General features: G+C 44.3%; 11 protein-coding genes, 5 long non-coding RNA genes, 2 other non-coding genes and 2 pseudogenes across 46 annotated transcripts; 8 read left to right on the top strand and 12 right to left on the bottom strand.

Moving 5' to 3' along the window:
- Window positions 1-27400: 27400 nt before the first annotated feature.
- Window positions 27401-35725, bottom strand: MPV17L (MPV17 mitochondrial inner membrane protein like). 2 transcript variants are annotated; one of them, XM_045871780.3, is made up of 4 exons: window positions 35416-35725; window positions 32342-32412; window positions 27674-27703; window positions 27401-27590 (listed from the first exon to the last, which is right to left on the bottom strand). In XM_045871780.3, the coding sequence occupies exons 1-4, from the start codon at window positions 35723-35725 to the stop codon at window positions 27411-27413; spliced, it is 591 nt and encodes a 196-aa protein (XP_045727736.1). In that variant the 3' UTR covers window positions 27401-27410. The 2 variants fall into 2 exon arrangements, with proteins under 2 accessions (XP_045727736.1, XP_045727742.1); XM_045871786.3 differs by lacking the exon at window positions 32342-32412.
- Window positions 35726-54074: 18349 nt separating this feature from the next.
- Window positions 54075-104449, top strand: PDXDC1 (pyridoxal dependent decarboxylase domain containing 1). 3 transcript variants are annotated; one of them, XM_045875019.3, is made up of 23 exons: window positions 54075-54276; window positions 69242-69315; window positions 69852-69914; window positions 71839-71919; window positions 73900-74046; window positions 75046-75235; window positions 78426-78494; window positions 79957-80035; window positions 82086-82170; window positions 83067-83115; window positions 83411-83512; window positions 84380-84505; window positions 88424-88474; window positions 93811-93874; window positions 96061-96149; window positions 97075-97180; window positions 98606-98777; window positions 99420-99538; window positions 99803-99924; window positions 101087-101179; window positions 101264-101360; window positions 102224-102328; window positions 102744-104449. In XM_045875019.3, exons 1-23 carry the CDS (start codon window positions 54256-54258, stop codon window positions 103001-103003), a joined length of 2364 nt encoding a protein of 787 aa, XP_045730975.1. In that variant the 5' UTR covers window positions 54075-54255; the 3' UTR covers window positions 103004-104449. The 3 variants fall into 3 exon arrangements, 2 of the variants coding, with proteins under 2 accessions (XP_045730975.1, XP_054363496.1); XM_054507521.2 differs by lacking the exon at window positions 54075-54276 and adding an exon at window positions 54488-54661; XR_010411855.1 differs by lacking the exon at window positions 99420-99538 and having other exon boundaries at window positions 102744-102780.
- LOC123845136 (small nucleolar RNA SNORD45) lies at window positions 72442-72510 on the top strand. The gene has a single exon (XR_006790971.1). It is a non-coding gene; the product is annotated as a small nucleolar RNA SNORD45 (small nucleolar RNA).
- A 547-nt stretch (window positions 104450-104996) lies between the features above and the next one.
- On the bottom strand, window positions 104997-117777 carry NTAN1 (N-terminal asparagine amidase). Of its 5 annotated transcripts, none has more exons than XM_045875020.3 (10): window positions 117592-117774; window positions 112077-112179; window positions 111935-112000; window positions 111541-111649; window positions 110124-110197; window positions 108670-108723; window positions 108143-108196; window positions 107106-107203; window positions 105729-105842; window positions 104997-105333 (listed from the first exon to the last, which is right to left on the bottom strand). In XM_045875020.3, the coding sequence occupies exons 1-10, from the start codon at window positions 117670-117672 to the stop codon at window positions 105154-105156; spliced, it is 933 nt and encodes a 310-aa protein (XP_045730976.1). In that variant the 5' UTR covers window positions 117673-117774; the 3' UTR covers window positions 104997-105153. The 5 variants fall into 5 exon arrangements, with proteins under 5 accessions (XP_045730976.1, XP_064448648.1, XP_045730977.1 ...); XM_054507522.2 differs by having other exon boundaries at window positions 105184-105238; window positions 117592-117777; XM_064592578.1 differs by lacking the exon at window positions 111935-112000.
- Window positions 117778-120708: 2931 nt separating this feature from the next.
- Window positions 120709-150234, bottom strand: RRN3 (RRN3 homolog, RNA polymerase I transcription factor). The gene is made up of 18 exons (XM_045875018.3): window positions 150077-150234; window positions 148426-148531; window positions 147143-147199; window positions 140219-140308; window positions 139979-140108; window positions 139536-139595; window positions 139111-139174; window positions 137568-137637; window positions 134649-134747; window positions 132545-132637; window positions 131421-131553; window positions 129426-129556; window positions 128051-128181; window positions 126917-127101; window positions 124856-124964; window positions 123123-123275; window positions 121886-121973; window positions 120709-121240 (listed from the first exon to the last, which is right to left on the bottom strand). Exons 1-18 carry the CDS (start codon window positions 150163-150165, stop codon window positions 121079-121081), a joined length of 1950 nt encoding a protein of 649 aa, XP_045730974.1. The 5' UTR covers window positions 150166-150234; the 3' UTR covers window positions 120709-121078.
- Window positions 141774-141850, top strand: LOC123845025 (U4 spliceosomal RNA; annotated as a pseudogene).
- A 6728-nt stretch (window positions 150235-156962) lies between the features above and the next one.
- LOC123844480 (fibrous sheath CABYR-binding protein-like) lies at window positions 156963-164011 on the bottom strand. Its single transcript, XM_045875017.3, has 2 exons — window positions 161371-164011; window positions 156963-157200 (listed from the first exon to the last, which is right to left on the bottom strand). Exon 1 carries the CDS (start codon window positions 162950-162952, stop codon window positions 161420-161422), a length of 1533 nt encoding a protein of 510 aa, XP_045730973.1. The 5' UTR covers window positions 162953-164011; the 3' UTR covers window positions 156963-157200; window positions 161371-161419.
- A 5934-nt stretch (window positions 164012-169945) lies between these two features.
- LOC123842451 (large ribosomal subunit protein uL23-like) lies at window positions 169946-170456 on the top strand (annotated as a pseudogene).
- A 2909-nt stretch (window positions 170457-173365) lies between these two features.
- LOC135364355 (uncharacterized) lies at window positions 173366-179571 on the bottom strand. The gene is made up of 4 exons (XR_010411232.1): window positions 178988-179571; window positions 177671-177736; window positions 177206-177288; window positions 173366-173758 (listed from the first exon to the last, which is right to left on the bottom strand). It is a non-coding gene; the product is annotated as an uncharacterized LOC135364355 (long non-coding RNA).
- A 32207-nt stretch (window positions 179572-211778) lies between these two features.
- LOC123842439 (group 10 secretory phospholipase A2-like) lies at window positions 211779-227363 on the top strand. The gene is made up of 4 exons (XM_045871765.3): window positions 211779-212376; window positions 215585-215735; window positions 217399-217505; window positions 227221-227363. Exons 1-4 carry the CDS (start codon window positions 212280-212282, stop codon window positions 227361-227363), a joined length of 498 nt encoding a protein of 165 aa, XP_045727721.1. The 5' UTR covers window positions 211779-212279.
- Window positions 227364-228101: 738 nt separating this feature from the next.
- Window positions 228102-260009, bottom strand: BFAR (bifunctional apoptosis regulator). Of its 5 annotated transcripts, XM_054507519.2 has the most exons (9): window positions 256670-256895; window positions 244697-245032; window positions 243117-243321; window positions 242139-242308; window positions 239510-239654; window positions 234166-234339; window positions 232466-232668; window positions 230696-230732; window positions 228103-229597 (listed from the first exon to the last, which is right to left on the bottom strand). In XM_054507519.2, exons 2-9 carry the CDS (start codon window positions 244957-244959, stop codon window positions 229445-229447), a joined length of 1350 nt encoding a protein of 449 aa, XP_054363494.1. In that variant the 5' UTR covers window positions 244960-245032; window positions 256670-256895; the 3' UTR covers window positions 228103-229444. The 5 variants fall into 5 exon arrangements, with proteins under 5 accessions (XP_064448646.1, XP_054363494.1, XP_064448645.1 ...); XM_064592576.1 differs by lacking the exon at window positions 230696-230732 and having other exon boundaries at window positions 228102-229597; window positions 256670-256894; XM_064592575.1 differs by lacking the exons at window positions 228103-229597; window positions 256670-256895 and adding an exon at window positions 259861-260009 and having other exon boundaries at window positions 229653-230732.
- Window positions 260010-260102: 93 nt separating this feature from the next.
- On the top strand, window positions 260103-565502 carry PARN (poly(A)-specific ribonuclease). Of its 8 annotated transcripts, XM_045875009.3 has the most exons (26): window positions 260261-260414; window positions 260906-260983; window positions 262490-262569; window positions 263058-263125; window positions 263210-263291; window positions 270154-270214; window positions 273803-273968; window positions 275592-275657; window positions 276350-276388; window positions 277939-277981; window positions 279008-279088; window positions 282946-283002; window positions 286077-286154; window positions 289658-289701; window positions 290799-290841; window positions 291732-291807; window positions 294432-294542; window positions 294863-294932; window positions 313684-313739; window positions 314933-315019; window positions 318329-318403; window positions 375069-375258; window positions 410067-410260; window positions 525910-526003; window positions 554909-555089; window positions 562558-565502. In XM_045875009.3, exons 1-26 carry the CDS (start codon window positions 260396-260398, stop codon window positions 562726-562728), a joined length of 2310 nt encoding a protein of 769 aa, XP_045730965.2. In that variant the 5' UTR covers window positions 260261-260395; the 3' UTR covers window positions 562729-565502. The 8 variants fall into 8 exon arrangements, 6 of the variants coding, with proteins under 6 accessions (XP_054363492.2, XP_054363491.2, XP_054363493.2 ...); XR_010411849.1 differs by lacking the exons at window positions 525910-526003; window positions 554909-555089; window positions 562558-565502 and adding an exon at window positions 377089-377209 and having other exon boundaries at window positions 260103-260414; window positions 260781-260983; window positions 410067-410195; XR_010411850.1 differs by lacking the exons at window positions 410067-410260; window positions 525910-526003; window positions 554909-555089; window positions 562558-565502 and adding exons at window positions 377089-377209; window positions 380369-380545 and having other exon boundaries at window positions 260103-260414; window positions 260781-260983.
- On the top strand, window positions 263298-265341 carry LOC135364535 (uncharacterized). The gene is made up of 2 exons (XR_010411854.1): window positions 263298-264442; window positions 265143-265341. It is a non-coding gene; the product is annotated as an uncharacterized LOC135364535 (long non-coding RNA).
- Window positions 362136-372154, bottom strand: LOC123844477 (uncharacterized). The gene is made up of 3 exons (XR_006790785.3): window positions 372047-372154; window positions 363123-363256; window positions 362136-362370 (listed from the first exon to the last, which is right to left on the bottom strand). It is a non-coding gene; the product is annotated as an uncharacterized LOC123844477 (long non-coding RNA).
- LOC123840907 (uncharacterized) lies at window positions 492670-510096 on the bottom strand. 4 transcript variants are annotated; one of them, XR_008506103.2, is made up of 4 exons: window positions 509803-510096; window positions 507827-507994; window positions 493403-493510; window positions 492670-493008 (listed from the first exon to the last, which is right to left on the bottom strand). It is a non-coding gene; the product is annotated as an uncharacterized LOC123840907 (long non-coding RNA). The 4 variants fall into 4 exon arrangements; XR_008506105.2 differs by lacking the exon at window positions 507827-507994 and having other exon boundaries at window positions 509741-510096; XR_010411851.1 differs by lacking the exon at window positions 507827-507994.
- Window positions 523953-524024, bottom strand: TRNAT-CGU (transfer RNA threonine (anticodon CGU)). Its single transcript has one exon. It is a non-coding gene; the product is annotated as a tRNA-Thr (tRNA).
- Window positions 542697-736265, bottom strand: MRTFB (myocardin related transcription factor B). 7 transcript variants are annotated; one of them, XM_064592569.1, is made up of 17 exons: window positions 736199-736265; window positions 725319-725383; window positions 665069-665284; window positions 602533-602598; window positions 600422-600477; window positions 599027-599102; window positions 595711-595872; window positions 594223-594401; window positions 580915-581049; window positions 578239-578564; window positions 573144-573276; window positions 571367-572374; window positions 569575-569712; window positions 566416-566574; window positions 565927-566064; window positions 550310-550370; window positions 542697-548143 (listed from the first exon to the last, which is right to left on the bottom strand). In XM_064592569.1, the coding sequence occupies exons 3-17, from the start codon at window positions 665220-665222 to the stop codon at window positions 547611-547613; spliced, it is 3324 nt and encodes a 1107-aa protein (XP_064448639.1). In that variant the 5' UTR covers window positions 665223-665284; window positions 725319-725383; window positions 736199-736265; the 3' UTR covers window positions 542697-547610. The 7 variants fall into 7 exon arrangements, with proteins under 7 accessions (XP_064448639.1, XP_064448642.1, XP_045730957.2 ...); XM_064592572.1 differs by having other exon boundaries at window positions 571517-572374; XM_045875001.3 differs by having other exon boundaries at window positions 578317-578564; window positions 736199-736264.
- On the top strand, window positions 627873-629682 carry LOC123842726 (voltage-dependent anion-selective channel protein 1-like). The gene has a single exon (XM_045871955.3). The coding sequence runs from the start codon at window positions 627949-627951 to the stop codon at window positions 628798-628800; it is 852 nt and encodes a 283-aa protein (XP_045727911.1). The 5' UTR covers window positions 627873-627948; the 3' UTR covers window positions 628801-629682.
- A 57611-nt stretch (window positions 736266-793876) lies between the features above and the next one.
- On the bottom strand, window positions 793877-797770 carry LOC135364534 (uncharacterized). 2 transcript variants are annotated; one of them, XR_010411852.1, is made up of 2 exons: window positions 796985-797770; window positions 793877-794247 (listed from the first exon to the last, which is right to left on the bottom strand). It is a non-coding gene; the product is annotated as an uncharacterized LOC135364534 (long non-coding RNA). The 2 variants fall into 2 exon arrangements; XR_010411853.1 differs by lacking the exon at window positions 796985-797770 and adding an exon at window positions 796645-796974.
- Window positions 797771-821205: 23435 nt separating this feature from the next.
- ERCC4 (ERCC excision repair 4, endonuclease catalytic subunit) lies at window positions 821206-851900 on the bottom strand. Its single transcript, XM_064592568.1, has 11 exons — window positions 851656-851900; window positions 850318-850498; window positions 845642-845837; window positions 844073-844280; window positions 841023-841203; window positions 839927-840055; window positions 838876-838986; window positions 836394-836991; window positions 834026-834118; window positions 827659-827771; window positions 821206-825367 (listed from the first exon to the last, which is right to left on the bottom strand). Exons 1-11 carry the CDS (start codon window positions 851860-851862, stop codon window positions 824634-824636), a joined length of 2751 nt encoding a protein of 916 aa, XP_064448638.1. The 5' UTR covers window positions 851863-851900; the 3' UTR covers window positions 821206-824633.
- Window positions 851901-907914: the final 56014 nt, after the last annotated feature.

The following is a 907914-nucleotide window of genomic DNA, read 5'->3' as shown; positions in this document are numbered from 1 at the left end:
CATTTCCTTAACCTTCCAGAGAGTAATTATCAAAAATCAACAACAAACATTCAACATTTACTGTTGAACCTCTGTGCCTGATCATTAAGGTCAGGAACAAAGCACGGATGCCTGTCATCTCCACTTTGAGAGATCCTAGCCTAGTTAGATAGGAAAAATAAATGAGGCATAAGAATTGAAACAGAAGAAACAAAACTTTCTTTTTCAGACACTATAATTGCCTATATAAAAATGCAAGCAAAAAGAATGCAAGCACATCCACATGTAAGCTATTAAAATTAATAAGGCTGAGTTTTTGGAAACAAGATAAACATACACAAATGGTAATATTTCTGTACGTTATTAATCAAACTTAAGGTTATAATCATAATAACAAAAAACCCCCTCAAGAACCTTTGAGGAGAAAATTATTATTTTGTGTCAACTGGGACTATTAATTAATGATTTTTATGTTACATTGCTAAACAACAGAAAAAATGAAGAGATAGATATGCCACATTCAGGGGTCCAGAATAAGTCTCATAAAGATGGCAATTCTCTTCAGTGATAATTGTAGTTGAAATCTCCATAGGGAATAAGACTTTAAAATAAACCTGGCAGTGGGGCACCTGGGTGACAGTCGGTTAGAGTCTGCCTTCTGCTCAGGTCATGATCTCAGGGTCCTGGGATCAAGTCCCACATCAGGCCCCACGCTCAGCAGGGAGTCTGCTTCTCCCTCTGCCCCGCCCCCTGCTCATGCACTCATGCCCGAGCGTGCGCGCTCTCTCTGTCAAATAAATAAATAAAATATTTTTTAAAAACCTACTGTAAAACCTTAAGACATAAGAAGAAAATCAAGAGCCCCCAAATAGACCCACATGTATTTGGAAAGCTGGTATATGACAAAGGAGGCATTACCAATGAGTACAGAACGGATAGACTCTTCATTAAATGGTGAGATAGTTGCCTAACAAAATGGAAAACTAAAATAAAAATGTCAATCTTGAACTTCCTATCATGTATACACATATCACATACACATATCATATATACAAATTCCAGGTAGATTAAAGACCTGAATGAGAAAAAGCAAAATTTTTAAAATGTGTAAGATCACATAGAAGAATATCTTTATTCTTTTGCAGTGGAAACCCATGTTACCTAAGACCCCAAAACACAAACCTTAAAGACAAAGATTAAGTTTGACTCTATTAAATATTTTTAGTGAGGTGACAGTCACATTAACCTAAAATTAACCATTTTGAAGTGAACAATTCAGTGGTATTGTCCTTTCCCAGTGTGGTACAATGCCCACCCCATCTCGTGCCAAAACATTTCATTACATTTTCAGGAGACTTCCATGCCCATTATGTAGTTATCCCATATTCCCCCTCCTTCCAGCTCCTGGCAACCACCAGTCCTTTCTTTCTCTATGAACGTAACCTGTTCTGGACATTTTACATGAATGAAATCATACACTTTGTGACCTTTGTGTCCAGCTTCTTGTTCTTCGCATACTGTTTTCTTTTTTTTTTTTTTTTTTAAGATTTTATTTATTCATTTGAGACACAGAGATACAGAGAGAGAGAGAGAGCATGAGCAGTGGGAGAGGCAGAGGGAGAGGAAGAAGCAGACTCCCCGCCGAGTCAGGAGCCCGATGTGGGACTCGATCCCAGGACCCCGGGATCATGACCTGAGCCGAAGGCAGACGCTTAACCATCTGAGCCACCCAGGCGCCCCCGCATACTGTTTTCAAGGTTCATCCATGCTGTAGCATGAATCAGTATCTCCCTCCTTTGGATGGCCGTTGCATTGTAGGAATACACCACATTTGGTTTATCCATTCATCTGTTAATGGACATGTGCGTTGTTTCCACCTTTTGGCTATGGTGAATAGTGCTGCTATGAACGTGTGCATAGAAATATCTGTTTGACTACCTATTTTAAGGTACTGAAGACTGCAGTTGCCGGGTTATATGGTAATTCTATGTTTAACTTTTTGAGAAACAGTCAAACTGCTTTCCACAGTGGTTGAACCATTTTACATTCCCTCCAGCAGTGTATGCAGGATCTAATTTCTCTACATCCTCGCTAACATTTATGATATATACATATATTTGGTGGTTATAGCCACAGCAACGGAATAGACCAACTACCAAAAAAGGGATGACTTGTAGAGACTTAATATTAAACAAAGGAAACCGGATGCAGAATAGTACAGGCTGATGATTCCATCCATATAAAGTTCAAAAACAGACAAAATTTATCTATAGTGATAAGTGTCAGAATAGTGGCTACTTTTAGGGGGCTACTGAACAAATAAACAAGAAGGGTAACTTGTTAAAATACTAGAAATGTATTGAAATGATGACATAGTGGGATGTGTGTGTGTGTATGAATATACACACATATATATAATTTACATGGATATATATATATGTGACTATGCAGATTCATTGAGAAAGCCACTTAAGATATATGTCCTTTACTGGAAATTATATCTCAATATTAAAAACTAATTAAATGGGGCACCTGAGTGGCTCAGTTGGTTAAGCATCTGCCTTCGGCTCAGGTCAGGATCTGAGGGTCCTGGGATCAAACCCTACATGGGGTTCTCTGCTCAGCAGGGAGTCTGCTTCTCCTTCTCCGTCTACCTCTGTTCCTCCCCCTGCTTGTACATGCGCTCCCTCCCTCTCTCTCTCAAATAAATAAATAAAATCTTTAAAAAAAAAAAACAACTAAGTAACTCTGAGAAACAAACAGGGTTTTAGAGGGGAGGGGGGAAGGGGGATTTGTTAGCCTGGTGATGGGTATTAAGAAGGTCATGTACTGCATGGAGCACTGGATGTTATACGAAAATAATGGATCGTGGATCACCACATCAAAAACTAATGATGTATTGTATGGTGACTAACATAACATAATAAAATTTTTAAAAATAAAAATAAATAAATAAACTAAAATAGTGTATAAATAAAATAAAAATAAAATAAAAATTTAAAAACTGAATAAAAGGTATAAATAAAATTAAAGAAAAAATGGCTGGTAGGTTCAGGGATCTTTGTCATGTTATTCTATCTACTTTTCTGTATTAAATTAAAATTAATGTAATAATTTAAAAAAAAGAAGAAAAGAAAAAACAGCCAGACCTCTTGGATCCAATAATTCACCTCCTAGGAATCTACCCTAAGAAATATTTGAAATATTAAGAAAAATACTCACACACAAGGTATCTCTTATAATTTCTGTAAAATGTGGAAAAAGTCTAATATCTTACAAAAGAGAAATGACTAAATAAATTCTGTACTTACGTAAAATTATGTTTACAAAGAGTTTGAAATGTCATGGGGAAAACATTGTAACACAAGGTTCATCAAAATGTAAAAGGGGAAAGTAGAAAACACATTGTAATATCGAAGGATGGGCTATTGTTCCTGTTTTTTTGGTTAAAATCAAGTGTACACTGTGATCTCAATCATACTAAGTATTTCATAAAGTGATAATAGTAGAAATTAAATGAAAAATACTGTGATCCCAATTTTGTTATCTGTTCACATATAAATATATCCAATAAAAGAAAACACTTATTTTTTAAGATTTTATTTATTTATTAGAGAGAGCAAGCACAAGTGGGTGGAGGGACAGAGGGAGAGGTAGACTCCCCGCTGAGCAGGGAGCCCAATGTGGGGCTCGATGTGGGGCTCGATGTGGGGCTCGATGTGGGGCTCAATCCCAGGACCCTGGGATCATGACCTGAGCTGAAGACAGATGCTTAACCAACTGAGCCACCCAGGAGCCCTAAAAGAAATCACTGAAACAACATATACCAAAGCGTTAAGAGTGACTACCTATGAACTGTCGAGATAACAAATAATATTTTGATTGAATTCTCCAACATTCCCACAAGGGATATGTGTTACTTTCATAATCAGGAAAAAAATCAATAATGTTTTCAATGCGTGGAAAATAAAAAGACGAGGAGCAAATACATAACAATATTCATAGTGGTCGTTTCTAAGAGTGGAGAGTTGGGGGAAATCTTTTCCTTTTTAATTTTCTGAATTCTCCAATCATCTCTACTGAGCACGTGCTGTTGCATCGATGAAAGACAGATGAATTCTGTTTCTAAAAATGTGTGAGTAATACAATTCTGTAATCCTAGGGGACAACAGGAGCCCTGCCACAATCGTGCCCAGAACCCTGTCTGTTTGCATTAGTCTAGGGTGGTAATGCTTCAAGTTCAGTAACTGGCTGAAGTTAACCATCTGCGTGGAATTATTAAGTGGCTCTTTCCAGCCCTGGCTTCCCATCCTGGCTGGGTGCCTCACTCTTGTGGAAATGCCAGACTCGTAGGGGATGCTGGATGATTACAAAGGGCCAGGGCGGCCACGGGGCCCAGTGCCACACACTTTTATAACTGTCATTTGGGTTGATTGAAAGGGAAAATAATGCAATATCAGCTCCGTAATTTGATCCTTTATCCGGCGTGCTAACAATTTGCAAATGGATGCGACACCCAGCTTATGGGAACAGCATGGTGTTCAAAAACACAGGCTTTGAAATCTGGAGCATCTGAGTTCAAGCCCCCACACTGCCACCTGCAAGCAGTGTTACCCCGTGTGACATATCACTTAATTTCCCTGAGCTTCACTTTCTTTACCGCTAAGCCTCTAAAGACACTATGTGGGGGGTACTGAGACCACGCGTGACATGACATCGGAGGGCCCCGATACAACTGTCATTGTCTTTGCTGGTTTTATCATTATTACTACTACTACACTGTGCTGGCTGATGGTTTGGAGTTCTCACCTTTAGGGCATTTACCCATTGAGGTCTCCAAAACAAAGCAGAGATCTATTAAAAGATACTGAGGAGCGAAATTGGACCCCTCACGTGCTGCGGGTGGAAATGTACCAGGGCGCAGCCACTTTGGAAGACAGCCTGGCACTTTCTCAAAAGGGTAAACACAGTTACCATAGGACCCAGCAATTCCAATCCTGGCTATGCACCCGCGGGAAATGAAAAAAATACAACCATATAAAAATGTGCGCACCAACGTTCGTAGCAGCATGATTCGTGAGATCCAAAAAGCTAGAAACAACACAAATGTCCATCAACGGACAAATGGACAAATGAAATGTGGCATGTTCTTAGGGTGCAATAGTATTTGGTTATAAAAAGGGACGAAGTACTGATAGCATGCTACAACATGGATAAATCTTGAAAACACTGTGCTAAGTGAAAGACACCAGTCCTAACAGCCCACATGTGTATTGCATGATTCCATTTATATGGAATACCTAGGATGTATGTCTATAGAGGAAGCACATCTATAGAAACTCTATAGAGAAAGGAAGCAGGTGAGTGGTTGCCTACGGCTGGGGGCCCAGGAGGGTTGGTTCCAAAGCAGAACTGTATACTTTTCATCATGCAGAGTTGGGAGTGCCACAGTTCTCTTCTGTCATCAGAACGGGGTTGTTTTGTTGGTTTGTTCTGTTTGTAAAGCCTGTGATCGATGTCTTAGGAGCTCATAAGCTTCCATAAAGCAAATCTGGATGTGTTTGTTAGGCATCTCAAATAAATACAGATGGGGTACAATAGACCAAATGTGTCAACAGACCTCCTCCCAGCTTAGGGAGAAGTGAATATCGAATTAAGCACCTAAGTAAGAGTTTGGGATTTAGGGTTTTATCTCTTGAACAATGAAATAACATATCCTTAGTTTCCAAAACACACAAGAGACACTACTAACATTCTAGTGTGCATGGGGTCCTAGCTACACCACTGACTAGTTCATGACCTTCAGGCAAGTCACCTCTCTCCATTCCACTGAAGTGGCTCAAAGATCCCTATTTCTTGTCATATCCAATAGCTTTGTTTCAATCATCATCCTACTTGATCTCTCCAAAAAAATACAACCTAGTGAGCCAGACCCTACTCTAAATTCCCGCCCCACCTGCCTTCCAGAACTCCTCTCTTCTGGTCCTTCTGGTTCCAGCCCCCACTGTTCCATCTCCCTCACAAGCTCTTTCTCCATCCCTCACCCCCTTCAGTGATGGTTCTCCAGTGTTTATCCCCTTCCAGCTCTTCTCATTCTTCACCCCTTCCTAGTTAAAACTATCCTTTGTGGTGGCCCCGACACCAATGGCTTCCGATCTCCATCTTCGGCCCCCATTCCTCTCCCATGTTCCACCACCCCTGTCCCACCCCCCACCTCTCGGAAATACCCAGCCGTCTTGGGAAAATTAATAAAAGAGGGAAATGGATTTGGAAGAGCAAATAGAGTTAAAGAGAGTTCCAGAAAGCACACTGTGTACTTTCAAGCACACTCTTGAAAGAGGCTTAGGAGGGGCGCCTGGGTGGCTCAGTCGTTAAGTGTCTGCCTTTGACTCAGGTCATGATCCCAGGGTCTTGGGATCGAGCCCCACATCGGGCTCTCTGCTCCGCGGGGAGCCTGCTTCTCCCTCTCTCACTCCCCCTGCTTGTGTTCCCTCACTCGCTATGTCTCTCTCTGTCAAATAAATAAATAAAATCTTTAAAAAAATTAAAAAAAAAAAAAGAAAGAAAGAGGCTTAGGAGAGTGAAAAGAAGCTAAGGAAATATATACCCAAGACTTAGGACCTGAAAGCCTGCATCTGTTGGAGAGCTGGGGCTGGTGCTTCTGCATGAAATGCTCAAGGAGAGGGCATCAGGTGTTTCGGCTGTGCAGGGACATGAAGTTATTATGAGAGAAGCCAAGGCTACGTGCCTATGTAGGGTAGGGAGGGAGTCTGAGAAAAATCCCCAGGGTGCATGGTGACTCTCCCTGTATTATGGTGCTTTTTTGTTGTTGTTGTTTTTTAATATATTTTTTAAAGATTTTATTTGTTTGAGAGAGAGAGTATGAGCAGGGGGTAGGGGCAGAGGGAGCCTGATGCAAGGCTCATTCCTAGGACCCTGGGATCATGACCTGAGCCTAAGGCAGATGCTTAACCAACTGAGCCACCCAGGCACCCCTTTTGTTTTGTTTTGTTTTGTTTGAACTGACTTTTTTTTGAGTGGTTACTACATACTGGGCACTTTACAAGATCCACCCTTCTTAATTCTATACTCCGAACAGTATCCTATGAGATGAGGGCTTATCGCTCAGAGAGCTCCTCACTAATAAGTAAGAAAATTGCTGACTAATAAGTGGCAGGACCTGCATTCAATCTCAGCCCGCCAGTCCCAGAGGCCAAACACTTACCCACCATTCACACCACCTCTCAAAGCTTTCGTTTCTTCTCAAGAAATCACCATGGCAATGGCCAGGATTATAACCTCCATCTGAACATGTTCAAAATCAGACTCCTTAGATCTTCCCCCAAACCTGCTCCACCTGAATTAGAAATCTCACATTTTTTCCTCCGTACCTCACCCTCCAATATGCCACATTCTCCACCCGCCCACAACCATAGTTGGTCAACAAATCCTACTGATTCTACCTTAGGGACCTCTCCCAAATCCAACTGTCCCCTCCATTCCCACTGCCTTGCTTTAGCTCACTTCTGCATCATCTTTCACTTAGACTCTTGCAAAAACCATCTTCTCTGTTTCCCCCCGCCACTAGAGACCATTCTCCACACTGCTTCTAAAATTATCCTGAAGCGCACACATATTCAATGCCACTCATGTGCTTAAAATCCTCCACTGCATTCCCGCTACCTGTAGAATAATTTACATAACCAATCTCCTTGGTTTTGAGGAAATCAGGTTATCCCCAACTTCTTGGGATGATCAAGAAAACTGTGAGAAAAGTCTTGCAGCTAAAGCCCTGGAGACATCCTTTCTGTCCTTAGGATGAATTCCTAAACGTGAAATTGCTGAGTCAAAGGATATGCACATTGTCAAAGGCACCTGATCCTTTTAGTAAACCATCCTCCAGAGATGTCATGCCATTATACTCACCAGAAGCGTGTACTACATGGGGATGCCTGGGTGGCTCGGTCGGTTAAGCATCTGCCTTTGGCCCAGGTCATGATCTCAGGGTTCTGGGGGACTGAGCCCAGGGTTGGCGTCCACGCTCAGCAGGAATCTGCTTCTTGCTCTCTCCCTCTCCCTTTGGCCCTCCCCCACTCATAGGTGCCCTCGCTCTCTCTAAAATAAATAAATAAATAAAATCTTTTAAAAATAGTTATAAGAAGTGTGTACTACAACGTACTACAATTCACATGCTTACATGAGTCTGTCCATGGAGTAGAAATGCGCTCTATTCACTTTCGACTCATCAGAGCTGCAATATGGAATGGCACACAGTAGGTACTCAGTAAATGTTTGTTAAGTGAATGAATGAACTAAGTAAATGGAAGAAAAGTCTATTAAAAGCTCCCTGATTTCTGTATAGCTCTCATAAGCACGTCATAACACAACTGCTCTATGCTGTATCTATATGCACCTGACTGTTCCATGTGGAATGATTCGGGAGCATCCCTCTGCACCCGGGACTGATATTTCCAGATGCTCCACAATACTCCATCCAGGGAGCAAAATCCTTGCATCCTATCCACACTGACTGTGTAGGTACAGACCCAGTTCTACTCTCTTCCATTTTCCCTCAGCACCAAAGCAAGTCAGGTATTTTCTGGAAAAAGGTTGACATAAACTAAATAGCAAAGTGAGTAGAGGTGCTGCAAGTTCACAGATCTGTTATTTCCAGATGTGTATAAGCAACTCTGTTGGACAGCTCCACTAGAATAAATAGCCCCAAAGCCGCTCAAATGGAATCCCTTCTCTTCAAAACAAACCACAGGGGCGCCTGGGTGGCTCAGTCCTTAAGCGTCTGCCTTCGGCTCAGGTCATGATCCCAGGGTCCTGGGATCGAGCCCCGCATTGGGCTCCCTGATCAGCGGGAAGCCTGCTTCTCCCTCTCCCACTCCCCCTGCTTGTGTTCCCTCTCTCAATGTGTGTGTGTGTTTCTCTCTGTCAAATAAATAAAATCTTAAAAAAAAAATAGAAAATGTTTACTCGGCATGTGTCATGAGCCAGTCACTCCATGTGTGCCTCTGAACACGTTATTCTTCCTCCTGGAATATCTCCATGCCCACCACACACATACGGGAGTTGATCATTCCTTCCTTTCTGTCACTAGTGTACTTTTCATCTACCTCTTAAACTGCATTAAAATTGCGGGACGTACATTCATAGAAAAAGCGTGGATTTGGGAGCCAGTTGAACTTTGGTTCAAATGATAGTTCTGGTATGTATTGGCCTGGTGATGAAGACAAATACTCTGGTTCGTTGAGCTGTGAAAATGGGCGTGATATTTACTATAAGATCATGTGTGATGCTTTCCTTCAAGTCACAGGAAACCTAATTCACAGTGGTTTACACAATAAAGAAGATCCACCGCTGGTGTAACGGAGAAGCCCAGAGATAGGGTAGGACTTCAGCAGAGGCTGGTCCGGAGATTATGAAATCATCACTGTTCACCTGAGATTCTTGCAGTGATACTTGCTTCTTTCTGTGCCCTCCCTTCATGCTAAGAAAACCAGGTACAGGAGTTATAGGCCTCCAATATTAACACCCAAACCAGAAAATGAGTGCACATACGCCTTTGTCCTGCTTTTCCCAGCGAAAGTTAGGAAGTTCACTCTAATTGGACCACAGTGGGTCCACCTGGCCGTCTCTGAACCAATCACTAGCCAGGGACAGGAAATGCACCGATTGGCTTAACCTTGGTCATGTGCTCCAATGCGTGAGCCGGGAGTGGACTCACCATCCCCGAGGATCCCCAACAGAAAATGGGAGGTGGACGGAAGGAGGGTGGGAAGTGAATGCTGGAGAAGCATCTAGCAACCACTCACTACACGACAGCGGTCAGTACGTGATAGAAAGAGTGTGGCACAGAGCCTTGTCTGCACTTTGTCGGCACATAGTAAGTGGTAGCTCTAAGGGGCGCCTGGGTGGCTTAGTGGGTTAAGCGTGGGACTTAGTTTCTTCTCTGGTCATGAGCTCATGGATTTGGGGATCAAGCCCCACGTGGGGCTCCATGCTCATCGGGCAGTCTGCTTGGGGATTCTCGCCTTCTGCCTTTCCCCCCCACTCATTTTCTCTCTCTCAAATAAATACCTAAATCTCAACACACACACACACATAAATACATAAATCTTAACACACACACACACACACCCAGGTAGCTCTATTTTGCTTACAAGTCTGTCTGTTGAGAACAGGGTCCTTCTCTGACCTCAATCCCTCATGCTTCATACGGTGGCTGGGCCATAGCTTAAGTATTTGTTAAATTAATGTTCATGATTGGAATGGGGACTGCAAAGCGATAAAGTTATAGAAATTATTTCAACCAGAAGAAAAGAGGATTTCCTGACTTCGGGGAACATGAAAACATAAACTCCTGCTGGTTCATGGCATTAGAAAGATAAGTGAGCTGGATATAGCTGAATTATAGACTGGGATTAAAGATGGGATATATTCCAGTACATGTTTTAGGGGTCTGCTATAATTTTTTGTCAATTCGGAAAAGAAATGCCAAGTAAAGGGTCACGGTCTGCTTTGCCTGGCTTGAGAGTAGAAAGGAAAAAGATCAATCTTTTTCTTTTCCCCATTTACGTCTCTTCCAGAAGCGTCCTGTGTGCACACAAAATGTAATCCCCTACTACTCAGGGAAATAAATTTCAAGAGAAAGGCTCATCTATCATTTAGTGGATCTTAAGAATCAATCTCTATTAAAAATATATATATATACTAACATCGATCGATCCTATTCTGTTCCAGGTACTGTCCTTCAAGCTTCCACATAGTTAATCTCATTTAATCCTGAGTAGATTGAGGCTGGAGAAGGTTGAGCTCTGTCCCCAGGATCACACAACTAGTAAATAAAGACGGAGGTGCTGAGAGGCACACGCATCATCATCCCTGTTCTTATTATTAGAAAAGATTTCCTTGTATAAACCTCAGGGACTTTACAAAGGAAATATTGGATTACTGTAATATGACTCATCAGCCCAATTTAAAATTACCTATTCATTATAATGTAATGATGCTTGCATAACAGAGAAAATGCTGTTGCATTTCCCCTTTTGTCTCTGTAGCAGCCATTCATAGATCACAGAACTATAAACATAGGCTAATTATATGATCCACATACGCAATCAATATTAAGAAAATTCTCAACTGCTCATATTTATGTGGCTGAGAATATATGGTCTAATTTTGGTCAGCAGTAGCATCTAGGTAATGCTGACTCAGAAAGAAAACATTTGTTGTTGCCATGAGAAATGGAATAGAAAATCTGAATCATGCTGTACCACATCAAATGTTACCACTATTAATATAACATGTGCTAAACAGTGAGCAAGATGGAATTAGACCATCTCTGACCAACAGGTTCCTCGTTACACCAGCAGACAGATGCGAGAAATATTGTCACAGCACTGCGTCCCTTCATTGTATTATGTTCTTTATCAACTAAGCTAAGAAGCAATGTGTGGTTTTTCTGGCCAATGTCACCAACGTAGTGTATTATCAGAAAAAGGGATCGCAAACTCATGGCTACAGTGGCCAGGTGTGTGATGGAAATAAATAAATTGCGCGTGTTGTAAGACCATAGGATATGACGTCGATGGTGGACATTCTAATGGAGGCACATACTATTGCACAACGCTTAATGGAGGACCACAGCACCCATGGGGCCAGATCTTCCCATTTTTCAGGAGATGCCAGAAGCCCAGAGTTTTAATATGGAATCTTCCAAGTCTTCAAACCTCGTGGGTGCCATAAAAAGCACTCTGTGGGCCAGATTTGTCCATTCTCACCCGCATGCATCTATTAAAAGACTTCTGGTTTATCTCTCATTTCTTTCTTCTTCTACCCTGTGGAAGGCTAAACTTGATTAAGTTCCAGTTAGTTTCCCTTCTGAGATAAGAGTCTCAGATACATGCTCTATCTATTTATTTGAGACATCAGAAAATTTTAAATCAATTTTTAAATAAACTGTTTCTGCTTATGCTCTTTATTCATTCAGTCTAAAATATCTATTGAGTGGGGCACCTGGGTGGCTCAGTTGGTTAAGCGTCTGCCTTAGGCTCGGGTTCCTTGCTCGACGGGGAGCCTGCTTCTCCCTCTGCCTGCCACTCTCCCTGCTTGTGCTCTTTCTCTCTCTAAAATAAATAAATAAAATATTTAAAAATATATATCTATTGAGTACCCATTATATGCCAGGTTTTTTCTGGGAGCTTAGGATACATCAGTGGGCAAAATAGACAAAGAAACCTGCCCACCTGGAGCTTGAGGGAAGAGGATGATGGACACATACATCAAGCAATAAATGTAATAAATAAGTAACCTATATATGGTAGTAAAAGATGTTATGTGCCATTGAAAAATAATGTTGATCAGAGTAAGGAGGATTGGGAGAGTATAAGGGGAAGGGGGACTGGTGACCATTTTAACCAGGGTGATAGGAGTAGAAGACCTTATTGAGAAGATACCTCAGAGCAAAGAATTGAGAAACCTGAGAGAACTGGCCATGAGGTTATCATAGGGAAGAGCCCATGCAAAGACCCTGTGGTATCCAGCTTCCGAGATGGCCCCCAATGATCCCTGCCTCTTGGTATTCATGCCCTAGAGGGCTAGATTTAGAAGATTATAGAATAGAGTGTGGCACAAGGGGAAATGTGTCTTGACAACTAAGTCATAATTATCATGTGTTGGCATTCTCCCAAGTGTTCTTTCTCTTGGGTCTCACACTCTGGGGAAAGCCATGTTAGGAGCTGCCCTGTGGAGAGGTTCATGTCATGAGGAACTGAGGCCTCCAGCCAACAGGCATGTGAGTGAGGTGGGAAGCAGATCCTCCAGCCCGGTCAGTGTTGTCCGTGGACTGCAGCTCCGGCTGATGTTTGACTATAATCTCATGAGAAACCCCAAACCAGAACCACCCAGCTAAGCCAATCCCAGATTTCTGCCCCACAGAAACTCCGTGAAAGAATAAATGTCTGTCGTCGTAATTACATTTTGGGGCAATTTGTTAAACAGCAACAAGCGTAATAAATGTGCCTGGAGAATGTGAGGAAAAGAGAAAAGATGTAAGAACAAAGGTCAGAGGGTCAAAACACTAGGGTGTGTGGTTTGGAGTTGGATCTCTGAACTGTTGTGAGAATCTTGGCTTTTTTTCAGCTTGAGATGAAGAGCCATTGCAAGGGTTTATTCTCGGGAGAGTGACATAAAATGGCTTACCCATCTGATGACTAGAAAAGAAGCTAGGATTTGGGGCACTTTACTACAAAGTATTTCATATTATTTGTGGTAATGCAGAGAAGCTTTTTTTTTTTTAATGAGAGACAGAGAGCATGAGAGGGAGGAGGGTCAGAGGGAGAAGCAGATTCCCTGCCGAGCAAGGAGCCTGATGTGGGACTCGATCCCGGGACTCCAGGATCATGACCTGAGCCGAAGGCAGTCGCTTAACCGACTGAGCCACCCAGGCGCCCCGAAAAGCTTTTTCTTTTAAGTAGACTCCACGCCCAACACAGGGCTTAAACTCATGACCCTGAGATCAGGAGTTGCATGCTCTACTGACGAACCAGCCAGATGTCCCCAGAAAAGCTATTTCTTTTTTTCTCTCTTGCCTCTAATTTCTGTCCTTAATTATCCTGTGCTTTCAAACAAGTATTCTATGGCTATTTCAACTGTAATCTTTTTTTTTTAAAGATTTTATTTATTTATCTGACAGAGAGACACAGCGAGAGAGGGAACACAAGCAGGGGGAGTGGGAGAGGGAGAAGCAGGCTCCCCGCTGAGCAGGGAGTTCGATGCGGGGCTCGATCCCAGGACCCCGGGATCATGACCTGAGCCGAAGGCAGACGCCCAATGACTGAGCCACCCAGGTGCCCCTCAACTATAATCTTTAAGTGGACCTTCATTCTCTGTCAAATAAAAAACTCTTTAAAAAAAAAATAATGTTGATCAGAGTAAGGAGGATTGGGAGAGTATAAGGGGAAAGGGGACTGGTGACCATTTTAACCCTGCTAGACCTAACATTCTAGTATTCTCTATTATCTTGAAACCTCATCCTTCTCCTTCCATGCACCAACCCAGAAACAATATTTTGAACTTCAGCAGAGCTATTTTTTTTTAAAGATTTTATTTATTTATTTGAGACAGAATGAGTGAGAGAGAGCACATGAGAGGGGGGAGGGTCAGAGGGAGAAGCAGACTCCCTGACGAGCAGGGAGCCCGATGCGGGACTCGATCCAGGGACTCCAGGATCATGACCTGAGCCGAAGGCAGTCGCTTAACCAACTGAGCCACCCAGGCGCCCAGCAGAGCTATTTTTAAACCTCCATAAAACCTGGACATTCTTTCTTTTAGAGGGTTACCTTACATAGTGTTAAATGTATTAAAATGCACCCACATCCCACACTTAATATACGTGATAGACTGAAACTAATAACACATTATATGTTAATTAATTGAATTTAAATAAAAATAAATTTAAAGGATGTAGATGATAGAATTATGTGCATTGAGCTGCAGATGACTAGCAAACGTGATATTTTTCAAAAAATTTTTTTAAGATTTTATTTACTTATTTGTCAGAGAGAGAGCACAAGCAGAGGGAGAAGCAGGCTCCCCGCTGAGCAGGGAGCCCGATGCGGGACTCGATCCCGGGACTCCAGGATCATGACCTGAGCTGAAGGCAGTCGTTTAACCAACTGAGCCACCCAGGCGCCCCAAGAGTTAAACATTTCTATAAACCCTTAAAAAGGTCAGAGACCCTCAGCACTGCGTTCACACTGCCCAAAAGACAAAATATCCTGGAACTAGGTTCTTTATACCCTGTAGAACAGTTTCTCAACTTGATATACTTGATATTTTGGGCCAGATAATTCTCTGTTGTGGGAACTGTGAAACGTAGGAGGTCTAGCAGCACCCATGGCGTCTACCCACTAGATACCCATAGCACCTACCCTGTCCCCAGGTTGTGATGGCCAAAAATGTCTCCAGACATTGCCAGATAACCCCTGGGTGTCGTGTTGCCAGATAAAACACAGAACTTCCAGTTAAATATACATTTCAGATAAACAGCAAAGCATTTGTAGTCACATACCCCAAATGCAAACTTTGGGACATATTTAAACTAAAAAATTATTCATTGTTTATCTAAAATTCACATTTAGGGCACCTGGGTGGCTCAGTTGGTTAAGCAACTGCCTTCGGCTCAGGTCATGATCCTGGAGTCCCTGGATCGAGTCCCGCATCGGGCTCCCTGCTCGGCAGGGAGTCTGCTTCTCCCTCTCCCACTCCCCCTGCTTGTGTTCCCTCTCTCGCTGTGTCTTTCTCTGTCAAATAAATAAATAAAATCTTTAAAAATAAATAAATAAATAAAAATAAAAAATAAAATTCACATTTACCTGGGTGTCCTTTATTTTTCTTTGCTAAATCTGACAACCCTACCTGGAGGGCAAAGTCATCCCCAGCTGAGAACCATTGCCCTTGATCTTAATTCCCACCCTGCACCTTCTCCCTTCTTCCTTCTCCACCAGCTTGAGATTTAATGGTTTTTATTACACTAGCAAAATCAAAGAAATCCATTTTCTTAAATTTCTGGAGCTTTCTGTGCATGAATATAATTAATGCCAAAGTCAGCACCCATTTACACAGAACTCAACCAACAAGTATTTCTTGGACCCCTTTGGGCAAGGCATTGGGCTGGGGGGATGGAGAACAAATCTAAAACATAGTCTTTAACTTCGATGAGCTTCAGTTTCGTTGGGAGAAAAAAATAATATACATGAGATGACTTACAATACACAATAATATATTAAGCTTTTATAAATGCTCTGAGAATCAGAAGAGAAGAACTATAGGCTTAGTCAGAACAGGCAGAGATGGCCTTAGGCCAAGGTGTCTGGGGCTGGGCTTTGAACACCAATGGTAAAACATAGAGTAGGTATTCGGTTCAATAATTATTTGTTAAATAAATGGATAAATGGAAAGGGTGCCTGGGTGGCTCAGTTGGTTAAGCGTCTGATCTTGATCTCAGCTCTGGTCTTGATCTCAGGGTCGTGGGTTCAAGCCCTACAGTGGGGTCCATGCTGGGCTTGGAGCCTACTTTTAAAAAAAAAAAAAAAGGATAGATGGATGAATGAGTAATAGGTACCATAGTGAATTGTTCTTAGTTCCCCACCACCATGTGTTGTATCCATGGCCCTTCCCTAGCCCCAGCAGCTCAGGGGAAGGAAGACACCGTGAAAAGCACAGATAACCCAGAAATCAGTCAATCATTAGCTCCTGGATTTCAAAACGGACTTTGGCAACTCCTCATGGAAGGATGACTTTTAAATACCTCTTAACAGTCCAGTGATTTACCTCTGAGAATCAGAAGTAAAGTCCCAAAGGGCTCAGGGCATAAATTCTGGCAATGATTAATACATTTTTGGAGAATCAATGAAAGACTCACATTACCTTACCCTAGGAGGTAGACAGATAGAAGGTGAAATGGAAGGGGGAGACAGAGCAGAGAGGTCTGAGGGGGCTGGAAACAGAGAGACACCATCTGGGGAGGAGTTGAATGAGCATGGAAGGGCTCTGGAGTGAGCACCGGACCTCACCAGCAAGAAGGAGCTAGGTCAATGTTCAAAGATGGTGCAGATGACTGCCTAAGCCAACACCCGCCTTGATCCACGTGCAGGATCTACATGACAGTTCTTGCCTGCAAGCTCATTTTCCCTAACCCTGGGGGAAAAACAGAAGGGAGAGCCTTCAGAGCCTATACTGACCAGAGCCAGCACAGGAATGGATACTAACCAAGCCCCCACCCCCACCCCCAAAAGTGGATTTATGAGCAGAATTTGAATATAAAAAAAAAGAGGCAAAGATACAATATCCTAAGAGGGGACACATGAGCAAATGTCAGGCGTTCTTATAGGACCATGAAGAAACCAGTCTATGGCAGAGGCAGGCAGAGTAAAGAGGAATAAAGAAATTGCTAATTTTCACTTTTGACATTTGTGAGTAAGGTTCATCATTCTTTCTCCACATTTGCAGTTAAAAATTGCCTCCTCGAGCCTTCACCTTAAAAATGACTATTTTATATACTTCCTTTTTTTCCTTGTGAGTTTTTCATTTTTTCAGGTGAAAGCATCATTGTTCCAAACTGTTGAGAAATGACTCAAGATGTATATATCGCTTTTTTATAATTTCTCCCAGAGGGTAAAATAAACCGCTCGCAATCATTAACTCTATTCAAAATTTTCACACATTATCTACAGGAAATTCTCTAACGCTATTCTCACAAGTTCGTTATTGGCCCAAAGCCTGGCATTCATGGTTAATTTTCCTATTATTTATCATTATGGAGTAAAAAGAGTCTGCAAAAATGTGACAGATTATAATTTCTGCCTGGTGGGTTTATATCTTACTGTTTAGTATATTAACGTAATATTTCATGTTTCTTTATTAAGATCTCTAAGTATTATTAAAGCATTTTCTCTGGCATTCAACCCCAGCATAAACTGATTTTTCCCCCCACTTTCTTTTAGTAGCAAAAAAATAAAACAAAGTGGCCAAAATGTACAAGAACCTATATATATATACATATATATACTGACACACCTTTTTTTTTTGGTATGAACATTCTCCTGATTTTCAATTTGGAAGCCTCTTATTAAAGAAATCAAGTGAATGGGGAATATTTTCACTTTGGTTTAGTCATTTTTATTTCAATTTTCCAGTTTACAACTCTTACACAGAAGATATTCAGATAGAATGATACATGAAAATTTAACAAACCTGAACTTTATGTGTAACTTAATTCCATTTGATCAATCCCCATTCAAATTCTAGAATTAAAAGGCATGCGTTGTGTACCAGGAAGGGAATTCTGTCTTCCATACTCCCAAGTTCACTTCCTGATGGCTACTTACTATTCCTATTATACCCACAACAGTCTTTTTTTTTTAATTTTAATTCCAGGTAGTTAACATACAGTGTTATATTAGTTTCAGGTGTACAATATAGTGATTCAACACTTCCATACACCACCCAGTCCTCATCACGACAAGTGCACTCCTTAATCCCCATTACCTCTTTCACCCACCGCCCCTCTGGAAACCATCAGTGTGATCTCTACAGTTAAGAGTCTGTTTCTCGGGCGCCTGGGTGTCTCAGTCGTTAAGCATCTGCCTTCGGCTCGGGTCATGATCCCAGGGTCCTGGGATCAAGCCCCACATCGGGCTCCCTGCTCTGCAGGAAGTCTGCTTCTCCCTCTCCCACTCCCCCTGCTTGTGTTCCCTCTCTCGCTGTCTCTCTCTCTGTCAAATAAATAAATAAAATCTTAAAAAAAAAAGAGTCTGTTTCTTCATGTCTCTCTCTCTCTTATGCCCACAACAGTTCGATTCTTTTTTAAAAAATTTATTTATTTATTTAAAAAATTATTTATTTAAGAGAGAGAGAGCATGCGCATGCGGGGAGGGCAAGAGGGAGAGTCCCAAGCAGACTCCCCGCAGAGCTTGGACCCAATGCTGGACTCGTTCTCAGGACCCATGAGACCATGACCTGAGCCGAAACCACGAGTTAGATGCTCAACCTACTGAGCCACACAGACGCCCCCACAACAGTTTGATTCTAATACTGAAACAACAGAAAGGAACCTAAAATGAAGATGCAGTAAATACAGCAAGAGAAGCCACAGAAAAGATTTATGTGACCTTGAGGCAGGTGAGTATATACATTCATAAACAGGATAGACGTACAAATGTTTGCTGAACTCAACTCCAAACAAGGCAACACATTTTTCAAACGCATATTCTCAGTTGAGAATGAACACATTCTTATGGGATGTGTTCAGGGAATCTATTTCAGTCAAGACAGTAGGAAAGAATTTAAATCACAAAAGAAGAAAATAGCGGACTCCAGACCAAAGGAGCCATGTCAGCACTAGATGGTGGAAAAAGTAGCCTTAGTAACTTAAAGTTGAAGTTCAAGTTTGCCTCCACGGTATTAGTGAGAGGAATCTTAATACTGCAATTTTTTTCTTACTTTTGCTTAAAAAGAAAGGCTTTTGAGAACCCAGTTGGGGGAAATTTCAATTCTAAATTTTCAGCTTTATAAGAGCATGTACATTTGTACATACATAGGAAGTAAGCCAAATATTTGGAAAGAATTCAGTGACAACACATATAAACAGATAAGGACAACTTGTATCTCAATCCAAAGTAAGGGCATAAATTTCATATTTCCAATAAAGATGATTAGGGAAGATTATAGGATGTAAATCTCATTTCCTTTACATATTTCCCAGAATATTCATACCACCAATAACACAATATGGGCAGAGTCATTTGCTGTACTTTCTTTTTTTTAAGATTTTTATTTATTTGACAGAAAATGAGCACAAGCAGGGGGAGTGGCAGGCAGAGGGAGAGCAGAGAGCCCGTTGAGCCCTTAACCGTCTCAGCTCCAAAAGGTCTTGCAGTCTAACTGGAATCCATTCTCAGCCCCCAACATTCACAGAATTCACAACATGCATATTCCATCTACTGTCAAGCTAAAGTGAACATGCAGTCAGTTATTTGGCAATTGTCTGGTTATCTGGCTGAACTTCTTTTCAGGTTATATAGATTTGTGGTCCTAATAGAGAGGCTGCAGATTAAGGGTGGATGACCACCTACACGATATGATTTTGGGGACCCCAGAAAGTAATGTTCAGTGTAATTCTGTAACAGTTATGAGCTGGTGATCCTTGCCCATAGACAACCACAATGCATGAACCACAAACTATGAAATATTAACGTATATGAACAAGGGGGTATTGGTCAGTGTTCTCCAGAGAAACAGAACCAAGAGGATGCACATATTTATATTGGTTCATATATATATATATATATATATATATATATATATATACACAGAGGATGTACATATATATATGTATGTAAAGAGAGAGAGATTTATTATAAGGAGTTAGTTCACAGATTATGGAGGCAAGTCCCTCTACCAGGTGACTTGGAGGCTGGAGACCCAGGAGAGCTGATGGTGTGTCCCCATCTGAAGGCCAGCAGCCTCGAAACCCAGAAAGACCTAATGTTTCCATTTGAGTCCAAAGGCAGGAAAAAAGCCAGTGTCCCAGTTTGAAGGCAGTCAGGCAGGAAGAATTTTTTCTTACTTGGGGGACATCAGCCTTTTTTCTTCTACTCAGGCTTTCAATTGATTAGATGAGGCCCATGCACTTTAGGGAGAGGATTCGGCTTGACTGATTCTATCGATTTAAATGCTGACCTCACCCCAAAAACACCCTCAGAGAAACACCCAGAATGTTCAACCAAATATCTAGACCTCCCAGGACCCAGTCGACCCATAAAATTAACCATTACAAAAGGTGTCTCAGTCATTCAGAGAGAGTCCCACTACCATAATTCCACCTAGTCTCAAAAACAAACAATCCGGCCTTGTAGAGGTGTGAAGAGGTGCCTTTCTGAGGGACATGTGCAAGCTGGGCCACGGGGAACCAAAGCCCACAAGTCATAAACATTCCTAAGAAAACATAACTGTCTGAGGCTGGGGTTGGAATAGGTAAAGGTCTGGGCTGTGCTGAGCTTAAGACGGGGGGACAGCTGCCTGCATATGGGGATGAAAATGAAAGTGAAAATAGTCCAGGGGCACCTGGGTGGCTCAGTCAGTGTCTGCCTTTGGCTCAGGTCATGATCCCAGGGTCCTGGGATCAAACCCCCCACACCCTGTTCCCAGTCAGGCTCCCTGCTCAGCGGGGAGTCTGCTTCTCCCTCTCCCTCTGCTCCTCCCCCCTGCTCCCTCTCTTTCTCTCTCAAATAAATAAACAACAATCTTTAAAAAAATAAAGTGAGATCAGTGCAGATTTCTCAGCACCGACAAAAAACAACAGATGAGAAATCCACAACTACATTACTTCATTTAACACCGTCAACAGAGTTTCCACTGTGTGCTGGACACTTCAGATACAAATAGAAATAAGAAATATATTTTTCCGGGCGCCTGGGTGGCTCAGTTGGTTAAGCGACTGCCTTCGGCTCAAGTCATGATCCTGGAGTCCCGGGATCGAGTCCCGCATCGGGCTCCCTGCTCGGCAGGGAGTCTGCTTCTCCCTCTGACCCTCCTCCCTCTCATGCTCTCTGTCTCTCATTCTCTGTCTCACAAATAAATAAAATCTAAAAAAAAAAAAGAAATATATTCTTCCCTCCAGAAGCTCATGGTCTGGTAGGGAACACAAATATGCAAATAGATCATGACCACCCATTATGGAAAGTTCACAATACATTGTGATGATCATTGCTCGGCTGCTTCTAAGCCAGTGGGAAGTGGACGGCATAACAGAAAGTGTATCAGAAGACTTCTGCCAAAAATACATCCTCTTCTCTCCACCCCTTCCCACCCCAGCAATAGTTCCTGAAATTCTGTCCGTAGATTTGTGCTAGCAATTAAAAAAACAGCAACAACAAAACTCAGAAAGGCTCTCATCCACATCTCAGTAATTAGTTTAATAAACTACTTCTCCACATCTAGCTGAAATCAGCCACATGAAGAGAATGGGAGTTTTGAGAGGCAAGGATAGGAAACAAGAACTAATTTCGAAGACACAGCATTACAGCCTGAGAGATGGCAGGGAAAGGGCACCCAGTGGAAAGAGAGCAGCTTTGAAAAGAAAATGGGCAATGCAAGGTCGAAGTCTTCGGGCACAAGAATCCATTAAGCTCCTAATACTTTCAGAAGATGAACCTGATTGCAAACGGAAGCTGCCTCCAGAATGTTTACTCACTTCAAAACTCTCCCTTAGAGCTGATCTAAAAGCACGGCTGCCATGCCACTTCAATGCTCTGCTCCCTAACCTCATCACAATGATTCTGTCCTGGAGTGTTTGGGTGGTGGTCATGGTTGAGGGGAGAGGTCGAAGGACAGAAGTGGGTTTGATGTGGCCATTCAACAGAGAAAGAAGACTATGTGGATGAATTAAAGATTCATTTAAGGAAAGACAGACTTACAGAGGGGAAGGGAACTAGGAAAAGAAAAGCTCTGAACCGATATACACCCAGAATGTTACTCAATTATTAATTCCTCTCTTCTGTTCACTGGGTTGACTACTGTTCACAGCTCTTCCTATTACCTTTAAACTCCAAGTACATACTTGATCTTTGAACTCTAGATTTCCCCTTCCACTTAGTGGCCATTGACAGTATTAAAAGGACGTTTCTCAATTTTTTTTTTTTAAGTAGACTCCATGCCTTGTGTGGAGCCCAACATGGGGTTTGAACTCACAACCCTGAGATCAAGACCTGAGCTGAGATCAAGAGTCAGATGCTGGGGGGTGCCTGGGTGGCTCAGTTGGTTGGGCAACGGCCTTCGGCTCAGGTCATGATCCTGGAGTCCCGGGATCAAGTCCTGCATTGCGTCGGGCTCCCTGCTCAGCGGGGAGTCTGCTTCTCCCTCTGACCCTCCCCCTCTCATGCTCTCTCTCTGTCTCATTCTTTCTCTCTCAAATAAATAAATAAAATCTTAAAAAAAAAAAAGTCAGATGCTTACCCAACTGAGCCACCCAGGTGCCCCTTTCAATAGTTTTTAAATTGGATTTTCTGTGATTTGTTTCCTTTAGATTCCAAACATTATGGGTAAAACTAGATTGAATGTGGCCAATGCAAAGTCTAAATCTTCAGGCACAAAAATCTACTAACATTCTAATACTTTCAGAAGATGAACCTAATTTCCAAATGAAAGCTGCCTCCAGAATATGTTACATGTGTTCTGGATAGAATTTGTTTTGGCACATGCTCTGTAGAAATTCATGTAAAATTCCACTGAACTAAATAAAAGTAAATTGCCCACACAGGGAAAAATATTTTTTGAAAGCTTCGAACAAATTCTAGGGGATGACAATCCTTGGAAGAAGAACAGTAAACAAAGTATCAAGCAATGATACATGAGTTAGAAATTGTAGTTCTGGGTAATGTACCTCAATTGAAGAGACTACCTGCCTTTAATTTGGTGGTTGTGGTTAACATAGTTGATCTGGGGTCCTATTTAGATACAACCTCAAATACCAAAGTTAAATCTCTTTATCTACAGATTTTACTGTGAGAGAAATGAAATACATTTTTCTTCAAAGTATTAAAGAACCAAAATTATAATTATTAATGAAGTCCTAGAATGTGAAAATGTTTTCCTCTTTGAACTATACCCAAATCTATACCTTCTGGTCATGAAACCGTTTTTATTTTGGTCCCAAAAGCATCCATACAAATGAGAAAAAGTTTTCCTGAAACATCCTTCATTTGTATGACCCCCTAAAGGCAAAATTCACTAACTGTATAGTGGGTAAATAATTAATTGCTTTGGGGGCACCTTTGTGGCTCAGTCAGTTAAGCATCTGACTCTTGATTTCGGCTCAGGTCATGATCTCAGGGTCGTGATATCGAGCCCTGCGTTGGGCTCAGCGCTCGGCGGAAGTCTGCTTGAGATCCTCTCTCCCTCTCCCTCTGCCCCTCCCCCACCCCCTCTGTCAAATAAATAAATAAATCTTTAGGGAAAAAAAATCAATTACTTTGTCTACCGAATCACCTACTGCACAGAATCCAAGGAAAATATTTTCGCATGCTTCTCTCAAACTTGGTATTGGAACATTTTAAACATATGCAAACTCTCACATTGCCTAATTCTGCCTCACCCAACTATGATATAGATAAAAAGTAAAGTAATCACTTTTATTAATTTTCCTACAAATGAAAAAGACCGAGAAGTTGCAGATCATGCATGATTTTTTTTTTTTTTTTTTTTTTAGCTGGCTAGGAGCATTTACATTATCCAAAGTTGAGGAATGGTTGATGGAAATGTCCCTCTATGTTAGAACTTAAAGGCCTTTTCTTGGCTTTGTCTTTCAAGATCTCATCTCATCTCATCTGATCCTCCATCCCCATTCCACTTTACAGACCTTTAGTCTTGTGACTTTCCATCCTTCAGGACCCAGCTTAGGCATCTCCTCCAGGAAGCCTTTCTTGATTACCCAAAGCACCATAAATTTCAAAGTACCTACTCCTTATGCCACTAACCTATGGCTGGGTGGTTTTGCTTGGGTAACATCCATGCTTTCCATCGACCACTTATCACAGGCACTGCTCAAGCAGTGAATGATGAATTGGACTAAATGTCCTGAGAACTTGATTATCAATGTTTTTACTTCTATTCCCAAGTGGACCATGATTCTTTCCACACAGTTATCGTCATGTTGTTTATCTTCTTTACATCCCTACACTGGCCATTTAATAACATTTGTTGATTATTTACATAAAGGCTAGGGTTATGGTTATTTTATTTGTTACGGTTATACTGGTGGATGATAAAAATGGTCACATCCATTTGTGTGGAAGGAAAGATCTCCCCTGGATTGAGAAATTGTTTCTAAGTTATCTAAGTAAGAGGCCTATTTCCGAGCCTGTAAATGGAAGCCAGGCATCCAATAAGATGGGACTGGGGCACTCTTAATTGTAATAGTAGCAGGGCCAAGAAGACAGCCTCCCTGGTGGTGGTGGTCAATGGTGTTATCAGTGACAATCAGGGAGTCAGAAAAAAGGAATGCTGGGAGATGCTATTTGAGCCACAGGGTAGCTTGCCCAAAAGCCTGGACCTAGGACAGGATTTGTGATCCCTGAGTTCAAGCTAACTCATGAGAAGATCAGAATTCGGCATCCTGTAAGCCTTTTCTAAAAAAATGCTTTTGAAACAGAGGATCATAGGAGAAGAGAGGAAAAAATAAAACAAGACGAAATCAGAGAGGGAGACAAACCATAAGAGACTCTTAATCATAGGAAGAAAACTGAGGGTTGCTGGAGGGGAAAGGGGTGGGGAGAGGGGATAACTGGGTGATGGACATGAAGGAGGGCACGTGATGTGATGAGCACTGGGTATTATAAAAGACTGATGAATCACTGACATCTACCTCTGAAACCAATAATACATTAAATGTTAATTGAATTTAAATTTTTAAAAAATGTTTAAAATTTTTCTAAAAATGCTTTTGACATTTCTCAAATTCCCCTTTCAAATTTCCCTTTTGTTTTCTACGTATTAGGTAGAGTTGTTTTTGAAAATCCAGTCTGTCTCAACTCTTTTAAGGGAAATGAATGACAGGTTTTTGCCTTCGCCTGAGGAAGCACAGGGGCCAGAAGAACATGGTGAAGCAACACGCAACCAAGTTAAAGACACCTTACGGAATAGGAAAATCTGGAGGAAGGGTGGGGGTCCCCTGCTCGGTTCCAAACCCGGGAAGGTTCAGAGTGCGTTTTATCAAGATTGGCAGCATTTTAAAATTTTGACAAACATTGTGTTACTTGGAATACCTTCCATTTCTCACACGAAAACACAAAAGTACTACTGCATAAAAATCATAAGTATATTACTTGCAAAAATGTGGAGAATACATGTTATATATTCTCTACAGCACAGAGCAACACATGATCAGGTAAAGATTTATGAAGATTTGATCGTTTATGAATAATAAGCCTTTTTCCCCTTGACAGTATAAACAAGGTCTGTTTTCCCAATGACTTTGATACAAAAGGCAAACACTGCTCTTCCATCCTAAAAGTAATGTTGAAGTTCATCTAAGAGATTGCCAGATAGTACTTTTGCATGGTTACTCAAGATACACTTTTCTATTTTTTAAATTTTTTTATATTTATTTTTATTTTTTTTTAAGGATACACTTTTTTAATGACCAAATTTGTCTTAGGTATTATGAAATAGCTTTTCCGTTGCATTAGCGACTTTCAAAACAATGTAGGTAACAAATTATTTTAGAAGCTATCTAGAAATTTCCTATTGTCCCAATAATGTAAAATATTTTAATACCAATTAAATTCAAATAAATCACATACTTAGACATTATATACTTACGAGCTACATAAATTCATATTATGAATTATGTGCATAAAAAATTTAAGGATACCTTCTTAAATTAATCTTAAATACAAATGCGCAAGATGAATGTATTACTAACATTTCAGTGCTTCCCATCTTAAAATTTGTACAAGACTCCACTGGAAGCAGTAGCATGGTGGTACAATTCTTAGGTGAAGTTTGCTGAAACTTCTTGAGATAGTCATATCATTTTTAGACCCCCTGGTTTTGAGGTTAGACAAACTGAGTAAATCTGAAAGTCTGGATCAAGGTTCTCATGTCTAGCTTAAAGATTACTGATAAAGATTTATTGGAAAGCATTGTTTTTGGGTTTTTTTTTTAAGTAGGCTCCGCACCCATCGTGGGGCCCAACTTGGGGCTCAAACTCATGACCGGGCGATCAAGACCTGAGCCAAGATCAAGAATCAGATGCCCAAACAACTGAGCCACCCGGGCACCCTTGGATAGCATTGATTTTTAAAAATATAACCTCAATGTGAAATTTGGGGTAACTCTGTTCCCTGTAAATCTAAGGAACAGAGTTTTTCCTTCCAGAGGAAGATAAATTGTTCATTTTCTTAGAAACTTCACTCAATATATGTCTTAAAGAAGCCAGAAATTTTGTAAATTTCCTATGTCTAGAAAATGGGGTCCTTCAGTCAATTGAATAGGCTCAAAACTAGAACACGTTAACTAAAAAGTGCTTAACTTCTAAATTACAAAAGTAGAAGATATCTGCAAAATACATTCCATACAGGAAACGCCAATCAGATACAATTATTTTTTTTGATGGGCATAAAATGTACTTAAGGAACCCAGTGTCAGTGTCACAATAGATTATTATATAAAGTATTTCAAGGAAAAAAAATTCGGTTATTCAATCTTCTCCTCGATTGAGCTCTATGTAAATAGAAATTTACTCTAAGGACTACTTTTGGTATAAAAGTTAAACTGACCGAAAAGTGTTTGGGGGGATAACCTGAGATTTTAGATGTGAAATGTAAATGATCAAAACAGGTTCTTTAAATCGACCGGCATTAAAATATCAACATAGAAATCGGAATTACCGCAAAATGCCATGGTGTCGCTGTTACCAGTATTAACCAAAGAATTAGAGGAGTAAAAATATTAGAGAAGTGAGACTTTCAGGCCAGAATGGGGAAAAAAAAGGTTTGGATAAAATTTGAAGTATTCCTGGATAATGAAACAACAGAGTCTATGCAAGAGTCGTTCTCCAAAATGGAGCACATAACTGATAAATAGACTCTCTTATCGGCAGGCAATCCACTGCATTAAAAAAAGAAGAAGAGGGGGCCTGGGTGGCTCAGACGGTTAAGCGTCTGCCTTCGGCTCAGGTCATGATCCCAGGGTCCTGGGATAGAGTCCCGCATCGGGCTCCCTGCTCCTTGGGAGCCTGCTTCTCCCTCTGCTTCTCTCTCTCTCTGTCTCTCATGAATAAATAAATAAATAAAATCTTAAAAAAAAAAAAAAAAAAGAAGAAAGAAAAAGAAAATTGTCATTGTCAGGGAGTCCTTGGCTTCTCATTTCTCGGGGGGGCTTTCAAGCACACTGGCCTCCTTTACGTGAAGGAAGGCGAAAGCCGACTGGAATGTGCCATCGCCACTCTGTTGTGAAAAGCAAAGGAAGGTGGCCCACAGAAAAGCACAGAGTCCAGTGTAAGCTGTCCTCCAGTGAACAGGAACCAGGACGAAGTTGGTCAGCTGTAACAGAAAGAAAGAGTGCGCTAGGGTTCCCTGCCAACCACAGCCATCAATTAGCATTCTGAGTAGTTCTAGAAACTCACCTGCGCAAAAGGCCAGTACATCAGACCGCTCTGGAATACAGAAAAACTCAATGAGAACGCCTTTTATTTTATTTTATTTTATTTTATTTTATTTTATTTTATTTTATTTTATTTTATTTTTAAAGATTGTATTTATTTATTTGACAGAGAGAGACACAGTGAGAGAGGGAACGCAAGCAGGGGGAGCAGGAGAGGGAGAAGCAGGCTTCCCGCAGAGCAGGGAGCCCGACGCGGGGCTCGATCCCAGGACCCTGGGATCATGACCCGAGCCGAAGGCAGACACTTAATGACTGAGCCACCCAGGCGCCCCTAGAATGCCTTTTAATCACACACACAGAAACAATCCCAGAGATTAAGAAATACCAGGCAGATAGAATGCAGAGGCGGGATTGTATTTCAGACTAAGCCGATTAAATCAGACTCCTTAAAGCTCTCCAATAGAAGAGGGTAGGAGCAGTGCAACAAGCTTTGAGGTGAGAGGCAATTATAGTAGTCATATTACAGATCCAGAATGAAAAGGCTACCAGAATCAGCACCATTTCTGTTAAACAGTTGCTTTCAAAACAGCCTCTATGTGTACACTGTGGTTTTCCTGTTAGCCCAAGCAAAAGCTACAGGAATATATTTATAAAAGGATCATCAGTAAAGTTTTAAATTTATCATTCTTCATGGAATGATTTGTTAATAATATGTTCTGCTGGGGGGTGTCCGGGTGGCTCATCAGTTAACTGCCTTCGGCTCGGGTCATGATCCCAGGGTTCTGGGATCAAGCCCTGCATGGTTGTAGGGCTCCCTGCTCAGCAGGCAGTCTGCTTCTCCCTCTCCCTCTGCCCCTCCCCCCCTCCCCGCTTGTTTCCCCCCCTCAAATAAATAAATAAAATCTTTTTAAAAAGTAATAATAATATCTTCTACTATTTCAAGCAATAAGAGCCAGAGGTGACTCTAATTTTATCTAAAATGTTTGATTTTTTTTATTAAAAAAAGATTTAGGGCGCCTGGGTGGCTCAGTTGGTTAAGCGACTGCCTTCGGCTCAGGTCATGATCCTGGAGTCCCAGGATCGAGTCCCGCATCGGGCTCCCTGCTCAGTGGAGAGCCTGCTTCTGCCTCTCTCTCTGCCTGCCTCTCTGCCCACTTGTGCTTTTTCTCTGTGTGTCAAATAAATAAATAAAATCTTTAAAAATAAATAAATAAATAAAAATAAAAAAATAAAAAATAAAAAATAAAAAAAGATTTAAGGCAAATAATATATTCTACTATTTCTTGCTATAGATTAAGTTTAGCTGACATTCTTATGGATTACAAAATGCCCCCCAAAAAGGGAATGCTTTGTTGTTGTTGTTGTTGTTGTTTGGGGGAGGGAGAACAGAACTGTATTCTTCAAAAATATTAGTGTTGGGGCGCCTGGGTGGCTCAGTTGGTTAAGCGACTGCCTTCGGCTCAGGTCATGATCCTGGAGTCCCAGGATCAAGTCCCACATCAGGCTCCCTGCTTAGCCGGGAGTCTGCTTCTCCCTCTGACCCTCACCCCTCTCATTCTCTCTCTGTCATCTCTCTCTCTCAAAAATAAGTAAAATTTAAAAAATATATATTAGTGTTATAACAGGTAAAAGAAGGCTGAGGAAAAGTTCCCAATTAATGGAGACTAAAGAGACATGGCAACTAAATGCACTACCTGACCCTAGACTGGATCCTGTACTAAAAGAAACAGAAATGCTATAAAGACCATCAGAGAGTCGATTGACAAACATGGCAGAAGGATAGTGGATGAGCTGAAAGGCTCATTACCATTGTTAAATGTATTGAAGTTGCTAACTCTGCTGTAGTTACATAAAATAACTTATTTATTCTTAGAAAATAGAACTTAAGTATCTAAGGGTAAAGGGTAATTCTGTGTGCAACTTACTCTCCAATGCTTCAAAGAAACAGACAGAAAGATGGATGGATATAGACAGATCAAGCCAGGAAATAATAAAACAAATGGGCAAAATATTAACTATGGGTGACTATGGGTAAAGGGTATTCTTTGAACTATTCTTGTTACTTTTCCATCAGTTTGAAATTATTTCCAAATTAAAGTTTTCAAAAACTATAAAGGAGATGAATGTAATTATCAGATAAATTTCTAAGAGGTAACATACCTGAGTCCCCTTACCATAGCTGGTGGAAAGAGACAGAAATTGCATGCCTTCTGCACAAAAACAAACCAATCAAAAACTCAAATAGTACCTACATGTCAACAACAAATAAACTAGGCATGTCCTTTCTACCTTCATCCAAAGAAGTTGGATCGGGCAGGGGAACTGAAGGACCCCATTTTCTAGACATAGGAAATTTACAAAATTTCTGGCTTCTTAAAGACATATATTGAGTGAAGTTTCTAAGGAAAAAAAAAGCTATTCTACTCTTACAAATCCTTTGGGCTACAAGAAAGCCTTTTGTGACAGATTCTTTTTGGCTGCTTCTTGTTTTCGGACACCTACAGTTTGTGCTCTTGGTTTCATTGATCAAGTTGACTCAAGAACCTGGTTTTAACCCAGTTTCTTCCATATCTAATATCCCTAGCTCTGGGCTCTCCTCTGTGCACTTGGAAATCTCCCTTTAGAGCTTCTATTTTTTTTTTTTAAGATTTTATATATTTATTTGAGAGAAAAAGAGCGAGAGAGAGCACAAGAAGTGGGGAGGGGCAGAGGGAGAGGGATAAGCAGACTCTCTGCTGAGCAGGTAGCCCAATGCCAGACTCGATCCCAGGACCCTGGGATCATGACCCAAGCCAAAGGTAGATGCTTAACTGACTGAGCCACCCAGGTGCCCCTCCCTTTGGATATTCTAAAGGTATCTAGAATTCAACATTTCTCAAACTGAACTCATTTTTTTTTTCCAATCAGCTCGCTATGGCGTATCTCAAGTGACGGGCCACCACTCACGCAGTTATTCAAACCAGAAACCTGTGGGTCATCCTAGATGTGTCCTTGCCCATTACCCCAATCACCAATTATTCAGCCAGAGCTACCAATTCTACCTCCTAAATAGCTCTCCAATCATTCCTATTCCCATTCCCCGTTTCTTATGTGAACTTGGTTACAATAACTCTCTAGCTGGTTTCTCCTGGCACCATTACTGACATTCAGGATCCTTGGCATGCGTTCAACACCCAACAAAGGTGGCCTGTGTGTCTTCATTAAGGGAGGAGAATCTGAAGCATCTGCAAGTCCCTGCTTAAAGCCCGTTTCTTCCCCAATTCTGCTCGCTTGCTCTTTTTTTTTTAATTTTTTTAAAGATTTTTATTTATTTATTGAGAGAGAGAATGATAAGAGAGAGAGCATGAGAGGGAGGAGGGTCAGAGGGAGAAGCAGACTCCCCGCTGAGCAGGGAGCCCGATGCGGGACTCGATCCCGGGACTCCAGGATCACGACCTGAGCTGAAGGCAGTCGCTTAACCAACTGAGCCACCCAGGCACCCCGCTTGCTCTTTTTTTAATGTTAAATGTCTACACCTCCACAGGATCCATGACACAATGGGAAAACTTATTCCTTTTTCCAAACTAAAGTAGAAGAAAATTACATTTGGATGTCGCAACGGGCTCACAATTTCTGCCCCAAGAGAAGTAACAAGTTCCGAATACTCTTTCCCCTGAAAAGGAAGAAGGACTGTCCCTGAGCATGTGGCTTCCACACTCCCTATCATCTGCCTCCAACCATCAAGTGGGCAATGCTGATTCTGGGGCTCAGTGTCACTCAATAGAAAATGCCAAAAACAGTACGGGCAATAGCCGGCGTGGCTTGGGAATTAAGTACATGTGAAGCCCAAGGCCAGTCTGTGTATATTGGGCAATCCTGAAAAGTCACTTCACTGGGATTAGTAAAATCAAGCATCATCTAGGCCAGAAATGGAAAGCACCCCTGATTTTGCCAGGCTTTACGGATACTGCTCAATAAATCTTCATTGAATAAGCTAATAAATATTTGTTGGACAGGGGTGTGTATATTTGCATTGAGCCAACAGTACAACAGGTGACTTACTTTAAGCCTGGACATAATCTTGGGAAACATTATCCTTCACAAGGACTCAGCAGAATGTACACCTGGGAACATTGGCTCCAGAGTGATTCCATTCATCACTCAACGTTCTACTTTTCCTATTCTGCAATAACCTCTTTGGCTCCAAAATTCACTAAGTAAACTGTAATCACTAATAAGAGTAAATTTAAAAAACAGGAATCATTGCGAACATTGACTAAAACTCAGACACTTGTGTATAGACGCTCCTAACGTATAGACACTCTTAAAGCTGCTTCTCATTTCTCTTTCGAAACAAATTTAAGATCTTGCAGTCAAAATACTATAGCCTTGGGGCGCCTGGGTGGCTCAGTCGCTAAGTGGCTACCTTCAGCTCAGGTCATGGTCCCAGGGTCCTGGGATCGAGCCCCGCATCGGGCTCCCTGCTCCATGGGAAGCCTGCTTCTCCCTCTCCCATTCCCCCTGCTTGCGTTCCCTCTCTCGCTGTGTCTCTCTCTGTCAAATAAGTAAATAAAATCTTCAAAAAAAAAAAATACTATACCCTTGTGCCAACCAACTGGAGCCCTAACTTAAGAATAGTTTTCTTAAAATGTATTTAATGTTACAAAATATACTAAAAGATCTTGGTTACCTTTTCAAAAGTCTGTCTTACCTTGTACGTATTCCAAAATTTCTGTTTCAGGTCCAAAAATATGTCATCCTTTTCCTGGAGAATACTCATACCTATTTGTAAAAACACACACCACAGGAATTTTGCAAGATTCAGTAGGAAGAAAACTGTATAACAGTTCAAGTTTTCTCTTCTAATATGCAGAGTACCCACCAGTATCTCTCATTCATTATGTCCCTTCCAACCTAACAGTGAAAACATGACTTCCATTCTCAAACTAGATAAATCTTTTTAAAAAATAAATAGAATTTTTAAAAACTAGATAAATCTTAAAGGAATGATAAATATGAAGTGAAAATAGCAGTATAAAAGTGATAGCAGAAAGATATATATATATAAATTGTATTATATATATATATAAATTGTAAGAGAATTCACAGCATTCAGATAGCAGGACGATCAGTGACTTTTCTTCTCTGCCTTCCAAACTTCTTGTAAAATGTTTAAAAATCTTAAAAATTTAGGGGTGCCTGTATGGCTCAGTTGGTTAAGCATCTGCCTTTGGCTCAGGTCATGATCCAGGGTCCTGGGATCGAGTCCCACATCTGGGCTCCCTGCTCAGTGGGGAGTCTGCTTCTCCCACTCCCTCTGCCCCTCCCCCTGGCCTGTACTCTAGCTCGAACTCGCTCTCTCTTTCTCAAATGAATAAATAAAATCTTTAAATAAATAAGTAAATAAATTTTTAAAAGATTTACTTTCCTTCTTTTTAAAAAGAAAAAGGCTGATGGACCCTGGGTATTCTGGCAACTACCAAGTTCCCATCAGCATTCTAATCAGAATTATTCCAATCAGAATTTGAAAGCAGAACACCAATTCAGGCTTTCTAAAAACACTCTGAAAACTTTGTATGTTCAACAACCCTGAAAGGAAATTCAGGGAGCAAAGACAAAAATCCTCCTATTTTAGGAAGGAGTAAAAATAAAAGGGTTTTAAAAAGTCTCCTTCAAATCCGATTAGGAGGAAGGGGGAATAAGAGGGTTTTTTAGTCAATTGCAAGGGATTCTTAGAACAGGATATACAAGAATACCCAGGCGCATATTGGTAATATCGGGTGCCACTTACCAAGCACTAATTAAGCGCTAAGCACTTTATGTGCCTTATTTCATTGGACACCCGTGTCCCCCGCCCCCCGAAACCCAAACAATCCACTGAGGTTGGGAGTTACAGAGGTGGAAACGAAGCTTGGGGAGGTTAATATCGGACCAAGTCCAACCGAGGTGTGGATTCCGAGCCAGACCTCCCCATCACAATCTGAGCTCCCCAAGGTGGCCCCAGCACAAAGGATCATATGATATACGCAATTTCCAAGTTGGAAATGCCTTGAACAAATATCCAACCCAACCTGCCCCCCTTCATTTTCACACGAGGAGAGGGAAATTGGGCCAGAAATCTAAAAATCAAAACAAAGCAGCCATCTGGGTCGGAATCCGTGTCAGGAGCCTCAGGCTTAAATCATAGGCCCCCCTGGGGCCCCGTTTCTGCAGCAGCCCCTTTCTGGCTTCAGACAAAAGGACAACACTCAAGATTAAGAACCTGGCATGGGTTATGTTGTCTTCAGGCGAGTCACTTAACCTCCTTTGAGACTCAGTTTTGTTATCCGTAACACGGGAATAACAAAGAGGATCTGCCTCACTGGGTTGTTTGAGGAGTAAATGGAAACACGGTTCCCAAAGGCCCAGCCCCTAGGTCCCCTAGGTCACCGGGGCTCAAGGCAATTGCCTTAATGGACCCGAGGAGCCCCTTTGCAGATGTGGCCTGGAAGTCACACCTTGGGACCAGGCACCTGGCAGCCCGCCCCCCAGGTCCTTTATTTCCCTGACTCCACTGGCCCTGCAGTTGGCTGAGACTACAACAGGCAACCAGGTCCTTCATGCCTCCTGTGGACTTTGTGAGGAAAGGAACCGGATCTGGCTGCCCAAAATAAGATCCAGAGGGCAGTGTAGGTTTCTTCAAGGCGCTGACGTGACCTCCCTGACCTGGTTTAGAAGGCACCAGCAGCCACGGAATAAAAGACCTTCTCGGGTCTTCTCTAGACCTTCTAAATCCCTAAATGCCAGGCCCAGGACCCCTGGATTTTCTTGGGGAATTGCTGATGGTCCCCCACCCTTTCTCCCTTGCAGGCTATGGAAACTGCTAGGAGGACGGAGGCTACAGAGCCCCTGCCATTGTTTTTGGTATTTAAGGCCCTTAAGGAAGATTCCTGAAGTCCGGCCTTTGGCCTCAGGGCGATTTTCTGAGGAGGGACCTCCCACGACTTTCACACGCAGAGTTCTCCAAGGCAGGGTCCAAGGCCCACTCACATTTTCTTGGCTTTTCACAGAGGAATGGGAACCCCAAAGGAACATCTTGTTACCGAAGCAGGACTAAGGCCTTGAGCACGAAGTTTCTGGGGGAATCTGTTCCTACCTCAGGTTCCAGCGGGTCTGGCTCCCATGGCCCCGCGGCCCCTCGCATTTAGTTGGTGTGTCGGAAAGCAGTGTCTGCCCGTGGTCCGGAAGCCCATCGCTCCAGGCGGGGATTTTCCCGGGAGCAGGACAGCCCGGTCCCACGACAGCCCAGTCCCACAACTGCGATATAGGGGTGGCAGCCGCCACGCCCACGGGCTGTGATCGCCTCGACACTCAAGTGGACCTTTTCCATGGGGGAAATGGACCCCAGTCCTGCCTCCCTCCAGTTCCAGCCGACGCCCCAGGCCCCCCCTGAAACCTCCAGCCCGACTGTACTCAACCCGGGCGTCCCAACTGCGATCCAGGCCCCTGGCCCCTTCACATCCCCCGCCTTTCCAGCTTCTCCCACTTAATCTTCGGTTCCCAGACTTCTCAGCTCTGGCACCTCGACCCTGGCCCTCTCAGGAGACCCCCTGAAATCCTGCCCCCGCCCCCACCCCATGGCTTCCAGCCCTGGTTGGGGTCCCGCTCCATCCCTGCCTCCTGCAGCCCCCAGCCCCGGGAGCCGTCAGCCCCTGCCTCCAGTGCCACCCCGCCCCCCAACCTTGGATCCTTTGGCCCCCTCAGCGGATCTCGCCCTGGCCCCTGCTCCCCGCCCCAGCCCCTCACCGGCATAGAAGGCCGAGACGGCCACGGGCCCGCCTATCGCCTGGTCGCACAGCACCTTGGCCAGCACGGTGCGCGGCGCACGGCCGGGCAGCGCGCGCTCCAGCAGACGCAGCCACACGTAGTTGAAGTTGGCGTGGAAGGTCACGGCCACGGTGGCCACGCGCCGCGTCTGCTGCCAGTCGGCCGGACCGCCCCGCAGCCGCTGCTGCAGCGCGTCGCCGGCGGAGAAGAGCGCCGCGTAGAGCAGCACGTTCGTGGGCCACGGGTAGCGCCGGGCCGCGCGCAGAAGCGCCGGCCACCAGCCCGCCATGCCCGCGCGGGGGGCGCCCGCCAGCGACCGCGGCGCCCGCTCCCCGGGCCACGCCCGCCCGCCGGCCCGGCCCTCCGCGCCGCCTCCGCCACCTGCACCTGTCTTCCCAGATGCTCCGGAGCCATTGGGCGCCCCGCGCACACCCAGTCCGCGCCGTCCAATCCCCTGGCCACTAGCCACTGTGGGGCTGAGCCTTTGAAATGTGGCCGGTCCACGGAATGCATGATCCATTTCCGTGAAAAGTCCAGAATAGGCTAATGCGTAGCGACAGAAAGTAGACTGGTGGTTGTCAGAGACTGGGCGTTGGGGGGCGGGGGGGGGGTGCGAAGTGACTGGGTGTGCGGTTCTTTGGGGGGTGAATTCTGTGGTATGTGAATTATATCTCAAAAAGAAAAAAAAGGTTGGTAGAGATGGGAAGAAAAGGAAAGGTGAAAGAAGGGATACCAAATTCCAGTTACCGAGAGGGCGGTGTATGTTAAATATTTACATGCAAGGAATTCACCCTTGCAACGCACACAATAGGCTGTCATGTCACTTAGGAGACAAATCCAGAAGTTGAAATGTGAAGCCTTTCGTGAATGAGAAGTGAGGCTGGAGGGACCTCACTGAATATTGCCCTGCAAAACATCCTGAGCTCCCAAGCAGTGTCCCAGAAGCAGGGGGTCACCGGGGACCTCAGCCAGAGGTACCATCTCTGACCCCAAGGAACTCAGCCCTCCTTGCTTCTTTTCCTCCTTCTCTGACACATCCAAACCTATTCTCATTCTCTCCCTCTTCTATTTATATACCCTATTTTATTTCCTTTTAATTTTTTTAAAGATTTATTTTGTTTGAGAGCGCGCGCACACGTGCAAACGGGGGGCAGAGGGAGAGGGAAAGGATGAGGCACCCCTCATTTTAATTTGTTTTGATTTTAAATTTTCATTTCCAAATGATTCCAGACTTAGAAAAAAGTTACAAAAATAGTACAGAGTTCCCATATAGGCATCACCCAAGCTTCCCCAAATACTGACATCTTGCATAACCATAGTACCATGATCAAAACCAGAAAATTATCACTCATGTAATACTATTACCTAATCTACAGATCTTATTCAAATTATTGCCAGTTGTCCCACTGAAGTCCTTTTTTAGGTCTGGTGTCCAACCCCAGATTACTTGGCATTGCACTGAATTGTTACGTATCTATCACCTTAGTCTCCACTCTGGGGGACTGACCGGTTATTTTGCACACTTCCTCCATTTGTCTACCTTATTGTTATGGGCTGATTGGGTCCCTCCCAAAATTCGTATGTGGGAGCCCTAACCCCCAGTATCTCAGAATGTGATTGTTTTGGAGATAGAGCCTTTAAAAGAGGTAATTGAGGGGCGCCTGGGTGGTTCAGTCGTTAAGCGTCTGCTTTCGGCTCAGGTCATGATCCCAGGGTCCTGGGATCGAGCCCCACATCGGGCTCCCTGCTCAGTGGGGAGCGTGCTTCTCCCTCTCCCACTCCCCCTGCTTGTGTTCCCTCTCTTGCTGTCTTTCTCTCTGTCAAATAAATAAAATCTTTAAAAAAAAAAAAAAAAGAAAAGAAAAAGAGGTAATTGAGTGAAAAATGAGGCCCTCAGGATGGGACCCCAGTCCAATCTGACTGGTGTCCTGATAAGAAGAGGAAATGTGGGAGCGCCTGGGTGGCTCAGTCGGTTAAGCGGCTGCCTTCAGCTCAGGTCATGATCCCAGGGTCCTGGGATCGAGCCCCACATCGGGCTCCCTGCTCAGCGGAGAGCCTGCTTCTCCCTCTCCCTCTGCCTGCTGCTCTGCCTACTTGTGCGCTCTCTCTCTGTGTCAAATAAATAAATAAAATCTTTAAAAAAAAAAAAAGAAGAAGAAGAAGAGGAAATGTGGACACAAAGAGGCACCAGGGCAGTGCATGCACAGAGGAAAGATGGTGTGGGGACCCAGTGAGAGAAGGAAGCCACCTGCAAGCCAAGGAGAGAGGCCTCTGGAGAAACCTTGACCTTGGACTTCTAGCCTCCTGAACTGTGAGAAAAATAAACTTATTTTTTAACCCACCTAGTCTGTGGTATTTTGTTCTGGCAGCCCTAGCTGACTAATACACCCATTCTCTTCAATTCTTGGGAATCTGCCAATTTCTGTGTTCTTTGACCCAAAGTCAGCAGCCAGGCACCCCCACTCCTTCTGTTGTCGCACAATCATTTCCAACTCTGACCTGCCTGTCTTGCTCTTAGAAGGACCCTTCTGATTACATTCAGCCCATCTGGATAATCCAGGATAATCTCCATATCTCAAGATCCTTACCTCAAGGGTCATCTACAAACTCCTTTTTGCCATATAAGATAATGTATTCTCAGGTTCTGGGGATTCAGGCGTGGACATCTTTGGAGGGCCATAATTCAGCCTACTGCACCCTGCTTTATCATATCTACCTTCTCTGTAACCCTTCTGATCTCATTGATCGTGTTAGCTGAAATGAAACTGCCCATTTCTCAATGTGTATAGATTAGGACTATCTGTTGGTCCAGTACTTTTTCATTCATTCACTCAATAGATCAATATTCTTGAGCACTATGATATGCCAAGCACTAACCTATATGCTTGTGGCAAGAATTTGTATTCACAATGCCTTTTTTAAAAATCTCATTGCCGCCTAGAGGAAATTGTGGCCTTCATTATGAAAAAAAGAAAAATTCCCAGATGATTCCTATACCATCCCCTTGACCAAATTTGTTAGAGAGAATAATAGAGCAAAATTGGAGACCAGAAGCAGGAAAGTTGGGGTGGGAGGGATTAGGGTGGTGTCCAGGTGAAATAAGGGATGTCCAGTTAACTTTGAAATTTCAGATGACAATGCATAACTTTTTTAGTGTAAGTATGTCCCATGCAATATTTGGGACAGACTTATACTAAAAAACTTTCACTGCTTATCTGAAATTCAAAGTTGACGAAGCACTATTTTTTTTTAATTTATTTTGCTAAATCTGGCACCCCTGAAGGTTGGTGCTGACAATCACTGAGAGCCCACTACGTGTGTCTTTTACCTATGAGGCACCCAACACATTAACTCATTTACTCCTAGAAACCCAGCGAGGGAGGAAATTTCCAACAATCTGCAGGGACGTATATCCTCCAAAATCTATGGTGATCTTTATCAAGCAGCTCAACATATTTGCTTAATGGGCGTTGAAAGAAAGATAAATAAATACTAAGAAGGCTGAGATGGTTTTACATGGGTTGCTATATACTTGTCTCTTCTTAAAAACAATTTAAAAATCCGGTTATTAAGGACAACCTATTACTCAAGCAAATGCTGAAGGACCTGCATAGCCTTCAAACAAGAGGAGATGCTCTAAGATAAATTAATTCATTACATCGATGCTTCATCATCTGTGCAAGCTGTGATTCGGAGCCCTCCGGCAATAATGAGGCGACACATTCCATGTGACATTAATATCCCTGAAGAGTGGGAGATAGCTGGAGAACACAGTGCCGTGTTCAAATGTAAAAGAGGCATTTCATGAGGAAGGCTTTCAGCAGGGAATAAACACTACTGTGGGAACTGAGTTTCAATGTACAACTAAGGATCACATTAAAAATACATTAGGATGATTACAATGAAGCTTATTGTAACAGTGATTATTTCATTTTATTTAAATGAACCGGGACTTCATAAGAAACACCCTGTGGGCCACAGTGCCTAAAATCTTCTATCTCCTCTTGAAGATTTCTCTGAAATTTCTACTGACAAATGGAAGGCTTCTATGCTTAAAAGGCTGCAAGACAAAGAGCAGAGGAAGCAATCAGTTAAAGCTATCCCTAAAAAGTAAAAAAAAAAAAAAAAAAGGAGGGGTGCCTGGCTGGCTCAGTCGGTTAAGCATCTACCTTCAGCTCAGGTCGTGATCCTGGGGCCCTGAGATGGAGCCCCTTGTCGGGCTCCCTGCTTGGCAGGGAGTCTGCTTCTCCCTCTCCTTCTGCTCTGGCCCCTGCTCATACTCTCTCTTTCTCTCAAATAAATAAACAAAATCTATTAAAAAAAAAAAAGGTCATTGAAGCTCCTCAAGCCCTATCAAGATCACCTCTAAGACATTACTAGTTCCTGGGTATGGGCACAGAGCAGGAAACCGTCTTGAGGCTCACGGGAGGCTGACAAGGAAACTGTGGAAACCTCCCTCTTCCCTTCGGCCCACCCATTCCTTCATTCCAGAACCCTTTCTCTGGAATTTCTCCAGCAGGGATCCAAACGGAAGAGGGTGTGTTGGCTTGAAGCTGGGTGTGCCCAGGAGGCACCTGGTCTTTGCTTAGTGTAGCTACAGATGAATTAAAAGAGCTATGCTTTATGCAAATTATACTACACTAATTACTACTACTCTCACCCCACCCCTTATTTGCACTTTCAGGGACCAGAGGTCACCAACCACAGTCAGGCAGCAGATGATCCACCTTGTGACGAATCATCAGAGGGTCAATAGTAGCCTAAGCTTACGTCAGAGTGCCTACATCATTCACCTCACTTCATCTCATTTTGCAGGCATTTTATCACCTCATGTCATCACCAGAAGGGTGAGTACCAGACAGTAAGATATTTTGAGAGACCACATTCATGTAACATTTATTACAGATTATATTTATAATTGTTCTATTTTATCATTAGTTATTGTTGTGAATCTCTTACTGTGCCTGATTTATAAACTAAGCTTTATCATAGGTATGTATGTATAGGAAAAAACATAGCATATATGTTTTCAGTACTGTCCGAGGGTTCCGGCATTCACTGGAGGATCTTGGGATGCATTCCCCTGGGGATAATAGGTGGGAGGGACTGCTGTATGACTTTCTTTTTAAAAGTTATTTTTGGGGTGCCTGGGTGGCTCAGTGGGTTAAGCATCTGCCTTCGGCTCAGGTCATGATCCTGGGGTCCTGGGATCGAGCCCCAAGTCCAGCTCCCTGCTCAGCGGGGAGTCTGCTTCTCCTTCTACCCTTCCCCCTGCTTGTGCTCTCTCTCTCTCTCAAATAAATACATAAAATCTTTTTTTAAAAGTTATTTTTATTTGGATGGGTGAATTAAAAAGTTATTTTTATTTAGATGGGAATGAAATTATGGAGGTAAGAGTAAGAACCACCACCACTGCCTGTTCCCTGTCTGAACATGCACTGAGAGATAAAGGATAGGTGCTCTAGCTGGAAAAAGAAGGGAGATTAGAGGGAAGAAGCTATAAGCCTGCTTCCCACCAGAACCTCAGCTTCTCCTGTTAGCAGAAACAATATTAAGCAATTCTGTCATGAAATCATTACTTCTCAGCTCTAACGTGGAAAAACGATGCCTAAAAACTCTGTCTCTATGACCTAGGCAACTCTCACACCCTTGACATTGACACAAATAATGTGAAAGTTGCTTGGATCAATACCATGGGTTTTAGAACATTTTGATGTTGATCAGAGCTGAAACAAAACACTGAGGCCAAACTGTATCTGTGCTTTGCTCTTGTTTAGAAGTTTGGAACACTTCCTTGTCCTTCTATCCTGCCACCAGTAGAATACTAAAAACATGGCATGGATTTCTCCACAGAGGTGGTGGACTCTAGAGTCCAACCTGCAACTTGGTATTTTGAAATGGTGCCATTTGGAAGAACTATTTGAAGTAGAGGTTTCTCTGGCTCAGGAACTCTGTTTTCACCAGCTTTATTTTAAGTAACTATTCTGCCTACAGTTAGTGTGGGATAATAGAGCAATTAAATTTATTTCATTAATTTTCCATTGTTAAGTTTTGGGAAAAAAAGAAGTAGCTTTGCAAGTAAGTTTTCCTAAAATACATTAAAAAGAGAGGAAATTTAAAAATCTGAAATCGGGGCGCCTGGGTGGCTCAGTTGGTTGGGCGACTGCCTTCGGCTCAGGTCATGATCCTGGAGTCCCTGGATCGAGTCCCGCATCGGGCTCCCTGCTCAGCAAGGAGCCTGCTTCTCCCTCTAATCCTCCCCCGTCTCATGTACTCTCTCTCATTCTCGCTCTCTCAAATAAATAAATAAATCTTTAAATAAATAAATAAATAAATAAATAAATAAATAAATAAATAAATAAATAAAAATCTGAAATCATGGAAAACCCAACATTAGAGGTAGCTTTAAGGATATTGCATATTCAAAATGCAAATAAGTTAAGAATTTCCACATAAATGGTGAATTAATTACGGAGGCTTTTCTTCTCCAATTATGCTTTTTTTGCACCTCTGAAACTCCAGTTACTATCGGAAATGTATGACTCCACTAATATGTGGAAGAAATAGCTAATTAGTAGAATACTGATCTAGGGGGGAGTTTAGTACTCTGATCTGATCAGAGAAAGAAGTCACATCATAATTAGAACGGGGAAAGCAGGGGCGCCTGGGTGGCTCAGTTGATTAAGTGTCTGCCTTTGGCTCAGGTCATGATCTTGGGGTCCCGAGATGGAGCCCCAAGTCAGGCTCCTTGCTCATCGGGGCGTCTGCTTCTCCCTCTCCTTCTGCTGATGCCCCTCCTTGTGCTCTCTCATGCTCTCTCTCTGGCAAATAAATAAATAAAATCTATTAAAATTTTTTTTAAAATAAATAAAATCTTTAAAAAATGGGGAAAGTGTAATACAGTCGATTCTTATTTTTCAAAGTAGTTATATTCTATAAAGTTGCTATGAACACTTAAATTAGCAAATGTTGAACCATGACTTTTCCAGGGTTAGGGTCCCTTGGAGGCTGTGGTCACAGCATTTTCATCAACTGATGGACCCATAACCTTGCTTTGCGTTTCTGTTGAAGGACATCTCATTTAATATAGTGTTGATTCATTCACACTGAACTCTCAGCCTACGACATTATAACTCATGTCTGAACAAAGCTTATCTACAGGTGTTTTCTACTGAAGACGTAAGACAGCCTTCCTGCCCTCAGGAGTGCTAGACAGCAACTTAGCGCTATGCTTAAGGGTCATTTTAAACAGCCAATGCACTAACAGCACAAAAATGTGGGAAACGGGGCACTACATAGACTGTGAAAGGGACACTTGTTTACAGTCTGAGAGCAGCAACATGAAGGCACAGTGTCGCCTGGATCCTGGATCCAGTGCAGCCGGGAATATGCAAGCCGGTTGACTTAACGGTGTTGCTGCCGCGCGCATGCGCATGCCTTCAACTAACAGCCAAAGTGTCAGTATCGATTTGGGGGTTCCAAATAAACTTTTTTTTTTTTAAGATTTTATTTATTTATTTGACAGAGAGAGAGAGACAGCGGAAGAGGGAACACAAGTAGAGGGAGTGGGAGAGGGAGAAGCAGGCTTCCCGCAGAGCAGGGAGCCTGATGTGGGGCTCGATCCCAGGACCCTGGGATCATGACCTGAGCCAAAGGCAGATGCTTAACGACTGAGCCACCCAGGTGCCCCCCAAATAAACTTTTGCAAGTAGTTGAGTTTGCAAATATGGAATCTACAGATAATGAGGATTGACTCTATGCAGAATTGTTAATGGGGGACTGGCATAATGAGGGTTTGGGTAATAAGAGAAGCCTAAGGGGTCTAGAAGGAGGAGGTATACGGGTCAGCCCTACTGCCAGGACTGAGATAAAACACACAAGGAAGACCTTTCCCCCTTCCAGGGCTGAGATCCTGACCTTGTTGGGAGGGCGCGGCCCTGGCTCACTGAATGGCAAAGTCAGTGGTTATCATGCCCTGCTGGCTGGTGGCGTTTGCTGGAAATCTGCCCTCTAGGGTAAGCCGTTACAGGGCAGGGTCTCATTGGAGGTACTCTGCTACAAAACCATTGGGGGGGGTGCCAACATGGGATATTGTGATTTATAATAGGAAATGTATATTTGATCCTCATTCCGTTTCTGGCTGAGAGCTCCTAAAACCTTTGGAATTTCCTAAGCAATAAGAGAGCATTTTTTTGTTATGGTATTTGGTCTTTTGTACTCAGTTCCTGAAATAACTCCAGAGCCTTAAAGCTGAATGAAGTGACTTTTGGAAAGCCGGGGCGGGGGGGGGGGGGGGGGGGGTTGGTTGCCAAGGGAACCGACCAGGGACCGGCCACGGGATTAGAGGGTGGGACCTTTCAGCCCCACCCCCAGCCTCCTACCTCCAGGGAAGGGAGAGCGGCTGGAGCCTGAGTTCAATTGCCGATGACCAATGATTTAATCAACCATATCAACCATGCCTGTGTAATGAAGTCTTCTCCATAAAAAGCCAAGATGAATGGGTTCAGAGAGCTTCTTGGGTGTGAACATGTGGAGATTTGGAGAGAATGGAGCACTCAGAGAGCATGGAAGCTCCACATCCTTTCTTCATACCTTGCCCTATGCATCTCTTCCATCTTGCCTACATCCTTTTCTAACAAGCTTGTTATCTAGTAAGTAAGCTGTTTTCCTGAGTTCTGTGAGCCCCTCTAGCAAATTAATTGAACCCTGGGGTAGGGGGTGGGGGGGTCTTGAAATCGCCGATTTATAGCCAATGGGCTACAATCACAGGTGACAACCTAGACTTGCAATGGGCATCTGAAGGGGGAGGACAGACTGTGGGACTGAACCCTTGTGGCATCTGACATGATCTCTGGGTAGACAGCATCAGAATTGAGTTAAATTGTAGGACACCCAGAAAACAGCTTGGTGAGTGGAAAACCCACACATCTGGTGTCAGAAATGAAGAATTGAGAGTAGAGGAGACACACAGTTTTCTTTACTTTCAAGACCAGCTGCAGGAGCTGGGCACTGGAGACATCACCAGGAAGAACCTGGAAACAAAATCCTTTCTTCCTGCAGTGTCTCCCCAGCGCCCTCTACTGAAAAAACTTAACATCGCACCAGCTGGTGAGGGGCAAATATTTGCAAGGCCCAGACCCATTGTTACAGAGCAGGCAAAAATAGTGGATATGGAGCCAGAAGATGATAAATTGCCAAATTGATTCTGTTCAGTATCATTGAAGCCTATAAAAGGTTTAATAACAATTTGAAATTCTATCAGTAATGAATAAGAGTATTTTCTTCCTTAACAGTTGATATTATTTTTTTTAAGATTTTATTTATTTACTTGAGAGAGAGTGAGAGAGAGAGAGAAAGAGAGAGGGGGAGAGAGAGCACAATTGGGGGGAGGGGGCAGAGGGAGAAGCAGACTCCTCGCTCAGCAGGGAGCCCGACATGGGGCTCAATGGTAGGACCCTGAGATCCTGACCTGAGCCGAAGGCAGATGCTTCACTGATTGAACCAAGCAGGTGCCCCTAACAGTAGATATTATTAAAAACAAACAAAACCTTGTTACTTTGATAAGCAGAAATGCTATCTCACTTGATTTTTGCATTTTTGATCAGTAGTGTTGATTTTCAGTGTGTTTATTGACCATTTGCACATTTTTTCCTTTTTAATTACTGTATGTTAATGTTTTGTTTATTATCCTTTGGGACACACAGTTTCAAAGAAGGCTGAATTATTTCATAGAACATAAATCTGAAACAAGTGAAAGGTAGAATTTACCTTTTTACACTATTTTACCTCTTTACCATGTCAACTAAAATACTCAGTATCATTCAAGTTTTACTTTAGGGAAGAAAGAGTCTTAAACATAAGTTGAAATGTAGCTTAAAATGTCAGTTAAAAATTTTTTTTTCATATGGCTGCATTAATCTTAACACGCCTGCTTCAGATTTTCCAAGACCTCATGCCCAACCCTGCTCCCATGATATTTGGATAATGATAAGTCTGTGAATGGCGAGAACTGCTCAAACATCAAAGAAAGGTCCTTTGAATAATAGAAAAATCAATGGGAATGCCTTCATCAAGGTCCTGAAAATTAATGATAAATTGTCCATTGTAGTGGTTGGTTTGGTTAATATTCTTTTATTTCCAGCTAATTATCAGTGAACAAATATTCTCCATGTTTTGGAACAGAGATTTCAAATTTACAGCCCGAGGGATGGGTTCATTCATAATTTACTCTCTATTCTCTTATCCTGCTCTATTTTCCTGATGGCACGTACAACTACTTAGTATTATAGAGTTATTTGTTATCTCTCCATTCCAATGGAATGTAAGATCCACAAATGCAGAGACTCTCAATCATCGTGTCCCTGATTTGTAGAACACTGCCTGGCATATAGCGGACTCTCAGAAAGTATTTGTTGAATTAATGCATTCAATTTATTTATTTATTTAATAAATAAATTAACTAATTAATGCATTCACTGAATTCTCACTACATCCCAGACACTAGGCTATGGAGACTTGGGATGTAAAACTGCTTGCTTGGCCCGTGGAATGTCTTTAACGTGTAATATTCATTAAAACCAGACTGGAAGCACTGGAAATGTCTGGAAATAAAATCTTCACATTGTGCCAGTGTGTAGATTCATTATTCATCCATCCGTTCATTCTACAACCATTTTTAGAGTCTACCTGCTAGCTACTGGGGACAAAATAATATTACGGACAGACTGTATTTGCAGAAATAGCATTTATCGTCTATCATGGGAGACAGACATTAAGCAAATAATTATAATTGCTCTAAGTACACGGAAGAAGAAGTGAAGGTGCCTATACAAACACTTATGACATTTCCCTGAGAACATACAAAGAGGTTAGAAGTTTAACAAGGGGAAGGAAGGAAAGAACAATCCAGTTAAAGAAAACCACTTCTCATGGAGGAACCTGCTGTATTAGAAGCACAAGGGAGGCGTACCAGGGTGGCTCAGTTGGTTAAGCGTCTGCCTTCAGCTCAGGTTATGGTCCCAGTGTCTCCAGATTGAGCCCCACGTTGGGCTACCTGCTCAGCGGGGCGTCTGCTTCTCCGTCCCCCTTTGCCCCTCCCCCTGCTCCTTCTTTCTCTCTCTCTCTTTCTCACTCATTCTCTCAAATAAATAAAATCAAGAAAAAGAAGAAGGAGAAGGAGAGGAGAAAAATGAGAGCTGAGATGCAAGGAGGTACAAAGAGGCCACACCATATTTGTGGGCCATGTGAAGGATATATGCTTCACATCATGGACAACCCAAGGCTTCTACGCAGAGGATCCGATTTCCCTGTTTAACAGACTACTCTGGTGGTTGTGTTCAGAACAGTTTGGCTACAGAGATTGCTTAGGTATGGCACGGTCAAGGTGTGGAGATGGAGATGTGGACAGCTGTGAGAGATATTTAAGGGGTATCTGGATTGGAAGAGGTTGGGGAAAGAGAAGTAGGTGAGAAAGACACCAGTTTCCTGGCTTGAACCACCGGACTGGTGATGGTGCCTTTACTGGAATGGAGAATGTCGAGGAGCCCTTTGTTGTGGGCAGAAGAGGATGAGTTCGATGCCCATCTATGAATGTACGTAACTGGATCACAAGTTTTGGAAACATGGTGACCCTTACTACATGCAATACACTCTGATATTTTTTATCAACTTCATTGATATAATTTTATCAACTTTATGAACTTTATTTACATATAATAAAATACATCCATATTACATGTACAGTTCAACGAGTTGGGAAAAGGCATATACCTCTGTATACCACAATTTAACATAAAATTTCTGGGTGCCTGGGTGGCACAGTTGGTTAAGCGACTGCCTTCAGCTCAGGTCATGATGCTGGAGTCCTGGGATCGAGTCTCGCATTGGGCTCCCTGCTCGATGGGGGGGGTCTGCTTTTCCCTCTGACCCTCCCCCCTCTCATGCTCTCTCTGTCTCATTCTTTCTCTCTCAAATAAATAAATAAAATCTTTAAATAAATAAATAAATTAAATTAAATTAAATTTCTATCACCTTCAAAAATTCCCTATGACCCACGTGCAGTTAATTCCCCTCTATCCTTGGCCCCAGGCTTTCTGTCATTACAGGTGAGTCGTGTGCACTGGCTAGAATTTCATGTAATTGGAATTACACAGAGAATGTATTCATTTATATTTGGCTTCTTTCACTCAGCATAATGTTTCTGAGGGTCATTTGTGAAAGGAATCTGCAAACTACAGCCTCTAGGCCAAATCTGGCCCACTGACTATTTATATAAACATGAGGGCTAAAAAAAATAAAATACAAGAGCTAAGAATGGCTTTATATTTTCAAATGGTTGGGGGTGGGGGGGAACAGAAGAAGAGTATTTCATGATGTGAAAATTGTATGGAATTCAAAATCCAGGGTCCGTAAATAAAGTGTTATTGGGACATAGCATTGACTCATTTGTTTACATATTGTCTATGACTACTTTCATGCTCTTCAGAGTTGTGACAGGCTGAATGGTCCCCAAAGCCTAAAATATTTACCATTTGCCACCTGGACCTTTACAGAAAATGCTGATTTTTATGATGTTCCACATGTCAGTAGTTTGTTCCTTTTTATGGCTGGTGTCATATGGGTAGGCAACAAATATTTTTCTTTTTGCCTGTTGATGGACATTTGGATTGTTTCCTAATTATCCTTCCTCCCTATTATGTGCCATGATGTTTTCTATTCCAATTCAGTTTTTCAAAATTGCTAGTCATGACCCACTAAATTGATTTCACAACTCGTTGACGAGTTGACTATGAGTTTAAAAACAACATTGGTATAGATGTTAAGGGAAAGAGCGGAGGACACAAGGCAGAGGGAGAAAAGTGTTAGGGCTGAGTGCTGAGGAAATCCAGCAATTAAATGTTGGAGAGAGGACAAAGGATGGGGAAGAGGCAGGCAGACAAAGAGCACAACCGAGAGAATTTGATCTTGGGAAGCAAGGGGAGTCTTGGTTTCAAAAAGGAGGCGATTATCTGGATCTAACGCAGACACATCGTGTAAAATGGATGGGGATGATTTTAGTGAGGTTTCGGTGGAACGAAGCAGCTGAAGCCAGATTGAAATGAATTGGTGGTACGTGTGTGAGGAAAATTGAGACCACAGATGTAACTGGAGGAGGATGTGGATGTGCTCCACGGGGGGAGGGGGTTGTTTGCTTGTTTTTTGGATGTAAAAGCCACAAGAATGCTTGAAGAACGCTGAAAGACAAATATAACCTGAATTTTCAGATCAGTAAATGAAAACAGCACAAGTTAAGCAATTGGCCCAAGTAGCTTTTCGGTTTGAAGAGCCCAGATTTATTTGGATCTAGAATCTGAGCTTGTACAGTGTGTTCTTCTATGAACCAGTGAAAAGCTGGCCCCTGTATAATCCAATATTTATACTTTTGCTTTATAAGTCTACAGTTGAAAGAATACTTTTATAATCTTTTGTAGGCTTCTTGGGAGGAAAACATGATTATTCCTTATCTGAAGTTTGTGAAAAATAAGAAATTTGTCTACTTTTATATCAGGTGGGACTCTGGTCCATACAAGGTCCATATGGAGGAAAAGCACTAAGCATTCTAAATATACATTAGGATCTTCTAAAAATAGGTGGAAATCACACACTGATGGACATTCTACAAAGTATTTGTCCTGTATTCCAATCTGTTGTAAGATATATGAAGACTAAAGAACCATTCGAGAGCACACTATTCCAGACTTTCTTTTTTCTCTTATGCTTTGTTTTTAACAAATTTTTAAAAAGATTTTATTTATCGCTTCTCGGCCTTTTGGCTAAGATCAAGTGTAAAAAAGATTTTATTTATTTATTTGACACAGAGAGAGCACAAGCCGGGGGAGCAGCAGAGGGAGAGGGAGAAGCAGGCTCCCTGCTGAGCAGGGAGTCCGAAGCCAGACTCCATCCCAGGACCTTGAGATTATGACCTGAGCCGAAGGCAAGACGCTTAACCGACTGAGCCACCCAGGCACCCCTATTCCAGACTTTCTATTAAAGACTTTACAGGGAAAATTGTCAAAATATGAATAGAGTAATATCATTAAATTATTTAGAGATGAAAGGACATCATCTGCAACCAACTAGGAAATGATTCAGAGAAAAATATGTGTATATTCATATTTATGTATTCATTATAACAAATGCAGTGACATGTTAACATTTGGGGAATTTGGGTGAAGAGTTTAAGAGTTCTTTGTACTCCTCTTGCAACTTTCCTACATCTAAAATTATGTCAAACAACAACGAAAGGGTGATAAGAAATCATATCTTGGCAAACTTCCTTGGATATAAAAATGTAGGTGGCATGAGAAAATTCACAGCTTTTCTCATTTAGGTCAGAATTAATGTAAAGTGAAGAATGTTAGCGCCTGCTAACAACACAAAAAGAGAAAACCAGGTACTGCATGCCTCTTGATGAAGAGAACAACAGCCGTCTCTGAATAGGTCTGCAGAACCTTCAAACCTGAACCTGATTAAGCCTTAGATCCAACTACCAATTTGCAGGAAATACAGAGAACCGAGGAAAATCGAGACTAAGGAAAATTCTAGAACAGTAACCTGATGTCTTCAACAAATTAAATGTAAAGGAAAAAGCAAGATATAGGAAAACCTATAGATTAAAAGTGACTATATATGTAGATATAGAGACTATATTAAGAAACTATATATTTATAGATATATTTTTATAGCGTTTATGAATGCATATTTGGGTGGTAAAACTACAAAGTAATTGTAAGGATATTGCTGTAAAGGTCAGAAAGTGGTTATTTTTTCTTGGGGTGGGGGAGCTGGGATTTTTTCAGGCAGGGGCTCCCAGAGGATTTATAGGGTGTCTGAAAAGGTTCCTCTCATGGAGGGGACGGTGATTATAGGGTGTTAGTCAAAAGGACAATTCATTTCTTTTAAGCTGTTTCTTGTATATTTTTAAAAAGGTTTTATTTATTTATTTGACAGAGACACAGCGAGAGAGGGAATACAAGCAGGGGAAGTGGGAGAGGGAGAAGCAGGCTTCCCGCTGAGCAGGGAGCCCAATATGGGGCTCGATCCTAGGACCCTGGGATCATGACCTGAGCCGAAGGCAGACGCTCAATGACTGAGCCACCCAGGTGCCCCTGTTTCCTATATTTTAACAATAAAACCTGTTTTTTTGTTGGTTTTGTTTTGTTTTTTTAACTATGTTCATGAACTTGGCAAAACTAATGAAACAAGGTCTCAGCGTTGCCACCTCAAGTCGCCTTTAGGAATTGCAGACTTCTCTCTGAAATTGCCGGGTAAGGTTTAAAAAATGATTGAAATCTATTTTTTATAGGTAATTTACTTAACTTTTTTAATTCATAAGAGAAATGCATGCAAATCGTATAAATTCAGATAGTGCAGAAGAATATAAAATGGGATATTGCCAATTTCTTTTCCCTCATCTCTAAACCCCTACTCCCATTCCATAGAAGCTTTCACCTTTTACTTTGTAAAAAAATATCCTTGTATCTGTTTCTTAATTTAGAAAGAATCTATTGTTTCCTTACTCTGAAAAATGGGAAATTTTTTGCCATTTGCACCAGCTCTCCTATCCTCTCCACCTCCTGATTTTTGTTACTTAATTTTATTTCTTCTAGAAGTAAAAGTGAACACTTTTTTTAAAAAAAGATTTTATTTGAGAGAGAGAATGAGAGAGAGCACGAGAGGGAAGAGGGTCAGAGGGAGAAGCAGACCCCCCGCTGAGCAGGGAGCCGGATATGGGACTCGATCCCGGGACTCCAGGATCATGACCTGAGCGGAAGGCAGCCGCTTAACCAACTGAGCCACCCAGGCGCCCCAAAAGTGAACACTCTTTATGCCTTTAAATATTACACTTAAAACTTTGAATCTTGATTTAGCCCTTTTAAAGAGTATTTACTTACACTCTGAAATGAAGTTGAAGACATTCGTGATTCCATTTACATTCCTACTCACCTTGCCTCTTCCCTCTCACTTTTTGGTAATTTATTAATTTTACAATGCCATGGTGAATAATAAATACATTTTCCATACGTGTCACTTGGTTGGTTCAAAAAGTTACAGGTTAAAGGCAACATCTACAATCTGGTTATGTAAATATCAATCAGGATGCAACAAAAATCATGTGAATGAACTCAAAGAGGAAAATAACCACAAACTGTTTTTACTTGGTTTGCTTTTTGCCTATTAATCAAGAAAAGGTCTGTATCAGCACGTATAAGCCAAATGTTCTCACAATGAGTGATTTCATGTTTTGGCTTCCTACAATATTTTTTCTTATGTCTGTACTAGCTCATAGAATGCTGAGTTATAATTTATCAGCTTACATATCTGTCCATCCACAAGGCAAATGGTTTTAACAGACTTGAGTATAAAATGAAAGTTATGGACCGTACATTTTCCCCAGACAAATGCACTCACATACAAAATTTGGGGTACAGTTTCAGGTGTTTCACAGTCCTTCCCCTGGGTCCCAAAGTAAAAACCTCTAAACAGTGTTTCCTTAAAGGCAGGGATAGTATCTTATTTTTGTATTTCTAGCACATAACTGTCCCAAGGTGGCAGCCAACGAATATATTTGGGTAAATATTAGCATATGTGCTGCTGAAGCCAGCCCTATTTGGGTAAATATTAAACGAACCAGTTATTCCCACTTTTTCATGGGGGAATAATTTTCATGTTTTAAAGTTTACTTTTAGAATAGAAAAGGTTAGTTTCATCTCTCTAGTTTCTGTTTCGTAGAATCTGCTTTGTAATATAATGCAAAGATACTTGGAGGTAGCTTTAGAAATTATGAATTTTAATGATATCCATGCTGAGATCTTCAGGGGTGAAATATATTGATGTCTGCAACTTTGAAGTGTATCAAAACAGAAGACATATTGATGGATAGATGCTTATGAAATAAAGCAAAAATAGGGAAGTGTTCATTGTAGCATCTAGAAAGTGGGCATGTGGTTGTTCACAGTTCTTTCCATTTTTTTTAAAGATTTTATTTATTTAAGAGAGAGAGAGAGCACTAGAGAGTGAGAGCAAGCAGGAGTGGGGTGGGGGGCAGAGGGAGAGGGTGAAACAGGCTCCCCGCCCAGCAGAGAGCCCGAAGGGGATCTCGATCCCTGGAGCCTGGGATCATGACCTGAGCTGAAGGCAGACGTCCAACTGACTGAGCCACCCAGGCGCCCTCAATTTTTTCTAAATGTTTGAACTTTTTTTTTTTTTTCAGATTTTATTTATTTGTCAGAGAGCGAGTGAGCACAAGCAGGGACAGCTGTGGGCAGAGCAGGCCGAGAAAGAAGCAGGCTCCCTGCTGAGCAAGGGTCCTGATGCAGAATTCGATGCCAGGATCCTGGGATCATGACCTGAGCTGAAGGCAGACGCTTAACTGAGCCACCCAGGCTCCCTGAACGTTTTCATAAGTTAGAAAAAGTGATTTGTTTTGCTCAAGTAGAGGTACATTCCATGTTAGACCTTGGAAGACATAAATAGACAAATCTATCCTTCTGTTTGCAGAACTCTAGAGAATCTGAATAGTTCCCATGGTACACTATGAACTAGCACACTATGCTTCTTTTGGTAGAAAACGATTTTATTAACATAACTGGGCAATTTACCAAACACAAGTTAGAAAGCACAAAACGTGTAACTACTACACTGAAAATGTGACCCAGTCATTTAACGCAGATTTCAGAAGAGATGTGCACAGGAGAGAAAGGGGATGGTTTTGTGGTTTTAACGTCATCGGTCTTTGGTGAAGTATTTTACTGGCTGCAAACGTGGTAGACTGGTCTATTTACGTTTTCCTCATTAAAGGAATATAATAAGCAAATGTATACCCGCTCCCATTCGTTAGAAACACATCATGATTATACCGCAGGGGTGGAAGCGGTTATGGAGGCAGTTATGTGTTGTAATGGACAGGCGCTGCAGTCAGAGTGCTTGGGTCTGGATCCTACCTAGACTGGCATTGGGAAATGGATAACGATCTCTCCATCATAGGGCTGTTGCAGTATAAAGTGGAACAGGAGCAGCTGACTATTATTATTATTATTATTATTGTCACCTGACAAGTCATAATTATGGCTTGACATAATGGAGGAAGCTGGACCAGCTGTCTCAAAGTCTTCTCTGTCTGGAATCCTGCGGTAAGATCTGAGGCAAATACCCCAGATCGCACCCTTTTTTGAGCACGCGTCACTTGGGAACCTAATACCTGAACCCCCGCAAACCCCTCGGCACCTAGTAAACTGCCGACCCTGCGCATGCGCGGGGGAGCTCGCCAGCCCCGCCCTCCCGTGGTGCATGGCCTGTTCCATTCCTGAGGGATGTTGACCGTGGGGGAAACTTGGAAGCTTAGGCCCGGAACTACAGGTGCGTCACGAGCATTTCCAGCCTCTCAGCGCAGGAGTGGTCACTTGCGGTTATTATAGGTCTACCCCGACGCCTGCGACGGGCTTCTGGAAGTTTGGAGGGCTCCGCCGTGTCTCGCCCCCCTCACCTGGGAACGTTAGGGCTGGCCGGCGTGAAGGCCAGGTACGGAAGCCCGGAGGGCCCCGCCCGCCCCGAGGGGCCCCGCCCCCGCCCCGCCCCCGCCCCGCCCCGCCTCGCCTCCCCGAGACCCGCAGATTGCCCACCCCGCGGCGACGCCGGGCAGCTCCTCCTCGTCTCCGCCCCGCCGGCCGCGGCCGCGGGGGACGTCAGCGCTGCCAGCGTGGAAACCACGGCGGGCCGCGGGAGGCGGAAGTAGCGCCGGGACCGCGGAGCCTCCATCGGGCTCCGCCGGCCGCCTCAGCCATGGACGCGTCCCTGGAGAAGGTCCGTACTCGGGCTGGGGGGCGGCGCTGCGGCCCGGGGGCCACCCGGCTCCGGGGCGACTGTTTCCCGGTCGTGAGCTGCCTTTGTGACCGGGGAGGGGCCCGGGGGCTAACTGGCCGCGCCTGAGGAGGCCTGGCCGCGAGGGCGTCCGGCCGGGCGCTCGCGGCTGAGGCCTGGTCACGTCACGGGGCCGGGAGTCCCTCGGGTCCCCGTGGGCCGGGAGGGGCCGGGCCGCTTCTGCCCGGAGCCCAGTGCGGGGGCCGCGGGGCCGACCTTGGGGCCTGCCCGAGCTCGGCTCACCCTTTCGGATGACAGAGCTAGCCACTTACAGCCCCAGAAGAGCCTGGACAGAAGCCCCGGTGGTTTCGGAGCCAACTGCAAGCCTGTAGGTTTTCTGTGGTCTCCAAGTTAGGGGGAAAACAATGTTGAAGCAGTGGTTTTCCAACTTCGGCATGAATAGGAATCACCTGGGGCCCTTGGTAAACACCTCGGTTTTCGGCCGTCGGGTCGGACCCTCATGGGGGCGGGACGGGGATCTGCCTGTTTAACAAGTTCCCCCACGTGATTCTGGTGCTGTAGTTTGTGAACACCCGTGAAGGACCCCCCGCCGCCCCCCGAGATCAAGAAGGGATGGGTCTTCTGTAGATGGTGAATTGCGTTTTGGGGGTTGCTGCTACTCCACAGCTTGTGGCTCCCTCTTTCCGTGGGGGGGGGGGGGGGGGAATCCGAAATCCCCTGATAGCCTCGCTTTCATCTAGTTGGCTTTGGGGAAGCAGCCCCGGGGTGTCCCTGGCTGACTACTCTGGCAAGGGGAATGGATTCTAATTGTCCCGGATTTAGGGCTCGTAAGTGAGAACCAGTGTTTGGATCCCTTTATGGATACCAGTCTTCAGAACCTGGCATTCTGCCTTCCCTCCCAGGTTCTTCCTCTTCAAGCTTGGGAGTCTGCTCGCGCAGACCCAGGTTGTTGTTGGTTTTTTGTTTGTTTTTGTTGTTTTTTTGTGCATGCAGAATTCGGGAGCAATGTTAGTGTTTTGAGATTGCCTTGTTTTGGTTTTGAACTGGCAGAAATGACATACTTTGTCATGTTTTTTCCCCCCTTCGGTGTAGTAGCTGCTGTAGATTGGTTCCCTTGTCACTGGAAAGTTGAAGGGAGTAATTGTACCAGTTCAGCCAGATATCTTCATGTGCACGCAGTGGTATAGCTTACACGTCAGGTTTCTCATAAATTGGGCGGAAGGCAGTCAAGAAAAGAAACTGTTTTTAATGTTATATGTTTTGCTGGCTAGGAATGAAGTCTTCCCAGGCTTTTAATTAGTACACGGTGTCTACCTTGTGGTACTTTTGAGTTACAGGCTGGGTCAGTGATTCTCAGCCACGGTTGCAGTTTTGTTCCCTAGGGGACATTTGGCAACTTGTTTGGAGACCTTTTTGATTGACACAACGGGGGGGGGGGGGTGTACGAAGGTGCTGCTGGCACCTAGTGGGTAGAGGCCAAGGATGCTGCTAAACATCCCACCTTGCACAGGAGAGCCTCCATACCAGAGAATATCTGCTTAAAATGTTAGTCGTGCTGAGGCTGAGAATCCTGGTCTAGATCATATGTGTGATGCCAATAGTTGAATATAAAATGACGCTAAGATTGCCCCTTCAGTGTTGTTTCCTGTCCAGTTTCATAAGACAGGATGGGCTTTGTGTCTTTTCAGTTAGAAACCTAAAGAACTGGCGTGATCTTTCCTCCAAGAATATTTTTTTATAGGCAAATCTGCAAAAACAGAGTGGGTTGGAATCCCACTTTAAATATTACTTTTCTGGCATTTAATTAGTCAATTATACTGGTTTCTCCCTATAAATGTTAATTGATGATAAAAGATCGTAAACTCTAAATGAAGATCTGAAGAGGTACTGAAACTCCAGAGTGCTTAAGACTGGAACATTCACAAAAATGGCAGTGATCTTTGAGGAATTCAGAATGTGTGGGCTGGAAGTTTCCGCCTTAGGCCAGTGTGGAAATTCTGAATGTAAGTTTTTCAGGACTAAGACTGTGTCTTATTTTTGTATTCCCTGTAGCAGTAGAGGGCCTCACATGTAGTGAACAATTTCTGTTGGTGCGAAGTGGGCAGAAAAGGAAAAGAATTGCTATAATATGAATGTTGAGGATTTCATGTTCTGAAAAATAGTTTGAATCAAAGTAAAAACATTGAATTGTGTCCATTATTCCTGTTTCTTTGAGGAATAGGCTCCTCTGGGCTAAATTCTACATTGCAAATATAAACTATTGGAGCAGTTCTCAATGCTCCCATTTAAACCGATCCTTGCATAATTTATACTGGCTACAGAAACCACAATGTTATTTGATTCCCATCCTCTAACTTCAAGCAGTCGCTCTCTCTAAAATGTAGTAGTCCATCATCATTTAGTAGAATCAGTTAGTACATTTCCTTTGGTCCAAATATAATCCTGTACTCTTGCTTTTTCTTTAGATAATATGTAGATGGGAGACCTGTGATGACAGAGCCGTTTTCTTTGGTTACTTTTCTTTCACAGTACTATCCATTGTATCTGAACTTAGTGAGGTCTCAAGAAACCAAGACAGGTCAATTGAAGGGGCAGGGCATTCAAACTGGAAGAGTAGTTGTAGGAGCCTCAGCCCCTCAGTACTCTATGTCCAGCTCATAAGGAACAAGGCCCTATCGCATAGTCTCACAATGTTTACTTACGTTAATAATCAAGTTTTAAAAATGCCACAGGAAGTAATTACTCTGCTTCAGATCTTAATAAGTTAACAAACAAAATATACACTTAATAAGTTAACAAACAAACAAAAATATACACTTTTCAGTAAAAACCTGCTACTTTAAACTTTTACAACAGTCCAGACCTTTTCCTGTTGCTTGGAAAAGCTCATTCTTCCTGGGTATTACATTTCGACAAAGTGTATTGCAATTTATTTGCATTTACTTTAGTTCCAACCTTGAGTAAACTTAAACTCAGCCCTCTTGGCATTCTGGGCTGGATAATGCTCTTGTGAGAAGCTGTCCTGTGCATTGTAGAATGTTGAGCAGCATCCCTGGCCTCTCCCAGTAGCATTTCTGAACCAAAGTCATCAAATGAAGAAATTGTTCCCTGGGGGTTGGGGAAACTGCCTCTGGTTGAGACCCACAGACTTAGGGAATCTGTAGCTGCGTGTTCGGTATGGTAGCTGCTGGCCCCATTTGGCTACTTAAATTTAGATTAGTTAAAATTAAGTAAAATCTAAAACTCAGTTTCTCATTGGGCACATTTCAAGTGCTCCACAGTCATGGTGTGGCTTGTGGCTGCACTACCCGACAGTGCAGATGGAGAACGTTTCCATGTTGGGCAGCACTATAGAGTGGGGCTCGTTTATTTGTTTTATATTTAATTCTTGTCTCTACAAGAGGCAACTTTGACTCTGCTTCTGATCGAAATAATTGCAACCCTACCCATTATTTTTTCTTGTACTCTTTCTGAGCGAAGTCCCTCCCCGCCCTTTGGACCTGATTTTGGAAAATTCCTTCATCCTTACAAGGAGCAATAGGAGCATGACTGGAACATTCCTGATTATTACTGACGAAGACTACCAGAATTTCAATTCCTGTTTTTTATTTTAAAAGCTCACGAAAGGAACACCTATTAGACATGTTTGAAAAAAAATAACCATTTTCTGTGGTCTGACTTTGTAGATCTTACATAGAAAAGGGAACGGGAATGATAGCCTGTAATTTTAGCATTCATTTAAAGCTGATCCCTATATCATCATAAAGTAAGGGTTTTGCATATGGGTGCGTGGTGGCTGAAGTGGTAAATGATTATCAAATGCTGGGTGTCTGGGAAAACGTACAAAATTCCTGATCCTAAAAATTTATGGCCTCGGTGATTTTTGATTTATTCAAGATTGCAGAGGCAGTCAGTGACAGAGCTGTTGATGATCCCCAGTCCAGTGCGTGTTCCACCATATCTAGGATTATGAGTTAAAATTATAGAGAGGAGTTGCCTGAGTTTAAGGTCAGCTGTTTTCACCTAAAGCAGTAGCCTGCTTTGATTTATAGTTTTTATTGAAAGCCAGCTATGGTCAGAGCCAAGTGCTGAGAGAAACACGAGGTGAATTAGACCTGATCTTTGCAGGAGGTTATGTTCTGGTAGGGGCATACATGTTTAGACAAATCCTTGTATAGCAAGGTGGGGTAAAAAGTATTAAGGAAAAAATGGGGAATGCATGGAATTGAGTAACCAGGAAAGATTTTTGTAGAGATTCTTTGGGTGGAATGTCAGAATCGTGTCTTTTCTAGAGTTTTTTAAAAACGTAAATGAAGTGTAAATGCTTACTTTATAATATGTTTGTGCCTCATATTAATTGCTGGTAGAACATAAGGGAAAGGAAACCTGTTTCACATTTTGAAGTTAAATTAGATATAAAAAATATTTCTCTAATCACTTTGAAAATATCCAAAATCTAGCATACATCTATTTTTTCCAAGCAATATTCAAAATGAAAATATTCATTATTTTTAATTTTTTTGTTTGTTTTGATTTCTGTTACTGCAGTTGTTTTTTGCTTTATTAAATGCTAAGTATTTAGTTCCCTTAAAGTTGGATCGTCCTTGAGTTCTAGCCTGGGACCCTGTCCACTTTTTATTTCTGTGGAAAATGCATTCTCAGTTTAAAAGGACTGAGGGAGGAGTACACTTTTCTCATATAACCCTTCTTCCTGTATGCGGGAAAGCAGAAACAGCCCTCACTTTAAAATGCAACTCCACGGGGTGCCTGGGTGGCTCAGTTGGGTTGAGTGTCTGACTCGATTTCAGCTCAGGTCTCGATCTCAGGGTCGTGAGTTCAAGCCCCATGTTGGGCTCCATGCTGGGCATGGAGCTTACTTAAAAAATAAAATAAAATGCAACTCCATGACATTGAACATTTAGCTGTAGTGATCTCAGGATCCTAGTAAGACTGACTGACTTATAAGACTGGACATTGTGTTAGAATCCTATTAAGTTGTGGGTTTTGTGCATTAAAAAAGGTTGAATGTAGGCAGTTTCACACAGCTCAGCCCTAAAGGTCTGAAGATGCATAGATAACACACAAAGGCCTCAGAATCAATGGGTTCCTTTCCTCAGAAAGATAAGGCTAGCAGCGTTAGTCCTATGGAGTTCCAGTTCAGTATGGGATAGAGTGATATTGGTGAGGATAATGGATATCTTTATCTTTCTGATTCCATCCCCAGCAAGTCCTAGGAAGCACTCCCTATAAGAACCACATCTCAGGGTGCCTGGGTGGCTCAGTTGGTTAAGCGACTGCCTTCGGCTCAGGTCATGATCCTGGAGACCCGGGATCGAGTCCCGCATCGGGCTCCCTGGTCGGCAGGGAGTCTGCTTCTCCCTCTGACCCTCCTCCCCCTCATGCTCTCTGTGTCTCATTCTCTCTGTCTCAAATAAATAAATAAAATCTTTAAAAAAAAAAAACAAAACCACATCTCAATGAAAGACTTCTATTTTCAAGTGACGATAGCATGCTTTTCTGTAGGCAATTTTTTTGTGTTCCAGAATAAGTGTGTGATTCCAGATGAACTAGTAAACGTCTTAGAAATAGAGCTTGCCTGGTGTGTGGTACTTTTCCATCTGTGTAGTTGTTGGGAAGCATCTATTCATGATATATATAAAGCCTGAATAAATTGATTCTCCAGAGGAGTGGTCTCTAGGAATACATTTGTTGAAACTTAGACTTGGATCCCTAGCCTTCCCAACACATATCTTAAGGAGAGTGATTTGAATGCCCCCCCCCCTTTATTTTTAACCCTCTGCATGCTTCTGTGACAGGTTTGATCTGATGTAGCTAACTGCTGCCTCCTTCTACCAGATTCTTCTCTGCCGTCTGTTTTTGCCTCTTCTTTTCCCCATATGTTCTTTTTTGCCTCTCCTCTTGATGAATTGGTAAGATTAAATACTAATGCCCTATGCAAGATTTGAATATCCCTCTTCACCTGGGAATATTAAGCTACTTAATGAGCCAGTGATTACAGTATGTTTTCATGTTCTCAAAGACACACTCAAGCATAAGATTTCCAAGAGTGTCCAGTTCTTAGAAGACACAGACAGTAGTGCCTAGTTCTTAATGAAAAACTTTTCTGTTGAAATGAGGCAAAGTATTTACAAATGTAGAAATTGAGAGTCCAAAAAGGCAGGCCAGGTTTGCAAGACACTATATCAACTTCCCAGAGAATCGCTGTCAAAAATGTTCTCTTGTCCTTGACCGGAAAGGAACAGCTGTGTTCGTGGAGCCGCAGCTGCTGTGTGCTTGGTGCTTCTCAGAGATGTGTAGTATTGGGGGTTTTTGTTGAACTAGTGCTAGATAGCAGGCACTATCAATGTTTTCACTGGGGAGAAAAAGTAATGATTTTGAGAGAGTTGATAGTTTCATGATATCTCCGGGATTCACCTTGGTTAGAAAGATGTGGAAGGCCACAGAAGCTGGTATGTTAGAATCACAGGATTTTGGAGCGCTTAGGTGGCTCGGTCGGTTAAGCAGCTGCCTTTGGCTCAGGTCATGATCCTGGAGTCCCAGGATCGAGTCCGAGTTGGGCTTCCTGCTCAGTGGGGAGTCTGCTTCTTTGCCCCTCCCCTGGCTCTTGCTTTCTCTCTCTCTCTCTCTTTCTCGCTTGCTCTCAAAAATAAATCTTAAAAAAAAAACAAAACAGGATTTTAGAGCTTTTTCTGATTGATCGATTGAAGAAAGGTGGTGATTTTTTTTTAAAGATTTTTGTTTATTTGAGAGAGCAAGAGAGAGCACCAGCGGGGCGGGGGGGGGGGGGGGCAGAGGGAGAGGGAGAAGCAGACTCCCCGCAGAGCAGGGAGCCTGATGTGGGGCTCTATCCCAGGACCCCAGAATCATGACCCGAGCCGAAGGCAGATGCTTAACTGACTGAGCCACTCAGGCGCTCAGGTGGTGATTTTTTCTTTTAACATGTCTAACGCATATGTTGTAAACTAGCATTTGATGACAACCCAGTCTTCTCTCCAATATGAGCAGCTTGTATTCTCACATGCTTTAGTTTTTCTTTGTTAATAGTCCTACAACCCCCCAATTATGAACATTCCTCCCCTGAAAAAGTTTATAGAAACTACAGTATCATTTACTTCTATTGATGAATGTTGTGATTTTTGTATTTTCGGCTTCCTTTTTCCCTTTCGTCTGGGGGCTGCTTGTCTTTAAAGGGTTAGCTCTGTGTTTCCCAAATAGCAGTTATTCATATACCATCTTTGAATTTTGTCACATCAGTGTACCATTTGCACTATTATTTGCTTAATATTTCTTCTGAATTGATTTTAAATCAGTTCACCCACCTTTTTAAAATTGAGGGACAATTTATGTGTAATAAAAATACCCACTTTAATGATACAGTTTGAGTTTTGGCAGTTAAATACAGACCTATAACCACCAGCATGATCAAGATATGGAACATTTGCATCTCCCTTAAAAGTTCCCTTGTGCCTCTTTCAGTGGATCCCAAATATGCTTTCTGTTCCTATAATCTGCCCCCCCTTTTTAACTTAGATTTTGCTAAACAATAGTGTCTATGAATTCAGGGTTTGAGGTGTTATTTTTTTCCCTAATTCATGTGAAAGTATGATTTTATGAATATATGATTTTTGTTGTCACACTTGGTTCAACTAAAGAAAATACATACAAGAGCTTGATTAAGCATGCTTGAAAGCGGAGAACATTTTAAAAGTAACTATAGGGGCGCCTGGGTGGCTCAGTTGGTTAAGCGACTGCCTTCAGCGCAGGTCATGATCCTGGAGTCCCTGGATCGAGTCCCGCATCGGGCTCCCTGCTCAGCAAGGAGCCTGCTTCTCCCTCTAACCCTCCCCCCTCTCATGTACTCTCTCTCTCGTTCTCACTCTCTCAAATAAATAAATAAATCTTTAAAAGTAACTATAGGGCAACAGTTACCAAATTTTATGCCCTAAGATTCTTTTCCTACTGCAGTTTCCACTTTTGAAAGGTTCTCATAGGGCGCTTGGGTGGCTCAGTCGTTAAGCATCTGCCTTTGGCTCAGGTCATGGTCCCTGGGTCCTGGGATCGAGTCCCGCATCAGGCTCCCTGCTCCACGGGAAGCCTGCTTCTCCCTCTCACTCCCCCTGCTTGTGTTCCCTCTCTCGCTGTGTCTCTCTCTGTCAAATAAATAAATAAATATCTTTAAAAAAAAAAAGGTTCTTATAAACAACTTCTTGGTAAATAAACTTTATTAACAAATGATTGTATCTGATTGTTAATAATTGCCAACATCCATCCTACAGGTTACATCCTATATATGGGATGTCAAATCAACTTAGCAGGTCGTGACCAGCAGTTTTTAAAAAAATGAAAGAGAACAAAACAATAAATAGGATGTATTCCAAATAAGGGTAGGAATAGTGCCAGTGTGTTACTTTATACTGAATTGATACAATTCTAGCCAAGAGCAAAAATAAATGATTTTTTCCGTTGATCCATGCAGCCCTATTCCAGATAAATTTAGAACTTCCACTAGCTTTTAGAAAACTTGAGAATTACTCCCTGACTTCTTTTCTTGTTTTACTTTGCATTTGACTCTTTTTTCCTCCCAACATTTAAATTGTGAGAACCTTAATTGGTGATGTTTTAACATTACATGTAATATTTCTTCTCCTGATAGTGGCAGGATATTTTACTATTCCATACTGACTGAAAATGATGAAAATCAACTAGTATAAAAATGGCTCTTAAATGTTTATAAAATGACGAACAGTGGAGCTTGTTTTACAAAATGAGCTGTTTCAGTTCTGTGACAATTACCGTACCAACAATTGAATGGTTCTTCTTAGCCTTGAAATTGCATTAAGCCATACCACTCATCTTTGTTAGATATAATTGAAGCAAAAATACTGAATCCACTTCATTACACAGCAGAATCAGCCATAACTGAAGTATAATTTATAAATTTACAATCTAATGACTAACAGTCTAATAGCTGTCTCTGAATCCTCAGTAATGAGCATATAGTGGTTTCGAGATTAGGTACACACACTCTGTAAATGTTTGTTGCACTGTTTTGGTTAGTTTTTTAACAGTATGATTGCTGCAAACCTCTTTAAGCCTTAGGGACCCAAGGTGAGCATGGGCCATGGATGTCCGGCTCAGGAGTCTTGAGTTGGCGTCCTGCTCCCTTTCCTAGAAAAGCATCTGAAAACCTCACACTCATAGCTGTTGTCATGGCTTAATTATTAATAGTGCTCTTTCACTCTTGAAAATGTCCTTGTTTTGATAATAAGTTTTTGGTTATCTAATTGACACTGAAATTTTCCCAATAGGGAGAGCTTTCTGATATACTTTTTATCTAGGTGAAAACATTAAGCAAGGATCATCTTTAAAATGAGGCCTGGGGCACCTGGATGGTTCAGTTGGTTAAGCATCCAACTCTTGATCTCAGCTCAGGTCTTGATCTCAGAGTCATGAGTTCAAGTTCTGCCTTGGGCTCCATGCTGGACATGGAACCTACTTTAAAAAAGGTGGGGGGAGGCCTTAGCTCTAATTAAGACTTGAGTACAGGGGCACCTGGGTGGCTCAGTTGGTTGGGCGACTGCCTTCGGCTCAGGTCATGATCCTGGAGTCCCGGGATCGAGTCCCGCATCGGGCTCCCTGCTCGGCAGGGAGTCTGCTTCTCCCTCTGACCCTCCCCCTTCTCATATGCTCTCTCTCTCTCTCATTCTCTCTCTCATAAATAAATAAAATCTTTAAAAAAAAAAAAAAAAGACTTGAGTACAGGGCTTTTTCAAAGTGAGAGTTGCTTTGTTTACTTATTTGATAAAATTGAAAAGCAGTATTGCCTAGGGTTAAGAGCACTAGTTTTAGGGTAGCACAGGCTTTATTTTAAATTCTGGCCCTACACCCCAATGTTTATAGCAGCAATGTCCACAGTAGTCAAACTACGGAAAGAGCCTAGATGTCCATCAACTGATGAATGGATAAAGAAGATGTGGTATATGTATATACAATGGAATACTACTCAGCCATCAAAAAATGAAATCTTGCCATTTGCAAAGACATGGATGGAACCTAGAGGGTATTATGCTAAGCGAAATAAGTCAATCAGAAAGACAAGTATCATATCTCACTCATATGTGGAATATAAGAAACAAAACAGAGGATCATAGGGGAAGGGAGGGAAAAATAAAACAAGATGAAGTCAGAGAGGGAGACAAACCATAAGAGACTCTTAATCATAGGAAACAGTTGCTGGAGCAGAGGGAGGTGGGGGGATGGGGTAACTGGGTGATGGACAGTAAAGAGGGCACGTGATGTAATGAGCACTGGGTATTATATAAAAGACTGATGAATCACTGAACTCTACTTCTGAAACTAATAATACACTATGTTAATTAATTGAATTTAAATTAAAAAAAATAAATTCTGACCCTAAAGCATAATAACTGCCTTTGGGTTAGTCAGGAAGTAATGCATATAAAAGTGTTACTTGGCCTAATGCCTGGAATATAGTAAGCAGTCCAGTAACTATTAGTAATTATTAAGGGTCACAAATCTCAGTGAGCCCTTTTTCTGTGCTAGATCCTGTGCTTGGTGCTAAGGAATTAAAAAAATGATAGGATGATCTTCCTAGGAACCTAGCACAGAATACTGTTTCTTCCCCCTCAAAATCTTAAAACAATCTTAATCTAAGTATTGAATAATAGATACCTTTTTTTTAAACAGTCTACTTTTATTTTTTTTACTTGTTTTTTTTAAAGATTTTATTTGTTAGCACGAGCACACAAGCAGGGGGAGTGGCAGGCAGAGGGAGAGGGAAAAGCAGGCTCCCTGCTGAGCAAGGAGCCTGATGTGGGACTCAATCCCAGGACCCTGGAATCATGACCTGAGCCGAAGGCAGGCGCGTAACTGAGCCACCCAGGTGTCCCCTGAGTAATAGATATCTTTATACAAATTTAATTTTTCATTCATTTAGATTTGTGTCTGGCTGTTGCCCTGCTGTTGTTTATTACATTTACCACACAACTGCCTTTGTCTGGCACTGTAACAGGTACTGAGGGTAAGAAATGTGAATTAGATAATCACGGCTGCCCTCACTAGAAGCCTGTGGAGGCATGGTTTTTAGCTTTAAGGAACCGATAAACAAATGTGCATTTTTCTCAGAGCGTTCCTTGACAGAATGTAGTATTATCCTGCAGCTGGATAACATTTTATATTTTGGATTTACCCAGTTAACACAAGAAGCCCTTGAAGGATGTGTGGCATTGGAGACCCATCGTATTCACATTTAATTTACTGAAAGTTAACTGTAAGTGTGATTTTCCCTAGCCACCCACTTTCCGCCACCTCCTCCACCCTTGACTTCACTTCCTGAAAGAGAGGAGGAGCTAGAGCAATTTAAATGTAAGCCATTCGTTTCACTGAGCATGTGCTCTGTACAGAGAGACTCCCATGTGGGAACTCGAAGCTCCGTTTTCCACCTGCCTTTCACAGTGTAAGCGTCTTGCCATCACATGTGAATTCTGGTGTTTAAAAATAAGTATTGTTCATAAGAAGTGAGTTGTAAACTAAGTCAATTTTGTGTACTCTCAACTGAAACACTGTGTTCCAGTCCTATAGGAAACGTTAACTGTGTTGCACTTAGAGCCAGTAGGTTGATGCCCATTATGCTGTGCCTTCCTAAGGGGTTTCAGAGGTAACATGACAGCCCAAGAATCCGGCTGATTTGAGACCCCTAGTCCTACAAAAACAGTCAAAATTAGTAGGAGTCTGAATTACTGCCATCAGGAAGCTTATAATCTAATTGGAGAGAATATACTAGAAAGATCATCTCTAAAACAATTCACGTTAAAGGATATTGAGGAATCATAAGGATAAATGGCAGTTGCATATTAGAATGGCCCCAGTTTCATGTATTCTGTTCCGTTGCCCCCATAAATAACAATTCTTTTTTATCAGGCAGCGGGTCCAGATTCTTTCGTTTAGCAAAACGGTATTGATATCTTTAAAGAAAATACAAGAGAATGAAATGGTTTTATCCATCAAAGTTTCTTGGAAGTATCGAATTGTGATTTAATAGCTAGAGAGATAAAAGGCAGAAGGACATTTCAGACAGGGCAAGTGTTAAAGGCATGAAACATGGAAGTATGGTTGATCAAGCAGAACTGTTTATCTTTTCAGTTGGCCAGGTGATTGGGAACACCCTGGAGGGTCACAGGGGATGAGGATAATAAGGAACATGACCAGTAGACTGAGGAGTTCAGATACATTCTCTTGGCCATTATCTGTTCCTCACCCTACTCATAATCATTAACTTAGAACACAGAGACCATTTGAGATTGCTTTGTAACCCATCTCATGTTACATTTAAATTGTTAATTTTATTGGAAACACCAGTTTTAAAATAATTTTTCTATCTTGTAAAATCATATTGGACATGGCTATGCAGTTATTTTGTAATCCGTTTCGGGAGTCTGTGTCATGTAATAGGTCAGAAACAGGAGTCAGGAAACCAGGGTTCCGGCACTGCTCTGTCACCTAATAGCTTTGTGACCTTAGGCAGTCACTTTACCTCTCTGAGTTTCTTCACTTCTCAAATGGTACACCACAGGTTTACATGCTATACTTCCTTTTTTCTTCTTCTTTTCAGTAATTTCTTCTACAAGTGAAAGTTAAAACTCTTGTTGTTATAAAACAGATCTGATCTCCTTAATGGGGGGCAGGGAGCTAAAAGCCCCAGCTGCCTACCCAATCCCACTTCCCCAAAGTTCTTCCTGGGAGTATTAAGACTCAGAAGAACACAAGTGGAAAATCCCTGGACTAGATCCCTAAAGTTAACATTTTTCCATACTTACGTGGATAAACTGAGTAGCATTTCTTAAAAACAGTTTTGAGGAGAGGGGTGCCTGGGTGGCTCTGTCAGTTAAGTACCCAACTCTTGATTTTGGCTCAGGTCATTATCTCAGCGTTGTGAGATTGAGCCCGGTGTCAGGCTCTGCACTGGGCATGAAGCCTGCTCAAGATTCTCTCTTCTTGGGGCGCATGAGTGGCTCAGTCGTTAAGCGTCTGCCTTCGGCTCAGGTCATGATCCCAGGGTCCTGGGATCGAGCCCCGCATCGGGCTCCCTGCTCCACGGGAAGCCTGCTTCTCCCTCTCCCACTCCCCCTGCTTGTGTTCCCTCTCTCGCTGTGTCTCTCTCTGTCAAGTAAATTAAAAGAAAAAAATTCTCTCCTCGTCTCCTCTTTTAAAAAAAATTTTTTTTGAGGATATACTGCAGTACTAACTGTAATACAATCCATTGTACAGTTAATAAGATTAGGTACAGTAAGCAGTCTGAAGGGAAAAGAGCATAAATACACTTGAAGAGTAAGAGGGGAACAAAAGAAAGTCTCCGTAACTATCTATAACCCAACTTGTATGGAGACTCGGGACAACCAGATTGTCTGCCTTAAGACTGCTAAGGAGATTAAGAAGAAGGAAAGGAAAATGAGTTTGTGTGTTTAATTTTGTAAGATTTTTTAAATTTTTGTCTTATTTATCTTTTGAATGGGAGCTAGAAGTACACTTGGTACTAAAATCCGAAAAGAACAAAAAGATGTGAGTTGAAAAGACTCCCTCTCATCTGATGCCCATCCTTCCAGTTCCCTTCTCTGGAGGCAGTCACCATGACCAGCTGTATAAGCTTCCAGAGTTTATGGAATCACTTCCAGATTTATGAGGATATTAGTTTCCTTTGGCTACTGTGACAAATGAGCACAAACTAGGTGCCTTAGGACAACAGAAATGTATTTTCCCACAGTTCTGGAGGCTAGTAGTTTGAAATCTGTATCACTGTCAAGGTGTTGGCAGGGCTGAACTCCCTCCAGAGGTTCTAGGGGAGAGTCCCTTCCTTTCTTGTGCCAGTTTATGTTGCCTGCCAGCACTCATTCCTTGGTTTGCGGCCCCATCACTCCAATTTTTGAGACCAAATCTCCTTCTGCTCTGTCTTCACATAGCCTTCTCGTGTGTGTGTGTGTGTGTGTGTGTGTGTACTCTCCTACTTCTCTCTTACCTGGATGCATGTGACTGCATTTAGATCTCACCTGGACAATTCAGGGTAACCTCACCATCTCTAGATCTTTAACTTACTCGCATCTGCAAGGACTTTGCCATATAAGGTAACATTCACAAGTTCCAGGGTATTGTGATGTAATTATCTTTTGGGAGGCCATTTTTCAGCCTACTACAGCAATAAAACAAATAGCATACTATACATACTTTTCTGAACCTTGCTTCTAAGAGTGTAAAACTGGCATAATCTAACATTAATTCAAGACTGGTTAAATGATGAAATATCCATAGAGTGGAATATGGTGTTACCACTCACTACAAATGAAGTGGATATATACTGACATGGAACCATATTCACTATATAGTAGAAAAATGCAAGTTGCAGGGGTTCATAGGGGTAAGATGTGAGTTTGGAAAGATACATACCAAACTTGTGTGGCTTCCTCTGGGGAGTAGGACTGGTGGACTTTTTTTTACATTACATGTTTGTACTTTGGAATTTTAAAATCAAATGTATTTTAGGGGCTCCTGGATGGGTCAGGTCGGTTAGGCGTCTGACTCTTGGTTTTGGCTCAGGTCATGATACCGGGTCATGAGATTGAGCCCCATGTTGGGCTCCGTACTCAGCAAGGAGTCTGTTGGGATTCTCTCTCGCTCTGCCTCTCCCACCATCTGTGCGTGCGCACTCTATCCCTCTCCCTAGAATAAATAAATAAAATCTTTTAAAAATTTAACGAAAATAGAGAAGCTTTAAAACATGTACTTTATAATAAATCCATGTGTTTTGGAATAAATCCAAAAGAAAATGGACTTCAGTTTAATTTTTCTGGATGAATTACATTGCAGAAGCAATACAGGATTATTGCAATTTAATCTTTTTTGATTTGTTTCCCAGATAGCAGACCCTACATTAGCTGAGATGGGAAAAAACTTGAAAGAGGCCGTGAAGATGCTAGAGGACAGTCAGAGGTGAGCCTGGAACAGCAGTGACCCTATTAAACGTGTTCAGCCTGTTGTGAAGCTGGTGGCACTGGTTTCCTGCTGGTAAAAACACCTCTTGGTTTCACAATGTCACGCTTAGCTTAGCTTCATCTGACTTTAAAGATGGTGTTTGTTTTGGGTAGAAGGTACTTTGTCATTAAAAGATTTTGAAATTGAGGGGCAGGACTTTTCTAATTTTCAGTTCTGCCCATTAAGAGTTTCATTTACTTAATATATTGATTTGAATTCTGTAAATACTCCTTGCTGTACGTTTAGGTTATATAGAGCTTCAGCTAACCAGGAAATGGGTTAAAGTGTTGTTTCATGTTCTTTTCCTGAAATTCAAGCTATACCCCAAACTGGGGACTAGGGCCACAGAGATGGGGGAAGAGATGTGATAAATGTGTTTCAAATCCTACATCAGCTACTAAGAGGTTAAAGGCAACATCGTCCCATGTTTGCGTGTTCAAATGTTAGAAATTTGGTAAGATAGAACAAATAGTTTTTTATTTTCTTTAAATTAGAAGAACAGAGGAGGAAAATGGAAAGAAGATATCAGGAGATATTCCGGGGCCACTCCAAGGCAGGTAGGTGGCAATGAAGATACATACTTTTAGTTGGGTATGTGTTATCTTTAAATCGAGATTTTCAAACCATTGTTGATTGATCATTTTAGTTGTGATAAGCACAAAGCAAATTGAGAGTCCTGTGCCATATGTAACATCAGAAAATCGGAATGCCATTGGCTGGTTGGTGATAATGCTGAATCTACCTGCTTCTCCCCCTTTCTCATTCAGGATTTAATTTAATTTCCCATTCAGAATTTAACAACCTCATGACTCAAAAGCGATGCACAAACTTATAATTATATAACTCGACTGTCATACTTAGTTCATCCTTGAAACCTGTAATCTATTCAGACTGCACTTTATGGTGAGAGATACGTTAATTTGATAAGATGTATCATTTTTATAATAGAGTAAAATGAAAGTGTCAACTTCGATCATTTGTACGCAGAGTGATTATTTATTTGGGGGGCAACTAAAGCAAATCTGTCAAGTGTGTATGGTTTAAGCTAGCAGGGAAAATATCAGAAAAAGAAGTAGCCGTGTAACTAAAATGTTCACCGGATGTTAGCACTCAGTCTGGAATTAAAGTCCCAGCCCAGCTTCCCTCAAGCTTACTTTTCCTTTTTTTATAACCAGGAAACTGCACATAGGTAAACAGTACAACTCCCTTCAATTGTTCTTTGACCTGAATGTGAATATATACAAGGTTGCAAAAGAAAAGTGTGGAGGAAGGACCACAGTGTGTCAATAAGTGTCCTATCTAACACACCCAGATGGGCACTCCTGCTTGCCACCTAACCGTGCTGATTTGAAGCCGTTGGTTGTGAAGTGGGTTCTGCAGCTGAAAGCACGAACCAAATCCTATCAGTTCCCTCTTCCCACACTCCGGAAGGGAAAGAAAGGGTTCTACTAATCCCACAGCAGTTTCCCTACAAGAGATACTAGCAGGAGCATCTCTAGTTCTCAGAATAGGAGGCTATTAAAGCCACAGAGCAGGAGTAGTCACACTTAATGCTGACACCAACATCTGAGACCGTGCTTTGCCAGGCATGGTGTTAAACGTGTTTCGTGCACTGATTGTGTCCTCAAAATTCTGTAGTGTAGGGGCTTAGGGAGTTTGAGCAGCTGGCTCAAGGTCACATGACTAGCAGCACTCTCTCCACAGTGTCCAAGGGCCAGAGCCCTTCTCGCATGAAGGGCAGCACCTTGGAGAGGAAGGGCATTGGGGCATTGTTTCGACAGTGCCGCTTTTTCCAAAGAGAACTTTTTATTAGTCATATTCTCATTAATGGAGTGATAATATTTTTATATTACAGTTATTACAAGTTGCCGTTGCTTACTACTTTAGCCATTCGCATTCTTCTAAGTTTTCAACCCCTCACGTAAGAAGCGTTTAATAACATATCTTGGAGAGAAGGAAATCCATTTGCACTCTAAGCAGATCTCCAGTTGCCCTGCTTGGGGAAGAGGTGGTAGAAAACGATGCTTGCATTACATGTTTAAGTCTGTTAGAACAGCCAGACAAGACGACTCCGTGGAAGGAGACTAGTCACACCAGTGGCACTGGAGTATTCTTACTCCTTCTGTGACCTTCCAGCATCTTAAAAAGACTATTTTGGTTCTTTTAACACGCTTATTAAATATTCTCCTTGGATTCAAATGAACAGGTTGAGAAGTAGTGCTGAAGTAATACTGCTGAAATTTTCAGAAATCAATCTCCTGTTTGCATAGAATATTTAATAATTACATGGTTATATGGAAAATTCAGTTAATTTGAGGTTTATTTTTAAAAGATGTTTAGTGTATCTCAAGCACATTCTTATAGCTCCTCACTTAAAAAAAAAAAGCAACCCTCATCAAGGCTGGTTTAAGTGAAGGAAATAGAGGGGTGGGGAATGTGTGCTGTTTCCACCTGTCCATCAGCCCTCTTCTTCTTCTGCAGCGGACAAGACATGGTGAGCATCCTCCAGGTAGTCCAGAATCTGATGCACGGAGATGAAGATGAGGAGCCCCAGAGCGCCCGGTAAGGCGGGACGATTGGCAGCCGTTCTTTGAAAGTATATGTGTTCTTGATTTTGATAGTGATTGCATTCTTTTTTTTTTTTAAACGGTGATTACATTCTTACAAGTTGCCAAAACAGAGCTGTGTTTCATTCACAGTTACGTATGATGTTAAAGCAGTGTTCATTTCTTCCTTTTCAGGTAGGTAACATATTGTAGGTAACATATTTTGCAAAAGGAAGACACTCACTGAAACTAAATCCTGTAGTTTCTCTGGCGTCATGTCGTAGAGAGGGGCTGGCAGAGGGACCAGAGGATACTGCTGTGTGCTTCATACTTCCGCTTCGGACTGCTAAGAATTGCCACAGCTGAATCTGTTGGTGGCAGGCCACGTTGTCTGTGAATCATCCATTTATTTTTATTCATCTCACTTAGCTATTTATTTAGTTTCATGGTTAATTGTTTTAATTTGGGGGAGACAGAAGTAATCATTCTCCTTTTTCAAATTTCAAAAGATAGAAAACAGTCTACAAAGGCAATTTTCAGTCGGTGATGTGATGGCATATGTTACCTGAACCCAAAATTGATGTGAATTCTAAAATTACGAGGCCTTGGATGAAAAGGGGCATTTCCTTCATACTCTACCCACCCCCCCCAGCTTGTCCTCCTGTATTCTTCAGAGATCCTTTATGTGTATGTGTTCATAAGCAAAGTCTACCTTCCCTCCAGTATGTAAATACTCTCTATGTTGTTCTGTACCTTGCTTTTTTCATTTAGGTCTAAGAGTTCATCATTTATCAGTATACAAGGAGCTTTCACCTGTAAGAGCTGTTTAGTTTTACTTTGGATGAATGAACCATGTCTCCTGTTCAGGTTTACTGTCACAAACATTGCTGCCGCCAGTAACTCTGTATGTGTGTCATTTATCATACAAGCAAGTGTTTCTGGAGATTAAAGTCTTAAAAGTGGGATTTCTCGGGCGCCTGGGTGGCTCAGTTGGTTGGGCCACTGCCTTCGGCTCAGGTCATGATCCCGGACCCGCATCGGGCTCCCTGCTTAGCAGGGAGTCTGCTTCTCCCTCTGACCCTCCCCCGTCTCATGCTCTCTCATCTCATTCTCTCTCTCAAATAAATAAATAAAATCTTTAAAAAAAAAAAAAAAAGTGGGATTTCTGAGCCAGATAGTTTGTATATTTGTAATTTTGATAGATATTGCCAAATTTCCTTCCGTGGAATTATGCCAGTTTATAGCCCCACCAGCGGTGCATGACAATATTTCTTTGCCCACACCTTGCCTGCAAGGCTCCTAGCAGACCTAAGGGCTGTTGCCAAGCTGCAAGGTAAGAAATATGTCAGCATAATTTTAGTTTACATTTTTCTTATGAATCACATTAAATGTCTTTTTAATGTGTTTTAAGGCCCGTTTATATTTCCTTTACTATGAACTATATCCTTTGCCCGGTATCCTGTCTCATTTTTTGGTTCTATTCTTACAATTTACATTTACTCTTTATAAGGGAAATTAGTCCTTCCATTTTAATTATGCATAAAACAATACCTGGTTCCCCTTGAATTTGCTGTATTGTTATAAACAGCTGTTCAGTGTGGGGAATTGATCTTCATCTAATGAGTCTCTGAAAAACTTATTTTCCGCCCAGTGTACCTCAGCACTATGCTCCGTAGTTCTTAGGCTGGCATTTAGTTAAAAACAAAAAAAAATGAGAGAAAATTATTCACAGTTTTTATATTTAGTAGATATTCAACAAAAATAAGGGTATTTATCTCCTAGGATTTGAATTTTTAAAATCTTTTTGTTCCCTGGATTATCAGTACTTTATATACATAAATTTCTTACATTTATCTGAATTTTTGCCTTCTAGGCCATTAAGTGGATTTCAAGTCTGACAGATTTCTGTGAAAATACTGTGTCTCTAGGTTTTGTTTTATTGCTTTATTTGTATTTTGAATAATGCTCTTTTAATATAATTCATTTTGATTAACAGAATCCAGAATATTGGAGAACAAGGTCATATAGCTTTGCTGGGGCATAGTCTGGGAGCTTATATTTCAACTCTGGACAAAGAGAAGCTTAGAAAACTTATGACCAGGATACTTTCAGACACTACGTTATGGCTATGCAGAATTTTCAGGTAAGGACATATATGAGTTGGCTACAGACTGTTTTCTGCATAGCTGCATAGCATAGCTACCTAAGTTCATGTCTGCTTCTTCCCCTTCCTCTTGAAGGGTTGCTTAATCTCTGAATATCTCAGTTTCCCCATCTGTTAAATGGGGAGAACAATATTTATGTTATGGTATTGTTACGAGGATTAAATGAGCAAAAGAATAAGAGTATGTCAAGAGCCAAGAACATAAGCACATATAGTTTGGATAATGTCAGAGTTACTTGTTTTTAGGATTCCTGCTTGGCATATGTTGATAGAAGATAGAGTAGGAAAATGCTTCAAGTATTTTTAATCAAAATACTAGCTTGTGCTTTAGTAGAAGGGAAATGCTGCCATAAGGAATTTGAGTGTGTGTTATGAAATTGAAATTTGCTTTATGCTGTGATAATGTTGGCATTATTAAGGAATTATAGCAGGTAAGGAAGACATAGGACCAGTGGTATTTTTGTGTTTATGCTGTTACTTTTAAAGAAAAGGAATGTTTGCCTAACCCTGTAAGATTTAACTTGAGAGACTCGCTTTCAGATGTTGGAAAAGAGTATAAGTTTGCCTAACTGTATTGCAAAGGAGAAATTTTCTTCTAATATTCCACCACCTGTAATTGACATTCTCTCTCCTTTTCTAGAAAGCAGACCAAGAAGAGTAATCGGCCCCAGGCAGATAATAGTGAAAGCAAAAGTTAGGCTGCCTAGCATTTTTGACAATTTTATTTACTTTGGATGTTTTAGGGCTGAAATGCTAAGACTGAGCCACCCAGGTACCCTTCCTCTGTTCTTTATAATCTCCAGCTGTAAGGTGTGGTCAGCCATCTAAGATGAGGGTGATCCCTATCTTCCTTTGACTGTTCTAGGTGACAATTTCTAGGTTAAGAAAATAATTAGTTCCAGGATTGTAAGATTAGGATTGTAAAATCAGAGTTAACCAAAGATAAGACCATACTGATATATGGCTGTCTCTTAACAGGTATGAAAATGGCTGCGCTTATTTCCACGAAGAAGAAAGAGAAGGACTTGCAAAGATTTGTAGGCTTGCTATTCATTCTCGTTATGAAGACTTTGTAGTGGATGGTTTCAATGTGTTATATAACAAAAAACCTGTCATATATCTTAGTGCTGCTGCTAGGCCTGGCCTGGGCCAGTACCTTTGTAATCAGGTAATGTGGTATACGGTGGATATTTTAAAGCAATTGTGTTTTGTTCTGTCCTGAAACTTCATAGTATGTAGACCCATTTCTTCAGCTGCAGTTTTTTTCAAATGAAAAGAAATATATGCTTGTTTTGTCATTATCAGAAAATATATAAAGGTATATTAATTTTCAGATATATATGTGTGTGTGAAAAATATATATATATATTAGCGCACGCACACGCAAGCGGGGGTAAAGGGAGAGGGAGAGAGGGAATCTTAAGTAGGCTCCATACTCAGCATGGAGCCTGACATGGGGCTCAGTCCCACAACCCTGAGATCATGACCTAAGCTGAAATCAAGAGTTGGACACTTAACTGACTGAGCCTCCCAGGCACCCTGTGTGTGTGTGTGTGTGTGTGTGTATTTATTTTTTTAGTTGCCCAAAGGCAGCCACAGTCAACGTTTTTTTTCCCCAGACTTTAATCAAAGAGTTTTTACATGGTTATGTCTGGCTTTTTTCACTTAGTGTTATAACAGGTACATACGCTGTATCAACAGTTCCTCCAAGTACAGTTTATTTTTAATATCTTCATAATATTCCTTCAAGTGACAGTATGGTATTTTACTACTGTTTCCCTTTTGGGCAATTAAAATGTTCACATTCTTTTATTTTCTCTGACCATTTTCAGGTAATGCTCTTTGCATAGGATTATTCTGGACATCTTTGTGTGTAAAGCTTTTTCTATATTTAGAAAATACTTTCTAGATTATATTATATAGATTTTCAGAATCTATCTAGAATTGGTAGATCAAAGAACATTACCATTTTTGAATTTCATGGTACATGTAGCCCAATTAGGGGGCTACAAAAAAATGTTCAGCCTCTTGGCCAACATTGTTTTAAAACCCATAGGATTGGAGGGTTTGTCTTTTGTAAGATGGAGGAATCCTGGGGTGATACATGGGGGAAACTCTGGGACCTAAGTTGATTATGAGCTGTGGTCACTGGTGGCAAGAAGGTTTGTCCTCTTTTTTTGTTGTTGTTTTTTTTTTAAGATTTTACTTATTTATGAGAGAGAGCAGGGGGAGGAGCAGAGGGAGAGGAACAACTGACTCCATGCTGAGCGCGGAGCCCAACACGGGGCTCGATCTCACAACCCTGAGATCATGACCCGAGCTGAAACCAAGAGTCAGATACTTAATTGACTGAGCCACCAGGCACCCCTTATATCCTCTTTTTGAGTGTGTATAGAATGAGCAGATTTATAATATCCTTACAGGAACCTGGAACAAATTACTTCCTGAGTATCTATTACAGGCCAGGTTCTTATGGACCCAAAGTTGTCTTGGACAGCAATCCAATCTTCAAACTCCGTATGGGGGTGGGGGTGTACCTGGCTGGCTCAGTCACAAGAGCATGCAACTCTTGATGAATTCAAGCCCCACACTGAGTGTAGAACTTACTTAAAAAAAAAAAAAGCTATAGAAAGGTATTTTGTTAAGTGAGAAAGGCAGATGGCAAAATAGTATATATAAGATGGTCATATTCATGTTTTTGAAAGTGTTTATGTGTGAGGCGCCTGGTTGGCTCAGTCAGTGGAGCATGCGACTCTTGATCTCGGGGTCGTGAGTTCAAGCCCCACGTTGGGCACAGAACTTGCCTTAAAAAAAAATAAAGTGTATATGTATATGTTTTTCATACCCAAAAAATATTTATATAAATACTTAGAAAATATTTAGAAGGTTTTATACTATCTCTTAACAGTAGTGGCTTGATGGCTTATGGGGTGGGAGGGCATTTTCACTTAATTTTTTTATTTTTATTTTTTTGAAGATTTTATTTATTTATTTGACAGAGACATGGCGGGAGAGGGAACACAAGCAGGGAGAGTGGGAGAGGGAGAAGCAGGCTTCCCGCCGAGCAGGTAGCCCAACGTGGGGCTCGATCCTAGGACCCTGGGATCATGACCTGAGCCGAAGGCAGATGCTTAACGACTGAGCCACCCACGTGCCCCGGCATTTTCACTTTAAACTTCTTTATTTTTTATTGTGTGTTTTACTTGGGCTTCAGTTTCATAATTTAAAAAGAAAGGGAAGAAAGTGTGCTCATTAAATTTTTGGTCTTGAAATGGTGCTACCAGGTCTTAGTTACCCAGAACACTATGCTGCAACTGTTTAAAAATTTCTAAAACTATAAACTCCTCGGGGCACCTGGGTGGCTCAGTTGGTTAAGCGACTGCCTTCGGCTCAGGTCATGATCCTGGAGTCCCGGGATCAAGTCCCGCATCGGGCTCCCTGCTCGGCAGGGAGCCTGCTTCTCCCTCTGACCCTCCCCCCTCTCATGTGCTCTCTGTCTCTCTCATTCTCTCTGTCTCAAATAAATAAATAAAATCTTTAAAAAACAAACAAACTATAAACTCCTCAAGGATTTGGAAGCTAAAAATAAAGAATATAAAATTTATTTGATAATTACTATCTCCATTCATAACACTGACTTCGTTTCTTTTAAGAAATGTACATCTGCTAATCCATATTTATTGCTTCTTAGGGAGTGGGTGGATCCATAAATGAGATCCTGTTCTTTGAATGCCTTTTGCTGGTGTTATTTATTACTAATGCTTGGAGGAAGGATCCTAAATTATCTCCCAAAATGCTTAGAGCTTGGTTATTTCTTGGTTTGGAAAAGTGTTGTTTATTTTTTGGTATATTCTAGAATATAACAAAGATACTCATTTAGAACATGAGTTGATAGTTACTCATTTCGTTGACACAGAGAATATTACATTGTCTGTATCTTCTTATAAGAATCTCAGCGCCTGGGTAGCTCAGTCCGTTAAGCATCTGCCTTTGGCTCAGGTCATGATCCCGGGGTCCTGGGATTGAGCCCTGCATCAGGCTCCTTGCTCAGCCAGGAGCCTGCTTCTCTCTCTCCCTCTGCCCCTCCCCTGCTTGTGCTGTCTCGCGAGTGTGCACTCTCCCAAGTAAATAAATAAAATCTTTAAAAAAAAGAATCTCTGCTCCTGGAAGTACACCCTTTTTTTAAACTTGACTTTCTAGATGTCCTTCAACATCTGTTTATAATATTAAGAGTTCCTAAGGAGAGAGATTGTTTAAAAAAGAGTAATTGTGACTTTTCTTAGAGCCACATTCTTTAGGGGGCATAAATGAATGGTGACAAAGCTCTTTCTTACGAAATTGTATGTTTCTTCTTGCAGCTCGGGTTGCCCTTCCCCTGCTTGTGTCGTGTGCCATGTAACACTATGTTTGGATCCCAGCATCAGATGGTGAGTTCTCTTTTTGGTTTGTAAAATAGTACGGAATTGTGTTTTGAAACCGTGTCTTCCTTTCAACTGAATTCTGTTTGCTGGCCTCCAGATAATTATTAGCTTGTTCATTTATCGCTTATATCTTCCTATTGTATAATATGTGCTTACGGGTTTGACCATCCATGGAGGCTGGCTGGCATATAGGTCAGAAACACCTGCCTCTTAAGGAATCTTGTCATTACTATATCACCTGCTTTAAGTAGAAACATGGGAGTCCAGTTAAGCACCAGAAATTTCTTCTAAAGCTCGTCCTTTGAAAGGTTATCATTGTCTGGCTTTGTGAATGGCAGATTTTAAAAATGTGGGATTGGAATTGGATTCTGCTTTTTTCCCTTAATTTTTAAAAATTTTTTAATTTGGGCGCCTGGGTGGCTCAGTCGTTAAGCGTCTGCCTTCAGCTCAGGTCATGATCCCAGGGTCCTGGGATCGAGTCCCATATCGGGCTCCTTGCTCCGCGGGAAGCCTGCTTCTCCCTCTCCCACTCCCCCTGCTTGTGTTCCCTCTCAGGCTGTGTCTCTCTCTCTCAATTAAATTCTTTAAAAAAAAAAAATTTTTTTTTTAATTTAAATTCAATTAACATAGTGTATTATTAGTTTCAGTGGTAGAGTTCAGTGATTCCTCAGTCTTATATAACATCCAGGGCTCATTACATCACGTGCCCTCCTTAATGCCCATCACCCAGTTACCCCATTCCCCACCCACCTCCCCTCCAGCAACCTTCAGTTTGTTTCCTATGATTAAGAGTCTCTTATGGTTTGTCTCCCTCTCTGATTTCATCTTGTTTTATTTTTCCCTCCCTCCCCCTATTCTGCTTATTTTTAGACATTCAAGTGTTAAACCTTCCCATACTGAAGCCAGAAACAAAAGGGATAGGTTTTAGGGTTCCGTGTTTCTTTTTCCAAGGTAGTTTGATCTTCTGGTTTGGATACATCAATGAGTAATATTAGAGATAAATTTTTGGCTATTTTGGGGGGGGGTGGATTGAGAGAATATTTTTTTAAACATAAGTATTTAAAACTAGAGAAATATTTGTCCGTATATATGCAGTTTTTAACTTTGATCTCATTTAACTGATTTTTGTAGTTAGTCTTCAAGGGAAACTATTTGATTTTTATCTCTGTGATAAGAGAAAATAGAAAAGTGGTCAAGAATTGAGGGGCACCTGGATGGCTCAACTGGTTAAGCATCCGACTTTTGATCTCAGCTCAGGTCTTGATCTCAGGGTCATGAGTTCAAGCCCCGTGTTGGGCTCCACACTGTGTGTGGAACCTACTTTAAAAAAGAAAAAAGAAAAAAGAACATTTACTGATTTGCATGATTAATTTTGAGAGTCATCTGCTTCTTTTGAAAGTTCTGATTTTTTATTGTATAGCTTTTATGCTAGTTGCTTCATGCTTTTGTGGTTTGCCTTTTCATCTAGGATGTTGCCTTCCTGGAGAAGCTGATTAAAGATGATATAGAACGCGGAAAACTGCCCCTTTTGCTTGTAGCAAATGCTGGTAGGTGTTATGAACTGAATCTCGCATTTTAGACATATGAGAGAAAGACTAGGTACTTAGCCTAAAAAAAAAGTCTAAAATGTTTGTGCACCACATGTTTAAGGTGGTTTATGTCAGCATCGTGGTGAGAATTACAATACTACACTTAGCTCCTTAGATTCCCTTTAATTGTTGGTTTGTTTGGGGAGTTATTTTGTTGATGTGTGTCCTTTCTCATTTAGGTTGTAAGTGCTTCTCTCTTTTGTGTGCCTCCTTTCTAAATTGAATTTTAAAATGTCATACTTAAATGTGCACCTTGAGCATGGCAGTTCAACAACCACTTTCTGCTGTGCTTCCCTCATCGTATTCAGCATTGTACTTGGAGCTCCAGACAGTGCATAAGGCAAGAAAAATAATGACATGACACACATACTAGAAAGAATTAACTGTCTTTACTTGCAGATGGCCTGATTATCTAGATAGAAAGTCCTAAGGAAACTACAGAAAAGCCATTAGAACAATAAGCAAATTGATCAAGGGTTGCAGGATTTCTGTATACCAGCAATGAACCATTGAAATTGAATTAAAAATGCCATTCATAATAGCATCAAAAAAATGAAAACTTTATGGATAAATTTAACAAAATATATGCAAGATTTGTACACTGAAAACTACAAATATTGCTGAGAGAAATTCAAGAAAACCCAAATGAATGATATAGGATATGTACCTGTGGAAAGACTCAATATTATGAAGTCTGATTTCCCCAAATTAATCTGTAGATTGTACAGATCAGCCCCTATCAAAATTTCAGCAGGCTACAATTTCTTAACAGAAGCTGATAAGCTGATTTTAAAATTTATATGGAAATACAGAGGATGTGACGGATAGCCAAAATAATTATGAAAAAGAACAAAATTCAAAGACTTAGGCTATCTGGCTTTTAGACTTAATATAAAGTTGTCCCACAGGACACTGTGGGATTAATTGAAGACAGTAGAGTTTAGAAATAGACTCACATGTATAGGGTCACTTGACTTGTTACAAAGATGCCAAGGTATTTCAAGGGAAGAAAAGTGGGTCTTTTCCACCAGTGGTCTTGGAACTGGCGGATATCCACATGGGAAAAAAAAATTGAACCTTAACCCTTACCTCACTCTATATACAAAAATCTGTTATGAATGATTTATTGACCTAAACCCTGCAAAGGAACCACTTGCATTGGTTGTGTTTGTTGGCAGTTGGTGAGGGTATGCAACCTTATCAGGTGGGATTCTGTTAACTGGAAGTTTAGGATGGTCGGGAGAATACACGAGTTCCGTTTTACTCATGCTCTGTGAAGAGGGAGCCGCCTACCCAACCTGTAGTGTAAACAGATTCATCAAGGGGACAGGTTAAAGCATTCAGTATATTTAAACTGACTTTAGCATATTAAAACAAAGAACCTCTCGTATTGGGTTAAAAAAAACCCTGCAAATTTAGCTATGTACACTTATAATAGACATACCTAAATAAAAACCCAGAAAATGACAAAAAGCAAGTGTGGAAAAGGGTATCTTGGGCACATAGTGACAGAACGAAAGTACTGTAGCCATGTTAGTGTGAGATAAGTAGACTCCACACTAATTATATAAATTCATATAATCCACTAAGACATAGTAGTTAAGGATGCTGATGAACGTAACTGAAAAATATAAAGGAAAACCTGAGGAAAAATTGATAAAATACAAGTATAAGTTGACAAACCCACCATCTTAGTGAGAGACTTGAATATATTTCTCCTGAAAGAACATCAAGTATATAGGAAAAAAAGCATATAGATGTTTTAAGTAACAGTATTAACAAGCTTGCTTGTTACATACGTACATAAAATGGAGAACATGCACACTTAAGAATTTGAATTACCAACTTGTAAAAGTTGATTTTAAGCCAGTTCACATAGAAAATCTCAGTAAAACAGGTAGAATGTTACTTCCTTCTTAGAGATAACGTATTTAAAAACTTTTATCATGCTGTAAAGACTCAAAGTATTTGTTGCTTTTAGTATCCTTTTTTGTGTGTTTTATCCTAGGAACTGCAGCAGTAGGGCACACAGATAAGATTGGACGTTTGAAAGAACTCTGTGAGCAGTATGGCATATGGCTTCACGTGGAGGGGTGAGTGGAGGGCGAGGTTGGCTCCGTGCTGGGCCTGCACGCAGTGCTCATCAAGAGTGGGCATCCAGGCTCTTACTTTGTTGTAACTTTTGTCTCTAAGGGCTCATTGGGTTCTATGGTAAAGGTAACAAAATAGCCCAAAGTGGCATGAGCGAGAAGAGATTTTACTGGCTCACGTAACTAAAAAGATGTGTTAGGATTATTTTAGGCACAGCATCAGCCAGGGCTCAACATCTTCCTCTCCCCACCCTCTCCCCCAGTCACTTGGCCTAATTTCCTCTATTGTGCCTCCATCTATAGATAGACTTTCCTATTTTGGTGCAAAGTAGTTGCAGTGGCTCCAGCTTGCTTTCCAGGTTTGTGTTCTGAGGGTCACAAGTCCCAACAAAAGCCTCCTACTGAGCCCATCACCATGGCCAGGGAAATGTAACACTTCCGTAGTTTCGGTGATTTGCCCACCTCTGGAGCAGGTGTCTCCTCCACCCAAAGCTGTGGTCTGATGGACGAGATTGGGGTGGTTTCCCAGAAGGGCTTAGGGGAGGATACGGGGCAGCTCCAGGAATCCATCACCAGCACGCCATAGGAGCTGGGTTATTTTGTCCCTCTGGGAAAGAGTTGATGACTAGAAAATCTTTTATATGAAAGATATAAAACAAGACACCCATTACATTACAACAGTAGGTGACATCCCCTGAAACACATTTGATTAAAGCACATTTTCAGGGTTTTGCTGAAATTGGTATATGCCGCATTTTCTGTTAATATAAGCACTTATAACCCGGCTGAGAGACATTTAAATGTCGGCTTAAAACAACACAGCCTTTTTTTTTTTTTTTTTTTTTTAAGTATAAACTTAGTGAATAAGCAGCAATAAATAATTTGTGTTTTTTTCCCAGTGTGAATCTGGCAACCTTGGCTCTAGGTTATGTCTCCTCATCAGTTCTGGTATGTGATTGATTTACTAAATACTGTGTTTTTAAGAAGGAATTTAAAATCACTTAATCCCCGAGGCGCCTGGGTGGCTCCGTTGGTTAAGCATCCAACTCTTGATTTTGGCTCCAGTCTTGATCTCAGGGTCGTGGGTTCAAGCCTCATGTTGGGCTCTGTGCTGGGCATGAGCCTACTTTAAAAAAAACAAAAACAATCCCTGATGGCTTTTCATGTTTTTATGGATGGAGGAGGGTGTTGGGTTTAGTGTATTCTGATGGTCTGTAACAAAAAGTTGTTTTCTCTCTGGTAGGCTGCAACCAAATGTGACAGCATGACACTGACTCCGGGTCCATGGCTGGGTTTGCCGGCTGTCCCTGCAGTCACCCTTTATAAACACGACGATCCTGCCTTGGTAAGCTCACTCTCACTGGGAGGGACTGGGGAGTGGGTAATAATCATTAGCAAGTCTGGGAGCAAAATAGGGAAAAAGTAGAAAGTTTCCTTAATGCCACTTCTGTGACTTTTTTTATCAAAAAAATGTTTCTGACGTAAGTGAAACAGTACTGTGTACGTTTTTTCTATTTATTCTCCTCATAGGCCCCCATGTGTATGAGGAACTTCTTATGACATTATGACTGCGTAGTATTCTGTTACTTAAATACTGCAATGTAATCCTTCTCTGTTTGTCAACTTTTAGGATGTTTTCAAAATTTTGTTACTAAAATAATGAGCATCTCTCTATATTTCAAATTATGTCCTTAGAATATGTCCCCAGAAGTGACATTACTATTAAAAGTAGTTAAAGCTCTTGATCCCCATTGTCTGGAAGGTTGTAACATATTTTTTCTAAGAAGTGGTTCTTAAGAGTGGATCAGTTAGTGATAGGCCTATGCAAAATAAGCTTTAAGTGATTCTTACTAAAACAGTTAATGTATTGCTCAGTCGATAATGGCCAGGTGTTTGAGGATACTCAGAACAGCCTTGGAAGGGGCTTCCTCTTGAGTGCCTGAGAGTTCTGGCTCTGGGACACAACCCATCTGGATTCTCATCCTGGCTTTGCCACACCTGAGCCGTGAGCCCTTGAAAGCAAGTTTTCTGACCTAGGTTGTCTAGAATACTCTTGCCTTATGGGGCCGTTAGATGGTCAGATGAATAAGGCAAGCCAAGTGCCTGGCATAGCATCTGAACCATACTAAGTGCAGAGGAAAATGGTAACTAGATAATTCTGCTGTGTGTCTTCACTGGCTTTGATCGCTAAAACCATATTGGCTTTTTTTAGACTTTAGTTGCCGGTCTTACATCAAACAAGCCAGCAGACAAACTCCGTGCCCTGCCACTGTGGTTGTCTTTACAGTACTTGGGCCTCGATGGGATTGTGGAGAGGATTAAGCATGCCTGCCAACTGGTGAGTAGAAACCTCAAGTTTAAATGAGCCACCAGGGGCGCCTGGGTGGCTCAGTCGTTAAGCGTCTGCCTTCAGCTCAGGTCATGATCCCAGGGTCCTGGGATCGAGCCCCGCATTGGGCTCCTTGCTCAGCTGGGAGTCTGCTTCTCCCTATCCCAGTCCCCCTGCTTGTGTTCCCTCTCAGGCTGTGTCTCTCTCTGTCAAATACATAATCTTTACAAAAATAAAAATAGTAAATAAATGAGCCACCAGTAGTCTGTGGCAAAAGCAGCGACGGAAAACTGCCTCATTGCCTCACCCACCATCCATGACCTTCTTGTCTGGATTTGGCTTCTCATAAGCAAGCAGATTGCATGCGTACATTTCCTGTGTGGAGTTCTGGGAGGGACTGCTGGGGTGTCCCAACAATTGTGGCCACATGAAATGAGATTAGATGAATGCCCATGTCAGCATAGGATGAGAAAAGAAGTCACAAGATGAGAGCCAAGGAGTGAAAGAAGCAAAAGGGGGCGGGAGGTAAATGTGGCCCCTGACTGGCTGTCTCTTGAGGGGGAAGGAAATATGGCCACTGGGGGTTGATGATGGATGGGCTGCGTATTTTTAATACCAGCTGGCTTGGGCTCCCAAATGGCAAGGCTCTAGGGACAGTTCTATAATTCTCCTTCTGTATGAGGCGTTCTTGTGAAAATGTGTCATTATGCTCTAGTTTAGAAAGCAAAGAAAGTCATGTTTATGCGGTTTGAGCTGAGTCTGAAAGCTTGCCGACTCCTCTCTAAGTCTGTTGGCTTACGTGGTAGACGGGGGTGATGTAATAAGAGATTGTTAGGAGGACTGAATGAGCGCATACGTGTGAGGCTCTCACAGTAGTGCTTGATCACATGCAGATGGATTTAAAAATAAATCTTTGTTTTAAATGTGTTCTGTGGAATCAGTACTTCCTCACGTGTCATTTTTATGTTTAGGGGAAATTCGTATCTTTGTGTCACCGTAGCAGCTGTCTTTGGGTTTGTAATGTCAGGATCATTCATCCTGAGACTCCTTTCTCATGCAGCACAAATGCTGTAAATGAAGTAGTTTGATTTTTACATGAGATAATTTCAAGATTTGTGTTCATTAGGTTTACAAAAGCACATCTTTAAAAAAATTTTGTCACTGGACTGTCAGCTCACGTCTTGAGGTTTGGTTGTTCAGAAGGGGAGGCCTTTATTGCCATGGTAACTTAGTCACTTTGGGGAAGGTCTGGGCATCAGGGGAGGGCTCTGCAATTCCCTTTGGCTTACAGAGCACAGGAAAATAATGAGACATTAACTACCAAACTCTGGAGGTCACTGCAGCTCTGTCTTCCTGCAAGCAAACACTGTAGCTGGTCACAGGACTGCTGACCACATCTGATGGCCTGTCGCTGACTCCACGCTGCTCCCAGCATGTGGGAAACTGCCGGGGAATGTAGCACGTGTGGTCATCTGTACGTTCATGCCTCCTAGTCCATCTGTGGGGGCAGAAATCTGTATCCTCCTCCTCTGCTTCCTCCCATCATCCTCATCATCATTGTTCTCATCTTCCTGGGAAGCAGTGAGCATTTACTCAGTGCAAAGCACTATGCCGCGCACTGTGCATGCACGGTTTCATTTGCACTTCCTAGGATATGAAGTCCACTGGTAGCAGCATACTAAGAAGTAGTTTTCATGAGGGGTTTTCCAGTGTCTGACACTCAGTAAATAACTGCAGAATGAATGAACCCCAACCCCATAACGTAGATGCTCTTTTATCCCCACATCAATAATGAGAGACCTCGGATTGAGATAACAATAGAACGATGAGGGGCACCTGGGTGGCCCAGTCATTAAGTGTCTGCCTTCGGCTCAGGTCATGATCCCAGGGTCCTGGGATCGAGCCCCGCATCGGGCTCCTGCTCAGCAGGAAGCCTGCTTCTCCCTCTCCCACTCCCCCTGCTTATGTTCCCTCTTTTGCTGTGTCTCTGTCAAATAAATAAAATCTTTAAAAACAACAACAACGACTATAGAACGATGAGGCAGTAGGTAGGTCATCACACAGACGTAATGCACACGGTGTTCTGGAGACTGTTTCTAGGCACCTGACACAACAACCCTGTCAGATAGCTACTCTCCTCATTTTATCATCGAGGGACCTGAAGCGCAGAGAGGCTGAATAAGGTGTCCAAGGTCATAGCTAGTAAGTGGCAGATGAACTTAATCCTTGTCCCACAGGTGAGATTTTGAACTCAGATGTGCTTATTCCAGACCCTGTGCTCTGAACAGCTCCTCATTTATCTTTGCTCTTCCTTCCCCAGTATCAGGTTCTGTGTCTTGAGCACATTTGCACTCAGTAGTTCTGTGGGGTTTTTTGAGCTATAATTGGCATATAACATTATATCCGTTTGGGGTGTACAACATGATGAGTCAATATTTGTGTATATTGGGAAATAATCACCACAGTTACAAGTCCAGTTAACACATGTCACCATACACTGTTACAGAATTATTTTCTCTTCTGATGAGGACTTTTAAGATTTACTCTTAGCAATTTTCAGATATGCAATATAGTGTTATGAACTATAGTCACCACGCTGAACATGACATCCCTGTGACTGACTTATTTTACAACTGGAAATTTGTATCTTTAAGCCACCTTTACCTATTTGCCCCACTTCCCACCCCCTGCCTCTGGCAGCCACCAGTCTGTTCTCTGGATTTATGAGCCTGTGGGGTTTTTTGTTTTGTTTTAGATTCCACATATAAGTGATATCATACACTATTTGTCTTTCTCTTTCTGAATTATTTCACTTAGCATAATGTTCTGAAGGTCCATTCATGTTGTCACAAATGGCAAGATTTCATTCTTTTTTATGGTGAATAATGCTTCCTTGTGTATGTATATTACATACGACATTTTCTTTATTCATCCATCCATTGATGGACACTCAGGTTGTTTCTACATCTTGGCTATTGTAAATAATGCTGTAGTGAACATGGGGGAGGGGGTGCAGATATCTTTTCAAATTGGTGTTTTTGCTTTGTTTGGATAAATACCCAGAAGTGGAATTGCTAAATCATAAGGTGGTTCTATTTTTAAATTTTTGAGGAACCTCCATACTCTTTCCATAGGGGCTATGCCAGTTTGCTTTCCTGCCAATAGTGCTCCGGGGTTCCCTTTTCTCCACATTCTTGCCCATGTTTGTTATTTCTTTTCTCTTTGATACTAGCCATTCTGACAGGTGTGAGGTGATATCTCATTGTGGTTTTGATTTGCATTTCCCTGATGATGAGTGATACCGAGCATCTCTTCATGTGTCTCTTGGCCATTTGGATGTCTTCTTTGGGAAAAAAATCTCTATTCAGATCTTCTCATTGTTTAATCAGATTTTGGTTTTTTGCTCTTGAGTTGTAGGAGTTGTATATATTTTGGACATTAACTCCTTGTCAGGTAAATTGTTTGCAGATAACTCCTCCCATTCAGTAGGCTGACTTTTCATTTTGATGGTGGTTTCCTTTGCTGTGCGGAAGCTTTTTAGTTTGGTATAGTAGTTTGTTTTTGCATTTGTGGCCATGTACTGAGTAGGTTTTGAAAGAATGAATGACTTATGTTGCTAATATGACAAATTCATATATGTCTTATTAGAAAAAGCCTTTCTGGAAGCACTGCATGTAACTTGCAACCGAAAGATTGGGGAATGTTTGCAGTCGTTGAAAAGCAAGAATTGGCAGCCTACCTCAGGAGCCACCAAGTGACAGATGGCTTTATCTGCCTGAGATCCTTGTTTGCAGGCCTGCAAAGACCCTCCTAAAAACCATTTCTTAATATGTTATGTTGATCTAGGGAAATTATAATAAGTAATTATTAAATACATATAATTTAATGAAATTATGGTAATTATAAGCTGTTGTTTGTCTTTTGCAGAGTCAACGGTTACAAGAAAGTCTGAAGAAAGTGAACCACATCAAAATCTTGGTACGGTATATAATTTGGTCTGTTTTTGAAGTAAATAGCTTAAGTTCAAGTTAGAATGATCTCCAGATTTGATGCATTTCAGTGTAATTGTGACAATTCTAGTAAAACCCACATTCTTTGGAAGAGAATCATGCACATCCTGATGACCTAACTCTACAGAAAGCACAAACCCCAGAAATTTGTACCATTTGCTGAACCCCTTTGGTGCTTTTCATATAATCATTTGTAGTTTTATTCTGTTAAAATTTATAAATGCACAAACACTGTTGACCACCTGACCAGTGATTTTAAAACACCTATCTTCCTGATAAGAAAAGTCATTTTGTCTCTCACAATGTTTTGGATGACTTTTTCTGAAATCTTCTGACATTAGAGTTTTCATTTGCACAGAGTGAGGAGTAAGGAAAAGATAAGCACGTGACCTTGCTCTTGTCTTCCCCTGGTATCTCCCTAAAAGATGCCAAACTCTATCGGAGAGTGCTGTCTAGGGGTAATTACCAGACAAGGAGATGAGGATTTAGCAGGGCTAATAACCAAGTATCAGTTCAGGCTTGAATGTTTTCATGTTTTGCTTCATTGTATTTTAGAATTTCAGAAAATATAGGTCAGATTCTAATTTAAACAGGGTCACTGGGTGCTGCAGGACCCAGTTAAGTGCAAAACTAATACGTGAGTTAATTTGGGGTTCAAGTTAATAGTGTTTATTTCCATTTTAGTACACAGTTTGCTTTAAGTGCCTGAGAGGGGGGCTGCTCGGCGTTGCCTTCAGAGTAGGAGCTTGGAGCCTATTCAGTTGACCTGAGATGACCCAAGTTCTAGTTTGGAAGAGGAGAGTGGCCCATTGGAGAAGCAGAGGGATGCATGTTAAGTCAGGAGACCTGGGTTCTCATTTCAGCCATACCACCGAGGCCCTGTGACATTGAGTCATTCTCTTAACTGCCTAAGCCTGTGAGCTCAGTTGTCAGTGAAGGTATGTTGGTTGGACTCCTTTAGTAAACAGAGAAGCCCAGACTATGGACTAGCATGAGCAAGATGGCAGGAATCAAGGCAGTGCTGGGCCAGTGGACTTTCTGTCCCTCCCTTGCTGAGCCCACTCAGGCTCTCATATCCTCTCTCCCTCCTCCTCCAAGCTGGGAGATTCTGCTGGTGCTGGTTAATCACCAGTGGGTTTGGGGCATCTGTGTAAGGCCAGGGAACCCTGCTCCATCCCTCCCTCCAGTGGATGCTTTTCTCGGGAAAGGTACAACCACCGGCCAACCCCGTGCAGCACTGAGGCTTCGGTAACAGGCCTCATCACAGCTGCCGGGTGTGAGATGCATGCCGTGTGCCGTGCACAGTGCTGAGCGCGGGGGTTTTCTCATTTACCCCTCACCGTAGTCCCCTGCGTGTGTGCTCTTCCTTCTAGCTGGAAGCACTGTTCCTTTCCATTCTTTTCAAGACTCGTTTCTTACCCTTCAGATCTTAGTTCAAATATCATGTCTTCAGGGGCACCTGGGTGGCTCAGTCGGTTGGGCATCCGACTTTTGATTTCAGCTCAGGTCATGATCTCAGGGTCCTGGGATCAAGCCCCGCATCGGGCCCCCTGCTCAGCAGGAAGTCTGCTTGAGGATTCTCTCTCTTCCTCTCCCTCTGCCCCTCCCCTGCTCACTCACACGGTCTCTCTCAAATAAATACATAAATCTTAAAAAAAAAAAAAAAAAAAAAAAACCCCACCAAATATCATGTCTTCAGAGAGGCCTTGCCTGGCTGTCCTATGTGAACCAGCCTTGCCACTGTCCATCACTCTGTCCCCTGGGTGTGTCCTTCATTGCAGTTCTTACTACCTGAGACCGTGTGTGTGTTCCATGTCTGTTTTTCTTTGTAGAAGCTTTGTAAAGGCAGGGACTTTTGTCTTTTGGTTTTTTCATAGTGTGCCAAGTTTATTATTTGGCCTAGAGTAGGCATTTAAGTGTGAATGAATAAATCTGTCTGTGAGTTGGTCGCAGTGGCTGTCTCCTCCTTCCTGGTGAGGAAGCAGGCCCAGAGCAGTTCAGTGATTTGCTTGGGCCACGTGGCTGTAGGACGCGGTGGAGCTGGCCTGTGTTCTGAACCAGTGGGCCATTCTGTCCCCGGTCGGTTTTCAGGAGAACTTAGTATTTGTCCTGCTTCAGGGACTTGTTACAAAGGGCAGATCAGATAATGTATGAAAAAGCAAAGTGAAGATTGTAGGGCATCACAAAATCCTGGTCATTATTAAATGGCTTTTGCTCTTGCCACAGTTTTTGTGTGGTGTTCCCACAGATCCCCAGTCATTGAGTCCTCACGGGACGTCACTGCGGTGGAGTGATGTTACTTCATCTCTCTTCGCTGTGGTCACGTGTCCCGAGTCCCATCATAGTAGGCGGCGGGGCTAGGACTTGAAGCCAGGGCGTCGGAGACGAGCTGTGTCTGCAGCACAGACGTGCTTCCCGGGCTCAGCAGCCCGGGGCCTCTTCCCGCTGCCGGGAGGCCTGGGGCAGCTGCTGGGTCCGTGGGCTGGTGCCCATCTTCCCAGCAGCCGAGTCGTGGGCTGCCTACCTGCCTCTCCTGGGCCCGTGGGCCTCGTTCTAACCTTGGCACCTACGGGGGGGAGTCTAATATTTCACCCTTACCCCTGAAAACCGCAGAATGCCCCCATGCACTGTTTACGTCTCTGCTGGCCTTTAAGATCGTCTCCGTCCTTAGGGTCCTCCTTCGACTGTGGTCGAAAATCCTCAGATTTTCTAAAACTCCTGCTTGGGACTTGTGCTTATTAAACTTGAGGGTTCTTTTTTTTTTTTCCTGATCAATTCTGTCAAGTTTGTTTTTGCAAATATGACCTCTTTCTCCGGTCTTACCTCTGGACCTTGAGTTGGCAGCGTAGTGAACCTCGCCGCTCCGTGTGCCATGCGCCCCTCTGACACGTCCCAGCGCCGCCTCTTTGCCGCTGCCTCATGAGCTTCACCAGGCCTTTCTTTGCTCCTGAGCTGCCTGGCATCTGCGTCAGCCATTCGCTGGGCTTTTATTTTATTTTATTTTATTTTTAAGATTTTTTAAATTTATTTATTTGAGACAGAGAGAATGAGAGAGAGAGAGCACATGAGAGGGGGGAGGGTCAGAGGGAGAAGCAGACTCCCTGCCGAGCAGGGAGCCCGATGCGGGACTCGATCCAGGGACTCCAGGATCATGACCTGAGTCGAAGGCAGTCGCTTAACCAACTGAGCCACCCAGGCGCCCTCGCTGGGCTTTTACTTTCCATGACTTCTTCTGCCTTCCAGCATGTTCTTTCTAGTTCTTATTCAAGTCAGTGCCTCCTTTTCAGCCTCCTTTTTTTTTTTAATTGTTCCTGGTCTTCATTTTTCTATTTGAGCATGGTTGCTACCGTCTATTTCTGAATTTCTGATTGTTCCTTTATTATTTCAGTTCTTGGATCACCCCTGGACGGTGTCTGCCGACTCCTGCCTGTGTGGGTGTGTCATAACTTGTCACTGAAAACTAGATGTTTTTGCCTGTGTGACTGGCCCAGGTCCGTCCGTCAGTTCCACAGCTCCAGGACTCCTGCGCCACATGGGACATCAAGGCCTCTGTGGTGCACACCTACCTGATGCTTTGCTCTCTCATGAGAGAATTTTTTTCTCCCTCTGTAGACAGAGCCTCAAGTGGCGGTAAACCCTCTTGCTGGTCAGCGGGTGGAGTTTTTCTCTCCCTCTTTTCACCTGGAGCATCCTTCAAGGGTCCCAGATTTATGTGCCCTTTACTGCCATCCGCACATGGGCCTGAAGACTCTGGATGTTAAAGCCAGGTTCCCGTACCTGCTCCCCTCCCTCCAACCTCTGCTCAGCCAACAATATTCTTTGCTTTCTCTTCTTTCTAGATTTACTGTTTTTGTGAGCCTAGCCGTGGTTTAAAAGTTTTTTTGGTTATCAGGATATTTAATCCAGCATTTCAGTCTGCCATGTGCTAGAAGCAGAATTCTGTGTACATAACCCTGGACAGTATTTCTCATACACTGACATTTGAGACCACCAAGCTCAAAGAAATAGGAAACCAAAGACTGTATTAAACTATATATAGAAATCTCGGCACTCAAATCATCCTGACTTATCCTAAGTGAGGATGGGGGAATGGCTATAGAATTTTGTTGCTTTTGTTTCTGTTTCCTTCTTGGGTTTACTCTATTCTATTTAGATATTAAGCCCCTCCAGCTTTAAAAGTATTAACAGATTTATTTGTTTATGTGAAAGTCAGAGGAGATGATAGGTGAGCAAAGGAATCAGCTCAGTAAGTTGGTAGATTGGATACACATCTTGCTTGATCTGAATCACATCCAAAGGCAGACGCTTAACCGACTGAGCCACCCAGGCGCCCTGGAAAATAGGTTTTATGACTAGAATTGTTGAATGCTCAGAGATCCTCTGTCCCTGTGTGTCATATTCTGTCAAGGGCATTGCTGTTCCCTTTGTATCCTGACCCTGTGGTGGAGCTGAGGGCGAGCTGTGTGTTTGTTCGATGGTGAGCATGAACTTCATGCTGGCTTATCTTAATGCAGTGAATGTTTTTGTCTGTAATGAAATCCATTAATGAAGTTAGTCATCTGACCCCTGTCCCGAATATAAGGACCATTTCAGTGATTGAGAAAATATGAAGCTTCAGAAGCTCTAGACTGTGTTTATCTTCTTGCCAGCAGGACTTACATCCTGTTCTGAGAGTTTTACAAAGTGAGAATACTATGTCTGTGAATATAAAATATGTTGCAGTCAGGGGCACCTGGGTGGCTCAGTCGGTTAAGTGTCCCAACTCTTGGTTTTGGCTCAGGTCATGATCTCAAGAGTCGTTGAGATCGAGCCCCATGTCGGGCTCCACGCTGGGCATGGAGCGTATTCTCCCCACCTCCCCAATACCCCCCCCACCCCAGCTTTCTCTCTAAAATCTTAAAAAAAAGTTGCAGTCAGTCCTGCTTGAGTTAGCATAATTTCTAGATTCTTGAAAGCTTCAGCTCTCCCAACACTGATTCTGGTTATACTTTTTCCTTGCCTCCTTTGATCTTTAATGGCACACTTATGTTTATTATCATTATAGTTTCCTCCTGCTTTAATTTCAGCGTGCCATTGTCAGATGTTCTAATTCAGCAGTGTATTCTTAGAACCAGCTTAGAATTATTTCTAGGAATTTTACTAAACCCTTGATTGTTGTTTCTGTAGCAAGTGAAATTAACCTTTGAGTTTTACGTGTTTATTAAGAAAATATGCTTATCTCTAGCCTGTTTTTCCAAACTCACTGTTTTATTTTGCAGGTGTTGGGGTTTAATGTTACTTGGTAATATCAGATTGATTTTTCAGGTGGAAGATGAGCTCAGCTCTCCAGTAGTGGTGTTCAGGTTTTTCCAGGAATTACCAGGCTCAGGTAAGGGATTCTAAAAAGAGTTATTTTTGTACTCGTGTTTAAGGGCTTTGAATTTTAAACCATTTCAACAGATGTAGTCTAAAATATTTTGACTGCTAAAATCTTCAGTCATCGTTTCAGAAAATGTTAATAATTTTCAGCCTGATTTTGGCTCAGGTCATGATCTCCACCCTGGGTGTAGAGCCTGCTTAAGATTCTCTCCCTCTCCTTCTGTCCCTCCCCACCCCCGCTCTTATGCATGTTTGCTCTCTCTCAAAAAAAAAAAAAAAAAAATTTATAAAAATTTTCACAAAAACTCCCGGCCTAAATGCCTTAGCACTTTACTGATAGTTTCCTGTGATCAAACCAGTGGTTTCCAAATGCTAGTCCCTGGACTAGTGCTAGAATGAATGGGTAAGAGTCCCTTGAAAAGAGAGATCTGGATACGTATGTATATACAACCTAGTGAATCAAAGTATCTGAGTTAGGGCCCCCAAATCTCTCTTTTATTTTGTTGTGCTTATCACAGTTTATTTTTTTAAGTAATTTAAAATACTATGTAAACATACAGTAAAGACATTGGCAGTTGAGATTGGGAATAGCCTGAGGCTATTTTTAAAGGATGTCCCAAGCGCCCCTGTCCTAGTCCAGGTTTTTCTCACCTGGACAGCCACGGTCCCCACCAAACTGATCTCTCACTTCCTTGTACTATACACACCCCATTCGGGACCATTCTCTGCATGGAGAGTGGGTGGTGATACACGTGGGAGTCCCGTTGTGCCCTGTCGCTGCCCAGACCCTTCAGTATCTTACTATTTCTATTGAATTAAGTCCAAGCTCTGTACCTTGTGAGGCTTGTGGGGTCTAGCCTTTGCCATTTTCTCTGACTTCCTTTTAGGCCACCTCTTCTCTTGATCATTGCTTTAGTCAGACTGGTCTTCTCTGAGTTTCTAGAACATTCTGCACTGTCCTAGAGCAAGACCTTTGCACTTGCTGTTCCCTTTGCCTCAAGTACATTGCCCTTCACTCTTCTTCTGGCTGGCTCCCTGTCACCATCCAGGTCTCCATAATGTCCAGCCTCCTCAGAGAAGCCTTCCCTATCTGTCCTGTCTAAAGCGACTGTATCAGAGGCCCTACCTTTTTTCATGGCACTAGCAACAGTATATGGTGATTTCATTTCTTTCTTTACAGTGTTTCTTCAATAGAATATAAACAGCAGGATGCCAGAAATCTTGTGTGCCTTATAACCCACGTGCTCAGCACAGCCCCTGGCACAAGCAGGCACCCAGACCATTTGAATGAAAGGAGGATAATTCTGTTGTGAGGCCCACTGTGGGTGCTCTTGGGTTCCCTGATTTACCTCGCGCAGTGGTTGATAGACTAGTTGGTAACTGAAAATGTTATACTTTCATTTCCTCTCAAAGTTCTTGAAAGAAAGACTTTTTTTTTTTTTTTTTTTAAGATTTTATTTATTTGTCAGGGAGAGCACGAGCAAGGGGAGCGGCAGAGGGAGAAGCAGGCTTCCCATTGAGCAGGGAGCCCGATGCGGGGCTCGATCCCAGGACCCCAAAAAAAAGACTTCTTAAATGAAATTAAGAGTTCTGTTTGTGAGACTATATTCAAGCGTTATATTTTTCATGAGGAAAAAAGTGTGGAAGCTTAAGATACACATTTTTAAGAAATTTTAGTTGTGGTAAAGAAAAGTTTACCATCTTACGTGTATAGTTCAGTAGGGTTAAATACATCCACATTGTTGTCCAACAGCTCTCCAGAACATTTACATCTTGCAAAACTGAAACTCCATACTCATTACACACTAACTCCCCATTTCCGTCCTCCCTCCCAGCCCCTGGCAACCACTATCTACCTACTGTCTCTGAGTTTGACTCCTGTGTGTACCTCATATCCATGGAGTCATGCGGCATGAGTCTTTGTAACTGGCTTATTTCACTTAGTGTAATGTCCTCAGGGTTCATCCATATTGAGCTTGTGAGAGAATTTCCTTGCTTCTTAAAGATGAGTAACACTACGTAGCATGTATATGCCATGTTTTGTTTCCCCATTTATTGTGAGGTAGACATTTTAATTTCTGTAATATTTGAGACTTCTCTCGGGTTTTGTTGGGAGCTCAGTGAAATAAGGTTTGAGGGGTGTGTGTGGAGCTGTGTTTCTAGAAGGTGAATCCCCTTTCTGTGTTCTGGTGTCAGATCCAGTGCTTAAAGCCGTCCCTGTGCCCAACATGGCACCTTCGGCAGTCGGCCGGGAAAGACACTCGTGTGATGCCCTGAATCGCTGGGTAAGAATGGCGGTCGTGTGCTCTTTCTTCTCCACCCCAGACGGGGTAACACGTGCTCACGTCTGGGACGTCAGCCCCCGGGAGGGATGCTCCTGTGGAGGTACCGGGCCTCCCTCTAGGGCTCTTCCTCGGGTCACCGCTCCCCGTGCTGCGTGACATCAGGCAGCGCCTTGCAGCATGACCCCCACAGGTGACCCTTTCCTGGCTGCTGAGGCCGGATGGGGGCCGCACTGAGCGGCTGTGGTGGCGTCAGAGGGCGCATGAGCCGGAGCCCCTGAGTGCCCGGCCGTCGGACAGCAGGGACCGGGGGCGCTGGGCTCCGGCTGCCTCTCGGCGCTGAAAGCGCGCCTCCGGGACTGTTGTGTGAAGAACGTTGTAAACAGTGTCGGGGTGCCCGCCACAGCCGTGTCGGCCCTGGTGTAGCGTGCCGTCGTGCCCCCAACGGCTTGGGTGAGTCCGTTAGGATCCATCGTGCAGCGACGTCCAAAACAGCCAGAATCAACCATGTAGCTGGACGTTTAGGGCAGGAAGGAAATGGTCATCATTAACTTACGTGAAAAGCTGCAGGTTACCGCCCAGCATGAACAGTGGTGTGTTTTATGGCGATAGAAAATACGCAGAGACCCAGGATGGGTCTGTCAGACGTCAGCAGTGGGCGCTTCTCAGTGGTGTGTTGTGGGTAATTTTTATTTTATTCTTTCGGTTTACCTGTATTTCCTAGATTTTTCTACACTGCAGTTGTATTTTTTAGTAACAAAAAGTGTGAAACTTTTAGTCCATTTAAAAAGAAGTGGCCATAAGTATGCAAAGAGAATCAAAAGACTCCGGGAGCTTCCAGGGCCTGGGGCCGAGTGGGTGAGGGTAGGTGCGAAGACCGGGAGGCCGTCCCTGGGGGAGCCTCCTCATTGTGCCCTTGTCCCTGCAGCTGGGAGAGCAGCTCAAACAGCTGGTGCCCGAGAGCGGCCTCACGGTCATGGATCTGGAAGTGGAGGGCGTGTGCATCCGGTTCAGCCCTTTGATGACGGCAGCAGGTAACCGGTCTCCGTGGGTTGCCCTCCCTCGTTCTGGAAGTGACAGTGACATGTCCGTGAAAGTCCGGGCGGTGGTTCATTTGCTTTTCCTTGGGATACTCTGCCCTCTTTGAAGACGCTTTTTCTTTGCCTTTGGGCTACATTTAGGTAGATGAGCTTTCCAGGGTAACGTCTCAGAAATACTTCTACGGTCACTTGCGCCTCCCTGTGTTTTGGTGTCTTGTGACCCTTCGCTGTCTCCGCCGTGGCGCTCTGTCTGCCTGGGAGAAGCACCTGTGGGGCTTTGAGCTCCCAGCAGCTGGGCCGCCTGCGGAGACTCTGGGCTGCGGGGAGCGGAGCCTGCTCGGGGCTCCCCTGGCGGTTCAGACAGACCGTGAAGGTGGAGGCCACCGTTTTAGACGTTTGAGAAAGCGGGACGGCTGCAAGTACGTGGGCTTTTATGACAGAATGTCCTGGGTGCGCGTCCAGACCTGCTCCCCATTCCTGTGTCGTAGCGGTGTGGGATCCCGTCCGTGAAGTGCCTTAGGTGCCCGCCTCCGGGTCGTGGGACTGAACAGCCCGCTAACAAAAGATACATTAAAAACTGACGATGCTTTATTTCTGAGATGATTTAAAGATTTTTCAGAAAATCTTTGATTTTTTTTTTTAATGAGATATTTTTAACATTTTGGGGAAGATAATTGCTGGAAGACCTCAAAGTAGGGAGATGTGGGCATTTGTCCTGCAAAGAAAAGCCCGCCACGAAGATGACTGGTGGCCTCCCGATCTTCCAGTAGTTTCTGCACGTGGTGTGCAGGGGGCCTGAGCCCCAGAGGCTTAGTCTCTAAACCTGGCACAGCGAGTTGAGGACACCCGAGGACCCCCGAGGCAGCACATACGGAGGCTTAGTGTGAGCCCTTCCCCCATTTGAGTTGCACGCACAGGGTAGTGGTGTGGGGTCCCTGCCGGCCCTGGGGGCTCTCAGGCTGTCCTCGGTGCTGTTGTCGTCAGCCCGCCCTCCTGCCTCCCCCTCACACACCCGCCAGAGTCCCCTCTCCCCGGGATGTCCATGTGGAGAGAGCCATGTGCTTGCCTCATCCTTAACAGCCTGCAGTACGATGTTGATAACTTGAGCAGAGTCCTGAGAGAAGAATCTGATTTCCTGTTAGAGTTTCATTGTGTGTTACATCAGGGGGCTGATTCTGTCTTCCGTGTGAGAGGGAAGTGTGTCTGCACCTGCAGGAGCTGCTGTATCAACTTAGAGCACCTAATTTTTTCCATATGGGCTTAGTGGCCTTTTTTTTTTTTTTTTTAAATAATGCTTTAGCTCCTGCTAACCAGACGTCCCTGGAGCTGCTGACCTCCCTGACAGTGGGAGGGGAGCCCTGCCCTCTGGCTTCCGCCATGTTCCTTACACATTTCTCTAACACTCGGGGACGTTTTCAGTTTTAGGCACTCGGGGAGAGGATGTGGATCAAGTCGTGGCCTGCATCCAGAGCAAGCTGCCCGTCCTCACCTGCACACTGCAGCTACGGGAGGAGTTCAAGCAGGAGGTGACGGCAGCGGCAGGTCTCCTGCACGTCGATGACCCGAACTGGCCGGGAATAGGGGTTGTCAGGTACGCGTTCGTGCCGCTCTGCCGTGTAGAGACCGTGGGTGCGGACCGGCTTAGAAATTGGCGGTGAATGTGTGTGGTCACAGCGAACATGTCCAACAGAAGGAAATGCAGCAGGATGTTTTGGGCGCGTAGCAAAGCCCAGCGCAGCGGTGGTGTGGCCACCCTTGCCCTCGGTGAAGTAGCGGTCCCTGTACTTCCCATGCCAGCTTGCAGGTGACCGTGGGGCGGGGACATGTGCAAGTGCACAGCTGACAGATGCTTACTCGCACGGGGTACAGAGTCACTAAGGATTGCTAAGACCGAGAACCCCCTCGCCGGCTGAGCACACGCCTCTGGCCTCCGTCGTTGGTTATCCCTGTGGCTGTTTTCCGTCTCCTTCCAGGATGAGGGGAGATTCCCTGCTTCTGTTACAAATGAGGCTTCCAGACCTGGCCTCTCTAAGTTTCATGGACCGAAGACTTGGGCCTTCCTTGCCGTGTTCTTGACACTATCTGACCTTGAGATGCTCAAGTGGCTCCTTGGCCCGTGTGTCTCACATCCTTGGAAATCACCAGTAGCTTAGAACCCCCCCACCGCAGTCCTCCCGTGTGCGAAGAGGTGTTTGATATTTTAGATTGAAGTACTGTTATTTGATGTTCGTAGGTATGAACATGCTAATGATGATAAGAGCAGTTTGAAATTAGATCCAGAAGGGGAAAAAATTCATGCTGGACTCCTGAAAAAGTTAAATGAACTGGAATCTGACCTTACATTTAAAATGGGTAACTACTACTTTTATAAGTCAACTCTTAACTTGGGAAGGCCTTTTCTAACTGGTTAAGGGACAGGGGGCTGTGTCCCCTCAGAGGAAATGCTGGTTTAGTTCTTTCTAGGGTGAGCTAGCTCCCTCCCCCTCCTGCAGCCTCTCTGGGCGTCCCGTGTCCCCGTTAGCACCGCTTCCCTCGCCCCATGGGGGAGGCTCTTTTGTGCACGGCCTTGTGACCGACGACTTGGGGACCAAGTTGGTCGGTCATTCCTTCCCGCAGGCCCGGAGTATAAAAGCATGAAGAGCTGTATTTACGTTGGCATGGCGAGCGACGACGTGGATATTTCTGAACTAGTGGGGACCATTGCAGTCACAGCCCGAGAAATTGAGGAGAACTCACGGGTCTGTAAGACTAATCTGTGTCTCATTCCTTTTCTGGGTTTGCTCCAGGCAGTTAGCTGAGGTCCCGAAGGAAGAAGCTCCCCTCAGAAACATCTGTTCGTTCCCAAAAAGCATGTGAATGCTTCCCATGAGCTAAACCTTGTGCCAGGAATCCAGAAGCCCACGAAGACTGGACACAGCCCCTGCCCTGGGTGGGCTCAGCACTGGGGGGCCGAGATCCACATAGCTGGGCAAGGCGGCAAATGCCGATGGGGAGAAGTTAGGGGTAGCAGAGCATTCGGGAAGACGCGGCCACGTCTGCCTGAGAGGGTGAGGGGAGAGTTCCTGAGCGTAACTGGTCCTGGTGCTGCATGAGGCACATGTTTCTCACAGCAGAACTCCCCGCCAGTAGTAGACCTCCTTTTAGCCAATTGGCACGGAGACCAGGCTGTAAGCTTCATGGTCGTTCTGCAGACCAGGTACTTGAGTCAGTAGAAATCCCTGAGAAGCAGAGAAAAGGAACTAAAGCAAGAGGGGTCTGAGGAGACCGGGGCGTGTGCGCGGCGGCCCACTCCTGGTAGGAAGTTGGCTGTGAGCCTGAGGAGCCGGCTTTATTCATTCTCCGGTGGACTTCCTAAAGGTTCTGCTGAACTCACTCTGTCACTTCCGATTCCACTTCCATGAATGTTGAGCAGTGTCTGTTTTCTGTTGGTAAGACATTCAGATCACATTTCTCTTCTCCTTTCGCTGGCAGATGAGGCTGGTCACCAAGGCGTGTCTTACCCTTATCCAGGCATTTTATCCTCTTCTGTTTAATTTCCTATTTTACTTTGTATCCTGATATTTTTAAAAAGTGCAGAATTCCATTTACTAATATACTTTTGAAAAATGTCGCACATGCTGTGGTAATAGTTCTAGGTCTCAGGCAAGAAGCTTAGACAACTGGGGCACCTGGGTTGCTCGGTTGGTTGGGTGTCTGACTCTTGATTTTGGCTCCGGTCATGATCTCAGTGTCCTGGGATCGAGCCCCACGTCAGGCTCTGTGCTCAGCACGAAGTCTGCTTGGGATTCCCTCTCTCTCCCTCTTCTCCCCACACTTGCGTGCACTCTTTCTCTCTAAATAAAGTCAAATCTTTAAAAAAAAAATCTTGGACAAGTAACATCTTCCTTGGTCCTAACACAGCTTCTGGAAAACATGACAGAGGTGGTTCGGAAAGGAATTCAGGAAGCTCAGGTTCAGCTGCAGAAGGCAAACGAGGAGCGACTTCTGGAAGAGGTGAGGCTGAGCACAGAGCTCCTAGCTGACGCCACACTGGGAACCCCTGGCGGGATGGTCATGAGCAATGGTTCTGTTTTGCAGGGGGTGTTGCGGCAGATCCCTGTCGTGGGGTCCGTCCTGAACTGGTTTTCTCCAGTACAGGCTTCACAGAAGGGGAGAACCTTTAACTTAACAGCAGGTAGGACTGACAAGTGTCATCCCAGGTCTCATTTTGACCCAGTTCCGGTGATCCCACACACGAGTGGAGGAGCCCGGTGCCCACACGGCCCATGCTCCGCACTGGGTCTGCCCCGGGGACACTGCGGTGTAGCGTCTTCTCTCTCTGGCCCCCACGGCTGCAGCCGCACAAGAGCAGACCCCTCTTCCTGGAAGCCCGTGGGAACGTGCCCCCTTGGCCGTTCGTGTCCTCCACATGGTGTCTGTTGCTCAGTGCTGAGCGTTAATACTTGTTGCGGTCTCACTAGTGCTTGGCCTCAGCAAGAGGCTGCTTCTGAAAGGGGAGATGAGAAGCCCAGAGTCCGGAGCACCGGGCCAGCTTATTTGAGACCAGGCCCCCAGCAAGTGTGAGCAGTTGCCGGCACTTGGGGGAAGATGATGTCCTGCTGTCGGTCTCTTCCTGTTCTGTTCTACTCGGGGAACAGCTCCCTCAGCCTGGGGCCCCTCCCTAGGAAATGATGGCTGCAATCTCCTAGGACTGTAATCTGATTTTTGAACACGCCAGCCTTCAGCAGAGAGGCACCTGTTCCTTGCTGCTGAAGCACCTTTCCCACTCGCGCGTGGATCCCCAGGCATGTCCCAGGGATGCAGGGTCCCTGGGGAGGTTCAGGGTGGAACACCCCAGCAGGGCTGGGCCTCGCGAGGAGCGCTGTGAGGGGCTTTCTCCAGTTCCCAGTGCGTTTCCGGAGGGCCGAAGGCTCTGCTGGTGTGAGCGAGGCTCAGTAGCCGGAGGAAGCTTCTAGGGGGACGAGGCTGCATGGGTCAGCTCCCAGGGCGGCCTGTGCCAGGAGTTTCTGCACACACTTCTCTCTCTCTCGTCGGCAGGCTCCCTGGAGTCCACGGAGCACACCTATGTCTACAAGGTACAAGGCACGGGAGTCACACCGCCACAGACCCCCTCGGGCACCCGCACGAGGCAGAGACTTCCAGGTACAGGAGAACTGGTGCTTCCTCTTGGAACATAGACCCTTGCGTCCTGGGGGGCTTTTCCTGTTCGGTGTTACCTGCATCCTTTTGTTTTCTCTTAAGACTGGTTGTCCTTTTAACTATGTCCGTCGCCTTGAGCTTTAAACCGTGGAGAAATTTCTCCGTAGCACTTGACGGGGGTGGTCAGGGTCTTGAGAGCTGGCATCATGTTTAAGCTGTCCTCGCCTGAGCTCTTCCTGATGGGGACCCCAGAGGTTCCCGGCCTCAGGAGCCATGCTGGAGTCCTGCCAGTTCTCATTCCTCACTTCCGGGCATCAGAGCCTGGGATCGGAGGGGTTTCTCCAGAAGCACTTGGGATTAAATAAAGCGGTCGCTCGTCGCAGAGAGCTTTCAGCACTGTCCATGGCTCTTTCTCTAGGTCAGAAGCCTTTTAAGAGGTCCCTAAGAGGTTCTGATGCTCTGAGCGAGACAAGCTCGGTCAGCCACATTGAAGACTTAGAAAAGATGGAGCATCTGACCGGTGGGCCAGAGCAAGATGCCCTGGAGACCAGCAGCCCCGCGCCCCACCCTGGGGCTCCCACCCCGCAGGACACCGAGCAGACGGGGGCCCTCCAGAACGGGGCCCAGCACCCAGAAGATGACCGTCCACAGGTAGAAGAACTGGAGAGCTTAAGATAAAATTCACTGTTTTGCTTTGAGACTGTACTGAGTATTGTTTCAGGGAAGATGAAGTTATACTGAAAATGTGAACCGTGCCACGTGCTAATGCAAGAGAAATTACTGTTATTTGTGCTTAACTGGGATTTTTTGCACAAATACGTGCCTGAAAGCCAGGCTTTTTAGAAGGGCAATTGACTTGTCTAATTCCACTAGTACGCGGAGCAACTACTGTTGTTTCTGTCTACCCAGCTGTCGTCAATGCCGTTTTCCCCCCGTTACCATAAACACTTGGATTCACAAAGAACACTTAGAATTTCAAGTGCCTGCCACTTGAAACACTTGCGGTTACCGTTCTGAACGTAAGTGTAAGACGTTGTATGAGGTTACGTATAACTTTTCGCTAAGACAGCTGTCTTTAGAACTCTCTGGGTTCTCCGCTGTACTGCCACTCGGGAGAGACAGCCGGCTTTCCATGTTGGAATCGGGTGTTCAGTTTGGGCAGGTTGTGTGGATTTGGCTTGAAGGAGAACGGGATGCAGTGGGATTGAAAGAGAGCCCACGCCCGCCATCCCCCTGCTGCTTCCCCGGGGGGCGTGGGGGTGGGGAAGCCCCCCTGCCGCAGATCCACTTCTCCCTTTATGTACTATTTGTAAACAAATTAAAGGACTATCTATGAAGAGTAACTGTAAAACTCTTGACCGTATACATGTATATTTTTAAATATTGGTAAAGCTTTTAAATTGGCACACAGGTACAGACTGTGCTCATTTCTATGTTTAATATCCGAAAACCTGATAGAGATGCTACTCTTAACCTAATTATTAACTACGCTGTGTAGCACCCAGTTAAGTTTCAATTCTTAACTCTGACCCATTTGACATGGGAGCTTCTGTGGCTTCTCCCCACTAGCAACTCACCCCTTTGGGCCCAGCTCAGAAACAAGAACCAGAAAAGTCATCTTGCTCAGGCTAGTCAAGCCAGACCACTGCAGAAATAACTGGAAGCCCTTAAATACTGCCTGTTTCTACTTTTCTAGAAGTACTGCGTCTCCTCATTTATCCTAGCTAATGGCCCCTGTGCCTTTAGTCCAGCCAAGTCAAGCTACGGGACACCTCAAGATAGTGGGGTTTCACACTGGGTTTGTGAACTGTCATGTTGGAAGCCTTAGTTACACCATATTAAGCCTATAATTCGACTCTGATTGGATGTGATCTCCTACATTTGGCACTTGTCAAAATGCAATTTTTTGTGTGTGTGCAGATGATTAAAGTCTTCCCTGTTTATTTGGTGCAATGAAGTATAGCAGATAAAATGGGGAAAGGGGAAATTATCACCTTTAACAAGATTAATTTTTAAATGTTTTTATATATATTTGGAATTGTTAAATTGGTTTTGCTGAAACAGAATTTCACCCTTAAGACACTATTTGAATGTTGGTTTCAATAAAGGTTCTTGAAATTGTTACCAGTGAGTTTAGTTTCTACACAGTAATTAGGCATTGTGCTTGCCGCCTTTAGGGTAGCAACTTCAGAAACCTAAAAGTCTCTAACAGGTGTAACTGGCATATATCACAATGTGGGCATTTTAACGACCTTACACTAAAAGAACAGACTGAGCAGTGGCTCTGTGTAACTCTCACGTTAAATGTAGTCTCCTAGATTATTTTAATTATATTGCACAGCAGACTGATCAGATTCTGAACTTTTCATCTCCATCTAGAAGTGTAATACCAGTTTTAATTGATGTTTCTAAAACATTTTGGGGCCAAAAAAAACCCCTCGGTGAGATGCATAAATTGTCACAGAATTTCAGTGCATTTTAAATACTGTTTATCTGTACTGTACTTATCGTTTTTCCTTTATTCCCTGACTAAACAGAATTAATACTCACCGCGTATCCGAAACGGCAGCTTGTCCAGTCGCGAGGCAGGCAGCCCCTCTGGTGCTCGTGTTACCAAGAAGGAGAGGCTGGAGGTCAGCTTCAGCGAGCAGAAAGTAAACCTAAACAAATGCCTTTGCCAAAATAAGATTTTATTTTGAAAGTCATTTGAAGGACAGTAAGGAAGGAGACCTAAGACTCAGCAGATGTAGATTCTGATGCGCATTCTTTGCAGCCCCCACGGTGGTCTTTGTCAGGCCAACAAGTTGCTTTCTTTGGTGATCCCGTGTTTAGCTTCCTGGAGAAGAGATCTTTTCCCATAAGCCACCTTCATTCTTTTTGTAGAGCAGAGCCTTGTTTCCAGGAAACAGTGCGCTGGTGGGAGATGGGTGTTTTTTTAAAAACATCAAGGTAGACCTAATATGTTCCACAAAGTGGGGCGGCTCAGCCAGAGGCGAAGTGGAAAGGTTCTGGAAAAACAAGATTCCGCGTATGAGAGAGGAAGAACCTGGCTCTGTTACCCTCCATGATAGCGCTGTCGAAGTATCTCCGTGTTCTTAAACATGGATCTGGATGTTCAGATCACCCAGTATAGATCCACGATAAAATTACCTAGAACGTGAGGGGTCCTGCAGTAATGGGAAAAGAGCAGTTGCTTGCAGACTCCTTCCGACCCATGCAAATGCCTGGCCGGGACCTGACTTCTCTGCTGATCTAGAAGTTAAACGGGGTCTGCCGATAGCATCCTAAAAATAACTACTACCCACCACAAGAAAAGCGCCTCTGCTCTAAACTTTTTTTTTTCTTACAGATGAAGAAACCAGGGTGCAGAGAGTTAGGATTCACCCAACCTGTAAATTCTCACCTCTAGTATTTGCTTATCGTCTTGCTGCAGCCAGAAATCCACGTGTGGAAAGGGCATCCAGGAATACGGTCCTATACGCAGTTGCTCTGTCTTTGCGTCGTAAATACTAATCATCTAAGAAGGAACATTTCCAGGACAGAATGTAAGGCATGTTCCCCGCTTCTCAAACCCCACCAGTAACACCAGCCCAGTGCAGTCCAGCAGTCACGCATGTACCTGGAGGCTAAGCTTCTCGAAAACGTCTCCTGATAAAAGCCACTACTGCCCTGTGTAACATGCAGTATTTCCTCCAGTCCTGACAACAGTCCTTGAGGAAGATAGTGTTTTTCCCACTTGGGGTGAAAACCTGAGGCTCAGGGGGGCAGACAGTGGGCCCGCAGCCGAGCCCGACCCAAGTCCACGGCGGCCGGACTCACTGCTGCACAAACCTGTGCCCAAGCACCCACGTACCCGCATCTCCAGAGCACACCGTGCAGGCCGCCCATCGAAAGCCAGGAGAAACCAACTTGTACAAACGCTCATTTGCCCAACGATCAATTCCCCGAATCCCCTCAGCTGCCAGTGGCGGGTTCGAACCAGCAGCGCTGGGTTTGGGTTCCTGAGACTGAGCTAGGTGCTGAAGTTAGCAGAGTCCAGGCCACCGTGCGGCTGCAGAAAGTGCAGAAGGAACCTTCCAGCTGTGCACTGGTTGGCAAAAGAGATCGCTCTGAAGCCAAACATTTCTCCAACGAAAACGTCCACACCCCATCCGTGTGCACACCTCTGCGGGGAGGGGGTGGGGGGTGAATGCGCTGTCGGGTCTCTCACACCAGAGAAGGAGTGAAAGCACCCTTTAAGTATTTTTAAACGGCACGTAAGGCTTGGGTTTTTATTTCTCTAACTTCCAAAATTAAGGTGTTAATATTCAAAAGCATCCCTGGCGATCAGACTTGTAAAAACTGATCTGATCATTCTTTTGGATTAATCCACTTGTTCCAGCAGATGGCCCTTCAAGGACTTGGTCCAAAGGAGCGTGTGCTGCTGAGGGAGAAACCCCTTCTTCCCCCTGCCTGGGTCTCCTTTCCTTGTGGGACATGTAGGTAAAGGTTGCACCAAGTAAAAGGGGTCCGTTCTCTTTGCAGTGAATGGTGGGGCACATGTTCTCTCCCTCTACACCTTCAAGGCAGAGAACTGGGGTCTTGAGCTTACAAGCTAAAATCACTCATTATTCTTTGTTGTGTGTGGGGGAGAGAGCGAGCTGATCCCTGATCATTTTATAGCTTTAAAGAAACTCGATGAACTGTTCACTTCTAAGGTCTACAAAACTTGAGGCTTTGGACTGCGATGCCCTTTTTTTCCCCCCTGAACCCCTTAACACAAAGATGATTTCAAACTCACTGGTCCTCCTGTTAAAGCTCGGGCAGCACGGAGCTCCTCCTCTGGACCCCGATCTGGGAAGGATGCTCGGTAAATCTCTGCCGTCTTAATGTTGACAGCTGTGGGGGGACAAACAACATTTTCTCTGACTAAAGACACAGATGGAAAGTTTGCATGGTCTTACATTTCTACCACCTGTAACAGAGCGTGGTGAGTCTCCCCGAGAGAGAGAGAGGAGAGTCATTCTGTTCCATTTCCACTGTGAGGAGTGTAGCTTCCCCCTTCGTGCAGAGGGAAACTCCCGTGCGGGCCTCTGACCACCGCCCCGTTGCAGCCAAGCCTGTCGCGCACACGGCAGGGCCTGGGCCGGACTTGGGAAGACTTCGCCCCAAACCAAGAGTGGCTCCCCCTGCGCCCACGGGCAGCCCGCCATCCGTCCAAGCAGGCGCATGGCAAACCTCCCTGCTCGGCCCTGGGACCGCACGGATCTCTGAACGGCTGGGGGCAGAAGTGTGGCCTGGGATCACGGCCAAATCTGGTGTTTTTGTTTAAATGTTAAATGTTCTAGGGAATGGAGTAACACGTGTGTACCCGGCTCCATACGCTATCACAGATGGGACAGAAGTCCTCTGCAAACACAGCTAGCTTCCCCCTGCTCAACCTCAGCGGCCCCAGGGGCTGTCGCAGGAGAGGGTTCTGGGTTTTCTGGAGCCCGAAGAACTTTACACTTTGCTTAGGAGGAACTGGGTTCGCGACCAGACCTTACCAGGTGGTTCATGTGTAAAGAGACGCGAATGCCCGCTCCTGACCCCGGAGCCCTGTTCCCCGTGCCACTGGCTCTGCTTTCTACCCGCTCCCTTGTTTGTCCTTGTGCTCTCGGGCTGTGGACATTCTTAGTTTCGTAGCCAGAGGGCAGAGAAGGCATGCTGCTTGCCCGGGGCCGCAGAGGAGTGAGGACAGGAACCTACACAGTGAGCACAGCCGGCTCACGACGTGACCGGAGCCCGCCCTGCCGGCCCGGGACTGGCCTCTGACCCTCGACCAAACACGCTACTTACCGATGCCATAAATTACTGGAAAGTGGTTTTCGTTTTCTTCCCGGTCATTTAATTCTAACAAAAAAAAAAGGTTCTTTTTAAGATCTAAGAAATACACAACAATTGCTTTCATGTTCCACAATTAACGCCAAGAGGGAGCCCACACTGCAAAAGAAGAAGAAAATCGGAACACACAAGGGACCGTTTTCCTGCGTCCCTGCCAAGTCCCCGAGCAGGGGGGTCCCCGAGCAGGGGGGTCCCCGAGCAGGGGGGCTGACGGTCCGCAAAGTGCCCCGTCCCGAGTTAGAGCCTCCCGGCCCCCTACACCCTCAGCCATCCGCCACGCGTGGGGAAGGGGCCGGGGAAGGATGAAGGTGGGGGTCAGGGTGTCCTCAGAGGTGGCGCAGGGGAGGGGCAGGCCATGGCCAACACCAGTGGCACACACGTCAGCCAGGCGCTGCCAGACTGTCTCCCGTGACCGACGTGCTTGTGCGAGGTCTTGCTTTGAGGGTGAGGGCACCAGCTCTGGGGAGGATGGCAGAACTCACCTGTCACACACAGTGTCACTAAGTGAATGTCCTCCTCTTGTCTGTCAAATTCACCTACAACGAGAGTTTCTAGTTAGCAGCATACAGGCTGAGCAAGGCGACAAGGGGCCAGATTCCCACGGAAGGACGCCACGGCACCCCGCGGGCCAAGTGACAGGCCCGTTCCCAGCCCCAGGCCCACAGCAAACTGACCGAGGCTATCCCCTCCTCTCTCCCTGCTGAGGCCTGTGGGGGACCGCTGACGCGTAAGCTTTTTACTCTTAAGCAACAGTTATAAAAAACTTGATCACTAAAAAAACAAAACAAAAGGAAATACAGGCAAATATAAGGAGCATATGGGTTTTTACTGGTCTAAGTACGTGGGTTGTTTTTTTTAAAGATTTTATTTATTCATTTGATATACAGATAGAGAGCATGAGCAGGGGAGAGGCACAGGGAGAGGGAGAAGCAGGCTCCCCGCCGAGCCAGGAGCCAGATGTGGGGCTCGATCCCAGGACCCTGGGATCATGACCTGAGCCGAAGGCAGACGCTTAACCATCTGAGCCACCCAGGTGCCCCTAAGTACGTGGGGTTTTAAGGTCCATAGTCCCAGCAGTGAGCAGCGCGTGCATTTCCTTTCTTCCTGGCCTGCGCCCCGCTGAGCCCACTCCAGGTGGGCAACTTTATGTCCCCACGACGCACCTACCTTCCCACGTAATTCTAAGTCTTGCTTAATAGCTTTTACTGATGGACGTTAGACTATTTCCTAACGTAAAGAACGTTCTTACTGCCCATCTTTGGGCATACGTCTCTGCGCACGTTGCAGGTGATTTTCTTAGATTCCCAGGTGGGAATTACTGGGTCAAAGGACATGAAACCTTTTTAAGACTCAAGCCAAGGGGCGCCTGGGTGGCTCAGTCGTTGGGCGTCTGCCTTCGGCTCAGGTCAGGATCCCAGGGTCCTGGGATCGAGCCCCGCATTGGGCTCCCTGCTCGTCGGGAGGCCTGCTTCTCCCTCTCCCACTCCCCCTGCTTGTGTTCCCTCCCTCTCTCTCTCTCTCTGACAAATAAAATCTTCAAAAAGATTTTAAAGAAGACTCCAGCCCAGACGCCAGGTCGCCTGGCCCAGAGCCTGCAGCAGCGACTCCCCCAGCCCGCTGCCTCGTGGCTACCAGAGCGGGGGCTTCCATGCTACTTCAGTAGGGAAAACTGGCTTCAGTCGTGTTTTAATGTTCTGCAGGTTGAAATGGATGCCACGGCCCAGAGGGCGGTTCTGCCCGTACACAGGTCAGTGCTATCTGGGGCCGGGTGGACTGCTGTCGCACGGACACTCGGGCCCCCGTCCCCTCAGCCCCTGAAGACCGGGCTCCGCGCCCCTCCTGCCCGAGTCCCGGCTCCAAGCAGCGGCGCCCCTCCGAGGTTGAGCCTCAGCGGGCGCAGACTTCTGTCGGAGTTGGGGGAACGCGGGGCACTTACTAAGAAGCTGATGGGTAAGTTTTTGCGACAACTGCCTGTCGTCACTGAAGCCTCCCACGAGGTGCACTTCCAGCCTGGCAAAGAGACGGGACGGGGGTCAGAGGGCCGTCCACGAGGCCGCGCTACGGCGGTGCTTCCCGCGGGCCGCGTCCGCGCCGTGGCGCAGGGAGGACACGTGCGGGCGGCACCAGGGGAGACGGGTGAGGCTGCCAGGGCTGCGCGAGCCGCCGGGGACCCGGCCCAGGGGAGCTGCGTGTGCCGGCGAGCGGCACCGCCACGACGCCCCGCTCCGGAGGAGCAGGCCTACCGCCCGCTTTCACCCACCCGACGCGGGGTGCTTCCAGAAACCTCGGACACGTCTCAGCCTAAGGGGGCGCGGGGCTGGGCAGGGGAGGCGGCGCACCGCGGGGACTGCGGTGGGCCCCTCACGGTGCTATCTCCCGTCCACCGCACCCGGACGGACCGAGTAGCCCCTCCATTGCCGAGAGGGAAACGGGGTCTGTTTCCTAAGGCCACACGTACCCGCTACACCAGCTTTTCCAAGCTGGGGACCCCCTGCCGCTCCCTCGGGGCGAGCCTCCCGAGGACGGTCCCCGCACACACTAGCACGGCCGAGTCCTGAGAAGCCCCGCGGCTGGAAACCCCGAACTCCCCTGCTGGACCCTGCGTCCCCCACCCTCGTCTACCGATCCCCTTGTCCGCAGCCCGGGACAGTGCCTTCTACGGCAGACAAAGCCTTCCTGACCAAGAAACCCGAAGCGGCCACTGAAGCGGCCACGTCGCCAGCGCGAGGACAAGTGTCAAGGGGCCCCAGCGAACGTGAGCCAGCAGGAGGCGCCGTGATGGGCACGGGGCTCCAGGTTCGCCTGCCCGGGCGTCCTGCAGCAGACCTGCCACGTTAGTTGCAGAACCCAGCGAGGACCACCCCCCCGCCCGCATCCCCGTGGAAGGAGCACGCCCAGCACCGAGTGAAATCACCGAGCGCCGCCCGCACGGGGCACACGCTCCCGAGGCCGGCCCGGGAGACGCGCCGAGCTTCCCTGCCTCCAGCCCTTCCCACCGCGTACCATCCCGGAGGGCTTCCTGAAGGCCCCCCTGCCTCAGAATGGGGGCGCCCCGGGGCAGCTTCTGGCTGGCAGGAAGCCCCCAACAAGGGACTGCCGGAAGGACAGACGGACGCGGGGAGGCAGCATCTGGGGTCTAACAAAGCGACGTCCGACACGTGAACATCTCAAAGCACGTGAGTGACAAGACAGCCGGAGGTTCAAAGTCAGACCCTCAGGACCGTCGGCCTGTACCCGTCACCCCAGGACCACTGACGAGGGGCCCACGCCGTGCCAGTTCTCCCCGGGAGCAAGGCGGCCACACCACGGTGCACGGTTCCCGACAGCACAAGACAGACGAGCGTGGAGCTCACCTTCCACACTGAGCGTGGTCCGAGAAGGCTTTTATGGAGCTCATGATCAAGGGGACCTCCGCTCTGGTGTCGCTTCCATCACAGTGGGTCAAGCAGGTGGCCCCGTTACCTGAAGGAAAGGGTGGAATGACTCAGGTTATTCGCCGTGACAGCCCGGGACGCCAGGCCCACCTACTCCTGTCCCTTGGGACGCCTCATCTCTGGGTAGCCTGGAGGGAGAAGGAATAGAAACATCCGTGCTGCCCCGTCAGCGCGCCTGGCCCGGGCCACGGGGAGCCAGCACACAGACCGGAGAGCGGGAGAGCGGGGCCCCGGGACGCTCAGGCGCGGGCTCGGACAGCCCCCCACGGGCGGCCGCTTTAAGGAACGGTCTCCTTCGTGTCTCTCCTCCTACCTGTGTGCCTCAGGACCACAATGTGACAAGTGGTGGCATCATCAGAACCCAGAATGGAGATGGAGCCTGTTTGAAAAAGAAAGAAAATAAAATACCCAGTAGCCTTGGGGGGTAACGCCCAATGCACGGCTTCCTAACCTACCATCCTTTGGGGAGGTCACTGCCAGCTCTCTTTGCTGAACATACAGAAGGCCCTGGGGTCCCACTTGTTGAACAGACTGACCTCTGAGAAGTCTGGCTCTTTCCTGTTTAATTAAGAAAAAAAATAAAATAGTGATGGAAATTAGTGAGGACTGGGTACCCAGCGAGGGCTCGCAGGGCTCGGCATGGGAGCACTACCGGGCGGGCCGGCTAAGCGAACGGGACAGCAGTCGCTATCGTGGGGGACAGGGCAGAGGAACGGTGAAGTTCTCTTCCTTGATGAAACCCCAAAACGAGACCTGACTCAGGAGCAAGAGACTCTGCCCAGCTCTGCAACTGGGAAAGGAATCGGAGTGTCGGGGCCAGTGCCCCGGCCGGCTCCGCAGCCACAGCCCTGGTGGGAGAGAGGCTAGGACTGTCCCTGTCCCCCGTCTGGTCCTCCCACTTCGGGACCCCTGCACTGAGTATGCACCCCGAACGCGCACCCCCCCGCGCTGCTCGCAAGCGGCCAGCAACACTGAAGGCTACATACAGGAGGATGGTCTGGCGATGTAAATGGAAAAGATACAAAAGTGTAAAAAAAAAAAAAAAAAAAACCCAAAACGTAAAAGCTCTAACTATGCCGTTCCTGCAGCAGGGCTCAGGTGCTGCTACACACGGGAGGCTCCATTCTGCAAATGCTCTCTGATGGGGTCCCTACCAGAAAGGAGTGGCTGGGAGTCAGCCAACCCACGGAAAGGCTGTGCTAATATCGGGGGTCAAAACTTCCTCTCCTTGAACGTGAGCGTGAACCTGTGCGTGGAAGCGCCGAATCACCGGATGGTGCGCCTGAAGCAAATGTATCACCCGGGATGGCAACTACCCTGGAATTAGGGTTTAAAAAAAAATCTTAGGCAGTGGCGCTTGGGTGGCTCAGTCGTTAAGCGTCTGCCTTTGGCTCAGGTCGTGATCCCAGGGTCCTGGGATCGAGCCCCGCGTTGGGCTCCCTGCTCCACGGGAAGCCTGCTTCTCCCTCTCCCACTCCCCCCACTTGTGTTCCCTCTCTCGCTGTGTCTCTCTGTCAAATAAATAAACAAAATCTTAAAAAAAATTTTTAGGCAGTAGCCTAAAAAAAATTCAAAATAATAATAATAATAAACCCTCAGATGATTAAATTCTTTAATGAAAACTGAAACTTTTCTCGAAGATGTCAGACAGATACAATGATTTATATCATCACAGGATACAAGCGCTGTATCCCTACTTCCTTCTCACTTGCAACAAGCAAGCTCCTGAGAGAACAAATTCCCGTCCCAGTGCGCAGTGTCGGGCCTGGAGCAGAGAGCTTTCTGGTCTTACAGGCTTGCCTCCTGCCTGGGGCTCATGCGGGTTGCTGCTTGCTAACTTCGTAAAACACAAGATGTAAAAATAAACCAACTAACCATGACCAGCTTGACTAGTTACACCTGTTTTCTTTTCATAAACCTTCATTAACTGGAAGCGAGGCGGCAATGAGCAAGACAGTGCCTCCTCCACAGAACGAACCAGAAGGAGCCCAGGAACTGCAGTGTCAGGCCGGGGACGGGAGAAGGCAGCTTTGCCTCGCGTTCCCCCTTGAGCACATACCTTCTGCTTTAGTCTTTCGGGGGCGGGGGAAGGAGGGCGAAGGCAACTTGTGACCACCCACTTTCACGCGGGGCCGCCACCCAAAAGCAAAGCCGTGTGTACGAGCACGAACTACCACTTGCGTACCCGAGACCAGAAATCACGACGTCCCAGCAGCCCGCCCCCCCCAACCCGGCTCCGATTTCCCAGACAGACAGGAGCATAAATCATAAGAGAGGATGCCGCAAAGCGACAAGAACATGTTGTTTGGGTTTCCCACGTTAAGAAATGAAAAAAAAGTTTAGCCAAACTTCTCCGCTGTGCAAAAACACGGAGAGCTACTTCATGAGCTCCCCCCCCTTCCTGAAATAAAGGAGCCCCGTCTTCTCAACGTCTGCTAGTCTCTGGACACGCGGAGTCCCCCAGGAATCCCCTCTTGGGCAGGCTCTCGTTTCCCAATTCCTCTTCCTGAGCGCCCCTCGCTTAAGCCAGGGCTCAGCAAACTTTTCTCTGAAAAGGGCCAGAGAGTAACTATTTGGGGCTCTGCGGGGGTGCGGTCTCCTCTCGCAACCACTAGGCTCTGCTGTGTAGCCTGAGAGCAGAGACAACACGTAAACAAGCGCATGGGCGCTGTCCCCAGAAACTTCATTCATGGGCGACACCGCCATCTGAATTCATTTCATATAATTTCATATGTCACGAAATACTCCTCTTTGGATTTCCTCCCCCCCCCCCCATTTAAAAATGTAAAAACCATTCGTGGCTCACGGGCTGTCCACAGTCACCATCTGGCCCGGGGCTGGAGTGTGCTGACCCCTGTCTTAGCCAGTCACTTAGTATGACCACGTGTCCCTCTCCCCTGCTGCCACAGTCTGTCAGTTCTTCCTGCAAGTTCTCCTTCCCCCGGGGCAAAAGGGGATGATGCTGTCTGCTCCTTAGCCTGTGTGAGGATTAACTGGGTGGCTGTCCCCATGCCCACCTGTTTCCCTGACCCCTAGGTCCCCCTTTGCCACCCACACAACCCTCCCCGATGGCTGCCGGCATCACTGCTTCTAAACGCTGATTCTGTTCCATCCCTTTCCTGCTCGGAAACCCTTTGAGTCCAGCAATTTCACTTGTGGGAATAATTAGAGGGATTTATTAAGACTTAGCTCTGTGAATGTTCATAAAACGCCGAAGATTTAGAAATACCCTGCATGCTGAGAGGCAGGAACAAAGTTACAGGGCATTCATGTCGTGGAATTCGATGGAACCACACTTAGCACGATGCTGGGGGACTGGTTACTGAGCACCTGTGGGCGACTCACTAAGAGCAAGAACTCGAAGACGAGAGCACCGCCCAGAGGAATGACTGCTCCGCGGTGCTGACCACGGATCTAGACCCGCCCTGTCTCAGAGTAGCCACTAGCCACGCGTGGCTGTGGAGCACCAGAAACGTGGCTAGTATGACTGAGGAACTGGGTTTTCCGTTTTCTTTCGTGGTGATGACATATAAGGCCCCATTTAGTGGGGGCAAAGGGGGCCCAGACTGAGCGGCGCCGCCAGGGTCCCCACGCGGGCTTCACCACTCCCGCGACGTGGGGCTCCGGGCAACTCACGCCCCCGGCGTCCCCGTAAGGGGTGCCACTCCTGCTCGGTGCCAGGCCTGGCTAGGGACGGGTTTGTAACTGCTGCCGCCGCACAGGCCAGATCGTCCCGTGAAAAAGACACATCAGCGGACAGAATGTGGAGTTTGCGCTCACTTTCGGAAGTTCATCATTCGGATGGAAAGAAAACCCTCTGCACCACAACAGTGGTTGTGGTGTCCTTTTTGGCGTCTATGTGTTAGCTCTTAAAAAAGGGACGCACGACTAGCTCTAGAAAAACTAATAAGAGCTTTCATTTCACCCCACTGCTTCCTCGGTCAAAGATCCTCCGAAACCCCTCTAACCCCGGGGCGACCCACCTCCCTGGGTCTCTATCTCCCACTCTCTCCCCTCACCCCCTCTGCGCCCGGGAACCCGGCCCGTCCACCGGCGCTCCGGGTGCTTCCCCTCCTTGCCCACGGAGCTCAGCTAGACTGCCCTCCCCCTCCTCCCCCTGTTCCCATCTCTCCCCTGCGGCCATCCTTCTTCCCTAAGACCGCTGCAAAGGCGGTGAGCACCCCCAGTTTCCTGTAATGCACACTGGCCCCCACCAGGCAGCTGGCCTTCGAGACGACCGGCCACCCCGACTCCCCACTGAGTGTGCTGCTTTGGACACTCCTCTTTCTAATTTTTTATCACAGAAATTCTCAGGGAGACATAAAAACAGTGTCAACTGGGGCGCCTGGGTGGCTCAGCCGTTTAGCGTCTGCCTTCGGCTCAGGTCATGATCCCACGGTCCGGGGATCGAGTCCCGCATCGGGCTCCCAGCCCCGGGAAGCCTGCTTCTCCCTCTCCCACTCCCCCTGCTTGTGTTCCCCTCTCTCGCTGTGTCTCTCTCTGTCAAATAAATAAAATCTTAAAAAAAAAAAGTGTCAACTAAATTCTTTAGGCAGCTGAAATATTTTCCCCTTGGAGAGTCCTACTCCAACTTCATCAGTTAACGAGGCGACAGCGATGCAGCCCAAGGAAAGCGCTTAGCACAGGGCCTGGTGTCTGCTAAGTACCCGGAAGGTCGACTGTTTTCTTGAACTGCAGGCTGAGAAGCACAGTTGCCCCCTTTTCCCTGTAACTCCTCATCCTTCAGGTCATTCTCAGGGGTCCTTCTGCTCATTCATGGATATAACAAATATTTACAAAGTGCAGATTCATAGCCAGAGACTGCCCTAGGCGCGGAGGACACAGAGCAATAACACACAGTCTGTTCGGGAAGCTCATGTTCTGGGGGTCAGATCGAGGGAGAATCAACACAACACGTACGCAGACAAAATAATTCCAAAGTGTGCAACGGTTAACAGGAAACCCCGAGACGACCTTCGGTGAGCCTCGAGGCTAGGTCAAGCTCGTCTGCTTCGCATCTCACAGTGCAAACGGGCATTCTTCCTGGATGGCACTTAACAGTGCACGGTGTTTGAGCCGTTCTGTGATCAAAAACCATCCCCTCTAACCAGGCTGTAAAGCAGCCCGCCCCGCTTGTAGGGAACAGGCGAACACGGTGCTCGACAGACATCGGAGGCTCAGTACGTATCTGCAGTCAACGAACTGACGGATTCCCCCTTAACCAGATCTGGGGCACGTGAGAGGTTTGGACCCATTTCTTTTTTACGTTAAGAACCCCTTTCCAAACTGCCTCTGCATAAGCATGGACCACGGGTTCAGAGATCTACTTGAGGACAAAAGCAGAAGACGGAACAAAACCTAACCCTTGCATCAGGGCGTGGTCCTCAACACGGCGCAGCTGGGGGGAAAAGCAGGGCCCTTCCTTCTGGCTAAAAATACCCGGGGGCCCTAATCCCCGGGGTGGGGGGGGGGGGAGAAGCCCGGGGGAGCGGCCGGGTGCCCCTGGCCGGAGCCCCGCCGGGAGGAGCGGCTCCCCGCGGGGCGCGGACCCCGGCGAGTGCCAGCGCGCAGGGGCGCTGCCCAGGGTGGCCTCAACGGACCAAGCCCGGCTGGGGGTCGCGAAGTCCCCGGGCGCCCTCCGGCCGCGGTGCTGTGCGACCTTGGGCAAGTCGCCTAACCTCTCTGGGCCGCCCGCCCCTCCTCCGGCAAAGAGAGGCCTCGGCAGAATGCCCTCGAAGGTCCCAGGGAGGGGAAAGCCCCACAACAGACGCCTCGAGCCAAGGCAGAGACTCGCTGCCGGCGGCCGGGGCTCCCGACGTGCCGCCAGTCGCTCCGCTGCGCCAAGTTTAAACTCTGCCTCCGGGAGCGCGGCTGGAGGCGGTGGGGCTAGGAGGGTCGGGCCCGCCCGGCGGGGCCCCTCGGGCCCGCCTCGAAGCTCCCTCCCCCCCCCCCAGCCCGGGCCCCGCTCACCTCCAGAGGCGGGTGGGCTCGCACCAGGTCCCCGGCGGACTGCGGCAGCCGCACTCGCCGCCCCTCGACGAGCAGCGGCATCGCGGAGGCGGCCGCCCGGGCAGGCCCAGGGAGGCGGCGGCCTCCCCAGCCCCGGGCCGCCCGCGGCCCCCGCCCCCGGGCCGCCCCACCGCGCCGCGCCCCGCCCCGCCCCCCGCGGGCGCCGCCGGGAAGTGGAGTCCCCCGGGGGGGTGGGGGAGGAGGGGCGGTGCAGCCCCGAGCGGCTGGGGAAATCGGGGGCGGGGCCGCACGGCCCTGTGGGAGATGTAGTCCAAACGCGAGGGAGGGGCCCGCGGCCAGCCCCCTCCGCAGGGGGCGCTGGGAAATGTAGTCCCGAAAGCGTGGGCGTCCAGGAAAGGCGGGGAGCTGGGCTGCAGGCGAGAGCCTCAGCTCCTGGTGCCCTCCCTGGCTCGACTAGCGGATCAGCCAGCCTGGCCCGAGTGTGGGCTCTGGGGTCGGGCTGCCTGGAGTCAAGATCACGGCTCTACTTCTTCTCATCCTGACCTTGAGCAGGTAATCCGAGTCGGGGAACCAGCGGCTATGCCGCTCCATAGGACTGTGTTCAATCAACAATAAATGTTGAACTGCGAAAATAGAGTCGAAACTTTGCTAGCCCCCCACATTTAGAAATCATCAGTAACACTTGCTGCTTGGAACTCACTGATGGGCTAAGAACCCTGGGAGTGACGATCAGCAAGATACCACCCAGTCCCTACGGATCATAGGCTTCTCGCCTAGGGACTCTCTGTTCTGCAATTTGGAAATATTCCTTGAATATACCCAACTCTACAAGACGTCAACCAAAAGGCAACTTCACAAAACTAGTGGGTGAGATGAAGAGCCACCTCACAGAGCAAACACTGTTGGAACGGTGTCTGTCTTCAAAGCTCCCAGGGCGATTCTGGGACCAAGAATTAAGGTCCACCATAATAAGCAAGGCCTGGCGAGGGGGGGCGGGGCAACGCCCTTCCTCTCTCCAGGTGAGACCACTTCAGCACTAAGGAGGCGATTGGTGTGGATGGAATGCACGGTACCCTTGCCTTAGAAAAATTCCTTCCATGCAAGGGCTTCCTGCTTAGCTACTTTCTCACGAAGGCAGCTGGACAGCTACTGCCTTTCCATGCATTTTCCCTGAATCCTCACAACCCTCGAGTCTGGAACAGTTATGCCCACCTTACAGCTCCCAGTGGAGCTCGGACTTGTTCAAGGTCACGCAGCTGGCTAGAGAGACGCCAAGTGTGTTATCCATGACACCTGAGAGGTCCCCGGTCCTTTCATACTTGGACAAATTCGCCACTTCTCGTTAAGGAAGAGCCGACCATAGCCGACAAGACAACAGGAGAGACCCTGGAACTCCCACCCCAAACGAAAGCCTGGCTTTTCAATGAGGAAGAGAAAAACCCTTTTTCTAGAATTGCCAAGGGAATTTCCCCAATTTTTTTATCCCCCCATAGATGTTCCTTTAAAGCATGTGCATTTTTCAAGGAAGTGTTTGTTTTCCTGGAACCCGTTCAGGCCTGGGGGGTGGCCCTTGTGGCTGGGTGTGCTCACGGCATCCCGGACACGCTGGCTGCCCCTGGAGGTCACTCTCCTCTGCAGCATGTACTTTCTTTCCCAGCACCCGCAGCCGCTCTGGCGGGACCTCTGCCTCTGTAACGGAGTAAGGGTTCAGCTGCAGTTTCTCACAGAGCTTCAGCAGAGATCAGTAAAAACCACAGAAAACACAATATCTGTGTGAGAAGCCTCTTTATTGGGGTACCTCCCATGACTCCTTTACTGGTGTAAGAACCACAGGTCCAGATTAACCATGTCATTGTTTTATTTTCACAATGTTATTTTCCCTCAAACTCCTTTGAAATTAAACATTTATTTATGAAGATACCCTTAACTACATTAAAACTTCTCAACCCACAAAGGCCCACTTACCGTTAACTTCTAGGGACACATTTTCACGTACTCATTTACCCAGGGTACAAAAATCCCACCTTTTTGCCAGCAGTTAAAAGAACAGAGAACCCAAAGGTTCTCAAATGACTTTCCACAAAGTCACCAAAAGAAAATCCGCAATATCCAAAACCTTTTAAACCCATAAAAATTTCTATTTTCCAAAAACATATTTACTCTACATTGCCATCAATACAATTATACAAGAGCATACAAAGCCCCAGGAAAGAGAGAGTATTTCATTACAAAATATTTGTGATCAAGAAAATATCGCTTGCTTTTAAATAATACGATAAGTGGCAGAAAAATAAATATGTTTAGAGAGGTCTATTTTCATAAGCAACAAAAAAGTACACAAATAAGGAACGAAGCTAAAATATGCATTAGCTACAAAATGAGTCTAGCAGTGTTTGCACACACGTGTTATAAAGTGAGGTTGTTCCAACTCCTCTCTCTCAGTGTTTAGTTATAAAAGTACAAAAAGAGCCTCCCCGGAGGAGGATCTCACCGAGCTGAAATCCACGATACAAACAGCCAGTAGACGGAGGCTGAAGCTGTAACCTTGGTCTGTTGTCGCTAGTGAAACCATTCTACCAACTAACCCAAGCGCCCCTTTCTGTGCCGTTAGCACAAAGAAATTCTCAAGATGACCAACTGATTCTAGTTTAAAAAGAAAAAAAAATCCAAGTAACATTCCCCTACAAACAAGTAGTTCCAGTTCTAACAGCTCCTGGGAGCCTCAGGGTAAAATGCCATGTGCTGTGTTTTATAAAAGCCCAACCCCACTCTCCGTGCATGGGAATTCCATTTACCCCGAACTCCATGGTTCTTTTAAACCCATTTTTAAACTCACAAGTGTATGATTTGTCTGCTTCTATTTCTCTAAATCCTCCAGCTCTTCCCTCCAGGATTTCATTGGTCTCCAAAGTCCCTGGGGGTCTTCCGTACCAGCTCCAGCTTCCAGCATCAGGGACCAGCTCTGGCCACCTCCCCACCCTCCTCCTGTCCCCTCTGCACCCCACTGAAATCCCAACACACAGATACAGTTCCAGCTGAGGGGCAACAATGTCTCCAAAGTAAATCATTTTAAAGACACTCGACAGTGTCTACATAGAGCATTTTTTCACTGAAAAGAAATCAGATCAACACAGTCCTGTGACTACGGCTCAGACAAAACCTGTGTGAAAAATGCAATCGGTTAAAACAGGCTGTTGCCAATATTAGAAATTTCACAATGATGTCAGAAAGCTGTAAGAGAAATAAAATATACATTAAACAAAGAACCAAGCCTTCAACATTTATCATCAACTCCATTCTAAAATATTGCACATGATATCCAGTCTTTTCCTTTTGTCTGGAGGGGAGCAAAAAAGAAAAAAACCACGTCCGTCCAGACACTAGAGTAGGTCTACCTTGAAAGTAAGATGCCTGAGGCATGTCCTCGCTCTAGTCGAAACAGGGTGAGCCCTGGTACTGAAGGGCACGATGAGGAGGAATGCTCGTCTCAATCACAAATCCTTGCAATCAGAGGGGACTGGTCTGGCAGATACAACACAGGAGGGGAGCCCACACTACTCGAGGGACTTCGGAAATGCGTGTCAAAGGAGCTCGGAGTGATCCCAACTTCACCTTTCAAAAAATCATCATCCTCATCTTCCACCACCTCCTGTATAAAGAACAGAGGTTATCAGTAGGATCACCAGCGGCAATGTGAAATTTCAAGAGTTCCTCTCAGGAATGTGCCACTTCTAGAAAGAGGAAGGTCAAGAAACATATCTTAATTTTGGAAGCTTCCTCTGATGCACACTTCTTCATGACCAACCACCCACACAACTACTCATCACACGTCGTAACTAACAGATTTTAAGCTCAAAGAGGGCAGGCAGCATGACACGCATTCTCGCTCAGCGTCCTCCCCCTTGTGTCTAATACAATGGGCATGAGTGAATGAACAACCGCCCCCCTCCGACCCGAGCAAAATATAAAGAAAAAAGAGCTTTCCAATGATTACTTATGAAAAACAAGACTTAAGTAAATTTGAGATTGTTACTTGGTGGTAATGATCATGTGGTAAAGATCTTAATTTGTTGAGCTGATTTTTAATAAACCTTCACTTCCCAAAGTCCGCTTACAACAGAGTGTCTACTTTAAACAATAAAAATTCTTTTCATAAGAACATAGTGCGCTTGGATTTTTGTAAAGGCAGAATGAATAAAATGTCATGTTTTGTAGATTTAACACTGCTATGTCCTATTTGACTGTGGTCTGTAACCACGCTGGAGGTTCCCAGTGTGCGGAGTCACAAACTTACCTTTTTAATGGGCTTCTTGAACTCCTGAAGCTCTTCTGCACTCATGTCTTCCCATATCTGATAAACAGGATCGACGAATTTCTTTGACCTGTCGACAGAGGTCACATTTCAAAATCAAGTTCAAGGCCACACTTAAGGTCAGACTTGTCTGGCTGGCTGGCTCTTTACTCAACAGGATCCATTACCCAAAATAAAAACAATGGCTCAGGGGCGCCTGGGTGGCTCAGTCGTTAAGCGTCTGCCTTCGGCCCAGGTCATGATCCCAGGGTCCTGGGATCGAGTCCCACATCGGGCTCCCTGCTCCGCGGGAAGCCCTCTTCTCCCTCTCCCACTCCCCCTGCTTGTGTTCCCTCTCTCGCTGTGTCTCTCTGTCAAATAAATAAAATCTTTAAAAAAAAAAACAATGGCTCAAATAATCATTGTGCCAAAAAATACTGGATGTCAGTACTGTAAATAACATGGCTCCTTGTTTATAAAGCTTCATCTACTCAGATGGCATATTCAGCTACTGTTTCTCATCTTTTTATTTTCAAATGAAATTATTTCTCAAGTCTGTCAGGACCGACAATGAGTTAGAATAAGTTCAAATGAAAACAAAATTGTGTTACTCTGAAATTTCATTTTTTATATTCCTACAATAATTCTACTAAAGATTAGTCTGGGAAAAAAGACCAATGTGGTTTCAGTTAACCAAGACTTGGGGGGCCAGATAATCCTACATCGTGGTGTTGCTAGTTAGAAGCTGCACAGTAAGCCTATGTCCTTATACAAATGCAAAGTTAAAGACCGGCCTGGTGGTTTTTCACCATTACCCGCCCAGATAAACGGCGTGGCTGCTGTTTATCCTCGGCAGCAGCAGGGAACGTGGTCTCTAGAGGAAGGAACAAGTCGCCTGGCAGAAAATTGTGAGCCACGAATAGGCAGCATCCTCCCCATCCGGAACCTCTATACTGGCAGCCCGTTTCGTGTTGAAAACGACCGGTTTACAGGAAAACAGAAGATAGATGAAAAACCTTTGGTGTCAATCCGGGGTTCTTCCTGAACTACAGGGCTGCACACCCCGCAGCCTCTAACAGGCATTCTCTACCCAAGGCCCATGAAACATTCGACGGGGACCCTGAGCCGCTGACAAACCGATACGAATGCCACTTACGACAAAGAAACCCTCAGCCTGGGGGAAGCAAATACACGTCCCATGTACAGTGCCCCAGCCGGTCGACAGGCTGAGAGTACCCACCTCTTAAGCACACAAGGATCGAAGGGGAAGAAGGTGTCAAGTGGGTTTGTGCAGGTTTGCACCGAGTCCCCGCCAGCCGTGTTTCTAATGACCGGCAGCATCTGGCGATTATTCCTCTCGATGATGGTGTAGCAGAAGACCAGCTGGTATTTGCTGCGGAACAACAAAGCCAAGACACAGACGGAAGGCTTTAACCTCGTGCACTAACTCTGCACGGAGGTACCTGTTCCTGTCACACCCGTGCTGACCGCACAGATGTCACACATAACACGTGCAAGAAAACAATCACATACAACAGGAAGCAATGCTTTTAGGGCACAGCTTATGGGCCTGCTGTTTACACGCTTGCCAAGGAGCAAGAGGGCGCTTAGTGGATAGGCACGACTCACTAAAACGGAATGTGTTCGAGGTAGGGCTCTCCTGGTTGGCAAGATACTCTAAGCTAAGTGGCGTCTGCTATCTGTAAGACAATGAGGAGGCTGGTGGAAAGGGGCTTCTCTGACAGGACTGTGGTCGCTGAGGGCTCTACCGGACACGCCTGTAACGAGGCCCAACTCTGAAAAAGTAACAGCTTAAATCCCAACAAACGATTGATTAAAAACCAATTAACAGAACGAGACACAGCAGTTCAAATCAAATGCACCTGTATGGGTCAAGAGGCGTCCCCAACCCATTTAGGAAGCAAAAGCCCCAGAATGACACATCAGTTGGACACAGACCTCCGGTCCCAGGTCTTGCTCTCAGCCTCACACGCGAGCCCCGAAGGCCACTGTCCACCGGACCCCAGACCCACGCCTGTCGGACAGTCTGCTGCCACCGGAGGAATATTCTAGGGGCTCCTGCCTCTGCCGCCTCCTGTCTTCCCACACTGTGTGGGGACCTTTCATCCCCCCACCCCCCAACGCTCCTGCTTGTCGTTTATTCCTTTCCTTAATTCTGTTATCATTTTTGAGATCTCAGGAGAGACAGAACACCTTGAACTACATGCCCAGCAAAGGAAAAATAAGATTACTGAATAAGAGCAGCAATCGGTCTAAGGGACTAAGGGATGAAAGAATTACCTCTGTCTTCTAATAGAACAGACTCCTGTGTGTTGAAGATTTTAAGCTATGATCCTACCCTGAATACCCTGACCAAGGGCTCAAAGTCTCCAACTCACTTTGTACCCGAAGCAGACTTGTTCGGGAAATGCCAGACGGCCTGCGTTCGCGCGCTGGCCCCCGGCCACCGGGCAGCCACTTCTCACGAGTCACGCCGTCTCTCTGGGCCCCCACCATCCCGGTGTGAAACAGGACTTACCACCACCACCCTAGGACCGGGAGGACGCAGCGAGTTCTGCGTGACGTGCGTCCACGTGCGCAGGACCTGGGACCCAGCCCCCGCCGGCCGCTGTGCACGCCTCCCGCGGCCGGTCTCTGTTTATTACTCTAAGAAACATCTTTGGTCTGTACCTCCCAGCTTACTGGTTGCCTTACTCATTTCAAAGTGCGAGGCTTCCGCTGAATTATCATCTTTGAATACAAAGCACTAGCAACCTCCAGTACCATCAAAGCATAAAAACAAAAGCTTCACTGCAGTGCTTCCTGTAAGTAGGGGGTTACTGGTTTTTATGCATTTTATGGTTACCAATTTTACTGAATAATTTCACAGAAATTTAGTGGAATTGTACAATACTGATACTAACACGAACTTATTTTTAAATAATTTCCACCCATAAAGTATAAATAACTTACCTTGTGATTGCAGCAAAAAAGTTAACTACTGAAGGCAGACAAATCTTCAGGGGATTTAGCTGGCTCATCACTATACGTTCAAAATTTAGACTTTGAAGGTATCTCAAACCTATGATTAAAAAACAAAGCATTTTTTAGAAAGTACAAACATGACAGTCTAAATACCTTTCAACAGCCCGGATTTTTTCACAAATCAAAAAAATTTTTCACAAAATTACTTGCAGAAATGCTTTAAATAATTGAGGTCCATGCAGTCACACAATGCAGAGCCCCGTAGGAGGTCACCAGGCTTAACCACACTCACTTCTGACTAAGTTAACTTTTCTAAAGAAAACAGCGTATTCTTTCAAAGACCCGGGAAGTAAGCACACATCCTTAGTGGGCTATGAACTTATATGACAATTTGGAATTCAGATATTTGTAAACTCAGCATATCCTGAGTTTATAGAGAAATCACGAAATCAGTACGAAGTTGAGGCAACACGCGGAGTGTCCACTCCCAAGAGGTAATGACTGTGTATGATCTGGAATTTCTCCTTCCTGACTTCCAGAGACAGATATGTATGCCAATCTGACAAGAGCAAACAAACAGCAAGTCCTGCACGTCTGAAATTGTTAGTGAAATTGAGCAAGTTATTCAAGTATGTGATAGTTGTTCATATATCAGTTTTTTTTTTTTTTTCACAAGGAAACTACGGAGATAGAAGTAAAATTTAGATACCACTCTCCTGAAACAAATAAATAGAATTCTCTCCTATACTAGTAAAAGTAAGACACCACGCTTATTTTAAAAGGCAAGCAAACCAACCTGTGCTTAAGTATATTTTATTTTAGGAGATTCTTTAATGTATATATATTTTTTAAGTTTTATTTATTTAAGTAATCTCTACACCCAAAGTGGGGCTCAAACTCACGACCCTGGGATCAACAGTCTCACAGTCTTCTGACTGAGCCAGCCAGGAGCCCCATCTTTGAAGTATATTCTGATAAAAATAACTAAAAATGGGATACTGTCATGGCTTACAAGAACAACATCCTCTTTAACCAAGACTTTTGCCATTTATTCATACCAAAAAAAGCAGATACTTTGCTTACGTGCTAAAACCTTGTCCTACTCCTAGTTTATACAACTAGTTTTAACCTTTTGAGAAGTAACAGATTATAAATAAATACATACACTGCAACACATACAAGTTTCAGTTTAGAGTTGTGGTTCTCAACTCTCAAGGCAGCTGTGCCCCCAAGAGGACGTGGGGCAGTGTCTGGGGAGCTCCAGCTGTCACAACAGAGGGCAGGGTTGTGGGGGGCCCAACTGACATTTAGTGGGTAGAGGGTGCTAACCATCCTAGAATGCCCAGCACGGCCCCCACAACAACTAGAGAACCAGCCCCAAATGTCAGAGGTTGAGAAAATCTGTAGAGGAAACAGCCTATTAAACCATTTGAATTATTGCAAAGTGCAAATAGTTAAAACCATTTAAACGGACTTAACTGATATTGTTCTTGTCACACTAACTTGATAAACAAGCTTCATCTGGTAGATTTAAATTATATGCAACCTTTAGAAATTAGCAAAACTGAAAACCAGTAGATGAACGCTCAAGTCCCTAGATAAAGCAGCATAACTGTTATGACCCCAAGCTTTAGAATCATATTCATCTAATCCCGCCAATCAATATCCTGCTTGTGCTAAGGGTCCCCCTGTGGGGGTGGGGAATGACGCCTGCCTTTCATGGGCCAGCATGAGGACAAGCAGGAAGCGCTGTGCCGGGCCTTGCCTCTGAAGAAGAGCCCCTTCATGGTTCACAATTAGTCTAGATGCCACCCTCTAAAACAGAGGTGCTCCACCTCAAATCCACCCTCTGTTAAAGAGAGGTCTTAGAGGGCTTTAGGGGCCTAAGGGCCACTTGAAATTATGTGTCAAAGCTTGACGTGTGCATGGGCACTATTCTGACTCCACAGTTTCCATCAAATTCTCAAAAAAGAAACACCTGTCCCTTCTAAAGGGTGATTAGTATTCCAGGAAAATCCAGTTCGCATCCATCAATCCCACATCACTGACCTTCTTTCAGATTTCCACTTAAAAGCTGCTCGTGTCTAAAAACGAAAGTGTAGAACACAGCTTGACAGGCTGAATAAAATGGTCCGTGGAGAGCAACGTCACAAAATGCCTTTGTTCCTGAATCCTGCTTATTAAGGTATATGTGCAGCCAGTTAACCAAAAGATCGAGGCATGACTTTACAGTACTAGGGAAAAGAAAAACCAAGTCAACTTCACTTGCTTCATAAAAAACCAAAAGTGACACAAAAACACACAACTGTCTCTCACTACAGACTAGGAACAGTCAGTCCGTAGGCTTCTTGATCTATTACCCGTGGGCACAGAGAAGCAGCAAACAAAGGAAGGAAAAGGATGGGTGGGCAGGAAGACAGCTTTTCAATTCTAAGGTAGAGTGCATGGACCTTCTAGGAACAGGCAGGCCCCTAAAGCTGCCTGAGGTCCCAAGGGATGGACAAGCATCTCCTTATCGACTCAGAGGGCTTCTCTGACGGCCTCCCTGCCCTCTCAGAGGAATAGGGCCACAGAAAAGGGCACATTTAGCAACATTTTATGAGGAGGAGACCATCTGATTGACTTCACCCTTCCCTATGGGGTTCTGACAAAGTCCTGTGGCCTACAATTTAGGGCAGAGTGGACAGATGGCTTTTAGTTGTCGGGGAAGGGTTTGTAACAGCAGCCTTGCCCAAAGACATCTTCATGGATCACTGGAAGAAGTAGGCCCAGAGTTGGCCTCCTAAACAGATCTTTCTATTACCTTTAAAAGGGTTTTTTCTTCAGCTTTAACAGATACAACTGATTCGGAATGCAAATGAAAAATGACAAACCTATAAAAAGAATCAAAACAGTATACAACACTGTACAATACCCATAAAGACAAATGGGTCTTCACGTTCAAGTGTAACCATGCAAAACAGATGACAAAAGCTTTCCATATGAGCTTTTATATCTAAAGGAGACATTTTATTCTGAGATTGCTTTTTGGAAATGTAAACATCTTGCATAAAATGGGGGAACAGATTTTTTCACTTTAAAAGCAGACAAAAATTAAAGCAGGTATTTCTCTGACTTAAGACTTTTTGCTATAATCTTTTTAAAGCATGACATAAAAAGCACTTGGAAAATTAGGTTACTTACATAAGAGGAATAAATTTAGCTCTTGCCAAAAAGCTTCCAATATAATTTCCAGCAGCTTGCCTGATGATGGCAGGATTATTTGGATCCTGCAATTTTTTCCAGAGATGTTCCAAAAATGCTTCTGCGAATCCCTATAAAAAGAGAAGGTATTGCTTTAATCTTTTTTAATGTTGAAGAAATCTCTGATTATCGGAATCCTAAGATTGTAACTCAGCAATAGGGGAAAGTGCTAGTATCTCGGTCACACCGCTAGATAAATAACATATGCAGTTCTCATGGTTCTTAATTTTACAACACTCTGAGATAATAGTATTAAAAACAAAAGGTGTTCCCCAGCCTTATTTAAGTTCCCAAATGAGCTGAAATTTAGATTCAACCCTACAGATTTCATAGGTTCAGTGACAGAGTTTTGGAATCCGAGTGATCCCGCCGTTTAGCCAGAAATGGAAAGCAGGGACGAGCCACACTCACGTGGGAACCGTGCGGCAGGGCCGTCACAGTGCCAAGCCCTCTCCCGGTCTCTGACCGCACGTACTGAACTTACCCAGAAACAGAGACACAGATTCAAGGGCAATGTTCAACTAATTATGCTAATCATACAAAAAAGACTAATGAAAGCTTCTTTTTAACAAAGGCACAACCTCCAACTTCTCCCAAATAACTCTCTTCAAGAGCACTAAAACATACTTCAGGGCAAAGTAAATTTAATCCTTCTTACCCATGCCCAGCACTCTCCTGACTATTCCAAGAAGCTACAAAACAGTGGCAAAGGAACAGTCTTCTGTATTTCCATTTTTGTTTCCATAACAGAAAGCCACTGCCTAAAGTTTTAAAATTCTGGATTTAGAAGTTGTTCTGGGATCAAGTGAGTTAGGATCAACTGAGAGAATGAAGGACAAAAACAGTTAAATATCCCCTGGGATTTTTAACAGCCAGGACTGGAATGAAAGGGAAGGGCACCGTCTAGCGTACCAAACGCAGAATGGCACTTTCGGAGCACTTGGCCTAGGACGAGCTTTTTTTTTTTTTTTAAAGATTTTATTTATTTATTTGACACAGAGAGAGAGAGAGCACAAGCAAGGGAACAGTAGAGGGAGAGGGAGAAGCAGGCTCCCGCTGAGCACGGAGCACGGAGCCCGATGCGCGGCTCGATCCCAGGACTGTGAGATCATAACCTGAGCCGAAGGCAGACGCTCAACCATCTGAGCCACCCAGGCGCCTCCAGGACGAGCTATCTTATTAGAGGCACCAGAAAAGTGAGCTCAGGAAAAAGAAATACCTCATGTCTCCCTTCCCTACAGCCCCCACCCCCAGTTTTTAAGGGAAAATCATGGGTAAGAATAAAAAGCTAAGACCATGTTGACATGGTACTCACCAATTTAAAACTGCAGAGGTAAAACATGAAAAACTGTACATGGCAGGAGGCGTGGGTGGGCAACAGGAGTTTGTCGAAGATGGTTATGAGATCTCGATATAAATCCTTTGTTTTGTTGTTATCTACCTTGCCTAAAGAGAAAATTTGGCATTTCAGCTTTACACATTGTTTTTAGGCTGCCACTTTCATTTACCAAATTTCTAAAAATAAAATACCATTAAGAAACATCACCCATTAGAAACTGAGGGTTCTAGAGGGGAAGTGGGTGGGGGGATGGGTTAGCCCAGTGATGGGTATTAAGGAGGGCACGTTCTGCATGGAGCACTGGGTGTTATATGCAAACAATGAATCATGGAACACTACATCAAAAACTAATGATGTAATGTATGGTGATTAACAACATAATAAAATAAAAAATAAATAAAAAATAAAATACAAAAAAGAAATATCACCCATTAAGCTATGCTTATAACAAAATGCCATTTTTATTTTGCACAGATTTTCCTTTATAACTATAATAATCCAGCACTGACAATGAAGCAGGCCCTCACCTCACACACTGCTGTGATGCCATGAACAGGAAGCCCTTCTGAAGGGCAATTTTACTAGTTATGTGGCAGAGGCCCCCCCCTTTTTTTTTTTTTAAAGATTTTATTTATTTGACAGAGAGGGAACACAAGCAGGGGGAGTGGGAGGGAGAAGGAGGCTTCCCGCGGAGCAGGGAGCCCAATGCGGGGATCGATCCCAGGACCCTGAGATCATGACCTGAGCCAAAGGCAGACACTTAACAACTGAGCCACCCAAGCGCCCCGGGCAGAAGCCCTTTGATCCACTAATTCTGCTGCTAAGAATTTATCACAAGCACATTTCCAGACATATACATATATACAAGGATGTTCATTACACATTTATAATGGCAAAAAAAAGGAGGGGGGAAGGTGCCTGGGTGGCCCAGTCAGTTAAGCATCTGCCTTTGGCTCAGGTCATGATCCTGGAATCAAGTCTCCCCTGCTCAGGAGGGGAGTCTGCTTTTCCCTCTCCCTCTGCTCCTCCCCCACCCACCCCACCCCCGCCCCCGTGCGCTCTCTCTCTTGCTCAGTCTTTCAAATAAATAAAATCTTCAAAAAAAAACAAAAAGAGGGGGGAGAAAAAAAAAAGAGACAATTAAATCCACACGATCAATAGCAACCTAGAAGGACAGTTAATTGTCTGAGAAAATGTTCACAGCAGGTGGAAAAGGGCAGATTATGAATCACTGTGTACATCATGACCCCCAAATCCACTGAAAAACACACTCCTAAATATACACATGCTAACAGAAAAGAAAAACAGTTCAAAATGCTAATGATGGTTCTCTAAATCGAATGCAGACATTTAAATTGTCTTTTTTCTTTTCCTATAGTTCCCAAATTTTCTCTCATCAACTGTATTATTTTTATAACAACAAAAAAATTAACTCAGTCAACTCAGATTCAAGTCCTATTATTCTGAATGGCCAACTATCATACTTAAATCTTTACGATGGGAATAAAGAATCCTGTTTTCATGGCAAAGCCTCCAAACGCAAAGTTCCAGGACGGCAAGAAGCACCCCGACTCATTCACTACAGCATGACACCCCCAAACTCAATCCCTAACACCAAGCACCCTGTACCAAAGTGCACTACACTCTCAGAGGTCCTGAACAACTTGAGTGCGATCTGATCCCCACCTAAAACTGACCAAACTCCAGACATCGTCCCCGACTACGACGGTCCGTGAAACCATCAGGGGCTTCGAAGACCAGTAGCTGCGCCCGAATCCAGTCCCACCCTTCTCAAGCTCTGTTACACTGGCAAGTCACGGCATCTCTCTAAACCCGCTTCGCCCCATCCTCGGAACAGTGACTTGTCCAGGACCTCTAGGAGGACTATGTCATGTATGAGAAACACCGAGCACACAGCCAGGCACGCTGCCACGTTCAAATGCAGCTACTGTGACGAGTGCAGCTCGTTACCATCTACGTAGCAGACATCCTTGATGTAGGACAGCAGCAAAGACAGCAGGATGTCCAGGCGCTCGGCTACAGGATGGACCATGTGATCGAGTCTTTGCGGGTCAGCCTTCGCGTCAGTGTCTTCATCCTCATCCTTTGAAGATAAAGGACAAACTGACATTAAAAACTGGAGTCAAATAGGTCAGAGGGAAAATTCTCAGAGCTGATTATTTCCTTTGAATGATAAAACAAAGAGAAGACACAGACCCCCTCCTCTAGGCAGGGACTCCCCACCAGAGGTGTGACCCGGAACCGCCGGTGGCATTCCAAATAAAGCAGATTCCGAGCCCAGCCGGAGAGTCACACGGAAGGCCCTCTTGGAGAAAGGCCACACGAACACCACAGCTTTCCCCCAGCTCCTGGGACCCACTGTGCTGGGCCCTGCTGGTGCCAGGTCTCTCCCAGGACAGGGCACCCCTGCCCCAGCTGCTGGGAGCACCGGTTCTCCGGAGAACCGCCCTTGCACTCCTTCCTGCCCTCCCCAGCCGAAATGACCAGCTGACAAGGGGTCATGGGAAGCCGTCTCCCTGGCTTCAAGCTGGGATCCAGAGCTCCCGGGATCGGGGGTCATCGCTAGGGTCATCACGCTGTAGCTATTTTCCAGCTGAGAGCAAACTCTCGCTTAGTTCCTTCCCCTGCCTTTCCTGCTTCTTCACACCCTTTGTCCCTAGTGACCTAAATCCCCCTCTCAGGCCCTCCTCCTCCAGTGAACCCGGCCCTGGCAGAGAAATACTGCATTAAGACCTAAGACATGTAAAACAAAGAAATCACACAGGTATCCTTTCCTATTTATCGCTCCTTCACAAACAGTATGTGGTTTACAAAACAAAAAACAAAAAAAACAACAACAGAAAGCATAAACGTAAGAACAAAAATGAAACCTACTTCACCACTCCCACATTCACAGGCTTGGAAGTAAACGAACTCTACTGACAGTAAGCAACATGACAGCAGCTACTTATTTAAACCTCACTTTCAAGTTTGCTGAACAACTATTTTAAGCTAAAGCCTTGCAGAAGATGAGGGGCCGTTAGCCATCTCCTCCCACCCTGTGGAATAATGAGCTGTCGTTAGTAAGTGCTGACCATATTGAAGAGTCCTTCGGTGGCGTCTGGCCCGCTACCAGTCTGAATGGCTGCTTCTTCAGCATCCTCAATATCCTGCCGGGATGCATTCACCTACATTATAACAACGGGGGAAACAGATTGAAAGCAGTGAAAATACAACTACTTTAGGATGCCTGAGTGGTTCAGTCATTTGGCTATCTGCCTTCAGCTCAGGTCATGATCCCAGGTCCTAGAATAGGGCTCCCTACTCAGCAAGGAACCTGCTTCTCCCTCTCCCTCTGCCCTTCCCTCACCCTTCCACCCTGCTCCCAATATCCCTCACTCTCATGCTCTCTCTCAAATAAATAAAATCTTAAAAAAACAAACAAACAAACAACTATTTTGGGGCACCTGGGTGGTTCAGTCAGTTAAACACCTGATTCTTGGTTCTGGCTCAGGTCATGATCTCAGGGTTGTGAGATCAAGACCCGCACTGGTATCTGCATTCAGCGTGGAGTCTGCTTGAGAGTCTCTCTCCCTCTCTCTCTCTGCACACCGCACCCGCCCCCCCCACAACTTGCTCCCTCTCTCCCTTAAAAAACAAAAGAAAAATACAACTACTTTATTCGGGGACTGGAAATTCGTCTGATATACATACTTCGAAGGGGTCCACATGAGCACCCTTTCTGGCCCTGTAACTCAATACACAATTACGGTGCAAACCTACCAACTGGTCTGGGTCACAAAGGAATTTACGAGACTACAAATCACACCCCTTTCACTACATACTTCTATAAAATCATTATGAAATGCAGTGTGCTGGTCTAAATCAGTTTCCACAAACTGAACATTCATTCCAACTCTTAACATGTTGTACAAGAAGCATATCATCCATCAACTGAACAGGAAAATGACAAAATGCAAGTCAACTGGAATTACTGAATATTCATTTTGGTATATAACCCTATCTCGCATCACACAAGATTCAAATCATACATTTTTTACTCTCTCTACATGACCTCCTTTCTACATGTGCTCTCCACCGTTGCACAGTATGAACCACGGAAAGACTTTACAGATGATACGTGCAGCCGGCCAGACAGCCTTCCTCCCAGTGAGCATTGCGCCAGCCTGCCATCCTCCAGCTCATCCCCGGCCTGCCGCACTGCTGCCTCGTCCCCCCCGCCACAGTATCGGGGCTCTCCTCCATCACTCACAGCTCCTCAGGCCACAGACCTCATGTCTCCCCCAACAGCCCCGCTCCATCCCCTCCTATACCCTCACCAACCACGCACTCTCCCCTGAAACACAGCATCCCCTCCAGGGACACGGCAACAGACTCCCTCCGAATCACCAAATCCAAGGACACTGGCTCTGTTCATCCTCCTTAAAAACGTCAACAGTAGCTCACACCACTGCCCAAACCCTTCCTTCTTCCAGATCCTCTGCAGGTGTCCGTACTCACCTTCCCCACCCATCACACTTCCTCTCTCCCGACTCATCGGCATCCCGGCACAGGTGTGTCCCAGCCCCTCCTGGCCACTACCACTGCTTGCTGACCATTCTCCATCAGGCGCCCCAGCTGCACCCCAGTCCATCCACAACGGAACTCTTCCTCTTTCAACCTCCTCCTGACTTTTCTCCTTACTGCTAACACACCAACTCCATTCCCCAGGGAGCAACTGCTCTCTTACCCTGTACTTCTCCACTTCCAACCCAGTCCCAAGGACCGGTTCCGCCTTTCCTCCCCCATGTCACTAGAACCCACCACTTTCCTTCATTCCCACTGCAGACCTCTTTAAAAAAGGGTATAAAGAATTCAACATCACTTCCTTAGGAATGCCTTTCTGACCCCTTCGCATGACATCAGGTTTTCCAGCACATAACGACATGTGTTCCATTCACAGCATTTACCACGACTGTACTTTCACATGTGTGTGACCATCTAATGCCTTGTTCCCCAACCAGGAGAGATGGGACTGTCTATAACCAGCAGCACATCCATCAAGTTCAAGAAATGTTCAAAGAAATCAAAGGTGGAAATGTGGATTCTTCTCCATCATTGCTTCTATTGTTTCACATACTATGATTATGTATTTAATAAATGAAAATCAGTGAGAAAAACAGGTTATCAAATACTTACATCCAACTTGAGTAGCTTCTCGATCACAAGCTCCAGAATTTCATGCCTCAAGGTTGGAAAATATACACTAATCCTTAGTAAATTATGAACATAACATTCCTAAAACATAAAAAGACAAAACATTTCAATAGAGGATAAATGTTTCATAATGACATAAGAAAAACACTAATTATATAATCTTTAGTTCCAATTAAACAGAAAAAAGAGACTATCCAGCAGCACAGAAACTATACTGTTCCTCTATCAACACAATGTTCAGTATCATTAATCTAATTACCCCCTGGTGAATTAAATGTTTGGGGGGGTTGGTTTTATTAAGATTTTATTTTTAAGTAATCTCTACACGCAAAGGGGAGCTTGAGCTCACAACCCTTAGGATCAAGAGTCACATGTTCTACCAACTGAGCCAATCAGGCACTCCACCCCACCTCCGTAAATTTGTAATCTGTATACTTCCACAGAAATTTTTTAACCAGGTTTGAGATAGAATTCATCCATCTAAAGTGTACGATTCAACAGTATTTAGTGTACTCAGAGTTGTGCAACTGTCACCACAACCAGTTTTAGAAATTTTCATCACCTAGAAAGGATAGGGTTATCTTTTAGTAATGTACCTCCCCCCAAGCCCTCAGTAACCACTGATCTACTTTCTAAGAATTTGCCTATGCTAGACCTGTCATGGAAGCGGATTCTTATACTATGTGGCGTTTTAGCATGTTTTCAAGATTCACTCACTCTGTGGCAAGTAAACCACTCTGTTTTATTGCCAAATAATACCCACTGTATACACATACCACATTTTGTTGATTCATTGGCCCGTAAACATTTGGTTATTTCCATATTTTGAATATCCGGGTAAAGTGCTGCGTAGACATACATTTTCTTTTTTTTTTTTAAGATTTTATTTATTCATAAGAGACAGAGAGAGAGAGAGGCAGAGGGAGAAGCAGGCTCCCCACTGAGCAGGGAGCCCGATGCGGGACTCGATCCCAGGACCCTGGGATCATGACCTGAGCCGAAGGCAGACGCTTAACCATCTGAGCCACCCAGGCACCCAAGACATACATTTTCTGCTGGATAGACACCTAGCAGTGGAAATGCTAACTTGTATGGCAATTCTCTGCTTAACCTTTCTGAGAAAAGGTCAAGAGGACTTCCCAGAGCACTTCGGCACCTACCATTCTCCACTCTCACCAGCGATGGAACGAGGGTTCTGACTTCTCCACATCCTCACCACTACTTGTTACTATCTGTCCCTCTGAGTACAGCCATCCCAGCGGGTGTGAAGTGGGATCTTGCATTATGGTTTCCTCTTGCGTTTCCCTGACAGCTAGTGATGCTGAGCTTTTCCTCAACACTGACCATAAGTGTATCAATTCTGGAGAAATATCCATTCAAATCGTGTGTCCATTTTTTAGTTATTTGCCTTTTTATTATCAAGATATTAGAGTTCTTCATATATTCTAGATATACACAACTTGCAAGTATTTTCTCCCACTGTTTGGGTTGTCTTTTCACTCTCTTGAAGGTGTCCATGAAGCACAGCTGATAAACTGTAAAGAAGTTGAAGTCATCTGGTTTTCTGTGGCTCTTGTGTTTCAGGCATCCTATCTGGAAACTGTTGCCTAATTCCAGGTCACGAAAATGCTTACCTATGTGTTCTTACTAAGAGCTTTTTTTAGCTTACATTTAGGTCTTTAATCCACTTTGAGTTCATTTTTGTTTACTGTGTGAGGGGAGGCCCGGCTTCATTCTTTGCATGTAGATTTCCACTTGTCCCACAACCATTTATGGAAAAGACTGTTCTTTGCCCCATTGAATTATCTTATACTACTGGCTTTTGTATATTGATCTTATATTCTATAACCAGGTTGAACTCATCTCACTTCTAATAGTGCTTTGAGGATTCCTCAGGATTTTTCTAAATGTAGGATCATGTCATCTGCAAATACAGGCATTTTTTACTTCTTCCTTTCCAATCTGGATGCCTTTTCCTTTTCCCACCTGCCCTTGCTAGAACGTCTAGTACAATACTGAACAAAAGGGGCAAAAGCAGACATCCTTGTTTTGTTCCTTATCTTAGGAGAAAGCTCTTTCACCATTGAATAGGATACTACTTGTGAGTTTTTCATACATGTCCTTTATCAGGTTGAAAAAGTTCCCTTCTATTTTTGTCATGAAAGAGTTCTGGTGTTTGTCAAATGCTTTTGTGCATCTACTGAAATGATCATGTGGTTCCTGTCATCTATTCCACTGACTGTTGGTGGAATTTTATTAACTGATTTTAACAGGTATTAAATGAACCATGCAGTGCTAGGATAAATTTCATTTGGTCATAGTGCATAACTCTTTACGTCACTAAATGCAGTTTTCTAGTGGGTTGTTGAGGATTTTTATATCTATATTCATAAGAGATATAAGATTTATAATATGCCACTTGAAGCAGACTATCACAAACATTAGCAAACCTTATTAACTCCGTATTTAATACTTATAATACCTTATTTAGGAAAAAATAAGCTATGCTTAGTAGGAAACCATTATTCATTATTCATTATTGAAAACCAGAAGTCATCTAAATATTACACAAAAACTTAAGAAGAATTCATCCATAGAAGGTTCTGCCTTCATGTTCAAATAAGGCATGTTTACAATTGGTATAATGTATAGACTACTACCTTCTAGTAATTTTTATCTGTATAATCACTAAACCTATTCAGATATTTCTGAAATGGACTCTGCCCTTGACTTAAGGGAAAAAGGCACTGGGGATCCTCAGTGAGTTCCTAAGAAAGGAATCTGAGTCACATTCTTAGTCTTGAGTTTAATCTGGAAAACAACTGCTAAGAAAAAGATGTAACATCACCTAAAACTAAATCACAACTTTTCCATTATTTTCCCCATGAAAAGATTGCTTACCAATGTTCTCTCTGATTTTCGAACAAATGGAAATTTTTCCACCAATATTGGCATAAGAAACCACGGTGTCCTATTTAAAGAATAAAAAAATTAAAAAATCAATCCATGTTAACTGGACTTTCTTGGAAGGTGACATTTCCATTCTAAGAGCAAATATGGATGCAGGAGGCAAATGGTAACTAACTACTTCTAATAATCAGAACTTATTCAGAGAAAATCTATAATACCTTAGGGGGAAATAACCTTCTATTAACTTTGATATCAATAGCAAAATAAAAAGGGGGATTCTTTTCTACAAAAGCAAAAGAGCTTCAGTTTAAAATCTAAATGTTTCCCACGGCAGTGCTTTCCCAGATATATTACTTTAAAAAGGAGAAAAAAGCATCAACTTTTTTTTAAGTTAACAAATTATTATTTTTTTTTTTTAAAGATTTTATTTATTTATTTGACAGAGACAGCGAGAGCAGGAACACAAGCAGGGGGAGTGGGAGAGGGAGAAGCAGGCCTCCCGCCGAGCCGGGAGCCCGATGTGGGACTCGATCCCAGGACCCCAGGATCATGACCTGAGCCGAAGGCAGTCGCTCAACCAACTGAGCCACCCAGGCGCCCAACAAATTATTTTTTTTATTTTTATTTTTATTTATTTTGTTTTTTTTTTTTTTAAAGATTTTATTTATTTATTCATGAGAGACAGAGAGAGAGAGGCAGAGCGAGAAGCAGGCTCCCAAGGAGCAGGGAGCCCGATGCGGGACTCGATCCCAGGACCCTGAGATCACGACCTGAGCCGAAGGCAGACGCCCAACCATCTGAGCCACCCAGGCGCCCCAAATTATTTTTTTTAAGTTAACAAATAACAAACTTACAGAGAGAACTTTAAGTCTACTCTTCCAAAAGAAACCCAAGTTTTTCTTAGAACTATAACTTTTTAAAAATTCCAAATATGGGGCTCCTGGGTGGCTCAGTTGGTTAAGCAACTGACTCTTGATTTCGGCTCAGGTCATGATCTCAGGCTTGTGGGATGGAGCCACACAGCACCCAGAGGGCAGTCTGCATGAGATTCTTTCCCTCTCCCTCCCGCTCAGGCTCTCCCTCTCTAAAATAAAATAAATCCTTAGGAAAAAAATATTCAAATATAATCAACATACAATATTAGAACTGCAATTTTTATTTATATGACATGACACAAGCACACAGGGGTTGCTCACTGAAAATTTTGGGGTATCATACCTTGTTGAAGATAAAAGCAAAATTCCAACCACTATACAAAATTTGGAGGAAAATTTGCACACAAAGCGCCAAATAAGAATTTAAATAATTTTAATTAAGTCATTAATTCTTAAATTAATTTTTAAATAATTTAAATAAAAACAATGAAGAGAGAACTAAAATGCCGTTTTGTAGAATGTTATATCAAGATACAAAAACATGTAGCATACAACTTGAGTTCTGATGCTATGAACATAATTAAGTTCCTACTAATCGATCATAATTTTCTTGAGACTTAAAGACCATGATTCAAAGTAAGTAACAAAAGGATACTCACGAGGGGACATATCTTGCTATTATCTGCAAGGCTCTGTGACATGTGTCAAAATTGGCAGGAAGATCTACAAGGAGAAAAGCGAGAGTATGAACATAAAAATAAAACTGAAAACTGAAAAATGATGTTTTAAGCTAAAAACACCCGCTAACCAGAACTGAATCATTTACTAGCAAAATACTAAATTTAAGATTTTTCTCCAGAATCAACCATCAATGAAGACTAAGTGGATTAATTACATAAGTAATGCACTAAGGGCAATTGGTTACATGTTAATGCTAAATGTAACCAAAAAGATTCCATCAGAGGTTGCCATTTGTTGCAGCCTACCCATTAGAATAAATCCTGGAGTTGCCCTATACTTTATCATTCAGCAGCATTCTCTCAGACACAGGAGGCATCCCTTGTTTAATCCTGTTTATACTTACTATCGTCTTCATCATCAGAATCTGAAACATCGACGTCACCTTCCTTAATGACCACTCGGGCTTTTGATGGAAAAACAAAATATGTCATTCTTTTTGTCACTGACCTAAACATCAACAGCTACACAAAAAAGTGATTTTTCCATTGTCCAAACTTAGTACAATGATTGAATTTGCAGTCTAAAGGAAAAAAAAGCGTCAAGTAACTTTCTAAGTAAAGCTAAAAATTCCTGACTTCTAACACTTAACATAAAAAAATCACAGCAACAAATCTAAATGCTTCCATAGAAATCATTATAGGGAACAGACATGTACCAAAACTGCTGCCAATATGCATTTCAGAATTTTCCATGTTGGCACAATCCCCACAGGGTTCTGAGAAGGTAGTATCTTAAAAAAGAGGTATTTAAAAAATGAGAAAGCAAAGAAAGCAAAGAACCACTTACGAGGTATAAAATGAGAAACAATCATGCTGAGACATGGTCTAAGGAAGACAGTCTGTGCTGATACAAGATTACCAAGAAAAGCCAAATACTCCTCCACCACTGTCTGACTTCTATTCAACCACTGCAATCTCTAGAGGTGGGAGGGAAAGAAACATGTAAGAAACATTTTACTGATACAATGTGTTCTGTTTTCAAAGTACTGAATCACATACTAGTCAGTGAAGTAAGTGGCAAACTTACCAATAAAATACTGATAAGCTGCTCAAACTCTTTAGTCAAGTACATGATGGAAGAACGGAATTCTAACAGCCAGTTAATGATCTGGTCATCCTTAAGGTAAACAAAGAAAAGTGCTTTCAAAATCACAAATCCTCTAAAATAACGAAAACATGATACCTATTTTGCACCAAGCACCTACCAATAATATTTAAATTAGGAGAAAAAGTCACAAACTTGCACTGAAGCCAAAATTGGGATGAAAATTTCTTAGTTTGTATCAAAACAGAAGGATGTTACAATATCTTTTCCTGTTTTTTTTTTTTAAAAAAAAGCAACATAGTAACTCTGACATACAGGAGATAAGTGGAAATGTTGATAGGTGGGAATTTTTCGAACTGCATAAAGAACATAGCAGATTCAAATACTGTAAGACCACAGGACCAAGAGTTACCTCAATTTCCTCTATATTCATGCTGACGTGAAAACATCTTAATACTCAGTCTAAGCTAATTAATTAGAGACATCAATACATATAACTTTTTCTCAACCCAACCTGTAACTAGACTTAAATATATTAAGATCTGTTATAGACAGGGGCACCTGGTGGCTCAGTTGGTTAAGCATCTGACTCTTGATTTCGGCTCAGGTCATGATCTCAGGGTTGCTGAGATGGAGCCCCACGTCAGGCTCTGCGCTGAGCGTGGACCTTGCTTAAGAATCTCTCTCTCTCAGGTGCAGCCACTCTGGAAAACTGTATGGAGGTTCCTCAAAAAGTTGAAAATAGAGCTACCATATGATCCAGCAATTGCACTACTGGGTACCCCAAAGATACAAAAGTAGGGATCCGAAGGGGTACGTGCACCCCGATGTTTATAGCAGCAATGTCCACAATAGCCAAACTGTGGAAAGAGCCAAGATGTCATCGACAGATGAATGGATAAAGATGTGGTATATATATATATATACGATGGAATATTATGCAGCCATCAAAAGGAATGAGATCTTGCCATTTGCAACGACGTGGATGGAACTGGAGGGTATTATGTTGAGTGAAATAAGTCAAACAGAGAAAGACATATATCATATGATCTCACTGATATGAGGAATTCTTAATCGCAGGAAACAAACTGAGTGTTGTTGGATTGGGGGGTGGGGTGGGAGGGATGGGGTGACTGGGTGATAGACATTGGGGAGGGTATGTGCTATGGTGAGCGCTGTGAATTGTGCAAGACTGTTGAATCTCAGATCTGTACCTCTGAAACAAATAATGCAATATATGTTAAGAAAAAAAAAGAAGAAGAAGAAGGTAGCGGGAGGGGAAGAATGAAGCGGGCGAAATCGGAGGGGTAGACGAACCATGAGAGACGATGGACTCTGAAAAACAAACAGGGTTCTGGAGGGGAGGGGGGTGGGAGGATGGGTTAGCCTGGTGGTGGGTATTGAGGAGGGCACATTCTGCATGGAGCACTGGGTGTTATGCACAAACAATGAATCATGGAACCCTTCATCTAAAACTAATGATGTAATGTATGGGGATTAACATAAGAATAAAAAAAAAAAAAAATCTCTCTCTCTCAGCTTTGCGCAGTGGCAGTATCGTAGCCGATGAGGTTTATCCGAGGCGCGATTACTGCTAATTGAAAGAATCTCTCTCTCCCTGCCCCCTCCCCCTGCGCGTGCATGTTCTCTCCCTCTCTCTCTCTCAAAAAAAAAAGATGTGTTATATATAAATGTTGGCTCCACTACTCTATGAAGTATTTTTTAGGCAATAAAATTACTGTTCATCATTAATAACTTTTAGTGACATGGGAAAAACTGCTAAAAGAAAACAAGCCATGTATAAAATATGCTATAGGTTAGATAAATATAAAATATAGTTTGTATTAATTCATATGCACAAATACATAAGAACAAACTAAAAAACCCCAACTTTGAAAGAAATGGTTATTGCTGATTAAGACTCAGTAGGGGAAAGGAACATATAAATAAACAAAAGCACTACAATGTCGTTCCTATCACAAGAGATTATTAACAGACAGTGTTGTGCTTACAGTGATAGAATATTACAGACAGTATGGTACCTACGTGAGAGACTACTGCCAGCCAGGGTTGTACCTGCAATTACAGACTACTGATACGGGGTATCATTTAGTGAGAACACAGCAGGTGCCAGGCATGGTGCCAACACCACACAAATGCATCCCTTACTAATCCTAACAATGCTGAAAATGGACTGCTGGCGTTCCCCCCTTTTTTTTTTTTTTTAAAGATTTTATTTATTTATTCATGAGAGACAGAGAGAGAGAGGCAGAGCAAGAAGAGGCTCCCAAGGAGCAGAGAGCCCGATGCGGGACTCGATCCCAGGACCCCGGGATCATGACCTGAGCCGAAGGCAGACGCCCAACCATCTGAGCCACCCAGGCGCCCTGGCGTTCCCCTTTTACAGCTGAGGAAACTGAGGCTAAGAGAAATTAGTAAGCAACCTGCCCATGTGAGAAGCTAATAAAGAACTGGGTTCAAACCTGTCTGACTGGGTCAAAGCCTACGCTCTGTCCACTCTCCCACAATACCTCGCTCCACACAGAGAAGGAGCCCACCGCCTTTTCCCCAACTTCATTCAACCGTTGACTGCTTGCGACGTGCTATCTGTGACAAATTTCAATGAGATTGACTCTTCCCTGATGAAACCCCAAGTAAGCTGGCAATTAAATCAAGTAAATTGCAACTCATTTGCACTATGGTAATTTCATAATGTCCACAACCAGTAAAGGTAACTGTACTGATAGCTCACCAAGGCCTGAAGCAGAGAAGACAAGCTAAGGTATGTGCAAATAAAAATGAGTTAACTCTATCCTATCCCTTTTCCACTAAAAAAAAGTGCAAGAAAATTATAAAGCTAACATTTAAACTGCTCCGTTTTTGTTTTGTTTTGTTTTTAAGATTTTATTTATTTATTTGACAGAGAGAGAGACAGCCAGAGAGGGAACACAAGCAGGGGGAGTGGGAGAGGGAGAAGCAGGCTTCCCGCGGAGCAGGGAGCCCGATGCGGGGATCGATCCCATGACCCTGGGACCATGACCTGAGCCGAAGGCAGACACTTAACGACTGAGCTACCCAGGCGCCCCAAAACTGCTCCATTTTTTTATTTTTTTTAATTTTTAATTTTATTTTTTTTTTAAGATTTTATTTATTTATTTGAGACAGAGAGAATGAGAGAGAGAGCACATGAGATGGGGGAGGGTCAGAGGGAGAAGCAGACTCCCTGCCGAGCAGGGAGCCCGATGCGGGACTCGATCCAGGGACTCCAGGATCATGACCTGAGCCGAAGGCAGTCGCTTAACCAACTGAGCCACCCAGGCGCCCCTGCTCCATTTTTTTTAAAGAGTACTAGTTGCAGACTCTGGTGCTTTAGTACTGAACCACTATTAGAAGCAAATCACTTGCAACACTCTCTGAACTAACAGATACAACTGATGCAACTGTTGGTATGTCAAGATACCGATGAGAAGTGCTGATAAAAAATACAGTGGGGGCACCTGGCTGGCTCAGTCGGTGGAGCATGTGACTCTTAGATCTCGGGGTTGTTAAGTTTGAGCCCTACACTGGGTATAGAGATTACTTAAAACATAAATAAAATCCTAAAAACAACAGAACACAAAGAAAATGGTCCTTTGTACCCGTAGAAGAACGCCAGGGTCAGGGAGAGCTTCAAACAGGAAGTGACTTCTGCTGCCTATAAACAGACTGGGTGTTCTCTAGGGGCTTCATTCCTCACAGAGTGACAAGCATGTACTGAGAAAACCAAAAGCAGTTCTGTTATGGCTGGAGTATATGGTAAGCAAGTCAACAGACAAACAGGGGAATCAAGGAGGGGCAGAGATAAATTACCAAAGTCCTTGTAAGCCAGATTTGTAATTACGAAGATCTACTGGAAGGGTGGGGAATACAGTGAAATGAACACCCATGTGCTTAGAGAGAACCAAGGAAAGTTCCATTAAAGAGGACACTTCAGGGGCACCTCAGTTAAGAGTCTGCTTTCAGGGTGCCTGGATGGCTCAGTTGGTTGAGCGGCTGCCTTCGGCTCAGGTCATGATCCTGGAGTCCCTGGATCGAGTCCCGCATCGGGCTCCCTGCTTGGCAGGGAATCTGCTTCTCCCTCTGACCCTCCCCCCTCTCATGTGCTCTCTCTCTCAAATAAATAAATAAATCTTTAAAAAAAAAAAAAAAAGAGTCTGCTTTCAGCTTGGGTCATGATCCCAGGGTCCTGGGCTCGAGCCTTACATCAGGCTCTCTGCTATGCAGGGAGTCTGCTTCTCCCTCTCCCTTTGCCCCTCTCCCTGCTCATTCTCTCTCTAATAAATAAATAAATTCTTTAAAAAAAAAAAAAAAGAGGATGGGGCGCCTGGGTGGCTCAGTCGTTAAGCGTCTGCCTTTAGCTCGAGTCATGATCCCAGGGTCCTGGGATCAAGCCCCGTGTCGGGCTCCCTGCTCAGCAGGAAGCCTGCTTCTCCCTCTCCCGCTCCCCCTGCTTGTGTTCCCTCTCTTGCTCTGTCTCTCTCTGTCAAATAAATAAAATATTAAAAAAAAAAAATTTGAAAAAAAAAAGAGGATACTTCAGCTGGATCTCAAATAGTAGGAGTTTTGTAGATAAACTAATAATAACAGTAAACACTAATATAGTAATTACCATGCCAGGCACTGTTCTAAGATTTTAACATATGGTCATTTAATCCTTACAACCATCCCATGAGGTAGGTGCTACCACTGGTTCCCATTTTATAGCTGGGGCCAATGAGGCACAAAAGTGCAGTATACTTACCCTCAGTCACAAAGCCAGTAAGGGAGGGAGGCACGGTAATCCCATGCTCCAATAGGTAGCAACTAAAGTGACTACAGAGGACCTCTTGCAGCCACAAAAGGCACATGAAAAGAGATAAAGATGAACAGAAGTGGCACCCAATGCTGGGTGTAGAGATTACTTTTTTAAAAATTAAAAAAAAAAAAAAAAGGTGAAAAAAAGTGGCGAACTCATGGAATAAAGTATCTAGTGAAACTGAACATAGAAAAACAATGCAGCAGACCATGCTAAGAAGCTCGGCCTTTCTGCAAAAGGCATTAAGTTTCCCCCCAGGAAAACGACACGTTTAGCATATGCTTTAGAGAGGATTCAGGCTGCACTGTGGAGGGTAAAATTTGGGGGGGGGGGTAATGGGAGATAGAGGAGAACTGGAAACCTAGATAACCTAAAGGAGTTAAGAGAAGAATCCAGACAAAAGAGCACCAACAACACAAGAAGCCTTGAAAGACTTTTTTTTTTCCACCAAAGGCCCTGGTGAATCGATGGAAACGAGGGGTGACGAAGTCGAGAAAGACCCCAAGGTTCCTAGCTTAAGAATTAGGTAAGCAATACATCAGTTAAGGCAATAAAGAAGACTGTAGAGGAGTGTGTTTGGGAGAGAGAAAATGATAAATTTGGGGCACTTGTAATATTTGTGGGCTGGCAGTTAAGAAACAAGTCGGGAGGGGTGCCTGGGTGGCTCAGGTAGTTAAGCATCTGACTCCTGATTCCAGCTGGAGTCATGACCTTGGGGTCGTGGGATCAAGCCTCATGTCGAGCTCCGCACTCAGGAGGAATCTGCTGGAGATTCTCTTCCTCCACCTCTCCCCCTGCTTGTGCACATGCTCTCTCTAAAATAAATAAATAAACCTTAAAAACAAACAAACAAACAAGTCTAGAGCCCACAAGAGCAATATGAGCTATAGATACAAATCTGGAAGTTACCAGGCCACAGGAATTCCAAAGCCACGAGGGCATAAGATCATGCAGGAATAATTCTTACAGGAAGGAAAGGGTCAAGTCTAGAAACCTAATCAACACCAAATTTAATAACCAGTCACAAGAATGATTAGACGTAAGTGATAAGAAGACAGGAAGATCCCAGAAACTGAAGGGAAGGTTTTAAGAAGTGGGCAGTCAACAGTGTCAACTGCTACAAGGAATTCGTAAAACGCTTGGAAAAAAAAAAAAGTCTGCTGAAATCAGCATGTAAGAAATGACTGGTAATCTCTGTCATAGTAATCAGAGCAGAGGACTTCATAGTGGATTTAAATGCGCAGGGAAATGAGAAAGTGCGGGCTGTCAGCAGGAATAACAGCTAACGAAGCCCTTTGTGTCAGGGGCTGTTCTAAGTGCTTCTCATATATTAACTCACTGGATCCTATAAAACCTCACATTTAAAAGACCTCTATTGTTTTTCTGGTTTTACAAAGACAAAAACAGAGGCAAAGAGGTTAAACAACCTGCCCAAGATCACACACTGGGGAACAAGAGAGTAAGGATTTGATCCCAGACGATCTGACTACTATTGCCATGGTAAGAGACTACTCTTTCCAAAGTTGGGAAACAAAATTCACTGAGTTGTGCCTACATGACAGGTATATATCTTAAAAGGTATATCTCTTGAAACATTTCCAAAAACAATGAAAAGTGTACTAGCTCGAAAGACAAGTCAACTTGTGTTTTTGTTTTCTCGGTGGAGAGACATGAGAGCAGCATGCAGCATAGAGGAAAGAGGTTCCAGAAAGATAAAGATAAAGCAGGGATGCTCAACCTGAGCAGTCCTAGCATCTCAGACTTGAGAATTCTTTGTTGTGGAGGGCCGCCCTGTGCATTGCTGGCTGTGTAGCTGCATCCCTGTCATCCACTCACTGGATGCTAGGAGCGCCCCTCCCTCCCCAAGACGTGGCAACCAAAAATGTCTCCAGTTCATCACCGAATGTGCCCTGGGGGCAAAAGTGCCCATTGAGAGCCATTGAGAGCCGCTGCATTCAAGCGACGGATCATACAGAGAGCAAGTTCTAGAGGATGGAACAGGACCAAAAGTGCAAACTGAATCTGTACAAAGTGGCTACAGCTTTGCTAATGAACAAATGTAAATTAATTACCTTTATATCTGGATCTGACAGCTGGTTCTTCAACAACTCAAAGTCATTTGTTTCACCCTAAACAAGAACGGGAAAAAAAAGAAAGTAGTTCTGCTTACTTCAGTTTCCTGTTAAAGACCAACAGCAGGACTTTTAACTATTACAAAAGGAACATTATAACTTTCACACATCATTGGACTGTAAAATTATAATTCCAAAAATTTAAAAACTCACGTTAGTGGAGCTAGGCAGCTTGGAAAAAAACTAAATGAATACTGAAAGGTTGTTCACATTTAGGTATACTTATGTACTGACACCTAAAATAAAATAGCTGATGACACAAGGTACCATCCATTCATATATGTAGATTTAAAATGCTTATACAGGGGCGCCTGGCTTATACAGTGGCTCAGTCATTAAGCGTCTGCCTTCGGCTTAGGTCATGATCCCAGGGTCCTGGGATCCAGCCCCGCATCAGGCTCCCTGAGCCTCGGAAGGCCTGCTTCTCCCTCTCCCACTCCCCCTGCTTGTGCTCCCTCTCTCACTGTATCTGTCAAATAAATAAAATCATTTAAATAAATAAATAAATAAATAAATAAATAAATAAATAAATAAATAAAATGCTTATACATATAAATAAAACATTCATATTTTCCATCACTGAGATTTAGTAGAATCACTTCTAAACTAACACAGAACCAAAAAAAAAAAAAAAAATCTCTATTGACAGAGCTGGTTTATTGTCCCAAAACAATGCTTAGGTAATTCCTTTAGAAATAAAATGCTTTTAGGCGCCCGGGTGGCTCAGTCAGTTAAGGGTCTGCCTTCGGCTCAGGTCATGATCCCGCGGTCCCAGGATCAAGCCAGCAATGGGCTCCCAGTTCAGCAGGAAGTCTGCTTCTCCTTGACCCTCCCGGCTTTTGGTGCTCTCACTCACTCTTTCTCTCTCAAATAAATAAATAAAATCCTTAAAAATTTTTTTTGAAAGAAAGAAAATGCTCTGATCAATGATTTTTATTCTAGCACCTGCTCAAGTTTTTGAAAGATACTATGTAAATAAAGCATTTGAAGACATACAACCTCAGCAAAGAGGTTATTACTCTAATTTTGAGCTGATAGCATAATGCTGTTATTAAACAACTGACTTCAAGACTGACATCTAAAATTCATTTTATTATGTCTACTGGTCTTTAGTATAAAGGCTACAATTGTATCCTAACCAACAAAAACCAAACCTCAACGTATCAATTACATCTCAATAAAGCAGCAGGGAGAAAGACATCAAACCTCACATGATCTCTTACCTTTTTGTATTTCAGCAAGACTTCTGTCACAGTTCCACCAAACCGAACAGTTTTTCTTGGGGGAGAATTGAAGAAATCATTCTCCAAAGTGAGCATATCTGAAAGCCTGTAGAACCAAGATTATCACACTATTAAGTGCAGGACAGAGAATAATAAAAATTTTAATAGTCAACACTTATGGAGCCAACATCACTCAGTGGGACTATCGCTAAGGCCTCCTACCTGGCTTCCTTGCTTCCACTCTAACCTCCCAACAGTCTTCTTTCAGTGATCTAATGATCTTTTCCAAAACTTAAAACAGATCATGCTACTCTACTCTCCTGTTAAATTCTCCAAAGGTTTCCCACCTCACTTAGAATACAAATTCAAACTCTTCGTCGCTGTCTTCAAGGTCCTACATTAATCCGGCCCCTGACTACCTCTCTGACCTCATCTCCAACCACTTAACATACTGCAACCATAGTGTCCTTGCTATTCTTCAAACTTGCCAAGCTGATTCCCATTTCTCTTGCTGTTCCCTTTATCAGAAACACTCATGCTCCAGACCTAGACATGCTGGGTTCTTGTCTTCATTCAAGCTAAGGTCATTCAAGCTAAGGTCAAATGTCAGAGGGGCCAAAATCTAAAGTCTGGCCATCCCCTCACTCCCCCCATCACCCTGTTTTTATTTCTTCAGGTTATCTCTACCTGAAACCATACTGTTCTTTTATTTATTAGTCACTGTCTTTCCCTCCTTAGACTGTAAGCTCTGTTGCGAGCACAGATGTTGTCTCTTTTGATAGATTAGTCTTCAGTGTATAACCAATAAAGTATAGGCACTTAATAAATACCATGAATGATATAATTGCTAAGTGTTTCACAAAGTTTTCTTCCTTTACACAAAGCAGAGCGGGGGGGGGGGGGGGGGGGGGGGGGCGACACAGCATCTTACTAATGACTCTCAAAGTTAAACCCCAGAATGTTTTATGGGGGTTAGGAGCTTTAAAAGTTGAAAAAGACAGGGGCGCCTGGATGGTTCAGTCGGTTAAGCATGTGACTCTTGATTTCGGATGAGGTCATGATCTCAGGGTCCTGAGACTGAGCCCCACCTCCAGCGCTGAGCTCAGCGGGGAGTCGGCTTGAGATTCTCTCTCCCTGGGCCCCTCCCCCAGCTCGCTCGCTCGCTCGCTCTCAAATAGATAATAAATCTTAAAAAAAAGAAAAAAGAGTGGAGGAAGACAGGCTGTTAAAAAACGTGTATGTGGAAACAAATTTCAAACATCAACAGAAAATTACGAGTCCGTTTGCCATCAATGACAGCATTCGCCTGATAAATCAATGAGGTCAGGGAACTCTTTCCAAGTCTAGACGAAGAAGCGGGAGGGATGAGCAAAGGAGAAGGTAGCACCCAGGCCTGGGGCGCTATGAGGGAGCCCCGTGGGGAGAAAAGGGGACTCTGGAACGGAGAACAGATTCATTTTCCCAGCCCCTCTCCCACCTTTACCACCCACTTAAGGGGCATGGGCTTACTCCTGAGGACCTGAGATGACCCTCTACCCGTTGCTCCCACGATTCCTTCAGCTCTGCCCTAGGCCCTTTCACATCCGCTGCCCTAACCCCGGTCCTGAACTTCGTTCCCAGATGCGCAGAATGAAGCGTCCCGGACGCTCACCCAGTCCTCGTCGCGCCCAGCGTCTTGCCTGCAGAGGCCGAAGCGGCCGCATCTCCGAGCAACCGCGTGTGAAGCAGCGGGGCCGCCATTGGGCCGGACAGGCGCGACGACTGCGCCTCGCACCGGAAGTCGTGCTCCTCCTGGCATCTCCCCCCCCACCCCCGCCCCACCCCGTGGGCCGGAAGACGCGCGCGCGAGCGACGGCCTTCAGCCAATCAGGATTCCCGAGTGAGAGCGCAGCGATTCCTGGCGGGCTAGAGCGCCGCCAAAGCTTTCTCCTCCCCGCCCTGCGTCAGGGCCCCTCCTCGCAGTTGGAAGACTTTCTCCGCCTCGCGGGGTGCGGCGCTTAGAGTGGCTACGGCACCGAGAGAGGAGAGATCTTTGGCGGCTGCGAGCAGTTCCCGAGGTCATGAAGGAAGCGCGGGAACCCCCGGGGGGGGTGCTAAGCGGTGGCCGGGTTCCACGGAGTCAAAGCATCCCTTAGTCAAACTAAAGAAACTGAGGCTCTAATTAAACCAAACCTGCCCAGAGATGGGGGCGGGCGGGGTTTTCGAACTAGGCTGCTCCAACCCAGCATCTGCAGAGGGCTCTCTACCCTCTGCGCTGTCCTCAGACATCCAAGCTGATCTTTTCTTTGCGGAAACTGAGGTTTGACGGAGCGATTTACCCAGAAACCCCCGAGCTGTGGTCATCTGGGATGATTAAAGGGTGAGAGGAGTTTGTAAGAGGCGTTAGCCCTTGAAAAATTTTTAGGGGAAGTTCAGGAGTCGGCCAGACCAACAAAGCCTCGAAGGGTTTTCCAGCATAGGGAAAAGCAGGTGCCAAGGCATGGTGGGTGGGAAGGAAGCAGAGGGAAAGAGGGATTGCCCCTCCCCTCCGTTTCTAGGAATGGAAAATGTTGCAACCTTTGGAAACTGTATAGAACCATCAAAAGGACATTAAACCAACTACAGCAATTTGTTAAGTATAAAGCACTGTTCTATTTTCCAACAGTGTAAAATCAGTAACTATCTTTCTGCCAACTCCATGCAGTCCCACCATTTCTTACGCCGTTGGTTTAGAGTCCCTTAGGAGTGTTGGGCAGGTATCATCAATGTCCTGAGAGCAGAGGAAATTGCGCCTTAGCTCACAAAGATACTCCAAGACAGCCGTTGAAGTGGGACTCTTCTCCCCTCCATCCCTAAAGCCGAGGGAAAAAATTTAAATCACGTCCATCGGCACTCTCATACACTGTCAGTAGAAATTTAACTCTGCACTGTCAAGCAACTTGACAATTCTTTCATTTTTAAAAGTCTGACATACACGAAAAAATATATGTTACTGTAGGTTATACAACATAATAAAATGAGTACCTGTGAATGTATGGCCCAATTTATGAAACAGAACCTTAACCTATTGAAGCTTCCTGTGTGTTCCTCCCAGGTCCCACCTTCTCCTTGCTTCTTCCCAAAGCTAATTACTATCCTAACTTTTTAAAACCATTTCAACTTTTCTTTATGTAATTATCATATATATTCCTAAACTATCTATATACTTTTGCTTATCTTTCCATGATAAAATTATTTCCATGCTGCATTATACTTCTGCTGATTTCGATCCATCCCTGTTGTGTTTCTCTGCCATGTAGCATTCCGTTATATGAATATGCCATGATTTATATATCCATTTTCCTATCACCAACATTTAGATTATTTTTTCCTCCCCAAACCCCCACATATTGCTGTGAATATGTTTGTATAGTCTCCTGAATCATGTGGTTTTTTTTTTTAAGATTTTATTTATTTATTTGAGAGAGAGAATGAGAGACAGAGAGCATGAGAGGGAGGAAGGTCAGAGGGAGAAGCAGACTCCCCGCCGAGCAGGGAGCCCGATGCGGGACTCGATCCCGGGACTCCGGGATCATGACCTGAGCCGAAGGCAGTCGCTTAACCAACTGAGCCACCCAGGCGCCCCAACAAGATTAATTTTTAAATGTTTTTATATTGGGCGCCTGGGTGGCTCAGTCGTTAAGCGGCTGCCTTCGGCTCAGGTCATGATCCCAGAGTCCTGGGATCGAGTCCCGCATCAGGCTCCCTGCTCAGCGGGAAGCCTGATTCTCCCTCTCCCACTCCCCCTGCTTGTGTTCCTGCTCTTGCTGTCTCTGTCTCTGTCAAATAAATAAATAAAATCTTAAAAAAAAAATCTAAATGTTTTTATATTTGAAATTGTCTCATTGGCTTTGTTAAATTTTACCAGTTAGTAGAACCCACAGTCACATAGCGCAGGATTAAAATTTCAGCTTTGTTGTTTACTCTATTACTTTGGGCAACTGATTTATGTTCTCAGAATTCCAGTTGCCTTATCTATAAAATGGGGATAACTGGTTTTTTTTAAAGATTTATTTATTTATTTGAGAGAGCGAGAATGAGAGAGAGAGAGAGTACATGAGACGGGGGAGGGTTAGAGGGAGAAGCAGGCTCCTCGCCGAGCAGGGAGCCCGATGCGGGACTCGATCCAGGGACTCCAGGATCATGACCTGAGCCGAAGGCAGTCGCTCAACCAACTGAGCCACCCAGGCGCCCGGGGATAACTATTTTTTTGAAGATTTTATTTATTTATTTGAGAGAAAGAGTGAGAGAGCACAAGCAGGGGGAGTGGCAGGCAAAGGAAGGAGCAGACTCCCCATTGAACAGAGAGCCTGATGTGGGGCTCAATCCCAGGGTCCTAGAATCATGACCTGAGCCAAAGGCAGACACTTAACCAACTGAGCCACCCAGGCACCCAGGGGATAACTATTTTTTTGAGCTATTTTAGAACTAGTGTAAGGATGGATTGGAGCACATAAAGCACAGACCACAAAGTATGGCACAGTGAGCAGAACAGGGTTGGTTCTTAGTAAATGACAGTAGTATTTGCCCACTTATTTTCCCGTAAATATGGAATATATTGAGATACTTGATATAGTTGCAACCAGGTGAAAACTGACCTGTGAGACAGAAGATTCATTGTTGGAGAGAAGAAATAATTCATAAATTGCCCAGCAGTGATATCTTATATATTTTGCATCTTATGACTTAGAGTATAGTTTGTTTCTCATGGCTTTTTAAACTTTCTATTTTGAAAACTGCAGCCAATGCCTGATTACTTTGTGTCTCTCTCTGTCAAATAAATAAATAAATAAAATCTTAAAAGAAAAATTAAAAATGAATAAATCTTTAAAAAATTTTTTAAAATAGAAATGTTCTTATAGGATGAACAGATTTTTAAAATTTAAATCTTTAACTAGGTAAAATATTTCCCTATTACAAAATTCAAAAAGCATAAAATGGCATATGGTGAAGTTTCCCTATATCCCTCAGTGTTACTGATAGACATTAAAAATATTAGTTTTGAGGGCGCCTGGGTGACTCAGTTGGTTAAGCGACTGCCTTCGGCTCAGGTCATGATCCTGGAGTCCCGGGATCGAGTCCCGCATCGGGCTCCCTGCTGAGCAGGGAGTCTGCTTCTCCCTCTGACCCTCCTCCCTCTCATGCTCTCTGTCTCTCATTCTCTCTCTCGCAAATAAATAAAATCTTAAAAAAAAAAAATATTAGTTTTGAGGGGCACCTGAGTGGCTCAGTCAGTTGAACATCTGACTTGATTTCGGCTCAGGTCATGATATCAGGGTCGTGAGATCATGCTTCCATAGAACTCCATGCTGGGCATGGAGCCTGCTTAAGGTTCTCTGTCTTCCTCTCTGGTCCTCCCCCACCCCCACCCCCTCATGCTCTCTCTCTTTAAAAAATGTTATTAGTTTCTTGTAAATCCTTTCATTCAAATATTCTATATATTCATTTATATATATTCATATATATATAAAGTGCTTACATATTCCAGTGTTTCTTTTTTTTTTAAAGATTTATTTATTTATTTGACAGAGACAGAGCAAGAGAGGGAACACAAGCAGGGGGAGTAGAAGAGGGAGAAGCAGGCTTCCCATGGAGCAGGGAGCCCAATGCGGGGCTCGATGAGGGGTTCATTCCCAGGACCCTGGGATCATAACCTGAGCCAAAGGCAGACGCTTAATGACTGAGCCACCCAGGCGCCCATATTCCAGTGTTTCTTTACATACTTTTCAGCACATTGCTTTTTTTTACTTATCATATATCTTGAAGATCCTTCCATTTTGGGGAGTTAAAGACCTTTCTTGTTCTTTTTATGAACACAGTATTCCATTTAATGGATATATCATAATTAATTTGTTTCCTACTCATGGACATTTTGGTTGTTTCTAATCGAATGAATGTTTTTAAGTAATACAAAATTTGGACCTAATAAATAGATAGGGACCAATCTAATCTAGGGACTAATGATTGACCATTGACTTTAAGAATCCCAAAGGCCAAGACACCTGGGTGGCTCAGTCGTTGAGCGTCTGCCTTCCGCTCGGGTCATGATCCCAGAGTCCTGGGATCGAGCCCCGAATCGGGCTCCCTGCTCCGCAGGAAGCCTGCTTCTCCCTCTCCCTCTGCCCCTGCTTGTGTTCCCTCTCTCGCTGTCTCTCTCTCTGTGTCAAATAAGTAAATAAAATCTTTTAAAAAAAAAAGATCTTGTAGGTAGTTCGTGGCAGAGTCTGGGCTAAAATCTGACAGCCCTCAGTTTGAGTCCTCTTTCCAACAAATCTGTATAATTAGCATTTTACTGCATTGTTAATAGCCTCCTTTAAAAAATATATCATCTTAGTGGTTTGAACTTGAGTTCAGAAAGAATAACGAGGCATTTTACTTCACTGTTCCCTCGCCACCAGAACATTTTAATTTTTAAGGACATGATTAAAAAAGAAAAAGTGAGGGGCACCTGGGTGACTCAGTCCATTAAGGGTCTGACTCTTGATTTCTGCTCAGGTCATGATCTCAGGGTTAGGAGATCAAGCCCCACATCATGCTCCCCCCTCAGCAGGGAGTCTGCTTGAGATTCTCTCCCTCTCCCTTTGCCCCTCCCCCACCTCATGCATGTGCATGTTTGCGCATGCTCTCTCTCTCAAATCTTTAAAAAAGAATAAGTAAAATTGTACTAAACAGTACTAAAGGCTGTATGTTGAAAAGTAAGTATTCCTCCAACCCCTGACCCTGCAGTCCTCCCTGGCCCTTGCCCAGAAACAATCTCCGTTATTAGTGTCTGGTGTGTGGTATTCCTATTCAGAGTGTGCAAAACCCCGCACATGTACATGCTTGTGTGTGTGTGTGTGTGTATGTGTGTTTGTAAAAACTAGGACACTATCAATCTTGTTCTGTACCTTCCCTTTTTTGCCTTCTTTTTAAGTTTCTCTAAAGTTCATAATATGCAAGTTAAATCTGGTTTTACACGTTTGTAACTCCTTGAAGGCTGGAATCCTCTCTTTTGTTTCTCCCACAAAACATATAAAATACGCTGAAGTATTTTGGACTTAGTTTTATTCTTCTAGTAATTAAGGTCAAACTTGACATCATTCTGAGTAAGAATCAGAATCAATGAGTATTCCGGAAAAAAAAAAGGAGAATGGAAGAAAAAAAATCAATGTGTATTCTATTCAACACTATTCCAAGCATTTGATATAATTTCCCTGACATAGTCAGAACTCAGTTGTGAAAATGGCTGGCGAGATAGTGACAGTGAAAAACAAATAATGGAGTTCAAAGAGTCTCATTTTTTTAAATTTTTTTAAGATTTTACTTATTTATTTGACAGAGAGAGGGAACACAAGCAGGGGGAAGTGGGAGAGGGAGAAGCAGGCTTCCCACTGAGCAGGGAGCCCAATGAGGGGCTCGATCCCAGGACCCTGGGATCGTGACCCGAGCCGAAGGCAGACGCTTAATGACTGAGCCACCCAGATGCCCCAATTTATTCATTTATTTTAGACAGAGAGTGCGAGCGAGAGAGAGAGAGCGCGCAAGTATGAGCAGGGGTTAGGGGCAGAGGGAGAGGGAGAAGCAGACTCCCTGCTGAGCAGGGAGCCCGATGCGGGGCTCCACCCCAGGACCCCAGGATCATGACCTGAGCCGAAGGCAGACACTTAACCAACTGAGCCACCCAGGTACCCCATCATCTTAACCATTCTTAAATGTACTGTTTGCTAGTGTTAAGTACATTCACACTGTTGTGCAACCAATCGCGGAACTCCTTTCATCTGAAAGGCTATACCCATCATACAACTTCCCGCCCCCACCCTCAGCCCCAGCCCCTCTACTTTCTGTCTCCTGAATTCAATTCTGTCATATGAGAAATGTCATGTAAGTGGAACCATACAGTATTTGTCTTGCTGTGACTGGCTTACTTCACTTAGTTTAATGTCCTATCATTCTTTGTTCTAAGTATCTGCAATGCATAGTCTTCCAGTCTGAGTTAATTTTTTAAAATTAGATATAGAATTATGGAAGTATACGATGGAAAAGGGGAAGAAATATAAAAACAGCTTAAATTTTTTGAAGTTTTGATCAAAACTATCATACCATCTAAAAACATGCTTTTGCCTATAACTGAAAATTTCAAAAGAAAACTATCCATTAGAGCATTCTTGCATAAATAATCTACTGATATAAAGAAAAAATGAGAGGATACTCTCAAATGAATTTTATTTATCATTAAAATATACAATCCAATCAGATTTTAAAGTCCTTGGGAAAATGGGAAATTCATGTTCCTTAAATCAAAATGAACATATAAATTGTGGCATGTTACAATGCACTGATTGTGCTAACTTTTCTATTCCTTAGTGAGGTCACAAAGTACCCTTAAAAACACAGACTTACATTTTCCAATGTCCATTTCTGTGGGAAGTGTACTTACTTTCATCTTCACGCAGAGTATGCGAGGCATTATTTTCCACTTGGAATGCTGGAATGCCTTCGCAAGATGTCTATTTTAAAAACCAACTTATTTTAAAACAAAGTTCATTTGGAGTAGCATAGTTTATTATGGCTTAAAATTCTGGCAATAAAGAACTTTATGATCTGAAGCTGGAAAAGTCTCCCCCAACACTGACACACACATACTTGGCAGAGGCCATGTAGCAGGCCTGCTGGTCTGAGATAGGTCAGGACTCACACGGAAGTTTCCAAAACGAGGTTAAGGTAAGTATTTGTGCTTTTATAAAGTTGGCACTTAAATCTGTAGAAACTTTGGTGATTCTGGAAAGAAAAAAAGCAATTTTTATTTCAGATGGTATTTATAAACAGAGTGGAACAATTCTTGATTTTCATTCTCCTTCTGTGAGTAAAGCTTTCATTTTTTTTTAAAAGATCTTATTTATTTATTCAGGAGAGAAAGTACGTGAGAGTACACGCGCACAGGCAGGGCGAGGGGGAGAGGGAGAGGGAGAAGCAGGCTCCTCTCGGAGCAGCAAGCACGACCCAGGCCTCGATCCCAGGACCCCGAGATCATGACCCGAGCCGAAGGCAGACGCTCAACTGACTGAGCCACCCAGGTGCCCCTGGGAGTAAAGCTTTCAACAGAAAAGTCACCCATAGACTGATCCGGGAGTATTGCAGCTTAAGTGACAATTGACAGGCTTACCAAAAAAAGGCTCATTAATAACTTTAACTTGGAAGGAAAGCTTATAATCTCCACCTTGTAACAAATTATACATCAACTGTACATTAATTCCAGCTCCGCTATTTGTTTGACATTGAGGAAATGCCTTAACCTTTCAATCACTGTCAAGTCTACCCTCCTTGAAGTGGACATAATAATGGTGCCTACCCGATTGTTACGAGAAACCAGACAATGTCTGTAAATTACTTAGTACAGTGTGCAGCATGTTATAAACACCCAATAAATGTTACCTATATGTTATTAATAGATGCCCCCACGTCTGTGTTGATTCAAAATGGGAATATAAAGATAAATAAAACAAAGGTGAATAAAATCTTCCTGGTCTAGAAGATACCATGACTATTTAAGAGCTAACAAGTCCTCTGAGGATAAAAAGATTTTTTCCTTAAATACCTCATGATCTATGGAGCAATTTTTTTTTTTAATTATTCTGGATCAGGGTTCCTTGTGTGGGATGAGTCTGTGTTGTGAGGGCCTGGCCAGTGCACTGAGTGATGTGTGCGGCCCCTCTGGCCTCTACCCACCAGATACCAGGAGCACCCCTCCGCACTCTGCGTTTTTGTGTTGCTGCGGCCTAGCACTGTGAGCTTCAAAGACCGACCTGGGCATCCACTTCTACCCCTGCTCACCCCAGAGCTCCCAATGCCTGCCTGTCTGGCCAGTGGTCTGCTCAGGGCCTGAACGCCACCACCTACACATTCTAGACTCCACTACTGGCAAATGCCAGGCACCACCCAGTGGAATCTCAATCTGGGAGTCAGAGACTCTGGAAATCACCTGTCCTCAGACCAGCGGACCGAGATGGCAGAGCCAGGTTCTCTGAGAGCAGAGAATTGCACCCTTAGGTCTGGGTGTCACTGGGGCAGAGAGAAACATCGGGTTGGCTGTAGGCCTGACAGGCCGGGCCACACCCCTGACCCTCGGTCTCAGGCCAGCTGCTCTTAGGTGAATGTCTCCAGATGATGTATCTGGAATCAAAGTAACTATACCGCATACCCAGGCAAACTGGGGGCAGCTTTCTCTCTTCTTATATAAACAGCCACATAATATCCTTGATTTTGCTTCTTGGCCCACAGAGCCTAAAATACTTACTATCCGGGCCTTCGTAGAAAAAATGTGTCAATTCTTCTTTTAGGTAAGTATGTATCTTATGGTCAATATAGAGAAATGTATCATAACATTTGCTATTCATTCTACCTGATTTCATCTTTGTAGCAAAAAAAAAAAAAAAAAAGTTATGTACAAGTAAATAAACACCTGAAAGTGTCTTCCAAGATAAATGCCCATGGAGCCCCCACTTGGGTTAGAAACTGCTGCTAATATCTAAGAGGTCCACTTTCAGCTCAGAACTAACTGGGAGAGATCTTAGCAATTATTATCTAATTATTGGCCTATTGCCATTTCCTTACAACAGAGACCACAGGTACACTTTAGCCTTCACAAGCCTTCAAAGCTTCCCCCCCCACCTCAAACTGAGTCCCAAGCACCCACATCTATAGCATCAGATTATCCTTTCCCAGATATGTCCCCAGCAAGTCATGGACTATTAATTATGCCTCTCCCTTTTTGCTGATGCTTTTCCCTTTGCATGGAATGTTCTTCCCATCTCCCTCACCCAATGAACGCTTACTTCGGGATCAAACTCAAAAATCCTCATGTAGCGCACACCTGTATTCTGAAAGACTTGGACTAGACTTCTGTTATAGCACACTGCATTAGTTATTTCTTTTCTTTTTTTTCAATTTTTATTATTTATTTTTTTTAAAGGGGGGGGTTGGGTAAGAGGGAGAAAGAGAAAGAATCCTAAGCAGCCTCCACACCCAGCTCAGAGCCTGATGCCGATGCAGGGCTCGATCTCACAACCCTGAGATCATGACCTGAGCCGAAATCAAGAGTCTGACCTTCAATTGACTGAGCCACCCAGGCGCCCCTGTGTTAGTTATTTCTATACCTGTCGCCCTTGATAAACAGTGAGCATATGGAGAACAAAGGCATCTTAACTCTGAATCCCCAGTGCCTCATGTAATTAATACCTAGCCCTTACTAGAAATTCAGTAAATGTCTGGTCAGTGAAATAATTATTTGAAGGGTACTGCATGGCTCTGTCAAAAAAAAAAAATTCTTCCACTAAGAATTATTAGGTAAACCCCTTTTCCTTTCTTGCCTAAAATTTTCTTCTCTTTAGAGTTGTTCCTTTGAGTTAAAGAACAAAGTCTATAACAAAGCGTTCTGCTGGCAAGGCCTGCATCCTTTCATCTTTATATGTGTTTACCAATATTCCTGGCCGTTAGTTAAATGCTCAAGCCCCCTTCAAGAATTAAATTGAGACTTAATTCAACCATATAAATTACCTGAAAGGATATGACTAATGGGAAAAAATTAATGATCTCTCTCTGTCATACTAAATCTTTTCCTTCTGTAATTACTGTGGTTTGTTAGTGTTTTCCTTTTTTGTTTTTTTTTAATAGAAATAAACATAAGTCATTGAATTTATTTCATTTTAAATCCAAGTGTCCAAACTGTACAAAACCAAAAGAGCCAGAATGCTCTGCCCTATAGATTACCTATAGAATATATGTGTGTATACACCTATATACATTCTCTTGAAGGAGAACTGGAGAAAATTATAAGGAAATTAAGAGTTTGACTTCCACCGAATATTCAATTAATTGTACCCCACCCTGGAAATGAAACCAACCAATATGAAATAATCTTCTTGGATAATATGTTGGTAGCATTGTAAAAAGGAGCATTAACGTAACCTCCAAATATTGCTCTGCCCTATTCTCCCCCTCCAGAGTAGGTAATTTATGGAATAGGATTAAAGAGAAAGACCAGGAAATGGATACTCGGCAGTGAATATCTTTATAACAGCACTTAACCCACTCAGAAGCAGGCTCACCAATTGTGACCTTCACATGACCTTTTCTACCTTTCTAACTGACAAGGGGTTGGGGAGTTAAGTGGAATTGGTCCTCAGTTAGCCTCAACCACAGAGTTCATTAAACAGGTGAGCACAAAGGCTCTTGCGATTTAGTAGAAAACTTGTGGGATTTACTAATAGCCAAATGGTTTCCAAACTTCAGGATCATTCAAGTTTCACTACACACTTAATTTTTTACCTTTGAGTTGTTTAAGTGTTTTTTCACTTAAATGTACTTTGAAAAGCAACTATCACTATTTTAAATAGAAAAACCAGTATTACTTGGCATAAATAGAAGTTATCCATTGAAATAACTTGAACACACATGGTATTAAATCCTAGCTGGGTGCGGTCGTTGCCTACCAAAATGTTGGAGATCACTAACTCCACACTAAGGACGCTCTCCTTGATAGAACCAAAAAAGACCGCTAAAGAATTGAGAGGGGAAAACTTTCCCACTGAAGGGCTCACTGCTGTTTAATGCTGTGTCCCTGTACCACCTAAAATCCTCTTGTTTCAGAAACAGTGCAGAGTCCCTTTCCCCACTCCACCCACAGCTCCTCATGGAATGTCTTAATTACCACCCTGCCCTTACAAGGCCTAAATAAAAGAAAGCGATCTCACTCTCTGACTGAGTAGGTAAAAGCTTAACCGCACTAGGTTTCAAAAACCTACAAAGTGTAAAAGATCTAATCCTGGAAGGAACAGGCCACTTCACCTCCACTCAATTTTTTCCAGCAGAAGAGATCGAGGAAACGATCAGAACACAGACCGGAAACAATTAAGGAATACTGCAGGTGAAGATTCTGCCAAAGGCACTTACTTGGCAAAGGCCTGAGCGGCCACTCCGATGGCACGGGTCCAGTTCTGTACTAGGGAGGGCGACTTGTCTTCTCTGAGGCAGGGGTGGGTGTGCTCTCAGGAGACACTGATCGCTGGGCCTGAGAAGCTGGAGCCTGGGACTCATGGGGTGGGGACGCGGTGGCAGGGAATTCCTGACTTAGCTCCTGGCCCGCTGGTGGCGGAGTCTCAAAAGCCTGTGCAAGTGGCTTCCTCTGAAACTCCTGGACAGGCGCGGACGGGCTGGGAGCAATCTCTTGGACCAAAGAGATGCTCTGGAGGGTCTGTCGGCTGTGATAGAAGGCCTGAAAGTCATGGACAGCAAGGGAGACCCGCAGGTCCACAGGTTGGGTCTGAAAAGACTGGGACGATTGGAGCTGGATCAGAGACACAGGGGTGGCCAGGGCCTCCAATTGGGAAGCCTGAGCACCTGAAGATGGAGTTTGAGAAGCAGGAGGAAGATTCTCCAGCTGGTTCTGTGAGGCTAGTGGGACTTGGAGTTGGCTCTGTGCGGCCACAGACACCAGGGGGTGGCTTTGAGAGGCCAAAAGGACCTGGAGGTTGCTCTGTGCAGGCAATGGCACCAGGGGATGGACCTGAGAGGCCGCGGAAACCAAGGAGTGGTCCTGAGAGGCCACAGGCACAAAGGGCTGGCTCTGAGGGGCCACAGACACTGCAGTCTGGCTCTGACAGGCAAGGATGACTGTAGGTTGAGTCAACGAGGACAAGGGGACAGCAGGCTGACTCTCAGAGGCAACACTGAGCGCAGGCTGACTGGCAGAAGCCAAGGAGGCAGCCGGCTGGCCTGCAGAGGCAAGAGTGCCCGCCGGCTGGCTCCTGGAAACACGCACGGCTAGAGGCTGGCGAGTAGAGGCCGAGGGGATTACAGGCAGGCTCCTGGAGGGGAGGACGGCTGGGGGCCGAGGCTGGTCTGGAGTGAAAAACGATCCTTTCACAAGCCCTGGCAGCCCAGCCTCGGGGCCCCGAGACCCAGCATCAGAGCCCGGGGAGCGAACTCCCTCTGAACTTCGGACAGCTTCAGGTTTGGGGCCCAGGTCCTCGCTGCCCAGGTTTTGCACATCGCCGCTCTCCTGGGCACCTGTCGGTCCGTCTTTGCCCTGGTCTTGCTTCTCCAGCTGGTTTTCGAGCCGGGCCGTGACGGTCATACTCAGAGAAGCAGGTCTAAGAAGGAACGTCCTGGGACCGCAGCGCCGCCGGATCCGCGTCAAGGTGGTGGACACGTTGCAGAAGGTGAGAGAGAGGCGGTGGCTCAGCGCGCCCACCATGGTGGAGGAGGGCACGTAGAAGGGCCTCTTCAAGGACTCTTCAGCAGTCAGTTCGATGTTGCCGGTGTACCAGAAGACCCACCACAGCAGGCTGAAGAAGATGATGATGGAACCCAGGTAGAGCAGCAGGTCGTAGAAGAGCAGGTGCGCGAAGACCCCGGTGAACAGCAGGGTCGCGCCCACCGTGTCGAAGACCACGCCCAGCCAGAAGAAATGCCTGCAACGCCCGAGGCCCGTGTGCTTCCTGGTCTCCTCGACGTTGTTTCTTGAAAGCTCCATGACTTGCCACTGTTGTCGCCGCCGCCAGGTCCTCAGAGACCCGGCGGGTTGTGCCGCCGCAAGCCCGCTGTGGCCCCTGGGTCGCCATGGCAACGCCCCCCGGGTGCGCCGCTCAGGGGGCGGGGCGAGAGGGCAGGAGAGGGAGGCCGCCTCTCACCTGCCGTGAGAAAAAAAGGGGGGGCACCTCCCAAGAGAGGGGCGCGTGCGCAGTACGCCCCGTCGCCCGCGCGCACGTCCTCCCCGCATGCGCAGTGTTTCCGCCCACTGCGTCACTCCCAGCGCGGAGTCTGGCCGCGTCAGGGCGGGAGTGTGGGCAGTTTAGTTCTGGGGGCTGTGGTCTGAGTCCCCGCTTTTGGGGAGTGAAGTAGCTGCATTATTTTCCCCCGCGCCCCCCGCCTTCGAGAGCAAGGGTGAGTTCCTGAAGGAGAGCAAAGGGCAAGGACCCTCTTTTTAGTAACTCTTCCCCCAGCTGAGCGTACAGCGTGGCCCCCAGGTGCTGCCGCCTTCCGAGAAGTTAATGCTTTTCCTTTGTTTTGGTGAAGTGGCCAGATTAGGAGCTATTGTTAAATCTTAATTCCCGTTTTACCCGTTTGCGGGTAGTTACATTCTTGTGCTAGTTAATACCAGACCTAGGAGTGGATACTTGAGGCTTTTTCCACTCTACGTTTTCTTCCCCTTTATTTTTTTTTTTTAAGATTTTATTTATTTATTTGAGAGAGAGAATGAGAGACAGAGAGCATGAGAGGGAGGAGGGTCAGAGGGAGAAGCAGACTCCCCGCCGAGCAGGGAGCCCGATGCGGGACTCGATCCCGGGACTCCAGGATCATGACCTGAGCCGAAGGCAGTCGCTTAACCAACTGAGCCACCCAGGCGCCCCTCTTCCCCTTTATTGTTAACCACTTTTGATCACCTGCTTGCCCAGACCCTTGGGAAGACTTAAATAACTGCTTTTCCCACTATTCCCAACAGAGTGAGGTAGGAAAACTGTCAAAAATAGGAAAATCGACTGGAGCCCAAAAACTACACTCACTTGAAGCTTGAGAATTGGGCTTGAGAATATTAAAACTAGTATAAGACCTGGTGTCATTCAGGTTCTGTTAATAATAAATTATAGCCAGGCACTGATCTTTGGTCCCTCAGTTATTAAAGGTAGATTCTTTTTTTAATACCCTGTTAATTTTAGGGGCGCCTTCCTGGCTCGGTTGGTTGAGCCTCTGACTCTTAATTTCAGCTTGGGTTGTGATCTCAGGGTCGTGGGATCAAGCCCCGCTTGGGGCTCCCCGCTCAGCGGGGGGGTCTGCTTGAGGATTCTCTCTCTCCCTCTGCCTCTCCCCCTGCTCATGCTGTATCTCTCACTCTCTAAAATAAATTTTTAAATAAAAATAATAACCTTTAAATTTTATAATAGATTAGATTTGTTGAAAAATTGTGACGATAATATAGACAGTTCCTCTCTACCTCCACGCACCCAGTATCTGGATGTGGGGAACAAAGGCAAAAGAAAAAAATTAAATTTCCTTATAACTTACACCCCATTGACAAGTCCTTGAAACAGGTCGAGTGACCTTCCTCTAGGAACTCAACTGCCTAGGTGTTACTACTTTGCTAAGGGCAAAAGGCAATCTTAGCTTAACATTACCCACACCTCCAGAATCTTGTAAGTCTTCTTTAACATATACAGATTCCTTCGGAAACTTCCCTTATCTCTACCCTCCAGGACATGTTAACAATCATCCTCTAAACATATGACCCACTGATAGATATCTGAAAGGTCTCATGACTAAGGTTTTATTAGACAGTAAAAAAAATGACCTTTCCTAACAATAGCTAGCCCCCTCAAGGTCTGGAAACCTTGCTTCCAAAATTCCTTAGAGAGTCACGCACCCCCTAACCGCCTGCCAACTTGAAAGTATATAATCAGCCACCCTTCACAACCCAAGTACAGCTCTTTCCGCCCACGGGTCCTGTCACTGTGCTTTAATAAAATCACCTATTTGCACCAGAGATGTCTCAAGAATTCTTTCTTGTCCATTCGCTCTGAACCCCAACATTTTCATATCATCTGTACTTTGTTTTTTAAAATGCATTACAGGGGCCCCTGGGTGGCTCAGTCGTTGGACGGCAGCCTTCAGCTCAGGTCATGATCACAGGTCCCTGGATCAAGCCCCGCATCGGGCTCCCTGCTCAGGGAGGCGTCTGCTTCCCCTCTTCCCCCATCTCCCTCCATTGCTCCCCCGGCTCATGCTCTCTCCCTCGCTCACTCTGTCAAATAAATAAAATCTTTAAAAAGAAAAAATAAATAAAATGCATTACAAAGCAGCTCCTTCTCTTTATAAGTGTGTTGTTGTTGTTGTTTTCCTTTTAAGTGTTTCTAAAAGTTTAGGAAGCAATGTTTCATGAACTTCTTGGCCAATGAATAAGACTACTTCTGAACCTAGGTACCCCAGAAATATGCTAAGATACCTGATGTCACAAGATAAAACATGGTCCATCTTCCTACAGTGTCAATTTTCCGTGATAGCAAGTAGTTTAAAATATAAATGTTATGAAAATAAACATGTATTATGGAATAGAATATAAATGAGAAAGCAAAAGTTTTGGGTTAAATACCAAGATAAAAGTTCATTCCTGGGGCGCCTGGGTGGCTCAGTCGGTTAAGCGACTGCCTTCGGCTCAGGTCATGATCCTGGAGTCCCAGGATCGAGTCCTGCATGGGGCTCCCTGCTCAGCGGGGCGTCTGCTTCTCCCTCTGACCCTCCTCCCTCTCATGCTCTCTGTCTCTCATTGTCTCTCTCGCAAATAAATAAATAAAATCTTTAAAAAAAAAAAAGATAGGGCGCCTGGGTGGCTCAGTTGGTTAAGCGACTGCCTTTGGCTCAGGTCATGATCCTGGAGTCCCGGGATCGAGTCCCACATCGGGCTCCCTGCTCGGCGGGGAGTCTGCTTCTCCCTCTGACCTTCCTCCTTCTCATGCTCTCTGTCTCTCATTCTCTCTCTCTCAAATAAATAAAAAATCTTAAAAAAAAAAAAAAAAGATAAAAGTTCATTCCTTGTGGGCTATTCAGAAAGATTAGACAATGTGCCAGACTTTACACAAAGCCTCCGTGTATGTAAACATGGTACACCTTCAAGGAAGCTCAGTTTCTTTTTTTTTTTCCCCAATATATTTTGTTTCTTTTTTTTTTTTTTTTTAGATTTTATTTATTTATTTGAGACAGAGAGAATGAGAGAGAGAGAGCACGTGAGAGGGGGGGAGGGTCAGAGAGAGAAGCAGGCTCCTCGCTGAGCAGGGAGCCCGATGCGGGACTCGATCCCAGGACTCCAGGATCATGACCTGAGCCGAAGGCAGTCGCTTAACCAACTGAGCCACCCAGGCGCCCGGAAGCTCAGTTTCTTAGTAGTAAGAAACTTGAGAAATTTTTTTATGAAATACATTTATTTTTTGTATATTTATGTTTTTAACTGTTTCAATAATATCAAAATAAGCACAAGATGGGGCGCCTGGGTGGTTCAGTCGTTAAGCGTCTGCCTTCGGTTCAGGTCATGATCCCAGGGTCCTGGGATCAGGCCCCACGTTGGGCTCCCTGCTCAGCAGGGGGTCTGCTTCTCCCCTTCTTTCTGCCCCCCAACTCAACTGTGCGTGCACACGCACGCTCTCTCTCTCTCTCAAATAAATGAAATCTTCAAAAAAAAAACACCCCTCTATACCAATATAAAAGAGAAAAAAATTTATTGTTGAGTAATTATTAACTCAATTATTGTTGAGTAATAAAGTAATTAATATTAATTATTAATGCTTATATGCATTTGAGGCAGCACAAAATCTTTGTGTTTCCTTTGTCGTATTAGGATATGCGTCAGGCTCCTGACTTCAGAACCAACTTGGCCCCCTGTAAATACTGAGTAAAAAATTTTCTTGTGTTCTGACAGCTTTTCCAAGCCTTCTCTGGAGACTTATTTCTCAGTAAGCACTGAACCTTTCATATTCTGGATGCTTCTCATGATGAGTTTTATTTTTTCCTTTCTCATATGACATTAGCAAGATTTATTTTACAAAGTACCCATTTGTTGAGAGATCTGATGGTTCCCAATCTTAGCATGCTATACTATTTTTTACAGACTTGGGCCTGTTTCTGGGGAGAAATTCTGCTACAAATTTAAAGAAGGGAAACGCATTCAGTCAGGAAATAAAGATACAAAATATCAGGACCTTCTTTGCAGGAAAATAAGTAGGGCAGCCAGCCAGTGCCCAGCCAAGTCATACTGGTTCCAGAGGTGAAAGAGAAAATGTGTGCCAGTACATTTATACTTTTAATAATTTTGGGGGCGCCTGGGTGGCTCAGTCGTTAAGCATCTGCCTTCAGCTCAGGTCATGATCCCAGGGTCCTGGGATCAAGCCCGGGGTTGGGCTCTCTGCTCAGCAGGGAGCCTGCTTCTCCCTCTCCCACTCGCCCTGCTTGTGATCCCTATCTCGCTATGTCTCTCTCTGTCAAATAAATAAAATATTTTTAAATAAATAAGTAAATAAATAAATAAAAATAATTTTTTTAGTGGCTAATTTTCCCTATAATGTTAAAGTAGTTGAAATATATTGAAAAATGATTTAAAAAGAACCATTAAGTTTAAATATATTTATACCAAATCAGAATTTATTATAATTTTATATTCCTGGCCTTAATGGAAGCAAATAATATTTTATTTATTTATTTAAAGATTTATTTATTTTAGAGAGAGAGTGCGTGTGAGTGGGGGTGGGGAGTAGAGAGAGAGATAATCTCAAGCAGACTCCCCAGTGAGCAGGGAGCCCCATGCGCAGCTCAATCTCATGACCCCGAGAATCCTGACCTGAGCCAAAATCAATAGTCAGTCGCTCAACCTACTGAACTACCCAGGCACTCCGAAAGCAAATAATATTTTAAAAATACACTTCCTAGTGTATCTCGCTTCAATAGAGAGAATTGCCATGTTTTACATTTTCTCATGAACTAGTTACTTTAAATAAATTCATCTAAATCTGGAAAGATTCTAGGGTTTAGACTTCCAATGCTTTCTTGTGATCCTCTAAGAGGTATATATATATATTTTGCACAAAACCCAACACCTAAAATCCCTGGCAAAATATTCCGCCTTTTTTATTTCTCTGATTGTATGACCCTCTACTAAGCATCATCTAGCAACCTATCAGCTTGAATATTTCTTAAAACCTTACTGTTTTAGAAAACATCATGATGAAACATTGAATCTTTATGATCTCAAATTCTGTTTACATTCTTCCAAGCTTTGTATTTTTTCGGACTTAGAGGTATTTGATTCTGTTGAACTACTGTCAAAAAAATATGCATGGAAATTAAGACAAAGATTCCTTGGAGTAAGAGTGCCAATAAAAATAAATCAACTTGCCACTAGAATCTTTTTTTTACAAAACCAGTCTTTTGGAAATGTTCACCCATCATATGAAATAGATTCTCTAAAATCTGAGTCTATCCCTAGTCTGAACTGACCAACTTCTTCAGAGAACCATTGCAGGTCATAGCTATAACAGATCAAAAAACCCATAACATAATATATAATAGATAAATATACACCTATTTTTTTTAACACCAGAATGTATAAAATAGGTGTTTTAAAGAAAGTACCTATTAGTTTATATTATCTACTTTTCTTTGACAAATATGCTATTACTTAAACAAAATAACAATAGGACTGGTTAATAGTGGCAGAAAAACTTTGCAATTTTAGAGTCTAAAAATTGTGGAGTTCTAATGTAGGCCCAGGAAATTACAATTCTTCAACCTCTGGAGCTCAGTAGAACTCTGTAAATGGAGGACTCACCACTGGCCATCTTTTATTGACTTGAACAACCACATTCTCTTATACTTACTACAGCTTCTTCAAGAAAGAGTTAATTCTCCAGCAGAAAAACACTGTATTCTATTCTCCAGAGTATTTCTTTTTCTGTTTGTCCATTTTTAGTTTAGGCTTCATACAGTCATATTTTCCATTTGCGTTAGGATAAAGTTCTCACTAGTGAGAGGTGTTCCCAATATAAGATCCTATGTGAAGCTTATACCCCGTCTTTATTTTTGTTTTTTTGTTTTGTTTTATTTTGGGTTTTTGTTTTTGTTTTTGAGACAGAGAGAGCATGAGCAGGGCGAGGGGCAGAGGGAGAGGGAGAGAGAGAGAATCTCAAGCAAGCTCTGTGCTCAGCACAGAACCCAGCCCTGGGCTCCAACCCACGACCCTGAGATCATGAACTGAGCTGAAACCAAGAGTTGGTCGCCCAACCGACTGAGCCACCCAGGTGCCCCGCCATCTTTGTTTTTAATTAAATCTGTCAGTCTGATTCTTCAAAGTCTTTTAGAGTTCTTCAAAGTCTGCATAAGCTCTTTATACACTAAGACACGTTTCCTGATTATTAGTAAAACGTTTATGATAATATTAACAGCTTCACTTAAGTGCTTTCTTTGTGTCAGGACTGTGCACACTAACCTCTTCATTTTCACGAACGTTTAATTTTCACAACAGTACTATGAAGGTTTGATTATTACCTGTGTTCTATGGTTGAAGAAATTGAGAAACGGGGACCAACTTGTTCAAGGTCATGTGGCCACTAGGTGGCAAATCAGTACACAATACAGGATAGTGTGGGGGACCGGAAGTCAGGAGATAGGGCTTCCAGACTGAGGCATTTGAACATATACTATGTGCTGAGAGCCATGGCTCTGGATACATTTGAGCAGAGCACTTAGAAACAGCCTACAGGGGCGCCTGGTGGTGCAGCCGGTTAAGCATCCAACTCTTGATTTCAGCTCAGGTCACGATCTCAGGGTCATGAGATCCAGACCCCCATGGGGCTCTGTGCTAAGCGTGGCGCCTGCTTAAGATTCTCTCTCTCCCTCTCCTTCTGCACCCTCCCCACCCCCCCACCCCCGCTTACATGATCTCTAAAAATAAATAAAAAATTTTTTTAAAAAAAGGGGAAAAGGGCCTTTTACGAAGATGGCGACAAAGACTAAGAAAGAAGCCCCTGCCCCTCCCAAAGCCGAAGCCAAAGCAAAGGCTTTGAAGGCCAAGAAAGCGGTGCTGAAAGGCGTCCACAGTCACAAAAAAAAGAAGAGCCAAACGTCACCTACATTCCGACGACCCAAGACACTGCGTCTGCGGAGGCAGCCCAAATATCCTCGAGAAAGAGTGCCCCCAGGAGAAACAAGCTTGATCACTATGCCATCATCAAGTTCCCCCTGACGACTGAGTCAGCCATGAAGAAAATAGAAGACAACAACACGCTTGTGTTCATTGTGGATGTCAAGGCCAATAAGCACCAGATCAAACAGGCTGTGAAGAAGCTCTATGACATTGACGTGGCCAAGGTCAACACCTTGATCAGACCTGATGGAGAGAAGAAGGCATATGTTCGGCTGGCTCCTGACTATGATGCTTTGGATGTTGCCAACAAAATTGGAATCATCTAAACTGAGTCCAGCTGGCTAAATCTAAATATAAATCTTCTCACCAAAAAAAAAAAGGGGGGGGGGGAAAGGAATGGCTTACAGCCTAGTGGAGAGAGACATACAGCATCAAATTTGTGTGATAGGTGCTGGAACAGAGGTACATACAAGGAACGGTGGAGCAACAGATGGTCAACAAAGTGCAAGGAAGTAGAGCTACAGCTCTGTTCTGTTCACCATAAAAATAAAAACTTCTAGTTATTTTATCAGTGAAAGAGGGGCTTATGCAGGAATAGCAGAGAATTGCAATCTGGGAGCAGCAAGCAATACCAAAACCATAGGCGAGTCCAACAAACAAGAGAGGAACATTATTTTGTAGAGAAGAAGGAGGTTGTTGGGAAGGGTTTTGAACAAAAATCCCTTGGAGGGCGCCTGGGTGGCTCAGTCAATTAAGTGTCTGCCTTCAGCTCAGGTCATGATCCCAGGATCTTGGGATCAAGCCCCGCATCGGGCTCTCTGCTCAGTGGAGAGCCTGCTTCTCCCTCTCCCACTCCCCCTGCTCATGTTTTCTCTCTCTCTCAAATAAATAAAATCTTAAAAAAAAAAAATCCCTTGGAGAGAAGAGTTCAGGGTTATGATAGTTTCTCACTTGCTGAGTTGCAGGGGTGGTTGATTTCTTGTAGAAGATGCAATGTACATCTTTCTCCTTTGGGGCCTGTAAATGATTCCTGTTGAGATACTTGTGGTAGGGATCTGTAATTAACAATTATCTCTGTAGCTGACCCTGGGTGGTAGGGCTCCCCCTACCAGCCTCCCCTTCTAGGATCCTGATTCCACCTTGTGAGGTTTCCCTGTATTAATATTCACATTTCCCCCTTTTGATTAAAGTCTTTCCTTGAAAGCATCATTGATCAAGAATTAGGTTTTTTTGGGGGGCGCCTGGGTGGCTCAGATGGTTAAGCGTCTGCCTTCGGCTCAGGTCATGATCCCAGGGTCCTGGGATCGAGTCCCGCATCGGGTTCCTTGCTCAGCAGGGAGTCTGCTTCTCCCTCTCCCTCTGCTGCTCCCCCTGCTCATGCTCTCTCTCTGTATCTCTGTGTCTCAAATGAGTAAATAAAAAAAAATCTTAAAAAAAAAAAAAAAAGAATTAGGTTTTTTTGTATATAGTGGTTTCGTCCCTCAGTGCCAGGGAGGACCTTTCCTGATTGTAATGTCCCACATTGGAAGGAAAGTGCATAGCAGCTGGAAACCACTTAAGGCCACATTCGAGTAACAAGGAGGGTAAGGAGGGAAAAGTCTCACGCACTTCCCTTCTGAGGTCTGTATCTTCTCAAGGTTGTGTGTGCTGGAGATCATCTTGAAGTATTGAGCCAGCATCACCTTATGGGGTACATTGTTTTTACAAAAGATTGACAGATAAGTACAGAATCAAAAGTAACACAATTCCATGGATGCCTGGGTGGCTCAGTTAGTTAAGTGTCTGCTTTTGGCTCAGGTCATGATCCCAGGGTTCTGGGATCGAGCCCCGCATCGGGCTTCCTGCTCAGCGGGAAGCCTGCTTCTCCCTCTCCCACTCCCCTTGCTTGTGTTCCCTCTCTCGCTGTCTCTCTCTCTGTCAAATAAATAAATAAAATCTTAAAAAAAAAGAAAAGGTAACACAATTCCAAACTGTATGTTGGTTCTAATCCAGGATTCTAGGTCTGAAGGTAGCCACCTGAAAATATTTATTGGCACTTATTTTGACCTAGGGAAGAGAAGTTTCTCCCTAAAAAGGCAAACCCAGACTCATGGATGCGTCCTGGATGTCCCTGCTTAAAGCAGTCATGAAAGTGGAATAGTAGATACTGCAAAAACCCATGGAAAGAATTAACGGAGTGCTTTGGGGAAGATACAGTGCAGGTATGAACTTGAAGCAATAGCTGATGAACTCTTGGTGAAACAGCACATCTTCAAAGACTTTTTTAAAGTATTGTTATCTCAAAAAAAAACTGTTTTGAAAATAAATGTTATTGAATTATACAGTCTGTAAAGTTGTAAATTCAGAGACCATGAGTTTGGATAAGAACCTAGCAGCACTTAGTACTTTAGATGAAAGAGGGACTTTTATGAATCCTGAACCTTCTAACCCTTCGGAAAAGGCACGTGAAATCACGGGATCATGATGAGGCTGTTTCCAAAAGACCATGATAAAAAGAAAAGTTATCCCCTTTCACAGGGATTTGAGAAATGTGGACAGGGGAATGGTCTTTTCATGGGAAACAAGGAGAAGCAAGAGTGAGGAAAAAGGTATCAGGGCTGGTCAGGACATCCCCGGAAAGCTGTCTGTCCAGATGTCATCTGCTTCAACCAGGAAATCTTCACGTTCACATCACCAGAAGGTGTGCAGGTCCAGTCCGGGTTTGCTGCTTTCTTTCCTTTTTTTTTTTAAGATTTTATTTATTTATTTGTCAAAGAGAGAGAAAGCGCACAAGCAGGGGGAGTGGCTGGGAGAGGGAGAAGCAGGCTCCCCGCTGAGCAAGGAGCTCGATGAGGGGCTCGATCCCAGGACCCCGGGATCATGACCTGAGCCGAAGGCAGATGCTTCACCAACTGAGCCACCCAGGTGCCCCTTGCCTATTGAGTCTTAATAGTGCTGTTAGTGTGTGTGACTAACCCTCAGGATTGAGGATGGTATTGCCTGGGAACAAGAGGGGTCCTTCTAGCTGGATTAAGAATCAGGGCACCTGGGTGGCTCAGATGGTTGAGCGTCTGCCTTCGGCTCGGGTCGTGATCTCAGGGTCCTGGGATCGAGTCCCGCATCGGGCTCCCTGCTCCTTGGGAGCCTGCTTCTCCCTCTGCCTTTCTCTCTCGCTCTGTCTCTCATGAATAAAAAAAAAAAAAAAAAGAATCAAACTGACATGAGACGATTAACAGGAGAAAATTGGATTTAATTTTGTATATACAGAGAATCCACGTATACCTGGAAATTCCAAAAACAGGCAGAATGACGTATATAGGTCATTCTGAACTGAGGAGAAGGGCATAGGGGTCCAGGACTTCAGGGAAAAGGAATGCAATTCTCAGGGCAATGAGAAGAGCAGATGTTTGGTAATTAGAAGCCCGCCCTGCCATATAGATGGGTCATGCAGATAAAAGTCATCTCTCATAATAACCCTTATACTAGGAAAGACCCCCAATTTATATTCTTCTATGTAGTTAAGGGAGTGGCAAAAGTTTCTTCTGAGCCCGCAGGGTCTTGAGTACCTTCAGCTCAAGATAATCTTGGGGTGCGTGGCTGGCTCAGTTGTTGTGAGTTCAAGCCCCATGTTGGGTGTGGATCTCAGGGTTGTGAGTTCAAGCCCCATGTTGGGTGTGGAGCCTATTAAAAAAAAAAAAAGAAAGATAATCTTCACACCAGAGTGGCTCATCTTGGGATGGCCTGCCCACAGCTCCTACGGTTTGCACAATGAAAGTGTTGTAAAAACCAGCCAAAGAGAAGCAGCTAACCAGTAAAATGGGTTCCCTGATCACTATGAAGTTCAAGAGGGGTTCCCCAAGGTAGGGAAAATGTTTTCGAACAGCAGACGCATTGGCTTGTCTAGAAGACAAAAGTTTGGTCCAGTGATAAAACAGACAAACCATGACTCAAACATATTTATATCTATGAGTTGGGGAAGCTGTATGAAATCCATTTGTGTGAACAGATTTCCCTGGGCTATACTTTGGTCAAGTAAGACAAGTGAGGTAGTCACTGATTGTGGCCTTATTCACCTTTCCCCACCAATACTGATTCATGAACATTATTGTTGTGTCAGCAGACCAATGGTTTAATGCATGTTCAATTGTTAGTGGGAATTTTAGAACTTCTGGTAGAGCCAGATTGTTACTTGGTCCAAACCAGAACTCTGTCTTTTTATCAAGCCAACAATTATTAGATTTTCAATATTGTTTCTCTCTCTCTGGGGCCAAACGTTGGGTATATCTCTTGTCAGTTTTTCCAAAATTATCATTTGAGAGAACGCATCTTTGGACTCTGAGAGATGTTTGGCTATTGGTCTCCTTGAGAGAAGCATTTTTGGTGGAAATATCAGTGAGGTGGATTACTTTGGCCTCCAGGGAGTAGAGTCTGGAACACCCCGGAATCTTAAGAACAGCCAAAGCTGCTGGCCAAAGTACGGCATCTAACACATTTTGGACATCGGATCCATTTTTACTGTTATATCCCATTCGAGGTAAGGACACCTTGTTGTTTCCATACTATTCCAAAGTCAGGAGCTACCCTGAGAGCATATTAGCTATCCAAATAAATGCTGCGGTTTTGCCCTTGGCTACAGTACGAGCCTGAGTAAAGGCACATTAACTCATCCTGCATTGCTGAAGAAGCCAGAGGTGAAAGCGCTACCTGGATGACTTCCAGGGAGTTGTGATAGCGTCCTCAGATTGGTATTCACCATTTTTCTCCTTTAAATAAAAACCATCAGTAAACCAGGACAACTCTGCATTGGTTAGAGGAGTTTCCCGTAAATGGTCACAGGGATGTCAAAATGGAATGTGTCAGTGTTAAGCAGTTATACAGGCTTTCATGGGTCTAAATGTAGCTTTTATCTGAGATCTTATGCCCTCAGTGCCTCATCTGAATGGGAGCAAATTGTAAATTTTTCCCTGGAGACTTTGTGTCCCTTTAAAGCAAAAGTTTTAGCAGATGGATGCTGTCTTCCTGTGAAGAGGTTTGAGAAGGGGAGTTGAGAAGCAAATCCTCAACATGTTGTAACAAAGTCGAGCCTGCAGAACACTTTTTATCATTCCAAATCAGGTTTTAACTGTTTGTGAAAAGAAGGACTGGCTGAGAACCCTGGGGAATTACTGGCCAGATGTATTTCCATTCTTCCCAAGTGAAGGCAAAAAGATACTAGCTATCCTGAGGCGCCTGGGTGGCTCAGTCGTTGGGCGTCTGCCTTCGGTTCAGGTCGTGATCCCAGGGTCCTGGGATCGAGCCCGGAGTTGGGCTCCCTGCTCAACGGGGAGTCTGTTTCTCCCTCTCCCTCTGCTCTTCCCCCCTGCTCCTGCTCTCTCCCAAATAAATTAATTAATTTTTTTAAAAATGTGTTTATTGCTTGAGGTCCTGAACAAACCTCCATCCTCGGCCGCTGGGTTTTCTCACAGGTAAAATAGGGGTATTACAGGAAATAGTGCAGGGGATCATGAGGTCCTGAGCCTTATATAACTTTCTATTATAGGCTTGATGCCTTGAAGGGCTTCTTTACTAATAGGACACTGAGTAGTTATGGGGAGAGGTTCTGAGGGATCTATTTGAATCTTGATGGGAGATGCACTGTGGATTCTGCCACCATCAGTTGAGGATTTTTCCCATAAAGAGGATGGTAGCTGATCCAATAGGAACAAATGATCAGCGTCCCCAGACTCAGCTATGGTGCCATCAGAACCAGAGCAGAGCAAAGGTGACAAAAGGTCATCTCTTTCCCCTGGTTGGCTATTTTGGTTACTGCTATCAAATTCTAGATTTCGCTCTCTCTTTTGGGAGAAGGAAATTCTGGCTTGATACTTTTCTAAGAAATCTCAGCCCAATAAATGAATAGGGCCAGAAGAGCCAAGCAGAAAATGGTGTGTGTCTCTCAAAGGGCCTAGACAAAAGGGAATTGGTTCAAAGACCGGAACCTGCTGAGGTTTATGAGAGACCCTACTGTCTGAACCGTTTTAATACTCCAAGACAGGGGTTGAGCACCATGGGTGTAGCTCCAGTAAATATAGGACAGAAAGATTCATTCCCAATCTGGAGAGTGCTTTGTCTGAGCCCATGAAGAAGGAGAATCGGGAAGAGCCCCAGTGCTGATAATTAGGAGGACATAAAAGACTGAATGTGCTGGAATGCTTAAGTTCGTAACATTTTTTTAAAAATGCCCCAGCTTTTTGCAATAATAACAGAAACTAGGGTATTTTTGGTTTTGTTTAGAACCTTCATTTGCCGGAGTTGAAAATTTAGAAGTCTTTCTTTCAGGCATCTCATCTAGGATGCAAGGGAGCTGGTTTGCCAAATTACCTAAATCTGGAATGGGCAGTTTCCTATCTCATCCTGGTTTTTTTTTTAAAAAGGTCCAGCTCATTAACAAACACAAGAGTTGAATGCTACTAACCAGGTGGATTCAAGATCTAAAGGGAGACGAAAGTATTCTTAAAAGACAATTTGGAGGGGCACCTGGGTGGCTCATTTGGTTGAGCGTCCGACTCTTGATTGTGGCTCAGGTCATGATCTCAGGGTGGTGAGATCAAGACCTGCTTCGGACTCTGTGCTCAGTGGGGAGTCTGCCATGCCCTCCCCTCCCCCTGACCCCGGGGCTGTGCTCTCTCGAAAATAAATAAATAAATCCTTAAAAAAATCAAAAGACAACTTGGATTTGATTGTAATAGACATGAACAGGTTGGTCAGGCTTTTGTGTGAAAGCCTGAGTTTTGTACCAATCAGCAGGTTTATGACAATCTAGCATAAATGCCTGGTGGAGATTTCCAGTGAATGCTCTATCATCTTGCCAAAAATTAAGGGTTTGTTTCTCTAAGTCCCCTTCAGGATGTTCCCATTGGGCTAGTTTCATCCAGTGTTTGGCCTGGTCCTCACCAACAAGCATGTGAACTAAGAGATATAAATCTGAGAAACCAGGTGGGTAAGTTTGAATAACTAGGCTAAAATTCTTCAGCAAACTTATGAGGGTCCTCAGCCACTTTGAAAAACTCTTTCATTATGACTCACGATTCGGCTTTAGTCCAGGTGATGTGGGAAACAAAGGCAAAAGAAAAAATTAAATGTGCTTACTTCCTTCAGCCCATTGACAAGTCCTTGAAACAGGTCGAGTGACTTTCCTCTGGGTGCTCAGCTGCCTCGATGTTAACACTTTGCTAAGGACAAAAGGCAATCTTAGCTTAACATTATCCCAACCCCTCCGGATCCTCTGAGTCTACTTTAACATATACAAATTCCTTTGGAAACTTCCTTTATCTCTACCCCCCAAGATCTATGTTAGCAATCATCCTCCAAGCATATGGCCCAGTGATAGACATCTGAAGGGTCTCGTGACTGAGGGTTTACTAAACAGTAATAAATGACCTTTCCCCAACTAGCCCCTTCAAGGTCCTGGAAACTTTGCTTCCAAAATTCCTTAGAGACTTACGCTCTCCCTAACCCCCTGCCAACTTGGAAGTGTATAATGGGCCACTCCTCATGACCCCAGTGCAGCTCTTTCTTCCCAAGGCTCCTGTCCCTGTGCTTTAATAAAATCACCTTTTTGCACCAAAGACGTCTCAAGAATTCTTTCTTGGCCATCGGCGCTGAACCCCAACATCTTACCTAGGGAACATAAGACAATTATTGAGGTTTATTTAGATCCTCAGAAGACTTTAAAGAAGTAGGTTTTAATAGGTTCAGGAGGGAGCAGGGAGAGTCTGATGAAGAGGTAAATTTGGCAGAGAGAAGAGAGGAAAATGGCGCTGGAGGTACAGCCTGAGACCAGGGGGCTGCTATGTTTCTAGAAATACAGAAAGTGGGGAAGGGGAAATGAGGCCTCAGAGCCATTTTGACTTCTTTCAATGATTTGCCTCAGGTAATTTAGAAATAGTATTTTGCAAAGAGACAAAATTAGAAGCCTCACGGTACCATTTAAAATAAAATAATAATAATAATAGACTTTCTATTCAGGTCTTTTTTTTCTTTCTTTCTTTAAAAAATTTTTTTCAGGGGATGCCTGGGTGGCTCAGTTGGTTAAGCATCTGCCTTTGGCTCAGGTCACGATCCCAGGGTCCTGGGATCGAGTCCCACATCGGGCTCCTTGCTCAGGGGGAGCCTGCTTCTCCCTCTGCTTGTGCTCTCTCTCTCTCTGACAAATAAATAAGACCTAAAAAAAAATTAAAAATAAATTTTTTTTCAGGAGCCATGGCTTTCTAATTTAATCTTGAGTAAAACAAGTATGGGGAGATCAAAAGTTCTCCATAATGGCCACTGAAGTTCTAAACTACTTTTGGTTAAGTCAGTCCACTTAGTTATAAATGTGCATGTGGAAGGACCAGAGTTATTAAACAGGCCCGAGTTTCGGTGGGGGAGAGGGGGAGTCCCATTTCTTAGAGATTTTTCTCTAAAGCAAAGAAAAAAATTCCTACACAGCAGTTTCTTTTTTTTTTTTTTTTTTTTTGAAGATTTTATTTATTTGACAGAGAGAGACACAGCGAGAGAGGGAACACAAGCAGGGCGAGTGGCAGGCATAGGGAGAGGGAGAAACAGGCTTCCCGCTGAGCAGGGAGCTCGACACGGGGCTCGATCCCAGGACTCTGGGATCATGAGCTGGGCCGAAGGCAGACCCTTAAAGACTGAGCCACCCAGGCGCCCCCCCTACACAGCAGTTTCAACAAGAACAGCCTGGTTCCAAAAAGAAATCAGAGCAAAGGCCAACACAGTTCTGTTGGAACAGTCTAGTTCCAAACAGGTCTTGGACCGAAAGGCAAATAGGCATTCTCAAAGTAAAAACAAACAAACAAGAAAACCCAAGGCCTTAAAAATAAATCTTGAACACAAGGCATGGACCTTGAGATCCAGGAGAAAAGTTACCTTCAATCTCCAGGGTTGGAGAGAAAGCAGTGAGCCTAGTAGGGTCTGTCGGTGGAAGTACCTGTTTGCTCACCAGCCTCCGAATTGTTGGGGGTCTTCTCTGGGTCCTACTTCTGATCACCAAGTAATGTTAACCTTAAAAATGAGACTATCGGTTATGTTACCGACACTTATGATGGGTTTATTCAGAAAGAGCAGAGAATTGCAATCCGGGATAAGCAAGCTATGGCAAAACCATAGGAAGTCTAACAAAAGAGAGGAATGGCATATTGTGGAGCAGAAGGAGTTAGCTGGGAGGCACTGTTTTGAACAGAAGTCCACTAGGGAGAAGCAAGAGTTTGGGGGTGATCATGGTTTCTCACTGGCTGAGTTGCAGGGGTGGTTGATTTCTTGTAGGAGATGCAATGTTTTACATCTTTCCTGGTGGGGCCCGTAATTAACGCTTCTTCTTCTTCTTTTTTAAGATTTTATTTCTTTTTTTGACAGAGAGAGACACAGCGAGAGAGGGAACACAAGCAGGGGGAGTGGGAGAAGGAGAAGCAGGCTTCCCGCCGAGCAGGGAGCCCGATGCGGGGCTCGATCCCAGGACCCTGGGATCATGACCTGAGCCGAAGGCAGTCATTTAATCGACTGAGCCACCCAGGTGCCCCGTAATTGACGGTTGTTCCCTGCTGCAATTCTTCTGGTAGGGATAATTGACAATTTTCCTGTAATTGACCCTGGATGGTAGGGCCCCCCCTACCAGCCTCCCCTTCTAGCATCCCAAGTCCACCTTAGTGAGCTCTCCCTTTATTAATTTTCATAGTTCTAAGCATAAATACTGAGGGAAAGGGGGGGCCGGCATGGGTAATGGGCCTTTCAGCTAGGCAAGGCCATTGTGTGAGCAAGGGAGAATGAAAACGTTCTGGCATATTAAAGAAACTGCCGGTGGACCAGTGTAGTTGATGTGGGTGCCTGTGTATTTGGGGAGAGTGCTGGAGAAATGGGGTGGAGACACATGAGTGGACAGATGAGGCTAGGAGGGCTTCAGTGGTCAAGGAGTTTAGGACATGATACAGAGGGTAGCATTTTGTGAGCAGGGGGGAAATCACAGAAGGGCCCTAAGCAGGGGAATGGTAACTGTACAGTTTTAGAGTGCCCTATTAGGTAGTGAGAAACATAGACTGAAGACAGCATCTGTCATCAGGGTACCAGTTAGTTAAGATTTATGCAATATTTCAGCATTAAGAGCATGAACTGAGGCAGCAATAGCGGGGTATAGAATTAACGCCTGGCAAAAAAAGTGTTGAGAAAGTAGATTGGAGGGGCGCCTGGGGGGCTCAGTCATTGAGCATCTGCCTTCAGCTCAGGTCATGATCCCGGGGTCCTGGGATCGAGCCCCGCATCGGGCTCCCTGCTCAGCGGGAAGCCTGCTTCTCCCTCTCCCACTCTCTCCGCTTGTGTTCCCTCTCTCACTGTGTCTCTGTCAAATTAAAAAAAAAAAACTTAAGAAAGTAGATTTGATAAGGAAAGTCTGAGGGAGTTTTCACTGATGAGTCATAGCCAAAAGCTTAGAAAACACTGTCCTGAGGTCCTCTCCAGCTCAGTAGCTTTTATAGTCTGAAGTTTTATACAGTATGTCTTTATGTGTTTGTTTGTGTTATTGAAGTACAATTAATATACAATGTTCTATTAGTTTCGGGTATACAACATATTGATTCAACAATTCTTTTTTTTTTTTTTTAAGATTTTATTTATTTATTTGACAGAGAGAGAGAGAGACAGTGAGAGAGTGAACACAAGCAGGGGGAGTGGGAGAGGGAGAAGCAGGCTTCCTGCCGAGCAGGGAGCCCGATGTGGGGCTCGATCTCAGGACCCTGAGATCATGACCTGAGCCGAAGGCAGACGCCCAGCGACTGAGCCACCCAGGTGCCCCTGATTCAACAATTCTATATATTACTCAGGGCTCACCCTGATAAGTGTAGTCACCAACTGTCACCATATAATGTACTACAATATTGACCATATTCCCTATGTTGCATTTTTCACCTCTGTGACTTATTTGTTTTGTAACTGAAAGTTTCTATCTCTTAATCACCTCTGTTCCACAACCGCAAATCCCCCCCCACCTCCCCTCTGGCCACCACCAGTTTGCTCTCTGCATTTAAGAGTCTGTTTGGTTTCTTTCTTTGTTTTGTTTTGTTAGATTCCACACATACACAGTATGTCCTTTAAATCACAGGCTTGAAACCTCTGTGAAGTCGGAGACCAACAACCTATCTTGCTCACCATTGTATTCCTGCAGAAGGATCCTGAAACAGATTTTGAAATAGTTATTACAGACCAAAAATTAAAGAGCATGTCCTTTGACTAATAGAATTAAAGTTTGTCATCAGATGTGAGAAGAAAATTCAGGTTACTTTTTCCGATACAAGCAAGTCTTCTTAAGGTTTAAAAGAAGAGCACGCCTAGGTGGCTCAGTCGGTGAAGCATCTGCCTTCGGCTCAGGTCATGATCCTGGGGTCCTGGGATCGAGTCCTGCATCAGGCTCCCTCCTCAGTGGGAGTCTGCTTCTCCCTCTGCCTCTCCCCACTGCTCGTGATCTCCCTCTTTCTCAAATAAATAAATAAATAAAATCTTTAAAAAAGAAAAAAAGGTTTAAAAGAAGACCAGGGTCATCTGGGTGGCTCAGTCGGTTAAGCGTATGACTCTTGATTTTGGCTCAGGTCATGATCTCAGGGTTATGAGATCGAGCCCTGCCTGGCAGGGCAGAGGGGTGATGTCCATGCTCAGTGGGGAGCCTGCTTGAGATATACTCTCCCCCTCTCCCCCTGCCCCTGCCCCGGCTCACACTCGTGCTCTCTCTCTAATAAATAAATAAATCTTAAAAAAAAAATAAAAAGATGATATCAGAAGTTTTTTGAAGAACTGCTCAAAGCTTAATGGCATTTGAGAAGATTTTCAAATTCTTCAAGTTGAACAAGGCTTAGAATAAATTATACCTGCATTTTTCAGTGTTTTTCAGTCCTAAGATATTTTTGAGTAAGCACTCAAAAAAAGTTATTATTTTTATGAAAGAAATGCTTATTTTACTTACCTGATGGTGAAAAGTAGTTCTTACACAAGAACATAGAACAAAGTTTTCCAAGCCAAACAGCACAAGCACCAGTGGATTCTTTTTTTATTTTTTTAACTTCTTTTTATTATTTTTTAAAAATTTTTAAATTAACATATGATGTATTATTTGTTTCAGAGGTACAGATCTGTGACTCAACAGTCTCGCGCAATTCACAGTGCTTACCAGAGCACATACCCTCCCCAGTGTCTATCACCCAGCCCCCCCATCCCTCCAGAGTGTCTTTTTGTCCGCTCTTAGGATTCTGAGATTGTGTGTGCTGAGGCCTAAGGTCTTTGCCTCTTCCTCCCCAGGGTAGTTTCCCCCTCTCACAGCCGGGCCCAGTGGAGAAGAAAGTCTCAGAGCCAGTGCCTTTAGGAACAAATTGACATCCTTCAGTTCCTCTCCATCAGTGGTCCTCAACTGGGGTGGTTTTGCTTTGGCAACGTGTGGAGTCCCTTTTGGGGTCCCACCCTGGGAAGGGAAGGCAGGGAGGGGGATACCACAGGCATCTGCTGGGGAACAGAGCCCAGAGGTGCTGCTAAATGTCATGCGGTGCAGAAGCCAGCCCTCCCACAGCAAAGAATCATCCCGGACTGTGATAGTCTGCTTGGGCTACTTTAAGGAAATAGAGACTGGGTGGCTTACATGACACAAATTGGATTCTCAACTTTAGGAGGCTGGAAGCCTCCTATTGAGATGCTGGCAGGTTCCATTTCTGGTGAACACTCTCTTCCTAGCTTGCAAATGGCCACCTTCTTGCTGCATCCTCACATGGCCACTTCTCTGTGCATAGAGAGGAAGAAATCTCTGGTGTCTCTTCCCTTTCTTATAAGAACATCAGCCCTATCCAATTAAGGATATGTCACCCTTAGGACCTTCCTTACCTCCTGATATGCCCTAGTTCCAAATAAAGTCACCTTGGGAGTTAGGGCTTGAACATAAGAATTGTGGCAGGACAAATACAGTCCATAACCAGGAACGGACATCAGTAGTGGCAAGGTTGAAAAATCTGGTGTTCCATGTTCTTCCTAGGTTCCATGCTGGGTCGTATATGGGAACAAAGGTGGCTTGTGCAGAGAGCTGGAACCTCCATGAATAAGAGTAGGTTGTGACTCCTTCTCAAATACCATACAAATGTAGAGGGAGAATAAGAAGGGTAAATTGAACTGTGGGTGGTGAGCAGAGGTCAAACTCATGCACTTCATTCATCACCTATCCTAGTCCTTTGGGGTCATTTGCAAACGGTCAAAATTGCAATGCCAAGTGTTCTAAGCCCAGGGTGTATTGGGTATAAACTAAGGTAGAAAGGAAGTATCTGTTAGAAAAAAAAATTCCAGGGGTGCCTGGGTGGCTCAGTCGGTTAGGCATCCGCCTTCGGCTCAGGTCATGATCTTGAGGTCCTGGGGTCAAGCCACACATCAGGCTCTGGGCTCAGTGGGGAGTCTATTTCTCCCTCTCCTTCTGCCCCTTCTCCTGTTCCTGCTTCCCTTCTCTAAATAAATACAAATGTTTATTTTATTTTATTATTATTTTTTTAAAGATTTATTTATTTGACAGAGAGAGACACAGTGAGAGGGAACACAAGCAGGGGGAGTGGGAGAGGGAGAAGCAGGCTTCCCGCGGAGCAGGGAGCCTGATGCGGGACTCGATCCCAGGACCCTGGGATCATGACCTGAGCCGAAGGCAGACGCTTAGCTGACTGAGCCACCCAGGCGCCCCTAAAAATTTTTTTTTAAAAAGGGATAATTCTATTCTGCATATTGGCTTTCCTATGATCTGAAGATTTCATACTACAGCAAAGAGGATAGTATCTTTAAAGTCATCTGAAAAAAGGTGGAAGATCTTCACACAAACTATATAACTCTCATGAAAGGCATAAAAGACCTGCACAAATGGAAAGACCACCAAGTTGCCAGATAGACATCTCAGTATTGTAAAAATGAGTTTTCTTTTAAAAACCTATCCATGTAAAACTCCCATCAAAATTCCATTGGGAATATATGGTAGTTGTTTATTACTGTGTGAGGGAACTTAAATTTGAGTCTCAATACCACCTGCAACTCTCCCACACTTTCACCAAAACTCAAAGTCCTCTTTGAGCAGGAAGGGACCAGAACTGATCTTACTGCTTAAAATAGGGACTTTACTGGTCCTTTCCTGCCCTTAAACAAAAGGGGGGGGCTAGGAAAATCTGTAACCAAACATTTCTGGGAACTATAACTTCTGAAAGCTACTTAATAGGGAGGTATGAAGAAGCAGACACAGTCTGCGAGACAGGACTTGGGGAAGCCACTTGCTGATTAGGTCTGTCCGATCCCCAGCATCACAACGAGATAGAAGCTCTAAATCAGCGTCTGTAAGGTCTAATCCGTACAGAAGATGCTAGACAGAAAGAGGCAAGTAAAAGAGAAAAATTGAACCCAACCCAAACTTGCAGTAAAAAATTGCAGAGAGAGAGGGAAAGAAACTGACCCTTTGAAAGGACTAGTGCCAGAAAAATCTGCCATTTAGGTCAGAAACAGGACTAGAATGGCCACTATCATAGTTTTTTGGTTTTTTTTTTTAAGATTTTATTTGTCGGGACACCTGGGTGGCTCAGTCGGTTAAGCGTCTGCCTTCGGCTCAGGTCATGGTTCCAGGGTCCTGGGATCAAGCCCCGCATCGGGCTCCCTGCTCCGCGGGGAGCCTGCTTCTCCCTCTGCCTCTCTCTCTCTCTCATGAATAAATAAATAAAATCTTTAAAAAAAAAAGATTTTATTTGTCAGAGGGAGAAAGAGAGCACAAACAGGGGGAGGGGCAGGCAGAGGGAGAAATAGGCTCCCTGCTGAACAAGGAGCCCGATGAGGGACTCGATCCCAGAACTGTGATATCATGACCTGAGCCAAAGGCAGATGCTTAACCAACTGAGCTACCCAGGTATTCCTCACTCTCAGTTTTTATTCAACTTTGTGCTGGTGGTTCTAGTAGTAACACAGTAAGGCAGAAAAAAATATTAAAGGTCAAAGGTATAAGGATTGGAAAGGAAGCGGCAAAATTACTTTTATTTACAGGTACAATGTTACCTAAAATCAGAAAGTATTAACTGTTAACACTGAAGAGAAAGTACTTTTAAAAATCTAGAATATATCTATTCCTCAGTAATATCTAATTTGAAAATGCAGCAGAAATAATACATTATTGAGAACAGCAGTGAAAGCTGTCAGACCCTAAGATATATCTAATAAACATGTGCAAGATCTCTATGGAAAAAAAATTTGTAAGCTTAAATGAATAATTGAAATAGGGGCCCCTGGGTGGCTCAAGTCTGTTAAGTGGCTAACTCTTGATTTCGGCTCAGGTCCTGATCTCAGGGTCACGGGATCGAGCCCCGCATTGGGCTCCACACTCAGCAGAGAGTCTGCTTGGGATTCTCCCTCTCCCTCTCCTTCTGCCTCCCCCTCTATGTGCACACTCTCTCTCTCTCATAAATAAATAAATCTTTAAAAAATAATAATTGAAATAAATGGAGAGAGAGAATATGCCCATGGATGGGAAAATGCAATAACATCAAGATGACCCTTCTTCAAAAGCCACCACAGTCCCATCAAATCCTAACATTCCCCTCGAACTGGGCACATTGATAAAATTCATACTGAAATGTAAAGGAATGGAGATTGGTTTTACAGTATACAGCAATACCACGCAAGTGACGTTATTTTAAGTTTTCTAGTAGCCACATTTTATTTTTTATTTTTATTTTATTTATTTTTTTTAAGATTTTATTTATTTATTTGACAGAGAGATAGAAGAGCACAAGCAGAGGGAGTGGCAGAGGGAGAGGGAGAAGCAGGCTCTGCACTGAGCAGGGAACCCAATGCGGGACTCGATCCCAGGACCCTGAGATCATGACCTGAGCCAAAGGCAGATGCTTAACCATCTGAGCCACCCAGGTGCCCATCTAGTAGCCACATTTTAAACAGTATAAATATATGTAAGTGATGAATCACTGAATTCTACTCCTGAAACCAATATTGCACTGTATGTTAACTAGAATTTAAGTTAAAAAAAAAAAAAGTATAAATAGATGGAATTGACTTTTATAAATGTATTTGACCCAATGTATGGAAAATAATTTCAACACGCAATCAATATGAAAATGTATTGAGATACGTTATCTTTTCTCTTCATACCAAGTCTTCAACATCCCATGTGTATTTTTTGCTTAGGAAACACGTCGAGAGGAACTAGCCATATTTCGAGTGCTCAAAAGCCACGTTGTGGCTAGTGGTTACCATATTGGGTGATGCTGGAAAGAGTCCGGAAGGAGGCTTGCATATGTGGAAATTTGGTGCATGATAAAGGTAGCATTTCAAATCAGTGACAAAACAACTAAGAAAGGCTCTGGGACAACTGGAGGCTTGTAGCAGCACTGTGAATACCTTGTCTGTATTCCTTTAACGGCTTCAGAGGTCCAATTCCCAACTGCAGACACAGGCCTTTCTCTGGCTAAGGGCTTTCCCAGGTCTCCGGAGACCGCTTTGTCATCTGCACAGGGAATCAGTGTTCGCGGGAAGGGCCTTCAGCTAACGACTGACCAGTTGGCAAACCAGGACCCCAGTTCCCTTATCCCAACGTTGGCATAAGTCATGCGTTGATTCTCAGCAGGGTGAAGATGCAGTTGCCCAGAGAGACTGAGAACATGCCCTTTCTGAACTGTTTTCCCCTTCCTCGTCTCATTTCCCAATCCCCTGACGAGGGTGTTTCCTGTAACCTCCCAAATAAACGATTTGCACTTGAATCCTTGGGTTGGCTTCTCTGGAAGCCCAAAAGTAAGAAAATATCCATTTGGGAAGACAAAAACTTTGTGCCTTTTCTCAGATTATGCAGAAGATAAATTCCAAATGGATTAAAGACCTAAAGCCTAGGGGCGCCTGGGTGGCTCGGTGGGTTAACGTCTGCCTTTGGCTCAGGTCATGATCTCAAGGTCCTGGGATGGAGCCCCCGCATCAGGCTCCCTGCTCAACGGAGAGTCTGCTTCTCCCTCTCCCTCTGCCTCTCCCCCGCTGCTCTTGAGCTCTTGCTCTCTCTCACTCTCAAATAAATAAATAAATAAAATCTTAAAAAAAGAGACTTAAACCTAGAAATCACAATTCCAAATATTGAAAAGACATTGTAGAGGACCATGCATTTATAATTAAGGAGTAGGGAACAATGATTCCCCAAATGACACATGAAAGCCAGAAAACATTAAAGATGAAAAATGAAAAAAAGAAGGTAAAAGGTAACAGGCAGACCAGGAGTAATAAATATTTATATAGAGTTGATCCCATAGAGACATAATGAAAACATGAAGCTAAAAGGTATACTGGAAGACAGGGAGACAGAGAGGTGTGTGTAAATGTTATAGGAACCATAAAAATGAATAATACAAACAAAAACAAAAACAAAAAAACAAGAAAACCTCTTACCAAGCAATCTGGACTTGGCAGTCAACATTTTCTTTGCCAAATAGAGAAAGACCACAGGCAGAAAGAAGACAAGCAGAGATGGAAAGAGTGCTGGTTGCATTACATCCCAAACCCAGACTGAGCCTGAGCCCCTGCCTGCCCCAGCGCTTCGTCAATCCTGTATGCTTCCCCACTTCGTAATCAACCAACACATTCCTGCTTTTCCCTAATGCCACTTTGTTTTGGGTTTTTGACTTTTTTTTTTTTTTTAAGATTTTATTTATTTTTTAGAGAGCGAGCAAGAGAGAAACAGCATGAGAGGGGAGAGGGTCAGAGGGAGAAGCAGGCTCCCCGCTGAGCCAGGAGCCCGATGTGGGACTCAATCCCAGGACCTTGGGATCATGACCTGAGCCGAAGGCAGACACTTAACCATCTGAGCCACCCAGGCGCCCTGTTTTGGGTTTTTGTCCTTTGCAACCAAGAGAGTGCTTGGAACCTAGAATCTGTCCTTTAAAAACATTCGGTTAAGCTCTAACTCTTGATTTTGGCTCAGGTCCTGTTCTCAGGGTTGTGAGATGGAGCCCCGAGACAGCTCTGAGCTGGGGGTGGAGCCTGCTTAACATTCTCCCTCTCCCCCTCCCCGCAATGTTCGTGCTCTTGGTTTCTCACGATCTCAGGGTCGTGAGATTGAGCCCCAAATCGGGGTCCACGCTCAACATGGAGTCGGCTCGAGATTCTCTCTCTCTCCCTCTGCCCCTACCCCTGCTTGTGTGTGCTCTCTCTCCCTCTCTCTCTCTCAAATAAACAAATAAATCTTTTAAAAAGTATTCAGTGTTCCCCCAAGAACATCTTTTTCAGGAGGTCCAAACTATTTAGATAGCAGTGAAGTTATAGCAGAACCTGATTGCTTGATGGCTCCTGGTTTGCCACTCACTCTTCCGTTACCTAAAATCTCAGGTGTACACCTGAAACTAAACTAAGACCACACTGTATGTTAACTAACTGGAATTTAAGTAAAAACTAAAAAAACGGAAGAAAAAAAAGAAATTACAACAATAACCAAAACCTCTGAGGAACAATAGCATGTGATTAAGCCTCACAAAATGGGACCAGGGCCCCCCATAGAGTGAATGGACACCAGCCTGAGCAGTAAAAAGTTAATACTTACTATATTCTATTTGAAAGTACCACTTTAGAAAGGGGTCTTTAAAAAAAGATGATTTTTTTTTAAAGTACTAAATTTTTAAAAAGATATTTATTTATTTCAGAGAGAGAGCATACACACAAGCGGGGGATGGACAGAGGGAGAGGGAGAGAGAAAATCTTGAGCAAACTCTCCACTGAGCACACAGCCCAATGTGGGGCTCCATCTCCAACCTGAGTTCAGCTCATGATGTGAGCTGAAACCAAGAGTTGGACACTTAACTGACTGAGCCACCCAGGTGCCCCTAAAGTTCTAAATTTCTAAAGGAAAGGAGGAAAAAATTCAATAGAGGGGCACCTGGGTGGCTCAGTCTGTTAAGCGTCTGCCTTCGGCTCAGATGGTGATCCAGGGTCGTGGGATGGAGCCCTGCGTTGGGCTCCCTGCAAGGTGGGGAGTCTCCTTCTCCTCCTCCCTCTCCCCCTCCCCAGAGCTCACTCTCTCTTGCTCTATCTCAAATAAATAAATAAATAAATAAATAAATAAATAAATAAATAAATAAATAAATAAATAAATAAATAAAATCTTTAAAAAAGAAAGTTCAATAGAGAAACTGCTTATGACGTAGAAATGAACAGATACCAGTAACAAGAAAAAAAATGTATTTTTAAGGTACATGTAACATGTAGGGGTCTTTGGCTACCATTTCCTTAACGATCATTGTGAGGAGGCTGGAATTTGTTTATTTTCAGATAGCTAGTACTTTACTCAAATGATACTAATGATCAGAGGAAAAATTTATTAAATCTCCTGACTATCTACAGCCCGTTCAGAAGTCCTTGAAACAGGCAGAGTGACATTCCTCTAGGAACTCAGCTGCCTCGACGTTAATACTTTGCTAAGGGCGAGAGGCAGTCTTAGCCCGACCCCCAGGATCCTGTAAGTCTACTTTAACATACAAAAATTCCTTTGGAGACTTCCTTTATCTCTACCCTCAAGATCTATGTTTACAATCATCCCCAAGCCTATGACCCACTGATATGAAGGGTCTCATGACTCAGGTTTTATTAGACGGTAATAAATGACCTTTTCCCAACAATAGCTAGCCCCCCTCAAGGTCCTGGAAACCTTGCTTCCAAAATTCCTTACAGACTTACACTCCCCCTAACCCCCTGTGGGCCATTCCTCATGACCTCAGTGCAGCTTTTTCAGCCCACCGGTCCTGTCCCCCTGCTTTAATAAAACAACCTTTTTGCACCAAAGAGGTCTTAAGAATTCTTTCTTGGCCATCAGCTTCGAACCCTAACGTCTTTCCTACATCACTAACAGGGAGGACGACTTAGACTTGCACTCTGGAGCCAATTTCAAGATTCTCAGACTGACGATCAAGAATAAAGATGGTAGCCAAAAGGAAAAAACAGCCCAAATGTCCATCAGCTGATGAATGGGTAAACAAAATGGATATATGTAGAGCCGCTTTTAGGCAACCAATGTGAACAATGGAAACCTGTGTGGGACAGAAGGGCCCACGGTGACCCCCCTCGCTGAATACAAACAGGCCCAGTAGGTGACCCACCTCAAAATATCCATGCACTCTAGCTGGTCCACAAAATATCCATGCACGCTAGCTGACCCATGGGCTACTTTCACCTGGACACAGGTACCAAAAAAGGAAAATTCCATACATTCCCATCCATCCTCGCCTTCCCCCTTAAACCACAGCCCCCACCACTGCCTTGTGGCTGAGAGTCTCTCCTCTGCTGTCCTGCTTGCAGCTCCCTTGCAGTGTATTCAACAGACTTCTATCTCCTTCGTTCTGCCTTGGGTGAATTCTTCCCCTGCCCGTGCAGCTGGCCTCCACGCAGTTGGGCCACCCCACAGGATATCCATACATTGGAAATGATGAGCTTAAGAAGGAATGAAATTCTGGCACGTACTACAACATGAATGAACCTAGAACAACATGGGTGCTAACTAAAAGAAGACAGACCCTTAAATCTTGCAGGTTGTGGAGGGTGGAAGGTCTTATCTTCTGTAACTTCTTCCCGCTGAACAGGGGTGTAGAGATGTCCCTACCTCTGGGTCAACACTGGTCAGTTGGGGCATTCATATATTGGAGTTACGAAAGGCAGAGGCAGCTGAATCCAAGGTAGACAACATATGCGAATCTCCTTGAGTAGAAAGGAGAATCTGATGCCTTGAAGTTATGGCGGTGAAGGAGCCTTGGTGCCAGGTGGTCAAAATTGTTCACAGGGGAAATAAGGAGGAGAACAAAGGCAAAAGAAATGTAGATAAATTTCCTTACAACTTGCAGCCCATTGATAAATACCTGAGATAGGCAGAGCATGACATTCCTCAAGGACCTCATAGCCGCCTTAATGTTAATGCTCTGCTAGAGGCAAAAAGTAACCTTAGCCTGACAATAGCCAGACCTCCAGGATCCTGTAAGTCTTGTCTAACCTATGAAAAATCTTTTGGAAACTTCCTTTATCTCTACCTCCCAAATTAAAAGAATATAATCAGTCGCTCGGCAGAATCCCAGTGCAGCTCTTTCTGCCTCTGGGTCCTGTCCTTGTGCTTTAATGAAAACAGTTTTTGCATGGGAAAAAATAAAAAAATAAAGGGCGCCTGGGTGGCTCAGTTGGTTAAGTGACTGCCTTCGGCTCAGGTCATGATCCTGGAGTCCCTAGATCGAGTCCCGCATCGGGCTCCCTGCTCGGCAGGGAGTCTGCTTCTCCCGCTGACCCTCCTCCCTCTCATGCTCTCTGTCTCTCATTCTCTCTGTCTCAAATAAATAAATAAAATCTTTAAAAAAAATTAAAAAATAATAAATAAATAAATAAATAAATAAAGATAAATAAAAAATAAAAGCCACAATGGGGCAGATATTGTGTAATTCCTCTTTTTTGAAGGTCCTAGACCAGTCAGATTCATAAACATAGAAGATACAATAGTGGTTTCGAGGTGCTGGGGGAAATGGGTGATGGGGAGCTAGCATTTGATAAATATACATTTTCTCTTTGGGAAGATAGAAAAGTTCCAGAGATGATGGTGGTGATGGTTGCACAACAGTGTGAATATACTTAATGCTACTGAATTGTGCACTTAAAAATGGCTAAAATGGGGTAGGCAATGTCAGCAACCCTGTGGCACAGATGTCCCTATGCCCAACAACAAAAATTTGGCCTCCATCCATGGACAAAGTGGCACTGAAAGACTTGTGGGATCCAGCATCATAAGCCAAGGGACCGAGGAGGAGTCTTGCCCACCCGTACATCAAGTAATAGGCAAACAGACCCAGGTCGTGCCTCCATCCCTGCCCCCAATCCTGTGGTCTGCTCCCCGTGTGTACTCCTGACAGCTGCAGCAAGAACAGGCTTTGGTAGACAGTTACCGAACACACACAGAAAGCTGGCCTGAATCTGTGGGCCAGGGAGAGACCACAAAATAAAAAGCTATAAAGCTTTAGCACCACCTTTGGAAAAACGAAAAGGAGGCTGTCAGAACTCAAACTAGTGCATTGTAGCATCCAGAAAAGGCATACAAGCTTAAGAATTCTGCCATAAGCAGAAGGAGCAAGAAGCATGGAGCAGGTGTATCCATATAAGGTTTAAGATAGCCTCAGAATCTCTAGGAGGGCTGACCGATGGTACCTCACTCCAAAAGCCTTCTGTAAAAACTGGAGAAGGTGACCGTTACTTCAGATTCAAAGACAGCAGAGTGCCTGGGTGGCTCAGAGAGTTAAGTGTCTGTCTTCAGCTCAGGTCATGATCCCAGGGTCCTGGGATTGAGCCCCGAGTCAGGCTCTCTGCTCAGCGGGGAGCCTGCTTTCCCCTCTCCCCCTGCCTGCTGTTCACCCTGCTTGTGCTCTCTCTCTCTCTCTCTGTGTCAAATAAAGAAATGAAATATTTTTTTAAAAATGCAAAGATAGTGATACAAAACTTCAAGGAACCTGGAAAATCAAGGTACGGTGACACCACCAAAGGATCACAGTAATCTTCCAGTAACCAAACCCAAAGACATGGAGATCTTCGAGTTACCTAATGATGAATTCAAATAGCTGTTTTAAGGAAACCCAATGAGCTTCAAGAAAACACAAAAAACACTTCAACAAAATCTGGAAAATAATATATGAACAAAATGAGAAGTTTAACAAAAAGAAATCATGAAAAACAAACAAACAGAAATTGTGAAGCTGAAGAACACAGGGAATGAAATGAAAAATACAATGGAGAACACCAAGAGCATATGGACCAAGCAGAGGAATCTGTGAGATAGAAAACAGGGCCTTAGAAATTATCCAGTTGGAAGAGAACAAAGAAAAAGAGGGAAAAGGAGTGAAGGAATTGTTTGTAGTCCATGAGATACCATCAAAATAACCATTTTGTGTTGAGTAGCCTTTAAAAAAAGAAAAAGAAAAGAAATAACCACTTTGTGAATTATGGGAGTCCCAGAAGAAGAAAGGGAGAAGGGGGCAGAAAGTTTATTTGAAGCAAAAATGTCTGAGAACTTCCTAAATCTGTTGGGGAGATTTGGATTTCCACGTTCATGAAGCTCATAGGTCACCAAACAAAATCAGCTTAAAGAGATCTCTTTCAAGGGGCGCCTGGGTGGCTCAACTGGTTAAGCGTCCAACTCTTCATTTCAGCTCAGGTCATGGTTTCAGGGTCATGAGATGGAGCTCCGCATTGGGCTGAGCATGGATGGAGTCTGCTCGAGATTTTCTCATTCTCCCTCTGCCCCTCCCTCCCTGCTCGTGCTCTCTCTCTCAAATAAATAAATAAATAAATAAATAAATAAATAAATAAATAAATAAATAAATAAAATCTTAAAAAAAATCCTCTTCAAGACACACTATAATAAAACTATCAAATATCAAAGACAATCTTAAAAGCAGCAAGTGAAAAATAAAAGCCTGTAACTTACAAGGGAACTCCCACAGATAGAGTATTGGTAATTTCTCAGCAGAAACCTTACAAGCCAGGAGAGAATGGAATGATAGAGTGCTGAAAGAAAATGCCAACCCAAAATACTTTACCTGGCAAAGCCATTTTTTAGAAATGAAGGAGAGAGAAAGACTTTCCTAGAGGGGCTCTTGGCTGGCTCAGTTGGTAGAGCATATGACTCTTTTTTTTTTTTAAGACTTTATTTATTTATTTGTCAGAGAGAGAGAGAGCATAAGCAGAGGGGCGGCAGTCAGAGGGAGAAGCAGGCTCCTCAATGAGCAGGGAGCCTGATGTGGGACTAGATTCCAGGACCCTGGGATCATGACCTGAGCTGAAAGCAGACGTTTAACCGACTGAGCCACCCAGGCATCCCAAGCACGTGTCTCTTGATCTAGGGGTTGTGAGTTCAAGTCTCACGTTGGGTGTAGAGATTACTTAAATAAATAAACTTCAAAAAAAAGACACACTGGAATGAGTTCTCCACATTGAAATGAAAAGACACTAGCTAGTAACATGAAAAAATATACAACACATGGGAAAGGTAGGCATTTAGTCAATTCAAAAGACTTGAGTACTGTAATATGGTGGAGTGTAAATCACTAAGTCTAGTGTAAAGATTAGAGAACATGAGTATTAAAAAGAACTGTAGCTACAATAATTTGTTAATAAATACACAAAATAAAAACAGGTAAATCAGGACATCAAAAACATAAAAGGGAGAAGTAAAAGGGTAGAATTTTTGTATGCAATCAAAGTTAAATTGTTAGGGTACAATAGATGTTTATGTCTATATGATGTTATATGTAAGCCTCATAGTAACCACGAGGCAGAAACCTACAGTAGATTCACAAAAGATAAAGAGAAGGGAATTAAAACATACCACTATGGAAAATCATCAATTCCCAAAGGAATGCAGAAAGAGAGGAAAAAAGAATCAGGGGAACTACAAAACACCCAGAAAACTATTAACAAAATGTCAACAGTAAGTCTATACCTATCAAAATTATTTTTTAAAAGATTTATTTATCTGAGAGAGACAGAGAGAGAAAGCACACTTGCATGCATGTAGGGGGAGGGACAGAGGGAGAGAAACTTCAAGCAGACTCCCCACTGAGTGTGGATCTCTAACATGGGGCTTGATCTCATGGCAGGATCTCATGATCTCAGGTCAGGGGATCATGACCTGAGCCAAAACCAAGAGTCCCAACGTTGTTCTGAACAAAAGATTCACAACAGCTGTGTTTGGGTTTTGAAAAGGAAAAAAAACTGTATTTATTATTATTACTACTATATCAACCTAATAGAAACAGAAAAGGAAAGGAATCTACATATAGATGAAGGTAGTATTAGACAATAAATGAGAATAAGGCGAAGTTACATCAAATCAGGTACTTAAAATATCCAACCTCATCAGCTGGGGAAGCCCCATGGAGACAGCCAGGCTGAGATCCTGGGGGCGTGGGTGGAGTGTCCTCCCCTCAGGTGAGCCTTCCAACTGACCATCCCCATAAGGGCCATATTTATAGGGCAAATGACAGGGTTTGAGGTTAAGCATTTGTTCACCTACGTGCAGTTTGGAGCAAGCTGCATTTCCATGTTATCAGGTTTCTCTATTTTCAAGGAGCCTTGGCTGTGTGTCTGCCTCCCCTCCTGGATTCCAGTCAAGGGGGCCAGCCCAGCCTGGAGCAGGAGGGGATATGAGACAAGATTTGCATAGCTCTTGGAGCCCAGAACAGAAGGGCCAGTTCTGACCTGGAGGCCAGATAGTGTATTTCAAACAACCAGGCTCTCAAGGTTCTTTACATAACATGAGTCTCACAAACAATATTCCTTAGTCTGCTTGTGTCCATGCAGGTCCAAGTGGTCAGTTATGCGGAATAAATCACGAAAACAACTATCCATGTAGAACAGACATTTACCTGACTGAGCCACCCAGGCACCCCCAACTTAAATGTAAATGGACTAAATTCTCTAATTAAAAGATACAGGGTGGCAATGGGTTAAAAACAGAAAAACCAGCTATATGCTGCCTACAAGAGATTCATTTCAGCTTCAAGGACACACTTCGACTCAAAGTGAAGGAATGGAAAACAGATATTCGGTGCAAGTGGTAACCAAAAGAGAGCAGGGGTAGCTCCCCTTATATCAGACAAAATAGACTTTAAGCCCAAAATGGTTTGATACAAAGAAGTTCTTTATGTAATGATAAAGGGGTCAATTCACCCAGAAGATATAACAATTGTGAATATGTAGGCACCCAACATAGGAAAGCCTAAATATATTAAGCAAATACTAATAGATCTGAAGGAAGAAATAGACAATACCATCATAATAGGAGACTTCAGTACTCCACTTTCAACAATGCATAGATCATCGAATAAGGAAACAGAGGACCTGAGAACCTGAGTGACCAAAGCCTCCAGTGAGATGCAGGTGGTCGTGGGGCGCTACAGACAGCCCAGCTGCTTTGACCTCGTGAAGATAGGCTTTGTGATGGGCTATGCAGTGGGTATGGTGGCTAGGGCTCTCTTTGATGTCTTTTCCTGTCTCAGGATCAGAATGTGGGGTCGGGAGCTGAGGGGTGGCATCGGGAAAACCATGATGCAGAGTGACGGCACCTTTGGCATATTGCTGGCCATCAGGATGGGCATCTGCTGCTCATCAGTGCAGAGGTTACCCACTAGAGCTACCCCTTCCCATCAGTCCCAGCTCATGTACTATAATAAAACAAAATCTCTGGAGGGGGGGCTCCTGGCTCGCTCAGTGGCGGAGCATGGGACTCTTAACCTCAGGGTTCTGAGGTCAAGCCCCACGTTGGATATAGAGATTACTTAAAAATAAATTAATAAATTAATTATATATAAATAAATTAATATTATAATATTAATATCATAATAAATAAAATATATAATAAATAAATTTAAATATATTTAAATATAATATATTTAATTAAATATATTTAAATATATAAATAAAATTTCAAAAATAAAAAATATAATAAAATAATAAATATATATTAATAAATTAATAAAATCTTTTAAAAAAGGAAAGAGAGGACTTATAACTACACTATAATAACACTACAGAGCAAATGGATCTAATGGATCTAATAGATATATACAGAACATTCCATCCAATAGCACCAGAAAGGACATTCTTCTCATGAGCATATAGAACATTCACCAGGTGAGATCATACAATAGGTGACAAAACAAGTCTTAGCAAATGTAAAAAGATGAAAATCATACCAAGTATCTTTTCCAAACACTCTAGTATGGAACTAAAAATCAATAAAAGAAAACCTGGACAATTCACAAATATATGGAAATGAAACAACACCATCCCGAACAAACTATTGGTCAAAGAAGAAATCAAAAGGAAGCAAACCAAAATGGAAATGCAACATACTAGCAACACCTATGGGATGCTGAAGGGGTAGTTCTAAGAGGGAACTTTATAGAGACAAACTCACCATTAAGAACAACAACAACGGGGCGCCTGGGTGGCTCAGATGGTTAAGCGTCTGCCTTCGGCTCAGGTCATGATCCCAGCGTCCTGGGATCCAGTCCCGCATTGGGCTCCCTGCTCCTTGGGAGCCTGCTTCTCCCTCTGCCTCTCTCTCTCTCTCTGTCTCTCATGAATAAATAAATAAAATCTTAAAAAAAAAAAAGAAGAACAACAACAACAACAAGGGCGCCTGGGTGGCTCAGTCGTTAAGCGTCTGCCTTCGGCTCAGGTCATGGTCCCAGGGTCCTGGGATCGAGCCCCGCATCGGGCTCCCTGCTCAGCTTCTCCCTCTCCCACTCCCCCTGCTTGTGTTCCCTCTCTCGCTGTGTCTCTCTCTGTCAAATAAATAAAATCTTTAAAAAAAAAAAAAAGAACAACAACAACAAAAAAGGATCTCAAATCAACAACCTAACTTGACACCCCAAGGAACTAGAAAAAGAAGTAAGCCCAAAGTTAGCAGAAGGAAGAAAATAAAGATCAGAGCAGAAAATATATGAAATAGAAAGCAGAAAAATCATCGAAAAGATCAGTGAAACTGAGAGCATTTTTTAAAGATAAACAAAATGGACAAACCTTTATCTAGATTTATCAAGATTAAAAAAGAGGAAAGACTCAAATAAATAAAATCAGAAATGAAAGAGTTACACATACACATACTGTATTCAGCCGTGACATGAGCAAAAAGGAAATCCTGCCATTTGATTCAACATGGATGGACATTAAGGGCATTTTGCTAAGTGAAATTAAGCCAGAGAAAGATAATACTGTATGATATCACATACAGTGTTAGTGGTCTAAAAATGCTGAACTCGGGGCGCCTGGGCGGCTCAGTCAGTTAAGCATCTGATTCTTGGTTTCGGCCCAGGTCATGATCTCAGGGTCCTGGTATCAAGCCCCACGTCAGGCTCCCTGCTCAACGGGGAGTCTGCTTCTCCCTCTGCCTCTGCTCCTTCCCCTCCCCCGCTTCTGCTCACTCTCTCTCTCTTAAATAAATAAAATCTTAAAAAAATAATAAAAAAATAAAAAAAAATAGGGACGCCTGGGTGGCTCAGGCGTTAAGTGTCTGCCTTTGGCTCAGGTCATGATCCCAGGGTCCTGGGATCGAGCCCCACATCGGGCTCCCTGCTCCGCGGAAAGCCTGCTTCTCCTTCTCCCTCTCCCCCTGCTTGTGTTCCCTCTCCCGCTGTGTCTCTGTCAAATAAATAAATAAAATCTTAAAAAAAAAAAAAAAAAAGACATTCCCATCTTGCCCACTTTCTGTTTAAGAAAGAGCTCCTGGCACAGATTTCTTCATGTTTCCTGGGGCCCACCTCGTTGGTTCTCCAAGTAGCAAGGGCTTTATAAAAGCTGGGTCATCCTTGATTTTAACTGGTGGGTTGGTTCCAAGTTAAACAGGAACACAAATGTGGACCTTCATTATTCTAGAGGGCATCAATGCCGAGACTCAGGAAAGGTCTAGCAAATTGGTTCTGCAGAATTTCTCACTAAGCCCACCTCTTCTGTTAGTTATTTAATTGTATCACTAATATTTGGAGAGAACTTGGAATGAAGGTGAATTTTCCCTCTCCCCTCAATACAAGAAAAGGTTTTCTGAGAATAAAAGGGAACTAATTGGAAGCAAAGTTTTTGTTGCTATCACTTAAAAACTAAAATTTCATGCTAAAGAAAAGTAAATAAAAGTAAGATACACTTGAGGCCGGGATCTGCACACAAGAATGGCTAACAGGCTCATTCCGGCTCCCGCAGCTGGATTCAGTTGGAAGTTCATTCTGTAGGTGGACACCACCAGGTTTTGCTGGCCTTTGGCTAACCTTCTCCATTGTTCTGCCATAGCATTCGTATGTTGAATATCAGTACCCAGAGAAGAGCTAGTAAGAGGAGAAAAATGATCCAGTCTTCAGTTGACAAAGCCATTCCAATCATGAGCAGCACATATCCTAACATAGAGACAATGATGAGTTCCTGGTGCCGAATCAAGAAATTCTCTGAATGCCGAATCTCTTGTAATAACGATGTTTAAATTAGGAACATGTGGCGGCCCAGGCATGGTGGAATTTTGCTGGTGGCAGGAAGAAGAGCCCAAGAATTACAAATCCTGTTTCAACTCTAACTAGTTAAAGAAATTTTCATTCTGGAAGGACATTGTTTTCAATATAAAGTTCACTTGTACTCAGTGAGCAGGACCGGTCAGACTAGGGTTCTATTGTTATCTAGTTTTCTGGGGATAATATAAAGAACACAATGGTCTAAGATAATCTAGAATACCTTCCATGAAAGATCCTCGAGAAAAGAGAATACCTAGCTTCAATTCTATGTGGATTAGACAACTTGGGGAAGCAATCATGAATTTATTGAACAAATCCCAGTGAACTCCTTCTGAAACTGGGATATACTGTGTTTTCCTGAGGCATGCTAGGGAGTGCAGGAAACAAGCTTTGGAGGTCATTCCTAAACATTTTCACTATATGGTAAGTCATTTAATACTTTATAAAAACAAATATAAATAATCCATAGAGAGTAAAATCCATTTGAATTTAAGAATCAGCAGTTAGAAAGGCGCCTGGGTGGCTCAGTCCGTGAGGCATCTGCCTTCGGCTCAGGTCATGATCTCAGGGTCCTGGGATCAAGGCCGTGTTGGGCTTCCTGCTCAGCGAGGAGTCTGCTTCTCTCCCTTTCCCTCTGCCCTTCCCCCTGCTCGTGCTCTCTCTCTCAAGTATGCACTCTCTCTCAAATAAATAAAATCTTAAAAAAAAAAAGAATCAACAATTGGAGTCACAAGCCAATCATTGACTATCTAGTGATATGTAATCACTCTACTTGGGTGAAATGTCTATACGCTTTGCCACTCTGAACTTGCTTTAAATGTAAAGATTTCTTAAGATCTCAGTGTCCAAAGGGGACTAGCTCTTAATCTTGTAGGCAGCCAAGATAGCATAGTTATTTAGTGGCCTCAGAGAGAGGAAAAGTCTCCTTGGGGCCATACTTATACATCAGGCCATGGGGATTTGACCACACCCTCCTGGGTAAGTTACCTCTCTGATCTCAGTTTCTTCATTAGTGACAATACTCACATCTCATTTGGCAACTGAGAGGATTATATTAGCGTGCTTAGGAAACTCAAGGCTGTCTCTGGTAGACCTCTTTTGTGGTATACACTACCTATCTTCTCTTGCAGTTCTCAAGTTTTCTCAAGATGATCGGAACACTCATCAGAACGCTCCAAGACTTCTAGACCCCAAAGTTATCCTTGGACTTGTCATCGTATGACTGCTCTTATGCATTTCACCTTTTTGTCCCCAGTCTCAGTATAGAGAAATGCCTTCAACAGACTCAACAGAGATAAACTTTCAACCTACTGAGAAAGTTATTTCCTCGAATTCTGCAAAATCATGATGCACCTTCAAGAAGTTTGCTGATGCCCTTTACACACTAGGATGCTTTAACAATGTTCTTTTTTTTTTTTTTAATTATTTTCTTTCTTTTTTTTTTAAAGATTTTATTTATTTATTTGACAGAGAGAGAAAGAGCGAGAGAGGGAACACAAGCATGGGGAGTGGGAGAGGGAGAAACAGGCTCCCCGCAGGGCGGGGAGCCCGATGTGGGATTCGATCCCAGGACCCGGGATTGTGACCTGAGCCGAAGGCAGTCGTTTAACCGACTGAGCCACCCAGGCGCCCTAACAATGTTCTTAAAGGTTAGGACAAGCTCCTAATGCAGTCTAGAGTTGTGGAAGGCATATCAGATTAAGAATCTGAGGACAGGGTTTCAAAGTCTTTGAACACCTGCATGCTGAAATTCAGACCCATCAGCTTTATCAGCCCTGCCTTCCAACAGCTTGGTCTGGTAGAGGGCAACAGTTATTTAAATCTGTGCAATAAAGTTTTATTGGTGTGACTCTAGACTGACACAGGTGAATGGATGGAGTGATGACTGGGAACAAACAGGAACAGCCTCCTAGGAACTCAGGAGTTTCGTCCCAGAATGACATGCATTACTCTACAGATTAAGCAGAGAGATAAAGTAAAATCATGGTGGGAAGCTGCATTTTCAAGAATCCTGTGCAAACATCCAGAAAAATGATAGTATAGTCATTTAAAAACAAAAACAAAAACAACAACTCCAAGTTTACTTACCTGGTATAAAAAGAGGTTTTCAAAGCAAAGATTCAGAAGCAGTTTCATGAATAAGTACCCTTCAAACCAACAACAAAAAAACCCCTCAAAGTCAGAAAAACGCCACCCTTTTTCTTTTCTTCCCTTTTTTTTTTTTTTTTTTAAAGTCAGGGGATCATCTTTTTTTTCTTTTTAAGATTTTTTATTTATTTATTTGAGAGAGAAAGAATGAGGCAGAGAGAGCATGAGAGGGGGGAGGGTCAGAGGGAGAAGCAGACTCCCTGCCCGGAGGGGAGTCTAAGGCGGGACTCGATCCCAGGACTCCAGGGTCGTGACCTGAGCTGAAGGCAGTTGCTTAACCAACTGAGCCACCCAGGCGCCCCCCCCCCTTTTTTTCTTTTTTAAAGACTGTATCCATTTATTTGAGAAAGAGAGAGACAGAGACACAGAGAGAATGAGCACGACCCAAGCCGAAGGCAGACGCCTCACCGACTGAGCCACCCAGACACCCCTCTTTCTTTTCTAAGTAGGCTCTTGATTAGACAATACAACAGGGATTTCCAAGAGGAAACCCGTCATTGCACCTTGGATTAGAATTTTTCCTAATCAAGTCCATGATGTTAGTGGCCCGTCTATAAACTCCCTGCACAGGGAGCCCAACCCGGGGCAGGATCCCAGGACCCTGGGATCATGACCTGAGCCGAAGGCAGACGCTTAACTACTGAGCTACCCAGGCATCCCAAGAAATCATTTTCAAAAGCTGTGAACAAATACTAATTAGTTACTGAATAAGAAATTTTAAATATATTTTTTAAGTTTACTTATGTTTTTCTTCACCCAACATGGGGCTTGAACTCAACCATGAGAACAAGAGTCACACATTCTACTAACAGAGCCAGCTAGGCGCCCCTGAAATATCCTTAAATATATACACTTAGCTGTTTTATTCTGTTTTGGTGGGGTTTTTTGTGGGGGTTTTTTGTTGTTGTTTTTTTGGTTTTGGTTAGTAATTGTAACCCCTTATCTTTTCATTTTGTTTTACCTGCTCTAAATTTGCTGAAGTGAGAGGCACCTGGGTGGCTCAGCCAGTTAAGCGTCTGCCTTCGGCTCAGGTCATGATCCCAGGGTCCTGGGATCGAGCCCCAAGTTGGGCTCCTTGCTCAGTGGGGAGTCTGCTTCTCCCTCTCTCTCTGCCCCTCCCCCTGCTTATGCTCTCTCTCTGTAATAAATAAATAAAATCTTTTTAAAAAATTGCTTAAGTGAAATACACCGAAAGAAGGCTAATTGCAAACTACCTCACAGTTCAATTCTCCCTACAAAATGCTTGATTTTAGCCATTTATTAAAGAGTATATACTTTTAAAAGACAGGTGTTTATTATGAAAAAGAAATTTCGGGGCGCCTCGGTGGCTCAGCCGTTGAGCGTCTGCCTTCGGCTCAGGTCATAATTCCGAGAGTCCTGGGATCGAGCCCCGCATCGGGCTCCCTGCTCTGCGGGAAGCCTGCTTCTCCCTCTGCCTGCCGCTCCCCCTGCTTGTGTTCCCTCTCTCTGTCTCTGTGAAATAAATAAATAAATAATTTAAAAAAAATTTCATGAGAGAAAACTGGAAAAACAGAACAAGTACAAGAATAAAGAAAAATCTATCATGCATAACAAAGTCTAGCAGGAAATGCACCAAAATGTTAATCACAATTAGGATTGGAGGGGCACTCAAAAAACAAGAATTACCCTATCTTTTTATAAATTTGTTTTTAAAGATTTTTTTTTTGAAGATTTAACTGGCACAGAAGTAGCATAACATCCTTGAATTACTAATTGTATACATAATTACCTTCAAATTACAGTACTGAGCTGTAGCTGAGCTTTATTTTTTATTTTTTTTTTTAAGATTTTATTTATTTGACAGAGACACACAGTGAGAGAGGGAACACAAGCAGGGGGAGTGGGAGAGGGAGAAGCAGTCTCCCTCTGAGCAGGGAGCCCGATGCGGGGCTCAATCCCAGGACCCTTGGATCATGACCTGAGCCGAAGGCAGAGGCTTAAAGACTGAGCCACCCAGGCGCCCCTCTTTTTATAAACTTTTAAGTAAAAGAATCCAGAATACTCAAGTTACTCTCTGGAAGAGCCCTCATTTTCACCATGGGACCGTGGGGGTGGGGTGGAGAATCAAAGCCCCAAAGACTATCTGGTGCCGAAACATTTAAAAACAATGCCAAGAAATCACCTTTAGGAAAGATCAGGAGAGGACTGTCTTGTCTGGTGGCCCTATTGTGAAGAAAATCCTCATAGTCCTGTAAGGACCAACTTCAACTTCCTACACAATAGGGCACCTGGGATAACTTTCCCCTTTGATAAATTCAGAAGGTACATATTTTTGAAGTCTCTGGTAACCTTTATTCTGAGTCACCAGAAAAGTGAAATAAACTAAATTCAAACATTTCAAACATTTCTGAAAAGGGCTCCAGTTAAGATACTCACTATAGGGGCGCCTGGGTGGCTCAGTCATTGAGCGTCTGCCTTCGGCTCAGGTCATGATCCAAGGGTCCTGGGATCGAGCCCCGCATCGGGCTCCCTACTCAGCGGGGAGCCTGCTTCTCCCTCTCCCACTCCCCCTGCTTGTGTTCCCTCTCTCGCTGTGTCTCTCTCTGTCAAATAAATAAAATCTTAAAAAAAAACACAAAACTATATTTCTCCAATACTTTTATTTACTTTTTTTTTTTTTTAAAGATTTTTTATTTATTCATTTGTCAGAGAGAGAGAGAGCACAAGCAGAGGGAGAAGCAGGCTCCCCGCTGAGCAAGGAGCCCGATGCGGGCCTCGATCCCAGGACCCTTGGATCATGACCTGAGCCGAAGGCAGACGCCCAACAACTGAGCCACCCAGGCGCCCCTCTCTAATACTTTTAAAGTTCAGAATATTCTGAGGACCAACAGCCATTATGATACTTTCTAAGCAAAAGGATCTATCTTCACATGAAGGAAAACTTTGTTTCAAAGTAAAAGTACAACAAAACAAAAAAACTCTTCTGAATAACACCAAAGCATTTTGTAAGAAATTTTCCTTACACTTACCTGTTATAAAAAAATTAGCTGTTAGGCAAGGAATTAGAAGATATTTCAAGAAACAGGCAAGATACCTTTGAACCATCTGAAACGACCTCTTTCTGCAGAGAAGAAATGAAACAGGTACCTCTTCTCCACCTTTAATTTTTTTAAATACATGGGATGGATTGTCATTAATTATAATAACGTGGATTTTCAGAGACACCCACGTTGACAACTCAGATATGTATTTTTCCCCCTAATTAAGCTTGTGGTTTCGTGCTTTTTTTTTTTAGATTTTTTAAAATTTATTTGAGAGAGACAGAGATAGTGAGAGAGAGAGAGCACAAATGGGGAGGAGAGGGAGACACAGGCTCCCCACAGAGCAGGGAGCCGGATGCGGGACTTGATCCCAGGACCCTGGGATCATGACCTGAGCCGAAGGCAGACGCTTAACCGACAAAGCCACCCAGGCGCCCTCGTGCTCTTCTTTAAGTGGTGAAGGATCTCATGAATAGGGCCTGTGAGCAATATTGGTTACTATGGGGCAGTGGTTCTCAATCCTGTTGCCCAGAAGAATGAACCACCTAAGGAGCTTTAAAAAATAAATAAATAAATAAATAATAATAGGTACTTCTGCTCTGCTCCAAACCACCTGACTGATAAGAATTTCCAGGGGCCACGTCCTGCATCAGAAGAAATTAAAAGCTCCCAGGTTTTCTAAAGCTCAGACAAAGGGGCACCTGGGTGGCTCAGTCATTAAGTGTCTGCCTTGGGCTCAGGTCATGATCCTGGGGTCCTGGGATCAAGCCCCGCATCGAGCCCCGCATCAGGCTCCCTGCTCCACGGGAAGCTTGCTTCTCTCACTACCCCCTGCTCGTGTTCCCTCCCTCGCTGTCTCTCTCTCTGTCAAATAAATAAATAAATAAAATCTTTAAAAAAAAAAAATAAAGCTCAGTACTGTAATTTGAAGGTAATTATGTATACAATTAGAAAATAATACATGGATGTTATGCTACTTCTGGGCCAGTTAGAAACTGTAACTGCCTCCTTATTTGATTTCACCTGATGTTATTTTTTTTTTTAAGATTATTTATTTAGGGGCACCTGGGTGGCTCAGTTGGTTAAGCGACTGCCTTTGGCTCAGGTCATGATCCTGGAGTCCCAGGATCGAGTCCCGCATCGGGCTCCCTGCTCTGCAGGGAGTCTGCTTCTCCCTCTGACCTCCCCTCTCTCATGCTCTCTGTCTCTCAAATAAATAAATAAAATCTTAAAAAAAAAGATTAAGATTATTTATTTATTTGCCAGAGAGAGAGAGAGCTAGAGAAGAGAGAGAGAGGGCACGAGAGAGCACAAGCTAGGGGAGCCCCAGGACTCGCTGAGCAAGGAGCCCGATGCAGGACTCGATCCTAGGACCGGGGATCATGACCTGAGCCGAGCCCATGTGTCCCACCTGATACTCTTTTGATGCAGCTGTTACTTCTAAATGAAAGCTGCTTCTCAGCGATTGGATGGTTCTCGAAGCGTCCTGAGCAGCATCGGTATCACCTGGGAGCTTGTGAGAACTGTAAATTATCCATGTCCATTTAGACCAACTGAATCAGGAACTCTGGACGGAGGGTTCAGCAACCAGGTTTTAATAAGCACTTTATTATTATTATTATTAATCTGAATTCCAGTGTAGTTAACATAGTGTTATATTAGTTGCAGGTGTATAATACAACAACAACAATTCCATACGTTGCCCTATGCTCATCACAAGTGCGCTCCTTAATCCCCGTCACCTATGTCACCTATCCCCCCACCTACTTCCCCTCCGGCAACTACCAGTGTGTTCTCTGTAGTTAATAGTCTATTTTTTTGTTTGTTCTTTCTTTATTTGTTCATTTCTTTTTTTCTTAAATTCCACATATGAGTGAAATCATACGGTATTTGTCTTTCTCTGACCGACTTATTTCACTTAATACTCTCTAGATCCATCCATGTTGTTGCAATGGCAAGATTTCACTCTTTTGGATGGCTAATATTCCCTTGTATTTATATACCACTTCTTATTTTAATAAGCACTTTTATGCACCTTCCAGGCCAGGGATGAGGGAAATATTTGGGAGTGGCTGAGCTTTATGGAACATTTTCCTGAAATAATGACTAAAGGTCATATCAATGACTTTTGTTAGAGGACAAACACAGACACCTGTTGGTCTGTACACATCTCTCGTGAGGTGCAGAGTGGGAAGGGCAATCCTACCCCCTTTCCTTAAAACAAGGCCCACCTGACATACTATTTTTACACGCCGCTTTTTTTCACTTGACAATATATCCTGAAGATCACTAATAGCTATATGCAGAGTTCTACCTCAGGAAAACTTTATTGTCCTCAGGGCGCCTGGGTGGCTCAGTCGTTAAGCGTCTGCCTCTGGCTCGGGTCATGATCCCAGGGTCCTGGGATCGAGCCCCGCATCAGGCTCCCTGCTCAGCGGGAAGCCTCCTTCTCCCTCTCCCACTCCCCCTGCTTGTGCTCCCTGCTCGGCAGGAAGTCTGCTTCTCCCTCTGCCACTCCCCCTGCTTGTGTTCCCTCTCTCTGTGTCAAATACATAGATAAAATCTTTTTTTTTAAAAAGAAAACTTTACTGTTCTTGATTAAAATTTATTAAGATTGTGAGGCTATATCGTTCCCCTCTTGATAGATATTGGTGTTGTTTCTATTACTTTGCTGTTATAAAACTATTGCTATCAATAGACTTGAGCATGTGCCATTTCATATTTTTGCCAGTAGATTCTTAGAATTGGATCGCTGAGGGGCGCCTGGGTGGCTCAGTTGGTTAAGCGACTGCCTTCGGCTCAGGTCATGGTCCTGGAGTCCCAGGATCGAGTCCCACATCGGGCTCCCTGCTCGGCGGAGAGTCTGCTTCTCCCTCTGACCTTCCCCCCTCTCATGCTCTCTCTCTCCCTCTCTCTCTTTCTCTCTCTTTTTTTTAAAGATTTTATTTATTTATTTGAGAGAGAGAGAATGAGAGAGAGCACAGGAGAGAGGGGAGGGTCAGAGGGAGAAGCAGACTCCCTGCCGAGCAGGAAGCCCGATGCGGGACTCGATCCAGGGACTCCAGGATCATGACCCGAGCCGAAGGCAGTCGCTTAACCAACTGAGCCACCCAGGCGCCCTCTCTCTCTCTCTCTCTTAAGAAAAAAAAAAAAAAATCTAAAAAAAAAAAAGAATTTGACCGCTGAGTCAAAAAGTAAGGGCATATGTCTTTATATTCATTAAACAACTTCCTTCTTCCTTCAGCCCCTGGCAACCACAGGAATACAAAGCTTTTTTAAAAAAAAAAAACAAAATAGAAACCCAAAACCAATGAGTATCTTTATTTTTATGCCTGTGTCTTTGTGCTTTTAGAATCATACCAAGGCAGGGGCACCTGGGTGGCTCAGTTGTTAAGCGTCTGCCTTCCGCTCAGGTCATGATCCCAGGGTCGTGGGATCGAGCCCCACATCGGGCTCCCTGCTCAGTGAGAAGCCTGCTCCTCCCTCTCGCACTCCCCCTGCTTGTGTTCCCTCTCTCGCTGTGTCTCTCTGTCAAATAAGTAAATAAAATCTAAAAAAAAAAAAAAAAAGAATACCAAGGCAGCTTTTCGAGAAACAAGCTTTACTGAATTAAAGTCTATGGGTTTGTTTTAATTTTTTCCCCTCTGAATCACAAAAGTTTTGGTTCTCATAGAAATTTGGAAAATAGGGCACTGGGTGGCTCAGATGGTTAAGTGTCTGCCTTCGGCTCAGGTCATGATCCCAGGGTCCTGGGATCGAGTCCCGCATCAGGCTCCCTACTCCTTGGGAGCCTGCTTCTCTCTCTCTCTCTGTGTCTCATGAATAAATAAATAAAATCTTAAAAAAAAAAGAAATTTGGAAAATAAAGAGATAAAAATAAGACTCAAGCATTTCCACCCTACGAAAATAATCAGAATCAAAAACACAAGAAATAACAAGTGTTGGCGAGGATGTGGAGAAAAAGGAACCCTCGTGGGATCCTTGGTGGGAATGCAAACTGGTGCAGTCACTGTGGAAGACAGATAATATGGAGTTTCCTCAAAAAATAAAAAAATAGAACTACCCTATGATCTAGTAATCACACTACTGGGTATTTACCCGAAGAATAAGAAAACACCAATTTGAAAAGATATTTGCACCGCTGTGTTTACTGCAGCATGATTTACCATAGCCAAGATAGGGAAGCAACCCAAGTGTCTATCCATAGATGAACGGATAAAGAAGATGTGGTACATATAGACAAGGGAATATTACTCAGCCATAGAAAAGAATGAAATCTTGCCATTTGCAACAACATGGATGAAGCTAGAGGGTATAATGCAAAGTGAAATAAGTCAGTCAGGAAAGGACAAAATACCATATGACCTCACTCCTATGGGGAATTTAAGAAACAAAATAAACACGCAGAGGAAAAAAACGGACAAACAAAAAAGCAGACTCTTATAGGGAACACACTGATGGTTACTATAGGGGAGGTGGGTGGGGGGATGGGTGAAACAGGTGATGGGGATGAAGAGCACACTTGTCATGATGAGCACTGCGTAGAGAATTACTGAATCACTATATTGTATACCTGAAACTAATATGACACTGTATTTTAATTACACTGGAATTAAAATTAAAAAGATAATCAGTATTGCATTTTGATACTTTTCATTCAGCCTTCCTCTTTTTCCTTCTCCCTCCAGAGAGCCCCACGTATGTATGTGTATTGAGTATGTGTGTAAAAACCTGCTTATACACGGCTCTTGCTCATTTGTGTAGTCTCATTATAAAGGTAGGATTATACTGCAGCTTTCTGCTTTTAAAAGTATTATTATTATTTTTTAAAGATTTTATTTATTTATTTGACAGAGACAGAGATAGCGAGAGCAGGAACATAAGCAGCGGGAGTGGGAGAGGGAGAAGCAGGCATCCCGCCGAGCAGGGAGCCCGATGCGGGGCTCGATCCCAGGATCCTGGGATCATGACCTGAGCCGAAGGCAGACGCTTAACGACTGAGCCATCCAGGCGCCCTTAAAAGTATTTTTAAATGGCCATTAAATATTCTTGAAAAATATTCCCTGAGATCAAGAGCAGCGTGTTCTACAGATTGAGTCAGCCAGGCACCCCAAACTACCATTTTATTGTTGGAAACTTAGGCTGTTTCTAGGTTTCTGCTCTTTGTTAGTGATCCACGTTGTGTATAAAACTTGTCTGAGCATCTTATTTTCTTAGAGCTATTCCCTAGGAATAGCTAGATCAGAGAACGTGCTGGATCTGAGGATTCACTGTTCTGTTTTTTGGGGTCTCATGAGCTGGAGAAAGCACTCACATTCAGATGCTCCTCTCTATGTGTAGAGTTACTTTACCTTCTAGTCATAGAAGATACCCGCTTCTGTCGCACAGAAGAAGAAATCATTTTACTTACCAAACATTTGTAGCAAGCCTTTGTCAATAGACCAGGATGAACCCAAGGATGTGGTTAGATTGAGACGAGCACTGGGGGCACAGTTCTTTGGTAGGCATAGCTCCCCCTTTGGAAATGAACCGATTTCTGACTCCATTCCATTCTGTTATATCCCCTCATCTTTCAGCACATTCAACTGAGGCACCTTTGCAAAGGATTTATAATTTTGGTTATTTTTAATATGTTAATTGAGGAGAGTATGACATTAGTATGTCTCTCTTTTTTTTTTGAGAGGGAGATAGAGCATGAGTGGTGGGAGAGGAGCAGAGGGAGAGAGAGAAAGAGAATCTTTTTTATTAAAGATTTTATTTATTTATTTGAGAGAGAGAGAATGAGAGAGAGCAAGCACATGAGATGGGGGAGGGTCAGAGGGAGAAGCAGACTCCCTGCCGAGCAGAGAGCCCGATGCGGGACTCGATCCAGGGACTCCAGGATCATGACCTGAGCCGAAGGCAGTCGCTTAACCAACTGAGCCACCCAGGCGCCCGAGAGAAAGAGACTCTTAAGCAGGCTCCAGCACAGAGCCAGACTAAGGGCTCAATCTCAGGACCCTGAGATCATGACCTGAGCTGATAGCAAGAGTCAGAGGCTTACCCAACTGAACCACCCAGGCGCCCTGACATTAGTATCTTTGATGATGGTCCCAATGCCTCAGTCATCTGTCATATTGGCAGCACATTATTCTGTGCAAAGGATCCTTGCAGATGATGGAGGTTAACCAGTTATAGTGGTAGAGTTTGGGTACAAAAGTTCTGATATTGAGAACAGATTTTCCTGACTTGTTACTTATAATGGACCTTTCATGACAAGTTGGGTTTTCCTCTGTGCATATTGACTGGGAAAGTCCTCGAAGGCAAAAGCACTTCTCCTGGGTTTATATGGGTTATTTTATCCTCTGTCGCTCATGGGAGAGCCTTGGAAGGAAGGTCTATTTCTACCCTATGTTTGGGAGAGTCAGAAACCCATACTCCCCGAGTGGGCAAGCCTTAATTGAACACCTATTCCGTGTCAGGCAGGTCCATGCTGGGCGTTCAAGAGGACAGACCCAGGCGTTGCCTGGAGGAGCTCGCTCCTGTGGGGGGACAGTGAACTCAGTGTGGGGCAGCTGGATAGCCTGACGCCTCAGGTTTTCACAGAAGGAGGCAGATGGAGATTGACCATCATGTCAAAAGGCATTTGAATCTGGCCTCTCCTAATTCTTGGTTCTTAGCTTCTCTGATCCTCCATTACTTCCTGTGACAGGGGGACATCAGGGGGTCTGAGGTTGGGATAAGATCACGTGTCTGGTGCCCTTAACACACAATAGCTGGTAAGCCATGACGTCACCTTTGTTACTATTATTTCTACTAGGGCTTAGCTGTGGAGATGGGAGGGGTCTGGGGTTCCACTCTCAGAAGTAGTTATGACTCAAAATCAACAGAAATTGCGGACTAGCTGGATAGGCTAGTGCCAGGGACCAAGGAGAATAAACATCTCTTTGCAGTACTGAGCTCCTGCGGATTTGTACCTCCGCCCCTCACTTGGACCCTCACAGCCTTACAGCCCTGGGGCAGATGCAGATGAGATGCCCCAGGCGGGAAGGGGATGGGGTGTGGGCTGTGCTCCCACACCTCTGCAGCCTCACCCCCTCATCCCCACCATGCCAGCTCTGTCTTGGGCCAATCTTGGACCGCCTCAGTTTCCCTAATACAGTGGTGTGGTGGTGAGGGTGGGGGTGGCTGCAGAGGGTTGATTTCGAGGGGGTATCAGGAGCGCCAAGTTTCCTGCATTTAGAATGTTTAAGGGGCCGCCTGGCTCAGTCGGTAGAGTGAGCGACTCTTGACCTTGGGGTTGTGGGTTCCAGCCCTATGCTGGGTATAGAGATGACTTAATAAAGTAAAATCTTTTTTTTTTTTTTAAGATTTTATTTATTTATTTGAGAGAGAGAATGAGAGAGAGAGAGAGCACATGAGAGGGGGGAGGGTCAGAGGGAGAAGCAGACTCCCAAGGAGCAGGGAGCCCGATGCGGGACTCGATCCCGGGACCCCAGGATCATGACCGGAGCCGAAGGCAGCCGCTTAACCGGCTGAGCCACCCAGGCGCCCAATAAAGTAAAATCTTCAAACAAACAAACAAAACAAAAAACCAACAAACTAAACTAAAATGTTCAAGATCAGTTCAGTTCCCCCCCCTTCCCCCGCCACGGCCCCCAAGGCTTGTCTTCCTCGCGGACGTCCAGGTGAGCGCCGGCAGGGGGCTGAAGTAGTACCAGCAACCGAGCACCTTTGTTGCACGCCTACTCCTGGACCGACCCGCGCCCTCCCTCTGTCGTTCTCCCCAAGTCCCCGTCCGGCACATCTGGAGCGGGACTCTCCCTCCCGCCCGGCGCGCCCCTGCCCATTCGGGGGGAGCCCGCGGCGGAGGTCCGGGAGCGCCCGCCCCGCCTGCCCGCGGGGCCGGAGGCGGGGCCGGGCGGGGCCGGGCGGCGGGGAGGGGGTGCGGGGCTCCGAGACGACACCGCGGCCCGAGCTGCCGGCACCTGCAGCCGTCGGATGGGTCCGCTGCCTCTGAGCCCGCCCGCAATGCTGCGGCCGCCGCTGCTCCTTCTGCTCCTGTTGCTGTTGGGACCCGGACCCGGGCCCAGCGCTGGTGAGTGAGTGAGGAGGGGGGCCCCCCCGGAGGAACGGGGAGCCCTGCCTTCCCGTCCCTCTGCAACCCCTCCAACTCATCAGCCTCTCCACCGCCTCCCGGGGCCCGGGGAGCCCCCGGCCCTCCTTTCCCGCCTCTCTGATGCATTCTTTACAAGGTTTCCAGGAACCCTGTCCCCCAGCCTCACCGCCCCCCCCCCAAGGCACCCTCCAGTCACCTGTCCCTGAGGTCTAAGGTAGGGCTACGGGGGGGACACCTGGGAGGGGCAGGTGAAGAACAGAAGGTGGCTTTCTCACCTGCCCCTGGCCATCACCCTTAGAGAGGTCTCCTCAGCACCCGACTATTTCTGGGGTGTACAGACACACCCACTTGCAGGGAAATATAGGGATACACCACAAGCAGGGAGACACGGAGGCACAGGACACCTTCAGCCTCACCTGGGTGGGCACTCAGGTGTAGGGTTCACGGACAGGTTCACACCGGGACACAGGCAAAGGGACCTCCTCCTTAGGGAACACACATATGCACACATAAAGCTCAGGCAGACCAGACAGCCTGACGTGGATACACACACACACACAGACACAGACACACACACACACACGCACGCTCAGGCCCATGGGACACCGGGACAGCTTTGGCACTCCCAAGTAGAGGCTGTCGTGGGCAGACAGAGCAAACAGACCCCAGAATGACCTGCCTCACCTAAGTTGATGCAGAGGGAGTGTTTTCCTTGGTTCCAAACTCAGTGCTGGGCAGCTGCCCCGTGCCTTGGTTCTCTGGAGGGCTGTGCCCAGGACCCTGAGATTGCCAGAGTGTGGTCAGGTTGGGGTGGGGACCTCCGGGGACAGCTTTGGGGCATGGAGTTAGGACTGGGGCCATTTCAGGTATGCTTACACAGGGAGTGTTCCATGGGGCTTGGTGGGTCCGGAGGTCAAGGGACCTTTTCTGGAAGCTTACTGTGTGCCAGGGATCTGGAGTTGTCTACAGCAGAAATCTGCCCTAAAAGAGCTCCCAGTTGAGAAGGTCACTCCTAGGGGCGCCTGGGTGGCTCAGTCGGTTAGGCATCTGCCTTCAGCTTCTCCTTCTCCCTCTTCCTGCTGCTCCCCCCACTTGTGCTCTCTCTCTCTGTCAAATAAATAAATAAAATCTTTAAAAGAGTTAAATAGAGGGTCACTCCCATAAGCAGACAGCTGCACAGTGTGGTAAAGACCCCTATGGTCACCTGGGGGCAAGGCAGATTATAGAAGGAGGTGACAGGTGAGCATGGGGTGAGGGTGTGTGCCCTGCAGGGTGTCTGTGATGGGAAATTCAACTGGAGGAGACGTTAATGATGAGCAGGGGCTGCATGGGGGTGTTGAGAGAGGACATGGGGGTGTTGAGAGAGGGGCCCCTTCGTGCAGGGCCTCTGGGCTGTGGCAAGGCCTCTGAGCTATATCTGGACGGTGGGAGCCACGGGATGTTTCGGGCAGATGCATGGGCAGCTGGGAGCCGCACCTGGCCAGTTCTGGGCGAGCGAGGACTGGTCACCCAGAGAGGAAGGCGAAACCTTTAACTGGTTTCTATGTTTTCTTTCTATTTAACTCATCTCTATTCCCCCACCCCCACAAATATGGTACTTTTTCCACCGAGAGAAAACAACAATGGGTTTAATTTTGGCTCTTCAAAAAAGTCAGGGTGATGAACACTTGTTTTAAAAAAATTTTTTTAAGGATTTTATTTATTTATTTGACAGAGAGAGAGAGCACACACAAGCAGGGGGAGCAGCAGAGGGAGAGGGAGAAGCAGGTTCCCCGCTGAGCAGGGAGCCCGATGCGGGGCTCCATCTCAGGACCCTGGAATCATGACCTGAGCCGAAGGCAGACGCTTCATGGACGGAGCCACCCAGGCGCCCTGAAAACTTGTTTTAGATGAAAAGCGATGAGACCTTATGGGCAGATGCAATGCACAGACCTGGCCTGGCTCCTCTGTCCCCAAGCGGCGGAGAGTGGACACCCAGGAATCAGACAGGTCTCCGTGTGAGTGTCTGCTCCAGGCCTCGGCGGCCCCGTGCATCTTCAAGCCTCAGGCTCCCCAGCCATAAATGGGATAACAGCTGCCTGCAAGACAAAGAGGCTATGCTCTTGACAATAGGAGATGCCTGTCAACTGGAGAGCACGGTGCTTGGTATGGGGTGAGGTTCAAGTGATCACACTCCTTACTGTTACTCTGTTTGGTTTTTTGGACCAATGCCAGAGAGCGGACTCCTTCGTTACCTTCACCGGAAGGATTATTGGATGTCCCGGTCACAGTGGGTTTGGAGGGCCCTGACCTCAAGCAGTGGCCCCATTGGTGCCTCTCAGCTCTGTCACCTTGGCAGGCCCCCTTCCCTTGCCCTTATTGGGTGAAGAGGAAGGTGCACCGGTTTGGAGGTCAGAAGCCTGGGTCGGAGCCCCCCAAGAAGATCAGGTTCTTGTTGGCTGTATGACTGTGGGGGTCATCCTTGGTGCTCTGGTCTCCTCTTCCTCACCTGTGAAATGTGGGGGGTCCAGTCACCCCTCCTGTGCATTGCTGTGTGTCAGAGATGCACTGGGATGCAGACAGGTGGCTGGGCTCAGGCCACAGGGCCTCCCTGTGTGGGAGGAAGCCGTGCGTGGGCAGTGAAAATAAGAGAAGATGCAAAAGGCCCCGAGCCCGAGTCTGGAGGGGCACGGTGGGGGGCAGGGGAGATCCATGGACAGGAAAGCCCCTGCAGGGGAGCCTGGTGGCATGGACCCTGTTTAGCTCATTTCTGTTACCCAGTGCCCAGCACAGGCAACTGGACAGACATTTGATTCGGGGCTAGCAGTCTGAGGAGGAGTAGACGAGGGCAGGAGATTGGAAATCAGGACATTCCAGGAAGCCGCGCCAGCCTTTGCAAAGGCGCAGTGGTGCGACCTTTGGGATGCCGCGGCTCCGTGACTTGTTTTCTCTTTCAGGGCTGCCTTGGAGACATGAATAGTAGAGGCGGGCATGTGCCAGGGGCTTTACATGCATGATGCCGTTTCATCCTCCCTATTGTATAAACAAGGAAACCAAGGCACAGAGAGGTTGAGTAAGTTGTTCAAGTTCACACAGCGAGGAAGTAGGAAGAGCGGGATTCAAACCCAAACAGTCATCCAAGCCCTTCCCACACTAGTGCCCTTCCCCAAGCCCTGCCCTGCAATCTCTGACCTTTGTTTCCCTCTAGCTTCCCAGAGGTCACATGTGCACCGGCGTGGGCTTCTAGAACTGGCAGGGACCGTGAACTGTGTTGGCAGCCGCAGCCCCCTGTCCTACATAAGCTATGGCTGCTATTGTGGTGTGGGAGGCCATGGCCAGCCCCGCGACGCCATCGACTGGTGAGTGCATGCTTGGGCCCGGGCTTAGAAGGTCCCCCACCCCCTGGGGTAGTTAAGGCCTCTCTAAGGAAATACGCACAACCGAGGTTTCTGTTTGGACTAGCAAGGTCCTAGCACGCAGTACAACCTGGCAGGCAGAGGGCCTCCTGGGTGACGGGGCCACTGAGGACACACCCCGGGTGTCACAGCTGCCCCCCCGCCCCCAGCCTGGCCATGCAATGAATTACTTGGGCTGAAAAAAGAACATAGGCTTAATCAGACATATTATGCACCAGGAACCGTTCTGAGAAGCCCTCTCAGTCCTCACAACAACCCCATTTCAGAGATGAGGACACTGAGGCAGGAGAGATTAATTTGTCTGGGGCCACAGAGACAGTGAGGGGTGGGGGCTGGGATCCGAACCCAGGCAGCCCGGCTGGATTTATGCCCCTACCCGCTGGGCTCCGCTACCATGTGAGAAATGCCCGTTCTGTGCAAGGCTGAGGGTTTATTTAGATCTTCCCGGGACTTCCTTTCATTTATCCTCCGAGGTGGGCAGGACGGCTGTCTCCTGAGGCTCAGGGAGGCACGGCCACTCAGCCATTTCCACACAGCCAGTAGGAGGTGGCAGAGGGCACCATGTGATGGTCTCTTCCCTGGCTTGGAGGATTTGACTGTCCCAGACAGGTATTTGCTCAGTCTCATGCTTCCAAGTCTCCTGGGCATGGTTGCCTGCTTCCTACACATCCTCCCAGATGCAGCTCAGGCATTGACCCTTCTGGGTTCCCAGAGTCCCCCCCTGACCCCTTATCCCACGTTCTAGCACTTCTCACCATGCACGTGGTGTCTGGAGGCTTGTCTGCCTCCCCCCATCAGACTGGGGGCTCCTTGAGGGCAGAGTGGCATCTGGCTGACCTCTCCCTGCCAGATCCCATTATGGGCTCTGGACACAGAAGGACTAGTAGCTGGATGGAGACTGTACCAGTGAATGAATGAATAATGGGCAGGTTTGGAGACATTTGTGGATGTTTCTCAGAATTGCTCAACAGCAAATTATCATTATTATTATTATTGAGGTCCCATTATGTAGCAGACCCTGGAGTGGACACTGGGGACACTGTGGAGAGCAGGACAGAAATGGTCCTGTCCTGACAGAGCTCTGGCCACTGCAGAGGACGGATGCTCATCAGTCTTCTCCCTAAAATGAGAGTCTTGTTATAAATCTGCCGTGAAGGGAAGGAACCCAGTTGTATGAGAGGGTGTAACCAGGAGACCGTCATTGACTGGGGAGGTCAGGAGCTGGATGACATCTTGGGATGGGAGCTGGTTCTTAGGCTGAGACCTGGAGGGAGGAAGGATGGACAGGAAGCCATCCCAGGCAGAGGACAGGTCCCACGCAAAGTCAGGAGGCAGGCGGGGCTCAGCTCACTCCCGGCACAGAGAGGAGGCAGGTGCGCGGGAGCTCAGAGACACAGAATGAGGCAGGCAGGGGCCAGGGGACGCAGCCAGGGCACACCCCACACACTGGGGCCAGCAAAATTATTTCCCAGGGTGGGGATTCTTGGGGACACAGCTTGGACCAGAAGATGCTGGCTCCCTGCGTGTCCTCACGTACCCAGAGTCCTGGCCGGGAGAGCATCCCTGCCTCCACCCAGCTGCTGGTCTGCCTGCCTGCCATCCCCAGGTGCTGTCACCGGCATGACTGCTGCTACACGCAGGCTGAGCAGGCTGGCTGCAGACCCAAGATGGAGCGCTACCCCTGGCAGTGTGTCAATCAGAGCATCGTCTGCGGTGAGTCCCCAGCAGGGCCCGTGCCTCCCCCCCTCCCCCCGCCCGCCCCAGCGGCCCCGGGCGTCCCGGCTGCAGTAACTCACCGCTGCTCCCAACACTGCAGAGACCACCCCCAGGGGTTACCTACTCTAAGTGATCTTTAACACGGAGCACTTACGGAAACAGACAAAGAAACCGGGACAAAAGCTAAAAAAGAAATGACACCAGGTATAAACAATCTCAATGTCCATCAGCTGGGGGCGTGGGTAGATTAAACCTGCGATTTATTCTTACTGTGGACGACTCTGCAGCCTGCAGAAAGGGATAAGGTAGAACCTCATGCTGACGCGAGAAGGTGTTGAGTGGAAAAGCAAACTGGAGGACGACATGTCCAGGAAAGCACAATTTTTGTTTAAAAAAAAAAAAGAAGAAGAAGAAGCTTGCAACAGAGTAGCATGCTTCTTTTCCGTGGCTACCTGTAGATACTTCAAAGCTCAGAAAAAGGTATGTAGAGATACAGGGCGTGCAGTGGGTGGCTGTGGTCATCCCTAGACACAGGATCAGGCTGAGGCAGGGGTGGTGGAAGGCAAGTTCACGTTCCTGTAATGTTTCCCTTCCTTTACAAAAAGAATGTCTTCATTAATTACTTTTGAGCCAAAGCTTAGAAAGAAAAGGAATCCACAGCCTGAACTCTGGACGGGTGAAGTGCCCAATCTCTGCAAAGGCATCAAAACGAAATAAAATAAAAAGGTGGACAGATGGACGGGTGGGTGGGCAGACGGAGGGGCGACAGGTGAAGAAGCAGAATGTCATTGGTAGACGTGGCAAGGCAGGTGTACAGATGTTCTCTGCTATTCTTTCAGCTTTTCTGTGGGTTTGAAATTTTCCACAACAAAATGTTAGGAACCAAAAGAAAATGAAAGGAAAGAACTTAGTGGGAGAGGCCTGAGTCTCCATGTCCTCACCCCCAGCTCCAGCGTGTGATCCTCTCAAGATGCAGGCCAGCTCCACCTTGGCGTGGTTTGATAACCCCCCCTGCACCATGGTTCTGAGGCGCCCGCCCCAAACGTCCAGCACTAAGGACCAGACGCCATGGGCTGGGGCTGGGTTCCCCGCTGGTGAATGGGGGGATATAGAACCTGGACTGAGCCTGTAATATGAGTGTTCATTTCACTGGCCCGTCTTCCCTAAGGCTGAACCAGTGGAACAAGCCCGTGTTCTAGAGACATCCTACCACTTACCATTTGGGGACCCCAGGCAAACCCCTTCCTCTCTCTGGAACACTGTGCCCTCATCTCTCAAAATAGGGCTAATAGTATTGCAGGTTGGTGTCCCCTGGGCCATGTTTGTCCTGCAAATGTCTTGCTTCACCTGCACAATGTTTAGAAAAGCAATTTGAGCCAGTATTTGAAAAGTCAAAACAGGTCACATGAAAAAATTCTGAATTTCTGAATGTCCGGTTTTCCTTAAAAAAATTGGGGGGTCCAATATCATCAGACCTGGTAGCAACCATTGGCTGGAGCTTAGAGGGGCTGCCAATTATGGGGAGGGCCTCTCTCTCCCATCTGCCCCAGTCCCCACCATGCCCTATTGCCTCACATTGAGGCCAAGTAACAATTACCACATTTCACTTCCCTTGTGCTCTTCATTTGGTTATGGAAAAGAAATATTTCTTTTTTTTAATATTTTATTTATTTATTTGAGAGGAGAGAGAGAGAGCAAAAGCAGAGGTCAGGGAGAGGGCCAGAGGGAGAGGGAGAAGCAGGCTTTCCGCCGAGCAGGGAGCCCGATGAGGGGCTCGATCCCAGGACCCTGGGATCATGACCCGAGCTGAAGGCAGACGCTTAACCAACTGAGCCAACCAGGCGCCCCTCTCTTTTAATCTTCCTAACTTTGTGGAGGAGAAAGTCTCAGTTCAGTGTTAATTTAGCTTTAACATCCCTGGAACACTTGATGATTTTTTTTTTTTTTAACAGAGAGAGCAGGCTCATATCCAAGAACACTTTCTGTTCATCAATTGAATTCTGCCTTAAAAAAAATTCTTCCTATTTATCTATCTACCTACCCATTTATCTACTTATTTGTCTTTACGTGCAAGCAGTATGTATTTAATGAGGATAATTGTAACAGAATCCATCCTAACTTCATTGTACATTTTACATGACCAACCACTTAAGGAGTTTAAAGAAAAATAAAACAATAATTAAAAATGTTAAATGTTGGGGCACCTGGGTGGCTCAGTCAGTTAAGTGTCCACCTTCAGCTCAGGTCGTGATCCCAGGATCCTGGGATCGAGCCCTGCATCGGGCTCCCTGCTCAGTGGGGAGCCTGCTTCTCCCTCTCCCTCTGCGCCTTCTCCCGCTCATGCTCTCTCTTGCTCGCTCACTCTCTCAAATAAATAAATAAAATCTTTAAAAAAATGCTAAGTGTCCCTCAGAGCAACCTTACTGGTTTTTTGCTTTTTTTTTTTTAACATTACTGTTTTTTGTTTTTTTTAACCTTACTGGTGTTTTTTTTTTTTTTTAAACAAAGCAGTAAGAAAAGGACTGATGCATTTATTTTTAAGATTACCTTCTTTTGGATGGTATTTTCCACATACAGTTTCCTTTCAAATAAATCAAAAAGCTGAATCCATTTTAAAAATAGGAAGTAGGGGTGCTTGGTTGGCTCAGTTGATTGAGCATCCAAATCTTGATTTTGGCTCAGGTTGTGATCTCGGGTTTGTGGGATCGAGCCCTGTGTTGGGCTCCGCTGTGCTGGGTGTGGAGCCTGCTTGGGATTCTCTCATTCCCTCTGGCTCTGCCCCTCCCCCACTCACAGGCATATACACACTCTCTCTCTCTCTCTTAAAAAAAGAAAAAGAAAAGGAAGTAATGGGGCACTTGGCTGGCTCAGTTGGTGGAGCATGTGACTCTTGATCTGGGGTCGTGAGTTTGAGCCCCACGTTGGGTGGGAAGATTACTTAAAAATAAAATCTTAAAAAGTAACAAATATGGGAAGTAATAGTACACGTACAAGGTAGGTAAGGCTGCTGACCCAGAAATTTTTTTTTCCTTTCTTATTTTTAATTGAGATAAACATAATGCAAAATTAAATATTTACAGTATAAGCTTTAGTGATATTTAATACATTCATAATGTCATCCACCACCTCTGTCTAGCTCCAAAAGATTTTCTTCCTACCCCACCCTCTCCCTCAAAAGAGCCCCACTGAGCAGTCAGTCCTCATTCCCCCTTCCGCCACCACCTGGCAACCACCAATTTGCTTTCCCTCTGTATGGATCTACCAATTCTAATTTTATAGATATATATATAAACTGAATTCTGTTATTATATGTTATAATATATATCTCAATTGAATTCTATTATTGTATATAATAATATATAACAGAATATATATTATATATAACTGTATATATTATATTACATAGAATATTAAACAGAATATATATTATATATAACATTATATAATTCATACAAATGAAGTATATATAATATTTCATATAAATGAAGTCATACAATCTGTGGCCTTTGGTGTATGGCTTCTTCCACTTAGCATCATATTTTCAAGGTTCATCCATGTGGTAGCAGGTAGCTGAACTTCATTCCTTTCTATGGCTGAGTAACATTCCCTTTGTAGGGATAGACCACATTCTGTTCATCCATTCATCCGTTGGTGGACATTGGGCTTTTTGCACCTGCTGAGTACTGGGAATAGTGCTACTCTGAACATTTGGGAGCAAGTATTTGTTTGAGCATCTGTTTCCATTTCTTTGGGAGATATCACTATGAGTGGAATTGCTGGGTCATCTGGTAATTCTCTTTTTACTTTTTGAGGAACCACCAAACTTTTCTACAGAAGCTGTACCCCTTCACATTCTCATTAGCCATGTATGAGGGATCTAGTTTCTCTATAGCCTTGTCAACACTTGTTATCTTCCTGTTTGTTTTGTTTGCTTTTAGTAGAGGTGTTGAGTGTATCTCATTGTGGTTTGGGTTTGCATTTGCCTCATGACTAATGATGTTGAGCATGTTTTCATGTGCTTGTTGGCCTTTTTAATATTTTCTTTGGAGAAATGTCTATTCAAGTCTTTTGCTCATTTTTATTTTTTTATTTGTTTATATATTTTTAACATTTTTATTTTTAAGTAATCTCTACACCTGATACGGGGCTTGAACTCACAACCCCAAGATTGAGAGTCACACGCTCTACCGACTGAGTCCACCAGGCACCCCTCTGCTCATTTTTAATTGGGTTGTCTTTTTATTATTGAGTTATAAGAGTTCTTTATATATTTTGGATTCTAGACCCTTATCAGATATGTGATTTGCAGACGTTTTCTCCCATTTTGTAGGTCGTCTTTGCATTTTATTGATAACATCTTGGATGCAAATATCTATTTTGTCTTTTGTTGATTGTGTATTTGGTGTCCTAAGAATCCACTGCCAGATCCTATGTCATGAAGACTTACCCCTCTTTTCTTCTAACAGTTTTATAATCTGAACTCTTACATTTAGGTCACTGATCCACTTTGAGTTAATGTTTGTGTATAGTATGAGGTAGGGATCCAACTTAATTCTTTCGCATGTGTATATCCAGTTGTTCTAGCATCATTTGAGACTCATTTTTTCCCCATTGAATAGTCTTAGTACCCTTGTTGAGATTCACTTGGCCCTAGATGGATGACTTCCCTGGGCCTCAGTTTCCTTACCTGGAAGATGGGTATTGCAAAGATGAAAAAAGTGTTTATAACATGATAAACAGATTGGACTGGGTTGTTACTCTTTCCCTTCCCTTCTCCTCCAGCTGTCAGCCTGATCTGAACCTCTCTCTGACCTCCACTACCTCCATTAGAGAGAACAGAGGATCTGGCATGACTCTCCATTAAACCCACCACTCCTGCACTGCAGGGAAGGAAGACGTCATAAGGGTTACCGGAAGGATGGTCTTAGATATTCTTGGACTCTCAGCTGTATCTCCTTAGCATGAAGTAGCAGTTGGTATAAGAGGAAAGCTGAATTAATATGGAGACATAATATCAATTTTTAGGACCCAAAGTGTCCCAGACATGGTCTTGTCCAGCTCTCTTATTTAGAGTTGGGGAAACTGAATGAAGCTCAGGGAAGGAAGTGACTCGCTTAATGTGGTGGTCATGTGCCCACTCCTGGGTGCATCCCCTGCCCACAGACTGCCCCCAGACTGTCCAGCCCCAGGGTGGGCAGAAAGGAGATGAAATGGGGCTTGACTGGGAAATCGGTTGAAGTTCTCTCCCTTGTCCCTTCAACTGCATGTTCGGCTTGCCGCTAAGCATGCGAAGGCGATGTCTGTAAACTATTTATTGGTGTGTCTGCTGGTGGAGTTCATGCCTGTTTACAGAACTGGCCTCCCTGAACCAAACGAAAAGAACCAAAATATCTATTCTGCATTTGTTTTTGGCTAAAAATATTCTCTTCTTCTGTTTGGAGATACTCTGAACATAGCCGTTTACCTAATTACAGGTGTTGCCCATTTTCCATTTATGGGCCTGACTTAAATATATTAAAAAAATTTTAAAGCCTATGATAATATTTACTGGAAGGTCTTTATTTTAAGCTTAATCCTTGGGGGCTGTTTTTTCCTTTTAAGTTTTTATTCTTGAATAACATGATGCTGTTGCGTTCCTGAGGCTATGGAGTGGTGAGACCATGTCTTGCTTTTCAAAGAAACTTTCTGGGGCGCCTGGGTGGCTCGGTCAGTTAAGCATCTGACTCTTGATTTCGGCTCAGGTCATAATCTCAGGGTTGTGAGATCAAGCCCCAAATCAGGCTCCGTGCTGAGTGTGGAGCCTGCTTAAGACTCTCTCTCCCTCTGCGCACCCCTACCCTCCCTCACTCTCTTTCGAAGGAAGGAAGGAAGGAAAGAAGGCAGGCAGGAAGGAAGGAAGGAAGGAAGGAAGGAAGGAAGGAAGGAAGAAACTTTGGGTTGGAGCACAAGGTCAGTATAGGTGTTGGGTCAGCTGATTCTGGGCTGGAATCCTGGTTCCCCTCCCTGCTTAGTGTTGTGATCTTGGACAAGTTACTGAATCCCTCTGAGCTCTGCTTTCCTCATCTGTAAAATGAGAATAATAAAATTTAGGTGCCGGGTTTGTATGAGGATTGGAAACAGCGTATGGCTATCCTATCGTCCTCCCAGCAGATATTATTGAGAATCTCTTCTGTGTCAGGCTCCATGCTAGGTTTTGGGCAAGATGGAGAAACAAGATTCTGTAGTCTAAAAGGAGGAGGGTGGGATTATAGTGTCTGTGCTCATTGCTGTTATAAGTACTGGGTTGGAAAATAAAGTAGGTGAAGCATCATACCTGCTACAACGTGGATGAATCTTGAGAACGTGATGCTAAGAGAGAGAAGCCAGACGCAAACGGTCACATGCTGTGTGACTCCATTTTTATGAAATGTCCAGAATAGGCAAATCCATGGAGATGGAAAGCAGATTAGTGGTTGCCCGAAGAGATCAGTGGGACTCAGGTGAGGGGAAATGGGGAGTGACTTCTTTTTTTTTTTAAAGATTTTATTTATTTATTGGAGGGAGAGAGAGTGAGAGAGAGCATGAGAGGGGAAAGGGTCAGAAGGAGAAGCAGACTCCCCACCGAGCAGGGAGCCTGACACGGGGCTCGATCCTGGGACTCCAGGATCATGACCTGAGCCGAAGGCAGTCGCTTAACCAACTGAGCCACCCAGGTGCCCTAATGGGGAGTGACTTCTTAATGGGTATGAAGTTTCTTTTGGAGTGATAGAAATATTTTGGATCTAGAGAGGAGTGATGGTTGCACAACACTGTGAAGGTACTAAATGCCGCTGACTCGTGCACGTTAAAATGGTAAATTTTGTTTTGGGAATTTCACCGCAATAAAAAAATGCAGGGGAGCAAGGTAAGGGATACTCTTTTATATAGAATGGTCTGGGGCCAGAGAAGCAGTGATAAAATGCCACTGAAACAGAGACCTGGGGAATGTGAAAGGAGCCATGTAAAGAAATGATAGGAACAGCCAGTGCAAAGGCCCTGAGGCAGGAATGAATGTCTGGGTGGTCCAAGAAGCTCAAGGAGGATGGTGAGGCTGGAGCGGAGTCACCTAGATGAGAGTGGTGGGTGATGATGTCAGAGCGAGAGGGTCCCATTGATACTATACAGACAACCCCTTGACTAACCTTCTGGTGTTTTCCCTATCTTTTTCAAGTGCATCATTAAAAAAATACCTGGCATCGCTTCTCGGCCTTTTGGCTAAGATCAAGTGTAAAAAAAAAATACGGCAGTATGTTTTGTACCCTTTATTTTTTGCCGAAGTATAAGCTGTTTCTCATGTCATTAAAACCCTATTAAAGAATGCTGTGTTACAAACATGAATTGCAAGGGTGGGCGTGTCCTGAGTCCTTGCACCATTCCCTTCCTGCAGACGGGTCACGAGACCCAGTTGGGGTCCTAGTCTTCTCGCCCCTTCTTGGATTTCTCCTCTGGAAGGTTGGGGTGCCCTGTGGCACAGCCCTGAGGGCTGGGTGAGATGGGGACCATGAAGCCCTTTGCTCGGTGCCTGGTTCTGCATAAATGCACAATAAAGCCTGGCGTCCGTCGTCCTGACCTCTTGTTGTTATTGATTTAATGAATTATAACCAAGGCATTTTGCAAGCGTTTAAACAGAGGCTTTTGGATTTGGGGGGTGTTTGTGTTTGGTCCTCCCTTCCAGTAGTTTTCTAGAGTTTGGGAAGCTTCATGATGAATTTATATGAGAAAAATGTTCTCTTTCGGTTCTCTATTAATTTTTCCAGTTAGGCAAGGATTAAGCGTCTGTTGTGGGATGGTTGAACAGCTGGAAAGGTTAAACCTCTCTTACACTTGCTAATCTCCCTGCTTTTAACCAAGACACCCCGATTTGGGGCTTACAGCCTTTAGGGAGGCAATATTATCTAACTAGCCTTTAATATTAGAAATTTACCTCCACTGGTTTTTGTTGTTTTTCGACCAGTTTCTTAATTTATGGTATAAGATTTTCGTTTTCTACTTATGGCAATGATAGAATTAATTTTTTATTTATTTTTAAATTTGTTTAATGTAGTTTAATACCATGTAATATAATTAAATTATAACTTATTTTTTTTTTAAAGATTTTATTTATTTATTTGAGAGAGAGAGAATGAGAAAGAGAGAGCACATGAGAGGGGGGAGGGTCAGAGGGAGAAGCAGACCCCCTGCTGAGCAAGGAGCCCGATATGGGACTCGATCCCGGGACTCCAGGATCATGACCTGAGCCGAAGGCAGTCGCTTAACCAACTGAGCCACCCAGGCGCCCTAAATTATAACTTATTTAATAATTGACTTACTATTTAAAAACGAGGGGATTTTTAAATTTTTGTAAGATTTTATTTATTTGACACAGAGAGAGAGAACACAAGCAGGGGGAGTGGGAGAGGGAGAAGCAGGCTTCCCGTGGAGCTGGGAGCCCGATGCGGGGCTCGATGCGGGGCTCGATCCCAGGACCCTGGGATCATGACCTGAGCCGAAGGCAGACGCTTAACCGACTGAGCCACCCAGGCGCCCCTCCAAGGAACATGAGAGGATCCTTAAAGAGTGGCTGGCTGCCGAAGGAGGTCGGCTCCAGCTTACTGAGTGTCTACTGTATGCCCTGCATTTTACCCATTGGGTAAACTGATCTGTTGGGTGTCTTTTCGATCTCCCAGCAGCCCTTAGAAGTAGGTACTATTAGTATCCCTGTGTTGCCCTGAGGAGACACCTAGAAGGGATGAAGTGATGTGTCTAAAGGCACAGAGCTGCTACATCCCTGATCGAGCTGGTTAACTCCAAAGCTGGTGCTTCACTCTGCCTCTGGAGGCAATTTGGAAGGATTCAATGGTGGGTGGGTTTTGTATTTACATGTATGTGAATAATTAAAAGCCCACACTAAGAGGCAGTGGGTGGCATGGTTAGGTGGGATTTCCAAAGCTGTTTCAGGCATCATGCCTTCTAGATTAGTAAAATACCACTTGAAGATCAGGGAATCTTTCTAACCCCAAGCAGTGAATCTCCAATGGTGGGATTACTGCCAAGGCGGAGACTGACCTTCGGGTGGCACCCTCTGCGTCTCTACAAGGCAGGCTCAAGCTGGAAGGGGAAGATGGAATACGCTCTTGAAGGAGCAGGGGGAAGAGACGTGGAGAAGGAAGGCAGAGAGATGCAGGCGGAGCCGACATTGACCGAGTGCCCGTCCCTTGCCAAGCCGCTGCTGGGCGCCCTACATGGGCTTCTCCGTGACCCACGTTTCCAGCGAGGACTTGGCTCAGAAACCTTGGGCAAGGTCACCTAGCTAGGAAGTAGCAGAGCAGGCACTCCAAAAAAGCGCCCTGGATCGTTCCCAGGCACCTACTGCTTATCTGCACGGATCCTCCGGGGAGGTAGTGTAATGTTGATGCGGAAGAGAAGCCAGAAGGTCGCATGGACTTTGGACTTTTCCATCTGAAAACACTTCCCTGGCAACTTCAGGTTTCTTTTCCGTAAAACCGGGCCAATGTCGCCCCCCCCCCCCGGCTCGCCTCCCCCTGATCCCCCGCCTCCCCGGAATTTGCCAGGATGGAGATCACGTGGTAAATTGCCAAGCGTCAGGTAGATGCAACTTACCACCCTCCCTGCCTCCAGCTTCTTGGCTTCCCTAGTGTTTACTGTCAAGTCTCTGAGAGGCCCTGCTCTAACTCAGTTTCCCCACTTCTTCCAGGACCAGCGGAGAACAAATGCCAGGAGCTCTTGTGCAAGTGTGACAAGGAGATTGCTTACTGCTTAGCCCAGACTAAGTACGACTTAAAGTACTTATTCTACCCCCGTCTCTTGTGTGAGAAGGACTCGCCCCAGTGTGACTGACTAGCCTAACTTGGAATGTTCTTTCGCACAAGGAAATAAAAACTCTTTTTCACTCATCAACAGCTGCATTCAGTTCTTTGCAGGTGGGAACGAAGGCCAAGTGTGAAAGCTGCAACCCTTGTTTGCTTTCTCTCCCGGAGAGAGAAAGCTGGAGCTGGAGCCTGTGTGGCTTCCAGTTTAAGGTCAAAAGTCCCGTGCTTATTTTATAAAACCACAACTAGGCCTGGGTTTGGTACCATTTTTTTTTTTTTAAAGATTTTATTTATTTATTTGCGAGACAGAATGAGAGACAGAGCACAAGAGGGAGGAGGGTCAGAGGGAGAAGCAGACTCCCGGCTGAGCAGGGAGCCCGATGCGGGACTTGAGCCCGGGACTCCAGGATCATGACCTGAGCCGAAGGCAGTCGCTTAACCGACTGAGCCACCCAGGCGCCTGGTTTGGTACCATTTTTGAGATTCGCCTTTTATGAAAAGGGCTGAGCTTTGTGTTCTAACCTGCTCCTGACGGTGGGTGGTCAAACATGAACGTACAGCTACCACGTGCTTGGCCTTGTTCTGTGTTCCGGGATGAGGCGATGAACAAGATGCCCCTTCCTGGGGCGCCTGGATGGCTCAGTCAGTGAAGCGTCTGCCATCGGCTCAGCTCATGATCTCAGGGTCCTGGGGTCGAGCCCCGGGTTGGGCTCCCTGCTCAGTGGGGAGCCTGCTTCTCCCTCTCCCACTCCCCCTGCTTGTGTTCCCTCTCTCGCTGTGTCTCTGTCTGTCAAATAAATAAATAAATAAAATCTTTAAAAAAAAAAAAAAACAACCTTTGGAAACTTCAATTTAAGTAACTGTATAACATACTGTTTTATAGATTGCCCACTTTTGGGTATTGATATTTCCAGTTTTTATCGATTATTGACGTGACGAGGATGCTAATGAATAAATCTTTGCTACACCCCACCACCTCCCTTTTATTGTTCCTTAACCTAGTGTCACGGCCGAGGGCAGGCCACCCCAAGATGGGTATGGAGATTATTTTGAACTGAAGGCAGCAGAGACCCTGCGGGCTCAAGAGAAACTTTTGCCCCTCCTTTTAACTACCTAGAAGAATCTAAATTGGGGGTCTGTCCTAGAATGAGGGTTAGTACCAGAGATCAGTTCTATCTGAGTGGCCCATCTGCGTGGCAGGGCAAACAGCTCATTACCCAACATCTGCATTCCTTCCCTCTGACGGCCCACATCCCTACCTTAGTTCAGGATGACATTTGGCCTCGTTTTGCCCGTCTTTGGAATTGCCCTGCCTGTGTGGATTCCCCGTATGTACAAAGTTAAGTTTGATTTTCCGTTGATCTGTCTCTTGTCAATTTGATTCGTAGTCCAGCTAGAAGGACCTTGAATGGGGACAGGAATTCTTGCTCTCTTACACCAGACTTACTGAAGTGCAATTTCTGCATCAAAGGGCCTGAATATTTTCAATAAATGCCCCGCCTGGGGTACCCACGCCCGTTATGATTGAGAGGGTCTGAGGGCTGAGACAGGCAGCCAGTGCCTGTCCCCACTCTGGCAACAAGAAGCAAGAGTCCGGCCCAGCCCGTCTGCACTTCCTCCTTCCCAGCGCATATGTGGCTATTACTCACTCATCCTTGAAGCAGGATGCGGGGAGGAGGTGGGGAATGCTGTGAACCCACAGGGTACACGTGGGGGCACTGGACTGGCAGTCTGGCCTGGGCCCAGCCCCACCGATGCCAACCAGCCTTCCCCGTGCTCAGCTGGAAAGAACAGTAACTGTGCAAGGCACCAGGCCAGGGATGTGCAAATAGTGTGTGGAGTCCCCAGACCTGCTATGCGGTCAGTGACAGGGGGAAGACCTGGCAGCCCTGGGGCCTAATGAGCAAGCGCAGGAGGAAGAAAAACACTCTCCCTCCTTTTCACGTTAGACACCGCAGGGCGGCTCTCGCGTCAGGCTGGGGCACTTCGTGTGACTAGCAGGCTGTATGGGGCAGTGCAGATTTTCTTCACGTTTTCTAAGCAATTCTTTTTCTCTAGATAGCACTTTTATCTATATAAAAATCTTTATTTTACTTTCAAGTGGTATCTTCAAACTTTCGGATGCAAAGTTTGAGGGAAATGTTCAGAGGTCCAAAGGATTAATGAAGGGTTCGTGGAGTCACAAAACAACACTGTGGATGGAAGCCTACCTCTGCAGGGCTGATCTTCCGACGGCTCACGTTCACACCTGCTGTCTTTACACTGGAAGGAAAGAAAAGGCCCTGCTTCATCTCATTCATATTTACAGTTACAGCACTTGGTGTAATTATACTTGCTGTTTTATACATCAGAACAGGACAGTAAGATTATACAGTGCAAGGTCAATGTACAAAATGTCTCCTTGAACAAAAGGATTATCCTGGATATTAAATTCCTGCAAACAAAACCAACCAACCCCACAACAATCATTTTCAGTAGCACTGAGGCAGCTCAGCCTGATGCGAGTCACTCTCCATTAGTGCCTGACATCCTACTCAATCCCCACCCCTGAGTCAGGGATCCAAACTCGCAGTGATTATGCACGGAAAACCTGACGACAGTCTGACCACCAGTCTAGTCTCAAACAGAATCCTTTTGGACGCTTAACTCTTGACAAATCTTCTAGCAACTCTTTAATAATACAGAATCGTCCATCAGATTTGGGCTTCTCCTCTGCATTTTTTATGTGCAACTGTCTACGCCTATGACAAAATCTTCTGGTTTTCCTAAATTTGCCTCAGAGGACGGGCCTGGCCCCAGTGAGCTGGGTCTTGGGCTCGGCCTCGGGCTGCAACTCGCGCCGGGAGCCTTTGTCAAGCGGGCCCGCTGACGCGGCAGCCTCTTGCCGTGGCCACATGCATCCTCTGGGGCCCTGGGGCCCTGAGAGCCGTGGTGGAGCGGGCCTCCGCAGTCCCTGTGCGGAGGGTGGCGGGCTGGGAGGTGCTGCTGCTGGGTCGGCCGAGCTCTGGGCTGTCAGTCCCTGCCGCCAGGATGCCACGGGCATGGGAGAGAGGACCTGGCTGGAGCCTCTCACAGACAAAGCAGCACCTTGTTCACGAGGCGCAGAAATAGGAAGTCTGCTCCCCCCCCCCTCCCCTTGCTCAAGCATCAATGCTCCGACGTCAAGGAGGCTGAAAGAGTCTCTCAGGGCCTGCGCAGTGCAAGTCAAAACACCTGGGTTTCCAGCCGTCGGACTTCCTTGACCACGAGATCAATGTTAATAATTGGGTTGAAGTACAGGGCCCAGTAAAATAAACAGTTGCAAACAAACTGAGGAATCAGGGGCCAGAACATAGCCACAAAAAGCCCCTGTGTTGATACCTTCCAAAAATGGCTCCACATCCTCTGAGGCACGGTCCTGGGAAAAGAAGAGAAGCATCTGAGAGGTGGAATGGCGATGCTGTTTCTAATGAGGACGCCAAAGTGCTCGGGCCCTGGCCTGGCCCTTGCTGCTGCAGACACCCTGCTTCCTGGCCCTGCTTGCCTGAGGCGTGCCTCTGCCTGACCCACCATCCTCCACTCCCAGCATGCAGCCTGTGGGGTGTGCCTGGTCCTGGTCCCCACACCAGGCGAGGACCCCCCCACCCCCCAGCACAGCCCCACCGGCTTCGTCGCTGGGTCGCACTTGTATGTATTTAATATCCGTATTTTCTCTGTAAGGCTATGGGCCTTCAGAGTCCAGACTGTCTGTGTTCTTTACCAAAACATCTGCAGCGCCCGGCAGAGAACCAGGGGCAGAGGAGGGGCTCAATTAACCATGAGCCTAAATAAATCAAAAGGAGATTCTTGTCAGGTTTTTGGAACTGTTTATAGGGCTGTTCCTGACTGACGAGGCCAAGAACTCTTTGAGTCATGGGATGTTTAAGGCTGTTAAGGATGCTGGTGTGGGGCTGTGTTACTTCTGCCTGCCCACTAGCCACCCTCTTTCTTTTGGAAACACTTCCTGAGTTTTCCTTCTGGGTGCCTCCTTCCCCTTTCTTTTCCATGTGGTCTCGGTGGATCTGAAGCCAACCCCTGGTTGGGGGTGAGGGGATGCCTTGAGCCTGGACAAGGAGAGCCTGGCATACCCCGGCACCGGGTGATAGGTCTGGGTGGGCATGGGACCCAGGCAGGGCCAATCAGAGCGAAGGAGTGTGACCCCCGAGACTATAAGTGCTATGGGGAAAGAAGTGCTCTCTCTCCACCAGGGGTGCTAAGCTGCTCAGATCTGTGCCCCGAGTGACCATGGGCCCTGCGTGAAGAGAGCTGCTGGAGGCTGAACAGAGCAAAGAGCAGGGCTGTGAGAGGGAGAGGATCAGTCCTGACGACAGCGTTTAGGTCTCTGGATCCAGCCATGCAGGAAGCCTTGGTGGGGCATCTCTCTTTTTGGGAAAGCCAATTCGGGCTGGTTTCTTTTCCTTTTTTTTTTTAAAGATTTTATTTATTTGACAGAGAGAGAGAGTGAGAGAGGGAACACAAGCAGGAGGAGTGGGAGGGGGAGAAGCAGGCTTCCCAGTGAGGAGGGAGCCTGACGTGGGGCTCGATCCCAGGACCCTGGGATCATGACCTGAGCCGAAGGTAGATGCTTAATGACTGAGCCACCCAGGTACCCCGGGGCTAGTTTCTATCACATGCAACCAAGAGTCCTGACTCCGACTGGCTAGCCCAATGCTCTCATTTTCCACATTAATCCAGAGAAGTGATTATTGTCCTGCTCAGTGGCCGAGCAGGATTAGAACTCATGCCTACAGAATTCCTCACCAGATCTCTTTATGCTCTACCACAGTGCCCTCTCCATAAAGAACCCTTTTCTTCTCACTTATGTATTCCTTAATACAATCCTTCATGCACACCCCCGCCCCCAGAAGTACATGATATGTTATTACACGGGGATAAGATATATGGAGAAACTCTTAAACAGTGAGCACCACGAAAACTTTCCCGCCCCCAAACATGAGGACAGTTTCCTATTCGCTGCTTAAGCAGTGCTTCTAAACCAGGGCCCAAGGACTGTTTTCCTATTTACCTACTACTTCAGAGAGGACCCTTCCACCACTTAGTCTTTCTCAGTGCCTGCTGTGTCAGCCATCTCCAATGTAAAAACACACTTACTTCAGTTCACTTCTTGACCAGATCCTCCAGAAGGAGAATAATTCCAGAACCGAGAGTAACATGGCATTGACGATGAGAAACCGTGATGTCCAGTAATGGACCTCCAGCCAGTCCCAAGCAAATTCAGCAATCAGCTGGTACGGAAGGAGGGAGTACTTGAGAAGAAATTCTCTCCATTGTTTCCATGTGGGCTCTCGAAGATCCTTTAAAATAACATAAAAATAAGCACAAGTGGGCACAAAAAATCGTGAGGATTGACTTTTACGGAAAATACTGTGGTCCTCACAGTGAACCTTACGTTTATTAAAACACCTGCATATCCAACAGCATAACATGAGATTTCCATCCATCAGCTCACCTTTATAATAACTAATCTTACACTGGATAAATGTTACCAAAGAAGTTGAACTGAGATGCTTCTTATGTAATAGTGGAATCAGAAGTAAAAATCTAAGCATGAAGTATAAATAATGAGGGTGCAATGAATTGAAATTAGACCAGTTTTTAAATTTCTTCCTCACTGCATGGGTAACTCAGACAGTTTTCTAAATTCGACATCTTAGCTGCACTGCAATGGTAACAGATCATGGGAAAATTAAACATACACCTTGAAAAAGTAGTTTTGGGGAAAATAAAAAACTCTAACTACAGATATTAGCAAATAATTAACCAGAGCATTTAAACAACTCATGGAGGCATCCAGAAGGCTTATGGAAGCTCAGCAGGACTGTGTACAATGGAGCAGATACTATTTCAAGAAGAAAGTGAGCCTGCTGAGTGGGCAGGGGTTGTTGGGGCTTGTTAAAATGGAAAGGCAGGGAGGTCTCTGTGCTCCCAGTCCAGCAAGGGCAGGTAACAGCAGGAAACTGGGTAATTAGATAAACACTGCATAGGGGCTCATCAGCAGGCTTTAAACTACACCCAAGGCTCAAGTCAGTTAGGCAGACACTTGACTGAAGTATTTTAAAAAGTGTCTTTGGAAATTTAGGAATTCTGCTTTGATATTTATGGGTATGGATCATATATGACGATTCCTATAACCACGTGACTTTTGATTTAAACAGATCCGAGGGATGGCCCCAAGAGCAGCAATGCAAAGGACATTCCCTGAAATACCAACCAGACACAGAGAAACCAGACACAGAGAAAAGTGGGATCCACCAACAATTCTGGAGGACTCCATGGGTCACACTGAAGACACAAAAGCCAAGGTGCGTAACTGTCTCTGCCAGGGGCCTGTGGTCAGCTGATGTGACAACTCCTATCAGTGAGGTGGATGAGGCTTACTCTTCTGAGGCCACTGGGGTAGATGCTAACCCTGCCCTGCGGTGGGACAAATAATCATCCTTTGGGGATCCAAATGACAGATGACAGATGACCAAGCTGGAAGGTCCATAGATCTAACCCTCGGGCAATCTAGACCTAGGCTATCTTCTAAATTTAGAACAAAAGCGATGCTGTTCCCCTGCCCCCCCCCCCAAATATTTCAGGTCCAGAGGGTAGCCCCTCTTGCTGTGTAATGTAGGAAATAAAACTGGCTTCTGGGAGTGGGGAGGGTCTGCTCTGTGTCCTCTTAGAGGGTTTCTCCTTAAGGCTGGGTGCTGTTGGCTCTTCCATGACAACTACAGTCCTGTCTCCCAACTCCAGAGCATGCTGAGGAGTGGCAGAATCATTGCATTTAAGGCACTCTGCAGACCTACCAAAAGCCTGGTGATGGTGTCCTCCCCGGAACTGTCTTCTTGCAGAGGGCAGATGGTGTGGATGAAGGGTAGGAAGGTGTCTGTGTAGTCAAATAGGTAGAGGTATAGCAGACCAAGTCTCGGGGAGCTCTTGAGGGCATACAGCAGGAACAGGGACCTGCCTGGGTTCACAGCCTGCAGAGGACAAGGCGGGGACAGGGCCGCATTACAATGGTGGTGGCCAGCTTCCCACCCGTGCTCCTCCACAGTCTCACACCCTTTGCCATCAGCCTTTCTTGTGTGGTTTGCACAGACAATGAATGAATGGATGAACGAACAAATGAATGAATGGCAAGAAGAGTCCAAGTAATCAGTATGTTGGGCTATGCTTAATAAAGCCCCAATCTTTCTCCATGGCTTTGTCAGGAGGAGTTGTGGGGAGCTGAGATACATACCCTAGGCACTGCTAATAAAACCCAACCTTTTTGGAAAACAATTCTGTAAACTGTATCAAAGAGTCTTAAAAATGTTTAATTTAGGGGCACCTGGGTGGCTCAGTCGGTTAAGCATCTGACTGTTGGTTTCAGCTCAGGTCATGAACTCAGGGTCGTGAGATTGAGTCCCATGTCGGGCTCTGCGCTGGGTGTGGGAGCCTGCTTAAGATTCTCTCTCTCCCTCTCCCTCTATACCCCCCACCCACGCTCACATGCACTCTCTCAAAAAAAAGTTTAATTTAACCAGTGTATGAGTGCGTACCACTTAAAATAAAAGTCATCAGAAATACAGAAGGCTTTACACATAAAATGTTTAGTGCTGCATTGTGTGTGACAGAGCAAGTGGAATCTGCGACCTAAATAATGAAGTTACAGTAGCTGTTTTAGCACAGAGTTCACACAGCCATTGAAAAATGAATATGGGCAATTTTGGGTAATGCTCGTGTTACACCGTTAGGTGAAACAACATTCAAAGACATATAGCAATCTGATCTCTCTGCTGTCGGCCCCATAGAAGCCAGGCCTCCTTCGCATCTGTTCCTAGAGGAGCACCTGGCTCACAAGAGATATAAGTGTTTGTGGAATGAATAGACAAACAGAAGGACCATTTAAACTATGCAGAGAAAATTGTCTGGAAGAAAATAGAGCAAAATGCAAAGTAAACCGTGTTTGACCCTCAGGTGGGACTGTGGACAATTTATTTTCATTTTCATCATTGCGGTAAATTTTGCTATGAAGAATGGGTATTTATATTTTTCCTGATTATAAAAGTAATTTCAAAGTGATTCAGTTTACTTGGGACACTACTAAGCATCATATAAAATGGGCAAAAGGTATGAATGGCTACTTCACCAAAGAAGATTTATAATAAGGATGGCAAATAAGCACATAAAAAGATGCTCAATATCATTAGTTCTTAGAGAAATGCCAAGTTGGATCAGTGTGTTAGCACCATGCACTTATTTGAATGGGGAGGGGTGGGTAGCAGGGCTCAACAAAGGGGCAGGAGGTAGCTTTGGGGAGTGATGGATATGTTCGCTACCTTGATGGTGATGGTTTCACAGGTGTGTGCAATATGTCAAAACTTATCAAACTGATGAACAGAGAAAGGAGATGTGCTATATATATATATATATATATGCACAATGGAATATATTCAGCCATAAAAAAAAGAATGAAAGCTTGCCATCTGCAATGACACAGATGGAGCTAGAGGGTATTATACTAAATGAACTAAATCAGAGAAGGACAAACACCGTATGATTTCACTCCTATGTGGAAGTTAAGAAACAAAACAACCGGGTGCCTGGGTGGCTCAGTTGGTTAAGCGACTGCCTTCGGCTCAGGTCATGATCCTGGAGTCCCGGGATCGAGTCCCGCATCAGGTGCCCTGCTCAGCAGGGAGTCTGCTTCTCCCTCTGACCCTCCCCCCTCTCCTGCTCTCTCTCTCATTCTCTCTCTCTCAAATAAATAAATAAAATCTTAAAAAAAAAAGAAAAAGAAAAAGAAGAAACAAAACAACCGAGGGACACCTGGGTGGCCCAGTCAGTTAAGCAGCTGACTCTTGGTTTTAGCTCAGGTCATGATCTCAAGGTCGTGAGATGGAGCCCTTGCATCGGGCTCCATGCTCAGTGGGGAGTCTACTTGCAATTCTTCCTCTCTCTCCCTCTGCCCCCACCCCCACCTTGTGCTCTCTTTCTCTCAATAAAAAAAAATGAAGAAATGAGAGAATTACAGTATCACCATTTTGCAAGTAAAGAATCAATGATCATGGTGGCTGCTACCGTCAGAAAGAAACAATTAGATATCATGAGCCTCTTGATGGAAGAAAACGCCACCACCTATGAAGCAGTCTTGTCAAATACCCAAACCAATGCAAGCTTCTAGATATAACTACTGGATTATGGGATATGCAGGAGATAGTAGAACCTGTCAGGTGACACCACAGAGAGACAAACAGCTGAATTCAAGATGGAGGCAAACTACAGGCAAAACTATTGAGTTTCATCAACAAATAAATGCAGGATAACAAAAACAGGGAGGGAGAATCCATACACTACAAGAGACTTGAGACACAATGGCCAAATGTAGACCTTGTTTGGAACAAACGAACTGGAAGAAAAAAAGATGTAGTACATTTAAATACTGCCAAGTTATGTGATATCAGGGAATTTAGTTTTGTTTTTAAATTTTTAAAAAAAGATTTTATTTATTTGAGAGACAGACAGTGAGACAGAGAGAACGGGGGTGGGAAGGGAGAAGCAGACTCCCCGCTGAGCTGGGGGTCCTGGACATGGGGCTCGACCCCAGGACCCTGGGATCATGTCCTGAGCTGAAGGTAGACACTTAACCGACTGAGCCACCCAGGTGCTCCTAGTTTTCTTTTTAAAAGAGTCTTTACTTTTTAGAGATTCACAATGAAATATTTACCTATGAAAAATAAGGTATCTTAGATTTTCAAAATAGTCAGGGGTGGGAGTAGGTGGGGGAATCACTGAAATCAACATGGACATAAGTTGCTGTAGCTGGTAAGGGTACCTGGCAGTTCTGTAGTGTTACCCTGCTTTTGTGTATGTTTGAAATTTTCCATAGTAAATACCTTTGCATCCTAACGTAGGTGAGAAATAGACATGGGAGTAATTCATCATTCAAAAATGTTTCCCAACCTGTTTTTTTTTTAATTATTATCCCCTTTTAAAAACATTTTTTTTTTCATAATCCTGCCTCCCCATGAAATGTGAATACCGCAGATATACTATACATCTGTTTATGTACTGTGGTATTTTGGAGGGGGCCACAGATCACAAATTATCCAAGACTTTTTTTTATTCTTCACCTCCCACCAATCAATCGCCTTGGGGGCAATACTGTTCTTGTAAAATATGCAACATCTAAAGGAGCACTGGTCCCAGAAATAAAGTTGGAGTATGGCCAGCCACATCATGGTTAGTACAAGAGAAAGGGAGATGAGCAGGTTACCTCTTTGTGGGTCTGGTGTCAGTGTGAGTGCTTGGCTTCCTATCAGAAAAGGAGGAAAAGCAACCACCCGGTAAGGTGGTTATGATGATAGCACTTCAGTGGGGAGCTGTTTCTTTCATGTCGAATGAGAATAAGAATTGCACCCGGACACTAGGGCTGGAAGAATCTTATCACACACCTTTGGACCTGTCGGCTCATTGGCGATTTGTCAAATGGCCACCCTCTGGGAGGGGCTGCCCGCTCAGAAGACCTGAAGGAGCCAACTGATAAGATTCTGCCTGGGTCCAGAATCGCGTTCCCATTTGCTCTGGTTAATATTAAGATTACTTTTATGTATTTTATTTTATTATTATTTTTTTTCTTTTACGTATTTTAAATAGTCAGCAATAACGCACAAAACAACAAACCTCCTCCATGCCCCGTCTTCAAAAATTCTAAAACAAGTGTTTTTTTAGTTTTAAAATAATATGTGTACCAAGTCAACACAATGTTTTCCAAAAGGCACAGAAATGTATTGACAATAAAATTCTCCCTCTGTCCAAGTCCCAACCCCTAGATGAAAACACTAACAGTTTGTGTATCCTTCCACAAATATTCTATGCAAATGCGAACATACACATACATACAAATGTGTCTATTTTCCAATGTGCTTTTCTTTATTTGCAGTTGACAGTACAACTTGGGCATCCTTCCTTACTGGCACACCCAGAGTCCCCACCTTCTACCTTCTTTTGTACTGGTTATATGTATGGGTGTGCCCTCTTTATTTAACCTGTCCTCATGATGGGCACTTCCCTTGATTTCCGTGTGCTGCTATTACCAACGATGCTGCGGTGAGCGTCTCATCGGATGACGTTTGGGGACTCAAAGTTCGGTTCTCTCTGTGATTACCGAGGAGGAGATGGGCACATGGGGCCCGGGGCCTGCTGCTGCTCCATAGCCAGCGTGTCCTAGAGGAGCCCGGCAAGGGGCGCAGCTGCCCTGCCCTTGACCCCCAGACCATGCTACCCGGGCTCTATGTGCTAAGAAGTGAAACTGCAGGTCAGGCGGTGGGGGCGGTTTAAATTTTACTAGTTATTGATAAACTGCTCTCCACAGAGACTGCACCATATTTAGGATCCACAGAACACACGAGCGTCTCTTTCCTTAGATTATGATGCTCTTGTCCTTGACAAGACCATAGAGGTGAAAACGATGCCATCTGCTTATTTCAGTTTGCACTTCTTTAATTATGAGTGAGCATTTTTTCCCTATGGACTTATGGATCATTTGTAATTACTTTTCTCCATGCTATCTTTTTTAGGATACAAGTCAGTATTCATTCCAGATATTTTATAATAAAAAATATTCGTTTTATGGTACAGTATTTGCTAAATCTTATCTGTGGTGCAGTCACGGTGAAGAGTAACTTATCTTCAACTCATAAAGTTGGAGATGTGTATTGCCTGTGAGCTAGCAATCCCATTCCGCAGTACACACCGTAAAGTATGAGAATGTCCAAAGAATTTCCACAGCAGCACTGTTTCTAATAGCAAAAAGGGAAAGGATCTCAGGGTTCACTGACAGGACAAGGCCTCAACGTGCTCGAAAGCGAACAGGAGTGAACTGGGGCCAGAGAGGTTGCTACTTGCAGAAGGACGTGCTCAGTTCAGGCCCCTTCCGTGAAGATTAGGGACCCGTGAAACAACACTCCTAGTGCTTGCGTACGCACACCCCCGACACAAGTAGGGACCCCCAGCTCAGCGGCAGGAGCATGGTACCTCTAGAGAGGGTGGGGAGCTGGGGGCTTCAGGGGGGTCTGTGATGTTTTCCTACTCAGTGGGCATGCAGATGACGGAGAGGCTGTTCTCTACACTTTTCTCAATTAAAAAAAAAAATAATAAAGAGTTCACCTTATATTCCCAGAGATTTTGGGGTGGCTTCACACCTAGGGCTTTGACACGCTCCAGTTCCAGGAGGATGGCTCTTCTGTGGCTGCTGTTTTCTATGGTATATGGCACCCTTGAGAATTCTTCCTCTGTCAGGGTTAAAAGCAACCTGTCGGGGAGGGGGAGTAGCAGGAGGAGATTTCTTTTGAAGGCAAACTCTTCACAGTCAGGCTTGCACCCTATCAGCACAAATGCTTTAGGCTTGAGTAAGTTAAGACGCTTAGTATATGGTATAACAGTAATAACAGCAAACCACTGAATCTTCGTGACTCTCTAAAATGACTTCCGTGAGTCACCACAGATCCATTTAACAATTCTGCCCAGTAGGTGGCATGATGGCCATTTTGTGGCTGAAAAAATGGCTTGGAGACATCAAGTGGCTCAGCTAAGGCACAGCCTGGTCTCCTTTGCTCCTAACCTCTGATCTCCCAGCTACGCAGGATGACCTCTCACATACTGCCCTATTTTTCAAAATGTGTATATATAGAAAAAAAAAAATTGGAAAGAAATCCAATAAAATGTTATGATTTTAAGAGTAGCTGTTTGGGGGTAGTAATTTAAGAAAAACGATGGCAGCTCCCTTGTCTGATCCCTTTCATCAGAAAACATGACTCCACCTCAACAATCATTCATCGTTAAAAACACCCCGGTGCAGCAACAGCTGAGAGCCCCACGGGCACACGACCGCTGGTGGATGGATGGAGGCTGATTTCCTTTTCTGGGGAATTTGGAAACATTTACCCAAGTTGTAAAGGTTTATGTCCTTTGACCCAGAAATTCCAGTTCTAGGAATCTATCTTCTGGAAGGAAGGCAATTACTCAAACATGTATTAGGTAGGTAGAGAAAAAAAAATTTTTTTAACCACAACTGGGGAGAGGTGCTAATTCTTACAAAAAACAGACAATTCGAGTGGGAGCATTTGGCTTTCCCAAAGGAGGGTCAAGTGCTGAAAGCCCAGTTCCAGGGGGCAGTGAGTGGACGGCCGTCCGGGACAAGTGGATCGCGGCTGCTCTTGGCACTGCGTGGTGCGCTAAGTACTATCCTTCCACAGTCCCTCCAGGGAAGGAAAGACTCCAGTAAAGATGGACAGGGCTCTGGAAGGGGGCGAGGGGAAATGCTGATGGGCATAGGCGGGCCTCCCTAGAGCCTGGCAATTCGATACGGGAGTTCCTTGAATCAGGGCATTTGCTACAACATTGCTTGGAACTGCTTAGAACAGGATAAAGGAAACAATCCAGATTTGTTTTGGGAGAGATCAAATAGACTCCGGATATACACATACATGCATATATACATACACATATATAAACACAGGTCTGGTTAGTATAATTGCATTTTCAGTTTAAACAAATAAATAATAGGGGCGCCTGGGTGGCTCAGTCGTTAAGCGTCTGCCTTCGGCTCAGGTCATGATCCCAGAGTCCTGGGATTGAGCTCTGCATCGGGCTCCCTGCTCAGTGGGAAGCCTGCTTCTCCCTCTCCCACTCCCCTTGCTTGTGTTCCCTCTCTCGCTATGTCTCTCTCTGTCAGATAAATAAAATCTTAAAAAAAAAATACATTTATGTGTATCTCTGTATAAACATGGAAAAAAAATCTGGAAAGATGTCCAGAAAGATGACCATGGTGGTTTTCCCTAAAGAGTAGAATTATGAGGGTATTTCACTTCCAATACCCTATAGTTCTACATTATTATTTTTAAGTAAGTAGTAAATACCTGCTTCTTTTGTAATCAAGAAGCAACACACAAAATGTCAATAACATAAAATGGTTCAGCTGCTTTGGAAAAACAGTTTGGCAGCTCCTCAAAATGTTAAACACAAGGATTTACTTTATGACCCAGCAATTCCACTCCAAGAGAGTACTGGAAATGCAGATCTACACAAAAACCTGTATGCTGAGGATCACGGTGGCACTGTTCGTAACAGTCCCCAAACGGAGTCAACCCAAGTGTCCATCAACAGAAGGATGGATAAATGAAATGTGGTTTAGCCACCAACTGGGATATTACTCAGCAATAAAAAATGCAAGAGGCATTGACACCTGTGACAACTTGGATGAACCTTGAAAATATTCTGCGAGGTGAAAAAGCCAGACCCAAAAGGTCATGAATATTGTCTGGTTCCATTTATACAAAATAGTCTAAATAGGCAAATCCATTGAGACAGCAAGGAGAACGGTGGTTACCAGGGGTTATGAGGACTGATGGCAAAAGAGTAAGAGCTTTCTTTTTGGCGTGATGAAAATGTTCTAAAACTAGACTGGGGTGATGGCTGCACCCATCTGTGAATATACTGAACACCATGGATTGTACACTTTAAATAGGTGACTTTTAGGGCGCCTGGGTGGCTCATCGTTCCTTCGGCTCAGGTCATGATCCCAGGGTCCTGGGATCAAGCCCCTCATCGGGCTCCCTGCTCAGCGGGAAGCCTGCTTCTCCCTCTCCCCCTGCTTGTGTTCCCTCTCTCGCTGTGTCTCTCTCTGTCAAATAAATAAATAAAATCTTAAAAAAAAAAATAGGCGAATTTTATAGTATGTGGATCGTATCTCAATAAAGCAGCTTAAAAAAAAATGTCAGAAGATATTGCTTCTCACCTTCCATTTACTCTTTCCGCTAAAAACCTGTCTCTGTAGAGAGAGGCCCAAGGGCCCAGCTGTTCCAGCCAGAGGACGACTTCTTCCGCTGTCCACTTGGCCACGGCCTTGTGGACCAGGAGGTCGTGCTCAGATTCCCTGCTGCTCCAGTGATACACGAGCAGGACCACCTGGGGAAGAGGGAGAGCCCTTAACACAGAGGAAGGTCAGAGGCTGAGCGTGAAGGGAATGATGCCACGTTGGTACAAGGAAGCAAAGAGAGAGGGGGAGCGGAACTCTCGGGGGGGGGGTCCTCTCACTGCTGGGGGGTAAGGCCATGAGGGAACAGAGTCAGAAACAGGACTCAGTGCAGAGCATCTGGGGGCACTGCACCCTTTGACCCCAACATCTTGGCCGGTATAATGGACTTATCATGTGCCTTTTTTTGCTGGAAAATGTGTAACCTTTAAATTGTTGTAGCATGGAACTGAAAAGAAAACAGTCTGTCCATGGGATGTTAGTAAAGTGCCGTGCTCGAGACTGGACCATCAAGGTAGACATGGTCTCGAATTTTAGTTCTAATACCTCCTTGCATCGGTCTCCTCACCTCTAAAGTGGGAACAGTAGGGGCGCCTGGCTGGCTCAGTCAGTAGAGCATGCGACTCTTGATCCCAGGGTCATGAGTTCAAGCCCCATGCTAGGCATGGAGCTTAGGTTAAAAATAATAATAAAAAGAAATAAACAGACAAAATGAGAGTAATAACAGTGGCTATTGTAGAGGTTATGAAGAGCATGAAATGGAATAAAGCTAACAATAACTGGGCTCTGAATATGACGTTGACTACTTGAGTACGAAGCATCCCCGAAGAATCATACAACCCAGCAGATGTCCACGCACGCAGTGAATCATCGCATACAGGTATGCCATCAATTACAAAGGAACTGACTTCAGTGGAAACTGTGGAGGGCAGGGGCAGAGAAACACAGAGATAAACTTACTGCCACACCAGTTAAAGCGGTGAGCACTCCAGAAAAGAATCCCCCGCCTCTCTGAGGATTCACTCGGCCTGTGTTTGGAGCTAAAGGAACCTGATCATTCCCGTATTTCTGAAAGGCTGCAAGACTCTGGACTATGTCATTATTGTGCCGAATGTCTTCAAATCGCATTCTACTGGCATCAGGAAATAATTTTTCAATGGCATCCCTATGGAGAATAGAAAAAAAAATCACAAGACAGTTATCTGCCTAAATCTTATATGTTTAGAGGTTAAAATCAAACTAACAGTCAAGATTTAATAATACACAAGCACTTTAGAAGAATGGACAAGAAGGTTGGTTATGGCCCTGTTGGTAACAGCAAAAAATGAGAAACAACTTACACGTCAATGGTTAGAGAAATAGTCAAATAAAACATGGTCTATTCACACAATGGAATGCTACATGGTTTTAAAAATGAATTTACTGGGTATCACTTGTATCTAGATGGGTACGTTTAAGACATACATATCGTTGAATGAAAACAGTAAACTGTAGAACCATACAGATAGTACACCACAGACGTGAGGATATATTTGGATTTCCTATTGGCACACACATGTATAAAAGTATTTTTAAAAATCTGAAGGAAATCATAACTAAGTCATAACTGAAATGACTCTGGGGAAAAAAGGAAGGATGGCAAGATAGGGAAAGAGAGGTCCAAGGGGTCTTTAACTTTATCAGTAATAATTCTAATTTTTTAAGAAGAATATAAGCAATTGAAGGTATCTATGTATTGCTTATGTTATTAAAAATTAATTCATAAAAAGAAAACAAGTGGAGTTGAGTAGTAAGAGGAAGACCATTAGGTCCTACTATAGGGCTCTCCATTTTCAATTACCCATAATCAGAGAATCTTCCTTCAATTTAAGAGCAACCGTCAGGTAAACCAGGCTGACAGATGAGAGCAAAGTACTTGTAAATATATCTCATATGCAAAAGAGAAATGTTAGGTTAATGTTTTCATGGAGCTTTCTGGTACTCTGTTGGTATCAAGAAGGCAACAGAAGAAAAGCAAGGATTTTAGCCTCAAAGACCTCACAGGTACATTATAAATATTATGGACAGAAACAGAAAAGAACCTACTATCTGAAAGGTCTTGCCATTTGTTGTATGCATGAGAAGCTACCTCTATTGATATGAAAACTGGAACAGAATTTAGTCAAAGATGATGAAAATCAGCATCAAATTGATTTGTACAGAATTGTGCAGTTATACCACTTTCTCTATTAGACCTAGGTGTCCGCAGTAGATACAAATCAATAAAAAGTGTTATATGACAAAGGATTATAAGCAATGGTCTGATACCCAGAATTTCTTCTTCTCCTTTATGATAAACAATCACAGACAGATCACGATCAGCTGTGAGGAAGGGCGTCTGGGTCTGCAGTCCCTGGGCTCCCTGACACACACACCAGCAGATCTAGAGTGACCATGGAGGAGGGCGGCTCTGCGCCTCTGGCCCTCTCAAGCTTGGTTGCTCCCGGGAAGAGAAAGCACACTGCTCGCTGCATGGGCGACCGATACGGACTGAGCATTACCTGAGGAGAATATTGACTTTAGGGAAACCTTCCCATTTTTCTCTGCATTCTGGACACTCTGTTTTCTTGGAAGAAGCCCACCACAAAGCTAGGCAGTGCCGGCAGAAGCTATGCCCACAGTTCAAGGTGGTGGGGTTAACCAGGATGTCGTAACAGCAGTGGCAAGAAAATTCACTAACAGAAATCTGAGGGCTGGTGCTCTGGAGAGGGTCATCCTTCTCGTGGGTCATCGTGTTCAGATCGTTCTGAGGAGGCTCCTCCATATCTTAGCAAATCCTGGGATGCACAGGCACAGAAAGCTTCAGACTTAGAGACTGTTGCAAAGCATCATTAAATCTAGAAAAAAAAAAGACAACAACAGAACGGGGCCAAACAGTTTAGCAGGTGTTTGAGATTACTGCCGTTCTAGTAAAGGCAATTTTTATATGTGACCAACTTAATGTCTAAAAATTCACATTCCATAAACCAAATAAACCTCGCTGAATTTTTCTGCTCTGTCATACTTCTGAAAATTAGGTGAAGCAAAACAATGTAGCGGAAAGCTCAATGGACTTGGGGGCAGTGGAGAATCCTGGATCCTCTTCTTTCACTAACTTACTTGGAAAATGTAATTCCTCTGGCCTCAGTTCTCCCAATTAAATTTCTCAAGTCCTTTCATGTGTATGATTTATTTATTTATTTATTAAAAGATTTATTTATTCATTTGAGAGAGCAAGAATGAGAGAGAGTACATGAGAGGGGGTAGGGTCAGAGGGAGAAGCAGGCTCCTCGCCGAGCAGGGAGCCCGATGCGGGACTCGATCCCGGGACTCCAGGATCATGACCTGAGCCGAAGGCAGTTGCTTAACCAACTGAGCCACCCAGGCGCCCCTCATGTGTATGATTTAAACAAAACAAAACAAAACAGCTTTTTGGGCCAGTAAAATGTCTGGAGTTGGCAATAACAGATGGACTTCATGTAAATAATGCCTTTTTTATCCAGACAAATCTGCCTTCTCGTTAGGTAATTATTTATTTCATAAACATGTGATTGCAGAGGCTCCCACAGGAAGAGTACGAAAAAGTGAGTGAAACCTTGTTTTCTTAAGTGCCCTGTGCCAGAGCAACTCCCCTGGGGCTCAATATACCCTTTCAATCCAAACACACATCATGCCCTCTGGATTTGGCCAATCTGGTGCCACAGAAACATGCTAATGTTGGTAGTAAGCAAAGGGCAAAGGGCCATACTCTTCTCGTTCTTATCTGGGTCTTAGGAGATTGTTTTATGGAGTGGAAGTATGGAACACCATGGAATTAGATAGAATCCTAGCTCCTCAATCATGTGCTCCGTGACTACACATAAGTTACTTGAGCTCTCTGAGTCCTGTGTTCTCAACTGTGAAATGGTGGTTAACAGAAACCTTCAAGGCTTCTGGTAAAGATTAGAGACACTGAAAGTTAAGTGGCAAGGATGGTATATGGCATAAACAGGGGCTAATGAAATGATTATTCACAGTATTCCTGGTATTACTACAGTAGAGGCGCTGATGGGTAAGGGTTTCTCCACCTCGCTATTGTGAAGACAAGGGAAGTCAATCACTCTTCATCACTCATGGTGGTCATGCAAGAGAGGGCTCAAGTTTTGACACATTCCAGGTACAGTGGTTAAGAAACAGGTTCCAGGTCTGGGTTGCCTGGGGTCTTATTCCATGTCTGCCATTCAGTAGCTGTGGGGACTGGACTTCCTAGAGACTCAGCTTCTTCATGTATAAGTGGGGGTGGTAATAGCATTTACTCCACTGGGAGGGTTTAAGAATTAAACGTGAGAATGCAAGTGAAGTGCCTCGTACAGAGTCTGGCACGTGGTAAGTAAAGCACAGATGGTAGCAATTTACCTGCTTTTAAATAGAGTCATGAGAATTGTATCACCTTTTATTATTTTGAAAGATTTACTTATTTATTTGAGAGAGAGAGCGAGCGACCGCGTGTGCACACTAGTGCGTGTAGGAGGGAGAGTGGGGAGGGGCAGAGGGGGAGTGGGAGAGAGCAACCCCAGCAGATTCCGCACTAAGCATGGGGCCTGACATGGGGCTGGATCTAAAGACCCTGAGATCATGACCTGAGCCGAAACCCAGAGCTGGATGCAATGCCACCGGCATTGTATCACCTTTTACAAAGTGATGTATGATACTTACATAGAGCACTATATTTTAAGCAAATCTAGGGGCACCTGGGTAGCTCAGTCAGTTGAGCGACTGACTCTTGGTTTCTGCTCAGGTCCTGATCTCAGGTCCGGAGACTGACCCTAGCGACAGCTGGTGCTCAGGGCAGAGTCTGCCTAAGATTCTTTCCCTCTCCCTCTACTCCTTCCCCCTACTTTCTCTCTAAAATAAATAAAACAAAATCTTAAAAAAAAAAAAGCAAATCTATAAACAAAGACTAGAAGAAAATACAATGAAGTATTTGTAGCAGGTCTGGATATGTTGGGTGGGGGAGGGTTGTGATTCTTTTGGTTTTGGTTCTCTGTATTTATCAGGTTGTTCTTAATGAAAATGTGTAATGTTACAATAATTGTAAAAATATATATGAAATTGTAAAAAAAAAAAAAAGTTATATTCCTTTTGGCCCAACACCAGTGGGGGATTTTCAATGCAAAGAATAAACAACTGAATTTTAAACTCAGTGTTAAAGTGGAATAGAGATTCCTCATCAGTACTAAAAAGATAATTAGGCAAAGATAAAGTTAAAAGATTAAATATAAGATATACAATTTTAAAATATAATTAAATTAATGTTATTCATAATAATAAATGATAGTAAAGAGGGGAACAACCTTCTGTGAGGCCTAAACTGTTCTTTTTGGGGCGCCTGGCTGGCTCAGTGGTGAAGCATGAGACTCTCGATCTCAGAGTTATGAGTTTGAGCCCCATGCTGGGTGTAGAGGTTATTTAAAAATAAAATCTTAAAAAAAAAAACCCAAAACTGTTCTTTTTGGAAGACTTCAAATAAATGTTCTTAATGACAAACTTTAAATCATTTCTGATAATCAATCATATTTATTATTTGTATGTTTAGGAACATTAAAAAAATTCCTAAGTTGCTTTCCTTTGGGCAGTCTCTTCAAATTGCTAAGGAAGTGGGAGATCTTACATAGGTTTTTAGAAAAAGGAATCATTTTGATAAAGTAGTTCCTTTATCTGGCTAATGCTGATTCAACAGCTGCCATGAGAACATTATCCCAGGAAATAATAATTGACCCACTGCTATTTATTTGCTTATCAGTATTATTTTTTTAAGATTTTATTTATTTGAGAGAGAGAGAGTTCATGTGCATGAATGGGGGCAGGGAGGGGCAGAGGGAGAGGGACAAACAGACTCCCCGCTGAGCAAGGAGCTGGACATGGGGCCTGATCCCAGGACCCTGAGAACATGACATGAGCCAAAGGTAGATGCTTAACCGAATGAGCCACCCAGGCGCCCCGAACCACTGCTATTTATTAGGCTTCTCCTGTGAGCTGGGCATTGGGCAGGCCCCCTTAGGTACATTTAGGATCTCATTTGGATTCAGGGTCAGAGGAAAGATCCTGAGGCTCCCAGTGAGGGCTGGGCACGGGGTCAGAAAAGGGGGGCCTGACTTGGGCACTGCTGTCAGCATTTTCATGGGGACCAGTGAGTGACCCAGAGCTACAGGTCTGATATAGGGGTCTTGTGTGCCTAGTTAATGACAGGTGGGCCGATGGGAACACATAAAGGCTTCAGGGGCAATCAGATCAGCAAAGCTGTGCTTGAGTACGATAAATCCCCTCAGGTAGGAGGACCACACTAAGATAACTTAGAAGTAAAATGTTTATCACTTCTAGGACTAAGGTGACAAAAAAATGAAAAGAGCAAAGGAATGAAAAGTGATAAAGAAAGGGGTCAATGTATCTGAGAGACATTAAGAAAATAATTTATGGGCTCCGGTGACTAGAGGGAAAGAATGATCAAAGATGCTGCCTAGGTGTCAGAGCTAGGGAAGAAGAAAGGTACTTGTGATAGAAATGGGTCACTGTGAGCACATGGGACTGATCTTAGAAAGAAGTGGAATTTTAGAAAACTTAAGTTTGAGGTGATGATAAGACTTCCAAGTAGAATTGTTGAGTGAGCAGCTGGAGATACAAAACTGTAGATGGGAGTTAAGAATGAGGCGAAGTGTATGCATTTCAGAGTAATTTGCAGAGAAATGACAATATGTATTGAAATTCATTTCTTAGCAATTAGCCTTTTATTTTTTTAGAAGATTTTATTTATCTGAGAGAGAGAGAGCGCATGAGTGGGGGGCAGAGGCACAGACAGAGGGAGAAGCAGACTCTTCCGCTGAGCAAGGAGCCCGATGCAGGGCTCGATCCCAGGACTCCGAGATCATGACCCGAGCCAAAGGCAGATGCTTAACAGACTGAACCCCTCACCAATTAGCCTTTTAGAACTAGAAGGTAAGAGCGCCTGGGTGGCTCAGTTGGTTAAGTGTCTGCCTTCGGCTCAGGTCAGGACCCCAGGGTCCAGGGATCGAGTCCCACATCAGGCTCCCTGCTCAGTGGGGAGTCTGTGTCTCCCTCTCTCTTTACCCCTCCCACCTGCTTGTGCTCTCTCTGTCAAATAAATAAATAAAATATTAAAAAACACCACTAGAAGGTATAAAGCCATTCCCTACCTTACCAGCTCTGAAAGTTTATTTCTCATGAGAGAAAACAAACCACACAATGGCATCTAAAAGGTATTTTTAAGTCATATTTTGAAAAGCTGAAGTGGCCACTAGTTTTGTCTCAAAACTGTCTTTAACAAACTAGAAACTGCATAGACTTTGATTACCTCTTAGGAACGTGGCTAGTTTCAGGTTACCCTACATTCAAAATGTGAAAGCTAACAGAGAAAGAGTACAATCTTAACCGAAGTCAGTTGATCTTTTGCTATTTCTGTCTGTCTGCTTTTGGGTTATTTCCATGAGGGAAAACAGCACTTTTGGAGGAAGAAAGTACCTCTTAAGTGATAAAATGTAGCTCAGACACCAAAGTTCCAAGCTGTGGGTCAACAACCCTCCTGCACTGGCAATGATTAAAGGCCTCTTTGAGAAAGCCAGTGTTCTTGAGGATGTTTAGAGATGTTCTCTATAAACTCAGCCCACAGCAGGAGCTGGGAGAGGGTTTTGCTGGCTCTTTCCGAGTTCCTTCACAAGGAAGCAGTAGAATGTCCCTGTGGCCTACTGTCTTCTTTCTCTGTCTCCAAGGCTCCAGAGAGGACTGGGGGAGGAGATCCAGTCCATTCTCTACCCCCTGTGCCCTGTTCACAGGGATACACTTTGGTTTGTGTGCAAGCGTCACATGAAATGACAAGTGTTAATTACCTAGTTCAAACTAAGGGGGAAGAATGCCTGAGTTTGGAAAAGTCTGCAAAACTGCAAATAGAGACAAGTTTAAAATGACAGGTTGAGGGCGCCTGGGTGGCTCAGTTGGTTAAGCGTCTGCCTTCGGCTCAGGTCATGATCCCAGGGTCCTGGGATCGAGTCCCGCATTGGGCTCCCTGCTCCTTGGGAGCCTGCTTCTCCCTCTGCCTCTCTCTCTGTCTCTCATGAATAAATAAATAAAATCTTAAAAAAAAAAAAATGACAGGTTGAACAGCACAGAATTGAAGAGTACAGCTAGCCTCTGTGGCCTGAGTCACTCTGAAGAGCTGTGGTTTCTGAATAAAAACTTGGGTCTTCAACTGATGTCTGCAGAGGCAAGTCAAGAGGTCCGTGCGTGCTCCAAAATTACATGCCAGGCTTGTGTTTGTACACAGGAGTAACATGAGCACTTGCTTGAACGAAATCTATAGTTTTTATCAGGTTCTCAAAGAGGATCAAGATCCAAATAAAGTTAAAAGCTCCTGTTTATCCACCAAGATAAAGACTTTTTAAAAAATTTTTAAAGATTTTATTTATTTGTGTGTGTGTGAGAGAGGGAGAGCGCACCCATGCGGTGGGAAGGAACAGAGGGGTAGGGAGAGGGAAAGGGAGAGGATCCCAAGCAGACTCCCTGCTGAGTGCGAAGCCCCATGCAGGGCTCCATCTCATAACCCTGAGATTATGACCCGAGTCGAAACCAAGAGTCAGAGGTTTAACTGACTGAGCCACCCAGGAGCCCCAGGATAAAAGATTTTATTTATTTATTTATTTGAGACAGAGGGAGCATGAGCAGAGGGCAGAGGCAGAGGGAGAGGGAAAGGGAAAGGGAGAAGCAGACTCCTCACTGAGCAGGGAGCCCCATGTGGAGCTCGATCCCAGGACCCTGAGATCATGACTTGAACTGAAGGCAGACACTTGACCGACTGAGCCACCCAGGCACCCCATTAAAGATTTATTTATTTTGAAGAGAGAGAGAGAGAGGGAGGGAGAGAGGGAGAGAGTGCAAGCAGGAGGAGAGGGAGAAGGAGAGAATCTCAAGCAGATTCCCTGCTGAGCGCAGAGCCTGAATCGGGGCTTGATCTCACAACCCTGAGATTATGACCTGAGCTGAAATCAAGAGTTGGATACTTAACCGAATGAACCACCCAGGTGCCCCCAGGATAAAGACTTTTTAAATGTTCTACAGCCCTCTGCTTCCTAGAGTGGTTATAATGAACCCAGGTGAGCCTTTCCAAGGTGAGGTAAATACTATTGCCATGAGCTTCCACCCTTTGTATCCTGGAACAGTCTCCACACGGGCAGCCACCACTCCACTGTGGTGACATCTGGCCTTTGGACAGGCTTTCATATGGTGTTGCTCTTTCTCCCTCTTTCAGAAGACAGGTTCTGAGTCCCAGTCTCACTATTTATGAGCCATGAGATTGTGGGCAAATCAGTCATTCTAAGTCTCCCATTAGCATACATAAGGAATGGGGTTACGCCGCCGACCTCACAAAGCTGTCATGAGCATTAAGGAGACACATATAAGTAAGCACCAGCACAAAGGAAGTGTTCAGTAAATGTGGTCTCTTCTTCCACGTCCAGGTGTGTGACACTTCTCAAACCGTGTAAGTGAGGAATCTCAAAAGTTGTTCTCATGCTCATGCCATATAATCAACAACTTGTTCTGACATCTCACCAATGTAACTTTTAAAACACCTGGAAAGACATTACTTCCTGAGGAAAATACCATCTCTAAAATTTCAGTGTCAAGAAACGGCATAAAGTTTTAGAAAACATGAATATGTGAAATATGACATGAACAAACTGTACAGTTGACCTTTTCTAAAATGTTCATGGGCATGATCTGTTGGCACAACTGATAGGAAACAATAATCACAGTTTGATTACTTGGGCAATTCCAAGATCTCTATCACTGTAACCTTTTCTGTGTTTCGCCAAAAAAACACCTAACAGACAGGCTATAGTTATCTGAAAACTCTATGAAGGAAGAAAAAGGGCTGGGATACAAATAGTCTCCCAATTATTCTGGCCGATTAAAGAACCTGAAGGAACTTTGCTACTGCTCCTGTGGAAGGACAACTGTTTGACTTGGTCAAGTACTTATCTGCGGATTCATCTAGAGGGCTACTCTCTGGAAGGAGGAGGGAACACTGTTGTCACCTGTTCGATCCCTTAGTCACCCCAACAGCAATTAATACAATAATTTGCATTGAATTTATAAAAAAAGAATCCATTAATTCTGAGTTTAAGTGGAGAATTTTTATACCTTAGCTTATAAAGATTTCACATAACAATTGTTAACTCTTGAGAAGTTATAATCCTCAAACTGCTTTGTTCAGTGGTATATAATTACAGTTCTACCTGTTTATTCAACAAAACATTAATTGTGACGACAGTACATACCTAACGTTTTAGGAATAATCCTTTGGAGGGCTAATTTATTGGATTGCAGCCTGAAAATATGATCTCAATCATTACTTAGCAAAGATGTTTCACTGCAAGAATACAAACATTCTGGCTTTATATGGGCCTTTAATTAGGCTATTTATTTCTTTTCATTACATATTACTTGACAACAAAGATTAATGACAATTGCTAGTATTTACTGAGTCCCTATAATGTGAAAGGTAATCCTATGAGATAATTATTATTTTTTTTAAAGATTTTATTTATTTATTTGAGAGAGAGAATGAGAGACAGAGAGCACAAGAGGGAAGAGGGTCAGAGGGAGAAGCAGACCCCCAGCTGAGCAGGGAGCGCGATGTGGGTCTCGATCCCGGGACTCCAGGATCACGACCTGAGCCGAAGGCAGTCGCTTAACCAACTGAGCCACCCAGGCGCCCTATGAGATAATTATTATGCTCATCTCCATTTTACAGAAGAGAAAATGGAGGCCTCATTAATACAGGGCAGAGCCAGGTGTTGAATCATGGTCTGAGTTAAAGCCTGACCTCATAACACTACATTATTCCAACACGGTAATCAGTAATAGCTAATGGATCAAAGGACTAATTTGCTCCTTTATGCTGCTACTATGAAGTTGAGAAGTCCAAACTGAAGGAAATAAACTAGGATATGACAACACTGCATTTTGGAACATAAACTCCAGCTTATGATTGTTAGGGTGAGCATGGGTTTCCATGAGATAAATAAGCAGGAACAGTTACAACAGAAACAGGGGTGAGGGGGTGCCTGGCTTGCTCAGTCGGAAGAACATGTGACTCCTGATCTCAGGATCATGAGTTCCAGCCCCATGATGGGTGTAGAGATCACTTAAATAAATAAACAACCTTAAAAAAAAAAAAAAAAAAGAAAAATAGCGATGCCTATTTTTGGCACCACAGGTCTCCTTCTGGGGACAACACTATAAACACTGATAGAATACTGCAGACATTTTAAATGTCCAAAGAGTGACTGCACACATCTAGTGACTATGAAATAAAAAGAAATGTGCCCAAATGTAAGCAAGGCAAGGGTCAGAAATGGCAATAAAGAGAAAATATTATGTGCATTTCTTGTAGGTGGCAGAAATTGGCTTTCATTAATACAAGAGAAGCATTTCTGGGCTCTTACCAACTCTTGTCCAAATAGACATTCTTTTTTTTCTTTTTTTTTTAAGATTTTATTTATTTATTTGACAGAGAGAGAGACAGCGAGAGAAGGAACACAAGCAGGGGGAGTGGGAGAGGGAGAAGCAGGCTTCCTGCTGAGCAGGGAGCCCGATGTTGGGGCTCGATCCCAGGACCCCGGGATCATGACCTGAGTCAAAGGCAGACGCTTAACGACTGAGCCACCCAGGCGCCCCTAGACAAACTTTCTTTTTGGAAGGAGTCAGAAATTACTAGGGCAAAGGTAGCTAGCTAGCTCACAGGAGGTTGACTTGCTGCCTGAACTTTGAGGCCACAAGATTTATTGCTCCTTAGTGGTGCTGGGCAAGAGAACACACTAGACAGGTGTCCTGGCTCTCCGTGAGACTGTCCGCTTTCGTTTCTGTTATGTCACATATACTCAACAACCTGTCCTGTGTTAAATGCTGTAGATGTCCAGTAACTTGTGATAAAAATACTGGTTAGCAAGCATACTTCAATTATCTCAGTTTGAGCAGTCTTTGCCTCTCCAAATCAAATCCTGAGCTCCTTGAGATCAGGTATGAAGCCACAGAATTCTAACATTGTTCCTAAAGAAGCTGGCACAAAGATGGGTTCTGGATATTTGTAGATGAAAATCAAATCAACATGTATCTGACTCCCTATGACAGTAACTTCTTTAGAACATCTGACAGAAACACCTGGAAGTTTGGTGAACCTGAATAAGGGTGTCTGAGAGAGAGGCCCAGGAACCTACATTTTCAACAAGCCCCTTAGGAGATTCTTATGCAAACAGAGGTTTGGGGACTAGAGAGCTGTTACATACTAATAAATAAATGTATATACCTAAATATATGTTTCAGACAAGGTATGGGTAAGGTGTGAGCAAAAAATAAAACACTTCTAATCTCATTTCCTCTTCTCTCCAGTACCTCCTCTGTCCAATGCCTGAATCATCCTCCTGGAGCAAAGTTCTAATCCAACAGTTCCTTTGCTCAAAACCTTCTTGACCATAAGAAATTAAAGCTCATATTATAAGCCTGTCATTTAAGAATCTTTATGGCCCGATAACAAATCAACGCAACTTTTTAATGAGGTTTTTTTTTTTTTCCCTAAAGTAGGCTACACGCCGATGGTGGGGCTTGAACTCATGACCTTGAGATCAAGCATCTCATGCTCTATGGACTGAGCCACCTAGAAGCCCCAACACAACTTTTTAATAAGAGCACAAAGTCTGCAGCCAGAATGACTAGTTTCAAATCCCAGCTCCACCAATTCATAGTGGGACCTCAGGCAAGTCACTTAATCTCTGTGCTTCAGTTTCCTCATCTGTCAAATGGGGATATTAATGCCACATTACTGATAGGGGTGTTGATAGGATTAAATGGATATATGCACCACACTCAGAATCGTGCCCAGCACATAAGGGCAACATAAATGTTAGCTATTACTATTAATGATGATTATCTCCTACTACTCATCTAGTCACAGACGACACTTTGGTCCCATCTCTTAATTCCTGCTCCTTGGGCATCTTTCCATATCACACTGTTCCCATCATCTGTAATGCAGCTCCACACCATCACTGGGTCAAAAGTGTTCAAAGGACAAGATCCAAATCCCGTCACTTGAAAGTCTTTAATGAGTAATTCTCCTCACGTCCAAATTAACCCTTCCTGCCTCTGTGCATTAATATAACACTTATTTGTGTATGTTTCTTCACCTCCCAGACTGTAATTTCCCTGGAGAGGCTTGTATACTTAAAACGTTATGTTCTTAGGAACAGAAAGACGTGGGTTCCAAACAGGTCACATTTATTCTCCCTGAGCCTCTATTTCCCATTCATAAGTTCAAGATAATAGTATCTACTCTGAAGGAGGTTTAAATGACAAACTCTATCCATAGGTACTCAAAAGAGTCTATTGAATAATAAGACTTAGTAGCATTAGCGCGAAGCACTAGAGCAGTTTTTCCAACACGTTTATGGAGACAGGCAGGGAAACGCAGAACACATCAGACACCCAGACTGGCTGTTTACAAAACAGCCCCGACAAGAACAAACCAAACCATCTATCTCGGCACGTGCACGCTGTGCCGGCTCTGGGGTGTGCCCGGAGGAGAGAGTAAACCTTCTTCCTATTGGCCTTTCCGAGGGTGACATCAAGACCACCCCCCCAAAGGACCGACCAATGGGCTTTAGCGGGGAGGACCCAACGGCGACAGCTCAGGGCATGACAGCGTTTGGGCTCTTTCTCCACTTCGTCAAAGTTGGGGGGCAGCCGCCCTGGGCACTGACAGGGCCGCCTCCTGCCCCGCCAAATATCCTCCGTTAGACACAACCTGATTCTCATTTACCCCTTTTTATTTTTTCTTTTAAAGAAAACTCCCCTTTTGCACAAGTTCCCATTAGGAGCCATGAGCACGGAACCCCAAGAGCTGGGGTCTAGCCTAACCCCAGGGCGGCTTTTGGGATTTCACTGTCCCTTTTGTGCGCGTCGTTACCCGGTTTTACAACGGGAGCAATCGTTCCGCTTTGGGGCAGGAACTGCCTCGCCCATCAGACCCGAAGCTCAGTCTACCAGGAGCCTGATCAATTCTGAACGCGCAGCCAGCCACAGGCTGCGTCAGGGGCTCCTGCGGCGCGAGCGTCTCTTCGTCCCCCCTCCAAGGTGTATGGAAGCGACACCCCCTCCCGCCCGCCCCGGGGAGGTCCTGGAGCGCCCGGCTCTGACCCGGACCCCCGAGGGGGCGCAGGCGAGGCCCAGCGGCCGGCCGTGCCGACGTCGTGCTCTCGGGAAGGGACGGGGGAAGTTGGCCACCCGGGGGTCCGCGCCCCGTGGCCGGGACCGTGGCTTCTCAGACCCGGGCCTGGGTGGGGAGCCCTGCGCACCTTCTCTGACCCGTCCCCCACAGCCGTCTTCCACACGCCGCCCCGAAATCGAGCCCGGGCCTCCCCCATGCCCTCCCCCGCCAGGCGGGGGCTTACCATTCGGCTCCCTTCGGGCCCACCCGGCCGCCGGCCGCCGGCCGCCTCCCGGACCCCCGCGGAAGCAGAGGAGAAGGCGGCCACTTCACTTCCGGAAATAGCAGAGGACTGACTGAGGAGAAGCGAGGCCCGGGCCCGCGACCATAGAGGAGAAACCTCACTCTTCTCCCAATCCTCTCAACCCCGCGACCTCCCCGCTGCCCAGAGCGGCCACTCCCCGGCCGAGGACTTTGGCGCATGCGTGCCACCTCTGGTCCCGCCCTTTACTCTCCAGGGACAGACCTAGGTCCGTAGCGTTAGACCCCGAGGGTGAGGCTGGTGTCTGGGTCGGGTCGTCCCGGTGGGCTATTTCTGTGTCTGGAGGAAACAGCTTTACCCAAAAATTAGAATTATAAGATCGCACTGTAGTCCCCATAATTTTTTTTTTTTTTGCCTTCGTATCTCATGCAGAAAAATCCCAGGACCTTGGCTGAAGTTCCATTTGCAGTATTAAGAACCAGAATTAAAATGACTTTATCACTAATGTTTTTCTCCCAATGTCTTGGTCCGTTGAGAACGCATGCTGATTATCTGTTTTAAACCACTGGCCTGGAGGTTGATAAACTGATCATTTGGGATGACATTTTTCCCGCCTACAGATCAAATTGGCAAAGAATTAAAAGACTGGTCCTGTGATAGTGCAGAGAGAGTGTGAACTCATTTTCTGGAGAATAATTTGGCACTAGGTGTCAGCGTGTGTGTGTGTGGTAAAAGATACATAACATAAAGTTTACCATTTTAGCCATTTTTTAAGTGTACAATTCAGTGGCATTAAGTACATTCACATGGTTGTGCATCCATCTCCAGGACTTTTTCACCTTCCCATACTGAAACCCCATACTTGTTAAACGTTTAATAGCAACCCATCCTCCCCACCCACCCCCCTTTCTCTCTAGCTTCTGGGAACCACCCTTCTATTTTTGTGAATCTTACTACTCTAGGTACCTCCTATGAATGGAATCACACCTTATTTGTCTTTTTGTGATGGGCTTATTTCATTTAGCATGATATCCTCAAAGTTTATCTACCTTGTAGCATGTGTTGGAATTTCCTTCCTAAGGTTGAATAATATTCCATTCTAAGTATATAGACTTTCTGTTTACCTATTCATCTGTTGATGGACACTGGGTTGCTTCCACCCTTTGGCTATTATGAATAGTGCTCCTTAGAACATGGGTGTGCAAATACCTATTCAAGCCTCTGCTTTCAATGTTTTTTTTTTGGTGTATGCCCAGAAATGGAATTGCTGCATTATATGATAATTCTATTTTTAATTTTTTAGGAATCCCCATACTGTTGTCCACAGTGGCCACACCATTTTACACTCCCACCAACAGCACGCAAGGATTTTGACTTTTTAACTTAAGGGATGTGAAAGTTCATCTCATATGGTTTTGATTCGCATTAGTGATGTTGAGCATCTTTTCGTGTGTTTATTGGCCATTCGTATACCTTCTTTGGGGAAATGTTTATACAAGTCCTTTGTCTATTTTTCAATCAGATTTTTTTGTCATTGAATTGTGGGAGTTCTTTATATATTAATGATATTAACCCCCATCAGATATATGATTTCTCCCATTCCATGGGTTGACTTTTTACTTTGTTGATAGAATCCTTTCATTCACAAATATTTTAAGTTTTAATGTAGTCCCATTCATCTATTTTTTCTTTTGTTATGTGTCCTTTGGGTATCATATTTGAAAAAAAATCATTGCGAAATCCAGTATTAGGAAGTTTTTGCCTTATGTTTTATGCTAACAATCTTATAGTTTCATGAACTCTTACGTTTAGATGTTTGACCTATTTTGAGTTAATTTTTATATGGTATATAGTAAGGATCCAATTTCATTATTTGCATGTGGATATCTAGTGTTTCCAGTACTATTGTCGAAAAGACTGTTCTTTTCCCATTGAATGATCTCTGCATACTTGCTATAAATCATATGTCCATTTATGCAAAGGCTTATTTTGGGGGTCTCTATTTCACTGGTTTCTAGATCTTTCTTTATGCCAATACCACTCTGTTTTGATTACTATAGCTTTGTAGTAAGTTTTATTATTTTTTAAATTACTTAAATTTATTTAAGTTACTTAAAATTTAAATTTAAGTGGCCATATGTGTCTAGTACTTTCTGTATTAGACTTTTTAAGCTGAAACAAGAAGGCAGAGATATTTCAAGCCTGAAATTTGACTACCTATCATATTTTTCTCTTTCCCATTCCATCTGAACTCTAGAATTCACATTCACTCCTTGCTGTTCATACTAGGGATAGTGAACATGATTACCTATATGTAAATTTCCATTGCATGAGGCAAGGGAAATGAACTTTGTGGAGGGAAGTGGTAGGGAAAATATGTCCAGACTCTTTTGTGTTCTTTAGAGTACTTAATACTTCTTTTTGGGGGAAAATGGTTATCTTTTTTTCCAAAAACATATGAATTTTGTACTCAATAAATCTCAAACTAAGAGGTGTGAATGCAGGGGAATTGTGACAAGTCAGAACTCTAATCATATCTTACATTTATTTATACAGTACTCTATAATTCACAAACACTATCACCAATTATCTTCAACCTTATCTGGTGAATGAGAAAATTGAGGTTTAGGAAGGTTGAATACATTCCAGACCTAAATAATGGCAGACCTAGCCTTTGAAAGCAGGCCTTCTAATCAACTTCAGAGTCGGCTTTTGCGAAAGATTAAAGTGAATTCATTCACTCAACCTATGTTTATTGAGCATCTACTGTGCATCAACACCGTTGTAGGCTCTGAGGATCTATGGTATACTCCCAACCAACCAAAACAGCAAGATCTCATCTATTTCGTTCCCCAGTCCCATTGACTAGTGCGGTAGATAAAGGTCTCAACTTTGCATGCTCTTCACCTCTCTTAAGTAACCCTCCTTCCTATTTTTCTTCTTCTCCACCCCCCGCCCCCCCCCCCCATTATTCTTATTGCAGCACCGGGCTCTTTCTCTTCATAGCGCTGATTGTGTTTCGAAGCGGCAAGTTTGATTCCTGCCTGACTTTCCCCTTTTACCCCAAGTTAAGCTCCAACGGGGTCAGGGACTTTGTCTCCTTTGTAAATCACTGTATCCCCATCCGTTTCAGAGTGCCTGGCACATAATATTGCCAGGGAATATTTACTCACCAACTGGGTGTCAAGACATAGACATTTCTGGGGCGCCTGGGTGGCTCAGTTGGTTAAGCGACTGCCTTCGGCTCAGGTCATGATCCTGGAGTCCCGGGATCGAGTCCCGCATCGGGCTCCCTGCTCAGTAGGGAGTCTGCTTCTCCCTCTGACCCGCCTCCCTCTCATGCTCTCTGTCTCTTATTCTCTCTCTCTCAAATAAATAAATAAATAAAAATCTTAAAAAAAAAAAGACATAGACATTTCTTCGGAAGTTAGGGTCTCACGTCTGACCCCGCCAGCTAGACCAAGTCTTGGGGATTCCCATAGCCACGCCCTCCTCTGTCCCTGGAAGGAGGGAAAGGAGCCAGCCTGGCTCCGCCCCCGTCGCTGACGCAGGCTCACGTGATGCGCGCCGGCGCGCGCTGTTTCCGGAAGTCGCCGCCGCGGTCTCTGCCGCTGCTACCTCCGCTGCTACTGCCGTCTCCGTGGAACTTTGCGAGTAGAACGGCTGAGGCGGGCCGGGGTGGGGCCGGGGTTCCGGCCGCTCTGCAGAATGGAGATAATCAGGAGCAGTGCGTGTCCTCCGTGCACCTCCCCGAGCCCCACGGCCCCCCTCACCTGGCCTGCTAGGCCCAGACCAGGGCCGGTTTGCTTGGCGGGGCCTGGGACTGAGGCAGCCCCCCAGGGGTTTGCTTCCCCTTAAGTCTGTGAGCTTTGGGGGGCCCTGTCCCTCTCTGTCCCGTGCACCCCTAGGGGCCTTGTCCTCCTGCCCGGGCATCCCCCAGGGCCGTGTGCCTCTGTGGCCCATGTGCTTCTGTGGCCCGAGCACCCCCCCCCGGGCTTGCCCTCCTAAGGCCCAGCACCCACTCGGGACTTGACCCCCTCCAACCGTGCACCCGTCGGGGACTTGATGCCTTCCGTCTTGTTTATCTCTCTAGGACTTGTTCTCCTCCTCCTGCCCGAGGTCTCAGGATCTCCCCAGCCCTTCTTTCCTCTCCTGTTAGGAGCTCTTGGGCAGGAAGCCAGGCCACCGTCTCTGAGCCTCTTCTCGGTTTCTCCGCAGATTTTAAGAGTAATCTTCACAAAGTGTACCAGGCCATAGAGGAGGCCGACTTCTTCGCCATCGATGGGGAGTTTTCAGGTATCCCTCCCTTGCAAACTGGGGGCTAGCAATGCATAGCTAAGGCTCCTCCTGACCCTCTGACCCCCTGCCTGCTGGCCACTTCTCCCTGTTTGTGGCCTTGGGCGTGGTAGGAGTCTCTCGTTTCCTCTTACACGTTTCAAAGGCCTGGAAGAGGTGCGGTGGGTTTGTGATTGTTCGAGCTCTGAGGGTTACAGATCGAGATCATGGTTTTGGTGCGGCTTAAACTGTGACATGCACGTGGTAGGGTAAAGGTCACGTTTTTTTGTGTGTTTATGGTGAAATATGCATAACATAAACCTTTTTTTTTTAGATTTTATTTATTTATTTGACAGAGAGAGACACAGTGAGAGAGAGAACACAAGCAGGGGGAGTGGGAGAGGGAGAAGCAGGCTTCCCGTGGAGTAGGGAGTCCCATGCGGGGCTCTATTCCCAGCACTCTGGGATCATGACCTGAGTGGAAAGCAGACGCTTGATGACTGAACCACCCAGGCACCCCTATTTTAACCCTCTTGAAGTGTTTTTTATAGTTCAGTGGCATTAAGCACATTCACATCATCTTGCATCCCTCTCCAGAACTTTTTCGTTCTCCCGAACTGAAGCTCTGTATCAGTTGGAGAGTAACTCCATTTTTCCCTCCCCACTGCCTCTGGCAGCTATTATTTCTGTCTCTATGAATTTGACTGTTTTAGGCACTTTCTATAAGTGGATTTGTAAAATATTTTTCTTTTGTGATTGACTTTAAGGTCAGGTTCTTGCAGGTAAATGAAGGCATTTCTTTATGCATTAGTGGAAGTGTTCATTGCATAGCTCAGCATGGGTGTGTATGTGTGTGTCACACTTTGTCAACACTTACAATTGCAAAGTTTATTTTCCCTTGGATAAAAAACTAATTTCTGAGTTGTTGAAGTCAGTATGAACAATTGGTGTAGATACCCACTTTTGCTACCTGATTTTATGTGTTTAAAAAACTTAAGCCTTTTTGAAGGAATCCATGCTCGGGTAAATATGATACTTACCTTTAAGCATGAGGTTTCTAGTTGGAGTCAGTTCCCTGGGAAGCTCGGTTTTCACCAGAAATAATTTTTCTCTTTGACCTTCAAAATTCCTTTGTTGTGTAAATATTACTCCAAACTGTTGATCAAGACTGGTACTCTAACAATAATATACTTCAGGATTCTTGGATGTCGAATTATGCATTAATCCTTTTGAAAGCAACAGAACTTATTTAATCACAGAGATTGCTTTCTTAAATCATTATTGTGTTTCGAAACCTATTTTAGACACTAGCACTGCCTATTATCAAATTAAAGCATTCTCATCTCTAAATTCATTATTACAGTGTTTAGCTTGGTGGCCAGTGAAATTAATTCTCATTTTGAAAAAGTGAAGTAAGGAGCATTTCTGATTAATTTTGATTCATAAGAATATGAAATTGCACGCCATTGAATAGTTGACTGATGTTTTTACATGACTGTTAAAAAAAAGTTTATTTCTTAAAATTAGGAATCAGTGATGGACCTTCAGTCACTGCATTGACAAATGGTTTTGACACTCCAGAAGAAAGGTATCAGAAGCTTAAAAAGGTAAGTGGATGTGCTCGAACATCTTCTTTCCCCCCCCACATTGGTCTTCCTTATGTTGAATTATAAAGAAATGTTTTCATTAAACTTGCACGTTAACTTCTCTACCCCCGCTGTGAAATGATATTTTAGTAATGTTAAAAATAACAGCAAAAATAATTGTTTGCTGGAAAACATTTTGGGGAAGGTTTAGTATTTTCAGTGTTAATGTGATTTGTAGGGAATACGATGTAGTTATTTTAATCATTTGGAAATAGGCCCAATGTGATGCTCTGGTTGGTGGATAGGGGCTTAATTGGGAAAAGTATTAAGAAACATTAATTAATGTAAATTAATAATGCTTCTGATACATAATGTGTAATCTGTTGTAATCAGAAGTATTCTACTAAAAGTCAAATTGAGTAGTTAGAAAGCCCATCTGATTGAGAGTACTCTTGCTCACGTTGAATATACAACACTGATTTGACAGGTGTTTTGTTTCCCTTTTCCAGCATTCCATGGACTTTTTGCTGTTTCAGTTTGGCCTTTGCACTTTTAAGTATGACCACACAGATTCAAAGTAGGTTGTTTTAATAAGCGGCGGATTTCTTTTTTCCTGGTGTAATGTAACCTACTAAGTCTCCTTTTGTCATCTTTTCTGCAGGTATATAACAAAGTCATTTAACTTCTATGTGTTCCCGAAACCCTTCAATAGATCCTCACCAGATGTCAAGTTTGTTTGTCAGGTGGGTAGCATAATTGATCGTCTTCTGTTACGAAGTGCTGATGAGACAGTGTGGAAATGTGGAATCAGAATTCTTTTTAAAATTTGATGCTACCACTGACTGGGTTTTTAGCAAACCATTTCACCTCTCCGACTTTCAGTTTTAGGGTGGCAAATTAATGACACTGCTCTTTTCCTCTTTCCTTTAGAATCAGGGTAAGAGCAAGAGACAGGCAGATGGAAACCAGAACATGAGGTTTATTATTAGCAAAGCTGACTTGGGGAACATGGCTTTGTAATGTGTTTCTGTTGGGGACTTTTAATATCTTACCCCTGACTTGAACCTACAGATCAGGTCCTTCAGGCTTCTTCCCACCCCATTCTCTTTATACTCATCTCCAAGGGTAGAGCTTTATTTTCTAGAGGAGCAGAGTATGTGTGTATCCTGTTTAAAAAAAGAGAACCCAGAAGGGGCTAAAGTCATATGCTCATTTCTGTTTCCCTCGTTCCCTAGTGAAGAAAGAGAGTCCACAGTTTCCTCCTGAGGAGGATAGGGCATACTTTATGAGCCAAGGTAAGGATTCAGGGAGGTTGCCCTTTAGAACATCGCCTTTAGAGTTGTAGCTCATCTGGTAGACCTCAGTAAATATCAGTTTCCTCTTTCTGTTTTCTTAATAATCTATTATAAAGGATAAGGAGGATGTGAATAAGTGGTGTAGTGTATGGATATGTGATTAGAGACAAGGGATGATCTTTTTTCCCTTAGAATCTTGTGTCCTTGCTTCTCTCTCAGCAAAGTTAGTTCATTTGAGTCTTGCCATTCTTCCCTTCTGCGTGTAAGGAGTAATGAGGTTAAGAAAGCCTGGAGGGTAGGCTTCTGAGTGACTGAGCCATGCCAGATTCTTTCTGTAATAAGGCAAGTGAAATTACAAGTTAATCATATGCCTGGGGCTGAAGAGGAAAGGTGAGGGTAATTTTGGTTTTATAACCTGGTTTCTTAAATTAGCCAGTAGGTCTTTATTCTGCATTCAGTTAATAGCTATTTACGAATTACCTTAGTAGGGGATACTAATTAAACAGTATTTGTAGATTCCTACTGAGGGAAAAAAAAAGGCTCCGTTTGGCAATTTGTGTGGATAAAGTTTTCCAGCAATACCAGGAGAAGACAGAAATGTAAGTGGGTTCCGTGACGTTGGCTGGGCGTCAGTTGGGCAAAAGTAGACATTGGCAATGAGACATCTTAGGGATGATGCTTTGTTCTAAATACCAACACAAGTACAGATACTCTAGCTATGCAATGGAAGTGGATCAGAAGAACTCTGGCTGTCGTACAAAGCTATTCTGTGGCCACACCTGGAATACTCAGTGCAATTCTAGTTGCCAGCCACTCCTTAAGAAACAAACAAAAAAAGATATGATAGATTTGAACAGGCCAGAGACTCATGTCTAAAGTGGACAATGGGGGGCACCTGGGTGGCTCAGTTGGTTAAGCGTCTGACTCTTGGTTTCGGCTCGGGTCATGATCTCAGGGTCATGAGATTGAGCCCCGAGTCAGGCTCCACACTCAGCATGGAGTCTGCTTGTCCCTCTGCTCCCCACTCCCTCTCCCCTGCTCGCATACATGTGTGCTCACGTGCTCTCTAGCTCTCTCTCAAATAAATAAAAAAATAAAATCTTAAAAAATCAACGGTAAAATGGACAATGGGATAAACATTACAATTTTTTTAGTCTGGAAAAGCAAAGTCAGAGAAAAGGCTTAGACTTAGTATGTAAACTTGTGAATTGTATGGATAAGGTGAACGATAATATCTTTGAATTTTGTTTTGTTTTTTTCCTCCATCCAAGGTGGTTTCTGTTTTGTTTAAAATTCTAGGACTGGGGCGCCTGGGTGGCTCAGTCATTAAGCGTCTGCCTTCGGCTCAGGTCATGATCCCGGGGTCCTAGGATCGAGCCCCTCGTCGGGCTCCCTGCTCCGTGGGAAGCCTGCTTCTCCCTCTCCCACTCCCCCTGCTTGTGTTCCCTCTCTCACTGTCAAATAAATAAAAATAAAATCTTTAAAAAAATAAATAAAATTGTAGGACTGTTGGGACACCTGGGTGGCTCAGTCGGTTAAGTGTCTGCCTTTGGCTCAGGTCATGATCCAAGGGTCCTGGGATCAAGTCCCACATCAGGCTTCAGTCCCACATTGGGCTCATTGCTCAGCAGGGAGCCTGCTTCTCCCTCTGCCTGCTGCTCACCCTGTTTGTGTACGCGTGCTCTCTCTCTCTCTCTGACAAATAAATAAAATCTTAAAAAAATAATAAAATTCTAGGACTGCAGCAGAGTTGCATCTTATAAGGAAGTTAGCTTCTAAAGTCAGAGAGTGGGGTGAAAATTGTGTCTAGGCAAAAATCACTCTTGTACAGCTCTTCTCACCCTTAAAATAGGTAGGGCTGGGGAGTAGAGCAACGTGTAATAGGCTCTTTGTAAAATAAGTGTCTGTACACATAGTGAGATGCTCACACACTAGGCAGGATATGGAAGAACGGGCGGACTCAGAACCTCACACACTTCCAGGGAGTGTACCCAGCCAGCGGGATGGGAGGCATTTACATTACTTAAAAAAATTTTTTTGAGCACAGTTAATAAATAATATTACATTAGTTTCAGGTGTACGACATAGTGATTCAACATTTCTGTATGTCATGCTGTGTTCACAAGTGTAGCTATCACCTGTCACCACCTGTACGAGACTATGAAAATATTATGTTCCTGATGCTGTATCTTTTGTTCCCATGACTTACTCATTCCATGACTAGCACCCTGTACCTTCCACTCCCCTTTACCCATTTTGCCCATCCCCTTCCCTCTTTCCCCTCTGGCAACCATCAGTTTGTTCTCTGTATTTTAGGCATTTACATTGTTTTCATCTCTTTTTGTTCTCTTTTTTTCTAGCTTAGCATCAAATGTTTAATTCGTTGAAGATAAAAAATAAATGATTGTGAAATATCAAAACATTGCTGCTATTTGTAGAGTAATTGAGTTTTTTAAAAATATCCTCTTCCATCTCCTTCCCTGTTTCACTCCTCTTTCCTAACTTTTTTTTTAAGGATTTTGTTTCTTTATTTATGAGCGAGAGAGAGAGCACAAGCGGGGAGGAGGGGCAGAGGTAGAGGGAGAAGCAAGCTTCTCATTGAGCAGGGAGCCCAACTCGGGGTTCGATCCCAGGACCCTGGGATCATGACCTGACCCAAAGGCAGACAGTTAACCAACTGAGCCACCCAGGTGCCCCTCCTTTTTCCTAACTTTTATATACTTGTATACATACACAGTTTTCCTCCACTTATGATGGTGGCATGTCCCAATAAACCCACTGTAAGTTGAAAACATTGTAAAACTGCTTTTAATACTCCTGACCCGCTGAACATCATAGATAGCCTACCCTACCGTGAATGTGCTCAGGACACTTACATTAGCCTGTTCTTGGGCAAAATTATCTAACACAAAGCCTGTTTTGTAATATAATGTTAAAAGTCTCATGTCATTTATTGAATACCATATTGAAAGTAAAACGTAGGATGGTTGTATGCGTGGGGCGCCTGGCTGGCTCAGTCTGGAGCATGCAACTTTTGATCTCGGAGTTGTGAGTTTGAGCCCCATGATGGGTTAAAAATGACATCTTTAAAAAGAAAAAAAGGAATGGTTGTAGGGGTACAGAATGGTTGTAAGCACTTGTGTTTGTGTGGTTGAGTGGGAGCTGCCTCTGCCCAGCATCATGAGAGAATACTGTGCTGTATAGATCACTAGCACAGAAAAGATCCAAATTAAAAATTTGAGGTATTGTTTCTACTGAATGCGTATTGCTTTTGCATCACCGTGAAGTGGAAAAATCCTAAATTGAACCATTGTTAAGTCGGGGGCCATCTGTATCCATAGGTCTACACAGGTATATCTAACTTTACCTTTTTTAAAAAATAGATATGGAATCCTGATATTCATATTTTATGTAACTTATATTTTCCACTCAATACAGTTTCTTCATATTTCAATTAGTTTTCACATATTTCACATGTAATTTATTTAATTAGAATTTAGAAGTTTTCCAAAGGTTCCTTTTTTTTTTTTTTTTTTGAGAGGGAGAGAGAGCGAGAGCAGGGGGAAAGGGCAGAGGGAGAGGGAGAGAGAGTTCTAAGCAGGCTCTGCACCTAGGACGGAGACTGACACGGGGCTCAGTCTCACGACCCTGAGATCGTGACCTGAGCCAAAACCAAGAGTCAGATGCTTAACTGACTGAGCCACCCAGGTGCCCCAAAGTTTCCCTCTTTTAAACAGTGTTATAGTTAACATTTGTGTGTAGTATATCTTGGTGTATATGTGGGAATTTTTTTTTTTTTTTTTAAGTAAGCTCTATGTCCATTGAGGGACTCAAACTCAAGATCCTGAGATCGGGGCTCCTGGGTGGCTCAGTTGTTAAGCGTCTGCCTTCAGCTCCGGTCATGGTCCCAGGGTCCTGGGATCGAGGCCCGCATCAGGCTCCCTGCTCGGCGGGAAGCCTGCTTCTTCCTCTCCCACCCCTGCTGCTTGTGTTCCTTCTCTTGCTGTGTCTCCCTTTGCCAAATAAATAAATAAAATCTTTAAAAAAAAAAAAAAAAGACCCTGAGATCAAGAGTTGTATGCTCTACTGACTGAGCCAGCCAGGTGCCACATATATGTAGGAATATTTTTATAGAATTTTTAAAAAAGATTTTATTATTTATTTGAGAGAGTGAGAGAGAGAGAGGGCATGGGGTAAGGTGGGGAGGGGCAGAGGGAGAAGGAGAAGCAGGGCAGGGAGCCGATGCAGGGCTCTATCCCAGGACCCAGGGATCATGACCTGAGCTGAAGGCAGACACTTAACCCACTGAGCCACCCAGGCGCCCTATAGGATTTTTTTTATAGATTTCCTCAAAGGGGAATTGCTGACTCATTGGGCATATGCATTTGAAATTTTGATGGCTGCCTGAAATTGTTCTTCCAAATAGCTGTGTTCATTTTTTGAATCCTGAAAATGGTACATTTAGGACAAATCAAAGACTAATGGACACTAAACCCAAATAGATTTTGTAGGTTCAAGGATTTTTTTTAATTATGGTAAGAAATACATGACAAAATTCAGCATTTTAAGTAGTTTTTTATCTTTTTTTTTTTTTAAAGATTTTATTTATTTATTTGAGACAGAGAGAATGAGAGAGAGAGAGCACATGAGAGGGGGGAGGGTCAGAGGCAGAAGCAGGCTCCCTGCCGAGCAGGGAGCCAGATGCGGGACTCGATCCCGGGACTCCAGGATCATGACCTGAGCCGAAGGCAGTCGCTTAACCAACTGAGCCACCCAGGCGCCCTTAAGTAGTTTTTTAAAAAATATTTTATTTGAGAGAGAGAGAGAACAAGGAAGGGGGAGGAACAGAGGGAGAAGAAGAAGCAGATTTCCCACTGAGCAGGGAGCCCTGATGTGGGGCTTGATCCTAGGACCCTGGGATCATGACCTGAGCCAAAGGCAGATGCTTAACCGACTGAGCCACCCAGGCACCCCTAAGATAGTCTTTTCTACATCCTGCTATATATATATATATTTTTTAAGATTTTATTTATTTATTTGAGAGAGAAAGAGAGAGAGCACATGGGGGGGGAGGGTCAGAGGGAGAAGCAGGCTCCCCATGGAGTGGGGAGCCCGATGCGGGACTCGATCCAGGGACTCCAGGATCATGACCTGAGCCGAAGGCAGCCGCCCAACCAACTGAGCCACCCAGGCGCCCCTCATCCTGCTATATTTTAAAAAGAATTTGTGTTGGCTAATAAAGCTAAATATGGTATTTATCTTTTAACACAACACCCTAAAAAATGAGTAAAGGAAAAATGGGAAGAAAAGAAAAATGAAGATGTGCTTAGTATGGTATGATTAGAACACAGAATTTGTGCCAAAGAAAGTCTCCACTGTCTGTGCGTCTCCTAGCAGCTAAGACAGGGGAAACACACACAGCTCTGTGGTGCACAGAATCAGAACATGCGCCTTTCATTACCATAAAGAAATTACGAAATATAGAAAACCTTGTCTTTGGCTACCTGTCTAAAGTGAATACCATCACGAGTTTCACAGGACTGGTACAGCATCCCTCATCTGGACAGATGGTATCCTGTCGAAGTACAGTTCAGGAAAGGTAGTTCTATGAGGAACCAGATCAGAATGACTCAGGTGTATCACCCTCTCGTGTTCTGACTTAAAACAAGAAATTAGAGTAGCTGCAGTCATATTTTATGCTCTTTAGTCACATCGAGTCAAGAACTTTGTGATTTGCCATTCATGTATACCATATATGGTAGTATTTTCTTAATGTTTTCATTTAAATGTTTATATTTCGGCTCACTCTAGGTTTCAGATGTATTTGTGTAATCAGTCTTGTTACTGGGAACTTTTCTCTATTTTTGATCTTGAACGTAAAGGCTAGCCAGTGAAGATTTTGGGTTTTTAGAATCAACCTTGGGGTGGATGTTGATGTGTTATGACTTGCACATGTGAGCTACTTTAAACTTGAACTGGTGGTGAGAGACTGTCAATACATTTTATTTCTTTTTATTGTTTCCTACTCAGTACAGTGATCAGGAGTTTTTTGCCTTTTGGGAGAATATGTGTTTACCCATTATAATTTTCTTAAATATTATGAAACGAAGGATATTTGTTTTATAAGCTCTAAAGGAGAAGAGCCCAGATAGCAAATGAATGGATTATTTGGCAGCCTTGGAGTAGAAATGCTAATTTTCTGACTTTGGCTGTCTGCCTTTGTTTATGTGTGTGAGTTACCTCTCTGTTTCTGTTCACGTATCTGCCACCAACATCACCAAAATGTATGTTCTGTTCCCTCTTGTTTCAGAGCTCAAGCATTGACTTTCTAGCAAGCCAAGGATTTGATTTTAATAAAGTTTTCCGCAATGGTAAGATTGTATGGGGCTTATCCTTAGAGCTTGTAAATTTGGATTTGGTTGAGAATGATCTTTTTGTGCCTGCCATCTGAGACAGAATCTCAGAGTCCTGGTATACCATGTGCAGCCTTAGAATTTTTTTTTTAATATTTTATTTATTTATTTGACAGAGAGAGACACAGCGAGAGAGGGAACACAAGCAGGGGGAGTGGAAGAGGGAGAAGCAGGCTTCCTTCAGAGCAGGGAGCCCGATGTGGGGCTCGATCCCAGGACCCTGGGATCATGACCTGAGCCAAAGGCAGACACCCAACGACTGAGCCACCCAGGCGCCCCCAGCCTTAGAATTTTTAAAAACTCTTTTATTGTGCCTTTTAAAGAGTGTAGCCTGGTCTACCATGAACTGAATGGGAAGAGTAGACTCTACTTCATTTTGCTCTAATGAGGCCTCACCAACTCCTGATCTTATTGAATGGAGTTTATTCTCCCACTGGTGTGACTTCGTGGCCCTAACAGGCCACCTGTGGGGAGCACTGCCCTGTTTTCTTCCAGTGAGACAGGCAGCAGAATACTTTAAAAAGTAGCTGTATGCTAGTAATTCTCTAATGAAAAGCCCCCTTTTTCAAGCAGTGCTTGTTTTATAATTGGAGGTAGTTTCTCATGGGAGAAAAAAAGTCTGCGTAGACAGCACGGTCATGACAGCTAACTGGGTGGTGTGACAGGTGTGCGGACACCCTGAGGAAAGGGACTGTGTCTCATTCATTTCAAATCCCCCGTGTATAGCATGAGTCCTCTGCTGTGTCAGGGAAGTGACCCTAACATTCGTGAGTGAATATTGGGCATTCAAGTCCCCACCAGAGTGCTTTTCCTTCCTCTATTTCCTGAAAAGTGTTACAGACCCTTTTCTCCTGATAGTCTTCTTGGAAGTGTCTTTCACTTCCTGGCCTGGAATGGAACCGGGGGACTCCTCTTTTGCTCCCCTGCCCCTGCATCCCTCTGGAACACAGGTGGTTTTACCTTTGTTGTTTGGTCTGTCCAGGCAGGCATCCCATTGGTCTCCTTGTTCCCCCACGCTACTTGCAAGCCGCTTGGGTTCCCTCTGCCCAGGAGCCCCTGTTGGCAGGGATGTGCCACCACTTCTGTATCTCCTTTTTCTGCCCATTTCATGAGCGTGGCATTCGGGACAGCCTTGGCTTTGGCTTACTGTCTTCTCTCTACTCCTACCTCCCTCCTCATTATGGGTGACATCAGCATCCACAGGGATGACCAGCAAATGCTCCATATTGTCTGTTTCTTGACCAGGCACACAGCAGTCTTTGCTTGTACGTCCCCTTAGCCATCTCTATCCTCTACCCATCATGGGTCTTATCACCACTAACTGCCCACCTCCAGCATTTCTCACGCTGACAGCACTACCTCTTGTCCTTCTCTACTTCGTCTCGTTACCCGTGATGTTAACTTGTTTATTCCATTGTGGAAAAAGCCACACATTGTTTACCATCTTAACCATTTTTAAGTACTCCGTTCAGTGATACTAAGGATGTTCATGTCATGCAGCTCTTGGTGTTAACAATATTGATCACCTTTTTCACCAATTAATTTTAGCATTGACTGATGATTCTTGCATGGAACAATTAGTATTGCTGACAATCGTGATTTTCCAATTGCGTCATTGTGGAAAGTTCATTAGTGTCCCATGACCTTTAATGCCACCCATATCGTGCTGATCTCTAAATAGATATCTCAGTACCTTTCTCCTGAATGTTAGGCTTATATCTACCACCCTTAATTAATGTATAATATATAATTTATGTATACCCTTATATATCCAGGAGATAACTTTTAATTTTCACTCCTTGGGCCGAAACTGTTCTTTACCCCGTGTTTCCCACCTCCATATGTGGACTTGCCATCTACCCAGCTGCTTACACCTAATAGCCAGGTGTCATTTTTGGTCTTGCTCTTCCCTTTATCCCTCCCTTCCAGTATATCAGCAGGTTCTCTCTCTCCTGTCACTCTAGTCATTCTCTTCATCTCTGTAGTCTAAGCTGGGTCACAAACCATGACCCACTGCCTACTTTGTCCATAAAGTCTTATTTTAAATAAAGCCATGCCTGTTCTTTTACCCAGTGTGTATGGCTGTGTTGCAAGAGCACAGTTGATTGGTTGTAACAGAGCTCCCCACGTGGCCCACGAGCCTGAAACATTTACTGCGTGTGCCCCCTCTAAGAGAAAGTTTACTGATCTCTGATGGAAGCAGTTACTTCTTGCCTGGACAGTTGCTTTTAACGGACTTCCCTACTTCAACCCTCACAGGAGTCGAAGTGATCTCTTAGAAATGAGAAGCAGATACTGTAATTATCTTGCCTAAAACCTTCTTCTTCTTTTTTTTGAAGATTTTATTTATTTATTTATTTGACAGAGAGAGAGAGATAGCGAGAGCAGGAATATAAGCAGGGGAAGTGAGAGAGGGAGAAGCAGGCTTCCCGCTGAGCAGGGAGCCCGATGTGGGGCTCGATCCCAGGACCCTGAGATCGACCTGAGCCGAAGGCAGACGCTTAACGACTGAGCCACCCAGGCGCCCCTTGCCTAAAACCTTCTAATGGCATTCCATTGCTCTTAGAATAAAATAAATTTTTTTTTAAAGATTTTATTTATTTTTGTGAGGGAGGGAGGGAGTGAGGGAGAGAGAGAGAGAGTACAAGCAGGGGGAGGGACGGAGGGAGAAGCAGACTCCCTGCTGAGCAGGGAGCCTGATGCAGGGCTCAATCTCAGGACCCTGGGATCCTGACATGAGCCGAAGGGAGACGCTTAATGGACTGAGCCATCCAGGCACCCAGAATAAAATAAATTCTTATCCTGGCCTCTCCATGCCAACCTTGTGCCATTCTCCTGCTCACACCAGCTTCCTTGCTGTTTTGGGAGCAGTCTGCACCATCCCATCCTCTGCACATTTATTTTTTATTTATTTATTTATTTTAAAAAAGATTTTATTTATTCATTTGACAGAGAGAGGCATAGCGAGAGAGGGAACACAAGCAGGGGCAGTGGGAGAGGGAGAAGCAGGCCTCCTGCCGAGCAGGGAGCCCGACGTGGGGCTCGATCCCAGGACCCCGAGATCATGACCTGAGCCGAAGGCAGACACTTAGCGACTGAGCCACCCACGTGTCCCCCTCTGCACATTTATACTTGTTCCCTCACCTGAAATACTCCTCCCCTGGCTTTTTGCCGGCCTGATTCATTCTTTGGGTCTTCCCTTGAAGTGACCTTCTCTGATCATCTGGTCGGAAGTCGTTCCCTTCACCACAGAGTAGGATGTGTCTCCTTTGTTCATGGTTAGACACCTTGTGCCCGATACAGTGCCTGGCCCAGTGGAAGTGCCAAATAAGCATTTGTTGAAAGAAGAATGAATAATGGGAGTGAATGAACAGACAGATGTATTTCACAATCATTTGCTTTTTCTGTTGATTTTTTGGGGTATGGTTACATATGTTCAGTCTTTCCTGAGTGTTTCAGATTCACTGGTTTGTTCAAGAATTTTTATGTTAAAATTTTTATGCTAAGTTACTTCTGCTAATGCATTCTTTTTAAAATTACATTTAGGAATCCCATATTTAAATCAGGAAGAAGAAAGACAATTAAGAGAGCATTATGATGAAAAACGTCTGCAGTCCAATGGCGCAGGAACTCTGTCTTATGTATCACCAAACACTTCCAAATGTCCTGTGACAATTCCTGAGGACCAGAAGAAGTTTATTGACCAAGTGGTGTAAGTTCCAAAACTGAAACCAAATGTGCATTATGTAAATGTATGTTGGGGCCGAACTGACATCTGTATTTTTTTTTTTAACATTTTATTTATTTATTTGAGAGAAAGCACGAATGGTGGGGAGGGGCAGAGGGAGAGAGAGAAGCAGACTCTCCGCTGAGCAGGGAGCCCAACGTGGGATTCGATCCCAGGGACCTGAGATCGTGATCTGAGCCAAAGGCAGACGCCCAACCGAACCACCCAGGCGCCCCTGACATCTGTATTTTAACCTTGAGCTTCACACACACAGCGCACGCAGGTGTGATAGGGTGAATGGCAGGATTTCACTGTGTCATACCTGAATTTGTGTAATCACAGCACATTGTAAAATAGAATTCTGTGTACTGTACTTAGACTTCCCATGTGTCCTGGGCAAGAGACTCAGCCAGTGCACATACCTCTTGCATGGATCAAGGGCCCCATAAACACTGTCCAGTTTCCCTGAAGGCAGAGGAATGAAACAGGCCCATCCAGATATTTGCAACACATCCACATTTTTGTTTTGTTTTATTTTGTTTTCTGAATGAAGTTTCTGACTAGCACACAGGCCACTGAAGGAGTGTCTGGTTTTCCTGAGTTTTTGGTAAACTGCTTTACTAGAAAAGTAAAAATTAATTAGTGACTTAATTTTACTTGAGTATAGTTGACACACAATGTTACATGAGTTTTAGGTGTAAAACATAGTCATTTGACAGGTTTATACATTATGCTGTGTTCACAAGTGTAGCTCCCATCTGTCCCATTACTTCACTATTACAGTGCCGTTGATGGTATTCCTAATGCTCTGCTTTTTATTCCTGTGACTGACTTACTTCATTTTTTTTGGTTTTATTGTTTCTTTTTTAATTTAATTTTAATTAACATACAATGTATTATTGGTTTCAGAGGTAGAGTTCAGTGATTCATCAGTCTTATACCCAGTGCTCATTACATCACGTGCCCTCCTTCATGTCCATCACCCAGTTATCCCATCCCCCCACCCCTGCGACTTACTTATTTCATAACTGGAGGCCTATATCTCCCTCTCCCCTTCACCCATTTTGCCCAACCCCCTACTCCCCCTCCCCTAGAAAAGTAAAAATTTAAATCGCTTGTATTGATGAATCCTTGAGAAGTTTCCTAATTCATGAATAACAAGAACAAAAAGAATATGTTCAAATAATGTATGTTTTAAAAAGATTTATTTATTTAGTTTTAGAGCCAGAAAGAGGGAGAGAGAGGGAGAGAGAGAGATCATGAGCAGGAGGGGCAGAGGGAGAGGGAGAGAGAATCTCAAGCAGACTCCGAGCAGAGCAGGGAGCCCCACCAGGCCTCGATCTCACAACCCTGAGATCAAGACCTGCGCGAGACCAAGAGTTAGATGCTTGACCAACTGCGCCCCCCAAGCGCCCCCCCCAATAAAGTATTTTTATGTGTAACCACGTGTAACTTTTAAGTGTAGCTAAAAACTTATAACCTGATTGGGTACCGTTACATTGTCCTATGTTCTTATAGTCAGTTTGCTTCTGAGTATGATTATTCTGTTGGTTGATGACTTCCTTCCTTAAAGATATTGATGGTGATGTTTTCATTCTAATTCCTCAGAGAGAAAATAGAAGATTTATTACAAAGTGAAGAAAACAAGAACTTGGATTTAGAGCCATGTACTGGGTTAGTTGCCCTGAATATTCTCATGTGCTCCATTTTGGTCTTTGAAACAAACATTCATAGTCTTGTTATTATTTGTATGATGTAAGCACTAACTTGAGCATTAACACAGTGGGGACCATGGTATATTGAGACAGAGAATGAACAGTTTGTCCTACCCTGGAGGGGAGAGAACCCTTGCGCATCTTTGGCTGTAAGTTACGCTCCAGAGTGGCATAATTACTTTCGCCTCGGAGAGTGCTTAATACATGAAGGCTTAAAGGGAAGAATTCACCGTCAGGCTGCCTCTATCCTTCTAATTTCTCTCTGCAGTAAAAAACATCAGTGTCTCAAAGAGGCAGTGACTCAAACACCTTACTTCCCTTTTACTTTGTGACTGGCTTCACAAAAGTGTTTTAATGCATGTGTCTACTTCAGAGTCATTGGACAGTCACAGGAAGTGATACTGTGGTTGGACAAGAACTTTCACCTCTTGGATAAATGCGGTATAATAATATTAAAGAAGATTCTGATGAGGACGAGTGATGAGGGATCCTGCCACCTCACACGTCCCTCCTGTATTTTGTTTGCGTATTACCCGTCACTTCTCATGGAGTTGCTTTTAAAAATTAAATGTATTTCCCCAACCAGTGCTTGATCGGTTAGGATTTTCTTTTAATGAGCCCAAATCAGTACCTTCTCTTTTGTTTTTATAGGTTCCAAAGAAAACTAATTTATCAGACTTTGAGCTGGAAGTAAGTGTTTATATTATATGTGAGAACTCTGTGAGGGACCCAGGATTTAAAACTAAATACAATCTTTTAGCTCTCTTTTCACTTTTGAGATTCTGCAGCTTTTGGTGATTTGACCATACCATGCTCTTGGGCAGTGCTTTATTGTGCTACTTCCCCTACTTGTTAAGTTCCTTAAATACCCACTAATTTTCTGTTATTTCTTAGCAGGTGCTTTTAAGCCTTTAAAATTTTCTTTTAATTGTCACTTTGGCCTTAAGTCCATTAAGTTCTGGATGTATAGTGTTCTTTGAAGGTACATGATACAGATGGGTTTTTGTTTTTTTTTTTTAAAGATTTTATTTATTTGACAGAGAGAGACACAACACAAGCAGGGGGAGTGGGAGAGGGAGAAGCAGGCTTCCCGCAGAGCAGGGAGCCCGATGCGGGGCTCGATCCCAGGACCCCGGGACCATGACCCGAGCCAAAGGCAGACGCTTAACGACTGAGCCACCCAGGCGCCCCCAGATGGGGTTTTAAGATCTAGAAAATACCTAGATGAATGCTCTTTCTAAAGCAGGGGTGGACCATGGGTGGGTTTCAGGGGGTCTCTGAATTCCCTGAAATCACATCCATAATTTTGTGCATGTATTTTTCTGGAGGTGTTTCCATTGAGTTCTATGTATTTTCACCCCCCCCCCTTTTTTTTTTGAGAGACAGAGAGGGTGTATGAGTGTGCACGTGAGGGGGTGGTGCAGAGGGGCAGAGGGTGAGGGAGAGAATCTCAAGCAGATTCCACGCTGAGCATGGAGCCCGACGCAGGGCTTGATCTCATGACCTTGAGATCGTGACCTGAGCCGAAATCAAGAGTCGGACACTTAACTGACTGAGCCACCCAGGCACCCTATCTCTGTATTTTCAAGTGGCTCTCTAGCCCCAAAATTGAACATCATTGTTGAGCAGTTGGATGTTTGTATTTGATGCTGGGGCTCTTGTTCTCCCATTAGAATCTACCAGTGATACGTACTTGGAATTTACTTTGAACAAAACAGGAAAAGGGCCATTGTCCTCTGACTAGGCTCCTTTCCTGTCATGTTACCCTTGCACTGTACTCCATGTGGGTTCCAGATTCTTCTCCTTGGCTGTCGCAAGCTACCATGCCAAATTACAGCAGAGTTACTTTTCTCAAACCTCTTCTATGTATGCCCATACCATTTAAAATGACCTTCACAATTTCACTTAGGAAGTAAATGTTACTATATTTGGAAGCAAGATTTGACTGTGTGGTAATGAGCTGACTGTATTAGGTGATCCATGACATCTCAGTAGATGCCCATGTCCTAAAAAATTAATTTGAAATCAGTTACACTCCTGCCTTTTAAAAGCAGATACAGGGAAGCCTTTGGCAGCTGAAATATTATGGATTAGACTTACTATAAAGTATTCATTGTAATAGTTATTTTATATTTAATAAAACTTACTGAATTATCGCTATAGACTTGCTTTGAAAATACGTAGGGTTTTAGCTGTCATTGTCTCATCTAGTGATGTCCTGTTGTCTCTCTCTTCTTTAGGTATCCCAAAGGCATTCACGTTGACACTTTAGAAACTGAAAAGGTAACCCCAAGAACTATCCAGAGCCAAACCCATGCAATGATACATTGAACATGCTGAGAGTCAGGATTGACTCGTGGCTCTGCTTCTTGTGAGCTGGGTGACCTTGGGCAAGTCACTTCACCTCTGGAAGCCTCATCTTCCTCATTTGTACTCTGGGGATGAGCCTGACAGTGATGGTCTGTGCCTGTTTCACAGCTGTTTTGTGGTGATCAAGTGTGTCAGCGGGCATGAACATGCTTTGTAAACTTGAAAGTATGCAAATGTTAGTATGCATTCTGATTATGGCAGAAAGCTGTAGTGCTCTGCATGAAAAAAATGGCTTCCTGTTGGCAGGCACGTGAAATTAAATGATAGACTCTGGGGCATGAGTATCGCTATGGCATGTATTCCTGAGGTGTGCTGTTGGACCCGTGGTGGGTAATGGGAGGTTGATGGTGGGCTCCGTTAGCAAAATTTCAGAATTTTAGGATTTCGTTGTTGCTCTTAAGTCGGATGTCTGATGAAATAAGAGATGAAGTAAATTAAAAAATCTTGCTAGAAGATAAATCTCAAACTTGGACATAGGATGTGATGTGCTTAACTGATACAAAATGGAATATATGAGAAGGAAGGGACTGGTTTTCTGACACATTACCAGGAAAGCCAGGATTTTTTTCTTATGTCAATTAAATAGGATACGGAAATTTTATTTTAAAGCCAATTGTTTAGAAATTCACGTTCACATGCAGCGTAACTTCTTAGTGTTCATCGTGGGAAGTGTCTTATTCTCATAGTCTGTTGATACTTTGAAGTGACCTCTGTTGGGGTGAATTAATAAACCATGAGCAAATGTTGCGCATGCGCAGAGGCAGAATTTTGGTTTGTAACACGCCAACTCAGTTTTCACGGCATTTCAAAATACTCTCAGCGGGTTAGCCCATGAAAGGCTGCGTTGGTAAAACATATAACTTTGAATGGTAGCAGAATCTGAGTTGTTTGAAGTCAGGTTGCTTCTGGAAAGTTGTACATCTCCTTTATATCTTTCAGAAAGAGCGCTACATCGTCATCAGCAAAGTAGATGAAGAAGAGCGTAAGAGGAGGGAGCAGCAGAAACTTGCTAAGGAACAGGTGACTGAGTTATGTTCATGTCTTTTGGGTGAGAAATGGCAGCTTGGTACTGATGTAGGCCTTCCTGCATGTTTGTAGATCCTGTGTCACATTCAGCGTAATGAATAGTGTCCTAACATAGCAGCATTGAATTGGCAGAAACACCTAGAACAGAACAAGGGAAACTTAAGGTTAAGAATTTAGACATAGCCACCAAAGTGAGTCTGACATGTGAATCATCTGTGTGAGTCAGCCTCTAAAAAAATGTATTCTTGGTCATCATTCAGATTGTGTGTCCCTGAATCGCATGCCCATTAGCTAATACTGCTGTGTTTAGCCTCGGGCACAGTTGCTGGTTTTCCTAAAACAAACTGGAACCTGTGATTCGACAGATTAGGATGACATGGTGGTATTTGCATTGTCAGAGCATCACCCTGGTTGCTGTCTGGAGAGTGGATTCCAGTGAGGAGGACCGGAGGCAGGGAGACCAGTTAGGCTGTGGAGTAATCTGTGAGATGTCGGTGAGCTGGAATAGGATACTGGATAGCAATTTAGGTGGACCCTGGAGATGTTTAGAAGGTAGACTCAGTGGGGGCGCCTGGGTGGCTCAGGCGTTAAGCCTTTGGCTCAGGTCATGGTCCCAGGGTCCTGGGATCAAGCCCTGCATTGGGCTCCCTGCCCCATGGAAGCCTGCTTCTCCCTCTCCCACTCCCCCTGCTTGTGTTTCCTCTCTCACTGTCTCTCTGTCTCAAATAAATAAAAATCTTTGAAAAAAAAAAAAAGGTAGACTCAGTGGAATTTGGGATTGGGTGTGGGTGGTGAAAGTGGAAGGGAGAAAAGAAAGATACTCAAGCTAGAAATTTGAGCAACTGGGTAGACTGGTGTCAGATGGGGTGGCCCAGAGTGATTTTAAAGCCAATTGGGGGGACAGGTGGAGGAGGCCAAGAGCTCACACATGCATAAGGCAGGGCCACATCTGACTGGTCTAATCATTAAGGATGCAAAAAGCCACTGCTGAACTGAGACAGTTTCTTGCTTCAGTAGAGAAGGAAGATCAGCCAGAGGTACCAGCTGCATGTGGTCCCACCCACCAAAAAGACAGCACTGAAGCCAAAGGGGCCTGGGGACTACTGTGTGAGTTGTGGCTACCCCATTACCAAGGAGCCAATTCTGGACCACGGCTGAGCACTTTTCTGTGCTCTAGCTGTATTCTGCAAAGGAGGGTGGGTAGAAAGCCCCCTGCCTCATCAGAACCTGGGAGGCAGGGAGAATCCCTCATGACAGCCTCCCAGGAGAAAGAGGGAGGCAGGCAGGAGAGGGCCTCAAAGCAGCCCCTCATAAACCTCTGCCTCCCACCCACTCTTCCCGGGGTGTTCCACCGACACAGAGATGGGTCGTGACTCAGGCCTTTGCCTATGTGGTCTATGTGGATACATGCAAGGTCACCAGGGCACCATGGCACAGCTGTCCCCCCAAAGTGGAGAAGGATGTTACCTTCTGTTTTTGACCCGGTGACGTTTTAGATGTCTTGGGGCGTCCACGGGTGGGTGTCCTGTAGGCAGGTTTGTCCTTCTGGAGCGCAGGAGAGAAGGTGAGGTGAGGGCTAGGTGTGGCTGTCGTTGGTGGGGAGAACCGGGACTGGGCTGGAGCATCCACCGTGTGCCGAAGAATGAGGATAAGATGGTCTGGGGTAGGTTCCTGAGGGATCTGGCATTTAAATGATAAGCAGAAGTAGAAGAATGTACCCGGAGAGTCTTGTGACCAGCAGCCAAGGGAAGAGAATGTTCGAAGAGGGGAATGTCAACAGAGGAGAAGTTACGGATAAAGATGGATATGTGGCCACTGGGTTTAGCCTTGGGAGTCCTTTTTTTTTTTTTTAAATAATAATAATAATTATTTTTAAGTGTTGCAGTAAAAGTTTAGTAACAGTTTTGAGAGCTAGAATTCCAACCCAGAGGACAGAGGAGAACAAGATAGAAATCTAAGAACCAAGGGAACTGGGATATTTAGCAGGGACCCCAGCACAGCAGTCATCATTCCAGGAATTCAGCTGTTCATCCACCTGACAAAGACCTCTGGTCACAAGGAACAATGAACACTTTTGGTATAGGAATTAGGTTCGAATTAGTTATTCACCATTTGTAGCATACTCACCGTGTGTTCCAGCATTATGGTAGGTGCAGAGGGTGTCAGAACAAACGATTTATTTATTTATTTGAGAGAGAGAGCGCGAGAGAGTGAGCACTGAGCGGGGGGAGGAGCAGAGGGAGAAGCAGACTCCTCACTGAGCAGGGAGCCTGACGTGGGGATGGATCCCAGGATCCCGGGATCACGACCTGAGCCGAAGGCAGATGCTTAACCGACTAAACCACCCAGGCGTCCCAGAACGAATGATTCGTGGCTTTCCTATCTAAGAGTTAACAGTCTATCTGGGAGAAAGTACTAAAAATGTCATTAAAACATAGGGTTATGAAGTTTTTAAAAAACATTTTTAAAAATTAAAAAGAAATTATTGTGGCAAAATACACAGAAAATTTACTCTCCTGTTTCCAAGTGTACAGTTCTGTAGGATTAAGTGCTTTCACCTTGTTGTGTAGCCACATCATCCATCCTTGTCACTGTTCTCATCTCATTAGACACTAACTCCCTATCTGCACCCCAGCCCCTGGCAACTCCCCTTCTACTTGCTGTCTCTGTGGGTCTGACTACTCTGGGTGCCTCATGTAAGTGGAATTGTGCAGCATTAGTCTTTTTGTGACTGGTTTATTTCACTCAGCATAATGCCCTCCAGGTTTACCCGTGTTGTAGCAGGTGTCAGAATTCCCTTCCTTTTAGAGCTGAATAGTAGTCTATTGTCTGTAGTCCATTGTCTGTAGAGACTACATGTTCTTCATCCATCTGTCATGGACACTGGGTTGCTTCTGCCTTTTGGTTCTTGTGAATAATGCTGTTATGATCATGGGTGTGCAAATATCTCTTGGAGTCCTTGCTTTCAGTTCTTTTGGGTATATACCCAGAAGTGAAATTGCTGGATCGCGTGGAAATTCTATATTTAATTTTTTGGGGAACTGCCATACTGTTTTCCATAGCGACTGAACCACTTTACATTCCCACCAACAGGGCACAAGTGTTCCAGTTTCTCCATATCCCCGCCGTCACTTGTTAGCCTTGGGAGTAGTTTAAAGAGATGAGCCGTTTCAGTGGGGGTGAGGCCAGAGAGAGGGCTGCAAGGAGCGAGTGAACGGAGAGAAGCCTCGAGTAATGTAGCTATGATGAGACAGGAAGGGCAGCAGGTGCATCCAGCTTAGCACTGAGGATGGGGTATCAAGATAGGAGAGAAATTGAGCCTATTCAGACATCATTGGGAGGAAAGGAGAGAAGAAACTGGGTGGGGCTGAGTCTCAGAATGCTATGCTCCAAAAGTACAAAAATGCATTTGACAAGGAAAAAAGCCAGAAATTATGAGAATGCTTGATTTGATCAGTCAGTCCGCTGCTAGATGGGCTTCCTCAGAATTTAATGCAGTATTGAATTTGGCCAGCAGGTGGCAGCTTTGAAAAGTTTGTATTTTTAAGGCCATTTGCTGGACTTGGAAATTTCAACAAATGATTTGAAGTGATAGGTAAACCCTAGGTGCCATTATTTTAGTAACTATTGAATAGTTTGGGACTTGCTAATTCCACGTTCTAAAACAGAAGAAAGGTGTGTACATAAGTTATGTCAGACGCAGTTCTTTGGGATCATGGAGACAGAACAGGGAAACTAAAGCTATCTAACTCAATATAACACTAAAGTGTTTTTGGGGGCTACATTTTAACCGATTCAGATAAGGAATATGTGTACGTCAGCAGTTTTCTTGGTTTGTTTCTCTAAATCAGGAAGAACTGAATGATGCTGTGGGATTTTCTAGAGTCATTCATGCCATTGCCAATTCGGTAAGTGAACCAGGCTTTTTCTTTTTTTCAGCTAGATTCCTGAACATGACATTTAAGGTGAAATGCTTAGTCATCATTGCCAACTACCCATTTGGTCACGTGTAGAATGTTTACCTGGTATGGAGGGAGACTTTGGTTTTAATGCGCTCAGTGACATCATAATTGCCGATTGGATCCACACCATTTTCCAGAAGGTTTTCTTGTGGGGGCGCCTGGCTGGCTCAGCCGGTAGAGCATGTGACTCTTGATCTTAGGGTTGTGAGTTCGAGCCCCACGCTGGGTGTAGAGATTACCTAAAAATAAAAAAAATTAAAAAGGTTTTCTTGTACAACGCATAGGAAGGTTATACTATGATTTCCTTATATGGCTACATGAAACTTACTTTTATTATTCTCAAAACCATTAAGAACTGGAAAAGGCAAGTAAGGAGTATGGGGAGAAATAATCAGGTATCTGACTGAGGGTGTTCTGTTCCATAATTAGAAGAGTCTAGAGGACAAAAATAATTGTGTTGAGTTCTTCTGCATAACTGTAACTGAATTGCGTGTGATAGCCTTTGTGATATTTGATAAGTTTTAAAACGTGTTGACCTTTTGTGTAAATATGCTAGAGCATTCCGTGATTGGTATGGCGGACATTTTTGCTTGTTTTCTAAGTCCCGTTGGAAAAGAGGCCTCCATGACTTGGCGTAGATAAATTGGGCCAGGCTGCTGGTGGTTTCGTGGATTACACAGCCAAGTCAGACAGCTTGCTGGGATGCTCAATAGCCTGGAGGCTAAGACTTTCTGTTCCTAGAGTAGCTGGCCATGGGAGAAGGAATTATCTCCCCTGGAGAAGGAATCATTTTGTCTTGTCACTTAGGTGCTGAGCTTTGCACCTAGGACACTTTAAGGCCGTAGAGATCCCCTCTGTGTTCCTCCAAGTGCAGGCTTGTGAGAACAGGAGCACTTGAGAGGGGGCATGCCACTGTCCTCCACTGGGGATGAACAGCAAGTTACAGAGCCCTGTAAAAGAAGTCGGTGAGGTAACCAGAACGGGATAGAAAGTCGGATGAGTCTGGAGAGAAACAAAGGCAAGAATGAATGCTAAGACACAGGTATCCAGAGAAGCAAGGAGGAATTTCTGGTCACATTTGCTTATATCATCCACACTTAGCCAGCAGACTTCAGAGAAGTGGTTGAATTGACTGAGGCCAGCCCTGAAATATAGACCTGTGGGGCATCACTTGGCTTTGAGCTCTCTTATGGCCATCCCGATAGTTGGGTCTGTTTGCCTGGTTCATACCCAGATGCCGTAGCTGGCTGTGTCCATCTCCCTGTTGTCTGTCTGCTACAGAATAATTTACAACATGCTGCTGACCGTTGGTAGTTAATGACACAGAGCATACTACGAAGACAAGTCCCCTTTATCAGTGACCCAAACATTTAAAATTTAGAAGTCACATACCTTAAAAACACAGAGTCAAGCTCTATAAAGCCGGTGAATACTCAGTACTCTTAAATATTTATATCACATCACATTCTTTCCCTGCCACTCTTTGTAGTAAATCTGTGTTTCCTGTATGTTAAAAAAGTTATGTTATACTACTTTTACACTCACAGCAGTCACAGAAATAGTACAGAGTTTCCACTGATCCCTCACCTCGCTACCTTCTGCTGATGCCTCATATAACCATGTGGTTATCTGAACCAGGAGGTGAATGCTGGTATGATGTTATGAACCAAACTGTAGGCCTTACCTGAACAGCATCACTTTCCCCACTGAGTTCATGGTTCTTTCCAGGACCCCACGTTGCATTTACTTGTTTCTTTTCCTTAGTCTTAAGCAGTCTGGGCCGTCTTTCGTTGTCTATTATAATCTCAGTGTTTTTGTTTTTTGTTTTTAAAGATTTTATTTATTTGAGAGAGAGAGAGAGAGAACACGTGTGGGGGAGGAGCAGAGGGAGAGGGACAAGCAGACTCTGTGCCAAAGTACAGAGCCTGATGCAGGGCTTGATCCCACAACCCTGAGATCATGACCTGAGCCAAAATCAAGAGTCACATGCTTAACCGACTGAGCCCCGTGGTGCCCCGGCCCCCACCCTTTTTTGAGCACCTCCGCATTCTTTGGCATCACAAGCTGTTCAGACTCACGTTGTATTTTCCCTGCCTCAGTTCTAGAATCCGTGAGTTCTCCAAGGAGCCCTGGTTCCTTTTATTGGATAATGATTTTTAGAAACCCAGATCTGGCACTGGGTACTACTGTGGTGTTACTGAGCCAAAAGGACAGCTTGTCTGTTGGATTTGGAAGATTTCGTATAGAACTATTTATTTCTAAGAATTACGTTTAGCCCTGTGAGTCAAGAAGTATCACTCTGAGGATGTACTGGGACGCGGTCAAAAGCTCCACTGTGATGACCAGATGCTTTCTGTTAAAAATGGTGTCACCTGGCTGGCTAAATCTAAGTCGATGCTCCATTTTGGTAGTTTATTTTCTATCACAATGGAGTGATTTACTGAACACATATTATACTTCAGTTGGTAGAAAAGCGATAAATTGCATTGAAAGTTGTATTTAAGAACATGCCCCCTCAATTTTGACATAGATGTGAAGGGAATGAGAATGCATTGTTTGATAGAATTAGAAATTAATTATTTTTACCTTTCAGTGTTGTCACAGATATGTCTTTTAAAAATCAGTGAGTTGTTTTTAGGAATACACTCCTAGAATAGGTATTTGGAGCCCGTTCACAAATTATTGACAGTTCAAGGTACTTAGCCTTTTCAGTTACTTTTTTGAGCCCTTCAATAAAAATTTTACTACTTCTGATTCTTGAGGGTGGCAAGATAAATAAAAAGCAGAGATCAATGATATCAAAGTCATTGGAGCTTTTACTTTGCATAATGGATTTAATACTCTAAGAGTAAAGAGGAATAAAGCCAGCCCTAAGTTATTTATTTGCATAAGTATATTTTTTAGTATCAAAATTAAGTTTAGTAAAAAATCCTCATAGAATCTGAACCATACATTTCACTCTCAAGCCCCAGTATAATTTTGTGCCAAGAAATCTTCTCCTTCACCCCGACTTTCTTTAGGGAAAACTCGTTATTGGACACAACATGCTCTTGGATGTCATGCACACTGTTCATCAGTTCTGCTGCCCTCTGCCTGTGGTAAGTGACCTGCCTGCTAGCCTGTGTTAAAAAATTCACCATCTCTTGCCATTTGCAACGACGTGGATGGAACTAGAGCGTATTATGCTAAGTGAAGCCAGTCAGAGAACGACAAATACCATATGATTTCACTCATATGTGGAGTTGAAGACCAAAAAAAACAAATGAGCAAAGGGGAAAAAAAGTGAGAGAGAGAGAGAGAGACAGAGGGAGAGAGAGAGAGAGAGACAAACCAAGAAACAGACTCTTAACTCCAGAAAACAAACTGATGGTCACCAGAGGGGCGGGGGGCTGGGGGGGCTGGGGGGAACAGGTGATGGGGATGAAGGAGCGCACTTGTGATGAGCACTCTATTGTACACCTGAAACTAATACAACACTATATGTTAACTGGAATTAAAATGAAAACTTGAAAAAAAAGAGAAGACAAACTCATAATTGCTTATTACCGAGAAAGCATTCTCTACATGAGTGCTGTTTCCTTGTATGCAGCACGTTCCCAGAGAGCATCTCATGTGCTTGGGTGTACCTTTTTTAAGAGATGTACTTACAAGCTGTTGTAGGGGATCTTCAGTCATCTGCCATTGCCAGAGCAGAGTTGGACATCTGTTTCACCTTGAGGCCAGTGGTTTGCTCATTTAGTGCTGGGCAGGCATTCTCGACCACAGGCGTGGTCTTCTAGTTTGTTGCTGCTAACATTAGCCATAATGGGGCCACTGAAGGTGAGTGGTACTTCAGGTCAGCTGGACTGGATCAGGTCCTACAAAACTCAGAATTGTTGCTGACCTCTTGCTAGGCTGCTTCCCTTAGATTCTCCGTTAACCTTGGTGTTTTTTTGCTCTTAGAGCCATGTTGGCTCAGGGCACAGAGGCACAAGCCTCTTCGGCTCTTCAGGAAAAGAGTTTCTCTTCTGTCTCTTCCTCTTTCGCTCCCTAACTGTGCACACGGGCTCATCTTGCTTGCCTCCCATCACCATGTCCTCCCCCTCCTTTATTTGTTCTATTTTGAGAATCTTAAACAGGCTCCATGCCCAGTGCAGAGCCCGACGTGGGGCTCAGTCTCATGGCCCTGAGATTACGACCTGAGCCAAAATGAAGAGTCAGACACATAACCGGCTGAGCCACCCAGGCGTCCCTACTTCACATGTCTTAGGAGACATTGTTCCATCAGGATCTTGATGTCTTTCTTTGGAAAAGTCCAACAAAGCCCAGCTGTGAATACAGTGGGTCTCTTGCTCCCCTTGTCCTGTTTCTGCAGCCTCAAGGCTGTCATTGCTTCTCATGACAATGGTATCACCCCCTCTGGGACTCAAAGACTTCATGGTGGTGAGTCTCAAACATGATGGATATGAATGTGCAGTGTACAAATCTAGAGAGCTGATGTTTACCTCAGGTCAACTGCTTCTATTGGCCAAGTCGACCAAAGCATAGCAGCTCCTCTTATGATTTTTTGGCCTTAAACCAGGGAAGTGACTGGTAAGGGAAGAGGAAGTATATTAAATGCTGCGTTTATAGGTGTTTTTAACACCAAACAGAGTTTGGCACATAGGGGGCATTAAATATTGATTTTAAAAAATGAGTATCTTCCGACTGTGCCAGTTTTATAATCTGATATATGGTTCTGTTCACATCACTGACAGTACTCAAACTTCTGAACCCAATCCCGTCTTCTTTGCTTTTCTGTACGGCTGATTCTTTTTAGCCTGACGTGGCAAGCTTTCTGTGATCTGGCCCAGCAGCCCTGTGTCTTCTAGTCACTTGTGACCCTCTTTATTCCCATCCGGACTGGCTCATTTGTTCCTGGGACCGCTTTATGTTTTTTCCTGTCTGTGATTTTGGTATACGATTTCCTCCTTTCTGATTTTTCTCCGGCTTTTCTCCACATTTGCCTGTGTACAGCTTTACCTGTCTTACCAAGATCTAGCGTATGCCTCTTCCACGAAGGTTTCCCTGCCTGCTGCCTTGCCCAAGAGGTGATCTTTCCTTTCTCTGAACTGCCGCAGAACTCTGTAGCTCTTGAGCAGTTTTTTTTGACCCCTGTCCCCTTCTTCTAGGTGATTAGCTCCTCGGACAAGGAGTGTAACCTTTTTATTGTCTGTGTCTAAATGCCTAGCATAGCACATTGTATGTAAGCACTCAGTAAATGGTACCTTGAACGAAACTACTGTAGTTCTGAATCCAGTTCTCGTAGAAAGAGCTTGAGATTTGTTGCGGTGTAGGACGTGGGTTAGGAGACATGGCTTCATCCCTTGCTTTATTTATTACTAAGGTGACCCGAGTCAGTAATTGAACTTTTTTGTGTTCTGCCATTGTCAGGGGGAGAAAATTGGTTTTCTTCCAACTAGTTTTGGAAGAAGTGGTGAGAATAAATGAGAAAACATATTTAAAATGGTAGAACTTTTTACATGCACTGGTACCAAATTTTGCATTTAAAAGTATACTAAAGAATCCGTGTTTTGGAGCTGTCTTTTAGGGGAGACTCTTCTGAAGGATCTTCTTGGTATTTCAGTGTGACTTTTAGAAGGCATGGGTCTAGAGCTCTGCTATATGCTAGCCCTGGAAGTAGCCATAATTCTAATTTTTTCTTGCTGGTGAGGCTTTGTGATGGTATTGTGAGGTGACAGTAGTCATTATTGCATTTTTGTTTGACCTCAGCACTGAAACCACTTGTTCATGTATTGTCCATTAATTTAACGATAGCCATTGAAAAGCTGGTAAATATCCCAAACTACATAAATAACAGTCTGTATTTACAGGCTTGGAAAGCTAATTGGAAATGGCAGTTTGCTATGAAGCATGAATAACGCTGAAGAGAAGCGTAGTTAAAAAGGGTCAGGAGTATGACTACTCAGTCTGGTGTGGCAATTATGTATGTAAATGAGTTCATTCAAAATTAGATCCATCTCATTTCGGCTTTAGACTTCCTGATCAAAATAAACTGGGAAATGAATTGTCTAATTTAGGCACTTGCTACTGGTGCTTCTTTAGCAATTTTGTGAGTAGTTAAAGCATGCACTGTGCATATTGGAAAGTCTGCGTTTTAATGGCCATTTTACCTAGCATTTCAGAGATATTCTCAGTAAAGGTATAACCTAGGTTACAATATGTCCGTTTCCTGTATAAACCATTTTATTTACTACATAACTCTGCTAGTCTCATTGTTAATGATGGATTCATTTGATAGAGCTATTACTGAAAGCTTTCTACATATAATAGAAACTTTCCCCCCTTCCTCTATTTCAGCCATAAAATGCTCAAGTTTGTCTGTTTTGGTTATGCAAAAGTTTTATGTCAGATCATATGATTCCCAGTCAGTGAGGAAATTGTGACGATTTTTGGAAGGTGATTATTAACTAGTAATGAATCCGGCAGTTTAGCTTAAAGGGCCTGTGTGAGGTATCACAGTTTGAGAAGAGCTGTGGAGCTTGAAATATTATGTATGTTTATAATATTGTGAGTGTATTAGTAAAATCGCAGCAAGTCATTGTCTTTTTTTTTTTGTTAGGACCTAAATGAGTTTAAGGAGATGACGACATGTGTTTTCCCCAGGTAAGCTTTCTTTGAGGATTCATTATCCTTCATTCAAAATAGTTCTCATACTGTATAAGATACAAACAGGTGATAAATAGTAATAGTAGTAATTATCTGATCATGATTATAACCCAGTTGATAATAGCTGGTTAATGGTTTAATAGGTCCAGCTGTGACCACTTGCTTTTGATTGCATTAAAAACCAGAATTTGAGGGGCGCCTGGGTGGCTCAGTCGTTAAGCATCTGCCTTCGGCTCAGGTCATGATCCCAGGGTCCTGGGATCGAGCCCCACATCGGGCTCCTGCTTCTCCCTCTCCCACTCCCTCTGCTTGTGTTCCCTCTCTCGCTGTGTCTCTCTCTGTCAAATAAATAAATAAAATCTAAAAAAAAAAAAATAAATAAATAAATAAATAAAATAAAATAAAAACCAGAATTTGAACTGAGAGTGAAAATAGGCAGCACCTGCTTTTTCCTCACCCCACAGCCTGCTGTCTGAAGAATGGGCACAATCTACTTGAGTTGGCTGTCGTCTCTCTTGTACGCCGCACGTGCCTTGTCCCAGTCAACTGTCCAGTTAAGAGTGTTGTGTAGTCAGTCAAGAACTGTCTGGATGGAGATTTTTCCCCTCATCTCTAAGCTGGTGCCTTTACCTGACCATGTCTCCCACAGTTGATATTGCATGAAACTACCAAATGCAGATTTTGACCTCCAGGAGTTTATTTTGTGCAAATCTGGGTAATACAGTAGTTGGTAACGGCGTGGGGGTACTAGACCTACAGCAGTATTGGAACTTCGTAAGAAAAACTTACGAAGATCTTTGCTTTCCCCTTGGAATGGATGTAGCCCACGCCCTGTCGAGGTACAGGCAGTTCTAGAGCTTGTGCTCTGAGTGCAGCCGTGTGTGCCCTCCCCCATAGGCTCCTGATGGAGAGGGGTTGCGAGGACTGAGCCCCAGTCTCATGTCGCAGAGTGCCTGTGCTAGGCCCAGCTGGTTCATGTGCTTAATTCTCTTGCCGGCTTTTAGGACCGGAGGCGGGCTCTTCATTCGAGTAAAATACGTTCTGGACATTGATGTGTATTTTGTTTACCTTGTTAACATTTCTTTTGTCTTTAGACTCTTGGATACAAAATTGATGGCCAGCACACAACCTTTTAAGGTATTTTTAAAATTGGAGTTGTCACTGATAAACTGTTTTGAATTGTTCTGACTCGCTACTAGGAGCTTGGAATTCTGGTCTAGTTTGTTATTTTCAGATGCATCCAAAAAAGAAAAAAAATTGGAAAAAGACTAGAGATAATAAATATATTAAAATGTGATTAGGGGTTGTCTTTGGGTGTTGGAATTATTTTTTTCTCTCCTGTACTCTTTTTGAATGTAAATATTTTTAATATTAATATATATAATGTATTTTTTGGGGGCTGGAGTGGGGCGCCTGGCTGGCTCAGTCAGTAGAGCATGCGACTCTTGATCTCAGGGTCATATATTCAGCCCCCAAGTTGAGCATAGAGCTTACTAAAAAAAAAAAAAAAAGATATATATATATATATATATATGTATATACGTATGTGCGTGTGTGTATGTATGTATATATGTATATGGGTATATATATATTTATATATATAGAATGCATTTCTGAATAGGTTATTCATGTACACACTTCATTATTTTCTTGATTTTATATATTTTGGTTATATTTTCTAATTAGGAAAATTCAGGTAAAAGTGAAATCATTTGCTATTTTGTGAAGTGACTTTACATAACTGAGTGAAATGAATGCCAGAACAGTGTAGCTTTCTGGCCCAAGTTCTGTAGATATTTAACACATCTCCAAAGATGTTTCCTATGGTGATACTTTCTGCATGGTGAACCTGACACTTGCTGTCTCTCACGTTGAAGAAACCGTGACTCCTGAGTTTCTTTAAAGAACACAAGGGGGCAGTACTAGATAGACCCTTTTTTTTTTTTTTTTGGTCCTGACATTCAGTGAATCCTCTGTGTTGTACTGAGATGATTAAAGCTCATAATTCTCTGCTTTCTGGTTTGCAGGATATCATTAACAACACATCCCTTGCAGAATTGGAAAAGCGGTTAAAAGAGACACCTTTCAACCCTCCTAAAGTTGGTAAGAAAATAAAGTGATCCTGATAGTGCCCCAAGTGCTTGTGATCACGGATCTCACAGAAGGAAGATGAAACTGCTCTAGACACCATCATGCACATTTACAGATTTTGGCTGAGTTAACTTGCTCACGCCCTGTGTTGAATTACTGCTTTCTGAATAAAGATGGTCTCATAATCCTACGTCTATTTTATGTTTATAGATTTGGGGTAGATTTTAATTGCTAAACTTCATTGAGAAGTTTAGCAATTAAAGCTTCAGGGCTTTTATTTCTTAATGCTTGGAATTCTCCCAAAACTTGATGTGTCTTTCTTCTCTATGGTGCATTGTTTAAGCAGGGACAAAGACTTGGTGATTAATTGCCAGAGGTCGAATGAAAATACACTTTTTGTCTCCGAAAAGCCCAAGACCTGGGTTTCCAGATGAGGAAGGAGAGTCTCCAGCCCTGCCTCTCAACAGAGGTGGCTTAGCTGTGGAACAGTAGCAGCAAGGAAAACCAGAAGTAGGGAGGAATGTTTCTCGGGGCAGAGATGTATTGCCATGTCTGGTCATCGCTCCTACCCAGGTGTTCGGTGAACCTGTCACGTGTTACTTCCTTGGTTCCTGTACACCTCATTTTGCTGCTGACACTGTAATTAGCATTCCATTAGCTGCAGCCTGCAAACTTCTGAAGACATTGATAATTGGACTAATGGTTCAGAAATTGACAATGGAAGGTACTAAAGCAGCCAAGATTACAGCTATTTGCTTCCCTTTCTGGGTAATAGTCCAAAAAAGGAATTAAGAAGAGGAGTGAGGGTGAGGGAAGAAAGCCTAGACCTTTTCTATAACAGTATGATGGAAATAATTGATTTTGGAAATACGTGTTTCAGCTGGTGGTAGAGTAGAGGATATTACTTGGCTATCATGTTAAAAGACTTTTAAAGCTTAAAGTCTAATACTTAATACGGAGGTTAAAAATTCGTGCTTAAACAGCCTTATATTGACATAAGAATAAAGTCTTTGTTGTTAATTTCCATTCGTACTTTTGGTTCTGTTGTTGTGTTTTTTTTTTTTTAAAGACTTTATTTATTTTAGGGAGAGAGTGAGAGAGAGAGAGGGAGAGGGAGAAGGAGTGGGGGAAGGGGCAGAGCGAGAGGGAGAAGCAGACTCCCTGTGGAGCAGGGAGCCTGACATGGGGCTCCATCCTGGGACTACGGGATCATGACCTGAGCCAAAGGCAGACACTTAACTGACTGAGCCACCCAGGTGCCCCTGTTACAGTGTTTTTGATACTCATTTTCAGAATGGTTCTAGGAAATATTTATGAGTTAAAGTGTTTTTTTTTTTTAAAGATTCTATTGATTTATTTGAGAGAGAAAGAATGAGAGATAGCATGAGAGGGAGGAGGATCAGAGGGAGAAGCAGACTCCCTGCTGAGCAGGGAGCCTGATGCGGGACTCGATCCTGGGACTCCAGGATCATGACCTGAGCTGAAGGCAGTCGCTTAACCAACTGAGCCACCCAGGCGCCCCTTAAAAGTTTTTTTTTAAAGATTTATTTATTTATTTTAGAGAGAGAGAGCACAAGCAGGAGGGGCAGAGGGAGAGAGAGAGAATCTCAAGCAGACTCTGCGCTGAGCACAGAGCCAGAGGCGGGGCTCCATCTCATGACCATGAGATCATGACCTAAGCTGAAACCAAGCACCCCTATGAGTTATAGTTTTATACCATTCTTTCCATGTAATATTCTGGTACCTGGCAGAGAATTTACTCTAAAGCTGGTCGCTCTTCCCAGACATAGTCTTCAGCATGTGTGTGTGTCAGTGTGATGGAAGAATCATGTTGTAAAATGCTCTATCTTGCGAAGTGGCCCCATGTTCCACAGGCAGCGTGACAGCAAATTCTGATCTATTTTTGGAGTTAGTTGTGCCTTCATCTTTAGATCCATTAGCTTGGAAACAGCAGAGGGCATTGTTGAATTGAGCTGCCGATATTGAAGAGAATCTTTTGCCTTTTGGGAGGGTTGCCTGGGGTATTGATGGATACCAGTGACTGAGCATTGACCATGTACCCGGCACCATGTGAGAGCTTTACTGCATTAGCTCATTTGATCCTTTTATAAGTTTCATGAGGGAGGTTTGGTTTTCATCTCCATTTTGTCAATGTGGAGGCCCAGAGCGGGAGTGACTTGCCCAAGGTCACATAGATAAATGGTGGAACATAGATTCAGACCCAGACAGTGGGACGCACAAATCCATGGTATTATTAGTCATGACTGAAAACTTAAGTCCCACGTCATGAGGGAAGAAGCTCCTTGGGACTTCAGAAAACAGTCAGAAGAGGGATCATCATCCAGGGCAAGTTATGTATGATTGTAAATAGTACCTACCAGTGTGCAGCGAGGAGGCCTGTGGCTGGGTCTTTGATGATGTCACTGAGCCATTTCTCTAGAGCCCTCATTTTCAGTGACCCTTTTATTTCACATTGCAAGGTCTTGTGTGGAGACAATTAAGAAGTAGATAGCCTTTGCCTGCTTGTCTAGGATATTTCTGTGGCATATACCAATGCAATTTGGTAGGGCAGTGTGCCTGCCCGTCTTCACGATTTGTGATATCCTTGGGAACCTCTTTTTCTTTTTTCTCTTTAGAAAGTGCAGAAGGCTTTCCAAGTTATGACACGGCTACTGAACAGCTCCACGAGGCGGGCTATGATGCTTATATCACAGGGCTGTGCTTCATCTCCATGGCGAACTACCTAGGTACTCACCACACGTATTTCCACCAAACATACCGTGGTCTGGGCTGGATCTTGCCTGTCTACCATTTCCCTGGGGCCCACTCACCCAGGTCTAAGTGGGAGGGTTGGAGGTCAGCGTTGGAGGGGTTTGGGGTGGGGCGTGCAGAGTCCATAGGAAGTCCATAGGAAGTCCAAGTTGACCCTTACCTGGTGTGGCACTTGGCCCTTATGAGTGCCCCTTACCCTTCTGAACCGTGCTATTGATTTACATGGTTTGTTGTCTGAACTTTCAGCCTTTGTCTCCTTGACTGTATGTAATACTCTGCTTCTTTTCTTCATTAGGTTCTTTTCTTAGCCCTCCAAAAATTCATGTGTCTGCCAGATCAAAACTCGTTGAACCTTTTTTTAACAAGTAAGTAATCAGGGTCCTGGTGCCCATGTTCTCTCATTGTGGAAGAGCCCAGTATCTGGGATGTCAGGTAGGGATGATCGGGAGCTGTGGTGCATTTTTTAGATAAAGTATTTCTCATCTCAAGTGACTCAGATGTTTTTCGAAAACAGAAATTGACCTTCTGGGAAATGACTTATTAAATATATTGGCTAAAAAAGAGAGAAAGAAAGAAAAAAAAGAAAACACTGCCAAAGGTAGTGCATCTTTTCCAAGACAAAGAACTGGTGGTTTTGGCATTTAAATTACGTGCAAGGGAGACTGTGTGCGTGAGTGTGCGTGTGTGTGTGTGTGTGTGTATGTAGTTGGACCTAACACTGCTAACATACTTTACACGTGAGGTTATTATTTATACTTGCATTATTATCCCATTAAGTAGTACTCTTTTTAAGAAGATGTTGGCTACACAAATGGCTTTTAAAGATAATCTGTGGAGAAGTTTTGATTGTCGTTTTATCCCAAGCTTTCATCTGAATGGATCCAGTGAAGTAAAAGCTTGCTCATGTACTCATTGTTGCAAGAAGTCTGTGTGATTTAGGGAGATGTCTAAGTTCAGAGCATTTTCAAAGACTCTCAAGATGATTACTTCAAAGTGTGGTTTGTGCTTTCTTGGCACGGTTGAGACGAAAGTTATAGATGTGATCCTCAAGCTGGCCACAGTTGGGCTCCGTGCCAGAGCCCTAAACCTTCTTTACCCCAGCTCTCTTAACAGGATTGGTTCTAGGAGATTCTGGGGGAGCCAGACAGAACAAGGCCGCCCACATGGGTCATTACTGCTGGGAGAAAGAACCGTTTCAGCGTTGGCTTGGTTACATCATTTCCTTACATTATATGCAGCACTTTATAATCCTATCAGTGTTTTCTGGGTAAGAACACTGACTCCTTTGGATGTCTATGTAAATAGTAGTATCAGAGTGCTTGTACTTAGGTGACATGCTGCAGAGACAGATGTTAATTCCAAACATCTGGATTCCTACAGGTTTGGAATTTGTGTAGTCTGAGTTAGTAAGTAAGTCTATCACACTCTGGCTTCTTCTTTTTTTTTAATCTTTGTTCTTTTCTGTGGAAGTTCAGAGGTAAATGTGTTTGACTTTCAAAACATCTTTCAGAGAGGAACGGAAAACAGTATAGTATATATTGAAAATACAGTTGAATTTTTTATTAAGTTTTTAATTTTAATTCCAGTATCGTTAACATAGTGTCCTATTAATTTCAAGTGTACAATATAGTAATTCAACAATTCTATACATTACTCAGTGTGCATCATGATAAGGATACAAAGTTGAATTTTTTTTGGCATGGAAAATTAATTCTAGAAGCTAACAGTTGAATCCTTGCTGTCCATTTCCTTATGGGTAACAGGATTTTCTTAGCTCTTCACTTTTATTTTGGGGGTAGTGTTTATCTTTGTAAAACTTTGGAAGGACAGCTTATGTCACGGACCGTGGAACGTGCAGGTGACCCTAATTTTTGTTCGGATCATGACCGCTCCTTGCACTTTTATGTGCAGGATGTTAAGTCCATTCATTGTTCAACAGTATTTTTCAACTGGGACGTGTTTACTCATTTTTAAATATTTAATTAAAAAAAAATTTTTTTTAACTAGGCTCCACATCCAACATGGGGCTTGAACTCCCGACCCTGAGATTAAGAGTTGCATGTTCTTTCTACTGAGCCAGCCAGGCACCCCTCATTTTTAAATATTTGAAACAACAAGCCTGCTTCTCCACTGAAATCAACTCCTTATAAAATCAGGTGATGGATACAAATTGGTTCGATAATAGGCTGCATCTTAGTTTATCATTAACCTGTGTGACCAACATGAAGAGCAATCAAAATTAGCTTTAATTAAGAAGCTTAACAAAGACTTTATGTATTAATAGACCAGTTTATTATTACTAATAATGTTCAAGACAATTCAGAAGAACTGAACAGTAAACACATAGTTTCATTTTACATTGGGAATGTTCATTTTTTTTTCCCCCTGAAACCTAGATGCATACCAAAAATAGTTGAAGATTTGGGAATCCTCCTGTGATATCACCCTGAAAATTCTTGATTTTTTTGCTCCATTTTTCCTTCCATCTGTAAAGGAAGAATATTTTCTTCATCTCTGAAGGAAAAAAGTCCAGCAGGATTTGAAATGCAAAATAAGAACTATTTTTATTCTACATTGGAATAGCTAGGTCAAGTACAGTCGTCCCTTTTTTCTTTGAAAAATAATTGATATGCAATATCATATTAGTTTCAGGTGGACAATATAGTGATTTGATATCTGTATACATTATGAAATGTGGTCATCCTTTCTCAACCCATTTAGAAATTGGGGAAAGCACTTGCACCTTTCAACATCTCTTTCTGTGTTAATACTGACCTCATTCTTACTTCATGCAGGTTTGATTTGTGATGTTAACCTTGATTTTGTCATTTTTTTTTTTTCAAGATTACCCTTGTAGAGAAACATTCAGAAAGGGCCATCAACATTCTCTCAAGTGGTTGATTTTAGAAAAGTCTGTAAATTTCTCTGAGAGTTTGTTTGGCACCAGCCTTTTCTCAGTATGAGCTTAACCAAATATGCATAGTCCAACATAAACTTGAGTGGAAATCAGGCTGCCTACATATGCAAATAACTTTTTGTTCCTCTCTTACCAGATTTATGTTTAGAAAGTAAACCTTGAAGGGGAAATAAACTCCACCTATTTCTGCATTGTTCTGAATTAGCATTTGGCTGCATTAGTTATGCCTTTTTGGGAAGTTGTATTGAGAGCTATTGAGAAATCCCCAAGACAGCTGGCTTTTGAGTGATCTGCAAAGACCACATGGAGTATAAGGTGCTTTCTGAGCCATATTTGCCTAGAAGAATGTCCTGTTTTTGCATGCTGCCATTTTGTCTCTTTCCTGGCCTGGGTACCTCCTACATTTCTCCTTCCTTTGTTGGAATCAGAAGGAACGTCGTCGCAAGGGAGTTGAGCAATAGAAATCCAGATCAGACCACTGCTGAGGACTGGCTGTGTGTGGAATGTACCCTTCGTTTATGTTGTAGGCTCTCTGGGCAGGAAGTGATTTACCTTCTTTTATAACCTTGGTCAGTTTTGATCAATGCATGGAAAACCAGCCTTGGAGAAGATCCTCCGGTCAAATCCTTTTAGGCTGGAAAGAGCTAAAAATACTCTCTGCTTTTCTTTTTTTTCGTACCAGAGAAGCACAAAATCAGGCTTTTGCCTTATGTTTTATTAATAGTCATCTGTGTCGGTTAAACTCTCTCGTAGATAACCTTTTCTGAAGGTTTTTGGGAAGGTTATTTTCTATTTACCTCATTTCTTAGAAAGAGGAAGGAAATGAGCAAGTCTCTTGTTTTGGGTCATCTCTGAAAGCACGGGAATTAAAAAAGGAAGAATTGCCTGCCGTTCTCCGTAGAGGATGGCCATCTTGGTCTTGGCCCAAGTGTCCTGTGTAGGAACAGGATTCCTGTAGAAATCTAGGCCTTCCTGGGATGGACATTGCTGGATGTTGTCTCTGCGCTGGAGGTGAGGAGACAAGCCATAAGAAGGAGTGATACACTCTTGGACGCATTGTTTCCTCCTCTATAAAATGGAGATAAAATTATTCGCCTCCCACAGAAGTTATAAATATCGCACGAGATGCTAAAGGACATTGCCCAGTATTTATTATTTCCCTTTCTTGAAACAGAAGAGAATTTAACATGCCGGTGGATTCTAAAAGTAGATGTGGTAGTGGAATGTGTTTTGTGTTTCTAGTTTCATGATCAGGAAGAAAATTCGTTACCATGTGGATATAAAATTGGAACAAATATAAAGGGTTCACTTTTGCTGGTACCCACCTCTTAAGTGTTTGCTTATGAGAAATCAGGTGCTGATGAAGTGCGTCCATTTGGGACGTAACGGAACAAGCTGTCCTTGGTTTGGATCGTTTATGAAAGTTTTCTCATTCAGACGAATACAGCGGTTTACAGAAGGTTCTGTAGGTACATGTAACCACGATCAGCATAGAGGGGGAGGGATCATTACGATACCTGAACTAAAGCACCCGCGTTTTTCCCCTTTTCCTCCATGGAAAGCCGTCATGTGCTGGCATAATATAGGCATGTGTGTCCTGTTTGACATCAGAGAGATTTTGAACTGAAGGATCATAAGAAAACAAAATACCTCCTGTCTTCCCGGCCCTTGCAGTGATCACGGGGAGAGCAAAGCTCGTTTGCTCCATTGACGAGCAATCGCCATTCCTGCCGAGCCGCGTGGAGTGACAGGTCCCTAGCGAGTTGGCCCTGAGCCCACGTGTCTGCAAGTGCAGACCCTGCTTGTCTCTCGAGAGTGGTATTCTTCTCCTCTCCTGCTGGTCCCTCATACAGAAGGTGCTGGAATAACGGGAGGATGAGGCCAATCTGTTCTGATTCCCAGTGTTTGCTGTCGGTTTTTAGCATCCTGGGTGATGGGTCAAATGGGTCTTTACGCACTGTTTGGGTTGGGTATAAAGTAAGTCCGCTGTTGTGTTACAGTGATTTTCCCCACCATGAGCCTTCCATGGTCCCAACATAAGCAAGAGTTACAACACAGTTTGTGCCGTGGGTAAGGTGCAGCTGGGGATGTCACAGCCGTCCACGGAACTGGTTCCATTTGCATTTAACTTTTTTTTTTAAAAGATTTTATTTATTTATTTGACAGAGAGACAGTGAGAGAGGGAACACAAGCAGGGAGAGTGGGAGAGGGAGAAGCAGGCTTCCCACCGAGCAGGGAGCCCGATGCAGGGCTCGATCCCAGGACCCTGAGATCATGACCTGAGCTGAAGGCAGTCGCTTAACCGACTGAGCAACCCAGGCGCCCTGCATTTAACATTTTTAAATCACTTGATTAGCTTCTCCAGTAGAATGGCTTCACTTTGGGGTATCATGTAATATAGGATAGCTGTGGTCTCTGTGGTCAGGTGTCTGGGTTTGAATCCCAGTCCCACTTCTTACACCTGTGCCATTTTGGGCAAGTTACATACCCTCCCTGTGTCTCAGCTTCCTCATCTGTAAACGGAGAACGTTCATACCCAATCGATAGGGTTGTAGTGAGGGTAACATGCAAGCATGTCTGTAAAATGCATAGTGCCTGGCACAAGGTGGCTGTCGGTCAGCCCGGCGCTGCTGCCACTGCCTTGGGGACATTTATACTTTGACGATGTGCATCTCTGACCAGATGCCGGGAGCACACGGTCGGCTATTGTGCCTTCACAGAAGGCATCCTATAATCATAACTTTTTTTTTTAAGATTTTATTTACCCATTTATTTTTAGGGGTGGGGAAGGAGCAAGAGGGAGAGGGAGAGAGAGAATCCCAAGCAGACTCTGCGCTGAGCTGACATGGGGCTCGATCTTACGACCCTGAGATCAGGACCTGAGCTGAAACTAAGAGTCGGATCGTTACCCGACTGAGCCACCCAGGCGGCCTAATCATACCTTTTGTACTGCACATAACCTGAAGGAGGGGCTTCCTATTCAATCAGGAGCCTTGATCAGAAAAGGGGGGGGGGGGGAGGAAAGGCGGCTTGTAACTAAATGGTGTTCAGGGAGAAGATTTGCATGCGATTTCTCTTTTTGCTTGTTGGTTTTGCCCTTGGAGGCTTGTGGTGGTTTCTCCGTGTTTGTGCTGTGTAGCCCTTCCAGGTGTAGATTTTTACTGAGAGAGGGGAGGAAAGAAATGGCATTTACTTGGCAAACCTGTTGGAAGCTGTTTCTTTTTATTTTTTTTAACTGCTTTATGGGGATGTAAATTCACATACCAAATAATTCACACAATTAAAATGTACAGTTCAACTTTTTTTGTATATGACATTATTACTTTTGAAAAATTATCATAAAATATGTGTAACATACAGTTTGCCGTTTTCAACATTAAAAAAAAATATATTTATTTGAGAGGGAGAGAGTGAGTACATGGAGGGGGAGGGAGAGAGAGAAAGAGAATCTTAAGCAGGCTCCGTGCCCAGCACAGAGCCCGACGCAGGGCTCGATCTCACGACCCTGAGATCATGATCTGAGCTGAAATCAAGAGTCAGACGCTTAACTGAGCCACCCAGGCGCCCCATCGATTCAGGGCGCTAATGATATTCACAGCGCTGTGCCAGCATCATCATTCTCTGTCCTCAGAACTTCCTGCTCACCCCAAGCAGCACCTCTGTAACCATAAAGCAGTAACTCCTTGCTCCTTCCCCACCTCACCTCCTGCGAACCTCTCATCTACTTTTCTTCGGTCTCTGTACATTTGTCCTTCTGTGAGCTCTTCCTTTTTGAGCAACTCACTGCTTCCATGAGATCTTAATCTGTGAGAACGACTGATACTTTGCAAACATCCGGACCATTTTCCTCTTCTCTTTGGTCGCCGTCTGAGGTTGAGATCACTTCTTAGGCACATAAGCCTTGAGATGTGTGGTTGCAAAGCTGTGCCAGGACCTTGGCTGGGGTTTGCTTGTGTGCAGGGGTGCAGAAGCATAATGGGTAGAGCAGAGGCCTCAGCCTGGGCCGTCGTGCCCCTCGGGTGGGACCTTCATCCTCTCTGAAGCTGGGTTGTCACATCTGTGAAACGCAGATCATAAATGGCCCCCTGGGAGGCTTTACCTCAGGTTGCAGAGAAGCTTCGATTAGGCCGGTCAGCACGGGGTGTAGCGTGTTGTGGAGTCTAGTTGCTGTGGCTTTCACCACAGTGAACTTCCCAGAAAGTAATGTGATTCTCGTTTTTCCTGGTACTGGGGGCAGTGGTAGATGAACAAAGCGGGCTGTGTGTACTTAGCCGGGTTTTCCCGGGTGGCAGTCTCTGTTGCGAGCAGGAAAGAGGCAGAAGTGCAGGATGCCGATAAAATCCTTTTTATAGAGAACAGCGACCTGGAATCCCCTTAAGAAAACACTGCCTGAGTGTCTTTGTGTCTTAATGAAAAAGGTCTTGCTGCGAGGTTGGGTTGTGAATGAGAAGAAGAGACTCTCTGCCCGTGTGCCGGTCACACTCGTGTGTCTTGAGCCTTAGGATGCTGGTAAGGCAGCGAGGTGAAGGGCACAGTCTCCTTCAATTGTCTGCACCAGGAGTAGCAGTGCCCTGTGCATGCCTCTGGCCACAGGAGCCCCTGGGGATCCCAGAACCGAGGGCTCAGGGAGGCAGGATGGAGGTAGACAGTGATGGTGGTGATTGTGGGACCTTCCGTGGCCGGCTGGCTGGCTTTGCCAACAACGTGGTAGTGGTATCATCCTTTAATTTAATTTAATTTTTAATTTTTTTTGAAGATTTTGTTTATTTATTTGAGAGAGAGAGAATGAGAGAGAGCACATGAGAGGGGGGAGGGTCAGAGGGAGAAGCAGACTCCCTGCCGAGCAGGGAGCCTGATGCGGGACTCGATCCAGGGACTCCAGGATCATGACCTGAGCCGAAGGCAGCCGCTTAACCAACTGAGCCACCCAGGTGCCCCATCCTTTAATTTTATATTTGCGGTTCTTGAATGAAGGGGTGATGTCCTCTGCCCCTTCGCTTCTACCCAGAATGGATTTTGCACCAGGGCTGGGGAGCATAGTCTACCACTCGTTCTGAACTGATTAGAAGTGGACTGTGGTGCTCTTGTGGACATTACTTTTTAATCATAGAGAGCCAACAAGTATGCCTTTTATAAAAAATGGAGTCCATTTTCATCCTTCTCTGGACTGTGCAAATCTTGGAGTCCAGCGCCATGAGGAGTAAAATCACAGCATTGCAAATGCTTAGAGCAGCCTCCCAGAGTCCAGAAGGTTTCTCCCTGGTTTGCAGAATGTATTTGCCCCCAGTACGCAGGATGTATTTCATACTCACATGCCTTAGCCAAAGCCCTTTATTTTAGCCTGAGTCATGTTCGCTTCACTTTTGGTTCCCCAAGTTACTAGGATAGAAGGAATCGCCAAGAATTGACTTGGTTTGGTTACCCTGAAAGCTCTGTAGTACACTGGTTTTCAGAAAGGCAAAAGACAGATGAGTCCAGGGCACATTGAATGATTCTCAGGCCTTTAGTCTGGCTTCTTAAGACTGGGAACCAGTGCGGGGCGCCTGGGTGGCTCAGTTGGTTAAGCGACTGCCTTTGGCTCAGGTCATGATCCTGGAGTCCCGGGATCGAGTCCCGCATCGGGCTCCCTGCTCGGCAGGGAGTCTGCTTCTCCCTCTGACCCTCCTCCCTCTCATGCTCTCTGTCTCTCATTCTCTCTGTCTCAAATAAATAAATAAAGTCTTTAAAAAAAAAAGACTGGGAACCAGTGCTTGTTTTCATGACTTCTTCAGGAAGGAGGATGCTTGCCTCAAGCTGGTTTTGCTTGTCTAATTTCTACCTTGCAGTCTCGATTGCCAGACATGTATTAGGCGAGCTGCATCTGTGGCTTTTTCAAAAGGCTGCTTTTTAAAGAAATCTTCAAGGGCACAGACCGTGTACACCTCTTCTTGGCTTGCCTAGCCTCGGGGGTGTTACAGGGGCTGTGCACCTGCTGAGCTGTTCCAGCCTCGTGTTGGCTCTGGTTACTTTAAGATAGATTTCCCCCTGGCTTCATGACTTGTTTATCATGACGATGAACAAGTAATTTGTAGAGGTAAAAAAAAAACATCAGTCAACCCCTGGATATATATTTAAATAGCTCGCCTCCTCTACAGTAGGGTATTGTACTAGTTTTCCTGTGGTGGCTGCCCTAACAGATCACCGCAGGCTTGGTGGCTTCACCAACAGGAGTTTGTTCCATCACAGTTCTGGAGGCCAGGAGTTTGAAATCAAGGTGTCGGCACAGCTGCATTTCCTCCCGGGGCTCCGGGGAAGAGTATGTTCTTTGCCTCTTGTAGCTTTTGGTGACTGCTGGTAGTCCTTGGCTTCTGGCCACATCTCTCCGATCTCTGCCTCTGTGGTCACATTGTAGCCTCTGCCGTGTGTGTGTGTGTGTGTGTGTGTGTGTGTCCTCCCTCTGCCTCTTTCTCATAAGGACACTTGGGCTGGCATTTAGGGCCCCCTTAGGTAGTCCAGGATAATGTTCTCAAGAGCCTTAACTTAATTTTTTTTTTCAAGATTTTATTTATTTATCTGACAGAGAGAGACACAGCGAGAGAGGGAAGGCAAGTGGGGGGAGTGGGAGAGGGAGAAGCAGGCTTCCCGCTGAGCAGGGAGCCCGATGCGGGGCTCGATCCCAGGACCCTGAGATCCTGACCTGAGCTGAAGGCAGACGCTTAACCACTGAGCCACCCAGGCGCCCCTGGAGATCTTCTTTCTTTTTTTTTTTTTTTTAAAGATTTTATTTATTTATTTGAGAGAGAGAGAATGAGAGAGAGAGAGCAGGAGAGGGGGGAGGGTCAGAGGGAGAAGCAGACTCCCTGCCGAGCAGGGAGCCCGATGTGGGACTCGATCCAGGGACTCCAGGATCATGACCTGAGCCGAAGGCAGTCGCTTAACCAACTGAGCCACCCAGGCGCCCTGGAGATCTTATTTCTAAGTAATCTCTACACCCAGTGTGGGGCTCAGACTCACAACCCCGAGATTAAGAGTCATGTGCTTTCCCAAGCAGACACCCCAGTATTGTCCCCATTTTAAAGCTAAGGCTGTCTGCCGAGGGTCTCAGAAATGGCAGAGTCAGGGATAACCCAGGTCTGTGCTCGACCGGGAATGGTTTCTTCCCCCCAAGCACCCAGTTTCTAAAGAGACAGTTCTGCGGTGGGTTGCACGTTTTCTGAGGAGATGATGCTAGTATCTTTCATCGATTTCCTTTTCTCTTGGTGTTTGGCCTGAGCAAGTGGTCGTAAAAGATGTTGACTCCAACCAGCGGATTGTGTGGGGCTGGGTTCCCCTGACAGTTTATAGTCTGCTGTTTCACAGGCTGTGCAGACATTGCCTTTGTATAATGCTTAGTTTAACATTTTTATTTGATGTAATTTGATATGGTTCATTTGATGGGGATTGTTCAGATAAGCTGCTCGTTTTCTTTCTTTCTCCCCCCTCCCCTTGTGTCTAGTGTTGTATCTGTTTAAGAAAGGCCACGGGTTGGCTTCAGGACAGATGTCGGGTAACGCTCTATTTGTCAAAACATCAAGTGACTACACTGAAAACTGTGTGCCCCCCGCCTGGGTGACATTAAAATAACTGATGCCACAGTAAGTCCCCTCCGGCCAGTGGTTGCCTTCGTATTTTATACAAGCGCTTTAGTGAGCAAAATAAATGAGCTTGTTTTGTGAGAGATGTCTGTATGCTTCCTACCCTGGATGATAAAATTAGTTTTTTATAGCACATAAATATGTATAATGATGAGCCCTTGCATACAAGGTTCTTATGAAGTGCTTTTACTGCTGTGCCCTGAAGGAAGTACCAAGACCATTTGCAAGTACAGTAGGGCTGGCAGTCATTAAAGGTTTCAGTTTTCCTTGGGAAGGCTTGGGACTTGGGGTGAGCCTCAAATTAATTCACTGCTCAGATTGTGTTGAGATGAGATTTTACTCCACCTCTCTATATCCCAGTCTTCAGTGGTGTGAGAGGAATGCAGTTTTACTTGGAAATCTCTCTCTCTTTTTTTTTTTTTGAGATAAAGCTTTTTAGGAACAGAAGTGTCATCTGGAAGAAAGCAGATGAACAAATGCAAATTTTTGCTCGTCGAATGAAATAGTGCATTTCTAGGAGGAAGAAAGAAGAGTCTCGTGGCTTCAGGTTTTTCTTTTTGCCAGGGAAGGAGACCAGATAAGCACTGTTGTTCTTTATGCAGACTTGCCATGACATTAGAAATCCTTCCGGATCATTCAGGCCTGGCTGTATGTGCCCAGATCTGACATCGCCTAAGATACACTCTTATATTCAGGCACCTCTAGATCTCTCCCAACCTGGGATGTGCCGATTCACTGGTTTTCCTGAGGGTGATCACAGTGTGTGGGGCAGGTGTGCCTGGGAAGCCCGATGCCCATGCACCCCAGCGTAGCAGCTCCTGTACCGCAAACGTGGGTCCCTTTCATCTTGTCCCTTTCATCTCTGACAAGAAAGGCACTAGGCTTTTCTTGCTGCCTGTCATTCCCATTGCCTTGAAATTTCAGCCTACCCAAAGCTTTTGCTCAAATGGCAGCCTCATGTTGTGTGTCTGGGCTCTGCTATGATTTAATCAGCCCTTAGAGCATTCCCCCCACAAAAACGTTTCTAGAGGCTCGTATCTCAAGCTCTTGCTGCACATACACCCACTAGGGGCTTCGGTAGTGATTGAGGACTAAAAAGCTGACTTGTTCCTGGATGCTCCTGCTGGAACTCTTCCAGGCTCACCATTTCACATCGAGGCTTTGGAAACAGCTCAGGTTAAAAGCCAACTGTGAGAGGTGCACCCAGCAGAAGGAGGGGCGGGGGCGGCCTTTATTGTAGAGCTAGTAGTGAGAAGCTTCGGGTCTCCGTCCTGCCTCTGCTCCCTTCTGGCCACATATAAGCCACTGAACTTGGAAAAACCTGCTTTCTCATTCCTGGTATGATGAGGCCAGTGCTTATCTACCTGTCCTGCAGACACCAGAGGATCAAATAAGCTGAACATATAATGATAAATGTTGTTATTTTACTCAGGAATTTTGTACTTAAAAAATATGTGTACTTTTTTCTGATTGGAACACAAAATACCCACTCATAATTCCACCAGCCCCTCCCCCAAAATCCCTTCATTTTAATGAATGTCCTAGCAGTGTGTTTTCTGTGTCTGTTTCATTTACTAATTGAGATTAGTATAATTCATTTACTGATTGAGATTATATTAGTTCTATGATTTTGTAACTTAAAAAAAATACAATAGTGAATTTTCAGAAGATACTAAAACTAGTGGCCAGTGTCATGTGGATGATGTTCAGTGGTTTGTCGGGTGGCTATAGCGTGGTCCACTTACATAACTTAACCTTTGTGGTTTGACCTCTCGTCAGTAAGCACTTCCCCTGCACTGCAATGGGCTTGACCATTTTTTGCCAGTTGCTTCTTACAAGCGGCCATTGACACACCACTCTGATTCGCTCTCTTTCTCTGCCTTCGGACATAGCACCAGAAGGCACGCTGCTGTGGGAGCAGAATTAAATATTTTCTTTCATTTCCGAGTAGAATCATTGATTTTATACATAGATGTGGTAATGCAGAATTTTAAAGAACTGTCAGGGTCTTTTCAGTTCCCAGAGATTTGAGCCTCTTGTGAATAGTGTTCCTGAATCACCTTCGGGACTTCTTGTGTGCGTTTTTGAATATCACTTTTGCCCTCTGTGTTTTTTGAGCTTAGCTGCATAAAATGGGTTAACACTGGCATCCTTGTGCAATCCCTTTTTATTCACTAGACAACTGGGGAATGGTTCAGATAAGCCATAGTCCAAGGCAAGCTGTTGTGTCATCAAAGAATGACCTTTGATCTTAGTGTAGTTCTTAGAGCAGCCTTGTGTGCTTTGTGGTGGCCAGAATGAGTGTCTGAAACTTGTTGGTAAGGTCAGAGAATTTTGATAAGGTGAGAGGTATATGATTCAGTGTGTTGTGCGTGGTATCACGCAAGCATTTGCTGGTCTTTGGTGCCGAGTTAGTGCTAAATAATGTGTGATGCTAGAGGTGATCATTTGAAGCCAATTCACAGAACCAGGTTGGGCTTTTGCAATGAGTTGCCAAGAGAGTGGTATTAGTAATCTTTTTTCTCTGTCTCCTTAAAAACAAGAACCATAGTGGTCAGCCGTGGTTTCCCCCAATTTATCTCTTGCAGAGAAGCTAGTTGCTTGCCACAGTTGAGCTCCTGGTTTCAGGGAGTGGTAGAAGACTTAAGTTATTGCTTCCTGGATTTTGAGGTAGTCCTTGGTATTTGTTTTGATAGTTTTGTGTTTTTCTAAGCCAGACTCATTTAATGTAAAAAATCATTAAGACTAATGCTTTTTGGAGAAGTTGGCACAACATATTGGTCATTATTATGCCGGTTGATTAATTAATCATTATTAATGGCAGCACAACATTGAACATACTCTTTTCGTGTTCTGTTAACTCAGTGATTCTCAGTCTCCTGAGTTTCTGAGTCAGCAGGTCTCAGGTAGGGCCTGGGAATTTGCATTTCTTTTTTTTTTTTAAAGATTTTATTTATTTATTTGAGAGAGAGAATGAGAGAGAGCATGAGAGGGGGGAGGGTCAGAGGGAGAAGCAGACTCCCTGCCGAGCAGGGAGCCCGATGCGGGATTCGATCCCGGGACTCCAGGATCATGACCCGAGCCGAAGGCAGTCGCTTAACCAACTGAGCCACCCAGGCGCCCGGAATTTGCATTTCTAACAGGTTCCCAGGTGGTACTGATGTTGTTGATCTGGGGAACCGCATTTTCATAAGGGCTCAAGAGTCTGGGCTCCTAAGAAGTTTTATATCTGGAATGGAATTCTTCAGTGACCAGCAAGCCTTCTCACACAGTCTAGGCCACAGTGTCATACTGCCCAGGTCTGAAAAGGATGTTGGCGGATGGCTTTTTGTGAGTGCCACGCAGCATATGGGGGACTCTTCGGAGATAAACGCATTGTGCACAGCTTACGCTGTGTAACCCATTAAAGAGGCTGACCTGAAGTCTCCTAGTCTGATGAGCAAAAGAGTTTGCTGTGCTTTACTGTTGGATCATTCCAGACATGTTAGGTAACAGAGATTAACGGCATCATCAGTCATATAACTGTAGAAACTAAAAACCTGATAGACGCCAAAAAGGGTAAACTTTGTTTCGAGGCATCTAGGGTGTGAACTTGAATTTACGGTTTCTTAGGAGAGAATCCTGGTGTAAAATTGGCGATTGTATCAAATAAAAGTTTTAATCTTAATCTTTGAAGAGTTAGTGTCAACCCTTTTAGCCAATAAGCGCTGAAATAATACTTCTTCAAGGAGGCTTGTGGGAATGTGGCAAGACTCCCACCCTGTCATGTCTTCACTGAATTACAGCCATCTTGAATCTTTACTAAAATAGAAGTACTGTTTTGTGCAAGTGTTGGTTCGAGTGTCTTTGATATCTGCAGAGGAAGGCCTCTGTAAGAGCATGCGTCAGTACAATTCTCAGGGAAGGAGCACCCTTGCGTGTGTTTATCAGCATTGCTGCTTGCCCAGTGCATTCCTTCCTGTGTGAGAATGAACACTGTTGCTCAGACGATCCATATGTGAAGTCTTTCATCAGATCATCTCCGGGAGGTGTCAGCCTTTTGATAGCCAGTTTGTAGGAGGCATACACATAACGAAATGCTGTAATTTTACTTCAGAAGGGCAGAGATGTGACCAGAGCTGCGGCTTGCAGACAGCCTGGCATACGGGGGTGGGAGGCCACTGGGGAGTTGACTTTGGTTCAGTTCCAGTGACGCTCAGCTCCAGTTTTAGGGTCGGTTTCCCAATTGCAGGGCTTTCTCCAGAGGTACAGGCTGCCAAGGCACATACACAGTTGGTTTGCGTGTTCCTCCAGGGCTTGGGGCTGTTCATTTCTCTCTAAAGCCCAGACATGGAGGCATTGGAGAAGAGTGAGAAGTGCTATTAATAATTTATTTGAAAGGGGTTTCTATTTAGTGAAAGTGTTGAGTAAGCAAACAAGATATTGTGGAATTAACTAACTAAAAAAAAAATCTATTGAGTCTTTTAGCTAAGGACAGATTTTTACTTATTTTAGTCAGGGGTGAAATTCAGATGAAATATCAGAGAACAAATTGTCTGTTGGGTGACAAAAGATACCCTTCAAAAAAAGTTTTGAGACACTTACATGGTGAGATCAGTTGGGGAGGTCTCCTTTTAAAAGTGTAATTCTTGTTGCTGTTTATAGGATGATAGGCTTTCTCAGTTTGTTCGTGAGGTCCCATGATTTTAGGAATAAAACAATATTTAAAAAAAGAAATCAAGCAATTGCAGACTCAGACATGTGATTTTACCTTATATTCCTCTCCCTGCAACAGGTAAGATAGTGCACAGGATACATGAGATAGATTTAACTGGCATTTTTAGTCATGTGACTCTAAAAGAGTCTCTATTTCCCCTTGGCCTCTCAGTTCTGGTGGCCTTTCTTTTCTTTTCTTTTTTTTTTTTTTAAAGATTTTGTTTATTTATTTGAGAGAGAAAGAGAGAGCAAGCATGAGCAGGGAGAGGGCTAGAAGCAGAGAGAGAATCTCAAGCAGACTCTGTGCTGAGTGCAGAGCCTGACTCGGGGCTCGATCTCACATCCCTGACATCATGACCTGAGCCGCAACCAAGAGTTGGACGCTCAACCAATTGAGCCACCCAGGTGCCCCTATTTTCTTTTTTGAGTTTAAAAAATAATAGTAAAAGGAATTTTAAAAAACGAAACTCAGGTTCCCAAAATCTTTGTCTGGCTTTTTTTTTTTTTTTAGTGGGGGTGGAGGGGTATTTTTATTTCTTAGTTTAATGATAAATATTTTACAAAGCTGTAATCATAGTATAAAATTTGGGACCTTTAAGAAAGTTTTTATTTATTCCAGTTAACATATAGTGTAATATTAGTTTCAGGTGTATAGTATAGTGATACACCTCTTTTATGTCTCACCCGGTGCTCATCACAAGTGCGCTCTTTAACCCCCATCACCTGTTCCCCCATCCTTCCCACCTCCCCTCTGGAGCCTCTGATGACCATCAGTTTGTTCTCTATAGTTAAGTGTCTGTTTCTTGGTTTGTGCCTCTTATTTTCCTTTGCTCCCTTGTTTTGTTTCTTAAATTCCACATATAAGTTAAATCTTACGGTTTTTGTCTTTCTCTGACTGGTTTCACTTAGCGTAATACACTCTAGCTCCATCCAGTTGCAAATGGCAAGATTTCTTTTTTTTTTTTTTAAAGATTTTATTTATGTATTTGACAGAGAGAGACAGCGAGAGAGGGAACACAAGCAGGGGGAGTGGGAGAGGGAGAAGGAGGCTTCCCGCGGAGCAGGAAGCCCGATGCGGGACTCGATCCCAGGACCCTGGGATCATGACCTGAGCCGAAGGCAGACGCTTAATGACTGAGCCACCCAGGTGCCCCTGGCAAGATTTCATTCTTTTTTATGACTGAGTAATATTCCATTATGTATATACACCACATCTTCTTTATCCACTCGCTGATAGACATTTGGGCTCTCTCCATAGTTTGGCTATTGTAGATAATGCTGCTGTAAACATCGGGGTGCATGTATCCCTTCAAATTAGTATTTCTGTATTTTTTGGGTAAATACCTAGAAGCACAATTGCTGGGTCATAGGGAAGTTCTATTTTTAACTTTTTGAGGAACCTCCATACTGTTTTTCAGAGTGGCTGCACCAGTTTGCATTCCCACGATGGAACTAGAGAGTATTATGCTAAGTGAAGTCAGTTAGAGAAAGACAAATACCATATGATTTCACCCAAACGTGGAGTTTAAGAAACAAACAAATGAGCTTTAGGGAAGAAAAAGAGAGAGGCAAGCTAAGAAACATACTCTTAACTCTAGACAACAAACTGATGGTCACCAGAGTGGGGGTGGGCATAGGGGGCGGATGGGTGAAATACGTGATGGGGATTAAGGGGTGCACTTGTGATGAGCACTGGGTGATGCATGGAAGCCCTGAAACACTATATTGTACACCTGAAACTGATATAACACTGTTAACTAACTAGAATTTATTTTATTTTTTTAAAGATTTTATTTATTTGACACAGAGAGAGAGATAGAGAGCACAAGCAGGGGGAGCAGCAGGCAGAGGGAGAGGGAGAAGCAGGCTCTCCGCTGAGCAAGGAGCCCGATACGGGGCTCGATCCCAGGACGCTGGGATTGTGACCTGAGCCGAAGGCAGCCACTTAACCGACTGAGCCACCCAGGCGCCCCTAACTAACTGGAATTTAAATAAAAACTTAAAAAAAAAAGATTCCAATGTCATTTTTACAGAAGTAGAAAAAAAATCCTAAAATGTTTTGAAGTTTTTATAGTTACTTGGATTGTTTAATACTCTTTTGAAATGATGAACTATAATTTACTGGCCCTCCCCCCCCATCTTATTGAACCTTAAGGTCGATTTTGATTTTGGAGGTATTTGACAGTATAGCAATGAACAAGCAAACAAGATAGTGTGGAATTAACTGTAAAAAAAAAAAAAAATCTATTGAGTCTTTTAGCTAAGAACAGATTTTTACTTATTTTAGTCAGGGGTGAAATTCAGATGAAATATCAGAGAACAAATTGTCGACTCAGCTTTTATTCCTCTGTTGAAATTAGGGTAAAAACTTTAAATTATTTTTATGGTGCTTGATATGTTCCATTAACTTTTAAATTAAGGGTGTTTTTTAAATTTATTTGGTTTTTATTTATTTTAATTTAATTTAATTTAATAATTTTATTTAATTAATTTAATTTTATTTGGTTTTTAGAATTTGGGGACTATCTCTAAATTTACTAAATGGAAAATTGGAAATTTTATGAAGCGTAAAAATACTGAGCCTTTTCACCCAGGAATAACCTCATAGGTTCTGGTTGGCAGTAGTCCTAGCTGCCATCGCTGAGAAACTCCTTTGTGCTGGGTGCTCTGTATGTCTGAGTGTCTTCCAGCATTACCAGTACTATCGATTGAATTGGGTAGAACGGATCCCAGAACCAGAACATTATGCTTGAGCCTAAGTTAGTGAACTAAAAATAAAATTGGTTTCTTAGCCATAGGATTTGGTTGATTAAATTGTAGGCCAGGCAACAAGTTCTTAAACCTCAGAGTACCATGACTTCGTTTTTTTTGGCATTAACCGAACAGTGTTCTTTACACTGATGGTTCCATTTGTAAACTAGATCATGCCCTGCTTAGCTTTTGAATGCCTGGTAATAATGTGCCTTAATTGTGGGTCAGTGAAGCCAAACTAATTGCTTGTTGGGCTCTTGGATTGCCGTTTTAATTTTCTGTATAATGCAGAATCTACCAGAAACGCACAATGTAATGTCATCTAAGTAAAACTTATTAAAATCATCTTGCACACAACAGAATGCCTGATATTTTGTCCATAATCTTGCAAATTAAAAAAAAAAATTGAATGGCATTACAGAGAGTTGTAATTTACAAGTACTCCTTTTTAAGAGCCTTTGTATCCTTTCCTTTGGAAGGTATACATAAAATGACCACTATATGTTTTGTATCAGTGAATAGCTTTCTTTACCAAGTGTTGTTTTGCTTTGTGCTTTTAATATGTTTGAAACGACAGTAATAGCATGCCCTTCAGAGATGGTATCGTATTTCAGACTGTGTAATTCACCCAATAAGATTGGTATTTATCCAGTGACTTTCCATTTCAGTAAAAAAAAAAAAAAAAAAAAAAAATCTGTGCTGTGATTCTCAGCTCACAAAACACCAATCATAGGGGTTCCCTTTATAATTTGCAGGAAAAGTTCAGACATCTGTGAGATGGTTAGCATTCTTAACGTTTGTTTTCTCTCAGTCTCCCTTGACCAATGAGCAGACCTGCAGAGGACTTTGTTTTGACTCTGTACTAGTTTCATTCATTTAGCTAATAATTTATTGAGTAGCTGTTGAGTGCCAGGAACTTTTGTAGGTTTGGGGGATACCAAAAATTGATTTTTTTCTATTTATGATAAATATTTAGTCCTCGAGAAAAAAATCTTTGAGGCAAATCGTAAGAGCTTTTTAAAATGATTTCAGAAATGGAGTAATATAAATAAGAAGCATCTAGTAAAGAATTTAATAGATGCCTATATTGAGTTTTTCATAGAAGTTAGCCCATTACCTGTTTTTCTTTTCTTTTTGTAGGTTATTTCTTATGAGAGTCATGGATATTCCCTATCTAAACTTGGAAGGACCAGACTGTAAGTGAATTTTTATTTTCTCATTGCATCTGCACATTGAAGTGTGTGGTCTGGAAGGGATAACAGGGAAAGTATTACTGAAGAAAGAGCTTCATTCACTTAAAAACAGGCAGTGATTTTGTGGTTGATATGAATAGTATGCTTAAGTTAATGGTGCCCTTGGGTCTTGATTAACTCATCTCTGTATTTATATTTTCCAGTTTATGCATGAGTTGAATTTTAAAAGAGTATATATCTTCTCTTCATTATTTCGTTTTCACTCAGAGCTCTAAATTCATAATTTCCTGTAAATACACGGTAAATTTTGAGATGGCTAGCTATGTCAGTAACCATAAGTTCTCTGTTTTCCAGTCATTTGAGTATGTATATACTTGAGTTGGGTAGAGTTTTTTTTTTCTTCCCCCCGTCTTTTTCTTTGAAAACCTTGGAAGGCCTGTCTATTTGGGAGGTGGTTGCTGCTGTTTTGGATTATTCTCTACTTTCTCCTCCTCGCTGTCCCACTCTTCTTTTCCATTGCTCTCTTTCTAGCCTTGGTTTATTTGCCTTAAAATCCATGCCACAGGGGTGTAGAAAAGGGTGAACTGTACCTGATGATAATAGTCATTGCAGTGATATGTGGAGTACATGTGTTGCATTCCAGATTAGATTTCTATTTTGATGCACTATTCTCGCAACAGTTCTGCAAGCTAAATACCATCATTCCCAATTTATAGCCACGAGTAGCTAGAGTGGTTTGGTCTCTTGCTCAGAGGTGCACAGTTAAGCGGCGGGTCTGAGATTAGAACACGAGACTGACTCAGGACTGCCTCCCCTTAACCTCAGTCCATTGGATTTGGATGGTGCGCTAAATACGCGGACAACTAGATTAATAGGAGAAAAACACTTAGTGAAATGTCTTGAACAAAGCAATCTTTTTTTTTTTTTTAATTCCCTTGAAACTTCATGAGCAAAGATAGTCTGCATAGAATTGTCAGGGTTCAAACCGTTGTGGGTTCTAGGAAATATCAGAGCCCAAGTTGAGGCTAAGATGGCAGAGTCCTGCCATTCCTAAAAATACGTTTAGGAGTTGTTTGGTAATCATGAGTCATTCCCAGCAATTCCTCAAGTTAGCTGGGGATTAGTTTCATTAAAGAACCACTGGTGTATCATTCACTTTTCAGCTGTCAACCTCTTATCAAAAATTTGTCCCATAGTGCAACCAAAACGCGATCATGTTCTCCATGTGACTTTCCCCAAAGAGTGGAAAACCAGCGACCTTTACCAGCTTTTTAGTGCCTTTGGTAAGTAAATCATAAGTCCATATGTAGTTTTAGAATTTTGCTATGTTTTTGGTCTGTCCAGGTGGCTTTAGGTATAATGAATGACAGCTTCAGCTTGGATATGAAAGAATATTACTATGCAAGGGTTTAGTCTCACTCATGGAATTTTTCAGGGTTTGGTTTATTGGTATCTTTGTACTAACATGATCTGAGGCACTTTTAATAGCACCCCACAATAGAGTGCTATTATTAATCCACGGAAAGCAGAATACTGTTGCTATGACTGCCTTTACTGCTGACCATGGAAAATAAACCTAGTCTGAGAATAAATCATTTTTAAGATTAAATTCAGAGAGAAGGTCTGTTTCATAAGGGCAGGCGGTCACTGCTTGACATTGAATAGTCCAAGCAGACGAACGCAGATGTTTGAGAGGGCCAAGAGATGAGTTATGTGTGCGGTAGGGCAGTTCTTCTAATTCCTTTTTATCAGGTCAGGTGATAGGTTGAAATGAACCGTCTTCTGATTAGGGTTTATAAAGACCTTTCTGACTGTAAGTCTTAGCAGTGCCTGTTTTTTTTAACAAATATTCAAGTTGTTCTCTTTGGAAATTCTTGGATAAAGTAAAGACAGCACAGACCTAAAGGGCCAGTAATTAGACTGTTTAGTAAATGTTTATATACCGCCAAAACAGGGTAGTATGTAGCCATTTAAAAAATATTTGAAGAGTTTATGAAAAGATGGTAAAGTGTTTATGTTTTACCATTTAGTGTAAAAAGCAGATACAAAGTAGAGTTCCTATATAACTAATATTTTTTTAATACTTTGTATAGAAATCAGACTGAAAGGAGGCCTCGTGCTATTATCAATGATTGTTTTAGATAGGTTTTTTTTTCTTCCTTGTTATGCTTTTTTGTATTTTGTATTTGTATTTTTATTTTTTAGGGAGGGAGAGAGAGAGAGAGAGACAGGGAGAGAGAGAAAGAAGAGGGGAGGGGCAGAGGGAGAGGGAGAGAATATTAGGGAGACTCTATGTCCAGTACAGAGCCTGACAAGGGGCTCGATCTCATGACCCTGAGATCATGACCTGAGCCGAAATCAAGAACTTAACCAACGGAGCCACCCAGGTAGGTGCCCCAGCTTTTCTGTGTTTTCTAAAATAAGCATCTATTTATTAGCTTTTATAAGCAAAACACTTTACAGACTTAATTTTTAGAAAAGTAAGTGAAAGCAGGTATGTTTCAGGAAAGTTATCCTAGTCTTTGCAGACGGTCTCAACAGCTTCTGAAATTCTAGTCCTATTTTTTAATTTAAATACAGATCTAGAAATGCAGTTGAATTTCACAGCTCATTTCTTTTGAGAGCTTTTGATGTTGTTGCTGTTTTTTCTCATCTTGTATTATTAAGTTCTTACCCCTATGTAGTCACCCTTTAATTGGCTAAATTAAGTAGAATGCTCTGAGTAGAATTTTGTTTTCATTTTAATTAAAAAGAATCAATTGTGTGATATCGGACAAGTAGCCTCTCTCTATCTTTGTGTCCTCATCAGAGACGATGACAGTGATGATGGTGATACCCCTTACTACATAAGCATTTCATGAGGATTAAATGCGCTGATTCATGGAAGGCATTTAGAATAGTATGTGGCACCTAGTAACTACTTAGGGCATGTTCACTATTATTATTATTATTTTTTAAGATTTTATTTTATTTATTTGAGAGAGAGAGAATGAGAGACAGCATGAGAGGGAGGAGGGTCAGAGGGAGAAGCAGACTCCCCGCCGAGCAGGGAGCCCGATGCGGGACTCGATCCCGGGACTCCAGGATCATGACCTGAGCCGAAGGCAGTCGCTTAACCAACTGAGCCACCCAGGTGCCCATGTTCACTATTATTATTTATCTAAAATACACAAGGTGGAGGAGTGACTTTTGTAATCGAGAAAGTCATTATGGCACCTTGCTGTGCAGCAGGGAGTGAGGTATTGTCCCATGACAGTGAGAGCAGTTTGCAAGCATTCATAGCCTTTGAAAATTTTGATAAGAATTAAAACATTTTTTTATTACTAAATTCCAGTGATGTTGACCCACTTCTAATTCTAGTCTTCTCATGTTTTTTCAAGAAGAGCAGTAGCCAAATAATTAGGCCTCTTCTTTCCCTTTGGTTTTCTGCCCCGCCACCCGTCTCCTTCCTTGCCCCTAGTGCTCTCCAGTGTTCTGTTGTGTCTGCAGCTAGTTAGCCTTTCTTTTTTTTTTTTTTTTTAAGATTTTATTTATTTATTTGACAGAGAGAGACACAGCGAGAGAGGGAACACAAGCAGGGGGAGTGGGAGAGGGAGAAGCAGGCTTCCCGCCGAGCAGGGAGCCCGATGCGGGGCTGGATCCCAGGACCCTGGGATCATGACCTGAGCCGAAGGCAGACGCTTAACGACTGAGGCGCCCCTAGTTAGCCTTTTTTTAAGATTTGTCTCTTCATGTGAAAATCGTTCCGTTTCACTAGACTGCTTTCTGCCCCTCTTAGTGGCTTTTCTCTATTAGTCTCTCTTGGTTTTCTCTCTCTGACGCCTTCTTTTCCTTTGTTCCTCTTCTACTGTTTTCCTCACCTGGCTTTGACACCGATGTTGAATTTTTTGTACTTTTTGCTACATTGATTTATTTTATGTTTCCCATTCGTAATTTTCAAAGTTTGTGTCTCTAAAAATTTAGAAAGATGTGTTTTTGAATTTATGTGGTCTCTGATTTTTTTTGTGATCTTTTTCTTTTTTTTTTTTTTTTAAAGATTTATGTATTTATTTGAGAGAGAGAAGAGAGAGTGCGAACAGGGGAAGGGGCAGAGGGAGAGAATGTCCAAGCAGACTTCCACTGAGTGCAGAGCCCAATGTGGGGTTGGCATGGGGCTCAGTCTCACGACCCATGAGATCAGGACCTGAGCTGAAACCAAGAGTCGACGCTTAACGAACTGCACCACCCAGGTGCCCCTGTTGTGATCTTGATAGGAAAGAAATTGCCAGCTCTGGCATGAGATTGGGCTGAAAGATGAAGTGCCCCAGGATTTAATCCAGAAGGATCTTTCTTTTGTTTTTAAAGCACATTTTTAAAGCTTCTTTTTTTCCCCTCCTGGCTTATCTCTTTTCTTGAAGTGTTCACTGAAATAACTTCTGTGGTAGATTCAAGTTTTAGCTCTCTGTGGTGCCTAGATTTTGATCACGTTTTAAACCAGTACCTCATCGCTGTTGAAATTAACGCATATTCTGAAATATATCAGATATGCAAATGAAGTCTGGTAGTGATCTAATTGGCTAAATGTTCCCTTTACTTTTACTTCAACATTGCAGGTAACATTCAGATATCCTGGATTGATGACACATCAGCATTTGTTTCTCTCAGCCAGCCCGAACAAGTGCAGATTGGTAAGTGCTTTGGACATTTGTTTTGTATGTTAATAAAGTGGGAGCTCGTCCTCCTTATACTGTGGGTTCACTCAGCTGATTCACAAGCATTGTTGCCTGGTTTGTGTCTCTAAAATAAAGTAGATAATTAGTGAGTATCATGTGTAGGTGAGAAAAAAAGACCAGTTTATTAATTCATTAGGTATACTATGTAGTACATTGCTTTACTTACCTCCTTTCTGTTCCCTTCCCATGGCACTTTTTCTAAAACGAGTTGCAGATTTGCTTGGAGAATTAGAAGTAGCAAATTGAGAGGAATGGGGAACACTGCCGTTTGCTTGTCTCCATCCTTTTTCCACTTATTTATAAGTTTGTGTGCTCTATTCATTTCATTAAACCAAAAGATACTTTATTTGCTTTTAAAGTAGTATGGTAGAAAGATGGAGCACCACATCTCTTACTGGGCCCTAAATAATTTTGTTATTAACCATCTCAAAACGTTCTATTTCCTTCGGATGAAAAGCTATTGACTAAAATACGTGTTGTTCAGCTACTTATTCAAATAGATTTCAAGTTTCTCTGGTGCTTGATAATGTAAGAGGGATAACATTATAAAGTGATATGCCTAATTAATTTTTTTTTAAGATTTTATTCATTTATTTGAGAGAGAGCGAGGCAGCATGAATGAGGGTGAGGGGCACAAGGAGAGGGAGAAGCAGACTCCCCACTGGGAAGGGAGCCCAACACTGTGCTCCATCCAAGGATTCTGAAATCATGACCTGAGCCAAAGGCAGATGCTTAACTGACTGAGCCACCCAGGCACCCTGTAATTTAACAAGGTGCCACATACTAAAACTGTATTTCTGAGAATGTAACTACATGGGCAATTATTATAGGGAAAACTTGCACAAATATACACATTCAGATCAGAGTATTTTGGTGTTTCTTCTTAATGCTGTGACCGTTGCAGGAATACAGGCTACGTTGTAGTGAGAAGCTTAGGCTCTGGAATCATGCTGCTGCACAAGCTATCGTTGTGTGACCTTGGGCAGGTTATTAAACCTTGAGAAGCTGCTGCTTATCTCTGTAAACTGAGGATGATAGTATGGACTTACTGGGGTTATTGTTAGGATTACATGGGATTATGTGTGTGTGTATATATATGTATATATATATATATATAAAGCTTGGCCTAGCTTTGAACTTTTGCGATAGTTATTTAATAGTGGATTGCAGTGTGAGATGTACTTTGGGAGCACGTGACACCAAGAATTGGTGTTGGATGCTGGGCGTGAATGCGGTCGCTTGTTCAATGTTTCGGTATTTGCATATTTCTCTGATCCACTCCCCCACAATCCCTGGAAAGACCATTGAGATGGCACCCAAAGGGACTGATTATTGGAGAGCTAAAGATAACTTCAGGGAGGGAGAAGGGACTCTGAGACTGAGAGCAAAGCGAGAGGTCCTGTGGCCACAAGGACACGGACCTAGAACTCCCGGCTGGAGGTCTGGTTGCACCCCTTCTGCTCAGCGTCACTGTTTGGCCTTCCTGCTGGTCACACTTGGGTGACATTGAAACTCTGCAGTGGGATGGAAGGAGATGCACAGGCTTCAAAGCCAGACTGCCCCGCGGACTAACCTTGCCCCCACCACCTGTCAGCCATGTGTCTTTGGGCAGGTTACGTAAACTCTCTAAGCCACAGGCTTCTCCTTTGAGAGGTGGAGGCGGTGATGGTTACTTTGTGAAATGAGATCACGGACATTTAGTGCCCAGCAGGGAGCTCGGCTCTCCACGAGCAGGGCTTGACAAATGCTAGGGAGTTATTAAAATACCTGCTTTGGGGGCACCTGGGTGGCTCAGTCGTTAAGCGTCTGCCTTGGGCTCGGGTTATGATCCTGGGGTCCTGGGGTCAAGCCCTGCGTCAGGCTCCCTGCTCGGCGGGGAGCCTGCTTCTCCCTCTCCCATTCCCCCTGCTTGTGTTCCCTTTCTCACTGTGTCTCTCTCTGTCAAATAAATAAATAAAATCTTAAAAAAAAAAAAAAATACCTGCTTTGTCTCCCTTGCTGTGAACAGTACAAATGAGAGTGTGTAAAAGTGCTTGGAAATCTCTAAGACGATAGCTGGTGGTGTCTGCTTGCAAATACAAGCATATGGGTGTCAGCGCTTCTTTTCACATTGCTGCTAAACCACATCTGCTGTCCAGTGATTTGCTCTCTCACTTATGACTGAAAGATGCCTCACACGGTAGCTTTCCAGCTCAGTATTTCAGTCTGTGATACCCGACATCTGGGAGCTGCATTGCAGAATCATGTTGCCACAGAAGCACCTGCCATGTGATTTTTTGCCCACGTGTGTTGCTTCCCCGAAGGCAACATTGAGTCCATCGCCTTCCCCACTGACTCCTTCTCTAGTACCTGGAGCGCACCGTGGCTGGAGTAACTCAGTGTTTGTGTGAGTGGGTAACACAGGGAAGAGGCCAAGATGGAATCGTGCACTTTTTACCTTTTTCCTCCTAGATGAAGTAGATGACTGTTTTCTCTACGCTTTACTGGGAAAGTCTAAGTTTCCACTATTCTCTCTTATACAAAAGACAATGCTTTTTTTTTTGAGAGAGAAAGCATGTACCAGTGGGGTGGGGGTAAGGTGGGGGTGGAGGGGCAGAGGGAGAGGGAGAAGCAGGCTTCCTGCTCAGCAGGAAGCCTGACTTGGGGCTCGATCCCAGGACCCCGGGATCATGACCTGAGCCGAAGGCAGCTGCTTAACCAACTGAGCCACCGAGGCACCCCCGAAAGACAACTCTTCACATAAATACCTGGCCATTTGCGCGTGCTGTTCCTGTGAGCCTACTTCTCTTTGCCACAAGCCACCTTTGATTCTGCCATCCTCTTCCTCTAGAGCTTGGCTTTGTCCCACTTCCCTCCTCATCTCAGCTTAAACATCCATTTCTCTGGTTGTTTTCCCCCATTCCCTGTGCAGGGGATTGGGTCCCATTTTCTGTGCCGGCCTGGCATCCTTTACTGACACACCCTGTTGGACTGTCTTCCCTGGTAGACTGTAAACTCTCCGAGAGCAGGGACTAGACCTCTTGTTCACCATTGTGTCTCAGTGCTCTGAGTAGCGTCTGACATTAGCGAGGATGTTAAATGTTTATTGAGCTGAGTAAGTGATACTCAAGGTATTAGGACTTAGAAATGCCTTCTTAAATGGGATAAATGTATCTGATGTCTCTGGTCTTTTGCTGTGATTTCTAAAATTATGCAGGTGTTTCATTGAAAGACAGTGTAAAATCTGTTTTTTATATTTTTATTAATGTTTTTATTTATTTATATTTTATTAATGTTATCTTAAACAAATTACTTATTCATTTCAGCGGAAACAGAAGGCCTGTTAGATCAATAATGTAACATTGGAAAATCATTAAATGCCTATTTATATAGCAGCTTATAATGGCTTCTTTGGCACTGTTACAGACTAATTTTTAATTTACATTTAAGAAGTTTCTTCTTACCTGACACCTTTTTCTTTTGATAGTACTAAGTCTAATCAAGATTTTTTCTTTTTAAATATTTTAAATATTATTTATTTATTTATTTATTTGAGAGAGAGAGAATGAGAGAGAGCACATGAGAGGGGGGAGGGCCAGAGGGAGAAGCAGACTCCCTGCCGAGCAGGGAGCCCGATGCGGGACTCGATCCCGGGACTCCAGGATCATGACCTGAGCCAAAGGCAGTCGCTCAACCGACTGAGCCACCCAGGCGCCCCTATTTTTTTTTTTTTTAAAGATTTTATTTATTTATTTGACAGAGAGAGACACAGCGAAGAGGGAATACAAGCAGGGGGAATGGGAGAGGGAGAAGCAGGCCTCCCGCGGAGCAGGGAGCCCGATGCGGGGCTCGATCCCCGGACCCTGGGATCATGACCTGAGCCGAAGGCAGACGCCCAACGACTGAGCCACCCAGGCGCCCCCCTATTTTTTTTTCTAATCAAGATTTTTTAAAAAGCTATTTTCCATATTTTGAATATGAAAGTTCTCTTTTTTTAAAGTGCTTTTTTTTTTTTTTTAAAGATTTTATTTATTTGAGAGAGAGAGAGAGAATGAGAGAGAAAGAACACATGAGAGGGGATAGGGTCAGAGGGCGAAGCAGAGTCCCTGCCCAGCAGGGAGCCCGATGCGGGACTCGATCCCGGGACTCCAGGATCATGACCTGAGCGGAAGGCAGTCGCTTAACCGACTGAGCCACCCAGGCGCCCCGAAAGTTCTCTTTTTCTAGGGAACCTTGTTACACTATTAAAACCCTTCTCTGAAACTAATAATACAGTTTATGTTAATTAAATTGAATTGAAATAAAAAACTTAATTAAAAAAAAACAAACCTTCTACCTAGTGCCGTTTGGTTTGATTGCTGATTTTTTGTTTGTTTGCAAGAGGTGAGGCGAGGGTTCCTGTGGCTTTGGGGTGTTCAGGTGGTGATAGCCCATACCAGCCATACGTTCAGGATTGTTCCCTTGTGGTTCTTCAGGTAGGATAGTACATGACCATAGAGAACATCACCTAGTCTCACTGTTGGAGAACTTTCCTCAAAGTAGCAGAGTAAGAAATCACTTTTTTTTTTTTTAAGATTTTATTTATTTATTAGAGAGAGAGAGAATGAGCAGGGGGGGAGGAGAAGAGGGAGAGGGAGAAACAGACTCCCCGCTGAACAGGGAGCCCTATGCAGGACTCGATCCTAGGACCCTGGAATCGTGACCGGAGCGGAAGGCAGACACTTAAATGACTGAGCCATCCAGATGCCCAAGAAATCACCTTTAAGGGTCACATCTGCATAGCTCATTCATTTTTAAAATTTCTATATTCCTTTTTTTTTTTTTAAGATTTTATTTATTTATTTGACAGAGTGAGACACAGCGAGAGAGGGAACACAAGCAGGGGGAGCAGCAGGCAGAGGGAGAAGCAGGCTCCCCGCTGAGCAGAGAGTCCGACGTGGGCCTCTATCCCAGGACCCTGGGATCATGACCCGAGGCGAAGGCAGACACTTAACAACTGAGCCACCCAGGCGCCCCTAAGATTTTTATATTCCTAAGTAGTTTTATTAAATGGGGGAGGAGCCCCAGAAATATTTTAAAAGTCAGAGAACCTTCTAGTCATATTCTCAATATTTAGACATTGAGTGTTTTTGAGTGTCCTAAATGCATTAGAAATTTTCATATGAATAGCTTGAGAAAAATAACCTTTTCATTTATTTTGAAAGCTGGAAATGCAGCACACTACCAGAAAGTTTTAAAAAGCAAAAATTGATAAAGGCACTTTAGAAGAGGTAGAAACCTGACAATTATTTTGTAAAAGCAGCACAAATTCAGGTAGTTGTAGAAGTTCCTGATAATGCCGCCGTAGGAGCTTGTTCAGGACGATGTGTGGGGATGGAGGGAGAGACTTGCTTCACTTCAGTCGAGGGTATGGTTGTGTTTATATTAAATTGTACTTTTAGACGCATAGCTTTTATTTGTGCTGAACAGATGAATATTAGAGTTGTGAATATGACTCGAGGCGATCGTTCAGCTGTTTTGCTAAAAGGTGCTTATAACTTTAAACTTTATCTGTGTTTTTTGTTTTCCTTCTAACGTCTGCAGAATTTGTAGTGATAACCGCTTGCTTCACATGTGATATTGGTGATTGGTGTTCTCATTTTTCCTTGATCACACTAGCTGGGGGTTACTGACTTTTTTCTAAGATTTTTATTTATTTGAGAGAGAGAGAGAGAGAGCAAGCACGTACAAGTGGGGGAGGGGCAGAAGGAGAGGGAGAAGCAGACTTCCCGCTGAGCAGGGAGCCCGCTTCGGGGCTTGATCCCAGGACCCCAAGATCATGATCTGAGCCGAAGGCAGATGCTTAACCAATTGAGCCACCCAGGTGCCCCTGGGGATTACTGATTTTGATGGTCTTGGCAAAGAACCAACTTTTGGTTTAGTTCATTTTCTGTATTGTTTGTTTTTGTCTATTTACTGGGTTTCTGCTTTTTTTCTCCCCTTTTTCCCTTTCCTTTTTGTTTTAAAGGTTTATTTCAGAGAGAGAGAAAGTGAGAGAATGTGCATGAGCACAAGAAGGAGGAGCAGAGGGAGAGGGAGAGAGAATCTCAAGCAGACTGTGCACTGAGCGTGGAGCCCGATGCGAGGCTCGATCTCACAACCCTGAGATCCTGACCTGAGCCGAAACCAAGAGTTGGCTGTTTAGCTGACTGTGCCACCCAGGCACCCCCCCTTTTTTAAAGTTTATTTAATCTCTGTACCCAACGTGGGGCTCAAACTCATGACCCCAAAATGAAGAGGTACACACTCCTCCGACTGAGCCAGCCAGGCACCCCCTTTCCTTCCTTTTACTTGCTTTGGGTTTACTTTGCCCTCCTTCTTCCCACTTCTTGAGGTAGAACCATATGTGATTGATTTTTAAAAACTTTTCTAAGGGTTTCTGGGTGGTTCAGTCAGTTAAGTGTCCTACTCTTGATCTCGGCTCAGGTCTTGATCCCACAGTTGTGAGTTCAAGTCCTGCCTTGTGCTCCATGCTGGGCATGGAGCCTACTTAAAAAAAAAAAAAAAATTCTAAAATATTTTACGCCTGGCCTTCTGGAGATTGCCCCTGGGTCAGTATAGCTTCGTGGTCAGCCAGTGATTGGTCCAGTGTGTGCTTAAACACCTTGAAAACCAGTGAGGCTTCCACCCTTTGCCAGCTGGGTTGGGGAAGACATTCAGCATTCAAGCAGTTTGCAAGTCTTCCCCATTTCTTACTTTTAGCTGTACCTTCTCGTCTCCTCTGTGGGTGCGCCAGCCCTCCCTGCCAAGCTAGTGTTCTGGATTTAGCCAAGACTCTTTCCTACTCATTGATTTTGACCTTTTGTTTCTAATACAAACATTTACAGCCACAGATTATTCTCTAAGCACTGCTGTAGGTGCATCCCACAAATCACATGTTGTAATTCCATTATCATTAAGTTAGATAGCCAGGCGCCCCTTTTGTTTTTGTGTTTTTTATATTTGCCTGTCCTTTTCTTTCAACTTATCTGTGTATATATGTGTAATTATTTCCATGCTTTTGTCATTTTAAAACTTGTTCTTTGTTCCCTCTGTTTCTGTTCCTTTGTTTCTCTCTCTCCTGTCCTCTTTTGCATTGTTTGAAATTTTTAAAGAATTCCATTTTAATTTCTCTCTTGCCTTTTTATTTTTATTTTATTTTATTTTTTTTAAGATTTTATTATTAGAGGGCGCCTGGGTGGCTCAGTTGGTTAAGCAACTGCCTTCGGCTCAGGTCATGATCCTGGAGTCTCTGGATCCAGTCCCGCATCCGGCTCCCTGCTCGGCAGGGAGCCTGCTTCTCCCTCTGACCCTCCCCCCTCTCATGTGCTTTCTGTCTCTCTCATTCTCTGTCTCAAATAAATAAATAAAATCTTTAAAATTATTAGAGAGATAGAACAAGTAGGCAGAGAGGCAGGCAGAGGGAGAGGGAGAAGCAGGCTCCCCGCCGAGCAGGGAGCCCAATGCGGGGCTCGATCCCAGGACCCTGGGATCATGACCTGAGCTGAAGGCAGCCGCTTAACCGACTGAGCCACCCAGGCGTCCCTCTCTGGTCTTTTTAATGCTATCTCTTTGCATTATTTTTTAGTGGTTGCTTTAGAAATTTTAACATCCATCCATACCTTTTCACAGTCTACTTAGAGTTCATATTATACCACTTCACATGTAATGAGGAAACCTTATATGCATATAGAGCCATTTATTCCAATCCCCATTGGTTTTCATGCTGTAGTTGCCATATATATAAATGTGCATACATTATAAACCCTACTAAGTGGTGTTATAATTTTGTTTTAAACAGTCATAAGTATTTTAGGAAATTAAAAGGCTAAATTATTTTCTCTTTACCCTGATATTTACCATTTTAGGTGTCTTCATTCATTCCTGAAGATCCAAGTTTCTTTTGAGTATCATCTCACTTCAGCCTTCAGAACTTCCATTAGTATTTCTTTTTTTTTTTTTTTTAAAGATTTTATTTATTTATTTGACAGACACAGCGAGAGAGGGAACACAAGCAGGGGGAATGGGAGAGGGAGAAGCAGGCTTCCTGCCAAGCAGAGAGCCCGACGTGGGGCTCGATCCCAGGACCCTGGGATCATCACCTGAGCCAAAGGCAGATGCTTAAACGACTAAGCCACCTAGGCGCCCCTGCCTCATTGTTGCCATATAGAAATATAGGTATTCAAGATTTTCTCTTTGTCGTTGGATCACTGTTTTTCAGCAGCTCGACTATGATGTACTTAGGCATGGCTTTCTTTGTAATTATCATGTTGGGGTTGACAGAGCTTCTTGAATCTGTAAACTTAATTTTTAAAATTTTAAAAAAGATTGTATTATTTTTTTTAAGTAATCTTTACACCCAACATGGGGCTTAAACTCACAACCCCGAGATCAAGAGTCTCATGTTCTACTACTGTGCCAGCCAGGCACCCCTTGAATCTGTAAATTTATATCTTTCACTAGATTTAGGAAGCTTTTAGACATTATTCAAATATTTTTTTCCTGTCCTATATTCTCTTGCCTCTCCTCCTGGGGACTCCAGTTACCTATATGTAGGAGACCTTTGAAAAAAGAAAAAAAAAGCTTTTATTTATTTATTTATTTATTTATATTTCTTCACCTCAGTGAACATAATTAGAATAGCCTGTTTAAAGTCTTTGTCTAATAATTCCAACATCTGTATCACCTAGATGTTGGCACCTGTTGATCACTTTTCCCTTGAGAATGAGTCATGTTTTCTTGGCTCTTCATATGTCAAATAACTTGGGATTATTTCCTGGACATGTGAATGTTCTTTTGTGGATACTCTGTAGTCACTTACATTCCCTCAGAAGAGTGTTGATATTTTGCTAGTTTTAGCAAGCATTTAACTTATTTAAACTCACGCTACAAACTCTTGCATGTCTGCGGTGGGAGGTGGCTCAGATTCTGAGCTCAGACTGCGGTCAGTCTGACACATGCACGGTTAAGTAAAGGGTCAGCCAGTCACATGGGTTGAGTCTATACACCCAATTTGGAGTTCCTATTTTCTGGTTTCTTCCATTCTAGGATTCCTTTCCCACTCTGTTGCCAGTGGTTGCCTCATGCTTCTGGTTCCTCCTACCAGGAAGACATAGGACTTTTCTCTTACAGTTTTAGTTGCTTCATGCCCCTGTCCCTGCAATTTCGCCTTCGGGCATAGTCACACAAAAAGACCTCAGGAAATTCACTTTGTGCCAGCTTGCTTCCTCCAATTTTTGACTCCTTTGCAAAATCTACCTGTTTCTGTTCATGTTCCAGAGCCCTTAGATACTTGTTTTTTATTTTTTATTTTTTTGCATTTTTTCCTAGAGCTTATAGTTGTTATCAGCAGAAAAGTTGATTTGTTAGCTTATCCCTCCAATCCTGGAGGCAGAACACCTTTACCTGTGCTTTTTAGTTGTTGCTCTTATAGTTTCTGCTTTCGATGCCCCACTTCCTGCCATATTATACCATGCTTAAACTACCTCTTTCTGTTTGTTAAATAACGTTTTAAGAAAATAGCATGTTAATGCATTAAAAATAAAAAACCATGTGACTTACCTCTTTTAACCAATGAAAACTGACTTCAGTTCAGTTCCTTTTGGGTAGGCATGCATACCAATAGACAAAATCCAGACAAAGTACTTGAATATCTTTTGTTTCTGTTTGTGGTCATTTTCATCGTTGGCTAGTGTGTTATTGTGTATTTATTCTTGTCAAAGAGGAAATGTACAAAACACTCAAGAAAGAACCAAAAAAATGAATGTTTTTCCTTTCATGTTAATTTTCCTAATCTTAAACCTTGCATAGTGTTGGTTTACAACAATTATCTTGAATTATAAATACAGCAATAGATAAATGAGTTCAACTGTGACGTGACTTTATAAGGGTTCTATTAAACAAGCTTGTTTTAGAGGAGGGGGCTGATAACTTACTTGTGTGTTTAAATGTATGTATGATTTTCATACCGTAAGTGCTCCATCCTGGAAACAATATATTTGTTCTTATACACGCAAGGTTTTTATAGTAATGCCTTGTTGATAAAGGAAAAACATTATTAATGAGACGTGTGAATGTCTGTGTTTTGTGTATATATCTTCTGATGAAAACTTAAAGCAGCTGACTTTTTTTTTAAACTCCTCTAAGTCACTTAATCCACAAAAAGCACTGTGGAAAATTTTAACAGTATTTATTAAGAGCCTTCTTGTTTTCCGAATTCCCCCATGTGTTTAATCTCGAGAGTTAACAGTCTTACACATCTGTCCTATGAAATCTGTTATCAGGCAGATTTATTTGAGAGTAACAATAACTTGGACTCCCCCTAATTAGTATTCTTTAGGGCATTAGCTGGTATGAGAATGGGGCAGAAAGCTTCCTGACTTCCAGATAAGGCTTCCCAAGTTCTTAATACAATTACCAGTGTTAAAGCAACAGTGACAGAATGAGTTCTGTGGCAGTGAGAACCTAGCCAGGAGAAAGAAATGCAGTGTTTGTGCTCTAGAGGATGAGTCTTCGTGTTCTGTTAATTTGTTTCTGGTCCAGAGCATTGGGTTTGATATTTGTGTTCTAGAGGCCATGTTGTCTGGATCTAAGAATGTCAGCTTTATGTTGCACTATCCGAATATTCAGTAGATCTGTCATATTTAATTGTAATATCATTCATAGCAAACTGCTTATGTTGTGTTCTCCTGCCCCAGGTTTTATTTTTTTTTTAATTTTTTTTTTTAAAGATTTTATTTATTTGACAGAGAGAGCACAAGCAGAGGGAGAGAGAGGGAGAAGCAGGTTCCCTGCTGAGCAAGGAGCCCGATGTGGGACTCCTGCCCCAGGTTTTAGAAGTAAATCAAATTCATTGTTGAAAACGTGAAAAATATTTGAAAATATGAAGAAGAAAACAATCACGGTCTCACAACCTAGACATTAATACTAGTAGTATTTTGATTCGTATTTCTTTTCTAGTTGTTTTATTTTGTAGAGATGAGTATTTTCATAACTTTTTAATATCAGTTGGGATCTGACTTCAGATGCATTTTTGGATCTGCTTTTTTAGTTAATATTAGGTCATGAGCATTTCTCATGCTGTCACATGGTTTTCTGGAAGAGATTTAATGGATGCATTGCATTTCACACAACTTATTTAACTATACCTGTTTTGGATGACAAGTGTTTATTATTTCAAATTCTTTAGTTTTTAAAAAATTTTTTTAATGTTTTTTAAAGATTTTATTTATTTGACAGAGAGCTAGAGAGCACAGGCAGTGGGGAGGGAGAAACAGGCCCCTAGCTGAGCAGAGTGCCTGACATGGGGCTCCATCCCAGGACCCGGGGATCAACCTGAGCCGAAGGCAGATGCTTAACTGACTGAGCCACCCAGGCGCCCTAAATTCTTTAAAGAGCATCTTGTACCTTAGTCTTTGTATCTTTCATTTTTAAAAATAAATTCTGAAGAAGCAAAATCATTAGATTCAAATGATCTTGAAAAAAAACCCTAAAAACAACTCAGTTTTTTCTTATTAAACAGTGATGATTTATTTTTGTTAATAGAAAAATTTTAAACTACCAGAAAACTAAAAAAATTGCCCAGTGCCCCTCTCTTTATTAGTGAAGATAATTGCAGTAATATTTGAGATATACCTTTCCACTATGGTATTTAAGTGTGTATTTCATCTAAGATAATGTATATTTTGCATATTGTTTTACAGTTCTTTTAACAGTTCTTTGTGGACATTTACTTTAAGCAATTTTAGGACTCTCAACTCCTGTTCTAAAATAAGCTTTTATTTATTTATTTTTTCTTTAATAAAGATTTTATTTATTTATTTGAGAGAGAATGAGATAGAGAGCATGAGAGGGGGGAGGGTCAGAGGGAGAAGCAGACTTCCCACTGAGGAGGGAGCTTGATGCGGGACTCGATCCCGGACTCCAGGATCATGACCTGAGCCGGAGGCAGTTGCTTAACTGAGCCACCCAGGTGCCCCCATTTATTCTTCTGATTGAGCTTTAGAATCGTTTTGTTAGGGTCACTCAGAAAGCCCCCTGGGATTTTTCACTGACATTTTAACAAATTAATTGTATTGACGTCTTTATTTGGACATACTGATCGGTATGACCAGGAATATAATGTGTCTCTGTACACACTTAGATAATCTCGTGTATCCTTGAATGCAGTGGTAAGTTTGATTGTTGATATTTTTATTGTGCATACTATTTAGGGTTATGCAGAATACTTTGGAAAGCAAGGACCATTGTGCCTGATTTAGTACCACAGTCGTAGTTTGCACTTGGCAAATTGTTGGAATGTGGGTGGCAGTAGGGGACTTAAAGTGGAGATCGATCTGCCTGATTGCTTTCAGGCCCCTGACGACTACCTTTGAGGACTCAGTGTAAATGTTGTGTCTCTGATTCTTATTCCTGAGGCTTCCAGGGCCAGTTGGTGGTGTTTTTGTCATCGGAGATAGTGAACTGGGTGGTTAAGTAGGTGAGCTGTGTCTGTCTTTACACGTTTGCATTGTTTTCTCATCTGCGATTCCATGTTTTACAACCTGACGGTTTTTAAAAATGAAATAAATCTGGTTTTAGGGAATTTAAAATAGTATAAGTGAAATGATTTGGGGGCACTTCAGTGGCTAATTAAAAATACTGTCTTGTTACTAAAAATGTTACCAGTGAATCTCTTGGGGTGGTGGGATTACAGGTAATTTTACTTTATTGTGGTTTTTTTCCATTTTTGGACTTTTTTTCGAGTGACAGGTATGACCTAGGTGTTAAAATATTTAAAGTTAAGACGAAAACATTATTACTTGCCTTTTTATGTGTATAGGAGCACAGCACAGGGTAACGTCTTGCTTTTGAAACTCTTCCGATGGCTGGCAGAGTTGGTCCTTCATATGGTTGACCATAGTTATTTTGTGGTATCTTTTTTCTAATCATGAAAGTTACGGAATTAGTTTCTCTGGGTTTTCCTCCTTCAACTTCTTGGTTTAAACCTCCTGTTCTGGGGGTGCCTGGGTGGCTCAGTCGTTAGGCGTCTGCCTTCAGCTCGGGTCATGATCCCAGGGTCCTGGGATCGAGCCCCACATTGGGCTCCCTGCTCAGCGTTATCCCTCTCCCACTCCCCCTGCTTGTGTTCCCTCTGTCACTGTGTCTCTTTCTGTCAAATAAATAAATAAAATCTTAAAAAGAAAAAAAAATAAACCTCCTGTTCTGAAAAGGTGAATATGAAACTGTTTTGAAACATGCTTTTTATTGGTAATATTTCCACGGTTGGCTATTTTTACAACCTGTCTTTTCTCTTTTGTCCTGGAAAGAAGCCCAAATATCACTTTAATAACAGGCTGACTGTCAACTTCGTTATGTTTAGCAATAATGCCAGAAAATGCTAGACCACTGGAGTGTTGGGTAACTGATAATTGATGGTGGTGGTGACCCTAGCACTTCAGCCCATGGTTTTGCCTTAACGTCTACACCCCACGTCAGCATATTGAGGCATTACTTGGTGTTTTTCATGTTATAGGATTATAAAAAGCAAACATTGCTTAAAATAACTTAAAACAGGGGTGCCTGGGTGGCTCAGTCGGTTGAGTGTCTGCCTTTGGCTCAGGTCATGATCCCAGTGTCCTGGGATCGAGCCCCGCATCGGGCTCCCTGCTCTGTGGGAAACCTGCTTCTCCCTTTCCCTCTGCCTACTGCTCTGCCTACTTGGGCTCCCCCTCTCTCTGTCAGATAAATAAATAAAATCTTAAAAAAAAAAACAACTTAAATCACACTAACTAGTAGGAATGCCCTTTGTCCTTTCTGTATGTTAATTGGAGAAATGTGGGGAACTGATTTGTTTTCCATTTGCATCAAAGGCCAGGGAGCAAACTGCTATGGTCTTGGGAAAAGGAACCTAGAAAAGACAACACAGTAAAATAAAACTTTGAAACTGGGATTTACCCCCCACCGACACACAAATCCTATATTGTTATTATAGAGGTAATAGAAGGAAAATAAATCATGATGGCGTATTATATAGCAAAAAGAAATATGAGCTACATATAGGGCACCTACTGATTTTAGTAACTGTTAATTCCCGAAATAAGTTTCTATCACTTTGAAGCATGAGAAGGGTCACATTTAGGTGTGCCATTTTTGTAATTGCGTTTCAGATGGTGTATAAGCCTTCCTGACTTATCACTGTATATTGCTAGGTACCTTTATGTGTCTGTGTTCAGTGTTATTTATAGTAACAGAGAAGAGAGTAATTATGAAGGGATTTTGCAAGGTTTTTAACAAGATGGTTCTCTTTTGAAATCTGCAGTGTTACTCTTTGCATAAATATTTGTCTGTCTACTGCTAAAGAAACAGAAGGACTAAATTTAGATGGGGAATAGAGATGAAATAATAGTCCTTGCACTCAAGGAATTCATGGTCTAATGATGCAGACAGGTATCTAGACAGCGGGTGCATCAATGCATGCTCAGTGCTGTGACAAGGGAGGGAGAACCCACCCAGGCTAGCATGAAGATGCAGAGAAGGGTCAACCGGGAAGGCTTCCTGGAGCAGGTGATGCCTATGCCGATCCCAGGAGGTGGCCTGGTACAGGAAGGCTGAGAAAGCTTTAGTGAAGAGTGGAACCAGTACATCCTTTGGTAGGAGTGGAGCAGAGGGTCTGTGTGGTGGAATAGCCTTGGGGGGCGGGGATTAGAAGGTAGAAACACAGAATTTGTGTGTTAAAAATATGAGTTTGAATTTCATCCTTTGTATAAATCTGGCTGTAATGTTGGTTTGGGTTTTTTTTTTTTTTAATTAAGTTTTAAAAATAAAATATTACATTTAACTAGTTTTCTTTTAGAAGTCTGGGGCTTTTGAAAGAATTTCCAGGTGTTGGGTGCCAAGACTGTTGACCAAACAAGGAGCTGCCTTTGGAGAGCCGGATTGTTGTCAGGGTTTGCCCCCACCCCAGCCCCGTGGCACTCTTCCATAAGCGTATGGTGGTGGTATAGCACTGAGTCAAAAATAGATGTACATATTCGAACAAGTTCTATTTACTTGTAAAGGCCTAGAAGGTTTCTTTTGCATTTACTCTAGTTCATAGCCTTCTCTAAGAGACTGAGGCCAAATTGAATTTATCTGGGAACCTGCCACATCTATAAATGCTGCACAGAGTAATAAATGGGCCATTGGCTTCCAAGAATTGGTGACAGTGTACTTCAGTTCCTAATTTAGAGTTCATGAAAATTATCCCTTGACAAACAAGATTATAAAAAAAGAAGTTCTGCTTGACGGATCCATCTTTTGATAAACAGCTAAATGTTGTTGACACAAACATTGCTGGAGCGAGTCAAGGTAGGGAGTAAATGACCGGCCGAAGGAAGGCAGATGGCAGGTGTTTCTGTGTTCAGGGGAACGGGAGGTGACTGAGCCAAATCTTGTCCCACTCGCTTTGCCTCACTCAGTAGACTAGGCTGGTGGGGAATCGTTGTGGTCATAATTTTACATCCTTGGTATCTGGGAAGGTGCTCGGCCAGAGCTGGGGAGGCTTGGACGAGAGGCCTGGGTGTGGTCCTTGAGAGAGGGCCGAGAAGAGGGAGGGGCTTGCGAGCACAAGAGATAGGAATCAAAGTGGTTGTGGGTGACAGTGTTCCTCAGACGGTAGTTCACGCTCTCTCTCGGTGGGTTGTGAAATCGTTTTTGTGAGTGTGACCGGCATTTTTATGAAAGGAAGGAGTTAGAAACTTTCCGAGTGAGTCCCATGTCCTAAAGGTGAGCTTGCTTTTTTTGATGTAACCTTTTTCAGGTATAAATCTACATGTGGATGTACATGTATGCGCCCCAGGTTGTAATAAAAATGTCTCGTTGCAGGCCGTGGTCACAAAGGTTTGAACTCACATGCTTTAGGAAACTTCCATGTGTGCTGAACACTGTGGCAGGTGTTAGTAGTAGGGAAGGAAGTGAGGGTGGCTCTGACAAAGATCTTGATCCTCAGGTGCTTCCTGTTCCAGAGCAGTTTGGGGCTGGGGATTCATGTGGCTGGCACCTGGGAGGAATGCTCATTCCTTCATGTCTCCACTGGCCAGGAGGAGACTTCCATGCTTCTCACCAAGAAGGAGACATTATGGTTAAACATCTCACCCTGCTCTCCATCCCCTTTGCTTGGGCCTCCTTGTGGAAGGAAGACAAATGTCCTATCTGATGAATGAAGTCAGGAAGAAGCTGACACCCCAAGGGCCTTTTTGACCAGGGGGTAGGGCCATTGCGTTGAAGAAGGCAGGCCTGGAGACCAGCTTCTGGGGTCCCTTCCAGCAGCAGAGACTGGGAAATCGTTGAGAGTTTAGAGGCTCCTTGCAGCTGTCCTGTCTCTTCACTGAGGGGGTCTCCTGGGCTGGATTCCTTAGGCGGTGGCAGCAGCTATAGTCGGAAGCCCTGATTACCTCAGGCCCAAGATCCATCTCCAGTATCATCTGCTAAGGACTCCTCTATTTTGGGGGAATATACAGGTGATGCTGAGTCATCATTAGCTCTCCCGTCTTTACCTCAACTTGTTAGGACCCATAAGAGAGGATGATGCTCCCTACCTGTTGTTCCCTACCCGTGGGAGATGTGGTTGGGAAGGGTCAGATTCAGAGGGCTCTGGTTGCCGTTACTGCCCCCGTGGCGTGTGAGCAGCGGAAGGCCTCTTTTGTACACCCGGTGGGGTAGGGGTGTGACTCTGGTGGCGTGATAAGGAATTTCTTTGACGGGGCATGGCAGGTTCTGCGGGATGGGAGAGCTGAGAGGCTGGGTGTGGCTGTATTGTGTCCAAAAGCGGAATGACAATCGGGAGTGACCTCCGGTTAACATTTTTTATGTTTTGGGGTTGGTCTCTGAGGGTGTTTACTTACCCCTGACATTGTTCAGATTTTGTGAGAACGAAATTTTCTGGTTTGCCACCCTTCTGCGTTAATTACCAAACAAAGTGCGTTTTAGCTCCGGACGTGACTTTCTGTGTGTTAATTAACGTTTCACCAACCAGAAGGTGGTGCTGTCGTGCTGGCAGCCGACCCCCCTTTCCCTCGGCAAGTCAGACTTGGATCTAAATGCTTATTCATGCTAAGTAATGTGGGCAGATTTAGCATGCGGTGTTCACAGCGTAGCCCTCGTGCAGTGTGTCACCAGATAGGCAACGTGGAATGTTCGTGGGACCAAAGCTTCAGAATCTGGGGCTAGGGAAACCCGACACTGGGGCCTTGGTTAAGGTGCTTGCTCAGGGCCACCTTTGCACTTGGGGTAAAGTGACACTGTTGGAGTCAGGACGAAAACATCTTTTCGGTGCTGTGTTTGTTCCTACACTGGCCCCTGTACTCACAGAGGACAAGGAAAGACTGAAGAAAGAGGCAGACCACTCCGGACGGTAGGCAGCAGGTTTAATAAAGCAAGGGAACTTAACTTACCAGGCTTGTCTTGGGCGCCACAAGAGGAATAGATCTCTGCACCTGTTGGCCAGAATATTCAAAGTTTATGTAGAGGCCTTAATGGGGTTAAGTCACGTGTACTGTCCAGATGGTCTCCACACCACCTTACTGTCTCAAGGCTGTGTCCTTGGAACAGCTCCCACTGTGGGAACGGTAGGCAGGGAAGGACAGGGAAGGGGGTGAGGATCCTCTGATTGCCCGGAGCCATCTCATGGGTCAGCTGGAGGTTACGTCCTCACCATTATCTCCTCCAACGTGGGTTTGATCTCTGTGCAGTCTTGCATGATTTGGTTTGAAGACTTATGCATAGAGATTGAGAGACATTTCCATAGACAGAAAACCGTTTTTCCTGTTCTTTTTTTTGGAAAAGATCTGAGTACCTAGAGGAAGACTCATGAATTAAGTTTATAAGAAATACTGTGCACAATTCAGTGCTTAATTGACAACTCAACCAAGCTGAAATACCTGAGCCATCTCTCAATTTATTTTGACCACTTGGAAGAAACCCAGATGGTATGATGGTCTTGGAGTAAAGCTGTGTGATCTTGGGTGCCTGACTTTACCTCTCCGAGCCTTCAGCTGTGAGATGTCAATGGGAAAATCTGCTGCTCAGGGCTGGGAAGAATTGATGGAGGTAGTAAAGGCATGAGCTGCTCGGTCAGTGTTCACTTCTTACCCTGTGTCCCCCCCTTTCTGCAATTCAGACATTAAAATAATATTGCTAACTTGATTTTACTAAAAGTATGCATGGCAGCGCTGTGGAAACTGAGTGCAAAAGCTCTCAGTGTTTGTTTGCTCAGCTTGCAGAATGACGTGGCCCTCAGGTGAGGCCATGCTTGTTGCCGTAACTTGACTTCCAGTTGAAATCTTCCCCGCCCTTACCTTCTGAACAAAAGACCAAAACTGTTGCCGCAGCGATTTTCAGTTGTCTGCCCTTTTCTTTCCCGTGGCTCCTGACAGCTGGGTTGCCGTTCTGATTCACCTCTTATCCTTGCAGTTGGGGTCTCCCTCGGAGCCTTCTCGGTGGGTCCACTTCACTACTTAGGGGGCAGCTGTCTGTTACGGGGGTTAGCTCTTGAGAAGGGTCATCAGTAACGGGAGGATTCTGGATTCTGCAGACACAGAGAAGTCTGTAAGATTGCTCTAAGGTAGGTCTGTGGATCTATTCTCAGACTTGGTTTGGGAAACTGGTTTGGGAATGGTCTTAGAAGTACAGTCAGCCCTCATTCTGCACAGATTCGGTGTTTGTACATTTACCTACTCGTTAAAATTTTTCTGTAACCTCAAAATCAGCACTCACAGAGCTTCTGTGGTCATTCACGGACATGCACAGAAGGCCGAAAATCCGAGTCACCCGATGCACACGGTCCCCAGTTGAGGTGGAACAAGGCGACGCTCTGCCTTCACGTTGTAGCTCTCGACTGTAAACAAGTGCCCTTTCACAGCCTGTGTAGTGCCACGTTTTCTGTAGTTTTGTGCTTTTTGCAACAGCCCCCCCCCCCCCCCGGCGTGGTGCCCAAATGCTGTCCAGTGTTCCAGAGCACGGAAAGACTGTGATGTGCCTTATGGAGAACATATGGCTGTCAGTTACACTTCGTCCAGGCACGACTTACAGTGCTGTTGTTGGCAAGGGCAATATTAAGGAATCAACAATGTATATTAAATAAGGTATCTTGAAACAGAAGCACACGCAAAGCAAGAGGGCGTGTTGATTGGTTGATGAAATGTGTCTCTCACCCTGGTTTTCCGCAGGAGCCGGGGTTCAGAGACTCTACTGTTTGTTCCTTTCTGCCTGCCTTGCTCCTTCAGGGGGTTCAGCCCAGGAGAAGGATTTCTGGACTGCCTGCTCTTTATTTGTATTTCAAGGACAGGTACCTATTGCAGAGCTTCTAGAGAGCGTTCTGGCTCCTGCGTGACGGGAACACTGGGCTGTCGTCGTGACGCAGCCTAGCAGGGGGCTTGCCCACTAGCAGCAGTGTGCATAGACACGTAGGTGAATGGAGACATAGGGTCTTGGGTGAGATGAGAACATCGAGCTGTATCCTCAGTTTATCAGGACTTTGATCATTTTTTAAAAATTATAGTTGCCTAGCTAAAGGATGGAGACTCATTAAATTCAGTTGTACGTTGAACGTCTGTGCTTTTAATTCTGTGCCTTGAATTTGACTTGAATCAGAGATGGTGTTGTCTCTATTTCTTTTTCTTGGTATCAGTTCTCTGATCATCAGCTTCTACCTTAACATTTCCATTGCAAGGTGAGGCCTGGGAAGACCAGGGCTGTGTGGGTTTCCTGGCCAGCCTCTTCATTTCAGCCTCATTTTAACTGGTGCCTTGGCCCTTGGGAGAAGAGTAAAAAGTAGTGGAGGATTCTTTTCGTTCTAGTCGGGAAAGGAACACGTAGCAAATTTGGTTGAAGTCAAAGTGAGAACACGGAGTGTCCCATTACGCAGTCTTTCTTCTTACCTGTGTACATGGAACGCACGGAAGCCTTTGCCTAGTGGAGCCTACATTTTAAGAAAAGCGTTGTTTTTAGGTCTGTCGAGCTAATCAAATCCTTGGATTCACTGCGCAGCTCTGACCTGCTCTTTGGCCTGCAGGACCCCTTAACAGGTGGGTGATGAGGAGAAGCAGCTTCGCGTGTGCTGGACGCGCCGTGCCGGACCACCCTCCACCCCGGTGGTCGCCAGCCGGCTCACCACCTCCTTCACTCATGCGCCTGGAAGTCTGTTCTACAGACACGGCCGCCCCGACTTTCCTTGGAATGGGGTGTCTCAGCACCCTTCCTCCATCTGAGAAAGACGGGGTGCCCTGTCTTGCTGTCTCGGGGCAGGGAGGGTGGTGCCCCTTTTGTGCCCGCAGCGTTGACGGGACCATTATCAGTATTAAGTACTGACACTGACAGGCCTTGGCCAACTTCAAGCCGGGCTTCCTGCATTTTCCAGGCGCATCCTTATCTTTCAGAGGGGAGGGCGTCCTCTGTTTCATTTCTTGGCAGAGAACAGCATTTACCCATTGGTGCATTTGCTTCCTCATCTGTAGTAAGGGTGGCATAGGAACTTAATCTGGATGCTTTTTCTTCAGGGGTCTTCAAACTGAAATTCTGTGAGGATATTATCAGTAAGTATTCTGGATAACTTCAGACAAGTAGAAACAAGGAAATACTTCAAGAAGCCCCATATGTTGGTTTTTAAAAAAAATTACTAGTAGTATTTGTTCTGGAAAATATCTATCATAGACTGTTTTAAAATCTGTCACTTTTTAAATTCTCCTTTATGTCCTTTCTCATGAAATTAGATCTTTCTTCCTTGCCATTACATAGGCCGCATTGGGTTGTATTTATAGGGGGGATTAATATATACATATATAAAATACAATCACGGTATTTGGTAATAGAAAGATTTAATGGATCCGAACGAGGAAAGATACACATCAGAACCACTGGCCAGGATCTGAATGGCACCGATGGTATATTTTGTTGATGTTCACTGCTTGGAGAAATTTTTACAACCAGTTGATAAGCAGTTTTAATACTGCTTCAGAGACATTTTAAGGGAATAATGTTTGGGGAATTACATATAAGTGGAGAGAAAATGTTTTCCTTCAAGTATTTTAAGTGAATTTAAAGACTTTCCTCTAAATTTTCATTGGATTTCTAATTTGAATAAAGGGAACTTTTCCCCTGCCATGCTTGCTAGCGTTTTGAAAAGTGATTATGTTAGAGCTTGATCTTTGGCTTCTTATCTTGATAAATCGAATCCTCTTAATGCTGCAATTTAGCAGCCGCAGTGAACAGTTGCCCCTAGGAGTAAAGATCTTTTTTCATAATTCATGTTTGGACAGGAAGGTGTACCTGGTAATGAATCTTGATTATCTAAACTGCCAGTGATGGGCCTCGGCTGTGATAATATACTGGTTTGCCTTCAGGCCTCAGCCCTTCTTTGAGTGCTTACTGATAAGGAAAAACAAAACAAAACAAAGAATTCTTAACTAGATCGTTGCCTTGGGGAAACAACAGCTCCTGAAATGTTTTATGTGTCTTAGGTTGAGAAAAAAGAATTTAAATAAAACTCACAGGTTAGAACCAGGTACTTCGGTTGTCTCTGGGCTCCCTGGAATGATTTAGTCCTTTGTCTCCTTATTCCCGCATCACTCCCAGGAGACCCTGGGGCCAGGCTGGTTTTGTTTTCCTCCTGTGGTTAGCTGCTCTGACTTTGATTCTGTGTCATAATGATTCCTTGTTGTTCGGTGTGAGTGAATAGCCTTCCCTGTAGGGGTTACCTCACTACATAGGTACAATATTCATTTTAGGTTAGCTGGAAGATAGGCTTCTCTGTGCTCAGAGAAACGGGGCAGAAAGTGAAGAATATTCAAATTTGTACCCCGGTCCTCACCACGGAGTTGCTGGCTCTGTTCATACCCTGTCAGAGAAGGTGGTTAAGATAGTCTGTGGTATTAGCTGAGTCTTGCTTTATGACCTGGTTCGTTTTTATAAAAATTCCAAGTGTGTTTGGAAAGAAAGTATAATTTTCTAATTGGGAAATGCAGAGTTCCATATGCCCAGGAGATCTAGCTTGTTAAATTCGTAGTTCTAATCTTTTATTTATTTACTAGTTATTTTTGTTTGCTTGATCTATAAATGTAGAGTTCGGATTTTTTTTTTTTTTTTTTTTTTAACTCCTACTGTGGTTTTGACAGTGTTGGTTTTTCCTTGTAGTTCTGTCAGGTTTTGCTTCGGATAGTTGAATGCTGTTGTTCTGATGACTGATTTGTTGTTTTGTTTTTCGCCCAGAACTCAGTTTCGTCTGAAATAACATTTCTACCAAGTTTTTGCTTTTTTGGCTGGTATTTGCCAAATGGACAAATATCTTTGTCCATCCTCTTACTACTTTCAACCTTTCTGAGTTGCTATAGATGTGTCTTTTGTGAATGACAGATGAAATTTGCATCTCTTCAGTCTGAGAATGTTTGTCTTTTAAATGGTGAATTTGGTCAATTTATCTTTACTATTTACCATGCTTGTTTCTTTTTCCTTAAGACCCACTTTGGAGCAGGCCTGGTGCAATTTCTCTTATGGACTCCTCTCTCCCCAGCTGCAGTCTTAGGCAGGGACAGACTTGGTTGCCACTTCTCTAGGCCCATTGGTGAGTTCTTTTGTCCTCTTGCGTACGGGACAGGATGGGACCAGGTAGGGAGAGATAAGTAGAGGACCACAGGATCAGGCTCACAGAAATCCCAAAACTGTGGAGCTGTAAGGAAACCAGAGATAGGAGAACACACCAGACCACCCTGCCCTAGGTGTCGGTGGTGGGGGGAGGTTGGGGTGGGGAGTCTTTTCTGTGACAGTCACCTGTGCCCAACAAAGAATAACCAGACCCTAGAAAGAAGTAAGCCATTGAAGATGTTATCACCAGTCCTTACTCAGACCAAGACATCACAAGAATGATAAGACCACAAGCTCCCTGGTCAGTTGTAAATAAACGACTGTCAGTGGAGTACCACGTTGGCAACCCTGTCCAGACCCCTCTCACTCCTGAGAGCTTTTGTGCCTGTATCCCCGCTGAATAAAACTCTACAGCTTTACTCACTCTCCTTTGTACCCAAGATTCATCCTTTGAACTCCGAGAAAGACCCTTGCTCTCCCGCTCCACTCTTGTCTGTGAGAAAGCAGCCCTTCTGTGTGCCCAGCTGGATGTGGGCCCCTCGGTGCAGCTTCCTGCCCCGCACACGCCCGAACCTACGTCTGGATCTGGGTGTGGTTTCTGGCTGTTGGGGCTGCTCCCCACGTCTCGGCCCCCCAGATCGCCCCTGCTGCTTCTGTTCTTCACCCCTGGCTTTAAGTTCTCTGAATTCTGACACCTAAGGATTTCCTTTTCTTTCTTTTTAGCTCAGCTGTACATTTGAAAAAAAAAAAAAGGTGCTAGTTTCCTTTCTCTGACGCTCCTATATATTTTTGGCGGGAGGAAACTCTGCCTTGTGCATTAGCTCCATCCACCTCCTCGCTGGTACGCGCGTTCTCTTTGTTTCTTCCTGGAGTGTAAGTGATGTCCGTGGTATAATGTTGGTGTTGGGCTTTTCTCGCTCTCACCTGCTGAACGACTTTTACCTGTGCCTTAACCCCTGTATAATATTTAACAGAAATTCCGAATGGAAAACAGCAGTATTTCTCTGTTGCTGTGCATGGACGTTCAGTGGTTCCATGTGCTCATTTACTGATGTGTGACTCTGTCCAGATTTTACCACACGTCAGATGTTTGCCATGCTGGAGGATCGACGGGGGATGGGACCTGCAGGCCATTGAATTTTTTGGCAACCCTGGTTTGCTCTCAGAAAAAGCTGCAAAAGCTTGATTTTGGGGATGTGTTGACTCCATTTATTACTTGAACTCTTAATGCCCACAAGTGCTAATGTTCCAGGGGAGCCAAATTCTGGTCGGGGTGTCTTAGCTGTTGCTTAGGCCTCGCCTGGATTATTCTGGAAACAAAAAATAGAGGAACTTAGTGTATTGCATGTCAAGTGCTCTATTTTCCTTTTTCATGTGAAAAAGGAAAGGGAATGCTTTGGTTTGCCAAATGTGTTGTTGTAACAGCCCCTGGGAGAGGTAAAAAGCAAAAATGACGTTCTGACAAATCTTTTACCTTAGTTAATTAAGCTCTTTGGGGAGCTAGACTGGAAAACTGAAGAGCAGCATAGGGAGAGGCCAATACGATGCCCAAGAAATTCTTACAGGTTCTCTGAGGGGCCTGCGGAGGGGAGGGCAGAGGCTCCTGTGGTCTGGTTGTCTGTTTGGGTGAACTTTTTATTTCAGAAAACTTTTAAAGATAACCCAGAAAAGACAGAACAACAATATGGGGCACCTGGGTTTCGGCTCAGGTCATGATCCCGGGGTCCTGGGATTGAGTTCTCCATCGAGCTCTCTGCTCAGCAGAGAGTCTGCTTCTCCCTCTCCCTCTGCTGCTCTCTCTCTCTCTCTCAAAGAAAAAAGATCTTAAAAAAAAAAAAAAAAGGACAATATCATAATAAATCCTTCTGTATATTTATCCCCTCCCTCTTGAACCACTACCATGGCCAATCCTGTTTCATCTCTACCAACGCCCACTCTGTCCCTTTTTGTCTTACTTTCAAGCATGTTCTAGATACCATATCATAGTCACTGGTAAAAAAAAAAAAAAATTCCATTGTGTATGTCTCCAAGACATTCTTTTTTTAAACATAGCCACAATATTATTATTGCTCTTAAAAAGTAAGTTCTTGGGGTGCCTGGGTGGCTCAGTCAGTTAAGCGGCTGCCTTCGGCTCAGGTCATGATCCCAGGGTCCTGGGATCGAGCCCCACATCCGGCTCCCTGCTCCGCGGGAAGCCTGCTTCTCCCTCTGCCACTCTCCCTGCTTGTGTTCCCTCTCTCGCTGTGTCTCTCTCTGTCAAATAAATAAAATCTTTAAAAAAAAAAAAAAGTAAGTTCTTAATATCTTAATCTCATCAAATACTCAGTTACTGTTAAAATTTCTAATTATCTCACAATTCTTTTGTGACTTTTTCATGACTTTTTCTTTTTCTGTTTGAGTCAAGATTCATGTAAGGGCCACACATGGTGATTGCTGAAATGTCTGTTATGTCTCTTAATCTATAGGTCTCTCTCATAGACTCTTCCTCTCATTTGTTGAAAAAACAAAAAACAGGGTCATTTGTCTGCAGGTTCCTCCAGTCCTGATTTTACCGATTGTATCCCCTTGTGTTGTTTTATGTATTCTCGTCTCCTCCTCTTTAACCTAGATCCATTATTTTCATTAATGGTTGCTCTATGGCGATGTTGTAATTCTAGCATTCCTTTTCCTTTACTTGTTGGAATGCATCTATAGAGACAAACCCTGACTTATCTACTCTGTGACTTGCAATTAGTATAGGAAAAGCAGAATATATATTTGATTCTTTCCTTTTGTTTATTGCTTGTTGAAAAAGTGAGTCGATTTACTACAATTCTCAATGGTGACCAGTAAGTTAGTCATTTTGTTTTAGTATCATTATGAACTCACTGATGTATGGCATGTAAATATCTTCAGTGTGATGCAATCAGTTGCAGTTTTGACCCTTACTGTGGGACCCTTAAGTGGTCCCAGCTTTGTAAGGGAGAGCCTCTGTAGGTTTGCTGAGTTCTTTTGACTTGTCCTGTGATATGATAAAATGTTCCAAGGCTCATCTTGGACGTTTTCTGCCCCAGACCTGGAATCAGCACTTCTCCAAGGAGCTCTGGTTACTTTTCATGAAAATACTATTTCAAGACCACAGTCTGGGTACTAGAGTGCTCATGATCCTGGGCTGGTCATTGTTTCTGAGCCTTTAATAGAGCTAAGAACATTTATTATTTCTGTGTTGCTCTCTCTCTTTCAGATAAAAATACATCATGAGTTCAAACTGATATTTCTTATTCAACATTAGGACTACAGGTTTTTTATTTAACCTCTTTCTGTCTTGCATATATATCTTCTTTCTCCCATACCAAGAATCCTGGTTCTCAGTGATACTGGGAATGGTAGAAATAGAATACTATGGAATTATTAATTTGTGTTTTCCCATAATACATACCAGGAGTCTCAGAATAACCAAACCAATGTAGTCACCAACAGTATGACAGTTCAATATTTTTTTTTTTGCATTTCTTTTGAGCTTGGGGTATCTCCTTTGAGGGATGTATAATCTTTTTTTTTTAAAGATTTTTTAAATTATTTATTTGAGAGCGAGCGAGCACGAGAGGGGGGAGGGTCAGAGGGAGAAGCAGACTCCCTGCTGAGCAGGGAGCCCGATGTGGGACTGGATCCTGGGACTCCAGGATCATGATCTGAGCCGAAGGCAGTTGCTTAACCAACTGAGCCACCCAGGCGCCCTTTAGGTTTTGTTTTTTGTTGTGTGTGTGTGTGTGTGTGTGTGTTTAGAGCAACTTAGTGTTTTTGTTTATTCTAATGCCTTAGCCACTTCCTTGTTTTATCATCTGTTAGTTCCCTTTGTGTGCACTGTGCTTGTTAATACGCCTTTAGCCAAAGCACATCACATGACAATTTTGGATTCAAGGGGAGAAGTAAATGCACTCTTGATGGAAAGAGCAGGAAAGCCACATGGCAAAGGTTGTGCATAAAAAGAAGGCAGGAGGGGCACCTGAGTGGCTCAGTCGTTAAGCGTCTGCCTTCAGCTCAGGTCATGATCCCAGGGTCCTGGGATCGAGCCTCACATCGGGCTCCCTGCTCTGTGGGAAGCCTGCTTCTCCGAACTCTCCCACTCCCCCTGCTTGTGTTCCCTCTCTCGCTGTGTCTCTCTCTGTCAAATAAATAAATAAAATCTTAAAAAAAAAAAAAGGCAGGATTTTTGGCCATTTTACATTCTGCCACACTAACACTATGTAATATTTTTATCTGGCCTATTTTTAGTCATTGTCTGTTGGTTTCCTACTGTGAGCAATATTGAAATTAGCTACTAATCTTTTATTTTTCCTGCCTTCACTCTTCCCTGCATCTGATTTGAAGAAATACTCTTTTACTTACCAATGCCAAGTGTAAGGAAGGCAGCCCTCTCTCTCTGCTCTTGTGCCCTCCCTTGTTGCACCTTTTCTTTTTTAGTGACTGTACTATATCTTCATTGTCAGAGCAAACAGCCATTATGCACGATACTCTATCCTCCATAACCATCAATCAGTCTTAGTTGTATAGGTGACTTTCCATGTAGTGCTCCCTCTCAGTACTTACAAAGCTGCTCCTTCAGTTTGGTTGTCTGAAGCTTATTCTCTAGTATGGTTTTTCTGAAGTCGTGGGACGAATGCCGGCAGAATTCTTGTGTGTTGCTTTGTCTATAGCTTTTGTACTTGAAAGCCAGCTTAGTCAGATACATATTTGTATATAAAAGAGCATTGGTTCAAATATTCTTTCCTTGAGTATTTTATTTATTTATTTATTTATTTTTAAAAGATTTTATTTATTTATTTGAGACAGAGAGAATGAGAGAGAGAGAGCACATGAGAGGGGGGAGGGTCAGAGGGAGAAGCAGGCTCCCTGCCGAGCAGGGAGCCCGATGCGGGACTCGATCCCGGGACTCCAGGATCATGACCTGAGCCGAAGGCAGTCGCTTAACCGACTGAGCCACCCAGGCGCCCTCCTTGAGTTTTTTAAATATGGTATTCCATTTACTTCTGGCTTGAAGTGCTTCTTTCAGAGTGTTAGGGCAACCTGATTTTTTTTTTTTCTCTTCTAAATGACTTATTCTTTTTGACTGGGTGCCCAAGAGATTTTTTGCTTTAATGTCCACTAGTTTTATTAGAATATGTTTTCATTCTAGTTGTTTGGGATCTGTTTCCCCAGGCATGTGGTGTGTGCTTTCAGTGTGCAGTAAATATTTAGTCTTTTTTTCGGTTACTTCAACAAAGTTGTCTTGAATTATAATTTTGAGCACTGTTCTGTTCCATTGCTTTTGTTTGTGTCTGTGTGAACTTAAACCCATTTGGGTCTTTTTGTTACCTGTTTTCTGTGTCACTTTTCTTCCGTGTCATTTTTAATCTCTGTTTCTTTTTGGCTTAAAATCTTAGCTCCTTTTCATCTTTTCTCTCCTAAGACACTGCATTTACTCATTTTTGTATTCTGATTTAGCCTTCATTTACAAAAGCATTTCTTTTGTATCTAATTCTTTCCTGAGTTCTGTTCTTTTGAGTATTGTCACCTCATTTCTCAGTTTTTCTGCTTGTGATTTTGCCCTTATGTATTATATCGTGCTCTTAAACTCTTTCAGTTCCTTTCAAAATATTAGGTACAGTTTTCACGTCTTTTGCAGGCCTGTCTTTCTGGGATGCTTTCACCAGCTATAGGGATAATTTTTCTGCTGCTTCTTTATAATAACTTCCCATGGGATTTGAACACAATCCTCTTCTGTTACTCATTTTGGCTGTACTTTCTTTTTCTTTTTACTATTAAAACCCCTGAAGGAACATTAAATTGGCAATAAAATACATTTTTGTACACATATTTGAGCTCGGTTGTCAATCCCAGTGATCTAACGGCAATGAAGCGTACCTTAGAATTTGCTACCTGAGGTGAGTTACAGCCATTTCATGTTTATACTGGGGACATGGTTTACAGAGGAAGCGATCTGCAGGTACGTGGGTTCAAGTTATGTATGAAGGGCTTATGTCTGAACAGGGAGGGTCAGGAGCATGTATGTATTTTAGAATTTGATCAACACAGTGACAGGTTTGAGGGGACAGTGAGGAATGGGGAAGTGCCGATTTGGGCCTTCTGTAAAGACATTTGTTCTGTGGACCACATGGCGTATTATGACCAGCAGAAGAGTTCTGTGATGAAGACTTTGCTTCACCTCGGCAGCTGTGATAATTAAGTTTGACTTAATGTAGCTCTTTTTAAAAAAAATTTTTTATTTATTTGTTTATTTATTTATTTGACAGTGAGAGAGAGAGAGAGAGCAAGAGAGAGAGCACAAGCAGGGGGAGTGGCAGGCAGAGGGAGAAGCAGGCTCCCTGCTGAGCAAGGAGCCCTGATGTGGGACTTGATCTGGAACCCTGGGAACATGACCTGAGCCTAAGGCAGACGCTAAACCGACAGAGCCACCCAGGTGTCCCAACTTAACATAGCTCTTTTGTGCTATTTCATTTATACAGAACATGATTATTGAGTGCCCACTGTATGTCTGCTTATTCCAGGCACACTTCTGCTGCACGCCTTTCCACTGGCTCCTTCCTCCGCTTGGATCTTTGTCTAGATATTTGGTGACTCACACTTTCACCTCACCTCCTGTAAATCAGGGCTCAAAAATTCTTTATGATGCTTTGCCTTGCCTCACTCCATTTAGAAGTAACTCTTCCATCCCTACCGCCTTCCTTTCTGTATTGTTTTCCAAAGCACCGTGACTGTTTGGTTTTTCATTTTGTCTATACCCCTTTCCCCATGTCTGTTTCCCCTTAATAGAATCTAAGGTCCATGAAAGATCCTGGAGCCTAGAACAGCACCTGACACACTAAGCATGCAGAGATTTATTGAATGAGTGCCTATATGCTGGGCACTGACCTAGGTGCTAAGGATACAGTGGGGAGCAACAGTTGCCCCACCCTTTTGGAGTTTTTTGGTCTAGTGGGAGAGAGAAATTAAATTAGTCAAAGTGTGGAAAGAGCAGAGCAGGAGACACTGAGCTATTCTAGGGCAGTCAGTGTGGGCTTCTCTGAGAAGAATTTTGAGCTAAAAAGGGAAGGAACAGTTGAGTATGAGCTTTGTGACTGTGGTGAGGGGTGTTCTAGAAAGACAGGGCACCTTTTTCCAAGGCTCAGTGGCCAGAGAGAGCAAGGCTGACATGTTCAGTTCAATGAATTGGAAGAAGGCCAGTGAAGCTGGAGCACCAGGTGGGGAGTAGGGGAGAGGTGAGTGGGCAGCTGGGCAGGGCCACACCAAGCAGCACCTTTTAGGCCAAGCTATCCTGAACTACTTCAAACGTCTGTCAGTCGCAGCCATGTAAGTGGCTGGTGATTGGGTGGTAATTTAGACAGTACAGTCTATCACAAGATGTATAGTAAATACAGGATTTTATAGGACATCCAGCATGGAATTATGATTAATGATGGAATCCATTCTTCATGGCCTATGAATGGTTCCCTCATAGGGATTTTGAGAGACCTCAGATAAAATGAATATATGTACAGTAAATGGCTCATATTTGTGTTGTGTGTTAGCAAGGTTACAGTGTTGTGATGTACCCTCTTAATAGTACACTTTATTTGCTGAAATTTGGAAAATATTTTTTAAGTGCTCCTGGAAGAGAAGCATTTGTTTTAGTTGTAAGATTAAAAAAGAAAGGAAAAAAACCTTTAAAATGTACTCGACGGCTGCTTTTATTGCTAGTCTCACTTGGAAAGGTCAAGTTTTATAGAAATGTATGGATAAAGGGGCACCTGGGTGGCTCAGTCAGTAGAGCGTCTGACTCTTGGTTTTGGCCCAGGTCGTGATCTTGGGATCGTGAGATCAAGCCTTGCGTTGGGCTCCAAGCCCAGCGCAGAGTCTGCTGGAGATTCTTTCCCCCATGCTCTCTCCCTCCCCCTCTACTCCTCGCCCCACTTATATGTGCTCTCTCTCTTTCTCTAAAATAAACAAACAAAATAAAAAAAAAATATATATATATATAGTTTAAAAAAAGTATCCAAGGCAATAAGACAGAGTGGACAGGCCTTTGTGAGGTGTTGGAGACCTCACTGTGACTTCTGGGGCCTGGTTTTCACGAGCTGTGTGATGTAGGCCTGTTACTTATCCAGACTTTCTGAGCCTGGGTTTCCTCCCGTGTGAAATGAAGCTGAAATCTTACCTTGCCCACCCACCTGTAGCATGTCAGGGATGGCCCATTCCCAGTAGCTGCTTTTCTTGGGCCTTGGAAGATCGGTGAGGATGAGTGAGGTGATGACTAGTGCCCACTCAGCACAGGCCTGGCTCAACTAAGTGGTAGCTCTTAGCTGCAGAATGGAAGACAAAATTCTTTGTGTTCCTGGGTTTTGTACACAGTTAATGGCTTCTAAATTTATGTGTTCCAAAAGGAAAAAAGAAAATCACTTCTTTTTAGGCCCTGAAGGTTTTTCAGAATTACTTTCTGGATGCATTTAACCCTTTGGGTCCATGGATCTCAACTTGAATCTGTTAAATGTAGTAACTTCAGAGGCAGAGAAGAGCAGAGAGATCTGGATCTCATTTTTGTCTTGATTTCAGTGCGTTGATTCAAGCTTATGTGTGATGTGTTTATCAGCTACCCTCTCTGACTACTGTTGTAATTCATCTGCTGCTTGACTGCATCCCAAGAAATTTTATTTTTTATTTTTTTAATGAACCATCAAGTAGGATGTGGCTTGGGATTTTCACAGCAGTGGGAATTTATTTGTGTTAATATGTCTAGACTCCCTTGCCCCCCTCCTTGGTGAACAACAGCATTCATTTCCGAGCAGGGTGTTAGGAGTATAGACCTCGTCCCTAGAACAGGCCAAGCTATCTCATCCTTGACCTTTAAAAGATAACAGGACCTTGGACTTATCACTCTGTGTTAACTCATGAAGATAAGCAAGCTCTGTGCTTTAGGATCTGAGCTGCAGTGAATTTTTAATTTTTTTTTTTTAATATAAGGGAAGACCTTTGTACAATTTAAAGGAAATACTTGTATACATTGGAGACAAAATAAGAGTAAGAACTTGTGATCTGATTTTTGAAACGGGCAGTGATCCAGAAACTACCTTTATTGCGCAACCTCCTGATTGGATGGCGTTCAGAACTTTTGAAATTGATGAGTAGATTCTTTCCTTTGTGGTTCAGTTCTCTTCTACCTTTTCTGCTCTATGTATAGATTTATTTTCTTCTCTTGTCTTTCCTCCTCCCTGGTTTATCATAACAGTCGAGCAAGCTTGGCTAGATGATAAGCGTTGTTTGCATAGCTTAGTCAAAGCACCAGGTCGCAGAGGGGTGGTGACTGCGTGGTGTGCTCCCTATGCCTCTGTGGTTGTCAGTGGAGACCCAAGGCTTAAAATGCAGTGACCTCCTGTGGTCTTTGGAAAAGCAGAATGATAGATTAAGAAACTAAGTCCAACCCTAGGTTTGGGTTTCCTTCTTTGTCATTTTAACTAAGCAGTATTTTCTTGCCTTGATCATCTTTTTTCCTCTTCTTCACATCATACAGAGTTATCTTTCTTCTTGGGCTTTTAGAAAGTAAATTTCTATAAATCCCTACATCATTTGTGGTTCTACACAGGGACTTAATTATCCCTGCGTAGATAGTTTTCCCAGCCTTCATTTTCTTCTAGAATTTGTAAAAATGATAGAAACACACAGAACTAATTAAATTGGCTATTGTATATGTATTAAGAGTTACCCTGGGTGGCATTTTAGTTTTAGGAGAGTATCTGTTTTCCTGCAGTTTTTGTTGAAATTTGTGTGGTGAAACCCATTATTACCCCCACGGTTTGGAATTGGCCCTGACCTTTTCTTTTCCTCACGAATGAACGTATCCCCAACCCTCTGCTGTTTCTTCTCTCCTCTGGGGAAGAGTCTTAGGCTTCAAAGATGCTGAACTGTCCCACAGCAACACCAAGTAGGTTAAATTAGTAATCGTTGAATTTCTGGGAATCTTCTCTGAATAGAAATGTTTCCACCAGTTTTTCTTGTCTTTGTTTTGTTGGGATGATTTGTTTGTTTATTGGCTCTGGATGAGGACTTAGACCTTTCCACTGAAAGAAAATTTAGGAATATGTTAGTGTGGTTAGTTGTCTATCTCAACTCTGGAGAGTAGTGAAGCCCATTTCTTAGGGGTCAGAAATAACAAGGACACTTAACCATATTATTCCTTACTAAAGAAATTCACTGCCAGAGTCTTTATTCTTTCAAAAATAGAAGAAAAAAAAAATATATATATATATACCGCCTCCCCCCAAGTGTTAGAAAAGGCACTTTTTCGTGTGAAATGGGTTTCTGCCTGTAGGCTTTTTTGTTTGTTTGCTCTAGCTATAGAAATCTCTGTAATTTGTTTTAATACATTGTACCCTAACATTTAAATGTTATAGTTAGTATTATAAATAAAAATGCTTTTCAGGTGTTCTTAGATATTGGTGATATTTGACCAAGTATTGGAGCTTCATATTTGTGAGTTTTAAATCATAACAGTAGTGGGGCGCCTGGGTGGCTCAGTTGGTTAAGTGGCTGCCTTCAGCTTGGGTCATGATCCTAGGTCCTGGGATCAAGCCCTGCATCGGGCTCCCTGCTCAGCAGGGAGCCTGCTTCTCCCTCTCCCACTCCCCCTGCTTGTGTTCCCTCTCTCACTGTCTCTCTCTGTCAAATAAATAAATAAAATCTTTTTAAAAAAATAACAATAGTGATTGGAGTTTATAATTTGATATCCATTTGATAGCTCTTATGCGATGGGTGGGGTTAGGGTTTAAAATTTTCATCCCCCAAATATTTGTTCCCACGGAAGTGGATTGGTAGTTACATTATTGCTTTACCATTTGTGACAGCATTTCAAAATAATCTCTTCTAGCCCAGGGAAAGGTTACTAAATAATGCAGTAAATCACATTTTTTGAATAAAGCCTTTTCTTCCCCTTCTCTCCACCCCCGATTCAGTAACTCTCTGGTGCACACTGTTTGTTCTTTCTGTGGGGAAGCAGCATGGCCACCTTAACGGGGACGTTCGCAAGGTGCAGACTAGAACTCCGTGCCCATCTCTGTGGTGGTGCCCTTGTCTGGATCCCGCATGGGGGCGGGGGGACTGATCTGTGAGGTCAAACAAGTGGGTCGACACATTGTTCTTTTCTTTGGCAGCTTAGAGTCTGCTAGGAGAGGCTCCCTTCTCAGTGGAGAGGGCTTTCTCGAGAGGTCAGGCTCAGGAGGCCAAGTCCACTAAGTGGTTTATTGTATCACACATTTTATGTAATTATTTCAGGATAATTTTTACTTATTTGTAATTGAGCTTATTCTTTGGAGCTTTTACCTCCTGGATTCTCCAAATAATTTTATTATTCTCAGAACAGTTTACTTCCAAGAGTAATTTTTAAATTCTCTCACAAGTTAGAAATTGGTCAGCTTAAGATGTTGATGTGCATACAGTCAGAAATGATAGAGAGATTTCCTTTCACTTTGTGATCTCTTAAGCCAGTAGTCATAAATGAAATGAATTGGGGAATTTTGGTTGTGCCTCAATTAGGATTTTTGAGGTTGAGCTATAGCCAAATGCCAAATTAATTAAATAAAATCTCAGGACTGCATTTATTTTGGTCTTGGCTGGCATTAAAGCAATCCTTTTGAGTATAACATTTCAGCATATTAATAATGATATGTGTAAACTTATTCATAACTCATAACCTTCCTCTGTAATTTTCAGAAACTTTGCTATACCACGGTCAGTTAAAAAGTTTTCTTTTTAAATAGGGCTCTCTCCTAGTTTTTACAGAGGACAGCACTGTAGGAATATGAGCCTGTGTTCCTTGCACTCAGCTTTCAGATCATCTGACTGGGCAACTACAGTAACAAAAATTTCACTGTTTAGGGTCTAAGAATGCCAATTTTTTTTTTATCTCTTATTTTTAAAAATACTTAAAAAAATAAAATGAATACATGCTCATTGTAGAAGATTGAGGAGAGTCACACAACACATCAACAGAATAAAAAAAAAAATCACCTACCGAATTAAAAAAAAAATCATCTAGAAATAATCATGTTGACCTTCTGGTATATTCTTCCTGTATTTTGCCTCTTTATCCTGTGTGGGTATAATCATACTATAGACAGAACTTTAGGTTTTGCTTTTTTCATTAATAGTCGTGTGAAGTTTTTTTAATGATTTCAACTCTGTGAAAACTGGCTGCATTAGTTAAATAAGTCACCCGGTCGATATACCATAATTTACCCAACGTTGTTATTATTCTAGAGTTTTTAGGTTATATTTCAGTTATCGTGCTATAATTAACACTCTCAGACCTCTTTGGGCACAAGAATGTTGTGTGAAGAAGGAACTCCAAATGCAGAATTATAAGTCTCTGCAATTTCACTTGGCCTGTGTATGACATAATTTGGGGTTTTTTTTTTTTTCCTCCAAGTAGGCTCCACGCCCAGCATGGAGCCCAACATGGGGCTTGAACTCATGACCCTGAGATCAAAACCTGAGCTGAGATCAAGAGTCAGATGCTTAACCAACTGAACCACCCAGGAGCCCCATGATTTTTGGTTTTATTTATTTTTTATTTTTATTTTTTTAAATAAGCTAATTTTTTTTTTTTTTAAGATTTCATTTATTTATTTGACAGAGAGAGACACAGTGAGAGAGGGAACACAAGCAGGGGGAGCGGGAGAGGGAGAAGCAGGCTTCCGGCTGAGCAGGAAGCCCGATGCGGGGCTCGATCCCAGGACCCTGGGATCGTGACCTGAGCCGAAGGCAGATGCCCAACGACTGAGCCACCCAGGTGCCCCTGATTTTTGGTTTTAAGAAAAAGTTTAAAAATTAGAATTTCTGGGATGCCTGGGTGACTCGGTTGTTAGGTGTCTGCCTTCGGCTCAGGTCACGATCCCAGGGTCCTGGGATCGAGCCCCCGCATCGGGCTCCCTGCTCAGCCGGAAGCCTGCTTCTCCCTCTCCCGCTCCCCCTGCTTGTGTTCCCTCTCTCACTGTGTCTCTGTCAAATAAATAAATAAATAAAATCTTTAAAAAAACAAAATCAGAATTTCTCATATTGTTAGATTGCCCTGTGCAAAGGTTCTATCAGTTTGTAATCCATACAGTGTTAGTTATTTGTTTTTTTAAAAAAATGTTATTAGCAGTTCTTTGATTACTGAGGTAAGATGTATTTTCTTTGTTTGGTTTTTTTTCTTTACAAATGGACCCTCATGCATTTTATTATGTTTTGTTTTTGTTTTCTCCAACTTTTTATTTTGAAAATTTCAAACCTGTAGATAAGATAACAACTTTGTCATATCTGCTTTATCTCCCCATCATGCGCACACAGACATGCACACACGTTCATAACATATACATTATATCAACAAGTATATATATTTTCTCTATTATAGAATATTTATGATATTAGTATGGTCTCATGTTCAGGCCATAGTTAAATTTCCTCAAATGTCCTAGTTAATGTCTCTTACAGTTTTGTGTTTTTTTTGATCCAAGATCCAGTAAAAATCATGCATTTCATCACCATGGCTCTTCAGTGTTCTTTAATCTGGAACAGTCCCCCAGCCTGGTTTTGTTTTTCATAACGTGGACAATTTTTGAAGAGCTCAGGCCCGTTGTCATTTTGCAGGGTCCTTCCGTGTGGCTTTGTCTGTCCCATGATGAGATTCAGAGGAAGTGCTTTGGTGGGAGTACCGCATAGGTGATGTGTTCTTAGTACATCATGCCGAGAGGCATGTGACGTCAGTTTGTTCCACTATTACTGATGTTTTGTTAGATGAGCTACTTAAACGGTGACTTCCACTCTTTCGACTGTAGCTTTACCCCTTTGTGATTAATAAGTGCTCTGTGGGCCCTGTTGTGTGAGGATGTCATTCATTCAGAGTACACATTGTCAGAGCAGCCCTAGAGTTACTGGGAAAAGCTTCATTGCATCTGATTTTGTGAATTGTGTGCTTTTCTTACTGATTTGTAAGTATACTTTCATTATGATGATTTATTTTCAGTAGTTAGTGAGCCAGGAGTTAGTAGGTACTAAATGCTTTTCTAAAATCTTCCTAACAACTCTGTGAAACACACGTATGATTTCCTCCCCTTCATTTCACAGAAGAAGTGGACACCTAAAGAGATTAATTCTGGGTTTTGTTTTGGCAAATATTTGCCCTAGTTTGTTGTCTTCTTCTTCATACAGGTATGTTTTGCTACACCAGAGCTTTACATTTTTCTGTAGTAACAGCTATGACTTTCTTTTATAGTTTCTACCTTTGGCGTCTTACTTAGAAGCATCAAGTATTTACTCTATTAGGAATGAGTTTTGCTTAAATGACACCCATCGGCAAATAGGGTTGACAGATTTTGCGTAAATGTGTCCCAAATACTGTATGGAATGTACTAATCCTAAAAAATGGTCGCTTATTTGAAATTCAGCTTTACCTGAGTTTTCTGTATTTTTATTTGCTTTTTCTCCATAGCGCTACACAGACACGGTGTATTTTCAGTTTTTGGTTTAGTGTCTGTGTTCTTCCACTGGAATGTAAACTCCATGGAGTCAGGATTTTTTTTTTTTTAATTTTAAAATTGAGGTTTAACATACATATAGAAAAGTGCATGTGATATAAATGTACATCTCAGTGAATTATCTCAAAGTGACCATACCCATAGAATCCCCATCCAGCACGGCAGAGATTTTAATTCTAAATAGATTTTCATGCCTAAAGTAGTACCTCACATATAGTGGGTGATCAGCACATATTTGTAGTGCATCAGTGTTATAACTTGTAAGCTAGGTATTCAGGTTACTTTTGTCCAAATAACTAGCTGGAGGATTTACTGATTATTTATTGTTTGGTTATAATCCCCTTGAAAAGCATAATTTTTAATGAATATGAGTAGCATATTACTTAGTTATTACCTTACTGTGGAACATTTAAGAGGTTTGTTTGTGATTTTTTGGGTTTTTTTAAGATTTTATTATTTTTTTTCTTTTTTATTTATTTATTTTTTATTCTTACGTTAATCCCCATACATTACATCATTAGTTTTAGATGAAGTGTTCCATGATTCATTGTTTGTGCATAACACCCAGTGCTCCATGCAGAATGTGCCCTCCTCAATACCCACCACCAGGCTAACCCATCCTCCCACCCCCCTCCCCTCTAGAACCCTGTTTGTTTTTCAGAGTCCATAAGATTTTATTTTTAAGTAATCTCTATACCCAGTGTGGGGCTAGAACCTACAACCCTGAGATCAAGTCTCATGCTCTACCGAATGAGCCAGCCAGGCGCCCCTATGGTTTTTTAAATGTACGTGTGTACATTTTGATCTCCAAACCTCTTTGTGCGTAAAAAAAATAAGTCCTCATTTCAGTTTGTTTTCTTAGACTGGTTTCCTAAAAGAGGAATTGCTAGGTCAAAGGATAGGAGTGTCTCTAATCCCCTTCTCGTGTAGACAGAACATTCCCTGACATTCTGTGGACTGTCTGCTGAAGAAGGCACACAGAAGGAATTGACACCATGGCCCCATGTTCCCTGCTTCCGAGAAAAGTGAGAGTAGGTAGCCAGTGTGCGGCAGTTTCATTGACATCATTCTCCTTGGTTGGTAAAGTGACTGAATGCCTTGGGTTGGAATGCAGTTCCTCTCCTTATATAAGCTACCAGACTTTGGCAAGTTGGTCAACAGGTCTCAGTTTTCCCCTCTATACCGTGAGGGTAGCATCGGCAGTGTGTGCCACGTGGGACGTAGTCTCAGCACGTGCTAGGTGCTGCTCAGGTGCACGGGGCCCCTGCTGCCCACAGCTCGCCCAGGCCCTGGTCCGGACCAGTCAGATGAGCTGATTGATGCTGGGGGACCTTCACCCAGGCCCATACTTGTAAGTCCGTGAGGGCCAGGGCATGAGCTTGCAGGACCTTCCCATCATACCCACACATATACGTGGGTTAGAACCCCTTTTGGACAGATTTATTTAAACTGTGAAAGCACACCCTCACAGCGTGGTCTGCCCCTGCATTTCCTTGCTTGTCCCCGATACATCCATTTCTGGCCCCTTTGCTGGAAAAATAGGTAATTGCATTACCCTTTTCTTGTACCAGTCAGCTCTTTCCAGGACTGCTTCTAACTATAGAGAACGCCTTACAGCTCCGTGAATGTCGTTTGTGAATGTAGAGTACAAATTGTCTTGTGTAAATTACTGTGTGTACATTACATTCACCTCCTTGCTGCCAAGAAGAGAAAGTGGGGGTTTCTTCCTCCTTCTGATATTCTTACTCTCCCAGAAAAGAGAATTGGTCATTCATTCAGCTAATATTTATTACTAAGGGCCTCTGCGGGAGAACATTATTCTTAAACTTCTAAACTTTCACTAAATACCCCTAACACCAAAGGAGAGCAGATAGGAACGCTCAAGGGCATTGGGGAAGGGGAGAGGGGGGTGGAAGGAGAGAGAAAGGTGGAAGTTGGAATTTCTGTGCCGTCTTGTGTTTTATTTAAACCATTCTCACAAATTTTAAAAAAATTCCACTCTCTAATACATCTCTTTTATTTTAATATTAAATGTTTTAAATCATCAGGTTAATTATTTAGCTTTTCTTCCCCGATCTCCAGTAAAATTCATGCTCTAGGACATTTGGCCCTGGTTTTTCAGTGGCTTGTCATGATGGCGAGCGCATGGCTGATCGGAAGCAGCGGGGAAATAGCCGTGTTAGATATTGTCTCCTGGAGAAATGTCACTGGTGACACAAGATGACTGAAGCACGCTCCTGGTCTTCCGAGGACTGGCCTGGGTGTGTGTGTGTGATTGGAGGACAGGCACAAGGCGTAGGGGGGTCCGGGCACAGTTACCTCATTGCCATTTTTCAGCTGGAGTGGATTCAGATGTACTTATTTGGAGGAGTTACTCTTTCGGTAGCGAGACTGGTTTTTCTTGTCACTCCAGTCAGTGAAAGTGTGCATCCAAGTGAGTCGGAGATGAGATGGGAGATAGGGGTCCGCTCTGGCCACATGACCATCAGTCCTCGCGTTCTGCTGGTGGTGAGCCTCCCACCGCCCAGAAACGCGGGTGTGCACGCACGTGTGTTCAGTAGCATGGGTCTCCTGTGCCGGCCGCCTTCTGCCTCTGGTGTTGTGAGTGAAGGAATGCGGTGTGTTCCGACTGCGGCGGGAGGCACAGCCACGAGGGATGCCAGGGTGGCGCCTCCAGAGGGCATCTTCAAGGGTCACTGGGACCAACGCAGTTTGCACCTTTAGTCTCCCCACACACGTGCATGCTGTTGCAACTCCCCCGTGCGGTTGCTTGCCCTGCAGCCAGTGTTGGAAGCACCTCGGCTCAAAGATAAGAAAACAGTGGTCCAGAGAGGTGAAGTGGTGGTCCCTCAGTCCGGCAATAACTGTCCCACCCCCAGAATCCATCCTCATCCCACTGGGCCACTTGGCTCGTACAGTTTCATTAAAATCTTTTAACTTGTGAAGCGGTCACACTTTTTTTTTTCCTCTCCTTAAATAATCCAAACAGCATTTAGTCAAGGTGTCCAGGGAACCAAGGACAGGGTGGGCCTGAGCTCTCTCTGGCTTGAGCTGGAGAAAGAACATGCCCGATCAGTGGGCCTTCCGCTCCTTGCCTGTGACTCTCAGGCTGCCTTCAGGTAGCCACTCCTGCTAGTTCCCCAGGGAGCGGCTTTGCAGGGAGAGCGGGTGCAGGGGGACGCCACCAGCTGTGAGCTGACACGAAGCAGCTTCCAGCCAGGCTTCTGAGGATTCTCATAAAATGTGGCCTGTGAGTTGGTGGGGATTGTTTTTTCTACCTGCTTCACCAGGAAGCCCCCTCTCGGCTTGCGGCTGACCGGTGGCTCAGGGTGGGGTAGGAGGTTCACTTGGCTCTCTGCCTGCAATGTAACATTTGCTGTCTCTTCTGTTCTCTTTCATGTATCCACTTGAAAGTAGAAGCTGGACACTTTGACTACCAAATCAAGTCCTGGGGGGAATTAGGTACTGAAAACATGTTCTTTTTTTTTTTTTTTTTTTTTTTTTTAAGATTTTATTTATTTATTTGACAGAGAGAGACGCAGCGAGAGAGGGAACCCAAGCAGGGGGAGTGGGAGAGGGAGAAGCAGGCTTCCCGCCGAGCAGGGAGCCCGGTGAGGGGCTTGATCCCAGGACCCTGGGATCATGACCCTAGCCGAAGGCAGACGCTTAACGACTGAGCCACCCAGGTGCCCCCCCCCTTTTTTTTATTTTAATAGTAGTCAACATTACTTCATTTGTGGTTCAGGCCTGTGGACTGCTAAACCCTGAGGATGATGGAGAGCCGCAGTCTGGAGCCGTGTACCTCCTTGTTGCGGGGTTGGTGTTGACGAATCCATTTGTAGCCTTAGAAGCAAGCCAGGCTTCTTGTTCTGTGGCTGAAGGCCTCTCACTGCTGCCCCAGACTGGCACGGGGCACTGTCTGTGAGCTTGCTGGGAAAAATGTGCTCCCTGGAGCTTTCGACCTGGGTCCCAGGGAAGTTGCTGTCACACAGTCCTGTTTCTCTTCATTAAAATCATAATGCAATTCTATGCAAAGGCAGGGTAAGTAAATTCAGTCACTACACAAACATAAACTTGAGTTTACATGCTTTAAATTGAGGCGGCTTGTGTTAGAGGCATGAGTGGTGGGACTTCAGAGTTATAATTTAAAGGATGGAGGTGTTTTTCTAGGGAAAAGTAATTGTAGAGTACTATTTATTTATTTTTAAAGAATTTTTTTTTTAATTTTTATTTTAGAGAGAGAGCACATGCACAAGCAGGGGGAGGAGCAGAGGGGGAAGGAGAGGGAGGTGGGAAAGAATCTCAAGCAGACTCCACACTGAGTGTGGAGCCTGACATTTGGCTTGATCTCACAATCCTGAGATCACAACCTGAGCTGAAACCAAGAGTTGGATGCTTAACGGACTGAGCCACCCAGGCGCCCCTAGAGTACTTTTTAAAATCCATGGATGCTGCGTTATCAAGCATTCTGTGTTCTCTATCGATATATGACTTTCAGAAGTTGTTCTTCAATTTCCTAATTTGTGTCGAGTATTTTGTTGTTGCAGGAAAACCCTTGGGTCGTTGGGTATTTTAGGATAAAACATACAGAACATTCCAAGATACTTTAAAGTGTAGTGCGGTCATGACATCTGCCATTCTGTTACTTTTTTCATGTAAATAAATGGTTTTATTATTTATTTAAATAGGTATTTTGTTTCCTTTTTCTTTTCTTTTTATCATGTAAATGTTTTTAAATGTAATACTTGATTCCATTATCTAACCAGTTGGATTTTGCACTGGATGTCCAAATAGACAAAAAGATCTACATTACTTTCTCGGGATATAGAAAACAAAATGAATATTTAGAACAACTTAAGAGACATTAGCAACTCGAGGCAGGAAAGCTTAGCAGTGCCAAATCACTTAAAAAAATCTTCCTTTTCCTCCTGCTAGCAGAAGAATTTCACAGGTTCTTTAAGTGTTCAGGAGCAGTGAAAACTTGTTACTTCTCTGGATTTGGGGAGGCACCACCTTCTGAAAACACTTATCAGAAGGGGAAAGCTGCTCTCTTTGGCTCCATGCTCTCCCCGCCCCCTTCCTCTCCCTGTCCTTCTGTCTCTCTAATCCTCTCTCTCCTTTCTTTCGTTCTCCCGCTTGCTCTCCTGTGTATAGATGAGAGAAATGTCACTGAGTCAGCTTCAGCAGCTTTTGATGGCTTAATGTGCCCTTATCAGACCTGGACGCTGTCTGTTCTGACCATGGAGCCTTGGCAGCAGCAGCCTCCATACCAGGGAAATAAACTTACATAGAAAATAAAGAGGTGAATAGTCTCCCTAAAATCGTGAAGTGTATAGGGAAGTGGTTGGGTAACATTAAAGGGAGAAAAATGATGCAGGCATAGGATGACTGTATTAAATGCCAAGATGGGATGGGACTTTTTTTTTTTTTAATTTTTATTTTTATTTAAATCTTTTTTTTTTTTTTTAAGATTTTATTTATTTATTTGACAGAGACAGAGATAGCGAGGGCAGGAATACAAGCAGGGGGAGTGGGAGAGGGAGAAGCAGGCTTCCTGCCGAGCAGGGAGCCCAATGTGGGACTCGATCCCAGGACCCTGGGATCATGACCTGAGCCGAAGGCAGACGCTTAACGACTGAGCCACCCAGGCGCCCGGGATGGGACTTTAAAATCAAAATAACCCTCATCCAGTTTCATGCTGCCCTTTGGGATGTTTAGTAATCCTTAAGGTTTTAGTGTGCAGCCTACAGATTGGACCCACCAGTGAAATAAATTAGTCGTTGGGCACATCTCAGCAAGGTAAAGAGTCAAACTGATGTGGAAAATGAGACTTAACTTTAATTATTGACTTCTCCTTTGGAGAAGTGTGGGTTTTTATTGGGTATTTCGTTTCTGAAGTCAAACATTGCCAATTCGAACAAATGCATTTCATTGTCCCAAAGCAACCTATATCCGAAGAGCCAATTTCATTCCTTTTGTTAGGAACTGATCCTCTCTCCACAAAGGGTGATCACAAGGCCAGGAGGTCTGGAGGTGGCTGCCCTCAACGTTAAGTGAGGTCGTGTTGGCATTTTTTTGAAACTTTCCAGTGGTGACAGATGGTTTCCTGGGGGCACTGAAGAGGGAGTAGATTTCAGAATGTTCCACATCTTTAGGTGCATTGCAGGGGTGGAGAGTGGAGGAGACGAAAGGCACTGCCCGGGAGAGGGTTCTGGGTCCCAGGGTGGCATCATGGTGCTATCCTGAGAGCGCTGAACGGGGCCAGACTGGGGCGTGCAGGGAACGTTATAGGGAACCAAAAACAGAGCAGTCAGGGTTTCTGTGGAATTGCTGCGACTCCCTTACCAGGTTGGGAGAGGCTGCTTTTCGGTGGCTGACACCCTCCCTCCCAGGGGGGATGACTCACCTTGCAGGTGAGATAGCTCTGCCCTACCTGGCTGATAAGGGTCTGTCATTCTTCTCTCTCCAGGTCCCCTCCTTCCCTCCTGGTTTCACTTGGTTAATAAATAAGCTGAGTCATGAGGTGTAAGTAAATTCGTTTATCAAATGAAAACCACATCAAAACATCCAGCAGAGACATTTAATGAAAGTGTAAATATTGCGGCACAGCATCACCCATATCTGGTTGGCTTATATGCAAACAGACTTTGGGGCGCCTGGGTGGTTCAGTCGCTGGGCGTCTGCCTTCGGCTCAGGTCACGATCCCAGGGTCCTGGGATCGAGCCCCACATCGGGCTCCCTCCTCGGCGGGAAGCCTGCTTCTCCCTCTTCCACTCCCCGTGCTTGTGTTCCTTCTCTCGCTGTGTCTCTCTGTCAAATAAATAAATAAAATCTTTAAAAAAAAAAATTTATTTTTAAGTAATCTCTATACCCAACATGGGGCTCGAACTTACAGCCCTGAGATCAAGAGTCACGTGCTCTACTGAGCCAGCTAAGCACCCTGAAATACAGTTAAATTTAAAAAGCAAGTTGCAGGGGTGCCTGGGTGGCTCCGCCGTTAAGCGTCTGCCTTCGGCTCGGGTCGTAATCCCGGGGTCCTGGGATCGAGCCCTGCATCGGGGTCCCTGCTCAGTGAGAAGCCTGCTTCTCCCTCTCCCACTCCCCCTGCTTGTGTTCCCTCTCTCGCTGTCTCTCAAATAAATAAAAATTTAAAAATAAATAAATAAATAAACACACGACTTTAAGCTTTTCACTGTTGAAACCTTTAAATCTGAACATGTAGCTATTCTGTCAGGCTTTTTGCAACCGTGGCCATGGGAAGTCGAGAAAAGATGGGGCACTGATGCCTTATCACCATAGCACTAATATTGTGGCAGATTTAATGCTTCATCACCAGCTCAACAAGCCGCCAGACGTATTGTCTTGTGCCTACAGTCTACATTTTTATTGGGTGCATATCTGTATCTGGCATCCCGAGTGGCGTTGGTGAGAACTAGTCCGGATTAAAGAACCCACTTCACCCTGCCTGTGGACCCAGCCACTTCCCCCAGCCAGCGGTTCAGTTACATGGAGGCTCTGATTGGTGAATCGGTTATGTCCTAGAAGTTCTTTTGTTGATTAACCTTTTAGAACACGAAGCGCATTGTCCCACAGAAATGCCGTGTTGAATGGTGGGTGTCAGCGAGCCGTGGTGTGTTTCAGACTCCGGGTCAGGGCCCATTAGTGGGTCAGGAACTCAGTGCTGGTGGACCGCAGTCTGAAAAAAGAAGGTAGGAAGAGACAGAACAGAAGGCATCAGAGTGGGTTGCGTGTAGTTCAGGTGGGTGCTGTTTGGTGATGCTCTTGCAGCTTAAAACCTGTTGCACGCGGTGTGCTGCCCTTGGGGCCCGAGCGGCTCCCCCGCAGGGGCGTTGTGCCCGCGGTGCCTTACATCTGGCCATTTCCACTGTCTGGCACTGTGACGTCAGGCAAGGCACTTGTCTGGGGCTCCGTTTTGTCATATTCACAAGGGGGCTGTTTTGTGGAGGTAGGATTAGAGCTGGGAGAGCACGTGTGGAAGCGCATGAAAATGCTAAGTTACTACAGAATACAGGATAACATATTAGGGTGAGAGCTCATATTGCACTTTGGGCAGCGTAACCGTGCTATAAACCATGATTATTTTTCACTTCTACTCCTTTGTGATATATATAGGCAGACCTTAAAGATACTGTTATATAAGGTGCCTGGGTGGCTCAGTCGTTAAGCGTCTGCCTTCGGCTCAGGTCATGATCCCGGGGTCCTGGGATCGAGCCCCGCATCGGGCTCCCTGCTTGGCGGGGAGCCTGCTTCTCCCTCCACCCCTCCCCGCTGCTTGTGATCTCTCTCTGTCTCTGTCTCTCTCTCTCATAAATAAATAAAATCTTTAAAAAAAAAGATACTGTTAGGGGCGCCTGGGTGGCTCAGTTGGTTAAGCAACTGCCTTCGGCTCAGGTCATGATCCTGGAGTCCCCGGATCGAGTCCCGCATCAGGCTCCCTGCTCGGCAGGGAGTCTGCTTCTCCCTCTGACCCTCCTCCCTCTTGTACTCTCTGTCTCTCATCCTCTCTCTCTCAAATAAATAAATAAAATCTTTAAAAAAAAAAAAAGATACTGTTATATATAAGAGCATAACTAAGGCACAGACTGTTTGGTCTTCCCTAGAGTAGAATTTATTCAGTGTTCTTGACTGTTAGGATCTGCTGGTTTGGATCTGCTGTTTTGTAGAATCTAGATTTTTGATTTTACTTTAAATTATTCCCGTGTAGTTGAGACATCAATCTTGATTTTCTCCCAGGAAGTAGGAAGCACAGTGTAAATTACTTAGGTCTTTTTGCTGTCTGTCAGGTTCACGGGGGACTGGTAAGTATGGGATTGCTTCCCAGTTCTTATTTTCACTTGTGCATTTTGTCTTAAATAAAAGAGGGGGGGCATTCTTTCTCTTTCTCTCTCCTCTCCTCTCCCCTTCAAGGTAATTCTCATTTCTAAACTTATTTGGAAGTCTTTCTGCTCCTGTTTGACTCCATCCTAAAATTCCTTCTTAACTTCTGCGCATCACACCATCTTTTAAGGAGCTTTGTGGGCCCTTGAGACCTTCTTTTGTGTGTTTGTTTGGCTTAGGTTTAGAGTGGCTACTTTGTTGCTGACCTTGAGGGGCAGGTTAAAATAGTCAGAACATGGCATCAAAGTCAGGGAGGCCTGTAAAAATAGAATTTACTGCCCAACTTGTGGGGTTGTTTTGAGGAGTAGCAGCGCAGGCACATGGGTAACACCACACAGAAGGCCACTCTCTCTGGCTGGGTCTTGTCAGGAACTGGCTCCATGGCCTGTTCTCCTTCCCTTGTCCTCTCAGTCTCCAAACCCGGGGCTCTCAGGAAGACCCAGTCCCTCCACCCAGGAAACAGCCAACTTCCAGGGGCAGCTTCCTACCCCCAGATTCATAAAGCTCTGCACCCACAACTCTCTTCTCTCAGAAGTGGATCCCACCCACGTGCTCTGGGCCCCATCTCCTCTCTGGGGCCTCGAGCTGCCCCTTACCCCTGTGCCCACCCCACCCATTGACTTCTTCCCAACACTGTGGAAACCTACTCAATCCCTCCGATCTTTTCAAAAAACTCCCAAGATCCCGGTTTGCCTTTGCTCCTGATTATGTCTTTCCTTCTGCGAAGTCACATGCTCTGCATGCGTCGCCTGCGCCGTGTCACCTCTTACTGTCATCTAGTGGTGGTCTCACACCACTGATCTGCTCTGCTAAGGTCCCTGTGACTTCTGTGCCATAAAGCCACCAGACTCTCCCCTCCTCTTGCCTGTCAGTATATCTGCCTGTTCCTTCTTGAATTCCACAGCACCGTACTTTCTAGGTTGGTCCCCCGCCTCCTCAGCCTGTGGCTTCCCAGGCACCCAGGCCTGTTCTTCCCCATGTGTATGATGATTAAATGTTGGCCTTCCTTGGAGTTCTGTTTGGACTTCTTCTCTTAGTCTGGGCCGTCTCCATTCCCATTCCTGTTCTTTCGCCTTCAGGGACCATGGTCTTGCAGAAACACATGTCAGATCATGTTCTCCCCCTGATTAAGCACCCAGCAGTGGCTCCCACTGCACACTGCGTGGCCACGGGCCTGGTCATGGCCGTGCTTCCTCACTCAGAGATTGGTCACTTCGTGTTGCTTCTGCCTAGGTCACAGTCCCCAACCCCAGTATTCTCCCAACTTTGAAGTCTCAGGAAAGAGTCCAGTGTCTTTTCCTTAGGGAACAGGTCCCTGCATCCTGGGCTTGACCAGCTGCCCAGGGAGCCCCCAGAGCGCCTCTCCATTTCCAACCCTCAGCACACGTGTGGCGCTCCGTACACTGTCCCTCTCCCGGCGAACACAGGGCCTGTGTCTCTGACCCACCCTCACAGCCCCAGTTGCCGAGGCTTAGAAGATGGCATGTTTGTCCCTCAATGAATGGATAGATGAATGAACGAACAGATGAGAATTTAATACATCAGTGTCTGTATTCATAAACTAATGGACGGACAAACAAACGACCAAGTGAGATCTAAGTACCTTTGTTTGTAAAGCAGTTAGCCTAGTTCTTACATACAGTAAGTACTCAGTAAATGGTAGCTTTATTTACTTCTCATCGACTTTTCAGCCAGGAACTATGAAAAGAGAACAAACGCACCACCAGGCTGGTTAATGGAAGCAGTGTTCCTTAGTGACATCACTCATTCGACGCTAAGGTGGTTGGCATGGGCCTCGGGGGGACTTAGAGCCTCACTAGCAACCACTCCCTCACAGTCCACTTTTTGCTGGTTTGGATTTGTCCTTCCCCTCTCCTTCCCTCCTGCCCCCCTCATGTTAAAAGCAGTATGCCTAGGTTCTGGCCTACCTGGTGCTCGCTATCAGTCTGTTGCCTTCCTTTTTCTCCTCTAGACTGTCGGCCTCTTCAGGGCGGAGAATGTCCCATTTCTTCTGCCATGCCCCAGTGCCCTGCACATTACTGAGTCCCAGGGTTTGTTGAATGAATGATTGAGATGAACGTCTGTAAGGCTGATTATGGTGTTGTCAGCGGAGTTCGTGAAAATGATTTGACTTACTTTGGCCTCGGTACAATTTTGAAAAATGATACTTAAAGACTTCTTTTTTTTTTTTAAGATTTTATTTATTTGAGAGAGAGAGAATGAGAGACAGAGAGCATGAGAGAAAGGAGGGTCAGAGGGAGAAGCAGACTCCTTGCTGAGCAGGGAGCCCGATGTGGGACTCGATCCTGGGACTCCAGGATCATGACCTGAGCCGAAGGCAGTCGCTTAACCAACTGAGCCACCCAGGCGCCCCCAAGACTTCTTGATTTTATACTTGTCAAGTACAGGTGATGTACTGGTCCCTGTATTTTCCATTTTCTCTCTGCACTTTTGCATGGGAAAGGTTTTGCTAGATTGCATCCACATTCTATACGACAGCAGTATTCTGTGAGCTCTTGCAGACTCAGGTTATGGGAGGCCCTTCTCCCTTCAGGCTCACCAAGGTGAGGTGAGTTCCAGCTTGCTGATTCTGTGTCAGCTGCAGAACGTCTTCTGTTGGCTCAGGCACAGTTCTTTTGTCTGAACTATAGGTTTTGTGATTTAACAGCAGTAGCCTCGTTAATTAGGCACCTACTATGTACTGGGCCCTGTGCTAAAAGCTTGCTGCGTGCACGCTGTCCACTTTTCCTAGCAGCCTTATAAAGCAGGTAGATGAGCCCATTTTATGGATAAAGAAATGAAGCCACGGAGGCAAGTGAGTTAAGATTTGGGCAGGATTTGAACCCAGGCCTCTGTGGCCTTGGAACCTGTGGTTTTCCCACTTGACTTTGTTGCCTCTTTCTTGGCCTAGGTTTTAAGTAAACATCGTCATATCTACATGTCAGCCTTTATCCACTTTGTAGAGAGTTTTCATTGCCGCTTCCTTGGCCTTTGTTAGAGAACTGGGAGGTGAAATGAGGGTCTAATTGTGGAGGTGAATGGAAGGAGCACGCCGTCGTGGGTGTGACCTGCAGGTGGCGGGGTCTGGGTCACATGCACTTCCTCCTCTCAGCCTTGTCAACACACAGGGCTGCCACCACCCGCCCTCAGCCGTGAGGAGCCAGGGAGGGGGGCTCGGGGGCGCTCTGCACATCTCTGTGGCCTGGCCTCCTGTGTGTCAGGCGCTCTGGGGGAGCCCTCGGGGAGGCAGAGATGACGGGGTCACATGCCTTCTGCCTCTTCCTTCGTTATCTCTGGCTGTCCGACCTCTTCATGGGCCGGGAGCACGTTCGGGTGTCTTCGTGTTCACTCTTTCAGCCTCAGTGCTTTTAAAAAATAATTAGTCTCGGGGCGGCCGGCTGGCTCAGTCAGCGAGCCTGCGACTCTTGACCTCGGGGTTGTGGGTTCGAGCCCCACATTGGGTGGGGAGCTTATTTAATTAAAAAAAAAATCTTTATAAAATAATTACCCTCTGTTGGAGCCGTGCCCACCGCATGAAAGGAAGCACAGGAGACCAGTGTCCTGAGTCCTCACTGGGTGACTGAGGCAAGCCGGCCAGCTTCCCGAGTCTCCTTTCTTTCCCAGCGTCCTGGTGAGGCTCAGGTGGGGCGACACACACCCATTGTCCCTGCCCCAGGGAGCCTGTCTTTAGAGTCAATGCCAGCTCCTCGCTTGCAGTCCAGGGCTCTCGTGCACCAGATCAGGCTTCAACACGGACTTCTCAACTGAAGAGTTTCTGAATTTTCTCTCCTGGGTGGACACAGGCTGCCAACAGATACAAAAGCTATGCTTCTGCACCCCCCTTTCCCGCCGTAATCTTAGATTAACCTCCTGCAAAAGAACCGAGGTAGAACCCCAGCCCTACAAACGTGGCTAGGGCATGGGCCCCAGCCTCCAAGAGCGCTGGGCCTGTTGGGTGAATGTGGGGAACAAGGCAGAATTGTGGCGGGCTCCAGGCCAAGCTGGGCTGCTCCTGAGGGCCTCGACGGCACCCTAGCCTTCTCAGCAAGACTCGAGAAAGGACCGGCTCAGGCGGGGAAGGGGGTACGGCAGAGGGTAAAGCAGAGGGTGCTGCCGCGGGGCTGGCCGGCTCGCCCTGACCTGGCCGAACACGCGGGACAGAAGCCTCACTGCAGCGCCTTAGGCTCTGCCTGCGTCTCGGATCGATTGCGGGGACGTGCAGTCACGAGCACGGGAGAACGTTAGCAGTGACTGATGGGGTTCAGTGTGTTTTGTTGTGAACGCCTTTCTTTAAAGATTTTAAAGTTTGCTTTCACTAGAATCCAAGATAAAAGTCACCATTCTCTTATCTGGTAAAAGTCAAGAAGTGTTCAATCTGTTATCAACCCAACCTGATCAAAATAATACGGAAACATGACAAAACTCATATTCAGTATGTTCCTATTTAGATAAGCCAACACAAAACAGCATTCGGCGTCACCCTGGCGTGGGGTGAAAACCCAAAGTGACAGCACATGGTGCAGGGCCCTGAGCCTCGGCTGTGGGAGGAGGAAAGGGAGGCATCGAGAGGGTCTGAAGGACGCAGGGTTGAGCGTGAAAGCACCCGCTGACACCCAGGGTGCTGCCGGTGGGCTAACGTCCCGGGTTATCGCGTGGAGATTCCTTCTGCTGGGTACACAGAACTGTTGTGGAGAGACGGACAGACTGATTCTCTCGAAGACAGATGTGTATGCCTGCATCAACGCTGAATGGCAACTGTCTGGGACCCTTCCAGTGCGCGTGGTGTCACGAAGAGAATGTAGGCTTTGCTTTGGCTCCTGGCCCAAACACTCGTCAGCTTTGGGACCTTGGGCTAGTCCCTCCTCCTGAGCCTCCCTGCCTTTACCTGTACAGTCAGGATAACCCTATGGTGGGCAGAGTAAGTTTCCAGTAAATGCTTCTCCTTCCTGTAGCAACTGGACTACTAGGAATGTCGGCATCAGACATTGAGACTTAGTGTCGGCTGCGGGTGGCCTTTGCAGATGCTGCACACAGGGCTGAGGGTGCGTCCCTGCCCCACCGATCGCAGCCTGCAGATGGCCAGACGGTGCTGATGTGCCTCGCTTCCTGAGGAAGGTCTGCGACGCAGTGCTCGCTCGCTTGCTCACGCCACACACACCATTCGGGGGCACCGCCGTGTCACTGAGGACATTGAACCTGGAGAGACTCCTACCTCGTCTTCCAGCCACCTTCCGCCTTAGACTGTCTGTACTGGAAATGGCTCTTAGTGCTTAGACAGGATAAACAACAGAAAACCTAAAAGAATTTGTTTGTTTAAGATGTAATGAACATCTGTGAAACCACTGAACCAAAGAACTAAACTATTGCTGATAAATTACATCTCTCTGTTGCTCCTCCTCCTCCCATCTTCCTGCCAGGGGCAACTGCTCTCCTGAAAGTTGTATTGATCATTTTCTTGCTTTTTTGTTCTGTCTCTGACACACACACACACCCCTCCCTGAATATAGTGGATGTTCTGTTTGATTTTTGTTTTAGAATGTATTAAAAAGAGTGTCAGACTGCAAATAGACTTCTGGGACTTGCATTTCTCATTCACCATTATATTCCTAAGATCCATCCATCTTATTATATGTTGCTGTAGTTCATTTATGTTTACTCTGAGACAGTATTCCATTGTGGGACTATTAACACAGTTTTTCCATTCACCTGCTGGTAGAGATTTGGGTTGCTTCTTTCCTTTCCTCTCTCTCGGATAGTGTAAACATTGTGTTCTTTTAAAAAAAGTTCTTGTGGGGCGCCTGGGTGGCTCAGTTGTTAAGCATCTGCCTTCGGCTCAGGTCATGATCCCGGGGTCCTGGGATCGAGCCCTGCATCGGGCTCCCTGCTCCGCAGGAAGCCTGCTTCTCCCTCTCCCACTCCCCCTGCTTGTGTTCCCTCTCTTGCTGTGTCTCTCTCTGTCAAATAAATAAATGAAATATTTAAAAAAAAAAAGTTCTTACATAATACTCATGTATTAATATATGTCTAAGAGTGGAACTGCTGGGTAATAGGATGTGTGAATGGTCAACATTAAGTGAGAATGCGAAGTTGTTTTCCACAGTGGTTATACCAGTAGCGATCCCGTTGCTCCACATCTTCTCAGCCATTGCTCTTAGTGGTCTTTTAAATTTTTTTGCCAGCAAAACACACAAAATGATATTGTTCTCAGAACTTGTCTTTGCCTGAGCTTGAGCGTCTCTTTATGTAATTATTGGCGTTATATACTTCTTTGCTATGAAATGACTGTGCATGCTTTTCCTGTCTTTGCCCCTTTTGTTGTTGAGGGTTTTCTTCTTGTTTTGTAGGCGTTTTTATGTATTCTGGTGCTAATCCTTCACCAGTTCCATGCATTACAAATATCTTCTTCCAGCTTGTGGATTGTCTTCACTCTGAAGTGTCTACTGATGGACAGAAATTTTAATTTAATGGAGTCATACTAATTGACCTTTGTTGAATGCATAACACTTTTTGTGTCTTTATAAATTCTTTCCTGCTTCAAGCTCAGAAAGATACTCATTTATATTTTCTTTTCAAGTTTTCAAAGTTTGCTTCTGACATTTCAGTTCTTCATCCATCTGGAGTTGATTTTTCAGCATGGTGTGACTAAGAATCCAATTTCATTTTTTTCCTATGGATAAACAATTTTTCCAGCTTTTCCTTTTCCACATTCTCTGTCTTGCTGTCTCTGTCAAAAATCAAAGTTTCACAGATGCATAAGTCTGTTTCTAGGCTCTTCTATATTGTTGGTCAGTTTGTTGATCTCTCTCCCATTGCTACACCATCTTAGTTACTCTGGCTTTACAATAAGCTTTTATAGCTTAGCAAGGCAACGTCCCCCTTGTTTACTCTTCTTCAGAAAGGTCTGGGCCTTTTGTTGGCCCATTTGTTCTTCCATTTAACTTTTGGAGTTAACCTTTCCAGTTCCACAGAATAATTGGGGTATAATTTTTGTACAGTAAAGATACCCTCTTTGTTGTACAGCTCTTGTTCAGCAGATGCATACAATCATGTAACCACCACCATAGTGAAGATACAGGACGGCTCCATCACCCCCATAATTCCCTCATCCCCTTTGCAGTTGACCTTCTACCCCAGTCCCTGACTAACCCTGCTCTGTTTTCTATTGAGACTTTTTTAAATTTCGTTTTTAATTTTTTCAGTGTTCTATTAAAATGTAGAATTTCTTTTTATTGGAGTTGCAGTAAATCTATAGATAAATTTTGGAAGGAGTCTATATCTGAAGTCCTCTTGTCCATAATCATAATGTATCTCTGTCAACTTAGTTGGAGAGACTTTGCCTAACAGTAATGGTAAGTTCTTAATTTTTTTTTCAAAGATTTTTCATCTATTTAATTTAATTTTTAGGGAAAGAAGTCTGAAACATTTTAAGTAAGTCTTTAAAACTCCTAGTAAAGGATCCATTTAGAAGACAATTGTCAGTCTAAATAAACATAAAAATACATTAAAAAAAAATATGGCAGACATGCAGCAGTATTATATTAAAAAAAAAAAAATCATGTCTTGGTTCCAAACCGGCTTTGTGGCTTACCTACAAGACTTTGGGCAAGCAGCCTTGCTGCCCTGATCTCAGTCTCTCTTATCTGCGTGGTGACTAGAGCGTCCCTTCCTGGCGGGGCCCCCATGGAGATGAAATGCTGTAATGGGTGCAGAGTGAACAGAGCTGGCTTGGGGAAGCTGTGAGTGGGTGAGCCCACGTGAGGGGAGCTGCCCTCGCTCACCTACCGGGAAGCCGGGCGGGCCCTTGGCATATGTGCGTTGCCCCAGAGGCTCTAACCAAGTGGCGCAACTGAAAGATGGTCTTGAATCATTTCCCTGACAAATTTGGAAAAGGGTAGTGTTGCCAGGCAGCCTGCTCCATGCTGCTTCTGACAGGCAAGCTGGAATCACTGGAGGACACAGCTGACAGCCAATTCATTTTGCTGATTCATCCATTCGAGGAGGGGTGGCTTGGAGCCAGAGCTTGGCTTCCACATTAAAGGCCGAGAGCTCCAGAGCTGCTGGGATGTGAGGGAATGCTGGTGAATGACTGCCGTGTGAAGCCCAGCGGTGAAAAGTGGGTTGTTATTTGTTTCCCCTTTTAAGTGATCCTCATTCCACGTGTGCTCGGATAAATTCCCCGCCGTGGTTAGGGAGTTGTTTGTAACGTTTGTCCCTGGGGCTGCGAGCTCAATTATTGGAAACAACCGGATACTGTTAAATAGATCATCTTGGCTCCTTTATGACCCTATCATCACCTTTGCTTTCATGGGGAATATTGACTCAAGCCTCCTCTTTTACTTGGGAGTCCAAGTGAAACTCGAGAGCGGGGTTATTACAGTTGGCATCCCTCTGGGGCCTGCCTGCAGAATAAACCTGCTGGAATAAAGAATGGATCTTAAAGAGGAAAATCCAGGAGGTGCTTATTTGCCAACAATCAGGACCAAATAATAATGGTAGAATCTGTGGGTTCTTATTATGGATCTCATAGATACTTTAACCCGTAGTAGTAAGATAGTCTTATGCTTACAGGGAAATCACCCCTACGTGAAGTTTGCAGGTGACAGGATAAGCTTAAGAGAGTGGAAATCTTGTCTTGTTTTACTGAATATCTAACATGGTCCCTGGGACAGTGAGCAGTTGCCGGGTGGAAGCATGGGTGGGTGCTGTTTGTTGGATATTTAAATGGTCAGCTGGTTAAATGAATGGAGAAAGTCAGAAATGTGGACGTTGAAAGCAAGAAAAGTAGCTGTCCCAAGGAGTAAGATTTTCGAGAAAGGATCCTGTTTCTGTGGTTCTGTGCTGAGGAGTGACTTTGGTCAGTCGCACATCTCCAGAACTGGATGCTTTTTCTGTTTATCTACTTGGGAGTGAGTCAGAGCACGCTGCTTTGAGCTCACATTTCAGTAACTCACTCTCCTTCTTTGGGAGACTTTGTATAATAGGGAAGTTCTGTAATATTCTGGGGTCCCCCACCCCCTTTTTTTCTCTTTAACTCTAGAATAGGTATTTGAAAAGTTACACAAACTTCTTAGTAAAAATTTGTATTTTTTTGAAGAGTAGAGTTTTGTTTTTGTTTTTGTTTTTTTGTTTTGTGGTGGTACCAGGTGGTGGTGATGTTTTGCTCCTTAGATGGCTAAACGTTTAGGGCATGACATTCTGTAAACCACGGTTGTGCTTGGAAGTTTTAGGCAGATCTGGTCCACTTGGAGCAAAGATGAAAAGCGTCAGGTGTCGGATACGTGGAGCTTCTGCCTCTCATACAATTGTCTTGCCCTCTGACTTAAGGTCCCTGATGGACTGGATTCCTTGTCTGGCGCTGATATACTTAAGGAATGAATTCTTGTCACCACTTGTATTCTGTCGTGCATTCGTTCACATGGTATTTAGTGAGAACGACTCTGTACCAAGAATGTTGCTAGCAGTGGGTACACAGACTCTGCATTTTAGACATCATGGTGCTTGTACAGCTGCCCAGGTACCAAGTCTGCTCCTAACGGCCCGGACCAGCATGGCCAGACGCTCACTGTCTCGCCACCAGTGTGGGTAGTAACCGGTGGTAATGATGGTGGGCTAGGAGAGTGTATGTTCAAACTGCAGGAGCCAGAACCAGCGAATGGCTGCCCATCCGCCAGCAGGTCTCCCATGGATCCTCACTCCCACGCTCCCAGCACATTCTTTCCACTAGCTTCCGAGGAGCAGGCAGCAAAGATTCAAAGGAAACCGACCTGGCCCTAGTGAAATGTTAACGCCAGGGAGGGAATAAGCTCCAGCTCTCAAGTGCTCCTGCCAGCCAGAAGCACATTACAGAGAATTAGCAGTCTTTAAAAGCGGAAGGAGAAGAGCCGTGTCTCAAGTATGGTGGGGATATCTTGAATTTGCAGAGTTCAAAGTGAAGTGCAGAGTGACAGGAAAGGCCCTGGCCTTAGGGTCAGAGCAGCCTGGTTTTGCACCCCAGCACTGCCACTGACCCACGGTGTGGCCCGTGGCAGCCCCCCCTCCTCTGTGCCCCCGCTTTCTCGTGAGTAGAAGCAGTTCCTCCCTTGCAGATGGAGGAACTGTGAGATGAGACACCACGTGGGCAAAAACCCGGGCACAGACAGAGGGTAGACCTTCAGTTTCTGACACAGTGGTCAGCTCTGCTGTCAATATTGCTTTCATTTTCATTTTTAACAAGTAAGGGTTTGCAGTTTTCCCCTTAGTGTTTTTTTTTCCCCCCATTTTCTTACACTGAAAATGAGTAATTTTCAAGCAGTAATGTTACCTGCAGATAGCTTTCACTTACCACCATTATGGTTCTTTATAGTTTACAGAGCACTCTCGGGCCATCAAGAAGATTGGGGCTCAGTGATTCTTTTCTCCAGACGAGAACACTGAGATTTGGAGAGCCCACGGGACATCCCCAAGCCCCCCCCCCCCCAACCCCCCCCCTTCAGCTTCTCAGTGGTGGAGCTGTGGTCAGAACTCAGACCCGAATTTCTGGTTTCTTTGACGACCTCAGGCCACATTTCAAAAGTGACATCTCTGGGGCTAGGCTAGACTTTCTTACACGGATTTTTTTCTTTTCCTTGTAGCTGTCAATACCAGCAAATATGCAGAAAGCTATCGGATCCAGACCTATGCCGAATATGTGGGGAAAAAACACAAGGAGAAGCAGATCAAGAGAAAATGGACAGAAGATACTTGGCAGGAGGTTGAGAGAAAACGGTTAAACACTCAGTGCATATCCTATGCTCTGCAGAATCACTACTACCACACCAATAGGTAAGAGTTCTCGACTGTTGAATTAAAAGGGCAGAGTTGTTCTAGCAATAGCTTTTCTTCCCTCTTCTCACAGGATTGTTAAGTCCTAAATCTGACTTTCGAGAAAGACTTTTTTTCTAACTTTCCACAAAATATCAGAAGTTACTGCTACCCAGATTCCTTCTGTGCCTTGTAGACCTGCAGCTCTTGCAGTTAACAAACTTGTAAAACCCCCTTGAGGCAGACAGGATATGTGTCATTCCCATTTCAGGGGTGTGGAAGCAGAGGCTCTGCGACCCGCCCATACGTTCAGTGAAGGAACAGGGTCAGAGCTGAATTCATCTGGGTCCGATCCACCCTCTCCTCCTCCCTGCAGTCCGCCCTGATGCTCCTGCTTGGGCTTCCGACCTCATTTCGGATCCCTTGGAGACACTGAACCACATGCCTGCTGTAGAAAGAGAACTTGACATACTTCCCCTCATTACCCAAAATCCTTCCCTCAGGAGATACGTAGTGGTCACTTGTTGTATCTCTGTGAAACGACAAAATGTGGGTAAGAAAATGGGGGAAAGTTCATTACAGAAAATGATAAAGATTAGAAAAGTGTGAACTGACTGAAGAATATTAGCCATAATCCCATCACCCAGAAGCAATCACTGTTAATATTTTGGATTGCCCTCTATGCTTTTTAAATGGCCTTTCAGAGATTTAAAAAATGGAGATAATAGGGGCGCCTGTGTGGCTTGGTCAGTTAAGCTTTTGACTCTTGATCTCAGCTAGGGTCTTGATCTCAGGGTCGTGGGTTCTGGCCCCTCATTGGGCTCTGTGATGGATGTGAAGCCTACTTAATAATCAAGACATAATATACAATAAAATGAACAGATCTAAAATGTTAGCTCAGAGTTCTTAGAGTTATATGCAGCAATGTATCTACCACCCAAAGCAGGACATAGAACATTTCTGTCTCTTCACAACATTTCCTTGCATCCCTTTTCAAGCAACCCCAAGCCTCTACTGCCCTAAGCACCCATTTGTCATATCTGTGACTATGCATTAATTTTGATTATTCTTGGAATTTATAAAAAATGGAATCATATTGGGAATCATATTGTGCTTGGCTTCTTTCACTTAACTTTTTTTTTTTTTTTAAAGATTTTATTTATTTATTTTAGAGAGAGTGCACAAGTTGTGGGAGGAGCAGAGGGGAAGGGAGGGGAAAAGAATCTCAAGCAGACTCCGTGCTGAGCATGGAACCAGGCATGGGGCTCGATCTCACCACCCTGAGATCATGACCTGTGCTGAAACCAAGAGTCGGACGCTCAACCGACTGTGTCATCCAGGCGCCCCTCACTTGACATGGTTTTGAAATTCACCCTTGTATTGTGTGTATCAGGAGTTTGTTATTATTTCATTGTTCAGTAGTATTCCACTGTATGAATAGACAACATTTACCCCCTCTCCTTTTGGTGGATGTTTGGGTTGTTTCCGGTTTGAGACTGTTATATATAAGGTCACTGTGAACATTTCTATAAAAAATGTCTTGTGGCCATATGTTCTCATTTCTCTTGAGTCAGTACCCAGGAGTAGCATTGTTGGTTCTCAGGGTAAGTGTGTGTGTGTTAAACTTTATAAGAACATCCAAACACACAAACAATGAATCATGGAACACTTCATCTAAAACTAATGTTGTAATGTATGGGGATTAACATAAGAATAAAAAAAAAAAAAAAAAAAGAACATCCAAACAGTTCTCCAAACTAGATGTACCATTTTATACCCCACTAGTATTGTGTGAATGTATTGGTTGCCCTGCATGATTGCCAACGTGTAGTGCTGTCTTTTTTATTTCAGCCATTCTAGAGGGTACAAGATGGGTATTGCATTGTGGTCTTAATTTGCATTTCTCTGGTGACTAATGATGTTGACCACCTTTTTGTGTGCTGGTTGACCGTTCAGATATCTTCATTTTGAGGTGGGTATGTAAGCCTCTTGCCCATTTCCTAATTGGATTTTTGTCTTTTTACTGTTGATTGGTGGGAGTTCTTTTATGTATTCTGGAGACATGTCCTTTGTCAGATAGATGTATGGGCTGCAAATGTGTTTTTCGAATCTGGGGTTGCATATTCATCTTGTTAGTGATTTTGATGAGCAGATATTTTTAATTTTGATGGAGTCATGTCTATGATTTTTTTTTTCTTTTATGGTTAAATCTTTGCCTACTCTTTGCACCGGTTTTCTTCCAGAAGGTTTATAGTTTTAGTTTTTCCATTTAAATCATGACCCATTTCAAATGAATTTTGTATATGGAATGAGATAGGAGTCACGATTTAGTTTTGTTTTTTTTATAATGTGGATATCCACTTGTTCCAGCAATGTTTGTTAAAAAGACTTCTCTTTCCTCATTGGATTGACTTGGCAGTTCTGTCAAAAATAAATTGACCATGTATGTCTAGGTCTATTTCTAGACTGTTCTGTTCCAATCATTTTTATGCCTGTTCTTGTGCCAATACCACACTTTATTTCTGTGGCTTTATAGTAAGTCTTAAAATCAGGTAGCATAAGCCCTCCCAACATTATTATTCTTTGTCAGATTGTTTTGGCTATTCTAGATCCTTTGTATTCCACACAAATTTTACAGTCCTCTTACCTCTTTCTTCATTCAGCCTGGTTTGTAGTTTTTACTGTAGAAGTCTTACAAATCTAATGTTAATTTTTTCTTAAATATTTTATATTATTGATGCTATTGTAAATGGAACTGTTACTTAAATTTCATCTTCAAATTGTTTGCTGCTTCTGTATAGACATTAATTGTTGTATATCAACTTTGTATTCTGCAACCTTTTAAAATTGACTTATTCTGATAGTTTTTTTTTTTTTTTTTAATATTCCACAGGTTTTTTTATGCACACAATCCTACTGGTATGCTATTAACAACAGGTTTATTTTTTTTTCCAGTCTTTATGCCTTTTCTTTTTCTTGCCTGATTGCACTGACTAGCACCTCTGGTCTGTTGTCACATAGAAGTGGGAAAGGTGGATATCCTTGTCTTGTTTCCAGTAATAGAGAGGGGAAGTCCAGTGTTTCCCCAGGAACCTGGCTCTTAGATTGTCCAGTTAGTCCTCTTTTGGGTTTAGGAAGTTGCCTTCCATATCCACTTTGCTGAAAGTTTGAATAGATGTCGAATATTTTCAGATGCCTTTTCTGTATCTTTTTAAGTTAGTATCTTTTTAAGTTAGTATCTTTATTTTGTTAGTATTTTGAATGACATCAATTGGTTTTTGAATGCTTAATCAGATTTGCATTCCTGAGAGAAATCCTACTTGGTCCTGATGTATTATCCTTCTTGTGTACTACTGGACTTGATGTGTTAATGTTTCGTTAAGTATTTTTATATCTTTGTTCATGAGAAATACTAGATTGAAATTTTTTTCTTTTTTTAAATCTTTGTCAAGTTTTGGTTGTCAGATTTATGCTGACCTCATAGAAATAGTTAAGAAGTTCCTCTTTTGTTATTTTCCAACAGTGTGTATAGGGTGGTTTTTGTTTTTAAGTTTTTGGTAGAGTTTACCAGGAAGACATTTGGGCATAAAGGTTTTTTGTGGAATGGTTTTGATTATGGACTCAATTTCTGTAATAGTTACAGGATTGTGTAGATTTTCTGTTTCTTTTTGGATCACTTCTAGTAATTCGTGTTTTTTAAGGAATATTTCATTTCATTTAAATTGTCAAATTTGTTAGCATAAAATTATTAGCTCAAAATGTTCCCTTATAATTTTTATATCTGTAGGATCTACAGTTATGTCCCTTTAAAAATTTCTGATATTGGTAATATATGTTTACTTGCTCTTTTCCTTGCTAGGTGTTTATCAATTCTTTCAGAGAACCAACTTTTTATTGTTTTTTTTTTTTTTTTCATTTATTTATATCCTTGTTCTTATTATTGGTTTTGTATTTTAATGTTATTCTTTGTCTAGCTTCTTAAAGTGGGAACTTAACTCCCTGATTTTATATATTTCTTCTTTTCTAATAAAAGCATTTAAAGCTGTAAATTTTCCTTTAGACTGCTTAGCTGCATCCCTCAGATTTTTATAGGTTGTCTTTTTACTACTGTCTATTAGAAGATATTTTCTAATTTTTCTTGTGCTTTCTTCTTTGACCCAGAAGTTATTTAGAACTTCTTTGATAATTATTGACACTGGTTTTATGGCCTGGCATATGGTCTGTCTTGGTGAATGTTCCACGTGCACTTGAATGAGTGTAACGTTTCATTATTGTCATTTCAGGTTACATTGATTTGTGGTGCTCAAATCTATATCCTTACTGATTTTTTTGGGAGTTGCCGGCAGGGGTGGGGGGGTCTGCTTTTTCTTTCACCTACTGAGAGAGGTGTTGAAATTTCCAGCTGTGGTTGTAAATCTGTTTTTTCATTTAATTTTATCAATTTCTTGTTTCATGTATTTTGCAGCTCTTTTGATAGGTATGAATTGCCCCTTTCATCAGTATGGAATATTCCTCTTGATATCTAGTAATTTTTTTTTTGATGTTTATTTTATCTGATAATTAATATTGGCACTCTTGTTTCTTAACCTTGGTGTTTGCGTAGAAAATTTTATTCAACCTTTTACTGGTAGCTTGTTTGTCTTTATAAAGTGTGTTTCTTATAAACAGCATATACTTGGGTCTTGCTATTTTATTCATTCTGACAACCCCTTTCTTTTACATTTAATCTAATGAATGATACAGATAGGTCTGCCTTCCATCTTGGTATTTGTTTTCTATTTGTCCTGCTTGGGTTTTGTCCCTCTTCTTTTCTGTTGCCTTTTGAATGAATTGTGTATTAGTTAGTATTTGCTGATATTTTAGCATCCTGTTTATCTTCTCTGTTGACTTTTTTGCTTTTACCTCTTGGTGTTATTTTTTTAGTCATTGCTCCAGAGTAGAGGTTGACAAACTAGAGCCCGTAGGCCAACTCCGGTCCACGTGTTTTTGTAAAGTTTTATTGGAATGCAGCCATGCTTGTTAATTTACGTATTACCTCTGGCTGCTTTGCCTTACAGTGGCAGATTTGGGTAGTTTGACAGAGACCTATGACCCGCAAAACTCAATTTGTGTACTGTCTGTCCCTTTACAGAACAATTTGCTGACTCCCTGTGTAGAACTACCCTGTCCAGTACGGTAGCCACCAGCCACATGTGGCCATTGAGTACTTTTATGGCCCGGCGTAAAATGAGATGTGTTGTCGATTTAATGTACACACCAGATTTTGAAGAATTGATGACATGTTGAAATGATAATATTGTGGGTATATTGGGCTAAATAAAATATTATTAAAATTAACTTCACTGGTTTCTTTTCACTTTTTTTTTTTTTTTTTTAATGGTGGCTCCTAGAAATTTTAAATGGCATTTGTGGTTCACATATTTCTGTTTTCCAAGCACTGCTCTAGAAATTATAATGTGCCTCTTTCATGTATCACAGTGGATCTTCAAGTGAAAATCACACTACTTCATGGACAACCTAGGACTCTTAAAATAGTCTCTTTCCATTTACCTCCCTCTCATCCTTTGTGATCTTTTGGCTCCTATTTTACTTCTCCATATGCTGTAAACTTGATATGGTGGTGTTTTTTTGTTCCTTTCCTTTTCTTTTTTTAGACAGTTAATGCTTGTGAAGAAAATAAGGGGCTGAAGTATGGTGAAAATAGCATTAAGTATAAACACAAACATGCAGGCCTTCCTCATTAAAGGTATAGTGCAGATTGGGGGGGCTGGGGGGCCCTGTGGTTGAGGGGAAAGTCGCCGCAGCCCTGAACCTCACTTCTCTTAGCTTTAGCGAGTGGACTCTTAAGACGCTGGGAGCGCTCTCACAGCAGCTGAGCTTCTCCCCGGGGCTGTTAGCTGTGCTGACAGAAATGAACATCAGCTCCTTTGGCTGTTTGCATTGGTATGGTGGCACATACTTCTTTTCTTGTCCGTGATGGATTCAGTGTCCAGAATATTCAAGGAGCCTATAGTCAATAACTGGACAAAGCTCTAGGGCTTAGATTCTGGGAGACTGGACCGGACATAAATTGCTTGAGAAGGCGATTTGGTTGGGTGGCATGAAATCTGAATAAATACAGGTTAGCATGGTGTTTGAAGAATCCTTCTTTCCAGTGGATGTGAAAATACTTAAAATCTCCCTAGTAGGTATTTAGTCTCCGTAAATAAGCCCTGAAGTTTGAAACCTTCCCGAAAGACAGGTGCTATTACCATTCTCATTTTATTAAGAATGTTCTCTAATTAAAGAAAATGGTTTTGCAAAGCCACTTTGCCCTGAAGAGATTTTGGTCAGTTGTGTCTCCGGATTATTTACAGTTTGCGTTTTTTTCAACTGTTGGGAAAAACCCTTTGGCTAGTCTCTTCTTTCTTGTGTTTTCTGTCTGTGAGACTCCATTTCAGCCTTCCTTGACAGTGTAGTAGCTCCTGGGAATTCCTGCTTATGTAGGAAACGCTAAAGCATATATCAAAGTTACGGTTTTCAGATTCCACATAGTTGTCATAGAAAGTTAGTGCTTTCTCAAAGTGACTGAATGAGCATATTACATTAGCAACAAGGGGAGCTGCCCTTTCACTCTTCCCTTCAGTAAATACCCATCCAGAGCCCAGTATCTGCCTCTGTTTTCTCATCTTAAATGAGGCATTTTGTTGGGAAAAAAATGCTAAGGTCCCTTCTGGCTCTTAAATTCCAGATGTTTTTACACCGTATGCAGGGCAGAGCATACGGAGGAAACTGATACAATCTCTAGAGATCCTTTGCTTCTCTCCGCAGGTAGTAAGCAGTTTCTTCTCAACCTAAGACTGAGAGTTTTGAAAATGCCCATGGTTGGAGAATTTTCAGATAAGGAGTATATAATAAAAATTAAAAATAGAGCTACACTGTGACCCAGCAATTGCACTACTGGGTATTTACCCCAAAGATACAGATGTAGTGAAAAGAAGGGCCATACGCACCCCAGTGTTCATAGCAGCAATGTCCACAATAGGCAGACTGTGGAAAGAGCCGAGATGTCCTTCAGCAGATGAATGGATAAAGAAGATGTGGTCCATATATACAATGGAATATTACTCAGCCATCAGAAAGGATGAATACCCAACTTTTACATCAACATGGATGGAACTGGAGGAGATTATGCTAAGTGAAATTAGTCAAGCAGAGAAAGTCAGTTATCATATGGTTTCACTTATTTGTGGAACATAAGGAATAGCACGGAGGACATTAGAAGAAGGGAAAAATGAAGGGGGGGAAATTGGAGGGGGGAGACGAACCATGAGAGACTATGGACTCTGAGAAACAAACTGAGGCTTCTAGAGGGGAGGGGTGTGGGGGGATGGGTAAGCCTGGTGATGGGTATTAAGGAGGGCACATGTTGCATGGAGCACTGGATGTTATATGCAAACAATGAATCATGGAACACTACAGCAAAAACTAATGATATATTGTATGGTGACTAACATAACATAATAAAATAAAATTAAAAAAAAATCAGATTGGGTGAACCAGTGTCACAAGTGAACCCGTGAAAGCCTTATACTACACTGAAATAATAAAGTAGCACACCAAATGAAGAAAAGATCCTTGACCGTTTTAGTGGGTACTGCCTTTTAAATTCCCACCAGCCATCTCTGTACTAGAATGTCTCAGAAGCTTCTTCTCCCTGTGATTTCAATACGATTAGAAACCACTAGCCTGGGGCGCCTGGGTGGCTCAGTCGTTAAGCGTCTGCCTTCGGCTCAGGTCATGATCCCAGGGTCCTGGGATCGAGCCCCACATCGGGCTCCTTACTCAGCGGAAAGCCTGCTTCTCCCTCTCCCACTCCCCCTGCTTGTGTTCCCTCTCTCGCTGTCTCTCTCTCTGTCAAAAAATAAATAAAATCTTAAAAAAAAAAAAAAAAAGAAACCACTAGCCTGTGGCAGAACATACTCGGACTCAGCCTTTCTGTCCTTTGTGTCTTGGTCCTCTGTTTACACCTTCATTGCTTTCCTGCTTCTGTGACGTAGAGGGGGTTGCCTCTGGCTTTCAGACTTCTCCCCCCGCCTCCCCCCATCTCAGAATGTCTCTGCAGCCTGAGCACCACCCGTCTTGCCTGGTGGTAGCTCACTCAGCAATTGAGGAATGCCTTCGGAAGCTCCATGTTGCCCATCTCTTGTTGCTTTTTTCTTGCCCCTCCTGGCTCCATGACATCCCTGCAGAAATCCTTATTCAGCTTTGTCTTTTTTTTTTTAACTTTTTTTTTTTTAATGGAGGTATAATTGCCATACAGTATTAGATTAATTTCAGGTGTACAACAACACACTGATCCAACAATACTGTACATCACTTGGGGCTCACCACACTAAGTGTCGTCACCATCTGTCACCATGCAGCGCTGTTCCAGTATTATTGCCTGTATTCCCTACCCTGTACCTTACATCCCTGTGACTGATTGGTCACTGGAAGTTTGTACCTCTTAATCCCCTTCACCTTTTTGCGCCCCCCTCCCCGCGCCACACACACCTCCCCACCTCTCTGGCCACCAGTGGTTCCTTCCATTCAGCTTTAGCTGTTGCTGCTTCTCCTGGGGGAAGTGTCCTGCTGGGTCACTCTTGTTTGCTCCTGGGTTCTATAGCTTAGGAAGCTTAGGAACAGGCTTCACTTCTGTGTCTTTCTCTTAACCATGTGACGTTTCTCCAGTCTGCACATTCCCTTGGATAGAGCGTCTGCTTCTGGAAAGGAATGTTGGCAAACCTAGTGTCCCTCTTGTGGGTTAAGTGTATTTTAGCAGAGAAGGTGTTTCCCGTGGCACTTTTTAAACCATTAAAGTGATGAAATGCACATAATCTTTAAAATTTTGCCTCAACAGGAGTATATAAAATGAAGGGGAGAAGACTCTTGCCCCTCCCTCCCTGGCTCTTCTTCCAGCTACTGTGACCATTTTCCTTTAAGCAATACATATCTTGTCTTGTCAACTTTGACCAATATATCTGGGTCAGTTCTGTAAAGGAGTATAAATTTAGCGCAGGCAGTTACCTTCCATCTCTCTCTGTTTCTCTTCTCACCATGATTAGTTACACTGTTAACTATCATTTTGTGTCTGTACTTCTGTGCTTTCTTGAGAAGTCGATTTTAGGAGATGGCAGCAGGTGTCCAGCATGTATAATCTTATGATTGTCTTAATGCAGTTCTCTGAAGGAAAGAAGTTGCATGGTGGGGCCCATTGGGAAGAAAGTGTATTCCTGTGTCATTAAAACTTTGCTACCCAACTGAGAATCTTCCAAATATCCCAGCCTTTTTTGTGTGGGTTTTTGTTGTTGTTTTTTTTGAGGGAAGTACTTTTCCCTGGGTGACTTTGATTTCTTTCCTTTTTTGCATATGTAGTGTATGGTTAATAAATGCTATAAAAATGTGTCTGTTTCAACTAATTGATAACGTTGTTGGATATAGAATTCTAGATCCAAAAAATTTTACCTGTTAAGAACCTTAAATACATTGTTCTTCCCACTGTCATCATTAATCTGCTTTCCTGTTTTCTGTGTCTTTGTATCTCTCAAACCTAATCTGGAGTCTGACCCAGAGTTATAGCTCAGATGTTTGGTGAATTGGTGAATGAATAAATATGCAAGTGCCACTTTTAAGTGCAGGCTCTGGGCTAGGTCCTTCATGTTTTTGTTTTTGTTTTTTTGAGAGAGAGAGAGAGCACGTGCGGGTGGGGGAGGTAGGGGGGGCAGAGGGAGAAAGATAATCTTTTTTTTTTTTTTTAATATTTTATTTATTTGACAGAGAGAGAGAGAGACAGCTAGAGAGGGAACACAAGCAGGGGGAGTGGGAGAGGGAGAAGCAGGCTCCTGGCCGAGCAGGGAGCCCGATGCGGGGCTCGATCCCAGGACCTTGGGATCATGACCTGAGCCGAAGGCAGACGCTTAACGACTGAGCCACCCAGGCGCCCCAGGAGAAAGATAATCTTAAGCAGGCTCCATGCTGAGCGTGGAGCCTGACACAGGACTCGTTCTCATGACCCTGAGATCATAACCTGAGCCGAAATCGAGAGTCGGACTCTTAACTGACTGAGCCCTGGTCCTTCATGTTTTAGCTCTTATGATGCTCATAGCAGCATTGTCAAGGAGGTGAGGTTTGTCCACATCTCCCAGAGGCTCAGGGAGATTAAAATTCTAGGCAAAGACGATGGATTTGATACCAGTTTATCTGCAGAGCTCTGCTCTTTCTTCCATGCCTCCCCCAACCCCCACATATTCCCGGGTCTGTTCTCAAGGGAAGAAGGTACTCAAACAGATTGCAGCTAGGTACATGCCATATAGGGGATAATTGCTTGACTGTAGTCACCACATCACCTAAGAAAACCTCTAAGAGCTTGTATCTTTTCATTTAAAAGCAATATCCTGGGAAGCAGAAGAGAGGCCCTTTTGGATTTCTGCTTAAAAGATCCCAAAGCTTTCATTACAGAAAAATTTCAAACATATACAAAAGTAGGGAAAATAATATAACAAAGTCCTAGCTAGCTAGCTATCACAGAGTGTCACCAGTCAGCGTGTGGCCAGTCCTATTTTATTAGTACTCTTTCTCTCCTTCTCCCTTCAGATAATTTTGAAGCAAATCACAGATGGCATATCCTTTCAGCCTTAGGTCTCTGTACGTATAAAGATTAAACAGTCACTTAAAACTACAATGCCACTAACAAAAAAAAAAATTAACAGTGACTCCTTAATATCAGATAGCCAGTGTTCAAACTTCCTGCTCACACATTTTTAAAAAATAATTGTTTTGTTTGAGCTCTGGTTTCCAAACAATTCATATATTACATTTGGTTGATGCATCTCATCTCAGTCTATGAATTCCTTCTCTCACTGGATTCTCCCACAACCCCCACCGTGCTTCAGAAACTAGGTTGTTAGCTCTGTAGAATTTCCCATTTTCTGGAGCATTCTTTTAAGTTTGTTTAACATGTTCCCTGACTACTATATTTATAATTAACTGGTAGTAAGATCTGTAAACTTGATCAGATTCAGGACTGACATAATGGCAAGAATATTTCATAGATGGTGATGTATATTTCCTCTTGCGTCACATTGGGCTTGTCCTCATCTCTTTAGTTACCTGGAGATACAGTTCATACAGAAAAAGAATAAATTCTTTAACCTCTCCCCTCAATACACCTTTTAAAAACCAGCTTCAGAATAAGTTAATTGGTTTCCTGTCAGCTAACAGCAATGTGATTTTGTTTTGTTTGTTTATCATGAGGTTTTAAAAATACATATTTTTAAATATATTTGAGTATATTACAGTTGTTCTTCTTTTTGATGCTCTGATTATCTTGTTTCTGAGCAGTGGGAACAATTTTGAGGTGACTCGTGAGTCCTCTGAGACAATCCCAGTAGCCTTTAATAACCTCTTTGACTTCTGGTATTCTTTATTCCAGGCTCTTCTCTACATTTTCTACCTTATATTTAGAGTTAGCCGAAAATTTCTCCAAAGGGCCTGTTCCTTTTGATGGAAAATGGTATTTAGAAACTGTAATCTGGGTTCTAAGGGTGTTTATTGATGATGGATTCATTGTTATTCATAGTGTTTTTGAATTAAAAGGGCTAGCAAGGAATTCTTCCTTCTTTCCATCCTTCCTTTTTCTTTTTAAGATTAGTTTATACAGGCTCCATCGGTTAAGCGTCTGCCTTCGGCTCGGGTCATGATCATGATCAAGCCCTGCGTCAGGCTCCCTGCTCAGCGGGGAGCCTTCTTCTCCCTCTCCCTTGTCAAATAAATAAAATAAATAAAATCTTTAAAAAGTTTAGCTTATACTGATACTTCCAATTCCAGTTAGACTCCTGGACTTACTAACTTCTTTTAGTTTCTTTTTTTCTTATGCTGAAAATTTTGGTTCTTAATGATATTAAAGTAATTATTTATTTGCTTTATAGTACTATGAATAATAATTTCAGAATAACTATAATAGTATCATTACAAATAATGTAATTATTGAAAATAATTTTTTTGCAGTAATTTTTTCATGTATATGACTAGAGATAAACAAATTACCTTATTTTAAAATCCCTTGGAATAATTCCTCTTTGTGTGGTTAAGCTACCAACTCAATAAACATTTAGGTTTGTTTCATTTGTAACTTTAGGGATTGGCTTTTTTCAAATCAGTTTTGCTTTGTAATTATGTAGACCATTTGTGTGGTTCCAGAGTCAGATCTCTCAAGCTTCTCTCCCTGCCTTCCCCAGCTTGTTTCCTCCCTCCCTCGTGGCGACCAAGTTTATTAGTTTTTAGTCTGTCCTTCTGTTTTTACAAATTTATTAAGCAACTGCATATATATGCCCTCCCCTCCTGTTGGGTAGATGGTAATGGACCACACATCCTTTTCTCTACCTTCTGTTTTTCATTTAACCTTGTATCTCGGAAGCCACTCTTACCCTGCTTCTGGTGAAATGTGATTGTTTACACTGCAGATGGTTTTAGTGCTCTTGAACCTTTTTAATGAAATGTACTAACTGGCTAAATCTGTGTGGAATCCTAGTTTAAATGATCAACCTCATAGTGAAATTCACGAATACTATATGTTGTACGCGTTGTGAAAAATTAATTCATGACCCCTGCTCTTGTTGAGGAGGATCGTTCCTCGACCCTCTCTCACCTTCCCATCTCTTCCTCTGTCTGGTCAGTATGAAGGTGTAAAGCTCATGGACACACTGTCTGCTTTTTGGAGCAATGTGAAAAGTGAGCGAATGTCCCTATTTTTAAAGCAGATTCTTCATTCCAGGCACTGTGCTAGGTGCTTTACATCTTTTAGAAAATCACTCTTTTTTTTTTTCTAAAGATTTTATTTATTTATTTGAGAGAGAGAGAGAGAGAGAGCACATGAGAGGGGGAGGGCAGAGGGAGAAGCAGACTCCCCGCTGAGCAGGGAGCCCGATGCGGGACTCGATCTCGGGACTCCAGGATCATGACCTGAGCCAAAGGCAGTTGCTTAACCAACTGAGCCACCCAGGCGCCCTAGAAAATCACTCTTAACGCTGTGAAACCCTTGGTGATATTGCTAATTTATGTATGAGAAAGTTGAATCTCAGAGAAGCTGAATAATTTAGCTAGAATTGCACAGAATTCGTACTTACGGGTGTTTGGGATCCATAGCCCTGTGCATGAAGTTGCCTCTTCGGGACATGGCACATCTACACCTGTGAGCTTGCGTGTTTGATAGAGATGCTGTCTAATTTTAAAAAATTACGTTTTCTTAAAACACACACACACACACACACACACAAAACCTGTATTAAAGAAACCCTAAGTTTAGGGGCACCTGGGTGGCTCAGTCGTTAAGTGTCTGCCTTCGGCTCAGGTCATGATCCCAGAGTCCTGGGATCGAGCCCCGCATCGGGTTCCCTCCTCTGTGGGAAGCCTGCTTCTCCCTCTTCCGATCCCCCCTGCTTGTGTTCCCTCTCTCGCTGTCTCTCTCTCTCTGTCAAATAAATAAATAAATAAAATCTTAAAAAAAAAAAAACCCTAAGTTTAAAACCTCTGAATTTCAACCTTACTTCTTTGAGGCGAGGGTTTAGATGTCTAATCCCATGCATCATCAATGTAAAATGGTTAACTTTTTAAAACATTTTAAAAACCCAGAGAACAGAAATGATAGTGGGATGTACAAGACAATATCAAAAATCCTGAAGTGTCAACCTCTGCTCAGCACTGGTCATCCCCTTAGTAGAATCCAGTTGTGGGCTTTTTTATTTTTATTTTTTAAAGATTTTATTTATTTGAGAGAGAGAGAGAGACAGCGCACAGACAGAGAGGGAAAGGGAGAAACAGACTGCCCACTGAGCAGGGAGTCCCATGGGGGGCTCCATCCCAGGACCCTGGGATCATGACCTGAGCTGAAGGCAGACGCTTAACCAACTGAGCCACCCAGGCGCCCCATAGTCTTGGGCTTTGATCGACTGATTGGTTGATGTTAAGTAGAGGCACTGCAGCTAGTCCAGAGGAGGAGGACTTCACAGTGAGAACAGATGGACACATGTTGAGTGTGTTCAGCCTGGGACAGCAGCTGGAGGGAAAGTCAGTAGGAACCATAGTTAAGATCCTGAGATGTCATGATGAGAGGAGTAGTGATTCTGCCCTCACAGGGGATTGAGGAAGAACCCACAGGGAGCTTAAGTAGCATCCCACATAAGAAAACTGAGCAAGGGGACGTGTCTTGCTCCACATCATAGGGCTGGTGCTACCGTAGACAGAGCTCTTTCTGCTGATCAGCTCCCTCCTCTGTGTTGATTTTGGCCAGGCCTAAGTATATTCTGAGGGCTGTGCTAATTTCAGACTGTAAAGGTGGTGGAGACCTTTAACATCTGTTCTAAGTGATTTTTTGTAATAGCTAAGGAGAAACGATCACGGTCCTCCACTCAGCCCTCCCACTTAACTCCTTTCCACAGCTGAACAGTTGGAAGAAAGGATCATTCTGGTCTGAAGGGAGTATTTTAAGATATTGGAATAAACATTGAGCTAGGGTCTGGTTAATATAAAATGCAGAATTTGGGGCACCTGGGTGGCCCAGATGGTTAAGCGTCTGCCTTCGGCTCAGGTCGTGATCCCAGGGTCCTGGGATCGAGCCCCACATCGGGATCCCTGCTCTGCGGGAAGCCTGCTTCTCCCTCTCCCACTCCCCATGCTTGTGTTCCCTCTCTTACTTTGTCTCTCTCTGTCAAATAAATAAATGAAATCTTTAAAAAAATAAAATAAAATGCAGAATTTGAAAGTGTGTAGTTACTAATAAAATGAAACGATTAACCAGGCAAATTGGGTTTCCCACAGAATGTCCCTAAAGACATAAAACCTAGGAGCTTTTAAATCAAGATGCAGGAACAACTCTTACTAGTAACCCCTGTCCCATCTACCTGGCCTGTGCCAGGGAAAGATGAACTGATCTAGCTTGTCTCTTCCCTTTGACTTCTTGGGGGCCTGCAGATCAGGACACCACTGCTTTCTCTCATGGGAGATATGTCAGTAGGATTCCTGAGAATAATATAAAAAGAGGTGCAAGGAACTTGGATAAACAAAGTGTGGTTGACACATACAGTGGAATATTACCCAGCTTCAAAGAGAAGGGAAATTCTGATGCCTCCTACCACATGGGTGAAGTCATGCCATGGGCTAGGGGCGGGAGGGAATGAGGAGCTGTTGGTTAATAGGTGTAGAGTTTCTATTTTGCAAGGTGAAAAGGGTGCTAGAGATTGGTTGCACCACAATGTGCGTGTACTTAACACTACTGAACTCATTTAGGAGGGTTGAGATGGTAAATTTTGTAATGTATATTGTCCCACAATTAAAGATTTTAGGGGTGCCTGGGTGACTCGGTTAAGTGTCTGCTGTTGGCTCAGGTCATGATCTCAGGGTCTTGGGATCAAGCCCCGTGTCGGGCTCCCTGCTCAGTGGGAAGTCTGCTTCTCCCTCTCCCTCTTGCCCCCTTCCCTCGCTCGTGCGCACTCTCTCAAATAAATAAATCTTTAAAAAAATGAAAAAAATTTAAAAAGATGAAAGCAACTCAATGCATTTTTTATAGTAGATTTTTTTTTTTTTTTTAAGAGAGAGAGAGCATGTGCACACAAGTTGCAGGGAGGGGCAAAGGGAGAGAGAGAGTCTCAAGCTGGCTCCCCACAGAGCACAGAGCAGGATGTGGGGCTCAGTCTCACGACCCTGAGATCATGACCTGAGCCAAAACCAAGAGTCGGACGCGTAACTGACTAAGGCGCCCCTTAGAGTTTCACTCGAAGCCTTTCTCATAGTAACCGGGAAAGGGAGGTGACAGACCTAGAATACTTTAAAAATTTGAATAGAAAATGATGAATTATCAAGAAAAAGAGTTGATGAGTTCATAATTTTCAGTTACTAGTCTATTTTAGACTTTAAATGCGTTTGTAAAAATTCTCAAGATAAAATGAGAGGTTGGTAAATTGAGTAGAATATGCTGCTAAGATCTAGCCCTCCCGTTTTCATTTGTTAGATGGGATGTCATGTGTCTGGCACCCAGATGGATTGAGTTTTAGATGCAGGTCTGCTTTAACAGGTCTAGAGTATGAAGTGTCAGTGCTGCGGAAACTGACAAAAGCACATAAGTAAAAATGGAAAAGCCTTCTTTTACCTCACAGTTGAAAGCAGAATGTCATCTCAGGATTTTATTTTAAATAACATGAAAGCTCCATTGAGTATCACCTGGCACTTACATGACTTCTGACGTCTTGAAATGCATTCACGTTTCCTCACAGCAGTGATACTTGAGAATTAATGTTTTCTTTTCATATTTTCCCGTTATTTATTTGATCCACCATAATTAAAAGTGATTATCTGTGTTTGTAAGAATGTAATTTTTTTTAATGGTGCTAACCATTAAAAAGTGTGAATTTGCCCTCAACACACTTTATAGGGCAGTGAAGTGCTACTTTCTACATGTCCTTTATTTATTTATTTTTAATTTTATTTTATTATGTTATGTTAGTCACCATACAATGCCCATCATTAGTTTTTGATGTAGTGATCCACAATTCATTATTTTCGTATAACACCCAGGGCTCCATGCAGTATGTGCCCTCCTTGATACCCATCACTGGGCTAACCCGTCCCCTCACCCCCCACCCCTCTAAAACCCTCAGTTTGTTTCTCAGAGTCCATAGTCTCTCGTGGTTCGTCTCTCCCTCTGATTCCCCCCCCTTCATTTTTCCCTTCCTTCTCCTAAGGTCCTCCATGCTCTACATGTCCTTTAACTAAACAAAAACAAATTTTCCTGGTTGAGTTACCCAGATCAGTGCAGTTAGGATTCTTTCTATATTTTCTGTAGTAGTTTTAGCTGAAATAAAATACGAAATGTGTAAGTTGTATATATTAATTGCTTAGAGGTAGAAATTTTAAACATTTTTTGATACTTCTTTTTTGACACTGTATGCTTTTTAATTCTGCTGGTCCATCCTAAGTGAGCAGAAGCAATAGGAGGTTGGTGCTTATTTGGGGGAGGCCAGGTATAAGGATGGATGACTGCTGTGGCCCAGAACCAGGTTTGTCATTGTGCTGATAGGCACTTCCATGTTTAAATGCCATCGACAGACTCGAGGTGTGCTTCCTTTTGTCCACTCAAGAACAAGTCTCTGAAGCAAAGATTCCGTTTCATTCAGCTGCACTGCTGGTCTTACAGGAGCCAAATAGATGCTTGCCAGATGGGAATGTTCACATCCTCCCTTTTGTGCCCCTTCTTCCAAATGCAAAAGAACTAAAATTTATTGTATCTTTTCAAATCTTCAATCCCAGCGTAGAACTAATTATGGAATCTAAGTGGTGGCTAAGTGGATGTTTACTGTACTCTTCTTTAAACTTTTCTGTATATTTTAAGTTTTTATAATGATGGGGAGAAATGGAACCATGTCTTCCAGAAGCCTCATACACATTTCCAACAGAGGAGGGCATTTGGGGTGGGTCCTGATGGTCTGCAGGTTCCAGACACCCATGAATTCACAAGTGGCAGTTAGCGGATGGCTTCACGCACCCCGAGGAGGCTACTTGAAAACTTCCCTCCTTTGCCTTGCCTCGCAGCTCAGGCCCAGCCCGTACAACCTACGCAGGCTGCTTGCGCCTCCCATCCACACTCTTCCTTCTCTCTGACTCTCCTCCTTTCTGGACGCTTTTCAAAGATTTGGACTCCTGCCTCTGAAGACTCGGCTCAACATCATCTCCAAAAACATGCCCACCGCAGGCCAGGGAGGGAAGAGCGAACGCGCTGTCACGCGGGTGTCTGCCACGTGCCTGCCACGCGCTGTAGCCTTTGCTGTTCCACTTTGTTTTCTTCTTTAATCCTCATAACAACCCACTTACTAATCGAGGAGACTGCGACTCACAGAAGTATGGGAAGTTGCCTGGAGTCACAAAACCAGTAAATGACAGAACCCAGATTCAGGTCCTCGTCTCTCTCATCCCGAATTCCATGTATGCTTTTTCCAGAATGTCTGCTCCCTCCTCGTCTACCCATTTGTGATCCTTCCCCACCATCAGAAATGCCTTCTGAGAGGCCTTCCATGCCACCTGGGATCCTTGGGAGTTCTCTGCCTTGGGAACTCCTGTAGAAAGTGAAACAATACTATTTATTCACATTCCAGCACCTAACAAAGGATGCCCCATGCTCGCTCAGAAAAAGGTTTAAATAAATGAATGAACAAGAGAACTTGGAACTCCCTGGGAACATATCTTCCTACTGAGTTTCCGATTGGGAAAGGCCCTGAAGACTGTTTTTTCCCTTTTGAACAACATAAAGTCAGGCTAAGAATACTTTCAATTGCTTTGCTAAAGACAAGGCAGGAAGGAATGACATTATTTTATAATTACACCAGAATCTACCTTATTTTATTGTCTTACTTGCTGTTTAAACTAAAGGACTCATATGAAGGTGGGAGTAGATTGACTGGATCCTTGGAATATCAAGTGTGAAGACCATTCATGCATGCCTTATCATCATGTTTTAAGGGAAATAAAGGGAAATTAATCTTACATTATGCTACAGAAACCAGTGTTCAGACCACCATTTCCTGAGTATCACATCCCTTGTCATCTGTCTGATATAAAGAATTGGGGAGGGCGCCTGGGTGGCTCAGTTGGTTAAGCGACTGCCTTCGGCTCAGGTTATGATCCTGGAGTCCCAGGATCGAGTCCCGCATTGGGCTCCCTGCTCGGCGGGGAGTCTGCTTCTCCCTCTGACCCTCCCCCGTCTCGTGCTCTGTCTCCCATTCTCTCTCTCAAATGAATAAATAAAATCTTAAAAAAAAAAAAAAAGAATTGGCTAATTCTTGGGAACGACCATGAGGCACATTAGCTCATCATCTTAGATTAATAATTCTAAATTCTTGGAAGGGATTCGTGTCTACTGTGCTGTAGTCACAAACTGTCCCTCAGAAGGGTCTTAAAACCAAACCAAGATGCAAGAAGCATGTGGTTTCTTGGTGTCAGAACATCCTCTGGTAGGTGGTCCTCTGTTGTGAGGGAGCGGAAAGGATGTTCTCTTCTCCTGCTAAAGCCATCGTACGTTGCTGACTCATCAGATGGGATTGGTAGTGCTAGTGATGTCATCTCCTCATTAATTTGACAAAATATATGATGTAAATGTCCATTTAGGATGGCTAAATTGATGGAAATAATGAAACTATTAGAATTTAGATTGGCGTTCTCCAGGTAGTCAATAGCTTCCTTTTTTAAATCTTCCTCTTTCATCTCCAGTTTCTCCCTCTCTATTAGCTCAGATCCTTTATGGTCCTGTACTATGTGCAAAGCAAAGACTGCCTGTAGTTTTTAAAGTTCTCCAGCTCCCTACATTGTCTTTGTTTCCTCAGAGTTTTTTCTCTCTGTATGTCGGTGTCTGTATGGTGGGCATCTGAGCAAGGTGAGTGCCCATGCAGCAAAGAAGAGTTGGGTTCTTCATGAATAGGATAGCCCCACCTGCCTACTTTCTTCTACATCATTTGTGAAACAGTTCACTTCCAAATTTGAGCCTGATGCTCAGTTGACATTATGGAGTTTTTTCCTTCTCAGGTTGGGTTTGGTGGGTATATAAGAAAAACAGAAACCACCAAAACCAGCAATTCCCAAAGAGATGGGATATCTTAAAAAATATGTAGGATTAAGATAATTGATGCTATAAATGTTGTTGTTTAGGTAACTGGTTTTGAGTTTTTTCTTAGCTGTCATTTCTACTTGCAAAAGCTCATAACTGTGGAACACAGTAATGCCACACTAATTCAGATGAATGGAAGTATAGACTGAAAACTAGATTGTAGGACATTTGTGAAGAAATAGATAGATTCTTTTAAAGAACCAGTTGCACCTATAACTGTGTGAGCAAAAGTGTTACTTGATAAAGCCATATACTCATGGAGCTGGAAGACACTTGGAGGTGATCTTGTCCACCCTCCCTGACTCTAGTTAGAGAGAACTGGAAAGTCAGAAAAGCAGGTCTTATTTGGAGTCACAAAGCCAATGAGTCTGACAGAGCTGAGTATGCCCATTTAACATAGCCAGACAAGTACTGATTTACTATTGGTATAAGGGTTTTTCACCATGTTAAGTAAATCTTTGTGAAGTCCTTGACTTTTTTCTTTTAGAGTATTTTCAATAAAATACATGAACATTGTTTTTTAAAGCCAAATAATAGAAAAATTTTATAATAAAAAGCAGCTGTCCCCTGCTACCCTCATCCCGTCCCTCAGAGGCAACCACTTTCAACTCTTTCTTTTGATATTTACTTTTTCCAAGTAATATAATTATTGCTATGTCTTGGTTTTCTGTGTATCCATTGACTTGCTAATACAGTAGCCTTGTCCAGTCACTTTTATGGATCTATATTATGTACAGAGCAGACTGCCTGTAGTTTTTAAAGTTTTCCCAGCTCCTTACATTGTCTCCATTTCCTCAGAGTTCTCTCTCTCTCTATGTTGGTCTGCTTTGGGTTTTGTATCTTATATGGAAGATTTTCTTCAAATATTTGACTATTTTCAGCTGTCTATTATTATTTAAGAATGAACTAAAAAGGGATAAGAAGCTGTGGGTGTGGAGGCTAATTTTATTGATGTCCTTTCCCTGTAGAGTGAGGAGGTAAGAAGCTGGCTTTGTTATTACATATATTTTCTCTGAAGCTTCTGATTTTCTTTATGGCTTGTGCTTTTTGTGATCTACTTAAGAAATCTTTGCCTAAACTAGAGTCAGAAAGATTGTCTTATTTTTTCTATTAGATTTACAGTTTTTTGTTGTATGTTTAGGTATATGACCTATTGGAAGTTCATTTTTTGTATATAGATCTCCATTTGTTCTGGCACCATTTTTTGAAAAGACTGTTCTTTCTGTGTTGAATTACTTTGATTTCTTTGTCAAAAACCTGTGGCTGTGTGTGTGTGTGTATATATATATATATATATATATAATTATATATTAAATATATATAATTATATATATTAATTATATATATTAAATATATATAATATATTAAAAATTTTCTGGACTCATTCTTTTCCATTGGTCTATACATCTATCCTTTTTTTTTTTTTTTTAGGTTTTATTTATTTATTTATTTATTTGCGAGAGAGCGAAAGTGAGCAAGATCACAGAGGGAGAGGGAGAAGCAGACTCGCCGCTGAGCAGGGAGCCCGATGTGGCGCTCAATCCCAGGCCCATGGGATCATGACCTGAGCTGGAGGCAGATGCCTAACTGACTGAGTTACCCAGGAGCCCCTATGTCTATCCTTTTACCAGTACCACACTGTCTTGATTACTATAGCTTTACAGGGAGTCTTGAAATCAGATGGTAAATCCTTCATCCTTGCTTTTCACTTTTCCACATAAAGTTTAGGGCCAGTTTGTTGATCTCTACTAAAAGCTTGCTAGGACTTTGACTGGGATTATGTTGCATCTGTAGACCATTTTTGAGAGAATTAACATCTTAACTGTATTGAATCTTCCAACTCATGAACATGGTGTTTCTTTTCACCTATTTAGGTTTTCTTTGAATTTTCTTATCAGTTTATTATAGTTTTTGGCATACAAAAGTGACATATGCTTTATTAGAATTGTTGCTAAGTATTTTGCTTTTTGATGCTATTGTAAGTCATTTATTTTATTTATTATTTTTTTAAGTAACCTCTACACCCAACATGGGGCTCAAACTCATGACCCCAAGATCAAGAGTCTCATGCTTTTCAGGCTGAGCCAGCCAGGCATCCCATAAATAATATAGTTTAAAGTTCAATTTCCAGTTGTTCATTTCTAATATAAAGAAATACAGTTGATTTGTATATGTTGACCATGTATCCTTGAACCTCACTAAATTCGCTTATTCTAATAACGTTTTTTAAAAAGACTTTATTTATTTATTAGCACGTGCAAGAGAGAGAGAGACAGCGCACAAGCAGGGAGAGCGGGGGAGGGAGAAGCAGGCTCCCAGCCAAGCAGGGAGCCCAATGTGGGACTCGATCCCAGGACCCTGGGATCACGGCCTGAGCTGAAGGCAGATGCTTAACTGACTGAGCCACCCATGCATCCCAGTTCTAATAACTTTTTATAGGCTATTTGGTATTTTATGTTTAGATAATCACATATGCTGCCAATAAAGGCAACTGTATTTCTCACTGTCCAGTGGACCATATAAATTTTATTTCTTTCTCTTGTCTGATTGCAGTGGCTAGGGCCTCTAATACAGTGTTAAGTAGAAATAGTGAGAACCAGCATATGTGTCTTATTCCTTATCTTAGGACAAAAGCATTCTGCATTAAGTGTGATATTAACTAAGGATTCAGGGTTTTTTAGACGTTGATTTTCTGATTGGCAGCTTGGGGGAGGTAAGCCCAACTGCTGGTGCTTTGGGTACTGATTGGCAAAAGGAAGCTGGAGGCCTCAATTCTCAGGATGTGGGGGTTGCTGCTTCCCTAGTTCATTACTTCTTACTCCCCTACTCAATCCCACTCTTCACTGTTGGACTTGGTGCCACCATGAGAGGGTCAGTTTCTCCACAGAGTAAACCTCCTGTCCAGCTGCTGCTGGCCTGGGGGAATGCTGGTCCCCTGGCTTCCCACGGATGGGAGTGGGGATCCTAGTACAGCCCTTCCTCCTGTTAACATAGCCCCAGTCCTTATCACCTGCTTGTTTCAGGAATCCGGTGCCTGTTATTTGCTGAGACTTTGCAGGGCTCTATTGGGTGCATCAGCCTTTTCTGCAACACTTAGATTTCTGTTTCCTCCTCTGTGCAAAGTTCTTTGGCACTCTTCTTTCTACTTGTCATCTCCAAAGCGTGTCTCCAAAGTGAGCTGACATCCTGTCCTCTGATGTAGCCTCTCCTGTTCTCTGTGCCTTTGTCAAGTTATTTATATCCCTCTACGGATAAATATGTGTGTCCAACTGGTCATGGTTAACTTCCTGGAAAATTTTAAAAGCAGTTTATTTTCTGAAATAGCTGGGCTTTTGCTGTGCGAGGAGTTGTTTTGTTTTCATTATATTACTGATTTGATTAGTGAATCTGTTCATCAGAGACAAAAGTAAATTTTAGTGCAAAAGTAAATTTCCTCCCAGCCTCCGAAAATTTCAGATGTTCTGAATTCAGCTTCAACTAATTATGTGTTGAGTATAAGGTCCTTATTTAGGAATTAGTATTAATTTCTCTCATGTTTGTCATCCATTAATCTTTGCTGTGTTGCATTAGCGTGAGTTAGCAATAGGGGATTGTGTAGCCAGTTTCAAATTGGGTTCTTGTAAAAAGTTCCAGTTGAGTGCCATTGATTCTCTGTAACGCAGAATCCATTTTTCTTTTATTTAGGCCAATCTCTTATTATTTAAAAATAAACTTTATACCTAGGACTGAGCCACATACTTATACAACGTACTCATGTCTTCTCTTTCCCCCCGCTTCTCCCAGCTCTCCTTCCGCAAGAGATATCCTTTATTCCTGGGTAGCTATCATACAGACATACCTTATTTGATCTTAATTTTGCTTTTCAGACTCAAATTGTTTGTTAGACATAAAAGTCACCGTTCGTCAACCATCTCCACGGGCTTGCCTTCTGAATTGAGCGTAGGCTAGCTAACATCCTCCGCTTATCTACCCAGATCATGCCCACAAACACAGAAACAGTAATGCTCATGGAATTTGAATTCAGTACGAGTTTGTGAAAACAATAAAAATGCATTTTCTAGCTCCCACTTCCCCAGATTTTTCCAGTTCATTTTGCTTTGTGAGGTAGTTTGCACAGAAGGACATTCCTTCTTTCCCTTAGTTATATCTAATAGGGAATGTGGGGAAGTTGACTGTATACTAGAATATAAACCATGTTAATATCACATACAGTTGAGGAGGAAATACACAGTTTGGTGTTTGTCACTTGCCTTACTGCTCTTGGGGGGAGGGGGGAAGCATTCACTTATTTCATCTATTCCATCCACTCCACAAACCTTGACTGCAGAGGCCTGACTGACTCTGCGGGCCCTGGGCCAGGTGCTGAGAAGCCCCATTCTCCACAAGGAGTATGAGATCCTGTTCTCACCGAGCTTACATTGTAGTGGCAGAGAGAGAATCAACAAGTAAAGAAGTAAATAAGCACAGACAGAGATTAGTCATAGGAGGAAAACAAAACAGGATAGAGGGATAAATGCTACAGGGTCAGGGGCTGCTTGGTCTCCACAGGGGGCCTGGGAAAGCCTTTCTGAGGGGGTCTTTTTTCAGGGGAGACCTGCACAAGAAGAACTGGCCCTGGGAACATGGGGCTGGGTGGTGGGGAGGCAGTGGAGAAGTTCCAAGAACCCGGACCTGGAAGACTGCCTCAGGTCTACCCAACCAGCTACCTGACTGGGGACAAGTCACTTACTCTGAGGGTGAGGGGTCTTGCCTGTAAAATGGAAATGAAGACCCATGTTCCGCATAAAATGGTCATCTCGAGTATCAAACAAGAGAATTTTGTAAACTGGGCGACCCTTTAAAATGAAAGGTGGCTGTTTTATCCAGCAGCGTGAACCTCCCAGCCGACTGAAGGACTTACCCTCTGTCTTTAAGACTTGCTATAAGCCACAGGTATAATAACAGTGTGGTGCTGGCATAGGAAAGATAAATAGGTAACGAAACAGAATTGAGTGTCCCAAAGCACAACCACACATTTGTGATCTCTTTATTTCCAGCAGCGTTTCCATGCAGGAATCCCTTCCTGATATTTCTAGGGACATTTATGTTACTCCAAACTCTGAGAAAAATCAGTAAAGAAATCAGGATAAAGGCAAAAAAAAAAAAATCTGTGGGAATTAAAGTTTAAACATCAACATAGGTATTACCAGTTCAAAGGAATCCACGGACATGAAGTTGAAAGCAAGAGTGGAATCAGTGTCAAAGGTTAAGGTCAACAGTTCTGAAACCAGGACGGAGCATATGGGAGAGAAGGGGCCACGATGGGAGAGAAGGGGCCACGATCAGATCTGTCATTCTTGCTTGTCACTGCCACCATGTTGTAAGTGTATGTAGCCCTACGTGCTCCTCACAATGAGTCATTTTTGTAAATAAAAACATACTAATGAGTTTACAAACATCCGTACACTTTATAAAAATCCTGCAAATCTCGTTCCAAGAAATAATAAATTTTGGGAGCAGTCTTTAAATTGGCAGTTCTGAAACATGTTCCTTTGTAGTAATAGTGCTGTTGACCTTGCTAGGATACCCAAATATTACGTTATCTTAATAGAATCCAGTGGTGTTTTAGTGTTTGAATATTTGCTCTAAGGCTATAGTTCTTTGTAATTACTTTTACAGAAGAAATGCAAAGGCAAGATGTTAATAGCATTGTGGAATACTTTGATGTGAAATCAGCTCATCTGCAGTCTGAATTAGGACAAACAATATCAATTTTAACAGCAAAACCAAAATCAAGGCAAGCAGACAAAATATTTTCATCCCTCAAAGAGGAAATGAGCTTATATGAAGCAATATGTAGTCTAACGCCCAACTTGTATTTGCTTTGGACACACTCAGAACAATTTGACCAACATCAGCACAACATGAAAGAAACTTCTCTACATCTGGAATATTTGTCTTATGACAAATATTAATACTTAATTAATACTTGTGTGTTTTAAAATCTCATTTAAGAATAACTTTTAAATATTTGTGACATCTTTCAGTTTTTAAATGATGCTTTTTGGGCATCCGTTCGGTGCTAATATTTTATTCTTTTAATGTTTTCTACTGCCAAATGCCTTTATCAGGTAGAGATTATTTTTGTACGTTATTGAAATATATAATTTTGTTGTACTATATGGTTCATAATAATAACCATACATTTATTATTATATCTTATTTTACTGAGCTAACCCCTGAAACTTTAAATATAATCCTGTCAAAGAAAAGTGATTCACTGTTTATGATTATAACTCATTATTATTTAAAAACATGAAGTAAAGTGCTATGAAAAATACAGAATAATTTATGATTCAGGAATTCTGATTTCTTGGTCTCAGATTTTGAAGATTAGTAACTGTCAGGAATTTGGAAAAATTTAAAATTCCTAACAAAAGTGCTGGCAATCCAGTAGGCAAAGTTAGTTTTTTTAACAAATAATTCTGAAAAAACAAAAAACAAAACAAATAATTCTCAAACAATTGCATAGTGGTATGTAAAAATTGAACTTCTACTCTTAAGTCACACCATATACATAATGAACTTGAAATGACCCATAGACCTAAGTGTAAGAATTAAAACTATAACATTTCTAGAAGAAAAGATGGAAAAAAATATTGGTGACCTTGTGCTACAGTCTGAATCATGGCACCCCCACCCCCAAATTCATATGTCGAATCCCTAACCCCAGGTGTGATGGAATTAGGAGATGAGGTCTTTGGGAGGTGGTTAAAGTTAGATGGGGTCATGCGGGTGGAGGCCTCATGGTGGGATTAGTGTCCTTGTAAGAAGAGGAAGATGGGGAGAGATGGCTCTCTCCTACCATCTACAAAACATTGCTGAAGGAAATGAAAGAAGATCTACATAAATGAAAAGATACCCCATACCCCATTCATGGATTTGAAAACTTGATATTGTTAAGATTTCAGTACTAGCCAAAGTGATCTATAGATTCGGTTCAATTCCTGTGAAAATCCCAATGACATCTTTTGCAGACAGAAAAATCCATTCTAAAATTCATACGGATTTTCAAGGAATCCTAAATGGCCAAAACAATCTTGAAAAAGAAGAACAGATTTGGAGGATTAACACTTTCTGATTTAAAACTTATTGCAAAACTATAGTAACCAGAACAGTGCGGTTATAGACAGGTCGTAGAGATCAATGGAATAGAATAGAGAGCCCAGAAATAAACCTTCACATATATGGCCAGATGACTTTCAATAAGAATGCCAAGACCATTCAGTGGGGAAAGGAAAGTCTAAATGGTGTTGGTTAAACTGGATATCCACATGCAAAAGAATGAAGTTGGACCCTTACCTCACACCATGTACAAAATGAACTCCTGTATCTGATAAGGGATAACTATCTAGAATATATAGGAAACTAAAACTCAAGAAAAACAATAAAAACCAACCTGATTCAAAAATGGGCAAAGAACTTACATAGATATATCTCTAAAGAAGATATTCGAATGGCCAATAAGCTCATGAAAAGATTCTTAACATCACTAATCATTAGGGAAATGCATATCAAAACCACAGTGAGATACCACCTTATACCCATTAGGATGGCTGCCATCAAAAACCCAGAACGGAACAAGTGTTGACGAGGATATGGAGAAATGGGAGCCTTGTGCGCTCTTTGTGGGAATGTTGCTATGAAAACAGTATGATGGTTCCTCGAAAACTAAACGCAAACTTACCATATGATCCAACAATTCCACTTCTTGGTATATGCCCAAAGGAATTGAAAGCAGGGTCTTGGGCGCCTGGGTGGCTCAGTTGGTTAAGCGACTGCCTTCGGCTCAGGTCATGATCCTGGAGTCCCGGGATCGAGTCCCGTGTCGGGCTCCCTGCTCAGCGGGGAGCCTGCTTCTCCCTCTGACCCTCCCCCTCTCATGCTCTCTCTCTCTATCTCATTCTCTCTCTCAAATAAATAAATAAAATCTTAAAAAAAAAAAAATCACAACTCGGGCGCCTGGGTGGCTCAGTTGGTTGAGCGACTGCCTTCGGCTCAGGTCATGATCCTGGAGTCCCTGGATCGAGTCCCGCATCGGGCTCCCTGCTCGGCGGGGAGTCTGCTTCTGCCTCTGACCCTCCCCCCTCTCATGCTCTCTCATTCTCTCTCTCAAATAAATAAATAAAATCTTAAAAAAAAAAAAAAAGAAAGCAGGGTCTTGAAGAGATATTTGTACACCCGTGTTCATATTAGTATTTTTCACAACTGAAATCTGGAAGCATCCTAGGTGTCCATTAACAGATGAGTGGGTAAGCAAAATGTGGTATATCCGCACGATGAAATATTATTCAGCCTTAAAAGGGAAGGCTGTATCAACTGTATCATGATCATCAAAAGTTACAAAAGCAAATCCTCTCTTTTTTCCACTCTGCCTATCTTCCATAACTTCTGTGGTTTCAATCTTGCCATACTTTTCAAAGTAGTCTCTCAATTATATTCTTCTGTATCTTCTTTAATACCACCAACAAAAATTATCTTCACTGTTAGATGGGCACCAGGCTTTACAGAATCCTCTCTAGAAACAGTCTCTTTGGTTCCACTACACGCCCATCAACATTGTGTGGTCGGGCACACATTGCTGCATCCACCTCTTCAACACAAGAGTAAGTCACAAAACCAAAACCCCTGGAACGTTTTGTTTGGGGGTCTCTCATCACCACACAATCTGTAAGTGTACCCCATTTTTCAAAATGTTCTCTTAAACTATCATCTGTAGTTTCAAAGCCCAAACCACCAATAAACAGTTTTCTCAACTGCTCTGGTTCCTTTGGATCATGGCCCTCCATTTTGAGACTGGACTCACCTCTTCCAACTCGAGTTCAATATGGGACCGAGAGCTGAAATTTTTTTTAAAGATTTTATTTATTTATTTGACAGAGAGAGACACAGTGAGAGAGGGAACACAAGCAGGGGGAGGGGCAGAGAGAGAAGCAGGCTTCCCGCCAAGCAGGGAGCCCGATGCGGGGCTCGATCCCAGGACCCTGGGTTCATGACCTGAGCTGAAGGCAGATGCTTAACCGACTGAGCCACCCAGGCGCCCCATACAAGGAATCTTCTTAAAGGGAACTGTACTGTGTCTTGATTGTTCCAGTGTTTACATGGTTGTATACAGTTCCAAAAATCAACCAACCTGTACACCTGAAATGAGCGAATTTCACTGCATATAACTAATATCCTCATTTAAAATAAAGAGGGGGACACTTCATGGGGCAGCCAGATTTTTGTGCTTTTAGAAAAAGGTATTTGTAGGAACTTGTAAATGTAACCCATTAGCAAACATCTTTTTTTCTACTAAAAGGAAGAAGTTAATGGAGATAGGTTACCCTAGAAGAATTTGATTTACACTTGCTGCATTATCAATACCTTAACTTCTGGCAAAATTCTGAGTTTGACCTCCTAGTCATTGTAACCGGCATGGTTTATCATTTGCATCCCCCGTATAAATGCTAATCAAGGTTTAATGTTCAGTTGTGACACACCAAGTTGCGTCTCTAACATTGTATTTTTTAATTAATTACCACTTCTTCAGTGGATTTAAATGTGCATTTCATATTCATTATGAAGTAGTTCACTTTGTGCCTTATAACTTCACTTGCAAAATGAGCTCAGACTAATGGGAGGTTGTTCTGCCTGATTTTCATTTTGACCTTTGACATCAATCTGTAGGAGAGAGAGAGACAAACCAACAAACTTACTCTTAACTCTAGAGAACAGGCTGATGGTAACCAGAGAGGAGATGGGTGGAAGGATGGGGGATGTAAGGGATGGGGATTAAAGAGTACACTTATGATGCAAAAAAACAAAATAAAGTAAAATGTTAAAAAAAAATAAAATCAGTCTATAGAGGAGTATCTTGTCAGCATGCATGAATCAAGAGTGTTCGTACATATATGCATACACACACACAGCCGTACCTTGAAAAATGTATAAATAGTAACAATCTTAAAGCCACTACTTCATATATCTGGTTTTCCATGTATAACAAAAACTGGTTTTGGTCCGGAACTGCTTTAGTTAAATTACATGGGGCATAGTCACAGCTTTTATTTTTATTAAGAGAATGATAGTTGAGAAAATTTTTTGTTGGTGTGCATATTACATCCATATACATATCTAAACATATGAAATGTACTCGTTCCACACTATCTGAGGGCTTTCGCAGGCAGGATGTCCCATAAACAACAGATCTTCCTAGGAAGCAAAGGATTCTTACTTGAGAGCAGAAACTACAGACTAGGAACTAGGAAATGTGTTGTAAATTAATTGGAAACTTTTATGAAAATGCAGTCTGTTGTTAACACTTTGCTCCGTTTATTTTTTGCTTTTGTGCACGTGCTCTCTTCCTGCCTGCCCCCATCTGCGTACACACACACACACACACTGTATATGCTCCTCCCTCTCTTTTCCTTTTTTTCTCTTTTTTCTTCTTCTTTCCCTTCCTTCCCTTCCCTTCCCTTCCCTTCCCTTCCCTTCCCTTCCCTTTCCCCTTCCCTTCCCCTTCCCCTTCCCTTCCCCTTCCCTTCCCCTTCCCTTCCCCTCCCCTTCCCCTCCCCTTCCCCTCCCCTTCCCCTCCCCTTCCCCTCCCCTTCCCCTCCCCTTCCCCTCCCCTTCCCCTCCCCTTCCCCTCCCCTTCCCCTCCCCTTCCCCTCCCCTTCCCCTCCCCTTCCCCTCCCCTTCCCCTCCCCTTCCCCTCCCCTTCCCCTTTCCCTTTCCCTTTCCCTTTCCCTTCCCCTCCCCTTTCCCTTTCCCTTTCCCTTTCCCTTTCCCTTCCCTTTCCCTTCCCTTTCCCTTCCCTTCCCTCCCCTTCCTCCCCTCCCCTCCCCTCCCTCCCCTCCTCCCTTCTTTCTTTTTCTTTTCCTTTCTTTCTTTCTTTCTTTCTTTCTTTCTTTCTTTCTTTTTCTTTCTTTCTCTTTTTTTAGAGAGGGAGGTGGGGGCAGAAGGGCAGAGGGAAAGGGAGAGAGAGAATCTCAAACAGACTCCCTGCTGAGCACCCAGGTTCAGAGTTCCATATCAGGACCCTGAGATCATGACCCGAGTTGAAACCAAGAGTCAGGCGCTCAACCAACTGAGCCACCCAGGCGCCCCACTCCCTTTTTCTCTCCCTGCCCTCCAACTTACTTATTTTTTTCTGAACCATCTGAAAGGAAGTTAAATACATCATGGTCCTTTTTCCCTAAGTCCACTAAGTAAGGGTATTTCCATATACACCTGCAGTACAGTTACCAGCCTCAGTAATTTAACATTGATAGGATGCTTTACTGGTCATATCCCTGTGTTAGTATTTGATCTGGTATTATCTGTATCATTTTCCCCCCTCCATTATAAGGCCCAGTCTGTGATAATGTGTTGCATCTAGTTTTCGTATCTCTTTAGTCTCCTAGGACAGTGACATTGTTGAGGAACCCCAGCCCTTCCCCTGACCACTCTTTTTCAGTAAGATATTTTCCATTTGGGTTTGTCTGATGTTTTTCATGGTGACATTTCAGGCCTGACCGCAATACCGCGCACATGATGCAGGTACCAATGTGTGGGGAGACACTTTCAGACGGTGCAGATAGCCTCCTCTCCAGCAGAATATCTCCCCAGGTGGAGCAGCTGCTGAGACTGTTTGCCTCAACCATCTTTCATGTGAGGATGGCAAAGGAATCATCTGCCAGTTCCATTTCTCTTCCCCGTTACTGATTGCTAGTTAGTACACAGCTGTGAGAGCTCTCCGTTCTCCCTTTCTCCCTCCCTCCCTCTGTGTCATGTCTTATGTAAACCCATGGATTCCTCTTTCTTCAGTAGTTTAGAATCTGTTACTGCCTTTGTTTGGTGCTCAGATACCTGGCTGGTCAGAGCCCTCCCCAGCTGGGCCTCTGTCCTTGCAACATACCTCCTCATAATCTTCAGCACTTTCCTGCTTTCTCCTATTGCAAGATGTTCCAGGCTCATTTTGTGCCTCCTTTACCCCTGCCCTGGAATCAGCCAGTTCTTTGAGAAGCCCTGTTTTGTTTTTTTTTTTAGGGTGTACGGTATTAGAAATTAAGATGTCGACACCAGATGTGTTCACTGCTACTGGGGTTTCTTTGCTCCTAGGCCCTTTCGGTGGATAGTGCGTGGCTATACACACATACCTCCCCCATACATGAGGGAACACACATGCATATGCATGTAGATGCATAAATATGCACATGTATACCCAGACTTATTTTTAAAATCATGAGCCTAAGCCCTGTCTCCAGTTTCATTTCATCTCCACAGGGTTCTTCCTTGTCTTTCCCCACTCTAATATTCGTGTGTCTGGCTTCCAACAACATCAGTGTATTCACTAATTTGCTCAGTACTATAAGGCATCTAAGTATTTTCAGAATTGCTTCACTCATTCAACAACAGAAGCAAACCTCCTAAAGAGCTCACGATTTGAGTTCTTCCCTGAACCCTACCGAAGATTGGGAATACTGGGTTTATAAATGGCTCTTTTGCACTTTGCTTTTTTTCATCTTTTTTTTTTTGTAACTAGAAATCATTCCCTATCCGTTCTTTGAGATTTTCATTCTTTCTTGTAACTGCTCAGTACTTCACTGATTGTATGTACCACAGTTTATTTAACCAATTTCCAGTGTTTAGACATTTAGGCAGTATTTTGGCTTGGCATTATTTTGTAATTACAGAGAAAGCTACAAGGAATCACCTGTGAAATGTATTTTTGTGTTGCTGGAGGTGTGTCTTCAAAGTTCCGAGAACTGTGATTGCGGGTTCCAAGAGTAAATGAATACGTAGTTTTGTTAGATATTGCCACATTCCCCTCCATAACAGTGAGTTCATGGCTTTGCCATGACTCTCTTTGGTTTGAGAGTTATTTGCATATCAGGGACATTAACCTTTTATCTGTGATATTAACCTTTTATCTGTGATTTATGCTACAGATATTTTTTCTTGGTTCCTCATTTGTCTTTTGACTTTGCTCATCTTACTGATTGCCATACAAAAAATTTTTATGAGATCAAATTTGTAAATTTTTTATTGCGTCTGGATTGCAAGTCATAGTGAGAAAGCCTTTTTGTGCACCCAGATTTTGGAGGAATTCACCCATGTTTTATTGTAGTACTGTAGAGTTTCATTTTTTACATGTAGACATCTGACCCGTTTGGTGTTTATGCTTTTGTGCCAAGTGAGGAATGGGTCTAATTTATCCTTTTCCAGTTGTCCCAACACTGTTTCTTAAAAGTTCATCTTTGCCCCAGTAATTTGAGATACGATCTTTACCGTACACTAGATTTCTATATGCAGTTGGGTCTATTTCTGGACTTTGTCTTTCTCGAAGTCCCAACTGAGTTTTTATTAAACATTTATATCTCAGAGGCTACCAGGTTCCAGGATTTACAACACAGAGGAATTTTTAGGCCTGTTCCCCTTTTGTGGTGTAAGAGTAGGTCCTTATTATTTTCCTACACTTTTTGAATTTTCCCAATTTTCAGAAACCAGCCAAAATTATTTTTGTCTTTAAGGAAACTGTTTAAAGGTGGGGTGCCTGGGTGGCTCAGTTGGTTAAGTGTCCAACTCTTGATTTCAGCTCCGGTCATGATCTCAGGGTCGTGAGATGGAGCCCTGCGTCTGCTTGAGATTCTCTCTCTCTCTCCCCCTTTGTCCCCCCCCCAGTAAATAAAATACTTTTAAAAAGAAAACTTTTTAAAGGTATTATCAGTTTTTAAACAGTAAACTTTAGCATGAATCTTTAATACCCCCCAAATATTACCACTGGTATCCCCCCTTTTCCTTATATCCCCTCAATAAAAGAGGTGTTTCAGAGAAGTGTGTATGATGTACGTGAAGAAGAGGACAGGTGGAAGGTCAGCCAGTCGTAAGAGCCCTGTGTTTTGCCTCCTATGGCTGCTAAGAACCACCACGGAAAACAGTTTGTTCTTCTCCTTCTTCACATGAGTGAACAAGTATAAAGTACAGAGAAGATGTGAGTGCAGGACTCACATGGAGGAACTGGGATAACTGGGTAGCCAGAGTTTTTTTATATGTAACATTTTAAGTATTCGCTTCCTTAGAAGAGGCTTAAATAGGGGTATGTGCGCATTCACTCTCTTTCTCTCCCCTTCCGCCCCCTCTCTGTACTTGAATGGCCTCCCTTGAGTGGAATGACTTGATTTTTAAATGTTTCTCATAACTTGGGGGCTATAATAAAAAATCTATTTATAAGACCCATTTAGAGGAGACAGGACTCACATTGGCCGTACGGTCTCTGTTTTTATCAAGTTATATTTCAGGGAACATATTTTCTCAAGGAAAAATCAGGACATGTAATTTGATTTAATTCAACATGTCACATCCTATAAAGCTTTAAAAGTGAAGCCAGGTTTAATTATAAATTTGACAAGTCACTGTTTTGGAATAGAAGAGAATTCTGTGAAGGTGGGACATGCCCTGTAAGTGTATTCAGATGATGAGCCACGTGATAGCTGACACGCTCAGGAATTCTTCTGTTGTGCTGTGTATCCATCAGGCAGTCGTGAAGGTAACAGTGCTGTCTTCCAATTTAGTGCCACCAAGACTATTATTTTATTGTAGCAGCTCTACTATTCTGTTCTACTCTTCTGCTGTAGTATCTCTCCGAAAACAGAAACCAGGAATTTTCTTTAAAATTTTGTTCTTCAAGGGGCACCTGGGTTGCTCAGCCAGTTAAGTGTCTGCCTGTGTCTCGGGTCCTGATCCCGGGGTCCTGGGATCGAGCCCCACGTTGTCAGGCTCCCTGCTCAGCGGGGTGTCTACTTCTCCCTCTGCCCCTCCCCCCCCACCCCGCTCATGCTCTCTCTCACACTCTCTCTCTCAAATAAATAAAATCTTTAAAAAAAAAAATTCGTTCTTCGAAGCACTCAGAACAGCTTAGATTCGTATGTGTCTATACACAAGCATAACGTAGAACTTGCCTCTGAATAAGCTTGTCATCACGGGGAAACCTTTAGACTTCAGTTCCTATATGAGGTCTTTGACTTTCATGTACAGGTGGCAGTTCTCCGTGTTGCTGGCTGGTAGTTAAGCGGTAACAGACTTAAGAGTATTAAGACATTTTATAGGCTGGTGTTCCTGTTAATCTCAAACCTTTCATGTCGTTCCACTGTTTGTGTTTCAGTCTTACAGTGACCAGTGCGGCAGGAAAGAGAAACCTGAGTCCCAGCCCAGCAGAAGCTGACTTGCAGGCCAGAATATCGGGGGATATTTCTGACCCTGAGCTCGAACAGACGGAGTCCTGTGCAGAACCCCTCTCCGAGGGAAGGAAAAAGGCCAAGAAATTAAAAAGAATGAAGAAGGACCTTTCACCAGCAGGTTTGTATAAGATCTTAGTAGAGTTCTGGAGTTGTGTACTCTTTAATGCTTTAGAAGCTCATAGTTGGGGGGAGAAGTGATAGCAGGGTTTCGGCTGGTGGCAAAGCCCAGGTACAGTAGGCTCCCCCACGCCGCCCCCTTATCCACAGTTTCCCATAGTCAACCTCGGCCCGGAAGCAGGGGATCCTTCTGACATATGTACGATCAGAAGGTCAGTGGTAGCCTAATGCTAGGTCACCATGCTTATGTCACTCACCTCACTTCATCTTGTCAGGGGGGCATTTTATCATCTCACATCATAAAAGAAGAAGGGTGAGTCCAGGACAGTAAGATTTTTTAAGAGAGAGAAACCCATTCACATGACTTTTATTACAGTCCATTGCTATCATTGTTCTCATTTGTTATTAGCTCTTGTTAGTCTCTTACTATGCCTCATTTATAAATTAAACTTTATCACAGCTGTGGATGTACAGGAAATAACATGGAGTCTATAGGGTTTGGTACTACCGAAGTTTCAGGCACGCACTGGGTGCTTTGGACTATGTCCCCCGCAGATGAGGGGGAATTCTGTAGTTCTCCACGGGACCAGATGCTTTTTAGGATCCATTTAATTTGAGGAATCCCTAAAAAGCCCTGTCTCTTGATAGAGGAAGGCTTGGCAGGGGCCTTCTCAGTTAAAGATGGTTACTCCATTTTGGTAATCCCCTCTCTCCTCTATGGTTTAGAGGTTTTGCTGATGTGTGTAAGTAGCCTCAGTATCTTAAATGTGCATTTAAATTTGCACAGAGGCCTCCTCCTACACATGTTATTTTCAGTGGCAGCGTTTTCACCATTCCCAGCAAAACGCCAGGCAGCCTGGATTTCTCTCATACGCAGAATTACATAAGGGGGGCGCCTGGGTGACTCAGTCGGTAAGTGTCTGCCTTTGGCGCAGGTCATGGTCCCAGGGTCCTGGAATCGAGCCCCGCACAGGAAGCCTGCTTCTCCCTCTCCCACTCCCCCTGCTTGTGTTCCCTTCTCTCGCTGTGTCTCTCTCTGTCAAATAAATAAAAAATCTTAAAAAAAAAAATAAGAATTATATAAGGAGCAAAGGAAACCAGAACCTAACAGCCTAGTATGTGCAAGGTGCTGTAGTAGGAGCCTTTTCTCTCCTGATTTAATTCCCTTCTTGCCTGAAGCCAAATCCCACGTTCTCTCCGTCACCCGGATGCCGTGGGGGGTCTGTGAACGAGCGCAGCCCTCCGTGTGCAGACCCTCTACAATGCTGGACTGCGACACGAGGGAGGAGCTTACTGGTCAGCAAGGCCAGTTCCCTGCTCGGGAGACCCGGCCGTCACCTGCTGGGTCCCACGGCTGTCATGGTGACAAGACTTACAGCCCTCGCTGACTGTTGCTTGCTCAGGGCCCGGCGCGGCGTCTCATGCTTGGTGGGAGTTCTTTCCTTTAAAGTTCTGAGGTGGTCCTCAAGGTCCATTTCACATTTAAGAGATTGGAGGCCTGAAGGGTAATGGGACCTGCCCAAGGTCACGGAGTCCTTCAGTTTGTCCTTTACAAGAGAGCCCGTGCTCTCCCTGCATGGTTACGCCACTGCCTGTCTGCTTGGGATAGGAGGGCCGCTGACCCAGCCCCGAGTGTGCCTGTCTCACATCCTGATGGACTCCCGGTGAGCAGAACCAACAGTCAAATCAAAGGAAGGTGTAGGAAAACCATGGAACCTGATTCATACCCAAGCTAAGAATTCACCATGTTTCAGATTAATTCTTCCTTTTACACATGGCCTGATCTGACGGCAGGGAGTTTTCTGAATCTCATTGATACTAATGAAATCAAAGAAGCAGCAGAAATGTTGCATATGTTTTTATACGTTATGCTGAGGCTTAACTTTAACTGAAAACTTAAACTTCCTGTTTGAAGCCCGGCTTGTTTTTTTCAGCTGCCTCCTTGAACCCCGCTGTTCTCCTTGACTTGCCTCCCTTCCGTTCCCTAAATTGAGCATTGGAGAGAAGGCTTTATTTATTTATTTATAAAAGATTTTATTTATGTATTTGACAGAGACACAGCGAGAGAGGGAACACAAGCAGGGGGAGTGGGAGAGGGAGAAGCAGGCCTCCCTCTGAGCAGGGAGCCTGATGCAGGACTCGATCCCAGGACCCTGGGATCATGACCTGAGCCGAAGGCAGACGCTTAACGACGGAGGCACCCAGGCGCCCTGAGAATGTTTTATTTTGTAACGCCCTTAATCTTCACCTGTGATACCCTCTTATGACTGCCGCATTGTATCTGCTCAGCCAATGTTCATATTGAAAGTCGGATGACTTTTAGAGATCATGGCTATTGTGGTGAGGGGCGGGGTCCCCTCTTGTATTCCTTTCCTTCCTATCTCAGTCTCCTCTGAATTTTTCAGCTTATCTGTTAGTTCTCAGGGGCAAGATGACAGGTGTTTTTTTCTCCCCTCTATCTCAGCATAATCTTACAGGTATTAACATTAAAATACCTAATAATAGACTGCCTGAATAGATTAGCTCTTTTTATAACTTTCATCATTCTAAGTGAAAACTTTCTGTGAGTTATTTGGGGTTTTGAATGTATAATACCGTCATTAAAATAGGTTTTTATTTTCCTCCCATTGACAGTAAAGCTGTCACTGCCTCAAGATTTGAGCTAAAAAAGAAAAAATGATAGATTTTGTACTTCTTTGTCAGTCCCGCTAAAAGAGAAAGAAACATCTTGACAGCTTTTAATTGAATCAGAGAACTTGAGATAATTGGGCTTCGGGAGCACCATTCACCGGGTGAGGCCTTCCAGCAGCACGAAGCTGGAAGTTTCATGGGTTCTTCTTCGCACTCATGTTCTCAGCAGGATGTCGGTTGAGATAACCAGGCTCTGAGCATGTGGAGTTGACCAGTTTCGATTGCTCAGTGCCTTTCATAAGGTCCTATAGTGAGTGAGAATACAAAGGTCTGACCCTGTGAAGGGTCTGTATTAAGTGCTCAAGGGCTCAGAAGAGTACCAGGAGCCGTGAAGACCTGGTTGGGGTGTTGGCAGCAACCGGATGGGACGCTTTGGTAGGGCGTGGGAAAGTCTGACCTGCAGAGACAGGTTCTAGGGCATCCTGTCTGAGCTCTCCTCCTGGCAAGAGTATCTTGACAGGGCCTCAGGTGATTCACCAAGGTGTGTGGGGTGCCCAGCGCTGTCAGCGAAGGCATGAAAAGTACAAAAGACACTGTTCACCTTTGAGGGAGATTTCTGTTTTCTAAGGAGGAAGTAGCAAAAAGTAGGACCACAGAATATTGTGTATTGTAGCAGTCCTGGGACAGTTGGTGCTCAGTAAATCCCACACAAAACAGTGTCATCTGTCTTAGTTATACATTTTAATGTCGAAGATGCACTAAGAGTGCTAGACCGCTTCCCAGCTAACAAAATGACTTAAATTGCAAAAGAAATGACTGTTTATTGAGTTTATATCATGTAGCAGGCATTGTGCCGGGAACATCCTTTACTGTCTGTTCCTTATAAAAAGCCGGTAAAGTATAGATACCAGTTATTTCCAATTTCTAGAGAGGAAACAGGCTCAAAGAATTCAGACTTGCAAAGTCAAATATAGCTGGTCTTGGGGGCCCTGGGGAGGGCCGTCTGATCCAGAGTTCACACGTTGGATCACTCTGCATGCAGTATGTGAAATTTATCCAAACTTTAGAAGAAGTAAAGGACTCTTTACAAAGATGAGCATTTCTGGCAGCTGGTCAAGAGCAGAAACAATTGGCAACTTGGACTTTCTTGTGATGAAGTCACGTGAGCCAAGCAACCGTTCTCTTTTGGAGCTTACTGTGTACATATTATGTACTTGGCAAATATTTTTCTCCTCAGTGTTGTTTCTGTCCTGTGTTCAGGCTACAGACATATAACGTAAGTCCCTTCCTTTTATATTTATTAGGATTAGTGTAGATTGGTAGTGCTATCTACTTTTCCTCGGGGGGATTCAAGGTACATTCTCAGCTGGTACGTAAAGAAAGAGAGCTCTGCTTGCATTTTAGGCTGGACTAAAGTATCTCGAGGAAGTGGTCCCCAGACAGTGTTTAATGGACGGATTTCCACAGCACACTTGTTCTTGCTGATGAGTGGATTGTGTTCCGGTGTCCTCTTGCTGACCAGACTGACCACTCTCAAAATATTGATGGACAGTCCGGCAGCCAGAGGTTCTATCAGGCCCTGTTAGCGTTCACGGAAGAGTGCCCGAGACGCTGACCATTTCTGGTGACTGTGTGTGTCATGTCATAGGCTGCTGCAAGTCTTTTTCCTCCTCACATTTAAAACACAGCACAGTAGACCTTTGAATGTTTGCCAGGAACCAGGAGTGTCATGGGAGTCTCGAGTAATCTGTTGAACTTTTCAAGCTTGCATCCTTAAGGTTACAGTGTAAAAATTTAGGATCTGAGCAGCAGGCTGCAGTTGCTGACCATCTAGGCTAGGGAAGGGCAGCCAAGGAGCTTTTTAATTCTTCAATTGAAATGTGGCTGACAGCCTCAGTGTGGCCCCTGTGCTGTGCGGTGGGCCGTCCGCTGCCCAGTCCCTATCCCCGCCGGCTGCCTTCCACCCAGGGAAGTTCTGCCTTCTTGATGTAGGAAACCGCCCCTTCGCCAGGCCCTCTGGAGCGTCTCCCAGTTAAATACGTTTGTATAGCACCCCACAGGATCTTTCTCTCTCCAGGATTCCACTCTAGAAAATGATAACGATGGCAGATTTCCAGTGTTTGAGATTCTGTTCTGAATTCACCTGAGGGCAGAAATGTCTTCCCTCACAGAATCTCTCCCTTTCAGCTGTGGAGAGAAGAAAGGTGAAGAAGCCCAAATGGTCACCTTTTGTGTTGACCACTTTTTAATTTCTTTTGTTGTTTTGTTAATAAAGATAACATGCTCGCTCACTATGAAAATCTATAAAATGAAGAAAAACAGAAGAAAATTAAATCCCGTGGTTGCCTCTCTGTTAACAAGTGTTTTTACTCTGCCTGTCATTTTCCGAGATCAGACGAGATCGGGTGCGTTCAGGGTGGTATGGCTGTAGACTCTGCCTGTCATTTTTATACACAGTTGGCATCATACTTCATAGACAATTTGGTATCCGGTTCTTTCCCCATTAAACAAAAAATCCTGGTCAAATTTGTACTATCAGCATAATATTTTATATTAAAATTTTGTTGGATTTTCAAACAATGTTCCTAATATCTTTTGCAGGGTCAGCTTTATTAAGATACAGTTTATGTACAACAAGTCTTCGCTTTTAGGTGTACAATTCGATGAGTTTTTACAAATGTGTGTACAGCCATATAACCACATTGTGGTCAAGAGAGAGAATAGTTGTAGGGGCATCTGGGTGGCTCAGTCGGTTAAGCATCTGACTCTTGATTTCGGCTCAGGTCATGATCTCAGGGTCCTGGGATCTAGCCCCCCACCGGGCTCTGCACTCAGCAGGGAGTCTGCTTGAGATTTTCTCTCCCCCTCTCTCTGCCCTTCCCCTAAAAATAAATAAATAAATAATCTGTAAAAAAAAGAGGAAGAGAGAGAATAGTTGTATCATTCCAGAAGATTCCCTCATGCGCCATCCCTCCTCCCACCCCTAGAACCTGGCCACCAGTGATGTGCTTCTTTCTTAATACGTTTGAGATTCATTTTGCTATTGCACATACCAGTGGTCCATTCCTTCTTATTGCTGAGTAGTATTCTGTCTTATGGATGTATTGCTGTTTTTCCATTTTGCCAGTTGGCATTTAGGTTGTTACTACTTTTTAGCAACTAGGAATCAAGCTGCTGTAAACATTCGCCAACAGGTTTTTATAGGAACTAAGTTTTCGTTTCTTTGGGGTAAATACCTAAGAGTGGAATTGCTGGGTCATATGGTAAGTGCATGTTTCACCCTCTAAGAACCTGGCACAGCGTTTTCCAGAGCGGCTGTGCCATTGTGCGTTCCTGGCGTCGGCCAGTGAGGCTTCCAGTGCTTCTGCGCCTTCACCGGTACTGGTCCGGTCCTTGGTAGCCATTCCAGCGGGCCTGTCCGTAGTGCCTCGGATGGCAGGGACTAAGGACGCTGAGCATCCTTTGTGTGATTATTTCCCATCCAGATCTCTTCTTCGGCGGAATGTCTTTTCAAATCTTTTGCCCATTTTTTTCATTGGGTTGTTTGTTTTCTACTCCTCGAGTGTTGAGAGTTCTTTGTATATTCTGAATACAAGTCCTTTTGGGTGTTTTAAACATTCTTCCAGATTCTGCTTTTCTTTTCTTTCTTTTTTTTTTTTTTAAAGATTTTATTTATTTATTTTGACAGAGAGAGAGAGGGAGACAGCGAAAGAGGGAACACAAGCAGGGGGAGTGGGAGAGGGAGAAGCAGGCTCTCCGCTGAGCAGGGAGCCCAATGCGGGGCTCAATCCCAGGACCCTGGGATCATGACCTGAGCCAAAGGCAGACGCTTAACGACTGAACCACCCAGGCACCCCTCTTTTCATTTTCTTAATAGTAACTTTCAAATAGTAGAAGTTTAAAATTTTACTGAAATCCAATTTATCATTTTTTTTCTTGGATTATGCCTTTGGTGTCACATCTAAGCAATCTTTGCTTGACTCCAGATTTACAAAGATTTTCTCCTGTGTTTTTTGTTTTTTTTTTTTTTAAAGATTTTATTTATTTATTTGACAGAGAGAGAGACAGCGAGAGAGGGAACACAAGCTGGGGGAGTGGGAGAGGGAGAAGCAGGCTTCCCGCCGAGCAGGGAGCCCGATGCGGGGCTCAATCCCAGGACCCTGGGATTGTGACCTGAGCCGAAGGCAGACGCTTAAGCACTTGAGCCACCCAGCGCCCCTCTCCTGTGTTTTTTTCTAGAAGTTTTGTGGTTTTAGGTTTTACATTTAGATGTACAGTCCATTTTTTTTTAAAGGTTTTATTTATTTGAGAGAGAGAGACAGATAGCGAGAGAGAGCACAAGCAGGGAGGAGAGGGAGAAGCAGGCTCCCCGCCGAGCAGGGAGCCCAATGTGGGACTCAGTCCCAGGACCCTGGGGTCATGACCTGAGCCGAAGGCAGACGCCCAACCAACTGAACCACCTAGGCGTCCCTGTACAGTCCATTTTGAGTTAATTTTCGCATATGGTGCAGCGTACGCATTGAGATCCATCCTAACAGGAAGCCGACGTCCTGAAATATTTGTTTAAAAAGAAAATTGTTCCAGAAGAATTCTTTGCGCTCAGGTAAAACAGAGCTGTGAAAATGAGCTCCCTGGAACACTGACCTAGCTCCTTATCCGCTAGCTTTGAGACTGATCCTTCGGTCTACAGCACTCCTTTTCCAGAAAGTGCTAGAAAAAACACCAGCAGTGACCTCCAGCCCCCTCTGGTCTAAGTCTCCTTTAGATGGTTCCTAAAATTCTGGTTCCTCTGGACACATCATTGCTGCTCAGCAGCTGCACATTCTAGGCCGTGAAAACTAGGGTCTTCTTGACTGCGGGCTGTCGGCTTCCTGGGGAACAACCGTGTTCAGTGTAGGGCCACCTTCCTCATATGGGGACGTACATGGAAAACTTGCTGTGTGCCGGGAACTCGGCTGTACCAGGGCGGGCGTGTGCAGCAGAAAGTAGTATTCAGTCCAGCGGCTAGATGAGCCAGGGAGCGTTGTTTAGAGCCATACAGCCCGTCAGAGGGCCCGGCCAGGCTTGCTCAGGCAAAGCTTTTGCTTATTCCACTATTTCTCACCAGCTCTTCACCGAGTCACTTCCTGTGTGTCTGCTGGCCTGCCGCCACAGGCACACATGGCCCATCCAGCCGGCAGCAGGTGCTGTCAGAAGTATGGCAACATAGTTGCTTTCAGCCGGTTAGCTTTCTTGCTTGTTTGATTTCCCTCACGGCGAGTTTGAATTTATTTCAGTTCCCCACACTCGGCATGTGGCTTTTACCTTTAAAATGGCTAATTGGCGGGGCATCTGGGTGGCTCAGGCTTCGGCTCAGGTCATGATCTCGGGGTCCTGGGATCGAGCCCCGCGTCGGGCTCCCTGCTCAGCGGGGAACCTGCTTCTCCCTCTCCCTCTGCACCTCCCCCTCTCCACTCATGCTCTCTTTCTCTCAAATAATTAAAAGTAAAATCTTAAAAAAAAAAAAAAAGGACCTATAAAATGGCTTATTGGCTGCTGTGATGTTTCTCTGATATGTGTATTATAAAAATGCCCTTCTGGATGTTTCTTTTCCTCCCTACAATTGGGTATTGTATGAATGTGTGTGACTGAGAAGGTCAGGCTAGTGATGTCTCTTCACGGCCCAGCTGCAGCATTTCCTTGCTCTGGGGAGGGGAGTGTGTGTGTGTGTGTGTGTGTGTGTTGTTCTTTAATAACCTAAGTGGATCCTGGGCGTCTGTCACGGGGATCATCTCCTGTCCATCTTCACTTCTCAGGAGTGGCCTTACAGTCTTTGCTGGGAGTGCCAACACAGCGATGAGACCCGGGGCAGAAGCCTCCCAAGTATCCCTCTCCCAGTCTTCTCATCCTCTCCGTCTGGACTTCATCTCAATAAAAGATCACCAGTGGGGGAATTCTCGTGTTGGCTGAAATCCCGTGTTATTTCGTGTGTTCAGACCTAGTTATCTTTAGACATTCCTGCCGTTGAGGTGGCCGCTCCGAGCTGAGTGATTTCCTACTTTGCAGGACCTTGCACCTCCTCCGGTTTTAAAAGTTACCATTTTAGGCAGCGGCCGCGCCCTCTCCCCTTTTGGAATCTTGGAGTGTTAGCAGCTGGGGTTAGCTTTGCCGGTTTTCCCTGCCAGCCCTGCTTGAGTCATGCATGCCACCACCAATGCAGGAGCGCCTGGTCTGTCATGCTTTCCATCATGGCCACGCTCTTCCCTGACTTAGTTCCCCTTTGCTCGGCTCCGGACACGGCTGGTCCAGGCCCCAACCCGACTGTTGCTGCAGCCGTTACAGAGAGTGGCATGAATCAGAGAAGGGCTTCCAGCTTCTGGGCGAAGCTGTTTGTATCCGAAGAGGCCCATCAACGCTTAGCCAGTGTTGCTGAACTCTGAAACAGCTGCATGCTTCTACTTGGGCCCCTTTGGGGGGAGTGGGGTGGGGGGTGTCTCTGAACCCCCACTGGTCAGCTTCTCTAAAAAAGCCACCAGCCTGTTGGGTTTCTCTTCTGGGTGCTGGTACAGAGCTCCCAGCACAGAGAAACCTGGTGTCGTGGGACGCGACAGGGCTCTAGATCTGTGGAAGGATCCAGTTCCACCTCAGCCACGTGCTGGCTGTGTGAGATGGGTCACCTTACCTGGCCACCCTGAGCCTGTTCTTGCATCTTGATACCACTATGCTGGGTTCTTTCTTTTAATTAGTTTATGAATTTGAAAGAGAGCGAGCGAGCACAAGTGGGAGGGGCGGAGAAAGGGAGAGAGACTCTGAGGCAGACTCTGTGCTGAGCGTGGAGCCGAATGTGGGGCTCGATCTCCCGAACCTGAGATCACGCCCTGAGCTGAGAACAAGAGTCAGATGCGTAACTGACCGTACCCCCCCACAGGCGCCCCACACTGCGCTGGGCTTTTATGAAGATTAAATGAACTGAGGGACACCTGGCTGGCTCAATCAGTGGAGCATGTGACTCTTGGTCTTGGGGTCGTGAGTTCAAGCCCCACGTTGGGCGTAGAGCTTTCTTAATTAAAAAAAAAAAAAAAAAAACTGAAGGGAGTGCCCAGTGTGGTGGCTAGCAAAGGACACAGTGTGTGCCCCCCGAGAGAGAGATGTGTGCATCCACATTTTAACCCCTGTGAAGTAAACAGAGGCATCCAAGCAGGGAGGCAGGTCACTGATCCTCTGTGGGGTGTTTTGGTGGGGTCGCCCCCGTCTGCTGGGCCCTGCTGCCCGTGGACAGGGCCCGTCTGTGGACGTGCTCTGCCCAGCCCGGCCCTGTCTGCAGTGGGCGCGCTGGTCGCTCAGTCCCCCGGGTGCTGTCCTCTCCTTGTTCACCGCGTTTTGTTTTGTCCACCCCCCCCCGCCCCCAGGAGGCATTCCTGACAGCCCTGCCAAGCTCTTCGAGGTGCCCGACACGTGGTAACCGAGGCCTGAGGGAGACACATCGCTGGTGCTGTGGCTGAGGCGGAAGCAGCCGGCACATTCGGAAGCCATACTGTATTTAATTTAATAAAATGTGGTGTGGGAGGGGTTGGAAACCAAGTGTGTGTCCTGGGGGGGAAAAACCACCACCACCACCCAGTTTTTATTTTTGCGGCTGAGTCTCTTTTCTTCCCTTTCAATGTAAACTGCTGCCACTCAGCACAGTTGTAGACGGTCGTGAACGTGCACACTATTAACCAGCTGATCACTTGTCGCTTGCGCGCAGCCCTTCCTGTCGTGAATTTTCGCGTGTTTCAGAATCCACCCGGCGGGGAACATGGGCTGTGAGCCCAGCAAACCGCCGACGTTCTTGGGCGCTGTGATCATGAGTTTGGGGTTGAAATCTCTCCTGCTCCGAGGGGTTCTCTTCGGATTCGGGGGCCTCCGTGGCCCGCGGCTTGTCTCCCGATGGCTTGGAGAGCCCGCTCACATCTGCCCGCTTCCCACTGCGGCTGCCTGAAAATACGGAGCGCTCAAGCCTGTGTTTCCAGAAGGAAACGGTCTCCCGCTGTCCACCCGTGAAGGAGCTTCCCTCACCTCTGCCTTGGCCTTGGGGCCGTATTGACTTAGAGTCCCTCTCCCCCAAGGTGTGAGTTTCTCACGGCGGACTGTACGAGTACGAAAAGTTACCTTCTCTTTTTACCCTAGTACTGTGCCCCCTGCCCCGCGTCTCTGCCTGCCTGTCTGAGTGTGTGTCTGGGGGTGAGGCGGCATGTGCAACCACAAAGGACGCGTACCAGCCCTTTTTCTGTTGACGCCGATCCCAGCAGCCACAGAATTTCACGGATCTGCTTTCAGGAGATCCGCTTCATAGAGATCATTGTTAGATATTGAACATTTTTTTGTATCATAGATCAATAAAAAACGAAACATGTATTTCCAAAAGATGAAAATTAAAGGAATTTTCATAGGATTCTGGGGTTTTTTTCCTTTTTCTTCTTTTGTAAGTGAATGACGTATTTGATCTTTACGTAGATATGTTTCTCTCAAAAGATCACCCCTGAAAAGCTCTGGTAAGTCACGAAGCCTGGTGTTTATGGATTTTTCTTTCTTCCTCTTTTTTTAACCTCTGACCCCTATACCTGCATGAATGAGTCAGATGCTCAGAGCTGGAGTTGAGCCCCGTGGAAAATGGCTGCGTAGGAGGAGGGTCCGCATCTCTATCGTGGTGGGCGGAATGGAGCCCTTCGGAATCCGTGGTGGCATGGGAATTCGGGTGAATGAGACACTCACTTTTCCCAGTTATGGGCCTCTGACCACTTCCCCTCCTCCCCCTGGCCAAGCTGTCTGTGACAGAGTTACAAAGCCAACCCGTCGGGAATGAGCTCCCACCCCTTCCAGAGCTGTCCCTGCTCACAGCTCCGTGGGGTGGTGCGCAGGGAGGTGGAGTCAGACAGACAAAGGCTGGGGGTTACAGGGCATTGCTGGACGGTGCTGAGTCACCTGAAACCTACGGGTAGACATGGGGGCACTGCACCCTGCATGGAGACGCAGAGCCTCTAGTGTTCCACCACCTTCTGTGTGGTGCAGGGCTGCAGTGGGAGAGGGGTGGGGCCTCTTGCCCTAAGGGAATGAAATTCCACATTGTCCCCTGAAGCCCAATTCTCCCTGCTCAGAAAGCTTTATAGACACACACAGGTTGCACCCCTTTGTCTTCTGGTCCAGGGAGGGGCTCAGGGGGAGGAGGACTTTCTGGAAAGGAGACTTCTTGGCATCCCAGCTCCAGCTGGGGGTTCTCGGACACATCATTTACCCTCTCCGAGCCTCTGTTTCCTCAATCATGAAACCAGGACGATAAACCCACCCCATAGGGTCGTTGCAAGGACTAAACGAGATTATATAAAATGCCCAGCATACACGAGCGCCCAATAAATTGCAGTTATAGTTGAAGATCACCCTTTTGATCTGAAACCCCGTTTGTACCTTCTTTTGTCAACTGGAGCTGATACAGGTATAGTCACTTGGGACTGGGCTTAGAATTAATTACCTGGGGGACCCCTCATCCGTGTCCACACCCCCATTTTCTTCCCAACTGGATCAAATGACTTAAAATGGTTAAAGTGGGTTGGCTGTCAACTCTCTCCGCACATACACACAGGCTTTCTTGACGTCTCTTTGGGCATAAAACCCTAGGATGGTGCTTTGGCTTTTTGATACAGAGGCCCAGGGACATATGTTGATGATGGGGCTGTGGGGACCTCGGTGTTTCCCTGCAAATCGTTCTGTTGTCCTCTGATTTCAGAGCTGGGGTGGAGACCGAGTGCTGTGCTCTGTCCTTTTTTATAGTTTTGTATTCACCAACGCCCCCAACATTTTATTGTGAAAAATGTCAAACATGCAGAGAAGTTGTAAGAATTGTTCAGTGAACAGTGAACACCCATTTACCAGCACCCCCAGATTGCCAAGCCCGCATTTTGCTATAGTTGCATTATTACATAACCAGCCATCCCTCCATCCATCAATTCAGCTTACCTTGTGATTTATTTCTAAGGAAGTCGTAAACACGGGTGTACTCCCTGTACCACATACTTCAGCATTTGTGTCATTAGCCAGAGTTTAATATTAGTTTATTGGTGGGGGTCCGTGGGAATAAAATTTATAGTGAAATGCTTAAATCTTAAATGTACCAATTAAGAAGTTCTGACAAATGCAAAATGAACTGTCAAGGTACAGAACATCACCATCACCCCCAGAATATTCTCTTCTGCCTCTTTGCAGTCAACCCTAACCCCACTGCCACCCCACCCGTCCCCCCAGAGGCAACCACCAGCCTGCATGTTTTTCACCACAGATCAGTTTGACCTGTTCTAGAACTTCATGGAAATAGAATCATGAAGTGCATGCTCTCTGGTGAGGCCTCTTTCTCTCAGCATAATGTTTTTGAGATTCATGCTGTTGTGTGTGTCGAAAGTTCTCTTTTTTTTTGGTGGCCCAGCATGCATATATCATAGTCAGTTTATCCATTCTCCCAACTGATGGACACTTGGGCTGTTCCCAGTTTGGGGCTACTATGAATAAACCTGCTGGGTACGTTCTAGAAATTCCCAGGTCTTTTTCCAAAGTGGTCATACCATTTACACTCTCACCAACAACGTAGGAGAGTTCCAGTAGCTTCCGTCCTTGGCATATTTGGTGTCATCTGTCTTGAGCTGCCTGTCCTGGTGGGTATATAATGTATCTCATTGCAGTTTTCCTTTGCATTTCTGTGATGATGGATGATGATATGGTTATTGGCCATTTGTATATGTTCCTCTGTGAATTACCTGTTCGGTTCTCTTGCTTGTATTTTCTTGGGTTGTGTCTCTGTTATTAAGTTGTAGATGCTCATTATATATTCAGACACCTTTGTGTGATAATTACTTTGCAAACCTTTAGTCCCACTCTGACTTGCTTGTTTTTTTTTTTCTTCCAGCCTTCACTGAGATACAGTTAACCTGTAACGTTATGTAAGTTTAACATGTACAGTGTGTTAACCTGATACACTCATGCACTGCAAAAATATAACCACCATAGTGATAGCCAACAGGATCATCACATCACATGATCACTTTTTTTTTTTGGTGGTGAGAACATTCAGGATCCACTCTCCCAGAAACTCGTTTATATTTTAGTTTTCTTTTTTTTTTTTTTTTTAAGATTTTATTTATTTATTTGACAGAGAGAGACACAGCGAGAGAGGGAACACAAGCAGGGGGAGCGGGAGAGGGAGAAGCAGGCTTCCCGCCGAGCAGGGAGCCCGATGCGGGGTTCGATCCCAGGACCCTGGGATCATGACCTGAGCCAAAGGCAGACGCTTAACCGACTGAGCCACCCAGGCGTCCCATGAGTTTTAGTTTTAATGAAGTCTATTTTGTACATTTTTTCCCTTCCTTCTTGGAACCCATCTATGGGGATGCCGTGCCATATTTCTGTCCTTCCTAAGAAACCCACATGTAAAGATACCCTTTCATGTTTCGTGTAGAAGCTTTGGAGTTCCGGGGTTTGTGAGTCAGTCTGCGATCCATGTTGAGTTAATTTTTGCATGTATGGCCTGAGGAGGCAGTTGAAGTCCCTTTATTCCACATGGATATCCAGTTATTCCAGCACCATTTGTGAAGAAGACCTTTCCAATTGTATTGCTTTGGAGCCTTGCACAAAAATCTGTTGACCTAATAACGGGGGTGGGTCTTGGTGTGTGTGCTTTTATTTTTTTTTATCTTGTTGAAGATTTATTTATTTTAGGGGGGGAGAGGGGCAAAGGGAGAGAGAGAGAGAATCATCAAGCCCACTCTCCACTGAGCCCGACACGGGGCTCAACCCCAGGACCCTGAGATCATGACCTGGACAGATGTCAGACACTTAACAGAGCCAGCCAGGCGCCCCGGTGTGTGTACTTTTAAAGGGAGCTGTTACTCTGGCCAAACAGCAGCACAGAGAGGGGCTCATCCTTTCTGCGTGTGCCCTTCCCACTTGGGCGTCTTGCAGCCCTTCTCTTGACGCGGAGGGGAACATGCCCTGACCCTTGGTTCCTGCTGAGGCCGGGCCACTCACTCCTGACCCAGGAAACTAGTGAGTGTTAAAAATAGTGCCATCTTTTCTTTTTTTTTTAATCTCACGACTTAAGTTTCATGACTTCAGTTGAAATCTTTTCTCCCCCCAAATGATTCATGGGGTAAATCGATGCGTCTGGTTTTGTTGAGGAGGGGAAATAAGATCCGTGGAGGCCAGGTCGTGTTTCCCTGGGTTGCGGGCCACCCTGTCCTCCCGAGTCATCTGGTCCCCGATGAGAGCGGTTCAGTCTGTCTTCTGCCGCTTGCCTCTCAGCCCCTTCGCTTTCGGCCCAGCTGTGGACCTGGCCTTGAGAAAGCGTTCGGTGTGGCTGTGCCTGCTGGAAACATTCCCAAAAGCTGAGAGGGGTGTTGAAAATGGAAATGGTTTAGACAAGACAGTCCTGTCAAAAGAGGAGGGATAATTTAAAAGAAAGAGCCTCCCTCTTTTTTTCTTTTTATTTGGGGGGGGCGGTCTTCTTTAAATTGTGTTTCAGAAGAAAGGAGGTTGAACCTCCATGCCTATTTCTTTTAAGTGAGAACACGGGGAAATATTAGACCAGAAAGCTTGGAGCCAGAGAACCTGGCCTGTGTGTGTGCCTCGTGCACACGCAGGAGCCCTGTGGGCCCGGCTTCTTATTCTCAACCCCCAGAATCTGGAAACCCAGCACCGTTCCTTTGACTCAGGAAGGGCTGATCTGACCCGGCAGTTTGTCTTCCATTTGTTGAATGGGGCGCTGTGCCTACAAGTCACCTTGACAAATGATCGTGGCCCAGGAGCTTAGGCTTGTGTCCACGTTCAAAGGCTGCGTCTGTGTGGGGGGAAATGGAGGTTCCTTGGGGGTGTTTCGGTTTTACAACCCCCAGCATTCTGCATGGTCCATCTGCACCTGCTCTTGCATGGGGTGTGAATTAGGTGCGCCCCACCTCATGGAGCCTCAGAGCCTTCAATGTCTCCCCTTGAAATCTACTCCCTCCCACTTAGACTTGGAAGTCTTTCCATGGACACCCGAGCTTGAGAAGCCACACACTCAAGGCAGCCTGCTGCGGGGCACAGCGTCTACACCGGGGGATTGCCCAGACCCGAGCTTACCACCAGGACCAGGATGGCAGTTCAGTTTCAGTCTCCTGTGTGTCAGGCTGGACCACCACCAACCCCCTCCCCGATAACAGGTCTTTGCCCAATTGGCTGCCATCATTCACTTACACTGGGAAAAACCCAGAGTCTCCTCCTTGGAAACACATAACCCCTGCTCTCCAGAACTTTCCATTTCAAAGTCAGCTCTTACTCGAGTACTCAGTTCTGGCTTTTTGAAAGTGAATTTTCTTCCTACCCCACTCTGGTTTTCTGTAATAGTAACGGGACATGTATATGAGAGCATACTCTCCTTTTTAAAAAAAAAAAAGATTTTATTTATTTGACAGAGAGAGACACAGCAAGAGGGAACACAAGCAGGGGGAGTGGGAGAGGGAGAAGCAGGCTTCCCACGGAGCAGGGAGCCCGATGCGGGGCTCGATCCCAGGACCCTGGGATCATGACCTGAGCCGAAGGCAGACGCTCAACGACTGAGCCACCCAGGCACCCGAGAGCATACTCTTCTAAGTGCTTGTGGTGTTTTGACATGTAGGTAGGTGCCTTATGCTCCCTTGAAGATGGAACCGAGGTCCAGGCCAGTTGGGTAACTTGTCCTGGAGTGGCAGAGTTGGAATTTGAACCCACGATGTGTGACTTCAGAGCCCATGTGCCTAGCCAAGACTTGGCACTGCCGTATGTCTGTATGAAGGGCATCGCGTGGAAGGAGGATGACGAAATGACAGCCGTACACGTGCCGAGGGACTCGGGGTGGCCATCTCATCCGTGCATGGCTTGTTTGTGCCCAGAGTCAGTGCACTGGGGTGTGGCCAGATTTCCCCCCCCTTTTCACCCCTCTTCCATCCATCCCCAGCTCCAGGTATAGAGAGTTCAACACAGACCTGTCGCCTTCTCCTTCTCAAAGCCACAGGTGATCATAAGGCTTTGTCCATATCTCAGACAAGTTCTTTTTTTTTTTAAGATTTTATTTTATTTATTTGAGAGAGAATGAGAGAGAGCACATGAGAGAGGGGAGGGTCAGAGGGAGAAGCAGACTCCCTGCCGAGCAGGAAGCCCGATGCGGGACTCGATCCAGGGATTCCAGGATCATGACCTGAGCCGAAGGCAGTCGCTTAACCGACTGAGCCACCCAGGCGCCCTCTCAGACAAGTTATTAAGGGACAGCTTCCCAGAAAGGGGATTACAGCATCGGGGAGAAGAAGCCTCATAAAGGCTCTGCATATGTATGGCCAAAGCGATTTCCATGCTTCGCATTCAGAGCAGTGGTGTCCAGAACGCCCACCAGCCTGGTGGGCCAGCCAGTCATTTCACTTACGCAGCCCTGGGGTCGCCCAGAGCGGGAAGACACGCCCTGGTCTTTGAAGCTCTCTGTTCCCAGCAGCATCAGCATCACCTGAGAACTTGTTAGAAATGCACATTCTTGGACCTCACCCCAGTCCTACTGAGTCACAAACTCCAGGGGCAGGGCCCAGCTGTCTGGAAACAAGCCCTCTGGGTATTTCTGGTGTCTGCTCAGGTCTGGGAGCCACCGGTCTTGGGAAAGCTGCATCCACTGCAGGGGAAATGCACACACTTTATAAACCAAATCAGCGAGGGCTGGGAGCAAATCCAAGGGCAAGGTCATTTCCATCTCTAGTTGGCGTTAGAAGTCTTCACCTCTTAGCTGGTTCGCATCTTTAGGGGCATAATTAGAACCATGTGGAGAATGTTACTCTCACGTTAAGGGTCTAGCTCTTGTAGGCACTTGTCATTAGTACTTAGAGGTTTATTATGTGCCAGGTGCATTATTATTATTATTAGCCTTTTATTCCCTTGGGAGGGGAAAAGGAAGGCTTCAGGCACTTCAGAAACAGCCTAAGGTCACACAGCTTGTAAGAGGCAGAACTAAACTTTGAAGCCAGTGGGTGAGCCAGAGAGAATGAGCTCTCCATGGCCCCACGGCTTGAAAGAAGGAGCTGAGATCCTTACATAAGGTGGAGTCTTTCAAATGATTGGGTTTGTGATTGTTCTGGAATCTTCTGAAGCTCTGTACTGTCTCGAGAAGTGGCTTTCCCCTGCTTCTGGTTAGCCTCGTGCTTTGACACACCAAAGCCCGTCTGGGGCACACATCACTCTGGCCTGGTTGACCATCCCTAGCAGGTTAGTGAGGTGATCTTTTATCTCCTGCTACGTGTCTCGCTTTGACTCCTGAGGGACAGCTTCTCGAGTGTCTGGACTGCAGACATCCCCTGGTAGGTAAGTATCTCGGTGGTATATCACTTGAGTTCTATGACACTTGGTGCAATGAGCTCTCAAATCCTATCTCAAATGACAGGTGGGAGCTAGAGGCGCTTGGGAGGGCAGGGGTCCAAGGGGACAGGGACACTGAGGGGAGGCACCTGTGCTTTGTCTTTTACCATCAGACTGAGGGGTGAGCCTACAGCTTGGGACCCACACTGGTGCTCTGGCGACTCCTGAGGAGCCAGGCCGGGCTCGCCACTGGCCCGGAGGCATCCCCGTGGAGAGCCTCGAGAGGTGCCTGCAATCACAGCAAAACAGAGGAGACTCCAAATATTCCGTTTTGGGGCCACGGAAGGGAAGCCAACTGAAATGTGAAGAGGTGTCAGAAAGCCGAGAGGAAACCAGTGAGCCCTTTCCCGAGGTTCTATTTATGGGGCAGCCAGCCCTACTGCAAAAAATAGACCGACGTGCCGAGGAATGGCTCAGTTTTGGAAGCAAATGTCCCTCCGCAGAGGAAGGGAGCTGGAGTGGGGACTTCAGAAGGCTCTGCCCCTCTCCCCCCTCTCCCCTCACTTCCCTCCAGCCCCCAGCACCAAGGAGAGAGAGCAAGAAAAGCTCAGCGTTTGAAAAGTGAATTCTTGCATATGGGGCCAGTGGAAACGCAGGGCCAGTGGAAGGTTTCAAGTCAGCACCTGGAAACCGAAAGGGGCTGCCGTCCGTCCCTGGGTCTGCAGGACCAGCTCCCCTTCGCTCTGTTCATTCTCGGCTTTGCCTCCCAATGGGTGACAGGGCTAAGAAAATAGGGTAGAACGTGCAGCGGGAGGGAGCGTGGCTAGACAGCAAACACTGACCTTGGCAGTGATCAAAGGCGGGACCGCTCAGCGAGGTGGTCTGAAGACCCTCCTTTAAAACACCAGCCTCACAGCCTGGCGGGGTTAGGATGTGACCATGGATGAGGGAAATGAGGCAGGATAGACTCCTGAGGTGCATCCTGACTCTGGAAGCCTGCCACCGCCACCTCCCTGTTCCATGCTCCCCTCCTGGGCACAGAGGACACTGTCTTGGGAGAGTGAGGGAGTGGCAGTGACCACTGTCAGGGTCGATCGACCACCCGCCACCATGGTGGAGCCAAGCCCGAGTGCTGTCTGGGTGGCCCTTGACATTCTCCTGCCCTGGACTCCCCGGCCACGCTGAGGTTGCTGTGAGCAGATCATGCAGGGTCACAGTAGAGTAGGGCTCCTCGGAAAGGGGCACTTTAGTTTATGGCCCAATCAGTTTGGGGGGAAACAAACCATAAATGAGTGTAGATCCTGTGTCTCCTGGGCTAGAACTGGGATCTATCAAGCAAATCAGACCCACTTGCACCTTCTATCCACAGGAGATGGATGGGGTCTCCACTTTCCTCCCTTTTCTCCTTATGGCCATGAGCTGTCGATGTGCTTATGTGGGTTTGTGTTAGGAGTTAGTGGTAGGAGTGGAAAGGTGGAATGTCACCTGGAGTTAGCAGCCCAGCTTACAGGCAGCTCTTCTGTCTTCAGAGGGCACAAGGGGCAGCTGTTGGAAGGCTTAGGTGGGGACTAGACGTGGGATTCCCTCTCTGCCAACAGACAAAGCCCACCCTCAGTTGGGGCAGCCTGCAGGGAGAATGGCAGGATCTGCCCTGGGAACCGGATAGCTGGTGGTTAAGATCCGCGTGCAAACGGGGCGCCTGGGTGGCTCAGTCAGTTAAGGGTCTGCCTTCGGCTCAGGTCATGATCCTAGGGTCCTGGGATTGAGCCCCACATCGGGCTCCCTGTTAGGCCGGGAGCCTGCTTCTCCCTCTCCCTCTGCACCTCCCCCCACCCGCTTGTGATCTCTCTCTCACTGTCTCTCTCTCTGTGTCAAATAAATAAAATTTAAAAGAAAAAGAAAAAGATCCCCATGCAAACAAAGGCAGGTAGGAGGAGGAGGGGAGACTGACAGGAAGACAGGGTAGAGGGAGGTGAGGAGGAGTGAGCCCCCCCACCTGGTTCAGGAGTGGCGGCATGTTGAGAGGTCCATCTGCAGCCAGCCGGGGTCAGAAGGGCATTTGGTTTTGCAAGCATGCACAAACCTTCCTACACGGATTTGCAATGTTGGACTGTTGTGGAAACGGGTTGCTTTTTTTTTTTTCTGGAAGCACCCCATTTCTTTGAGCTGTCCTGTACTTCTGGTAGGATCAGCCTTTCACAGCTCCCCTCCCTCCTAGCAGGGCACAGGAGGTGGGCACATGACCCCAGCCTGTCCAGGCAGAATGCCCTCCCCCTCTCCCCGGGATGGGCCAATCACTCCCTGGGCAGTGGCGTCACAGGGAAGAGTCTCCTGCCTGTTTGGGGCACCGTGCTGGAAGAATGTGACCTGGGCCTGGCTGCACTGTTTTCCTGTGCCAAGGGAGAACCCATCTGCAATAGTGGAGAAGGATAACCCCGTTTGAGAGTGAATATAGATGGCGGCACGGGGGTCCCGGATCCATTTGCTCCTGATGCCGGATCCACCCCATCCTTTCCAGTGAAGTCCATCACTAAGCCACTTCCCTCCTCCTTCTCGATTATCTCAGTTTGAGTTATGTGTCTGTCCCTTGCCGCCTAAATCCCTGACCAGGACAGGGAATATCTGGTACAGGAAGGACCCCACAGTCTGTGAAAATAGCCTGCCAGTGTGTAGACTCATCGTAGCCTGATGCAAAGAGTAAAACAGACTGGTGCAGCTTAGCTTGAGAAAGTCAAGACTTTTCAGCCCCTTGAGCAGCTCTCTTCGACCTATGGCTCATTGATAGGCTGGTGGTAAATCCTTCTCCATTCGTCCAGGAAGATTCATTAACAGTGTGTGTCCTGGGGGAGCAAATGAAAGGAGGAGAAAGTTCTTACCCAAGAAAAGGCCGTGGAGACTTTGAGTTGACGGAAGACGGCTTTCTCTGGCAGGTCCTGGGGTTTGAAATGGAGTTCCCTGCTTCGGGCATGCCTCATGTCAGCCAGAGCCTTCCCTCAGACTCTGAGGGAAGGGAGTCTGATTAGGATCTTCTCCAGAAGACATGGCCTTGTGCCTTGGAGTGTTTGAGTCTGCCTGTCCCTGCGCTGAGAGGGGGTTATTGCGTGGGGCCCGCAGCCTGGGGCACTGGCTTCAAACACAGACCATCTGTTGGTCAGACTTGCTCTTTCCAACCTTCTCTATCGCTTTTTCTGAAATTGGGAACGTCTCCCAAAACATCAATCAAACCCGGTCCGTGGTGTTCCTTGCTGAGTGTCCCTACAGGAGAGACAGGGAACACAATGAATAAAACCAGCCATCTTTGCTCCCTGCCTAGCAAAGGGACCGTTTGGCCGGGTTGCAATCACATACCACTCCTGTCTTCCATTTGACTTCATATGGTGAAAACTGTCAAGAAGATGGGGCAAGAACTTCAAATGATTTCCACCCCCACCGATCCCTCTCTAGAAGCATTGAGAAAAGGACATGTTTTGTCATGAAACAAATTAGAAGTCAAGCCCAGGCTCCACTACTTAACTTGCTTTGGACCTTGGATAGGTTCTGTGTGCTTCTGAACCTCAGTTTTCTGCTCTGTACAATGGGGATAATAATACTGCAGTGTTGAAGACTGGTTCAGCTGTGAGCGATAGAGGTCTGAATACGGTGGCTTAAAACACTCCTGTAAAAGACATCTGAGGATGCTGGTTGACAGGGGCTGGGGAGAGGGTACATGGGGAGTTAGTGTGCAGTGGGTACAGAGGTTTGATTTATAAGATGAGAAGAGTCCTGGGGATTGATGGTGGTGGTGGCTGCACAACAGTGTGAATGTATTTAATACCACTGCACTGTACACTTAAAAATAGCTAAGATGGGAAATTTTATGTTATGTGTATTTTAACTCAAATCAAATTTTTAAAAAATTTAATTAAGAAAAAGGATATAGGGTCACCTGGCTTGCTTAGTTGGTAGAGCACGTGATTCTTGATCTTGGGGTTGTGGGTTCAAGCCCCACATTGGGCATGGAGCCTACTTAAAAAAAGAAGAAAAGGATATATACAAAAACCAAAAAAAGACTTCCAAGGCAGGCAGTCAAGGCTTGCAGGATGGGTCTGTGAAATCATGGACCTGGGCTCCTTCAGCCTCCCTGTGCTAGCTTCCATTCCACAGTCCAAGGTGGCTGCCAGAGCTCCAGCCATTACATGCCAGTCTGCAAGAAAGAGGAAGTGCATCCTGACTCACCTTTTTAGAAGTCATCCCAGATGTCCACCATAAAACTTCCACTTACATTTCATTGGCTGATATGTAGTCATGTGGTCATGTCTGGCTGCAAGGGCGTCTGGGAAAGGTAGTTGTGGGAGGTGGCCTCTAAAATGGCCTCAGGGGTGCCTGGGTGGCTCAGTCAGTTCAGCCTCCGACTCTTGATCTCAGCTCAGGTCTTGATCTCAGGGTCGTGGGTTCAAGCCCCACACTGGGCTCCACAGTGAGTGTGGAGCCTACTAACTGGCTAAATAAGTAAATAAAAATAAAAATGGCCACAATCATCCCTGCCTCCTGGTATTCACCCCCTTATATAATTCTCTCCCCTTGAGTATGGGCTAGACCTTGTAACTTCCTTCTAATCAATAGAATCTGGCCAAAGTGATGAGAGGTCACTTCTGAGATTAGGTTAGAAAAAGATGATGGCCTCTATCTTGGGTACCCTCTCTTGCTCTGAGGAAATCCAGCTGACATGTGAGCTGTCCTATGGAGAGGCCCACGTGGCAAGGAACTGATGTCTCTGGCCAACAGCTAGTGAGGACCAGAGGTCTTCAATCCAGCAGTCTCACGAGTGAGCTTGGAAGAACATCCTCCCAGTTGGGCCTTCAGATGACTCCAGCCCTGGTGGACATCTTGACTGCCATTTCTTGAGATACCTGATCTAGAAAGTCCCCAGAACTGACCCACAGAAACAAAATGTTTGTTGTTTTCAGCTGCTATGTTTTGGACTTATTTGTTACGCGGCAACAGCCAACTCATACAGTTCCCGAAGTGGACGCATTCCCAGGGTTCTAGGAGGAAGAAGGAAGGGAAGATGGAATTGGAAGAATCAGTAGTCACTGCCACGTGTGCCTACCTCACAGGACTGCAGTGAGGATGAAACGAGGTAAGTGTATAAAGTGCCCACCTATAGTCGGCTAGATGTGATTAGTGAGGGGCCACCACCCAGAGTCTACATCCCACGCTTCTCACCAAAGTCTTCCAGGAGATGCAGTCGTGTTGTGTCTGTTATGTGATTTTCCCAGGCTCCCTCTCCCTCTCACAGTTCAGACCCCCACCAATTCCACCGAATCCAGCCAGTAGCATGACTACTCCTACAAAACCAAAGCTGCCCAAGCCAGCCGGTGGGCTCACAAAGCGCTAAGATTTCAAAGGGGGAAGGGGCGTAATCCAGTTCCCCCTTTTACAGTGTGAACCCCTCTAGAGTGATATCCTAGCTTTCTGCTCTGCCATCTTTCTGCACTGCTATTGCTGAGGCAGAGCCCAGGATTTGGAGCATTTATAGAGTTCCCAATTAAAAAAAAAAATTGCATTAGTTCAACCCAATTTTCTCTCCTCAAGAGGAGTGGAGGTCAGGTTTATGGGACATGAGGTGGTTTTTGCGTGAATGAGCTTTGTATTTCTTCCTGGCTTTCCTTTGGGCTTTTGGGGACCTTTCCCCTTGTCTGTCTAGAGAGACCTAAAGTCCTTACAGTGCCCCCAAGAGCTTAACCCCCGTGGGGGTAACTGGGAGAAAAACCTAGAGAGTGCTCCTCTGGGTCCCACGGTAATGTATGCACCTCACTAGGGCAAGAATTGAGTCCCCCTCCCTTGCATTATAAGCCCCAGGATGTAGGGATTTTTTTTCACTGTGGAAGAAGGTGGACTCCCAAATTATTTCACATAAAATGAAATCTCAATTTTTCAGAATGGGTTGACAATGACCAAGCCTTTCAGTGAAAACAAATATTCTAGGGAGAGAGAGAAAAAAGGGACAAATCCCATGACTTTTTTTCCTTAATCTTCTTCAGTAATAATGGAAGATAAAATACGCCAATATTCTTGCTCTTTATTTTTATTAGTGAACCAGGATATACGAGAACTTAGTAAGATATTCACAGAAGGCTCAGCTGTATTATTAAAAAATCTTCTTTTCCAGTCCTTTGAATTTCATAAAAGCAGTGATCTCTTTAAAATCACTAGAAGGAGAGAGATGGGTGCCTATGTGGAGTACCATTCGTATTTAATACCGTGTTCACACGCTTTCTTAAATTTAAAAAATTGACTTAAATACATTTTGAGCATGACGTTACAAAAGCTTACCAGGTTCTTGCCTGTCAGATGCAGAGGAACTCTACCAACATGAGCGCTGTATGAGCAGAGACTTGTCGCTGATGTCTCTGTGTGCACCTGATTTGAGAAGTCCAGTGTGCATCGGGGCGATTAAGCATGCAGAGGCCAAGCACTCTGAGTTTAGAAAGTTGTCACAACAAAATGATGCATGGAGTGTTTTAACACCCTCTTTTCTCGGAAGGCAGAGCAGACTGGGCAGAAAGCACTGTGGGTGAATGAGTGGGGGTGCGTGTGCGTGTGTGTGCATGTGCACATGCACTCATGTGCATGGGGGGCTTTGGGTGGGAGAGGAGTGTTCAGGAGGATATTAATGCTTTTGCTCTGATGAAGAGCAGGAGCGTTTATTAAGCAGTCGGGAGCTGGATATGTGTCTCGCTTGAGTCTTCCCGATGAGTAATTAATTGCTCTTTGGCTTAGCGACAGAGTTACGAACTGGTACTTGGGTGATGGTTTTTCTTTCCACCGCACTTTGCCATTATATTCTCTATTAGGAATTGGATGTGCTCAAAAGACATAGTGAGTTGGCTGTTGGCTAACAATGGGCCTCTTGTGTCATGTGTAGGCAACATTACCTTGCGTTCCTATGACCCTGGCATCCTCACTTAGCTGGTGGCAACTTCCTAGCCCTCCCCTTTTCTGACCTCAGGGGGTGGCCTTGAACCCCCAGATCTAAAGCTGCACATACAAAAGTCATTGGTCAAAGTGTGTCCCTTGCAGGGGGACCCCATGCAGACCAGGATCCCCTCTCTCAGCCTGGTTTTCCTCACCCCGCGCTCTGCCCCTGCCCATCTCTCAATATCATGGGTGACCACGTGTTTGCCATGAAGCATGAATATTCTTCTTTCTTACGTTTTGTCACGGGAGTCCACCTCAACTGGAAGGTAGCCAGGGATCTGGGTGGATGGCTTTCTTGGGGCTGGTTGGGGAATCTGGTGGGGAGACAACATGGACTCATCTTGTTCGTGGGCGGGGTCACAGCATTTGCCGCATGAAGCTGGAGGGCCCGAAGCAGGTTTCTAAGGGAAGCACCAGCTTGGGGACTTCAGGAGGAAGTGGGTAGCCACCGGATGTGGTTTCTAAAAGCAGTGGCACCCAGCAAGGGAGTGATGGCAAGGGGAGGCTGTGTGTCCATCCAGTCAGTGGCCCAAGGAGGTGGTTGTTTTTTCTGGCTAATGTTCAGCACTCTAAAAGATGTTTGTCCCAGGAGGATGTGCTGGTGTTTTACCAAAACTAGGACTTCTCAACTGAGGCTTGTAGAGTGCTAGACAGAATCATAACAGTGATAATAAAGACAGGCATTTATGTGGCCGTGCTGTGAGCCAGGGATTGTTCTAAGTGCTTGGTGTGTGTTTAATGGCTGACTCCTGGCTCAGAACAGGCAGATGGAAGGGTCCGGAGGCTGGGCAGGGAGTAGCCAGCAGCCTCCTTGCTGGGATCCTCCAGCATTAGTGAGACGAATGAATTTCACTCCATCAACGTGCGTATTTTTTAAGTGTCACAATCCTTTTTAAAAAACTTCTTTTATTTCAGAAATGTCCCAACTTTATTGAAAGAGAATTGACATAGAATGCAGTGGAAGCTTGAGGTATACAATGTGTTGACTTGATACACTTAGAGGTTGCAAAATGATTACCCCCATATTTTCGCTAACACCTGCATGGCGCCCCATTGCATCACATGTCACCTTTTGCTTTTTGTGTTGAGAGCACTAAAGACCTACTCTCTTTGCGACTTTTAAGTATGTAATAGTGTTATTAATTATAATCACCATGCTGTACATTAGATCCCTAGAACCTGTTCATCTTATAATTGGAAGCATAACCTTTGACATCTCCCCCGCCCCCCCCCACAGTCTCTAGGCTCCTCCATTCTACTCTGTTTCTATGAGTTCCTTGTCTTTAGATTCTACCTCTAAGTGATATCATGAAGTATTTGTCTTTCCCTGTCTGACTTACTTCAGTCAGCATCATGCCCTCAAGGTTCATCAATGTTGTTGCAAATAGCAGGATTTCCTTTTCTCATGGCTGAACGAATATTCTATAGTGTGGATATAGCCCAAGTCTTCTTTAGCCGTTCATCTGTTGACGGACACTTTGGTTGTGTCCCTATCTTGGCTCTTGTGAATAGCGCTGCAGCGAACACGTGAGGGCAAACATCTCTCCAATAACCTGTTTCATTTCCCATGAGTATATATCCCGAGGTGAAATTGCTGGATCCTATGGTAGTTTTATTTTGAATTTTTTGAGGAACCCGCGTACCATTTTCCATGCTGGCTGCCCCAATGTACATTCCCACCAACAGTGTGCAGGAGGTTCCTTTTCTCTAGATCCTTGCCAACGCTTATTATCTCTTGTCTTCTGTGATGACAGCCGTTCTGACAGGTGTGAGGTGATAGCTCATTGTGGTTTTGATCTACATTTCCCTGACAATCAGTGATGTTGAGCATCTTTTCATGTACCTGTTGACCATTTGTATGTCTTCTGTGGAAAAATGTCTATTCAGTTCCTCTGCCCATTTTTATCTTTTAATATTTATTTGAGAGAGAGAGAGCATGAGCAGGGGGAGGAACAGAGGGAGGGGGAGAAGCAGACTCCCCGCTGAGCAGAGAGCCCAACTCGGGGCTCTATCCCAGGACCCTGGGATCATGACCTGAGCAGAAGGCAGACGCTGAACCGACTAAGCCACCCAGGTGCCCCTCTGCCCATTTTTAAACTCAGATTGTTTTTTAGTGAGTCGTATGAGCTCTTTATATATTTTGGATATTAATCCCTCATCAGATGTATCATTTGCAAATATCCTCCCCCATCTATAGGTTGCCTTTTCTCTTTTTTTTTTTAATTTTTTAATTAACATATAATGTATTATTTGTTTCAGGGGTACAGGTCTGTGACTCATCAGTCTTACACAATTCACAGCCCTAGCACATAGCCTCCCCAATGTCCATCACCCAGCCACCCCATCCCTCCCAACCCCTTCCATATAGGTTGCCTTTTCATTTTGTTTATTGTTTCTTTTGCTGTGCAGGTGTTTAGTCTAATGTAGTCCCACTCAGTAATTTTTGCTTTTCTTGCTTGTGCCTTTGGTGTTGTATCCCAGAAATCATCGCTAAGACCAGTGTCAAGGAGCGTTTTCCCTGTGTTTCCTTCTAGGAGCTTTATGGTATCTGTTCTTATGTTTAAGCCTTTAATCTGTTTTGAGTTCATTTTTGTGAGTGGTGTGACATAAGGCTCCAGTTTTATTCTCTTGCGTGTGGATGTCCGGTTTTCTCAACACCATTTATGGAAGAGACTATCCTTTTCCCATTGAGTATTCTTGTCCAGTATTCATTGATTGTGTATGGGAGGGTTTATTTCTGGGCTCCCCAGTGTGTTGGATTGATCTATGTGTCTCTTTTTTGCCCGCATTATATTTTTTGATTATATATTTTGATTCCTATAACTTTGCAGTGTAGTTTGAAATCAGGAAGCGTGATGCTTCCAGCTTTTTCTTTCTCAGGATTCCTTGGCTCTTTGCAGTCTGTTGGGGTTCCATATGAATTTTTACGCCTGCTTTTTTCTATTTCTATAAAAGATGCCACTGGGGTTATGATAGAATCTGTTGATGGCTTTGGGTAGCATGGACAAAATGTCAATCCTTTATTCCTCTCAATCAAGTGGAATGTGTTTCAGGCCACCATCTGTTCAGTACTGGGGCTCCTGTCCTCACTGCTTATATTTGGGAGGAAGTCTCAGGACCATATGGAGTCAGAACATGCATGGAAAGGCCTTCTCATCTTGAATCCATACTGAGACTGCTCTGTGTTCCGACTAGAAGTACCAGGAGCCCTCCAAGGTGGCAGCTCCATGGCTCCTGAGACATGTGTGGGGACCAGACAGTGTGTTCCTTGTATTGAGGGCCCTCACTCTACCCCATCCCCTCTCCTCTCAGGGGCCTCTGCCAAGCCCCAGTCCCCTCCCCAGTCTTGGGGGACTGTTCCCAACCCTCTCTTCAGCCTGTCCCTTTCTATCCCCCCCACTCCCACTCCATACCTTCCCTCTGTTGTCTAGGACCAGCCTTGAGTCGATCTCCTTGATTCTTACCTTCCTGGGTATGCCTGGGGACTGAAATGCTCCAAGTGGCCTTGTTCCTTGACACTGTAATTGTTCCTTATCTCCCGTTAAGCGGGGACCAAACTTCGTCTAGACCAGTGCCTGCTACAGAGTCTGAACAGTAACTTCAGGAAAGTTGCTCAACCACACCAAACCTCAGTTTCTATTTCGATACTGAGGTTCAAGATGCTTTCACGCCGTGCACCTGTTCTCTTCTGCAGTGCAAGCATAGATATGGCTTCAGGAATAGCTGGATCCAGGTACTCAAATGTGGCTTGGGAACCCTATCTATTGGGGTGCCTTGGCTGGCTCAGTCAGTAGAGCATGCAACCCTTGATGTCAGGGTTGTGAGTTCAAGTCCCATGTTGGGCATGGAGCCTGAAAGCAGGAAAGAAAGAAAAGAAAAGAAGAGAAAGAAGAAAAGAAAGGAAGAGGAAGGAAGGAAGGAAAGAAGGAAAAGGAAGGAAGGAAGGAACGAAGGAAGGAACGAAGGAAGAAAGGAAGGGTAAAGAAATCCTGTCTATTGGCTCTAGTTTTCTCTGAGGTGGTTTCATACAAATGCAGGTTCCATCCTCATAGTGGCAAGATGGCTGCCACCTTCTCAGCTGCCCGAGGGTAAGTTCCAACAGAAGCCCGGTTTGAGTCTCCTTGGTGCTGATTGGGTCCTCTATCCAGTTCTGAGCTAATTCCTGTGTCAAACGGGAGGTACTGCTTTGATCGGCCCGGCCATCCTAAGCTAAGAGTCGTGTTCTCTCCCGAAACTTCATGGGCCAAGAGTGGGCAGGGGGCAAGTTCTCCAAGGAACATTCAGCCCAGTTGCCACGAAGAGGAGAAAAGGAGGCCGGGCGGCTGTAACACCGCCATCACATCGTCCCTCCCCGTCAGCTCCTGCCCTGGCCACTGGCACGCCTTGACTAACTGCTCCTCCTTCCTCTTGTCCCCGTTCACCCACCACAGCACAGCCCAAGGCAGGGGACGTGCCCAGCCTCTGACCCACCATCCAGGCATGGTGCAGGTGGATCCCCTGCCGGGGGGCGGGGCTCTACTGGGTTGAATAGGGTCCCCCTACAAATTCATGTCAATTTGACCCAGAAAGAGGGCCTTTGCAGGTGGAGTCCAGTTCCAAGGAGGTCATGCTGGATTAGGATGGGCCCCAGGTCCAAGGACTGGTGTCTCTATACGAAGAGGAAAATTTGGACACAGACACTCCCAGGGAGAAGCGCCAACCGACGACAGGCAGAAAGCGGCCGGAGGCTGCCATAAGCCAAGGCAGACCAAGGGCTGTTGCAAGCACCAGGAGCTGGACGGAGCGGGAGGAATTCTTCCCTCCAGAGGCGGGAGAGAACGAGCCGCCACTCCATCTGTGGCACTGTTACAGCGGCCCTAGGAATCCGGGGCAGGGCTGTTCCCGAACGATGTTGTTCTCGTCCGGCCCCCGAAGGCTTCAAGTGGGAAACTGGCCCCTTTGCAGGAGAAGAAATTCTCAGCTGATGGAAGACTTTAGCAGAAAAGGCCACATTATGTTTGCAGCTGGGCCACTTCAAAGGGCAGGCGGTATCTCGACTGCCTCGGGACCGGTGGCCAGCATCATCCTCACTGTCCCCCCACCCGCCACCCCCTGCCGTCAGCCCTCCCCAGCTTGTCCATGGCCCAGGCGCCTTCCTCATTCTGTGCCCTCACCCCTGCCTGGGCCTCGCCTTGGAGGGGGCGCTCGTGGGGAAGGCTGACTCCTGGACCCGCTCTGCACCTACTGGATCAGTGTCTCCTCCAGATGGGAGTAGCATCTCCCTTGCTTGGCCCCCGCATGTGACCCCACCTGAGCCTCATTAGCGGCATCGCCAAGCGGTTAACAAGCAGCAAGGACCCGGAAGCTCATTGCTTGGGTTTGAATTCTAAATTAGCCACCTGCCGATCGTGTGACCTGAGGCAAGTCACTGCTCTGTGCCTCATTTCCTTGTCTAAGAGATGGGGGTAAGGGGCCGTGTGGGTTATATAGCTCAGGTGTTGGCATTACTGTCGAGGGGTTGTAAGTGGTGAGGTGCTGACCTCAGTTTCTAGAGTCAGATGGAACTGGAAGCAAATGGCAGTGACCTTGGGGCACTGGACCCTGCACTCGAGCCTCCTGTCTGTGAAATGGGGATAAGGCAGCACTTCTGCATAGGGTTCCAGGGTAAGCACGCATCAAACTTTGCTCTGATGGACACAGATGCTCAGGTCAAGCCTGTGAATAATTTTAATTGTGGGCAAAATTCCTACAATTTCTTTTTCTTCTGGTCTTTTGGGGGCCCCATTGCACATGGTTGGAAGCATCTTTGGCTTGTGTGAGGACCAGTGCTGGGGACAGTTAAGAGGGCTGAGCAGAGAACATTCCTGCCAAAGATTCAGTGAACAGTTCATGTGGGAGAGGGATCAGGGGTCGGTCGGGAGACCTGGGTCCAGCTTGACTCCATCTGATCTCGAGCATCCTTGACTTCTCAGGCTTTGCTTCCCCACCTGTAGAATGGACAGATCGGGTTCCACGTGTGATCTTGGGCTGGAGAGGATTTCACCAGTCTTCCCAGGGTGACTCGAGATATTCATTGTCATTGTTCATTCAGCCAGGGTCGGCTTCATGGGTGTGCCATGGGTTCCCCCTCAGAAGGGCCCTGACATTGGCTGAATGTTCTGCTGTCACCATCTTGAAATCCCTGTGACTTTTGTAAAAAGACACCCTGAATTTTCATTTGCACTGGGCCCCACAAATTTCATAGCCAGTCCTGCCTTTGACAAATATCTATTGATCATTGAAGGTATGTGAGGCTGCCAAACTCTTATGGCGGGTCCCAGGGATATGCTGGCGGACATGGTCTCTGTCCTCATGGACTTGACAGTGTAGGAAGGTGTAGTGGGTTCAACAGTGGCCCATGACATACGCTTACATCCCAAACCCAGGCAGCTATGAATGTGACCTTATTTGGAAACAGGGTCTTTGCAGATGTAATTAATTTAAGAAATCTAGATGAGGTCATTCTGGATTTAGGATGGGCCCTAAGGCCAATGACTTGTGCTCTTAGAACAGAGAGGGGCATCTGAGGCAGACAGACACAGAGGAGAAACAGAGGGAAGGAGACAGAGGCAGAGTTTGGAGTGATGTGTCCACAAGCTCATGAATTACCGGGAACCATCAAAAGCTGGGAGAGAGTCGTGGGGTGGATTCTCCCCTAGAGCCTCCTGGGGGAACCAGCCCTGCCGACACCTTCATCTTGGACTTTTGGCCTCCAGAATGGTGAGAGATAACTTTCCACTATGTGAGGCCACCAGGACTGTGGTCATTTGTTACAGCAGCCCCAGGAAACTATTATGAGAAGAGACAGACATGGATCAAATCATCACACACAAAAATGTGAAGTAGCTAGTGTGACAAGGGACATGTAAGGTACCTGCAGGGGCAGGGTTCCCTGGGACTCGAAGTCTGAGAAGGAGGTCACTAATGGGGCAGGAGGGGCATTCCAGGCTGAGCAAACAGCATGGGCAAAGGTCCTGGGGTGGGAGTTCACTCGGTAAAATCGAGAGGAGACACACCTGGCAGCTTTCGAGCTGATGTGTTCTCTGGGCCACAGAGAGCTTTAAAAAGACACGCTGCATGTGGCAATGGCAGCAACGTGGTGCTTGTGGTTTCAACCGCACCCGGTCCCCACGTTGATGCTACCAGCCTGACCCCTGAAGGCAACCTGTTTACCAGGCTCTGACCTGGTAGAGCTTCAGTCTGGTTGCCCGGGTGCCGGAAGTGCCTGGGTGTTTGCTGGTCCTAACCAACAAAGGAGAGGGTTTTCTGCCGCCTTTCATTACCCGAAGAGAGCTTCCGTGCGGCCTGGCTCGAGGTGTGGCTGTGTGAAGGACCCCCGACCCGCTGTTTCTGGGAGTAGAACTTTGCAGGAGCCAGCCTGCAGGCAGTCCTGTGGTGCTGGCCGCTGGGGAGGCCACAGTTGGGGCCGGAGTGCTTTTGGATCATTCAGGAGGCCAGCTGGGTGTCCTGGGACACCCCATCTCTGTGCCATTCTTCCTGGCAATAAATCCAGAGAAAATACTCACATCAGCTCGTCCTGTGCAAGCCGGCTGCAGAGCTATCTCCTGGGTCCAGTAGCTGTGGGGACCAAACGAGAGGATTGCTCTTCTGTGCATCAGCTATGTTTTGAGCAGCGATTAGGTGCTAGGCAAACAAGACAGAAATCCATGCTTTCCTGGAACGAACATTCCAGGTCACTATCGGGCCAGATCTGGCCAGGCATCTGGTTTTGCACGGACCAAAAACAAAGAATGGTTTTTGCATTTTTAAATGGTTGAAAATAGGCAAAAGAAGAATCACATTTCATGCCATGTGAAAACGATGCGGAATTTGCATTTCAGCGTCCGTAAATAAAGTTTTATTGGCACACGGCCACGTCCATTCCTTCTCACATCGTCTGTGGCTGCTTGGGAGCCACCGAGTTGAGTAGTTGCTACAGACACTGTAGGACCTGTGAAGCTGAAGATGGTTATGACCAGGCCCTTTATACACGGACGTCGGTAGGCCCTTCTAGATCCTGACTATGTGGCCTCTGGACCCCAGTATCAGCATCATCTGGACGCTTGTTGGAACTCCAGACCTCTTGAACTGGAACCTGCATTTGAACAAGGTTCCCCAGGGATTTGTATGCCGTTAAAAGTGTGAGGTGCATTATCTGCCGAGGTGCCTGGGGATTCTCTAATTCCCCGCACCTGTGGCTAGGTTAATGCACCTGGTCAAAGGGGTGTTGCCGCGTGGCTGGTGTGATTAAGGATCTTGAGATAAGGGCGCACACCTGGGTTATCCTCCTGGCCCCAGGATGTCATCACTGGGGTCCTTCGACGAGGAGGCAGGAGGGTGGGAGGAGAGGAGGGAGAGGTGAACACAGAACCAGAGGCTGGAAGAATGAGTTTTGAAAATGGAGGAAGGCACTCACTGCCAGCCAAGCCATGTGGGAGCTTCTAGAAGCTGGACAGGGCACGGAAAGAGATTCTCCCTTGGAGTCCCCGCGGGGAGCGTAGCTCCACCCACACCTCGGCGGGTCGAGCCACCGTCCATGGTCGTGATCATCGCGGGTGCTTCTTGAGTGTGGGGGCCCTGCTATCCTCCTCTTCCCTCCCCCACGCCGAGTTGTCTCTGGTGTTACTGAACCTCAGTTTCCTGCTCTGTAGAATGCAGACGAGAATTTTTCCTTCCTTGGGGCAGTTCGGGGCTTAAACGAGATGATGTAGGCAAAGTGGTTCCAAATGGTTGATGACCTCTGGATAGAGGGAGTGGCCAGGGGTTGGCTCTGGGGGACCTTGGGCAAGCGGTTAAAGTTCCCTGTACTCGAGGCTCCCCACCTACACGCTGGTGGGGAGGGTCATGACAGCACCAAGAGTCTGAGCCTAACCCTGGGCCCGGGCCGTGCTTCAGGAGAACTTAAGCACAACCTAGCGCTCCAGAATCCGCGGTCGCTCCTATGCGGAGGCCTGGGCCTCGTGGGGAGTCAGCATGCGGCCGACTAGTCTGGTGTTGGCCCGCTTTGCTGCTCTGCGTCCTGGGTTTGGTTCCCTCTGAGCACTTGATCCAGACTGTCTGTCTCTGGAGGGGTTCCTTAAAGGCAAGGACCCGTTAGACTGGGTACCTGAGCCCCCGGCACCCAGCACAGGGCCTGCACTCAGGAATTATGTCTGGACCAGTGAATGAATGATCCGTGGGACTGAGAGGCCCCCTGTGCAAACTGAAGGGGGCTCTTGGTCATGGAGCCTCGGGCAGGCCCCGGGCGATGCTGGTTGACCAGGCCTGCCCCCCGAATCTGGGAGTCGCTGAAGTGGCCTTCCAGCCCCAACAGGGGGAGACAGCATTTCCTGATGGCCAGGCCTCTGGACTCCCCCAGGATGGGCACCCTCACTTCCCCGAGGCAGAGACAGGGGGGCTGGGGGCTGGGCCAGGTGGAGGGTGCACACCCAGCTGAGCCCTTGGAGGTCCTCCGTAGGCAATGAGGCCCATCAAAGGCTTTGCGGCTTTACTCTTTTTAAAATTGTTTTGTTTTGCTGCTTTTTCCCCAACATTTTGTTATGACAATTGTCAGACCTACAGAATTGATTCGCTTAACACTTTTCTACACTCCATTTCTCACCTCTCCTATTCGTTCTTCTATCACGCATCTATGCATCCTATTTTGGTGCATTTTGGTACGTTGTTTGGACTTCTTATTTGGGAAATCTCTAGCCAACACCAAACAGGGAGAATGATGCAATGAGCTCCACCAAGCCCGGTCTCCACATGGTCAACAGTTTACTTTTTTCCTTTTCTCTGTCTTCCTTGTCCTCGTTTTTTGTTGTTGTTGTTGTTATTTTTCTGGAGGATTTTAGGCAAATCCCAGACACTGTATTCTTTCACTTGGAGATTCCTCATGAAAAGTTTCAACGTCAAATCCTCTTTGGTTATCTCCAGGTAACTGGGCTCCCAGGGCCTGGCAGGGATTGGGCGGGTTGGCTTAGCCCCAGCGTGGAAGAAGAAGACTAGGCGGGGCGCCTGGGGGGCTCAGTCAGTTAAGCGTCTGACTCTCAATTTTGGCTCAGGTCATGATCTCAGGGTCCCGGGATCGAGCCCCGTGTTGGGCTCTGTGCTCAGCGGGGAGTCTGCTTGAGATTTTCTCTCTCTCTCTCAAATGAATAAATAAATCTTAAAAAAAAAAAAAAAAAAACCTAGCCATTTGAAAGTGAACAATCCATTAGTGCGTTCATGATGTTGTGCACCCACAATTTCTGTCTAGTTCCAAGACATTTCCATCACCCTCCAGAAAACCCTATACCCGCTAAGCAGTCTCTCCTCATTCCCTTCTATCCCCTAGCACGCGGCAACCCCTCCTCGGCTTTCTGTCTCTATGGATTTACTTATTCTAGGTATTTCGTGTAAATGGAACCATGCAACATGGGTCTTCACGTGTCTGGTTGCTTTCACTTCACATCTCGATTTCAAGGTTCATCCGTGTTGTGGTGTGTGTCAGGATCCAACATCCAGGGGGCATCCCTTTACTCGTCTCCCTGTGCAAATGTTCTTTGTGTTCTTCCGGGGAAACTCCCAGAAGAGGGGTTGCTGGGGCATAGATGTGCATGCGTCGCCTGCCGTCCTGAACGTATCACTTGACACTTGAAGGGTCATTTCCCAACACGGAGGCCAATACTTGTTGTTAGCAAATGTTTCATTTGGGCCAAACGTCGGAGTAACACATCGTATCTCATTATTTAGTTTGCCTTTTCCTGACCACCAGCATGGCGGAGCATCTTTAGAAAGTTTTACTCTGAGTGGAATTCCAGGTGCCGGCAGCAGCGTAATTAAGGGAGGGGAGGTAATCTGGCAATCGGGAATCTTCTGCCCAAATCTCAGATCTCACCAGAGGGCAATTGCTAGGGTAACCAAAGGTCCTGCTTTACCCAGGACTGTCCTGGTTTTAGCACTGAAATTCCCATGTCCCAGGAAGTCTTAGTCCCAGTGAAATGAGTATGGTCACTCACCCCAGAAACTTCCTGCTGCCCCTGAACTTGGACCTTGGGGCTGGGAGAGGGATGGACAGTGGCAATGGGTGGGAGCCAGGGAGCTCCCTTTTTGGAGGAGGAAGGGGGAGATGGTGCTGGTGCAGGTGTGTGCCGTCCATGCTAGAACCGTCGTGGAGACATTCTGTACCCAGGGCCGGTCCATCCCCTCCCTGTGCTGACCCGCCTGGTCAGGGCCTGACAGCTGAGATAGACGTGTGCCAAAAGGGGCTCCCACCCACCTCCCCACCCACCCTGCTGCCACCCCACTCATGGAGCTTTTGGGAGACAGGCAACCTGGCTTCTTGCAACCTGCCCGCATCCATTCTGGTGCATTCCCCACCTCTCCACCTGTGCCTTAAATGCCCCTCCCCCAGGGTCTCCTTCCACTAGTAAATTTGGCATCTCTCAGGGGGACACCTGCCCAGCTATAGAGAGTGGAGGCTGGACTGACTAGAGAACTGGAGATGGGCCAGGCTCCTATTGGAGGGTGTCATAGGGGATGACCCCAGTGCAGAAGTAGAGTGAGGTGGGGTGAATGGGAGAGGCTTGCTGCTGTGATTTGTCCTTCCATCTGTCCTTCTGTCTAGGACACATTATGTCCCCAGCTCCACTGCCCCATCTGAGACAGGCTCCTGGAGATAAGGCAGGAGGATGGGGCAATGTCTGTGCATCTGGGTGCGGGGGGAAATGTGACCTCTTTGCCCCCAAACACAAAACCCCCAAATCAGCAGGCCTGGGGGAGGGGTAGGCAGTAAGTTGGGACCAGGCTGGGAGATGGAGGATTTGGGGAGCAGGCTGCTCTGTCTGTTTCCACAGCCTCATCTCTGGAGTGTGGGCGGCTTTAGGACAAGGGCCGTGTCCCACCCTTCACCACCCTTTCTCTCGTGCTCATCCAGGGTGGAGTGCACTGTATGCGCTCAGCAAATGATTTCTGGGCAGATGGATAGAAGAATGAATGGGACTAATTCGCCATGTGACCTTGGGCAAGTCACTTCTCCTCTCTGGGTCTCACTTTCCTCCTCCCCGCATGCTGTGTATCAACATTTCTAAATTACTGGGGGCTTTTTTTTTTTTTTTTGGTACCAGGCACTGTGCTAAACCTTGGGGCCTGGCTCGGGGTAGATCTGCCTCCCGGACTCTGGGTTATGTTCCACTGTTCCTCACTGCCTTCCAAATTAGTTCCATGTTCGGCCCAGGGCCTGCGGTTTCCACTTGTTTTCTGTAACTGGAGCTTCCCCAGTGCTTGGCACCGACATCCAGGACTTGGTGTCGGCTCAGGTCCTCGATTTCCTTGCATGCTGAAATGATGTCAAAAGATTTCATTGGCAGAGAAAAATCCAGCCGGGGTCAGTGGGCAGGTCCCTTCCCCTTCCCAGACTCAGATAGGAAAAGGGTATAAAGTATTGGTTGTGCCTGCTTTTCTCATTCCATCCTGGCCACAAATGATGCCACAAGAGCTCAGAGAGGTTGGGCGATGTGTCCAGTGTCACACAGCAAATGAATTGCTGCACAGAATGTGCACCCAGGACCCGAGCTCTTCCTCCCACAGGCCAGACAGAACCTGACCCTGGGAACCCAGAGTGTTGAAAACCCGGGCCTTGCCTGCAAACAGCTCAAAAGTCAAGCAGAAAAAGACCAGATTGAGTGCAAACAGTGATCAAAGCAGCGCCCGCCAACATGAGACGATATGTATTTTTAGACAGAGAGTGAGTCAGTCCTTGATGATTCACAGGCTTGGCTGGGCTTGCAGGGCAGCCCCAGGCCACCAAGGGCAGGGCAGGAGATCAGCCACACCAGGGGACAGGCAGGCCGAGAAGGAGGTGAGGGCCACGCTGGGTGGGGGCCCTCCTTATCCCCCATCATTCTGTCAAGGGTTGGATACTGACTGACATGCCTGGAAGATGTGTTTTTGAATCAGTGCCTGCAAAGAGCTCCCATTAACAGAACTAGAAAATGATGTTAGTAGCTGCTTCCTCGCACTTTATAACCGTCTCTGCTGGGCTGGACACCGGGCTAGGTGCCGGGGAGAACAGCACTGACCAAGCCCTACCCTCCTGTACCTTCTGAAACAGATGTCGGCATGCTTTCTCCAGAAAGGGCCAGATAGTAAATATTTCAAGCTCTTTGAGCCATATGGTCTCAATACTAATGACTCAACTCTGCTGTTGGAACAGAAAAGCAGTCCCAGGCATCATGTAAATGAATGGGCATGACTGTGTTCCAATAAAACTTTACTTATAAAAACAGTTAGCTGGCCAGGTTAGTCCTGGGGGCCATAGCTTGCTGACCCCTGTTCTTGAAAATGCCTTCGCTCCCCACATGCACACCCCCTCACCTGACTCCTCTCATTTGCCCTCTGCTGTGTGGCTAAAGACACTCTCCGTGACCATGACCTTTCGGAAACCGTCTCCTCCCAGGTGGCTTGCTAATTCTGCAGGTAAAACTGCTCGAAGGCTCTACTTGCAATGAGCGTGTTCCTGTTTGGCCTCAGGAGGCTCCCCCCAGCCCCCCGCACATGGGGATTTACGGACCGTATATGTCACTCTGCCCAGCCTAGTGCTTAGGTCATAGTAGGGAACGGGCACGCTTTTGCAGAGCGAATGCCCCCAAGGCCATGCGCAGCCCTATTTTCTGTGCTCTAGCTAGAAATTGGCAAAATTAAAAGGGGGGTTGTGATAGACTTAGGCCCCCTCCAGTCATCTTTTTTGTCCCCCCCGGGGGGGTCTCGGTACTCCCAGTGTCTCCTCCCCATCCTGTGTTCACACTATGAGAGTCCAGCAGGAGTGCTGAGAGCCGGTGGGAAGCGTCCTGACCCCGAACCCCAGCACCGCACATTGTGGGCACACGGCACAGCCTCGGCTCCCTCATCTGTGAAATGGACAGGGTGAAGGCCTGCACCTCTCCCTGAGCTCGCTCAGAGGTGCGCAAGATTCACCGTGTCGTTTGGCCTCTAAAATGCAAGGTGAACTGTCCCAGGTGTGCCTCTCAGCCCTTCAGAGAGGGAAGTTAGCCCCGCTTGTATAGACCAGGGACTCAGGGCATGGAGGAGTTGGCCTGAGCTCACGGCAAGCCAGTGGAGTGCAGGGCCTCTTTGGGCCTCCCTTAACCCTTGGCCACCCTCAGCCACCCTCTGTGAGTCCGTGATAAATGACTGGCCGCCCGTGTGGCTCCCTTTGCCGGCACCTGCTTCTCCACCAACCGGCAGCTGCCCCCCAACCCTCACTGCAGCCTGTTCAGTGGCCCGGGCCGAGGGACAAGGCTCCACGCCACCTTGTAGTTGTTTCCAGATGGAGACAGCAGCATGGTTGAGCAGTCAAGTGGAGCCCCACCCGCTAAAGGTTCCAGATGCCTGGGCTCTGGGGTTGGGGCTGCAGACTTGGCATCTGCAGAGCTGGGTTTGAATCCCATGTCTGAGGACAGCTAGCCCTGCGACCTTGGAAAGGGAGTGAATTCTTCCAAGCCTGTTTTCTTGTCTGCATAATAGGAATGGTCAATCATACACAGTTGGTTCTTGTTATTCACGGTGTTTATATTCTATCCACTTACTGCAAACGCTGGATTAGCCATTCCAGAGCCATTGCTCTTAGGGGTTATATGGGGTTAGGTTCCTCTGAGCCTCTGGTTACATTTTTGTCGAAGGATCAGTATGTAACCTGGTTTCGTGTGTGTTTCTGTTTAAAGACACCTTATTTGGGTGCCTGGGTGGCTCAGATGGTTGAGCGTCTGCCTTTGCCTCAGGTCATGATCCCAGGGTCCTGGGATCAAGTCCCGCATCGGGCTCCTGCTCCACGGGGAGCCTGCTTCTCCCTCTGCCTCTCTCTCTATGTCTCTCATGAATAAATACATAGAATCTTTAAAAAAAAAAAAAAAAAGACACCTTATTCACTAGTTAATATACATTGTTGATTGAGTTAATATACATTGTGCCAATGGTACTGAAACTTGAAGCTTACCTAACGAGTATTTTCTCTGCGGGGCTCATCCCTACCTGCTTGTACCCAGAGGCACTAGGCAGCACATCAGCCCTGCATTTAGGGACCATTTAAAATGCTGAAATCACCAACAGAAAGCACACACACACAAAATGCTAAAACCGTGGTGTTGAATAGACCTCAAAAAGGACATTTGTTTACAGTATAAGAGCTGAAACAAGAAGGCAGCGTATGGCTTTGTTCAACCTCAGTTGGCAGTGTGCGCATGGGGTGACTCAAATTTCTTGCCATCCTGCACATGTCCATGAATGACCGCAAAAGCACCACGGGAGTATTGATTCTGGGCTCGCGAATAAATTCTAACGAGTAGGCGATTTACAGATACAGAATCTGCTACTAAATAACGAGGACTGGTTGTGTGTGTGTCCGTAGATGTCCATAAATCCGGAGATAGATTCCTCATATAAATAGGCATGTGTGTGTGTGTGTGTATATATTTATGCCCCCTCCCTCTTAGAAAGAGGACTTCAGAGCTGTGTTGCCCTCAGTCACTGGGCGGAAGTAGCCTGTAGAAAGCTGCCCTGTTTTTCTGCATCTCTAAACCTATAACGTTATTGAGAACTTGCTCTCTGCCAATCTAAACTGAGCGCTTCCCAGGCCTTATCTCCTTTAATCCTCATATGGTCCTATTGGAGTTTGGTACTATGATTTATCACCATGATAATCCTATCACAGGTAGGTGCAGAGAGGTTAAGCAAATTCCCTGTGGTCACACATTACCAGCCAGCAGGTGCAAACCTGGGCAACTGGACAGCATGCACGTAATGCCCCTTGCACAAGGCCTGGCCTAACATGGTAGGAACCATAGCCGCCATGTTCTGACCAGGAGTTGGACTGAAGCCTATCTAGATGCCAAGTGCACCGTAATATGGGAGATGAATACGTTATTATCTCCAAGAACAAAATTTCATATCCTAGGCTTGAGGGCCATGTTAAGCAGCAAGATCACCAACAAAACCCGGCAAAAATGTGAAAAGCACAGCACTAAATAGACCACAGAAAGGACTTTTGCTTATGCAATGAGAGCCATAATGAGAAGGCAGAGTGCTCCCTTGTTCGGCCTCAGCTGGGAACACATGTGTCAGATGACTCAAATGTTGTACAACTCCGTGCATGTTCAAGAATGACTGAAAGTACTGTACTGATTTGGGGATTGCAAATACATTTTAGCACGTAGGTCAATTTGCAAATACCAAATCTGTGAGTAATGAGGCTTAGTATGGACACAGGGATTTTTATTTCTTGAATATATTACAGTTCATTATAGTCACAATTCTTTTTGAGGTTCAAAAGCTCCATTTTGACTCGTTTTGTCTTTGATGGCTTTCTCACTTGTTGATACAAGATAGCCTAAGCTCATCTGGAGTCAACCATTTCTCCAAAGAGCCTCAGTCCTCAGTTAAGAGATGGTAGTTAGAAACCAAGACCTGAGTAGTAGGTGTGCTCGTTGTCGCTGGTGTATCTGTTTTCCTTCAGCTTTTACAGTGTGTCTATTTAAGCAGTTAATGGACTATTAGTGACTATTTCTAGATGAAGTAGAAATCTCACTGTTCCATTTCCAGACTGGCCGATTGCATGATCAGTCCTTTACTGGCTGCTTGGAGAAGCCACCCTCCTGCAGACTAAATTCTTTTGAGGACCTGATTCTCTTTCTGGACTCTGTTCTAGTCCATGGATCTGTTGATTCACGTTGTTAGAGTTACTGCCCACTCTCTGTCATATGGTCTCTAAATTCCTCCCTGGACTATGGAATCAGGATCCTGGACCCACATTGTGAGGGTCTAGTTCAAGTTAAACCATGTGCCCAAGCCATTCAGATGATATATTCAGGTGACACCTCTGTCCAGACACTATCTTCTAGGCTAAAGAAAGAAAGATGATGAAGGCAAATTCCCCAAGGCCGTCAAGGGTGACTGCTATGGGGTTGGAGCTGAGTTGTGATAACTGGATAGAATTTTCTGGGCAGAAAAGGGGAAAGGGCAGTTGGGAAAAGCATGGGTTGAAGCAAGGAGGCATCAGAGGGTGGAGTTCGGGGCCAAGTCCCTAGAGCTGAAACAGGGGTGAGGGTGAGAGGGGTGTCCCCAGTGCCAGGTGCTGGAAAGCCACTGAAGCTTGCTAGCAGCAGAGTGGCCTGGTAGGTCTGGTTTGGTAAGATGGATACAGGGCTGGCAGGCAGCGGCTAAGAGGGACAGCAAAGACCTATCTGACAGGTGCCCCCATTTCCCCAAAGTCCCTCTGGGCTCTTAGGTTCAGAGTCAAGGGCAACTCTGGTGGGTCTGGAGGTGTCTCTCTCCCCTCCTGCCCCTGGGATGAGTTAGGCAGCTCTCCACCCTGGGGCCTGAGGGCCTCCTCCTCCCCCCATCTTCCACTCTAAGGCCTCCTTGTACTTCTAGAGAGATCTAGGCCTGATTAAAATGATGTGCCCAACTGTGGGGACTTTGCCTTCATGCTCACACCTCCTCCTCACTCCTTGGCAGAGGCCTTGACATGTATCCTGGGGATGGGTTCACTGGATCATCCCTGTGAGGTGAGGGGTGTGACTCCAGGCCCTCCAGGCACTGGGGGTGGGGGGGGAAACAGGAGGAACCATCCAACCCCTTCCTGCCCCCCTTGACGTCACTGCTACTCCTTCCAACCTACCCAGGGGTGCACTAGGCTGGGACAGGACCTAAACCTGGGGACTGGCCCAGGTCCTGTAGGGAGAGTGAGTGCAAAGAGAAAAGACTGGCCTCGGGCCCCTGAGGTGGAGGGGACTGGAGAGATGTGGGCTCCCAGGCTCCAATCCCATGGCTGTTTCGAGAGACCTGAGGGCGTGGAGAGGGCTGCTGGGGCTCTGCCCAGATGGAGGGGCCCCTGGGACTCAACGCGCTGGCTCAGCGGAGAAAATCCCCGGCCCTCCCGCTCCAGCAGCCTGTGGTCAGCAGCCCTTCCCCTCACCCGACCTGGGAGCAGGGGGCCCCTCCCAGCTGCGGGACCTGGGATCCCACGGACCCAGCTGCGCTCTGGCCTGTGTCCTGCCTGCTCTGTGACCTCAGCCTGGGGAGCCCCCTCCCTCCCGCGAGTCTCTCTCGGCCTCTGTAGAATGAGGGGATTATCTGGCATGCCTGGGAGCCCACCTTCTGTACACCGGGCATCTACACCCTTTCCTTCCTGTCCCTTCATCTGGGCGGAGACGAAGGACCCTGGGCTGCTTGAAGGATTGGAGTAGAGGCGGGGCACCTGCCTTCAACCGAGGGACACCCCCTGTTCCTGTCTTCCCAGCGCTCCCCCGGCCTGGGGGAAGCACACCTATCCCCTCCCCCCTTCTTTGGGCCGCCAGGCTCAAGTGCCGCACATTGCACATCGCTTCCCCTCCGAGCCTCGGTCTGCTGCTCGTCTCTGGGGACAGAGTTGGGCCCAGTGGCCTTGAAGGTCCTTCTGAGTCTAAAGAGTTTATTCAGCTGCAATTCACATACCATACAGTTTAGCCACTTAAAGTAAAATTCGCTGGTTCTTAGTAAGCTCCCAGATATGTGCAACCATCGCTATAATCACTGTTAGAACATTTTCAACACCTCCGAGAAACAAGCAAACAAGCTGGTACCAGTTAGCTTCCCCTGCTCCTACCCGCCCCCCACCCTCCCTGCACAGCCTGAGACAGCCACTCACCGACTCCCGGGCTCCTAGATCTCCCTATTCGGACTTCCATGTGCACAGACTCATGGAACATGTGACCTTTTCTGGCTGGCTTCTTCAACTCAGTGTAGGGTTTTCAGGATCCATCCATGCCGTGGCATGTCTCAAGACTTGACGCTTTTTTTCGTGGCTGAATAATATTCCACGCACGGATATACGGACTTGTTGATCCATTCAGCTGTTGATGGACCTTTGACTTGTTGCCGGTTTCTGGCTCCTATGAATAAAACTTCAGGGAACATTCCCGTCAGAGTTTTGGTGGGGATCTAAGTTTTCTCGGGTGTACGCCAGGACTGGGATTGCAAGATCACAGGGCGACCCTCGGTTTAACTGTTGGAGGAATCGCCAGATTGTGCTCCACGCGGGCTGTGCCATTTCGTGCAAGGGGCCAGTTCTCCGTGGGCAGAAAAAAGCAAAAAAGCGAAAAGCAGCCCCTCCACCCCGTCCAGCTCTCCAGTCTCAGGGGTCGGTCAGGCCTGTTTGTGCCTCATTACACTTCCCGTCCCACCTCTGGACCCTGCCATGCACCGGCTCCTACGTCAGGAGGAGATCGATGTGAAGAGAGGAGGATTCCAGAAAGTTCCATGTCCATCCCCTTCCTCCTTGCAATAGTCCACCGGGCGGGCACTTTTACTGTATTATGGCCATTTTTTGGATAAAAAAAGTTCGGCTCAGAGAGGTGACAGAATTTGCTGGATATCAAACAACCACGTAGTGGCTGAGCTGGGATTTGAACTCAGGAGGTCTGACGCCGGGGTCTGGGCTCATTCCCCACCAGTCTGCCCTGCTCATGCCTCACATCCTGAGCGAGTGGGGGCTGAAGGGCCATGCTGCCCTCTGGCACTTTGTGGCTAAAGGGCGGAGGTCTTGTCTGCTCGGGGAGCCTGGGGGTAGAGGTTCAACATGGAGGACTCCCTCCCTGGGGGGAGGAGGGGCTAAGGAGGGGACCTACTGCCAGTGGTCCCGTCCCCGCCCCTGCACCCCTGCCCCTCCGAGGGCACCCAGGCCCAGAGCGTCTGGCTGAATGACTGTGGCTACAGCCCAGGCAGCATCAGAAGGAGCTGGTTCCCCAAACAGTGGTGCTCCTTCCTTCCCTCCGCAGCCCTGCTGGCCTGCCCCCTGCAGGTCTGTCCTCCCCTAGATGGCCTGGGAGGAGGGGAGGCGGCCAGGCCCTGCCTCACTGTGGCCGCCCCGACAGGGAGGTCCCCTCATCCTGCTTTACAGGCTGCTGGTGGGGGTCATGCACCCGGAGGGGGTCTTCCTGGCGTGGGGTGGGGGGGTCAGGGGGGGTCTTCGGATACCTCTAGGAGGCCTTCGTTTTTAACAAGCTTTCTTGAGGTCTACTTCACGCCCCATAAAATTCACGCATGTTTGTAAATTCACAGAGTTATGCAACCATCACCACAATCTAGTTTTATAACATTTTCACCGCCACCTCCCCCAAAACGTGCTGCCCATTTGCAGTCATTCCCATGCCTCAGCATCTTTTCGTGTGCTCATTGAACTTTTTTACACCTGTTTTGGAGAACTGTCTCTTCCAGTATTTTGCTCGCTTTTCCACTGGGTTATTTGTCATCTTATTATTGAGTTGTAAGAGTGCTTTATATATTCTAGATCCAAGTCGAAGGAAGGCATCTGGTGTCTCTGTGTCCAGCACAGGCCCCCGGCTGGTGAGACCACAGCAGGTCTTTGCCTGGACCACTGAGTCAGCTCTTTCTGGAGCCAGGCTGGGGAGGTCCTGGAGGGAACCTCAGGGCTCTTGGGTGTCTCTGGCCTCCCTCTTGCCTGGGATTCTAGTCAGAGCAGAGGGGCCTGGGTCTGTTCTTCTGACACCTGCCTGGGAGGGTGGAGGTACTCTGGCCTTTGACCCCTGGCCCTTCTCCCTTCCAGTGCGGGGTGGGGGGGTCTCCAGAACCCTGGGCTTGTCTACCTCAAGAGCCTCCAAGCCTGACCAGTTAGATTCCTGACTTAGATCCCGGCTCTCCTTAGAGGGCCTCAGAGTGGCCTTTGGGGTTCATGCCTACCTACAGAACCCCAGGCTGGGAGCCATCAGCTTCCAGAGCATCCGTTTCTCCATTCCCCTCCTACCCCTCTCCCCCCAAGCTTTAGAGCTGCGGCTTTAAAGATAGTAGTGTGAGCCCAGAGACAACCAGACTGTTTTGTTCAGCCAACACAGACTCAGGACTGGGCTGTGTCTATCCCCCGAAGGCTGGTGAGGATTTCTCGCCCAGGCCGGCCGGGGGCGGGAGGGACCCACACCCCCCCTTGCCAGACTGGATTCCCAATGGGGTTGCACCACCCCAGTGTGGGATTTGCCATCTGGACTCTTCGGTTCCTAAAAGGAGCAGAATCTAGTGGGAGGGGGACCAGGACAGGGAGTGCATCCTAGGCCCAGTGTTCTTCTCCGGGAGCCAGGGGCAACCTCGGGCTGTTCCCATCCCAAACTCATTGGGTATCACGGCACCCTCCTGCTCTGGGTTTCCTGACCCATAAAGTTTAGGTTAAATACATATTAATCACTAGTAGTCACCACCTTCTTGACCCTGTACCCTTCCCTGCGAGGTAAGGGGCGTGAAGACATTTACAAAGGGTAGTGCTGTGCCGGAGGCTGTCCCCCCCGCCCCCCCAGGAGTCGGGTTGCCTGGGTTCGAGTCCAGCTTCAGACAGTTACCAAGTGACTCTGACCTCAGTTCCTTACCTGGCTTTGCTTTCTTGTGAAGACACAAAGAGATAATGTACTTAAAGCATGCTTGGCGTAATGCCGGGTCCACGAATGTTCAGCAAGTAAGTGAGCATTCCACCAGACCCAGCAAAGCCCTGCTCCCTGAGCCTTCCTCCTGGCTTCCTTTATGTGCTGGCTGCCACCTCCACCCCCCAACCCCCATGGATATGAGGGGGGCAGCCCCAGCAAGGGGGCTTGCTTCTTGTCCTGGGCTGGGGGAGAGTTTCCACCCACAATTGACTGGAAGAGTCCTAAGTAGGGTTGCCACAGAAAATACAAGACACCCAGTTATTCAGATGAACAAGGAGTAAATTTTTTAGTATAAGTATATCCCAAACATGCCACGGGATATAGTTACACTAAAAAGTTGCTCTGAAATTCAAATTTAACTGGGCATCTTGTCTTTTCATTTGTTAACCATAGTCCTGATTGCACAACACCCCTCCACCCCCCACCCCCACCCGGAGCCTTGTGTCAGCCTCAGGCTGACTGATTTGGGTCTGGGCCACTGTGTGCAGGACTGGGATTGGTTGAAGCCAGTCAGAGTTCCCCTTGGGGTTGGGGCCCACCTCTTCCAACCCCCAGGCTGAAGGGGGTGCTGGGGAAATCACCCCTGGTTCCCCACAACTGAGAAGGCGCCAGTAACTGTGTGTCCCTCCCTCACCCCGCCCAGAGAGACACTGCCAGAATGAAAAATCCCCAAATGCAGGCAGTGTTTGAGTCCCCATCCCTCCCTGTTTTCTCTAGTTAAACAGGAGTCTTGTCCCTTTCACAGGTGGAGAGACGGAGGCAGGGACCCTGGGAAGGGAGGCGGCCTGCTAGGTGGTTACGGTGCTGTCCCGTCCGACAGTGAGAGACCCCTGAACCCCTCATTCCTGAGCAGTGCCCGTTGGCATCTCCGAATCTGTTAGCGTCTGGGATTTTTGCAGGGCGGGAATGGTTCTGTCCGTGCCCCTCAGCTGTGAAGTGCAAACACCCCCCACTTTGGTCTAGGAATGGGGAGGGCACTACTAGTCATCGTTGTGCCTTATTGGGGGCCCAAGACGGGCCGCCAGCCATCCCGGGAGCTTTAGGGAGGTGAAATCCCCTCTGGGAGGGTTACTCCCGCCTGTTGTGCTGGCCCAGACGAGGGGAAGGACAGGCTAGGGTCACATGCAGACTTAGCCACAGGCTGTGGCTCAAACCCGGGGCCCCTGGCTTCTAATCCAGGCGGAATTCTTTCTACTCAACACCTCAACACCAGCTGGCCTGGGGTTTCAAGGTCTCTTCCCAGGGAACATGTGGGGGCACTCAGGATTGTAACCCCACATCTCAAGTCTACTGCACGGGGTCAAAGGAATGTGCCAGAACACTCCATGTTTTGTTGCTGTTGTTGTTGTTGTTGTTGTTGTTGTTGTTGTTTCTGGAAAGCCTGGGCCTCTTGGGTCTGGGGGTTGAGCGGGGAGTGACTGAGATCCTTTGTCAGAAGTTGGACAGAATGGAGCATTTGTACTCCTGGTGAATGTAGGATGGTTTAAGGGTATATGGGTGAGCCATGTTTCACCTTTAGAGTTATTTATTTTCCCGGGAAGCTGTGAGGGTGGGTGTAAGTAGCCCCTTGGACTAGGAGTTCACCAGGGAGTGCTGGAACATTTCCACCTCAAATGAATAACAAATATATATATATATATATTTAAGGGGCCCTATTATGAAAGGTATTAGGTAAGTGACGGTGGGGATAATATGCAAGGATACAGTAGACCTGAAGGGGCTGGGGAGCCAGGGATGAAGTTTGGCAAATGTGGTCTTGCTGGAAGCAGCTAGAAGCAAAAACCCATAGTCTCCTCTACCTTGGGCTTCCCACGGCAGCTGCAGCCAAACTGCTGATGGGGTTGGAAAGAGTGACTCCCAGCTGGCCCGCCTCGGAGGTCAGGGTGACCGTGCGCTGGGCCCCGTGCCCGCCACTCAGCCACACCCACCCGGCTTGGCCGGCAGCTCCCGTGGCCCTCATGTGGGTCTGGGGCCTGGGGCTCCCCGTCCCTGGGCCACCCAGAGCAGACTCCCTCTGCCGACATCCGGGGAAGCCCTCAGGGTCTGCATCAGCTCCCCACGGGGTCTCCCCAGTGCTTGCATGGGCCAGGTGCAGGGTGTTCTCTCCTCTCTTTGGCAGGACTCCAGGGGTAAGGGCATGGGAGCCGTCACCCATTTTTATTTTTTATTTTTATTTTTATTATTTTATTTTATTTTATTTTTTAAGATTTTATTCATTTTTTGACAGAGAGAGACACAGTGAGAAAGGGAACACAAGCAAGGGGAGTGGGAGAGGGAGAAGCAGGCTTCCCGCAGAGCAAGGAGCCCGATGCGGGGCTCGATCCCAGGACCCTGGGATCATGACCTGAGCTGAAGGCAGACGCATAACGACTGAACCACCCAGGCGCCCCCCGTCACCCATTTTTACAGATGATCTTTGACCCACTGGTGTGTCTAAAGTAAGTTTAGAGTTTGGACTGCTGGGGTCTGGGGTCCCAGCTCTGCCACCTCCTCACGGAGTCTCTCTGAGGCCTCCTGGGGATTAAACCACAAAATGGAGGGCACCTGGGTGGCTCAGTCAGTTAGGTGTCTGCCTTCCGCTCAGGTCATGATCCCAGGTCCTGGGTTCGAGTTCCACATCGGGCTCCCTGCTCGGTGGGGAGCCTGTTCTCCCTCTGCCCCTCCCCCCTGCTCATGTTCACACCCTCTCGCTCTGTCTCACAAAAATAAATAAATAAAATAATAGAAAGAAATAAAGCACAAAATGGAAAGGGACTTTGAGCAAGGCTTGGCATCCAGTGAGTGCCAGCTAAGTGTGTCTTTTGGGGTTTGCTGTTGTCCAGCCTCTGGACACTCAACCTGTGGGTCTTCCTTCATTCTTCATTCACACACATTTTGGGAGTCTCTCCAGACATCAGGCATTTGCCTTTGGTTGTGTGCAGAGAGCCAGGTGCTACGCTCAGGGGACAAGAGGTGACAGGATGGTGTTTCCATCCACCCTACACTCCACCTTGGCTCTGGCCTGTGCTGAACCCAGGGGATGGGCTGTGGCATCTAGAAGACAGAGAAATGGGACAGAGACCCTTTGGATCAAGGGCTATCTTAAAGGACGGTCAGCCCTGGCCGGGGTGAGGGGGTCAACCCTCTTTGTGCTTCACTCTGAGGATTATTCTAGGGGATGGATTCCCAGGTAAAGGCCAGGAGGAAGGGGCTCTCTGGGGCTCAGCCCATGGGTTTGGTGTTAGCCAAGAGGTGGCTCTTTGGGATGCATGAAGACCTGGTGTGCCATCCCCCATATGCCATATAATGTGCTCTCCTTCCATCGTGGAGCGTCTTCTTAATAACAGACATTACCTTGTCAGGAGCATGGCCAAGGGGTGCAGAGGCATGGACTGCTGAATGGGATCCACTTTCAGAGGTGCTGACACTGGGTACATGGGGGCTAATCTATCAGGGGAGGGCACTGGAGAGGGGTCAGGGAAAGTTTCAGGAGGGAAATGTCTACAAAGGCAGAGAAGGTGTTCTTGGGCGGGGGAGGGGGGGAGAGTACAGCCTGTGCAAAGGTCCTGGGGTATGAAAGAGCCACGATGTCAGCCTGACTATATGGCTTGAAGCCACTCAAAGTGTTGGTGCTTTTAAGATGGGTTAAGTTTGAGGTCCACTGAGAGATGGGTGAGCTGCCCTGCTGGGGTGCTGGGCGCCATGTTGCTCCCTGACCCCAGCTCAAGTCATTCACAGAATCGCTGGTTTCTGCAGAAAATGCCTCCATGCCTTTCTTTCTATCTGAGGAACGCTGTTGTCTGAGGGCTCAAGAAGCAAAGACTAGCCCTCCTAGTGCTTCCTGAGTTTGAAGCTCAACCAGAAAGGCCACTCCTCCCCGGGCCTGGGGGCAAAGGTTACATCCCCTAGCGGCTGGGCCTGCCAGCAGAGCCGTCCCGAGCCAGGCCCTGCTGATTCACCGCCTATGCATGTGGATGAAAACACTGCAGCAGGTCCTCTGCGGCAACCACCCCCTCCCCCCGGCCTGGCACGGCCACTGGAAGCTGCTCCCTGGCCTGCAGTGGGGGCCCCCCTGAGCTGAGGTTTCTTAGCTTCCAGCTGATTCCTCCTGCCCCCACTTCTTCCCCATGACAGCCCAGGGGACAGACAGCTGGTCTATGAGCCTTTTCTCAAACGTGACTTTGATGTGAGCCCCTGTAGCCTGCCTGAGCCTCAGGTTCCTCATCTGAAAGATAAGGAAGATGCCACCTCCCGCTAGAGTGTGTTAGCAGAGGCAGGGTCTGTTTGCCTGGAACCCGCGCATTCGGACGTGGGGCCCAGGCAGCTGGCCCTGGAGTCCCTGCTTCATGCTCCATATTTAGCCTCTGCAGAGGGAACCGCCTGGAAAGTGGGGTCACAGCACAGAGGCCTGGCTCGGGACCTGGGCCGGACACCCAGAAACGGACAACACGGGCATGGCCTTGTGGGATGCAAGGGCCCGAAGAGGCACATCCATCAGACATGGTACTCTCTTGCTCTGAGGTGTATTTTCCCCCCCTCAGATGTGAATAATTTCCAAAATCTGGACGCCTTCCAAATAGCATGCCTGTTTAAGAGGCATGGACATAACGTGTTTATTGGTGCCTGCTGATGGCTGGTCGCTTGGGGGGCCCTGGGGGTGCAGCAGGAAGGAGACAGATGAAGCCCCTGACTTGGTAGAGCTCTCATCCATCGGGGGAGACCAGAGAAAGGAGCATGTTAATAAGATAATGTCAGGGAGCCGTGAGTTCCAGAAGGAAATAAAGTAATGCAAAGGGGTAGAGAGTCACCGGGAAGGGGTCTTGGGGAGACCTGCCCTGCAGAGTTTGGGAGGGAGGGTGACTCTGAAGCTGAGGCAGGGTTCCAAGGGGTTAATCCTACTGGAGAGGGGAGGGAATGGGAGCAGCAGGGGAGGTGGAAAGGGGAGGGAGGAAATGTCTGAGAAGGAGCTGGTCTTGGGACAAAGTGGAAACTGGCTTCCTTGGCTGAGGGATCTGCCTGGGCCGAGACCCTGAGATATGAAATAGTCTGTGATATCAGCCCGATTGGGTGGCTTGAAGCCAGTGAAGGTGTCACTTTATAAGGGAGTATGGTTGGGGTCTGCTGGGAGATGTGTGTCTCATGTGCAACCCCAGCTCAAGCCATGGCAAGATCTGCTAGGAAAGCCTTCCAGGCAGAGGGAATGGCACGTGCAAAGGTCCTGAGGCAGGAGGGAGTTTGACGCCTTAGTGAGGCTGTTGTGGAGGGAAATGAGGGAGGGGGTGAAATTCGGAGAGGTCGCCGGGGGCCCCATCATGTTCAACCTGCACGCCTCGGGGATGAGTTGGGATTTGAACCACTGTGCGTATAGTTTCTGTCTCCCTAGATGCTTTTGTCAGATGAGCAGTGGCTTAGAATGGAGGAAAGCAGTTAATTGAGCCCTGTGTGCTGCATGACTTGAAAAGAGGCTCTTTGGGGGCCCCGGGGATCTGAGTCCCCCCAGCCTGGGGAGTTCCGGGATGCTTTTCTGCGAGGTGAGGCTCCAAGGGCGAGGGGTGGTGGAGGGAGCTGGGAACCCCTGGCTGTGTCCAGGAGCTACTGCTACTGTAGGATTCCCTGAGGGCAGGAGAAGGAGGGGAGGGTCCACCAGGGTCCCACTTCATCCCAGGCCAGGGGCAGAGCACGTTCCAGACAGGCTTTGTGCGGTTCGTATAGCACCTAGGGTTCTCTCTGTATTTTTGGAATTGCAATGTTTAGAAATCAGGATTAAAAAATAATCTAGGTTTCTGGCTTGCTGGAGCAATAGAAAACTGGCAGCCTGGGACCTATATTCCCGCATACCAAGCACCACTTGGAGCTGAGTTAGGGCTACCCAGCCTGTGGCGGGGGGCCTGTGAGCCCCCTTGTTCTCAGCCCCCACCACCCCCAGTCTCCCACCTGCCCTCCTGCACTTCTGGGTCTCCCACCGGGTCCCTGAGGGCATGTGAGTCTACGGTTCCAGCTGGGGGCAATGAGAGGCCACATTGTGGGGGGGGGCACATTGAGGCTGGGGCAGGGCTTGGAGGGGTACAAGATGTGCCAGGAGCCCAGGGTGTCATGGTGATCCCTACCTGAGGCTGCTGGCAAGCCTTGGCCACAGGCGGTAGGTGTGGGATGGAGGGATGGTGCATGCCAGCCTCCGGCCCAGACCGGTCTTTCTGGATTTCTCATGCTGACGGGTCCGTGGGTTTGTCTCCTTCTCCCAGTCGCCTCCATCCCTGTCCTATCACGCCCTACCAGCTGACCTTTCATCCCGCAAGGAACCTCTTCGTGTCTGGATCGGACTCTCCATAAACTGCCCCATAAAGCTGGCCAGGAGGTTGTCATCAGCAGTAATAAGAGGTTTTCCACCCCACCCGGGCTCCCCTGGTGCGGGGGGCGGGGGGGGCGGTCTTCGCTTGGGATGTGTGGGTGGCAGGAAGGTCTCTGCACTGTCCCCACAGCCTCTCCTTGCGTTTGCCCCGCGCCTGCGTGCACCCTGCCTCCTTACTCGTGAACCCCTGACCGAGGTCCTCGGTGACTCAGCACCCCGTGCTGACCCTGCCTGTGCAACCAGAGGGCCTCGGGGCTTTTCAGCAGGACACTGTAGGGCCCACGATGGAATTTCCAGGCGGGCTTCGGCCCCTGCACCACTGTGGAGGGGGCACAGAGGGAGTGGGTCTCACCCTGAGCACGGACGGTCTTGTCCCCACCGGCCTCAGGGCTGGGGATGTCCCTTCTAGATGCTTCTAGCTGTTCATCTCTTCCTTGCAAACCACTCTCTCTTTCTTGTGTGGTATGGCCTTCTTTTCTTCTTTGTGAGGAAGAAATGCTTCAGGAGGGAAGGAGAGTCCTGGATGGCTGGGGAGTGTTATGGGCGCTGGCCGAGTCTCAAAGCACCTGGGTGGTCCTGGCTAGCCCCATTGTACAGAGGGGCAAGTAAAGGCTTGAGAACCCAATGATGAGGGATGGGCACTGTTTCTGAGCTTGGCAGGCAGGAGTCCCACCCTTCCCTTTGAAGCCCTGGCTGCCCACCCACCCTCCAGCTCCTCTGTGACATGTGACATGGAGAAGGCCGGTCATTGTGGTGGGATGGGCTGAGGGGGGGCTCCCTCTCTGCTCCCCCCACCCCAGCTTGCCAAATCTGACCCTTTCTGGTAGGAGCTGTGATCTTTGGCTGGGAACTGGAGGGGTTGGGGCCCGGCCTCCCCTTTCCAGCTCTGGCTGGGCAGGTCCTCAAATGGGAACAGAGAGGTTTTCTCTTTCCCTCCCAACACGTGCTTCAGCGATGAACATGTTTTAAAACTTAAAATCATCCTCGTACCATTGACTGGGGGCCTTGAACTTGGTGCTTTACCTGCACATTTGAGTCAGCTCTTCAACCGAATGCCTCTGTGACCTTGGGCAAGTTTCTCAAGCTCTCTGGGCCTTGGTTTCTCCTTGGGCAGATGGGGGTGGTAACGGCGCCCCACATTGAAGGATGTGGTATGCATAGAGTCCTCAGGGCCGCGCCTGGCACCGAGCATGTTCAGTGCATGGCCGGGGCCACCTCGCTCGACCTTCACCGTGACACTGTGACATCCATGCCATCATTGGACCCGTGAAGTTCAGAGCAAGAAGTGACCTCCCCCAAGGTCAAGGCATCCTTTAAAAATCTCCTGAAGTCATAATGCCATTGAGGAGATGAGATGCAGCAGACAGTCACGGCTGTCCCCATCCCCCAGGCACACTGAGGGACCATGTCCCCCTTCCCTGTAATGACGTGCCCCACCCCACCCCTCCCCAAGCCTCTCCTTGCCTCAGAGCCAGCTCCTCCCCACCCCCACCCCGTCCCCAGACTTGGGGACCACCTGGGAAAACTGTGCTGTGGATCCAGCCTCTTCTTGGGAGTCTTCCTCCCCCCAAACCCTCCCCCATTAGGAGCCATCTCCACCCCCACCCCAGTTTCCAGAAAGGTCTCTCTCTCTCCAGGAGTTCCAGACAGCCTCGGACCCCTTCCGGCCCTGCCCTGCAGATGGCCTGACAAACGTGTGACCTGGTGTGGCCGGATTCCACAACGGTGGTTAAGCGTTATTTATTTCCTTGGGTGCGCGTGTCTACACACACAGCCCTCTGGAAACGTTCCCGGGCTGTGGCCGGACGCTGAGTCAGTGCCCTGGGCTCACGCCTGCGCACGGCTGTCTGGGCGGACATGGACCCACTCGTGCATATCAGCATTTTTAATTTAACATCTTTACTATGGAAAATTTCAAAAACGCACAGCAGTGGGGAGGACCAGACAGTGATTCTGGCTTCCCCGCCCTGCAGCGTCCCCGTTGGCAAGGTTTCGCGGCTCTATCCCCTCCTTCTGGGTTCCCTCTGCTGCTTCTTCCCCCATTTGGCTAGAGTGTTTGAAAACAAACTGCAGACATCGTACCGTGCGTGTCATTTTTTTTTTTAATTTAATTTTGAAATAATTAGAGAGTCGCAGGGAATTGCAAAGATAATCCGGTGTGGTCCCCTGTGTATTGCCCTTCACCCGGCTTCCCCCAGTGGTGACACCTCCCATGATTTTGCTACAATATCAGAACCTCAAATCGACATTGGTCAGGTGTGTATGCGTGTGTAGTTGGATGGCATTTTGTCAAGTGTGTAGATTCACTGTGCCACCCCTGTGGTGAAGAACAGAACTACTCTCTCACTGTAAAGATCTCATATGGTCACACCTGCCGCCCTGTCTCCCTAGCCCTGAGCCCCTGGCAGCTGAGTCTGGACTCATCTCTGTAATTTTGTCATAGGAGAATGTTATATAAATGGAATCCTATAGCATGTCCCCCTGGAGACTGGCTTTTTTTTTGCACACAGCATAATGCCCCGGAGAGCCACTGAGTTGTTTTGTGTATCAGCAGTTCCTTGCTTTTTGTGGCTGGGTAGTAACCCCTGAATGGATGTACCACAGTCTGTTTAACCGGTCATCTATTTGCTGGGGCAAGGTGGGGGAACGTCTGGACTGCTTCTAGTTGTTGGCTCTCATGAATAAAGCTGCTACAGACTTTTGTGTGGATGTAAGTTTTCATTTCTCTGGGGTCACTGCCCACTCAGGAGTGGGTCTGCATAAATCTCTACATTTATGTTCAGTGTTTAAGAAATGGGCAAGCTCTTTTCTGGAGTAGCCGTACGGGCTTATGGTTTGAAAGGGAAGCATCTATTAGCAGAAGTTCAGTAAGGCTGGCCCCGGGGATTCTGAGCAGCCTGCCCACGCCTCACGTATGTTGAACATCTCCTATGCCCTAGGCTCTGCCTGAGGTTCCTTTCCCACAGGGGATGTTCGTTCCCGTTTTCCAGAAGAGAAATCCGAAGCTCAGAGACCATTTGTCTGAGGCCACAGCTAGTAGGTGGGAGCACCGGGATTCAAATCCAGCCCCGTCTGGCTCCAAAGTCTGTAGGGTTGATACTCCCCATTGTCAGGTGACAGAAATTGGTGCTGAATGTTTGGGGGGGAGCAGTGAGCAGACCAGAGGAGTCAGGGAGGCAGGGCGGGGTGGGGAGCACAGCCCCTGGTGAGAGGAGAGGAGACAGGGCCTGCCTAAGGTCTGGCTTCTCTCTCCTTGCCAGGCTGACTTTTGTGGTACACCCTTCCTCTTTCCATCACCATTGGATGGAGCCGGTGATTTGTTGTTAGCTGGGTCACCTTGGCCCCAGTGGGTGACCTTGCCTTCCCTGCCTCCTCGATCCCTGCATGGGGTGGGGGGGACTCCCCACTCAGCCCCATCTGCACCCTGGAACCTCCACCACTCCCCTATCAGCCGGGGTAGCTGTGGGTGATGCACAGAAAATCTGGTCTTTGCTCTTCACCCTTCCCTGCAGCAAGCTCTGAGCCTCTGGCCTCTTGACTGTGCTTTGGTATCATGAAGATGCCACTGGGGGGTGAGAATGGCCATACCTTCTCTTTCCTGGGCGCCGTGGCTGGTGCTGGACTGTGGGATTTCATGTGATGGGCATGGCCCTCCTGCAGACAGGCTTTATTACCACCACTTGAGAGATACACGTTCTGAGGCTCACCCAGTTCACAAGTGGTCCGGGTGGCACTGGTCTGAGGGACCCTAGAGATGAAGTCTCTGCCTGGCCTGAAGTCTTCCAGGCCTGCTCCTCTCTCCAGCTAGCCCCTTCTTACCTTACTATGAGCTGTGTGAGCCCGGGTAGGTGACTTGGGCTCTCTGAGCCTTCTTGTCCCCTCTCTGCGGGGGCATGAGTCTTCTCCCACCTGGGCAGGCCTGGCCATCAACAGATTCCCAACCTGAAAACCACTTAATGGTCAGAAGGCAGACAAGGGGAATGGTAGGCGAGGCACCTGCCCTGGGGTCCCAGCCCCGGCCCCAGGGCCTGGTGTGACCCTGGGCAAGTCCCTTCAGCTCAGGGCCCCTGTTTCACATAGCAAAGGTGGTTCCTAGGACAGGATTCGCTGAGTTGACTCCTCTGACAGCCCTTTGTGTTCATGATGCCCTACGTAAATAATGAAGCTTTTCTGGTCTATCGAGCCACACGTTGGGAGCTCTGTGTTTTTCTTTCTGAGCCTGCGTCTCTTTTGTGTCTCTGATTTTGTTTTACAGCACTGAGTTGGGTGAGTGTATTTCTGATCAACCCCCATGGCCTGTATGGCTGCAGGAATGGGGACTAGGATGCCCTCCTCTGTGTGCTTGGCTTGGTTCAGCTGCATTTTCTGAGCACTGCTGTGTGCCAGGCTTAGCACTGGGGACGGAACGGGGAGCCTGGTGTGTTCTTCACCCTCGAGGGACCCACAGCCCACGGGGGAGGCAGGAGTGAATGGACCATCACTATATAGGGTGGTCTGTGCGGCACTGGAGGGGTGCTGTGGTCGGAGGGGGGAGCTGGGCCTAGCCTGGTTAGAGGGAGGAGGGCTCCTTGGGGGGCTTCCGTGAGACACAGAAGCGCCAGGGGAGTCAAAAAACGACCGAGTGGGAGTTGGGCAGGCAAAGAAGTGGGGAAAGGTGTTCCAGCCGAAGCAGCATGTCCCTCCCCCACGTCCATCTGTCCCCAAGGTGTGAGTTGCTCAAATCACTCTCCACAGTGGGCTGCCAGCCGGGTGCTGAGGTTTACCTTAAGACTGGGCTGTTGCCATCATACCTGGTTTGCACCTTGGGCCTGCATATTCTCCTTCTCTGTCCTTAAAGATTACAATGTCATCCATGCATCCATCGGTCTGTTTGTCCATCTGTCCATCATTCATCAGCCAGCCAGCCATTCATCCATTTATTCATCCACCCACCCATCCATTCATCTGTCTGTTCATCCGTCCGTCCATCCATCCATCTCTTCATCCATGTATCTACCCCTCTATCCATCCATCCAACCATCATTTATCCATTACCCATCCATTCATCCATCCATGCATCTGTCCCTCTGTCCGTCCACTTGTCCAACCAGCCATATCTAGGTCCAGCCAGGCAGTCAGCCATCCAAAAGGTATTTATTGAGTGCTGATGATGTGCCAGGCCCTGCTGGGCACAGCCTCCCCTGGAGAGGCACAGGGCAGGTGATGAGCAGACGTGGGCTGAGGTTTGCTTTACTCCCCTGGGGCCCTGCCCAAGACGGGCATAGACTTGTCCCTGGAGTCCCTCCCTCTCCCAGGCTGCCTGATCTTGTTTGGAGGGAGGCGGCCCTTGCCTCTCCGCTTGGGAAACTGTCCCTGACAATCTGCTCTTGGGAGTGTCACCTCCGCAGACGGAGAGTGAGGAAATCAACCCAGATCACAGATGGTTGCGTGCTCCCCAGGACATGGGCTTCCCATTCGCCTCTGCCAAGAACACCACCCTTCACTGCCTTTCTAGGGATGTAAACCCTGGGCACACTTGAACCCTGAACACACTGCAGATGATGTTCAGCTCTGTCTCCCCGTCCCAGGCTTTTGGGTTTCCAGACTAAACTCCAAATGTTCATGCTGCCCATTGAGCATGCCACCTGGTCCCAGAGCCCGACAGTGACCTTTTGAGTTACATAACTTAAAGCAAGTCCCTACTGGTGGTGCTTGGGAAAAGCGAAGCCCTTACCTCACCTGTGGTAAGGGAGGGGGGGTGCGTCTTACACAGAGCTCTCGGCAGAGTGTGAGGAATAGAGGGCTGGGGGGCACTCCTGCAATGCCCAGAGGTGGCCCTGGGTGGTGAGGAGGGGTGAGATTGGGAGAAGTTTAGAAGGGGCTCTGGGGACCCAGGGCCAGTGGAGGATGAAGGAGGGGGTGTCCTCTCAGGGAGCTAGGGAAGCCGAGCCTCCTGGGAGCCCCTCCCCAAACACCATAAGGAGAGGTCACAAGATCACTAGGGTTCCAAGCGTACATGATGTAGGGGGCAGGAAAGAGTTTAGATCTGAAGGATGAAGATGAGCTGGGTGCGTGTCAAGGGAGAGTGGGGGCATCTGTGGCAGACGGCACAGCATGTACTAAGACCCTGTGGCAGCAGAAACAGAAAGGAGAAGGGGCCAAAGATGGCCCACGTGGCTGGGCAGGAGCAAGGTGTAAGATGAAGTTGGAGGGTGCAGGAGCCAGGCCATCGGGACACTGGGGAGCCACCAAAGTGCTTTCGGTGGTGACATCATCTAGTATGTCTGCACTGGTCACCCAGCTGCAGGTGACATTCTTAGATCATCAGTCCAGGAGCTGGAACATGTGTTCAGGTGAGAGGAGGCAAACTCATATGACTTTAATATCCAGAAATGATATTAAACGGCACACACCATACGTGTTGGTTTCCCCAGGCTGCCATAACAAACTGACAGAAACAGTGTGGCTTAAAACAATGGAAAGTGATTCTCACAGAGCTCTGTAGGCTGTAAGTCTGAAATCAAGGTGTTGGCAGGGCCTGTGCTCTCTTGGAACACTCTAGGAGGAATCCTTCCTTGCCTCTTCTAGCTTCTGGGGGTTGCAACAATCCTTAGCATTCCTAGGTTTGTAGCTGCATCCCTCCATGCTCTGTGTCTGTTAACATGAGGCTTCTTCCCTCTGTGTGTCTTCTTAGAAGGATCCCAGTTACTGGATCACGGCCCATCCTCATCCAGGATGATCCCACCTTGACTTGATTCTATCAGCAAAGACCCTATTTCCAAATAAGGTACCTGGAGTCAGGAGTTCAACATATCTTTCTGGGGGGACATAATGCAAGCCACAATCCCACAGGATCCTGATTTGGTTTAGAAAACACACGCATGGTCATGTTGTGTCTCTTCATCTGAATGCTCATTACGTGGGAGATTGCGCTCTGAAAATTCAGAAAGCTACACATTTCTGAACCATGTTCTTTTCTGCACATGTGTTATACTCCCATTAATGTATTATCATATATGCACGTGCTGAAAACAGCCTGGCCGCTGCTCTACCATGAGGTTAATAGAGGCTTCCCCTGGGTGGTGGGTTTATGGATCAATTTCATTTTCTCCCCATATGTCCCAACTTTTCTGCCATAGGCATGAATTACTTTTATCAAATAGTAAACCCATGCATATCATAAAAGAGGAACTGGGATGTTATGTCCCCTCACTCACCAAGCCTACCCTGTCCCCAAAGCTACTGTAACAGGAGGTGGGTGTCTGGATGGGAATTTGACCTGCCCTAAGAATGTGCTCTAAATAAATATTTTTAGCCCCATTACCCACCCCCTTCACATGTCCTGCTAATGATCTGTGGCCGTGATGATCCAAACAGACTTTCTGTGGAACGTGGGGCTTGGCGATTACCTCACCTGTGTCCTCTTTCGGAGGACGGAGAACGAGGGTAATAATAGAACTGACCTCATGCGTGGCTGGAGGCTTAACTGGGATAATGCACGTGAAGCCCTTTGCATGGGGCCCTGGCCCAGGGACGAGCTGCCACAAACGCCCTGCTGATTAGAAAGTGTCCAGGGTACGTGGCAAGGCGGCTCATTGTCCTTGTTTAACGGTTCAGCTCGTCGGGGAAAGTCCAATAAATGACACCTCGCCCCGTTGCAGAGCATCCCTGGGGGACGCACAGGGTGGCGGAGGCCGCATGTTTTCCCATTTGGCCCCCTTTGTAACACATCTTGGCCCTCGCCCCCGCTGTCTTGCTCACCTGTCGTGGCTGTGTGCTAGTTCATCGTATGCGTTTAAGGCCACGTGCTGCCATGACAGTTAAGCCATCACAGGAAAATTTAGAGGAAGCAGGTGGGGTGAGCTGCTGAGCTGGTGAGATGGTAGCGGGGCTAGGGGGATCCATCAGAGCGGGGAGGCGGTCTTTCGCCCGCCAGGCCCCGCCCCGCCCTGGCCCCGCCCCAGACCACGCCCCATGGGGCGGTACTTCCCCAGCTCTCCGCACCCACCCAGGGCTCGGCTCCCTGAGGGTTTGGGGGCTGGGACTGCGCTGTGTTTGGAACTTGGGCTCCTTTGGCAGCATCTGTCCCAATTACAAATGCAGAAACCCTCTGTCCCAGCTGGGCTGCAGCCCAGCAGCAGTCCTACAGATAAACGGAGACTTGTGGGACGTTATTTTTGTACAAGGTTATCCTTTGCCACATTGTTTCTAAAAGCGAAGGAGTGAAAACGGCCTAAAGCCCCATCAGTAGGGAGCTGGTTAAAGAAACAGGCACAGTCCATATAATGGAATACTGTATATGCAGCCGTAAAGAACAGGGAGGAACTATCTCTAAGCTTTATTAGGTGAGTAGAGCAAGGTTCAAACAGCATATGGTATATACCTCTTGGCGTAAAAAGAGTAAGATAGGTCTACATTTGTATCAGCTTCTCTTTCCATGAAAAAACTGCAGCTACCCGCTGAATGGCCAAGTGTTACCTATGGAGGTGGGGGCGAAACAGAGTAGATGGGGGACTTGGGGAGGATGCAGATTTGTTCATTGCCCTTTTCCTTTTTTTTTTTCTTTTCGACCCAGGTGAACTTACTACTTTTCCAAAATTTCAAAGTAAGTAGAAATGTAGCATCTTCAAAACAAAGCATGTTTTAAAGTAGCAGCTTTGGCTTGAGTCTCACATTGAGTCTCACTTCAGCCTCTCGTCGCGGTGTGACCTTGGGGAAGTTACTCAACGTCTCTGTTTCATTTCCTCAATCAATGAAGCAGGGGTAATAATAGCTCCGACCTTGGGCTGTTGGGAGGATTACATGAGATCAACTGTGCCCAGGGCCTGGCATGAAGTAGGCAAGCAACAAGAGTGAGTTGGTGGTGTCAGTGGGCTTCCAGAAAGCGCATGAGTCTGGACTAGGACCCAGGTGGGAGCGTGTGAACCCCAGAGCCGCTGGGAGCCGCTCTTCTGCCAGTCTGGCGTCTGTCTTCCCTCTGTTGCAGGGACCCTGGTCTGATGGAAGCTGCTCATTAAGCACAGTGGAGTCTCTCCCCATCCCCCTGCCACGCCCCAGCCCGTGGCTTAGGGCGGGCAGCAAGGGGAGCTCTGGTAGGCTGGGGTCCTGAGTGTGCATCAGCGGCGGGGAGGGGTTGCCTTAAAATACACGAGCATCAGTTAGATCCCTGGCACTGTGCATGAGGACGCCGAATGGCGAGTCCCCCTTGGAGCCAACTTGGGCCTCCTGCACTGCCTGAACCTTTGGCTCCACTTCCTGGAAGCCCTGAGTGTGAGGAGCCCAGAGTATAGTCCACAGCATCACATCCCGCATCCCACGACTGCCTCCCGCCCCCCATGCTGCCTGGATGACACCAGCAGAGAGAGACACCACCTCCCCAAAACAAACAGCATGCCAGACACTAGCTCTCAGTTCAGAGGCTGTCTCACTTCCTGCCCAGGGAGAGCTTTTTCTAGAAGGTTCTACTCACCATGGCTTTAGGGGCTGGTTTAACTGAATAAACAGCCCCTGTGCCTCACTTTGTTCACCTGCAAAATGGGGATGATAACCTTCCTGCCTCCTCCTGGTGAGGACAAGATGAGGTAGGTGGTTGCTTTGGAGGGAACAGGGAGCAGGGAATCTCATTTGTGCGTCTGCCTTAACTCCGTGGAGACAGTCCTGAAATACGAGTCACCATGACTTCTGTCACACGATTGCTCTTTCACTAAGGTGGACGTGGGTGGGTGTGTAAGACACAGCGCCAGACTCAGGTATGTTGGAATTGAAATTTTCTATAAATTCATTTAATTTCCGTTTACACCTAAATCCTGTCAGGCTGAGCGAGGAGTCGACGCTGTGGTCAGCTGGCCCTGACAGAAACAGATGACGTGGTGTGGGTAGCAGGGAGCAGAACCTCGAGGTTCTGGAAGTTGGGGCTGTTTGGAACAGGACCCTGTGTTCAGGGTCCTCTTTTTTCCCTCTTGAAGTCTCTCTGACACTCAAGAATCAGAATGGTGTTCCCTTCCTCCGTTCTTCCCCTACTCAGTGTAACTTTACCCTGTTGGCTTCGAACATGTTCTTGGCATAATGTGGTGCCCTGGCCTCACTTCCCTGAAGCCCCGGGGGGCTAGCACAGGGGTTGGCAAGCCTTGTGTAAAGTGCCACATAGTAAATATCTCAAGCTTTGCCACTGTATGGTCTCTGTAGCAGAGACTCCACTCTGCCGCTGTGGGCCCAAAGCAGCCGCAGGGAGCGTGTATACAAAAATAGGTGTGACTGTGTGTCAATAAAACTTTATTAACATCAGTACCACAAAGAAGTGAGAAGTAGGGCAGCTGGGTGCCTCAGTTGGTTAAGCGACTGCCTTCGGCTCAGGTCGTGATCCCGGGGTCCCGGGATCGAGTCCCTCATCAGGCTCCCTGCTCGGCGGGGAGTCTGCTTCTCCCTCTGACCCTCCCCCCTCTCATGTGCTCTCTCTCTCTCTCTCCCTCTCATTCTCGCTCTCTCAAATAAATAAATAAAATCTTTTAAAAAAAAGTATTCAACGTAAAGAACAGGCAACGGATACTCAAAACAACATGGGTGAATTTCAAAATAATCACCCAAAATGAGGGGCACCTGGGTGGCTCAGTCGTTAAGCGTCTGCCTTTGGCTCAGGTCGTGATCCCGGGGTCCCGGGATCGAGTCCCGCATCGGGCTCCCTGCTGAGCGGGGAGCCTGCTTCTCCCTCTGACCCTCCCCCCTCTCATGTGCTCTCTCTCCTCTCATCCTCTCTCTCTCAAATAAAAAAAAAAAAACTTTAAGAAGTGAGAAATATGTGACGGGATAAAGGGGTTAGTGAAGGCTGCTGTAGTGATCATGTTGCGATATAGAAGCGCGTTCCCCCGGCACCCCTGCACCTTACACTTACATGATATTATGTGTCACTTCTATCCCCCCAGATGTTTTTAATCTAAAAAAAATTTTTTTTAAACTTTATTTTCAAAAATAGCACAGCAAAAGAAATAATCAATAATAAACTGAAAAGGCAACCTAGCAGGAGAGATGTCTGCAGACCTCATATCTGATAAGGGCTGATATCCAAAATACATAAGGGATTCCTGCAACTCAATAGCAAAACAACAAGCAACCCGATGAAAACATGGGCAGAGGACTCGAGTAGACATTGCTCCGAAGAAGACACAACTGGCCAACAGATACGTGAAAAAATGTTCAGCGTCGCTCAGCAGCAGGGAAATGCAAATCCAAACCACAGTGAGGTGTCACCTTGCACCCATGAGGATGGTGACTCTAAAAACCCAAAAAACGAGGGTTGGCAAGGATGTGGAGTAATTGTAACCCTGTGCACTGCAGGCGGGGATATACAATGGGACAGCGGCTGGAGAAATTGTCCGGAGTCTCCTCAAAAAATTAAAAATCGAACTACCAGCTGATCCAGTATGCCCTTTCTGGGTATGTATACATCCGAAGGGATTGAAGCCAGGATCTCAAAGAGCTGTCTGCGCTCCCCTGTTCATGGCCGCACTATTCCCAGTCACCAACATGTGGAAACTCCGCAAGGGACCGATGGACCGATAAAGAAAATGTGGGGTAGACATACAATGGGGTGCGCTGCACCCTTACAACGAGAGGGAAATCCTGGCGTACATGCAATGATTTGAATGCACCTGAGGGACAGTGTGCTAAGTAGCATAAAGCCAGTCACAGAAAGACAAACACTATGTGAGTCTGCTCATATGAGGCATCAAAAGTAGTCAGACTCACAGAAGCAGAGAGTAGGGTGGTGGTTGCCGGGGCCTGGGGCCTCGGGGAACAGGGAATTTGCTGTTCAGTGGGTCTATAAATTTTCGGTCAGGCCAAATGAGTACATTCTAGAGATCTGTACAACATCCTGCCTGGAGTTAACAATAGTGTCTTGTGCACCGAAAAATGTGTTGAGAGGGTAGATTTCATGTTCTATTAAATGCTACCACATTAAAAAAAAAAAAAAAGTGCCCTGGGCTGAATCTGGCTCCCAGGCTGTAACTGGTTGCCCCCTGGCCTAAGCCTCTGGAAGCCAAAACCCCAGACGCCCAGAAAGTGTTCCTATTTTGAAAAGTGAATCAGATATTCATCTTCAAACCCCAGCTCATTCTCGAAGACTTTTGTTAAGTCAAATATCCCTCCCTAATTTACCTGTGGAGGGGAAGACGCATTTCCCTACCCTGATTGGCCCAAAGCCACCTGCGCCTGAGGCTGCTGGGGCCATCAGACTCTTGGCATCTCTTTCTGGAACAGCCTGAGATTTTTGTACGTCCCAGGTACACCGGATGTGTGGCTCAGGCAGTTCTTGCTTGGGGGTCCAGCTGCTCTGGGGGAGAGGCCTGGTCACACCACGTTCTTTCTTGCCTTGGGCAAGATATCCACCCTCTCTGATCCTTGGTTGACTCATCTGTAAACTGGGAAAACTCCCAGCACCTAGGCTCAGGTCATCCCAAAGCCCACGTGACACAGTGTCAGCTGCCCGGAGGTGGGTGTTTAAGGAATGGGAACTGATAACCCAGCAACTCGCTCCAACTCAGGAAGAGACTTGAGGCACCCACTTAGAGACATAGTCCTGACTCCTGTGCATCCATAGGCTAGCTATGTAACCTCTCTGAGCCTCCGTTTTCGCATCTGGGCAACAGGGATAATAAACAGGACCAACTTGGGATGGCGAGCTAGGAGCCAGATTCAGTGGGGGGTCCCTGAAGGCCCTCTTATTACTTAAGATCGGCCTCATTTTCCTTATCTGCAAAACGGGGGTCATGATAATGATGAGAATTCCAAGAGGCCAAGGGTATGAAGTCCTAGGCACAGGGCCTGGCATGTTGTAACAGTCGGGTACTAATTTTCAGGATGCGAGGGGGAGCTGAATGCAGCGTTGTACTCTGGATTGGGTCCTGAAAGAGAAAAAGGACATTCGTGGAAAAACAGGAAATCTGAATGAGATCTGGAGTGTAGTTAATAGTAACGTCCTAATGTTAAGGTCTTAGTTTCGAGGAAGTTCCATGAGGCGTTAGGTTTAGGGAAAGCTGGGTCAAAGGGGTGCAGGATGCTCTCCTCTCTTGGCAACTCTTCCTAAAATCCATAGTCTTTCCCAAATAAAGTTTGTTTACAAACATTAAAAAGGATGGGAGCTATAGTTAAACAGGGAAGGGAGGTGCTGAGTCCAGGGAGTCAAGGCAAGGTGCTCTGGGGGCGGCGGGGAAAGGGGGAATGTTGAGTCTTGGAGAGAAAAGTTCCTCACCGAGGGAGCAGCTGTCTCTGGGTGAGGAAGCAGGGAACCAAACCCTCCCCCACCTGGAACACTCTTACCCACTCCCTTTAATGTGGGCCAAAGCAAGTGTCGCCTCTCAAAGAGCTCTTGGGCCCCATCCGCTGTCACACACTCTCAGGGGCCCCTGTCCTTTCGCTTCTTGGCCTGAGCTCACTGTGTAATGTGCTAGTTCTTTGTGGGACTCAGGGCGGGCTCTGCAGTGCACACTGCCCCACGCTCAGAAGGGCCCCACGCTTGGTGGAATGCTCTGCCGGCATCATTTTGAAATGCTTAATAAGTTTTGAACTCAGGCCCTGCATTTTCTTTTGCACTGGGCCCTCCAGGAAGGATGCAGCCAGTCCTGGTGGGATCCAGGAGCGGACCACCGGCCACCTTCCTCCCCTCCCGCCCAGACCGTTGCATTCATTCCCTGTGACTGTTGCAACAAATTACCGCAAGTTAAGGGCTTAAAATAATGCACATTTTGGTATCTTGCTGTTCTGGACGTGGGAAGTCTAACCTGGGAACTCGGGACTGCGCTCCTTCTCTAGAGGCCTCTCGGGGAGAGTCCGTTTGCTTGCCCCTTGCAGGATCTAGAGGCGGCTGCGCTCCTTGGCTCATGGCCCCCTCCTCCATCTTTGGGGCCAGCTATGTAGCGTCTTCTCTCCTCCCTGACCTCTGCTTCCATCCACAGTCCTTTGGCCCGGGGTTGGGCAGCCATCACTGGGAAGACGGCCCGAGGTGACTGGAGCCCATAGAAGGTGGTCTTTGACCGTGCCAAGTTGGCCCCGTGTTCCTGTTGGCCTTGAATGTCCTTGGCCGCCCAGTAAGAGGACACACGTGGTTCTTTCCTTCCCCACCCCACCCTGTGCCCTCACCTCCTCTTCACCAGGGTCCCCCCTCCTCTGCTTTCTTGGGGGAGGATGGGTGGTAGTCGGAGCAGTGAGGCCACCTGGAGATCCCAGCGCCCTCTTCTGAGGATGTACGGCAAAGGGATTGCGCCATTGTGGCGGTGACACCACGGCCCACTGAGCGGGAGGTCATGCCCTAAGGCCCTGGCCCTCTCTTCTCATGGGCTGGGGGATGGCTTTTCTTTTGGTGACGCTACCTGCCAACAGCAGCATGCCAGGCACCCTGCCGAGTCCAGGGACAGCGCAGCAAGAAGCCTGGGTGGGTCCCTGCACTCCTGGGGGGCACTCGGCAAGGTCCACATCAGAGAGAGCAGAATGCCGTGAAAATGCTACAGTGAGGCGATGGGGGATGGAGCAGCCTGGGCCAGGCTCCCCAGGCCCCCCTGAGCAGGTCCCATCCCAGCCGGGCCCTGCAGGACAGAAGGGCCAGCAAGGCGGCGAGTCTGGGACGCAGCTGCGGGCAGAGGCAAAGGCAGGGGGGCAGAGATCAAGGTGGGAGCCGAGGCCACAGCCCTCCACAGGTGGAGCTGGGCTCCGAGAGGCGGGGTCGGGGCGGAGTTCTGGGCGCAGGGAGTGTGAATTTCTGAGGACTGGCCAGTGGAGGTGGCCTCGGGGACATCTGCCAGGAGGAAGGGCATGTGAGGGGTGTAGGTAGTGACTTGGCGAGGTGGGCTTACTTGGAACACATTCTGGAGATCAGTCTACTAGGACTATTACATTGGAGCCCCCTCCCCGCCAAGCCACCTGCCTCGGGTCCTCTAGCCAGGCCCCAATCCCACCTCCAGGCCTGAGGGATGCCACACGCGAGCCTCCCTCCCCCTGCATGCCCGTGGTGCTGGGGAAGTCTGTCATTCATTCTGAAATGGGTGCACTGCACAAGCCAGGATGGAGGACTGGGTCCCCTTCACCCTGCCCCACCTCCTCCCCAAACCATTTGTCCCTTAAAAGGGTGCCTGGGGGTCATTGGTAGCCTTGGACTCCAGTGAAGCCTCCGTCCCCCTCACCCTGGGTAGACCAAGAGCACCACGGGCATCCTTGGAGTGTGGGCCTCCCTCCAGGGGATCCCCTCCAAGTCCTCCCAGCCCCTTGGAAGCACCTGGAGACTTCCAGAGCAGTCTCCCCTCTGGAGGATCTCTGCAGCCCTCAGCCCCAGCTGCTCCTGCCCATCACCCCCTAAATAAACCTCCCAGGGAGGGCGCAGCTCACCCTAACAGGGACTGAGCTCAGAGGGCAGCACCAAGCTCTGACAAGGACACAAATTGGTGACACCTTGGGGAGCCTCTCCAAGGCGGTTGATCCAAGATGTTAGTGTAGCGTGGCTGGTCAATTGAGGGGCTGGAAACATCCTAAATATCCATCGGTTGGGGGGTGGGGCCAATACCTCAAAATATATTGAGATTCATCGCCAATGGGAAATAATAGGAACCTGCTAAAAAAAAAAAAAAAAAGTCGATTTCTGTGGTTGTGGCCTGGGAAAATCTGGATGGAATTAGCTCATTTCTGTAAAAATGAAACAAATAAACCACATATATATACAGGGAGGCCTGTAAGGAGAAAGGTTTGGAAGGGGGAAAATATGGCCAAGCTGTCATCCCCTCCAGGGCCCGTGGGACTGTGGCGGGCAGAGGGCCGGGGGGTCGTGAGGTTCAGTGAAGGGCAGGAAGGACATCGGGCTTTTCCTTTGTTTACCTCTGCCGTTTGGCTTGTTTTAAGGAGCCTCCGTTGCTTCTGTAGCTCGGAAGGGAAATCCAATAAAATGTATTTTTAGAAATGTCCTGAGTGGGACGCCTGGGTGGCTCGGTCTGTTGAGCAGCTGCCTTCGGCCCAGGTCATGATCCCAGGGTCCTGGGATCGAGTCCCGCATCAGGCTCCTCGCTCAGTGGGGAGCCTGCTTCTCCTTCTCTCTCCCTCTGCTTTTGCTCTTTCTGTCAAATAAAATCTTTAAAAAAAAAAAAAAGAAATGTCCTGAGCTAGATTCTGTGCTGATGGCAGTGGTTGGTTGCCTTGGGCCAGTGTCCTCTGTGCCCGGTGTTGTAGTCAAACTTGTAAGGACACTGTGGGGCAGTTCTCTTGTCACCTGATGTTGTAGATGAGGAATCCGGGGGTTGGTGAGGCTGAGTGACTTGCCCAAGGAGGCACAGCCAGCCAGACAGGGCGTACATCACCTTTTTTTTTTTTTTTTTTTTTTAAGATTTATTTGAGAGAGCGAGAACAAGAGAGAGTACATGAGAGGGGGGAGGGTCAGAGGGAGAAGCAGACCCCCCGCTGAGCAGGGAGCCCGATGCGGGACTCGATCCCGGGACTCCAGGATCATGACCTGAGCCGAAGGCAGTCGCTTAACCAACTGAGCCACCCAGGCGCCCCGTACATCACCTTTTCCTGTTATCATGGAGGGAGAAGGGGTCGGGAGTGGAAGTCTGGGATGAAAGGTCAACCCTGGGCTATCTAGGGGCGGGCAGATACGTCTGCACTCTGCTGAGCGGCGAGGCAGTTCCACACTTGGAGGGCAGGGAAGGGCCGTTCGTGTTTGACTGCGTCCTCCCCGCTCAACTTGGCATCAGTCAGCATTCATGCGGCCGGGAGGAGAAAAGCCACAATGCACAACCCACTCCTTCACTCCCTCTTGCTCCGGGGAGGAGCTCTCAGATGGCAGTGTGGGTCTGGGAGGCAGGGCGTCCCCCTCTCCCTGCCCCCACCCAGCCATAGGATCCCGGTGTCCCACGCCAACGGGTGGGCAGCTCCAGGCAGGGCAACGAAGTGGGCTCAGCTCTGGTGATGGTGGTCCGGTTCGATTTCTCTCCAGAGCCTCAGCAAATGGTATGGGACATTTATGGCACTGAGAGAGTTGGGTCACATGTAGGAACTGGGCCAATGTGCTCACCTCCGGATGGGGCAGATTAGAACTTGGCTAATGTAAAGAATGGTTGGAGGGGCGCCTGGGTGGCTCATTCGGTTGAGTGTCTGACTCTTGATTTCGGCTCAGGTCTTGATCTCGGGGTCGTGAGATCGAGCCCCACATTGGGCTCCATGCTCAGTGGGGAGTCTGCTTGAGATTCTCTCTCTCCCTCTGCCCCTCCCCCACCACTTGCATGCACATGCTCTCTTTCTGTCTCTAAAATAAATAAATCTTGAAAAAATAATAAAAAGGGATGGTTGGAAATATATAACTGCGGATAGAAACCATATGGGGAAATGAGGTGACAACTGTCCTCAACCAGTGATTGGAGAGATCTGGGGTATAAATACCCCAGCTCCCTCACCTCTTTGTGGACCCGTTCTGAGGTGTATGTTCAACACTGTCTCCCCAGGTTCCTCAGTGGCACTGAGCTCTGGTTGCTCACAGAGGTAACTCGCTTTGTGACATGTCCCTACTGGCTTCCTTTCTTGTCTCACATTACCTCCTCCCACGGGCTCTCTTTGATCTGTTGTCCACAGAGCAGAGGTATTTATTAAAATCTAAATACAATCGTGTTCCTCTTCTGCTCAAAACTTGCTATTGCTTTCCCAGCACACTTGGAGACCATTTCCGATTTTTTTCCTATAACCTCTGCTATAGGCTGAATGTGTCCCCTGAAAGCTCATGTGTTGAATCCTAAGCCCCAGGGTGGTGGTGTTAGGTGGGGTCTTTGGGAGGTGACTAGGTACAAGGGTGGCATCCTCATGAATGGGATTAGTGCCCTGATAAAGGAGACCCCAGAGAGTTCCCTCATCCCTTTACCAGGTGAGGATGCAGTGAGCAGCTGGCTATCTATGAGCCAGGAAGCTGGCCCTCACCACACCCCGAAATGGCCAGCATCTTGATCTTGGACTGCCCAGTCTCCAGAATTGTGAGAGAGAGATTGAGTTGTTGATAAGCCTCCCAGTCTGTGGTATCTGGGTTATAGCAGCCCAAATGCACTAAGCCAATGTCCGAGGCCGTATGATCTGGTCTGGCCCATCTTCCTTCTATGTCTGCATCAATCTTCCTCACCTTGCTCCCTCCATACTCAAAATCCCAGGCTCTGCTTTAACTCAGGGCCTTTACCCAGATGCTTCCTTTGACCTGGATTATTTCTCTTGTAACTACACGTCTCTGTCACTCTGGTAGACTCAAGCTAAAGCATGCCTTCTTGGGGGAATCTTTTCTAGTCCCTCATCTAAAGTTAGCCCACCCCATGGCCTTCTCTCCTCAGTCCCTCTTGGTCTCTTATACCCCATTCTTCACAATCCATAATTGCTTTCGTCTGTCTTCTTCCCTAAATCTCAAGCTCCCTGAGATTGGAGTCCTGTGTATTGCTTGCCATCACATACCCAACACCTAGAACAGTGATGGTCATGGGTAGGTGTGCAGCACTCAGTTGCTGTGTGAGTGAAACACACAGTCAGTGTCCCGAGAACCCATCTGGGACACCTCTCCCTTCACACAGATGACCCAGCAGGGTCTTCGCTGGAGAGCCCATTCCCCGGAGCTCCCCACATTCAGGGGCCACAGTCCCTGCTCTGAAAGGCCCAGGTGCTAGAAATGGGGTAGAATCCTATCTTGGCTTCTTATACAACGTGTCTCAGTGAGACTTACTGAGTGACAACCCAAAACATAGCCACTTAAAACAGCAATTGATTATTTTTTATGATGCTGTGGGTTAGCTGGGCAGGTCCTGTGCTGGTTATGCTTGGGCTCACTCGGCCAGAGCGTCAGATGGTGCGGATGGTGCCATTCCGTGTGCGACAGCTGGTGTTGGCTGGTAGCTTTGGTGGCTTCCATTCTCCTTCATGAGGCCTTTCGTGTTCCAGGAGGTAGGACCAGTTTCCTTATGTGGAGGCTTCAGGTCAGTGTTCCTAGTCAGCAAAGATGGAAGCTGCCAGGCGTCTTGAGGCTTGGGCCTGGGGCTCATATATTCCTACTGCTGGCAAATCCTATTAACCAAAGCAACTCACGAGGCCAGCTTAGATTTAGGGAGATAGAGATAGATACCATTTCTTGGCAGGGGAACAGCAGGGAATTTCTGACCACATTTAATCTAATGCAGTGGGCTGTGAAGCCTTGGGCCAGAGACCCAACTTCTCTGTGCCTTGCTTTCCTGCCACTGTGAAATGGGTCTCTTGGCATCTATTGTATAGAATTGTTCGTGGGGATTAAACAGATGGTACATGCAAAGTGCTTAGCACACAGCATATCTGTTAGACAGTGCCCAGTGAAGAGGAACTATTATTATTATTATTGCTGTTAGTAACATCATTACGATAATTAGAGGGGGAGCCTAGCAAATGATGGGTGGATGGATAGGTAGGTGAATGGGTAGATAGGTGGGTGGATGGGTGGATAGGTGGGTGGATGGGTGGATAGGTGGGTCAGTGGATGGATGAACGGACAAATGGCTTTTGACATTCAAACGGCATATAGTCCCAACAACCCATCTGGGGATAAGTCATCTCATTTCATGGAGTTTAGAATAGATAGCAGCTCTTTGCTGGGGAGTTCAAACACTCCAATATCCAAAGAGACCTGACCTCTTGCTCAGTTTACTTTTTCGTCTTCTGTATTTGGGAAGGGGGGAGGTCAGGCAATTCTGCCGCAGGCTTTGTGCACAAAAGATTATATACAGCTCTCTCTCCTGCATGTGCGCACCTCCACAGCCTCAGCCTGGGTTAAATGGAACCAAACACTAGAAGTTGTGACAAACACAGTCAAGCTCCCTGCTGGCAAGCTAAGCAGCAAACCACATGTGGTTGGAGCCCAACGGAGTTTTTTAACATACATTCCTCTGGGTACTGGCTGGGGTGCGGCCCAGGTGGGCAGCCGTGAGGGACTCCCTAGAGCAGAGTGCACCTTCTAGGTCTTACTTCAGGGACCCAGCATACCCCCCGCCCCGGAGAAGGCGGCTGCCCCCAGGCTGCCTGGACAGGGTGGAGGGGGTCTTCTTGGAAAGGATGGCGTGTCATTTTGGCTCTGAGGCTGTCCAGGTGAGTTGGGAGGGGTTGGGGAATGTTGCCACGTGCCGGTGACATTTTTCCTGTACCAGCCTGAAGCTGGGTACGCAAGAGGCTGGGAGAGAGGAGGGTGTTAGTTTCCTAGGACTGACACAACCAAGTACCCCAAACGTGGTGGGAGGAAACCACAGAAATTCGCCCTCCCACGATTCTGGAGGCCAGAAGTCCTAAATCAAGGTGTCGGCAGGGCCATGTTCCCTCCAAGGCCCTAAGGAAGAATCCTTCCTTGCCTCTTCCTGGCTTCTGGTGGCTTCCCATAATCCTCAGCGCTCCTTAGTTTGTAGCTGTGTCCCTTCACTCTCTGCCTCTGTGTGCCTCTGTGTCCTCTCCTCGTCTTACAAGGACACCAGTCATTGGATTTAGGGCCCAGCCCAACCTAGTATGACCTCATCTTACCTTGAGTACATCTGCAAAGACTCTCTTTTCAAATAAGGTCACATACTGAGGTTCTGGGTGGACATGAATGTTGTTGGGGGGTGTGGGGGGTCACCATTCAACCCGGTATGGGAAGTAAGGCAGAGGCACACAGGGAGGGATGGGATAGTCAAGGTGCAAATGTCAAGGACCTTATATATAAACCAGAAGACCATGAGCAGCATTGCCTTAGACTCAGGCGAGGCTGGCCCCAGGATTTGGAGGGGGCTCCCACTGGTTCTTCTCTAGCCAGGCCCTTCCCCATGGGGCAAGGGGCCATGGAACCAGGGGCTTGTGCCCACCTGGTACCCACACAGTCCCCACTTCTGGGCCATGTTCTGGGGATCCAGAACTCCAGAATTCCTGCCCCAGCGGCACTGAGCCATTTCCAAAGCCTGCTCAGGTGTCTTCCCTTCATGTGCCCTGCTGAGGGTAGACTGGCCTTCCCAGTATGTGTGCCCCTCACCTCCAGGGGGCTCGAGGGCAGCCATGTGTGGGGGTCAGGACAGAATGTGCACTTTCGGGCTGGGCTGTCTATGCAGGTGCACAAGGCCCTCAAGGTGCAGAATGCAGAAGAAGGGTGGGCAGAGCAGTGGGATGGCCTGTCACACTCCAAGGAATCTGGGAGAATTCTGAATTTAGTTGTGATCTTCCAAGTCATAGCGAGGGTGTATCTGTCAAAGAGGGAGGATAGAACATATTATATTTATATGTTTGGTTTTTTTAAAGATTTTATTTATTTATTTGGCAGAGACACAGCGAGAGAGGGAACACAAGCAGGAGGGGTGGGAGAGGGAGAAGCAGGCTTCCCGCTGAGCAGGGAGCCCAATGCGGGGCTTGATCCCAGGACCCTGGGATCATGACCTGAGCCGAAGCAGACGTTTAACGACTGAACCACCCAGCCGCCCCTATTTATATGGTTTCTTAGCTTGATTTATAACTTTCCAATCTGTCGACATACAGTACCTGGGCCTTCATTTCTATTCTTGCCCTGGGCCCTGTCCATGTTACAGGCTACAAGGTGAGATGAAGAATCGGGAAGGCTCAGAGTCCAAGAATCACCCTTGGGCCCATCACTCTCTAAATTATGTCGTGTGTGTGTATGTGTGTGTGTATAACTTGATTTTGTCAGGCTCTCTCACTAGCATATATGCTTCATGAGAATAGGGACCTCTTTATTCCCAACTGTAAAATGGGGTTAAGAATAGCCACTGCTTTACAGGGTTGCTGGAGGAGTGAGCAAGTTAGTGGGCGTGAAGCACGGACTGCAGGCCTGGCCCGTGGCGAGTTCTCTGTGCGGTTCACTCAGGTGGCCAATGAGTCATCTCTGGGGCCTCAGAACAGCAAACAGTGTTTGGGAAGTGCTAGCAACTACTGGTGGGATGGATGATGGAATGGCCGAGACGCAGGGAGCCGTGTCTTGCCCACCTCTTGGGTTGAAGACTCTGTGCCCGAAAGTCAAGTGGGACCGAGGGGTTGCATAATTCTCAAAACATCCCCAGAGGCAAATGTATGCCATCAGGTCATCAGACCCAGTGTCCCCCAGCAAGGTGATATGATCAGATGGGCATTTTGAGACAATTCCTCTGGATGCAAAGGGGAGCCATATTGGAGGAGAAGGGCAAGAATGGGCACAGGAGAACCAGGTGGGAGGCAATTCTTGAGGCCAAGATTTTGAGAAATGAGAGCTTCAACAAGGTGGAGAGGTGGACAGGGAAAGAAGTAAATGCTTCCAGGGCTGCAGAGGAGGTCGATGGGCAGGACTTAGTGAGGCTCAGGTGTGGCAGGGAGGGATCAGGGATGACACTTGGTTTCTGCTTAGTACCACTATTCTGAAGGGGGTGCTATCCTGGAGATGGGGACCCTGTTTGCAAATTGGATTTGCAAGAGCTTCTCGAAGAGGGATCACCAAGACATCCAGGAATTAGCCCAGATTTGAATCCTTGAGTACATATTGGCAGTATTATCTGTGCAAGATTCCCTCACCAATCTGAGCCTTAGTTTCCCCATCTGCAAAACAGAATACCTCACCAGATGATTGGGAGGAGCCTGTGTGGGAATATGCCCAACCCAGACCCAGGGACCACGAGGAGAAAGTGTGTGTCTGTATTACACTCTGTCAGAACCAACAGACACAGAAGGCAAATTGGCTTCAACAGGTAAAGAATTTACCGTTCCTGTAACTAAAATCCCGGGAGTAGATCTGACTTCCCCGACGGCTGCATTTAGGGCTCAAGCCTTGTCACAGGGGTTTCACATCACGCTCATACACCTTCTACGTGCATTCCCGCCAGTCACCAGCTCAGCAAATCCAGTGGCGAGTGGTGTTTTTTCCTATAGTTCCAGCAGAAAGTCTGTTCAAGGAAGTCCAAGGTACATTCTGATTGGCCCAGCTTGGTCATGTGCCCATCCCAGAGCCAATCACTGTGGCCAGGCCTGGGTCACATGATTTCTCTTTTAGTATGGCTCCCCCGTTAGTAAAAGGTGGGAGTAGTCCAAGCAAACCCAGTGGCAGTCCATGGTATTTTCCGTGTGTTCATGGGGAGTTTGGGGTTGGGAGGAGGTGTGTATATAAAGTTTCTGGCACAACAGTCAAGACCCAGATTCAACCAAAATGTCCATCAATGGATGAATGGATAAAGAAGAGGTGGCATATATATACAGTGGAATATTATTCAGCCTCAGAAAAATGAAGGGACTCCTGTCATATGTGAACACAGGGGTGAACTCGGAGGACATTATGCTGCATGAAATAAGCCAGTCTCAGAAGGACAAGTACTGCATGATTCCACTTAGATGAGGAATCTAAAATAGTCACACTCATAGAACCAGAGAGTAGAATGATGATTGCCAGGGGCTGGGAAGACAGGGGAACGGGGAGATACTGGTCAAGGGGCTCAAAGTTTCAGTTATGCAAGATGAGTAAGTGCTGGAGATCTAATGCACTGTGCAGTGTGTGTAGTAAACAATATTGTATACTTACAAATGTACTCAGAGAGTAGATCTTATGTTAAAGGTTCTTATCACCGGAAAAATGAAACAAAGGACGCAGGAGAACACTTGTGGAGGGGATGGATCTGTTTATGGCATAGATTGTGGTGATGGGTGCATACTTACCTTCAAACTCAGCAGTGTATAGGTTAAATATATACCGCTTTTTGTATGTCAATCATCCCTCAATAAAGTGGTCTTAAAGTTTCTGGCACACAGAAGGGACTCCGTTCATGGTGGCGGCTGGCATTAGGATTTGGACCAGAATGGCCCTCCTGGGTGTCCTTAACCATGCACGTGTTTTAAAGTCCTTTACAAATGTGGCCTCCACATTCAACCTTCTTCAGTGTTTCACCAAGAGGTCAGCCCAGGGGGGCTTGAGGCATCCCCCAGCCTGTGGTGGGGCATCACGCTGTCATCTGTGGCCCACCACGAATGGGCCCTGTCGCTGACCCCGACCTGGCAACCAGGGGACTCCCTATCCTTCTGGGGAAATTCCAGGACCTCTGGCACCCACCTACTCCCTCCTCCCCCGAAAGCCTGAGCTCCGGAGGGAGAGGCAGACAAGATCAAGAGAACAGGTTTTGCAGAGTTAGACAAAAACCTTTGCGGTTCATAACGTCAGCGAGAATATTCCAAAACCCCGGGGCGAGCGGTGATGTGGATGCTGCTTTCAGCAGCCCGCCTCTGATTGGAGCTGCCGGGGGCGTCCCTGGCCAATCAGCGCGGGCGCTGCGGGGCCTGGAACTTCAGAGCTTAGCAACGAGAAATCTGGAGGAACTCTGGAATTAATTTAAGGAAAGGGGAAGGAAACATACACACACACACACACACACACACACACACGAGAAGGGAATTAGTAGGCAAATAATCAGGCAGCACAGTTTTATTATTACCTTGTGGCCAAGGCAAGTCATGAACATTTTCAGCATTAATTACCAGCCGAGAGGGAACCAGCCAGCTATCTTGTCTGAAACGCCGGGGCTGATGTTTCAGGGTTGTTTTTTTTTTTCCCCCTGAGCTGGTGCTTAGGTAGAGATGGGAACAGAGCCAAGAAAGAATGGGCAGAACAGGTACGATAATTAAAGGAAAAACAAAAAACAAAAAAACCCCCCCAAAACCCCAAGCCCTTGATCCTGGCAGCCATAGCTCCTTCCAGGAGCCTCTTGGCCAATCTTTTTCTGGGATCTTCTGTCACGTGACACCACGGATGCCAGCCTGTCTGAAATGGGAACTGGAGGTCAGGGTGGCTATAAATGGTTTCTGTGGGTTCAGGTGGAGGCCCAGTCGGAGGTGATGGTGGCGTTGGCTGGGCCATTCCATGACTGCTTATTAGGTGCCGTTCGTGTGTCAGCACTGAGACAGGGGCTATAAAACAGAAGCGAACATCACGTAACAGTTCTGCTCCTGTGGGCGGACAGTCTAGCTGGGGGTGGGGGAGACCAAATAGGACTAATCAGTTCATCAGACAAATAGCCATGTGATTACAATTGGGGCTGACTCTGAGCAAGAAAGGCTGGGTGCTAGGAAAAGGGTGTGTGGGCCGGGGAGGGTGCAGTTAGAAGGGCTCTGGCTAGTCCTTCCTAGAATATCATAGTTGTCGGGTGGGTTCCAGAGGGAGGCAGCTGGGCCAGGCAAACTGAGCAAGGGGGCCTCTGGGCCGGCAGAGTTTAGAGTTTGTCCTAAAGCAATTGGAAAAATGAGAACCCATTTTGGTTTCTAAACTGGGACGTGGGATAATTAGATTTACAACTCAGAACACTCTGGCTGTAGGGGGGAGGACAGATCAGAGTGGGCAAGGAAGGATGCGGGGTGATGGAGCCCTTGGGAGGCCTTTGAGATGGCACGTGGGTGGTACATCCAGGGGACCTTAGCATGAAGCCCCAGTGCTTGTAAGGGGCCTCGTTGATGGTTCTCCTCAGCCAGCTCCAGCCCAGGGCCTTGTGTCCTGGAAAACATCCATTGAGAAGCCTTGCTCTGCCACCTCATGACCAACTCATCGTAGTTGGTCCAGGACCTGCCTGGTTTCGGCCCTCTAAAGTCCCCATTCCCCGGAAACCCCAGGATGGTTGGTCACCCGACTCTGGGACAGGATTAAGTGGGGCCAAAGAGCGAGCTTCCCTCACGATGAGACACTTCTCTGCATCTTCTCCCCAAGCAGCCTGGACACAGGCTTTGCAGCTGATTTGCTGTGTGGCCTGGAAGAATTTACGTGGCCTCTCTGGGCCACTGTTTCCTCATTTGAAAAAATGGAGTTTGACCTGGAGAGCCTCTTGGTCTCCTGGCAGCCCTGATTTCTGGGCTCAGCTGCTGCATTTCAAAGCTTATTCAATGCAGAGGGCTGAGCATTGAGGATAGGGCCATCTACCCACGGTGCGGCCTCGGGCAAGGTACCTTGCCTCTCTGTTTCTAGTTTCTTCTTCCATAAAATGAGAATAATAGTACTTACCTCATGGAAATGTGAGCATCAAGGTAAGGGAAATTATTCTGTGTTTGGCATAGCTGGATACTCTGGTTAACTAAAAGTAAGACTGGGAGTTAAGATTTCCATAAGTAGGGGCACCCAAGTGGCTCAGTCGGTTAAGCATCTGCCTTCGAGTCAGGTCATAATCCCGGGGTCCTGGGGTCAAGCCCCACGTCGGGCTTCCTGCTCAGTGGGGAGTCGCTTCTCCCCCTCTCTCTGTCTCCTGGCTCTCGTTCTCTCTCTCTATCTCAAATAAATAAAATCTTTAAAAAAAAAAAAGACTTTCGGAAGTAGTGACTGCCAGTTTTCAAAACAATGTGGATGTGATTAAGCACATTTACATTTCAAGTTTTGTGACATGCACTTTATATTTACCATTTATACTCTGCTAAGATTGCCTTTTACCTCCGAGTGTCTGGTTGCATGAGGTGGAGACTAGGCCCTTTTTGCCACTGTCCCCCCAGAATAGAAATTTGTTGAGTTAGGCGAGGTCACCTTATGCCCATTGTACAGGTGAGAGGATCGAGGCTCCGGGAAGTTAAAGGTCCTGCCATTAAGTGGTGAAATCAGAATTCACACCTGGATCTGATTCAGGGTCCTGTTCTGTCCGCGAATTGACCTCAACTTCCTCAGGGTGTGCTTGGGTGGGGCACGAGTGATGGGGAAGGGGGTGCAAGCAGGCAGATGTGGGGAGGGGGTCCCCTGTGAGGATCTGACTAGGAATTCTCTGAGGGGAGCAGCTACAGTGGCCTGGCATGACACCAGCAGCTGGCCTGATCCTCATGTGGACCCGAGCCACGTGGAGGCTGTTCGCTCCTGTGGCTGGTTGCCATGGAGACGGCTGTGCGTGTGCATGTGCGTGTGCGTGTGCGTGTGTGCATGCCGAGATGTACCTCAAGCTGGCCACCCAGGCTCGCCCCGGAGGTGCTAGCCGTGGGCGAGAAGACCAAGCTGATGCCCTTGAGAACAGGGAAGGAAAAGCCTGGAATTCTTATTTTTTATCATGAAAAACTTCAAGCAAGTGCAAGAGTAGAGTCTACGGTACAATGAACCCCAGCTACCCATCACCCACCTTCGACAATCCCCAGCTCTTGGCTAATTTTGTCCTATCTCTACCCCCCTTCCCTTCCTCCCTCATCCCACATATACTTCGAAGCACATTCCAGACAGCAGACAGCAACCATTTCTTCTGCAAATATTTTAGTATATGACTCAAAAAAAAAATTTTTTTTTAAAACCACCATCACCCCTCCTAGAACTAACAGTAGTGCTTTAATATTAGCAAATATCCAGTGTTCCAATTCCTCTGGTTGTCTCATAAATGTTTGCTTTACAGTGGTTAAAATCGGGACGCATATAAGGTTCATACATTGTGACTGTGGATATGTCCCTTATGTCTCTGTTAATCTGTAGGTACCCACTTCCTCCCTTTTTTGTCTCTTGCTATTTATTTGTTGAAAAAACTGGGTTGGTTGCTCTGTGACCTATCCTACAGACTGAGTTTTGCTTATTGCATTCCCATATTGCTGTTACATGCGTTCCTCTCCCAGCTCTATTTCTTATAAATCAGTAGCTAGATCTAGAAGCTCACTTAGATTCATGTTTGGTGTGTGTGTGTGTGTTTGTGTGTGTGTTTGTATAACTTTATGGTGGCTGCTTAGTATTCCATTTGAAGGTACATAATGTCTGGCTGTCCCTCTTTGTGATGTTAGCAGCCATTGATGATGACTATCCAGATCCACTGGAGGTTGCAAAATGGTGGCATACTAATTCTATCCTTCTTTGTTTGTTAGCTGGAATACTTCCATAAAGGGAAACTTGCCCTTATCAACTGTTTGGTTGCTGCAAGGTATAGTTCATACCAGAAAGGATAAATGCTTGGTTTTTTTCCCTTTATTGGACATTGTCAAAACAATGAGTTCGTTCCTCAGCATCCTCCAGAGATGACAAATGAGTTTATGTTTTTCTATTTTTCTTTCTTTTTAAAAAATTTATTCATTTGAGAGAGAGACAGAGAGCACACAGGAGTGGGGGGAGGGGCAGAGGGAGAGGGAGTAGCAGACTCCCTGCTGAGCAGGGAGCCGGATGCAGCACTCAATTACAGGACCCTGAGATCATGACCTGAGCTGAAGGCAGATGCTTAACCGACTGAGCCATCCAGGTGCCCCTATTTTTCTATTTTTCTAAATATCTTGGTGACCTCATAGATTTAGATGTATATGACATGTTTTAATCCATGACAGTTATTATTCTTATTGATACTCAAATTGTCCCATCTTTGGCCAGTGGGATCCTCTTCACACTGTCCCCTGTGTCCTATTTGACATGATCCCAGAAGTCTTTGACAGCCCCATGTGACCTGGGTGACCAGATATTCCAGGCTCACCTGTACATTTCCTGCCTCACATCTGGAATCAGCCATATCTCCACAGAGCCCTGGTTTCTGATTAAAAGTGGTGTTTAGAGACCATAATGTGGGTGCTGGGAGTGCTTAGATAGCTGCTGAACTGGTCATTCTTTCTCACCTTTTCAGGAGACGTGGTCAGAAACACACCCTTCATTTTGTCAGGCAAAATACAGCAGGATTTCACCCGGTACTTTCAATTCAAATCTGGGGCTATGGGGTTTTCACTCTGTCTCTCTGATTTTGCGTCCGCAACTCCTTTCTTCCAGGATAGTGTGACAAAGCCTGCTTCTAAAAGCAGAGCTCTTTGTTGTGTGTCCCCTCGAGCAGGAAGCATGTGAGAAAGCACTTCAGTCTGTCCCCTCAGACATGAACCTGAGCTCTCTGAGGAGGACGTTTAGAGCTGGTCCCCGGGGGGGAAGCCCACTTCTGGGTCCACAAGGGGGCCACGTTCTCACGGCAGATGAACCAGCTCCTTCCCCCATCCCGGGTGTGGATCCTCTCGTCTAGCTGCTCCCAATCCTGCCTGCACACTTGAATCACATGAGGACTTACAAAAAACCCTCCCGATCACAATTAAGTCAGAATCCCTGGGGCCGGGACCCTCACATCAGTATTGTTTTTTAAAGCAGTCTGGGTTATTTTAATGTGTACCCAGGGTTTAGAATCACTGCTCTAGTGTCTGCTTCTCAGCCGAAGGAAGAGAAGAAGAAAGAAGCCAGGGGTGATAATAGTGCTTCCTTCAAAGAAGCTTGGGTTTGAATCCTGACGCTCCCAGTTCCTGCCTCTGAAATCACTGAAAGAGCACCAATCCCTCGAACTTTCTGCAGTAATCAAAATGGTCTGTATCTCTGCTGTGCAGTGTGACAGCCACTGGCCCCAGTGAACTAGTTGCTGGTGCAACCCAGGCAGTGAATGTTCGGATTTTTTAACTCTTAGCTAATTTACACAAAAATAGCCACATATGACTAGGAGCTACAGTCTTGGGCAGCGCCACTCTGGAAAATGACTTAACAGCTACAAGCTTCATATCCGTAAAATAGGGACTAATAAGAGTTACTTCACTGGGCTGTTGTCAGGATTAGAGATAATGTATATTAAGCACATGGTGAAGACAAGGCATTCAATGAAAGGCTGCTTCCTTTCCTTATTAACATCAGCTCGTCACTCTTGAAAAAACAAAAACAACAACACAAAAACTTGCCCAGAAATGGAGTGCTCAGAAGCACCCCACCACGGAGACTAAAAATTCGAAGCCGTTCCAGAGAAACTCTTGGAAAATGTTCCTTAATTGTAGAAGTTCAATTGCAGCAGGAGGTTATCAGTTGCGAGGACTGTATTTTGTTACAGATCTAGCCGCAGCTCAATAAATTAAGCAATCACTCCAAATAACATGTTGCTTTAATCCCCTCTTGGAACAATTTCAAGTTGTTTGGTTTTATATTAGCACAGCCCTTGAAAGGAGACTCAACGTTGGTCTCATTTCTTTTTCCTCAATCCGTCAGACCCTCTCCAGATAGATCTCAGCGGGACTAGCAGGAGGGAGGATTCCGAGCCGAGCAGAACTCCTTTTATCAAACCCGCAGTGTTTTCCATCTTCTGGCCTTTATGTGCTCCACGCCTCGTTCACTAAAATTACTGGCAGGTTTATCTGCAACTAACACAGAAAGAGACACCTCTCAGCAGCCGGTTCTGGACGTGAAAAGCAAACTTGCAGTGGCTTTTCCATTCTCCTCTTCTCCCTAGTGGTTTATAATCTCACAGTAGAATTTCATTTCCCCTAGAAACTTGGCACCGGAGGTGTCAGCCGGGGAACATATTTGTTTGTGTAAATTAAAAGGAGAATATGTTTTGACCATATTTAAGTTCTAACTGCGCTAAAGAAATAAATACTGACTTGCGCAACGCTTCTCACTGCATGGCTCTGGCTCACCTCCCCAAACTCTGCCTTTGTTTATAAAACCCAAGCTGATGAGAACTCTGAGCAGCTTATCACCTCAGAAAGGGGCCACGTCCACCCCCACCCAGGTCCACATGGCAAGTCCGCTTACCTCATTTGGGACTTTTTTCCCCTGACACACTGCGTCCTTGCTGGGGTGGGCGAGGCCGTGGAAACGGGCTCCCCCACCCATGCGCTCTTGATGGGCATTGGGCAGTAGCTGTAGAAATAAAAAATGCACGTATCCTCTGGACTGAGACATTCTGCTTCTAGGAACGTATCCTGTGAGTATACTTGGACACATGCCAAAGAGAGTATATGTTATAATGGCAAAATCCTGGCGTTAACTGAAATGCTGGCTGGTAGGGGACAGGTTAAGTATGGTGCAATGCTAGAAGGCATTAGAAAGAATGAGGTGGGTCTGCGGGCTGTCACGTCTTCAGGATATATTGGAACGCCCCCAGCTTGCTTAATGTTATGAGCAAAAAAAGTGAATGCACTTGAACAGGCTTTGAAAATGTATGGAGATTATGCAAACTGCATCCAGCGGTTACTGTTTAGAAAGCAAAATTAAAGATAAATCACCAAGGGGGTGTTCCTTCATTTCCCACATTATCCTCTTCTGTACTCTTTTTCTTACCACCAGCATGGTATTATTTTCAAAATCTAGGGCAATTAAATAACCTAAAATCGTGTTTTTGATATGATTTCCACACTCTGGAGCAATATAAAATGATAATACTCTTTTCATTACGTATCTGTCAGGCTAGTGGAGTGGTGGTGGGAATCCTTGCTTTTCTGGTTTCTTTCTTTCTTTCGAGAGAGGGAGTGGGGGAGGGGCAGAGGGAGAGAGAGAATCTTTTTTTTTTTTAAATTTTTTAAAAGATTTTATTTGAGAGAGAGAGAGTGAGTGAGCGAGAGAAAGCACAAGCCAGGGAGGGAGGGGGAAAGGCGGAGGGAGAAGCTGACTCCCTGCTGAGCAGGGAGCCCCATGCAGGACTCGATCCCAGGATCCTGGGATCCTGACCTGAGCCAAAGTCAGACACTTAACCGACTGAACCACCTAGGTTCCCTGAGAGAGAATCTTAAATAGACTCCATGCTCAGCTCAGAGCCCGACGCAGGGTTTGATCCCATGACCCTGAGATCATGACCTGAGCTGAAATCAAGAGTCGGATGCTTAACTGACTGAGCCACCCAGACAGCCCAGCTTTTCTGGTTTCTTTATGCAAATAACCTGGAGTGGGATGCACGGTGGTCTCAGAGAGACACCAGATACGCCCACTTCCCAGTCTCTGGAACTTGTGAATATGACCTTATCTAGCAAAAGATGGGCTTAAGTCAAGGATCTTGAGATGAGTTTATCCTGGATGATCCAGAGGGGCACTGCATGCATCCTTAGAAGAGAGAAACAGAGGCAGACATAGCAAGAATAAGAACGCATGAAGACACAGGCAGAGATTGGAGTGATGTGGGCACAAGTCGAGGACCATGGGAGAGGCAAGGTACAGATCTTCCCCTGAAGCACCTGGGGGGAGTGTGGCTCTGCCAGGTTACGGACTTCTAGCCTCCAGGACTGTGAAATCCTACCTTTCTGTCATTTTAAGCCTCTTAGTTTGTATCAATTTGTTACGGCAGCCCTAGGAAACTAACACATCACCTGGCTTTTGTAACCCCTATAAAATGCATGAAGCACATAGGTACTTTACGAATAAGTTTGGTAGTCCTGTGTGTTTGGGGGAACACAAAGAATGCATTCATGCATTCCACAGACAGATATTTCTTCAGCATCTAGTTGGTGGCAGGCACGGGTGCAGGTCCTGAGGAGACAGCAGAGAACCAGAGATGCCTGACCACCTGGGGCTGACACATAAGCGGGAGAGAGATCGTAACTAGAGAGAAGGACCCATGATGGTGGCAGGGGCTGAAGAGAACAAGAAAACATGGAAGGAAGACAGGACCCTGGGAGAATGGGGAGGGGACACTGGAGTAGATGCGGGCAGGGGCTTCGTGTCCACCTGAAGGGAGAGTATTGAGCAGAGGAAGCGAGCACAGAACTTGACCCTACCGGGCACCCATTGGTTGGACCAGAATCGGTAGGAATGAGCTACCCTTCTCCCCTTTTTCCTTCCCCGCCTCCCTTCCTCCCACGTTTGTTGTCTGCCTACTGTGGGCCAGCAGCTGGGGACGCAAAGATGTCCAGGGTCCCCATGCCCAAGATCCTCACTCATGGGGGGCAACAGGCGTGAACAGATCACCACAAATATAACACGGTAGGCATGGGAGCTTTGGCCAGGATAAGCTGCATGCGTGGCCCATGGTGGAGAGCAGCGTGGGGAGGAGAGGTGGGGGTACGCTGGGGGCGAGGCTGGGGAGACAGGCAAGCAGGAAAAGGGCCAGATGTACACGTTCAAGAGCAAGGGCGTAGCTCTGATTCAGTGGGAAATGAATGGGCGATGGGGTAGCACAGGGACGCGTGTCTGGGGATTCTTGTATCCTCACGTACGGCAGGCACACCTCGGGGACGATGAGTTCTGAGGATAACCTACCCCTTTTAGCTTCACACAGTCCACAGAGAGGACACAGTCCCCACATCCTGAATTGGGGTGCTCTGGGCTGCACAAAAACCAGAGTTGATCCGACTGAGGCAATACGGGGGATTCATCACTCTGGTAGCTGTGATGAGGGAAAAGGCTGAGCTGCTCCTGGATCCAGCACGTGTAATGCTGTGGGGACAGAACTTAGCGCCGGCCTCTCTCCTTCCTCCCCACCCCCATCCCATCTCTCATCGCTCCCTCTCTCTGCTTGTTGACCTCAATCTCTGGGGCCACGGGCACCTCTGGACGCTAGAGAGTGGAGCTAAAGCAACCTTCCCGCCCGCTCCAGGTAGGACAAGCCTCGATTGGCTGTGCTTGGGTCATGTGACCACACCTGGACCAATTACTGCTATCTGGCACCGAAGTGGGCTGCTGCGATTGGTCATGTTTGGTCACATGTCCGTGTTTGGACCAATTACTGTAGCGGAGGGATGGGGGTCGTGGGTGGCCATCTTTGGTCGTATTCTCACCAGTGTCAGGTGTTAAGTGGGGGAGGAGGTGTTTGCAAAACAAACCCCCCAACCCCTAAAACAAAAACCCCATAGATAATAAAAAACCCAGAGCCATCTCACTCCTCCAGAGACATCTGCTGGCTGTGCTTCTACATTTACTTGGCTGAGAATTGCCTCAATCTTGAGTCAGACGCTTTAAGATCCACTATACGGTCTCCCAACCCCCCGAGCTGCCCGCAGAATTTACTCAGACCTGTTGTAGTTCTTTTTTTTTTTTTTTTTTTTGCTACTGTCATTATTTATTTTAATCAAATTTAAAAAAAAATTTTTTTTCATCATCTTTGGTTGATGATTGCCACTTCTGCTAAGGGTAGGAACTGCGCCTGTCCTTTTGAGGGCTGCATTGCCCCTGCTCAGTACACAGCCCCTTCTATGGTGTAGGTGAGGAACTGAGGAGTGAGGGCGTCTGGGTGGCTCAGTTGGGCGCCTGGGTGGCTCAGTCGGTTAAGCGACTGCCTTCGGCTCAGGTCATGATCCCGGAGTCCCGGGATCGAGTCCCGCATCGGGCTCCCTGCTCAGCAGGGAGTCTGCTTCTCCCTCTGACCCTCCTCCCTCTCATGCTCTCTCTCTCTCTCATTCTCTCTCTCAAATAAATAAATAAAATCTTAAAAAAAAAAAAAAGGAACTGAGGAGTGAATGAACGTGCGTTCACTCATTGAACTTGCCGCAGAGAACAGGAGGAGGTACAAGGTCCTTACCTGTTCTTTCCTCAAGGAGTCCCTCTCTCCTCCCCGCCCCCCTTCCCAGTCGTGTTGTATACCCCTCCATGACAACGCTCTGTTAATGTAAGTGCATCGCTGGGCATCATCCAAACACACACTGGGGGCTCTGAATCTCTTGGTGTCCTGAGTAAAGAGTATACATTCTTGCGGTGAGCCTGGATTAGCACAAGAAATAAGGTTCCTTTGGTTGGTGGAGACTATCCTTGAGAAGGATGATGGAGCTGAGAGGGATCGGGTGCCATGATGGGCTGCCAGTGTCTGCCATGACCACCTGCCTCAAAAGGGCATCCCTAGTCCTGCCACTGCTCTGGATGGTTTGCTAACCAGGGGGCCTCTGTTCTGAAGACTGCAGCCCTGTCATCTGCTGTGAGATCAGAGGACACTCAGAGTCCAGGACAAAATGGTGTGCCTAAATAAAACAACTGCAGGCTCTTAGGGAGGAAGGCTTAAGGCAAATGGCTAATTTTTTTAAGTACTTATAACCCACATGTCAGCTGGGGTCATCTTATTTTTGGAGATTCAGATGGAACGGGCTTGAACTCTGTCCCTCATGCCACTGTCTCCCACATGGGAGACCCAACTTCTCTTGGAAACGTTCCAGGGATTGGCGGTGAGGGGTGCTTATGTCTGTCCTAGGCACCAAAGCTCTAAATTCCTGTGTCTAATGAATTAGTTCTGCTCGGGCACCCTTTTGCTGGCCTCATGGGCATGTGACACGTACAGTTGCACAGGGCCTATGTTTGGTTTAATGCTCTGCTGTTGTCACCTTGAACTTCTGAATAATTTTTGAACAAAGGGCTCCATATTTTCATTGTGCAAATTACGTAGCCAGTCCTGCTTTGTTCAGGAGCTGTTTCTTTCCACCCCACGTTGACCCACTCGGTCCTCTGCCCCAATTCCTCTGATCTCCCCAAATTCTACCCACACAAAGATGTGGGCGGAGGACACTCTGAAGGTTTGGGACGGAAGACAAGTGTTGAGCCCTCAGCCAAGTTAACAACATAAAGTCAGTGCTTGAATTGGCTTCGAACTCTTCGAAGAGTGACAAAGGGGATGGAGGGAAGGCAGATGACTCAGGACTGGCAAAGGCTGGTAATTGTTGATGATGGGTTCCAGTGCTCATTACAGTATTTTACTTACATTCAATATGGCGGGAAAGTAGAAAATACAAAGTAGAAAAAGGCAATATAAGACGTGCTTCTGGCAGCTCCTCAAAATGTTAAACATGGAGCTTCCATATGACCCAGAAATCACACTTCTAGGGTATACGCCCAAGAGAAATGAATACGTACGCCTACACAAGTGTTGAAAGCTGCATTATTCCTAATAGCCAGAAAGTGTTAACAATCCAAATGTCCATCACCTGACAAATGGATAAATAAAAAAATGAATACTATTCAGCCACAAAAAGGAATGAAGGAATGAAGTCCTGTGGTATGCTACAGTGTGGAAAGACCTTGAGAACACAATGCTCAGGGAAAGAAGCCATTCACAAAGGATCATACACTGCTTCATGTGAAATGTCTAGAACGGGCAAATCTATAGAGAAGAAAGTAGATAAGTGATTGCTTAGGGTGGGGGGGAGGAGGATTAGGACACTGATGTTTCTTTTTGAGGTGATAAAAAGGTTCTAAAATTGACTATGATAATGAAGACCCAACCCTATGAATATACTCAAAGCCATTGAACTGTCCACTTTAAATGGGTAAATTGGATGGTAAGTGGGTTATATCTCAATAAAGCTGTTTAAAAAATAAGTGATGCCCCCCCACTTCTCCCACCAGGAATCCTTAGTCTTCAGCTTCTTGCCTTTTGGGAAATCCCCTTTCTCCTATACCCTCTCTCTTTCACACACACACACACACACACACACACACACACTGCTATCCTGCCTTTCAGTTACCTTCTTGTGCCTTAAGCTGTTTTTCATTCTCTTTCCATTCTCACAGACTTCAGAAAACTGCCTTCTCTGAGAAGTTCCTTCCACAGCCAAGGTGCCCCAGTGAGGTATCTTTCTAAACTATAACCCTTTCGTCTTTAAAAAGTTACTCAGTCACAGCTATTAAAATTACAGCTTTCAAATCCCCACGGTGTCCTATTATGGCAGTCACTAATAATTCCTAATAGTTGTAAATTCCCTCAAAAAAAGAGAGGCCGATTCAATCTCTCCAGAGCCAGGCATCTCTGACCTAAACATAACTTACTCACTTCACAGATGGGGAGAGAGGATGGGAAAGAATGTTCCCTGGGCCAAACCGGAAGGCAGGTTTTTGAGTCTGGAACAGGGGTGGGCCAAATTCGGCCCATGTCTTGTTTTTGTAAATAAAGTTTTATTGGAACACACAGCCACGTCGGTTCATTTCTGTGTTGTCTGTGTCTGCGTTTTTGTTATAATGGCCGAGTGGAGGAGCTGTGACACAGACCATAGGGCCTGCAGAGCCGAGAATATTTAGTATCTGGCCTTTTACGGGGCAAGTCTGCTGGTCCCTGAGGTGGAAGATCCAGGCTTGAACCCCAGCTCATCACATGCTGGCTGTGTGACCTTGGGCAGGTCAGTTTCTCAAGTGTTTCCTCATCAGCGAGCTGAAGGCAGTGATAGTGCCTCCCTGGGCAATGACTTCATGCGTGTCAAGTGCCTAGTATGTATAAAGCGCTCAATATATGCTGGTGGTTGTGTTATTTAGAAAAAGAGGCCGACGACTCTGACTTTATGGGGTTATCTGAAGCAGCAGAGAGCGTGCCTGTTTCGTAAAAACAGTTGGCGAAACATACAAATGTTTCTTATCGTCCTAAATATCCTAAAGGCTTTTCAGATGATTCTCTGCTTCTTAGTAATATTTATAATTTGGAGCTATGAGAGTATAAAAGGCCTCTAATTTCAGAGGAAGAAGGACCTCTGATCCACAAATCCAAACCCTCTCATTTAATGGCCCAGGAAACTGCCTCCCTGACCCCTGGCTGGGATTTGAACCTGCCCAGAACTAAAACCGGAGTTATGTTTTCGACTGAACTCTGCATCTTCTCCAGTAACAGGTGCTCAGGAATCCGGGCCCACGTGTCTGTAAATACCCGTGTTGTCCCTGAGCTCCCCACCGGCAGCTGTTCAACAGCGTTCTGCTGCAGAGTGTTGGCAGGGGTGGTCGGGGCAGGGAGGAACGAGGTGCACATCCCCACACCTTTCAGGGGCTACCTAGAAGCCTGCTGGGGTGGCCAGGGCTGACATTGCACCCCCCCTGACGACCTGCTTTCCTGGGAGGTGTCCTTTATATCGGTTTGGATCTGGATCTACAGCGGCCTCCCCATTCATTCGCTTAGCTTCACGGACATTAACTGAGCAGCTCATACATGCTGGGTCCTGGGGGTACAGCCGTGAATGAATGACAGTGCCTGCCCTTGGCTGTGTCCCCCTTGACTTCTCAAAGGGGCGACAAACAAACCAATAAGCATCCGAGCAGTTCAGCCCTGTAATCGACCTTCCTTTTGTCCCCAGGATTTCCATCCCACACCGAACCCTGCACTGGTGAATTGGACAATTACTCTGGACCTGGCTGTAGGCTCTGTGGATGGTAGGAGTTCAGAGTGACTGCTTTGGGGGTCAATCAGATCTGGGCAGGGCTGGCTCCCCAGTTTGCAAAATGAGAACCCGGGGCCCCGTGTGCCAAAATTATTAAAAATGTCAGGATGACAACAGCAGGGCATTAAAACTAGGGCCGGGCCCACAACCTGGGGTCAGACTCTTCCAGCTGGGCGTCTCCCTGCGCCCCGGTTTTCTCATCTGAACAAGGACCTGTTAAGGCCCACCTAAGGGTTGGTTGCGGCTGTAAAGGGAGATGAGGTGCCTATGAGAATAGTGGCCATTTGTTACTCTTAGGTAATGGTTATGCCTTAGGCAGCTCGTGGTCAATGCCAAGCACCATCCTTAGTTCTTTAGGGACGTGCGTTGAAGTCCTCCTCACTGCAGCCCTGTCATGTAGGTACTATTATTCTAGCACATCTGGATGGGGCAACAGAGGCCCAGAGAGGAGAGGGAGCTTGCCTGAGGTCACACAACAGTCAGTGGAAGCATCCGGATTCAAACCTGGGCTATCCAGGCCCTGGTCTGCGTTCTTAACCTACCTGTGTGTCCCCGGAGTTGACACGTGACTGACACACACAGGCAGGAACGCATGCCCCTTCCCTGAGGTGCTAACACCAAGTCTAGCGTGTGAAATTGCCTCCATAACGTGGGATTCTTTGTTTGCTTTCCCTTTCGTCTGTCTCCCCTGACTCAAGGGGGAGCCCTGTGCAGACAGGGGCTGTCTTGCTCCCGGCTGCGTCCCTGGCTCCTGGTGCGGTGCTTAGCACAAAGTAGGTCCTTGACGAGACATGTGCTTAGCAAAGGGAGTCAGGAAGCAGGTGTCCAGCCAGGGCATTCGGATCCAGAATCAACAGCTGCAATTCTCAGAACTTTAAGACTGTGTGGCTTAAGAACTTGTTCTGGGGAGATCCCACAGCTAAAGAAATCCTCTCTCTCCCTCCTGGCTTTTCCCACCTGGGGTTCTCCCCACCGTGTGGGAGGGAGGCATGGAAGGGGTGCCTGAAGGCCCAGCCCCCATCCTGGTGGGCCGCGGGCCAGGGGCGGGGGTTGTGCTAGGGCGGCTGGGCTGCTCCTGATGCCACCCCCCACCCCATGACACAGCAGAAACTGAAACCAGAGTCCGCCCCTGCTGGCTGGGACTGCACGCTCACTGTTTCCCTGTAAAGCCACCGTCCCGGGGGGGGGCAGGCAGGGGCTGGTGCCCGGGCCTGGCACAGGGTGGCCTGTCGAAGGAGCGTCCCTGCAGGCTGAGGGCGCTGCCGGTCCCAGGGCCGCTGGTGCTGTTTGTGAACCACGGCAGCTGCCTGATGGAGCCCTGTGACTTCCTTGATCTGGGACAGAGGGTTCTCTTCTCCCACCTCACTGAGAAACTGAGGCCCAGAGAGGTGCCCTGGGGAGGGGGAAGGGCGCTGGGTCATCGCCACCCTAAGGCCGGAGACAAATCTGAGCTATGGGGGTGGGGGGTGTAGGGGCGGAGATGTCACTGGTGTGGGTGGGCGGGGAAGGGGTGGGGGCACCCCTGAGAAGCGAGGACGTGTGACATCCTGGCTGTCATGGGTGGAGCCCGCCACAGATTTGAATTGGCGACCCGAGGATGTGGGTGCTGAAAATCGCTAAGACATACACGAATGCTTAATTCAGTGGGTCTAGGAAACTTGACTGTCTCGATTTCTGCCCCATCCTCAGGCTACCTCTACCGTTCCTTGCTTAATATGTTTCTTCTAAGCAACGTACCCTCTTTCACTTAAATAAGTTGGTATAAAAAGGGGGCCTTCTATTCCTACCCCCAATTGAAAACCAGTTGCTTGCTGCAAACAGAAATTAGCCATACAAAGAAATACCTAGGAGAATAATGTATACCTGGAACCAGGTACCACTTACAATCGCTGGGTAGATCTGCGCATCAGACTTGGGAGGTGGCTATTCTAAGCTGTGGGTTTCACGTGGGAGGAAATGGCGGCCCAGAGAGGTTGAGCCACTTGCCTGGGGCGACACAGCAGGAGTCCCAGCTGATTCCAGAAACCCATGCTCACTGTGGGGCTATGGTCTCCCCTCCTTGTTTGAGTCGCCTCAGCATATAAGGCGTGTGTTAGGAAATATTAGTACCAATCCCTTCCCCAGTGAATGCTTTAACTTCCCCATTTTCAAAGCCCGCCACAAAGCCTTCGGGGCTCATATAGCGCTTGAGCTCATTATAGCCGTGGGTGGCAACTATGATCCCTTCCAGGCCAGAGCCTGGAGTGTGGCCCCTCCCTTGGCAGATAGGGAAACCGAGGCAGAGAGTGGGAAAGTGACCTGGCTCAGGAATCGGGGGAGGGGGGAGAAAGCCAGGACTGGCCAGGGCCCCCTGCCAAGGTGAAGATCCCAGGAGGCCCCGCTGGAAGGACCAGGCTGAAGGGTGAGAGTCGCCTCACCCGCCTGGTCAAACAGGTAACACTTGCTCGTTTTCCACCTTTCCCACCTTGCCCCCACGCGTCCCCCTTCCCCCTCTTCCCCCTTCCCTCCCCGCCCCCCGCCCCTGGAGGGCAAAAAAGCACAATTAGCAACACTGTCTGTGGATGGCGCCTTTTTCTTTCTCGTGTGGCCGTAACCAGCTGTGAGGTATGTGCTGGGAGAATTTGGGGGGAACATCTTTCTCTTCTTTTAGTTGCTGGAAGACCTCAGAGCTGCCACCTTCCCAGCTAGCCCAGGGCCCCCGAGGAATACTGCAAGAGCAATAAGGATTTTTAGGGGCATTATGATAGTAGAATGGAAACACATCTGCCCCCAAAAGTCCCTCATTTTCCCTGCGGTAACGAACCAGCTGGGCAGGAAGTGGTGGTGCTCGGAGCACCGGGAGCCAGAACTAAAAAGGAAAAAATGTATGAAGTGAGAGCAACCTTGAAACAAGCCAAAGCTTTCATGGTCTGCGGCGGCTCCACCTAGGCTCCCCAAAAGCCTGATGATCATTGGCCGATAATTGGCTAAACATGTCGCTGTGCAGCCACTTCGAGATGGACGCGCCTTCTCTGTGGCCCAGAACACACCAAGATCGGGAACCCCAGAGCAGGTGGGAAGGACCAGGTCACTTCCAGGATTCGCCTGTGACGCTTCCCCAAGACCCCGATGGATGCTTCCCGAAATCTCCTTACCCATCTAAGGGAGCCATGCATCCATCAATACCTCCTGGTGTGGAATGCGGGAGAAAGGCAGTCAACGCGGAAACCCAGGGGGAAGTATCTGGAAAGGGGAGCACCTGTTTCCATGGCTTGGGTAGGGGAGCGTGGTGGTGGTGGTGGCTGATGGGGCAGAAGTGGGTGGGGGAGGGGGAATCCCCGCTCAGGTCCAGGAAGCCATCTCTCAGGTCTGGCCACTAGATATCGAGGACTAAGAAGTCCAGCACACTGTCTCCCCTGGGGCCGGTGGCCTGCAAGCTCTCTGCAGGTGCAGGTCCCCCAGGCCGGCCAGCACCCCTGGGCCCTGAAAGGGTTAACCTCCCCCACGGCTGCTGACACCCGAGGAGGAGGCTGCTCACCCAGCAGGCTGGCATATCACACTGGGCCATCGAGAGAAGAGAGAGGGGCTGAGAACAGCCTCTGTGAGCTCTGTGAATGGAGGCCGCCTCTGCCTTATCGCCGTTGGACCGAAAACGGGACGCAAAGCCTTCCCGGCCCAGAACCGGCTCCTTGGCCCCTGTCGCGTGGCCCCGGAGCCCTGGCAGGGACGCGGGGCATCTGTGCCGGTGAGCACCGGGCGGTCGGGGCCAGGCCTGCAAGGGACCAATTCTACGCTCTCCATGTGACAGCTGGTAACCCGGCCCCGATCTCTTCTTTCAAGCGGCACCTAAAATATTCTCTGGGTGAAGCTGAGGCTAAATAAGGCCCGGCCTGCGAGCGCCTGGTCTGGACCTTTTAATGCCATTCTAAGACACAAGCAGGAACCCACGCACGAGGCCTTTGGGTGGCCTGGAGTCCAGTTGCTGGGGCCAAACGGGAGTCCCGTGGGACGGGCTGACTCAGGGCTGGGTGCAGCATGCCTGAGCGGGCTTCTTCCCTGCAAGCTCAACTCCGGGATGCCCACCCACTTCTCTCTCGGCCGCCCCCCTCCCCGCCAGGCCGGCTCAGGGTCCCCTCGTCTGCCCAGCAGGCCCCCTGATGGGCCTCCAACGCCTTCTCCCCACTTCGGGGCTGCAACCCTTGCCCTGCTGGCCTGGGTCTTCCTCGCTGCCCGATGGAAGAGGCCTGGGGAAGGCGGCAGCTTGCTCGGTCGCTGAGACGCTGCTGGCCGAGTGCCACGCCCCCTGGGCCCACCCCAAATGCGAGGATCCCGGAGAGGACTTCCGGCTGGCCTGCAAAAGCACAGCTCTGCCCCTGAACCTTCTAGACTCACGCACAGGCGGATTTGCCCCAAGCCCCTCGGACGGCCTCATCTGTTTCCCTCTGAGCATCTGGGAGGCTGTGCTTAGCCAAGTGGGGCTCTGCCCTCACCAGAGCCCACGTGGTAAATGGGACACTGAGCCCTGCAGAGTCCCTGGGGAGGCCGCTCTCAGGAGCCCAACACCCCGCTTCTAGCCAATAAATGCTGCCGGCGGGGTCCTGGGAGCAGAGACCCCCGGCACCTGTCCGGGGGCTCGTTTGGGCACCGGCGGCGCCTCTCAGGCCGCGTTCAGGCCTGGGCAGGCAGTGGTCCAGGCTGCCTCGGGTGGAGATGCCAACAGGCCCGGGCACTGAGCTCACGCACGATTCCAACGAGAGAGCCTAGTTTTCTGCACGCCTCTGAGCAAACTTTCACACCATGCCGCACAGCTAACTTCAGGCTCAAGGTGGCCACCACCTCCCTTCCCTGCAGGGGCCAAGCAAATCCTGGACAAAAGGCTCCATTTGCCCCCCATCTTCCGGGTGCATTTTAAACATGGCTTTCTTGTGACACCAGCAGCAGTTTCCACTTCCTACGTGTGTGTCCCCCTTTCGTGGAGCGGTGCGGCCATTCAGGGACACCCGAGAAACAAGTTTGCCCTGTGGTTCCTTAAATGCAGGTGCTTGAAGATGATGTACAATCTGAAACTTGAAGGCTCTGTAAATACGGACATGCCCCCGAGAACCCAAGATTCCGGGCGGGCATCAGATCACTGGCCACTCTAAAGGGAGGAGACCAGAGGAGGGCTGGGGGCTCAGGGTGATGGTGGGACCCCAAAGCTCACTCCTTCCAAATTCTCTACCTCATCCACCCTTTTGCTTGAAAAGCCTGCCTGGCTACCGGGCCTGCAAAGCCGATGGTGGTTTACCTCATGGTCGTGTGGTGGTTTTGTTTCCCTCGTTCCGGACATAAGCAGTGAAAAAAAAAAAAAAAGGGACTTTACATGTTCCCAAGTTTGGGATGCTGGGCAAGAGAGAAAATTCCAGAACAATGTTTTATTTTGTTGGTGCGTGCACGTATTTTCTGGCAAGTGAGTCTAAGGACCGAGTTTCCCTTAACCATGATCAGGCTAATTTTTATCCTCACCGCCCGAAAGAGCGGTATTTACTCCACGATCCCAATTAAAAGAGGGTGAGCTGATCTGCTGCTAGAAAGCCGTACCTTTACCTGGCAAGAACCATCTTTCTGTTCTTAATATTTAAGGTGGAGGGGGTGTGTGTGTGTGTGTGTGTGTGTGTGTGTGTGTGTGTGTGTTGAGGGGGGCGGTGCTGGGGAGCAAGAAAAAGAGGGAGTGTTCCCTTGTAGGGACTTTCCCACCTATCATTGGTTTGAGTCATAAACGCGTGTTTTATTCTTAAGGAAGTATTCCTCTCATTGCACTACCCCCTCTAAATATTTCACCCCTGGCTAGATCATATTTTTCCCCCCTTTGAAACATTTGTGTCCCGATGAGATTCGCTGTATCTTAGATATTGATAAGAACTAAATTCCAAGTTTCTATTTTTTTTTTTCTTCTGAATCCACACGTCTTGGAGGTGGGGTGTGTGTGGGGGGTGCGGATAGCAACCGCTTCGAGAAATTTCACACAGGCCAAAGGAGAAAAGCCAAAATGCATTCAGCATATTCTACAGTTCCTTGTTAATTTGTGTGTGCACGCGCACGCGTGTGTGTGTGCATGTGCGTGTGTGTGTTTTCTTATTGCTGTGGGGAGGACGGGGAGAGGGTGGTGGTAGGAACATGCACAGGAGCTGTGATTCTCTGCCCAAGTACTGAAGACTTCTCACGGCAGAGTCCTGATTTACAAGCCCTTCACCATACCACCCTGCCTGTTTCCAGACTCCGAAGGGGGCCAAGTTGCACTAAATGTATTCAGAGTTCCACGCGCCGGTTTGGGGGCCGCGTGTCAGCCAGGGCCGTGCCATTGCACATGCTCGCAGGAAAGCAGACCCGCTTCACACTCGGCACGAAACTCTGTCTGATTCTCCCCACTTCACAATCCAGTCATGTTAACATACGGCTTCACCGCCTGGATGCGAGCTCAGTGTCTTGGCCACCATTCCGCGTTCCGGCCTCGTTAATTCACGCAACGCACCCGATTCGTACAAGTATCATTAAAGGCTAATTTGGCGAGATATCCTTATTTAGCAAAGCAAATAGGATCTGACAGCTCTCTGGGGCTGCCGGGGGCGGGGCGACGATCCAGCAAAGCACAAACACAATTTGTGTCACAACGTGACAGTTTCCCATCCATGAGCCACGCTGGGGCTGTGGACTCTTGAAAATTGTGCTGTTTCATCGTGTCCCGTAACAAAGAGAAAGAACTCGGGAAGTAAAAAACTGTTTTTGCCAAGACCCCGGCGCGCAAATGTCATCTGTGTGTCCATGTCTCATGTCTGTTAAACACAGAATGTGCCATCCAGAACCCTGTGTTCCAAAGTTCTTTAGGTACAGCTCACTTTCCCATTCGGTGCTGTGGACACCTGATTGAAATCCAGGTTTGCAAGTAAATCAACTTAAGGTATGTGGGCGTCTGCATAGGTCACAACCGGAGGGCAGAGGTATGCGTGTGTGTGTGTGTGTGTGTGTGTATGTGTTGAAATTAATGCAACTTAATAAGGTGACTGTTCTGGGAAGGTATTTGTGCCCCTACCACCCTTGTCTTAGAGAGCCCCGGTGAACACACTCTCCTGAGTCTCTTATAAATATGGCTCGTGGCAAGGCACCAAAGAAATACCGTGACTCCCCGCGGAAGCCAGCAGAGGGGTGCTCCTTTGACAAATGTGAAGAAAAATCTAACGTCATGACCATTCACAGCGTCAGCGGTGTTTGATTTGGAGGGTGTCAAACCGGGATGCCGCTCATCCCCTTCAAATCCTGTCCTCTACGACATCTCATTAAACCACTGGACCAAAAAAAAAAAAAAAAAAAAATTGTACAATTCCCTTATCTCTTTCTGGCCTCCCGAGGGAAGAGGCCCTTAAAAACTTAGCAGGTTCAACAACAAACTGAGCGTGTGTGCGCGCGCGCACACACAAGACTATCCACCTCCCCCCAACAGCCTTTCACTTTTACCAAAAGTAGCAAACCTCCCCCCCTTTCTCCAATCAGCTTTTAGACGTGCAACTTGGAGGTGTCAGCTCTTGGCTCTCTCTCCACGGACTGCTGGGCCTGAATCCCTCGATGTTTAGAATGACCCCAAAAGCGGGACTTTGTGGGCCAGTTGGATAAAACATAAACTCATCTCGCCCTCAAAACCCCGATTCTGGGACCACAGCCTCCAAAACCTTTCCAAAGAGGTGTGTTCCCCTCCACAGCTCAAAGCACTGGGCAGGCTGCCTCAGCGGCAGGATTTTGGAGAATCCTGGATAATTAAAAGAATCCTGGGTTTTCCTACAGGGATGACAGTCGATCTCACCGACAAGCCAGGATGGTGGTGGGAGGGATGGGGGCGGGTGTCTGCCCACCCCAAAGCCGAGATCTTTTCCCTCTCCTGACCCCAGCCCTACAGTTGGGCCCGAAAGCTTCCCAGGGAAGACGCTGGGCCCCCAAAATGTCCCTTAGCAAAGCGCAAAAGGAGTGTCCTTGGTGCGGCATACAATCCCCACCCCACCCCCCCTCATCTAGCTAAAGTTTAGTTATTTATGCCCTTAATTGTCCCTCATTAAAGTCAAATTTGCTGCTTGCCCCTATTGGGGGAAATTATTTCCACCTTAACAGCTCAATTAGCCTCTGGGTTCCGAAAAGGCCACCCCCCACCCTTTCTCCCCATTTTAAACCCCCTCTCTTTTTCACAACTTCTCCTAAAAATAAATTATAAATATGGATGTGTCCTCAGAGGATCTGAGCGGCACATTCCAACGCTCCCCACGGTGGGGATTGGAAGCAGGGGAGAGCAGAAAGGCCACTCCCACCCCCATCCCCAAATCAGAATGCCTTTTCCCCCCTAACTTTTGCCAGAGCAACACGGTGTGGTCTCGGGCCCTCGCACCTCACTCTGCACCCCGGAACCTAGTTGTGTGTGTGGTTTTTTTTTTCTTCCCCCGCTCCTGCCCATCAAAAGCTAAGCCAAAGTGCTATGGCCGCCTGCTCCTCCGGGGGGGGTGGGGGGGCGCCAACTTTACTTCGGGGAAGGTGGTAACTCTCTGGGGACTGTCCCCCCCTGCTGTGCCGGCGGTCCCCAGGGCCCGGGCCGAGCGAGCGCGGCCCGGGGCGCACGTGGAGTGGCGGGGCGCGGCGGGCGCGGACCTGCGAGCGGGCGGCCTGCTCTCCGCGCGGCATTGATATCGGGGTCACGCAGCGAGTCAGTTTCCCGCACGGGCTTTCCGGGGTGGGGGCGGGGTGGCTGCCTTTCCAACCGCGCGTTAATTTCCAAGCCCCAGCATCTGGGAGGTGGGGGGCTGCCTCGCCCCGATCCCACCTCCTCGCCTAACACGCCCCTCTCGGGAGCCGGGGAGGGGGCTGGGGAGGTAGCCCAGCCCCGCCGCCTCGGGGGGCGGCAGCGGCGGCGGATCGCAACCCAGACAGGCGTCTAGCGCCGGGTCCCCGGAGAGCAGGGCGCTGCCCCCGCCACCACCTCCCCGCTCCCGTCCCCACCCGCCCCCCAGGCGGCCGCCCCGCACCCCCCGGGCCCGGGGGCCTGAGCACCCACCTGCCGCGGCCCCTGCCCCGGCGCGGGCGAGGGTGCCATGCAGGCAAGAGGGGGAGACTCACCGCCGCTGCCTCCTCCGGGGGCGCAGGGGGGCCCCCCGGGGCTGCGCCTTCCTGGGCTCCCGGGAGGCGTGCGCGGGGCGGGGGGCGCCCGCGGGCCCTGCAGCCTCCGCCTCGATTGGAGCCCAGCCTCAAATCCTTCACCGCGGGGGGGGGGACTTCCAGAAAAAGATCCCACCCCTCCCCAGACAAGATCCAAGTGATGGGCGGGGGGCGTAGAAAATCCTTTTCTGCCGAGAGCACGGAGCCGACGGGGCTGCACCCGGCCTCCACGGTCCGCTGCCGCCACAAAGCCGCGCCCCCGCCCCCCTGGCCCCCCCCTCCCCCGCTCCTCCCCCCCCCACGCCCTATGGCCGGCCCGGGGCGGGGGCTGGGCCGGCCCGGGGTTGGCGGCGCTGGGGAGGCGGCGGCGGCCCAGGCGGGGCGGCTCCTCCCCGGCCCGGGAGAGAGGGCGAGAGCCTGGAAGCGGCGCGCGCCCGCCTGCCCGGGTGGGGGCTGGGGCGGGGGCCGGGGTGGAGGGGGTGCCTTCCTAGAAACCCTCGCCAAATATAGTCAGCGGATGGGGGCATTCCTAGAAATGCGGCGGCGACGTCAGCCTCGACCTGTGGGGGCAGAGCCTGGGGTTCTCCAAACTGGGGGGAGGACGGGGGGGAAGGAAGAAATTCCCCATTTCCGACACCCCGTGGGCCGGAGGAGGGAGCCTGGGCTGGGCCTCCCTCCTGGGGGCGGGCAGGAGTCCTCCACATGCGCTCCAGGGATCCCTCGGCTGGGGTGCAGGGTGCCCGAATGGGGACACATCTACTTAAGATTCAGACTCGCCCCCAGATCTGCTAGCCTCTTTTGGGAACCTCAGTGACAGTGCCAGCAGGCACTTTTAGCTGTTCCTCCCATTTTCATCGTCCGCGCCCCCCCCCCCCCCCCCATGAACAAATAGTGGAAGTCGGAGCAGCACCCAGACTGACCGCCACGCCTGGTCACCACCCCTTGGTGGCCCCTAACCTGCTCTGGGATGACTGGAGTCCCTTGGAACTCCCAGTTTTGGAAGCTGGACGGACATGCTCTGTTCCCAAGAACTCCCCAAATACCAACCCACTTTCAGGCCAAAACATAAAGTTGTGCTTGTCCTCCCCGCCCCCCCACACGTTGCAAAGTCACTTTGGTGCTGCGTTCTAAGTGGCAGGCTCCAAGAGATCTGCAGGAAATTGGTGGTGGGGCACTGAGGGTACCTTCTCCACTTGGCAAAGATCTGGCCCCTGGGGTGACACCCCCTTCATAAGCTACATAAGGTTCTGACAGTGAGGGGGCCCCTCCCCTACAGCTGAGCCCCTCCTGAAATCTGCTCCACCTGCACCCCTTGCCCAGGGACCCCCAGATCATGGTACAAGTGTCCCCTCTTGTAGGGGATCCAGAGGATCCAGATAACTGAGACATGACTTGTCCCCCTCTACTACCCAGCCTCTTTTCGAGTCAATGTGACAGGACTGAGCCTCCCAGGATCATAAAAAATGTATTTGCTGTCCTCTGTTGGCCAACGCGTGTCACACTCAGAAAACACATCGCCAACCAGTGGGCCCTCCTGATGCCATCTAGGGGGGCCCAGGACAGCAGCCAGAGGGAGTGAGCCAGACACGCCCCTCTTCTCCTTCTGTCCCAGGTGCACCCCTACTTCCTGCCTCCACTTTCGGGGGGAAGGAAGAAGGGGGGTCCTGGTTTGCAGTCACTGCACTGGTCTTTGACCCACTGCTTTGTGTCTCATGTCCCTTCTCTCTGGTGGGGCTCTAATTCCAGAAGCCTGGAGGGCAGTGCTTAGGGAGGCAAGGAAGGCTGTGGTGGGGAGGTCTCTGGGTTCAATCCAGGCGGAGGGACCCCTAGGGGATAGTTTCTCCCATAGCATTGGGAGGGGAATGTAGCAAAAGGGGGATAGGTCAGACACCTCTTAAAGCAAAGGGCTGATCACTGATAATCATCAGTCCCCATTTATTCCTGAAGACCTACTATGCGCCAAGCACGGGACGTATACTAGCTTACTGAGCTCTGCCCATTTTCCAGAGGAGAAGAGTGAGGCTTTGGGGTCAGTTGTTCTTGGATCCAAAGCTTGCTTGCCCTGTGTGTGCCAGGCCCAGAGCTGATGCTGGGGCCACAGTGGCAAACAGGACAGGTCGCTGACCTCAAGGTGCCTGGGTCAGGGCACCATGAGAGACCAAAGCTGGGCCGCGGTGTCCACCTGCATCCTCCCTGCTGGTCCCGCTGGTGTGTGGTCTCCATTAAGAGCGCATTGCCCCTGCGCCCCTCTTGTGGGGTAGGGCGCACGAGAGGCTGGGCTCCCCCTGCTGCTTCTTACAAGCTGGGAGACCCTGGACACTGCTGAGCCAGCCTGGGCCTCAGCTTCCTCATCTGTAAAGTGGGAGTTATAATACCTGCCTTATAGGACTTTCACGGGGCTTAAATGAGACAAATACCCTGGTAGGGAGGGGGTACTTGGCATTTTTTTTCCCCCATTGCTTCCTATAAAGATTTTCTTTTTCTTTATTTTGTGTTTAAAAGTTGCAGTGTTAAGTCCCATTAACGGAAAAGACATAACAAAAACTTCCTAACAAGTGAAAAAAATATTCAGAAATGCTGCAAAAATTGGCTTCATTGACATAGTTTCAGAATTTTCCTTAATATAGCCTCCGCTGGAAATTCATTATGTGACATTTATATAAGTATTTCCAAATCACTCTGCATAGCGAGCACTTCAGCTCTCCACTGTCTGCGCCTAACATTGAGCGCCAACTCAGTTTCTGAAGTCAATGCAGGCAAGCACCCGAAATGGCCCACCCCACCGGAGACGCTGTTGCCGTATTGTTCTGACCAAGATGTTTCTGTTGAGTAGGTGTCCCTGTGCTGCTTTTTGTTGTTGTTGTTTCGATGTCATGTTAATCACCCTACATTGCATCATTAGTTTTTGATGTCCCTGTGCTTCTTGACCCTCTTTGCTCTCATCTTCCCACAGCTTCAGAATTAGGTTTTGGATTTCTTCTGGGTTTTTTGTGCTCCTTTCTAAGGGGGAGGGCACTGGTTTGCCAAATTCATGGGTGGTTCCAAGTGGAGAATTGGATTTCTCCTAGAATTTTAACAACGTTTCGCAAAGAAGGGCCTCTGAGGGAGTTCACAAGAGGGTTGCTCGTGCCTGGTGTTATTACTTAGAGGAGAGGATGTCAGAGGAAAAAATTGGGGCCTATGGGCAAGACCCACCCCGTCCCGCCAAGGCAACCAGGGCTCTGCCTTTACCTTGGATTTTAAAAGCCCCCTAAAAGATGTCCCCCCGATCCCTCTGAGGCCTGCTCTTGTCCATTCTGGCTCAGCGTCCCGTGACTCGAGCTAGTGGCCAGCCTGACATCCAGCTACACTAGACTCCGGAAAACACCCCACTCTTGGGCTAGAAGCCCCAGAGGCCCACTCTGGCCTTCTCCCAGGAAGGGGCGCCACCCGCACCCAGGTTTCTGGCCAGGAAAAGATGCCAGGGCCCGGACGAGAAGTGCAAAGGGGCCACCCTGGGCAGAAGGAGCCTCCGGGAAAAGCCTGGACTCCTGGCACCCTGCCCTGTCTGGCACATGGCAGGGCGAAATCAAGTTTTGTTAGAAAATGAATAAAAGAAAGAAGGAAAAGTACTGGAAGAGAAGCCTGGGTGGGGGTGGGTGCTGGGACTGCAGTGGTGTCCCATCTGTGAAGATGTGGAGGCTCCCAGGAGGCCGAGAACTCCAGGCCCCGGCTAGACAGAAAGATAAACTGCCATTTGGTGAGACGGAGGGTCTGGGCTTCCTGGTCTGCTGGGCACCAGACCCTCGCCTGCTAGGGGCATCATGACAGAGGCCGGTTACAAAGGCCCATTAAGAAAGGCTTTGCAGGGGCACCTGGGTGGCTCAGTCGTTGGGCGTCTGCCTTCGGCTAGGGTCATGATCCCAGGGTCCCGGGATCGAGCCCCGCATCGGGCTCCCTGCTCTGCGGGAAGCCTGCTTCTCCCTCTCCCACTCCCCCTGCTTGTGTTCCTGCTGTTGCTATCTCTCTCTGTCAAATAAATAAATAAAATCTTAAAAAAAAAAAAAAAGAAAGAAAGGCTTTGCAATGGAAAGAGATCAATCAGGCTGTGACCTTGGACAAGTCCTTGGCTGTCCCCAGTTTCAGCGTCCCCACTGGCAACAATGTGTAGGGGATGAAACTGCATGATTTGCACAGAGCACACACTAAGTACTCAATAAATTATAGCAATGGTCCATCCCTGTTAAATGGGAGTGGGGAACCCATGCCCCTGGACGCTGGGGATGGATTCAAAGGTGCGAGGGGTTCTCCCTTCTCTCTAAGTCGTGGACACCAAAGCGGAAGTGGCACCAGGGACTGGGTGGGTAGGTCAGCCTGGTTCAGCGTGACCGGGTCGCCTAGAATTGCTAGGTCAACGTCTTGGAATTTCAGCAGGGTGGCCAAGCTGTGTCAGGAAACTGGAAGAATGTTCCATACACAGCCCAGGTAGACATGAAGGACTCGAACAGTGTCTCCTTCTGCATAGACCTCCTCTCTGGAACCCACATGACCGTGGACCTAGCGCTGCCGCTCAGACCAGTACCAACTTAAAAATCAATACTGTTGGCTTTGAAGTGTTTTGACCAGAGGTTGCAACTGGCAGGCCCCAGGCCAAGTGGAGCCCACAGATGTGTTTCATTTGGCCCGCAGACCATTTAAAATAATAATAATAAAATTGATTTGGTTGCCAACATTTTTAAATCAGGAAATTTCGTATTTAAAAAAATCCAGATTTCTGGCTTCTCTTAAAAAAACAAAAAATCAGATGATCAAAAGATTTGGCAGCGCTGGGCCCGCATTCCCACAGGGCAACAGTTGGTTGGAGCAGAACAGCATATAATAACATATGAGTCAGGGAAGGCTAGCTGCTGTAACAAACAATCCCACACTTTCAATGGCTCACCACAGTACAGTTTGATTTCTTGTTTGGATCACAGTGCAAGAAGTGGGGAGCAGGGGGACCCACAAGTTATTTAGAAACCCAGGTGCCTTTTATTTTGTGGCTCTGGCGTCTTTAAAAAAAAAGTTTTAATAAATATATTTTAAAGATTTTATTTATACATTTGAGAGAGAGAGTGCCGGGGTGGGGGTTGGTGGTAGAGGGTCAGAGAAAGAGGGAGAAAGAGTCCCAAGCAGGCTCTGCACTGAGCATGGAGCCCAATGGGGGTCCTGATCCCATGACCCCGCGATCACAACTGGTACTCTGACATCTTCTAGGGCTTCATTCTTTCTCCATGAGCTGGGGGCGGGGGTGGTTTACAGGGAAAGCAAACCAGCTTTTAACTGCATCAGCTAGGAAATGTCTTACATGGGTGAGCGCCCATCATGAGGCCCAACAAGTACCCAAAAGGGCTGTGAAATGTGGTGCCTGGCTCAGAGACCAGGAGGAAGAGGAGGCTTATGGATGTATGAAACAGTGTCTCTGTTTCAAGTGGCTGTCCCAGATCCTTCCTCAAGTTGGTGATGGAAATTCTCTTCTTATTGTCCTTCCACACCCCTCTCCAGCTCAGCTCTTTGGCTCAGGGGAAACCACCAGTCATTGGTTGGAGAATAACCATGTGACACCATTCCAACCAATGAGAGATGGGGAATTTGGATGTGATCCCTGGAACCGCAGCAACCATTTTGGGCCAGACTTGGGGGTGAAGCCAACATGCTGATGGCAGAGAAGAGAGGTGGAAGGAACCTGTGTCTCTCGTGGCCTGATGGAGCTGATCGAAAATTCACTTGAGAAACACACCATCCCTCTAGACATCCTGGTAAATGCCTAATAAATTTCCTTATTTTTAAAGGCAGTTTGAGACAGGGCAGCCCCTGTTCCTTGTAGAAAAAAGTATCCAAAGTACTAAGGGCATAGTTCCTGCCTGGCTGGATTCACTTAGGTCATCTGCCTGGTCATGTAGGTATTTGAGTTTTGACCCCTTGACTTAAAATTCTTTCTTCTTGCCATGCAGAGTGGCCAGCCCCAACCTTCATGGCCTGGATTATAGAAATTTCCCAATGTCTACCCCTGGAGAATGCAATGTGCAACTTTCAGTGCTGCCTGGGGCCACATGGTCCCAACCAGGGCCTGGGTCTCCACCTGCATCTTGAAGATGCAGCAATCCCTGTGTGACACTGACTGCAAGATGTCCTTGGGGTTTGGGACCTCATGCTGGTCAGAGGCTGGTGGTCATTCCTGTGGTAGCCTGTCTCCAAGTCTCTTAAGAGAGTCCCTGAGATGTGTAGCTTCTTTTGGAAGAAAGGATAGGTAGAATGACCCATCATCCTGGTTTGCCAGGACCGAGGGGTTTTCTGGGTCATTGGACTTCCAGTGATAAGACTGGGACAGTCCCAGGGCGCCTGGGTGGCCCAGTCGTTAAGCATCTGCCTTCGGCTCAGGTCGCGATCCCAGGGTCCTGGGATTGAGCCCCACATTGGGCTCCTGCTCGGCGGGAAGCCTGCTTCTCCCTCTCCCACTCCCCCTGCTTGTGTTCCCTCTCTCGCTGTGTCTCTCTCTGTCAAATAAATAAACAAAATCTTAAAAAAAAAAAAAAAAAAAGACTGAGTCCCAGGCAAACCAGACGGTGGGTCACCCTACCTATCCTAGACAAGAAATGTGGGAAGAGAGGAGAGTTGCTGGCTCAGGTCTGTCGGAGTGGCTGTCACTGGGGAAGGAAAGAAAGTAGAATCTTTTGAATACCCACAGCCGGTCCCCAAAGACTGTGTTAGCCTTGTGGGCAAGGTCTTGATGTGCCCTCAGGGTAATGGGTGAGGGGACCAGTCAAAAGGAACCTAGACATCGTGGAGATACATTAGGAAGGGACAGAGAGTCTGAGAAAGAGAATAGATCACGTAGGTGACAAGTGGCGAGTTGGTCAGAGAGGAGTCATCCCAGCTGGGGGCGGTGGGGGGGGGCAGAGAGTCTGGGGAGAGGCCAGAGGCCTACCAGATGGGCCGGCTGTGGAGACAGTGGGAGAATTCTTAGAGCCATTGAGTTGGATTATTGGAGCCTCTCCCCACTAATGCCTGCTCTGGTAGCTTCTAGAGGGCCACGGGGGACGTTGAAAGGGCTGTTCAATTCCATTCTGATACCGGACTGCCGTGGCCTTGTGCAAATGTCCACATAAATGTGAGCCGGGGAGGGCTGGTTCTGGGAAAGGCCCAGGGATGGGCCATTTCTACCTCTGCGCACCCATTTCTAGCCCCGAACCCAAGGCCAGTCCGTCCTCCAGAACCTGGGGAACGTACCTTCTCTCTCTTTCTCTCAATCTGTAAAATGGATGTAGTATCTTCCTCACCGTGTATGTACCAGGCTCTGTGCTAGGTGGCTTGATGTGGGTTAGACCACACGAGAGCCACTTTTTTTTTTTTTTTTGCCTTTAATTGTGAGGTCTTTCAGGCCAACTCCAAACAACAGAGAATAAATTAACAAACACCCCTATGCTACCACCCAGTTTAAGTAGTACATAAATAAAATCAAATACAAATTCAGGTAATACCCTCTTGGCCATCTCTAGGATCCCCACAGACAACGTTGTCCTGGATGTAGACATCATCACACAGGCAAGTCTTTATGCTTTCGCCACCTATGTGACCAGAAACAAATAGGGCTTTGTTTGCCCCATGTTTACTCTGTATAAATGGCATCATCTTTCTCTGCCTGCCTTTTTTTGCTCCACATTTTGTGAGCTTTCTCCATGTAGTTGGATGGAGTTATAGTTTATTTCTTTGAACTGCTGAACTTAATTCTATTCTGTGAGCATTCCACAGTTTGCATTTCTGTTTTCCTGGACGGACATTTAGCTCTTCCCAGCAAAGCTGCTCTGAACAGCCTTGTGTACATGAATTTCCGCAAGGCTTGCCCGCCAGAGGAGGATTCCTAGGTCTCATTTACATGGGGTTTTGAGAAACGTGGTGGCTTTGAGCCTGGCGTGGACTCTCAAGTTTCTCTCAGGCCCCTCGAGTCCTTGTTGTCTTATGCCCGAAAGTTTTCACACATTTGCACAATCTGTCTGGCTCCTCTGGGCATTTGAGCTTTCAGCCTCTCGTCTCTTGGGAAATGCATGGGCATGTAAGCCAGTAACTGTAATATCGTGTGGTAAGTGCTAGAAAAGCAATAAAGTCAAGGTGCTGGTGGTACGGCGAGGAATGAGCAACTCCAACTAATGCATTGAGGGATGATTCAAAATAATAGTTAAGTTAGTAATAGTTAGGCAAAGTGTTGTGGTATGAGTAGGAGTTTTCCAGGAAGCCAGAAATGGAGAAAGGCCATTCATTATAGGTAGAGGGAACAGCATATATGCAGGCTCAGAGGACGAAGGCACAAGCTGAATTGAAGGCATACTAAAGACTGGTGTAAAACACTGAAGAGCAAGAGGGAGCACAGTAGGAGGGACACTGGGGGCCTGGAATGCCATGCTGGTGGACATCTTGTGAAGGACAGAATGACGAGAGTGACACATTCACTGCTGTGTTGGAGAGAGGTCAAATGACAGTGGAAGGAGGGTGGAAGAGAGGCAATACAGAAAGCAAAGGATACCAGGTAGGAGTCTACTGCACCAGTCCAAGCACCAGTCAGCAAAGAGGAGATGGAACCGTGAAGGTCTAAAGCAACACACAGGAGGTGACTGGAGAGAGGTTTAGGCTTTGACCAGCTGGATGAGCAGGTGAGGAAGGAGAGGTGAGTCAAGGGTTGGGGTAAGCAGAATCACGGTCTCCCAAATTTGTCCACACCTTCATCCCTAGAACCTATGAATATGTTGTGTTTTGTGGCAAAAGGGACTTTGCAGATGTAATTAAAGTTATAGACTTTTAAAAAGGAGGGTGAGTCTGGATTATCCAGGTGGGCCCAATCCAAATCCAGGAGCCGTTGCAAGCAGAGTATTTTCTTTGGCTTGCATGAAGCAGAGAACTTTTTTTTTTTTTTTGGCTTGCATGTGAAAGATGGAAAGATGTAGAAGGTGAAGCAAGACTTGAAATGTGCAGAGGACTTGGTGCAGATGTCAGGACACTGTGTGCAAGGCCTGAAGAGAGGCCTCAAGCCGCCGTGAAACAGAACTCAGTCCTACAAGTGTAGGGAACTGGATCTGGCCAACCACCTGAGGAAGCATGGAAGCAGATTCATCCAGAGCCTCTGATCATAGCCCAGCTGGTCACCACCTTGACCTTAGACTTGTCTGAGACCTAGAACCCATGTGGGCTTCTGACCTACAGACATGGACAGAGAAGACGGTGTGGTCTTAAGTTGCTAAGGTTGTGGTAACTTGGTCCAGCAGTGGGAGAAAACCAACTCAAACCTGGATCCTGGGTTTGTCGCTAGGATTGCCTTCTTGTCCTTACATGGTGGAGAAAGAGAGAGAGAGAGAGCTCTCGTGTCTCATCCTCTTTTTATAAGGCATGAATTCCACCCTGAGCGCCTCACTCTCATGACCTCATCTCCTCCTGATTAGCCCCCAAAGGCCTAACCCCCTAATACCATCACACTGGGGATTATGGCTTTGACATATGAACTTGGGTGTGTGTATGTGTGATATAAATGTTTAGCTCATGGCAGCTGGAAGGACTCACTTTCAAGATCACATGGCTGCTGACAGAATTCAGTTCCTTGTGGCCCATTGGACCAAGGGCTCTAATTTCTTGCTGGTTGTTGGCTGGAGGATGCCTTCCATTCCTCGCCATGGGGGCCTCCCCAACATGGCCGCTCATTTCATCCAACCAGCGGGAGAGAGTCTGCTATCCTCATGGGTGTGGCCATCTTATGTAACATAATAAGAGAAGTGGCATCACATCCCCTTTGCCGGATTCCATTGGCTGGAAGCAGGTCACCCCACTTCAGAAGAAGGGATGACATGGGGTGCGAAGACCAGAAGGCAAGTATAACAGGACATCATAGAGTCTGCCCGCCAACACTTCTCCAAGGAAGAGATGGGGCTTCTTATCTGGGTGTGTTTCCAGAATTGTTGCAGATCTTACATCCAGCGAGGCGTCAAGTTTGGGGGTTCTTCTGTGCCCACAGGGACTGAAAAATCAGCTCTGCCCACCTGAGTGAGAAGGGCAGGACGGGGGGAGCAGGGGGCAGACGGGAACACGGTCTCGGGGAGTGTTCCTCGTGCGCCAGCCTGGTGATTTGCTAAAGCAAAACTCAAGTAGATGTGACACAAACAACGTCTGGTGCTTCCAGGGGCCTGCCACAATATTTTCTTTTAAGTGCTACTCATGCCTGAAATACGCTTCTGGTTTTGAAATGTGGTTCTCAACTCATGCATGATTACGAATCACTCACTCTCTTATTAAGAGGGCCAGTTTTTATTCTTTAATGTAGGTTTTCAAGGCACATGATGTCACTCCAGATGGGAGATGCGCCAGGGCGGTCGACCCGAGGCCTCTCCTTCGAGGGGGTCAGTTCGGATGACAAGAGTGGGCTTTCTCCCTGCAGACTTGGCATCTCACCCATGCGGTGTGAGCTCAGTGTGAACACCTGTGCCCTCCAGAGCCCTGACATCTGTGTACTCTTTACATTTTCTCTTTTTTTCTGTTGTTAAGATTGTAAGTTTATGCTGCAAAAATAGTGAATCTGAAAGTAACACAGCTTCTCTCTCTGATGCCACCATAATAGAAAAGCAATCGGTGATTGGCTCCGCCACCACTCACCCCACCTGGAGGTCTTCATGGTCAAGAGCATGACAGGGAGCCTTCCGCGTGGGGGGTGGATGTTCTTCACATTCTGAGAAACCAACAGAAAAATCCATACATGTGTGGATAAATATGCCTATTTATTTTTTACAAAGACATCCACTAAAGTTACAGTTATACAAGATGGAGAAATTCTAGAGATCTGTACAAGAGAGTGACTATCGTTAACCAATTTGTTGAGAGGGCAGATCTCACGTTAAGTGTTCTTATCACATACACACAAAAAGCAAAGGGACCCAGGAAGGTTGGAGGTGACGGTCTGTCTACTACCTTGAATGTGGTGATGGTTTCCAGGGCGTGTCCATATGTCCAAACTCATCCAGTTGTATACGTTCAATATGTGTGGGTGCTTCTGTTTATCAGTTATACCCTGATAAAGCTGTGAAACAAAACCCCAAAAGCAGGGCTTTTGTTACTAAATTAATCTCCAGATCCATGAGTCAGTCATTGCTTTTAATGGCTGCCCGTGATGCCATGACGTGGATGGACCACCCTTGACATCCTGGCTGATGGATGTTTACAATGTTGTCATCGGGAGGACTCCACCAGATGAGAAGCAAGTGAGTGTGTGTCATTCCAATTTCAGAACGGGAGAAACTGAGGCCCAGAGAAGTTAAGTGGAGGGTCTACGGCTCCCACGGGTTTCTGGTAGATGCAGGGCAGAGAGAAGCCAGGCTAACCCTGCCCTTGCTCTATGCTGCCACCTGGTGTCTCTGTTGAAGTTTGCTCCCGCGCAGCCTTTGTTGACAAACCAGCCCTTCCTTGCTAACGCTAGGATCCTGGGCTCCCTCTTTGGCTTCAGAATTCTTATTTAACCTTTTTTCTACCACTGACTCTCATGATCTGATCTGTCCTTACAGAGCTCTCAGTGCAAACCCACCTTCTCCCCAGTGGTCAAGTTCACACAGCAGGGTCTCAGAGGATCTAGGCTCAGTTACCTCTCCTCCCACCCCCAGCGTCAGGGGCTTCTTATCTTTCCCTTTACATACCCAAAGCTGACCAGAGAACGATTCTTCACAGAGCAAACACAGCGGAGTTCAAGCCGACTTTCAGAAATTCATAGAAAAGTTATAGAAATCCAAACATGGCTTTCTATATTCATGAACACAAGTGGTTTAAATCAACATAAAATGGCTTGCTTATTCAGACACATAATCAGTGTTACGCATTTAAGTGTAAAGAGGACCCAAATTCAGGATTTTGGTCACTGGTGTCTGATTCGACAGCCTGTGCCAAACTGGTTTTTACAGCTCTGTGGCATCCCCAGATTTCAACCAGAGGTGATGATTTTGAGATTTATGTGTAATCTTCCAAGCTTAAGAACAAAAAACTAAATAGCATGAGCTTCTCCACGTATAAATATATACCCTTAGATATTTTGTGCAATTTTTTGGGGGGGGAGGTGGAGAATGGTACTCACAGTACCTTATGTAAATTGCCTTTTTCTAAAGTCCATTCATCATGTGGAGTGGAAGGGGGGTGCCCTGTGTAGGGTGGGGCTGGGAAATTGTTGGGGGTGCTTTCCTAGGATGATGTCACCTAGGAGCGCTGATTCACTCTTTGGAGGGAAGGACAGGAAAATCTCCCTGGACAAGTAACCTCCCCCCACAGATACTGGCCTACCCGTGGGGGGCAGTGTGGTTTTCTGTTTGTTTAAGGGGGAGGAATATTTTGGGATATTTTTAAAAGGGAAGAGCCTAAGTGTTCTTTGGTGACACTTCTTTAAAATGAATGGGTGTCCCAGTGGAGAGAAGAGGACACTCAATCATTATCTGTCTTAATTCTGGATCATTCTAATGTGCCTGTGTTCTAATAGGTTATCTTTGGGTTTGTGGGCTCTGGAGTGATTCTGGAAAGAAAAAAAAATTACACATGTAATACAATCATCTCCCAGAAAATCCAAAACAATGTGAACCTTTACAGGATAGAAATGAAGGAAGCCTTTCAACAGCTCTCCGACTGGACATCCCCCCCAGACAGGCAACGACTGTTAATTTGGTGTGGATCCTTCTACCGTCTGTCCAGTCAGGGAAGGCGGGGACCAGTCATCCCAGCATCAGCAAGACGCAGAAATGCAGAGTCTCCGGTTCCACTAAAGAATCAGAACCTGCCCTTTCCTGCGCGCCCCAGGTTGAAGTGTGAGAAGCCCTGTTGTTCACTACTTTCATGTGTGTGAGCTTCCACATTTGTATACATGCACACACACGTGCCCCCGGGGCTTAGGGTGTGGCTTTAGAATGGGGCTGTCTTTCGAAGAGCGGTTCTCCGTGTGGTCCGGCAGCATCCGCATCAGGTGGGAGGTAGTTAGAAATGCAAACGGTCAGGCTCCATCTCGGGTTTACTGAAGGCAGAAGCGCTGGAGGTGGGGCCCAGCGATCGGCGTTTCCACAAGCCTGGGGATGCTGAGGAAGCCTGGCAAGTCCGGGAGTCTAGCCGCCGGCCGCTCCCGCCAGGCTCCCCGCCCCCCCATCGCATCCCCAGCCCCACTCTCTCCATCAGAGAGAGCTCGCCCCGATCTGTCTGGTTCACCGAGGTACCCCCTGAGTTCAGCTCCACCACGCATACACCAGGAGCTCCATGACTCTATTAGGAATGTCAGGCTGACACAGGTTTCCACGCGCTAGGTCAAGCCGGTTTTCAGATGACACAATAGGCCGCCTCCCTGGGGTCGAGGTCACCGCATACTGCACTCGAGCAGCCCCGTGGTGCATCCTTTCGTGGTGCGAAGAAAACAGGTTCCCTGCGGCCCTAGCTCCGTTTACTGAGGCCGCCTCTCCGGCCAGCGTCCAGCGTGTCCGGCAGCGACTTCACAAACGCCTGCGGCTGGCCAGAGACCCATTTCACAGAAGGGCAAACGGAGGCTCACACCGGTTTAGGTGTTCACGTCAGAACGGCTGCACGTCTGGGCAGGATTTCTCTCGAACGCAGTGCCTGCAACGGATTTCTTTCTTAAAACAGCAAGCCAGCCAGCAGCTGACTCTGGGTGTGGGCCCGGCATCAGGCCACGGCAGTCCTCTCATTCGAGAGGGTAAAATTGGACTTTAATGTTGAGGGAAAAAGCTTAGTGGCTCTCCAGTCAAGTGCCAGCAGCTGTAGGGTGGTTGTTTTTTTTTTTTTTTTGCCCGGGGCCGCGGGTGTCCGGGGGACCCGTCACTTCCCGCGGGGGGCGGCAGGGGGCGCTGTCTGCAGGGCCGAGCTTGCGGAAGCGCGGAGGCCAGACCACCCAGACGCTCACCCTCGGCGAGGAGGGGAAGAGAACTTGAACTCAAACAGGGTGAAAACAGTTGGCCGGCTCTGCACCCATGGCTCCCAGGGGCGAGGCTCTAGCTGCGGAATACAGGAGGCGGGCTCTGCGGAGGGCCACTCTGGAAAAGTGATCCCAAGCCTAAAAAGTCTCCCCGCCAAGGAAGCCCGACGCCAGGCACGGACGGGGTTCGAACCCGTGATCTTCGGTTTACGAGACCGACGCCTTACCACTTGGCCACCGCGCCTGCGTTGGAATGGCGGCTCCGCGAGCCTCTATCCTGGCGTCGCTCCCGTGAGCTCGCCCCGCGGGCACGAGCTCGAACGCGAGCGCGCCCGCCCGGCCGTCGCGCGGCCCCGCCCCGTCCCTGCGGCCGGCGGGGCGGGGCGGGGCGGGGCTCCAGCGGGCGCGCGCCGGACGCTCCCCCGCGGACTCCCGCCGACCGACCGGCCTGCCTTGAGGGGTTCCCGCGTGCGCTGGGGCTGTGGTCCGGGAGTCCCCACTGCCACGGCAGAGGAGGCGTGTCCGGAACTCGGGAGCCGGCGGAACGCTTGTCTGCGACGCAGAGCCGGGGTTCGAATCCCAGCTCCGCCGGACTAAGTCCGAGACCGCCGACGGCGCGCGTCGGAGCCTCAGTTTCCCCTCTGGGGCGAAGCACGCCGGAAGCGGAGGAAAGGTGGCCGTTCTGGTTGCCAGCCCGACCCCCGGGCGGTCCACGGCTGCCCTGTGCGGAGCCCACGCTCGGCGAGGGTTGTGGGATGAATGCGTAAGTGTTAAAGAAGTAAAAAGCCCAAAGCTCCCTGTCCCCCACATTCCCGCGGTTGAGCCCAGGTGCGTGCCTCGTCCCGGACCAGCAGCATCACCTGGGAGCTTGCAGCCCTGCAGCCTCGCCGGCTCACCCACACCTGCCAAATTAGACCCGCCGGCGGAGCGCTCCAGGTGATGCTGATGCGCGGGGAATTGCTGAGCCTCGCTGCTGCCGACGGTTGATAGACACACTCATATGCTTGAACGTATTTATAGTCTCCAATTTTTATTTTTATACAAATGGACTGACTCTGCAGTTCTCTGCACTTTGATTTTTCATGAGTTAATGTATGATGTGTTAATACAGTGGTTTGCAGTGCGTAATACAAAATAATCATAAATGATACATATTATTTAATAAATACTAGTAATTTGTGTTTCATTAATATGATACATAATAACACAGTATTGTAAATTATACTAGAGCATATACGATAATATGACCATCCCATATGCAACGATGGGTTACCTTATTCTCTTTAATAGCTACATGGTTTCCCATTCAGTGGCCATATCTCAATTGATTTAATCAACTCTGGGAGGTAGGCTTTTTGCCTTGTCTGCGGCTCTTTTGCTGCGCAGAACATTCTGCTATATGCATCTCTCCCATCTGCTACCAGAGATGTTTGTAGGATATATGGAGATGTGGATAGGAATGTTCACAGCCCACCATGCAAACGTATAGGTAAATAGGAAACTTAAAATTACCAGGGAGTTGTGTTCGCCAAATTGCTTTAAATGTCAAGGTCTGGGAAAGTGAGTGGAAAAGGCATCAACATCTCTCCACAGACACTGGGACATGAACCCTGAGACATTGCACCCACAGTGGGTGAGATCTTCCCGCAAGCCTCCCCGTAGCTCCCTAATTAGAAAAAAAAAAAAAAAAACTGAAGAACCTTTTCGGAATTAAAACATGCATTACTGAGCAATGTTTCCAACTAGCTGATGATAAAATTGGTTCCATCGTCCCCCTCCTTTTTTGGGTGTTCACTGAGCTATTGGAGGGATTGTGCGGAAGTGGCAGAGGCTTATCAAAAATGAAAAGAAATTAGCAAATGAGAGAAATTCACATGGGAGCTGAGCCCAGAACTAACTGGCAGGTGGATTGGGAATCAGATTCTAACAGGTGCTTTTTTTCAGCTTTGTCTTCTGAGGGAAGGGAGGGAGCAGAATCATAGAGGAGCTTCTGTCCCGTGTTGGGGAGGTGGGATGCCCCAGGGGTCCAGGGTCTGAGGGGCCTTGAGAGAGGCTGGCCCTCCCACCTGCTGTGAGCCCTAAACTAGAGAACACAGGTGCTGGGTGGTCTGACCCTATTTATCTCGTAGGCAGAAGAAGCCCTGAGAGCCCACGGATCTCGGACATGTGGATGGAGGATCTGTCTGTCTTGTCCCCAGCGTCTCAGAGTGGTGCCTGCACAAGGTAGGTTCTCAAAAAAATATTGTAGAAGGAATTAACATTCGGGATTCCTTTCATCGTGGTCCTCTTTGTGGTTCTGTGAAACCTCCTTGGCCAGTGCCCTCCAACCACCGTTCCAGGCCTGCCCTGGCACTAATCTTCCCCTTCCCCTCCCTTGGATCAAGCAGAAGCTTGAAATTCCTTGGCGATAAGGCTGTTCCTTGTTCACCCTTACAGAAAGAACTTAAATCCAGCAAACGTTTCCTGCACCCTAGCAGAGGCCCTGGGCCAGGTAGCTCCTGATAGCACACAGAGAAATTTGACCTGATCCCAGGCCTCCCCAAATGCCAGGGTGAGAAACCAGGGCCTGCCGATCTGGTGACAAAGCCGGGCGATAGGATGAAAGGCGTTGGATCTTTTCGTTCTGTCTGTATAATCAAGTCGCCTGGGTCTGAATAATTCAGGAGCATCTACGTTTCTTTTGTGTTGAAATGCCATCGCTTTTTTGCATCTTAGAAAAAATATATAGTTTTACATCTTTTTTTCTTTTTGTACTTTTTTTTGTTTCTCGGTGCCTGTCCCCCAGGTTAAGGTTGTTTGAGAAAATGAAGTTGTCTCCAGAACCGTCTTCCCTTCCCGGCAGGACTCCTGCGATAGCCAGCTCAGCTGTCCTTTGCTCATGCCCGCTGCGCCCATTTGTTTTTTGTTTTGGTTTTTTTTTTAGATTTCTTTATTTATTTGACAGAGAGCATAAGCAGGGGGCAGCGGGAGCCGGAGAGGGAGAAGCAGGCTTCCCGCCGAGCAGGGAGCCCAATGCGGGGGCTCGATCCCAGGACCCCGGGATCATGACCTGAGCCGAAGGCAGACGCCCAACCGACTGAGCCCCCCAGGCACCCCTCACTGCACCCATTTGAATGGCACTTTACAGTCTGGGAGGGCCTTAGCTGTGGCCCTGGCAGCACCTGTCACTCGGGCCGGCCCATCTCGGGAAGACGCAGACCCGCTCGCGGGGTCTCACATGGGGCCCGAGGGGCCGCCTTTCTGACAAACTCCCATGTCATGCTGATACTGCTGGCCCTCAGTTTGAGAACCTCTGCTTTCAGGTATCTTGGAGAAATCCATTTGCATGAGGAAGATGTGGTGGGATGGGGGAAGCCCCTTAAGCTTAGATATTTAGGTCACCTGAGTTCGGCACAGCAGGTTTTTACTAATAACCTAAATCAAAGCTCCGTTGGCCACTTCCGGCATCCTAGTGACCGCACTGTTCGTCATGAGGGGGTTAGAGCCCCGGGTTAGAGCCAGAGAACACAGCCTTCCTTCCTTCCTTTCTGTGGAGGTTTCAGAGCAGGCTCAGCACCTCAGATGCTGTGTGGGGGCCAGGCTGTGAACTGAGCAGGTGTAAGGGGCCTGGGGCCACTGTATATCCCCGCCAGAAATATCTGAGTTCCAGTTACTTCACATTTTCCACATCCTGGTGTTTTAATTTTAGCTCTTTCGGTGGGTATGTGGTTGTATCTCGTTTTAATTTGCATTTCCTTGATGACTAACGACAGTAAGCACCTTTTCCTGTGCCTGTTAGCCCCTTGTCGCCTCTCTTGTGAAGTGGTTGTGCCAATCTTTGGCCCGTTTTTACAGCTTGTTTGTCTTTCTATTATTGAATCATCAGAGTTGGTTGTATAATCTGGATACAAGTCTTTTGTCAGACACGCACATAGCTTGTGAGTGTTTTCACCTGGTCCGTGGGCCCTTTTAAGGCGTCTTTCAGAGTGCAGGAGCTTTTAATTTCGGTGAAGTCCAGTTTATCCCTTTTTTTTTTTTTTTCATTTATGCTTCTTGCTTGTTGTGTCCTATCTAAGAACCTTTGTCAACCTGGGTCACAAAAGTTTTTTCCAGCATTGTTATTGTTTTACTTTTTACATTGAGGCCTGTGATCCGTTTTGAGTCAATTTTGGTGTATGGTGTGAGGCAGGGCTCGATGGTCCTGTTTTTCCCATATGGATGTCAAGTTGTTCTGGCACCATTTGTTGAAATGATTATCCTCTCCCCATGGAATTGTGGTGATAACTGTGTTAAAATTCAGAGTTCTGTGTATTTGTGGTCTGTTTCTGGAGTTTGTGTTATGTTTCATTCATCTGTGTGCTTATCTTTATGCCAGTTACCACACAGGCTTGATGACTGTATTTTTATGGTGAGTACTGAAATCAAGTATTGTAAATCCTCCGACTTCGTTCTTTTACAAAATTGTTTTGTGTATTCTAGTCCTTTGCGTTCCCCTATAATTTTTAGAGCCTGCTCGTCAGTTTCTACAAATGCCTGCCAGGATTTTGACTGGGAGCGCATTGAAACTGTAGGTGAATTTGGAGGAAGTAGAATATTTCATTTCCCAATTATCTGTGGCTGTTGCCTGTGGGTCCTGGATTCTAAATTCATTTCATTTGCATTTCATTTTATGAGTTTCCTGTGATTTTCAGTGAAGGAGTAGCTGGGGTACTTGAGGTAATGGTGTTCGTCTCCTTTTGGCACCCCACCCATGTGTAGGAATTGTGGGGGTCCCTGCAGAACACAGCCAGGTGGGGGCTGAAGCAGGATGCCAGTGTAATCTCCGTAACAAGATTAAGAAGGAGCAATGGTCTCCTAGTTCAGAAAGAGGGGATCATTTGTTTAACACACTTTCCCAAATAATGCCAACCAGATACGAATTGTTACAAAGACATAAAGTAAATTTTTCTGCAGAAAAATTCCAGTTGTACAGAATGCCCTGGTATCACCTCATCAAATCAATCTTAGAACCTCTAACCTTGGAAAAACGTGTTTCAGTAGGCTCATTCCAGAGCTAGAATAAGATCGAGTTGGCAGCTATGAATAATAAAAAGTTTCATTCTTTTACTTTTCCCTTTTGCTTTTTCAGATAAGCTCTAAAAAGGTCAACTAGATTATCTGAGGTACAAACATTAGCAGGCAGCGTTGACTGCCTGTATATGTAAAAAAAAAAAAAAAGGTGTAGACAGTAACAGAGAATAAAATCGCTATTTCTCTTATTTTTTGTTCTCTATAGAGCAGAGGACCCTACACTCCCAGCTGGTACTTCCCTCCCTCCCCCTCCTCCTCTTAGGAGTTTATTTCAGATCTTTCCATCTCATTTCCTTTTTGCTTTTGTGCTGATTACCTCTTTATACATAGGAAATACAGTGTTTGTGGTGGGATTTTTCTTCCCTCAAAGGGTATCCTTTTGTAAACATTATGGAACGTGTCTTTTTAAAAACTCTACAAAGCCTCAGATATCCCGCTGTATGTTGCCTGTGGCTCTAGCTCATTCCTTTTAACTGCTCGAGCTGGCTGGGGGATTTAGTAGTTTTATTAATTCCCCTATTGCTGGCCGCCTAGGTTGTTTCAAATGTTTCTTCATTACAAACAGAGCTGCCCTTGTATCTTTGCTTGTCCCTCCCTGTGTATACATGTGGAGGGTCCCTTAGCAGAAATGTCAGGGTCCTTGCTTTCCTAAGGTAACCTTTCTGTCCCTTATTAACAGCCTTAAGCAAACATCCCCCTGCTGGTGAGTGCGCCGGCCGGCCGTGCCACCGGGCTGCAAGGAGCCACGATACTGGCTCTGCTGGGGTCGCTCATTTTTACGTTTGTGTGGAGCTGGTGAGGCTTTCCCAACTGATTGAGATGCACGTTACGGGTGTGTTGGTGTCAAAATGAACAGGCATCTTCGGTTCTTTTCAGTATTAGGAGCTCGTAAGAGACGCGAGGTGAATGTCCCAGATGGGTTCCTTTGCAAATTGCCCCTTTCTATAAAGTAGTACCAGTATCTCCTATGAATGATACATGGTGTGTGTTTCTCAGTACAGCAAAGAAGAATTTATTTTCCCTTAGGTTTATTAATATTATATGATATTTCAAGAACTCAAATCTTTACTCAAGTTAACCGGGAAGTCATTTTGATACATAGATAGAGATCTTTTCCTAGCTCTTGTATTGTAAGATCGCTGTTACATAAATGACACCTGATCTTCTGGGTTGCAATTTTTTTTTTTAAACCAATGCAAAGTTTTGGTGAATGTATATTTCTCATTGGGCCGTCTTCCATATACACCCCTCTCCCCTTAAATGTAGGAGTTGAAGCAGTATATCTAGACAGTTAAAAATGACATATATGTTATGAAGTTGAAAGTGACTATTTAAAAATGTAATCCCCTGTCATCAGACGCCAATTATCATGTCCCCAGCTTTTGGCGTGGGAGGTGATTACTCCCAGAGCTGTTCTTGGCAACTGGGAAAGATAAACGGGTGGAAGGAAACGAGAACAAACGTGAAGATAAATTTGCGTACAGAGCAGAACATACCTTTTGCATTTTCCCCTGGTGCCTTTACTTTCGTGCTGGAAAAACGTGAATATATGTGTAAAACTCAGGTGTGCAAAGGTCGAACACGGAACAGGACTTTTTTCCTTTTTCCTCATTCCATTAGGGACAGGTGCACATTTCTCTTCGGGAAACGTGAATAAGATTTTACGGGAACCATTTTGTGTTGTTGTTCTTTCTGGTGGTTTTGTGTCCCCATTCTTAAAAAGCCGTACCTGTGTTTTCTTGCAATGAATGCTTGGGGTCTGTAGCTGCCCTTTGGGCACCATCTACCTGCGCCAGCGGTGAGAACGGTCGCTCAGGTGTTTACCTCTGTGCTTTGCCGGTTGTCCTTGGCATATCGGTGAGTGCTGTGTAATCCTCCACTCTCTCGAAGAATACCACACGGGCAAATATGTAGAGAAAGTACAAACACTACATCCAGACCTCAGCTTATCTCAAAGAAAAGCCCTGAGACCCATTCAGGTAAAAACACCTGTAGAAACCCAGGATGGCTTCTTCCTTTTGAGTTGGCCTGTTGGGTTTTGGGTTGTTTCTTCCTGTCCTTTTATAATCTTTCTCTTGCACCCTCCAGCAACTCCTGTTCTGCTTTCTGTCTCTCTGTGTGAGTTTGCAGAGCCTAGAATGTTATATAATTGGAATCAAACAGAAGGTATTCTTTTTTATTTTGTTTTTTTCTGGCTTCTTTCACTCGGCAGACTTAATTCAAGATTCATCCATGTCATACATTATTTCATACCAAGAATTCACTCCTTGTGATTGCTGAGTGGTAGGGATCTTTTAAGCTGTTTCCAGTTACAGATAAAGCTACGATGAAGATTCGTGTACAGACCTTTGACAGGATATTGAAAGGCTTTCAAAACGCCTGGATCATAGGTTTATCTTTTTAAGAAACTGGCAAACTGCTTCCCAGAGTGGTTGTGCCTTGCACATTCCCACCAGCTGTGTAGGAAAGTTCCAGTGTCTCCACATTCCCACCAGTCTTCTTAATTTAGCCATCGTCACAGGCATGTGGTGAAATCTCACTGTGGTTTTAATTTACATTTCTCTAGTGACTGATGATGTTGAGCATTCCTTCATGTGTTTATTTACTATTCATCTGTCTTCTTTGGAGAAGTGTCTGTTCAGATCCCTGATGCATTTTTTAATTGGGTTGTTTTCTTATTATTGAGTTTGGCAAGTTCTTGATATATTCTGGATACAAATACTTCATCAGATATTTGATTTTCAAATATTCTCTCCCAGTCTGTGGTTCTTTTCATTCTTGTAACAGTGTCCTTTTAAGAGCAGAAGTTTTAACTTTTGATAAAATCCAATTTATCTGTTCCTTTGCACATCATTCTTTCCTTGATATATATAAGAAATATACATGTATACATATATGTGTGTATATGTACATATATATAGATACACATATATATGTATACACACATATATATAATCTTTGCTTAACTCAAAGTCACAGAGGTTTTTCCCTATATTTTCCTCTAGAAAGATTTTTTTTTAGGTTTTATTTCTTTATTTGTCAGAGAGAGAGAGAGAGAGTGCGCACAAGCCGGGGGAGGGGCAGGCAGAGGGAGAAGCAGGCTCCCCGCCGAGCAGGGAGCCTGATGCGGGGCTCGATCCCAGGACCCTGGGATCATGACCTGAGCCGAAGGCACATGCTTAACTGACTGAGCCACCCAGGCATCCCTCTTCTAGAAAGTTCTTAATTGAAAATTGACATTTAGATGATCCATTTAGAGTTTATTTCGTATATGATAGGAGATATGAACTGAAGTTCACTTTTTTGTATATAGAGATCAAATTGTTCCAGTGTTTTTTGTTGAAAAGACCATCTTTTCTCCACTGATTTCCTTTGTACCTGTGTTGAAAATAAGCTGTTCATATGTGTATGGGCTCACTTCTGGGCTCTGTTTTGTTCCCTTGATCTATTTGTCTGTTTTTACACCAATTCCACGCTGCCTTAATTACCATAGCTTTATAATAAGCGAAATCAGGGTAGCGTTAGTATTCCAACTTTGTTCTTCCTTTTGATGATTCTAGTTCCTTTGCATTTTCTTGTGGATTTTAGAGCCCAGTAACAATTTCTACAAAGCACCTGCTGGGATTGCATTAAACCTGTAGGTCAGTTTGGAGACAACTAAATTGTCGACAGTATTGAGTCTCCCCATCCATGAACATGATACATCTCTTGATTTATGTCAGTCTTCTTTAATTTCTCTGAGCAGTGTTTTGTAGTTGTCGGTGTCCACAACTCTGACATCTCTGGTCAGATTTATCCCTAAATAGTTCATATTTTTGATGCTATTGTAAATGATATTATTTTCACAATTTCCTGATGGTTCATTACTGGTAGCTAGAAAAACACTTAAGTTTTTTGTATTAACCTGGTATTCTGCCATCTTGTTAAACATGCTTATGAGTAGCATTTTGGTACATTCCTCCAGATTTCTACATAGGCAGTCATGTCATCTGTGAACACTGAATTCTTCCTTCTTAACCTGAATGCCTTTTATTTATTTTTCTTGACTTGTTGGCTGAAACTTCCAGTGTAATGTTGAATAGAAATGGTGAGAGATGGCCTTCTTGACTAACTTCTGATCTTAACGAAAAAGCATTCAGTCTTTCGATATTAGGTGTGATGTTAGCTGCTGTGGGTTTCTCATAGATGCCCTTTATCAGGTGAAGGAAGTTTCCTCTATTGCTACTTTGTTGAGGGATTTAAAAAAAAAAAATCAGGAATGAACGCCAGATTTCATTACATGTTTTCTTCTGTTATTGAGATGATCATGGTTTCAATTTTTTTTTTTTTAATATGCTGAATTACATTGTTTTTTTTTTTCTTTTTTCTTTTCTTTTCTTTTTTTTTTTTAAAGATTTTATTTATTTATTTGAGAATGAGAGAGAGCACATGAGAGGGGGGAGGGTCAGAGGGAGAAGCAGATGCCCGCCGAGCAGGGAGCCCGATGCGGGACTCGATCCAGGGACTCCAGGATCATGACCCGAGCCGAAGGCAGTCGCTTAACCAACTGAGCCACCCAGGCGCCCCCATTGTTTTTTTTTTTCAAATGTTAAACCATCCCCCACATTCCTCGGATAAACTCCACTTATCTCATAATGTATTATGCTTTTTATATATTGTTGCATCCAATTTTCTGAAAATTTGTTTACAAATTTTGCACATTCATAAAGGATACTGGTCAGTAACTGACTTTTGTAGTCATGCCTTTTTCTAGCTTTGGTATCAGGGTAATACTGACACAAAGAATGCGGGAGTATTCTTATAGTAAAGGAAGTATTCCCTCCTTTTCAATTTTCTAGAAAAGTTTGCATGGAACTAGTATTATTTCTTCCTTAAATGATGGGTAGCCAGGAAAGCCATCTGGGTCTGTGGTTTTCCTTGTGAAAAGGTTTTTCCCTATTAATTTGATTTCTTTCATAGATACAGGGCTAATCAGGTTATCTATTTCTTCTTAAGTGAGCTTTTGTAGTTAGCATCTTTTAAGGAAATTGTTGCATCTAAGTTGTTGAATTACTGATGTGAAGTTTTTCATAACAGTGCCTTATTACCCACTTCATATTTACAGAGTCTGTTGTGATGTTACCACCCCCCTTCCTGATATTGGTAATTTGTGTCCTTCTTTTCATTTTTCTTAATTTGTCTGGTAGAAGTTTATCAATTTTATTGATCTTCCACAAGGACCAGCTTTACTTCCATTGATTTTCTTTTTTTCCCTATTGCTGTCCTGTGTTTCTATTTCATTTATTTCTGTTCTGACCTTTATTATTTACTTTCTTCTACTTAATTCAGTTTTTTTTAAAAGATTTTATTTATTTGAGAGAAAGCGTGCATGTGCACAAGTGGGGGGAGGGGCAGAGGGAGAGGGAGAAGCAGACTCCCTGCTGAGCAGGGAGCCCAATGTGGGACTCGATCCCAGGACCCCAGGATCATGACCTGAGCTGAAGGCAGATGCTTAAGCGACTGAGCCATCCAGGTGCCCCATAATTTAGGTTTAATTTGCTTTTATTTTTCTAGCTTTTTTTTTTTTTTAAAGATTTTATTTATTTATTTGACAGAGAGAGACAGTGAGAGAGGGAACACAAGCAGGAGGAGTGGGAGAGGGAGAAGCAGGCTTCCCGCCAAGTAGGGAGCCCGATGAAGGGCTCGATCCCAGGACCCCGGGATCATGACCTGAGCCGAAGGCAGACACTTAACGACTGAGCCACCCAGGCGCCCCTATTTTTCTAGCTTTTTTTTAAGATGGACACTGAAGCCATTGATTTGAGACCCTTCTTTTTAAAAATTTTTATTGTTATGCTAATCACCATACATTACATCACTAGTTTTTGATGTAGTGTTCCATGATTCATTGTTTGTGCATAACACCCAGTGCTCCATGCAGAACGTGCCCTCTTTAATACCCATCACCAGGCTAACCCATCCTCCCACCCCCCTCCCCTCTAGAACCCTCAGTTTGTTTTTCAGAGTCCATCGTCTCTCATGATTTGTCTCCCCCTCTGATTCCCTCCCTTCATTCTTCCCCTCCTGCTATTTTCCTCTTTTTTTTTTTTTCCTTAACATATAATGTATTATTTGTTTCAGAGGTACAGGTCTGTGATTCAACTGTCTTGCACAATTCACAGCACTCACCAGAGCACATACCCTCCCCAGTGTCTATCACCCAGTCACCCCATCCCTCCCACCCTACCCCCCACTCCAGCAACCCTCAGTTTGTTTCCTGAGATTAAGAATTCCTCATATCAGTGAGGTCATATGATACATGTCTTTCTCTGATTGACTTATTTCACTCAGCATAATACCCTCCAGTTCCATCCAAATGGAATTTGCCAGTCGTTGCAAATGGCAAGCTCTCATTCCTTTTGATGGCTGCATAATATTCCATTGTGTGTGTGTGTGTGTGTGTGTGTGTATGTATATGTATGTATGTGTGTGTATATATATATATATATATATATATATACACCACATCTTCTTTATCCATTCATCTTTTGATGGACATCTTGGCTCTTTCAACAGTTTGGCTATTGTGGACATTGCTGCTATAAACATCGGGGTGCACGTACCCCTTCGGATCCCTACATTTGTATCTTTGGGGTAAAAACCCAGTAGTGCAATTGCTGGATTGTATGGTAGCTCTATTTTCAACTTTTTGAGGAACCTCCATACTGTTTTCCAGAGTGGCTGCACCAGCTTGCATTCCCACCAACAGTGTAGGAGGGTTCCCCTTTCTCTGCATCCTCACCAACATCTGTCATTTCCTGACTTGTTAATTTTAGCCATTCTGACTGGTGTGAAGTGATATCTCATTGAGGTTTTGATTTGGATTTCCCTGATGCCGAACGACATTGAGCACTTTTTCATGTGTCTGTTGGCCATTTGGATGTCTTCTTTGGAAAAATGTCTGTTCATGTCTTTTGCCCATTTCTTGATTGGATCATTTGTTCTTTGGGTGTTGAGTTTAAGAAGTTCTTTATAGATTTGGGATACTAGCCCTTTATCTGATATGTCATTTGCAAATATCTTCTCCCATTCTGTCGGTTGTCTTTTGGTTTTGTTGACTGTTTCTTTTGTTGTGCAAAAGCTTTTTATCTTGATGAAGTCCCAGTAGTTCATTTTTGCCCTTGCTTCCCTTGCCTTTGGCGATGTTTCTAGGAAGAAGTTCCTGTGGCTGAGGTCGAAGAGGTTGCCACCTGTGTTCTCTTTTAGGATTTTGATGGATTCCTGTCTCACATTGAGGTCTTTCAACCATTTGAGTCTATTTTTGTGTGTGGTGTAAGGAAATGGTCCAGTTTCATTCTTCTGCATGTGGCTATCCAATTTTCCCAACACCACTTGTTGAAGAGACTGTCTTTTTTCCACTGGACATTCTTTCTTGCTTGTCGAAGATTAGTTGACCATACAGTTGAGGGTCCATTTCTGGGCTCTCTATTCTGTTCCATTGATCTATGTGTCTGTTTTTGTGCCAGTACCATACTGTCTTGATGATGACAGCTTTGTCATAGAGCTGGAAGTCCGGAATTGTGATGCCGCCAGCTTTGCTTTTCTTTTTCAACATTCCTCTGGCTATTTGGAGCCATACAAATTTTAGGGTTATTTGTTCCATTTCTTTGAAAAAAGTGGATGGTGTTTTGATAGGGATTGTATTGAATGTATAGATAGCTTTAGGTAGCATAGACATTTTAACAGTATTTGTTCTTCCAGCCCATGAGCATAGAATGTTTTTCCATTTCTTTGTGTCTTCCTCAATTTCTTTCATGAGTGTTCTCTAGTTTTCTGAGTACAGATCCTTTGCCTCTTTGGTTAGATTTATTCCTAGGTATCTTATGGTTTTTGGGTGTAGTTGTAAATGGGATTAACTCCGCCATTTCTCTTTCTTCTGTTTCATTGTTAGTGTATAGAAATGCACCTGATTTCTGTGCACTGATTTTATATCCTGCCACGTTGCTGAATGCCTGTATGAATTCTAGCAATTTTGGGGTGGGGTCTTTTGGGTTTTCCACATAGAGTATCATGTCATCGGCCAAGAGTGAGACTTACTTCTTCTTTGCTGATTTGGATGCCTTTTATTTCTTTTTGCTGTCTGATTGCTGTGGCTAGGACTTCTAATACTATGTTGAATAGCAGTGGTGATAATGGACATCCCTGCCGTGTTCCTGACCTTAGGGAGAAGCTCTCAGTTTTTCCCCATTGAGAATGATACTCTCTGTGGGCTTTTTGTATATGGCTTTTATGATATTGAGGTATGTTCTGTATATTCCTTCACCGTGAAGAGTTTTACTCAAAAACTTTGTCAAATGCTATTTTTGCATCTATTGAGAGGATCATATGGTTCTTGTCCTTTCTTTTATTTACATAGTGTATCACATTGATTGATTTGTGGATATAACCACTCTTGCAGCCCAGGAATAAGTCCCACTTGGTCATGGTAAATGATCCTTTTAATGTACTGTTGGATCCTATTGGCTAATATTTTGGTGAGAATTTTGGCATCCATGTCCATCAGGGATATTGGTCTGTAATTCTTTTTGGTGGGGTCTTTGTCTGGTTTCGGGATCAAGGTAATGCTGGTCTCATAGAAAAAGTTTGCAAGTTTTGCTTCTGTTTCTATTTTTTGAAACAGCTTCAGAAGAATAGGTATTAATTCATCCTTAAATGTTTGGTAGAATTCCCCTGGGAAGCCATCTGGCCCTGGGCTCTTGTTTTTTGGGAGATTTTTTTATTACTGCTTCAATTTCCTTGCTGGTTATGGGTCTGTTCAGGTTTTTTACTTCTTCCTGTTTCAGTTTTGGTAGTTGATACATCTCTAGGAATGCTTCCATTTCTTCCAGGTTATCTAATTTGTTGGCATAGAGTTGCTCATAATATGTTCTTACAATTGTTGGTATTTCTTTGGTGTTGGTTGTGATCTGTCCTCTTTCATTCATGATTTTGTTGATTTGGGTCATTTCTCTTTTCTTTTTGAAAAGTCTGGCCAGGGGTTTATCAATCTTATTAATTCTTTCAAAGAACCAGCTCCTAGTTTCGTTGATCTGTTCTGCTGTGCTTTTGGTTTCTTTTGCATTGATTTCTGCTCTGATCTTTATTCTTTCTCTTCCCCTGCTGGATTTAGGCTTTATTTGCTGTTCTTTCTCCACCTCCTGTAGGTGTAAGGTTAGGTTGTGTATTTGAGACTCTTCTTGTTTCTTGAGAAAGGCTCGTATTGCTATATACTTCCTTCATAGGACCGCCTTTGCTGCATCCCAAAGGTTTTGAACAGTTGTGTTTTCATTTTCATTTGTTCCCATGAATTTTTTAAATTCTTCTCTAATTTCCTGGTTGACCCATTCATTCTTTAGGAGGATGCTCTTTAGCCTCCATGTATTTGAGTTCTTTCCCACTTTCCTCTTGTGATTGAGTTCCAGTTTCAAAGCATTGTGGTCCGAAAATATGCAGGAAATGATCCCAATCTTTTGGTACCGGTTGAGACCTGATGTGTAACCCAGGATGTGATCTATTCTGGAGAATGTTCCATGTGCACTCGAGAAGAATGTGTATTCTGTTGCTTTAGGGTGGAATGTTCTGAATATATCTGTTAAGTCCATCTGGTCCAATGTGTCATTCAAAGCCCTTGAGAATGTGAAAATATTTTAAAGTATAATACTTTTTATTTGTTGCTGTATTTGGTTTGCTAGTCTTTTGTTTATGATGTTTGTATGTATATTCCTAACCAGTACTGGTCTATTTTGTTTTCTTGTCATGTCTTTATCTGGTGTTGGTGTCAGGGTCATACCTAATAGAATGAGTTGGGAAGTGCTCTCATTTTTCAAAGAGTTTGTGAAAAATTGGTATTAATTCTTCTTTGAATTTTTGGTAGAATTCACCAGTGAAGCCATCTTGTTGGCAGTTTCTAAAAATTAATTCATTTTCTTTACTTGTTGTAGGTCTATTCGTATTTATGATTTCTTCTTGAGTCAGTTTTCAGTAGTTGTGTCTTTCTAGGGATTTGTCTGTTTCATCTAAGTGAATTTTTGGCATACAGTTGTTTATACTATTCCCTTATAACTCTTTTCTATTTTTATTTTATTTTATTTTAGATATTTATTTGACAGAGAGAGACACAGTGAGAGAGGGAACACAAGCAGGGGGAGTGGGAGAGGGGGAAGCAGGCTTCCTACAGAGCAGGGAGCCTGATGCGGGGCCCGATCCCAGGACCCCCGGGATCATGACCGGAGCTGAAGGCAGATGCTTAATGACTGAGTCACCCAGGTGCCCCTCTTTTTTATTTTTAAACAAATGTGACTTGGGTTACCTCTGCTTCTTCCTGCACTTTCTTTCCCGAAGCCTTTTGTTTGGAGATTCTTTTATGTTGACACATTTGATTTTTTGATTTAGTGCATTTATGAAAATGGCTGTGTTTAAAAGTTGTCAGATTGAAAGGCATACGGTTGTTTCTCTTGTTTGCTCTGGATGCGTTAATGTTCACTCTGGCACGTGACGGTCTGGGGGCAAGGGCGCTTCTCGGGGATGGATACCAAAAAAGCAGAGTCACAGAGTTTGTATCTTCAACTTTATTAGGTGTTGTAAAATTGTTCTGTAACTCCTTTTTTTAAAAGATTTTATTTATTTATTTGACAGAGAGATAGCACAAGCAGGGGGAGGGGCAGAGGGAGAAGGAGAAGCAGGCTCCCCGCTGAGCAAGGAGCCCGATGCGGGACTCGATCCCAGGACCCTGGGATCATGACCCGAGCCGAAGGCAGATGCTTAACTGGCTGAGCCACCCAGGCGTCCCTGTTCTGTCTCTTGGGCTTCTGGATGTGCTCAAGGGGCTACAGAAGTCCCAGCCTTGATAGGCAGAGTTTGGTTGTGAGTCACTCATGTGTGTGGCCTGGCCAGGGGGGGCTCATTTATGACATCCTGGTCTTGTAATCCTGGTTGTGGCTGCCTAACCCAGTCAAAGCCCTCCCCTGAATGCCACACACCATTCCTAGGAGTAGCTACTTGGTAAAAATGTGTGAGATTGAGACTTGAGAGACACCCACTTGGGGGTGAACCTCATGACTAATGTAAATGAAGTCAGCCGTGACCGGTTGAATTTGTAACCTATCGGAACGGAGAGGAAGTGTTGTACGCACTGAGTCTGCAGAAAGGGTCTGGGTTCTGGGGTATCGGAAGCATGGTCTCACATCCAGGCTCTGCTTCCTTTGTAATTTCAGGCAAATCATTTCCTTCTCTGTCCTCAGTTGCCACATCTATAGAATGGGGGTAATAGCAGTTCTTAGCTCATAGACTTGTGGTTCACTGAGGTTGTGTGAAGTGTTTGGCGCAGGGTCTGGGGTCTAGCAGCACTGACTATGTCTCCGTCCCCGGCTGCCTTCCCATTCGCCGGCGCTGTGTCCTGAGGGTGTGGGGAGAGGGGTAAGTAGCTTTTGTTGTAGCACCTTTTTTTTTTGGTCCCCGCTGTGGCTTCTGTATCTCTAGTGAATGTGATGTCCTGGTCAACCTTCCATGTTGTTTGACATGACATAATTTAAGTAGGGAACATAAAGCTACTTGTCTGAACGGCTTTGCAGACCTTTTCTAGTGCTTAAAGAAGTGCCGTAACAAAACCAGTGTACCTGTACCCTTGGTCGTGGGAACTTCATGGGTGCCCAGCTTCGTTTGCCACTCTGCTGAGTGTGGACTTGAGGGCCATCCATCTGTGGGAGATGAGGCCCGGCGAAAGCTCTCCAAGGCCGACACTGGAGTCTCTGATGGGAAGCACTTGACATTTTTTTTTTTTTTTTAAAGATTTTATTTATTTGCGAGAGAGAGAATGAGAGAGAGCACATGAGAGTGGGGAGGGTCAGAGGGAGAAGCAGACTCCCCGCCGAGCAGGGAGCCCGATGCGGGACTTGATCCCGGGACTCCAGGATCATGACCTGAGCCGAAGGCAGTCGCTTAACCGACTGAGCCACCCAGGTGCCCCTAGCACTTGACATTCTTAACTATGAACCTGAATACAGGCCCCCCCCCCAGCATCAGTTCCCTGTCAGCGTTGGACAGGACCACACCAGCATTTGTATCCTGTGGGTTTTAGATGCTTTTGAGTCTCCTGTACGTGGGCCTAGGGGTGAGTCCGCTGGGGTAACTGCCCCCCCACCCCGGGATGATCTGTGACACAGTCCTGTCCAACAAGAGGGCCTTCCGAACGTTGAGCATCTTTGTTTTTTGTCTAATGACACACTATGGGTTTAATTTTAGTAACTTGCCATAAACATTAACAGAGAAGACAGGCAGGATATATCAAGATGAAAGTTCTTTCGGAAAGTTAAAGCAGGTTCAAATGAATAGCTATTAGACTTATCAGAAGCTAAGCTATTTGTGATAGGAGCGGGGAGGGAAGGGTCACGAGGGGATGAGAAACCTTCGAGAGGATTGTGGGGCCGCATTAAATGGCTGGGGACATGTGGTTCCGATCCGTCTTGAAGACGGTCTTGGCTCCGTGCTGGTGTTTGACTGCAGTGCGGATTGGCTCCCGTTCATTTCCCTCCGTCGCTGAGCGTGTGGGTGTGTCTGCATTTACAGGTGATGTGATATTCACCTTGATTCTAGAGCGAATGTGCTGTCAGGGGTTATGAAGATGCTGAATGATGACTGTGTCCAGTATCGGGAAAGCTCTCCAAGGCTCTGTGTTACCCAAACGTTAACAGAATGATCGAGAGAAGCTGAGGTCCCTCCGGGCCTGGTATCCTTGAATGCCCGACTCTCCCCTACCTGTGCAGACCTGGTTTCTCCGACTTTCTGCGTGGAGGGGGTCCCACAGCCCAACCCCAGCATCTAGCCTGTGGCCGGGTGTACGGCAGGGCCTGAGCCCCAATCGCTCGTTATCTCTGGCCTCTTTGCCCAGGCTGTTCTCTCTGCCTGGAACGTACTTTCCACGCGCACGCCATGTCTACCGCCCACCTTCCCTAGAGCCCCCTGCTCTGTCCCGCGGCCTCTCCTCCAAGGCCGGGCACCTTCCTTGCTCCCTCTGACAGCATTTTCTCTCCCCCGGGCGGGGACACTGGCTAGTAACGTGTGAGGTGCCAAATGTTTTAGGCCCTTGGGAACATCATGGACCTACTGATCTGTTGAGGCTGCTGTCTTGGTCCCTCATGTCGCAGCTAACGACCATGTTGTAGTAGTTAGGTAACCCGTGATCTCTGTTTTCTCCCTCTCTGAGGGTGACACGGTCAGCGATGTGCAAGGCCCGGTTGCCCGTCCGGTTTACTCATGGCCATTTTATTTCACCAGAGCAAGGAGGCAAGTATCATGCTGTTTTCCTCAAAACTTTATCTTAGCCATGGGCTTCTAAATTGAAAATTAAATGCCATTTTAGGAAAAGAATACCCAATTCTAAAGACCAGTTTTGTATGGTCGATAAAAACACCTCCTGTAGCTTTTTGAAACTTGGTTACGTTGAAGGACTCTCTGGGTCTTTGGGGAATTTTGTTGGTGGCTTTACTGCTACCAAAGTGTGCGCGTTTCCCCCGTGCGTGGACGTGCTCTCCATGCTTTATCAGGCCTTCCTTCCCTGCAGTGCTTCCTTACGCTTGTAGGAGAAGGAACATGACTTTGGTGTCAATGTTGTCACGTTCAAGCTCAGCCAGTCCTGGCTTCTATTTTGTACCCCGCGTTCCTGGGCTTGGGGGAGGGAGGTCCCCTCGATGTGTGAGCTGCAGAGTTCGCCTCGGTTTTGTCTGTGGCCAGGTGCTGTGAGGGGTGTTCTGAAGGTGGGGGCCCCTGCGAAGCCCGTGCCCGTGCCCAGCTCTGCTGGGGCTCGCCCGACCCATAGGGTGTGGTCCGCCCTCCGCATAGCAAGGACCGGTAGTACATCAAAATGTTTTTTATTTGAGACACAAAAATGCAAAATTGCTGAGATATCAAACGTTTCCCGACCGGCTACAATACTGCCACTATGTACAAAAGATCTGATGGTAACTGTGCACACATATAAAAATACAGTATGCGTTACTATGTACAGTACATGTGCAAAATGTATGGCATTCAGACATGATACGGAATTGATTTCAGGGGTGCAAACAGCAAATACAAAGGCATCATGGTTTTCTTTTAAAAAACAACATAAAGGCAATACATGAATGGACCCCCCGATTGCCATAATTTTTTTGTTTATTAAGCTAGTGCTTTAGTAAGCGGGGCTCTGTAGGTTGGTATCTTTCTCCTTGTTTTCATAAAGTGAGATGCTAAGACATAATGTGACCATGAAAATAAGAAGAGAAACACCTATCACTCTGTGTTTCTATTGCAAGCAAGAGAAAAGGAAACTAATCTGCACTTAGGAAGAAACTCTGTATTACTACTAAATATGTATTATTCTTAAACCAACAAAACAAATCTATACTATTTTACATGAAAACAACAGAGAAGTATCTACATCTTTGTGAAAATTATAACCTTAAATGGATAATACCTTTTTGGGACTGACTGTTGAGATCTCGTTAGTCTCAAATTTTAAATAAAAAGTGCCTCCTTTTGGCAAATACTTGGCAATGCCTTTGGTTCCTTTAAAGCAAGTTTGCATTACTCTTGGTTACTTGAGGTTAAGTACTTTTGGTAGATACTAAACCCTCTCCTAAATGCTCCCTCCTCGTCCCCAGTCAGCAAGTTTCCTTACAGCAGAATGTCGAGAGGTAATTGTTATGAGTCTCGGTGATTCTATGAACTTGGTTAAAGCTTTCTCTTAGTAGTTGGCACAAAGCTCTGTTGAACATGACTAGCTGTACTGATTATCGCCAATGACCTGTTTAGATTCCAGACGGCACCTCTGGTCTGAGATTGCCATCCTGCTGTCACTGAACGGTGACAGTTCCTGGTCACAATTCACAGAGCTATGTGTTAGTGCAGAGGGGGAAGCGCTCTTTTGTAAACACGGGCAGCTGGGTGGCGCCCGGGCCTTGAATCCGAGATCGCGGCTTAGAAAGCCTCTGCGGGGACGCACGTACTCCTCGGATAGTGCGAGGAGGGGTGAACGGGGAGCACACGGGGGCCTCCTTGTGGTCCTGCAGGCAGTCACTTCACAAATGGAAAAGGTGGCCCGGACAGACCCGCGCATCGGCAGGGTTGGAGACAGGGCAAAGAATGGCCGCGTCTTGTTATTTTCCAGTGGGGACTACAGCCACTTAGGTGAGCCGAAGCGCAGTTAGGATGCTCTCCAAACACACAGACCTGCCCTCGGAAGCTGTGCTCCTCGACGGAGCTGCCCTTCCAGTTAACGCGCTTGGATCACCTGGGCTAATTCCGTGGCCTCCAGGGCAGTGGACAGTTCGGTAGTCTGCTCTGTTGCCAGGGGTCAGGAGGATGCATGTGTGCGGAGAGGGGTGACCCAACAGGGAGGGTTCTGTGTGGATCCGGAGAAACGGGCCGTCCCTCTCTAAAGTGACCACCGGCAGGAGCCTGTCTGGGGACGGGAGAGGGACTGTCCCATCACTTGTGGGGACAGCTGCATGGCTGGTTTCAGCCTGGGAATTCTGAACGGGCGCCAAAGAAAGCGAGGTGGCCTGGAATGATCTGGGGGGGGGGAGGGCAGAGGAAGCCTGAGTCCACTGTGGTGACCAAATGGGTGACACGCTGCCAACACATCACTGGGAGCTGCACCAGACTGCCTTCCGAAATCGCACTTCCTAAAGTGTCAGTTACATGGATCACAGAACCGGGCAGTTTTTAAAAAGGAAACTTAAATAAGATCTCTCTAGCATTACAAAAATAGTCCTATAAAACACAGAGTATCTGAGCAAGAAATCCCACGAGTTGAGAATATATCTATGTACAAATATGTGGCCAGTACTGTACAGTAGATTGCACAACTCAGGAAGAACGCTAGCACGCGAACCCCCAGCAACACGCCGGAGGGGCCTCCCTAGACGTGCGCTGCTGAAATCTCCAAGGTGACCCCAGGCCCCTGGACTCGCAAAGCCCGGAGAAGCTCTGGGCTTTCCGTGCATCCTGCCCCGGGGCACACGAGCTGGTACTTGCATACCCTAGAGAGGCAAGCTCGATGCGCGGTGTCTCGGGAATATTCAGGGAAGTCAGACTGGACGGGAGGGCGCACGTCCAGGAGCTGGTTCTTTCCTTGGCAATATGATGTTCTGCAAGACGGCGGACCACACTCCCACGTCTATGCTACACGCACGCATCCCGGCCGGCTTGCCCTGTGCTTTATGGCTGTGACGATAAAGATAGTCCTCTGTGGGGCACGCCTTTCCCGCCGCTTACCCTGCGTACAGCGAGTCAGGTCAGAGGGGCCTCGATGACAGCGTCGTCTTTGGTCACGTCACCTGCTGCACACGTCTGCGTCCTCACGCTAACCTCGAACACGGAGCTGGGACCCCGGACGGCGGCCTCCCTGCCACGCGGGCTGTCGCCCGAGCCAGGACGGGAGGGCGCGGCGGAATGGTGCGAGTGGGGGGCTGGTGGAGTTCGGGTCGGGAGGCTCCTTGCCCTCCCTTTCGAGGAAGCCCTGTATGTAAGGGTTTGAACCCATGTGTGAAGTGGGTACTTCAGCAATTCCTAGTCAAAAGCAAGCAGGCTAGTGGGCTGGCATTCTCTGCACTCAAGTGTGTATTTTTGGACAGCACCCTTCCTGTGGCACGTTTCAGACCTTGTTTTGAAAAAGCAACGGGAGAGCCGAGGGCGAGGAAAGCATCTCGGTGCGTAACTCAGGCTGGTGGAAATACAAAGTCCATGAGAGTCAACAGCGCTAGCTGGTCACTTGCCTCCTACGAGTCCACGTGTGGAGGAGGTAAGCCCCAGACAAAAACCCACGGCCAAGACCACCCTCAGACAGTACCTGCCCAAGTAGACAGCCCTGTCCCCGGAGACAGGCCCTTCTGGAAGGGACGGACTGGGGTCGCCCGTCCCAGCTGGGGTGACACACTCTCTTGGCCTGGCTCACATGGCGGCGTTGTGCTGAACCAGGTTACTGGATTCCAGGCGTGGGATAACCAGTTTCTAAACGTTTAAACTACTCCCTCAGACCACACTGAGCATAACCGCTTCTGCCCTGAGCCCTTTCAAAGTCTTTCAAGTTGGGAAATGCCAGTTAACAGAGGGCTCCAGTGTTCTGGGCGGCTGAATACTGGAAAAACAAACTTTCCTTACATGGAGTAAAATCTACAAACCAAGATAAAGATATGAAGTAAGATCAGCTCTTAGGCAAAGCGCAAACCCAGCAGTGATGCCCAAATTCTTTCCGAATAATGGGTCAGGTTGGCTCTTTCATGTCACTGTGGGAATATCACCATCTAAGGACCCAGAGAAAGCAACCTGACCCTCGGGTTTACACGAAGTGAGGTGTAGAGCGTGATAATATTATTTAACAAACACCTTCACACTTTTTTGGTAGATTTAGGTTTTTTTTTTTTTTTCCTTTCAGTTATTTACATTTTGTCATATCCTTAAATGACTAGCCTGAAATAATTTTGGAAGTCCTGTGATAGTTGGCATTTTAAAAAATTCTTAAGAAACTACTCAGCAAATGTGTGATAACTTCTTTTCTATATAAAACGACTAGTAAAACCTCCAGTTTTTCTATCTTCGGCTTGCTAATCTAGTGAGAGCTCGGGTATATCATCCAGTTACAAGCCTGAAAAATGACCGTCTGGGAAAACGGCTGAGAAGAGGCGGCCAGAGCTGGGGCCCGGCAGCCAGCCCGCTGAGATTCTCACCCAGAGCCCCTGCAAGGAACATTCGGGGCTCCTGGCACACTTCTCCTCTGCCCTCTCTTTGCAACTCAACAGCTCAGAAGGGTATTTTACACTAAAGCCTTCCTTGGTTCTTTGAGATGGGTCTGGTTACCTGAAATCAGTCGGCATTTCTTTAAATATGGAAATACACATGGCTCAAGTACTCTAGAAATAGTTGAGTTACTAAAACAAGTAGGACCACTGGATACCCAATTCCTTACCCCAATGTAGGCTGTACATACCACAATGTCAGAGTGTACATACAAATGTCTAATATACACATTAAAATCCATCTAATCAACCCCGAGGGTCGCTAATAGAATTTTCAGTGTTATCAGTATACGTGGACTTTGTACAGTGGATGGTTTAAAAGGACAGTATTTTGGAGACATCAGGTGACAGTGAAAGATCTTCCACTTCAATTTAAATGTGGGAAGCTACAGTAAGATTCCCCAAATCACAAACTACGACACAGGAAAACGATGTTGGTTTCCGAACGGAGGCAGAAGTCTGCAGCTGCAAGCTGTCTGGGAACGGGCGGGCGCCCTCCACGGCCTCTGCTGCCCGGGGCCCGGCTCCGGCCTGTTCTAGGACAGACCGCATGCAGGGGCCGCTCACCTCCCGCCACGGGCCCTCTCGTAGGGAGTGGAGCTGTCTGCCTTGTAGGTGGGGTCTTAAGGTGACCGCAGAGGCGTAAGTGTAGTTCAGTTGATGACCAGAGCATCCTCGTGTCACGCTCCTACACACGTCACTCTTCTGTCTTTATTCATTCCTTGCCAAAGTCTGGAGAAACAGGTGAGTCTTCTTTGACCAGTGATTTTTCAGAAGGCCCTGTGCTATGTTAAGTTGTAGAAATTCACTGCTCAGTGCAGTGAAATGTTTTCACACTCGGTTTCCAGGCTGTGACCATCTATCCCTTCTTCCCGTGACAACATATTGTAATTGCAACAATGCAACTATGGATCTGTCTCTAAAACCTGACCTTTGAGAATGATCTTCATCTTCTTAAACGTCATGGACTCGAAGGACAATCTGTGATGTTAGTCCCACGGCAAGGGCAGGTCCTGTGGATCTAGAAAGTCAGCGGAGAACATGCTGGGAGCGGGCGTGCTGAGGGGAGTGAGTCCGGACGCGTTAGGCATGGTAATGTCCAGCCACTCCATGTTGTCCAAGTTTGAGTCCGAAAGGTCAAGTGACAGACATGGGGTGCTGGCAGCAAACTGGGCCTCGGAAGTCTCCATGGGGGAGTGTGAGTGGTCCAGCACGCTCGAGTGACTCAGCAGATCGTTCTGGAGGTCCTCGATCAGAGAGAAGGGCTCCCTGTCATCACTGCTGCTTTGTAGTGGAGTAATTTCATTGGCTGAGGGTAAAGTGCCATCCAAGAAAGCTTCTAGCTGGTTCTCTAAGCTGGCAGATAAACTGCTCATGGGTTCTAAGGAGATGGGTGGTGCCATCTGGACTTGTGGTGGTGGCCGGGACACCACTGTGTTGACTGGCATTGTGGTGATGCTGGCTGTCACTGGTCTCATTTTGGAAATAGGCGAAGGCTCCTCTTTGATAGGGAGGGAAATCTCTGTGCAAAATAACAGAAGTGATCAGTAAGTAATGATTTACTACTCTGGAAACATTTCTATCAATTACCAGGACAGTTGTTTAACTATTCTGTGAGGACTTAGACACAGACCATCGTAGGGGTAGGAGGAAGAGAATGCTGTTGGTCAGGTATGCTCCTTGGTAACCTAGAGGGTGATGGCTCATTTTAGTTAAACAAAGCATTTAAATTTATAACATTCTGATATGCTTTCTATCCTTTTTAGTAAGAGTGGTAAGCATCACATGCAGTTGTATGCCACTAGGTAGGAGTCGGTGGATTTATTTGAGTATTTGATCTTTGGGTCCTTGTTCTCGGTTACTTCAGGCTTCAGACAGGCTACCGTGGATCTGCCATCACTGTGGTTGCCACCCTTAAAGTCAAAAGGTATGTCCCGTTTGTGCAGACATGAAGTACCTTCTGAATATCATGACGGATCTAATTATATTCTTTTTCCTATTACTGTTACAGTTGAACTGCGTGCCCAGTTCAGCCATATATGTTCTGCATAAAGTTCTAAAGAGATACAAAGCCATCTTATTTTATTCCCGAATTAAAGCTAACACACAGCTCCTTTGACCTTCTTTACCTTATTTTTCTGACTTTTTTGTCTCGTTTTCTGAGTTTACCTAAAATCTTAAAGATCTGGCAGATGTGTTAATAAGCACTGATGATGAGTTCTTCCTTGCCAGATCAAGTAGAAAGTGAAGGCACCATCTGCTCTAGATACCAGCGTTCATTTAATACATTTATTTGGATAAAGTTTCTTTTTTACTTTCTTATGGGTATCTCATTGGTTTCATTTCTATGCAAATACGGGAGGAGAAATGGATCTGCTAAGAGCTGTGGGAACTCAGTGACTGGGATGCAGAAACACTCAGACTCCTATGTGTGAGTTGTCGACCATGTGGACTGACCGTGTGCACTGTGTCGACCGAGTGGACTGATTCTTCTCCCTGCGTGTGTCTTGAGTACAGTTTGTTGTTTGTCATTTCCTGTAGTCCGCTCTAGAATTGTTCTGAAAGCTGACAGTTCTAGGTAACCAGTCTCAGAATCAACTCTTTAAATCTCTGTTTTCATTATCATTGGTATTCGTTCACAATAATATAATGTCCTCATTGGATACTTGGCCATTAAAAAAAAATTACTTGTAGGAAATAACTCATTTGATGACTTTGTCACATTTTAATTTCTAAGTTTAGGCTGTAAAAATTACTCCCTTTAATCAATGAGAAAGTCTTTATTTTCACCAGGTTTGGCAAAATGCATTAAAAAAAAAAAAACAACACCTTAAAATCAGGCCGTGAAACGTTTATTTCCATAGCATAGATAGAAGTTATTTTCCGAGGCCAGTGTAGTTCTTAGAAAAAAAATCTATCTGCGTGTGTAGAGCTATAATTAAATATCAGGAATTTCCTTGTGTCTTCAAAACCAAATAGTACCTGCTATGAACGGAGAAATTTTGACCATTGTTTAAAAATCTAAATAAAACTCCTTTCATCCAGGTAACTTAAGAATACTTTATTCCAAAACAGCATTTTCAATTTTAAAATACTGATTTTTATACTTATTTTGAAAGATACATTTGCTGAGGTAGAGATCCTTGATTTTGTGTGTGTGTGTGTGTGTGTGTGTGTGTGGTTAATATCCTTTATCCCTTTTTAAGATGATACACTATAAAGGCTAAGATTTTCAATTACGCGTAGAAAGTGCTTAAAACTGCCTTTAAATTTTCACCAAGATACTAGGGCCTGTTCTATGTAAGGTGGTTGTTACAACATTAGTGTGTGCAGCCGAGTGCTTTTATCCCCCTCACAATCACCTATGTATGGGACAGGTTTTGAAGTTTTTCAACGTGGAATTTATATTTGGCTCTACTTGGCTATTTTGAGATGGTCTGTTGTTTTCAGCAGGCATAGATCTATGGATAATATCTAACATTATGTTATTGTTTTAAGCTGAAACAGTGACTTTTCCTCCATTTGTAAGTTGTTTTAATGTCCTAATTGAACATATTGAAAACAGTAAACTTGGTTGGAATTAGACTACGTTTCTCACTACTCCAAGATAGGCCGTGAACTCTAAAGGAAAATGTTCATAAACTTGTCATAAAAGGTTACTCGGGGTGTGATGTGACTTGTGACTTACCTCCACTCTTAATGAGGATATCAAAGAGGTCGTCCATCTGCTGGCTGTGTGCATTGGAAATCTACAACAAAGGAGAATAGAGATTAGCCTTCTTTCCTACAGGCGCGGAAGGATTATCTAATTGGGAGCTCTGAGCAACCTTACAGAACATTTAGTTCTACTCTATCATTTGCTAATTTTGAGAACACTGAGGTCACCAGAGACATTAAGCCATTTACCCAGTGTGTCACAGCTGATGAGCTGACAGAGCAAGAATGGGGCCGATAACCTAGATCAGCTGACCTGTACATTTCCCTTACTTTTTAACACTGCATTTTGAGAGGCTGCTAATACTTGCTTTTAAAAATACTTTATTCATTTGCATTTAGGTAAAAATGTAAGGTATGTATAAAGGTGATCATACTATATTTTTTCAGCTTTCCTGAGAGTTAGCTGACCTCCAATCAACTACACTTATATAGAGTGCACAGTCTGTTAAGCTTTGACGTCTATATATACCCATAATACTGTCAACAAAATCAAGGTAGCAAACCAACCCATTGCCCTGCAAGTTTCCTCACTGGCCTTTTGTCATAGTTCTCTCATCTCCAGACAACCCAGTGATGGCCTTTTATGATAGAGGAGTTTACTTTACATTTCCTCGAGTTTTATAGCAATGAATCCACATAGTATGTGTACTTTTGGTAGTGGAGGAGGCTTCTTTCATTTAACATAGTAATTCTGAGATTTATCCATGTTGGAGAGGACACCTTAGGAATATTTTTATTGCTCAGGAGGTTTGTTTTGGTTGTTTCCATTTTTTGGCTGTTAGAAAGCAAGCTGCTGTGGACATTTGTGTACAAATCTCTGTACTGGGTAAATATCAAGGAGGGGCATGCTGGAATCAGAGGGTAGCTATTAAGAAATGGCTGTTTTGCAAAGTGATCATCTTTTCCCATTTCCACCAGCAGTGTGTGGTATTTCCAGTCGCTGCACGTTCTCGTCGACACTTGGTACGGTCAGTCACTGCAATTGTAGGCATCTGCCAAGTGCATCGTAGTGGCATTGCACTGGGGTTTCAATGTGCATTTTCCTAATGACTCATAATGTTGAACATCTTTTCATGTGCTTGTTTGCCATCTGTGTATCTTTTTTTTGCTGAAATGGCTGTTCTAATCATTTGCCTACTCCAGACTTAGGGGTACTGTTTACATGCTGTATCATTTTCCAATTACTTACTTTCAACATGTGTCTTTGTATTTAAAGAATGTTTCTTCAAACCAAGAAACAGACTCTTAGCTAGAGAGAACAAACTGATGATCACCAGAAGAGGGGGTGGGTGGGTGATGGCTGAAATAGGCGATGGGGATGAAGGAATGCACTTGTTGTGATGAGCACAGGGTGATGCATGAAAGTGCTGAATCACTATGTTGTGCATCTGAAACTAATACTACATTGCATGTTAACTGGAATTTAAATAAAAACTTAAAAAATAAAAATTTGTATCACCTAGGGGCGCCTGGGTGGCTCAGTCAGTTAAGCATCTGCCTTCAGCTCAGGTCGTGATCTCAGGGTCCTAGGATCGAGCCCCGCATCAGGCTCCCTGCTCAGAGGGGAGCCTGCTTCTCCCTCTCCCTCTGTGATTGCTTTTGCACTCTCTCAAATAAACAAATAAAATCTTTAAAAATTTATATCAGTGAAAAAAAAAGTATGCCTCTTATAGGTGCATGCATTAGTTCTCTATTGTATTACACGTTAACAAGTTTAGTGGCTTAAGAGTTATTTTCTCACAATTTCTGTGGGTCAGGAATTTAGCAATAGTTTAGATAGGTAGTTCTGGCTTGGGGTCTTTCATGGGAATGTAGACAAGATGTTGACCAGGCTATAGCCATCCATCTTCAGGCTTCGCTGGAGAATGTCCTTATAGAGACGGCTCATTACATGACTGGCCAGTTGGTCCTGGTTATTGATGGGAGGCCTCAGTTTCCCTTCACATGGGCCTCTCCAGAGTGCTGCAGGATGGTCCACGTGGTATGACAGCTGCCCTTCTCCAGAGCCAGCATCCAAGAGAGAGCAAGGTAGGAGGGGCATGCCGTTTATGAACTAGTATCAGAAGTCCAACACCATCACTTCTGCCCATGCTATTATAAGCGAGCCACTCAGTCCAGCTCAGGGAGGAACTGCAGACATCTTAAAATATAGTTGAATCTGTTTTTAGTCATTTTGATAATTTCTGCATTTTAATTGTATTGTTTTCTCCACTAGCATGTCTTGTGCAATCAGTGATAGGATTAAGTTTGGGTTTACCATTTTGCTTTGATTTGCCCTGTTGTTCCTCCTAAGGTTCTTGTCCTTTAAGCAAGCAAGCAAGTAAGTAAATAAATATATATTCATTTGATTTATTTTTGGAATTCTAACTTAATCTATTTTATAAAAGCTGTACTACTTTAGTTATTGTAGGCATACAGTATACATCCTTAATTTTTTGTAGGTTATTTCATGTACCATTGTGTATAAAATATAAAACCCCTGTAAACATAAAGATCTACTTCCTCCATCTTTTATTAGGTATTTTATTTTTTACAGTGTAGGTTTCTGGTGATGAATTCTTATTTTTTCTTTATCTGAAAATATCTTTAGTTCACTTTCATTCTTAAAGGACATTTTTACTTGATAGAGAATGCTGGTGTGACAGTCTCTTCCTCTCTACTAAGAATTTTAAAGACATTGTTCTGCTGTTTTCTGACTTCAGTAGTTCCTGATGAAAAGTCAATCATAAAACAATCATAAAACAAATTGTTGTGTGCATTGTGTTGCTTTTCTCTTGATGCTTTCAAGATCGGCTCTTTAATTTTTGGCTTTCAATAATTTGACTGACTAGGCCTTCTGTTTCTCCTGCTTGGTGTTCATTGAGCAACTCAAAGTTATAAACTTGTCTTTCATCACATTTATGAAAAATCTGACCATTATTTATTTCTTAGAATATTTTACCTGCCTCATTCTCTTCTCAGAGTCCTATTATAACCATCCTAGACTATTCGATATTAAATAACATGTCTCTGAGGTTCTGTTCTCCTTAAAAAAAATCTTTTGTTATTCACAGTGGATAAATTCTGTTGATTTACAAGTTCGCTAACTTTTTACCTTTTACCTACTACCTTTTTCACTGTCCTTTCCATTCTGTGAAGACCATCTATAATTTTTTTTCATTTTAGAGATTTTTGTTTTATTAATTTCATTAAAAAATCATTTCTCATTTCCATATTTGCTATTTTTCATTCATTATGAATCTATTTCCCTTTACATCATTGATAGTTATAATAGTTGTTTTAAAATCCTTATGTGCAAGTTCTAACATCTGGATTAGCTGGAGTTGGTCTTGGTTGATTGCCTTTTGTCCTTGAGATAGGGTTGCATTTTCTTCCTTATTTGCACACTGCATGTTATGAATGGCTGTTATGGACATCAAATTGTGAAGCCTCTGTATTCTGTTGTTTTTCTCAGATGAGTGGTTTCTTTTGTTTTAGCAGGCAATTAACTTGGTTGGACTTGACCTTCAAAATGTTTTTTTGGGCACAAGTTCCAATCACAGCTCACATCTTTTATCTGTAGCTCAGCTTCTATGACCACTCAATGCCTATGTGGCTTAGGGGTTAGCTGGAGATGTGGACAGACAGGATTTGGGGATCTCCCCTCTAGTTCTTTCCCTTTTTGGGTTGCTCTCAACTAGGCTGACTTCCCGGGGCGTAAAGGCTATGGTTTTTCTACCAGTAGCCTTACCACTTAGCTTGACCCCCGAGTAAAAGCAGCATAAAGAGGGAACTCATGCTATCTTTTTTTTTTTTTTTAAGATTTTATTTATTTATTTATTTGACAGAGAGAGAATGAGAGAGAGAGCACATGAGAGGGGGGAGGGTCAGAGGGAGAAGCAGACTCCCTGCCGAGCAGGGAGCCCGATGCGGGACTCGATCCAGGGACTCTAGGATCATGACCTGAGCTGAAGGTAGTTGCTTAACCAACTGAGCCACCCAGGCGCCCCGGGAACTCATGCTACCTATCACCCTTCCTCTGAGTGTGGACTCCTCACCAGACTGTGACTGCATCTATTCACTCTTCAATGCCTTCGTGTTACTGCCAGGCTGCACCTGTGGAAGACTTCCTTTGCCAATAGTGGAATTGGAAGTCTGAGTAAACGTATTTGAAAAACCTCAGGATGCTCGGAGTTTGATGCTTAACGGTGTATAAAGAATACCAGACACTGATGTAGAGCTGGGCTCCCTCAGTCTATAAACATGAACCAGAGACAGATAAACGGCAGGGATTCCGATCAGCTGTCTTAGGTTAAAGTGAGGTAATCATTCTTTGTTGTTGTTACATGTATCAAGTGAGCAGGCTATATTGATCTAGACATGAGCACCAGGTTAGGAAGGATGAGTGCTACCACTTCATTCTCTTAAAAAACTGCAGCTTAAGCTCTTTGCCTTTCACTCGCCTCTGTCCCTCGGTGAGGAGAACAGACGTCACTGCCAACGGGGAGGCCGGTCTAGTCCAGCACCATTTGTCCCCATTCTTTGTGTAAATGTTGATAACTATTTCTGAAATGTGGTTTTTCCCTCACAGCGAAGAGGCCCTGCTGAGGACGGAACTGAAGAGACCTTTTGCAACTCCCATGGTTCTGCTCCTTTGGTGCGAAGCGCATGGCAGCCGTCTACTCCCTCAGGGAGGCAGTCCGCCCTGCACCCCACCGGACGCTGCTGCCTGGTCCCGAGCACTTGCTGCGGCTGCTCATCGAGGCAACCAGGTAGGTCAGGAGGAGACCTCCCTGGCTGAGGGCACTGGCTTGGTTGGTGCCTGCTGCAAAAAGTGTTGACAGCTCTTGGTGGCATACGACCCAGCAGGCCACACTGAGTCACCCCACAGAACGTGGGGGCCGGGGGGCACCAGCACAGCTAGGCTGACGGCCCTGCTATTTGCCGCGAGTACTAAACAGTCTTGCTCTGACCTGCTCTAGCTTGTCATCTACTTTTAGTACCCCCGGAGTGGGATGAGGCTCACCTGTTGCATCCTCCGTGTGGCAGGGGTTCTTTCTTGAAACTTACCTGAGTTTAAGTTTAGATGGGTAGGGAGACCAGGAGAAAGGTTTAGGGTAAAGGTATGACAAGGTTATTGTTGTTGGGCACCCACCATAGGCCAGATGCCTTTACAGACAGGAACTCTATTCCCATGTCTTGGAATAGGGAGCAACAAGGCCGGCTCAGAGGACGGATAAGCACCTTGTGTATCAGTACATAGTGAAGTCAGGAGGACCGCAGTCCTGTGTCCTTCAGAGTGCATTTGCTCAACATACTGGCAAAGCTGCTTGCGTGAGCTGGCAGTGCTGTGGATGAGAGTGGGATGAAGCAGGACAAGGTAGGTGTAGGTGCCAAGCTGTCTTGATGGCCAGCCAGGTGCAAGGTCAGTTTCATGCCACCCTGACAAATGGTGGCTTTAGAAAAGATGGTGGAGTAGGAGGCTCCTAAGCTCACCTGGTCCCACGGACACACCTAGATAACAGCCACATCAGTACAACTATGAAAATGACCTAAAGACTGGCACAACACACTTTCCACAGTTAATGATAGAGAGGGGGATACATGGAAAAGAGCAGGAGAGGCAGAGATGCAGTAGGGATGGTGAGACTAGCAACAAATGAGGGGGATACCACAAGCGCAGAGAAGGGAGAGGACCCTCCATCAGGCACTCTGGCCATGGGGGACCTGCACTGAGAAGCTTTGGAACCCAGTGGGGCTTAGCTCTGGGAGAGCTGGATGGCAATAGGAAACTGAGTCCCACCCTTCAAACAAACAGCCCTGCTGAGATACAGCATTGAAGCAGCAGTTTGGAAAACGCCTGGGCTATAAGGGAAGACTTAGTCACTAATCATGTGTTGGAGAGGCAGTGACCTTCGCGAGACTTTGGCAAGAGTAAAAGAGCTGGGGGACACCGGGGGGGCACCATTCCTCTGCCTGAGCCTAGACCCCCGACACTTGCAGGAACCAGTGCCAACACCCTCCACCTACCTTGCTAATACCACACCCTGCTGTGCGTTCTCCTGGGCATTCACACCATCCAACCTGCCCTACTTTAAGCAGCCTTGGCGGGGATCGGCTCCACTCCAAAGTGACTCCTGCCCCGGGCAGAGGGGAAGATTAATTCTACTGGAGCCCCGGCAGCGGGCTTGGAGCAGACATCTGATCTCGGAGACAAGGCAGGGACAGTGCCCTGCAGGTTGGTCCAACCATAGCCCTGGCAAACGGGCTGAAGGCAGGGATCTGGTCTCATCCAACTACAAGACCAAGGCAGCCCCAGTCTGGCCCCTTAACCAGCACCGAGAGCAAACCCTGCCACAACAGGCAAAGTGGGTCACTGTAGCCAACTGGACTGAAGGCAGACACGGCTCAGCCAGAACAGTAGGGTGCATGCAACACACATCAGAGACACCCCTGAAGCAGCTACTTCTGGTGAGCAGAACACATGGTACTACAGGGCACTACAGGACCTCTTCTTCATGAGGTCACTGCTTTCAAGAGCAGATGTAGCTGACTTTCCTAGTACGTAGAAACAGACAGATTTAGACAAAATGAGACAGAGGAATGTATCCCCAAATATAAAAAAGAACCAGAGACGAAGAACTCAATAAATGAAATTAAAAATCTACAAGAGGGAATCAATCATAGATGAGAGGAAGCAGAAGGATAAGTCAGCTGGAAGACAGAGTAATGGAAAGCAACCACGCTGAACAACAATGAAATAAGAAAAGGAAATGAACAGGTTAAGGGAACTCAGCAACACCATTAAGTGTAACAATATTCACATTATCAGGATCCCAGAAGGAGAGGAGAGAGAAAAGGGAGCATAAAATTTATCATCTAAAGAAGTAATAGCTAAAAACTTCCTTAATCTGGGGAAGAAAACATACAGATCTAGGAGGCACAGTGAGCCCCCAAGAAGGTCCACACTAAGACACAAATAATTAAAATGGCAAAAGGCAGTGATAGTTTTGAAAGCACCAAGAGAAAACTGCCATATGCAAAGGAAACTCCATATGGCTATCAGCTCATTTTTCAGCATAAACCTTGCCAGAAGGGAGTGGTAGGATATATTCAGAGGGCTAAATGGAAAAAACCTCCATGAATACTCTACCCAGCTAGGATATCCTTCAGAATTGAAGGAGAAAAAAAGAGTTTCCCAAACAAAACGTAAAGGACTTCATCAATCAGATTTACAAGAAACATTAAAGGGAATTCTTTGGAAAGAAAGGGCCATCATTAGGAGGAAGAAAATTGGGAAAGGAAAAAATTTCACAGGTAAATATAAACATAATAAAAGTAGTAGATTAATCATATAACACCCAGTATGAAGGTTAAAGCGCAAAAGCAGTAAAATCAATTATACCTATAAAATCAGTCAAGGGATTCACAAAATAAAAGGATGTAAAGTATGACATCATATACATAAAATGTGCAGGGGGGAGGAGTAAAAATTTAGTGTTTTAAGAATGGGGGCAAACTTAAACGACCATCAACTTAATATATATTTGCTATATGCATAGGATGTTATCTGTCAACCTAATGGTAATCACAAATCAAAAACCAGTAATAGATATGCAAAAAAGAAAGAGAAAGGAATCCAAGGATATCACTCGGGCAAGACAGGAAAGGAACAGAGAAAAAATACAAAACCAACCATAAAACAAGTAACAAAATGGCAATAAGTACATACCCATCAATCATTAGTTTGAATGTAAATGGACTAAATGTTCCAATCAAAAGACACAGGGTGACTGAATGGATTAAAAAAAGCAACATCCATCTATATGCTGCCTACTGGAGACTCACTTCAAACCTAAAGACACATGCAGAATGCAACTGAAGGGATGAAAAAACATTTATCATGCCAATGGAAGTGAACAGAAAGCTGCCATAGCAATACTTACTCTGTCAGACAACACAGACTTCAAGACAAAGGACACTACATAATGATAAAGGGAACAATCGAATAAGAGGATATAGCAATTGTACAAACACATAAAGCAACTATTAACAGACACAAAGGAAGAAATTGACAGTAGTACATAATAGTAGGGGACTTTAACACCCCACTTACATCAATGGATAGATCATCCAGACAAAAAACAAGGAAATAGTGGCTTTGAATGATACCCAGATGAACCTAAAGTATATTCAAACCATTTCATTCAAAAACAACAGAACACACATTCTTTTCAAGTACAAGTGGAACATTCTCCAGAACAGATCACATGTTAGACAAAACAAGTCTCGATAAATTAAAAGAGACTGAAATCCCATCATGCATCTTTTTCAACCACAACGGTATGAAACTAAAAATTAATCACAAGAAAAAATCTGGAAAGAACACCTATGTGTGGAGGCTAAATAACATGCTACTAAACAATAAATGGGTCAACCAACAAATCAACAGGGGAAGATTATAGCAATACAGGCCTACCTCAAGAGGCAGGAAAAGTCTCAAACAACAGTCTTACACCTGAAAGAGAAAAAGAACAAACAAAGCCCAAAGCCAGTAGAAAGAAGGAAATAATAAAGATTAGAGCAGAAATAAACTAAACAGACTAAAAATAACCACAATGGAATAGATCAGTGAAACCAGGAGCTGTTTCTATGAAAACACCAACAAAATTGATAAACCTTTAGCTAAACCCATCAAAAAAGGAGTCAAAAAAATAAAGTCAGAAATGGAGAAGTAACACCACAGAAATACAAAAGATTGCAAGAGAATGAAAAATTACATGCTAACAAATTGGACAACCTAGAAGAAATGGATGAATTCCTAGAAACGTATTACTTTCCCAAAGTGAATGAGAAAGAAATAGAAAATTTGAACAGACTGATTACTAGCAAAGAAATCAAATCAAGTAATAAAAAAACTCCCAACAAACAAAAGTCCAGGACCAGATGGCTTCACAGGTGAATTCTACCAAACATTTAAAGATGAGTTAATACCTATTCTTTTCAAACTAATCCAAAATAGAAGAGGAAGGAAAGCTTCTAAATTTATTCTACAAGTCCAGCATTACCCTGATACCAAAACCAAATAAAGACATTACAAGAAAAAGAAGACTATAGGCCAGTGTCTGATGAACATAGATGCAAGAATCCTCAACAAAATATTAGCAAACCTAATTCAACAATAATGAAAAAGATCATTCACCAGGAACAAGTGGTTTTTATTCCTGGGATGAAAGGGTGATTCAATACTTGCAAATCAATCAATGTGATACATCACATCAATAAGAGAAAGGATAAGAACTATATGATCATCTCAATTGATGCAGAAAAATTTGATAAGGTACAACAGCCATTTATGATAAAAACTCAACAAAGGTTTAGAGGGAACATAGGTCAACATCATAAAGGCCATATATGAAAAACACCATATTCAATGGTGAGAAACAGCTTTTCCTCTAAGATCAGGAACAAGTCAAGGATGTCCACTCTCACCACTTTTATTCAACATAGCACTGTAAGTCCTAGACACAGTAATCAGACAACAAAAAGAAAGAAAAGGCATCCAAACTGGAAAAGAAGAAGTACAACTCCTATTTGCAGATGACACGATACTATATGTAAACAACAGTAAGGACTCCACCAAAAAACTACTAGAACTGATAACGAATTCAGTCAAGTCACAGGATACAAAGTTATATATAGAAATCTGTTGCATTTCTATACATTAATAATGAAGTAGCAAGAAGAGACATTAAGAAAATAATCCCATTTTTACAACTGTGCCAAAAAGAGTTAAATACCTAGGGATAAACTTAACCAAGGAGGTGAAAGACCTACAGTCTGAAAACTATGAAACACTGGTGAAAGAAATTGAAGATGACATAAACAAGTGGAAAGATATTCCATGTTTATGGACTGGAAGAACCAGTATTGTGAAAATGTTCACACTACACAAAGCGATCTACAGAGTTTAGTGCAATCTCTATCAAAATGCCAAATTTCCATAGAACCAGAGCAAACAATCCTAAAATTTGCATGGAACCACCAAAGAACCCGAAGAGCCAAAGCAATCTTGAGAAAGAAGAATGAAGTTGGAGGCATCACAATCCTAGTTTTCAAGATAAAAATCTGTCGTAATCATAACAGTATTACACTGGCAGAAATAGAGACACACAGATCAATGAAACAAAATAGAGTCCAGAAATAAACCCATTCTTCTATGGCCAATTAATCTATGACAAAGGAAGCAAGAATATACAATGGAGTAAACACAGTCACTTAAACAGTGTTGGAGAAACTGGAGGCCTTTTTTACACCATGCACAAAAATAAACTCAAAATGATTAAGGACCTAAATGTGAGACCTGAAACCATGAAAGTCCTAGAAGAAAACATAGGCAATAATTTCTTGAATATCAGTCATAGAAACATTTTTTGAATATATGTCTCCTCTGGCAAGGGAAACAAAAGCAAAATTAAACTCTTGGGGCTACACCCAAGATAAAAAGCTTCTGCAGAGCAAAGGAAACCATCAACAAAGCAAAGAGGCAACCTACTGAATGGGAGAAGATATTTGCAAATGATATATCTGATATATGTACATATTTGCAGAATATATAAAGAAGTTACACAACTCAATATCAAAAAAAAACCCAATTTCTCCAAAGAAGACACATAGATGGTCAATAGACACATGAAAAGATGTTCAACATCACTTGTCATCTGGGAAATGCAAATCAAAACCCCAAGGAGCTATCACTCACACCTGTCAGAATAGCTAAAATCAAAAACACAAGAAATAACAAGTGTTGATGAGGATGTGGAGAAAAACAAACCCTGGTGCACTGTGGGTGAGAATGCAAACTGTGCAGCCACTGCAGAAATCAGTATGGGGGTTCCTCAAAAAATTAAAAATAGAATTACTTTATGATCCAGAAATCTCAGTACTGGGTATTTATGCAAAGAAAACAAAAACACCAATTTGAAAAGAGATATGCACCCCTATGTTTACTGCAGTGTTATTTACAATAGCCAGACGATGGAAGCAACCCAAGTGTCCATCCATAGATGAATGGATAAAGAAGTTGTGGTATATATATACACAATGGAATACTACTCAGCCTTAAAAACGAATAAGCTCTTGCCATTTGCTACAACATGGATAGACATACAGGGTATAATGCTAAGTGAAGTAAGTCAGTCAGAGAAAGACAAATACCAAACGATTTCACTCATATGTGGAATTTAAGAAACAAAACGAACAAAAAAGAGACGATCAAAATACCATACTCTTAAATACAGAGAACTGGTGGTTGCCAGAGGGGAGGTCGGTCCGGGGATGGGTGAAATAAAGGGGATGAGCACTGAGAAATGTATAGAATTATTGAATCACTATATTGTACACCTGAAACTAATCTAACACTGTATGTTAATTATACTTGAATAAAAAGAGAAGAATAGAGAGACCTGTATAAAATACATGCCCTGGCCATCATCACATCTATCCTTAACGTGACCCATTCCCCAAGGAGAAGTTAAAAGAAAAACCTCGAGTCTGAGTAAGTAGGAAGTGCAGGTTACAGCTGCCAGCTGCCAGAACTGTCTGGGAGTCTTCACAGTGCCTGGTATTTGGGTTTAAAGTAGCATTTACAGGAGAAGCATGGGAAATGGCAGAGTGGGAGGATCCTGAGCTCACTTCCCATGGACACATCAAGTATGTAACTAAATATAGTGAGACTCACTCTGAAAATGACCTGAAGACTAACAGAACATCTCTCTCCCACAGCTAAAGATATAAAGAAGGCCACACAGAGAAGGGAAGGAGGGGCAGGGATGTGGTCAGGAACCACCCCTGGCACGGTGATCAATATCACCCACGAGCGTGGAAGTCCTCCACGAGGAGCGAGGGGGATCAAGCCCCACAGTGGGCACCCCCCCACCCCGGGGATCTGCAATGGGCAGATGAGCCCCCAAAACCTCTGGCTTTGAAAATCAGTGGGGCCGGAGCCGGAAGGCTCTAGGGAGCGGAGATTCTGCTCTTAAAGGGCCAGTGCATTTTACCACTTGCTCTGAGACCCAGCACAGAAGCGGCAGTTTGGAAAGTGTCCGGGTTATATGTGTAGGAGACTTACTTTTTAGGGCATGTGCTGGGAGAGCAGGGATCTGTGGGAAATCTTTGTATGAGTGTAAATACTGGTGGGGAACCAGCTCTGACACTGTCCGTCTATCCTTATCTTGCTAGCACTGCTTGCCCTGCCCACCAGCACACCCACAGACGTCTTGGCCCAGAACAGAAGCGGAGTGCACACAGTCCACACAGAGGACACCCCTGGAGGGCCTGGTTCTGGTGAGCAGGGGGGACTGCATTCCTGGGCCTCACAGGACACCCTCTATACAAGGCCACTACTTTTAAGACCAGGAGATGTAGGTGGCCTACCTAATACACAGAAAGAAACCCAGAGTCAGGCAAAATGAGGAGACAGAGGAATATGTTCCAAATGAAAGAACAACACAAAATCTCAGAAAAAGGACTACATGAAACAGGGATAAGCAATCTTCCTGATAAAGAATTCAAAGTCACGGTCATAAAGATGCTCACTGGATCTGAGAGAAGAGTGGGTGAACTCAGAACTTAAACAAATAAACAGAAAATATAAAAAAGAACCAAAGCTGAAGAATAAAATAAAATGAACTGAAAAATATACAAGAGAGAATCAACAGCAGATTAAAGGATGCAGGAGAACAGATGAGTGATCTGAAAGTCAGGGTAGTGGAAATCATCCAAACAGAACCGCCAAAAGAAAAAAATGAGGTTAGGTTAGGAGACCTCTGGGACAACAAGTGTACTGACATTTGCATCATAAGTGTCCCTGAAGGAGAAGAGAGAGAGAAAGACCCAGAAAACTTATGTGAAGAAATAATAGCTGAAAACTTCCCTAACCTGCCTAACCTGCAGAGGGAAACAGACAGCCAGGTCCAGGAAGCACAGATAGCTTCAAACAAGATGAACCCAAGGATGCCCATATAATAACCAAAATGTCAAAAAATAGAGACTCTAAAAAGCAGCAAGAGAAAGGCAACGAGTTATGTACCAGGAAAGCTGAAGCTTAGTTTTCAGCAGGAACTTTGCCAGAAGGGAGAGGCACACTATATTCAAAGTGGTGAAAGGAAAAAACCTACAACCAAGAATACTCTACTCAGCAAGGCTATTATTCGGAATTGAGGGAAATATAAAGAGTTGCTCAGGCCAATAGAAGTCAAAGGAGTGCATCACCACTAAAGTGGCCTTACAAGAAATGTTAAAGGAATTTCTTTAAGCAGAAAAGGCTATAACTAGAAGAAAATTATGAAAGGAAAAAGTTTCACTGGTAAAAGCAAATGTATAGTTAAGGTAAATCAATCACTTACAAAACTAGTATGAAGACTGAAAGACAAAAGTAGTAAAATTAGTTGTATTTACAATAATTAGTTAAGGAATTCACAAAATAAAAAAGATGTAAAATATGACATCATATACATAAAAAGGGGAGTAAAAATGTAGTACTTCTAGAATGTGTTTGACTTAAGCAACTATCAACTTAAAATAGCGTACTATAGACATAGGATATTATGTATGAACCTCATGGTAACCACAAAGCAAAAGCCTATAATATACAAAAAATAAAGAGAAAGGAATCCAAGTATAACATCAAGGAAAGTCATCTAATCACAAAGAAAGAAAGCAAAAGAAGAACTATGAAAAGAAATACAAAAACAACCAGAAACAATTTTAAAAAATGGCAGTAATTACCTATCACTTTAAATATAAACAGACTAACTGCTCCAATCAAAAGACATAGGGTTCCCAAATGGATGAAAAAAGTTAAGACTTATCTAATATGCTGCCTATAATAGATTCACGTCAGACCTAAAGACACGTACAGACTTAAAGTGAAGGGATGGAAAAATATATTCCATATAAATGGAAGCAAAAAAAAAAAAAAAAAAACCAAAATGCTGATGTAGGAATATTTATGACAGACACAGGGTTACTCAGTGATGGACATCAGGAGGGCACTTGATGGAATGAGCACTGGGTGTTACATGCAACTGATGAATCACTAAATTCTACTGAAACTAATAATATGCTATATGTTAACTAAACTGAATGTTAACTAAACTGAGTTTAACTGAAATACGCTACATGTTAACTAAAATGAATGTTAACTAAACTGAATTTAAAAATAAAACAAAACAAAACAAAAAAACCAGACTTTAAACCAAAGGCTGTAGCAAGAGGCAGAGAGGGGCACTGCATAATGATAAAGGGATCAATCCAGAAAGAGGCTATAACAACTACAGATATCTATGCATCTAACACAGGAGCCTCTATCTACCTGTCTATCCATATAAAGCAATAATTAACAGACTAACGAGAGACATTGACAGTAATGCAGTAATAGTAGGGGGCTTTAACACCCCACTTACATCAACTAACAGATCATCCGGGCAGAAAATCAATAAAGAAACAGTGGCTCTGAATGACGCATCAGACCAGACAGACTTAACAGATATATATGGAACAGTCCATCCCCAAACAGAATACACATTTTTCCAGAGAAGACATCCAGATGGCCAACAGACCTAGAAAAGATGCTCAACATCACTCATCATCAGGGAACTACAAATCAAAACCACTAGAGACCACTTTGCACCAGTCAGCATGGCCTGTATCAAATCAAAAAGACAAGAGATAACAAGTGTTGGTGAGGATGTGGAGAAAGGGAGCCCTGGGGCACTGTTGGTAGGAATGCAAACTGGTGCAGTCACTGTGGACAACAGTATGGAGGGTCCTCAGAAAATTAAAAATAGAGCTACCATGTGTATTTGAAGAAAGCAAAAACATTAATTCAAAAAGATAAATGCACCCTTATGTTTATTGCAGCATTACTTACACGAGCCAAGATATGGTAGCAGCCCAAGTGTCCGCTGATGATGTAGGGATAAAGATGTGCTACACCACTCACACACAGGAAAATTACTCAGCCATAAAAAAGAATATTTTTCCCATTTGTGACAGTAGGGATGAACTAAGAGGGAATTATGCTAAGTGAAGTAAGTCAGAGAAAGACAAATACCAAATGATTTCACTTATATGTGGAATCTAAAAAACAACAAATGAACAAACAGAACAGAAACCGACTCAAAAATACAAAGACCCTGGTGGTTGCCGGAGGGGAGGAGGGGTGGGGGGAAGGGTGAAATAAGTGAGGGGGATGAAGAGGTACAAACATCCGGGTACAAAATAAATCACAGATGCAACGCACAGCATGGGGGATACAATCAGTGATCTTGGAGTAATTGTGCGGTGACAGATGGGAACTACACTTATGCTGGTGAGCATTCCATAATGTCTATAAATGTCCAGTCACTGTGTCGTATGCCTGAAACGAATATAATATTGTACGTCGACCCTACTTCAATTTAAAAAAATAGCATTTAAAATGCCAAGGAGGCTCCTGACTCTGAAATTTGTGTTTCTTTCGCGGCAAGTACATCTTCGACAAGGGATTCTGTGTGAGGATGACACCCCAGATGTAAGCCCGTGGACATGGCCACTGGCCTCACTTACCTCTGGAAGGGAGGACTGGGCGCTGCGCGTCTGCTTGATGGCCTCCTCGTAGCGGGGAGGGTCTTTCGTCTTGGGGACCGGGCTCCCAAACAGGGAGTGCTGGACGACACACTGCTGGGGTGGCGGGGGCGAGCCAGGCTGAGGCAAACACAGGGAGACACATGTCAGCTCCGGGCAGCGAGTTTCCTCAAGCCCCGGCCAGGCAGGGCTCTGCCCTCAGCACGGGGCAGCCCCATCATGGCATTCCTCACCTCGCGAGCCTCAGGACCTAGAAGCCATGCGGCTGACGGGGCCACCTCGTGTAGAAGGGCCACCTTTACTGTGGTAAGAGCGAGGCTGCCCCCTAACAACTGTCACCACGGTATTTTGGCTGTTTTGTCCCATGCGTACTGATACTCAGTCCCTCCAAGGCGGAAGCGCTGGGTTTTGGAATGCTCTCGTACCCCAGGAAGCACCCCTGTTGCTGGTGCTCCGTGCTCACAGCATTACCTTACTGGAAGTGGTAGGTCCGTTCTGCAGGGAGGCACGTGGGGCACTTCTGGACTGCAGAACGCTGGTGGGCGTCTTACTGACAAAGGGCTGCTGGACTGCTGGAGCGGGTGCTCTCGGGTAGGGGAGAACGGTGTTCGATGCCGAGGTTGTGAAGACCTGTAACGAACCAGTGTTTTCCACTCAGTGTGTTCTTTTGCTCTTCCTACCAAAGAAAACCATGTCTTCGGACAAGGGGTGGCAAACGTTTGCTGGCAAGAGCCCTTAAGTACTCAGCTGAGGGCTTGCAGGCCCCGGCTCTCCAAGGTAGCTGATCCCCTGTGCGGCTGCAGCCCAGAGGTGGCCTCGACAACCCGGAAATAAATGGGTGGCACTGGGTTCCAGTCAAACTTTACCCACAGAGACGGGCCTGGAGGCCACAGTTTGCTGACCCTGATCTTCCGGCGTCAATCATCCCTTACTCAGTGGCCAGTCTTCGATGGCAGCGGGGACCGCACCTTCCGGGAAATCAGCATTTGCTCAAGAGTAATTTTTCTCTTAAGCGATAGCTGAATTTCTCCTGTTCCTCACCAGGGTGATCTCATCTACTCTCATGGCTTTAATGTTCACGATTAAGCTAATAACCCCCCAACCAACCCCTCTTTTCCAGCCTTGCTCCCAAGTGCCACAGCCACATTTTTTATAACCCTTATAAACATAACTTTGGGACATCTTAAATTTAATATATTCCAAACTAAACTTTCCCCTTTCCTCCCACCACCTCCAGCCTCTGAGGAAAAATAATTCTTGGTTCTACCGTGATTTATTTTTAAAACTTTGGTAAATGGAGCCATCAGTCTCCTCTGCTTTCTCCCCTCAGAGCTCACACAGCTTCGGAATGCCTCCTGAATCAGGCCTCTGTTCTCTGCTGTCCTAATCCAGGCCCTTGCTATTGATCCCTGGAAAACTGGCACAGTCTCCCTGCTGAGCCTCCCTCCCGTCAGCCCTCCACAACAGTTCCGGCCTTCACACCCACACCTGATGGAGCCCCCACACTCCTGGCTCCTCTGTCCTTCGTGGTAAAACCCTCCTGTCTGGCTGGCACACGAACCTTCTACCACCTGGCCCCTTTTTAGCTGACCACAACGGCCACACGTGCTGGGGCCACACTCAATTTTCCAGTTTCTTTCTTTTTTTTTTTTTTTAAAGATTTTATTTATTTGACAGAGAGAGACACAGCGAAGAGAGGGAACACAAGCAGGGGGAGTGGGAGAGGGAGAAGCAGGCTCCCCGCAGAGCAGGGAGCCCGATGCGGGACTCGATCCCAGGACCCTGGGATCATGACCTGAGCTGAAGGCAGTCGCTTAACCAACTGAGCCACCCAGGCGCCCTCAATTTTCCAGTTTCTTGAACATTTCTCCAGATCCTTGTGAGGCCCCATTTAAAATCTGCCCCCTTCTGAGAAGCTAACTTCTGCTCTGTCGGTGAGCGGTGAGGATTCTCTCCTGTGGAACGACCGAGTGTGTGTTTGGCCCCCATTAGGAGCCAAAGGTTTTATGGACTTTTGCAAATGTATGGCCATAGTGTGCTTTTGCAACTGTATTTCACAGAGCTGATTTACTCGTAAAAAGATCTAATATACTTTATACCACATATTTTGAAAGAGAAAAACTTACCCCTATATTTTTGTTGTAAATATACGTATGTATTTCTCAAGCGGGAAAGTATATTTATGTGTGTGTCTATATATCCCTCCAAATGGTACCACTGCTCTGGGTGAGAAGTTCTAGAAGTAAGTGTACTCCCCTTTGAAAAAGTTGAATTTCCTTCTATTTGGTACAAGAATTTCTTCCTTTAAAATGGAATTAATGACCCTTAATTCTAGTTTTTTCAGACTAAGTGAATAAGCCCTTATTTATCTTGTCTATATCCTGTTTTTCTCTCTCCTCCCTAAAACAAACTGTCTTGACGTATGAACATTCACTAAGCTTATCACTATACTAAAATGTTATTCTGAGCCCAAAGTAAGTAATACGCAGCTATAACTCCTTGCTCACTGTGTTTCCCAGAGCAGATTCCAGAAGAGAGCACAAGTTGATGTGACTACCAATGACCCCAGGCATTGTTTTTGTCTGTTGCTCAAGTGGTCTTAGCCTAGACAGTACACACCACGTTGGGCCATGTCTACAGGTACACCTCATTATCCAAGTTCTTTTATGCTGAAGATTAAAATTCTGGGACTAATAATTCTCAAGGTTTAAAATAGTAAGACCTGGGGCAACTGGGTGGTTCAGTTGATTAAGTGTCCCGACTCTAGATTTCGGCTTAGGTCATGATCTCAGGGTTGTGAGATTGAGCCCCGTGTCGGGCTCCACGCTGGACATGGAGCCTGCTTAAGATTCTCTCTCTCCCTCTTCCTCTGCCCCTGCACCCTCTAAAAAATAAATTAAAAAAATAAAAGAGTGAGACCTATTTTTGAGGCCTTTAAAAGTTTTCTCACAAGGAGAGATGTGCACATAGCTCCACCTACTGGATAAGAGGGAATTTTGGTAACTTTTGGGGCTTTCACATCAGAACTTTTTGGTGGGAACACATGCATAAGTTATTGAGCCCTAGACCAACACCGTCATTTTAAAGACGAGGAAAATAACACTCAGAGAAAGTAAGTGAATATTGCATAAGGCCAACCATGTAGGAAGTGGGGAACCAGAATAACCAGGCCTGGGTCTTCTGGCTCTTAATCTGCAAGATGGCAAACTCTTAAATATATAAAGATCTTATTCAAGGCAAACCTTTCAGAAAGTATCTTTTTCATCTTCAAATATTTCTTCCCAGGAAACAGCACTGCCAACCCCCCCCCAATAATTAATTTGAAATTTAAGTCCCAGAAAATCCTACACATGAGGATTAAAAACATACTTTTGAAACTTTACTTGGAAAAGGGTTAATTAACTGTTAAGATGAGCTATCTTTCAGTAATACAGAACTCTCTTCCCCAAATAACTGGGTAATCTGCAGCCAGAGGCCACGCGACCTGAGGCCCATCTGATGGGAGGCACATCACACAGAAGAACAAATAGGTGCTTCCCACGAGGAGACTGCTTTGTGGATATTGCAGGATTGCTGAGCAGATGACAGCACACATCAGCGACAGCCTGCCACCCGTTAGCCTTCACCCACCTTTCTAACTTGCTGAGGCTGACTGAGTACATGCGGCGTGAAAGTGTCTTGCTTCTGAGGTACAGTCTGGGCTAAGCCTGAGGACAGGGTGGCAGTTGCTGTCTGAGGCTGAGTCTGGATTCCTGCTTGTGCTGGAGTCTAGGAAGCAAATAAAAAATCAATTTAAATGTCAAAATCAATCTCAGAATCAAGAGTTTAGATGTGGGGGCACCTGGTTGGCTCAGTCGGAAGAGCGTGCGACTAGATCTCAGGGTCATGAGTTTGAGCCCCACGTTGCGTGTAGAGATTACTAAATATATATATATAAATTAAAAAAAGAGCTTAGATGTGGAATAACGGGTCATGTGGGGATCATATCTGAAATGAAATAAATTATTTACAGATACACACTTCATTTCATCAACACATAGATTTGAGCCTTAATTCTAAACCAGAGAGTGAAACACCAGACCAGTTGTTTTCATGCTCTGATTGTTTCTTAAGTGGCTAAGATTTTCATTTGAAAACTTTGAGAAAAGGGAAAACTGCAATAAAAGCCTACAGGAGCTCTACACATACTAGGTCAGGTGTTGTAATGACTGTAATAATTGGAAATCTCTGAGGCCCGACTGCCCAAACTCCTGCTTCTAAGCTGCAGGATGTGCTCCCTCTGGGGGCAGTCAGCCACACGCTGGGGCACACAGAAGTCCAGAATAAAACACAGTTCTTGTTCTGAGAACATCAACTCTCCTGGAAGAATTGGTTGGAAAAAAAGTGTTCAGAAGAGCTATATTACAGAGTGAGTAGACCTTCAATTTCATAGACACTGTAAAGGTTAAACAGGGGAATTAGAATTTTTGCACATGCCAAGGGCCTCGGGTCATGCTTCCTAACCCCAGGGGTATGGGACCACTCCTTTCTGCCATTAAGAGCGTCTGGGGCGTCAAAGTTGACGAGCACTGCCCCAAATGGTTTCTGTTTACTTGTGGCCCACACATTTTGTTAAAAACTATCAAAATGCCTTACATAAAAACAGCTTAAGGTCAATACACGGGTTACGTTGGCATAAAAGGAGGTTTCTTGCCTACCAGTGTTTTATCACCTCTCTCAACAACATCCTCACTCCTAGGCTTGTGGTCCCATTTGCCTTAGATGCCCAACATGCCTTTGGCATCTTCGCCTCACTCGTGTCTTTCAAGAATTACATTTAGGAGGCAGAATATAGGAGTGGGCATCAAAGTGAAAGCTCTGTAGTCAGAATTACCCAGCATCTTACCAAACCTCAGTTTCCCTATCTCAAAATGGATGTTATCACTTAAATCTTCTGGAGGAAGCGGGGACTAACGGGAGTAAGCCCTTCAAAGTACATGGGGCACCCAGCTGGCTCAGTTGGAGGGGCATGCGACTCCTGGTCTCGCGGTCGTGAGTTCGAGTCCCACATTGGGTGCAGGGATTACTTAAATAAGTAAAAAAAATAGAGTACCTGATGCTGTGCCTTGCACACAGAAAGTGCCCCGTGACACTAGCCTATTCTCATGATACTGTAACTGGTATTCAAAAACACCTGCATGTGCGATACGGTTCCCCATAAAGATAAAAGGTATGGGAAGTAGAAAAGCACCGCTTGCGTGTTTCTGTCATAGGCAAACAGTGCTAGCTATTAACATTTTGCAACTGGAATCTTCGCCACCCCCCCCCCCCGCCATGTCCCAGCACCCCGAAGCCTGGCGCGGAGGCATCTGTGAGAAAGCTGAGGCAAGCTTGTACTCTCGGCAGGCTGTAAGGCAAAGGAGTTAGAAGACACACTTCACACCTGGAGTTTGAGGCTGCCTACGGGGAGCTGCACTGAGGTGACACTGGAGCCCGGGATGGACAGCGGCAGCAGCAGCTGGGCCGTCTGCGTGGTCAGTAAAGCCTGAGGCCGAGCGACAAGGGCAGGCGGTGGCTGTCCCTGCGAACTCACGTAAAACTGCGGCACCACGCTCGGCGGCTCGGCCTGCGCCCCCGGGACCTCCTGCTTGATCACCACCGCCTTTTTGGCCGCCAGGGCCTGGCCCCCCGTCGCCAGGGGCTGGCCGGCCGGCGGGCCCGGCTGCCTGGGGGCGGAGCAGTCGCTGGGCGAGCTCTCGTCCTTGACGGAGCCGCCGCCGAGCTTCTGGTCTAACTTGGCTGCCGGGCCGGCCGCGGCGCCGGCCTGCGTCTCCATCGGCGGAGGCTGCCGCTGCCCTCGCTTCTCCACCTCGAGCTGCATTTTCAGAACCTCCACGAGCTTCTGCTCTTGTTCCAGTTTCCTCTTGAGCTCCTCGATCTGCTTCTCCTTCTCCTGCAGCTTGCGGTCCTTCTCAGCCGCGTCCAGTTCCAGACTCGACAGCGTGCTGCTGGTGGGGCTCGGGCTGTCGTCGGGGCCCGTGACTCGCAGAGGGGACGAGCACAGGAACTGCGCCGGCGACATCATGGTCATAATCTCGGTGAGAGTGTCCTCGGTCCCGAGACTGGACTGTTCGGAGGGGGACGGCGAGATGGGCAGAGGGGAGCTGACGGTCTCGGCGTGGGCAACGGTGCTGGTGCCGGCCGGCGGCACTTCTGCCTTGAAGGAGGAGCCCGAGCTCGTCACGGGGTTGTGCAGTGTTGTGACGGGCAGGGCCACGGTGACGTCGGGGCTACTGGTGACTATGGCGGACGCGGGCACCGCCAGGACACCCCCCGCCGTGACGCCGCTGCTGTTCATTTCCTGGTAGGGTTTCAGGCGCTCGATGAGGTCCGGTTTGGTGCCTGACACCGGAAGACCCCTTAGCTTCAGTTCTGTCTTCAGTTCTGACACCTGCAAGTACAAACAAGTCACACCTCTTCATCCGGCACTGCGACTGCTGACAAATCTCTGGGGCACTTGGACGGGAAAGGGGCCTGCGTCTGCCAGCTCCCCGTGACCACACGCTGGCAAGCAGGAGGGTTTCTCTTCCTAACCCACAGACACGCACAGCTACAGACCCCAAGCACTCAAAGGCCAGTGATACAGCAGCGATTTATGTCCAAGCACTGAAAACCAGAAATCGTGATGATAACCGTCACACTCACTGAGTAATGACCATGTGCCAGACACTGCTGGACGTGCTTTATTCTTTCAACTCATCCGCACAGGAGGTGGGGGTATTATTATTACAATTCCTAGTTCACAGAGGACACGGGGGCAGAGAGAGGTTGATTCACTGTGGTCCGAGCTACCACAGATAACCGAAGGCTGAGCTGCGGTGGAAACCCACGCAGGCTGGCCTGGGAGATCAGATTCTTGACGGTTACATTTTTCCTGCTTCTCCCAAACTTGGCAGTGAGCAGGGAAGAAAAAAAAACCTGCCTCTGCAGTCAGGACTGGTTTGGTGTCTGCACACGGTATATGCTCAACGAATGAGAATCATTACTAGTCATTTTAAAAGAAACTTAAGGGACATAAACAGAAAGTGCCTCTACAGAGGTTATCTTATGTTGGTAAAGTCTATTGAAGAAAACTTATCTACACACACTAGACAAATCTGGCAAATCATTTACCTCTCTGTGGTACCTATGGACAAAAAAACTCTACTTGCAATTCTCACCTTTAAGTCATCCAAGCTAGAAGGCAGAGGTCCCGGCTTTCTCACAGGAGCAGATGTATTCTGTCTTGGAGGGTTAGGTGTGGTATTGTTCAGAGCTGAATTCCCACTGTTGTTATTTTTGTCGTTGAGTGGCCTTCAAAAGAACAAGAAAATGAGAGAGTTTTGATAAAATAACTTCTGAATTTGACATTGTTTCTGCTAACAATGTGACTGTTAACTCGTGAAGAGAAAAATGCCATGGTCATGGGTTGGAAGACTCAGTATTTTGAAGATATCAATCAAATTAGATCGCAGTGAAAATTCCTGCAAGTTTTGTTTGCTTGCTTGCTTGGTAGAAATTTAGAAGGTGATTCTCAGCTTTATATGGAAATACAAAGGACCAAGAAAGGCCATGGCATCCTTGAAGAAAAGCAAAGCTGGAAGAGTCGAACTACCAGATATCAAAATTCATTACAAAGCCAGTTATTAAGACAGTGTGGTGCTGGGGGCAGAACAACAAATGGCGGAGAACGGAGAATCTAGAAACAGACCCTCACATACACAGCCTCTTGAGTTATCACAAAGATAGCACTGTAGTGCAGTAGGAAAAGGGTGGTCCTTACGATAAATGGCACTGGGCCACACTGGGTATTCATACAGAACAAGATAGGACCCTTGACTGACCCCTACCTCACACCATCTCAAAAACCTAAATGTGAATTATGAAAACAGCAAAGCTTTTAGAAAGCTTAGGATAGTATCTTCATGTCCTTTGGGTAGGCAAAGATTTCTTAAGCAGGACACAAAATGCACCAAGAGGGACACCTTTTAAGAGTAAAAAGTCAGGCCACAGGAGAAGATATTTGTAATACGTATTTCTGACAAGGCCTCCTATCTAGAATATACAAAAAAGTCTTAAAATCAGTAGGAAAAAGACAAAACCCAGTGGGAAAATGGGAAGATCTTGAACAAGCATATCATAAGAAAGTATATCTGGATGGTCAATAAATCTGTGAACAAGGGCTTAGCCTCAATATATACGAGGAAAATGAAGAAAAGGCACAACAAAATAGCACTGCCTACCCAGCAGAGTACTGTATAATGACTAAGACTGTGGATACCAAGTACCCGGAACATCCCAAGCTCTCAATCACGGCTGGTGGAAGTGTGAATTGGCACGACCACTTTGGAGAACTGTTGTATGCTATCTACTAAAGAAAAACCTACGCCTATCTTTTGACCCAATGGCACTCCTAGAAGGACACCTGACAAAGACAGACATACACGAACCAAGAGACACCAGGGGAGAATGTTTATTATGGCATTATTCATACTAGCCCCAACTGGAAACAACCTAACTGTCCACCGAGAGGATGATGGGTGGGATCAATGATAGAACACTAGACAGAATAAAAATTAACTGCTGCTTTCTGCACCAGTGAAGATGAGGCTCACAAACACAACGTTGAGCAAAAGCAGCCAAACACGTATGTGTACTCTAGGACTGCATTTACGTAATGTTCAGAAACAGGCAAGACTAATCTATGGGATTCAAGTCAGGTAGCCACCGAGAGGGGACGCAAGGGGGCCTCTTGGGCATACTGATGATGTTCTATTTCTTGATTTAGGTGTTTACTTGGCCTCAATTTTCAGTTATGATTTATGGGCTTCTCTATAACCTATACTTCATTTAAAAAGGTTATTAAAGAAATGCTGGTGAAGCTGTTGTACTTCAGTACTCATTTTCCTAAACTACTTTCCATATCAAAACCAGGTCCCCGGGGCGCCTGGGTGGCTCAGATGGTTAAGCGTCTGCCTTCGGCTCAGGTCATGATCCCAGGATCCTGGGATCGAGCCCCACATCGGGCTCCTGGCTCAGTGGGGAGCCTGCTTCTCCCTCTGCCTCTCTCCCTGCTCATTCTCTCTCTCTCTCTCCCCCTATCTCTGTGTCTCAAATGAATAAATACAATCTTTAAACAACAACAACAACAACAACAACAACAACAACAACAACAAAAACCAAAAAAAACCCCCAGGTCCCCATCTGGCTTCTTCCCCCTATGCTACTCTTGGCAACAATGGCATTTCTCTTCTGGGTGGTTGAGATCTATTCGAGAAAGGTCCACATGATGGTTGATACTGTGGAGCCAATTTCATTACAGCTCCAGGCCTTATTGTTATACAAGCCTTGGTGCTGAAGCAGAGAGACTCTGGATTCCATATGCTGAAAGAGGGAGAGGTCCCCAGTTAGATGAGCTTTGTCAAGTGAATTTTAGGAAGATTGTGTTTGAAGCCATTTCTGGCCCTGTCAACAGCTAACTCTTGACATCCTTTTTGGAGTCTCTTAAAATCTGCTTAAATTTTGTGGCAGTTAAATATTTTAAGTATTTCAGATGAGGTTTCTTGAAATTTGGATGGAATGACAAATGTTTTATGTATCATTTTTTTCCTTTCTAAAAATTCAGTTTTAAAATCTTCTATTAGAATTATGAAAACATTTAATGTAAATCAGAATTTCTCAACCTTATTTTCATTACTTTCCCTGCAAGGAGCTTTTTTAGGTTTTGTTTTTCCTGATCAACCTCCCAGTGAAATTTTAATACCACAGATGTACTGTACAATTACCTGTGTACTGTATGTCTGTGCTTTCTTAAATAAAAAGTACAAGATTCTTCCCGACCAACTTTTGCTCTCTTGTGAACAATATTATCTCCTTGAGAAGGCACGATGTAAATTAATTATTCTATTGGTACTGTCTTTTTGGCTGAGGTTCTATAATACCCTACTCGTTACTATGATTAACAGTTCAGTGTTTACTTCAACCTCTGAAATAACAAGAAGTTGATCGGGTTTCTCCCCAAATCGACAGAGAAAGGAAAGGTGGTGTGGGGGGGACCCTGCTGAATGAGATGACAGTGTAGACGAGGAACCCAAAGTTCAGACACACGAAGGGAACCTCCACCAGGGTGTGGCTACGCTGGGACCACAGCCCCGTCTCAAGGCTGCGGCTTTTCCCGAGGTACCAGAAGACTGTGTCATCAGGTAAAATCCCACTGGATGACTGCTATAAGACTTCCACATTGTTCCCTGTGCTGGAATTGTGGTGAAAAGAAACACTGTAACAGAAAACAACCGTTTCCACTTTCAAGACGTGGAAATTACACAGAAGTGATGTTCAGTCTTTGTGTGGTGAACGACTACAGAACAATGAGTGATCTTTCCTCCTCGTTCTTTTTGTGGGATGCTCTCCTTGGGTGGTGGGCTTGTTGCTGCAGTGGTGGGAATGTTTGGGGTGGGGGGGCTGCAGCCTTCGTGGAAAGACAAGGAACTGTGAGAGACCAGATCCTCAACACCCTCCGATGTACTCTTCCCATCTACAGACCAGCCCCACACAATTTCTTTCATTACAGAAAAGACTATTTCATCGATGGCGCAGCAAAACAATCCCTTTATGGGATTTTCAGGTTAACAGGTTTCCTTGCCTGGGAGTAGGGTCAGTCATTTCAGCTCTTCCTGGAGTTACTGAGGAGGAGGGTGCGTCACGTGCTCAGCACGCCGCTTGGTGCATCGTAAGGCACACGGAGATGGGGGCCAGGGTTCGAGCTCGCTTCCCTGGTGCCTGTTGCCAGAGGAGGGGTCAGGGGAGGACGCCTCCCTCAGGCCTGGACAAAGCTGTGAAGCAGCGGCCGTTTGCCTCTGATACTCTTCCAATTCTCTTTGGTCTTCCCTGGTTCCCTTCCAATGTCAACATCTCACTCAGGCCTGCCTGCTCTTAAAATACTAACAGGCTACACAAATTCTTTCTTCCTCTCTGCGCCCTGATGTTTTAGACTGAAGTACTTTACAGTAAGGTCTGAATGACTAATAGGTCTAATCTTCTTCGAGATATCAGGATCTTAAAAGAAAAAAGTGAACTGATAATCGTTAGCATATGAGGAGATGGTTCTTAACAGAGGAGCTTTTTAGTGGGTCTTACTCCTTTTCTACTCCTAGAAAATAGGACTCCCTATGGAGGAATGCTTAGCATACGTATAGACAACAAGAGTCAAGTTCCTACAGATCATAAACTGAGTGGCTTGATCTCCGAAAAAATTTTTTCTTCTAATGAAATTTTGCATCTTTTTTTTTAAGTTTCTTTCTGTGAGTTGAGTGTAAATATCCCTTTCTCCTGAAAGCTGAGGGAAATGAAAGATAGGTTTTTTGCATTTTTATCTTTGTTTCCCAGAAAATGCATACTGAGGATGGCTATCTAGAAATTTCTTTTAGCACATAATTAGAATTTGCAGTGGATGTCTTGCTACGGATTCAGTCTCGGAAGCTGGTGGAACTCACTTCCTTCTGTCCCTCCCAACTGGGCTCAGACTCTGGAAACGTGTTCCTTCTCCACAGTTGTTGGTCACCAAGACCTTTAGTTGTCTTTGAAACATCTCTCATCTGTTCCTTCCTTCCCGTTATCAACACCCTTTCATCTTCTCACATCTACTTTGTTGTGAAATTCCTGTTTTTCCTATTTCCAGACTCCCCTTCATGACCAGCATCAAACTGTTCTTTCTCGCGCTTTGATTCCACCATGACAGCCTTCTGAATCACCTGCCACATCAAGATTCAAGGCTGCCTGGCTGCAAGTTCCTCCAGACAGTGGCTCAACTCAGTTTTGTCTTCTCCTTTTTTATTCAGGCTATTTTTCTCATCATCCAATAACTAGGCACCGCCCACTCCTTCCTCTGTTCTTGCACCAAGATCATCCCCCTTGGCCTGAAAGGGCCCTTCCCTAGTTTCAGGCTCTTTCCCATGTAAATATCCCGCCTTTTTCATAAAGCTTTCCTCGACCACTCCGGCTTCTACACTCATCTGTCTTTTTTTTTTTTAACCGTTCATAACAGGTCTTACACTTTGTATGCCTTTACCATAGCATCTAATGCTACTTGGGTGAATAACAGGCCAATCTTTCCTGGGTGAGTTATTGTGAAAAGTCACCTCTAACTTGAAAGGTTCGGAACGGATTTCAGAGGACAGAAACTGGGCTGGCATGCAGGCTGCTCTCACGGGGACCAGGGCGAGCCACTGGCTGCTAAGCTCTGGTGACACGAGGCGCCAGTCAATCCCAACGGCCAACCTTTGGAAACGAGTGGTGCCCGTGAAAGGAGCGGGGTACAAGGCACTGTTGGCAGCGCGCGCGGCCCCTGCCCCGTACTTGAGTGGCGCCGGCAGGATGGTCTGGTAGTTGTAGTGCTGTTGTTGCTGGCTCAGGATCTGCAGCTGCAGGAAGAGCTGCTGCTGCTGAAGCAGCCGGGCGTAGTTGGAGTCCATCTGCGGCTCGTTCTTCTCCCCTTTCTGATCGGGGGGGATGTACTGGTGGTACTTCAGCTTCTTTACCCGGGGCTTGGGGTCTTTGCACTTCTTGCTGCGGTGTTTGTCGTTGGGATTCTTGGGATGGCTTTGCTGTTTTCGAGAAAAAGAGAAGAACGTTTTTAGACATGCTGTCACAGGCGGCCTGTTCCACTGTGTGCGCAAAGGACCGGAGAGAAAGACCTGAGGTGCGCCTCAGCAGCCGGGGTGGCCGCCTGGGAAAGCGAGAGACTAAATACGTACCCAGAGCGAGGAAAACGTGTGTACACTTCCCCTGACCAAGAAATCTGGCCCCTAAGAACTTACCTTCTCCTGCTGCCTTGTTCCCTTAGAGTAAGGGAAGGATATGCAGCTCGGCATTATCTATTCACGTTCAACAGTTACTCTGGGTGTCTCGTGTAGACACACTTTGAAGGGCTTACACATAGTATCTCCTAGTGAAAAGAGGCTGCGTGCTCAAGATACAAATGGGAGAAGTTGTGAAGGATACTTCACTATAACTGTGTACTATTTTATAGTCATTAAAAACATATTCTTTAGAGGATATGTACAAACAGAAAAATGCTTCTTATGGAATAGAGCAGACTATAAAGTTATGTATTTCTTTTTTTAAAAAAAAATTTTTTTAAGGGGGGAGGGGAGTGGCAGAGGGAGAGAGAGAGAGAGAATCTTAAGCAGGCTCCATGCAGGGCTCAATCTCATGACCCTGGGATCATGACCTGAGCCAAAGTCAAGAGTCGGACACTTAACCAACTGAGCTACCCAGGTGCCCCTCAAGTTATGTATTTCTAAGGAAAATACACATAAAATACTGCAGTCTCACAGTTTAATCAATTCACCATCATCTGCTTATTGTGCTATCAATAACAGATTTTATTCCTGGTCTTTTCAAAGTGATTACAACAATGGATGGGGTCTCGGTTCCAGAGGTTGCACTCTGTTATGTAATGATAAAACCATGGACTTGGCCGATCAGGAAGGTGCCTACGGGAAAAGGGAGGGGGACAGGCACATACTAACCAGGGTTACCTTTCATTGGCACATTCTCTCATGAAGTGAGTGTGGGGAACAGCTTTCCTCACAGAAAAACCCCACGAGCTGCGGTCTGTTTCCTCTCCTAGCACAGTCCTAGGATCCCCGATCCAGCCTCTGAATCTCACATTCTTCACCAATGCCTCTTGCCCTAGAATCAAAGCCCTCCTTAAAGAGACGCTAGTGAAGAGGAGAAATCCAGAGGACAGGAGAGCTGAGAACTCAGCATCCTCAGGCACGGATGGGTCGGCATCCAAACTGTCTCTGCCATTTGTGGTACATGCTTGGAGGTGTGGGCAGAGCAGGAGAGCTGATGTTATTAGCTCAGCTGCCACGTGCCACACTCTGGAATTTCTGGCTCCAATACTAAGTGATGGAAGATGGTGAGATACACTGATTTGTGCCCCGAGGCCACAGACACTGGGTTGCACGGACACAGAGAGGCTGGAGTAGAAAGAGAGTCTTCTCTGCAGGAGGGGCGAGGACCATGAGAGCACCAGAGTGGGGAAGGAAGTGAGGAATCTGGGGAGGCAGAAAGAAGGCCTGCCTGCCCTTGGGGAGCCTGGATCCTTCCCAGCCTCGTTACTTCTTCCGGCCTCACTTCTGGAAGGTGCCGGGAGGGTTGGCTAGCTCTCCAGAGTCCTTTTTCAGTTCTGAAAGTTTGACATCAGTGTTCTGCTACATCTGGCAAAGCCATATCTGAAATGATGACACTATTCCTCTATCACCCCCCGCCCCTTTATCTAGCAGTTCTAAATACACTTAAAAAAAAAAAACCTTTAAAAGTATACTATATGTTACGGATTTTGATCTTCCTTGGGGCTTGTTCTAACTGGATTATTTGCACCCAGTAAAATGTAGGGAACGGTGCCACCAATCTGCAGCTTATCTGGAGAACAAACCAAGCTTCGACAGGCCAGATCTGCTAAATCAAAAAACGGAGCCGCTTGTCTAAAGCCTTTAACCTGTTGTAATATATCTGGAACAGTGCTGAGCCTGACCTTGTGTATAAAGTCCAAAATTATGTTACCATTAAAGACATCTGTTTGTGAGGCTCCTGACTCCCCAGCGTTGTGCTACAGCGGCCCCATCTCACTCCACTCCCAGTGTTTCTTTCATCTTGGCAGCCTGGATGGTGGCAGAATTGGGAACTGCTGATAAAATGTATCCTAAAGCCTTTCTGCAGGGTTCCGGGAGTTTCATGGAGACCAAAGTTTGTGCGGTTCTTCTGTGACTAGAGAACAACAGGGCATTTGTTGAAGGTGGTAGTTTCCAAGACTGGGGCGTGATCTAGCAAGTCTGCCTGTGGTTTTGGTTTCAAGGCTTCAGACTGAAAGCCAGGCTGGGCAATGTAGACTTGTGCCTTTGTGTCGGTAAAGACCTCAAACCAGCGTGTGTGCAGGGAACCCACCTTTACCAGCGCTGGCACAGGCTTTGCTGAGGACACAGTGTTCGTGGGGATGACAGGAGCTGTGGACCTGGTGGGGGGCTGATCCGTAGTAGGAGTTTTCAAGAATTCAGGAACTGCTGGGGACACTGAAGTAAACTGGTGGAAAAGGCAGAAAGGGAACAAGTAGGTGAACTCAATGACATAAAATTAGAAAAACCAGAATTAGAAGGGAATGACCTCATTTTTTTTTTTTTTTTAAGTCTACTAGAAAAGAAACAAAAGAAAAATATACTATGATGTCTGAGACCCAGATGGTGGAATAACATGCTTTACCTCCATGGAGCCAATTAGTTAGTCTTTGCCCCAACAGCAATGAAAAGCTAAAGCTAAATAAGGCTCGATTGACTCCACCCTAGTAGTGTTTTCTCAGAAATATGGTCAGAACCGCCCTGTTTTGGCAGAAGAAAAGTCCCAAGGCTCTGTAAAAATGATCAAAACAATATATGACACTCGTAAGGTTCTCTTGCTGTATAGATCACAGTAATAATCCTGGTGAATTCAAATGTGATCATTAGTCTTTGTTACAGGGTCTGATCAATCCTCTCCTGCATACCCTGGATCCAGGGCCTGGCAGCATGTGGGTAAGAAAGTTCCCATTCCTTGGAGGCCCACTCCACGTACGGGTCCTTAACTGTGCTTTATAGCTTATGTCCCCGTGTCCAAGCCTGACTGGTACTCTCCTTAGCCATGTCCACCCCCCCCATTTCCTGCAAGAGGAGGGCACCTGCTGAATGTATTCCGGTAATATCGACTTGTTTCACTGATGGCGACCCTCACACCTAAAGCAAGAAGCTAGTTTGTTACCAAGGCCAAATAAGCAACCCCGAAACCTCAATTTGGAGTCACGTATTAACAAAGGAAGCAACCTACGGAAGGCCTTGATAGCTTTTATCAACAACCTAACAACCCATTTCCACTAACAATCTACTTTAAGTAGATTTTAAGTATTCACTTACCGGAAAGAGATCTTCCTATTATAACGGATCAGTTCAATGTTGCGCAGTGATTCCCACATGGACTTTACTATTACCAGACTTGTTTTAAGGAAACTTTATCCCTTCTTCCTCTATCCCTTCCACTCCCCCACGTAACTCTCGAATTCATTACAAGAATCAAAGTCAGTTCTTTTGCTGATGTATTTGGGTTTAAGAATAGCACACTGTATTTTTCCTCCTTAAAATAAATGACCTGAGAACTCAGACGCTATTTAGCAGCAAGAAATATGAAGCTTGGCAGATACTAGTTACTCAATAAATATTTGTGTAATGGGTGAATGGAAATTCCTTGTGGCTTTACTCATGCGGGGTGAGACTCTCAAGGCCAGCTGGGACTGTGAGTATGTGTGTGGGTGTGCAGTGAACTGTGCTCACCCATGTGGGCTCTTTCCCCGAGCTCGCTTTTCCTTTTTGCCACTGATTTCAGCTTTTAAGTAATTATAAACTAACAGTGTTGACAATAAAAAGACTTGACTTTTTAAAGATGGCTACACAGTAGCCCCCTCAGCCATGGTTTATCGTACTTTCAGGGACCCATGAGCATCTGCGGTCCTGAAGCAGATGACCCTCCTCTGACATACGGTCACAAGATCAACAGCAGCTTAAGGCTACGTCACATGCCTATGTCGTTCACCTCACTTCATCTCATCACGTAGGCACTGTATCCTCTCTGTCATCACAAGACAAAGTAGGGCGAGTATAGTATGGTAAACATATTTTGAGAGTGAAAGACCACATTCACATAACTTTTATTCCACTATATTGTTAGAACTGCCCTATTTTGTTATTATAGTTGTTAATCTCTTACTGTGCCTAATTTATAAAGAGAACTTTACAGTGGTCGGTACATACAGGAAAAAAACCGTTTACACAGTGCTGGGTACTATCTGTGGTTTCAGGCATCCCCTGGGGGTCTGGAAATGCATCCCCTGTGGATAAGGGGAGACTACTGTACTCAATTTCATTCAGACACATGAAAGAAAGGGCCTTATCCAAGAGTCTTGACACCTGTGTTCCAGGCTGACTTCTGCCCCCAAAAGGCCCAGAGCCAGCCGCCTGAAGTGGAAGGTCAAGGCCAGCTAATCACTGCTTTAAAGGATGTGGTTTTATTTGTTTCTCTTACACTTTGCACATTTTCTGGAAGTGAGGATATTTATCTCCGGGTCAATTTTCACACAGGGAAAAACATTCCTTGGCTGTTAAATAACTGGCATATGAAGAAGAACCACATATTTGAATATATATATTTATATCTATGAGAAATAAATATATATATAGATCTTTCCTTGCAGATAAATTCTACTAACCTGGCAAGCTATTTTACCAGTCCAGCCCCCACTGACTGATATGATAGCAATGATGCATTTGCGAGCAGTCAGTGTTAATAATCTGAAAAATAATCCAGAAGTATGAATGTGGTATTAATTATAATATGTATGAAAATGATTCTCCTGTATTTCTAGACCTTGCCTAGGTGACCTCAGCCTTGATTACTGATACTCTCATCTTATTAGATCTTTTGGTATTTCAGTGTGACTTTGCTACCCAGAAAACCACAGACCCCAGTGAAACACAAGAATAACCCCACTGAGATACAGTGATTATTAATATTACCTACTCTGAAGATAAATTCTGGTTAAAAAGGGAGAAATGTCTAAACACTTCTTTACATTTTGCCAGTCTTTTTTATGTGCTTTAGAAACGACCCCTCAAACCACCTTACATTCTACCTAGATGTGAGGGTCCTGGTGGCTAGAGTTACAAAAAAAAAAAAATCTAAATATCAGTACTTCTGAAAGGATAGTATTCCAAAAAGGATGAAAAGAATATCCAAGCCATAAAGGATATTACACTTATTTTATTCCACAGTAAAGTGAGCAATATGTTAAAATCTTAAAAGAATGCTTTAAAAATGTTTAAATTTCCACTGAGACCTAAGTTCACCTTTTGTACTTTAAAAATTTCATCTCAAAATGACTCAGAATCTTTTCTCCAAGAAAACAAAAAAGCTGCAAATTTTGTTTTGTTTTATTGAATCTTGACCGCTGTTCCCAAGCTACAGGTCTCATGACCTCCAATTCTTCAACTGTCATCACGACACCATGACAAGAAATGTCAGAAAGACATTGCTGTCTAATGATGAATATTTAGGCTGTAAATAAAACTGAAGAAGAAAGCACTTTGAACCTTAAAGACTGACTGTTCTCTTCTTAGAAATTGTTAAGGGAAAATTCTGCTACAAAGACAAAAATAAGTCAGAGTAAACGTTTAAGCTGATTAAAATTTTATAATGTATCAGGTGTCTACATCCATTCCTTCCGTAAAGATAATACACTTGTCAGGGACCAATCACTGTTCTCTGGTAAGTTCCTTTTTAATTAGATTTCTTTATGTGATCTAGAGGGCAGAAATTAGATATTTAAAAACAAAGCTTTTTTTGGTACTGTAGATTTTAAATCTAAAATAAATGTGTTTTTAATTTAGGATGCAGCAGAGATCTTAATTAAGATGGGAATATGCAAATAAGAAATTCACAATGTAATTATTCTTTAAATATTGTTTCCATATTCCAATTCCCAGACAAATAAAATGGATACTAGTATGAATGAGCTGAATACAAATCAAAAACACATGCTTTGTATATTTAATAAATGGATCTTTTATGTAAATTCTAGTTTTGTTAAAATCTATCACTTAGCATTGACCACTCTGTTTATGTAATGCACAGTTAAAAGTTTAGGCATTTCATTTTTAGTACAAGTAGCTGGACATTAATCTTTTGGCACAACATCTGGTGGACATTTAGCTGGTACTTGATGACCTGATTAGTAGTGAGGATTTGCATGTGTCCCTCATTTAAAAAATCTATTATTTAAAAAAATTGTGGTAAAATATATTTAACATAAAAGTTACCATTTAAACCATTTCAAAGCGTGTAATTCTATGCATTACGCACATTCCCATTGTGCTCTGTCACTAACATCCGTCTCGAAAACTTTTTCATCTTCCCAAACTGAAACTCTCTATCTGTTAAACAACAGTTCCCCATCCTGGCCTCCCAGCAGCCCCTGGCAACTACTATGTACGAGCTGACTGTATGAGTGTGACAAGTCTGGGAAGCTCATAATAGTGGAATCACACAACATTTTTCCTTTTGTGTCTGGCTTATTTCACTTAGCGTAATGTCCTCAAGGTGCATCCATGTTGTAGTGTGGGTCAGAATCTCCTTTTTTAAGGCTGAATAATATTCTATCATATGGATGTACCACGTTTTGTTTAGCCATTCATTTGTCAGTGGACACAGGGCTGCTTCTACCTTCGGCTTTGTGCATAATGGTGCTCTGAACACGGCCGTACAAATACCTGCTCCAGTCCCTGCTTTTAAAGCTTGAAGGCGTGTACCCAGAAGGGGAATTTCTGATCACATGATAATTCTAGTTTTAGCTCTTTGAGAGAAGCACCATACCATTCGCTATAGTGATTGCACCATTTCACAATCCTACCAAGAGGGTAGAAGGATTCCAATTTCTTCACATCCTTACCAACGCTTGTTAATTTTGTTCTTGGTTAGTAGCCATTCTAATGGTGTGAGGTGCTATCTCACTGTGGTTTTGATTTGCATTTCTCTAGTGACTCGTGCTGTTAAGCATCTTTTCATGTGGTTACTGGCCATTTGTTTATCTTCTTTCTTGCTTGCTTAATTTTTAAGGGGGGAGGGGCAGAGGGAGAGAGAGAGAATCTTAAGCAGGCTCCACACTCAGCGTGAAGCCCAATGCAGGCCTCCATCACACGACCCTGAGATCATGACCTGAGCCAAAATCAAGAGTCAGACCCCTAACTGACTGAGCCACCCAGGCACCCCTTGTTAACCTTTTTTTTTTTTTTTAAAGATTTTGTTTATTTGAGAGAGACAGAGAGGGTGAGAGAGAGGGAGAATGAGCACGAGTGAGGGGGAGGGGTAGAGGGAGAGAGAAAAGCAGACTCGCTGCTGAGCAGGGAGCCTGACGTGGGGCTCGATTCCAGGAACCTGGGACCATGACGTGAGCCAAAGGCAGATGATTAACCGGCTGAGCCACCCAGGTGCCCCTGTCTTCTTTTGAGAAATGTCTATTCTAGTCCTTTACCCATTTTTAAATCAGGTTAGTTATTTTTCTGTTGGGGGAGTTGTGTATATATTCTAGGTATTAACCCCTTATCCGATACATGATTTGCAGATATTTCCTCCCATTCCATGGGCTGCTTTTCACTCTGTTGATAGCGCCCTTTGATGCATAGAAGTTTTTCATTTTGATGAAGCCTAATTATTTTTTTCTTTTGTTGCCTTGGTGTCATATCCAAGAAATCATCACTAAATCCAGCGTCATAAAGCTTTCCCCTGTGTCTTCTTCTAAGAGTTGTATAGTTCTAGTTCTTATGTTTAGGTCTCAGTCAAAGTGACTATTAGGGGCCAGAATGTGGAAGCAAAGTAAGTATTAGAATTACCATTATTCATTTTTGGTAACTGAGTTATGGTACTTGAGTAGACTGTATAGTTGAGGAAATAATGTTATGTATGTATTTGTGAAAGAATACAAATAACAGTTGTCATGATGAGTAACAAGAGGATGACACAGGATGCTATGCTGGAAAAGGGTCTTGGGAAGAATCTCAAACTATTGGCTTAATAAGAACAAAGTCGGGCGCCTGGGTGGCTCAGTTGGTTAAGCGACTGCCTTCGGCTCAGGTCATGATCCTGGAGTCCCTGGATCGAGTCCCGCATCGGGCTCCCTGCTCGGCAGGGAGTCTGCTTCTCCCTCTGACCCTCCCCCCTCTCATGTGCTTGCTCTCTCTCATTCTCTCTGTCTCAAATAAATAAATAAAATCTTTAAAAAAAAAAAAAAAGAACAAAGTCATTAGTTCAAACCCTGTGCAGGCCAGAGAGATGCTCTCTCGATGACATCTGCCCCGGGAACACACGTGAAGTAAGTAGCTCAGTGCCAGGCCCAAAGAAGTGCTCAGCACATGTTGGTCAGCATTTTTTTATCCCTCATCTCAGTTACAGTCAATAATTCTCGATTTATTTATAAATAAACAGGAAAGGCCTATTCTGTTGAATGTACACTTTAGGCACTTTCCTTCTGGTCCGGGAGAATGGAGTCAGGAACTAGGATGGAACATGACTTCATGGTTAATGCTGGAAACCAGCTCAAACTCGAAGCATTACCAGCTACAGTGTCCTCTTGGTATATAATTATAGGAAGCAAGATTGACTGGGGTCGTCCCCACAGCAGAGACTGTGAAAATGAACACAGATTCTGTCGGGTCACACTTATAAGTAAGCGTGTGAGGGCTTAACATAAATGATTAATTAAATGGCCTAAGAAACCGCAGAGAGGAAAAACAGTCTTCGGATTAAAAGCACCAGTGAAACAGCTGCTGGTGCCCACACGTGGCTAGCTGTTCGTAATTTTCTGCAGCTTTCCATTGTTCAAGAATTGCTTAGGCATAAAATAAACTGAGCTCCAATATGTGATGTGTGTTCCATTAATGTTCTGGCAAATTCCTTTCCAGCTGTACTTTGATCAGAATTGAAAAGAAAAAAGTCCAAGGAATGGCAGTGCTGGTCTCTTACAGACCACACAGAAATACATTTTTCAAAGAAGGATTTTTTTTGGGGGGGGGTAAAATGTATGTTTTGAAGAAAGGACATAGTAGTGTATTATACTGTCCACAGTGTGAAATCATTAGCATTTCAGCACTGGGACTGAAAGAGAAGAGCCTGGAAAATATGTTCTTTACCTAGATATTATGTGTTAATTTTTTTTTTTTTGGGGGGGTAGGGAATATATCTTTTATTTAAATACTTTCCTATAGGACTCAATCCTCTGGTATTTATCTGTGTGTTCTGAAAAAGAATTCAGGAGCCAATATGTCACAACACATTTTGGAAATAAAGCAAGCCAGAAAGGTATCTTGAGCCTAATTTTCTCTTAATTATCTGTAAATATAACTTATTTATTTTCTATTTATTTTTTAAATATTTTACTTATTTGTCAGAGACAGAGGGAGAGAGAGTGTGCACACGAGCAGGGGGAAGGGCAGAGGCAGAGGGAGAAGCAGGCTCCCAGATGAGGGACTTGATCCCAGGACCAGATCATGACCTGAGCCCAAGGCAGACACTTAACCGACTGAGCCACCCAGGTGTCCCTGTAAAAATAACTTTTAAAGAACCAAAAAGAAATTCCCTGCACAGGCCTTGAACTTTCTATTAGGCCAAATATTAAAAAAAAAAAAAAAAAAAAAAAAAACTGAACAGGGAAATTAGAAAAATGTGTTTAAGCCCTGGAATTAAATGTGCAGCATGAAATGAAAAAGCTTGGTTCAGGCAAACAAGAAGCAAAGGGAAATTTATGACAGTCACTCCAAGTGTGATCTGTGGACCTCTATTAGCTGCCTGCAGTGGAAATTTGATGCTACCCCACTCCTTTTTTTTTTTTTTTTAAGTAATCTCTGCACCCAGCTTGGGGCTCAAACTCACAACCCCGAGATCAAGAGTCGCATGCTCTATGGCTGAGCCAGCCACGCACCTTGCTACCCCACCATCTCATTGTACTCTGCACGAAGATTAGCCCAAAATACGTTGGAAATTAAACACACTACATAAAACACAAACACATACTAGTCTTTCGCTACAGGCAATTTGAGGACCACTGGTCCACAGTAACTAAATTCACCATTATACTCTTACAGTGAATTTCATTTTAAAGACTGAAAATTAAGAATCTCAAAGAATACCCCAAATATAAGACGTTTATGTTGTTCTTTTGTTATCTTGTCTTTATGTGGGCTATTTCAATAACAGTGAGGAGAGGACTTTTGGGGGGAGGTGTCCAATGATAATACTAAAGCAGGAAAAAAGAAATTGCAGAGATAATCTCCTAGGGTTTTTCATTCATTAAAGCAATAAGCACTTGCTGTATGCTGGACCCTGCGTGTTCAGGATGAGGTCACTGAGATAAAATGAGGGGACATCCCGGCCCTTTGGAAACTTGATGTCTGATGAAAAGCAGTGTTCTCAGCCATTTTCCTGTACTTGAACTACAAATGTGAAAGTAATTATATTTAGGGAAATAAATACATTTTATATATACGAAGTGAGATGCCTGGACAAATTCACTAAACAAACACTAGATAACAGTGAAAATAATTAAAGTACAAATGTGCCCAAACTCTATCACTCCTAGATGCACCAAAATCCCTAAGACTTTACAGGCATCACAAAATTTGCCTGTGCAGTTGATTACAAGACCAAAACCAAAAACCTACAACTTACCTATAATCCTCCTCAAGGATCCTCTTTCTTCTACATCAATACAGCACAGTTAATGGGGAGGTGCTTCTTTAATTGCATGAATAAAAGTGTAATCATGAGAATCTCTGTCAGATTCCTTACTTAAAAATACTAACACACTTAGTACAAGGGAATTTTATGAAGGACACACAATTCAAGAAGGTCTCAAGGTATATGGGGCAGACATTACGCCCCAGGTAAAGTGGAGGCAAGCCAGCTTAGCTAGGTTCTGGGTTCTTTTCCTTGACTGTGTGAGTGGGCAGCGTACCACCCTCCGAAGTGGGTCTTTTGCTGTAGGCCTTGCTGACCCGAGACAGAAAGCAGACTGTCCGTGGCCTGCACGTGGTCGGCGGAACCTGGGCTCTAGCAACAGCACTGTTATAAAAATCGGCGTTTCAGTTCCGGAATGACCCAGGGCTTAGTGCGCCTTGCACTCTGGCAATACACAGACCACATTTATCCTTCAAGAAACACTGCTACTCCTTTTCTCCTTCAAGGACTTTGGGAATGTCAGCCCACTGGGTGGGACTCCGTCTGGTTAAAGCTTCTCACTCACAAACTTAGCTGGAGACCAAGTTTCAAGAGCAAAGTAAAAAACCTAATACGAGCGATGCAGGGAGAGGGAAAATGCCAGTCTCCTACCACACAAGTGGAACCGCCATGACGCCATTACCAGGTAGATGGCGGACGTGACAAAAATCCCGTGTAACTGAAAGCTGAGGCCACGCTAAGAGCTGTCTGCTATCCTGACCTATTCAGAGAACCAACAGCCGAGATGGCTAAGTAGAACTGCTTTTTGATGCTATTTACTTGCATACTTGACATTCTTTTTAGCCCTATTTTTAAAGCTCAAAGCCAGGGTGCAGCAGGTATGTGAGAATACAGTTAGGGCTGGTCTCCCGTGCTCTCCCTTTCCGCCGGCTTCGACCTCAGCCCATGGACAGGTCGCTGACCCCACCTTCTTCCAGACTGGGTTCCAGCCGAGCCAAGCGGCCAGTCACTCTTGCCCTGAAACTCTGACAGGAGAATATGAACTTAGGTACCCACACAACCTCTGATGAAGCCCAGCTGGAGAGGCTCTACTCTCAAGTGGAAGAACACAAACACGGCCGCTTCTACAAGCCTGGCACCCGTCAGTGCTTGTGGTGCTGAACTGTGGCACACTTTTTCCACACCAAGGGCCTGTGGGACATGCTGGACACACACACACACACACACACACACTCTCTCTCTCTCTCTCTCTGAAGTAGCTCTTGTCCTCCAAAAGTCAAAGTCTCTATCCTGATGGGCTCACATCTTATTTAGTTGGAGGCACAGATACAATAAGCAAATAATGGATTTCAGATCATGGTGGTAAGGGCAATGACGAACACGGTGCTGAGAGAGAGACCTAGTCCTTACCCAACAGATATATTCACGAATGAGAAGAAATGCTGCAAGAAAATATGCAAACATTTTGAATCCCCAGATTTCTGTACCTCTTTGAACCCAGGCCTTGTCTGGTGTAAGAGTTAAGCCAGGTAATTGCTAAAGTCCTTCTAACTCAAAAATTCTATGATGCTTGGCTTTAACAAGAACATTTTCTACTGAACCTAACCAATTCCATTAAGTAGATCAATAACTGTGACTTTAAGATAACTAAATAGTTATTAAAATTTCAGTAAGGCAAAAACATTATAAGGAGATGAAAAACTAACTAGCATAAGAGTTCTTATATAACCAAAAGAAAGAGGAACATCCATTGAAAAATAAGAAATGGGAATTTCCAATGCAATTATCAAAAAATATTTGTTAGATTCCTTTGCATGCACTAGATTTTCAGTTCCCAACACAATCTGACACATAACAGGTGCTCAATAAATATTGTTGAACAAATGAATTCAATCTAACCAAAATCAAGGAGTCAATTAAAACTTTCAAATCTCCAGTGTGCAAGGTTTAAAGTAATGATATTACCTGCTTGTGGGAAAGACACAGTGACAGTGGGGACCTGTATTACCTCCCCAGAAGGCAGTTCAAGTGCCTACCTTTTACCTAACAAAAGGTCCAAATCCATTTCAAAATCTGGCTATTATCCAAAGAAATAATCAGACAAGTGCACAACAATGTATGTATAGAAATGATGTGTGCAGCAAGTACGTGAGAATAAAACAGGGGCTCTTGGGGCACCTGGGGGCTCAGTCGGTGGGAAGTGTCTGCCTTCGGCTCAGGTCATGATCCCAGGGTCCTGGGATCGAGCCCTGCATCGGGCTCCCTGCTTCACAGGAAGCCTGCTTCTCCCTCTCCCTCTGCCTGCCTCTCTGCCCACTTGTTCTCTCTCTAGCTCTCTGTCAAATAAATAAATAAAATCTTAAAAAAAAAAAAAAGATGAACTTAGCTACCCTATTAAAAATGAGATTAATGTAATTTATTGACAAGGAACACTATAAGGATTATGATTAAGGTATAAAAGTGATTTAGACATAAGAGCTCCTGCATGACCCAGCAGTTCCATTCCTAGGTAAATACCCAAGAGAACTGAAAACGCACATCCACGTAAAAACTTGTCCACACACATTCAAAGCACCATTATTCATAACGGCCACATGTCTAGGGGCTATAGCTCAGGAGTAGAACATGTGACTACATAATAGCCACATGCCCCAATCAAATGTCCATGGAGTGATGAACAGACACACAAAATATGGTATATATCAATGGACTATTTTTCAGCCATAACAAATGATGTACTAATACAGGCTGTAACATGGATGAACCTTAAAAACATACCAAATAAGAGAAGCCAGTCACTAAAGATCACATATTGTATGATTCCATTTATATAAAATGTCCAGAAGAGGCAAATCCAGACAAAGAAGTAGACTGATGGTGGCCTAGGGCTGGTGGAGGGGATAATGGGGAATGACTGCTAATGGGTATGGGCTTCTTTTCTGGGATGATGAAAATGTTCTGGAATCAGGTAGTGTTGATAGTTGTACAGCTCTGTGAATATGTTAATAACCACTGAATTAGACATTTTAAAAGGGTGAATTTTCCCAGTACCATTTTTTATAGAAATAGAAAAATCCATCCTAACATTCATATGGAATCTCAAGGGACCCCCAAGTAGCCAAAAACATTCTTGAAAAAGAACAAAGTTGGAGGTCTCACGCTTCCTGACTTCAAGACAAACATATAAGCCAATGCAACAGAATTCAGAGTCCTTAAATTATTATGTATGTGGTCAAATGATCTTCAACAGAAGTGCCAAGGGGAAAGGACAGTCTTTTCAATAAATGATGCTGGGAAAATTGGATATTCACATGCAAAAGAATGAAGATGGATCCTTATCGTACACCATATAAAAAAATTAAAATGGGTTAAAGACCTAAATGTAAGATTCAAGCCTATAAAAATCCTAGAAAAAAACAGAGAGAAGAAGCTACATAACACTGCACTGGGCCATAATTTCTTAGTAGAATACCTAAAGCACAGGTAACAAACCCCAAAATAGACAAATAGCACTATATCAAACTTAAAAACTTCTGTGCCTCAAAGGACACTATTAGTAGAGGAAAAAGGCAACACAAAGAATGGGAGAAAATGTCTGCTCATCATATACCTGAAAAGGGGTTAATATCCAGAATATACAAAAAACTTCTACAATTTAACAGCAGAAAAACAAATAATCTTATTAAAGATGGGCAAAGGACTCAAACAGATATATCTCCAAAGATGATACACAAATGGCCAACAAACATATGAAAAGATGCTTAACAGCACTAATCATTAGAGAAAGGCAAATCAAAACCACAATAAGATATCACTTCATACCAATTAATAAGTGTTGGTGAGGATGTGGTGAAACTGAAACCCTTGCATGCCGCTGGTGGGAGTGTGAAATGGTACAGCCACTATGGAGAATGGTATGGCGGTTCCTTAATAAATTTAAGACAGAATTCCCATATGATCCATCAATCCCACTTCTGGGTATATGCTCCAAAGAATTGAAAGCAGGGTCTCGAAGAGGTATTTCCAAACCAATGTACCTAGCACCATTATTCACAATAGCCAAGACAGGGAAGCAGCCCAATGTCCACTGACGAATGGGTAAACAAAACACGGTATATCCAAATAATGGGGTATTATTCAGCCTTAAAAATGAAGGCGATCCTGTCACAGCCCACAACATGAACAAACCTTGAAGATTTTATGTTAAGTGACAGAAGCCAGTCACAGAAAGGCAAATATTGTATGATTCCATTTATATGAGACATCTGAAGGAGTCAAATTCATATGTATGTATGTATATATGTATTTATTTAAATTCCAGTATAGTTAACATGCAATGTTATATTAGTTTCAGGGGGACAATACAGTGATTCAGCAATTCTATACTTGACTCAGTGCTCTTCGTGATAAGTGTACTCTTTAATCCCCATCACCTACTTCACACATCCCCCCACCCTAAAGTAGTCAAATTCTTAGAAATGGAAATGGAATTGTGATTGTCAGGGCCCAGAGAAAGGGGCTGAGGGCTGCTGTTTAAAGGGTACAGTTTCAGTTTTGCAAGACAAAAAGGTTCTGGAGATCTGCTGCACAACAATGAGAGTGTACTTAACAAGACTGAGTCGCACATTTTAAACCGGTTAAGACGGCAGAAAAAAGGAGGGGGAGGGTCTATTTTATAGTATGTGAATTACATCCCCAACAAAAGTTATGAGAAAAATTTTTAAAAAGCAAACTACACAACCATTTGTAAAATAAAAATGTGGATACAGAACAGAAATAAAATCTAAGAATGTACTGAAAAATGTTAACAGTGTTTGTATCACAGGTGAAAAAAAAAATCTCTATTTTCCCACACTTTTAAATTTTCTTCTGTAAGAAGAAGAAACGTAGTTACCTTGATATATAAAAAACAAGGCACTCTCTGTTTAGGGGGAGAAATGAGAAAGGTGATACCTGGGCTGGAGTGTTTGTAGTCACAGGAGACGGAGATTCGCTAACTTTTGGCTCACTTGGGGACGCGGCTGACCCCTGTGACTCCTGGCTGGCTGGCTGGTCTGGAGACAAGGCATCACTGCTGTCTTCGTCAAATGAGAAATCGCCCTGAGTCTGAGGATAGTCCTCCTTCCCAACGCCTAAAGAAAGAAATGATTTTCAACTTATCTTGGCCTTGGAATACCAAGCTTAAAATGATAATGAAGGAGAAACATTGTTTATTACAAGAATGTAAGAAGCTGGCTTAAAAAAGAAAAAAATTGAACATAATGTACTTCCCAGAGGAAGAACACACCACAACCTATGATGAATACTTGGGGAAAAAGTCAGACCTGAATCAGATCAAGCCTTTGGATCCAACTACTGGTTTCAGGAAGTACAGAAGGCAAGAAAAATTTTCAGTGACACTGGGAATGCTAATGCATTCAGTAAGATCCAGTATGTGGACAAGCTAGAGAACATAATAAGGCCTGCCCCCCAACAGATACACAGTAAGAAAAGAGGAGGAAGAAGATCCACACAGGAGATTAAGACGTAAGAGAGACATCAGCCAAAGACAAGGTGTGTAGATCTTGTGTGGATCCTGATTTGGATACAACTGTTAAACAACATTAAGAGGCGTGGGAGAAAATGGGGCCACAACTCGGTATCTGTTAATGAGTCCTACTTCTTGGAGTGGCCCAGTGATACTGACACCTTACCTTTTGGGCTCCTATTTCTTTGGGACTGAATGGAATCATCAGTGAATGTACTACTTAGGATCACTGACTACAAACTGCCTAAGATTTAAACTCATACTAATACAAAATACGAAGTCCCCAGAGTAATGGAAACTATAATAGTTTTTATAGTAGGATATTAACTTTTCAAAATTGCTTGCTGAATAAGTGGTATTATTCCAGATTTTTTTTTCCTGCTAAAACTTTTGCCAGAAAAAAAAGCCTGGGGGAGGGCGTGGCGCGGGGAGGTGGAACCATTAGTAACTAAGTGTGAGAAGATCAGGATAAAATGGACAGATATTACCCTTCTTAATAAATACATCTGTACTCATGTGCTGTTTACTTTGCTGAACTCATACTGAACAAGCAATTTATCTTTCCTAGAAGTAAACAGAATTAAATAACGAAGTCTGTAAAAATCTTAACACAAGAGGAATTAAATGGTGTAATGCAATAAAGTTAATTTAGAAAACATCATAATGAAATTGGAACCTAAGGACATCAACCTCAGATGTGACAAGAGGAATCTCTGTGTTAACTGGTAAGAGATGCTAGTCTCAGCAAGCATAAAGAAATAACAATAATATTGGGAATTGGTGCAAGTGTTAATCAATTTCTACTTCACGCAGAAAACAACACTCATAATTGGTGCTGGCTTTTTAGGTTAAATTTGTTTTAAATTTCCAAGTTCCTCTTTCTCCCAGAAAATAGTAAATTTTTGGCGTCTTGCCTATAATTGCTTCCTTAACACTGGAGTCTACGGGAAGGATGTTTTTCTCTACCAGCTCCATAGGACCAGGTCTTTGAGCAATCTTTTCATTCAGATCATCAGCTAGTCGAGCTCTTTTCAGCTTCATCTGAGTGGCCTGCAAGGACGGCTCTGCAAATGTCTCTAAAAGAGGAAACACAGTTTTAACCATTACTTGAATTACCCTATTCCATAATGTTATTTCAGGTCAACTGAATTTAATTTAAACTGGCTTAAACATATTTTTATTTATGTGTTCTCAATGTATTTATGGAAAGAGAAAATGACCGTTTAAGAATGCTTTAGTATACATTTATATATTTTTAATCCTGGATACTTTATATTGTCTATACAATGCTCTCAGACTCAAATTAACATGAACTGAAGCCAAAAACTGGGGTACTGCTATCGTTCATTTATGGCAGGAGGGTTACAATGACATTTATTAGGTATTGGAGATATGGAGGATGGACAAGAGAGATGTGGTCCATGGCTCAAGAAGTATGCAGTTTTAGATTTGGCTGCCTTGGAAAGTCAATTCCTAGAAACATGGATGAAATTGTACAACAAATGTGAAAGTAATGTAAATATCGTAACTCATTCATTTGGGTAATTCTGTCAATGACTTGCATTTCTGGTACCTCTCATTAACATTTTATTATTTTGTTCTCAATAATGTTTATAACTGATAAAAAATGGTGAGGTGTTAACCCAAAATTCTGAGTTGACCGTTACTTGCCTCTTAAATTATATAGTAGAAGAAGAATGAAATTCCCCGTAAGTAATCTCAGGATCACTGATGTTCTTTTTTTGGCAGGTAAAATGTCCTGGCTGAAGCCCAAAGCTCGCCAAAAGCCCATAGCCCATAAACTACTGTCCAGCACATCTGAACACTTTTCGTTCCACAAGTCGAGTTATATGCTTACCGAAAGTCAACCTTGATTGTCCACAAAACAGTTCTTATCAGTTCATATCTGATGTCAATACATAATTGAACTAAATGTTATAGGAAAATGATAAACTTCAAAAATGAAATTATTTCTTGGCAACTTAATTTAAATGCTTTGGGAGGACTTGATAAAGGTGAGTCATTAAAAAACAAATCGCTGTCAAATTAGGGCAATTAACAATTAAAATATTTGGGGAAAATGGTAAAATCTAGGATTTTCAACTCAGATTGCTTTTCAAGGGTCTTTATGTTGTTTTTCCACCCTAAATGGAAATTGTAGATGATGTACGACAGCTGTGGTTTATGCAAGAAAGATGATGATCATGCAGATCACTCTCAGGTGGATGTTTAAATGCTTTGTTAAGATCTAGGTAGGATAGTCTTTCTCCTCTCTCACACCAACACATCCAAGTAATATCAGGAATACGTCTGGAATGAAAATATCCCAAAAGCAAATAAGAGAGGCTGGCATTTTGTTATGTTTCTGATCTTGGTCTTATCATCTCCTCATCTCTCTGGCGCTGAGGCTGAATTTTAGCTGAACTTCAGAAAAATAATTTAGACTTTTGCCTGCCAAACATCCAATTCAATCAAAATTGGGATAATCTTAAAAATAAGTTGGGGGGTGGTTTGACGTTATTTTTTAAATTACAAATGATATATTCTTTCTTACTTCAAAAATCCCAACTTGAGAACAGATGTCCTAAAAACATCACTTATGGTTCATTCATATACATAGTTAGGTTTTTAAATGTTGGGTTATCTTTATTTTAAAAAAACAAATATGATTCCTTTTGATATCAAGTTAAATGTATTTGCCCTGGTTTTAATGATATTAATAAAGCCTGTTACAGTTAGAAGGCAAGTTGAAACAGATAGCATTTTCCCTTCAAAAATGTCCTTTCTAGGTCAAGATCTTTTTAGGCACAGAAGAAGCCATTTGTCCAGTTACTTACCAGTACATTTGCCTCTTGAAGATTCATTTATGTGTGACAGCAGGTAGCTGTTCCCACCCTAACACTGCAGTTCTGGGAAAGCTTTAGTCCAATGGACTTCTGAGAACACAACCGAAAGCAGTGAAAGGCACAGACCTCTTACCTCCTACCCCAGATACGTAGATTCTTTGGAGCAGAAGAAACCCCACTTTGGGCTATAGATACCAACTTGATCCTTGGAATTTCTTTACAATGTCCTTACTGTGGTGTCAGCCTGTGCCTAGTCCCTATCACAGCAGCCTGTTTCCTTGCCTATTGAGCACTTTCCACAATCTGTAATTCATTTGTTTTGCCTATTTGTTATCTGTCCGTGCTACCAGAATGTAAGCTTCGTGCAGGCAGGCATCCATCTGGCTCACTTGTTGGGTCTCTGGGGCTAGCTCATTGGCCAATGAATGACCACCTCAAATGAGGGCAACCATATCACTTCCAGAAGATTTTTGGACATGTCTGACCTTTAGGATATTATTTCTTATGTTGAGCAACAATCTAATACTTTGTAATACCAACATAATTCTAAAATTAACTCTATCATTAGGCCAGAAGAACAAATATAATATTCCTTCTACTTGAAAACTGTCTCTCAATTTGAAAAATTTTCAGATTCTTTCTGTGTCATCTCAGGGTTGAACACACTCAAGACTATCACAGGGTCAAGCTCCTGGTCTTGCTCAATAAATCAGAGAAGCAAAACAACAAAAGAAAATGTAACTTTGGAACTTACAGTGGGGAAACCAGCTTTTAAGAATGGTCTGTCTTAGAGAGAAAAACATCCAGGCCTAAGCCTCGTGTCTCATGAGATGGAACAGAACTGTCCCTACCATCACTTCACAAGTGATGAGGCTAGACCATCGAGAAAACCTGGGGGACTGAGTGGAGGGTATTTATGTTAATGGTCAGATCAAGCGGGATTGTTGTGGGTAAGTAACAGCAAACAGAAGACATTAAGTGTGGGCACTGCACCAGGTACATAACTGGGTCTAGGTAGCTGAAAATCTAGGGATAGACTCATGGCCACTGTACCCTTCATGATTTAATGGGCATATGTTCCTCACTGATGAAGACATCCTCTGGACCAAAAATGTTTTTCCAGAACAGATGGTAGAGACATCTATGGCATCAGTTGGTGGGGGAAGAGTCAGTCCACAAATTGGTTATTTGGAGAAATCAAACCCCCCCTTCCCCATGTATCTAACATAACATTTTAGCTTTGGGTCTTTATGTTGCTCTCCAATTTGGAGGATGTCGGCCTGTAGGGTAAAAAGTTACTAAAGTGGGAATAAACAACAATGGTGGAATTCTCACTTCTTTTTTTGAGAAAACACAGCAAAATAAGCAGAAATAAAAATTTTACCTTCTAAAATGTGCATCCTGACAAGTTCAGAACGATCTGGTCGGCTCCGAATCTTATGCTTCAAGAAGTTTTCAGTCTTTAAAAAAGAGAGAGAGTCTTACCATAAATTGTTTATGACTTTTTGTGGTTTTACATTTTTCTCTCAAGGTACTCCATTTAAATAAATTGTATACTCTTTGGTCATGATTTTGGGAAGTAAAGAGTAGAAATTAGTACTCTGAAAAGCTATTATCCGATACATAATTTAAATTGCAGCCTTCAAAACTGTACAGGGTTGAAGTGCCTGCTGGCATAAAGTAAGCACTCTACAGACTTTTATTTTAAAACTTGGAAAAGGCAAAAGCTCATAATTTGAACAGACATAGGATTTTGATTATTTAAATAGCTAAACATCTATACTTCAGGTCACATAAAAATCCACCTAAATTACAATTTTTTTTTTTTTTTTTTTTTAAAGATCTTATTTATTTGACAGAGAGAGACACAGCAAAAGAGGGAACACAAGCAGGGGGAGTGGGAGAGGCAGAAGCAGGCTTCCCGTGGAGCAGGGAGCCCGATGCGGGGCTCGATCTCAGGACGCCGGGATCATGACCTGAGCCGAAGGCAGACGCTTAACCATCTGAGCCACCCAGGCGCCCCTAAATTACAAATTTCTCTAAAATCCTAATGTATGTTTGTTGGTGAATTCATATCCTTGATCATATTTTCTTATTCAGAACAGTTCTCAACTTGAACAATAAGGCTTTCAAATGGGTTTTATATTTTATAAAACTCCAAGAGACCATTATTGTATTCTGGGAAAATTCCTGTGGAATTTTTGGAACATGCTTATTTTCATATTGCAAAGGAAAAAGAATGAATGTGCATAAGGGTCCTTTAAAAGAAAAGTAATAAACACGAAATCGATGTGCAAATAAGATGGAAACCTCTCAAAGAGTAAAGCAGAGTTGAACCTAACAACATTCTTTTATTCAGCAAATCCTCCTGCCCTTCAAATGTACAGTTACCACGGACCCAGTAAAGAAACTACTTAAAGATGGGGAAGTCAGGACATCACTGGGCTGTTGGTCTGCAGGGGTTACAAATGGCAGAACTACTCTATTATTATTCTAAAAACTGTTGGTATGCCCCGAAAGCAACAAAATGAGGTGTGATTTGTCCTTTATGTACAAAACTAGTTACAAGTTTTAAATGAACAAAAGGTGAACGTCATGCATTTTCTACGAACTTCCAAGCTAAAACCACCCCAGAATATATTACGCTACATGCCATGTGTCCTGAAAATACACTGCATTTTCTCTATTGACAATATTTAGGAGGAAGACTGCTACTTGCCCACAGGTACTTTAAAATAAAAGAGAGAAGCACAGAACATTTGAAACTGAAATTTCTTACTCTGGCTCGTTCCAAGCTTTTTATCTGCTCATGGAATGCAGCTGGGCTCTTCAAAGCTGTGAGAAGAACAGGAATCATTTCGGGAGTAGAGATAGAGGTGTTAATAGTTCAGTCAAACGTTAGGGTACATTATGTCCATGTTCCCTCTTAATCTTATTAGTTTTATCTACAGTTCCACTTATTACTAGTTCCTTTAGGAGATGTGTGAAATTTAAAAACGTTTATAAATGTTTCAGAATTAAAATTACGTCTTCACAAATAAAACAAGTGAACATTTAACTAGAACTGTATACATAATGACAATGCAAATGCCAGCTCAGACGGTTGCAGCCAATAGTTGGGCCAAATTACCACCACCAAGGGAACTGTGTGGTGATTCCTTGACAGGGCTTTGCTCTTAGTGGCCCTATAAAATGCTGGAAAAAGCCCAAATATCCTCAGGACATTTAACCTAGGAGTGATCTAATCTTGAAAACGAGGGCTCTCTGCATAGCAGAGCTGAGTCACCATTCACTGCAACTCCATATGCTCATAGCCCTGTGCGCTGTGGTCCATCACCATTACATCACTGTCGATCATCACTACCACCTTGCAGGGTAGGTATTAACCCCCAGTACAGATAAAAAGGCTCAAAGCGGTTAAATGAATTCTTAAAGTCATACAACTAGACTGTGGTCAAAGTAGAATTTAAATCTAGAATTGGGAATTACAAAGTTTCATGCTCTTTCTATTGTACTACAATACAACTTACTCTAAAGACATAGTGCTTCTTTAATGTGGTAACTGTTAGTACTTTCAATATTCCAGAATCCCAGAGTGTGGATAAGCAATCTTTTGTTAAAACATCATTTACTATAGTACTTCTATCAATTATCTTTGCAAAACCTTTTGTGCGTACGTCCACTTATAACTCCGGGCAGTCAGATAATATGGATGGGATTTGGGCTGGGCTTACTTGGGTTGTCACCTCCAAAACTTGGCCTATCGGCTCTTGGCAGAATTATTTTCAGCTCTGGTACTTGAAGCACCACAAAGATTCCCCGGAGCCCAGCCCAAATGGGTTTGACGAGGGACCAGCTCCCAACAGTGCACTAGTGGTGGTGTCTTAAACATCCTCATTTGATACTATCTGATGGGTTCACTGTCAGGAATGTAGTGGTAGAGAAATCTGGCAGGTCATCAAACCAGCTTTTGCGCCTATCATGATACTAGATTGAAAATATTTAGATAATTATCAGTAGTCCAGAAAAAAAGTTTTATTGGGAAAAATACCTACTGCAGAGAAAAATTGTTCTATGAACCAAAAAAAAGTAATATCAATGATTCAGAGGACAGGGAAGCATAAGTACATTTTGTAATTTCTCGTTAGTCTTTTAAAGCCAAATAAGTTACTTTTTGGATAAATCAATTTTTAGGTAAACATCCATATAAATAATCCTAACACCAAAGCAACCAGTATTCCCCTCTAAAATATAAAATCACCTCCAAACTTAAGTGAGTAAAGGTAAGAAGACAATGGGCAAATATTCTAAAATTAATCAACTCTAAAAAATGAAGGAAGGAGGCCTCAAGATACTTGGAAATTATGTGCACTTGGGCAAGAAAGGGTTTGTTAATTATAAATAGAATGCTTATTAGTCCTATAACGGAGAGGCACTTCATTACAGACCACACACTACACTGTACCAAAGATAATTATTTTGAATTAAATAAATTAAAGTAGAACAAGGTTTTTGAATTAATTTTATCATGTTACTTTTGCAAGTCTAAGTAACACTGGACCTATTACACAGAGATGACTTTAATTATTTCAAAACTAAAACAAACATTCATGCATGAAGTTAAGACCTGATCTTAACCTAGTTTCCCAGTTTTTGTTATGTAATACAGAATTCAAGCCCATCTTTTAAGCTACATCTGGTTTTCAGAACGTATTTGAGATGATTCTCTCAGGTTGGCAATGCTGATGCCTGGTTTTCCTTATCAGCTCATTTGGTAATTGTATATTGACTCAATGGACACATCTCAAAGCAGAGTGTGCTCCAGGTTCTCCTCAGACATGTGCATTTTGTTACATCACACTGGAGGTGACAGTGATGCTTAAATCTTACGTGGCATGATGCCCTGGTCCACCAGTTGCTCCCTTGTCCTCCTTTGCTGCAGTCTCAGCTGGAGCACTGTGAAAAGGAAAGAATCACCATTGGAGTTTATAAGCAATGGCGGGACCCAACTTCCCAAGTTCCAGAGGAGATACAACTAAGCTTTATTAAACACCTTCTGTTCATAACTGAGTAAGGATACCACCTGGCACCATCCGACTTACAGAAAGAAAATCAGTGTGTAGTTTCTACCTGTTTGGTGAACTCTGAAGTTCTTTTAGCACATTTTTTGTTTAGTTAATAATCTTAATTTAATGAATAGAGCTAAGTGTTGTTTAAATACAATCACAAAGTACTCAGCCAATGAACCAAAATGTTTGGCCTATACATTAAGACTTCCTAATAAAAAAAAGTCTAATTGGTAGAAATAGAAAGGTGAGATTCCGTGACATTAGTTTTTTTTAAAGCAAGTTAATAACAAAAATTTATTTTAAGATTGGCTCATTTGGAGAGACTTGTGCCATCTGGAACAAGCTTTAAATAGCTTTAATGAAGGCCAAATTTGTAATAAAAATTAGACCTGTGAGATATTACTAATAACCCAAAGGAAAATTTCTACATTAAGAACTTAGTTTAATAATCTTTGCACAAACATAACACATGTCTCATTCTACAAGTTCTCAAAAAGCTGAAGTCAATTGATATCTTACCATTTTAATGAAGAAAGGATAAATGAATCATTAGAACTTGTAGGGAATGAAGAATACATCACAAAATGTAAAAATCCACTTTGCCAAATTTAATAAAAATAATTTTCCTCCTCGATTTCTCAAGCAGCTTCCTTTCCTAGCATCTATTTTTGTATCTGGAAAATGAGCTAATTTCACAAAAGAGGAATACATGAAGTAACTCTGAAAAATACTTTCCTTGGTTTACCTTACATTCAATTTGAAGTTTCTATTTTGATTTTTATGGTTTCATCTGTGGATGAAAACCAAAGTTAGGCTTATTAAGGGTTGTCAAGATGCTAAAAAAAAAAAAAAAAACTACCTTTATGTATTTCTTGAAGAAAGAGAATGTTCTAGCAAGGGGGTGATGACTGGAACAAGAGGCTGGCTCAGACCAGTCTTGTACCCAGGCTCAAATGCAATGCACACGATGGCTCCTACTTGCAATAAAACCCCGAGATCTAAAGATGCAGGGCCCATGGCCCTTATATCCTTGCTTTTTGCTTGCCCTTGTGCTGACTACAGAGCACAAGCCTAGATATACTTCCAAAATAGTCTAGACTGTAAAATGGCTTTTAAACACGTTTTCTTATTCATTGCTAGATACGAATGTCATCCTTTATTAAACACTGAAAAAATTTGTTTTGCTTCTTTTGGGGGCCATAGGATCACAAAGCATCACTGACATCCCATTTAGCACTGAAGCAAGTGACCTAAGATTCTATTACACTAAGCAAAAGAAAAATTTAACAGGTCAAAAAAATATATGCACATGCTTCTCACATTAAAATGGTCTGTGATACTTTGAATCAATTACGCTCTAACACAAAGATCTTTTCCCTGGTAACTTACAGTTTACTGAGGATAGTATGTTCCCATCATGGTGTTTTACTAGGAACAAAAATAACCCAAAGAGATGACCCATAAATAGGATAGCACCCAAATGCCTGCATACTCTAACATTTTTCTATGAATGCTAAAGTTAATGCTTGTCTGAATTTGAGATGGTCACATTCAAGAGGCAGAATCCCAAGAAGAGGAATACTGAGAGGAGAAAAGGGTCAGAACAATCTCCAGTTCAAAGGCTGACACTTCTGGAACACGGTGGTCCATGTCTGCTGATGCATCTCTAGCAGGAGTATCCTTCCTTTCTCACAAGGGAGTCCTCAAAGAAAGGTGTAAAACAGAAAGGGTAATGAAAACATCAACAGTCCCCTTCTTTGGTTTAAAACAAACACACAAACAAACAAAGCACCACACTTGTGAGACAGAGGTATCAAAGACAACACATATTTTTAGGGCGAATGGCATCTTGGAATGACGGATATGTTGGCGACAACTTCATTTGCAAACCAACAGTGATGACAACGCTCATTAGCCTTGAAGCGTCTCCTGACTGGACGCGCTGGTCAGCTGCACTCATGCACTGTGATAGCAGCCCCGTCAGCTAGAAGATCTTGGACTAGAAATCACGTTCTCATGCTGACATGCAAAGGTACGTGCTACCACGAGGGTAACATGCAAAGTGAATGCATGTCACCAACTGTTAAAATAAAACAAACACCAAACATGGACCACTTGTGTTTTCCATCGGTTTTCTATGTGGCAAAACAACCTTCCTTATGTCCTACTGCTTGAAGGTAGGAGAATAATCTTCCCAATCAACTCTCCTCTCCTCATTGCCTCCAGAATTTCCCCAAGAAGCAGTGTCATCACACTACAGTGTTACTCAAAGTAGGCGCGGCAGGCAGCCTTCTGCAGGCCTGTTCGTTGACCAAGTGCCCGCCTATCAGGTGTCCGTTACGGGCTGCAAGGTGCACGTCTGGGATGCACGGCCAAGGGCAGAAGGAGCTGCAGCTGTGAATGCAAGGTTTGCTTTAAAGCAAAGGCATCAGCAAGAACACGAACGGATGATGAGGCAGGGGCGCAAATAACCAGTCACGTTGTTAAGACCGATTACCCGGCTTGATTTAGTTTTCACCTCTAGCGCTAGGTGGGCAGCGCTGAGCACATTATATTGAGTATCAGGCACAGTGCCCTGCAGAGAGACTCGGGTACATTGCCACCTTGGGTCAGTGTTAAAACACAATTACCGTATTTGCCCATATTAACTATAACCAGTCACTCACAACTTGATTGAAGCTCCTCTGAGAATAACTACTGGTTATAAAAAGTACAAATTGGTGCAGGCTCACAATTCTGGGAAATGTCAAACTTCCTTTTAGTACTTCCCGCTCATCAAATCGGTACACAAGTTCACGTATGAGAAGTGACAAGCAACATCTGCACCTCGAAGGCAGGACGTCCAGGCCGGGAAAGACAAGGCAGGGTGACTGTCCTCCAACGACCAGAGACGGCAGAATGCGGCGGTGCTTAGCCCAGACAGGGAAGGGGTGTGGGGCCCTGAAGACAGAGGACCTGACTCCGTTAATGATCAGAGCCAGTTCTGGTTGTGGGATCAAGATGCTTTCTCGAGTTTCTCTGGGGCCTTTATGAATTGAGCCTGGAGACCATCATCCCCCGGGGCAGGCTGCACACTCACGTCCCCATGGAGACAGGGAAGGCCCAGACCGCTGGCCACCGCCGGGCCTGCTGCACAGTTGTCGTTCTTAAGACAAAGGAGGAAACTGTTATGCCGGCTGGTCTCTGGAAAACCTGACCCACGGTGCATGTATCGATAAGATTGCATTTCTGTGGCCACAAATGCAAGACCACACGCTGGTCCAGCTGTGCTTTCCTGTGCTGGCAGCAGGTGGTGGTACAGCTGCCTGAGAAGCCAGTGTCCTGGGCAACGGCCTTGCGTCTGAAAACTGAACCTGAGAGCAATCTCCCCGGCGCTGAGGTGAGCTGATCGACTGAGCTATTGGGCTGACACCACGGCCTCCATCCTATTAGGAAACTGACTAAAATGGAGGGTTCTCCATGGCCATTTTGCAAATACTACATGCAGGATAAGAAAACATGTAAATCTAGAGAATTCTGAGGGAGAAAAAATAGTTCAAAACAGTCAGTGAGTGGCTACATCCTTTCAGAAAACAAAGGACACAGTAATAATAGAACTGCTCATATGTGAACACTTTCAAAGAATGTCTTTATCTTTGAAAAATGTGGAAATTAAATAATCCAACACATGGTCCCAGTGAGTCCATAAGTTTAAAATCATTGAGTTTAAACCCTTAATTCCTAGAAGGAAGAATATCCCTCTGTGGTCCATATAAGGTATGACCATAAAATAGTGAGACTCATTTCTTCGTGTGCAAACCAGCAACTTTTGAAATTATAGAAGATGTGTGAGGACATGGATACACACCACTTTATATCCATTTCATTTAGAGAAAAAAAATTTTCATCAATTATTGAATTTTTCCAAGGTAGAGGTGTCTTAACACTTTCTAAGGCTAACATTCATAGTTTCCTCTTAGATTTCAACAAAGAAAAAAAACATACACAATTTTGAAAATTCTACTTCATGTTATTCTTTGCTACAACAGATAAAAACAATACTGGGTCAACATAAGTGTTTACAACTTGCTCTTTTTCTAGATAAGAAATATAAAAATTTGAGAATGAAGGGTAGATTATCTAATGTTAAAGAGGAAATGTCCCTCTTTTCAGAATCACAAATAGTTTACACATTAGAGAGTATTCTCTTTTAGTTCCTTTCCCCCACTTCTTAAATGGATTAAACTGCCTTTAGAACAAAATTTCAGGATTAGTTTCCTATAGAGAAAAACCTTAAACGGCAATAATGTCTTTCATATAATACTTATAGCCTACCTCAAAATTTTCAGCTGCTTTTTGAACCAAGGTTATATGTCCTTTCTCTTTTGTTTTTTATGTAGAATATTTGAAATGCTTCTACAATATGACATAATTAAAGTGCTTTTTCACGCTAAAGAAAAAAACCCCCACATTATGCAGCATTTTAATAATATGCAGCAGTTTAGCGTGAGTGGAACAAGCCAAAGCAAAGCACAGTTTTGGTGCAAAGGGTTTGCAAGGGGACATCTGAGGACTGTATACTATAAAAACAAGGCAGAAATGACCCATTCTGGGAAGCGGTGTGGCAGTCAGCCATGGTCTTGGAAATTCTTTATAAATAGCTAGTTTCAGTTATGGGGTATGAAGGAGGGTAGGTTAAGAAGGGGAGGGGAGATGAGCAGCTGTCTGCAAGTTAGAGGACTCAATGCATATTATTTCATTGCAGGACATCGGGCAGAATAGAATGCAGAATCATGAGGGGTGAAAAAAACCCCAAGAACCTGAGCAGTCAAGTGAAGGCTGGGTAAACCAGGGGCAAAAGCAACGATGGAAAACCAAAGAATACTCTGGAATTGATTCTGTATTGACACTGAAGGCAGTACTAGGCAAAAAAACAGGCCTCGGTTTCTGTTTTTAAATTTAATTTTTTTCAAACAGATGTTTGAGTAAAAAGAATAAAGTGATTGGACTTGGCAAAAATTGATTATGTACTGTTTAATCTGCATTAAATTAGGGGCCTAATCCTATAAATAACAAGACAATGTTATCATCATATTATCTTTTGAACAGATACGGGAGGGAGTAACGGGGCCCTACGTAACATCTTAGGACAATGAAGTCTGAGGGTCCCGGGTTGCAGTGGTTTATCAAAGCAGCAGTTTAGCGGTAAAATTTACACCTGCATTTGCTTAGTCCAGGTAAGGCCAAAAATTTGAAGTCTTGAAAAAATTTATATTCAGAGAGCAAAAGACCGATGAACTTTTCCTCTTCCTTAAAAATAAATGTTTAAAAAGGTGGTGGTGGTGGTTATTAATACTGTTACTATGACCACCATTACTTCAGATACTTGGTAAAAGTGACCACTGTTTTTTTTTTCAAATATAAAACCGTAAGGATGTTATTTATTTATTTATTTAGATTTTAATTTATTTGACAGAGAGAGACACAGCGAGAGAGGGAACACAAGCAGGGGGAGTAGGAGGGGGAGAAGCAGGCTTCCCGCCGAGCAGGGAGCCCAAGCAGGGAGCCCGATGTGGGGCTTGATCCCAGGACCCTGGGATCATGACCTGAGCTGAAGGCAGACACTCAAGGCAGACAATGAGCCACCCAGGCACCCCCATAAGGATGTTATTAAAGACTTTATTATTTCTTAAAGCAGTTTCAGGTTTTATAGCAAAACTGAGAGGGAAGTACAGATTTCCCACATACGCCCCAGCCCCCATACATGCAGTCCTCCCCTACCATCAGCAGGATTAAGAAAATTTAATTCCACAAAGATTCACATGCTTATAGCTCTTTGCTGTGGATGGGTTTTTGTAGCTGGAAGGTAAGGAGCCACATCCTGGGGGTTTCCTTCTGGGCCTGGGTCTCAGAAACATACCACTATACCACCAAAACCTCTATTAAAAATCCACGTTTTATGAGAATTTTTTTTCTATTTATTTGTTGAAATAAAAGTGACACACACACATAAAAAAGTCATTAAAAAGAAAAGTGAAAGTCAGTCTATCCCTCTCCACACCTCTCGTTCTTCTCCACAAAGGTAACCACTGTGAAACTTTTATGGCCCCAGAGGGTGTTTTGTGAATATTCCAGCAATATTAAATATAAAATACACAAAGGAGATACACGGGGTAGGATCTTCATGTAGGTTGGTGATTTGTTTGAAAAAAACCCACAATATCTAGCTCATTCTTCTTACTGGCTGTATCTAACATATGGATGTATCATCGTATACATGTAAGTTTTCAGATTTTTTGCTATTATAAACAGTGCTGCATTGATTGTCCTCATTCATTTTTTGGTATCCTTCCCATGATAATGATGATTATATACGTAAAATGTATGATAATGGAACATGCATTTAAAATTCTGATAGGGGCACTTTGCAATCCAAATGATTTCAACAATCTATATTCCCACTTAGGAGGTGGGGGAGTACCTTTTTGTTCATCCCTTCCCCACAATGTACATCATGTTTTAAGGTAACTTTAACCTCAAAAACAAAGATCACTTCCATTCACCCAAGGCAAATATTGTGCCAAAATAATGGTGAAATTTGATATAAGTAATAAGCAGTGAGGGACCAAAAGATATCAAAAGCATTAGTGAGGGTGATGGGCAGGTTTTTGACTGAATGGGGAGACATTTACAGTGGTTGTCAGAAGACCCTCTTAAGCTTTTCCTTGCAAACCTCCTGTTTATTTTTAAACTAGGGAGAATTTTTCTGATGTTCCTGGGTAGAAGCCTTAAGCACAAGACATTTCATTTTTTTCCCCTTCAACACAGCTGAGAGATGTAACAGACAGATTTAAGATATAGTTAGAATAAAATCAACAGTATGTGGTAAGGGACTGGATGTTGTGTTTTGAGGAGAAAGAGACAAGAAAGATGACACCTGGGTTTCTGGCTTAAGCTCCTGGGCAGACCATTTACTGAGATGAAGAGCACAAGTTGGCCATTCGGGAGCTCAGTCTTGGACGTGTGTGAACTGGAAGCAGAGATGTCAAAGTGACAGTTGGCTCTGTGGGTCCAGGTTTCAGAAGGTAGATCTTGGCAGGAGATTGAAATTTTAAAGTCGTCAAACCATGAGAGTTCCCCGAGGTAGAGAATATAGAAAGGGAAGGCAAAAGAAGCCACAGACTCGGCTTCTAGGGAAGTTAACAATGACAAGCCCACATATGGGTCAGTTAGGGGATGAAGATCCAGCAAAGGAGGTCAAAGTGGTCTATGAAGGAAGAGGAGCCTGGAGAGTGTGTGTAGAAGTGTTTCTAGAAGAGGGTCATGACCAACTGCGGTTTTAGTGCTCGAGGAGCTACTGCTTGGAGTGATGGATGGAAGTCAGACCAGAGGAGGTTATGGAGTAAAGGAGGGGCATGGGTGTGAATGAAGTGACTGGAAGCAATGTTTTCAAGATGTTGCCCTGAAGGGTAGGAGAGAAGGCGAAATGCTTGAGACGTGTGGAATTTCAAGCTGGAACACCCAAGCCAGTTTATAACTGACGAAGATCAACGGGGGGGTGGGGGGGGTGGAGGGGGTGACGGGAATGAATGACTATGAATGAGCCGCACAGGAGAGGAACAGACAGCAGGTCCCCTGAAGGGAAGAGGATTCCAAGCACACAAAGACAGCTTTTGTGAAGACACATTTCATCTATGACAACAGGAGGGTAAAGACGATTGGGTAAAGCTAGGTATCTAGATTTGGTCTGGGATGTCCAGGGATTTCCCAATGATGGCTGTTATTTTCTCAGATCTCAGAGGAGGAGGAAGCAAGGCGACTTGCTGAAAGGGAGAGGAATGAAGGAAAAGTTAGTGTGAGGCCAGTGAAGAAGGAGGTTTGAAATAATCCCTGCAGACTGTGAAGAGCAAGTTGGAAAGAGAAAGTTATTTGTTACTGAAATGCTCCAATTAATAATGGCAACAGCTTGGGGGACAGAAGTCAGTCAGGAAACTGGCAAGTCACTCACTGGCTCTGAACTTTATCATTTTGATCAGAGAAAAGACCCACAAGATACAAATTTAGAACATTTGGCAGTTCTTCCTAAAGCTCATTATACAAGGTTTTAGCGAGGAAGAGTCGCAGCCTGGCAATTCCACTTCTAGGTGAACTGAAAAGAATGGAAAACGGGGGCTCACACTCACACCCGCACACGCACACACACGTGTGCACAGCGGCGCTATTCCCAGGCACCAGGAGTTGGGAACTCCAAGTGTCTGCAGTGAATGAATGGTAAACGCTGTGGCCTGTCCACACAATGGAATGTTACTCAGCCATAAAGAGGAATGTAGCATTGACATCTGCCACAACACGGATGAACCTGGAAAACATTATCCTCCGTGAAAGACGCCAGACCCAAAGGCCACACGACAGATGGTCCCATGTATGTAAAATATCCAGAATTAGTAAATGTAGAGACAGAGTTCAGACTGGTGGCAAGCAGGAACTGGGGATGGAGACGGGGGGCACGGGAATAACTGCTTAACGGACACAGGGTTTTCTTTGGGGTGATGAAAATATTTTGGAACTAGAGGTGTGTTCGAGCAACATGGTGAATATACTAAATGCCTCTGAATTGTTCACTTTTAAAATGGCTAATTTTAGGTTATGCCAATTTTACCTCAGTTAAAAAAAAAAAAACAAGCTAGCAGAACAACAGACTTTAAGAAACTAGTAGCTCAATAATCAAATTTCTCATTTCTCGCCCACCCCTCGCTAGCCCTCCACCACCACAATTCCATGAACCACTAATGGCGACGTATTTTTCAGTGGTGTGGTAACTAGCGCAACAGCCACATCTTATATTTCCTCTCACGGTGAACTCTAGGTTTTGTTGGGGTTGTTTTGGCCTCCATTTCCCCTTTTAGATGACATCCCTATATTCTAGCACCTTCTACAATGCTCATAATACAGAGATTTCAATAAACATGCTTTACTTAATTTTGTGTGGTATACTTACAGTATATAACAGAGTTATATTTTCTAAGGAAAGAAAATATTGTGTCAAATTTAAGAATAAATCAATGGAAGAATTTTCTATGGGCAAGTGCTTATCATGGGCAGAACCAAGACTTTCACTTTGTTGCAGGAATTTGAGGCTTAGGGTATTTTTGAATTAATGTCAGTGGTAGAACAGAAAACAAAGTCTAATTATATTGCTTTAAAGGGTATAAGAAGATTAATAAGAGAAGGTGAAGGGCAAAGGAGTAAAGAAAACCATGAAAAACTGGCAGACGCTAATTTGTTTTCATCTCCACTCATAATTAATGTAAAATTCACGATGCATTGAAGAAGAGAAAAAGCACTTAAGTACTCTCACACATGATAAAGAATAGCAACCAAAGATCACAGGCCTCTGGTTATACTTCCAGGGGTCGAATCTGCCAATTATAAAATAAGGTTCTCCTTTAAGTGATTCTACAAAATAGAACACAAAGAGGCCTCAAATAAAATCGTGGTTTGTCTTGTAAGAGCCAAGCTATCTGTGCGGATGAAGCAAGCTTCCATTACTAGCACTTCCTTTCTGGAGTGGAAGCGAGCCACACAGTGAGCACATAAATCCCCACCTCGGACGGGACCAAGAGCAAACAGCATTTTGATCGGGAATTTTTGTTATGATTATTCTCCACTTAAGAAAGAGAGACAACATCAAGTTAACTAAAAAACCCACAAATTAGTGTTTGAAAAAGTTAGGGCTTAGACCACACAGGAAATACTGCCTTTCTTTCCAATGTCAGAAAACCTACTGTATCCTTATGAATCCACTGGGCTGGGGGACGTGGGAAGAGGCAGGTGGTATAAACTCTGGAATTCGAAACTTCCTGGCAAGGAGGTCATGGTCTGAAAGGCACCATCCACCCTCTATTAGGAGTTAAAAAATGAAGTCAAAACGAGAATGCTAATGGTCCGGGCTCACATACTATAGCTTTCCTGAATTAATCTGCAGCATGAGGTCAGGAAAACAATGTTTTCAACACTCAGCCTTGGAAATTTACAGGCACTTTGATAATTCCATGGTTGGCTGCAGCTTCTGTTACCATGGAAACAGACTGCTAAAAATGGGGCATGTTTCTTTAAACTGATCATACCTTCACACAAATTCCCTTCTCCTTTTTGTCAAAAGTTGGAATGAATTTAAAGTATGCTTCTCGTGGTATGACAACGTGATGTCAAGCCAGGGGCCTGATACAGATCGGCAGGGATGACATTAGTTTGTGGCAGACTTACAGAAGGATATTCGACATATACGAATTTTAAACATCTCGTTTGGTTAAAAAGTGATGGAAATCAAGTACACAGTGGCATAAAAGGAAGTATAACACAAATAACAGGCACTTCAAAAGCAAAATCATCCACTTAACTGCCTCATCACCAGCAACATAAAGAGGTTAAAACAGTACTTGATTTGTTTCTTTGAGACAACTGATTTTTAACCTGCAGGACTATGCTGGCTCTACACCTGAACTTCTAGATTTCTTACCCTCTATGGCTCCAAGAGAAGATAATATTTTTCTTATGTTGGGGGCAATCAGAAATTCTATATTCCACCACCACATCAGAATTTCAGTGTGCAGCTCTACGTAGAGGTGCTGACAGGTAAAAGCTCTTTCCTACTTCCTCTAAGATGGGAAGATGTACGTGGCATAAACGACCCTGAAATATCTCAACGTAAATGCCCAAGGCTGGCTCTCTGAATAAAAGGGTAATTGACAATGAAACAGGAAAACTGTGGAATATTATTTACCTCCATCAGCTTGTGCTCCCTCTTTTGAGGTCCCTTGATCCTGGCTCAATAGCTTGGCTTTTCTGCCCACTGTGTGGATTCAGGAATGGGACTGACACACACACACGCATTCACCTACCTAGTTACCTACGTACACACACGCGCACAGCAATCTGCCCACCAACACAAGAAGAGAACTGAGAAGTGGCCTAACCTGTGTGCTATCCTCGTATTACAGCGACTCTACATGATGGTGCAGAGGAAGGCATGAGTTGTGGCCCTTCAGGCCAATGGACTAGGGCGGGGTGGGGAGGGAGGGGCATGCTGGGAGAGAAGAGTGATGGAGGGACGTAGAAATGCGACCTGCTTCGGGACACAGGGGCACAGCCTCCCTCCATGGAGGGGTCTGGGTGGGTGGGGAGAGACAGGGAGGCAGCTGTACGTCCACTTGAGTGAAGACCCCTGTATTTGAGGAAGGGGACCCAGGCAAGGGTGGTGGCCATGGTGAAATAAGTGCTGTGGGTGAGAGAAAGATTTCTGAGGTCGAACGGACAGATCTGGTGACAGGACCTGGTAGCAGGTTATGAGGAGGTCAGGGGGTGCCTGGGTGGCTCAGTTGGTTAAGCGACTGCCTTCGGCTCAGGTCATGATCCTGGAGTCCCTGGATCGAGTCCCGCATCGGGCTCCCTGCTCGGCAGGGAGCCTGCTTCTGCCTCTGACCCTCCCCCCTCTCATGTGCTCTCTCTCTCATTCTGTCTCAAATAAATAAATAAAATCTTAAAAAAAAAAAAATGAGGAGGTCAGTGACAGCGTCACGGATCAGTCCCATTCAGGTTCCCAGCATGAGTCAGTGGGTGAACAGAGGTGCCCTTAAAGATGACAGGAAACTGGAGGAGTACGTTTCCTTGGAAGAAGAGGCCCACTGGAGCCACAGGAGAGGGCTGTGCAGGTCTAGAGCACACGAGAGAGGGCTGGCCTGCGCAGGTGTCATCCTCCCTCATCTGGACCAAAGCACATATAGGTTTCTTCTGTGCTCTCCTATGTTATCATTTAGTTTCTCGCTTTTTAGGCTGTGAGCTCTTTGTATGCTGGCATGACCCTGAGTACAAACACTCAAATTTCTGCAAAATGAAATTATTTCTAATAAAAAAATTAAATTATAGAACTTCATCTCAAAAAGGGCATGCACCCATTTTAAAAAAAAACACAAAACACTGAATCATGCCTGGGAAGAGGGATCTTTTGCTTTTCCTTCATACCTATATTTTATTTGAATTCATTATAAGGACTATATCATACTCTTCAAAGTTATTTTTAAAAAATGTTAATTTAGTGACATCTCACCGTACAATACTTTCAATTTTGTAGAACACTGACAGAAAACAAAGAAACAAGAAATTCCCAGAGAAATCAAAATAGATGTTGCGAAATTCATGTGCTTTGCTCAGAGAAGGCTTTGTCGCATTCTTTATTTCAACCGCCCATTTGTCCCTTTCTCCCACCATGGCTCAATAAATATATTTTAGTTGAGTCAACAATACAATCAAGATCTCACTATTACATTTTGTTAATTTGTTGCTTACTTCACAGAAGCTTAGAAGCAGCATATCAGAAAAGGGAGAGTGGCCAGATTTTGGCAAAAATCAGACCATGAATAACAATGCTAGTTGGGGCGCCTGGGTGGCTCAGTTGGTTAAGCGACTGCCTTCGGCTCAGGTCCTGATCCTGGAGTCCCAGGATCGAGTCCCGCATCGGGCTCCCTGCTCGGTGGGGAGTCTGCTTCTCCCTCTGACCCTCATGATCTCTCTATCTCATTCTCTCTCTCAAATAAATAAATAAAACCTTTAAAAAAAAAAAAACCAAAAACAATGCTAGTAATCTAGTAATGATCTAGGGGTCATTCTGTGCACTGATAAATGATTTCATACACCTTGACAGTGCCTTAAGGCACCAATGTATCACACGGGGTTATTAGTTTATAACTGAATTATAAATTGTATCTGAAGGGAAGAGTTCAAATTATACCGTTAAAGAAGGCAGGGTGGGGGATAATACTCTTTAAATACCTGTTATGTAATAATAATGTGTCTATGAGATGCAGGACACTGGGGGTGAGGTACAAAAATGATCCAAACAAGGATTCTATCCCCCCAAATCACTACAGTCTAATAGTGAAGACAATACAGATGCACGTATCACAGCGGCAAAAGGTAAAATGCCACGCAGGGGCGCAGATCGAGTTACTGGGAATATACAGGGGAGAAGAAGTTATTTTTAGCTGATAGGGTCCAGCGACTTTCTTCAGGAAATGGCATTGGGATTGGGTTTTCAGCGACTTTGAACCTGCAAAGCTGAGGTGAGAGGAACGTAGTGGGCAGAGGCATGGAGGGGGAAGGGTAGAGCAGCACTGTCTTTCACAGAACTTTCCACACTGATGGAAGTTTTTTATAATCTGTGCTGTTCAGTATGGCAGGCACTAACCACGTGTGCCTAATGTGATGAAGCAGCTGAATTTAAAAAATTTTATTTCATTTTAATTATTTTAAATTCACATTTAAACAGCCATGCGTGGGCACCTGGGTGGCTCAGTCGGTTAAGCGTCTGCCTTCGGCTCAGATCATGATCCCAGGGTCCTGGGATCGAGTCCCGCATCGGGCTCCTTGCTCTGCGGGAAGCCTGCTTCTCCCTCTGCCTCTCTATCTGTCGCTCATGAATAAATAAATAAATAAAAACGTTAAAAAACTGACAAGCCTTTTAAAAAAAAAAAAACAAACAGCCGTCCGTGGCTAATGGACAGTGCAGGTAGAGTACGTATGAGATCATTTCCAACATTTAGAAAAGTTTGGGTGCTTTGGTAAAGGTATTTGTTTAATCTGTTTTTCCCCAGATTGGCTTGCTCAGAAGATTGTAGACAAATGTGCACCTTTTTCTTAAAAAGATCTACTACAGCCATGTCCCAGCACACCATGTCTACTCCACTGTTTACACACACACAAAGCATCACTGTTTACTATGCAGTCTACCAGAAACTTTCACATACTTTATCTCAATTGTTATTTACCAGCCGGGGACAGAAGTGGGAATGTGGCCCCCCAAGTCTGTAACTCTTTCCCCCCACCCCACACCCATGGGTTAAGCAACACAATGAGAAGTCCAGATTCCCCAAGTCACTTCTTGGGGGACAGCTGACTAGGGTAGCAGTCTGACCTACTTTGGACTGAGCAAGAAATGCACTTTGGTTAAAACACTGAGTTTTGGGGTGGTTTGTTAGAGCAGTCAGTTTTAGTCAAAGTAAAGTAATACACAGCCCAGTTTTCTTTCTAGGGTTTTTATTCTCACCATGAGAGAGTTCTGTAAACTGAACAACCATTTTCCTCTTTAATTATAACTAGCACTGGTGTTATGATTCATTATCTTAATAATGACTCCAATTAAACCACTTATCTGAATTAAATCACCTCAATTTATTTGATTTTCCCTCAAAATTTGTAATTGTTAATTCTTCAGTTGTCATGTCAGTGATCTCTAATATCCATCTTTAGTTCTAGAACCAGAAATTAAATTTAGATCTCATCCATGTTGCACATAATTAGAAAATGTTCCATTTCTTTTGTGGACAAGCCAAAAGTTGAGATTCCCTATTGCTGCTTTGACAAAGAAAATTAGTCTAAAGAGAATTCTCTATCTTGAATTTGATCCATAGAATTCATGATTTTCATTGCTATCTTCACCTAAAGCAGCTAATAATTAAATTTTCCCACTACACACGTGGATTGGTATTTATCAGAAAGTTTATATAAGCATTGATAAAACTGTGAGGTAATAGGCTTTGTTGTCCAAACAATTCTTTGGTATGGGATGACAACTATTCAGAGGCCACTGACACTTGGAACATTTTCTTCTTAAATTTTGAATAGGTATTACTAAATTTTCTTGTTAAGGTGCCTGAAGCCTATGATTATTGGCTAATAAAGTCTGCTTTTCCCCCTAATAATAATTCTGGCTAACTAGTACTGTCAACAGTAACAGGAATTCTGAAATATCCCAGTAATAGTAAGAAACAGAGCACCTACTTGAGCAGCAGACTGGACTGCCAACCCTTACAGTAGACACACGTCAGAAACCCCAGAGAGACCAAGCCGTGTCCAAGTGGTTAGAACTAAATGGACCTAACTTTAGCTTTCCTTCACTACCTGGAAACTTACGTTCTTGATATTAAAAAAAAAATTCCCGGGGCTGTTCTTTCAAACAAACCAAAACCAAAACCAACGTTGCCAAAAAGGAGTGGAGAACTAAACACTACTGATGTGAAATATAATGAATATTTTTGGCGTCCCTCAACACACAAAGCATCAGCCATCGGACACTAATAATCACTGGTATATATGTCTCTTTGGACAAACAGCATAGGATCTAATCAGACTCTAGGGTGTTTTACTGTTTCAACAACAGCTGCTTTATCCATCAACTTTCACGGGTTAATACAACTAACATACGGTTTGAGGCCTAAAAGCAGATGAAGCTTCAGGGCGGACTGTCCCCAATCCCAACGTTGTGTTCTGTGAGTCTGCTACGCTGACCACTCCAACTCATTGGCAGGCAGTGACGGTGACACACTCAATTACAGGAGTCCCATCTTGCACAGGAATCACGTTATTTTTATGCCACTTCAAATAAAAAAAGTGCTTTCTGCAAAAATTTCTCCTATTTTTTTCTGTTCTGATCAAACCCAGGTCTAATCACTCTTTCAGCATCACTAACATGGAGGTTAACAGATCATCCTTGATCTCTATGGGGTTTTTTGTTGGTTTTCCCCTCAGCCCTATCTCTAGCAGAAAATGGGTAGAAATACAATCTGTGGAGGTACATAAAGCAAAACCCTCGTCAGTGCAACTGTGGTGAGATAGATCGGTTTTATCCAACCATTTCTGTGGAGTGTTTCAAAATATGAAAGTTCTCCCCCCTTAACTCTTTATACATATGAATTATTTATTTATTTAAAGATTTTATTTATTTATTTGAGAAACAGAGAGACAGACTGTGAGCGCCTGAGCCAGGGTGGGGGGTGGCCAGAGGGAGAGGGAGAAGCAGACTCCCCACTGAGCAGGGAGCCCGATGCGGGGCTCGATCCCAGGACCCTGGGATCATGACCTGAGCCGAAGGCAGACGCTTAACCGAATCAACCACCCAGGCGCCCCTAGGTATGAATTTGTAAGACAGTAACATATAAAATATTTCTCTATGCTGTAAATATACAGGGAATTTTAGAAATGAAAATTTAAATAGAAGGAAAAGGTAACAAAGGGCTGAAAAAAAAAGACAAGCAGAGGGATGACAGAGCGGCATCAAATAGGGCAGCTCGTGAAAGCAGCATGAAGTACGTGTTGCTTCTCATTGCACAAATGAGGAGATTAAGGCTCGGAGCAGGGAACCTGTCCAGGGTCACAGAGCTCCAGAATGGTGCGCCCGGGACCTGATCCCAAGTACATCTCACTTGAGAGCCCGTGGTCTTGCCCCTTTGACACTAGTATAAATGGAAGGCATGGTCACATGGTTAGGGAAACAACCCCTACGTTACGTAATTGTGTCGACCCTGCTCTGCTGTGCTTGTTGGTAATGCTTCTACCCTGCTTTCATATTTCTAATCCTTGCTTCCGTGCTCCTTATCCTGCTCTGCGCTCGTGACGACTCTATTTCCCTCCACGTTCTCAGTGTTCCACTAGCACAAACACTGTTTCAAATGTAAGGTATGAACGACAGCTTAACACCCGGAAGTGACTTAAATGATGCTTAGATAATTCTTAACTATTTTTTTTAAGTTAATGATTTAAAAACTTTAAGTTCCCTCAGTGAATCTCCAGAATGTGTCTTAAAAGCTCCACTGGTATTGATTTTATTAGAATCTACAGTAAAGGTTGCTGTGTGCAAGCAGAGACGACCCCATTGTTTGGTTCCTGGCAACAGCTATTTATACTTCATTGTGTGTCGTTTGTTTGGATCTGGATGTTTTTTCTACCCATACCCAAAAGTATACTCTAAAAAGTCCAACTATTGTTTCTTCTTCTTATCTTTCAAATCTGTAACAATCTCTATCATCACATTCTCATATTCTAAATGTCTGAGCAAAAAAAAAAAAAGAGCAATATCCTTTTGGAAGAAGCTCAACCTGCTACTTAGGCAGATAAGTCTACATTTATTCTCTGGGTCTCTAAGATGAGCAAGGGCGAGTGGAGAGGTGAGGGGCGGCTGATGGCAGGAGCTGAAAGCAGATAAAATGAAAAGAGGTTACTGTGGGTTTTTTTTTTTTCCCTCCCAAGGAACCCTAGAAAATAAAATTCCAAAGTAAACAAGTATTGAGAGGGGTGACCTTCATTATCTCAAATTCAGTAAAAACTTAATCTCCATAGATCCCGAATTTCTGAAACCACGGCCCTTGATCTCCAGCTGCTACAGTAAAGCACGACTTGCACTGGTCTGGCCACTCTTCAGTATATGCTAGGACAGAGGCCAGCAAAGCTCATACCTTTGGCCATTTTCTTGAATCAGTCAGTGAGGTACTGTGCAGTGGCCACTGACAGTAATGGACAATATTCTTAAGCTTATTTTTTGCCTTGTTAAAAGACCACAAAACCATGCAATGTGTTTTTAAAAACAAAACAAAACAAAACGATGCAATATGCATCACAACCAATTAAACCAACCATTTAAAGATATAATTAAGAAAGCACTAGCTACCTTCCTGGTTTTAAACAATAAAATCCATAAATGTGTCATTTGGAAAAAAAATAATTTTCCTGGAATTATGTGTTTCTAAACCTAAAGCAAACAGTGTTCTGAATGATATTGAAAAGGAAGTGGCCTCTCCTTAAGGGGTGGGGGTGGGGGGGTCGGGGCAAAAAAAAAGGAAAGAATGAGAGAATATACAAAATGAACCTGGAAAGATTTCAGTCCTGAAATGAGGACTGGCCTCCTAAGTCCCCTTGCTGTATTAATTATTGCAAAATCCCTAGAGTTCTATCAGTTAATGAACCGCTAGAAAGAGCCACCGAGAGCAGCATTCGGCTTTCATTTCAAAGAACTTAGAACGTGTGAGGGACAGAAGTGAACAGAGAGAGCAGACACACGGCATGGTAAGCAGACAGACACGCTCAGCCTGGCTGACGGGAACACAGATTTGGCAGTTTTGCCCCTGTCCACAGACAGACTGACCTTCCTTGAGACTTTTCTGGTTGCTCCCCTCAAGGCATTCCTTTTCTTTTAATGGTTCGAAATCCCCAGCAGTTAAAATCTCTGGGAAGCCCTGTTGCTGCTTCTTGGAGCTATCGATCATGGTGAGAGGCTTCTGGAGACAGGCAGCATCAAGCAGGAGCAAAGCGCAATCTGCCGCGCAGCAGAGACCAGCGCTCAGCACACTCTGGTCCCCGGTCCCTGGATCCTGGGTCCTGGGTTCCTCCTCACAAGACCCCAATCACTGGGCAATTATGTCTTTAAGCAGCTGAAGGCAGCCATTCCCCTTTAGTTCCCAGCCTGACCTGCAAATACACTCATGCCGCTGGAAGCCCTAAACTCTCTCCCACATTGGGAGGCAGAGCCCCGGAGGCACGATGCTGAAATCCCACCCCTTTTCCCAGCCAGCCCCCTTCCCCTTGCCATTCCAGCTTCCCCCGCGCGCTGGGTACTTCCATCTGCAGTTTGATGGTCCGAATCATCTGACAAACACTGAGTCAAGCAGTTAAAAATAAATCCTGTAGTTGTTAAAAGAAAAGACTTTGCTGATACCTAAGAAGACAAATTGCTGCCTGTGGTCTCTCTCCGGCTCTCTATAAACACAGCCGCAGGCTGTGGAAATACTTTCTATCAGCCAGACGAGCACATTCATTACTCATTAAGTTCTCCAGCTAAACAAACGGCAGTCTAGGGCATCGGAAGGAAGCGGGTCTTCTCTCAGCAGAGGGACCGCGCCGAATAAACGCGCTACCAGAGTAACTGCCTAATGACAGAGGCACCGAACTCCCAAAGTTCTTCTGTGGCGTCCGGCTCTTCCTGGCAGAGCCAGCGCTTTTTGTAACAGGGACACGTACTGCAATTGCAGCTTTCTGCCGTCACCAATTCAGACCTGAGCTGCAGTTTCCCTCTGTGCCACTAGTCGGCTGACAGACTTAACATCGCCATGATTGTGCTCAGGAAAAATCTCCTCCCATGTACTCAAAAGCAGAGATGGCAAGAGAGCCTCGATTTCAGAGCCGATTCAGCCGGCGACCAGCCCAAGCTTAATTTCACGTGAGCTAGCGACACTGGGCACGTCTCCTGCAAGCCACGGACTGCTGTCCACTGAACATGAGGGATGCTGCTGGGAGGAAATCTCTAGGTATGGCAAACGCCAGGCAAATGTGGAGACAAGCCTGTTTTCAGACACATCAAATATATATCTACCCGCAGCTACAGCCCAAAAGCAGCTGATTTAAAAAAAAAAAAAAAAGGTTCAAAGTATGCTCCTTTGCAAAGGGTTCCCAGAAAAGCCATGAGAGGTTGTAAGAGCAGTAGATGGAATCCTCTTCCATGAGGGATATGTTTTGTTCACTTTTTTACAACCAACATCTTAGCAGGGTGCCTGGAATATTAGTTTTCAATAAATACATGTTGCATGATAAGTAAACGAATTAAAGCAGGAGAAGCTGCAATTGGAAAACTTGTTTTCATAATACTCAAAATTCTAAAGAAGTCCTCAATCACTGCCCAATAGTAGTAATTTTGGATGAAATGTTCTCTGAAGGAAGCACATTTTCTCTTCAAAAGAAAATATACACATACATTTTCAATGTGCATCTGACATGATCCTTCTATGCGACAAAGAAAGGCTTACGTTGTCAAAGCCAGAAAAACCCGTATTGTCACCACTGAAACACAGATGGGGACTGGGTGAAGATTCTGTCCTTTGTCCCTGGTTCTGGGGCTGGTGTGCACTCCACCCGGACTGCTGTAGAAAGACAGCTATCTACTCTTCTCCAGCGTCTCTTGAGAATGGGATTACACAACACATGACATGGCTCTTGTCAACTGAAATTCCTTCTGAAGCAATGTAAGCCCAGTGTTGGGAGTCCACACCCCCGCAGGAACAAACAGCGCTGAGCTTATCACACTTCTCGAAAATGCACTCAAATGCTCTGCTACTATTTCTGATCCCAAGGCCTCTGTTCTCCTACATTGACTGTTCCTGCATCTTTAACGGAGTAAGAAAAGTAACCATAGTTTTCTGAGGACATTCTTTAGGTCAGTCACCTTTTTAGCAGTTTGGCGAAGTTTATCTCATTTAACCCCCAAGAGCCCCTTCTGACCACGATGATTATTGGTACATTATAGCCATTTTACAGACCAGGACCACAGTCACAAAGCTTCTCTGTGGCAGGTCTGGAGCTTAGCCAGTCTGAGTTAACCAAAGCCTGATTTTTTCTCCTACTGCACAACGCTTGCTGTCCTCTAGAATATGCTCTGTCTCCAGGCTTTCGTTTGATCTTGGGACAGGTTTTAACAGCAGAGGCCGTGACTTTTATGGCCTCCTGGTAATTCTACTCTTGGTGAGGGAGAAGGAGGGCCAACATAACCATACTAAAATGCTCTCATGAAAACATTTCCACTTTTCCTGAGAGCAGCAATGGCCAACTTTATTTAGCGCTTGCAGGGTGCCCCAGTCTAAGTGCTTTTCATGAGTCACCTCATGTGTCCTGCTGCCAGGCCCGGGGGTTCAACATTATCATAATTCACAGATGAGAAAACTGAGGCCTAGAAAAACTGACCTATTTTTGTCAAAGGTCGTCCATCTTCTACATGGTGGCCAGGATTCCCAACAGGTGGCCTGGCTCCAGAGCCTACATTCTTAATTACTTTGCAAAAAGAACAACAAGAACAACAAACCCTAATATTCTCTTGCTCAGCATGCTCCTTTTTAAACCCCACCCAACTGTGTTTAGGCCACAAGTTTAGAAACCTGGGTACACACAGAGCTATACCAGCCACTTCTATTTTTTTTTTTAACCAACTGTGTGCGTGTGTGTTGAGTATGTTAAAAAATAAAACAGTTCTCTTTTAAGGATCCTCTGTAAGCTTATTATTTTTGCATCTGATAAATATAAAAAAATCTCAATAAGGAAACACATTGTCCTGCTGTGGGTTTATATCTAGTCTTGTCTCTGTAGTTTTGAGAGAAAATAATAATTTCTTTAGTGGTGAATATGCCTGAAAAAACATTTAGTTTGCTTTTTAAAAAAATGTTAAATAATTTCAAATTCACAGAACATTTTTTCCCCCTGAATTATCTGCGAGAAGGCTCTGACATGACACCTCTTTACCTTAAGCGCTCTGGTGTGAATTCCTACAAACAAGGACATTTTCCTATAAAACCCCAATATAACCATCAATATCAGGAAATTAACACCAATTGATCACCATCTAAACCACAGACTCCCCTCAAGTTCCACTAATTGTCCCAACACCATCTTTAAAGGCAAAAGGATCCAGACCAGGATCACATATGGCCCTGAGTTATTTCAACTCTCTTTAGTGTTCCTTCATTTTTGAATAGATCCTCAGTCTCTCTGGACTCTTCTTTCCGTAAATTGTGAAGATTAAAGGCCAGTTATTTCGTAGAATTGCCCTCAACGTGAGTTTTCTGGTGTGTCTTCATGATCAGACTCAGGTTATGGCAGGAGTGTTTTTGGCAGGAATACCATGGGGGCAGGGATGTGTTCTTTGTATCCTATCGGGTGGTGCACAAATCCAATTTGTCCTATAACTGATAATATTTATTCTGATGAACTGATTAAGATGGTACTGGCCAAGTTTCTTCATTGTAAAGTTAGTTTTTCTCTTTGTAATGAATTATTTGTGGGGCTGAACTATTTATTACTAGGATGGCCACCAAAGAGTGACTTTGAAAATTCTATCATTCCTTCTACGTTTATTAGTGGCACATCCTATACTGTAAGAAGAAGAATCTCCTTTATGTGGTTTATGGTACCTATTTCTTTCACCACGGACTCAAGGATTCCTATTTTATGCAATGGGTGATAGCATGTTCCTACCCTTTAGTTTGATGCTCAAATTATTCCAGATTTGGCCAGTGGGAGTCCTTTCAAGCTGGCTTCAGTTTCTTATTGTCGTGACCCATTCTCTGAGCACTTGATTACTTTCTGGTACAAGGTATTCCAGGCTCATCTTTTATTTTTCCTGCTCCGCTGAGAAACCAAGGACTCAATAGCAGGTGTCCTCATTGCTATTAGGGTGTCAGTGTTCCCAGGCCTCCTCTGTAGAAAGTTAAGGAATATGTCTGTGAGTTTATGTGTGTGAACATACATGCACACACATATTTATGGCTCTGTATTAACAGATGTAAATGCGGATCTATATTTAAGTATGTACATCTCTATTTATATATACGTTGAAAACCACAAGTTCGCCCTGATGCCTCTAATTCCAATCCAATGCCAAAGGTTCTTTCTCAGCTTCTCTCACGTATTTGTAACCCTTTTCTCCTGTAGCGAGAATCTTGTCTCCCACGGTCTCTGCCACCCCACTCGTGGATACCCTGTTCATCCCACTACTGTCACTGCCATACCAAACCCTATGCAGATGTCTCCTCACCCCAAGTGGGCTCCGAAGCCTTCCCCTGGATTGCTGCCCCCACTCCCACAGGGCAGCTGCCTTGCTCAGCCCCCCATGATGTCTTTTGGATTGAATGAGGGATGAAGGGAGGAAGGGCACTTGTATTCTGAGTAAAAGCAGCCCAGAGTTACCCCATGAACTGCTTGCAGTAGGTCTGTCCTTGTTCTGTACTACACGTGCTACATCATCTTCAGTGTCGTCTGGCTCTGCTGTCACAAGGGACATTGAACTTCAAAGGATAGGTGATTAAAGTCATTTGGGCTATGATAAATCTGCTTCCACAGTGTTTGTGTGTACACACACCCAAAAGAGCTGTTTTCGTATGAAAGAGAGTTCCATAAATCAAGTCAATTTTCCCAGTACTCCAAGCATAGATATTTAATAAGCGTGAGAAAAACTCTATGGCTTGGAGACTAGGAATAATCCAGGAAAGGCTTCAGGGAATCGGAACAGAAACAAACATGGCTCAAGGGACCTACACGAAAACTTGGCAGTCTCAATATATGCTCACAAAGCTGCTGATAAAAAGATACGGTTGAGATGACGCTGCACCACAGTAAGCAGAGACCTGAGAATATTACCAACTGCGCAACGTTTCACCAACGTAAAAGCATCCAAGGGGGACGGATACGATAATCAGTAACAGCACGGAAACGGATTGCTAAATATTGAGCTGTGCTTCTCCTGTAGCATTCTTGACACGGGACTGAGAGAAGATGCCTTTTCCTTTCATCTCCCACATCTTGGTACTTTGAACCGGGCCCTCCAGTAACCCTCCTGCCGAGCGGATGTGGGCCCACCGCGGGGTTGCCTCCACGAGGCCTGGGCCAGTGTTCCAGAAGCCACGCAGCTAGACCGGATGTATCCACGTTACACCTCAAGTTTTCCCCATGGGTACCATATTTTTAGTAAAATACGTATTTGATCCCTAATTCCCCCCCCTTTTAAAATTATAAAACCACTATAAAAGTATTCTATCTTTAGACAACTATAAATGGTTATGGTAAATCCCAACAATTTAATAATTATTAAGCCCAATTTAAGAATCCTGGTAATTAAGACTTTTTTTTTTTGTAAAAAAAGGACAAAGGGTGATCTCCGAAATTAGACAGCATATCTTAAAAGTCCTTCATTTTTATTACTTTTAAAATACATGGTATCAAGTGTGTAGTACTTCAGATATAAAGAGTTGAACAAATCAGCCCTATGGAAACCACTGTTTCAGGAGAAGGGGCACATTTTTCTGTTATTTCTAAGAGCGAGATTTTGAAGGACCATCAGTGATTTGGACGATTACGTACTGCAGCATAACTGGGCACAAGAGCCTGGTGACTTGGGCTGTAACGCGTGCTTACGCTCATCTTTCTGGTCGGCCCTGCTGGGCGTGCTCTCCCCTCTCTGAGGACGGGAGCTGCACCTCGGCCAGGCCGTCCAGGACCGGGATGGGACCGTCCATGGTGTGCTGTGGAAGCCGTGCCCTGAGGGAGCCAGGAGAACTTCCTGTGGGATGGGGCAGACGGCCGGGGAGGCAGAGGAGCGCGTTTCACAGCCGGCACCTTCCAACGGCACCCCTCCATTGCGGTGCTCCGACTGCAAGCAAGTGACTGGGGCCGTCTGCCCCGCCCCCCAGCCGCAGGATGGGTCATGAAGACATGACACACACACTTTGTCAGCGTTAAAGGAGTCCTTCAAATCCTTTCTCCACGTCCAAGCTTTCTAGATCCCTGTGAACACACGCAGATCTACAACAGAGAGTCGTCCTTAGATTATGTCTCTTCTGAGTCGTCTTCCTTGGACTCTGAGTTACAGAAGACAAGGGAGAAGGGCAGACAGAAGGGAGGACTGAAAAGTGGGAGGGGCACATCCTAGCAAAGACGGGAAGACACGCCGCTAAGTCACGGTCAGTGTGACGGTGGGATAAGAAAACTCCGCAGGAGTGTTTCTCCACCTTTTTTGCATCATCGTCCCTATGGCCCGACTCTTTACCCAATTTTTCCTCATCACTTTCCACGAAATTTTAACACCACAGATTGGCTACATGTCCATTTACATGCTGTATGTATATCTGTGCCTTAAACATGAAAGGTGTGATTTTTCTGCCTCTCCCCCAAGAACCAATCTGTGCTCCTGCTGAGAATGCTTAATCTACAAGAGAGAAAGCCGATGTGTCCTGTTTTGCTGAGGAAGAAACAGTAAGGTAATAAGAGTGAGAGTGAACTGTAGGCAGGAAACCCTCCATGAGAAAATAACAAATGTTCGCCATCTGGGATAATGATTTTTAGATCACAAGTGAATTTAACATATCTTTTGTGGATCCTGAAAATCTTTTGATCCTCAGCAGCTCTGAGGTATGGGAAACATGTACTGACATTTGTTTTATTAAAAAGAAAAAAAAAAGAAAGAAACTGCAGTTCAGATATGAAATAATGTATTTTGAAGTCACCCTGGTGGTGAGCATGTATCCTTAGTCCTGGCTTTCTGACTCCAACATTCTTTTCAACAAAAACAAAAACCTGTAAGGTTTTTTTTTTCCTTTTTACTAAATTTACATAGGATTTTCAAAGGCATGTAATTAAGAAAAACCAATAATTTAATTTCAGGGGGTGATGACATCCCAGATGGATTTAGGAAAGCGTGGAGGCAGGATGGTTTTGTGGAAAGAGCACGACTTTAGAGGTCAACGCGATTCGGTGGTGAGAGTCACGAGATCCTAGAAAAGCAGCCACATCTCTGTGCCACGGCTGCCTCATCTGCAGAAATGTGGTGACAACGGTTCCGCTCGCCGCAGCGCCCGCGGAAGCCGCCGCTCGGCCCGCCGCCACCGCCTCTGAGCAGAAGATGGCTGTGCCTCCCATGTATGCTGATCTTGGCAAATCTGCCAGGGATGTCTTCACCAAGGGTTATGGATTTGGCTTAATAAAACTTGACTTGAAAACAAAATCTGAGAATGGACTGGAATTTACAAGCTCAGGTTCAGCCAACACTGAGACCACCAAAGTGACGGGCAGTCTGGAAACCAAGTACAGATGGACCGAATATGGTCTGACATTTACAGAGAAATGGAACACTGACAACACACTAGGCACAGAGATCACTGTGGAAGATCAGCTTGCACGTGGACTGAAGCTGACCTTTGATTCATCCTTCTCACCAAACACGGGGAAAAAAAATGCTAAAATCAAGACCGGGTATAAGCGGGAGCACATCAACCTGGGCTGTGACGTGGATTTCGACATTGCCGGTCCTTCAGTCCGGGGTGCTGTGGTGCTGGGATATGAAGGCTGGCTGGCTGGCTACCAGATGAATTTTGAGACTGCAAAGTCTCGAGTGACCCAGAGCAACTTTGCGGTTGGCTACAAGACTGACGAATTCCAGCTCCACACTAACGTAAACGATGGGACAGAATTTGGTGGCTCCATTTATCAGAAGGTGAACAAGAAGTTAGAGACCGCTGTCAATCTGGCCTGGACAGCAGGAAATAGTAACACTCGCTTTGGAATAGCAGCCAAGTATCAGATCGACCCTGATGCCTGCTTCTCGGCTAAAGTGAACAACTCCAGCCTGATAGGTTTAGGATACACTCAGACCCTAAAGCCAGGTATCAAGCTGACCCTATCAGCTCTGCTGGATGGCAAGAATGTCAATGCTGGCGGCCACAAGCTTGGTCTAGGACTGGAATTTCAGGCATAAATGAATACTGTATAGTCGTTTAATTTTAAACTATTTTGAGCATAGCTACCTTCAGAATTTAGTGTACCTTTTAATGTTGTATGTCTGGGATGCAAGTATTGCTAAGTATCATGTTAGACCTCCAGGTTAAAGATGATTCAGCTTTAAGGTGTTACCCTTTCAGAGGTACAGAAGAAACCCAAGTCCGTGAAAAGTCCTTTCAGCTGTAGACTTGGGGGGAGCTTGGTGGCCCCTCCAGAGAGTTCAGGTTTCTTTTTTATCTAGAAATGGCTGCAAATGGAAGCTGATAATTTATAGGCACTTTGTTCATTGGTATGGAGTACATGAATGAAATTATGACTTCCTGAGAATTGAACTGGGTTTCCTACCCAAAGGAGAGACTCACTGATGGTGTGTATAAACCCATCTGAAAGAGACTTTTTTAGACAGATTTTCCTCACCTGTTTCACCCCAGTCCATCACCTCTTTTACACCAAAAGTAGTCTGCAGGGTGTGGTAGCTGTTTCTTTTGTGCCATTTTGGGAAGATGGATGTGATGAAGCCAATAATTCAGGACTTAATTCCCTCTCATGTTGTGGTTTTCTGCCCCTGCACCAGAGTATGAAATAGCTTCTAAAAGTCCCATCTCTGATCTGGGAAGAGTCTCTGTGACTGTAATCACATTGTGACAACACTCGGAATCTAAATTGGACTTGTTCTATTCTCGCCACTTGGTTTATTTTTTAGCCATTTAATGGGTACATTTTAGAGTCTTCCATTTTGTGTGGAATTAGATCCTCCCCTTCAAATGCTGTAATTAACATCACTTAAAGTAAAACTTGAATAAATATTGAAACCTCAAAAAAAAAAAAAAAAAAAAAAAAAAAAAAAAAAAAAAAGAAATGTGGTGACAACACCGATATGACAATAGCTGTTTTCTGTGATTATGAAAATCAGGGAACAGACACATGTAAGATACCCGGCAAAACAAGCATGACGTGCACTCCCCAAATGGTGAAGTCTGGTCGGACTCCTTTCTGGCACGATCTGCGTCGTCTGCTATCCTGCATGGCTGTGTGTTTGCTAGGTTAGGGTTTCTCTGGCCAGACATGCGTGCAGACATAAATGCACGTTAACCACACACGTGTTCTCCATTTCCTACCCCTCCTCCCTCCCTGCCGCCACTGCAGGCCATCCCGGGGTGCGGACACAGTTCACAGATCTTTGGTTTGGCACTTAATATCGTCTGGTGTCTTCCTACTACTTTAGATTTCATTTATTAGATTAAATTTGATATTTCTATATATGCAGAGAACCTTGCTGATACGTTTTCACCTCACTGGAATAATGAATTAGAAAAAGTGCCCCCAGGTGACTGACCATGGCCACGCTGTCGGCCACAGGGCCTGAGAACTGAGTGGAACAAATGCTGGGACATCATCTCAGGAATCCAAGGATGTATTCTTGGATGAGTTCTTTATGAAAATGTACGCCAAGCCGGCAGCAGTGTGAATAGAGAGTGGGCAGCAGGGGAAATGCACCCACAGGGCCCGAGGCGGCCCACGCTTAAAGCCCCGCTGCGGCAGTTGGGGGGGGGGGGGTCCAGCAGGAGTCACACGGGGGCAAAAATGCATCATGGCACAGCAACGGACACTGACGGGAATTTCGTGAGCTCTGTAGATTTTTAAAATAATATGCAGAAGCATTTCTGTTTCGTAGTTAAGTGCTCCTAAGCACAAGTTTATATTTCATTGATGGTTGTGCGTGATTCAGCAATGTGAGACTAATAAAAATTAAGTCTTCTAGTAATTGTTTTAAACTTTCTTAAGTCTGTGAAACATGCTTCATCATACAACTCAAATGGAGTGAGCAGACCCATTTACTCTGCTGCTTGGCTTCCACAACGTTATCCTGAACAATTAAATTAAACATTTGCCTTTGTTTACTTCATCTGACTGGATATCCTACTTGGCCATCTTGGGAGTCCTGACAAAGGTGGAGATAAAAGAGGCAAGATGACTACCCAAATCCAATATGAAATCATGTCATGCCTTCACACATGCTCCATAATGTTTCCTTTGTCTCTTATTGAGTCTAAACTGTGACACTATTTCAAATCATTCCCATTTTCCTCAAGACCACACTATATTACCTTTCTCAGCAAGTAGCGTGGGCCCCTAGATTTACTAATACTGAGGTCTTCAGACATAAGCTCTACTCCACCTTCCCACGCCCATTCTATCTCCTGTCTTTGGTGAAGAAGCAATCTTTCTTCTTGCCAAGTGGAATCCAGACACTTTGCTTAGGGCTGTAGTTCCTTCTCACCTACTTACAAAACTGATCAATTAATTATACTTCTCTAGGATCCTTTGTATTTACTAAGATACTTGCATTTCCCCTTGTACTCCTCCTAAGATTCTGACTATTTCTAAATGTTCTCCCTTATTAGTCTCATCCTTTGCACTGGTACCAACCGTTAACTCCAAACACCCACCAACGCACATATAAACACAAACTCTACCTCCAGATCATCATGCACTTGCTTTCTAACTGGCACTTTCTAAGTGAGTTTTCCTTCTGCAGTTAAGATATCCTTAATTTTAAGATTATGTGTTATACTCAGGACTAACTCATCTATGATTTTATAAGATAGTCTTTGCTTGACTTAACGGAAAAACAAAGGTCAAAAAAAAACACAAAACAACACAACAAAAACAAATGGCAAGTGATGAACTAGCCTAGACCTCAGCTTGGTCCAGCTCCAGACAATGCACCTAAAAGCCAACCCACGCTGTCATACTCGTCTTTGCAGCCTCAATGTCCAGGACACTATGACTGCTGAATTAATGCTGCCTGAATAAATAAATCAATGCCATTGGACCAACCAAAACTCATCCGGCCTCTCCTCTACCTACCTAACTCCGTTCATATTTCTTGGCTTGGCATTAAAGCCATCAGTGCTCCAACCCCTGCTTTCCTGAGCAGCATTACTAACCCCAACACGGTCCTTACACTTCAGCTAAATCAAATTATTTAATATTCCCTAAAATGTTCTGGGTTTTCCTTGTCTTTAGTCAAGTTTTTTTCTTCTGCCCGAAATTCTCCATCTCTGATGGAGACTGTACTCAGGCAACCTTCAGGAACTAGCTGCAGTATCAATCACTTTTAGAAACTTCCAGAAGCTTTCCAGGATGTGGCTCAGCAACCCCCAAGAGTCAGGCCTTTTTCCTCTGCTCATCTGAACGCTCATGGCACGCGTCACGGGAGACTGAACCTTCTGGAATGATAATGAGATGTTGCCAATTCCGGGCATTAACGGTGACAGGTCATCGACCGTGTCCTGAGCACGAGCATCACGCATGGTGCTGAGTGCTTTACGGACGTTCACTCAGATCACTCTTCTCAAGAACTCTATCCACTACTGTCTCCAGCTCCCCCCAGGCACCAGAAGGTGAAGTAACCTGTCCAGCTACACAGCGTTTAAGGAGGGGAAGAGATATTTTTAACTTAGGCAGCAGGCTTCAGGCTACTAGCTTTTCTCAATGGGTTCTTCGAAAGAATTAAGCCCTAATGCCCAAAGGTGTCCACTGTATTAACTTCCCTCCTATGTATCGAAAATGGCATTAGCTATGTCATCCTTGGGATAATTGAGAAAACAGTCACTCTAATCATATTGGTAGGAATTCATTTTCTCACAGAACCTGGCTGAGAAAGACTGGATGTTTTTAACTACTGATACTTCGCACGTTTCTGATATCCCATCCCCATATTAGCAGATTTTACAAGTCCTCAAAAGCTGGAACTTGATCTCATTCAACTTTTTATTTCCTATGAGATGTGTTCTGGTATTTTAATCATGTTCACATGGTCAAGCCTCTCCTTAATTGACTAAATTCTTATATTCAGCAATCCAGGCTGGATGATAAGCATCTTCCTTAAAATACACTAAAACCACCTGATACATTTCTTTGGTTGTTTCTGACAGACACTTAAAACTCACTATTACTAAGGTATAAAGACAGTAAGATACATCAATTTTTTTTTTTAATTTATTTGAGAGAGAGAGAATGAGAGAGAGAGAACACATGAGAGGGGATAGGGTCAGAGGACGAAGCAGACTCCCTGCCGAGCAGGGAGCATGATGTGGGACTCGATCCAGGGACTCTAGGATCATGACCTGAGCCGAAGGCAGTCGCTTAACCAACTGAGCCACCCAGGCGCCCCAAGATACATCAATTTAAAGTGTATATTAGTGGCAAGTTTTGATGGAGACTTAGGGCTGTGAAATTATGGTCACATTTGAGATACAGAGCATTTTCAACATTCCTGCAAGTTTCTTCCTGCCCCTTTGCAGTACATCCTATTGCCATACCCAGCCCCAGTTAATCACTGATCTGCTTCCTATCACTACAGATTAGTTTGCCCGTCCTAGAATTTCAGTTAAATGGAATCATACAATATGTAGTCTTTCCTGTTTGAATTCTTTCACTGAGATATGACTCAGATTCATCTGTGGTGTTGCATGTATCAGCAACTGGTTTCTTTCTATTACTAAGTAGTAATCTAGTGTATGAATAGATCACATTTTGTTTAAACATTCATCTGTTGATGGACATATGGATAGTTTCCAGTTTTGAGCTACTATGGATAAATTTGTTATGAACATTTATATATAAATCTTTGGGTAGATGTTTGTAGTCCCCCCTGCCTTTTTTTAAGATTTTATTTATTTGAGAGAGAGAAAGAGAGCCCGAGAGAGTGAGCAAGCACGAGCTGGGGAGGAGGGCAGAGGAAGAGAGAGAAGCAGGCTCCCCACTGGGCAGCCTGACCTGGGGCTCAACCCCAGGACCCCGGGATCATGCCCTGAACCGAAGTCAGATGCTTAACCCACTGAGCCACCCAGGCATCCCTGAATTCCTTTTTTTTTTTTTTTTTGTATAAAGGCTTGGTTGGATAGTAGGTGGATTCTTAGCTTTTGAAGGAACTTTATCGGCAGCTTTAATTTTATTAATTTTTTTTTTTAAGATTTAATTGAGAGAGAGCAAGCACACGTGTGCATGACCAGGAGGGGCATGAACAAGTAGGAGGGGTGTGCAGAGCAGGAGGGGCAAAGGGAGAGGAAGAGAGAATCCAAAGCAGACTCCATGATCAGCATGGAGTCCAACATGGGGCTCAATCTCATGACCCAGAGATCACGACCTGAGCTGAAACCAAGAGTCAGACAGTTAACTGACTGCGCCACCCAGGCACGCTGGTGACTTTATTTTTAAAAGCCCCAAACTGCAAATAACCATGCATATACAAGTGACTGAATGAATAAATTTTGGTATACAATGAAATACTACTCCACAATAAAAAGGAATAACACACAAAATGCATAAATCTCAAAATAATTATGCTGACTGAAAGAAGCCAAATGAAACCGAGCCACTTGTATCTATGATTCTATTTCTAAAAAAATTTGAGAAAATGCAAAGTAATCTATAGTGACAGAAAGCAGACCAGTGGTTGCCTGGAGACTGCAGTAGAAAGAGGAGTGGATTTCAAAGGGCTTTGAAGAAATTCTTAAGGGTGATGAAAATGTTATCTTGATTGCGGTGAATTCAAAATTCCTTAAGTTGAATATTTAAAATATGTGCGGCTTATTGGATATCAATTACATTTGATAAATTTAAAAAAAATTTTTTTAAAGCCCACAATGGTACTTATGGGAACAGAGAAATTCCTTTATGTTAATACGATAATTTTGAAAGTCTCTATTTACAAAACTTGAATGCAATTATTTATGTGGGTGTCTAAACTCTAAAAACAACTGGGCAACAGAATTGCTCTAAAGAATCTTAAAAACAACAACAAAACCCTACTTAACGCCAACGAGCCCTTTCATCCATTAAAATAAATAAAATGAAGCCCATGTGTGATAACTGAGTGATTTCTCAGATGCGTACCAGAGGTGCGACCTGGTGTGCTGTGACTAACGGGCATGTGTGAGTTTGGTGAACTCGTATGTGTTACAGACCAGGATGGTGGTCGTGGGGGGTAGTGATCCTGAACACAGAAAACACAGAATTCAAGTTAGAAACACTGCATGTGACAAAGAGGACACCTCTTAACACAAAGCACCATAATCAATGAGGAGTCCAGAACAGCTATGACTATGCACAAAACAACATAACTACTGTTACACATAAAAAGCACAGGGGGAGCAATGGGATGCCAACAGAAACAAGGAAGAGGAGACTTTAATCTGCCTCTCTCAGTACAAGACAGATGAGGGAGACAAAAAATAAGAAAGGATATACAGCACAACCAGTAATGAGATCTTACTGCTATGTAGTGAACTTTTACCTTGATGACAGAGGAGATACCTTCTCAACTACACATGGAATATTTTTTAAAAAATCACATAGAGGGCATAAAGAAAACTTCAGCAAGTTCCATAAAATTAAAAAAAAAAAATACAACACTCTGATCTCAATGTAGTAGTACTAGAAACTATTAATAAAATAAAAAAAAAAAAACTAAAAGGCCTTGTCTACCTGGAAATTAGTAACATCTCCTAATAAGTAGTAGAGAAGAGGAAAAACATAAACTGAAATGAAGGGACTTCTCACCAGAATCTATGGCTTTTGTTCAAAGCAGTGATCAGAGAAACATTTAAAAATATCAGTAAAAATAAATGAATGAAAATAAACTACGTGCCTCAGAGAAAAAAAGATTTTAAAAACAAAAAACAGAGCCTCCATGACCCATGGATGATATCATAAGGTCTATCTTGTGAGCAACTGGCGTTCCAGAAGGAGCGCGGAGAGAAAATGAGACAGAAAATGTACTTGCAAAGATAATGCCTGAAAATCCCCCAAATTTGATGAAATACATAAATTTACATAGTTAAGAAACCTGGCAAACTGCCAGTAGCATACATGCAAACACAGAGAGCCATCGCTAGCCTCTAGACACACAAACAATACGCGGTTAGAGAGTGTAAGTAGAGGAAACACCATCAATAAGAGCAACAAAGAAGATAAATGCTCAGGAGTAAACTAAAACTCCTGGAAAACCCCAAAGTTGGCTTGAACAAACAGACAGTCCTCACTCCTGGATAGGATAATACCACATCATAAAAATGCCATTTTTCTCTAAGTTAATTTACACATTTAATGCAATATCAATAAATACACCAACAAGCTTTTTAATGGGGCTAGACAAGTTGATATGACAAGCTCATTTGGGGAAAAAAATGAAAATACCCAAGGCATACCGAGAAAACCCAGAGGAAAAAAAGCACCATGTAGGGGAGGGAGGAAGAGCCTTATGAGATAAAGATAAGCTCAAAGGAGATCATGGGTTACAAGGTTTAAAAAAAACCAAAAACCATCTGAGTACTCTAAGTAAATATTGATGGGACCCTTCTATAACTGCGATATAGGGAAAAGTTCTAATTGTGATCCCAAATCCAAAAGCAATAAAAGGAAAGACTGGTAAATCTTGGCCACATTAAAACAAAACAAACACATTGAAGAGGAAGGGCTGATCTCTCCAACATAAAAATTTATTCTTTAAAACTGGACTGAGAAATGAGTAGTTAATTCACTCTCTCCTCTAAAAATGTTTCTGAAATAGCCCTTACACATACCAGAAAACATTCAACCTTACTCATAGCTAGAGAAAGGCAATTAAAATTACACCAACATACCTGGTGGCAAAAATACAAGACAACGCGTTCTGTTGGTGAGGCTGGGGGCAGGGGGGTGGTGGGTGGGAATAAACATTCGCATATACTGCTGATCGGAATGCAAACTGGTATTGCCTTCCAGGAAAGGAATTTGGTGACACATAACAAACCTACAAATGCATTCACCTGTTGACCCAGCAATCTTCTATCTAGGAATGTACCTGAAAGATAAACCTCCAACATTATAAAATGGAATATGCCGAAGGTATTTACTGGAGCACCATTTGTAACTGCAAGATACTCTAAACAACTTAAATGCCCACGCACAGGACTGGCTGACTAAACCATGGGGCATCCACACCATGAACTACTACATAGCTGTGAAAAGGAATAAGGACCATCTCTTATAAACTGGGATGAAGCAGTCTTCAGAAAATATGAAGTGAATAAAGCAAACTATAAAACAGTATCAATGTCACCTCTAATGAAAGAAAGAAGGGAAAACAAGAAAATATAGACTTGTTTATCTAAGGGGAAAAGAATGAAAGGAAGGAGAAATCAGAAACCAAGGAGACTGATTACCCTCAGTGGGTGGGGAAACAGGATGGAATGGATCGGGGTGGGGATGGATAGGAGAGAGTGGCTGGTAGCAACATTTAACTGAGGACATCTTTTTTATATATAATTTTGACTTTTAGAACTGTGTTAACATACCACATTCTCAAAAACAAATTAACAAAATCAGCAAAGTTGGAAGAACACCCAAATTTGAATACAAACACAACAAATGAACCTAACTGTATTTCAAATAAATAACATGGACACACTGAAGAGGAGATAGAACCAACCTTAGCAACTTCTGGATATGATATTTTGACTACATACCTTTGGGCTAAAGACAAAAAGAAGGTAAACAAAGGTTCAACTCCCATTAGCAAATATTTTTTTTTTTAAGATTTTATTTATTTATTTGAGCCAGAGAGAATGAGAGAGAGAGAGAGAGCACATGAGAGGGGGTAGGGTCAGAGGGAGAAGCAGGCTCCCTGCCGAGCAGGGAGCCCGATGCGGGACTCGATCCAGGGACTCCAGGATCATGACCTGAGCCGAAGGCAGTCGCTTAACCAACTGAGCCACCCAGGCGCCCCCATTAGCAAATATTTTAAAAAGAGATTTACTAAGATGTAATTTACAGACCATAAAGTTTGCCCATTTCATGTACAGCAGATTTACTTCTCACAGTGGCATGGGTTAGCAATTTTAAAACTGTGTGTATTCTAGGATTAAATACTATGTGTATTCTAGAAATACATTGTGGACGGGAGCAGGATGGGAGTAGTTTTCTCCCTGTTAGATAAGGGGGTTACAAATATGGAAAGGGGGAGGCTGCAGGGAAGCCTGTAGTGCTGGATAAAACTGGAAATGTCAGTAAAGATGCCTGGCTTTTAATATATGCAGTGATGCAGGTAGACAAGAATAGATACAGATGCATGTGTGTGTGTGAACAAAAACATGCATTTCCTATTTCTGTCAATTGAGAAGATCTAGAAGCAATGACCAAACAGTAGCAGTGAACACACCCAGCTCCCAGGTCTTGGTTTATAAATACTCCATTTATAAATACTAAAACCAACCAGACTTCCTAAGAAAAAGGGCTGACTGTAGGGCTAGGGGAGGAAAAGTAAAAGTTGAGCCTGGAACATACTGCTGTGTCAGAAAGCAAGTGATGGGCACCTGCCAGAAGGACATAGAAGGCAGCCTGACGGAGCCCCCAAATGGCCAAATCTAACACAATTTGAGCATCAAAATAAATAATAGTAAAAGAATTACTATTAACAAATAGTATTATTTACTAATAAATAGAATAAGCCTTCATGATTCCATGCTGATACAAATTCATAAATACAGGGGGTAGAAAGGAAAGCCTGTCTTAAAGTAGAGCGTCATCTAATAAATGTAAGGAATGATGGAATTAGAAATCACCAGCATGATAGTTGTAGGCACGAATTCCCAATGGATACTAAAACTACTCAGTACGGGTGCAAGTTGGTTTGAAAAGAGCAGGATATTCATTTAATGGCAGAATATTTCCTCACAATGTACTTCTTACAAAATTAGAAACAGACCAATAGTAACTTCGTAGTGGAGGAACCTGGAAGATACTACCTTAACCATATGCTGAAGTTAACATCACCAGTAAAGGGTCAAACTGACATCGTCTGCTATGGAGACAACACAACATCTCTTCTGTGGTCTTCCTGCTGATGAACCCAAATGGACTGTCATTCCACAAAATAACTGACCTATCCTCTTCAAAATAACCCATACTCTTCCAAAATGTCATAAGAGACAAAAAAAGAAGAAAAAGCAAAGAATAAGCCAACAGAACTGTTCCATTTTAATGAAAACTGAGCAACCTGACAATTAAGTAAATCCTGTGATCCCAGACTGGACCATGAAACAGGGAGAAGACATTTTTATTTCTTTTGCTATAAAGGATATTACTGGGACAACTGGCATAATTTGAATAAGGTCTGGGGTTAGGAAACAGCATTGTGTCAATGTTAATTACATATTTAAATAATTATATCTTTATTTTTAGGAAATATACACTGAAGTGTTTGGAGGTAAAAAGGCAGTATGTCCACAACTCACTCTAAAATAATTCTGGGAAAAATCATTATGTATACATATGGAAAGAGCAGGATAAAGCAAGTGTGATTAAGACATTATCATTTGGGGAATCTGGAAAGAGGATATTCAGGAATTCTTTGCACTATTTTTGCAACTTTCCTGTAAGTCAGAAATTATTTCAAAATAAGGTTTTAGAAGACGAGTCAAACTGTACATGTTAGATTCGTGCATTTCAGTGTATGTAAAATATAACTCAACCTTGAAAAAAAATTTTTTTTTTAAGATTTTATTTATTGATTTGAGACAGAGAGAATGAGAGAGAAAGAGCACAAGAGGGGGGAGCGGGAGAGGGAGAAGCAGACTCCCCGCCGAGCAGGGAGCCCGATGCGGGACTCGATCCGGGGACTCCAGGATCACGACCTGAGCCGAAGGCAGTCGCTTAACCAACTGAGCCACCCAGGCGCCCAACCTTGAAAATTTTAATGACAAAGATTTTTCAAGTAGGAGAATGCTGTGAGTACTGTCAAACACTGCCAATAAATACGTCAATTGGAATATTTTCGAAAGCCAGTGCAACTACGGTGAAGAATCCAGAAAGAGGTCTGGACTGTTTGACCCTGTAATTCAATACCTAGGACTTTATTCTAAAGAAATATTCTGGAATATACATATAAACAAAACAATTTATGTGCAGTGCTCTCCATCCCAGCATTCACCACAGCAGCAAAGACAGGATCATGTTAATCAACATGTTAATCAACAAGGGAGTGAATAAATTAAGACAAAGATATAATGGTACCTTGTACAGCCACTGAAATAGTGGTTCCAAAACTGGAAAATAATGATTGGGTGCTTACAATGAGCCAAAGAAGTAAAAGTGATTTTTCTTTCAGAGGAATATTTAATAACATGGAAAATATTCACTATAAGATGAAAGGAGAAAAGGAGGCCATAAAAATGCATGTTCAGTGGGGTCCCCATTTTGTCTTTCTAAAAATTATATGAATGGAGAAAAGATCGGGACAAAATACTGTGAATGATAGGACTTAGGTCTACTTACACGCTCTGCTTTTTATCTTTCTAAATTTTAAAAATGATCTAAAATGAGCACGCATTATATCTATGATGAAAAAATACTAAACCTTAATAAAATATTTTCTATAGTAAAATATCTTGAATGGGCAATCCAAAGTGTCTCGTCGTAGTAACAGCCTATATGTAATCCATTTAAACAAATTTTAAGTATTATAATTCTAGATAAGTAAATATATATCTCCATAAAAAGAAGCAAGACAGCCATTGAGAAAGCACTTAGCAATTTTAAGGCATTTCTATGAATTTCAAATTGAGAAGAAATGAGTAATTTATTTCATCAGAACTGTCAGCAAATCATGATATTCTGACATTTTGCAAAATAGGTATTTCCTGATCTCATGATTCTGATATTGTTCTAGGAAATGACTCTTACATATTACACACTATTGTCATTTTTTGTGTTATTTGGCAAAGAAGTTATGCCTGACATTTCTTTTAAGACATTAAGAGTGAAGCTATTTGAAAAGAATTAACAAAATTAAAAAAGAACTTTTCTACTTAACAAACATTCCACCTAGTTTGAATGTCTGAGGGACAGTCAGATGACATAATATACTACCAACCTCAAAGCCACATTCTGGTAAAGCAGTCTAATAATGCTAATTAGAGAAAACCATTTTAATGGAGTCTATGGTATATGAGTAATTCCAGAATTTCAAACTATAAAATTAATTTACAACAAGAGGACTTTTGCCATCTCACAAACTGGAATTGTCTCTTTTATCATGTACACATATTTCCGTGAACCACTCAAATACAGGGGACAGCATTTTAGCTATAATATATAAATGAGACTTAATTTCATTTTAACTCCTTTATTCCTATAAAATACAACCAATTCAATAACAATTACTATAGATATTTTACTGAGCACTAACTGTGTGTAAGACACTCTGCTAAGAATGTTGTTTCGTTTCATTTACTCAACTACCCTGACAGATATGGACAGTTAGCATGCTTTCATCCCACTTTATAGATGAAGAAACCAACACACTTGTAACTGGCTAAGATTTTTTTTTTTTTTTTAAGATTTTATTTATTTGACAGAGAGCACGAGCAGGGTGAGGGGCAGAGGGAGAAGCAGACTCCCCACTGAGCTGGGATACGGGTTTCAATCCCAGGATCCTGGGATCATGACCTGAGCCGAAGGCAGATGCTTAACCGAATGAGTCACCCAGGTGCCCCACTGGCTGAGATTCTTAAACTCAGAATGCTTTGTCCAAAGAGCCCAAAGTCCATTCCCTTAGCCAGGATACATCTTAAGACTACATGAGTTAACTAAGTAAGAAATACTTGAAAATAAAACAAGACAAAATCAGAGAGGGAGGAGACAAACCATAAGAGACTCTTAATCATAGGAAGCAGACTGAGGGTTGTTAGAGGGGAGTGGGGTGCAGGGATGGGGTAACTGGGTGATGGACATTAAGGAGGACACATGATGTAATGGGCACTGGGTATTATATAAGACTGATGAATCACTGAACTCCACTTCTGAAACCAATACATTATATGTTAATTAACTGAATTTAAATTAAAAAAAGAAAAAAGAAAAAATGTTCCCTAGCCCTTCCTCCATTTCACATTTAATAAACTGACATGCTTGTTACACACACACACACACACACACAAACACACACACACAAGAAATACTTGAACAGATGGAATTAAAATGTATTTTTTAAAAGATTTTATTTATTCATTTGAGACAAAGAGACACAGAGAGAGAGAGAGAGAGAGACAGAGAGAGAACATGAGCAGGGAGAAAGGGAGAGGGAGAAGCAAGCTCCCCGCTGAGCGAGGAGCCCGATGTGGGGCTTGATCCCAGGACCCTGGGATCATGACCTGGGCCGAAGGCAGACGCTTAACCATCTGAGCCACCAAGGCGCCCCAATTAAAATGTATTTTAACAGCTACAAAAGTGGTAGTGTATTACATACAAAGATTTTAGTCTATGGCAAAATAACTAACTAAAAACAATTTAAGTGTCCAAGAGTAAGGATGTGGCTAAACTATATCTGATCTACTCACTTGAGCCAGTATGCAATAATTACATTGTTGCTTACAAAGCAAAAAATAAAAAACTACAAAAAAGTATATTAATTTGAAAAAGATAAAACAACAAAACAACCCAGGAAACAAATTTATATAATCAACATTTTAAAACCAAAACAAACTGCACAGAAAAAAGATCAAAGAGATACTACAGAATTTAACTGTGATTATCTGAGAAGTGGGAATATGTATTAACCTTCTTATCTCTCCTTTTCTTCTTTCTCCTAAATTTGCTGTAAGTATATGCTACTGCCATTTCAGAATAGTCAAACTACTTTTAAAAGAGCTAGGAGGCTACATATCCAAGCTGCACAAAGAGACCAAAGAAAATGCAAAACCAAGCATGAGAAGTACAAACAATGGCTGACAATGAAACCACTTCTCATAAAAACTGCTTTAGCTATTTATTTACATATGACCACAATGGTTTCTTTTCCAGACTATCGTGTTCGTTGTAGCTTCAATTTTTTCCCTAAATCTTAATTTTGGAAACATGAAGATTTTTTTTAAGCCTCAGAGGAGATTACTAACATGTTAATTTACGAGGGGTTAGGAAGTTTGAAAGAAGGGGGTGAGAACATCTAGTGAGGAAGAGAGAAACAGGAAAGGAAATAGAAGTAGTAAGGAGAATGTACCTCAAGCGTTGTCAAGGAGAAACATTTTCTTAGTCACAACATTAGAGACTATACACAGGAAAACAAATATGAATAAGGGAAACTCAAAAAGAAAATGAGAAGTGGGATATTAGGTGTATTCCAACTGTACGAAGATTTTACATATACACATTTTTGTAAATGATATTTAATAAGGAAGGACAGAAAGCTTTGGGAAATAACACAACAAAGTACACCTCCCTTGTTTTTATGACTATTACATACAGTTTCAAATGAACCAAGAAAAAAAGGCTGGGAAACCAAAATATTCTAGAAATAGTCTTAAAATAACAGGGCAAATTCTTGGACACAGAGATCTGTAAAGCACGAAACTGCATATACCTAATTAAATGCAGCTTACAACAATATTAGCATCACCAACAATCATCAGTTCCTTTCAAAGTGACGTTTATTACCACTTCAGAACATTCATAATAGCACGGAACTTCATGCACATCAGAGAGCCTAAATGGATGGATGGGCCCTCTCAGGCCTAAGCCAGGCCTTTTAATTTCCAGAGTTTGGTCCCAGCACTATAAATCAGAGGGAGGAAAAAAAGAGTAGATTTCCTAAACTGTGTGTCAGCTCAGTGACAGTAATTTTCAGTCACAAATGGCAAGGCTGCTGGGAGGAGATGCTCACTTACAGTATACTAGGTCATACTTACGCATGGAAGCAAGTTAAAACAAAGAAAACAGTGTAATGTCAGTAGTATGGAAGTCCTATTTTTATCAGACAAGAAATAGTTTCAAAAGCATGGGTTTTTCTTGGATTTCTTTATATTTGTTGCTCTGTTTCTATAGCAAATACAACACCAATAAACCCTCATCAGTGACTGTGTGGAATGAGCTAAGCCATTGGGTTGCTCCTTCAGAGAAGAGACTGTAGCTTTCCCCTGTGCAGCCGTAGCATTTGGCACAGAGTTCAACACTTAACAAAAACACGCTGCCTCAAAAAACAAGGATCACACAACCAGGGAGGTCAAAATGCATCCGACCACAATGATGGCAACATAACCGTCACCTATTGTCGCTTTAAGATACACATACGTACACACGTGCTTACACAAGGCCATCGCATAACACACGGGCACAAATAAACTCACTCCAGGGAGTTCCTAGCAATTCTGGTGAATATAAGTCAGTCCTTATCTGAACTGATACAGAATGAAAGGTCTTTTAAAGGGGTTTTCACCTTATGCGTCACAGAAACAGATTAGTATGGAACAATTAAGAAAGGGTTACTAAAAGTCTACAAGATCATCAGCAAAGTGGAGCAGAAAGTTATGTTTAGGTCATAAAGCCAGAGTATATAAAATGAAATTTAAAAACTAATTTCGTTCATAATACTGTCAAAAATAGATGTATGTACAAGATTTTTTTTTTTTTTTTTTGGTGGGACACGATCCCAGGACCCTGGGACCATGACCTGAGCTGAAGGCAGACACACCCAACCAACTGAGCCACCCAGGCATCCCATATGTACATGATTTCTATACTAAAAACTAGAAAACACTGTTGAGAGAAACTAAAAGGAAGACCTATATAAATGGAGAGATATTACAATGATGGACTGGAATTAAGATGTCAGTTCACCCTGAATTAATATATAGATTCAACACAGTCCCAATCATATTCCTGCTAAGTTTTTTTTTTTTTTTAACAAGCTGACTCTAAAATAGAAATGGAAATACAAAGGACCTAGAATATCCAGAGCATTCTTACAAAAGGAAAACAAAGTTGGAAGACTTACCCCACCTGATTTCAAGACTGCCTATAAAGCTATAGTAATCAAGACAGTATTGTACTGGCATAAGAATTAAGAAACAGATTAATGGAACAGAAGAGAGAGTCAGACACAGATCCACACCTAAATGGTCTTTGGATTTTAGACAAAGATGCCAAAGCAGTCCAATGGGGGAAAGGGGGACTTTTTAACAAATGGTGTTGAAACCACCAGAAATCCATATGGAAAAAGATGAGCCTCAACCCCTACCTCACGCCAGACATCAAAGTTAATTTGAAGTATATCACAGACATACATGTAAAAATCAACAACCTAAAAGCCTTTAGAAGGCTTTTTATAAAGGAGAGGACTTCCATGGCTTGGGGGTAGGCAAAGGTTTCTTAGGGGGAAAAAAAAGGCATAAAAAATTGATAATTAGACTTCATCAAAAATGAAAACTTTTGCTCATCCAAAGACACTTTAAGAAAATCAATAAGGAAGGCACGGACTAGGAGAACATTCACAAAACACATTTGACAAATATCAAGGGCATATAAAGAACTTCAATAATTTCATAATAAAAAGCCGGCTTATAATCAGGCAAAGGTGTCTTGGACAATACTATTTTAAGAAATTTTCAGAATCAGCCCTGAGAGAGACTGATGTCATCTCAGAGAACAACTGGGCGGAAGAGCAGGCAATGGATTGGGGTGAAGAAACCCAAGAAGGAGAAGCACAGACATGTGCTCTCAAAATGAGATCGTTTTAAGTAAACATTGAACTCTAGTGATACACATGTTGACATCTGCAGGGAAACGTGCAGATGCTTACAATTCATTTTGAACTGTCAAAAACAAGCACGGTGACAGATTAATGGTAGAACGGCGGTGGGAGGAGGAACAGATCAGAAGTCATTTATTTCCCTGCGGTTTCTCAGATAATCCTTATATTATTTGTTTCATCTTTATTTTTTAACTTTTAATTTTAATATACATACCAACAAGGCACATGTCATCAGTGGACAATTCCCGCTGAATGTTCGCAAACCGAACACACTCACGCAACCAGCATCAGGACATCAAACACTGCCCGTACCCAGAGAGCTCTCCCTTTGCGCTTCCCTTCCAGTCCCTTCTCTCCAGGCAGTGGTAACTGCTGCCTGATTTCTAACACAACAGCACAGTTTTACCTGTTTTTGTACTTCATAAATGGAATCAAATCATACGTACTCTTTTGTGACCAGCTGTCTGTACTCAGTGTTATTTTCGTGACAGTCACACATATTCTCCCACGTAGCTGTGCTGTACTGATTCCCATTGCTATATGTCACTGGGTGATAGGTCACAATTTACTGAGCCATTCTTCTGGAGATGGGCACTGGGCAGCCTCCAGTCTGTCCCGATAACAAACAGTGGATGAATGGATAAAGAAGATGTGGTCCATAATACAATGGAATATTACTCAGCCATCAGAAAGGATGAATATCTACCAGAAAGGATGAATATTTACATCGACATGGATGGAACTGGAGGGGATCACGCTGAGTGAAATAAGTCAATCAGAGAAAGACAGTTATCATATGGTTGCACTCACATGTGGAACATAAGGAATAGTGCAGAGGACAATTGGGGAAGGGAGGGAAAACTGAATGGGAAGAAATCAGAGAGGGAGACAAACCATATGAGCCTCTTGACCCCGGGAAACAAACTGAGGGTTGCGGAAAGGGAGTTGGGTACGGGGATGGGGTAACTAGGTGATGGGCATTAAGGAGGGCACCTCACGGAGGTTTGCATTTGCACTGCTCTGATAACTAATGAACACATATCCATATCCGTATATATGGGCACCATTTGGATTTCCTCTTTTGTGAAGTTTGTGTCAAGGCTTTTGTCTGGTTCATTCTATTGGCTTGTAGGAGTCCTTTATATGTTCTGGAGAAGAATCTTTTGTTAAATATATGCATTAAGAATTATCTCTTCCCGTTCTGTGGGCTGCATTTTCTCTCTCAATGTCGTCTTTGGTGCACAAGAGTTATTAAATATAATGCAATCAATAAAGTTTTTCTTTTATGAGTCATGCTGTGTCCTGTTTAAGATATTTTTGTTCAACTCCAAGGTTATAGAGATGTTTTCCCCTAAAAGTTTTATTGTTTTACCTTTCATAGTTGGAATTTTTGTGTGTGTGTAGAATTCCAGGTAAATTTCTGTCCAATGGATATTTAATCTGGATCCATTTATTTAAGAAGACCATCCTTTCCCACTGCACATCCGTGTTGCCTTTGTAGTGAGTTAAGTGATAAATACTATCCCTGATTTCTCTTCTGTTCCACTGGTCAGACTGTTTATCTGTCTAGAATACTACAGTGTTATAGCAGGTCTTGGTATTTGGAAATGTAAATCCTCTGGTTTTGTTCATCTTCTTCAAGACTGCATGGCTCTTTCGGCTGGAATTGATTATTTTTTATCTTAAAAAAAAAAAAAAGTCCTAAAGCTCCATCTAATGAAAAGGCCTAGAAGCAATGACACCCAAGTAACAATGAGTGTGCTTAGCTCTCAGACCTTGGTTTCTAAAAATGATTCCTCAGGAACCAGGGATCCATAGAGAAAGGGCTAATTCCAGGCCTGGGGCCATGAAAGTATAAGAAAATCCTGAAATATCCTGTGCCAGAAAGTAGGTAAATGCTCAAAGACTAAGGGGGATGGGTCAAAGGGACACTAAAGTCACCACGAACAGGCTCTCACTGGCCAAATTTGGGACAATTTATGTATCAAGAATGATGACAGAAATGGATAGTACCTTTCCAATTATAAAAAACAATCTAGGAGTCTGTAGTGACACCTCCCTTAGAAAAGAAGGTTCTTTTCAGAACAATGCCAACTACTACATAAAGAATGTCAGAATTAGAAAGCCATCAATTTCAAGTACCTCTCTGATAACTTACTTAAACAAAAATTTTCATTAAAACCATGGCTGAAAGATGCTTGGGACACAGAACTATCCCACACACTACTTTGTAATTAATTATATTATCATTGATTATTATTTACAAAGAGGAAAGGGGACATTTACATAGGAGAAATAGGAGGTGAACATTACCTTACTCAAGTGATCAACCTGAATACCACCAGTAATGAAACAAACGTCATGTACCTCCCGATGTGATTCACTCATGTCAACCTGGGTAATATTCTCACCGAAATGTTTAACCTGAACTGATCACAAGGACCTAAACAGGCAAATCCAAATTGAGGGTCACTGTGCAAAATAACTGGCCTGGACTTTTAAGAAATGCCAAGTAGTGTGAGATTAAAAAAAAAAAAAAAAGTGGTTGTGAATGGTGGTTTCTTTTTTTTTTTTTAAGAATTTTTTTTTTTTTTTTTATTCATTTGAGATGGAGAGAGAGAGAGAGAGAGAGAGAGAGTAGGAGCAGTGGGGAGAGGCAGAGGGAGAGGGAGAAGCAGACTCCCCGCTGAGCAGGGAGCCTGATGTGGGGCTCGATCCCAGGACCTGGAGATCATGACCCGAGCCGAAGGCAGACGCTTAACGACTGAGCCACCCAGGAGCCCCAATGGTGGTTTCTTATAAAAGTACACATACTCTTACCATACGATCCAGCAGTCGTGCTCCTTGGTATTTCCCAGAGGAATTGAAAATTTATGTCCACACAAAAACCTGCATGCAAATGTTTATAGCAGCTTTCTGCATAAATGCCCAAACTTGGAATCAACTGAGATATCCTTCCATAGGGCAACTGCCAAATGGATAAAACAAACTGTGGTACGCCCAGACAAAGGAATATTATTCAGCATTAAAAAGAAATGAGCTCTCAAGCCATGAAAAGACATGGAGGAACCTTAAATACATATTATTAAGTAAAAGAAGCTAGTCTGAAAAGGCTACCTATTGGATGATTCCAATTATATGGCATTTTGGAAAAGGCAAAACTACAAAGGTAGTAAAAAGATGAGTGGTTGCTAGGCTGGGGGGTGGGGCGGGGAGCGAAGAGATGAATAGACAGAGTGCAGAAGTTATGTAGGGTTGTAAAATTACTCTGTATTATAACGGTGAGCGGACGGCATTATACATTCTACATTTGTTCAAACCCACAGAATGTACACCACCCACAATGAGCCCTAAAAGTTAATAAACTGCTCTAAGTTCAGGAGTTAAAAAGACCATGTAAAAAGATTATTACCCTACTATAGGAAATCAGAAAAATGCCCCTTTATATTTTTTGCATAGAAAAGAAACAGCTGATTTATAGAATACATTAAAGGAGATTTTTATTTTAGCCTTTAAATGTCAAATATTTTATTATGAAATAAATTGTCATTAACAGGATGATCTATTATTAGGCTCTCAATTTTACTCGCAAACCTGAAAATATTTTGTTTAAAAGGTTAAAAAGAACAAAATGACTATCTGGACATCTTCCATTAGAGGAATTTTTTAAATGTCTTCATTTAGCTGAGTACCTTCGAAAGTACAAGGCCAGAATGGAGAGACACACAGAACTGCCTGAGTTCTCTGTTCCAAACGACCACTGTGCCCAGATGGACGGTCACCCTCCTAGCACGGAAGCGTCAGAGAAGAGCGTAAGGTGAGGTACGGATATGAGAAGAGGTTGCTGACCCTCCCCAGGGTCCCTTCATCTGCACACATCATGCATGTGGGGTAAACTTACCCACAGGGCGCAATCCTGGCAGACTCAACAAGGTTGATGGTGACTGCAGAATGTCATCATCTTCAACAGGCTTTTAAAGTAAAACTCTTCTGCTCAAGCAAAATATTAACATCTTTAATTTTAGCTTTATATGAGATTGTATTCAAACCTTTTGTAACTATTTTCTGTATATAAAACTTAAAATAGCCTGTCTTGAAAATATCTTTATTTTAACTCTCTTTCTTCCAAATAAAATTTATCTTTCCTACTCTAATACCTTTATACCCTTATGTAACCTTATATATACCTTAGTTCCCTTTATAACCTTAGAGGTGGTGTTAAAACCAACCATATCTTTAAAATTTGACTCTGTTCCTTTTTAACGGCTTGTCCCTGCATTATTTAATCTCTGCCCTTCAGTTTATAGTCCTATAAAATGAAAACACTTAAAACCCACCTCATAAGGGAAAATGCCTTTACCTTCTCAGGGAAAAAACCCCTCTCTACTGGCAGAAGTTAGTACTTTCACTTGGCTATTTGCCAGTTTGGGTTCCAGACCTACTGTATGGGCAAGGGGGAAGAACATAATCATATGCAGGAACACATGGAAAAACCTAGCACAGGGCCTTATTTGTAGGTGGATTTAAAAAATACGTGTTGGTTGGTTACTTCCTAGAAGGAAGCGAGCAATAAAGTGTTTTTGTTTTTGTGAGAAGACAGAGAGTAACTAAGGTCAGAATACAAGTGTTAGGTATATAATTTACATGATTATATTCCTAAAAAAACGTCAAGGCAGGGAAGAGCACCTTATAAAAAGCATTTGGCTCAAAAATCAAGATTCTATTGAAAAAGATTCTGCATTGGTATATTTAGACCACTTCACACATTAACGCAAATATGTTTTTCAAACATTTCGGCTAATCAAAGTAATTGTATATACGAAACTAGACAAAAAAAACCCCCATGTATTCTAAAGGGCACAGTTTGAGTATATATTGATGATTTTAATTTTCAAAAACACAATTAAACTTTTTCCTTTCCATTTATTCAGCAGTGTCTTATTTATTTGGTTTCCATCTGTTATTGTCAACCTATCACCTGGACGGAACAAGACTGAGAACCAACCTGACAGCCGTCTGATGGACCTGAACACCTGTTCCAGGGTCTGTCCTTCTGGGTCTCTGGGGCCAGTTTTGACACCTAAGCCTCATTCACCCTGCCCGCTGCTAGTGACTCCCATCTGTTCTTTGTCTCCTAACCTGCTCCAGCTTCTCAGCAACACTGAGACAGCCACACGAGGGCACAGGGGGGCAGCCAAAGAGGCATGTGAACCGAGGTGGGAGCTGTCAACCACTGGGCCCAAGGGCAATGCAGAAGTATAGACCATGGGACCCAGATGACAGAGACTTTGACCGAATTGTGTTTCTGTGATCCCCAGGTGACCTCAGTAATACCCTACTTCATTTCTATTACACCATGGGAAAATCTTTCTCAATATAAATTCTCCTGTAAAGCTCTTGTCAACAAAGGATGAGAATCTGTTACATGTTGTGACTATTCAACCTGACATTTAGTGGCCTCTGAGCAGAATCTAAGAATCCTAAGTAGACTCTGATTCTCAGGAGAATCACCCCAATACATAATAGAATCATGAGCTACCAAATTACTCTAACATTTCCCATTGTATATGTGGCATATTTTTTAAAAAAGGTTTTTCCCTTCCTTGATTTATAAGCACTGTATGTGCATCATGAAAAATGTGCATTACAGAAAAGAAGGCAGGTGAGAGTAGTGTATGTATGTAAAAAGGCCAAAATTAATTTGATGTAATTCTCTGCAGGGTGTTTTTTGGAGGGCACAGGAGGGGCTGATGGGACAATATAGGGAGGATGGTGAGTTGCACTCATGGTGAATCTACAATTTAGTTTTATGCTTTTTCACTTAATAGAACCAAGATATTCTTGACAAGAAAAGTCCCATTAGTATACATGTGAGAAGAAAAATGTAATCTTTGTATTTTCTAAATCTCCTAAAGGCTGGCTCTTTTGCCAAATTGAATCAAATTCAAATACTGAGGCAAAGAGAAGTCTTCTTGATTTCAACATTTCTGTGAAGAGAAAATAATATATAACCATTTCTTTATTAATGAAGAATGGCTTCTGCCAGCGCATGAATCCTTTCCTCCTCCTTGAGGTCCCCCCGCGAAGCATGATGACTTTTGAACAACTGAGTACCTGTGCCACAGCTGCGAGCGATCCCAGAGGCCCTCACGTGTGACCGTCCATGATAATCCTACTCACCGTCCTGGGCCAATGGCACAAGCTGGAAAGCTGGCTGACGCAAGTGCCCCCATAAGTATCAGCCTTGGCCTTTAACCCACAAGTCGGGAGCAGCCTGCTGCGCCCAGCACGGTCTGAGCGTTTGGGTGGCGGGGGGGAACGGGCGGGTCCAGACACAAAGTGGAACCTCCACAGTCCAGTCAGAAGGCAGAGGTACAGGGTGCTCGGAGAGGAAACACGTCTCCGTGGAAAAGCACGGGCCATGTGTTAAATCCCCAATTCCAGACCTCGGGTTTTTTTTTTTTTTTTTTTAAGATTTTATTTATTTATTTGAGAGAGGGAGACAGAACATGAGCAGGGTGGAGAGGCAGAGGGAGAAGCAGACTCCCAGCCGAGCAGGGAGCCCGATGCGGGGCTCGATCCCAGAACTCTGGGATCATGACCTGAGCCGAAGGCAGACGCTTAACCAACTGCGCCACCCAGGCGCCCCCAGACTCTGGTTTGCAGCTATGATGGAACAACAAGAACTGCACTTAACCTCTCACCACAGGAAACGAGACAACTGGACGGATGCATGAAACAGTGGCTTCCCTGCACTGAGACACAGGAGTGCGGTACCCCGACTCCTAGGGAAAAGCGAACAACTGAGGTGAGCCTCTCAGCTGCTGAAGGCAATTTCCAGACTGGGAGTCCAAGCCTGCAAACAAAGCTCGTCAGGCTTGCGGAATTGGGAAGCCAGAGATGAGAGCTTAGGGAAAGTGACGACAGCTGGGAGTTGCAGGGCAGATTTCTGAACAGGATGGGGGCCTGTGCTGAAAAGAGCTCTGGAAAGCTGCACAGGGGTGCCCTGGAGGTCTGCTGAGTCCTGAGCTCTATGTGCACGCAGTGAAGTTTCACAATGCTGGGCATGAAATGACCAGGGCATTGGAAGCTAAACAACTTCCAAAGTGCACAGAAGGTTGGGAGATGTTTGAGCTCTAACCAGCCTGAGCAAAAAGATCTCCCCGGGGCATTTAGGGGGGCATTCGGCAGAGACTCCAAAGGCGGTCAAGGCCTAATAGTTAAGGCACCACCCCTGGTGTGATTGCTACCTTATATCTTTCCTAACAAAGCTTGTAAAAGGCCTTGAGAGTGATCTAGAAGTCCAACACTCTAACCAAAGCGAAGCCCCAACACTTTAAAGGAAGACAACCAAAACAAAATCCAGCCCTTGGCAATGTAACTCACAATGTTACATCCAATAAAAAATTAGTAGACTACTTGCCAAGAGGAAGGAAAATGTCTTTTTATTAGGAGAAAAATTTGTCAATGAAAACAGACCCCAAAATGACAGAAAAAAATTGAACAATTAACAGCCATAACTGTGTACAAGTATTTAAAGGAAAACATATAGTGATGAGAGAAATGGACAATGTAAATAAAGAACAAAATGGAACTTACAGAGATAAAAATAAACTATCTAAGATAAACATTTTATTGGATAGATTTAGCAGCATATTAGACCTTCATTAGAAAAGATTAGTGAAAATTTGAAAAAAGTTTGGCTAATAGGATGTTGCAAAAATAAAATACTAAAAAAAGAATTAACCAAAAAAAAAAAAAAAGGCAAGAAAAGAGGAATAAGGAACAGACTGGACAAATACAACATACAGCAAAATGATAGATCTAAACTCAACTATGGTAGGTGGCCTCTAATGATCTCTGCCTTCTGGTATTTATGGTCTTGTATAATCCTCTCCCCTTGAGTAATTTGCTTCTAAACAATATAAAAGGGCAACGTTGAGGAAGTGTTGCCCCCCCCCCCAAATCACTTTTGTCTTGTTGGCAGACTTCTCTCTTACCGGCTTTGACAAAGTAAGATGCCATGTTGGAGAGGCCCACATGGCAAGAACAGGGGTGGCCTCCAGCCAGCAGCCAGCAAGGAAATGAGGCCCTTGGACCAACAGCCCTCAAGTAATTGAATCTTGTCAACAACAACATAATGAAGGTTATAAGCAGATCCTTCCCCAGTTGGACCTTCAGATGAAACCCCAGCCTCGGCTGACACCTGACTGCAGGCTCATGAGGGACTGTGAGGCAGAGGTACCCAGCTAAGCTGTGCCTGAATTCCTGACCCAAAGAAATGGTGAGATGATAAATGTGTCTTTGTTAAGCTGCTAAGGTATGAAGTATACACAGCTACAGATAACTAATATGCCAAACAAATCAATAATTACCTTAAATGGAAACTATCTAAACATTGTGGTTGAAAGACAGAGACTGTCGGACTAGATTAAAAAAAGAAAGATCATGTTCTATGCTGTCTACAAGAAAGGTACTTTAAATATAAAGGTCAGATAGGTTAAAGGTAAAAGCTGGGAAAAGATAAATCACACATTGCATAAGAAACTTAGAGGGGCTATATTAGTACCAAAGTAGACTTTGGGAAAAGGATCATTACTAAGGATGGAGGGATTTCATAACGTAAAGGGATCAATTCATCGAGAACACATAACAGACCCTCCAAATACATGAAGGAAAAAAAAATACTGAAAGGAGAAATAAACAAATCCATAATATTAGTTGGGGTTTTCAACATACCTCTCAGAGCAACTGACAGAACAAGAAAAAAGAAAATCAGTAAGAATATATGACTTGAACAACCTTATAAACCAACTGGCCCTGACTGACATTTATATACCATTCCACCCTCAAGGATATATGAAACGTCCATGGTCATTTAAGAAATGTATACATTTTTATGAGAAAGTACATGTTACATAGAGTACATTATTACACAGTGTAAGAGAACAAAAACCAAAGCACTGTCTAAAACTATTAGATTCTGAAATTCACAGTTTAGGACTAAGTTCTTGGATTTCTTTAAATTTCAATTTTTCCAATCCTAACTTGATCTGCTTGGTGTAAGTTTAAATTCTTTGATCTGGAAAATCCTCCAAATTATACTTGGGTGGCCAAATAAAATCTTCAAATTTTTGAAGGTGTAAACATTTTGTTTCTGTTGAGGGTCCTAAAAGAGTTCAGCAAGCAATCAAGCAGCTACTCTAATTCTATGCACAAATAAACAAGCACACAATTATGCAGCCAGAGATTTCACTAGTTTTATCAGCAAGTTATTTAATCAAATTCCATTTTTTTGAAAGACGAAGAGACTATCTAACTGAAACTGATAGTGAAAGACAGAAACATCTATGTTAGAAAAATACATTAGAAAAGTAATACTTTCTCATATTAAGAGTATGTCTAGTTAAATATCACTTTGTTATTCTTGGCCTGAGAAAAACAGTAATAAGAGCACATAGATCTTTTTTATCATATATATTTACACATCAATCAAGAAGTACGTAATTCTTTAGTACATTCAATAACTACTTGTGACCAATTACTAAGCACCTTATTATTTCACTTTTGTTTCCATTTTATTTTTACCAAGGAGACCTCTAAAATATCCTGAGTTTCTGATGGGTTACTAGAATATGATAAAATGAGTTTTTTGTCCTACTGACATTAAGAGGCTTGGGTGAAATCATATACCAATTTACTTCCTGTGTCCCATTTTAAAATCTGTTCAAAACATTATAATCCAACGCCAGAATCAGATATCAAATCATAGGAAAGTTTTGATTGTGTAGGATTCTTTTGTTTAATACTTAAAGCTCCGTACTTTCACCCAAAGGATTAACTCATTGAAAAGAAACATGCAAAGAAGGAAAGAAACCACACAATGCCCCCCCCCCCATCACCACCAAACCTGACCCTTCAAATGCAGAATGCTGTTCAGCCCTGGAATTTCATACATACCACTCATAGACCCCAGACTGGGACGACCACGAGGCTGGTAGCATTTAAGGCCAACTATAAACCAAGTAAATCCTAATTACCCATTTCCTTAGGTTGTTCAGGCTCTAAATCTCTTGGGTTCTGCCCTTCTCATTTATTTTTTGCACTGTATTATTTTTGTAAAGAAATATTTGATAATACACAATGGAGTATTTTAAGAGAATTCAGATTAACTGAAAAACAACTTATAGATATGCCCCCCCAACTTAAGTGACCTTAAAATATTATCTAAACAACTGCCATCACACCAAGATTTTATAGAATAATATTCTACAACACTAGAACTGTTTGTTTTCACACATGCCAAAGGTCATTGGGAAACAAGTCATTGTGTACATATATATTTATTTTTGAAAAGGTTATCCCCAAATTTAATCAATTTCTTTGTTAAATAATTGGGTTCAGAATGAAAACATTTTAATTGTGAGATGTGATTATGACATAGATTTCCTGGAATCAAAACGAAAAAGAGAAAGAATTTAAAAGTCAACTCAGAGCAAGAAATCTCTTTAAACATAGCAAATAACTGTTTTATTACTTCAAAATACCAGAAGTCCTCTGTATAAATCTTATCATATACATCAAATGCCTTAAAAGCGTCTAAGCAGCCTTATCTACTATCCTAATCTCTTCAGAACAAGTACATAAGAAGGAGAAAAATCTATAAATCAGTCCTTGATGACAGAGGGTTTGTTTAGGAGTTTACCAAATGGAATGGCCCTGCTGGAATTCCTTCAAGCAGCCTGTGAAAATGTCAGAACAGAGTCTGTTTTGGAGGTCATAGTCCCTAGGGAGCTCTGAGTTTTGGCCTGTTTGTCTTTTCACATGCTTTAATATTTGAAAATCATTCCTTGTAGACACTGACTGATGCCCAGGGAATGCTAGGATTGTGGGAACTGGCAGTACCAACGAGAGAGACAAACTTCATGGGAAATCAGTGCCTACTACATTGGCCCCCTTAGCTCTCATCAGATAAGCTGTTCTTCAAATGTTATGAAGGTACGTGGAGAGACATTTAGAAACTGCATGTCATTTTGACATCTTTAAAAAGAAATACTTGTGGAAAACGGGGGCAAAAATGACTGGGCCTATTGAAAGAAACACTAAGTTATAAAACATGGTAGTGGAATCCTGACAAACCATATTCACTTAGTATAAACTGAAAGACAGCATGGGGGTCAAAAATTCATGAATAACTTTTGACTTCCCCAAAACTTAAGAGCCTACTGTTGACTGGAAACCTTAAGAGATGACGTAAACAGTCAGTTTACAGATACTTGGTATATTATATGTATTATATGCTGTACTCTGACAATAAAGCTAGAGAAAAAAACGTTATTAAGAAAATCATACAGGAGAGAAAAAACATTTACAGGACTGTATTGTATTTGTCAAAAACGTGGACTCATGCAGTTCCAACCCATGTTTGTTCAAGGGTCAACCGTACGGCGTTCTCAAAACATACATGACCATAACAGTTACAAAGTGCTAATTATTTTGTCCACAATGTTCTACATGCTTGACTTACATGAACTCATTTCATCCTCAGAGCAACTCTCTGAAGCAGGTGCTAGTATGATCCCCATTTTGCAGATGAGAAAAGTGAGACAAAGGGAAGAGAAGTCATTTGTCTCAGTTCACACAGCCAGGAATGATGCAGCCAGGACCTGGACTCAGACAGGGTGGCTCCGGAGTTGGTGCTTTTAACCATTGTGCACACTGCCTCTTTCACGGTATTTTTACATCAAGTGGGCAGTGCTGGGTACCTGGAAGTGAGTGCATGCACCATGCACATGCTAGTTGGTATAAGAACTCTATTATTGTAAGCCTCTTGGTAACTTATGAGGTACCTCTAACATGATTCCTACTTACGGATTAAAGACACAGGCTTTGTGTGGCCTGACACCATACAGCTAGCCCAACAGAGCAGGCTCTGTGCTTGACCCCACAGACCTCTTTTTCTCTTTTTTCTTTTCTTTTTTTATAGCCCTCTTCCTTTAAAATCAGGTTCTCTTCCTCTCAGTTATCTGCAAGAATCATCTCTAAATTCATTTTCTGTATATAGCTGAAGGAATTACTTTCAAGGATCCATATATGCGTCCAATGATTTTAAGTGAATACACTACATTTTGAACTGCCAACATTGCACTAGAGAGGCTTAAAATCTAAGAATTATCCTAGGGTAGGAGACACAATGATCACTCAGTAAATGTTTTCTAATAGTAAAATAATCCCTATTTCCACTCTTGAAATATGGATTTTTAAAAACATTTTGGAGAACTGGGTATTTGGATATGGAAGCTTTCCCCTTCCATACTACTTGCTGGCACTTTGCTCAGGCAGCCCAGTCAACAGGCTTCTTCACTACTATGTCAGGATCGTGGCTTCTGTCAAATAGGGTCTCCTATCTTGCAGCTAGGAATCTCAAACCTGCAGAGAGTACTGACAAATTCTAGTATGTGTTAGTTTTTTCACTAGCCGACAACAACCAAAGGCAAGTTGTAAATCAGATTTTTGCTTTTCTTGTTGTATCTTCATTAAACATAGAGATCATCTATCAAAAACTTAGGTTTTATGAAGCAGACACCCAACTATTAGCATTTCCTTCATGAAAAACAACAACATAAATGACCAGAAAAGAACATGAATAACTTGGGCTTTTAAAAAAGCTAGACTACTGTCTTTTAATTGATAGTCTGATGCTATTACAAAAACGTTAACACATACCTGCCAACCCTTAAATACCACGAATAGGGAGATCCTGCAGATCCTAAATTAGATACAGTTTTTTTTTAGGATGACACAATTGAGTCAATTTCTCTTTCTCTTTAAATATGGGGGGAAGTCTGACTAATTGGGACAGCTGGTATGTATGTTTAATGATACATCTGCGAGGGACGTAATCAACAGCGACATTATTAATTTGTATCTATGGAAAATTCCATCTGTTAACTGAGATGGAAGTTATCTTCCATTCTTTCTGGTTCTGCTGCCTGACGAACAGCACAAGGCAGAAGTGATAATGAGATATAAGAGCACATGATGCAATGAGGAAGGGCAGCCAGAGAGAGACACATGGGCTGAAAGCTACCATACGGATATTACAATGGGCATACCGTGACACAGAGAGCTTCCAAGACTTACCCGTGCTCACAGACCGAGTCAGCAGAGGAGACTGGAGTCCTGACTCCCAAAAGACTACACTTCCTGTTAATAATAGTGAGGGCAGCAGGTGAGGGTAGCCAACAGTATGGATTAATTTAAAGGAGTTAGAAAAACACTGGGTATGATATTTGCTAATTAGGGCGATTATTAACTACAAACCAAAGAGAGAATTCCAAACATTTGTTATTTCAACGTATTTGTCTTGTTGCTTTCTGTCGCAATAGTGCCTTATTACTGATATCTTAACATAAAATAACAAAGGATGAAAAGTCACGGATCACTTTTTCCCAGTATACTCCCTATATTTATCAGGCTCCTTCAGAGTCATGGTAGAGAGCAGGTATCCAGCATCTATCCTTCCTCTTCCTTCCGCTAAAAGAGGTCCTTGTGGTTGGGTTAGGTGGAGCACACAGGCAAGAAAGCACCCCAGCTTAAATTTTAACAAAGTCTCTCGGCCAACCACAGGGTCTAATTATAAGCCAACTATTTAATTACAAGTAGCCTTAAAAGGTCTAAGTAGCTAGGGTGTTGTAGTTGAGTGATATTTATTAACTAAACATTTATATTATATATGTCATCTTTTAAAATTACTTTCTGAGGGACAGGAAAGACTGTTTCTTAATAAATTAGTTTCATTTTATTTGCTGGTCCAGTGCCTAATCTAAGTCATATGGTGGACTCTAGTTTTATGAAAATTATCTCAAATAATAAATATAAGAAATAATGTACTTCTATGACTCCAGTAACTTTAGAAAACCCTTGTAAAAATTTAGGCAAACATTTTTATAATTTTAAGATAATGTGGTCTCATGCTAGATTAAACTGGTAATTATTATTATGTTCTAAATCTTCCTTTTAATAAATATGTTAATCTTGTTGACATTCCAAGAGAATTTCTGCAAGAGGACACAATTTAAAAACTGGATAAATACTGGATAAATCACTCAAAATGGGGCTTCAGGTGTGCTAAACTGGGCCTGCAGTCTTGCTGATGCACTTCTGAAACTGCAGGCTCCATCTAGCCCCTCAGCAATAACCAAAGTAGGCCTATGGTAGTGTTCTGACACATGGGAGAGTGTAAATTAAAGCCCAGCCCCCTCCCTGCCTCCACCCACATGCTGCTTGGGTGTGTTCAGCAATGCATTGAAGCAGACTAAATCCTCAGTAACAGCACAACTGTCTAAACAAGAAACCCAGAGTACAAAAAAGAAGGTGGACAGGGTTATTATAGATGCTTATTTGCACTGTGAAACAAAACATGCTATTTAATAGGAGACTTGGTAAAGATCATTGCGAAAGAGAGTACCTCACCTTTAAGCTACTTATAGGACTTCATTTTCTTTCTTTTTTTTTTTTTTTAGGACTTCATTTTCATTTTGAAAGGTTCAAGAGATTGTCACAAACAAAAAGAATAGGAAAGCTGCCATAATTAATCAAGAATTTCATTTGCAGTTGTCAGAGGTTCACAGTTGGCTTTTAGACTTCCTAACTGTGTTTAGTATTAATGTGTAAAGCCTAATTTTTAAAAACATATTAGAAACGAAGGAAGAGTAATTAAGGAAATTGTATATATATTTCTCTTCTCAGTCTAAGTACTCTGAAGTAACTCCTGAAAGCAGAAAAAGAAATTATCTAAATGTACCAGACTGTTTATTAACATCATTGAGAATTTTAAATATTCAAGATCCTAAATATGTTAAGAGTAAAGCCAAGGACAAGAGAATTTTACAGAAAATTATTCATTTCTATTTCTTTCAGTTATAGGAAGGGAAAGCAAGAATCCTATAATTCCATGTCTTGATTATTTAGCATCTGTTCATTTCCTTCCCATTTATAACACTCTGAGAATGTCTGGTTGTCTGCTCCAGAAAAAAACAGAAATATTCTCTCTTCTCCTCACCAATCTCCAGTAGGCCACACCATCTCGTGTGCACTCTAAGAAACAGGGTTCTGTTCCAGACAAACACTCATCACCTTTGTGCATTTCCAAACACCTGGAGTGACAGTAAGCCTAACGGGTTAACGAGGAGTGGGGAAATGTTTTCAAAGTAAAACATGAAGAAAAGACCAGCTGTGAACAAACACCATTTATTTTCTATGGTAGCAGGCAAGCAATTTTCTTTGGCTTTCCAGGGCCAGGCAAAGTTCATCTGACTGCAAATGTATTAATATCTGTATTGGATCCAATGCAAAGAACTACCTTGTGTTCCCTTGTGTGCAACAAACTTTTGAATTAATTATTTTCTCTCTAGTATGATCATTGTAGAACAGAACGAGAGAAGGTCTATAACTGTTCACTGTGATCAATTTAATGGATGGAAAACCTTAGGAATAAAAATTCAAAATGGGGCCATTAACTCAAAAACCCAACCACTGCAGTAAGCAGAACTACCAAAGTTTAAAATAATAACAAAAAAGTCTCCTCTTTTCTGAGGCCTAAAAACACGCTATTTCCAAGTAAATACGGTTTCAGAAGCCTGTTACTCTAGGAAGGGAAAAGCGGCAGATACCATTTTTCCACCTACTGTAGACTACTGACAGCTGGCCTGTGGTCCATCTGCGGTCACAGTAACATGACTGAGCCTCATCTTCAGAGCTGTACGAGAAGTTTTAAAATACCAAACTGTTTAAAAAAAGGGGGAATCTATGTGGACTTATCTGCTTTACTGCATGATAATGGTGGCAATGACTTAAAAGCTTAAATTCACCAACCAGCATACTTATCAGTCTTGCAAATGACCTCAGTACATACAACTAGAAGCTTCCTACCCGTTGTCTCCTGTAAGTGGGGGCACAAGGCAAAGAGCTGGGGCTCTATCAGGCATGTTATTTCCATCTGCTTTGTCTTTCCTTGACTTTATAAAGCTACATTCAACTTACAACACCTGAGCTTTTCCTAATTTGGCAATAAAAAAAATAACCGTTCCTTGGACTGATTTCCCTTTTACTGTCTGTGTTTACCATTTGAAGGAATGTTAATATTGTGTAAAACATCAAAACAAAGCTCAATTTTCCTGTGTATGCATTGTTTTAGTGAAGGCCCATCACTGTATATCCACACTTCCTCTACTAAGGACTCCCTTGTTGGGAAGAATTAATGGTCTAATTGGTTGCCTTACTTTAGAGGTACAAAGTTATGGAATTATTCTGGCCACGTTCAGGGGTCAAGATAAACCCTCGCTTATCTTTAGTAAACATCTTTCACGTTTACTGCAATAGTAGGAATATTCTGCTATTCTGCTACATTATCAACATAAATATTGGTCAAAAATAAGGGAAGACCCTGGCGTCATTGCTTAGATGTCAACTTCTTTGTCCTCGTTAGGTTTATTTATAGACTATTTGGAGACATGATCCTCCTACACACTAATCCAAACTGAAATATCTTCATTTTCCCCAACTGGAAAAGGAGGGAATTCAAACAAGTTAGGGAAAATGAAGGTATTTCAGTTTTTAGGACTAACAAACACAATCACCAAGGAAATACCTAAATAATAATCTAAATAGTACTTTGTATTAATTAATTTTGAGGCCAAGATCTACACCTTATGTATGATATGACCTAAACATAGCATTAAGAATATTTAAAAATTGAAGAATAAACATGAAAAAGTCAGTAAGGTAAGACAGTTATGGTTCCTTTATTGCCCTACTGCTTGACGTGATTCCACTCTACTCATATAACTATCAAAAAGGTAGATTTCTGATAGCTGTACAAGGATTCCATGTATGCCTTGGAATATATATGCAAATCAGGCTAACATATCATAAGCCTGAAATTAGAATATATGCCTGAATATAAGGTAAGGCTTTTAACTTCCTGAAGTCACTTATTAGAAAAGAGGAGACTGTCTGCTATTTGAGTCTTTACACAGCATCTCAGATTATAAGATGCTTTTTCATGTATTTAATAGTGAACAAAAAAGTACCTGAGGAAAACATATTTGCTTAAAAATTTATTTTATTCAAACTAGTTTTAGGATGTTTATAAAAATATCTAAGTAGAATCATAAAAAGGGAAGAAGAAAAATCCAACACATTAATTACTCCTAGGTTATAACCTTAAAATTGAAAGTACTGAGTGTTGTTACAAGACTTTGAAAAACTGCTTTTAAAAAAGTAGTCAAATGCTATTCTGTCAGAAAGGATACAAGTAACAGTAGTTAATTCTGAGGAAGTAACTAGGTAGCTAAGGGGAAAGACTGGGAGGTGACCTACTTCTCACTGTGACCCATTTGTACCCTGTACATTTTAGGGCAGTGAATGTGTTACCTACTCAAACAAAACAAAACAGATAATTATATTCTAAAATAGGAACTACAGCCCCATAAAATGTTATGACCAATCACAAATCACACAAGTGATTATGTTATATAGACTGTGAACATACAACTATAAAAGACACACAAACACACACGCGCGCACCCAACCCCACTGTTTTGTCAATGGTACTTGTAGTCTAGACATAAAATATCCAGTGTCAGATCATGTGTCAACTCAAAAACCACTGTAACTCAAGACAATAGAGACAGAAATGAAGATACACCCTGGATTTTAGTGCTAGATGGATGATGCCAAGAGGTTCTGCTAATGATAAAAAAAAAAAAAAAAAAAGCACTTCCCACAAAGATTCATAGATAGAATCTGAGCAAGATGGTTCTACGAAATATGAGTGTGAATAAAGCAATCCTTCTATATTATTGCACTGCTCCATGAAATGTGATTTTAATTATGTACATGTAACTAAATTACTCAATTAAAATTCTTACCTTTTACTCCATCTTCCTAAAAGTTTATATAGGGAGACTACCTAATATTCGGGCTAACCTTATATTCAGGCATACATACTCAAGACAACATTCTTGCAAGAGAATGTGGTGTGCTTTATCAAGTAAATCACCACAAAGTAAAAACTTTCCCAACACATTTCCCTCTTCTGCTACATATGACCATTGTCTTGAATAATTGTATAATATTGCAATTTTATACTGGTGCAACTCCTATTTTTTTTGAGGATAATAATCTGAACATTACACAGGTCCAAAGGTACTGTGTGAATTTGATGACATTTAGTCATGGGTTAGTAAATATGGTTATGCTCTCTCAGCCACTGTCTTAGAAAGGAAGGCCCCCAACTGACGGAAGGTTCTTTTTTTTTTTTTTCCCTAAGATTTTATTTATTTATTTGACAGAGAGAGACAGCTAGAGAGGGAACACAAGCTGGGGGAGTGGGAGAGGGAGAAGCAGGCTTCCCGTGGAGCAGGGAGCCCGATGTGGGGCTCGATCCCAGGACCCTGAGATCATGACCTGAGCCGAAGGCAGCCGCTTAACGACTGAGCCACCCAGGTGCCCCCTGACGGAGGGTTCTAAAGCCATTGGTCAAGCGCAGCTTCCTGAAAGGTCTGACAGTACCTGAGCCAAAATGTTGCTTTACACCACTCACACTCGACAAGGGTTATGCTCAAGAACAAGTACCGCAGACCCTATTTGAAGGGAGAACAAGTACACTCCATCCAAACACCTGTATTAAAGATCGAAGAATCACAGCATATCATTTTCCTGCATAAGATAGGGCCAATAATGAAAGGGACTGGGAAACAGAACCCAGAAAAACAAGTAACAAGGTACATTCTAGAAGGGAACGGTTTTTATTTCTTCTGGCTTTTAAAACTAAAAATTTTAAAAAGTATATTTATAAATGTAAAACTCATCAGAACTGTAGAAGGCACAATAAATTCAGTTGAAATTCTTAATATGGCCCTTTGAATATATATGCTTGATGTGTTTGTAAATTTTTAACATTTTATGTTTGTTAGTTTTTATGTTTTAAGTATTACAATTAAGTGTATATCATCTATCCTTATTCGTTTACATTAAAAATGGACAGTATTGTGTTTTCCGGAGACTCTGGGAAGCCTCTGTGATCAATGAAAATTTCCTGAACAGATACCAAATGAATAGAAAATATTCATTTTGTACACAACGAAAGGCAAAGACTGACATTATGATCATATCCTATACCCATTTATAGAAAAATATTCAAATAAGAAACTCTTGCTTTCTTAGTGGTCATTAAAACAGCTTAAATTTTGTCAATTCTGAAATTAAAGTGCAACATACTGGAGACAGGGAAGTGGGAGGAAAGTCTAGCCCAATCCATAGTCCGTCTTGCCTGGCACCAGTGCAAGAAGCTACCCTCCAATGCCATTCTAGCAATCTAGAGCTTGTTTCCAAGGAGAATACTGCTACCAGATACTGGGGAAATAATGAAAAAAGTGAATGCAAAGTGAAAGTCTGCCTGTTACTCAAAACCAGTCAGTACCCCATAAGGCTCTCCCCTCCGTGACAGGCTGCCCAATGTAAATTACAAAAACAAACAAACAAAACAAAACAAAACAAAACAAAACAACAAAAACCAAACAATAACAAAACTACCAAACAGGAATCAACTGGGATCACGAAGAGGGGAGTCTTTAAATCCAGTCCCCACTGCACATGCTGAAAAGCTCACCGTTCTTCCTCTCATTCAGAGGGGGCAGGTGCTGGCTGGGCTGCAAGGACAGCTCCTGGAATTCGTGGGCAACAGCTTCACTTTGAGGACTTGGGGCAAGATGGGCTAACGGCCCCAGCTCATCCTCAGCGTCTAGTGCCCCTGGGGGATCCATTGTGCTCCAGCCACTGGCGACGGGCGTCCGAGACCTCTCTTAAAGGTGGCCTGCCGAAGAGACTGTCAAGTAGAAATGTGTAAGTAGATGGTACATTTACTTTTCTCCAATTTACACAAAAATATTAAAATGGAAATCCTGGGTTCTAGTCCAGCTTCACTGCTGTGTAGCAACTGCCAATTCATTTACCATCTCTGGATCATGAGTTCCTTGTCCAACACACAGGAATAATAGACTTCCCATCTAAAACAGCACTTACCAGGTAAATACAAGTTGAAAGGTATTTTATATAATGTTTTGTACTGTGGATTAAAGCAAGTTATAGTTATTGGTGTCATTAAAGATTTTAATGCATCCTAAAATAAGACAAAAGTCAACTAATGATCATGGGGAAAAAAGGCAGTCTAGCTTGAAAATCTATCTAAACTCCTACAAATCAGGGGCACCTGGGTGGCTCAGTCAGTTAAGCGCCTGCCTTCGGCTCAGGTCATGGTCTCAGGGTCCTGGGATCAAGCCCCACATCGGGCTCCCTGCTCAGTGGGGAGTCCGCTTTTCCCTCTACCTCGCCCCCCGCCTCTCTGTTTAGTAAATAGTTAAACTCCTATGAATCAAACAATTTTACATGAAGTCAACATTCACAGCACCCAGCAATGTTTCAGATAAGGACTCCTCCCTCAGCATGGGAAGAGAACTCTCCGCTACAGCACAACAGACATACAGTTCATGCCACAGAAAAAAACCTTTAGCTACTGAGATTTGGGGTTATTTACTATTACAGCATAACCTGGCCCATTCTGACTAAAACAGAAGTCGGCAACAGAAATACCAAAGACACAACGAAATCCTCCATGCATGACATTGGCTTAGGGCCTGAGCAGTGGTCAGCAAGAAAGCTTATTAAAAGCTGAAAGCTGAAAGGATGGTGGTCCATACTATGCAGGGATGAAACATTTCACAAAACTGTTGCCTGCTTAGTTGCATTCCCTATCACAGTTCATTGACCCACTCACCTAATGATGGACATCTGAGTTATTTCCAGTTTCTATTACAAATAAAAATGCTATGAACATTCTTGTCCAAGTATTTATATGGATATCTGCTTTCACTTCTCTTGCGTAAATACCTAGGAGTAAAATGAGTGGATGGTCCGGCAAGTGAGTATTTAAATTTTAAAGAAACTAACAAAGTATTTTCCAAAGTGGTTATGCCATTCTGCACTCTTACTAGCAGTGAATGAGAATTCCAGTTGTTTCATATCCTCACCAACACTTATGGTCAATCTTTTTCATTTTAATTATTTCAATGGGTGTGAAATGGTAACTCAATGTGGTTTTATTTATTTATGTATTACTTAATTTATTGACTTATACTTGAGATACATCAGTTTCAGATGAACAAGACAGTAATTTGATATTTTTATATATTACAAAATGATCACCACAATAGGTCTAGTTACCATCTGTCACCATACAAAGTCATTACAAAATTGACTACAGCCCCTATGCTGCATATTACATCTCTGAGACTTATTTATTTTACAACTGAAAGTCTTCACCTCTTAATTCCCTTCACCTATTTTGCCAGCCCCCCTCCCCTCCACAACCACCGGTTTGTTTTCTATATCTATGAGGTCTGTTTCTGTTTTTCATTTTGTTTTTTAGATTCCACATACAAGTGAAATCATACAGTGTTTGCCTTTCTCTGTCTGACTTATTTCACTTAGCATGATATCCTTGAGGTCCTACCATGTTGTCACAGAAGGCAAGATTTCATTCTTTTTTGTGGCTGAGTAATATTACATACATACATACACACACACACACACACAACCTTCTTTATCCATTTATTATCTATTGATGGACATTTGGGTTACTTCTATGTCTTGGCTACTATAATACTGCAATAAGCATAAAGGTAGTACATACGTCTTTTTGAATTAGTTTTTTCATTTTCTTCAGATAAATACCCAGAAGTGGAATTCCTGGATCATATGGTAACTCTATTTTTAATTTTCTGAGGAACCTCCATATTGTTTTCCATAGTGGCTGCCCTAATTTCCATTCCTCACCAACAGTATACAAGGGATCCCCTTTCTCCACATCCTCACATCCAACACTTGTTATTTCTTGTTTTTGATGATAGCCATTCTGACTAGGTGATATCTCATTGTGCTTCTGATTTGCATCTCCCTGGTGATTAGTGATGTTCAGCATCTTTTCATGTGCTTGTTGGCCATCTGTATGGCGTCTTTGGAACTGTCTATTCAGGTCCTCTGTCCATTTTTTAATGGGGTTGTTCTGTTGTTGTTGTTATTGAGTTGTATGAGTCCTTTATATATTTTGGGTATCAACCCCTTATCAGATATATGGCTTACAATGATCTTCTCCCATTCAGCAGGCTGCCTTTTCATTTTTTAGTATATGTGCTGCCGAAGCGAGCACTGGCTGCCTTTTCATTTTGTTGATGCTCTCCTTCACTCTGCAAAAGCTTTTTAGTTTGATGTGGTCCCATTTGTTTATTTTTGTTTTTAATGCCCTTGCCTAAGGAGACATATCCAAAAAAATATCACTAAGACTGATGTCAAAGAGCTTACTACCTCTGTTTTCTTCTAGGAGTTTTATGGTTTCAGGTCTTACATTTATGCCTTTAATCCATTTTGTGTTTATTTTTGTGTATGGTATAAGAAAGCAGTCCAGTTTCATTCTTTCACACACAGCTGTCCAATTTTCCCAATACCATTTATTGAAAAGACTGTCTTCTCCCCACTGTATGTTCTTGTCTCCTTTGTATAGGTTAATTGACCATACAGCTGTGGGTTTATTTCTGGTCTCTCTATTCTGTTCCACTAATGTCTGTTTTTGTGCCAGTACCATACTGTTTTGATTACTATTGCTTTTCAGTACAGTTTGAAATTCCAGAGTATGATACCTCCAGCTTTGTTCTCTTTCCCAAGATTGCTTTGGCTGTTTTGGGTCTTTTGTGGTTCTGTACAGATTTTAGGATTGCTTGTTTCACTTCTGTGAAAAATGCCATTGGACCTTTGATATGGATTGCAGTGAATTGGTGGATTTGTAGACTGCTTTGGGTAGTATGGATATTTTCACAATTTTAGTTCTTCCAACACCAAAGCACAGCATATCTTTCCATTTATTTATGTTATCTTCAATTTCTTTCATCAGTGTTTTACAGTTTTCAGAGTATAGGTCTTTCACTTTCTTGGTCAAATTTATTCTAGGCTATTGTTTTTGATGCAACTGTAAATGGGATTATCTTCTTAATTTCTCTGATAGTTCATTATTAGGGTGTAGAAATGCAACAAATTTCTGTATATTACTTTTGTATCCTGCAACTTTCCTGCATTCATTTATTAGTTCTGATAGGTTTTTGGTGGACTCTTTAAGGTTTTCTACATGGTACCATATCACCAGCAAATAGAAACAGTTTTACTTCTTCCTTATCAATTTGGATGCTTTTATTTCTTTTTCTTGTCTGATAGCTGTGGCTAGGACTTCAAATACTATGTTGAACAAAAGTGGCAAGAGTGGACATCCTTGTCTTGTTTCTGATCTTAGAGAAAAAATTTTCATCTTTTCACCCATTGAGTATGATGTTAGCTGTGTGTTTGTCATAAGTGGCCTTTATTATGTTGAGGTACCATCTCTCTATATCCACTTTGTTGAGAGTTTTTATCACAAATGGATATTGGATTTTGTCAAATGCTTTTTCTGTACCTATTGAGATGATTATATAATTTTATCCTTTATTTTATTAATGTGCTGTATCATGTTGATTGCTTTGCAGATGTTAAACCATCTTTGTATCCCTGGAATGAACTCCACTTGGTCATGGTGTATGATCCCTTTTAATGTTTTGATCAAAGAATTCAGTTTGCTAATATTTTGCTGAGGATTTTTGCATCTGTGTTCATCGGGGATGTTGGCCTGTAATTTTCTGGGTTTTTGTGGTATCTCGGTCTGGTTTTGGTATCAGGGTAAAGCTGGCCTTATAAAATAAGTTTGGAAGTGTTTCTTCCTCTTCATTTTTTGGGAATAATTTCTGGGATAATTTAAATGTTTGGTAGAATTCACCTGTGAAGTCATCTGCAACTTGGACTTTTGTTGGTAGTTTTTGATCACTGATTCAAGTTTCATTGTTAGTAAGTGGTCTATTCAGATTTTCTCTATCTTCATGATTCAATTTTGGAAGACTGCATGTTTCCAGGAATTTATCCATTTCTTCTAGGTTATTTGTTGGCATATAATTGTTCACAGTATTTATGTATTATTATTTCTGTGATATCTGCTGTAATTTCTTCTTTTTCATTTCTGATTTTACTTATTTGGGCCATCTTCTTTTTTTCTTGATGAGTTTGGCTAAAGGTTTGTTGATTTTGTTTATCTTTTCAAAGAACCAGCTCTTAGTTTCCTTAATCTATGCTACTTTGTGTGTGTGTGTGCACGTGTGTTTCATCCCCCCCTGACTCTGATCTGTATTATTTCCTTCCTTCTACTAACTTGGAGCTTTGTTTGTTCTTCTTTTTCTAGTTTCTTTAAACGTAAAGTAGATTGATATTTTTCTTGTTTCTTGAGGTAGGCCTGTATCACTATAAAATTCCCTCTTAGAACTGGTTTTGCTGTGTCACAGAGATTTTGGAATGCTGTGGATCCAGTTTCATTTGTCTCTAGGTATTTTTTTGATTTCCTCTTTGATTTCTTTTTTGGCCAATTATTTAACAATAGCATGTTGTTTAGTCTCCATGTGTTTGTGGTTTTTTTTTTTTTTTTTTTTTTCAGTTTTCTTCATGTAATTGACTTCATGTAACTGACTTCTAGTTTCATGCTGTTGTGGTTGGAAAAGATGCTTGATAGGATTTCAATCTTCTTAAATTTACTGAGACTTGTTGTGTAGCCTAACATGTGATCTACCCTGGAGAATGCTCCATGTGCACTTGAAAAGAATGTGTATTTTGGTTTTGGATAGAATGTTCTGTATGTATCTATTAAGTCCATCTGGTCTAATGTGTCATTTTAGGTCACTCTTTCCTTATTTTCTGTCTAGATGATCTATCCATTGATATAAGTGGGGTATTAAAGTCCCCTACTACTGATTAAGGAGTGTACTTGTGATGAGCACCAGGTGATGTATGGAATTGTTAAATCACTACACTGTACACCTGAAACTAATATAACACTGTATGTTAACTGGAATTAAAAAGTTAAAAAGAAAAAAAGAAAGTCCTCTACTATTATTGTATTACTATTTCTCCTTTTATTTCTGTTAATATCTGCTTTATATATTTAGGTTCTCCTATGTTGGGTACATACGTTTTTACATATGTTATATCCTCTTGTTGAATTTACTCCTTTATCATTATGTAATACCCTTCTTTGTCTCCTGTTAACAGTCTTTGTTTTAAATTCTATTTTGTCTGATATAAGTATAGCTACCCCAGCTTTCTTTTCATTTCCATTTGCATGGTAGGTATCTTTTTCCATCCCTTCACTTTCAGTCTGTGTGTGTCTTTACATTTGAAGTGAGTCTCCTATAGGCAGTATATAGAAAATTCTTGTTCTTTTCTATCCATTCAGCTACCCTGTCTTTTGATTGGTGCATTTAGACTATTTACATTTAAAGCAATCATGGGGCACCCGGGTGGCTCAGTTGGTTAAGTGTCTGAATCTTGATTTCCCTCAGGTCACGATCTCAGGGTCCTGAGGTCGAGCCCCATGTCGGGCTCTGCACTCAGGGGGGAGTCGACTTGAGATTCTCTCTCTCCCTCTCTCTCGGCCCCTCCCCCTCCTCAGGTACACTCCTTCTCTGCCTCTCTAAAAATAAATAAATCTTTTAAAAAATTATTACATAAAATTGTATTACATACAATTATTAATAAGTATGTACTTTATTGCCATTTTGTTCATTGTTTTCTGGCTGTTTTTGTAGTTCCTCTCTGTTCCTTTGTTCTTCTCTCTTCCCTGTGGTTTGATTATTTTCTTTAGCATTATGCTTAGATTCCTTTCTCTTTTTCTTTTGTATATTTAAGTTTCTTCTTTGTGGTTACCCTGAGGTTCACACACAACATCTTATGTGTATACAGTCTCTTCTGGGCTGATGGTAACTTAATATTTTTTAATTCTTTATTTAAATTCAATTTAGTTAACGTATACTGTATTATTAGTTTCAGGAGTAGAATTTAGTGCACATAACACGCAGTGCTCATTACATCAAATGCCCTCCTTAAAGCCCATCACTCAATTACCCCTTTCCCCCTCCACCTCCCCTCCAGCAACCCTAGTTTGTTTCCTAAAGTTCAGCATCTCTTATACTTTGCCTCCCTCTCTATTTTCATCTTATTTTTCCTTCCTTTTCCCTATGCTCATCGGTTTTGTTTCTTAAATTCCACATATGAGGGTGCCTGGGTGGCTCAGTCGTTAAGCGTCTGCCTTCAGCTCAGGTCATGATCCCGGGGTCCTGGGATCGAGCCCCACATCAGGATCCCTGCTCAGCGGGAAGCCTGCTTCTCCCTCTCCCTCTGCTGCTCTGCCTGCTTGTACACTCTCTCTCTCTGTCAAAATAAATAAAATCTTAAAAAAAAAAATTCCACATATGAGTGAAATCATATGGTATTTGTCTTTCTCTGACTGATTTTGCTTAGCATAATACCCTCTAGTTCCATCCACGTCATTGAAAATGGCACATTTCATTCTTTTTGATGGCTGAATGATATTCCATTACACACACACACACACACATCTTCTTTATCCATTCATCTATTGATGGACATCTGGTCTCTTTCCATAGTTTGGTTATTATGGGCATTGCTGCTATAAACATTGGGGTACATGTGCCCCTTCGGATCACTATGTTTTTATCTTTTGGATAAACATCTAGTAGTGCAATTGCTGGGTCATAGGGTAGCTCTATTTTTAACTTTTTGAGGAAACTCCATACTGTTTTCCAGAGTAGTTGCCAACCAACAATATAAGAGGGTTCCCCTTTCTCTGCATCCTAGTCAACATCGATTGTTTCCTGACTTGTTAATTTTGACAGTAACTTAATTTTTAATGCATTCCAAATCTTTATATTTTTACTCCCCGCTCCATGTTTTACATATTTGATATCACATTTTGTATCTTTTTATTTTACATATCCCTTAACTAATTATTGTACTTTTAATTAAACTACTGTTGTCTTTTAACTTTCACACTGGCTTTGTAAGTGGCTGGTCTACTATTTTTATTATTTATTTACCTTTTCTAGTGGAATTTTTACTTTCATATATTTTCTTTTCTTTCTCTTTTAAAAGATTTATGTACTTTGGGGGGGGGGATCTTAAACAGGTTCTGCACTGAGTGTGGAGCATGATGCAGGTCTTGATCCCATGACCCTGAGATCACTATCTGAGCTGAAACCAAGAGTCGAACACTTAACTGGCTGTGCCACCCAGGTGCCCCACTTTCATATATTTTCTTATTAATTAATGCCTTTCCTTCAGAGTTTAGAGAAGTCCCTTTAACATTTCTTATAAGGTTAGTTTAGTAGTGATGAATCCCTTTAGGTTCTGCTTTTCTGGAATACTCTTAATCTCTCCTTCAATTATGAATGATAACCTTGCTGGGTAGAGAATTCTTGGTTGGCAGTTTTTTGGTTTTTTTTTTTTTTAGCACTTCAAATATGTCATGTCACTCCCTTATGGCCTGTAAAGTTTCTGGTGAAAAACCTGCTGATAGCCTTATGGGGGTCTCCCTTGTATGTAACATGTTGCTCTTCTCTTGCTGCTTTTAAGAGTCTATCCTTGGGCGCCTGGGTGGCTCAGTCGTTAATCATCTGCCTTCAGCTCAGGTCATGATCCCAGGGTCCTGGGATCGAGTCCCACATCAGGGAGCCTGCTTCTCCCTCTCCCTCTGCCCCTGTTTGTGTTCCCTCTCTTGCTGTCTCTCTCTGTCAAATAAATAAAATCTTTAAAAAAAAAAAAAAGATTCTATCCTTAACTTTTCTTTTGAGAGATTTATTTATTTGAGAGAGGGAGAGGGCAGGGGAAGAGGGAGAGAGAATCCTTAAGCAGACACCCTGCTGAGTGTGGAGCCTGACCGGGGGTGGGGGTGGGGGTGGGCTCAATCCCAGTACCCAGAGATCGTGACCTGAGCAGAAATCAAGAGTTGGATGCTTGACTAAGTCACCAAGGTGCCCCACTTCAAATAATTTTTTTAGTCTTTTCTCTCTCTTTTCCTTCTAGGACCCTTTTAATGTGAATGTTAGTATGCATGAAGTTGTCCCAGAGATCATTTAAGGTATTCTCACTTTTTACAGTTCTTTTCTTCATTGTGCTGCTCTGTCTGGGTGTTTTCCATTTCTTTGTCTTCCAGCTCACACAGTCATACTTCTGTTTTATCCATTCTGCTGTTGAACCACTCTAGAGAATGTTTCACTTCTGTTATAACTTCCGTTTGGTAGTTTCTTATATTTTCTATCTCTCTGTTGAAGTTCTCTCTGTGTTCATTCACTCTTCTGAGATCTGTGAGCATCTTTTTGACCATTACTCTGAACTTTTTATCAGGTAGGTTGCTTATCTCTGTTTTATTAAGGTCTCTTTCTAGGGATTTGCCTTGTTCTTTGGCTTGAAACATATTCCTCTGCCTTCTCATTTTGCCTGTCTCTCTGTCTGTATGTATTAGGCAAAATAAATACCTCCCTGAGTCTTGAAAGTGTGGTCTTGTGCAGGAGCTCTGCCATGTGGCCCAGAAGCACAATCTCCCCTGGCTACCAGAACCAGACACTCTGTGTGTGTCCCTTTTATGGGTTGTGAGTGCCTGTCATTGTTTTAGGGATGTGGGTGCTGTGTGTGAAGGGTGGAGCTCAGGGCACTCATCCGGCCTGGTTGCAGTTCAGCCACTGCACAGGGAGGGAGGGGTTTAAGCTGCCTGCCTTTCCTAGTTGTGGCTTTGGTCTTTGTGTGGGGTGGGTGGGGGTTCAGGGCATTCACCCAATCCTGCTGCTGCTGGGATGCTGAGCAGGATGGGTGGGGCGTGGGGCACTTGCCTAGCCCAGTTATGACATGGGGTAGGGAAGAGCACACTCGCTGGTGCTAGCAGACTAGAGAGGGCACCAAAAATAGCACCAGTCAGCTCAGTCACCAGCAAATTAGGATGAGATAGAAAAAATGGCATCCACCAGTATTTCTGTCCCCAAATAAAGTCCCTGCAGGTTCCTGCCTCTCCAGCAGCTGCTTTAAAATTAGTAAGTGGGTCTCCCTCACTTATAGTCTAGGTGCTTTTCAATCTGTTGCTTTTGTGCTGGATCTCAGAATGAATGTGTTTGCATACAAGCCCTTTAAGAGCAGGATCTCCATTCCCTATAGTTCTAGGATTCTCCTGGTCTTAATTCCCATTGATATTCAAAACCAGACATTTTGGGGACTTGTCTTTCTGGTGCTGGCCCCCAGGGTTGGGGTGCCTGGTATGAGGCACAATCCTTTCACTCTTTGAAGGAGTGTTCTGTATTTGGGGATCTCTCCTAGGGGTAACCCTGTCTGGCTGCTCCTCCCACCCTTCTTGATTCATCTTGTGTCTTTTGTTGTGGAGGCTACTGTTTATCTAGTTCTCAGGTCCTTTTCTGAGGAAAATTATTCCATATGTAGCCGTAAACCTGTTGTGTCTCTGGGAAGAGGGGAGTTTAGGGTCTTCCTATGCTACCACCTTGAGCACCTTTTCACTCTGACTTTAATTTGTATTTCCCTAATGAAGTTGAGCATCTTTTAATGTGCTTATTTGCCATCTGTGTATCATCTTTGGTTAAGTATCTGATCAAATCTTTTGTTCCTTTTTAAAATTACGTGGTTTATTTTCTTATTATTGTTTTGAGAGTCCTTTCATATTCTGGACAAAAGTCCCTTATCAGATACATGATTTGCAAATATTTTCTCCCAGCAAATGGCTTATTTTTTTATTCTCTTAATAGTGTTTTATAGAAAGTATATGTTTTTAATTCGATGAAGTCCAACCTATCAATTTTTTCTTTTCTGAATCATGTTTTTAGTGTTGTAGCTAAGAAACCTATGATTAACCTAAGGTCACATATGTTAGCTACTATGTTTTCTTCTAGATGTTTCATAGTTTTATGTTTTACATTTAAGTCTATGATCTGTTCTGAATTAATTTTTGTATATGCTGTGAGATATGAATCAAAGTTTTTTGTTTTTGGCAAAAGATACATGACTGTTCCAGTACCACTTGTTGAAAAGGTTATCTTTTCTCCACTAAATTGCCTTTGCACCTTTATTGCAAACCAGCTGACTACATTATATGTGGATATATTCTTGACTCTATATTTAGTTCCCAGAAAAGAATGAGCCACAAAAGAGAAGGTCCTAAATTCTGTGTATGAACTCTGCCCAAGTCTCTGGCTGACCCCTAACTGATGCACATGTAATGCAAACTCCCAACAGCCCAGCTAAGGGAAAAAACCAAACCAAACAAACAAAAAAACCAGAACTGAGATTTCAGTTGCTGCTCACCACAGGAAAGGGAGTGTGCAAAAGTGAGTTCAGCAAAGTTAATTGCTAAAATAAAACAATACTGTTAGGAGGGAACCCCACAGAATCTAGAGTCTACAGCTGTCCATCCAGAATTCCATATCTGACAAAAATATCCTTTAAGAATGAAGGCAAAATTGTCACCAGCAGACACACACTGCAAGAAATGCTAAAAGAATTTCTTCAGGCTGAAGGGAAGTGATGCCAGATAGAAACTTGGATCGGAGGAATGAAAAGCATCAGAAATGGTAAACATGTAGATAAAAGCCAAAGACTTGTTTTTCCTCCTGCTTTCTTAACTATTACTATTCAAAGTAATATTTATATCACGATGTTATAGGGCCTATAAAGTATGTATTTGTACTATATATGACAATAGCATAAAGGATGGGGAAGGGTAACTATCACAACATTGTTACCTTTCTGTACATTGTAAGAGAGGTGTACAATTTTAACTTGACGTACACTGAGAAGTTAAAGTTATATAATTCCCAGAGCAACCATTAAAAAATACAAATAGTTTTAGCTCAAAAGCCAATACGGAAATTAAAAAAGAACTCTAAAAATACTCAATTAACCTAAAAAGAAGTAACAGAGAAATAAAAAAAGAGATGGGACAAACAAGAACAAAGAGTAAAGTAGTAGAAAAAAATCTTACTTTATCAATAGTTACATTAAATGTACATGGACTAAACATTATGATTAAAAGACAGAGACTGACAGTGGATTTTAAAAGTCTAAAAATGGGGGTGCCTGGGTGGCTCAGATGGTTAAGCGTCTGCCTTCGGCTCAGGTCATGATCTCAGGGTCCTGGGATCGAGTCCCGCATCGGGCTCCCTGCTCCTTGGGAGCCTGCTTCTCGCTCTGCCTCTCTCTCTCTCTCATGAATAAATAAATAAAATCTTTAAAATAAATAAATAAATAAATAAAAGTCTAAAAATGTATGCCTATAACTGTCCTACTTTAAATATGAAGGCATAAATAGGATGGAGGTAAATGGATAGAAAAAGATCAGGCAAACAAGAAGCCTGAGAAGGCTGAAATGACCACATTAATGTCAAAAAGAAAAAAAAAAGAAAGAAAACTCAAAAAAGATGTGTTAGGTACGTTTACATGTAAAATGACCTGTTTTACTTCAGAGATTTAAAACATGGCTCCTAGGTTTTTTTCTAAACTATGAATTTCATTTCAAATTATTTTTCATATAAAATAAAATCTGTCCACAGTAAACTAATTCTAAGATACTGGTACCACATTGCCCTTATAATGGTAAGATATACAAACTCTGAACATTAGCATTAATGATTTGGAAGATCCTTTAGGCATGAGACTTTAAAATATTTTCATGCAGTATTATTTTTTCTTCATCTTGAAGAATTTTTTTCAACCTATTATTCCTTGACATTATGATCACCTTAAACTCCCACACATTCCTCCAAATTAAGAAAATTATAAGCTAAGAAAATCTTTACAAAATGTAGCAAAAGGAAAAGAATAAGTGTTCAAAAATTTTTAACTTAATATTCATGAACATTTTTGATTGAGTATAGACTCTATTCCCACATTCTACTACCAAATTTATAAGCTGTCACCCAATATCCACTTAACTGCTTGATAATTTTCTTTTGAAACTGGAATCTAACATCAAACAGAAAAAAAACACTGTCCATCCAACAGCCTCTAATTGAGATGTTAAAGAAATGGCATTAGAATGGATTCTTTCATTGGGTCATAATTTACTTACGGAAGTAAAGCAATCATTTAGCTTTAACTAGAGAAAAATGTGATAAAATACTAACTTGTCTATAACTGACAGAATGAATGAATATGGAGTTAATACCATACACATCCATAGAGCAAAATGAAACTAATCCAACAATTGTCCAGCACTAGGTCAAAGCACAACACAACACTAATAATATCAACCTGGGATATAGCTTCTGTTCTCAAAAAACAAACCACTTCATTGTCAGATACTACATCAGAGACAGAAAACAAAACAAAAACACCAAAAAATGAGAGACTGCTTGTTCATCTATTGATTTATTCATATCTTTTTTTCTGAATGGAGTCAAGATAGCACCATTAAATAACCCTGTATTTTAAAAGATGCTGGGCTCTTGGGCTAAGGTAGTCTCAAAATCAATGCTAACATCTGTTTTGAACTAAGTGAAGTGTAAAGTCAAATCTCTTTCCACTGTACCTCACTGTTCCTAATGACTAATTCACATGAAATATTAGTAAATGCAGGATATATAATCAATGCTATATAAGGGAAACTAAATAATAAAGGAGTCCAAAGAGTATCAATATCAAAATTACTAAGTGTAATATAAAACCAGTCAAATGCAGACAGAATATCCAAATATACTCAACAAAAAGCAATTGAGCAACATTAAAACTGTTGTCCCTGCCCTTTAAAGCTCCCCTGAAATACAAACATGGAAAACACCTGGCTAAGAGCCAGTATAAATAAATTTCTAAATTCAGACAAGATAAAACTTGAATCAGGAAGTTCAAAGACAAAGTTAATCACATATACAAAGTAATTCCCTATATTTATTATTAAGTCCCATGATCAAACAAGTTGAAAATTTCAAATCAAATGCACTTTTGAGAAACACAATTTAGTGCGGGGTTGGGTAAATTAATGATATCAGTGCTGGGTTATTTTATATTACCTATTCTTCCTTCAAAGCTCCTGGTGGCAATTTGTTAAACAGCTAATGTTAGAGTTCAAAATTTATTTACTAATTTAAGAACTCTCACCAACCTGTATATATGACAATACTTTCTTAATAATATATTGCTATTTCTGTGTTGTCTTCTAAATGAAATTTCTAAAGGATATCAAGAATTCAGAGTCAAACCTGTTTACATTTTTATATAAATAACATTCACCTCCCAGTTTCTAATTGGGAGAAAAACAGCAGAAGGAAATACTTTATCCAATCTGTCCATACTCAGTTTAACAATTAGAATGGAACCAGAAGATGAGAATTCTAAAACTACATGTTTCTATATAAACATTACTTCACTACATACTACTTTAACTCTTACCATGAAAAGTGGTTTGGTTTCTGTATTTTCTTTTTCCCTAACTTAATTCTGGTTTGATTACTTGAATGCTCTTATATTTAAAACGACTGCATAAGTTCTAGACAGTGTATTTTACTTGAAAGTTACCTTAGAAATGACGTCTAGTCCTCACTGATATGAGGAATTCTTAATCTCAGGAAACAAACTGAGGGTTGCTGGAGTGGGGGGTGGGGTGGGAGGGATGGCGTGGCTGGGTGATAGACATTGGGGAGGGTATGTGCTATGGTGAGCGCTGTGAATTGTGCGAGACTGTTGAATCACAGATCTGTACCTCTGAAATAATGCAATGTATGTTAAGACAAAAAAAAAAGAAGACGATAGTAAGAGCAGAAGAATGGGGGGGGAATGGGAGGGGGAGACGAACCACGAGAGACGATGGACTCTGAAGAACAGGCTGAGGGTTCTAGAGGGGAGGGGGGTGGGGGGATGGGTTGGCCTGACGATGGGTATTGGGGAGGGCATGTTCTGCATGGAGCACTGGGTATTGTGCACAAACAATGAATCATGGAACACTACATCAAAAACTAATGATGTAATGTATGGTGATTAACAACAATAAAAAAAGTCAAAAAAAAAAAAGAAATGACGTCTAGTGTAAGCACTTCTCAACGTTCCTCACAATATGGTAATTCCCTCGAGGGACGTAAAAAAAAGAAAATCCTGGGTGGGTGGGGGGGAAAGGGGAGGATCTCCAGAGATTTTGACATAAGTGGTCTTCAAGAGAGGTATTCTAATCTGCAGCCAGTGTTGAGAATCACTGATCTAGTGGAATCCTTTATTTTAAAGAGAGAATAAATCATCTGCTCAGTGAGTGGGAAGAGGCGTGAGGAGGGATTTAGTACGGCAGGTGTGAAAACTGAGACCGTAAGTAGGTAGAACAAGAACCTGGAGAATTAAATGTCTAAGTGCATTTGGGTAAGTGAGCAAAGTCTTCAAGGAGGAATAGGAGTTCGCAGGCACAGACATTTTTCTCATCAATAAAAGCCCTCCAGCATGAACAGTGCAAGCTGATGGAGTTGGTGCAGATCACGCATGCCAGGGAGTGGCAGAAGATAAGGCTGGTGTGGTAAGTTAGAGCACAGCTGTAAAGGGATGTGCTCCGTAAGGGGCAGTGATATGATCTGACTTGTATTTTAGAAAGAGAATTCTGGCGGAGGTTGGTTACTGACAAAATCTCATGCTGAAATGCAGAGGGATGAGGTTAAGACAGTGGAAATGCAGAGCAGGGAATAAGTTCAAATAACACTGAAGCGGCAAAATGTCAAGGCTCGATGACTGGCTCATTCGAAAGGTAAAAGAGAATAACGAGGTGAGGATGGCTGAGATTTCCAGATGTGGGCGGACAGAAAAGATGGTGGTATCTTTACAACAAGGCAGGGATGAGTAGTGGTGAAGAGTGTTCACTCTGAGAGGGGACAGGCCCCTAGGACATAACCTGGGGACAGGGGGAAGGGGGAGCTAAAGAGATAGATACTGGAATTCAGGCAAAGCACTTAACTTCTCAGGGATCCAGTTTCCTCACTTAAAAATGACAAAGAGAAGAAAATGGAAGACTATTTCCATTTCTGCTCATCTTGGCATTAAGTTTATTCTAGGCTTTCCTTAATTTTATCCTAATGACCTTCCTGCTGGCAGGCAGTATTCTCCTTTTACAGAGGAGAAAACCAAAGCTTGGAAAGACGAAGCAAATGTGAGAGACTAGGGTCAAAGCCAGGATTCCACCTTTGAAGGCCATATTCCTTCCCCAGTAACGTGACATTTATGTGCCAAAATGCGAGTAAGTTAGAGCAAATAATTGGGAGAGACCCATTACATTGAGGTAGGAGGGAGTGCCGGGGAAGACGGAAATGGAGCGCTGTGAACAATTCTTTAGCAGGCACAATGAAGGCCCAGCGCATTAGGCACTGTGCTGGGCACTGGGGTTCCAATGACAACTCAGTCACAAACCCTGCGGCTCCTGGAGGTAAAGACCTTATCAACCGGGCAGTTATCACACCACATTAGTGCTTGGCAGGGGCAAGCAGAGCATGCCAACTTTGTAGCAAATGAAGGAAACACTTCCTCCTACTGCCCCATTTTAGCGAACACTGAGAGTGTAACAGGAATTGAACTCCAGACCAGAAGAAAAGGAAATGTACAGCCGTACATGTACTGCAGAGAAACACGACATGTTTTTGATATCAGCTTACAATTCTTTCAAATAAACAACTCCTAAGCATGGTTTTTATTGGTAGCAGTTGGATTTTTATGTGTAGTCATTAAGTACACAGCAGAGAGGTACTATAAATATACCAGATACTGACAATACACTGCATAGAGAAAGTTATATAACTGCTTTTCTATGCCTGAGGTGGCTCTTACAGCTCTAAATATGCCGATGTGAGGATTTATTTTTTAACCTGTTTACCGTAGATTTGTTCCAACTGAACATATCATGGAGCAAACTATATCTTTAACAGCCTCCAAAATGATGCATTCTTAAGTACTGTAACTAATACTTAAGTAAACAGTGTTTCTGAAATAGTCATTGCAATCCATTTATAAATGAAAATTTGAATTAGCAGAAGTTTAAAACACATGTGGCTTTTAAATTACTATATAAAAAGACATAAAGAGCTAGAAAATATTATTCTCTGAGTAAAATGGCCAAAATGTGTCTTTTTTTTTTTTAGCCTGAACAACTTCATTTTCCAAGTTTATTCAAAATGAATGATTCTCAGAGAATAAGAACTGATTGGAAGATTAATTTTAAACTGAGATGATTTCCATATTTAGCAAATACTGGGTTAAAAACAAATTCTAATTTTGTTGAATCATAAATTAGCACTTGATTTACATGCTACAAAGTAAATATTTGTAAACAGATTAAACAAATGTTTTATTTAACAGATAAAAAAGATACTGTACTCCTACTTCCAGGTTCTATAAGGCAGAGAGGGAAGGAGGAAGGGAAAAGGAAGGAAGAGGGAAATTTCTTCTGTCTTCTAGATCTTCACTCTTTGTGATTCTAGGAATCAGTAGAATTTAAATTTAAACAAGGTATTTTACTAAATTCAGAAGTATCACAAACACACACAAAAAGCTGAAGTTTAATTTATTGTCTAAGATCTCATGACTAGTTAAGTAGCAGATGGGACCAGGTAGCTAGTTATCAGGTAGGTAGTTGGTAAACTGAAAAGACTCAGTTAAAAGAGGAGTTGTTGCCTATAAATACAGAGGACAAACTGATGGTTGCCAGAGGGAAGGGGGGGGGGCAAAGTGGGTGGAGGGGAGTGGGAGGCACAGGCTTCCAGTTCTAGAATCATTAAATCATAGGGCTGAAATGCACAGCATCGGGAATACAGACGATAGTAACAGCACCGTATGGTGACAGAGGATAGCTATACTTGCTGTGAGCACAGACTTGTTGCAGAGTATGGAACTGCTGAATCGCCACGGCGTACACCTGGAACTAACGTAACATTGTGTATGAACTATACTCAAAAATTCTTTTTAAACAAAGGGAGTTGTTAAACATGATACACATAAGTCTTGATACATTTTCTTTTAAAACAGAGCCCATAAATGTCCTTCGTTTTGCAAGTTTTCCACTACAAGGTCAAGGCCTTCTCTTTGCACATGTATCAGCTGTCTGGCATAAATCACCACTATCTGTGATTTTGAGTTTCCATTTCTTTATAAAGTGGAACAAAAATGTAAAGGATTTTAAGAATAGAATACATCTACATTTTTATAACTTTTAATCCAATTTTTTCAGTTTCTCACACACACCTGATTCAATAGTATTAAGTAACATGACTTTGTGTTTCCAAACATTTAACTTTTTTTGCACTCATATTTCATCAGTTTACATAACATTTAGTTAAACTATATAGTTATGATTACTACTGCTATTGGCATAAATGGATTTGGGAATAAACACAGCTGACTTTTGGTTAGCATACAACTTCATTAGCGAGAACAGAAATGCATACCAGAATTCAGTGTCACCTCCTGTCCCAAGACAAAGGGCCTGGAGAAGGTTGGTAAACCAGCAAACTGGTCAAGTGGAGGATGGATAAAAGAAGTTCCACCACAAAGCATTTTAAAGATTTATGTTGATGCCAAAGGCATCTCAAATTAGAAACTTGAGTCTTTTTAAGTTTTCTCGTGTTTGTTAATACAAATTACAACTTAGATATTATTTCATTATCATCTAACTTTATGCAAAATATGTTAATACTGTACTTTGAGACAAATGTTCAGAGTACATGCCAAATGAAAGTTCATATTCAGAGTATTGTAACAGCACCCTAGCAGCTATACACAATAAATAAGTTTCTAACGCCATTATTAAAATTGACATCTATTCTCATTGTATCGTAGTCCTTCAAAATACTTGTGAATTCTTCTCTGCATTGAACACACTTTGGCACATATCATAAAAGAGCAATATCAATCATCTGTGAAACTTTTATTAGTTTTACAACAGTTGTGGATAAGGAGTTTTTTTGTTAAATGAGATATAATTCACATGCCAGGAAATTCACCATTTTAAAGAGTATAATTCAGTGATTTTTAGTATATTCACAAGGCATGCAACCAACACTACTTCCAGAATATTTTCACCACATTTAAATCCCATGTGCATTAGCAATCATTTCCTTGTCTCCTCTCTCTGCAGCTCCTGGCAACCACTCATCTACTTTCTGTCTCTATGGATTTGCCTATTCTAGACATTTCACATAAATAGAATATGAGGCCTTTGTGTGTAGCTCCTCTCACTGAACATAACGTTTTCAAGATTCATCCATGCTGTACCAGGTGTCAGTATTCCATTCCTTTTTAGAGATAAATAATATTCCATTATATGGATTTACCAACATTTTGTTTATCCATTCATCAGTGATGGACTTTGGGTTGTTTCCACTTTTTGGCTGTGATGAGTAATGTTGCTATGAACCTCATGTTCAAGTTTTGTGTGAACCTGTTTTCAATTCTCCTGGGTATATACAAAGGAGTGGAATTACCATATAGTAACTGTATGCTTAACTATTTGAAGAACTATATACAATTGTCCACAGGGATGCACGGCATGCATCACTTTACACCCCCCCCCAGCAAAATATAAGGGTTCCAATTTTTTCCAAATCCTTTTATTTGGGGGGGGGGGTTAATCATAGCTATTCTAGTGGCTATGATGTGGTATTTCATTGTTGTTTTGATTTGCATTTCCCTAATGACTAATGATGTTGAGCATCTTTTTGTGTGTTTATTGCCTATTTATGTATCTTCTCTGGAAAAATGCCCATTTAAAAGTTGGGTCATTTGTCTTTTTTGTTGTTGAGTTGGAATAGTTCTTTCACGATGTGTGTTTGTGAGGAGCCCTCCTCACACAGTGCTGGTGAGAATGTAAAATAACACAGCTACTGTGGAAAGCAGTTTGGTATTTTCTTAAAATGGTAAATGTAATTTTACCCTGTGATCCAGCAATTCCACTCCTAGGTGTCTATCCAAGAGAAATGAAAATGAGTATCCACACAAAGACTTATAAGCAAATGTTCATAGCAGCGTTATTTCTAATAGCCCCAAACTATAAACAATTTAAATGACCATCAACTAGTGAATGAAATTAGCAAAAAGGGGTAAATCCTAATGGAATATTATTCAGCAACAAAAAGGAAAGAAATACTGATACAACATGGATGAAACTAAAAAACATTATGCTCAGTGAAAGAAGCCAGAAACCAAAGACCACATATTGTATGATTCCATTTACATGAGATTTCCAGAAAAAGTAAAGCAAAAAGCCTTATGGCAGAAAATAGTGGTTTTCTGAGGCTGGGGTGGGAACCGAGATTACATGTATATGGGATGGGCACAAGGTTTCTTCCTGGTGTGACGAAAATGTTGTAACAGTAGATTGTAGCAATGGCTGCCTAACTCTGCAAATTTACTAAAAATCACTGAAGTTTACACTTTTAAATAGGTGAAACTTCGGGTATGTAAATGGCACCTCAATAAGGTTACTTTTAAAAAATAATGTGATTTGTATGTACACGTGGATAGCAGCCTTACTCTTAATTGCCCAAAACTGGAAACAACTCGCATGCCCTTCAGTCTGAATGGCATAAAAAACTGGGGTGCATCCATACAACGGAATGCCCCTGAGCAGTAACAGGGCAGAGCTAGGGACACCTGCAACAATACGGCTGAGTCTCAAACACAGTCTGCTACGTGAAAGGAAGCTGTCCTCAAAGGGCTTCGAGAACTGGAAAGCCACTTTTGTGGGAAAGCCAAAGCTGCAGATACAGAGAACACAGCAGTGGCTGCCAGGAGTGGGGTGGATAACAAAAGGGAAGCCAAGGGGAAATTTGGGGGTGAGAGAATGGTTCTACATCGTGATTGTGGTTGTGGTTGCACGACTCTGTATTTGTCAAAAATCAGAAATGTATGTCAAAAGCAGGGGCTGTTACCACGTTTATAAAAAAAAAAAAAGCAATGATATTGTCAAAGATTATTTTTCACAGTTTGATTTTTAAGAGCAAACAACTAGAAACAACCCAATCATGATCCCAGGAGATAGGACAAATACATTGTTGTGTATTTACAGTATTAAATACACTGTACATCCATACAGTAAAGTACCATGCAGTCATAAGAAAGGACGAGGAAGCTCTCCGGGGGACACCGACAGGGAAAGATAGGTGATTTGCTAAGTGAGACAGCAAATGAGAAAAAGAGAAAAAGAATATAAATACATTCATTTTTGCTACAATGAAACTCTGGGTGCAGACACAAGAAAGCAGAAGAGCAGTTGTCAACTGTGCGAGTGAACACAGTGGTGCAATGGGGTGGTTGCTGGCTGAGGTGAGAGTAGATTTCGTATTGTTTTACTATCATCTTTGAACATGTGGATGTAGTACTTATGTTTTAAAAGGAAACAAATCACAACAAATCAAAAACCTTTTTGAATATTGTTCCGTCCTCCAATATACATATATACTCTCTCTCACCTTTGTGTCATCTGCAATTTGTCCTTTGTATATTCATCTTAGTCGATGATTAAAATACTGAACTGAAAGAGCTAAGGCAATCCTTGCAATAAACTAATAAAAATCTCTCTTAAATTGATGTTAATCCATTCTTCCCCATTATTTTAACTGCATGAGTTACAAGAAGCACGACTACGGCCAAGTTACTTAACCTCCCTAAGCCTCTTTGTAAAATGGGTGTAAATAATATCTTCCTTGCAGGGTGCAAATTAAAGGAGACAATATATGTTAAGTGCTCAGAGTCATGCTTGGCACTGAGAGGGCGTTCGGTAATCGCTCACTGGCTTCCACTTTAGCTATGGTTATATCCTGGCTGGTATATTCACCTGTCATAGTAGTCAGCCCGTTATCTCATGAGACCCATGGTGGTGAAGGCTTTCTTCTCTGTTTGTTGGGCTGCTTGGGTTCAAATTGCAGCTCTGAAATTGTCTAGTTGGTGGGCAAGACCTTTCAAAGCCACAGGATCTTTGGTTAAAGATGGAAGTGACAAAGGTGCTTAGTTTACAGGATTAAAGAAAGAACTAAAGATATAAGAGATGAGAGGTCACAGCAGAGCTGGGAGCACACAGTGTATAGTCAATAAATGTTAGCTATTAGTATTATTATTTTGTCTACCATGTGCCTGGTTCCCTATTATATGAAATGACATAAAAAGTATCACACTATCTAAATTTTGTAAAAAACCTCATAGACTTCATTTCTAGCTTGTCTTGACTTTCTAATTGTACTTCAAACTTCAAAAAAAAAAGTTTATTCTTACCAACTGCTCAGACACACAAAAATATTCCGATGAATAAATGATAATGGGTTTTAAAATTTCCCTAACACAGGCATAATAGGGGCTAGCTCTAAAAGTAACAGAAGCTGAAATCAATATTTATATATTGTGTTGTTTTCTCCAACATTTGGGATTAACAGGCTTTGGATTTCTAGATAGCTGGCAATACGACACAACTATATGTATAAACTAAAGTTTTCTGAAAGGAAAAGAAAAATGAACTCATTTTTAAAGAAAAGGTATTGTTCCGGGGCGCCTGGGTGGCACAGTTGGTTAAGCGTCTGACTCTTGATTTTGACTCAGGTCACGATCTCAGGGTGGTGAGATGGGGCTCACACTGGGTGTGGAGTGGAGCCTGCTTAAGATGCTCTCTCTCCCTCTCTCCCTCTGCCCCTCCCCCCCTCCTCCATCTCTAAAAAAAAAATGGAAAGGAAGGAAGGAAGGGAGAGAGAGAGAGAGAGAGAGAGAGAGAGAGAGAGAGAGAAAGAAAGAAAGAAAGAAAGAAAGAAAGAAAGAAAGAAAGAAAGAAAGAAAGAAAGAAAGAAAGAAAGAAAATTGCTCTTATAGTCACTTCTGAAATCTAGGTACCCAAATTAATCTCAATGGATAACAAGAATCCCAAAGTTGTTTGTTTTTTTAAGTACAATCAGTGAAAGCTCTCCATGTACTTTTTATTCCTTACAACATTGTTACCTCTTTTGCTCTTTCTTAAAGTAGCCAGAGAAGTTCGGGATTTTGAATTTAGTCCTTGAGAGCAATTATTCAGGATTACCATATCTGTACTGGAAATGACTAACTACTGAAGGGGAACGCAGTTCAGGTTGCTGTGTTTCACAAGCCCTTTGTTTTTCAAGCAACATTACTTTAATTATTTCCTATAAATACATCATTGTCCTTAAGAAAAATATTTTTCAGATAAAGATGAAAAAATCTTTAATCATCACTTGGAACATGGACCTTGGAACATCACTTGGAAATGACCTCAGCATATTATAAACCTTCTAAAACAGATTTAGTGCATAAAGCCCACTTGCCAAATAAAAGCAACTATTACATGGAATTTCATTAAACAAGTTATTTTTAAAAGACTCAAGAGTTTTTATCAGATAAGTGGCAACAGAATATCTTTAGAAAATTTTGGGAGATACGGTAAAACAAAACAAAACAAAACAAAAACCTGCCAACTGGACAGAACTGAGTTGTCAGCCAGAGAGGGCTCCCGCTTACCCTCACCCATCTCCAGGGCCACCTTCAACTCTTCTCAGGTTTCCTCTCCAAAAAGAAACCTTTGGCTGGCATGACCATTCCCTGTCCGGCCAAGATTTCCATTAAACCGTGGGTAGAAATTACGATTTCCTTTTGAATCCAAGAGAGATCTGGGTCCTGAAGTATTCAACGGCAGTGGAATTCTGACCACGAAGCAGTGACGGCCCTTCTGGAGGGGCTGGGCAGAGGGTGTGCCTGGTGTTACATACGCTCTTACCAAGACGGCTCAAGAAAGGGAGTAGGCACCTGCACCCAGCCGACCGATCTGAGACAGACAGCAGTGGGCAGGCACTCACGGTAATGTAACATTCCAGTCTTGATCTTCTTAGTGCACTGCACCGTTAAAGGCTGTAAACCTGAATATGGTCTTTGAGGCTGCAGGCAAGTGGTTGGGGGTGTGGTGCGGGGAGGCGAGTCTTTCTCTGACGTGCTCAGGCAATGCCAAGAGGTACAAAGTACAAAACAAAAGAGAGATTTCACAGCTTTCAATAACCCAACTCCATGCACAACAGCAAAGTACGCAAAGAACATACAGGAAAAAATAAAACAGGAAAAAGTGTAGTAGCTAAAGAAATACTTAAAGAGAAAAACTGAGAACAACATGTTGCCCATCAGTAGGTTAAGTAAATACTGGTACATTCATTTTGTTGAAATTGTGCTATAATTGAAAAAACAAACAGATCTTTATGAACTGAAAGGGGAAACATCCATGATGTATATTAAGTAGACAAACTTGGCTACTGAACAGAAGAGATCATGTATACATACAGCACATACACAGACTGAGCAAGGGAATGGGGCAGGTGGGCGGAGCAGCGGGTAGGCTGGTAGGCTAGAGCAGGCAGGGAGAGTATGGGCAAGGCAGGCTAAAGAAAGAGGAAGATGGTGAGCTGGACAGAGACGGGGCAGGAGGCAAAGAAGAGCAGAAATGGGCAGGCAGACACGGAGACTGACACACAGGGACTGACTGCCAGGGCACACTTGCATGGGCGAGTGCTTGGAGTGTTGCAGACTGCAGCCGCCAGGCCCACGTGTCTGCTTAGATTTAAATAAATCTCACACCAGTCACATTTCAAGTGCCGCACGGCCACATGCGGCGAATGGCTACCGCCCCGGCCGGCAGACAAGAACCTCCCCGTCACCGCCTGAAGGTCTGTTGGGTGGTGCTGTGCTCTACCCTTCGGGATTGTGTGAACTTTTTACAATAAGCGTGTTGTACTTGTGTAGTCTGCAAAGAGAATAAAGACATTTCCAATTGGAAAAACAGAAATACATAGCTCCCCCTGCCCCATTCTGCATCTCTTTTAATAGTTCTTTCTCCAACAGCACAGAAGCACCAGAGGGTTCATACAGCCTTAATGATCTATATACTGCCAATTTTCTAAGTTATTTGGTTCTTACTAAGTCAGTTAACTACTTAACAAGAGTTCAAATACCAGCAAAATAAGAAAGACAACGACATATATTTGGAGAGTCGTGACATCCCTCTTGTTCTCTAAAATCTAAAGAAAAGGTCATGTTACTCATTCTTAGTAAAGTAAGAGCAGTTGATAGAAACCCCTTGCAGTTTAGACAAACATTTTAAATGGAAGCTTTTCTTCAAAAGAATAATAGCATTTAAAAATAGCATTCATTTTTTTCTGATTCAATTCAATACAGAGTAGTGAAGAAAAAAAAAAGTAAACCTGAAGTTAAAAAAAAGGGGGGGGACCACATTAACTGTAAAAGAAAATGGCAATGTTAAGAACCCGTTTTCAAATGAAAGCTGTAACACCAAAGCAATGAATGTTCATAATAACCAGTTTCTAAAGGCTTTCTCATGTAAGAGAAGTTTGAAGCATCTGGTGAGGTTTTAGGAGAGTAACACTTTAAAGAAAAGTTAACAGAAAGGTCTCCAGAAAAAACAGAAGAGATATATACAAGTTTGTGGGGAATGTACAAATGATAACATTTTGAGACCCCTAGTCCGCTCTGAAAAAAACCACTGCTGCTCAGAGATCACAGCCCCAGTCCCTACTGCTATCCCCAACAGCATCCAGTGACCCACTGGGCCCTGTGGTTAGATATAATCTGTGCCCTCAAAGTTCTCCTCAAAACCCTGCCCAGTATCACATCCACTGAGCTGCCCAAAGCCACCACCCGCTACTCTCTTGCCAGACCTTAAGCTCCAATCACAACCATCTGTTCAAAGGTCCTACCGGGGAGCTTTGCATAATATATAAATTTCCAGTAATTAAGACAGTATCGAAGTGACACAAGAATGTATGATAGACATTGTGGAGCAGAACTCCTGCATATTGAGCAATCCGAATACAAGACAAAGTGGCATTACAAATCAGTGGGGAAAAAGATGGACTATGCAATCAGAGATGCTGGCTCATGCCACTAGTTTATTCACATGGAAAATTATTCCCTATCTCATACCACACACACAAATAAATTCCATGTGGATTAGACTCATGCTAAAGAGCAGAACAAACTTTAGAAGAAAATATGGTAGGATCTCTTTATGACCCCAAAGTACTCCGAGTACGGCAGGATTTATTAAACATGATGCAAAAAGCACCAACCATAAATGAACAGACTAATAAATATGACTTGATTAAAATGTAAACTTGCACACAACAAAGCACACCATAAAAAATAAGCCACTGGGAGAACATATTTGAAATGCAAAATATCAACAAAAGATAAGTAGCCAGAATATATAAAGAACTAAAGATATAGAAGGCAGTGGGGGGAAGCAATCCAACAGAAAAACATACAAAAGAGAAGTCACAAAGGAGTGAAATAGCCAAATAAACATAAAGAAATGATGCTCAAATACACGAGAAATCAAGAAAATGTATCACTTCAAATTAGGAAAAAACTGAAAATCTGATAATACCAAGGCCTGGCAAGGATATAGAACAACAGGGACTCTCAGACATCGCTACTAGGAGCTGCACTTTGTACAACTACTCTGGAGAATGATCTGGCAACATCTAGTGAAGTCAAGGATGTATATACCCTATGCACCAGTAATTCTACTTCTAGGTACACTCTAAAGGAGCTGTTAAATATGCACAAGAAAATATGTACTGCATGTTCACAGCAACACTGTTTAATAGCAAAGCATGGAAATTACTGAAACTCCCACTGACAGCAAAAGAAACTAATATAATCCTAGAATGCCATGTAACAAAAATGGATAACAGTAATGAATAAGAGCAATTATTGCTACATATATCTATATGGAAATATCTCAAACATATTGTTAAATGAACAAACCAGTTGCAGAAATATACACAGAATATACCATCGTGCACAAAGTTCAAGATCCACAAACTAAATACAGTGTTTATAAATATAAGTGCATGCAACATGAGTAGAAAGCCATGTAAGGGAATAACACACCCTCACTTCAGGATGATGGTTCCTCTGCAAAAGGAAGATGGGTAAATAGCATCTGGCAGGGGTAAACAGGGGGCATCAACTCTATGGCAATGTTTTATTTTATATCATTTTAGGCTTTTAATGTAAAGCAAAGGTAGCAAAATGTTAAGATTTGACTAAGCTGTGCAGAGGTTGTATCATTCTATTTTTCTACACCTATATGGTATTTCAAAGCATAGTTGCATTTTAAAGAAATAAAGAAAGCATCAGAGGCTAACACCTACTAAAGCACTGTCTCCTAACATCATGCCTGTGGCCATGGGCAGCTTTTCTGTTTTCTTTTCTCACTTTCTGTATTTTCTACTTCTTTTTTTCCAGAAAGTCAACCCAGATACTTCTAGCCCAATTTCTTCTCCCGTCTTACTCCCCAAACCAACACGGTACTTTCTTGCTCTTGGAGAACATTTATATAAATTGTGTCTTAAATGCCTACAAGGGGCCAGTTCCTGTGCCAGGAGCTGGAGAAACACACATTGTCCTTTTCTCCATAAAGTTTCATCTCAAGGAACGGAAACATTAAATAAGCATGGAAAAAATTATGCAATTAAAATTGTGAGGAATACTATGAAGGAAAAGAATAGGTGCTATGGGAACATATAATAGGAAGGCCCAAACAGAGCCTACACTGGATTGGAGGAATAGGAATATGCCAGGAAGGGAAGGGTGGAAGGGCCTTCTGTTCAGAGAGACAAACCAACCCAGTGTCTTGCTCACTAGGTTGGAGCACCTCAAGGGCAGGGATTGCTTCTGATTCCTATCTGGGCCCATTTCTTCCTTGGTGCTTTGACAAATGCTTCCTGGCTGATGCACAGGCAGTCTCTGAGCAATCAGGAGACTCTGTCCCTGTAGCTCTAAGGCAGGAAAGCAGTCCCTGGTGAAGGGCCCAAAAGGTAAAAGGAGCAGTCATTCAAACAGGCAGAAGGGAGTCTGAGCCCACTGTGTGTAGTAGTTCAATCCCTCAGAAGGCACCTGCTATATGCTCCACATCATGAGAGAGGGTAGCCTTTTTCTTCATCTGTCCACCCATCTGTTTATCCATCTCCTTCCTTGTGCAGTACCCTCATCCTCACTCTATTTGTCAATTTAATTCAATACTTTTAAGGGAATCTATGTGTGCCAAGCTAGGGATATGAAGACCCATATAAGCATAGCTTCTGCCACGCTTCTAGACCAGTGGATCACAACCAAGGGTGATTGTGTCCCTCAGGGACAATGTTTAGAGACACTGTTGGCTGTCACAATGCAACAGAGGGCGGGGGTACGCTACTAGCATCTGTGGGTACAGTCCAAGGATGCTCCTTACAATGACAGTCCCCCACAACTAAGAATTAATTATCTGGCCCCAAATGTCAATAATGCCAAGGCAGAAAAACCTGGTATAGATGATTTAGAACCATGTCTAGAGGGCAAATGGCAGAGGTCAAAAGCCAGAGGCCAAGCAGATCAAATGTCAGAGGCCTAGGAGAGTATTAAACACCAGGTCATTAGACAAGCACATAAACAGTGTCAACAGTGCTGAGGATGAGAAACCTGCTCTAGAGAATTAGCAATGTAATTATACTACGATGCAAGAGGAGTATAAAATGTCATCCAAATTCAAAGATGCAGCATCTAATCTAGAACCAGGAGTGAAAAGGTTTCCTTGGAAGTGACATCTAATTCAAAACCTGAAAATCAGACGAGTTAGAAAGGGATGTAAGGATGAAGGCAGGGTAAAGGGGCTATCCCAGACACAAGGGCAAGTGGGACTATGGAAAGAAAGAAATACTTCTGTACAATGGAAGGTGGGAGCGGTTGCTGAAGGGCTGGAGAGGTAGAAGGGCCCAGATCATAATGGGCTTGCGTGATGGGTAAGAAATGCAGACGTTATCTTTAGGGCAGTAAGAAGCCACCTAAAGGATTGACACAGAGGAATGATATAAGCAAAGCTTGTTTTAGGACAATGGATTGCTAAGAAACTGAGTGGGAGGGGGATCCCGGGATCCAGATGACAGAGTCGTGGCTTGACCTAACGCTGATTCTGAAGATGGAGGGGAAGCATTCAAGAGATGCTGGGGGGGGGGGGGGGGGCGCCTGAGTGGCTCAGTCGTTAAGCGTCTGCCTTGGGCTCAGGTCATAATCCTGGGCTCCTGGGATCGAGCCCCACATCAGGCTCCCTGCTCAGCGGGAAGCCTGCTTCTCCCTCTCCCACTCCCCTTGCTTGTGTTCCCTCTCTCGCTGTCTCTCTCTCTGTCGAATAAATAAATAAAATATTAAAAAAAAAAAAAAAAGATGCTTGGGTATTAAGTACCGCACCGAGATGTGTACCTGTGCCAGTTCTCTGCTTACTAATTTCAAAGCCCCCCAAACTCCAAAACCCACAAGTTTTAAAATAATTCATCTCTGGCCCAACCTACCCAGAACTGTGTTGCAGCAAAACCAGAACCTAAACTTACTTGAGGCTATTCATAGCACATTTACCCTATTTAATGTGAATATTTCAAGGCAGACGTACCAATGTTTAATTACAGGGTACTGCCCCAGACCTCACTGGGTAGCATATTAACTTTTTAAAATTCAAAAAAGTCCAGGGGCCCCTCGGTGGCTCAGGTGGTTAAGCATCTGACTCTTGATTTTGGCTAAGGTCATGATCTCAGGGCTGTGAGACTGGGCCCCATGTCGGGCTCCACACTGGGCGTGGAGCCTGCCTGAGATTCTCTCTCTGACCCCTCCCGAACACTTCTTTAAAAATACCCCAAACAAACAAACAAACAAAAAACAGAAAAAAAACTTCTCTAAAATTAAAAAAAGCCTGTATTCCAAGATGCAGCTGGGCTCAAGGGTTTACAATAAGGGGTTGTGGAATTACACAAGGTGCTAAATAAACTTTTATCAAACTCCAGGGAACTGGGCAAAGTACTGGATGATTACTGGATGATTATGTGTTCAGAGTATTTTTCTAAGTCACTATCCTTACTAACAACAGTACGAAACTTTCAGATAGCACATATATACCTACCACCCGATTCATTTTATGTAACTTTGCCTTAAAAACCTGGAAATTTGGCATGTGATCCTAGCAGACACGTCAGCAGGATTTGGGGAAAGAACTAAGATTATTTCATTGAAATTTATCTATTTACTTCATCATTCTTCCTCCCAGGATTGCCACACAGAAGAGAGAGTGGGTACAGTCAGTAACAAGCACCAGGTCTTCATCTTAGTAGAATCATTCCAAGTAGAGCCAGTTAGGAGTTGAAAGAGTCTGAGGTCACTCTCCCAATCACCATTAGCACAACCATAAACACATCAGTGACCTGATGCTTTCTCAGGCAGAGGAGACCTGGCCCCTTTGACCTTGTGTCAAGTGGTCACTGGGCACAGCCGCAGAGACAGGGAGGAAGGGCCGGGGTCCCACTCTCATTTATTCCTTCATTCCTCAACACATATCTGTGAAGAGGTTTCTGTGTCCCAGACACTGTTTCTTCTAGGTGCTGAGCATATAATGGAGACAGACGTGGTCCCTCAGAGGCTATGGATTCTACAAGGGCACAAGGACCTGAAACATGTCATTACAATAAAGTGTAAGAAGTGAGGAAGGGAAAGCATAATGACGACAGTATGCAGCAGAGGGACCGAATGAAGTAGGAAGGAAAGAATCCAGAAAGATCTGAGAAAGTGATATTGAAACGGAGACCTACAGGATAATGAGAAATTTGGATCTGAAGGTACTAGAAAGAAAAGAAGCAATGGAACTGAAGTGAACCAGACAACAGGAGAAAATAATGTTTGAGAGCTAAGGGTGGGAGGTAAAAGTCTGAGCTCTGAGCCAGTAGAAACATGGTGGAATGCAGCCTCAAGTGTAGGCTGCAAAGGAGCTATTATCTATCCATCCTACTGGAAATGCGACTACACTTTCTGATGTTCTGGAAGGCACTTCCTGCCCCCAAAAATAAATAAATGTGGGGAGTGGGTTTAAAATACCTAAACACTTGTTTTATGCTTATTTGGGCTGGGGGAAAACAACCCTTCTAATGTAATAAAGTACACCTAAAATGCACTTCAAATGGACGAAATAAATAGTTGTGCACTGAAACATTTAGAACACTTACAATGAGTCTGAATAATAAATTAGGTCATAAGCAGCATGCTGCCAACTTTGTAAAGCACTATGGTCTGGCAGGGTACTTTAGAATAATAAATTTACCAGAAACATAATTAAGATATTCAGATGTCAATTGAGAAGACTTTGGCACATAAAAGTTTCCAACCACAAATATACCAGTGTAAATCATACTCTATATTCTGAACCTATGACAGTTTGAAAAGCAAATGCTAGTATTCTACCCCAACGACCCCAAGGAACTAGCCATTCATAGCCACTATTTTTATTGACAGACTCTTGTTATCCCATGCCAGAGTAAGACTTTTAAAAACTAGTGTTAGCCATTTTAGTTCTATCTGTGTAATGCTTTTTATCCTAAAATAATTCAAGAGACCTACTAAACTAAAAGAGCTCATACTTAATGCACCCTGGAGACTTTGGGGGGGAAATGAAGCCTGATGTAGGGGGAGGCAACACCTCACAACTATTACTTAGTTTCTTTGTGGATACGCTTTTTTTTTTTTCCCAAACTGTCATCACCTCCTTTTTTGTTAGAATCATGTACTGACCCTGCAGCGCCTCCTGAATTCCTCAGTGACTGGGCCTGATGTGTAGTTTTTCTGTGTAACCCCCTGCCATCATGCTAGAGGAGCTGGACTTCTAATTATCCCAGGTCTCAGAAATTCAGCTTCCTCCACAATGGGAACCTTTCCATCCTCTCCAACCCCCAAACAACAATCCCATCCCAGGCCCACCCTAGCATTCGGTGACTACACCATTGCCTCCTTCTTTCTGCCTCTTGTACCTGCTTGTGCAGCCCCCCTTCCCTCCCTCCAACCATCCATCAATTCTACATCCAAGTAACATTCACTGAATGCCTGCCTTTTGCCTAATTCTGTTCGAGGTATAGCGGGAAAAGCAGTATGAAAAAATTATGACATAGTAACTCAGACAGAAGCGTCTGTCCTCACAGAATTTACAAGTAAGTAAAATACACTGTCAAATAGCGGTAAGTGCTGTGGAGACAAAGAGAAAGGCAGGGAGTGGGGACGTTAGTGCCTGACAAAAGGAGCACCTTTTCAAATAGGGCGGCTAGGAAAGCCCTGAGAAGGAGACACCCGAGTAACCCTAACCCTGAAGGAGGTAAGGGATCAAGCCATAAAGAGGACCTGGAGTACAATGGGGATCCCAAAATCAGACTTCTACTATCAACTGATCCCTCCAGCTGCTGCACTCAGAACAGACTGGAGTGGGAGCAGAACCAGGGAGACCTGGTTCTCTCTCGCCTTGCTTCCTTTGCAGCCCCATCCAGGGGTGGTTTTCCCTCCCCCAGCCCTCATGCTACTGGACTCAGAGGTGGGGTAAGTATCATCCTGCTCATCATCACTCTTGTTTCCAGACGCTCCCTCCCCCACCCCCCCTGGAGGCCCCTGGCTCTGAGTGTCCTATCATCAGACTATCCTCACTACCGGGCTGTTATCCAACACCCCTCACCCCCATTGATCATCTGCTAAACCAAGAATACTCCTCTGTCATCACAATTTCATTTACCTACCCTCTGGCCACCACCTCCTAGATTTCTAGCTCCCTTTCTTCCAAAGTCTGGATCCACCAATCCATTCATCCTCCTGGGGTCTCCACGCACTGATCCTACCACCATTTTACTGTTCCTCATTCCTTGAGATGGTCTCCTTCCTCTTCTACTTAGTCTCAGTCCCTTAAACTCCACTGCTCCTTTGTGCCTGCTTGGCCGACCGTGGATGCTGATTAAATCCTACACCACCCCTACTCCACACCTGCGCCTGAATAGGGAAGAGCTGATGGGGTGGAAGGAAGTCCAAAGTCAGCAGAGGAATGCTCCTGAGTAGGTGACAAGGGATGGTATCCAGGGCAGAAGGGACGCCCCAGACGGGACCTGCAATAGGGGAGGGAAAGCTGAGCGTAGGGTCCCTGCTGAGCGCAGGGTCCACGTGCGGTTAGGAGGGAGCGTTTGGCAGAAGCGGCGCGAGGACGTCCTCTTCTGGTTGCTTCTATGTTCTGAGTGATGGGCAACAAGGCCATGGAGGAGTGTGAGGTGAGGAAAGTGGCTAGAGGCCTGTGGCAAAGAGAGAGCAGCTGGGGCGGGGGGGTGGGGAGTACACGTGGCACCTCCCTCTTCCAGGTTACCCAGCACCCTCTGCCCCCACTTGCCTCTCTCTAACCAGCCTGGAACCCGGCAGGGGCAGTGGAGGGGGCAGGCCACTTCACCGGTACCAATGTCTAACTCTGGCTTTCCCCCTCCAGATCCCTAGAGCTAAGCACTGCTGGCCAAACTCAGAAAACAGAGAGGAGTCTGTCCCCAACACACATTAACTGATTTCAACTAGATTCTCAATGTTTCTCAGTAAATCCTTTCCTCACCTCCGGTTAATGCCCATCCCAAAGCCCACAGCAAGTGAGGATCTCCTACTTTCTTCAGGTCCCTAGCACCAGCCCCGTCACTCTGGGCAGAAGAACTTGGCTTCTGTTTTCTTGAGGGCAAAGGCCACTCGATGTGAGTGAGCTTCTTTAAGCCTTCCTTTCTCTGTGACTCAAAACCCCTGCATGTTTAACATCCACTGTCCTTCCTCCTGGCTCACAAATGCTCTTTCCTCTGTTGTATGGCTAACCCCACCTCTCTCTCTCTACCTCTTCCGCCCCCAACCTACAGAGCTTTATTCGGTTATCCTACCCTTCTTGCATCTTGAATTTGTTACATTTATAGGTTATGAAGAGATAAAGGTATTCCAGATGAAAGAAACAAAATGAACAAATTGCATAAGTAGGAAAGAATATGGAATGCTTGTGAAAACAGCAATGAACTGGTCGTATTACATAGCAGGGTGTGTTGAAGAGTGACAGAAAATAAAGTTAGATGGATAGGGTGGGACAAGATTACAGAGTATCTTAAAAGTCACACAGTGTATGTTGATGATTTCTGTACCAGGAAACGCTCCCGATGGAAACAGTATTTAAGGGAGAAGAGACTCAGAGCACAGGATGGGATGGGATGGGAAAGGAGGGATTCACACTGAAAACAGGAACCGGATGAGGGGTTGGGGGCAGGGAGGGTGCAAGGCAAGAGGGTGAGGCGATCATCCCGACAAGTATAATGAGAGCCCGGTCAAATGCGGAGGCAGTGAGAAGGAAGAAAAGACAAAAGACATTTCCCAGAAAGGAACGGACAGCACCTAGTGGCTGACAGCACACTGCGGGTGAATTCCAGCAGGAGCTCCAGGAGGGGCTAAGTGCTCCCAGGGCGAAGGCACAGTGCTACCCTGGTGATGTTTTTACAGTCACTGCGCTTGGAGGCTGGACGGGCTGGCACTGCTGAGATCATGTGATTCAGTCCCTGCACTTTATAAAGGAGGAAGCAGAGGCCTCAAGAAGTGGAGTGATGTGTCCAAAGCCTCCAAGCAAGTTGCTGAGAGAGATGGCGCTGGAGCCCTGACCGCTGCCTGCCTTCGGAGCCCCTTCCCCAACACCCTGCACTTCCTATGTGCCCACGGAGACCTGCAGGTGCCATGATTCTGCCGACACACATCACACCGAGGGACGGGCCACCTGATTCTGGCCTCTGCACGTATCTGGTCCCGGGAGAGTCAGGCTCCAGAGCGGCTGGGCTGACCCTACCCTAGCATCTTCACGGTGAGCCCAGCTCAAACTGCCCCGGCTCCAGACGCTGTTTTCAAGTTTCTAGTAGGTCTCAGGGTGACACAGTAAACACGACATAACCCTACTCCAAGGAGCATTAAAATGACTTTGAAATTAAAGGGCAAACTACTGGCCCTCATTGTCCCTTCTGCCTTCCTGTTCCGACCCAGTGACAGCAGTTAAGACGCTGTTGCCCCTTCTGTGACGGAAATCTCCAGCCCTGTGTATGATTTCCCGGCAAACATACCGTCAGCTCACAGAACCCTGCTGATAACAAAGCCTGTAACAGAGCCTGGCAAGGTTTTCTAGCAAGGCTTCTACATTTCTTCCCAGACAACGTTCGTTAGTAAAATAGGAGTTTCTAGGTAATTTCCCAGGAAACTCTGAGCGTCCACAGAAGGTAAGAGGAATAGAGCTGCCAGTGTTTTATGGAAAACAAGCACAATGATTTACACGAAACAAATACGGACAACTGAGCTCTCTCATTTCCTCTGTTGGTGTCAAAAAGGACTTCAACGAGCTACCGTGGACTTCAGCAAGGTACCCATGTTAAGACAGACATTTAGAGTGGACTGTCCTGAACTATTTGAGCTTGTTAATAGCTGCCTGAATGAAGTCAACAGATAAAGCTGAATAATTCTGTTAACAAAGGAATTCGGTATTATGTTTTCTCCTCTTGCTATTTCAAAGAGCTGAAACAATTTCTTTTTAAAGGAAAGGAAAAGAATTATAAAATATGCCAAATCATTCCTTGGAGAATATTGACAAGTCTGCATTTTCAAGAACAAATTTCCAAATACCAGTCCCCACAATGTTAACAGTAATGCAATTAAAATGTACACAGTTCAGGTGCTGAACTTGACCCCTCACTGTACATTTTCTTCTATCTTTATTTCCTCATACTATTTATTTTGAAAAAACTTTTTTTTTTTTAACCACATGCTTTGAGCACCTCAAAAGCTTACACTGAGTACATCTGTCTGCTTAGCAGCTTTAAGATTCTCCTTTGTGACTAAGCGGCAGGTGCTGTTCAGTTTATTTTCACACACGTAAACTAAGCCCTTGAACTTGGGGTGAGGAAAAGCGTTCAGCTTCAAGTTTGGAAAGGAAGGAACTACACAACAGCTTCCTTTGGAACAGCCTGCTTTTTCAGCTTCCTGTATGAAAATAATATTGTATTTTTATAGGAATTGCTAAGAAACAATGAAGAAATTATATTGTAGCTTTTAGAGAGTTAAGCTTCAAATCCCTTAGACAGCAAACAATTTCTTCCAGTAATTTAGATATTTAAATTAAGCAAAGGACAGAAGAAGAGACTAAGAAAATAAAATAGGAATGTGGTACAAAATTTAAAGGGGATTATACAATTTTCAGATTACTATAAGGAGTTCACACTTTCTTTCACTAAGTGACAGGCATTAAGACTTTCAGCTTTAAAAATCCCAAATACCAAGCTACCGCATTTACCAGAGATGATGAGGGAAAGGTTTTCTTTGGGGCTGTAGTTGCCGCTACTACTGTTGTGAAACTGGTTTGATTAAAACACACAACCACGTACACACACACAGACACACACCCCGAGTTCATTATTAAACACAGCTTTTCAGACTCTAACTGAACCAGAGACAAGTGAGCATTCTCTTTAAAAATAAAATGAAAATGCACTGGAATCTCGACTCCCAGGGGAGAGAGAAGCGCCCCCCCCCCCCCCGCAGGGGGCAGGCTTTAACTGCCCCCTCCTAGAACTGCACAAAGCGGCCACAATCCCCAGCAGTCTGCTCCCATGGCCATCTCTCACGCACAGATTTCAACAGCTAACGTGTGCCCAGCCAGAAAGACAATTAGATTGTTCATCAGCTCTGCGTTCTTTGCGTGCATAATTCAGTACGCCACTACCATGCACTTAGAAATTTTTTTGTCAAGGGTTGTTAAATGAACTGAAACTTATAATGAAATTCAAGCGCTTGCTCTCACAGTATTCTCTCCCGAATGCTAACGCTTCATCTTACGCAAGTAGTCAGGATTCAAGGTGTGCTAGAGAATTCCATACACTGGGACTGTTCAGGAAAGAGCAGGCCAGACGTGCGAAACTACAGCTACTACCAAAGTTTCCTGGATGTTATTTAACCTGCCCTGGTCCCAGCCCTCCATAGCACCCAGCATCAGGCCCGGGAGCTGTTCCCGGGCCAGGGCCCGGAGAAGTGTATGGCCCTGGCCTGGGAGCCAGAGGCCAGGCGGAGAGCGGCCCAGGCCACTGTAAGCCCCAGCCCCGGCAGCGCCACAGTCCACCGCTAGGGCCTGAACTCCGTCAGGCAAAGGGTGCCTGCAGGAGAGGTCGTGGGGAGGACAGAAGGCCGTGGTGGCCACTGTCTGGAATGAGAGCTCAGGGCTGCCTGTCCCTACTTGGCACCAGCCACTTGGAGAAGAATCAAGGAAAGTGTGTCTCTGGCGTCCCCAGTCACCCGCGCCGTGTCCCCTCCAGGGTGCGCCTTGGGCCGTACTGCCGCTGACCCCTCTGCATCTCCCCCCACGTGCACTGCATCCCACTGGCTCTCTTTATCTTCTCATCTGCCCGTGAGAGTCTCAGGTCACTGGGGTGAGGAAGCTCATCTTTTCATCTCTGTATTTTCTCCTGGTTTCCAGCGGAGTCGCTGGCGCAGGGCAGTCCTTTGGTATTTGTTCCTGAACTCTTTGTTGTCAGAGACCAAAATGAAGTCTATCTTCTAGTATGTTCACCCCTGCAACTGGACCTACCTCCTACCCTATGCCTAGTGCTCATCCCTTCTATCTGATCAAAACTACTATCAGGGAAGGATATAATAAATCCCTTCAATCGAAAAGGAAAAAGATAGGTGCTGACGTCTCTTAGTGACCCTGCAAAACGATGGGATTTCAATCACCTAGGTGTGAGTGGAAGAGAGACTCAGCAGCAGCCCCGGAGGCACGCCATGGGGCAACTGCTTCCTTCTTAACACCCAGCCAGTCCACCAGGCGGACAAGTTTGTGTGTCGTTTTCTTCCCTGCGTCCCAGGCACTGCTGGCTCTGCCTAACTGCCATCCCCATCCTGTTCCCTCTCTGCTAACCTATGCCTAGATCCACCTGAAAACAGTGGGCCACACAAACAACTACACTACTTTGAATAATGCACACAGAGTACAGTTCAGCCTACACTTAACTTTTGTCCACTTCCATTCTCAACGAGGTTGGAAGCTGCCTTACGGCAGGAGCTATGGATACTTGTCCACACTGAGTCCCAGTCCCATGCGGAGCACATGGAGGTATTCAATGGGGCATCACAAACAAGACTGACAATCCAGCAAGCACGGGAATGTTTTATAAACACAGTATCCTCACTGGTAGTTACCAAAGCATCCAAAATTACCAGAGAGCTGGAAAGAACAATGATGAGATTGATGCTGTTAAAAAGCAATTCACATTTCCTTAGAGCTTATTAAATGTCAAACTCTGAGCTGTGCCCTTCACAGATGGTCTCTCATTTAATCATGAGGTTTGGAGAGGTCAAACACCTCAGTTACACAGTCAAGTGGGGCAGCTGACAGACTGACTGCAAAGTATATTCAACTGGCTCATGAATTCAAATATTTAAGATCCCCCAAATATTTTCCTAACAGTATGGCTAAGAAGATGGATAGTGGTTTAAAAAGAAATGCTTTAAAATAACTTTTCATCTCTTAGCCCAAACCCATGCCGTTTCCTCTGTGGGAACACCATCTTTGACCAAACTCACTGTCTGTCAGAGAAATTTCACACATTCTGAGAGTCACCTCAAGCATTTCCTAGCTCCCTTCTGCAACACTCCCATAGCACCTCGCGCATGTCGACATTCTATTGATGGCCCCGCTCTAGTCCCTGTGTCTGATGGTTTCCCCCACGAGAATCTGAGCTCCTAGAGGCTGAGAACCTTGTCTTTTCATATGTGTACCCAGGTCTCTAGCAAGGCATCCGCCACACAACAAGTCTAAGGGCAATGTTTGTCCTTGCAATAGTAGGAGTAGCAGCGTTAAGATTCTTAGTTTGCAACACCTATCTTTCACTGCAGATCTGTATCAAGATCGACATCATAACTTTCAACTCAATAATTTAAATTTGTTTCCATAGCAACTAGGCAAAGTGCTTCTTATAATACTGGGAAAGGCAAGCTCTAACTTAAGGTTCAACCCACTGAAATACTTCACAATCATTTGCTTTTGTTCTTAGTATGAAGAGAAAGAATGACAGCATTTAACTCTCTGTAACTTCCTCACTCTCTAACTTTACCATTAACACTAAATTGAAATTTCTTTTTTTCAAACATAACTAGACTATCATTTCCATTAATAAAGGGACAGCATCTTATTACTTGCAAATCTAAAATATCTGTAAGAAAACAATACATCTAATCAGGCCACAGCTATATTTCAGACTCTGACAGAGCAAAAGGTATAAATTGTAACATTCTTATTTTTAAAGTAAACATCACTTCTTTCTGACAACTGACCTTTTATAAAAGAACTGCTATGGACAATTCTATAAGACATTAGAGGACAGACCTCTGTGGGCTAATTTAAAACATGGCCTAAATCAGGCAGGGGATATTGTAAAACAACCTCTCAAGACCTCTGTCAGTTCAGTAATTTTAACTCAAAGGAAAGGAAAAATGGGTTCAACTTTTCATTTTTAATTAGGCTGCTTGCTTTCTGAAAGCTGATTTCCATGATACTAAATTTCAATTTCTGGGCATTTGTTCACATCTTTCTTTTTTTTTTTTTTTTCTTTTTTAATAGTTGGTTGGTTTCCTTCCTTCTACCCACTTCCTCCACCCCTAATTATTAGACCTATAAAAAGCACTGGTGATACCCTGACAGCCCTAAGTTCTTATAAGGATAACAAAGTAGAAATGTAAATATACTTCATGGATCGGCTAATATACTAACCTATACTCAGCTATAATTTCTTCGGTATGGATGCCAAAGAAACACATATCCCACCTGGAAAAGCTATCTAGTGAATAGGGGGTTAATTAAATCCTAAAGGAAGAGATCTCATCTGAAATGTAGTATCTTTCAAAGCTTACAGTTTAAAAGCCTGTTTTTCTCAAATTTTACTACTGGAAATAACTGTATATTAACAGAAACAATACTCATTTCTTTGGTTTTTGATCCTTTACACTGAATGGGACACTCTTTGGTTTATAGGTGAAAGCTCAACAACTTAGATAATGAAGCCTTCCAACAACCCTGAGACTTACTGATAAAAGGCAAGATGCACCTACATGAACAGACTAACAGAAATTCACTCTGCTGTCCTGCCAAGTGCAAAATATACAGACATCAATCCGCTTCATGAGTTTCACTTAGCATGTTTACTCATCAGTGTCTCTGCTACTTCTGAGCAGCATCTGAGGAACATGAATTTCAGAAATAAGTTAGGAGACCATGTCACGTGGCTTCCTGAAGTATCTACCAGAAACTCTAAAAAATGGTGAGAAGAATGAGAACATATGCTTGGCTCAGACATTCAAACAGGTGATCCCTTTATAGGTCGCTCCTATCTGCATAAATAGACAATGTTCAGTCTTTGGGGCTAATCTTTGATTCAGGAGCTCATCCCTCAACATTCTCTACTCTATACCATGTCAAAGTTCATTTGTAGTTTGTCTACTGCAAGATTTTTTCCATTCTGGTTCAAGAGCACCCTCTGAAAAGACACTGTCATCCATTAACTAGGTAGATTATACACTGATACATATGTTACATCATTATATGATTTCACGATTTTTTTCTTCCAGGAGCGAATCACAGTTTGTACGCCTTGGCATCTAGAAACCTGGCAGAGGTTCTCCCACAGAGAGGTGATGCACCGCCTGACCGACTGCAGCCGGGTTTTAGCTCTTTTGCCTTCTACGGCACAGAACAGGGAAGCAGGGGCCCGCTGCCTCTTTAAAACTGCCACTCTTTCAGTTTCCGTAATTTCCATTTCAGCACCTCATTTACTGCAGTTTTGCTGGACTGGCTTTGTGAAGGCGATAAAAGCGGACTGTATTTGTAGCCAACTGGCCTGTGTGCCTTGTAAAAGTGTAGCTACATCACGGTAAGACCCCATTCCGACTGCAGCAGGGAAAATGGGACTCCAGGGAGTATCCCAGGGTTCCACCAAAGTCCGTGGACCTAATAAGCACTGGGTAATATCACAAATGGTGTCAATAACACAAAGAAAACCCCGCAGCTCATTCTTCTAGCTCAAACGTTCCCTAAGTGAAAAGAGAGATAGAGATATTGAGAGATTGGAAGAAAGGAGAGGAAACGAAAGGTGAGGCCGGAAAATGGAAGAGGAAACACCTTTGTTAGATAAACATTATGTTCTTTTTCCTTTTTGGGGGGGGGGGGCATACGGGGGTGGGGAGGGGCAGAGGGAGAGAGAGAGAATCCCCAAGCAGGCTCCACGCTCAATTTCATGACCCTGAGGTCATGACCTGAGCGGAAATCCAGAGTGGACGCTTAACCGACTGAGCCACCCAAGTGCCCCATATCAGTATATTCTTACTCTCTAAACATTACACATCAAACTCGAGGATTCCTATACAACACAATTTCCCTGAGCACCTTTTTAATCAGGAGTCGTGCTGGGTGCTGGGATATGGAGATGAATAAGACCAATTCCCTGACTTTAAGGTTTGTTAGGAAGACCAGCAAACACAGTCACAACATAGTGTGGTAAAGAGTATTAGATGAGGGCAAGGTGTTATGGGGAGGAGGGGGGTTCCTTAACACAACTGAGTTGGAGGACTGGCAAAGGAGCTAAATCTTAAAGAATAAGATAGGGAAAGGACAGGAAGGAGGGGGGCAATTCCAGGCAGAGGGAGCTGATATGCAAATGATCTCTCTACTCCAAGACTTTTTATCACCCAACATTCTCCACCTCACTATCCTCCTTTAACCTGAAAGCTAAAGCCCCCAAATAGAGGAAAATGCACATTCCAAAGTACCTATCATGAGAGGGAAAAGTGCAAACATACATACTGTGGGAATGTTTTACAAACCTGAAAACTTTTAACATGAGAAGAAGCATAATTTGTTTTTGCACATACTGTTTGCTGGACACCTTGTTACAAAGTTTGAGACCAAATAAAACTACAGAGCTAAAAGGTTTTAAAGCCATTATAAATGCATGAAAAATCAGTTGCATTTGTTTAATTAGAAAAAACATATATGATCCTAAAAGCAGATGAAGTGGATGAGGTTGGAGTCACTTTGGGAAACAAAAACTCTAAGTTAAGTAGATGCTTATGTGCATGTGACTCTTTAATTATTTCCTTGAGTCCTTGAGAAAGGGAAAATGGTTCCCTAGTCAAATAGTATTAAACATTTATTAAGTGATAACTCATACATTTTCTCATTTAAACCACAACCAGAGGAAAAGTATCTTTAGGCTAAGCTCCCAGTTACACAGAGTATCGAGGAGGGAGGCAGGACTAGAATCCAGTTTTTCTGACTCAAAAGTCTGGTTTCTGGTCCTGGCACCATTACAAACTAGATACTTGATCCCATTGCTGCTTTCTCCTCTAAAAAAAAAATAATTTTGAGAAGCAAACTGTCAAAGGAATAGCTTGTTCTTTCAACCATGCAGTTTTTTAAAAGGCTCAGGTTCACATTGCCCCCCAAAATGCCCTTTGCCCTCATGGCCATTTGAAAATAACTCCTCTATTTCTTTCCCTCTTGCTTCTTCCCTACAGTCGACCACCAGCGATACTAGTGTCCCCCAGCAAACAGCTGTTATGTATTTTTCAAAATCCCTAAATATAGTACCTTGATTCAGACTGGAGAGAAACTCAACCTTCTAATATGGACACTGAGAAGATGCTATTACATTGTGCTGGTTTCACTCCATTGATAAAATAATGATGGAATTAAGCCTTTTTAATGATAAAAATATTTTTAAAGTTTTAATGTGTTAAGGAATAATTAGAGAGAAATACTGCTTACTGAGGCTGCAGCGAGATAGTGATGTAAGTCTTTTTAACAACCCCCCACATTCCGCCCCCAGATGTTCCTCCTATTCAACAGTAACCTGTCAGCAGCACCTGCCACTACACTTACAGCTATAGTTACCATGACCACTGCAAACAGTCTGAATAGAAATAAAAAGGTTTGTCAATTAAATCCAAGGGAACATTCACTGGGTGCAGACTTACTCCTAGAATATTCTAACTCATTTTTCAGGATACAGCAACCAAGGAGGAGATCTGCAGCCAATGTAATATAACTTTAGGAACTAATACTTTGGATTGGGTGTCACATATTTATCCTAGATTTCAACAAAATAAGATCCCTCAGTCATCAAATTCTCCAAAGAGGCCCTCATCCCACTCGTTTCAGGCTAAACTCCCTTTGCACTCTTACTTGCTTCTGTCACAGCGTTTATAACACTGTAAGATAACAGATAAAAGGCTATCCATATTAACTGTTGACTCCCTTAACCTCTCTGAGCCTCAGTATCCTCACCTGCCTTGGGGAGGAAATACTTTAAAGGAAGACCTTAATGGAACCATATTGTATAAAATTAGAAAAATTTTAACAAAAGGGAAAATAACTAAAATTACACACAGAGAGAAGAAGCAGAAGAAAGGAAATAATGAAGATCAGAGCAGAAAATCAATGAAATAAAAAAAAAATTGAAAATGAAGGAAATCTTGGTTCTTCAAGAGGGTAAGAAAAAAAAAAGGTCGATAAACTTCCACCTGGACTACTCAGGAAAAAAGAGAGAAGATACAAATGACCAGTATCAGGAATGAGAGAGGTGATACCACCATAGATTTGACAAATATGAAAAAGATAATAAGGAACTATCATGAAAAACTTTATGGCAGTAAATTCAACCATGCAGATGAAATAGATGAATTCTTTGAAAGATACAAAGTACCCAAACCCACTCAAAAAGAAATACCCTGAATAGCCATAGATATATTTTAAAAATTGAATTTGGTGTTTAAAATCTTCCCTCAAAGAAAAGTATGGCCCAGATGGCCTTATTGGTGAATTCTAACGAACAATGAAGGAAAAAATAGTACCAATTCTACACAAATTCTTCCTGAAAATTAAACAGGAAGAAACACTTCCCGACTTATTCTATGAGGCCAGCATTAACCTGGTACTAGACAGAGACATTACAAGAAGCTATTCTGTCCCTCATGAACACACACTTAAAAATTCTAAACAAAATTTTAGCAAATCAAATTCAACAATATATAAGAAAGATAATACATCATGACCAAGTGGGGTTTATCCAAAGAATGCAAGGTACATTTACCATCTGAAATATGCTCAATGTAATTTACCATATTAACAAACCAATAAATAAAAACCATATGATCATCCCAATAAATGCAGAAAAGTATCTAACAAAATCGAAAATCTACTCCTGATAAAAATTCTTAGCAAACTAAGAATAGAAGACAATTTCCTCAACCTGATAAAGGGAATCCACAAAAAATTACCACTAACATCACAATTAATGTAAAAGACTGAATGATTGCTAAGACAAAGGATGTCCATTCTCTCCCCTTCTATCCAATATTATACTAGAGGTTCTGAATAGTGCAGTAAGGCAAGAAAAAGAAATCACAGACATCCATGTTAGAAAAAAAGAAATAAAACTATATTCAAATGTGACGTTGCTATTCATGTGGAAAAATCCAATGGACTTCACAAAAAAGCTACTGAGCTAGTGAGTTTAGCAAAGTTGCAGGATATAAGATTTATAATACAAAACGGAATTGTATTTCTATCCTAGTAATGAGCAACTTTATACTGAAACTTTTAAAACTATCACTTATAATAATACCAAAATACATGAAATCTTTAGGATAATCTGACAAAAGATGTGCAAGCTCTGTACTTAAAAATGTTGTTGGGAGAAATTAAGGACATAAATAGAGAGAAACAACATGTTCATGGGTCGGAAGACCTACTATTGTTAAGAAGTCATTCTCGGGGTGCCTGGGGGGCTCAGTCGGTTAAGTGTCTGTCTTCAGCTCAGGTCATGATCCTGGGGCCCTGGGATCGAGTCCTGCATCAGGCTCCCTGCTCAGCGGGAAGCCTGCTTCTCCCTCTCCCTCTGCTGCTCCCCCTGCTTGTGCTCTCTCTCAAATAAATGAATAAAATCTTAAAAAATAATAATAATGAAGAAGTCATTCTCTCCAAACTGATAATACCAATTCAACAGAATCCCAAACAAAATCTTAGCAGGCTGTTTTGTATAAATTGATAAGCCGATTCTAAACTTCATAGGGATATGCAAAAAACCTGGAAGAGCCAAAGCAACTTTGGAAGAAAGAACAAAGTTGCAGGACGAACGCTACCAAATTTAAAACTTACGATAAAGCTGTAGTAATTAAGACAGTGCAGTACCAGCATAAAGATCAATAAATAGATCACTGGAGTAGAGGGTCCCAGATTGACCCACATATACAGACAACTGAGTTTGGCAAAAGTGCAAAGGTAACTCAGTAGAGAGAGACATCCATACGCAAAAAGCATGAACTCTGATCTATAACTTGCGCCACATGCACAAATCAAGTCAAAATGGACCATATATCTCAACATAAAACCTAAAACTATAAAACACCTATAAGAAAACACAGGAAATAATCTCGACAATTTAGGATTAGGCAAAGATTTCTTAAATACGATAACTAAAAGCATAACCCATAAAAGAACAGATTGATAAACTGAACTTTACCAAAATTAAAAACGTCTGCTCTTTGAAAGACACTGTTAAAAGATTTAAAAGACAAGTCAGACTGATAGGAAATATTTACGGATCACATACCTGAAAAAGAATCTGTATTTAGGATATATAAAGAACTCTTGAAACTCAGTAATAAGAAAATAAACAATCCAGTAAATGAGTAAAAGGTTAGACATTTCACAGAAAAATGGCAAGTAAGCACATGAAAATAGGCTTGACACAGTAGTCATCTGGAATATGCAAATTAAAAGCACAATAAGAGGGGGCGCCTGGGTGGCTCAGTTGGTTAAGCGACTGCCTTCGGCTCAGGTCATGATCCTGGAGTCCCGGGATCGAGTCCCGCATCGGGCTCCCTGCTCAGCGGGGAGTCTGCTTCTCCCTCTGATTCTCCCCCTCTCATGCTCTCTCTCTCTATCTCATTCTCTCTCTCAAATAAATAAATAAAAAATAAAAGCACAATAAGAAACCATAACATGCTTATTAGAGTGGCTATAATTAAAAAGACTGACCATACCAACTATTGACAGAGATGTGGAGCAACTGGAACTCTCATGCATTGTTGGTAGGGAACGTAAAAGGATACAACAACATGAAAAGTAATTCGGCCATTTTTAAAAAGTTAAACACACACCTACCATATGATCCAGCCATCCCACTCCTAGGTATTTGCCTAAGGGGAAGAAAGCATATGTCCATACAAAGACTTGTATATGAACGTTCAGATAGCTTTCATTTGTAATAGCCAGAAACTGAAAATACCCAAATGGCCATCAACAGTGAAGAGATATATAAAGTGCAGACTATCTATACCTCTCAGCAGTAAAAAAGGAATTAACTATTGATATACTCAACAATATGAACGAATCTCATCATGATAATGCTGAGTGAAAAGAAACACACTAAAAAGAGTACATACTATTAAAAATCCACTTCTATGAAACCTTACAATAGGCAAATGAATCTACAGTGACAGAAAGCAGATCAGTGGCTACGTGGAGAAGGGGGCAAGAGGGTGTTGAGGGTAGGGTTCCAAAGGGGTAGAAAGATAATTTTGGAGTTAGTGGATATTTCCATTATCCTTATTGTGGTGAAGGTCTCAAAGATGTCTATGTGTGTCAGAATTGATTACATTGTATACTTTAAACCTGTGCTATTTATTGTGTATCAATTACGCCTAATAAAGCTGGAAAAAAAGTAACTGCCTAAACTTTATAATATCCATTTTAAATTGTCTTTTTTTCACCACATACTAAAAATCTTTCATTGTAGCAAAGCAATTGATGTAACTGCTTCAAGTACACCTTTCCCTTTGACCTTTCCTCTATATAAACAGCACTGTAAAAGTAAATTACTATTGGATGGAAAAGTGAACAAACTGGTCTCTCGGGATTGCACAGTGGTCTGTTCACTGGCTCCAAATGAAGCCCAAATGTTTAGCTAAACTACCAGTCCTGAATATTGGTCACTTAATACTGAAACTATTACAACCACGAGCCACCCTAGAGCAATTCATTAATTCAATGAACACTTATTGCACATGTACTCTGTCTGGCATTGTTTTAAGTATTAGATTTCATGCAGAACGGTCACTGCCAAGTTACAAAGCCATTCTGCATCTACTCTGGGGATCATCTGTAAGTTTTTAGTCATTGCATTTAAATAACACAACTAAAGAACATCAGTGGAAACAGGCTGATCCTTCTAATACAAAGTCAAGATAATAAATGCTACTGATGAGATGATTAAGGAATTATACACTGGCAGCTTAGAATTTCAGAATGAAGGTATCTCTTGAAACCTAAGTGAATTCAGGACAAAGATTCAAAAAGTACTCCCATACATAGCTGGAAGAGCAGAGCCTGGCAGCTACAAGAGGTCCCGCCAGCTGGGAAATATAAAAAGATGTGAAAAACTTAGGTAGACTGAGAAAGACAAATACCGTATAATTTCACTTATATGTGAAATCTAAAAATGAACAAACAGAACAGACTCTTAAGTCCAGAGAACTGGTGGTTGCTGGAGGGGAGGTGGATAGGGGGATGGGTGAAATAGATAAAAGGGATTAAAACTTCCAGTCATAAAACAAATAAGTCACAGAGATGAAAAGTACAATGTAGGGAAAAGAGTCAATAATATTGTAACAACAGTGTATGAAGGCAGATGGTGACTCCACTTGTCACGGTGAGCACTGAGTCATGCCCTGAACTGCTGAAGTAATGCGTTGTACACCTGAAACCAATAATATTATATGTCCATCATTCTTCAATAATAGTAAGTAAACTTAGGTAGACAGATCCAAAATAATTTACATAAAAAAAATAACAAGGAAGCTTTAAGTAAATTCTTTGTTTGTATCAAAGACAACAAACACTCTGTGCCATAGTGTATTCTTTAATTTTGGAGAGTTCTATGCTAACCAGACCAAGGACAGTAATTACATCTGATAGAAGATGTAAGCTTATTTACTCATCACAAAGAAAATTCAATAGGTCCACATCTCTTGCCACAAATACAGGCTAATTTACAGCTTATCAAGGCTATCCATTTGAAAACCTTTTACTCTCTTTTTTTCCCCCTGCAGTGGTACTTCTCTTTTCTATTAAAGAACTCAATAAACTCACGCAATGGACATAAAAGTTAACAAGTATCCCTTGTTAGAGATAATTGTTGATGACACTGTGCTTCACATTCCCTTAGAAACTGTTATTCCTTTCCTAAAATTTTCGGTTGCCTCCGAACTGTCATGTTCATATGCTCAAAGGAACAATTTTACTAAACGATAAGCTTTTAGTGAATTTTGACTGACATAATGATTCCTTGTCACATGTTCTAAACACATCATACCCAAATTTATATCCACATTAAACATTGCTAATCTTCTAAATATTCTACAACCATTGCACTCCAGACCACAGGCTCTGCAAGCATGATTTGTAAATATTCTTATTCCCATAAAGAAGCAATAACCATTAAAACAAAAGATAAAAAACCAAACCAGTATTCAGTTACTTTGCCTTCTGGTTTTTGTTTTTCAGATTTTTTAAAAATAAAAATGGTTCTGGGCGCCTGGGTAGCTCAGGCATTAAGTGTCTGCCTTCGGCTCAGGTCACGATCCCAGCGTCCTGGGATTGAGCCCCGCATCGGGGGGAAGACTGCTTCTCCCTCTCCCACTCCCCCTGCTTGTGTTCCCTCTCTCACTGTGTCTTTCTCAGCCAAATAAATAAAATCTTAAAAAAAAATAAATAAAAATGGTTCTGTTTTAGGTAAAATGTTAAGTATCAAAAGGGAGACACCCTCCACTGCCAGGTGTTAACGTGAACACCCCATCGTGGAATTTTCTACCTCACCTGCAATAGTTACTTCCGTTAAGATGCTGAAAGGGTACCTGCTGGACACCAAGGACACCCACATCTGTGTTATTTCAAGATATCTCCACTGTCAATATTGCCCTACTATTACATTTCCTTTTGGAGGAAAATGCTGTCCCACGGCCTGACACCCACTGGCAATCTGTAACGTGCCAGGCACTGTGCTAACACATGTATGTGCAACACTTCCACCCCCCCTCACAGCAGTGCTCCGATGGCACCTTTTACAGCGAGGCAGAGTATGAAGGACTTCAACAACTTTCCCAAGGTCACAGAGCTATTTCCCATTAGTAATAGCTCAAAGGAAATCTTGAACCCGTCAGCAGTGAATCTGCCAAGTCAGGCCTCGAGTGGGACCACACTTGCCGGAGAATAGGGACTCGTCTAACCATGAGCACCAGGTGTTTCTTTATTCTCAGTGGGGTAGTTGGACAATATGCCTTAACAAGGAGGAGAAACAGTGCTGTGACAGGACTAGGTGTGCATAACCATTTGTCTTCCATGCTTTGGCTCTCAGTACCCCTGGGTACCATAGTCTTGCAAAGTCAGGCAAGGTCTCTTCTGTAAGAGAAGACTATTTTAGAACTATGGCGTAACCTAACTAGTAGCATGATGATTGCTCCTGACCACGTGTAAAGTGGTGTTAAATGCTGAAAACAATTCTGGTTTAAAATCCTATCAGTGTTTATCATATGAGCAAGTAATACAGTATGAAGTTATAACCGATAAGATGCCGAGATGAGGCATCGTCATTCCTCCCAGGATTCAACATTTCATTCGTGACAACACGGAATCGTGGTTTCGAATGGTAAGCCTGGCGCCCTGGGGAGACACTGCTAGTCTGGCTTTCCACAGCCCTCTGAAAATAACCTATCGTATATGCTACTGGGGTTTCATGGCTAATACACGCATAAGCGAAGTCTACAAAACACACACGCTCACCCTCACAGAATATCTTTACACTCTTTTGCTATCTTTAAGATGTAGAGTAAAACTCACTTAAATTCAGACTTCACTAACATAGGAGCAAGAACTGGTTGAATAGCTTCTGCACTTTCTTTGTCTATTAAGAAAGGCTATTAAGTAGAGAACATAATAAACAAGATCTCTCAGCTACTTAAACTACAGAAACTACAACTGAAGCACACTAGAAAAGTCTCTTTACGTACAGAATACATGTAAATTATTTAGAATCACTTAACAGATTCTTTGTAGCCACGAGGCAACGTATTAGCCTAAATTCTACACACACTTACTCAGAAGTGCATTTCAATTGTTTTATACTTTCCATAACTCAGATAAATTCTTCCCCTAATTAGACTAAATCTAGGTAGGGATAGGATGTTTAGATTTTCCTCCTCCTCCATTATTTAATGCTACTTTTTGAATTATATTTATCAGTCATCAGAAAATCCAAAATTCATTGAGTGGAAATCCCATGTCTGGGAAAGTGATCTTGTCATTTTAGGTGAGGCAACGGAGGAAGGACCCTGACCAGCCCAGAGATCACCTGCAGGGGGGATGCAGGCCTCTCTCTATCTCCTGCGCCACGTGTTTCCCGCTATCCATAAGAGCTGCCTCCTCCCTGCTGGACATCCACGCTGTGAACTTTTCTATTTTGAATGATGCTATCTCTGAAGAGTTAATTAGTAAAGAATGAAGCTAACTACCTCTTTTTTTTTTTGTATTTTTTTAATTATTATGTTATGTTAATCACCATACATTACATCATTAGTTTTTGATGTAGTGTTCCATGATTCATTGTTTGCGTATAACACCCAGTGCTCCATGCAGAACGTGCCCTCCTTAATACCCATCACCAGGCTAACCCATCCCCCCACCCCGCTCCCCTCTAGAACCCTCAGTTTGTTTTTCAGAGTCCATAGTGTCTCATGGTTCGTCTCCCCCTCCGATTTCCCCCCCTTCATCCTTGCCCTCCTGCTATCTTCTTCTTCTTCTTTTTTTTTTTAACATATAATGTATTATCTGTTTCAGAGGTACAGGTCTGTGATTCAACAGTCTTACACAATTCACAGCACTCACCAAAGCTAACTACCTCTTAAAGAAAAAAATTATTTCAGAATATAGAATAAGCTATACTACATCACATGCATTTTAACCATTTTTTCCAGGAGCTGATAAGGGTACCTCCAGAAATCGACATTCTTTTATTTCGGCCCCATAAACTGATTTCAAAAGGGATACAATTGGCAGGGGCCTAGGGTCTCAAGACAGAGATTCTTCCATGTAATTAATAATATTCAATGTAGTTAATAACTTAACTTATGCAGGAAATTAAACCCATAATACTGATCTCATTGTCATTAAAATCCCAAATGTATTCTTTTCCAGTTTTTGAGCAGGTTCGGTAAAATTCAGAATATACAAAGTCTTAGCATATTAGGTATTTGTTGAAACTCTATCTGAAAGAATAAGCACTAATCTATAAACCAAAAGAAAATGATCTGAGTTATATTTTTAAGATTTTATATATATATATACATATAGTAATTTTAAAAACTGAGATGCTATAAGCTACTCAATTTGAGTTCTTAGAAATGCTCTAGTAAATTATAACTTGCTAGAAGACACTGGCCTGTATTCGTAGTCAGGCAAATTTAGTAAAGTTCTTTGGTGGAAAATTAAATAAGTAAAAATGCTCATATCTTTACCGCAGGGGGTGGGGGCGGAAAGAAGAATCTAGGCAATAAAGACACTAATGTAACATATGTCAATATGGCAGAGTGGTTAAGAGGAGGGTATTCAGCCTACAAAAGTAATACAACTGTATTTATGCCTTAAAATGAAACAAACCACCTCTCCCAAGTGTGAATATAGTATTACTACTTTATATAAATACAACTGTGTTTCTAATATTTAAATAATAAAAATTATGGCATATTCAAGCTACCAGTGGTGTGGTTTTCCTGAATATAGAAGGAAGACAGAGCTGGAAGCACACTCATCTCAAAATTAAAGGGTAAAAAACCAAAGTCAAATTCCATTTTTAAACTAGTGTTCCAATGGTTATTAAGAGATAGGAATCAGGAGTCAGATTTCAAGATGCCAAGAATTGAAATGTGCAATTCATTTTCTTTTTATACAAAAGATGAAACTAAGTTAACATCTGCAATCCAGAATATAAAATTTAAAGTCTTGATGTGAAGTGAATTCTTACTTTTAAGGTGAACTCCCAGTCCTTTCCATTCACAAATAGGACTTGATTTATTAAGCTCCCTGCTTTGTATCTCCAGAGTTGATCAAAGCACATTTTCTTAGTACAATCTGTATTGTTCCAAGTGTTTTATAAACATCTTTTTTGAGAGTTTACAGGAGTGATCTGAAATCATATCCAAGGTTTCATCCTATGAGTCAGTTATTCTTAAAAGGAAACAGAATTTCTGTCTTTATCACCTTTATTTCCCTCACTGTCACAAATCTAATTCTAATCTGCCACAGAATTTTTAAAAAATCATTGGTAGGATCATCAGTAGAAATTACTGGCATTAAATACTAGGCAGGGCAAAGTGAAAAAAGGGCATAATTTTATCACAGGGACATGAAAATTACAGGTCTACACAATATCTGAACTTTCATAAGTCTCTTAGCCAATAAGGATAACTCTCAAGGCTTGTCTACCATCTAGTCCTACACTGATACCCCAAATCTGTATTTCCTATCCTCATCTGAGACCCAAACTGTCCATCCAGCTGCCTGCTGGACAGGTTCATCTGAATTTATTCATTCATATAGATATTTACTGAATACCTACTACATGCCAAGTATATTAATGGGAGACTCTGGAGATTCATAGCCAAGACAACAGTCCTGTCTTCATGGGGTTTCAAACTGTGAAGGAAGCCAAACTAATCAAATAATCATAAAAATATATAACACACAAATGGTGATTAGCCCTATGTGCCAGTCTAAGCTAGTCTAAAAATGAACTCAGTTTACTCACTGCACTCTGGTCTGCTTGCCCCCTGAGCCCTTATTCTTGGATGGAAATGGTGCCATTTCCAGGTTACCAAAGCCACAAACTTGGGAGGCATTCTTGACCTTCCCTTCCTCCTCAGATCTCCTCATTCTCTGGGTCCCGCCTGCACTCCCAGAGTAGATGTACATGGTTGGCTCTACCCAGAACGACCTTTCCTTACTTCTTCTGGGAACTCCCAAAGTGGTGGTGGTAGAAAATTCCAATGAAGGCATAAAACCCAAGGCCATGAGGGTCCCTGGGATTTTAAAAACTAAAGCTAGAGGGAGAAGCTCTTTCTTCCTCTTAGTTGAAGAGTGTGAAAATAGCCCCTGTCCTGTGGAGAAACTGGAGGCAGCAGACCTAGGAGCAAGAATCCCTGTGAGAATGAGTACCACTCCCAACCCTTCAAGCCCCTGAGCTTGTCCAGGTTTCTGCAGCACTTCATTCCTTTTGGACCTTCTCCAGGAACCTCCCAATTCATCCCCCTTGTGACTTAATGTTTGGGCAGGGTTTCTATTACCTGTAGCCAGGATTCCTAATACCTCCTAAACCTTTCAGCCTATGACTTACCCAAATTCAATTACAAATGCCCTAGTTCAGGTCCTCATCAACTCCCACCTGGACCCACTTAACAGCTTGATGGGTCTTCTGTCCCCATCCTGCCCCTTGCATCCAGCATCCCCAAATACAGTCACCAGAGTGATCATATCACCCTTCCCATGCTGGACAATTCAATGGCTCTCCTTGATATGGACAAAATCTAAATTCCTCAACAGAATACACCCAACTCTCTATAATCAATCTTCCTCCCCAGCCAAGCAACTGTTACTCCCTGCCTCATATTTTATGCCTTGATTATATGGATTACATGGGCTTCAGCTTAGACAGACAAAGACATACACATCATGCTGAACTAGTAAGGAGGACATCTTCCTTTCGAAAACTTTGGAAACCTAAAGAAATTCAAGACAAGTGGTTTTGTTTAGACTCACTTCTAGGCATCAAGCGATCCCATCTACATCTGTCTTTTATGATATAAGTAATTCTAAATATGGCTGCTATACAGTATCTGGTGTTAGGGCACATGGCATACACAGCAGCAAGCAGCCAGAAGAGAGAAGTCCTGATCACCTAACCATCTTTGTGGACGGACCACAAGCGTCTCCTCCTCCAGGAGGTGTTCTCACCCAGATCCAGAAGAGTCCCGCCTCCTCCTTCTGCATCTCTCCGCTGTCCTCTGTGCACACTCCTCACATAGCACTGTGCTCTTGTTCCTTGAGGACAGAGCCACATTCCACTCACCTCTGGCTCCCTGAGCCCTGTGAGGTGCTCAGTGCATATGGAACACTTACAATGTTCACAGAATGATGCATGCATTCTGAGCTATGCAGAACCCTGAAAGGCAACTTTCTAAATAAAAGCGGATGAAAGGGGGCAATTGGGTGTTAGGTTAGGAAACCTGGTCTTCTTCATATTGATTCAGATGAGAATACTTGCAAACACAGAAGATGTTTAATGCCTCTAACCCACTGTATAGTTAACCAGCTGACCATTTTGCACCAATTTCTTACATGGGAGATGCCTAGAAATAAGTTATGATTTTTTTTTTAAAGATTTTATTTATTTATTCATGAGAGACAGAGAGAGAGACAGAGGCAGAGGGAGAAGCAGGCTCCCCGCGGAGCAGGCAGCCCGATGCGGGACTCGATCCCAGGACCCTGGGATCATGACCTGAGCCGAAGGCAGATGCTTAACCGACTGAGCCACCCAGGCGTCCCATAAGTTATGATTTTTTAACTTATAAAAAAACTTCAGAGAGAAGCCCATACAAGCAACAAAAGAAAAATAAATTGGATTTAATCAAAATTTAAAACTGCCTCAAAGAACAAGAAAATGAAAAGACAATCCACAGGATGGGAAGAAAACTGGACTATTTGTGTTTTAATAAGGATATGGGTATGTGCATGTGTGTATCCAGAATATGTAAAGAACTCATACAATTCAACAATAAAAACACAACCTAATTTTTTAAATGGAAAAAGAATGTGAACAGGTATTTCTCTAAAAAAAAAAAAAGATATACAAGTGGCCAAGAAGCACATGAAAAGATGTTCAGCATCATGAGTCATTAGGGCAATGCTAATCAGAACCACAAGAAGACACCACTTCACACTCATGGGGATGGCTGCCATGAAAACAACAGCAAAATGACAAGTGCCGGGCAGGATGTGAAGAAACTGGAATCCTTCAATATTGCTGATGAGAATGTAAAATGGGACAGCCACTTTGGAAAACAGTTTGGAAAAAAGTTAAACACAGAGTTACCATAAGACCCAGCAACTCTACTCTTAGGTCTGCATCCAAGATAAGTCTGCCCAAAAACTTGCACATGAATGGTCACAGTGGTATTATTCATAATAGCCAAACCATGGGAAACACCCAAATGCCTATCAACGGATGAATAAACAAAATATGGCATATGCAGGCAATAGAATATTACTTAGCCACAGAAAGGAATGAAATTCTGATGCATGCTACAGCACAGATGAACCTCAAAAACATGCTAAGTGAAAGAAGCCAGACACGAAAGGCCACATGCTTTATAACTCCATTCATATAGCATATCCCGAACAGGCAAATCCACAGACACAGAAAGCAGCTCAGTGGTTGCCAGGGGCTGGAGAGAGAGAAGAATGAAGAGAGACTACTAATGGGGATGGGCATTCTTTCTGGGGTGATCAAAGTGTTCTGGGATTAGGTAGGGAGGTTCGGTGCACAGCTCTGAAGATACTAAAGTCCATTAACTTGTGTGCTTTAAAGGTATGAGCTGAAATTTACAGTATACTACACAAAATCATATAGTGACACCTCTGTGCAGGGGCCTTACTGAATCACTCTGCCTGCTACAGGATAACCTGTTGTAAAAGACACACAATCTGTTCAGAGGAGGAAATGATTTATTTTCCTACCACTAAATCCCCACAGCGACCAACCATAAAATCCGATCCAAAGTAAAAAGAGCAAAGAACAAAAGAGCACACGATTTGCAATACGCTGGCAGGTATGAAATGGAATTAACCGAAGACTGAACAAAAAAAAAAAAAAAAAAAAAATGTTTAGCAGCACTGCTCGCTTCCCTTTGATTACACAGATTTAAACAAGTCAAAGTCCTTTTTAGCTCATGAAAAAATGAAAAACAAGCATTCCCTCCTGTAACAAAATTAACATCCCACAGAAGGTCTGTTTGTACTTGGCCGTCATGAACCTTTCATCTCCGAGCACTGCTAAATTAAACAAGCCTATGTTGTATTGAACTCAGTGAGCCAGACACCCTGGCAGGCTCCTCACTTCATCAGTGGGTGCTGAAGAACATTAGAAATAAAGAAATGGTGAGAATGACGGGGATGGTGGCTATAAAGTAGCTTCGACTTCACTCAGTCAGACATTTCAAGTATCTACAATAATGAAACATTCTAACAACTCTGAGACCCCTTTCTCTGCTGGTGTTTGTAAGAAGAGAGCACAGACTTTGGAGCCTGAGAGATATGAATTCAAGTCACTGCTTAGTTTGGTTTTTAACATACTAGCTGAGCGCCCAAGGACAACTTTCCTAACTAAGGCATTTCATGCTCTCAAACTGGGTGATTACATCGATCCTCCGAGTTTATAAGGACAAAATGAGGGAATGCCAACTGCTCAAGATGCAAATCGCCACCACTCTCAACGCTTCACAGAAAATGCTCCTTTTAGAGCTTATATCATAGTATAAGTAATTGACATCAGCCATGCTTTTTCTACCCTGAGGACATCTAAACAACCAAAGGTCCTATGAAGATTTCATATTAAATAAATTGTCCCCTCCCATAGAACTGAAAGTAAGAAAGCCATCAATAAAGTCTGTTTTAAATGTATTAAATCAGGGCATGACACAAAGCATTCATTCACCTAAAAGGTATTTAAAAGTACTGAACTGAGAGAGACGCACCAAGAGAAACACTTACTATTAGAAAGAAATGCCTATTTTTCAGTGCAATAATTGGTAACCTTTCTGGAAAGATTGATGCCATCTGATTATAATTCCCAAGTGTCACTAATCAGTTCTTAAGGTAAAAGAAAAAGGAAGTGGGATGGTTTCGAGCACTCCAGAAAAGATGTAGGAGGATATCCTTTCCCACTGACAGCAATTAATGTTTGAATGATGGCTGCTAGAACATTCAGACTGAAAAACTTTGTCACATTAGAATAGACTGAAATCTATTTAAAACAAAACTTACTAGGTTTAACATACACAAACACAACCCTCCCCATGACCTGGGTCTCCTCTCTGAACAAACCAAACGGGCACGAAGGCCAAGTTTGCATGGAACTCTCATATTTGTCATCACACTGCTATGATGTGATTAGCCATGCTCCCATGTTGGAAGTCTATTTAAAGAGGGCATCTGGACACTGCAGTAATAGACAAGAGTCAGACTCCCTCTGCCCAGCTCCATATTTCTATCACACCCACCACGACGCAAAGCTTCCAGGGTCAGCAAGGAAGGAAATTTCTCAAGGAGGATGGAACGGTCAGAAGCTGGAGATTTCCCTAGGGAGTTTCTCTAAGCCCTGTGCTCACTTTGGAACTTGAGGCCCAAAGCTACTGCTCTCCACCCCTCTTCACCTCACAGGGGTAATAATAATGCCTTTGTGAGAGATCAACCCAGGTATGCAGACTGCAGAAGTCAGCCTGGGGTGCTTCCTGGGGATCTAAGCTGCATATAGGCACTTAAAAATGTCTTTCCACTCCTGAAGTTCCATACTCTCACCCTGATCATGAAACCATTTCATCTGAGTATTCTACCACCACAAATTCTGGATATGAAGACAGCTTTTCTTCTTTCCAACTTTCCAATCAAATAACCACTTATACTGCCAGTCTAAACTTTAAGCTTCATGCCTAAAATAGGAAGAAATCGTTACAAATGCACAAAATCCAACTCATACATAAGAATGCCTTAAAATCTGTTTAAATACAGTATAACAATTTTTACAAATGCAGCTAAGAGGGGAAATAAAGGATGAAGTCTTAATTTTAATTAAGACTTTGGTTTAACTACTACTAGTAATTCCTCACTTTTCAGGAGTATTTTTAGAAATAAGGTTTTAAAGCATGCGATTAAAGAAATTAACTCATCAGTGAAATGAAAGCTACCATATAAGCAAATTCCTATACTACCACAGAAAAGAGTTTCAAGAACCCAGAACTTTGGTTATTTTATAAAACAAACACAAGGTTATACCATTAGCCACAAAATATCCAAGGGAAAAGTCCAGGAAATCTCATTAATTTAGACCCCACTAATGAAGACTCAGTAGTTTCCTTTTAGGTCTGCCTAGATTTGACTTTTGGACTATTTATTTAGTAAGGGGTTGCTAAGGAAATTAAAGGACAAATAAAAATTGCTAGGGGATTATTTAATCAATTTAAAATTTTTTACATGCAAATAACCGCTGCTAAAGTACTAATTAAAATCTAGCTCATGCGTTCTTTAGAATCCCATATTCCAGTGGAAACAAAATGTATGAAACAAAAGTCTACAACAGCTTAAATCTATTAAGTGCTTGCTCCATGCGCTCTGTTTATTTTGGCTGTGAAAAACTGGTTTAGGAGTCAGAAAAGCTTAGAAGGCAGGATACTGGACAAAGATTTATACATTCTTCTCAATGGCTGGCAATCTATTTCTCCACTTCTATTTTTAATAAATGCTGAACCGCACAATTAAAATATAACTCAATTTCTCTCCATTATAATTTAAAATCTGGGGTATTTACTTTATTCTTGTCTTCAAATAACATAACTGAAAAATATTCCCAGGTCTATAATACTAAACATCCTAGGATTCTTGAATTAACATCTGGTATCTTACCTAGATACTTACTTTGCCCTTAACAGCAAGAGTAAAAAACAAACAAACAAAGCAGATTTAAAACACAGCAGTACATGTGATTCTGAAAATAAATGGGATATAGTCTAAATCAATAATCCAAATAAAGTATCACAAAATGTTACTGTAGCAAGTGTCACTACAATTATGTATGTCTAGATTTAGGTGCATTTAGAAGTCACAGATACTAGTCTTCTCCAAGAAATTAAATTTCTTAATTAAAATTTAAGGCACGTCTCACATCTGAGTTCTAACTCAACAATACCAATATACACCAATCATTAATTCCTTCAAAACAATTTGAGTGTCTGCCATGTACATGCCAGGTGTCACACCAGTTGCTGGATGGAAGCTGGTGGATAAAACATACTTGGTCCCAGCCTCAAAAATGTGAACTTGGAATGAAAAGACAAGCACCCACATGAAACACAATCTATATTATAAGAAGATGCATTTCATATATAGCAAAAAAAGATGAATTTTAGTTGACTTTTTATTAAGTTAAAGAACAAACACTAGGACAATGACACAGTTGGTGTCTGTTTCATGGGAGACTTTAAGTAACTCTTATTTGATTGAAATAAAATCTAAAACAAACATAAATTTGAGTTCACGTTCATATCAGAAACTGGTAAAATACTCTGGACAGATGGGATTTGACATCGATATTCACAGGTTTACATTTAAACACATATTCACATAACTGACAAACTCAACAAGTATTTCATTGTCACCTGAGTTTGTGAATCCCATTCTCTATGCTATTCTGCAATCGGGATCCATGCTCGAAAGACCTTAACAAGTTAATTTTTAAAGCTTTTTCAAGCTCCACTATAAATGAATAAAAAACAAGAGTACTGCTCCCCACAGAGGAAAACCTTTGGTATCCAAAACAATTAGTTAGTTGCCAATAATTTAAAAATATTTATAATGAGGTAATCAGGGCAACAGAACTAAAAACAAAAGACTCAACATATTTCAACATTTTCATCATATTAAAGCCCAAGAGAGTGTCTCACTTAGACATGAGAATCACAGGTTATATTCTCAGTAAGAAAATTCTTCATGTAAGTAAGAATGTCAAATGAAAGGGGTCTTTGAAAACATAAAAGGCTTATTTCAATCAAAAACCTTGCTATCTCAAAGATACCATTTTTTTTTCTCTCCTATTGGATGGGCAAAGATTAAAGATTAACAAAACTCTGTGGGCAGGGTATGGAAAACAAGACTCTCATTGACTTGGTGGGGGTGGGTGGTGGTGATAAACTGGTAGTCTTTACAGAGGGCAGTTTACCATATGTATCAACATTTAAAATGTGCATCATCTTTGACTCTACAGTCATACTTCTAGGAAGATAAATGAACAAGTATACAATGGTGTGAGTACAGGGTTAATCAACATGCCATTATCCACTAAAAACAATCTAAATGGTCATCAAAGGAATGATTAAATAAACCATGGTGCCTCCAAACAATGAAATATACGAGAGTCAGTAAAATCATCATGTACAGTTACACATACCTTTTACAATTCATGTGTAGAGATATATAATATACACTGTTGCGTTAAAAGACTACCATATGTAGTGTAAACCAATATATTTAATAATTTGTATATGAATACTTCTATATCCATAGAAGTATGTTCACCAAAATATAAATGGCAGTCATTTCTGTGTGACAGGAGTTAGGTGTTTACTTGTGTCAGTATGTTGTTTTATACTGATGGAAGATTTTTCTATTATAATAAGAAAATACAACATATCTCATTTAAGGAAAGAAGTGCTGCTATCTCACCAAATGTGCCTTCAAATCCCTTCAGTTCCCTGTTTTAAAAACAAAGTTTTCACTGAATGTTGTAAGTATACAGAACCACCAAGCAGTTTATGGGTTTCCACCTGCTGGATCTCCTTAGTACCAAACTTCAAGACAATGAAGCCACGGGAATTTAAAGATTAGATTCAAAGAAGTAAAGAAAGCCAAATAACCTTGTTCAAACAACCCATGTTCCTGGCATCCACCTTAAGAACCCCAGGTTCCATGAACGTAAAATACTCCTAGAACATTCTCCCTCTTACATCTTAGGAAAGCAGGCTGCGGAGAAGAATTTTCACAACAGTGGGGGGTGGGGAGAGGTTTCTTTAAAAAGAAAAAAAATAAAATTAAATCATAAAAAACTTACCTCAGTAAAAATATTTAATTATCTTCCTGTCTTACATTCTCTTTCTTAGCACCTTTACTGTGAGCCTGTGGGGGGAAAAAGTAAAAATTACTTTTTACTGAATACCTATTATATGCCTGGTGGGGATGGTCACAGAAAGCCTCCTGGAGAGCAGGAAGTCCAAGATAAATTGGAAAGAACAAAACAGAAGTTACTAAGAAGGGATGGTTGGGAAGGAAATTGAGAAGTTGCAAGTGTAATCAAATAACTTTTCCTAAATTGTTCAAGAACCTGTAAATGACGCATTCAACAAACAGGTCTAAAGCACCGTAACAGGTTACGAATTGGGTTGCTAGGGCGCCTGGGTGGCTCAGCTGGTTAAGCGACTGCCTTCGGCTCAGGTCATGATCCTGGGGTCCCAGGATCGAGTACCGCATCGGGCTCCCTGCTCAGCAGGGAGTCTGCTTCTCCCTCTGACCTCCCCTCTCTCATGCTCTCTCTCTCTCAAATAAATAAATAAAATCTTAAAAAAAAAAAGGGTTGGGTTGCTAGACTCAGAACATCTGCATTTGAATCTCAGCTCTAGCACTTACTAGCATGTGTGGTCTTCAGCAAGTTCCTCAACCTTGGTGTGCCTTGATTTCCCCATATGTCTAATAATAGTACCCAATTCATAGGATTGCTGAGGATTGTATGAGTCCACATCAGGGACTGTAAAACAGCTCCTGGAACATAATAAGTGTTAATTTTTATTTTTATTAATATATGCTCTTACATAATAAGTCTATTTACCTCTCACCACCACCATTATTATCATTGTTATTATTGCAAAATGACATAATCCTCATCCTCAAGGGGCTTACAGTATACTGGTGAGATAAGAGTTACCCAGATACATAACATAAGGCTAAAGAAAGATCAAAGTCAATTATTCGTTCATTTATTTAACAAATACCAGAGTGTCTATACTTTGCCAGGTCTTTTGCTGGGCATTTTTTTTTTAAGATTTTATTTATTTATTTGAGAGCAAGAGAGTGAGCTAGAGAGCACAAGCAGGGGGAGCAGCGGAGGGAGAGGGAGAAGCAGGCTCCCTGGTGAGCAAGGAGCCCAATGCAGGGGCTCGATCCCAGGATCCCGAGATCATGACCTGAGCTGAAGGCAGATGCCTAACTGAGCCAACTAGGCACCCCTCCCGGGCATTTTTGATGGACGGACAGATGCAGTTTCTCTCCGCAGTTTCCAGTCTATCAAGACCCATGCTACAGGGTAGACAAGCTGCACAAGGAGACAGATACTTTTCCTCAGTGGGTGTGGGGCACTATGTATCCGAACGGGCAGAATGAGGTAGCAGAACATTCTGGGTGGAAGGGACAGCGTTATAGGAAACACAGGGCCTTTGGGGAATGCTAAGAAGCCTTGTTGTCAGGGTGCATCTGACTGAGCAATGAGTAGTGAGGCCAAAAAGTAGGAGGGGCCTCAAGTGCCCCATTGAGTTTGCTCCCTGATCTCAAGCACACTGATTACCCTGCTAAAATGGAATCACAGCTTACTTTTAACTTCAATTCTAATACCTTACTGTTTTTTTTCATGGTTTCTTTTTTCCTCTTTCCAAAGTGACAGGGGTAAGAGGAGGAAAAAGAAAAAAACCCAGCAGCCTCAACCCACATTGACGCTGGTGGCGGAAGCAGCACTAAGTGATGAGTTTCATATGTTCTTTTTTAATTCCTCCAACATTCTGATATGGAGAGAATTGTTCCTTTTACAGACGAGGGAACTGAGGCTCAGAGAAGTCAAACGGGATCTCCGAAGACCACAGAACTAATAAATGCAGACACAGATTTAAACTGCAAGTTTGACTCCCAAAGCTCTTTCTCTTAGGCAAAAATATATAAGGGATTTTGCAGAATTTAAAGTCTGTTAAAAACGACTTATAAATTCAGGGTCTGTCGATTTCTGTGCTTACACAGAAAAACAGCTTTCATACGCACAGTCAAAACCACTCAGAGAAGATAAAGAGATCTCACAAAAGCACCAAAAAAGATAAATTACATATAAAAAATTTTAACAAAAAATTGGCAAAACCTATATAAGACAAACTTTGAAATGCTCCAAAAGGATTCAAGAGTAGAATCAAACCAATGAAAAAATACACAATGTTCTTGGATAGGAAAATATCAGAAAGACAGCAATTCTCTCTGTAAAATTAGTTTATAATTTTAACATGATCTCAATGTTTTAAGTGTTTTCTTTTCTGGAACTAGACAAAATGATTATAAGTTCACATGGAAAAATAAACAAGGAAAAACTGCCAGGAAAATGAAGGGCAACAGGGAAAACTAAGACATTTTGTAAAACCAATACCATGTACTGGTGTATGAACAGAAAGACTAATGGAATAGAATAGGAAGTCCAGAGATGCTCCAATACACCTGGAAGTTCCGAATACAATCAAGATGTATTGTATTCTGAAACAAATGGTAGCGATAACTGGCAGCTACATAGAAAAAGATAAAGTTCAATCTATATACTATCCTTGAGCACCAGAATAAATCCCAAATATATCAAAGATGTAAGTGTAAAAATGAAACCACAAAAGTACTTAAGGAAAACATGAACAAATTTCAAATTCTTGGAGGCCTTTCTGTGACTCAAAATCCAGACACATAAAAGATTAATATTAACTACCTAAAATTTAAAGAAAAATCTTTGAAGCTTTCTCTATACCAAAATACATGAAAGTACAAAAAACAAGTAACAAACTGGGGAAATTGCAACTCACATCCTAAAGGGTTAATCTAATTTATACATTCCTAGAAATTGATAAGAAAAAAGCAATCCAAATGAGAAATTGCAAAGGGTATGAACAGATAGTTCATAGAAACAGAAATCACCTTTAGGCATATGAAAAGATGCTCAGCCTCATTCATAGCAAACTAATGCACATTAAAACTACACAGTTACCATTTTCACTATTAGAATAATATAAATCTAAAGGTTGGAAAACACTGTTGGAGAGGCTATGGAGAAACAGGTACCCTGATGCATTACTTGCAGGAGTTCACAACCCTGAAGAAGGGCAGAATTTAACAAAATTATAAATGCATTGCTCAATGACCCAGCAATCCCACTTATGGAAAGATATCCCACAGATATCTTATATCTCACATATACGAAATGAGATGTGTACACGTGTATTTACCAGGACATTGTCTGTGATTGTTAAGACTGGAAAAAATTCAAATATGCATCAATGGGGGCTAGTTCAATAAACTATGGCACGGATATACAGTGGAATATTCTGAAGCTGTTAACTAGTGTTTTCTATACACTAATATGGAAAGATCCCAAAGGTATATTAACTAAACAAAAAGCAAGGGACAGAATAATTTACATGGTGTGCTATATTTTATATACAAAGAAGGACAGGTACTGGCTTGTGTCTACACAAAGGAACATCTATGAGGAAACAAACAGGGATGCCTAGGTGGCTCAGTCAGTCAAACGTCTGCCTTCGGCTCAGGTCATGATTCCAGGATCCTGGGATTGACCCTGCATTGGGCTCCCTGCTCAGGCAGGAGCCTGCTTTTCCCTCTCCTGCTCCCCCTGCTTGTGTACATGCACACGCTCACTCTCTGTCAAATAAATAAAATCTTAAAAAAAAAAAAAAAAGGAAACAATTAAAGAGGATATTTATGGGGAGAGGGGACAGGTTAGACCACAACAGAGTTGGAAATTAAGTTCCTCAAAATAAGCTGTTTTAATTTTTGAACAACATGAATATTTTACCTATACAAAATTAACTTTGAAGTGTTAAAAATGTAACTCACAGAAAGAAGAGAACTACTCATAAGCCAGAGTCAAAATCCAACGAGCTCAATGCACATGGATTGGAAGAACAAATACTGTGAAAATGTCTATGCTACCTAGAGCAATCTACACATTTAATGCAATCCCTATCAAAATACCATAAACTTTTTTCAAAGAAATGAAACAAATAATCCTAAAATTTGTATGGAACCAGAAAAGACCCCAAATAGCCAGAGGAATGTTGAAAAAAGAAAAGCAAAGCTGGTGGCATCACAATTCTGGACTTCAAGCTCTATTACAAAGCTGTAATCATCAAGACAGTATGGTACTGGCACAAAAACAGACACATAGATCAATGGGACAGAATAGAGAGCCCAGAAATGGACCCTCAACTCTATGGTCAACTAATCTTCGACAAGCAGGAAAGAATGTCCAATGGAAAAAAGACAGTCTCTTCAACAAATGGTGTTGGGAAAATTGGACAGCCACATGCAGAAGAATGAAACTGGACCATTTCCTTACACCACACACAAAAATAGATTCAAAATGGATGAAAGACCTAAATGTGAGACAGGAATCCATCAAAATCCTTGAGGAGAACACAGGGAGCAATCTCTTCGAACTCAGCCACAACTTCTTCCTAGAAACATCGCCAAAGGCAAAGGAAGCAAGGGCAAAAATGAACCACTGGAACTTCATCAAGATAAAAAGCTTTTGCACAGCAAAGGAAACAGTCAACAAAACCAAAAGACACCCAACAGAATGGGAGAAGATATTTGCAAATGACATATCAGATAAAGGGCTAGTATCCAAAATCTATAAAGAACTCATCAAACTCAACACCCAAAGAACAAAGAATCCAATCAAGAAATGGGCAGAAGACATGAACAGACATTTCTCCAAAGAAGACATCCATATGGCCAACAGACACATGAAAAAGTGCTGAACATCACTCGGCATCAGGGAAATACAAATCAAAACCACAATGAGATACCACCTCACACCAGTCAGAATGGCTAAAATTAACAAATCAGGAAACGACAGATGTTGGTGAGGATGCGGAGAAAGGGGAACCCTCCTACACTGTTGGTGGGAATGCAAGCTGGTACAGCCACTCTGGAAAACAGTACGGAGGTTCCTCAAAAAGTTGAAAATAGAGCTACCCTATGACCTAGCAATTGCACTACTGGGTATTTACCCCGAAGATACAACTGTAGTGATCCGAAGGGGCACGTGCACCCCAATGTTTACAGCAGCAATGTCCACAGTAGCCAAGCTATGGAAAGAGCCTAGATGTCCATCAACAGATGAATGGATAAAGAAGATGTGATATATATATATGTGTGTGTGTGCATATATATAATGGAATATTATGCAGCCATCAAAAAAAAAATCTTGCCATTTGCAACGATGTGGATGGAACTAGAGGGTATCATGCTAGGCGAAATAAGTCCATCAGAGAAAGACAAGTATCATATGGTCTCACTGATATGAGGAATTTGAGAAACAAGACAGAGGATCATAAGGGAAGGGAGGGAAAAATGAAACAAGACGAAACCGGAGGGGGAGACAAATCGTAAGAGACTCTTAATCTCAGGAAACAAACTGAGGGTTGCTGGAGTGGAGGGGGGTGGGAGGGATGGGGTGGCTGGGTGATGGACACTGGGGAGGGTATGTGCTATGGTGAGTGCTGTGAATTGTGTAAGGTTGATGAACCACAGACCTGTACCCCTGAAACAAATAATACATTATGTTAATTAAAAAAAATCCAATGAGCATTAAAAGAGAATTTTCTCTGAAATTAGATATTGACAAGCAATTTATTTTTTTAAAGATTTACTTATTTATTTGAGAGAGAGAGGGAGAGAGCACACACATGTGCGAGCAGTGGGGAGGGGCAGAGGGAGAGGGACAGAAAGAATCTCAAGTAGACTCCGGTTGAGCGCAGAGCCCATCACAGGGCTCAATCCCACAACCCTGAGATCATGATCTGAGCCAAAATCAAGTCAAATGCTTCACCGACTGAGCCACCCAGGCACCCCAACAAGCACTTTTAGTGTGGCCATCTCTAAAAATGATAAAAGACAATATAATCTTTTTCTTCAACCAATCTGAAGCATATGATTGTAATAATCTATACAAAGACCTACTTAAAGGGGCGAGGAATTATGAAAGAGAACAGGAAGGGGGCCCCTAGACCAGCAGCATCAGCATCACCTGAGAACCTGGTGAAAACACAAATTCTTAGGCCCCAGCCCAGACCAGAAACTCTGGAAATAATGGAGCGAGCGATCCCCATAATGCACACTCAAATTTGAGAGCCAATGATCCAGTCCAGTGCTTCCCACACATTCATGTGCATCACCTGGAGCAGGACTTTGTGAAAATGAAGATCCTAGTTCAGTGGGTCTGGGGTGGGCCCCAGAGTCTGCACTTCAAACAAGCCTCAGGATGCTATGCTGTGCTGCTGGCTTGGGGAACCACACTTTGAGAAGAAAAGCTGAAGTCCACCTGGCGGGAGAAGGTCTGCACACCGTCTTCATGTGGCTGAGTTTCCTATGGAAACTGCCCTCGATATCCGATGGAAAAAGTCCTTACACAGGTTTTCTGGCTAAGAGATACCATGTAACCTCCCATATAAAAGCTGTACTTGGGGCACCTGGGTGGCTCAGTCCGTGAAGCCTCCAACTCTGAATTTCAGCTCTGGTCATGATCTCAGGGTGCTGGGATCAAAGCCCGAGTTGGGCTCCATATTTGGCATGGAGTCAGCTTGAGATTCTCTCTCTCGCTCTCCCTCTGCCCCTCCTGTCCATTGTGCATGCGCTCACCCTCTCTCAAATAAATCTTAAAAAAAAAAGAAAAAAGCTGTACTCAACATGTACTAAATATATTTTCAAAAGTATTTCTTTCTTTTCTTTTCTTCTTTTTTAAGATTTCAAGTAATCTCTACACCCAATGTGGGGCTCAAACTCATGACTCCAAGATCAAGAGTCACATGTTCTACCAGGCAGGAGCCCTCAAAAATATTTCTTATTAAGACAACAGTAACAGCTACAAATTGTTGAAATCCAATTTAGTTGTTGTCCCATTTGAGAAAACTTTCAATTACGAGTGGACTTATGAGCATTTCAAAGTGAAAAAAAAAAAAAAAACAACCCCACACAAAAGACCCCCCATATTCCTACATCTGTCAGGTTACACTGTCTGATGAACTTTACCTCAAATCCATTAGCCACACCACCTGCTCTCCATGAAAAAGCACTAGTTTCTTTCTTTCTAAAAAATTGTTCTTATATTTACAAACACTGATGTTTCATTTGATTTACATGGGGGGGGAGGGAGGTATGTTTTCTTACAGGAGTCTTACAAGTAAAGAATTCTAGTCTAGGTGGAAGTACCTAGAAATGTTGTGTACCTTTATTTTGCAAGTCACGCTTTGGATAAATTTTTTCCTGTTAAATATTAATCAATGTGCTGAAATTTCTACATATTCCCTATTTCACTGAATGTAAGACACCATCAATTCTCAGACACACTATTACTTCATGTACTGCTAAGAAAAGTTACCAATTAAAACATGACATGCCAATTTTAAGATAGCATTCCATTTTAGATATGCATCTTAAAAATAATGAAATAGCTTAATTATAAAGCTCAAAGATAGTACATAGTGAGTTACTCCTTTTCATCTATAAAGGCATGGATTTTTGCTCATTTAACAATGTATCCCCACACCTGAAAACTGGAAGTCTCAGTATCCCTGCAATTCATATTATTTGTTTCATTTTTGTATAAATATATATATATATTTTTTTTTTTTGAGTAGTGATTTAAAAAAAAAAGTGAAGAAAAAAAAAGGAGTGACCTCTTTTTACCCTGCAACATGATACTGCTCGCTCAAAGTAATAAAAGTTAATTACTCTCAATCTGGATAATTTTCCAATCTGAAAGTATTCAATGTATCTCTCTCTAGTCAATTTAAAATACCTTATAGTTCTATTTTGACAAGAGTTTTTACTTGTTTGTTTCTAAAGCACCTTTCAAAAGTAACAAGCAATGAACAATAAACATCTCACAGCCTCTTATTCATTCAACAAAAAAATAAATTTGCTTTGCAGATTTAACAAGAATTGAAGGGATGTACAGTGTTACACTATAGCTATATATTAGTCTGAGTTGAACTTTTTGACTCAGCATTTTTGTCCTGGCAGCAAGATGAACAGTTTCAAAGGAAAAGACAATTTCTAACAAACCACACTAGGAGGACTGAGGACCTATGTGATTACAGGACATTTCAATTTTCACCTTGTACACACCTACATTTTCTAAATTCTCTAATACGGATACTAGCAAGAAAAAAAGGTTATTTAATTTAATAAGTGGTTACACTAATTTATATTTTAGTTTAATGCAGACCTTTTTAGTTATTCTACACATTATCACTGTCACATCCCAAGTCCATTCCAACCTCCTACTCCTCACTCATTCAAGTGTTTAGTTGTCAGCATTTCGAACAAGAATCTCAATGAAGCAAATTTTTCAGACAAAGGGACATAGGTACTAACCTCATCTTCCATCTGAGATTCTAGACTAATCAATGAGTGTCATGAGCCAAGAGCCTACCTTTCTGGTATGTCAATTACCTCAGAAAGAATAGGGGAAAATTTTTTTTCCCAACAAAAATTGTCAGTTAAATTCTGCCTCCTTTCCTGTTATAATTGAGTAGAGAGCGGACTGCTGTTTAGAGTAGATCTCAGGGGTGGTGGTACTGTCTCCTAAGAGATATGCTTAGATATAAAAGTAACTGGGGGACAACACTGGCATTCAGTGTTTGGGGACCAGGATGCTGGACTTCACATAATGCATGGAACAGACGCACATAATGAAGATCCATGCTGGTCCTGAGAATCTTTTAAATGTCCAGTCAGATTAATCACTATAAACTGGCATTACTTTAGAACATAATACTGAAAAGTTTTTATAAGGAATTATGGGAAAACCCCAGTAATTTAGGAGAAGGCAGCTAATGTGAGACAAGTTGAGATAAAATACATATGAAATTAGTGGCCATTTCCTCACATCACACATTGTTAACTCAACGTCGTAATACTGAGCATATCTGAACTAATGAGACATCAACACTGAATCCGAAAATTTCAATCTTTTATTCGTTATCAATGATAAGTGGTAGGAACCCAGTATTGTGCCTCAAGGTAGCAGCATCTCAAAGCTTGTGACACAAAAGGGGCCATACAGTGTAGACTGAAAATATGGTCCCCTCCATGGGGGCCTCCATAATATACTAATACTATTTATGTGTTGACTGAGTCTGTAATTTATCTTGGCATGTTATCCTTATTTCCATCTAAGCTGTTTCTCTCTTTATTATCATAAATAGGTTACTCCAACACATAGGTGTCAACCCCCTCCATTCCCCTCCCCCTCCACGCCAGCGTCCATCTATATCTTTGCTCTTTCCTTCTCTCATTTAAAAACACTGATAGGGGCGCCTGGGTGGCTCAGTTGGTTAAGCCACTGCCTTTGGCTCAGGTCATGATCCTGGAGCCCTGGGATCGAGGCCCGCGCCGGGCTCCCTGCTCAGCGGGGAGTCTGCTTCTCCCCTCTGACCCTACCCCCTCTCATGCTCTATCTCATTCTCTCTCTCAAATAAATAAAAATCTTAAAAAACAAAAACAAAACACTGATAGTCTTACTGCTCTTCAATCTAAACATCTTCATTAGAAGCAGGTGCAAGCACCCAGGACACGATCTCTTCTAGCACAGCAGTAGGCGCGAGATGTAAATGATGTGGCAATTCGTGTCATTGATTGTTCTTTTATTTCTCCCTTACATTTATTTTTTTATTTTTATTTTTTAAGATTATTTATTTATTTATTTGACAGAGAGAGACACAGCGAGAGAGGGAACACAAGCAGGGGGAGCGGGAGAGGGATAAGCAGGCTTCCCGCGGAGCAGGGAGCCCGCCCGATGCGGGGCTCGATCCCAGGACCCTGGGACCATGACCTGAGCCGAAGGCATACTCTTAACGACTGAGCCACCCAGGCGCCCCTCTCCCTTACATTTAAATTGGAGCATCATACTGATTTTCAATTACGTGTGTACATAGGTTACACTGTTGATGAATTTCATTCCAGGGCTGTAAAGTGGGCTTTACAAAAAGTTTGCTGCAAAGGGGAGGGGCCTTGGTTCTGACAAGGTTGAGCACCACCGCTTCCAAAGAGTGCAGTCATGTGCTTAACGAAAATCAAACTTAAAAGTTTCCTTTGCTTAAGGCAAACCCTGGGCTCCAATATTCCACTTGCATTCAGCCTGACAACCCATCTCTGGCGCACACCCGCCGCTCTAAGCCCACTTCTGGTCTTATGCAGGGCCAAACAAGAGTTTCTGTCCATTTGGAGATCAGGGACCCTTCTGGGAATATGACAAAGTCAAAGACCCTCCCCCCAGGAAACTCATATAGCTTGCTGCACCCAATTCCGGGGGGGGGGGTGCTGCCACACACCTTCTGCAGCCCAACTGGGGCCCTAAGAATGGAACTCGAGCCCTAAAACCCTGCCAGTGGGGGTGGGGAGAAGGAAGGGAGGCAAGGACGGGGCCGTGGGCGCTGGAGTCAGCGTGCCTGGGTTTGAACCCCCCATTCCACCGCTTCCCGGCAGTGTGACGCCCGGCAGGGCGCTTCACCTCTCTGTGCAGCCCGGGAGCGGCGCAAGTGCCCGGCAGACTGTAAAGCCTCAATAAACCGCGGCCAGAGGCACCGCGTCCTGGCGTCAACCCCGCCGCCGAAGAGAACCGAGGCGGGCCCCGGGGTCGCACCCGAGCGCGGGGACCGGCTGCGAAGGGGACTGGCCCGGGCGGCCCCGCGGCCCCGGCCCGGCCGCCCCGCCCCGCCTCGCCCGCGCGGGTCCCGGGACGGCGCGAACCGGGCGGCTCCGCTGCGGCCGCCGGGCACACCGGGGCGGCCGCCCAGGACGCGAGCCGCTCGCCGGGCCCGCTCCCCCCGCCCGGCCCTCCGTCTCCGCCGCTCTCACCCCCTCCTCAGCCCCCAACGGCCGCCACCGCCGGCCGCAGCTCACCTCCCGGGCCGCCGCCGCCGCCGCCGCCGCCGCCGCCGCGCGCGATCTCGCGAGACTTCGCTCCCCTCGGCGCTCCCCCCGCCCACCCCGGGGCGCCGCGCCGCACGCGCGGACCCCGGCCTGGAGCCGGTACGGCGCGCTCCCCAGAAGCCGCAGCCCGCCGCGGGCTCAGGCCAAGCCGTGCTCGCGACCCCGCGTCCGAGTTCCTGCAGCCATTCCGCCCACGTCCGTGACCGCGAAGGGTTAAAAGCCAGGTGCGCGACTGCGGACTCCCCTCACCTGGCCGGCCGGGTGCGCATGCGCGTGCCCGGGGCCCTGGACCTGCGAGCCTTTGCGGAGGCTCAGACCGCACTGACAGCAGTAATCCTAGCAGCCGGTCTTGGAGTGCTTACTGGGCTCAGAGTAGTGTTGCAACTCCCCTTGGGTCCTCACAACAGCCCCACGAAGTGGATATTACCATCCTCCCCACTCCAGCGAGGAGAAAACGTAGGCTTGGCTAGATTAAGTAGCTCCAGGTCACACTGCTAGGAATTGGCATCCGGGGTTGTCTGACGCCCAAGCCAAAGCCCCATTTTTTCGCCTCCATGACAACCCCAGGCCCTGGCCTTGGCCCTCCTTTGGCTGAGGGCGTTGAGTCTCATAAGCCCGTCTCTACGTCCCTCCCAAGGTTCACCAAGGTGAGAGGAGGCAGGAGCTCCTGGGAGGCCCCCTGCTACAGTCTCTGTGGTTTTACAGAGCTGCTGTCCAGAAAATGCTTCTCCGCATTACATGAGCTCCCTAAGGCCTCCCTGTGCCAGGCTCAGAATAGGGGCCCTGAAAACTATGTGACTATTTATATTCTTATATTCACTTGTCTCCTCTTTACAGTGGTGGCCTTTTGATTGTAGAGAGCACAGTAGAATGGGACACAGGACATAGATCTAGAATACACAGATATTAGGGCATGCAGAGAAAGGTGTGTCTTCTTCCCAGGGGTAAACTCTTAACATTACATTATTGTTTCTTTTTTTAAATATTTATTTATTTATTTATTTGAGAGAGAGAGAGAGAGTAGAAGGAGGGGAGAGGGAGAGGGAGAGAATCCTCAAGCAGGCTCCCCACTGAGGGTGGAGTCCTACCTGGGGCTCACTCCCAGGACCCTGACATCATGACCTGAGCCGAAATCAAGAGTTGGGCGGTTTAACCAACTGAGCCACCGAGGCACCCCTATATAACTGTTTCTAAAGCAAAGGGGCTCGCATTCATTGAGAGCATTTCCAGGTTGCTACCAATATTCTTCCAAGTTAATTCTTCATAGGAAATATTCTTCATAGGACGATGAAGACTGGGGGAGATGGAGAAACTGGCTTGAGCTCCCATAGTGAGACAGGACATGGATCTAAGCCTGAGTCCAGAGCCCAGTACTGCCTGGCACCTAAGTCCCATGAGTGAGCATGAGCTGGTTCATGTGGGCCAGCAAATGGCCATAAAATCCAGAGCCTTGGAGGTTCTAGCTACTCCTTCACCTTGCATCAAGGCTGTGCAGGTTTACCCAGCCCACCTGACAGTCACATCAACATCAGCAAATATTGGCCTGCCCATTTTCCAACCCTCCAGAAACAGGGCCGTTCTCTGTAGATCAGAGGTTATGAGTGCCCCTCCATGTGCCAAAATCACCCAATCCACCTGATGGAGGAAGTGAGAGAAGCAGGGGAAATCACATCAGATGGGCAACAACAGGTGCCAAGCACTCCTCCAAGTACTGTCCATTCATTAACCCACTTAATCCTCCCCAAAACCCCATGTGGGAGGTATGGCTGTCCTTGATTCAGATACAGAAATCAAGGGGCTAAGAGGGGAGTGAAGTTGCCCAAGGGTACACAGGTAGTAAGTGGGAGGGCTGGGTCACATGCCAGGTTGGTCTGTCCCCAGAACCACAGACTTTGGACTCCGTGACTAACAAGACACGGCCCCAAATGCCCGTGTCTCCATGAAATTGAAAACCAGGAAATCCCCTGAGATCAGGGCTCTAGTATATATACGACACTGTATGTTCTCCTCTGGGTGGACTGTGCTTCAGTATTCTCGTCTTAAATAAGGACATAAAGAGGTTCTTGGGAGGATTAGCCAAGTTAATATGCATGAAGCATGTAGAAAAGTGCCTTGCACTGATTAATCTCTCAGTAAATTATAGCTATTATTACCATAAGGTGCGATGTCTGTGATGTTTTATTCTGTCACCATCTCCCAGTACAGATCCCCGATCAAGTTGGAGGATATGACCTTATCTGCTCAGGCATGGGAATAAAATTAGTTCTAGCAAAAAATACATGCTCTTTAATGGACAAAATGACCCCCACAACCCCCCCCCCCCGATTGTGGAAAGAGACCAGACACTCCTGAAGTTCGGATGCACTCTCTCTTCCCTGTTTTCTGGGAGGCTGGAAGCCAGTTTTATAAAAGGCTCCACTTATAGAGGAAAAGCTACCCAGATATTTTTAAGTTGTTGGCAAAAGCAAAAAAAGGAAAAATAATCTGAGACTTCTTAAGAAAATTTCGGTGAGGTTGGGGATTAATATAACCACAGTGACATCATGACTGGGGAAAGGGTTTTTACAGGAACTGAAGCTGCCACACACTCAGGCCATTGTACCCCAATCAAAGTAAGATTTCTACTCTAACAAAAGGCATGCCCCACGTTCCCATGAATGGCAATGGCTTACTATGGAAATAAGCCTCATCGGTGAAGGGTTGGACACAGCAGCGTCCATAAAGCGCTTTACACTTGGATAGCACAAAAGCAAACAAACAAACATTCCAGGGGTGATTCTAATATGCACACCTCTGAGGTATTAAAATGCCTTCTGATCCAGGAAAAATTTTATAATGCGATTTGTCTAGTGCTGATTCGTTCAATAAAAACTTATTAAGCATTTAAGCATCAGTTACTATGTTAGTAGCCATCAGCAAGACAGGCCAGTCCGTGCCCACATCACATGTATGGCCTAGAGGAAGAGACAGGTGTCAAATAATTCAACACCAATGGGTGTTGAAATAAATGGGTGATAAATAAAATGAAAAAGAAGAGCAAATGACTAAAAAAGGAAAAAAGGCAGGATGGGTGGAAGGATAGGAAAGAACTTACCTGAACCGAGTTTTGAAGGACGCATCAAAGGGAACTAGGCAAGGGGGAGAGGGGAGATCATTCCAGAGATAGGGACAGACAGCATGGATCAGCAAGGGGTAGGTAAGTTTTGGGGGCTGGGAAGGCAGGGTGGACTGGGGCCTTAAGAGGCATCCCAGATCTGTGAGTACCATGAGCATGTGGGGACAGCGGAGAGCAGGAAACCCAAGTGGAGACGGAAGAGTGTGGTGAGCTATGACATTGGTCCCCACATATACATCCTGCCCTGCTGGGCAAATCCAAGCTCATTACGGGATCCTACCACCTCTGCCCCACCAGTGCTTGGTCAATGGTCAAGGACGGGCAGGTGGTAATGACACAGCTGTCATACTGCTAGTCAATCTGAATTTGAGGAAATATCACATTAAAAGTCCTGGCACCCCAGAGTAGAAAGCAGGATGCAAATCTCCTGCCTCCCTTGCAACTAGGACAGGGGATGTGACGTAGGCTCCGCCAGCCAGACACATCACATGAGGCTGAATCCGATCCTGAGCCTCAGTTCTGTTGCAGTGACTGGTGGCTACAGCAGCCAGTTTGGGGGACAGCAGCTGCAGAGTAGAGCTCCCGATGGAGAAGCTACACCAGTGCTGACCAGTGAGAGCAAGCTCAGGCAGGGTGGTGGTTAGCTCCTGGGCCCAGGCGTGCAGTGTGCTTTGGGGCATTTTTCCTAGATGCTTAGCCCCAGTCTCTCTCTTCTCCAGCCCTCGCAAAGATTCTGTGGGGGTACCTAACATCCTTTATTATGTTCCCCTCTCTGCTTAAACCAGCTAGCATTCCCACCAAGAACACTGACCCCTCGCAGGCCAAAGCCAAGTGGAGCCTAAGAGACTCAGAGACAGACTCACTAGGACAGCAGCGAGGGGAAGTTTCTCGGCTGTAAGGGAGAGTACCAGAAAGCCAGCTCACTCTCCCGCCTTCTGTGGAAACTGTGTTGCCACTCACAGCTTTACCCACAGCTGCAGGATAAGATAGGGGCTACCTGGCAGAGAAACAGAGAAACCAAAGATCTTGGGTCCTTGACTACATCGCCAAGCTGCTGGACTGACCCCAGACCTCTAAGGCCCTGGATGTCCCCTTCCCTAAACTAAAGCATGCGTGGTTAAATCAACTCGAGTTGGCTTCTCTGTTCCTTGCAGCCCAAACATTCACAGGGGTGTGATCAGGAAAGGAGCAGCTTATGGGGAACAGGTGTACCTCTTCCCTGGCTGTGTCAGGAGCCGCCCCAAATCCTGACCAACTTTTCACCTCTAGCCCTCCCACCCCTGCACAATATCAGTCCCACTCAGATAAGCGCTATCTGATTCCAAACGCTTTATTCCAGAAGACACATCCTTCCTGTGCCCTTTCCATCCTTTGGCTCTCTTGCTGATGGGCACATAGTGGTTCTGTTACTTGCCCAGCTCCTACCATTGGTATGTGACAGAGCTCAAGTTCTGGAGGCAATCCAGATCCCAGACTTCTTTTAACCACTAAGTTTAACACCATGCATCATCCACCCTCATTACAAAAAAAAAAAAAAGGGCTTTAGCCAGGAAAAGAACTAAAAATGAACTCAAATCCAGTTCCATATTTTCGATCTCGCCCTGAGCAAGCTTTTGAAGTCTCACTTTGACGGGGAAAATGAAGTTGATGGTACCAGCTTCCTAGAGCCTGGGCATCATCTGTGCCATTCACCCATGACCTCTGGCTTCCCACCTTGTGGGTACGTGCAAGATGGAACTTCCTGGTCTGCTTGGGTAGGGTCACGTGACTAGTCTTGGCCAAGGAGTGTGAGCAGAGGGAGTAGATGTCACTTCTGGACTGCTGCTCTGTTGAGCGGAGCCCCCGGACAATCCATCGTGGACATACAAGGTGAGCAAAACCTAAACTTCTATCGTTTTAAGCCACTGTGAATTTGGGGTTGATGGTTGTCATAGCATGGGTTAGTCTATCCTGATTGATACACATGGTGTGGTCATTTGCTCATTTGTTCACTCAAGAAACACTTTTCTGCTATGGCTCAAACCCCAGCTGGATGAGCAAGGAAGCTCAGGCAGGGGTCCTGAGGATTCTGGCTCACTGGCTGGGGTGGGGCCCTGGCCTCTGCATTTTCATGGGGCTTCCCAGGGATTCTGATGCACTGCCGAGGTGGAGACCCTTGCATTACTAGTGGCTCACCATGGGATAGTAGAGGGGAACAGGGTCTCTACCACTGAGGACCACACAGACTGCTATTTCACGCCTCTGTGCTTTGACTCATGCTGGTCCCTCTGCCTGGCATGCCTTCCCTCCATGCCTACCTCCCTGCTTCCAAACACCAGCCAAATCTTCAGATACTCGGTTTGATGACCTCACCCTTGGTGCTGGGATCGTTCCCCATGGCATGGTCCTACAAATAGCTTGCATGTGCCTCCTCCATTAGATTGCAGCCTTGTAGAGGTTGGGGTCTTGGTGGCTCCCTTTCTCTGGGCCATCCGACTAGCGCTGTGGAGGTGGGGAGAGACTTATGCATCAGTATCAGCCATAGCCACCTGAATATACAGCTCAGCAGAACCAAAGCCCTACACTTACGAGACAGACCCTCCCAAGAAGACTACCAGTAAAGTATCTCAGAAAGCAGCTTTGGGATTCTAATCCAGGCTCTGCCACTCTGCACCTCTGTGACCACAAGCACCATATTTAATCTCTCCTGAGCCTCAGTTTCTTAGATGTCAAATGGGACTAATGACAGTACCTGCCTCACCCAATTGTGCGAATTCAATGAAATAGAAGAACTGAATTAAATTTCAGCCACATTTATCACTGTTACCTTGACTGTCACTGTCTCATTATTATTCCCTGCTGCCACTACTGAGCATGCCCCTGTAACTATCATTATTAATATTATTACTTACCACATGCTCCCTCCCTTCCTGCCAACCCTAAGTGACTTTGCTAAGCATTCCCTCCAAGAATGAAGAGTATTCTTGGAATTCTCGAAGTGAGTTCTTCATTGTCTCCTTAATGGTTCAGTGCCCACAATGGTTTAGCACCCCTTGTACCTCAGGGGAAGCTGCCCAGCTGCCAATATCAGGCTACCTGGATAGAGCTAAGAAAATATGGGCTCTCCTGAGGCTCCCTCTCTCATGGACTTGACTTCCTCCTGCTCTGGAGTACTCTGGGTTCATTCCTGGTCAGCCCAAGCACTGTGAAGGTAGCCTCCCACCCCTGGCTATGGGAGTGGCAGGATCCCAGTCAAATAGGCCTGTGGGCTTCTGCAATCACTGATAACACACACACAAAATAATACCTGGAACGGGCTTACTTCTTTCTTCCCAGAGGGAGCTAAAAGAGTCAGGCTTTTGAGGTTCAAATAATAAAAGCTCTGTATGCCATCAGAGTGAGCAACTCCTGCCCTCCTTCCTTATCTTCCTATATCTGGAGCACAGTGGGCAAAATTTGGGTTTTCAAGAAAACATTCCTGAGGTTTCATGCTGAACAACTCCAAGCTGGTATGAAAGAACAGAAAAACAAAAATTCCCCCACACCTGAAGTGTTACAAGGACAGGGGACTGAGGGAACAAAAACCAAACCTCAGACAACAAAATAAAGGAAAGAGTAAACGAGGTTTTTCTGATGGAAATGTTTCTGAAGACCCAGCCATGAAAGTTTTCTGCTAAAGATCCACTTTCAGGTGAAAGTTCACAAGGTCTGTGAAGAGGGAAATAAAGATGGGGAGTCAAAGGAAAAGAGACCAGCATGCATTTGGGAACAGGAGGAGCAGAAATCAATGAGGAGATAAGAAGGCAGCCCCAAGAAGAAAGGTGCTTTCAGAAGCAAGGACAGCGGTCAAGGGAAGAGGACCACTAGATGAGCATTTTCTCCAGAGGGCTAGAGCAGAAAACAGAAAAACTACCTTTTTTTCCACCCCCCCCCCAAGACTTTGTTGATAGACAGCTGCTCAAATAAATTTGTATCCCCATTGCAACTGATTCATTTGGCTGGAACAATAAGCTTACATTCCAGAGCCTGGGCTGACCTCATGCACCCTACTGCCGATAAAATATTAAGTATGTAATTAGTGCTTTTTGCACTAAGAAGGACCATGAAATCTGCTGGGTTCTTTTCTGTCTAGCTTCCGATGGCAGCATTCAGAGTTGAATGTTGTGTTCTCATGCCAGCCATTTCCAGAGGAGAAAGGAAGTGGGGAGGAATAAGAAGGGAAGGTGTTTTACAATGTATCAAGATTTAGGGATCACCCTTCAATGAAAAAAAAAAGAAAAACAAGTTGCAAATGAAGAAAATTACAAATAAGGTGGGAGGCTAGAATGATCCTATGGTGATGAGTTAAAATCAGTCTTGTAATAAACTAAAGTTTTTTAATAAACAGAAAGATAGACACATAAAGATATAAATATAGATGTGTTTGCATAGATTAATATACATATTTCCAAGCTCTGAACACTGAGAGGTCCTAGAAGCAAGGATTTTTCAGTAGCAATGAGCACACTTACCACTAATATCTTGGTTTCTAAACACCATACTCCAGTAAAAGGAACCAGGGCTCCTGGGAGAAGTGGTTGCTTCCAGACTTGGGGTAGGGAAAATACAAGATGAGCCAAGAATACCAGGCAGTACCAGAAATTAGGGAATTGCTTTAAAAGTTTGGGTGCTTACTAAGGCTAAAGGAGCCAACCTGAAGGAGCTCCCAATGGCCCAAGCTGGAACAATTTGAGCAACAACAACAAAAACAATAGTATTGGATTATAAGCCTTATAATAAAATAAATGTCCTTGAGTTCATATTGTTGGAAGGAAGGAAAGAAGGGAGGGAGGGAGTCTCTCCTTAAAGAAGAATTACAATTAATAAATGTAGAGTGAGGGGCACCTGGGTGCCTCAGTTGGTTAAGCATCTGACTCTTGATTTCAGCTCAGGTCATGATCTCAGCGTCCTGAGATCGAGCCCCATGTCAGGCACTGTGCTGAGCACGGAGCCTGCTTAAGATTCTCTCTATTCTTCTCCCTTTGCCCCTCCTCCGCTTGCTCGCACCTCCCCTCAAAAAATGAATAAATAAATGTAGAGTGAATGAGGCAAATAAATAAAAATCACCATTGAACAGCGCAGTAATAATAGCTGCAGTAAAATCCATCCATGGATGCTAAAATTTAAGTGGGCAAAAGTTTGAGGATAAACAGGATAGTCTTGAAGTTTCCCTCCCAAGATATTTATTAGTTATAAAGAGAAAAATAGTAACTTCACAGTGAAGAAACCCTATAAACGCCACACTAACCAACTGATTGAGGTTAACATCACTAGTACTACGTTATGTTTTTATGCCTGATATAATTCGATAAGAAGGGCACTTCACCTCCATGGCATCCTCCCCCAGAACTCATAACCCCTGTTGTATCCAGAGAAAACATCAGACAAACCCAAACTGAGGGACATTCTACAAAATACGAGACCGGTATTTTCTTTAAGGTGTCAAAGTCATGAAACTAATAATAACACTATAGGTTAACTATACTGGAATTAAAATAAAATAAAATAAAATAAAAGTGTCAAAGTCATAAGAGACAAGGAAAGTCTGAAGAATTGTCACAGACTGGAGGGGACTAAAGAGACCCAATTACTGAATGCAGTGTGGGACGCTGGATAGAAAAAGGACATTAGAGGAAAAAACTGGTGAAATCTGAACAAAGTTCTTAGGTTAGTTAATAATATTGTACCCATGTTAATTTCTTAGTTTTGATAATTGTACTATAGTTTATTTTATTTTTATTTTTAAAAAGATTTTATTTATTTATTTGAGAGAGTGAGTACCTGAGAGCACAAGCCGGGGAGAGGGGCAGAGAGAGAGAGGGAGAAGCAAACTCCCCGCTGAGCTGGGAGCCCAACATGGGACCCGATCCCAGGACCCTGGGATCATGACCTGAGCCGAAGGCAGATGCTTAACCGACTGAGCCACCCAGGCGCCCCTGGACTATAGTTTAAAAGACACTAACATTTGGAGGTGTTGAGTGAAGGGTATATGGGAATACTCCGCTGTTCTTGTAACTTTTCCGTAAGTCTAAAATTATTTGAAAATAAAAAGTTTTTTAAAAATGAGGTGCTGGGGCACCTGGATGGCTCAGGCAAGTTAAGCATCCGACTCTTGGTTTTGGCTCAGGTCATGATCTCAAGGTTGTGAGATAGAGCCCTGCATTGGGCTCTGTGCTCTGCATGGAGTCTGCTTCAGATTCTCTCTCCCTGACAAACCATAAGGGACTCTTAATCATAGGAAACAAACTGAGGGTTGCTGGAGCGGAGTGGGGTGGGGTGGGGTGATGGGGTAACTGGGTGATGGACATTAAGGAGTGCACGTGATGTAGTCAGCACTGGGTATTATATAAGACTGATGAATCACTGACCTCTACCACTGACCTCTGAAGCCAATAATACGTTGTATGTTAATTAATTGAATTTAAATTTTAAAAATGGAAAAAATAATAAAGAAATAAATAAAAGTAAAATAAATAAACCAGAAAAAAAGATTCTCCCTCTCCCTCCTGCATTCTCTCTCTCAAATAAATAAATAAATAAATAAATAAATAAATAAATAAATAAAATCTTAAAAGAAAAATGAGGTGCTGAGTTTACCTAGGTATTGTTGACAGGGTTTTCTAGGAGGAACCTGGGAAGTGTCCATTCAAAAACTGGTGTAAGAAATAAGGCCCTTAATGGGGCACCTGGGTGGCTCAGTTGGTTAAGCGACTGCCTTCGGCTCAGGTCATGATCCTGGAGTCCCGGGATCGAGTCCTGCATCGGGCTCCCTGCTCAGCGGGGAGTCTGCTTCTCCCTCTGACCCTCCCCCCTCTCATGCTCTCTATCTCATTCTCTCTCAAATAAACAAATAAAATCTTTAAAAAAAAAAAAAAAAGAAAGAAGGCCCTTAAGAGCTACCCATTTCTTGGGGGAGGGTTTGGAACGGGAGTTTCAGTCAACAACAAGACACGGTTCGGGTCCTCATAGAGTTTACTCCCTACGGGAGGAGAACAGGCTCCAGATAAGTACAAAAGAAAACTAAAGTAATCATGAGCTGTGCCAAATGCTGTGAAGGAAATCACTAAGGTCTGGAAAAGTTCTTCTAAGGTAATGACACCAAGACTGAGACACCAATCTTGAACGTATCAAGTATGGGAGAAGAACCCCCAGTAGAGAGAAGAGCACACCCAAAACCTGGAGCCAGGAAAGAGCTTGGTGTGTTCAAAGAGACAGGACAGGGATCTCCTAGAATAGTAGGTCGTAAGTTGACTTAGAATAGAATCGTAAATCCACAGTAGATACCACCACCACCACCACAACTATCCACCACCTGTCATAGGGTCTTCCCAACAATTCTACCAGGTAGAGATGAATGAAACCACCACCGTTACCACCAACAGAAACCCTCTCTAAATGGTAATAACAAATGGAGTGTAATCACCTGCTATGGTCTCAGTGTTTGTGTCCCCCCCCATCAAATTCATATGTTGAAACCTAACCCCCAAGGGGCTGGCGTTAGGAGGTGGGGTCTTTGGGAGGTGATTAGGTCATGAGAGTGGAGCCCTCAGGAGTGGAAATGAGTGCCCTTATAAAGAAGACCCCAGAGATCTGAGGACCCAGAGAGGAGATGGCCGACTGTGAACTTAGGAAAAGGCTCTCACCAGACACCAAATCTGCCGGCACCTTGATCTTGGACTCCCCAGCCGCCAGAACTGTGAGAAATCAATGTTTGTTGTTCATGAGCCACCATGTTTATGGTCTTTCTGTTAGCAGCCCGAAGGGACAAAGACATGGGGCCAGGGCTTTAGGGTTGTGTGAGGGCACATGGTGGAATTCACAGCAGCATGGAAATCGATCTCTGTGCTGCTCTTTTCCCCGGGGAAAACCTGCCAAGAGAGGAAAAGCCCAAACTGGAGGCCTGTTTCTTAGCAGAGCACGTCCATGAGAGAAGATGCATGCAAGCAACGCCCAGAGCAGTTTGCAATTGGAGAGTTGAGAAGTAATGAACTGTTCTGATGAGACAAAAAGTGGAGAAGAATCTTTGGAAGGGACAGTAAAAGAAGGGAGAAGGGGAACAACATTCAGGGGACTCTGAAGATACCTAATGATCTGGGGCACCTGGGTGGCTCAGTCGGTTACGCGTCTGCCTTCAGCTCAGGTCGTGATCCCGGGGTCCTGGGATCGAGCCCCACGTCGGTCTCCTTGCTCAGCAGGGGACGGGGCGGGGGGCTGCTTTTCCCTCTCCCTCTGCCCCTCCCCCTGCTCATGCTCTCTCTCTCTCAAATAAATAAAGTCTTGAAAAATATATATACCTAGTGATCACTTGAAAGTTGTTTGGATAGAAAACTCCCTCCAGACCCTGAGCCCCTTGTAAAGCCTACTGCACCCTCGGGTCTGGTGTGTCTCTGCCTATCTGTGCGTGAGTGTGTGTGTGTTGTGTCTCTGTGTGTCTGTGTCCGGGTGTGTCTGCGTGTGATGGAAGTGGCAGCGAGGGACTGACCGAATGCTTGCCAGACCGAAGACAAATGAATTCCCACAAATGCCAGAGGGAGAAGTCAGCCCAGCCAGGAGGAAGTCGAGGCCCAGGTGACAGTGAGGAAGTAAGGCCCTAGGAATTCAGGGACATCCTTGTGGGGATGTTGGAATTTCCCCAGGACTCGGAATGCAGTGGGAGTGGCCAGTCCCTTCACAATGATCTAAAGACCTCAAAGGGCAGGACGACCCACCCCCAAATTGGCCCCTGGCCTCCAGAGTTATATCCTCTGATAACAGGATAATAACAAACTAGTCTCCGGGCTGGTACTTTCATAAGACTGAAGAGAACCGCCCCCACGTCTGAGTTTCCCTGAAGTCTTGGGTGGACTGGCGACCGGCTGAATACATTGAATCACAATGAGAAAATCATCCCTCTTTCTATCTGCTGAAATTTCAATCCCTCTGCTGAGAAAGCCTCTTGTTGGTGCTAGTCTTTCTTTAACGCTTCTTTTGCTCATCTTTTTTTAAAAGAAAATATTTTTTTCTTTCATATCAGTCAAGAGCATCCCAGCCTCAGGCACACTGACTAGAACATACTCTCTCACGGATACACAGAACTAGGCTCTACAGAAGTGTGATTTTACAGCAATAACAGAATTACCCCCCCCCCCAAAAAAACAATCCTAGTATCATTCCTTGGTTAATTTGGCTGTCTTCATCAACATAAACATGAAGACATGGAAGAGAGCATTTTTCCATTTGGTAGACATCTTAATTTTTCTTAACTATTTTGGGAATAAAATATGAAGTGTTCAACTCATTAGAAACTAATACGGAAGCACTTCCTGAGCTTTTATTTATTTAATTTTTTTTAAGACTTTATTTGAGAGAGAGAGATAGCAGAAGCAGAGGGGAAAGGGAGAAGCAGGCTTCCCGCTGAGCAGGGACCCCCCCAACGTGCGTCTCGGGCTCAATCCCAGGACCCCGGGATGGTGACCTGAGCCGAAGGCAGATGCTTAACCAACTGAGCCACCCAGGCGCCCCCCTTCCTGAGCTTTTAAAAACTTGAGACTTTTGTGATACTAGAGGTACCTTCAGGAGATCTTTTTTGTGCTTGTTTTCTTGCTTTTAATTTTTATCTTGAAAAAAGATCCAGACCTACAGAAAAGTTGCAAGAACAGTCCAGTAAACTCTCTTACACTCTTCACCAAGATTCACCAGCTGATGACATTTTTGCACATTTGCTTTCTTTCTGTGTGAATCTATGTACACATATATACATGTAGATGTGTAATATATACCCATAAACGTAAAAACATATGTAAGTGAATACATATATATATGCACACATGCACATACGTACACTTTAAAAAAATAAAACTGAAAGGTTTATAGTGGAATCAGCCTCACGCTCTTCATTCCCTGGGGCAATAGTTCTCAAACAGCTCTGAACCTTCGGGGAGATTTTTATAAAACACCACCCCTGCAGGTGCTGATAAAATTCAGTAGTAGTAGTAAGGCTCAGGTATCAGAATGTTAGTAGCTCCTGGGGGCTTTCAAAAGCAGAGAACCACTGGGGCACCTGGGTGGCTCAGTCGGTTAAGCAGCTGCCTTCGGCTCAGGTCATGATCCCAGGGTCCTGGGATGGAGCCCTATAGCAGGGAGCCTGCTTCTCTTGTTCTGCCCCTCCCCCTCTCGCGCTTTCTCGCTCCCTCTCTAATAAATAAAATCTTAAAAAAAAAAAAAAAGAGTCACAACTACTGCCCAATCTTTTTTTCTTAAAGACAAGTCATACACACACTTATTACAAAAGCATTTGAGAATAAATTGCCACGATCATCGTCCTTTATCCCTAAATACTTCATGTACCCCCTAAGCACAAGGAAGGACATTGGCTTCCATCACCATAGTATAGTTACTAAACTCAGGAAATTTCCTAATGACAGTGTGCCAGCATCTAATATTAAATTCATATTCGAAGTTTGCGAACCATCTCCAAAAAGCCATTTCAGTAATTGTGGTTTTTTTTAACCCAGCATCTAGTTCAGAATTACATTGCATGTATAAGTCCTTTCTCTTTACTCTCAATAATCTAAAGCAGTTCCTCCATCTTTCTTAGTCTTCCATGACATTGCCCAATCCCCCCCCTTTTTTTTTAAAGATTTTATTCATCTGACAGAGAGAGATACAGCTGAGAGAGGGAACACAAGCAGGAGGAGTGAGAGAGGGAGAGGCAGGCTTCCTGCCGATCAGGGAGCCCGATGTGGGGCTCGATCCCAGGACCCTGGGACCATGACCTGAGCTGAAGGCAGACACTCAATGACTGAGTCATCCAGGCGCCCCCGAGCCCCCTTTTTAACCAAGGCTCTGGAAAACCAGAGTGGCATGCTCTGGCTAGAATGTAGTCGACTTTGGTTTGCTGAGTATTTATCTTTCCAGTTATCTTCTATTGATGGCAAGTGACCCTGATTTCTTATTTATGGAAGTGATACACAGCTTTTTTTTTTTTAATTTAGAGAGTGAGCAAATGTAAATGGAAATATTAAGGAAATAAGAGAACAGGTATGTAGAGGTAGTGAAGGTCTTCCCAACCCCAGCACTGCTGATGTTTGGGGCTGGATAATTCTGTATTGCGCGGGGCTGTTCTGTGCATTGTAGGATGCTTAGTGGCGTCCCCGGGCTCTGTCCAATCAATGCCAGTAGCAACCTCTGTTCCCGCTCTGGTCATGACAACCAAAAATGTCTCCGGACATTGCCAAGCATCCCCTGGGAGTCAGACTCTCTTGGCTAAGGGCCACTGATGTAGCCCCATCCACGAGAGAGGAGGGTGAATGGCTCCAGTTTGGGATGCTTACCAAGTGCTGCCATGTACCTGGCCCTGTGCTAGGTACTGGGGGACAGAGATGAGCATGGCCCAGTCCAGCTCTCCGGGAGCCAGTGTGAGACAAGCGGGGCACAGAGGAGGTCCAAGAGGCAGAAAAAAGGAAACCAGGAAGAGGGAGCTGGGAAAACCATACCGTCACCTAGAATTAAGTCTCCTTAAGCCTTGTGACCCTCACAGCAGTTCTTCTGCCCCAATAATTCCTTTTAAGACATGAATCGGATCATTTCAGTTCCCTGATTAAAGCCTCCAGTAACTTCCCATCACATGCTGAGTAAGATCCAAAAATCCTGCACGATGATGTAGCTCCTGTCTTCCACTTGGGCTCCCCCTGACCTGCTCCCCATCACTGTCTTCTCCGGCCGCTCTGGCCCCCTCTCTGTCCCAACGTCTCACCATGCTCATTTCTGAATGAGGCTCTTTGCTTTGCTCTGTCCTCTGGGTGGAATGCTGGGTCCCCAGAACTTCGCAGGGTTGACCGCTCATCATCGGCTCTCCACTCAGTTGTCACCTCCCCTCCATGTGCCATACCTGGGAGCCCTCGTTTGACTTCTCCCCCTGCACTTCCTGTGGCAGGCACTGTTGGCCGGCTGACCTGACTTCTGCTATCAGCTTCCTTCTCCTCCATGGCCATCCAGGCAGAGGTGCCCATCAGACCCCCATCTGGCCTACGAGAGACACTGGCACTGCCCCTCTCCATCTTCCACCTGCCCACTGGATCACAGGGCTGATGACTGGAGCTGTTCAGCCATTCTATGACCAGGAGGGAAAGACCGTGCAAATATCAGATTCCTGCACCAGAGAACCAGCACCAGCATCCTATGACCATCTGTTCCATGGAGGAAAATAAAACCCTAGGGTTTATGCCACTGCGATTGGGTTATCCAGCACTTGCGGCCAAAACCACCGTATCTGGCTGAAACAATCTCTGAAATTATCTTGTTAATTTAGGTCTTTGCTTTTTGTCCATACTCTTCCACTAGACTCAAGGTGCTGTGAGATAGGAATTCATGTCTGTCTTATTCACTACTGCATCTTCAGCCCCTGACTCACAATAGAACTCAATCGCTATTCACCTGTCTGTTCCCCAGTTCTCTCCCCTATAAAATAGGGACACTCAAAACACCTTGAAAGATCACAAGGACGAAATGAGTCAATACACGTATAGTGCTCAGAGCAGCGCCTGGCATATAACCATTGCTCAAAGGATTGTTTTATTTGTTGACTTAATGACCTAATTAATGTATGGAAGAAAGGGTTCCTTTTTTTTTTTTTTTTTTTTTAACAGAGAGAGACACAGTGAGAGAGGCAACGCAAGCAGGGGGAGTGGGAGAGGGAGAAGCAGGCTTCCCGCCGAGCAGGGAGCCCGATGCGGGGCTCGATCCCAGGACCCTGGGATCATGACCTGAGCCGAAGGCAGACGCTTAACGACGGAGCCACCCAGGTGCCCCGAAAGGGTTCCTTCTCTGTGTGATTTTGCAGCAGTGTCCTTTGGCTTCCTACATTCGCTTCAAATGAAAGTTGTGTTTACTTGGTGCTGACAAGTCGAGCTATTGATTAAGAAACATGACCATGGCCGTTGGAAGAAATTCACACCATATACAGTGAGCTGCTGGATTAGCATGTTTAGGGAGTGGAGAGGGAGACAGACACCAACACACAAAAGGGTAGAGTGCATAAAGCCTGGTATATTCCAGAGTTCAGGCCAAGAAATGCTGGAAATGAAATCCAATATGATATTGTGCGGTTGTGCCCCGTGGGAAGAACTGAAGTGTGCATTGCATTACAACTCACGCTTGGCTAAAGCCATGCAGAGGTAAATCGGAGGTTATAGGGACAGAGAATCACCATTATGTTGGGGGGGGGGCAAACTAGAAATCTGAAATGATTGGGTGATTCCTAGGGATCCCACAACCATTTTCCCCTAAGTGCCTTGCAACCAAGGAGATGCCAGTCCAAATTTCAGATCCCATGGGAGAGTTCATGACTAATACCACTGTTACTAACTAACGTTTTCCAGTATTTACTCTGCACCACTTTACCAACCATGATAGAGACCGTTGGCTAGGTCCCTATTCAGAATTCATTTCCTTTTTCTTTACTAACTCACTTTTATGCAGGGTCACACCAAGGAGCACATATCCCCAGATAAAATTGGCACCAATCTTTATGATTAGCACCCAAATACACATCCTAATGAATATAGGGGCATGATTTCACTTACTTCTCACAAGTCAGCGAGGTAGGGGTTAACATTACCCCCATCTTACAGTGGAGCAAACAGAAGTTCAGAGAGTTTAAATGATTTGCCAAAGGCCATACAGCTTCTAGCTGATGGAGGTAGCATATGTGAACCCAAGCATCTTGATTCCAGAACCTACACTCTTTCTATTCTTTTGGTCTCTTCCCACGTGTACAGAGAGATAGCACACGTATACCTCTCCTGTTTAACTTTCCCAGGAACCTTGGCAGGGAGTGTGATGGGTAAGATTTTCAAATATCTGCAGACATACATTCCCTAATCAGCCAGCTGGCTTCCTTCCTTGAACCACCTTCCTCCCCACTCCTAAAGCTAATCCCTTCCAGCACAGTGGAGTGAAGAGTGTAGAAGAAGTGGGAGAGAGAGAGGTGGGGAAGCAGTGAGCTGTGTCCGCATGTCCCTCTAGGCAGAACCCCCACGAGAAGATTGTTAGGGTGTGGGGTAAGCCAAAGGCAAGAAGAGTTTTGCATCATTTCCCATTCGAGATTCTAGGAGGAGACAACATGAAATAAAATCAGTATATAACATAGTTAGGCGGAGGGAGGGCTTGAACTCTGCATCTAGAAGGTTCCGTGTGCCCTGCGGAGGGAGACACACAAAAAACAGCTGACAGAGCTGGTGGCCCCAGGGTGACCATAGACGACCAGGGACAAAGTGGGCGTGGCAGCCAGACCACAGGGGGAAAGAGCTGAGGTCGGGCTGGTCAGCTGGGAGGCCCCTTGAGTGGACTGAGCTGACCCCCAGCTGTCTAGGCATCACCCAGCTGGAGACCCAACAACTGCGATCTGCTGAGACGGGGACCAGGGCAACACGATAATAGAGGCCACCTTCCAGGGCTATGAGGGCAAAGCAAGAGCCATGAAGGAGCATGACAGAGGTCAGGTGATAGATATGGGTTGTCAAACCTCATCTCCCCTTCCATCCTGCTGTCTTGCCATGGACACTGCCGTCAGCCATGCCCAGAGCTGGTGGGACCTGGACGGTGGCTCAGGGACAGGAAAAGAGACAAACACGCCTCATTTTAAGGCTTGTACAGAATCTGGACCTGATTTTCCAGGGTGAGACTCATTACCAGTTGGTATTTATTGATAACAAGTAGATTAGGTAAATGAACCAACGAATGAGTGATGAAGGCCTTTCCTAGGGACTGGTGGGAGTCTTGGAAACCTTTAAGGCTATATCCTTTCTGTTAAAGACTGAAGACATTTGCATTAGAGGAGAGAGGGAATAGTTAAGTGGAGATTTCTTTTTTTTTAGCATAGCATTGAGGGGACTCAAGAGAGGAAGACAGCCAGAGCTGGAGCAGATAGGAAAGGCCACCCATTGGAGTCATGGGAGGCTCATGAATGCTTTCGACAGGATCATCTAAAAGGCAGAGGGAGTCACTTTCAGGCTAAGTTCAGCTGTCACCTCCTCCAGGAAGACTTCCTGGATACCCCCAGCCTGGTTTAGGTGCCTACCCTGTGCTGCTCTCTATCATCACGTTACATACACTAGCCTGTTAATCGTGGTTCTCTCTCCAAGGTGAGCTCTTAGAGACAAGGTTGCATCTCATGTCAGTTTCCTATGTCCCTAGCACAGGGTCTGGCCCAAGGTGGGCATTCAGGAAATAAGAGGAACCATTTATCAAGTGCTTCCCAGGTACCTGGCACTGTAGTACACGCTTTAGCTATCAACGTCTTTGACTCCCTCAATAAGCTCGGGAGTCGGGGTGGCCTTATCATGCATCATATAGGTAAGAAAGCTGAGATTGAGCAAAGCTAAGAAGTCTTCTAATTTTTTTTTTGTACTTCTGCATCCTTCTCTTCCAGACTGCCTGGCCTAAATTCTTGAGGTTTGAGGACAGTGTGGAAGCTCAGGGTGCTGGGGCTGTCTGCCTGGGTGGTGGCTGGCTGGGTGGGTGGGTAGGAGGCTAGAACAATGAAGAGAGAGCACATGTTACAATTGGCATCTGTGCGGCATGCAGACACAATGCATTCTCCCAGACCACCCGAGGAGAGAGGCCTCGTGGCCTCCGAGCAAGGGGTGTGAACCACGCGTTCTCCCGGCGCCATCTGCTCGCTGATTTGGAACAAATGGGTGCAAGCAAGTGGTGCTGTTAGGCGCGTGAAGCTTCTGGCAGAAGGAATCGGGAGCAAAAAGCAACAACCTCGAAATTCCAGCCACACATATGGATGTGTGCAGAGGTGAGCTGACATGGGATGTAGACAGTGGACGTAAAAATATCAGCCCCAAGAGCCAACAGCGAAGAAAAATCCACCAGCCCGTCTCACGTCCAATTTTAGAAATAAGATAAAATAAAACAGGGCTGCGATTTTGCTTTTCGAGGGAGTCCTAGACAGACTCTTGAAGTCCCCTAGGGGAACCTCTCCTTTGTGGCCTTTCCTGACCACGCTCCAGGCTACCCGTAAATCTGACCCTATCCGCGGCCAGCAGGCCTCAAGAGCTTGGAGACTCACCGGAGCAAACAACTTCACAAAAACAATCTGTCCCATAAACAAAGTCGGTGGAAATCGTCCAGCCCCACACAATGGAGCTAATCTTCTGGGCACACATTTCCCGTCCAGGGTATTAGCTTAGACACCGCTTCCTCCTAGGTGGAGGTAACACCACTCGGCTTGCGGATCCAAGAACAATAATGCTCTGTAGATTCCCCACTTGTCAGAAGCATAACAGGCAGGAATTCAGAAGCAGGGAGCTGCTCCTTACCCCTCCTTTCTTTTCTTAAAGAAGCCCTGCAGGTTTGAAGGCAGGGTCACATCTGGAAAGAATAGGGGTATCGACCCTGGGTTCCAACTCAGCTCTACCACTGACCAACCCTGAGTTTTGGGGCAAGTGACGGAATCTCAGATCCGTAATGTCCCCGTTGTTGAAGCGGGATCAGTATAAAGATGCCCAAACTCACTCGTACTCAGGGAGATGTAAAATTAAAATGTTGAATGGCCACTATCAAGAAACACAGAAAATAACCCATGTTGGCAAGGATGTGGAGAGATTGGAACCCTCATGCCCCCTTGGAGGGGATGTAAAATGGCACTGCTGCTCTAGAAAACAGGATGGAGACACCTCGAAAATCAAAAATAAAATTACCCTGTGACCTGGCAATCCCCCTTCTAGGTCTATACCCAAAAGGATGAAAAGAAGAGATATTTGTACACCCATGCTCACAGCAGCATTGTTCACAATAGCCAAGAGGTGGAAGCAACCCAAATATCCATCTATGGATAAACTGATAAGGAGAACGTGGTCTATCCATCCAGACAGTGGACTATTATTCAGCCTCAAAAAGGAAGGAGAGCATGTCACGTGCTACAACATGGACGACCCTTGAGGACATTACACTAAGTGAAATAAGCCAGTCATCAAAAGACAAAACGTTTGTTTCCACTCACACGTTTTATCCAAAATAGTCAAACTCATAGGAATATGAAGGAGAGGGGTGGTCGTCCCCGGGGAAGGGAGAAGTGGGGAGTTATTGTTCAATGGATATAGAGCTTCTGTTTCACAAGATGAAAAAGTTCTGGAGAGCTGCAACAATGTGTACAGACCGAACACTACTGAATTGTACGCTTAAAAATGGTCAGGATGGTGAATTTTATGTTATCTGTTTTTTTTACCATGATTTTCAAAAATCAAAATATTGAGACACCATTTCTCCACCCATCAGACTGGCAACAATGAAAAGTTTTGGGCGACATCAAGAGTTAGTAATATTGTGGAGGAACGGAAACCTTTATAAGATGTTGCATTGGGGGGAGTGAAAATTAGGATAACTATTGTAAAGGACAGTTGGTTCCATCTGGTAAAATACAAAAAACATATTCTATAACCCATCAATTTCCCTTCTCATCACCTATCCTAAGACATGTACAAGGATGTTTCAGTCATCAATGCTGTAAATGCAAAAAAATTGGGAACAATCTAAAGATTTTATTTATTTATTTTAGAGAGTGAGAGAGCTCAAGTGTGGGGGTGGGGGGGGGAGGAACAGAGTGGGAGGGAGACGGGGGAGAGGGAGGAGGAAAGAATCTCAAGCAGAATCCGAGCTGAACATGGAGCCCAGCACCAGGCTCGATCACCAGGTCACAACCTCAGCCGAAACCAAGAGTTGGTTGCTTAACCAACTGAGCCACCCAGGCCCCAAATTGGAAACAATCTAAATGGCCATTAATAGGAGAATGGACAAATAAAAATGGCACATACTTATAATGTAAGGGAAAGAACCAGATCTGTGTGTATTAACACAGATTGATCTAAAAAATGTATTATTGAGTGGGGAAAAAAGCGTATTAGATATTTATACATAGCGTATCACTTGTATGTATGTGTATTTGTAAATAAAAGAACACAAAATACTAATATATATTTTCTGTGTATGCAAATATAAATGAAGTAACCAAAAAATAAGCAGTAAATAAAACTCATACTACTTTCTACCGCATCGGTCTCTGAACTAGCCCCCAGTGATCCTTGCCTATTGATCTTCATGCCCTTGTGTGTTTCTCTCCCATAGTAAATAGGAATGACCTGTGCCCTATTCATTCCAGTCTCCCAATAGGACAGTATGGAAATGACGGTAGATGACTTCTAAGTCTGGGACATGAAAGACATTGTGGTTTCCTCCTTGCCCTCTTGTTTTCTCCAACTGCTCATTCTGGAAGAAGCTGGCTGCCATGTTGTGAGGACACTAAAACCACGGGACAAGGAACGGAGGGCTTCCTCCCACAGCCAGCACCAACTTGATATACCTCTGGGGTATATCCACCTGTCCCAGTCGAGGCTTTAGGCTTCCGCACCTCATCGGAAACCTTGAACCAGAACCACCCAACTAAGTTGCATCTGAATTCCTGACCCATGGAAACTGTGATATAATAAACGTGAGTTGTATTAGGCCGCTAAGTTTGAGGGTAATTTGTCATGTATCAGTAGGTAACTAATACAGATATAATTGCCTGCTGAAGGCTCTGAGCCTGAGACCTGCTTCGCCATCTGTGCCGGCAAGTGTCACAAGGGTATGAAAGTCACGTTGGTACTAAATCGAACCTTTTCTTCTTCAAGTAATCAGAAGGATTGATTGTTTTTCGAGGCTTATTTCTGCACTTGATATAAAGTCAGTTCCACTAGCAGCGGGAACCCAGACTGTAAGAAACACTGAACTGGTCTGTTGTGGGCTGAATTGTGTCCCCTACTCCCCCCCCCGCAATTCACATGTTGAAGTCCTAATCCTCAGTACCTCAGAATGTGACTGTACTTGGAGACACAGCCTTTAAAGCGGTAAGTTGAAATGAGGTCATTAGGGTGAACCCTAATCCATTCTGACTGGTGTCCTTATAAGAAGGTGAGGTCACAAACACACACACAGAGATAACCACGTGAAGACACAAGAAGATGGCCATCTACAAGCCAAGGAGAGAGCTCTCCCCAGAATCCAAACATGCCGGCACCTTGATCTTGGATTCTGAGCCTCCACAGTTGTGAGAAAATACATTTATGTTGTTTAAATGACCCATCTGTGGTATTTTGTTTTGGTTCCTCCAGCAAACTGATACATAGTCGAACACACTTACTTGCTTTACAAATAATGACCCTAGGTCCAAAGGGCAGAAGTGGCTTGGCCAAGGTCACAGAGAATACAGAGCAGAAGAACAATGAGAGCCCTTATCTCCTCAGTAAAGTCCAGACGGTTCTTCCAATAAGGGAGACCAAGGCCCCACAGTGGAGAAGAATTCTCAGAAAAAGCTTGTTGACATCATTTGGGTTCCTTGTTCTTTGTTCAAGATGGCGAGTGAGTGGCCTCTGCCCTCAGCCTCCATCACCTTCTCGGCCTCACATGCTGCCATTTTTAAGAACCAGACCCAGTTTGATTTCCTCTTTCTAGGTTCACCTCCCATTAGAAGAGCAGCCATTCAGGGGATTATGCTACTTTCCAGGAACCAGTGAAAGCAAGACTTCAGAGTATCCAACACAGTGGTGGCGGCCAGAAGCCCGTGAACTTCCCAAAATCACATAAAGAGTAAACAAACAAGCAAACAAAAGTCTTACCTCTATGTAAAGAGAAACTCTGGATGGAAGACAACCCCTCCTTCAGAAGAAAATCTCCTGCCTCCACACACATTTCCAACTGCCTCTGGACAACTCCATCTGGGTGTCTCCTCAACCAAATTTTGACAAGCCCTGCATGGAATCAGCTTCCCTCAAACAACTCCGCCTACCATTGTCTTGACTTCATTTAACACCACTGCCATAGCTGTAACAGTGATCTACCACCTACCGAGCGCCAGCAAGGTGCCAGGTAATTTAGACAAATTGTCAATCACTCAAACTCAATCACGCAAAGTGGGGATTATCATTGTCCTTCTCCAGATGAGGATGCCTAGGCTTTCAAAGCTGATGACGTGGTCCCATGTCTTGTAAGTGGCAGAGCTGGGACACAAACCCCTGTCTGCCTGACTTCCAGGAGGACTGGTGGCCCACATCTGGTCTGCAGATGGGGTTTGTTTGACGGCAAGAGTGGGTTTTTGTTGCTTTTTGTTTTTAATCCTAATTAGTTGCTAACATTAAAAAGGACGTCTCACATAAAAAGCCAGATTTCTGGAGTCTCTGGAGGGGGAAAACAGGGAGAGAAAGAGAGAGATAATCTGGCATAACCTCGATAGGACCATTAACTTCTCTGGACTCAGGAGGATCATAAAAAGGGGGCAGGTGCTACTCAGTTCTAGAGAGTGTTTGGAGAGAGGGGGCTGGCCCAAAGGGTCATGATGGTGGCAATGGCTAAGGTTTACTGAACACTTATCATGGGCCAGGCGAGTGTTCTAAGGCCAGACTCCAAAACACGAGGCCTGTGAAAACCGGGATGATGAAACCTGGATGATGACAGATTTAGGGAGTCCAGGTACTGGCTACCCAGGGATCCGTCTGTGTCTCCTGCAAGATTGTGAGGATAGCCTCCAAGACTCACTCCTTTCTCAGTTTCCCCAGAAGCTGTCCAATACACGTTTGCTAGATCACACTGTATAAGAATTGGAGATCAAGGCAAGGTTCGAGCCTGGTTGCTTCTCCTCTCCCTGATAGGAGAAGCAAAGAATCAAGGCAAAAATAACCTGACACATACACACACACACCCTTTGAGCCTGCAATTCCAATCAGAGGCATTTATCCAAAAGGTATATTCACATGCAGGCAGGAATCACACATGTATGAGGAAATTCATAGCAGTGTAATAATTGCCTAAAATTGGATACTGATCAAATACAGTGAGGTCGGTGAGTCAAACAGACACGTATGTGGGAGACTGTGTCCCAGTGTGGAAGGATAGTACCCACACCATTGAGTGCCCGAGCATTACTACATGATAAACATTTTGCAAAGTGTCCAGCACCCATTTCTGGAAGTACAATCGAAGTGTGTTGGTAATAGTATTAGCAATAATAACAGCAGAATTGCATGAACTTTTCAAAAGAGAAAGGGAGGAAGGCAGCTGAGGAGCAAATCAGTTGGCATAAAAGCAGATCTGCGGTCAGAAGATTCATGCTTGGGGATCGGCCACCTGTGGTCTGTGTCCCCCTGCAGTCACACAACTCTTCTGACCCCCAGTCTCCTGGTTTATGGGAAGAGGATTATCACACAGGCTCAGGGGGGAGCACATTCTAATTGCACTCTCCCCAAGGCCAAGTTCAGCACAGGGTACAGTAGTTTAGGGTATAACTGAGCATAGCTTGGTGGTTTTGACTACTCTTGGGCTTGGGGGAACACATCTGGAGTCCAGCCACCCCAGAAGTGAAATCTCCAAAGAGCCAAGGCAAGAGAGAAAGCTGACTGCATTTCTGTCTCTACACGGTGGAGAAAAACAGACCCTTCTTGGACCCCAAGGACCCCAACAGCAGAGAAACTCTTGTGTTTTGACATTTAGGCCTTGTATTTCCTGTTGTGACAAAGTACCCCCAGCTGGGGTGACTTAAACAACAGAAATTTATTCTCTCTTCATTCTCGAGGCTTCAAGTCCAAGATCAAGGTGTCAGTCTGTTCCTTGTGAGGCTGGGAGCAAGAATCTATTCCATGCCCCTCTCCTAGCTTCTGGTAGCCTCAGGCATCCCTTGGCTTGTAGATGGTATTCTCCTTGTGTCTTCACACTGTCTTCCCTCTGTACATGTGTCTGTCTCTGGACCCAGGACCCTAGGATCATGACCTGAGCCGAAGGCACTTAACCCACTGAGCGACCCAGGCACCCCTGCTTCTAAGGACCTTTTAAAATCATGTGATTTTAGTGGGCCCACCAGGAAATTCCAAGGCAATCCCCCTAATTTAAGGTCTCTAACCTTAATCACATCTGCAAAGCCCCCTTTGTCCTGTAACATAACATCTTAACAGGTTCTGGGGATTGTGGTGTAGGCATCTTTGGTGTGGGAGGGCTGTTATGCCCACCACACTGAGTGAGGAGGTGGAGTAACGGGATTTACATCCTCACTCTCACACTTACTGTAACTCTGGGCAAAACTGGTAATGCCTGAGTTCCATTTTTTTTTTTCAAGAATTAGTTATTTATTTTAGAAGGGGGGAGGGGCAGAGAAACCAGACTCCGCACTCAGCACGGAGCCCTATGCCGGGCTCGATCTCATGACCCTGAGATCATGACCTGAGCCGAAACCAAGAGTGGACACTTAACAGACTGCCCCCCCCAGGCACCCCGAGTACTAATTTCTACTTCTATTGGGCAGGGATGGGAGACAGAGCTTCACAGCCCTATCATTGTCTCGTTGTACAATTTCAGCTTCAATAAAATTACATGCACAAAGGTACTTGGTGAATTCCCCATGAACATATAAGTCACTGTTATTATTGTTCTTGTATCACACGGTACTATGCTTGCTGTAATGGTATACGGTGCCCCTTGTGCTGCCTGTGGGAATTCTCCAGCAGGAAGGAGCACCTGTAGCAGAGGTGGTTAAGAACCCGGGCTCTGGAGCCAGATCGCTTGTGCTTAAATCCTGGTCCCTCTGCTTCCTGTGTGACCCTGGACAAGTTTTTAAGTTCTGGGCTTATTTCACGGTCTGGGAAACGGAGACAGTGACATCTGCCCCAGAGGGTAGTTACGAGGAATAAATGAGCTCTCGTACACAAGGGGCTTAGAACTGTGCCTGGCACCTGCCGGCAACAACTGTCACCACCGTCATCCACCTTATCATCAGCAACCACACCGCCACGTCCTGTCAGTGTCCTTCGCAGCCCTTTTCCCCATCCACAAGCGCAATTTTTGTCTGTGTGATTGCTCAGTCTATATTACTCCCACTAGATTTAAGTTCTGTAAGGATTATTATGTGGAGGGGAGTTGCTGAGGATTCACGTTTAATCACGTAAGTCATCAAGAATACATTTTGTAGGGGCGAATGCATGGTGCAGTTGGTTAAGTGACTGAGTCTTGGTTTCGGCTCAGGTCGTGATCGAGCCCCACATCAGGCTCCATGCTGGGCAGGAAGCCTGCTTGAGATCCTCTCTCTCCCTCCTCCCTGCTCTCTGTCTCTCTCTCTAAAATAAATCTTTAAAAAAAGAAAAAAAGAATACATTTTTGTAAACAGATTGAAACGCCCAGAACAAAGCTAATGTCTCCTTTGGACACCATGTTTCCTCCTGGGACCTTCTCTCCCCAGAAGGAGGTAGCCTAAAGTCGGACAATATCAAGTGTTGCTATGGGTGTGGAGAAATGGAAATGCCCAGGCGATGTAAATTGATATGGTCTCTGCGGAGGGCAGCCTGGCAGGAGCTATTAAAAAAGAAAAAAAAAAAATTGTCATTTTTCATGACTCAGCAGTTTCACTTCTCAGAAGATACCTTACAGCCACTTTGGTACATATGCCAAAGAAGCCATAGAGAGGGATGCCCATTGCTGCGGTCTTCATAACAGCAAAAATGGGACAACGTAAACCTTCATCCAGAAAGGAATGGTTCAATACAACACAGCTTCTCCCGAGAGGTGGTGCAAGAAGTAAATGTAGATCCTCTATCTCTGTATTAACATCTCATATTTTTACTTGTACTTTACATGTTTGAATAAGAACAGCAAAGCCACTGTGAACCAGACACTGTTTACTCATTTAAATTTCCCAGCAACTGTATGAGGTGTAATTATCCCTAATTTAGAGAAGGGAAAGGTGAGCCGCCGAAGTTAAGTAACGTCCCCAAGATTATTGCACGGACCTGGAATTAACCCATGCAGTCTGACTCCCAAGAAAGTGAGGTTAATCACGATGCTAAACAGCCTTTTCTTGTTTGTAATGCACATAATATAATTAATATAAGAGTTCAAGTTCAAGTCTTAATGTGTATGAAAGCAATAAGCCACAAGTGAGAGTCATTGAAAGTTCAAAATATTAAGGGTGCCTGATCACAAAAGTTTCGAGATAGCTATAGAACAGTGGACAGCCACAGAAAGAATGGAGTGGGTCTTTATGGCCAGTTTTGTCCTGTTTACTTATGTTTTCCCAGTGCTTATCAAGGTATCTTGCACGTAGTAAGAACTTGTCAAGTACTGGGGAATGAATAAATAACCTTCCTGCAAGGCCTGCCCGAGCCTGACTGAGGGCAGGAAAAAGGAGTGGGGACTCAGGTCTTCAAGCTCCTGGCTGCCCCTCCCCCAACGCCCTGTGTCCCTAGGATCCTGGCTGGGCAGGTGCAGGGAGGCTCAGGTTTCCTGGAGCATAGAGATGAAGGTCTTTGAGGCTAAGTGACAGAGTTGGAGATTCCTGGAAGAGCAATAGGAATCTAAAAAAAACCAAAACCAAAACCAGAAACAACTCCTAGAACTACTGAGGATAGCAAGGTTGCAGGATACAAGGTCAACACCAAAAAAATGGATTTACCTTTTCTATATACTAGTGACGAACCATTGGATCCAAAAAAATTTTTTTTTAAAGATTTTATTTGAGAGAGAGAGAGAGCGAGCATGAGCAGGGGGAGGGGCAGAGGGAGAGGAAAAAGCAGACTCCCCACTGAGTGGGGGCGGGGAGGGGGGAGGCAGGGCTCAATCCAAGGACCCTGAGATCATGACCTGAGCCTAAATCAAGAGTTGGATGTTTGGGGCGCCTGGGTGGCTCAGTCGTTAAGCGTCTGCCTTTGGCTCAGGTCATGATCCCAGGGTCCTGGGATCAAGCCCCACACTGGCCTCCCTGCTGGGCAGGAAGCCTACTTCTCCCTCTCCCACTCCCCCTGCTTGTATTCCTGCTTTTGCTATCTCTCTCTTTGTCAAATAAATAAATAAAATCTTAAACAAAAAAAAAAGTTGGATGTTTAAGTGACTGAGCCACCCAGGTGCCCCTGGATCCAAAATTTAAAACGCAATACCAAAAAATAAAATAAAATAAAAAATAAAACGCAATATGATTTATAATATCTTCCCTCAAAATAGAATACTTCTGCATAAATCCAACAAATCATTGACAGAAACTATATGCTTAAAGTTTAATAATACTGAAGAAAAAAATGTTTTAGAAGACCTAAGAAATAGAGAGATATACTCTGTTCATGAGTCGGAAGATCCAACCTAGCGTAGATGCCAGTTCTCCCCAAATTGATGTGTAGGTTTAACACATTGCTTAACAGAATCCCAGCAGTGTTTTTTGTAGATATAGACAATATGATTCTAAAATTTACATGAAAAGGCTAAGGAACTAGAATAACTAAACAATATTGAAAAGGGAGAAAGTGAGAGATTATAGGTTTACTCTGATGTTAAGGCTTATTATAGAGTTAAAGTAATTGAAACTGTGTGGTATTGGCAGAGGGATAGACACACGGATCAATGGAACAGGATAGAGAACTGAAAAGTAGACACACAAGTGTGCCCAACTGATTTTTTATAAAGGTGCAGAAACAACTGGCCATTCATAGACAAAGACATGATCCCCGAACTAGTCTCATACCTTGTACAAAAGTTAACTCAAAATGGATCATAGCTCTAAACATAAAGCATAAAACTACAAAACTTGAAAAAAAAGAAAAAGGAGATCTTTGTGACCTAGAGTTAGGTGAAGAGTTCTATACATGGCACCAAAGGCAAAATCCATTAAAGAAAATATTAAGTTGGGCTGGATCACAATCGGAAACTGTAGTTTTGTGAAAGAACCAGCTAAGAAAATGAAAAGACAGCCACCAACTATGAGAAAATATTTGCAAAATTCTGGATCAGAAATATAAAAAGGGCGTGGATCAAGAATATATAAAAGGGGGCGCCTGGGTGGCTCAGTCAGTCTGACTCTTGATTTCGGCCCAGGTCATGGTCTCAGGATCATGAGATGAAGCCCTCTGTCCCGGGCTCCATGCTGGGCGTGGAGTCTGCTTATGATTATCTCTCTCCCTCTCCTTCTTCCCCTCCCCCCCCACTCTTTCTCTCTCTCTAAAAAAAAAAGATATATAAAGGACTTTAAAACCTCCGGCAAAAAAGAGAAGGAAAAATCCAATTAGGAAATGGGCAAAAGTAGATGTGAACAGACAACGGACATTTCACCAAAGAGGGAAGACAGATGGCAAATACGCACATGCATAGATTTGGCCATTATGGGAATGCAAAACAGAGCTACAAAGAAATATAACTGTACACCTATTAGAAAAGCTCTCATGAGGGGCGCCTGGGTGGCTCAGTCGTTAAGCGTCTGCCTTCAGCTCAGGTCATGATCCCGGGGTCCTGGGATCGAGTCCCACATCGGGCTCCCTGCTCGGCAGGAAGCCCGCTTCTCCCTCTCCCACTCCCCCTGCTTGTGTTCCTGCTCTCGCTATCTCTGTCTTTGTCAAATAAATAAATAAAATATTTTTTTAAAAAAGCGCTCTCATGAAAAAATACTGACATACCAAGTGTAGGTGGGGATGTAGAGCACCCAACCTCTCCTATTGCCGGTGGGAAAGTAACATGGTACAGTGACTCAGGAAAAGACTTTGTCAGTTTCTTGTAGTTAAACATGCAGTCAACATATGACCCAGCAATGGCGCACCTGCAAATTTAAAAACCTATATCCACACAAAAACCTGTACGCGACCATTCATAGCAGCTTTATTTGCAATAGCCCCAAACTGGAACCAGCCCACTGTCTTTTGACAGGCAAATGGATAAACCATCTACTTCTCAGCCACAAAAAACGAATGAAGGATTGATAGATCCAACAACCTGGGTGTTATGCTGAATGAAAACAACAGCACCCTGATCTCAAAAGATTACATGCTATATGCTTCCGTGTATAAGTATCTTGAAATGACAGCATTATAGAGATAGAGAACAGATCAGGGGTTGCCAGGGGTTTGGGTAGGGGAGGGTGTAATTATAAAGGGGTAGCATGAGGAAATTTCTTTGTAGTGATAGAACAATTCTGTATCCCAATTGTGATGGTGGATACAGATCCATACATGTGTCAAACTGAACTCTGCTGAACTCTGAAGAAGGTCTATAGTTTAAGGAATACTATTGTATCAATGTCAGTTTCCAGGTCTTGAAAATGTATGGTGGTTCTGCAAGATGTTATCACTGGGGAAGGTCTGAGGAAGGTACATGAGAACTCTGTACTAATTTTGCAACTTCTTGCCAGTCTAAAATTATTTCAAAATAAATAGGTTTAAAAAAAAAAAACTTTAAAGGGGCTTACTCGTAAAGGTTTGGGGACAGTAACAAAGCAGTATACAGCCATAAAAAAGATGAAGTATCTTTCTAGAGCAGTCCTGTCTTACTTACTATGATTTCCCCCCTGGGCTTACAACTGTGCACAGCAAATAGCAAGAACTTAACAAGTGACTAAGGAACTAGTGAACACACATAGCGTAATGTCTGTCCTGGTCTGACTCCACGAGTAGGAAAAAGGAGCCCAGACCCAGGTCTTCCTGCTCCTTGATTCCCCTCCCCCAGGCCTGTGTCCTAGGATCCTGGCTGGGCAGGCGTGGGGAGGCTCGGGTTTCCTGGAGCCGGGAGATGGATATCTGTGACGCTGAGTGACAGATCTGTGGATTCCTGGAAGCGCAATAGGCAGAGGGCAGCAGTGCTGGCCCAGGCCTGGCAGGGGACACAATCTGCTCAGGGCTCCCTTCTGGCCATTTGGTTGGGCGGCTAGCCCTGGAGAGGAGGAGCCCCTTGTCCTGGCACAAACTCAGGCTTTGAGCTGCTTTGAACTGCCTACCTACAGCTCTTTGAATTTTCCTGCCCTTCTTGGTGCCTCTAGGCCTGGGTTTCAATCCCCACTGCGGCTTCCGAAGTTGTATGATCTTGAGACAAGACACCTCAGTGTTTCCGACTGTAAAATGGGAATGATATCTCTTGCTTGCTAGACTCTTGTATATGGATACTGAGATTATTCAGATCAAGGGCATTGGGCTGGGCATGTTATTTGTCATAGGGAACAGGATGCCTTTCACCTTCCTTTTTGTGATGGCATTGGGCACCAGTAGAAAAGGTTGGGTCCAGCATTCTGGGTGGGTTTGTTCTCCCCACTGATGCCCTCCCCTGAAGTCTCCTTTGTATCCAGTTGGAAGGAAGTTAAAACAAGCATCCAGGGCATTCTCAAGGGGACATGGAAGCCTCTAAAGGGCAGCCAGGGAGGCAGGGGTAAGACCTTTGACAAGGGCGGCAAGATGCTGTGTCCTGATGGTGAGTCGGGCTGCTGGGGCTCGAGTCCCAGCTCTGCTCTTTTCGGCCCTTGGGCACCACCATATTTAAGGTCTTAGAATCTCAGTTTTCCCATTTTGGGGACTAAGACTCCTGACTCAGAGGGCTGTGTGAGTATTAAATATTTTAAAAGGAAAAAATATTGCGCGGAAAGCTATTGGCACCATGCCCCACACCTGGTGGGTGCGCAGTAAATGGCAGAGCGACGATATTGATCGTCACCAGTTGGCTTCAGGGTTACTGTGCGCATGCGCATGTGGGGAATGGCATTGTGGAATCGGCAGCTATTAGGAGCTGCTTGATCTTCCTCCTCCTCCACCCTTGGGGTTGTCCTTAGGAATCAATGTCCTGCCATCAAAGCCAAGCCGAGGAAGCGGCCCCCCCCCCCCCCCCCCCCCCCGCCGCCGCACTCGTGCTGTCCCTTGGGCACACTGCCTCTCCTGGGCAGCCTCCTCTGGGGACCACGCAGACAGTGGCGATCTGGGTTACCTGCAGCCTCACCTGACTCATTCCCTGGAAACTGGGCCCCAGCGTTCTGGGCCAGATAACAACCTCCGTGTCCTCAGATGCCCTGAGTTTCATCAGGTAGGAACCTGGGCATGGAGAGGGGAGGGCAAGGGGTGAGAGCCCATGTGCATTCCACCAGCCGGCGGCCTTCGGAGGCACAGAGAGCAGGGGAGCTAGGTGCTCTCGAGGCTGGGCTCCTGCTGACTTCGCGGCCCCGCTGCTGACTTCCCCTCTGGCCCAGCTACGGGGGTGTCACAGAAGAGACAGTTCTCAGGAGTCAGCAGGAGGCTCAGAAAAGCGTTCAGTCCGAAGCCCTTATTTTCTGGTGAGGAAGCAGGTCCACCGAGGGTTGGCGACCTCCCTGCGGAGGCAGGAACCAAACAGCTCCTGGAACCTGGTCTCCTGGCTCTCAGCTAGTGCTCGCTGCACTGCTATGGAGTGAGATGTAATCGGGTTCAGCCCCTGGGTCCGCTACTGATTTGCTGTCACTTGTGTGCCCAACACCGTTTCGGTGCTCTGCATGCATTAACTCACTTCCCAGGGAGATGGAGGCACTGATTCATTGGGTCACTCGCCCGGGGTGGTGGCAGGGCCAGTCAAAGCAGGCAGTCTGGATCCCAGGTCTATGCTTTGAGGAACCACACCCTAGTGTAGGCAGGAGACCCTGTGATTGCAGCACTGGGGATTAAAGCTGATTATCTGAGGTCATGTCATGGTCTGCAACTTGGCTTACCAGGAAAATGGTTAGAGAACATGGGCATTGTGGGGTGGCACCAGGAACTGGATTGTTTTGATGAGGAGACTCCCCAGGAGTGGTTCTCAACTGGAGGGCTTTGAAAAGAGGAGTGGGTGCCTAGGTGTATCACCATGGCAGAGGGCTGGGGCTGGGATGCAATGGGAGGGGACCGGATGGGAAATGCACAGAACAGACTCACACAAGGAATTGTCCTGCGCCTAATGTCAGTAGCCGGCTAAGAAACCTGTACATTAAGAAACATCCAGAGAACAGGGGATGGTCTTATGAGGACTGACCCGAGGGTGAGCCTCTGATGGGAAGAGACACTTGGGGAGGGGCATCCAGGGCACCTGCCGGACTGGGCAAGCTCAGGGAACCCTGGGCCTCTCTTCAGTCATCTGGGGAAAAAAATAAAAGGAAAACAGCCTAGGATTAAATGAGGTCAATGTTTCCCAAACTTTGATAAGAGATAAATGTATCATTTTAATGTATACGTTCTAACATGTACTAGAAAACTAACTAGCATATCAGATCCATACTTAAATGAATATTATTATTCCAGTTGAATGTAAAGGAAGTATTTATATTTGTTTTCTGGGTACAAAGTGTCAAGTAAGGGCCAGAGAGGTAAGTGGGTGCGTAAAAGCGAGAGGTAGTGGGGATATGGGACCAGGGGTGGCTGGCCTGGGCCATAAGGCCCTCATTCCCATTCACTGACACAGACCTGTTATGGGTTGAGCTGTGTCCCCCACACCTATGTTGAGGACCCCAGGACCTGTGAATGTGACTTATTTGGAAACAGGGCCTTTGTAAATGATCAAGTTAATATGCAGTCATACTTGATGAGAGTGGGCCCAAATCCAGTAAGACTGGTGTCCTTATGGAAAAAAAATTGGAGTGGCGGTTGGGTGGCTCAGTTGGTTAAGCATTTGCCTTTGGCTCCGGTCATGACCCCAGGGTCCCGGGATCGAGTCCTGCATCAGGCTCCTTGCTCAGTAGGGAGCTTGCTTAGCTCTCCCTCTGCTTGTGCTCTCTTCCTTTCTCTCTCTCAAGGAAAAATAAATAAACAATCTTAAAAAAAAAAAAAGTCCTTAGAAGCAGAGAACTTTCTCTGGCTGCAGGCAGAGAGTCACGGAATTCAGAAAGATTTGAAACATGGGAGGGAGTTGTCCCACTGCTGCTGGAGGGGGGATACATGGAAACCATGAGAAGGAATGTGGGCAGCCCCCAGTTCCAAAGACCCCCCAGTCCCACAACCACAGGGAACTTGAATTCAGCAAACTACTGAAATGAGCTTGGAACCAGATTCATTCCCAGAGCCTCCCGAAAGGAACGTGGTCCCCCTGACACTTTGGTCTCAGACTTGTGAGACTCTAAGCAAAGGACTCACCGGGTCACGCTGTACTTGGACTTCTGACCTACAGAACGGCGGAAGAGTACATAGATGTTGTTTTAAAACCATCAAACTTGTGGTTATGTGTTACAGTAGCAATAGAAAGCTAATACACCACAGGCCATTTGCAGGACCTGCATGCTCACTCCATCGAAAAATACCTCTCCTAGTGACCTGCCACACTGACTGATACAGTCCTGCTGTCAGAGGCCCATCCTGAAATTAAGGCATTGTTTTTCCCTTCGAAAGTCTTGTTGGTAAACACAGACACTATGCGAGCTGAAGTCATGCATCAGCAGCCGCTCACTAACTAACACACGACCAGAGGCATTTCCCGCCCCAGAACATAGAACTGGCAGGTTTTGATGCAGGGACCAGAAGCTTCAAGCAGAAGAGGATCCTTCTCTGAAAGGGAAGATCTAGGTAGGAGACAGAAGTGGCTCGTTAGAGATAGGAAGATAGGAAGAAGAGAGGCCCCCAACATAATTTTATCTGGAGCCACCACGACCTTGTAGTATCCTGACTTACAGTTTTTGTACCTGCCGTTGCCAATGCTGAGAACGCCCTTCTTGCAGCTCTTCTTGGGACTGGCTCCAGTGTCAGCTCGTGGAAGGTCTTCCATGATCATCCGCTAAGATAGCATCCCTCTCCCCTAATCACTCTGGTCTTCTCCACAGCCCTATGACCCTCTGCTATGATCTTCTTTGCATTTCAAGGTGCTTATAATTCCCACCCTGCCTAGGCTGTAAGGTCCAAGAATAATGAGACTTGGCCTCTTTTCTGGTATTCCCAGTGCCCAAACAATGGCTGAGACATGATGGGGATTCAGCAAGTGCTTACTGAGTGAATGGAAGACCGAAATACAAGGTGATGTCTGCCAAATACAACAAAAAGCATAAAGGATGTGATTCTCTAAGGGTGGAGAGGCTGATGGGAGAGAATTGACTGAAGAGGTCTGGTCCGGGATGTTTTCATGGGAGGCAGGTGTTTGACCTAGATAGGACCTGGTCTGAAGGAGGGTGGTCTAACCCAAGCAAAGGCAAGGCAAGGGGGTAACATGGGGGGCACTCGGGCAACCGGTGTCGATCCAGTTTGCCAGAATGAAGAGAGTATAGACGGAGGGGACTATGCCGTGAAACCTGCCAAACTGAAGCTTAAGGGTTTATCACTTGCATGGACACTTCCAACACCCTAGCAAGGTGCTCACATGGTCATGCGTTTCCATCAAATTTGCAAGAATAGGATCGTTTACTCACAACCAGTTAAGGCCAACCCTCCTTCCAGGTGGCTTCCCTTCTATCTCACCCATCTTACTTCCTCTTGCATTGGGTGGCCCTGGAATTTCTGTGGATGCTTTTTGGGTCTAGCTTAAGGAAGGTGAGTTGGAGATCCATCATGCAACTGCATAAATATATCCCCTTCAAGCCACCAAACCTGTGGCTGTTTGTCACAGTAACAAGGGAAAACTAACACACCCAGTGTTGGTGTCCCCCCCCACAGGTGAGTGGCGTGCCTTTGCACCTGCTGTTCTCTATGCTGAGTGGGATGTATTTATGCAGCTCACAGTCACTTCACTTCCTCTACAGCTCAGTAATTGCTAGCTATCTTCATGCAGGAATAGGTTCCAGGAATACTCTCGCTACCCACTGGCTGAGTAACCTGGAATGATGATGTAAAGATATGTCGTGATAGGAATCTCTCCCCGAGTACGTGGGTGGTGGGGCAGAAAGAAGGTCTGAAATGCACAGAGCCAGAAGCTGGTCTGTGCAAAATTGCTCCAAACCTTTCAGCATGTGCATGAAAGCAACCTGATGGCAATTTCCCAAATTTAACAGTATTTCTAAAATTGTATCTATTACCAATAAAGAGTTGTAAAGCTGAAAGGAAAGTCTATAACCTAGGAATAGAAAAACCAATTCCATCAACCGACACGCTGTAGGAGAGATAGAATGATCATTCCATTCTCTCTAGAAAGTGGCATTTTAAAGTTGTTGTCAGACGTAGAGGCAGAGGAAGAAGAGGAGAGACACCCCGGCCTCAGTCGCTGTGGACACTAATTGTAAAGAAGCAACAGTTGAAGTTATAGGAAAGGGAAAGCCCGCCCAAACCAGAGGACCAGGCAGCGAGGGAAGGGACAGGAGGAAAGAATCTTGAGGGTTCTCATTTAGGCAGAGGAAAGGCACTGGCATTATTAACTAACTGGGATTGGCCAGGCATCGTGCTAAGGGCTGGATGTTTATTCCCTTGTTTCAACTCAAACAGCCCTACCAGGTAAGCGTGTGTGTCTTCTCCATAAACACAAAGCTGAAGCTCAGAAGAGGTCGGATTGCATGTATTATCTGTTCAGCTCTGACACCTATGTCATTTCCACCACAAGATGAGTGAGATGAAAAAGAAGTACTTTGGGGCGCCTGGGTGGCTCAGTCCGTTAAGCGGCTGCCTTCGGCTCAGGTCATGATCTTGGGGTCCTGGGATCGAGTCCCGCATCGGGCTCCCTGTTCAGTGGTAAGTCAGCTTCTCTCTCTCTCTCTGTGCTTTCTCTCTCTCAAATAAGTAAATAAAATCTTAAAAAAAAAACCCAACAAACCAGAAAAGAGAAAAAGAAGTACTTTGGGGCAGTGACAGGAAGCTGGTAGAGGAAAGGATGTGAGAAGGAGGCCAGCAGTGCCCAAGACTAGAGCCAGAGAGAGAAGCTCAGATGCCTGCAGGGGTTGGGCAATCAGCAAGTGGCTGAGGGTGTTTACACAGTAAAACTCACAAGCATCATCTTTACTTATGCAGACGCATTTATGCTTTCTTCTAAAACACAGACGCTTCCTTGGCCTGGCTTTCATTTCTCTTGGTACAAGAGCGATTTCTTGACTGTCAGGGAACAGGGCTATGTATATGCAATGATCCTGGGCTGTGGGTTCTTGGTTTCAGTGCCGGGACGGGTGGGAACTGAGGCAAATTGCTGAATTGCTCACATTACCCCGTTCCAGCCCATGACACCAGGTGGAAATGACCCAGGATCGTCAGATCTGATTTTCCAAGAGAAGCCAAAAAAGACAGATTATCGTGTGAACTCTTAATTTCTAAATGTTGTCAATGAATTCTCTCTCTCTCTCTTTTTTTAAAAGACTTTATTTATTTATTTGACAGAGAGAGCGATAGCGAGAGCAGGAACACAAGCAGGGGGAGTGGGAGAGGGAGAAGCAGGCTTCCCGCTGAGCAGGGAGCCCGATGCGGGGCTCGATCCCAGGCCTCTGGGATCATGACCTGAGCCGAAGGCAGACGCTTAACTGACTGAGCCACCCAGGCGCCCCCCTCTCTCTTTTTTTAGAATAATGTACAGCCCACAAGACATATCTGTGAGTCAGATGTGAAACCATGTTTGATCCAGAATGAATATGGTCGGTGAGAATAAGAAACACTGAAACGAAAATAATAATAAAGGCGACGATGATGAACATGCGAGTATTTACTATGCGCCAAGTACTCTTCTAAATGCCTTACCTGAATGAACTAATTTAAGTTTCCACCACAACCCTGTAAAGGTAGATATTATTATCCCTGTTTTATAACTGTGGAAACTCAGCTCAGAGAGGCTCATGCCCAGGTCCCCAGGAAGGGTGGGGCCAGGATTTACAACAAACTGACTGACTTCAGAGCCTGGGTTCTTCTTCATCCCCAAAACTGGTTAAGAAAAGACCTCTGGATTTTGCACTCAGGAACGAGGTTATTATCCTGGAGATTGGGGGTTGAGTTTAGGAGTCATGTGGATTTCTGAAACTACTTGCAAATTTTTACATGGAGGCAAGAGTGTGTTTTCATTGGAAGGGAAGCCCCAAGCTTTCACAAAGCTCTCAAAGAGACCCTAGAAAGGGAGGAGTGACTGATTCAGGACCGTGTACACCTTCGGTTCAGAGAACCCAGTCCTGTAGACTAAGCAGCAGAAGCTGGATGGCCAGGGGTTAAAGAGATAGTAAGCTATAGACAGGGAGGGCGAGCCCTTTCTAGAATATTGGCAGTGAAGAGAGAGAGAAAGCAGGGGTAAGGGAAGATTCTACAGATAAGAGAGATCTGGGCATTTTGTCTGCTGGGGAAGGGGGCCAGGGAGATGGAAAGAATGAGGGATTTATGGTTCTCACACAGCGAGGACACTTTGGAAAAGGGCCACCACGCCTTGGCTCCCAAGCGTGAGGATCCCAAGGAGGCAGGATGAGCTGAATTAAAACATGGTTTCACCAAGTGGGAGTAGCTTCCCTCCTATTCTCTGCCCCCAACCCCCACCCCAGGAGCAAAGCTGGAGAGCTTTCCTACCCACCCACTGCTTTCCTGCCCTCCAGCAGGGCTCTCGCCAGCAGGCGTCCTCCTGCCACGGACCTGGGGTCAGTGTGCCCCAGAGGATCTGCAAGTCCGTGCCTCTTACACAACCACCCAGCTTCTACTTCCTTCCAGGAATGGAGAACGGTAACCGCCTCTTTGCCTTCTCCAAGAAAAACAGCCTCGCCATCCTACTCACAATGTTCCCTCCTTCTGGCATTGTTTGACTTATCCCTCAGATTCGTTTCTGATTCGTTTGAATTATCACTCAGATTCATTTCTCCCCAGTAGGAGAGACAGGTTTTAAAATATATAAACTACGGTAAGTAGAGGAATTTAAAAGGACAGGAGACCGTGAATGAATGCTCCCTACAGAACGTTTGCATCCCCTTGGTGTTCATAAGTTGAAACGTAACCCCCAAAGCCGAATTAGGAGGTAGGGCCTTTGGGAGGTGATCAGTTCATGAGGGTGGCGTTCTCATGCATGGGATTTAGTGCCCTTATACAAGACACCCCAAAGAGCTCCTCAACCCTTCTGCCATGGGAGGCCATGGGTCCTCCCGAGGCACGGAATCTGCCAGGAACTTGATCTTGGACTCCCCAGTCTCCAAAAGTGTAAGAAATAAATGGCTATGGACTAAAGCCACCCAGTCCGTGGTATTTTTGTTCCAGCAGCCTGAAAAGACCAAGATAGTACATAACTTGGGAAGGGAATCAGCACTGGCTTTTCTGAGGATATTGCTTTTGAGGTGAGACATGCAGAATAAACCCAAGTTAAGTAGGTGAACAGGTGGGAGGGTGCTGGTTGGGAAGTGAAGGGCAAATTTGGGCAGGGTGAACTGCGCTGTGAATGGAGAAAGAATGCTCTCGGATGGGGGAGGAGTAGGTCAAGGACAACCACACGCCATCATAGCTGAGGACATAGGGTCCTGCAAGAACACAGGAGTAGTCCCGAACGAGGAGGACAAGTCCTGGGGGGGCAGGGGTGAGTTAGTGGCAGCAGTGACATCCAAGGAGAATTAGGAAGTTTAACATACAATTTCTTGTGCATTCGATGACACCTCTTACGTACAATTCTTAGGTTTGGGAAATTTTCCGACTTAAGATTCTCTTCTCTTCAAGGTGGAAGCCAGAAGCTCACTTTCCTAGACTCTCTTGCAGCTAAGTCATAGGTGTTGCTCCTGGCTGTGTGCCCTCCAAGCCCGATTATCTGGTCCTGCTGTAGATTCTGTGAGCTACCTAATACCACCTAACACTGTCCCTTTCTTTTCAAAATCACTAACATGGATTCTGTTGTTTGCAACCGAGAAGCCTGACAAAGACAGGAAGGATGACTAAGTCATTGGAGGGAAAAGGTAGGAACGGCGCTTATGCACAAGGGCAGAAAACAGTATGATGTGGCAAGAGGAGCATAATACTTCAGGATGCAAATTTTCCCAAAGTCTGAGAAGGACATAGCTTCAGCTTGGGAGTAAAGAAGTCCCAGGTTTACTCTGGTATTGTGGACCCTACCAATAGCGTGTTGGGCATCTGCTAGTCCACACAGAAGATTAGGGGCATGGGGACACCCCCCTAATGATGCTGTAGGAAGGGGAATGTTGGGTTCAGCCAACAGTGTATTTTGTTCCTGACGTTATGGTATTAACCTGCATCTCCTCAAACCCTTAATCCACCAGCCACAGGTATGTATGGAAGAACACACTCCTGAGAACCAGAAGCCCTTAGGCTAGAGACCATGAATTGTTACCTGTGCGGCCTTGGGCACAAGGTCCCTTCAAATCTCTGATCCTCAGTTTACTCATCTATAAAGTGGGGTAATACACAGTTATATGATACGGCACCTGTGAAAACTGTTTGTAAACTGTAGTGTGCTGAATACACGTGATAGACGATTCTTGCTATCTTTGTGGTACCAAAACAGACGCAAAATACAAATGAAAGTTAAGATTCATAATTTCAATGTGTCAGTGGGTCCCAATGGGATCTGAGGCCATGGGTTGTAAGCAATCAACATCAAGAAAGAAACAGCTCTTGGGGCACCTGGGTGGTTCAGTCGGTTGAGTGTCTGACTCTTGGTTTTGGTTCAGGTCATGGTCTCAGGGTGGTGACATCCAGCCCCATGTCGGGCTCCACGCTTAGTGCGGAGTCTGTTTGAGATTTTCTCCCTTTCCCTCTCCCCCAACTCTGCACTTCTCCCCGCTTGTGCATGCGCTCTCTCTCTAAAATAAATAAATAAAATCTTACCAAAAAAAAAAAAGAAAAGAAAAGAAATGGCTCTTGACAAAGATTTAAGATTACTGTAGTCAGTCAGGACTCTTATGGTTGCAGGGGACGCAAAAGTCATGCCAAAATGGCTTCAGAGGCAAACAAACAGGGGTGCCTGTGTGGCTCAGTCAGTTAAGCTTCTGCCTCCGGCTTGGGTCATGATCCCCGGGTCTTGGGATCCAGTCCTAAGCCTGGCCCCTTACACAGCGGGGAGCCTGCATCTCCCTCTGCTTGCCTCTCTCTCTCTGACAAATAAATAAAATCTTAAAAACAAACAAACAAACACAACTTACATCTCATATCAAAAAGCTCGATTCAGGCCCATTTGGATACAGGGACTTAAGGAACAAAATCAAAACTCCATCTCTCCATCTCGTGTTACATTTCTTTTCTTTTTTTTTTTTTTTTTTAAGATTTTATTTATTTATTTGACAGAGAGAGACACAGGAAGAGAGAGGGAACACAAGCAGGGGGAGTGGGAGAGGGAGAAGCAGGCTCCCCGCAGAGCAGGGAGCCCGATGCGGGACTCGATCCCAGGACCCCAGGACCATGACCTGAGCCGAAGGCAGACGCTTAACCGGCTGAGCCACCCAGGCGCCCCTCCTGTTACATTTCTTGTTGCGCATCCTCAGACAAATTCTCTCTTCCCGCTACCAAGAGGTAGGCAGCAACTATAGCCCTACATGAAGCTAGGCTCTGATCTATTTGAAAGGAACGCAACTACATCTAGGAAATTTCTGTAAAAGCCTTTTAGCATCTCATTGGCCCAAACTAAGTGATGTTCTCTTACTTGAGCCAATAACTTATGACTGGGGGAATGCGATAATCCAATTGGTCAGTTCTCAACCACATGATCACATCTGGGGCCAATCAAAACACTTCATTCACATGGCCTGGGAATAGGGCAGGGTGGTTTACACATATAAAAGTTGTTAAAACAACTTTAAATACCCAGGGTGCGTAGTTACTGATGGTGTGTGTGTGTGTGGGGGGGGGGTTATTTACTATGTTTTGAAGAATCTACATGGGACCCACCTTAAAAAAAAAAAAAATCATGCTTAAAAATGGTGCAAAGTCTCCACATCTCGTTTCTGGCCGGGAAGAGCCTCGTTCCAGCAGCTTCTATGAGTTGTTGGTCACAAGGGTTACTTGAATCTTGCCCTCTGAACAGACCTTTTACATCTTATGACTCTGCTAACTTTCTATAGAGCTCCCACATTTGTTCCTGTATGTGATCTAAATTTAACAATACTATGAGTCAGAGAAGTTAAGTAACTTGCTTGAAGTCACACAGCCAGCCCTGATTTCCTGCCTCCTGGCTTATAAACCCACTCTGATCCTGGGATGCTAGCAAGAGAGAGTATGGGGAAGCTGGGAGCAGGGAGAGCAGGGGCAGGCATTTAAGCATGAAGAGTTATGAAGGCAGAAGGTAAACCAGACAGACTTGGTCCTTGTGTGCATAAGCCCCAAGTGTAGTGTGGACACAGATACAATAACAGACCCTGGTTGTTTCCTGTGCTTACGACAGGGGTAAGCCCAGAGGCCTCTGGGAGATCCCGCGGATTCTGCGGGCAACAGTGGTCTTCAAGTGAACACGGGAGCGAGCCACTGTGCATCTTTAAGGATCACATAACCCCCATTTTAATTATTAACTTGCTGCATTATTAACTGACCAGCTGTGTGTGGCAGAAAACCAAGGGTCAGAACTCCACGGTAACAATTCCCTCCTGGTGGAGTCCTCAGGCCAGTGGTTCTGAAACCTCAGGGCACATTAAGCACCTGATGATGGTGGCAAACCTCCTTCCAGAAAGATGCATGATTTGACTGCAATTTCAGGACTCAGTCCTACATATTTCCTCTCCATGTCCTGAGCGGCTACCCACATTAGGCCTAATGTCCCAGGTCCCCTCTCTTTCCTTGGTCTCTTTCCAAATAGTAACCCCATCCCCACCCCCCACCCCACCCCCTCCTGCCACCAGCCAAGGGCAGCCTTGGGGAAAAGAGGAAGAGGAAGAGATTAGGAGGTGGGACTTAAAAGCACAAACCTAAACCATTTGGAGAAGAGAGAAAAATAAAGTTCTCTTCCAGAGGGCACTGGGCAAACCGAACTACAAGTGGATATACCTATAGCATGCACTCATTCATTCATTCCAAAGCTTCAGACAGGTAGATACCACTTTCAAAGGCTTTTTGCTTCGTTCCTCCCAAACTGTGACCATTTTTCTTTAAGACAATACACTTGAACTCAAAACTTCTTTTAAAACATTCTATCCCCTCGGGCGCCTGGGTGGCTCAGTCGGTTAAGCGTGTGCCTTCGGCTCAGGTCATGATCCCAGGGTCCTGGGATCAAGTCCCACATCGGGCTCCCTGCTCTGCGGGGAGCCTGCTTCTCCCTCTCCCCCTCCCCCTGCTTGTGTTCCCTCTCTCACTGTGTCTCTCTCTGTCAAATAAATAAATAAAAATTAAAAAAAAAAAATTCTATTCCCATCATAGATGGAGAGCCACAAGTATTATTTGAAAAAAAAAAAAATTAAACACTCAGAAAACAAAACAACGTTATTAAATTCTAGCTTGCTTGGCCACTGTCCTTACCTCTGAGCCCAGAGATATCCTTTCTGTTGAAATAGACAGAGAGATTTTTAAAAGGGTGGCAGGGAGGGTGGGGAGAGGAATAGCATGTTTAAAAGAGATGTTAGAGATAACAGTCACACCAAACTGCAACTCTTGGTGCTATCAGAAGGACTGAAATGATTGCAGAGCCAATAATTTTCTCAGCGAATGGTTCAGACTTACTTCATTCTTCACCCATTTGGGGAACGCTGTGATTTACATAACAGATACCTATTGAGCTGCCTGCTAAGTGCTCTTGGGCATAGCTGGATGGGGATGAAAGGGGAATATATATATGGTTCCTGCCCTCCCGGAGAGAATATTCCCTTGGAGGAGACAAACAACTAAAAGGAAAAGAAAATAATTTCAAATCGGGTTGAGTATTACCTAAAAAACCCCCCGACAGATCCAATGAGGGGTTATAATAGTGAGTTGGAGAGGCATGGGGCATGCAAGGGTGGACTTCATGCCTGGAGCAAAGATCAGAAGGCAGTTTGGTCTTTGGGTGAGTGAGACCAGAGTTTCCAGTAGGAAACTCATGTTCAGGATCAGACTCTCAGGGAGTGGGAAAGTGGTTAGCAGCTGTAACTCGATATCCCAGGCATGATCTGAAGGACACTAGAGAGACCTGTTCTTTGCCCCTGATTCAATCAGAAAGCAAAGCAGATGTTGTCTTAATAGTTTTCCAGTCCAATGGCCAAGAGAAAACAAAATATGTCATACATGTGGTTGTATTTAAAGTCAAGATTACAACACATGTCCAACAAACGTTGGTTGTTGCTGGAGCAAGAGATTCCATTTGTAATCGCAGCTGAATTAATCTAATTAACTGCAAATGAAGACAGTTTTCAAGTTCAGCCAAAAGGGTCACAAGTACATGGTATTTACAATGTTTTTCCCTCTTCTCTCTTTGTAGGGCCCCAACCTGCCATCCTGTTTTTAATCGCTAAAGTCCTAGTGATACGACGTGAGGGTTTCTATTTGCTATTTGGCTTGATCGCTGCAGAGACAAAGGTTCAATGCCCTGAAGAAGTTAGATCATTTAAAATATAAATCAGTACAACTGCTTTTGATTGCAATTGATCAATATCCAGGCCCCAAAATGGAGATTGTGCAATCTACTACCAGACTCGCTACACCCATAGAGGGTGACGCTCCATACTGTGCCTCCTCAGCCTTGCCTGAGTGCCAGGGCTCCCACCCTACCAGCCAGGACCTCTGTGTTTCCCTTAGAGGGTTCTGGATAGGAGTGTAAGAAGTGAAATCTCAGGCTCAACACTGGTCTCCTAAGTGCTGGCAATTCTTAGGGCAGTCGGGGGTGGGGGTGGGGGTGGCCAGGATGAAAGGCTGACTTTAGCTCTGCTTTGGGGGCCTCTTGAATCATCTTTGTTGGGAGGCTGGATATGCTGGGGGAGGATAATGAATTAAACTCATTCCATTTGAAAGAGTTCACTTAGATATAAGGAAAAAGATGATGACACCATTAGGGTTACAAACCACCGACAGTTTGCTCCCCCATTCCATATAGGATTAAAGCTCTATGGCCATTACGTGTTGGGCTCCCTGAAGCAGAAGGGTTAGGATCTGGGGCTTTGGACTCAGGCGGCCCTGGGTTCAAATTCCAGGTCTATCGTCCACTATGTTGTTGAAATGTACCTAAGCTGTTCTACCTCTCTGAGCTTCCATTTCCTCGTCTATGAAAAGGGCATGACTACTTGCCTCTCAGAGTTGCTCAGGAGGGAACATGATGCGTATGGAAATGTCAAGGTGATGCCATGAACAATGTCAATGGCACGTAATTTACATCTGCATTCAGTAATGGTACCTTCTCTCTGCCACTCTGCATGTTCCCCAGATCTGCCCTCTTGCCTCTCTTCTCTGGTTTCCTCGTATGGCTGCCCCAACTCTAAACAATCTCTATGATGCCATCCAACCCTGGTCTTTCAGATTCTTCCTTAGGTCCGTGGTCCCTTCTCTAAGTGCTTTCCTTTACTTCTTCTCAGTTTGCCCTCCCAATAATGCCCCCTTTGCAGATTGAGAAATAGGGTTCAGAAAGGTTAAATGACTAGCCCATCAAGGTCTACTGGGTAGTTCCAGAACCACCTGCTCTCTTGTTGAGTCCAAGGCTCTTCTCTCTACATCTGGAGGAAACAGCTTAATATATTCCCTTTCAGCTAAGCAATCATAGAATCTATAAATCACTGGATGGGCTCATAGGATTGCATCGCCCAACAATTTCATTTTCTTGGCAATGAGAAAACCAGAGAGGGGAAGTGATTTGTCCAAAGAATTAGGGGTGGCAGAGCTAAAACTTGCACCTAACCTACTAACCTCCAGGTCAGCTGCCTTTACTTCATGCCCAGTGCTCACGGGTCTGGCTCAAACTCCTCTCCCCCTTCTTCAAAATATACATTTTCCCTCCCTCCAAGGTTAGTAGAGCAGTACCGTGCAAAAGACCTTTCTGAAATGGTGATGGCAATGTTTCAGAGCTATGATGTCCATTCTGATACACACTAACTACATGTAGCTGTTGATCACTAGAGATGAATCTACCACAGATGAAGAACTAAACTTTTCATGCTACTTAATTTTAATTACTGTACATTTAAATAGCTGCATGTGGCTTGTGGCTACCATACTGGACAGGGCAACTCTAGAGAACAGAAAACACATTGAGTCTATAGACCCAACTGATGCAATTATCGTAGGTGTGGAAGATCCTTGTAATAACAATTGAGTCTAAGCTGCCTGGATCTTGTTAGGGTCTGCATTCAGTTTCATTTAATGATAGAGCACAACCTATCCCCAAAGATGCCTTTGCTCAATTTCCTCCTTTCCTTGGCAACGTCTTACCCGTGACTCTAATCTAGGCTCAAATTCACCCTCCTTCAGGAAAACTTTGCTGATCCATTCCCCTCCCACCAGAGTGAAGAGATTCTTCTATGGAACTCCCACTGTCCTATAATTGTCCCCAGAAGGATGAGAAGGAAGAGAGTTTTTGTTTTGGTTTGGAAAGTGGGTGAGAGAGGAGAGAGTTTGTCTGAGGGGGAGAGAGTTGTGGCAGGGGCATTTGGGGAGTGGTGTGAGAGATATGAGGAAGACGTAACTAAGGGAGATGGGTGATATGTGACTTAGGCTTCTCTATCTGCCCTACAAAGTCTTCAGTAAAAGTAGGTGTTACAAACTAGAGTGACACATGGATAAATCTCACAAGGCTGAGAGGAAAAGCAAATCACATGCTTCACAATAAAAACACCTAACATACTAGGAGGAAAAGGGAATTTTCTCAACCAGATGAAGGTTGTCTATGAAAAACACAGAGCTAACATCATATATAATGGTGAAAGACTGAAGATAAGTCTTCAGTCCCCCTAAGATCAGTAACAAGACAAGGATGCTCACTCTTGCCACTTCTACACAATATTACTGGAGATTTGGGTGCCTGGGTGGCTCAGTTGGTTAAGCGTCTGCCTTCGGCTCAGGCCATGATCCCAGGGTCCTGGGATGGAGCCCCGCATCTGGCTCCCTGCTTGGCGGGAAGCCTACTTCTCCCTCTCCCTCTGCTGCTCCCCCTCCCCACTTGTGCTCTCTCTCTGTCAAATAAATAAAATCTTTATAAAAAATATTACTGGAGATTTTAGCCAGGCAAGACAATAAGGCAAGAAAGAGAAATAAAAGGCATCCAGATTGGAACTGGAGAAGTAAAACTATATTCACTTGCTGATAACATAGTCTTGTGGGTAGAAGATCCTAAAGAATCCACCAAAAAACATTAGAACTTCTAAATGAGTTCAGAAACATTGCAGGATACAAGATCAATATACAAAAAGTAATTGTATTTCTTCTATACATTGACAATGAGCAAATCAAGAATGAAGTTAAGAAAACAATTTCATTACCATGACATCAAAAAGAATAAATATTGAAGAGTAAATCTAACCAAAGAAACATGAGACTTTTGAACTGAAAACTACAGAATACTGCTGCAAAAAATTACAGAAGACCTAATTAACTGGAAAGATATCCATGTTCATAGATTGCAAGATTTAATATTGTTAAGATGACAATACTCCTCAAATTGATCTATGGATTCAATAAAATCCCTATCAAAATACCAGAAACCTCTTTGCAGAAATTGACAAGCTGATTCTAAAATTCATATGGAAATTCAAAGGATCTGGAATAGTAAAAATAATCTTGAAAAATAAAAGAACAAAGTTGGAGACTCACAGTTCCTAATTTCCTAACTTACTACAAAGCTACAGTAATCAGGATAGTGTGGATATGGTATAAGAATAGACTTCTAGACCAATAGAGTGGAAATGAGAGTCCAGAAATAAACCCTCACATTTATGGTCAATTGATTTTTGACAAGGGAGCCAAGATAATTCAGTTCCACAAGTGGTTGTGGGACATCTGGATAGTCACATGCAAAAGAAGGAAGGTGGACCCTGCACTCATATTATAAACAAAATTAATTCAAAGTGGATCAAAAACTACATTTTAAAGCAATAACTATAAAGCTCTTAGAAGAAAACATAGGGGTAAATCTTCATGACCTTGGATTAGGCAATGAAGTCTCAGATGTAACAACCAAAGCATGAGCAACAACAACAATGAAAAATCGATAAATTGGACCTTATCAAAATGAGACATTTGCTTCCGAGACAACACTAAGAAAGTGAAGACAATCCACAGAATGGGAAAAATCATACATCTGGTAAAGGACTTGTATCTAGACTACACAAAGAACTATGACAACTCAATTGTTAAAAGACAAATAACCGGGGCGCCTGGGTGGCTCAGTTGGTTAAGCGACTGCCTTCGGCTCAGGTCATGATCCTGGAGTCCCAGGATCGAGTCCCGCATCGGGCTCCCTGCTCCGCAGGGAGTCTGCTTCTCCCTCTGACCCTCCCCGCTCTTGTGCTCTCTCTATCTCATTCTCTCTCTCAAATAAATAAATAAAATAAAAAAAAAAAAGACAAATAACCAACAGATAATGGATCCGAAGAGACATTTCTCCAAAGATAAACAAATGGCCAATATACACACGAAGAGATGTTGACCTTCATTAGCTACCAGGGAAATGCAAATCAAAGCCATAATGCAATACCACTGCATACCTCCTAGGATGGCTGTAGTAAAAAAGACGATAGCAAGTGTTGTGAGGAGTTGGAGAAATAGGAACCCTCATATAGTGCTGGTGGACGTGCCAAGGGGTGCAGCTACTTTTGAAGACGGTCTGGCGGTTTCTCAAAAAGTTATGCACAGAGCTACCACGTGACTCAGCAATTCCACTCCTAGGTATACGGAAGAGAAATAAAAACATGTCCACACAAAAACTTACACATGAATGTGCGTAGCATTATTCATAATAGCTAAAAAGTGGAAAGCACCCAAAGGCTTAGCAACCGAAATATGAATAAATAAAATGTGGTGCAGTAGACACCCCTTATCTGTGGGGATACGTTCCAAAACCCCCAGTGGATGCCTGAAACTGTGGACAGTACCGAACCCTATATATACTATGTTGTTTTCCTATACACACATACTTAGGATAAAGTATAAATACTAAATTTTTAAATTAGGCACAGTAAGAGATTAACAATGATAACTGATAATAAAATAGGATAATTATAATGATATACTATAATAAAAGGTATGAGAATGTGGTCTCTCGCAAAATGTCTCTTTTTGGCATTGTTTTTTTTTTTTTTTGGAAGAGAGAGAGAGGAAGAGCATGCACACATGAGCTGGGGGGTGGGGGGGCCGAGGGAGTGGAAAGAGAGAATCTTAAGTGGACTCCACACTCACTGTGGAACCTGATGTGGGGCTCAAACCCAGGACCCTGAGATCATGACCTGAGCTGAAATCAAGAGCCAGACACTTAACTGACTGAGCTACCCAGGCGCCCTGTATCTCTCTCTAATTGAAGTATAGTTGACACACAATGTTATATTAGTTTCAGGCATACAACGCAGTGATTTGACAGCTCTGTCCTTTATGCTATGTCATCACAAACATAGCTACTGTCAGCTACCATCTGTCACCATACAACATTTTTACAGCATCATTGACTATATTCCCTGTGCTGTACCTTCCATCCCTGACTTCTTCATTCCATCCTGTACCTTCCCCCATTTCTCACTCCCCTTCACCCATTTTTCCCATCCATCCACTCTCTCCCTTCCGGCAACCACCAGTTTGAGGTGGTTTGAGGTCGCTTTTCATAATGCCCTCTAGGTCCATCCATGTTGTCGCAAATGGCGAGACCTCATTCTTCATTACGGCTGAGTAATATTCCATTGTATATTTGTACCACATGTTCTTTATCTCAAAAAGCTGATTGTCCTGGACTCACCCTCCTTCTTGTGATGATGTAAGATGATGAAATGCCTAGGTGACGGGATAAAGTGAGGTGAGTGACATAAACATGGTGACGTAGCGTTAGGCTACCACTAACCTTCTGATGATACTTCAGAAGGAGGGTCACCTGCTTCGGGACTTCTGTTGACCATGGTCACTGAAACTGTGCAAGGCAAAGCTGCAGGTAAGGGGGGACTACAATTCCATACAATGGAATCTTATTTGTCAATAGGGACGCAATAATCCTAACTAGTGAAGACTAGATGCACAAGCTTTACCTGGTTTCTGAATTTCCCACCTGCTATTGGCAAGGCTTTAGTCCGAGCTCCCCTCCCATTCCCTGGACGAGTCTTGCTGGGAGACCCAGGTTCTGTTGGGTTCTTCACCCCTTTGCAAGGACACATGATTGGCCAGCAATCAAAACTCACTGAGTAGAATTGCTTTTAAGAGTCCATACTTTGGGCACCTGGGTGGTTCAGTTGGTTAAGCGTCCGCCTTCGGCTCAGGTCATGATCTCAGGGTCCTGGGATTGAGCCCTGTGTTGGGCTCCCTGTTCAGCGGGTGGTCTGTTTCTCCTTCTCCCTCTGCCTCTGTGCTCTCCCTCTCTCTCAACTAAATAAATAAAATAAAATCTTAAAAAAAAAAAAAAAAAAAGAAAGCCCACACTTTTAAAATGCCTGGGTGGCTCAGTCAGTTGAGCATCTGGCTCTTGATTTCAGCTCAGGTCATGATCTCGGGGTCATGGGATGGAGCCCCACGTCAGGCTCCCTGCTCAGCAGGGAGTCTGCTGTGTCCTTCTCCCTTCACCCCTCCCCCTACTCTTTCTCTGAAATGAATAAATCTTAAAAAAAGAAAAATAGAGCCCCCACTTTCTTCCCCTCTTCTTCACTATTTTATTTTTATTTATTTATTTTATTTATTTATTTATTCATGAAAGTCAGAGAGAGAGAGAGAGGCAGAGGGAGAGAAGCAGGCTCCCCACCTAGCAGGGAGCCCGATGTGGGACTCGATCCCAGGACCCTGGGATCATGACCTGAGCCGAAGGCAGACGCTTAACCATCTGAGCCACCCAGGCGCCCATTCTTCACTATTTTAAAAAGGCCTGTGAAGAGAGCTCCTTTCACTACTCTTGAAATCAAGTAAATGTATGAATAAATTGCCCCAGTCACCCTCCACAGGTCAGTTTGGTACTCCCAGCTATTGTTCATCAATTCCTGGAGGCTGGCTGGGTGGAACGGGGGCAGCCCTGGGGGCAGAGGGAAGAGAGGAAGGAAGGTGAACCGATATCTGTTTTGTAACCCTCCCCCATACAGCTGGGTGGGCTCACTCAGCCCTTCTTGGAGATACGAAGCTTGGACGCTTTGGCCCGGGGCCCTTGGCAGGTAAAATTCAAGTGCATCCCAGCGCTCCCTGCCAGTGGTAGCCCAGCACCTGGGGGACAGCCAGGCAGACAGATGGGATCGGGGCCTGTGCTGGGAGCTGCCCAGGGTCCATGATAACTCTGGCTTCCCGTAGTCGCTGCTGGGGGGACCACTCCCACAGAGGAAATTCCAGTCACTGAACACACCCTGGGAAGCGCATTCTCGGAGCTTTGGGCTCGAAGCTTCTGTCTCCACATGTCAGTGTCCCCCGCCCCCGGCACAGAGCCCTGGCAAGTTGGCTATCCTTCAGCTCCCTCTGGGATGTGGCTGGTTTGTTTTGAGGGAGCTGCAGTCTCTGTGCCTGGTTCAGGTCTCCCCACATTCCAAGTCTGTGGCTGATGGAAAGGAAGCAGGGAGGTAGGGCCGCAGGGGGCCCCGTGGGCTGTGCCCTGGCCAGTGCGGAGAGCCTGCTGGTGGCGGCACCCCCAAATGGTCCAAGGAGGTCAGAGCATAGCCTCTGTTTACTCCCCATCCAACTGACCTGCAGTCACCCCACCGTGATTCCCTGGGGTCACAACCCAGCCTGGAAAGTGATGCATCATTTCAGTTTCTCCCGTGGTCCTTTGCGATCACTTGTGGCCACGTCTGTCCAGTGACTGGCCCTTAGTAACCCCGGGGTCTTCGTGGCCGAGGGCGGGCGAGGATGGAATGGGACGGGTGGCTTTGGGAACGAAGAGAAAAGTGACAGTCTGTTCTCTCCACTCCCCATCATTTCTCTGGGGTCCAGCTGGCCTGCTCCGCCACCCACGCAAAGGAGGGGCTTCCAAAAATCAGTCCCAGGGCTGCCATCAAGCTCTTTATCTTCTCTGCAGGGCTTCTGGGGGTCACTGCTTGCTGCCCACAGCCACTGCCTTCCTCCTGTTCAGCCTGTTGCCAAAGCCATTCATCCCAAACTCAAGTGGGACCGCGTTGTTTGGAAAACCCTATTTGGCTTCCCTCCAAGGACTGGAGGCCCACAGATGGGCCTTTGCTTGGCCTGCATTGAGTTTTTTAGACATTTCAAAGTTTTGCATGAGAGCTGGCTTTTCCAGCTTCTCTTGGGACATGGAGCCCTATTCCTGCATAAGCAGAGTTGGTTGGAGCTGAGCACTACCCCTCCCCAGGCAGGTTCTCCTCAGGGAGCAGCTCCCACTATTCTCTATGGCCATACAGCCCCGCTCTGTTCTTCCCTGCAGGGCCTGCCGAGTCCCTGCCTACATGTGAGTTTCCCCCTCTAGTCTCCAGACAAGGGCGTGGAGCACAGCTTGGGGGTACTAGATGACCTGACCTCTATCTGCTTTTCTATCCTTGTTCCTGCTCACCCCTCCATTCCCTCCCTCCCTCCCTCCCTCCCTCCTTCCCTCCCTCCCTCCCTCCCTCCCCAGCTACCTACCTCTCCGCACATTGGCCACACCAGTCTCTCTCTGCTCACCAAATGAGCCAGGGACCCACACAAGTCCACACCCCATGCAGTTCCCACTGTCTACATTTCTGTGTCTTCCTTCAGCAGATGTGTGTGGAACACCTACCATGCATGGAGGGTGTGGGCTAGGTGCTGGGGATGGAAGTACCAGGCCCTGTGTGTTGGTCTGGGTTCTCCACTGAAACAGAACCAATAGAATAGAGCCTGGGAGATAGATGGATAGATAGCTAGAGAGATGGTAATTATAAGGAATTAGCTCACGTGATTATAGAGGCTGAGAAGTCTAAGATCCACCGTGGGCAAGCTGGAGACTCAGGAGCCTCCTCCATGGTATAAGTTTGAGTCTGAGAGCGAAGGCACAAGAACGATGTCCCAGCTCCAAGACAGTCAGGCAGAGGGAAAGCATTCTTTCTTGCTCAGCCTTTTGTTCTATTCTGGGCTTTCAACGGGTTGGACGAGGCCCACCTACCTCAGGGAGGGGATCTGCTTTACTCGGTCTACCCAATCACACATTCATCTCATCCACGAACACCCTCACAGACTCCCCAGATACAATGTTTAACCAAATGATCCGAGCACCCCGTGGCCCAGCCAGGCTGACGCGTAAAATGAGCCATGACATTCGGTCCTGGTTCTGCTGAAGCCAGCAGCTTAGCGAGGTATTCGGAGAGGCAGGAAAAGAATTCCAGAACAAAGTGGTTAAGTGCTGGAGGAATTCTCACTTAGACTTCAAACTTCACCTCAAATAGTACCTCCTACAAATCTTCTCTGATCTCCCCACATGATCAGTGACTTTCTCTTGGGAGTCCCCCCCAGAACACACATCCCTTGGGAGAGATTCTCTCTCTCTCCTTTTTTCACAATGAAATGTTCTAAGTCTACAAAAAGGTACAGAGATAATGTAGCAAAGTCCCATATACCCGTCCTTAAAAGATAAAGCACCACAGATGGAGCACAGCCTAGGGTGGCCAAGTTGTCCCATCTGGTTCAGTACAGAAAGTTCTGCAGCCTGGGACCCCTTGGTGCGCAGCAGATCAGGATGATTCATCCCACTAGTGCAGGCCTTCCCCGCCTCCCACTCCTGAGTACATCCCTTCCTTGAGATCATTCCCCGCCCCCCATCAGAGGAAATGACCGATTTATTAAAACTGGGGGTTACCATTTATGTGACTTTCTTTATACTTTGAATCCACCCCTAAATGCCATTGGAGTGCTGTTTTGCATGAAGGCACCCAGATCGGGTCCAGAACGTTGGATGGCTGTGACATGAGCTTGGTGGCAGCGAGCAAGGCTTCCTGCATGTTTGAAGGCAAAAGCTAGAAGAGCAATCAGCTGCCTGAAAGGCAGACAGGGGAGAGGTGGGGGTGAGGGGGGGAGCAGGGGACTAGCGCAGGAGCCGGAGGAGGAAGCAGAGAGCTCCCAGAAGAGGCAGTTAGGAGAGCATCAGAGAGGGGACCCGGGGGCGGGAGAAGGTCTTCAGAAGAGAATGTGCAAGGCATGTTTGGTGAGGTAGCTGCCAATTCCCCCTTTCATGCTCCACACTCAGGAAAATGCACAGCCCTCACTCACATGGGGGGGCACAGGGATGCGTCCAAGGGCCCGGGGGAGAGGTGCCCCAGCCTCCAGATCCCTAGTGCTTCCCTATGATGCTCCAGCTGCTTGTGCTTGCACCCCACTAGCTCCCCGGGGCCTCCAGCTCATGGTAAGCGCTCAGTGTTATTTGGGGGGGGGGGAGGTAAGGAGGGAGGGAGGGAGGGACGAAGGAAGGGAGGAGGAGGGAGGGAAGGCAGGCTTCAGCTCTGTGGGGGCCCGAAGAGGCTCCTGGGGGTCTCTCCTGCCAGGACCGAAGGGCCTGATGTGCAGAGCAGGATGCGAGGCGCTGTGAGGCCCCAGGAGCTGGACGGGCGCTCAGGGACTGTCCTCTGAGCGGGAGCCAGGCCAGGCAGAGCACTGTGAGCACTGTGAGCGGGGGGCGTGAGGGGGTGGAGGGTGGAGAGAGGCAGACAGGGAGCCGAGGGAAGTGCAGGGGCAGAGGCGTGCTGCTTAGCAACCACAGGAGAAGATTTAGGGAAGTGACAGGACCATTTCTCCCTGAGCCTCAAAGGGAGGATTTTTTTTTTTTTTCTAAAGAGCTGCCACCTACACTGGCAGATCTGGTTGTGGCGGCTCAGAAGGCTGGCTAGGACTGGGGGGCTCCCCAGAAGTCGGGGCCATCGCTGAGGAAGGCTGGCCGGCCCCCGGGGCTCTCAGGGACTCCAAGGGGACCTTTCTCCTGGCCCCTGAAAGCAAGGGAAGGAAGCCTCGAAGGCAAGACGTGGAGACACAGCCTCAGGATCCTCTCAGGAAGGTGCTGGGTCTTCTCCCTTGCTCTTCTTTTCCCCAGGACCCTGCTGGCAGCCCCAGTCCTGCTCCTTCCTCCCCACTGAGAATTCTCAGTTGCTTTTCTTTCTTAATTTGATTTTCTCTGGCTCAGAGTGGAGATCAAAAGAAGAAATTCTTTCCAGCCTTTTAGGAATAATTCCCAGAATCTCCCACTGGAAATGCATATATAATTACCACCATTAAAAAAAAAAATCTTTCTGGTTCTCTTCTCCATTTCTTTTCCATCGCCGCAGCAGGCTTGGGGAAGTGAGGGGAGAGGGAAGCTTCTAGAGTATCTTTGTGCTTGCAGGTTCAACTGTATTCACCATATTCTTGCAGGCAAAGCACGCCCCCCCCCCCCCCACCCCGGCCCCGCAGCAAAGAATTCTAGATGGTACAGGCAGGAAATGCAAATAGCACTTCGCTAGGGTTCAACACCATGGAATCACCTGGTGGGAAGTTATTCCCTTTCTAATTTGTTTTAATTGTCTTCATTCCATCAAGTCTCGAGTTGGTGCTGGTGCTGGGTATGTCCTTATCATTCCCTGATGCTTGCTAACCTTCCTTTTAAGAGTGGCAAGCAGCAATCCTCAGCCCCACAGCAAGCAAGAGCGACTAGCTGCAATTTTATATCAGTGCTGTTTTGCATTGTGATTAGTGTGGTGTGTGCCAGGAGGCCGGGGCTGGGGGGGTGCGGGTTACTCTGTATTTGTATTTATGGCTGGTTCCTTTTCAGATGAAAGACAAATAATTAGTAACTAATAAAAATCGAAGCGGGACAGCGATACACTGCCTAATGGCGAAGGCTTTTGGAAAGGTCCCCAGTTTGTCAGCCCCTCCCCCCAATCCAGGATACCAGCCTTCCCCCTGGCAGGCTGCGGGTCAAGTGCAGGGAAGGATCCCATTCAAGGTCAGCGGGTCGAGTTGAGCCGCAGTTGGCACCAAGCAGCCTCAGATGGGAATTTTCCATTTTTGTGTTTTGGAACTACTCAGCCTGGCTTTGCACCCACTCACAGCCCATTCTGTTCCCTGGGATTCCAGAAGCCAGGTCATCAAGGTCTACTTTGGGACACAAGGCCAGAGAGCGTGGGTGGCTGCCAAGGACACCTATCTTTTGGCTGCCATACCCGATTTCCTTTCGGACAACCACCAGTCTGTCCTCTCGGATCCAGATTTGAGTGGAGCAGACCCACCCATGGCTTTAGGGCTGGCGTGCCATCCGAGCCTGGCTTCCTCTGGGCATCCCATTCCTCTGGCCACCATGATGGGTGGGTTCAGGGAAGGGCAGAGAGATGCATGGAGGAAGATGCTGGGAACACCGGGGGCTGGCTCTTTCCCACTGGCCTCGATCCTGAGCCGATGAGGCTCGGGAGCTCCTGCAGCCCTTTCTGCCACCACGAGGAGGGAGCCAACCACGGGGGAAGGGGGCTGAGAAATGGAGAGAGGGAAACCCGATTCTGATGGTATCATTTCCATCCCTGGATCCAGCTGTGCCTGAAGCTAGCCTCTACCCTTGGCTGCCTTTAGAGTCCCCACGGAGCCAACAAATTCCCTTTCTCATGTAATCCAGTTAGGATCAGTGCTTCGGTGACTTGCAATCACCAAGAGTCTTAACTGATAAAACGGCTCGGTGGAAATCCTTGGCCGCCGAGACACAAAGAATGCAGAGGGCTTCTGTTACGTGCGGAGGTGAGTGGCATTTTGTCACCGTACGCAAACACTGGTACAGGGAAAGCTATTGGAGCTCTAAATTCCAGATGACTAAGCGGTAGGCACAGGCTTGTTTACCCCTTGTAACAGTCCTACATGACTGCCTACTTTTGTCACCATTTTATAGACGGAGAAGACTGAGGCCCAGGGGGTCTTGGTGAACCTTCGAGGTTCTTGCCCCTTAGCACTATGTCATCCCAGCCACGCCTCTACAGCAAACAAGGAGAATGCCCACCGGTACCTACAAAGCTCTGGGAATGTGTGGTTGGGAAGGGACCAAGGGGTGAGGCTCTCAGGAGGCATGGGGTGATATTTATGGAGCAGGTGGTGTGAATGTCCCCATCCACCCCCAACCCCCCAGTCATGGGGTGTCCAGCTTCCAACGGCTGCATGCTGGCCTGCAGAAAGGGCGGTAACTCTTCTTTACCTGCGGTCCAACACAGAAAGATGGAAAAGGCCCTGAGTGTAGATCAGAAGTCATGAGCTGCCCCAATCAATCATTTCACTTTCCGAGCCCTGCTGTTTTGGCATCTGGAAAATGGAGACCCCAGCTCCTTGGCCTGGCTCATCTGCACCAGCAACAGGAGCATCAGATGAGGACAAAGATGCGAAAGTTTATTTGCACAGTCAGGAGCAGGGTTGTGGGATGGAGGGAATCCCTTGGCTTCCCGGAGGTGGATGGGCAGGCCAGGAAAAGGTGTTAAGCCACACTTCCTCCTCCCCACCCAGGCGGACGGCGCAGATTCAGGCCCAGCGTGACCTGAAAGGAACCTTTCTGTCCCCAAAGCGAGAGAGATAAGAACTGTGAAGGAGAGAAGCGAGCTCGGCTGCAGGCACTTGGGGGTTTATTTTTACCCTGTTATCTCTATCCTGAAATGTCAAGCGTGAAGCTGCCTCTCTCTCACCAGCCCCCCAGCCTCCCCAGCCATTCAGCGTGGCAACGCAGCCTGGAAACAGGCCCCATTCTCCTTCTCCGGTTCCTCTGCCTTTCCAAGAGAGTCACAGTGCTATGGAGACGGGAGGCATGGAAACCCTGAAATAGACAAGTGGGAGGTGAGACCTTTTATTTGGGTTCTGGAACAGGCTCACTTCCTTCTAGAGGCCCCGGGGTGCAGAGGAGGCCCTTGGCACTGCTGGGTACCTATTCTAAGGTTTGCATCAAATTGGCTCTTTCTGTTGCAAGACTCAGAAATCCCTACTTAAACGAGGTTATGTAATAAATAATGTTTAATTGTCTGAGGCCCCTGAAAGGCCTAGCCAAAGGTCAGGCTTCAGGTGAAGTCTGATCAAGGGGTTTGATGCTGTCCCAAAGCTTCAGTTTGCTCCATCTCTCAGCTCCATCTTCTGTGGTGTCGGCTTCATCCTCGGGCACCATGCTGTGCTCCCCAACAATCTAGCAGTTCCAGAATCTTCCTCCATGGTCACAAATGGCTGTAGCAGTGGATCTAGACCTTACATCCCCATACTGACAGCTTCCAAGGAAGAGAGAGGAAACTTCTTTTGGTCAGATGTTACCAAGAAGTGTCTTCTTGTGTTTCATGGGCTTTGACTGGGTTATATGGCCATCCCTGAGCCAATCACTTTGGTATAGGGGCAGGAAGGTGAAAAAACACATTGATTAGATTAAGCAAACCAGATTCCCAAGAACAGGGATGCAATGGTTTCCTGAAGATTCTGAGCACTATACCCGAAAGGTGATGGGAATGGATGCTGAGCAACAATCAGGAGACTGTTTTGTGCTTTATTCACTTTGCTTGATCCTTACCTACCCAGGAAAGCCCCCAAGGTTAGACCTGACTGTTCTTTCTTATCCAGAAACAGGCCAACATCAGTTTCTTCTCTATCTGTAGGTTAACCTGGGGTTCTGAGTTCTAAGAGTCCTGGGTCTGTTAGTCCCAAAATTTCAACCTGGCAACAGAATCCCTCCCAGGTAGATAGGTAGGCACAGGCTGAAGTGTCATCTGTTTATGTGCCAAAGGCCTCCTCTGCCTTCAAAATAAAATTTACATGCTACGCCCTGGATTCCTTATCACTCACCCCCGATCACACGCTTAATACCAGCTTCTGGTCATTCCTTAGACAAGCCAATCACTCTCATGCTACAACAGCCTTTCCCCCTTGATCTTTGTCTAGGATCTTGAATTCCTTTAAATCTTTTCTCAGTTGGCTTTATCTCATCATCCTGGAACCTGCTTCAATGTCACCACTTCTTGGAAGTCTTCTCTGACTGGCCTAGTGCATAAAACCATCTTTGTGATCACCCTGTGCCTCGATGGTTTGAGTATCTCTCTCCCTTCGCTAGACTGTGAGCTCCACGGAGCAAGGACGGTGCTTGTCCTATTGATGTGCAGACCTCCCAATCCTGGTTATGTGGCTGGCATAGGGTAGGTACTCGATAAAAATTGGTTGAGTCAGTGAAGGAGAATTCCTTTCTGAATGGCCTTGTAAACTTCTAAAGAGCAAGGTAACTTCTGACATTTGTCCCTAACTGGGTGTCTACCAAAACAATGAGCACGAAAGAGACACAATGTGGTAAGTGGTATTTTTTTTCAAATGAAGAAATGCGCTCTCTGCTAAAGGGATTTGCTCCAAGTTGCACGGAAGTTAGTACAGAAAGAGACCTGGGAAGCTCCAATGCTTCTTTGAGGAATTTGTTTTCCTAAGCCAATGCACGTGAACGTTTGAGGGCGTGAAGCTGTATCGAGGTACGGTGGGGGGGGGGGCCATCTCTCCATCCGGGTCTCTGACTCGGGTGGCAAGACCACCATTCACGAGTAATAGCGTGAAAACCACATGGGATGATACTGTTTACTCCCTTCCCCAATGAGGCAGTGAGAGAAGAATGTCTCATAAGAAGAAGAATATTTTACCTTGTCCACGGCTGCTCCATAAATCAACATCAGAACCTCAATACGCTGATGACTCAGAGGAACCCCCAGGCTCTTGGTGGACACAAACTCTCCTCAGGGCCACCAAGACCTACCAGTCTGTGACAGTCCTCAGGACGGTCAGGTGAGTGTGGTGGGCTCCGTGCAGCTAATGGAAACTCAAAAGGATACCTACATATAGACATCAATTGTCTTTGTACTCAGCAGATGGCATGCCGTCCGGAGCAACTCAAATATTCGGTTGTTGCTGATTCTCTGCTCACCCAACCAGATCCATCCCTCTCTTGGGCTCTCACACGACACTCTAAACTTTGCTCTACAGGACTTCCCAACGTTTGTAATACTATCTATATTTAGGTGATTACTTGAGTAATGTCCATCTTCCCCACCGGACTCCAAACTTCTCAAAGTTAGGGATGACCTCATTGGCCCACTACTGTATCCAGTGGTGTAGGTAACCAACCCCGTGCCTAACTTGTAGAGTGAGCCTTATAAATATTTTCTGAATGGAAGATGGGTAAGTGAATGGAGCTCAGGGTCTGCTGGGAAAGCCTGTCACAGCCAGCCTGACGCAGCTGGGAGACAGCAAAGAGGCTGAACTTCTCAAAGGAAATCAGACCTTGTCACTGTATGACCACCTTGTCCTCTCCATCAAGGCATCTCCTGTGCCTAGAAGACTATCTGTCACAGATAGAGAGTCAGCAGATGCTGGGAAAATAAAGAAATGGGATGGACACTATTTTTTCCCTTACCAAAGAAGATGGTTGCCTTCTCAAGGATAAATTCCTGGAAAGGGAGAATGGGAGGCGGGGAGCTATAATATACAAACATACTGAACCAAACCCAATGGTTTCCTTTAGGTCATTCCCTTCAGACTCAGTGAGTCTGCTTCTAGGAATCACTATACCAACAGGTCAGCATGGGAGAAGCTCGGAGCACAAATTACCCAAGTTTGCTCCTTTGGACTCATATGCACCATATTCCGGGGTTAGATACTTAGAGTTTAAGTGAGCTATACCTCCTGGTCCTCATCACACATTCTGGAAAGACAAAAACCAAAACAAAAACACACCAGGAAGGGTACCGTACCTTGAGAGGCTGGCCCCAGTCTCTGCTACAGGGTCAGGAGGGTGCTGGAAGGAAAGGGATTTCTCTTCTCCATTGCCACATCCCCCTTTCTAAGGGATGGCTGTGTCCCAGTGGTTCGTTTTGAATCTGACATTTAACCAATCAAGGGCTCAAGATATGTGGTCTTTGTCCCTCCTTTGGAGGTAACAGAGAGATCCAAGATCTTGTTCTTCAAGATCAATTCAAAATCAAACACCAAAAAACTCCCCCAGAACCCTCAGGAAAAACCTCTGTAAAACCAAATCTCCAAACCTGCCTGGGTCTCAAGCCCGCCCCAGCCCAGCAAAGAAAAGCGGCTCACCATTGAACTACAGAATCCCTTCCAGAACCAGAAGGAAAGGAAAAGGGATTTACGGGTCGCCTCAGAGTTGTAGGCTCTGGCTTGTCCCCAGGATGAGTTCATTATTTATTCTTAGAGACCGGACTCAAATTAAACAAACAGTGCCTATAAATAGAGCGGGATACACTCAGCTCAGTGTCACTGAAAGGTCCTTTTCACAGGGACAGATGCGCTAAAGGGATGTTTCTCAGGTTACCCTGCTGGTACTAGTGAAGAAGGGTTGTCCTTTTTCTTTTTAAGTGTCGTCCAGGAAAGGGGGAGCGGGGAAGCCGGTGAGCTGGACATGGGGGATTGGCCCGATTCTGTCTCCTTCACTTTTTTTTTTTTTTTTTTACTAAATTCTTACTCACTTTATAACTGAGAGGGGGCCGTAGAGGAAGGATGTCACTCTACAAACAGTTGGTCAGTTTGGCAGTTGCCTCTGGGAATGGGTCCTGGTTCAGGCTGTATTTGACAGAGTGTTCTGGTCTTTTAGATTAGATTGCAAACTCCCTAAGGGAAGGGACCAAATGGTAGTATTCCCTCTTGGTCGCTCCTATGAGGCCAAGCATGGGGATGGCTGGGGTTTCCACTGCCGATGCTGAGCCCCAAATTGAAAGGACTCCCCTCTAGCATGGGGACCCTTCCTGTGGGGAGCAAGGGGGCCTGGGGTCCCAGCCGGCCATGACTTTGCTCTGACCCCCCACCGAGCAGTACACTTGAGAGGTGCTGTGATCACATCACCGTGATAGACAAGTTGGGGTAGAAAGACCTGGCATAACTGGGGACACATATAAAGCGATGGAACAACAAAGTCCAGTCATTGGAGTAGCTAGAAGCTGTCACCAAATCAGCACTTGGCCAGCTCATTCCAGGCACCGGTCGAAGCACTTGGTAAAAGCCTCATCTTTCTAAAAACCTCTACGAGGTAGGGACCATTCCACTCTCTGTTTTACAGATGAAGAAACTCAGGCACCAAGAGAGTGTGACCTTGCTCGGGGTCACAGAGCTGGTGAGTCGGGACTGGGAGGCAGGCGGTTGAACTTAAGAGCAGCCTCCTGGAGGACGGAGTACCCACCCGTCGGGTTTTAGGGGCTGGGGCCGCCAAGGCCAAGACTCCCCATCAGCACAGGATCCAGGTCAGGCCGGTGACTGTGAATCTCAGGACTCCCTCTGGGGATGCTGGGATGAAGACAAACTGAATTTCCCTCTGGAGTGGCACTGGAGGCAGGCACCTCGGGAAGTGTCACAGCCCTCTGGCCCCTCTGGCGGGGAGCCTGGCTGAGAGTGAAATCAGCGCTGAGCAAGACCAGTTCCTGAGTCCAGCTGCACCTGAAGCTGCACTGCCCCTTGAGCTTTGCACTTTCAGGAGCCAGGATGTTCCCTCTAAGTTTAAGCCGCTGGAGGTTGATTTCCTATCACATGCAGCCAACAGATCCCCAGCTGAGCCTGGCTGGCCCAGAATACAGCAGAATTTGGCCACGCTAACAGCCCAGCCCCACCTATAAGCGAGAGTTCATCCTGCACTCCCTTTTCTCACCCTGTTGGAATCTTCCAGAAACACGTACCAGCAGCTTGCTCCCATGCACTCGCACAATGGCTCCATTCTCTGTTTACTGAAATCCCAAGCACTCTGCCGAAGCTTCCTTCACTGTACCCAGCAGAACTACCTACGGCTTCGCTTGGTGGCTACCATATGGAACTTGCGCTTGCACCTAGTTAGCGCTTACCTTATTCTGCCTTGGAATAGCCATTTACAAGTCAGTCATTAACATTCACTGAACGCACATTCTCCACTCGGTGTGGGGGGTGGGGGGAGGCTCAGAGCCAAGACTCATATCAGCGTGTATCTGAGCTCTTTCTAAGTGTCAGGCGCTCTGCTTAGTGCCAGCAATTATATTGAGGCATCTCCTAAAAACCCCACAGGGCAAGTACGAATAAGATCCCCCATGTTACATGTAACAGGATGGTAAATTGGGAGGTTCTGCCAAGACACTGAGATTTGAACAGAAATTGCAAAGCCAGTGACCAGATGAAGATGTAGATTTTCCCAGCAAAGACTTTACACCTAGTTTTAAATTTTAATCCCTCATTCACAAATCCCTAAGCCACAAAGAGGGTATAAAAGACTCAATAGGTATTAAGAGAGGATTTTACCAAGTTTTTTTTTTTCAAATACCATGCTGTCATCTACCACCAGACACAGACTGACAGACAGACACACACACACACACACACACACACGAGGTGGGGTGTTTAACTTATGCCTGCCTCTCAAGTTTGGTCAGAGCAGCTTCTTTGAGACCCTATGCAGAGTCTGATGAGCCATCCCTGTAGCTGGAGAGATGGAGACACAGGGAGCTGTGTCTGACTCACTTCGGAGAAGTCCAGAGGGTGGGAGATGTGGCCAGGAAGTTTGCAAATCCAACGCTCATTCTGGCCAAGAGTGCATGTGTTTCCCTGCAACCTCACATGAGTGAGCTGGCTGTTGGATCCTCTTAGATACTATCTCACAGGGCGGCCTAGAAGGGCCACAAGCCCTCATCAGACAGAGGCTGGAGGCAGATCATCAGACACCTCGGGGGGTGAGGGGGCTCGTGGTCTGAGTTATACCGTCCTGGTGCTGGGGACTCTCCAGTACCCGCCCATGACCCCATGTGGGACTTGAGCATACCGAGAGGGGTCAACACCATCTTTTGGTTCTAATAGTCAAGTAGGGACTCCACACCCACCCACCCACCCAGCCACCCTTCTTTGCCCTGCATTTTCTCTTTTCCAATCCCTTGTGTGTGTGTCTCAGGGGAAGATCATGTCTATTTCCCTCTTCCCAAAGGCAAGCTGCCATGATGGTGGGCCACAGATGGAGGAAGAGGAAGATAGGCTTATCTTTAAAGTTTGAAGGATTGATTAATATATTGGATAGGACATTCTGATTTTGGAAATGAGACTCATCTATGACTTAGAAATCATATGACTTTTTTTTTTTTTTTTGGTAAAAATGAGGCGTGAAAGGGAAGGTCATGTTGCCTACCTGAAGTTTCCATCTTGTGCCAAGACAAGGACATACCTCCCCAAAATTTTAAGGAGATAAGAGGGGACAAAAGTAGAGTTGTCTTGATGACCTTGCTCTATGAGTTCTCCTAGACAGATGGACAGACAGGGTAAGTGACCTGCGCAGGGTCACAGAGCTCATAAAAAGGCAGAACTGTGTTCCTAACCATAGTGCTATGTTGTTTCTACCCTCCAGGAAATTAATGTCTCTCCTGCTCCTAACTGGTCTGTTCTTATCTTATTCTTCTCGAATTCCCTTCCTTTACCTCAGTGTATTATACATGGCCCTAGACCAGCGTTGACAGAAGCAGGGCATGATCAGAGGTGGGTAAGGTTATCCAAGGATGACTTCAGTCAAGAACATGAATCAAAGGCCAGCAAAGCCCTGAGCACCAAATCTGGAGAATTTCCTGTCTCCATCTACCTCAATACTTTGATGACAACCATGATGCTGTTGGTATTATTAACATGACCACTGAACCTCAGTAAGTTCCAGGCGCCATGCTAAGTGCTTTTCACATGTTTTCTGATTAAATCCTAGCAACCCCGTGGAAAGGATCCTCCCGTATATTATTTCTATTTTCACAGGAGGGAACTGAGGCTGGGAGATCTTGCACAAGGTTTCATGGCCAGCCAGCAGAGCCAGGTTTCCAAACCAGGTCTGAGCCTAGAGCATGCACCCCTCACCAGCACAGGGCTCTCGGCACATAGTACCTAGAACTCCAAAGACCCCCTTCCCTTGGGGCACCAGGGACTTACCTGCTGCTATGCCTTACTAAAATGGCCCCTCCATCAGCGTTTTTGTTGGTTTCCGATTGGTTTCCAAGAAGTTTATGTGACTGGATCCAATCACACAGGGCTCTTGGGTCTTGAGTTTTTTGAGAGTTTTTTGGTTCTTGCTGAGGGGGCAGGCAGGCTGAGAGCGAGAATGAGGATTGACTGCAAACAGGTTTGAGGTAATATTGGGAAGTGAGGGAATGTTCCAGAACCCGAGGGATACGATCTGTGGTTATGAAGGTAGTGACAGGATATGGGTCTTCTCTACCTTTTGAGATAGGATTACATGGACCCCCGTCTAAGGCAGAAACCAATATCCAGTAGAAGTTGGTGACCATGATATGGATCTCTCTAGACCTGTGACCTATCCTACTATGAGATCAAGCAAAGCCTGTGCCAAAGTTTTTCACCTACTCTCCCAATGGGGATGTCTCGAAAAATCTATCCATAATTAACAGTATCTCAATGGAATCTAAAGTAGTAGTTGTGAATGCAGGCTTGGGAGGCTTCCCAATGCAGGCTTTCATTTATTAGCTACGTATCCTCCACCAAGGCACTTAAGCTCTGAGCTTTTAGTTTGGTAAATGGTGACAGCAATATCTTCCTCTTAGTATTTGTGAAAAGTCATTAGTCTTTTCACAAATCTTCTAATTCTCCTTCCTCTTTAGGTACATGATAAAATGACTATGATACTTTTCACCCACTTTGACATTAACTACGCCCACGGGACTTGCTGGTCAGCAAAATAAGAGTGAGAGTGATTTCCCACCACCAGGGGGAAGTTTTAGGAGTTAGTGCGCAGTTTGCTTTTTTAACATCAGGAGTTCCTAGTAGCCTGGGTCCCTGAGTGTCTTTGATGAGCACCATCCCTCCTGGCTCTATTCATCACTGGACACATTGCATGAGTGAGATATAAGCCTTTGCTGTTTTAATCCAGTGAGGTTTGGGGGTTGTTTCTTACCGCAACATCACCTACCCTAACCTGACTAATACGGTGTTGGTGGGAGGGAGGATTAGATACATAAAAAAAAAAAAAAAAAGAAACAAAGCACAACTACTGCTATGTACCCACAAGAATGGCTGTAATCAAGGAGACAGACAATGGCAAGTGTTAGCAACATATGGAGAAACCAGGTCCCTCCCAGATTGCTGGCGGGAACATAAAATTGTGCAGCCACTTTGGAAAACAGTTTGACAGTTTCTTAAGAAGTTAAACACAAGCTCCCTTCACAACCCAGCAACTCACCAAAGTATCTGCCCGAAAGAAATGGAAAGATATGTCCACACCCAGACTTGTAGGTGTGAATGCTCACAGCGGTGTTATTCATGATAGCTACAGAGTTGGAGCAATCCAAAAGTCCATCATCTGGCACATAGACACACAACATGTGGTCTGTCCATACAACGGCACACTACTCAGCAATAAAAAGCAAACAAAATGCTGATACAGGCTACCACGTAGACAAACTTCAAAAACACACTTAGTGAAACAAGCCAGATGCAAGATCATAGATTGAATGATTCAGTTTTTATGAAATGTGCAGAAAAGACAATTTTGTAGAGACAGAAAGCAGTTCAGTGGTTTCCTGGGGCTGAGAGCGAGAATGAGGATTGACTGCAAACAGGTTTGAGGTAATATTGGGAAGTGAGGGAATGTTCCAGAACCCGATTGTGATAATGACTGTACAACTCTATAAATTTTCTGAGAATCTTGAATTGCACACTCACAATGGGTCAATCTTATGGTATATAGATTCTATCCCAATGAAGCAATTAAAAAAAAAAACCCAACAAACTAAGCATGCTATCTGGCGCATAGGGAGAGCTCAATAGATGTTTGTTATTATTCATCATTTTAGGAATGAAATTCTAGGACTGAGACTCTGCAATGAACTGATGAGGAGTGAAGATCTATATCCAGTGAAGAAGGGAGGTTTGGGGGAAGCCTGGGTGGCTTAGTCAGTTAAGTGTCTGCCTTTGGCTCGGGTCATGATCCCAGGGTCCTGGGATTGAGTCCCGCTTTGGGCTCTTTGCTCAGCAGGGAGCCTGCTTCTTCCTCTGCCTCTGCTCCCCCTGCTTGTGTTCTCTCTCTCACAAATAAATAAAATCTTAAAAAAAAAAGAAGGGAGGTTTGGCAGTTGGGGCTTGACAGAGACCCCCATTCTTCCACATCCCAGACTTCGCATTTCCTTTATGCTGACCACCACCTACAAAAGCCCAGAGGATATTTACAAGGTCCTACACCAAGTTCCACTTAGGGACCAGGGCTCAGGGTCAGGTGTCCCAGCCCCAGACCATTGCTGTCCTCTCCTGAGGTTCCAGGATGCCCGGCCACTGCGCCTTACAAGCAGGTGTAACCTGGTCTGGCTGGAAAGTGTGTTTCATTCCCCGCTCTGCCCCTACCCCCAAACTTCTGCTGACATTGACAATTCATATTTTCAATCAACCCTCATCTCAGGCTCCCTTTTGTCTTGATCTTACTGCTCCTTCATGAGCCAGGAGGAGAGGAGAGAGTATTAGGGAAGTTGGGGTTGGGGTTGGAGAAGGCTCTTATACTAGGGTGTGAGAAACATGCCCAGTACATGCAGCTGTCTGTCACGGATGACCATAGCATTTTCAGGCTGGTTGGTGCGACTCCAAACAATTATCACTAAGGCCCCAGGACTCCCCAGATAAGACAAAACTGATTCAGAGAGGCCTTGAACCCCAGGGGATAAAGTTTGAAGGGTCACCATTACGGTATCGACTGCTGGAAAGATGAAGTCCAGCCCGTGACTAGAATCTTAGTCTGTTCAGGCTGTTACAACAGAATATCACAGACCAGTGGTTTATAAACAATGGGAATTTATTGCTCAGAGTTCTGGAGGCTAGAAGTCCAAGGTCAAGATGCTGGCAGATTTGGTGTCAGGGGAGGGCCTACTTCCTGGTTTATATATGGTCATCTTCTCAGGATTCTCCCACGGAAGAAGGGGTGAGAGAGGCCTCTGGGGTCCCTTTTCGAAGGGCACTAACCCCATTCACGAGGATTCCGCCTTCATGACCGAAACTCCTCCCAAAGATTCCCATCTCCAAATACCATCACACTGGGGAGTAGGTTTCAAACTGTGAGTTTTAAGGGGATCCAAACATTCAGTCTTTAGCAATTTAGAGACCACCTTGGCCCTCTATTTTTTTTTTTAAAGATTTTATTTATTTATTTGACACAGAGAGACACAGCGAGAGAGGGAACACAAGCAGGGGGAGTGGGAGAGGGAGAAGCAGGCTCCCCGCCCAGCAGGGCGCCCGATGCGGGACTCGATCCCAGGACCCTGGGATCATGACCTGAGCCGAAGGCAGACACTTAACCGCTGAGCCACCCAGGCGCCCACACCTTGGCCCTCTAGTTAGCATTTGGCAGGAAGCAGCAGGAGACAAGCACTAATGCATATAGCAGCATTATCTGCCCAACTGGCTTTTTGGATGCATAGCCAGGTCCCCAGGAGAGAAATGTGTGTTTGATCTTTTCTATTCCAGGCCCTCTCTCCTACCTACAACATTCTCACACTGCCTCCATCTCTCTGGCTACTTCTTGGAGAAAAGAGAAAGCTTGAATGGTTTTATGATCAAATAAAAAAATTTTAAGAAATGAGCAATTAACTCAACCACTGAGATAAAAACTAATAAATCTATGGATGGCAGAAGGAAAGAAGATTAAAAAAAAAAAAAGCAGATGTAAGCAAATGAGAAAACAGAAAAATGTTAGGGTTGATAATATATTTCATTCATATGTGGAATTTAAGAGACAAAACTGATGAACATAGGGGGAGGGGGAAAAAAGAGAGGGAAGCAAACCATAAGAGACTCTTAAAGATAGAGAACAAACTGAGGGTTGATGGAGGGAGGTGGGTGGGGGATGGGCTAGATGGGGGATGGGCATTAAGGAGGGCACTTGTGATGAGCATTGGGTGTTCTATGTAAGTGATGAAATACTGAATTCTACTCCTGAAACAAACAAACAAACAAATAAACCAAAAGCTAGTTCTTTTAAAAGACCAATAAAAGAGGGCGCCTGGGTGGCTCAGTTGGTTAAGCGGCTGCCTTCGGCTCAGGTCATGATCCTGGAGTCCCGGGATCGAGTCCCACATCGGGCTCCCTGCTCAGCGGGGAGTCTGCTTCTCCCTCTGACCCTCTTCCCTCTCGTGCTCTCTATCTCTCATTCTCTCTCTCTCAAATAAATAAACAAAATCTTAAAAAAAAAAAAACAGGGGGAAGTATAAAACAATCCCACCTTTAAAAAAAAAAGACCAATAAAAGAGATGAACTTCTGGCAAGGTTGCATGAGGAAAAAAACAAAACAAAACCAAATAAATAGCACTAGAGTATAAAAAGGACTAGAAACGAAGACATGGAAGGAGATTAAAGCTAAGAGCATGCTGTGTTTAAATTTATGCTGATAAAATATTAGCCCGAATAAGACAACATAATTCACTCAAGAACAGGCAGAAAAAAATCCAACTAGACAAAAAGTCATGGATGAGACTGATAAGGCATTCTTGGCCACTGTGATGAAATGTTTGGGCCCTGATGATTTGCAGGGTGGGGGGACAAATTCTCTCAACCCTTAAGGTAAGACATAATTTCTATCTAATTTAATTGTTTCCAGGGTCTAAGGAAGTTTCAAAGTGTCCTAATTAATTCTACAAATCTAATCCAACCCTGAGAAGCAAATAGTGAGAAGAGAGACAGAAATGCACAGGGAGAGAACAATACATCATAGACCAAACTTATTTAGGGATAGCGTACTGGACTGAATGGTGTCTCCCCCCAAATCCACATCCACCTGGAACCTGAGAATGTGACCTTATTTGGAAATAGGGTCTTTGCCGATGTCATTATTTAGACGAGATCGTACTGGATTAGGGTGGTCCCAAACCCAGGGACTGGTGTCCTTCCAAGAAGAGGAGAGGACATATGGAGACAGAAGGAAGAGGCCATATGAAGACCAAGGCAGAGATGAGGGCAACGCAGCCTCATGTCAGGAATGCTGAGCGTTTCTGGGAGCCACCAGAAGCCGGAAGAAGCAAAGAAGATTCTTCCCTAGAGTTTCTGGTGGGTGCATGGCCAGATTTTGGACTTGTAGCCTTCAAACTATGGAGAGCTGTGGAAGTATAAACTTGCAACTCAATTTGTGGGATTTGTTAGGGCAACCCTAAGAGACCAATATAGATAGGGATGCAAGTATTTTTCTATTTCTTTTGTGATTTCAGTCCATTTGTAAGGGAAGAGACTATATGGGAATTTGCCATGAGGGAGGCAAAGAAATACAAAAGTCCCAGCGTTGCTTCCTATTGCGGGTCTCCCCCCAGGTGGCCTCGAAGGGTGAACTCAGCAACTGGGTTTTCTCCAAATAATTGTGGGGCCAGGAGCAACAGTATAAAAGGACGTCCATATGCCATATGGCTCAAAGATTTAAAGCTCTAAGTCAAGCTGACCAACCGTGTTTAAGAATTGTTCTACTTCTCTGTTGATGAATATACTTAACCACTTCTGAAGCCAAGCTTGGATTTATAATTCTCCCAGGCTCCTCAGCAGTCTGAGATATTATTGTCGGGTATAAAGACAGCTGAATGTCCTTATGGCTCCCAGCTCCTTCCTACATCAGAATGGGCCTTGTGGGAATAGAGCGAGCACTCTGGTCCACATGTCCAGGCTTTGTCTATATTCCACGCAATCTGTTGTTCTTGGGTCCCTATCAGGCCCAGGAGTGCACACACCTGTAGTGTGGTTCTCCCTTGGGAGGATGGACCAGGAAGGAGGCCTGCACCAACCCTGGGTACAGGCTAACATCATTTAGGTAGAAAATTCTGGTGTCCTGGGTATTGAAGGCAGAGGGCACAGGGCCCTGGTATGCAGGCCCCCAGAATCCCCAACCCAAACAGGCCTGCACTTACTTACAGGGCCTGTCTCCTGGGTCTTGTGGTCTCTTCACCTGTTGGGGAGGAATGGGGCCAAAGGAGGGACTGAGCAGGGCCCTATAAAGCTGCCCTTGCCTGGGTCTATCTAGCTGCTGGATAGCAGTTTGTTACACTGCGGAGAAAGATCCAGCTCTATAGCACACTGAAGACAGATGGATACTTCCTTGATGATTTTGTGGGACATCAGAGAAATGAACCATGTTACAAACCACACAGTAGACACTCTTACACATCTCCGTCCTGTTGTTCAAAGTCTTCCCCACCCACGAAAAGCCTCTATAAAAACAAGATTTCTTTATTGAGAACAATCTAGCTTTAACCTTGCTCCCCCAGCAAAACAAAAGCCACATTGTCATCCTCCAATGCACAAGCATATCTGAGGGGATGTGATGAAGTCTTACGACCCCTCCTTTCCCTCAAAGCATCATGTTACACTCTTTACCAGGGAAAACAAGTAGAAGATAGTGGTGGTATGAGACAGAGAGGCAATAGGTGAAGTTTTCTGCTAAAAATACCTCAAACCAGAGGCGCCTGGGTGGCTCAGTTGGTTAAGTGTCCAACTTCCAATTTTGGCTCAGGTCATGATCTCAGGGTTGTGAGATTGAGCCCCATGTGAGGCTCTGCACTAAGCATGGAGTCTGCTTAATATTCTCTCTCTCCCTCTCCCTTTGCCCCTCCCCTACTTGCTTGCCGGCTCTCTCTAAAAAAAAAAACCCCCCAAAACCCAAAACTTATTTCCTCCTATTTCATAATCATTACATAAAACAGAAAATGGAATACAACTGTATATTTGAAAGAATACTATAACATGACTGAGTATAGTTTAATTTTACCAATTACAAATGCAAGGATGGTTTGATAATAGAAAATTTATGGATCCATCACACAGGGCACAGAAGAAAACTGTACCAGCTAACAGAATTCAAATTTCTCTCTTCCGGCAATACTCCTGTTAAATTAGAGAGAGGCAGAGGCTAAATATGAAAAATAATAAACCAAGAGATTACAAAATAGCTAATTGGTCAAATAATTGGGGGCATTTTTACTAATTTAGTAAAGGATAAGGCAAGAATGCCTAGTTTTCCAACTCAATACATTCTTTTTTTAAAAAAATATTTTATTTATTTATTTGAGACAGAGAGTGGGGAAGGGGGAGAGGGAGAGGGAAAGGATCTCAAGCAGACTCCATGCTGAGTACAGAGCTCGAGGCAGGGCTTGATCTCATGACCCTGAGATCATGACCTGAGCTGAAACCAAGAGTTGGATGCTTAACCAACTGAGCCAACTCAATACATTCTTAAATTCTAGAAGCTCCAGCCAAAGTGGGGCATATTGTGACCCTGGGCTGAACCTGTCAGTCTATATTTGAATTGCCTGATGTTTAAAAAATTTGAATTCATTTTCAATGTTTAAGATACTTAACTAAGTATCTTATTAAAAAATGATCTTTGGTATACTTTTTTTGTTTTTGTTTTTAATCTGACCATCTGTCAACATGAGGCCTATTCCCCAAACAGCAGAAATTGCTGGAATTAAGTATGGAATTCCCCCTTCAGACAAGACCTGTCTTCTCCTGTTTGCCAAAGACCTCATCTGTCCCAATTCACTCATTTATGTTACTTGCCTGGGCCTGCGGGCATCTGAATTCTCCAACCCATGCTGTAAGATAAGAAATCAAGAAAGAGGTATAAATATTGAAAAGGGGACAAAAGCATCATTATTATTTTTGAATGAAGGGATGGCCTACCTGTACTCTCCAAAAGAATCAACTGAAAGACCATTAAAATGAATAAGAGTTCTGTGCGATAGTTATAAAATCCATAAAAATTAATATAGCAGAATAATGAGGGGCTGGGGGAGGAAAGGGAGTATAGTCACAATCTGCAATAGCAACAAAAAACTTTGAATTAACTCAACAAGAAATGAGCCAAGGATTTATATGACTCAAACAGAAAATCGTACCAAAGAACCAGAAAAACGACTTCAACACAAGTAAAGTAAAACATGTCATTTCCCTAACATTGTAATGGTGTCCGTTATCACCAAAATAGCATAAATATAATGTGATTCCAATAAAAATCAAAATATAATGTTTGTTGGAAACTTGACTGAAAGAGTCTTAAATATTCATCTGGAAGAATAAATGCTTAAGGATTGCCAGCTAGCCAATAAAAATTTCAAAGAGCATAAAAATCAGGAGGCATCTGTCCAAAAAATATCAAAATTTATTATAAAGTGATAATTAAACTCATATGATAGAGGAACAATCCACATAACAGAAACAGAATTGGAAGCCCAGAAACATATTGAAGTATAAACACAAATACGGCATTAAGACAAAGGTACTAATTCACATCAGCTAGTAAAGAAAATATTCTTCGACAAATGGTGCTGGGCAACTAGCTAACCATTTTGAAAAATGTGAGCTCCATCGCAAACCAACATACGTTTTCTTTTTTTTTTTCTTAAAGATTTTTATTTATTTATTTGAGAGAGAGTGAGAGAGAGAGAGAAGGAGGAGGGGAAGGTAGAGAGGAAGAGGGAGAAGCATACTCCCCCACTAAGCAGGGAGCCAGATGTGGAGCTCGATCCCGGGACTCCAGGATCATGACCTGAGCCCAAGGCAGACGCTTAACCAACTGAGCCTCTCAGGCGCCCCCGACATACGTTTTCAATGGAACAGAGATTTACATGTAAAAAAACGAGAAACAAGAATCCCAGAAGAAAATTTAGGTGGATTTTATGTATTATCAAATGAAAAAGGAGTTTTGAAAACACTGAAAGCTTTGACAACATATACAATTTTGAAAAGGCAAAAGCACAAAGAGACAAAACACATTTAGAAGGATATTTGCAATGTTTATGGAACTTCCTAAAACCCTCCCCAGATATAATTCGCAAAAATAAATAAGAGAAAGAACATTTGATGGGTAAAAAGGGGAACTGACACCAATAGGCAATTCACAGAGAGAGAGAGAGAGAAAGAGAGAGAGGGAAAGGGAGAGAGAGGGAGAACACACACTCAAGAACAGGTGTCCAGAAAACATATGAAAAAACTGAACCTCACAGTAACTGAAGAAATACAAACTAGGAAACCCAGCCCTTGAACTTAGCGTACCAATGGTAAAAGGGACAACACTGTTCTTAGTGAGGGTGTGAGAGAATAGCCTCTCTTATATTCTGCCAATGTGAATACAAATGGATAAAACCTTTCTTTGGAGAGCAATTCAGCCGCATCTATCAAAAAGTTAAAACATCTTCTTACTCTTTGATTAGGAATTCCCACTTACCACAAGTTATGCTGAGAATGTGATCACGGATGTGCACAAAACTTTAGAGTACAAGATGCTCATTTCTTCATTGCTTCTAATAGGGAGCAATTGGAAATGTAAGGTCAACAGTATGGACTGGTTTAATAAAGCCCAAAGCTGACTGAGGGTATGAGAGCACTAGAAAGCATCCGTTTGGATTGGTTGGTGGCTGTGAGGCATGCTTGGGGAATATTCTAGATTTTACCCACACAAGGAGATATTCTGTACCCCTCAGATCATGGTGTAGAAAAATGTTTCTTACACTGGAAAAGCGGGATACAATGTTAGGAAAAAAAAACAACCACCACCAACCTTACCAAATAGTATATATAGGAAAATTCCATTTTAAATGGAATATAATACATATGTAAGGAAAGATAGAAAAAAGTCTAGAATACATGTCAAAATGTTAGAAATCATAACTCTGGCTAGTAAAATGAGACATTATTTTGCCTACCCTTATTTTCCAATAACTGCACAAGATTCTAAGTATAATTTCTTCCCCTTTCTTTTCTTTCCCTCCTTCCTTCCTTCCTTCCTTCCTTCCTTCCTTCCTTCCATTCTCTCTTCTTGAGAGAGAGAGAGTGGTGCGGAGGGGAAGAGGGAGAGGGAGAGAGAATCTTAAACAGGCTCCATGCTCAGCATGGAACCCGATTCGGGGCTCGATCTCACAACTCTGAGATCATGACCTGAGCCAAAATCAAGAGTTGGACGCCTAACTGACTGAGCCACTCAGGCGCCCCTAAGTATAATTTCTTTTGCAGAAGTTCATTGTATTTTTTTTTTAAGGTAATGGTCAACACTGGTAGAAGTTACTCCTAGGTCAAGGAAGGTAATGTCTAGAAAGTGTCCATGGCTAGGGTCGGGGTACTGATGTCAAGATAAAGAGGAGAATGAGAGGTGTGTATCAAGAGAGTTGCATGTGAAAATGTATGGCAAAATCCCCCAGTGATGGGATTATGGTCTTTTTCTTTCCCATGGTCTAAAATTGGTGAGATCATGGAGGAAACACCGATATAACTAGAGGGAAAAAAAACAATACAACTAATAAATATTATAAGAGCCAATCATGGGTATAAATCCCCCAGGGCCTGGCCCTGTCACCCTGATATCTCACCCATCCCCCTGCTGTAGGTCACTGTGCTTGGGGTTCTGCTGCTTCCTAGCTTCCCACCTGTATTTTCAGCTTCTTCTGCTGGGAGAGAGAGCCTTTGCACTTTTAGTATAAAATACAGAGAAATAGCTTTTAGATAGATACTATAGTAGAAGATTTTATTAAACGATTTCTTAAAAGATTTCTTAAATAAAAAGCATTAACTATAAAAGATTGATACATTTTACTCTACTAAGAACTTTTATTTATCAAGAGATACCTTAAAGAAAATGAAAAGAAGTGCAAAGGATCGGTATGAGAATGTAGTCGGTTAAGCATCTGCCTTCGGCTCAGGTCATGATCCCAGGGTCGTGGGATCGAGTCTTGTGTTGGGCTCCCTGCTCAGCAGGGAGTGTGCTTCTCCCTCTGACCCTCCCCACCGCTTGTGATCTTTCTCTCTGTCATGCTCTCTCTTTCTCTCAAATAAATAAATAAAAATCTTTTTTTTTTTTTAAAGATTTTATTTATGTATTTGACAGAGAGAAACACAGCAAGAGAGGAAACACAGCAAGAGTGGGAGAGGGAGAAGCAGACTTCCCGCGGAGCAGGGAGCCTGATGCTGGGTTCAATCCCAGGACCCTGGGATCTTGACCTGAGCAGAAGGCAGACGCTTAATGGCTGAGCCACCCAGGTGCCCCTAAATAAATAAAAATCTTAAAAAAAAAAAAAAGCACAAACAGTTGTAGAAAAATGAGCAAAACCATAGATATTTCTCAGGCGATAAGAGACGTATTTGGCCAATCACATACAAAGAGGTGCTCAGCATAACAAGTGAAAATGCAAATCAGGACCATAACAAGGTCCTATGTTATACACAAATCCATCAGCGAACGTGAAGAAGGTCTGGGGTGGCTGGGTGATAGACATTGGGGAGGGTATGTGCTATGGTGAGCGCTGTGAATTGTATAAGACTGATGAATCACAGACCTGTATCTCTGAAACAAATAATACATTATATGTTAAAAGAAGAAGAAGAAGGAAAAGAAGAAGAAGAAGAAAAAGAAGAAGAAGGAGAAGAAGATAGCAGGAGGGGAAGAAGATAGCAGGAGGGGAAGAATGAAGGGGGGGAAATCGGAGGGGGAGATGAACCATGAGAGACGATGGACTCTGAGAAACAAACTGAGGGTTCTAGAGAGGAGGGGGGTGGGAGGATGGGTTAGCCTGTTGATGGGTATTAAAGAGGGCACGTTCTGCATGGAGCACTGGGTGTTATGCACAAACAATGAATCATGGAACACTACATCAAAAACTAATGATGTAATGTATGGTGATTAACATAACATAAAAAAAAAAGGTCTGATCATTCCAAGTGTCATGGAGGGTTTGGATGGATCCATACACATTGCTGATGCAAGGTAAGGACACCTACTGCAGGACACAGTTTGGCATTGTGCCCTAACATGGGACACATACCTACTATCGAACTCAGCAATTTCACTCCTAAGTGTGTACCCAAGAGAAATGTTTGCACATGTATAAGGCCAAGTACGAGAATGTTCATGAAAGAACCATTTACAAAATCATGAATCTGTGCACAATCCAAATGCTAAAGAATGAGGATTGGCGGGTAGACTGTGGTATATTCATCGAATGGAATATTACAGAGAAGCCAGAATAAGTGAATGACAGCAACCCACAACAATAGGATGGATCTTACCAATATAGGTTACATATGACACGATATCTTTCTTACAAAGTTAAGACTGACACACATATATATACATACACGCACATATACCCTTTTGGGAATATATATAATATCTATAAGAAGCAATAAAACTAAAAGCAAGGGAATACTGAACACATAAATCAGGATGAGGGTTCATTTTGGCTTGAGAGGAGCAGGGTAATAGGGTTGAGAGGGTGGACCCCTAGGCTTAGATGTAGGTTATAATCTTAGGGTCAAAGCTCTAGCTTTTTTTTTGCGGAGGGTGCCAACTTCAGGAGTACTTTCTGCATTATTAAAACGAACAAACTAAATCAAAGCAGGTCATGCATGGATCAGTGGGGAGTGTGTTTGATAAACCAAGATGATGATTTCTCCCAGTCTGTGTACTGGCGGTCCAGTTAAAAAAACAAAACAAAACAAAACAAAACAAAACAAAACACAACCTTCCGTTAAACCGAAGTTAGAATGTGGTAAGAGAAACAAGAATATTAATTAGAGGAATCCTTGAAAGCTTGAATTTGGACGACAGATTGAAGAGGCCATCGAAAGGGACCCAGGACCAAGGTTTTGAGCACCGACTGAAAGCCACATTCTCCTAAAGGGCCCTAAGGCGTACTTTAAACAGACCTACCCAGAGAACGTCTTTCCTTTTATAAAAATTCTCTCCCATTTCAAAGGTACCCTGTGACACCAGAGACCCAGTGACTAGCCTGAAGATCCCGAACAACTAGGATGTGGGGGCCGTAGCTTTTTAAGACAACCAAACTCTGGTCTGCTCGAAAGCCTCGGATCACGCGCTATCTCATTCCTACAAGGCATTAAATGTGAAATAAGGCCTTGCCTGGCAGCTCGCCACGACGTATACTCTTACCACTTCTGTAACCTGTGCTCACAGCCCCCCCGCACCCCCCCCCCCCAGGACTCCGTAATGCATAGCACAGCACTTGGAAGCTTTGGTCATTTCCAGGCAATGAGTGCACGTTTTTTTGTTTTGGTTTTGTTTTGTTTTGTTTTGTCTTTTTTGTAGTTTTTGGGTTTTTTTTTTTCCAAATATAAGTAACTCTTGACTGTAATTCCATTATTAGAAATACAAAACCTGGCTCTGCTTTTCGGACTCCTTTAGAATGGGAACAAACAGCCCGAAACTCCGGCCTATGGGTCCTTTTGGGCCCACAGTAGGCACTTCATGAATGTGTGCTGAGTAAACTGGCCTTGTTTTCCAAATAATAACGTGGACGACTCTGGATCATAAGAGAAACACGTGTTGAGTGAAACATTCTTCCGACAGATCGTATTTATATAGCGAAGAGTGATCTACAAAGGTATGGCTGTGTTTACGGGGGTACATCAAAACAAGAGTTGAAATTTGGTTCCGTCTTCGGAGATTAAGGACACATGTAGCCATTATATGTGAGATCAGCCACTGTGGTAAGGACATAGCTTCCAAGGAGACTCGGAATCCACGGAGGCAGGAAATACACACACACACACACACACACACCACCCACACGCCCCCATACACTCAAATATTCCATCCCCTACACACTCGGATGTGCACACACACACACACATTTAGTGAGGGTGACTGATTGAGAGATCAGGGAATTGAGACAAAGCCCTCCTACATTAATGACCCTTTTGTTAAAGGTGACAGTCAAATCCCCCCACTCTTATGTGCAACACTGAACATATTCACCAAAAGACAGCAGGGGGAGCAGACACACAGAAACATGAAAGAAACAGGTAAGAAGCAGGTATTTGCAAGAGGAAGAGTCGCTCTTCCTACCCACCGAGTGTACATTCTCCGAAAGGAGAAAAATGTCACTTGCGTTTCAGAAGCAGCTCATCATCAAGTCCACGGACACACACTTGTCCCTATTTTCCTAATTGAGGTCGTTCGCATTTAAATCTGGGCCAGCCCTCTGCTCATTGCCGTTCTTTGCCTCACTCCACCTGCCCGGCTCACTCGGTTCTTGGTCAGCATTTAAAGCACACGTGTGTTCACTCTCCGCTAAATTCACTCGCTCGCTGGTGTCCAAGTGTTAAGTCATTCACGCGCGTGGGATCTGTCGGCACAGCCCATCCCCGCTGAGCTCTTGACAACAGTCCCGCCGTCGGCCTGCCCTGACTTGCATTCGCTGAACTATGAAGGCACCTGGGGCATAAACAGCCTGCTGCGGTCTTATGGCTGCCAGGGAGGGGTGGGGACCTCGGCGGGGCGGGAATGCTGTTTTTCCTTTGCTACCCAACATCTGCCTGCACTCCAAATTTGCTGCCGGCCTATGCTTTACCTGTCCCGCCTGCCTTCCTTCAGGAGGCATAAATTATAACCCGCCTCCCAACACACACTCTGAGAGTTGGGATCCAGGCTCAGCATCTCAGCATGAGATGATATGACCTCATGCTCCCTTCAGGTGCATGCACTTTGCCTGTGTTTGCACCCAAATGCAGAACAACAGAAGGGGGTGGATAGGGAAGTGAGGGGGTGTCCAGATGGCTTCATGATAAATCACAATAAAAATGGGTTGGCCAGGGATCCCCCCCCTCGCCACTAAATTCCCCCAAGAAATTGTATTTCTTCTTAAAATTCTTTGAGGGGTAATTCACATACGACAAACCGCACATACTTAAAGCGTACACTTTGATGATTATTGGCATATGTGGATGTTGTGAAACTGTCACAGCAAGATTCAACCCTAAATGGGTTTCCACGTGGTCCTGGCCAGTTTTAATTTTCAATTTGGAAGCCTTTTTTGGTTGGGGGGAGTGGGGGATTTGACCTCACCTAGAAGCCCAGGGCTCACCGTGTGGGGTCACTGATTGTATCTAAGAAATCAATAGCACTCCCTCCCCGCCATCCACACCCCACCCCCCAATCCACCTCTTCCGCAAGGAACAAAAATCCCTTCGACCAACAAAAGACTTGCGACTTCCAGTCTGACTCACCCTCAGTCCTGGGGCACATACTCGGGCTCTGATAAGAGGCAGTCAATCTGTCCTCCGTTTGTTTATAATGAGTCATGCTGGAAACAGGCAGCTACTTTTCTTCCCTCTCCTGTCATGGTTAGGCAAGAATCAGAGGCAGATACACCCCCATTCAAAGTGCAGTCATCCTTAAAGTGTCCAGCGACTCCCGCGGAGCTCTGTTTAGGACCTGTGACTCAATGGGGACCCCTGCTGGTGGAGACCAGGAGCGCCCCCGCCCGGAGAGGAAGGGGCCTGCCTTATTTCCCACACTCCAAGACCACATCTTAGCAGCTTGTAGATTTGCAAGAGGGATGGGAAGAAACCGCTGAGTTTTCTGTGCATCCTGCCCAACATCTCCCCGCCACCCGACCAACCTGCACCCCCAATGAGTGACAGAGCTGGGCGTGAGTCACAACTTTCAGCCTATGCCCACACTAGAGTACTTAAACAGGGAATTGCTTCAGTGATGAACCTTCTCCCAGCTGCAGCCCGCCCCCGAGGTCGGAGTCTGGGCCCGGAGCCAGCCAGCCCGCTTCCATAGGCCTGCGTTGTGAAGGCCCCCGGTTCAAAGGGCCCAAGTTTCGGTTCTTGTAGTCAATACCTCCTTGGCCCCGACTGAAGATTCCTACACCCAAGTCCTGATGGGCGCATGGGGCATGTTTCGATGTGAATTCATGTCACGATCGAGTCAACATAAAGTAGATTTATCTGCTGTCTCAATGTATTGCGGCAAAGTGCTCTGTTTGGGGAAGAAATCACCATAGCAACTCGGCCGCCCCAGTTACAGTCAGCTCAATGCGACCAAAATAAAAATCCTTACCAAGTCTCCGCGTTGGCTGGTGAGGGCTGCCGATCGCCGACTGTGTTTTCAGACCCCATGTGCAGGCACATACTTGGGGTTCATAAATCTGTGCAAAGGATGCTTTAAATAATAATACAAGTCTACAGCCAGGTTACAGATGGAGGGGGTTCTAGGCCACACCCCCTGCCAGCTTAAACACCCGGCGACCTCATTGCCAAACAGCAGTACTGTATTGTTAAAATAGAACATTTCGGAAAAGGGCTTATTGTTACTACTTGTGGCTTGCCCCTTCCAAGCAGGGGGTACACGGTGCTATAAATGTTGGTTTTTAAGAAGAGGCAAATCAATACAAAAATGGTACAAAAATGGGTTTTTCTGTGGGTGTGAAAGGAAGAAAAGCAAAATCACTCTTGTCTCCCTCCCTCTACCCCCGGGGACCCCCAACAGTGGGTTTTGGTTCCATTAATGATCTGCTCTCTCTAGCATCTTCTTCGGCTCTGCTCCTTCCTTCTGATCACCCACATGCAAGATCACCTTCGGAGTGCTGCTCGCCTGTTCTTCTTCTCCAGCCCCACCGTGCCCCGGCCTCCTCCCACGCCCGCCTGGTGTGTGCCCGCAGGCTCCCTGGAAGTGCCGCCCAGCACCACCAGGGCGCTCTGTGGTGTCATCCCTGTCCCAGTCCGAGCCTACCGACGTGGCCCAGGCTCAGCTCCTAACCCTGTGGGCCACTCCTGGGAAATTCCTGGCTGCCTTTGATTCTGGTGGCTGTGAGAGATTCAGGATCTCCTCAGAGTCTGCCTCCTCTTTGTTCTCACCTCCTAGATTTGGGCATTTTCTGATGTTCTGTTTCATATTTTTTCTGTTAATCATTTATCTGATGTCCTCGGTTCTCACTTTTTTTTTTTTTAAGATTGATTTATTTTCGAGAGAGAGAGCATGAGTGCGGGGTGGGAACGGGCAGAGGGAGAGAGAGAGAGAGAGAATCTCAAGCAGACTTCGCGCCAAGTGCAAAGCCTGGCATGGGGCTCAATCTCAAGACCTAAGCGGAAATCATGAGTTGGATGATTAACCGACAGCCACCCAGGGACCCCACTGGTTCAGTGCAGACGCCAGCTACACCTTGAATTGAGAGTGTCTGCCCCACTATTGGTTATTTCAAAATCAGCTTGTTCAAAAGCGAACCTCACTTTCCTTACAAAATGATCAGGGTCTTTCTCTTTGCAGCATCATCATTTTCTGAGCCTCAGCTGAAACCCTAAATAATAATTTAGACTCCGCCTTGGCATTGATGTTCTTTGCCACATTCCTCTTCAATATCTGGCCTTCTTTCCATTTCCAAAACTCTGATCTTAGTTCTGGCTGTCATTCTCTAAGGCTTGGGTTGTTGCCACAGCTTCCAGAATGGTCTTTCCATCTCCAGTCCTTCCTTCTAGGTAGCAAGGTGCTGCAGAAAATCAGTCGGCTTTGGAGTTTCTGTCCCATCTCTGCCATTTGCCCCCATTGTGACTTTAATTTTTTACTCTTTCAGTCTTAGCTACCTCATCAGCAAAGCAGGGAAGAGCCCTACTTCAGGGTATGAGGACATAATAGGGTAAGGTACATAAAATATCCAGTACATTGTAAGCGCTCAACTAATATTTCCATTTCAAACTCACTACTGCCAGACCACAGTTGTAAAACAGACTTCTTGATCACGCCCTTCCCTTACTCATTCATTTTCCTGCTGAAATGTGAACAAACTCCTCAAGCCTAGCACGGAAGAGATCCCTAAGATATGGCCCCAGCGAATTGCCCCAAATCTGCTGTTGTCGACTCCTTCTTTAAACACCACCATTTCCCTCCCGGTTTCTTTGCTAATGCTCTGGACGTGGATTTGTGCACACCACCCGCGTCTGTCTGATGAAATTGTAGCTGTGCTGCAAGACTCATCTTGAGCTCTACCTCCTCTCTGAGGCCCTTCTGGATCCCTACAGCTGGATATGAGGTCTTCCTCTGACCTCCGGAACACTTCTACCTCTCTTGTGGCATTTTAATTATTTTTCTTGCTCATGTTCTTTGGCTTCTCTTCACCATAAAGCTGAATGTCCCTTGATGGCATGGGCTTTTTTTTTTTAAAGATTTTATTTATTTATTTGACAGAGAGAGACACAGCGAGAGAGGGAACACAAGCGGGGGAGTGGGAGAGGGAGAAGCAGGCTCCCCGCAGAGCAGGGAGCCCGATGCGGGACTCGATCCCAGGACCCTGGGATCATGACCCTAGCCGAAGGCAGACGCTTAACCAACTGAGCCACCCAGGCGCCCTGATGGCATGGGCTTTTGCAGCATCAAGCCCAGAGACAGCCCTCTGCCCTCTGCAGTAAATGCCTTATGCCGAAAACAAACCTGCCCAGTCATGTTTCCCTTAGTCTATTAAGCTATCTGCTTCCCTACGCTTCTGCTGGGCGTCGCCCTTCCCAGAAACAAAGCTGCACAGAAAAGCAAATCTCTCAGTGAAAGGCATGCTTGCACCGACATCAAATTCTGTTGGAAAAGGGTCCCCAAATATCATTATCTTCATTAGACATGGTCTATTTACTATTTTCATGAATCCTGGGAAACTCTTGGTTGAAAGCACAAGTTGATTTTGTTTACCTGACTCCCAGGCCCCTGGGGAGCAGTCAGTGTTCTTCTGATGTAGAAATATTTTCGTCAGGCAAGTGGATCCTTGGGAATATCTAAAATTCCTCTTCTTTCTCATTCTTGGATCAGTCTCCTTAACACTCATAGTCAGTGGCTACACAGAATCAGACCTGGGATTAAATATTCAGTTGCATTTTTGCAAACAGAGAAACAGGGGTCTACTGAGCCAGCATCTTAAAATGAGCCTATCGTTCTTAAATATTTGATTGATAGTTTGTAATATTAACATCTTAGTATCAAAGTACAGTTCTTAAATATATATTTATATATATGCCTATGTATAGTATCCATCTTCTAGTTTATGAGGTTTAATTTTAGGTTGAATGAGGCTGGAAATACAGTTTTTTCATCATATGGGAGCTCATGTTGGCAACACCACTTGCAAAACATAATTTTTTCAGGAAGTTAGAAACATGACTCTCATACAAATAGAAAACAAACAAAACAAAACAAAACAAGAACCATTAGTCAAAGATTTTGTTAGATTCAATTAGTGAGGAAACCAGTAAGATGTTAGGACTGATTTAAAAGAAAATGAAAGACCCAGAGATTTGTAGCTGGTCAAATGAATGCAGAAATAAATTTGCTAATAAATGCAGAACTGGTTCATGTGTTGCTAGGTAATACCTTGCAATGCTACTGAACAAGAATCATTTGTATTGCTGTCAGGGCTTCTACACGTTAACCTCTATTCTCATAAAGTTGCAAAATAGTAAGAGGTCAGGAGCCCTGGAAATCAGATGACTCCCCAGGTGGCATATGCTACTAGATGACATCCAGCTCTTTTTTATTTTACGAGTAATCTCTGCACCCAGTGTGGGGCTTGAACTCACGACCCTGAGATCAAGACTTGTACACTCTACTCACTGAGCCACCCAGGGTACTCGGGTATTCTCTTTGGCCGAGTTCTAAATTGTGCATACTTGCTTTTGACATTGTTAACTAAGAGAGGCGTGAAAACAAACCAATTTGCTTTTTCTGCGACATATCTGTAATTAGGTATTTGAAGGTGGACATAAACCCCTCTCCCCCCACCACTGGTCAGCAGTGTTTCATCATGGGCTCTGGGGTCAGACTGCTTGGGTTCAAATATGGTTCCGTCATCTACTACTGAGTGACCCTGGGCCAATGACTTAACCTCTCTGTCACTCAGTTTCAACCACAGCGAGAGGCTTTTCCGTGATATTACCTTTAGGTCTTTGTCATGAAGATTAAAGGGGATAAGGCACAAGAGCTCAGTAAATGTGAGTTATAGCACTACTCCTAAGAAAGGGTTAATTATTCTACCAGAGTCTTTATTCTGACATCAAAACATTTTGAAAAATAACCCGTCTTACGCCTTGTTAAAAAAAGGGATTGGTTCTACGTTTTCAAGCAGAAACCAAAATAACAAAATCATCAAAGTGAGCCAATTAGTAAACTAATTAAATAATTAAACCTAAGAGATTACAGTAAATTCTAGATGTGTCAAAAGGATAATTTACTTTCAACTTTGACGCTGAAGGAATAAAAAAAAAAAAAGAAAAAAGAAGATGGTATGAGTCAGGGGCAGCAGGAAATTAATCTCTGTTGAGTTAAGATGTTCCAAGCATTGTGCTTACCACATATTCATTACATGTCAACAAATGAGTGTTTTCAGAAGGAGAATAGTCTTTTTTTCTCCCCCTCCTTAAGGACACATGTACAAAATAAAAAGCAGTAAGGGAAAAATAACCCAAAGAAAATCATGCTAAGGCCTCAGAAAGTGGGTTTATCACGCATGTCAAACGCAAAAGCAGGGGTTTGGAAGAGCAGTTCGGCTTTAATCATTTATTCTGCACAACAAAAAACACATTAAATATTCTCTTCATTTTAAATTACATTTACCAACGTGTTGGAAATACAATGCACTGGGAATACATGTCCTTTCACTATACATTGTTATTTTTACTTTGCCCACAAAATGCTGAGGAAAATACGGAATAAATACACATTTTATTAAAAACACACTCACATACAACTCTTGTTACAAATTGATATAAATCAGTTATGTCTCCCTCCCATCCAAATTTTGGCTTACATACCCTTAAATCAAAAAGCAGCAGTGGCGTGGCTTACCAAAAACCTGTGGATAAAGACGGTTAAGTACTGGAGTTTGAAATTGGACAGGAAGTAGCGATAAACCAAAATAGAAAGCAAAATAATGAAGAAAAATGACAATGCACATTGAAGTCTGGATATGTTTTAATATATTCAAGACTGAGAAAAGAACTTTCCTAAACTGTTGGTTTTTAAAAGGATGTTTCTAGGCTAAACTGAACACAAAGGAAAGAGAATTTCCCTAAAGTTTTCTGAGCCAAAGGAAAATCAAATTATGCTTGAAAAACAAAAGCAAAGACTAATGATGTCTGTCTCTCTCCCCTCACGCACTTCTTTGCATTTGCTTCAGTGTAGACTTTCCTGCTGAAGGCCAGTTATTAATTCTATATTCTGTTATCTCAACACAACCAAATCTAGACTTAACCCTCTGTGTCCTGATGGGTTGATGAATGGGACAATTATTTTCAGTCCCTCGTGAGCTGGGAAACTGCATTCTGGATGTACTCAAATATACAGAGACATATGGTCTCCTGAGCCCCAGACTGAAGAAGTGGCAACTTCTTGCCAAAAGGACATTATTTATGGCCACTATTACTATATAAAATGATTTCTTGTTGTACAACTTTAAAAAAATATCAAGAGGCACTATGATTTAAACAAAGTTGGAAACGATTTCTCTCATCTTCCACACGCTCTGATTTTTATGCAAAAAACTTGGTAAAATAGAATAATGCTGATCTCAGGTTTTTAAAAAAAGGTTTTTAAAAAGCTAAGCATGAGTTCATAAGTAAAAGGGATATTTACTATTCTGAAAGAAAAAAGGCCAAGGTAACAGTATGATGCTAGATAATAAAGTGATACATTAATTTTGCAAATTCATGCATTAGTTCCCTTGCCAAGGATTCTTAGACTGTAAAAATTTGTAAAAGAATGTGATAAAAGTCAATACACGATGGTTGTACTAAAGGCTTTCCATAACTGGAGACACACTAAAATATATTTATTTAGTTGGAAGGGGAAGTGGGAGTGAGAGCCTTGCATCTATAATGAGCATTTTCGAATTCATTAGAAACTACCAGTCCTAATTCAGATACACATGAGACAGTGTACGTCTTCAAATGTCCAGCACGTACAACAGCAAAAAACAGCATCTGAGAGCCAGAGACACCAGCTCTCTAAATACAACGAAGGCTGTTTTCCATGTTGTACTAGATGACGAGGGCTGTTCAAAATGGCGGCTTTAAGTACAGAGCTGATTTCTGAAAGCTTAAGTTGGAGTGAAACCCATATCAAAAGATGTGCTATGTTCTGATCTGCCTTTTATGTAATTAAAGAACAATATAAGGCAGGTGGAATTCCACAAGAAAAACCAGAAACTATGTACCAGAAGCAGAAGCGCCAGACTAGGGTGAAGAAAAATCATAATAACCATCTCCTTTTGAGGAGCTATGTCGATTTTAATGTACTTTTCACTCTGACTGGACTCTTAAATACATAAAGAAGTGAAAATTAACACACGTACCTGACATCTTGTTTTCTAATCTCCAAGGTAGCTTTTTAACCCTCGGACAACATTTAGTAGCCCAACCCTTTATTCTATCTTAAACTAACTTTTGTTTCCTGTCCTCTTCTCTGTTCCTCAGATCACTATACAGAATTCCATGTAACAACACGGTTCCCTGATACCCCTTAATTCATTCTTGTGGTACCTTGTATCGAGTTTGAAATCCAAATCTACTTTAGCAGTACCAATGTAGGTTAACCTACCCAGAGAACAAGAAGTCGGCATGGAAGGTTCAACTTGGAGAGGTCTGTTGAAAGAACTTCTGTGAAGGTGAAGACCATTATGTGTTATGTGGTCCAGTGTCTACTCTGAGCTCAAAGACCGTGACGAACAAAAACACGGCCGACACGGAGGAAACGTGTAACTGTGTGGAATGGCTAGTGAGACTGATGTCTACACCCACATCAGCTCTTGAGGTAGAAAATTTACTACTCATTACTAGACAGGAGAGTAAGACCTAACTTAATAATGGTGAAATATAAAAGTTTAAAAACGGCACAAAGATGCTATGAATGTCCCATATGTACACTTCAGTAAAAAGCTAATCTAACCCAGCCGGAAGGTTTGAGAAGGAGATGGACTTGTGAGTTTTTAAGTATGTATAGATTTCTCTGGAATTCTTAGATATTCTATGCATTGATCTTCCATTTACTTTTTAAGTCCTTTATCTCGACTCCAGGAAGGAAAACCAAATCTTAAAGACTTGGTGGGCCACTCAATTACTTGTGTGGGAACCCTCACAGAGATGCAAGGAGGCACTCCGCAGAGGGACAGGAAGAAGGGGGATCAGAGGGTGAGCTTATGCTGCGCAGGGAGAAGCTCTGGTGCTGGTGGTCTCAGGGCGTGGGAAGAGAGGCTCAGGGATGAGGAAGTCTTAAGAGACTCTAACTCGCCTTTCGGGCTTAGAGACCTCAGAGTTTGGAGGTTAAATGTTTGAAAAAGTGAGCGTTCCAAGGACTCCTTCACTTGCACCATCAATTTCTGGAAAGAGCGAATTCATTTCGGGTCTAAAAACTACTGGCTTTGCACAGTCGAGTCATAGTACGTGTCGCATATGCTCGGGGGATTAGGAAGTGAACCAGGGAGGTTTTGAGGAGGCTGTCTTACTCGGGCGGGCACCAGGAAGTCCCCAGGAATTTCTCTTAGAGGCAGAAAGATGGAAGAACGTGTTTGAGGACAATGTGGGAGAACTGGTGAAGGACGCAGAGGGGTTTCCTTCTCTGGGTTCCGGGGCGCCTCTGAAGAGGGTAAGAACATGATTATGTGTTTTACCGGTTTGTGTCAGAAACATAAATTGCTGCCTGTTTCAAGAACGGCCTTCTAGAAACACCGGCGGACACCTCCCCGGCTCCGGACCCACCTCACTTAGGAACGGAGCATGCGGACCCTGGCCTGGGCAGCGAGGGGAGGGAGGAGAGCAGGCGCGGGGCCGTGCAAACGGTGCCTGAACCTAGACTTCCGAGCGGAGGCTTGGCTTTGGCGCGCAGAGCCAGCAAGCGGGCAGCTCGGCTGTTAAGGGCCGGAAGACGAGGCAATCGGGAACTAAGGATAAATGGGGACCCAGGAATGCCGGCAAAGAGCGGCCGGGAAGCGCGCTCTCGGGACAAGAGGACAGCCGTCACCGCTCATTTTCTCATCTTCCCCCTCGACGCGACCTCCGCGTAAGAGGTGTGAATGAAGTCATAGAGCTGCTTGGCATTCCCGGCGTTGCCCAGAATACCTGCCAGTTTGTCCTGCGACAGGCTGGCGAGCTCCGCGATGTTCCGCACGTGCTGCATCACGGCGCGACAGTTCTTGGCGTTCACCCCCGGCATCTTTAACAGGAAGTCCTGGGGGCCGGGACTGTACTTCTCCGACTCCGGCAGCGTTTCCGAATCCGCCGTGACGGCCACGGCCGTGGCCGCGTCGGGCTGCGGCCTGTTCTGCTTCAGCTCCTCGAACAGCTCGGCGGTGGCGTGAGGCGAGGGGCACCAGAGGACCCGCAGCCTGGGGAAGTGGAGCGTGAGGAGCGTGAGTTTGGAGCTGACGTCGTTGCCGGAGATCTCCTGACGCAGCGCGCCGCGGGACGTGAGGGAGAAGGGCTGGCGGGGGTCGAACTCGATGAGCAGCACCGGGCGCTTGTAGTAGCGGGACATGGACACGCACTGGCCGTACAGGCGGCCGTTGCTCAACGAGCCGACCAGGTCGCTGACGCTCTTGCGCTCCACGCACATTTCCGGGGTCAGAATGTAGTCCCCGACCTCCAGAGTCACGGGTTCGATGTCGATGCCCCGACGGTGGATCAGGGACGGCAGTTCACTGCGAAACTCACGCACATCCACGACGATAGTCTGCTGCGGCCTGCTCTGTTCCTGGCCACCTGGGAACAAAAAGCAGCATCTTAGGTGATGGCCCTGAGGAAGAGCTCCCAAAGATGGAGGAGAACAACTGAAGGTTAAAATCTGTGTTTCTGGGGCGCCTGGGTGGCTCGGTTGGTTAAGTGCTGGACTTGATTTTGGCTCAGGTCATGATCTCGGGGTTGTGAGATTGAGCCCCACGTTGGGCTCCGTGCTCAGCGGGGAGCCTGCTTCTCTCCCTCTCTCTCCCTCTGCTCCTTCCCCTGCTCGCTCGTTCTCTCTAAATAAATAAATAAATCTTTAAAAAAATAAAAAATCAAATCCAGTCTGTGTTTCTGTTGTCAACCTGTGATGCACGGTAACATAATACCCCGTGTTGTTACTCCTCATTTTTCTGTGTTTTCACAAAGGTTTGTTTACAGAGTACATAAAGGCGATTTCTCTTAAACTAAATAGAGCTGCGAGGAAAGTCATGATGATTCGTGAACACCAGCATTTGCTGTTGCCTTCCCTCTGCAGCTCCCTGGACGTCCGGTCCCTGATGGTCTCACTGCCCACATTCTACTGACCATCGCATTCCTAATTCCTATGACAGAGTTGGGCATGTACTAGACGCCTAAAAACGCTTGCTGAGTCAACTGCCTTAGAAGTGGTCGTGAAAAATGCTGGAGCCGTCAGTTCCTGTACCAGTGAGTCTAGACGTGGGAAAATGGAAGAAGCCGGTGGACCAGAACTTCCCACATTCGAATGTGCCCAGAACCACCTGGAAGCGAGTTAGAGGAGGTTCTGTATTCAGTAGGTCTGGGGTGGGGCCTGAGACTCTGCGTTTCTTACGACATCCCAGGTAACGCTAAGGCTGCTGGCTTATGGACAACACTTGTGAGGACTAGGGGCTGCCGCGCGCAGAATAACGGTCCCTTGAAGACTCCCATGTCCTAATCCCTGGAATGTGTAAATATGTTACTTTACATGGCAAAAGGGACACTGCAAATGTGATTAAATTTAGGAGATTGTTCTGGATTATCCAGGTGGGCCCAAAGGTCCTTAACAAGTGAAAGAGGGAAGCAGGAAGGGCAGAGTCAGAGCCACCGGCTCTGAAGGTGGAGGATGGGGCCAGGAGCCAAAGAGTGCAGGTGCCTCTAGAAACTGGGAAAGGCAGGGAGATGGAGTCCTGACTAGAGCCTCCAGGAGGAGCACAGCCCAGCTCACAGTGAAACCCGTTTGGACTTTGGAGTTTTACGACAGTAAGTGTAAGATAAGAAATGTACACGCTGTTTCAAGGCCCTGAGTTTGTGGTCAGTTGTTACAGCGGCCGCAGGGCATGACGACAAGGGCCCGGAGGGCTGAACTCCGAAGGACAGACTTCTGTAAATAGCATTCTGTGTGGCACCTGCATGCTCAAATCTAGCTTCCTTCATTCGGCCTGGCGTTCTATATTCTGCATGAAATGTCACCAACCTATCTGAGTTAATAAGAATCTTCTTCAAAAAAGACCTAGATGCTCTGAGGCCATGTTTCCCAAAGTTCAGTCCAGGGACCACTCCCATCAGAAGGCCCTGAGGTGCTGACCCCGTTTCAGATGCACTGAATGAGAACTTCCATGGAGTGAGGCCTGTGGCTCCATAGCTTTAACAAGCCTCTGGGGTTTTGCCCGAGTATACCGGGTTTGGGAGGCTCGTGGTTTTAACTGGGCCCCCACCAGAGGCTAAGTCAGCTCCATCGTATTGCGCTCCTCATGCCGCTTGGCTGACCGCAGCTGCTGCCATGGGGAAACGGGGATTCGGGAAGCGGGGGTGGGGGGGGTTTACTTCTGGGTCACGCTGCACTTGGAATTCAGCACGTCTTGCTGGCACGCCACGGTTCAGACACTGCACTGCAAGGAGGGAGCCACGCACCTGGGATCTGGAAAAGTGCCAAGAAGCAACACACGGAGGCAAGAAGAGAAGTGGGGATGTGCTCCAGACAACTCCTGTCTATCTGCGGTAAAGCGGCTTCTTCGGGTAAAAATAAGAGCCTAACTGCCACTTATCAAAGTTTCTTTGCAAAAGTACATTCTGAATCTCAGCCAGCCAACCACATTTACAAGCAAGGCTGGACCGTGACTGATTTTGAGGTTGGGGCGCCTACAACGCAGCCCCCTTATTCTACAGATGAGGAGCCACAGCTCTGGGAGGGACATGTGGTTAGTGAAAGGCAGCACCGGCACCCAGTTTTACGAGTTTGTTGAGAAAAACCCCACCTCTGCAGAGATGCTCTAGGACCCCAGGGCCTCCGTGGCAGGCCCCGGGAATGCGTGGCACAGGGCGGGTCTCACCTGCTTTCCGGGTGTCGGTGGGAGCGCCTGCAGCCGCGGAGCCCCTGACCAGCTCCGGATTTGCTTCGCCCCTACCTTCCCTTCCTTCAGGGACCACCATGCTGGCCTTCTCCCTGGGGCGGAAAATAGTTTAAACACTTTTTTGAACGAATTCCCAAATTCCAGATTTTAATCTTTTATAGATTCTAACATAGAAAATGGCCACAAGAGTGTCAAGATGAGAAATATGTTAGATAAATAAGTACAGTAAATATACACAAATGAGCGACAGGTAAAGGAAGGAGAAAGAATTTCTTGGTTGGGTGCTACTTCCGATCTTCCAGAGTGAAAAAGAGCTGCTGTTTATTTTCCATTCTCTATGTCCTTCAAGCACTTTGGGACATGAAATAAGCAGGTAAAAAATGCCACCAAGAGATTGAGACTTTTTATAAAAACATGCTAACGTGTTATTGAGCATTAAGAATAATTTAAATAATTTATATTCTAATACGTTCAGAGTAAATCATAAATAGGAATGGTTACAAATCAATGATTAAGAAAATCAAAGCACAGATGACGGAACTTCGATTTAAAAACCTCCAGGTGGGAGGCCCCAACAGAGATTTAAACAAAAAATCAACATCTCCGGTTGGCAATAGCGCAGCATGAATTCCCTCGCTCATGCATTTGTTTTAAAAACCTTTCTGGAGTGCTCCTACCTGCTGTGTTAGGTGCTCTGATATACACATGGTTACACAGTGATTCCTGTCTTCTAGGTAGCTCGGTATCCCACATCCAGTAGACTGACAGGACAGTACAACCACAACTAAGACTCGTAATCAGGGACGACAATTATGAAAATATCCTCGATAACCAAGGAGCCAGGCTTGCCATGGTCTTATTTTTCAAAACCAGGGAAGTACGTTATCATCAATCCATGAACCAGCAAGCGCCATGTCTAGGAGGGACAGAAGGGATGTATGAGGCTGGCTCTCGGCCCTCGTAGGGCGGGACACTGAGTTCGGGGAGCATGAGCAGGCACGAAACAATGGTGGGACTGACCAACGGCAGGAACAGAGCCCAGGGTACCGTGCGGCAGAAGGCGGACGGGTCCTCAGTACTCACTAATCATTTCAGTAAGGGCTAAAACAGCAAAGACTTTCCAATTACAGGAAATAAAACCAGATGGACCGATTTTCCAACCACTCTGGATAAATGATGTTTTAGAACAGGGTACGACTCCAAGATACCACTGAAGAACAGAAATTACAACTTTAAATTCTATACTCTTTGAAACAATATACAAACACAAAGTTATTATTAGTACGGCATTTTGTAAACAGTTCACACGATGGGGCCGGCATAGTTCCAGGTCTGTTCTTCCTCACGATTCTCAATACGAGCATCAAGTGTGGCCTGCTGGAATAGTTTTTGCAATGGCTGTGGCCCCGAAAGCCACTCCTTACTGCTCCGTGACACCTACTGGACTTGCGTTGAGGACAAAGGGCAAACTATTCAGAATAATTATTGCTCTTCAATTTCTTTTTCTTTAACATTTGGGATTAATATTGGGGATCTTTTTTCTCTTTATTTCCACTTACTTTACTGGCTAAGCTACATATCACACATGGGGGCATCCCCATTTTCTGATTAATTTGTAGTCTGTGAGTGGCTGTATAGCCTAGTGGGTTAGAAAATATTCCTATTCCGTGAATCTGAAACCACTGACTGGCCGTGTGGGCCTTGGGCAAGTAGTTTAATGGCTCTGTGCCTCAATTTCATCTGTAAAATGGGAATAATAAGACCTCCCTCAAAAGAGGCATGTTAGGAGAATTATCCACTGTAGAAGGTACTCAGAACAGTGCCTGGCACATAATAGGCATTATAAAATGTTAGCTGTTATTGTAACTGTGCTTTTCTTATAATGTGGTAACCTCATTCCCTAATTATCCATGATAATGCTGAAAAACCAAAGATTTGCTTTCAGATGATTCCACAACGGTTTCAATTAATATTGTTATATAAAAACAGCTAGTTTACTATGAGATGTTATAACTTAACTGGAAATTGAATCCAAGAAATAATAAACTCCTGAAATGAAGCCTGGATTGTGAAGAACATAATAAGTCTCCCTAACTGGTAACTCAAATTAATGTAACAGAAACTTGCCATCATAATAAATATTCAGTTCTTTGCTTTCAACATTTAGCATAATTACCCAAGTCGCTCCATGTGACACATACAAAATGATAATTACAAATGCAGATTCTTATTTCCACTTAATCTAAAGTACAGAGGTTTCTTATTTTTGCTTTAAGATCTTTAATGATATCTGAATAGCCTGATACCACAACAATGATAATATAGGGAGGAGGTGCTGAACTAGAAGTCTTCCTCCAATGGCCATGTATTCTGGCCCACATGCTAACTCATTTTGGGATCACATATTTCTTTTTTTATTTTTTAAGGAATCTCTACACCCAACGTTGGGCTCGAACTCACAAACGCAAGACCAAGAGCTGTGTGCTTCACCGACCGAGCCAGACAGGGGCCCTGGTGATCACATTTTCTGACTAAAATTCCAAAGAACCTTACCCCTGCCTTTGAAAAGCAGTGACCTCTCTAAAACTATGTATACTCAGAATATTACTGCCAATTTTTCTACCCAGGGAGCATTTTATTATCAATACTTAGGAGTATCTTTTTTTTTTTTTTCTCTCTTGACATCTGTAATCAACTGATCTAGCGCAGACAAGCTATCCTTCCACCGCCAGTTTGCCAGATTCCTTCCTTTCGGTTTATTTTAAATAGTAGCACTGCTTTTATTCTTACGACATCACCCACGGAGGTCCTGGCAAAAGCACATTGTCTTATTCTAACATTAAATTTCCAAGTACAGGCTTGGTGCAAATGGCTCTTCCAGCAACGCACCTCACATATATTTTCCTTTTCAAAACAAACACTTCTCAAATTCCCCAAGTTTTCTGGGAAGGTAAATATCTTAAGATTCTAAATGGTGTAACTATCTGATTGCTGTGTAATACAGGAAGATCTACCTTAAAATAAGTAGATGGTCACCACTGAGAGCTAGGAAATTAAACCAAGCCAGAGATAAAATTACATTAAAATGTGATATGGAAATTATCAGGTAGACTGAAACGCAGGAGACAGTCCATATTCCAGATTCTGCTGGGTGGATTCCAGTATGGGCCAGGCTTATCCACACCTTGTCACCGAGCCCTCTGATGTGGAGACTCACTTGTATACAGCAGGAATGGCACGGAGTCTGCAGTATCTTGCCACAATCTACTAGCCACAATCTACTAAAGATGAGGTTCCTGATGCATTATAGAAGAGGCAGCCTGGAGCCTGAAAACTCGCCTACTCAGGTGCCTTCTTCCCCACATTTTACCAGGCTCTCTTGGCTATAACCCTGCAGGAAAAGCCCAGTCTCCTCAGGGAGATGAGCCCTGAGACCTTGGAATATCCTCCCATGTTATAAGAGGCTTTTGTATGCCTTGAGGCCTGAGGCCACATGGCAGCAGTCTGATGAGATGATTTACGTGCACAACTTGATTTATGGTGAATACCTGTTTTTGCTCTGGGGGGATGGAGTCTGTCGTGTGGGTACTCTGTGTCTACGTGACTGACCCCCAATAAAAACGCTGGACCCCAAGGCTTGGGTAAGCTTCCCTGTGGATAACGCTCGCCACGTGCTGTCACACACTGCGCCTGGGAGGATGAAGCACATCGTGTGACTCCACAGGGAGAGGACACCTGGGAGCTTACGCTTGGGCTTTCCTGGACTTGGCTCCATGCTTCTTACCCTTCTCTGATTTTAATCTGTGTCCTTTTGGTGTCATATACCCAAACTGTGAGGATACCAGTTTTTCTGGCTCCTGTGGGCCCTTCTGGTGAATCACTGAGCCGGCAGGTGGTCTTAGGGACCCTCAGCATGAACACCAGTAACCTAATCTGAATGATCTTGGCTCTATGTACTCATCTGTAACTCGGGGATGGTTAACTCATGAAGACTCAGGCAGAGGATGTTTTGTAAAGAGATACTGACCCACATCCTATAGCACCAATTCTTTTTTTTTTTTTAGAATTTATTTATTTATTTGACAGAGAGAGAGCACAAGCAGGGGGAGCGGCAGGCAGAGGGAGAGGGAGAAGCAGGCTCCCCGCTGAGCAGGGAGCCCGATGCGGGTTGGATCCCAGGACCCTGGGATCACGACCCCAGCCGAAGGCAGACGCTTAACCAACTGAGCCACCCAGGCGCCCCTAGCACCAATTCTGTGATTCCATCGCCTGCATCTTTCTTCAATCTGTTCCCTTCCCCCTGTCAACCTAATCGTGGCTACCACCTTTTCTCCGGACTCGTTTCCCTGCTCCATCCATTCCTCTGTTAGGAGGCCAGCGAGAGCCTCTAAAAACAGACTTCCTACTGAGAACGCGTCAGTACTGTCTCTCCGTCTCTACAGGCATGTTCTGAGCCCTCAGCAGGGCTTCGGGTACCCTGGGGCTTCCCCACACAGAAGCCCCTTCCCGCCCTGTCGACGTAGCACCTAGCGCACACTCCTTAGGCGTTGTGTACCTGTCGCTTCTTCTGTGAAGGCGTCCGGGGCCCCGCCCCGGGCCAGGTCTGACCTGCGCGAGCGCACCCCATTCCTTCACCTTTGCAGCCAGACTCTGTACATGTCTAGTTAGTGTAGTATTCATCATCACCTGATGTTCGTCTTTTCCACTGGGGGATGAGCCCGAGGAGGGGAGGGACCTCCAGCACCACTGTGACTACAGCATTTTACTGTCAGCACAGGGCTTGGTGCCTCAGAAATGCCCAGTAAACATCTGTTGACTGTTTTGAGTCTTGGGGGAGTGACGGCCTAGAAGACACAGAGAAGCACTAAAAGCTTCGGACAAGAAGAGGCCAGCTGTTTAACAACTGGTTGGTTATCACACTTTCTGAAATGTTTTATTTATTTTAAGCAGTTCGGTTAAGCGTCTGCCTTTGGTTCAGGTCATGATCCCAAGGTCCTGGGATCGAGCCCCACATCGGGCTCCCTGCTCACTGGGGAGTCTGCTTCCCTCTCTCCTGCCCTACCCCCGCCCCCCCGCTCATGCTCTCTAATAAATAAGTAAAATCTTAAAAAAGAAAACCCCATACATACACACATATACCATATAAACCATCCCATAGAGCACATTAACAGAAAACATTTTCATAGGCTGAAAGAATCTGTGGCCAAGGCACGTGGTACTCACAAAGGTTATGGCGGGGTGGGGTTCTGCCCATGTAACATGCTGAGCCGCTCCACAGGGACTCAGTGGCCCTGATTCAGGAGGCACCTGGGAATGCATGCCCTGGATGGACCGGGGTACAGGGAGATTTTAGGTGTACACTGAGAGCCCATAGTCCATGTTGGAGGAAGGTTGTTCATTTTGAAATTCTGTGTAGAGCCCTGGCATGCTAACAGCCACTAAAAATGATTTCTGCCCTCTCATTGCCACTGATGCATTACCAATATCTGTGGCTTGGAAGATTGGTCAGTCCAAGCCATGGTGTCCTCTGGTCTACCCTTTTCTCTGGCTCAGCTCAAGGATGCCCCATCTAGCCCCTGCCCTGTCTTTTGAGGCTCCTTAGAGATCATGTGACCCATCTTCCCTCACCAAGCTGCCATCTCCTTGACAACACCCCTGGTACAAGGTTATCAGATATCTCAAACACCTGTGGTGGGTAAAAGGTGGCCATCTAGTCTGTGCACATATCACTTAGAACATTTTCCAGATGTTACACTGGAAAGCATTTTCTATTTGGATTTGGAACATTACCAGACACTCATCCTAAAACAGTACGTGTATGTTCAGATAAACATCACACCTTCAAAAAAATATTTTCCCAGTGATTCTACTGCTGGTGATCTGAACTGACTCGGTTGTAAAAGCATTTCCCAGCAAATGGTAAGGCGGTCACCCACCCACAGACAATGGAAATTTCACCAGGAGAAAATAAGTCATAATTCCAAGGGAAGGGAGAAAGCTTGTGTGGGGGGGTGGGGGCTGGGTGGGGAGATCTAAGAACATGTATCTTAGAAAAGCAGTGGTTGAGCTGTATTTTTGGTGTTTTATGTTACATGTCTTTACAAGCAGAAAAGCAGCTCTCGCCACGTTTCCAATATCCTGTTAAACCACTGAAAGGCAACTGGAGATGCGTGGAAAAGAGAGGGAGGAGACAAGAAATGTGTACATAACCCAGGGATGAATCACACCACAGGTTTATCTTGAGGTGATGCTCCCAACTTCTTCCCCCCTCCATCTTTCCTGAGGGCAGTCAGATATGCCCCCACCCAGAGAAGCCTCTAGATCTTAAAAGGCCTCTATCTTTTACCTTATGAGTTTCTCAAAAGCTTCCTTTTCTTTCCGCAAAGCAGTGAGATAGCGCTGTTCCTCGGTTGAACCTCCATATATAAGAAAGTAGACCCTGCCAGTTAAAACAGAACTCTTTTAGGCTGTAAAAACGTAATTTTTAATCCCTGAAAGGAAGAGCGTAGCATTTGAAATGAGCAATCTAAACTGCTCAAATAATAAATATTTGACCAAGAATAAAAGGCTCCATTAATCACGTACCTAAAATTAAGCTGCCTAAACTCCACCTGGTAAAAGTCTCATTACCACGTTTTTCCCCTTCACCGAAAGGAGGAACAGAGTTTAGGTAAACACTGAAATATAACTAGAGGGATAGACTAATCCTTGCTTCATAACTATAAACAAATCAGAAAACACAAAATCTCAGCAGTTTCTCTTTTTTCAATTTTTTCTTTACACCTCTGCCAAACAATCATTTGCAAAGTTGGATAGTAGTTATAAAACGCAGCTTGTGAAAGTTCACGTTAGTGAGAAATAAACAAATGAAATCTATATGACCTTTATCTCTTTCTCGGCTCTTTTTTATCAGTGTCTTCACAGAACCAAGTCATCACACATGTTATATAAACACAGACGCAGAAGACACATGGGTGATATCGGGCTCGAGAAAATAATTTGGTATATTACTTTCTCCTAGGAAGGACTGCTTTTCTTTCTTATTTGTTGCTCAAAGGCTGAATTAAGCACCTCCTCTGACTCTCTTCCTTACCTTCTATCGGAGGTTTTTCCTTTTTTAGCCTTTGACATTTCTTCTGGACTTTATGCTCCTAGGATATATTTCCTTCAAGTGTGGACCGAGAAAAAAAACCATCGACAATGAATCCAGAGACCTCAGCTCTCCCCCACAAGTGCTATGTGGCCAAGGGCAAGTCATTCGTTATTACTGGGGCCCAGTTTCCCACCAACGCAGGGAGCAACTGAACTCCAAGGTCCCTTCCGGCTCTGACATTTTGTTTCCAAATATCACACTATTCCATTCTCAGGCAACAAAGAACTTGGGAGCACACAAGTGATCTACAAAGCTGATCAGTAGCAAAGTCTGAAAAATTTACCAGCCTATAATTCTTTGACCAGCTTCGTTTAATCTCTTCATCCTGTGTTATTTCTGACCCACCTGCTCCATTCATCTCTGCTCTGGAAGGCTGCATTAAACTGCTAGGAAGGTTTCTTTTGGCTCTGTTTTTGGTTCAGACTGAGTTCAGGATATTAATTTTGCTGTTTATTTCCCTCAGATAATTGGAGACCCAGAACACTGTATTCTTTGAGAGGCATCATTTTCTCATCTGATATTTCTGTAGATTCTTTATCTGCTATTTCTTGAAACTCAAGAAAACTTGGTACAATAATTCCCCAAATACCTTCTCATTTTATGTGGATGTAATTTAGAGTCACTTCTTGAAATTTATAAGAACGACATTTTAGAAGATCAAAGCCATTTAGCTGAGTCATAGTTATAGTACATTTTGGTACAAGTTAGGATATTATACATTTCCTAGACTTGTTCAGATACAGCACCCCATAAGCTACAACTAATGCAGAAAGGATACAGTATAGAACAACAGAACAGCAAGTAACCAGAACACAGATAGTTCCCTAGATTTGTTGTTCTACTACAACATCTGACATCCTTCCTATGCAAACTTCCCAGGTTGACCAGGATGCCAAAGAAGGATTCATAAATTTAACCTACATCGTTAACAACAGAATGTTAAAGAAAATCCATGTGCAACTGGTAAAGTGTCTGTGTTAAAGCCTAAAGAACCGTGAAATTGAAGCATTTAAAAGAAGCAGCTCAATGGAGTATTACTGAGCCATAAAAAAGAGTGAAATCTTGCCATTGGCCACAACATGGATGGACTGAGAGGGTAGTAAGCTAAGTGAGATAAGCCAGATGGAGACTGACAAATAAATACCATATGATTTCACTTATATGTGGAATCTAAAAAAACAAAATGAACAAACAAACAACAACAAGAGAGAAAAAGACTCAAATAGAGAACACAATGATGGTTGCCAAAGGGGGGTGGGAGTAGGGAGAATGAGCAAAATGGGTGAAAGGGATGAAGAGGTACAGCTTAAAAAAATAAATAAGCCACGGGGATGAAAAGAACAACACAGGGAATATAATCAATAATATTGTAATATACTTATCATGGTAAGCATTTTGTAATGTATAGAATGGTTGAATCATGACATTGTACACCTGAAACTAATTTAATGTATGTCAACTGTACTTCAGCTAAAAAAAAAAATCTCTCTCTATGTAGATATATACACACACACACACAAAAAAAAGAGAGAAGAAACAGCTCATATTCTTTATAACTTGCCTCAGAGGCTTCCCGGGCCTGCTCGCCCTGTAAATTTCAAGCTGGCGAACGAACGTCAGTTCCGCATCGTACAGAACCACGTATCTTGGTTCCACTTCATGGAGCACCCTCGTCAGAGCATAGGGGTCACTACAGCCCAGGAGCGGATGGAGGATGGTGAGTGGGTCTTTCAGGATTCCATATGCGGCATCAGAGGACAAGTTTAAGTCAAATTCCTCGTGCTTAATTTCTTCTAAGGAGCTTTCTGGGCCACTGCCTGTGTCTCTAGGATAGCCTTCCTTGACATCTCCTGCCTCTTCAGGTTCTTCAGACTTTCCCATCATCTGAGTTAAGGTTAACCTTCGCTTTTTCTTTTTCAGAGTCCTTTCTTTGGTGGCAGCCCTTTGTTTGTTTGGGGGGCCTTTAGGCCTTTTGTTAGATTTTGCCATTCTCTTTGGACTGTCCTCACGTCTAAATTTCATCCACACTTCTTCGGCTTTGCTATCCTTCTCAAAGGTTTTCCTGTAGAGCCTCAGCAAGAAGGCCTCTGCTCCCATAGTGATGTACTCTCTCAGCTGGGAACATGTTCGGTCATCGCTTGCACAAATAAGTACTTGACCTAAAATTACGAAACAGCGTTATGTTACTGTGACCTCATGTGTCCCCCTGCTCTCTGCCTGCCCCCTCGCCTCTTCCCCTCCACAAAGAAGACACATCTTACCCCCGGCGCTAAGGGTACAATATTCACAATTTGTTTAAAGGGTCTCAGATGCTTATCAAATGCTTTCCCTCTCTGACAGGATTAGTTAAATCTTTTGAGTAAAGTTGGAGCCAGAAACATTTAGTCTTACGAAAGCGTAGCCACGGTGTAATGGAGGCTTTACGGAAGCTCTTTTTAATTAATAATTTTCCAGAGGATTTTATATGCCAAAATAAATTCCAAATGGATTACAGAGTCAAACGTTAAATATTAAATCATAAAAAAAAAGGTGACTATTCTCCATCTCTCTGGATGGAGATGATTTTCTAGGCTTAAAAGCAATGGAAGAAATCTCAGAGAAGACTCGTATCTATAATCTAAAAAACTGTACATTAAGAAAGCTAAAGAAAAAAAACAACTTTACAAAACAACTATCATAAATGACGATATCTTTAATATATAAAAAGCCAATACCAACTGTGGACATAGTCTAAATTGGCAAAGAAAAAAAAGACAATTCACAAAAGAGGAAAAACATTTAAGAAAACAGTGAGCTTACCTAGCACCAAATTTCAAATGAGTAACATTTTTCTCCAATCAAATTGATAAAACCGTTACACATATATAGGTATACATACAAACGAATATATATAGAATCTCCAGTCATTGTCAGCTAGGTGAAAAAGAGAGGAGCTCTGGGGCGCCTGAGTGGCTCAGCTGGTTGTGTCCAACTCTTGATTTCGGCTCAGGTCATGGTCTCAGGGTCGTGGGATAGGACCTCATGTTGGGCTCCGCACTCAGCATGGAGTCTGCTTGGGATCTCTCTCCCTCATCCTCTGCTCCTGCCCTCACCTGCTCTATCTCTCTAATAAATAAATAAATCTAAAAAACAAAAGTGATGAGCTTTTACGCTGCTAAAAGAAATGAAAATTCAGAAAAATTTTGTACAAGTCAAATGTCTCAAGAACATTATCATTTGACTTGCTAATTATATATCCAGAAATTATATCTGCACTGTGACCTTAACAATGTGAGAAAGAAAATACATAAAAGAAACCCTGGAAGCAAATATGCCAGTGTGACTCCTGGACATTTTTTTCCCCTTCTCTTTTTTCTTCATACTTTTCAATTTTTCTAAGTGAGCATGCATGACTTTGGGTCTTTAATCACAGTACTGTAGGTTCTTGGATAACATCACCAGCACGTTTACTAAGATAAGAATTATGCGCTTGCGTTTACTGATTTGTAGGAGTTCAAAGTCTCAATAGATTTTTTTTTAATCTAGTTTTATTTTATAATGGGTTTTATTTTTTTAAATGTAGTTCAGGTTTGGTCTACCATGCTAATCTACTAGTATACTTGTGTTTGAAGACAGCAGTCCTGAAATCTGGAATTTTTTGGTGGTGGGGGGGGGCTAGGTCAATGTTGCTCCAAAGAACAGTGAAGACTTTTCTGGAAAGATGCTTGCTGAGAATAAAGCAAGCCCATTAGCTTTCTCCTTGGGGATTCCAGATTGAAATCCTGGTGAACATGTAGGTGGAGATAAGCTGCCTCTTTAAATAGAAGTCCTGAGAAGGCAACCAGCAAAAAAACCTGCTTTCATGAATATACAAGGATTCAACCTGGAGAAAATCACATCGAATGAATAGAAAAGGAGGCTGCCACTAGGATTTCTGTGTTCCTCTGGCATTTATTCTTTTACATTTTATAAATAAAATCATAGTAAGTTATTTTTAAAGAACTAACAAAGAAGACTCATTTGTTCCACTTTGAAAGCAAATGTCACCATCTCTTTTCTCCTACCTGGACCACCAAGGGCTTCGCTCTCTTTATTTTCTGCCTCAATTTCTTTCAGTACTTCGGTTAATGCTTCCCACTTTGGGTTGCTTTCTAGGACCAATTCCTTTTTTGTTTCTGTACAGAAATAAAAGGATAACCTCATTCTATGTGATAACATTTATCCATAAAGTATTTCACAGCCTTTTAAAACAACAGATGACACAAGCATCATTCCAAAAGCCCCTTCCTTTGAGCCTCTTTCTGGAGGCCAGATAGAATCTTCTTTCTTGAAAAAGGTCTATTTATTAAGGTCTAAATGAAACACACTCCAGACCAACGTTAATAGAGGTTTCACAGTGCCCTGAGAACAAGTCACATGCACGGTCACGAATTAGAGAAGAGTCTGTGTTGTTGTCAATTGTGATGCTAGCTATAAGCTGCTATTTAAAATGAAAGAATCAGTACAGAGTAATAGTATTTATTATTTTTAAAATCCCCCTGACTTTCACAATCCTGAAGATGGGATACAAGTAGACAGCAATCAAATGTTTCTGTTAGTACTCAAACACATCACTAACATATTTAAGTTCTGAACTAGACCTTTGAATGAGGCAGAAGGTCAGCATCAACCCTATCCCATGCCTTAAAAAACCAATGATATTTATTATATCTACTAGATAGGGTTGGAATAAAATCCATACTTGCCTCATTCTAGTATATATATTTTTAAAGCTAAAAGGAATGTTCAACATTCTGTTAAGACTTTAAGGTGCCAAAAGTAGTTATTATTCTGAAGTTAAAAAAAAAAAAAATCAATCCGTAGCTCTTACGTAGCAGTGATAATACTCCTGACTGACACTTGGCACCTATTATTTGGAATCCCCTGACAATGGATTCTAAGACTTGCCAGCTGGATACTTTTTAACATGCATTGCATGTAACATATATTTAACATACGGGCACACGTTTTTCACATGGCTGAAGGATATTTAGGATTAATTTATAGACTTGATAAGAACTTCCACACCAAATACTTAAATAAAGGACACAGTTAAAGATCAAGCCTACAAGATACCTTGCTCTTCTTTCATCTCTGTTTTTTCAGACATTTTGCCTTTTTTGTTCATTTTGGCATCTGGAAGATGGTAAACCCTTGCTCGAGCATTTACAAACATTGAGGTGCTAGAGTCAAGAAACAGCCAACCTAATAGGAAAAGTTAAAAAACAAAAAAAAAGCCTTCAATTTAGGATGAATTTTAAAGAGTCTCTGATGGTCACATGCCCTAGAAAGACAACTGTCCGCCATCTTTTTCTCCTCTGAACCACATCTTCCCCCTTACTGTGGCCTCCATCACTGTTTGGTTAGACCAGTGGTTTTCAAAGTGTGGCCTACTGATGTCTGGGGGTCACTGAGATGTTTTCAGGGAGTCTGGACCTCAAAGCTACTCTCATAAGAATATTAACTCATTATTTGATTTTCCCCCCACTGTGCTGACATTTCCAGTGCTGGTGCCCAAGCGTAATCAAGGCAGTGGAACCAAAGGGACCAGCGGTCAGTGTATTCTTCATTGTCATGCATTTGTAGTTTATTACTTAAGAATGTCCCTGGGGAAGAGGTAAAAATTATTAATTGTATTAAATCTGGGCCTCAGGGGCCCATGGACTACACTTTGAAAATCAGTGGTCTAGCCAGTGACAGAGGCCACGACAGTGGGGGCAGATGTGGTTGGTAGACAAACAAGATGGTGGCCAGTTGTATATGTATGTTTCCCTACAAACCTCCTCAGTATTCAGCACTCTGGCTGATGAAACCCTAAACTGCCTTGCCATTTCTTTGGAGAAAATGAATTTGAAGTTCTTAACAACTAAACTTCCAGAATACAACCTATTTCTAAGTTAGGGGCTGCCTGTAATATACAGAGTCTTTTCTAGAAATAAAGTCGCCTGGAATGGATATGAATATTTATTATTATACAGAACAGAAGTTAAGTAGGCGGAAACATTAGCTATCAATAAAACCTACATCCTTGTGCTATGAACATAAAATATAATTTGAAATCTTAGTATACCACATAGTTGAATATAGCACTCCCTACATCTGATTCCCCAACAAAATCCAACACTTTATTCAAACCAGCTCCCATAATAATATTAGTATTTTTATCTCCCACCTGAATTCTGACCAAAAGCCTTCTCTGTTGCTCTCAGAGATTCCAGAAGATTAAGGAATGTGATACAATCATACTGAGAGAGATATTGCAGCAAAGTTCGTAATATCTTCAAGTCCTGAACCAAGGACTTAGTCTTGGCTCCAAGTTGGTGCCACAAAGGATCCAGATAATGGCGGATTGTCTAAAACAAGAATAAAATTTAGTATTCCTAAAAATATGTTCAATAAAGCTATTATTAATACAAATTATACTTTCAATGAACATTATCCCCGTATACCTAAAAATGGTTAGGGTGGTAAATTTTATGTTATGTATATTTTACCATACACACACAAAAAAACTCCCAACATCATCTCCCAAGAAAGCGGATAGAAAATTTCAGTTCATAAGATTCTAATAACAATGTTTAAATTTTCAAATATAAAGCAGTGTCTTATCCCTAGAATCTTTGTGATCAGAGAGTCAATTTATATTTATTCATATTTACATTATGAGGAGAAAAGGCCTGATAAACATCAGATAACCAGTCTTTTTTTTTTTTTTAAGATTTTATTTATTTATTTGACACAGAGAGAGACACAGCAAGAGAGGGAACACAAGCAGGGGGAGTGGGAGAGGGAGAGCAGGCTTATCGATGAGCAGGGAAGCCTGATGTGGGACTCGATCCCAGGACCCTAGGATCATGACCTGAGCCGAAAGCAGACACTTAACGACTGAGCAACTCAGGTGCCCCCCAATCATTTGTTTTTATGAAGGGTCAAAGCACATAGCTTAGACGTATCAATTTCTGCCAAGTTTGGCTGTGACCCTATCCTAGATAGATAAAAATGTGGGATCCAGTTGGACAGGGAACAGAGGGCATATATCAGGGAAACTACATGGCATCAAATTAAATAACAATGTATCTTAATTTGGTGGTGTAAAAGATTTACTTAAGGTTTTTTGTTTTGTTTTTTAATGTGATTCATGGATGGGAAAATACTTGTTAAATTATCAATGGACTAAATTTGAATTTTTTTAAGACCCTAAAAAGTAGGAGCACCTGGGTGGCTCAGTCAGTTAAGCAACCACCTCTTGGTTTTGGCTCAGGTCATGATCTCAGGGTCATGAGATCAAGACCCGTATTGGGCTCTGCGCTCAGTGCAGAGTCTGTTGGAGATTCTCTCCCTCTCCCTTCCCCACTGCTCCTTCCCCTGCTCTCTCTCTCTCTCAAATAAAATAAGTAAAATCTTAAAAAAAAAAAAGTTGCCTAAAGCACAAAATAGCTTTTTGTATATACTATATAGGTATCTACATACCCACAGCTATATTATACACACACACACACCCTTTACAAACTGATTTTGTAACTAAAAGGATAATACTTATAGCTTGATATGGAAGCACTATCACTACGTGGCATCTTATCTAAGAGAATTAATACTCAGCAGGAATAATTATTTGGATGGCCGTATAATTTATTGTCCAAACTGGGACTCTTGTGAAAATGAAATTATATTATTAATAATTTTTCCAGGACAACAGGTAGATACTGTAACTGTCCTAGACAAACTGGAACATATAACTGCATACCTGTTTGGTAAAATCACCTACAAAAGTTAAATTTTCTAACAAGATGCAAAGTTATGTCTGCATTTACCTTTGGTTGCTAAAAGAATATCCAAAATAATACTTTGACTTTTACTAGCCAGGGAATGATAAACAGAAACTTAGTACAAAACATATTAGACTATATTTTGTTTTTTTCTAACAACATATACATTCTATTAAAAGAACGTGAAGGTTTATTTTTGATGGTTTTTTGTTGTTGTTGTTGTTTGATCATGCACCAAACATTAAGAACAGAGGAACAAAACACATGAAATTAGTTTCATGTATAATTATTTCACAGTAAAATGACTTTTTCGAAGAATCAGAGAAATGAGGAGTTAAATTTTTCTTTCTTAATAATCACTATGCATTATTTCCAGTGACAGATTGATTCAGAGTTTAAGACAAGAATTTGTTCCACCAAAATATGAAAAACAAACATAAAAAAGCTGTCCAGAAATTTTTAAAAGTCAGCATTTTCTGGATCTACAATTCAATCTTCAACATTTATGGACCTGTATTAATACTCATCTATGATAAAAATAAATCAGTTAGAGGGGTGCCTGGGTGGCTCAGTCAGTTAAGCGTCTGACTCTTTTTTTTTTTAAAGATTTTATTTATTTATTTGACAGAGAGAGAGACAATGAGAGCAGGAATGCAAGCAGGGGGAGTGGGAGAGGGAGAAGTGGGCTTCCTACCAAGCAGGGAGTCCGATGTGGGGCTCGATCCCAGGACCCCGGGATCGTGACCTGAGCCGAAGGCAGACACTTAACGACTGAGCCACTCAGGCACCCCAAGTGCCCCACTCTTGATTTCAGCTCAGGTCATGATCTCAGGGTCATGAGATTGAGTCCTGCATTGTGCTCCACACTCAGCGTGAGTGTGCTTGAGACTCTCTCTCTCCCTCTCCCTATGTCCCTCCCCCTCCTCGCGCATGTGCACATGTTCTTTCACTGCAAAAAAACAAACAAAATCAGTTAGAATAAAAGTTCCTTGAACTAAAGTCTTAGTCTTACCATTTTCTCAATTCAAAATGTAATTTTAAGAGAGCAAGGTTCACATTCCTCAGTAATGAAAACTCATCCCAATTATTTTTATTCCAAACAAAAGCTCATAAATCATGAAGCATTCTTATGTAAAAACTCTTCTACCTGTAGATATCCAAATGCTGTCATTTCAGAGCAAAAAAGGTTATTTATCCTTCTCTTAATTATACTTAAAATACGAGATAATCACTGCATAACTGCAAAAATCAGAGGTGTGCTTATGTGTCGGTCCATGTATTTTACTACAAATGATTACTTTCCAGAAAACCAAAGAAGCTATCCTTAAATCAGCTCCAAATTAATTCTAAAATAACAGCAAATTCCTGTTAAGGACACTGCAATTACTAAAATAACTTGGAGTCTTTAAAATTATAACATCACAAACTGTGCTTAAAAGGAAAAGAGATGGAGTACCTTGTCAAAGGGTTTCCCAATAGCATTTTCTAAGGACAAATCTTCCACTTCAAGGGACGGGTTATGGCACTTGAGCTCCTTCAGACATGCATTTAAAATGTCTAGTATGGCGGTCTGTATAGCAAGCATGGCGGGCGTCATAGAAACATGAATTTCCACAACTTCAGGTTTGTGCTGCTCTAAAAACGAGTTCACTGCCACGTGGAACCTATAGAGACAAATAGTTTCCAAAGATTTTCTTGAATTTCAAGAGCTGTGTATTTCTAATCTCAGTTTAATACTCTTGTAGTTGTTTTTTTTGTTTGTTTTGGTTTGGTTTTGTAAATGCAATTAAGACACAAACAAAATAGAAAGCAAAAACAATGCTGTCAGGAATACTTTTTTTTTTTTAATTTTTTTATTCTTATATTATCCCCATACATTGCATCATTAGTTTTAGATGTGGTGTTCCATGATTCATTGTTTGTGCATAACACCCAGTGCTCCATGCAGAGCGTGCCCTCCTCAATACCCACCACCAGGCTAACCCATCCTCCCACCCCCCTCCCCTCTAGAACCCTCAGTTTGTTTTTCAGAGTCCATCGTCTCTCATGGTTCGTCTACCCCTCCGATTTCCCCCCCTTCATTCTTCCCCTCCTGCTACCTTCTTCTTTTTTTTTTCTTAACATATATTGCATTATTTGTTTCAGAGGTACAGATCTGAGATTCAACAGTCTTGCACAATTCACAGCGCTTACCAGAGCACATACCCTCCCCAGTGTCTATCACCCAGTCACCCCATCCCTCCCACCCCACCCCCCACTCCAGCAACCCTCAGTTTGTTTTTTCAGGAATACTTTTAACCTCAACGCATGGACGTTATCATTCAAATAAGGCAGGGGTCAGCAAAACTATTGTCTGGGCTGAACCCGGTGCCTGGTTTCAGAACGAGTTTTAGGGGAACACAGCCACGCCCACTGTGTACGGACCATCTACGGCTGCTTTGCTGCTCTAACAGCTGAGCTGGATCAGCGTGTCAGATCGCGTGGCCTGCAAAGCCCAAAATAGTTACCATCTGGCCCTTCACAGAAAAAGTATGCCGATCCCTTTAATAAGGTATAATCAAGAAACCAAAATACATATTAGCCTAGGTGCAAGGTGTTGGAACACTGGAACCTTATGGTTTTTCCTAGACATTTACATCAATTCTTCAAAAATCTTTGTGCTTTATTCCCCGACGGGTAATTTTCAAAGTGAAGTGGGAGTCTTAGCCAATAAATCTACAGTTCACCTAAAGCTGTTGTACATGTGAGTCTCTAGATTCCCTGGGGGTCTCGCTAAACATACAAGAAGGAATAAAGTGGCTGCCCTTGGACGGATTTGATGGGCTACCAGAAAAATAACTATCAAATCTCTCTCCTTGTAAAAGAACCACGGGTGTGGAGACCATCTATTTCTATTTGACGCGCTTGTTATGAACCTGGCAATCACGTATCAGGTGCAATTACAGTACATTTTACATCATGTTAAAGTGCACACTTAAGTTATGGCAGATTCTCTCACAGAAATTTGTCGCGTAGTGCTGTTTACCTTGGCCACAGATAGAGCTTGCCTACAAAAAGATTCCTCATCACTCTTTCCACGTGACAAAAACCAGTATCAAAGGCGACAGCGTTGTCTGTGAAAGCTTTAATAAAGCCACGCTTGTTTTTCTGGCGAAACAGACGCAAGATGAAGGCTTCTTGACAAGACTCGATTATCCTGTGAGCTCTGTACACCAAGATGCCTGAGAGGAAATTTTTTAATTTAGATGGCAGAATAGTCATGGACATTCATGCTCATTTTCATTTGCTTATTCACCATGTCTCTCCTGAGTACCTACTTGGGCATGGGCAGGCACTGATCTCGGTGGGGGATGCGGCAGTGAACACACAATACGTAAATCCCTGTCCTCATGGTCCTTATGATACACAATATAAACACGTGCACTGTTTAGTAGGCTATAGAGTAATAAGTGCTAGGCAGGAAAAAAAATGAATCAGGGGAGGAGGGGGAGCATGTGCAAGGGGTGGTGGTTGCAACTTTAGGTAGGGTGGCCTCACTGAGAACCTACCTGAGCCACGGCTAGATGGAAATGAGGAGGTGAGCCTTGTCACCACGTGCGCCAGGAGAGTTCCGGCTGAGGGACAGTAAGAGCAAAGGCCTTGGCGTGGGGCGTGTCTGGCATGGTGGAAGAATCTCTGAAAGCGAAGTGGCTCACGGATTCTCTTTTTATAGGTGAACCAGATGTGGTCTACATAAAAGCGGTAATTCAGAAGTCTGGGCCACATCTGCATCACCTATTAGAGTAATTCAATTTTTGGAATCCGAGTATATTCAACTGAGAGGTAAATTAGTCCATTAAAATAAAAACCTTTAATGAATGTATTTACTACCTCTGTGTTTTGGGGTGGTGTGATTGACACCTCTGAGATCACAAAAACAAGGACAATTATTGCGTTTCCTTATTTATAAAATGAGAATACTGGACCAGATGATCTTTCATATGTATATATAATAAATCCACATGACATTATACGTACATGTGCCATTTTGATGCAGTGCGATTAGTGATGAATTAGGAACACAGATGACACGAGACTGCACATGTCATTTCTGAATCAAAAACTCAATTATTCTATGATGATTCTCAGTCTCTTAGACCTACATCAAGCCATTAGCTTATATATAAATTTGTCATAAATGTGCTTATGTGTTTTTGAACCAATGCACATCACTCCTAGGGTCTGGGAGTGATTTGTGACCCCTTCTTCTACTAGTTCAGTGAGCCCAATTCAGATTCTACTGTTTTGGTGCTTAAATTTTGGATTGAGGTGGATGGAGCTACCATTTATTCTAGCTAAGCAAATTGTTTTTCAGATACAGTAGAAATTAATAGTGTTATTTAGGAATTTGTAGACAAAGGATTTTCAACAACTGCAATACATACATGGAACAAACTTACTACTGAGCAAGGATTCTGGACCTAGTCGTTGGACTTTTCCAAGTACTTTCCTGGGCTACACTTGCTGGCCTAGACTGAAATATCACACAAGGTTAAAGTAATAAAAGGGGACTTCCAAAGGAAAGATGAACCTCAATTTAAGGAAATGTTGTGTTCCAAAAGCCTCTCATTCTTTAGAAAACCCAGGAGGAGGAGGAAGAGAACTATTCTATCCCAGGTGCAGGGGTCAGGTACTTTACTGGATTGTTATTCATTTAATCCTCATGAGAATTCTATGAGGTAGGTATTATTATGAGACCAGGAGAGGGAAATAAGTTGATCAAGGTCATCCAACAAACAATGGGAGACTAAAGGTTCCAAATCAGGGGGGTCTGAGGACAAAGCCTGGTTCTTCCTAAGTGACACCACCTGAGGACTCTCCCCCCCCCATTTTAAAAACTAGCAACATGATAACATAAGCAGGGGTACATGGGTAGCTCAGTCGGTTAAGCGTCTGCCTTCAGCTCAGGTCATGATCTTGGGGTCCTGGGATCGAGTTCTGCATCAGGCACCCTGCTCGGCGGGGAGCCTGCTTCTCCCTCTCCCTCTGTGCCTCCCTCCCACTCATGCTCTCTCTCCCTCTCAAATAAATAAATAAAATCTTAAAAAAAAAAAAGAAAACACAAGCAGGCTGTATTTCTGGGGGCAACTGCAGTCTCATAAAAGCCTAGTTACATTTCATTTTTATGCTCCCATGACAATTTGTATCTCATACTGTACTGTGATTACTTCTTTCTGTCTCCTCCACTAAACTGCTTGAAGACAAGGACATCACAACAAGCAGTAATCAGAGAATGCTTTACCATGTACTGAGCACAATGGGGAGAATTTTATATACATGATCTCATTTCACCCTCACACTATCCCAGGAGGAAGGCACTGTTACAGGCTTCCATTTACAGATGAGTAAACTGAGTCATACAAATTAAGCAATTTGCCCAAGATCACACCTTTGGCGCACGGTGAGGTGGGCTCAAACCTAGGAGCAGCTTAACTCAGGAGCTCACCACACAGTCTCATTGATCTTTCTACCATCAGCACCTACCACATTCCTGCCAAACAAGGGACCCTTAGTAAATTTAATGTTTGTTGAATGAGCATAAAACTGAATTATAGCACTGTGTGCACAAATCTAACATGTAACTTTTTCTTTTTTTTAAGTTTGTCATGGAAAGTGTGTCCTCAGTTCTATTTGGAGGTGTCAGAGCCGTTTTAGCAATGAAAGCCTCCTGTCCTGTCTTTTGAAAGTACCATCAGGGTAACTATGTACACACTTCTCTCACTGCTGAGGAGTTGTGGTTGGCGAGGACCCTTGCGTGGGGTGTGGTAGTGAATTTCATAGGTAGTGAGAGGGGGCAAAAATTAGGGCAGAGGGCATTCAGAACCTTCTGGAGGGTTACATGCTTCAAGGACTGCTGTTTGGTCTGTGAGAGCAGTGGTGAAAGTGCCATGGGGAGCCTCTGGGGGCTAATCCCTCCAGGATGCAGAATCTGAAGGGATTCTCTTCTGGTATTCATCTGCATTCCATTCAGCCAAGCGGCAGCAGCAGCTCCAGCTTCATTACTGGTTGGGACATGATCAGAAATGGATACAGAATTTTGTGCTTTTAATTAGGAGCTACCTAATTACCTATAAGCTATACTCTGGATGTTTCTTTGATTCATTATTGCTCTCTGCCTAATTGGGTTGAACGGCTACTAAAAGTCAGAGCAATACTGACATCTAGTGGTGGTTCCAGTACATTTCCCTCCCCATTTTATCCACTTAAATAAATATAAAACCAAGCTGAGAAGAAAGCAGCAACCAGTAAAAGACTTTATGATGTATCAGAATTTCTGGTAATGAAAAGCCAATACTTTTTTTTTTTTTTTTGCTATTATTTACTGTTTAGTATGTCCCAGGCACTATCTTGAACAATTTATTTTCACTCATTTAATCCTTATGATAACTCTGGGAAGTGCTATTTTCTCAATTTAAAGAAATGAGAAAAAGAAAAGAAGACTTGAGGGTGCCTGGGTGGCTCAGTCGTTAAGCGTCTGCCTTCAGCTCAGGTCATGATCCCAGGGTCCTGGGATCGAGTCCCACATCGGGCTCCCTCCTCGGGGGGATGCCTGCTTCTCCCTCTCCCCCTCCCGCTGCTTGTGTTCCTACTCTCACTATCTCTGTCTCTGTCAAATAAATAAATAAAATCTTTAAAAAAAAGAAAAGAAAAGAAAAGAAAAGAAGACTTGAGCCTTATTAAAATTAAGTAACTTGCTTGTAAGTGGTGGCATCATCATTCAAAGCCAGGTGAGTCAGACCTCACTGCCTGGGCCTGGCTGATGACAATTATAAATGTTACAAAACTATAACAACACTGTTCTTCAATTAGTTTACCATGAACCACAAAAAGCATTCGTTCATACATTTATTCATTAAATATTTCATGAGGGTCTTCTACATTCAGGGCCATAATGGGAAGTATGATTATGAATATCACAGTCTCTCTGCCCTCCAGAAGTTCACTGAAGGTCACAGCATATTCATGCATCATTTTATCCAACAAATATCCGCACTAGTTACTTAGCCTGGGATGAACAAGTTGTCCCTTATACTTATGAAGCTTGTTATCTCATGAGTGAGACAGACAAACAGGCAAAGATAATGTAGTGTTCTTTACTGCTATGACTGGGGAGAAGCAAAGGGTAATCTGAGAGCAGCGAGTTAGGGCCCTCAGGTTACCTTTGGGAAAAATCAGAAAAGGTTTCCAAAAGGACGAATAATAATGAAAAATAATTCCTTTTCTATATTAATTCTAACTAAAACTAAACCATACTTCTCAAAATAATTAAGCAACTGCTTAGTTTAATTTCAAATCATGGGGGAAAAAACTCTTTAGAGAGAAAACCAAATATTTTAGGAAATATACAAAGAATATTTGTAAACATTTCAAGTCTGATTAGGTTCTAAAAGGCCAGCCAATTACCAAGTATTTACCAGATATGAGTTTAGGAAACAAGGAAGAGTCATTCTTACTTTACTTACTAATTTAGTTAGTTATTCGGGCCACAAATACTTTTTAAGCATCTAAAATGTGTCTGGTATTGTGCTAACAACTGGAAGCACAACGTAGAGCAAAAACATCCAGTGCTGCTCACAAGGAGGTTCTAGTTGAGTTTAGCAGAGGGGACAGACACAAAAAAGTGCCGATTTATATACAAATCACAAGGTTTCCAATTCTTACCGGTAATTAAATCTGAAGGTATTCTATCAGTCAAGAAGTCGACCACAAGTATTCGACTTGTTGCAAATATCACACCTCCTTGTGTGTAGACCTCATAGCGGCTGTTACTTGTGATTTCATTTGTTACCCGGCGAGGGAGGTGTTCGACTCCTTCAATCTTCAGCTGATTGATAAAGTACTCCTAAATCAAACCAAATTTTATTAGTAGGCTGTTGAATACAGGGCAGTTTTTATTAGGTTGCAGGTCTTTGAATTTAAAACGAGAGACAATACACTTGAGGAATGTACAAACCAAGTTACTACTTTATGTTGATCCGCCAATCATCTACATTTAGCCAGGCTTTTATTTTTGTTTCGTTTTGGGGTTTGCACTAAGGAATCATTGCACTTGAGTTGTTATTAGCATTTTAACAACAGAAAAGGAGCTTTAAGCCCTCGGTTAAAAGACTTCTGCTAGCTACAAAATACGCCCCGCCAAAGCCAGGTTTGCAGGCAAGCGAACTACGTGAGGACATCACAAGGAATCCTTTTCCCGGGTGGTGTTTTAGACTGCGAGTTCCGTCCCGATCCACCCCAGGGGGGATTTCATGTCAACGGCCACTTGGCCCTTTGTATCTTCAGTTGAACACTTCCTCTACTGGGGGCCCTGCCTTGTGCTAGGCTCTATGTGGGGTGCTGGGGACACCCAGACAAATCAGACGGATCGCCACCCTCAAGGAGTCTGTGGTCATTCTCTGCGGACAGCTTCCTCCTGGCCACCTGCTCTAGCAAGGGGCTCATCAGACTCGTCGGAACAGGCTGTGCCACCTCTCAATACCGAGCCCCTGTCTTAGCAGAGGTGCGTCCCCCTTCGGTCTTCAGTGTCCTCCATTCCCTAACCGCAGGTGCCCTTCCCCAACATCCTCAGCTGCCAGCTCCCGGCCCTTCTGACCCAGTGCCCCTCGCCCCCCAGCTCCGTTCCTGTCCGTATCCCTCTCTAGACACCCCTGTCCTCTTCAGGGACCTCCCATCCTTCTCTCCGCCCCCATTCTCCTCAAAGGACTCCCCTGCTCCTCTCAGAGCCCCTCCCTCCGTCTCAGTGTCCTTGCACCCGTGGCAGACCCCCATTCAAAGCCCTCCCGTCCGTGTCAGGAACCTCCATCCTCCTCGGGACCCTGCCTACCCTCGGTGTCCTCGAGCTGTGGCACGGACCCGCATCTGCCTCAGAGACCCCCGTTCAACGCCCTCCCCCCGGCGCCAGGGGCCGTCACCGCCCTCAGAAGCGCCAGGGCCTGCATCCGTTCAGGAGGCGCCCAACGCTCTCGGGGTCCCCGCTGCCCCCCGCGCGGCCGGCCGCACCTCCTCGGCCGGCTGAGTGTTGAGCACCAGCACCAGGCACGCCGGGTGGCAGTGCAGCCGGAGGAAGTGGTAGAGGAGCCGGTCCGCGCCCAGCCCGCGGGCGCACACTACCAGCCCGTCCGCGTCCAGTAGTTCCAGCACCAGCTGCCGCTCATACTCCAGCAGCGGCGCCATAGCTGTCCGCCGAGCCGGCAGTCCCGGCTCCATGGGCGCCCTTCCGGGGCCGCGGCCGAGCTCGGCCGAAGAGAGCCGAGCCCCAGACGAGCGTCGGTCGAAGGAAGCCGAAGAGAGCCGAGCGCGAGCCGAGCGTAGGCCGCGCTCAGCCGAGGAGAGCCGAGCCGGAGGCGAGCCTGGGCCGAGCTCCGCCGAGGAGAGCCGAGCCCCAGCCGAGCTTCGGTCGAAGGAAGCCGAAGGAAGCCGCGCCCGACAGGGTGAGAGCCCGCGGAGTTCAGCCCAAAGAGGAGAGTTGCGGCCGGGAGGGGCGCCGGCCGAACTTCGCCGAAGAGGAGCCGAGTGGGGCCGAAGATTCGCAGAGTCCGGAGGTGGTGCCCGCGCTCCTGACAGGTGTCATGTCCAAGCCTCAGGCTCCAGCCCCGAGCCTTTAGTGAACCCCCCTTGCTTTGTCCCTTCGGTCTGAGAGTTGGGCGGCCTGGATCTACAACGAGCACCCAAAGCTACCCAAAAGCAAGGAGAGGAGAACTAAACCCAAGGAGCGTAGTTCCCCGACCTTGGCAATGAAAATGCTAATTGTCAGTCTTCCAAGCGCGCCTAGAATTAATAGCCCCTGTTTCCTACGGCGAGGTTTGATTCTTCCTTTTGCAATTGGCCTCTGCCTCCCTGTTAACATTTTTTGGGGGGGAATATCCAGAATAGTTTACTACTTTCAGGCTCTTGTTTCTCTCGAAAGGTCTTGAATAAAAAGTCGCAGCCGGGTGTCCCCGCAGCAGCCGCATCCTTTCTTCCACTAGAGGGACACCTTCGGAAGTTTTTGTTCTATACAAGGACCGTCTGACAACCCAGCCAGAAGAATTGTTCTGTGTGGAAAATCCCTTTGCCCCCCAGCCATCCTTGTTAGAAAATGAAGATCACTCGTTATTCCATGACCTAGAAATAGCCACTGTAACATCATGAGCTGTCTACCTTCAATCTTTTTTTGTTTTCTTTATATGTACACTCTCTCACCACACGGTTCTCTTATTGATTTGAGGCCATAAATAAGGCAGGGTTCCAAGTTTGTCACTAACATTTGACAAACCTCCGAACATGGTATTTAGTATTCTACAAAATCCTTTCACACAGCTGATGAGATTTCTGTCATGAGGATGTACCACGCTTATTCATCTGAGCCCTTATTTGTGGACATTTAGTTTGTTTCCAGCCCTCCACCCCATTATAAATAATTTTCACCGAACATTTTAGTATGTAAATTCAACCATGCCCCTAAGATGCACTTAGAATGGGTAATTAGTGGGATAAAGAGAACAAACATAAGGCTTTTCATTACATTCGCAGTGCTACGTTACCCTCTAGAAAGCCTGTACCAATTTACATTCGCGTCAGCAGTTTGCAAGAAGATCTATCCCGTTACTGCTTAACCAGGGTTTTACTTACATTTTGTCGAGATTAAAACAGCATGCAATAATTCCCGAATGCTGGTTGAATGGAAAGGTTTACCTGCAATATTCTACATGCAGCATTTCCTAGTGAAACAAGTATTAATCTCTCCAATTCTGAGAGTGGGAGAATGGAGGCTCAGGGAGGTTATATAACTTGGGCAAGGCCACTGAGCGAGTTGGTATATTGCTTAGGTTTAGCTCGGGACGTGGTAAGTGGGAACATGACACAACTTTAGGGTGTGCGTGTTGAAGTGACAATGAAGTTGAAACCTGATTCCCAAGCTGTGGTAGGCAGAATAATGGCTCCCCAAAGATATCCATGTCGTAATCCCTGGGACCTGTGAATATGTTATCTTCGGTGGCAAATGGGACTTTGCAGATGTGATTTCAAGATGGGGAGATTATCTTGGGTCATCCAGGTGGGCCCCGTGTCAATTACAAGGGTCCATATAAAGGAAGGACGGAGACAGGAGGGTCAGAGTCAGAGAAAGAGATGTGGCAATGGAAGCAGAGGTTGGAGTGATGTAGGAGGGACCAAGAGCCAAGGAACGCAAACCTCAAAAGACAAGGAAATGAATTCTACCCTAAAAGCTTCAGAAGGAACACGCAGCCCTGACAACCCACTTTGGACTTCTGGAAGATAATGAACTGGTGTCATTTTAAGCCACTAAATTCATGTTAACTAGGTACAGCTACAATGGGAAACATAGACAATCATTCATTATTTCTACTACACTGAGCTTTAAGATGTCCCCAGGAGACGAAAACCAAACAGAAGAGAACTTAGATGGGAGTATATAGGGAAGCAATAATTTTGGAGGGTGATTGGTCAACATATATGTAAAATGTAACTACCTGTATAGATACACATACACACGAAGATGTATTCACTCAAACATTTATAGGGCACCTGCTGTATGTCAGGCAGTGTACCCAATGCTAGGGGTTCATCAGTGAACAAAGCAGGCGACATCTTTGTCACCATAGAACTTATATTCTAGCGGGAGCTTCTGCACAAAGATGTTTATATGTCAAATCGTTTCGGGGACTATCATTATTTCTCAGATATTTCAGCTACATGTCCAATAGTAGGAGACTAATTAAAGCATGCATGCATCTCTAATAAGTGGGATATCATGTGGCAAGCTACCCAATACATGTGATTATATACTGAAGAAAGCAGTTACACATTAGTATAGAGCACAGTCCCCTTTGTCTAAAAACATTAGCAAACAAACAATATTTTCCCATGACTGCATGGGAGAGCTCTGGAACTAAATCTCTTAACAAAAGCAGTTGCTTCTGGGGAGTTGAAATGAGTGATTGGCCTCAGAGTAAGACCTTTATATTTTATTTTATTCCTTTCTATTCTGTTGGTTTTTCTTACCATGAGCTTATATTGCTTTTATAATAAAACCAAAACCCAATTCCCAGGTGCTATATAAATACTTCATCAGCACTAACAATTATTAACTTGTGAATTCTAGATTTAATATGCGTGTGGTGGGCAACACTTAATGCCAAAATTTGGTTTCTGGGGACATGGACTTAGAAATTCTCACAGATTCTGTCTCGACATTTTAGTTTTTTCCCTGGAAAAAGTTTTCAACTTAAGGTGATGGGATTCTTCTTCTTCTTCTTCCTCTTTTCCTGTGCCTCTGTCATAATAATTCTGCAAAACTTTCCTTATTTTCTAGATGGTTCTGATCCCCACAGCCACCTCCCCTCTAGGCCACTTTGTAAGTTTCAGTTTTTTGCCCACGAGGACACAGGGCAGGTGGTTGGCCTTTGGTCTTTGGCATTGGGCTGTGAATGAGATCAAGCATCATTTTCTCCTCTGACTCAAGATAGAACCCAGCACGCCTTGGTTAACCTTTAGCTTGACTTGCCCTGCAATTTCTCTTAGCAACCTCAGTCTTTCACATACCTATGTGGAATGCCTACTAAATACAGAAGATGAGTAAAGAGCAAACGCTTCCTGGGCTTAACTCCTGTCCTAGGGCCAGAATACCTTTGAGTCTCTCAGAGTTAGCTTGTGGTGGTTTAAAGGTTGGAAACTGAGCTTAGGTACCTACTAGCTGTGTGACCTCATGCAAGTTACTTAACCTCTCTGTGCCTGAGTTGCCTCATCTTTAAAATGGGGCTGATAGGGGCGCTTGGGGGGTGAAGTCAGTTGAGCGACTGACTCATGGTTTTGGCTCGGTCATGATCTCGGGGTTGTGAGATGGAGCCCCGCTCTCTCTTGCTCTCTCACTCTCTCTCTCACAAACAAATAGATCTTTAAAAAACATAGGGCTGGTAATAGGACCTACCTCATGTGATTGTTAGAGAGATTAATTGAGATGAAGAATATAGCAGGACATGAATATTCAACCAATTTTATTTTTTTGTTTTTTTTATTTTTATTTTTATTTTATTATTATTTTCAAAGATTTTATTTATTTATTTGACAGAGAAAGAGAGAGAGGGAACACAAGCAGGGGGAGTGGGAGAGGAGGAAGCAGGGAGCCCGATGCGGGGCTCAATCCCAGGACCCTGGGATCATGACCTGAGCCGAAAGCAGACGCTTAACTGACTAAGCCACCCAGGCGCCCCAGTATTCAACCAGTTTTAATTTAGAAACTTCATGACAACTCTTTTAAAACAATCCAACCCATCCTAGGACCTGAAGTACATGTACCCCTAAGGATTAACACCAAACATTCCCTCTTAATGCCAAGGATCGTTTGATGCCTGGATCACCCCTGCCCTCTCATAAGGGGAAAGTAATCCGTAGTTGCTAACTTTTGGGGTCCAGTTTTAAAATGGTTAAAGATGATTATGAAAGGAAAAGAGAATTTCAGAAGTTTTACATGGAGGGATAAAGAGGGTGCAGGTCAAGAACTTGAAGGAAGATGGGGGTGTTAGGAGTGAAGAACAAGCAAGGAGGTTTCTAGGTGGGGCCCAAAATCCTGGGACTGGCTCTCAGGGAAGGTGTCCAGCCCATGTTCTCTGGAGAGAATGGGTCCCCAGAGGCCACAGTCTTGCTTGGCCAAGAAGCCCCCATAAGGAGCCTACAGCTCCTTTCCAAGTCTGTACCCGAGGGGTGGGGTTTGCAACTCATGGCCCAGCCAAGTTGACACATGAAATTAATCATAACACACAGAATTGCAATACATCTGCTGTATTAAAATTTCATGAGGAAGGCAATTAGGAAGAATTAGAGGAAATAATGTCTTAAAAGGTAATGAACAAAATGACTGAGAAACGCTGAGCTGGATTGTGCTTTTAATCATCATGTGGGTTAGGAAAACCACTCAGCTAGAGACAGGTGGGCAAGTGACCTAATCATGGTAACAATACCCAAGGCATATCTATCATAGGTTTGCGATGTGCAGACACTACAGCTAGATTTTTCCATGCATCTGCAGGGCACATTGCTAACCACCGTCCGGGCTCTAGCTTGCTCTGTTCAACTCTTTCCTCCCCCTATATGGGGATGGGGGCTCCCTCTACCTCCATGATCCTCCCTGGAGATCAAGGTGTCCTGGGGCATTATGAGGTGGTGTCCACTAACATAATAAGGTAGGTACTATTATTTTCCTTCCTTGGCCAGTGAGGAGAATAAGACATAGAGAGGGTAAGTAGCTTGTCCAAGGCCCCCAACTAAGTTGGAGCAAGGAGCACAGTCTACCTGACTTCTAAACCTGTGGATACCCCTCCCCCAACTGCCTCCTTAGATGCCTGCCCCTGGCAGCCCATGAATGCCATCCTGAGTCATTTAGACTTGAACATGTGGCTCATATGGTCCCCATCCTTTCCATGCGTATGCATCCCTTTAATGTAAACTCAGAACGCTCTTGGATCAATCCCTCATGATGACAGCAGGAGTTTTGTGTCTGTTGGTTGCAACAATACTTTTAAAAAGCTACTATGAATTCAGCAACAGTTTCAAATAGATTTGTGGTTTATTAATCCTGACAGTATCTAGAAGCATTTGAAAATTTTTAGTGTATGACCTTGAGAGGTCTGTTATGATTCTGTCTGAAGGCAAGGGATGGTACACACAGGATGGAGGAAGCCGTTGCAATACTTGCAGAATTTTGCTGGGGATCTGAGGTCCATGGGAGACCCACTGGTGTGGATCACTTACATTAATTCTCTGAAAATGAAGTCACCTTGTACTAATACTGTATCATAAGTCCACTGAGAGAAGACTTGTATTTGGTTAACTAATTATTACTCATAGAGGCAGAGGGAATTTAATCATTAAACTAATCTCTTCTCTTGGAAATAAGGTCTTTTGATGACTGTGTAATTAAAATAAAAATATTTTTACTGTTTGACAAACCATTCGTCATTAAAGGAAAAGGAAAAAAAAAAGTAAGAATGAATCTGAACGTGAAAACCAATTACCTGCCCCTCTTTGCAAGGACATCTGAAAATGATAGTGGTTCTTATGGATTAGGCAATTAACCTTTTGTACGGATTTACGAGGAGCCCAGAGGAGGCTCTCCCCTGGGGAAAAAAAAATACTTAAGTCAGGCAAGCTGTGTGAACTGTGTGTGTTTTCCTTATTTTTAGAGACATTCCTTTTCTCTTACTGCATCCTCCCTCTCAGAATGTATTCTGACAAGGGACAGAGGACTAGCCACATAATTTGTGGGATCCAGTGCAAAAGAAAATTCAGGGCATCCTGTTAAAAGAGTAATGGGAATTTCAAGATGGCAACAGCAGAACACTCAGCCAAGCCTGGAGCCCTTCTGAGCATGGGATCCTAGTGACTACACAAGCCCCGAAGATAGCCTTGACAAAGAGCTCTGCCCTTGTGAATGACAAGGTTCTAAGAGCTGTTCATTTATGGGGCGCCTGGGTGGCTCAGTCAGTTAATCATCTGCCTTCAGCTCAGGTCATGATCCCTGGGTCCTGGGATCGAGTCCTGCATCCGGCTCCCTGATCAGCGGGGAGTCTGCTTCTCCCTCTGCCCCTCCCCCTGCTTATGTTCTCACTCTTTCTTTCTCTCAAATAAATAAATAAAATCTTAAAAAAAAAAGAGCTGCTTGTCTTTGTCACTAGACACTGCTGACACTGTTGTAATCCATTTGCTTGATTTGGAGTTAGTGTTTCTTGTGAGGAAGGGAAAGTAGGGGTAGTTAAGGGGGGAGTGCATTTCCCTGGCATCTTGTCACAAGGGGACTTACACATAGACTTTTGGTATTTTCTCCAAATATGGTTCTACCTAGTTTCATAGAAGCACAGTCAGAGGAAGAAACAGGTGGAAGACAATAAATTTGGGTCTGATTTTTGGATCACATTGCTTGTAGTGACTATGACAATCTTAAAAAGAAATAAACCATGTCATTTTCCTGTAGGAACTTGTCATTGGGGTGGAGCATGTATACAGAATTAAATCTACAAAGTATAAGTAATAGCTAGTTATCATCCCAAGCATACATGCAAGAATATTATGATTACCAAAAAATCCTAATATTTTGTTGCAGTCTGTCCCCCAAAGCCCTGTGGTTTCTCATTAATCAAAAGCAATTGATTTTGTTAAGTGAAAAAAAGCAAATACAGAATGATGTGTAAGATATTTTTGTCAATATATATTTATGCTTGAATATACATAAAGAAAATCTGGTAAGATATATAAGAAGCTAAGACTGTTGGTTTTTTTATTGGAGGAAATTAGACAGATGGGAACAAGGAGGAGAGGGAGATGTTGTTCACTGTTTATCTTATATTTGTTATTTTGAACCCCTTGGTTCAAAAATGTATTAAAAGTTAAATAAAATTAACATTAATAAAAATTGAATTCAATAAAAAATAAGATATCAAATATACATTGTGCTGCATTTTGGGGATAAGAGCATTAATTCATTAAATAAATGAAATTAAATTATAACCTATCAAAATATTTTTTCATAGCCTGCTCTTTTCCTGATCTCTTCTTTTTTTTAAATTTTATTTTATTGTTATGTTAATCACCATACATTACATCATTAGTTTTTGATGTAGTGTTCCATGATTCATTGTTTGTGTATAACACCCAGTGCTCCATTCAATACGTGCCCTCTTTAATACCCATCACCAGGCTAACCCATCCTCCCACCCCCCTCCCCTCTAGAACCCTCAGTTTGTTTCTCAGAGTCCATAGTCTCTCATGGTTCATCTCCCCCTCCGATTTCCCCCCCTTCATTTTTCCCTTCCTACTATCTTCTTCTTTTTTTTTTTTTAACATACAATGTATTATTTGTTTCAGAGGTACAGGTCTGTGATTCAACAGTCTTACACAATTCACAGCGCTCACCATAGCACATACCCTCCCCAATGTCTATCACCCAGTCACCCCATCCCTCCCACCCCCCCACCACTCCAGCAACCCTCAGTTTGTTTCCTGAGACTAAGAATTCCTCATATCAGTGAGATAATATGATGCATGTCCTGACCTCTTCTTAATTTGGAGTTTGCTTTTTATATTTTCCTAAGAAATGCCTTGGGGTGAAGGTGCTTTCTCAGTTAAAAAAAAAAGTTTCAGGAAATTCAAAATTGATTTATTTCAAAAGTGGAATTTATTATTATTTAATGTAGATCTAATCATTGCCCAGTTTTACCTGCACAGGGAGATAGGTTATACAGCATTGACATTTAGAGTCAGGAATTATGTTTCGAAGTCAAGACAAGTGCTTGGAACGACAGAAGGAGGAAATAGTTTGATAGTTTACCTATCATTTCAGTGGAAGAAAGGTTGTGAAATAGCTTATTCATGGGAATTACTCTTTAAGACAAATACATCACAAGGTTAGTTCTTTACTCAATCTGGAAAAAATAAAGTAAATAGCATTCTTTCTTCTTTTCCCCTCCTGTGCCACTTTCCGATAAATCCTTGATTTTTTTTTTTTTTTTAAACCATGAGTTTCATCGAAGAATGTGAAGGTCCGTCAGTGTAGCGGATGCTATGGTGTGCCACCCAGATAGAGCCCTGCTGCCCACATTCCATTCAAAATGGAAACATTAATTCTCCCATCTGCTGGAAACTTTGAGGGAAAACAGTTCTTGTCCTAGCCTCTAAGACTTGCTTTCAACTGAAGAGTGCCACTTCTTCCTGGGGCTAGCCAGGTGTAATTGGAATGGACATATTTGATGGTTGGCAGAGCCCCGCATTGGTTTCTTGGCTATCAGTGTGCATGGGCGGGGCTGGGGGACTAACTGGCTTCATCGAGGGACCTCCATGCTTCACGTTCTCTAGATATTTTCTCTTGGTCACGTTTGTTTCTTGGGAGAAGAATCCACCAGTGTTCTACCCGGGGACACAAAGTCTGGCTTCCAGAGCTCTGGGACTTGGCTGGGAGGTTGCTGCAGAAGAAAGTCTAATACTGGTCATGCCTTTCCTCTGGCTCTGGTGGAACTGATCATTTCCACTTTAATATGCTTCTGCTGGTCTGGGGGCAGTTTTCATACATATCATTTCTCCTTCTTAGGGGTTCATTTCAAATCTGGAATGGATGTTAGATTTTATCAAATATTTTTCAGCATCTGTTGATGTAATCATGATTTTTTCCCTTTGATCTATTGAAGAAATACGTTGAATTTTAGATTTCCTAGTATTAATCCATTCTTGATTTCCACAGGTATTTTAGTTAATTAGCTAGCAGCACTTTTTTTTTTTTTTAAGATTTTATTTATTTATTTGACAGAGAGAGAGACAGTGAGAGAGGGAACACAAGCAGGGGGAGTGGGAGAGGGAGAAGCAGGCTTCCCGCAGAGCAGGGAGCCCGATGTGGGGCTCGATCCCAGGACCCTGGGATCGCGACCTGAGCCGAAGGCAGACGCTTAACGACTGAGCCACCCAGGCACCCCGCTAGCAGCACTTTTTGAAAGTCCATGGATGTGCGTCTATGGGGCGTAAACAGCGTAGCCCAGAGAAGTTCCATTCCAAAGAGTTTCACTGGCAAAAGCCTGGGCTCTAAAACCAGACAGCCATGCCTTGGAGCCTTTACTTCTGCATCTTACCAACTTTATGGCTGTAGGCAAGTTTCTTGAGCCTCAGACTTTTCACTTGTAAAACGAGAGTACAGAAATGAAAGGTAAATCGTGGAAATGTTTTGAGTATTAGCTGAGTTACCCGACACATAGTCAGAGCTCAGCAAATACTAGGGGAAGGATATTTCTGAATGAAGTGGGTGCCTGCAAGAGCAGAGCAATTTGGTAACCACAGATGTCAAAAGACAGTGTGTAGATAATTTTTTGAGGGTGAGCTACAGCTTTAAAGAACTATATTTTAAATCAAATTGTCAGCACCTGAGAAAATACACATTTCTCTCCCAAACTTTTTATTCACCACACATTTTATTTCAAACACCAGTTACATATTAAATTATATTATTAAAATTAAATAAAGAAAATCTATTTGGATGAAACTTTCATTTCTTTCCCCAGGAAATTACTATGGTCCCAAAGAAAGAAGACTGTAATGAAATAAATGGAAATTGAATATTAACTTTTTAGGTGAATTTATTCTGAGTTAGCAATAAATCCAAGGGAAAGAACTGAAGAATAAATGTATAGATTCAACTCAGTTAAAATACGGATGCATTTTAGATCTTATGTATGTGTGTGTATTGTATTGATCTATATAACATATAGATCAATGAGTTTGTGCTTTGCCAATATGTAGCACATAGAGTATGTGTGAATATAACTGCAAAAACTTAATCTTGATTTGTGTGCATGTAACAATTAGTATGCTTTATTATTTTTGTTCTAATTGACTTGCATAAGTACAGATTTCCACCTTGATGGAATCAGTAATAGATCATATAGGCTTTGTCATCTTTTCATGTGCTATTCTCGAACATAACTCCACAAATATAGATGGTGTTTACCATCTTTTTGGGATGTGAACAATTGCTTGTTTATTTTGATGAAAGAAATAAATTACCTTCCCATAACATCAGAGCGAGTTCCTAATCTTGTTAGATAATGAATTTAAAAGACTCCAAAATGATTCAAGACTAGTTAATAGCATCTTAATTATCTCACATCATTTCAGGAAAAACAAAACATCCCCCTGGGGTATACTTTGTCTTGGTAGGAATAATGACTGATGAAGGTCTAAGGAATAGGCGTGTATCCGTGTAACAGATTCTTTAAAAAGAAACACAGCTGAATCAGATCGGTTGATTGGACTCTGGCAAAGTAGCTGTTTGGAGGAGAGAGTGGAAACATGCATTGCAAGAGGAAGAGAGATGATACATGTTAGGGACAGAGTAGACAAAGCCAGTAAAGGAACTGGTTTCCTCTCTAATAGAGCAAGATTAAACAGTTTAATTATTTGGGAAGAGTTTCCCTTTCAGGGTGAGGAGAGGAAAAAAGTGGGAGAAAGCCTGCCCAAAATTGAATGAGGAGGGGAGTGAATCATGTTTTAACTCAAGCTCTGGGCCTGACAGACACACCACTAGGACACAGACACACCACTAGGACCCAGACACAATGGCTTTGATGTCACTGCTTATCACTGCAGATGTGCGAGCACACAAGAAACCAAGTGACATGTGAAAGTGTAGCTGATTTAAAAAGAATGGGATCAAACTCAGCAATCAGAACAAAAATCACCTTGTGAACTAGAGGTGTTGCAAAAGATGGGAAAATACTCAAATTTTAGAATTTTTCTAAATTATATTGTAACAATTCTTCGGAGCATTACATTTGGAAACATTACATTTGTGGGTGGTCTTACAGAGGAAATAGGTGGAGATCCAAAGGATTGTATGGAAAGAAAATACACAATGGGTAAATTAAAATCTGCAATGGACCCAATTGTCTATTTATGGGTTGTTTATTGCAGAAAATGCAACCAGTGCCATGGGAGACATGCTTAAAAATGTCTCCCAAAACTCAAAGGAAGAGGACAAAGACATGAACACGGACTTAAGGGAAAGATAAAAGAAATGTAAAACAGAGGGAGAAGAATGTGAAGAATTTCAGAAAGAACAAACAGCATATAGAGAAGGAATAATTCAAATGAATAATAGAGATGCCTTTTTTTTTTAGCTGAATAAGTAAGGACTTACATGCTAAATTTATGGTTTACTGAGCACAGACCAAAACAAACTCATGAAAATAGACTAGCGAAGAGTATAACCCACACAGCATCAAGGCTAAGAGGGTTTTATGCTTGATTTTTTCAGAGGTATCAGTAGAAGGGGTTTGTAGAATCACCACCATATGGTCAGTGACTGTAAGGTATACCCCAATTCCAGAAGGCAGAACCATGTGCTAAAAAGTTCATCTTCAAATCAAACAGCCTTCTCTGATGAAATGTTTGAATTTTGAGGAGAAGAAAAAGAATATGATGGGCATTCAGACAGGAAAAAAAAGACTACTTACTAAGAAAAAAAAATACGGCTAAGATTTTTCTTATCTGCAAAACCAGTGATCAAAGACAATGATATGGCTCCTCTCTTGTTCATGTGGAAATGCAACAGACAATCTCAGACATGATCAAGATGTATACTTTTAACATACTCTTCCTGAAAGTATTTGCCATCATACTCCAGACAACTAAGAAATGAATCAAATTATGGAAATTAAGAATGTGGAATTCACGGTATAAAATAATTGCTTGCACTAAATCTAAATTAATCTTGCTAATATAGCTATAAAGCAAAGCAAATATTTTTAAAAATCTTTCAAGAGAAGCATGTGGGGTGCCTGGGTGGCTCAGTTGTTAAGTGTCTGCCTTCAGTTCAGGTCATGATCCCAGGGTCCTGGGATAGAGTCCGGCATCGGGCTCTCTGCTCAGTGGGAAGCCTGCTTCTCCCTCTCCCACTCTCCCTGCTTGTGTTCCCTCTTCACTGTGTCTCTCTCTGTCAAATAGATAAATAAAATCTTTAAAAAAAATAAAGAGAAGCATGTAATGTATAAATGTATTAATCAGGGATCTCTAGAGAAATGAAACCAATAAGGTGTGTGCATGCATGTGTGTGTGCATGTGTGTATGTTTATAGATCCAGGAAAGATCGAGGAAAGCCTATGGTACAATTTCAGTCCAAAGGCTGGCAGCCTAGAGATCAAGTAGAGTCGATAATGTAGATAAGGTCCAAAGGCAGTCTGTTGGAGACTTTTCTCTTACTCATGGGAAGGTCATTCTTTTTCTTTTTCTTTCTTTTTTTTTTTTCTTAAAGATTTTATTTATTTATTTGAGAGAGAGAGAATGAGAGAGAGCACATGAGAGGGGGGAGGGTCAGAGGGAGAAGCAGAATCCCTGCCGAGCAGGGAGCCCGATGCGGGACTCGATCCAGGGACTCCAGGATCATGACCTGAGCCGAAGGCAGTCGCTTAACCAACTGAGCCACCCAGGCGCCCCATTCTTTTTCTATTGAAGGCTTCTATTTAAGCCTTCAATTGATTGGATTAGTCCCCCTGACATTATGGAAGACAATCTGTTTTACTCTATTGATTAAGATGTTAATCTTGTCCAAAGTCACCCTTGCAGAAGCACCAACAATAATGTTTGACCAAATATCTGGGTACCTCATGGCCCTATGAAGTTGACACATAAAGTTAACCATCACAGCAAAAACAAGGCAGAGGATCACAGGGGAAAAGAGGAAAAAATGAAACAAGATGAAACCAGAGAGGTAGACAAACCATAAGAGACTCAATCTCAGGAAACAAATGGAGGGTTGCTGGAGTGGAGGGCGGTGGGAGGGATGGGGTGGCTGGGTGATGGACATTGGGGAGGTTATGTGCTGTGGTGAGCGCTGATGGACATTGGGGAGGTTATGTGTTGTGCTAAGCACTGTGTGTTGTATAACACTGATGAATCACAGACCTGTACCCCTGAAACAAATAATACATTATATGTTAATAATAATAATTTAAAAAGTACTTTAATGATGATAACCAAGATCTACGATGACAAATCATATCCATAATGCTGGGAAACACTGAGAAGTGGAGTGAAGGAAAGAAGTACATACAGTGGTGTGCTGGTAAACCAATTCTCTGCAAAATAAGTACTGTGATGTTGCCAAATGTTGAGGTGGGAAGAGATGTGTACAATCAGCTGTGTGAGCCAGTAAAAGATGCCTCCTGCACACCCTATCCATGCATATGTGCGTATATGCTGAATTTTCACCTACTTTACCTCTCATTCATGCTTCGTTTTTGATTTGCATTTGTCTGATAGATCTTCCTCTATTATTTTAAGCTTCCTTTTTGGTATATATATCTTAATCAAAATAGAGATTTATTTTTTAAGACCTTATTTGAAATTCCTAACCATTTGACAGGGAAATGTAACCCATTCATATTTATTGGCACAATCAGCATGTCTGGTCTTTTTTTTTTTTTTTTTAATTTGAGTACTGTGAATACAGTGTTACATTAGTTTTCAGTGTACAACATAGTGATTCAACAAGTTTATACAGTATGCTATGGTCACCACAAGTGTGGTTACCATCTATTACCATTCAATACTATTACAATACCATTGACTATATTTCCTATGCTATACCTTTTATTCCCATGACTTATTCATGCCATAATTGGAAGCCTCCAACTCCCCTTCACCAATTTTGCCTATCCTCCAACCCCCCTTCCCTCTGGCAACCATCAGTTTGCTTTCTGTATTTACAGGTCTGATTCTCCTTTTTGTTTGTTTTTTCATTTGTTTTTAGATTCTACATGTAAGTGAAATCATATGGTATTTGTCTTTCTCTGACTTACTTCACTTAGCATAATACCCTCTAGGTCCATCCATATTGTCACACATGGCAATAGTTCATCCTTTTTAATGGTGAAGTAATATTCCATTGTGTATATTGGCATGTTTAGTCTTAAATCTGATATTTTGTCTTATGGTTACTGATTTTGTACTTCTATCTTTCAAAAAATTGATTTTCATTGCTTTCCCCCCCCTTCTCTATATTCTTGAGGGTTTTCCAAGTTCTCTATAACACAATTTTCTACAATATTCTTTCTGTTTTAAACTATCTCCAACTATCTCCAATGTGGGTTTTAATGATCCTATTAGGGTTAGATTTCCTTGAATTCTTTTAAAATTTTATTTGGCTTTTTTTAACACATTTTTGCCTTCAACTCTTGTGGCTTCCTACTTGTGTTTCATAGAGGAATCTTCATTTTCTTCCTATTTGTTTATCTATCTATCAATTGATAAAAATTAGTTGCTATTTACCAGTAAGTATTTTTTAAAAATTTTGTTTGTTTCTTTTAGAAGATCATTGTTAAGTTCTGTATTTCCTCCAAGTCTTGGGTAATGTTCTCTTTCCTTATGCTTTAGTACCTTTTTATAGCCTCAAATGTGAACCATAATTTTAAGGAACCAAATCTTTGCCTCATTTAATTAACTATTCCACCTAAATATTTCTGATGGATAATAAGATCTGTGATAGTTTATGACAATGTATTTTAGGTCCTAGTTGCAGAGCACTTAAAAGAAAGTACATTCTGTGTGTTTTTTGAAGTCCTGGTATAAAAGTAGCTTTAAAACAATTCATGATCTATACAACTACTTATTTTCATCTACTGAGAAGAAAGTATAGATATAAGAGAGATTATTAGAAATTTATACAGATGGACTCTCTCTCCCTCCCTCTCTAAAAAAAAAAAAAAGAAATTTATATCGATGGAAAATATTTGGTATAAAAATGGCCTCATTTTGTTAGTAATATTTATTAAATCAGAAAAATTAAGTTTTATTTGAGGCTTTCCCAATACCCAAATTAAAGTTTGATATTTTAATCTGAATTAATAAGATTCAGGGTTTTAAGAACAAAAAAAAGCACTTTAGATATTTACAAATTTGTTTAGTGAAGAAATCTCAAAAGAAAAGCAATGCTTATTCACAGTTCTTCTGCCTCTTTCTGCCTTTCTCAGGAACAGTGAATTTTAAGTGCATTAGCACCAATATCTATGCTCATATATCAGACTTAGCAAGCCCCTTGTAAAAGTGGAAATGAATTCATATAAGATGTATGCAGTTTTCCAAATGTTGTTTGTTTCTAAGTGTTCCTATAGAGAAATGTGAGAGGTGCCTATTTTTACAGTCTTAGAAGGCACATACATTTTGGGCTCCGGGAGTGAGAAACACCTGCTGGTGTAGAAAGAGCCAAAGATACTCTATTTTGTCTTCAGAAGAGCTATCAATATTCCACAAGAACACCTGTGCTGAGAATTAGTCAGTTTTTGCTCTCAGATACCCTACTGTGTGATTCTCCACAATCGTAATTCCTTCTTGGTGCCAGTGTGCAGGCAATGTGTGCTTCATTAATAGACTTAGCATTAAATATCATTATTCTATATCTGGAGGAATTTCTGCCAACATGCACTTGGTGAATGTGACCCAGAAGTTCCTCTCAATTCGCTGCTTTGGGGTAGCTCAGTATCTAAAGTGGCAGTGGGCTCTGGGGAAGGAACATGGACTTCAGTCATGTACATCTGGACTGAGGTCCAGCCTTGCTTTAATTAACAGTGTGGCCTTGGTAAGTCACATGCTGCATCATTTATTAAACAATTTTTCTTAAGTCGGATTCACCAGGAATAGAACCTGAGCTGAGGATTCCCCTGTATATCATGGGGGAGAAGTTGGAGAAGCAGAACCACAAGGAGTAATATGGAAGGAGGGACTTATTAGAGGGCTGAAAACTGGAAGAACTGAGAAATTATAACCAGGAACCACTTGTTCTGAGTCTCTTTTGCCTTATCTATAAATTTGGGATAATGATACCTTCTTTTGAAACGTGCTAAACAGTGCAGAGTGGGTGCTCAAAAAAGTAAATTTCCTTACACAGCTAAAGCAGGCTCTAGGCAAAGCCATTAACTAGGTCAGTGGCTCCCAGAATTTCATTTTACAGACTGACACAGTAACTTTAAAAAATGGGGAAAGTTATGGGCAGCTGCCAACCTTTTATTTTGCCAAGTTAGGACATTAGATAAGCAATTACTATGATTACTATCAAGTCATAAAAGAAATGACATTTTAAAACAAAAAAAAAATGTAGGAAGGCCATTTATTATCGTCAATCTTAGCAATAATGAGGGATCGTGTTGTCAATTCAGCTTTATAATGACATGTTCTTTGTTTTTCCTCTTTTACCACAGTTCAGTGAACAATGTCATGAGCAGGCATTGGTACACAAGTGCATTTTGAGAACAACTGAACTGTGTTGCACCTGAGTGTGTCTCCTTTCCGCTCATCTGCATCCCTATTCCTCTCTGCTTCCTCCTCACTGGTTTGCAAGAATTCTGTTGCCTTTCCCCCCCCTTTTGGGAGTATCCCACCGTGATAATCACTACTTCCCATCCTTCCCCTCTTCCTGGACAGAGAAAAGACTACATTTTCCAGCCTTCCATGGTTGATAAAGCCACGTGACTAGTTCTGGCCAATGGGTTGAGGGTAGAAGGGTCATCTGACACTCCTGGGTGAAAGCATTTAAGAGTCAGTGTGTGATTCATGTTCTTTCTCCCTTCACAGAGAAGCATCTATTGAAGTGGAAATGCCATGGAAGTAGCTATCACATGGAGGGCAGCTTCCACAGAAAGCTGCCCAGACTTCGAGCTTTGCAGGAACAAGAAATAAACTCATGTAAAACCCCTGAGATTTTGGTGTGGCTTATTACTGACTGCAGCATAACTTGGTCCGCTAACTAACCGACGCCCGCATCAAGCGCCAATGGACACAAGCAAATTCACATCCGATTTTGTAAATAATTACTACACAGAAATTACTGTCTGCAAAGAAAGTAATACATGATTTTCAATTTTTTTTAAACTCCAATATTTTCTTCTCTCTGATCCATACTGGGAAGCTATGTTGAATTCTTTCATTAAAGATCTAAATTAAAATCACATAAGTTGGTGGAAAAAAATTCAGCCATCCTTGCATCTCCTTTATTACTGACCAAATGTGGTTTTTTTTTTTTTTTTGACAGAGAGAGACACAGCCAGAGAAGGAACACAAGCAGGGGGAGTGGGAGAGGGAGAAGCAGCCTCCCCACTGAGCAGGGAGCCCGATGCAGGGCTCGATCCCAGGACCCTGGGATCATGACCTGAGCCGAAGGCAGTCGCTCAACCGACTGAGCCACCCAGGTGCCCTGACCAAATGTGTTTTTAAAGCTGCCTTTTTTTCTGGGCATTCTCAGAGAATCTGGATAAATATCTTTGTCTTGTCTTTTCTCCTGAGTCTTGTTATTCTTTTAATGTTCTTGTTATATAAGGTGCCAGGTAAATACAGCATGATATGTTAGTTTAGGTTGTTTTCAAACAGTGCAATCGACACTCCTCTTGTTAACTTGATTCAAGCAAGCAACCAAGACCATTTGGATATATAGATATACTTAAATTGTTGATTAATTCTTATTTGTTCTTTAGGCATATATGTGCATCTATTGAATTCTGGCCCTTGTAAAAACAGATGAAAGATGGCGGATGTGTGCCTGAAGTTCAGGATGCCTTGAGGTCATGGAAAGGACTTTGGGTTTGATTCTGAAAACGGGGGCTGCCTTCTCACATTCTCATAAGTAGCAAGTTCTGAGAGTCATCCTAATTGGACATTGAAACATTCTGGCTAGAGGAATAGAATAGTGTTGATTGGCCAGGCCTCAGTCACATGCTAACTCCTGAACCAATCCAAGGACAGCCTGACTATTTTTGTTAATAAAGTTTTATTGGAACACAGCCACATCCATTCGTTTAGAGTGTTGCCTATGGCTTCTTTGAAGCTGCAATGGCAGAGTTGAGTGATTGTCATAGAGACCACAGGGCCCAGGAAGTCTAAAATGTTTATTGTCTGGCTATTTCTAGGAAACAGTTTGCCAACCCCAGGGCCAGGGATGTACTAGTTTGCTCTGGCTGACATAACAAAATCATAGACCAAGTGGAGTAAACAACAGAAATTTACAGTCTTATAATTCTGGAAGCCAGAAATCTGAGATCAAGGTGTCAGCAGCTTGGTTTCTTCTGAGGCCTCTCTTCTGGGCTTGTAGATGGCTGTCTTCTCCTTTTCTTATAAGGATGCCAATCATATTAAATTAGGGCCCACCCTTTTAATGATCTCATTTTAAATTAATTACCTCTTTAAAGACCCTATCTCCAAATACAGTCACATTCTGAAGCCCTAGGGGTTGGGAGTCCAACATACGAATTTGTGGGGGAGGCTGGTGGGTGGGGGGACATAATTCAGCCCACAACAAGGAGAATATGGGCTCTGATTACTTGTGGCTGGGTCACATGTTCCACTGGGGGGGGGGTGGCGCTGAGAATGGGGAGAGGTAATTTTCAAGTGGAAACCAGGATGCTATCACCAAACTATAGGAGAATGGATGCTGGTTGGTAAGAAAAATTGTCCAGTGATATATTACCATTGCTTTGAATCCTCTAGAAGAAGAAAATGTATGGGTCCACTGGAAAGAACTCTGAAGAGAAAATTCATGTTTGGCTATGGAGTGAACTGACCCACTGTAGAGATAATGAATCAAAAATATATACAACTATCTTTAAATGCAAAGTAAATAGCAAAACCGAAATCCATAAACACAAAAACATTTTTTTTTGCCACACAATTTTGAACGATTGTCTATGAAAGGTCTGGCATTAAAGATCAAGGGAATGTGGAAAATGTACAAGATAAAGCACTCACAAATTGAGGATTCACATTAATTACATGGATCTCTGCCAGGACCTGGAAGACCATGTTAGTAAGTTAGCAGTGGTTCTTACAATGGTAGACATGGACGGGCATACTGCCAAGAAAGGAATAAAAAAAATCAGGCAAAAGGTACAGTTTGCTATGTCTCGGAAAGGAATTCGTGAGCCAAAAGCCAGAAAGGAAAAAACAAGAATGACTCAGTTCCCAGTGGCTTTTTTCCTTCACAGTCTCTATGAAGAAAATCATCCAAATAAATTAGGAATGAGCCAGTGCAGGTGTTCTCAAAGTGTATTTCCCAGAGCATCAGGATCAGCATTACCTGGGACTTGTTAGCAATGCAGATCCTTAGGCTTTCCCTCAGAATGACCAAATCAGGAATCTGTTTTAACAAACCCTCCAGTGAGTCTGGTGTATGCCAAAGTTTGAGAATCACTGAACTAGTGAATTCACTCATACTCAGAGTGAAATCTTTAAAGCGAGTGATTGCTGTATCAGTTAAGATAATGTTCAGCAGTGGCATATAAAAGAGAACCAAAATAACAGTGGCTTAAAGATGATAGATGTTTATTTTTCTTATATATAGAAGTCCAGAGCTAAGAGTTTAGAACTGGTAGTGTGGCTTCATGGCCATCAAGGACCTATATACACACACACACACATATATATATATATATATTTTTTTTTGCTTCACTAAAATGTAGGCCATCATAGTCAAAGTGCCTCATGGTTCAAAATGGCTGCTGGAACTCCTGTGATCACATCAGCTTTTCCAAGCAAGAGGTAGGAAGAAAGGGGGAAAGAAAAACAGTAATCTAGATGAATCAGCCTTCTTTAAGAAGCCTCCCTGGAAACTCTATCCAACAACTTATTCTTATATAATATTGACTAACTCTAGTGGTGATAGAGGTCAGGAAACACTCCTTCTGCTGGTCACATTGCCATGTGAAATAAAATTGGGGTTCTTTTAGTAGAGAAGAGAAGAAATAAAAATGGGAAGGCAGTTAGCAGTCTCTCCTATAGTTGCAAAATGACTCAGCCTTAGGGCATGGTAAGCGGGAGTGGGAGGTGTGTCCAGGGAGGAGGATAGCAGCTCTCCTTCTCCTCACTTTCCCAGAAAGGTAATAAAGATTTGAACAGAGGAATTCAGAGAAGAAGCTTTCAGGGAGAATTCCAGACCTGAGGTTGGGCAAATCAGATCAAGAGTGGAGAGGATGGCACCTAAAGGATTTTGCCATTTGTGTTTAGATGTGGCTTCCTTTTGCTACTCAAAGGAAAGCCTGAGCAGTGAGGACTTGAAAGTTTCCCTTCTTATATTGAAGTTTCCTTCTGCAACTGACCCAGGTCTTCAGTAAAGAATGTCACAATCCAGCATCTTCGCACTTCATGGCGGTGGCCTTGGGGAGAATGAAGGACACGGCAACAAGGGGAAGAGAAGGGTTTCAGAGCAGGCTGACTCAAGAGTGACCATTATGCATTACAAAATAACATCAATAACTTAAAAAGTAACTTAAAAAATGAACTCAGTTGAATTAGCTGACAACCACACTCTTTACCCTTCCACCTTTCTTCCTTTTTTTTCTGCCTGGTGTATATGGATGTAATATCTGGAGCTCTAGCAGCCATTTTTGACCATGAGGCAACACTAGGATGGAAGCCATCTCTGAAGGATAACAGTGTAGAAAGAAAGGAAAAGCTCAATTTTGAGAGGTACATCTACTTCTGGCCTTGGTCTATCTCTGGACTTCTTTTATGTATGAAAAACAACAACAACAACAACAAAACCCTGAGTTTGTTTAAGCCACTTGTATCTTTTAGGGATTTGTCACAAGCTGCTGAATGCAATTCCTAACTGGTAAGAGACCTCTTTTGCCCTTTAGGAGTGTGATGTGCTTATAGGCACATTAAGCACTGTTTTAATTAGTGTGAAAAACTGCAGTTTTTTTATTAAGAGGGTGAGTTAGACTGTAACATTATGCTAGGAATATCAGCAATAGGCATTTGTAGTATGCTCTGGGGATAGCTGTGGACTGTCGCTACCCTAATAGGAGGTGACACGTCCAGTTGCAGCCAGGATCTCGGTGGCAGCTGCAGGATCAGTGTTCTCTGATTTGCTCGTTGTTTGAGAGCCGTGCAAAGTGGGTGAACTGGTAATAACACTCACGCTGCACGTGAGAGACTTTCATGCATAAAATAAGATGATTTCTTTAAGCAGAAGTGGTGCATGTCAACATGGGAACCAGGCCACAGGGCACTTGAGTAGAGACATACGCACGAGAAACTGGGAATAAAACATGATGGGAGAACTCATTGTAGGTATCCGGCCTGTGGCCAGGTTTCTTCCTCCCTAAAACAGTGGAGGTGAGCTCAGATGACAACATTAGGTGGAGAGGGATAAGTGGACTTAGCTTCTAGAACTTCTTGTAAAGTGCTTCTCCTGCATTTTCTACAGATTGGCTAAGTCTAAGGGCTGCTTGGGGTGGGGGAGCAGATGGTGGTGACAATGAGTACATTGAGTGACAATGAGAAACACTGGTGTATCTAGTGTGGTAGATTACATTACTGGTCCCCATTCTTCACTCTGACCCCAGTTTTTGACTTTGGGTTCAGCCATATCATTTGCTTTGGCCAATGAAATGTTGGAGCTTGTGGTGTGAGCAGAGGTTTGCAATGTGATTGTGGAGTTGGACCTGTTCTCTTGCATTTTATTTTATTTTTATTTTAAGATTTTATTTATTTGGCAGAGAGAGAGAGAGAGAGAGCATAAGCAGGGGGAGCAGGAGAGGGAGAAGCAGGCTCTCTGCTGAGCAAGGAGCCCGATGTGGGACTTGATCCCAGGACCCTGGGATCATGACCTGAACCGAAGGCAGACGCCCAACCGACTGAGCCACGCGGGGGCCCCTCTCTTGCATTCTTGTAGCCATGAAACCCACTAGCCCTTCGGTTTGGACCCATGGAGCCAACCTGAACCGAACCTACAGCCTGGAGCAGAGACACCTAGTCAATTGCAGATGGAATCAGCCAAAGAACATTCCATCTGCGGACCCACGAGCACACGAAGAAATGCCTTTTTTTTTTTTTCTTGTAAGCCACTGAGATCTATGCAGCGTTACTGTGGCAATAATTTTCTGACACACCTGGGGTTCCCTTACAGTGGATCCCTGATCTCTCAAAAACAGTGATTTCCACTTTTGAAACCGGGGTACACTGTGACAAAATTACCCCCAGGTTTTACTTTAAACCCGACAGAATCATCATCTCGGATGTATAGCCTACCTTGCCGTTATTTCTAGCTCTGGTCCAATTCCGTCGGTGGCCGCCCCTAATGAGATTGAAGTGGACTATAATTTCATCAGGATGTTTGGATGCCTCGTGGCTTTTGGATGTTTTAACTCCCGTCCTGTGCTGGCGTTCCTTTGAAGACGTGACTTAGTGGGGCTTTCCTTCCAGCCTCTCTGCGCTTGGAAGGCTTTCCGGCTGGTGTGGGAATCCACAGGCTCTGGGTTAATGGGGTTGTCCAGTAATGCTTGTTAAGTCAGATGTGAGTTTTTACTTTAATTAATTAAGCATCATTTGGTATGGGCTCCTTCTTCGCTTAGTGTGAGCAGGATGTGAAGTGAAAATCAGCTCTTTGCCAGGATTCTTTTTCCTCTATGTCTTCAAATGTATGTAAATATCTCAAGAATTGGCTCAGTGTAGACAAAACAGTTTTGCTTCCGATGTTTTTGAGGTCACGTAGATACAACCACATTATTGCATCTTTGAAGAGTCATTTTGAAGAAATTCTTCAAAGGAATCGCTGACGCATTGGTTTCTAAGAGCAGTTACTATTTATCACAGAGTTTTATGGCCTTAAAGCATTTTGTGTGCAGTAGAGAAAAGTAGCATTAAAATACATTATACTTAAAAATGCAATCAGTGAGTAGTCAAATGAACAAATGTATTTAAACCCTAACCAATAAAACACAAGAGCATGATATATCGATCTTGCCTTTCCTTCTAAGCATGAGTATAAACTTAAAAGAAAATTCTCAATTAAATTCAAAATCACAATAACCATAATTTATGACGATATTGTGTCATGGTCCTGAAAGACGGCAGTCCGGGAAGGGAAGGATGGCATTTGCATACCACATTTTTAAAAGACAGAATTATCAAAGCCCAAATAAGCTGAGCTTTATCTTCTTGCAGTTTTTATATTAAGGAGCCAAGCTTTTTTAATTTCCTAAATGCTTCTCTCGCAGTGAGGTGTTAGAGAACCTCATTTGTTTCGAAAGACAGTGGATTGGGGCTTTATCCCCTGTAGGCCAGGATTCCCTGCCTCCCCGCCTCTGGGCTCATTACTGTCCAACACTTTACTGTTAGAAGTGTGGCTCAAGGGGTGTGCAGTTTTGGCTTCACTTGGGGGCTTGGGAGAAACGCAGAATCTCAAGCTCTGCCCCAGACTTACTGTATCAGAATCTGCATTTTAACACGATCCCAGAGGACTTGTGTCCACGCTAAGGGGAAGGGCCAGAATCTATCTTTTTTTTTTTTTAAGATTTTATTTTATTTTATTTATTTATTTATTTATTTATTTATTTATTTATTTATTTATTTATTTAAAACGAGAGGGAGCGAGCACAAGCAGGGGAGCAGCAGAGGGAGAGGGAGAAGCAGACTCCCAGCTGAGCAGGGAGGCTGATGCGGGGCTCGATCCAAGGACCCCGGGATCATGACCTGAGCCAAAGGCAGATGCTCAGTGCCTGAGCCACCCAGGCGCCCCCAGAACCTATCTTTATCTCAGTTGCCAGAAAAAGGCTGGCATATCAGCCTCATCACCCTTTAGGGGCCTGTTATTCTCATGGCCCCCCACTCCCCCATTCTGGAAGGATGTCTTTTTTTTTTTTTTTTTTTGAGAGAGAGCGAGCAGGAGCGCCGGTTGGGGGGGTGGTGGGCAGAGGGAGAGGGAGAGAGAGACTCTCAAGCAGGTGCCACGCCCAGCATGGAGCCCAACATGGGGCTTGATCTCAGACCCTGAGATCACGACCTTAGCCAAAATCAAGAGTCGGTTGCTTAACTGACTGAGCCCCCCAGGCGCCCCTAGAAGGATATCTTTAAATGTCAGGTTCACTGAGACAAATGCTCAGTCACATCCCTTGATTCGTGGAGCCCTCCAACAGGGAGGGAGAGAACATACACTTGGCTGTCAGTCCTGAAGGAGGTGCTATGCGGGTGAGGGAACCGCCCCCTTAGTGCAGATGACTTTGTGTAGATGAGAACTTGGCCTGAGGGGGCCTGGCTGGGGGCGGAGGGAGCCACGTTGCAGCTAGCATAGGGGGCGGAACTGGCCTCCATGGGGCCCAGCCTCCCCTGGAGGGCCTGCTGTCCTGGGGAGGCGGTTGGCAGTGGAGCCTGGTCTCTAGGGGCTGAGCCTTTGGCCCAAGACACCCTGAAACACGACTTACACTATGTCTCATTTATGGGGTGCCTACCATTTACCAGGCACCAAACTGGCTGCCTTATGTACATCATCTCATTCAATTCGAACCCTTCTGAGAGACGTAGCTCTTACTATTATCATTTTCTAGGTGAGGGAACCAAGACGCAGAGAGGTCAGTGGTTGTTCAAGAACCCTTGACCCGTAGTGGTAAATGGGGATTTGAACTCAGGACTCTCTGAAGTCAAACCCAGGCTCTTCTTACTCCATAAAGAGCTAAGTACCTGCCATTTTCCGAGCAATGAGCCAGGGGTTAGGGCTTCAGGGTTCATGACCGAGATTGCCCCGCATTCCCACAAGGATGATGGTAAAGACAGAAGTGAAGTGCAGGCTGTATTAATGGTGGGCTCAGTGCCTGGCACCTTCCTTCCCCCATCCCCCCAGAACTAGACTTCTCTTGCTTGTGTGTGTGCTTGCGTGTGAGAGTCCAAGAGCGCTTCCTGGACCATACTCCCTAGAGTTGGGAATGGCTGGGTGTGTGAGCCACCCCAGGACCACAGACCATAGCAGCCATTGGAGGAGGATCCAGGGGCTGCTTTGTCTTTTTGCTCCATGACATGGAAAGAGAAACAGGAAGTGGGAAGGAGGCCCACCATACATGGGCACAGAGGCAGAAGAGGAAGGGTCTAGCTGGTTCCTGCCTTTATCCCAGTACCCAGCTGACTAGTAAGATGGGGCCCACTGACTGTCTCAAGATGCTACCTCCAGTTAGCAAGTCCTCTTCCCCATGGGGCTGGCATGAACAGAAAGGACACAGAATCATGGGGGACAGAGTCAAGTGTCCTACCTTCCTAAGTGTTGAGGCATAAACATTGGCCTTTGCCCAAGCAGAACCCTGGGGGGCAATGCCGAAGAAGCTGAAGACAGATTCTCTACCCCGAGAAATACTGGTCCTAGCTGGACAGCAGGCAGTGGGTGCTGGAACCAGCAGGGGCAGGCTTGTGAGAACCCGTTGTATGTGTCTTTTCCCACCTCTGCTTTTGGTGATATCATGTTGGGAGGCTGACACGGGCCGCCATGGGAGTCTTAGACCTCAGAGATTGGCAAATGCTACACACCAGGGTGTCTTTGTCCCAGAGAGCCAGTTGTTAAACCTTGACCAGCAAGCTTCTGGAAGCAGGTATGTACAAAGCACAAAAGATCCACAGAGTGGAGCTGAAGAGTAATTCAACAAGTCATATCTGATGTTCAAGTGAAGTCCTCTTGCAACCTGTGCTAGCAAGAGAAATTTCTCGAATAGATTTCTAAGCTCTGGCAAATGGCCTTCTGGCTTTTCAAAAACAATTCCAGTGAATCCAGAGTTTGGGGTAAAGGATATTGATGTGGATGATCCATCAGGCATTAAAAGGGATTAGAATGGTGCTCATCATGTTGGAGGCTGCCTCTGGATCCCCCGGGGGGCTTGTTAAAACGCCGATGGCTAGTCCTCACCTTTGGTGTGTCAGATTCAGGAGCTCTGGGCTGGAGCCCGAGAACTTGCATTTCTTATATGTTCTCAGGTCATGCTGATGTTGCTGGTCTAGGGACCACACTTGACATTTTGACAACCGCTGGATGAGGGTCAGGGACCAGTTCCGAAGCCTTTCAGTGAGAATGTGAGTGAGGCTGGGGTTGGCAGGAGGGAGTGGTATGAATGCACAGTGAAGGTGTGAAGGAAGCACCCCATTTATTAAGCACCTGCAAGGCACTGGGCACCGAGTGCCCTGAATTTTCCAGATGTTGTTTCCTTTAACATCCGCTCTCTGATTAGTAAATGCATTCAGAGAGGATGTCATGCAAAACAACGTTCTGGCGAGAACAGCCGTGTCCTCCATTGTGGAAAAAGTGGGAGGGAAGATGACAGGGATGAGGCAGGAGAAATGAGAGTTTTATTTTTCTCTGGAGTCCTAAGCTGGGATGATTATGTCCTAATCTGTTTGAGAGGGGCAAAACATGTCTTGAATGTTGGCAGAAGGAAGGACGGTAGTTCCAACTTCCCAGGGCCTGCCTCGTGCCAGGGTACCCATTCCCCCACCAAGCAGGTGCCGAGCGATGGAGAGGAACAGTGGGGTAGGAAGAGCTGCCGTCGCTGGCCTATCGATGAGCACCATTTTCAATCACCAGCACACTCAAGCCTTACGCTATTCCTTTTAATTTTCTCGGTACTGTGATTGTAAATGAAAAGCAATATTGCAACACATCCGATTATAACCAGATTCCTGTCCCCCAGGACTCATCTAAGGGAAAAAATGTATTTATGGCGGTGAGGACTCATTCATCTCCTCACTTATGGCTTCACATATGGTTTTACAGCGGCTGCAAGATTGGGACTCTCCCTCTCTTTCCTGTCTCTAGAGATGCACTTTATCAAGTCTCAGCTGGGCATTTTATAAATTGGGCCTTGAAATATTCATTTCATAAGCACCTTGGTTAGGATCCACTGAGTAAGATTTCTTCTCTGGTCTCCGACCCTGGGATCATCCATTCTTTCCCGTGGGATGTCTCATTTGCATGAAACTTCTCTGACAGCCAAAAGCAGTGTTTGTTTGGGAGAAGCAGAAAGGAGGCAAACCATCCCTGGAAAATGGGGAAATGAAACTTTTTGTGGTTTTGTCTGCATGATTGGTCACTGTTCTGGAATGATTAGGAACCAACTACAAATCACTTTTCTCTTGCTTTTTCTCCAGACCATCTCTTCCATAATCTTCCTGCTACTTAATGTACATTAATACTTAATGGCTTATTACTTAATACTTATGTATTAATAAGTAGGACATTAATAGTTAATGTATTAGTTAACTTTTGTTGCATAGCCATATTTCCATGAGCTTAGGAGCTTAAAACAACTCACATTTATTATCTCACAGTTTCTCTGTGTTCAGGAGTCTGGACGCTGCATGACAGGGTCTTCGGTGACACTGTGCTCAAAGTATCAGGTGGGGCTCTGATTTCATCTGAGGCTGGACCGGGGAAGGATCTGTTTCCAAGCATGAATGATTGCTGGAAGAACCCAGTTCTCTGCTATGGGACTAAGGGTTTTAGTTTCTTGTTTTCAGTTCCTAGGGGCCACCTGTTGTTCCTTTCAACATGGAGCTTCCCAAGATATGTTAGCTTCCTTAAAGCCAACAAAGGAGGGAGAGAATCTAGCAAGACAGGTGCTAAAAGCTTATGTAATGTAATCATGTGTAGCTTGTTAACTTTGCTATATTCTATTGGTTAGGAGCAAGTCACAGGTTATGCTTATACTTAAAGGGACGAAAACACACAGGACATGAGCATGAGGAGGTGGGGATGATGGAGGGCACCCTAAGAATTTGCCACAATGACTATCATCAATAATGATAATAATTTTAAAATAGCAATAATAACTATTATTATCTGGTAACTAAACTACATATTAACCTGCAGTGTATATATTATTATCACTCTCACTTTAACCATTGAGAAAATTAAGGAGGGTAAGGGACTTGGCTAAATCCACACATCTTTTAAGTCAGTAATTGCAAATTCAAGATCCTGCAAGGACCATGCAGGAAAGGTCCATGAATGAAATGGGAAAGGTAGGACTCTAATAAACAGAGCATGCTTGATATACCTTTAGGAAACCATTCCTGGTCCACACTGGCTGATTGGATTTTCACTGCAACTCTAATTAGGGCAGTTTTAAGTTTACAACAAAATTGAGAGGAGGGCACAGAGATTTCCCCTGCCCCCACACATGCATAGCCTCCCTCATTACCAACATCACTTACCAGAGTGGTACATTTTTTAGTTAGGATGAACCTACATGGACACATCATCATCACCCAGTGTCCACAGTTTACCTTAGGGTTCACTCTTGCTATATATTTCATGAGTTTGGATAAAAACATAATGACATAAAACTATCATTATTGTATCATACAGATCATTTTCATTGCCCTAAAAAGCACTCCCTAACTTTTAAAATTTGGTCATTGATTAAAAAAAAAGTTCTGGGAGAAATAAACACAACTGTAAGAGCAATTTATTTTATGAGTTGCTATTTGGTCATGTAAGTGGTAGATCTGAATCCAGGCTTGTGCCCTGGACTCAACCTATTTGTCAGGAGCTTTTGGTTGTGAGTGACAGAGACACATGGAACATGACTCAAACAGAGAAGGGCATTTATTGACTCCTATAACTGAAAAGGGCAAGACTCCAAAGTCACACAGCTGGATCTAGGGCTCAGATGACATCATCAAAATGTGTCTCTCCAAAGAACCCCATTAAAAAAATAGGCAAAAAACCTGAATAGGATATTTCTCTAGAGAAGATATCCAAATGGCAAAAAAGCACATGAAAACATCCTTGATATCTTTAGTCAATAGGGAAATGCAAATCAAGACCACAATTAAATACAACTTCACACCTGCTAGGATGGTAATAATAATAATAATAATAATAATAATAATAATAATAATAATAAAAACATAGAACAGGTGTTGGTGAGGATGTGGAGAAAGGAACCCTGTGTACTACTGGTGGAATGTAAATTGGTGTGGCCAGTATTGGAAACAGTGTGGAGGTTCCTCAAAAAGTTAGAACTACCGGGCGCCTGGGTGGCTCAGTTGGTTAAGCGACTGCCTTCAGCTCAGGTCATGGTCCTGGAGTCCCGGGATCGAGTCCCGCATCGGGCTCCCTGCTCAGCGGGGGGTCTGCTCCTCCCTCTGACCCGCTTCCCTCTCGTGCTCTCTGTCTCTCATTCTCTCTCTTTCAAATAAATAAATAAAATCTTAAAAAAAAAAAAAAAGTTAGAACTACCATATGATCCAACAATCCCACTTGCGGATATATATCCAAAGGAAATGAAAACAGGGTCTCAAAGAGGTATCACCACCCATTTGTAAGAGTGTGTCGTACACCTTAAATGGTCACAACGGTGAATTTTATTTTACGTTGTGTGTATTTTGCCACAATAATAAAAATAAAAAATGATAAAAGTAAGTAAAAATAATAGAACACATCCCTCTTTATCTCTCTACTTGGCTTTCATCTGCATTGGTCTCACTCACTCAGGTTTCTTCCGTTGAGGACAGGAGGACTGCCAGGAGTGGTAAGCCCATTTTCTTCTCTTTCAGCAACTTCACTGGCAAGAGGTTATTTCCCCACGTTTCCCAGGAGTGTGTCGGCACTGCCTCTCATTGGCTCTGATTGGCTGGGCTTGCTTCACCTGCCTTTCCGAGAGCTGTGGCTCATCCTGTGGCTACTGGGATGTGATGATAGTCCAGGAGAGTCATGGACTACTAAACTGAGGAATGAGTGCCATCTTATGGGAACTAGAAGGAGAAGTGATGAACTTGCCTGGGGAAGGAGGATTTGAATAGGATTCTCTTGACGGAGAAATGGGGGAAGCAATTTCCAGGTCTAAGGAAAATCGTGGATGTAAAACAGGCATATTCCAGAAAGAGTGGAGAGGACGCTGTGGGTGGGTCTTTGATGAGCCACTTGAGAAGGGTCCTAGTGCCATGTTAACAAGAGATCTGCCCTGTACGTGCAGCTTCACAAACAGATTTAAAAGATTGTGCAGCAGAGGTTCTAGAATGCTTGTACAAGTGTCCTCCTTATCGCCGCATTTCTAAACAATATGCATATGATTATCTTCTACTTTTTGATGTATCCATTTGAAACACCGGCCACTGATTTTCTGTCATTATTGAGCCGAAATTGGGTCTCTTAAATCTTTTTGTTATCATCCTCTCTGAACAGATGTTTTATCATTTTTTTAAATGAAATCAATAGTCAGGCTTTATTCAGGAACGGCTCTTACGTGAAACTGTTCACAGATGAGTTTGGTTTGTGTGGGCACAGCCCCCTTTCCCCATCCCTAGCTCCCAGAACAAATCCCACCAGCAGCGGGGTTGCTTGCAAGCTCCGGACAGCTCGTGGGGCCATTGCGTCCCCCAAGTTCAGGCTCCTGTCACTCAGTTCCCAGGGAGACGCTGGGTATCCAACCAGAGACTTCATAGGAAGGCGGGGAGAATGGTTTCCCTTCTCCGCCCTCACCTCAACGGGAAAATCACCGACTCCTCGACCACCCACTTGTGAGAGTGGGCTCGCCTGGAGCCTCTTCGGGAAGGAGGCTGCAGGCTGTCCTCTCTCGTCCCTCAGAGAGACTTGAATCAGAGTTGATGGCTAGAGGACGCTTGAGGGCCAACGGCTTCGTCAGCTCTCAGCACGCTTCCCTTTTGCATGTGTGTCTGTGTCTCTCAAACCATTGAGGCTGGCAGGCCTGGGCAGGCTTTCCTGACCATCAGGGACACGCTCTGCCTCTTGAGGAATAACCCGCTTCAAATGGAGCAGCACAGGGGGGCTAATCGTGCCCATCATTTCACTTCTGCCTTGTTTCGCTGGTGCGTTGGGGGGCGGGAGGCGAGGGACGGCCCATGAGGAGGGAGAAGCTGGTGGGGCAGCATCCGGGGGCAGGACGTGAACAGCTTTGTTTTCACACTTCGGTCATGATTCTGTCTGCTCCCAGGCCCCAGTCCTCCACCGTAGCCCCTGCGCTGTAAATTAAGACAAAGACCACAGAGATGAGAGATAAAGCGACTGGCCTATTTATACAACCTGGACACTGTTGGCCACACGTGGAGCTCAAAGCTGGGCTGGAAAGTTCACTCAAAGATTCAGCATGTGTTGTTCATGAGGACTTGTCTCGAACTTCTAAAACTCCGCCATGTTCATTCTTACAAAACCCCAAATGTCTCCTTGTCTTATTCCCCAACCGATGAGAAACAGGAACAAAAGCTATAAAGATATATTTCCTGATGGCTTTTGGTGCCGGGGAGGCATCTCTGACCTGAGGAGATTAGGCAGATGCCACCCACCAGGAATGCTTAAGACTTTAACCCAGCTCTGAGGACATGGGATTGACGGCAGTGAGGTCAGGGACCATCCTGTGAACCTCCTGTCACAGGCAGGTTTTCACTGTGTTACTGAAAAATGGAACCCCTGATGAAAACCCCATTTTAGAAGTCTCCTTGGTACAACTCTTAGGTCACCAGCATCTGCGGTGGTGGGGGACAGAGTGGTGGCAGGAGTAAGAAATGCCTCATGCACCCCGGATCATCTGGGGAGCACCCTTCACCACTTGGGGAAGAATTCTAAACCTCTCCCAACACGGGGTTCACAAAACGCCCTGCCCAAGCCTTACTTACAGAGAGAGGCTTTCACAAAGAATTTTTTAAGTTCCAAGTGAGGAGAGCTTCCAGAGTTCTCTCTCCCCAAGTGGTTCCCCTCCTCAACATAGCACAGTTGTGTCCCACATTCTGCATGTGGTCAGGGTTAGTGGTAGGGAAGATAGAGGAAGCTTTATCCAAAGACACCTGGACATTTTGGCCTGAGCAGTCTGGGATTCCAAACAAACCTGGAATAATATCCTTTGGCACGCTTGACAAACCTCAGAAGTGCTAATTCTAGATTTTATGAAAAGTGTACTGGTTGTGTGTAACAAATCGTGGTTTAAACATGATAACTTTGTTTTTTTTTTTTTAATGTGACAAGAGCCCAGAGGTAAGCAGTCCAGAGATAGTACAGTCAGTCCTACTCCCCTAGGACATTGGCACTAAAAATCACTGTGTTCTGCAAAATGGAACTGTAGAGACCACAGGTTTATGGGAAAGATGGGGTTGGGACACAATGTTCAAAACCATCATTAGGGATACATCTACAAGATAAAAACTCAATGAAAACAGTAACATATTTTTTAACAAAGATTATTTATTTGAGAGAGAGAGAGAGAAAAAACATGAGTGGGGGGAGGAGCAGAGGCAAAGGGAGCAGTAGATTCCCCGCTGAGCAGGAAGCCCGACCCAGGACTCGATCCCAGGACCCTGAGATCATGACCTGAGCCGAAGGCAGATGCTTTACTGACTGAGCCACCCAGGCACCCCAGGAGCATGTTTTTTATACATGTTAAATGGTTAAGAAATACAGTAGTAGTATAATAAATATGGCACTTTGTCTTGAAAAAGGGCTGAAGTTTGTTTGTGGAAATGGGAATGGGACAGGTGCATGGTTCAGTTCAACCGGGTGCAGTCTTCTGCATTTATCTGGTGTTTCTCATGGATGAAATTACATACCAGCAAAAGTGACATTTGTACTATGCTCAGATTGTTCCCGGTGGTATTAATCACAATGGAGCAAATTCAGAACAAGCACGATTGTACAGCTGCTCAAGGAAGTCATCCCAAACCAGACTCCTTCTATTTTCTTGCTCTGCAAACTCTTGTGTGTGGGTTTTGTCCTCAGGGTCCTAAAAGGCCTGCTGCACTTCCGGGTATGATTTCTACATTCCAAGGAGAAAGAAGGGGGGATAAAGGGTGAAGGGCAAAACCCACTTTCTCCTTGAGAATCTTTGCCTTGGGAAGGGGCACCTTTACCCAGGGATGTTCATCCAGCTCTCACTGGTCGGAATGGTACCACGTAGCCACCTCTAGCTGCAAAGGAGTCTGGGAAGGTGAGTAGTTTAGCAAGGCACCTTGCTAGTTAGTTCTCTATCATCATCACCTACAGGTTTATTAAAAGAGAGCTGTAACAGGTCCAAGTTCTAGAGATAACTTCGTTTAACAAATGTGTTCTTATTTGATTATCCGGAAAGACATCTGACCACAGACCCAATCAACCTGGGAGATCTTGAGGAGATTGGAAGACATGTATCAGACTTGAAATTTCCTATCTGCCTGATTATTTCAACATTTTATTTTTAGCTCATGATAGGAATATTATTTTGCCTCATAAACATCAAATACACAACAGTTATGTGTCAAGTTTTGTGCTAGGTACTGAGAATATAAAGATATGATGATGGTCATAAATAAAGCTTAATAAGCACATACCCTGTGCAAAGCAATATTCTAAGTACTTGACTCATATTAGCTAGCGGACTTCTCACAACAACTCTAGGACATAGTCTTATTATTCCTCCAAATTTATGAAGGAGGAGAACACTGAGGCACAGAGAGGTTAAGTCATGTACTGAAGGTCACTCAGCCTGGCGAGGGGCAACATCATGATTTCAACATGTCTGTCTTTTCAACTCCTGTTGAACCCGTAAAAGGCTTAATACTTAGTTTTTGAGGCAAGCACAGAAGCAAGTAACCAGTAGGTAGAGATTATTGGTGGCCTGCATAGTATTTAAAACATTAAAAAAGTTAAGTGCCAATATTTAAAAACTGAGGGTTTTTTCCCCCACAAAACTCTGGATTACTGGTGTCTTTGTCAGGGATCTCCAGAGAAACAGGACCAATAGGATATATATGCAAATGTATAGAGAGAGGTTTATAGGAGGGACTGGCTCATGGGATTATGGAGGCTGAGGGGTCCCATAGTCGGCTGTCTGCAAGCCGGAGGTACAGGGTGGCTGGTGGTGTAGTTCTAGTCCAAACCCAAAGGCCCAAGAACCAGGTGAGCCAACGGTACTAAATCCCAGTCTGAGTCTGGACGGCCCCAGAGCGGGGCGTGCCAATGCCCGAGGGCAGGAGATCTGGATGTCCCAGCTCCAGCAGAGAGAGCAAATCCACCCTCCCTCTACCATTTTGTTCTATTTGGGGCCCCACTGGGTCGGATGATGCCCACCACACTGTCGAGGGTGATCTTTATTCAGTCCGATGATTCAAATGCTAATCTCTTTCAGAAACACCCTCACAGACACACCCAGAAATAATGTTTTACCTACTCTCTGGGCATCCTTTAGCCCAATCAAGTTGACACACAAAATTAACCATCACAACTGGCTTCTCTTGAACACAACTCCGCGTATTTGTCAATAACTAGGGGTAGTACGCACTTATGGCGAGGCTTACTGGGAGCTGAGTGATGGCTCCTCCCTTTAGGAGGGCACTTTGTGTCCAGTTCCCCGCTCCCCATCGCCCCCTTCTGTCCTAGGCCTCAGCTACTTTGTTCACTCGTGCTCGGTCCCTGTCTGAGCGAGTTTTGAGTTTGCAATTGGAGTTTGGGTTTGCCATTTGGGTTTTGAGTTTGCAGTTTGTGTTTGCATGATGTGTACAACAGAGGGGATGAAATCGGAGTCTTTAGGAAGCACAGAGAGGAGGGTTGGGGCAAACCATACAGCAGGCCGTGTCTAAGTGGGGTCTTTGGGGTGAGAGCGAGCTGATTAAATGAGAGGGAAAGAAAGGTATTCCTGGCAGAAAGAACAGCACAAAGGCTTGGGAAGACGCAGAATATTGCTCCTCTCATGACATTTTGTGCAATTTGCCATAGTTGGCTTTATCTATTAATTTGTTTAATACTAAAGAAAAGAAAGAAAAAAAAATCTGTTGGCTGTAATCACTGTAGCCAACCTGGGCTCTTTGTACAGCTTTAATTTCCCTCTTGTTCTACTAATCAAAAAAAAAAAAAGTAGTTTTTTTTGTGTTTTTTTTTTTTTTTTTAAAGAAAAGATTCTTTTTGAGCCAGCGTTTTGCTTCCTTGTCTGATGCTTGCTTTGTGTAGAAATTGATTCGTTTTCTTTCCAGCGTGCTGGGGAATTTACCTTCCCTGCCCTCACCTCAGCTTCTCCCACAGCTTGAGACTCTTGGATTGAAAGCTCAGGACAGGCAGGCTTCCTGAGGAAAGACATGTGTAGACTGCTTGAGTTTGAATCCTGCATCCACCATCCCTAGCTGTGTGTTTCCGGGAGACGTCCTCAACCTCTCTGGGCTTCCACTTCCTCATCTGTAGAATGGCAATAACAGGAGTCTCTACCTTTTAGAGTTATGAGGAGTTGCTACCCAAGGAGCACTTGGACCAATGGCTCCGGATATGGCTCAGGACGCGTGGCCATGATTATGGATTATGGAATCAGGAAGGTCTCAGAGGACAAGAACACTTGGCTTTGTAAATCCCTTGCTTTTTCATTGTCAATGGGAAGGCCAATAGCTCCAACCCCTGAGTCTAAATCCTTAGTTCAGAATGGTCGCTCTCTGCTGATCTTTGCTGGAAACTTCCTGCTGGGTAGATAGACACATCACTATCCAGACGCTGGGCCATTCCACGCTGAAATCCTTGGCTGTACTTTGGCATATTTTCCTTCCCTTTAAAGAGAGCCCGGGGGCGGGGACAAGATGGGGGAGGGAAAGACGTCTGGAAAGAGATATACTGGAGATCATATTTTATGTGGCCCAGTGATAAATCAGTGTTTGCGTTGGGTATACGTTTTTACTCATGGTAGCACAGTCAGAACAGATCTATGTATGAAAAACCAAACCAAACCAAACTGCAGAAGAAAAAAAAAATCAGGTAGTATTGTGGACTTCACGCAACAAGCTCCAACTAGGGTTCTTCAAGGTGCCTCATTGTTCTTATTCTGCCCTCGGGTCTGCTCTCCCCCCACCCAACCCCTGCTTTCTCACTGTGATGGTGCTGTGCTTTAGCCGTCACCTTTCGGTGACAAATGTGCACCTTGTGGGTGTTGAATTTATTTAGCTAGCCCACCTAGGAAAGATTACAAATGAGGAACAAGGGTCAGCTCTATGAAACACACTTGTAAAAGGGAGAAAAGGCGGCTTTAGGGCGCCGCTGGGGTGTACCTCCCCCAGCGCAGCTCCGAAGGGGATGTGCAACGAGACAAATTCCAGTCCGACTGCTGCATATTTACAAAGCGAGGCCAGAGGGAAACGCAGAGCCTCCACCCGGATAGCGGTTATGGACAGTCAAATGTGCGCGAAATTAATCGGCTTGCACGCCGTGCTAGCTGGAATTAATCTGCCATTTCTTTTGTATCTGTGTCCGGGGCAGGAGGCCTGGAAGCTGAGGATGGGCAGCTGAGCTGGTAACGCCGCCATGCACAAATAATTCTTACAACAAGCAGCGCCAAATGAAGGATGCTCTTTCAGCTAAGAGACTTGACATTCAAGAGGCAATGGAGGATAAAGAATGCAAACAGCTGTTACGGACTGGGCTGTTGACAATAAATCTTGGTCCGTGCTACTAAAAAGTCACCAGGGTGGTGCGGGAGAAGGCTTGTGCGGCTCTCTTCCTGGGAGGGGAGTTGGCAGGAGGGGGAGGAGGGACGTCAGGATGAGAGGAAAAGCTACCGCGCCTACTCTGTTCCCCATAGTGATGTTCCTTGAAAAGCACCAATGGGGAGAGAGAGGCTTTCTGCAGCCCAGGGTGAAGCCGGTTCAATCCCAGCTCTTCCCCGTGGAGCCCTTCACTTAGGTATTACCTTCATGCATCACAAGATGTCTGAAAGTTAGGTGGCATTCTATTTTCTTGCTAATTTTAGAATAGTTTCAAGATTTGGAGAAAAGTTGCAAAGAGAGCACACTGATTCTAGGATCCCCCAGTTTACCCCCTTGTCAATCTCTTATGTTACTGGGGTGCATGGGTCAAAATGAAGCAAGTGACCTTGTTAGGGTACTGTTCACCAAATCCAGACTCTATCCAACGAGTTGCACCAGTGGCCTTGTCTTGGTCCATTTGGGCTGCTATAATAAAAATACCATGATTGGGAGGCTTAAATCATGAAGATTTATTTCTCACAGTTCAGGAGGCTGGAAGGCAAGATCGAGGGGCTGGCAGATTTGGTCTGGTGAGAGCCTGCCTCCTGGTTCACAGATGGTGTCTCTGTGTTCTTACTGGTTGGAAGGGATGAGGCAGGTCTCTGGGATCTCTTTTATCAGGACGCTAATCCCATTCATGGGGGCTTCCCCTTTGTGATCTCCTCACCTCCCAAAGGCCCCCCACTCCTGATACCATCATGTTAGGGGTTAGGTGCCATGTATGAATTTGAGGGGAACACATACATTCAACCTCTGGCTGTCCTCCCCCTGATCCAGGATCCCATTCATGGGATCCCATTCAACACTGCATGCTGCCATGATGTTCCCCAGGCTCTTCTGGCCTGTGACAGTCTCTCAGTCCCTCGTTTCTCTTGAGGAGTACTCATTCTCTTTATTCTAACACCTCAAGAAATTAAGCCTCAGAGGGGTTAAAGGACTTGTCCAAGTTCAGACAGCTTACGGAGGCAGGGCCAGACTTCTCCCAAAGCCACTCCAAGTCTGGTTCTCAGACTTGTGCATTCGAATTACCAGGTAGGCTTGTTAGGACTCACGTGACCTCCAGAGTTTCAGATTCAGTAGCTCCGGGGTGACGCCAGAGTCGGCATTTCTAGCAAGTTCTCCGGTGACGATGGTGCCTTACATCCGGGGACCACGTTTTGAGAACCATGGTATTCAGCCAAGGCCCTTTGGAGCTGTTTACCTAGACCGAATTAATCAGATGTCAAATCTTCACTTCTCTTTCTGAAGTGCAGAAATGAAATTAGACTCTGTAGTGACTTTCCCTCCCTCCCTCTCTCGCACCCTTCCTCTCTCCCCCGTTTTGAGCATCACTGACCCAGGCACAAGGAGCACAATCAGAGGTAACTATTACCCTCGGTGAGTAAAAAGGGCGCAGTGTTTGCAACCTGGTGGAGACTGAGTTGCACCCCAGTCCATCCCATCTGTGGTGGTTCTGTGGCTTCACATGAGTGTCTTGGTCTTGGGATCCTCACCTGAAAAATGCCAATGACGAATTCCTACTCTAGACCTTGGGCTGAAGCAGTTATTGAAACAAGAGGAGGCTGGCGGATGAACCAGTGTGAACTCCGTCTGTTCCCTTGGAGATATTAATATCTTATTAACATATATAGTTTCTTCTTGAGAAGGCTTCCATATTACTGATTCAAACTTTATTCTTCCTTTCCTACCTTTTGTTTTTTTTTTAAATTGAGCTGCTACAAAACTGAAATGAGCTCAAAGCAAAACCTGCGGTTGGTTAACTACTGATTTCAGAATTAAGGCACCAAAGGGAATGCACAAGAGTCTTGCTAAACAGGTACACTCACTGATTGAACTTAAATAGCAAACGGCAAAGTAAACCTTTATGTGAGTATCACAGCTTCCGGGGACCTGGCATTCACGGAAGCCCGGCGGGAAGAAATTACCATGCCGTCGTAAGTTACTTCAAAACAAACCACTTGCCTTACTGGTTGTTTTCTGGAGCCTTTGTGAAGGGGTAACTCCTGGTCCTCACCTGAGATGACTTTGACCCTCGCACTCCCTTAAATATTTCTTAGCAAGGGTCTCGAGGAAGAGAAACAGAAAAACACGCAACCTCTGCGTGCAATCTGTGAAAGGGCTGCAAGGTTTTTGACACTCCTGAAGAATTCATCCCTTGAAGCTCTCCCCTATTAATGATTTATGCTATTTGCAAACTCTCTCTTCCTGTTTCCTGCTTTGATTCGAAGCTCAGTGTGACTTGTAAGTCAGGCCGGATTCACAATAAAATATGGAGCTTAAGTTGCTTTGTTTGTCACCCTGCACATCTCTGCTCCTTGATCATTTAAAACATTCCCCAACAAACACAGGTTTCCTAAAACAAAGTACAGATTCATGGTGCACAGGGGCCCGGGGAGCCAAGAGCCGAATTCTGTGTGTGTTAGCATATTTAATCATCCCATCCGGGGGAGGATAATCCGTTCTAATTTTCCCAGACCGTGTTCACTCGCTTTCATTATTTTCTTTACTTCAAAGATCAGCTTGACGACTATTTTTCTTCGCAACAAGGCTTATGGTATTACTCCAAATCCATCTGATTTCATGGCCTTCAGGGTTGCTTTCATGTATTATGAATTTCTCAATTGGCAGTGTTTATTAGATGGAAACTTACAACTTTTTGTAGAAGTGTTATCGCGCAGAAACTGTTGCTAGGGTAAAAAAAAAAAGCAGGAAATATTAATGCTTTCAGAGGAAGGTTGAGGAATGGTTTGCAAAACCTACTCAGAAACTGTGTGTTGTCGGATCATGTTTTTGAGATGTGTGCTGTTTTCTTTTTGTCTCCTGGTTCCTCTCCCTCCGCCCCCAGTTAAGCAGTGAGTTGGCTCTCTGTGTGGCTGGGGCTGTGTTTGTGGCACTCTCATTTCCTTTTCCTCTCTCCCACTTCAAAATCCTGAACCCATTAATAAGAACAGGGTTTGACCACAGAGGGCTTTTCCCCAGACATAGGAAGGGGGCCTCGTATACATTCTTGGGCTTCTGAACTGGCAGAACAGCAGAGAGAACTAGTAGATTTTGAAGCATGAATTGCTTATGCCTGTGAGCAACAGAGACCACTGTCTCCTAATATTGTGGCTTAAGCAGTCCACAAAGTGGTTTAAACAAACACAGAGAAGACTAGAGGCAAGCAGTCCAGAGCTGTCATGCCGGTGACACAAAGTGATCAGGGATTTCTATCTTTTTGTTCCTCTACCCTCACTTTATGGTTTCCTTTCTCAAGGTTGCCCCCATATTCCAAGGTGGTTGCGAGGGCACCAGCCAACACATCTGCATTTTTGGCAGGAGGAAGGTTGAAAGAAGGCTTCCCCCAGGCAAAGCAACTCCTTTCGAAAGATCTGTCCAGAAGTCACTTATGATACATCTACTTATACCTCACTAGCTAGAACTTAGTCACATGGCTGTATCTAGCTGAAAGGGAGACTGGGGAGCTTAGCATTTATAATGGAGTTCTCTTACTAAGGAAGAAAGGAAGATGGATATTTGGAAAGCAATTAGCAGTGCCTGCCACAGACCTGAAGGGGCTAATAGACTGAAACAAGGTAAGCTTCATGTGTGCTCTTTGTGGATCAATGAACATAGACCTCTGTCCTCCTTGATGAACTGGCACAATGAAAAACCAGTAGAACCTTACCATAACCTTGGAGGTAGGAGTAGGGAAGAACCTAAGACCTTCAGGTGAAAGGAATGAGGCTTGAAATAGAAATTAAGCAGAGTTATAGAAAATAAAGAAAGCTCGATTTCTTAAACACATGAATTCAGACTGAGATTTGCAGTAATTATTGGGCTAGGGTGCAATCTTTCCTTCAAATGCTTTCTTTCTTTTTCTTTTTCTTTTTTAAGTCAAGCACCAGGACTTGATTAATTGCCTTTGTTGTAAAAATGCTCCATGTTGGAAGGCTTGAGCAGTATTTTTCTAAAACGATCCACTAATTGCTAAAGACTGGGGCTATATATTTTACCTCTACAGAATGCTTGACAAACTTAGGCACTTCATGTGTATTTGTTAAATGAATGAATTAATCATGGTAATCTAAGAGATTTTAGCCCCGTTGTGTTTTCCTGTCTATTTGTGCTTCTGTATTCATCAAAATTCCTTGAGCTGCAAGTTACAGAAACTGAAGTCAAAATGCTTAAGACAAAAGGTAATTTATGACTCTTAAACTTAAGCCATAGGCTTCAGGCATGGCTGGATCTAGGTGTTTAATGATCTCATCCGAACAAGGCTCTATATTCCCCAATGAACTTTTCCCTGTATTGGCTCCATTCTCAGATAGACTCTCCCCTCTTGCGGCTAGAATGACTGTCAGTAGCTCCATGAAAACTTATTTTTTAGCTTTGAGTCCTGAGGGTAAGAATATCATTTCTTAGGCAGCAGTAAGAACTCTCTCAACTATGTCATTGGCTCTGATTGTTCTGACATAGGATCAGAACCCTTCTCAGAACATTTCACTAGAATATGATAAGACTCATGCCCACTATGTCAATCTGGGTCCAGGCAGGAGAAAGAGAAACACACTAGTTACTTGCACAGAATAATTTAAGATGGGTGGGTCAAATCCAGTCCATTCCCTGCTTTTGCAAATAAAGTTTTACTGGGACACAGCGACATCCATACATTTAAGTGTTCAGACTATGGCTGCTTTTAGGCCAAAAGATAGCAGAGGGGAGTAGTTACAACAGAGACTGTAGGACCCACAAATCCAAAACATTTACTATCAAGCTGTTTATGAAAAGTTTACCCACCTGTAATTTTATATAAAGGAGTGATGCAAAATGAGGCCCTGAAAAGGAAAAAAGAGAAGAGTAAGATATCCTGGAGGAAGAACCTGCCAGAAGCATCTACCCCGAGGGCTGAAAGAACAAAGGGAAAAGCTTAGAATTACTAAAACTTAGAAGTTTGGAGAAGAGGCCCTGCAGAATTGAAGCTTCAGACCTCCAAAGAAGGAATGACTTGGAGCTGGTGTTGGTGTCACTGAGGGGATGCAAGGAGGCTGCTTCTATAACTGTTGAAAACCCTGCAAACCATAACCAGCTGGAATTTATTTTGGGATAAACCGCCATTGCCGATGCAAAAAAGCATTGCTGGGGTGATGAGGCTGATGGAATTGGAAGCAGCAACAGGAAGGAGCATGTCCCCTCCTGCTCCTGCAGCCTGTTGGTCCCCATAGTGTCAGAGGCCAAGCAGGAGGAGCAACGAAGAAGAAATGTGCTTGCAAGGTCCTGGCCCCAGCATCGCAAAGCAGAGTATGGAAACACGGGCTCGGAGTTGAAATACAATAGCTGAAAAGCTAGCACAACCCATTCTTTGGCTACTTGGGATTCATCCATACCTTCTACATGTATTTGAACTTCCACCAACAACACAGCTCGATGCTTCCACCTAACAACACACGCTCCCCAAAATGAGCCGACTCAAAGTCACAACGGTCATTATGTCCATTTCGGGGTGATGTTCATTACTCTCCAAAACCAGTCATAGTCTCATCAGAATAATCTGTTACTTCATGACTAACTTGTGAATTAACTGCCCTACCACGATTTGTAGAAGATATTATGGAAGAAGAGAAGAGAGCCTACATGCGAGTGTGCACACATGCACACACACACCCCTCCCCAAGCAAGGAAGAAGTTCTGCATAGTTCTATAGTTCCTGCTTCTGTAACTGTGATGTTGTTAGTGTGCATTCATTCTGCTCCTCCCCATCTCCTATTTCCTTTGTCCTCAGCCAAGAGTTCAGCTGGTTCCATTCTTTACCAGGTGGTATAATTCAAACTTTGATTTCCCAAGGGTTGGAATTCTCAACCCCTATTTTTAATGATGCTGTTACGGAAATGCTGAGAGAAACCCCAGAGAATCTTCTGGTCCAGACAAGTCCTCCTGCTGCTATGGTATGGCAACAACCCCATGTTCCCTTCATGATTGGGACCAGTCTCTGCCAGTAGAGATGCTTCCTTCTTTGCTTGTTAGTTCAGTGGCATAAGAAATCCAAAATGTCCAGATAGTACTCTCATTTTCTAACTCATTTAACTACTGTTGTGTATCCTGGTGGAAGCGCTGTCCCCTGGAACTCAGATCTCCAGAGCTGCAGAGCTCAGATTTGCTAGGGCGGGGACCAAAAATCCTGCAAGTGGATGTGAGAGTGAGAAGAGATACTCCCACCTTCACCCCTTGATTCCTGGCCCCAGGTGAAGAAACAGCACCACGAGTTGGTTGCTGAATCCAAGCATATATTGCCTTCCACAGACAGAACCCCATCCTTGCTGGCTGTTGCCTCCTCAGTGGCTTTGTAACTAAGCCTTCTGTAGGCCATTTCTCCATCCTACGAGGCCAGCTGTACCTAGATGAGGGGTGCCTGGCATACCAGTGAATTCCATGGGCATGAGGCCATGGGTGCATCTATTTTGTGGTGAAGCATATTTCTTGATCTGGAGCAATCGATATCAGGGGAAATGTCATGACCTGGGATAGGGTATGCTATGAACCCATGCATGGTGGTACCTGCAGAAACACTGTGGAGAGGGACAATACCCATGTGCAGAGCATGTGTTTGTTGCAGTGAGGCTGAATCTCTGCCCCATCTGCAATGGAGGGGATCTAGTACTCGTCTTGCCATGAGGTGGCTGGCTCTTCCCTGAAGGGAATGGTGAACTGCTGAGCTTCCGTGCTGGTCTTCACTGTTGGTCGATTAACCACCTGGTTAACATTGGTGCGGAGAAGTCCATGTTGTTGAACCCATGCATGGCCTCCATCCCTGCCACCCTGGTCAGTTTGCACATGGACCCACTGAGCAAGCACAGGGATTGGGGGCCGGGGTGGGGGGCGTGGGGAAGGGCTGAATGACAGCCAGAGAGTGCGCCATCTTGCCCATCAGATTACTGAGAACCCTCTCTACCATGGATTTATGTCTCACAGGATCACTCTGAGTCTACTCCAAGTTGTCCCTCCATATATACTTCCTACAGGTCTCCCTGTCACTAGCCTTCCTTTCTAAGAACCTCCCCACCCAGCCAAATGATTGGCAACTGCCTGTGTATTGGTGTAGCTCCAGGCTTCTAATTCTCTCTGGGCCCCGATGTACTGCCCAAGTTCTGACCACTGGAGAATTCTTCACCACTGTCCTTCTGGGCCACTTCTGAGTCTGGAAGGTTGTAGCTGTCCATTTTTGGTTGGCACCAGCAAGGTCTAGCCCCTGACATTTCTCTTGACACTTCATAGAACACTCTATCTTTCAGGCCTCCATGTTTTTGGCTCAGCCAGAATACCTTTGCCTTGCTGTCTATCTGTGAATCTTCTCCCAACAACACTGCACCTTTGCTAATACTGTTCCTGGGCCCTTGGCACATGTCTTGCTATCATACTTGTTTCAATGCTTTTATTATGTATCCTACCCAAGTATCAGCTGTGTTCTCTTGGCCCCCTCAGGATTCAGAGTGCATCAGCTTGAACCCCCATTCGTTTTCGCCTCAGAATCCAAAGCCCATCTCAAAATGTCTGCACATTCTCAGGTAACTTACATTCTCCCCTGCTGGTTTTCAAATCCAGATTTTGCACTTATTTTCTCTGACTTTGCCATATTAACCTGTTTGTGAAATTAAGATCTATTGACAATGTGTAGATTGCTATTTTATTTTATTTTTAATTATTTATTTATTTGAGAGAGAGAGAGAAAGCAAGCACGAACAGAGGGAGGGGCAGAGGGACAGGGAGAGAGAGAATCTTAAGCAGGCTCCATGCCCAGCACAGAGCCTGGCATGGGGTTCAATCACATGATCCTGAGATCACAACCTGAGTCAAAATTAAGAGTCAGACACTTAGCCGACTGAGCCTCCCAGGCGCCCCATCAATGCCTTTTATTACCTATACAGATGATAATCTCTTTCACTCTACTAACATGGTGAATTATATTAATAGGGAGTGTACTTAGAGGAATCCTTGCATTCCTGAGAGAATCCCCACTTGATCATGGAACATGACTGCTTTTGGATTCTGTTTGTTGGTATTCTATTTAGATTTTTACATGGATATTCACAAGTGAAGGAGAGGATGGTCCATATTTCTTCCCTGTTTTGTTTTTTTCCGCTTTGTGAAAACACACATAACTTTTCTTCCTTTTTGTTTTTGACGAATCTATTTTCACCTTGGGTTATTTTTTTGCCCCTTGCCAGCAAAGCTTTGAAATGTATTTCTTCTAAAAACTAATTCGGGAAAATGTTCCACTTCAACAATATGGGTCTGCCTATCTTAGATGGGTCAGAGTAGTCTGGGTTAACCTCCATTTCACAGAGTTGGAGGGAAAAGTAGCTTGAAATAAGCCTGGAGAGACAGCAAAGGCCTTCAAGCAAAGCTTTGCAAGGATTTGTTTTCATTTTAAGAACAAAAGTCAGAGAAGGGTTTTTAACAGGGCAGTTGCACAATCAGATTTTACCTTTTGAAGATCTCATGCTGACTTTCTCATCATGGGAAAATTACTCCTCTGAGGTTTAGTTTCCACATCTGTATATTACAGAAAAACAACATCTATGTTATAAGGTCTGCAAGAATCATTTTAGGTAAATGATATCTGTAAGATACGTTCCTCAGTGTTTGGCACATCACATTTACAAATAAAGCTAGTATTTTTTGTTCATATTCATGCAAGTCATTTTTTGTGTCTAAGCAGCAGTTTTGTATTACTCTTATATAAAAGCCAGACCTGTTTTTGTAAAGGCCTATATATAAAATTTTGGGATCTTTTTACATTATTGATTTGTTGGAGAGCTATTGATTTCTGTATATTTATCTTGTATCCAGCCATCTTACTGAATTCTTTTATTCACTCTTGTATTTCTTCAGCTAATTCTATTAATCATATTGTCTAGACGTAGTTTATTTCCTTTGCAAACTATTATTTGTGAATTACCTTCAACTTGTATTTGTTTGGTGGGTAATATTTATCCTTGGAATCTAAGCTAGAATTGCATATTACAAATAGGTTGTGTGATGGAGATGCAACCCACAGTTTAAATTACCTCTACAGTTGAATAGGATGGTAATTGCGATGATTGCATAAGACCATTTGGAAATTAAAATTTGGATATTTAACCTACGAGGTAGAATACAAAACAGGTTATTATGTGTATGATTGAGTTTAATAGGCTGTTTATATGACCTCCATATTCCCCATGTGAAATCATGCAGTTATTCCATCTTGAACCAAGGAAAGGTCAGAGAGGTTTAAATACACACCTCTTCCTCTCGTGCCTTACTGTTGATTTGGAATATAAAATAGGTCTTGATTTCTAGAATTGCTGATTATGTTTGTCACTCAGCAAATATTATGCATATTTAAATGTAAAGATCAATGTAGGGTGAGTACCTAGTATAAAGTCCCTGACATATAATAGGTGCTATAGACAGAATATTTATACCCCGCTCTCCCATCAAAAGCCTGTCTGTTGGAATTCTAATCCTCAGAGTGATGGTATTTGGAGATGGGGGCTTTGTGATTAGGTCAAGAGAGTGGTGTCCTCATAAATGGGGTTAATGTCCTTATAAAAGAGACCCCAGAGAGCTTTCTTGCCCTTTCCCATCATGTAAGGACACAGCAAGAAGATGGATGTATATGAACCAGGAGGTGGGGCCTTACCAAACACCAAATCTGCCTGAGCCTCCGTAGTGGGCTTCCCAGTCTCCAGAACTCTGAAAAAATAAATGTTCGTTGCTTAAGCTACTCAGTTTATGGGATTTTGGTTACAGCAGCCTGAACTGACAAAGACAATAATCATACAATAAACATAGCTTTGCTTCTCCTCTTTTTTAAATGCAAATGTCCACGGACTGTGGCCTAGGATTTTCAATCCCCAAACTGAAGTTCTTCCCATGCTCAGCTAGGCCTACACAGCCAGCCTCCACCTCCTCTCTACCCTCTTCTATTACATCCCTTCTTCCTTCACTCTAGCCCCAGAGATCTTGGTCTTTCCTAAGCCTTTGCATTCTGAATGGATGAATGTTACAACTTCTGGCACATCATTTATGATGATGAACAATAAAATGATTGTGGCTTGAATTAGCAGAATCAGACACCAGCTGTGATGTATCCTGAGGAGGGGGTGGGGGTTCCTTGGGCTCTGAGGTCTTATATCTTATTGCTGTAGACTGAATTGTGTCCCCTCCAAGTTCATAGGTTGAGGTCCTCCCCTCCCCTCCCATGTGATTATATTCAGATACAGGGCCTGTAAAGAGGAATGAAAGTTAAATGAAATCATACGTGTCCATAGGGCTGGTGTCCTTATGAGAAGAAAAAGAGACATCAGAGCTGTCTCTCTCTCCCCACCATGGGAGGCCACAGCGAGAAGGCAGTTGTCTACAAGCCGGAAAGAGAGACCTCACAAAAACTGTGGGTCGAGGAGTAGCTATTTGGTTACTGAGAATGGTGAAGACATGCCTCCTTGTGTATGGTCTCTACCTGCAGAGGAAGGGTGTTTTCCCTCTACCCTTGCTCTTGTTGTCTCTTCTATTTTCCAGCTGCTCTGCTTAAGCAAAGGCAAGAAGAGACAGAAGCACTGGAAGTAAGCAAAGGGATCAGGTCCAACTACCATGAATGGACCTGGTCTTCTGATACATCTTAACTCATAGTTGTTGGATTTTTTTCTTTTTAGAGAGAGAGAGAGGATATGCCTTCTTGAGTAGGGGGAGGAGGGGCAAAGGGAGAGGGAGAGAGAGAATCTTAAGCAGGCTCCACGCTCAGCACAGAGAGCAACTTGGGGCTCGATTCCACGACCCTGAGATTATGACCTGAGCCAAAATCAAGAGTCGGACACTTAACAGACTGAGCCACCCAGGTGCCCTGCTCATAGTTTTTATTCGGGTCAAAATTTTGAGTAGAGAAGAGCACCTCCAACCCGGAACACCTCATTTTTTGTGCTTTAGCTGTTTACATGATAATTTCACATCCGCTTCACAATTAACTTCAGGGGTTCCGCATTTGAAGAATTACTTTACCCCCCTGTAAAGATGAGATCATCTGTAAGGATGAGGGAACTCAGCCTGCAGAGGGCAATGAGGTACACGCAGCTAGCGTGGGCACAGCCAGAACTCAAGCCTGCTTTTTCTGCTTCAGTATGTGATGCTGTCATTCTTAGGGCATTCATTTTACATTCCTTGTGCTGTCTCACCAATTCTGCTCATTCTGTAGTATCTGTTTGTGCATCCTGTTGTCATCCATCCTGCACGCCCCTTTCGCCCTGGAAAGCAGTGTCTCAGCAATCAGTCAATGCTAATATGCCAGCAATTTCCCAGAACTCTGTTGTTGAAGAGCCTGTCTTGATTTATTATTCTAAGTGTGTTGCTTAGGCAACATTGATTAATGATCAATTTCTACATTACAAAATAATCATAGGGCCTTGATAAAACTGTTCAGGAAGCAGAGACAGCCTCTTGAGCAGGTATAAGTTATTCAGCCTCATACCAGATTGCCTGTGGCTGCTGCTTTGCTGATTTTTAGTGGGTGCTACACTGACCCTACGTTTGAGTTTCTAGACTTCTTAAAGGGGTACTGGCCATCAGGTTGCAGTTTTCTGCTTTGTTGTCGATGAATGCATTCTGGAGCGGGGTGTTACCAAGTGTAGTAGAATAGCTTTTGGCTCTCAGTTCTCTTTCTTCCAGTGGCAAGCAATGCCTAGTCCACGGCAGGCTCTTAAATATCGTGAACTAATGAACGCACGGATGGGCCTTTGGGTAGTATGGACAGCTTTCGTGGCCCTGGGCTGGTCACAACTTCTTTCTGTGGGTTTCTCAGACATTCATGTGTAGTGTAAAGGGTTCCAGAGTCTCCGTGATTCTACAGTGGTTGGGTAGCATCAATGCATTTTGAAAAATTCCTGGAAGGAGGCATTAGAGCCTAACTATTAATGGTCTCTGAGGTCCAAGGGCTTGGGTTTGACTTTTGCCTCTCCCTTCCGAGCTCAGTAACTTTAAGCAAGTTTTTACCCCATTGAACCTCAGTTTCTTCATTGGTAAGACAGGAATTCTATAGTCGATATCTGCTTCATGGGTAGAACAAGATTAAACGTATTAATGCATGTTGAGTACTTAGCACAGTGCCTGGCACCTAGTAAGTCCGCCATGATTATGAGCTATTATTTCTGTTCCACTTAAGACTTAATGAGGACAACGTTAAAATTAGCTGAGAAAGAACGAATTGACCAATGGAATGAGAACTCGATATTTTGCTGTAGAATTAGCTCAAGTCAAATATTTACAATAATCATGACAGGAAGTACAGAGGGATTACCAAGACAATTAGTCTGACATGGCTAAAAGAATATGATTCACTCTTGTTGGCTTGGAGCTTGCTCTCCTTGTGTCCCACACATTCTACCAATCCTATTTGTACTTCCGTTACTGTTCTTGGACTTCCTGGCCTGTACCAGGATAGTGCTAGGGGATTCTTTGTTTCTGGACCTTTATTCTCAGTCTCTGATTCAGCAAAGTTCTGATTTTAATGACAAGGGTTTTTCAGCTGTATTCCCAGAGACCCGGCTTCCCTCCAATTCATTCTGCAAAGTGCCTGCTGTCTTTACCCAAGAAAATGTGCAGGTTTTTGTTTTGCTCACTTCTACAGCTCTTAGTCTCATACCAATCTTGGGACTTGGAACTTTGCAAATTTTTACTGGTAAAATGTTTAATTACTCTCATAATTATAGAGAGTAAAATGCACAGATTTTAAGCATACAGTTTAATGAGTTCAGCAAATGTTTATGGCTATATCGTCCAACCCCTGTCAAGGTATAGAGCATTGTCATCACCCCAGAAAGATCCCTGATACCCACTTCTGGTTAATCTCCCTCCACTTCAAAGGTAGCTGTCATTCTGCCTTCTATCTTTATAGATTAGTTTAGTATATTCTTGAACTTCTTTTGCTCAGTCTTACTTACGTCTGTCAGATTTATCTTTGTTGTTGCGTGGATTAGAAGCTCCTTCCTTTTTATTGCTCAGCAGTGTTCTATTGTAAGAATATTCTGTAGTGTATTTATCTATTCTTGTATTGATGAACATTTGGGTTGTTTCCAGTTTTTAACTCTTGTGAACAAAGCTGCAATTAACATTCTTTTATAAGACTTTTTGTGGACATATGGTTTCATTTACTTTTGTGGAAATAGGAGTAGAATGGCTGAATCATAAAGTAAGTGAATGTTTACAGGAATTGCCAAGCGGTTTTCCAGAGTGGCTACTCCATTTTGCATATCCCTGAGCCTCAGTTCCTTGGCATCCTCACCAGCTCTTAGTATGGTCAGTCCTTTTAACTTTAGCCATTCTAATGGATGATGACTAATGATGTTGACCAGCTTTTCATGTGCCTTGCACTTATGGCTAATTAACATTCATCCAATTGATGGGAAGAGCAATTTCCCAATTGTGTACTAAACTGAACATAATTTTCCCCATGAATCCAGTTAATGGATGTCACCCCATTCCCTGTGTAACTCCACTAAATGCCTTGTGATGGTTAATTTTATGTGTCAACTTGACCGGGCCATAGACTTCCCAGATATCTGGTCAAACATCATTCTGGGAGTGTCTCTGAGGGTGTTTTTGGATGAGATGAACATTTAAATCAGTAGACTGAGTAAAGCATGTTGCCCTCCCTAATGTGGGTAGGCCTCATCCAATCAGTTGAAGGCCCGAATAGAAGAAAAAGACTGACCCATCCCTGAGTAAGAGGGAACTCCTCTTGCCTGACTGCCTTTGAGCTAGCTGGGACATCCATTGTTTCCTGCTTTCACAGTTAAATTGAAACATTGGCTCTTCTTGTGTCCTAAGCCTCCCGGCTTTTGGACTGGATCATATACCTTCAGCTCTCGTAGATCTCTAGAGTGCCAACTGTAGATCTTGGGACTTGTCAGCCTCCCTAACCACATAAGACAATTCTTTCTAAGATATCTCTATCTATCTAATCTATCTATCTATCATCTATCTATCTATCTATCTTCTCTTGGTTCTATTTCTCTGGAGAACCATGACTAATACACCCTTTCCCCTGGCACCATTTTCTCCCAAAGTGCCCCATTTCAACTCTGTTTCTGCATAATCATTTATACCTAGCCCCATGCTGGCTTTGTTAAATAGGCTGTAAACATATGCTCAGTGCTTTCATTTAACAGCTTTGGGACTGCAGTTAAAATCTTTGCAGAAAATGTTATCCAAAGTTATCTTTAAGGCATTCAACACAGCCACATTCAGAAATGGCGGCCTCCCATTAGCACCGCAGGGGAGAGAACCACTGGGTGGCGGGTCCCTGGCTCTTAGGCTTTTGTTTGTAATCATGTTTTCCAACTGGAAGATATGATGAGGCAACATAAAATGAAATGGTTCTTGGCCTCCTAATAGCAGAATGACTAATAGAATAACTAAGAGGATAATAAACCTCCCCCAAAGGAGGATGGTTAAGGATGCTGACAGATGCAGTGGCTCTGAAAGAGAGGTCTGTCTCCTCACTACAGGATGGATGCAAACCTCTTCTTCATGATGTGAACTCGAGCATAACATTCCAGAAAGCTGAACGCGCATTAATCAAGAGCCTGTGTGCGTATCTTGCAGAGACTCGAGGGCCTGTTTCTCTCTCTTTTGAAACAACCTATTTATTTACTTGTTTGTCCACTCACCTACTCATTTATTTATCTAGTGCATATAATACTTATATATTATGTATTTACCTCCTAGGTAATTAGTTTATTTAAAAAGTATGGACAGAATGAGTTACTTCCCCCAATAAGAGTAAAGTACATCCCCTCTTTTAATTTTTAATTAGCATTTTTATGTAATTAAAGTTTATTAAATATACTTAATTACATTTTCATTTAATTTTAATTAAAATTTATTTTTTAAAATTAACCACACCTTATACTCATATGGACAGCAGGTCCAATGTCTTCCCTCTTAAGACCTGCAACCCCTCCCCAGATTACACATGAACCCCAGGGGGAGGCTACTCGGTTCAAACTTTGGTTTCCAAATACAGGTAAGGAGAGAATTAGTGATTTGGGAACTAGCCCACCTGGGTCAGTGCATCGTTTGCTCACTGCTGGGGGTCCTGCTCGGCCTGCAGCGTGGGCTTCCACCCCATTGCCCTGCAGTCTTTCCTCAGCTCAGGGATCATTTCCGGTGCTGGACTCACACCAGTCTTCCCCCATCTCCCTCCAAGGTGTGGTGTTGAGGCTCAGTCATGGTTCAGAGGACCTTATGGTGAGCATCTCCTTTGCAGCCTTGGTGTCTGTTTCAGAAAACTCAGTCTCAGTGCATTCTGGAAGATCTGCAAAGATTCTTCATCATCATCAACATCATCATCATCATCATCACAGGAGGGGGTCACTCTTCATCCTTCTCTTCCCCAAACACTCATGGTCCCCTTGACCATGCTCCCCCAAGCTTCCGGGTTGAGGGTATTAGAAGGGGCAGCACTTGCCAGGCCACAGGGATCTCATGACTCCTCCCTGCAGGGTGGTGGGTGCCTGTGAACCCGAAACCTGCCCACCAAGATGATCTTCTCTAAGGAGTTTCCTGTGCCTACCTGGCCGAAGTAACCGCCTATGGTTGTCTTACTGCGACATCTTGAGAACAGCTCAACAGGCACTTTGCTATGAGAGTCATGTTTGTTCATCATAGGAGATTTAAGAAACACAGATGTATAATGAGAGAAAGTAAAGTCGCTCATTCACCCATCACTCCACCTTCCAGAGTTCCTGGGGCTGTTCTGGGCATGGGGTATGAAGCAACGGCAAAAACCCTTGTCCTCAAGCATCTTGCTTTCTAAATGGGGTGGGGGATGGTGGATATCAAACAAACAAATAACTAAAATATGTTACCTGTTAAATACTGAACAGTAGAGAGAAAACAGGAAGGCAGGAAATGAGATATGAGGAGTGCCTCTGTGTTCCGGGGAAGTTGACATCTTGGGTGGGATGACTCCCGAGCGAGGTGATTTCTGGAGAAGGCAAGGAGGGAAGAGCAATCCGCACAGAAGGAACAGTCAGTGCAAAACTCAGAGTCCATAGCGCACCTGCCTTGCTCGAGGAAACGTGAGCAGGCCCACCACCCTGTGAGGGAGGAGATGGGGACAGATATGGGGGTCAATGCAGAAGTCATGAAGCTACCAGCATGGAGAGGCCCCTTCCTTGCTGTTCACCATTTTCCACAACAGGCTTCCTAACTGGCAGTCATTTATGTCGCCCCTCCACCCACTACTGGACTTCTACGCTGTCTCCCCACACGATCACCTGCAAGCATGTGCTGTGGTTTTCACCTACAGAGTGTTATGCTCCTAGGAAGGGAGAGCAGATGGGAGGAAACAGGTGACCTGTGTCGGCCCATTGCTGCAGATGGGGTGAGATGTTGAGTCATTGCCCTTAATTCCCATTTGTTTTGGGTTTGTGAAGGCACGATGGTGCTGCTGCCCTCCAGGGCCGGGGATGGTGGCCTTTGAGTCCTGAGCAAAATTACTGGGATGATCTACTGCCTGCTAAATTTACAAGACAGAGGCAGGAAGCAAGGGGTAAAAAGCTAGAAAAGACAACCACAGACCTGGAAATCTTTATAAAACTAATAATATCGTTGTTGTTCTGCTTTAAAAATAAAGCATGCACATTAAAGAAAATTGGGGAAGCTCCCCAAAGAGTAAATATTTAAGTTAAAGCCACATAACCCATTTTTGGAAGTAACAATGCAACATTTTGATATAGTCAAAATATCTATCTATCTATCTATAGATATATATCAAATATATATAACATTTGAGATAGTCACATGGCCATACGTGTATGTGGTTCTGGAGTTTGTTTCTTGTCATTTAATATTTTGTCAAGAACATTGACTTAGGGCTGGAATATTAAAAACCATGATTTTTGATCATCATGTAATATTCCACCAGTATTGTATTTCATGAGCCAGTTAATGAGCCAGCACTGTAATGAATGCTGTCCTTTCCTTATTGTTGAACGTTTCGGTTGTTTTTCCATATTGTACTCTTATAAATAATGCAGCCATGAAGCCCTTCATCGGGCATCTGACTGTATCCCTGAATACTTTATTAGGACAAATTCCTAGGAGGGAGACAACTGGCAGAGCAGATGAATTTTTTCCTTTTCAAACACCCAAAACCTTGGAAGGAAGTGGTTGATAACTTTGCGCAATGATACTTGATTTGTTGAACCGATCACGGATAGGTGACTGGCAGTTCAGATCAAGATAATTTTGGCATTACCTTGGTGGCAGTTCCTCAGATTGTAATAAAAATACTTTGGAGTATTGGGACGCCTGGGTGGCTCAGTTGGTTAAGCAACTGCCTTTGGCTCAGGTCATGATCCTGGAGTCCCGGGATCGAGTCCCACATCCGGCTCCCTGCTTGGCAGGGAGTCTGCTTCTCCCTCTGACCCTCCCCCCTCTCATTCTCTCTCTCAAATAAATAAATAAAAATATTAAAAAAATACTTTGGAGTATCATGCATGACATGTTAGATGCATTTTTTTTCAGGAAAATCCAACTTAGGGCTAAAAGAGATACAACTAGAATCAATGTAAGAAAGTATAAAAGAGACCTAAAAGTGTTGTGTGGACCTTAATTATATCAGATCAAGAAAACATCTGTTAGGATGTGTTATATTTTTTAGACATGCCGAAATTTGAATGGTGACTGAATTTTGAGAATATTGGGACATTATTGTTGACCTTTTAGGCACGATGTTAAAAGATGAGTCCTTATCTTTTAGAAGTGTGTTTGGAAACATTGAAGATGAAATGATCTGATGTCTGGGATTTTCTTCCAAGTAATTTGGGGGGCAGTTGATGGGACAGAATTGGCTGTGGGTTGATGGTAGTTGGGGCTGGTGATGGGTCCTTATTTTTATCAGAGGTCAGCAAACTATAGGCCAAGGGCCAAATCTAGCCCACAGCCTGCTTCTGTAAATTAAGTTTTATTGGAAAATAGCTATGCCCGTTTGTTTAGATATTTCCCCTGGCTGATTTTGGTTGAGCTGAGTTTGTTACAGCAGAGGCCATCTGGCTTGCAAAGCCTGAAATATATCCTATCTGTCCCTTAACAGAAAGAGTTTGCCGACCCTTGATTCATACTATTCTGCCTATGTCTGTTTATGTTTAAAATCATTCATAATAAAATGTTTAAAATACAAGTCGTGTAAAAAAGATCTACGTGGTTCCTCCAACTACCACCACCCAACAGTGTTTATCTACTAACACTGTCTTGAACACATTCAATCACAGCTGAAATGCATGGCCCCTATAATAAATTCCTGAAATATCTGTGAGGTTATGATTCTATAAAAATTTACTATTCTGTATGGATAATACATGCATGGCAAAGGATTCTACAGGACACACTCTGGGAAAGAAATCTCCTTCCCATCCCTGTCTCTCATCCACCCAGTTTCCCTCCCTGGGGTTTCTTGTTTATCCTTCTGGGAATAATGTCTGCATATATAACCATAATATAAATATATAGTATAATGTCCCCTCCTACATCCCCAAGTGATGGCATACTGTATATATTTGCTTTTAGTCGGTTAATAATATATCTTGGAGATCTTTCCATGTAGGTTGTATTTTATATATTTTATATATAAAATTTTATATATATAATTATATAATTTTATATATATAATTATATATATGTGTGTGTGCATGTATATTCCTAAAGTACATTTAGGAATATGTATATTCCTAATGTATACGTATTAAGATATATATTTTTTCCTTTTCTGTGTTTTGGCAGAATCGGGGGGACACAGAGGCACAGCCATGGAGCTGAACCCTGGGGAGCATGCGCAGTGCTCAGCAGCCGAGGTTGGGGTGGGCCTCTTTTATTGGACTTCTCCATCCCCATTCTGAAGAGAGGCTATAGAAAGAATTCAACAAAATGGAGTTTGTTGAATATTCGAAGGCCCGTTCTCCTCTTTGTCCTTCCCTAAAATACCAAAGAAAGACAAAATTTCAATTAGGAAATCCTGTTTGCTCTGCCTTTAAATTACCTTCAGAACCTGGGCACTTCTCAGCCCTCCCTGCCTGGGTCCCGGGCCCCGTCACCTCTCCCCTGGTGGCATGATCACGACTATCTGGTCCTCTGGGGTCCCCACCCCTAACCTGGTTCCTCGCAGTCTGGTCTCACCACAGCACCTGCGTCTCGTCCTTTTAAGTGAAAGTCAGAGTTGGGCCTCGCTTGCTCAGAACACTTTAATGGTTCATTTCTTTCAGAACAAACCCCAAAAGACTCGCAAAGACTTGTAAAGTCCTGCCACCATTTCTTCTCCAGGATCTTTTCTCTCTTTCTCTTCTGCAGCCCATGGCCTCTTGTCGACTCTCCCTGCAAAGTTCTTGGCCCATCATCCAAATGGCTCGCCCCTCTCACCTCCTTCAAGTCTTTGCTCAAATGTCACCTTCTCAGTCACACCTCCCCCCCATTTAAAAATCACCTCTCCTCAGCCAGCATCCCATATCC

This window comes from Mirounga angustirostris, unplaced genomic scaffold, assembly GCF_029215605.1.
Source record: "Mirounga angustirostris isolate CCGP_5_RB_7025 unplaced genomic scaffold, mMirAng1.0.hap1 SCAF_5, whole genome shotgun sequence".
Taxonomy (NCBI): domain Eukaryota; kingdom Metazoa; phylum Chordata; class Mammalia; order Carnivora; family Phocidae; genus Mirounga; species Mirounga angustirostris.
This window is presented reverse-complemented; position numbering and strand designations above follow the sequence as displayed.

Bases quoted from the DNA above. Each gene is read 5' to 3' on its own strand.
- MPV17L (XM_045871780.3), bottom strand. From the start codon at position 35,725: ATGGCGGGCTGGTGGCCGGCGCTTCTGCGCGCGGCCCGGCGCTACCCG. The intron at 27,704-32,341 runs GTAAGACAGACT...TCTGTATTCCAG, and splicing joins AATTTTGGAATACGTACAAG to AGCGGTCTGATGTACTGGCC. The intron at 27,591-27,673 runs GTGAGTTTCTAG...TTTCTGTTACAG, and splicing joins TGTACTGGCCTTTTGCGCAG to CTGACCAACTTCGTCCTGGT.
- PDXDC1 (XM_045875019.3), top strand. From the start codon at position 54,256: ATGGACGCGTCCCTGGAGAAG. The intron at 71,920-73,899 runs GTAAGGCGGGAC...TTTGATTAACAG, and splicing joins GAGGAGCCCCAGAGCGCCCG to AATCCAGAATATTGGAGAAC. The intron at 84,506-88,423 runs GTGAGTAGAAAC...TGTCTTTTGCAG, and splicing joins TTAAGCATGCCTGCCAACTG to AGTCAACGGTTACAAGAAAG.
- NTAN1 (XM_045875020.3), bottom strand. From the start codon at position 117,672: ATGCCGCTGCTCGTCGAGGGGCGGCGAGTGCGGCTGCCGCAGTCCGCC. The intron at 112,180-117,591 runs GTGAGCGGGGCC...TTAATTAAACAG, and splicing joins GAGCCCACCCGCCTCTGGAG to GAAAGAGCCAGACTTCTCAG. The intron at 108,724-110,123 runs GTAAGTGCCCCG...CTCTCGTTGTAG, and splicing joins ACTTACCCATCAGCTTCTTA to GTGAATTTGACAGACAAGAG.
- RRN3 (XM_045875018.3), bottom strand. From the start codon at position 150,165: ATGGCGGCCCCGCTGCTTCACACGCGGTTGCTCGGAGATGCGGCCGCT. The intron at 147,200-148,425 runs GTAAGAGATCAT...GTTCTTGTTTAG, and splicing joins TCTTGCTGAAATACAAAAAG to GGTGAAACAAATGACTTTGA. The intron at 140,309-147,142 runs GTAATTAATTTA...GTTTACCTTAAG, and splicing joins TGTCAGATCCAGATATAAAG to GATGACCAGATCATTAACTG.
- LOC123844480 (XM_045875017.3), bottom strand. From the start codon at position 162,952: ATGGAGCTTTCAAGAAACAACGTCGAGGAGACCAGGAAGCACACGGGC.
- LOC123842439 (XM_045871765.3), top strand. From the start codon at position 212,280: ATGGGTCCGCTGCCTCTGAGCCCGCCCGCAATGCTGCGGCCGCCGCTG. The intron at 215,736-217,398 runs GTGAGTGCATGC...TGCCATCCCCAG, and splicing joins CCCCGCGACGCCATCGACTG to GTGCTGTCACCGGCATGACT. The intron at 217,506-227,220 runs GTGAGTCCCCAG...CACTTCTTCCAG, and splicing joins CAATCAGAGCATCGTCTGCG to GACCAGCGGAGAACAAATGC.
- BFAR (XM_064592575.1), bottom strand. From the start codon at position 244,959: ATGGAGGAGCCTCCTCAGAACGATCTGAACACGATGACCCACGAGAAG. The intron at 234,340-239,509 runs GTGAACTCTTTA...TGTCCTCTGCAG, and splicing joins AAAATCTCTGGGAATATAAG to GCTGTGAACCCAGGCAGGTC. The intron at 230,733-232,465 runs GTAAGTGTGTTT...TTCTTTTCCCAG, and splicing joins TGGTCAAGAAGTGAACTGAA to GACCGTGCCTCAGAGGATGT.
- PARN (XM_045875009.3), top strand. The intron at 270,215-273,802 runs GTAAGATTGTAT...AATTACATTTAG, and splicing joins TAATAAAGTTTTCCGCAATG to GAATCCCATATTTAAATCAG. The intron at 375,259-410,066 runs GTAAGAGTTCTC...TTTGTGTTTCAG, and splicing joins CACTACTACCACACCAATAG to TCTTACAGTGACCAGTGCGG.
- LOC123842726 (XM_045871955.3), top strand. From the start codon at position 627,949: ATGGCTGTGCCTCCCATGTATGCTGATCTTGGCAAATCTGCCAGGGAT.
- MRTFB (XM_064592569.1), bottom strand. From the start codon at position 665,222: ATGGATCCCCCAGGGGCACTAGACGCTGAGGATGAGCTGGGGCCGTTA. The intron at 599,103-600,421 runs GTAAGAAATTTC...TCTTTTTTAAAG, and splicing joins AAAGCTTGGAACGAGCCAGA to ACTGAAAACTTCTTGAAGCA. The intron at 581,050-594,222 runs GTATCACCTTTC...CTTTTCCACCAG, and splicing joins CTACAAACACTCCAGCCCAG to TTTACTTCAGTGTCCCCAGC.
- ERCC4 (XM_064592568.1), bottom strand. From the start codon at position 851,862: ATGGAGCCGGGACTGCCGGCTCGGCGGACAGCTATGGCGCCGCTGCTG. The intron at 841,204-844,072 runs GTACTCCATCTC...TTCTTGTTTTAG, and splicing joins TTGGGAAACCCTTTGACAAG to ACAATCCGCCATTATCTGGA. The intron at 838,987-839,926 runs GTATCTTGTAGG...ATTTCTGTACAG, and splicing joins AGAGATGAAAGAAGAGCAAG to AAACAAAAAAGGAATTGGTC.